Source organism: Mobula hypostoma, chromosome 7 (assembly GCF_963921235.1).
Source record: "Mobula hypostoma chromosome 7, sMobHyp1.1, whole genome shotgun sequence".
NCBI classification, from domain to species: Eukaryota; Metazoa; Chordata; class Chondrichthyes; order Myliobatiformes; family Myliobatidae; genus Mobula; species Mobula hypostoma.
This window is the reverse complement of record NC_086103.1, coordinates 149,185,200-150,246,855: the sequence shown is the minus strand read 5'-3', so window position 1 is coordinate 150,246,855 and position 1,061,656 is coordinate 149,185,200. Positions and strand designations below refer to the sequence as shown.

The 1,061,656-nt window shown below is 41.7% G+C and overlaps 9 protein-coding genes, 2 long non-coding RNA genes and 5 other non-coding genes across 23 annotated transcripts; 8 read left to right on the top strand and 8 right to left on the bottom strand.

Moving 5' to 3' along the window:
• Positions 1-90,776: 90,776 nt before the first annotated feature.
• On the bottom strand, positions 90,777-90,849 carry trnak-cuu (transfer RNA lysine (anticodon CUU)). The gene has a single exon. It is a non-coding gene; the product is annotated as a tRNA-Lys (tRNA).
• Positions 90,850-147,071: 56,222 nt separating this feature from the next.
• On the top strand, positions 147,072-250,039 carry LOC134349655 (uncharacterized). Of its 3 annotated transcripts, XR_010018739.1 has the most exons (6): positions 147,072-147,168; positions 174,260-174,439; positions 189,068-189,196; positions 243,673-243,742; positions 245,070-245,414; positions 247,981-250,039. It is a non-coding gene; the product is annotated as an uncharacterized LOC134349655 (long non-coding RNA). The 3 variants fall into 3 exon arrangements; XR_010018737.1 differs by lacking the exon at positions 247,981-250,039 and having other exon boundaries at positions 245,070-246,072; XR_010018738.1 differs by lacking the exons at positions 147,072-147,168; positions 247,981-250,039 and adding an exon at positions 159,424-159,474 and having other exon boundaries at positions 245,070-246,072.
• Positions 233,437-426,115, bottom strand: b3glcta (beta 3-glucosyltransferase a). The gene is made up of 15 exons (XM_063054279.1): positions 425,982-426,115; positions 420,764-420,816; positions 417,799-417,838; positions 408,295-408,404; positions 363,997-364,073; positions 316,468-316,576; positions 315,891-316,027; positions 313,386-313,449; positions 309,402-309,533; positions 303,356-303,425; positions 296,908-297,021; positions 270,979-271,078; positions 244,655-244,774; positions 236,991-237,135; positions 233,437-233,875 (listed from the first exon to the last, which is right to left on the bottom strand). The coding sequence occupies exons 1-15, from the start codon at positions 426,037-426,039 to the stop codon at positions 233,702-233,704; spliced, it is 1,503 nt and encodes a 500-aa protein (XP_062910349.1). The 5' UTR covers positions 426,040-426,115; the 3' UTR covers positions 233,437-233,701.
• Positions 425,139-518,909, top strand: LOC134349653 (heat shock protein 105 kDa-like). 3 transcript variants are annotated; one of them, XM_063054277.1, is made up of 19 exons: positions 425,139-425,185; positions 426,468-426,518; positions 450,468-450,525; positions 459,591-459,728; positions 475,648-475,770; positions 478,470-478,569; positions 478,651-478,784; positions 486,782-487,026; positions 489,919-490,147; positions 490,535-490,641; positions 490,804-490,937; positions 496,173-496,378; positions 497,132-497,272; positions 504,493-504,633; positions 505,521-505,646; positions 513,605-513,712; positions 516,481-516,600; positions 516,680-516,841; positions 517,571-518,909. In XM_063054277.1, exons 2-19 carry the CDS (start codon positions 426,478-426,480, stop codon positions 517,766-517,768), a joined length of 2,511 nt encoding a protein of 836 aa, XP_062910347.1. In that variant the 5' UTR covers positions 425,139-425,185; positions 426,468-426,477; the 3' UTR covers positions 517,769-518,909. The 3 variants fall into 3 exon arrangements, with proteins under 3 accessions (XP_062910347.1, XP_062910346.1, XP_062910348.1); XM_063054278.1 differs by lacking the exons at positions 425,139-425,185; positions 426,468-426,518 and adding exons at positions 441,452-441,490; positions 457,450-457,546; XM_063054276.1 differs by lacking the exons at positions 425,139-425,185; positions 426,468-426,518 and adding an exon at positions 441,215-441,490.
• Positions 518,910-518,989: 80 nt separating this feature from the next.
• On the bottom strand, positions 518,990-657,628 carry wdr95 (WD40 repeat domain 95). Of its 3 annotated transcripts, XM_063054272.1 has the most exons (30): positions 657,451-657,628; positions 653,259-653,538; positions 621,119-621,172; positions 613,600-613,683; positions 604,696-604,761; positions 595,751-595,981; positions 594,693-594,775; positions 594,503-594,595; positions 593,768-593,813; positions 592,605-592,651; positions 585,737-585,854; positions 583,544-583,613; positions 576,335-576,575; positions 575,816-575,921; positions 575,012-575,163; positions 571,546-571,648; positions 569,940-570,046; positions 569,766-569,845; positions 562,774-562,828; positions 559,748-559,793; positions 554,776-554,835; positions 553,069-553,231; positions 551,604-551,699; positions 542,953-543,011; positions 534,698-534,839; positions 531,426-531,465; positions 531,245-531,333; positions 530,062-530,252; positions 529,145-529,239; positions 518,990-524,834 (listed from the first exon to the last, which is right to left on the bottom strand). In XM_063054272.1, exons 1-30 carry the CDS (start codon positions 657,516-657,518, stop codon positions 524,642-524,644), a joined length of 3,258 nt encoding a protein of 1,085 aa, XP_062910342.1. In that variant the 5' UTR covers positions 657,519-657,628; the 3' UTR covers positions 518,990-524,641. The 3 variants fall into 3 exon arrangements, with proteins under 3 accessions (XP_062910342.1, XP_062910344.1, XP_062910345.1); XM_063054274.1 differs by lacking the exon at positions 554,776-554,835; XM_063054275.1 differs by lacking the exons at positions 653,259-653,538; positions 657,451-657,628 and adding an exon at positions 638,024-638,058.
• An 18,764-nt stretch (positions 657,629-676,392) lies between these two features.
• Positions 676,393-690,172, bottom strand: LOC134349043 (uncharacterized). The gene is made up of 5 exons (XM_063052897.1): positions 690,025-690,172; positions 689,746-689,935; positions 683,457-683,541; positions 677,633-677,789; positions 676,393-677,502 (listed from the first exon to the last, which is right to left on the bottom strand). The coding sequence occupies exons 1-5, from the start codon at positions 690,079-690,081 to the stop codon at positions 677,251-677,253; spliced, it is 741 nt and encodes a 246-aa protein (XP_062908967.1). The 5' UTR covers positions 690,082-690,172; the 3' UTR covers positions 676,393-677,250.
• A 20,639-nt stretch (positions 690,173-710,811) lies between these two features.
• LOC134349651 (mesenteric estrogen-dependent adipogenesis protein-like) lies at positions 710,812-760,511 on the bottom strand. The gene is made up of 6 exons (XM_063054271.1): positions 760,449-760,511; positions 731,956-732,297; positions 728,958-729,067; positions 725,276-725,388; positions 718,305-718,581; positions 710,812-713,127 (listed from the first exon to the last, which is right to left on the bottom strand). Exons 2-6 carry the CDS (start codon positions 732,240-732,242, stop codon positions 712,979-712,981), a joined length of 936 nt encoding a protein of 311 aa, XP_062910341.1. The 5' UTR covers positions 732,243-732,297; positions 760,449-760,511; the 3' UTR covers positions 710,812-712,978.
• Positions 760,512-770,799: 10,288 nt separating this feature from the next.
• alox5ap (arachidonate 5-lipoxygenase-activating protein) lies at positions 770,800-790,366 on the bottom strand. The gene is made up of 5 exons (XM_063052896.1): positions 790,137-790,366; positions 789,765-789,846; positions 777,296-777,366; positions 773,010-773,091; positions 770,800-771,113 (listed from the first exon to the last, which is right to left on the bottom strand). The coding sequence occupies exons 1-5, from the start codon at positions 790,204-790,206 to the stop codon at positions 770,951-770,953; spliced, it is 468 nt and encodes a 155-aa protein (XP_062908966.1). The 5' UTR covers positions 790,207-790,366; the 3' UTR covers positions 770,800-770,950.
• Positions 790,367-829,522: 39,156 nt separating this feature from the next.
• trnae-uuc (transfer RNA glutamic acid (anticodon UUC)) lies at positions 829,523-829,594 on the top strand. The gene has a single exon. It is a non-coding gene; the product is annotated as a tRNA-Glu (tRNA).
• Positions 829,595-830,670: 1,076 nt separating this feature from the next.
• trnae-uuc (transfer RNA glutamic acid (anticodon UUC)) lies at positions 830,671-830,742 on the top strand. Its single transcript has one exon. It is a non-coding gene; the product is annotated as a tRNA-Glu (tRNA).
• Positions 830,743-835,442: 4,700 nt separating this feature from the next.
• Positions 835,443-835,516, top strand: trnan-guu (transfer RNA asparagine (anticodon GUU)). Its single transcript has one exon. It is a non-coding gene; the product is annotated as a tRNA-Asn (tRNA).
• A 184-nt stretch (positions 835,517-835,700) lies between these two features.
• trnav-aac (transfer RNA valine (anticodon AAC)) lies at positions 835,701-835,773 on the top strand. The gene has a single exon. It is a non-coding gene; the product is annotated as a tRNA-Val (tRNA).
• Positions 835,774-839,623: 3,850 nt separating this feature from the next.
• uspl1 (ubiquitin specific peptidase like 1) lies at positions 839,624-884,210 on the bottom strand. 2 transcript variants are annotated; one of them, XM_063054269.1, is made up of 9 exons: positions 883,811-884,210; positions 877,658-877,828; positions 877,049-877,177; positions 874,758-875,391; positions 866,213-866,326; positions 860,512-860,641; positions 858,273-858,398; positions 858,034-858,194; positions 839,624-844,455 (listed from the first exon to the last, which is right to left on the bottom strand). In XM_063054269.1, the coding sequence occupies exons 2-9, from the start codon at positions 877,781-877,783 to the stop codon at positions 842,537-842,539; spliced, it is 3,339 nt and encodes a 1,112-aa protein (XP_062910339.1). In that variant the 5' UTR covers positions 877,784-877,828; positions 883,811-884,210; the 3' UTR covers positions 839,624-842,536. The 2 variants fall into 2 exon arrangements, with proteins under 2 accessions (XP_062910339.1, XP_062910340.1); XM_063054270.1 differs by lacking the exon at positions 883,811-884,210 and having other exon boundaries at positions 877,658-879,171.
• A 34,715-nt stretch (positions 884,211-918,925) lies between these two features.
• On the top strand, positions 918,926-926,702 carry LOC134349648 (high mobility group protein B1-like). Its single transcript, XM_063054268.1, has 5 exons — positions 918,926-919,061; positions 920,551-920,715; positions 923,720-923,868; positions 925,041-925,215; positions 926,082-926,702. The coding sequence occupies exons 2-5, from the start codon at positions 920,563-920,565 to the stop codon at positions 926,259-926,261; spliced, it is 657 nt and encodes a 218-aa protein (XP_062910338.1). The 5' UTR covers positions 918,926-919,061; positions 920,551-920,562; the 3' UTR covers positions 926,262-926,702.
• A 45,212-nt stretch (positions 926,703-971,914) lies between these two features.
• On the bottom strand, positions 971,915-1,002,311 carry LOC134349650 (uncharacterized). The gene is made up of 3 exons (XR_010018736.1): positions 1,002,098-1,002,311; positions 1,001,638-1,001,775; positions 971,915-972,242 (listed from the first exon to the last, which is right to left on the bottom strand). It is a non-coding gene; the product is annotated as an uncharacterized LOC134349650 (long non-coding RNA).
• Positions 1,002,312-1,019,133: 16,822 nt separating this feature from the next.
• On the top strand, positions 1,019,134-1,061,369 carry katnal1 (katanin p60 subunit A-like 1). The gene is made up of 11 exons (XM_063052895.1): positions 1,019,134-1,019,295; positions 1,044,977-1,045,152; positions 1,048,058-1,048,221; positions 1,049,873-1,050,038; positions 1,050,930-1,051,057; positions 1,051,146-1,051,251; positions 1,054,246-1,054,404; positions 1,056,977-1,057,103; positions 1,057,802-1,057,936; positions 1,058,106-1,058,232; positions 1,059,521-1,061,369. The coding sequence occupies exons 2-11, from the start codon at positions 1,044,991-1,044,993 to the stop codon at positions 1,059,717-1,059,719; spliced, it is 1,473 nt and encodes a 490-aa protein (XP_062908965.1). The 5' UTR covers positions 1,019,134-1,019,295; positions 1,044,977-1,044,990; the 3' UTR covers positions 1,059,720-1,061,369.
• Positions 1,061,370-1,061,656: the final 287 nt, after the last annotated feature.

The window sequence follows — 1,061,656 nt, the reverse complement described above, 5'->3', positions numbered from 1 at the left end:
TTCTAATTTTCTCCAAACTAAGACATAGCATCACTTGAGAGAACCATTGTGACAAAGTGGGAGCCTATGTATCCTTCAACTTCAACAAAATGGCCCTCCTAGCTATCAATGTAACAAGTGCAATAACATGTTGGTCAGACAAAGAGATACCATGGATATTTTGAGGAATTATTCCAAAAAGCACAATTAATTTGTTAGGTTGTAAATTAATTTTAAGTGCTTTAGAAATTGTGAAAAAACTGACTTCCAGAACTGTTCTAGTACAGAACAAGGCCAAAACATGTTTGTCAGTGTAGCTGTCTCAGTTTTATATCTATCACAATAACTATCAACATTAGGGAATATTTTAAACAATCTCTCCTTCGTCAAATGGTAACAATGTACAATTTTAAATTGCATCAGTGAATGACTAGCACAGATCGAAGAAGAGTTAACCAGCTTCAGAATCCGTGTCCAATCCTCTGTCATAAAAGTCAAATTGAGTTCCTTTTCCCAATCTTGTTTAATCTTAAATAAAGGACGCTTATCCCATTGTAATAGTAAATTATAAATTCTGCCAATGGAACCCTTCATCGAAGTGTTCATACTCATAATAGTATCTAACAGGTCAGCATCCAATATGTAAGGAAAATTACTTAAATATTTTTGTAAGAAATGTCTAACTTGAAGGTATTGTAAAAAGTATGAAAGAGAATATTTATCAACTAATTGTTCAAATGTCATCAGTCTATCTTCTTTAAATAAATCCAAAAAAGAATTAATATCATTATTTTTCCAAAGTAAAAGAATTGGAACAGTCAAAGAAGGCTTAAAAAAGTAATTTCTACTTCTCTTCGGTATTCACCAATGAGGGGGAACTTGATGACGGTGAGGACAATATGAGTGAGGTTGATGTTCTGGAGCATGTTGATATTAAGGGAGAGGAGGTGTTGGAGTTGTTAAAATACATTAGGACGGAAAAGTCCCTGGGGCCTGATGGAATATTCCCCAGGCTGCTCCATGAGGCGAGGGAAGAGATAGCTGAGCCTCTGGCTAGGATCTTTATGTCCTCGTTGTCCACAGGAATGGTACCGGAGGATTGGAGGGAGGCGAATGTTGTCCCCTTGTTCAAAAAAGGTAGCAGGGATAGTCCGGGTAATTATAGACCAGTGAGCCTTACGTCTGTGGTGGGAAAGCTGTTGGAAAAGATTCTTAAAAATGAGATAGGATCTATGGGCATTTAAAGGATCATGGCCTGATCAGGGACAGTCAGCATGGCTTAGTGAATGGAAAATTGTGTCTAACAAGACTGATAGAATTCTTTGAGGAGGTGACCAGGCATATAGATGAGGGTAGTGCAGTGGATGAGATCTACATGGATTCTAGTAAGGCATTTGACAGGGTTCCACACGGTAGGCTTATTCAGAAAGTCAGAAGGCATGGGATCCAGGGAAGTTTGGCCCAGGTGGATTGAGAATTAGCTTGCCTGCAGAAAGCAGAGGGTCATGGTGGAGGGAGTACATTCAGATTGGAGGATTGTGACTAGTGGTGTCCCACAAGGATCTGTTCTGGGACCTCTACTTTTCGTGGTTTTAATTAACGACCTGGATGTGGGGGTAGAAGAGTGGGTTGGCAAGTTTGCAGATGACACAAAAGTTGGTGGTGTTGTGGATAGTGCAGAGGGTTGTCACAGATTGCAGAGAGACATTGATAAGATGCAAAAGTGGACTGAGAAGTGGCAGATGGAGTTCAACCCAGAGAAGTGTGAGGTGGTACATTTTGGAAGGACAAACTCCAAGGCAGAGTACAAAGTAAATGGCAGGATACTTGGAAGTGTGAAGGAGCAGAGGGATCTGAGGGTACATGTCCACAGATCCCTGAAAGTTGCCTCACAGGTAGATAGGGTAGTTAAGAAAACTTATGGAGTGTTAGCTTTCATAAGTCGAGGGATAGAGTTTAAGAGTCACGGGGTAATGATGCAGCTCTATAAAACTCTAGTTAGGCCACACTTGGAGTACTGTGTCCAGTTCTGGTCGCCTCACTATAGGAAGGATGTGGAAGCATTGGAAAGGGTACAGAGGAGATTTACCAGGATGCTGCCTGGTTTAGAGAGTATGCAGTATGATCATAGATTAAGGGAGCTAGGGCTTTACTCTCTGGAGAGAAGGAGAATGAGAGGAGGCATGATAGAGGTATACAAGATAATAAGAAGACTAGGTAGAGTGGACAGCCAGCGCCTCTTCCCCAGGGCACCACTGCTCAATACAAGAGGACATGGTTTTAAGGTAAGGGGTGGAAAGTTCAAGGGGGATATTAGAGGAAAGTTTTTTTACTCAGAGAGTGGTTGGTGCATGGAATGCACTGCTTGAGTCAGTGGTGGAGGCAGATACACTAGTGAAATTTAAGAGACTACTAGACAGGTACTGTATATGGAGGAATTTCAGGTGGGAGGTTATATGAGAGACAGGGTTTAAGGATCGGCACAACATTGTGGGCTGAAGGGCCTGTACTGTGCTCTACTGTTCTATGTTTTATGTTGTATGTTCTATGAATAATCTTGCTGTATCTTAATCACTTGAACAGTTTATTTTCAGCAATGGAGTGAGATTCGTGTAGCTTTACCTATACAGCTGCTAGCTATATTTGAAGTCTTTTAATGTCTTTTTAATTATACAATAGACCACAATTTGATTTGCATCAGTACTGTGCTTGGCTTTCATGACAACACAGACCTCCCACAGTGTTGTACCCACGCACTCCCCCCCCATGCAGTCAATAAGAACATCATGTTTAGATTTTTCAAACTGTGGTGTCCTAGTACTATGATAAGAAGATTATTGATATAACGTGTATCATTAAAGATCTAAGGGTTAGTTTTATGAAGCTTCTTTCTGTGTCAAGCCTTACAAGATTCGTAACAGAATTGGCCTTGTGGTTTTGAATTGTTTCTGATTTATTCTCCAGTCCACTAAAACAGAGTTTGCAAATATACCCCTATAAAGGCTATTTTAAAAACAAAATGAAAGTTTGGAAAAAATGCATGAATCTTGATTTTAAACTTGCATGCCTGATGAGAAAACGTTATGTAGTTAAAATATTCATAGGGTATTATCACTGACTTCTTTGAGCCATATGTCCTCTTCTGTTTCTGATGAGTGTCTCCATAGCTACATTTGAGTTGCTGCATTGAAAACCCAGGTATTATTTTTATTTCAAATTGAGATACTCAGACCAATGTATAAAGCTGGCAGGATTGCTGTCAGGGTCAATGAGCAGATAGTTGAAGAGTTATTCAATTGCAACTGATGGATTATTGGATAATAATGTTAGTTAAATTGCTTTCAATAAATGTTATCTCTTTATTGTAGGTATGGTTCATCTTAATTGCATGCAGATGGAGGAAAGTCAGGCAGAAGATGCAATCAACAACAGTTGTACCCTTTGCCAGATGATTTGTAAGGGCAGGAGAGGATTGCTTACAGCGTACTATAACTACATCCATCAACTGACATTATGGCAAGCCAGGGTTTGATTGCACTGACATAACATAAATTTGCTGTTCAAAGCAAAGGCAAACACAGCACAATTAAGAAAAAAATTGCATGTTGGCCTTTAATGCAACTGCACCACATACATTGTGCAGAAGTCTCAGGCACATATATATATAGTTAGATTGCATAAGACTTTTGTACAGTACTGTATTTGTCAATGTGGAGCAGAGAGCGAGTTTGTAAATCTGGAGGGAGCAAAGGATATTGGGAAGGGTGAACGCCACAAGAGGGGTGTGGGACAGGTGCCAGGGTCAGGGGATGGTGTGGGTGCAGACGCACCCAGCCCTGAGACACCAGGCAAGGTCATTTGATTCCAAACAAATGGCTTATTGATCATTACAGAATGTCTCTCTGGTGGTTCCCACTCCCTCCCCTCTCCCTTCTTCTTTTCCCAAACATGATCCCCCTCTCCCTGTCCCCTTCCCACTCTCAGTCTATAATAGAGACCCATATAAGAATCAAGTTTACAGTATCATCATCCACATCTCATGAAATTTCTATGTTTTTGAGGTAGCAGAACAGTGCAATACATGAAATTACTACAGTAATGTCCAAAAGTCTTAGGCACACTAGCGAGGTATATGAGCCTAAGACTTTTGCACAATACTCACCATAGGTGAGGCCACATCTGAGATATTCTGTTCAGCTTTGATCTCATTACTTTAAAAAATACTTGCCTGCCACTTTAATTCTCCATCCCACTCCTACTTTGGATTCCTGTACTGTCACAGTACATAATCATTTTTCTGCCTGGGCAAGGTGCAGACTTACGGACTCAATATTTAACCTGACAGTCTCAGGTCATTCTGTGCTGAGAACTTCCTTTACAGCTTATCCCCATGTTTACATCTGTTTCACCCCTTCAGAGACATCCCTCTCTCCACACTCCTTACAGTTTTACTAGTTTCTTTTGATTCTATTTCAGTTCTGATGAAGCATTGTGTACCAAAAACTTTGACTCTGTTTCTGTTCTTACATATGTGGCCTGTTTCACACAGACACACACCCGGTTAATAGAGATGGCAACATGACACATGGTCTTGAGAGATAAAAAAAGTAAGTACAAAAAGTAAGTGTAATTGTTTCCAATTACACAAAAGGTCGCTGAGTAGCCAAAGGACTCAAGATCAAGATACGGAGATGATAAGGGGAAAATGTAATTCAGTTTTAGTACTTTATTTATGCAAAGCCACGCTCCATGCATGAGTTACTTTTAGATGTGAAGCATAGCATCCAAATGAAAGGCTGAAGGATTATCTTTAATAAATTAAGCCAAGTCACAACTTTGTATTAGAAGCTTGTCTGAAGTACAATTACGTTCTTAAAGAGAAATGCTTATCAGTTGCATTTATTGTATTACAGGAAGTCAGCAATTAATATAATTGTTTATATTATCTCTCAGGATATGTAATCTGCAAAGCATATTGCTGAAATTAAGTAATATGATGTAGTTTCTCGCGAGGCAACAGAAATGAAAATCCGTTAATTCCAGTGCGGAGATTATTATCCCTGTATCAGGGTCAAATTGAGTTGTGCTAAAAATTGTCTTGTACTTCTGATTATGAATTGTGATTATGCCAAATAGAATCATGTTATTCTTTATGGAAAGCCAGTTTAGACTACTGCCTGCAAAATTAGATCACTTTTTTCTGTGACTGGATACTTAGTTGTTACAGCCCACTGCAGTTTAAAGACAGTTTTACTGAACCATTCTAATTCATAATTCAATTCTGATAGATCTTTCTCATTTCATTTTTCACTGACTCTCCTTGTGAGTACTATTCTCTCCCCACAAAAACAATGTACCACATTCTCCTGCCTTTGTTTTATTTCCACTGATTGATCTTCCAAACATTCTCAAGCCTTGATCAACCTCCTGTAATAGGAACTGTTTGGACATCTGTCCCCTGAACCCTGGCTCTGCCACTGGTCTCTACACCATGGCTTACTTACTATTAATCTCCACAAACCTCTTGACCTCAGTTCTCACTGAATTTTGCTATAGTCATTTCGCAATTTATATTGTTGGCTTGACATGCTAAGCCTTTTTAACCAGCTTTTCCTGGCTTAGTTTAATCTGGGCAAAGTTTAAATGTGTATCCAATGTGATTCATCAGAACTGCAAATGGTTCACTTCTAATGAATATTCATAAATATATAACAGTCAAAAAAAGATAGTAATATATCCAAAATGGATGACAGAGCTTGTGACACTAAAATAACAAAGTTGGATAAGAGAATGGACAAGATTTTTCTGTGCAAAGATTATTGTGAGTTTGTTTGCATTTCTGGTGCCCCAAGTCAGAATTTTAAAAAAGCGTGAATTCATGATATATCAGCACCTAACACATATCAACAACATACCATTTTAGAATATCCTGTTAACTTTGTAAGTCAAAGTTACAGCATATTGCATTTAAATATGTGACAAATTATTCTACAGATGCTATACCCAGTGTTGTGACTGTGATGAAAGTCACTGGAGAGACACTGAAGCTGGTGATGTTAAAGTTTTTATTCAGCAAAACAAGCAGGCATTCCTATGAAAACACTCGAGCTAGAATCTCACAAACTTAAAAGTACGTCACATTTTCATACCCTTGAGATTAAAGGTAGATGATTCAATACAATTTCAATAATGAGAATGTCATCACTTACTTCAACATTTTGCATTGACAATGCTTCCTCTGAATTATATATCTACAGTGAGAGACATCTCTGAGTGTTCTACCACCCCGGTGGCACAGACTAATTGACACAGATATTCTAAAAAACTTCTGAAGACAGAGAGCCAGATGCTCAAGATTAGTCACTGTGTGAGCTGACTCTCTCAGCATGCAATAGATCAGCTTTTAATTGCAACTATACCTGCAACATTGTCTGATGTGGTAAGAGACAACTTCAGCCTGGTCTGTCAGCTTGAACTCAAGTCACAATAGTGCAAATAACTTAGCCATGTTGCCTGGATTGATGCAAGGCATTTAACACATAGAAACATAGAAACATAGAAAATAGGTGCGTGAGTAGGCCATTCGGCCCTTCAAGCCTGCACCGCCATTCAGTACGATCATGGCTGATCATCCAACTCAGAACCCTGTACCTGCCTTCTCTCCATACCCCTGGTCCCTTTAGCCACAAGGGCCTTATCTAACTCCCTCTTAAATATAGCCAATGAACTGGCCTCAACTGTTTCCTGTGGCAGAGAACCTCATTGTCTTAAATGTTATGTTTTGTAACTCCAAAAAGTAATTGAAAGAAGATCATGGGAGCCTGGGAAAACATGCCTACTTAGTTTTATTTTTAGTGAGGTTTTCACTTCTGACATTGTGGTGTAATGATGTATGCCCTTCGGGTACTTCTTACATAAAACCCAGGGTGTATGGGGTGTCAGGGAGGGGTAGCACCTCTGGTGGGGGAACATGTCGCATCCTTTTTTAGGGCGGTTAGTCCACCTTTGGTCCCCACCTGGCACTCAGTTCTCACCTGTGGCTCCCCGTAGCTGTTTGCAGGCGACAGCGGCCACACCCCGGGCAATGGCTTCGACAAGCCGGCTAAACCAGGTGAGGGTAGCTGAAAGATCTCAAACCCTCGCTGAGATAGGGAGATGTCTATCCCAGCATGTGAAGACAGACTCCGGTGGATTGAGCAGATGAGACCAATGGAAGGTCCAACGGTCAAGAAGGCGGTCTCTGCAAGCGTCATGGAACGTGTAGAGCAGAACAAGACACAGAAGACGTCCTGGTCATCCACTGCGCCTAGTCCCATCTCCAGCCAAATCGACTCTGTCTTGCCACTAGATCGAGATGGGAATTGGGAAGAGAGAGTGAGGCTGGCGCTGCGCAACTCTCCCTCACCTAAATCTAAATCACGCGCTAGTCTCGACACCATCATAATGGTGTTGAGGTCCTTGTCGACGTTGACCATGGATGAACACATAAAACCCAGAATGATTTATGTAAACAAATAAAGAAAGCTTAGTCAAACAGTATATTTACAATATAACTCAAATATTACTGAAATACTAAATACACAACACTCCTCCCTGCTTAACTATAAACCCCAACTCAATATAGAATGCATCACGACATGAATATGTAACATATTGCTCTCTAGTCATTTTATATATGTATATAAACACACATACACACACAAATATTCCCACATAGTATACTATATGATACAACCACAAAGCCACAGCGTAGTAAATGTTAAATTGTCCTATTCAAGCCTAAAGATTTGATTGTTGTGGAAAATTTCTTACTGTTGTGGAATAATGCCTTTCCTGACGAGATGGGTGGGTGGTCATTCTGCTTGACAGGTGTGACTTGTGGCCAGATTTGGAGGAAACTGTTATTGTAACTGATAAATCCTAAAAAGGCCCACAATTGTGACACATCCTTGGCTTTGGGGCATCCATCACTGCTTGACTTTTCTCAACACACTTGTGTAATCCTTGTGCATCAATGGTTGGCCATAGTAAGTGCTTCTTGGTTTAAAGAATTCATACTTGTTGCATTATGCTCTGAGCACATAATCTTCTAATATTTTTAACAATATCATGAGATTTTGGAGATGTTCTTTGTCATCCTTACTGGTAACAATGACATAGTCCAGTTAACACTGAGTGCCTGGGCAGCCTTGCAGTACCTGGTCCATGGCTTTCTGCCAGAGTGCAGGTACAGATGCTATTCCAAAAATAAGCCTATTGTAGTGATAAAGCCCTTTGTGAGTATTTATAGGAAGAAACACTTTGGACTCTTTTCCATCAGTTGGTAGGCCTCAGCTAAATCCACCCTGCTGAAAAGTTTTCCTCCAGAAAAGTTTGCAAAGATGTCCTGTATCCTGGGCAAATGGTATTGATCTACTTTCAGCACTGGGTTAATGGTGACCTTAACAGCACCACAGATTCTGACAGATTCGTTATATTTGGCTACTGGGACTACTGGTGTTGCCCATGGGCTTCACTTAACATTGGAAAGAATTCCTTCATCGTCCATGTGATCTAGCTCACTGGCTACTTTATCATGGATTATATAATGAATTGGATAAAACTTGGATGTGACATTTTCATTTAACACTAGTTTACCCATGATATGTTTGAGTTTTCCAATGTCATCCTTCAACAATGCTATGGTTTCATCCAGTATTTTTCTTAATTCACTTTCAGTTCACTCTATTGCAGGGGATATGGCATGCGAATGATGGATGGTTCTCTAGTCAAGTTGTAGTTGTCTCATTTAATTATGGTCCTGCAATGCCAGCCCTGCTGTTTTTACCACATACAAGCCTAATGTAACTTGTTGGTTGTTGTATTTCACTGTTACAAATGTCGTTCTCATAGGAGTTATCTTTTCTCCAGTTTAAGTTCTTAGTTGGATATCTGCAGGCTTCAGTTTAGTATCTTTGAAATGCTGTTCAAATTCATTTTGTGGAATGACTGAAACAGCGGAGTCAGTGACCAATTCCATTTTAATTAATTTGCCATTCACTTTTGATGTAAGCCATGTTGCTTGTCTCCTGTTTGTTTTCACATTTTAAATCTCAAGGCTCTCCAATCCTGTGTCACTCTCACCATTTTCAAATTTGTCATCGAGAACATACAGATTAGTGCTCTTTTGGAAACTGTAATTTGACTTTTTCTCTTTTTCTCTTTTCTGTGCAGTCTATTTATTTTTTTCTGCCCAATGTGCTCTTTGTATGTGTCCTACTTTGTTGCATTTTCTGCAAGTTTCACCTTTAAACCTGCATTGATCTGGTGTATGTGAGCCACTTCCACAACAGTAACATAATTTGTTTGGCCAGGCAGGTTTCTGTTTAGACATTGCAATTTTGTTTATGCTCACTTTAATTTGTGACTGTAACTTACTTACTTCTTTGGCTGCAGTTTCTATTGAAACTCCAATTTCAACTGTTCTTTTAAATGTGAGTTGTGCTTCAGCTAGGAGTCTTTTTTCAATGCCTTCTTGTAAGATTCCACAAACTAAATGATTTCTCGGTGCATTATTAAACCTGTCACTGCACTGGCAATATTTGGACAATCTCAACAATTCAGCCACATAAACTAAAATAGTCTTCCCTTCCTTTTGATTCTGCTTTTGAAACTGAAAATATTCTACAATCAATACTGGTTTTGGTTCCAAATGCTCCTACATTATGCTCACGATATCAAAAAAACTCATTTTGACTAGTTTGGTTGGAGCAATTAAACATCTAAATAAACTATATGCTTTTTGACCTATTGCACTCAGCAAAGCTGGCCCTCATTTCTCATTGGTTATTCTATCTGGTGTAAATACTGCTTAATTCATTTAATATACAGTATATCACCCAATTATCTGCTGTGCAGTCGATCACGCCTATCTATCTGATGTAGCCAGCCATTTCTGCTTTTTATGTATTTATTCTTATTGTCGCCTGGTTCTCAATGTTTATGAACTTTTGAATTTCATCTATTTTCTGCCTTTTTAAAAAAAATATGAATGACTTTTTTCCCTTATGAAGAAAGACATGCTGTAATTTTTTACTTAAATGTTCCTTTCTTCACTTCTGAAGGAAAAAAAAAGATGCTGCACTCCAACAAGTGGATAGTCATCTTAGGTTCATTTTAAAACTTCCTTGTCACCGCTGTGATTTTTGTAACACCAAAGCACTAATCGAGAAAAGCATGGAAGACTGAGAAAATGTGTCTCCTTCATTTCGCTTTTAGAGTAGTGCTCACTCATGACATGGTGGCATAATGATGTATGCTATTCACAAACTGCTTACATAATGAATTATGTAACCAAACAAAGACTGCTTAATCAAGCAATATATTTACAATATTAATCAAGTATTACTGAACTATTAAATACACTACATTAAACATGCAAACATCTCATGGTCACCATTCTGTAAACTATATCTCTTACTCTGGGGCAGGCTGTGCTTTTGACTTTAATTTACTACTTGCAATTTACAATAAGAACACAAGACTGATTCTTGCTTGAATTAATACTGTATCTGCAATATCCACATAACTCCAGAATACTCTCAACACTGAGTGTTCCTGTGAACAGTGACCATGGCAGAATTAAAACCTGGCCCAACAATCAAACTAGCTGCCACTCAAGTGTAAATTCTAAAACTTGGAAATTGTTAGGCTTCTATATATTGTAAACATTGGTGACATTTTACAAGTAGCTTCTTCACTGTTGATGGGCTTAGTATAGTTAGTCTATCCTCAACAACATGGCAGTGGTAACAAATAGAGAATGATACAATTAAATTGCTAAGTTTGTTGTATCTTGGCAATAAGTATTATTAAATAGCAAAGGGTATTCTTCTGTAAACAAAAGACTTTATCTTAATCTGTTCCCTAATCATCAGCCCATTCAAAAGTCTCGAACAAAAAATAGAATGGCCTGTTGATCAATTCTTTTAGTAATGATAAGCATATTTCTTTATTTCTTTACATCATAAAAGAAAATCATTTGGTTTGTCAAATCTATTTGTCATGCGGTGGTGGCTGGGAACGGTCCCAAGTGCAAGACACAGACACTGAAGTACTAGGGACAGGACTAGGATTAGGACAAGGACATGGACACGAAAACCAGGAACCTGGAACAGGACTGGACAAGAGAGCTAGGAGCCCGGGCTTGGACTCCGAGCCAGAGACTGGACAAGGACCCAATACCTGGGTCTTGCCTCTGGCTCGGACCCCAGAACTAGGCAAGGACGAGGCTTGGCAGGCAGGCAGGACGAGGCTGGAGTCTTCAGGCTTGAGGCTAGAGGCAAGGCTTGGCAGGAGTCTTCAGGCTTCAGGCTTGAGGTACAGGCTAGAGACTTGGCTTGGCTTGGCAAAAGGCTAGAGGCTAGAGGCTGGAGTCTTCAGGTTTGAGGCTAGGCAGGCTCCTCCGGGGCAGGGTGCGGTTCACCTGGGCAGGGCGCGGATCACCACCCGACGGAGGCAAGGGACAGGAAGGGACAGAACCAACCGCAGGTAACAGCGAGACGGCCTGGCTTACCTGACGGAGGCAAGGGACAGGAAGGGAGCTAGGTACAGGGTGGCTCCAGGGCAAGACTGCAGGTGAGATGAGGTGAGAGTTACCAGCAAGGCAAGGCAAGGCGAGACGAGAACTTCAGGAGAGGTGACAGTTATCAGCAGGACAAGGCAAGGCTTCTGGCAAAGCAAGGCGAGACGAGAACTTCAGGTGAGGCGAGAGCTACCAGCAAGACAAGGCAGGGCTTCAGGCGAGGAAACAGAAGGCAGAGGAAGGGATACAAGGAGTAAGGACAAGAACAATCCAGCAGCCACACCTGGTCTCTGGAGGTATTTATGCAGCCAGCCCCAATGAGCATCAGCTGCCTCAATTAGAGTTCAACAAGAACAGAAACAGGGTAGACAGGAAAACCTGGATCAAGGGTCGATGGACCAGACCGTGAACCGGAATACGGACTTCATGGACCGGACCATGACACTATTCCTATTCCCTTACCAATCTTTCTTGCAATGTGTTTCGCCCATATTCCCATGAAGGAAAATGAATATATAATCAATTTGACACGTGTAACAATTATTTTCCTTTGTAAAGCTCTGGAAAAACCTGAACAGCTTTACAATATTGTTGATGACAGCCTACATATTTTAAGACCAGTCCTATTAATCTGAATAGAAACATTTAGTATTATTATGGAATAGTCAGAAGAGTACTAAGGTCTTCTATTTAGATTACTAATGCTGCATCAAAAACAATGCAGCCTAGAAGTGTCCAAAGCAAAGTTGTTTAATTGACTGAATGCTCAAGTCAACAAGGATGATCTTTTCCAATCAAAACTGCAGTAACATTCCATCCCAGTATCACCCTGAGAACTTGCACTGGAATACCTCGTACATGGGAACATTATCCTGAACTAGATATGTATGGTCAATTCCTCATCATCACCGGGTTGGTATTCTGAAATGTCTTATCATTATCATCTGTGATGGTGGGAGGAGAAGAAGTACTTATAAATTTCAGGCTCAACTAAAAATAGACAATATGACTTGCTATGTCTAAATAATGAATTTTAAAAGCATGCTTTTGGAAGATTTACAAAATTCCTTCAAGGCACATTATTGAGATAATTGAAGAAAACATAATACTTTTCTGGAATTCAGTTAAAGGAAATCAGTCTATCTCAACTAATGTATGAAAGATACAGCAAGGTAACAGGCCCTTCTGGCCCAACAAGCTCCTGCTGCCCAATCACACCCAAGTGACCACTTAGCCTATTACGTCTCCTGGAGGGGGCGTGGAAACCAGAATACCTGGAGAAAACCTGTGTGGTTATGGGGAGAATGTACAAACTCCTGAGGGCAGTGGCAGAATTGAATACAAGCTGCTGGTGCTGTAATAGTGTGCGCTAGCCACTATGCTACCATGTGTCAATACACTGCTGGTGAGCTCCAATTTGTTGATCATCCACCTTGGCCATTGAGTGCTATTATTAGAAGACTTAAGGAATCCTCTCTGTAGGACTTCCAACTATAAATGCGCTAACCAGCAAGGAATGAACAGATCGCCAGAAGATGAATGTACTAAGGATTAAAACAGTAATAACAGATTGGTTCTCCCTAACTAAGGAAGGATATACTTGTAATCAAGGAAGTACAACAAAAGATTGCTTTGAATGATTGGCGCCCTATTGCACTCACCTCATTATAAGCAAGTGCTTTGAGAGGCTGGTTAAAGACTGCATCTGCAGCACGCTACCCCCCACACTGGACCCCTACAATTCGCCTACCGATGACGCCATAGCCACAGCACTACACACCGTCTTCACTCACCTGGAGAAGAGGGATGGATACGTTAGAATGCTGTCCCTGGACTACAGTTCAGCATTTAACACCACAATTCCCTCCAGATTTGACAGGAATCTCAGCCACCTCAGCATGCACCCCACCTTGTGCAGCTGGATCCTAGACTTCCTAACGGATCGCCAACAGGTGGTAAGGATGGGCTCCAACAACTCTACTGTTTTCATGTCCGGGGAGCTGCATGGTAGGTGTGTGCAAGCGTGTGTTGGCTCCTTGCTGTGTCGTGGTGACCTTTGTGCCATCTCCCACGCTCCCAAGCTGCTGCAGGGTGCGCTGTTACGCCGCTGGAGGGTGCGCTGCCACGGAGAGCCTGCGACAAGGGATGTGCGACTCAACAGTTTTATGTGAACCAGTTCATGATTCCTTATTTTCTTCCTGATTTTAGGTAGTCCGAACCAGCTCAGGAACATACAAGATCGGATTAGACTGTGAGTTTCAACCTGTATTTCCCAATTGAAATGAGTTTCAATAAGCAACTAAACAGATAATTTTCAGAACACTATTCCTAGTTGGTTGTTAAGTGCATGTGATCCACACATGCTCATAGCCACTACAGTCACATAAATTTGTTATTGTTCACTAGTCTTTGTTGATACCACTGCTTAGCTTTTGTAAGTTGCCTCCAGATATTAAATCATATTCCAGAAGATCTGGAAGAAAGTCTTGATGAAAAATTTGTGCAGTTTACTGAACTGTTTAAAACTGAATTTGCTTCTCATATTGGCACCAAACAAGACCTTGTAGAGTTACAGTTGTACCGTTTGATAACTGACAATTCTTCGGAGTCATGTTTTCCAAATGTAGAAAATGCTTTGCGCATCTATTTGTCACTCATGGTTACCAACTGCAGTGGAGAACGCTCATTTTCAAAACTGAAAAGGATTAAAAATGAACTGTGGAGCACCATGGGTCAAAACAGATTGAACAATCACACTCTAATGAGCATTGAACATGAACCTCTGCATGAAATAGACATTTCCAGTATCATCAACAAATTTGCTCATGCTAAATCTAGAAAATGTAACTTTTGAATTGTAGTTGTGTTACTTTTGACATTTGAAATTGATACCTACATGTAAGTAATACTATTACTGAAGTGTCAGACATTTGTCGTATTATCTGGCTGTATAACAAATGAAAAAATTGAATTACTTTACTATGCAAGTAAATAATTTATGTTTTAATACTTATGTGCATTTAAAAAATTTAGAGCCCCTTTATAACATATGCTACAGGCCCCGCACTTAATCTGGCCCTGGCCCCCCAGGGTTGTGTTCTGAGTCCCCTCCTCTACTCCCTTTACACCCATGACGGTGCTGCCACACAGAGCTCCAGCCTGCTGATCAAGTTCAAAGACATCGTGATATTGATCCCCCTTATTTCTAGCAGTGATGAGACAGCCTACAGAGGAGAGGTTAACACCCTGACACAGTGGTGCCAGGGTAATAACCTCTCCCTCAACATCCAAAAAACAAAAGAGTTGATTGTGGATTACAGGAGGAACAGAGACAGGCTTACCTCAATCGACATCAATGGGTCTGCAGTTGAAAGGGTGAGTAGTTTCAAGTTCGTCAGTATACACATCATCGAAGATCTCACCTGGACTGTATACTCCGGCTGTGTGGCAAAATAAAAAGCATAACAGCATCTCTTCCACCTCAGGTGATCTAAAAAGTTCAGCATGGGCCTACAAATCCTCAAGACCTTTTACAGGGGCACCATTGAGAGCATCCTGACTGGCTGTTTCACCACCTGGTACGGGAACTGAACCAACCTTGATCACTGGGCACTGCAGAGAGTGGTATGGACAGCCCAGCACATCTGTGGATGTGAACTTCCCTCTGTTGAGGACATTTACAGCAGCAGGTGCAGAAAGAAGACCTGGAAGATCATTGGGGAATCCAGTCACCCCAACCATACACTGTTTCAGCTGCTTCCATCTGGTAAACGGTGCTGCAGCATTAAAGCCAGTACCACCAGGCTACGGGACAGCTTCTTTCTACAAGCCATTAGACTTATAAATTCACATGTTTGTGCATTGCAATGGAGTCATGACGCAAAGATTTTTACTCCCTCACTTTATGGGATAGATGTAAGATTTAAATAAATTCATTCATTCATTCAAGAACGATGATTTGCTTTCTGGATTACAGATATTTCCTGAATTCGCTTGAGTTTAGAAAAATGAGAGACGGTCTTCCCTGAAACGTGCAAAATTCTTATGGGACTTTAAAAGCAAATCTACAGATATTGAAACCTAAAACAAAATAACAAGGTTGAGCAGCAGCAATGGAGAGAGAAACAGAGTTAGTGTTTCAGGTTGAAAACTCTGACAAAGGGTCTCATCTAAAAAGTGAACTCTCTTTCTCTTTCAAAAGGTGGTGTCAGATCTGCAAAGTGCTTCCAACGTTCTGTTTTTATCCAATGAATAGCTTTTTTGGGATTATGTTTCACATGGCTGGGGTGTCCAGAAGCAACGGTTACAGTACCAGAGGCTGGCCATTCAAGAATAAGGAAGGAACCAATTTCTTCACTCAGAGAGTAGTAAGTTTTTGTCATTATCTTACTTGGAGTGTTGTGGAGACAGTCATTGATTACATTCAAAACAGAGATCAATGGATTTTAAGAGAGTCAAGAGATATTGCAAGGATGTAGCCGAGACTTGAGATCCTGCGTTACAGAGAAAGGTTGAATAAGTGAGGAATTTATTCTCTGGAGCGTCAGGGAATGAGGGGAGATTTGATAGAGATATACAAAGTTATGAGGATACAGATAGGGTTAATGCAAGCAGGCTTTTTTTCACCGAGTTTGAATGAAACTAGAACTAGAGGTCATAGGTTAAGGGTGAAAGGTGAAATATTTAAGGGGAACCTCATTGAGAACTTCTTCATTCAGAGGGTGGTGTGAGTGTGGATGAGCTGGCAGAGTAAGTGGTGGATGTGGGTTCAATTTCAATAATTAATAGAGGTACACGAATTGGAGGGATATAGAGGGGTATGGTCAGATGCGGGCCATGGGACCAGGTAAAATAGCAGTTCAGCATGAACTACATGGCCAAAGGGTCTGTTTTGGTGGTATAGTGCCGTGTGGATTTTCTCTGGGTGCTCTGCTTTCCTCGCACATTCTAAAGACGTATGTGTCCGTATGTTATTTACTCACATGGGTGTAATTGAATAGTGTGGGTTCATTGGGCCAGAAGAGCCTGATACTGTGCTGTATCTCTAAAGAAAAATAAATAAAAATATAAATAGGGAGTAAGGTTGGTACATGTGGATGTAGTTTTTCATAGTTGGATATACTGTATATTTTGTAATGTGATTTCCTATTAACTTTAACTTTCTTATTGTGGTCAAGTGAATGCTACGGTGAGCAACAACAAAGGGAGCTTAAACAGGGAATGGAGAAATAAGATGGTGTTCATTGTAACCACAATCTGTTCACTGATCACCCACACAGAAATGGACACTTTTCACTGTCTCGTTTTTAAATTCTCTTCTTCTTCCAACTCGATGGAATGGAATGTGCACATATCAGTCCCCACATCTTCTAAGCTACTTAAAACTAACTTTTATTTTCTTTTTCTTGATTCTGATGGAAGCCCTGCGACCTGATAAATTAACTCTGTTTCTTTTTCTGTACATGTTGCTGATCCACTGAGTGTTTTCAGCATTTTCTGTTTCAACCTGCAGATGGATACTTAGCTTACTGTTGCCTGTCACTTTAATTTTCTATACGTCCCCAGTGTGATCTATGCATCTGTTATAACAGCATCCAATGCAAGCTCGTTGATTAACAGTCTATCTTTAGCTAGTTAGATAGCAGCCTTCTGGACTTACACAGGAATCTACAACTTTAGCTAACTTGCACTTTGTCCGTATTAGAACTGGACTTTTCCTCTATAAGTCACCCATCTATGATATTAACTCTCTCTGTCTCTGTTTTTCTTCCCCTTTCCGTTAGCATATCCAAAGCTGTTATTTGCAAGACATTTTCTTTTCAGCCTGAACTGGCACCATTAACAACTTACTGCCACAGTCTATCCTCATCCTATTCAAGGTACTTTCTTTACCCTATTAATACCTCGCCCCATTTTCTCTGGAACTGAAAACTACATTATTTTCTCCCTTTCCCACTTCTGATAAAATGGTTTTGACATGAAATACTAACTTGCTATCTATTACTTGACCTGCTAGATGATAGTTTCAGCATTTTCTGTTCTTGTTATGTGCCGAGAATAACGATAACTACACCTGAATTTCTTGCATACGTTTATTATTTGTGACCAAAGGGAAAATTTTTTCTGCATAACTTTCAGGGTATGTTCACTAATTGCAATAAGCAAAAGGATAAACAAACAATCAATGAAAAAGATGTCAGATCAGATGAATGAAATATCCATGGCTACCTAAAAGGAAGATCAGTGCATCACTGAAGAAACACTTTTTCCAGAGTGTAAAAGTCATGGAAATAAACATTACAGATGAAATATTAAAGTACTGGAAAAGAGAACACTATGAGGTCAGTTCTCTTGTAACGGAATATTATATTATTTTAGTCTCTCTGCAAAAAGGTTTACAGTATCTTAGTATAGCACCATGAAGCATTCTGATCCCAACCACATTAACATGCATGCGTTTGCAGACAAAGCTCAAAGCTCTCGCACAATGCAAACTAAGCACATAATTCATCATCACAGCAGGCATTTCTGATGAGCCTGCAAAAGATTTACTTCCACAATAATTCATCATGTTCATGGCACAGTTGGTGCCATTCTTCGGTCTCTGGTACAATTTCAGTTTAGGCCTTTATGAAATGAAATATCTTTATTGTCGTTGCATAGTACAATTTGTCATGCACCAATACAGCGAAAATGAGTTTTCAACTCTCGTAGTCAATGCTATAAAACAACAAATAAAATAAATAATAAATAAAATCAAGTAACCAGCCAGTACAAGCAACATCCAGCAGTACAAAAGTGCAACTCAGATGCATGACAGCCACAAAACCAGTATTAAAAGTAGCAATGTAACAATTTATAGATGATGCTTGATCGATCGGTTCAGAGCAATTATAGCTCTGGGGAAAAAGCTATTTTTCAGTCTAGAAGTCCGGGCATAGAAAATCTTATAACGTAGGCCAGATGGAAGAAGTTCAAACAAATGATTGGATGGGTGTGTATTGTCCTTACAGATGCTTGTAGCTTTCCTTAGCTGTAGGTGTCCTCCAGGGCTGGGAGCTGTGTCCCGATGATCCAGGACAAAACAACCATTTGTTCCTACTCCCCCCAAAAATATCTTTGCTTCCAAAATAAAAGCTTTAAATTATCTTCCACAATTCACTTGATGACCATATATTCAATCTAGACACAATTTTCATCTGATTATTGTTTTATTTAGGTTATATTATTTCAATGATGAATTTTCTTTTTGGGTATGTCCTTGAAAGATTGTATTGTCATCCTGAAAATTGTGAATTAAACTATTGCAAAGTCCTGAAATTATTGAGGATATTAAAAGAATTGAAGTTAACATCTATTCACCTATGCTTTTACAACACATTAATTTTATGTACTTTGAATTATGATTGCTTCCCTGTGTCGCACTGGTACTCCTCCGCTTGTGTGTTGATTTTCTAAATAGCATTTTCCTACAATAATATCCATTTAGTTGTGTGTCAAACCAAAGCTAGAATCTGTTAAAGCCTCCTCAGTATCAGCTAGCCTCTTGATTTTTCAGCATACATTCTTTGGGGATATGTATACCTATTGGCACTTCTGTCTCTGAATTGGTTGGTCTCTGTAATTTGGCTTTAAGATTTTCTTTGTAAGTCACTAGAACATGCTTTGGTCAGTGTACCAGTGATTGCTCAATCTCATGTAACTGCCTGCATTTTTCCTGACTCCATTAAATTATTTCATTTGGAACTTGAGTCATCACTTGCATTGAAGTCATCTTTCTGCTCAGTCATGGTATCTCTTTACCTTCTCTTTCAAATTTGACATTTCACAGATTTCTAGTCTACTACAATTAATTCCACATCATAGCCCCCTTGTATTTTTGAGTTCACTGTCTTCACGGAGTATCTCATAGCTTCAATGTAGTCTTGTTGTAAATTAAAGTTCAAAAGTTCAAATTAAATTTATTATCAAAGTACGTAAATGTCACCATATGCAACCCTGAGAATCATTTTCTTGCAGGCATTCACAGTAAGTACAAGAGACACAATAGAATCGATGAAAGACCGTACCTAACGGGATGGACAAGCAAGGAACAACAAACTGTGCAAAGAGAGATAAAATAATATTAATAATCATAAATAATAGATTCCGTATTTCTAAATCAAGCCCAGTGGATAATGCTAATGAAGTATTTGCGTACTGTAATCACCCTATCAATTAACCACCAAAATAGAACAACCACTGTTATCAAAATAAACTGAGGCATTTTTTTCAAGGCAACTCTCGAAGTCCACTCTGGTTCTGTCTAGCTTTAAAACCACTCTCTAATTTACTGAATTGGATGAAAATTGGGTATCAAATCAGAAACAGTTAAATGAGCTATACCTTAACACACCTTTTATATGTGAACGATTTGAAATTATATGCCCCTTTGTCAGTTAAGCTAAAGCAATTAGATCAAATAGTAGAACTATTTTTGAAAGATATAAACATGAACTTTGGACTGGATAAATACAGAACATTAAACATAAAGAAAGGTGCAATAGAGCTAGTAGAACATAAAACAGAGCAGCAGAATACAATACAACTGATGGATGAATATGAAACATATAGGTATCTGGGATATCATCAAGGAAAGAAAATAGATGGTTGTGTGATAAAAGAAAAACTGACAGAATTTACTTCAAGTCTTAAGAAAATCTGCTAAACAAAGCTCAACAGTAAAAATATAACAAAGGCAAAAAACACTTTTGCTGTATCTATATTAATGTATTCTTTTGACATATCTTAGTCTGAAAGCAACCTGGAAAATTTGCAAAGAAAAAAAAAATTGAAATGACAGATTTCAGAAAAAAATTACGTACATTTGAATGCCCTTAGATTAACTACCTAGGACAGAAGGAGGACATGGAATAACAGACATTAAAAATCTTCACAACAGTCAGATAGAACTTCTAAGGATATACTCTCATCAAGGAAAACAGGAATCCACACTCCGTGCAAGCATATGCAATTCCAATATGCAACACCACTAAACATAACTGAGAGCACAACCCTGAAAAATGAACACATTATCACTATTGAAGAAAAAGTTAACCAATGGAAAAGCATGATCCTCCATGGAAGACATCCCTATGATCTGAGCAGACTAGGTGTTGACAAGGAAACGTCAAACACCTGGCTCAGAGTTGGGGACCTCTTCCTAGAAATAGAAGGGTTCCTTGTGGCAGTACAAGACCAGGTGATTAACACAAAACTAATCAAAAATACATAAAAAACACCAACAAATTTAAGATGATAAATATAGAAAATGATGAGGAAAAACCAGAGACAATCTAGCGCATTACAGAATCCTGTAAAAGTTTTAACTCAATCTGATTACTTACACAGGCACAATCAAGTGGCAAACATCACTCAACAAAAACTTGTTTTAAAATACAAACTCATAAATGAAATCACACCTTACTGTAAATACAAGCCTGATCCAGTTTTAGAGTCAGAATAACACAAACTATATTAGGACCGATCAGTTATTACAGATAGAACCATCCATAATAACTGGCTGGATATCATAATACAGGATAAAGAAGCAAGAACAACTTTTTTTTTATTAGATATAGCCATTCCAAACACGCATAACATACAGAAATCAGTAAGTGAAAACACCAGAAATATACTGAATTAAAAGAGGAAATTAAAAGACTTTGGAACATGAACAAGGTATAGATTGTCTCGATAGTAACATCTACAACTGGTGTCATCCCAAAGGCACTACACAATAGCATTAAACAATTAGGGCTACACAACAATATCTATGTAAATCTTCAGAAAGCCACAATACTGGCACCACTAGACTAGTCTGCAAGTTCCAGCAATTGACAAATGAGTTTGTTTGGCTATGCCCACACCTCAGGTTTTACCAGCTTGAGCTAAGAAACCATAATAAACAGTAAATAATAAATAAATAATATAGATCAGCAAATTTCATAAAAATCCTGAAAACAGCCCACATTTTTGACATCACAATTTTTGAATCCACAAATGACCCATCAAAATATTGTCCTATTACTTGTTTACAAACTATATATAAAATTGAAACATCATGCATCTCGCAACCAATTGCCGCCCACTTAGATAACCACAATAAACCTACAAAAGAGCAGAAAGGATGTCTTAAGGATGAAAGGATGTAAAGAACAACGGATAATAGATTCTGCAAATCAAGGCCAGTGGAAAAGCAGAAATCTTTCATGTTGCTATATTGACTACCAAAAAACATCTGATTCTGCGCTACACTCATGGTTAATCGAATTTCTTAATACAGTGCCTTGAAAAAGTATTCAGCCCCCAATCCTTTGTTCACATAACTGAGAATTACTACCAGGGTTATTGATCAATTTGATTGAGAATTTTAATTTTGAATCATGTGCTCCTTTTTCACCGCAGAGCCTAAAAAACAGTGAAAATTATAAAGCTAAGCTAAAAATTCAAAAACTGAACTGTCAGCAGTTCAAAAGTAAAACAGAGTTGAGGTATGCAGATATGAGTTCAGTGGGGCAGGAACAAGCTAAAAGAATGGATCTACCTGGACAAGTGGGTTCGTAGATTTTGGGTAAGAAGTAGAAACAGGAGGTGCGGGGTGTGGGAACTATGAGGTTGGTGGCAATGGATGAGAGATCCCCAGAGTCAATAAGGTTGGTGATGCTGTGGAAGACAACGGCCTAGTGCTCCTTAGTGGGGTCCTGTTCGAGGGGTAAGTAAGAGGAGGTGTCTGAGAATTGTTGGCGGGCCTCAGCAAGGTAGAGGTCAGTATGCCAGACTACTACAGCACCTCCCTTTTCTGTGAGTTTGTTGGTGAGGTTAGGATTAGTGTGGAGGGAATGGAGAGCCGAGTGTTTGGAATGACTGAGGTTGGAATAGGATAGAGAAGTGTTAAAGTCCAGATGGTTAATATCCCATCAGCAGTTGGCAATAAAAAGTTCCAGAGCAGGCAGAAGTCCCAAGTGGGGTGTCCAGGGAGAGAAGGAGGGTTGAAGACAGGAGAAGGGGTCACCGGCACAGGGTGGGGAGTTGTTGCCAAAGAAAGAGGCTCAGAGACAGAGGCGGTGGAAGAAGATCTCAGCTTCATGATGGGTGCGGAACTCACTGAGGTGTGGGTGCAGGGAGACAAAAGTGGGGCCTTTACAGAGAACAGAACGTTCTGCCTCAGAGATGGGAAGGTTGGGAGGAATGGTGAAAACCCGGCATGGATGAGAGCTGGGATCGGAAGGGGGAAGGGGGTTGGTAGTGTCGGAGGGAAAGGCAGCTTTGGAGTGTTCAGGGATGGTGAGGTGAGAGGAAGATGGAGTCTCCGAGGGTCCAAGAGCAGGCGGTGGAACCTGAGAGAGATGGGATAGCAGAGTGGTGGTGGGGGAAGGGGAGACGGGTGTTCCAGCGGCAGCAGGTGAAGACCCGGCCTGGAGGTCAAGGCTGGAGTTAGAGTTGGAGGTTGCGCAATCAACATTTTGGAGACGATATGTTCATCCATGGCCTCCTCCACTGGTGTGATAAGGCCACACTTAGGTTGGAGGACAACACCTTACATTCCGTTTGGGTAGCCTCCAACCTGATGGTATGAACATCATTTTCTCAAACTTCCAGTAATGCCTCCACCACTCGCTATACCATTTCCCACCCCCTTTTCCCTCTCTCAGATTATCTCTTTGCCTGCCCATTGCCTCCCTCTGGTGCTCCTCCCCCTTTTTTTCTTTCTTCTATGGCCTTCTGTCTCTTTTATCAATCTTGACAGAATTCCTCAAGCCTCCATGAGATCTAGCTCACTGGCTACTTTATCACTGATGGTATAAGGTACAGGACGAGCTTTGCAAAACTTGGGTGTGACATTTTCATTTAACACTACTTTATCCTTGATACAGTATGTTCGAGTTTCAATACCATGCCTGAACGCTCCTGTGATATCATCCAGTACCTTTCTTAACTTGCTTTCAGTTGACCATATTGCAGGGGATATGGCATGTAAATGGTGAATAGATCTCCAATCAAGTTGTAGCTGTCCCAGCCACTCATGACCCCACAATGCTGGACCTTCCGTTTTTACCCCATACACGCCTAATGTAGCTTATTGGTTGTTGACTTTCACTGTTATAAATGTTGTTCCCACAGGAGATTACCTTTTCTCCAGTAGAGTTCTTAGTTGAATATCTGCAGCTTCAGTTGAGTAAATACCATGGAAATGCCATTCAAACTTATTTTGTGGAATGACTGAAACAGCTGAGCCAGTGTCCAACTCCATTTTAATTAATTTGCTGTTCACTTTTGGTGTCAGCCATATTAATTGTCTCTGGTTAGTTTTCATGTTGTTAAATCTCAAGGCTTTCCAGTCCTGCGTCACTCTCATCATTATCATATTTTTCATCAACAGCATGTAGATTCGTGCTCTTTTTGAAACTGCACTCATCTTTAAACTTTTTCTCTTCCCTGTACAGCCCATTTATTTCTGTCTGCCCGACATGCTCTTTGTATGTCTCTTACTTTATTGTATTTTCTGCAAGTTTTGCCTTTAAACCTGCACTGATCCGCTGTGTATGAGCCCCTACCAGAACGGTAACACAATTTGCTCAGCCAGGAACATTTTTGTTTAGACACTGCATTTTTGTTTACGCTCACTTTCATTTGCTGACTGCAATTCAATTGTGTCTCTTTTCTGCTGTTTCTATTGATACAGCAATTTCAACTGCTCTTCTAACTGTAAGTTGTGCTTCAGTTGGGAGCCCTTTTTGAATGCTTTTTTTGTAAGATTCCACAGACTAAATGGTCTCATAGTGCATCATTGAGCCCATTATTGAACTGACAATGCTCAGACAATCTCTTGAGTTCAGTCATGTAAGCTGAAGTGGATTCCTCTCTTTTTTAAAATTCCGCTTATGAAACCTAACACGTTCCGCAATCCATTCATTAAGTTTTGTGGACTCAGCACTTTCATCATATTTAGACAAATGATTTCTGTCCTTTCCATTTACACTTGACCTGTATTTGAACGCTGATTCCTTTGAGAGCTATATGGCATTCCATTACCATTCTTCCTGTGGTGTAATCCCTTCTGGCTTCCACCCTCCTTTTCTTTTGTTTCCCGCCCCCCCCCCCCCGCTTCCTTAACTCTGCAGTATAGAACTTGATTTACCTCAAACTTTGACCCAATCAGATGAAAGTTCATTGACCTGAAACACTAATTATTTCTCCCTCTCACCATGCTGCCTGGCTTTTTGTCTGTCCTCAGCATTTTATGCTTTTGGAAGGGGATTTTGTCTTTTATGTTACTGCGTAAGCTAATTAAAATGGCTTCTTTGTTATGTTATACTTGGGAATGCTTCTTTGTTATGTTAAATGCTGAGAAAGTTCTTGCGCTAGCAACTTGTTTTGGGTTAGACTGTGATAAGAAGATGTTACGAACCAATTGGGATAGTTGTTATGTTTTTGGTGTATCTGAAGATATTGTATACGTGGGCTTTTGGGGGAGAAGGTGGGAGAGAGAGACAGAGGATGGACCAGGTGCTGTGAGTTCGTTAACGGGGTCGGACCCCGAGCGGGGTGTTTGGCGAAGAGAGGAGACTGAGATGGACTCCTGTGGAGCGTCTGGTCGACCACCGTTGTTGGTCCCAGGCGGCCGGTCGAGGTGGATCGAGGGTCGCAGGGTGAAGAAGAAGGGTCCTTGTGCTCCAACTGTTTGTGCATGAAGAGATTGAACTTTGATAAGTGTGGCGCCTTTGATTTTCCTTTTATATTTCATTCTCTATTAATTATATAGTTCCAGTAAAATCTATAAACTGTAAATCATTTAATCGTATCTGGTGTATTGTGTGTTATTTGGGCAGGGTGGGGTACATCACACAGCATCCACACAAACTGATTACCCAGTTTAGCAGGGCCGAGGGCTGTCTCCCTAGACGACAGCGAGCCGAGCAACCCTGAGGCTGGCCAGGGGGGGCTACATTGTGTGGGCTTTTGTCCGGGATTGGATCTGCTGGTATGCTGCGTGGTTGTTTAAATCAATAATGTGTGTCTCTGTGGGTTATTTGCTGTTGGTTGCTGTATGTGTTGTGGGTGCGGTCTTTGTTCGAGTTCAGGCTGACATTGACGAGTTGGAGGTGGCACTCGGGGCTGTCCATGCGGTTGGGGGAGAGAGAGGGAAGAGTGGTCTGATTTGGAGGTAGTGTCTGCGAATAAATGTTCTAGCTCTGGCAGGCTCCGCCTGGCGTTTGGGATAGTGTCCACCCCAAGAAGGGCGGAGGCATGCGAGACGTGGGCGGAGCGGATCTCGCAGTTGTTAGATGAGTGGCAGTGCTCGGCTGAGGGAGAGCGACGGGGATTGGTTGAAAGTTTAAGTAGGCGGGCTGGTGACGGTGTTAGAGCTGTCAGGTTCACTTACACCGTAGTGACAGCTGTCAGTTATTTGAAAGAGGGGGGAATGTTTTCAGTGTGTCTTCTCTGGCTAGGAGGGTGGCTGAATTGCTTGCAGTGCCAGGGAGATCATTTCAGGGGATCAGCCCCTCCTTCAGTTGTTCAGCTGATCAGAGAGGTGTCGGGAAACTTAGTGGAGGCCCAGTGGGGGAGCGGCTTGGGGTCTCTGGAGGAGCACGTTCCCAGCAATGTACCAATGAACTTCCAAAAGGAAAAGACCCTATTCCTGAAGGCTTAGAGGGACCACGCCCCAGGGTGTTTTTATGGATAGAGGGAAGCGATGCTAAAGCCATCCTCGACCCTGGGGCGCAGGTCAATTTGTTGTACAGTTTGTTTTACAACCGGTGTCTGAAGCATTTACCCTTGACAACCACAAGGGCACCGGAGATTTTGGGTATCAGTGCCAGTAGTTATCCAGAAGACGATGATTTGTTAATGACCCTGGAGTTCATGGGGGCATTGTCTGGGCACCCAGTGTTTCGAGTTGCTTCTGGGGACGTGTGTAACAGCCTTGAGCCGGTACCGAATTTCAACGAGACCCAGCGGTGGTACGGCCTGGGGAAAGTAGCTGAGGGTGAGACCCTCTTAGTAGACGCTCCGAACTACCACGAGGGAGGGGAGTTGACTGCTGAAGACACTCGGTGAGAGAGAGGTCGCGGCAACTGGACCCTAGTGGCATGGAAGATGAAGGCAGCGTGTGTGTGGATTTTGCGATGTGGTTTAATGTGCTGCATCTGAGGGGTGGATGTTGCCAGATCCCGAGGAGTGCAGCTGTCGAGCCGAAGATGTCCATTATTAATTCCCTAGGATTATTCCAATCCAAAAAGATGCCCAAGGGCATAATCGGAGCCCCTGCATCCTTCCCGCGATTCAGAAAAGATTGGAAGACATACAAGTTGGGGAAGATCAAGGAAGTGTTCTGACTAAGGCCAACAGAATCCGAGAGCCCAGGGAGGGGAGTTTGACTACACTCCCGAGGAGGTGAAGAAATGGAGGACAGATCTCCGAAAAGGGGGGCGGACGCTTGAAAGGAACCTGAAGATGACTATCAACAGTTTAAATGAAGTGGAAAAACTGAAAGTTGACCTGGAAGACGTCATCAGGAAGAAAAAACTGGAGGCTGAACATCCTTTAGCTGCTGCTTTTCAGGTCAGGGTGGAAGAAGCTGGTGGGTAACTGTGTCCCAGATTGAGATGGCCAAGAACCCTGAGTCAGAACTACTGAGGCTGTGGCGAGAGTTGAAGGAGTCCCCGAAGAAGCTGGCGTCTCGACTGCAGGAGGCTGAAGGGGTAGCCCCGGCTAAATGTTTCAGTGTAGAGAAACTCAAATAGCAGCTACCAATCGAGGGAATGAGGAAGAATACGGATTTGAAGGATGATGTGCTGGACATGTGGTACTTGCTGTCTTTCGCTAACTTCCCCATGATTGAGAAAGAGACCTTTGGCCCTTCTCCCACTGAGTCAGGTGTAGTGGGGAGGGCTAGCTGTGGGCAGTCTGAGTTACGGCAGGGCCAGGAAGGAAAAGAAGCGGGACCCCGGACACGGGACAGGGGGCTCCGAGCTGTAATGGTGGCCTGAGTGAGAGAGGAGTTGGCAAGCAGGCCCGAGGTATCCCTAGTAGTGTCTGAGCCTTTAGGATTTAGGTGAGGGGGTACAGGGGTCTCGAAGGATTGGGAAACTCCCAGATAGTTTGACCTATGTAGCGCCCGTGGGACGGGCGTAAGGTCCACTGTTTGGGGAGCACTGTCACTGTGTGTATCTGTGTATGTGTGTGTTGTGTGTGTCTGCAGGACTGGTTGGCAAGTTATTTAGAAGTCATGAGGACATGACTTTGTTTAGCGGGGGGAGAGTGTAAGGGGGTTTCGTCTTTTATGTTACTGCTAATTAAAATGGCTTCTTTGTTAGGTTATACTTGGGAATGCTTCTTTGTTATGTTAAACGCTGAGAAAGTTCTTGCGCTAGCAGTCTGTTTTGGGTTAGACTGTGATAAGAAGATGTTACGAACCAATTGGGATAGTTGTTACGTTTTTGGTGTATCTGAAGATATTGTATGCGCGGGGTTTTGGGGGAGAAGGCGGGAGAGAGAGACAGAGGATGGACCAGGTGTTGTGAGTCCGCTAACAGGGTCGGACCCAGAGCGGGGCATTCGGCGAGGAGAGGAGACGGAGACGGACTTGTGTGGAGCGTCTGGTCGACCACTGTTGTTGATCCCAGGTGGCCGGTTGAGGTGGTCCGAAGGGTCGTAGGGTGAAGAAGAAGGTTCCTGAGCTCCAACTGTTTGTGCACGAAGAGATTGAACTTTGATAAGTGTGGCACCTTTTATTTTCCTCTTATATTTTATTCTCTATTAATTATATAGTTCCAGTAATATCTATAAACTGTAAATCATTTAATCGTTTCTGGTGTATTGTGTGTTATTTGGGCGGGGTGGGGTACATCACACAGCATCCACACAAACTGATTACTCAGTTTGGCGGGGCCGAGGGCTGTCTCCCTAGACGACAGCGAGCCGAGCGACCCTGAGGCTGGCCACGGGGGGCTACACTTTAATTTTCGATTTCTTATATTCTCAGCATCTCAATATTTTGCTTTTTAAAATAATTTGATTCCTCATGCAAACATGCTAACTTGCAGAATCAGAATGCTATCTGTAAACCAATCAGGAAAGGGACAATTGATTCCAGCATTTCAGAAAGTGTGCCAGTTAGTGTCAAAAACAAAATTTTCTACAGGGAAAATGCATTCTCTGACTCACCTGAAATAAATGTTGTGTTTTCAAAGCCAGTTTTATTCCTTAATTCCTGCTGTGCTCTTTAACTGCTTCCTGTGTAATGAAAAATAATCAGATGTTATGTACTCCCATAGCTTCTGTTGTGACATCAATAGCAGTCAGAACAGCTTTTTGCTTAGTTGTAAAAATACCTCGGGGGGCTTCATAAATAAACACAAGATAAGAAAGAAACAACTAGGAAATTTGACTAAGTGCTAAGTAATATAAACATGTCACGAAGAGTGACTTCAACTCTAAGATGACTACAGAGTTGGGAAATATCAGGGGTGGTTTTGAAGAACTGTCCATTTGATTAGGTATACATATGCACCTGCTTGTTAATGCAAGTATGTAATTAACCAATAATGTGGCAGCAACTCAATGCATGAAAGTATGCAGCCATGGTCAAGAGGTTCAGTTGTTGATTAGACCAAACATCAGAATGGGGAAGAAACGTAACCTAACTGACTTTGATTCTAGAATGAGAGTTGGTGCCAGTGCAGCAGTTTGAGTATCTCAGAAACTGCCTATCTTCTGGGATTTTCAGAATCAGAATCAGGTTTATTATCACTGGCATGTGACATGAAATTTGTTCACAATAAATAATAAATAAACAAGTAAATCAATTACGTATATTGAATAGATTATTTAAAAATGTGCAAAAACAGAAGTACTGTATATTAAAAAAAGTGAGGTCGTGTCCAAAGCTTCAAAGTCCATTTAAGAATCCGATGGCAGAGGGAAGAAGCTGTTCCTGAATCGCTGAGTGTGTGCCTTTAAGCTTCTGTATCTCCTACCTGATGGTAACAGTGAGAAAAGTGCATGCCCTGGGTGCTGGAGGTCCTTAATAATGGCGCTGCCTTTCTGAGACACCACTCCCTAAAGATGTCCTGGGTACTTTGTAGGCTAGTACCCAAGATGGAGCTGACTAGATTTACAATGTTTCGGTCCTGTTTCTTTCGGTCCTGTGAAGTAGCCCTTCCATTCCAGACAGTCATGCAGCCTGTCAGAATGTTCTCTACGGTGCAGCAATAAAAGTTTTTGAGTGTATTTGTTGACATGCCAAATCGCTTCAAACTCCTAATAAAGTATATCTGCTGTCTTGCCTTCTTTATGACTACATCGATATCCTGGAACCAAGAATGAGCAGCGGTTCTGTGGGCAAAAATGCGTTGTCAATGAGAGAGGTCAGAGGAAAATGGCCAGACTGGTTCAAGCTGACAGGAATGTGACAGTAACTCAAATAACCACGTGTTACAAAAGTGGTGCGCAAAAGAGCATCTCTGAATTGACAAAAGGTCGAGCCTTGGAGTGGATGGCCTACAACAGCAGAAAACCTCAAGCATGCACTTAGTGGCCACTTTATTAGGTACAGGATGTACAATTACTGGAAGCTCAGTCATTGTGGCTTGTAAGGAACAGAATCGATCTAGAAGGGCATGGTCAAAGGTAAAAAAGTATTTGGCAAGGGATGTGGAGGAGAATATTGAGTATTTTAACTGATGAGTTAGTTCAAAGTTTCTGAAATGAACATCTTGGCAGGACTCTATAGGGCAGGAATAGTGGAGCTGTTTGCTGAAGAGTATGGAACAGAAAACACACATTAAAGAACAAACTGGGATATGAAAGGACTTTGGAATAGGTGGAAGAAAGATGTGGTTAAAGGATTCAATATCTTGGGCTTGAGGTGGAGCTAAAATGATTGTATAAATATGGAAGTGTCAAAAAAAAGGATCTCTGAAGATAGACGGGGTAATCAGGCTTAAAATTAAAACGGCAAATGCTGGAAACAATCAGCAGCTCAGAGAAACAGAGTTCATGTTTCAGGTCAAAGACCCTTCATCAGAACTGGGAAGGAGATAAAAGAAGCTATTTAAGGTGCAGGAAAGGTGGGAGAACCAGGGATGTTTGTGGTAGGGTAACACTGGGGCAACCAACCTTGTTAAAAAAAGGTTAGTTGGTCAACGACAGCAGTTAGAGTGAGAAAGCAGGCAAAAAGGCCCAGTCAAAAGAATGTAAGAATTGTGAAATGCAGAGTGGGAAGACATGCCTGGTAGGTCAGACATGTTGGAACTAGAATTGGAATTAGGTTATTGTTGTCATATATACACTGAGGTACAGTGAAGAGCTTGTTTTGCATACTGACCATACAGGCTGATTCATTACACAGTGCATTATGGTAGTACAAGCTAAAACAATAGCAGAATGCAGAATGAAGTGTAATAGCTACAGAGGAAGTGCAGAGTAGGCAGACAATAAGGTGCAAGATCATAATGAGGTGGATTATGAGGTCAAGAGCCCATCTTCCAGTACTTTCAGTTTATGTTTTAGTTTTCCAGCATCTGCAATTTCGGTTGTCATTTAGATAGGCTTAAAGTTTATGATCAACACAGGACAACGATACTGCTATTTGTCTATCTCATCTGAGAAGATGCTGAAGTTTCTGCCAGTATTTTTCCAGCCTGTTTCCTCCACGGTGGATGTTGCTGATGTCTTGTGCCTAGCTAACATCTTTCTCCGCTTGCTGGGCGTCAAGGTGTTGGAAGTTCCATTCCATTGAGCATGAAGATGCATAGGTTCAGCTTTAGTGCATCTTCCTTGGTATAAAACACTGAATTGCTGTTCCTCATTTTCCCAAATGTCTCAGAAAGAAGTCATTTGGCCCATTGAGCTGATGCCAGATCTCAGATCTACTTCCCCTCTAATCTCCCTGTAACCTATTCTCTCTCAAACACCCATCAACTCTCCCCAATACTACATTAAGGGGTAATGTACAGGAACTAGTTAACCTGCCAGTATATCTTTACAATTTCTTTATGGCTAATTTTTGTATCTTTTTATGGAGCATTTAACTTGGAACTAACTGACAGATGTTTTAGCATAATATGAAGAGGTCAATTCCATTTACCAGGCATGTATTTTATCACCTTTAAACTCCAACATTAATAATAAGTAGACAAATAAATAAGAAATATTCAGGGCATAAGTTGTAGAGTTCTTAAAAGTGAGTCCATAGATTTTGGAATTAGTTCAGTGTTGGAGTTAGTGAAGTTATTCTCTCGGGTTCAAGAGCTTGATGATTGAGGGGTAATAACTGTTCCTGAACCTGGTGACGTGGGTCCTGAGGCTCCTGTACCTCCTTCCTGATGGTCTGGGTGGTAGAGGCCCCAGACTGATGCTGCTCTCCTGTGATGTACATTCTTCTTGTAGATGTGCTCAATGGTGGGGAGGGCTTTACCTGTGATAGACTGGGCTGTATCCACTACTTTTTGTAGGTTTTCCCATTCAAGGGCATTGGTGTTTCCCTACCAGGCTGTGATGCAACCGGTCAGTTTACTCTTCACAGAGTATCTATAGAAGTTTGCCAACATTTCAGATGACATGCTGGATCTTCGCAAACTTCTTATTAGAGGTACTGTCATGCATTCTTAAAAATGGCATGATCCAGGACAGATCCTTTTAAATGATAAACCTGAGGAATTATAAAGTTACTGATCCTCTCTACCTCTAATCCCCAGATGAGGACTGACTCATGAACCTCTGGTTTCCTCCTCCTGCAGCGCTTATCAGCTCTCCAATCAGCACTTTTGTTTTGCTGACACAAAGTAAGAGATTGTTGTTGTGGCACCATTCATCCAGATTTTCAATCTTCCTCCTATATGCTAATTCATCACCAACTTTGATTCAGACGACAACAGTGGTGTCATCAGCAAATTAAATATGGTATTGGAGCTGTACTTAGCATCACAGCCTTAAGTATAAAGTGAGTCGAGCAAGGGGGCTTAGCACAGAGCCTTGTGATGCACCTGTGCAGATGGAGGTTATGGAGGAGATTGCAATAAGGTTAGTGGCAGCATGACATTGGTGAGGTTACAGGGCTGTAGAATAAATGGTATTTTTGAAGTGACTTTGTACACTTTGTATAATTGCTCCCATGACTTGGTTTCTGCTTCAGACTGATATCTGTGTCAACAAACACTTAGTGCAACTTCAGTTTGCATCAAACCCTTGGTGCCTCTTCTGGAGGCAGAAGCTGACTGGATCCAGCAGAACCCAGTGAAAAATAATATGAGGGGTGATTGATAAGTTCATGGCCTAAGGTAGAAGGCGTCAATTTTTGAAAACCTAGCACATTTATCTTTCCTGCACTTACACACTTAGTCCAGCGGTCATGGAGCATATGTATCCCTTCTTTGTAGAAGTCAGCGTCTTGGACCTCCAGAGGTGGTCCTCAGCAGGGGTGATTGATAAGTTTGTGACCTAAGGTAGAAGGAGATGAGGAGAAACTTCAAACTTTCTGCATCTTCACTCAAAGAGTTGAACTGCACGTGCATGTAACGAGAGCTGTATAACTCATCTCCTTCTACCTTAGGCCACGAACTTAACAATCGCCCCTACTGTGGACCGTCTGGAGGTCCAAGATGCTCTCGTTACATGCACGTGCAGTTCAACTCATAGCTGACACAACTGAGAATATCATAGGGTAGTACAAAAGGTTTCAAAGTGCTTTATATCGAATGGTATAGTAGCGATGACCTTTTCAAATCCATTAGAGATTCCAAGGTACAATCCCAGACAAGCAATCGGTTGTAGCAAGGCTTGCATGCTATAATAGGCTACAAAATGAAGTCGGGCTGTATTGCTGGCAACAACGTCTCAGTCCCTGACATTCTCAATGCATGGCTCAAGCAGAAAGTCAGTGAAATAACATCACCTGCGCTAACAGCCTCTACGGCACATGTATCCATGGTCATCATTGCCGACATTACATTAGCCTTCCCGGGAGTAAACCTGTGGACAGCAGTGAGTTCCCAGACCTGTCCTCAGATCCTGTGTGACTCAGCTGTTGGAAGTATTTCCATGCCTCTCCCTACTCCATTCTGCAGTCCCCACCTGCTTTTAGAAGACCACTTTCATTCCAGTGCCAAAAACAACAATGCCTTACTGGCTATTGCCAGGTGGCTCTAACATCTATCAAGAAGGCATACATCAACTCCAGCCTCCCAGACAATTTGCCTACCAGTGAAAAAGGTCTGTGGGGGAATGTCATCTCACTGACCCTAGACTAATCTCTGTAGCATTTGGATAACAAAGACACTTACGTCAGACTCCTATTGTTAACTATAGCTGCCCTTCCAATACCATAATTCCAAATAAACTCTTCTCCCAGCACCTAGACCTAGGATTCAGGCTGTAGTCAGTAAAGCTAGGTGACAACATCTCCTACATGATTATCCTCAACACTCACAGGGCTGTGTCCTCAGTACCTTACTATACACTTACAACTATGTGGCCACATAAACACAAGGGATTCTGCAGATGCTGGAAATCCAGAGCAACACACATGCAATGCTGGAGGAACTCAATAAGTCAGGCAGCACCTATGGAGAGGATTAAACAGTCGATATTTCAGGCCAAGACCTCTCATTAGGACCACATTCTGCTTTGACTCTAACTACAGATTTGTAGATGACACTACAATTACTGGCTGAATGTCAAAAAATGATGAGTTGGACTACAGGAAGAAGACAGAGAGCCTAGTGGGATGATGTCCAGACAACGACCTTATCCTCAGTGTCATCAACACAAAGCATCTGTTTAATGACTTCAGAAGGGGAGGCATAGTACAAGCGTCTGACTGTATCAATCATGCTAGGGAGGAGATGGTTGAGAACAAGTTCTTAGTTAGAATCTTGAATATCGTCATCTTATCATCATTAGTTGATCTCCATCATCTATCATCACCGGTCCTCATTGTGGGGGGGGGTGGGGTAGTCAGCAAGAGGAAGAGTGAGCAGCTTTAAGTTCTTGAGTGTCAACGTCACAGAGGTTCTGTTCTGAGCCCAACACATCAATGTAATCATGAAGAAGGCATGCCAGCAGCTCTATTTGGTAGAAGTTTGAGAAGATTTGAGAAGACTCTATAGATGTACCTTGGAGAGCACTCTGACTGTTGCATCACAGCCTGGCATGGAGACTTCAATGCATTGGATTGCAGGAGGCTGCAGAGGTTTGTAGACTCAACCATCTTCATCATGGGCACATCAAGGACATCTTCAAGAGGTGGTGCCTCGGGGAAGTATCATAGCATTCATCCCTAAGGGCCCTCACCATCTGGGACATGCCCTCTTTTCATTACTACCATTGTGGAGGTGACACAGGAGCCTGAAGAAGCAAACTCAACATTTTCAGAACAGTTTCTCCTCCTCCACCATCAGATTTCTGAGTAGTCCATGAACACGTGAACACTACTTCATGTTTTTTACACAATATACTGTATTTATTTTGTAGTTGATAGTAATTTCATGGCTTTGCACTGTACTGCTTTAACAAAACAATAAACCATGCCATATAAGAAGTGATAATAAATCTAATTCTAAAGATACTAAAGATTCTGTCAGGCAGAATAATCAAAATCTTGAGAGACTGTACCATCAGGCTCAAGGCCAGCTTCTATCCCACTGTTACACGTGTCTTGATCGGACCTCTCACTTTATTAGTCTTGTGATCACCTTTCCTAGAAATACCAGCATTTATAACTGTGGATCTGGGATGTTTGAGATCATGCTGAGTGATCTGAAAAGATATTTTACATTGAGACCTTGTTCTAAACTGGAGAAGCTCACCAAGGCCAGTGGAATAGACAGTGAGATGCTTGCATATTTTAATGAAGCAAAGTAGTGGTAAGTGTCTTTCCCATGAGGATTCCAGCAGGCATCAAGACCCCTAGTGCTTAGAAATAATCAGCATTTCTTCCACTCCTGGTTACAATTGCATGATTTCACGCATCTGTGTGACAATACCTGCTTTATTTGCTCGTGACCGCCATTATTAGCCCAGTCTAATTTTTTGGAATGGGTGGCTAATTGAATGTAATGATAATGGACATTAGGAAATGGCTGAAAATATCATTGAGCTGTGATTTAGAGCATCCCATTACCTCCACTCAGTTATGACAGCAGAGCCATCATCTCTGAGTCAAGATCTTCCAGTTCAGACTGCATTTTGGAGATTTGTCTGCATAATTTTGTCTGAATTTTAGATGTGAGAATGACAGAATGTTCCATTGTTGAAAGCTCTGTTTTTAGATGAATTGTTTTACTGCATGAATCCCATGGATTGATACCAAATGATCACATGCATTATTTGAATAAGAACTTCTGGTACCTTAAGGAATACTTATTTCTCATTTTACACCACAATCTAAGTTCAGGTCTTTCCTGTCTGCAATATAGCTATTATACTAAATTTAAAAGTCACTTGTTTAGTGTCAGCTCTTTCTTAACAAAAGCCACTTTAAATACATCCAAACTTTTTCAGTTCTTTTGAGATTCAGTTCACAACCCAAGCCAACATAAAGATGTTCAGGACGGGTAATTGTTCGGCTTGGACGCCCTTGCTCCCTGTTATGTGCTTATTGACATGGTAATTATTCATGGTACAAAAAGACAGCATGCTGAAACTAGGGTGTTCCAGTTATAATGATCCATGAATAATTACTGGATCTTTACTGCTGCCCATATTTTGAACCCCAGTTTTAGGAGAGAGAATTGAAATGATGTCTTTGGGATCCTGCATGGATGTTTTGGGATTGGTTTGAAACAATTTGAAGTGCAGATGGCATATCTGTAGTGTTTTTGGCACAACAAGGGATATTTGAATTAAACATCAGCAACACTATTGATGCTGTTCCAAATATATATTTGTAAAGTCTGACTGCCATCTGTTACAGAATGTGGGCAATGAATGAAACTGGGTTTATTTATGCACTCCATATTTCTGCTGTTTTGCACTCAGGAACAAAATACATCATAATTTTCTATAGCTTTCCAAATGAAGACACAACCGTCTCTTACTGATTAAGTATAAATTGGAACATTAATCTGATTGTAGTATTCAAGGGCTGGCAAAGGGTTATCTACAGTGACTGTGTTTTAAATATAAATGTAAAGCGTGCAACATGTCCCAGAAAACACACAAGAATTGCTGGAGGAGCTGAACAGGTCAGCAGGAATGATAGAACAACAAGTTCAAGTTCAACCATGAATACACATAAATACAGCCTTCCTCTGGGGCCAAGGTGCACAACACAGTACCAACAATCTGACACAGCACAAGGCACATATAGCACATATAATTATAATAGCAGTAAACATACAGACTCACAAAGATATAATAATATAGCCCAAGTCTCTGAGTGTCATGTCCTGCAGATTGATAGTGCATGGGATACTGTCAACAAGAAGAAGCCCGCAGCAGTCCCATCATCATGTGCCAGATCAGATCTAAGCTCTGCAGTCCTGCCACATCCAGCCGTGAGTGGTGGTGGACAATCAAACAACTCACTAGGGGAGGAGTCTCCACAAATATCCCCATCCTCAATGATAGAGAAGCCCAGCACACCTGTGCAAAAGATGAGGCTGAGACATCTGCAACTATCTTCAGTCAGAAATGCCGAGTAGGTGATCCAGCTCAGCCTCCTCCAGCAGTACCCAGCATCCCAGATGTCAGTACGCAGTCACTCCACATGATATAACAAATTGCTGAAAGCACTGGATACTGCGAAGGCTACGGGCCCAGACAAAATCCCAGCAATAGTCCTGAAGACTTGTGCTCCAGAACTTGCCACGTCACTAGCCAAGCTGTTCCAGTACAGCTACAACACCGGCATCTACCCGGCAGTGTGGAAAATTGACCAGGTACGTCCTGTACACAAGAAACAGGACAAGTCCAACCCAGCCAATTGCCACCCTATCAGCCTGCTCAATCATCAGCAAAGTAATGGAAGGATCATCAACAGTGCTGTCAGGCAGCACCTACTCAGCAATAACCTGCTTACAGATGCCCGTTTCGGGTTTGGTCAAGGCCACTCAGCTCCTGACCTTATCAACTCCTTGATCCAAACATGGACCAAAGAGCTAAGTACCAGAGGTGAGGTGAGAGTGGTAGGTGATAGAACCTTGACATCAAGGCAGAATTTGACCAAGCATGGCATCAAGGTGCCCTAGCTAAAATGGAGTCAATGGGAACTAGGGGGAAAACCATCCACTGGTTGGAATCAGACCTGACACAAAGGAAGATGGTTGTGGTGGTTGGAGGTCAAACACCTCATCCTCAGGACATCACTGCAGGAGTTCCTCAGGGAAGTGTCCTAGGACCAACAACCTTCAGATGCATCATGAATGACCTTCTTTTCAGCATAAGGTCAGAAGTGGGGATATACGCAGATTACTGCACAATGTTCTGCACCATTTGTGACTCCTCAGATAGTGAAGCAGTTCACACCCAAATGCAGCAGGACCAGGACGATATCCAGGCTTGGGCTGACATGTGGCAAGTAATATCTGAGCCACACAAGTGACAGGCAATGACCATCTCCAACAAGAGAGGCTCTAACCATCGTCCCTTGACATTCAGTGGCATCACCACTGAATCCCCTACTATCAACATCCTATGATTCACTATTGACAGGAAACTGAACTGGTCTGGCCATATAAACACCATGGCTATCAGAGCAGGTCAAAGGCTAGGAATCCTGTAGTGTGTAACTCACCTTCTGACTCCCCAAAGCCTGTCCACCACCTACAAGGCTCAGGTCAAGAGTGTAATGGAATACTTGCCACTCGCCTGGATGAGCGCAGCTCCATCAACACTCAAGAAACTTGACACCATCCAGTTCAAGGCAGTCCACTTAATTGGTACCCCTTCCACAAGCATTCAATCCCTCCACCATCTACGAATAATTGCAGCAGTGTGTACCATCTATAAGATGCACTGCAACAACACACCAAAGTTTCTAAGGTAGCACCTTCCAGACCCACAACCACTACCATCTAGAAGGACAAGAACAGCAGATGCCTGGGAACACCCCCACTTGGAAATCCCCCTCCGTCACTCACCATCTTGACTCAGAAACATATTGCAGTTCCTTCATTGTTGCAGGGTTGAAATCATGGAACTCCCTCCCTAACAGCACTGTGGGTGTACCTACACCTCAGGGACTGCAGCAGTTCAAGAAGGCAGCTCATCACCACCTTCACAATGCAACTAGGGATGGGCAATAAAGACTGGCTGAGCTGGTGACGCCTACATCCTGTAAATGAATTTAAAAAAGACACAGACAAATGCAATCCAGTTTGTCTTCCACCGAGCAAACACTGCAGGGCAGATCAACAGGAGGAGTCAGCCGCAACCTGGCATGGATGTCTGTCGCTTTACACTGCCTCCAGCGTCTCCTTCCCTGGGCGATTCCATGGCGTGAGGGCCTGGTCCACCCTACAAACAAGGCCACATTACAACTCCTGCAGTACTCTGGATTTCCAGCTTCTGCAGAATCTCTTGTCCTTATAGCATATCTTGAAGCTAAGGAAGGTATTAAATAAATATGCAATGATCTTTTTTGTTTCTAATCAACCTTTAACCTCCTTGGTCCAGGGAGGTAGATGTGAAGACATCTAGGATTGAGTTTCTGTGTGAATCTTTTAAGATTCTGCTTACACGAAGCAGGATTTCCTCATTATTGCTTTTGACAATGTAGGATATTTGGGAATTTCAAAATTGTTATCGATAATGAAGACCACTATAGGATGGACAAAAGAAGGGACAACAACATTGAAGAAGAAGTCATCCCATCAAACCAAGGGAAAACCTGGATGAGCAGCTACCTGCACTGTGTGGGAAATAGTGAGGGAATAGAGAAAATGGGAACGGGAGGAGGACGAGAGAAGAATATCAGGAAGAGACACTGAGTTTTCAGAAGACAGCCCTCACCCCCTTCAGAAGAGCCATGAGGTCTGACTAATTTCAAATGTGTTGATAAGCTAAACAGAAGCAAAAATAGACAATGCTATACTTATCTGAAGAAATACAAACGTTTGTACATATTACAATGTGATTTTATTTTATTTCAATTATTTTATTTTTTATTCATTCATTCACTCCTTTTCCCCCACCTAAATGAAAACATATACATGGGAGGAATACACAGGGAGGTCTTTTCTATGTAATGGACATAGATTGTTTCATTTACTTTTATAGGTACTGCAGTGGGGGCCCTCAGCTCACAGGTAGGAGAGGCTGTCCCCCATGGCTAGACATTTCCTCTTGTTCAACCCAGGGTCATCTACTAGAGACCTCAGCCTTGCAATCACACCTTCATTACCTTTTTTTGCATTTGTGTTTCTTGGTTCTTATTTGTTCAGGGAGTAGATCCATTAAGTTTTATTCTGCTAATTTCAATGATATACTGACAGATGAATACACATGGCTAAGGACAAAGAAAAATTCATTTCTTTTAATGTCAATGGGCTGTTAAATCCAATCAAATGCAGTAAAATTCTATCAAAAATGAAGAAAGAACAAGCCCATGTAGTATATTTACAGGAAACTCACTTAAGTAATAATGAGCATGTAAAACTAAAGAGAATGGGCTTCACTAATCTGTTTTTCTCCTCATATAAATCAGGACATAGGAGAGGAGTTGCTGTTTTCATCTCAAGCAAGCTAAATTTTGAAAAAGTATTCGAAATGGGAGATAAGGAGGGCAGATATATTCTGGTGAGGGGGAATATAGACAGAAATTCAGTTACTCTATTGAATATATACGCACCCTCAGGAAGTGATATTAGTTTCTTCCAGAAAGTTACTAATATTATGACAACTGAAACAGAAGGTCTCTTGATATGTGGGGGAGACTTAAATTTACAATTACAACCAAAGTTAGACTCTTCCAAGAGAAAAATGTATGAAACAAAGTCCTTACATAAGAAAGTTAACACACTTCTTGAGGATGTTGGTCTAATTGATATATGGAAGGACCTTTTCCCCGACAGAAGGGATTACACTCATTATTCTGCCCCCATTCTGTATATACAAGAATAGACTATTTCATAACATGTAAGTGACCATGCACCTATATATTTATCTGTTGATTTTGACCTACAACCAAAGAATACTATTTGGAAGCTAAATTCAAGTCTACTCAATGATCCCTATTTTAAGGAACAAATTAAAAAAGAAATTGGTCTTTACTTAGAATTCAATGATAATGGAGAGGTTTCACCTCCCGCTCTATGGGATATCCTGAAGGCTGTCTTAAGAGGGAACATTATAGCGGTATCTTCATATAAGAAAAAAATAAGGAATAAAACATTAGAGGAATTAAAAAAATAAGCTGAAGGAACTAGAAAAAAAACAAATTGAATTTGGCACAGGATACATTAGAGGAAATTTAAAAAGTTAGGAATGAAATTAATAGTTTGACTACACAAGAAATCAGTAAAAATTTAATGTTTCTGAAACAGAGACATTATGAAAGTGGATCTAAATCTATGAAAATACTGGCGTGGAAACTGAAAACAAAAACATAGCAGAAAATACAATTCATAGAATTAGAGATCCAAGAACAAAAATGATAGAAAATAAGCTAAGTGAAATTCAAGAAGCTTTTGAAGTGTTTTACAAAACTCTATATTCCAAAGTTCCAGGGGGAAGCATAACCCAAACTGACACCTTCCTGATTTCTCTAGAATTACCTACTTTAAGCGAAGAACAAAATAGAACGATGACTGCTGACATAACTGAAGCTGAAGTAAAAACTGCAATTAGTAGGCTTAAATTAAGCAAGTCACCAGGATCAGATGGATATACGGCAGAGTGGTATAAAGAGTTTAGAAGTGAGTTAATTCCTGGTTTACTCCCCACACTGAACTGGGCTCTAAGAAAGGCACAAATGTCACCCAGCTGGAAGGAGGCAATAATCTCAGCTATACCGAAAGAAGGCAAGGATAAAATGGAATGTGGGTCATTTAGACCAATGTCTGTTCTTAATGTGGATTGTAGATTATTTACCTCCATCATGGGCAAACGATTAGAAGAGTTTCTACCCACACTGATACGTAATGATCAGACAGGTTTTATACAACAACACCAAACACAAGACAATATTCGAAGGACACTTCACGTTATGGATTATACAAAAAAGTGAAATTGAAGCAATAGTGATAAGTGTGGATACTGAAAAGGCATTTGATTCGGTTAATTGGAATTTTCTTTACAGAGTTTTACATAGATCTGGTTTACATGACACAATCATTAAAACTATACAGGCACTATATGACAATCTTACTGCTAGGATTAAAATCAATGGATATTTATCAAATAGCTTTACCCTAGAAACTGGCATGAGACAGGGTTGTGCATGGTCACCACTATTCTTCGCATTATATCTAGAACCATTAGCTCAATAAATCAGACAAAATGAAGATATTAGGAGAATTACTATTAAAGGGACAGAGCATAAATTAGCCTGTTACGCGGATGAAATTTTGATCTATCTAGGGCAACCAACATACTCTTTACCTAAATTGATGCAATCCTTTGAACAATATAGTCAATTATCAGGATGCAAGATCAACATAGATAAAACCCAATTACTTTCATATAACTATAGCCTACCAAGAGAAATTGAAAGTAGATATCCCTGGGCATGGCAAACAGAGTCCTTCAAATATTTGGGCTTCACTATGCCAAAAGATTTGGCAAAATTATCAGAATGCAATTATCTGCCTATATATAAAAAAATTAAGGAAGATATAACAAGATGGAACCTAATTCCTTTTTAAAGTCTCAGTTCAAGGATTGAATCCATTAAAATGAATATGTTGCCCAGAATATTATATCTCTTTCAGATCATACCAATACAGGTTAACCAAAATCGATTCAATGAATGGAACAAAATGTTATCAAGATATATATGGCAAGGTAAAAGGCCTACAGTTCATCTCAAAATTTTGCAATTAGCCAAGGAAAAGGGGGATGGGGCCTACCTTCTCTTAGAGATGATTATTTTGCAGCACAGTTGAGAGCTGTGATATGTTGGTGCAACCCATCATATGGTGCTCAATGGAAAAACATTGCAGAGAGGATACTTTCCATCCCCGTACAGGCAATTTTGGCTGATAACAACCTACAAAGTTACATAAATACTGTTGATAACCCATGGGTGAAATGGACTCTTAAAATATGGAAAACGATTATAAAAGAATATAAACTAGAGGGAGATACTGCAAATCTTAAATGATGTGCATATGACTCGGATTTTACGCCGAATAAACTGGATGTTAGATTCAAGGACTGGACAGCTAAAGGAATAACAGTTCTTTGCAATATAATGAAAGAAGGAACACTGTTCAGTTTTGAAATGCTTAAAGAGAAACACATTGAAAAAACAAGACTTCTATCGGTATTTACAGATGCGACAGTATGTTAATAGGAGGGTTAAAAACGTAACCAAGGCAAGTACATGTTTGATAGAGCTATTTAGAAAAGCATATAATTCAGATAGTGGTAGTAGAATTATTTCAAGCGTGTATAAGGGTTTGTCAAATCTTATAAAACATTCGATGTCATACATTAAAACAAAATGGGAGAATGAAGGAGGGATAATTCTATCTAAGGAAGAATGGACAATAATATGGAGGTATCAATGGAAGTGTACCAGTTCACAGAAATGGAGGGAGTTTGGATGGAAAAACTTGATAAGATATTTTATTACACCCTCTCAGAAATCCTATTATGATAGTAACCTCCCTGTTTGCTGGAAAAATTGTGCAAGTCAAAATGCAAACCATTGTCATTTTTTCTGGGAATGCCCCATTATCAAAAACTATTGGGCTGGGATACACAATGCCCTACAAGACAGCTTTAAATGTGAAATACCCTTAGAAAGTAAGACCATATATTATGGGCATCTACCTCAAGAATGGTTGAAAAGAGATAAATATTTAATGAATATACTGCTGGTAGCTGGTAAAATGACCCTTACCAGGAAATGGTTATCACAGGACAGCCCAACTTTAAATGCATGGATGGAAATTAAAATGGACATTTACAAAATGGAGAAGATAACAGCATCTGTTAATCATAAGTTGGAACAATTTGATTCATACTGGGAAAATGATTCAACTACATAACACCTCATAGGCCTGATTTTATTCTCACAAATCAATGAATATGTTGTAAAAAAAAATCACTCCCTACTTGTACATAGTTTTCTCCTTTTGCTTGTTCTTTCTTTCCTCTCTTTTCTGTCAGTGTATACCTCAGATAAATATTATGTGGAGATTTGTGGCAAATGTGAATATATGATATTCACTAAAATTCAGTCACCTGGCCAGGCTCATTACCCATCACCAGATCCAGTACAACTCCTCCTCTCATTGGAGCATCCACATATTGGTTTAAGAAACCCTCCTGGATACACTTAAAAAAATTCTGCTCCATCTAAGCCCCTTGTACTAAGAAGGTCCAGTTTATATTAGGGAAGTTGAAATCTCCCATGGCAACAATCCTATTATTTTTGCACATTTCTGTAACCTGATTACATATCTGTTCCTCAACGTCCCGGTGGCTATTTGGGGATCTGTAGTACAATCCCATCAGTGTGATTCTACCTTTCCTATTCCTGAGTTCCACCCAAATGGACTCAGCGTCTGACCTGAGTCATTATGTCATTATGTCTCTCCTGAGTGCAGCCGTGATATTGACCCTGATTAGTAGTGCAACTCCCCCTCCCTGACCTCTTTTACCTCCTCCCCCATCTTTTCTACAACTTCAAAAACCTGATACATTAATCACCCATTCCTGCCCCTCTCTCAATCAAGTTTCAGTAATGACTACACCATTGTAGTTCCATGTACTGATCCATGCTCTAAGTTCATTACCCTTACTCATAATAGTCCCAGCCTTAAAATATACACACTTCAAACTATCCGACCCATCCTACCTGTTGTTTCGATCTTGCCTTTCAATACTTTCCCTGACATCTCCCTTCCAGTCTGACCCTTCCCTGACTGAGCTGGTGTTCTGGTTCCCAGTCCTTACAAAACTCATTTAAACTCTCCTGAGTAGCATTTACAAACCTCCCGGCCAGGATATTGATTCCCTTCCAGTTCAGGTGCAACCCTTCCCTCTTGTACAAGTGACGCCCCCTTCCCCAGAAAAGTTTCCAATGATCCAAGAACTTGAAACCCTGTCCCCTGCACTATCACCTCAGCCACCTACTTGTCCATGTTATTACACCACTCCTACCCACACTCGCCTGTGGCATTGGACGTAATCTGGAGATGACAACCTTGGAGGTCCTTCTCTTCAGCCTCTTTCATAACTTTATATACTCACTGCATAGGAATTCTTCCCCCTTTCTGCCTGTGTTATTGACGCCAATATGCACCATTACCTCTGGCTGTTTTCCCTCCCCCTTGAGAACATCACAGCCGCTCCGATACATTATGGACCCTAGCACCCAGGAGGCAGCCCACCATTCTGGTGTCTCCTTTGCAGCCACAGAATCTCCCTTCTGTTCCCCTAACTATCGAGTCCCATATAACTACCGCACTGCCTAAGCTTACCTGTCCCTGTGGAGCCTCAGAGCTGGCTACAGTGCTACCAGCCTGGCTGCTGCTGCCCTGCGCTGTGTCACCCAGCACCCCAGCAGCATCCAAACCCAAACAGTTACACTCGTTGCTAAGGGGAACAATGCTGCAATGTTCCGACAAGAACTGTCCTTTGTTATTCAAATAACAATCCATGGGTGACAAAGGACATTAAGGACACCCTGAATGCTAAAAAGAGGGTGTTTAGAGATGGAAATAGGAAGGAGATGAGGGCAATACAGAGGGACCTGAGATCCACGATCAGGGAGGCTAAAGACAGGTACACGAGGAAGCTTGAGTGGAAACTCCAGCAGAACAACATGAGAGAGGTCTGGAGGGGGATGAGGACCACCACTGGGTTCTGGCAAACTTGCAACAGAGGAGCTGAAGGCAGTGTGGACAGGGCCAACGAACTTAACCTGTTCTTTAACAGATATGACATTGTGACCCCTGCCTAACCCCCACATGAGTCATCTGTTGTAGGCCCCCAATCAACACATATTCCACTCTCCCCTCCTACCACTCCTCACAGTCTCCCACCCTGCTCTCATGACTATACCCCTTCCCCACACAAAACAACCATGGTGGGCTTCACGGCTGAACAGGTGAGAAGACAGCTGAAACATCTCAACCCAAGCAAGGCTGCAGGACCTGATGGTGTCAGTACCAGGGTGCTCAAAGCCTGTGCCCCTCAGCTATGTGGAGTACTTCGCCATGTATTCAACATGAGCCTGAGGCTCCGACGGGTTCCTGTATTGTGGAAGACATCCTGCCTCGTCCCTGTGCCAAAGACGCCATGCCCCAGCGGCCTCAATGACTACAGACCGGTGACATTGACTTCCCACATCATGAAGACCCTGGAGAGACTTGTTCTGGAGCTGCTCCGGCCTATGGTCAGGCCACACTTAGATCCCCTCCAGTTCGCCTACCAGCCCCGACTAGGAGTTGAGGATGCCATCGTCTACCTGCTGAACCATGTCTACGCCCACCTGGACAAACCGGCGAGCACTGTGAGGGTCATGTTTTTTGACTTCTCCAGTGCATTCAACACCATCTGCCCTGCTCTGCTGGGGGAGAAGCTGATAGCGATGCAGGTAGATGCCTTCCTGGTGTCATGGATTCTTGATTACCTGACTGGCAGACCACAGTACGTGTGCTTGCAACAGTGTGTGTATGACAGAGTGATCAGCAGCACTGGGGCTCCACAGGGGACTGTCTTTTCTCCCTTTCTCTTCACCATTTACACCTTGGACTTCAACTACTGCACAGAATCTTGTCATCTTCAGAAGTTTTCGGATGACTCTGCCATAGTTGGATGCATCAGCAAGGGAGATGAGGCTGAGTACAGGGCTACGGTAGGAAACTTTGTCACATGGTGTGAGCGGAATTATCTGCAGCCTAATGTGAAAAAGACTAAGGAGCTGGTGGTAGACCTGAGGAGAGCTAAGGTACCAGTCACCCCTGTTTCCATCCAGGGGGTCAGTGTGGACATGGTGGAGGATTACAAATACCTGGGGATATGAAATGACAATAAACTGGACTGGTCAAAGAACACTGAGGCTGGCTACAAGAAGGGTCAGAGCCGTCTCTATTTCCTGAGAAGACTGAGGTCCTTTAACATCTGCCGGACGATGCTGAGGATGTTCTACAAGTCTGTGGTGGCCAGTGCTATCATGTTTGCAGTTGTGTGCTGGGGCAGCAGGCTGAGGGTAGCAGACACCAACAGAATCAACAAACTCATTTGTAAGGCCAGTGATGTCGTGGGGATGGAACTGGACTCTCTGACGGTGGTGTCTGAAAAGAGGATGCTGTCGAAGTTGCATGCCATCTTGGTCAATGTCTCCCATCCACTACATAATGTACTGGTTGGGCGCAGGAGTACATTCAGCCAGAGACTCATTCCACCGAGATGCAACACAGAGCGTCATAGGAAGTCATTCCTGCCTGTGGCCATCAAACTTTACAACTCCTCCCTTGGAGGGTCAGACACCCTGAGCTAATAGGCTGGTCCTGGACTTATTTCCTGGCATAATTTACATATTACTATTTAACTATTTATGGTTTTATTACTATTTATTATTTATGGTGCAACTGTAACGAAAACCAATTTCCCCCAGGATCAATAAAGTATGACTATGACTATGACTATGACTATGAACCCTGCACTGACTTCCTCATCCCCTTACCTCTCCTGGTGGTGATCCATCTACTGTCCAAAGCTTGTACTCTAGGTGTGACCACCTCTTCAAAAGTTTATTTTCTAATATCTTCAGCCTCCCGAATGATCCTGAGTACATCCAACTCCAGCTCCAACTCCTTGACCCAGTCAGTCAGTCGCTGAATTGGGTGCACTTCCTGCAGATGTAGTCATCAGGGAAACTGTCAGGAATCCCAAATCCCCACATCTGACAGGAGAAGCATTCCGTCCTGACAAGAAGAAGACCAGCATGATGTTGTTGGATCTGATCGTGATGTGCTCTGACACAAAGAGGAAGTCATTTCAGGACCAGGCTGAGCTCTCTGATCACGACCAGGTGGGTTGTGGCTATGCTTCTCCTGCAGGGGTTAAAGGCATCGCGCAGCTTAACTGTTTCCACCTGAAATCTGGCTGTGCTGTCGGCACTGCTGGATCATCTGTTAATATAACAAAGTCTAAGAGGCATCCAGAGTGCCTTATCCAAGGTGGATCTGTTGATGTTTTGGTACATTATGTCTGCTAAAAGGAGACACCTCTCTGACTTGAGTGATTAAGAAGTTACCGCTCCATCGAAGAATTCTCAGACCGGAAACATGACAGTCATTGTTTCCTGACCACACAGACAAACAGTGAGCCGTCATCGTGACCACCTTCAATGCTTGCAGAGCTGTTATAGCCCTCACTCCTGTAGGGTGGATCATATCAGCCTTTACCTTGGTAAGATATTGCAAGCCATTGACACATTGACACAGTGCTCTATATACTGCACACATTTTTAAGGATGCCAGTATTATACAAAATTAAAGAATTTGCAAACATCTTGACCCAAAAGTGCCAGATGGATGATCCATTCTGGCCAAGCCTTTGTGTCTCCACTTTTAACCAGGTTAATTCACTGCATGCAATAGCACAATATGGCTGAAAGTGTTACTAGCCACGACAACAACTTTGATATGATGGTCCATGTGTACATTTCAGTACAAGCTGCATCTGTTCGATTGTAGCAACACTGTAAATAACCCATGTTCACAAAGAGCAGCACCAATCAAATTCAAACAACTACCTCCAATTACTCCCCATCAGCGTCATCCTACAGAGACGGAAGATGCTACTGACAATATCTGCACTTACTCACAAAATAACTACTGATGATCAGTTTGGATTCCACCAGGACCAGCAAGTCCTGATATTGTGACAGCCTTGGTCAAAACACAGAAAAAAGGCCTGATACCCTGGGGTGAATTAAGATTGACAGCCCCTGACTTGAACACATTAATATGGATATATGGAGTTATAGTAAAATTGAAGTCAATAATAATCACAGAATGGATCCTCCACTCTTTGAATTTATGTCTGACATGAAAGAAGTTGGCCGAGGCTGTTGGAAGATAATCTGTTCAGACCTGGGCCATCGCTCAGAAATTTTCCAAGCATATGGTGCTAGGCCCAAACATCCTTGGTTGTTGCATCAATGACCTTTCATCTATTATAAGTTCATAAATATGACAGCAACATTCATTTTGCAGCTTCTCAGAATGTGAACCTGTCTATGTCCATAAGTATTGTTTACTGTTCAGCATTCAGGAAAGTAACATAAATGTCCTGATTTGTCAAGAAATATTTGCCTCAGACAAATGTCAAAGACCAGTTTCTATGAATGTCAATCTTACTACATTAATTTGACATTTAATGGTATTAGCACGATTGACCAGCATCCCGAGAGCTATGTGGTGGAAGGGTTTGCCATTTACTGGAGATTTAAAATAAATTGACCTCATAATTACTATTGCTTTTACACCAGATCAGAGACTGGATACTCCATAATGAGTGACTCATGTAATGATTCTGAAGTTCCTTCCATAAAGCATAGGGAAGGTAGGTGATAAGGTATGGTAATGATATCAAACAATACACAATAGTTTCTGTCGGTGCAGGTTTCAGTTATATAGCAGTGCCAGCCTACAACTGCTGAATTGATGGTGGCTTCTTCTTCAGGCCTGGGTTGATGGGCATGAAGGAAAATTTCAATGGGAAATTCTGCCACCATGACTGAAGCAATCATATGTCTGCTGATAATTGTTCAGGTCTGGCTGCCGACTTGATGTTCTGTAGTTTTACATGTTCCTCTACCTTTTAGCTTGAGCTTGAGAATGTGTATTAATTATTTATTTAAAGTATGAATAAGTAATCCAAACATCAGAATATCTGCAGTAATTTTCAGTCCGAGTCCCTCTCCCATTTGAACTGCCTTGCCTGTGTTGAGTTATGGTGACTAGTACATTATTTGATCAGTAAACTGCATTCTTAGTTCTAGAACTGCCCTTGAGTTGTTTCTAGTACTGATTAAGACATACAATTCAGTTCCATACAGACCAAAGACGAAAGTAAGAAAGAGCTGCATGAATCCTTTCTCATAGAGAGGTCCATCCTCTCACACTCCATAAATCAGAGTTCATTCAAAACTTTGTTGTCCTTATGCTAACTCACATTGTTGTGTTTACCCATCTCCCATGCTTGCTGAAGTGAATTAGGTTCTAGTCCACCAGTGCCTCTATTTTAAAATAATCATTTATGTTGCAAGTCTTTACATGGTCATTTCCTTCACTTCCTCAGTAACTTCCAATTCTACAAATCTTCTTAATGAATATACTTTGCAGATTTTCTTGCTATTTCCAGTTTTCTTTGCTGTTTTTATGGCAGTTTTCATAAAAACTGTCCATACCTTAAGCTTTGCAAATCGCCTTAAAACTTTCCACCTGGTCTCACTTCTCATTAAAATTCATTTTAAGATCTTCATCTTTGATCAGGCTTTTCTGATATATGAATTATTTAGGTGAATGCTTATTTGAATCAGGTTCTTTGAAGAAATTTGAGTTGTTCAGGATTATGGGGGCTAACTTGGGCTGCACAAGACAACATATTTCACTTTGTTAAAAGTTTAAAATTACTTTGAGCCTTGAAATACTTAAGCCTCTTCATGGTAAACTCTTTAGCATGATTCTAATGATTACCAACTATACTGTTTATTGTCTTAGAATCTCACCCATTTTTATGAGGGACTTCTCAGTTTGCTCTGTTTAGTTGAGGGGAGTGATAGTGAATTGTGTCTGTCATTGGTGGTAGATACCAGCTTAACTTAGTCTCGTAGAAGAGTTACCAGAGTACAGGGAAGATCTGGTCAATGAAATGAAGAGAGAGAGAGATAGGTAATCTGCCCGTTGGAGTCAGGAAATCTGTATGGCGAGTGAAGTGGCAATAGAAGGACACGGCAAATCAGATCACCAGTGATGTCCAAACTCTGAGGACTTGGCTTCAATGTTGCAAGAATTTTAATGGCTTCCCATGTGTGGTCATGATCAGTGAAAATATGTAATTAAAAAAAAAACAGATGCTAGAAATCTGAAATAGAAACAGAAAATGCTGGAAAAACAGTGGGTCAAAGAGCATCTGTAAGAGAGAGAAATAGTCAACATTCCAGGTCTGCAATCAGAGCTGTGAAAGAGGGAGAGACACATGCTAGTTCCTAATGAGAGAGGAGGTAGGGCACCAGTGTGTAAAACAGAGGGAATGTCTGTCTAGAGGGTGAATTAAAATGAGTTAATAGTGACATTTGCCAGGACATTAAGCTTCTTAGTCTGTATGGCATATTGTTAATAGTAACGTGGTGGGACCTGCCCAGAGGTCCAGACCATTGTTGATCAAGATCTTCTGTGACTGGTGACAGACCAGTTGCATATTGAGAGAGTGAAATCCTTTGTGGCTCTGGCTGATGTGATTGTAGTTGATGGCTCCTGGCACCTTCGAAAATCCACAATCTGGTGTAATCATGATTCACCTCTGTTTTCTCTTGAGAGGAAGGTGATGAACTTAGCCCTCCTCAAGTGGACAGGATCTGTACCTTATTGGCAAATACTCTACATTTTTATGTGATTTGGCATCAAGTTTTGTTTGGTAATGCTTCTATGAAAAACCTTGTGGCATTTTGCTGTGCTAACAGTGTGAAGTAGCTGGAATTTTTTTTTGTAGTTTCTGATGTTAGATAATTATGGATAACGAATTTGTGTTGTATTATGCATCTCAGATGTTTAGGTGATATTGCAGGGAGTGTACCTGTAAAATCATCTTCTATGTGAAAGCCACAATAAAACCCCTTTTCACCGGGCGTCTCTAGAGATGCAGCTCATTTGCTCCTCACCATTGGACTCAGCGGTGAGAAAACTACCTTTTCCAAACTCCCTGCATCTTGGGTCAGTATGACCTGGGTGCCAAGTTGGGAAAGTTAGGATGTTTCGACCATCCGAACCCCAATCTATGTGAATATTACATAAGTAGTTGGCAAGAAATAACAAATTGCACATTGCATACAATTATAAAGAAAGTATATTTACAAATTTCAGCTTTATCAAACAGTTAATAGGGAAAAGAAAAAAATATGTAAAGTGCCCATTACAGTTAACCCAGCCCAAATGTGCGCATAAGTTGGAGCTCATCTTGAAGTTACCTTTAACTCGTGCGCTGGACCCATGGTCTGTGTGAAAGCACACATCATCACCCGAACGTCACTTGAAATCCATCTCGAACGCATTCCCTTGCAGCAATATTGGTCCTTCCATCTTCAAGTCATTCATCTATACAAAGCACTTGGTGCATCCTCAGCCATCTTTCCTCCTGTCTTCTCCCAGCTCCTGCCAAAAAGAACTCGACCACGCTAGTGTCCATCACAAAAACCTCACTGTCCAGCGTACTCTAGAAACTTCTCCCAATTCCACCATCCTGACTGGTTGACACAACATTCCTTAGTTGAACAACATAGCCCCTCATCTTTAACTCAAACCCAAACATGCTAAAAGCAGAACAAACTGCTCTTATAGAACTGCTAAAATGAAATATCTACAACATAGCAGTAAAAATCTTAACCAGAGCATTACATACTTTATGTGTTAGATATTTTACAGACTTTTATATACTTGACATACTTCTATGCACTTAGCTTTGATTCTTTTTTGTTCCAACTGCGATATTTCAAACAGCATATCTGTTAATTGGCCATTTTACTCATTCTTTAAGAATAGCATTGGAGAGATATTGGTCCGTAACTACCCTAAGAATTTTAAGCACCATTTTTGCAGCATGAGATAGCAGTCATGTGTCAGCAGAAGTGATAGGTTCTCTTTCCTGAACAACAGCTGTGTTTTATAACAGAGCTTAAAAATGTGAATTTATAGTCCTTATGTTTCAGTGTTAAATGGAGCACTTGCAGATTAGCTGGACAAAATTTTGTACCACTCCATGGTAGGATTTGAAATGATGAATTCTAACCCAAATTTTAGCCCACCACCATGACCATGCACACTGCCATAACATTCATGGTGTTTGATCAAGCGTGGCATTCTGCAATGCTTTTATAAAGAAAAGTAGCAAAATAATTTGCACATTTCCCAATTTGTTTCTATTCATTTATAACGTAAGAATCCTGAATTTCAATTACCCTTTGATGCTTTTTAATGTTTTTCTGTAGGCAAATATGTATTACTTCTTTCAACTAATTGCCTAAACTTTGTTGCCAAGTCAACTTCAGGTTTTCTCTATGTTGTTTTGACTAGGTGACAATGTAAACAAGGAACACATTTCATCATTAATCTACACATTGAAAGAAGTTTCAAGGGAGAGCTTTTTATGATGTTTATTTTTCCCCTTACATTTTAGATCTGTTGTTTTTATTCTGCTCTGTATTAATTGATCCACTGAGGTAATTGCTGTAAATGAGTAGACTATTTCACCAATCCCTTATCTGCTATTAGAATTATAGCCATGAGATCTTTTTACAATGGCAATTGAAATTATGCTGTTCCTGTAAATTCTGGCAATTGTGATACTTAAGAAGCATTATCTACTCTCTTTCCATCTTTGTAAAAATGAACAATTTTTATTACCAAGGGAGAAAGGAAGTTCTGCCCTTTTGAAAATTTCCCATGTATGCTGAGTGTGCTTCAGCAGAGCAGTCTGTTCTCTACCACAAAAGCAATGCTTCTGCACATAAGTTCTGCTATATGTTCTGTAGTGAATATATCTATGTTATTAGTAGATTCTGTTAAGGTCAAGGTTTTTTAGCCCAGCCCTGTTTGCCTTTGACAGGATGGAGGTCACCATTTTTTTTAAAGTGGTACAGCACTTCTGGTGCAAATACTCCCACAATGGTGTTGCATGGGGGATTCCAGGATTTCGACTCAATGATGATGAGTAAGCAGTGATTTATTTCCGAGCTGAGATGGCATGCAACTTGGAGGGGAAGCTGTAAGTGATGGTATTCTTATGTGCCTTCAATTTATTTCATTTTATCTGGGGCTTCTTGATGCCGCAGCAAATGAACGCTGCCTTGATGTCAAAGGCCTTACATCTCAGCTCACCTCTGGAATTCACTCCTTTGCTCTATGTTTAGACCAAGATTGTAACGTGATCCGGAGCTGAGTGACCCTGGAGAAATCCAATCTGAGCATCAGTGATTGAATATGTTCTGCTTGATGGAGCCTTAGAAGATACATTGCATTGCTATTTATTGAGAATATTGTTTTTGTCTTTTGTTTGTGGACAAGACCTACCTGGGTGATTCCCCTTGTTTGTTAGATGCCAGCATCATAACTGTAGTAAAACAGCTTGGCTACCGGTGTGGCTAGTTCAGGAGCACATGTCTTCAGTTTTACAGCTGTGGTACTGTCTAGTTGCATTGTCTTTGTAAAATCCAGTATCCTCAGCCATTTCTTGACATCGCATAAAGCAAACACCATCAGAATAGTATGGCCACATCACCTCTTCTGCAGGTGTAAAACTTCAGTTTCAACAAATACAAACTAGGTTTCAAATGAAAATACAATCAAACTGAAATCTCTTGGGGAAGGGGCAGGATTGGACGTCGATGGAAACATGTGCCTGGATCACTATGCTGACTTTAGTTGTGTCTATATGATGGATTATGACTTTCACATTAAATTCATTGTCATAATCTTAACAATGAGGCCAGTACTAATTTCTTATTGCCTGGGTGTACATCACCACTGAGCTCATAAATGCTAGTACATTTTAGGCAAATCAGAACTGATTATACAAAAGTAGATGGCCTGTATCTTTAAAGGAGGGGCTGAGGGGAGCCAATAGTTTTAATCAATATTTTAAGTTGTTGACCTGTGGACACTTCCTCCAGTTGTGATTAGCGAACTTTCAATAGCCCACTTTAGTGACATCAGTCGATCTCATCCATCTTCTCTATCACAGACATTCTCTTAGTTCTTTCAATTTCTACCCCTTCACTAAGTTTTTACAGGTCTGTTTTTGACATTTTCCAACTTTTGAAAAATGGTCATATTTACTCTCCACTGTTGTTGTCTGACCAGCAGACTATTGCCAATATTTTCAGGCTCAAAGCATCTGCTTTTATTTGGTTTTGCATTTCAGGACGGGTAGTTCCAACTATTAAACCATAACTGATATAGAACACAGAATATTACAGCATAGCACAAACCCTTTGGCCTAGGATGTTGTGACAATTTTTTAACCTTCTCCAAGAACAATCTAACCCTTCCTGTCTACATAGCCTTCCAGTTTTCTATCATCCAATTGCCCATCTAAGAAAATCTTAAATGCCCCTAATGTTTCTGCCATTAACACCACCCTTGGCAGCAAATTCCAAGCACTCACCACTCTCTGTGTAAAAAAAAAATTACTTCTGATATCCTCCCTATATTCTCTTCCAATCATCTTAAAGTTATGTTCCCTTGTATTAGCGATTTCCACCTTGAGAAAATATCTCTGCTTAGCCATTTAATCTATGCCTCTTATCATCTTGTACACCTCTATCAAGTCACCTGTCATCCTTTGTTCCAAAGAGAAAAGCCTAGGCTTGCTCACCCTGTCCTCTTAAGACATGCTCTCTAATCCAGGCAGCATCCTAATAAAGCTACTCTGCAACCTTTTTAAAGCTTCCACATCTTTCCCATAATGAGGTGACCAGATCTGAACACAATATTCCTCGTGTGATCTAACCAGAGTTTTATAGAACTGATGGTGAATGGCTCGGATCCTATGTAGCTGTAGCAGAGCCTATGAGTGCAGCCTTGTGCAAGGACAACCCCAAACCAAGCAAGCTCAAACATCTGCTTATGTTACATCTGTTATGACTCTGGATAGCAGCGTTGAGAGAGTCTGATGGTGGTGCAGAATTCAAACAATTGAACAGATTACAAGGTCTTCTGGCACACTGCCCCAGCAATTAGGCACAGTGCCCAGGGAGGACAACTTGAATCTCTCCCTATCAAATGGTAAACTTCATGACCATATCTGACAGCTTCTGAGTGCTTTTACAGCTGTCTGACAACTAGCCAGCCAGATTTCTGTCAATGAAACGAAAACAGTGCAATCTGAAGTTAGGAATTCCAGGCATGGAGGTGGTTGAGATGGCATTTCAAGGACTAAATTATCCTTCTCTAGAAGGTACAGGAATACCAAGCACTCGGACTGAGTAATTGATGATTGTAACACTTTTGCTATTGTTAGATATATAAATGTGCTTGTAAAGTTAGTTTGGTATCAGTCTATATTCTGACATTGTTGTCAAGCAGATGGCATATTGATCAGAAAGAGAGGGAATGGAATTTTGGAACTGTAGTTTCTGAGGTGACTGGAATTGTTGATACTGATATTGGTTACTAACATCTTGGGCAGCAAAAGAATCCCAACATCAACATCTCCTCCACCCAGTTCCAACTCTGCAACTGCGGCACTCCCTGGCCCTGCATGGTTGTCTGTTGCCACAACAAACAGCGAGTGAACTTGAATTTCAATACGCACGATGCTGTGAACTCCAGAGCACCACCAGAATGGTTCAGGTATCAAAAACATTGTTTCAATACAGCAGCCCATTTTTCCTCTGAGGCTGCCAGTGACAGCAAGTTTCTTGTAGGCATGTTCGAATCACATGTTAGGTTTTACGTTGGAATCAAGAGCCAGGCAATATCATTATACCCCCTTGCCCCCCAGTAGCCATTTAATGTGTTGGAGTTCTGGCTCAGAGATGGAGGGAAGGTACAGTGGTGCAAATAGAAGCACCGTGGTCTTGAAATTTCCCCAAGGTTTTATTTTAGTGATATAAAATCAACACGTTATCCAAATGCGAAAGTTGGAGAAAGATGAAGATTCTAATTACAAGATTCACAGAACATCCGTTTTGGATCCCCTTGTGTAATTTGTCATTGAAACTAATGCTGTCAGCTTCCTTGCGATATTCCCCATTGATCCGCTGCCAACTCTCACAGTTGGCATTTTCCAGCTCAGCAGGTGTGATCTTTGCCAGAGGCTCTAAAACGAAAATGGCAAGGTCTGCAAAATCCTCCCGGCTACAAGAGTGTTGCTACTGAATGAATGATCAGTGAAATGAAGGGAAGGGTGTCCAGGCCTTCGATGGATCAGGTGACGAGCACTGCCCACATTATTCTTGCCATCAGGTTGGAGAACGGAATACAGTGTTGCTCCTCCAACCAAAGTCTGACCTCATCGTGGCAGCAGGCAAGGGCAGAAATGTCAGGATGGGACTGGGAAGACGAGTTGAACCGAGTAGTCACCAAGAGATCCTGCTTCTTGTGGCAGACGGAGTGAAGATGCTTGATGAAGCGGTCCCCCCATTCTACATTGGGTCTCACTGTTGGAGACGAGGCCACCACCAGGAGTACTGGGTGACCCTGACAGACTTGCAGGTAAAGGGTTACCTCACCTAGAGGGACTGTTTAGGGCGCTGAAGGCAGGTGAGGGAGAAGGTGTGGGGGTAGGTGTAGCACTGTCACACTTTTCTCTTTTTCCATTCCCCATTCTGGTTCCCCCTCTCACCCCTTCTCTTTTCATCACCTGCCTTTCCATCCTTTAGAATCAAAGAGTCATAGAAAGGTACAGCACAGAACCAGGGCCTTTGGCTCATCTAGGCCATGCTGAAACCACTTAAACTGCCTACTCCCATTGATCTGTATCGCGACCATAGCCCTCCATATTCCCATGTAACTATCCAAACTTCTCTTAAATGTTGAAATCGGGCTCACATGCACTACTTATACTGGCAACTTATTCCACACTCTCATGACCCTCTGAGTGAAGAGGTTTCCTCTCATGCTCCCCTTAAACTTCTTCACCTTTCACCCTTAACCCATGACTTCTGGTTGTAGTCCCACCCAATCCCAGTGGAAAAAATCTGCTTGCATTTACCCTATCTATACCCCTCATAATTTTGCATTCCTCCATCAAATCTCCACTCAGTCTTCTACGCTCTAAAGAATACAGTCCTAACCTATTCAAATTTTCCTTATAACTTAGGTGCTCCAGACCCAGCAACATACTTGTAAATTTTCTGTACGCTTTCAACCTTGCTTACATCTTTCCAGCAGGTAGGTGACCAAGACTGTACACAATACTCCAATTAGGCCTCACCAATGTCTTATACAATTTCAGCATAACATCCCATCTTTTGTGCTTAATACATTGATTTATGAAGGCCAATGTGCGAAAAGCTTTCTTTACAACCCTATTTGCCTGTGACACTACTTTCAATGAATTATGGACCTGTACTCCCAGATCCCTTTGTCCTACCACAGTCCTCATTGCCAACCATTAACTGTTTAAGACCTACCACAATTGGTCCCACCGAAATGCCAAACTTGTCTGCGTTAAATTCCATCTGTAATTTTTCCAGCTGATGTAGATCCCTCTGCAAGCCATGATGGCCTTCCTCACTGTCCACTACATTCCCAATCTTGGTGTCATTCACAAATTTGCTGATCCAGTTAGCTACGTTATCCAGATCATTGCTATAGATGACAAACAATGAAGGACCCAACACTGATCCCTGCAGCACACCACTTGTCAGAGGCCTCCAGTCAGAAAGGCAATCATCTACTACCACTCTCTGGTTTCTCCCACAAAGACAATGTCTAATCCAATTTACTACCTCACCCTGAATGCAGAGTGCCAGAACATTCTGACCAACCTCCCATGTGGGACCTTGTCAACTGCCTTGCCGGAGTCCATGTAGACAACATCCATTGCCTTACTTTCATTCAGTTTCCTGGTAACTTCCTCAAAGAACTCTATAAGATTGGTTAGACATGACCATGCATGAAACCATGCTGACTATCCTTAATCAGTCCATTCCTATTCAAATACTTATATATTCAGTCCCTTAGAATGCCTTCTATAACTTTCTCTCAACTGATGTTAGACTCACTGGCCTATAATTTCCTGGTCTGTGTTTTTCAAACAGCAGAACAACATTGGCTATCTTCCAACCTTTTGGTACCTCTCCTGTCGCTAAGGATGTTTTATATATCTCTGCTAGGGCTCAGCAGGTTCTGCACTTGCCTCCCACAGGGTCCTAGGAAAACCTTGTCAGGCCCTTGAGGATAATCCACCCTGAACTTCCTCAGGATAGCAAACACCTCCTCCTCCGTAATCTGTTCAAGGTCCATGAAGCTGATGCCACTTGGCCTTACTTCCATGGTCTCTGTTTTCATCTTCTGAGTAAATACAGATGCAAAAAAATTAAGATCTCCCTCATCTCTTTACAAATGTTTCTCTAAATTCTTTGGATTGTTGAGTGGTCTGTAATATAACCCCATTTATGTGGTCATTTCTTAGTTCCACCCATAATGCCTTGCTAGACAGGTTCTCCAATCTGTCCTGATGGAGCACTGCTGTGACATTTTCCCTGACGAGTAATGCCACTCCTCCTCCTTTAATTTCTCCCACTCTATCATGCGATTTCTCGGATCAAGTTCTCAGTATTCTCAAGAGGGAGGATGAGCAACCGGATGTCGTGGTCCATGCACGTGGGTAGGTCCAATGACGTGGGTAGGAAGAGTGAGGAGGTCCTGAAAGGTGAGTTTAGGGAGTTAAGCGCAAAGTTAAAGGACAGGACCTCCAGGATAGCAGTCTCAGGATTGCTACCAGTGCCATGTGCAGGTGAGTTTAGAAATAGTTAGATAGCGCAGATCAACACGTGGCTGAAGACATGGTGCAGGAGGGAGGGCTTCAGTTTTATAGATAATTGGGCAGTTTTCCAGGGAAGGTGGGACCTGTTCTGGTGGGGCAGTTTACATCTGAACTGGAGGGGGGCAAATATTCTTGCAGGTAGGTTTGCTAGAGAGGCTCCGGTGGATTTAAACTAGATACAAGGGGGGAGGGGAACCAGAGTGTAGAAACAGATGCAGGGGAGAAGGAAGAAAAAGAAAATAGTAAAGTTGTTCGCACTGTTAGTGATAAACAGAGAGTAAGAGGTAGAAAATTTCTTAAATGCATTTATTTTAATGTTAGGTGCATTATAAGAAAGGTGGATGAGCTTAAAGCATGGATTGACACCTGGAAGTATGATGTAGTAGCTATTAGCGAAACATGGCTGCAGGAGGGGTGTGATTGGCAACTAAATATTCCTGGATTTTGTTGCTTCAGGTGTGATAGAATCGGAGGGACAAGAGGGGGAGGTGTTGCATTGCTTGTCAGAGAAAATATTATAGCAGTGCTCTGGCAGGATAGATTAGATGGCTAATTTAGGGGGGATATTTGGGTGGAATTGAGAAATGGGAATGGTGTAGTAACACTTGTAAGGGTGTATTATCGACCACCTAATGGGGAGCGAGAATTGGAGGAGCAAATTTGTAAGGAGATAGCAGATATTTGTAGTAAGCACAAGGTTGTAATTGTGGGAGACTTTAATTTTCCACACATAGACTGGGAAACCCGTACTGTAAAAGAGCTGGATGGTTTGGAGTTTGTAAAATATGTGCAGGATAGTTTTTTGCAGCAGTACATAGAGGTACCAACTAGAGAAGGGGCAGTGTTGGATCTCCTGTTAGGGAATGAGATAGGTCAGGTGACAGAGGTTTGTGCTGGGGAGCACTTCGGGTCCAGTGAACACAATGCCGTTAGTTTCAATATAATTATGGAGAAGGATCGGTCTGGACCCAGGGTTGAGATTTTTAATTGGAGAAAGGCTAACTTTGAGGAGATGTGAAAGGATTTAGAAGGAGTGGATTGGGACAAGTTGTTTTATGGGAAGGGTGTAATAGAGAAATGGAGGTCATTTAAAGGTGAAATTTTGAGGGTACCGAATCTTCATTTTTTCTGTTAGGTTGAAAGGAAAGGTTAAAAGTTTGAGAGAACCATGGTTTTCAAGGGATATTGGAAACTTGGTTTGGAAAAAGAGAGATATCTACAATAAATATAGGCAGCATGGAGTAAATGAGGTGCTCAAGGAATATAAAGAACGTAAAAAAATCTTAAGAAAGAAATTAGAAAAGCTAAAAGAAGATACTAGGTTGCTTTGGCAAGTAAGGTGAAAATAAATCCAGAGGGTTTCTACAGTCATATTAATAGCAAAAGGATAGTGAGGGATAAAATTGGTCCCTTAGAGAATCAGAGTGGACAGCTATGTGTGGAGCCAAAAGAGATGGGGGAGATTTTGAACAATTTCTTTTCTTCGGTATTCACTAAGGAGAAGGATATTGAATTGTGTAAGGTAAGGGAAACAGGTAGGGAAATTATGGAAACTATCATGATTGAAGAAGAGGAAGTACTGGTGCTTTTAAGGAATATAAAAGTGGATAAGTCTCCGGGTCCTGACAGGATATTCCCTAGGACCTTGAGGGAAATTAGTGTAGGAATAGCAGGGGCTTTGACAGAAATATTTCAAATGTCATTAAAGGTGGGGATGGTGCCGGAGGATTGGCATATTGCTCATGTGGTTCCATTGTTTAAAAAGGGTTCTAAGAGTAAACCTAGCAATTATCGGCCTGTGAGTTTGACGTCAGTGGTGGGTAAATTGATGGAAAGTATTCTTAGAGATGGTACATAAATCATCTGGATAGACAGGGTCTGATTAGGAACAGTCAACATGGATTTGTGCATGGAAGGTCATGTTTGACAAATCTTATTGAATTTTTTGAAGAGGTTACTAGGAAAGTTGACAAGGGTAAAGCGGTGGATGTTGTCTATATGGACTTCAGTAAGGCCTTTGACAAGGTTCCACATGGAAGGTTAGTTGGGAAGGTTCAATTATTAGGTATTAATATTGATTTAGTAAAATGGATTTAGCAGTGGCTGGATGGGAGACGCCAGAGAGTAGTGGTGGATAACTATTTGTCAGATTGGAGGCCGGTGACTAGTAGTGTGGCTCAGGAATCTGTCCTGGGTCCAATGTTGTTTGTCATATACATTAATGATCTGGATGATGGGGTGGTAAATTTGATTAGTAAGTATGCAGATGATACGAAGATAGGTTGCATTGTGGATAATGAAATAGGTTTTCAAAGCTTGCAGAGAGATTTAGGCCAGTTAGAAGAGTGGGCTGAAAGATGGCAGATGGAGTTTAATGCTGATAAATGTGAGGTGCTACATTTTGGTAGGACTAATTGTCACGTGACCGGCAACAATGAATATAGAATTGAGTCAGGTTTTATAAAAAACAGACAAACATTTATTAAACTCTGCTCAAAAATAGCAAAATGTACTTAAATGACTAACTTAACTGGAAGTTAACTGCTATACGACAACTCTGGAACAGTTCTTAAAAGGGTAAATGTGAAAACAGTTCTTAAGGTGGTAAATTCGAACACAGTTCTTAGAATGGTAAATTCAAAAGTTCAGGAGATTTATACAGTCAATTAGGAGAGACTTTCCTGAAGTAAAGAATTCCTCGAAGACGTCACATTACTGCTGATCCCAGCCGGAACCTGCCTTGTCCGTAGGATTCACAACGACGGAAATAAAATGGTTTAAAGGAACTGACCTTTTCCTCTGGAGAATAGACACTGCATTGTCCTTCCTACTTTAGCAGGGGATATCTCAGTTGCAGGTCACTTTTCCTTGAACGAAGATTCAATAAAGGTTGATCCTTTCCAAAACTGCCAAACGATATCAGCTTTACGTGACTCAGCAAATTCTTGTACTTTGGTAAGGTCTTCACTCTCCAATACTACTTACAATAGAAAGTAGAACTCCACTTTAAAACAAAACTGTGTCATAAGACAAATTCGCAGCAAAATGGAGTATCTAACACAAAACTAAACTGAAAACTAACTGCGTCACATCAGGGGTCTCCTTTATATATCTGTTGAGAACAGGTCATCATGTGACCTCACTGGTGGGAAAATTACATCATGTGACCTCCGTAAGACCATTACCTCATCCTCATAAGACATTCAATTACATCGTGGTCATAAGACAGTCACAAGACATCTATGAGGTATGTAACATAATCAAAATAGGACATACATGGTAAACGGTAGGGCATTGAAGAATTCAGTAGAACAGAGGGATCTAGGAATAATGGTGCATAGTTCCCTAAAGGTGGAATCTCATGTGGATAGGGTGGTGAAGAAAGCTTTTGGTATGCTGGCCTTTATAAATCACAGCATTGAGTATAGGAGTTGGGATGTAATGTTAAAATTGTACAAGGCATTGGTAAGGTCAAATTTGGAGTATTGGGTACAGTTCTGGTCACCAAATTATAGGAAAGATGTCAACAAAATAGAGAAAGTACAGAGAAGATTTACTAGAATGTTACCTGGGTTTCAGCACCTAAGTTACAGAGGAAGGTTGAACAAGTTGGGTCTTTATTCTTTGGAACGTAGAAGGTTGAGGGGGGACTTGATAGAGGTATTTAGAATTATGAGGGGGATAGATAGAGTTGATGTGGATAGGCTTTTTCCATTGAGAGTAGGGGAGATTCAAACAAGAGGACATGAGTTGAGAGTTGGGGGGCAAAAGTTTAGGGGCAACATGAGGGGGAACTTCTTTACTCAGAGAGTGGTAGCTGTGTGGAACAAGCTTCCAGCAGAAGTGGTTGAGGCAGGTTCGATATTGTCATTTAAAGTAAAATTGGATAGCTATATGGACAGGAAAGGAATGGAGGGTTTTGGGCTGAGTGCAGGGCGGTGGGACTAGGTGAGAGTAAGCATTCGGCATGGACTAGAAGGACCGAGATGGCCTGTTTTCGTGCTGTAATTGTTATATGGTTATATAAAACAATGGAACCCCTGAATATTGAGCTGCCAGTCTTGCCCCTCCAACAACCATCTCACTAATGGCTACAACATCATAACTCCAGGTGTTGATCCATGTCCTGAGCTCATCTGCCTTTCCTACGATACTCCTTGCATTGAAATATACACAGCTCAGGACTCCATTTGCACCATGCTCAATCTTTTGATTCCTAACTTTGTCTGAGGTCTTACCAACATCAGCCTCCACAACCTCTCCACTGACTGTTCTGATACTCTGGTTCCCATTGCCCTGCAACTCTAGTTTAAACATTAGCAAACTTTCCCTCTAGAATATTACTGCCCCTTCAGTTCAGATGCAAACCATCTCTTCTGTATCGGTCTCGCCTTCCCTGGAAGAAAGCCCAATAATCCATAAATCTTATAAGACCATAACACCATAAGATATAGGAGCAGAAGTAGGCCATTTGGCCCATTGAGTCTGATCCATCATTCAATCATGGGCTGATCCAATTCTTCCAGTCATCCCCTCTCCCCTATCTTCACCCCATATCCTTTGATGCCCTGGCTATCTCTACCTTAAATACACCCAATGATTTGGCCTCCACAGCTGCTCATTGAAACAAATTCCACAGATTTACCACCCTCTGACTAAAGTAATTTCTCCACATCTCAGTTCTAAAAGGATGTCCTTCAATCCTGAAGTCGTGCCTCCTTGTCCTAGAATCCCCTACTATGGGAAATAACTTTGCCAAATCTAATCTGTTCAGGCCTTTTAACATCTGGAATATTTCTATGAGAGCCCCCCTCATTCTCCTGAACTCCAGGGAATACAGTCCAAGAGCTGCCAGACGTTCCTCATATAGTAACCCTTTCATTCCTGGAATCATTCTTGTGAATCTTCTCTGAAGCCTCTCCAATGTCAGTACATCCTTTCTAAAATAAGGAGCCCAAAACTGCACACAATACCCCGTGTGGTCTCAGGAGTATCTTATAGAGCCTCAACATCACACCCCTGCTCTTATATTCTATGCCTCTAGAAATGAATGCTAACATTGCATTTGCCTTCTTCACAATCGACTCAACCTGGAGGTTAACCTTTAGGGTATCTTGCACAAGGAATCCCAAGTCCCTTTGCATATCTGTATTTTGAATTCTCTGCCCTTCTAAGTAATAGTCTGCCTCTTTATTTCTTCCACCAATGTGCATGACCATACACTTTCCAATATTGTATTTCATTTGCCACTTCTTTGCCCATTTCCCTAAACTATCTAAGTCTCTCTGCAGGCTCTCAGTTTTGTCAACACTTCCCACTCCTCCACCCATCTTTGTATCATTAGCAAATTTAGCCACAAATCCATTAATACCGGAGTCCAAATTATTGACATTCGTCGTAAAAAGCAGCAGTCCCAACACTGACCCCTGTGGAACTCCACTGGTAACCGGCAGCCAGCCAGAGTAGGATCCCTTTATTCCCACTCTCTGTTTTCTGCCAACCAGCCAAAGTTCCACCCATGCTAGTAACTTCGCTGTAATTTCATGGGCTCTTATCTTGCTAAGCAGCCTCATGTGCGGCACCTTGCATTTGCCTTCTTCACAATCGACTCAATCTGGAGGTTAACCTTTAGGGTATCTTGCACAAGGAATCCCAAGTCCCTTTGCATATCTGTATTTTGAATTCTCTGCCCTTCTAAGTAATAGTCTGCCTCAGTCGTAAATGCAAAGGCCTGAAAATCTAAGTACACCACGCCTACTACATCTCCTTTGTTTACCGTGCTTGTAATTTCCTCAAAGAATTGCAGTAGGTTAGTCAGGCAGGATTTTCCTTTCAGGAAACCATGCTGGCTATGGCCTATCTTGTCATGTGCCTCCAGGTACTCCATAATCTCAAACCTAACAATCGATTCCAACAACTTCTCAACCACTGATGTCAGGCTAACGGGTCTATAGTTTCCTTTCTGCTGCCTCCCACCCTTCTTAAATAGCAGAGTAACATTTGCAATTTTCCAGACATCCGGTACAATGCCAGAATCTATTGATTCTTGAAAATCATCGTTAGTGCCTCCGCAATCTCTCCAGCTACTTCCTTCAGAACCCAAGGGCGCATTCCATCAGGTCCAGGAGATTTATCCACCCTCAGAGCATTAAGCTTCCTGAGTACCTTCTCAGTTGTAATTTTCACTGCACAAACTTCACTTCCCTGACACTCTTGAATGTCCGGTATACTGCAGGTGTCTTCCACTGTGAAGGCTGATGTAAAATACGCATTCAGTTCCTCTGCCATATCTGCGTCTCTCATTACAATATCTTCAGTGTCATTTTGTATTGGTCCTATATGTACCCTCGACTCTCTTTTACCTTTTATATACTTAAAAGTATCTTTTTTGATATTAGTCACCAGCTTCCTCTCATAATTCATCCTTTCCTTCCTAATGACCTTCTTAGTTTCCTCCTGCAGGTTTTTAAAAGCTCCCCAAACCTCTATCTTTCCACTAGCTCTGCCTTCCTTGTATGCCCTCTCTTTTGCTTTTACTTTGGCTCTGAATTCACTTGTCAGCCACAGTAGTGCCCTTCTTCCCTTTGGAAATTTCTTCTTATTTGGAATGTATCTGTCTTGCTCTTCCCTCAATTTTCGCAGAAATTCCATCCATTGCTGCTCTGCTATCTTTCCTGCTAGTGTCCCTTTCCAGTCAACTTCAGCCAGTTCCTCTCTTATGCCATTATAATTTCCTTTATTCCACAGAAATATCGACACGTTGGATTTTATTTTTTCCCTCTCAAATTTCAATGTGAACTCGATCATATTGTGATCACTGTCCCCTAAAGATTTCTTAACCTTAAAATCTCTTATCATCTCTGGATCATTGCACAACACCCAAACCAGCACAGCCAATCCCCTAGTAGGCTCATGAATGAGCTGTTCTAAAAAGTCATGCCTTAGACATACTACAAATTCTCTCTTGAGGTCCAGTATTGACCTGATTTTCCCAATCCACGTTCATGTTAAAATCCCCAACGATTACCATGACATTGCCTTTCTGACACGCCTTTTCCATCTCCTGCTGTAATTTGTAATCCGTGTCCCGGCTGCTGTTTGGAGGCCTGTATACAACTGCCATTTAGGTCCTTTTACGCTTGCCATTTCTTAAGTCAACCCATAGAGCTCTACACCTTCCAATCCTATGTCATCTCTTTCTAATGATTTAATATTGTTTCTTATACACAGAGCCACATCACCCCTTCTGCCTACTAACCTATCTTTCTGATACACCGTATGTCCTTGGACATTCAGCTCCCAATAGCAGCCATCCTTTAGCCAAGTTTTGCCTTCCTTCCTACACCAACTCCTTAGCCAAGTGTTAAACAGTATAATAGTCCTAGTTCTGGCCTCACTAGCACATGGCATGAGTAGCAATTCTGAGATCACAATCCTGGAGGTCCAGCTGCTTAACTTAGCACCTTACTCCCTGAACTCCCCGTGCAGAAACTTTTCACTCGTCCTATCCCTGTCATTGATAAACACGTGGGCCACAACCTCTGGCTGTTCACTCTCCCACTTGAGAATGCTTAGGACTCCATCCGAGATGTCCTGGACCCTGGCATCCAGGAGACAACATACCATCTGGGAATCTTGATCTCGTCCACAGAACCTCCTTTCTCTGTGCACTCACACAAAATTGACCCCTGTATTTACGTCTGCCAACCAAGTTATTTCACATCTAGGAACCTGACTTTAGCATCAGCTCTCTGATGCACTCTTTTCTCAATAGTCCATTCCATTGGAGTCAATAGAAACAAATAGAGAGGCGAGTACATAAGCCAAGAGGGTTACAGTATCTCATTAGGACCAACAATCAATTCAATTGGAATATATTCAGGTTAATTTATTTTCATACATCTTAATCAGTATTGTTTTCATTGTGGAGTATTACATCTGGTCACTTATCTTTATAGTGGCTGCCAGCAATAATCCATTTGTTATGCAATATAATTAATAAAAATATGGATGAAACGTTGCTATTCACCTCAGAGTAAGCTCAATATCTTAATTGTGGCTACCTTCCTATATATTGATTGCTAGATATATTGGCTACCTAAATATACCGTTCAGTTAGTCTTAAATTTTAATGCCCCGTTTTGGCTAATATCATATTTGCTGTGCCAATTTGAGGAAAAAAATCATGACTTTGGAAATGGAATGCATGGAGGATTAATATATTGCAAACTTTATTTCATATTTCTATACAATATATCATGCTGGCCCAGGCATCTGGAGATATATTCAAACAGCTGAAAGGATAAAGTATTCTCTGAGGGTTACATTGATAAACTAAAAACCAAGTGCACTTGTATTTTAGTTTGTCAATGTAACTCTTAGAGTGTACTGTATCCTTTCTGCTGTTTGAATAAATCTCCAGATGCCTGGGCCAGCATGATATATTGTATAAAAATACGAACTAAAGTTTGCAATATATTATTCCTCCATGTATTTATTGCTAAAATCATGACTTTTGGAAATAAAATATATGTTTTCTCCATTACATATTGTGAAGATTATTAACCTGGGCTCTGTGAAGGAATAAAATGTATGTTTCCTCCATGATGAAGAGGCACAATTCAGAAAAACTCCCACTTTATCCTTTCTGAATACCATATTGAATATCAAATAATCACAGGCATGTCACAGTGCATGGTTTCGTCAGGGCTGCCTGCTACCCTGGCTATTCACTTTTCTACTCTCCATCATCTAAGAAAAGGTACAGGAGCTTGAAAGCATGGATTTCTGAATTGAAGTGCAGCTTCTTCCACACTGCCATATTCTCCTGAACCAGTCACCACTTTCACTTCTCCTTCCTGGTGATGCAGTCACATCCTTGTACTCTTAGCTCTACCTCTCACAGTTATTCCGCAGCTGTCACCTCACTGTTGTGAACGACTCCAGACTGCACTACAATCTTTGCACCACTCTGCTGTTTTGTACCCATCACTGTATGTATTCTTGTATTTGTTACTGCTCTGTACACCACTTATCTGTGAGCATCATGCAAACAAGGAATTTCATTGCACCCTGGTGCATACAACAATAATCTAATCTAAATTAATCTGATTCATCCATCATTTCTGACAGCAGAAACAGAAAACATCACTGCCTTGATTTGCATATTTTATGTTCCTGCTCAGAGGCCAATATCAGGAGCTTGATTTTCTTTACTTTGGATGGATTTCTACATTCTGGTCACTTTATTAAGTTCCTGTACACTTGCTTGTTAATGCAAGTATCTCACCTGCCAATCATGTGGCAGCAACTCAAAGCGTAAAAGCATGCAGACATGGTCACGAGGTCAAGTGTTGTTCAGACCAAACACTGGAATGGAGAAGAAATGTGATCCAAGTGTCTGACTGTAGAATGATTGTTGGTGCCGAACAGGGTCGTTTGGGTGTCTCAGAAGCTGCTGATCTCCTGGGATTTTCATGCACGACTGTCTCTGGAACTTACAGAGAATGGTGCAAAAAACAAAAAGTGAGTGGCAATTCTCAGGGCAAAAACTTCTTGCTAATGAGAGAGGTCAGAGGAAAATGGCCAGATTGGTTCAAGCTGATAGGAGGGTGACAATAAATCAAATAACCACCCATTACAACAAAGATGTGCAGAAAAGCATCACTGAGCACATAACACGTCGAATCTTGAAGTGATACAGAAGATACCTAATAAAGTGGCCACTGAATGTATATTCTCAAGTGGTACATCTGGTAACTTGTTAAAATTTCACCTTCAGTATCCTTCTTGAGAACTCCCATTATGTGCAGTAAAAGGCATTTCATAACAGTTATCAAAAATATTTAATCTGGTGTCAAATGGAACATAGAGCAATCCTATCGTCATTCCATCTGGGAACATCTTAATCTTGCAAATTGATAGTCAATTCTTGCAGAGGTTGGGAAAAGAACATTAGGTAGGTTCCACTGCTTGATCTGAGTTCTGCTATTTGATAACTGTAGCCACAGTATGAGTCTCATACACTTATGTATGCTCCCAGTGAAAAGGTGTACTTTGATTTGTCACGCTGTACCTTCAGAAGAGCAATTGAATAGAACATTGAAATTCTGTACAACTTTTTCACCACTCACAAGCTGCAGAACAGTATGGTATTCTTAGTTGTGTCATACTTTGATTAATCTGGTTTTGTCAAATAGTTTACTGTAAAACTTGGGCTTTTAGAACTCCTCGGAGCCACGGAGAAAGCAGAGAGCACTGCTTTAATCTCATGATCTCAGGAAATTTAAAATGGATAATGTATTGACAATGATTCAAAGAAAATACGTATTTCCTGAAAAATCTTAAGGGAAGGGAAATGTTAATGTAAGGCCACTATAAAAGCTATAATAGGAAAGTAGGAAGGAAAGGAATTACGAAAGTAAATGTGCTTTAGAATCAAAACCTGGGAAAATATAATGGTGAAAATGAAAAAGACAGATTTTAAATGAATGTCTTCACAACAAAAAACACAAACTATATTCTGGAAGTACTGTATAACCAAGGCTCTAACAATGATGAAAAAAAAATTACCCTCGGTAAAGAAAAAGTATGAGAAATTAATAGGATTAAATGCCAACATTCCCTGCAATTAATTGCCTCAGAAGTTAAACTACAGATATAGGCAGGTTAAGCAGCACCTGTAGAGAGAGAAACAGAGTTAACTCTTCAGGTTAATGACTTTTCATTAGAATGAGAAAAGTTAGAAATCAAGCATGTTTTAAATTGAAGAGTAGTTGGAGGAGTGTAGAGACAGAAAAAAAGGAAATGTTAATGAGAAGGCTGAGACCAAGAGAGACTGCATGATGCTGTCTGAGAAAGTGTCTATATAGGGGAGCAGTACATGGAATCAGGGGAATGAAAACAGGCATGAAGAGAAAATACAATGCTAGAATTGAGAGATATAAGGCATTACAGATGCTAGAAATATGCCATCAAACAAAACGGTGGAAGTATTCTGCAGGTCAGGGAGGACTCGTAGTGAGAGAGAAAAAAAACAACAAAATTAACTGTACCAAACACAGATGGGGTGACTATTTTAGAGAATGTCTCTGTACTTTTGATGATGGAACCCTGAGCTTCTAATTGACTGTGGCTTTAATTCTCCAACCACTCTGGCCTCTTAGTCTTTGGTCTCCCATACTGTTCCAATAGCACCGTAAAAACTTTGAGGGACAACTGTTATATCAAATGGGAACATCCAAGACCCTAGAATCAACACTGAATTCCATAATTTCAGATAACCATCTTTTCCAGTTTACTAGTTAACAAATATAATAAAATCCTCACGTACATGATGGATCAAATGGCCTTACTTCATGCTGTAAGCATCTTTGGTTCTAGTAGTTACTAAAAATCTGCAACTTAATTGTATAATTTGTAACAAAGGTAAGTTTCGCTGCTGGTGAACGTCAAGGTGTTCTTATCCAGCCAGGGAGTGAAGTTGTTTGGCTACAACCTGTCCTCTGCCTTGCTTCAATTTAAGATGTTGCTATTGCATTCCATTTTCTTAATTATCAAACACAAACAGGCAATTGATTTTTATTTCCTGTAAACTTGCTTTTAAAAGTATTAGGAAACATGATGGGAAACATGAAAACTTAGTGGGGGGGGTCGCGGAGAAAAGAAGCATATTGTCTAAATGCTGGTAGATTATGGAGCTCTGTGATGTAGAGTGATTTAGGTGCCCTTGTGTATGATTTGTACAAATACAATGTAATACATAAAGTAATTAGGAAAGCTAAAACAATATTATTGTTTATTTTTGTCAGAGGAATTGAATACAAAAGTATGAAGATTAAGCTTTAATTATAGATTATATTAATGAGATGACATCTGGAGAATTACCTCCAGTACTGGTTCATTAAGGACGATTGTTAAACCATGGAAACAGATCAGAGAAAATTACTTGACTACCCTCTGGAATTGGTTTGTTATAATGAGGAAAGTAGGACAGCCTAGTCTTTTATCCTCAAGAGGATGGAGGACTCGGGGGTGATTTGTCGGAAACTGAGGATCTCAAGTATAATGAGAGATAATGAGAGGACATTGTTTCTTGTGGACAATCCAAACTGTTTAAAAGTTATGGACAGTCCATTTTAGACAGAAATGAGGCAACATTTTTCTCCTGGAATGCCATGGTCCTTAGAATTCTCTTTCTCAAAGCAGAATTTTATAATATTTTTAAAGTAGAGTTTCATAGCTGCTGGATGGGAAAGGCACTGATAATAATGAATCATGGAGCTGAGTTTTATATTTTCACTCCTAATTTTTCCATTTGTATGTTTGCCTTAGAAGCCAATTAATTATGGCAATTTACATTAGGTACAAGTCCTAACCTAGTCCATTCTTACCCATCCACATCTCCAATACTAATCTTGCAGCCCTGGATAACCAGAGGAGGGCACCAATACTCAAACAGCAGCACCTAGGAAAGAACATGAAGGCTAGAAATGGTAACCATTTGTACTCATTTATTATGTATAAGACACATGCAAAATCAGTGAGGTGAATGTTTAAGGTATCTATGTTCCAGTCATCGAGAAACTGGACCAGGCATTACCAACCACAATTCAACCAGTAATGGGAGAAAAATGGCTAACATTTTGTTTCCAAGGAAACACTAAAATACAATATTTCTATTCTTCTTTTAAACATAAAATATTCAGCCACAATGATAGCAATAGCAAACAGTGTTTTAAGCTATTTAAACACATTAATGATATTACGATCACTAGACAGGCCGTACAGATTACCTGAAAGGTAAGTACAGCACGTAGTAGATGGGGAGGACTTCAGGGAAGACTGAAGGATCAAGGATTGCTATCCTACCATCAGCCACAACCCACCTCTTACTCTAACCACCAGCATCTCCAGGCTAATGTGCCGTCCTTAGAAAACAAGATAGAACATCTCAGAGCAAGACTGCTGTATCAGAGACAAGACGGATTGCTGTGAATTCTGAGTCACAGAGAAATGGTTCACTCCCCTATCATTGCAGGGGCTTCAGTGAGACTAGCTTGACGTCTCCATCGAACTACTACCAACTTGTCACCTGGAACATCAGAGGACCCAACGTGCTTGAGTATTGGTGCACCACCATCAAGTGTGCAGACGGAACCATCCCACACCAGGACTTTGGGAAATCCAACCACCTGACTGTTCTTTTGCTTCCTGGAACAGGCAGAGACTGAGTACGCCTGGCACCAGTGGGAAGGAGCACCAGGGTGTGGTCAAAGGAGATGGAGTGGACTATGTAAGATTGTTTTGAGACTGCCATATTCAGGGATTCATCAACAGATCTGAACAAATATGTTGCAGTTGTCATCGACTTCATCAAGTCCTATGAGGATGAGTGTGTGCCCACAAAAACACATTGAGTCTCCCCAAACCAGAAGCCCTGGATCAACACTGAAATTGGTAGTCTGCTGAGGGTCAGATCTGTGACATCTAGGTCCAATGATTCTTCTGGATCTTGCAAGAAGTCCAAGTACGACTTCCAGGAGGCTGTAGTGAGAGCAAAGAGACAATTCCAGATGAATCTGGAGACAAATTGGATAATTGACAATGGTGATAGGGCTTACAAGTTATCATGTCCTCCAATGCAAAATCGAATATCATAAATGGCAATGATACCTTACTCCCTGAAGAGCTCAATTGCACACTTTGAGAGGGAGAATAATGACACATCTGTGCAAATCCCCACAGAACTCAATAATCCTGTAAACTGTCTCAGAGATGGTGTCAGGGCATCCTTCAGGAGGGTGAAACCTTGCAAGTTGTCAGGCCTTAATAGTGAACTTGGTTAAGTGATTAAAAACTTGCACTGACCAACTGGCTAGAGTGTCCAGGAACATCTTCAGCCTTTTGTTTTTTGTGGTCTGAGGTTCTTACCCACTTCAATATGGCATTGATTGTACTAGTGCCCAAGAAGATCAGGTGACCTGTCTCAATGACTAGTGCTTGCACCCACCATGATGAAGTGCTTTGAAAGGCTGGTTATTGCTTGAATCATCTTATGCCCCAGTAAAGACTAGGGAGCACTTCAGTTCACTTACACACAATAATTCCACAGCAGACAGTATCTTGCCTGCCCTCCTATCTGCTCTGGACCACCTGGACAACCAGAGCACATTTGTCAGGTTATTGGTCATTGACTACAGCTCAGTATTCGGCACCATCTTTTCAAAACTTATTGTCAAACTTCAAGACACAGGCCTCTGTACCTCTCTCTGAAATTAGATCCTTGGCTTCCTTATGAGAACACCATTGCAGACTGGAATCCTTATCTTTCCCACTCTGCTCTGCTCTATACCTATGACTATGCGGATAAGGTCAGCTTCAATGCCATCTGCACATTTGCTGATGACACCACTGTTGTTATCTGAATGGAGGTGGCATTTGGGAATGGGATAGATCAGCTGGTTGAGTGGTTTGTAACAACAAGCTTAGCACTACCAAGACCAAGGAGCTGATTATGAACTTTGGGAAGGGGAAGTCAAGTGAACATGCACTATCCTCGGAGAAGGGTCTGCAGTGGAAGGCAAGCAGCTTCAAGTTCCTGGGTGTCAACATCTCGGGGGACCTATCCTGGACTCAGCACATAAATCATAAAAAGGGTATACCAGCATCTTTACTTTCTTAGAAGTTTAAGGAGATACAACCTGTCATCAAAGACACTGACAAATTTCTACCTTTGTACAGTGAAAAGCATTCTGACTGTTTGTCTCATGGCCTGGTCTGGAAACCCCAATGCACAGGAATGCAAGAGAGAGGCGGGTTCAGCCAGTTCCATTATGGGTTCAGCCTTCCCTATGACTGAGGTCATCTGTAAGAGGTGGCATCCATCCTCAAGGGTCTCCACCATCTGGGCCTTGCCCTCTTCTTGTACTGACATCTGGCAGGGATATAAGAGCCCGAGTAGCCTCAAGGTACAAAAACGGCTTCTTCCCCACTGCAGTCTCTTTCTTAACGAACTGAGAAACCTCAACTGTACATGGGACCACATTTCCCTTTTCTCTCTCTCATTCTTGCACTCGTGTTTACTCTTTTGTCTATTGTGCACACTTATAAGTTATATATACTTCAGATTAATTTAAATTTATGTTAACTTATAATTATCTTTGTCTTGTAATGTACTGTGCTGCTGCTACCATATATGCTTATGACAACAATAAACCTGAACGACCTCAGATGAGCATAATTTCCCAGATCTCAACTGCGCATGTGATGTATGAAGCATAATTTGTATTTAAAATTAATGTGCAATTGTGCAAACTTAGACTTTTATTCCTCGCTCACAGTGGAAAAGATTCAAATCATCCAGAAAGTCCACAAGCAGATTATTAAGGAGTTCTCAGAGGAGCATTGATTTTTTTTCTCTGTATGATTGTAGCTATTTGAATGATCGATGATCCTCATATACTGGAATTTATTAGCTTGTGTGTGAATGAATGCTCTGAAGCATAGAAAAAGCAATATTTGGATTATGACCTGAACCACTTGGAAATTACCTTTGGGTCAATAAGACCAGAGGGATTGGAACAAATTATGTAGCTTGAAGATTGGTGTGGAAGATATGGGTTTCAATTGATGGGATGATAACACCTGTATGGGGTAAGAGGGAGCTACTCCTTGGGACGGCCAGCCCTCAGTTAAATTGGGGCCTGCATCCTGATGAATTAAATAATTAGACTTTGAATAGTGGGTTGGGGGATGTTCAGATGAGGGTTAGATTTGGATAAATAAGGAGAAATGACATGGCAAAATGCATATTTAGGTATTGACAACTGGGGGCATATCAGGAGAGGATAGAGCACACATCAATATTATGCCCCCAGTTAGAATCAGAGGAGGGAAAATTCATAGAGAAAGATAATACTTAAGACTCATAGAATCGTCCAGTTTATCATCATTGACTCGGCCTACCTCAATGCACTGTTGTAATGAATTGATCTGCACGGGTGATATGGAAGTCAAGTTTTATGCTCTACCTTGGTACATATGACGATATTAATATTAAACTGATAAATTGATAACTCTTATGAATACCCAGTCCTGGGAGAGTACAAGTTCCATTGTAGATTATAATACTGCATTCACTAAGGATCTTGGGGTCCTTCCTTGGTGTGTCAATAAAGACTCGCTGAATGAGTGGCAGCACTCCGTAGGAGTCCTTGGGGCATTAATCCATGTGGAAGGTTGTCTGCTAAGGGTAATCACAATGGTGACCAGGATCATGGACAATTTCTATCCTGCTGTTGTATGACTATTGAACAGTTCCCTAGAACAATAAAATAGACTCTTGTCTATTTGCACTGCTCACTCTCTCTTTATTCTACACTTAATCATTGTTTTACCGTGCACTACCATAGTGCACTGTTGGAATGAACTGATCTTTATGAATGGTACGCAAGACAAATGTTTCATTCTACCTCAGCATAGGGGACAATAATAAAGCAATTTGCCAATTTATTAAAATAGTTTGTAAGGTACATTTGACTGATTTCATAATGATCTTCTGGTGATTAAAATGCAATTCATGTTAAGAAAACTGCGAAATGGGATGAGGGTGGTGAAGATACATGACTTATGTGGATGGGACACTGATGGTGCAATGAGAAAATTATATCTTAAAATCTGAACCACCAACTTCTGTAAAAAAAAAAAATTGGGCTTGCTTTAATTATCATATGTTACAAGAGAATTGTAAGAGTGACAGGCTTCAGGCTGACTTTTGACCATTTTCAACATTACGGAATTTTTAATTGTGGAATCAGGCCAGAAATGAAAGGAATCAGAAAAGAAAACAACTTGTACTACAAGATTTATTTTGTGGTAAATTCATGGCACTGGGTATGTCCTTCTTTGCATTATCATCCAGTGTGCAGATGGCTACTTAATAATAGTAATAAAAAAGAATCACTACAAACATAGCTTGTACATGTTGGTCCACCTCACAATGAATTGAGATTTTGTGTTATTCTGTGCTTGTTCACATTATTTAAGTGGTGTAGTTATGATAGGGATGATACCTGAGTGGTGTAGTTATAATAGTTAGGGCTGATGACTAAGCAACACACAAAATGCTGGAGGATCTCAGCAGGTCAGGTAGCATTTAAGGAAGGGACTAAAGATCTGATGTTTCAGCATCTGCAGAATCCTTTGTGATTATGATGACTGAGCAAGATGTTTCTAATCAGTTTTGCTGCTAGAATACCTAATTCTAATCAGTCTCGGTATTGTACAGGGTTTTCTTAATTCGATCATGTCCTTGGCTTCTATTTCAACTGGTACAGAGAGGGAGGAAACACTTCATGGTGAGATGTTACTCTCCATGGACAATGGTCTGGAGTAGTCTCAACTGTGCTGTTACAGGTAGCTAGAAAACCACTAAATTAGGTTTAGGTTTTGAAAATGACAACCATATGTTATGAAGGGCAGAATAGTCCACATTGCGTGTTAATGAATAATGGACCAGGATTGTCTACTGTTTCACTGTAACAAGATTTTTGATGTCTTCCTGTTTTGGTTGAAGGAAAACAAATTGGGGTAGCATTAGGAAAAAGAGAACTATGAGCAAAATGGCTGCATCAGGAGGAGGCATGAAATTGGGGAAGGCGTTCTACTGGAAGGAGAAATAGTATTGGGAAAGAGATGATGTCAGGAGAAGGAGAAAGGTGAAGAGAAGGAATGTCAAGATTCTTGTGCATAATTAGTTGGTGGAGAAGGGGAAGCATATCCATGTTCTCATCCAGGCTTGTCTTAAATTTTGCAATCAAAAAGCCACAGCCTCCACTTTCCCTGCCACCTCATTCCACACTTGCACCACCCTCTGTGTGAAGAAGTTTCCCCTCAGGTTCTCCTAAAATATATTCAGCCTACACCTATGATTTCTAGTTCTAGCTTCACCCAATCTGAGGGGAAAGAACCTGCATGTTTTCACCCTATCTATATCACTCATTCTTGCTCACCTCCTGTCTGTTCCCCTAGCCAGTGAGCCCCTGTCACAACTGTGGGCCTTTTCGTCTTCTCCTCCACTTCCCTTCTGAGTCACAGAGACAGATACCTGACTGCTATAGCTTTCCTCTGCTAGGTCATTGCTGCCAATAGTATCCAAAACAATATACTTGCTTTTGAGGGAAACAGCCACATGGGGACCCTACACTGGCCTATCCCCCTTCCCTCGCCTGTAAGGTACGGTCACCCAGTTACCTTATGTATAATCACCTCCCTGTACTCTATTATCAATCAACCTCTCTGCCTCCCAAATGATCCACAGGTCATCCAGCTCCAGTAACCTAACGCAGTCTGTAAGTTGCTGCAGCTGGATGCACTTCTTGCAGGTGTAGTTGTCTGGAATACTGGAGATCTCCCTGTCTTTCCACATCCTGCAAAAGGAGAATCCCACTGTCCTGAATGTCATTCCCACTGCTCTAACTGCAAAAATGAGAAAGAAAGAAAGAAAGAAATTCACTAGAAACTTAGCTTGGCCTCCACCTCTTCTTGCCGAAGCCTCTTGAACCGAAGCCTCAGCTCCCCACCCTGACGCTGGCCCACTCACATGATAGCTGCTCCCACAATGGCTGCTCTTCTTAAACCTCATTTAATTCTGTTGACCCTTGCCAAGAGCATAAAAACCTAATGATCTCAAGTTCCACAGAAAGTCCCAACAGGCCCACCTTGCTTTTTAAATCTGGTGCTAAAATCCACAAGCAAAGTCTAAACTGCATTCTTTAGTCAAAAAAAAAACTACCCTAAAGGAGGTGAAACACAGCCTGGCATTAGAATATGACCAACATTGTGTCTTACATTAATCAACATATAAAGCCAGAAGCAGATTGATTGTGAAAAGGAGTTCATCTTTCTTTTGCCTTACAATATTAGTATGATAGTGGTTAAAATTGAAGCAAATCATTCTTCATTGGCTACCCAGTACTTTATTGTAAAGCAATGAACTAATTATTGTCTGAGTTTCAGCTTCACCAATACACAGTGAGAGATTGCAGCAGAATTAGAAATCATGGAAATTGCTGATTCAGCCCTGGCGTTGTTTTCATCATTCCACTAATGCTCAAACTAAACATGGAAACATACCACACAGACCTGCAAGCTGGATTTAGGAAATCCAGATGTATTAAGTTTTCAAACCTGAATTATCAGTGAAAAACAAATTCTCCTGTTAAGCTTGTAAGGCGAGAATTATCAGTCAATACAAACTTCAGGTCATCAGTGTTCCAAATCTGTAAGACCATAAGACGTGGGAGCAGAATTATGCCATTCAGCCATTGAATCTGCTCCACAATTCAATCATGGCTGATTTATTTTCTCTCCCAACCCCATTCCCCTACCTTCTCCCCATAACCTGCAATGCCTTTATTAATCATGAACCTATCAACCTTTGCTTTAACCTGATGACTTGGCCTCCACAATGAATTCCACAGGTTCACCACCTTCCAGCTAAAGACATTCCTATTTGCCTCTGTTCTAAAGAGATTTCCTTCTATTTTGAGGCTATGCCACCTGGTCCTAGCCCACTATTAGAAACATCTTCAGAGATTTCAGCCTCAAGGAAAATGCATCCGGTGTGGTATATACTCCTGACCAATTGGACGTGTGTGTTCTAGGATTGAGGCCAATCATCTGAATCAAACAGATGTAGTTCTGTGTTGATTGGCAAGAGAGTAACTTGGGAATTGAGACTTAGAGTCAGAACAAATTGAATGGAGACATATTCCTTCCTTTGACCCAGGTGTCCGAGGCTAACTACTACATTATCTCATAAACCCATTGGAGATCATATTGAGAAGTCAAACCATTGCAGTTCCCCATTTGCATTTCAATTACCATGGCACATTACCCCGTCAATTGACATCAGTTTTGAAAACTTGGTACAAAGTCTTTTTCAAAGTTTCCTCCACTTTGATAAACACAACAAATGTTTCAAACTATATGAACTTCACCTTCAAAATCCACCCCAAGACCATTCACCACATGCCCCACATCTTAACAAATGCCGCTGATTAGAACCATTTAGGAAAAGCTATACTTCTCTACTCGCTTTGATTGTTCCCTTGTCATGCATATTACCTATCAATCTATTTAACTTTCACTAAACCTGAGTGCCTTGTCCAGATGCTCGTCACTTACAAAGTGCACATTCACCAACTCTCTATGGGAATCAGCTTATGTATCAGACAATAGGAACAAAAACAGGAGCAGGAATAGGCCCTTTGTCCTGGACTGGCATTCAAAAGCATGACAGCTGATGCAGTCTTGGTCTCTATACAACTTTTACACTTTCTCCCCAAACTCTTTGACTACTTCTAGTTCTAATGTCTGTCTATCTTCACTTTGGATATATTAACTGACTTCACTTTCAAAGCTATCTGAAGCAAAGGCTTCCAGAAATTCACATCCTCTGTGAAAAGAAATCCCTGCTTGCTCTGCTTTGTTCTGAATCTATGCTCCATGGACACCTCCATAGAGGAACTATCCTATTGAGTCCCAGTAGAGTCTTATATGTCTCAACAAAATGTTGTTGGATGAGAGAGTTCAACAGACTTATCATTCTAATATAGTACAATAGGATGGTTTGATTTAAATTGCATTTTATTATCATGTGCTCACATAGTCCTTGAAATATAATATCTTGAATAAAGAAGCCATCCTTTTTGGTGACTTATCTACCTTCAGACCTTTCAGTTTCCCAAGAACCTTCTTTCTGGTTATGGTAATTTCACACACTTCATGAACCTTGATACCTGGAATTTTCACCATACTCCTAGTGTTTGTCACATATTTGGTTCACCTGCCATTTCATTGTCCCCCATTACTACTGCTCCTGCATCATTTTCCAGTGGTCCAATATCCACTTTTTTAGTTGCCTGCTTTTAAAAACCAACAGAAGGCAACTAAAAAAGTAATTAAGAAGGTAAAGATGGAATACAAAAGTAAGTTAGCTAATAATATTAAAGAGGATATCAAAAGTTTCTTCAGATATATAACGTGTAAAAGAGAGGCAAGAGTGGATATCGGACCACTGGAAAATGATACTGATACATCTGACTTTCATCCCTTCTTCTGAAATTTCAGGGTGAATTTGATCATATTATGATCACTTGACCCTAAGGGTTCTTTCACCTTAAGCTTGCTAATCAGTTCTAGTTCATTGCACAATACCCGATCCAGAATAGCTGATCCTCTCGTGGGCTCAACCACAAGCTGCTCTAATAAGCCATCTCATAGGCACTCTAGAAAATCCCCCTCCTGGAATTGAGCACCAAACTGATTTTCTCAATCTACCTGCATATTGAAATCCTCCATGACTATTGTAACATTACCCTTTTGGCATGTATTTTCTATCTCCCGTTGTAATTTGTAAACCAGCTACCTCATCTTCAGGGCTGTTATCCACCTTTCTTCTGACACTGTACTTGTTGCATTGAAATCCAGGCAGCTCAGGACACTAGTCACACCATGCTAACCTTTTGATTCCTAACTTTGTCTGAGGTCTTACCAACATCTGCCTCCACAACCTCTTCACTGACTGTTCTGGTACTCCTGCTCCCATCCTCTAGTTTAAACCCCACCGTATGGCATTAACAAACCTTGCTGCTAGAACATTAGTCCCCCTCCAGTTCAGATGCAAGCAGATCCTTCTGTACAGATCCCATCTTCCCTGTCAGAGAGCCCAATGATCCAAAAATATTAAGCTCTCCCTCCAACACCAACTCCTTAGCCATGTATTAAATTGTATAATAGAACATAGAACATAGAATAGTACAGCACAGTACAGGCCCTTCGGCCAACAATGTTGTGCCGACCCTCAAACACTGCCTCCCATATAAGCCCCCACCTTAAATTCCTCCATATACCTGTCTAGTAGTCTCTTAAACTTCACTAGTGTATCTGCCTCCACCACTGACTCAGGCAGTGCATTCCACACACCAACCACTCTTTGAGTAAAAAACCTTCCTCTAATATCCCCCTTGAACTTCCCACACCTTACCTTAAAGCCATGTCCTCTTGTATTGAGCAGTGGTGCCCTGGGGAAGAGGAGCTGGCTATCCACTCTATCTATTCCTCTTATTATCTTGTACACCTCTATCATGTCTCCTCTCATCCTCCTTCTCTCCAAAGTCTAAAGCCCTAGCTCCCTTAATCTATGATCATAATGCATACTTTCTAAACCAGGCAGCATCCTGGTAAATCTCCTCTGTACCCTTTCCAATGCTTCCACATCCTTCCTATAGTGAGGTGACCAGAACTGGACACAGTACTCCAAGTGTGGCCTAACCAGAGTTTTATAGAGCTGCATCATTACATCGCGACTCTTAAACTCTATCCCTCGACTTATGAAAGCTAACACCCCATAAGCTTTCTTAACTACCTTATCTACCTTTCAGGGATCTGTGGACATGTACCCCCGGATCCCTCTGCTCCTCCACACTACCAAGTATCCTTCCATTTACTTTGTACTCTGCCTTGGAGTTTGTCCTTCCAAAGTGTACCACCTCACACTTCTCTGGGTTGAACTCCATCTGCCACTTCTCAGCCCACTTCTGCATCCTATCAATGCCTCTCTGCAATCTTTGACAATCCTCTACACTATCTACAACACCACCAACCTTTGTGTCGTCTGCAAACTTGCCAACCCACCCTTCTACCCCCACATCCAGGTCGTTAATAAAAATCACGAAAAGTAGAGGTCCCCGAACAGATCCTTGTGGGACACCACTAGTCACAACCCTCCAATCTGAATGTACTCCCTCCACCATAACCCTCTGCTTTCTGCAGGCAAGTCAATTCTGAATCCACCTGGCCAAACTTCCCTGGATCCCATGCCTTCTAACTTTCTGAATAAGCCTACCATGTGGAACCTTGTCAACTGCCTTACTAAAATCCATATAGATCACATCCACTGCACTACCCTCATCTATATGCCTGGTCACCTCCTCAAAGAACTCTATCAGGCTTGTTAGACACGATCTGCCCTTCACAAAGCCATGCTGACTGTCCCTGATCAGACCATGATTTTCCAAATGTCTATAGATCCTATCTCTAAGAATCTTTTCCAACAGCTTTCCCACCACAGACGTAAGACTCACTGGTCTATAATTACCTGGACTATCCCTACTACCCTTTTTGAACAAGGGGACAACATTCTCCTCCCTCCAATCCTCCGGTACCAGTCCCATGGACAACGAGGACATAAAGATCCTAGCCAGAGGCTCAGCAATCTCTTCTCTCGCCTCGTGGAGCAGCCTGGAGAATATTCCCTCAGTCCCCGGGGACTTATCTGTCCTAATGTATTTTAACAACTCCAACACCTCCTCTCCCTTAATATCAACATGCTCCAGAACATCAACCTCATTCATATTATCCTCACCATCATCAAGTTCCCTCTCATTGGTGAATACCAAAGAGAAGTATTCATTGAGGACCTCGCTCACTTCCACAGCCTCCAGACACATCTTCCCACCTTTATCTCTAATCGGTCCTACCTTCACTCCTGTCATCCTTTTTTTCTTCACATAGTTGAAGAATGCCTTGGGGTTTTCCTTTACCCTACTTGCCAAGGCCTTCTCATGCCCCCTTCTTGCTCTTCTCAGCCCCTTCTTAAGCTCCTTTCTTGCTTCCCTATATTCCTCAATAGACCCATCTGATCCTTGCTTCCTAAACCTTATGTATGCTGCCTTCTTCCACTTGACTAGATTTTCCACCTCACTTGTCACCCATAGTTCCTTCACCCTACCATTCTTTATCTTCCTCACCGGAACAAATTTATCCCTAACATCCCGCAAGAGATCTCTAAACATCGACCACATGACCATAATACATTTCCCCGCAAAAACATCATCCCAATTCACACCCGCAAGTTCTAGCCTTGTAGCCTCATAATTTGCCTTTCCCTAATTAAAAATTTTCCTGTGCTCTCTTCCTAGTTCTGGCCTCACTAGCATGTGGCATGGGTAGCAATCCTGAGATCACAACCCTGGAGGTCCCGCCCTTTAATTTAAGCACCTAACTCCCTAAACTCCCTATGCAGAACCTCGTCACTCATCCTACCCATATTATTGGTACCTACATGGACAACAACTTCTGGCTGTTCATCCTCCCACTTAAGAATGCTGAGGACTCAATCCGAGATATCCCGAACCCTGGCACCTGGGATGCAACCCACCATCCGGAAATCTTGTTCTCGCCCACAGAACCTCCTGTCCGTTCCCCTAACTAACAAATCTCCTATCACCACAGTATGCCTCTTCTTCCCCCCCTTCCCTTCTGAGTGACAGAGGCAGTCTCAGTGCCAGAGACCCAACCACTGTGACTTTCCTCTGTTAGGTTACCCCACCGCCCCCAACAGTATCCAACATGATATACTTGTTGTTAAGGGTGATGGCCACAGGGGTACTCTGCATTGATTCCTTAACCTCTTTCCCCTTCCTGACTGTCAGCCAGTTTTCTGCATCCTGCACCTTGGGTGTAATTACCTCATTATATGTCTTATTTATTACCCTTACAGCCTCCCAAATAATCCGGAGTTCACCCAGTTCCAGCTCCAGCTTCATAATTTGGATTATTAGAAGATTTAATAAGAGCTATTTTTATCTGAATACTAATAATCTACAATAAATACTCGTCATTAAATTGATCATAATTTAGCAAGAATTGATAACAAACACAAAATTAACTATTGATAGGAGGAATTTGATTCCACAGTTTCTTTGTGGGACTAATAAAAAGAATCTGACTATTGTTTTCACTTTTGATCAACCAGTCAGTTTAACATATAAAAGAACTCCATCCAGCTAAAAAGAAAATAGTTAATTCATCAAATGTAGCCAGTAACGTAGAATTTCGGTGAATGAGTTATTTAAGATTGTGAAATAAAATAAAAAGTGTTTTGTGATTCAGACAAATCCATAGAACATCTCTAGAGACCTTTCTGTCCAGGGCAATATCAATGTTTAAATGGAAGGAAAATAGATTAGCATCTTTTTTGCTTTGATACTTCATTATTCCTTTCATTTCGATATCCTCAGCTGGACAGCATCCCATTCATCTTCAAAAACTTAATCATCTCCATTGAATGGATTATCTTAAAAGAGAATTTTCTTCACACTCGTTAAATCAAGCATGTGTAGGTTATTTTGGATGGTGCTAATTCTGATTTTACTGAAGGTTTAACCTGACATCAGAGGAGTTCTTACACTTATCGTTGGATTGATCTCAATGAGGATTGTTATAATGTGTTTGAAACGACTGACTTCAATATAGTTGAAAAAATGTCTTCTGCCTTTTGATGACCTTTGTAATGCATCAACAAAGAAATGAAAAAACCCTGTGCACAGCATGTTTCTAACTTTAGATCCAGCATTGGTGCTGGTACATTTTGTTCCGGACATAACATCAGCCAATAAAACAGAGGATTCTAAAAGTGGGCAAGGAAGATACATATGTCACCCATTCATTCAAATTAGAAAGCTAATATGTATTCAGAAAAAGGAGAAAATCTGCAGATACTGGATATCAAAGTAACACATACAAAATGCTGGAGGAACTCAGCAGGCTAGGCAGCATCTATGGAAAAGAGTAAATAGTTGTCATTTGGGGCCGAGACCCTTCACTGGGACGAGAAAAAGAGATGAGAAGTCAGAATGAGAAGGTGGGAGGAGGAGAGGAAGAAGTAGAAGGTAGTGGGTGATAGTTGAAACCAGGAGAGGGGGAGCGGTGAAGTTAAGAGCTAGGAAGTCGATTGGTGAAAGAGATAAAGAGCTGGGGAAGGGGGAATCTGGTAGGAGAGGACAGAAAGCCATGGAAGAAAGGGAAGGGGGTGGAGCACCAGAGGGAGGTGATGGGCAGGTAAGGAGATAAGGTAAGAGAGGAAAATAGGAATAGGAGTTGGTGAAGGAGTGGGGGGGGGGTGGGGGGAAAGGGTCAATTACCGGACGCAGTTTTCTCAAACTACGACCTACTGCCTTGTACTTCTTCCTCTCCTCCCTCCACCATCTTACTCTGACCTCACCTGTTTTTCCTGTCCTGATAAAGGGCCTCAGCCTAAAATGTCAGTTGTGTACTCTTTTCCATTGATGCTGCCTGGCCTGCTGAGTTCCTCCGGCATTTTATGTGTGTTATTATGCATTCAGAAAATTAAATTGCAATTTAAATTCTGAATTTAGATAACACAAATAGGGTTGCCCTGGAATGAAAAGATAAAATCTTGCTTCTTAAATCCCTTTCCTTATTACATCTTTCCCTCAGTGTGAAAAAATTAAAGCTTTTCTTTGTCAAAAAAACTGAGGCCATCCAATCAACTACATCTGCTGCTCCCTTACCCTCAGCTTGCTGAAGCAAATCTTCTCTTGAATTGTTTTTACCTTCTTTACCATGCCTTTTCCAAGGATGTCTTTTTGATGAGACTGACTTCTGCTTCCTCACCTCTAGTTTCACTAGGTTGCTAGCTTCACTAGCTTCCCTGTTAGACAATGCTGTTAATAGTTTACTTGCTTCGACAACTCCCCTTCAAATCTATTATCACCACCTCTGTCCGTGAATGAAAGTCAACCCTTAACTCCTCTAACATACAAATTACTACCCCTTCAACAGCCTCCCTTTCATCTCTAAATTTGTGACATGCTCCTTCCCTTCCTGAATCCACATGCACCTAATTCAGAACTCTTTGAGTATTTCCAGTTGCAATGGCTTTTAAAATAATTATAAGTGGTCTCTTGTGTGACAACGACATAGATTGACAATAGAGGTAAACCATTATCAACACAAAATATTCTGCAGATGCTGGGGTCAAAGCAACACGCACAAAACACTGGAGGAACTCAGCAGGTTGGGCAGTATCAGTGGAAACGAACAGTCAACATTTCAGGCCGAGACCCTTCATCAGGACTGATTAATAAACCATTATCAAACTGTCCGCAGCTTTCAATACAGTTGATTGCACCAATCCCCTCTATTGTCTCTTCATTATTATCTACCTCGGCAGGAATGTACACATATACTGTTGCTGTCAGTTTAGTCAGAGCCAGAAATAATTTATAACAGCTCTCTTTCCACTTGCATATCATTACCTCTGATGTCCTCTAAGGATTTATCTATTTGTATTTCACATATACTTGTGATAACATATAAAAAACACTGTTCTACATGTACACTGGCAACTTTTAAATTGTCAGATTGCTTGTCTAACATCCTGCTCTAACTGAATTTTCTGCAACTCTCTGGTGAAGATTAAACCAGTTGTCATCTATTTCCACAACAAAATCCACACAAAAGATGCTGGTGAACGCAGCATTTTTTTGTGTGTATTGCTTGAGTTTCCAGCATCTGCAGCTTTCCTCATGTCCACGACAAAATCCATTCACTTTCCACCACCTATACTCTTGCGGCATCTGTGCCAAATAACTCACAATCTTATCATAAACATTGATCCTGAAATAAGTTACATCGAACACCAAATATCACAGCACAGAGCAGGCTCTTCAGCCTGACATGTGATGACCTTTAACCCCTCTGAATCAATCTAACCTTTCCCTCCCCCATAGCTCTCCATGTTTCTTTCGTCTTTGTGCTGATCATAGTCTCATAAATGCCTGTAATATATCCACCTATAACACCATCCCTAGTTCCATGCACCTACCACTCCCTGAGTGAAATACATACAGTACCTCTAACATCCTTCCTATATTTTTCCTCCAACCACTTTAAAATTATGTCCCCTTGTACTACCCAAGCAAAAAAGATTCTGCTGTCCATTCTATCTATTATCTTATTCACTTCTATCAAGTTATCTCCTTCACTCCAAAGAGAATAGCCTTAGCTTGCTCAATCTATTCCAAGAATTGCTCTCTAATCTAAGCAGCATCCTGATAAACCTCTAAAGCTTCCACATCCTTCCTAAAATGAGGTAACCAGAACCATCTCCATGCCTTCACTAAAACTGCTTAATTACCTCCAGGGCCGGATTAAGCTAGCAGGGAGCCTGTAGCATATGTTATAAAGGGGCCCTAAATTTAAAAAATGCACATAAGTATTAAAACATAAATTATTTACTTGCATAGTAAAGTAATTCAATTTTTTCATTTGCTATACAACCAGATAATACGACAAATGTCTGACACTTCAGTAATAGTATTACTTACATGTAGGTATCAATCTCAAATGCCAAAAGTAACAAAACTACAATTTAAAAGTTACATTTTCTAGATTTAGCATGAGCAAATTTGTTGATGATACTGGAAATGTCTATTTCACACAGAAGTTCATGTTCAATGCTCATTAGAGTGAGAATGTTCAATCTGTTTTGACCCATGGTGCTCCTTAGTTTATTTTTAATCCTTTCCAGTTTTGAAAATGAGCGTTCTGCACTGCAGTTGCTAACCATGAGTGACAAATAGATGCGCAAGGCATTTTCTACATTTGGAAAACATGATTCCAAAGAATTGTCAGTTATCAAACGGTACAACTGTAACTCTACAAGGTCTTGTTTGTGCCAATATGAGAAGCATTAGGACCACGACACAGCAAGGAGCCAAAACACGCCTGCACACACATACTGTACCATGCAGCATGCAGCTCCCCCGACATGAAAACAACAGCGCTGCCAGAACGTCATCGTTGAGGCGTGGATGAAATCACAGAGCGTTGCGTTACCGGTAGGTACAAGACAGTTTCTTTATTCGGCAAAACAAGGTTACAGCAGGCAGAGACCCCTGGCAGAACAGGTCTAACCGCCTTGTGATTAAGACTCAATATTTACTTGCTAAACACAAAAGACAGTTCATAGTTGCAAGTATAGACAATTCTTTGAAGCTTTCACATCTTTTGATTAAATTCATTCTACTGGCGGCAGTATGCCTAAACTGGCGTTCATGGCCTTTAGGAATGCAAGTTAAAATCCATCATACATTATTTGGTATGTTACGTGCTAACATAGAGGACAATTCATATTCAAAAAGCATAGATATGATGTCTTCGCAATTACCTGTAAACTTAGCATTCTTGTCTCAAAGGAGCCAGAGATGCATTGTTACAAATGAAACTGGGTTCACAGCTTTTAGGAGATGCATTGTTATGAACTCAATCCACAGTACTTTGTCAAAGAACAGAAGACTGATGGCCGAAGTCACTTATTTAAGTGTAAATGAATCATTTACCCAGAACTCACTCTAACAGTCGTGAGAATACGGTGAGATGCCAATTTCACCAGACTGCAGCTTGCAAGCATCTAGTGGTGGGCGGGGCCCTCGAAGATGCAGGGCCCGTAGCATATGCTACTTTTGCTACTAGGTTAATCCGACCCTCATTACCTCCATGTAACATTGCCGGCATAACTTGTCCTTTCCTTATCCATGCTGTCACGTACCCCGTGATGGGAATAAAGAACCAGCAGAGATGGAAAACACTTTGGAGTCCAGTATTGCTATAAACTAATAATATTTATTAGTAACTACACCATACAGTAATATAAATGTAGATAAATCAAACAGGTTAGCAACGATTATATATAAAAGTAAGTGTGGAATATATATGTATGAAAAACCAAGCTTCTTTAAGTCTAGGGGCAAAAAGATACAGTCTTACGATGATGAATAAAGTTCAGTTCAGTTCAGTTCATGGTATTGAGTTGAGTAGTGATGGAGAGAGAGAGAGGGAGAGATTTGAGTCTTCTGGTGAGCTGACGCCGTTGATCTTTTCGTTGTCCCCCGAAATCCTTTACAAGTCACCGACTGTGACCACAACAAAGGGGACCGGTTTTTCTGTGGTGGAGCTATCACCCAGGCGAGGGTGGACACATGGACAACTCCCCACCAGCCAACCCCTTTCCCCTTACCACTGCAAGAGCGACTGATCGATCCTCCCAAAACCCACTTTTTCTGTGGGCACAACAATGTTCATTCAGTGTCCAAAACATGTGTCTGAGGTCTATCATCTGACTTATTTTATCTTCCCATGCTGAGCATCAACTGTCATTCAAATAACTCCTCCTTCCTTTGTCTGTGTAAGAAATGTATGAGCAGGCCATGTCCTTGAAGAAGGTATAAACAACCTGTGAGCAGCCTTCATCTCTCTCTCTCTTTTAAAAACAAGTTGTTGGTGTTAAATAACTCCCTCTCTTTTCAAAAGCACAGTTAATAGGGGTAAACGAGCACAGTTCATAGGGGTAATTCAGGTCCCCGTCACAATACATCACAACTGTTCAGGTACTGGTATTTTTCCCTCTAGAACCATTAAACCTTGCCAATTCAATGAAGTCCTGTCCAGCTCCCTCAAAAATTTGTTGAAGTAAAACTCTGTGACCACGTCCTAACTTTCACCCCTTAATCCTGTGCCAACTAATTGTGAGGGGATCCTGGAGTACCCCTATTAACTGTTTGGAGAAAGACATTTATCATTGATGGTTTGTTTGGAAAGGAGAGAGAGACAGAGTTAATTACCACCGATATGTTGCTTTTTGAAAAGAGAGAGAGAGACGAAGATTAACAGTTGGACTGTCACTTTAAGGCATTGAAAGTAACTTTGGATTTTTACTGAGTTTGGATTTGGAGACAGCACCGAGCAACTCGAAAGTTGCTATGGTGACCGAAGGTGTGTTATGTACTGAACACTCGATGTTATGATTTTCAGCACATTATTGATATTACTTCCAAGGACAGGTTGCCTGCTTGTGTACTTCTTTGCAGACAAAGGAAGGAGGGACTCTTTGACTGGCAGGTGATGCTCAGCACAGAGAAATAAATGGGAGGTCAGATGATACAGACCTCAGGACACATGATCTGGACACTGAATGAGCATTGCTGTGCCCACAGAGAAAGTGGGTTTTTGGCAGATCGATCCAAATTGCTATTCCATCGGTGAAGAAGGGGTTGACTGGTGGGGAGTTGCCTATGCGTCCACCCTCGCCTGGGTGATAGCTCCACCACAGAAGACCAGTCCCCCTGGTTAAAGTCACAGTCGATGACTTGTAAAGGATTTCGGAGGACGACGAGAAGATTGATGGCATCAGCTCACCTAAAGACTCAACTCACTCTCTCTCCATCACTATTCAACTAAATACCACAAACTGAACTGAACTGAACTTTACTCAACATCGTAAGACTGTATCTTTTTACCCCTAGACTTAAAGAAGCTTGGTTTTTTCATACATATATATTCCACACTTACTTTTATATATAATCATTGCTAACCTGTTTGATTTATCTACATTTATATTACTGTATTGCATAGTTACTAATAAATATTAGTAGTTTATAGCAATACGAGACTCCAAAGTGGTTTCTATTTCTGCTGGTTCTTTATCCCCTGTCCAACGTGGGGCTTGAACCTACGACCCTGGGATTAAGAGTCCCATGCTCTACCGACTGAGCTAGCCGGGCAAAAATGGTTACAGTTTTCAACTTAATATCTGGATAACTAATCAGCTATAACATTGTCAGTACCTTTCTTTCACATGTTTGATTTTTAAGTCACCTTCCTGCAATACCAGACTGCAATTTAGCAACCTTCTATTCTTATCCTTCATTTTATTTAGAAACACCAACGGATTATAACCCATGTAAACCACAAGTGGTCTCTGAGCAACAGAAAGGTTTTGAGGTCTCTGATCACAGGCCTCAAAATATTGCAAAGCCAGAATAAGTGCTAGTAATTCCTTTTCAACAGTTGAATAATTTTTCTCATGTACATTAAATTTCTTTGAGAAATAAGCTACTGGATATTCAATGTCATCCACTCCCTTCTGTAACAGTACTGCTCCAGCAGTTTCGTCACTAGCATCTGTTGTTATAGAAAATGGCTTTGAAAAGTCAGGTGCTTTGAGCACAGGATGATAACACAGGATGGATTTCAGACGTTCAAATGCCTCCTGGCAAAGGTCACTCCATTCAAACCTTTCAGTCTTCCCTAGGAGTTCTGTTAGGGGGAGAGCGATGTCAGCAAAGTTCTCACAGAATTTTCTACAATACTCCACCATTCCTAAAACCCTTCTTAAAGCTTTCTTGCTAGTTGGAACAGGAACTTCAGCAATAGCTTGGACCTTGGCCTGTACAGGAGCCAGCTGGCCTTGGCCCACCACATAACCCAGATATGTGACTGTGGCAAGGCCAAATTCACTTTTAGCAAAGTTCACCGTAAGATTGGCCTTGGAAAGTCTGTCAAACCGTTTTCCTACAGCTGCAATATGTTCTTCCCACGTGTCATTCCAGATCACTAAGTCATTGATATAAACTCCTGTGCTTTCTAACCCTCCAATCACCGAATTGATTATCCTTATTGCCTGATTATCATATTGCCTTCTGGCTGAACAATAATTTGTCCACAATCTTCTGTGACCTTATGCTCTCTGCTCTGGGCCGACATTTATGTGCCTGGTGGCACCTAATTAATTAGCTTGTTTATTTCGGCTTCTTTCTTAAAGATGTGCTGGGTGACTTCTGGCTACCGCTGCACCGCTGAATGCTTCGCGGAAATGTATTGGTCCGCGGCCCAGAGGTTAGGGACCGCTGCTCTATTCCAAACACTCTCTTCTAGCTATGAGATTTTCTGAGAAATCTTTGGAGCCTTTTATGCATCTCCGTCATTAGCAATTGTGGTTACTTATCCAAAACATTTTGCATTTCTATTGTTCTTAGACATGCTCCTTAAGATATTTTATTTGAGATAGTTCCAGTCATAGATAGCTCTATGTATGCTTGTATTTTTTACGAGCACTATATTGCATAATTATGGGCCGTTGTCTGATCTTAAATCACCATATGATGAATTTCAGCGTGAAGTGACCTTTATTATGGTAACTGTTGAAGATACTTTATCTGGTCCAGCAAGATAAAATTTGTCGAAACTAGTGCAGATAATGAAATCTTTATGACCCATCATCACAGTAGCATAACGGCTAGCACAACACTTTACAGTGCCAGGTGTAAGATCAGGGTTTTGATTCCTGCCACTGTCTGAAAGGGGTTTTTACGTTCCCCTGTGACTGTGTGGATTTCCTCTGGGTGCTCCAGTTTCCTCCTTCGTTCCTAAGATGTATGGTTAGGGTTAGTGAGTTGTGGTCATGCTACATTGGCGCCCAAAGCATAGCAACACTTGCCCAGCACAAACCTCGCTGATTTGATTTGATGCAAAGGACACATTTTACTGTATGTTTCAATGTACACATGACAAATCAAGCTAATCTTTAAAAAGTTTTTAAATCTTTTTTTTTTAACTTTGCATTGAATGAATCCAAAGTGCAATAAATGCCATGGGCAAATTCCTATTAATTATCCCATGAAAGAAAATGAATAGAAAAAAATTGTTGGTAGAAAAGAGATGTAATGCACTAATGAGCAGAAAAATCAAAGACTGTATTTGCAACATGTCGCATAAATTTTCTGCTTAGCACACAAGGATTTCTTGATGAAGGGTCTCAGCCTCAAACATTAACTGTTTATTCCCTTCCATAGATACTGCCTAACTTGCTGAGTTACCCCAGAATTTTGTGTGTGTTTCTCAAGATTTCCACCATCTGCAGCATCCTTGTGTCTAAGATTTGCTGTTTCAGGATTTACCTTGCAGGTGTAGAAGCCAGTGATAGGGTGATAGAGTCACAGAGTCAGAGAACACCACAGCACACATCCAGGCCCTTTGGCCCATCTAGTCTGTGCTGAAGCAATAATCTGCATAGTCCCATCAAACTGCACCTGGACCACAGCCCTCCGTACCCCTCCCATCCAGGTGCCTATCCAAATTTCTCTTAAATACTGAAATCGACTCTGCATCCACCACATGCCCTGGCAGCTCATTCCATGCTCTCATCACTCCCTGAGTGAAGAAGTTCCACCCTCATGTTCACTTTAAACATTTCACCTTTCACCCTTAACCTCTGACCTCTAGTTCTAGTCTCAACCAACCTCAGTGGAAAAAGCCTGTTTGCATTTACCTTATCTATACCCCTCATAATTTTGTATACCTCTATCAAATCTCCTCTCAGTCTTCTGCGTTCCAGGGGATAAAGTTCTAACTTATTCCACCTATCCCTATAACTCAGGTCCTCAAGCCTTGGCATCATCCTTGTCAATTTTCTCTGCACTCTTTCTTACATCTTCCCTGTAGGTAGGAGACCAAAACTGCTCACAACACTCCAAAATAGGCCTCACCAACATCTTATACAATTTCAACATAACATCCCAGCTCCTGTACTCAAGACCATGATTTTTGAAGGCCAATGTGTCAAAAGCTTTCTTTATGGTTCTATAGCCCTGTGGCGCCACTTCAGTGAATTATGGATCTGTATTCCCAGATCCCTCTGTTCTACTGCATTCCTCAGTGCCCTACCACTCACTGTGGAAGACTACCCTGGCTGGTCCTCCCAAAGTGCAACACCTCACACTCGTCAGCATTAAATTCCATCTGCCATTTTTCAGCCCATTTCACCAGTTGTCCAAATTGCACTGCAAGCTTTGGTAGTGTTCCTCATGGCCCAGTACACCCCCAAATCACCTTCTTCATTGCTTGTTATTGTTTCTTAAATTTATCCAGGTGGATTTAGTCAGAGGCAGTGATTACCATCATTCTGAAGTGAATTTCAGTGACCAGGTTCTACTTAGGAACAGATATGGGCTCCTTCCATATGCTGATGGGACTATGGCAGCAGCAGGTACTGATAGCTTGGTTACCATGGATTAAAAGGATTGCTGCACTTTCTGAATTCATGCCTAAGTATGCACAATAAACAGTACCATCGAACATAGCCTTACTTTTCACCTAATGTTTGGGTCAGAAATCAAATTGCAGAAACAGTAGGCCGTTCAGATCATCTTGAACTGAAATTATCAAGAATCTAAAGGTGATGACCTTTCTAGAGGCGAAGACCATGTTATACTTCTCATTTATGGTGAATTACATTTTTTTAATTGTATCGCTCTGAATTTGCCTTTCACAGCATCAAAGACTGCTTAATTAACTAAATCCTAACATTTGACTTAATATTCCAATGAAAATCTGCTTGGAAGGGTTTCTCAGGCAACATGATAATGGTATCAAAGAGACCATCACTACATATTTCATCAGGAGGTTTATGACATTTTTTTATAAGCAATAAGGTTTAAAAAAAAGTTCTGAACTGTAATCTTGAGACTAATAACTGATCAATAGATCTGTGACAGGAGTTCAGATTCGCACCTCAGCAGATGGCAAGAACCAAAATAAATCTTCAATTAAAAATATATCAGTAATAGAGGCTATAAAAATGCCAGATTGTCATAAAAATGTAATTGTTTCACTGATGCTTTTCCAAGAAGAAAATATGCTATCTGGGTGCAAGAGCATAAGAAATAGAAGCAGGAGTAGATCATCTGCCCCTTGAGTTACCCTGCTTTTCAATAATATCAATCCTGAAGTGACCTTGGTCTTATTTCTACTATCTCGCATGCTTCCCATAACCTTGGATTTCTCCATAATCCACAGTTCAGTTTTTATTGCTCCCTAGGCTGGTGCTGTACAAAAATTATAACCCTCTGAGAGAAGACATTTCTCTTCATCTCTGCCTTATATGGTCAACGTTTATTCTGCAACAATGCCCCCATCCCTGGTTCTGGATCTTTCCAGAGGTGATAATCCTCTTGGTATGATCCCATCAAATCCCCTGCATCTTAAATAACATTGAAAAATGGTGAGTTACATTTCTTTAATTCTATTGCTCTAAATTTGCCTTTCACAGCATAAGACTGCTTAATTAACTAAATTCTAACATTTGACTTAACATTCCAATGAAAATTGGCTTGGAAGCATGTCCCAATCAACATGATAATAGTATCAAAGAGATGAAAAAATGTTGGAAACACTTGGCAGGTCATTCAACATCTGTGGAAAGAGGAATAATTAATGTTTTATGTCAGAAACTCTTTATCCAGATAACAGAAAAAAGGAGTGGGGCAAAAGGAGAAACAAAACAACTTTCTCTGGTAGTGTGAAAGAATGTGACTGTGAAAAAGCATTTGAACTCGTTTCTCTGTGTAATGCGTTGCTGTTGTTGTACGGACATGCCCCGCGGGGTGGACACTACAAAGGAAAGAAGGAATGTTTTTGAAGAAAAGAAAGAATTTGATATGTCACCAAACACTTTAGTGAATGCATAGGATCGGAAAAGTTACAGAGGGCTGTAACTCAGTCAGCTCCATCATGGCCACTAGCCTCCCCACTTCCGAGGACATCTGCAAAAGGTGACATCCATCATGAAGGATCACACCATCCTTTTCTCATGTTAAAGATTAGCTTTATTTGTCACATATACATTGAACCATACGGTGAAATGCATCATTTGCACCCAATCAAACCAGTGAGGATTACGCTGGGGTGTAGCCCACAAGTGCCACCACATTTCTGGCACCAAGGTAGCATGTCCACAACTTATTAACCCTAACTCTAACCCTAATCCTAATCGTGTCTTTTTGGAATATGTGACAAGAGTGAATAAGAGATTATTGTCAAGAGAAGAGGACGCAAGTGAACATACACTGTGAAGCCATCCCCCTCCTTTTCATTCTGGCATCTTCCCCCTTCCTTTGCAGTCCTGAAGAAGGGTCTCTGCCCAAAATGTGTACTGTTTCTTCATTTCCATAGATGCTGCCTGACCTGCTGAGTTCCTCCAACGTTGTGTGCGTTACTTTGGAATTCCAGCATCTGCAGAATTTCTCATGCTTATGATACACGATGAATGGCAGTGTCACGGGGAGTACTTCGTAACAGAGGAACCTCAGAAAATATCTATAGATTTTTGAAGGTGGCAATGTGGGTAGACAGTACACTCAGCAAGGCATGTGGAACCTTACCATTTATTTGTCGGAATATTGAATACAGAAGAGGAGAGATTATGTTCCAACTTTATAAAGCCTTGGCTAGATCTAAACTGGAGTACCGTGTGCAGTTCTGATCACCAAAGATACAGGAAGGATATGTTAACACTGGAGAGTGTGCTGTGGAGATTCAACAGATACCTAGAATGGAACAGTTCTTTTACGAGGAGAGATGTGAGAAACTTAGTCTTTCCACCCTAGAGCTGAAGAGCTTAAGAGAGGTCATGATTTAGGCATTTAAGATTATTAAGGAAATAGTGTTTCCCAACCTTTTTGAGCCCGGCAACCCCGCCCCCCCAAAGCAATTTCATACTTGCCAATGCCCCCTAGATTGCCTTCATATTTGCCAATGCCCCCTAGATTGCCTTCATATTTGCCAATGCTCCTCCTAGGCACAATATACTTACTGGCACCTCCATAGTGTAAAAACATGTCCATCATATGCTGACATGAGAAAAATGATTCTGCTTTAAATATTTATTTGTCCTTAAACCGAGCTTACACAGTACTTGTGCACTGTACAGCAGCTTCTATATCAATGTGGTCCTTGAGCTTGATGGTTTTTAGCAGGGGTTGAAATATCTGGTTCAAGTTGTGACAGCAAAAGCCTTAAAGTCTCAACGTGTATCAACGTCCAAGCAGTTTCTGATTTTTGTGAGTATGTGGTTCACTGCACTGTAGCCTCTTTCAGCAAGATAGGTGGATGGAAATGCAATGAAGAGCAGTTCAGTTCTTCTCCAAAGACCAGGAAACTGTATGACAGTATAGCCACTTACTGCAAAAGCTGACGTTTTTATAAAGCATCATCCTTGCTTCTTTATCATACTGAATTTCAAAAATTTCATCTTGCAGCTCTCTTCCTGTTTTTCCACCTTGCAAAGAAATGGGTTAATTACCCAGTCTGGAATTTCCAGATGGTTCACATCCTTGAATCGATTCTGAAAATCCTTCATTGACAAGGATTCAGATTAGAATCTGAATGTTAGTTGGGATAGAGCTGGTGTTCAGCAAGTCACCTTTATGCTATTCCAGTTAGCGAGACTGGCCAATTACGCAAGGTCTCATAATCTCCAACGATGGTTCTAGATCACACATATGAAGTCAAGGTCACCTTGAACACCTCAAGAGGAATCCTTAGGATTGGCAGGTTGTTTGATTGGCTCTATTTCACTGTTTGGTTCCAACTAGCACTGTATCATTGTGCGACCTTTTTTCCATAGATCTGTAGAGAAAGTTGATAAGGTGTACTTGACTTACCAACTGTTAAATGCATGAACTTGTTCCGTGCTACGAGTCAAAAGAGAAATGTTGGGCACCCTGGATACTAATTTATGCATCCCCAATAACGTCTGTTCGGTTGGCAAGGGTGGATGAGATTGCTAAGTTTCAGACACGTTGTGACGATGTGTGCTCACCACCTGCAGAGCTGTGGTTCTTCCTGTGTTCCAGTGCCTCATCCTTTTTTTTGGAAGTGCCTGCTGTACCAACAGTCATTTAGGTCTTATGCCTCAAGTTAGGGTGCTGCTTACTGCCCTCCAAGAATCTTGAATGCCACCTGATGTCTTTTATTTCCCCTAATGCCCCCAAAGGACACGTATCCACCCCCGTTGGAATCACTGACTTAGACTTTGCTCGAAGCACATTACAGTTGTTGAAAAGCAATGGGACAGTTCTATATTTGGTTTACCATGAGAAATTTGGACTGAAGAAACTGTGTTATTTCTGGGCCTGGCCCACATTATTATTGCTGCTGATTACTGTAATATTGTGTTAGCTAATACGATTCACGCAATGATGAAATTCCTGTGAATTAGGGTATCACATTCAATGGGCTAAATTTCAGAATCTGCCCTTTTGAATGCTCTTGACTTCATTTTAAGGCTTTTTGAATATTTGAAGAGAATACACTCTGATAAAGCAAACAAGAACTTGACTTATTTTCACCCACTTCATTAAAACTTTCAGAAATGGAAAACACTTCAAAACATGTTTGCCAGTACTTCACAACAAAACTGTGATGGCTTGCGTGCTTTGTACAACGTTGCTAAATCTGGGAAACCCCAAACAATTGGAGAGCAATTGATTCTGCCAGCAGTAAGGGAGGCCATGAGAGGTTTTGCATAAGTCACCAGGTAAAATAATTAAAGTGATTCTGTTCAGCGACAACTCTGTTCAAATTTGAATAGGTGAAATGTCTGAGAATGCAGAAGACTGTGTTCAACTTATTTAGGACAACAGAATTTGCCCTGCAGTCAACTTTGCCAGACAATTAATCTTTGCTTCTTGGTTATGTTTGCTTCATAAAAGAAGAAGGCATGGTTCAGAAATTGTTATTTGCAAGAGGACTAGAAACAGATACCAAGGGCGAGTCAGTACTTTGAGTTACTGAGCAATTTTTTTGAAGAGAAGGACTTTCCACTCACCAACATTCCTGCTTGTAAAACAGATGGGGTGCCACTATGGGGTTATTACTTTCCTGAAAAAGGATGTACCTAACATATTGTCCATTCACTGTGTAATTCATAGGTAACATCTTGTCGCAAAGAACCTAAGTTGCACAAATCATTAGATACTTTTATCACAGTGGTAAACAAAATCAAGGCCATGATCTCAATTCTCGACTATTTTGAAAGCTTTCTACTGAGAATGAGGAACAGCTGGAATGCTTCCTGTGGCACACAGAAGTCAGATGGCTTTCAAAAGGACACTGCCTGAGTAGCTTTTATGCAGTTTTTGAACCTATGATAAAGTTCTTTGAGAACTGGAATGACTAGTTCAGGAATCAACTCAAGAATATTAGGCATGACATTGCTTATTTGTCAGAATTATTTACAAAGTTTAATTAAATTATTCTTCAATTGCAAGGAAATAATGTGAACCTTATCAAAGTCAAGTCAGTTACCTCCACATTTCTGTCCAAGTTAACCCTATTTATGTGCCACATTGGCCACTGCGATCTTTTGCAATTTACAAACCTCTCTAAGTTGGAAAAGAAAGAAAGAATAGCTGCTGATGATCTTCAAGCATACTGTGCCCATCAGGGTGAGCTGCATAAACACAAGTCGGATATCTCATGACCTTCTCTCCATCCGAATTCCAGATTGGGTAATAAATCCATTCCTCAACACATGGAATGAGGAATTAACAGGGAGGATGGAGGAAGAACTGATCTTGCTACAAAATGACTGAGCTGAAGCGGAGATTCAAACAAACATATCAAGATTTTTGGTTGCAGCAAGAAATCTCTGTACACTCTCCTGCACTGTGGAAAAATGTCAAGATCTTTATTTCCACTCCAACATGATATTTGATCAAGATGGTGTCAGTGATCAACGATTCCTTAAGCGCGCCTTCCAGATAGTCAATTATTTCAGTTTTTCTACATCTCTACTTATTCTTTTCATCTTAATTTTGTTAGTTTGACCGAGTGAGCTAGTGCTCTGCTGTCCCCAAAAAAACTCCAGGAGAGAAATGCGAGCACGAGCTACCACGAGGAGAAGCTCAGAGACGAGATGAGGGGCTGTGAACGCTTGCTGATTAAAGCATTGAGAAAGATTGAAACATCAAGGTAAATGCAGAAGGGAGTGAATGGTTCTTTGAGGGGGTGCTGGTTTGAGTCGCTGCACTTGGAGAGGCTGCTAGTTCATGTACTGCTCTCGGAGATGCCGCAGTTTCGTGTCGCTGCTCTCAGAGGGACCACTGGTTTTAGTTGTGCCCTCGGAGGGGCCTATGGTTCATATCACTGCCCTCAGATAGGGTCACTTGTTCACGATGTTCTCAGAGTCATTACTGAAATTCAGAGATTTATGGATTGGGCTGTAGTTCAAATTAAGTATAGTTCATATTGGGCTCATTCAGTTCTATGTTTTTTATCGTGTTCTTGCCCATTCTTTCTTAATGCCAATTGGCGGGCTGGGGGTTTAGGTTTGTTGTTCTTGTTGTTGTGGGTGATCTGTTAGTTTTCGTGTGAGGGAGGGGTGGGGGAGTTGAGATTTGTGAGTTTTTGTGTCTTTTTCTTTTCATGCAGGGTTGGATTACAACTAGAGGGTGAGAGGGATGGACTGATGTCTTTCTTTCAACTGCTCCTATGGTTTTCTGTATTTTTTTGGTTATCTGGAGAAGACAAATCTCAGAGTTATATTCTGCATGCATTCCTTGATAAACCTTTGAACCTTTTGATATTTAGTGGAGCACATTTTCTGAGCAATCACCCAATTTCTTTCAAATAAGTGAAACAGACTGCAAATAACTGAACAAGGGGATTGGACATTCCTTCTGAGTGACATTCAAGCCTAATGGTGAGAAGCTGATATCACTGCACCAAGCCCATCCATCTCATTGAAAGGGGACAAAGCAATGACGTAGTGAATAGTTGGATTATTAATGTACGTTAATGATTTTTTTACTGTAAGTGAATACAAAAGTAGTTTTATCTGTAGCTTTAAATAGCTTTGAATAATTTTTGCAATTATTTGTCACTGTTTTGAAATTACAGTTCCTATTTTCTTTCACTGTACATTGTAAATTAAAATTCTTTATGTTTTTATGTAATGGCCATAAAGGGAGAAGGGGGTGCTGGGGATGTGGTCTGGCAGTCAAGGGATTAGTAACTGAAAAAAGTTTAGGAACCACTGAGCTAGAAGAAGATAAACCAATAACAATGCAGAAAGTGCAGTGCAGGTAAACAATAAAGGTAAGATCATAACGAGGTAGATTGTAGGGCCAAAAGTCCACCTTATCATGCAAGGGTTCTGTTCAAGATTCTGTTAACAGTGGGATAGAAGCTGTTCTTAATTCTACTGGTACGTGCTTTCAGGCTTTTGTATCTCCTGCGCAATGGGAAAGGGAAGAATAGAGGGTATGCAGGGCCTTTGATTACATTGGCTGTTTTACTGAGGCACTGACAGCATTTAAAACAGTGTCTAGCTGAACTCTTGAATCACATAGGCTTATAGGACAATAGACCAAGTGCTGGTGATGGGGTTAATGTTGAAGAGTGCCCACTGGTCAACGTGGGCAAGCTGGGCCAAAAGCCTGGCTTTATGGTATGCTCAAACAACAGGAATTCTGCAGATGCTGGAAATTCAAGCAACATACATCAAAGTTGCTGGTGAACGCAGCAGGCCAGGCAGCATCTATAGGAAGAGGCGCAGTCGACGTTTCAGGCCGAGACCCTTCGTCAGGACTAACTGAAGGAAGAGTGAGTAAGGGATTTGAAAGATGCTCTATGCTTTATGGTTCTAAATTTCCAGGCCATTTTTCAATCATCTGAAAGGATGAGGAACACAAAGGTTAATATTTAACCCAGGCACAAAGTTAAAAGAATATCTATCGGCCAGTTAATTTTGGAAGAACTCAGACTTGGATAACAGATTCTTAAAGCCATCTGAAATGCCATTCAGCACATTTATGCACATGTGAAAAAAGTCTTCGGTTGGTCAGGGTCGACCGTGGATGTTGTGTCCCAGCTGTCCACGTGATATCAAGCGAGTACCCGCACCATGGCAGTATGATATAGAGAGCAAGCTGCTGCCCGTGTGGCAGTCTCTCCCTCTCCAAGCAGCTGATGAATCCAAAGGAACAGCAGAGACCGATACAGTTTGGCACCAGCATCATCACAGGAGTTGCCAGTCAACTTTGGACTGCCTTAGGAAATCCAACTCCGGAACTTTCCTCAGGATTTACTCCTGAAGCCTTCCCTATGAGTGGGCATAGTCACAAGGCAGTAGAGGTTTGAGATCAGAGTTTTCCTTCTCCTGAGGTGCCAGCCATAGCTGATGAACCCAATCTGCCCAAAGGTACTAGTAACCCGCCTTTGCTCCTTCTTCTGTTAGTAGAAAAGGTTCCTTTGGACTTAGTGACTAAACCACATGTGAAGGTCAGGAGATGGACTTTGTTGTCAGAGGGCATTTTAGATGCACGTCTTTGGGGGCATTTAATAGGTCAAGGAGCTTTTCCCCACTACCCACCTCTGGCTATAACAACCGTAAGGAACCTCGTGTGAATTTTGTATGAGAAAGAAGTTGTAGACATATGGTGAAATCAGTTTGTATTTCTATGGCTTAGTTTATCTTGAGCAGATTCCTGGCAATTTTCAACAGATAATGTCATTTTCATGAATGTGAAAACGTCAATGCCTGTTGATAGAACTAGGATAAACTAATCACCTCCATAAGATGAAATCAAGCATTCTGGACCCTTTGTTCTCAAGAGAAAGAAGAAAACACAAACCCCAGCAAAACATATACTCCCATAAGTTCTGAGGTGTAAATCCTTTATCCAATAATACATGGTGAGGGTGGAGGGTGAAGAAAGTAATATGTAGATAATTTTCAACAGCCGAGATTGTTGAACTTCAAGACCATAAGACCATGAGACAAAGGAGCAGAAGTTGGCCATTCGACCCTACGAATCTGCTCCGCCATTCTATCACAAGCTGATCCATTCTCCCATTTAGTCCCACTCCCCCGCCTTCTCACCATAACCCTTGATGCCCTGGCTACTCAGATACCTATCAATCTCTGCCTTAAATACACCCAATGACTTGGCTTCCACTGCCGCCCGTGGCAACAAATTCCACAGATTCACCACCACCTGGCTGAAAAAAATTTCTTCGTATCTCTGTTCTGAATGGGTGCCCTTCAATCCTTAAGTCAAACTTTATGTGCTAACTTTCACAAGGTATTGGTCACCACAGTCTATTCTTTAAACCACTTATGCACACTACAACTGTGCTAAAGTACATGTCACCAAATATCCAAATAAACAGCGTTATGGTCTTGACATATTTGACAGGCAATGCAATTAATTCAACTCCTTTCAATCTACCTATTTCATACCTAGGGAAGGCTGCTTTCTTTTTTGGCTTTGTATGAACTTTACTGAAAGTAAGCAATTTGTCAAAAGCATTTTGATTCTTCTTGTTAGAATGATGAGAGAGAATTTTCATCAAAATATATACAATTAACTTCTATGAATCTGGTACATACGAGATTTTACTGATGCCAGGCAGATTTTACAGACTATTGGAGATCTGGAGCAATACTCCCACACATTGCCTAGATATTATAAAGTGTCATCAATGTTCATCTTTTAGGTGTAAAAGGAGTCCCCTGTTCTACTCACTTTACACCTATGATTGTGTGGCTAAGGACAGTTCCAATTTTCAGTTCAAGTTTGTTGATGACACTATCATTGTTGGCCAAATCAAAACCAAACAGCTGATTATCAACTACAGGAGGAAGAAGCTGGAGGTCCATGAGCTTGTCCTCATTAGGGGAACGGAGTTGGAGATGCTCAGTGGTTTTAATTTCCTTGGTAGCAACATGTCAGGGATCGATCTCTGGACCAGCAAATACAGTATTTTGCAAAAGTTATAGGCAGCCTAGCTATATGTATTTACCTAATACTTTTACACAATATGTATGTTTCTTTTAATGTGGGAAAATGTTTCAAGGCTCTTAAAAAAATGATGGTTCTCTCTAAGGAGATGGAAGTATTCAATGAAGAAAGGAAATTGAATATCCCTTTCCTAAATTGGGCTTCAACACGGGAATATCAAATGGGGTTGTATGTTCAGCTCCTTGGAATCTGTTTCCAGATATTTCCTGGGAGAGGAAATCCAGATGGTGCATTTCCAAGGGTGAAAATAGTAGTGCCTGGTTGAGCCTCAGGTGCAGCGTGGCAACGAAGAAAATGATCGTCAATGCAGCACTGCATACTTTAGCAGATGCCACGACACAACATGTGAATGTCATAACGGGGGCATTAATGGTGGACCCAGATACAAGACACAGACACTGAAGTACTAGGAACAGGACAGGACTAGAGACTAGAGTTAGGGACGTGACTGGATGCAGACCAGGAGCTGGGACAAGAACACAGACCTGGGCTAGGACTTTGGCTAGGAAAGCGAGACCAGGACAAGGACAAGGAACTAGGAACTAGGAACTAGGAGCCTGGGCTTGGACTCTGAGCCAGAGACTGGACAAGGATCCAGAACCTGGGTCTTGACTCGGGCTCAGACCCCAGAACTAGGCAAGGACATGATGTGGCTACTGGACTGGACATGGCTTGGGTTCTTGGAGGTGAGGACATGACAAAGCTTGGGTTTAGACTCTGAGTCAGAGACTGGACAAGGACCCAGAACCTGGGTCTTGACTCGGGCTCGGACTCCGGAACTAGGCGAAGACATGACGTGGCTACAGGACTGGATATGGCTTGGACTAGACAAGGTACCTGGACGTGGCTTGGACTAGACAAGGTACCTGGACGTGGCTTGGAACACAGAGCCAGGACCCCTTCTTGGGAACAGGACGTAGGGCCAGGACTCATACACAGAACACAGAGAGACAGTTCCCAACACAAGGTAGCAGCAAACAGCCAGACCTACCTAGCAAAGGCGTGGACACAGAGACAGACCCAGCACAAAGTAGCAGCAAACAGCTGGACCTACCTAGCAAAGGCATGGACACAGAGCTGGTTCCCAACACAATGTAGCAGCAAACAGCCAGACCTACCTAGCAAAGGCATGGACACAGAGACAGTTCCAGACAATGATAGACAGTTCCTTATCTAGACACAGCAAGGCTCTGGTCTTGCTCCAGCAGTAGAACTTGACAACAGTACAGGCAAGGCTTCAAACAGAAGAGGAGGGAACAATCCAGCAAATGAAGCTGTCTGTCTGTCTGTGTCTTGTTTTACGGCGGTTGGCACCCAGCTTAATGGTGCATTACTGCCACCTTCTGCTCCAGAATGTGCAATAGACATACATTCTAAACCCCTTCACCCAATCACACACACACACACACACACACATACCCTAACCTATACTTTATCCTCCCATCTTTGGCCATCCTAGTACCCTATTCCTGTTTATCCATATCCAATAAAAAACCCCTGTACCCCCTAAGAAAGCTAAAAATACCCTAACCTGTGCTCTCTCACCCATGCCCAGCAACCCTTTTAATGTGAATTCCTGCACCCCCAATTCCCTTAGTTTAATTCTCATCATCTCTCTCTGTATCCCATACTTCCTGCAACTCAGAACTACATGTTCTACTGACTCCTCTTCCTGACATTCCTCACACAATCCTGTCTGGTGTTTCCCTATCATTTTCAATGTTTTGTTTAATGCACAGTGTCCCAGCCTTAACCTAGTTTCCTCTCTTCTGTTTCCACTATCTACCCTAGTACCTGCACACTCTTTTGTATTTGATATAAATGTCTCCCTTTCCCCTCCCTGTCCTGTCTTTCTTGCCACATTTGGTTGATTTTTTCCCAGATTACACACTTAACCTCTGCTTTACTGATACTAATGTGCATTTCTATATTTTCTTTCTTTAACGCCCTCTTTGCCAACTCATCCACCCTCTCATTCCCCTTCACCCTTACATGTGCTGGAACCCATAGAAATTTTACCTGACCTCCCTGATTTGCAATTCTTGCAACTAACTGAAGGACTTCACAAAGTACATCTTGCCGACTGTTTGTGTGAAAAGACCTTAAGCTTGCTAGAACTGAGGATGAATCTGAGCATTTCAATGTTTTGACTTGTCTGGCTTTCTGCACCCATTGCAACACAACCAACACCGCCAGCATCTCCACTGTAAACACCCCTAACTTATTAGATGTTCTTCTGCTGATTCTAATTTCTTTTGCTGGTATAACCACCCCAAACCCTGTCACTCCTGTTTCAGGTTCCTTCGCACCATCCGTATAAATGTGAGTATAATCACTATACTTTTCCATCACGTGACAGTTAAATGCATTTACCAAATCAGTTTTATATCTTCCTTTCCTTTTTCCCTCCAAAAAATGCCAGTCTATGTCAGGCCATACAAGCTCCCATGGAGCTACAACCGGATAAACTACTGTAGGACTTTTCCTTAGATCAAACATTCCACATTCTTTCGTGATATCATTCCCTACCGGACTAAAGGTATCCCTCTGAAATCTCCCATTTTCCCAGCACTCCTGCAACACTCCTTTAGCAGGGTGAGAATCATTGTGCCCCTGCAAGTTAGCCCAGTAGTTTGCCATCAGTTGCATCCTTCTTAGCTCTAAAGGCATTACTCCCATTTCTACCTGTAGGGCTGACACTGGTGACATTTTAAAAGCCCCACTGCACACTCTCAAAGCCTGAGCCTGAATCACATCCAGTTTCCTTGTAAGAAACCTAGCTGCTGATCCATATGCTATATTTCCATAGTCCAACACAGACCTCACTAAAGCCACATACATTCTCTTCAACGCTGAACAACTTGCTCCCCATTCCCTACCAGTCAAACACCTCATCACATTTATTACTTTCTTACATTTCTCCTCAACTTTCCTGATATGGTCTGCCCATGTTAATCGTGAATCAAATATAACTCCCAGAAATTTAAATGATCCAACCCTTTCTAATTCAATTCCATATATCCTTAACTTCTTCCCTACCTCAATTCTTTTCCTGGTAAAAAATACAGTTTGAGTTTTTTCTACTGAAAATCTACATCCCCAATCATAACCCCACTCCACCATTTCATCAATTGCTTCTTGTAGTTTCCTGATTATATGCTCCATGTTCCTGCCTCTTTTCCACAAGGCCCCATCATCCGCAAACAGTCACCTACCTATATCCACTGGTACCTTTGTGAAGACATCATTGATCATAATGATTAAAAGTAACAGGCTAATCACACTACCTTGAGGTGTGCCATATCCCACTATGTACTGTTTTGATAATTCTGATCCAATCCGAACTTGAATTTTTCTACCAAACAAAAAATCTTTAATCCAATTAAAAACTCTCCCACCAACCCCCATCTTGTGCTGTTTAATTAATAATCCTTCCTTCCACATCATACCATAGGCTTTTTCAATGTCAAAAAACACTGCAACTACCGATTCTTTATTTGCCTGGGCCTTCCTTATTTCAGTCTCTAACCTTATCACTGAGTCCATGGATTCCTTCCCTTTCTAAAACCACTCTGATAACTTGCCAGCATTCCCCTCTTCTCAAGCTCATACGATAACCTTTCTGTTATCATCCTTTCCATTATCTTACATTTATTTGATGTTAATGCTATTGGTCTGTAGCTAGTGGGTTTTGATGGCTCCTTGCCAGGCTTCCTTATTGGAATTACGACTGCTTCTTTCCATGCACTTGGTAATCTTCCCTCCTCCCACACTGTGGTATAAAAATGCAGCAACTTCAAGAGCGCTCCTTCTCCTAGATTTTTTAGCATCACAGAGCATATTAGATCTTTCCCTGGGGAGGCTGGTCTCGATCTCTTTATTGCTCTCACCATTTCTGCTAACATAAATGGATCATCAATTATATCATCTGTTCCTTCCGTCCTGTTTAACACACCTGGGTGTTGACTCATTGTTCTTTCCCTTCTCCTTTTCCCTTCTTCAGACAACTTTTCTGAACTGTGTATCTGTACAAATGATTTGACCATGATCTCAGCCTTATCTCTACTGGAGACTGCCGTTTCCTCCTCAGATATCATTACTGGATATTCCCATTCCCTCCTATCTCCTCCCATCCTCTTAATCATTCCCCATACCTCTCCCACAGGTGTTGTTCTTCCTATTTTGTAGCAAAAATTCCTCCAACTTGCCCTTTTAGCTTGACGTATAGTTCTTCTCACCACTGCCTGTGCTTTCTTATATTGAACCAAATGCTGCATATTATGGGTTCTTTTAACTAGCCTGAATGCTCTATTTCTGTTTTTAATAGCCTGACAACATTCCTCTGTCCACCATGGTACCAGTTTCCTATTCATCCTATTTTTACTCCTGGGTATAGATCCTTCTGCTGCCATAATAATTGCTGAAGTCACCTGACTGTTTAATTCATTTATATTTCCAGAAATATCAATTTTTGTCAGTGCTTCTTCACTCAACTTCTGGAAATACCCCAATCTGCTTTTCCAAACACCCACTTTGGGATTCCGCCACCTGGTCTTACTTCAACTCTTTCACCCACTGAACACAAAACTGGGTAGTGATCACTGCCTACTGTTGAAGCAGTCCAAACTCCCCAGTCACTAATGCCAGCCAAGGTATTAGACACTAACGTAATATCTAACACTGTCTCAGTTCCTGTTGTTATGTCTATCCTTGTGCCTCTACCATCATTCATACACACCAAATCTCTTTCTTCTATCAAATCTTCAATTACCTTTCCATTTGGATCTGTAATCTGATCCCCCCATATTGTGCTATGAGCATTGAAATCTGCACACCACACTACTTTATGTCTGTTTTGTCCTTGTATCCTCAATAGGCTGTCCAAATCCAACCTTTTACATGGATTGTAGTAGTTAATTATAACCACTCCCTCCCCTCTCTCCCACACTTCCACCACTATGTATTCCTGATCATCTCCTTTGTCCAGTACCCTATATGGTATACCTTGCTTGATTAACATAGCACAACCCCCTCCTCCCGCTAGATTTCTATCTTTCCTTATCATTGTATACCCATATACCACAAAGTCTAAAGTTGGTTTCAACCAAGTTTCCTGAATACACACTACATCCGGTTTTACAACCATTTCTTTAATAAAGTGCTTGAATTCCTGGCCATTGGCATTCCTTGCATTCCATTGTAAAAGAATTACCATAATTAGTACTAACCAACTCATGACACTTCCTGGCTTGACTGATTAGTGAGGTTCACCCTCACTTCCTCCCATGTCAGTCCTATTAACCCTAAATAGTTTATTGCTGCTTTTACCACTGGCTGAATTTTGTCACTTTTTGACTTTACCTCAGCCGTACCATTAATCACTCCCTCAATGAATGTTACTAGAGCCTTTTTGTCTACATAAATCCTGTCATTTGTTCTTTGTTGCATCTCTCATATCCCTATTGCTCCCTGTTCATTAGGAGCATTATTCCGTTCTCTTGACATTCTTACAGCTTCTGCATACGTGATCTTTCTTTTCACTCTTATTTCTTGAACTTTGTTCTCCCGTCTCATAACTTCACACCCACTATATGCCACATTATGAGCTCCTCCACAATTGCAGCATTTTGGAGGCACTCCTGTTCCGCACTTTCCATATTCATGATCACCCCCACATCCAGCACATCTCTGCCGTTTACAGTTTTTAGCTATGTGTCCAAATCTTTGACAATTATAGCACCTCAATGGCTGTGGCACATACACCCTTACTGGGTAACTCATGAAACCCAGGAACACCTTCCTTGGCACTCTTTCTTCTTCAAATTCAATCAATACTGACTCACTTTCCTTTTTCACTCCCTCCTTTGTTGTTTTCAGTCTTTGAACATTCATTACTTTCCCTCCTTTGATATTCCTCTTTAACTCCTCCATATTTATACTCATTGGTACCCCCATGATCACTCCTTTACAACCACTATTTTGTGCTCCCACCCTCCCTGTGTATTCCACCTTGCATTTTCCTACATCTTTTAGCTTGAGTGCTTTCTCAAGTTGTTCCTCATTCGCACATCTTACCAATAAGTTGCCATCATTAAGGACTTTTGCAAATACTATTTCCCCTATCTTATTTGCCAGAGTTGTTGTTGGCACAAATGGGTTAATTTTCTTCATATGTCCCTGAGCCTTCTCATTAAACCTAATTATGACAACACCTTCTCTCTGAACTTGTTCATCTTCCTCACTTTCAGAGCTCTCTCCACTGTCATTTCTTATTCTTTTATTCCCTTTGTCTCGGTTTTCATTCATCCGTCCCCTCACTATCTCCTCATTCCTTTTATTTTTCCCTTCACAATATTCCATCTCTCCCCAGCTGCCTACCTCTGATCCCAAATCCCTATCCCGCTCCTTCTCCACTTTCTTTCCCTCAACCCCCCCTCTCATCTTGTCCGCCATTACCGGACCCACATGACCCCCTCCCAGCAATTCCCATTCCTTCCCCACTCTCTTTCCCTCAACAAGTTCCAAACCACATTCACACACCTGCAGGGCACCCCCAACTCGCCACCAGCAAATGAAGTTAAACCCAGGAGCTATTTATGTAGCCAGCCCAAAATCAGAATCCAGGACAAGGGAAAACCGGAAAACCTGGAATATGGATAGATGGACCGGAGTGTGAACCGGAATGCCGACTTCACGGACCGGACCATGACAGTGAATGGGGAATATATTTCTTGGCGGCAGTCTTTATGTTCTCTACCCAATACATCATGGGCACATTCCTTCCCATCATCAGTAGTATCCACAGGAACACTGTCACAAGGAGGCAATATCTGTCATCGAAGATCCCATCACTATGTCCATGTCACCTTTCACAGCTACCACTGGGCAGGTACAGAAGCCTGAAGTCTCATAACACCAGGCCAAGAACATCTAAATCCCTTCAACCATTCAGTTCTTGAACCAATTGGCAAAATCTTAATCATTATAGTTTAATAACACTGTGACCACTTTGCATTAAAACATGACTTTTTTTTTCTCATTCTGTTTTCTTGTAAAAATTTGTGTTTAATTTATGCTAGTGCGCAAATGCTGTTAAAATGATGTTATGTCCCTGTATACTGTTTGAAGTAAGTTTTACATTGCACCTGTGTGTCATATACTTGGGCCGTGCATATGACAATAAATTCGACTTTGATTTTTGAGGCTCTTTGCATAGTGATCTTTATAAAGAATTTTCTTCTAGTTAATGTTCAAGAAATGTTTTCTTGCAGTTCTTGCAGTTTCTCAAAACTATAGATAAAAATATGTTCTAATATATTCAAAAGTTATAAATTCTGAAAGAGTCTTGGCCTGAAATGTTAACTGTTTCCTCCCCTTCATAGATGCTGCCTGAATTGCTGAGTTCCTCCGTCACTTTGTCCATGTTACTATAAATTCCAAGACTTAAACAGCGAAAGAAAAACAAGCTGCTAAATCTCGTGGCAAAAAGGAACTGGCTTTAGTATGCTCTTCCCTTTTTGCAACGTTCCTAGTACACACTTAAAATGAGCGAGTAAATATCAATCCAGGACATCATCAGAAGTTGGCGGGAGATACATTGATATATACTATGATACCTTAATTCTGTTCTTGAGCATTTCAACGAATAACTAACATGAGTTATATGACCTTTTATTTCAATATTCCTCAGATATCTTCAAGCTCCATTGCAATTTGTCTACCTCCATCTCCCTGGCCCTACAGTCAGTTTCAGATCATATGGATAGTAAAGGCACCTACATTAAACTGTTGTTTACTGACTACAACTCCACCTTCAGTACTATATCTCCAGGCAAACTCATCTCCTTAGCCCTGAGACTCAACAACTTCCTTTACAACTGGATTCTTGACATCCTGACCGACAGACCACAATCAGTAAGTATAGGCAGCAGTACCTCTGCCATGATTACTTTCATTACTGGGGCCCTTAAGGCTGTCTTCTTAGAGTCCTCCTCTACTCTCTGTACACTCATGAGTGTATGGCCAGATTCTGCTCTAAATCCATCCACAAATTTGCGGATGACTCTATATTATCGGTCAACCATGATAAAATGGCGGAGCAGACTCAATGGGACAAATAGCCCAATTCTGCTCTTGTATCTTATGGTCTTATGCTCTGAAATAATGATGTGTTGGAGTACAGGAAGGAGACTGAGAGCTTAATAACATTGTGTCATGACAACAACCTTTCCGAAAGGTTATTGTCATGACACCAACAAAAAAAAAGTTGGTCATTGATATCTTTAGTCCAGCAAATTACCTGGAGCGTCATTGTCTCTACTTTAAAACACCAATTCAGCTGAGCAAAACCAGTTCACACAGTGGAGGATACAGAGCAGCTTCACAAAATGGCAGCCTCCATTCCTTTGACCTCATTGCAAGAACAAAGACAATTGGTTTGTTTACTTCCACTGTCCTTGATTCATCTGAATTCTCTGATTAGTAGACTGTAGTTCTTTCTAGCCAACAGAAAGCTATTCAGAGCCACTACTTCTTTGTGGGGGGGGGGGGTGCTAAAGAAATTTAGCATGTCTCCTTTGACACTGATTTTTACAGATGCACCATAGAAAAATTTCAATCTGGATATTTCACAGCATGGTATGGAAACCGCTTTGCCTGTGACTGCAAGAAACTGCAGGTTACTGATCTTTCAATGGGTGTGCAGTTAGGAAACAGTGACCACAACTCATAATGTTTTAAGACAGCTATATGTAAGGATTAGTATGGACCTTGCAGGAGAATATCAAATTGGGCGAGTTACGAGAGCATTGGGAAGGAAATAGGGTGAGCTAATTGGGAACGGTTGTTTATGGGCAAGTCCACATCTGACATGTGGAAGGCCAACTGCATAGAGTACAGGACAGGCATGTTCCAGCCAGAAGGAAGGACAAGGATGGCAATATAAGAGGTGATGAATTTAGTCAAGAAGAAAAAGGAAAACTATGTAAAGCTTAGGAAGTTAGAATCAAATAGAGCCCTTGAGAATCATAAAGAAAGCAGAAAAAAATCTCAAGAAGGAAATTAGTAAAGCCAGGAGGGGCCATGAAAAGTCCTTGGCAAGTAGGAGTGGGGAAGGCATTTTATACATATATCAAGAACAAGTGGGTAACTAAGGAAAGGGTAGGACCACTAAAGGACAAAGGAGGAAGCAGAGGATGTGGGTGACATCCTTAATGAGTACTTTATATCAGTATTTACCAAGGAGAAGGATGTGGAAGACAGGGAGATCAGTGTTGAATGTATTGATATACTAGCAATTTCAAGATAAAGGAGAAGATAGTGTTGGGTTTCTTAAGAGCATGAATGTGGGGAAGTCCCCAGGGTCTGATGGGATATACACCAGGTTATTGAGAGAGGCAAGAGAAGAAATTGCAGGGGTCTTAACCAATAACTTCATGTCCTCTGAAGCTACAGGTGAGGTCCCAGCGACTGGCGAGTAGCTAATGTTGTTCCATTATTCAAGGAGGGAACCAAGGATATTCCAAGAAACTATAGACCAGTGAGTCTTATGTCCGTGGTAGGGAAATTACTGGAGAGAATTATTAGGGATAGGATTTATGAGCACTCGGAAAACCATGGCCTAATTAGGAAGAGCCAGCATGGCTTTGTGCAGGGCAAATCATGTCTTCTTAACTTGAATTCAATTTTTGACAAGGTGATGAGGGTGAAGGTGAAGGTAGAGCTGTGGATGTTATCTACATGGATTTTAGTAAGGTATTTGACAAAGTCCCTTGTGGGAGGCTCATCCAGAAGATAAAGATGTATGGGATCTATGGTGAATTGGCTACTTGAATTCAGAACTGGATTGCCCAAAGAAAACAGGGGGTAGTGATCAAATGGACCTATCCTGGCTAGAGGTCTGTGATTAGTGATGTTCCAAGAGGATCCGTACTGGGACTTCTGCTGTTTGTGATCCATATAATTGACCTGGATGAAAATGTAAATAGGTGAGTTGGTAAATACAAGGGAATATAGATCAGTTATAGATATGGGTGGAGAAATGGCAGATGGAGTTTAACTCAAGTGTGAAGTGTTGCAACTTGTTAGGTCAAATGTAAAGAGGCATAGATTGAAATGTGTAATATCAGGTGGCATACACTTCTGGTGAGAGGGGGTAATTTCAAATGAGATGTTAAGGGCATGGTGGTAGTAGCAGAAACATTAGGGACTTTTAAGAGATGCTTAGATAGGTACATGAATGTGAGGGAAATGAAAGGTTATGGACAAAGATGTAAATTTAGTTAGCCATTCGATTACTAACTGAATGGGTTCAGCACCATGTTGCAGGCTGAAGGGCCTGTTCCTACACAGTACTGTTCAATGTTCTACTCTATGTTCTATGTAATAGATTATATTCAGTGTTCCCCTGAAAAATTCAAACCTGAAATAATGAGGCAAAGGTTGTAACTGTTAATTTTCTGCCCAAAGAATGTTGATGACAGTAATTACCAATTACCACATTGGTAAAAGCATCTTACACTCCCAATTATTAGCCCTAAATACCTGCAGCAGTTTAAATTCATGTTTACCACAGAAATATTCTAGGCCAGCACTAACAGTACAGTTCATTGGATGAAGGACTGTTGGTAAATGGGAAATGAGGCGTTATTATTCAAATAGAACTGGGATGAGTCCTTCTTGTATAAACCAGGCAGAAAAATTATGCCTAGTTTGCTTCCTTTCATTTTCTTTGTGCCCCTATTTTATGAGCTGTTTTCTGTCTAGCGGGTGGAAATGTTGGGGAATCTGCAGAATGCAGCAGGTTACTTACCCTTTTGAATTTTATTGGGTTACAGCAGACAAGTTAGTGGAAGGAGTGCAGAAGTGTGCTAGATCCTGCTCCTTCATCTTTAAATGACAAGAGATATATGCATCTACACAGTTGTGAAAATTGTCGTTTAGAGACGTCAGCAAGTCCATTGGCAGATTGCTCTTCTCACCCTAGGTCAGCATTTGTTTGCCCTTTGATGGTCCAAATGTGGTAGTCACAACATCAGGCTATAAGAAGCAAGATGACTGTGGTGAACCATGGCAACGTTCTGCAGGCTATGTACAACACTTCTAAGTATGCCTCTTTTGAATTATTCTCACTGCAATCTGCAGCATGTAATAGTTAGCAGTGGGTAGTGGGTAGTGGCTCCATATGTTACTACTACAGGGCGTGATGACCCTGCCTTACACGAATCCTGGGTTCAGCTGGCTCCGGCTGACAGTACCCAGTATGGGCCCCTATCCAGGGTTACGGATCCCACTGCCTTGTGGGTATCTTCGGTATCTAAGGAGTAAACCCTACACAAATCCGGACTGGAGCCCCTAAGGTGGTTGGATGACGTATCACGTCACCTCCCGGCAGCTCCTGCAGCCAAGCTGATGCCAAATGTACTGCTTCGCATTCCTTTAGGCCACATCCGCGAGGCCAAGAGGGGGATCTTGATGTCTGGGCAGCCCAGGATCTCCGTATTCACCACCCAGGTCTGTGCCCCGGAACCGGGCGCATCCGTTGTCTACTTAGACAGATGGAGCCACGAGAGTAGTAGGCAGCTGTTGATCCCAGGGGATCATGCGTTTGCGTTTCTGCTGGACTGTGTCTTTTCCAGGGTGCAAGCCTGGGCAGGAAGATTTGAAGAACTGGATGTTGCCCATGCAGTGGGCTCCCCCTCTCCACGTCACTGATGTAGTCCAAGGGAAGGGCAAGTGCCGATACAGCTTGGTACCAGCGTCATCGCAGAGGTTGCCAAAGTGAAGTTGTAAATATCATCAAACGGCCTTAAGGACCCCAGCTCTGGATTTCTTCCTCAGGGTTTACTCCGGAAGCCTTTCCCATGGTGCCGCAAGGCAGTAGAGGTTTAAAATTGGAGTTTTCCTTCTCCTAGGCGGGCTGCCATCCAAGGCTGATGAGCCCCACCTGCCTGATACATGTACAGATTTCACAATCTTCTGAAGGACTCAGCGGACTTAACTCTTAAACAAGCAGATACAGCACCATTAAGTGAATGAAGGTTCATCACCATGGCTGGAAGTGAGGCAGAAGATGGGGACTCCAAGTCAATCTGAAACACAGAGAAATGAGACAGCTTCTACCCAGCATCTTGTTGGCAAATGTGTAGTCACTGGAGAACAAAATTGAGGACCTGAAGGTAAGATAGCTCTATTGGAGGGAAATGAGAGATTGTTCTGTTCTATGTGCAATTGAGATTTAGCTTACTTCCAGCACGCTATATACAGTGATCAGACCTGAAGGCTTCTTGATTCAAAGGATGGACAGAGCTGCTGATTCGGAAAAGGCAAAAGGAGGAGGTATGTGTTTCATGATAAGCTCTCGGTGGTGTTTTGTTGAAATCATGTTCCTCCAACTGAACACCTATCAGTCAAATCCCATCTGTTCTATTTACCTAAGGAGTTTTCCTCCATAATCCTGACTGCAGTTTACAAACCAGCAGCAGCCAACTATTACCAAGCACCTGAGATACTTCATGATGTTGTGTCCAAACAAGAAACAGTCCATGCCAATGCATTTCAAATCATATTCAGGGACTTCTACCAGGCTTTTCTGAAGAAAGCCTACCCAATTACCATCAACATATAACCTCTAGCACCAGAGGTCCCAACACACTAGACCACTGTTATACTAAGAAAAGGAATGCATATTGTTCCATACCCAGACTGAATTTTGGGAAATCTGATCACTTGGCTGCCCATCTCCTACCTGCCTACAGGCAGAGGTTAAAGGGCAAAACTCCAGAGATTAGGACAACAAACAGGTGGTCGCAAGAGGCAGAGGAGCAGCTACGTGATTCCTTCCAGCCAGTGGACTGGGCCGTGTTCAAGGACTCATCTGTGGATCTGAATGAATACACCATGGTTGTCACAAACTTTATTGAAACAGTTGTAGATGGATTTGTCCTCAAAATATCATTCGAGTCTTCACCGATCAGAAGCCCTGGGTGAACTATGAGATCCGCAGTCTGCTGAGGGCCAGATCAGGGATATTCAAGTCTGGTGACCAAGAAAGCTCTTAAAGGTCCAGATACAACCTCCAGAAAGCCACCTCATGGGTAAAGTGGCAATTCCAGTCTAAACTTGTATCGACAAAGTATACAACAGGAATTCTGCAGATGCTGGAAATTCAAGCAACACACATCAAAGTTGCTGGTGAATGCAGCAGGCCAGGCAGCATCTCTAGGAAGAGGTACAGTCGACGTTTCAGGCCGAGACCCTGCGTCAGGACTAACTGGACAAAGTATGCTTGATAGTTGTGGCAGGGATTGAATGCTATTACCTCTCATAGAGTAAAATCAAGCAAAATAGGTGACAGTAGGGCTTACTTCTAGATTAGATCAATGCCTTCTATGTCTGATTGACTATTAAAACATGGAGGAACCACAAACTCCTGCAGCCCCCAGTGATCCTGTGATTTCAGTCTCTCAGGCCAATGTGCAAGCAATCTTCAGGAAAGCACCTGGCCCAGGTGGTGTACCTGCCAACGGACTAAACACCTGTCCTTATCAACAGGCTAGAGTGTTTGCTGAGATCTTTAACCTTTCGCTTCGGCAGTCTGAGGTGCCCACCCGCTTGAAGCAGACTTCACTAATACCAGTGCCTAAGAACGTGGTAACCTGCCTCAGTGACTATCGTCCAGCAGCACTTAAATCCACAGTGATGAAGAGTTTTGAGAGGTTGGTGATGAAACATATCAACTCCTGCCTGAGAAGCAGCTTGGATCCATTCCATTTTGCCCACTGGCACAATAGGTCCACAGCAGATGCCACCTCATCGGCTCTTCGCTCAACCCTGGAACGTCTGGACAGCAAAGATATATACATCAGGATGCTCTTTATAGACTATAGGTCAGCATTCAGTATCACCATCCCCTTAAAACTAATCAATAAGCCTCAAGGCCTCAATAACTCCCTATGCAATTGGATCCTTGATTTTACCGTTTGCAGACCTCAGTCAGTTTGGATTGGCAACATCGGCTCCTCCACAACCTTCATCAGCTGCATCAGAGCTTGGTATGGAAACGCCAAAGCCCTTGAACGGAAAATCCTACAGAATGTAATGGATACAGCCCAGTCCATCACAGGTAAATCCCTACCTACAATTGAGCACATATACACAAAGCATTATCACAGGAAAGCAGCATCCATCACCAGGGACCCACACCATCTAGGTCACACGCTCTTTTCATTGCTGCCATCAGGAAAAAGATTCAGGAGCCTCAGGACTCACACCACCAGGTTCAGGAACAGTTACTACCCCTCAACCATGAGGCTCTTGAACCAGTGGGGATAACTTCACCTGCCCCACTATTGGAATGTTCCCACAACCTATGGACTCACTTTCAAGGATTCTTCATCTCGTGTTCTCAATATTTACGGGTAATTTATTTATTATTATTATTTCTTCCTTCTAGAATTTGCACAGTTTGTTGTCTTTTGAACAGTAGTTGAACACCCACCCTCTTACTCAATCTTCCTTCAGTTAGTCCTGACGAAGTGTCTCGGCCTGAAACGTCGACTGTACCTCTACCTAGAGATGCTGCCTGGCCTGCTGCGTTCACCAGCAACTTTGATGTGTGTTGCTTGAATTTCCAGCATCTGCAGAATTCCTGTTGGTTACCCACGTTGGTGTGGTTTTTCTTTGATTCTATTATGGTTATTATTCTATAATGGATTTATTGAGTATGACCATAAGAAAATGAATAACAGGTTGGTACATGGTGGCATACAGCAGTGGTCCCCAACCTCCGGGCTGCAGACCGATACCAGGCCGCGAAGTATGCAGGGGTGCAGTGGTAGCCGGAATGCACCCAGCACATCTTTAAGAAAAAAGTCGAAATAAACAAGATAATTAATTAGGTGCCACCCGGCATGTAAGTGTCGGCCCAGATCAGAGGCGATTGCCAATTGCGTAGAGCAAGTGAAATCGGCCCAGAGGTTGGGGACCACTGGCATACAGTATATGTACTTTGATTATAAATTTACTCTGAACGTTAAAAACATGATGCAGGAGCAGGCCATCTTGTACCTGAGCTTTACCTTCCTGCACTAAGTTTACACCCCTTATTCCGATAATAATTAAATATCTATTTCTGTCATGAATATATTCAGTGATCGAAACTCCATGGCCTTCATGCGGAGAGTATTCTAATGACTCACTGTTTCTTCCTCAATTATATTGTGATGGTGATCCCTGGTTTTGGAGCCCATTGCTAATTCTTTAATTGCAATCTGTAATCAATTCTGCAAATATCACGATAAAAAATCATATGTTTTAATGAGATCACCTTTCTTTCTTCTGGGGGGGAGTATAGGTCCAGTCTGCTTATTCTCTCCTCAGAACAAACCCACTATCCCAAGATTCAATCTGGTGAAATTTTGTGCTAAATCCTTTATTGCAAACTCATACATCCTTAGGGCAGATCTGTACAAGAAACACAAGATGCAGTCTCGCCAACTTTTATTTAATTGGAACAAGACATTTTCATTCTTTTATTCAATTTGCTTTGGAATAAATGCCAACATTGGCACAGTGTTGCAGAAAGACGACTGTTAAAAGACCTCTCAAACTAGTTACCTTTTGCAATGCAGGATGAAATGTAATTTTTATTGACTAGACAGCCTCCTTTGCACAACGGTGAGTGGGAAATGTTTCCTGCTTGGTTGGAATCAGGTGTATAAGGAGTAATTGCCACAATCACTGGTGACATGAGTACTTTTCTGTTTTGAGCTTAAGTAACAGATGTAGCACACGCAGAATTTCAGTGAGGATATCCTTACTAAAATGCAGAAATGCTTTAAAACATAAGAATTTTGCTTGCTCCGCCTGAATAGACAGATGGAAATGGTTTGTGATGAGAACATTACCCTTTTTTTCTCTCTGCTCATGATGAATCACAGGGTGAAAGCATATCGATTCATCCAGCTCCGGGAGAAATTGCATAATACAGAAAGCTTAAAGGCAGCAAAATGTTCTTCTGTCAGACCACATAAAACAAGTTTAGAAATACACAATAATTTATACATGTACCCAGGCCGCAAACAACATTTTGGAGCCTTATGGAGAGAATATGTTTTCTACAAATCTGAGTCTTCCAAATAACGTTTATTTTATTGAGTCCTGGAACAAAGTTCAGCCAATGTCTCCATGATTACTCTACATCTAATTATTTGAAAAATGCGCACATCTTTGGGATCTGCTTTCTTCTACTCTGACCTCCCAAGAATTCATGAATTTTGTGGCTTCATCATTTCCTAAGGTCAACTCATTTTTCTTTTAACTTCCTTCCATTCCTTTGTGCCTTGTGCATTAACCAACCTATTAATTTTCAGTTCTAATGTAACACAACACACTCAAAATGTTGGAGGAACTCAGCAGGTCAGGCAGCATCTATGGAAATGAATAAACAATTGGAATTTCTGTCCGAGACCCTTCTTCAGGACTGGAAAGAGGGGGATGGTGCCAGAATAAAAAGGTGGGGGGAGGGGATGCAGGATAGCGAGAAGGTGATAGGTGAAGCCATGTGGGCAGGAAAGGTGAAGGGAGATGAAGGAATCCGATAGGAGAGGAGAGTGGACCAGAGGAGAAAGGGAATGAGGAGCTGTGCCAGAGGGAGGTGATAGGCAAGTGAGAAGAGCTAAGAGGCCAGAGTGGGGAATAGTAGAAGAGGGGAGGAGGAGGATTTTGTTTTACCGGAAGGAGAAATCGATATTCATGCCATCAGATCAAAGGCTACCCAAACGGAATATAATGCGTTGTTCCACCACCCTGGGGGTAGCCTCATCATGGCACATTGACTGACCTGTTGGAATAGGAATGGGATTTGGAATTAAAATGGTTGCCACTGGGAAGCTGCTCTTTTGCCGAATGGAATGGAGGTACTCCCCAATTTACAACAGATCTCACCAATATAGAGGAGACTTCATCAGGGGTATCGAATACAAAAGACAACCCCAGCAGTTTCACAGGTGAAATGTTGCCTCACCTGGACTGTTTGGGGTCCTGAATGAAGGTGAGGGGGGAGGTGATGAGCAGGTGTAGCACCTTGGCTGCTTGAAGGAGTAAGTGCCGAGAGGGAGATTAGTGGGAGGGATGAATGGACAAGGGAATCATGGAGGGAGAGGTCCCTGTAGAAAGTGGAGAGTGAAGGGGAGGTAACGATGTGTTTGATGGTAGTATCCTTTTGGAGATGGTGAAAGCTGTGGAGAATGATGTAAGCACCAGAGGAACTCTATCACTGTTATGGCCGCGGCAAGATAGGTGAGCGCAGATGTCGGGAAATGGAGGAGATGCAGGTAAGGAAGGCATCAATGGTGGAGGAAGGGAAACCCGTTTCTCTGATGTCCTGGAAAATAAAGCCTCATCTTGGAAAAAGACGAGGCAGAGATAAAGGAATGGAGAAAAGGGAATAGCATTTTTACAGGAGACAGGGTAGGAATATATATATATATATATATATATATAGTCTAGATAGCCTTGGAAATTGGGAAGTTTGGCTGACAGTTTGGCTGCACAGGTGAAGACAGAGAGATTGAGAAAGGGGAGAGAGATGTCAGAAATAGACCAGGTGAACTTAAGGGCAGGGTGGAAGTTGGAGGCAAAGTTGATGAAATCGACAAGCTCAGCATGGGCACATGAAGCAGCTCCAATGCAGTCTTTGGAGCATTACCAGGGAGGCTTAGAACATGGTCTGTTCTACACAGCCAATGAAAAGGCAGGTGTAGTTGGGGCCCACGTTTTAGAATTTAGAAGAATCCGAGGGATCTCATTGAAACCTACCAAATGTTGAAAGGATTAGATAGGGTAGATGTGGAGAGGATGTTTCCTATGGTTGGAGTATCCAGAACTAGAGGGCACAGCTTCAAAACTGAGGGGCGACCATTAAGAACAGAAGTAAGGAGTATATTTTTTTAGCCAGAGAGTAGTAAATCTGAGGAATGCTCTGCCACAGACTGTGGTGGAGGCCAAGTCCGAGCATATATTTAAGGCAGAAGTTGACGGTTTCCTGATTGGTCAGGGCATCAAAGGATATGGCGAGAAAGCAAGTGTATGGGTTGAGTGGGATCTGGAATCAGCCTTGATGGAATGGTGGAACAGACTTCATGCGCTGAATGGCCGAATTCTGCTCCTATGTCTTGTGATCTTATGTTTACCTTTCAAGTCTGGAGAAAGTAGGAGGAGCTGAAGGAGGAATTGTTGAGGGTTAGGACCAGTTCTGCCAGATGGAGTAAGGTGGTGATGAAGGGGAACTGGTTAGTTTTTTTTTATTGAGAAAGAAGTGGAGAGTTTTAAGGCCTTCTTGATAGAAGTGGAGAGTTTTAAGGCCTTCTTGATAGAAGTGGAGAGTTTTAAGGCCTTCTTGATAGGACAGGACTCCCATGGTGAAAATGAGTTTGTCTGGGCTAAGGAATTGAGAGTTAGTGAGGATATCGAGAACATAAACAGTGTCTCGGATGTAGATGGGAAGGGACTGAAACAAGAAGGGTAGAATAGAGTCAAAGTATGAGGACATGAGCTCAGTGAGGCAGAAACAGGCAGAGACAATGGGCCATAAGATATAGGAGCAGAATTAGGCCATTTGGCCCATCGAATCTGCTCTACCATTTCATCATGGTTGATCCATTTTTCCTCTCAGCCCCAATCTCCTGCCTTCTCCCCATATCCCTTCATAGCCTGACCAATAAAGAACCTATTAAACTCTGCTTAATTAGGATACACCCCCCATGGAAGTTTTCATATTTATTGTTTTACAACATTGAATCACAGTGGATTTAAGTTGGCCTTTTTGACACGATTAACAGAAAAAGACTCTGTCGTGTCAAAGTGAAAATAAATTGATCTAAATTAATTACAAATATAAAACACAAAATAATTGATTACATAAAATATTCACCCCCTTCAAGTCAGTATTTAATAGATGCTACTATGGCAGCAATTACAGCCTTGAGTCTGTGTGGATAGGTCTCTATCAGCTTTGCACATATGGACTCTGCAATTTTTCCCCATGTTTCTTTACAAAACTGCTCAAGCTCTGTCAAGATTGCATGGGGATCATGAATGAACAGCCTTTTTCAAGTTCAACTACAAATTTAGTAATGGTGTCGGTAACTGGTGACTCTGCGCGTGCTCTCCCGTGCAAACTGCCCTCTACACTATCCTATACCCAAGAAACCCTTCTAAGCCTCCAATCTGCTACATCTAGCAAGATCAACAACACCCTGGCAAAGCTACTGACCCAGCTGGAGATCACCACACCGGAATTACTTCGTAAACTCCAGACTGCACCTGGACCCAACCAGCGAGGCCTGGTCCGAGGCCCACCACGTTCCCGGAGACTTGCGGTCTGCTACCATGCCGGAGCGCTTGGGGACAAGGCCCATTCCGACCAGCACCTCTCTGGAGCAGACGACCACACAGAAGTGATGTCAGAGACCTCAAGGTGCCCCAGACGCTTCCCCGGAGCGACCACCGTAAAACCCCGTTGGTGGACATCCACAGCTGCTGAAAGTGAGGCCTCCGCCGCTGACCTCGGAAATCGAGCCCAAGGCTTGGCTGGAGCGGAGGCCTCCGCAACCATGACTCAGCTCACGGACTTGTTTCAGCCAGGAGCCCGGCCCTCCGGGATTAAGTGTTGGCTTCGGGGCCCGACCCAATCGACAGCCCGGGCCCCCAGCAGCTGGAAGTGGCAGTGGAGCCTCCCCTGTCACTCGGCCCGACCCAGAGCACACGACGACGCGACTTGCCAATCGATCCCCACGGGATGCGTCCACCAACCTCAAAGAGCTGCCAACAACACACTGCATCAATGGAAACCTGGAAAGATGCACTATTTACCGAGGAAGCGTGGGAAAAGAGCTGGGCTGCTGTCAGATTGAAGCTGAGGGACTTCAGGGTCCCTATGCCCACGATCCTACTAGCTAATGTGCAAGCCATAGAGACCAAGGTGGATGATCTTAAAGGGAGACTCACCTACTGCAGGGAGATGCAGAAGTGCAGTGTATTCTGTTTCACCGAGACCTGGCTCTCCCTTGCCACCCCCGACTGTGCCATCCGACCCCCAGGCGGATGTGGAGTGTGCTCTGAACATACTGTATGTGGCTGAGCCACCTGAGTGTGGCTTCATCTTTACAGTAGTGGAGGCTGTGGCTAGACATATCAGAAAATGAAGATGAAGCCACACTCAGGTTGGAGGAACAACACCTTATATTCCGTCTGGGTAGCCTCCAACCTGATGGCATGAACATTGACTTCTCAAACTTCTGCTAATGCCCCACCTCCCCCTCGTACCCCATCTATTATTTATTTATATACACACATTCTTTCTCTCTCTCTCCTTTTTCTCCCTCTGTCTCTCTGACTATACCCCTTGCCCATCCTCTGGGTTTTCTTCCACCCCCCCCCACACTCTTCCTGCTCCCTGGGCCTCCTGTCCCATGATCCTCTCATATCCATTTTGCCAATCAACTGTCCAGCTCTTGGCTCCATCGCTCCCCCTCCTGTCTTCTCCTATCGTTTTGGATCTCCCCCTCCCCCTCCCACTTTCAAATCTCTTACTAGCTCTTCCTTCAGTTAGTCCTGACGAAAGGTCTCCGCCCGAAACGTCGACTGTACCTCTTCCTAGAGATGCTGCCTGGCCTGCTGTGTTCACCAGCAACTTTGATGTGTGTTGCTTGAAATTGCAGCATCTGCAGAATTCCTCGTGTTTGCGTTCACACACTTCTGACTCCTGACATGCTTGAATTTCCACCAGACTGCTAGTGTCTTCCATAGTGAAGACTGACGCAAAATACTTACTCAGTTCATCCGCCATTTCTTCATCCCCCATTATTACTTCTCCAGCATTGTTATATCCACTCTCGCTTCTCTTTTACACTTTATGTATCTGAAGCAACTTTTGGTATCCTCTTTAATATAATTGGGTAGCTAACTTTTGTATTCCATCTTTTCCTTCTGTTTTTAATCGCCTTCTGTTGGCTTTTTGAAACTTCCCAATCCTCTAACTTCCCACTAATTTTTGCTAATTATATGCCCTCTCTTTGGTTTTTATGTTGGCTTTGATTTTTCTTGTTAGCCAGGGTTGTGTCATCTGTCCTTTAGAATACTTCTTCCTCTTTGGGATGTATATATATCCTGTGCCTTCCAAATTGCTTCCAGAAATCCAGCTTTTGCTGCTTTACTGTCATCCCTGTCCAGTGTTCCTTTCCAATCAATTTTGGCCAACTTCTCTCTCATGTTTCTATAATTCCCTTTACGCCACTCATTCCATTTATCATAAACATAGAACATAAATACCAAAGTTCAAAGTTCAAAGTAGATGTCACCATACACTACCCTGAGATTCACTTTCTTGCCAGCATTCACAGTAGAACAAAGTAGTACAATAGAATCAATGAAAAATTGCACAGTAAAGACTGACAATCAATGTGTAAAACAAGATGAACCACGCAAATCCAAGGCAATAATAATGACATTAATAATAATATTATGATTAATAATAACAAATAGGTATGTAAATAAATAATACTGAGAAAATGAGTTACAGATTCCTTGAAGGTGAGTTCATAGGTTGTTGAATCAGTTCGGTGCTGAGGTAAGACTGGTTATCCATGCTGGTTCAGGACCTGATGCCTGAGGGGTAATAACTGTTCCTGAGCCAAATAGTGTGGGCTATAAGGCTCCTGTACCTCCTTCTCAGTGGCAGCAGCAAGAATAGAGCGTGGCTTGGATGCTGGGATGGTGACGATGGGTGCTGCTTTCTTGAACCAGTGCTCCTTGTAGATGTGCTCAATGGTGGTTTTATCAAATCAGTTTATTGTATAATGAGACACTCATTAGCTTGACACTCAGTTCCACGGCAGGATTTGCATTGTACATAACTCCTGCAACATTACACTTTTTTTGGATCAAATTTTAAGTAATTCAAGAAGAAAACCCAGTAACATTTGCGCAGCAGCACATAAAACCATTTGCTAAATGCCCTAAAGTATTTTCTTTTAACTCTACAAATGAGTGTGAAACTGAAGCTTGCAGAGCAGACGGTGTGGCTGAATTCCACTAGGGTGATATTAGATGTTCTTTTTTTTCAGTATTAATCTCCCTGTAGGCTTGATGGATATTATTTGAGGACAGATTAAGTTGTTCTGATTCATCAGTTGACTAAACAGCGTGTGAATCATCACTGTCTGGTGTCACACACACACACACAAAAATAACTTGACTGAACTACAAATCAGTGATGTGCATGTGAGGCATGATACAAAGGGAGGTGGAGGAGTAGGTAGTGCTGAGGAAGCAATGCGATGACAGCAGGACTTAGAGAAATTGGTAGACAAAGGTGGTGCTGTAGTAGTCTGGCGGATGGACCTCCACCTCACTGAGGCCAAACGGCAGCTCTCTGACACCTCCTCTTACTTACCCCTGGAACAGGACCCCACTAAAAAACATCAAACCATTGTCTCCCGCACCATCACCACCTTTATCAACTCCGGAGACCTTCCATCTTCAGCCACTAAACTCATAATTCCCACACCCCGTACCCCTCGGTTTTACCTCCTCCCCAAGATCCACAAGCCTGACTGTCCCGTAGACCCATAGTTTCTGCCTGCTCCTGTCCCACTGAACTTGTATCTGCCTACCTGGACTCCATTTTGTCACCCATAGTTCGGTCCCTCCCCACCTACATCCAGGATACATCCCATGCCCTCCACCTCTTCAATAACTTCCAGTTCCCCGGTCCCGACCACTTCATTTTCACTATGGATGTCCAGTCCTTATACACCTCCATTCCCCATCAAGAAAGCCTCAAAGCCCTCCGCTACTTTCTGGACAATAGACCTCAACAGTTCCCCACCACCACTACCCTCCTCCGGTTGGCAGAACTGGTACTCACACTTAATAACTTCTCTTTTGGCTCTTCCCACTATCTTCAGACCAAGGGTGTAGCTATGGGAACTCGCATGGGCCCCAGCTATGCCTGCCTCTTCATTGGTTATGTGGAATAGTCTGTGCTCCAAACCTATTCTGGTACTGCTCCCCAACTTTTCCTTCATTACATTGACGACTACATTGGTGCTGCTTCCCACACCCATGCTGAGAACATAGAACATAGAATAGTACAGCACATTACAGGCCCTTTGGCCCACAATGTTGTGCCGACCCTCAAACCCTGCCTCCCATATAAGCCCCCACCTTAAATTCCTCCATATACCTGTCTAGTAGTCTCTTAAACTTCACTAGTGTATCTGCCTCCACCACTGACTCAGGCAGTGCATTCCACACACCAACCACTCTCTGAGTGAAAAACCTTCCTCTAATATCCCCCTTGAACTTCCCACCCCTTACCTTAAAGCCATGTCCTCTTGTATAGAGCAGTGGTGCCCTGGGGAAGAGGCGCTGGCTATCCTCTCTATCTATTCCTCTTATTATCTTGTACACCTCTGTCATGTCTCCTCTCATCCTCCTTCTCTCCAAAGAGTAAAGCCCTAGCTCCCGTAATCTCTGATCATAATGCATACTCTCTAAACCAGGCAGCATCCTGGTAAATCTCCTCTGTACCCTTTCCAATGCTTCCATATCCTTCCTATAGTGAGGTGACCAGAACTGGACACAGTACTCCAATTGTGGCCTAACCAGAGTTTTATGGAGCTGCATCATTACATCGCGACTCTTAAACTCTATCCCACGACTTATGAAAGCTAACACCCCATAAGCTTTCTTAACTACCTTATCTACCTTTCAGGGATCTGTGGACATGTACCCCCGGATCCCTCTGCTCCTCCACACTACCAAGTATCCTGCCATTTACTTTGTACTCTGCCTTGGAGTTTGTCCTTCCAAAGTGTACCACCTCACACTTCTCCGGGTTGAATGCCATCTGCCACTTCTCAGCCCACTTCTGCATCCTATCAATGTCCCACTGCAATCTTCGACAGTCCTGCACACTATCTACAACACCACCAAACTTTGTGTTGTCTGCAAACTTGCCAACCCACCCTTCTACCCCAACATCCAGGTCGCTAATAAAAATCACGAAAAGTAGAGGTCCCAGAACAGATCCTTGTGGGACACCACTAGTCACCATCCTCCAATCTGAATGTACTCCCTCCACCACCACCCTCTGCTTTCTGCAGGCAAGCCAATTCTGAATGCACCTGGCCAAACTTCCCTGGATCCCATGCCTTCTGACTTTCTGAATAAGCCTACTGTGTGGAACCGTGTCAAATGCCTTACTAAAATCCATATAAATCACATTCATTGCACTACCCTCATTTATATGCCTGGTCACCTCCTCAAGGAACTCTATCAGGCTTGTTAGACATGATCTGCCCTTCACAAAGCCATGCTGGCTGTCCCTGATCAGACCATGTTTCTCTAAATGCCCATAGATCCTATCTCTAAGAATCTTTTCCAACAGCTTTCCCACCACAGACGTAAGGCTCACTGGTCTATAATTACCCGGACTATCCCTACTGCCTTTTTTGAACAAGGGGACAACATTCGCCTCCCTCCAATCCTCTGGTACCATGCCCGTAGACAACGAGGACATAAAGATCCTAGCCAGAGGCTCAGCAATCTCTTCCCGCGCCTCATGGAGTAGCCTGGAGAATATTCTGTCAGGCCCCGGGGACTTATCCGTCCTAATGTATTTTAACAACTCCAACACCTCCTCTGCCTTAATATCAACATGCTCTAGAACATCAACCTCACTCATATTGTCCTCACCATCATCAAGTTCCCTCTCATTGGTGAATACCGAAGAGAAGTATTCATTGAGGACCTCGCTCACTTCCACAGCCCCCAGGCACATCTTCACACCTTTATCTCTAATTGGTCCCACCTTCACTCCTGTCATCCTTTTGTTCTTCACATAATTGAAGAATGCCTTGGGGTTTTCCTTTACCCTACTTGCCAAGGCCTTCTCATGCCCCCTTCTTGCTCTTCTCAGCCCCTTCTTAAGCTCCTTTCTTGCTTCCCTATATTCCTCAATAGACTCATCTGATCCTTGCTTCCTAAACCTCATGTATGCTGCCTTCTTCCACCTGTCTAGATTTTCCACCTCACTTGTCATCCATGGTTCCTTCACGCTATCATTCTTTATCTTCCTCACTGGGACAAATTTATCCCTAACATCCTGCAAGAGGTCTCCAAACATCGACCACATGTCCATAGTATATTTCCCTGCAAAAACATCATCCCAATTCACACTCGCAAGTTCTAGCCTTATAGCCTCATAATTTGCCCTTCCCCAATTAAAAATTTTCCTGTCCTCTCTGATTCTATCCTTTTCCATGATAATGCTAAAGGCCAGGGAGTGGTGGTCACTGTCCCCCAGATGCTCACCCACTGAGACATCTGTGACCTGACCCAGTTCATTACTTAGTACTAGATCTAGTATGGCATTCCCCCTAGTCGGCCTGTCCACATACTGTGACAGGAATCCATTCTGGACACATTTAATAAACTCTGCCCCATCTAAACCCTTGGAACTAATCAGGTGCCAATCAATATTAGGGAAGTTAAAGTCACCCATGATAACAGCCCTGTTATTTTTGCACCTTTCCAAAATCTGTCTCCCAATCTGCTCCTCGGTATCTCTGCTGCCACCAGGGGGCGTATAGAATACTCTCAATAGAGTAACTGCTCCCTTCCTGTTCCCGACTTCCACCCATACGGACTCAAAAGAAGATCCTGCTACATTACCCACCCTTTCTGTAGCTGTAATAGTATCCCTGACCAGTAATACCACCCCTCCTCCCCTTTTCCCCCCTCTTCCCCCTTCTCTATCCCTTTTAAAGCACTGAAATCCAGGAATATTGAGAATCCATTCCTGCCCTGGTGCCAGCCAAGTCTCTGTAATGGCCACTACATCATAATTCCATGTATGTATCCAAGCTTTCAGTTCATCACCTTTGTTCCTGATGCTTCTTGCATTGAGGTACACATATTTCAGCCCTTCTACCTTACTGTCTTTACACTGTTTATTCTGCTTCTCTTTCCTCAAAGCCTCTCTGTATGTTAGATCTGGCTTTACTCCATGCACTTCTTTCACTGGTCTATCGCTCCGGGTCCCATCCCCCTTGCATATTAGTTTAAACCCTCCTGATCCATGCCAGTGAACCTACCTGCAAGGATATTGCTCCCCCTTGGGCTCGGGTGCAACCCATCCAATCTGTACAGGTCCCACCTTCCCCAGAAGAGATAGTCATAGTCATAGTCATACTTTATTGATCCCGGGGGAAATTGGTTTTCGTTATAGTTTCACCATAAATAATTAAATAGTAATAAAACCATAAATAGTTAAATAGAAATATGTCAATTATGCCAGGAAATAAGTCCAGGACCAGCCTATTGGCTCAGGGTGTCTGACCTTCCAAGGGAGGAGTTGTAAAGTTTGATGGCCACAGGCAGGAATGACTTCCTATGACGCTTTGTGTTGCATCTCGGTGGAATGAGTCTCTGGCTGAATGTACTCCTGTGCCCACCCAGTACATTATGTAGTGGATGGGAGACATTGTCCAAGATGGCATGCAACTTGGACAGCATCCTCTTTTCAGACACCACTGTCAGAGAGTCCAGTTCCATCCCCACAACATCACTGGCCTTACGAATGAGTTTATTGAATCTGTTGGTGTCTGCTACCCTCAGCCTGCTGCCGCAGCACACAACAGCAAACACGATCGCACTGGCCACCACAGACTCATAGAACATCCTCAGCATTGTCCAGCAGATGTTAAAGGACCTGAGTCTCCTCAGGAGATAAAGACTGCTCTGACCCTTCTTGTAGACAGCCTCCATGTTCTTTGACCAGTCCAGTTTATTGTCAATTCGTATCCCCAGGTATTGGTAATCCTCCACCATGTCCACACTGACCCCCTGGATGGAAACAGGGGTCACCGGTATCTTAGCTCTCCTCAGGTCTACCACCAGCTCCTTAGATCCCAATGATCCAAAAATCTAAAACCCTGCACCAACTCCTCAGCCACGCATTCAACTGCCATCTCCTCCAATTCTTACCATCACTGTCACGTAGCACTGGCAGCAATCCTGAGAACGCTACCCTTGAGGTCCTGTTCTTCAGCCTTCTGCCTAGGTCCCGAAACTCACACTTCAGGACCTCATCCCTCTTCCTGCCTATGTCGTTGGTACCAACATGTATCACGACTTCTGGCTGCTTTTCCTCTTGTACCAGGATGTTGTGCACCCGGTCAGAGACATCCCGGACCCTGCCACCCGGGAGGCAACAAACCATGCAAGCTCGTCAATTTCATCGACTTTGCTTCTAACTTCCACTCAGCCCTCAAATTCACTTGGTCTATCTTGGACACTTCTCTCCCCTTTCTCGATCTCTCAGTCTCCATCTCTGGAGACAGACTGTCCACTGACATCTTCTACAAGCCCACTGACTCTCGTAACTACCTCGACTATACCTCTTCCCACCCCGCCACATGCAAAAATGCCATTCCCTATTCCCAGTTCCTCTGTCTCCGCCACATCTGCTCTCAGGATGAGGCTTTCCGTTCCAGGACATGTCAAATGTCCTCTTTCTTTAAGGATCATGGTTTCCCTTCTGCCGTCATCAATGATGCCCTCACCCGCATCTCCTCCATTTCCCGCACTTTGGCCCTCACCCTATCCTCCCGCCACCACAACAGGGACAGAGTTCCCCTTGTCCTCACCTACCACCCCACCAGCCTCCGGATCCAGCACATTATCCTCCGCAACTTCCGCCAGCTTCAACAGGACCCCACCACTAAGCACATCTTTCCCTCTCCACCCCTCTCCGCTTTCCACTGGGATCGGTCCCTCCCTACAGATCTCCTACCTGGCACTTATCCCTGTAAGCGTAAGTGCTACACCTGTCCCTACGCCTCCTCTCTTGCCACCATTCAGGGCCCCAAACGGACCTTCCAGGTGAGGCAACACTTCACTTGTGAGTCTGTTGGGGTCATCTATTGCATCCGGTGCTCCCGGTGCGGCCTCCTCTGCATCGGTGAAACCCGATGCAGATTGGGGGACCACTTCGTCGAGCACCTCTGCTCCGTCCGCCACAACAGACAGGATCTCCCGGCTGTCACCCACTTCAACTCTGCTTCACATTCCCATTCGGATATGTCCATACATGGCCTCCTCTACTGCCATGATGAGGCTAAACTCAGGTTGGAGGAGCAACACCTCATATACCATCTAGGTAGTCTCCAGCCCCTTGGTATGAACACTGAATTCTCCAACTTCCAGTAATTCCCTCCCCCTCTCTTCCCCTATCCGTATTTCACTCTGCCCCTCCCCCAGCTGCCTACTACCTCCCTCATGGTTCCGCCTCCTTGTACTACCCATTGTGTTTTCCCCTATTCCTTCTTCACCTTTCCTGCCTATCACCTCCCTGCCTCCCCTCCCCCGCCCCTTGATCTTCCCTCTTACTGGTTTTTCACAAGGAACCTACCAGCCTTCTCCTTCCCACCCTCCCTCCACCTTCTTTATAGGGCCTCTGCCCCTTCCCCCTACAGTCCTGACGAAGGGTTCCAGCCCGAAACGTTGACTGATCGTTTCCACGGATGCTGCCCGACCTGCTGAGTTCCTCCAGTGTGTTGTGAGTGTTGCTTTGACCCCAGCATCTGCAGATTATTTTGTGTTAGAGAAATTGGAAGAATGGTTAAAAAAGTGGTGCATTTTGGTACAAGGAACAATAGTGTGGACTATTATCCAAATGGGGAAGTTCAAACATCAGAGGTATAGAGGAACTTCGGAGTCCCCGTACAAGACTTCCAGAAGGTTGAGTTACAGGTTGAGTCTGTGGTAAAGAAGGTAAATGCAAAGTTGGCATTTATTTCAAGGGGAATAGAATATAGAAGCAAGGAGATAATGCTGAGCCCTTAGAAGGCACTAGTAAGGCGGCTGCACTAGGAGTACTGTCAACAGTTTTGGGCCCCATATCTCAGAAAGGACATGTTGCCATAGGAGGAGTTCACAAGGATGATTCTGGGAGCGAAGGGGTTAACATATGAGGAACATTTGGCAGCGTTGGGCTTGTACTCACTGGAATTTAGAAGAATGCGGGGGGATCTCATTGAAACCTACCGAATGTTGAAAGAACTAGAAAGGGTGGATGTGGAGAGGATGTTTCCTATGGTGGGAGTATCCAGACTGAGAGGGCACATCCTCAAAATTGAGGGGTGACCCTTCAGAACAGATGGAAGGAGGAATTTTTTTTAGCCAGAGAGTAGTAAATTTGTGGAATGCTCTGCCACAGACCGCAGTGGAAGCCAAATTCGTGCGCATGTTTGAGGCAGAAGTTGATTGTTTCCTGATGAGTCAGGGCATCGAAGGACTGGGCAAGAGGGCAGGTGTGGGGGGTTGAGTGGGGTCTGGGATCAGCCAAAATGGATTGGCGGAACAGACTTGATGGGCTGAATAGCTTAATTCTGCTCCTATGTCTTCTGGTCTTATAAAAGCAGGGATAAAATGCTGATGCTTTATAAGGTATTGGTCAGACTGCACTTGGAGCATTGTGAGCAATTTTGGGCCCTTATCTCAGAAAGGATGTGCTGGCATTGGAAAGGGTGCAGAACTGGTTTTAGAGAATGATCCCAGGAATGAAAGGGTTAATATAGGAGGGGCATTTGCTGGCTCTGTGCCTGTCTCATTGGTTTAGAAGAATGAAGAGGGATCTCATTGGAACCTTTTGAATATTAAGGCCTATTATAGAATGGGTGTAGAGGATGTTTTCTATCGTGAGGAATCTAGGACCAGAGGGCACAGCCTCAGAATAGAAAGATGTTTCCTTCGAACAGAAATGAGAAGGAGTTTCATTAGTCAGAGAGTGATGAATCTGTGGATGGCTGTGGCAGCCAAGTTATTCCTTTTTAAAGAGGAAGTTGATAGGTTCTTGATTAATAAGGGCATCAAATGTTATGGGGAAAAGACAGAGCAACGGGGTTGAAAGGGACAATAAATCAGCCATGTCTGATTGGTGGAGTAGACTCAATGGGCAAAATGGCCTAATTCTGTTTTGACTCAAACTCGCTATCACAGCCATATATCCTTTCTTGGAACGTGCCTCCGTCACCAACTTACTCCAGTTGGCTTTAGGATTCGTTTCCAAGCCTCTCAATTTGGACCTTCTGAGGATCCCAGGTACTCACATTTTATTGACTCTGCCTCTCGCCGCTTCTCCCGTCAAGCTCTGAAGGCGACTCTCTCCGCCATGAGGAGGTACTTGGTGTCCCTATCCCAGACCCTTCCACACCTTCGGGACACTTTCTTCGCCGTCTGTAATGGTCCTACCCGTTATTTCATCCTCCGTCGGATCCACGGCTGCAATCGCCGTTTTTTTGACTTTGTCATGTTAGGCAAAGATCGCAAGATCTTACATCTACGGACTCCAGAGCCTGCCGGCCCCGACGCTAGCAGGCATGAACTTCAAATTGCGGCCCCTGCCACTGATCTCGGCGGCTCCAACACCTCAGGGCATATTCAAAACCCGGACTCCAGCAACGACCATGGAGACATTCAAAGCGATCGCGCAACCACCAACTGCGACTCCAGCCTTGAACTCTAGGCCGGGTCTTTATGTGCTGCTGTTGTGACTCCCGTCTCCCCTTCCCCCACCGCCACTCCGCAACCCCGTCTCCCTCAGATCCCACCGTCAACTCCTGGGCCCTCAGAAGCTCCATCTTTCTCTCACCCCAACCCTCCCCTCTCCACTGACACCCCCAGCCTCCCCCCTCCCCCCTCTGATCCCAGCTCTCATCCGTGCCGGGTCTTTACCATCCCCTCCGACCTTCAACTGTCGGAGGCAGAACGCTCTGTTCTCAGTAAGGGCCTCACGTTTGTCCCCCTTCGCCCACACCTCAGCGAGTTCCGTGTTCGCCATGATGCGGAACTCTTCTTCTGCCGTCTCCGTCTCCGAGCCTACTTCTTCGGCAAGGACTCTTCCACCCCCACCGATGACCCCTTCTCCCGTCTTCAACCCTCCTCTTCTTCATGGACACCCCGCTCTGGTCTTCTGCCTGCTCTGGATCTCTTTATTGCCAACTGCCGACGGGACATCAACCATCTCGACTTCACCGCACCTTGTCCCCATTCCAACCTCACTCCTTCGGAACGCTCTGCTCTCCACTCCCTCCGCACTAATCCTAACCTTATTATTAAACCCGCTGATAAAGGGGGTGCTGTTGTAGTCTGGCGTACTGACCTCTACCTTGCCGAGGCACAGCGACAACTCGCGGATACCTCCTCTTATTTACCCCTCGATCGTGACCCCACTAAGGAGCACCAGGCCATTGTCTCCCACACCATCACTGACTTTATCGGCTCAGGGGATCTCCCATCCACTGCTACCAACCTTATAGTTCCCACACCTCGCACTTCCCGTTTCTACCTCCTACCCAAGATCCACAAACCTGCCTGTCCTGGCCGACCTATTGTCTCAGCTTGCTCCTGCCCCACCGAACTCGTTTCTGCATACCTCGACACTGTTTTATCACCCCTTGTTCAATCCCTTCCGACCTATGTTCGTGACACTTCTCACGCTCTTAAACTTTTCGATGATTTTAAGTTCCCTGGCCCCCACCGCTTTATTTTCACCATGGATGTCCAGTCCTTATATACTTCCATCCCCCATCAGGAAGGTCTCAAAGCTCTACGCTTCTTTTTGGATTCCAGACCTAATCAGTTCCCCTCTACCACCACTCTGCTCCGTCTAGCGGAATTAGTCCTTACTCTTAATAATTTCTCCTTTTGCTCCTCCCATTTCCTCCAAACTAAAGGTGTAGCTATGGGCACCCGTATGGGTCCTAGCTATGCCTGCCTTTTTGTTGGGTTTGTGGAACAATCTATGTTCCGTGCCTATTCTGGTATTTGTCCCCCACTTTTCCTTCGCTACATCGACGACTGCATTGGCGCTGCTTCCTGCACGCATGCAGAACTCGTTGACTTTATTAACTTTGCCTCCAACTTTCACCCTGCCCTCAAGTTTACCTGGTCCATTTCCGACACCTCCCTCCCCTTTCTAGATCTTTCTGTCTCTGTCTCTGTCTCTGGAGACAGCTTATCCACTGATGTCTACTATAAGCCTACTGACTCTCACAGCTATCTGGACTATTCCTCTTCTCACCCTGTCTCTTGCAAAAACGCCATCCCCTTCTCGCAATTCCTCCGTCTCCGCCGCATCTGCTCTCAGGATGAGGCTTTTCATTCTAGGACGAGGGAGATGTCTTCATTTTTTAAAGAAAGGGGCTTCCCTTCCTCCACTATCAACTCTGCTCTTAAACGCATCTCCCCCATTTCACGTACATCTGCTCTCACTACCATCCTCCCACCACCCCACTAGGAATAGGGATCCCCTGGTCCTCACCTACCACCCCACCAGCCTCCGGGTCCAACATATTATTCTCCGTAACTTCCGCCACCTCCAACGGGATCCCACCACTAAGCACATCTTTCCCTCCCCCTCCTCTCTGCATTCCGCAGGGATCGCTCCCTACACAACTCCCTTGTCCATTCGTTCCCCCCCATCCCTCCCCACTGATCTCCCTCCTGGCACTTATCCGTGTAAGCGGAACAAGTGCTACACATGCCCTTACACTTCCTCCCTTACCACCATTCAGGGCCCCAAACAGTCCTTCCAGGTGAGGCATCACTTCACCTGTGAGTCGACTGGGGTGATATACTGCGTCCGGTGCTCTCGATGTGGCCTTTTATATATTGGTGAGACCCGACGCAGACTGGGAGACCGCTTTGCTGAACATCTACGCTCTGTCCGCCAGAGAAAGCAGGATCTCCCAGTGGCCACACATTTTAATTCCACATCCCATTCCCATTCTGACATGTCTATCCACGGCCTCCTCTACTGTAAAGATGAAGCCACACTCAGGTTGGAGGAACAACACCTTATATTCCGTCTGGGTAGCCTCCAACCTGATGGCATGAACATTGACTTCTCTAACTTCCGCTAGGCCCCACCTCCCCCTCGTACCCCATCTGTTACTCATTTTTATGCACACATTCTTTCTCTCACTCTCCTTTTTCTCCCTCTGTCCCTCTGAATATACCTCTTGCCCATCCTCTGGGTCACCCCCCCCCCCGTCTTTCTTCCCGGACCTCCTGTCCCATGATCCTCTCGTATCCCCTTTTGCCTATCACCTGTCCAGCTCTCGGCTCTATCCCTCCCCCTCCTGTCTTCTCCTATCATTTTGGATTTCCCCCTCCCCCTCCAGCTTTCAAATCCCTTACTCACTCTTCCTTCAGTTAGTCCTGACGAAGGGTCTCGGCCTGAAACGTCGACTGCGCCTCTTCCTATAGATGCTGCCTGGCCTGCTGCGTTCACCAGCAACTTTGATGTGTGTTGCTTGAATTTCCAGCATCTGCAGAATTCCTGTTGTTTGCGTTAATTCTGTTTTTATTTCTTATGGTCTTATGTGTTAATTCTGGGCAGGGTAAAAAATGCCTCATACATAAATTTGCTCTCTCATGATGAAATTTTTGATAATAGGATGTATCCTTTGCCATATTAGGCCTAAGTATATTGGACCACTCAGCGCACTAAAGCTTTAAAATTGATTCCTGATGATCGTATAAGGAATCGTATGAAGCAGGTCTCCTTCTCTTCACACCTACACAGTCCTGGTCTGATAGGTGGTGTGTCTGCAGAGAAGCATTTCCACACATCTAAAGGAAAAGATTCCACAATACGGTTATGGGTTCCTAAGCAACAGTTGTAATTGAGGAGGAGGAGGAAGAAGAGGACCAGCAGTTCAAGAATGTGAGGGACCCTATGGGAGGTATATACCTTCAGGCATGCATTTCAAGTCAGAAAAGCCCCTCCCAGAAAATTCTGCTGTCAGGAAAGAAGTCAATACAATACTAGTCTATTTGCCTTCTGGAAATGTATTTGCCTGGTCACTTGCAGCACTTTGAGGAGAGTAGTATTCATTGCCATAGATGGCTGTGGAGGCCAAGTCATTCAGTACATTTAAAGAGGAGGTGGCTGGATTCTTGATTAATAATGGCTTCAAAGATTAAGGAGAGAAAGGCAAGAGAATAAGGTTGAGAGGGATAATAAATCAGCCATGATTGAATCGTGCAGCAGACCTGATGGGCCGAATGGCCTAATTCTGTTCCTATATATTATTATCTTATGGGCTTATCTTACATCTAAAGTTGTCTGAAAGCCAAATTCAGTGAAGGTTTGGCTTATTTTTCTCTGTCTCTTTCCCCCCTGAGTCTGTCTGTCGCTCAAATTAAATATTTAACGACGTTGACTGTAACTCGATGCAGTTTTACAACAGGTTCACAAAATAATTTGTGTTTACTGCTCTGCAATTGATTTTATAACTAATTGTGCTTGACATATTTATATGGAAAAGGTAGAATTGGAGAAGATTCAGAATAGGAAATAATATATTACGTGGAAGCAGGCTTGAATGCAGAATCCAGCAAATATCAATTGGACTAGCTGCACTTCCCTTGCTATCAATTCTGTGCTGTCTGCTTAATGTTTCCTCTGAGCTGCAGCCCAATGTACCTAGATTACACAAAATTTCCTCAACTCTGATAATGACAGGGAGGAAAATTCAGCCAACTATAACAAATTACAACAGAGCTGTGGATCATTTGGAGAAGGGTGGGGGGGACACTAAAAAGGTGAGGGAGGGTGCAGAAGAAAATTCTGGGCAATTGACTGAGAGCATTTTGAGAGTTTTACTGTTTAGGCTGACACACGAAGAATGTTATCTTGGGCAAGGTACCAGGAAGCAGTCACAAATGAAGGCCAGAAAAATAGCTTGAAATAATAAATTATGTAAAATTGGGGAAACATGTTTGAAGTAAAAGTACTTTGAAAAACTTAAGAATGCCACTGCAATTGATATTCTTTTTATTTTAGGCAACAAGACTACAAGAGAAAAGCTGAGGGGAAATATAATCACCTGACCACCTTTACAGGTTTGGTTTATTTCTAATACATAATACCACTTATTGGGCTTTACAGCCTGAAGACTAGATGCAATTTTGCTTTGAAGTGCTTTTAAATGACCCCCTGAAGCCACTACAGTTTGGAGATTGAGATTCTAAAACCCTCTGAAAATCCAGCTAAATATTTTCACAGGGAACCGCTGTATAAAAGGGCCACATTTGAAAGGGCAAATGCAGTATTAAAAATGTCTCAGAACTTGTTTTAAGTTACTGTTTTCAGACAAGATGGATTTAATTGCATTGATTTTAGCAATCTCCAAAACAACACATTGCAAATGGAAGTGAGAGTAAAACTCTGCAAGCGAATCTGTGGTTAAAAGATGTGACATTCAAAATTTGGTTCTGTAACATGTTTGTGTAAATAAAATGATGTCCTTAGGGTGCCCAGGTCTTTTCTTGGACAATGATATATATACAATTATATTAGAATATTCACTTTCTGGTATAACGGGCGGGAGGAGAAGATCGTGGCATGACGCAGCACACGCGGCCTCTCCGATGAAATGATATCGTATTTGTTAAATAGGAGCTGTGCACAATTCTGATTTGGTGAAGACAGACGTGAGAAGCACGGAGGAACATCTGGAGAAACTTCTGAAATGCCCTGTTTGCTGCCGCTGCTACTGTGCAATCGAGAATCTCCGGAGGGAAGGCCCCAAATCCTCGGCTTTTCCTGTTGCTGGCAGCCGGGGCTGGGGTCGAAGCGCTCGGCAGAGATGGTGCTCGGTGCTCGGAGTAAGAGGGCTGGTCGGAGGCTCGAAGTTTTCGGAGGACTCAGAGTCGGACTATGGTCGGGAGGTTCCAGGGTGCTGCATCAGCAAGTTTACAGTGGTAGCTCATGGCAGGAAGAGAGTTTTCTTCCTTCTCCCGTCTGCATGAGATGATGGGACTTTCGAGAGACTTTGAACTTTTTTTACCGTGCCCATGGCCTGTTCTTCATCAAGTTACAGTATTGCTTGCACTGTTGTAACTATTTGTTATAATTATGTGGTTTTTGTCAGTTTTTCAGTCTTGGTCTGTCTTGTATTTCTGTGATATCACACCGGAGGAACATTGTATCATTTCTTAATGTATGCGTTACTAAATGACAATAAAAGAGGACTGCGTGTCCTCATAATCTAATCTAATCTAATCTTATTCTTGTGTCGTCAGAGAGAGAGAAAGGTGTGATAGTTAGTATTTGATAAAAGGTAAGAAATCAAAGTGGGTATAAGTGACTGTACATTGGCTGGGAGAACACTAGGAATGGTGGCCGTGATCTCCTCACTTCAGTCTTGCCTGAAGTCCCTCATGACAACCTCGCTTTCTGCATCTATGGCGGCCAGCCAGTCGTGTCCAGGGGCCATACCTGCATTCCTGAGAGTCAGGTTTGCCGAGTCCTTCAGGCTCATCAGCAGCTTGTAAGTTAGCTTAGTGCATTTAAGTGAATTAGAAGTGTGTTTCTTAAAGGGAAATTACAGGCTGTAGATTGTGTCACAATGCCCAAGTCCCCAGATAACATGGGGAAAAGCAAACCGACATTGCCCCCTTTCTGATTACATATTTTGTATGAGGCTGCATCAAGCTATGCATAAAACTGAAGTATACAGACACCAAGTGTCACCACTGGCTAAGATTTTGCCTATTTCCATTGTTGCAAGGGAGACATCTGGCCTCAGTGCCATGCGTTGTTCCATTCAGATGAACCTTGCTGCACTATCTATCCCTCATAAAAATGTTCTTTCTTAAACACACCTTTGAGCACAGGTCCATCTGATAGTGGCATGAAACTCCCTGCAGGTCCTGCAGGAGAAGGGCCTGATGGATAGTTTCCTGAACAAACTGTCAAACTTATTCGGCAGATTGTCTCATCACCAGAATTCACCAACAAGCATCAAGACATTGCTTGGCTGGCAGTGGGAGGGATCCTTCCTACATTGTTTCCGCCCCAGTGGTGTGACGAGGATGACACAACCGTAACAGAGAAAGTATGGTAAAGGTAGACAAATAAAGTGCAAGGGGCCACGATAATTGGGAGGTTATAAATTCATCTTCTAGTGTATGAGAGGTCCATTCAGGGGCTGATAACAGCAGGATAGAATCTATCCTGGTTGTATGTGCTTTCCAGCTTTTGTATCTTCTGCCTCACGGACGAGGGGAAGAAGGGCAGATGAGAGAGTGACTAGGATGGGAGGGTCTTGAGTTACGTTGGATGCTTTCCTGAGGCAGCAGACAGTGTAGGCTCAATGGAGAGGGGGCTGTTGTGTGTGATGGACAGGGCTGCATTCGCAGCTCTGCAACTTCTTCTGGAATTTGGCAGAGTAGTTACCATAACAAGTTGTGACGCATCCTCATAGAATAATTACTGTGGTGCATCTGTTACAATCTTAAAATTGTTTAGATTTTAACTTCACCCCCTCAATAAAGACAAGTGTGTTTAGAAGACCAAACCTTTAATTGAAACAAGTATAAATTTAATGATGATTGACATCTACAAGCATGTACACAAAATAAACAATATTGAACAATCAAATATTCTGGCCTAATGTCTTCCATCTTTTATTTTTCTTTCTTCCTATTTTCTGTCTTCCTGTTTAACTCAGAAAGGTCTTTTGTTATTCATCACTTTAGCTGTACTCTCTCCTGTCCACCACCATGTAGGAGACATTTCCTTTTCTTCTCACTGGTTCTTGACCTTTCTCTGTGCTTTAAAATGTACTTTATCTTTAATTTACCAGTTTTGTTTAAGCGTTTCAACTTAAATGGTCATCAAGCTGAAACATTAACTGTTTTTCTCTCAACGGATGCTGCCAGACCTATTGAGTATTTCCGCAGTTTCCATTTTATTATGATTTTGAAGATATACTGTACTTTTATGAATTCTATATTCTTTTTCACAAGAAATCATGATCATCTTTTGGAAATCAGTGCTCTGAGAAATAAAGCAATTTGAACGAAGTGGCTGAGCTCTGATCTAGATAGGACAATCAATTTGATCACTTTATGTCATTCCATTATGATACAATTCATGACATAATACAATAAATTGAAATAAAGTTCGAAGTTCAAAGTTAATTTATTATCAAAATACACATATGTCACCATTTGCAACCCTGAGAATCATTTAATTGTAGACATACTCAATAAATCTATAATAGAATAGTAATCATAAGGGAATCAACGGAAGACTGCATCAGCTTGGATGTTCAACCAATATGCCAAAGACAACAAACTGAAAATGCTAAAAGTAATAAATAACAATAATAAATAAACAAATAAGCAATACATATCGAAAGCATGAGATGAAAAGTTCTTGAAAGTGAGTCCATAGGTTATGGGAACATTTCAATGAAGGGGCAAATGAAGTTCAAAGATACATTTAGTGTCAGAGAAATGTATGCAATATGCATCCTGAAATTCTTTTTCTTCACAACCATCCATGAAAACAGAGGAGTGCCCCAAAGAATGAATGACAGCTAAATGTTAGAATCTCAAAGCCCCTCAAGCTCCCCCCAGCCACACGTAAGCAGCAGCAAGGCAATGACCCGTCCCCTCCCCCACCAGCAAAAAAAAGCATCAGTGCCCCCAGCGAGCACTCAAGCATGCAGCTAATCATCAATAAAAACACAGAATTGCAGTACCCCAAAGACTACTCGTTCACCCGGTAATTCGACATACCACAGGCTCTCTCTCTCCCTAATAAAGGAAAAAGAGGTGTCCCTGTTGTTCCCTTTGGTACAAGAGCCTGGTGGTTGAGGGGTAATAACTGTTTCTGAACCACATAGTGTGGGTTCTTCCTTCCTGATGGCAGCAGTGAGAAGAGAACATTATAACACCAAAATTATAACACAGAGGAATTTTAAGTTGCTGGCCCTCTCCACCTCTGACCCTTCAATGAGGACTGGCTCATGGACCACTGGTTTCCTCCTCCTGAAGTCAATAATCAGCTCGTTGGTCTTGGTGACATTGAGTAAGAGATTGTTGTTGTGGCACCATGCAGCCAAATTTTCAATCTCCCTCATGTGTGCTGATTTGTCACCACCTTTCATTTGGCCAATGACAATGGTGTCATCGGCAAACTTGAAAATGCCATTGGAGCTGTGCTTAGCCACACAGTCTTAAGTGTAAAGCAAGAGGGCTAAGCACACAGCCTTGTGGTGCACCTGTGCTGATGGTGACTGTGGAGGAGATGTTGCTGCCAATCCAAACTGACTGGGGTCTGCAAGTGAAGAAATCCACGATCCAATTGCACAAGGAGATATTGAGACTAAGGTCTTGAAGCTTATTGATTAGTTTTGAGGGGACAATAGTATTGAACACTGATCTATAGTCTATAAAGAGCATCCTGATGTATGCATCTTTGCTGTCCAGATATTCCAGGATTGAGTGAAGAGCCAATGAGGTGGCATTTGCTGTGGATTTTTTGCTCCAGTAGGCAAATTGTAGTGGATCCAAGTCGCTTCTCAGGCAGGAGTTGATATGTTTCATTGCCAACCTCTCAAACTACTTCATCACAGTGGACGGAAGAGCTACTGGAGGATAGTCATTAATGCAGGTTATCATGTTCTTCATAGGCACTGGTATAATTGAAGCCTGCTTGAAGCATGTGGGTCTCAGACTGTCAAAGCGAGAGGTTAAAGATCTCAGTGAGCACTCCAACCAGTTGATCAGCATAGTTCTATAAATATATAAATATTTCTATGAGTTAACATCTGAAGTGGATAAAATTGCAGGGCTTCAAGTAAAAGGCAATGGAATTGGGCCTCCTTGTTACTACAAAATTATATTATCAGGTTTGGACACCAAAGAGATCAGAGAATCCAGGGATTGGGTGGGAAATTTTACTTGAAGTAAAGCATCATAAACACAAGAGGTTCTGCAGATGCTGGAAATCCAGAGTAACACACACAAAATGCTGGAGGAACTCAGCAGGTCAGGCAGTGTTGATAAAAGTGAATAAACAATCAATGTTTCGGGCTGAGACCTTTCATCAGGACTGTATTATCCATGATCTTATTGAATCAAGGAGCAGAAACCTTACCCCAGTTTCTGTTCCTTATTGCAGAATGATGGTAGTGTCATGATTAGCACGACACTATTACCCCTCGGGGTGTCAGAGTTCAAAGTTCAATTCTGGCACTGTCTGTAAGGAGTTTGTACACTCTCCTCATGATGGTGTGGCTTTCCTTAGGGTGCTCTGGTTTCCTCCCATACTCCAAAGATGTGTTGTTGAAAAGGTTAATTGGTCATTGTAAGTTGTCCTGTGATTAGGCTAGGGTTAAATGGATGGGTTGCCGAGCAGCATTGCTTGTTGAGCCAGAAGTTCCTGTTCCACGGTGTATCTGTAAATAAAAATAAATATTCTCTTAAAGTTCCTGATAAAAACTATGAAAAATTGTCTAATAAGGGTCAGATAGTTCCCACTGACTCCTGCACCTGTGTCAAGGGATGGGAACAGTGAGAGTCTAGGAAGTAAAGTTCTACACTCCTGCATTTCAGACGGGGTGGAACAAGAGATCTCTCATCAGTGCTTTCCAGAGTGGGCTGAGCACAGAGGTCCAGCATGAGAATGAGATTGCAGTGCGTGACAAACAGGACAGCCTGGATGACCTGATAAACTGGCCATTCAAATAGACAACAGGAATTCTGCAGATGCTGGAAATTCAAGCAACACACATCAAAGTTGCTGGTGAACGCAGCAGGCCAGGCAGCATCTCTAGGAAGAGGTACAGTCTTCCTAGAGATGCTGCCTGGCCTGCTGCGTTCACAATCTACTTTGATGTGCATTCAAATAGACAACTGGGTAGCTGAGTGGAACAGAGAGAGAATGCCCGGAGCCTCCTACTTATTAGATCACCATCTGTCTTCACACCTTCTCTCTTCACCTAGTACACAGTCCATGGAGGAGCCCAGCAGGTGGCAGGCCCACACCTATTCAGGAGGAACAATATCGGCGCAGAAGAACCTCTGTGCCTCTACTGTGGCTCTCCAAAACACTTCCAGGCATCATGTCCAAAGCAACCAGTGAAAGTGGAAAAAGGGTAATTCTGAACTGTTGATTTATCCTGCAAGCATTTTCTCCTGATCAAGTGATGCTCCCAGCTTCCCTGTCATGGGGGTCCCAGACCCATGACTTTCAGGCATTTATCAACTCTGGGACAGCAAGGAATTCCCTCAGGATATCCCTCAGGCTTTAAGATGGGAAGGTCCCACTCTAGTTGAAAGAAAATATTGATATCAAGCCTCTGGGCACTGCCAAAATCCACCTGTCCACAGAACCACTCCAACTTGTGCTAGAGGGCAACCGTAGGAAACAGCTCTCCTCTGTCTTGTAGATTCACCTGAACTGCCGCTGGTGTTCGGCCTTCCCTGGCTCTCTCAACACAACCCATGGATCGATTAGTCCTGAAGAGTGCTCCAAGAGTGGTGAGCAGCATGTGTATCTATCCATCTCTGTCCAGTTTAAACCCTGTCAACATATCACACTTCCCCCACCCCAGGGCCAGCTGATAGTGTGGACTTGTCCAGTGTTCAGGCTGAATATGCAGACCTTCTTGAAGTCTTCACCAAGAAGAAGACACCTCTCTACCTTGACATTGTCATAGGACTGTGCCTTTGACCTCTTGCCTGGTTCCAGTTCTCCTTGGGGTCAGCTCTTTTCCCTCTCTTGTCCTGAAACAGTGGTGATGGCAGAATACATCAAAGAGGCATTTATTTTAGGTTTTATCTGCCCAGCTACCTCACCAGCACTAGCGATCTTCTTTTCTCTGAGCAAGAAAGATGGCAAGCTCTGTCCCTGCATTGATTATCAGCTCCTCAACAACATCACGGTAAAGAACATTTACCTCTTCCCCTGCTTGTCTCAGCATTTCAACATCTTCGGGGAGCATCCATTTTCTCTAAGATAGATCTGTGTAATGCTTACAACCAGGTTTGCATCCGAGAAGGGGATAAGTGGAAGACAGCTTTCAAGAACCCACTAGCCACTATGAGTACTTCGTGATGCCATTTGGTCTGACCAACATCCCTGCTGTTTTTCAGGCCCTGGTCAATGATGTGCTTCAGAACATGTTGAATGAGTTTGTTTCCGTGTATTTGGATGACATTCTTATCTATTCCCACTCTCACCATGAACACTTCCAGAATGTTCAGAAGGTTCTCAGACGGCCTCTCAAGAACAAACTTTATACCAAGCCAGAGAAATGTGAATGCCACAAAGTGCTGGTGTTGTTCTTGGGCTACGTCGTCACCCCTTCCAGCGTTCAAATGGATCCAGCTAAAGTTCGGGCAGTCACAGAGTGGCCCAAACCATCTATGGTCAAACAGGTGAGGTGTTTCATGTGGTTTGCACACGTTTATTGCTGTTTCAGTGTGATCCTTTAATTAGGTTAACTTTTCTGCCCCGGGGGCTGATATTCAAGAAAAAAATAGCTTTTACAAAAGTAGTATCGTAGTTTTATAAGTTTGGTAATAGTAATTCTAAACTTTTTTTCAGTATGCTTCATAAATAATATTTTCTTAATTAGTTTGTATTTGCTCACAAGCACTTTTAAAACACATGCTGAATTTATGTGGGTTATTTTTTATACAAGTTGTACATTTTTTATGACAAAGAACCATTGTCCCCAACATTTCTGTCATTATCAACATGCAACACATTTTAGAGACCAATCAAGTTTTTTCAAACATAGTTGTCATAAAAATGAGAAGTGACAGGGCAGAAGACTGACATTTTGATGTCCAGAAACGTGAGTAATTTACTACTGCTACTGCTACGTCGACTCAGGCCGAGGGGGCCGGCGTTGGGCACGATGACGGACTCTCCACTTCTCCCTCTCCCTCATTAGTGTGTTCTGTTCACCTACATTAGCCACGCCGCTATTAATTTAAAGATGTATATCTCCTGATCTGAGAGTATGTTTATTATGTGTCATTACCAAACAAGTTACTATTTGAGTGTTGTAACTGAGAAATAAATAACATCACATTATTTCTGTACATTTAAATTACATTTACAAGCTAACTATCCAGTCGAGTCAGCAAGTGCGAGTCTTAGCCAACATTTTCTTTAAAAAGTGAGAAATGTTTTCACATCACACGTATTTACCATCACAGAACTGGTGGTGAAGTTGTCAAGAAGTCCCCAAAATCATCAGCAGACCAATCAAAACAATACAGAGACACAATTAAAGAAGACCCAGTGAAATATCAGCAGTACCTTGAAAGAGAAAGAAAGCGATACAAAAGAGAAGGAAGAGGGGAAAACTTATCAACTCAACAATTATCAAAGAACGAACAGAGACTGAAGAGATGACAGTGGAGAGTTAATCAAAGAAACAAAAGGGCTGCTGATAAGAAAAGGCAGGCAGTACAAAGTTTTACAGCAGAGTCTCCAGGAGGCCAGCAAACAAGAACAGAATTACCTCCATCTTCCTGAGGCTTCACCTATGCACTAAAGGAGATTTTAAGAAGGTGCTTTAATTTCAATTGTTGCTTTTTTCAGAGTTGTTGAAATTTCTGTGAATGTTCTATAAGTCCTACTAGTTAAAAAAAAGTGTGCAGAGGGCTGAGTAAATGTTTTGTCGGTGTTAAGAAAGTGTTCTCTCTTATGAACAGTTGAAAAATAATCTCTATAACTTGTTTGAATTTGAATTGCTGTTTATTCCAGAGTTGGGGAGAGTTAGGCAAATGTTTTGTAAGCAATACTATTTTTTTTAACAAGTCTAGACAATGCCTAGTTTAGCTGGGCTGCCTATGCTTATGTTGCACATGAATGTTTTTAACTAAGTTCTCTAGGCACCTGCCTTAAAAACTGTGATGTCTTATGGAATTTCGATAGATAGTACAGACTGTAAGGATATGTTTTTAATTGTAAGTGTTGCTTCTTCTAGTTGGACAGATGTTTTGTCAGTTAAACTACAACCATTGTTTGTCAATGTCAAAAACAGTTTGTCATTACCATCACAGTACATATTTTGATGGAAAATGAAGTTTTGTTTAGTAATATTGGTGTGAACTCATTTGCTGGAGTCTAGTGCTTTGATGCCAAAATCAGCATTCAGTAAAAAAGATGTTAAAATTCCAATAGTCTAATTAGTAAACGTGTTGTGTTGTTTAGTCAAGGAAGATATTGACATGCTTAAGAAAATGTGTCTCAAAAATATATGCGGAATGTACTTAAAAATGAGTTAAAAGAAATTTATAAAAGGGCATGGCTTATATCTGCAGGATTGACATTGAAATCTTTGTCATTTCTTTTTAAATTAAATTCAGTATTTTGATGGTATGATGGTAATGACTCTCATCTGCGAAAATTCTGCAAAAGCACCTTAAAATATAAAAGTTCTCTTAAAGGTTGATCAATGCCAAGGTCTTTCCAGAGCTTAAAGTAAAGGTTATAACATAAACAAAACAGAGTTTCAAGAATTTACGTTTTTTTCAGAATTTCAATAGTCAAAAGTATTCCTAATTAAAGAATTACCCTTAATCAGAAATTTCACCCTCATCACAATTCCTATATAAAAAAAACTTACCAAGAAGATCTCTGCAGGATTCCTATGAAAGTGCGAAGTCAATGCAGCAACATCCTGACCCAACTGGCTGTTTGGCCCCGTTACTGTGCACCCTCGAATTTCGGAGGTGGGGGGTCACTCTTCCCATCCTGACCCAACTGGCTGTTTGTCCCTGTCACTGTGTACCCCAGAGTTTCAGAGGGGGGTCACTCTTCCCATCTAGTTGGCAACCCAGGAATTCAACAGACGCTGGGATCTATAAAGAGATGATATTGGTGGCCGTTTATGTCTTGAGATGTCCATGACTTTGTCTGTGCCTGTTCCACTTGTCACGTCAGTGTTCTGCGGGTCTGCTCTACCTATTGCCTCACCCAGTGCCTTTCTGGCCCTGGTCCCACCTCTCAGTGGATTTCATCAGTAGTTTTCCTCAGTCCAATGGGAACACTAGCATTCTGGTGGTTGTGGACTGGTTCTCTAAACCCACTTCATTGCTCTTCCCAAAATCCTGTCATCTCATGAGACTGCACCCTCATGGTTCAGCACTTGTTCAGATTGCATAGCTTCCCTCAGGACATACAGTCTGGTCAAGGCCCACAGTTCACATCCCATTTCTGGAAGGCTTTCTGTTCTCTTTTGGGAGCCACAGCCAGACTCACATCAGGTTTCCACCACAATCTAATGACCAGACTGAGAGTGAATCAGGAGCTGGAGAAAACCCTACACTGCCTTGCCTCTTCCAACCCCACAACCTGGAGCTCCCAACTAGATGGTGCAGAGTTTACCCACAATAACCTCCAGTCATCCTCCACTGGCATGAATGCCAGGAGGGATTCCAGCCCACACTCTTCTCTGACCAAGAGATTGCTGTGGGAGTCCCCGCTGCTAAATAGTTCATCCAGGGCTACAAGCCCATGGCTTCTGTGCTACTCAGCCAGAAACCAGCAGGCTGATTGGCTCAGCCTTCAGGTGAGGCCTCTCAAGCTAGGGGAAAAAGTAGGACTGGTGACCAGAGATCTTCCAGTCAGAGTAGAGAGCTGCAGGTTGCCCTCATGCTATGTGGGACCATTCGTAGTGAAGAAAGCTATCAACAGAGCCTCCCATAGGCTGTGCCTACCACAATCCATGAAAGTTCACCCACTGTTCCATGCTTCCCAACTGAAACCAGTGCCTTCTGCCCCACCACCCTTGCTCCAGTCACCTCCCCCACTTGGTGGATGGGGCCCTCGACTATTCTGTGTGGTGCATCCTGGCATCTCACTGGGTGTGGAGCAGTGTCCAATATGTCATTGACTGTGAAGGGTATAGCTCAGAGGAATGATCTTGGACTCTGGTTCAATACATCCTGAACAAATTGCTCACCCAGAACTTAGAGAGGGGCACAGACCTCTGGTGCTTTGGGAGTGGGACCCCGGCACAACCATGGACCACTGCCACAGAACCTGCGTGCTCTTGCAAGTGAGCAGATGAAAGATCACAGTCACGCAGATGAGAATGTACACATTACAGCCAATGTGGGTTTCTTGTAACTGTACTTAACTATCATCCTTTTGTTTCAGTCTTGACTGAAGCACAGCGATGACAACACTCCCTGCTTACCATAGCCCACATTTCTGGTAAGAATTAGTGACTTAGATTGACCCTGTAAAAGGAGTGGCATTAATTTAGTTACTGCTTTCGAGCCACAGTGATGGTGGTAGGTTTTAGTTAGTTTGAATGTTTTTAGTTAGTGGCCCTGCTGGCCTAACATTTATTATTTTCCTTTGTTCTGTACAGTTCTTATTAAAACTCAGTGAACTGTTCATTTTGTGTCTGTATCTCTCCCTCTGAATTGTCATTAATGGGGATTTTCCATTAACAAAACTCCTATAATACGGGATCACCTGCATCACCCTGCAGGCCACCTGCATGACTTAATAAGATCAGGGTTAATACGATTTTGACCTTGCCTCTATTTTTCAGTCTGTCATCACTGATACATTTATAGACCAAAACTCCTATCTCAGTTTTGAACACTCCTAATGATACAGCTTTGCAGTTTTCTGTGTGTCAAGAATTCCGAAGATACACAATTTTCTGAGAGAAGGAAAGATCATTCTCAACTTTGTCTTAAATGAGTGACTTATTCTACATCTGTGTCCTCTAATGCAAGTTTCAACTGCAAGGGAGCAATCAGCATTGACCCTATCAAGCCTCTTAAGAATACTATATACTCTACCTCAATAAGATCACCTCTCATTCTCCTAAACTCCTATTAGTATGGTTCCAAACAGCAGAGCTTTGCTTCATCAAACTCCTTCATCCCAAGAATCAACTATATGAACTTTTGCTGAATTATCTCTGACACAAGTATAATTTTCCTTAAATTCTTCCTTAGGTAAGGAGACCAAAACTGTCAATAGAATTCAAAGAGCATCGTTCTGCTGTTTTAGTATTCCATCCCTTTGCAACCAATGCCAGGGTCTCACTTCCTTTCTAAAGATTTGTTGACTCGACATGGTATTACGTAGATGAGGATACCCAGAGCCTTCTGTAGAGCAGAATTCTTTATTCTTTCTCAACCTAAGAAAGTTGACTTTTCCTTCTTTCCTACCAAAATGAATAATTCCATTTGTTCACCTTAATTCTGTATACTCCTACCCTTGAGTATTGATGTGTCCTAATAAAATCTCTTCAATGTATTGATTGTTTCTGATTCCACCATCGCCTCTGGTAGTAAGTTCCAGGCATCAATCACTCTCTTGTAGAAAGCACGCCATTCAGGTCAACCTTCAACCTCTGTTACTCCATGGAGAACAAGCCCAGCCTATCCAATCTCTCACCGTAACCAAGGCTCCACAATTTCTTCTGTACCTTCTCCAATACAACCACATCCATCTTATAGTATAATGACAGGAACTGCTCACAATACTCCACGTGTGGTCTAACCGGTACTTTGTAACATTGCAACATAACACCCCACCTTTTATATTCTATGTCTTAACTATATGTTATATGCATTTCTTATCACCCTCCCCACTTATATTGACACTTTGAGGGAACTAAGGACCCGGATCCCAAGGACCCATTGGTCTTCAGCATTAGTTATCACTCTACATTTACTACATATATCGTAACCTTAGTTGGTTTCCTAAAATGCAACATTTTGCACTTATCAGCATGAAATTTCATCTGCCAATGCTTCACCAATTACCCAATCACACAAGTTTTACCACAAAGTAAACTTCCTTCTGAAACTTACACAAATAGATTTGTTTTCAAACCACATGTTTTATATCAGATCTACACCATGGCAAACTGGTACAAACAATATATAAATGATGTCAGTAGACTAAACACAATGGTAAAAAGTTGATAACCCTTGCAGTTAAAGTAAAAGTAGTTCACCTCCATGACATCTCAATATTTTTAAACATTTTTGACTCACTCAGCATGTGCTAAACCTATACTGTAGCCCTCTTTGCTGGAAACAGTTCAAATAGTGAGGAAAACATACTGGACCTGGTTTTAGGAAATGAACCAGGCAGGTGACAGTCCTAACAGTGGGTAAATATTTTGGGAATAGTGACCATAACTCACATTTTAAGATAATTATTAGTACCAGTTTCAAAGTTCTAGAACTGATCTCATGGGAGAACCACAAATGATTCAAGGGTTTATAACAGCTAACAGGTAATTTTAAATCTATGAACTTTTTTGTGTTAAAATGGTGATCTAAAATTGCTTAATGTTTCTCTGGAAGAAAACAACTTCCAATTAGGGGGTCATGTGATTCGAAGAGTCATAAAGTCATACAGAACAGAAGCAGCTCTTTGACCCGATTTTATCCATTCTGTTCAAGTGCCAATCTATGCTGATCCATTTTTTCCTGTTCTTGGCCCATGTCCCTCTGTTCCTCTCCTGTTCATGTACCAGTTCAAGCACTTTGTAAACACTGTGATTGTACCTGCCCCTACAATTTCGTTCGGCAATGTGTTCCATATATCCACAACCCCTATGTGAAAAAAGTTCTCCCTTAAAACTCCTTTAATTGTTTTTCCTTCTCATCTTAAACCTATTCCTTTCTGACTGAGACTATCTACTTCATCTATGCCCCTCATCATTTTATACAACTCTATAATGTCACCTCTCAGCCTCTCCATTTAAGTGAGAACAATCCCAGCTTATTCAATTTCTCCTTGTAACCAGACTCATTCTAATGCAATTTCAACACAGAGTTCTTCTCCATTTGCTTCTGATATATTTCTGAGTACAGGAAAGATTGGTTACTCCCGTTACAGAACGCTTGTTTCAATAACGTGGCGTGCACTGCAGATACGTTTCAGCAGCATGTCGAGAAAAACCATTACAACTGTAGATGTATTGTTATGACTGTTAATCCCAACTGAATGTAAAGAACAACTCAAGGAATGCAGCAAGTAAGTGGGATTAGATGTTATAGGTGTGTCAAGAATATTATATTATCCCTACATTTGCTAGCATTGTCAAATGATTATTCACATAACTTAGAATGCCCATGCCTGAGTTGTTCACCCATGCAGCTAGTGAGCAAAGCTTACATGTATAACATGCCAATATCTGAAATTCAAAGAATGGTTTTACAATCACCCTCTTTGAATTAACTAATATAAATGGGATAAGCATCTGATCAATATGCAGTCAATCTGGTGTTGAATTCACCATTCCTGAGTGCTGAATTCACAGTTGCTAGAAGTATTTGCCCTGTGGCGCTTTCACTACAATTTTGTTTTTCATCTTCTTGTCCCATAAAATTAGTGAATTCTTCACAAGTACATGATGGCAGATAAATTGGTAAATTGATTTAATGTTGTCACGTATACTGAGGAAAAGTGAAAAACATTTTTCATGTCATCCATACAGATCATTTTATTGCATCATTATAAGTTAGTACAACTGAAAGACAATAAACAAAGCAAAGTATAACATTTACAGAGAAAGTGCATTGCAGGCAGACAATGAAGTACAAGGCCATAACAAGGTAAATGTTGAGGTCAATAGTCCATCTTATGGTACAAGAGGACAATTAAGTACTTACACATTGGAATAAAAGCTGTCCTAGAGCCTGGTGGTATGAGCTATTAGGATTTTGTATCTTCGTTCTTATGGGAAGAGAGGAAAAGAGATACTGTCCAGGATAGGTGGGTCTGCAATTAGGTTGGCCATTTTACCAAGGCAGTGAGAAGTGCAGACAGAGTCCATGGAGGGGAGGCTGTTTTTTGTGATGTGCTGAACTGTGTCCAGTTGCAAAGGGAGGTATTGAATCCCAGACCTGTATTTTTGGAGACGAGTTTGCTATGAATAATGATATTGAAGATGGAGCTGTCTTTGATAAATTGCAGCCTGATATAGGGCCCAGTTTCTGTGAACCTACAGGCTGACTCCTCTGCAGGCTGAAGGCTGAAGATGCACTGTCCTGGGGCTAGAGGACTGTGTTTTGTGCATGGCTGGGTGGGAGGAATGGGGCTTTGTTCATTGTCATTGCTATGTTGCTTGGTATGTTCTGTTTTGTTGTGCTCTGTGTTGTTCTGCTGAGCAACGTGGACATGGTATGTTGGTGCCAGAATGTGTGGCAATAATTGCGGGCTGCCCCCAGCATATCCTCTGATGTGTTGGTTGTTAATACAAATGATACATTTCACTGTGTATTTCAATGTACCTGTGATAAATAAATCTGAATCTGAAATCTGAAATCTGAACTTAACCACATGATCTGCCAAATGTAGGTAAAAATGAGTCACCAAATCCAAAATCCAAACACTTTCTATTATACGATGATTCTAAATGCTCATCAGGATCCGTTTATTAATGGCCTTAGTCCATTAATGCGCTGATAGCTCAGACAGGCATTCAATATATTTCCATTCAGTGAATCCTATGATAAATCATATCCTTTGGTGGAAAGAGTTTTGTAGGGAAAGCCATAGACATTTCCAATAAATGGGGATAAACAACCCATTTCTGTAAATGATTTTCACTCTGCAGTTGATTGGAACAAACATAATTAAATGCCAGTTGACTATGATATGGAGAATATGCCAGCTAAAGGAAAATGGAGCGTTGGTACAGAAGGTTGCATCATCAGAAAGGATGCAAAGGAGATGGAGAAACTGGAGGAATGGAATGGAGGCCTTGCAGGAAGCGTAATGGGTGGAAGGTGGCAGAGGTAGTGGATAGTGGGTTTGCTAGCAGGAGAAAGAGAAGTCGATAAAGGGAAGGAAAGTGTCAGAGATGGACAAGATGAAAATGAAAACAGGGTGCAAATTATCAGCAAGGTGATGAAATACATCTGAATGCTCATAATCATAGATTTTTAATGCCCTAATTTTTATGTTCAGGTGAGATCCCTGCATACGGTTATATACTAATAAATCTCATATATTGTGACTGTGTCCCCATCATCTATTCACTTCACAGAATTTTCTTCTACTCAAGTTCAAATTTATAACTACTGTTGAGTTCATAAAAAAATCAGAGGGGTAAAATGACTTAGTAGATGATGAATTTGGAATAAATTATATTGCAAATATGAAGACCATTTTTATTGATTCAGAGATGGTGGGCTCTGCTGACAGGGGAGACATATATGACGACTCCTAGTTACCCTTGAGAAAGTTGTGTTCAAAAATGGTCTGGTGAAAGTACTGTACTCCGATACTGTTGCAGGGTAAGAATTACCAGTATCTTGACCAAATAAATATACTACCTCAATACAACCCCATGTGCTTGCTAACCTTGTCCTAGATGGTAGAGATTGCAGAGGACTGGAGATCTAGTGAAAGACAGGTTGCTTCAATGCAATTTATGGATAATAGACTAAAGGATAGTGAATATTTAGGGTGGTGCATGGAACACAATCAAACAGGGTGCTTCATTGTGAACATGGAGGAGCTTCCCATCGTCATGGTGCTACACTTAGCAAAGAAAACTGAGAGTATTCCTTAACACTTCTGACGTCCCAAATCGATAGTAGTATTGGGGAATTAGAAGAAGCATTCTTTGCTGTAGGACTACCCAACCACTTATCTATTCTTTAGCTATGGAATTTGTGTGGCTGAATTAATTCAGTATTAGATCAGTGATGACTACCAGAATTTTGACGATGGGAGCATTGTGAAGAGAGTGCCATGGAATTTCAACTTCATCTATTTAGTCCCATATGTTGACAATAGTAATCACCAAGCACATGCAATATTACTTTTGAATATTGAATAATGAATACTATAATTATTCCATAGTTGAATATTGTACTGGTCTTACAATATAAGATATTAATTACTATATAGCAGTATAGTTTAATCGGGAGGGCTCTCACCTGAGCATTATCTGAAGAGTCATTTTGGAATAGAATATTTTGGAATTGGACACTTCTGGCCTAATGCTGGAAATGAGGTCACAGATAAAAGTGGTTGGACTTGACACAGTTCAAGTTCAAGTTTAAACAAGCTCAGGTTTAATTGTCATTCAACCATATAAGAATACCTATGAATACAGCCAAATGAAACAGCATTCCACTGGTGTCTCGGTGCTAAACCCTGTACCGACAGTCATACACCGCACAAGGCACATACAGCAATAAACATAGTCACAAAAAAAAAATCCCAAGTCCCTGAGTATCTTATCCTGTAGTTTGATAGTGCACAGGATGCTGTTGGCAAGAATATGCCTGCAGCAGCCCCATAATGACAGTCTAGTGTATTCCATCATGTCACTCACAGCTCCACCCCAGTCAGTGGGAAAGTTTGCTATTACTTCCTTTGGTGTAGCTTAGAACAGCATTGGTTCTTTTTACTATTGGTCAAATCAGAATTTGATTTCATAACCAGCTCCTCTTAATGCTGCTCCAGTGCTCAGTCTATTGTACATTTTTGGACAAAGACTTTAGTAAAGACTAGTACCCTGGGCCCTAGTGAACCGCAACTGAATATCAGTGATTGAGTTAATAGAGTGATAGTTTTACAGCACAGAAACAGGCCCTTTGTCACATCTAATCTGTGCCAACTAAGTTGCCTACCTGAACTAGTCCCACTTGCTTGAACTTGTCTCATATCCATCTGAACCTTTCCTATTCACATGCCCACCAAGATGTCTTAAACGAGCAATTTTACCTGCAACCCTAACAGTTCACAAGTTGGAAATATGGATGCCAACTATTTACCTAAGATGCCTGCAGCACCACAACAGCTGGATAATCCATTCTACCTGTTACCCAAATGCCTATGTGTGTGCACAAGCTCTAAATAGTTGGGGATTTGTAATCTGGGAAGGATCTTCACAGGTCCAGTCTGCTTAATCTTTCCTCGTACAACAAAGCCACCCTCCAAGGAATTGATCTAATGAGCCTTTCCTGCACTTCCTTCTCTATAGAAACCAACTGCTGTCTCACTGGAGCTCATATTTTGGGGTAAAGGTATCTCTGTTTACATATTCAAAGGCCAACATACCATTTGCCTTCCTAATTGCTTTCTGAAATGACCTCCGTATTACATATTTTCTTCCACGATTAAAAAAGGCTCCATTCCTCAGCTCTGTCTACAACATGATTGACCTCACATCTTTTCACATTATATTCCATCTCCATTGTCCATTCACTTTGTCTGTCTATTCTCTCCTGCTGCTTCTGTGCACCCTTCTCACAGTTCACAGTGCTTCCCAACTTTGTATTATCAATGAACATGGATATATTACATAATCCCCTCATACAGATTATTGTTACATGTGTTTTGTGAATAGTGGGAGCTCAAGTCTATTTCCTGAGACACTCTGCTGGTCACAGCTTTCCAACATAAAGTAGTTCATTTATTAACACCCAATAAACACTCTGAATCTATATAGGTTCCTGTTCTAAAACATCAACTCTGCCTCCACAGATGCTGCCTGACCTGCTGAGTTCCTCCAAGTGTTTGTTATTGCTCCAGATTCCAGCATTTGCAGTCTCATGTGGCTCTCTATCCTTAGTCCATGCTGCTATTTTATCCCCAGTAGTGTAATCTAACTTTGTTTATTAAGTGTGGCACTTCAACAAAAGTTCTAGAATGTCCAAAAGCACAACATGAATTAGTTTTAAAAACTGATTTTTCGTAAATCTTGCTGACTGTACCCAATCCTATTATTATTTTCCCTGTGCACTTATGCCACTTTATCAATAATAGATTCCACCATTTCCCCCCAACTGATGTCAGGCTAACTGGTTTGCAGTTTCCTGCTTTGTTTCCCTGTGTTTAGCTACAGTTGGACCCTTTCTTTTTGGTACTTGTTTCATACGCCCCTCCCCTCCTACCCTCATTTATTGTTCTATCATTTTTATCTCTGCTCTTTTATCTTTACTTGTAAAGAGCTGATCTGATGGCTACGAAAGGTAGCGTCTTCCATTTGTGATCTCAGAATCTGTGTTGAGCTATGACAGGTTATGTAACAGAAATTCAGTAGATTACATCTATATCTAAACCATACGGAACTGTCATTAAATAGAAACAAGGTGCAAAGATGTAATGTGTACTACATTGATTTCATGGTCTTCAAAGTTTACTGCACAAACACATAAATGAAATAAAAACATAAGGTCATAAGAAGTAGGAACAGGAGGAGGCTATGCTGCACAAATTTGTTTATTTGTTAAGATTGTAGCTGTCCTGACCTTTGGCCTCACTATCCTGTCTGATCTCCACATATATTATTTGGCTTATAATCAATCCTCCTCTGGACGCGGAGGAAGACATTCATGTGGAGCCTGAAAACCAGCTTGGACCAGTTCAGTTGGATGGCCTGTTCCTGTGCTGTAAATATCTTATAAGTTCACTGTAGAAAGTCGCTGAAATAATTTTGTCTTAATATTATGCCAACTTAAATCTTTCTAGTTTCATGTTCTTTCTTTAATTTATAAACTATGTTCAACTGACTCAGAACTAGAAGTCAAATGCCAAATCAGTAAATACCACAGCAATGCTCATAAATAGGTTTCACCAGTGCTAGCAGCCCTATCATGACTAGCTATTAAAGGTTTAAAGCTCGACCTACTAAAAGCTACACAAGCTGCTAACAGCTACTTTCAAGCTAATAGAGCAGGCATTGATCTGCAGCTCCTCATTACCACTTAGATATGACCAATATCAGATGCACCTTCCCACTTATGTGGAGAAATCTTTCTCTAACCCAATTCACAGCAATAATATGGTATGGGCGAAAATGTAGACTGTTTTTAAAAAATCCATTTATTGTTTCTGCCTGCCAATGCAAATAGCTATGAATCATCCCATGTCTTTCAATTTTCAGTTAACTTTTAACTGTGAATTTAATTGTGGGAAGACAAGTCTCAGGGTTGTATACTGCATACATATTTCGATAATAAATATACTTTAATTTAACTAAGCTAGCTCATATAACCCCTTAAAATGACTGACAGGTGATTCTATTCTTCGAAGCTGGTAATTAATGAATTTTTAAGGAAATTTATCAATAAATCTCAATGTAAGTATAATTGTTTTGAGACTGATTTCAGGCAAAGGAGGTCATAAGCATAACCAGCAAGCTGTCACACATTGCCTATACTAGTAATAAATTAATTTCATTCTTTGATTAGATAGGAGTTTAAGTCCTATCACAGATTTTGGGTCATATAAAAGATAACGTGGAAGAAAAACTACTTTAAAGAACAGACTTCAAGCGGTGATAACTTCATTCGACATGTTATCATGGAGAGCTTGCAGAAGGGTTCAAGGCTGCAGGTTACAGAGCAACTTCAGCATATATTTATACTTCTAAACAGATGAATATACATGACCACTGGCATGCAAGTTACACAAGCAGATATACTTAATCAGGAGAAAGCAAGTATATCCGTAGCACAAGATATTTTTTAATCATAGAACAGACAAGTGACTAAATCATGTGCGGGTGCATGTTCTTTTTTTCAGCTATCTGCACTCAGTGCTGCATTTTGATTATGAAAGACTGGCTGCTGTCTGCAGGTCTTAGCTGAGGACATTAGGTTACAAAGTTCAAGTAGAAAAATGCAAGTTAGCTGCTTAGTGTATTAAAACCTTTGCTGATACTTCTTGCACAGATAATTTTATTTTCTACTTACAAGTTATTGGTACTTTTGATTTTAGTTTAGTCTTCCTTCTCGATATCTGCACATTCGATAATTTTATTATTGGCTTGGCTAGGGTCAATAAGAACTTACTGAGGCATACCAACTTCTGACAGCTCTCTATAGCAAAACGTTATGCTACCTTGTCCCTTTATGCTTGAGGTAATGTTCATTTTTATACCAATTCTTCTCAATTTTCTGGGTTTCCTTTGTTTTAGACGTGACAGTGTGGGAGGGATTAAAGGAGAGGTGGCGTTACTTGTCAGGGAAACTATCACAACAGTGCTCCGTCAGGACAAACTGGAGAACACAACTAGTGAGACATTATGGGTGGACCTGAGAAATACGAAAGGTAAGGCCACATCAATGGGGCTATATTACATACCACCCAATAGTCATAGGGATTTAGAAGAACACACATGTAAAGAGATCACAGACTGTTGCAAGAAATATAAGGTTATTTTAGTAGGTGATTTTAACTTTCCACATATTGACTGGGAATCACATACTGTAAAAGGACTAAATGGGAGTTGGACAATCTGCATCAGGGTTGCATAACAAGAATTACCTTTTAATCAGGATGGTGATTGAGATTTTAAAGGCAGAGTTTCGCAGCAGTTTCTCTGAGTTGACTGATCAATCAGCGAGAGAGATTCATTAGAAAGGGGGAATGTAAGTAATGCAGCTGCAAGTGGAGCAGCAATCCTTTGAGTGGCCATTCCTCTGAGTATGTCAGTCTTCAGAGTGGCTTTGGCTCAACAGGCTTAGTTTTGGGTGAGGTAAAATATCTTGTAAGTTACTCTCTCTCTTTTCCTATTTGTTCATTGCTCGTCTGTTAGGGCATAGTAGTTTGGTAAGAATGGCTCCAGAGGCAGTGTTTTGTACTCTGTGTGGGATGTGGGAATTCTGGGAAACCTCCAGTCTCCCAGATAAACTAACCTGCACCAGGTGCACCGAAAGCACCAAGCTGCAGCTCCTGAGAGAGCTTATTAAGGAAATGGAGCTGCAGCTCGATGACCTTCAACTCATACAGGAGAATGAGAAGGTGATTAGACAGGAGCTACAGGGAGGTAGCCACCCCTAGGTTGCAGGAGACAGGTAATGGGTGACTGTCAGCCAGTGCAGAGTACACCTGTGGCAATTCCCCTCAATAATAATTATACAACCATAGATACTAATGATGGGGACAACCTACCGGAGGCAAGCCACGGCGACCAGGTCTCTGGCACCGAGTCTGGTGCTGTGGCTCAGAAGAGCAGAGAGGTGAAGAGGACTGCAGTGTTGATAGGAGATTCCTTAGACAGAGGAACAGAGACGATATTCTGTGCACAGGATAGCAACGCCATCAGTGATGTCTTGGATCAGGTCCCTGGAATTCTCAAGGATGAGGGTGAGCAGTCAGAAGTCCTGGTACATATTGGTACCAATTACATAGGTAGACAAGGTGAGGAGGTCCTGAAGAGAAATTTTAGGGAGCTAGGTAGAAAGTTGAGAAACAGGACCTTGAGGGAAGCAATCTCTGGATTGCTGTCTGTGCCACGTGCCAGTGAGGGTAAGAATAGGATGATTTGACAGGTGAATGTGTGGCTGAGGAACTGGTGTAGAGGGCAAGGGTTCAGATATATGGATCATTGGGATCTCTTCTGAGGGAGGGTATGACCTGTACAAAAGGGAATGGTTACACCTGAAATTGAGGGGGTCCAATATCCTTGTGGGCAGGTTGGCTCAAATTGTTCATGTGGATTTAAAATAACTTGGCAAGGCGATAGGAACTGGAGTGATAGTGTTGAAGATGAGGTAGCTGGTTTACAAACAGAGGCAATGTGCAGTGAGACTCCTAGCAAGGAGAGGCTGATGATAGAACAAAATTGTAATCAACAGGATGAGTTACAAAGTAAAAGATGGAAAAGGGTAAATACTGGACTGAAGGTGTTATATTTGAATGCGTGTGGTGTCCGGAATAAGGTTGAGGAACTTGTTGGATAGTTACAGATTGGCATGTATGATGTAGGCATCACTGAATCATGGCTGGAAGATTATAGCAGGGAACTTAATGTCCAATAATACACATTGTGTGGAAAGGTCAGGCAGGAAGACAGAAGGGGAAGTGTTGCTCTGTTGGTAAAAAATGAAACTATATCATTAGAAAGAGATGGCATAGGGTGAAAAAGTGTTAAATCATTGTGGATACAGCTAAGGAACTGCAAGAGTAAAAAGACCCTGAGGGGAGTTAAATACAGATGTACAAACAGCAGTAATGATGCTGTCTACAAATTACAACAGGAGATAGAAAATGCTTGCCAAAAGGGCAATATTACAATAGTCATGCAGGATTTCAATATGATTGAATAGATTGGATTCCAAGAGGGGAATTTTCTCGAATGCCTGTGAGATGGCTTTTTAGAGCAGCTCATGGTTGAGCCCACTAGGGGATCAGCTATTCTGGATTGGCTACTGTGCAAAGACCTGGAATGGTTCGGGAGCTTAAGGTAAAAGAACCTTTGGGGGAAAGTGATCATAATATGATCAAATTCATTCAGAATTTTGAGAAGGAGAGCTAAAAACAGCAGAACGCATCTAAAAAAAGTCATTAAAAAGGTAAAGGTGCATTACAAAAATCAACTAGCCAATAATATTAAAGAGGATACCAAAATACTCTTGAAATACATAGTGTTAAAGAGAAGTGAGAGTGAATATTGGACCTTTGGAAAATGATGCTGGAGAGGAAGTAATGGGGGACCAATAAACGGCAGATGAACTGAATAAGTATTTTGTAACAATCTCCACTGTGGAAGACACTAGCAGCATGCTGGAAGTTCCAGGTGTCAGGGGTCATTGTGTTTGTGTGAAGGTGCCATTACTAGGGAGAAGGATCTTGGCAAACTGAAAGCTATGAAGGTAGATAAGTCACCTGGACCAGATAGTGGACAGCCTAGGGTTCTGAAAGAGGTGGTTGAAGAGATTGTGGAGGCATTAGTAATGATCTTTCAAGAATCGCTAGATTCTGGAAGACTGGAAAATTGCAAATACCACTCCACTCTTCAAGAAGGGAGAGAGGCAGAAGAAAAGAAATTATAGACCAGTTAGTCTGACCTCAGTGGCTGGGAAGATGTTGGAGTTGAATGTTAAGGATGTGGTTTTGGGTTACTTAAGGGCACATGGTAAAATAAACCATAGTCAGCATGGTTTCCTCAAGGGCAAATCTTGCCTGACAAATCTACAGATTGAGTTTGTAGTGAGGAAGACAAATGCAATATTAGCATTCATTTCAAGAGGACTAGAACATAAAAGCATGGATATAACTTGAGACTTTATAAAGCACCAGTGAGGCCTTACTTGGAGTAGTGTGAGCAGTTTTGGCCCTTTATCTTAGAAGGGATCTATTGAAACTGGAGAGGTTTTGAAGCAGGTTCACAAAAATGATTCCAGGATTGAATGGCTTGTCATTTGAAGTACTCTGGACACATATTCACTAGAACGAGAGGTAAGAAGAGGATATTTCCTATAGTGGGAGAGTCTAAGGCAAGAGGACACAGCCTCAGAATAAAGGGGCATCCTTTTAGAATGGAGATGAGGAGGAATTTCTTTAGCCAGAGAGTGGTGAATCTGTGGAATTCATTGCCATAGGTAGCTGTGGAGGCCAGGTATTTATGTATATTTAAGACAAGGTTAATAGATTCTTGATTGGTCAGGGCATGAAGGAATACAGGGGGAAGGCAGGAAATTGGGGCTGAGAGCAAAAATCGTTCAGCCATGATGAAATGGCGGAACAGACTCACTGGGCCAAGTGACCTAATTCTGCTCCTATATCTTATGGTCTTATAGGATTGAGTTTGTCAAATGTGTTCAGGAAAGTTTCCTTCATCGGCATGTAGAAGTCCCAATGAGAGAGTGTGATACAGAATCTGCTATAGGCAAATGAGACAGAGCAGGTGACGGAATTTTGTGTAGGGGAAAACTTTGCATCCACTGACCACAATATCTTTAGTTTCAAAATAAATATGAAAAAAGATAGTTCTTGTCCGTGGGTTGAGATTCTAAATTGGGGAAAGGCCAATTTTGATTGTATCAGAAAGGATCTGGCAAGTGTGGAATGGAACAAGCTGTTTTCTGGCAAAAGTGTACTTGGAAATTAAGAGGCCTTCAAAAATGAAATTTTGAGAGTACAAAGATTGTATGTGCCTGTCAGAATAAAAGGTAAAGCTAAGTATAGAAAACCTTGGTTTTCAATAGCGATTGAGGCCCTGGTTAAGAGGAGAAAGGAGGTGCCTAGCAGGTGTAGACAGGAAGGAACAAATGAGGAGCTTATGGAGTGCAAGAAATGCAAGAGAACACAAGAAAGCAGAAGGCTAAAAGGCAGCATGAACTTGCTCTAGCAGACAAGGTGAATCTTAAGGGAATCTGCAGATTGCAAGGGTCAAAATTAGTCCTCTGGAAGACCAGAATGGTAATCCATGAGTGGAGACAAAACAGATGAGGGGGGAATCTTAAAATCAGTCTTTGCGTCTGTATATATTTGGGAGATGGATACAGAATCTATAGAAGTGAGCCAAAGCTGCTCCAACTTTATGGAGCACATACAAAATGCTGGAGGAACTCAGTAGGCCAGCAGCATCTATGGATAAGAGTAAACAGTCAAAGTTTTGGGCTGAGACCCTTTCTCGGGATGCTCTTTTCAAGGAATGTCTGGATACCCTTCATCAGGCCACTCTGTTTGTCTCTCTGACCAGAGGCCAGTGACTACTGGTGTGCCACAGGGATCGGTGCTGGTTCCTTTACTGTTTGTCATCTGTATCATTGATCTGAATGGTAATGTCACTAACTGGATCAGCAAATTTGTGGATGACACCAAGATTGGGGGTGTAGTGGGCAGTGATGAAGGCTATCATGGCTTGCAGAGGGATCTACATTAGCTGGAAAGCAGCAGATAGAATTTAATGGAAATCAAGCGCAAGGTTTTGCACTTTGGTAGGACCAACCAGGGTAGTTCTTACACAGTGAACGGTAGGACACTGAGGAGGGTGGTAGAACAAAGGGATCTGATAACACAGGTCGATAATTCATTGATAGTAGTGTCACAGGTAGATAGGGTTATAAAGAAAGCTTTTGGTACATTGGCCTTCATAAATCAACGTATTGAGTACAGAAGTTGGGATGAAGTTGCACAAGATGTTGGTGACGCCTAATTTGAAGATTTGGTCACCACCTGCAGGAAACATATAAACAAGGTTGTAAGAATGTATAGAAAATTTTCAAGGTTGTTGCTGGGTCTGGAGGACCTGAGTTATAAGGAAAGATTGAATAGCTTGGGACTGTATTATTTAGAATGCAGAAGACTGAGAGGAGATTTGATAGAAGTATACAAAATTATGAGGGGTATAGAGAATAAATGCAAGCAGATTTTTTTTTCCCCACTGAGGTTGATTGGGACTATAACCAGAGGTCATGAGTTAAGGGTGAAAGGTGAGAAGTTTCAGGGGAACATGAGGGGAAACAAATTCACTCAGAGGGTCGTGAGAGTGTGGAACATGCTGCCAGCTCAAGTGGTGTATGAGAGCTCAATTTCAATGTTTAAGAGAGGTTTGGATAGGTACGTGGATAGTAGGGATATAGAGGGCTATGGTCCAGGTGCAGGGCAATGAGATTTGGCATGGACTCAATGGCCAAAGGGCCTGTTTCTGTGCTGAAGTTCTCTATGGCTCTATGACTCTAAATATCTTTCATTAGAAAACATTATATAATACAACACTGGTTCACTAGTTTATAAACACGAGAGTCTGTGCAGTGGAGCAGCAAATCATAAACACAAGAAATTCTGTAGTTAATATTTTTATTTTCAAGAGAATTAGTATTTGCTTTTGCCCCATTTCATTGAGAAAGAGAAGGAGGATACTTATCACAGAGTTGTGAATTTTATCTCCAATGCATTGAACCTTGCTGTTCCATAAAAGGGCGGAATGAATTTTGATTAAGAAGGAATCTTTCTCCATACTTTCATAAGTTGTACTTATGCCAGAATGTTTTGGTAAACAATTATTATAAAGGTCCATTAAAATGTATTCTACTTCAAAGATTATTGTCCAGAGGCACTTACATCCACTGTGATTAAGTGCTCTGAGAACTTGCTCATAAAGCATCTTAACTCCTGCCTAAGGAGACTTGGATCTACTCCATTTTACCCAATGTCACAACAGGTCCACAGCAGATGACATTTCATTGGCTCTTCACTCAACTCTTGGACATCTGGACAATGAAGATCCATATATTAGGATGTTCTTCATGAATTAGAGCTTCACATTCAACACTATCATCACTTCAGAACTAATTATTAAGCTCCAAGATCTAGGCCTCAATTTCTGCCTTTGCAACTGGATCATAGATTTGTCTGGGACCAGCATGTAAGTGCTATCATAAAGTGGGCACCTGGTACTATCTTAGTAATTTGCATAGATTCAGCACATCATCTAAAACTTTGACACGCTTCTATCGACGTGCAGGAGAGTATCCTGACTGATTGCATCGTGGCCTGGTATGGAAATGTCTGCAAATATAGTGGTATAGCCCAGCCAATCACAAAGCCCTCACCACCATTGAGCACATCTACAAGGAGCACTACTGCAAGAAAGCGACATCCATCATCAAGGACCCCCACTATCCAAGCTATGCTCTCTTCTCGCTACTATGATCGGGCAGGAAGTAAAGGAGTCTTAGGTCCCACACTACTCTGTTCAGAAATAGTTATTACCCTTCAACTATCAAGCTCCTGAACCAGCATGGATAACTTTCCTCATGTCAACTCTGAACTCATTCCACAACCAATGGACTCCCTTTTCAGGACTCTATAACTCATGTTCTCAGTATTATTTATTTACTTATGTAGTTTTTAAATTTCATGTCAAGTTTATGTCTTTTAACTATATGCATGTATACAACGTATATAACCATACAGTGTATGTAGAAACAAGACAACATTTCTCCAAACCATGGTGTAAAGCACAGTAGTACACATAACACTCGAAAACTAATGGAGGAAAGGATAAAATCTACAGATGAATCACAAATAAGTAACAAACTAAACTGCATTACTATCAAATATCGTTAAGGTACAGAACAGATTAACCAGTGACATTTCAAATACAATGCAGCACGGAGTTCAGAAACCTAATGGCTTGGGGGAAGAAACTGTTTCTCATTCTGACCGTTCTTGTTCTTATGCATTGTAGTCTCCTGCCTGATGGTAGAAAGTCAAAGAGGATGCTTGATGGATGGGTGGGATCCTTAATAATACTAAGGGCCCTGAATTTGCAGTGCTCCTAATAAATGTCCCCAATGGATGATAGGGAAGCCCCTATGATCCTCTCAGCTGTTCTCACAGCCCTTTGTAGGGACTTCTGTTCCATTGTTCAACCTCTCCCAGACCAGATGAAGATGAAATGGAGATTGCTGGGGGTGAGTGGAGAGTTTTACTTGCCTCAGTCTTCTTAGGAAGTGGAGCTTGCTGTGCCTTCTTGTTCAGGAGGTGATATTAAGGGAACAGGTGAGGTCATTCATGAAGTAAACTCCCAGGAACTTGGTGCACTTAACTCTATCTATGGAGGATAGAGTGCAATGCGACTAGAGATGTTGCTGCCCACACAGACAGACTATGACCTTACTGTTAAGAAGTCTAGCATTCAATTGTAGAGGGAGGTGTTGAGACCCAGCGAGGACAGTTTCCAGTCTCATGAACGCTGGACTGACGTCTATAAACAGCAGTCTGGCATAGGAGACCCCATTTTCCAGGAGGGACAGGACAGAGAGGAGGGCAGAGTTTATTGCATCATTAGTGGATCGATTTGAGTGATAAGTGAACTAGGAAGGCCCCAGTGTAGCCAGGAGAATGACTCCATGACCAGCTGCTCAAAGCATTTCATAATAGTTGATGTTAACGTCATCAGACAATAATCATTTAGGCAGGTTACTATCATCTTCTTTGGCACTGGAATGAATGTTTCACCCTGAAAACCGAGGGGACAATTATTGTTCCAGAGAGATGTTGAATATATCTGTCAGAACCTCCATCTGCTGGGCTGTGCAGCCTTTCAGAACCCAACCTGGTGTATTATCAGGCCAGTAGTTTGTGTGGATTGACTCTGGCCAGGGTCTTCCTCACCTCAGCTTCAGCCAGGCAGAGTGTCTGCTCCCCTGAGGGGAGGGGTGCCTTCCTCACCAGCACTTAGTTCTACACATCAAACTAGGCGTGGAAATCATTCAGCCTCTCAGGGAGTGAAGCATCCTGGTCACTGATGCGCAGGGTTGACTTGCAGTCTGTAATCCTCTGGGTTCCCTACCACATGCGTCTCGTGTCTCTGGTATAAATTTCTCTGAGAATGCTCCCATTTCACCTTCCTGATGGAGCAGGAAATCACAGTTGTTTCCCTGAGAGCTGTCACATCTGATCTAAAGGCAGCACACAATCCCTCAGCCATGCACAGACCTCTGCAGTGAGCCATGACTTCTGATCTGCCCTCACCCAGATGTGTTTCGCGATGGTAACATCGTCAGCACGCTTCTGTGTAGCTGGTCACAGAATCCACATATCCTCGATGTTAACATGGTCGCTGTAGGTAGCAGCCTCCATGAATATTCTCCAGTTTGTATTATCAAAACCGTCCTGCAGTGCAAAGATTACACTCTCAGGCAGAGTTTTACCATCTCTAGAAATGTTTTGACCTGTTTGATCACTGGTTTGTATGCTGGAATTAACATTACAGATAAGCAACCTGAGAGTCCAATGTGGGGCTGGGAAACTGCTTTATAGGTACCTAGTATGTTAGTGTAAACCAGGTCGAGAGTATTTTCACCTCTGGTAGCAAAATCAACATGCTGGTGGAATTTACGCAGGACTGTTTTTAGGTTTGCATGGTTAAAATTGCTAGCAATAATGAAGACACCTTTAGGGTGCTTGGTTTGAAAGTCACTGATGCTGAATTGGAGCTCACACAGTACATTGCCAGCATTAGCAGAGTGTGTGGGGGGTGGGGGGTGGGGGGGGCAGGGTTATATACTGCTGCCAACACAATTGTAGTGAAATCCCTCGGTATATAAAACAGGCTGCACTTCACTAACATGAACTCAATCATGGGTGAACAGTGGGATGCCACTGCTAAAGTGTCCATACACCAGTTCGTATCTATGCAAACACAAAGATCATGGGTCTTGCCTGAGACCGCTGGATTCCTGTCAGCTGGAAACATGCTGAAACCCGCCAGCTGGATGGGCTCATCTGGTATGGATACATGAAGTCAAGATTTTGTGAGAATGAGTGTGCAAATGTTTTTCTCTCACTGGTTCGGTCTCAGGCACGGGTAGTCCAGTTCATGTTCAAGCAAACGTGCGGTTGCCAGTAAGAATGAGGGGAGAGCCGGCCTGAAGGGATTTGACGCAAGCTTTTCCCGGATTCCAGCACGTTTTCGCCTTTGTTTCCTTGCAGACCTCTTCCTATGATGTCGATCATGGAGGTCTGTAACAGACAATGGCGTGCACAATAAGTCAAACTGTGGAGCTCCTCTCTAGTCCAGCAGTTTACTGGCATGGTGGAATTGCTGTGCACAGTATATTTAACAGCCAGCAGCATTTTCCAATCATAACTAAGATGTACAGGACACGGACAAGCTATTACACCCCGAGGTAAAGTGGTTGCTGTGTCTGAGTGCACCATCTTGGAAAATCTGCACTAATTTGCACTATTTTGTCTTCTTTTGCACATTGATTGTCATGTTTATGTATAGTTTTAAATTAATTTTATTGGATTTATTACTTTCCTGTAAATGCCTGCAAGAAAATGAATCACAAGGAAGTATATGGTGACATATTCATACTTTGATAAGAAATTTACTTCAAACTTTGAACTCTTCTTGAATACAGGCATTGCTAGGTGTAGTTTTAAAGAAGTTAATACAATCAAAGAATACTGCAGGCAAACTAGAATACTTAAATGTCCCGACAGTGAACCCTGAAAGCTATTTTAATTCAGTTATATGAATACTGTTTAAAATGCTGATTTATTAAATCTTTCATTTGAATATGCAATTCATATTATGAAATGGGTTCACTTATTTCAATTTTAATGGTTGGGTGTCTAATCATGGCTTATACAGCATATTCCAATGCAATACAGATCTCTCCTGGTGATTGTAATTAAGGGAATTGTAACAGCATAAAAGGGAGAAAGAAAGAGCAGATTAAGAAAGAGCAAATGCATATTAAAAGTTTAAATTACTTTTTAAGCATCTGTTCCTTTATTAAACTCCTGGTGAAGGAATAATTGAAGAAATGAAACTCCTTATTGTAAAAATTAATATCCAATGGGAATGATTGGTTATTGCAGTATGTGTTAAAATGACAAGATATCTGTGATAGGTTTATTCATCAGGGAAATTGCTGTTTTTGTGAAGTAAAGAATGAAATAGCTGAACACCTCAGTTTTTAGATATCCACATTAAATTCTCACCTGAAGTGCTGCCGTATTTATGCATAATTAGCCAGGAATACTCCAGTCCACAACATTATTTTGGCAGTACTGTCATACCCACTATGAATGCAATTTCAGCAAAAACAAGTTTGCCTTTAATTCAATCAAGCTGTACAAATGAAAATGGACTTCTCCCAGAGTGCAATGTGCTAATGATTAATTCTAGGATATTTTGCATCAATCAGGTATTTTCCAGTGTGAATTGTGCTTGAAGGGACAACAGGTTTCAATGCCAGATGTGCACCAAATTATACTATTGTTTTGCAACTCTGAAACATATATAAATCTAATTGAAAGGAAAACAAGGGAGCCGAGAATGCAAGTGTAACTGCGTTTTTACTTTAATCGAGCTGCCTGCATACAACTCGGTGACATAATTATGTATGCCAATCACATACTTGTACTTTGTGCATATAATCAAACTGAATTATATAAATGCAACCCTCTCACCAAGCCCGTATACAAACTTGGCTCGTTAGCTAGCTCTGCTGATGACCATGTGACTAAATAGTGAGAAGGCCACCTCCTGTAAGTTACACGTCTAGAGTTGGTATAATTTGGACTTTGCCAAACAGAAAAGTTAGGATGTTCCAGTTAAGGAACATAGATTGTAGTTAATGCTGTGTAACGACTGCTCCATACACAATTATCCATCACCAAGAAATGACAGATCGTACATCATAAAGTATATTTACTAACTTTTCAGCTTCAAATAGTTAACAAAGAAAAATAAAAGGTCCTTTACAGTTAAACCAGGCTAAATGTGCACATAAACATTGGAGCTTGTTTCTGTAGTAGTTGGGTGTATCACTTTACTCACAGCGCTAAATTCCCATCATCAACCACAGGTAAAATCTACCTTCTTGGAATCCTTCGTCTCAAAGCATTCCTTGTAACAGAGTCTCCCCTTCGGGTGGGATCTTCCAGGCTTCTTCCCTGGTACTCTTCTCTCTGTACCTCCCGACAAAAGACCCCAAACCAGACAAATGTTCTTTAGAAATCTGATCCCACCCAGCTCTCCCGAATCATCCATTGCATCCAACTGTTCATAAAGTTACAACACATACCAAAACAAACCCAACTGGCTGACCCAACAATCCTAAGTTAGACAAAATGGCTCCTTATCTTTATCCAAAGCCAAAACACTCTTGCTAACAGGATATACTGCTTTTGCACAAAAATATTAAAACAAGAATACTTCACAGCATAGTAGTAGAAATCTTAACCAGGACATTATTCCTCCACCAATAATAATCATGTCCTCAGGACTCTGGAGTGTATTAAACCATTATTAATAACAGTACTCAAATGAATTTTATAATTTCAGGACCATCAATCCATTTGTAAATAGAAGCAACATATCTCACTATTGGGATGGATTCAACACTGTTTCTTAGGTGCATCATATGCCAACCTTTCTGGGGGTTCCTGACTCTGAGGCTTCATCTCATCTTCAGCCCCAGCCACTCCTTGTGACCATTCCTGTCTACTAGGGAATGCCTCCCTACTCCCCCCATCTATCACTCATACCTTCTAGTGACTCAGATCCCACTGACACCCGACTGAACTCAGCTTTGGCCCCAGTGGTATTAGAGCCTATTTTCCCACTCGCCCCTTCAGTGCTTGTGGTGATAATTTAACAGAACTTATCTCAGAAAAGGTATTTTAATGATGTTTTCAGTAGGATTTAGTCACATACCAAACCAATGAAAAGTTAAAGGGAAAACTTGCTGAAATTGCAACAAAGTAGGACACATACAAAGAGCATGATTTGTGTTTTTTTCTCTTTCTTGCGCATCGGGTGTCAGACTTTTATTTTCATTTATTTTTCTATAATAGGATTCTTTCGTGTTTCTTGCTTTGTGGCTACCAGTGAACAAACAAATCTTTAGTTGGTATAATTTATACATTCTTTGATAATAAATGCACTTTGAATCTTGAATCTTTGAACATGTGAGCCCCTGCCACAATGCTAACATAATTTATTTGGGCAGGCAGGCCTCCCTCTAGATGCTGGAAGTTTGTTCACACTCACTTTAATTCCTGACTGCAACTCAGTTGCATCTGTCTACTGTTTCCATTGATTCAGCTATTTCAGTTGCTCTTTTAAATGTAAATTGTACCAGCTATGAGCCATTTTTGAATGCTTTCTTGTAAGATTCCGCCAACTAAATGATTTCTCAGTGCATCATTAAACCGAGAATGCTCAATCTCTTCAATTCAACCACATATGCTGAAATTGACTTCCTTCCTTTTCATTCCACTTATGAAGCCTAAATTATGCTGTAATCAACAATGCTTTTGTTTCTAAATGTTTCTGCATTACGTTAACAAATCAGCAAAGCTCATTTCGGACACTTTGATTGGAGTAGTTAGACTAAGCAAACTACATGTCTTTAAATTCAATGCACTCAGCAAAATTGATACTGTTCTCATTGGTTTTAAAATACTGCTCGATCAGCTAAGTATACACGAGCCAATTATCCGTTGAGCAATCGAACGTCCATCTTTCCCATGTAGTCAGACATTTCCACATTTTTAAAATTTATGATTATCACCCAGTACTGTTTATGAATCCATGAATTTGTCCAATTTTCAAAGTTTCAAAGGTATTTAATGTCAGAAATGTATACAATATACATCATGAAATTCTTTTCCTTTGCAACAATGAAAAGAGTGCCCCAAAGAATGAATGACAGTTAAATGCTAGAACCCCAAAGTCCCCCTCACAGCTCCCCCCACCCACGCATAAGCAGCAGCAAAAAAAAATCATCTGCACCCCCCCACCGAGCACTCAAGCATGCAGCAAAGCATCAATAAAGACACAGATGTGCAGTACCCTAAAGACTAATCATTCACCCGGTAATTTGACATACCAGATGCTCTCTCTCCATAATAAGGGAGAAGAGGTATCCCCGTTTCACTGTGAGAGGGGAGACATAACAAACAACTCACTGATTTACGATGTTAACAGTCTGTTGCGTCGCTTCTTCTGGTCTCTGGTCACACAGCCAGCCTGCTGCTTTCAATCTTCCATCTCCCACGACGCACCAGTCTCCTGCGGCATTACTGACCTCAAGTCTGCCAGCCTCCAGAGCCAGAAAATCCCAGAACCCTGAAGGTGCACTACTCTTCTAGGCTGCGTCCTTGGCGTATCAAATACTGGCCAATCGTGAGGCCCTGAGAGCAGGTCCCATTCCCACAAAGAACCAAAGTCAGTGTGTAACTCATGTCAGGGTCTGCAAAAGAACCTTGAAAGGGAAAAATAAAGATATTAAAGATAGAAATGAAGCTGTTTCTGAAGATGCAAGTAAAGGAGTCGCCATTAGGTGCCATCGTTCTCCTAAGCTCCTCCTTAATTTTTTGCCTTTTTAAACATAATTATGTTCTTTTCACTCTCCTTTCCAGAGGCTCATGCTGCACTGCTTTTTTTTTTAAATTTAAAAACTCCAACGTCTCACTGTGCTTTTTTAAAACTCAACTGTCTTGCAGCACTTCAACAGGTATGCAATCATAATCGGGTTTATTTTTAAGATGCCACGTCGCCACTGTTATGTTTTGTAACTCCACGACATAAAAACTATTTGAAAAGAAAATAAGGGAGCCAAGAATACAAGTCTAACTTTGTTTTTACTTTAAGCGAGGCACCCACATATAACATGGTGGCATGTTGCTGTATGCCCTCACATACTTTGTACATAACCATAATTAATCATATAAACAATGAATGCTTAATCAAACAATATACTTACAATATTATTGAAATATTAAAAACACAACAGATATCATCTAGATTGCACTGAAGTCCAACATCATTGGCAGTGTTCATTATATCCTTACTAATGTTCATTGCTCTGGAAATAACTCCCCTATTCCTCCTTCAGCCAAGAACAGGTTACTGAATGGATGCATAGATTTGCCCAGCACTCCTGGTTTCTCCAAGGTTCTAGCTATCATAGATTACAGTTGTGCAGTGCCTCAGACTTCCCATCAAGTACATTCAAGTTCAAGTTTATTGTCATAAAGATACAGACTTAGGGTATCCATGCCATTGAAATTAGCATTTTGCAGCAGCCCAAACATGACTAAAATTTAAAATAGTGTTACATCAAATAAGAACTGAAAATTCCACATGAATCACAACACCATCCTCTCTCTACATTTCAGGTCGAAGTTGATCCCAATTTCTTCATGGTCAATTCAATGCACTGTGGGGCTTGCACTAAGCCAATCACAGCTGCCTTTCATCTTTCAGGAGCCTCACCCACTCTCAACGATAATATAAAAGAGTAAAAGCTGTCCCTTCCTCCCCGAGTGTTCCAGCCCACTGCAGCTGAATGCTCTTCTAATGTGAAATCATAGCAGCATATGGATATTAGAAACAATTATTGAAATGTCTCCCAAAAATGAGATGTTGTTACCTTTATCTTTCAGAGAATACCCTCCATATTCACAATCACAGCAGAAAGTCTTCAGTTTGTTCTCTTCTGATGCTAACTGCACAGTTCAGCAAACAAGAACAGCACCGAGCACAGGAAGAGGCAAGGGCAGCAGGAAATGCCGATGAAAGATGGAAGAAGGGAATGATGGGAAGGTGAATCAATTGCCACCACAGTATGTACCACTTGATGATCAGGATATGAAGTGGCATTGAACTGGGGTGGGGTGGGGTGGGTGATGGTGGGGGTTCCTATCTGAACACATTGTCAGGGACACTGTTATATCTCAGGGATTCTAGTTAAAATGTGTGGCATTCCTGTTTCCAGCCCTCTCATGGGTAATGGTCTATATTTTCACAGAAGCCATTGGTTAGTATCTGAGAGTAGTCTTTAGCTCAAGAAAACCTTTCAGAGATATGGGCCATACAAATATGAGCCAAGTGTTTAAGATTGCAAAATCATTCAGTTTCCTTGCTTTTTTTTTTAGGGAATCTCAGTGCTAAGCATCTGGTGATAATTCATAATTATAAGATGTTATATTATTGGGCTATATTGGTTCCTCCAAAGTAATTAAACTGGATTCTCATCAGCCTAGGCCCATCACACCTCCCATGACTGATAAAACTCCAGACAGTTAATCCTTCCTCATAGAACTCATCTCATTCTACTGCATATTTTAGTTAATTTTGAAGTTTTAACAGAATTGAAATCAAATAACTCAATAGATGTGTGGCCATGATCAATTTATTAATGTGGTAGCCAATAAGATGATAATGTGACTATCATTTCTCCGTTGATTTTATAAATGCTAACATTAAACTAACAATTCTATCAATTGAGTCTCTCTACAGTTAATATCTTCACAGAATCAGTTATCTTTACAGGTCAGGGGATGAGACATTACTCCTTTCATACTAACATTTAGCATGCTTGCACCTGAGAGACCATCATAGTACTCCAAATGAAGAAAAGAGATGTCATAAGGAAGCATTGGGAGCAGACACAAATGCACAACACAGACACTGAAGTACTGGGAACTAGACTGGACTAGAGTTAGGGACAGGACTGGACACAGACTAGGAGCTGGGACAGGAATACAGACTTGGGCCAGGACTTTGGCTAGGAAAGCAGGGCCAGGACAAGGAAATGGGAACTAGGAGCCTGGGTTTGGACTCTGAGCCAGAGACTGGACAAGGACCCAGAACCTGGGTCTTGACTCAGGCTCAGACCCCAGAACTAGGCAAGGACATGATATGACTACAGGACTAGACATGGCTCAGGTTCTTCGAGGCTCCACTCAGTTAGGCCCTTGAGTACAGATCCAGGACTCCTCCTCAGAGCACAGGGCCAGGATCATTCCTAGGACACAGGGCCAGGCCAGGGTGCTTACTAGGATGCAGGGCCAGGATGACTGCCAAGGTAAACTGCCAAGGAAACTGTCAGGGATTCAGATGGAGAGGGGAAGGGAACAGTCCAGCCTCAGGGTAACAGTAAAGACAGCCTGACTTACCCCACAGAGGCAAGGACAGGAAAGGACAGGTCCAACCACAGGGTAATAGCAAGGACAGCCTGACTTACCCCACAGAGGCAAGGACAGGTCCAACCACAGGGTAATAGCAAGGACAACCTGACTTACCCCACAGAGGCAAGGACAGGAAGGGAGCTCAATCCAGGGTGGCTCCAACTCTTGGGGCAGCCAGCAACCTTGGCTAGCTACAGAAACAGCCAAATCCATATCCAGCTCAGAGTGGCAGCCTCTCAGCTGGCCCCAGAAACAGCTGCATTCATACCCCAATGACTGCTCCAACTAGAGACCACAAGGCTCCATGAAGCAGTGGTCCTCCAACCAGGCCTAGAGATCACAAAGGACTGCTCTAGCCTTCCACCAGCAGGTAGCTCCAAGGGAATACTGACCAGAAAAAACCAGCACCCACACATGATCCCAGGGTCACTTATATTCCCAGCCCCAAGACGAGCATCAGGTGCCTATGATTAAGCCCAACTGAAACAGGGGACAGCCGGAAGACCCGGAGTGTCATGTCCACAGACCGGACTATGAACCGGAATGCGGACTTCATGGACCGGACCATGACAAGATCAGAGATTGCATGTAGAGCTGATAATACAACCATTACTTACTGTATGATATTTGACTGAATGTTCGCTCTCTAAGGAGAAGGCTTTGTTGATGATAAAGTGTTGGAAATGAAGACCTTTGTTTACTCATGGAGATCTAATTCTCAGGAATTGATCTTCATAAATGATAATGGACTATGGAAATACAATGTGACATACCATTAGACAGGTACTCTCTCTCTCTGAATGGAAGGGCAATGGCATATTTTGACAACTCTTTCTTCTCTAATAGAGTGCCCTGACATGTCTGCAATGCAAGAAGTGTAGAACTCCACAAAACAACAGGTCAAAGGGAATATTTCACTCTCAACACATCTCAGATAGAGTCTGGACAGAAGTCTGATATATTATATCCCAATGTTAAGATGTTTCTGGTGATAATGTTCCAAATTTCTAGAGAAACATCTTTGAAGGCACCCATTCCTTGACGATCATCGACAAATTGATGTAATATCCCTGAGATGCTGGTCATGGACAATCAGCTATAATTTACAACAGACCACATTGTAAGATTCTCAGGGGATTGGTATTTCAGTCACTTTCCAGGGTTTTGGAAAGGCAAGAACGTTTGAAAAGCTTTTCGCCATATTTCCAATTCAAAGGGTGAAATAAATCCTGAAGAGAGGCTTGTGATTGGAGGAGCTAGAATGCTTATCTCAACATCTGAACTGCTGCTTGAACCAGAAATATAGGATAGGGAAAGGCAACAGGTGGTGGCCAAAAAGAAGCAGGAGGGACAAATGATGTAATGGCATGCCACTCTTAACAATAGGGGAGAGAGTGATGATGAGACTCACATGAACTCACACCTGCACCAGTTTCCCCCATGCTGCAGCTCTTCAGACACAATGTTAAGAAACTGGAGCTGCAGCTCGATGACCTTCAGCTCATACAGGAAAGTGAGGAGGTGATAGATAGGAGCTACAGGAAGGTAGTCACCACTAAGTTGCAGAAGGTAGGTCATTACGCGACTGTTAGGAGAGGGAAAGAAAACAGTAAGCCAGTGCAGAGTACCCCAGTGGCCATTCCCCTCAATAATATATACCAATTTGGATACATGTATGGGGAAGGTTACCAGGGGAACCATAGCAACTGGCTCTCTGGCACTGTCAGCGCTGAGGCTCAGAAGGGAAGCTGGCAGAAGAAGACTGCAGTCGTGATAGGGGACTCCATATTTATGAGTAGACACGAGATTCTCTGGACGCAATAGAGACACCTGGATGGTATGTTACCTCACAGGTGCTAGGGTCGGGAACATCTCAGATCGTGTCCACAGCATTCTAAAGGGGGAGGGTGAACAGCCAGAAATCTTGGTACATATTGGCACCAATGACATATGTAGGAAAAGGGAGGAGGTCCTGAAGAGCAATTTTAGGGAGCTAGGTAGAAAACTGAAAAGCAGGGCTTCCAGGATAGTAATCTCTGGATTACTGCCTGTGCCACGTGCCAGTGAGGGTAAGAATAGGATGACTTGACAGGTGTATGTGTGGCTGAGGAACTGGTGCAGGGGTTAGGGTTTCAGATTTCTGGGTTATTGAGATCTCTTCTGGTGAAGGCATGACCGGTATGAAAGGGTTGGGTTACACCTAAACCTGAGGGGAAACAATAGCCCTGCAGGGAAGTTTTCTAGAATTGTTGGGGAGGGTTTAAACTAACCTGGCCAGAGGTTGGGAAACTGAGTGATGGGGCAGTTCATATACAGGCAGAATCAGTATGTAGAGACACTGTCAGGAAGGACAGGCAGATGATAGGGCAAAATTGCAGTCATTGAGGTGAGTTGAGTGTAACAGGGACACAAAATCGAAAAGGGTGATGAATATAGGACTGAAGGTGTTATATTTGAAAATATATGGAATGTGGAATAAAGTGGATGATCTCGTAGCTCAACTAGAGATTGACAGGTATGAAGTTACAGGCATTAGTGAGTCATGGCTGAAAGAAGATTATAGTTGGGAGTTTAATATCCAAGGATACACATTATATCAGAATGACATGCAGGTAGGCACAGTTTGGGGCATGGCTCTCTTGGTAAAAAAAACAAAAACAAATCCTGAGAAAGAGGTGATGCAGAATGGGAAGATGTAGAATTAATGTGGGTAGTGTTAGGGGACTTGAAGGGTGAAAACACCCTGATGGCCTCTGAATAGTAGCCAGGATGTGGGCTACAAATTACAACAGGAAATAGAAAACGTATGTCAAAAAAGCAATGTTACAATAGTCATGGGGGACTTCATTATGCAGGTTGATTGGGAAAATCAGAATGGTGCTGACTTTGGATGGCAAAAGAATTTGTAGAATGGCTACGAGATAGCTCTTTAGAGCAGCTTGTGGGTGAGTCGACCTGGGATTCAGTTATTTCGGATTAGGTGTTGGTAATAAACTGGATTTGATTAGAGAGCTTAAGGTAAGGAATACTTAGTGATCATAACATGATAGAATTCACCCTGCAATTTAAGAAGGAGAAGCTATAGTCAAATGTATCAGTGGAGTAAAGGGGATTACAGAGAGCAAAAAAGTGGGCATATGATAGAGCAAAAGGTAGTGGGAAGTTAGAGGATGGGGAAGATTTTTAAAAACCAACAGAAGGCAACTAAAAGGACATAAAGAGAGAAAAGATGAAATATGAAGGTAAACTAGCCAATAATATCAAGGGGATACCGAAGGGGCTTTTTTTTTCAGGTAGATGAAGAGTAAAAGAGAGGCGAGAGTAGATATTAGATGTTGGAAAATGATGCAAGAGAGTTCATAATGGGGAACAAGGAAATGGCGGATGACCAAGATAAGTATTTTGCATCAGTCTTCAGTAGGGAAGGCACTAGCAGTATGCCGGATGTTCAAAAGTGGCAGGGGTAGAAGTGAAGTTGCTATTACTAGGGAGAAGGAGTTCGGGAAGCAGAAAGGTCTGAATGTAGATAAGTCACCTGGAAAAGATGGTGTACACGCCAGGCTTAAGAAAGAGGTAGCTGAAGAGATTGTGAAGGCAGAAGTTTTGCACTTTCAAGAATCACTAATTTTGGAATGGTTCTGAGGGAATGAAAAATTGCAAATATTCTTTGAGGCAATAACAAACAAGATAGACAAAGGGGAATTGTTGGATGTTGTATACTTGGATTTTTAGAAGACCTTTGACAAGGTGCCACACGTGAAGCTGCTTACAACAAGATAAAATTCCATTAGCATGGATAGAGCATTGGCTGATTGGCAGAAGGCAAAGGGTGGGAAAAAAGGGAATCTTTTCTGATTGGCTGCCAGTGACTAGTGGTGTTCCAAAGGGGTTAGTGTTGGGACCACCTCATTTTACGCTGTATGCAAATGATTTGGATGATGGAATTGATTGCTTTGTGGCCAAGTTTGCAGATGATACAAAGGTAGATGGAGGGGCAGGCAGTGTTGAGAAAGCAGGGAGGCTGCAGAAGGGTTCAGATAGATTAGGAGAATGGGCAAAGAATTGGCAGATTGAATACAGTGTTGGGAAGTGTATAGTCATGCACTTCGATGGAAGAAATACAAGCAAAGACTATTTTCAAAACAGGCAGAAAATTCAAAGATCTGAGGTCCATAGGGACTTGAGAGTCCTCGTGCAGATATCCCTAAAGGTAACTTGCAAGTTGAATTGGTAGTAAGGAAGGCAAATGTAATGTTAGCATTCATTTCAAGAGGACTGGAATACAAAAACAAGCATGTAATGCTGAGGCCTTACTTGGAATATTATGAGCACTTTTGGGCCCCTTGCCTAATAAATGATGCACTGACATTGGAGAATGTGCTGCTGTTGTGACTCCCGTCTCCCCTTCCCCCACCACCACTCCGCAGCCCCGTCTTCCTCAGATCCCACCGTCAGCTCCTGGGCCCTCAAAGGCTCCATCTTCCTCTCACCCCAACCCTCCCCTCTCCACTGACACCCCCAGCCTCCCCCCTCCCCCCTCTGATCCCAGCTCTCATCCGTGCCGGGTCTTTACCATCCCCTCCGACCTTCAACTGTCGGAGGCAGAACGCTCTGTTCTCAGTAAGGGCCTCACGTTTGTCCCCCTTCGCCCACACCTCAGCGAGTTCCGTGTTCGCCATGATGCGGAACTTTCCTTCCGCCGTCTCCGTCTCCGAGCCTACTTCTTCGGCAAGGACTCTTCCACCCCCACCGATGACCCCTTCTCCCGTCTTCAACCCTTCTCTTCTTCATGGACACCCCGCTCTGGTCTTCTGCCTGCTCTGGATCTTTTTATTGCTAACTGCCGACGGGACATCAACTGTCTCGAGTTCACCGCACCTTGTCCCCATTCCAACCTCACTCCTTCGGAACGCTCTGCTCTCCACTCCCTCCGCACTAATCCTAACCTTATTATTAAACCCGCCGATAAGGGGGGTGCTGCTGTAGTCTGGCGTACTGACCTCTACCTTGCCGAGGCACAGCGACAACTCGCGGATACCTCCTCTTATTTACCCCTCGATCGTGACCCCACTAAGGAGCACCAGGCCATTGTCTCCCACACCATCACTGACTTTATCCGCTCAGGGGATCTCCCATCCACTGCTACCAACCTTATAGTTCCCACACCCCGCACTTCCCGTTTCTACCTCCTACCCAAGATCCACAAACCTGCCTGTCCTGGCCGACCTATTGTCTCAGCTTGCTCCTGCCCCACCGAACTCATTTCTGCATACCTCGACACTGTTTTATCACACCTTGTTCAATCCCTTCCGACCTATGTTCGTGACACTTATCATGCTCTTAAACTTTTCGATGATTTTAAGTTCCCTGGCCCCCGCCGCTTTATTTTCACCATGGATGTCCAGTCCTTATATACTTCCATCCCCCATCAGGAAGGTCTCAAAGCTCTACGCTTCTTTTTGGATTCCAGACCTAATCAGTTCCCCTCTACCACCACTCTGCTCTGTCTAGCGGAATTAGTCCTTACTCTTAATAATTTCTCCTTTGGCTCCTCCCATTTCCTCCAAACTAAACGTGTAGCTATGGGCACCCGTATGGGTCCTAGCTATGCCTGCCTTTTTGTTGGGTTTGTGGAACAATCTATGTTCCGTGCCTATTCTGGTATCTGTCCCCCACTTTTCCTTTGCTACATCGACGACTGCATTGGCACTGCTTCCTGCACGCATGCAGAACTCGTTGACTTTATTAACTTTGCCTCCAACTTTCACCCTGCCCTCAAGTTTACCTGGTCCATTTCCGACACCTCCCTCCCCTTTCTAGATCTTTCTGTCTCTGTCTCTGGAGACAGCTTATCCACTGATGTCTACTATAAGCCTACCGACTTTCACAGCTATCTGGACTATTCCTCTTCTCACCCTGTCTCTTGCAAAAACGCCATCCCCTTCTCGCAATTCCTCCGTCTCCGCCGCATCTGCTCTCAGGATGAAGCTTTTCATTCTAGGACGAGGGAGATGTCTTCATTTTTTAAAGAAAGGGGCTTCCCTTCCTCCACTATCAATTCTGCTCTTAAATGTATCTCCCCCATTTCACATACATCTGCTCTCACTCCATCCTCCCACCACCCCACTAGGAATAGGGTTCCCCTGGTCCTCACCTACCACCCCACCAGCCTTCGGGTCCAACATATTATTCTCCGTAACTTCCGCCACCTCCAACGGGATCTCACCACTAAGCACATCTTTCCCTCCCCCCCTCTCTCTGCATTCCGCAGGGATCGCTCCCTACACAACTCCCTTGTCCATTCGTCCCCCCCATCCCTCCCCACCCCCACTGATCTCCCTCCTGGCACTTATCCGTGTAAGCGGAACAAGTGCTACACATGCCCTTACACTTCCTCCCTTACCACCATTCAGGGCCCCAAACAGTCCTTACAGGTGAGGCATCACTTCACCTGTGAGTCGACTGGGGTGATATACTGCGTCTGGTGCTCCCGATGTGGCCTTTTATATATTGGTGAGACCCGACGCAGACTGGGAGACCGCTTTGCTGAACATCTACGCTCTGTCCGCCAGAGAAAGCAGGATCTCCCAGTGGCCACACATTTTAATTCCACATCCCATTCCCATTCTGACATGTCTGTCCACGGCCTCCTCTACTGTGGAGATGAAGCCACACTCAGGTTGGAGGAACAACACCTTATATTCCGTCTGGGTAGCCTCCAACCTGATGGCATGAACATCGACTTCTCTAACTTCCGCTAAGGCCCCACCTCTCCCTCGTACCCCATCTGTTACTCATTTTTATGCACACATTCTTTCTCTCACTCTCCTTTTTCTCCCTCTGTCCCTCTGAATATACCTCTTGCCCATCCTCTGGGTCACCCCCCCCTTGTCTTTCTTCCCGGACCTCCTGTCCCATGATCCTCTCGTATCCCCTTTTGCCTATCACCTGTCCAGCTCTCGGCTCTACCCCTCCCCCTCCTGTCTTCTCCTATCATTTTGGATCTCCCCCTCCCCCTCCAACTTTCAAATCCCTTACTCACTCTTCCTTCAGTTAGTCCTGACGAAGGGTCTCGGCCTGAAACGTCGACTGCACCTCTTCCTATAGATGCTGCTTGGCCTGCTGCGTTCACCAGCAACTTTGATGTATGTTGCTTGGAGAAGGGATGAACGGTTTATTATATTAGGAGCATTTGATGGCTCTGGGCCTGTACTAATTGGAATTTAGAAGAATGATAGGAAATCTCATTGAAACCTATCAAATGCTGAAAAGCCTAGATAGAGTGGAAGTGGAGTCGATGTTTCCTATCGTGGGGAAATGTAAGACCAGAGGACAGAGACTCTGAATAGTGGGATGTCTGTTTAGAATGGAGATGAGGAAAAATTTTGTTAGCCAGAGAGTGGTGAATCTATGGAATTCATTACCAAAGGCAGCTGTAGAGCCTAGATCACTGGGTGTATTTAATACAGAGGTTGATAGGTTCTTGATAGTCAGGGCATGAAAGGTTATGGGGAGAAGGTAGGAGAATGGGAAATGCACCAGCCATGATCAAATGATGGAGCAGACGCAATGGAATGATAGTCTCATAAATGCCAGAAGGTAGTGGTACCTCAACACACAGCACAGATATATAGAGTCATGGCAGAGGAGAGCACCAATGTCAAAGTAAAGGGTGTCATAGGAAGAGTAAAAGGCAAATACATAAAGATTTGCTTAACTAACACACATATGGAGGTACTGGAGTGTGCATGATTAACCTTGTAGAGTGAGAATATCATAGCTTGACAACAATCTCTTGGAGAATCACAACCATTTAGATTTGGGAACACAGATCATCAACCCAAATAACCAGAAGTTTCTGTTGCAATGCAAAGCACACAGACATTGTACAATTATTCTCAATGTCTATGTACCTTTTTTGTTTTCCTTACTCAAGAAATGTCACATCTGTGTCATATATAATATCGATTGTTAACAATCATTGCCAATCTAGTGGCTATACTGCTATTAGAATTATACTGTATAATGCAAGAACGTTTACTGGAGAAATGGCCAGAAATTGTCAGTGGAAGAAAGCCTGTTATTCCAACATTGTAATTTATTTGTTTGTGTGATAAGTATCTTTGATATTCCTTTTAGCAATTAATTATTTTCAATTATTTTAGAGGGAAATGTTGGGGCAATGTGGGCAATGTTGTGGAAATGGAAATTTTCTGGATGAGTATGAAAAATAAGATTCTTATTTTTTAAAGGAAGGCCCATAATACAGTATAGTTCACATCTTCATTTAGTTCAATAATACAATACTTGTATTATTGAAGCAAGTACCAGCCCAACACACAAATAGCAGAAACTTAGAGTGATACCCTAATGGAGGAGAAAACAACGAGGAGTGAACTGTCGCCAGCTACTGCTATGTGAGGGTACAAAATGACATCAAGCCTTGCTGAGTTAAAATGTGATTTGAAGTAGTCACTAAGAAGATGAGTGACCAAATTTCAAAATTCATGAAATGTGAATGTAAAAATGTTCTCATAAACTCTCTGGCTTGCTGCACACTTCAATCCTCCAGATCAGCAACTAGAAGATTACCTCTTAAATGCTACTGTTCTTAATTAATATTTCCTTTCCATCATCAATATACTCATAACAATATATGAGCAAGATAGTAACTAAACCTTCCATAGTGTGCACACATAAGTGCGTGAAGCCACAATAGATTGGTGCTTTTCAGCCTTGTTAATTTACGATGAGAGTCATTCAACAGGGTCAGGGCGAATCTCTCACTCTCACATACAGATGCATAAATACATTCTGAACATTGACACACTTGCCTTGTCCTCCCAGCTACACCAACCAAAATCTCCACTCACTGTCCATCCATGCACACTCTTACCGATACCCTGACGCTGCATTCTCTGCACCTAGGGGCCACAAGGAGTGGTCTGGATTTGTTACAGGGCTTTGCAACACCGTGAAAAGGCACAATCCTGAAACACGTACAGCAGCATTTCACAGTTGGCAGAGTTGACCATAAAACCATAAGATATAGGGATATTATTTGGCCATTCGGCCCATCCGGCCTGCTCTGCCATTCCATTATTTGTGATTTATTATCTCTTTTGACCACATTTTTCTGCTTCTCCCCGTACTCTTTGACACCTCGACTAATCAAGAACTTATCCACCTTCGCTTTAAGTATACTCAATGACTTGGCTTCCACAGCTGCCTGTGGCAATGGATTCCACAGGTTCACTACCCTCTGGCTAAAGAAATTCATCTTCGTTCTAAATGGATGTCCTCTAGTCTGAGGCTGTGCCCTCTGGTCCTGAACTCCTCCACTCTAGGAAATGTCATCCCCACAAGCTCTCTATCCCATAGATTTCAGTGAGATCCCCCTCATTATACTAAACACCAGCGAGTACTGGTCCAGGGCCATCAAATGCTCCTCATACGTTAACCCTTTCATTCCCAGAATAATTTTCGTGATCATCCTTTGGACCCTCTCCAATACCAACACCTTTTTTAAGATAAGGGCCCAAAATTACTCAAAATGCTCCAAGTGTGGTCTGATCAATGCCTTATAAAACCTCAACATTATATCCTTGCTCTTATATTCTAGTCTTTTCAAAATGAATGCTAACATTGCCTTTGCCTTCCATACCATCGACTCAACCTGCACGTGAACCTCTATGGAATCGTGCACAAGGAAACACAAGTCCCTTTGTGCCTCCGATTTTTGAATTTTCTCCTCATCTAGAAAATAGTCTATGCCTTTGTTCCTTCTACCGTGCACTTCCCTACACCATATTTCATTTACCACTTTTTTGCCCATTCCCCAATCTGCCCAGGTCTTTCTGTAGACTTCCTGCTTCCTCAACACTAATTGCCCCTCCACCTATCTTCATATGGAATATTTTAAAGCTGCCAAAATGGAATCACATGTTTAAAAAATAAATCCCTAATTTTACTGAGAGTACTTCTTTGGCTGTAAAACACGTCTGGACCATACTCGAAGAGATGTGAAAGATAGAATATAAACATAAATCCACATTTAGGGATCCCAGAGGACTTCAGAACCAGAAGGAGGAAGAATATATTTCTGATTACATTGTGCTCAATATATTTCTGATTACATTGTAGAATCTCAGATAACTGGAGATCACTACCAAATAGGCTCAAAAATCTCAAAGCAGTACTCAGAAGTTCTTCAAAAATGCAAAATGACAAAGAACACCACAGGGGACAAGCAGCAGTATTGGTAGAGTAATGGAAGTTGTTGCAGAAACTAAATTGCTGTCTGTACTAATTGATCTACTGTTATCTTGACAAATTGTACTTAATTACTATAATGATTCAGTAATCTGTCAAATACTTTAAAAAGAGATGTTGCAATCTTACTTTAATATGAGTGATTCATCCTTTAGGACATGTTTTTCGAAGTTTTTTAAACATTTTATGACTGATTCTGATTTTCGATGAACCAATTATCATAAGAAGTAGGTAACAGATAATAGGAATTAAATCCAAACAAAATTCTTATGTTAATTGATTGTCTGGCAAACGTTTCAACACTGTTGATTCCTTGTGTAGTTAAATTGTGGACTTGTATTCAGAGACCTGCAGCAGAAATCTGAAAGCACGAGTTTAATCCACCTTTGGCAGGAAATAAATTTCAAGATTCGAGATTGTTTAACGTAATTTCCAGTACACAAGAGAAAAGGAGAATGAAGTAATTGTTACTCTAGATCAGAAGCAGAACAAAAAACACACTAAGATAAAGAACACAATAAAATCACAATAAATATAAATACATAAGGTAGCTTCTATATATAGGTTGATTGTAAAGTGAAGTTTGGTATAGGATTATATGTACATAAGGTGATCCTGACAGGAAATGATAAAGTGTGGAGGGGTGGGTTAGTGGGTGGAGATGTTGATCAGCCTTACTACTTGGGGGAAGTAATTGTTTTTGAGTCTGGTGGTCCTGGTGTAGATGCTACATAGCCTCCTTCCTGATGGAAGTGGGACAAACAGTCCATGAGAAGGGTGGGTGTGATACTTCAAGATCAGAAGGATCGTGGGGTCTGAGTCCACAGCATACTCAAAGCTGTTACGCAGCTTGACTCTGTGATTAAGAAGGCATATGGTGCATTGGCCTTCATCAACCGTGGGATTGAGTTTAAGAGCCGCGAGGTAATGTTACAAATATAGGACCCTGGTCAGACTCCACTTGGAGTACTGTGCTCAGTTCTGGTCACCTCACTGCAGGAAGGATGTGGAAACTATAGAGAGGGTGCAGAGGAGATTTACAAGGATGTTGTCTGGATTGCGGAGCATGCCTTATGAGAAGAGGTTGAGTGAACTCGGCCTTTTTTCCTTAGAGCGGCCGAGGATGAGAGGTGAGCTGATAGAGGTGTACAAGATAATGAGAGGCATTGATCATGTGGATAGTCAGAGGCTTTTTCCCAGGGCTGAAATGGCTAACACAAGAGGGTACAGTTCTTAGGGTGCTTGGAAGCAGGTACAGAGGAGATATCGGGGCAAGTTTTTTTTATGCAGAGGGTAGTGAGTGTGTGGAATGGGCTACTGGCAATGGTGGTGGAAGCGGATACAATAGGGTCTTTTAAGAGACCCCTAGATAGGTACATGGAGCTTAGAAAAATAGAGGGCTATGAGTAACCCTATGTAATTTCTAAAGTAAGTACATGTTTGGCACAGCATCATGGGCCGAAGGGCCTGTATTGTGCTGTAGGTTTTTTCTATGTTTCTATGTTATTGGCCCCTTTCCAGCCACTTTCCATATATGTCCTTGATGGTGGGTAAGCGGTGCCCGTGACGCGTTGGGCAGCTTTGACTATCAGTTGTAAAGCCTTGGTTCCTTAAGGAGCTGAAGGTGGTGGTGGGGGGGGGGAGCTGGTTTGTGTTAGTGGGCATAAGTTCCCACTACCTATTAAATGCTCCCAATTGTGTGTGCCTCAAATAGCCTCTGACAACCAAGTCTTCACATGTATCTTAGCTAACCTGGCAGATCCATTTCTACTGACAGGAGAAGGTCAAAGGCAGGTTGCTAGAGTCTTAAAACCAGTTGCTTCAGGCACATGGGGCTCATTAGCCGTGGTTGGCAGCTCAACCAGGAGAGGGAATACTCTGATCCCAAACCTATGTTGCCTGGTCAAGACTCTGGGAGTAAACCCTCAGGAAAAATCCAGAGCTGGAGTCCCTAAGGCAGTCCTATGTTGAATTCAATGCTAAGGGGGCAACTCCTGTGATGCCACTGGAGGCAAACTGTTTTGCTCCCTGCTATTCCTTTGGATTCATCAGCTGCATGGGGAAGGGAGCCTGCTGTATGGACAGGGTTGCCAACTTTCTCACTCCCAAATGAGGGACAAAAGTAGCAGTCAAATACAGGACACTTGTGATTACCCTGAGAAAGACTACAGTGACTATGAAGCCTTGCGCAGGCACCTGTGTGTGCATGCATAACGTGCGCATACATATACATGCCGATTTTTTTCTACAAATCGGTTTTGGCTTAATCTTCCCAATTCTGATACACTGTACATACATTATTTCTGCTTTATATAGGCTGTGTACTTATCATATCATTCCTGCTTTTACTATATGTTAGTGCTATTTTAGGTTTTATGTGTTATTTGGTATGATTTGGTAGGTTATTTTTTGGGTCTGGGAATGCTCAAAAATTTTTCCCATATAGATTCATTGTAATTACTTCTGTGCTTTACGCTATTTCGGATAAAAGAACGGTTTCAAAGGAACGCTCTACCTTAGTGGGGGAAATACGGGACAAGGGCAGTCCCGTATGGGACAAACCAATTTAGCCCAATATACGGGATGTCCCGGCTCATACGGGACAGTTGGCAACCCTATGCATGGACAACAACTGGCTCTCCAGATTGTACTACGCTGGCTTGTGTATCAACTCACTGCGAAATGTAGATAGCTAGAACAGAACATCCATGGTCGACCCCAACAACAGAGACTCTTGAAGTACTTCCTATCCACCACAGTACAGTTTCCATACCATGTAGTGATGCAGCATCTTAGGATGCTCTCTACTGTGAATCTGTAGATGGACATGAGTACAGATGTGTACTGTCCAGCTTTTTCCATCTCCTTAGAGTGTTGGTAAACTTTCCTTATTATGTAGAATGTGTTTTGGGATCATGAGAGGTTGTGCGAGAACTGGACTCCCAGGAGTTTGAAACTGCTTGTAGTTTCCACTGCTGTACCACCGATATTAGGATCTCTGTCTCTCAGGTTGGGGAATACCAAGTGGAATAACAGCTGCCACCATTCCAGATTCAAAAGATTTTTCAGCAGTCCATTTCCTGCCCTCAGTCTGGTTGATTCATCTATTTTCCTGTTTCCCTCCTATCTCAACATCTGGTAAGTATCAGATTTTATCTAATCAACAGTTTGTTTTCACATCTGTTTCCTATTGCTTCTGCATTAATGGCCAACATAAGAGCATCATCTAATAATTTCTCTTCTGTCAAGTGTTTGGAGAAGTCCAAGTACACCTCCATGCACAAAATGCATGTGAAAGTGGAACCAGGGAGATTTGATAGGAAGTGTAATCGTACAGGTTACAACTTCTTGTTCAGACTCCTGAGCATTAAGAATAGTTGGTAATAGGAGTACTAGTATGATTCTTTTCTGTGGATCATAAAATCAATGATGTCCAAATTGGTAATTTTGAAGACATTGCCTAAATCATCAAGATCAATCTCAAATGAGGTACGTCCGGAGCATGGTGACTCCGAATGTGAATACCATCTCGGTGGCTTTGCATTTATCTCTGGAACATCTGGATAACAAAGGTACCCACGGCATCAGACTCCTATTTATTGACTGTACAGTAGCTGCAATTTTGGTACCATGATTTCAAGCAAACTCATTTCCAAACTTCTAGATCTAGAAGTCAGCACATCCCTCCATGGCTTCCTGACCAACAGTCCAAAAATCAATAAAGATAGGCAGCAGCACCTTCATCCTGGCATTTCTGATGGCTTTACAGGGGCCATATTTTGATTTTTGGTAAAGATTCAGGTCATCTGATTTGAATGCTACAGTGCTGGTCTTTAATAAGGAGTGCATCCCCTGGTTCATCCATGGTTTCTGGTTTTGGAACACCTGGATTGCTCTCTTTGGTGCACAGTCCTCAACAGTCTTTATAAAGTTGTGAAGGTGGTGATGTAGTCATCTTTGAACAGTCTACCAGCTCAGAGCTATTCCATGAAGTGCACCTGTGACTGCAAATATCAAGGGTCTCCAATGAAGAGTGCATTAATTTTTATAAAGCTTTATTAATTTAAAGGCAAACACAATGATTTATAGAATCTTCATCTACTAAAATACTCAGAAAATTGTGTCCCACTGAATGAAATAATAAGGATTTGTTATAATCTGTACTTCCCAAGAGAAATCCGAATAGTATTGAATTTTTAACTGACTGTAGAGAATCACTGCCAATAAAGTGATAAGTGATTTAAAGTTCAGGAAATAGAGACAGCTGCTTGAACATGATACACTATCACATTTCATTATTTTGCATTAATTACTGGGAGCTGGCTTTCTATAAATTGGCAGTCATGCTTCCAAAATTACATTCTGGATTACAGTTCCAAATTGGCTTATTGACAGTGGAGCGTATCAAGTTCAAGTTTATTGTCATTCAACAGGACACATGCTTACAGCGGAATGAAGCAATGTTCCTCTGGGACCAATGTGCAAAACACAGTACATATATCCTATACATTACATAAAGTAATGCTATCACAGTAACATTAGAAGATTTTAAAAAGTTTTCTGTAAATGTTCAAGTTGGCATAAAGTGCATATGCGACATATCATTAAATACACAACAGTAGTACTACTGCTGGGGTGCACGGGGTGTCAAGGGAGGGTGGCATCTCTGGGAAAGGGACTTGTTGTGTCCATTCTAGAGCAGCTCCCACTGTTAGTCCCCACTGGACACTCAGCTCCCACCTGTGGTTCCAGGTAGCTGTTTGCATGCAACAGTGACCACACTGCTCTGACAGACGAGCTTAATCAGGTGAGAGTAGCCGGCAAACCGCATACCCCAGTGAGATTTCGATATGCCGGACCTAGTGTTTGAAGTCAGCTCCGGTGGAGAGGGCAGACGAGATCAACAGAGAGATCCAACTACCAGGAAAGCGGTCTGCAATGGTTCATGGAGAACGAAGGGCATGACAAGGCACAGAAGGAGTCATGGTCATCTACTGCAACCAAAGAAGACGCCGGTTTGTGACAACCACTTCGTACCTCTGGACCCAAACCTCCAAGGTCCAGAGAGTGGAACTGCCCCAGTTCAATGGTTTTCCACTTTAAAGACTTCCCTGCACTGACCTCCTGTCATTACTGGATATGACTGACAACCCACTGTAATAAACAATGTGTGCTAGGTGAAAGCAGAGTGTTCAGAAGTCAGGGGAAGAAGCTGCTGCTCAGCCTTGTTCTTATACTGGGGTACCATCTGCCTGGCTAGAGGAGGTCAAAGAGATCTTAGGATGGCTAGGAGGGCTGCTTGATAATGTTGAGTTCTCTGCAGACACAGTGTTTCTGGTGAATGTCCTGGACGGGGTGGGGGGAGGCAGAGAGACATTGATGATTCTCTCAACAGTCTTTGCAATCTGCTGCAGGGTCATGCAGTCAGCTGCCTTGCAATTCCCAAAACTGACGGTGATACAGCTGGTCAGGACAGTCTTGATGGTGCTCAGGTAGGTGTAGGGAGCCTCACTCACCTCAAACTCCTCAGGAAGTGGAGGTGCTGCTGTGCTTTCTTGACTAAAGAGATGGTGTTGCGGGACCAGGGGAGATCATTAGTGATGTGCATCCCAAGAAACATGGAGCTCCTGACTCACATACGACAACATATTGGGATGTTATGAAAAAGACATGGAAACTGATAAAAACAAGTCTTCCTTTTCAAAACAAATCCTTTCCACTCTCCTCTATGTTTTAGCCTTTCATAGTACCTTGGGGGTGGAGTAAAACTAGTTTTATGTTTTACATTGCAGAAAATAAATAAAACAATGTTAAAAACATTGTCAGTCAGAAAATGCCTCAGAGATGGATGCATACCATTGTCGTTAGGTGCTGGAATCCGTAAGCCCAAAATGATCGGGGAAGCTGGATCATTCTTGAAGAGTTTTCCAGCCTTTGTACTCAAGTGGGGAGATAGAGCAGTTAATCTGTTTTTATTGGTGCTGGTAAAGTAATAAATACTTGCTGGAACATGGGCAGAACTTCCTGTTCCTCCTTAAAATGTGTCATGAGATATTTTATATCTAAATCGGTGCCTCAGTTTAGATTACCATCCCGAAGAAAGGACGTCAACAATGCACCATCCTTGCAGCACTGCACTGACATTTCTAGTAAAATTACATCTTCCATTGTTTAACCAAAACCTTTTTCTTTTGTACATTAACCACTGGCACGACATCACTGGTACTATTGGCAGCACAAATACGCTCCAGTGGCCACTCAGTTAGATACACCTGTACACCTGCTCATTATGCAAATATCCAATCAGCCAATCACGTGGCAGCGTCTCAACGCATAAATACATGCAGACTTGCTCAAGAGGTTCAGTTGTTGTTCAGACCAAACATCAGAATGAGAAAGAAATGTGATCGAAGTGACTTTGACTGTGGAATGATTGTTGGTGCCAGATGGCGAGATTTGAGAATCTCAAAATGCCTGATCTCCTGGGATTTCCACTCACAGCGTTCTCTAGAGTTCACAGAGAATGGTGTGAAAAACAAAGAACACAGTGAGTGCCAGTTCCGTGGGCAAATACACCTTGTTAAAGAGAGAGGTCGGGGAGAATGGCCAGACTAGTTCAAGCTGACAGGAAGGTGATAGTAACTCAAATAACCATGTGTTACCACAGTTGCGTGCAGAGGAGCATCTCTGAACACACAGCACATCGAACCTTGAAGTGGATGGGCTACAGCAGCAGAAGATCACACCACGCTCCACTCCTGTACCTAATAAAGTGACCACTGAGTGTATCCCATTATATACAGTATGTCTCATGCATTCTACAATAAGCAAGGGCTTCTGTTCAATTGATACCTGCCATGGGTGCAATTTATGAGTCACTGGCAATTAACTTCAAAGGAATTAATCATGAAACAGTCATAAGAAATGAGTTTTACTTGATTAATTTGGCATTAATATAGTAATAGACTCAAAAGAAGAACAATAGCAAAGGGACAGGCCCTGTTACAAAAAAAAGTATACATGCCATTTCTACAAGAGATTCACATCCCCTGATGAGTCAGAGTCAGTACGGCTTCGTGAAGGGGAAATAGTGGCTGAGAGATTTATTCAATTTCTGAAAGTATTGACCAGAGTAGATACAGGAAAACTGACCCATGTATTGCATATAAACTTCCAAAGGTTTTCAACAAGGTGCCTCAATGAATGTAGAGGATTGGCTAACAAATAGGAGGCAGCAAGCAGGGATAACAGGGTCATTTTCAGTTTGGTGATTTATAAGCAGCAAAATTTATGGACAGGACTAAAGTAGGTGGGAAGACAAATTGCTGGAGTCTATAATCAATTCATAGTGAGATACTGATAGATTTAGCTGAGTGGGCAAGGAAGTGATGAAAGGAGTGATCAAAGAGCAACGACAAAGAGTATCATTCAAAAGGGAAAAAATGTCAAAAGCTGCAGCACAGAGGGTTTTATAGGTGCTTGTTCACAAATATTAGAAAGATGGCACACAAGTAGAGTAGATAATGGGGAACGCTAATAGAATGTTGTTAGTTCTCATTTCAAAGAGAGTTTGCAGTATAAAAGTAAGGAAGCCCCACTGCAACTATCCAAGAAACTACTGAAGTCATATCAATACTGCTGTGAATAATTTTGGTGTCTCAACTTATGAAAAGATATTGTGTCATTACAGACTGTTCACTAGGATGGACCATGATATAGTGTGGTTCTTAAACAAGGAAAATACAAAGATCGGGACCCTGCTCATTGGAGATTAGAAGAATGAGAAGCATATTTTTATTGACATACATAATATTATTAAGGAACTTGACAAAGTAAATACTGAGAGAATACTTTCTCTCATGGAACTGTCCAGAAGACATGATCTTGTAGTATGGGAGTACTCATATAAGACTGATGTAAGGAAGAATTTTAGAAGGTTGTGAGTCTTTGGAACTCCTTGCCATAGAGAGCTGTCTAACAGAGACCTTTGGTATACTTAAGGTTGATATAGATGGATTCCTTATCAATTAGGAAATTGAGGGTTATGAGCAGGGAAGTTCAAAGTTCGAAATTTATTATCGAAGTACATATATGTCACCATATACAACCCTAAGATTTGTTTTCTTGTGGGCATACACAGTAAATCCAAGAATCACAATAGAATCAATGAAAGATTGCACCCTAAAGGATGCACAGCCAGTGTGCAAAAGGCAATAACCTGTACAAATACAAATGAAGAAATAAACAATAAATATCAAGAAGTTAGATGAAAAGTCCTTGAAAGTGAGTCCATAGGTTGTGGGAACAGTTCCATGATGGAGTAAGTTAAGCTGAGTGAAGTTATCCCTTCTGGTTCAAGAGTCCGATAGTTGAGGGGTAGTAACCTTTTCTGAACCTGACAGTGTGAGGCTTGGGGCTTCTGTACCTTCTTCCTGATGGCAGCAGTGAGAAGAGAGCATGTCCTGGGTGATGGGGGCCTGGGCTGCTTTCCTGCAACAGCATTTCATGTAGGTGTGCTCAGTAGTTGGGAGGGCTTTACTCATGATAGGCGGGGCTGTAGGATTTTCATTTCAGGGACATTGGCGTTTCCATACCAGGCTGTGATGCAGCAGTTTCTAATTGTAGCACTTAAACGAAACAAGGGTGATTAGCAAAAACATGTGTGCAATTAAAATTACAAAATCAACTTGCTTAAAAAAGGAGCTGAAAAAGTAGAATGTCACTGACAAAATATTATTAATGTTAAATAGCTTATCAAATGAGAAGATGCCTTGAGCTGCAATATTGATTGCATGTATACATTTAATTATCTTGGCCAAGTGGTTAAGGCATTGGACTAGCGACCTGAAGGTGGTGAGTTCGAGCCCCAGCCGAGGGAACATGTTGTGTCCTTGAGCAAGGCACTTTATCAGACATTGCTCTGCGATGACACTGGTGCCTAGCTGTACGGGTCCTAATGCCCTTCCCTTGCATAACATTGGTGTCGTGGAGAGGGGAGACTTGCAGCATGGGCAATTGCTGGTCTCCCATACAACCTTGCCCAGGCCTGCGCCCTGGAGAGTGAAGACTTTCCAGGCACAGATCCATGGTCTCGCAAGACTAACGAATGCCTTCATAATTATCTTGGGATTTAGATATTAATATTTTAATATTAAATTAGTATATCAAATCAAATGTTATGTCAGAAGCAAAATGTGGTGTTAGTTACATACATCAGAAATAATCGGACTTTGATTGATTGCTATTGTGGGACAATGACAGTTTCACTAAAATTTTGAAATCAATGATTTTTAGACACTGAATAGTTTAGACCATAAAACATTAAATATACGGCATGAGCAGAATTAAGCCATTCTGCCCAGTGAGTCTGCTCCACTCTTCCATCATGATTGACTTTCTAACAAAAAGTTTTTATAACAAGCAGTCTTATCAAGAAAACATGTTAATAAAACAGCTTTAAAATATCTATTCCAAGATAGAATTTGAAATATAAAACCACAATTGCTAAATCACTGCTTCTATTCATTCACAGAGTATGGATGTTGTTGGCAAGGCAAGAATGTATTGTTGAATTAGATTAGATTATTAGATTAGATTAGATTATGAGGACGCGCAGTCCTCTTTTATTGTAATTTAGTAATGCATGAATTAAGAAATGATACAATGTTCCTCCAGAATGATAGCACCGAAACACAAGACAAACTGACTAAAAAACTGACAAAAACCACATAATTATAACATATAGTTACAACAGTGCAAAGCAATACCGTAATTTGATAAAGAACAGACCACGGGCATGGTAAAAAAAAGTCTCAAAGTCTCTTGAAAGTGCTCACGCAGACGGTTGAAGGAAGAAAAACTCTCCCTGCCATGAGCTTTCAGCGCCGCAAACTTGCCGACGCAGCACCCTGGAAGCACCCGACCACAGCCGACTCTTGAGTCCGTCCGAAAACTTCAAGCCTCCGACACTGAACACCGAGCACCATCTCTGCCGAGCGCTTCAACCCCGGCCCCGGCCACCAAGCAATAGGCAAAGCCAAGGATTTGGGGCCTTCCCCTCCAGAGATTCTCAACCGCACAGTAGCAGCGGCAGCGAAACGGGCATTTCAGAAGTTTCTCCAGATGTTCCTCCGTGCTTCTCACGTCTGTCTCCATCAAATCAGGATTGTGCACGGTACCTACTTACAAATATGATATCATTTCAGAGCGGCCACTCAAAAATTACCTTTGAAAAGTGATAGATCACTGCCTTCAACTGCTGTATTACAGAAGCTGAAGAATCAATCATTCAGGATTTTGACCCTATTTAATATGAACAGCAATATTCTCACAAGTGAATAAGGTTTGTGACATTAAGGAAATCCAGGGAGGTGAAGATATTACTGTACCTCTGATGAAGTTATCGTTTCAGGAATCAGAGATTGTTGGTTTCCGAGAGGTAATCAAGAAGATTGTGATAAGTTGGTGCAATACATTTGTAAGCGATGCATACTTCAGTCAGAGTGTGATGGTGGTAAAGGGATATTATGCACAGCTGAAGGATGAGCTGCTTGTCTTTGAGTGTTTTCAGAGCATTGGGGAAGAGTTTTCCCTTATATTTCTGTCATTTTTTGTGTATGATGGAAGAGTTTGCAAGATAAAAGATGTTTCAGAATACCCCACTTATGTCGTATACTTGTAACCACAGTAATTTTGTGACTGATCAGTTGCTAGTTAATATTTATATCTGGGATACTGACATCAATAGATTAGACAATGTAAATCCATTGGTCCATTACATCAAGACCAGCTGTACAGACTCTTTTGTTGGGTTTTGTCATTGTCCAGCTCCAAGTGACTGTATGTTTCAAATGTTTCTTATGACAATAGCACTAAAATGTTGATCAAAACTCACTGAATAAATTTGGGCACAGACTACTTCATTACTGGAGGAGCTGAAAATGACACCTTTAGTAAATTGCTTCACCCTATGATAAAGCTAAGGTCTTTGAGATGGTAGTGAGCTGAGCTAGCTTCCTCAGATAGACAAGGTGGAGGAGATCTCATGGCACATTTTCTCAGAAGAGCACGAAAGTCACTTATGAATTTCTGCCCAATAATTTAGCCCTCATCAACATCACTGATGTAGATTACCTGGCTATGAAAGGTTGTTGTGCAGATACCACAGTGACCACACGTCAAATGAACTTCTACAGCATGTTTCTGTCTGTAGGTGTCCAGTGAACATCCCTCTCAGGTTTCACTGGCTTTCAAATCTGCCATCTAAATCATGTAGCAAATATTCAAAATCATTCTGGATCTTTTGTTTTCAATAAAACCTTCTTCAACAAATTGTCATGTTAAAAATCAGAAAAAAAGTGCACACGGGCAAACGGTAAAACAACGACAAAAGCATGTAGACTAATTAAATCGAAAGCTTTACTCAGCTTATTCCTTTCAGCTAACTTATCCCAGTCATTTGAATATGATCACTGTACTTGGGCCTTGTCACCCTGGCATTCAGTGGGCAGATGGGCAGAATTCTGAGTCTGAGATTTGGAAAATCTTTGAAAGTTTTCACTCCTCTGCTGAACTTCTTCAGCAAAATAACTCAGCTGTTACGGTCTCTGCTGAAAAACTACCTGTTTTTGCCCAGTGCAAATATGAGAATTGCAGTGGGATTTATTAGATTAGATTAGATTATGAGGACACGCAGTCCTCTTTTGTTGTCATTTAGTAATGCATGCATTAAGAAATGATGCAATATTTCCTCCGGTGTGATATCACAAAAACACAGGACAGACCAGGACTGAAAATCTAACTAAAACCACATAATTATAACATATAGTTACAACAGTGCAACAATACCATAACTTGATGAAGAACAGGCCATGGCACAGTAAAACAGTTCAAAGTCTCTCGAATGTTCCACATCTCACGCAAACTCTCCCTGCCATGCCCGACCACAGTCCGACTCTGAGTCGTCTGAAAACTTCGAGCCTCTGATCAGCCCTCTGACACCAAGTACCGAGCACCATCTCTATCCGAACACTTTAACCTCAGCCTTGGTCGCCAGCAGCAGGCAAAGCCGGGGATTTTGGGGCCTTCCCTCCGGAAGATTCTCGATCGCCCAGTAACAACGGCAGCGAGCCGGCGTTTCAGAAATTTCTCCAGATGTTCCTCTGTGATTTCACGTCTGTCTCCATCAAATCAGAGTTGTCCATGGCCCCTATTTAACAGATACGATATCATTTCACCAGAGAGCTGCGCGCGCTGCGTCGCACGACCATCTTCTCCTCCCGCCTAAAAATACATTTATCCCAATGTATTTAAAATATTTTTATTGGATACGATGCCCAAATATTTAGTTATAGAATCATGCAGTACAGAAACAGGCCATTCAGCCTACCACCCCCATGCTGACAAACAGCTGTCCTTCCATGTCAATCCCATCTTCTGACAGTTGTCCCATACCTTCAATTCAGGTGATCATCTGTAAACCTCTTAAATATTGCTACTGACTCTGCTTCCACTATTCTTCCTAGATATGCATTCCAGGTATTCACTATTCCCTAGGTGGTAAAGGACCCCACTCTCCAAGATCCCCACTAGAACTCTTGCCCCTTACCCTAAATCTATATTCTCTAGTTTTATCCACCTCTGATAAGATGAACAAATTCTTGCAGTCTACCCTATATGTACCCTTCAAAATTTTATATACTTCAATCCTGATCCCTCTTAACCTCCTCTGCTCCATGGAACATAGACATAGCCTCTCCGATCTTTCCACAGAACTAACTGTTATGTTTTACAACTCCCAAACATAAAAACTAATTGAAAGGAAAACGAGGGAGCTGGGAGATAACTCATGATAATGCATGCTATTTACATACTTTTACAGATAACCCGCAAAGCATTATGTAAACAACAAAGAATGCTAAATCAAACAATATATTTACAATGTTGGTCAAATATTACTGAAATATTAAATACACAACGCTCCTCACTACTTAACTATAAACTGCAACTCAGTTTAGAATGCATCTCAATATATGTAGTGTTTATATATATAGTCTACTATATAGTACAATTACTATATAGACATCCACATCTTAGTATATTTTTTAAATTGTCCCATTCAGCCTAAAGATTTATGCACTGTGGAGGCAAGGATGGATCACTCTGCTTGGCAGGTGAGACTTGTGGCTGTGAACAACTTCAGGTTCCGGGGCCTCTTTTGTGGCGGTTGCAGGAGTTGACTCTGGGACCACAGGAAGTGGTTCTGACTGCCTGCATACCTTTCTTCTCCTTCTCTGCAATCAACAATGGTCTTGGTTCTAAATGTTCGTGTATTACTTTCACAATATTAGCAGAGCTCATTTCAGCTGGTTTGGTTGGAGCAGTCAAATTTCTAAACAAATTGTATGCCTTTAAATGCAATGCACTCAGCATTAAATCTTGAGGCCTGAATGCACTCAGCAAATTGGCACTTGTTTCTCATTGGCTGTTTCATTTGCTTCAAAATACTGTAATTTGCTTAATCCAATGCACCTGAAATATATTTCTGATGTAGTCAGCCCCCCCTTTCCATTTTTTTAAAAACGTATGATTGACATCACCTGGTATTCACAGTTTATGAACCCATGAATTCTTCCATTTTCTGCCTTATTTTAAACTTGAATGTTCCTTCCCTTCCAAAGAATGTGTTCTGCAATTTTTTTTTTAACTTGAACACCTCACTCTGTTTTTTTTTAAAGCTCAAATGTCTTGCTGCACTTCAATAGGTAGGTAATCATCTCAAGTTCATTTAAAATGGCCGCATTTCTCTAAAACATAAAAACTAATTGAAAGGAAAACAAGGGAGCTGGGAGATAACTCATGTATGTTTGTTTTTAATTTAAGCAAGACGCGCACACATCACATGGTGCTGTGATGACTCAGGAGCTTGAAGACTCGTACGGCCAGATTTGGGAACAGCTTCTTTCCAACTGTGATAAGACTGCTGAATGGATCCTGACCCAGATCTGGTCCGTACCCTCCAAATATCCGGACCTGCCTCTCAGTTTTTTTGCACTACCTTACTTCCTATTTTCCTATTTTCTATTTATGATTTATAATTTAAATTTTTAATATTTACTAATTTTAACTATTCTTAATATTCTTAATATTTAATATTTGTAATCCAGGGAGTGTGAAGTGCAGAATCAAATATTGCTGTGATGATTGTACATTCTAGTACCAATTGTTTGGCGACAATAAAGTATAAACATGACATATACTAAGTTTTACAGATAATCTGCAATGCATTATGTAAACAACAAAGAAAGCTAAATCAAACAATATATTTACAACGTTACTCAATTATGACTGAAATATTAAATACACAACACTGAACTGCTCCATCTCAGGCAACATGCCAGTGAATCCTATCTGCACCGTCACATGCTTCCTATCGTGTAGTGAACAGAACTGCATACAGTACTGCAGCTGAGGCCTGACCATTGTTTTGTAAAGCTGAAACACATCTCTCTGCTTTTGTACTAGGTGCCCTGACTAATGAAGGCCACTATCTCATATGCCTTCTTAACCACATTATCTATCTGCATTGACACTTTTTAATATCTCTTTGTATTTGCACTTCATGCTCCTTCCATTTCTCAATGCTTGTTAGAATCTCACATTATGGTGAGTTTTTTTAATATCTATTCGTTTATGGGATGTGGACATTGCCAGCTAAGCCAGCATTTATTGCCCATCCCTAGGTGACCTTGAGAAGATGCTGATGAGCTGCCTTCTTGAACCACTGCACTCCCTGAGATTTTGGTACACCCACTGTGCTGTTAGGGAGGGAATTCCATGATTTTGAACCAGCAACACTGAAGGAATGGCGATATGTTTCCAAGTCAGGATGGTGAGTGACTTGGAGGGGGATTTCCAAGTGGTGGTGTTCCCAGGTATCTGCTGTTCTCATCCTTCTAGATAGTAGAAGTCATGGGTCTGGAAGGTGCTGCCTTAGGAACCTTGGTGTGTCGTTGGAGTGCATCTTGTAGATAGTACACAATGCTGTAACTGTTCGTTGATGGTGGAGGGATGGGATACTTGTGGAAGGGGTACCAATCAAGTGGGCTGCCTTGTACTGGATGGTGTCAGGCTTCTTGAGTGTTGATGAAGCTGCGTTCATCCAGGTGAGTGGCAAGTATTCCATTACACTCCTGACCTGAGCCTTGTAGATGGTGGACAGGCTTTGGGGAGTCAGGAGGTGAGTTACACACTGCAGGATTCCTAGCCTTTGATCTGTTCTGGTTCCCATGGTGTTTATATGGCCAGACCAGTTCAGTTTACTGTCAATGGTAATCCCCAGGATGTTGATAGTAGGGGATTCAGTGATGGTAATGCCACTGAATATCAAGTGACGATGGTTAGAGCCTCTCTTGTTGGAGATGGTCATTGACTGGCACTTGCGTGGCTCGAATGTTACTTACCACTTGTCAGCCCAAGCCTGGATATTGTCCAGGTCCTGCTGCATTTGGGTATGAACTGCTTCACTATCTGAGGAGTCACGAATGGTGCAGAACATTGTGCAGTCATCTGCTAACATCCCCACTCCTGATCTTATGATGGAAGGAAGGTCGTTGATGAAGCAGCTGAAGATAGTTGGTCCTCGGACTCTTCCCTGAGGAACTCCTGCAGTGATGTCCTGAAGGTGAGATGATTGACCTCCAACCACCACAGCCATCTTCCTTTGTGTCAGGTATGATTCCAACCAGTGGAGGGTTTTCCCCCTAGTTCCCAGTGACTCCATTTTAGCTAGGGCACCTTGATGCCATACTCGGCCAAATGCTGCCTTGATGTCAAAGGCTATGAAGTAAACAGTTAATTTAAAATACATTAATTTTGAATCTGGTGCTGCTGGGGAGGCCAACATTTATTACACATTTCTTTTTATTCATGTATATTTTCCTTTGAGAATGTATCGGTGATATTTTTCCAAATGAGGAATGTGTATGACTTGATATGGTAAAGGTGGTGATGTTCCCCTGAACTAGCCCTTATCACTGGTAGAGGTTATGGGTTATGATGAAGTAGCTGGAGAGAGCATACACAGTACATTTAGCAGAGCGTACATCTTAACAATGATGTACCAGTGATGGAGCGGATAAAGTTTTACATTGTTTGATGGGATACCGATCAGTAAGCTGCTTTATTCTGGGTAGGGTTGATTTCCTGAGAGTTTTTGGACCTGCAGTCATCCAGGCAAGAAGAGATTAGTTCATATTGCTCCTTATGAGATGCTTGAAGGTGGTGATAATGATTTAGAATATTAGAAGGTAAGTCAATGTAGCAAGTTTACACAGGATGCCTATAGTGTGGCTCAGCTACAATAATACTACTGACTCTATTATTAGAGGTGGTCATTACCTGTCAATTATTAACTCAATGCCCTTCATGTTGTCAAGGTCTTGCTGAATGCAGACATGGACTGCCTTGTTTGCAACTAAATTAACAGTGGGCAGTGTGTAGCATCGTTTCTATCTTATGATGGGAGGAATATCACTGTGACTCTCTGACACAACCTTGTACAATTCCTGCAGCGATCTCCTGGGACTGGAATGACTAACTTCCTAAAAAAAGAGGTTATGGTTTAAAATGAAGGAAATAAAAATATCTCCATCAATTCTCCATAAGATATTGAGGGTAAATTACATCTTCATATTTTAATAGAGTAAAAACTGGGCAATAATATTTGTTAACTTTTGAAAAAGTCAAATACTGTAAAATGTAGCATGGTGCTCAAAAAATGGGTACTTTACTTATTTATAACAGAATGGAGGATCATACTGGCACATGATCACTTTTCTGTGCTGTAATGAAAAAGGAAAAAAATATCCAAGGATAAGAAAATCTCTTTAATAATTTAGCAAAGGATTGTTGTAATGTTCCTTTGGTGTGACTTAAAAGTTAAAAATTAAGTAGAGTTTTCAAAAGCATGTTGTTGGTGCATATGATTTATCGGACTATGATTGAAGGTTTTAAGATGGAATTAATATTCCGTCTTGATGTATAAAACCACCTTTGAAATAACTGCAATATGCTTTTACTTAAATTGGAAAATGTATTTTAATCAGTTCCCCACTCTTCCAAAATTTTACTGTATATGAATCGCTCTGGTTGCTATTTCTGTGAAATCAGGCCCTCAGCCTATTCTGTGAAAAACGATCAACTGTTTTCCAATTCAGATAATTTTATGTTTGGCAATTTCACTTATTTGTATCTCAATACTTTACACATATAGTTAAAGTCATTTAACATGAATTATGATTTACTGTGGCAAATATGTTTAAATTAATGAATAAGGCATTCAAAATATTAATGTTTTATTATATAGCTGGGATAGAAACCGGTTAGCTAAAGTAAATGATGTTTTTAATCAGGTTGGATAATAGGCAAGTTTGCCCTAGAAGGGGCAGAATGTTTGTGTCATGATTGTATGTTAATTCATTTTAAAAGTAGAAATTATTTCTGTTTTTAAAAAGAATCTACATAAAATTATGAAGCAATTTCTGAAGGTGTGTTGTGAAATTCAATTTAATTTTAAAAAATTATCATTACAAGTTTTGTGTACAAAGTAATTGTTACACATACAACTCAGATAATTTAGAACACTGTTGGGACTGGCATATTTTCCAGACTGTTGGATGTATTTCAGTTTTTTCATAACATAAATAGTAGTATCATAGGTTTTCCACTGAGTCTTGTGAGTTGAAATAGAGTGAGAAATATACAACTCACTAAACGCTGGTTCTGGTCTCAAACCTATCCATAAACTTAATTCCTGGAGTTCTGAATCCCAACTCCAAATCTTACTGCACACCTAGACGTAGTGCCAAATTCCAACTGGGGCCACACTCTGATCACTGGCTCTGGAGGCGTGTCTTATGTGCAGTCAGGATCCCATGCTAACAATATGGACTAAAGAGTACTCTGACGTCAAACTATCAGGATTCCCAGACATGCCAGATGATTCAGATTTTACTATAGAAACCTCTTCAGCGATCGCTCTCACTGGAGGCTGGAACTACGCAGAGATCTAAAAAGAGGAGAAGAGAAGCTGAGGCTTGCTACTGAAGAAAAGCGCACTCGTCGGAAAAACAGCACCAAGACAACACTGGAGGACAGTGCCTTCAAGTGCAGTCGCTGCAGCCGAGACTGTCACTCCTGTGTGGGGCTCTACAGCCACAACAGACGCTGCTCTAACACAGACTGAAGCAAGACTTTCCAGGCGCAGAGCCATGGTCTCGCGAGACTAACGGATGCCACCAACCCTCTTCATGCCTCACGCTAAGTAGCAAAAGGTAAAAAAACAAGAAAAACAGAAACGTTAGCAAAACATTGTAATAATAATATTCTCTCAGCAGTTTTTCGAACTGTTGCCTAATGTCTCGCATGTAATGTAATCTAAATATAATGTGTCAAACCGGATATTGTGTTCAAGTGCGTGGGCATCAACATTTCAGAGAATCATGCAATCCAGCAATCATGAAGAAGGCAGGGCAGCAACTATAGCTCATTAGAAGTTTGAGGACATCTGGTAGGTTTCCAAAGACTAACAGATTGCTGCAGATGTATGGTAGAGAGCAATCTGACTGGCTGCATCACCGTCTGGTATAGAAGCTCCAATGTGCAAGATCGAAAGAGCAGCAGAGTGTCGTACATCCATCCAGCTCCATCATGGGCACAACCCTCCCCACCATTGAGGACAACTTCAAAAGGCAGTACCTCAAGAAGGCAGCATCTATCATCAGGCATCCTCACCATCCAGGGCATGACCTTTTCTCATTACTACCATCGGGGAAGTGGTACAGACGCCTGAGCACCCACATTCAGTAATTGAAGAAGAGGTTCTTCCACTCCACCATGTAAATTCTCAGTAGTCCATGAACCCATGAACACTACCTCATCATTTCTCTTTGGTAGTCCTTATTTTTTGTAACCTGCGGTAACTTTTTATGTCTTGTACTGTACTGCTGCCACGAAGCAACAAATTTCACAACACTTATCAGTGATATGTTCTGTTTCTGATTTTGAAAATCAAAACATTTATTAGGGAAAAGAAATAGTAACTTGCGCCATGGTGCTGCCTTGGATCACATACAACTTAGCAGGGTGGAGTTACTGGAGGCCTTAAAGTGTAATAAGGAGGATAAGGCCAATTTGCCTGACATGATGCATTCTCAAACCTTCTGGGAAGCTAGAGAAGAAATTGCAGAGGCATTCACAACATTTTTGCTTCACCTCTGGCCACAGATGAAGTTCCAGAGAAATGGAGAATGGCTTATTGTTTTAAAAAGGTAGCAAAAGCAAGTCAAGAAACTATAGGCTAGTACAACTGGAGGGGATTCTGAGGGTTGAAATCTACCAACATTTGGAGAGACATGGTCTGATTCAGGACATTCCACATAGTGCTTGACGAAGCGGTTCCCCAATTTATAAAGGGTGTCACCAATGTAGAGGTGGTCGCATCAGGAGTACCAGCTACAATAGATGACCCCAGAAGATTTGCAGGTGAAGTATTGCCTCTCCTGGAAGGACTGTTTGGTGCCATGAATGGAGGTGATGGAGCAATTCCTGCAGAAAACAGAGAGAGTGGGGGAGGGAAAGATGTGTTCAGTGGTAGGATCCCTTTGCAAAGAATGATGTGTTGGATGTGAAGGCTCATGGCGTGGTGGATAAGGACAAGAGGAAATCTATGATCACTAAGGTGGCGGGAAGATGGGGTGAAATGGATGTCGGGAAACATGCAGGAGATGTGAGTGAGGGTAACGCCGAGGAGGGGAACCCTGCTCTTTGAAGAAGGAGGACATCTCCGATGCTTTGGAAAGGACAACCTCATCCTGGGAACAGACGCGGTGGAGACCAAGGAACTGAGAAAAGGGAATAGCATTGTTACAGGAGACAGGGCGGGAGGAGGTATAGTCAAAATAACTGTGGGAATGGGTAGGTTTATAAAAGATGTCAGTCGACACTTTGTCTCCAGAGATGGAGACAGAGAGATTGAGAAAGAGGAGGGAGGTGTGATCTCTTTCGATTATCATCACCCTCACCTGGATCTTGCTTCAGCCCTTCCTTCCACTTAGTTTTACTAGCTACCTCCCCTTTTTACAGCTTTGATGAAGGGTTTCAGCCTGTGATATCAACTGTCCATTTCCCTCTACAGATGCTGCCTGACCTGCCGAGTTCTTCCAGCATCATGTGTGTTGTCAGAAATCTCCAGCATCTGCAGTCTCTCTCGTGTCAATCCTCAGGATCTTAAGTGAAAAAACATGGAGCAAATAAGTTGTTGGCTTAATTCTGCATACCCTGTGCAGCTGATAAGATAAATACATTGGAGCATTTTATTTTTGCAGCTTGCTTTGATATTCAGTCCTGGACCCTCCACATACCTGCTTGTTACCCAAGCTTTTGAGTATTTTAAAGGGATTGAGTGCAGCAGCAAAATCAATCATTTGACTTATTACATCGCTAATAACAGTCACTGATCGTTAAGCTCCTGTCATTTTTCTCAATTTAAAACAAAAACAAGTCCTGGTGCTTTTTGGACTGACCACAGTTACTTTTATATGCTCTAGCTACAGTCCATGTCTGACACATAATGGATATGATTGGTAAACATGTCAGAACTGCAAGTACCCAAAACAAACATTCCACCCTGATGCGTCTATCACTGATTCATATATGACCAACATCTGACCAATTCTAATACATTTCAATGCTATCCTTTCACTGATTTGATTGGTTTGTTTAATAGCTTTAATGGAGAGCAAGGATTATATTCTGGAATATTAATAATCTGATACTGTACATATCTTTTAATATTTAAAATATTTATATCTTAAAACATTAATGAAATTAATATTTTATTAGTCATTAGCCCTATTAATATACTTTCTTCAAGAACAAAAATTGACTCTGATGTAAACGGCCTGTCCACCATCTACAAAGCTCAGGTCAGGAGTGTAATGGAATACTCGCCACTCGCCTGGATGAGCGCAGCTCCATCAACACTCAAGAAGCCTGACACCATCCAGTACAAGGCAGCCCACTTGATTGGTACAGCTTTCACAAGTATCCCATCCCTCCACCATCGATGAACAGTTGCAGCAGTGTGCACCATCTACAAGATGCACTGCAACAACACACCAAAGTTCCTAAGGCAGCACCTTCCAGACCCTTAACCACTACCATCTCAAAGGACGAGAACAGCAGATACCTGGGAACACCACCACTTGGAAATCCCCCTCCAAGTCACTCAGCATCCTGACTTGGAAACATATCACTGTTCCTTCATTGTCACTGGGTCAAAATCATGGAATTCTCTCCTTAACAGCACTGTGGGTGTACCTACACCTCCGGGACTGCAGCAGTTCAAGAAGGCAGCTCATCACCACCTTATAAATGCTGGCTTAGCTGGCAACTCCCTCATCGCATAAATGAATAAATAAAAAAAAACTAAAAGCTGAGTCCAGTCTAAATTTTTAAAAGTTTGTGTGTTATTATCTTTTCCTGACATTATCTTGCCTTTGCTTAGTGATGCCTCCTTATCACTGAGAAAGAAGATAGTGAGTTTAATTTCAGGAAGACATTGTAATCTAGGATGATTCTTCAACAAACAATTGTGCATTGCCAAAGGAGCCTTTTTTGATGAGGCACCATTCAGACTGACCAATTCAGATGCATGAAAAATATCCCGTACTGAGAAAAGAAAGGACTGTTCTTAACTGAGTGTTAAGTTTCATGCTCATTGCTTACCTGTAGTGTATAGATACAGTACATATGAGGGTCAGTTTTTCCTTATAGGAAGGATATGATCACATGGGAGAGGGTGTGGTGGAGGTTCATACAGAAGATATTGCCAGAAATAGAAAACTGTAGAAAAGAAATGAGACTGGATAAACTCGGGTTGTTGTCTTTGGAAGAGAGGAGAATAAGGGGAGACTCACATGAGGTTTATAAAATTATAACAAGCCTAGACAGATCAAATAGGATATCTCTTTCCTTCAGCAGAGGCAATTGAAAACCAAGTGGTACATATTAGGATTAGAGGGGAGATAAAGAGTTTTTATTCCATACAGATTCATTGCAGTTTGCCACATTTAAATAAAAGCCTGTATGTGTATGGTAGGTACTGACAAAGGATGCATCTGACAACTACTTCAGTTGGATAGAAACTGGGAATCTAAAATAAAAACAGAAAATGCTGGGAATATTCAGCAGATTAGGCAACATCTTTAAACACAGAAGCAGAGTTAAAATTTCAGGTCCAAGACTCTTCTTCAGAATTGGGAAGGAGGGAATAAGAGAGATAATTTGCAGAAAAGATTGTGGGAGAGTAGATAGATATTCTGTGACATTACCTTATTAGTTCTGTCTCTCTGGGCATGGCCCACAGCTTTACCAATTGCCACACATAATGCAGGCAATGAACCCTCTATAATCTTCCTTTAACCAACTTGACCAGATGATTCATCCCCACCTGCAACTCTGACCCTGTTCTATATTCCCTTACCCTATCTACCCCACCCACGACCTACAGTGCAACTTAAATGACTTTATTCATTTCCCCTTTCTGAGATATAAAGTCTTTGATTCTGCAGCGTTCATTCTGTTCCTCTGTCCACAGAGCTGCCCAATGATCCAAGTGCTTCGAGCATTTTCCATTTTCAGAGACATAGCGCACAGAAATAGACCCTTCAGCCTAAGTCTCTTCTAGCCACTAACCACCCAATTCCAACATTAATCCTATTTTTAAACTCTCTCTAAATTTTCATCAGCTGCCTATTGAATCTACCATTTCCTTTTACAGTACATAGGGAAATTTACAATGACCAATTAACCTACCAACCTGGATATTTGGGATATTGGAAGAAACCAGAAAGAAAACCCTGCCAAAGCTCATGTGGTCACATAGAGAATATTTAAACCCAGCGGGCAAAAGACAATATTAGTGAATATATAAAAACGAAGTTAATGTTATGTTATGTTTGACGTCCATTTGCTGAAATATCCATTTTCAATACAAAGCAGAAGTGTTGATTTAATACACATAGCAGAAGAGGAATTCAGCAGTGTATATGGAGTGAAGTGGACAGTCAATACTTCAGGTCAAGACCCTTTATCTGGACTGAAAGAAAGAAAGGAGATAGTGAATGTAAAAAGGTAGAGGGAAGTGGTGGAAGAAGGAGGAAGGGGTGGAACAAGACCTGGCAGGTGATGGGTGAATAGATGTGAGCAGGGGGTGGGGGGTGGACGGGGTTGATAGGCAGATGAGGGAGGGGGTGAGATGGAATGATGCCAGAAGATGGAAATGCCAAATGGCTGGAGAAGATGGAATCTGATCGGAGAGGATGGTGAAGGATGGAATAAAGGAAGGAAACTGGGGAGGAGAACCTTTGGGAGGACCGTGTGTGCAATGGGCAGGTGGAGGACAAGGAGAGAGGATGATTGGGGCCAAATATATCAGGAGAAGAGAGAAAAGAGAACAATGAAAAAGGGACAGAGAAGAAGCAATTTTTGTATGTTTGAGAAATTGATGTTTATTCCGCCAGGTTAGAGACTGTCTGGACAGAATATGAAGTGCTTTTCCTCTGATTGTCTGAAATTATTGAATTCATTGCTGTGTTTTATTTGCTATAACATTCCTGGTGGGAAGAGCAAGAGATTTTCCTCAATTTTACTTTGGCTTTGTCTAAACAATGTCAAAGGCCAAAGAGTAGAATGGCAAATTAAAGTGACAAGAAACTGGGAGCTCAGGGTCATGCTTGTGAACTGAAGTCCTTGTATTTGGTGCTAAATTGGAAAATGTACATACAAGCAAATCTCTGCTTCATCTAGAGGGACTGTTTGGTCCTTAGAAAGTGGGAAGGCTATCTCCGTGGATTGTCACGTTGTCGCGGTGGAGAAGCTTGTGTGGTCCTGTGATCCCGAGAGCAATGCCATCTGAAGCAATGCTCCTGGTAGGGTCACCCATGGCGGTAAGGTCGAGGGTGAGGTCCCTGACAAAGAACAATCCAACCAAGACCTCAATGGTGGAACAGACGGATGAAGTTACTTCGAACTCAATGGCTGTGAAGGCGGATGAAGGCTGCAACAAATCCATCAGCTCCAATCGTCGTGGTTTCCATGCGACTAGAAACAGTTGGTTGATCTGTGAAGTATCGTGTGCTTCTTGGAGTGCAACATCAAGTACATGTTAAAGAAATACACGCACAGGCGTCTTCTCTCTGTGGGCCACTTCTTCAGAACGAAGACCATCATCCTCGACTTCAAGGGATAGCCACGACAATGATGACGAGTGGGAAGGCAAGAGATAAAATGCCAGGCATTTCAATTCCTGTAGTGCCATGAGTGGGAATGGATGATGATAGAGAAGAAAAAGTGAACCAGTCAGTCACAGAGGGAATGGCCTCTTTGGAATACTGAAAGGGGAAGGGCAGATCTGCTGCAGAACTATAGAGTCATAGAGCATGAAATTGATCATTCCAGTAAGATGGCGGTGACCTTGGTTGCAGCAGCCTCTCCGGGTCCAACAAATTGTGCAAATGTTTTAAATGTTTTTCTTGTGATCGCAACACCCTGCTGGACATTGGTAAAATAAAACACTGCAAGTCTAGTTCATTGATTCATTGGTGAGACCAAGGGCAGTGGAGTATGGCCTCAGTTGTTGCATGGACCAGGCCCTCATGGCATGGCATCACCTGCTCCAGCCACCCAGGGGAAGAGGCAGTGGAGGAGAGAACGGAGACGTGGCTGGAATCTATACTGGTTTGGGGGCTGGCTCTCTCATTGGCACTGCTCTTCATTGTTCATTTACTGGATGGCTTTTGTCTGTGGCTGATGCAGCAGGAGTTGAAGAACTGCAGTGTACTTGTGCTTACAGAAACGTGGCTCCAGCACAACATCCCATGCACCATCAATCTTCAGGCCATGCCACTCCGGGACTTGTGCTTAATATTATTATTGTGACTGTATGTGCTATTGTTACTACACGCGCAATTCTGTGTATGACTGTGTTTTGACTTTGGTCCTGTTTTGTTAAGCTGTATACATGTGTATGGCTAAATGAAAATTAAACTTGAAGTTGAACTTGATCATGAGAGGAATTATGACGTATAATTAATTGAATGTGGAGGCTGGTGAGATTGATGGTGAACATATGAGCTGGAGCAGACATTAGATTAGATTAGATTTTAAGGACACTCAGTCCTCGTTTATTGTCATTTAGAAATACATGCATTAAAAAAATGATACAACGTTCCTCCAGAATGATATCACAAGAAAACACAGGACAAACCAAGACTAAAACTGACAAAACCACATAATTATAACATATAGTTACAACAGTGTAAAGCAATACTGTAATTTGATAAAGAGTAGACCATGGCACGGTAAAAAAAGGTCTCAAAGTCCCGATAGCCTCATCACCTCACGCAGGCGGCGTGAACCTCCGAGTACCGCAAACTTGCCGATGCAGCACCATTGGAAGCACCCAACCGCAGCGGACTCTGAATCCATCTGAAAACTTCGAGCCTCCGACCAGCCCCTCCAATGCAGCCTCTCTGAGCACCATCCTCAGCCGAGTGCTTCGATCCCGCCCGGCCGCCGAGCAACAAGCAAAGCCGAGGACTCGCGGCTTTCTCCTCCAGAGATTCTGGACCACACAGTAGCAGCAGCAGCAGCAAAGCAGGCATTTCAGAGGTTTCACCAGATGTTCCTCTGTGCTCTCACATCCGTCTCCATCAAATCAGGATTGTGCACGGCACCCTACTTGACAAATAACAGACCTCACCACCGGAGTGCCCGCTGCGAGCTGTGTCACGCCACCACCTTCTCCTCCCGTAGGGCCCTCATGTCTGAGAATCCTCTCAAGTAGTTGAGCGGAAGACAAAATTAAGGAAAAAAGAAACTACCTCAGTAGGATGGATGTGGAGAGTTTCATTTTCAAATGCAAGGAATTAGAGAAACTGGGAGAAGCAAATTAGAATTCTTCCAGAAAGGCATACTCAAGACAATTATAGGAATCTGTAATCTTGTCATGGATATTGGTTGCTAACTCTATCCCTGAGACAGAGATTGCGAGGTTGAGAAAGGAAAGAGTCGGTGAAGAACCATGTGAAAGGAGCAGGCTGGGACTTGGCAGCAATGGTGATGAACCTTGGCAGGTTGGATGAAAAATAAACCTTGTCAGTTTGGACTGATTTACTAAAGTTGCCAGTGAGTTAAGGTTACCTGAAGTGCTGACTCTGTGGGCATGCCAAAAAATAGGATTATGAATGACATCCATGATCTGCATTTGGGAATGATCACATAAAAATGGCCAGAGCTATGTTGTGCTGAGGTTGATTGGACAGTGAAATTCTGATGAAGTCCAGCTCAATGTGTCAGGACTACTTGTCACAATCTGACATAATGGGGGTGGCCAGTTCATCTCTTCCAGCAGGTGCACATTAATGTCTTTCATCTGGCAAATATGGTACTCAAGGTGTGTATCTCAATGCGTGGAGTATAAGAAATAAACTGAATGATCTTGTTGCATTATTACAGATTGCCAGGTATGATGTTGTGGTCATCACTGAATCGGGGCTGAAGGATGAATATAGTTGGGAGATGAATGTCCAAGGTTACACATTGTATCAGAAGAATAGGAATGTAGGCAAAGGGGGAGGTGTGGCTCTACTGGTAAAGAATGGCTTCAAATCAGTAGAAAGATGTGACATAGGATTGGAAGATGTTGAATCCTTGTGGGTTGAGTTAAGAAACTGCAAGGGTAAAAGGACCCTGATGGCAGTTATAGACAGGTCTCCCAACAGTAGCTGGGAGGTGGACAACAGGAAATAGAAAAGGTGTGTCAAATGGGCAATGTCACGATAGTCATGGGATATTTCAACATGCAGGTCAATTGAGAAAATTAGGTTGGTAATGGATCTCAAGAGAGTGAGTTTATTGAATACCTAAGAGATGGCTTTTTAGAGCAGTTTGTCATTGAGCCTACTGGGGATCAGCTATACTGGATTGGGTGTTATGTAATGAACCAGAGGCGATTAGGAAGCCTAAGGTAAAAGAACCCTTAGGAACCAGTGATCACAATATGATTGAGTTCAACTTGAAATTTGATAGGGAGAAAGTAAAGTCTGACGTAGCAGTATTTCTATGGAGCAAGGGAAATTACAATGGGTTGAGAGAGGAGTTGGCCAAAGCAAATTGGCATGAGCTACTGGCAATAATGTCAGCAGAGTAACAATGGCATGCGTTTCTGGGAAAAATGAGGAAGGTGCAGAAGTACTCAAATGGCAAAATAGTACCACTGTGGCTGACAAGGGAAGTCAAAGTTAATGATTAAGCCAAAGGAAGGGCATACAACAAAGCAAAAATTAGTGGGGAGATAGAGGATTGGGAAGTTTTTAAAAACTACAGAGAGCAAATAAAAGAATCATTAGAAGGGAAAAGATGAAATATGAAAGCAAGCTAGCAAATAATATCAAAGTGGATAGAAAAAGCTTTTTCAAATATGTAAAAAATAAAAAAGAGATGAGAGTGAATATAGGACCACTCGAAAATGAGGCAGGAGAAATAACAACGGGGGACAAGGAGATGACAGATGAACTAAATGAGTATTTTGCGTCAGTCTTCACTGTGGAAGACACTAGCAGCGTGCCAGATGTTGTAATGTGTGGAGGAAGAGAAGTGGCTGCAGTTTCTATCACAAGGGAGAAGGTGCTCAAAAAGCTGAAAGACCTAAAGGTACACAAGTCACCCAGACCAGAGGAACTGCATCCTAGGGTTCTGAAAGAGGTAGATTTAGAGATTGTGGCGGCATTAATAATGATCTTTCAAAAATCATTGGACTCTGGCATGATGCCAGAGGACTGGAAAATTGCATATATCACTCCACTCTTTAAGAAAGGAGAAAGGCAGCAGAAAGGAAATTATAGACCAGTTAGCCTGACCTCAGTGGTTGGGAAGATGTTAGTGTCAATTGTTAAGGACGAGGTGATGGAGCACTGGTGACACAGGACAAGATAGCATAGAGTCAGCATGGTTTCCTTCAGGGAAAACCCTGCCTGACAAGCCTGTTGGAATTCTTTGAGGAGATTACAAGTAGGATAAATAAAGGGGATGCTGTACTTAAGTGGATGTTGTACATAACCACACATTGCTCTGCGACGACACCGGTGCCAAGCTGTATCGGCCCTAGTGCCCTTCCCTTGGACAACATTGGTGGTGTGGAGAGGAGAGACTTGCAGTATGGGCAGCTGCTGGTCTTCCATACAACCTTGCCCAGGCCTGCGCCCTGGAAACTTTCCAAGGCGCAAATCCATGGTCTCACGAGGCCAACGGATGCCTATGTACAGTTGGACTATCAGAAGGCCTTTGACAAGGTGCCACTCATGAGGCTGCTTTCCAAGTTAAGAACCCATGGTATTACAGGAAAGTTACTAATACGGTTAGAGCATTCGCTGTTTGGTAGGAGGCAGTGACTGGAAATAAAAGGACTTTTTTCTGGTTGGTTGCCAGTGACTAGTGGTGTTCTGCAGGGTTCTGTGTTGGGAACTCTTCTTTTTATGCTGTATATATATGATTTAAATGATGAAATAGATGGCTTTGTTGCCAAGTCTGCAGATGATGTGAAGATTGGCGGAGGGGCAGGTAGTGTTGAGGAAACTGACAGGCTGCAGATGGACTTAGACAGATTAGGAGAATGGGCAAGAAAGTGGCAAATGAAATATAATGTTGGAAAATGCATGGTCATGCACTTTGGTAGTAGAAATAAGTGTGCAGACTATTTTCTAAATGGGGAGAAAATCCAAAAATCTGAGATGCAAAGGGACTTGGGAATCCTTGTGCAGAACACCCTAAAGGTTCACTTGCAGGCTGAGTCAGTGGTGAGGAAGGCAAATGCAATGTTAGCATTCATTTCAAAAAATCTAGAATACAAGAGCAGAGATGTGAAGCTGAGGCTTTATAAGGCCCTGGTGAGACCTCACCTTGAGTACTGTGTACAGTTTTGGGTCGCTTATCTTAGAAGAGATATAATGGCATTGGAGAGTGTCCAGAGGAGGTTAACGAAGATGATTACGGGAATGAAAGGGTTATCATACAAGAAATGTTTGATAGCTCTGGGTCTGTACTCGCTGGAATTCAGAGGAATGAGGGGGAATCTCATTTAAACTTTTCAATGTTGAAAGTCCTAGACAGAGTAGATGTGGAAAGGATGTTTCCCATGGTGGGACAGTCTAGGGCAAGAGGTCACAGCTTCAGGATAGAGGGGCGTCCATCTAAAACAGAGATGCGGAGAAATTTCTTTAGCCAGAGGGTGGTGAATTTGTAGAATTTGTACAATGGTGGAGGCCAGGTTGTTGGGTGTACTTAAGGCAGAAATTGATTGGTTCTTGATTGGACATGGTGTCAAAGATTATGGGGAGAAGGCCAGGAAAAGGGGTTGAGGAGGAGCAAAAAAAGGATCAGCCATGATTGAATGGCGGAGCAGACTCAATGGACCAGATGGCCTAATTCGACTCCTATATCCTGTGGTCTTATGGATCAGGGGTTCCTTTGCTGGTGAACAGCTGCTTGAGGTAATTGGACATGTCGCCATTTGTATCATGTGCCTCTGTAGAATCCATGTTTGTGACAACAGCTTCCTTGAGGTTTCTGGTAATGGTCCATAGGCTTCGTGCACACAGAATTTATCTTGTTCCTCACATTAATAGCAATAGCTCATTCCCCCTGTAATCTAGAAAGATGAAGGATACGCGAAGAACTGTTATTTTACAAGGGATCAAAATGGTTACAAGCCATCCTCTGGCATTCTTTTTGCTTGTTAAAAGAATCATCCCACTCTCCACCATAATGCATTCCCTAGCTAAGATAAAAAGGCTGGCATTTACAAAGTGGTTGAATTGGATGTAACCTAAGCAATACACACAAAATGCTGGAAGAAATCAACAGGCCAGGCAGCATCCATGGAAAAGAGAAAATAGTCGACGTTCTGGGCTGAGAGCCTTCATCAGATGTAACCTAACTTGAAAGAACAGGTGGAGGAGAAGAAGGTACAAGGAGTTACACAAGTTTCAAAGTTCAAAGTTCAAAGTAAACATTATCGAAGTACAGTATATCACTATATACCATCCCTGAGTTTCATTTTCCTGTAGGGAATGAGAGTAAAACAGAGAAATACAATAGTATCAATGAGAAACTGACAAGCAACCAATGTGCAAAAAAGACAAACTGAGCAAATAAATAAATAAATAGTTCAATAGATAGATAAATAGATAGATAGATACTGAGAACATGAATGCAGAGTCCTTGAAAGTGAGTCTACAGGTTGTGTTCTGTGATCATTTCAATGTTGTGGTGGGTGAAGTTATCCTCATGTTAAGAGGATCAGTTTCAAGGCAACTTATTGATCCTCTGGCATATTATATTTATCTCTTTTCCCCTGGGTTGAGCTCTGTAAATCGCATAAAGCAGAGTTTCCCGGTGGCCAACCATTTCAGTTCCTATCCCTATTCCCATTCTGACATGTCAGTCCATGGCCTCCTCTTCTGTCATGATGAGGCCACTCTCAGGTTGGAGGAGCAACACCTCATATTCTGTCTGGGTAGCCTCCAACCCAATGGCATGAACACTGATTTCTTTAACTTCCAGTAATTTTTCCCCTCCTCTTCCCTTTTCTGCATTTCCCCACTCTGGCCTCTTACCTCTTCTCCTCACCTGCCTATCATCTCCCCCATTGTCCCTCCTTCTTCCCTCTCTCTCATGATCTACTCTCCTCTCTGAGCAGACTCTTTCTTCTCCAGCTGTTTATCATCGTCCAGCTCCTTACTTCAGCTCACCTCTCCCACCCACTTGGCTTCAACTATCATCTTCTAGCTTGCTCTCCTGTCCTTCTCCCACCTTCATATTTTGACATATGCCGCCTTTTTTCCTTTCTTGATGAAGGGTGTCAGCCTGAAATGTTGACTATTTGTTCATTTCCATAAATGCTGCCTGATCTACTGATATAGTTTCAGGCGAAGGTGTTCTAACACAAAGTTACACATGGAATTGGTGACAACCTGTCCCAACCGCATGACAGCCTGACTAATACAAATGGCAGCAAAGGTAATTCGGTAGTAAATGTGTAGTAACAATAATGTCAATAAGGCATTCATTCTATTTATTTATTGAGATAAAATGCAGAATAGGCCCTTCCAGCTCTTCACCCAGCAATCACCCGGTTTAATTCTAGCCTAATCATGGGACAATTTACAATGACCAATTAACCTAGCAGCCAGTTCGTCTTTGGAGTGTGGGAGGAAACCGGAGCACCTGGAAGGGACCCACACAGACGTGGGAGAACATACAAACTCCTTCCAGACAGCCGCAGCAAACGAACCCGGGATGCAGCTATCGAATTGTACTCCAGGGAGCGCGAAGCGCAGAATCAAATATCGCTGTGATGATTGTATGCCCTAGTATCAATTGTTTGGCGACAATAAAGTATAAAGTAAAGAGTTGTGCTAACCTTTTCACCACCGCGTCTGGCAGCGATTGCCAATGGTGGCACAAATTATGCTTCAAATTACAAGGAATTTCAGTTTTAATCCACAATTGCCAATCTAAATCATTTGCATTACATCAGCAGAAGATCTTTAAATCAGCATGTTAGAACAAGCAAGACACACAAAATGCTGGAGGAACTCAGCAAACCAGGCAGCATCTATGGAAAAGAGTACAGTCAATGTTTCGGGCCGAGACCCTTCGGTAGCACTTTAACTAGGAATTTGCTTTATTAATTGTTCCCTGATATATTTAATTGAAGAAACCAAATACAGTACAACTGAAAACATGGCCCACGCATGCATGTAAATTTGCTTTGTATAAGCAAAAATGCTATTTAAAACTACATATAGTTTTTCACTAATTATATTATCACACAATAGTTGGGTTCTTAATTGTAAAGTAAATATTTATGATTTTTAATATATACCTTTAAGTGTTAGAGTAACTTAATACTTTATGATCCTTAAGATCTGCCAATAAGCACATTTGGAAGAAAGACATCACAGAAATTCAGCCAGAGACTCATCCCACCGAGATGCAACACAGAGCGTCAGAGGAAGTCATTCCTGCCTGTGGCCATCAAACTTTACAACTCCTCCCTTGGAGGGTCAGACACCCTGAGCCGATAGTCTGGTCCTGGACTTATTTCATAATTTACTGGCATAAATTATATATTACTATTTAACTATTTATGGTTCTATTACTATTAATTATTTATGGTGCAACTGTAACGAAAACCACTTTCCCCCGGGATCAATAAAGTGTGACTACTACTACTACTACTACTACTACTAAAGAAAACAAAATGTAGGAAGCAGTCCTGAGATATTAATTCTCCTTAAAGTAACCACCAGCATAATAATGTGTTTTTGGCAATTAAACTTTGCATATATTTTATTTGTCGTCGTCGTCGTGGCTATCCCTTGAGGTCGAGGATGATGGTCTTCGTTCTGAAGAAGTGGCCCACAGAGCGAAGATGCCTGTGGGTGTATTTGTTTAACATGTACTTGATGTTGCACTCCAAGAAGCACACAATACTTCACAGATCAACCAACTGATTCCAGTCGCATGGAAACCACGACGATTAGAGCTGATGGATTTGTTGCAGCCTTCATCCACCTCCACAGCCCTTGAGTTCGAAGTAACTTCATCCGTCTGTTCCACCGGTGAGGTCTTGGTTGGATTGTTCTTTGTCAGGGACCTCACCCTCGGCCTTACCGCCTTGGGTGACCCTACCAGGAGCATAGCTCCAGACGGCATTGCTCTCGGGATCACAGGACCACACAAGCTTCTCCACCATGACCAGGTGACAATCCATGGAGATATTATGCTATGGAGGTATCATTAATTTGTGAGTGGTACTTATTACTAAAATAATGGTTTTTATCTGACTGTAAAATACTGCAGAAACTTGATTTGCATGGAAAATAATTCTGCTTGGTGTTTTTTTTTATTTTAAGTGAAATGCATCAGAAGAAAGTAGCACAGCATAGATGGCTGCCTTTGTGTGTGGTGTATCAAGTTGTGCGTAGAACTGAATTATGTCAATACCAAGTGTTCTGAGTTGCTAAGGTTCTATCTGTCCCAGTTTTGTGAGGAATGGGCCTGGCCTCATTGCTATGCAATGTCCTTTTCAGGCAGACTTTGTCACAATAACTGTCCTTCACAGAAGAGCTCCATCAGTATAACATCCATGACCACAAGTCCATTAGCCACTGGTAAGCACAGAATGTCTCATAAAGTCATAGACTCATACAACACTACAGCACAGAAAGAGGCCATTTGGCCCATTTAGTCCATGCATAGTCCCATATATTTGTATGGGACCACACCCCTCCATACCCCTCCCATCCATGTACCTTTCCTAATTTCTCTTAAATGTTGAAATGTCTCACAGATCCTGTGGAATAAGGACACAACGTGGGATAGTTTTCTAAGCAAACAGTCAAAACTATTTGGCAGAATGCCTCATTGCCAGAACTCAACAAGAAGTACCAAGACCTTGCTTGGCTAGGAGTGAGAGAGGCACTCCTGTTTTAGGTCCTTCTGGCACAGCTGGACCCTTCAAATTGCTGTGATGAGGAAGAGACAATCGGTCACCTTGTCGAAATTTGCCTCGAGCAGCTGCATAGCAGTGCTCTCTGATCTATGGCTGTTCCCAGCGATGCATATTGAGACAAACATCAATTGCTGCTGTAAACTCGTCAGCTCAGTGAATGACATAATTTGATCTGCCCACAATTCGTGGGTCTTCCGGTGCAACAAGATGTCCACATGTGAATGTTGCCAGCTGACATATTTCAGGTTGCAAGTGCTCGTGCTAAGGGACATATTGAAGCTTGGTGTGGCCAGTGCATTGTGGAGAAGGACGGCTATCTAAGGACACAATGCACCAGTGTCCCACAGGGCACCGAGGGACTGGGTCTCGTGTAACAGCCTCACAAACATTTGTTCAAAGAGACCATGTGAGTAGAATTTTGCTTTGTACATAGAATGTACCAACTTGATGACAAAATAAATGTATTGAGGTCAACACTGTGAGAATATAGACAGGTTGAAGCTACAAATTTAAAGAAAGCCATGTACTTCTTCGTATTGTTTGTATTTATTTTTTTTGAATAAATTTTATTCCTGTTAAAAATATTGCTAAGAATTTCATAATTCAAAAAAATATATGTTATTACTTCCATTTTAACATTTTTTCCAAATGGAAATGTAATCATGAAATTATTTGCAGAGGATTTCTCTGGAATTTTCATTACACTCATAGATTATACCAGAAACAACATGTTCCAAATCTTAGACATAACACATGGAACAAAATGTTCTCTTTAAAAATTAATTTATTGTGCTTCAGAAATAAATTGAATCTTGGTTCTTTTCAAGTGGATTCATCCAGATTTGCCAAAAATAGAGCTAAGAAATTCTCATGAAAATTAATTTAAGTTTTTTATATATATTCAAAGATACATAAGGCAGATTTTCAGCTAATTGTGGTTTGCTCGTAAAAATAGACCTTCTGATCAAGATATTTCATATGGACTCAACTCATTATAACAGTGAAGAAATACATGCAAGATAACTGAGTTTAATTACCCAAAGATTAATTATATATGTATATAGCTTTTATGGGACTTAATTTACCACAAATCTGTTTCTTAAGGTACAGTATATTTTCTATCCTCTTTGATTGCAAAGATTAAGACATTTGTAATGTTGCTCTTAAAAAATGTTAACTCTCACTGCCTCATCTCAATTGGCAGGTTTTTGAGTGACTTCCATTTCCACCCACAAATTGCCTGAAAAATAAATACACAGGCATCCTGGAGGATATCGTTTAGTATGTGTGCAAACTGTTCCATCACTTGATAAATAAAAATGTCAAAGTAAATATCATGAGCAATTTTTCTTCCTAATCATGTGTGAGATGGCAATGTACTTGCTTAATCATTTCAAAACCTCGAAGTCTGCGATTCTTTTTGAAAGAATGTAGTTTCAAATCCAACAAAATGGCATCCAAAGTTAAATGATTTGAACCTTCACTACAGGAACGGATATGAGTAAAGACATTAGTAGTTCAGGTGCAGAATAGCTGTCTTTAATTAATATCTCTTGATTTGAATCTCAATTGACCCATATCACCCACAGCTTCTTGGTCAATGAAACTCCAGATTCCATTCATTTTCTTTGTGTGGAAAGGAATGTTTGATTTAGTTCATGACTCTGCCCAAATGTGAACTCTTCAACATAGAATGTAGCTGCTTTGTGCCATCTTACTGACTCCTTTTCTCAATTTAAAAACTCAATTTGTAGCACTAATTCACTAATTAATTTTGATAGAACACAAAACAAATTTATGCAACTATCCTCAGATAAATTACAGAGGTCAAGTTACAAGAGGTCCAGGTACAGTCTCCAAAAAACAGGCCCAGAGCCATCAGACACTCTAAATATAACAAGGCATTCAATCCTGGAATCATTTTCGTGAACCACCTTTGAACCCTCTCCCATTTCAACTCATCTTTTCTAAGATAAGGGGCCCAAACCTGCTCACAATACTCCAAGTGAAGTCTCGCCAGTGCTTTATAAAGTTTCAACATTACATCCTTGCTTTTATATTCTAGTCCTCTTGAAATAAATGCCAACATTGCATTTGCCTTCCTCACCACAGACTCAACCTGCAAATTAGCCTTTAGGGAATTCTGTACAAGGGCTCCCAAGCCCCTTTGCTCTGTATTTAGAAAATAGTGAATCCTGTCATTTCTTCTACAAAAGTGCATAACCATTCACTTCCCAACACTATATTCTATCTGCCATTTTTTTGCCCATTCTCTGAATCTGAAATTGAGCTGCTTCTTTCATCACAGATGCAACTTGCAATGTCAAGTATTTCCAGCATTTTCGGCTTTGATTTTTATACATTTAATGATGCATCTGTCTTGCCCAAACCCAGAAAGTAGCCTTTGATAACAAGGCGTGGTTTGTTCAGGGTGGGAGCCATTTAACAACTGCAAATCTTACTGAAAGTGAGTTTTATTTGAGCCAGTAAGAAGAAAGGAAGTGTAAGTGGAGCGGCCATTTTGTGAGTGGAGCAATATTAGAGTGGTCTGGTTTTGGCTCAGCAGGCTTAGATGAGTACAGACATGGGCAAGCACGGATACAAACTCTAAGTAAGTTTCTAGTAGAATAACTAGTGCAGTGAGAATGGGTCCATATTCAGTGGTATGTTCCTTGTGTGTGATGTGAGAATTTTGGGAGACCTCCAATCTCCCTAATAATGACATCTGCACAAAATGCACTGAGCTGCAGTTCTTTAGAGATCATGTTAAGGAACTGGAGCTGCAGCTTCATGACCTTCGGAATGAGGAAGTGATAGATAGGACCTATAGGGAGCCAGTCACCCTTATGTTGCGAGAAGCAGGTACCTTGGTGACTGTCAGTAAAGGGAATAAGCAGGCAGTGCAGAATACCCCTGTGGCCATTCCTCTCAATAACAAGTACTCCACTTTGGATCCTGTTTGTGGTGAGGGGTGAACTACCAGGGATAGGGCACAGTGAGCAGGTCTCTAGCACTGAGTCTGTCTCTGTGGCTCAGAAACGATGGGGGATGGAGGTGAAGAAGGAGAATCCAATAGTGATAGGAGGTTCCATAGTTAGGAGACTCTGTGTATGTGAAAAAGACACCCAGATGACATTTTGGTTCCCAGGTGCCAGAGTCAGCAGTCTTGGATTGGGTCCACAGCATTCCAAAGGTGGAGGATGAGCATCCAGAAGTCGTGGTATAAACCGGTGCCAATGACATAGGTTGGAAATGGGAGAACGTCTGAAGGGAGAATATGGGGAGTTAGGTAGAGAGCTGAAAAGCAGACCTCTGGATTAGTGCCTGTGCCACATGTCAGTGAGGGTAAGAATAGGATGATTTGGCTGATGATTGTGTTGATGAGGAATTGGTGCAAGGGGCAGGGATTCAGATTACTGGATAATTGGGATCTCTCCTGGGAAAGTTATGACCTATACAACAAGGTAGGGGTGCCTGAACCTGAGGAGGACCAATATCCTTACAGGCAGGTTTGCTAGAGTTGTTAGTGATGGTTAACACTAATTTGGAGGGAAATGGGAACCAGGATGACATGGCTAAGGATGGGCGGTTGTAGATGCAGTGCATAGTGATACTGTGAGGAAGGACAGGCAGGTGACAGGGAAAAATTGCAGCTAGTGGAATGAGTTGAAGTGCATCATGGGGGTAAAATCAAAAAGGGTGATGAATACAGGACTGAAGGTGTTATATTTGAAAGCATGCAGTATGTGGAATAAGGTAGATGATGTTGTAGCACAGTTAGTGATTTGCAGGTATAACATTGTGGACATTACTTAGTTGTGGTTGAAAGAAGATCATAGCTGGGAGCTTAACATGCAAGGATACATGACGTATTCAAATGACAGGCAAGTAGGCAGAGGGGGTGGGGTGGCTCAGTTGGTAAAAAATCAAATCAAATCCTTAGAAAGAGGTTACATAGGATCAGAAGATGTAGAATCCTTGTGGGTTAAGAAACTGCAAGGATAAAAATACCCTGGTGGGAGTTATATGCAGGCCTCCAAATAGTAGCCAGGGTGTGGGATATAGATTACAGTGGGAGACAGAAAAGGCATGCAAAAAGGCCAATGTTATGACAGTCATGGGGGAATTTCAATATGTAGGTAGGTTGGGTAAATCAGGTTGGTTCTGGATCCCAAGAGAGGGAGTAGTTTGTGGTTGAGGCCATTAGGGGCAAGGGAATTCTAGACTGGGTGTTGTGTAATGAACCAAATTTGATCAGGGAGCTTAAGTTGAAGGACTTTTTAGGAAGCAGTGATCATAATATGATAGAATTTACCCTGCTGCTTGAGAGGGAGAAGATAAAGTCAAATGTATCAGCATTACAGTGGAGTTAAGGGAATTACAGGGGCATGAGAGAGAACTGGCCAAAGTTGATTGGCAGGGGACACTAGCAGGGATGACAACTGAACAACATTGGCTCATGTTTCTGGGGAAATTCAGAAGGCGTGGGATAGATACATCCCAAAGATGAATATGTATTCTTATGGGAGGCTGAAGCAACTGTAGCTGACAAAGTAAATCAAAGACAGCATAAAAGCAAAGGAGAGGGCATACAATATAGCAAAAATTAGTGTGAAGTTAGAGGTTTGGGAAGCTTTTAAAAACCAACAGAAGCCATCTGAAAAAAGCCATAAGCAGAGAAAAGATGAAATATGAAGAGAAGCCCGTCAATAATATAAAAGAGGATACCAGAAGTTTTTTTTTCAAATATATAAAAAGTGGAAGAGGGGTGATCTAAAAGCAAACAGAGTACAAAGGGCCAATAACTTGTAGCAAGATGTGAATTATTGCAAACTCTTGGCCTACTTATGCTGAAGCAGCATTAGCTGCAGGATAATGACATCTCAGGCTTATCTGTCTATGATTTTCATATTTAACTGTATTTGCACATTAATTGCTCATTAAACTAGCTTGGTAATTAATTCTTTCTATAATTGTTAATAGCTTCCAATCAATTTCATGTCCAAAAAGTGCAAAGAAAAAAGATGTCTGGAGTTTCAGACCTTCAAGCTGTGGATTGTTTTAGCAGATATTAAAATGTCAAATTTACAGTTTGTTATTTATTTATTTTCTTTTTCAGTCTTGATCTTCCAATCCCTGTATCCCTTGCCACACATGTTCCTGTATCAGAACTGAAGGTGAATTCACTTTACTCTAATCCATCCTTCTAGGTCAATCCTCAGTTTATTTACCAACCTTTAAATCTCACTGGATGAAAAGTTGCAATGGGTGTCCTGTTGTTCACTAAGATACGTGATGTCTTTGCTGAGCTCTTATTTGTTTGGACTTCCAGCAAGGTATTGGATATGAGTTGTGGGATGCCTCATGCAAGTGAAATTGTGCTACATTTGTGCTAATTGTCATGTTCCACACATTAAACTAAAAAGCAATGTTGAAAAATCTCACAAGGAATACTTTATTCTACATCATAATACATTAAACCTACTCATACATAGGCAACTAGAAAGCAAATAGATTACATTGGAGCAGAATTAGGCAATTTGACACATCAAAGTGATCTCAACAATGTGATCTCAGACTTATTCTCCAGCCTTTTCCCCGTAATCTTTGCTGTCCTCACTAAGGTTGATTGGAAGTTTCAGAAGTTGAGGCATGGTGGCAAGTGCCCAGAGTCTGGCCAGGAATCCACTGGAGGACGGAGGCTGACAACGGCCTGTCCTGGGGTGAGAGGACCTGACATATCAAGTTCAAGGTTATTGCCATTCAAGCACATACCTGTATGGAGCTGAATCATTCCTCTGGGGTCAAGGCACAAAACACAGCACATTTGGTCATACGCAGCATGTACAGTTATACACAGCACATAACTCACAAAATAAATCTAATGCAAGTCTATAAATGACATGGCCTGAAGATTGACAGGCTGACATAAAGAGCAAGGTGCATGTTTATGCAAGACAGTATAATGTTACTGGCTCTATTATTATGAAACAAGCAGCCATGTAAATAAGTGAAAGAGAAGTGGTAAAAGATGAAAAGTGACCGGTGCAGAATGAGGGTGTGTCTGTGAGTTGGGAGTGGCTGGGTTGGGGTGGTGTCAGGGCATTCAGACAGGGTGTATGTGTGCTGGGTGGCAGCCGGGTGTTCACGTCTAACAGCTGTTACCCAGCCTGACAGTTCTGGTTCTTGTGCTATGTTACCTTCTGCCTGACAGCAGGAGGTCAAAGAGACTGTGGGAAAGATGGGAGGGGGTCTTTGACAATGCTGGAGGCACTGCACATGCAGCACCAGTAATTTATGTTCTGAATGGTGAGGGAAGAGAGAGCACGAAGATGTTTTCAGCAGCCTCACTGCCTGTTGCATGATCTTGTGATAAGATGGATTGCAATCTCCAAACGATGACGCAGCTGGTCAGGACATTCTTGTTGGTGCTTTGGCAGAATGTGGTGAGAATGGGGGGTGGGGGGGGAAATCCTTGCTAGACTCAATCTCCTCAGGAAGTGGAGGAGGTGCTCTGCTCTCTGTGCTAAACACGTGGTGTTGAGGGAGCAGGTGAGATTTTCAGCATTGTGCATGTTAAGGAACTTGGTGCTCTTAACTCTCTACATGGAGAAGCCATTGAAATGCAGTGATCAGCCTGCACCTTCCTGAAGTCCACAATCTTCTCTTTAGTCTTGTCCATGGTGAGACGCAGGAGTGTTGGTTAACTCAAACAACGCATTTCACTGTATGTTTCGAGTACATGTGATAAATAAATCTGAATCTGAGTCTACTTCCTCAAAGAATTCCAACAGACTTGTCTTTTATTTCTCATAAGAAAACCATGCTGAGTTCAGCTAATTTTATCAAGTACCTCCAAGTACCCAAATACTTCTTCCTTAGTAATGGATTCTAACATCTTGCCGACCACTGAAATCAGGCTAACTGGCATATAATTCCTGTCCTTTGCTTCCCTCCCTAGTTACACTGATGAGACACTTGTGATTTTCCAGGACTCTGGAACCATTCTCAAATCTAGTGATTTTTGAAAGAACCATTCCTGTTTCTAGCTTTTAAATCAGTAACAATCAAACCAACATGACTTTTGTGGAACATAATATATGTTAATCGAAATGACCCTAATAATTAGCTTAAATATGTCAGTTCACTGCCTGCTGTATTTAAAAGTACAAGCAGGTGGGGGCGTGGCATTGTTGATCAGAGATAGCATCAGGGCTGCAGAAAAGGAGGAAGTCATAGAGGGGTTGTCTACAGAGTCTCTGTGGATGGAAGTTAATAACTCTACTGGGTGGTTTTAATAAACCACCCAATAGTAACAGAGATATCGAGGAGTAGATAGGGAGACATATTTTGGAAAGGAGTAATAACAACAGGGTTGTTGTGGTGGGAGATTTTAATTTCCCAAATATTGATTGGCATCTCCCTAGAGTGAGGGGTTTAGATGGGGTGAAGTTTTGTTAGCTGTGTTCAGGAAGGTTTCATGACACAATATGTAGATATTGGCTGTACTTGATCTGGTATTGGGAAATGAACCTGGTCAAGTGTCAAGCCTCTCAGCGGGAGAGCATTTTGGAGATAGTGATCACAACTCCTTTACCATAGCATTGGAGAGGGATAGAAACAGACAAATTAGGGAAACTTTTAATTGGAGTAAGGGGAAATATGAGGCTATCAGGCAGGAACTTGGAAGGATAAATAGGAAACAGATGTTCTCGGAGAAGTGTACGGAAGAAATGTGACAAATGTTCAGGGGTTATTTGCGTGGAGCTCTGCGTAGATACGTTCCAATGAGACAGGGAAAGGATGATAGGGTATAGGAACCATGGTATTCAAAGGCTGTTGTAAATCTAGTCAAGAAGAAAAGAAGAGCTTACCAAAGGTTCAAAAAACTAGGTAATGATAGGGATCTAGAAGATTATAAGACTAGCAGGAAGGAGCTTAAGAATGAAATTAGGAGAGCTAGAAGGGGCCATGAGAAGGCCTTGGCGGACAGGATTAAGGAAAACCCCAAGGCATTCTACAAGTATGTGAAGAGCAAGAGGATAAGACATGAGTGAATAGCACCAAGGAAGTGTGACAGTGGAAAAGTGTGTATGGAACAGGAGGAGACAGCAGAGGTACTTAATGAATACTTTGCTTCAGTATTCACTACTGAAAAGGATCTTGGCGATTGTAGAGATGACTTGCAGCAGACTGAAAAGCTTGAGCACGTAGATATTAAGCAAGAAGATGTGCTGGAGCTTTTGGAAAGCATCAAGTCGGATAAGTCACCGGGACTGGACAGGATGTACCCAGGCTACTGTGGGAAGCAAGGGAGAAGATTGCTGAGCCTCTGGCGATGATCTTTGCATCATCAATGAGGACGGGAGGGGTTCCGGAGAACTAGAGGGTTGCAGATGTTGTTCCCTTATTCAAGAAAGGGAGTAGAGATAACCCAGGAAATTATAGACCAGTGAGTCTTATTTCAGTGATTGATAAGCTGATGGAGAAGATCCTGAGAGGCAGGATTTATGAACATTTGGAGAGGCATAATATGATTAGGAATAGTCAGCATTACAAACCTGATTGAATTTTTTGGGGATGTGACTAAACACATTAATGAGGGTAGAGCCATAGATGTAGTGTATATGGATTTTAGCAAGTCATTTGATAAGGTACTCCATGCAAGGCTTATTGAGAAAGTAAGGAGGCATGGGATCCAAGGGGACATTGCTTTGTGGATCCAGAACTGGCTTGCCCACAGAACGCAAAGAGTGGTTGTAGACAGGTCATATTCTGCATGGAGGCTGGTGACCAGTGCTGTGCTTCAGGGATCTGTTCTGGGACCCCACTTTTTTGTGATTTTTATAAATGACCTGGATGAGGAAGTGGAGGGATGGGTTAGTAAATTTGCTGATGACACAAAGGTTGGGCGTGTTGTGGATAGTGTGGAGGGCTGTCAGAGGTTACAGCAGGATATTGATAGGATTCAAAACTGGTCTGAGAAGTGGAAGATGGAGTTCAACCCAAATAAGTGTGAGGTGGTTCATTTTGGTAAGTCAAATATGATGTTAGAATCACTCAAAGGGGCTACGCAGGTTGACTCTGTGGTTAAAAAGGCATATAGTGCATTGGCCTTTATCATTCGTGGGCTTGAGTTTAGGAGCTGAGAGGTAATGTTGCAGCTATATAGGACCCTGGCCAGATCCCACTTGGAGTACTGTGCTCAATTCTAGTCGCCTCACTACAGGAAGGACGTGGAAACCATAGAAAGGGTGCAGAAGAGATTTACAAGGATGTTGCCTGGATTGGGGAGCATGCCTTATGAGAATAGGTTGAGTGAACTCAGCCTTTTTTCCTTGGAGCGACGGAGGATGAGAGGTGACCTGATAGAAGTGTACAAGATAATGAGAGGCATTGATCATGTGGATAGTCAGAGGCTTTTTCCCAGGGCTGAAATGGCTAGCATGAGAGGGCATAGTTCTAAGGTGCTTGGAAGTAGGTACAGAAGAGATGTCGGGGTAAATTTTTTATGCAGAAAGTGGTGAGTGTGTGGAATGGGCTGCCGGCAGCGGTGGTGGAGGCGGAAATGATAGGGTCTTTTAAGAGTCTCCTGGATAGGTACATGGAGCTTAGAAAAATAGAGGGCTATGGGTAAGCCTAGGTAGTTCTAAGGTAAGGACATGTTCAACACAGCTGCGTGGGCCGAAGGGCCTGTATTGTGCAGTAGGTTTTCTGTGTTTCTATTTGCAAAAGGAATTATTGTGCAACTGTGTCTACCCTTCGGTGGGCAATTGCCTGATAGTTTGGAAAAGTGGCATCAGTCATCCCCTGTAAGACTCTAACTGAAATTTTCAAAGGGGAAAAGAATTTTAGAAGAACAGACAAATGTGAATTATTAGCTCTTCCAAAGAGACAGAAGCAAACTGATGGATTGGATAATCATAGAGACATGCAGGCCCTTTGGTTCAATGCACGTCAGCTTCCTGTAGGACGTGGGATTTCATGGAACCTGATGGTCTCTCTGATGACTACACCTGCGGGAAGTGCAACCCACTCCAGCTCCTGAAAGACCGCATTAAGGAGCTGGAGTTGGATGAACTAAGGATCATCTGGGAGGCAAAGCAATTGATAGATAAGACTTTTGAGCAGGTGGTACATCCAGAGTGCAGGATTCAGGGAGTAGCTGGGTGAACAGCGAGAGAGGTAAAGGGAGAAAGAAGTCAGAGCAGGGTCCCCCTGTGGCCATTCCCCTCAGCAACACGTACTGTATACCCCTCTGGATACAGATGAGGGGGGTGACCTGTCTGGACAAGGCAGCAGCAGCCAGACCAATAGAGGGACCCCTCCTCTTTGTGATTTTTATAAATTACCTGGATGAAATAGAAGGGAGAGTTAGTAAGTTTGCGGATGACTCAAAAGTTGGGGGTGTTGTGGATGGTCTGGAGGGTTGTCAGACATTGCAGCGGGACATCAATAGGATGTAGAACTGGGCTGAGAACTGGCAGATGGAGTTCAACCCAAATAAGTGTGAAGTGGTTCATTTTGGTAGATCAAGTTTGAAGACCGAATATAATATTAATATAAAGTCTTCATATTATATAATATAATATAAAGACTCTTGTCAGTGTGGAGGATCAGCGAGATCTTGGGGTCCGTATCCATGGGACACCTAAAGCTGCTGCGCAGGTTGACAGTGTCGATAAGAAGGTGTATGGTATGTTGGCCTTCATCAACCACGGGATTGAGTTCAAGAGCTGAGGTAATGTTACAGCTATAAAAGACCTTAGTTAGTAGTTAGACCCCATTTTAAGTACTGTGTTCAGTTCTGGTCACCTCACTACAGGAAGGATATGGATGCTACAGAGAGTGCAGAGGAGATTTACAAGGATGTTGTCTAGATTGGAGAGTGTGCCTTATGAGAATAGGTTGAGTGAACTTGGCCTTTTCTCCTTGGAGCGATGGAGCATGAGAGGTGATCTGATAGAGGTATATAAGATGGGACATGGCCATCTTAAGGCACTTGACTAGCAATCTGAAGGTCGTGAGTTTGAGCCCCAGCTGAGGCAACGTGTTGTGTCCTTGAGCAAGGCACTTAATCACTCATTGCTCTGCGTTGACACGGGTGCCAAGCTGTATGGGTCCTAATGCCCTTCCCTTGGACAACATTGGTGTCGTGGAGAGGGGAGAGTTGCAGCATGGGCACCTGCTGGTCTTCCATACAACCTTGCCCAGGCCTGCGCCCTGGAGAGTGAAGACTATCCAGGCGCAGATCCATGGTCTTGCAAGACTAACGGATGCCTTTTATATAAGATGATGAGAGGCATTCATTGTGTGGATTGGCAGAGACTTTTTCCCAGGGCTGAAATGACTAACATGAGGAGGCATAGTTTTATGGTGCTTGGAAGCAGGTACAGGGGGGACATCAGGGGTAAGTTTTTCACACAGAGTGGTGGGTGCGTGGAATGCACTGCTAGAGACAGAGGTAGAGGCAGGTACAGTACATGGAGCTTAGAAAAATAGGGCTATGCAGTAGGGAAACTCTAGGCAGTTTCTAGAGTAGGTTACATGGTTGGCAAAACGTTGTGGGCTGAGGAGCCTGTAAATGTCCTGTAGATTTCTATGTTCCCATCTACAGCATACCACAGAATAACACACAAATTGCGGGAGGAATCAGCAGGTCAGGCAGCACCTATGGAAGGGAATGAAGAATTGATGTTTTGGGCTGAGACCCTTCGTCAGGACTGGAGAGGGAGAAGAAGCCGGAATACGAAGGTGTTGAGAGAGAAAGGAGTGAAAGCTATATGGTGATAGATGAAACCAGATGAGGGGGAAGGGAGGATAAAGTGCAATGCTGGGAGGTGATTGGTGGAATAGGTAAAAGGCTGAAGAAGGAATCTGATAGGACAGGAGAGTGGACCATGGGAGAAAGGGACGGAGGAGGGACACCAGAGGAGGGTGACAGGTGGATAAAGAGAAGAGAAGATATCGAGGGGAGCCAGAATGGGGAATGGAAGAAGAATGAAGGGTTGGGAGGAGAAGTTACTGGAAGTTAGAAAAATTGATGTTCATGCTGTCAGGTTGAAATGTACCCAGACATAATACGGGGTATTGCTCCTCCAGCCTGTGAGTGGCATCATCGTCGGAGAAGAGGAGGCCATCGACTGATGTATCAGAATGGGAATGGGCAGTGGAATTGAAATTGTTCCATCAGCAGATTCTGTCTGGGTTGCCTCCAAGCATAAGCTCCACTGTAACAGCCTCAACCACCACTCCCAGCAACGCATTCCAGGCACTTATCACTCTCTGTATAAAAAACCTACCTCTGATATCTCCCCAATCCTTCCCCCACTCACCTTAAAAAGATATTCTCCAGTGCCGCCTTGGGAGAATGATGCAGATTGTCCACCCTATCGATGCTTCTTATAATTTCATACACTGCTATCAAGTTGCCCCTCCTTCTCCTTTGCTCCAAACAGAAAAGCCCTAGCTTGCTCAACTTTTCCTCATAAGGCATGTTCTCTAATTCAAGCAGCATCCTGACAAATCTCCTCGTACCCTCTCTAATGCTTCCACATCCTTCCTATAATGAGGTGACCAGAAATGAAGACAGTACTCCAACCAGAATTTTATAGAGCTGCAATATTACCTCACGGTTCCTGAACTCAATCCCCTGACTAATGAAGGCCAACACACCAAAAGCCTTCTTAACTGCCCCATCAACACGTGTGGTAGCTTCCTGAAATCTATGGATTTGGACCTCAAGATCCATAGATTCAAGAGAGAGATTGATATATTTCCATAAATTAAAGGAATTGGAGGATATGGAGTTGAGTTGGAAAATGATGCTGAAGCAGATAACCAGCAATGATGTCATTGAATGGTGAAGAGACTAGTGACTTACTGCTGCCTCCACTATTTCTGTTATTACACACACTTCTTTGCTGTTGACATGGGGACCTTGGCACAGTTGATCACCAAAGTAGGGAAGTGCTAATTCCTAACAGTGACTTGCCATCAACAGGAAGCATAACTGCTTGAAAACCTGAAGGCCAGTGTGTTTGACACCACTGACCCGGCAGTGTGGTGAAAGGAATTCAACAAACTCACGAGGGTTGCTAAAACTTTATAAAGTCCTAGTTCACAACTTTCTTACAATCTGGGCTCTGTAAGTTATTGTGATGCCAATAGTAGCAAACATTGCTACCAATTTTAATATCCACTGACCTTGAAGAAATCTCAGCTTAACATTAAGGGCCAAAGAGCCTGCTCCATAAGGCCATAGACATCAAAGCAGTATTAGCCCCTTCACCCCATTGAGTCTGCTCTGCCACTCGATCATGGCTGAGCTATCATCCCTCTCAACCCCATTGTCCTGCCTTCTCTCCATAATCTTTGATACTCTTACTAATCTGGAACCGATGAACTTCTGCTTTATATATACCCAATGACTTGGCCTCCACAGCCGTCTGTGGCGACAGATTGCACAGATTTATGACCCTCTGGCTAAGGAAAATCCTCCTCATCTCTGTTCTAATGTGATGCCCTTGTATTGTGAGGCTGTGCCCTCCAGCTCTAGACTCCCCCACTATTGGAAATAATTCCTCTGCTGTTCTATTCTATTTTGTAAATGCAATCACATAGTGTGTAATGGAATGGCAATTAATCCTGCTAGAGGTGATAGGATAAAATTAGCCCCCAAGGTAATTGTATTGATCTCAGTGTCCAACAATGGGAAGAATTTGAATTCTGTACAGCAATATATATATATAGATAGAATTTTATTTTTACAAAATTAGACATACTCTTTGAACATTATCAGAAAAGCATATTTTGCACACATCTTTCCAGATATATCATTTTAAATGCTGACCAAGAAAATTACCAACACAAGTCAACATTTAACTAAGTAATATAAAAGAATAAAGGAAAAAATATGAAAGTACATTTTAGAAGATGTTTTGACAATCAAAATGCATCAAGCATTCAATTCTTAGTGAACATTAAGGGAGGTATTTAAAAGGCATTTATAAATCTTCCCTATCCTTCTTAGGCTTCTTTACTGTTTGGTGTGAATTGAGGTCATCTTCATTTGCCAACCAAGTCAAATAGACTTCAACAGGATCAATATTCCAATGTTTATGGAATGAAATTGGAACCTGGTGTTTAAGATAGTCTTTTGGATAGTCTGTTGGCCGAGCCTAGAAAATAATAAAAGAGATATAAATTATTTCCTGCAGAAACCTGACATTTTCCCTTTTATTTTAGTCATGAGAATTTGATAAAATATTCAACTCTATGAACCTTTGTGTTTAGATGTCTAATACCAGAGGGCATGCAGTTAAGGTGAGAGGAGGCAATTTCAAAGGTTTGACAGAGGTATACAAAATTGTGAAGGGTATAGATAGGGTAAATGCAAGCAGACTTTTTCCACTGAAGTTGTGTGGGACTACCTACCACCAGAGGTCTTAGGTTAAGGGTGAAAGGCGAAAAGCTTAAGGGGTACTTCTTCACTCAGAGGGTCGTGAGGATGTGGAATGAGCTGCCAGCACAATATGTTCAATATACCAACAAGAACTAGTCAATGTCTACATTAATGTTTCAAATAAATTATGATTTGTCCTTACATTAGATTTGTTGATGATGGCAAGATAAGGACATGGTAGTTAGGGTCTGCAAAAACACATCAGCTAAGAGACTGGGCAATAAGGTGATGGATGATGCACAGTGTTTGCAAATCTGAGGTTATGCACTTTGGTAAGATGAGATAGCTTTAAAAGTAATCATCTCTTAATTGGAAATTGCTCATCAATAAAAATGTTCAGCAATTTGTTTCTTTACCAGGCTCCTGATCAAGACTCTACATGCTTAAAATAAATACTTCACAAATTAACTTACGTTCATCCTTTGAAATGTTAAAACAGAAATGGAACAAAAGCTTGAAAACCAGAAATTTGTAAGAATTATTTGCATATTTAATGAGATAACATACATGCCAGTAAGTTGTACAAAGAAGAGGAATGTTTTCTTGAGAAACAAAAACAGGGAATAATATGACATGGAAACTTCACATCTCCCATTGGGGCTTTACACTCTTCTGCTGTCAGTTGATTCAATACTTGTGGAAATGATGTAAATGTGTATTTAAGCTATTTTTCCAGGATTTCAAAAGTTACTAGATATCAGGAGAACTCCAAAGGAGTCTCACACAGCATTACAACTTCCCAAAAATAACCATCAAAATGAGTCCTTCTACCTTGTGTTCCATGCTCCAGTCCAGTATGGATAGTTCAATATTTCCAGCATTCAGTGACCGGTGGACCATTTTTCCCCTAAAGCAGACAATCTTGCCTGTACACTTGGAAGTCCATAATTTGGCAATAGAACATAGAACAGTACAGGACAGCAGAGGAGCTAGCTGATCTGCCACAATGTCATGTTGAACTGATTAAACTAGCAAATAATTCCTTCTGCCCGTATACTGTCCATATCCCCTGCTATCCTTGTCCTTCCTTCTTACTGGAACATATCTGTCCTGTACTCTGTGTTTGTCTTTGAACACCTTTCAAATGTTAGATGTGGACTTGTCCAAAAACAGCTATTCCCAATTACCTCCCTCTAGTTCCCATCTAATATTCTCATAATTTGCCTTGCTCCAATTTAATATTCTCTTGCAAGGTCCACACTTATTCTGATGTGTAGCTATGTTAAAAATTAAGGAGCTGTGATCACTGTTCCCTAACTGTTCTGCCACAGAAATATCAGTCACTTGTCAAGGGTCATTACCCAACAGCAGGTGTAGTCTGACCCCCTCCCTGTTCTGCCACAGAAAGATCAGTCACTTGTCAAGGCCCATTGCCCAACACGAGATGCCGTATGACCCCCTTTTCTTGTAGGACTATTACATACTGATTTAAGGCATCATGCTGGATGCATCAATTAAATTCTGCCCCATCTAAACCTCCTGCATTAAGGAGGTCCCAGTCTATATTAGGGAGTTGAAATCACCCATATTTTTACTTCTTTCCCTAATTTTCCTGCACATCAATGTCCTAGTGGCTATTGTGTTATTGTGTGTGGGTTGGGGGCGGGGAGGGAGGTCTGTAGTATAGTTCCATCAGAGTGATTGTATGTTGAGCTCTGCCCGTATAGACCCAGTGGATGAGCTCTTAGTATTATTAACTCCAAGTGTAACTGTGATATTATCCATGATTAAAAGTGCATATCCCTCACCACCCTCCACACCCCTAACTCCTACTTTATTCTCTATCTTTTCTAAAACATTGAAGCCTGGAACATTAAGCATTCAATTGTCCAATGGAAATGTAATACTGCTGGACGCCCTAGGATTTATTGTGGAAGTTATTGTATTGGCTCCACTTGCAAATAAGACTAAAGTATTCATAATTATTTGATGAATACGCCATAAAGAAAATGCACATAGCTTTCAGCTCAACTGTGACAACAATCTTGAGACAGTCACGATGGATAAATTATTTATACAAATGGAAAGGATTTGATGAAAAGTACAAGTATACATTCTGAATAAGCTGACCATCTATTTTGAGAATTTTCCCTCTGGAAAAAGGAGCAAGATGATGAAATTTTAAGAATTCAAGAATTTCAGATCCAGAATATCTTTTGCATTAAATATCAGGAAATAGAGTATAAAATTGTGAAAACAATCCAAATTTAGGCAACTTTTTCCAGTAAACGAGTGCCAAAATTATGGGGAAAAATCTATCAGTATATCTAGGAACACGAAGCATTAAGATTTATTTTTGAAAAAAAAAATCCTCTTAGCAAGGTAATCATAGCAGTATTATTTCCAATCTCACTGTACACTGCTGCAGTGCTTAAAGATAATCCATTAATATTCTATGAAACTCGAAGGTCCTCAACACTTGGTTATAAAAATGGAAAAATTTAATTTACCAGAGCCTAATTGAAAGCATATTAAAACAGTGAGATAAAAGTAACTCGCTTGAAATACACACAAGGTCAATCTGGATCTAAATATAAGCCATCTGTAACTTAAATTAAGATAATTTCTTACTTGAAATAAACATCAAAATGAGTCTCCCAGCCTGGTGTTCTATCCATACTATTATTTTAAAATATTAAAGATTAATTCTTTTTTTTAGACATGCAGCAATCCCCTAATGCCCACAGCCACAAACATTTTAATTACAATCAATTAGCCTCAATTTTATTTGCAAATTCTGCTCCTTTGTCTTGTTGTCTCTTAATTAACCAGTGTGTCTTCCAATGTATACCATACTTTTAATGAAAAAAAGATTGTAAGGAAAGGATTACCTGATGGAAAAGTGGACTGTGTGTTACTGGGATACCAAGGCTGTTGAAACACATCCCTAGAACCATATCATCAGGTGCATCATTACTGTAACAACTGCATCCACTTTTAAGTAATTGCTTTACTGCTTCTCGGCTAAAGACAATTCTGTGCAAGAACAAAAACAAATCGAAGTACAACTGAGAACAGCAAAATAATATGTTAGTGTAATTTTAAGCATCAAATTAGTTTTATACTTTATACTTTATTGTCGCCAAACAATTGATACTAGAACAATCATCATAGCGATATTTGATTCTGCGATTCCCGCTCCCTGGATTACAAATCGATAGTAAATATTAAAAACTTAAATTATAAATCATAAATAGAAAATAGAAAAATGGAAAGTAAGATAGTGCAAAAAAACCGAGATGCAGGTCTGGATATTTGGAGGGTATGGCCCAGATCCAGGTCAGGATCTGTTCAGCAGTCTTATCACAGTTGGAAAGAAGCTGTTCCCAAATCTGGCCGTACGAGTCTTCAAGCTCCCGAGCCTTCTCCCGGAGGGAAGAGGGACGAAAAGTGTGTTGGCTGGGTGGGTCGTGTTCTTGATTATCCTGGCAGCACTGCTCCGACAGCGTGCGGTGTAAAGTGAGTCCAAGGACGGAAGATTGGTTTGTGTGATGTGCTGCGCCGTGTTCACGATCTTCTGTAGCTTCTTTCGGTCTTGGACAGGACAACTTCCATACCAGGTTGTGATGCACCCTAGAATAACGTTTTCTATGGTGCATCTATAAAAATTAGTGAGGGTTTTAGGGGACAGGCCAAATTTCGTTAGTTTTCTCAGGAAGTAAAGGCGCTGGTGGGCCTTCTTGGCAGTGAACTCTGCTTGGTTGGACCAAGTCAGGTCATTTGTGATATTGACCCTGAGAAACTTAAAGCTTTTGACCTGTTCCACTTGCACACCACCGATGTAAATTGGGTCGTGCGGTCCACTACTCCTTCTGAAGTCAATAACCAATTCCTTCATCTTGCTGATGTTGAGGGATAGGTTATTGTCTTCGCACCATGCCACCAGGTTCTTAATTTCCTCTCTGTACTCAAACTCATCATTACCCGAGATACGGACTACAATTGTTGTGTCATCAGCAAACTTATATATTGAGTTTGATGGAAACTTGGCTACACAATCATGGTGTACAGTGAGTACAGCAGGGGGCTGAGTACACAGCCTTGTGGGGCACCGGTGCTCAGAGTGATTGTAGAGGAGAGCTTGTCCCCTATTTTTACAGCCTGTTGTAACAGTTTTGCAGAACAATTTAGCAGTACCACGGTGTTTCATGTTTAAAATCTGTTAATAAGTTCAAATGTTTCTGTATTCTGGTTCTAAAATACATCAATAAAAAAGCTGATTGATTACAACTTACTGGGGTGGGGTAAATCATACCCTCAGATCTTATTAGTCTAATTGAGGTATATTCAAGCCTCTTCACTGCATTACCTTTAATTCCAAGAGCTATTAAAAGGTCGTTAAGCAATAGAGAATGGGAGGAAATTTATTGCACATTTAGAGTATGAATGGGGTTCAGTTGTATGAGAGGTTTAAAATAAATTCTCTATTTAATAGTTGCTTCATTAAGATACAGTTTATCATAGATCACATCATTAAAACCATAAGAATGCATGAACCAAGGAGGCTATTTAAAATGTGCAAGGGTAGGATTAGTGTAAAAATGGGTGCCTGACTGATGGTGAGGCCTCAGCAGGCTGAGGCCATTTCTGTGCTATACCTTTATGACAATGTGACTTTTCAAGTTTATTCATTATATGAAATAACAAAAAATAACATGAGGTAACAATGCACTACTGAATAGTAATTCAAACAGTTTGGGTGAACAATTACTTGGAGCGTTGCCTGAAGTTCTGGTTGCCGTGCTAAAGGAAGGATGTTCTGAGTTGCCATGGAGAGATTGCAGACGAGATTTGCCGGCATGTTGCCTGGATCGGAGAGCTTCAGTTATGGGGGGAGATCGGACCAGCAGGGTTTGTTTTCCCTGTAATGAAGGAGGTTGAGGGGATGATCTGATAAATATAAAATTACAAGAGGTGTACTTAGGGCTGACATGCTGATTTTACCTTTTCACATGCAAGGAATATCAAAAATAAGAGTGCACACGTTTAAGCTGACAGGCAGGAGTTTCAAAGGGAATCTGAGGGTTTATTTTTTCACAAAAAAATATTTGAAATGGAAATGTGCTGCCAGAAGTGGTGAAATCAGATACCATTACATTTAAGAGGCACTTTGAAAGGCACTTCAATAGGTGAGGCACTGAAGGATATGGACCTCTTGCAAGAAAATGACATTGGTGTAGATTGACAAAATGGTTGGCATGAATTTGTTTCTGTGCTGTATAAAGAAACTAGAATAAAAATCGGGAAGGGAATTAGGACAGACAAGATGGACCATGAAAAGTCTTTGTCAAATAGGATTAAAGAATATCCCAAAGCATTCTAAACATATATCAAGAACAAGAGAATAACCAGGGACAGGGTAGGGCCCCACAAGGGTAAAGGAGAGAACACATGCTTGAAAGAGGAGGATGCAGACAAGTTGCTAAATGAGTACTTGGCAACAGTACGGAGCGTGCTAATATACTCAGGCACTTTGAGAAAAAGGAGGAGGTAGTGTTGGTAAAGAACATTAAGGTGGATGTCTACAGGGCCTGTGGATATATGCCAAATTACTGAGAGAGGCAAGAGATAAGGCATGGGCCTTAGCCAGGATCTTTGCATCCTCTCTATTCTAGCCACAGGCGAGGTCCTGGAGGATTGGTGAGCAGCTAGTGGCCTTCCTTTGTTCAAAAAAGGAGTAGGGATAATCCTGGAAACTATCAGGGGTGGTGAACCTATGGCACGTGTGTCCAAGATGGCACATGCAAAACTTTTGTGGGCACGTGGCATGTTGTGCTACCCCTCAATTTGTTAAATCTCACCTACAATAAAAAATACATAATGATAATCTTTACTGTCAAGTGAAGCATCAAATAATTTTTCACAACCTGTGAGGAGTGAGGTGTTTTACAGGAAATGGTTTACACTGGCTAGACAGTTGCAAGAACACATGACACTGGATGATACGTTTTGTAATCCTCGCAGACCTGGTGTACTCATCTGTATTTGCTTAGTAAGTGATTGGGCCAGATGACTTTGGTTTCAGTCAGCTCATATTTTTCTTATTCCCTTTGTGAGTGAACAAACTCATTTTCCATTGTTTGTGGAGTAGACTCGATGGGGCAAATGGCTTAATTCTTCTCCGATGTCTTACTGTCTAGTACTGGATATTCAGTGATAGTAACAGTAAATACTGGATGAGTGCATGAGTGTACCTCCATGGACATTCATGATGAACTTGGTCAAGTCTGATTATAGGAGTAGATTTACTGATGAAATGAGTAAATGAGCTCTCAGAACAACCAAATACAAAATATATGTCATTGTAAGTGAGACAGCAAAAGTCTCACTGAAAATGAAGTGTCTGTTTCCTTTTCTTTGATATTTGGTGCATATTCATAAAATATTATAATTTTGCATTCATGTTATTTTTTATATATATACACACACACACACACACACACACACACACGTCTCTCTCTCTGGCAATGAAGAGTTGGCATACAGAGAGGAGGTACAGAAGCTTGTCAAATGGTGCGAGTCTCAACTTGAACAAAGGAGATGATTGTGGACTTAAGAAAAGCACAGGTCAACCACTCTCCATTGCACGTCAATGGCTCTGCCATGGAGACAGTGAAGAGCACAAAGGCACATAATGGACAAGCTAATCTGGACTCACAACACCTCTTCACTAGTCAAGAATGCACAGCAGTGTCTACACTTTCTGAGGAGATTGAGGCGTGCAAGACTCCCTGACCCCATTCTAACAACTTTCTACAGGAGCACCATCGAGAGTATCCTGTTTGGCTGCATCACTGTGTGAAACGGAAGCTGCATTAGGGTTAGAGCTGCAAGACCCTACAGAGGACAGTAAAAACCCACTGAGAGGATCATCAGGATCTCCATCAAAGCTAATGGGACAGCATACTGTTAACAGCAGTGTTTATCAGTGTTGATGTACAGAGTGATCTTGGAGTCCAAGTCCATAGCTCTCTGAAAGTGCCTGAATAGGAGATAGAGAGGCAAAAAGGCATATGGCATGTTCTCCTTTGTTAGTCGAAGCATTGATTTCAAGAGTTAGTAAGTTATAATGCAGCATTATAAAACTCCAGTTAGATCACATCTGGAGGATTGCATTCAGTGCTAGTTGCCCCATTACGGTGAAGATGTTGAGACCTTGCAGAGGGTGCAGAAGAGCTTTACCAGTCTGCTGCCTGGATTAGAGGTCACGTACTACAAGGAGAATTTAGTCATACTTGGGATTGTTTTCTCTGGCACAGTGAATTCCGAAGGCAGTCTGATAGAGATTTATAAGACAAGGAGAGGCATAGATAGACTATGGGTATATTTTTCCTGGGGTGAAAATGTCTAATTCTAGAGGGCATACAATCAAGGTGAGAGCAGGCAGATTGAAAGGAGATGTGCGGAATAAGTTTTCTCTTTGTACAGAGAGTAGTGTGGGCACCTTCTTCAAGAGGACCACAATCTTGGCTAGAGTCAAGGCTCTATGCTTTGGCTGTTGGCAGGGTCATTCATTCTAAACAGGTCAAAGGGTAGAGGCCAGAATAAGGGTGGTCCAACGATCCTCCAAGATCAGGGGTTCAACTCAGGGCTATCAACTCTGACTGGTAAAACAAAATTGTTACAGAAACAACAATGTAGAATCCTTCTACATCTGAGTGTGATAGTATTCCTGAGTCTCCACCCAGGAACTTGCATGACTGACAGCAAAAACCAAGAGGAAGCTACTGACATGATGAAGGAAGCCCTGAACACGGCCAGAGATGGAGGATCTTCGTTGCTGCCCTAAACCCCAGTGGAATAACGGACAGTAAGTAAGTGGGTAGCTAGCTGCCAGGGATTTTAAGAGATGAAAAGAAGACCTATGCACTAGCACCAAATCCCAAAGCTTGTTCAGCTCGTTCTGTAACCAGATTATTCTGATTTTGCGCATTCTTCCTAATTGGATTGTGAATATTATTGCAGATGTTATGCATCCGACTTTACTTTCAGTTGTGCTTACATTAATGTCCTTGCAGCGTTAAACTTTGACCCCTGATTATGCATTATACTGAAATAAAACTGCTCTGGATTTTAACCTCAAATTGGATTGCTTTTGGATGTCTTCCTTAAAAAGCAATAAGCAATCCCATAAGAAAATTTGGGTTGCTTTCTATTCTTAACATTTCTGTACAGAAATGTGTTTTCTATTTGTTTCAATTTTCACTTCTGTCAATTTTTCTATTATGTTAAGTTTACAGTTCTGAAAGCTGAGTACAATATTGAAAGAAAAGCTGGAAAAAAAGCTAAAATAATCAGCAACACTGAGATTTTTTTTTTCTGGACTCAGCAGTAGGTGTACAATGAACTAGCTACAATGCAATATACTCAATTTCCAACATTTTGTCCTACTGTTATCCTCGGCCAAGTTTTAAAAGCAGAATGCAATGCATAGAATGGTGTTATACTGCATGTTTAGAAATGTAACTAGATGTCACTGAACATGCAACAGGGGAAATTAGCATATTTCCCTGAAATCAAAAAGAATTTTCTTTCAGTTAGTCCTGACGAAGGGTCTCGGCCTGAAACGTCGACTGTACTTCTTCCAATAGACGCTGCCTGGCCTGCTGCGTTCCACCAGCATTTTGTGTGTGTTGCTAGAATTTTCTTTGTGTAGAGTTCTCCAATCCTGTATTTTCCATGATTTATAATTTTTATATTCCAAGGCTTGAAATTTTGATTACGCTTACCTTCTACACATTATTTTTATACAATGGGATTAAATTAACAAACCCTAACAACACAATGAACATAGACAAATTCAACTGATTTTGTCATTGGCATTCTTTAGATTTAAAAGATAATAGGAATAATACTATTCCTAATAAGGGAGCTAGGGCTTTACCCTTTGGAGAGAAGGAGGATGAGAGGAGACATGATAGAGGTGTACCAGATAATAAGAGGAATAGATAGAGTGGATAGCCAGCGCCTCTTCCCCAGGGCACCACTGCTCAATACAAGAGGACATGGCTTTGAGGTAAGGGGTGGTTGGTTCAAGGGGGATATTAGAGGAAGGTTTTTCACTCAGAGAGTGGTTGGTGCGTGGAATGCACTGCCTGAGTCAGTGGTGGAGGCAGATACACTAGTGAAGTTTAAGAGACTACTAGACAGGTATATGGAGGAATTTAAGGTGGGGGCTTAAATGGGAGGCAGGGTTTGAGGGTCGGCACAACATTGTGGGCCGAAGGGCCTGTACTGTGCTGTACTATTCTATGTTCTATAAGGGAATTCTTGTTGCCTATGAAACTATCTACATATCACAAGTCAGTGCTATGAATGAAATTCATAATGTTCATATTAGAGAGCATGAACTTCAATAGTGCTTATGCTTACAATTCTATTATATACTTTAATTGCAATTCCATTATCAAATTAGTTTTGTAAATTCTGAATAAACCTAAACAATGCTATTACAGAATAAGTCAGTAAAAGCATAAAGGCTGTGCCTAAGCTGATTAAAAATTTCTTTCACAGGGGTTAAATTGGCAGATTTCTATCTTTTCTTGGAATGTAGGAGAATGCAATAATATATGAGCACTTCCTTGTAAGTATACCAAACTTTATGTTCTTCAGAGATCTGTGTGACTTGTTGACCAGAAATGGGCTATTATTGAATAGCACCAAAAACTAATTATTATGGGCCAATATCAGACTTAAAATGAATATCAAAAACTACAAAGCTGGAAATCTTCAAAAAAAACCCTGAAAATATAAAAACACCTAGCAGGTCAGGCAACATCTATAGAAACAGCTTCATTCTGGGACCTCTTTTACAGAATGGGTCTCATGTGAAATGTTAACTGTCTCTCTATCCAGATGCTGTAAGACATGCTGAGTGTTTATCATAAAACACTTCAGGAGATATCCAAAATGTTGCCATAATGAGTTAAAAAAGGAGACTCATACAATAAACTGTTAGTGTGGATTGCTTTCATTCAACAGAAATTGTACTCATTGGCAAAACAAATCGGCCCATTTTGCTAGAGAGAAAATTTTAAGTAAAATCAAGGTTTAAGTAGCTGTATATAGAAAATTATATGGCAATATAGCTCTAGAATAATAATATTCCATTTCAATTGTTTCAGTAATACCCTTGCACCCTCCAGTTTATCACTTTGCAGTGCTGCTGGGTGAAGGATGGCTTGCTTCCACTCTAGAGAGCTCTATGTGAGCTGCCATTTCATGGCATTTCCAGCAGAGATGAAGCAAATTTGTGACAGCAGTGGAAGAAGTGTCTCGAGAGTGCAGGTGGTTTTAGGATTAATGTCACAGTAGCAGAGAATTGGACAGGTAAGAACTAGTCAGAGAGGTACAAAGGGAAGTCCATCAGTGACTGAGGGAGAATGAAAAGGGAGGCAATGTGGAAGAAGATAGCAATGTTTTCTGTGCTGTAGCCTTCACTATATGTGTGTGTGTGAATGAAAGCTCACGGACACCCACATGGAGGCTCACTTACCCACCACCTCCTGTAATATAGCTGTATCCACCAGTGCTCAGGCCATATCCATAGCGCTCACCAAGGAAAATTGGCTCTTCAGGATTGTAGCAGCTCAGTAACCTTTGCAGTCTTGGGATGCTGTATTAAAAAGCAGTTAACCTTTAGTAAATGCATAATGTGTCATTATAATAAAGTAAAACTAGTGTCACAGCACATTGATTATCAAAAATGAGAAATCTGGAAGGTTACCTAATACCTCAAAACCATTCCTTGCCATTAAAGTTGAGTAGGAAGGATTTTCTCTTTGTAATAAATTCAGAAAAAAAATAAATTCACTAGAAGTACAGTAGTTACTTCTTTCCACATTCAGCACAATATATATATTTTACACATTTCATGAATTCCTCTCCCTTTTTCTCTATTCTTTCTACAGAGTAAAGTGAGCTGAATAAAAACCTACCTTCGGTTAGTGGCTCTGCAGGGAACAGCCCACTAAATGCTGCTTATCGCTCTCCTATCTCTAACTTGTGCATCCTCAAAGAATTGTAGAATTCAGAGCCAACCTGCAGGTTAGATGCTTGGGTGCCTGGTCCCTTGCTCTGTCACTGGACTCTCCAGTGAGTTCAACAGCAGACAAAGCTGGATCTGAACTGCACCCTGAATCACTGCTCAGTGTGTCCTGTGCTCAGTGAGTCCACGTGCTGGTGTCAGTACTGCAGCCCCAGTCATCTGGATGAGGCCACCAGCTCTGAGCAAAAAAAAAACAATGCAAGTGCAGGTAAGCAATTCATTATTTTTCTCCATTTACTTTGGCAGATACATGGACAGGCGGGGAACGGAGGGCCGCAGTCGACATGTAGGCAGATGGCATTAGTATCCTGGTCAGAAGTGCAGACAAGCAGATAGCTGAAGGGTTTGTTTCTCTGCAGTACTGTTCTGTTTTCTGTTCTATAAAAGGACAAGAGGTGTTTTTGTTTCTCTCATTTAAATTGGTAGAACAAAAGAGTAGAGGGAAGCAAGATAGAAACTTCATAATTGTGTGGCAAGCTTTGGGATTTGGTGCTAGTGCATAGGTCTTCTTTTCATCTCTTGAAATTAGTGGTATAAAGGACCGGCAACAACCCAAGAGAGCCAAAGATGGCAGAGAAGTTGCATTTGTAAAGGGAGACCACCCTCTAAAGAGATGAGAGTCTGAAGCACAGTTTTATTAAAAAGTTCAAAGTTAATTTATTATCAAAGTACATATATGTCACCATATACAACCATAAGATTTGTTTTCTTGCATACACACTCAGTAACTCCAAGGAACAGAGCAGAATCAATGAAACACCCAACAGCACAGACAACCAACCAATGTGTAAATACAAAAGAGAAAAAGATAAATAAATAAACAATAAATATCGAGAACATGAGGTGAGGAGTCCTCTGAAAGTGAGTCCATAGGTTGAAGGAACAATTCGGATGATGGTGTGAGTGAAGATGAGTGAAGTTATCCCCTCTGCTTCAACAGCCTGATGGTTGAGGGGCAATAACTATTCCTGAACCTGGTGGTGTGAGTCCTGAGGCTCCTGTATCTTCTTCCTGATGGCAGCAGCGAGAAGAAAGCATGGCCTGGATGATGGGGTTCCTTGAAGACAGATACTGCTTTCCTGCAACAGCACTTCATGTAGATGTGCTCAATAGTGGGGAGGAATTTACCTGCAATTGACTGGGCTGTATCCACTACTTTTTGTAAGATTTTCCCCTCAAGGACATTGGTGTTTCCATATAGGCTGTGAAGCAACCAGTCAATATACTCTCCACCACACATCCTATAGAGGTTTGTCAAAGTTTTAGGTGTCAGGCCGAATCTTCGTAGACTTCTAAGTAGAGGCACTGCTGTGCTTTTTTCATAATTGCACTTAAATGTTCTGAAATGATAACTTTAATTAAAGTTGCTGACCCTGTCCATCTCTGATTTCTGGAACAGGACTGGCTCATGGACCTCTGGTTTCTTCCTTCTGAAGTCAATTATCTTCTCCTTGGTCCTGCTGACATTGAGTAAGAGATTGTTGTGGAACCACTCAGCCAGATTTTCAATCTCCCTCCTAATACACAAGGTTTGCAGCGTCACAAAATGGTGCAGGAGCCCAAGCTAAGAAACATATTCCACATTCACATGATGACATGTACAGTTTGTATAAAGTTTACAAGTGACCAGAATAAAGTTCAGCGGATCGTAAACACCTGATAAGGGTGTCTCAACCCAATATATGGACTGTTTATTTCAACAGGATCTCATCTCAAGTGGGCCTATCTTACTCAATTTCATATCAAAAGATAAATTCTTCACACAGGGATCCATCTACTGAACCCACGCTGTGCTAGCTGAAAATAAGTATTTCCTTCCTTACATATAAAGAAGAAAATCCTACATAACTACTCCAGGGAAGCTGAAAGTGCACTCTTACAATGAGACCTTTTTGCTTCTATACTCATAATTCTTGCTTTAAAACCAAACAGACCAGTTGACTTTCTTATTGCTGATTGTACTTACACATTAACATATTGAATTTTATGTTCCAGTACTCAACATTTTCAGTTTATTAATGTCTCACCACATACAAGATATTACTTAGCTTTTCTTCTCAGCAATAATCATCATACAATGTGTGCTAATTTCTTTAATTTGGAACCTTCAGCTATGTTTAAAAGGAAGTGTCAAAGCCTTTGGAATCTATTTGTTACTGAAATTACTTCATAGATGCTATATAAATGCATAGTTACGAAAATGTCAAATTAACAAAAATCTCCCAAAGAGTTGAGACTGCATTAGATTTCAGGAAAGTTAGTAATGTGGGTAGGTTAATTCGAGAAATTACATAGGTTATGTTGTCAACTAAATTTGGATGTTTCATACTAGATTTGCTAACTTGGTGTGAAGTATAATGCATTCATTTATTCTCTCACACAACAAAGCAGCATAAACTGATATCTTCCAAAGTAATTAATTGTTCAAAAGAAGTATATATGATTTATGATTATAATTTACACAGGACATCAAAGATTTTGCTTCCTGAATCTTTTTGGGTATTTCCCTATCATTCACCATTTTTTAAAAATTCGCCTATATTTGTTAATTCAATTCAGAATTCAACTCAATTAAAAAGTTGCCCACAACATTAGCTGAAAAGTTTTCTATCTTGTCCAGGCATGGCTAGGGACGCTTGGGCAGGGCAGATGCTGCATGGCAGAACAGTTTTCAGAAAGGCTATAAATTTCCATAAGGGATTTTGATATTTGAGACAGATGTTTCCAGAATAACTGATGCCAAGATTAAAAAAGGCATTTTTGTTGGCCCACAGATCAAACAGGTCATCAATGACAGGCAACTCGAAGAATTTCTGGTGGGACTGGAGAAAATCATATGGAAGGCATTCAAGGTTGTTGCTGAAGATTTTCTTGACAATTACAGAGCATCAAACTATGTACGTCTGGTTGACAACATGCTTCAAGCATACAAAACCATGAAGTGCAACATGTTACTAAAGATTCATTTTCTGCATTCCCAAATTTCCACCCTGCAAATCTTGGTACTGTCAGTGACAAGCATGATGAAAGTTTCACCTGGACATTGAGATCATGGAGAAACGATATCAGGGCAACTAGAATCCATCAATGCTGGCTGATTATTATTGGACACTTAAGCAAGAAGCTTCAGGCACTGAGTACAAACAAAAATTATCAACAAAACATTTTTAGCTTCGTTAAACTACTGCAAAGCATCAGCACTATTAGGCAATTAAATGCATTATATTCAATAAAAGATAATTTCTTGTTTCTCCAAATTCCTATGTGATACAAGTAGTCTGAAATTATATTTGTCTGCAGCTTCAAGCGGTCTAACATAAACAAACAAAATTCTGAGGAAGCAATACTTGCGGAAAAATTTGTTGTCCAATTTTATCGTTTATGACTAAGCAGTACTGAACTTGTCATCAATAATTAAATTACTGTATTAAATGAAATTTTCAAAACCTGCATATACTGTATGTCAGTAGCAATACTGGGGAAGTAGAGGCAAGTAGATATATGCATATAATTACCCAAAAATTATTGAACAAAATAGAAATTATCTTCAGCCATGGGATGCATATATGTGTGCAGAAGTAATGGCAATTCTTGATGAAATTAGAAGAACTTGACAGTATTTAGAACAATTTAGCAAAAAAATCACGATTTTCCATAGAAGTTCTGAACATTCTGTTTGCACTTGGAATTTACTAACATTTGAAAGCAACTAAAATAACCTTTCCCATGTACTTTTTCGATATTTTTGAATTCCAAATAATTGGCCCCAAACTTTGTTTTAAGATTAATAAAAAATAAATCGGTAATGCAAAACCAGCATATGTTTTCAATTGTATTAATTTCCTTGATGATTTAGTAACTAAAAATTGTGTTGATATTTGAAAATTACAGTCACAACAGTAAAATCAGAGGGCATATGGTTACAGTGAGAGGGAAAAGATTTAAAAGGGACCCAAGGGGCAACAACTTCACAAAGGAGATGACATATGAAAAGCGATTCGGCATGCACAAGCTGGGGTGAAGGGCCTATTTCCACACTGTACCACTCTGTGACTCCGAATAACAACCTGGTCTAATAATGCCTAACAAAGAACATTACACCTCTTTGGCCCACAATGTTGGACCAACCTTTTAACCTACTCTAGGATCAATCTAACTCTTCCCTCCTACGTTGCCCTTTAGTTTTCTATCAGCCTTGTGCCTATCTAAGAGTGTCCTAAATGTCAATGATGTATCTGCCTCTACCACCAGCCCTGGCAGGGTGCTCCACACACCCACCACTCTCTGTGTAAAGAACTTACCTCTCACATCCCCCCTATACTCTCCAGCTGGGGAAAAAGACCATAAGACAAAGGAGCAGGATTAGGCCATTTAGTCTTTTGACCTGCTCTGTCATTCCATCGTGGCTGATTTATTATCCCTCTTAATCCCATTCTCCTGCCTTTTCCTTGTAACCTTTTATGCCCTGACTAATCAAAAACTTATCAACCTCTGCTTTTAACTCTCTGGCTATCCACTCCAGCTATGCCTCTTACCATCCTGTATATCTCTATCAAGTCTCCTCTCAACCTTTGCTCCAAAGAGAAAATCCATAGATTGCTCAACCTACCTTACATAGAAATCTACAGCACATTACAGGCTCTTCAGCCCACAATGTTGTGCCGGCCATGTAACCCACTCTAGAAACTGCTTAGAATTTCCCTACCGCATAGCCCTCTATTCTTCTAAGCTCCTTGTACCTATCTATTCAGGAGTCTCTTCAAAGACCATATTGTATCTGCCTCTACCATCTTTGCTGGCAGTACGTTCCACACACCCACCACTCTCCGTGTGAAAAACTTACCTCTGACATCCCCCTTGTACCTGCTTCCAAGCACCTTAAAACTATGCCCCCTCGTGTTAGCCATTTCAGCCCTGAGAAAAAGCCTCTGGCTATTCACACGGCCAATGCCTCTCATCATCTTGTACACCTCTATCAGGTCACCTCTCATGCTTCATTGCTCCAAAGAGAAATGGGCAAGTTCACTCAACCTATTCACACAAGACACACTCTCCAATCTAGGCAACATCCTTGTAAATCTCCTCTGCACTCTCTTTACGGTATCTACATCCTCCCTGTAGTGAGCTGACCAGAACTGAACACAGTACTCCAAGTAGGGTCTAACTGAAGTCTAACACAGCATGCTTTGAGCTCTTACTTTATGAAAATATCATCCACTGCTTCCCTTTTATCTATGCCATTAAATACACACTAAACAAACTAGTAGATTTGCCAAACACATTTCACTTTCATAAATTAAAACAGAAAGTGCCATAAATATCCAACATTCACACAGCATGTGTGGAGAAAAGTGTTCTGGATTCCCAATATCTGCTGTATTTTTATCATTTTTCTTTCATAAATGCTTCTTCAATATATAATATGTTGGATTTCTAACTTTCCTATAATAAAGGATTCTACCATTTTAATGACAACTGATTCCAAAATAAATTCACATTTCTCTCTTATTTACATTCTTTATTTTTACTTGAATAATCACAATATACTTGGTACCATCAAATGAAACACTGCAAAACTGAGTGAATTTTGTAAGATTATTTATGAATCCATAATCCTTTCAACCATTTTGTTTGGAATCCTGGGCCTAGGGTGTTGGCTATCTGGTCCAGAGGTTTTGTTGGCTTAATTTCTCCAGTACATTTTGATTAATAATATTGATCAAGTTCCTCACTCTGATGATAGTCTTTGTTCTTCTTAGAATCTGCTTTGTTTCATTTCATAATAAACATCTCAGCCTTTGTGTCATTTCCAATTAAAGTTACTTGCATTTCAAGACATACTCAAACAGGAATGGATATGAATATGGAATACAGAACTTAGTCTGGAATTGAATTGAATTGACTTTATTTCTTACCTCCTTCACATACATGAGGAGTAAAAATCTTATGTATGTGAAGGATGTAAGAAAGGAAAAAAAGGTGCTGCTGTGCCTTTTTCACCACACAGCTGGTGTGCACAGGCCACGTGAGGTCCTCGGTGATATGGATGCCGAGGAACTTGAAGCTGTTTACGCGCTCAATCCCAGATCCATTGATGTCAATAGGGGTTATCCCGTCTCCATTTCTCCTGTAATCCATAACCAGCTCCTTCCTTTTTGCGACATTGAGGGAGAGGTTGTTTTCTTGACATCACTGTGTCAGAAAGATGACTTCTTGTCTGTAGGCCACCTCGTTATTGTTTGTGATTAGGCCAATCAATCTAGTGTCGTCAGCAAATTTAATTAGCAGATTAGAGCTGTGGGTGGTAACACAGTCATGGGTATACAGGGAGTAAAGGAGGGGACTTAGTACACAGCCCTGAGGGGCTCCTGTATTGAGAGTCAGAGGGAGCCCACTCTTATCACCCACCAGCGACCTGACAGGAAGTCCAGGATCCAGCTGCACTAGGCAGGGTCAAGGCCGAGGTCTCTGAGCTTCCTGTCGAGTCTGGGTGGAATTATGGTGTTGAATGCTGAACTGTAGTCCAACAACAGCATTCTCACATAAGCTTCTTCCCCATAGTATAAGGACAGTATGTAGAGCAGTGGCTATTGCGTCGTCTGTCAAATAGTTGTGTCAGTAGGCGAATTGTAAGGGGTCCAGTTAATGATAGGGGGAGCTCCTAGAATATCTGACATGTAAGTTGGTCAGTAAAATAATGAAGATCTGAAATAGAATATGTTTCATTCACACAAACACATCATCCATTCATCTATGATACTACTAAGGATCTCCAGCACACAGGGTATGCCATTTTCTCACGATTACCATCAGGTAGGAGAAACAGAAGCCTAAAGGCACACACTCAGTGATTCAGGAACAGCTGCTTCTCCTCTGCCATCTGATTCCTAAATGGACATTGAACCCATGAACACTACCTCACTTCTTTAATATACAATCATTTCTGTTTTTGCACAATTTTAATCTATTCAATATACATAAACTGTAAATTGATTTACTTATTTATTATATTTCTTTTTCTTCTTCTTCTAGATTATGTATTGCATTGAACTGCTGCTGCTAAGTTAACAAATTTCACGTCACATACCGATGATAATAAACCTGATTCTGATATATCAATGTAGCTATTATAACTAAACCAGGAGGTAGCGCAATAAATCTCAATTCATTATATACAGTATGTGGAACATCTCTTTTGTGGGTAAGAACTCACTCTTAGCTAGACAGCTGGAAATTGAAAGCCTTTGGAAGCCAAGTTTAATCACTTGAATTTACAGGGAGCAATTACAGTATGCAGGATCACAAAAGATCATCCAAGGAGGACAACTTCACCTTGCTTTTGGTACTTTAGTTTAACAATAAGATAGTGCAAGTCAAAAACTAAAGGCAGTTCATCTCAATAAGAAAGTGCAGAAAAAGCATTTTAAATGGACTTGAATTAAAAGCCATTACAGAGATGTGATTCCAAATAAACAAAGGCTTAATACAAAAGTACTCCAAAGAAAGAGACATTTGAAAAGTCAAAATGATCGTGATTGGAAATGGAGTTGTCAGGGAGTGGAGGTTCTGAAAAAAAAAGGTTTCAGGTTGAAGGCTTTGTTTGAACTGAGTAAGAAAACAAGCACGTTTTTAAGCAACAAGGACAGAGGAGGAAATATGGTCCTATTCTTCCCTGTCAACGACACTGGAGGGATTTCAGCATCTTCTGCTTTTTTTTTCAAATTTCCAATAATACATATTTTAAACCTGGAAAGAATAAGACCTCATAATAAAAGAAATATAACAAACACAGTGAACTTTGTCAATTGGACTGGATAAATCAATTTAGCAAGGACAGTTTTATCGCCCTTTCACATTGTATCCTGCTGCCTTAAAAAAGAGATTAATATATATATTAATCTCTTGTCCTTGCTCCAGATCCCTCAGCCACTGTAAACTATCTACTCCTATCTACTCTCCAATATTTCTCATAATTTCCAATCTTACTCAAATTCTTCTTCCTGCAACAATTACCTCAATGTTTCAAAGTTTTCTGTCAAACTTGTATTTATCCAAATCATGGAAGAATCCAATGGATTCACCATATTGTTTAACATTTGATCCTATGTTAATAGCTCTGAGCCTAATTCTTTCAACATCTATTAGAAAAAGCAGACTTTTATTTCTGATGAAGACATTAATGCTAGAGACAATGGTCTTCTCTGGTTAAACATACCTTGCAGAAAGTAAAAAGACAGAATGGTTTCACAATTGAAGATAAGAATGAACAAATCTATATTTATTTGATTTATTTGATCATGCTGAGCCCTTATTGTGAATGACACAAGTGGAAATGTGTGTACATAACTGGCATACAATGGTTCTGGCTGCTTCTGGAGATATGGACCAAGAATGTGTGACAACTCAAGAACCCTATGCCCCTCTCCCACATCCACATGCACACACACCAAATGGAGCTTCAAGGGATTCATTCCTTCTTTATTTTTATTCATGAGCTTATAAACGATTTTTTGAAATCTTGTGCTATAACTTAAAAAGCCACTTTACTGAAATGAGTTTTAAATTACGTGGCAGTATTGTTATAACTGACAATAGACCAAAAGCTACAATCCTCCTTTCCACAGACATCTATACTCTACTTGTTTTTGCCAGTTTTGAACAAATATATCACGCAGATCCATTTCCTCTTGTGCTTCCACACTAACAAGCCAGCATCCAGAAATGTCTTCCAAATGAGGATGGTTTCTAATTTGACATGTACATTGAAATTTCTGTCTGCTTGTGCTTCATCAACTCATATATTATAGCCTCATCATATGATGCAAAGGTGCTGCATTTATATTACTAATCTTTTAATGATAATGCATATTTTCTACAATTTATAATAGATATTTAATGAAAGACATTTTTGGAGTTCTTGCACATCAAGAGAAATGTAAGTGTTGAATGCTGCATTTATTTAGTTAATGTGATCACTCACTGCTTTTTTAAAAAAACAGCTTAATATAAATTAGGTTTTAGATCATGGTTACTACCAGACAAAAAAATTTGCAGTTGCTTCTTACTTTCAGGTATGATTTTAATTGAAGATGATGAATATGATGCTCAAATTAACATTCCACTAAACAGTGGGAACTGTGGGTATAATTTTAACCTGGAAGAGTTTTGTGACTTTGTGAGCAGCTCAAAGATAAGATTAGCTTTATTTGTCACTTGTACACTGAAACATGCAGAAATGTGTCATTTGCATCTGGTCAAATCAGTAAGTATTGCACTGAGCAGCCTGCAAGTGTCACCACGCTTCCTGCGGCACCATAGCATGCCCATAACTTACAAACCCTAACCATATATCTTTTGAAATATGGGAGGAAAACGAAGCACCTGGTGGGAACCAATGTATTCACAGAGAGAACGTGCAAACTCCCACAGACAGTGGTGGGAATCGAATCCTGATTGTACAGCTAGCCCTGTAAAGTGGTGCACTAACTGGTTAAAACAAGCAAGAATGTGAGGGTGTTCAAAATCTAAATTCAACCCGACAAATTCCACCTTACGCTGAACCACATTAGATTGTCTGTGTGTTACCTCTGTAAAAGCAACTATCTTTAATAGATATCAATCAGTAAATTGGAACATCATTTCAACAGACTCCCAACTTTAATATTGCATCTATGGGTTCCGTGCACTCCTAAAATATGCCTGTTGCAATGCAAGATCTCTTACAGTTGAGGTAGCTGATTAACATTAAATACTCACAGCTGCTTTCTCACCGATTGCTTGCTAAAGATTTGTTCACGCAACTTGAAGTGAGTACACATTTTCCATATTTGGAATGTTTTTCTGAATCACACCACTTCAGCACTGGGATTGAAAGAATATAACAAGGATCGTGAATTATGATCGCGAGCAGAAGCAGAACCATGAAGATGAGAGAGCTTCCAGCTGGAAACCACAAAGAGCAATAGCAGAGGGAGTTGCAACTTGCAATCCAGTGTATATTCGACTCCTTCCAGCATTGCATCAGGTTATCACACTGTCACTGTAAGCACTTGCAGAATCTTGTGGCTACACATTGTCTGTGGCTTCAAATGTCACCACCACAATTAACCTTTATGCCTCTAGACTGTTTGAAATTCTCAAGGAGAAATATGTAAAATTTCATGGACAAAAGCAACTTGCAAGATTGGCAAACCATACTCAATTTAAGTATTCACCACCACCACTGGCGGGCTGAGGCAGTGGTGCATTTTATGCAACATGTACTGCGGCCACTCAAATAGGATTCTTTGACAGTATCTCACAGAAGTGCAGTCTCTATTCCCTGCAAAGAAGCTGGAAAATACTTTCCTTGCAAATATTCCTCCAATTCATGCAATATCTTAACCCATAAACAAAGTGAAGTTCTGTTAGTCCACTATCCAGTTCGTCATAAATTGTGACAGTTGTGGCAGAGCTGAGGCAAGGTAGTGGGCCCATTGCCGAGAGTGAGGAAGACCTGAGGTTCGTTCGATTTAAGTGCCGGGTCAAATCGGAAATGTCAGATGCAGCCCAAATCGAGGTAGTGGAGTCCAGGCCCCAGAGCATTTCGAAGGGACTGAACCTGATGCCTGGTCGATGAATCAAGCACTGGGCCGAATTGGAAAGGTTGTGTACAGGCTGAATCAAGGTGGCGGGGTCCAAGCCCCAGCGCATTTCGAAGTGACAAACCGACATTTGGATGACAACAATTTACACGCTGGACCAGATTGAAAAGGTCAGGGTGTTGGGACCAGAGATGAGGGACAGTTCGCTGCTCTTCTCTGTGCTGAACTAAGGGTCTGTGGACAGGGCTGTCTTTGTGGACTACAGCTCAGAAAGCTATCTGCTTGTGTTCATTGGTTGCATGATTTGTTTTTTGTTCTCACTGTACATTGGGTGTTTGATGGTCTTTTTTATTAATGGGTTCTTTTGGGGTTTCTTTGTTTCGTGGCTTCCTGTTAGGAGACAAATCTCAAGGTTGTATAATATATACATACTTTGATAATAAATGTACTTTGAACTTTGATCTGGCTCACTGGGTGATAATTCCCATCTCCCTTTAAACTTCCTACTCAATGGTGGGAATGGTGCTCTCTTTCCACATTTTCATAACTTGCCAGGGCCATGTTCCCATACTCCTTGTAAACTCACCAGGACTCCACTCCCATGCTCCTTTACAACTTGCTGGGGCCGCGTGCTCACACTCTTCGGAAGGGCCTGGTCCCCATACTCTATTTAAACTCACTAGGCGTTATTTCCTGCGCTCTTTTAAATTCACCTGGTTCATTGAAAAAAAATCTTAAAAAAAGTATTAACAGTGGGCAGAGTGATTAATTGGAAGATCACCCAATTGTCTGGAAAATCTGCCAGTCCAGCACCAAAAAAGCCCTCAGTTAGCCAGATAATTGGAGCTTAGGGTGCATTAGGATTACTTCATTGCTACTGTTACAATATCTTAATTTTGCTCCCTAACAGCATTGTGGGTGTAACTTCACCACATGGACTACTCATTCTCACTCCAGCATAATGGGACCAATAAAAAGACTGGCCAGGGCAGCACACCCACATCCTGTAAATCACTGAAAAAGAACAATTAGAATCCAGCAGTGCCAAGTACATCAATAATGCCACTAAAAGTATCACTTGCACAGTTTTCCCTTTTTATGGCTTTGTGAATTAACCATTGATGGATGGAATTCCTGTTGTCTGTGGGAATTCAGATAAATAATGTAGCACTTTTAATGATGCCACACAGCAAACTTTGCAGCACATTTATCCAAGGTGTTTCAGTGGTTGTGCAGGACAAGTTGAAAAGATGAGTAAAAAGCACCCAAATATAAAGCTTTTACGATGATATAGAGGGATTGGGTCTAAGAAAATAGTTCTAGAGTACAATGCATGTGCTGGTTAAAATTTCTGAATCTGATGACATAGGAACATGGTTGAAGATTCAAATGTTCATTCATTATCAAAGCATGTATCCATATACAACTCGGAAATTTGCCTTCTCCTGATAGCCACAAAACAAAGAAAGAACAAGGAAGTCAAAGTCATTCAGAGTGAAACATCAAAACCACCCCCACCCACGCACAAAAAACCAACAGAACATCAAACCCCAAACACCTCCACTCACACAACAAAATGAGAAAAGATCGGGCGACAAAAACGCAGAGTATAAAAACCTGAGAAAGTCCACAGTCTATAAAAGCAATAGTCCAATCCATAAACGCAGAACCACAATACCACTGACATTCATCGAAAGAGAGGACAGCACATGAGGCAGAGAGGCCTACTGCCTACCACAGTGATAGGCCGCTCACAGATTCCCTCTCCAGCAGCGATCAAAAGGAAGACAGTCGGAGCTGAACTCTTGCTCGCCTTCCGCATTCGCCTCCATGTTCAGTCTTCCTCAACACTTTAATTGGTGATTCATGGACACTTTAACCAGAAAAATGGAGTCGAACATCGGCTCGTGCCCCGTCTCGAAGTTTCTTCGCATCAAGGCTGCCCGAGTACAGACTCGCTTCCTAGAATCTTCTCGAAGACAGTAAAGCACTCGATCGCTCAATCAATCTCTAGACTCTAACAGTCCTAGAAACACATTTAAGGTGAAAAACAGATGTAAAAGAAGCAAAACAGACATTTTCATGAGCTATCTGGAAGATATCGACAGAGTGAGCGTAGTATGCTGGTGCCACCTTGTCCGGATCTCCATAGAACAGAAGGTGTATGTATTAATGCAGGATTTACCAAAGAAAACTCTATTTAGAATAGACAGTCAAACATAGTAACTAGAAATACTACTATAAATGCTACTAAAATTGTTAATATCTTCTAGAAGGCAATGTTTACAGCTCCAGATTCCCGTGTTACTTCTGCTAGGTGACCATTTGTCACCAATGTCTTAGACTAGATGATCTGTCTTCTTAGTACTGTTTAAAAATTGAAAGCAAAACTCTGGATAACTTTCTCCTGTCAAGGTCACCAAAATCAACCTGGCCAAGACCAGCAAAATCAACATTATGGAAGAGTGAAATCCAAAATTTTTTGTCCTGAAATCCTCAGTAAACTACTTGACTTTTCAACTGAGCAACTAAGGAATTTGGCAAGATATATTTGAAAAGACTTCAATTAATTTTTCTGAATTTATATAAACATATTTCATTGCAGTAATATTTAACGTCAAATGTAATGCTTTTAATAAATGAAAAACAGCAAGGCCTCCAAACTGTTACTCCCACACATTCTACAGCTTCTAGTTTAAAGGAAAGCAACAGGAGTTGTGATACTTCTTATAATGGCTGCATCTTAAATGTTCTTTGCTCTTTGATACATTTTTTAAAAAGGATTTTATTTAACTTCTCTAATTTCAGAAATTATGCAGCATCTTGCCTGCCTATGGAACCGGGATTTGCTTCAATCCAGGTGGCTGTCATTTCAACATGAAATCTTCATTTCCATTTATTTAACTTCTCTAATTTCAGAAATTAACTGCAGCATCTTGCCTGCCTATGGAACTGGGATTTGCTTCAATCCAGGTGGCTGTCATTTCAACATGAAATCTTCATTTCCATTTTAAGGCCGAAAACGATTTTTGGATCAGGCTCTCCATGGAATAAATACTGAGTTTATTGAGTCAATTAATTAACTTCCAGCTTGGTATGTGAAAATGCTTTGCAATGGTTAGAAGGAAAGAATTAATCCCAATTTACAGCCCAAATACTTCTCTTTATCAACCAATTGAGAGTTTAAGGTGTCATATTACAGTAGGCTATTAAATTATAATTTGAATTACTAATCAGAAATCTTTTCCCCTTGGATTTACTGTTTTAATAATATTGGATTGTTTAGTTTACAATAAGAGCAAAATGATTTTTCCAAAATTTCACATGGGCCCTTTCATTTAGAAAAACAGCAAAGCAAGAAACACATCTTACAATGGCTTGGTTCAACACTGTAAACTGCAAATACAACGGAGAAGATTGTAAACTGCCCATGAATATATTGGACAAGTGATTACTTCTCAAATCATATTTCAACTGAAAAGTAAGTTTTCTCAGTTTGCTATTCTCTAAAATAGGGAGTGAGACATATGCATGCATTCATCTAGGAATAAACTTGTGATTCTGAATATAACTGGGCTTCAAATAAATAGGACCCAAAGTGTTCCTGAATGAACTGCTGTTATCATTTTCAGACAATGCAGATCTGCATACAAAATACTCCCAATTTTATTACACTCCCCAATATTATTCATATTAAAGCATTTTCTGTAAATATACAGCACTTACTTTTACTTATTAAATACTTTGATAATATAAAAACAATTTAAAATCAAAAACAGCTTTGAAAACACTGATAAAAATGCTTCCTATCTTTATCATTAAATCATATCCTGCCAAAGGATATCGAAATCTGCACAAAAATAAACATGACTTAAAATCAGATATTTTGAGCATTGAAATAAAAACAGCTTGTATGCTTTAAAATTTAAGATAAAATTATGGTCAACTTTGATTGGTCCTAAGGATGTACCTACAAATGATTCCAAAAACAAGAATATTATTACTAATATCTGATTCATTGTAATTTCACTCAGAACACAGTTCCCCTCACATTAACAAAATTAGATTATTGCTTAAAAGAAAGTATACTCCAATATCTAAAACAAGAGAAAATCTGCAGATGCTGGAAAACCAATCACAAACAAGAGAAATTCCATAGATGCCGCCTGGCCTGCTGAGTTCCTCCAGCAGTTTTAGTGTGATACTCCAATATCTAAGAGATCTTCATTGCTTCAAATTATTTTAAAGTTGATATAATTTTATGTGTTCTGTAGTAATAGTGATTTACAGCAAAACCCTCCAGAAACCTACCAGCTTCTTTGTTGATCCCAGGTTAGAAGCTAGCTAGTGATTTTGACTAAGCAGGTTGCTTAGTCAAAATGAAAGATGGGCTTCAAATACAACAGGCTCCCCTCACCATTTAGAGGACACTATAGATCTTACAGATCCCCTTCTGAAATTTGTATCTTCTTCTGTTGAGGCCTTAGCACAAATACTGCTCATAATAGCAGTCTTAATGGCAAGAGTCCTTGCTTAAAGAAAATAGTAACATACTCTCATCACACTGGGAAAGAAATCACCATCCTTACAGAAGTTGCAGCTGTATAGGGTATAGGTGATGCCGCATCTGGAGTACTGCATGCAGTTCTGGTCTCCTTGCTTGAGGAAGGATATACTGGCTTTGGAGGTGGGGTAGAGGAGGTTCATCAGGTTGATTCCAGAGGTGAGGGGGTTAGACTGTGAGGAGAGATTGAGTTTCCTGGGACTGTACTTGCTGGAATTCAGAAGGATGAGAGGAGATCTTACAGAAACATATAAAATTATGAAAGGGATAGATAAGATAGAGGTAGGAAAGTTGTCTCCACTGGTAGGTGAGACTAGAACTAGGGGTTATATCCTCAAGATTTGGGGGAGTAAATTTAGGACAGAGAGGAGGAGGAACTGCTTTTCCCAAAGGGTGGTGAATCATGAAATTCTCAGCCCAATGAAGCAGTGGAGGCTACCTCAGTAAATATACTTGAGATAAGGTTGGATAGATAGGGGAATTAAGGGTTATGGGGAAAAGGCAGGTAGGTGGAGATGAGTCCATGGTCAGATCAGCCATGATCTTATTGAATGATGGAGCAGGCTTGACGGGGAAGATGGCCTACTCCTGCTCCTATTCTTATGTTCCTATGCATACAATTTAAAAGTAGTAATTATATCTGGCCAGATATCCTAGGCCCCGTTGATCAATTTCTTCAAATATATACCCTGTCTCTTGCAGTGAAACTGATCTGGGTGTTCACAAAATAATTAACCAAGTAGTATAGAATAGAGCTTGATAATTCTGAAAGCAAATCCTGGACCCAGAAAATAATATTGTTTACAGGATTCAGTTTTATCATTATGTAAATTTATTTTAAGAAACAAATTGATTTTGCTGTTTCAACCTAGTAACAACAAACAATGAAACCATACTTGTTGTGATCTTCACGAAATATCTACTAAACCAGTGTAATGTCCTGGCTCATATTTTTTTCTCAGTTATGCTGTTCTGTTCTGTGCAAGCTGCTTGTTTGGGTTACTGTTGAAGATAAGAGATAGGAGAATTGTGTGCCATCCAATTAGGATGGCCGGATTTAGGGGAGATTTCTCTGGTGTGGGGCACTAAGTTTGGGCTTGGGGCTTTTGCTAGAAGAGAAGAGAGAAGATGCCGAAGAGAAGAGGTCACAGGATTCGACCCGGAGCGGGGCCATGATTCAACGAAGCCCTGGGAGATTGGAGGAGGATTGGTGAAGGGGAAACCATGAGGTCCAACTTGTGCACATTAGACTGTTTCATTAAAAATGGGCCCTTTTTCCTGGCTTTTTCTTTACTAACCCCTTAATCAAATTAAGAATTATAAAACTAAATCTTTTAATTGTATGTGGTCCCACGTTTGGCAGGGCCAGAGATTGTCTTCCCTAGACTTACACAGCTGATAGAATCAAAGTGTTTCAGCAGCAAACGTGGTCATAACTGGATGGATGATTGCATAGGAATATCAAGTCCATTATGTTATTTGCTGGGGAAAACTGAACAGGGGAACCAGGAAACTAAACTTGTGACTTACTAAGAATCCCAGGCAATACTGTGCTTTAAACAAACCTAACAGTGATAATGTTGTAGGTTCTGTCCAAAAATATTAAAAGCAAGATTTGTGCATTGTAAGAATTTTATTATTGAAGTATCTACATCAGTGTTTCTCACCAGGATTCCGCGAGAGATCACTAAGAGAACCATGGGAGTTCGTGATTTTAAAAAAAGCATTGTTTTTTTGAACTTTGCACGAAGCTCGATGCTAGCACTTGCAGCGGTGGATAGTGACTGAGCAGCCCCATTAGCAATCTGGTTAGACGTCTTTTAGCCCAGTATGGCAGTGCGCAGTAGGACGGTATTTATTTGGTTGAGTCTATTCTCAGTTTTTGATGTGAGATAGGGAAGATCGTTGAAAATTGGTGAGTGCTGTATTGCACGGAGGGGAGGACGGTAGGCTGATGAGGAGAGTGAAGTGCAATTTCAAGTATTGCATAGACTCGCCCAAGTTGGGCTGTGATGTCAGCCTCTCCCTAGGTATTTCATTAACCCCTCTGTTTTACAGACATGTCTGACAGTCCAGGGTGGTGATTTCTGAAGAAGAGGTCTCAGATGGAAGAGAAGGATTCTAAGCCGAGGTCTATAGACAATTCTGATAGGTTAATGATGAAGAATTACAATCTTCTGAGTCATTTCACTGCACTAGTGCAACAGTGGACACACAAAAAATCTGTCTTTACAATGAAAGCTACCTATCAATGAGTTTTACATGGACTAGTGATCCAAATTGTCCTATTCAACTGTGTCTGTGGCAAACAACTTACAAATACAGCAATGGCTCCTGCAAAACTGAAGAGACACTTAACTACAAATCACAGCCATATGACATAAGAGTGCTGATTATTTTAAACGGCTACTGGAATCTCAGAAACAGACTAAAGCTTTTGTTAATAAAGTCAGAGTCAGTAAAAAGATCCAGGAAGCAAGTTATTTAGCAGCAGAACTTATTACTCAGAAAAGGAAAAGCCACACAGTTGGTGAGAACCTAATAATATCAGCATGTAAAATTGTTGTGGGTAAAATGCTAGGACAAGGTGCAATACGAGAAATTGAAAAGCTTTCACTCTCAAATAGTATGATAAATTGACCTATTGATGACATGTCACATGATGCTGTATAAGTTTTGTGTGATAAACTGAAAAACAACAGCTTCTCTATCTAGGTTGATGAGTCAACAGATTTCACCAATAAATGTCATGTTGTGTCATTTATAAGATTTGTAAATGACAAGAAATCTTTTTCTGATGCAAAGAGCTGCCCAAAACAAGCAAAGGCCAAGATATATTTAGTGTTTGACTTTCATATCTGGTAACAAAAGGCCTGTCTTGGAAGAACTGTGTTGGCATCTGTACTGATGTTGCCCCATCAATGGTTGGCTCTATGAGAAGTTTTGTATCTCTTGTAAAAAAAAGAAAATCCAGACGTTGTCACAACACACTGCTTTCTTCACAGAGAGGTGCTGGTGTCAAAAACCCAAGGAAATGAAATGAAAGTAGTTCTGGATGATGCTACAAAAATAGTTAACTTTATTAAACAAAGACCAGTTCACTCAAGAATGTTTAAAACACTGTGTGAAAACCTGGACAAAGAGCACACCAGTCTTCTGCTACATACAGAAATCTGGTGGCTAAGCAGAGAAGGAATCCTCAGCAGGGTGCTTGTGCTGAAAGGTGAATTGCGGGAGTATTTTCAAGAAAATAGTAGGCCAGATTTTGCTGAGTGCTTTGAAGATGAAGAATGGCTGCAGAAACTAGTCTACTTAGCAGACATTCTTCATCATATGGACCAGTTGAACAAGTCTCTGCAAAGCCCCGGAGAAAATGTTTTGACTTCAAGTGACAAGATGCTTGGATTTAAAAGGAAAATGAATCTTTGGAAAAATCATGTTGTAAAAGGAAATCTTGAAATGTTTTCACTACTTGGGCTTGAGCGTGAGGAAGGATATCAGAAAGTCTCAAGTCTTAGTGAACACCACCTGGAAAAACTGCAGAACGAAATTGAACAGTATTTTTCCTCCCTCCCTTTTAACACAAGTGTATGACTGGGTGACGGACTCTTTCTCAGAATCTTCTGCTTAGCCTGAGACTTTGACTTCAAGAGAAGAGAAAGAACTTTGTGAGCTGCAGTCTGACATGCACTCAAGATGAGATTTACTGACCTGCTCCTGGACAAGTTCTGGATTTCTGTGAAAGAAGATTATCCTCCCATTCATAGAAAAGCAATGAACATTTTGCTGCCGTTTTCAACTTCTTACATGTGTGAGCAAGCTTCTTCTTGTTTAACAAGCATCAAGAGCAAGTACAGAAATTGTCTCATATCAGTTGAAGGCAAAACTTGTGTGTGCTTATCTCAAGTTGGACCCAGAGCTGAGTATTTGTGCAGCAAAAAACAAGCAGAGGTTTCACATGCTGGACCTAAATCTAAGCCTGATCATGTCACTTAGTAAGAAAATGTTTTTCCAAAGTCTTGTATAAAATAATGTCTTAGGCTATATTTTTATTCATATTGCATTGGCTTATGGTTTTAGTTACACAATAAACATAAATTTTCATGTTGTAAATAGTACTAATTAAGATCAATTTACAACCTTTATTTAAATTAAATCTACTGAGCCTCACTTTAGAAAAATTAAATCCCATTTTGGCTTAAGCAGTTATTTTACAGCAATTTACTATACTTGCTTTGTAAGTTTTGAAAATTTATGAAATGGGAAGAAAGAGATTAATTTTTAAGAAAGGTAAACTAAGTTTAACTACTTGTTCTTTTTTCAAGAAAGGTTGGCTAAAAATTCATTCTCTACTCAAAAGAGCATTGACAATTACTTTGGATATTATATCTGCAACTTACCGATCACACTTAGATACTGTGAACTGTAGGTATAATAATGTTTATGCGGGGGTTCCCTGAGACTTGAAAATTATTTCAAGGATTTCTCCAGGGCAAAAAGGTTGAGAAAGGCTGATCTACTAACTGGCAAAGCTAATATAAGACAAATAGAAATGGTAATAGAGAAACTACTTAGTCAAAAACCAATAAATATTCAATACCTGCTGACTTCTATGTTAACATATAAAAAGAATTTCCTTCTAGTTTCAATATAAAATTGCCCTCCATCTTTTCCCCATCTCTGACCTATCATTGTATCACTGTTTGTACCTTTTCTGTGTTAATCAACCTTTCATTTTCTTTCTCTGTTCCATATCCTATTTTTGTTTCTGTTCTCTTCATTGTGATGCATCTATCTCTGCCTGTTCTCCTGTCTGTAAACTTATCTCACATACCTTAATCTCTTCACATATTCTCTTCCCCACTGAATTTCTTTCATGGTTTTCAGAAACACAATTCAATTTTGAAGTCCACAGTACTAGCTGAGCAAATACCACAGACTTCACTCACGCCACACAGGGATCAATTTATACATCAACAACACAGCTCCAGATTTCTTATAGGTAAGCTCACCAACCAGTCTTAGAAACCTTTTCTTGAACTTCAAGGGTAAATATTAAAGATAAGATCCAAAGTACATTTAATATCAAAGAATGTATAAATTATATAACCTTGAGATTTGCTTGCTCACAGGTAGCCACAAAGCAAGAAACCTGTAAGAACCCATTTAAAGAAGAAAAAAATAAAAGACCAACACCCAATGAACAAGAGTAAGGGAAAAAAATACAAATTGAAGCCAACAACAACATTCGAACCCAACTGAGCCCACAGATCCGAACCCTGGAGTAGGCCCAAAGCCTTGTTTATCACTTTGTCACATTAGCGGACATGGAGCACATCAGTCACAGTTGTCTTCATAGCCTTAGTGCCATGGAGAGAGGAATGACTCGTTGCAGAGAGTGAGCGAAATCGGCTCTCACCTCAGATCCCAACACCCTGTCGTTTCGGTCTATCTAGGCCGGCATTTAAATTGACCAAATAACAGAACAGTAAAAGGTTCCGTCGCCCTGGAGAGAGGAGTAAACATTGCAGACAGCAAGCAAAATTGACTCTCGCTGCCAATCTGGGCTGGCGTTTAAATTGTCTAAACAACGGATTGTAACTCACACTAGGAACTGACTACTGCAAATGGCTTGGGGCTTAGACCATGCTGCCCAGTGATTCACTCTGGCCTCGACGCCCAGCCCGTTTCAAACTTGCACCCCAGCCAGTTGAACGGGCATCAAATCTCCTCTGCCCTGACTTCTCTTCTCGGCGCCCAGAGTGATCTAACATCACACCCAGGCCAGTTGTATGGGCATTGGAACTCCACTGCCCCGACCTCTCCTCTCCGAATGGCTCACTCCATCTGCATCTATTCTGCAACACACCATCTCAGCTCGTCTCCCAAACTCGCCTTGCTATCGCTCACCCCTGCATTGTTTGCAGTGATAATTTAACATAACCTACCTCAGAAAAGCAGTTCTTAGTGATATTTTTAGTTGAATTTCTTGGCTTTCTAACTATCAGTGAGTTATTGCACACATTCGGTAGCGCCTCTTAACTGGAAGTTTCGTAAGATTTCATGATTTATCTGTTCTTTGAAATCTTCACCATGACAGCTTTTTGCCCGCATTGTTACAGACATCTATCCCATAATATTGTCAGTTCGCTCCACTGTGTACATGCATCATGATAATCAATACAGTCATACACTAATTGCTGCTTCAGCCACGTCCCTCCTCACTGATAATGATACATCGAAGCAGGCAAATGCTTACACCCTTCCTCAGAGGCACACTGTGAGAGTCTCCTGTTATTTCTTTGAAGTATGTTGCTCTGCAAATATACACTTGAATGGTAGCTGTCAACTCTGTTGTAATCTTTGCCTTACTTAACCCCTCTCCATGTAGCACATTTGCTAATCCTGCGGGGGGTGGGGGTTAAATTAGAGTTCCAGGACAATGGGAACCAGAGCGCCAGAGCAGAATGTGGAGTGGTTGTGGGATAAGATGTTGTTAAGCCTACATATGTAGTCAGGAATCGAAAGGTTGAGCATGATGGGACTAAAGTCCTGAATTGTGTATATTTCAATGCAAGGCATATTGTAGGAAAGGTGAATGAGCTTAGGGGATGGATCAGCAGGTGGAATTATGACATTCCAGCCATTAGTGAGACTAGGTCGCAGGAGAGGCGGGCCCGGCAGCTCAATATTTCGGGGTTCCATTGTTTTAGACATGACAGAGCGGGAGGGATTAAAGGAGGAAGGAAGGCCTAGTCAGGGAAAATATCACGGCAGTGCTCAGACAGGACAGACTGGAAAACTCGTTTAGTGAACCTATATGGGTGAAATTGAAGAATAAGAAAAGGATGACCGTGTTAATGGGATTATATTATAGACCACCCAACGGTCTGTGGGAATTAGAGGAACAAATTTGTAGGGAGATCGTAGACTGTTGCAAGAAACATAATGTTGTGATAGTAGGTGATTTTAACTTTCCATGTTTTGATTGGGTCTCCTACGCTGTAAAAGGGTTAGATGGGATAGGGTTTGTCAAATGTGTTCAGGAAAGTTTCCTTCATCAATACATAGAGGTTCCAATTAGAAAGTGTGCAATACTAGATCTCGTATTAGAGAATGAAACAGGGCAGGTGACAGAAGTTTGTGTAGGGAACACTAAGCATCTGGTGACCATAAGGCCATTAGTTTTAACTTAATTATGGAAAAGGATCAGTGTGGTCCTCAGGGTGAGATTCTAAACTGGAGAAAGACCAATTTAGTTGGTATCAGAAAGGATATGGCAAGTGTGGATTGGGACAAATTGTTTTCTGGGAAGAGTGTGCTTGGTAAGTGGAAACCCTTCATGAAAATTTGAGAATACAGAGTTTGTATGTTCCTGTTAGAAAAGAAGGTAAAGATCTAGGAAACCTTGATTTCAAAAGATACTGAGGCCCTGGTTAAGAAGAAGAAGGAGATGCATAGCAGGTATAGGCAGGAAGGAAGAAATGAGGTACTTGAGGAGTATAAGAAACACAAGATAACATAAGGTTGTTCTAGCAGACAAGGTGAAGGAAAATCCCACTGACATTTACTATTAAGAGCAAAAGGATCAGATGGGACAAAAATTGGTCCTCTTGAAGATCACAAAGGTCATCCATGGATGGAGCGAAAAGTGATGAGGGAGATCTTAAATTGATTTTTTTTGCATCTGTATTTACTTGGGAACCAGACACAGAGTCTATAGAAGTAAGGCAAAATAGCAGTAAGGTCATGGACCCTATACAGTTTAGAGGAGGAGCTGTTTGGTGTCTTGAGGCAAACTAGGGCCAAAAATTCCAGGGACTGAGAAGGTGTTACTTCGGACATTGTGGGAGGCTAGTGCGGAAATTGCAGGGGCCCTAGTAGAGATAGACCGATTTTAGCAATGGGTGGGGTACTGAGGATTGGAGGATGGCTAATGTTGCTCTGTTGCTTAAGAGAGGCTCTAAATATAAGCTGGGAAATTATAGGCCAGTGAGCCTGACATCAGCAGTGGGCAAGTTATTGGTAGGTATCCTAAGGGAGTGGATATATAGTTATTTGGATAGACAGAGACTAATTAGTGATAGTCAACATGGCTTTGTGCGTGGTTGGTCATGTCTAACCAATCTTATAGAGTTTTTTGAGGAAGTTACCAGGAAAGTTGATGAAGGCAAGGCAGTGGATATTGTTTACACAGACCTTAGCAAGTCCCTTGACAAGGTCCCACATGAGATGTTAGGAAGGTTCAGTTGCTTGGCAGTCAGGATGAGGTAAGTAAATTGGATCAGACATTGGCTACATGAAAGAAGCCAGAGTGGTAGAAAATGGTTGCCCATTTGACTAGAGGCCTGTGACAAGTGCTGATTCTATTGTTGTTCGTCATCTATATCAATGATCTAGATGATAATGTTGTAAATTGGATCAGCAAATTTGCGGACGGCACCAAGATTAGGAGTGTAGTGGACAGCAAGGAAGGTTGTCAAAGATTGCAGTGGGATCTGGACCAAATGGAAAAATGAGCTGAAAAATGGCAGATAGAATTTAATGCAGACAAGTGTGAGGTGTTACACTTTGGGAGGACAAACCACAGGAAGACTTATGTGATGAGTGGTAGGGTACTGAGAAATGTGGTAGGTCAGAGGGATCTGGGACTACAGATTCATAGCTCTTTGAAAGTGACGTAACAAGTAGATATCATCGTAAAGACAGCTTTAGATACATTGGTATTTATATATCAAAGAACTGAGCACAGGAACTAGGATGTTATATTGAAGTTGTATAAGATGCTGCTGAGGCCTAATTTGGACTATTGTGTGCAGGAATACTCTATTTATAGGAAAGATCAATAAAATTGAAAGAGTGGGTGAGACTAGAACTAGAAGTCATGGGTTAAGGGTTAAGGGTGAAAATGAACTAAGGGTGAGAGTAGAGCCCACTGCTCTACTCTCTATAAACACATGACTGTGTGGCTAGGCATGGCTCAAATATCATCTATAAATTTGCTAACGATACAACAATTGTTAGTAGAATCTCAGGTGGTGACGAGAGGACATACAGGAGTGAGATATGCCAACTAATGGAGTGGTGCTGCAGCAACAACCTTGCACTCAACGTCAGTAAGACGAAAGAGCTGATTGTGGTCTTCAGGAAGGGTAAGATGAAGGAACACATACCAATCCTCATAGAGGAATCAGAAGTGGAGAGAGTGAGCAGTTTCAAGTTCCTGGGTGTCAAGATCTCTGAGGATCTAACCTGGTCCCAACACATTGATGTAGTTATAAAGAAGGCAAGACAGCGTCTATACTTTATTAGGAGTTTGAAGAGATTTGGCATGTCAACAAATGCGCTCAAAAACTTCTACCGTGGAGCAATTCTGACAGGCTGCATCACTGTCTGGTATGGATGGGCTACTGCACAGGACCGAAAGAAACTGCAGAAGGTTGTAAATCTAGTCAGCTCCATCTTGGGTACTAGCCTACAAAGTACCCAGGACATCTTCTTGAAGCAGTGTCTCAGAAAGGCAGCGTCCATTATTAAGGACCTCCAGCACCCAGGGTATGCCCTTTTCTCACTGTTACCATCAGGTAGGAGATACAGAAGCCTGAAGGCACACACTCAACCATTCAGGAACAGCTTCTTCCCCTCTGCCATCCGATTCCTAAATGGACATTGAATCTTTACTACCTTACTTTTTAAAAAAAATACAGTATTTCTGTTTTTGCACATTTTTTAATCTATTCAATATACATAATTGATTTACTTGTTTATTATTATTAATTTAATTTATTACTTTTTTCTCTTCAAGATTATGTATTACATTGAACTGCTGCTGCTAAGTTAACAAATTTCACGTCACATGCCAGTGATAATAAACCTGATTCTGATTTAAGAGGAACATGATGGGGAATTTCTTCACTCAGAGTGTATTGAGAGTGTGGAGTAAGCTGCCATCACAAGTGGTGGATGTAGATTCGATTTCAACAATTGCGAGAAATTTGGATAGGTAAGCGGATGGGAGGGACACGGAGGGCTATGGTCTAGGTGCAGGTTGATGGGGGTAGATACATTAATAGTTTGGCATGGACTACATTGGCCAAAGGGCCTGTTTCTATACTGTAACGTTCTCTGGTTCTGTCACTCCACTGAAAATCTTATACACAAAACAAAAATGCAATCTTATTTTATGGGAAAGAAAATTCCTGTGAAATTAGACATGTTGAAAATCTATTCCCAGAAACCTCTTGTGCCATTCATCTATGCAGTTATTTATATTGTTCTGAAAAATATGCCCATAGCTGAGCAGAATGAATAGGTTAGATAAAGATGATGCATAGAGCAACAGATAGAAAGAGACCCACATGTGAATGAGCTCAAAGGAAGTACAAGGAGCCTGTGATTTGAATTAGCTTCAATATTCAGCTCCAGTTCACAAATAAACTTTTTCATAATTCTTACATTATTTTGCTTTTAATTAATCAAGTCTCACAACGTGTTCAGACATTATAGATTCAAGAACATTCTGGAGATCAAATACACTGACATCAAACAGATTATGTAACTAAAGCTTACGTATAAAGACATATAACAAAAAAGGTTAAGCATAACATTAATTTTAGTCACATTACCTTATCAAAGTGTCATCATCCACAATCATAAGCCAGGGAACTTCAGGAACAGCATTACTAATAAATCGTTTAAGAATCGCAAATGTTTTGCCACAATGCCCTGAAAGATAAATGAGAAACTATACATTTGAATTCTGTTGAAACAGCACACTACATAAAATATATCTGAGAGCATTTATTATTATAGTTTGTTTGATATAGTGTCAAACACATAAAACAACAGCAGCTCAAACAGCCCTCTAGCCATTTATAAAAATCATGGTGGATATAATTCCAACCTCATCCTCATATTCCCATCTACTCTCAGTGACCCACTTTCATATCAAGAACTTATCTACTTCTGCCTCAATAATATTTGAAAATTCTGTTTCCACCACACTTTGAGGAAGTGCCAAACATGCCTGATCTTCAGAGAGAATTATTTTCACCTCATTTCTGCTTAAGTATATATACAGTATAATGATTTTCTTAAATACTTCATTGCATTTTTCCATTTAATACTGCAGATATACCCACGCACTATCCTATATTTATTATATCCTCCTTCTACTCTCTTCACAACCTAATGTTCAACTCCATGTCATCAGCAAATTTTGTGTTTTCATCCAAGTTATTTTAATGCATTGTAAGTAATTTAAGTCCCAGCACCAACCTCCATAGCTCACCATTCATAAGTGAAATGGAGAAAGGCCAATTAATGCCTACCATGTTTATTTTAGTCAGGCAATATTCAAAATCAAAGCTGAACTTAATGTCATCTGCACAAGTCTATGCCTGCACTGGTTCAATAAAGAAAAGCTTACTTGTAGCAGCACCACAGGCACATAGCAAGTTTATCATTGTGCGTGCATACCTGTTGCAGCTACAGTTGAAGTCAGAAGTTTACATACACCTTAGCCAAATACATTTAAACTCAGTTTTTCACAATTCCTGACATTTAATCCTATAAAATATTCCCTGTCATAGGTCAGTTAGGATCACTACTTTATCTTAAGAATGTGAAATATCAGAATAATAGTAGAGAGAATGATTTATTTCAGCTTTTATTTCTTTCATCACCTTCCCAGTGGGTCATAAGTTTACATACACTTTGTTAGTATTTGGTAGCATTGACTTTAAATTGTTTAACTTGGGTCAAACATTTTGGGTTGCCTTCCACAAGCTTCTCACAATAAGTTGCTGGAATTTTGTTCCATTGCTCCAGACAAAATTGGTGTAACTGAGTCAGGTTTGTAGGCCTCCTTGCTCGCACATGCTTTTTCAGTTCTGCCCACAAATTTTCTATCAGATTGAGGTCAGAAAATGATGTCAAGTCTGGTTCATCCTTGGGAGTAATTTCCAAATGTCTGAAGGTTCCATGTTCATCTGTACAAACAATAGTACGCAAGTATAAACACCATGAGACCACACAGCTGTCATACCGCTTAGGAAGGAGGACTTTCTGAATGAGCCTACCATGGGGGACCTTGTCAAATGCCGTACGAAAATCCATACCAACCATATCTATTGCTCTGTCTTCATCGATATGTTTTGTTACTTACTCAAAGAATTCGATCAGGCTTGTGAGGCATGTTTTGCCACTCATAAACCCATGCTGACCATTCCTAATCAGACCAGGTTTCTCCAAATGCTCATAAGTCCTGTCTCTAAGAATCCTCACCAATAACTTGCCCACCAACAAGAGTTCTCAAGCTGGAAATCATAGATGAACTTGGAGATCCACTCCCATCTTAAGTCTAGGATAGCAGTATTCAAGTAAGATGATCCTAACATTTACAAGAAATTGTGAATCTGTTGGGGGTGCCATGAGACAATACCAATCCAAAATTGAGTTCCAGACCAGCCACCAGTTGTGGCAGAGCTTACTTGCTATAATAGGCTGAAAATGAAGTCAGGCAGCGTCGGCGACAACAGAGCATCCCTTCCAGATGAGCTGAATGGATTTAATGCATGTGATGAATAGAAGGGGATTGGACGTCACCACCCCGTCCCCTGAAAGCTTCCAATGCCACTGAACATACAGTCAACATTGCAGATATAAGATCAGTTTTCTGGAGAGTGAAGTTGCAGAAAATATCTGGCCGGGATGGTGTCCTTAGATCCTGTGCAGATCATCCACAGTGGTCTTTGCAGATATTCTTAACTTCTTTCTGTTCTAAGAGTGCCGCTACCCTCCAGATGCCTAACAAAACCAAGATAACATGCCTTAATGACCACCGTTCTGTGGTTCTGATATCCACCATCGTGAAATGCCTTAAGAGGTTGGTCACGGCATGCAATAACACCAGCCTCCCAGCCATCCTTGACCCACTGTAATTCATCTACCACTGAACCAGTTCTATGATGGAATGCCATTCCCCCAGCCCTACATCACCTCTGGAACATCTAGATAGTAAAGCCACCTATGTCAGGCTATTGTTTATTGACTACAGTTCTGTCTTCAATACTATAATTCCAAGCAAACTCATCACCAAACTCCAAGACCTAGGACTCAACACCTCCCACTGCAACTGAATCCTCGACGTCCTGATCAACAAATCGCATCAGCAAGAATAGGCAGTAACACTTCCACAACAATTCTGAACACAGCTCTTTCACAAGGCTCCTGTCTACATCAACGGTGCAGCGGTTGAGAGGGTTGAGGGCTTTAAGTTTCCAGGAGTGAACATCACCAATAGACTGTATCGGACCGCAAAGCACTCCAGCGTGTGGTGAAAACTGCCCAGTGGATTATCGGCATCCAATTGCCCACTATTGAGAACATCTATCATAAACACTGCCTGGGCAGGGTGAAAAGCATTATCAAGGATGCATCTCACCCTAACCATGGACTTTTTACTCTCTTCCCATCCGGTAGGCGCTACAGGAGCCTCCGCTCCCACACCAGCAGGCACAGGAAGAGCTTCTTCCCTGAGGCTGTGACACTGCTGAACCTCTCATCACAACGCTAAGCAGTATTGCATCCGTATCGTACTGTCTCAGTACTTTTATATCTGTGTGCTGTAGCACTTTTTTTTATTCGCAGTTATTTTGTAAATAACACTATTCTTTGCATTTCTGGTCAGATACTAAATGCACTTCATTGGCTTTGTATCTGTACTCGGCACAATGACAATAAGGTTGAATCTAATCTAATCTAATCTAATCTACTGGTCCAACTGTGTAGATGCTATGCCAGCACTTCCATGAGACACTAAAGAAACTTGGCATGTCCCTGCCGCCCCCTACTAATTTTTATCAATGCACGATGGAAACATCTTAATTGGATGCATCTTGGCTTGGTACAGCAATTGACCGCAAAAAAACTGCAAAGCTGTGGATATAGCTCAGTACATTACAGAGACCAGCCTCTCTTCCATAGACTCTGTCTGTACTTCTCACTGCCTCTGTAAGGCAGCCAGCATAATCAAGAACTCCAACCATCCCAGATATTCTCTCTTCTGCCCTCGTCCATTGTGCGTAAGATACAAAAACCTGAAAGGATGTACCATCACGTTCAAGGAAAAACTTCTACCTGACTGTTGTAAAACTACTGAATGGTTTCCAATGCTAGAGATGAAAAGATGAATTCAACCTCACAATTTAACTTGTTATTATCTTGCACCTTGTTTACTTGCACTGTACTTTCTCCAAAGCTGCTATACTTTATTCTGCATGTTATTGTTTTACCTTATACATACTATCTCAATGCCTATGTAATGTATTGATCTGCATGAACAGTATGCAAGACAAGCTTTTCACAGCGTTGTGGCATATGTGACAATAATCAACCTGTACCAATACCAAGTGTATAACTTCACACTTTCCATATGATACTATCTCTGTTATGTTTTCACTAACTTAGACAATCTCAGCTTATCAATATTCACTTGAAATTTCATTTCTTTCTCCTCCTTACTACTCCACTTCGTTTAGGATTAACAACAACAAATTTGTGACAACACAGAAGACTGCAGATACTGGAATCTGGGACAAGAAACTACCTGCAAGAGGAACTTTGTGAGTCAGGCAACATCTGTGGAGAAAATTGTCAGTTGGCATTTTGGGTAAAGACCCTTCATCAAGATTTGGTCCCTTTGTCAAATTATTGATACAGATGGGGAAAGCTGAGGCCAAAGCACTAGTCCCTGTGGTACTCTCCTGATCAGAACTTACCAACCTGAGAATAATCCAATTATTTACTGCTCTTTGCTTTCTGTCCAATCTTCAATTCTCAACCCATGTCAGTAATTACTCAGAATTCCAAATGTTCTCACTCTGCTGACCAACCTTCTGTGTAGGGCTTTATCAACTGCATTCTGACTGCATTGTCTTTTTCTCTTTTGCTAGTCATGTCCTCAGACAATTTTCCTCTCTTAGATCCAGGCTGGCTCTGCCAGGACCAATTATTCTTCTGAATAGATTCCAGCAATTTCTCTGCCACAGGCATTATGCTATTAGATAGGTAGTCCCCTATTTAATGGCTCTAACAATCCACAGGGGCAATTCTTGAATTCACAATATATAGAACTTTGGAAGGTAATAATGATATTATCCTCTATCTCTAAATATACTTCCCTCAAAACACTGAGATTTAAGATGTACTACTTATCAGCTTTCAAGGTTATTAACTTGCTTTGTACAATTTTTTGTCTTATACTCTCATTCCTGATTCTTGCTCGACTTTTGATTCTCTAATATATGTGGCAATTTTATATGTTTTCTTAAATGTGACAAATGTAAAGTAATTGTTTAATTTCATTGTTACTTCCTTATTGTCCATCATAAATTTTCCTATCTATCCCATTAAGTGACCCACACTTTCCCAAGTTTTCTTCTCTTATTTTTTGTATCTATCATATTTCTCTTCAGCCTAATTGTAGCAGCCAATTCTAATGTACCAATTGCCGCTGCTAGTGATATTTATTGTAATTGTATGACGCACCTTCCAATCACTTCAATAATGATTGTTCCAAAAGTCAAAGATATGTATTCGATCCTTTATTAGTAACTAGCAAACATAAAATCTTGAAGCGATGAAACTTAAGCACAAATAAGGGTAACTAAGCGTACAACAGAAGATATGACATCTGTTGGCCCCCAGCAAAACACGAATATGTAACTAATTTCCTTTGCTTTTACCACGCCCCACTCATGTGACTAGTTACCACAATAAACATAATACAATACAGATACAGAACAGATACACGGCTCCTACTTTCCAGCCCCTTAATTATTATCCTATATTAATTATACTACATGCTACCAAGACACAGGAGACATGAAATTTCAACATTCACACTAATGTCTGGTAAGCAGTCTATCCTGGATCATGATCTTCTCCTGACAAACCAGTTTGTTCCTCTTGACTGCATTCAAGAAAAGCTGTCTTGAATCGCTGCTGCCAAAGCTCATTCAAGTGCAAAACTGAAGTCCTGTTAACTTCCAGCTCTGGCTGAGCATAGTCTCTTCCACCATCATGGTTTCTATGGTTTCTATCATGTTTACCTTTCAATGGTGCATTAACAATCCAACCCAGTATGGTTCTAATTGTGGGTCCCTCATCAACACTACAAATCACTTGCAACGGCTCCATTGTCTTAGGCACATTTACCCCTATCGGCAACTCAATATCTGAATCAATTTACAAGAAATTAATATGCTTGAGGTGAGACCATCCTTGAATATGTTTCTGACAAGAAATGTTCTCTTTGTGGATAGGCATACTTCCCTGTGCATTAGTGTTAGGCAGTTCATAACAGTTTTCACTATCCAAGCCAGCCCCTTCCAATCCTGAAACAACGTATTACTCACAGCCTTCTCATGACCTGTGGTGTGTAAGAGAGTGCGGGTTCTTTTCCTGTCAGGGTGATCTTGTTCATGAAGCTCACTCTACAAATCACTGCTATGCTTCCTGGATCTAGGAAAGCATAAGTAACCACTGTCTTGTTACTCTTTTTAGAGCTCAACTGAACTGGAATTTTAGGAAGTTTATAACCATAATCACCAGACCTCGTAAAGCCATTAGATACCAGGGCAGTACCCACCGCTGTGTTTGCTTCTTTTGTGGCTTGTTTCAAATCTGTACCCTTTTCATCAGAGTGAATATGAAGTATGCTGGGTTGCTTGCCACTGCATACCTTGCATGAACAACACTTCCTGCAATCCTTGTTGATGTCTCTTGTACACAAACTACCGAAGCAGACACCATTTTCTTTCAGGAAGGCAATCTTCTCATTATGAACCTTTTTCTCCAACTGAGAGTACAAATCAGGATGTTTACCCTGGCAGAACAGACAAATCCTTTTGGCTGATGAGACCTTTCATTAGTTCCAGGCTGTTTTAGCTTCACTTTTCACAGTAGCTACAGTAGTGACAAAGCTGCTTACTTTAGCTTTAGAATGAATTTATTACTTAGTTTTGTTCACACCTTTGCTTATGGTCGGTAGTGTAGCATCATATACCTTCCCAAACACTGGGTGTGTAGCCATCTTTACTTGCCTTTCGATAAAATCAACAATCTCAGTGAATGTAACCATACGGTTGTGCCTTTCTTGCAGTTTATAGACCAATGATCTCCATTTTCCCTAAGTTTAGGGGCAATTTCTTTACGACGATCATTATATTAGCAGGTATACCCAGCTCATGTATGTCCTGAATTTCTTCCATGGCAATGCAGCAGCCTCTAAGAAAAGGACGGTAACCTTGAAGAACTTTCACATCTTCTGATTTGATATGCGGCCAAGAAAGAGCCTTTTCCACGTAGGTTGCAGTAATTCTGTGCGCATCACCAAAATGGGCTTTTAGATATCTTTGCTCTGTGCTAGCTTGCTAGCAACTTTTGACAAACTTTCTAGGGTAACCTCCAGTGCACAAGCTTTCTAGGGTAACCTCAAGAAAATGGAGATGGTCAACATAATTATCAGACTTGCCTTCAATGCTATTCTTAAAAGCCCTCAATGCTATTCTTGAATGACACTGCAATGTATTTCCATTGAAGACTTAAATCTCTCTTTTAGGCAGAGATGCAATGTGTTGTTGTTGCATCACTAAGCTTGTTATTTCCTTGCGCATCCTTATTTAGACTTTTATTATCTGAAACACGAGTGTCACCATACTGAAAATTAATGTACTCCGAAGCACCTAGTGTTATTGGATATGGCATGGGTTCAGTGTTTCCTTGGTGCAGGCTGAGATCGAACATCCTGAACTCCCTTTGGAGTCCAAACTCATGGCTCATAGACATTTGAAGAACAAATGTATCCACGTAGACATTGAGGCTGTTCAAGCTTCTTGTTCCATGTCAGCACAGGAACTCGCAACATAGAACTGTACTGCTGGGGCTCATTTAGCACCCACAGCACTTGAAGCCCTTAGCATTTTAACTCTGGCCATCTTGGCTGCAGTCTCTTCCTGCAACTTAAGCTGTTGCATCTTTTTCTGAACCTCTTCCATCTTTTCCTCCAACGCATGTTATTCTCTCAATATTTGTTGTGTTGCACAAGGCTCTGCTAAATCAGCCTCCATTTTATTATGTGCCAAAGAGGTATCAGATGCATGGGACGCTCTGATAGCAATAGAACCTGCTGTACACACGTTAGAAGCACTGTCTTCAGGAAGTACGTCATCTTGAAAATCATCAGCTTTATACATTGTCACAGCATGCTCTGTGGCTTTATAAATATTTTCCATTTCCTCCAGCAATTTGACCTTCAACATCGCATGTTTCTTTCAACCTTTGTTCAGCCTCTGCGAGGACTGTATTAAGTGTATCAATACTTGCATTACTTTCCATTTATCTTGCTCAGAGATACATATTGAAGACAACAGCAAGTTATGTTGCTAAGCAATATCTTCACTAAGATTTTTTAAATCATCCAAATGAGACTTCACTTGTGAGACACCTTGCTCTTCTTGTTAAAGGCTTCTAATTAATTATATCAAATCTTTAATCTTCCTAACAATTTTATTTTTTCGGAAGTTGTTAATTTTAGTCACCAAGGCCTTCCCAGTAAGTTTAATTTCTCTTTTAGCCTTGACTTCAAGGTCACTGCTTCCAGCCACCGCTACAACCTGCAACCTGGTCATCTCTGAGGCTGAGGTACGCAGATGTTTCCAACGAGTGGACAGTCGCTAGGCTGCGGGACCGGACAGCATCCCAGAGCGAGTACTCAGGATGTGCGCAGTACAACTGGCAGGTGTGTTTAAAGATATTTTAGTCTCTCCCACTCCCGGTGTAGAGTGCTCTCCTGCTTCAAATTATCCATTATCCCTGCACCAAAAAAGACCAAGGTAACGTGCCTGAACGACTGGCGTCCTGTCGCACTCACCTCAATAATAAGCAAACGCTTTGGGAGGCTGGTGAAGGATTACATCTGCAGCTTGCTACCACCCAGACTGGACCCCCTACAATTCGCCTACTGACAGAACCGATCGATAGATGACGCAATAGCCACTGCTCTACGTACCGTCCTTACACATCTGGAGTAGAACGATGCTTATGTGGGAATACTGTTCTTGGACTACAGTTCAGCATTTAACACCACAGCTCCATCCAGGCTTAACAGGAATATCAGAGACCTCGGCCTTGACCCTGCCTTGACCAGCTGGATCCTGGACCTTCTGTCAGATCGCCAGCAGGTAGTAAGAGTGGGCTCCCTCACCTCCAACATTCTGATTCTCAATATAGGAGCCCCTCAGGGCTGCGTACTGAGTCCCCTCCTTTACTCCCTGTACACCCATGACTGTATCGCTACCCACAGCTCCAATCTGCTAAATAAATTTGCCGACGACACCTCATTGATTGGCCTACTCTCAAACAATAACGATGTGGCCTACAGGGAGGAAGTCATCTCTCTGACACAGCAGCGTCAAAAAACAACCTCTCCCTCAATGTCAGAAAAACAAAGGAGCACGTTGTAGATTTCAGGAGGAATGGAGACGGGTTAACCCTACTGACATCAATGGATTTGGGGTTGAGAGGGTAAACAGCTTCAAGTTCCTCGGCATCCGCATCACCAAGGACCTCACATGGTCTGTACACACCAGCTGTGTGGTGAAAAAGGCACAACAGTGCCTCTTTCACCTCAGACAGTTGAGGAAGTTTGGTATGGGCCCTCAAATCCTAAGAACTTTTTACAGGGGCACAATTGAGAGCATCCTGACTGGCTGCATCACTGCCTGGTATGGGAACTGTATGTCCCTTAATCGCAGGACTCTGCAGAGAGTGGTACGGACAACCCAGCGCATCTGTAGTTGTGAGCTTCCCATGATTCAAGACATTTCCAAGGACAGGTGTGTGAAAAGGGCCCGTAATTGGGGGCCCGAATCACCCCAACCACAATCTATTCCAGCTGCTACCATCCGGGGAGCAGTACCGCAGCATAAAAGCCAAGACCAACAGGCTCCGGGACAGCTTCTTCCACGAGGCCATCAGACTGATGAACTCACGCTGATTTGAGTGTACTCTATATTACATTGAATGTTCCATTTATTATAAATTACTATGATTGCACATGACACATTTAGATGGAGACATAACATACAAGATTTTTACTCCTCATGTATGCGAAGGATGTAAGAAATAAAGACAATTCAATTCAATTCTCAATCATAATTTGTCAGATCAATAATATACCTCACCACCTTATTGATCTCTTGCATTATTAATATCAGCCCATTTTCCCTTATCCTTCCTAATCAGCAAATACAGCTTGAGTCACCTTCCCATAAGATCAGAAGATATAGGAGCAAAATTAGGCCATTGGCCCATCAAGTCCGCTCTGCAATTTCGTCATGGCTGATCCAATTTTCCTCTGAGACCCAATCTCCTGCCTTCTCCCTGTACCCTTTCATGCTCTGACCAATGAAGAATTTATCCACCTCTGCCTTAAATAGGCAGCTTCCACAGCTGCCTGTGGCAAAGAATTCTACAGATTCACCACTCTCTGGCTACAGAAATTCCTCTTCATCTCCTAAAAGAACACCCATCTATTCAGAGGCTGTATCCTCTGGTCTTAGACTCTTCCATCAGAAGAAACATCCTCTCCATATCCAGTCTATCAAGGCCTTTCCCATTCTTCTGAATTCTAGTGAATATAGGCCCAGAACCATCTAACGCTCTTCATATGACAAGCTAATCAATCCTAGAATCATTTTTGTGAACCTCCTTTGAACCCGCTCCAGTTTCAGAACATCCTTTCTATGTTAAGGGGCCCAAAACTGCTCACAAGTTTTCTTTTCTTTCTCTTTCCACTTTTTCCTCTTCTGCTTTCATTTTTCTCCTTCTATTTATATCACATTCAGGTAGACAATGCATTGTTAGCTAGTCTCCACCGAGCCTCTCTCACTATGCCTCACCAACCATCACACGTGTCATTCAGTTTCCCTTGCTATCTACCCTATCACACCATTGTCTGCAATATTCTACTCCCTTCTCTTATACATCCTAAAATATATTTATTAGCTTTTCAGTTCTAATGAAAAATTATGAAACTCAAACACTGATTTCACTTCACTTCTGACAGATACTGCATAACCTGCTGAGTATTTCCAGAATTACCTGTTACTCTTGCAGTTTGCAACCTATTACTATAAGGGAATTCAATGAAGTGCCTTGTTCAAAGAAAAGAATACCTACGTACCATACAATGACAATGTATCTAATGGAAATGAGAGGCACTTTCATGCTGCAGTTCTATGGTCACAAGCTTCGCTGAGGCTTTGCAGTATGCCCGTAAGAAAAATATTATTTCATTGTAGATGTTTGTGTAAAGGTTCACTAGGATGATCACCTTATTTTCCAACTAGGTAGCCTCCAACCTGATGGCAATACCATTGACTTCTCCAACTTATGGTAATTGTCCCCCCCACCACCCACCTCTTCTGCATTTCTCCACTCTGGCCTGTTACCTCTTCTCTCACTGCCTACCACCACCCCTTAGTGCCCCTCCTCCTTCCCTTTCTCCCATGACCCAGTCTCATCAGATTCTTTTTTCTCAGCCCTTTACTTTTTCCATCTATCACCTTGCAGCTTCTTACCTCATCCCCACACCCCCCACACCTCCCTAACCCACCTGGCTTCACCTATCACCTGCTAGCTTGTCACTCTTCCCTTCCCCCCTCACACCTTCTTATTCTGGCATCTTCCCCCTTCCCTTCCAGTCCTGAAGAAGGGTCTCAGCCCAAAACATCTACTGTTTATTCATTATCATAGATATTGCCAGATCTGCTGAGTTCCTCCAGCAATTTGTGTGCATTAATCTTAAATTTAATGCAACTTTCTCCATTTAGAAATCTGCATGACTGAAGAACCTTGGGACAACGTTATGTCTGAGTTTGCTGCAGCGACTTTGACAATTTGAAACAAAACTTCTAAATAATTAGATGTTTTATTGATAATGACATCAGAATTTGAATAATGCTTGCACATTTCAGAAAATGTTAATGTACCTAATGCTTAATACAAATGATGACACTAAGGTGTTGATCTGCTTTGAAAAATGTTATCTCAGAGAGCTAAAAAAACAAAAATTAAATAATGCCCATGTTTCTTCAATGTTCAAATGTGTACTACAAGAATTTCAATGAAGTCTGTTTAAGTTGTGGCACAATTTAAGCAGCAATGCTCAGAACAAAATGTACCATTTCAGTTATGAAACAAATCAATGAAAGTCCCAATTTAGTTTAATTACAAACTGTTCTGCTAGACCAATTACTTAAAATTCTGCATAATAATGCACATTATAGTCAGTTTTGACATTCAGCAGAAATATCCAATAGGCTTTGACTAATTATGATGCAAAGGTTGAAAACATTGATTTTTTTTTAGACATCATGAAGCATTGTTCTTTAGGAGGCATTGATCTATAACAGTCACAAGTCAACTTATTAATGAACATGGTGTCACTTTTACTTAATACTTAGCTAACTGGTAATTGCTGCAAAACATTAATAAAGAACTACTAGACAATGGGGTGACCTGTTGGGGCACCCTTTGAGATAAGGGTAGTGTAGTCTGATGTGACCAGAATGAACATTAAATTTTCCTGAATGCTATAGGTATCGCTTTGCTTTGGAAACTGAAGTATAAAGTCTCAGTTTATTAAAGAAGAACGACGCGTAGCAAAGCAAATATAGCTCCTCCTCGTTTAATGAAGGACACTTTTAATGGCATCATTTCTGGTTTATCTGCCACCCTCGTGTCCCTCGTTGTCATTCTGGAGACCTGCAATCCTTTCATCCCCCATCTCTTCATCTTTTCTGCTGTTTGGTGTTTGTTTCTGATTCTGGAGACGTGCATGCCTCTCCTCCTCTGTCTCTTCTTCTCTCATAATGTGGTTGGCACTCTCCTAAATGGACGTGATATAGTCACCACTGTCCTTTGACTGCAGCAAAGGGTTTTATGGGTGTCTCAAAGTACGTCATTACAATAAGATTGAATTATCTCTTATTGATAGATGGCAGTTAGATCCGTCCCAATCCTGCACATGCTGGTAGTGATTAGCAGAATGTGACCCCTCGAAATAGAGCTGCCCTGCCCTTTTGCTCGTACCCTTTTGGTTGGCGTTGCTGCTGAGGCTGGCCGTACGCATGCGTCGGGCTGTCGCGTCCCGATTTCCATGATGGTGGACCAGCTTTCTGGTGAAAGGGAGCCTGTTGATTTTTGCGAATGAGCAATTTTATACGAATATTTAACACTGAACTTTGCCTGCATTCTGTAAGTTAGCGCATTTTAATTCGATTTAGCCAAAAAAAAGTGCCGCTGTAATGCACCGTTTGTGCTAATTGGAGGTCACAAACAGACAAACAGATAGACAGAGCATGAGAGTTTTAGTAGTATATAGATAATTACTTTTACTTGCTGAAAAAGTATTCACCCCTCCACCTTGGAAGTTGTCATGCTTTATTTTTTTAGACCATTGAATCACAGTGGATTTAATTTGGCTTTTTTACATTGATCAACAGAAAAAGACATTTTCTTGTCAAAGTAAAAACAAATCTCTACAAAGTGATCTAAATTAATTACAAAAGAAAAAGCAAAATAATTGATTGCATACGTATTCACCCCCTTCAAATCAGTATTTAGTAGATGCACCGTTGGCAGCAATTACAGCCTTGAGTCTGTGTGGCCTCTATGAGCTTTGCACATCTGGACACTGCAATTTTTCCCCATTCTTCTTTACAAAACTGCTCAAGCTCTGTCAGATTGCACAGGTATCGTGAGTGAACAGACCTTTACAAGTCCATCCACAAATTCTCAATTGGCCAATTGGACTCTGACTTGGCCACTCCAGGGCATTAACTTTGTTTCTTTAAGGTATTCCTCTGTAACTTTGGCTTTACGCTTGGGGTCATTGTCTTGGTGGAAAAGAAATCTTCTCCTAATTCGCAGTAATCCAGGTTTTCGTCCAGGATCTCCCTGTATTTTACTGCATTCATTTTACTCCCTACCTTCACAAGCCTTCCAGGGCCTGCTGCAGTGAAGCATCCCCACAGCATGATGCAGCTACCACCATGCTTCACCGTAGGGATGGTGTAAGTAAAACCACTGTATCTGGTGTTACTTAGAGCAGAGAAAGTGGGGTCAAAGCCAACTATTTAGTACCCACACATATGCTACCATATGTCAGAGGAATAATAGTCCTGGAGCTCAAGACAATGCTGATCATCTTTTACAGGGAGGACAGCAACAATGCAGCTAGTTTTGCACTCCTCTGCCAAAGGAGGTGAAGGTCACTGTCATCTGGAACTTCACTGCTTCCAGATTGCTCTAGATGGTGGCAGCTGAAATGCAAATGCTGCATATGAGACATCACAGATACTCTCTAGTCAACAAGGGGCAAATTCATCCCTTTATTAATTAGAGGGTGTGGGAGTTGCAGTAACGCAAGGGTTAAATACAACGTCCAGGCAAGAATGACTGTGGTGGTGTGTACTCAAACCTATTTAAGAGAGACGCCTGAAGTGAGAGTGCCGGAGCCAGCTTTGCTTACTACAGACAAGATAGGCAGGGATGACTGTGACAATGTGTACTCAAACCAGATGAAAGAGGCCTCTGAAGTGAGACTTTTTCTAAAAAGGTCTTTCTAGAATATGGCTTCCCTTTATACAATAGGGGATGCTGAATACAGACAAGATAGGAATGATAGTAAGATGTGAAACACACCCAAAAACTAAAGGATAATTGCTTTACTACTTCAAAGTGGCATCATTTGCCAGCTTGCAGTTTTTAACACCTCTATTGTGAATGGCAATTGATCTTGCCAGTGAGGAATTCATACATATACAATTTACCAAATGGTCAATATGTAACTGATTAGCCAATTCAGTATAAAAATAGCAGTTTTCTGTCCTGGCTTCAGAACACTGAGGTGACAAGTAGCCAAACTGTTCTCCTTGAGTTCAACAAAAATAAAGTGTGGTTGAGTTGTAAGAGTGAATGTGTTCTGGGTCCAGATCTTTAGTTTTGTTACTGGTCACCACACGGGCATCAAATATTATTTGTGCTTGCACAGATTAGCCTCCGGATTCTGAACGCTAACCCAGTTTTATCCCTAAATGCATTGATGCTACGTTGCCACTATTTGAACATGTTCAAAAACTAACAAATTCCAATGACTCTCTCACTCCTAGACTATCTGCTGTGCTTATCATGTTTCTGCCACATGCTAGTCAGGTGAATGACTCTCTTAGGACAAGGTTCTTCCCTTCAGTCCGACTTCCCACTCTTCTGCTAAGTCCCAGGTGGTGCTGGAATATGGACTGAACTGTGGTTATAGGTCACAAAAACATGTTGCCGTCGTTATTAGAATCCTCATTGAGATTCTGTTCTCTAGTTCATAAGGCTGTAGACCTTACAGTACATTCTGAGTACCTCTCCTGCATTGTTAATATCTTCTGCATCCTAAAATATTTTAACTGTGATATGAGGACTGCTTTTACCTTTTGGAGAAAAATGCTATCGGGTAGTACTTTTCCCTGAGGTTCTAAAAACCACAGCCAGAGCAGACTATGCCAGAATGTAAAAAGGCCTTGCCATGTCTTGAGTTGACAATGATTAGTAGCAAGCAAAGCAGTGTTCGGAAAAAAATCTCCATGATACAAAAAAGTACAGTAAAACTCTGATAATCCACTATCCAACCACTCAGAAATCCTACTAGCTTAGCATCTGCCTCATCAAGTAATGTTTGCCAAACTCCCTTCTAACACGACTGAGTCCTAGCTCCCAGGCTCTCTTTGACTTAACGACCATGGACACCTTCACAGCGATTGCGCAACCATCAACTGCGACTCCAGCCTTGAACTCCAGGCCGGGTCTATATGTGCTGCTGTTGTGACTCCCATTTCCCCTTCCCCCACCACCACTCCGCAGCTCCGTCTTCCTCAGATCCTACCGTCAACTCCTGGGCCCTCAGAGGCTCCATCTTCCTCTCACCCCAACCCTCCCCTCTCCATTAACACCCCCAACCTCCCGCCTCCCCGCTCTGATCCCAGCTCTCATCCGTGCCGGGTCTTTACCATCCCCTCCGACCTTCAACTGTCGGAGGCAGAACGCTCTGTTCTCAGTAAGGGCCTCACGTTTGTCCCCCTTCGCCCACACCTCAGCGAGTTCCGTGTTCGCCACGATGCGGAACTTTTCTTCTGCCGTCTCCGCCTCCGAGCCTACTTCTTCGGCAAGGACTCTTCCACCCCCACCGATGACCCCTTCTCCCGTCTTCAACCCTCCTCTTCTTCATGGACACCCCGCTCTGGTCTTCTGCCTGCTCTGGATCTCTTTATCGCTAATTGCCGACGGGACAACAACCGTCTCGACTTCACCGCACCTTGTCCCCATTCCAACCTCACTCCTTCTGAACGCTCTGCTCTCCACTCCCTCCGCACTAATCCTAACCTTATTATTAAACCCGCCGATAAGGGGGGTGCTGTTGTAGTCTGGCGTACTGACCTCTACCTTTCCGAGGCACAGCGACAACTCGCGGATACCTCCTCTTATTTACCCCACGATCGTGACCCCACTAAGGAGCACCACGCCATTGTCTCCCACACCATCACCGACTTTATCCGCTCAGGGGATCTCCCATCCACTGCTACCAACCTTATAGTTCCCACACCCCGCACTTCCTGTTTCTACCTCCTACCCAAGATCCACAAACCTGCCTGTCCAGGTAGACCCATTGTTTCAGCTTGCTCCTGCCCCACCGAACTCATTTCTGCATACCTCGACACTGTTTTATCACCCCTTGTTCAATCCCTTTCGACCTATGTTCGTGACACTTCTCACGCTCTTAAACTTTTCGATGATTTAAGTTCCCTGGCCCCCACCGCTTTATTTTCACCATGGATGTCCAGTCCTTATATACTTCCATCCCCCATCAGGAAGGTCTCAAAGCTCTACGCTTCTTTTTGGATTCCAGACGTAATCAGTTCCCCTCTACCACCACCCTGCTCCGTCTAGCGGAATTAGTCCTCACTCTTAATAATTTCTCCTTTGGCTCCTCCCACTTGTCCAAACTAAAGGTGTAGCTATGGGCACCTGTATGGGTCCTAGCTATGCCTGCCTTTTTGTTGGCTTTGTGGAACAATCTATGTTCCGTGCCTATTCTGGTATCTGTCCCCCTCTTTTCCTTCGCTATATCGACGACTGCATTGGCGCTGCTTCCTGCACGCATGCAGAACTCGTTGACTTTATTAACTTTGCCTCCAACTTTCACCCTGCCCTCAAGTTTACCTGGTCCATTTCCAACACCTCCCTCCCCTTTCTAGATCTTTCTGTCTCTGTCTCTGGAGACAGCTTATCCACTGATGTCTACTATAAGCCTACTGACTCTCACAGCTATCTGGACTATTCCTCTTCTCACCCTGTCTCTTGCAAAAACGCCATCCCCTTCTCGCAATTCCTCCGTCTCCGCCGCATCTGCTCTCAGGATGAGCTTTTTCATTCTAGGACGAGGAAGATGTCTTCCTTTTTTAAAGAAAGGGGCTTCCCTTCCTCCACTATCAACTCTGCTCTTAAACGCATCTCCCCCATTTCACGTACATCTGCTCTCACTCCATCCTCCCGCCACCCCACTAGGAATAGGGTTCCCCTGGTCCTCACCTACCACCCCACCAGCCTCCGGGTCCAACATATTATTCTCCGTAACTTCCGCCACCTCCAACAGGATCCCACCACTAAGCACATCTTTCCCTCCCCCCCTCTCTCTGCATTCCGCAGGGGTCGCTCCCTACACAACTCCCTTGTCCATTCGTCCCCCCCATCCCTCCCCACCCCCACTGATCTCCCTCCTGGCACTTATCCTTGTAAGCAGAACAAGTGCTACACATGCCCTTACACTTCCTCCCTTACCACCATTCAGGGCCCCAAACAGTCCTTCCAGGTGAGGCAACACTTCACCTGTGAGTTGACTGGGGTGATATACTGCGTCCGGTGCTCCCGATGTGGCCTTTTATATATTGGCGAGACCCGACGCAGACTGGGAGACCGCTTTACTGAACATCTACGCTCTGTCCGCCAGAAAAAGCAGGATCTCCCAGTGGCCACACATTTTAATTCCACATCCTATTCCCATTCTGACATGTCTATCCACGGCCTCCTCTACTGTAAAGATGAAGCCACACTCAGGTTGGAGGAACAACACCTTATATTCCGTCTGGGTAGCCTCCAACCTGATGGCATGAACATCGACTTCTCTAACTTCCGCTAAGGCCCCACCTCCCCCTTGTACCCCATCTGTTACTTATTTTTATGCACACATTCTTTCTCTCACTCTCCTTTTTCTCCCTCTGTCCCTCTGAATATACCTCTTGCCCATCCTCTGGGTCCCCCCCCCTTGTCTTTCTTCCCGGACCTCCTGTCCCATGATCCTCTCGTATCCCCTTTTGCCTATTCACCTGTCCAGCTCTTGGCTCTATCCCTCCCCCTCCTGTCTTCTCCTATCATTTTGGATCTCCCCCTCCCCCTCCAACTTTCAAATCCCTTACTCACTCTTCCTTCAGTTAGTCCTGACAAAGGGTCTCGGCCTGAAACGTCGACTGCACCTCTTCCTACAGATGCTGCTTGGCCTGCTGCGTTCACCAGCAACTTTGATGTGTGTTGCTCTCTTTGACTTTACTGGATCTATGGTTCCCTCACTCCCAACTTTCCAGGGCTTTAGTACCCAGACTACTACTGACACTTTGGTCCCTGATTCCTACATTCTCTTCCAACACCAGGTGACCCTGTCCCTCACCTTCTGGCTCACCAGGTCCTGATTTCTGCACTTATGTCTCACTTACAAAGGCTTCAAATTGCTGGAACCTTATTTTCTATGTTCTGATTCTACCCATCGAGGCCCAGTTTCCCCAGCTCTCTTTAAACTGATCAGGGAGAGTCCAGTTTCCTGTTCTTCCTTTAAAATACACTGGGTTAACTGGGAAACTTATAATCTGATACAATATCAACACAATGTGAAGTTTAATAAGTGTTGGAGTATTAATGTAACATCCAATAATCAGGAAAACCTATTGTCTACCCACACCAAAATTCCAAGCAAGCTGGATTATCAGAGTTTTACTGGTTTATCCATTGACTGTGAATGACTCAGTTCTTTGCTTCACAAGTCATTTTCACAATCTATACGTCCTAGACTGCAAGAGTACTCTGCATTCCCAAAACTGATTGATGCTCTCTACTTGCCATTTGACTGCAGTCCAACACTGCATAATCACAATGAAGCTTCCTTTTCATTCAAGAGACAATCTCAACTATTGTTACTCTAGAGCAGATGGTATGTAGGAACTTTGCACAAAACGTCCTTACCTGAAATTATATTTCCTTTCTTATGTGTACCAGTTCATTCATCATGCTGGAACTGCACCAGAGCAGTAACGTCATAATTTGCTCATTATACACATTAAACTTCATCAGTAAAGTTGCTTCTCACCACATTCAATGGCAGTTAGAGATGGTAAACAAATGCTGTCTTCCCAGAAACATCAACACAGGTTTCCCCCGCCATCCGAAGGTAGAGCGTTCCTATGAAACCGTTCGTAAGCCGGAACGTCGTAAAGTGAAGAAGCAATTACCATTTATTTATATGTGAAAAATTTGTGAGCGTTCGCAGACCCAAAAATAACCTACCAAATCATGCCAAATAACACATAAAACTTAAAATAACAGTAACATGTAGTAAAAGCAGGAATAATATGATAAATACACAGACTATATAAAGTAGAAGTACTTTTCTACAATCATTGCCCCACTGTCCACCGTAGCGAAAATCTCACGCAAGCGCTCTCGGCAGAAACATGGTGCAAGTGCTCTCGGCAGAAACACTCTCTCCAGTAACCTTTAAGCTATGAAGCTGCCAAATCATACCAAATAACACATAAAAATACAGAGCCTATATGAAGTAGAAATAATGTATCTACAGTGTAGTTTCAGGAAGATAGCGCTGAGCACACTGATGATGGTGTGTTAGGCTGAGTTGTCGGAGGTTGGGGTGGTGCAGTGGTCCCCAACCTCCAGGCCGCCGACCGATACCGATCCGCGAAGAATGCAGAGGTGCAGCGGTAGCTGGGACACACCCAGCACATCTTTAAGGAAAAAGCCAAAATAAACAAGCTAATTAATTAGGTGCCGCCTGGCACGTAAATGTCGGCCCAGATCAGAGGCGACGCAATCAGCAATTGCCTATCGCCTCTGATCTGGGCCGATGTTTATGTGCCAGTGGCACCAAATTAATTAGCTTGTTTATTTTGGCTTTTTTTCTTAAAGATGTGCTGGGTGCGTCCCAGCTACCGCTGCACCACTGCATGCTTCGTGGCCCGGAGGTTGGGACCACTGGGGTGGTGGGACACATTGTCGTCTGTTTTCATCAGGGCAGGGAGGTCATTTTCTTCTATCTCTCCCTGCCTCGATGTCGAAGGTCGAGGTTTGTCGTCTGCTGTGGCTGATGTGGAAGGCTTGAAAAACGACAGTATGCTTGACTGCTTAGCCTTGCAAATTTTTCTATTATACAGTTCTTTGTAAAGACTCAAACCATCCTGCAAATATGCCCTAAACCTACGTACCTTTTCAAAATTAAAGTCGCACTTTTCTGCAATCATTGCAACAAAAATCTCACGCAGTTGCTTCACGTTCAGCTCCTGGACGACTTCACTTTTGGTCCGTTCGCTACTGCATTTCGATTGTTATCCTTTCTTCTTCCAATTGCATCAGCTCTTCATCTATCAGTTCTTGGTCATGGGATGCCAAAACCTCTTCAACATCATGTTCGTCAACTTCCACAAGCCAAACTCACTTTGTCCTTACTTCATTCACCACGATCGAAACGCTTAATTATGTCTTGTTTTACGCTAAGTGTAACACGCTTATGAGTTCTTTTAGAATCTTCCGATACCTTAGAACTCATCTTGCAAACGGATGCTCAAAATAAATCGACATAAAGCACAGATGCTCACAGGCACGTGTTTAAGCAATGCCAGCTAGAATGCAGTTCCGGGGGAGGCGCTTGGCTGCTCGGGGCGCACGCTGCCTTTTTTCGTAACAGTGAAAACACCTTCTGTTAGCGAAAACAGGTAACTAATGTAGGTCTTTCGTAACAGCGAGGTGTCGTAAAGTGAACGTTTGAAAAGCGGGGGACACCTGTACACACAAGAAATTACAAAGAGAAAACCAATTTCCAACAGTGTCACAGTTCTCATGTTGACACCCATTTCTAATTGATCGCCTTAATATTCTTTTCAGCAAAAATCATGGAAGTTATCATTGAGTAAATCAGCATACCAAACACTTGCTATTTGATCAATCGATCTTTTCCTCAGTTTTTGTACATTTTTGACATCATTGAACTTCGGAATCCTGCTAACCCTGATTATTAACCAATATTAAAAAGCATAGTGGTCCTGACGCCTCTCCTAGTGACACCACTTTACACTTCCACCAACAGACTAAATAACAACGCTTCACCAATGATCGCAGTTTTTAGTCCAGTAGATATATTACATTGTAATCGTACTTTAATTTTGCAAAAGATAAATTTTAATCATTCCAATTTTAATCATTGTCTCTGGTTGGAAATACAAATGCTTGCAGGAGTATAGTTTCAGGATAGCAATATAAATTTGCTTTTGTTAAATTCTTCAAAGTGCTTCTGGAGAAGCACAATTATGGTTTTGATTTCCAGAAATTGTTGAGAAGGCTTCATCTCTGAAAAAAGTCCAGAAAAGTGCTCAGGTAAAACTTGTTATTCTTTGTAAAATTTTGCAACACTTGAGCACCTTCAGAATAGAAAAATAAAGATCTTGTAGCCTAATGCAGCAACAGCAGCAGATGTGGGTGACAAAATTTCCAGTAATGTGTTAAGGTTTTGGTGATGCAGCAGGACCATAAGACTTAAGAGCAGAATTAAGCCATTTGGCCCATCAAGTTGCCCCGTTCACGGTTGATATATTTTCCCTAGCAATCTTATTGTCTTGCTTTCTCCCCATAGCCTTTGACACCCTTACTAATAAAAAGCCTATCAACCTCTGCTTTAAATATGGCATGTGTATGCACAGCTATTCATGGCAATTCATTCCAGATTCGCCACTATCTGGTTAAAGGAATTTCTTCACATCTCTGTCCTTCTATTCTGAGGCTGTGCCCTCTGGTCCTAGACTCCTCCACTACTGCAAACATCCTCTCACTTCCAATTTATCTAGGCCTTTCAATACTCGATAGGTTTCAATGAGATCTCCACTCGTTCTTCTAAACTCCAATGAGTATAGGCTGAGAGCCATCAAATGCTCCTCATATGTTAACTCTTTCATTCCCGGAATCATTCTTGTAAACGTCTTCTGGACCTGCTTCAATGCCAGCACATCCTTTCTTATATAAGGAGCTCAAAACTGCTCACAATACTCAAAATGTGGTATGACTAATGCCTTATAAATTCTTAGCATTATATCCTTACTTTTATATTCTAGTCCTCTTGAAAAAAATGCTAACATTACATTTGTCTTCCTTACATCCGCCTCAATCTACAAGTGAACCTTTAGGGAATCCTGTACTAGGATGTGCAAGTCACTTTGCATTTCTTATTTCTGAATTTGCTCCCTATTTAGAAGTACATGGTGTATGCCTTGATTCCTTCCACACTTTCCTACATTCTATTCCATCTGCCACCGCTTTGCCACTCTCCTAATCTGACCAAGTTCTTCTGCACACTCATTGATTCTTCAACACTGTCCACCCCTCCACCTACCTTTGTATTGTCTGTAAACATGGCTACAAAACCATTAAATTCGTCATCCAGATCATTAACATATTATATGAAAAATAGCAGACCCAACACCAACCCCTCCAGAACACTACCAGTCACCGAAGGCCAACCAGAAAATGCCCCCTTTGTTCCCAGACAGCCAATCTTCTATCCATGCTAGTATCTTTTCTGTAATACCATGGGCTGTTACCTTATTTAGTAGCCTTTTGTGTGGCATCTTGTCAAAAGCCTTCTGAAAATCAAGTAAACAACATTCACTGACTCTCCTTTGTCTTTCTTGCCTTTCATTTCCTCAAAGAATTCTCAGGTAAGATTTCCCCTTAAGGAAGTTACTTGTTCACTTCAGCCTACTTTATCATGTGCCTCCAAGTACCCTGAACCATGATCCACAATAATGGACTCTAACATCTTGCCAACCACTGAAGTCAGGCTATCTGGCCTGTAGGTTTTGTCTTTTGCCTCCCTCCTTTCCTCAAGAGTGGAGTGTCATTTGAAGTTTTCCAGTGTTCAGGAACCGCTCCAGAAACTAGTGATTATTGGAAGATCACTGCTAATAACTCCACAATCTCTTCAGCTACCTTTCATAACCTTGAGGGGTAGTCCATCTGGTCTAGGCGACTTATTCAAGCTTTAGATCTTACAGTTTCCGCAAGCACTTTTTCCTCAGTAATAGGGACTACGCACACTTCTGCTCCCTGGCACTCTCAAATTTCTGGCATACTGCTGGTGTCTTCCACAGTGAAGACTCACCTAAACGCTTATTCAGTTCATCTACTATTTCTTTGTGCCCCATTACTACCTGTCAAGCGTCATTTTCCAACAGTCCGATGTCCACTCTTGCCACTCTTACTCTTTACATATCTGAAAAGACTGTTGTATCCTCTTTTATATTATTGGCTAATTTACCTTCATATTTCATCTTCCTCTCTTTATTGCTTTTTTCACTTACCTTCCACTGGTTTTTAAAAGATTCCCAGTCCTCTAACTTCCCACTAATTTTTGCGATATTGTATGCCCTCTCTTTTGCTTTTATGCTGTCTTTGAATTCCCTTGTCAACCACAATTGCCTCATCCTTCCTTTAGAATACTCCTTCTTCGGGATGAACTGAATTACTCCCAGAAACTCCAGCCACTGCTGCTCTGCTGTCATCCCTTGTAGTGTCCCCTTCCAATCAACTTTTGCCAGCTCCTCCCTCATGACTTTGCAGTTCCCTTTACTCCACTTTAATACTGATACATCTGATTTTAGCTTCTCCCTCTCAAACTGCAGGGTGAATTTTATTATACTATGATCACTGCGTCCTAAGGGTTTCTTTACCTGAAGCAGTTCATTACAGAACACCCAGTCCAGGATTGCCTTTCCCCTACTGGGTTCAACCACAAGCTGCTCTAAAAAGTCATCTAACTGGCATTCAATCAATTCCTTCTCTTGGAATTCAGTACCATCCTTATTTTCTCAATACACCTGCATATTGAAATCCCCATGACTATTGTAGCATTTGTATTTTTACATGCCTTTTCTAACTCCCTTTGTAATTTGTACCCCACATCCTGGCTATTATTCAGAGACTTCTATATAACTCCCATCAGGGTTTTTTTTTACTTTTACAGTTTCTTAACTCTGCCCACAATGATTCTGCATCATTTGATCCTATGTCAGTTCCTTACAATGATTTGACTTTACTATTTCCCAATGATGCCACTCAACCCCTCTGCCCACGCCTGTCCATTTATATATGATGTGTATCCTTAGATGTTAAGCTCCCAACTGTTAAGCTCTTTCAACAATGACTCTGTGATGCCCACATCATATCTGCCAACTTCTAACTGCGCTACAAGATCTACTTTATTACATATATTGCGTGCATTCAAATATAGCCCTTTCAGTCCGTACTCACCACCTTTATTTTCAACTTTGTCTCCATGTTGTCTGAAGTTAAAATCTTATCCCTCTCTAAACTTTTTGTCTTATTCTTTGCTATGGAGACTTCGCTAACCTCTCTTGCACTCTCTTTCCCTTTTACTTTATTCATACTTTTCCAAGCTGTTGAATTTAGTTTAAAGCTCTATCAACATCCCAACATTTATTCAGACTCTGGTCCCAGCATGGTTCAGTTAGAACCCATACCATCAGAATTGCTCCCTCTTCCCCAATACTGGTGTCAATGATCCACAAATTCAAACCCACTTCTCCCACATCAATCTCTGAGCCACGCGTTTAACTCTCTGGTCTTATTAACTCTGTGCCAATTTGCACATGACTCAGGTAATAATCCAGAGTTTATTACTTTTCTGGTTCTGCATTTTAATTTAGTCCTTAGCTGCTCAAATTCCCCCAGTAGAACCTTGTTCTTCCTACATTGTTGGTACCCACATGGACTACAACAAATCTCCTCCCACCCTAAATTCTTCTGCAGGTCAAATGAGATGTCCTGAACATGGGGACCAGGCAGACAACACAGCCTTTGGGACTCCTGATCCTAGTGACAGAGAACTGTGTCTATTCCCCTGACTATACTATTCCTAATTACGACTACATTTCTCTTCTCTCCTTGAACGACTCCCTAGCTCACGGTGCCACTGTTCAGATGGTTCTACTGTTCAGTTGCTGATCCTTGCTACAGCCGCCATTCTCCTTCTCACAGGGAGCAACAACTTTAGACCTGTTGAGCAAGCTCAAGAACTGAGGCTCTTCCAGCATTACTACTTCGATCTTCCTACCTGCTTCACATTCAGTCACACCCTCTTGTCCCTGAACACACAACAAGTTTGAAGTAGTTAAAGTAATGAGTGTGATTGCTTTCTGAAACACAGTGTCCAGGATTGTCCTGTCATAAGTGGCTTAAGAACTTATGATCTTCATTCCTTGGAATTTGGAAAAGTAAGGGGTGACCTTACTGAAACACATAAGATGCTGATGGTGGGGCAAGATGTTTCCATTAGTAAGAGAATCTTAAATTAGGGTGTATAGTTACTAGATTTAGGGAGGTAGTTTACAACTGAGATGTATAGGCATTTCTTCTTGCTGAAGACAGTGAATCTACAGAATTCTTTATCCAAGGAATTTGTTGAGTCTAGATCACTGGAGGTATTTGATGAGAAACTACATACAATTTTGAATGATCAAGGAAATGAAGGCCACATAGATCTAGCATAGGAGAGGAGAGGAGACCTGGGCACAGATTAGCCATTGTCACACTGAGACAGGCTCGAGGAGCCAAGTCGCCTCTTCCAAACTGAAATATCACAGTGTTTGAAGCCCAGATTCCAGGTCCTCAACTTTGAGCCCAAGTTCTTCAAGCAACCAACACATACAGATGTGGTCACCAGGAGCCACAGTGGCCCACTAGCTCCCACATCATGCAGCTGCAACACATCACCTGATCCTGTATTCCTACTTCATTTAATTAGTTGTAAACTGGTGTCTATTTAGTTACCTACTATATAAAAACTTATTTCGCACAAAATTAATTCATCAGAAATGTGCTTCTGATAAAAAAAATAACCAATTCATTTATTACTTTTACATAATTAGTTCATGTGATCCAGCAACAAAAACACATTACTGTCAATTTTGCATGAATGCTTATCATAATACTGAGATATGAATAGTTTCTATTGTTAACAAATGGAAAGGAATGAAACACCTATATTTTTATCGTAAATATCGTTAGTAGGACTTCAATCTAGTTTATTAGTGACTTACCTCTTTCGGTGTTTGGTATCCCCAAGTACAGGGTTGGAATTGAGCTATCTGCATGATCACTGTAGTATTCTATTAGAGCTGCTTCTTTTTCCCAAGTCTTCTTTACAATAGGTACTAGAAGATATAGAAAAACAATTGCTTAGAAATCGTGTAACCAAAAATTGAAAAACTTGATTTATGAAAGCCAGAGCATGCTAATTATGTGGCAGTTTATCCAAAAACCTGCAAAGCAGTTAGTTTTGTAATATAGATTCCAACTGAACCCTATCTTTTACAATGTGACCACAATGAAAATTCAAACCATTATGAAAGAGCTCAAAATGTTGTAGTAGCATATTCATGGTACCAGTCAAGCCATCTATCAAATGTGGACCAACTTAATCTTCTCTAACTATGTGTACCCTTATTTATTTTTCTCAGCATGTTGAAAGGGGAACCAGCAATTTTCACAAAGCTTGAAGCACAACCAGTTAACCAGGTTAAGGCATAACCTGAACTAAAGTAGCCAACTATTTTAAGCAAAGAACATATTTCTGAATCACCTTGAGGCTACAAAGGAGTCAGATATAAGAATTAAGAACCACATTCAACTCTAAATTTGAGCCTATACTATTCCATATCTTTCACTTGAACTTCAGTCTTCCATGTAGTTAGTCCCCACTTTCAGTCATTTGTTGTCTACTGTTCCTTCACATCACTGCTTTTCACCCTTCTATTTCTGCTTTGCACCTTATAAGTACTCCCCTCCTTTTCACTTCTGCAATAGCTGCTATCCAGTTTTCAGAAAGGAGATCGGGAAGATCGCCCACTGTTAGGTAAAAGTAGTAGGCTCTAGCTACATTGCACTTAGAGGCTTAAACAGCAGGTTTAATTTCATAAATATAAGAATATAATAAAATAAGAGCTGGAAGAGGCTCAAGCCTGTCCTAGGATTCAATGTGACTGTCTGACCTGCAGCCACAGGTCTTATCTACTCTTCTATGCTACATCCACATCACCTTAATTCCTTGATCATTCAGAAATATATCTACTTTGTCATCAAATATCCCCTACAATCTAGGCTCAACTTGGGTAAAGAATTCTAGAGATTCACAACCTTCAGCAAGAAGAAATTCCTATACACACCTAGTGCCCCCAATCTAGCAACTATAGCTCATAATTCTAACAAGCTGCATCACTGTCTGGTATGGCGGGGGGGGGGGGTGCTACTGCACAAGACTGAAAGAAGTTGCAGAGGGTTGTAAATTTAGTCAGCTCCACTTTGGGTACTAGCCTGCAAAGTGCCCAAGATGTCTTCAAGGAACCAGCATCCATTATGAAGGACCTCCAGCACCCAGGGCATGCCCTTTTCTCACTGTTACCATCGGGTAGGAAGTACAGAAGCCTGAAGGTGCACATTCAGTGATTCGGGGGCAGCTTCTTCCCCTCTGCCATCCGATTCCCAAATGGATATGGAACCCTTGAACACTACCTCACTTTTTAAATATATATTATTTCTGTATTTTGCACAATTTTTAATCTATTCAATATATGTATACTGTAATTGATTTATTATTATTATTTTCTCCTATATTATATATTGCATTGAACTGCTGCTAAGTTAACAAATTTCACGTCACATGCCAGTGATAATGAACCTGGCTCTGATTCTGATAATTCAAGATTGCCCCAAGGTCCTGAAGGAGTGTGTTGAGCAGCTGTGTGGAGTTCTCCAGTGCATTTTCAATTTGAGTCTCAGCCTGGAAAAAGTCCTGTGTGCAAAACATCATGTGTGGTTCCAGTACCCAAGAAGGGCTAACTGTAAGTCTTGAATGACTACTGTCCAGTGACTCAGACCTCACACATCATGAAGATACTAGAGAGGCTGATCCTGGCTCACCTCCGATCCCTGGTCAGATCAGCTCTTGATCCCCTGCAGTTTGCCTACCAGAAGCACATTGGAGTTATGTGCCAAGTCGCTCTAACTGCTGAATAGAGCCTACTTCCGTTTGGATAAGCAGGGCAGTACTGTGAGGATGATGTTTTTTGATTTCTCAAGTGCCTTTAATATCATACAGCCCTCACTGCAGGGGAAAAGCTCCATTCAATGCAGGTTGGCACTTCCATTGTATCCTGGATAATGGACTACCTGACTGGCAGACCACAGTTTGTGCGGCTTCAGAGCTGTGTGCCAGACATGGATATAAAGAGTACTGGGGCCCCTCTATTTGCTCCCTTTCTCTTTACCCTGTATACCTCCAACTTTAGATACAACACTGAGTCATGTCATCTGCTGAAATTCTCTGATGACTCAGCAATAGTTGGGTGTATAAAGAGAGGATGAATACAGGGCCCTGGTGGAGTACGTTATCAAATGGTGCAAGAATCATCTGCAGCTCAACATCAGTAAGACAAAGGAGATGGTGATAGACTTTAGGAAGACTAAGCCCGTACTGCTCTGTATTGATGGTGAGGACCTACAAGTACCTGGTGGTGCACCTGGATGACATACTTGAGTGGAGCACCAACACAGAGGCTGTGTACAAGAAGGGCCAGAGTCACGTCTACTTCCTGAGGAGACTGACGTCCTTTAGAGTACTCAGGTCTCTCCTTCACATGTTCTACCAGTCTGTTGTCACTAGTACAATCTTCTATGTGGTGGTGTGCTGGGACAATGGCATCAACACGGGTGATGCCAACAGGCTCAATAAACTGATTAGAAAAGCTGGCTGTGTTATAGGAGTCAAACTGGACACACTGGAGATTGTGGTAGAACAAAGGACCCTGTGGAGAATCTGGACAATTCTGGACCTTCTGCACGCCACCTTCGCTGACCAGAGGAGCATTTTTAATAACCGATTAAGACAACTGAGCTGTTCCAAAGAGTGCTACATAAGATCATTCTTACCCTTGGCTATTAGGGTCTATAGTAAGTCAACCTATAGCCAGGGAAGTGATGACCCCCTCCTGTTAGAGTGTTTGAGGTAACTTACTTTTTATTCTTTCTTACCTCTCTTCTAATATTTGTACATCTGTGTACTTGTAATGCTACTGTGACACAGTAATTTCCTTTTGGACTAATAAAGTATCTATCTATCTAATGGAAACATCCTGACATCTGCCCTACCATGCTCCGCCAGGATCTTATGTGTTTAAATAAGGTCACTCCTTATTTTTCTAAACTCCAAGGAATGAAGATTTAAGATGATAAGACAAATACGACCAACGGCAATCGATTACAGCCTGTAGTTTCCATTTTGATGACATATCTTTGGGCCAACTGAGCAATCTGGCACTTTTGCTGTCTCCTGGGAAATTTAGCGAGGCTGAGAGTGGAGTGGGCGGCCAGTGTTTCCTAATGGCGAAACGCGAACCCATGGTTGGCTTCTTTACTCCTAAGTGTCAAGCAAGATGGAAGACGAGCTGGTGTTCAGTGCCGCCTGCCTGCATTTGATCAGCTTTCCATTCGCTGTTGCCGGAGAAAGGTGCATGGTAGATCGCCTCAGCACATCTCGTGGCTGTGGAAGTTTGTATCGCGGGATTCTGCGGTTTGATGTCTTCAGCATTGAACGTGCTCCGTGGTAGTGGACACTGCGGTTCATGTTCCATGTCTTCCTGGTTACTCTTTTTTTTGCCATTTGCATGATCTGATCTGAGGCCTGCACTCATTACACAGCAGTAAACTGAACTGACCCGAAGGGTGTGGCTCCTGGACCTTTTTGGGGTCTCTGCAGTTTAATGTTAATATTCTGTGCTTGCATTTTGCAGCTTGCGTAAATTGGGGTTTTTTTTGCACGTTGGGTGTTTGCTGTTTTCCTTAAGTGGGTTCTATGAAGTTTCTTTGTTTCAAGACTGCCTGCAACAGGACAAATTTCAGGGTTCTAAACTGTACACATACTTTAACAATAAATGTACATTGAAACGTTGAAGTTCTTAAACCATTTGTAACAGGACAATCCTATCTTCCCCGAGATTAGCCTAGTGAATGTCTTTTTGACTGCTTCCAAAGCCAAAATATCCTTGAAGTTGGATAAGGCCTGGATAATCTTCCATGAGAAGGGGAAGACAGCCATGTTCCACTTTCAAGCTCAGCAACCCATGTATATTTTTATTTTGACACTCTTAAAACTGTAAATGATTCAAATCTCCACAAAGTTCCAGTAGTACTAAAATCTCTAGTGTTTCAATCAACAAAGAATGGAAGTGTTAATTACATAGCCCAAGAAGCAGGATGGCAGCAGAACTGACATTAAAATGACATTTATTTAAGATATGTCAAGAATATGCTACAAGATAGTTAGCCATTTGAAGATCTCCTTGATTCAATTATGTGCATTGTTAATCAGATACTAGTTGGAATACAGGCTTCAGTTCTGTGCACTGCACTTGAAGAAAGTGAGATTGGTTCTATAGGTGCTGCAACAGTTGCACCAGAAGCAAAGACGAATTATGAGGAGCTGCTGTGTAAAGGCAGTTTGTAATCACTCTACACAGATTAGGAGCGATCTAACCAAGTGCTTAAAACATTGAAATTGGATACCGTAGACACAATTTTTTTTTAATTTGTGAAAGCAAAAATGTGAACATAATTTTAACTTTAGAGTTGAGCCATTCAACAATGAAATAATCAAGCATTGTTCACTAGAAGGTTGATATTCTCTCAAATGGAAGGCTGATTTTGATTATAATGCAATTTAAGCTTTCTAGTCCGGTCCTGAAGAAGGGTCTTGGTCTGAAACGTTGATTGCTTGTTTATTTCCATGAATGCTGACTGACCTGCTAAGTTCCTCCAGCATTTTTTGTGTGTTGCTTAAGCTTTTAAAACTGATCTTAGTTCAAATCAGTATTAAGGAATATGGAACTAGAGAGGAAATGGAATTGGGGCATGACCAACCATAATCTGATTAAGACCATGAAACAGAGGAGCAGAATTAGGTCATTTGGTCCTTCAAGTCTGCTCTGATTAAATAATGAAGTGAACTTGAATTACTGGAAATCCCATTTCCTGGTTCTAGTATTTCTGCATTCTGTTAGAGCTACACCAAGGTTGGTGATATTAGCGAAAAGCATGGTTTAACTGAACTGCTTCTCCAAGAGCAGAGAATTTGAATAATTAAAATTAGTCGCACTTTGTCTCCCGAAAATATGATCTACTTTAAACTTACCAATAGTGTAAACCTAATTTTGTGATCAATAAAGAAATTTACACAGGCTATTGCAAGAGTTTATTTTCAAACTTAATGGTTTATGAGATTAAGAATGGTCTTGAAATTCCAGTTAAAGGAATAAAGTTGTAAGGTGCTACAATATATTACGTAATAATTGTTCTGTCATATTTAGTATGGTAATTTTGAAAGTAAGCTTGTTGCTTTTCAGCAAATGTTAAATAAATAAAGTAATTTCAAATCAAAATGCAAGTAATGTTACCGGTTTACATGGCTGCAGGTGACTGGATTGATATATTTCCTATTTCTAATACCCTCATATGTATTAGGTGATCATCTGTCCCATCAAATCAATGTCCATTCTCAGAGCAATCCAATCAAAACATTCCCCCGTGTATCTCTCTGTAACCTATTCTATGTCACATGCCCATCAACTCCTCCATGATCCTCCTCCTCCTACCTAAAGGAAACTTACACCAGTCAATTAACTTACACCAACATACACTTGGGGTGTGGGTAGAATCCCGAGCACCAGGTAGAAACCCACATGGTCACAGGGAGAACATACAAATTCCACATAGACACTAACTGAGGTTAGGATTAAACCCATGACTCCTATCCATGAGTCACAGTCCCACCAGCTGCATCACAGTATTTACCAAAATTATGGCCTTTGACTTTATACAAACCTGCATTAACAATGTAATTGGCCTTGAATGATGGGAAATTATAAAGCACAGTGTGTCTCCAATACTTCCCAGATTCAGGGATATTATATATGACTAATTCCTTTTTTTTATTTCTGCTGGTTGTTATTCCTTTTAAATTCTTGTTAGTCAAGAGCTGCAGTTTAAAATCAGAAGTAGCTTGTATCTGTCCTTCCTGCTAGGGACTAGATACTCTTCCAATAGGTTCAGCAATAATATCCAATATTTACAACTAAAGACCAAAGTCCAAATCTATTTCAAACAATCAAAGTAAGTGCCAATAGAGAAGAGTTCTGGGAACCATGGTTTACACTGTAATTGCAAATTTAAAACAAAACCATAAAGCAATATAAATAATCACTTATGTAAGTTTAAACTGATTTAGATTAACACATCCCCAACAGAAGATGCCAAAAACTATTACATAAACCAATCATTAAGTCTTTGCAACTAGCACTCCTATGTCTTATGGTCTTATATTCAACTATTGTACCTTAAAGTTTTAAGAAAATACATGATATTCAGACATTGGCTTGTGATATTATACTAGGCAAAAGTACTCTTCTTTAAACAGGTAATACGTTCACAGGTACTTACTCCTTTCCTGATGGAATTTTTGGCAAGTTTTTACTGCAAAAAAGAGGTTTTCTTTTTCTACTAATTTTCCCTGTAAAAAGATAGATTAAAAGACTCAACAAATATTATATTATTTTTTACCTTATAAAAACTTAATATAATAGAATTCTACAAAAAATAATTAAACTTAGCTAAGTGGGTAACTTTCAGAGACTTTGTGGAAGTTGTTGTTTTCTGTGCCAAGGACAAGCAAATCTTCCAAACTAAAAATCCAATGGAATTCTGAAAAAATTTTATCTCTCAGATGAGACGCTAAACCCAGTTTTTACCTATCTACTCAAAAAGATGCTAGCTTGTCTATTGAAAGAAAAGCAGGGAAGTTTCTCTGGTCTATAGGGATTCCCAATTCAGTACAGTGGTACAGTTAGTACAGCCACCGTACTATAGGGCTAGAGACTTGGTTCAAACCTTACCTTGGGTGTTCCATGGAGCCTGCAAATTTTTATTCTGATCACAAGGATACAATGCTGAGGCTTTACAACCCCAACCATAAACTGTTTCAGCTGCTTCCGTCTGGCAAGCGCTACCACAGCGTTAAAACCAGGACCAACAGGCTACGGGACAGCTTCTTTCTACAAGCCATTAAACTTCTAAATTCACATGTCTGTATATGCAACAGAGCCATAACGCAAAGAGTTTTACTTCCTCACGCTGTGGGATGGATGTAAATTCTAAATTCTAAAATAAGTCATTGGTCAGACCACACTTGGAGTACTGTGAACAGTTTTGGGTCCCTTATCTAAGAGAGGATGTGTTAGCATTGGACAGGTCCAGAGGAGGTTCACGAGACTGATCCCAATAATGAAAGAGTTAACTTATGTGGAGCATTTGATAGCTCCGGGCCTGCACTCATTGGAGAATGAGGTGGGGGGATCTCAATGAAACCTATCGAATATTGAAAGGCCTAGATAGAGTGGATGTGGACTGGATATTCCCTATAGTGGGTGAGTCTAGGACCAGAGGGCACAGCCTCAGAATTGCCATATAGAACAGGGATGAGGAGGAATTTCTTTAGCCAGAGGATGGTGAATCTGTGGAATTCATTGCCATAGATGGCTGTGGAGGCCAAGTCATTGAGTATATTTAAAGTGGAAGTTGATAGGTTCTTGATTAGTAAGGGTGTAAAAGGTTAAGGGCAGGATTTAGAAGAGTGGGATGACAAATCAGCCATGATGGAATGGCAGTGCAGATTTGAAGGACCAATGGCCTAATTCTGCTCCTGTGTCTCATGGTTTTATCTTGTGGGTTTTCTCTGGGTATTCCAGTTAATTATCACATCCTACTGATGTCTGCGTTGGTAAGTTAACGAACCACTGAACCTTACCTTCAGTGTGTAAGTGAAAGGAAGGGAACTGATGAAAATGTAGGGAGAATACAAAATGGGATGAATCTAAGATCAATACAAATTGGCGATTGATGATCAAAAAACCAGAAGTCTGGTTTTCATGCAGTATGTGCCCAAATAATTCAGCTTAATTTTTGGAGCCATCTTGAATGTCTTCAGACAGACACAATCAGCAAAAAATCTTAAGAGTGATTGGTAATAGTGGCTTGTGGACAGCAACTGCTTCTAAAATGATAATCGTTAAAATTCATGGGCACCTAAGTATTGGTGACTATAGTTTACACATAAGTTTCCACAATCTTTTACAGCAGTTAATTCAATAATATACAAATTGGGCCAAAATTGAAAGATTCAAAGTACATTCATTATCAAAGCATGTATGCAGTATTCAACTCTGAGGTTCATCGCCCTGCAGACAGCCACAAAACAAAGAAACACCATGGAACCTGTTCAAGGAAAACATCAAACACCCAATGTGCAAAAAAAAAGAACAAATCACACAATCAGCAAAAAAATGAGTGAATAACACACAGAACATCAAACCACAGTCCTCTAAATGTTCTAGGAGTGTTTAGTTTAGCGCTGTATCGTTCGTTGACTGTAGGCCGCAGAGCCAGACTGTGCCAAAGCACCCCAATCAAATCGCACAAAAATAGCAAGGAAAAGTAACCAGAAACCATGAACACATATAACATGAACCACAGAGTCCTCAAAAGCCAGTCCACAGCCATGAGCTGCGGCAATCGAACCTTGCAGCGAGGAAGACTCCTGCACTTTCCTCCGACAGCAGTGAGCGAGAGGGGGAGGACACTTAACATCCACTCGCCTTCCGCTCTTGTCCTCATCGACTGCAATTTTGCTTGTGCTTTAATCGGTGAGGAATAATGGACCCGATCGTGGGTTCGTCTTTAGGCCGCACACTCCATTCTCAATCTCGTTGAATTTTCCCCGGAGAGAGCAAAAGCACCAGATTGCTCAGTTGGCCCAAAAACACATCATCTAAATGTATATTACAGGCTCCAAACGCACACAGTTCAATTGTGAAAGCATATGAGTCGCCTGCAGGGCATCGCCATTGGTCGTTGGTACCAAAATGCAGTGCAATAGGACAGAAACTTTAGGTAGATATTTACAAAAATAGAACTCAACTTGAAGGAGTGAAGTTCTGAGGCAATGTTTACACAAAGTGTAATGGGAATCTGAAATTCCCTCTCACTGGTATGATAAAGGTCTTAATTCCTTTAGTCAGTGATTACTGTTTTACTTGTACATTAGGTTCAGGGTTTTTCTGCTCCTAGTCTCTCACTATTAAGAAAATGTTTTCAGCTGTCCTCTGAATAGGATGATTTCTGTTTGAGGAACTGAAAACCTCTACTTTTGTCTAAATTCTTATCCACTACAATTTCTGACTTTTACTTAAGATAATTTACTACTCCTGCTGTAGCATTTTCTTTCTTGATCTCTTCCTAGGATACATTCCATTAGAGAAGACCATTTTTAGACAATTTTATTCATATGGTATTGCACTGGAGTTGGTTTATGATTATCCTCAAATGTACTGAGAGACAGTAAAAACTTAGTTTTGTAAGACATCCATACAGATCATTTCAAAACGTAATGTACTTGAGATAGCACAAGGGAAAAACAGTAAGGTACAAAGGCCATAATGAGGTGGTTTGTGAGGTCAAACGTTTATTATTAACATACAAAAATCTGATCAAGAGTTTTATAACAGTGGGACAGAAGCTGTCTTTGGGCCTGGTGGTGTATGAGCATCATCTTGTTCTATTTCATTGCCAATTTTGGGAGCTTACTGTCCTGAAATTGGCCTCCTTTGTTCCCAATATTACAACATTGACTATGTTTCATAAATGGAAGGGGGAAAAAGAGAGAATGGCTTTGATGGGAGGGACGCTTGCTTAGGTTGGTCACTTTTCCGAGGCTGTGAGAAGTGTAGACAGAATTCATGGCTGGTTTTGTGATGGTCTCTGTCTTGCTTCCTGAATTTAATAACCAGCTCTTCTATTTTGTGGGCATTGAGGGAAAGGTCTTGACACTAGGCATTCTATCTCCTTCCAGTACTGCATCTCATTGTTATTTGAGACCCAATTCATTCCAGTAAACTTATACCATGAACGTATAGGGAGTAAAGCAAGGGACTGAGGACATAGCCCTGTAGGGTATCAATGCTAATAATTATGGCAGAGGAATTGCTGCCTATCCTTACTGATTGCAGTCTATTGTTCAGGAAGTCAAGGATCCAGTTGCAAAGAGAGGTGTTAAGTCCTAGTTCAAGGAGTACGTCGGGCTGAGCAAAGGACGCAGGGTCACAACACGACCCTAGCTTGGTGCTGAAGTACAGCACTGGAGAACAAGCAGCTCCTTGAGCCAAGATGTTCATACTCTGTTACACTGGCACTTGTCCAGTATTGTGAAAACTTCAACAGGTATGCCAAAAAAAGACAAGGACCAGGACACATCGTATCTTTTCTGACTTCTGGGCTTTACAATGCACTTTACAAACAGTTATTTGATTTATGAAACATAGTCAATGTTGTAATATTGGGAACAAAGGAGGCCAATTTCAGTACAGTAAGCTCCCAAAATTAGCAACGAAATAGGACAAGATGATGAAGTCTCTTGACTTTCCTTTCACTCTGTCATTGCTGGGTAGCATGCCTTAGCTGCCTAACTTCCATTCTGAAGCTTCCTCTCCAAGTCCCATATTGCTACTTGGCTCCACTTAACCATCACTTCTAATAGTACAGTATGCTTTTGTGGAGGTATTTTACACTAAGGGGTCCGAACACATGCAACGTGAAAAAGATTCATTTCATTCAGTTCTTAAAGTTGCAGGGAAATAATTATTTTCAGCCTAGAATGGAAGCATTTGCACTCATTTAAAAATGAAATGTGATCATGTACAATTTGTTTGAAAGCAAAAATGTCATCCGCATCCACTAGAGAAAAAGTATTCAGCCTTGAGGGGCTAATTAGGTATGAATGGAAATAAAATAAAAATGAGGAATCAACCTTTTCGGGCAGTTTTAAGTAGACTTGTTCAATATTGGTATTGGTATTGATTGGTATTGGTATGTCTGCCAGACCAAGACATTATGCATCTGGATAGGATGCTTTCTATGGCAGAGCGATAAAAATTGATTACGGTCGACAGGGACACGCCTTCTGAGGAAGTGGAAGTGATGATCCAATATGGCTGGCCCAGAACAGGCTATTGGCAATATTCTCTCCTAGGAACCTGATGCTCTCAACCTCAACACTGTTAATGTAGACAGGAACATGTACACTCCCCCCTCCCCCACCCTGCCTGAAGTCAATGACCAACTCTTTTGTTTTCAAGACATTGAGAGAAAGCTTTCTCTCTCCTTCCTGTACTCTGACTAACGATGTTGCTCTATTACTTTGGTAACAAGTTAATTTTAAATTATTACATTTACCTCACTTTAAATTACTTGTCAGTTCTATATTCTTTTTTTAGCTTGTTTTAATTTTTCTTAATTACTTAGATTGACATGAATAGGTTTTAAGTGTTCTTTACTGCCACAGACTGTAAAAAATTATTTCAAAGCCAGCAGTCTGTCAACAACCATCAGGCATTCCATGGACTTACAGTCAGTCCATTGTTCCTGAAGCTAACTTGCCATTTGGAGGCAAACAACAGGAATTCTGCAGATGCTGGAAATTCAAGCAACACACATCAAAGTTGCTGGTGAACGCAGCAGGTCAGGCAGCATCTGTAGGAAGAGGTGCAGTCGACGTTTCAGGCCGAGACCCTTCGTCAGGATTAGCTGAAGGAAGAATGAGTAAGGGATTTGAAAGTTGGAGGGGGAGGGGGAGATCCAAAATGCTAGGAGAAGACAGGAGGGGGAGGGATGGAGCCAAGAGCTGGACAGGTGATTGGCAAAAGGGGATACCAGAGGATCATGGGACAGGAGGTCCGGGAAGAAAGACAAGGGGGGGGGGACCCAGAGGATGGGCAAGAGGTATATTCAGAGGGACAGAGGGAGAAAAAGGAGAGTGAGAGAAAGAATGTGTGCATAAAAATAAGTAACAGATGGGGTATGAGGGGGAGGTGGGGCCTTAGCGCAAGTTAGACTGCACCTCTTCCTACAGATGCTGCCTGGCCTGCTGCGTTCACCAGCAACTTTGATGTGTGTTGCTTGCCATTTGGAGTCTACTTTGCCTTGCTCGCCATCTGCTGGCGGATAGGGCCGACCTGTCACTCTACAACTGGGTGGGTGGGATCATGAATGGTGAGTCCAAGCAGAAGGCTGTCTAGGATGATCTGGCCCAATATCACAAGGTGCAGAATAACTGTATGTATTCCTTTTCTTTTTCCATTAAGAAATTATTAGATCTTATTATTTTCATTTTTTAAACTTGCCCATTAATTCTACCAATCAAGGGAGGATTATAAAGGCAATGGCAGGATGGGAATACAATGGAATATACTGTAGTTGTAATTAGAAGTGGGCTTCATGGCAGACAACTTTATCAACAATCTTTTGAGAATGCCTACAACTTATGACACTGAAACAAACCTCTCAGTTGTAGCAAAATCAGTTATACAAGCATGATAATGTTTGAACTGATTACAATAAAGTCAACATTCAACAGTAGATAAATTAAAAATTTACTCACGCAGAATGGAAGGTAGGTGTGAAATGTTGTAGCACAGTTAACTGCCTCAGGTGTGTTTACATCTTCTGTGCAAAATTCTTTCACTGGGGTCAGCTGAGGACCTTCCGATGTTTGTGAAATAAAAAGTGCGATCTGGGAAAAAAAAGTTCCGTTAATTTGTTTCCATTTATGTTGGTTCATATTATTTAAAGACAGCAACACTAAATTAAAAATGCCAACTTTCTACCAGCATCAGCCAGACTGCAGCAACCACAAGACATCATTACAGGCACGAAAAGGTCAACTCCATTTAAAGCCAGTCTGCTCCTCTTCAAATTTGAGACCATTTCAAAAGGCATTTTCAATTAAAGCGTAACCTGGGGTAGGGGCATCGGTATTTTAAACTCTACAGTGGAGGTGTTCATGGAGAAGGTATGTTGTGTTCACAAGGAGTTAGGAGGCTCTCCCAATTACCAACATGATATTCCCCACCCAACAACTACACAAATGCCAGCATGATTCCAACATTTCTCCCAACAGAAGAACACAATCAACTTCTGCTCATTCAGAAAGTACAGTGGATTCCAGTTAATTGGGACACATAGGACCAATACATTTTGGCCTAATTAAGTGGCCAAAGTTTCAAGGATATAGGTAAAAAGATGTAAAGAACACAAGCAACCCACACAAAATGCTGGAGGAACTCAGTAAGCCAGGCAGGATCTATGGAAAGAAGTACAGTCGACATTTCAGGCTGAGACTCTTCATCAGGACGGTTTAGATTTTGATGCTTGTATTTTCATTTGTTCTTTAAGAGTTGTCCCAAATAAGCAGCTGCCCCAATTTACTAGTATTCCACTGTATAGCAAAAAGAATTATTTCTAAGGAAAACTCATTTCAAGTCAGAAGAAAACTCAAGTACCAGCACAATGCTTTCTGCAGATGTATGAATCTTGAAAGAACTGCAGAAAACACCAAACTTGTAGAATAACAATTCCATCAATAGCACAAGTAAGGGGGTTTTTTGTGCTCCTGAATGTACATTGAACTCAGTGTTAATTTGTTTGAATAGCAAAAAAACAACAGATGCTGGAAGTTTATATGCTGAGAAAATCTTGTACAGGCGTTTACTAATACCCTCATTAATGAGATGCCCAGAAAACAGCACAAAAGCTTATTTGCTAGGGATGCTCCTTCGAAATTTTAAGCAAACTAGAATCACCCCAAAAGTGGGTGCTACTGAGCTGAAGTTCTCACTGAATATTTTAAAATTGCCCTATCAAGATACCGTAATACAAATAAATTTTCTCTTCCAAATATGCCAACCAGCATTTCCTAGGAAATAGTTAAAGGGAATGCACACAGGGTATTCATACAGATGGTCTTGTCGCTACCATATTACCATTTGGTGACACAGCTATACCAATGTAGATCTCTGAAAATGCCATTCTTAAAATACAGTGGATTGAGCACCAACCTCTATCACATCTTACCACACAATATTTTCCCCACTTAAACACAAAATAATTACAAAAGCTCGTTATAAAAGATTCCAATCTAAACCTCTGTTCAACAATCATTTATTCCTTAAATAAATACAAAGATGTTTGATTCCTCCATGCATTTCACATCTTGAGCACTGTCCATAATAGTACTTTCCTGATAAGAGTCTTAAAGTTACTTTTATCTTGTAATCATCATATCCTCCACACCCACAGTTTGATTTAATGTCAATAATCTATATATTATTCTTTCTTTCTGATAAGCTTTCATTCCTTTATAATACCTCAAGAACTTCCGTTTAGTTCTCCCACACAGGTTATAATTCTGGCACAATCCCGGAAGAAATGGAATAAATAGCCATTTACCATGAGTACAAACTATACCTACAACTGACTGTTGAAAATGAAATGACATTTAAAATCCAAATGTTATTAGTAACTAACTCGAGTGTTGGGAATGAAATGTACTCATTAGCATATGATAATACCTTTTTTGTTCCGAGTGAACATACAAAACTGACTGCTGGAATACCTAACATAAAGCCAGGTAAATTAGAAGCTGATGCTAATAAGATAGTGTGGCATCTATAAAAGGGATTTTTAATTTATGTAACCAAAAACTGGAACCTACATTAATTGCTATTATATCAAGAATGTTTCCTGATGTCCACGGTGCAATGGGAGCAATTACAATGCAAAATATTCTTGAAATAAAAGGCTAAATTGACAATATATTTGCAAAGACATCAAATATAACTGCTTGAGGGCAATTTTAATAGTTGTGTCACAAAGATGTGGAAAGCAGAATTTAAGTTTGTGCATCAAGGTCAGCATAAAACAAAGTGCTAATGTTAATAAAGGATCTAAAACAGGATTTGTGGGAAAATTTGTCAGGATGCTGCAGATGTTGGATTTTACTTCTTTTTATTCTTGCCCAAGATGTGATAATGCTGGCATCAGTTGCCCATCCCTAGTTGCCTCTGAACTAAGGAGATAGAGAAAAGCCAACAAGGAAGTCCCTTTTCAACAGACATGGTGAGGAATCTCTGTTTAGCCAGAGGGTGGTGAATCTGTGGAATTCATTGCCACGGATGTCTGTGGAGTCCCAGTCACTGAGTATATTTAAAGCAGAGATTGATGGGTTCTTGATTCGTGAGGACATCAAAGGGAGAAGGTAGGAGAATGGAGTTCAGAGGGATAATAAATCATCCATGATGGAATGGCGAAGAAGACTCGATAGGCCAAATGGCCTAATTCTGCTCCTATGCCTTATGGTCTACCACATTCATTTAAATGAGATTGCAGGTAAAAGAATGGAATGCAAAAGGTAACAGAAGGCCCCCCCCCCATTTTATTTCAATTCATGTTAATTTATTTTTTGACCTAAGCCTATTAGCACAACTTTCCAACACATTGCTCCCTTTAGACTAAATATGTTTTACGTAGTTGCAGCAATCGTGCTGGAGGGAGGAGGGTCATGAGGTAAGTGTGAAACATAGAATGGGTCAAGCTTAATCCAGCCTGATATATTCACAGAATAAAACTAAAAACACAATGTGAGATGGAGATGGGGAATGGGTATTCCATCAGCAAATGCAGAAACTTCCATCTATCACTTAATGAATGGACATTTAATCTTATTGCAGAACACCTGATCTACATGAAACTTTCCATCGTGTGTGTGTGTGTATATATATATATATATATATATATTCATAAAATTTTGTTGGTTCATAAATGAAATTAAAATATACTTTGAATTACCATTGAAATTTTGTCATGGTTTAAAATGGATTTAGTGATAATTAATTTCAGTATTTTATAAAAGGATCGATGTTGCTAATCATCCATTTCCAGTAAAACTACACAAAAATGGGTGATAAAATTAAGATCATAAGGTCAACATCTAAGAACCCACCATAATCCGATTATTTAAGGGACTAATATTGTTTCTACTGCTTGAATAGACATGAATTGAGGGTCACTGAACCTAACGGATTCATATTTGCTGATACATCTATCCAAGAATGATCAAGTCTTTCTACACATTACATAGGGTCACTGTGATTTACTTGGACAATAGCTAACATACTAGAATTTGGACACAATTCTCTAACAGGAAACCTGAGGCAGTGTAGATCACTGGAAATCTTATCAGTGGATATGTATCCAATGTTCATACATTTAGCTTCTATGAAGACAATTTGCATCACATATCATCAATTGGCTGGCTGGTTAGATTTTAGTTTCATTTATATGCTGCATTCATCCTTTGCCCTTCATTGAAACTTTGGATAGGGTTGAAATATGATAGAAATACAATGCACCAATCAGTGTGGAGGTTTTTACACAATAAGAAAGTATCTTTTATTTAAAAAAATTACACTGCACAGATGAGAAAAGGTGAGAATAATCAAATGTTTTCATCAACCATAATACAGGCTGTATGAGGTACCAACCAGTTATAACAATTTGTTAAGAAGTGTCTTTTACCATCACATACCTCATGTTTCAGGTCAATCGTAAAATCTGCAGAAAGGTTTTCATTCCTCAATCTTTTTGCAAGTCTGTTGGTGTAAGATATTAAATTAAACCAAAAGCTAAGTTTGAATATATAGTTTTAGACACAGACAATATTCTTTATGCTAAATTAAATGATTTTCTTTCACTGTTGTATTAGAATTTCAAAGTGACAGTAAAAAATAAAGTGAAAAAAGGTACATCTGCATATTTTTCTACACAAAATACTTCAAACATGATTTCAAACTACGATTAGGAGCTTTCATGTTTTCAGTTGAGAACAAGAAGCAGTGCTTTCTCCTTTTGATAATAAAAGTTAAAACCATTACTTTTGCTTTATTACAGTGAGCTACAGCCAGAAACTGGAAATTTAAGAGCGGAGGTCAGCACTATGTGACTTGTTTTTGTACATTACAATCAACAAATGAAAAATGATAAAGGCAGCGAAGTTACAACTGCTATAGACAAGCTTATGTTGAGTTTGGGCTCACAAAGCTAAGTATAAGGTATGTTGTTATATTATGTACAGTACTGTGCAAAAATCTTAGGCACCCTAGATTTTTTATAAGGTTTCAGATGGTATGGCCTCCACAGAGACCTGATTCCAACATCATCGAGACAAAAGCAAGCGAGATCATCAAAGTTTTGCAGAACTGTGGCAAATTCTCCAAGATGTTTGGAACAACCTACCAGCTGATTTTCTTATAAAACTGCACAACAGTGTACCTAACAGAATTGATGCAGTTTTAAAGGCAAGGGTGGTCACACCAAATATTGATTTTAGTTTTTAACTCTTTACTGCTCTTCAGTAATTTTTGATATTTGGAAACTTTTCGTTTCATTATTTTTGACAGCATCTTTGCTTTTCAGATTTTTTTTAACATGTGCTTGACTTTTGCACATACTGTATACTAATCAGTTCTGTTCCTAAATCCTATAAGTACTGGGGATCCAATGAACAACATCAAATTCTTTGATTTGCTTAACCCAAATGGCACTGAATATAACACAACTGCTGGACAGTGAGCTATAGAAAACTTCTAGTTTAAAAAGGAGCACAATTAACATTATTTCTCAGTGGAAAATGAACAGATTAATCTCTATAGACTAGATTGGTTAAAAGCCCTGTTTCTGTGCTGTAGAGTTCGATAGCTCTAAACTAAGCACTGAGCGTGTTAGGAATCTATTAAAGTTAGCACAGAATGCCAAGCTCATCATAAACTATATGCACTCAGAGGCCACTGTATTAGGTACAACTGTACATCTGCTCATTAGTGCAAATATCTAATCAATTGATCTTGTGGCAGCAACACAATGAATAAAAGTACAGTCGGCCCTCCTTATCCGCGAGGGATTGGTTCCAGGACCCCTTGCGGATACCAAAAAACGCGGATGCTCAAGTCCCTTATTCAACCTGTCTAACTGCGGTGGACCTTAGGACCCAGCGGAACCGCGGACCTTATTTAATCTGTCTCAGTGCGGTGGACATTAGGACCCGGCGGCGGAGCTCTGAATCCACAGTGCTTTTGTTCACGAAAATAATCACGATCGCAATTTAAAATAAAGTGGAAATAATAAAGCGATCGGAAAGAGGTGAAACGCCATCGGTCATTGGAAAAGTGTTAGGCTACAGTCAGTCAACCATTGTAACAATTTTAAAGGATAAAGTGAGAAAAGCCCTGCCCCGATTAAAGCCACAATTATTTTTTAAGCAACGCAGTGGTTTAATTATTTGGGTTTTTGGGTTTTGGCGTTTTGGGGTTTTGGGTTTTTGATCCTTCACATCAACCCGGCAGGGATGGAGAGCACTTGGGAGCAGTCTGTCACTGGATCGAACTCGGGAATTTCCGTCCCCGAGCCTGGCGCTGAAACATACGTTTCTTAAGTGTTTTATATGCATAGAAAGGTAAAATATATACTATATACTAAGACAAACGTTTGACTAACTGACGCTAAATAATACCGGATCTACCTGTTCCGACTTACTTAGTAAGATAACATACGGTTTTTTTTCGATCCCAATCCACAATAACCTACACACATCCTCCCGTATACTTTAAATCATCTCTAGATTACTTATAATACCTAATACAATGTAAATGCTATGTAAAATAGTTGTTATACTGTATTGTTTAGGGAATAATGACAAGAAAAAAAAGTCAGTACATATTCAAACAACAAGTGCTGGAAGAGCACTTCCGGGTTTTCTCGGAAAAGATAATTAACAATTTGCAGTGTTAGGGAAAGGAATTTAAGGATGGGATTGATGGGGTTGCTGTACTGGCAGCTGTCATAGATTTGATCTTCTGAATGGTCCTCATTAACACTCATTAATATTTGAAAGCTATTTCACAGACCACATCCAAACGTAGCTTAGATACCAATGTAACCAATATGCTACTGTCATTACATAAACAACACCATCCTGTTGCTATAGAATTAGGATGAGGCTTTACTGCAAATAATTATAAGCATACCTATTACCTACCTGTTGACAAGTGGAATGCTCAAAGCCCAACCTGCAGCAAAATCTGGATACTTAAAAATGACTGGATCTTCAGCAAAAGCATAATGATGAATAATTGTAGATTGTTCATCGTACAAAGCCTTTCCTAAGAACCATTCCTGAAACAAATGGTTTACATATACAAGTTAAAAGTCTGAAAATATTCATGTGCACTCTGCATTTTAAATGTGCTGTGAGCTCAAATAAAGCACAACAGAAAAATGATCCATTGTATAACTATACCAAACTGCAAAACTTAATTAGAAGCTGCCATTATATTGGCATTATATTCCCTCAAATGTTTAAAGAGAAATGATTAATAAAATAATCATAATACCTAGCAATTTACAAACTTTTAATTATAAAATTTGGGATAAAATGCAAACATAATTTATGAGATCCTACTAAAATCAATAAAATTAGGCTGCTGGGATGCATGGCAAATGTGGATTAATTAGCTATAATAGTTTTCAACACTGTGTACTTGTTATTAAAATAAATACATATTGTGCAAAGGGAAAGGCTAAAGCTCCTAAATGTTTCTCAGACACTGAAATACCTTTCTTTTGTCATATCTATTAAGGACCTCCAACAGCTTTGGTATTTTTATTCTTGTTTGTTCTTCACAAAAGAAAATCCATGACTTCTTGCCATAAGTAGTAGAAAGGCTGATGGGAAATAAAAGCAGCATTATCACAAGACAAATTTTTGATCCTAAATCATAGATATCCTTAGAATCATTTCTCATTAAGTGCTAATGCTTCGAGGTCTAGCTGAATCCTGTTCATGTATATTACTTCCTTTGGAATTATTCCTGTGTGTCAACTAGCCTATCAATGCCACCAAATGAGAATAGCTAAGAGTTAGCAATAAATGATTCGTGCTTGCCATATGCTTCACTACTTCACTTACATTTTCCCATTTTTCATCTATAGGCTTTTACATAGTGATTTTCATTAACGAAAAATGTGTGTTCCCCGAACAATGTGAAAAGATAAAGCAATGGCCCATATAAACCATCAACTTAAGAAAGAAGGAGTCACACATAGGAGTGGAACGTTGTTATTGACTTACCTGTGATCTAGTATGCATTTCGTGAAAGGCAGTGAACACAGACTCAACTGCCGCATTCAAAAGAAAATCTGAGAAATATTTGATAGTAATCAATTGCATTTGGAGAAAGAGTAGAACAGGACTGACTGGACGCCCAGCAATGAGCCAGTACAGACCTGGTACTTTGAAGTGTGATAATGAATCACAGATTCTATGATTCTCGATCAGCAGCAAGAGAGGAGATAATGTTGAATGTAGTTTAATAGGGCAGAGAAAGGGAATGCACTGACACATTCACTTGTATCTGACCTAAGTATCACTGCGACTGCATTACCTTGCTTCACAAACCGGTTCTAATCAATCGCCGTCCTCACATCAAATTACCCAACAGGTACATACATCCATAAACTCCCCATATCGTCACCTGTTCACCCTCCTCCTCATGGGATACCATGCCCATCTTACACAGGCAACCTCAGCAAATGCTCTCCATTCAGCTTTTCAATAGATGTAACAAACAGAAGAATTGGTGGATATTGTGTACTTGGATTTTCAGAAGGCCTTTGACAAGGTACTGTAATGTATTGTGTGAGTATTCGTAGCTTCAGAGTGCGTATGACGTCAGGACGTGAAAAAGGGGTTGGATAAAAAATGGAAGTCTGGTGAATAAACGTGGTTGTTCAATCTACACCGGTGTCCGAGTCACATCAATATTACATGGTGTCAGAAGAAAACGGGAAAAATAAAAAGGAAGCGAAGACATGTGAAAGAGGTCACAGTTACAGCCACCGTCAAGTTTAAGCCTACAAGGTAATCTTGCTGAAAACTGGAAAATATGGATCCAGAAGTCTGAGCTGTTTTGCACCGCTAGCGGCCTAGCTGAAAAGACGGAGAAAGTGCAATGTGCTACATTTCTGCACATAGCGGGAGAAGAGGCAATAAAGGTTTGCAACATGTTTGTCTTCCAAGACGATGAACAAGAAAAAATTGAAGTGTTGAAAAGAAAGTTTCAAGATTACTGCGAACCGAGAAAAAACATACCGTTCATCCGACACCGGTTTTTCACGAGGGCTCAAGGACCAACGGAGACCATAGACTCCTACGTAACAGATTTAAAGACAAAGGCAAAAGACTGTGAGTTCGGACAACTGCATGATTCTTTAATACGTGACAGGATTGTATGCGGCATTTGAGATGATCAAGTGAGAGGCAGGCTATTGAGAGAGGCGGATCTTACATTAGAAAAGGCGATTGATGTTTGCCGTGCCAGCGAGATCACGTCGAGTCAGGTTAAAGTGCTCAATGAAGAGATTGAAGTGCACAAAATAAAAACTGTGAAAACTAACAAGAGTAGGACAAAGCCAGCTCCACAGGATGATCAGAAGGAAGTTAACTGCAACAGATGTGGTTATAAACATGGATACAGAAAATGTCCAGCCTTTGGTCAGACATGCAGGTTATGCCAGAAAAAAAATCACGTTGCCAAGATGTGCAAATCGAAGGAGCACGCAAGGAAAATGCATGCTGTGGAACAGAGTGAGGGCAACAGTGACATGTTCGTTGGCACAGTTGAAGTGGAACAGGAGGTATGCATCAAGAATATTGACAATGCGGAGATGGAGGATGAAGATGATTGGACCCAAGATCTGATAATAAACAGGAGGAAAGTGACATTTAAGCTTGACACTGGGGCAAAGTGCAATGTAATGTCGGCAGAAACATTCAACTCACTGGACATCAGAGGAAGACTGGAAAAATCCACCTGCAAGCTTGTTGCATATTTCAGCCACAAGACGGCACCACTGGGGATAAAAGCACTCACCTGTGTGTACAAAGGTCAAAAATACAAGATCGAGTTTGCAATAGTGCAGCAACATGTTTCAGCAATACTGGGCAAAGCAACATGCACAAAGCTAGGCCTGGTGAAGCGAATCTATGGTGTTGAAAAAGAAAATGACATTCTCAAAGATTTTGATGACTTGTTTTCTGGATTAGGATGTTCACCAAGGAAACACCATATCAAGATTGATCCAACTATTGCATCAGTCGTGCATGCCCTGAGAAAGATTCCAGTAGCTCTCAGGGATCGAGTAGTGGAGGAGCTACACAGAATGGAACAGATGGGAGTCATAACAAGACAAATAGAACAGACCGACTGGGTGAATAATATGGTGACAGTGGTCACAGAAAAAAAGACGAGGATTTGCATGGATCCACAAGATCTCAACCGAGCCATCAAAAGAGAGCACTATCCGCTGCTCATGGTTGAAGAGGTTGTCTCCCGCATGCCTAATGCAAAATACTTTTCAGTATTAGACTCAAATCAAGGCTTCTGGCAGATCAAGCTGGATGAAGAAAGTTCCAAATTATGCACTTTCAACACGCCCATAGGGAGATATCATTTCCTGCATCTACCCTTTGAGATTTCTTCTGCATCAGAGGTATTCTAGAGATCCGTGGCACAAATGATTGAAGGCCTGGACAAGGTGGCCAACATCACTGATGATTTGCTGATATGGGGTGATACAATTGAGGAACATGATCAGAGACTGAGGAAGCTCCTGGAGAGAGCATGTGAGTACAACCTAAAACTGAACAAATGTAAATGTAAGATCAGAACTACAGAGATCAAATACATAGGTCATATACTCAGCGCTGATGGGCTAAAACCAGATGACGAAAAGGTCAGAGCTGCGGTACAGCTACCACCACCCGAAGACAAGCAAGAACTATTGAGGTTCATGGGCATGATACAGTATCTTGCCAAATTCATTCCCAACTTATCAGAGGTCAGCGCTCCACTTCGAAAGCTACTAGAGAGCAACACTGAATGGCATTGGGAAGACGAACAAAAGAAAAGTTTTGACACATTGAAGCAGTTGGTTACCAATGCACCAGTACTCAAGTTCTATGATGTCAATAAACCATTGACGATGTCTGTGGATGCCAGTTCGGAGGGAATAGGAGCTGTTATACTGCAGGATGGGAGGCCTGTGGCGTATGGATCACAAGCACTTACGGACTGTCAACGCCAATATGCTCAAATCCAAAAGGAATTACTCGCCATAGTTTATGGGTGTGAGAAGTTCCACCAATATGTATATGGCAAAGAAATCCAGGTTGAGAGTGATCACAAGCCACTTGAGAGCATCTTCAAAAAGCCACTCCACCAAGCTCCTATGAGGCTGCAAAGGATGCTTCTCAGACTACAGAGGTACACTCTCACAGTCATCCATGAGCCAGGAAAAGAACTGTACATCGCTGATGCTTTGAGCCGTGCTTACCTCAAAGAGCAAAAGGAAGAGTTGCTAGGAAGAGAGCTGGAGGTCAACTGGGTTACACCTCAGCTACCCATCTCTGAGGAGAAGTTGAACATGTTCAGGAAAGCGACTGCAGATAATCCTGAAATGCAAATGCTAAGAGACCTTACAATGAATGGATGGCCAACATAAAGAAAAAATGTTCCAAAGGAAATGCAGAAATACTGGACATTTAAAGAGGAAATCAGCTATGCATCAGGACTAATGTTCAAAACGGCAAAGCTCATCGTACCAAACCAAGTGAGACAGGAAATGCTCAGCAGAATTCATGAGTCACACCTGGGGATAATGAAATGTAAAGAAAGAGCAAGGGACATTCACTATTGGCCAGGCATGTCAACTCAGATAGAGGACATTGTGTCTCAGTGTGCTGTCTGTAATGAAAACAAAAACAGCAATCCAAGAGAGCCTCTGCTTCCCCACCCACTACCAGGAAGACCATGGGAGAAGATTGGCACAGATCTCTTTCACTACAATGGTAAAGAATATCTGCTTTGTGTGGACTACTATTCAAAATATCCGGAGATCACCAAGTTAAGTGACACGTCCAGTCGAGGGGTCATTACTGCAATGAGGTCGACATTTGCAAGACATGGGATTCCTGATATTGTCGTTAGTGACAATGGTCCACAATATGCCAGTGGTGAGTTCAGAGGGTTCTCAGAAAGCTGAGAATTTCAACATGTTACTTCCAGTCCAGGGCACGCTCAGTCTAATGGACAAGCAGAGAGAACTGTACAAACTGTCAAGAACATGCTCAAGAAGGCACAAAGCAGCAACGGTGACCCTTACATTGCTCTGCTCGAATAATGCAATGCACCAATTGAGGGTGTGGGGTTCTCTCCTGCGCAGCTGTTGATGGGACGTCGTCTGAAGTCCAAACTGCCAACATCCACAACTCCACTGACTCCTGAAGGTAATGCTCAAGTACCTGACAAGCAAAAGTACAAGCAAATAAAGCAAAAGAGCTACTATGACAGACATACAGTAGTTGCCAGATCCGCATACAGGTGAAAATGTCAGAATACAGAGAGGGGACACTTGGCAACCAGCTGTGGTTGTGAACAGACATCAGCAACCAAGATCCTTCATAGTTCGCACGCCGGATGGAAGAGTCTACAGAAGGAACAGGAAGCATCTGCTGAAGACAGGCAAGAGTGAGTTTCCACATACAGATGCACAGGACATTTCCACAGATACAGACATGGAAACAAACGACTCCAAGAATGACGCAGACCCCAAAAACACAGAGGGCACTCGAGAGACTGACACGGATGAAGGTCAAGCACAGTCACAGTTGTATCGCACACGGTCTGGGAGACAAGTCAAACTTCCAGCTAGATACAGAGACTAGACATACAGTTTGAGGCAAAGTCACACATGTCATAAGTTCCAAGGGGTGAAATAAAAGGGTTATTAGTCTATGTTAGTAAAAGAAAATACACTGCTGTTAGTATTGTAAAATACAATGCAGAATACAGTACAAGAAGGTAAGATTTTTTTTAGTTTATGTCGTGGTTGTTGCACTGTAAGAACAGTATACCTAGAGGCATTCTTTTGGTAATTCATAGTGTTGTAAAAAAAAATCTTGAGAAGGGGGATGTCATGTATTGTGGGAGTATTCGTAGCTTCAGAGTGCGTATGACGTCAGGACGTGAAAAAGGGGTTGGATAAAAAATGGAAGTCTGGTGAATAAGCGTGGGTTGTTCAATCTACACCGGTGTCCGAGTCACATAAATATTACAGTACCACACATGAGGCTGCTTTACAAGCTAAGAACCTATTTTACTATAGGAAAGTCACTAGCATGGATAAAGCAGTGCCTGATTGGTAGGAGGCAAAGAGTGGGAACAAGGAGAGCCTTTTCTGGTTGGTTGCCAGTGACTAGTGGTGTTCCACAAGGGTCTGTGTTCAGACCGCTTCTTTTTATGTTATATGTCAGTGACTTGGATGATGCAATTGATGGCTTGGTGGCAAAGTTTGGGGATGATACAAAGATAGGTGAAGGGGCAGGTAGCTTTAAGGTAGCAGAGAGGCAACAATAGACAATAGGTGCAGGAGTAGGCCATTCGGCCATTCGGGCCACACTGCCATTCACTGTAATCATGGCTGATCATCCACAATCAGTATCCAGTTCCTGCCTTATCCCCATAACCTTTGATTCTGCTATCTTTAAGAGCTCTATCCATCTCTTTCTTGAAAGCATCCAGAGACTTGGCCTCCACTGCCTTCTGGGGCAGAGCATTCCACATATCCACCACTCTCTGGATGAAAAAATTTTTCCTCAACTCCGTTCTAAATGGCCTACCCCTTACTCTTAAACTGTGGCCTCTGGTTCTGGACTCACCCATCCGCGGGAGCATGCTTCCTGCCTCCAGCGTGTCCAATTCCTTAATAATCTTATATGCTTCAGTGAAATCCCCTCTCATCCTTCTAAATTTCAGTGTATACAAGCCCAGTCGCTCCAATCTTTCAACATATGACAGTCCTGCCATCCCGGGAACTAACCTTGTGAACCTACGCTGCACTCCCTCAATAGCAAGAATGTCCTTCCTCAAATTTGGAGACCAAAACAGAAGGACTTAGACAGACTAGGAGAATAGGCAAAGAAGTGGCAGATGGAATACAATGTCGAGAAGTATATAGTCATGCACTTTGGTAGAAGAAATGAAAGATTTGATGATTTTCTAATTGGAGAGAAAACTGAAAAATCTAAGGTGCAAAGGGACTTGGAAGTCCTCGTGCAGGATTCCCTAAAGGTTAATTTGCAGGTTGAGTCAGTGGTGAGGAAGGCAGATGCGATGTTAGCATTCATTTCAAGAGGACTAGAATATAAAAGCAAGGATGTATGTTGAGGCTTTATAAAACACTGGTGAGGCCTCATTTGGAGAACTGTGAGCAGTTTTGGCCCCCTCATCTAAGAAAGGATATCCTGACACTGGAGAGGGTTCAAAGGAGGATCATGAAATTGATTCTGGGACTGGAAGACTTGTCATATGAAGAGCATTTGATGGCTCTGGGCCTGTACTCTCTGGAATTCAGAAGAATGAGAGGTGACCTCATTGAAACTTATCGAATGTTGAAAGGTCTCGATACAGTGGATGTGGAGAGGACATTTCCTATGATAGGAAAGTCAAAGATCAGAGGACACAGCCTCAGAATAGAGGGATGTCCCTTTAGAAAAGAAATGAGGAGGAATTTCTTTAGCCAGAGAGTGGTGAATCTGCGGAATTCTTTGCCACAGGCAGCTGTGGAGGCCATGTCTTTATGTATATTTAAGACAGAGATTGATAGATTCTTGATTAGTCAGGGCATGAGGAGAATAGAGGGAGAAGGCAGGGGGTTGGGGGTGTGAGCGAAAACAGATCAGCCATGATGAAATGCTGGAGCACATGTGATTGGCCAAAGGAACTAATTCTACTCTTATAGCTAATGGTCTTATGTGCTATTACGCTTCCTTTCCCACGTGCAGTTATGAAGCAGAACTGGAAGTTGAACTCCAACCATTTTGGAATACACAGCTGCAGAAGTGGCAGAAGTACCTCAGCACGTCAGGCCATATATCACAGACGACTTGTGGAACACTTTCATATCAAATGGCCACTGGGCAAGTCACATTTGTCCAGCCTGACACTGTCAGAAGCAACAGAAACTGGAAGAGATGCACAATGAACACAAACTGTTCTTACTTGACAGTGCAAATCATAGCCTTGATCTTTAACAGTATTTTGCAGTAGATCTAAGAACACTGCAAGGTATCACTCACTCATCACATGCATTTGTGCGTCTAGCACATTTTCCTGCTGCCAAAAGTGAGATGCAGACAGTACTCTCAGGATGCAGAGGCAAAAGGACATTGTGTGCAGTGATTCCAGCAAGATATAAATAACTACCAACATCTCAGATACCCAGTTGCAATGGTATTCAAAATTGTTGATGGGCGATATCCTTTGCCTTTAAACGCTTTGAGCCAGGCAAGGCAAGCCACACTTCTCAGAAGCAACTGAAGTTATACTGTTTGGGAAACAAAGAACTAGGAAGAGAAATTATACAAGTACCATGCAAACAAAAATGCACAGAGATCCTCATGGAAAGAGGTTCTTGAGTAAATAAGGGTAAAGATATTAACTGTAGTAACATAAACTCTTTGATTATGGAGGGAGCGAATGCACTGGTATCAATATTCCCAGAAATTAGTGCTGTAGCATTGATCTGTTCACCCAGTTGTTCAGAATCCGCATCAACAAATGGGATGAGGGAACTGAGTGTAAATAGATTCAGTTTGCGGATGATAGAAACCTAAATGCAACATTGGCTATGAGGAAGTGCAGCAGCACAGCTTCAAAGGGATAAGAGTGAGGACCAGACCTTGAAACATGAAATATGCAGTGGAAAAATATAAAGTTGTCAAAAGAGTGGAAAAGCAGTATGTGAAAGGTGTAGCTGGTGTGAATCATGTGTTTATTCACTGAAAGATAACGTAGGTACAGCAAATCATTAGGAAGATGGTGGTATGTCTTCTTTATTCCAAGAGGACTTAAGTACAACAGCAGAGATGTCTTGCACAAATTATAAAGAGCCCTGATAACATTTGGAATAGTAAGTACAGGTCTGGCGTCCTTTCGTATGGATTTACTTGTATATGAGAGAACAAAGCAATGTTTCATTGAATTGATAATCTGTGTTGGTGATTTAGTTGTATGAGAAGGGATTACGGAGTCTGAGTTTTAGAAGAATGAGAAGTGATGTCATTGAAATGTACAACTTTCGAAAGGAACTTGGCAGGGTAGATGTGGAATTAGTGTATTCCTGGCTGAGTGTCTTGAATCAGCAGTCACAATCTTGAAATAAAGGACCAGCTATTCAGGACTGAGCTGAGACGAGAAGAAATTTCTCACCGATCATGAAATTATCTTTGTATTTATTTACCCAAGAGGGCTGTGATGGATAGCAGAATTTTTGATGTTGTGCAAACAGAGGATGTGAGGCAACCGCAGAAAAGTGGCAATGAGATAAAATCTGCCAGGACATTTTTGAATGGCGAAGCAGACACAAAAGATTGAATGACATTCCCCTGCTTCTATTTCATGTGCCGTTTCCTATTCCCCTTTGTCCTCTGGAGCAGCTGGCCTTTGAACAGCAGATTACTGCTCTTCTTTTTGCTTCTGGTACTGTTGGGGCTACCCCTCATGCTGGTGTTGATTATCACTTTGGTCCTCAGCTAAGATATAAAGAAATAGAGCTTAAGTAGCATTCCTGCTGACCTGATAAATCCTAGCTCCAAATTGCAGAAGACACAGCAAACTTCTGAAGTTGCAAGTATACATCTCCAAGATTGTACAAAAACAAAGTTTGCAATGGAACTGCCAATGTTGGTGTTTACACGGAATAATTTCAAAAAAAGCATGCTTCAGATGTCCATTCTCAGTGCACCCCAACTACCCAGGACATGTTCTCTTCTCGCTGCTGCCAACAGGAAAAAGGTACACGTGCAACTTCACTTGCCCCATAATTGAAATGTTCCCACGACCTATAGACTCACTTTCAAGGACTCTTCATCTTATGTTCTGGATAATTATTGCCTATTACTTAATTAATTTATTATTATTATTTCTTTCTTTTAGTATTTGCACAGCTTGTTGCCTTTTGCACACTGGTTGAACATCCAAGTTGGTGCAGTTGATTGATTCTGTTATGGCTATTATTCTATGGAATTATGGAGGATGCCTGCTAGAAAATGAATCTCATGGTTGTATATTGTGACTATACCAACTTTGATAATAAATTTACTTTGAACTAGCTTTAAGTTTAGGAGTATTAAATGGCTATACTCAATATCATCATACAAGAAGCAGCATCTGTCATCAAGGATCCCCACCATCCTTTTCTTGCTGCTACATCACCAGGGTGGGGAACAACTACCTTCTCCATCGGGTTCTCGAACAAACTGTAGTTATTATCAGATAGCCATGTTTATTATTGCAGTAATTATCACATTAACACACAAAGTTGAAAAGCTGCTTTTGCTGAAGAGATTCGACAGATGCTGGAAATCCAGAGCAACACACACAAAATGCTGGAGGAACTCAACAAGTCGGGCAGCATCTATGGAAATGAATAAACAGTCGGTGTTTCAAGCTGAGACACTTCTCATACACTTCCTAATACATTGTAGTTTACATAGAGATCAAAAGATCTGAGGTAATTGCATGACATACTACTAAATCTTCTCTGCTTTAAACTTTTAAATGCTCCAAAAGTCATTGCAATTGACAAAGATCATTTACAAATCTCATAATTTATAAGATGTCATGTTGAAACTACATAATGTACTGATTAGCCAACCCTTGCAGCACAGTTTATAATAATAAGCTTCAAAATATTTATATTAGCATACGGGAGAGATTACAGAGAAGTGCAAACAGAATTACCCCAAAATGAGAAAAAATTAGAGGATGGAGGGTTCTCTGAGATCTATGTTAACTGGAAATAGCATTGATAAAGTACAACAACAATGCTACAGACTTAAATGAGTGATGGTTTTCATCTCACCTGCTACCAGGAATTTTCAGACAGGAAACGGTGGGTTGACCTTGGTGGCGTGAACAGAGCACCCCTGATGCAGCAAAACATTGAGACACCGAGTCACAGACAGTGCAGCACGGATACAGGCTCTTCTACTCATCTAGTCTGTACCAAAGCGTTAATCTGTCTAGTCCCCTTGACCTGCACCCGGGCCTTCATCCTCCATACCTCTCTCATCCACGTACCTATCCAAATTTCTCTTAAACGTTGAAATTGGCCCCACAACCACCACTTGCTCTGGCAGCTCATTCCACACTCTCACCACCCACTGACTGATGGAGACCCCCCCCCTCATGTTCCCCTTAAACATTTCACCTTTCAACCTTAACGCGTGACTTCTAGCTATAGTCTCAACCAACCTCAGTGGAAAAAGCCTGTTTGCATTTACCCTAAATATATAAAATCGTAATCTACAGCACATTACAGGGCCTTCGGCACACAATATTGTGTCAACTATGTAACCTACAATTGAAGTAAGGAATAGATTTCAAAGTCTAGAAATAGAATCTGCTGAAGATGATAGCAATCATGTAGAAATGACGTTTAATGCTTTAAAGCAACACACATCAAAGTTGCTCGTGAACGCTGCAGGCCAGGTAACATCTCTAGGAAGAGGTACAGTCGACGTTTCAGGCCGAGACCCTTCATCAGGACTAAGGGTCTCGGCCTGAAACGTCGACTGTACCTCTTCCTGGAGATGCTGCCTGGCCTGCTGCGTTCACCAGCAACTTTGATGTGTGTTGCTTGAATTTCCAGCATCTGCAGAATTCCTCGTGTTTGCATTAATGTTCTAAAGGATGCCTTAGTAGAATCAGCAAAGTCAGTGATTCCTAAAAAAGAAAAAAGCACAAGGAATAAATGGATGACAGATGAAATCAAAAATCTAATGGAAGAAAGGAGACAGAAGAAAGCAAATCCTATAGGATATAAGTCCTTAGATAAAAAAGTTAAAAGCTTATGTCAAAAAGCCATAGAAGCATGGTTAAACCAGGAATGTGAGCAAATTAGAAAGAATCCCTATTACTGATCTAAAAAGGTTACATCAACAAATCAAGAATATCACTGGTAAAAAGCTCCTCTGTTCTTCAAGTGGATGTTTGAAAGCAAAGGACATGGAAAAAGATGAGACAATGAACAGATGGACTTAGTATATTTAGGAATTGTTTGAAGACGATCAAGGCGAAAAACCAGAAATTAAGAAAACATTGAAGGTCCAGGTATTTTAAAATCTGAAGTTCATAATACAATAAATAAGATGAAGAAAGGAAAGGCAGCAGGTCCTGATGAATTAGTAATATGAAGAAATCATCGCCCTTGAAGATTATGGAATTGAAATACTTACTGATTTAATCAAGGACATTTATGAGACTGGAATAATACCAGAAGAGATGAAAAAATCAGTATTTATCACTCTTCGTAAGAAAAAAGCAATAGAATGTGAATTACATAGGACCATAAGTTTAATGAGTCATATCACCAAGATACTTCTAAGAATTTTGATGACAAGAACTAAAAGTAAGGTACACGCTGAAATAGGTAAAGAACAATGTGGTTTTGTGAAAGACAAGGGTACAAGAAACGCAATATTGATGTTAAGGATACTATCAGAATGAGATATTCAAGTGCAAAAAGATTTGTTTGTTTGTTTTATTGACTACACAAAAGCATTTGATAAAGTGAAGCACAATAAGTTATTTGAAATATTATGGAAAACTCTAGATCTAGATTCGGAAGACCTCCGCCTAATCAGAAATCTGTACTGGGAACAAATTGCCGCTGTAAGAATAGATGGAGAAGTGAGTCAGTTTACAAAAATCAAGAGAGGCATTAGACAAGGGTGTGTTTTCTCCCCTGATTTATTTAATGTGTACAGTGACACAATATTACAAAAAATAAGAGACATCTTGGGAATCAAAGTTGGTGGTGAAAACATCAATAATTTCAGATATGCAGATGACACTGTGTTAATTGCAAGTACGGAGGAAGAACTACAAAACTTAATTGATATAGTTGTTGAAGAAAGTGCAAAAATACGTCTATCAATTGCAAAAAGACAGAACGTATGGAGCTGCCCAAAAAGAAGGAGAATCCTATCTGCAGGCTGAGAATAAACAGGGAAGACATAAAACAAGTACAGAACTTTTGCTATTTAGGAAGCTGGGTGACATCAGAAGGCAGGTGCGACATGGACATCAAAAGAAGAATAGGGATGGCAAAAAACACATTTACGAAAATGAAGAGTATACTGACCAATACTAAACTAGGCATGACACCCCGCCTCAGAGTACTGAAGTGTTACGTTTATCCAGTTATGTTATATGGCTCAGAATGTTGGACAATATCTAGTAACATGAAGAAATGAATTGAAGCAGCAGAGATGTGGTTTTTGAGGAGGATACAAAGGATATCATGGACAAAACGAATATCTAATGAGGATGTCATGAACAGAGGAAACACAAAAAGAGAAATAATGTATGAGATCATGAAAAGGCAATGTAACTTCATTGGACATATGATTAGCAAAGAGGAGTCAGAATGCACAGTAATTATTGGAAAGCTTGAAGGGAAGAAAGCTAGAGGAAGACAAAGGTAAATGATGATGGAGACAGCAGCCAGAGAACTGGAAATGAATACCAATGAATTGATCCACTTGACCTGAAACAGGAGTGTGTGGGCCATGGCAGTCAAAGCTCAAACTGGGCACGGCACCTGATGATGATGATGTAACCTACTCTAGAAACTGTCCAGAATTTCCCTATTGCATAGCCCTCTATTTTTCTAAGCTCCATGTACCTATCTAAAAGTCTCTTAAAAGACTTTATTGTATCCGCCTCCACCACCGTCGCTGGCAGTGCGTTCCACACACCCACCACACTCCGTGTAAAAAAAAACTTACCTCTGACATCCCCCTTGTAACTACTTCTTAGCACCTTATAACTATCTCTCGTGTTAGCCATTTTAGCTTTGGGAAAAAGCCTCTGGCTGTCCACGCAATCAATGCCTCTCATCATCTTATACACCTCTATCAGGTCACCTCAATTCCTCCGTTCCTCCAAGGAGAAAAGGAAAAATTCACTCAACCTATTCTCATAAGGCATGCCCTCCAATCCAGGCAGCATCCTTGTAAGTCTCCTCTGCACTCTCTCTCTATAGTATCCACATCCTTCCTGCAGAGAGGTGACCAGAACTGAACACAGTACTCCAAGTGGGGTCTAACTAAGGTCTTATGTAGCTGTAACATTACCTCACGGATCTTGAACTCAATCCCATGGTTAATGAAGGCCATCACACCATACGCCTTCTTAACACTGTCACCTGCTCAGCAGCTTTGAGTGTCCTATGGGCATGGACCCCAAGATCTCACTGATCTTCCACACTGCCTGGAGTCTTACCAATAATATTATATTCTGCCTTCAAATTTGACCTACTGAATAGAACCACTTCACACTTATGTGGGCTGAACTCCATCTGCCACTTCTCAGCCCAGTCGCTATGTAACCTCTGACAACCGTCCAAACTATGCACAACACCCCAAACCTATGTGTCATCAAAATTATATCCCTCCTCTATCCAATCTCCCCTCAATCCTCAACATCTAGGGTATAAAATCCTAACCTACTCAACCATTCCCTTTAACTCAGATCCTCAAGTCCCGACAACATCTTTGTAAATTTTCTCTGCACTTTTCAATCTTATTTACATCTTTCCTGTAGATAACTGATCAAAACTGCACACAATACTCCAAATTAGGCCTCACCAACATCTCATACAATTTCAACATAACACTACAACTCCTGTACTCAGTAAAATGATTCATGAAAGCCAATATTCCAAAAACTTTCTTTACGACCCTATCTACCTGTGACGCCACTTGCAAGGAATTATGGATCTGTATTCCCATCTCACTGTTCTATTGCAAGGGGCTTGACAGGAGCATATGAAGATAAAAGTTGACACCAAATAAGAGAAGACATTAGGACATTTTGTTCCCAATTACTTTCTGATGCTATTCTAGAAGGTGATCTAAAAGATAGTAAAAATATGAAAGAGAATCAAGAATATTTTTGTGGCATTTTTACTCCAAGATGAAGTGCCAGTTCTGTTTTTACAGTGATCCAAACAGGAGATACATTTTCAATGTTTTGCTGCGTTAATATGAAGTTATGCAAGGGACAGGTTTACAGATGCTTGTTCAAATGCTTGCTGACAGAGATCACAATAATGCACTTGTACAAATATGTCAGTCTAAATGTTGGATCATGTTATAGCCATTTTTAAGCACCATATGACTCATGTTCATCTTAATACAGTGAGTTGGAGATCATCCCAGATGAAGCAGTGTGAGACAAAAACAGAACCATGCATTTCCACACACAAGCAGCAACAGTACACCTGAAGATTTTATATTTCACGCACCAAGTGCTGGTGATTTGTGCAATGCACATTTCCATTTTTTACTGGCATCAATGAGTGTATTCGCTTCAACAGAAGTAGAAGCACAATGCCTTAACCTGTTCTATTTTCTATCGCCAGGAGATTCTACTGACATCAGAAGACCTCCAGAAGACTGGTCACTTTGAGAATCAACTCCAGACTTCTCAAACACCACCTAAAATCCACAGATTATGCTAAAAACATCAGTGTGCTTTTCCCAAAATGAAGCCACTGAAATACTGTTCGTTTTTAAAATCTTCACAATCCTTTAAATTCCCACTATTTTTTACTCTATGTATACCGTTTCTTTTGCTTTTATGTTGTTTTGGACTTACTTTGTCAGCCACACTTGAGTCATTCTCCATTTAGAATACTTCTTCTTCTCTGTATGTATGTATCTTGCGCTTTCCGAATTGCTCCCAGAAACTCCAGCCAATGCTGGTCTGCTGTCATCCCTGTTACTGTCCTCTTCCAATCAACTCTGGCCAGCCCCTCGCTCATGCCTCTATAATTCCTTTAACTCCAATGTAATACTGATATATCTGACTTCAGCTTCTCCGGCTCAAATTGCAGGGATCACTGCCTCCCAAGTGCTTCTTTACCTTTAGCTCCCTCATCGTCTGGTTCATTACACAACACCAAATCCAAAATTGCCTTTCCCCTAGTGGGCTCAACCACAAGCTGTTCTAAAAAGCCATCTCGTAGGCATTCTACAAATTCCCTCTCTTGGATGCAGCACCAACCTGATTTTCCCAATCTTCCTGCATATTGAAATTCCCATGACTATCGTAACATTGCCTTTTAGACATACCTTTTCTATTTCCCATTGTAATTTGTAGCCCACATCCTGGCTACTGTTCAGAAGCCTCTACATAACTCCCATCAGGGTCCTTTTACAGTTGCAGTTTTCTAACTCTACCCACAAAGATTCTATATCTTCTGATCCTACATCAGCTCTTTCTGAGGATTTGATTTAATTTTTACCAACAGAAGCACTCCACCCCATCTGCCTAACTGCCTGTCCTTTCAGTATAATGTGTACTCTTGGATGTTAAACTTCCAACTACGATCTTCTTTCAGCCACGTTTCAGTGATGCCCATGTCATACATACCAATCTGTAACTGTGCTACAAAATCATCTGCCTTATTCGGTAAAATCTCTTACTCACTCTTCCTTCAGTTAGTCCTGACGAAGGGTCTCGGCCTGAAACGTCGACTGTACCTCTTCCTAGAGATGCTGCCTGGCCTGCTGCGTTCACCAGCAACTTTGATGTGTGTTGCCTTATTCTGTATATTGCTTGCATTCAAAGATAAATCTTTAGCCCTGTATTCATCAACATTTTTGATTTGGTCCCAAAATTACACTACAACTCATCCCACTGACTACAATTTTGCTCTGTCATCTGCCTGTCCTTCCTCAAGTCTCTCTCCATACTGCATTTAGTGGTATACCAACTGCCCCACCCTCAGTCCTATCACTCTGGTACCCATCCCCCCCTACCAAATTAATTTAAACCCTGCCCCAACAGCTCTAGCAAACCTGCCTTGGATTCAGGCGTAACTCGCCCCTTTTGTACAGGTTGTACCTCCGCCAGTAGAGAATCCACTAATCCCAAAGTCTGAAGCCCTGCCCCTGCACTAATTCCTCAAGCAGGCATTCATTTGCTGAATCATCCTATTCTTACCCTCACTGGCATGTGGCACCAAGCAGTAATCCAGGGATTACTACCTTGGAGTTTATGCCTAACTCCCCATATTGTCTTTTCAGGACCTCATCCCTTTTCCTACCTATCAATATACATATCACAGCTTTTGGCTGTTCAACCTCCTATTTAGAATGCTTTGGACCCAATCTGAGACATCTCTGATTCTCTCACCCGGGAAGCAACATGCCACTCGGGTGTCTCATTCACATCCAGAGAATCTTCTGTCTGCTCCTCTAATTGTCCAATCCCCCCTTACTACTGCACTCATCTTCTCCCCCCTTCCCTTCAGAGCCATAGCAACAGATACAGTGCCAGAGACATGGTCGCTGCACCTTCTCCCTGGTAGGCCGTCCCCCTCAACGGTATCCAAAGTGGAATACTTATTATTGAGGGGGATTGCTACAGGGATACTCTGCACTGTCAGCCCATTTACTTTCCTGCTACTGACAGTCACCCAAGTACCTGCCTCCTGAAACTTCCTCCCCTACCTCCCATAGCTCCTATCTATCTCCTCTGTTTCCTGTACGAGTCAAAGGTCATCAAGCTGCAGCTCCAGTTACTTAACATGTTCTCTGAGAAGCTGCAGCTGAGTACACCTGGTGCAGATATGGTTATCCAGGAGGCTGTATGTCTTCCAGTATTCCCACATCTTATACAAAGAACACCACACAATCTCTGGAGCCATCCTCACTGCACTAATTATGCACTAAAGATAAAGAATGAAAAAGAAAATTTACAGAAGCTTACCTCGTCCAAGCTTCCTCACTCTAACACTGGTCCGCTCCAACATTGGCCACTCTGCTTGTCCCCACCTTCTTTTTAATTTTTCTTTGCTAGCGAATTACGACTCAATTGGGCCGCTGGTAAAAGCTGAAAGCCCGTGAACACCCCTTTTTAAATCTCTTGCCCGACCTGTGTGTAGCCTCCTCTCAAAGGTCCATTGGGCCACCAGGAAAAAATATGATTTCTCTGCACTTCCTGACGTACGAAATGTTCATTAAAGAACTCAAATTTCTGCATAAGATACATTTTCTATGAGGGTCTTCAGTCTGAAGATATAAGCAACGGTGTTTAAATCATCTTGGCGTCTTCTGAGATCATGATATTTCTTTCAGGATTGCTCACGTACAGCATTCATCGTGGAATAAAATCCCATTGACTTTTTTCTCTCTTTCCCTCTCACAATAATTCCTTGCCTGTTCTTCATCTTCCTCTGTTGCTCTCCTCCCCCCTTCTTTCTTCCAAGGCCTTCTGTCCTATGATACTCCCCCTTCTCCAGCCTTGTATCCCTTTTGCTAATCAACTTTCCAGTTCTTGGCTTCACCCCTCCCCCTCCTGTCTTCTCCTATCATTTCGGGTCTCCCCCTCCACTTCCCACTTTCAAATCTCTTACTATCTCTTTTTTCCGTTAGTCCGGACGAAGGGTCTCAACCTGAAACATTGACTGTACTTCTTCCTATAGATGCTGCCTGGCCTGCGTATTCTACCAGTATTTTGTGCGTGTTGCTTGAATTTTCAGCATTTGCAGATTTTCTCGTGTTTGGACTTTTAAACTCCCTGCTCTGTTTCCTCTATAACAGAACTGTCATATTATATCATCATCATCATCATCAGGTGCCATGCCCAGTTTGAGCTTTGACTGCCATGGCCCACACACTCCTGTTTCAGGTCAAGTGGATCAATTCATTGGTATTCATTTCCAGTTCTCTGGCTGCTGTCTCCATCATCATTTATCTTTGCTTTCCTCTTGCTTTCTTCTCTTCAATCTTTCCCAATATTACTGTGCATTCTAACTCCTCTTTCCTAATCATATGTCCAATGAAGTTACCTTGCCTTTTCATGATCTCATACATTATTTCTCTTTTTGTGTTTCCTCTGTTCATGACATCCTCATTAGATATTCGTTTTGTCCATGATATTCTTTGTATCCTCCTCAAAAACCACATCTCTGCTGCTTCAATTCATTTCCTCATGTTACTAGATATTGTCCAACATTCTGAGCCATATAACTGGATAAATGTAACACTTCAGTACTCTGAGGCGGGTTGTCATGCCTAGTTTAGTATTGGTCAGTATACTCTTCATTCTTGTAAAGGTGTCTTTTGCCATCCCTATTCTTCTTTTGATGTCCATATCGCACCTGCCATCTGATCTCACCCAGCTTCCTAAGTAGCAAAAGTTCTGTAGTTGTTTTACGTCTTTCCCATTTATTCTCAGCCTGCAGATAGGATTCTCCTTCATTTTGGATATCACCATACATTCTGTCTTTTTGCAATTGATAGATAGACCCATTTTTGCAATTTCTTCAACAACTATATCAATTAAGTTTTGTGGTTCTTCCTCCGTACTTGCAATTAACACAGCATCATCTGCATATCTGAAATTATTGATGTTTTCACCACCAACTTTGATTCCCAAGATGTCTCTTATTTTTTGTAATATTGTTTCACTGTACACATTAAATAAACACACCCTTGTCTAATGCCTCTCTTGATTTTCGTAAACTGACTCACTTCTCCATCTTACAGCAGCAGTTTGTTCCCAGTACAGATTTCTGATTAGGCGGAGGTCTTTTGAATCTAGATCTGGAGTTTTCTGTAATATTTCAAATAACTTATTGTGTTTCATTTTATCAAATGCTTTTCTGTGGTCAATAAAACAAACAAATTTTTTTGCACTTGAATAGCTCATTCTGATAGTATCCTTAACATCCATATTGCATTTCTTGTACCTGTGTCTTTCACAAAACCACATTGTTCTTTACCTACTTCAGCTTGTATCTTACTTTTAGCTCGTCATCAAAATTCTTAGAAGTATCTTGGTGATATGACTCATTAAACTTATGGTCCTATGTAATTCACATTCTATTGCTCCAGGTTTCTTAGGAAGAGTGATAAATACTGATTTTTTTCATCTCTTCTGGTATTATTCCAGTCTCATAAATGTCATTGATTAAATCAGCAAGTTTTTCAAATCCATAATCTTCAAGGGCGATAATTTGTTCTATTACTAATTCATCAGGACCTGCTGCCTTTCCTTTCTTCATCTTATTTATTGCATTACGAATTTCAGATTTGAAAATACTTGAACCTTCAATGTTTTTCTTAATTTCTGGTTTTCGCCTCGATTGTCTTCAAACAATTCCTGAATATACTCAGTCCATCTGTTCATAATCTCATCTTTTTCCATGTCCTTTGCTTTCAAACATCCACCTGAAGAACGGAGGAGCTTTTTACCAGTGATATTCTTGATTTGTTGATGTAACCTTTTTGGGTCAGTAATAGGGATTCTTTCTATTTGCTCACATTCCTGGTTTAACCACTCTTCTTTGGCTTTCTGACATTAGCTTTTAACTTTTTTATCTAAGGACTTAAATTCTATAGGATTTGCTTTCTTCTGTTAGATTTTTGATTTCACCTGTCAACCATTTATTCTTTGTGCTTTTTCCTTTTTTAGTAATCACTGACTTTGCTGATTCTACCAAGGCATCTTTTAGAGAGTTAAATTTCATTTCTACATGATTGCTATCATCTTCCACAGATTCTACCTAGATTTTGAAATTTATTCCTTCCTTCAATTGTAAATTTTTGTCTTAAGTTTTCTTATTTAATTAAGTGTAAGTCTTCAAGGGATTGTTCAGGTTTTTGCTTCTTTAGTTTTTTATGTTTTACTTTTACATGACATACTACTGGGTTATGGTCACTATTAAAGTCTGCACCGGGATATGTATTGCATTGATTCACTGAGTTTCTAAATCTTTGGTTTATAGTAATAAAGTCAATTTGATTTCTAGTGTTATCACCTGGAATTTTCCAGGTCCACAAGCGTCTTGGATGGTTTTTAAAGTAGGTATTCATAATGACCTGATTATTCATCTTGCACCATTCTACCCATTTCTCACCTCTTGCATTTCTTTCCCCTAGTCCAAATTTTCCTATGGTATTTCTATCAGCACCTTGTCCTACTTTAGCATTTAGATCTCCCATGACAATAACAATATCTTGAGAATTGCATCCATTCTTTGCTTGTTCAAGCTCTTCATAGAATTTATCTACAAAGTTCGTATATCCTCATTTGTTCCATCTGTTGTTGGTGCATATACCTGTATAATTGCTAAATCAAATGGTTGTCCTCGGAATCTAACAAGGAGCACTCTTTCTGATATTGCCCAGTGTCCTAGAACACTTGTTGCCATGTTTTCATCAATAAGAATTCTTACTCCATTAGTATGGGATGTTCCACAAGAATAAATTAGTGTTTTATTTCTATGCTGACATGTTCCAGCAACTATCCAACGAACTTCACTAATTCCCATGATGTTAATCTTTAGTTTTTCCATTTTATTTATCACATTGTCCAATCTGTATGTCATATGCATTAGTCTTTTTGCCAGTATTGGCTCTGTTTCACTGAAATAAAAAGTTGAGATAAATTTCACAATTTCAAACAATATTTCCAAGTAATATCTGGAGAAAGAAAACTACAGTATTGATATTTTTATACTCTCACAAATATCTCAAAAACCTTTAAAGGTTTTAATGTTCATGCAAATTACATATGTGTAAGATATTGCCTAGGGGCACCATTTGTCAGACTTTTTTTGTAGCAGTTCAATACTTCCACAAACTGTGGAAGACCATTTTAATAAAGGGTGATGGATATCCATGTCCTAAATAAAGTGAACAATCAATGCTATCTCTTTATTCAAGGAGAATTAAAAAAGGAACTGAGAGCTTGGATACATACATGGAATTATGATGTAGTGGCCATTACAGAGACTTGGCTGGCACCAGGGCAGGAATGGATTCTCAATATTCCTGGATTTCAGTGCTTTAAAAGGGATAGAGAGGGTGGAAAAAGGGGAGGAGGGGTGGCATTACTGGTCAGGGATACTATTGCAGCTACAGAAAGGGTGGGTAATGTAGCAGGATCCTCTTTTGAGTCAGTATGGGTGGAAGTCAGAAACAGGAAGGGAGCAGTTACTCTATTGGAGGTATTCTATAGACCCCTGGTAGCAGCAGAGATACCGAGGAGCAGATTGGGAGGCAGATTTTGGAAAGGTGCAAAAATAACAGGGTTGTTATCATGGGTGACTTTAACTTCCCTAATATTGATTGGCACCTGATTAGTTCCAAGGGTTTAGATGGGGCACAGTTTGTTAAGTGTGTCCAGGACAGATTCCTGTCACAGTATGTTGTCAGGACCAGGGGGAATGCCATACTAGATCTAGTACTAGGTAACGAACTGGGTCAGGTCACAGATCTCTCAGTGGGTGAGCATCTGGGGGACAGTGACCACCACTCCCTGGCTTTAGCATTATCATGGAAAAGGATAGAATCAGAGAGGACAGGAAAATTTTTAATTGAGGAAAGGCAAATTATGAGGCTATAAGGCTAGAACTTGCGGGTGTGAATTGGGATGATGTTTTTGCAGGGAAATGTACTATGGACATGTGGTCGATATTTAGAGATCTCTTGCAGGATGTTGATATATTAAATTTGTCCTGGTGAGGAAGATAAAGAATGGTAGGGAGAAGGAAGCATGGGTGACAAGTGAGGTGGAAAATCTAGGCAGGTGGAAGGAGGTAGCATCCATGAGGTTTAAGAAGCAAGGTTCAGGTGGGTCTATTGAGGAATATAGGGAAGCAAGAAAGGAGCTTAAGAAGGGGCTGAGAAGAGCAAGAAGGGGACATGAGAAGGCCTTGGCGAGTAGGGTAAAGGAAAACCCCAAGGCATTCTTCAATTATGTGAAGAACAAAAGGATGACAGGAGTGAAGGTAGGACCGATTAAAGATAAAGGTGGGAAGATGTGCCTGGAGGCTGTGGAAGTGAGCGAGGTCCTCAATGAACACTTCTCTTCGGTATTCACCAATGAGAGGGAACTTGATGATGGTGAGGTTGATGTTCTGGAGCATGTTGATATTAAGGGAAAGGAGGTGTTGGGGTTGTTAAAATACATTAGGATGGATAAGTCCCCAGGGCCTGACGTAATATTCCCCAGGCTGCTCCACGAGGCGAGGGAAGAGATTGCTGAGCCTCTGGCTAGGATCTTTATGTCCTCGTTGTCTACGGGAATGGTACCGGAGGACTGGAGGGAGGCGAGTGTTGTCCCTTTGTTCAAAAAAGGTAGTAGGGATAGTCCGGGTAATTATAGACCAGTGAGCCTTAAGACTGTGGTGGGAAAGCTGTTGGAAAAGATTCTTAGAGATAGGATCTATAGGCATTTAGAGAATCATGGTCTGATCAGGGACAGTCAGCATGGCTTTGTGAAGGGCAGGTCATGTCTTAACAAGCCTGATAAGAGTTCTTTGAGGAGGTGACCAGGCATATAGATGAGGGTAGTGCAGTGGATGTGATCTACATGGATTTTAGTAAGGCATTTGACAAGGTTCCACACGGTAGGCATATTCAGAAAGTCAGAAGGAATGGGATCCAGGGAAGTTTGGCCAGGTGGATTCAGAATTAGCTTGCCTGCAGAAGGCAGAGGGTCATGGTGGAGGGAGTACATTCAGATTGGAGGGTTGTGACTAGTGGTGTCCCATAAGGATCTGTTCGGGGACCTCTACTTTTCGTGACTTTTATTAACGGCCTGGATGTGGGGGTAGAAGGGTGGGTTGGCAAGTTTGCAGACGACACAAAGGTTGGTGGTGTTGTAGATAGTGTAGAGGATTGTCGAAGACTGCAGAGAGACATTGATAGGATGCAGAAGTGGGCTGAGAAGTGGCAGATGCAGTTCAACCCGGAGAAATCTGAGGTGGTACACTTTGGAAGGACAAACTCCAAGGCAGAGTACAAAGTAAATGGAAGGATACTTGGAGCAGAGGGATCAGGGGGTACATGTCCACAGATCCCTGAAAGTTGCCTCACAGATAGATAGGGTAGTTAAGAAAGCTTATGGGGTGTTAGCTTTCATAAGTCGAGGGATGGAGTTTAAGAGTCATGAGGTAATGATGCAGCTCTATAAAACTCTGGTTAGGCCACACTTGGAGTACTGTGTCCAGTTCTGGTCGCCTCACTATAGGAAGGATGTGGAAGCATTGGAAAGGATACAGAGGAGATTTACCAGAATGCTGCCTGGTTTAGAGAGTATGCATTATGATCAGAGATTAAGGGAGCTAGGGCTTTACTCTTTGGAGAGAAGAAGGATGAGAGGAGACATGATAGAGGTGTACAAGATATTAAGAGGAATAGATAGAGCCAGTGCCTCTTCCACAGGGCACCACTGCTCAATACAAGAGGACATGGCTTTAAGGTAAGGGGTGGGAAGTTCAAGGGGAATATTAGAGGAAGGTGTTTTACTCAGAGTGGTTGGTGCGTGGAATGCACTGCCTGAGTCAGTGGTGGAGGCAGATACACTAGTGAAGTCTAAGAGACTACCAGACAGGTATATGGAGGAATTTAAGGTGGGGGGTTATATGGGAGGCAGGGTTTGAGGGTCAGCACAACATTGTGGGCCGAAGGGCCTGTAATGTGTTGTATTACTCTTTGTTCTTAAATAATGATGGGGAAACAGAATAAATTTAAGTGAATGAATGGATCAAATCAGGTTTCAAAAGGTTAGGTTCGCCTCACTACAGGAAGGACATGGAAACCATTGAAAGGGTGCACAGGAGATTTACAAGGATGCTGCCTGGATTGGGGAGCATGCCTTATGAGAATAGGTTGAGTGAACTCGGCCTTTTCTCCTTGGAGCGATGGAGGATGAGAGGTGGCCTGATGGAGGTGTACAAGATAATGAGAAGCATTGATCATGTGGATAGTCAGAGGCTTTTCCCCAGGGCTGAAATGGTTAGCACGCAAGGGCAAAGTTTTAAGGTGCTTGGAAGTAGGTACAGAGGAGATATCAGGGGTAAGTTTTTATGCAGAGAGTGGTGAGTGTGTGGAATGGGCTGCCGGTGGCAGTGGTGGAGACGGAAACGATAGGGTCTTTTAAGAGACTCCTGGATGGCTACATGGAGCTTAGAAAAATAGAGGGCTACGGGTAAAGCCTAGGTAGTTCTAAGGTAGGGATATGTTTGGCACAGCTTTGTGGGCCGAAGGGCCTGTACCATGCTGTATGTTTTCTATATGTTTCTATGGAAGGCGCAGCAGTGAAGAGTCCCTAGATATCTAGTACTCCATGCCTCTGAGACCCTGTGAAGGACCATGCGGTGGCTGCCCGTGAATCAGCCTCCTCACGTTAAACAAAGTCATGCACAGTCACTCTCCATTGAGGGAATCCATCCTAACATTACGGATGAAGTCCCAAGGCAGTTAGTAAGTGGCATAGGCAGCAGTATTGTGAGGTCCGGAAGCCCCTGGTCATGAGCTGGCTCGCTGGGCAGTGGGTGCTTGATTCAGTCACTGGGTTCTTGGACTGTGCCAGAAAGAGCCCTTCATCAGCTGCACCCATGACTCAGCAGCCCTATTTAGGATCCACTTTGCTCACCCCACCCAGGGAAGAAGCTAGAAAAGGTGCCTTAAAAATAGCCTGCCTCAACATTCTAACTGGATTACTGTGTCTAGAGGGATCACTATATGCATTAAGAAATAAAGAAAAATTACCATTGGAGCCTGGAATGTGTGCATGTGGATAGAAAGTGCAACCAGTGATGGAACAGAGAGGAAAACTGCGATTGTCGCCAGAGGATTGAGGAGATGCCAGACTAACCTAGCTGCTCTTTCTGAAACCCATATGGCAGACAAAGGGCAACTGAAGGAGAAGGGTGGTCACATTTTTTACTAGAAAGGGAAGGCAGCTGATGATCCATTTGGTGCTTGCCAACAACCAGAAGGCAACCGTCATGAGTGCTTATGCACCAACTCCAGACTCACAAAAGTATGGAAAAGAGGCCTACTATGCCTGCCGAAACATGACACTGTTGAGCATCCCCAAGATAATTCTCTTGGAGGGTATCAATGCCGGGGTCAGTTGAGACTTCAACCTTTGGAAGGGTACCATAGCAAAGGAAGACATTGGAAACATTAGCTCAAATGGACTACTACTTCTCATCAAATCTTATCATCATTAACCTGCTTTTTTGCCGGAAAAACAAAGACAAGGCATCTTACAGCACCCCAATCTAAACAATGCCATCTCAATGACTTTGTCATTTTCTGTGCTAGAAACCGCTGTGATGTGAATATCTCGAGGGCAGATGGCTGCTGGACAGAACACCATATCCATCAGACTCATGAAAAAAAGGAGGGTTCATAAAAAGCAGACCAAGCCAAGATTAAAACTCGAGAGCCTGCTTGGCACTGCCACCCAACAACACCCTCAGGCCTTGCTTGCAGAACACGTCCAATGGGAATATCTGGAGGATATTGAAGAACTGCATAAATCCACCATACTCAATACCTGCTAAACCATCCCTTTGTACAAGTGCATAACACATGAGGATTGGTTTGATGATAATAACACGGAGATAGAACAACTTATCTCCACAAGAAGGACAGACTTTTGCGCCTGGCAGAATAACATCAGCAGCAAGGCCAAAATTGGAGCTTACTTCAGAACCAAGGCAAATGTGCAATGCAGAATGAGGGGCTAATGAATTCTTGGTGGATTGAGATAGCCCTGTAAATCCAGAGACTGCCAGACTCTGGTACCTTGAGAGGCTTCTTCAGTGCCACCAGAGCACTCTATGGTCTCATTTATTGCAGATTAACTCCCTTACACTCAAAGGGAGGTCATGGTCAAGTGGTCGGCGACTTGGCTGGCTCCCCCACTGGATTTAGTCTAGTGAGGAGGGTGTGAGGACACCCTGCAGGACTGAAAAAAAAACAAGACCTGACAAAGGGCGGATGAGCTCCTTGTAAGCCAACGGCCCTCTTCTGTGGAAGAGATTAAAGCCTCACCACATATCTACAAATTGTATGCTATGCACCTAGTTAGAAGAGACATGATGGACTTGGGCACTGCACCATGTATCTGGACCTGCCCAAGACCTCCGCCTAAGGAAGGGCCGAGCTCGAAGAAGCGGCTGCGGCTGGAGGCCGACACGGCCTCGGGCTCGAGTTCGGTGGGGGCGGGGATGGCAGCGGCGGTGGGCAGTGCCTAGGCGGCCAGCGAGAACAAAGCTGTACTCGGTGCTGTCGCAAGATCGAAGACGATGGAGGTGCATAGCCGCTAACCCTGGATTCAGGACGGCACCCACTGACTGACTCAAAGGATGGGAAGAACTTGCTAAAGGATCACAAGGATATCAACGATCCATGGAGAAAGCACTTTCAACAACTTCTCAACTGTGACAGCACTGCTGACCCAGATATTACTGAGCAAATCCTCCAGAGACTGAAGAGGGAAGAACCTTCCAGTAAGAAGGAGGTCCATGATGCCATCAGGAGCCTGAAAACCAACAAAACCACTGGTCCTGATGGGATCTTCGCAGAGATCCTCAAGGAAAGTAGACCAGTATTCCTGCACCACATACACACCCTGTTCATAAAGTTCTGGGAAAAGGAACTGCCCTCAGAGCTCAGGGATGCTCTAATAGTGACCATATACAAGAAGGGAGACAAGGCAGACTGTGGCATTACAGAGGCATCTCCCTTCTGTCCACAACAGGCAAAGTGCTTGCGCGTACCCTTGTATCCTTGTTAACTGACTCCTTCTGTGATCTGAAGAAGTACTCCTCATGTAGTTGCTCTCGTGTAGCACAGTTCCCTCTTGAACAGATTTCCTCACGGTCTGCCTACACAGATCCTTTACTCGCAGCTGAAGGAAGGTCAGCGAGCCCCTGGCGGCCACTCTTTCATAGGGAGAACACAGAAAACTCCTTGCAGACATTGGCAAGAATTGAACCCGGGTCACACTATCTCTTGATCTGACTCTAGCAGTCAACTGGTCAAATAATGGTACTATGTTAAGAAACAGGATTTGAGTGTGCTACAGCTAAGGTGAATGGAAAGGCTAATCAAAACTCCAGATTACAAAACATCAAAGTCAGAATCTTTTTAATTTGAATGAGGACTTTGACAGAGTATGCTACAGACAAAGGTCATCATGATACATTCTCAAAGAAATGCTGATTACATTGGCAGAAAGCACGTGTAACATTCAAACGCTTCAGCTCAAATTTGCGCAAGGATTTCTTTTTCTTTAAAGAGAGCCTGAAGCTAATCTTTTCCACAAAATAAATGGTGACCAGTCTAATTCCAACCGTCCTTGACACAACTATTATGTAGAATTTGAAGGCCAGTATCTCAGAGCAGTGTGAGCAGCAGCCATGAAGTTTTTTGGGTGCTATAGTTGGAACTCGGACACATATAAGCACAACAGCAACCATCGTGGTTTACATGAACTTTGCGAGCATCTTTGAATACCAGAAATCTGTCCTTCAATATGCTGCAGGCACTATTTAGGTGCTACCCTGGGGAAACAGAATAAGCACTGTGAAGCATGAATTAGTTGCCTTCTTCAGCAGAACATTAATGAATTCACCCCACCAGTGTCTTAGCCAGTGCTTGTCAATTATCTATCCCAGAATCCTGCTGTTCATGAAATGACATCAGTGTCTGAAACTTAAGTGCAGAACTTCCTCTTGCCTTTCTGGAACAGTCGCGCAAGGTGATGCCCTTCATCAGACATACATGGACTCGAACACCTAACTGAATTGTTACCATCCATTTGCCAATATTCATGTCAAATCAGTGTTTCAAAGGGTTTTGTGTTACCCAGGTTCTGTTCCTCATACTTCCAGCATGTGCAAGCAACACATGAATTTTCCATTCACTTTGTCTGGAGGAGCAAGTTATGCTAAAAGGAAATCAAATCACTGCAGATGCTGGAAACCTAAATCAAAAATTGACCTGCTGGTTAGGCAGCATCTGTAGAAGGGAAAAACAATGTTTCAGATGTGCAACACCTCATCAAAACTAGAAAGGAAATTTCATCAATTAACACTTCCCATCCCTTTCAACGTTTTGAAGGATTCATTCAATTTAAGACTTCCTAGTCTGCTCTTCCTTACCAATTTACCATTCCCCAAATTACAGCGCTTTTCCTTGCAACCTTGTACAATGCAACAACTGTCCTTTCACCTCCTCCGGTCCCACCACCCAGAGGGCCTATAAAGCAGCAATTTAATTCAAGGAGAGAGCCCACTCTATGTCAGTAAAAAACTAAAGAATTTGTATGGCATTTGTCTAAGAAATGATGGCATCTAACGTTTAAATAAAGCAACATCTTTATTCTTTACTCCAATGATCTTTCTTCATAAATGAACTGAAAGAACAGATTAATCAGTGAATCTGAGCAGCTTATTCAACATGGCAATAAATATATTAGACCCTGCTATTGTCATTACATAACATGCCGATAATCACTTACTTTGATTTCAATATCTTATTTGTCAAAACTCATAAATGAGAATCAATGGTTGCTATATTTTTGCTCAACTTTCACAGTTATGTTTTAAAATTCATAATTGTTGTCCCCATTTCCACCACCCAATCTCTTTATTGTGGCTTTGGAACTTGAACATTTCAGATGCAGTGAGAAATCCTTAATAATTTTGTATAATTAAGAATTCTTATCCATAGTGCATAGAGACATTCACTGATCAGCAGCACACTATAGTTGCTGGAAAGTAGTGTCACTGAAGACAGCCTGGAGGAATGCAGAGCAGAAGTGGAGGGATAAAGCATTTCCATGATAAATCTGGGAACCACAGAATAACAGCTCTGAATTTCAATCTACAAAGGGAATTTAAGAACTATAAGGATTGTAACATCCCCTACAATGAATTACATGTTTGTTCAAGCTACAGTGTTGCTTTACAATGTGACCATTCCTTGATGATTTAGTTTGTATTAAATTATAAAACGTAAATTGTCAGATTTATCTATAATTATTCTGAATCTTTGTTTTTAGAAAATTATTAAAAATGAATAACAAGATTACATTCCCATTTATTGGTAAAAGCAGCATTTATTCAACGGATGCTGCAGATAAATTATTTAGTCTGGGCCCCCAAGGAACACTGAGTTCCTGGTTTAGTTATATTGAAGTTTTCTTATAATAAACTGTTCGCTGATTCTCAAGAAGTAGGATGGGGGAAAAAACCATCACAGAAGTTAGATCACATAGTTGGTTTATTTCAATGCCGTGCATTTGAAAATGTGTTTCGGATAAAGTGAAACACAGAAAGGGTTGACCACCGATCCGGTCCCTGTTTGCAGCCAACTCACCAAGAAGCACACCACCTCCATCCCCACACCTCCATAGCCCAAGTACTTCAATGCTACAATCCTACAAAGCCCTGGCTTTCCAATGCTCTTATTGCACAAGTCTCATGTAACCAAGCTTCCATCATTTCTTGCCGCATTCTCACAAGGCTACAATTCCCTGATGCCCCCCAATCACTGTGCGGCATTCATTATCATCCTTCCACACCACAGCTTCCACTAGCAACAACTTCTCATCCATATACAGTGGTGCTAGAAAGTTTGTGAACCCTGTAGAATTTTCTTTATTTCTGCATAAATATGACCTAAAGTATGATCAGCTCTTCATGCAAGTCCTAAAACTAGATAGAGAATCTTATTAAATAAATAGTACAAAAACATTACACTTGTTCATTTATTTATTGAGAAAAATGATCTAATATTACAAGCATTTGTTGGAAGAAGTATGTGAACCTTTGCTTTCTGTAACTGGTGTGACCCCCCCCCCCCACCCCATACACCAATAACTTCGATCAAACATTTCTGGTAACCATTGATCAGTCCTGTACATCAGCTTGGAGGAATTTTAGGCCATTCCTCCTTACAAAACTGCTTCAACTCTGGGATGTTGGTGGGTTTCCTTGCATGAACTATTTGCTTCAGGTCCTTCCACAACATTTCCATAGGACTTTGAGTTGGCCATTCCAAAACATGAATTTTCTTTTTTTAAACCATTCTTTTGTTGATTTATTCTTGCCTTTTGGATCATTGTCTGGTTGTATTATCCAACTTCTATTAAGTTTCAGGTGACAGACTGCTACCCTGAAATTCTCCTGTAAAATGTCTTGATACAATTTTGAATTCATTGTTCCCTCAATGATTACAAGCTGTCCAGGCTGAGGCAGCAAAGCAGCCCCAAACCATGGTACTCCTTTCGTCAAGCTTCACAGCTGTGATGACGTTTTGGTGTTGGTGTGCAGTGCCCTTTTTACTCCAAACATAGCAATGTGCATTTCTGCCAAAACAGTTCAACTTTTGTCTCATCTGTCCACAGATCATTGTCCCAGAACTGTTGTAGAACATCTAGGTGGTCTTTTGCAAACTTGAGACGTACAGCAATGTTTTTCTGGAGAGCAGTTGTTTCTTCCCTGGTGTCCTTCCATGAACATCGTTCTTGTTCAGTGTTTTTCTTATAGTGGACATATGATCAGAGACTTTAGCAAGTTCTAGAGAATAATACTCTTACTGTTTTAATTTTAATTTTACTCTTACTGTTGGGTTGTTTTTCATCTCCTTCAGCATTGCACGTTGTGCTCTTGCTGTGATCTTTGCAGGATGCCCACTCCTAGGGGGAGTCGCAACAGTACTGAGTTTCCTCTATTTGTAGAGAATTTCTCATACTGTGGACAAATGAACACTCAGGTCTTTAGAAATGCTTTTGTAGCCTTTTCCAGCTCCATGCATCTCTACAATTCTTCTTCTAAGGTCCTCTTAAAGTTGTTTTGATCGAGGCATGGTGCACATAAACAGATCTTTCTTGAGAAGAGCAGGCTCTGTCGGTAACCTGTGTGTCTTTTTTTATAGGGCAGGGCACCTCTACAACCCACACCTCCAACCTCATCTCATTGATTGAAACATGTGACTCTAAATAGCTTTTGTAGAAGGCATCACCCCAGCGTTTCAAATACTTTTTCCAACCAATATATGTAATATTAGATCATTTTTCTCAATAAATAAATGAACAAGTAGTCCTGACGAAGGGTCTCGGCCTGAAACGTCGACTGCGCTTCTTCCTATAGATGCTGCCTGGCCTGCTGCGTTCACCAGCAACTTTGATGTGTGTTGTTAAATGAACAAGTATCATGTTTTTGTGCTATTTATTTAGTTGAGTTCTCTGTATCGAGTTTTAGGACTTACATGAGGATCTGATCACATTTTAGGTCATATTTTTGCAGAAATAGAGAGAATACTAGAAGGTTCACAAACTTTATAGCACCACTGTACAGAAGCTATAATGGCACACTCCAGTTCCTGGGCCATAATCATAAGTTGCTGAAAGCTTTCACATGCTCTTTTAAAATAATTCTCTTTGAAGCTTCTGCTTTAACTGTTACTACACAGAACACTACTACAGATAATGAAACATTCTCAGTAGTATTGTATGGAAACAATTACACTCATGGCATATGTGTGGTAAGTCATATCTGACACAGCAAAATAAAAAAGGTAGCATAATGTAACCTACGGCATAATTAGCTGTTCTGTATGGAAATAGGATGAAAGATTAAGCACTCTGGCAAGTGCATATTGAGCATAAATTATGTGAGTATGGACTTTATAGTACTGGTTACAAACTGGACATAACCAGTACATAAACATCCCAGATTATAAACTCAAGATATTCTGCAGATGCTGGTTAAACTGTTTACAAAGGAGCAAGAGCAACGGTCAAAGATAAATCAGCCACATTACATCTCTAAAGTGCTTATAACATACCAAACAGACAAGTGATATTCCTGCACAGTTCAGGGAAAATGTTGGATAAATGTTAAATTAAGGTCTTTTCAGGTATCTAAAGTTAAAGATCACCTACTATTAATTGGAAGAACAATGTCAATATTTAAACAACATCATTATAATTCACAGATTCTGTCATAATCACATTATTCCTGTGTGACCTTGCTGTACATAAGCTGGCTTCCATCTATATACTACTAAAACTCTCATGCTCTGTCTGTCTGTCTGTCTGTCTGTTTGTGACCTTCAATTAGGGCAAACGGTGCATTACAACGGCACTTTTTTTGGCTAAATCAAATTAAAATGCGCTAACTTACAGAATGCAGGCAAAGTTCAGGGTTATATATCGTATAAAATTGCTCATTTGCCAAAAATCAACAGGCTGCCTTTCACCCGAGACCCGATCGGCCATCATGGAAATTGGGACGCCACAGCCCGACGCGTGCTCGTGGCTAGCCTCAGCAGCGCCTCACGATGCTCACAGCAGCCACACCAACCGCAGCAAAAGGGCAGGACTATCACGTCCATTCAGGAGAGCACCAACCACATCATCAAGAAACCACAGCATCTTGGAGGCTCTGGTGTTACTGCTTCTTATCTTCTATCCAGCATTAGGGTAAAAAAAATGGTCAGCCTAATTATGCCGCGTGGAAAGGGAAGGGGGACATTATGGTCAAGAGATGACGCCAAACATTGTCGGGAAGCGGTAAGGAGAGGGAGAGAACAACAATCAGTTGAGGCCAGGGCCCCACGACTCCAGGATCAAAGAGTCAGGATAAAAAAGATGAGAGAAGACACGACAGAGGAGGACAGGCATGCACGTCTCCAAAATGACAACAATAGGCACAAACAGAGGAGAGAACAAGAATGCGATCAGGCCAGGGCCGTACGACTCCAGGATCAGAGAGAAAAAAACAAATGGTAGAAGAGACGAAGGATGAAAGGGCTGCGCGTCTCCAGAATGACAAAAACAGACAGAGGAGGAGGAGAGAGGAAGAGACAGAGGAGAAAAGGAAAGATCAATTCCAGAGTATGCAGCACAGCGTAAATATTGCGAGAGATGTGGTCATAAAAAGTGTCCCTCGTTAAACAAGCAGGAGCAATATTTGTCTTGCTACGCATCTTTCTTCTTTAATACACTAAGTTCCTCTTCTTTAATTTCCAAAGCACATCACATCATGCTGCACTAACTTTCTCTCAAAAGGTGCCCCAACGGGTCACCCGGTTGTCTCGTTTTTAATAATATTTCTCCATTACCTTTAAAAATAACTTCAGGAGTTCTGAGGTCATGAGGCAATTCAGCATTCTTGAAAATGATGTATTCATTGTCCCCAATTGCAGTCCTTAATTAGTTTCACTTTTATTCCTCCAAAAGTAGTCTCCTGTAAAGCAGGGGTCCCCAACCTTTTTTGCACCGTGGACCGGTTTAACATTGACAATATTCTTGTGGACTGGCCGACGGGGGTGTGGGGGTGTTAGTCACGACCGGAATATAGGTGATAAGTCAACTATAAGTCACTTATCAGTGGCTAATACACTCAATTTCGTTTCTAAAAGGGTTTATCTAACGAATTTATTATTAAACACACAGCGCATATTTTCCACACATGAATATAGTGATAAGTCAATTATAAGGGGGTTCCTTATGTCCAGTCTATTCCGCAATTTAGTTTTCGTTGCGTTCATTGCAGAAAACTCCGCTTAGCAGAGATATGATGTTGGAAATGGAAGCAACATTTTCAGTGCTTTCGTGGCTATCTCAGGATATTCAGCCTTGACTTTGATCCAGAATGCCGGCAGAGATGTTATGTCAAACATACTTTTCAGCTCACCGTCATTTGCAAGCTCGAGGAGTTGATCCACTTCTCGCACTGACATGGATGATTCACCGGGGACATTCACAAATGGGTCACGGACCCATTCCTTTGCACGTCTTGGGTCATTTGCGGTTGGGAAATAACGCTCGAATTCTGTCGACAGCGAAGTTAGGTGATTGCGCACCAGCTGTAAGCAGGATGGTGCAGCCTCAGTCTTTCCCAAAATCCCAGCTAATATTGGGAACATGTCAAATATGCCCCTGTCCACTCGCTGTCCCCGCGGTTCCAGATTGGCTGTGAAAGCAGACACTTCATTTGCCAACTTGAAGACAGTTGTCATTCTCCCCTGAAGTGACAAATTGAGTTCATTGAGCAGGTTGAAGATGTCACACAGATAAGCGAGTTTTGCTATCCACTCCTCGTCACTGAAGTGTGCTGCCAGTGGTGACTTTTTTCCTGAAAGAAATCTCTATGGCTGCTCTCTTAACTCAAAAACCCTGGCCAGGGCTCTCCCCCTTGATAGCCACCCATCTTCAGTGTGTAAGAGAAGGCGTTTGTGCTCTGCATCCATTTCCTCGCAAAGCTGCTCAAACAGATGTGAGTTAAGGGCTTTTGCTTTGATGTGATTGATAACTTCAACAACGTCACTCAATACGCTGTTAAGATCAGGTGACATTTTTCGGCTAGCCAGCATTTCCCTGTGTATGACACAGTGTGTAGACTGGCATTCAGGAGCAACCTCTGACTCGGGTAGTGAAACCAGACTCGTTACTGTTCCAACAGCTGTGCTTCCATGTCCTCCGCTATGTCATCGATTCTCCTTGAAACTGTGGTAGCTGAAAGAGAAACCTGTGCCATCTTGTTAGCTGCAGCTTCTCCCAACAGTTCACGGCACATGCCCTTGGCAACAGGCAGAATGAATTCTTCACCAACAGTGAAAGGCTTCTTAGCCTTAGCAATACGGCTAGCCACTAAGTACGACGCTCCCAGAGCAGCAGCATTTGTGGAGGTGGTGGCTGTCAGCACTTGCTTCTGTCCCACTTGCTCACGTTTTTTTCCGCTCAAAAAACTCAACGGGTTTGTCTTTAAGTGCAGGGTGCTTGGACCCAAGGTGCCGAAGCGGTTTTGAGGGCTTCATTGCCTCATTAGACAGCTCGTCTCCACATATCACACACAGGGGGCTTGGAGCGTGCGAGTCACCGGTCGCAATAAAGCCATATTTTATGTACGACTTGTCATATTTTCTGTTGAAGGAAGCTTTCTTTTTATTTTGCAGTCTTGGCCTCAGCTGTCTCTGCGTTATCATCGTCATTAGGCCTTTTATGTCCCCTACCATCTCTTCCAAAGAAATTCTCAAGCGATGTTTATTTTTCACTCATCGAGTAGTTGCAGGTTAATGCCCGACTGATGACCTCGCATGCCTTCAAGTTCAACAGTGCGTGTGACAGGGAATGAGGAAAGGTGCAGCTGACTCATATCGTCAAATCATATCGTTTCCTCGCAGCCCAAAGGCACATGCTTTGCGGCCCGGTGGTTGGGGACCACTGCTGTAACGGTTATGCTTATGCAGCACTACCGGCATTCAACTTGTATGTCATCGGTAGGATGGCTAGCAGGGATACAAAGGAAAGTCTTGACACGGGTTCCGAACATTCATTCTTGATACAACCTTTCTTATCCCATAATTGAAATTTTACTGTCAGGCTCCTTGTCCATCATCTCATCCTAAGAGAGCCACAGGTTGCTCCAACTAGATGTGATTAATATCAATCCTCACCATTTACTCCATCCACTCGGCCTTTGGTTCATTTGTCAGAATACATTTTTATGAAGAAATTTTAGATCTGATCACAACATTTAAGTGTTATGAAATGCAAGCTTATGTTTCTCATTCCAAAGAAATAAAAGAACAAACTGTTAAAAGTTCTATGCTGAAAGTAATGAAGAGAAGTTAATGAAAAATTGAAAAACACTCCATAAAGAAAAATATTAAGATCACAAATATGTATTGAAAGATTAGTGAACATACGCCATTTAACAGTATGCTGATCATGAAACATGCAAGGATCTATCATGACAAACTCAAAATTAAAGGGAATTGTGAATATTCAGAAGTTTAGTTGTAGAAATTTAAGAAAAGACACGGCATTAAATATTTAAAGATTTATGGTGATAAAGTGTCTGTTGCTCATGAATAGTGAAGATGAAGATGATACTATTAACACAGTAGAAAAGCTGCCCATAGATGACATGGTGAAAATGTATGACGGACTTTTTGAAGGTCTGGTGTAGTCTGCAACCACAACAGAACAAGAAATCAGATTAGTTTATAAAACCAAATAAAGATTGCTGCAACAAAAAGCCTTTTAATGAGGCAGACAACATTGCAGGAAACATTTTAAGAAGTCATCCAGCACAGAGCCTCCTCATCCCGAGAGCATCCACTTCCAGGTCCCTCAACCACTTCTGATGTTCCTCCTTACAATGATGTACCTTCTCCTTCAGGTTCCTCAGAACTGATGTAGTTGTTGCGCTTGCTGCTACATTTATCTTACTTTGTAAGTGAAAACCATTACTTTTTGTTTGGTAATTACAATTACAAAACATATTAATTTTGCATGAAATCTGAATGTCATCTCCACCTAAAATCCCATTTTTGAGTGTAACGTTACCAGCACCATTATTGCATTAAAAATAAAATGTTGACTTTTTTATCACTAATTTTTATTGCAACACCAACAAATTACATTCAATACAACCAGTTGTTGATTACATTTTGACTGTTTAACCCAGCCACCCCCAACCCTCATCACCATCCTGCCATCCACCCTTCATCCTCATCCCCACCCCCTCTCCACCCCTCCTCCCTCCAACAACCAACTGAATAGTAGTGCATACACAGACAGAGCATTCCTATTTTAACAGAGCTTTTAAGTTAGATATCAAATTTGTCCACGTTATGATTGTGTTTGGTCGTGTATCATTTACTCTCGCTGATGAAAGTTCCAGGTAAGAAATGTCCAAAAAGCTCCAAAGCCAGTGAGTATTTGAAATATCATGGGGGGGGGCGGTTTCCAGCGCTGGACGACAATCTTCTTAGCTGCAGTCAGGCCTGCCAGCCAGACTATGCATGTTTTTTCCGTAAGGGAAAGGTGGGAGTCATCATTTAGAAGATGTACAGTGGAGTCCACTGGTAATTCTACCCCTGTTAGTTCTGTAAGAGTACTGATAAACTTCCCCCACAAACTAATAACCCCTGGACATTCCCATACAACATGTATAAAAGAGCCAATGGTTCCATGGGGGCAAAATGAGCAATATGGGTCAAGAACCAGTCCCATTTGATGTCTAATTCTCGGTGTTAAATATGCTCTATGACAGAATTTCAAGTGTATATACCAATAATTTGGGTTTTTTGAAGCACCGGCAGCATTATCCCAACTCGCATCCCAGTCTAAGTCTTGTCCCAATTCAGATATGTCCTTATCCCAGGCTTTCATTCCTGATGTGGGCATATATTTCTGGGAGTTTAGTTTATCACAGATATATGACACTATCTGTCTTGGAGCACTCTGCATACAACTTAAAATGGGATGGTCCTTTCAATCTGACCCTCAGGGAACCCCGTAGGCTTTACAAGCTGATCTTACTCTAAAGTAAAAGAAAAGAGAGTGTTTTATCAATATTATATCGAGATACCAGTTCTTGAAAGCTAAGGATGGTACTTGCCCCATTAATATCTTGAAGAGTAATAATACCTTTATCCTCCCAAGTTCTGTTAGTGAATGGTTTCCCCCCAGATAGAAGATGATTATTGTTCCATAACTGAGATGATTTGCACCATACGCTTTTAAATTTTAGGAATTTTTCTGCTGCTCTAAACACTTGTAGCATATGCGTTAAAATTGGACTGTAATACAAATCACATTTTTTGGTAGACATACCTAGAAGGAGAAAGTCCTTCAACCTTATTGGTGCTATTAGCTCTTGTTCTATATTTTTCCATGACGAAACTTTATCCTCCACCATCCAATAGCTAAGACTTTTTAATACAAATGCCCAGTGATACAGTTTAAAATTTGGACATGCCAATCCCCCATCCGACTTTTTGAATTGTAAAGCTGACCACTTTACATTGGGTCGTTCACCATTCCAAACATAGTATCATAGTAAGGAGTCCAGTCTCTGCCAATGTCCTGCTGGAGGCGCAAGTGGGATTATTGAGCTGATAAAATTAATGCGGGGTAAGATGTTCATTTTAATGACTGATATACGGGCTGGGACTGATGCTGGCAGGTGTCTCCATCTATTAATATCTTTTTTTTTGAAAATTAAAGAGCAATTTGTTTTAGCCACAGACGATAGGGAAGTATTAACTTTAATAGGCAAGCAGAGGACCTCATTTGTAACATTAGTCTGGGGAGGAAGAGACACCTTACTTTTATCCGTATTAATCAGCATCAGTGCTGATTTTGACAGATTAACTTTGTACCCTGAAAGAAATCCAAATTGCTCCAGTGTTTTTAAATCATAGGGGAGAGTTTGTTGAACATTTGCCATATAAACTAATGTGTCGTCCGCATAAAGTGATATCGAATGTGATGCTGTACCTATTGTAATAGGGGAGATCTGAGGAGTTTCTAATTAAATGTGCAAGCGGTTCAATAGATATAGTAAAAATTAAAGGAGACAAAGGGTCCCCTTGTCGTGTGCCCCGTCCTATGTCAAATAACTCTGAGAAACCTCCTCCCACACATACCCGGGCTGAAGGATTAGCATACAGTGTTTGAATCAGATTGATAAGTTTATCGCCGAACTTAAATTCTTTTAGAACTCTCCAAAGACATGGCCATTCAAGGCGATTGAACGCTCTTTCAGCATCTAGAAATAGCAGGCCACAGGCAGGCGGGATTTTATGTGTTGCACTCAGTATGTGTAAAAGCCGGCAAATATTATCAGATGCGAGACGTCCCCTGATAAAGCCCGTTTGATCTGGGCTAATTATTTTCCCAACCACTGTCTCGAGTCTACTGGCTAAGACTTTGGAAAATATCTTGAGGTCGGCATTTATCAGGGAGATTGGACGGTGATTGGCACACTCCAAGGGGTCCTTACCGGATTTAGGTATTACTGTGATTAGATTAGATTAGATTAGATTAGATTATGAGGACACTCAGTAGCCGTCTATTGTCATTTAGAAATGCAAATTTAAAAAATGGCACAATGTTCCTCCAGAATGATATCACAAGAGACACAGGACAAACCAAGACTAAAACTGACAAAAGCACATAATTATAACATATAGTTACAACAGTGCAAAGCAATACCGTAATGTGATAAACAGCAGACCATGGGCACGGTAAAAAAAAGTCTCAAAGTCCCGATAGCCTCATCATCTCATGCAGACGGTAGAAGGGAGAAACTCTCCCTGCCATGAACCTCCAAGCGCCGCAAACTTGCCAATGCAGCACCATTGGAAGCACCCGACCGCAGCGGACTCTGAGTCCGTCTGAAAACTTCGAGCCTCCGACCAGCCCTTCAACACCGAGCACCATCCTCTGCCGAGCACTTCAACCCCACCCCGGCTGCCGAGCAACAAGCAAAGCCGAGGACGCGGGGCCTTCCCCTCTGGAGATTTCAGACCACACAGTAGCAGCAGCAGCGAAGCAGGCATTTCAGAAGTTTCACCAGATGTTCCTCTTTATTCTCACGTCCATCTCCATCAAATCAGGATTGTGCATGACACGCTACTTGACAAATAACAGACATCATCACAGGAGTGGCCGCTGCGAGCTGCGTCGCGCCGCCATCTTCTCCTCAGTGCTGTGTTTAGATCTCTATGGAAAGCACCATTTCCAATAGCATAATTTAGATTAGATTAGATTAGATTCAACTTTATTGTCATTGTGCCGAATACAGATACAAAGCTAATGAAATGCAGTTAGCATCTGACCAGAAATGCAAAGAATAGTGCTATTTACAAAATAACTGCAATAAAAAGTAATTGCTACAGCACACAAATATAAAAGTACTGAGACAGTACAATATGGGTGCAATACTGCTTAGCGCTGTGATGTGAGGTTCAGCAGGGTCACAGCCTCAGGGAAGAAGCTCTTCCTGTGTTTCTAACCATACTGGTCCAAGAATATCCCAAAGTGTTAGGTAAAGTTCCACAGGTATGCCATCTATACCTGGCATACAGCCCATATTTGTAGATTTGACAGCTTTGAATAGCTCATCCAGTGTAATAGGAGAGTCTACAGTTTTGGTGTCCTCTAATGACAACGTAGGGAGGTCTAATCCACAAAAAAATCAGTGAAGTCACTCTCAGAAGGAACTGAGCCACTTGTATACAGTTCTTTAAAGTAATTCTTGAATATCTCATTTATTTCCTCTGTTGAAGATACTACTCCACGTTTAGCACATCTAATAGCTGGTATAGACCTTTTAGATTCCTGTTGTTTAAGCGTTAGTGCCAAAAGATTGCTCAGTCTGCTGCCTTCTGCATAATACTTATGTTTGGTTAAATGGATCATATATTCTGCCCTGCTTCTTAATAAATCATTTAATTCTGCTTGTTTTGTTTTGAACTCATTTTCTTTTGTTATGGTGTATCTCCTTTTGAGATAATTCTCCAAAACCTTACACTGTTCTTCCAGGGTGGAAATCTTTTGAAGCCGGCTTTTATGTAGGTGAGAACTGAACCATATAGCGTTATTTCGTAAGAAACCCTTGATGGAGGCCCAAACCACTGTCACATCTGAGACACTATTTTTATTTAAATTTATAAATTCCGTCAGTTTTGTTAGAAATTCTTCGTTTTTTAGAAGGGTGGAGTTAAACCTCCACCTAGTAGCCTTATTTTTGATTTTACCATAATTATAAGTAGACATAACTGCGTTGTGATCAGATAGACGTCTGGGCAAAAATTCTATTGAGTGTACCAAAGGCAGCAAACCAGAGGATATAAGAACATAATCTATCCGAGAGAAAGTTTTATGTCTTGTGGAGAAGGTACAGTCTTTAGCAGATGGATTATGCACCCTCCATATATCAGTTAAATTTAAATCTGTTAGAAAGAGGTTAAGTGCTTTGGAAGCAGATTCTTGAAAGCTTGATATAGTTGAGGAAGATTTATCGAGGTTATTGTTTACCAAAGCATTCATGTCCGAACCAACATATAGTTGGTAGTCACTTAACATCAGTAATTGTGATGTAATTGAGGGAAAAAATTCAGCCTCGAATATAGTTGGGGCATATAGGCTATGAATGCAACTTTTTTTACCTTGAATGGATGTACAGTAAAAAGCTAGACGTCCTTCATTGTTGGAGCCAGTCCTTTCAATTGATACATTAACACTACGTCTCATTAATATCATAACTCCTTTCGTAGGAGTACCATCGGCTGATGCCACAACGGGTTTATAAAAGCGGTTTTGAACCCTGGGAATGTCATTAGGTTTAAGATGTGTTTCCTGGAACAGCGCAATATCTATTTTCTTTCTGTGTAAGAAATCTAAAACCTTTGAACACTTGTAGGGAGAGTTTAATCCTCTAACATTAAATGAAACAATAGTAAGATTTTCTAATTTATCTATGTTGCTTATCTTCCCCTGGATCTGTTGTTGTAAGTTGGTGGTGGAGCTCTGAGTTACCCCTTCCCACCCCTCCTCCCATCACCCTTCACATTCAACCCTTTACTTTGTAAAATCTGTGAGTATCACTTAGCAATGTCAGACACTGAACATTAACTGCCCCCCTCTAGCACCAACAAATTAGAAAGGCAAAGTGGTTCTCATAGACAATCATATCAAAGAGACAAGGAAAAAAAACCTGGTCACACCCATTAACCTATATAATTAAAACCATTCCCATCTCAAATATAGTATAACACATAATCGTGTGGGAGACTGTTGCTTTACTAGACCGTCACGTAGCGATGACGCCAGAGACATCTTATCTCGCGCCAAGGAACATAAACAAGTCTACTGGAGACATAACCCGAAATGAACATGTACAACTAAATTTATTCAGAACAAACTGCTGTTTTTCAGCTTCATTCTTGATTAAGTATGACATTTGGGTGTGTTGAACATCACCTTAGAAAGTAAAAGATAAAAAGTATATTCTAGCTGGACTTATATCACATTACCATGTTATCCTTGTACTAACAGGTTAACAGAGCCATTGCCTTAAAACTCTGACCTGCAATACTCAGAAACAAATTGGCCCCTTAATTAACTAAATACAAAACTGCATCGAATAACCTGAATAACCAGAAAACTTCACACCTAGGACGTTAACTTGCCCATGCCTATTAGATTGCGCATACAGGCTGGTCCAAGCTCTTAATGCAGTTCCATCTCCTCCTGAGGGGCGTGTGGACTTTGCCTAGGGTCTTCTTCCATATCTCCCAGCACCGATGATTTCAGAGCTTTTTTCACTTCTTCTAACAAGTTAAACGACATCTTCATGCCCTTGATATTCACTCTCAAAATCGCCGGGTATATGAGGAACGAGTCGATCCCCTTCTGTCAAAGTGTAGCGCGGATCTACTTGTATCCCTGCCGCTCCTGCGTCGTGCCGGGGCTGTAGTCGGCGAAGAACTGCAGCTGGGTGCCATCAGGGAGAGTAGGTTTGGCTTTCCTTGCACCCTCCAGGATAGCCTGCCGATCGGTGTACCGTAGAAGCCTAAAAAACCATGGTCCGCAGTCTTAAGGTGTTGTTGGAAAAGACCCTATGAGCTCTATCGATCTCTAACGGAGTGCTGTGGGAATTCTTGAGCGCTGGAATCCAATTAGGCAGCATCTCCTAGAGGTAGCCTCTCAGATTGTTGCCCTCAGCGCCTGTTGGTAAGTTGACCAGCCGCACATTGTTTCTCCTGGATCTGCCCTCCAAGTCGTTTAGCTTCTTCCGCATCTTAGGTCACCTCCGCGAGACAGGAGCTAGTATCTTTCTTATTCTTGCGTAAGCTAACCAGAATGTTGTCTATTTTGTTGAAGACCGTGCGAAATTTTTTTGCATGAATGTCCGCTTGCTCCTTTAACGACAGGAGAACATTGCCATTCTCTGCCATATGCTTCTACAGTTGCATGCAAAAGTTTGGCCACCCCTGGTCAAAATTTCTGTTACTGCGAATAGCTAAGCAACTAAAAGATGACCTGATTTCCAAAAGGCATAAAGTTAAAGATGACACATTTCTTTAATATTTTAAGCAAGAGAACTTCTTTTATTTCCATCTTTTACAGTTTCAAAGTAACATAGAAACACAGAAAATAGGTGCAGGAGTAGGCCATTCGGCCCTTCGAGCCTGCACCGCCATTTATTATGATCATGGCTGATCATCCAACTCAGAACCTCGCCCCAGCCTTCCCTCCATACCCCCTGACCCCCATAGCCACAAGGGCCATATCTAACTCCCTCTTAAATATAGCCAATGAACTGGCCTCAACTGTTTCCTGTGGCAGAGAATTCCACAGATTCACCACTCTCTGTGTGAAGAAGATTTTCCTAATCTCGGTCCTAAAAGGCTTCCCCTTTATCCTCAAACTGTGGCCCCTCGTTCCGGACTTCCCCAACATCGGGAACAATCTTCCTGCATCTAGCCTGTCCAATCCCTTTAGGATTTTATACGTTTCAATCAGATCCCCCCTCAATCTTCTAAATTCCAACGAGTACAAGCCCAGTTCATCCAGTCTTTCTTCATATGAAGGTCCTGCCATCCCAGGAATCAATCTGGTGAACCTTCTTTGTACTCCCTCTATGGCAAGGATGTCTTTCCTCAGATTAGGGGACCAAAACTGCACACAATACTCCAGGTGTGGTCTCACCAAGGCCTTGTACAACTGCAGTAGTACCTCCCTGCTCCTGTACTCGAATCCTCTCGCTATAAATGCCAGCATACCATTCGCCTTTTTCACCGCCTGCTGTACCTGCATGCCCACTTTCAATGACTGGTGTATAATGACACCCAGGTCTCGTTGCACCTCTCCTTTTCCTAATCGGCCACCATTCAGATAACAATCTGTTTTCCTATTTTTGCCACCAAAGTGGATAACTTCACATTTATCCACATTAAATTGCATCTGCTATGAATTTGCCCACTCACCCAACCTATCCAAGTCACCCTGCATCCTCTTAGCATCCTCCTCACAGCTAACACTGCCACCCAGCTTCGTGTCATCTGCAAACTTGGAGATGCTGCATTTAATTCCCTCATCCAAAAAAAGGAAAAGGGCCCAAAGCAAAAGTTTGGGCACCCTGCATGGCAGTACTTAGTAACACCCCCTTTGGCAAGTATCACAGCTTGTAAACGCTTTCTGTAGCCAGCCAAGAGTCTTTCAATTCTTGTTTGGGGGATTTTCACCCATTCTTCCTTGCAAAAGGCTTCTAGTTCTGTGAGACTCTTGGGCCGTCTTGCATACACTGCTCTTTTGAGGTCTATCCATAGATTCTCGATGATGTTAAGGTCAGGGGACTGTGAGGGCCATGGAAAAACCTTCAGCTTGCACCTCTTGAGGTAGTCCATTGTGGATTTTGAGGTGTGTTTAGGTTCATTATCCTGTTGTAGAAGCCATCCTCTTTTCACCTTCGGCTTTTTTACGGCCAAAAAGTTCTATTCAAAAGGTTCAAAGGAACATCTAAACAAGCCTGATGCATTTTGGAAACAAGTCCTATGGACTGATGAAATTAAAATAGAAATTTTTGGCTGCAATGAGCAAAGGTATGTTTGGAGAAAAAAGGGCGCAGAATTTCACGAGAAGAACCCCTGTCCAACTGTTAAGCGTGGGGCTGGATCAATCATGCTTTGGGCTTGTGTTGTAGCCAGTGGCACAGGGAACATTTACAGGTAGAGGGAAGAATGAATTCAATTAAATATCAGCAAATTCTGGAAGCAAGCATCACACCGTCTGTAAAAAAGCCGAAAGTGAAAAGTTAGTCCTGACGAAGGGTCTCGGCCTGAAACGTCGACTGCACCTCTTCCTAGAGATGCTGCCTGGCCTGCTGCATTCACCAGCAACTTTGATGTGTGTTGCTTGAAAGTGAAAAGAGGATGGCTTCTACAACAGGATACTGAACTTAAACACACCTCAAAATCCACAGTGGACTACCTCAAGAGGTGCAATTTGCCATGGCCCTCACAGTCTCCCGACCTAAACATCATTGAGAACTGTGGATGGACCTCAAAAGAGCAGTGCATGCAAGATGGCCCAAGAATCTCACAGAACTAGAAGCCTTTTGCAAGGAAGAATGGGCAAAAATCCCCCAAACAAGAATAGAAAGACTCTTGGCTGGCTACATAAAGCGTTCACAAGCTGTGATAGTTGCCAAAGGGGGTGTTACTAAGTACTGCCATGCAGGGTGCCCAAACTTTTGCTTCAGGCCCTTTTCCTTTTTTGTTATTTTGAAACTGCAAAAGATGGAAATAAAAAAGTTTTCTTGCTTAAAATATTAAAGAAATGTGTCATCTTTAATTTTATGCCTTTTGGAAATCAGGTCATCTTTTACTCGCTTAGCTATTCACAATAACAGAAATTTTGACCAGGGTGCCCAAACTTTTGCATGCCACTATATATGGGGTCGAGAGCCTTTTCCAGCAACTCCTTTAGCATGTGGGCTACTGTTTCTTGCAGCGATTCCATCTTCGTTGCCATTGTTTACTTAATTAGCACAGTTGTTTCCTCCGATGAATCGCTAGCTTGGTGTCAGCTGTTGGTATCTTGTTTGGACTGGTCAAAGAACACTGAGGCTGTCTACAAGAAGGGTCAGAGCCGTCTCTATTTCCTGAGGAGACTGAGGTCCTTTAACATCTGCCGGACGATGCTGAGGATGTTCTGTAAGTCTGTGGTGGCCAGTGCTATCATGTTTGCTGTTGTGTGCTGGGGCAGTAGGCTGAGGGTAGCTGACACCAACAGAATCAACAAACTCATTCGTAAGGCCAGTGATGTTGTGGGGATGGAACTGGACACTCTCACGGTGGTGTCTGAAAAGAGGATGCTGTCTAAGTTGCATGCCATCTTGGTCAATGTCTCCCATCCACTACATAATGTACTGGGTGGGCACAGGAGCACATTCAGCCAGAGACTCATTCCACCGAGATGCAGCACAGAGCGTCATAGGAAGTCATTCCTTCCTGTGGCCATCAAACTTCACAACTCCTCCCTTGAAGGGTCAGACACCCTGAGCCGATAGGCTGGTCCTGGACTTATTTCATAATTTACTGGCATAATTTACATATTACTATTTAACTATTTATGGCTCTATTACTATTTATTATTTATGGTGCAACTGTAACGAAAACCAATTTCCCCTGGGATCAATAAAGTATGACTATGACTATGTTTCTTGGTTGAGTTTGGATCTTTTTTTGAGGTCAAGTCTTTAGTTAGATCTTTCTCCAACTCAAAATTGTATTAAGACTGTCTATGAGCCCTAAAGAACGTGAAAAAGGAGGGTTATATGTCAGCGCTCAGTGCTGTGCTGCCATCTTGCCACATGCCTCACTGGAAGTCAAAATGTTAACTTTTTTCAGTTTTCATTTTTAATTACCTGTGATTAAATTCAGTCTTGTTTTCATACCTTACCTAAAACTATAAAAAATGTTAAATACAAATACAGTGTACTGCAAACTTTTAAATCAAACCACGTCATTGTAGGTGGAGACTGAAAGCCTGCCGTTGTTTGTTGTTGTTTGACAGCTGATTCGGGTATTCTCCCGATGCTGCTGTGCTGCTTTTGTTGCCCTGCACACATTACATTTTCATTATATTACTGGTATGCAATAATTTTTACTGTTGAGTACATATGTGTGATAAACAAGTGTACAACAAAGACTGCTTACCGACATAAATTTAGAGTTGTGAATAATGGTGATGCTAAACAGCCACTGACTCTCCACCTGGGCAGCCGAGGTAGTGATGGCTTATGTTTATGATGGTTCAATGTACACATTATTGTTTCTTATACAAAATGATTAAAAATATATACAGCTACTTTCATGTATATGTATAAGTTATATATGTAATATAAATGGATTTCATGCTTAGACTTGGATCTCCAAGCTATCTTATTATATAGATGCAAATATTCCAAAATCCAAAAAAAATGAAATCCAAAATACTTCCAGCCCCGAGAATTTCATCACTACTCATGTATCATACATTTCACTGCACTAACATGATTAGAGGTGCATCAGGGTCAGCACTACATTACAGAGCGCTTTGATACAGGTTCAGCAGGTACTCAGGAAGGGTTGAATATAGTTTATTCTAATAGTTATATCTGATATTTTTTACTCCATGGCATACACATTTTGTGTTGTGGCCCTAACATACTTAGACTAAATTGTTCCAAATTTTTGATAAACTTACAGTGACAGCGTTGGTTGGACACCGTTGAGCTAATAATAAAATTATATTTTGTCAGACAATTAAATCCATGAATTAATCACTGAGTCATCATAATCACCTCTACCACACATTCTGTCTACATTACTTGAGGGTACTTACTGTGGTATTATGGGAATGATGGTCCAAGCTCCTTCGTGCTTGCTCAATTCATGAATAAACAACACCGTAGGCAGATACTAAGGAGACAGAGAAAGATGAACATAAAAGCATTTTACCTTGTTCATCATGAAAAATAAAACATATTCATTTAAATGTTACATATCAGTTTCTGGTTCCTGCATTGACATGGACTCACATGACTGACTCACAAACTTTGGCCATAGAAGCTCAAAGGTAAGCATTCTTCTGTAATTCCATTGCATAAAGTAATCTTAATAATTCTAGCTTTGAATTCCTCTGGATTACATCTTCATCTCAAGAAACTCCTACAATCTCTACCTTAATCCTTAAACACAAAATTTCTTTAAGTTCTAACTTTTCAGTTTGCAGCATCCTTGCTTGCTTCAGCACAGCCACCACCTTACCATTTGTTACAGGGCAATATGAACCTCAAATATGTCTGGACTTCAATCCCTAAAATTATCCATCACTCTTAAAAGCCAATTTCTTACATTATCCTCCATTTTTCTTAATAGTTCTCGCTGAAGCATCATAAAAGCTTTCAGAATAATTGTTCCAGATTAACACATAATATTGTCAAGAAGTCAATGGAGGACTACATATTACAGTATTTACACATAATGATATCTGCACAAAACTTCAAAGCAAGACAACTAATACACAGCTTTATAGCTAGTTGAAAATTACACCATTATCACTTCAGCTTATTTTTCAATAGTTCAACTCAAAAAGTCAGTAACAGACATCATTAATGAGGAAACAGAAGGTGTACAAATCAATAATGAAGTTCTCCGAATTAGTATCCAACATTTCTAAATATTCTTCAGAAAAGGTGGTGGAATTCATTAAAGATTAGGAGGCAATAAATATTTCTAAAAAAATAAGAGTTTCTGCGGATGCTGGAAACACACTAAATGCTGAAGGAACTCAGTAGGTTAGGCAGCATCTATAAAAATGAATAAATAGTTGACATTTTAGACTGAGACCATTCCTCGGGACTGGAAAGGAAAAGGGAAGATGCCAGAATAAGGAGGTGGGGGGATGGAAAGGAGGATCCAGTCGAAAGTGATAGGTGAAGCCAACTGGATGGGAAAGGTAAAGGACAGAAGGAATCTAATAGGAGAGGAGAGTAGACCATAGGAGAAAGGAAAGAAAGAGAGGCACCAGGGAAAGATGATAGGTTGATGAGAAGAGGTAATGGCCAGAGCGAAGAATAGAATGAAAGAGAAGGATGAGGGAAAATAAATTACCAGAAAGTGAAATCAATGTTTATGCCACAGGTTAGAGGCTACCTAGATAAAATATGAAGCATTGCTTTTCCACCCTGAGAGTGGCATAGTGACAAAAGAGGAGGCCATGGACCAACAAGTCAGAACGGGAATGGGGATAGGAAGTAAAATATTTGGCCACTGGGAAATTCCACTTTTGGAGGATGGAGCGGAGGTGCTCAACATAGCACTCCCCCAACTTACATCGGGTCTCGCCAATGTAGTGGAGTCCACATTGCTTGCACCAGATACAATAGATAACCACAACAGATTCACAGAAGTGTTTGCTCACCTGGAAAGACTGTTTGAGGCCCTGAATGGATATAAGGGAGGAGGTACACTGGCAAGTATAGCATATCTATTGCTTGCAGGGATACATGTCAGGAGGGAGATTTGTTGGAAGGACAAATGGATAAGGGAATCATGGAGGAAGCTATCCCTGCAGAAAGCGGATAGTGATGGGGTGGGGGGGAGGAAGATAAAGATGTGTTTGGTGATAGGCTACTTTTGAAGATGACAGAGGTTGCAGAGAATGGTGTGTTAGATGCAGAGGCTTGTGGGGTAGCAGGTGATGACAAAAGGAAATCTATCACTGTTAAAGTGGCAGGAGGATGGGGTGAGCACAGACATCAGGAAATAGAAGAAATGGAGGAGAGGGCAGCATCAGTGCTGGAGGAATGGAAACCTATTCAAAGAAGGAAGACATCTCTGATATCCTGGAAAGGAAAGCCTCAGCTTGGGAACAGAAGCAGCAGAGATGAAGGATCTGAGAAAAGGGAATTTTTTTTCTTTTATTTCCCGGAGATAGGGTGGAGAGGTGTCATCAAGATAACCGTGGAAATGGGTAGGTTTAGAAAAGATACTGGTAGACAGTCTTTAGAGAATCCATCTCTGGAGACAGAGAGATGAGAAAGGGGAGGGAGATGTCAGAAATTGACAAAGTGAATTTACGGGTAGGGTGGAAGTTGGAAGCAAAGTTGATGAAATTGACAAGCTCAGTATGGGTGCATGAAGCAGCACCAATGCAGTTATCAAAGTAGTGCAGAAAGACTTGGGGAGCATGACCAATGAAAGCTTGGAACTTGGACTGTTTTACGTAGCCAATGTAAAAACAGTCATAGCCGGGGCCCATGGCTACTCCTTGAGTCTGGAGAAAGTGGGAGGAGCCGAAGGAGAAATTGTGGACAGAGGAGGGTGGTGGTGGAGGCGAACCAGTTGGGCCTCCTGTTGAGAAAGAAGTGGAGAGCCTTAAGGCTTTAAGGCCTTCTTAATGGGGGATAGAAGTGTAAAGGGACTGGACATCCATGGTGACAATGAGGCAGTCAGGGCCAGAGAATTGAAAGTTGAAGAGGAGATCGAGAGCATGTGAGGTGCCACGGATGTAGGACAGAAGGAATTGAACCAAGGAGGATAGAATGGAGTCTAGGTATGCGTTCACAAGTTTGATAGGGCAGGAGCCGGCAGGAAAATGGGCCTGCACGTACATTCAGGTTTGTGAAACTTGGATGGAAGGTAGAAATGAACAGTGCAGTGTAATAGAACTATGAGTTTGGTGGCAATGGATGGGAGCTGACTAGAGTTGATGACATTAGTGATGGTGTCAGAGACAATTTTTTGATGGTCCTGAGTGAGGTCCTTTGTGAGGGGTAAGTAACAGGAGGTGTCAGAGAGTTGCCGCCTGGCCACAGCAAAGTAGAGGTCAGATCGCCACATTATAACAGCACTCCCTTTGTTTCAGAATCAGAATCAGGTTTATTATCACTGGCATGTGACGTGAAATTTGTTAACTTAGCAGCAGCAGTTCAATACAATACATAATCTGGCAGAGAGAGAGATAAAAATAAGAAATAAAACGTAATAACAAATAAACAAGTAAATCAATTACACGTATTGAATAGATTTTTTCAAATGTGCAAACAGGAGTACTATATATTAAAAAAAAGTGAGGTAGTACCCAAAGCTTCAATGTCCATTTAGGAATCGGATGGCAGAGGGGAAGAAGCTGTTCCTGAATCACTGAGTGTGTGCCTTCAAGGCTTCTGTATCTCCTACCTGATGGTAACAGTGAGAAAAAGGCATGCCTGGGGTGCTGGAGGTCCTTAATAATGGACGTTGCCTTTCTGAGACACCGCTCCCTAAAGATGTCCTGGGTAGTTTGTAGACTAGTGCCCAAGATGGAGTTGACTAGATTTACAACCTTCTTCAGCTTCCGGGTTTGATGGTAAGGTTGGTATTGGTGCAGGGAGAGTGGAGGGAAATGCATTCAGAGGGAAAGTGTGAGGAGTGAGGAGATACCTTCTTCTCCAACTCTTTACCTTTCCCACCCACCTGACTTCACCTATCACCTTCTAGCTGGTCCTCCTTCCCCTCCACCACCCACTTCCCCGCTTTTTTATTTTGACATTTTCCACCTTCCTTTCCAGTCATGAAGAAGTGTCTCAGCCTAAAACTATGACAGCTTATTCATTTCCATAGATGCTGCCTGGTGCTGAGGTCCTCAAAGAGTTCTAAAAACTTGCTAAGTTTTCAAAGATATTCCCTAGAAATATTCCGGTAATGAACAATGGCTTGGAATCAATGCTTGCAGATACAAGCAACAAAGAACCAGTGAACTGATGTAAACTTTAATTTCCTACCTGCAATTTTCACTATGTAAAGAACAAAATACTAAGATCTGCTTAGTCATGTTCAAGTTCAGTTCATTGTCATTCAACCGTACGTACACATGTACTGTATACCACCAAATGAAACAACATTCCTCTGTGCATACAACACAGTGCATATAACTCAAAAGCATAATACATAAGCAATACTACCACAAATAAACTAACAAATAATAAAGTGCATTTTTGACACAAATTAAAAAGTAAACAATATGACGTTACTGACGCTTCATACGTGATGAGAGCTGGGTGGTGGCAGGGCATTCAGTAGTCTTACGGCCTGGAGAAAGAAGCTTTCCTATCCTATCAGCTCTTGTCCTAATGCTACGGTACCTATTACCTGATGGTAGGGGATGGATGGGAAAGGTCATTGACAATGCTAAGGGCCCAGTGTGTGCAACGCTCCTGATAAATATCTCTTCAGTGTGGAAGAGAGACCCGACAATCTTCCCAGCAGTCCTCCTCACAATCCGTTGTAGGAACTTGCGGTCAGATGCCTTGCAATTCCCATACCAGGCGGTGATGCAGCTGGTCAGGACACCCTCGATGGTGCTCCTGTAAAAATGTGTAACTAAGCGTTTATTTGTGCATTAGGTTATGAATATTTTTGAGCTATCATTCTGGCTGTGAGATACCAACATTACAATTATGGTGTCTCACTTCTTCAGAATAACATTTGAAAATCATATGATGTATTCAAAAACATATCGATTTTTCAAGTTTGCAAAAGGCCTGTAACAGAATGTTTCTCCAAGATAACTATTTTACTTTAATAATTAAGTAAAACAAGGAAACCCTGGTTTAAAATTAATTTGTTATTTTTAGCATAGCTATTAACTTCCTTTAGGTATTTGAATCATTTCAATAGTTTCAACTATTTTCTAGGTATCTTCTTTCATCAAAGATAGTTACAAACAGTAGGGCTGTCGGAACAACATCAGAGTGTCTGGCACTTTGATGATTGTGGAGTGGCTGCTACTCATGTGTAGCTCCTTCTCTTTAGAGCTGCTCAGCTACCCCTCCATACAATCAATAAAATCTGATTATTTCTAGAGTTGTATGCCCGTTTTGCTATTTCTGAGAAATTTTTTAATTTTTAAATAAATTAGGAGCAACAGTAGAAAAATTAGCATTAAAAAATGAAAGATGATAAATCGCTAAGAAGTAACTATTGCTGCTTAAGGGTTGAAAGAATCTGAATGCACAGGTTGACATTGTCCAAAACTCCACAGTCTGGAAGGCAGTAAACGTTATCCTGTTATTTAGTTGCTGGTGTGTATTCAAGTGTGAGAGAGAACACAATTGAAAACAGGGACCAAGGGCTGTTTAGCCTGACATTAGTAGCGTTGGCGCGTGTCCAAGTGGTTAAGACGTTCGCCTTGTGATCTGAAGGTCGCTAGTTCAAGCCTTGGCTGAGGCAGCGTGTTGTGTCCTTGAGCAAGGCACTTAACCACACATTGCTCTGCGATGACACCGGTGCCAAGCTGTATGGGTCCTAATGCCCTTTCCTTGGACAACATCGGTGGCGTGGAGAGGGGAGACTTGAAGCATAGGCAACTGCCAGTCTTCCATACAACCTTGCCCAGGCCTATGCCCTGGAAACCTTCCAAGGTGCAAATCCATGGTCTCACGAGACTAACAGATGCCTATAAGTAGTGGGTAAATTCTAGAACTGATTATTAAGGGAATGATTTGAGTGAACTTTGAAACTCACAGTAGAACTAGGCAGTGTCAATGTAGATACATGAAAATGAGATCATGTCCTTACAGTCCTTTACTGATCAAGGAGTCACTAGGTCTAAGGAAAGTCTTGGTTTACTTACACTCCACTTTCTATGCCTATCGTGCAACATCTACAGAGCATAAGAGTGAGATTCATAAGAACTGTGCAAACTGTGCAGACAGGCCCCTCGGTCCAGCATGTTTATTCCAGCCTTCTTCCCCATCTGCACTAACCTCATTTGCCCTTATTAGGTCCGTATCCATCTATGCCTTGCCTATTCATGTGCCTGTCTAACTATCTCATAAATGTAGTGTTGTAACTGATTCCATGACCTCCTTTGTAGTGCTGTATCTGATTCCATGCACTCCAGACATCCCTGTGTTTAAAAGAAGCTTAGCCCTCAGATCCTCTTTAAAACACTTTCCTCCCATCTTAAATCCTTTGTCCAATTCTTAAGTCTCAAGTTCAAGATTTCTTTATATAATGCAGCTGGAATTACATCATAGGCCACAAAATTTTGAAATAATGTTACAATATTTGGTTTAAAATGCCACTATGTCATGCAAAAATGTGCACATTTCAACTGCATATAGATATCCAGACTATCCCAGCATTTGGTCATGTGAACATTTAGTCTTTTAAACTTTTTCACTCTGTAAGATTTTCCAGCACCTTTTGTTTTACATCTAGATACAGACGGAAGTCTACAGCTACAGCCTCCCAGTGGTGAAAATTTATTATCCTACCATCTCCAGTGCTACTTGTCCAGACAAGGGGAGGAGGGGAAGAAATAAGGTAGAATGGGAAAATTAAGGCCAAGAAACAGAATTATAGTAGATAAACAAATAGCCAGGATTCGCTCTGTTTATTTGGGACACAATGCTGCTTAACTGGGACAGGAGACTGTTGTCAAACAGTTTCTAACTAGTGTCCATCGCGTGCAAGTTGTGTCTCTGATAGACACACGGTGCTTACAGCAGTTTTTCAATTATGTCACTTGTGTGTGTTTGTGTCAAAAAAGCAATAAATTTTGTCACTGATAGTTGGTGAGAAATAAGCAGAACGAAAATTCTCAATTATTTTGCCCTGCAGTTTCAAGCACTCAGGCATGGAGATGCTAGAAATAGCCGGAAGTGAAAACTATACAATTTCACTGCTTCAACAAGTTATGAATTGTGAAGAATTTGAAGGTATTGACAATCATCATGAATGTGACAATGAAAGTGAAGATTTGGAAGATGTTTTGAGAGGTTGGTGATGAAACATATCAACTCCTGCCTGAGAAACGTCTTGGATCCACTCCAATTTGCCTACCAGCGCAACAGTTCCACATCAGATGACATCTCATTGACTCTTCACTCAAGTTTGGAACACCCAGACAGCAAAGGTACATACAGCAGGATGCTCCTCATCAATTACAACTCAGCATTCAATACCATCATTCGCTCAAAATTAGTCACAAAGCTTCAAGATCTTGGCATCAATACATCCTTATGCAATTGGATCATCAATTTCCTCACTTAAAGACCCCAGTCAGTTTGGATTAGCAACATCTCCTCCACAATCTCCATCAGCACCATAAGGCCGCTTAATCCCCTGCTCTACTCGCTTTACAGGTATGACTGTGTTGTTAAGCATGCCCCAATGCCATATTCAAGTTTGCTGATGACACCATTGTTGTAGGCTGAATCAAAGGTGGTAATGAATCAGCATATAAGAGGGAGGCTGAGAAGTGCCACAACAACCTCCACTCAATGCCAGCAAGACCAAGCAGCTGATTATTGACTTCAGGAGGAGGTAACGAAGTCCATGAACCGGTCCCCATTAGGGAAGGCGGAAGTGGGGAGGGTCAGCAACTTTAAATTCCTTGGTACAGTATTATCATTATTGGAGGACCTGTCCTGGGTAATTACAAAGAAAGCACAACAGCATCTCTACTTCCTTAAGAGTTTATGAAGATTCCACTTGACATCTAAAACTTCGACAAATTTCTACAGATGTGTGATGGAGAGTATATTGACTGGCTGCATCATGGTTATTCTTCTATTATGCATTACTGAGTATGCCCACAAGAAAATGAATCTCAGGGTTGTATATGGTGACGTATCTACTTTGATAACAAATTTACTTTTACTTTGAAGCTTTCTCAGCTGCACCTTGATGGCCTCCATCATTATAAAGACCACAAGATACAGGAGCAGAATAAGTACCCAGCTCCATCTTGGGTACTAGCCTATAAAGTACCCAGGACATCTTCAAGGCGCAGTGCCTCAGAAAGGCAGCATCCATTATTAAGGACCTCAGCACCCATGGCATGCCCTTTTCTCACTGTTACCATCAGGTAGGAGGTACAGAAGCCTGAAGGCATACACTCAGCGATTCAGGAACAACTTCTTCCCCTCTGCCATCCGGTTCCTAAAAGGACATTGAACCCGTGAACACCAATTCACTTTTTTTTAATATACAGCATTTCTGTTTTTTTACATGTTTTTTAATCTATTCGATATACATATACTGTAATTGATTTATTTACTATTATTTTTCTCTCTCTTCTATATTATGTATTGCATTGAACTGCTGCTGCTAAATTAACAAATTTCATGTCACATTTGGTGATAATAAACCTGATTCTCATTCTGAATTACACTATTCAATCCCATCATCTGCTCTGCCATTTCGTCATGGCTAATTTATTATCCTTCTTGACCCCATTCTCCTGCCTTCTCCTCATAACCTTTGACATCCTGATTAATCAAGAATCTATTAACCTCCTCCTTAAGTATACCCACTGACTTGGCCTCCACAACAGCCTGTGGCAATAAATTCAACAGATTTATTACCATCTGTATATAAAAAAAATCCCCCTCATCTCTCTTCTAACTGGACATCCCTCTACTCTGAGGCTGTGCTCTCTGCTGCTAGACTCCCCCACTATAGGAAACATCCTCTTCACTCTATCTAGGCCTTTCAATATTCAATAGGTTTCAATGAGATCCTCTTATTCTTCCAAACTCCAGTGAGTAGAGGCCCTCAGCCATCAATCACTCCCAGAATCACTCTCATGAAGCTCCTCTGGACTCTCTCTAATGCCAGCATATCTGTTCTTAGATAAGGGGCCCAAAAATGCTCACAATACTCCATGTGCAGTCTGACCAATGCCTAATAAAGCCTCAGAATTACATCCTTGCTTTTATATTCTAGTCCACTCGAAATGAATGCTCATTTACCTTCCTCAACACCAACTCAAACTGCAAGTTAATCTTTAGCAAATCCTGCACAAGGACTCCAAAGTCCCTTTTTACTGTCCTCCTCCCCTCTTAAAAAGTGGAAAGATATCTGCAATTTTCCAGCCCTCGGGAATCATTCCAGAATTCTTGAAAGATCATTACTAATACTTCCATAATCCCTTCAGCTACCTCTTTCAGAGCCCCAGGATGTAGTCCATCTGGTTCAGGTGACTTATCTACCTTCAGGGCTTTTAGCTTCTTGAGCACCTTCTCCTTAATATTAACAACTACACTCATTTCTGACCCTTGACACTCCTGATTTTCTGGCATAGTGCTAGTATCTTCTACAGTGAAGCCTAATGCAAAATGCAAAATGCTTATTAAGTTCCTCAGCCATTTCTTTATCCCCAATTACTACATCTCCAGCATCATTTTCCAGCAGTGCACTCTCACCTCTCTTTTACTCTTTATACAGTATATCTGAAAAAATGGTATCCACTTTTATATTATTGGCTAGCTTAACTTCATATTTCATCTTTTCTCTCTGTGGATTTTTTTTAGTTGTTCTCTGTTGGTTTTTAAAAGCTTCCCAATCCTCTAACTTCCCACTAATCTTTGCTGTATTATATGCCCTCTCTTTGGCCTTTATGCTGTCTTTGACTTACCTCGACAGGCACATTTGCCTCACTGTCCTTTAGAATACTTCTTCATCTTTGGGATGCATCAATCCTGTGCCTTCCAAATTGCTCCCAGAAACTACAGCTACGGTGGTTCTGCTGTCATCCCTGCTAGTGTCCCCTTCCAATCAACTTTGGCCTGCTCCTCCCTCATGCCTCTATAATTCTCTTTTCTCCACTGTAATACTGATACATCTGACTTTAGCTTTTCTCTCTCAAACTGCATGGTGAATTCTATCATATTATGATCACTGACTCCTCAGGGTTCCTTTACCATAAGCTCCCTAATCAAATCAGATTTATTATACAAGACCTAATCCAGAATTGCCTTTCCTCTAGTGAGCTCAACCACAAGCAGATCTGAAAAGCTATCCCATAGGCATTCTACAAATTCCATTTCTGGGATCCAACACCAATCTGATTTTACAAATTTTCCTGCATATTGAAATCTCTCATGACTATTGTAACACTGGCCTTTTTACATGCCTTTTTGATCTTCCATTGTAATTTGTACCCCACATACTGGCTAATATTTGGAGGCCTATATATATAACTCCCATCAGGGTCTTTTTACCCCTGCAGTTTCTTAACTCCACCCACAAGGACTCAATTTCTTCAAATGCACCTCTTTCTAAGGATTTGATTTCACTTTTTACCAACAGAGCCATCCCACCCCCTCTGCCTACCTGCATGTCCTTCCAATACAATGTGTATCCTTGGATGTTAAGCTCCCAGCTATGATCTTCTTTTAGCCACGACTCAGTGATGCCCACAACATCACATCTGCCAACCTCTTACTGCATTACAAGATCATCTACCTTATACCGTATACTACGTGCATTCAAATATAACCCCTCTGTTCTATATTCATCACCCTTTTCAATTTTGCTCCCATGTTACACCTCAATTAATCCCACTGACTGCAATTTTTCCCTATCATCTGCCTGTGCTTCCTCACAGTCTCACAACACACTGCATCTACTTGTATACCAACTGCCCCATCCTCAATGCTATCAATCCAATTCCCATCCCCCTGCCAGATTAGTTTAAACCCTCTCCAACAGTTCTAGCAAACCTGCCCGCAAGGATATTGGTCCCCCTCACATTCAAGTCTAACCCAACCTTTTTGTACAGGTCAAACCTTCCCTATAAGAGATCCCAATAATCCAGAAATCTGAAACCCTAACCCCTGCACCAGTTCCTCAGCCACACATTCACCTGTCAAATTATCCTATTCTTCCCCTCACCACCACATCACTCAGGCAGCAATCGAGAGATTACTATGTTGGAGGTCCTGCTTTTCATCTTTCTACCTAACTCCCTATATTCTCTCTTCAGAACCTCCTCCCTTTTCCTACCTACATCACTGGTATCACAGCTTTCAGCAGTTCACTCTCCCCCCTTAGAATGCAGTGGACTTGATCTGAGACATCCCTGACCTTGACACCTGGGAGGCAATATACCACACAGGTAGATCTCTTTCACATCCACATGCACATCACATAATTCCATGTAGACTTTAGAATTACAAACACGAGAAAATCTGCAGATGCTGGAAATCCAAACAACATACACAAAATGCTGGAGGAACTCTGCAAGCCAGGCAGCATCTATGGGAAAAAAGTACTGTCAACGTTTCGGGCCGAGACCCTTCGGCAGTCCTTAGATTTTGAATTCCAAGCTACAAATACTAGGCAGATGTTTGTGTACAGAAGCAATTATGGAATCTGCTCTCAAGTGGAAAATATATGAAGCCAAAAACTTAATCAATTATTTCTGCTTTGGCGACATTGCTCGCTCCATATAATGCTGGAATCTTTATTCAGTTACTCCAGGCACTTTCGCAGTTTGAATAACAATTAACTCTGGCACTATATTTAAGTACCTCTTTCCTTTGTCTCACGAAATCTGATTAGCTCACATTTCACAGTATTTTAGTTTCAGAAATTTAACTTCTTTACAATTCATTCCAAGACTTCCAGCTCTTCTGTCTTTTCAATCTCATATTTCAACAATACCTTAATTCTTTTAACTATGGCCTCTTTTGCAACCCCTGGCTGAACTTAGCAATATCTTCTGCTATCTAATTCAGCATATATTCCTGACTATATCATCTTCAAAATCTCCTTCTCTTCTTGAAGCTTTTTTCTTTAACAGGCACCAACTACTCAGTGCCTGGTGCGTTCCCCTATCTACAAACACAGAGCTGATTTCTCAGCCTGTATTTCACCGTCAGCAATGAAGCAATAACATTCCAGCTGCCTCAGAGAAGGCTTCATGGTCACCATGCTTGAATCTCTTCTTTCCAACCCGTTTTCGCTGAGCATTATTTCAAAAGGAGTTGTGAGGATTTCAAGACATTTGGGAGCAAAACTCATTAACTAATTCTCACAGACAGCAAACTAGGTAGGAAAACAACAGAAAAAAAATTAAACTTTTAAACATTTCATAGCAATTTAAACAAAAATTGGCAAACACAACTTTATGATAAAAATTAAATTTGAAGTTCTTATATTTTAAAATACATTATATTTTGAAGCAACACTCACAACACACTAGAGGAACTCAGCAGGTTGGGCAGCATCCGTGGAAACGATCAGTCGACATTTCGGGCTGGAACCCTTCATCAGGACTGTAGGGGGAAGGGGCAGAGGCCCTATAAAGAAGGTGGGGGGAGGGTGGGAAGGAGAAGGCTGGTAGGTTCCAGGTGAAAAACCAGTAAAGGGAAAGATAAAGGGGTGGGAGAGGGGAAGCAGGGAGGTGATAGGCAGGAAAGGTGAAGAAGGAATAGGGGAAAACACAACGGGTAGTAGAAGGAGGCGGAACCATGAAGGAGGTGATAGACAGCTGGGGGAGGGGGCAGAGTGACATAGGGATAGGGGAAGGGAGGAGGAGGGAATTACCAGAAGTTGGAGAATTCTATGTTCATACCAAGGGGCTGGAGACTACCTAGATGGTATATGAGGTGTTGCTCCTCCAACCTGAGTTTAGCCTCATCATGGCAGTAGAGGAGGCCATGTATGGACATATCTGAATGGGAATGGGAAGCAGAGTTGAAGTGGGTGGCTACTGGGGGATCCTGTCTATTGTGGCGGATGGAGTGGAGGTGCTCGACGAAGCGGTCCCCCAATCTGCGTCAGGTTTCACCGATGTAGAGGAGGCCGCACCAGCAGCACCGGATGCAATAGATGACCTCAACAGACTCACAAGTGTTGCCTCACCTGGAAGGACTGTTTGGGGCCCTGAATGGTGGCAAGAGAGGAGGTGTAGGGACAGGTGTAGCACTTATGCTTACAGGGATAAGTGCCAGGTGGGAGATCTGTGGGCAGGGACGTGTGGATACATCGGTGAAACCCAACGCAGATTGGGGGACCACTTGGTCGAGCACCTCTGCTCTGTCTGCCACAACAGACAGGATCTCCCAGTAGCCACCCACTTCAACTCTGCTTCCCACTCCCATTCAGATATGTCCATACATGGCCTTCTCTACTGCCATGATGAGGCTAAACTCAGGTTGGAGGAGCAACACCTCATATACTGTCTAGATAGTCTCCAGCCCCTTTGTATGAACATAGAATTTTCCAACTTCTGGTGATTCCCTCCCCCTCCCTTCCTCTATCCCTATTTCACTCTGCCCCCTCCCCCAGCTGCCTATCACCTCCTTCTACTACCCATTGTGTTTTCCCCTATTCCTTCTTCACCTTTCCTGCCTATCACCTCCCTGCTTCCCCCCCCCCCCACCCCTTTATCTTTCCCCTTACTGGTTTTTCACCTGGAACCTACCAGCCTTCTCCTTCCCACCCTCCCCCCACCTTCTTTATAGGGCCTCTGCCCCTTCCCTCTACAGTCCTGACGAAGAGTTCCGGCCCAAAACGTTGACTCATCGTTTCCACGGATGCTGCCCGACCTGCTGAGTTCCTCCAGCATGTTGTGAGTGTTGCTTTGACCCCAGCATCTGCAGAGTATTTTGTATTACATTTTGAATATTTCTCTGAAGTATTAAAATTTTCTTACAAAAATAGTTTTAGGACCAAAAGTGTTTGCTAAACAACAACTACGGCCAATGACAGTACAAAAAACTTCCCTTGGAATCTGGAGGTTTGGGCTAAATGTCTGACTTCCATGTGAGAAGATTCTGAGGTTGCTGTCGCCTTCATAATAAAATGGCTATAAATGTTGATAGCAATCTCATGTAGACTGCAGCAGAATTTGAATCTGAAAATTACTTTTACCCATGGCCACTGCAGGTTAAAATTTAACATTGTCTCCATCTAGATAGATCATATTATAACTCAGTTTAAATCTTTCAGTGTAATTACTTTCATGCAGGTTTTAGTGGGATGTCTACGTCTAGCAATAACACAAGGAACACTGAGTTCATTTACTTCCTGAGGAGACATTAATAGATCAGCCCTAGAATAAATTCTGTGCTCCAATTCTCCACTGACAAACTTTTTATATATGAAGCATGATCTGACCTTGTTAGTGGTTTAATATGTCAACCCTAGATTGACATGGATAAAAGCTATTGTCAAACTACCAATGTTTTTTTCCTAATTTCCAAATTAAGGCAAACAATTTCCAAATTCGTTAGGTTGTTTTGCTATTTATAATAGAAACTGCCATCATCGACCTTATTTTTAAAACCACAGTGTATTAATTGCTTCTGTAACAGTTGATACGTCAGAAACAACAATAGATATCCCTGCTAAAGTTATCATGACCTGGAATCAGGCTCATGTAAAAAGGTACGATAGGTTAACAGCAAAGTCTGTGTGTTGCATATCATGTACCAGCATTAATTGTATACAGGGTCATCTTGGTCTAGCATAATTCTAATCCCAGTGCTTTTTATTAAAATACTGACACAAACCCTTAAAAATTAAAATTATTGATTCAACTACTGAATTAAAACCTAACCATCATACCAGCTATTTTGAGCATGAGACTTACTTTTTTATGAAGCTATTCTTTTATGAGACTTTTAAATACACAGTGGCATGCAAACGTTTGGGCAACCCTGGTCAAAATTTCTGTTACTGTGAATAGTTAAGTGAGTAGAAGGTGAACTGATCTCCAAAAGTCATAAAGTTAAAGATGAAACATTCTTTTCAACATTTTAAGCAAGATTAGTGTATTATTTTTGTTTTGTACAATTTTAGAGTGAAAAAAAAGGAAAGGAGCACCATGCAAAAGTTTGGGCACCCCAAGAGATTTGAGCTCTCAGATAACTTTTACCAAGGTCTCAGACCTTAACTAGCTTGTTGGGGCTATGGCTTGTTCACAGTCATCATTAGAAAAGGCCAGGTGATGCAAATTTCAAAGCTTTATAAATACCCTGACTCCTCAAACCTTGTCCCAACAATCAACAGCCATGGGCTCCTCTAAGCAGCTGCCTAGTACTTTGAAAATTAAAATAAATAATGTCCACAAAGCAGGAAAAGGCTATTAGAAGATAGCAAAGTGTTTTCAGGTAGCCGTTTCCTCAGTTTGTAATGTAATTAAGAAATGTCAGTTAACAGGAATGGTGGAGGTCAAATTGAGGTCTGGAAGACGAAGAAAACTTTCCGAGAGAACTGCTCGTGGGATTGCTAGAAAGGCAAATCAAAACCCCCGTTTGACTGCAAAAGACCTTCAGGAAAATTTAGCAGACTCTGGAGTGGTGGTGCACTGTTCTACTGTGCAGCGACACCTGCACAAATATAACCTTCATGGAAGAGTCATCAGAAGAAAACCTTTCCTGTGTCCTCACCACAAAATTCAGCGTCAGAAGTTTGCAAAGGAACACCTAAACAAGCCTGATGCATTTTGGAAACAAGTCCTGTGGACTGATGAAGTTAAAATAGAATTTTTTGGCCGCAATGAGCAAAGGTATGTTCGGAGAAAAAGGGGTGCAGAATTTCATGAAAAGAAAACCTCTTCAACTGTTAAGCACAGGGGTGGATCGATCATGCTTTGGGCTTGTGTTGCAGCCAGCAGCACGGGGAACATTTCACTGGTAGAGGGAAGAATGAATTCAATTATATACCAGCAAATTCTGGAAGCAAACATCACACCATCTGTAAAAAAGTTGAAGATGAAAAGAGGATGGCTTCTACAACAGGATAATGAATACAACAAATCCAGGGCAAGCATTAAAAAGGGCCACTTTTCAACATAATTGTATAAGGGCTAAGAGAGTTGTAAAAGAGTGCCTGAAGGCTTTGTGTGTCAATGCAAGGAGCATTCGTAATAAGGTGGATGAATTGAAAGTGCAGATTGTTATTAATGATTATGATATAGTTGGGATCACAGAGACATGGCTCCAGTGTGACCAGGGATGAGAGCTCAACGTTCAGGGATATTCAATATTCAGGAGGGATAGACATGAAGGAAGGGGAGGTGGGGTGGCGTTGCTGGTTAAAGGAGAGATTAACGCAATAGAAAGGAAGGACATAAGCCGGGAAAATGTGGAATCGATATGGGTAGAGCTGCGTAACACTAAGGGGCAGAAGACGCTGGTGGGAGTTGTGTACAGGCCACCTAACAGTAGTAGTGAGGTCGGAGATGGTATTAAACAGGAAATTAGAAATGTGTGCAATAAAGGAACAGCAGTTATAATGGGTGACTTCAATCTACATGTAGATTGGGTGAACCAAATTGGTAAAGGTGCTGAGGAAGAGGATTTCTTGGAATGTATGCGGGATGGTTTTTTGAACCAACATGTCGAGGAACCGACTAGAGAGCAGGCTATTCTGGACTGGGTTTTGAGCAATGAGGAAGGGTTAATTAGCGATCTTGTCGTGAGAGGCCCCTTGGGTAAGAGTGACCATAATATGGTGGAATTCTTCATTAAGATGGAGAGTGACATAGTTACTCAGAAACAAAGGTTCTGAACTTAAAGAGGGGTAACTTTGAAGGTATGAGACGTGAATTAGCTAAGATAGACTGGCAAATGACACTTAAAGGATTGACGGTGGATATGCAATGGCAAGCATTTAAAGGTTGCATGGATGAACTACAACAATTGTTCATCCCAGTTTGGCAAAAGAATAAATCAAGGAAGGTAGTGCACCCGTGGCTGACAAGAGAAATTAGGGATAGTATCAATTCCAAAGAAGTAGCATACAAATTAGCCAGAGAAAGTGGCTCACCTGAGGACTGGGAGAAATTCAGAGTTCAGCAGAGGAGAACAAAGGGCTTAATTAGGAAGGGGAAAAAAGATTATGAGAGAAAACTGGCAGGGAACATAAAAACGGACTGTAAAAGCTTTTATAGATATGTAAAAAGGAAAAGACTGGTAAAGGCAAATGTAGGTCCCCTGCAGACAGAAACAGGTGAATTGATTATGGGGAGCAAGGACATGGCAGACCAATTGAATAATTACTTTGGTTCTGTCTTCACTAAGGAGGACATAAATAATCTTCCAGAAATGGTAGGGGACAGAGGGTCCAGTGAGATGGAGGAACTGAGCGAAATACATGTTAGTAGGGAAGTGGTGTTAGGTAAATTGAAGGGATTGAAGGCAGATAAATCCCCAGGGCCAGATGGTCTGCATCCTAAAGTGCTTAAGGAAGTAGCCCAAGAAATAGTGGATGCATTAGTGATAATTTTTCAAAACTCGTTAGATTCTGGACTAGTTCCTGAGGATTGGAGGGTGGCTAATGTAACTCCACTTTTTAAAAAAGGAGGGAGAGAGAAACCGGGGAATTATAGACCGGTTAGCCTAACGTCGGTGGTGGGGAAACTGCTGGAGTCAGTTATCAAGGATGTGATAACAGCACATTTGGAAAGCGATGAAATGATCGGACAAAGTCAGCATGGATTTGTGAAAGGAAAATCATGTCTGACGAATCTCATAGAATTTTTTAAGGATGTAACTAGTAGAGTGGATAGGGGAGAACCAGTGGATGTGGCATATTTGGATTTTCAAAAGGCTTTTGACAAGGTCCCACACAGGAGATAAGTGTGCAAACTTAAAGCACACGGTATTGGGGGTAAGGTATTGGTGTGGGTGGAGAATTGGTTAGCAGACAGGAAGCAAAGACTGGGAATAAACGGGACCTTTTCACAATGGCAGGCGGTGACTAGTGGGGTACCGCAAGGCTCAGTGCTGGGACCCCAGTTGTTTACAATATATATTAATGACTTGGATGAGGGAATTAAATGCAGCATCTCCAAGTTTGCGGATGACACGAAGCTGGGTGGCAGTGTTAGCTGTGAGGAGGATGCTAAGAGGATGCAGGGTGACTTGGATAGGTTGGGTGAGTGGGCAAATTCATGGCAGATGCAATTTAATGTGGATAAATGTGAAGTTATCCACTTTGGTGGCAAAAATAGGAAAACAGATTATTATCTGAATGGTGGCCGATTAGGAAAAGGGGAGGTGCAACGAGACCTGGGTGTCATTATACAACAGTCATTGAAAGTGGGCATGCAGGTACAGCAGGCGGTGAAATAGGCGAATGGTATGCTGGCATTTATAGCGAGAGGATTCGAGTACAGGAGCAGGGAGGTACTACTGCAGTTGTACAAGGCCTTGGTGAGACCACACCTGGAGTATTGTGTGCAGTTTTGGTCCCCTAATCTGAGGAAAGACATCCTTGCCATAGAGGGAGTACAAAGAAGGTTCACCAGATTGATTCCTGGGATGGCAGGATTTTCATATGAAGAAAGACTGGATGAACTGGGCTTGTACTCGTTGGAATTTAGAAGATTGAGGGGGGATCTGATTGAAACGTATAAGATCCTAAAGGGATTGGACAGGCTAGATGCAGGAAGATTGTTCCCGATGTTGGGGAAGTCCAGAACGAGGGGCCACAGTTTGAGGATAGAGGGGAAGCCTTTTAGGACCGAGATTAGGAAAAACTTCTTCACACAGAGTGTGGTGAATCTGTGGAATTCTCTGCCACAGGAAACAGTTGAGGCCAGTTCATTGGCTATATTTAAGAGGGAGTTAGATATTGCCCTTGTGGCTACGGGGGTCAGGGGGTATGGAGGGAAGGCTGGGGCGGGGTTCTGAGTTGGAGGATCAGCCATGATCATAATAAATGGCGGTGCAGGCTCGAAGGGCTGAATGGCCTACTCCTGCACCTATTTTCTATGTTTCTATGTTTCTATAATGATCCTAAGCACACCTCAAAATCCACAATGGACTACCTCAAGAGGTGCAAGCTGGAGGTTTTGGCATGGCCCTCACAGTCCCCCGACCCAAACATCATTGAAAATCTGTGGATAGACCTCAAATGAGCAGTGCATTCAAGACAGCCCAAGAATCTCACAGAACTAGAAGTCTCTTGCAAGGAAGAAAGGGCGAAAATCCCCCAAACAAGAATTGAAAGACTCTTAGCTGGCTACAGAAAGCATTTACAAGCTGTGATACTTGCCAAAGAGGGTGTTATTAAGTACTGACCATGCAAGGTGCCCAAACTTTTGCTTTGGGCCCTTTTCCTTTTTTGTTATTTTGAAACTGTAAAAGATGGAAATAAAGAAGGAATCTTGCTTAAAATATTAAAGAAATGTGTCATCTTTAACTTTATGCCTTTTGGAAATCAGGTCATCTTTTACTCACTTAGCTATTCACAGTAACAGAAATTTTGACCGGGGTGCCCAAACTTTTGTATGCCACTGTATCTATTTACATTAAATGAGTATAATGCAAACCTGGCTATCTATAGGTGCTGCTTAAACTAAATTTAAACTGAATTAACTAGACACGGTTGACAGGAGGAAAGAAGAAAATGAGATTGAACATAATAAAAAAACAAAATCGGGTGATGCTGGAAAGTAACCAATATATTTGCAGCAAAGTCAAATTTCATTTGAGATTTTCTGTTTTCTGTCTACAGCTCTTCTAGGTGAGAAAACACACAGAACAGAACTGATTGCTCCAGCAGATATTAGCATCCCAATTGCACCAGTGGAAATGTTCACTATTCTAATACTAGCCAGTTCTCTTAATCTGGGGCCCCAGCAGGCAAGCCATTGCTCAGAGGAATTGTACTGAGATTGAGTAAACTCATTTCATAAGGACCCACAGAGCTTGTGGATCAAATAATTATAGTGCCTATGAAAAGTATTCATCTCCCTTTGGAAGTTTTCATGGTTTATTGTTTTACAACATTGAATCACAGTGGATTTAATTTGGCTGTTTCTGACACTAATTAACAGAAAAAAAACTCCTGTCAAAGTGAAAACAGGTATCTACAAAGTGATCTAAGTTAATTAGAAATATAAAACACAAAATAATTGACTGCATAAGTATTCACCCCCATTAATACAACACACCAAATCATCACTGGTGCAGCCAATTGGTTTTAAAAGTCACATAATTAGTTAAATGGAGATAACCATGTGTTTCAATAGATAGTAGTAAATATACACCTGTATCTGTTAAGTCCAACTGCTGGTGAGTCAGTATTCTGGCAAAAACTACACCATGAAGACAAAAGAACACCCCAAGCAACTCCGCAAAGAGGTTACTGAAAATCACGTCATGAGATGGATACAAGCAAATTTCCAAGTCACTGAATATCCCTTGGAATACAGTTAAGTCAATCATCAAGAAAAGGAAAGAACATGGCACAACTGTAAAACTGTCTAGAGCAGGCTGTCCTCAAAAACTGAGTGACCGTGCAAGGAGGGAACTAGTGAGGGAGGCCACCAAGAAATCTATGACAACTCTGGAGGAGTTACAAGCTTCAGTGGCTGAGATGAGAGAGACTGCACATACAACAACTGCTTTGGAGCTTAGGAGACAATGGCGCCCAACGGCAACTCCTTTGCTTGCATCATTGGAAACAGCTCTATTTCTAGCTTTAATATCTCTATTTTTCCCTTTCAGGGTTCTTTTGAAGACCCTGACATGAGTTACATGCTGACTTCAGTTCTTTGCAGGAATGGGACCTGCTCTCAGGCCAAGCACGTGGCCTACAAGATTAGGTTGCCTTTGGAGTTTCAGGGTTTTGTGGCTCTGGAGGAAGGCGGACTCGAGTTTGGTGCCTCTGCAGGAAATCAGTGTGTCGTCGGAATACACAGAAAATCAAAAGCAGCAAGCTGGCTGCCGACTGTGTGCCCAGAGATCTGAGTTCTTTGGGCACAGAGCTCGGAAAAAGCGATGCAACGGACTTTTAACATCGTAAATCAGCGAGTTATTTGTTATGTCTCCCTTCACACTGTGAAATGGGGACGCCTCATTTTCCCCTATTAGGGAGAGAAAGAAAGAGAGAGAGCCTGTTGTATATCGAATTACCGGGTGAACGAGTAGTCTTTGGGGTAATGCAAGCTTCTGTCTTTAGTATTGCTTTGCCGCACGCTTCAGTGCTCAGTGGGGGCACCAATGCTTTTTTTTGCTGGTGGGGTAGGTGGGATCGTTGCTTTACTGCTGCTTATGTGTGGGAGGGGGAGCTGTGGGGGGCTTTGAGGTTCTAATATTTAACTGTCATTCATTCTTTGGGGCACTTATGGATGGTTGCGAAGAAAAAGAATTTCAGGATGTATATTGTATACATTTCTCTGACATTAAATGTATCTTTGAAACCTTTGTTGTCTAGGTGCTTCACTAGTCGCAGCTTTATGGGAGAGAGGCAAAGAGAAAGCCACTATTGAAAAAAACTCATTCCATCTCAGTCAGTCAGAGTTTGCCAGAAGGCATGTGGGAGACTCTAGAGTCAGCTGGAAGAAGGTTCCATGGTCTGATGAAACCAAAATTGAGCTCCTTGGCCATCAGACTAAACGCTATGTTTGGTATAAGCCAAACACTGCACATCATTAAAAACACACCAACCCTACCATGGAGAATGGTAGTGGCTGCATCATGCTGTGGGGTTGCTTCACTACAGCAGGCCCTGGAAGAGTTGTGAAGGTAGAGAGTAAAATAAATGCAGTAAAAAACAGGGAAATCTTGGAGGAAAACCTGATGCAGTCTGCAAGAGAGCTGTGACTTGGGAGAAGATTTATTTTCTAGTAAGATTATGACCCCAAGCATAAAGCTACAGCTACACAGCAATGGCTTAAAAACAACAACGTTTAATAGGAGTGAGGGGAAATATAAAGCTATCAGGAGGGAACTTGGAAGCATAAATTGGGAACAAATGTTCTCAGGGAAATGTATAGCAGTAATGTGGCAAATGTTCAGGGGATATTTGTGTGGCATTCTGCAATAGGTATATCCCAATATGACAGGGAAAGCATGGTAGGGTACAGGAACCATGGTGTACTAAGGCTGTTGAAAATCTAGTCAAGAAGAAAAAACAAGCTTACAAACAGTTCACAAAACTAGGTAGTGATAGAGATCTAGAAGGTTATAAGGCTAGCAGGAAGGAGCTGAAGAATGAAATTAGGAGAGCCAGAAGGGCCATGAGAAGGCCTTGGTGAGCAGGATTAAAGAAAACCCCAAGGCATTCTACAAGTATGTGAAGAGGAAGAGGATAAGACATGAGAGAATAGAGAGAATCAAGTGTGACAGTGAAAAAGTGTGTGTGGAACTGAAGGATATAGCAAAGCTACTTAATGAATACTTTGCTAAAGTATACAGTACGGAAAAGGATCTTGGCGATAGTAAGGATGACATAGCAGATTGAAAAGCCTGTGCATATAGACATTGAAAAAGAGGCTGTGCTGGAGCTTTCAGAAAGCATCAAGTTGGATAAGTCTCTGGGACCGGACGAGATGTACCCCAGACTACTGTGGGAGGTGACAGAGGAGATTGCTGAGCCTCTGGCAATGATCTTTACATCATCAATGGGGACGGGAGAGGTTCCGGAGGATTGGAGGGTTGCAGATGTTGTTCCTTTATTCAAGAGAGGGAGAAGAGATAGCCGAGGAAATTATAGAGCAGTGAGTCTAACTTCAGTGGTTGGTAAGTTGATGGAAAAGATCCTGAGAGGCAGGATTTATGAACCTTTGGAGAGGCATAATATGATTAGAAATAGTCAGCATGGCTTTGCCAAAGGCAGGTTGTACCTTACAAGCCTTATTGAATTTTTTGAGGATGTTGATGAAGGTAGAGCAGTAGATGTAGTGTATATGGATTTCAGCAAGGCATTTGATAAGGTACCCCATGCAAGGCTTATTGAGAAAGTAAGGAGGCATGGGATCCAAGGGGACCTTGCTTTGTGGATCCAGAATTGGCTTGCCCACAAGACCCCTTCTCTTCGTGATTTTTATAAATGACCTGGATGAGGAAATGGAGGGATGGGTCAGTAAATTTGCTGATGACACGAAGGTTGGGGGTGTTGTGGATAGTGTGGAGGGCTGTCAGAGGTTACAACAGGACATTGATAGGATGCAAAACTGGGCTGAGAAGTGGCAGATGGAGTTCAACCCAGATAAGTGTGAGATGGTTCATTTAGGTAGGTCAAATATGATGGCAGAATATAGTATTAATGCTAAGACTCTTGACAGTGTGGAGGATCAGAGAGATCTTGGGATCCCAATCCATAGCACACTCAAAGCTGCTGCGCAGGGTGACTCTGTGGTTAAGAAGGCATATGATGCATTAGCCTTCATCAACCATGGGATTGAGTTCAAGAGCCGAGAGGTAATGTAACAGCTATACAGGACCCTGGTCATACCCCACTTGGAGTACTGTGCTCAGTTCTGGTCACCTCACAACAGAAAGGATATGGAAATTATAGAAAGGGTGCAGAGGAAATTTAGAAACCATAGAAACATTCCAGCACAGAAACAGGCCTTTTGGCCCTTCTTGGCTGTGCCAAACCATTTTTCTGCCTAGTCCCACTGACCTGCACCTGGACCATATCCCTCCATACACCTCTCATCCATGTACCTGTCCAAGTTTTCCTTAAATGTTAAAAGTGAGCCTGCATTTACCACTTTATCTGGCAGCTCATTCCACACTCCCACAGTCTCTATGTGAAGAAGCCCCCCCCTAATGTTCCCTTTAAACTTTTCCCTTTTCACCCTTAACCCAAGTCCTCTGGTTTTTTCTCCCCTAACGTCAGTGGAAAAAGCCTGCTTACATTCACTCTATCTATACCCATCATAATTTTATATACCTCTATCAAATCTCCCCTCATTCTTCTGCACTCAGGGAATAAATTCCTAACCTATTCAACCTTTCTCTGTAACTCAGTTTCTCAAGTCCCGGCAACATCCTCGTAAACCTTCTCTGCACTCTTTCAACCTTATTAATATCCTTCCTGTAATTAGGTGACCAAAACTGCACACAACACTCCAAATTCGGCCTCACCAATGTCTTACACAACCTCACCATAACATTCCAACTCCTATACTCTATACTTTGATTTATAAAGCCCAATGTACCAAAAGCGCTCTTTACTACCCTATCTACCTGTGACGCCACTTTTAGGGAATTTTGTATCTGTATTCCCAGATCCGTCTGGTCTACTGCACTCCCCAGTGCCCTACCATTTACCTTGTATGTTCTACCTTGGTTTGTCCTTCCAACGTGCAATACCTCACACTTGTCTGTATTAAACTCTATCTGCCATTTTTCAGCCGGTCCAAATCCCCCTGCAAGCTTTGAAAACCTTCTTCACTGTCAACTACTCCTCCAATCTTTGTATCATCAGCAAATTTGCTGATCCAATTTATCACATTATCATCCAGATCATTGATATAGATGACAAATAACAATGGACCCAGCACTAATCCCTGTGGCACACCACTAGTCACAGGCCTCCACTCAGAGAAGCAATCCTCCACTACCACTCTCTGGCTTCTCCATTGAGCCAATATCTAATCCAGTTTACTACCTCACCACGTATACCTAACCACTGAATCTTCCTAACTAACCTCCCATGCGGGACCTTGTCAAAGGCCTTACTGAAGTCCATATAGACCAGGGGTCCCCTACCTCTTTTGCACCGTGGATCGGTTTATAATTGACAATATTCTTGTGGACTGGCTGAGCCCGGGGGGATGGGCAGGTTGCCAACGGACAAGAGTAGCAGTAAATGCGCTGTGTTTACCCCGAGAAAGACTACCATGACCATGAAGCCTTGCACGGGTACCTGTGTGCGCATGCGTGTAAATGCCGATTTTTATTGACAAATCGTTTTTAGCGATTCTGTTCAGTGAAACTACACTGTACATACATTATTTCTACTTTATATAGGCTGTGTGTTTATCATATAATTCCTGCTTTTACTCTACGTTAGTGTTATTTTAGGTTTTATGTGTTATTTGGTATGACTTGGTAGGTTATTTTTTGGGTCTGGGAACACTCAAAATATGTTCCGATATAAATTAATGGTAATTATAAGTCACTTATAAGTCAATAGCTTCGTAACATTTTAACTAACGTTTGGATATTAAACACACAGCACATATTTTCCCCGTATGAACATATAAAATCATTGCAACACACCAATATCACTGAATCAGTGGGAGCCCTGGGCTTGTCTCCCTGCAACAAGTCGGTCCCATCGAGGGGTGATGGGAGACAGCGATACTCCAAGGGGGTTCCTTATGTCCAGTCTATTTCGCAATTTAGTTTTCGTTGCATTCATTGCAGAAAACTCCGCTTCGCAGAGATATGACGTTGGAAATGGAAGCAACATTTTCAGTGCTTTCGTGGCTGTCTCAGGATATTCAGCCTTGACTTTGATCCAGAATGCCGGCAGAGATGTTATGTCAAACATACTTTTCAGCCCACCGTCATTTGCAAGCTCGAGGAGTTGATTGCTTCTCGCGCTGACATGGATGATTCACCGGGGACATTCACAAATGGGTCACGGACCCATTCCTTTGCACGTCTTGGGTCATTTGCGGTTGGGAAGTAACGCTCGAATTCTGTCGATAGCGAAGTTAGCTGATCACGCACCAGCTGTGAGAAGGACGGTGCAGCCTCAGTATCTCCCAAAATCTCAGCTAATATTGGGAACATGTCAAATATGCCCCTGTCCACTTGCCATCCCCACAGTTCGTTTGGCTTTGAAAGCAGACACTTTATCTGCCAACTTGAAGACAGTTGTCATTCTCCCCTGAAGTGACAAATTGAGTTCATTGAGCAGGTTGAAGATGTCACACAGATAAGCGAGTTTTGCTATCCACTCCTCGTCACTGAAGTGTGCTGCCAGTGGTGACTTTTTTCCCTGAAAGTAATCTCTGTAGCTGCTCTCTTAACTCAAAAACCCTGGCCAGGGCTCTCCCCCTTGATAGCCACCTGACTTCAGTGTGAAAGAGAAAGCATTTGTGCTCTGCATCCATTTCCTTGCAAAGCTGCTCAAACAGACGTGAGTTAAGGGCTTTTGCTTTGACGTGATTGATAGCTTCAACAACGTTACTCAATATGCTGTCAAGATCAGATGACATTTTTCGGCTAGCCAGCACTTCCCTGTTTGTGACACAGTGTGTAGACTGGCATTCAGGAGCAACCTCTTTGACTTGGGTAGTGAAACCAGACCAGACGTCCAGTCATAGCTGCAGCCCCGTCTGTGCATATTCCAACACAGAATGACAAGTCCAGTTTGCCTGACATGTAGTCATTCAAAGACTTGAATAATTCTGCCCCAGTTGTGTTAGTTGGCAGCGGCAGCGCACACAACATATCCTCCTGAACATCATCTTGAAATATATATCGCACATAAACCAGCAGTATTGCCTTGTTGTCGAAATCAGTAGTCTCATCGACCTGGATAGCATACCATGGTGACTCCTTCCAACAGCTGTGCTTCGATGTCATCGATTCTCCTTGAAACTGTGGTAGCTGAAAGAGAAACCTGTGCCATCTTGTTAGCTACAGCTTGTCCCAACAGTTCACGGCACATGTCCTTGGCAGCAGGCAGAATCAATTCTTCACCAACAGTGAAAGGTTTCTTAGCCTTAGCAATACAGCTAGCCACTAAGTACGACGTTCTCAGAGCAGCAGCATTTGTGGAGGCTCTCAGCACTTCCTTCTGTCCTGCTTGCTCACTTTTTTTTGGCTCAAAAAACTCAACGGGTTTGTCATTAAGTGCAGGGTGCTTGGACTCAAGGTGCCGAAGCAGTTTTGAGGGCTTCATTGCCTCATTAGACAGCTTGTCTCCACATATTACACACGGGGCTTAGTCACCGGTCGCAATAAAGCCATATTTTATGTATGACTTGTCGTATTTTCTGTTGAATGAAGCTTACATTTTTTTGCAGTCTCGGCCTCAGCTGTCTCTGCGTTATCATCATCATTAGGTCTTTTATGTCCCCTACTCTCTCTTCCAAAGAAACTCTCAAACGACATTTGTTTTTTCACTCATACTGGCTGATGACCTCCGGCATGGGTGATGTCCGGCGTGGCCGTAATGACCTCACCTGCGTTATGACCTCGCGTGCGTTATGACCTCGCGTGCGTTATGACCTCAACATTGGGCATGACAGGGAATGAGGAAAGGTGCAGCTGACCCATATCGCTTCATACCGCCAAATCATATCGTTTCCTCGTGGCCCGATAGCACATGCTTTGCGGCCCGGTGGTTGGGGACCGCTGATATGGACAACATCCACTGTCTTCCCTACATCCACTTTCCTGGTAATCTCCTGGAAAAACTCTAATAGATTTGTTAAACATGACCTACCACACACAAAGCCATGTTGACTCTCCCTAATAAGTCCTTGTCTATCCAAATACTTGTAGATCCTATGTCTTAGTATTCCTTCCAATAATTTACCTACTACTGATGTCAAACTTACCGGCCTATAATTTCCCAGATTACTTTTTGAGCCTTTTTTAAACAGGGAACAACATGAGCTAGCCTCCAATCTTCCGGCACTTCACCCGTAGATACCGACATTTTAAATATCATCCGCCAGGGCCCCTGAAATTTCAACACTAGTCTCCTTCAAGGTCCGAGGGAATACCCTGTCAGGTCCTGGGGATTTATCTACCCTGATTTGCCTCGAGATAGCAAACACTTCCTCCTCTTCAAATTGTATAGGTTCCATGACCTCACTACTTGTTTGCCTTATTTCTATTGACTCCATGCCAGTTTCCTTAGTAAATACAGATGCAAAAAACTTATTTAAGATCTCCCCCATTTCTTTTGGTTCCATACATAGCCGACCACTCTGATCTTCAAGAGGACCAATTTTACCACTTGCTATCCTTTTGCTCCTTTTGTAGAAGCTCTTTAGATTATCCTTCACCTTGACTGCCAACGTAACCTCATGTCCTCTTTTAGCCCTTCTGAGTTCTTTATTAAGTTTTTTTTGAACTTTTTATATTCCTCAAGCACTTTATTTACTCCCTGTTTCCTATACATGTCATACAACTCTCTCTTCTTATTTATCAGAGTCCCAAAATCCCTTGAGAACTTTTCGATGATTTTAAGTTCCCTGGCCCCCACCGCTTTATTTTCACCATGGATGTCCAGTCCCTATATACTTCCATCCCCCATCAGGAAGGTCTCAAAGCTCTATGCTTCTTTTTGGATTCCAGACCTAATCAGTTCCCCTCTATCACCACTCTGCTCCGGCTAGCGGAATTAGTCCTTACTCTTAATAATTTCTCCTTTTGCTCCTCCCATTTCCTCCAAACTAAAGGTGTAGCTATGGGCACCCGTATGGGTCCTAGCTATGCCTGCCTTTTTGTTGGGTTTGTGGAACAATCTATGTTCCGTGCCTATTCTGGTATCTGTCCCCCACTTTTCCTTCGCTACATCGACGACTGCATTGGCGCTGCTTCCTGCACGCATGCAGAACTCGTTGACTTTATTAACTTTGCCTCCAACTTTCACCCTGCCCTCAAGTTTACCTGGTCCATTTCCAACACCTCCCTCCCCTTTCTAAATCTTTCTGTCTCTGTCTCTGGAGACAGCTTATCCACTGATGTCTACTATAAGCCTACTGACTCTCACAGCTATCTGGACTATTCCTCTTCTCACCCTGTCTCTTGCAAAAACGCCATCCCCTTCTCGCAATTCCTCCGTCTCCGCCGCATCTGCTCTCAGGATGAGGCTTTTCATTCTAGGACGAGGGAGATGTCTTCATTTTTTAAAGAAAGGGGCTTCCCTTCCTCCACTATCAACTCTGCTCTTAAACGCATCTCCCCCATTTCACGTACATCTGCTCTCACTCCATCCTCCCACCACCCCACTAGGAATAGGGTTCCCCTGGTCCTCACCTACCACCCCACCAGCCTCCGGGTCCAACATATTATTCTCCGTAACTTCCGCCACCTCCAACGGGATCCCACCACTAAGCATATCTTTCCCTCCCCCCCTCTCTCTGCATTCCGCAGGGATCGCTCCCTACACAACTCCCTTGTCCATTCGTCCCCCCCATCCCTCCCCACTGATCTCCCTCCTGGCACTTATCCGTGTAAGCGGAACAAGTGCTACACATGTCCTTACACTTCCTCCCTTACCACCATTCAGGGCCCCAAACAGTCCTTCCAGGTGAGGCATCACTTCACCTGTGAGTCGACTGGGGTGATATACTGCGTCCGGTGCTCCCGATGTGGCCTTTTATATATTGGTGAGACCCGACGCAGACTGGGAGACCGCTTTGCTGAACATCTACGCTCTGTCCGCCAGAGAAAGCAGGATCTCCCAGTGGCCACACATTTTAATTCCACATCCCATTCCCATTCTGACATGTCTATCCACGGCCTCCTCTACTGTAAAGATGAAGCCACACTCAGGTTGGAGGAACAACACCTTATATTCCGTATGGGTAGCCTCCAACCTGATGGCATGAACATTGACTTCTTTAACTTCCGCTAGGCCCCACCTCCCCCTCGTACCCCATCTGTTACTCTTTTTTATGCACACATTCTTTCTCTCACTCTCCTTTTTCTCCCTCTGTCCCTCTGAATATACCTCTTGCCCATCCTCTGGGTCACCACCCCCCCGTCTTTCTTCCCGGACCTCCTGTCCCATGATCCTCTCGTATCCCCTTCTGCCTATCACCTGTCCAGCTCTCGGCTCCATCCCTCCCCCTCCTGTCTTCTCCTATCATTTTGCATCTCCCCCTCCCCCTCCAGCTTTCTAATCCCTTACTCACTCTTCCTTCAGTTAGTCCTGACGAAGGGTCTCGGCCTGAAACGTCGACTGCGCCTCTTCCTATAGATGCTGCTTGGCCTGCTGCGTTCACCAGCAACTTTGATGTGTGTTGCTTGAATTTCCAGCATCTGCAGAATTCCTGTTGTTTGCGTTCCTTATTCTTACTCACTTTGCCTTTAATCCTGACAGGAACATACAAACTCTGCACTCTCAAAATTTCTCCTTTGAAGGCCTCCCACTTACCAATCACATCCTTGCCAGAGAACAACCTGCCCCAATTCATGCCTTTTAGATGCTTTCTCATTTCTTCAAATTTGGCTTTTTTCCAGTTTATAACTTCAACCCGAGGACCAGATCTATCTTTATCCATGATCAAGTTGAAACTAATGGTGTTATGATCACTGGAACCAAAGTGTTCCCCTACACACACTTCCATCACCTGTCCTAACTCGTTACCTAATAGGAGATCTAATATTGCATCCTCTCTAGTTGGTATCTCTATATATTGATTTAGAAAACTTTCCTGAACACATTTTACAAACTCTAACCCGTTTAGACCTTTAACAGTATGAGAGTCCCAATCAATATGTGGAAAATTAAAATCTCCTACTATCACAACTTTATGTTTCCTGCAGTTGTCTGCAATCTCTCTGCAGACTTGCTCCTCCAATTCTCGCTGACTATTGGGTGGTCTATAATACAACCCCATTAATGTGGTCATACCTTTCCTGTTTCTCAGCTCCACCCACAAGGACTCAGTAGACAAGCCCTCTAATCTGTCCTGCCTGAGCACTGCTGTAACATTTTCCCTGACTAGCAATGCCAGCCCCACCCCCACCCTTCATCCCTCTGCCTCTATCACGTCTGAAACATCGGAACCCTGGAACATTAAGCTGCCAGTCCTGCCCCTCCTGTCGCCAAGTTTCACTAATGGCTATAATGTTTTAATTTACAAGGATGTTGCCTGGATTGGGGAGCATGCCTTATGAGAATAGGTTGAGTGAACGCGGCCTCTTCTCCTTGGAGCAGTGGAGGATGAGAGGTGATCTCATAAAGGTGCACAAGATGATGAGAAGCATTGATCGCATGGATAGTCAGAGGCTTTTTCCCAGGGCTGAAATGGATAACACGAGAGGGCACAGCTTTAAGGTGCTTGGGAGTAGATACAGAGGAGATGTCAGGGGTACATTTTTTTTAAACGCAGAGGGTGGTGAATGCGTGGAATGGGCTGCCGGTGATGATGGTGGAGGTGGATATGATAGGGTCTTTTAAGAGACTCCTGGATAGGTACATGGAGCTTAGAAAAATAAAGGGCGATGGGTAACCCTAGGCAATTTCTAAAGTAAGTAAATGTACAGCACAGCTTTGTAGGCCAAAGGGCCTGTATTGTGCTGTAGGTTTTTTATGTTTCTATGTTAATGTCCTGGATTGGCCAAGTTAGAGTCCTGACCTCAATCCAACTGAGAATTTGTGGCTGGACTTGAAAAGGGCTGTTCAGTCATGATCCCCACACAATCTGACAGAGCTTGAGCAGTTTTGTTAAAAAAAAGAATGGGGAAAAATTGCAGCGTTCAGATGTGAGTAATTATTTAATGTTATTTTGTGTTTAATAATTGTAACAAATTTAGACTAATTTGTAGAGATTTGCATTCACTTTGACAAAAAAGAGTCCTTTCTGTTGATCAATGTCAAAAAAGCCAAATTAAATCCACTGTGATTCAATGCTGTAAAGTATGACAACTTCCAAAGGGGGGGGGGGGGTGTGAATACTTTTTATAGGCGCTGTGCATTCTCTCTGGGCTTGCATCTCACCCAAATCAAAGAATACCTGGTCCCTGAACAAAATAACAAACATTAAAAATTGTAATAAAGTTATTAGGTTTACAAATATATCCAAAACAGTTTATTTTAAAATGTAGTTTAACAGCTAAGTAACAAATCCACCTCATTTCTGAGGTAGCCACTTTATAATGTTTGTAAGTAATATACTACACATATTTTTATCACACATAATGCTATTTGAGGTCACGCTGACCACCGATTTTTTTCTAAATTATAAGATAGGTTACAAGATTTTCAGAGGGCATTCAAAAAAGTACCACATATTAGACTACTGAACAAGACAGGAGCCCATGGTATCACAGGAAAGGATATAGCATGGACAGAAAACTAACAGTCTGGCAGGAGGCAAAGAGTAGGAATAAATGGGGCTTTTTCTGGCTGTTCTGTTAGTGAACACTGGTGTTCTGCAGGGGCCAGTGTTGGGTCAATTACTCACTAATTTACTTGTAGTTAATTAGTTGGAGGACTGAATTGATAGCTTTGTAGCCAAATTTGTGGATGACAAAATGATAGAGGGGCAGGTAATGTTAAGGAAGCAGGGTGTCTGCAGAAGAAGTTGGACAGATTGGAAGAAATGGGAAATGGGGAGAACATTCAGAAATCGGAGGTACAAATGGACTTGGGGGTCCTAGTGGAGGATTCTGTAAAGGACTGCGAGCAATATTGGGCCCCAAATGTAAGAAAGGATAAGCTGGCACTAGAGAGGATACAGGGGAGGTTTAGAAGAATGATCCCTAGAATGAAAGGGATAATATACAAGCAGTGTTTGATAGCTCTGGATCTGCACTCACTGGTTCAGAAGAATGAGGGGGAGCTCATTGAAACTTACTGAATAAAAACTTCAGATTAAAAGGACATCTTTCGAGAACAGAGATTAGGAAGAATTTCTTTAGCTAAAGGATAGTAAATCTGTGGAATTCACTGCTACAGACAGCTGTGGAGGCTAATGATTGAGTATATTTAAAATGGAATTTAATAGGTTTTTGATTAGTAAGGGCATCACAGATTATGGGGAGAGGCAAGAGGATGGGTTGACAGTGTAAATAAATCAGCCATGGTTGAATGACAGAGAAGACGAGATGGGCAAAGAGGCCTGATTTTGTTCCTATGCCTCATTGACCTTATACACCACACTTTTGCTGGCATGAAAGCTCTTTGGCATGTCATGAGATTGTGAGAGGCGTTGCAAAAAAATCATCATACAGTAAATTCATTCTACTACATTAAAATAAACAAACCATTGTGTATAAATGTGAGTAATTAGTTTTGTCAATACATTTGTGGGTTTTCACATCTTGCTAGTAGACCTAGATTTGTTATATCAGATTCCCAGTACTCGCAAGACATATTTTGTACAAACAAGTCTACATTCTTTCCCTTGTCTAAGGATCACAGTGTATCTAGACTTCTGCTTTTATTGTTACTGAAATAAACATGTCTGTTTTGACACAGAGAAGCAATCAACATTCATGTTAATAAGTGGATTATTAAAATACAGAAAAATAACCATGTTTTCAGAGCCAGAGCAAACAAGCCCTGTACGAACAGCTGAAATCCATAAAGTTGAAACAAATATGCCAACTGCTAAAGAACAACACAGAACATTGTTCCAATTTTTTTCTTTTTCAAACATTTCTGGAACATTGTTTAATGCAGCATACTATTGATTGCAACTAGGTGTATATAGATGAGATTGGATAGTAATCTAAAGCCAATTTCTCTTTTCAATCTGTTGAATTATACAGTCATTTTACTCCACATACAATCCAAGCAATGAATTGTGTAGTGAACCCTATCTTAACTAAATCAATTACTTCCATTTTCCAAAGAGGCAGAAGTAAAAACAATGTGCTGGAGCCTCCCAGTGTGCAGCACCATGAAATAGCTCACTGAACTGAAAATGATAGCCTTACTGCTTTTCTTCCCCCAATTCACTTCTTAATGAAAAGAAACAATAATGCTTTTACCAGTAAATGGTGAAGAATTTAGTAACCCTGTGACTGTAGGTACTATTTAGCTGACGGACATTTAGCTGATATACAGTGGCATGCAAAAGTTTGGGTACAACTGGTCAAAATTTCTGTTACTGTGAATAGCTAAGTGAGTAAAAGATGACCTGATTTCCAAAAGGCATAAAGTTAAAGATGACATATTTCTTAATATTTTAAGCAAGATTACTTTTTAATTTCCATCTTTTACAGTTTCAAAATAACAGAAAAAGAAAAGGGCCCAAAGCAAAAGTTTGGGCACCCTGTATGGTCAGTACTTAGTAACACCGCTTTTGGTAAGTATCATAGTTTGTACATGCTTTCTGTAGCCAGCTAAGAGTCTTTCAATTCTTGTTTGGGGGATTTCGCCCATTCTTCCTTGCAAAAGGCTTCTAGTTCTGTGAGGTTATTGGGCTGTCTTGCATGCACTGCCCTTCTGAGGTCTATCCGCAGATTTTCAATGATGTTTTGGTCAGGGCATTGTGAGGGCCATGGCAAAACCTTCAGCTTGCACCTCTTGAGGTAGTCCATTGTGGATTTTGAGGTGTGTTTAGGATCATTACCCTGTTGTAGAAGCCATCCTCTTTTCACCTTCAGCTTTTTTACAGACAGTGTGATGTTTGCTTCCAGAATTTGCTGGTATTTAATTGAGTTCATTCTTCCCTCCACCAGTGAAATGTTCCCCGTGCCACTGGCTGCAACACAAGCCCAAAGCATGATCGATCCACCCCCATGCCTAACAGTTAGACAGGTGTTCTTTTCATGAATCCTTTTCTCTCCAAACATACCTTTGCTCATTGTGGCCAAAAAGTTCTATTTTAACTTCATCAGTCCACAGGACTTGTTTCCAAAATGCATCAGGCTTGTTTAGATGTTCCTTTGCAAACTTCTGACGCTGAATTTTGTGGTGAGGAGGCAGGAAATGTTTTCTTCCGATGACTCTTCCATGAAGGTCATATTTGTGCAGGTGTCACTGCACAGTAGAACAGTGCACCACCACTCCAGAGTCTGCTAAATCTTCCTGAAGGTCTTTTGCAGTCAAACAGGGGTTTTGATTTGCTTTTCGAGCAATCCTACAGCAGTTCTCTCGGAAAGTTTTCTTGGTCTTCCAGACCTCAACTTGACCTCCACCGTTCCTGTTAACTACCATTTCTTTAGTACATTACGAACTGAGGAAATGGCTACCTGAAAACACTTTGCTATCTTCTTAGAGCCTTCTCCTGCTTTGTGGGCATCATTTATCTTAATTTTCAGAGTACTAGGCAGCTGCTTAGAGGAGCCCACGGCTGCTGATTGTTGGGACAAGGTTTGAGGAGTCAGGGTATTTATAAAGCTTTGAAATTTGCATCACCTGGCCTTTCCTAACAATGACTGTGAACAAGCCATAGCCCTAACAAGCTAATTGAGGTCTGAGACCTTGGTAAAAGTTATCTGAGACCTCAAATCTCTTGGGGTGCCCAAACTTTTGCATGGTGCTCCTTTCCTTTTTTTTCACTCTAAAATTGTACAAAACAAAAATAATACACTAATCTTGCTTAAAATATTGAAAAGCATGTTTCATCTTTAACTTTATAACTTCTGGAGATCAGTTCATCTTCTACTCACTTAACTATTCACAGTTACAGAAATTTTGACCAGGGGTGCCCAAACTTTTGCATGCCGCTGTATTTCAAATCAATCATAAGCAATGACTTCCCATCATCAAGCAAGTGCATTAATGCGTTCAGTTGAGTGGAATGCAGGTAAATGGAATTATACTGGAAGAAATGGGGAAGGGGGAGATTCGAAGATAATGAAATACATACAAAACAACTATTAAATGCTAAAGCAAGATAATGGTAGTTTTCTTGGGAACATAATCTTTCATAACAGAGTGGAAAGAAAAGGTCCTAGATCAACATGCTAATGAGTGGAACTTTTTTTTAAACAAACATTTCACAACTGTATTGATCTATTCTTTACCTAACATCAGCTAGGTGTTTTGTTGCAAATAATACATTTTTAGGTTATTTCTGAGGATTTTTTTAATAAACAATGTCTCACTACATTCCTTTCAAAGACAGCTGAGTCATGACAGCCCCACATCCATATTTCTTCTCTCTGTGTTTGCAAGAAAACTACCAAAAATATCCTGGGGTTTGATTATACTAGCATGCAGCTGTTTTGCCATAGAAGCAGTGAGCAGACAGTGGCAATGACAAAACGGCTGTTTTCAGATGGGTGGTCTGAGAAGAATACTGACTGCATTACCCCATACAGGGGACACAATCTTAGAAGCCAATCTTGGAGAGTTCAAACCAAATTGAATAGGAACGCTTAATCGTGATAAGATTAAAACGTTATTGAAAATGGCATGACAAATAGAAGAATTAAGGGTGTTTTACTCATACAAGTAAAATACTTACAAGACAGAGAATTTAACTATTTAGTCTATTTTATCTAGAATTATACTGAAGAAACATTTACAACAAGGAGATTTAGCCCCAGAAGGATCAGATGACAGGAGCCATCAGATAGATAAAAGAGCTAAAATAAGGTTCAAAGCTGATGACATGGAGAGAGCTGAGAAAGCAAGGAGGGGGAGAAAAGAGGAGGATAAAGTATTGCTAGATACAGGAGAAAGTGGTAGTGTGAATGAGGAAGACAAGTAAACGAAGGGACGTAAAACTGAGAATGGAAGAACAACAGAAGTGGACAGATATTGGAAAGGGAAAACAGAATAAGGGAGAGTTTAAAAAATGGAAGGGTCAGATAGCAATTTAATCCATAGGGCCTGAAAACATTAGGTGATCCAACACTTGATACATGTACACTATCTATTCTCCATCATAAACATGGCAATTCTGAGAAGGGAAATTACTGTCTTTGGTTGGGGCTGAAACACAGTGTTAAAAAATCAGCCTTTCACCCCATCATTGAAACTTCAAGTTAGGTCTAGATGTTTCAATCCCTTTGATAAGCAGATCCTAACTCAGGTCATAGCATAGAGATCTTGGGGTGGAGCTTGGGAAGTGGCAGCTGCTTTCCAGGGGTCATCAGGTAGGCACCCCCCTTCTTAGACGTTTCAGCAATTTAAGCCCAGCAGTGTGACCTGGCACCCCCCTTCTCATCTGGCCACCCATGGGTCATTGTAGAGCCCAGCTGCATTCACTCACCTTCATCCCTAACCAGTGGCTGCCTCGCTCAGCTGCCTCCACGAGTTCTTTATAGCTTGCCGCTGGCCCTGGCCTCGGACTCCCAACCCCTTCAGTAATCTGACCACGGAAGTAGCCACAAATCTTCTGCGGACAACCTCTACGAGGAAACTCTACACTTTCCATCCACGCAGCTTAGCATGCAGCCAGCTCAGTGTATTATACATGTTTCCACTCTTACACCTCGCAGACTGCGTGGTTTTAAAACTGAGGACAATTTGGGAGAAGATATGAATAATTTCACTCTTGATACAAGTAAAACAAGTTCAGTAAATCGTATTAAGAGCATGCAGAATAGAAGCAAGAGTGAATCCTGCAGCATCTTGCCTCTGCTCTACTATTCTTTAACCTACACTCAGCGGCCGCTTTATTAGGTACAGGAGTGGAGCACAGTGTGCTCTTGTGCTGCTGTAGCCCAAACTCTTCAAGGTTCGGTATGTTGTGCTTTTGGAGATGTTTTTCTGCATACCACTGCTGTATTTTAGTTACCATTGCCAATACATGGTGGTTTGAGTATCTCAGAAACTGCTGATCTCCTCGGATTTTCACATACAACAATCTCTAGAGTTCATAGAGAATGGTGTAAAAGATTTTTTTAAAATCCATTGAGAGGCAGATTTGCGGGGAAAATACCTTGTTAATGAGAGAGGTCAGAGAATGGCCAGAGTGGTTCAAGCTGACATGAAGTGACAGTAATTCAAATAACTATACATTAAAACAGTGGTGTGCAGAACAGCATCTCTGAATGCCTAACATATCAAACCTTACCAAAGTCTAGCAGCAGAGATCAGCAACATATACTCAGTAGCCACTCTATTAGGTACAGGGTAAAGTAGCCACTGAGCGTATATTACTGAATCAGATAAAGCAGTAAACTGCATATTGAGCATAACGACTCAGATTCATTTTCTGGTCTTTGTGAAGAACCAGACACTGCAGATCTTTTCAATGTCCCTTGACTACAGGAATAAAGAACCATAAAGTATTCATACTCTTAGCTGCTTCCCAGATGCTCATGTTACAATGTCCATATGTTCAACTGAGATTTATCTAATAGAAGTGAGTAGATGCTGATTTTGGTCCAACAACAAACTCACTACAAAATTCAGAGCAACACACACAACATTCTGGAGGAACTCAGCAGGTCAGGCAGTATCTATGGAAAGGAATAAACAATCGATGTTATGAGTCCAAACCCTTCATCAAGACTGGAAAGGAAGGGGGAAGAAGTGAACCAGATGAGGAGGAAGGTATGTGGGTGTTCTTTTATCTTCAGCCTTTTACCTCTTCCACCAATCAACGCCCAGCTTCTCACTTCATCCCCTTCTCTCCCACCCTCCCACTTTCCTCTTCACCTGGTCTCACATATCACCTGCCAACTTGAACTCCTTCCCCTCCCTCCACCTTCTTATTCTGGCTTCTTCCACCTTCCTTTTCAGTCCTGTTGAAGGATATCTCGGCCCAAAATGTCTTCTGTTTATTCTTCTCCATAAACGCTGCCAGACTTGCTGAGTTCCTCCAGCATTTTGTGTGCATTTCCCTTTATTCCTCACTGGTGACCATTTCATGCTGAACCAGTCTTTCTGTAATCACAATGGCTTTGTAATATAGTGTTAAGCCTCCAAATCTATGTTTTGTTATATGGTTTGTCTTCACTTATCTTGTCTGAAGCTAAAAATTGCCATTTGGAAAATATACAACGACAGAACTACAATCCCATTAACTCATACTTCAGCATAAGTTACTGTCTTTCGCAATAAAGAAGAGGCACCATGATAGTGTAACAGTTAGCATGACACCATTACAGCTCGGGGTGGAATTCAGAGTTCAATCCCGACATCCTCTATAAGGAGTATCTGTACGTCCTCCCCATGGAGTGTGTGGGTTTCTCTAGGTCCTCCAGTTTCCTTCCACAGTCCAAAGATGTACCAGGTAGGTTAATTGGTCATTGTAAGTTGTCCCATGATCAGGTTAAGGTTAAATCCGGGTTGTTGAAGATTGCTACACAGCGTGGCTCAAAGAGCTGGGAGGGCCTATTCCGCACTGCATCACTAAATCAATTAATTAAGTAAATAAACAGTTGGAAAGAGATTTCAAAGTAAAACTATTTCAGGGGGTCAAAACAACAGAATTTTCTCTTTTTTTGTTTAAGGTGATGTCAAAATAAAATTAAAAGACTTCAAACACAAATGAAGCTCTAAGGCACAGAGCCTCAGGGCAGCACTGCCACCTAGTGTTAGATGCTAATTCCTTCACATACCAAATCAAGCAACACACATCAAAGTTGCTGGTGAACATTCACTAGCAACTTTGACGTGTGTTGCTTGAATTTCCAGCATCTGCAGAATTGCTGTTGTTTACATACCAAATCAATTTCATTTTCAGTATGCATGGTATTAAACTTCATAATGCTATACGTTTACCCCAACAAATCCAAATGCACTGAACAAAACTTTCAAAAAACACTTGTATGACTGTTAACAAAGCCTCCAGATAAGATACCATGATAATATTAATTGTTGTCTGCAATTCACATCAAAGTTGCTGGTGAACGCAGCAGGCCAGGCAGCATCTCTAGGAAGAGGTACAGTCGACGCTTCAGGCCGAGACCCTTCGTCAGGACTGATTGCATGTTGTCTGCAATTGCTAGGTTTATCCTGCACCCTTTTTAGAATAAGGATATAGCATATGCAAATTTCCATACCTCAGATACCACCCACGAATTTATAGTTGCTTGGAAAATTCAGGTTTAAGGCAATTTTCTCCATTACATCTATCAGCAGTCAAGGATCGATTTCACCTGGATTATATAAGATACACCAAAACTAGGCAAACTATTTTTCTTGTACCTCCTCTTTAATAATCTTTAGTCCATCCAGAATCTCAGCTTCGATGGTTCTCTAATAGAATATTGTCCTTGGTGAAAACTTTTCTTGTTTAGCACCTTCCCTTACCTTTGCCCTCTGGCGTAATGAGTGAATTTCCATTTGATTTCTGATCAGCTTCACTTTTATTCTTACAATTCTTCTTCACGTCAGTATTTTTGAGTTTTATGACTGCTGCTAGTCTCTGTCTTCTAAACTCTGTTTCTCTTTCTATTTTCCTTTTCCATCCACTGTTTTTTCCTTTCAATCAGCCTGGTTCACACTTGCGTCAACAACCAGAAATCGAGCTTTTTTTTTCGCTGATTTTTATCTTCTGGTTAGCCATGACTTTAACTTCTCTATGCTTTTTCCTCATAGGAACGTACCTAGATCATAGAGAAAAAAACACCTCCACTCTACCTGCTAAGGCAAGTTCACCTCTTACTGCAATGAACCTGACCCTTCCCCTATAGACTTTTTTTAAATCACAGACTGGTCTGCATTATTTTTTTTTTGAAACCACATATTATTGTTATCACTGTTTCCTATAAATTCCCCAACTGATACCTGCTTCACTTGGTTTTAATCTCTTCCAAGAACCAAGCGCAAAAAAACTGCTTTCCCAACTGGGACAAATTAACAATAACTAATGTTGTTTTCTCCTGAATGCGACTCAAAAACGTCTCCTCTCTATAGCCATTATTGCTATCTGGGTCTATATTTTGAAAGTGAAGTCCTCCAGTTTCACTACCCTAAAGTGTTTGGCAAATCTCTACAATTTCCCTGCAAATTGTTTCTGAATACATCTTCCTGGTAAGCAGCCAATTGAAAAGCCCAGTAATATAATCACACCTCTAATGTTTCTTAGTTCCAAATAACATAGATGAGCTTGATTGTGCCAGGGTATCTTCTCTCCAGCACTACAATATTCTCCTTCATCAATACTCAATTGCCCTCTTCTTTATCTTCCCCTATCCTTCCTGAACATCTTTTATCCAGACACAAACAAGAGAAAATCTGTAGAATCTAGAAATCCCAAGCAACAGGCACAAAATGCTGGAGGAGTTCAGCAGGCCAGGCAGTATCTACAATAAAGAGTACAGTCGATGTTTCAGGGCGAGACCCTTCATCAGGACTGCAGAAAAAATGATGAGGAGTCAGAGTGAGAATTCCTTTTATCCAAACATATTTAGCGCCATTCTTGCCTTTTTTTCCAGCTAGGTCTTTGCTATTAAGAAGTCAGCAGGAGAAAGGGTGGGCAGCTTCAAGTTCCTTGGTATCAACATCTTGGAGGATATATCATGGGTCCGACATATTGATGCAATCACAAGGAAGGAAAGCCAGTAGTTCAACTTCAAAAGGAGTTTGAGTCAATTTGGTACATCACCAAAGACTCCAGCAAATTTCTACTGCTGTACAGTGGAGAACATTCTGACTGGCTCTATCACAGCCAGGCATGGAGGCTCCAATGCACAGAATCACAAGAAGCAACAGAGTTTTACTCAGCCTGCTCCACAAGGGCATAATCCTCCCAATATCAGGGATATCTTCGTGAGGCGGTGCCTCAAGGAGGCAGCATCCATCACTCTGGGCCCTCACCATCTGGGACACGCCCTCTTCTCATTCTACCAATAGGAAGGAGGTACAGGAGGCTAAAGACCCACACTTAGTGATTTAGGAACAGCAAATTCCTTTCTGCCATCAGATTTTTGAATGGTCCATGAATCCATGAACAGTAACTTTCATTCCTTTTTTTTTGCATTAGTTGTTTTGTAATTTATGGTAACTTTATGCCTTTGCACAGTGATGATGATGGCTGGTTCTTTGCTTGCGAGGATCAAGAGGGGCAGACAGATGACCCACGGGTCTGGGCCACCTACATGCAGAGTTGAGACTGCGACTTCCAGCGTCATCTAACACCTGTCATTTCGCCCCTTCTCCATCACTGTAGGACTTCTCTTCCTGCCTGCGCTGCATAGGTTTATAGTGAGGATTGGTGCGCACAGACTGTTCCACTCTTTAGGCTGGGAGGCATTCTACAATGGCACGGTGAGCTGTGGTGACCACAAAGCTGTAGGTTGAGTATCAGAGTTTCCCTTCTCCTAGACAGACTGCCTGGCAAGGCTAACAAGTCCCATCTACCTGGGTTTGGAATCAGAGTTGTCCTTCTCCTAGGCTGGCTACCAACCAAGGCCGATGAGCCCAGCCTGACGGGCAATTATACCTTTGCACAGTACTGCTGCCTCAAAACAAAAACTTTCACATCAGTGATAATAAAGCTGTTTCTGATAAAACCAAGATCTCACATAGTTAAATGCACCTGAAGCTCCTCTGCCTTTGGTAATACATTTCTGGTGTTTACATATATGTAATCCAAACCTTCTGAGCCATCTATTCTTTTTTAGGATCATGGAGTAATGACACGGAAATAGGCTCTTTGAACACCATGCCCGTACTGTCAACAATTATTTACACTAATGCTTTGAGAGGCTGGTCAAGGACTATATCTGCAGCATGCTACCATCCACACTGGACCCCAACAATTCACCAACTGACACAACCGATCGACAGATGACGCAATAACCACAGTTCTACACACTATCCGAAGATCCCTGGAGAGGAGGGATGCTTATATTAGAATGCTGCTCTTAGACTACAGTTCAACATTCAACACCATAACTCCGTCCAGGCTCGACAGGAAGCTCAGAGACCTCGGCCTTCACCCTGCCTTGTGCAGCTGGATCTTGGTCTTCCCATCAGATCACCGGCAGATTGGCTCCCTCCCCTCTGCCCCTCTGACCCTCAACAAAGGAGGTCCCCAGGGCTCTGCCCTAAGCCCCCTCCTTTACTCTCTGCACACCCATGACTGTGTCACCACCCACAGCTCCAATCCGCTAATTAAAACTGCAGATGATACTAAATTGATTAGCATTATTTCAAACAATAACAAGGCAGCCTACAGAGAAGTCATCACCCTGACAAAATGGTGTCAAGAAAACAACCTCTCCCTCAATGTTGCAAAAACAAAGGAGCTGGTTGTGGACTACATGAGGAATGGAGATAGGCTAACCCCTATTGACATCAATGGATCTGGGGTTGAGAGGGTGAACAGCTTTAAGTTCCTCAGCATCCACATCACCGAGGAACTCACTTGGTCTGTACATACTGGCGGTGTGGTGAAAAAAACACCAGTGCCTCTTTCAGCTTATGCAGTTGAAGAAGTTCGGCATGAGTCCCAAATCATAAGGACTTTCTACAGGGGCACAATTGAGAACACTCTGACCAGCTGTATCACTGCCTGGTATGAGGACTGTACTTCCCTCAATCGCAGGACTCTGCAGAGAGTGGTGCAGACAGCCCAGGGCATCTGTAGATGTGAACTTCCCACTATTCAGGGCATTTACAGCAACAGGTGAGTAAAAAGGGCCTGAAGGATCACTGGGGACCTGAGTCATCCCCAACCACAAACTGTTCCAGCTGCTACCATCCGGGAACGATACTGCAGCATTAAAGCCAGGACCAATAGGTTCAAGGACAGCTTCTTCCACCAGGCCATCAGACTGATTAATTCACGCTGACATAATTGTATTTCTAAACTATATTGACTGTCCTGTAAGACATAATCTTATTGTATTATTACAACTACTATTCTAATTGCCATACTATTTATTACAAATCACTAATTTGCACATCGCACATTCAGACGGTAACGTAACAAAAGATTTTTACTCCTCATGTATGTGAAGGATGTAAGAAATAAAGTCAGTTCAATTCAATTCAATTCAATTCCTACATTAAAAACATTTTTATTCTTCCCAGCTCTCATCAGCTCACTCCCGATCCTACCACTTGTCTACTCAATAGAGACAACTTAATTAAATAATTAAACAACATGCCTTTGAGATAAGGGAGGAAACCAGGTCACCTGGAAGAAAACTCCACGGTCATAGAGAGAAAATGCAAACTATACCCAGACAGCACTCAATGTCTGGATTGAAGCCAACTCTCTGACACTGAGGGCAGCAACTGTTTTAGTCCAGAGACCTTTGTCTTTTACTTGCTTTAAAAGGATATTGTATTTATTAGCAACATATCAGCAAAAAGATGTCATACAACATCATACAACCAGTATGATAAGATGGATTCTTGACCTCACAATCTAACTCATGAACTGTAACACTTGATTCTGCACTGTTGTTATTTTACCTTGTACTACCTCAATGCATTGTGAAATGAATTGAAATGTATGAGCATAATGCAAGATAAGCTTTTCATTGATACATGTAATAAGTAACCAAATTAAATATCCTATAACCTAATTCATCTTTGTTCTGTACTAAGTCAAATGCAGATTACATAAAGTAAAATCAGAGATGAATTTTATGATTTAAATGAACTAAATCTGAAAAAGGGGTTACAGAGTGGAGATGTGTCTCTACCAAAGAAGGTGTAATGCTCTCCTTCATTCTGCTAGCCTGCAGATCACCTTTGGGTAAGGTGTAGCACCTGCTTAGCTCCCCGATCAGGATCATTTAAAGCCATGGGCGCAGGTGGTGGTTGGTCGTATGAGCAGATGGTGAAAATCACAAGTCCTGGTGATGTGACCAATGATGCCAGGCAGACAATCTCTGAAGAGTATTGATAATGGTTGGGGTCACCCATCTTGTAAAGACACTGCTTAGAAGAATGCAATGGCAAACCAGTTCTGTAGAAAAATTTGCCAAGAACAATCATGGTCATGTAAAGACCATGATTGCCTATGCTATATGACACGACACATAATGAACAAACAAAAACTGAAAAAATGTAGTTCAACCTTTTAACACATACAACTACAAACAATTAAATGACCACAGAATGGATTGTTGTAGCTGTGCTATTTTGAGGTACTTACTTGACTAAAGGCCTCAGCCTGCAGTAAGATGTCTTGTTTCAGTTTTGTTGCTTGACTTGCATGGAAAGATTGCTTTTGGCTTTGAATGACAAAGACAACTTCATTCAGTTCTGTAAAACAAGAGTCACACTAAGAGTAAAATGACATTGTACTAATATATCATTGCCTTGATATAATGTTAATAATATGAAGAATTATTCAAAATCATTTTTTGTAAACTTTACATATAGCTACCTAATATTACTACTAGGAAACAGAATATTTCTCTAATATGAATATTTGCCAATTACTTGAGAATCATCTGAAACTGAGCATAATTCCTTCTACTATTACATCTTCTTCTATCTGATTAATGTAGCCTATATCGTTCCAACCAGTACAGTACAGTTTTACAAATCACTCATCCTTGAAAAGATTGTAACTGTTGAAACAAATTCACCTTATTCATAAAGAACTTAAATGTTGGAATAAAAAATAAATAATATCTAAATTTATCAGAGACATCATCAGATTATTGATAAATTAGGCAAAACATTCTAAGTTGATTTCAGTGAGTATTAAAAACAAAATGCTGGAAAAACTCAGCAAGTCATGTAGCATCTGTGGAAAGAGAAGCAGTTAATCTCAGGTCCCAGACCCTTTAGCAGAAAGTATTCAAATCGGAATAAACTGCCAAAGGAAGCTTTGCTGTTTAAAAAGCATACTCCATTATTTTGCAAATAAAGCAGTTAGTATATTTTGCAAAAATGTAGTCCCACTTAATATTCAAGCAGAGATTGATCAATGCTCAGATCTGCTTAGTAGAAGAGGTGAAAACATTTACAGCATTTAAGAAGTACCTTGCTGCATAATGTTGGAAAAATAGGGAAAGACCTGATGAAAGCAGCACAAATCAAACACTTTGCGTTATCCATACATATTCCATTACCTCATGAATTGACCCATTTTATGTGGAATTTCAATCATGCACTGAGGAATTTCACATAATGTGCTGTTAGTGCTCCAACCCTGAAGCTGTAATGGTTTACCTTTCCAGAGATGCTGCCTAACTAGTTCAGTTTTCCAGCAGTTTCTTTCTTTATCAAACATTTTCAGCAATTACAGCTGACATTTACCCCCAATCTCAATGAATATTCCCAATTCAAAGCACACACTTTGAAAATAGTACCAAAGTACTAAAAGCATTGTAACAAATGACGTGGCATTCTTGTGCACATGACTGAAATTCCACATAAAAAGGTGTTGATTAAACTTTACCAATATCTTCACAAGGGGATATTTATGGATGAAGAAGAACGGATATATAACATATGAGGTGACTGTGAAATGAATCATCAGAGATGCTGAAGCTGGTTGCTATAAAAGGTCTTTATTCACCACAAACAGGCCTACTGGGGAATCTATTTCTCCCCTCCCCACCTGGAAAGTACAGTGATGTTTTGTACATTTTTTAATACAAAAAGAACAATAGATGATTAACTGTCATCTCAAAAATTACCACTTTAACATTTTTATTGTAGTGTGGTAACTTTTACAGAACTACATATTCACAGTGGGAGTACACCTCAATTAATATCCCAAATCCCAAACTCCTTTGAATATTCAAATCCTAGTAGCTGGTGTGAGGGTTTGTGAGTACAAAACACCAAATACCCAAAATATGCTGTACCTCATTTGTTATGGTGTTGAGGAATAGCTCCCTGAATGTACAAACAACCAGAATATTAAATGACAAAACAGACATGCCTTGAACTATATTAAATCAGTGATGTGTCTTCAATATAGTTAGTAGAGGAGATGACCACTCAGGGCCTTCCCTCAGTACTAACCAACAAGCTTCAAGACCTGGGCCTCTGTACCTCCCTCTACAACTAGATCCTTGACTTCCTCAACAGGAGGCCACAGTCAGTACAGAACAGTAATAATATCTCTTCCTCGCTGACAATCAACACAGGTACACCTCAAGGACGTGTACGTTTCTACTCTCTCTACACTCACGACTATGTAGCTATGCACAGCTCAAACTCTATTCATAAATTTGCTAATGACACCACTGTTGTTGGGAGGAAGTCAGACGGTGACAAGGAAGCATGCACAATCGAGACAGATCGGCTGGTTAAGTGTGTAGCAACAACAACCTTACACTCAGCGACAGCAATCGATTGTGGGCTTCAGGAAAGGAAAGTCAGGAGAACACACACCACTCATCATTGAGGAATTTGCAGTGGAAACAGACATCAGTTTCACTTCCTGGGCATCAGCATCTCACAGGATCAATCCTGGGCCTAACATATTGATGCAATCACAAAGAAAGCAAGTCAAAAGCAATACTTCATGAGGAGGAAATTTGGTATGTCACCAGAGACTCTATCAGAGTTCTACAGATATACAGTGGGGAGCATTCTAACTGGCTGCATCAGTGCGTGGTATGGAGGCTCCAATGCACAGGATTGTAAGAGGGCTGTGACTCAGCCAGCTCAATCACTGGCACGAGCCTCCCCAACATCAAGGACATCTTCAGGAGATAGTGCCTTAAAAGGAAGCATCCATTAACAAAGACCCTCACCATCCAGAACATGCCGCCTTCTCATAATTACCATCCGACTACCTACCCTATCTATACATTACACACAGTAATTATATATACATCCCCACTTCATTAGATTTCTGAATGGTCCATGAACCATTGAACACCACTTCACGAGTTCTCTCTGCTTAATGGATTTCTTCATTGTAACTTACAGTAATGTTTCTATCTGGCACCAAACTGCAGCCACAAAACAACAAATTTCATACAAGTGATAATAAATCTGACACTGATTTCATCAGGAAGATTTTAATGGAGGCTAATTAAAGTAAACATTCAACTTTTGTCTTGTGCTGTGTAGTTACAATGATACAGAATTAAAAACTTGAAGTTCAAATTAAATTTATTATCAAAGTACATACTGTATATGTCACTGTATACTACTACCCTGAGACTCATATTCCTGCAGGCATTCCCAAGAAAAAGGCACTCAATGCATTGGCTTCAATGGCCTTAAGGTATCGGTGGAATTTAAATTGTGAATACTTAATTTTTGAAAACTGTCTCTTTTTTTAAATAATATCTAACTTCCACACAATTCCATAACTCCAGAATACCTTCTAACAACATAGAATAGTACAGCACTGAAACACACCCACTGGCCTACAAATTCTATGCCAACTTTGATGCCAAATCAAAATAATCCCATCTTCCCACATGTAGTCTGTATCTCTCCATCGCCTACTTGTTGACGCGCCTGCTAAATTATTTTTGAAAGTTGCTGTTGTGTGTGCTTCCACCATCTCCCCGGACAGCTTGTCCAAACACCTTCCACTCTCTGTGTAGAAATACTTGCCACATAAGCTTCAATCTTTTCCCAGCTCACATTAAAATCATGATCAGGGGAAAAAAGACTCTGAATACCTACACTATGTATACATTACATAACTTTATACATATCATTCAGGTAACCCCTCAGCCTCTGATGCTCCAGAGAAAACAATCCAAATTTGTCCAACCAGTCCCTATCAGTCATCTTGCTAAAACTCTTCCACATCCTTTCCATATCCTTCTAGTCACGTGGCAAACAGAACTACACGATCCCCCACATTTGGCCTAACAGAAGTTTTACACAGTTGTAACGCAAGTTCTCTCTTTTTATTCTCCCATCACTCCTATCAATGAAGGCAAGCATGCCATTAGCCTTCTTTACCACCCTATCCACTTGTGTTGTCAATTCCAGGAAGCTCTTCCTTGACTCCAAGATCCCTCTTAAAATAAATACTAAGTGGCAAGACCCTTGCTCCCAAGGGTCCCACCACTTATTAAATATTTTCCTCTTACATTTTACCTCTCAAAGTGCCGCAGCTCACAAGTGTCTGATTAAGAGAGACTGGACCTACTGTCCTCCAACTACAATAATACCCCTCCACCATTACCATCCACCTTCACTGGACAAGCCAATTCTGAATCCAATTTCCCAAGTCACTATCGATCCCATACATCTTGTTTTTCTGAATCAAGTCTACCATAAGGGACTAAGTTAAAAGCCTTACGAAAATTCACCTAGACAACATCTATTGCTCTACTCTCATCAATCATCTTTGTGACCTCATCAAACAACTGAATCAGGTCTTGTAGGTCTTGTTTAAAGTCACTCCCTATCCCCCTACCATTACTACAGCTAGTTATCTCTTGAGTGTAACTGACAATTTCACCTCCACCACTAGCAAATCAGTCAACCGTTAATTTCTTCTTGAACCTTGTGTAATTGGACAATTATAAAAACAGGACTATCCTTTTCAATGGACAATTGTCCTCTGGCAATTTATTCCGTTTTCTTTTAACTGTACAATGACAATATTGTAAGATTCAGCTACTCATTCAACAATAAGATTGCTACAGTTGTCCCAGCATTGATAATGTAAAAAAAAATTATGTTATTTTTTACAGCCTCAGCAGTAGCTAAATTCTGCCACTTCCCACAGTATATTCCAAGTCATTTTAAGGAGTAATCATTGTTATAATGACAGGATGGGGTGGAGATACATCCCTCCCAAAAGAGGTGTAAGGCACTCCTACCTTCAGCTAGCCAGCAAGGTGTAGCATCTGCTTAGCCCCCCACCCCCGATCAGCGTCCCATGAAGCCACGGGAGCAGGTAGAGCATGATCACATGAGCTGCTGGTGCTTATCACAAGTCCTGGTTATGTGACCACTGACGTCAGGCAGACAATCTCTGAAGAGTATAGATAATGGCTGGGGCAATCTGTCTTGTAAAGACAACTACCCAGAAGGCGGCAATGGCAAACCACTTCCGTCAAAAAATTTGCCAAGAACAATCGCGGTCATAGTTAAGACCATGATCACCCATGTCATATGACACGGCACATAATGATGATGATGAATGACAGGATGCTGGGCTGTCAGTTTTTTCTACACTTAAGAGTCTAAAATAACATGTTAATCATTTAGTCAGAGTCACAGAGCAACACAACACAGAAAAAGGCCCTTCAGCCCAACTCATCCATGCCAAGATGATCCCATTTGCCTGGTTTGGCTCATAGCCAGTTACGTACCAGTCAAAATTAATTTTAAATGTTCCCCAGCACCCCTTTTCATATACCAACCTCGACATGAAGAAGTTGTCCCTCAGGTCCCTTTTAAATCTTTCCCCTCTCACCTTAATCCTACAATTTTACTGTTGTAATTGTAAATTTCAGTTATGTAGCAATTTTGTAATTACTCTACTAAATAATCAGTAAAATTAACACAATTAATAAAACTGAAAACAGATGTTCGTTTTGCATTATTATCTTACTGGTTGTAAATCTCTACAATTTGGGGCTGATTCTTTGCAACTTCAAAGGTATTGCAAAAGTAAAAGGGAATTATTTCATTTCCTTACACAATGTTCCAGTAAATTCCAAGTGCAAATCTGACAGAAAATGTTCAGAACTTCTACAGGAACTCTAATTTTCTGTTAAATTGATCTAAATTCTCAAGAACTTCAAAGTTCAAGAATTACCATGATTCCTGCTGATAACTATGCACACAATGTTCAATATCTTTATGAGTAATTATATGCATGGATCTTCTTACCTCGCCCAACACTGCTACTGACATACATACATACATCTTTAGAAAGTGTCATTTAATACAGTGAATTAATTATTGATAACAAGAAATACAGTTTTATCCAACAAAAGAACAATTTTGCTTCGTCATAAACGATAATTGTAATCACATTTCATATATTCTTGTTAGCAATGAATTACTTTGGAAGGTCATCAGCTTATGCTGCTTTGTTGTGTGGGATAATAAATGAATCCATTATCATAGTTCAAACCAAATTAATAAAACTAGTATGAAATCCTTAAAGTTTGATTGATGATATAACCTATGTAACTTCTCCACTTAACAAATGTTCATCACCAAAATCTAATGCAGTCTTAAATCTTTGGGTAATTTTTGTTATTTTTATATTTCAAGAAATGTGCAGTTATATAGCATATATGAACGATCTGCTGTTACAAATAGATCTCAAAGGCTTTGACACGTTCTTAAGCAAAGCTAGAGGAGTACAACTAATAGTATCTGCAATTGCAATTGTTTAATTCCATGCATATTATGTTAAAATTTTAATGGAGTTTGAATGACCAATTATCAATTATAAAACTGTCAGACTGATTAAGTGTCAGTATGTGTTCGTTTTGCTTGCCTTGAGCAATGGTGCCATATTTACAGTTTTCTAATCCTGCTCTCCCAAAATTTTCATTGAGTTTTAAAAATCTACAACTAATTTCTAACTAAACGCATCTCCCCCATTTCATGCCGCATCTGCTCTCAGGATGAGGCTTTTCATTCCAGGATGAGGGAGATGTCCTCTTTTTTTAAAGAAAGAGGCTTCCCTTCCTCCACCATCAGCTCTGCTCTCAAACGCATCTCCCCCATTTCACGCACATCTGCTCTCACTCCATCCTCCCACCACCCCACTAGGAATAGGGTTCCCCTGGTCCTCACCTACCACCCCACCAGCCTCCGGGTCCAACATATTATTCTCCGTAACTTCCGCCACCTCCAACAGGATCCCACCACTAAGCACATCTTTCCCTGCCCCCCTCTCTCTGCTTTCTGCAGGGATCACTCCCTACGCGACTCCCTTGTCCATTTGTCCCCCCCATCCCTCCCCACTGATCTCCCTCCTGGCACTTATCCTTGTAAGCGGAACAAGTGCTACACATGCCCTTACACTTCCTCCCTTACCACCATTCAGGGCCCCAGACAGTCCTTCCAGGTGAGGCGACACTTCACCTGTGAGTCGGCTGGGGTGATATACTGCGTCCCTTTCTCCCGATGTGGCCTTCTATATATTGGTGAGACCCGACACAGACTGGGAGATCGTTTCGCTGAACACCTACGCTCATCCGCCAGAGAAAGCAGGATCTCCCAGTGGCCACACATTTTAATTCTACATCCCATTCCCATTCTGATATGTCTATCTACGGCCTCCTCTACTGTAAAGATGAAGCTACACTCAGGTTGGAGGAACAGCACTTTATATTCCATCTGGATAGCCTCCAACCTGATGGCATGAACATTGACTTCTCTAACTTCCACTAATGCCCCACCTCCCCCTTGTACCCCATCCGTTATTTATTTATATACACACATTCTTTCTCTCTCTCTCCTTTTTCTCCCTCTGACTACACCCCTTGCCCATCCTCTGGCTTTTTCCCTCCTCGTCTTTCTCCCTAGGCCTCCTGTCCCATGATCCTCTCATATCCCTTTTGCCAATCACCTGTCCAGCTCTTGGCTCCATCCCTCCCCCTCCTGTCTTCTCCTAGCATTTTGGATCTCCCCCTCCCCCTCCCACTTTCAAATCTCTTACTAGCTCTTCCTTCAGTTAGTCATGACGTAGGGTCTCGGCCCGAAACGTCGACTGTACCTCTTCCTAGAGATGCTGCCTGGCCTGCTGCGTTCATCAGCAACTTTGATGTGTGTTGCTTAACTAATTGCTCCACTGCCTTTAAAAACCTTGGATGTAGACCACTGGCTTCTAATGACTTGCTCACCTTCAGACCCATTACTTTTTTCAATACAGTAGTTTGTTCTTTGTGATTACTATTGTTACAAGTTCTTCCTTTTATTTGAAATCAGGCCATCTGTTGTCTTTGGGATGTGTTCAGTGTCTTCCAACATGAAAACTGATGCAAAGTATTGATTTAACTTCTCCGATGTTTCCATGTTGCCTGTTATTAATTCATTAGTCTTACTTCTCAGGGGTATCACATTTAGATACTCTCATCCTTTTTTTAAACATCCACAGAATTTTTTACTGGTTGATTTGATGTTATTCGCCAGTGTATAATTAATTTTCTCCCTCCTTAGCCTTTTAGAACCTGAAAAATACCCAGCCTTCTAGTCTGTACTAAAACCTTTTCCCCATTTTTATCTATAACTGTTGAATTTAATATCTTCCTTGACCTTATTTTGTTAACCACAAATCATATTCATTAAATTTCTCTATCTGATTGGGATATATTTCTGCTAAGTATTATGAAAGAGCTGCTTAACCATCTGTCATTTTTCATCTACAGACTTTTCCTTGTATTGTCTTTTTTTTAAGTAAAAGACAATAGATTGGACCCAAGCTGCTCGCTCTCAAATGGTACCCAGAATTGTATCAAGTTGTGATCCCTATTGCCATGGTCATTCATTAATCTTACAGCACTGCATATGATGGGGTAGATTTATTAACCATAGGTCCAGACACAATCGCTCCTGAAATCTAGGTCTGCAGCTTTCAAATCAGGTGACCTAACTCTGATCTTTATAAGAAAACAAGATAGGATCTCCATAAAGCTATCATTGATGTTAAGAGACAGTACCAGTCCAAAATCAAGCCCGTCTAGACATCATCTGTAGCAGGGCTTATATATTATTACAAATCACAAAGTCAGGCAGCATGCCAACAACAGCACATCCCTTCCAGATTAGCATAATGCATTTATGCACATTTACACTGAAGAGAACAAGTATGCCATCACACACTCTGACAGAATCCAGTACACTGGACTCTACAGTTATAATCGCAGGCGTACCATCAGCCTTGCAGGGAGTGAACCTGCGGAAAGCATAGGGCCTGCCCACATCCTTAGATCTTATATGGATCAGGTGGCAAGGGTATTTGCAGACATGTTTAACCTCTCCCAGCTTTCAATCTCTGAAACCAGCTTCAGGCTGGGGTTTCCTCCTACTTTAAGCAAATCCCAATCATCCCAGTACCCAAGAAAAACAGATAACATGCCACATCGTCTACCATTCTGTGACTCTGACATCTACCACCATGAAATGCTTTGATAGGCTGGTCATGGCACACATCAACTCCAACTTTCCGACAATCTCAACCCACTACAATTTGCCTACCACCGACACAAGTCCAAGGTGAATGCCATCATCCTAGCTCTCACACTCATCTCTGGAACATCTGGACAGTAAAGACACCTACTTCAGCCTAATGTTTACTAATTACAGCTTCGTCTTCAATACTGTAATTCCAAGCAAACTCATCACCAAATGTCGGACCTTGGGAATCAACACCTCCCTCTGCAACTGGATTCATAACATCCTGGCAAACAGACTGCAATCAATAGGGATAGGCAGCAAAACCTCTTCCACAATTATTCTGAATACTGGTGCACCACAAACATGTATCCTCAGCCCCCGACTCTACACACTGTACAGTTACAACTGTGAGGCCAGATTCTGCTCTATCTTATACTGCTGTAGCGGGCTGCATCTCCAATAATGATCAGCTCTGACAGGGAACTACTGCCTTCAAGAGGAGAGAAAACCGAAGAGTAGAACAATGTAGTTTTTTTTTATTCCACATCAAAGATTCTAAATACTGTGGTTAAGTATCATGAAAGTCTACTTGAGTCCCAGAAATTTAGAAACGTGTTATCTGAAAACCTACCGATAGATGTCTTGTGTGATTCACTGCTGTTCACTGAAACCTGCGAAAAACAAATTTTGTAAATATTGAAAATGAACATAAGCGCAGAGATTGTAGATTTTACTGCAAAAGCACAAGTTTTTCAACCATTTTTGTGTTTCAAGTAACAAGATTAACAATATTAAAGCTAGAATCAATCATTAATACAGTACCATGCAAACTCTTACACAGATATACAAATATAGCTAGGGGACCTTATACTTCTGCACAGTTATGTAGTCATTTTATGTAATGTACTGTACCAGTGCACAAAAAAAATTCATAATATATGTGAGTGATGATAAACCCGATTCTGACATGGGTCTCTACTGTGGACTGAGAGTGGGAAGGGTGCAGGTAAAGGGGAATCATGGTTGGAGAAAGGAGAAGGAAGAATGGAGGGAGCGGGAAGCACCAAACAGACATTCTGTAATGATCAATAAACCAATTGTTTGAAATCAAGTTGCTTGGTGTCACAGAGCTGGGTGTGTCTGCACCTGCGCCATCCTCCCCACTATCATGCCCCCCCCCCAATCTCTGGCACTCTTTCCCTGCCACTTGTCCCACACCCTTCCCACAGCGCTCCACCCTCGCCATTCTCAGCATCCTTTGCTCCCTCCAGATTTACAAATTCACTCTCTGCTCCACATTGGCAAATATAGTACTGTGCAAAGGTCTTGGCACCCTAGGTAAATATATGCGCCCAAGCCTTTTGCACAGTACTATATTTCCCCTAAATTACTTCTCTTTTGACTTTATGCATATAGTAGTACTGACACATTCTTGACAATGATTTTACCTTCAAACTTCAAAATGGGGACAGGACACCATTATGTCCACACCGATCATTATTCACCTTCCATAATTTTTCATCATTTATTTTTACAACGTTTCTAATGAAGACTATTGATATTGGTGAAAAACTAGAGAACTGATTTGTGAAATTATGTTCAGTTTACTGAAATTCTAATATGCAACATATTTCAATTCAAACCTTAAACAACTGCCATGCTTCCATTTGTCCAGGCTAGAACGCATGGCAGAACTGCAAGCAATACAGAATTTAAACTTTCTTATAACTATCATAAACTTAAAACAAAATGGTGACATAATTTTGCCTGAATACACAAGAGACTGTAGATGCTGGATGAACTCAATGGTCAGGTAGCATTTATGGAGGGAAATGGACATTTGATGCTTCATTCCTCGTGAGGGGTCATAATCTGAAATATTGACTGCTGCCTGTTCCTCCAGCTCTTTTGTGTGTTCCTCGACATTACTTCAGTTGTTTTATTTTGATATGTGCATGCTGTTTTAAAAGAGATGCTTTTATAGGGTAGGAGTTATTTATCCAGCTCAACAGCACTTAATTTAAATAAGTTACCGAACCCAAAGTGTAACAATAGACCTAATAATGAACGTAAAAAACAAAATGTTCAAATATCAGGCTATTTCTTTTTTAGCCAATTTCCATGCAGACAAAACTATTCAAACTAAAAAAATGACTATTGCACTATCAAAATTCAAGGCTTTGACTGCTTTAAAGATAGAATAAACAAATTCATGTTGTCAACAAAAAGATTTTGGGCACTCAGTTAATACAATTTCCATGACTTGATTTTTGTTTAGAATTTACCATCATCATAGGTCGTTGATCCTTTCCACCTAGAAGGAACCGTTCACTCAAAGTAATCATGCTGAGCATCAATCAGTTTGGTAGAGAATCAGAATCAGAATCAGGTTTATCATCACCGGCGTGTGACGTGAAATTTGTTAACTTAGCAGCAGCAGTTCAATGCAATATATAATATAGAAGAAAAAATAATAACAATAAGTAAATCAATTACAGTGGACGTATATTGAATAGATTAAAATTCGGGCAAAAAACGGAAATAATATATTAAAAAAACTGAGGTAGTGTTCACGGGTTCAATGTCCATTTAGGAATTGAATGGCAGAGGGGAAGAAGCTGTTCCTGAATCGTGTGCCTTCAGGATTCTGTACCTCCAACCTGATGGTAACAGTGAGAAAACAGCATGCCCTGGGTGCTGGAGGCCCTTAATAATTGATGCTACCTTTCTGAGACACTACTCCTTGAAGATATCCTGGGTATTTTGTAGGCTCGTACCCAAGTTGGAGCCAATTAAAGTTACAACCCTCTGCAGCTTCTTTCGGTCCTGTGCAGTAGCACGCGCGCCCCCCCCCCCCATACCAGACAGTGATGCAGTCTGTCAGAATGCTCTCCACAGTACATCTATAGAAGTGTTTGAGCGTATTTGTTGTCATACCAAATCTCTACAAACTCCTAATGAAGTATAGCCGCTGTCTTGCCTTCTTTATAACTGCATCAATATGTTGGGACCAGGTTAGATCCTCAAAGACCTTGACATCCAGGAACTTGAAACTGCTCACTCTCTCCACTTCTGATCCCTCTGTGAGAAATGGTATGTCATGTTCCTTCGTCTTACCCTTCCAGAAGTCCACAATCAGCTCTTTCGTCTTACTGACATTTGAGTACAAAATAGTTTAATGCAAAAAATTGCTGATGACTAAGCAGTTAACAGCAATTCTGCAAAACTCATGAAACTGTACATATACTTTTCTACATACCTAAATACAACCTCTCCTAAAACGATTTTCTGAATACTAGCATACAGGAGTTCAAGGAAAAATATTAAATGTTATGGCAGTTTTTTTTTCCCAGAGTATACTTCTCCAATTATCTGAACGATATCAGATATGACTAAACTATAACACTGTTTAGGAGAAAAATAATTGCACTCTCATTCCTTTAATATGTAAGAGCTGAAAAATTACAATATCAAATTGACAAATACATCTGATAGAGCAAACCTTGCACAATTTATAAATATAGCCATGCTTTGATTTTATCTGTTCATTGTTTTTCATATTTGGAAATGTGCATTAATATGCAATGAGGTCATACCTGCAAGGTGTCATGTTCCTTTGCAACTGCCAAGGTGAAACTGGAAAACAACACTAAAATAATTAAAAAAAAGGTTATTTAGGACAGAATCCACATTGGGCTTACAAAGCAAATTACATTATTCCATTTACTGGACTAGATGGTGGGAAATGGTACCTGAAGTAAAAACATTATACAACGCTTTAAAACATGAGATGAGGAGCTATAGAAATGATCCTTAAATAAAAATAAAGTAATTTTAAATCTGATTCCCCAGCCTTTTCCCATTATTATTTTACTTATATATTATTAGGAGAGTTATAATCACATGTCATTTGACATAGTAATATTGTTGAATGTGCTTTACTTCAGTGTGAAAGTCTCTGCAAGTGCCGGAAATCTGAAATATGAAAAAAGAATTTTGGAAATATTCAGTCAACTAGGCAAGGTCCGCAGATGAGGGAAAATACCATGTTTGATCACCTTTCATGTGATGAAAGGTCATCAACCAAAGATGCTACATGTTTTTCTCTCTCCAAAGATCCTACCTGATCTGCTATAATAATTCCAACATTCTCCCCTTCTTTAATAATTGGATTTATGAGCTCCAACTGGAGAAGCTTTCAAAATGGTCTATTTCTGTTGGTCTGCAGCAAAATCAATTAAGTGCCTGTGAACTTTAATAGCTGAAGCATATCTTTGAAGGAATGATGTATATTGGTTAAATTACTAGACAAGAAATTGAAGAATGTAAACGCCACTTCCGTAGCAGGAGAATTTAAATGTAATTAAATAAAAAATAATGGAACTTAAAAATAAAGACTAGTCTCAACAACGTTGACCGTAAAACTAGTGGCCCATTCTAAAAATATGCCACATATTACCCTGAGAATAATTTTCTTACTGTGAATGCCTGCAAGAAAATGAATCTCAGGGTTGTATATGGTGACACGTATGTAATTTAGTAATAAATTTAATTTGAACTTTGAAATATGTGCAATAAAATGCCTCGGAGAAGGAAATCTCCCACCCATACCAGGGAATGAGCACACCTTGTCTTTGAAATGGCTCTGCTAAACCACTATACTGAAGCAGAGCAGAGTAAAGCTGGATAGAATACCCAACATTGATCTAAAGTTAACCATAGTATTTTAGTCTCTGTGTTGATGACAGAACAGCACAGGTATTTGGGGATTCATTGTAAATTAAAGATATAGATTGATCAAAGCTGAGGGACATGTAATAGAGCGTTAAGTGAATAAAGACAGTAGCAAATGCCAGGAGAATAGTGCAGTGAAACACATATTTCAGTGGTAGAAATACAAATCTGAGTTACAAAACACTGTTAAAACAGAATGAGTGAAAACTAGTAACTTTAATTTTAAGTGATGTTCCAGTCTTTTAAGTAGAGAGAAAGGTGATCTTTAAACACTCTCAGAAAGACACCACTCAGTTGTTAACAGCTCTAAGATTTAAATTTCTGCCTTGAAATTATTATGCATGCATGGTAGAAAATGCAAATAAATAAAGCCACCAGAATACAACTGAAACTGAATTAGTAAGTGACAGCCAAATCTGTAATGTGTTATCTAAACAGAGAACTGCAGCAATTTTAAAACAGAGATGATAGGTTACACAAGAAGGTATATTCAAAATATAACGTTAACAAGAAATTTTACAATGCTTGTTGATTAACAAGGTGAGCAGATGTCAAAAGGAAGGAGAATTGTATACAATTTATGCATATATTTCAAAGCTTTGGCTAGTTTTTACCTCTATTATTAAAAGATAAGAACTATAACAACAAAAGAAGGCTGTATACTACAGCATATAAAGTCTAGTTCTCTGTTTAAAAGTAAAATATTATTCTAAGGATAATGAGGGGCAGTTGAGAAGTCACAAAGGATCATCTACCATTTTTCCAGCTGGTCCAGATCTCAATGCAAACTTTGATAGTCTTACTCACCATCCACTATACTGCCAATCTTCTGCAATTATATATATATATAAAACAACAACAAAGGACCTAGGACATATTATACAAATATTTTTGCATTATTTTTAAAAACTAGAAAGAACACAAGTGGCTTTCATTCAATTAAAATATCATTGTTACTCAATGTTTATTCCACATATGACATTGCTAACTAGAATCAGCATTCATTAAGCATCCTAATTCTCCAGACTTGTTCAGATTATATGGTTCAGATCATTTCAACATTTTGCAATTTTTGTTGAAAAAAATCCTAAAATCATTCTAAAAATTTCATTTTACCTTATTTATAAATTAATTATAAAGGCCATTTTAAAACATACACCTGCTTTTTACTTATTTTTGATACCTGCTCTTAGAATTGTTTGGGTTCCCTCAAAGTTAACAATTATGCTCACAAATTTCCAAATATGTTTCTTTTTAATGATCATACTCAAAAGTGTATTAAAAACAATTAATTCCTCTGTAAAATGGACACAAAATATTTGGCAAACTGGTTTAATTTATATTATTGTTTCATCACAGAACAGAGGTCATTTTAGTTCCTCTGATCAAAACAGTGTTCAATAAAATTACAGTAAGATGCTCCTTCCATCATTTAGAAGACCAACCATAAAGTTTTATAAGTTAGGAAAACCATTAAACCAGGAAATATGTACAGTTGGGGTTTCTCTTGTTGTTACACTTCTTTGGTTGCAAAGTGCTTCATGGCAGTTTAAGTTATGAAATACATTATATACTGTAAATACAAACACTTCTTTAACACATAGATGTAATTTTTCACCCTAATATGGCTCATTATTAATTTCCTCTTTGGTCAAGTTTATTAATAATTGTACTGTTTCAATAAAGCAGGTGGAGAAATGCTACATAGTCCTCTTCTATGCTTCAGTGAGAAGAACCATGTCAGATGTAGCCTTTGGCAGAAACATGTCACAGCCTAATATAAGGGTCAATTGCTCAGTGCTCTCGAATGTCAGGAGAACTACGCTGGTGGGGAGAGAAATAACCCAGGGAGGACCTGTTTATCTACTAGAGGATCTATATACCTATTGAAACAGACTTTACTCAGCTACCATGACTTAAACACGTGGTGTATTGTGATCTCCCTGTAGAAAACTTCTGCACAATACAGGCCCTGAGGCTGCACTAAATACTCGTAAGATTTAATATTTCCTTCATTTTGTTTGATTATGCCATTCAAATGCAAGAAAGATAAAACAAGAGTGGGAAACAGATTTCACATCCATATAGGAAACTCCTATACCTCATCTTCAAATTATCAATTTTTTTTATTGTCTACAGTTCCACTTTCAATACTGTACTATTATTCCAAGCAAAATCATCACCCAACTCCAGATCCTGGGAGTTAAAACCTCCCTTTGTAATTGGCTCCTTGACTTTCCGACCAAAAGACTGCAATCAGTAAGGATAGGCAGCAATATCTCCACTACGATTATTCTCAACACTGATGCTCCACAAGGTTGGGTCCTCAGCCCCTACTCTGCTCCCTGTGCACTCATGAATGTGTAGCAGGGCTCTGCTCTAAGTCCATCCACATTTGATACCACTGTGGTGGGCCACATCTTAAATAATGATGAGTGGAAGTACAGGAAGGAGATGGAGAGCTTAGGGAGATGTGTCATGACAAGAACCTTTCCCTTAACCAAAGGCTGGTCATTGACTTCAGCACATTCTGCTGTCTACAACAACGATGTTGAGGTTGAGAGCTTCAAGTTGCTAGGTGTGATCATCATCAACAGCCTGTCCTGGTCCAACCACATTAATGTCACAGCCAAGAAAATTTACTAATGCCTCTACTTCCTCAGGAGGCTACAGAAATTTGTCCCCATTGACTCTTACCAATTTTTATTAATGCACCACAGAAAGCATTCTGTCTGAATGTATAACAGCTTGATATGGCAACTGCTCTGTGTGTGACAGCAAGAAACTGCAGAGCTGTGTGCACATCACAGGAACCAGCTTCCCCTTCATGGACTCTGTCTAGATTTCTCACTGCCTCAGTAAAGTAGCCAGCAGAATCAAAGACAACGTCCAACCCAGGCATCCTCTCTTCTCCCTTCTGCCATGGACCCTTATTCTAGGGCAATGTGCTGCGTAATGATTCGATCTGTATAAACAGTATGCAAGACAAGCTTTTCACTGCATCTTGGTACATATGACAATAATAAACTAACACTAATCACTCAAATAAAGTAATAAAAATCATGCATTAAAAGTTGTGTGCGTCTTGAGGCCCAGAAACTTCTTAATAGACAGTAGATTTAATCACACCTGCAAGTACATAAAACTGTAAGTTCAGAGGCCAGCTGTGGACTGTTACGCTTACAGTGCACTACCAAACTGAATCGAATAGGGGCAGAGTGGCAAAATATCGGGGCAGAGTGGCAAAATATCGGTACATGGTGTGCGATTGTTGACTGTATATGGTGAGTTTGATGCCGATTGAGCAAATTTTTAATTCCCAAATAAGTATTGCTAGAAACTCACTTCTACAAATGTATTTCAATTGTTTTTCAGTGATATCGTGCTTTATATCAATCTGAAGGCAGATATGACTTAATAGAATTCAAATGTAAATAATGACCTCAAAATCTACTTGTTATTTAAAAAACGCTTAAAAACTAAGTTTATAAAGCGCCCAGCAAAATAGTTACTGTTTCACCTTTAGATCTTACTAAACTCTATAATATGCATTCACGTTATAGAACAAAAATCGGCGGAACAAAAATGTTCGCAACATTTCATCAACTGAAGACTATTTAACAGTTAGGGCAGGAACCACAATTGCAAAGTGTTTCCAATACTGGGCACCAGCGATTGCAGTAACACTGCACCGGGCGCAATCAATGGTGCGACTAACAACATAAACTGGACCAGGGTCATGCTGATGTCCTCGTTTAACCCGTTTTCTCCATTGCTTTGGTTTTCAGGCCCCGAACAAGAGACAGAAACAGGGAGAGAGAGATGGGGTGGAGGGAGGTGGGAGTGGAAGTGGGAAATGCCCAAGTCTCAAACACAAACTCCGAGGCTGGACTCAGGCCTCGGTGCTAACAGCCACATCCTTGGGCCCAATAAATCGGCTGAAGTTTGATTCCTTAAAACTGCAGCAGTGCATTCCAGCCTCCTGATGTTTCATAAAAACAGATTACAGTCGCTCAGTCTCTGCGATTTCCTTTATTTTGTATATCTGTTCAGCTGTTTTGCACCAAAGGCGGCACTTACGGAGGACAACGGTGAACTGCGCACGTACAGCCAGCGGCAAACAACTATCTGTCAGCATCTCCGGCAACAAGCGGTGTTGAAACAGCAATTAGTACGGAGTGCGTCCACGATTTCAGTAACCCGCCACAAGCGGGTCACGACAAATCTACAAGCCAAAGCATAATAGCGCCCTCAAGAGTCTGAGCAATCCGGCCTACACACTGCATTCAATGACAATTATATTTTACATCAATATATCTATATAAATTATACATTAGCAGATAAAATATGGTTACTTCACAATTCCCTTGCTTAAGGCACTTTGTATTGCAATAGAAAACAACCTGGAAAACTAACTCCAAAATAATGCTCCGTCTGTGTGCTTGTTTGCGGTAACTCCTGCTCAGTAGCCCTTGGAATTGTCCTCATTCCAAGTCCACTGAATCAAAGGTTTTGAATCTATAGTTTATTTATTGATTGATTTATTTTAGAATTTGGCCTTATTAGGTTTGTCATCATGCGTGGATGTGTAGAAGAGGTGAAATTCATTGCAGTGAGGTATGTAGCTGTTTTTTGTCTTTATTCTTAACCTTGCACTCAAGTGAGACCAAGGAATTTATTGTGGACTTCAAGAAGGGGAAGTTGGGAGAACACACATCTGTCCTCATCAAGGGGTCAACAGTGGAAAGTGTGAGCAGCATCAAGTTCCTGGGTGTCAATATCTCAGAGGATCAATCCTGGGTTGAAAATATAGATGCAATCGTGAAGAAGGCATGCCATTGGGTGTACTTCATTAGGAGTTTGAGGAGATGTGGTATGTCACCAAAGGCTCTAGTAAATTTCTACAGATACACTATGGTGAGCATTCTGACTGGTTGCATCACAAATATGGAGGCTCCAGTGCATAGGACTGGAAAAAGCTGCAAAGGGTAGTAGACTCAGCCAGCTCCATCATGGGCAATAGCCTCTCCACCATCGAGGAAAGGCAGCACCTCAAGAAGGTGTCATCCATTATTGGGACCCTCGCCATCCAAATCATGCCCTCTTCTCATTACTGCCATCAGGGTGGAAGATTAAGAGCTTGAAGATGCACACTGTACGTTTAGGAACAGCTTCTTCCCCTCCACCATCAGATTTCTGAATAGTCCATGAATCCATGAACAGTAGCTCAATATTTTGCTGTCTTTTTGTTCTATTTATTATTGTAACTTACAGTATTTTTTATATAATTGCAATGTACTGCTGCAGCAAAACAATAAATTTCCTTACATATGTCAGTGATAATAAAGCTGATTCTCATTCTGATTTTGATTCTTCGAATGTGGGTTGTCAGTGACAAAGCTTGCACTTATTGTCCATTTCTAGGTACTGCAGAAGGTGGTGAGTTCTGCCTTCTGGGATCACATGTAAATTTGCTGCAACTGTGTGGCCTCATCAGGGTGGTTCTGTTGGGGTGTCCTAGACCTGAATCATTAGTTGTTACTCTTTCCCAGATGTTGATGACCTTGGTGAGCTTTGTTTCAGTTTTCTGTTTGTATTTGAGATTACCAGCTTCTAAAGTTTTCTTTGCTTTTCATTAAGAATTATTTTGGTTTGGAGTTCAAGTCAGGTGTGGTCCGACAAGGTAAGGAGAGAAATGATGTAGCCTGTCTAATATGGCTGACTGTAATAACAAGTTTTAATGCTGAAGATGTCGACCTGGGAGAGAACAATGTTGGTCAGCTCACCCTTTCAGGAAATTTGTATAATTTTGTGGAAACACCATACTGTCATAAAACATAGAGCGCAGAAACAGGTCCTATGGCCCAATTTGTTCATAACAACCAAGACTCCCATCTAAAGTAGTCCCATTTATTTACATTTCGCCAAATCCCTTTAAACCTGTCAGTTTCTGCATCAACCTCTTCCTGTGGTAACTCCCCTTCTCCTTCACCTTGAACCAATGCCATCTGTTTCTTAATTTTCTCAACCCTGGGAAAATGACTGCACATTCACCCTCATTACTATATACCTCTGTAAGATCAACCCTCATTCGGATTCAGATTTATTTATCATATGTACATAGAAACATACAGTGAAACATCATTTGTGTTAACAACCAGCACACCTAAAGCTGCAGTTAGCCCACAAGTGTCATAACATATTCCAGTACGAACATACTATGCAGAACAATACAGAACACACAGCAGAACAACACAGAACACAACAAAACAGACACAAGCAACAAAATAACAAAATATTTCTCCCTCCCACATACAGGGACAGTCCTCTGCCTCCACACTCCAGGCTTCAGACATTGGATTTCGACCCTTGGGCTTCAATCTTTGATATTGACCCTGATCTAGCCAATGACAGGACCCCGAATTCCTGGTCTGAACTTTGGGTCTTCTTGTGTCTCCTGCTCACCCAAATATCTGATCCTGGGATCCAATGACCTGGACAAAACTGATGTCCTTCATCACCTGACCACGTCACTGGCCTTCAAGAGAGGAGCAGATGCCTAGACGCCAGATAACCTACATCCCCATGTCCACATTGCTGGACTACAAACACGGAGTGTGGAGTTGAGTCATGACTTCCATCTCCTCCACATTTCTGTCACTAAATCCTAATCTGACTTCTAATTTACCCACATTCCTGTCCCTAGACACTAACCTGATCCCTAACTTTCTACTCCAAAATCATCTATATGATCTTAAAAGAACAACTAAGTCTGAGCCACAATCTTGAGAGACTGCAGTATAACTCCATCTTGACCATAATTCTGCTATGCTTCAGTGAAAAAATCCCTCTGTTCATAACTCAATTCCTCAAGTCCTAGCAGCATTTTTGTAAATCTCCTCTGCACCCTTGAATGTAATATTTCAAATGCCGCCTCAGCAATGTCTTGTACAACTTCTATACTCAATGTCCTGACTGATAAATGCAGTGAGCCAAAAGCCTTCATCACCACACTGTCTACCTGTGACTCCTCTTTAGGGAACCATGTACTTCTAGATCCCTCTGTTCTACAGCAATCCCCAGAGCCCTACCATCCCTACCCTCTTTTGTTTTCGCAGTAGTAGTATTTTTAATTGCCCTGAAATGCTTGAGACCCTGTAGACCAGGAGTACATGGGAGGGTAGGGATTACTGCTACAGGATAGGCCATATGTTTTGTGCCGAGCCTGGGGTCTTGATCTTCAAATATCTTTTCATTCAATTAATGATTAATGTTATGTAAAATACAGCTCCGAATTTTAGACTATACAAATTACAGATCTATTTTCCTATTTTATTTTGCTTGTTGACCTACATGTCTCCCAAGCAAGTTGAAATGTCATTGATCTGAAACATTGGATCTCTTTCTTACTCCACATTTGATAACATGCTACAAATTTTCATCATCTTATTTAATGCTTTTAAGAGGGAAGCTATTTCAAGACACCACACAGCATGTTATATGTGATCTAAAGACTATTTTGACAATTATTAGGCATATCTAAAATAGCATTTGGCAACATTATTTCCGTCTCACTTAATTAATTTAGGAGGGGTTGTGGATAGGATAGGTTTGTGGCCTAAGGTAGAAGGAGTCAATTTTAGAAAACCTAGCACATTTATTTTTCAACATAGTCCCCTCCTACATTTACACACTTAGTCCAGCAGTCGTGGAGCATACGGATCTTGGACCTCCAGAAAGTGCCCACAGCAGAGGTGATTGATAAGTTTGTGGCCTAAGGTAGAAGAAGATGAGTTATACAGCTCTCGTTACACACACATGCAGGTCAACCCTTTGAGTGATCATGCAGAAAGTTTGAAGTTAATAACTCATCAGTTAATAACTCATCAGGGGTGATTGATAGGTTCGTGGCCTAAGGTAGAAGGAGATGAGTTATTAACTTCAAACTTTCTGCATAATCACTCAAAGAGTTGATCTGCATGTGCATGTAACGAGAGCTGTATAACTCATCTTCTACCTCAGGCCACGAACTTATCAATCACCCATCTGAGGACACTTTCTGGAGGTCCAGGATCCGTACGCTCCACGACCGCTGGACTCTGTGTGTAAATGTAGGAGGGGACTATGTTGAAAAATAAATGTGCTAGGTTTTCTAAAATTGACTCCTTCTACCTTAGGCTACGAACTTATCAATCACCCCTCATAGTTCTACTTAGAACGTAAGCAACTTTCTGAACAAAAGAAGTCTGACTGATGTTGCATAATTTTACTTCCAAATTAATTTGATAAATTAGCATATAGATTATTACAGAAATATAGCTGGTTTGCAGAACAGCTATTATCTTGTTTACAGAGCTGGTTAAATAAAACAAACAGACAATAATGCTGAGAGAGGAGACTATGCCACAGTTGGAGGGGGTGAGAAGTGGAGAAGAGATGACCGCTAGGCTGATTCAATGTGCTGCATGCATGATGTGGGAGGTCAGGGACACTGATGGTGCCTCTGGATCCTACATCTGCGGAAAATGTGTCCAGATTCAGCTTCTGAAGGACCGTGTTGCAACACTGGAGAGGCAACTGGATGACGTTAGGTTCATCTGGGAGAACGAGAGTTTTCTGGACAGGACCTACAGTGAGGTCGTTACACCCAGGATACAGGAAGAGAGAAGGAGGACGACGATGAGCAGGGAAAGGATGCTTGAAGTACAGGAGACCCCGGGAAATGTGCCTCTCGTAAACAGGTTCTCCCTCTTGGAAGCTGTCGGGACAGAAGACAGTGCCAGTCTGAGAGGCGGACCGGTCTGCGAGTCCACAATTGGCGCTGAGGCAGAGCCGTGGTAGGACAGGATTCCATAGTGAGAGGTACAGAAAGGGGTTTCTGTGGCAACAGGCGAGATTTAAGGATGGTGTGTTGCCTCCCTGGTGCCAGGATCCAGGATGTCACGGACTGATTGCAGGGAATCCTCAAGAGTGAAGGTGAACATCCGGAAGTGGTGGTGCATGTCGGCACAAATGATGTGGGGAAGAAGAGGAAAGACATTCTACAGCGTGACTTCAGAGAACTCGGAAGAAGGCTGAAAAGCAGGACTTCCAGGGTGGTTATCTCCGGTTTGCTTCCAGTTCCCTGTGCTGGAGTGGTCAAAAACAGGGAGATAATGGATCTGAATGTGTGGCTGAGGAACTGGTGCAGGAAGCAAGGATTTACATTCTTGGACCACTAGGGTATGTTTCGGGGTAAGGATGAATTGTACAAAAGGGACGGGTTGCACCTTAATAAGCGGGGCACCAGCATTCTGGCAGGCAGGTTTGCCTCTGCAACACGGGTGTGTTTAAACTAAGTAGTGGGGGGGAGGGGACGAACTGGAAATATAAGGATGGAGATAAAGGGAAAGTGAGAGTAAGAAAAGTTAAGAAAGACAGCAGAATCAACAGAGCAGAAAGCTCAAGAAGGGATCGTACAGTATGGCCAAGTGAAATAGGAATTGATATGGGAGGTGAGGGGAGTAATGAATTAAAAGTATTATATATGAATGCACGGAGTATAAGAAATAAAGTGGATGAGCTTGAGGCACAGTTGGAAATTGGCAAGTAAGACGTTGTGGGAATAACAGAGACATGGCTTCAAGTGGACAGGGCCTGGGAAATGAATATTCAAGGGTATACGTCCTATCGAAAGGACAGACTGATGGGCAGAGGGGGTGGGGTGGCTCTGTTGGTGAGGAATGATATTCAGTCCCTTGCGAGGGGGGGACATAGAATCAGGAGACGTAGAGACAGTATGGATAGAACAGAGAAATTCTAAGGGTAGAAAGACCCTAATGGGAGTTATCTACAGGCCCCCAAACAGCAGTCTGGATGTAGGGTGTAAGTTGAATCAAGCGTTAAAATTGGCATGTCGCAAAGGTAATGCTACAGTTGTTATGGGGGACTTCAACATGCAGGTAGACTGGAGGAATCAGGTTGGTACTGGACCCCAAGAAAGGGAGTTTGTGGAGTCCCTCCGAGATGGATTCTTAGAACAGCTTGTACTGGAGCCTACCAGAGAGAACGCAATTCTAGATTTAGTGTTGTGCAATGAACTGGATTTGATCAGGGACCTCGAGGTAAAGGAGCCATTAGGAGGTAGTGACCATAATATGATAAGTTTTAATCTACAATTTGAGAGGGAGAAGGGAAACTCGGAAGTGTCAGTATTACAGTTGATCAAAGGGGACGATGGTGTTATGAGGGAGGAGCTGGCCAAAGTTCAGTGGAACAATACCGTAGCAGGATGACAGTAGAACAACAATGGCAAGTGTTTCTGGGAATAATGCGGAAGGTGCAGGATCAGTTCATTCCAAAGAGGAAGAAAGATCCTAAGGGGGGTAAGGGGAGGCCATGGTTGACAAGGGAAGTAATGGACAGTATAAAAATAAAAGAGAAGAAGTATAACATAGCAAAGACGAGTGGGAAGCCGGAGGATTGGGAAACCTTAAAGAGCAACAGAAGGTAACTAAAAAGGCAATACGTGGAGAAAAAATGAGGTACGAAGGTAAACTAGCCAAGAATATAAAGGAGGATAGTAAAAGTTTCTTTAGGTACGTGAGAAGGAAAAAAATAGTTAAGACCAAAATTGGGCCCTTGAAGACAGAAACGGGTGAATTTATTATGGGGAACAAGGAAATGGCAGACTAGTTGAACAGGTACTTCGGATCTGTCTTCACTAGGGAAGACACAAACAATCTCCCAGATGTAATAGCGGCCAAAGGACCTGGGTAATGGATGAATTGAAGGAAATTTATATTAGGCAGGAAATGGTGTTGGATAGGCTGTTGGGTCTGAAGGCTGATAAGTCCCCAGGACCTGATGGTCTGCATCCCAGGGTACTTAAGGAGGTGGCTTTAGAAATCGTGGACGCATTGATAATCATTTTTCCAATGTTCTATAGATTCAGGATCAGTTCCTGTGGATTGGAGGGTGGCTAATGTTGTCCCTCTTTTCAAGAAGGGAGGAAGAGAGAAAACAGGGAATTATAGACCGGTTAGCCTGATGTCAGTGGTGGGGAAGATGCTGGAGTCAATTATAAAAGATGAAATTACGACATATCTGGATAGTAGTAACAGGATTAGTCCAAGTCAGCATGGATTTACGAAGGGGAAATCGTGCTTGACTAATCTGGAATTTTTTGAGGATGTAACTATGAAAATGGACAAGGGAGAGCCAGTGGATGTAGTGTACCTGGACTTTCAGAAAGCCTTTGATAAAGTCCCACATAGGAGATTAGTGGGCAAAATTAAGGCACATGGTATTGGGGGTAGCGTACTGGCATGGATTGAAAATTGGCTGGCTGACAGAAAACAAAGAGTAGCGATTAACAGGTCCTTTTCAGAATGGTAGGCGGTGACCAGTGGGGTACCGCAGGGTTCAGTGCTGGGGCCGCAGCTGTTTACAATATATATTAATGATTTAGATGAGGGAATTAAAAGTAACATTAGCAAATTTGCCGATGACACAAAGCTGGGTGGCAGTGTGAAATGTGAGGAGGATATTATGAGATTGCAGGGTGACTTGGACAGGCTGGGTGAGTTGGCAGATGCATGGCAGATGCAGTTTAATGTGGATAAATGTGAGGTTATCCACTTTGGTAATAAGAACGGGAAAGCAGATTATTATCTAAATGGAGTCAAGTTAGGAAAAGGGGAAGCTCAACGAGATCTAGGTGTTCTTGTACATCAGTCGCTGAAAGCAAGCATGCAAGTACAGCAGGCAGTGAAGAAAGCTAATGGCATGCTGGCCTTCATTACAAGGGGAATTGAGGATAAGAGCAAAGAGGTCCTTCTGCAGCTGTACAGGGCCCTGGTGAGACCACACCTGGAGTACTGTGATCTCCCCCTCCCCCTCTCACTTTCAAATCTCTTACTAATTCTTCCTTCAGTTAGTCCTGACGAAGGGTCTCGGCCTGAAACATCGACTGAAACTCTTCCAATAGATGCTGCCTGGCCTGCTGCGTTTACCAGCAACTTTGATGTGTGTTGCTTGAATTTCCAGCATGTGCAGAATTCCTGTTGTCTGGAGTACTGTGTGCAGTTTTGGCCTACACATTTGAGGAAGGACATTCTTGCTATTGAGGGAGAGCAGCGTAGGTTCACAAGGTTAATTCCCGGGATGGCGGGACTGTCATATGTCGAAAGATTGGAGCGACTGGGCTTGTATACTCTGGAATTTAGAAGGCTGAGAGGGGATCTTATTGAAACATATGATTATTAAGGGATTGGACATGCTGCAGGCAGGAAGCATGTTCCCGCTGATGGGTGAGTCCAGAACCAGAGGCCACAGTTTAAGAATAAGGGGTAGGCCATTTAGAATGGAGTTGAGGAAAAACTTTTTCACCCAGAGAGTGGTGGATATATGGAATGCTCTGCCCCAGAAGGCTGTGGAGGCCAAGTCTCTGGATGCTTTCAAAAAAGAAATGGATAGAGCTCTTAAAGATAGTGGAATCAAAGGTTATGGGGATAATGCAGGAACTGGATACTGATATGATCACAGTGAATGGCGGTGCTAGCTCGAAGAGCCGAATGGCCTACTCCTGCACCTATTGTCTATTGTTTATTGTCTATTTATATGGATCATGTTTTACCTCCATTGGGATATGCCAAACATTTTCTTTATCCACTGCTGCCATCAGGAAGGAGGTACCGGAGCCTTGGGACCCACACCAACGGGTTTAGGAATAGATATTTCCCTTCAACCATCAGACTCTTAAATCAGAGGAGATAACTTACTCAACTTCACTCACCCCGACACTGAACTGTTCCCACAACCTATAGACTCACTTTCAAGGATTCTTCATCTCATGTTGTCAATATTTATTGCTTATTTATTTGTTATTATTATTACTTTGATTGTAATTTTTCTTTTTGTATTTGCATAGTTTGGTGTCATTTGCACATTGGCTGTTTGTCTTGTTGTGTGCTGTGTTTCGTTGAATCTATTTTTACTCCGAATGCCCACAAGAAAATGAATCTCAAGATACTATAATGTGACATATATGTACTTTAAAATAAATTTACTTTGAACTTTGAAGACGGTTGCAAGAGACTATGAGATTTGTAAAAAGAGAGATGTGTGATTACAATTGTATAGTGTACTGGTAATGCCAACTCTGACGTACTGTGCAATTTTGATGCTTCACTTAAGAAATATAGATATGATGGCACTGTAGGTAGTTCTGCAGGCTAATTCCTGGGATGAGAAGATTATCACAACATAAGCAGACAGTGCATTGGATCTAAAGTCTTTGGAGTTTAGAAGAATGAGTGGCAGACTTACTCTAACAATATAAAAACCCGAGGGATCGAAACAGGGCAGAGCTTGAGACTTTTCCAACAGTGAGAAATGGAGGACATAGTTACAAGTTTATAGGATGGTTGCTTGAGATTGAAATGCATGACTGTAACAGATACGTGTTTGAATTGATATCACTTTGATCTCTGCAAAGAAGTCATGGTAACACATTTTAGGGTATAATTTTCCATGATAAGTAAGGAGATTAATAATGACTGTAATATTGTACCTACTGTGCTGATAAAAATGAAAATCTATACTATATAATGCCTATTCCATATAAGGGAAGATTGTACCATATAGCTGCATTGATAAATACATTTAATAGATAGTAATTTGCCTCAAGCTTCTCTTAAATTTGTTCTGAACAGTGTGTATTTGGGCTGTGAGACGGTGTGTTTTAGAACTGTATAGCATAGAAACATAGATCTGTATAGGATGACAGATGAAATCAAAAATCTAATGAAAGAAAGGAGACAGAAGAAAGCAAATTCTATAGAGTATAAGTCCTTAGATTAAAAAGTTAAAAGCTTATGTCAAAAAGCCAAAGAAGAATGGTTAAACCAGGAATGTGAGCAAATAGAAAGAATCCCTATTACTGATCCAAAAAGGTTACATCAACAAATCAAGAATATCACTGATAAAAAGCTCCTCTGTTCTTCAGTTGGATGTTTGAAAGCAAAGGACAGTACCATTATCATGGAAAAAGATGAGATTATGAACAGATGGACTGAGTATATTCAGGAATTATTTGAAGACGGTCGAGGCGAAAAACCAGAAATTAAGAAAAACATTGAAGGTCCAAGTATTTTAAAATCTGAAGTTTATAATGCAATAAATAAGATGAAGAAAGGAAAGGCAGCAGGTCCTGATGAATTAGTAATAGAACAAATTATTGCCCTTGAAGATTATGGAATTGAAAAACTTACTGATTTAATCAATGACATCTATGAGACTGGAATAATACCAGAAGAGATGAAAAAAATCAGTATTTATCACTCTTCCTAAGAAAGCTGGAGCAATAGAGTATGAATTACATAGGACCATAAGTTTGATGAGTCATATCACCAAGATACTTCTGAGAATTTTGATGACAAGAGCCGAAATGGGCAAAGAACAATGTGGTTTTGTGAAAGACAAAGGTACAAGAAACGCAATATTGATGTTAAGGATACTATCAGAACGAGCTATTCAAGTGCAAAAAGATTTGTTTGTTTGTTTTATCGACTACACAAAAGCATTTGATAAAGTGAAGCACAATAAGTTACTTGAAATATTACAGAAAACTCTAGATCTAGATTCAAAAGACCTCCGCCTAATCAGAAATTTGTACTGGGAAAAAACTGCCGCTGTAAAAATAGATGGAGAAGTGAGTCAGTTTACGAAAATCAAGAGAGGCATTAGACAAAGGTGTGTTTTCTCCCCTGATTTATTTAATGTGTACAGTGAAACAATATTACAAAAAATAAGAGACATCTTGGGAATCAAAGTTGGTGGTGAAAACGTCAATAATTTCAGATATGCAGATGACACTGTGTTAATTGCAAGTACGGAGGAAGAACTACAAAACTCAATTGATATAATTGTTGAAGAAAGTGCAAAAATGAGTCTATCTATCAATTGCAAAAAGACAGAATGTATGGTGATATCCAAAAAAATAAGGAGAATCCTATCTGCAGGCTGAGAATAAAGGGGAAGACATAAAACAAGAAAAGAACTTTTGCTACTTAGGAAGCTGGGTGAGATCAGATGGCAGGTGCGACTTGGACATCAAAAGAAGAATAGGGATGGCAAAAGACACCTTTACGAGAATGAGGAGTATACGAACCAATACTAAACTAGGCATGACAACCCGCCTCAGAGTACTGAAATGTTATGTTTATCCAGTTATGTGTTATGGCTCAGAATGTTGGACAATATCTAGTAACATGAGGAAATGAATTGAAGCAGCAGAGATGTGGTTTTTGAGGAGGATACAAAGAATATCATGGACGAAACGAATATCTAACGAGGTTGTCATGAACAGAATAAACACAAAAAGAGAAATAATGTATGACGTCGTGAAAAGGCAACGTAATTTCATTGGACATATGATTATGAAAGAGGAGTTAGAATGCACGGTAATTATGGGAAAGATTGAAGGGAAGAAAGCAAGAGGAAGACAAGGACAAATGATGATGGAGACAGCAGCCAGAGAACTGGAAATGAATACCAATGAATTGATCCACTTGACCCGAAACAGGAGTGTGTGGGCCATGGCAGTCAAAGCTCAAACTGGGCATGGCACCTGTTGATGATGATAGCATAGAAACAGATCTAACTATGCTGATTATCATGCCTATCTATCATCCTGTTTGTTTGCATTAATTCTATATGTCTCTATCCACTGCTTGTTTAGTAGCTGTTCAGGTGCCTTGCTACTGTTCGTGCCTCTACCTCCTCTTCTGGCAGTCTGTTCCAGATATCAACTACAATTTGAGTGAAAAAAAAATCACCCTTAATCTTTTAAAGCTCTCCCCTCTCACATTAAGCCTATGCCCTCTAGTTTTAGATATAATTGCATAATGAAACAAGCATTGACAGCTGCTCCAAGCAACTTAATGGAAGAAGTAATTTGATCAACCCAATACTTGTTGCCCTTCCAGTTTAAGAGGTTTCCTGCAAACATATTCTAGTGGCAGGATGCATGAGGAATTGTTGACGGATTCAATAAGGCATGGTACTATTTCCACAAAAGGTCTGGGGAAAGGCTGCAGAATAAAGTTGTTCCACTATTGGACAGTGAGAGCTGGGTTCTGTAAAATAACCTTTCCAATAGTTCAGTGATGGAGCATATGGGGATTAAAATAAAATGAGATTGAGGTACACGACTCATCGGAAGGTAAATAGTCTGAGCCATTGTTGCCATGTTGTAAGGATTAAAAAACACCTATCAAATACTCATTGCATGCCCCCAACCTATCCCTTAAATGTTAATTAGGAGTGATTCAACAGTGATCCCTTTGAATGACACAAGTTTATACAAAGGCAGCAGTGTCCACTGTTACCCCAATTAACATAAATGTATATATATATATATATATATATATATATATATATATTCCACCACAATCGGAATAGGCCCTCCCAGCCCTTTGAACCACACCACCCAGCACTCCCCAATTTAATTCTAGCCTAATCACAGGACAATTTACTAATTAACCTACCAACCAGTACGTCTTTAAACTGTGGGAGGAAACCAGAATGCCCAGAGGAAACCCACATAGTCATGGAGAGAATGTTTAAACATCTTACAGGCAGCAGCGAGAAATGAACCCGGGTTCTACAGCCATGTTATGCAATGGGGTGGGGTGAGGTGGCATTGTCTACATAGCAAGAGTTGTGGATGTTGTTTTCTTGTATTTTCAGTATGGCTTTGACAGGTTGCTGCACATGAGGCTGATAACAAGATAAGAGCCCATGGTATTATAGGAAAGATACCAGCATGGATAGAGATGAGCTGACTGACAGAAGGCAAAGAGTGGAAATTCAGAGGATCTTTTCTGGTTGGCTGCTGGTGACCAGTCCACAGCAGTTGGACTTGGGACATGTCAATGCTCTGGATGACAGAATTGTTGGCTTTATGACCAAGTTTGCAGATGATATATGCAATACAAGAGAACACTTAAGAGGGAAATCAGTAGTGCTAAAGGAGGACATGAGGTTACTTTGGCAGACAAGGTGAAAGAGAATCCCAAAGGCTTCTGTGACTGTATTAAGAGCAAAAGAATGGCAAGGGACAAAACTGGTCCTCTTGAACATAGTGTGGTCACTTATGCATGGAGCTAAAAGAGATGAGTGAGAGCTTAAATGATGCTTTTGGCATCTGTATTTATTAGGGAGACAAAGACAGGATCTATAGAATTGATGCAAAAGAGCAGTGAAGTCACGGACTATATTCAGATTACAGAAGAGGAGGTATTTGCTGTCTTGAGGTGAATTAGGGTAGGTAAAACCCCAGACACTAACAAGGTGTTCCCTCAGACCTTGTGGGAGTTTGGTCCAGAAATTACAGGGCAGATATACTTAGAACTTCCTTAGCCTCAGGTGAAGTGTCAGAGGACTGGAGGTTAGTTAATGTTGTTTTATTGTTTAAGAAAAGATCTAAGAATAAGCTGGGAATTTTAGGCTAGTGAGCCTGATGTCTGTCATGGTTACATTATAAGAAGGTACTCTAAGGGAACCCATGTATAAATATTTGGGTAGACAGGACCTGATTAAGGATAGTCAATATGGTTTTGTACATGGCTGGCCGTGTTCAACCAATCTTACAGAGTTTTTCAAGGAGGTTACAGAGAAGCTTAATGATGGAAAGGTGGTAACGTTGTCTACACAGACTTTAGCAGGGCCTTTGACAAAGTCCCACATGGGAGGCTGGTTCATAAGGTTAAGTCGCTTGGCATTCAGAATGAAGTAGTCAATAGAATTCAACCAACAACAACAGAAAATTTGTAGATGCTGGAAATCCAAGCAACACACACAAAGTACTGGAGGAACTCAGCAAGCCGACCAGCATCTATGGAAAAAAGTAGTGTCCTGTGGAAGGGTCTCAGCCTGAAACATTAATTGTACTTTTTTCCATAGATGCTGCCTGGCCTGCTGAGTTCCTCCAGCATTGTGCATGTGTTAATAGGATACAACATTGGCTTAGCCAGAGAGTATAGTAGTTGGTTATCTCTCTGAATGGAATCCTGTTGTTATTGGTGCACCACTGGGTTCTGTGCTAGGTCTATTGTTGTTTTTCATTGATATTTTGATGTAGAAGATAGTGGAAAACTGAATCAGCAAATTTGTGGGTGACACCAAGTTTGGAGACATCGTGGACAGAAAAGTAATTTGAACCATTTGGGAAGATGGGGCTGAAAAATGGCAGATGCAATTTGATGCAGTAACTGTAACACATACACAGTGAATGGTAGGGCACTAAATTATGCAGAAGAACAAAGTGTCTTTGGAATAAAAATCCATTCCTTGAAAATAACATCTAGGGTACATCGTCATAACTAGGGGTTTTTTGGTGCATTGCCCTTCATAAATTTAGGGATTGAGTACATGGAGTTGGGAATGTTATGATGAATTTGTAAAAGCATGGTCAGGCCAAATTTTGGGTATTGTGTGCAGTTTTGGTCACCTAAATACAGGAAAGTTAGCAATAAACTTGAAAGAGAAATTTTACAAGAATGTTGCCAGAACCTGAGGGAAGGCTGAATAAATTAGGACTTCATTCATTGGAGTGTTGTGAATAAGGAGAGAAATTTATGTGCAAAATTATGAGTATAGATAGAGTGACGAAAAATATGCTTTTCTCCCTTAGGTTGGGTGAAATTAGAACTAGAGGCTGTAGACTTAGGATGAAAGATGAAATATTTAAGGATAACTCAATGGGGAACATCTTCGTTCGGAGTGATGCGAATGTTGAGCGAGCTGTCAGCGGAAGTGGTAGATGCGGTTTAACTGGAACACAGATAAGATTGAAACGGTACATGAGAAGTATAGAGGGTTATGGTTTTGGTACAGGCAGACAGGACCAGGCCATGGTCTAGATAGGACACTGGGCCTGTTTCCGTGCTGTAATGCTCCATGACTCTAGTTAAATTATTCAAAGTGGAAAAGCAGAGAAACGGAATAGGGATTCCCACTGTTTATTTTAAAATTTGGTCTCTGTATGCCGAAAATCAAATGGGAGTGGGGAAGTAGATCCCTTTCCTGAGAAGTCTAGAATTTTCTGTTTCTAAATTATTTATCAATGTTCCTATGCTGCGAAACGTCACACATTACTCAACTACTGTACTGCATCCGAAGCACCCAGCGTGGTAGAAGCTTCCAGTGAGCTCGCGAACTTCCTTTCTACGTCAGAGCGTCTGTGGTCGTCATGGTGATCGCGGACAACCGGGCGGTTCTCTCGACGTGATTGGGTGAAAAGTCTGGAGCATGCGGACCAAGTAGGCAGGCGATCCGAGCGAGGGGTAGTGACAGTTTCTGGAAGTTTCTTCCGAGCATATATAAACTACAGGAGCCCGCATAGCAACGCTGGCGTGTTTGAGAAGCAACAGCGAGTTGTGCTGTTGGTAGTCGATGCATAAGGTTTTTTTTGTTACTCGGCAGGGACAGTAAATAAAAATGTCTGTCGTCGGGTTTGATATTGGAATGCAAAATTGCTACATCGCCATCGCCAGAGCCGGGGGCATCGAGACTATTGCCAATGAGTACAGCGACAGATGTACCCCGTAAGTAACGCATTAATACATGTAGTTTTAAGTAATTAAGGGAAATCAAGCAAAATAACTTTGCGAAGGTGTGCTGGAATGTTAAGCCATCTCTTTAAAATTGGTTCATGGTGCGGACAGATTTACACAATGTACTCCGGTTATTTTTATTTATAATATTATGTTCAATTCAGTGAAATATTTTTATTTAGTCCGCATTTTATGTCGTTTTAATGTGTTCCCCTACCAACGTTTCGGAAGTTCACTGGAAGGTCTTGAAGTTTAAAATGATGCAGAGGGATTTTGAAAGCCCTCTCATGTCTTAAATGGTTACTTAATCTGAGTCAACGAAAGCTCCCTGTTAGAACATCGACCCTTATTAGAATTAAATTTTCACTTAATTCGTGGCTTAAATGCATCAAGAATATACTAGAAACTTCGAGAATGTGGTCGATAGAAATCAACGAACATCTGGGAGATGTTGCTCCAATCAAATGCACCGGTTTCTGATAGATCTGTTCTCACATCCTGAATTAATTGTCGAGTGAATATGCATTTCATTCCTTCTAAAAGTTATGTGGAACAAATGATGATGCTGTCATCGTAGATGGGGCCCGATCAGTTTAAAATCCAAAAGTAATTAGCGATTTAAGTAATCAATACATTAGTGTTACAGATATTTGATGGTACTAGCATGAATGATCGAAGTTGTTTACTTTAATAAAGGTTTAAAGGAGGTTTAATCTGTGATAATGTGCTTCTAATAAATATTAGTCATGGATATTGTATTCAGGATTTCAGGACTTGAAAATGTTTAACTTTCAAGAAGAGTCTTTGACATTTTACATTGTTCAAAAATGTATTATTAGCGTCTTGCTAATATTTAGGCATCTAGGTGGCCGTTGATGATGGTGTACAGAAAACAACGCTTTAGGCATCGCTCTCTCGGCCACTCAGGCGGGACACAATGTAGAAGTGCAGATATATACTCAGCAAGAAGTAATGCAGGCAGTGTCATTGTGCGGAATCTGTTTTTAACGTGACCTAGAATTTGTGATTGGCAACATTCTGGCAGTAACACGGTGCTGGAGAAAGTCAGCGGGTCAGGCACCATCAATGGAAGGAAATAAAGTTTTCCTTCTTTCTTCGACGGGAGATCAATGAAGTTCTTTCTCACTGCTCCCCCTCTATCCCATGGTTCTATCAGAGTCCTTCTACTTACAGCCCTTTCCCTCTTCCACCTAGGATGTGGTAGCTTCTATCATTCCCCTCCGCCTCCCACCCCCGCCTACTCGCTCACCCGCATTCCTCCTCACTATCACCTGTCGGCTAATAATGCTGTACCTCTTCGCCACCTTCTTGTACTGGCTTCTGAACCCTTACTGAGTTCCTCCAGTATTTTGTGTGTGTCGCTCCAGATTTACAGCATCTGCAGAATTCCTTGTGTCCTGGCATTGTGATAGTGCCTACCACTGGCTTGAAGCTCACAACTACAGTCATCTCTACGCCACTGTTAGTGAGCACCAAGTAATTTAGATCGCTGGTGCTCAGATAGCAAATCATATTCAATAATTCTTAGATGGCACACTGGAAACAAATTACACAATTTATAATTATTTTTTAAAACATGCTAAAATTAGACCGAAATATACACTGTGGCCATTTTATTAGGTACACCTGCCTGTTTATAGTTAACACAAGAGGTTCTGCTACAGCACACGAACAGGCCCTTTGGCCCACAATATTGTGCTGAACCAATTAAATTAGTAATCAAATGGCCAACTATACACTCCCCTCTGCCTACACAATGTGCATATCCCTCCATTTCCCCCACATTCCTTTGCCTATTTAAGAGCCACCTGAATGCCCCCATCACACTTGCCTCCCACCATCAACTTGGTTATATAGTGACATTCTTTCAACCAGCTTCCATTTCCCAGATCTTCCACTTTGAACATAGGACACAGAAATGGGCCCTTTGGAGGAGGGGAGGAGAAGATGGCAGCGCGACACAGTGCGCGCGGCTGCTCCAAAATGATATCATATTTGTTAAGTAGGAGCCATGCACAATCCTGATTTGATGGAGGCAGACGTGAGCAGCATGGAGGAACATCTGGAGAAACTTCTGAAATGCCTGCTTCGCTGCTGCTGCTATTGTGCAATCTATAACCTCCGGAGGGAAGGCCCCAAATCCTCGGCTTTGCCTGTTGCCGGAGCCGGGGTCGAAGCACTCGGCAGAGAAGGTGCTCAGTGCTCGGTGTCGGAGGGCTGGTCAGAGGCTCGAAGTTTTCGGACGGACTCAAGAGTCGGCTGTGGTCGGGTGCTTCCAGGGTGCTGCGTCGGCAAGTTTGCGGTGCTGGAAGCTCATGGCAGGGAGAGTTTCTCCCTTCAACTGTCTGTGTGAGATGAGATGATGGGACTTTCGAGAAGCTTTGAGACATTTTTTAACCGTGCCCATGGTCTGTTCTTCATTACTATTGTAACTATATGTTATAATTATGTGGTTTCTGTCAGTTTTTTTAGTCCTGGTTTGTCTTGTGTTTCGGTGCTATCATTCTGGAGGAACATTGTATCATTTCTTAATGCATGCATTACTAAATGACAATAAAAGAGGACTGCATGTCCTCATAATCTAATCTAATAAATGTTGTGCCACACCAACTAAATTATTAATCAAACGGCCAACTAAACTAATCCTTTCTGCCTACACAATGTCCATAGCCTTCCATTTCCCTCACATTCCTGTGCCTATCCAAGAGTCGTTTGAATGCCCCTGTCGTATTTGCCTCCTACCATCAACTTTATTCTTCTAAGAGGACCACGGCCTTATGGTAGGGTTTGGAGGCTTGAGTGCCTCAATGACCCGGAGAACTATGTTGGCTGGAGTCAGGGCTCTATGCTTTGGCTCTTGATAGGGTCACCCATGCCAAACAGGTCAAAGGGTGGAGGCTAGACTAAGAGTGGTCCACTGGTCCTCCAGGTTCAAGGGCTCAGCTCAGGGCTAACAACTCTGATTAGTCAAAAAAAATTGTTATAGAAACAGCAATGAAGCATCCTTCTACATCAGAGTGCGATGGTATTCCTGAGTCTCAGGACTTGCAAGACTGACAGTACTGAAAACCGAGAGAAAGCTACTGACATGAAGAAGGAAGCCCTGAACACCACCAGAGATGGACGACCTAACTTGCTGCCATGAACACCAATGGCGGGACGGCCAGCAGAGATCAATTTGGACATGTAGTGGCATTCTCTCGAGCAGCTTCCTGTTTCCCAGATATTCCATTGCGAACATAGAACACAAAACAGCACAGGAACAGGCCTTTCGGCCCAAAATGTTGTTCCAGACCAATTAAATTAGTCATCAACTGGCCATCTAAACTAATCACTTCTGTGGACACAAGTTCCACATGGTTCCATTTTCCTCACATTCATGAGCCTGTCTCATCATTATCATCTTTATGTGTCATGTGGTATGATGTGGGAGATCACAGTCCCATATCCATAATTGTTCCCGGCAAAGTCCTCCATAGAGGAGGCCTGCCACCGCCCTCCCCTGGGCAGCGTCCTCACAAGACAGGTGAGCCCCAGCCACTAGCAATACTCTTCAGAGACTGTCCACTTGGCATCAATGGTCACACAACCAGGACCCAAGACATGCACCAGCCGCTCACACGACCGTTCACCACCCGCTCCCACGGTGCCACGCGACCCTGATCGGGGGGGGGGGTGGTTCTAGGCAGGTGCCACGGCCTACCTAAGGGTGACCGGCAGTCCAGTGGAGGGGAGGAGCACCCTACACCTCCCTTGCTAGAGAAGTAACCCTGTGCCTATTTAACCGTCACTTAAAAGTCTCTACCACATCTGTCTCTACCACCACCTCAGGAGTGCATTCCGGGCACCAACCACTCTGTGTAAAATAACTTGATTCCAGATGCTGGAGATCTGAAGCAAGTCACTAAGGACTAGGAGGAACTTGGTGGACCAGGCAGCATCTGTGGAGGAAAATATAGTTGATGTTTGTGGTCAACACCCTTCATCTGGACAGGAAGGAAAGAAGGGAGAGAGCTAGTATAAAGCAACACTCTCAAAATGCTGGAGGAACTCAGCTGATCAGGCAGCATCTGTGGAAATGAATAAACAGTCGACGTTTTGGGCTGAGACCCTTCTTCAGGACTGGATAGGAAGGGGGCAGAAAAAGGTGGACTGATGGGGAAGAGGAAGAGCTGGCAGGTGGATCCAGGTGAGGGGGGTGGTAGGCAGGTGAGGGAGAGAGGAGAGTAGGAATGTTGAAAGTGAAAGATGGCTAAAGAAAGTATGTGCTGGCACTGGAGAAGTTCCAGAGGAGATATATAAGAATGATCCCAGGAATGAAAGGGTTATTTGTATAAGGTGGGTGACGGGGTGGAGATGCGTCTCTACCAAAGAATGTGCAAGGCGCTCCCCCCTCCACCAACCCGTGAGTCACCCCTTTATGTAAATATCTAATCAGCCAATCATGTGGCAGCAAGTCAATGCATAAAAGCATGCAATCATGCCCAAGAGATTAAGTTGTTGTTTAGACCAAACATCAGAATGGGGGGAGACTTTGACTGTAGAATATCTGTTGATGACATTCAAGATTGTTTGAGTTTCTCAGAAACTGGTGATCCGGTGGGATTTTCATGCACAACAGTCTCAGATTTGAGAGAGAATGGTGCAAAAGAAAATCCCAAAAAATCCAGTGAGTGGCAGCTCTGTGGGTAAAACAACTTGAGAGAGATCTAAGGAGAATGGTCAGACTGGTTCAAAGGTTACAGTAACTCAAATAACCACACATTATAACAGAACTGTGCAGAAGAGCATCTTTCAATGCACAGCACATCAAACCTTGAATTTGTTAGGCTACAGTACCAGAAGACTATGGACATACACATGGTGGCCACTTCATTAAGTATGGGTACTTAAAATGGTAAACTGAGTGAACATGTACGGCTAAATTAGATGCTGAAGTACTTTAGTCCATACCGACCACATCCATTCAGCTAGTCCCTTATTTCCTGCATTTAGTCGACATGTCTTCAGCCTCCAGCCCTGAATGTACCTGTCCAAGTGCTTCTCAAATAATACTAGTAAATCCGCCACACAGCTTTCTCTGGCAGCTCATTCTGTATACTTGCCACCAATGTTCCCTCTAATTTTCAGTAGTCAGTGTGTGCAAAAATCTTATGTTGTGCAAATTTTTTTCCTCTGACAAAAGTATGTGCGCACTGAATGCACAAATGGCACAGTTTATGTAGGTTTACAAAATACTTGACATAAAACTGCACAGAATAACAACAAAGTAACATACATGTTTGTCACTCAGTTATTTTTTTCTCTCTCCTGTCTGACATTTACCCATTCTTTGTAAATTCTATCTAGACTATTAGGACTTCCATCCAATTGATAGCTTTTGATTCTTATTAACATATCCAAATGACATTCACCTAAACGGTGTCTCAGTTTGTTTTTGAGTTGCTTCATTAGGCTAAAACCTCGCTCACAGTCTGCACTAGACGCAAGAAAGGTTCCCCCAATGTCCATCAACTGTGCAAGGTCGCAAAACTGTTCATTTTGAAGTACAAATGCCACCATTTGAGCACAGTTTGAAATCAGTTTGGATTTAATTTTATCTTGCACGGAAAATTTGAAGTCATTAAACTGTCTAACTATTACAGTATTTTCAGCTAGAAAATCGTGATATTTTAGACGTAAGGCATTAACTTGATCATGGCCAAATGTGAAGTCACAATCTGCAATTGCGGAGAAATCAAAAACTGACCGTTCTTGTACCTCAACTTTGATCTCCTCTGGGTTTGATCACTTTTGCTCTCTGCACTCAACCGTAATATGCGTAGCACTCCTGTAACGGGTAATGACGGTTTCTGTTGCCTGAGCTTTTGCACACCGTTCAAATGCGATTTACTTGCCAAATGACGCTTCAAAAAGTCAAGTTTCCAAATATCATCCCACTTCCTTCCACCAGCAAATTCTCCAGCAACTTCCACATCACGATGATACATACAGATAACTCCGGTTTCTGAATCATACATAAATATTTCTGGTAGCGGAACATTCATGACCTCATGAGCTTTCGGTGTCGCAGTTTCTACTATTTTGTTAAGCCATTCAACTTTAACAAATTTGCAGTTCTTTTGCACTTCACACCCTTCACTACTTTTGAATTTGACAGTGAATCAATACTTTTTTCAATAAAAACTTAGTAAGTTATCTACAGGATTTGAAACAGATCTTTGTAAACTTTACAATATGAACACTGTCTGCCAAACATGGCTGCCGCCGTGATGCAGCTGTACAAACCAGAACAGGAAAGGCGAGGTGACATAAATTAGTGACATGCATTGTGGTATTTGAAAAACCAAGTAACTAGTTAACAGAAACAGTTAGCTAAAAGATTATTTTCAATAAGTATAATTATTCATTACTACATTATTTTAGGTAACTAACCTTTTGTGCGCACATTACTTTCCTTAGTGCGCTGGTTGAAAAACATGTGTGCATGCACACAGCTTAGAGGGAACTATGCTTGCCACCCTCTAGATGAAAAATTTGTTCCTCAAGACCTTAAATCTTTCTCCTTTTGCCCTAAACCTATGCACTATTATTTTGAATTCCCTAGGCTGAAGAAAATGTAGTTGCCATTCACCTTATCTGTGTCTTTCAGAATTCTAAGTACTTGTATAAAGTTGTCCTTCATTTTTCTGTGTTCTAGGGAATAAAGACTTGGCCTTGCTAAGTTCTACATATAATTCGGGCCCTTTAATCCTAAAAACAACCTGAAACCTTTGCTGCACTCTTTTCAGTTTAACCACAGATTTGCTGTAACAGGCTGATCAAAATTATACACTGTACTCTGTGTGGGCTCACTAATGACTTGCACAACTGCAACTGTGAATGCTAAAGAAAGTATTCATTAAGCACCTACAGGCACATGTATTCCCCCTTGATCCCTGAGCAGTCCCACCCTCACTCTGGTCATTATCTTGTACTTCATGTACGTACGGAACTTTGTAGGGGTTATTCTTTAATCCTACTCACCAAGGCCTTCTCATGTCCTTATTCCTCCTCATTCTTCTAAACTCCAGGCGTAGATCAAATGTTCCTCCTTAACTCTTTCATTTGTAAACCTCCTCTGGACCCTCTCTAATGCCAGCACATTGTTTCTTAGATATGTGGCCTGAAACTCCTCACAATACTTCAAATCTGGTCTGATCAATGCCTTATCAACTCACAATATTACATCCCTTGCTTTTATATTTTAGTACTCTGGAAATGAACATGGCATTTACTTTCCTTACTATTGACTCAACCTGCAAGTAAGCATTTTAAGGATCCCCAATTGTTTAAGTGCTATCAATCTTCAAATCTGCATACAGTATGACTATAATGCTCATGTCATTCATATGAGAAGCAATGAACATCAAGAGAGCCTGATCTTCTACTCCAGACATGTAGTAGCAGTACTATGGCTAAAACATCTGTCATTCCTGGGTGTATCAGCATTGACCAGAAACTCAACTCGAAGGGTCACTAATCCTGAGGCCAATGAGCAAATTAAAACTGGGCATCTGATGGTTTATAATTTGCTTTCTGACTTACCAAAACTTTATTCATAATGCATAGGTCATGAATACAATGGTAAACAGTTCATGCATGGATGAATGCGCTGCAAAAACATTCAAGAACAAAGCAGCTTATAAGGTGCTGTTTCCTGTAATCCCTTGAAACTTGCTAGTACCCTGACTGAAACTTACTAGCTTCATTGGAAAATTTATTGTAATATTTTTCAAAGAAATTAAAAATGCACAGCATTGTACAAAAGTCTTAGACACATGTATATAGCTAAGCTGTTTGCGTAGTACTGTAGTAATTTTATGTATTGCTTTGCACTGCTGCCCCAGAAATAAAAATGATAACCCTGATACTGATTTGGGTCTCTATTGTGGACTGAGAGTGGGAAGGGGGCAGGGAAAGGGAAATCGTGATTTAGAAAAGGGGAAAGGAGACGGTGGGGAATGGGATGCACCAGAGAGACATTCTGTAATAATCAATAAAACAGGAGGGGGCTACTGCACAGGATGGAAGTAAGCTGCAGGGAGTTGTAAAATTAGTCAGCTCCATCATGGGCAGTAGTCTCCATAGTATCCAAGACACTTTCAAGGAGCGGTGCCTCAAAAAGGTGACATCCATCATTAAGGACCCCCACCAACCAGCACATGCCCTCTTCTCATTGTTACCATCAGGAAGGAAGCACAGAAGCCTGAAGACACATACTCAATGATTCAGAAACAGCTTCTTCCTCTCTGCCATCTGATTCCTAAATGAACATTACCTCCCTATTTTTTTTATTTCTGTTTTGAACTATTTGTTTAATTTAACTGTTTAATATAGGCATCCGTTAGTCTCGTGAGACCATGGATTTGTGCCTTGGAAAGTTTCCAGGGCGCAGGCCTGGGCAAGGTTGTATGGAAGACCGGCAGTTGACCATGCTGCAAATCTCCCCTCTCCACGCCACTGATGTTGTCCAAGGGAAGGGCACTAGGGCCAATACAGCTTGGCACCAGTGTCGTCACAGAGCTATGTGTGGTTAAGTGCCTTGCTCAAGGACACAACACGCTGCATCAGCTGAGGCTCGAACTAGACACCTTCAGATCACTAGACTGACGCCTTAACCACTTGGCCACGCGCCAACGCAAAAATATATATTCACTGTAATTCAGTTCTTTTTATATTATCACCTATTGTGTTGTATTGCTGTCGCAAAGTTAACAAATTTCACAACATATGTCAGTGATACTAAATCTGATTCTCATGTTGAACATGGGGCAAATTATTCTTCTCTTCCCTGAGAACAGTGCGTATGGGAGCATGAAATTGTACATTCATTGCTAATTAAGTACTTCATTTGTATTTTAGCTAGAGTTGTATAACAAACTATTGTTTTGTTTTCACCACCCAGCTCAGTTGTATCCTTTGGCTATAAGAACAGGATGGTTGGAAATGCAGCTAAAAGTCAGGTATGATTTTCTTTTATCTCATGTTCCAAACTTTACTTCTGCATTAGCATTTTGGCACTTCATTTTATGCCCCTTTCTCACCTTGTAGAACTGAGCACATGCTCATCAACACACATCAAAGTTGCTGGTGAACGCAGCAGGCCAGGCAGCATCTCTAGGGAGAGGTACAGTCGACGTTTCAGGCCGAGACCCTTCGTCAGGTCTAACTGAAGGAAGAGTTAGTAAGAGATTTGAAAGTGGGAGGGGGAGGGGGCGATCCAAAATGATAGGAGAAGACAGGAGGGGGAGGGATGGAGCCAAGAGCTGGACAGGTGATTGGCAAAGGGGATATGAGAGGATCATGGGACAGGAGGCCCAGGGAGAAAGACAAGGGAGTGGGGGAAACCTAGAGGATGGGCAAGTGGTATAGTCAGAGGGACAGAGGGAGAAAAAGGAGAGTGAGAGAAAGAATGTGTGTGTAAAAATAAATAACGGATGGGGTACGAGGGGGAGGTGGGGCATTAGCAGAAGTTAGAGAAGTCAATGTTCATGCCATCAGGTTGGAGGCTACCCAGATGGAATATAAGGTGTCGTTCCTCCAACCTGAGTGTGGCTTCATCTTTACAGTAGAGGAGGCCGTGGATAGACATGTCAGAATGGGAATGGGATGTGGAATTAAAATGTGTGGCCACTGGGAGATCCTGCTTTCTGTGGCGGACAGAGCGTAGGTGTTCAGCAAAGCGGTCTCCCAGTCTGCGTTGGGTCTCGCCAATGTATAGAAGGCCACATCGGGAGCACCGGATGCAGTATATCACCCCAGCTGACTCACAGGTGAAGTGTCGCCTCACCTGGAAGGACTGTCTGGGGCCCTGAACGGTGGTAAGGGAGGAAGGGTAAGGGCCTGTATAGCACTTGTTCTGCTTACAAGGATAAGTGCCAGGAGGGAGATCAGTGGGGAGGGATGGAGGGGACGAATGGACAAGGGAGTCGGGTAAGGAGCGATCCCTGCGGAAAGCGGCGGCGGGGGGGAGGGAAAGATGTGCTTAGTGGTGGGATCCCGTTGAAGGTGGCGGAAGTTACGGAGAATAATATGTTGGACCCGGAGGCTGGTGGAGTGGTAGGTGAGGACCAGGGGAACCCTATTCCTAGTGGGGTGGTGGGAGGATGGAGTGACAGCAGATGTGCGTGAAATGGGGGAGATGCGTTTGAGAGCAGAGCCTCCTCTACTGTATATCCACAGCCTCCTCTACTGTATGTCTATCCACGGCCTCCTCTACTGTAAAGATGAAGCTACACTCAGGCTGGAGGAACAACACCTTATATTCTGTCTGGGTAGCCTCCAACCTTATGGCATGAACATCGACTTCTCTAACTTCCGCTAATGCTCCACCTCCCCCTCGTACCCCATCCGTTATTTATCTTTACACACACATTCTTTCTCTCACTCTCCTTTTTCTCCCTCTGTCCCTCTGACTATACCCCTTGCCAAACCTCTAGGTTCCCCCCACCTTGTCTTTCTCCCTGGGCCTCCTGTCCCATGATCCTCTCATATCCCCTTTGCCTATCACCTGTCCAGCTCTTGGCTCCATCCCTCCCCCTCATGTCTTCTCCTATCATTTTGGATCTCCCCCTCCCCCTCCCACTTTCAAATCTCTTACTAACTCTTCCTTTAGTTAGTCCTGACGAAGGGTCTCGGCCTGAAACGTCGACTGTACCTCTTCCTAGAGATGCTGCCTGGCCTGCTGCGTTCACCAGCAACTTTGACGTGTGTTGCTTGAATTTCCAGCACCTGCAGAATTCCTGTTGTGTACATTTTCATCAGAAAGGTTTCCATTGTTTGCTTATGTGTAATTAGAATCACTTTGTTTATCTTGTATATAGTTGTAATTTGCATTACCCTGATAAGGTTGGGGCCATCTTAAATTGTAGGTAATCTTTTTCATCTAACTTTATAACTTTTTGATAATATTTCTTAGTGTATAATTGTTGAGACAAAACTAGATGAAGATGTAGAGTGGGAAAAGGGAAAACTGAATTTACAGTTTAGAGTTGCATTTACATTTGTAGTTTTAGTATTCTGTGATTTGAGATTATGTTTGCCAGTTGTGACGAGAATACACATAAAATTAAGATGTTTGCTGGCCTGGGTTAGCATCAGTGACATCAGCAAGTGGTCTGCCACCTGCCCTCAGGGGAAGGAGAGATAAGGAACAATGGAGCAGCGTCTGGAGATGTGTAATGAAGGAACGGGGGAGAGAGAGCTGTCTGGAGCGGCTCCCCTCTTTGAACCTTGAACTGTTTGAAGTGATGGACAGGCGATACCCCAGCAGGGGGATAAAAAGGGACAGGTTCGCTAAGGCACACACACGACACCCGAGGTAACGAGACCCTGGAAGCGGTGCGCCTCTCACGAGTGGGTGAGAAGTACCAGACAACGACCAGGGTGGAAAGGTACGATCAGCGGGAACCCGGTGTGTGTCCGCCCTTGCCTGGGTGCCGGGTTCACTGCAGAGGATCGACCGCATCTGGAGGAGGGGTCACAGTCGGTGACCTCAGGTGACATCACCAAGGACCCGCCCAAAAGCTGCTTGTGAGCCATCTCGCCGGTCTGTGAGTGAAGCCGTTCTGAATGATCAGTTGTTCCCGTTCTATCTCTCTCTCCCCCCCGCACGTTGTCCATCGCCAGGGTAACGATTACTGCGAACTGAACTACTAAACTGGACTGAACTTTGAGTCACTTTTAAATTTGTTCATTTACCCCTAGACAACGATAGAGCTTGATTGATGCTGTTATCTTAATTCTGTGCACATGTGTGGTTATCATTGTTGAACTGTTGCATTTATTATCCTTTCGATTACTGTGTTGCTTGTTTCTTTAATAAAACTTTCTTAGTTCTAGTACTCCAGACTCCGACTGAGTGATCCATTTCTGCTGGTTTGGCAACCCAGTTACGGGGTACGTAACATAAGTGGGGTTCTCGTCCGCGATTTTGAACGCTAAATTTGGGACAGAGTAAATTGATTGGGTTAAGATTCCCGAAAGAAAGAAAAGACAAACAGCAGAAATGGAGGCTGAGGAAGTTATAAAGGCGCCGACCTTGGAGGCATTAGAGGATGCCAGGAAATCGGAATTGATAGCTGTGGCCAAACGGTTGAATCTTGCTAAGGTGAAGTCGACAATGAGGAGAGAGGAGATACACAGAGCTATTGTAGAGCACTATGTATCTAAAGGTGTGTTTCCCCAAGGTGAGCTGGGGGTGGTGTCTATTGAAAAACCTGCTGGAGACGCAGTACAGGTACAGCTTGAAAAACTGAGACTCGAGCACGAGTTCCAGGTACGGCAGTTAGAACACGAAGAGAAGCAGTTAGAAAGGCGGGAGAAAGAGAAAGAGAGAGAAAGACAGTTGGAGAGAGAAGAGAAAGAGAGGGACAGACAGTTAGAAAGAGAGGAGAAAGTGAGGGACAGACAGTTGGAGAGAGAGGAGAAACAGAGGGAAAGGGAATTTGAGCTGGAGAAGTTAAAGATAAGGACCGAGCAGGGGCTCGTGCCGAATCAAGGTGGAGGGTTCCGGGCGACCCAGGAGGTTAGGCTGGTTCCCCCATTTGACGATACCGACGTGGATCGATACTTTCTCCACTTCCAAAAAGTGGCTATAAGTCAGGAATGGCCGAGGGATAAGTGGGCTGTGTTACTTGTAGAGTGTACTGAAAGGGAAAGCCCAACAAGCTTACTCCGCTTTATCCGCGGAAGATGCCCAGAAGTATGAGGTGGTGAAAGAGGCCATCCTCAGGATTTATGAGTTGGTCCCGGAGGCATACCGGCAGAGGTTCCGGAATGCGAGGAAACAGTGGGACCGCACGTATTTGGAGTTTGCCCGTGAGATGCAGACATATTGTGAGTGTTGGTGCGCCTCGAAGGGGGTAGAGGGGGATCATGACAGACTGCTACAACTGATCCTGATTGAGCAGTTTAAAGGTTGTGTCCCTGAGGGTATGAGACCCTACCTCGATGAGAAAGAGGCAGCCATGATAGCCGCAACTGCTAAGTTAGCAGATGAGTATGCGTTGACGCATAAAATGAAGTTTGCCCCGAGTAAAGGCTACCAGAAGGGTAGTCAGGACGGCGGGGAGAGTCCGCCGGAAAAGTCAGAAAGTAAGCCGGGGACTAGTGAAAAGGATAAGGTAGACCGGGAGCAGTCTGGTAGGAAGTCTCCTGGGGTCGTCTGTTATAATTGTGGGAAAGTCGGACACTTTGCGTCCAGGTGCTTTGCCCCAAGGAAGGAGACGGGGAAAGGAAAAGCGGAAATTTTGAATGGCTGTATTGAGCTGTTAAGCGAACCGCTAGGGAAGGACAGGTCTGAAAAAGTCCAGGAAGGGTGCGAAAGGTTTATCTCGGCCGGGCTGGTGTCAGTGAAGGAGAGGTTAAAACCAGTTCCAGTGCGGATCTGGAGAGACACGGGAGCGTGTCAGTCACTAATACTGAAGAGTGTATTAGAGTTTAGCTCAGAGACCCAGACTGGGGAGGTAGAGGTCAAAGGTGTTGGGGACGGGACAGAGTCAGTCCCTTTGCACCAGATACACTTACAGAGCAACCTGGTCTCTGGACTAGTCACGATCGGGGTGAGGTCCGAATTACCGATGAAAGACGTGGAAGTCTTGCTCGGTAATGACATCGCCGGAGGAATCGTGTTCCCAGTCGTGAGATTGACAGGTCAGCCTGCCAGCATTGAGGCCCCATCCATGGACTCACAGGTTCATCACGAGCCCGCGATAGTGAATTTAGCTGAAACATTTCTGCCAACCTTGTATGAGACAGGGTGTAGTGAGATAAGAGGTAGTGAGGGAGCTGGGACGGACGTAGCAGTAGCCAGGAAAGAATTTGTGCAGACGCAGGAGCGAGGCGAGGGGCTGATGGTTTTTGCAGAGACAGCTCTCTCTGACACAGCTTTAACAAGGGAACTAGTAGGCTATTGTGCGGATGAGGAAGTGCTAAGGAAGAAAGGGAAATCAAGTACAGTATCTGCAGATGAGGAGTGGGGGGTGGTGCAAAAGAGTTATGGGGATGAGGTTTTTAACATGGCCCACGAGATACCCCCCGGTGGATATTTTGCGGTGCTGGAGGAAACAGTTGGTGGAATCATGAAAGAGATTTACCGGCTGCCCAGGGGGAAGAATGTTATTGATCATGACCGACGCGAACTGAGACGGTCACCGGCTTTTGATATGCTAACAAACCTAGTCGGTGTTAGCGTGGAAATCAATGAAACTAGGGGCCCCCTGATAAGAGGAAAAAACCATTTTGAAAAGATTAGGATGGGATCGATCAGATGGGAGAAGGCTATTGTTTTGGCCAGGTCTACTGATAAGGTCTCTCCCTTAATCCCCGAACAAAGCGAATCTTTAGCAGAAGTAATTAAACGACTCGCACCTGTGTGTTTGATTGTCCCGAGGAAATGCAAAGAACTGGGACGTTGGTTGATGTCTGTTACAATAGGGCAGCCCAGTAAAGAACACGCATATATAATGAGTAATTCAGTGACTAAAGGGCTGATGAACACAGTGGTGTGTATTGGCAATTTAATACGGCTGTCTGAAGCCAGCTTGATAGTGAACATTGAAAAAAATGAATTCGGCCACACGAAGGTCACTTACCTGGGAATTGTGGTGACACAGGGGCAGCTGGCAGCGATGCAAGCTACAGTGCAGGCTATCGCTGACCTCCCAACCCCGACAGACAAGAGGGTCCTCAGAAGGCTCTTGGAGATGGTGGGATACTGCAGGAAGTTTTGCAATAACTCTGCGGTCAATACCCGCCCCCCTCCTACTAAGCCCTTGCGAGAGAAAACTGAGTCGGAATGGGACGACCCTTGTTATTGTGGTCCGGGAAAAAGCCAAATGAGAGGTTACATTGATCGAAATTCATCAGTGTTTTTGGCCACTATGAAGTTTGCTGAGGTGGAGCCTGGTCTAAGGGATAATTAATAACACGTGTAAAAGGAACAGAAAATGTGATGACTGTCTGTCAAGGTGTTGACAGCTTCAAACTTACTGTGTTAGCCAAATAGTTGATAAAGATGTATATTTGTGTATGTATCAAATAACGTATTCATGTTTGTAATTTTTACCTCCCAGTAAAAATCCTTAAAGAGGGGAAGTGTGACGAGAATACACATAAAATTAAGATGTTTGCTGGCCTGGGTTAGCATCAGTGACATCAGCAAGTGGTCTGCCACCTGCCCTCAGGGGAAGGAGAGATAAGGAACAATGGAGCAGCGTCTGGAGATGTGTAATGAAGGGACGTGGGAGAGAGAGCTGTCTGGAGCGGCTCCCCTCTTTGAACCTTGAACTGTTTGAAGTGATGGACAGGCGATACCCCAGCAGGGGGATAAAAAGGGACAGGTTCGCTAAGGCACACACACAACACCCGAGGTAACGAGACCCTGGAAGCGGTGCGCCTCTCATGAGTGGGTGAGAAGTACCAGACAATGACCAGGGTGGAAAGGTACGATCAGCGGGAACCCGGTGTGTGTCCGCCCTTGCCTGGGTGCCGGGTTCACTGCAGAGGATCGACCGCATCTGGAGGAGGGGTCACAGTCGGTGACCTCAGGTGACATCACCAAGGACCCGCCCAAAAGCTGCTTGTGAGCCATCTCGCCGGTCTGTGAGTGAAGCCATTCTGAATGATCAGTTGTTCCCGTTGTATCTCTCTCTCCCCCCCACCACGTTGTCCATCGCCAGGGCAACGATTACTGCGAACTGAACTACTAAACTGGACTGAACTTTGAGTCACTTTTAAATTTGTTCATTTACCCCTAGACAACGATAGAGTTTGATTGATGCTGTTATCTTAATTCTGTGCACATGTGTGGTTATCATTGTTGAACTGTTGCATTTATTATCCTTTCGATTACTGTGTTGCTTGTTTCTTTAATAAAACTTTCTTAGTTCTAGTACTCCAGACTCCAACTGAGTGATCCATTTCTGCTGGTTTGGCAACCCAGTTACGGGGTACGTAACACAGTGTTCTTGTATCTAACCAAAGGTGAGATTTGAAAGTAAAATCTTCAAACTGTTTGATTTGAGCTGATCCTCTGTTGCAACTGGTTTGATTTAAGGATGCTTATTGTAGTGTATGGAGGTAATCATTCCAAATACTAAACTTGACCTTCTTTTGCTGCAAGATTTGACTCAAAGCAGCTTGCTCTTTCATTTTTTTAAAAGTTAGTTGTGCTGCGATGTTTGAAATGACAATGATTACATACATCTACAACTTGTTGCACAAGTTATGCGGGATGAAAAATGTGTTGGCAGTGGTTTACATTACAGTTGCTTGTGAGCCAGTGGCCACTAAATGTATGCAGAGTAGCTGGAACATGTAATTCAGTTCACAATACTTATTTTACTTCTGCATTAATGTTATATGCCCCTCTCTTACCTTGTAGAACTGTACAAACGAACATTCCTATAAGCTATTGCCTGTTATTTCACTGTTGATGTGTTGATTTTGATTTTGAGTCCAACAAAGATGGTATGTTTGAGTCAGTTGTTCTTAAGAATTGATGCTTAATAGGGATTTTAGGACATTAAGATGTCCTCACTGAAATCTATCAATTGCTGTCTTACAAATTTGATTGACATTTTGAGGAAGGTGATTAATGAAAAGAGATAAGTGGGTATTGTATACATGGACTTTGCTAAAGTCTTCAGTTCCCTTGTAGACAGATCCTCAATATTATGGCATGTGGCATCTATGGAGAATTGGTAGATTGGATTCAAAGATGGCTTAGCCATAGAAGACAGGGTGGTGGTGAGGCATGATGTTCCAACTGGAGGTAAGAGACCAGTGATGTTCCACAAAAATCAATGCTGGGACCTCTGCTTGTAATATGAATAATTTGGATTAAAATGGAGGTAGGATGATTAGTAAGTTTACAGAGAACACAACAATTGGTGGAGTTGTAAATAACAAGGATGGTTCTCAAAGGATTCAGCAGGATATAGACCATTCGGAAATGTGGGCAGAGAAATGGCAGATGGAGTTTAATCTGGAGAAGTCCGAAATGTTGCACTTTGCAAGATCAACTATAAGTGGTAAATGTGTAGTAACAGCAGGACCCTTAGGATCATTGTTGTACAAAGACATAATGGAGTTCAAGTTCATAGTTCCTTGAAAGTGGCAACATAAGTAGACAGGGTGGTAAATAAAGTTTATGGCTTTACTGTCATCAGCCAGGCTGTTGAATACAAAATCATGATACAACTGTATAAAACATTGGTTATGCAATTATTTGGAAAATTGTGTATCAATTGTAAGGATATGGAGTCTAATCCACCAGGATTAGTTCTGGAATGAAAGGCCTCATCTTGAATACGGATACGGTAGAGACGAAGGAATTGAGAAAAGGCTTTTTTTTTGCAAGTAACAGGTTGGGAAGAGGCAGGTAGCTGTAAGAGTTGGTATGTTTATGAAAGACATCAGTAGGTAAATTGTCTCTAGAGATAGACAGAGAGATCGAGAAAGGGGAGGGAGATGTCGGAAATGGACCAGGTAAATTTGAAGGCAGGGTGGAAGTTAGGCAAAGTTGATTAAATCAGTGAGCTCCACATGGGTGCAGGAAGCAGTGGTCAATGTAGCATAGGACAAGTTAGGAAGTGATACCAGTGATGGCTTGGAACATAGACTGTTCCATGTAGCCAAAAAAAGGCAGGCATTGCTGGAATCCATGCAAGTGCCATGGCTGCACCTTTCGTTTGATGGAAGTGGGAGGAGCCGAAGGAGAATGCCAGTGAGCCTGGTTCCTGTGTTGTGCTGTTCTGTATTTTATGTGCTGAGTACCACTGCTGTCTTCAGAGTAAGATGAGAATCATACAGTTCTCTGAGATGGTAGTGCTGAATTCAATCCACTTCATTTTAGGTTCCATAAAGATGAAAGGAAAGATCTATTATTTTCTGCATATTCTGCCTACTTGCAGAAGCTTTCTATTTTCAAACTGGACCTAATCTAACAAGTGGATTTTCTTCTTTATCTGAACATGTAACCCAGTATTAATTAGTAAGACTTCTGTTTTTTCTTTTCACTTTGCAGCTAATCACAAATGCCAAGAACACTATAATAAACTTCAAAAGATTCCATGGTCGAGCTTTTAATGATCCTTTCATTCAAAATCAGAAAGATAAGCTAGCTTTTGATCTTGTGCCGATGGAAACCGGTGTGGGAATTAAGGCAAGTGTATTTGAATTTCCTTGTTATTGAGTATATCAAGAATATCAGAGACACTTAGTTTTTTATATGTATTAAAAACCTTTTTAGAATCAGAATCAGGTTTATCACCAGCATGTGACGTGAAATTTGTTAACTTAGCAGTAGCAGTTCAATGCAATACATAATCTGGCATAGAGAGAAAAAAAAAATAAATAAAATAAAACATAGTTAATAAACCAGTAAATCAATTATGTATATTGAATAGATTTTTTTTAATGTGCAAAAACAGAAATACTGTATTTTTTTAAAAAGTGAAGTAGTGTCCAAAGCTTCAATGACCATTCAGGAATCGGATGGCAGAGGGGAAGAAGCTGTTCCTGAATCGCTGAGTGTGTGCCTTCAGGCTTCTGTACCTCCTACCTGATGGTAACAGTGAGAAAAGGGCATGCCCTGGGTGCTGGAGGTCTTTAATAATGGATGCTGCCCTTCTGAGACTCTGCTCCCTGAAGATATCCTGGGTACTTTGTAGGCTAATGGAGCTGACTAGACTTGCAACCTTCTGCAGCTTCTTTCGGTCCTGTGCAGTAGCCCTTCCTTACCAGACAGTGATGCAGCCTGTCAGAATACTCTCCACAGTACAACTATAGAAGTTTTTGAGTGTATTTGTTAACATGCCAAATCTCCAAGTTCCTAATAAAGTATAGCCGCTGTCTTGCCTTCTTTATGACTACATCGATATGTTGGGACCAGGTTAGATCCTCAGATCTTGACACCCAGGAACTTGAAGCTGCTCATTCTCTCCACTTCTGATCCCTCTATGACGATTGGTGTTTGTTCCTTCGTCTTACCCTTCTTGAAGTCCACAGTTAGCTCTTTCGTCTTACTGATGTTGAGTGCCAGGTTGTTGCTGCGGCACCTTTCCACTAGTTGGCATATCTCACTCCTGTATGCCCTCTCGTCAGCACCTGAGATTCTACCAACAATGGTTGTGTCGTCAGAAAATTTGTAGATGGTATTTGAACTATGCCTAGCCACACTCATGTGTATACAGAGAGTAGTGCAGTGGGCTAAGCACACACCCCTGAGGTGCGCCAGTGTTCATCGTCAGCGAGGAGGACATGTTATCACCAATCCACATAGACTATGGTCTTCCGGTTAGGAAGTTGAAGATTCAATTGCGGAGGGAGGTACAGAGGCCCAGGTTCTGCAACTTCTCAATCAGGATTGTGGGAATGATGGTATTAAATGCTGAGCTATAGTCGGTGAACAGCGTCCTGATGTAGGTGTTTGTGTTGTCTAGGTGGTCTGAAGCCATGTGGAGAGCCATTGAGATTACATCTGCCGTTGACCTAATGTGGCAATAGGCAAACTGCAGTGGGTCCAGGTCCTTGTTGAGGCAGGAGTTCAGTCTAGTCATGACCAATATCTCAAAGCATTTCATCACTGTCGATGTGAGTGCTACCAGGCGATAGTCATTAAGGCAGCTGACATTATTCTTATTTGGCACTGGTATAATTGTTGCCTTTTTGAAGCAAGTGGGAACTTCTGCCCGTAGCAGTGAGAGGTTGAATACTCCCGCTGGTTGGTTGGCACAGGTCTTCAGAGCCTTACCAGGTACTCCATCGGGACCTTCTGCCTTGCGAGGGTTCACTCTCTTTAAAGACAGTCTTACATCGGCCTCTGAGACAGAGATCACAGAGTCATCAGGTGCAGCAGAGATCTTCACAGCTGTAGTTATGTTCTCCCTTTCAAAGTGTGCATAAAAGGCATTGAGTTATCTGGTAGTGAAGCATCGTTGCCATTCATACTATTGGGTTTTGCTTTGTAGGAAATAATGTCTTGCAATCCCTGCCAGAGTTGCTGTGCAACTGATACCGCCTCCAACCTTGTTCGAAATTGTCTCTTTGCCCTTGAAATAGCCCTCCGCAAATCATACCTGGTTTTCTGGTACAGGCCTGGGTCACCTGACTTGAATGCCACAGACCTAGCCTTCAGCAGATGATGTACTTCCTGGTTCATCCACAGCTTTTGGTTTGGGAATGTACAGTAAGTCTTTGTAGGCACACACTCATCCACTTAGGTTTTCATGAAGTCAGTAACAACTGCAGTATATTCATCCAGATTCAAAGATGAATCCCTGAATCAAGTCCAGTCCAGTGATTCAAAGCAATCCTGTAGGCGCTCCTGTGCTTCCCTTGTCCAAACCTTCTTGGTCCTCACTACTGGTGCTGCAGTCTTCAGTCTCTGCCTATAGTCGGGGAGTAGAAGTAGAGCTAGGTGATCAGACTTCCCAAAGTGAGGGCGTGGAATAGCAAGGTAGGCATTCTTGATGGTGGTGTAACAATGGTCCAGTGTGTTGTTTCCTCTGATATTGCAAGTGATCTGTTGATAGTAATCACTTAGTGATTTTATTTCAGGCTGGCCTTGTTTAAAATTTCCCAAAATGATGGTGAAGGCGTTAGGATACGCTGTTTTGTGCATGTTGGTCCCATTGTTCAGATCATCTAAACCCTGCTTGACATTGGCCTGAGGTGGAATGTAAACTGCTACCAGAATGACCCCAGAGAACTCCTGTGGTAGGTAAAGAGGATGACACTTTACTGCCAAATATTTCAGGTCTGGTGAGCAGAATTGGGACAGCACTGATATATTTGTGCACCAAGAAGAGTCAATCAGGAGGCATACTCCTCCACCTCTGCTTTTGAGAGACTCTATAGATCTATCCTGACAGTGTATAGTAAACCCATCGATCTGAATGGCTCCTTCCAGTATGGAAAGGGTTAATCAGGATTCCATGAAACAAACATTCTGCATTGTTTTAGAAGTTTTGTCTTTTGATGAAAACATTCTTAGAGACAGTCTAAGCAGTGTGTCATTTTTGACCTTCTCAGCACTGAGGCCTTGCCACACCTGATTGGAGCTGAAAGTCTGACAGTGGGACAAGGCCAACAGCATCCAACCAGAGTAAGTGTAGACAAATGAAGAGAGTGTTACGAGAATACACATAAAATTAAGATGTTTGCTGGCCTGGGCTAGCATCAGTGGCATCAGCAGTTGGTCTGCCACCTGCCCTCAGGGGAAGGAGAGATAAGGAACAATGGAGCAGCGTCTGGAGATGTGTAATGAAGGGATGTGGGAGAGAGAGCTGTCTGGAGCGGCTCCCCCCTTTGAACCCTGAACTGTTTGAAGTGATGGACAGGCGATACCCCAGCAGGGGGATAAAAAGGGACAGGTTCGCTAAGACAGACACACACGCCACCCGAGGTAACAAGACCCTGGAAGCGGTGCGCCTCTCACGAGTGGGTGAGAAGTGCCAGACAACGACAAGGGTGGAAAGGTACGATCAGCGGGAACCCAGTGTGTGTCCGCCCTTGCCTGGGTGCCGGGTTCACTGCAGAGGATCGACCGCATCTGGAGGAGGGGTCACAGTCGGTGACCTCAGGTGACATCACCAAGGACCCGCCCAAAAGCTGTTTGTGAGCCATCTTGCTGGTCTGTGAGTGAAGCAGTGTTCTGAATGATGAGTTGTTCCTATTCTATCTCTCTCTTCCCCCACGTTGTCCACCGCCATGGCAACGATTACTGCGAACTGAACTACTAACTGGACTGAACTTTGAGTCATTTTGAAATTGGTCATTTACCCCTAGACAACGATAGAGCTTGATTGATGCTGTTATCTTAATTCTGTGCACATGTGCGTTTATCATCGCTGAACTGTTGCATTTATTATCCTTTCGATTAATGTGTTGCTTGTTTCTTTAATAAAACTTTCTTAGTTCTAGTACTCCAGACTCCAACTGAGTGATCCATTTCTGCTGGTTTGGCAACCCAGTTACGGGGTACGTAACATAAGTGGGGGCTCGTCCGGGATTTTGAACGCTAAATTTGGGACGGAGTAAATTGATTGGGTTAAAATTCCCGAAAGAAAGAAAAGACAAACAGCAGAAATGGAGGTTGAGGAATTTATAAAGGCGCCGACCTTGGAGGCATTAGAGGATGCCAGGAAATCGGAATTGATAGCTGTGGCCAAACGGGTGAATCTTGCCAAGGTGAAGTCGACAATGAGGAGAGAGGAGATACACAGAGCTATTGTAGAGCACTATGTATCTAAAGGTGTGTTTCCCCAAGGTGAGCTGGGGGTGGTGTCTATTGAAAAACCTGCTGGAGACGCGGTACAGGTACAGCTTGAAAAACTGAGACTCGAGCACGAGTTCCGGGTACGGCAGTTAGAACACGAAGAAAAGCAGTTAGAAAGGCAGGAGAAAGAGAGAGAGTTAGAAAGGCGGGAGAAAGAGAGAGAGTTAGAAAGGCAGGAGAAAGAGAGAGAGTTAGAAAGGCGGGAGAGAGAGAAAGAGTTAGAAAGGCGGGAGAGAGAGAAAGAGGTAGAAAGGCAAGAGAGAGAAAGACAGTTGGAGAGAGAGGAGAAACAGAGGGAAAGGGAATTTGAGCTGGAGAAGTTAAAGATAAGGGCCGAGCAGGGGCTCGTGCCGAACCAAGGTGGAGGGTTCCGGGCGACCCAGGAGGTTAGGCTGGTTCCCCCATTTGACGATACCGATGTGGATCGGTACTTTCTCCACTTCGAAAAGGTGGCAGGAATGGCCGAGGGATAAGTGGGTTGTTTTACTTCAGAGTGTACTGAAAGGGAAGGCCCAACAAGCTTACTCCGCTTTATCCGCGGAAGATGCCCAGAAGTATGAGGTGGTGAAGGAGGCCATCCTCAGGATTTATGAGTTGGTCCCGGAGGCATACCGGCAGAGGTTCCGGAATGCGAGGAAGCGGTGGGACCGCACGTATTTGGAGTTTGCTCGTGAGATGCAAACATATTGTGAGCGTTGGTGCGCCTCGAAAGGGCTAGAGGGGGATTATGACAGACTGCTGCAGCTGATTCTGATTGAGCAGTTTAAAGGTTGTGTCCCTGAGGGTATGAGACCCTACCTCGATGAGAAAGAGGCAGCCACGTTAGCCGCAACTGCTAAGTTAGCGGATGAGTATGCGTTGACGCATAAAATGAAGGTTGCCCCGAGTAAAGGCTACCAGAAGGGTAGTCAGGACGGCGGGGAGAGTCCGCCGGAAAAGTCAGAAAGTAAGCCGGGGACTAGTGAAAAGGATAAGGTAGACCGGGAGCAGTCTGGTAGGAAGTCTCCTGGGGTCGTCTGTTATAATTGTGGGAAAGTCGGACACTTTGCGTCCAGGTGCTTTGCCCCAAGGAAGGAGACGGGGAAAGGAAAAGCGGAAATTTTGAATGGCTGTATTGAGCTGTTAAGCGAACCGCTAGGGAAGGACAGGTCTGAAAAAGTCCAGGAAGGGTGCGAGAGGTTTAACTCGGCCGGACTGGTGTCAGTGAAGGAGAGGTTAAAACCAGTTCCAGTGCGGATCTGGAGAGACACGGGAGCGTGTCAGTCACTAATACTGAAGAGTGTATTAGAGTTTAGCTTAGAGACCCAGACTGGGGAGGTAGAGGTCAAAGGTGTTGGGGAAGGGACAGAGTCAGTCCCTTTGCACCAGATACACTTACAGAGCAACCTGGTCTCTGGACTAGTCACGATCGGGGTGAGGTCCGAATTACCGATGAAAGACGTGGAAGTCTTGCTCGGTAATGACATCGCCGGAGGAATCGTGTTCCCAGTCGTGAGATTGGCAGGTCAGCCTGCCAGCATGGAGGCCCCGCCCGCGATGGTGAATTTGGCTGAAACATTTCTGCCAACCTTGTATGAGACAGGGTGTAGTGAGATAAGAGGTAGTGAGGGAGCTGGGACGGACGTAGCAGTAGCCAGGAAAGAATTTGTGCAGACGCAGGAGCGAGGCGAGGGGCGGATGGGTTTTGCAGAGACAGCTTTCTCTGACACAGCCTTGACAAGGGAACTAGTAGGCTATTGTGCGGATGAGGAAGTGCTAAGGAAGAAAGGGAAATCAAGTACAGTACCCGCAGATGAGGAATGGGGGGTGGTGCAAAAGAGTTCTGGGGATGAGGTTTTTAACATGGCCCACGAGGTACCCCCCGGTGGACATTTTGCGGTGCTGGAGGAAACAGTTGGTGGAATCATGAAAGAGATTTACCGGCTGCCCAGGGGGAAAAATGTTATTGATCATGACCGACGCGAACTGAGACGGTCACCGGCTTTTGATATGCTAACAAACCTAGTCGGTGTTAGCGTGGAAATCAATGAAGCTAGGGGCCCCTTGCTAAGAGAAAAAAACCATTTTGAAAAGATTAGGATGGGATCGATCAGATGGGAGAAGGCTATTGTTTTGGCCAGGTCTACTGATAAGGTCTCTCCCTTAATCCCCGAAGGAGTAATTAAACGACTCGCACCCATGTGTTTGATTGTCCCGAGGAAATGCAAAGAACTGGGACGTTGGGTGATTGTGGTTACAATAGGGCAGCCAAGTAAACAACACCCATATTTTTCGAGTAATTCAGTGACTAAAGGGCTGATGAACACAGAGGTGTGTATTGGCAAGTTAACACGGCTGTCTGAAGCCAGTTTGATAGTGAACCTTGAAAAAAATGAATTCGGCCACACGAGGGTCACTTACCTGGGAATTGTGGTGACACAGGGGCAGCTGGCAGCGATGCAAGCTACAGTGCAGGCTATCGCTGACCTCCCAACCCCGACAGACAAGAGGGCCCTCAGAAGGCTTTTGGAGATGGTGGGGTACTGCAGGAAGTTTTGCAATAACTCTGCAGTCAATACCCATCCCCCTCCTACTAAGCCCTTGCGAGAGAAAACTGAGCCGGAATGGGACGACCCTTGTTATTGTGGTCCGGGACAAAACCAAATGAGAGGTTACATTGGTCGCAATTCATCAGTGTTTTTGGCCACTATGAAGTTTGCTGAGTTGGAGCCTGGTCTAAGGGATTATTAATAACACGTGTAAAAGGAACAGAAAATGTGATGACTGTCTGTCAAGGTGTGACAGCTTCAAACTCGCTGTGTTAGCCAAATGGCTGATAAAGATGTACATTGTGTATGTATCAAATAATGTAGTCATGTTTGTAATTTTTACCTCCCGGTAAAAATCCTTAAAGGGGGGAAGTGTTACGAGAATACACATAAAATTAAGATGTTTGCTGGCCTGGGCTAGCATCAGTGGCATCAGCAGTTGGTCTGCCACCTGCCCTCAGGGGAAGGAGAGATAAGGAACAATGGAGCAGCGTCTGGAGATGTGTAATGAAGGGATGTGGGAGAGAGAGCTGTCTGGAGCGGCTCCCCCCTTTGAACCCTGAACTGTTTGAAGTGATGGACAGGCGATACCCCAGCAGGGGGATAAAAAGGGACAGGTTCGCTAAGACAGACACACACGCCACCCGAGGTAACAAGACCCTGGAAGCGGTGCGCCTCTCACGAGTGGGTGAGAAGTGTCAGACAACGACAAGGGTGGAAAGGTACGATCAGCGGGAACCCGGTGTGTGTCCGCCCTTGCCTGGGTGCCGGGTTCACTGCAGAGGATCGACCGCATCTGGAGGAGGGGTCACAGTCGGTGACCTCAGGTGACATCACCAAGGACCCGCCCAAAAGCTGTTTGTGAGCCATCTTGCTGGTCTGTGAGTGAAGCAGTGTTCTGAATGATGAGTTGTTCCTATTCTATCTCTCTCTTCCCCCACGTTGTCCACCGCCATGGCAACGATTACTGCGAACTGAACTACTAACTGGACTGAACTTTGAGTCATTTTGAAATTGGTCATTTACCCCTAGACAACGATAGAGCTTGATTGATGCTGTTATCTTAATTCTGTGCACATGTGCGTTTATCATCGCTGAACTGTTGCATTTATTATCCTTTCGATTAATGTGTTGCTTGTTTCTTTAATAAAACTTTCTTAGTTCTAGTACTCCAGACTCTAACTGAGTGATCCATTTCTGCTGGTTTGGCAACCCAGTTACTGGGTACGTAACAAGAGCAAGTTCAAAATAATCCAGCCTGTTGCTAAAACATCTCTAACTATGTTGAAAAATCACTATGTTTTGCCTTTATTGCATTCTATTTGTAGTGAGTTTGTCAATCCGATAAAATGTAAGGGCAAGACTGAAATTAGAGACTGTAGATACTGGAACAACACAAGATGCTGGAGAAATTCAGTAAGTCAGGCAAGCACCTATGTAGGGAAATGGACAGTCAACAATGTTGGGTCAAGATGTTTCAATTGGATTCTGTGTATGAGCAAAATAACTTCCGATTTCCCTGCTCTTTCTGTCACCTGTAGGATAAGGGAGCCAGTTATTGTCAAGAGGTTTTGTAATTAATCCTTAACGCAGTTCCAGTTTGCTGTAATTCATACCAGTCATTTTAAAACAAAGGTTGGTTTTGCTGTAAAATTCACTGTAGGCTAGTGGTCCTACCAATTTTTTAACTGCATCTAACTCGTCGACTAATGCCAGTTTATTGGTAAATATTACACTTTTTGTTACTCTCCAGCGGTGTGCAGAGAAAGCTAGATAACTGCATGAATCCTATGATTGAATACTGATGGTTGGTTTCACAACTGTTGTAATTTTATGACAATTAATACAGTTCAGAAACCCAGTGATCATTGATATTCATTTGTACTCAGAAATTGCAACCTGTTTTTTTGCCCTCCAAAATGAGATGAATTCCACATACAAAATTTGACCCCAGCATGTCCAAATAATATACGTTGAATATAGTTTGATATCGGTTGCCAAGATCGTCAGATGTAGTTGTAGCAACAAAATTGGATGTATCTAAGGTTTCACCATAGAAGGTGTTTATGGAAATTCGGCAAGTCCACAGCCCATGCTATCCATTCTATGCTATTTCAACCTGCAAATAGTAATTATTTCTAGAAATTGTCATCAGGTTTGTTTGCTGGAAGTTCTCAGTATGTCATGTTGTGCCTGGTCTTTCATCAAAACTGGGTATGTTGGAGATTAATACAATAAGGCAGGACAAGTAGAGGAAACACAACCATTTGTGATGGAACAAGAGATTAAATGACAGAAGTGATGATGAACCTGAGTGGAAAAAGTGGTAAAGGCATGATTGACTAACAAAAGAGCAGCTTCCAGGAGAAGTATAAACAGGAGAAAAAGAATAAAACCTGGAATTTTTTTTGTGGGGAGGGGGAAAGACAAAGATTAAAAAAAAAAGTTGAGGAAGGGGGGACTTCCAGGTCATCAAGGGAATGGCGGCGTAAGGAAAAGGTCTCTCGACAAAAAAAGAAGGTAAACTGCCCCAAAATCGAATTTAGACAAATACTTAATATTGCATAACTATATTAATAAAAGGGGCAAGGATGATGTCTAAGAACAAGAATAAAAAGTCCGCTTCGAAGGCTGATAAACATAAAGAGATGCAGCAAGGCGACGGGCCTAGCTCCCCCACGGCAAGCGAGGACGGAGATAATGAGTGGGAACCGGTGACTCTGTCTTTGATTCTCGGAGAGATTCGCGAGTTCCGACAAGATAACAGCAAACAACTGGAAGATATTAAAGGAGAAATAGTAAAAGCTAACTCGCGGATAGATGACGCCGAAGCGAGGATTGTTGGAATTGAAGAGAAGCTACAAAACGCCGAGGAAGTGATAGCAGAAATGCTGAAGCTACAAGACCAGCTCCAGTGGAAACTAATAGATCAAGAAGGCCGCTCGAGAAGGGAAAATGTGAGGATCTACGGAGTTCCCGAAGGAACCGAAGGTAAACCCGAATTGATGATTCCCTTCGTGGAGAAGCTGCTTAGAGAGAACCTTGATATACCGGCCGCAAAAGACCTACAGATAGAAAGGGCTCACCGCGCGTTGGCACCACAGCCTCCGGCAGGCGCCCAGCCCAGATCGATTCTGATCAGATTTCTCAGTTACAGAACGAAGGAAGAGGTGCTTAAAAGAGCATGGCAAAAGAAAGGTTTCATGTGGAACAACTGCAAAATCAGTTTAGACCACGACTACGCACCGGGGATACTTGCCAGATGGAAGGAATATACGGAAACACGGAGAGTCCTGAAGGAAAACAACATCAGATTCCAGACCCTGTATCCAGCTCAGCTGAGAGTCTTTTACGACGAAGGGACAAAAACTTACGCTACGGTGGAGGAGGCAACGTTGGACCTGGCGGACCGGGGACTACCTATTAAAGTTATCACCCAACCGGAGTCGCTACTGGAGAGGATTCGGCAGAAGTCGTGGCAGTTAGTGGGGCGAGGACGCTCCACTTGAACCAGAGTGTCAAACTACAAGGAAAAGCTGCAAATATTCAGACGCGAATGTACAGAGAATACAGATTAATTAAGAGAAATGACTGAAAAGAGTAAATCGGACTTAAAAGTAAAATGAAAACTGGTAACTGAAAATAAACTAGGCGGAATAACTTGAATGATAGCAATATGGTCGAGACATAAATAGGAGAAAATTCTCTATGATTATTCAAACTGCTGAGGGCCCTCTAACACAGGGTGAAGATAGAGGTTATCCCTCTGAACTCAGGCGGGTCGGTGCTCAGGCCTCACTGTGGGAAGTCGGGAAAAATTTTCAAATGTTATACGTTCAGAAATGTCTAGGGTGTGGTTATATGTCTTGATTTACTGTTGAGAAGGGATTGCTTACTGTTTCGTTAGAAAAGGAGAGTGCTTTTTTTCTACTAGAGAAAAATGCAAACTGAATTGGTAAAAATAATTTCCTATAATGTTAATGGGGTTTCGAATCCAATTAAAAGAAATAAGATTATGTCTAAATTGAAAAAAGAGAGGGCACAAATAGCTTTCCTCCAGGAAACACATATGAGCCAATCTGAACATGGAAAATTAAAAAGAATGGGCTTTAAGCATATATTTTATTCATCATATAAATTGAGTCACAAAAGAGGGGTAGCTACTTTAATATCAAGTACTCTTAATTATGAACATATTTCAGAGACTAGAGACAAAGAAGGACGGTTTGTAAAAATCACAGGAAGAATAGAAGGTACAGAAATAATATTGCTGAATGTTTATGCTCCTCCAGGTAGTGAATGGTCATTTTATAGACACATTTTTGACCTAATGGTCAGTTCTCGAGGGGTAGTAATTTGTGGAGGGGATTTTAATATTAGATTAAATCCTATATTAGATTCTTCAAGAATAGTTACTCAGAATAAACCTCTGACTCGGAAAGTGAATTCATTGATGGAGGAGTTGGGAATTATAGATGTCTGGAGGGAATTACACCCTACTAGTAAAGATTATACATATTACTCTTTCCCTCATTCAGCCTATTCAAGGATAGACTATTTCTTTATCTTTAATACAGATAGACTCAGGATAAAAAACTGTAATATTGCAACAATTGATCTGTCGGATCATAGCCCAGTCTCTATGTCTCTAATCCTGGAAAGGAAAATGAGGAAAACACTATGGAGGCTAAACTCACATATACTCAATAACCCGAAAGTAATGGAGAGATTAAGGGGAGAAATCAAAGAATATCTAGACCTTAATGACACGGGAGAAACATCACCAGTGATTTTATGGGATACATTGAAAGCTGTACTGAGAGGGAAAATTATTTCCATTACTACTCACTTGAAAAAAATCAATGCACAAAAATTAGCAGACCTTCAAGGAAAATTAAAACAACTTCAAGTTGTAGATAGCAACAAATGTAATTCAAATCGAAAACAGGAAATTAGGAAATTGCAAAGTGAAATTGATGATATTTATACGTTGGAAACTCAAAGAAATTTTCTTTACCTGAGACAAAAGAATTATGAAGTAGGAGGTAAATCAGCTAGATTATTAGCATATAAATTACGAAAACAACAAGCAGACAATACAATTCATAAAATAAAGAATCCAAAGACAAAGCTTGTGGAGAGTACAATAGGGAAAATTCAAGAGAGTTTTGAAACATATTATCGAGAGCTGTACTCCCAACCCCGGGCCCCCAATGAGCCCTATATAGACAGTGTATTGAATTTTTTAGATCTACCTAAACTTACAGATTTACAAAATGAAAGTTTATTAGAACCAGTAACTGTCAAAGAACTGAACGTGGCCATCTCTAGGTTAAAGGCAGGAAAGTCCCCGGGTTCTGATGGGTTTACCTCAGAGTGGTACAAGTCCCTGAAGACACAGTTAGCCCCATTACTACTTAACACCTTTAATTGGATCTTGCAGAGAGGAGAAACTCCACCTTCCTGGAGAGAAGCGATTATTTCAGTTATTCCTAAAGAGGGTAAAGATAAACTAGAATGTGGCAATTATCGGCCAATTAGTGTTCTTAATTTAGATTACAAACTATTAATATAGATATATTAGCGCGCAGATTGGAAAAGCTTTTACCTGGCCTAATCCATTTAGACCAGACTGGATTTATTCAACAAAGACAAACACAGGACAACGTAAGGAGAACTCTGCACATATTAGAACAGGTTAATAAGAACGAGACAGAGACAATGGTAGTAGGATTGGACGCTGAGAAAGCTTTTGATTCGGTTAGTTGGGCATTCCTATACAGAGTGTTAGGAAGATTCGGCTTTCAAGAAAGGTTTATTAAAGTAATTCAGACTCTATATGACAGCCCTACAGCCCGAATTAAGATAAATGGGGACCTCTCTGACTCCTTCATTTTAGAGAGAGGCACTAGACAGGGATGCCCAATTTCTCCTCTCCTTTTTGCGCTATATATTGAACCACTTGCCCAACTAATAAGACAGAGCGAAATCGTAAAAGGTATCAAGGTGGCAGGGATTGAACAGAAAGTGGCGTTATTCGCAGATGATGTTTTGGTCTATCTGAGTGAACCAGAAAAATCATTTATAGGATTGTGTACACTGTTGGATGACTTTGGGAAAATATCAGGTTATAAAATAAATGTAAAGAAAACGCAGGTTATGTCCCTAAATTATACACCATCCAAAAAATTGCAGGATACATACGATCTTAAGTGGGAAGCTAAATCATTAAAATATTTAGGAATAACCCTGCCGAAGGATCTTTCAACACTGTCACAGGTAAATTATGGGCCATTAATCTCAGAGATAAAAGCAGATATGCATAGATGGAATCTTATCCCCTTTTTAAGTTTAAATTCAAGGATAAATACTATAAAAATGAATATTCTTCCTCGGTTATTATATCTTTTCCGTACTTTACCAGTGGAGGTGGATGATAATCAATTCAGGGAATGGGACAAATGGATTTCCCGCTTCATTTGGCAAGGAAGGAAACCTAGAATTCGATATAACACCTTACAGTTAGGGAAGGAAGGAGGAGGTATGGTTCTTCCTTGCCTGAGAAATTATTTTTATGCCTCACAGATAACCCCTCTGTTATATTGGTGTAATAGGGAATATAAGGCTAGATGGAAGGAAATAGAATTTGGATTAGTTGACAGTTTTCCTCTTCAGGCCTCAATAGCTGACAGAGGATTGATGGCCCAGTTGGAAAAATTTAATAATGCTTGGATAAATCTTACATTAAAAGTATGGCAGAAGGTGGTTAATTCATGTGGAATTAATAACATGTTAAAACTCTTTAGATGGTGTGCATATGATACCGAATTCCTTCCCAACAGAGGAGATAAAAGATTTGAGCTATGGATAAAGAAAGGTCTTACAACCTACCTCTCATTTATAGATAAAAGAGTATTACAAAGTTTCCAAATCCTGCAGGACAAACATGGCCTAGAACATAATGACTTTTTTAGGTACCTTCAAGTACGAAACTATGTTAACCAGAGTTGTAGATATACAGACCTATCAACAGTAGAATTAGAATTTTTCAAGATTCTGAATTCGGCTTGCAGTTCAATACCTAGTAAATCAGTTTCTCGCCTATATAATGCACTCTCCCATGCTAAAAATGTAAATACACTGTATATTAAAGAGAAGTGGGAGAAAGAAGCGGGGTTGGTACTTTCAGAGGAGGCTTGGGGGAAAATCTGCAGCTTTCAATGGTCCTCGACTAATTCTTTGACTTGGAGAGAACATTGTTGGGAAAACATTATAAGATACTTCAAGACCCCATATCAGGAAAAATATAAAGATACAAATGTGATGTGTTGGAGAAGGTGCGGCTCCAAGGAGGCAATCATTTTCATATTTTCTGGGATTGCCCTAAATTAAGTCTATTTTGGGAAGGTATTCATAGAACATTAGTTAAGGTACTTAGGTCCCAGATACCTCTGAACTTTGAGACACTCTATTTGGGGCATGTATTGTTCCTTGAACAGAAGGAAGATATAAAGTTGCTGCAGGCCCTCTTAGCAGCAAGTAAGAAATCAATCACTAGAAAATGGCTAAATCCAATACCACCTACATTAGAAGACTGGTACGAAATTATCTTGGAAATATTTAAAATGGAAAAGTTGACTTACTCCCTGAGAACTCAAAAAGAAACATTTTATCAAATCTGGAATAAATGGATTGAATATATAACCCCAATGCGAGCAGACTTTAGATGACTCTCCTAATGATTTATATTGCTCTTCTCATCAACACAGTAATATTGCTAACGTAAGCACCCCTAGTCTAAATGTTTGTTTTTTTTTGGAAAATAGAGAATTAACACAAGTAAGGGGAAAGATTTGGGAAAGGGATAAAAAAAATGAAAAAATTAAGTAAATAAGTACATAGGGATTGGATAATTATGTCTGCAGGCAGGAACAAGCACGAACAAATTGGGATATAAACACCTACAATGGTTGGTATATAAGCTTGTATGCAACATTTTGGACCAGTGGAAATGGTCCAGAAGGGTTGTATGGAAACTATTATTACCATTTTTCTTAACAACTAATTTCATTACTTAGCCTAATAGGTTAGATTTACCACAGTACATAATTATCTATTTAAATGTTTATTTTCCTTTTATATCATCTCAATGTGTACTTACGAATGTATAAATAATTGTAGTTTTATACATATAAAAAAATGGAAAAGGTTATATGTGTGAAAAAAGTACATGATAATTGTGAATTCCTTATCCAAATAAAAATAAAATTTAAAAAAAAATAAAATAAAAAAAAAGTTGAAATGCTGATTATCTGCAATTGTTTAAATTAGTGCTGAATTGAGAGTCAATAATATACCTTGTCAAAAGATAAGATTTTTTCCTAAGATTATCTTCATAGGATCAGTGTAGGAGGCTGAAAACCACAAGGTCATGGTAGGAGAAATCTGGATAACTGAAACTATAGGTACATGGAAACTTTGAGTCTGCAAAACGAGTCTACTCTGGAAAGTGTTCACCCAATTTGCATTTGGTTCCTCCGGTGAAAAGAAGGCCATATCATGAGCAAGAAATGCTATCTACTCAATTAGAATACATACAAGTAAATTGATGAATTGCTTGGAAAGAAATATTTAACCTCAGATGTTTGGAAGCCTGTATGCATTTGCAATAGAAAGTGCCATAGGAAAAGGAATTAGTATCTGTAGAGGTAGAAAATTGAAGCATTATGAATTTTGGATTTCATATTCTTCAGTGTGTGTGAGAGAAGAATTGCACTGAATGGTGATTCCAGAGACTTTGTACAAAATGAGTGTACTACCTTATTAAACCAATATTTGCAAAGGCTGTAGTGATCACAGAAAAGGTACTGTTGCTATCCTCTTCTAAAATATGATTGAGGGTTCAAGTTCAACAGAGAAGGGAACAAATAATTGGGAGCTGGTGCAAGAAGTTGTGGGCTTGGTGACAGAAAATGTGGTTGACTGTATAAGTGGTACTTTTATGTACTGAACCAGATAGAAATTACAAAGTACCAAAAGTACCATAGGTAATATCTAATACCAATTTGAAGAAATTTCAACAGTACCTAATTTCTTTCTGAGGTCTTTAGAAAGTGAACATAGAGAATAAAAGCACAAGTAAAGCATTAAGATGGAAAGGTACCAGATGTTTGATACGAATATGCAAGTTGCCAGTTATGGTACAAGAAATGAAGATTAAGGCTCTTATTTGTAAATCAATTTGTTCTTCAGCAGCTTATGTTCTTGCTTTGTAGGTTATGTACATGAATAAAGAACAGCATTTCACCACAGAACAGATTACAGCAATGTTGCTAAGCAAACTGAAGGCGACCGCTGAAAGTAATCTGAAAAAGTCTGTATCTGATTGTGTAATTTCTGTAAGTATTTTTAGGCATGGAAATTGCTGTGTTCAAATCGCATTAACATAGGTGTGATTATCTTATTCTTAGATCAGCTTCATTCATGGAGATAGTTATTTTGCATACCAGGTTTTATTATGCCCTTTATACAATTACTGTACAGAATCTAGGTCTGTTCAAATTTTTAAATGGCAGTAGTGTCTCAGCACTTTGAAAAACACTCTCAGATTTCCTCATCATTAAGTTATAAAAATTTGACCATAAGATATAGAAGCAGAATTAGGCCATTTGGCCTATTGCGTCTGCTCCTCCATTTTGTCATGGCTGATCCAATTTTTCTCTCGGCCCCAATCTCCTGCCTTCTGCCTGTATCCCTTCATGCCCTGACCAATCAGAAATCTGTCAACATACATAAATGTACATAAAGACTTGGCCTCCACAGCTGCCTGTGGCAAAGAATTCCACAGATTCACCATTCTCTGGCTAAAGAAGTTCCTACTCATCGCTATTCTAAAAGGACGCCCCTCCTTTCTAAGGCTGTGTCCTCTGGTCTTGGACTCTCCCACCATGGGATATGTTCTCTCCACATCCACTCTATCAAAGTCTTCCACCATTCAATGGATTTCAATGAGGTCACCCCTCATTCATCTGAACTCAGATCTATCGAGCACTCTTCATATGACAAGCCGTTCAATCCTAGAATCATTTTTGTGAACCTCCTTTGAACCCTCTCCAGTTTCAGCACATCCTTTCTAAGATAAGGAACCCAAACCTGCTCACAATACTACAATTGAGTGCTCACCAGTGCTTTATGAAGTTTCAAGATTACATCCTTGTTTTTATATTTTAGTCCTCTTGAAATGAATGCTAACATTCCATTTGCCTTCATCACAGACTCAACCTCCAAATTAACCTTTAGGGATTCCTACACAAGGACTCCCAAGTCCCTATGCACCTCAGTTTGTTGTTTTTCTCTCCATTTAGAAAATAGTCAATCCTTTCATTACTTCTTTCAAAGTACATGACCATACACTTCCCAACACTAAATTCCATCTGCCATTTCTTTACCCATTCCCCTAATTTGTCTTAACTCCTTCTGTGGCCTCTCTACTTCCTCAAAACTACCTGCCTCTCCACCTATCTTCATTTCATCTGCATACTTTGCAGCAAAGCTGTCCATTCCATCATCCAAATCATTGATGCATAATGTAAAAAAAAATGGTCCTAACACAGAACCCTGTGGAACACTACTAGTTACCAGTAGACAGTTGGAGAAGGCTCTTTACCTCATGCCAATCAGCCACTGCTTTATCCATGCTAGAATCTTTCCTGTAGTTTTGTAGTTTGTTGAGCAGCCTCATGTGTGGAACCTTGTTCAAGGCATAAATCCAAGTACAGAACATTAACGGATTCTCCCTCGTCTATCCTGCTTGTTACTACTTCAATGAATTCCAACAGATTTGTCAGGCAAAATTTTCCCTTAAAGAAACCATGCTGATTATGGCACATTTTATCATGTGTCTTCAAGTAGCCTGAGACTTCCTCCTTAATAATCCACTCCAATGTCTTCCCAACCACTGAGTTCAGACTGACTGGCCTATAGGTTCCTTTCTTCTGCTTCTTACCCTTCTTGGAGCGAAGTGACACTTACAATTTTCCAGTATCCAAGAACCATTCCAGATTCTAATGATTCTTGAAAGGTCGTTACTAAATCCTCCATGATCTCTTCAGCCACTTTTTTCAGAACTCTGGGGTGTACACCACCTGGTCCAGGTGACATCAACCATTAGACCTTTCAGTTTCTCAGGAACACTCTCTCCATTATGGTAACTTCACACACTTCATGCGCTCTGACACCTGGAACTTCTACCATACTGCTAGTGTCTTCCACAGTGAAAATTGATACAAAATACTTATTCAATTCATCTGTCATTTCCTTATCCCCCATTATTACCTCTCCAGCATTGTTTTCTAGTGGTCTGACATCCACTCTCTGCTCTCTTTTACACTTTACATATCTGAAGAAACTTTTGCTATCCTCTTTAATATTATTAACTGGCTTACTTTTGTATTCCATCTTTATCTTAATTACTTTTTTAGTTGTCTTCTGGTTTTTAAAGGCTTCCTAATCTTCTGACTTCCCACTAATTTTTTACTCTATTATATACCCTCTCTTTGGCTTTAATGTTGGCTTTGACTTCTCTTCTTTGACACGGTTGTGTCATCTTTCCTTTAGAGTACATCTTCCTCATTGGGATGTATATATCCTGTGCCTTCCAAATTGCTTTCAGAAATTACAGCCATTGCTGCTCTGTTATCATCCCTGCCAGTGTTCTTTTCCAATAAATTTTGGCCAACTCCTCTCTCATGGCTCTGTAATTCCCTTCACTCCACTATAATACTGATACATTTAACTTTAGCTTCTCCTTCTCAAATTTTAGGGAGAATTTGATCATATTATCATCACTTGCCCCTTGGGGTTCTTTATTTTAGCTTTTTAATCCAGTCTGATTCTTTGCATAACACAAAATCCAGAACAGCTGATCCCCAGTGGGCTCAATCATGAGCTGCTCTTAAAAAGTCATCTCATAGACATTCTAGAAATTCAGTAATTATAATATTTTTGACAGTTTTCTCCAGTAAAAATGCTGAGCTAAGATTTGCTATATTGAATAGTAAAATGTACAATATGATATAAAATATATTTTATTTTGTAGGTACCTTCTTTTTTCACCAATGCTGAACGGAGTTCAATACTAAAAGCTGCTGGAATCGCTGGCTTGAATTGCTTAAAGTTAATGAATGATCCTACTGCAGGTATGCTGTCAGGTTGAAAGATTTTAATGGATGATTCCTTTTGGAATATTTTTCTCTAATAATCTATCCTTTTTATTGTAGCCTGTCTGGCGTATGGAATCTACAACCCAGATCTTCCATCCCCTGAGGAAAAATCAAAGATTGTTGTATTTGCAGATATGGGTCATTCTGCATTTCAAGTTTCTGCCTGTGCTTTACATACGGGAAGCATGAAGGTAATTAAGTTTGCATTGTATTTTCATTAAAAGACATATGAATGTTTTTCTGCGTTATGAGAAGTCACCCCTGAAATTTACTAGGACAATTTGTAAAAATCAAAATATTGACAAACAATTTGCAAATGTTATCTGAAAATGTTTATATTCAGCTTAATTATGTGTTTTACACCTGGTTAAATGGGTGTAATTTCAGCTACAACTGAACAAGTTTTGCACATTTTCTTCAAAAATGTACAATTGCTGTGTTTTGAGACCTGGTTGTAACTGAACTTTTATCCCCTTTTCTCAATTCCTCTGTCTCTGTCACAGCTGCTCTCAGGATGAGGCTTTTCATTCCAGAACGAAGGAGATGTCTTCCTTTTTCAAAGAAAGGGACTTCCTTTCCTCCACCATCACTGCTGCCCTCCACAGCATCTCTTCCATTTCACGCACATCTGCTCTTACCCCATCCTCCTGCCACTCTACGAAGGATAAGATTCCTCTTGTCCTCACCTACCACCCACCAGCCTCTGCGTCCAGCACTTCCGTCAGAAGAAGCGAGACCTCCCAGTGACTACCCATTTTAATTCCACTTCCCATTCTCATTCCAACATGTCCATCCATGGCCTCCTCTACTGTCGCAATGAGGCCACACTCAGGTTGGAGGAACAACACCTTATATTCCATCTGGGTAGCCTCCAAACTGGGGGCATGATTTCTCAAACTTCCGATAATGCCTCTCCCCTTTTCCCTCTCTCACCTTATCTCCTTGGCTGCCCATCACCTCCCTCTGGTGCTACTTCCTCCCCCTAGTCTTTCTTCCATGGCCTTCTGGCCTCTCCTACCAGACCCTCCCTGCCCCCCCACCCTCAGCTCTGCATCTCTTTCACCAATCAACTTCCCAGCTCTTTACTTCATCCCTCTCTCCTCTAGGTTTCACCTATCACCTTGTGTTTCTCTCTTCCCCTCCTCCCACCTTTTACATCTACTCCTCATCCTTTTTTCTCCAGTCCTGTCGAAGGTCTCAGCCCAAGATGTCGACTGTACCCTTTTCCATCGATGCTGCCTGGCCTGCAGAGTTCTTCAGCATTTTGTGTGCATTGCTTGGGTTTCCAGCATCTGCAGATTTTCTCTTGTTTGTAACTGAGATTTGGTAAATTGCTGCAGAGCATCTTGCAGAAGGTTCTCACCAAGTTACAGCAGGGTTTCTATGAACATTTGTAACCCTAACAGTTCGCAAGTCAGAAATATGGCTGCAGATAGAGTTTCTGCAGAGCAGAAAATGCCTGCAGTTCTATAGCAGCCAAGAAGTCTATCACAACACACACAATTGCTGGAGGAACTCAGCAGGCCAGGCGGCATCTATAGAAAAGAGTAAACAATCGACATTTTGGGCCGAGACCCTGCGTCAGGACTGGAAAAAGAAAGATGAGAAGTTCAAGCAAGAAGGTGGGGGAAGGGAGGAAGAAGTAGAAGGTGGTAGGTGATAGGTGAAACCAGGAGAGGGGTAGGGTTGAAGTAAAGAGCTGGGAAGCTGGTAGGTGAAAGATGTAAAGGGCTGGAGAAGGGGGAATCTGAAAGATGGTAGAAGACCTTGGAAGAAAGAGAAGGGGAAGGAGCACCAGAGGGAGGTGATGGGCAGGTAAGGAGATAAGGTGAGAGAGGGATTGAGAATGGTGAATGGAAGTGGGAAGGGGGCATTACCGGAAGTTTGAGAAATTGATGTTTGTGCCATCAGGTTAGAGGCTAACCAAACGGAATATAACGTATGGCTTCTCCAACCTGAGTGTGGCCTCATCACAGCAGTAGAGAAGGCCGTGGACTGACATGTCGGAATGGGAAGTAGAATTGAAGTGGGTGGCCACTGGGGGATCCCACTTTTTCTGGCAGATGGAGCATAGGTGCTTGGCACAGTGGTCTCTTGATCTACATTAGGTCTCACCAATGTACAGGAGGCCACACAGGGAGCACTAGGTATACTACATGACCCCAACAGACTGACAGCTGAAGTGTCACCTCACCTGGAAGGATTATTTGGGGCCCTGATTGGTATTGAGAAAGGAAGTGTAGGGGCAGGCATGGTACTTGTTTTGCTTGCAAGGATAAGTAACTAGATGGAGATCAGTGAGAAGGGATGAATAGACAAGAGAGTCACATAGGGAGCGATCCCTGCGGAAAGTGGGGGTGGAGGGAAAGCTGTGCTTGGTGGTGGGATCTCATTGGAGATGGTGGAAGTTACGGAGAATATTGTGCTGGATGCAGAGGCTTCTGAGGTGGTAGACAAGGACAAGAGGAACCCTAATCCTGATAGGGTGGATGGAGGATGGATTGAGGGCAGACTTCCAGGAAATGGAAGAGATGCAGATGAGAGCAGCATTGATGGTGGAAAGGCTGTGTTAGCAGGTTTGGATGGGCATATGGTCAAAGAATTGGAAGGCAGCAGAGATCAGAGGTGGAGCAGTGGCTGTGGTAGCAGGTTTGGGTGAGGACATGGTCAAAGAAATCTATCGCACTGGTCTCCCAAATGCTTGAACTATTGTATAAGTTGTACATAAGTTGGGCATTCATAACCAGAAAAGGATCTGTAACTCCACACTTGGTGTATGTTGGTAAATATTTGCTTTGGTTGATCAGTACCAAGCTATGATGGGTATTTAACTTCATGATAATCTTGTTTTTTTTTGTGATAATTTTATTGAGGCTGAATAAGATATTCCATCACACTCCTGAATTGTGCCATGTACAATTTCAGAAGGGTTTTGAAAATTAAGAAGTAACTTATTTACTCCAATCTGTAACTTGTTTTAATGGTAATTGTATTTATGTACCTAATTTAGTTAAGTTTCCAGCTAGTGGTCTCTCTGCAGGTGTTGATGATGGGAAGAATTCAGTAATGGTATCGCCATTGGATGTAAAAGAACAGTAGTAAGACTGTCTTGTTGAGATCCTCTTCTCATTTGCCATTCCATACCTGAATTTTGTACATGTCATGTTGATTGTAAATGTGGAATACTTAATTATTTGGGAAACAGAAAACATAGAAAACCTACAGCACAATACAGGCCCTTCGGCCCACAAAGCTGTGCTGAACATGTTCTTACCTTAGAAATTACCCAGGGTTACCCTTAGCCCTCTATTTTTCTAAGCTCCATGTACCTATTCAGGAGTCTCTTAAAAGATCCTATGGTATCCGCCTCCACCACCATCGCCAGCAGCCCATTCCATGCACTCACCACTCTGTTTTTCTTAAAAAAAAATTTAACCAATGACATCTCCTCTGTACCTACTTCTAAGCACCTTAAAACTGTGTCCTCTTGTGCTAGCCATCTCAGCCCTGGGGGAAAAAGCCTCTGACTATCCACACAATCAATTCCCTCATCATGTACACCTCTATCAGGTCACCTCTCATCCTCCTTCGCTCCAAGGAGAAAAGACCGAGTTCACTTAACCTATTCTCGTAAGGCATGCTCCCCAATCCAGGCAACATCCTTGTAAATCTCCTCTGCATCCTTTATGGTTTCCACATCCTTCCTGTAGTGAGGCAACCAGAACTGAGCACAGTACTCCAACTGGGGTCTGACCAGGGTCCTATATAGCTGCAACATTACCTCTTGGCTCTTTAACTCAATCCCATGATTGATGAAGGCCAATGCACTGTAAGCCTTCTTAACCACAGAGTCAACCTGCGCAGCAGCTTTGAGTGTCCTATGGACTCAGCAGTGTGGAGGATCAGAGGTATCTTGGGGTCAAAGAGTCTTGCCATTAATACTATATTCTGACATCATATTTGACCTATCAAAATGAACCACCTCACACTTATCTGGGTTGAACACCATCTGCCACTTCTCAACCCAGTTTTGCATCTTATCAATGTCATGCTGTAACCTCTGACAGCCCTCCACACTATCCACAACACCCCCAACCTTTGTGTCATTAGCAAATTTACTAACCCATCTGTCCACTTCCTCATCCAGGTCATTTATAAAAATCACGAAGAGTAGGCGTCCCAGAACAGATCTCTGAGGCACACCACTAGTCACCGGTCTCCATGCGGACTATGACCCGTCTACAACCACTCTTTGCCTTCTGTGGGCAAGCCAGTTCTGGATCCACAAAGCAAGGTCCCCTTGGATCCCATGGCTCCTTACTTTCTCAATAAGCCTTGCATGGGGTACCTTATCAAATGCCTTGCTGAAATCCATATACACTACATCTACTGCTCTACCTTCATCAATGTGTTTAGTCACATCCTCAAAAATTCAATCAGGCTTCTAAAGCACAACTTGCCTTTGACAAAGCCATGCTGACTATTCCTAATCATATTATGCCTCTCTAAATGTTCATAAATCCTGCCTCTCAGGATCTTCTCCAACAACTTACCAACCACTGAAGTAAGACTCACTGGTTTATAATTTCCTGGGCTATCTCTACTCCCTTTCTTGAATAAGGGAACAACATCCGCAACTCTCCAATCCTCTGGAACCTCTCCCGTCCCCATTGATGCTGCAAAGATCATTGCCACAGACTCAGCAGTCTTTTCCCTCGCCTCCCACAGCAGCCTGGGGTACATCTTGTCCTGTCCTAGTGACTTATCCAATTTGATGCTTTCCAAAACCTCCAACACATCCACTTTCTTAATACCTACATGCTCAAGCTTTTCAGTCTGCTGTAAGTCATCCCTACAAACACCAAGATCCTATTCCGTAGTGAATACTGAAGCAAAGTATTCATTAAGTACCTCTGCTATCTCCTCCGGTTCCATACACACTTTTCGACTGTCACACTTGACTGGTCCTATTCTCTTACATCTTATCCTCTTGCTCTTCACATACTTGTAGAATGCCTTGGGGTTTTCCTTAATCCTGTCCATCAAGGTCTTCACATGGCCCCTTCTGGCTCTTCTAATTTCATTCTTAAGCTCCTTCCTGCTAGCCTTATAATCTTCTAGATCTCTATCATTGCCTTTTTTTTTGAACCTTTCATAAGCTCTTCTTTTCATGACTAGATTTATAACAGCCTTTGTACACCATGGTTCCTATACCTCACTATCCTTTCCCTGTCTCATTGGAACGTACAGTACCTATGCAGAACTCTACGCAAATATGACCTGAACATTTGCCACATTTCTTCCCTGAGAACATCTGTTCCCAATTTATGCTTCCAAGTTCCTGCCTGATAGCCTCATATTTTCCCCTTACTCCAATTAAACGCTTTCCTAACTTGTCTGTTCCTATCCCACTCCAATGCTATGGTAAAGGAGATAGAATTGTGATCACTATCTCTAAAATGCCCTCTGAAAGACCTGACACCTGACCAGGTTCATTTCCCAATACCAGATCAAGTACAGCCTCTCTTCTTATAGGCTTGTCTACATACTACGTCAAGAATCCTTCCTGAACACACCTAACAAACTCCACCCTATCTAAACCCCTTTCTCTAGGGAGATCCCAATCTATATTTGGGAAATTAAAATCTCCCACCACAACAACCCTGTTATTACACCTTTCTCCCTGTTTGACCTAATGCCATGAGACTTCATAGGTCTGAAGTAAAATAGGATTACCCCTCATGCTTGTATAAAACAGGGCTGCCATCTCTGGTGGGTGGGTCCTGCAAGTGGGACCTAAGGTACCCCAGGACTGTGATTGAAGGAGTTTGGCATATTACCTGTAAGGAATGATTCGTTGCTTACAATTATTTTAGGTTGTTGCTTGACTGTTTTAGACATTAGTCCGCAGATGTTTTTGAGGAAGACATTACAAAAGTGACTAGGCTGACACCTACTTTGCTGCAGGCATTTGAAGTAGTTCTTGTTTCACCTGAATTTGCTTCTTTGTCCACGTTTAAGCCAAAGTTGTAATGATGATTTGTTCAATTGTGATTTTCTTCCCAAATCCCTTAGTTCCTATGTCATTTGAATTCCTATTTTCCATGTAATGGCTAACTTACAAACAGGTAATATTCCATTTACCTACATTGAAATATTTACTATTGGTGCATCCACTGGGCAAATTCTTGCCTAAATGTTTTTTAGTTATTTACTATCATGTTGAACATTTGGAGATGACTGCAGTGGCCTGTTATTTGGATGATAGAATTGATGGCTTTGTGGCCAAGTTTGCAGACAATACAGAGATAGGTAGAGGGCCAGGTAGTGTTGAGGAAGTAGGCAGTCTACAGAAGGACTTGGACAGATTGAGAAAATGGCAAAATGGCTGATGGAATATAGTGTAGGGAAGTGTTTGGTCATCAACTTTGGTAAAAGGAATAAAGGGGTAGACTATTTTCTAAAAGGAGATAAAATTCAGAAATCAGAGATGCAAAGAGATTTAGGAGTCCTTATACAGGATTCCCTAAAAATTAACTTACAGGTTATGTCAGTAGTAGGGAAGGCAAATACAATGTTAGCACTCATTTTGAGAGGACTAGAATATGAAATGATGTAATGCTAAGGCTTTGTAAGGCATTGATCAGACTGCACAGAGTATTGTGAGCAGTTTTGGGCCCTATATGTGAGAGTATGTGCTGGCAATGGAAAAGTTCCAGAAGAGGCTTCTGAGAATTATCCCAGGTCTGAAAGGGTTAAGGTATGAGGAGGAATTGCTGGCTCTAGTCGTGTACTCACTTGTTTAAAAGAATGAGTGGGGATTTCGTTGAAACGTATCGAATATTGAAAGGCATAGGATAAGGTACGAGAATGGGATTGAGAGGGATAATAAATCAGTTATGATTGAATGGTGAAAGGGGCTTGATTGTCTTGCGGTCTTATCGCTTTTGGTTCATTAATTGCAATCACTCATCCCATTACTGATCCTCATGGGGGCGGGGGGGGGGCAGCTTCTCCATCTTGAATAGCTATTCATTTCCTTAAATCCATTTCATGTCTTTCTATCAGCTATCTATTCAGCTACACAAGAAAAATAATTTTCACATCAAATTTGAAGTTCACTGCCTTACAAGCTGCTACCTTAGATCCCACTGTTGCCTCTTTATTTTCTAAATATGCTAGCCCTGTAGAGTTAATTCCTAGTCCTGATTTGTGTATAGGCATGCCTTACCAATTCATGTTAGATCTGGCTCTTCAATGGCTTACTGTTTCAACTGCTCTTTTATAAGTCACAGTGTATATCTCTTGCAGGTATTTTAACAGGAGTCCCTCTGTATTTTCATCTTTTTACACTTTCTCCATTTTTTTGTATTTCCTCAGCACTTTTTCCTTAGCTGGGTCCTACTTTTTATTTCTCAATTGATTTTAGAACATTTTAGTACCACTGATCCCCTGTGTCATACTACTACTACTACTACTACTATTACTGCCAGTGCCCACTTTAAAAAAAAATAAATCTTTCCCTCACTAGCCTTTTACAGTTGCTGTTTCTCTTCTGATCATATAGCTCAGTAAAATTGGAATATACTTTAGCAATGATTCAGTGATTAAGTATTGCACTTTAATTTGGTTTCAAACCCCTGATGCTCAGTCAGACATCTTTTGTTCATACCAACATAACTTGTCCTAAAATGAAGAGTATTGTTACACTTATTTATACATCCCAAATTATTGACAGTTCATCTTCTGTTGAGTGTAATCAGCTGAGGGAATAGAGCAAACTTGATTTTATTAACTAGAAGCGTAGTGTCTTGGTGAACAAGTTCAAACAATATTCTGATATGCCTGACATTTTGAAACCTTTGACTTGTAAAGACAGTAATGGGGAAAGATGTTGCTTAGAAAATGCAGTTTTATAAATCCAAGAGGACTAATAAATGCTTTATTAATTTATAGTTCTCATGAGTTCCATCTTCATAGAAGCTACTCCTAAGATTCCATAATATATTAGAAGTCCCTTTAAGTGCTTGGAATTCCATAGATCCTATATAACTTTAAAAAAAAATAGGGTGATCTTAATTTTGCAAAATTGCCTTTATTAAGTTCTTGTGAAAGCAATGTAACACTTATTCCTGGATTTTTTTCTTTTAATTTTAAGAAATGCATCAAATGTGTCTTTTCCACACAGGTTCTTGCTACAGCCTTCGACCCATATTTGGGAGGCCAAGACTTTGATGAAGTATTGGTGAAGTATTTTTGTGCAGAGTTTAAAACCAAGTACAAATTGGATGTAAAGTCTAACATCCGGGCTTTGTTGAGACTCTATCAAGAATGTGAAAAACTGAAAAAACTCATGAGTGCTAACTCCATGGATACTCCTTTAAATATTGAATGCTTCATGAATGATATAGATGTAGCTGGAAAGATGAATCGGTAAAGTATACTTAAAAAAAACTAACAAAGCTGCATATCATTACAGATGTGGCAAATAATTTACTGACTTACAAACACGGTAATGTTTTGGTATATTGCATAGAAGAACAGGAATAGGCCACAAGACCCATTCAGACCACTCAGCCATTCCATAAGATATAGGAGCAGAAGTAGGCCATTCAGCCCATCAAGTCTGCTCAGCCATTCAATTATGGGTGGATCCTTTCTTCCAGTCATCCCCACTCCCCTGCTTTCTCCCCATACTCTTTGATGCCCTGGCTAGTTAAGAACCTATCTATCTCTGCCTTAAATGCACTCAATGACTTGGCCTCCACAGCCACTCATGGCAACAAGTTGCACAGATTTACAACTCTGGCTAAAGTAATTTTTCTGCATCTCTGTTCTAAAAGGACATCATTCAATCCTGAAGTCGTGCCCTCTTGTCCTAGAATCCTCTACCATGGGAGTAACTTTGCATGTCTAATCTGTTCAGGCCTTTTAACATTCAGAATGTTTCTATGAGATCCCCTCTCATTCTCCTGAACTCCGGGGAATACAGCCCAAGGGCTGCCAGACGTTTCTCATACCATAACCCTTTCATTCCTGGAATCAGTCTCGTGAATCTTCTCTGAGCCCTCTCCAATGTCAGTATATCCTTTCTACAATAAGGAGCCCAAAACTGCGCACAATACCCCAAGTGTGGTCTCACGAGTGCCTTATAGAGCTTCAACATCACGTCCCTGCTCTCATATTCTATACCTCTAGAAATGAGTGCCAACATTGCATTCGTCTTCTTCACCACCGACTCAACCTGGAGGTTAACCTTTAGGATACCCTGCACAAGGACTCCCAAGTCCCTTTGCATCTCTGCATTTTGAATCCTCTCCCTACCTAAATAATAGTCTGCCCATTTATTTCTTCCACCAGAGTGCATGACCATACACTTTCCAATATTGTATTTTGTTTGCCACTTCCTTGCCTATTCCCCTACACTATCTAAGTCTCTCTGCAGGCTCTCGGTTTCTTCAACACCACCTGCTCCTCCACTTATCTTAGTATCATAGGCACATTTAGCCACAAATCCGTTAATCCCATAGTCCAAATCATTGACATGCATCATAAAGAGCAATGGTCCCAACACCAACCCCTGTGGAACTCCACTGGTAACCTGCAGCCAGCCAGAATAGGATCCCTTTATTCCCAAGTTCTCTTTTGAACTTCCAATTTTCTTGAGATTCTTGATCAATCTCAGGACCAACATGATTCCTTTGTATATCTATCTTAAAACTTACAGGATTATGGTCAGTTTTCAAAGTGCTTCACACACCAATGCTTCTACTACCTGGCTAGTTTCATAGCCCTGTCTCTAGTGGGACTACTTACTTTCTTGAATGCACCTAACAAATTTCACTCCAGCTATCCATCTAAGCCCTCTGCACTAAAGCAGTTCCAACCTATTTAGAGATAGTCAAAAGTCTTTCACTAGTATAACCCTATCACTGTTGCATCTTTCTGTGATTTGCATACATATGTTTCTCTATTTTGCTCTGATAATTGAAAGGCCTATAGTGGTTTGCCTTCAGATATGTCATCTCTATCATTGATAAGTAAGGGCACCTAGATTTTGCATTCATTGAGCATAGCAGAAAGAATGGCATTTACCCCATGTGTCATGAGCACAACAAATTGAGTCTCAATGTGGACAAGACCAAAGAGATGATTAGGAAGGTGTGGGCCAACCACTCTTCACTACATATACTTGGCTCCTGCATGGAGAATTTAGGAGCACCAAGTTTCTGGGCATGCACATAACGGATGATCTCACTTGGTCCCTCAACACCACCTCTTTGCTCTGTACTTCCTGAGGAAATTTAAGTGAGTGAGGCTTCCCCTCCCTGCCATTCTAACCAATTTTTACAGGAGCACCAATGAGAGTACTGTAACCAGCTGCATCACCATCTGGTATGGTTGTTGCAAGACATCTGACATCAAGTCCCTATCTGTCGTCTACCATCAGAGATATTTATCAGGAGTGTTGCATACGCAGGGCACGTGGCATTGTTAATGATCCCTCCCATCCGTCCAGCAATCTCTGTGACCTCCTATTATCAGGAAGGATGGGAAAGAGCTTCTTCCCCCAGGCCATAAATCTGCTGAGCTTCCTGCCACCACCCAGGTCTCATTGCATCTGAAGCGCCAGAAGTACTGTGCTGTTTACTTTTTTAACTTGTGTCGTAAATGCACATTTTTATTTGTGGTAATGGTACTTTATGTGTTTTGTGTGTGCGATAAATATTCTTTGGCGGTGTACATGTGTACGGTTGAATGATGATAAAGTGAAATTGAACTTGATTATCATTTCCCCCTATCACTTCAAGATTTCTTTTAGATTCCTTCCTGAGTGGTTTCCTGTATCATGATGCTGTGGCGGATAGTTTATCCATCCCTAAGGATGAAAATGTTTATTTTCAATCCTAACCTCTAAATCTGGAGATTTCAGGTTTATTTAGTTTAGTTAATTTTACTTTTCCAAGTGTCTTTGTATGAATTAAGTACTACTTCTTGACATTATTCCAGAAACCTTTAGAGCACATTTTCAACTTCAAGTTTTAGTTTTTAATTTCATTATCAACATTTCAGTGTGTTTAATCCATTATAGTTTCCATATCAACAACAAATCTGACTTTGCATTTTAGAAGAAGAATTTATTTAACTCTTGCATCCATCCCACAACGTGAGGGAGTAAAAATCTTTGCATTATGACTCCGTTGCAATGTACAGACATGTGAATTTAAAAGTCTAATGGCTTGTAGAAAGAAGCTGTCCCATAGCCTGTTGATCCTGGCTTGATTTGTATAACTTGAACCACGTGTCAAATCTATATTCCACCAGAGCTCACTTTGAGGAATTATGTGCAAGCCTGCTACAAAGAGTAGAGACAACCCTTGAGTCACTTATGGATCAAACACAGCTGAAACCTGCAGATGTCAGTACAGTTGAAATAATTGGTGGTTCCACGCGTATACCAGCAGTTAAAGAAAGGATAGCAAAATTCTTTGGGAAGATTACCAGCACCAGACTCAACGCAGATGAGGCAGTTGCCAGAGGTTGTGCTTTACAGGTAATAGTCCTGTTAGAATGCTTGTGTTTACTTTTGGCTAGTTCTGCACACTACTGGGAGTTTCAAGCTCCCACCAAATTATTCTAGAATCTAGAAAGATTGCAGATGTATTAGCTATGCAAGTAAGACAATCTTTGGAAGTAATTTTTAAGTATATCGACTTAATGATTAATATTTTGCTGGTATGTAAGCCAATTAAATATTGTTTAAAATAAGGATTATTAATATACTATTGAGCTATTACAGACAGGATAGGGAAAATAGTTCATCTAATATTTACTTGTCTGTATAATTTTTTTTCTTAGATTCATCTGCAATGTGTTTTGAAATTAATGTTAATTCAGTTCATGTAAAAATCCAGATGTATAACTTGATATCTTTTTACAGTGTGCAGTACTTTCTCCTGCTTTCAAAGTGCGTGAATTCTCCATTACTGATGTAATGCCATTCCCAATTTCTCTGAGCTGGAATACGGAAACTGGTGGAGTAGGAGGGTAAGAGAAACTACTCAAGTGGGTTGTTGTTAATTTGCTAATATTTTCCAATAAATTCCTTCAAAACAAAACCATAAAAATACATCACTATGAATCATTAAATAGCTTTTGTCTTTTAAATAGCATTTGCTGAGCTGAAATTCTTTCATTTTTATTTATTAGGATTTGTGAAGTTTATCCCAAAAATCATGCTGTCCCCTTTTCAAAGCTACTCACCTTTTACAGAAAGCATCCATTTGAATTAGAAGCATTTTACAGCAATCCAAACTCACTTCCTTACACAGAGCCAAGAATAGGTAAGTATTTTTCTGTGCTAAAGGTATTTCAGTCTGAAGTTTTTACTGACTTGACTGAGGTAATTACTCTGATTGGAATCTGTGGGTCTTTGAAGCCTGGAAAACTTCCTACTCCCTAAATGAGGAGGCTGAGACAAATTTTTGTACCCGAACTGCACATTGACAGATGTAAGAAAGAAGCCATTTTAAATTTAACAAAAAAGAAAGACGCCGTACACAGATATGAGATAACCTGGCACAGTAGATAATAAAACTTCTGGTTTACCGATCACCTCTTGAGTTGAATTCACAGCAGCATAACTAAACCATTACCTACAACAAGGTGATTCCATTGGAGATAATGATGCCCAAATTATCTAACTAAAGTTAACAACCCTTATCATACCTGGGTTTCTACTTGATTCCAGTAACAAAGTAACCTAATGGTTATGGTTGTTTGAATTTCTTTCCATCCAACTTCTACTTAAAGGGAATAATGGATAGGACTAAAGTTTTTGGGCAATAGTACGATTTAGTGCCAAGTTTTTTTTTCTCTCCTGATGTGTCCCTAGGATGCACTCGTAATGATACAACCATCTGCTATAATCAGAATTTTTGGTGACTGAAAGCCCACTTAGACTGAATACCACCTTCCTTTTGTAAACTTGAGCAAACCTATCAAGTGTCATTTAAACCATTAAAAGTGTTTAAAGGAAAAATGTATATTTTCAAATTTGTTACCAGATTGTTCTAAGAATGAATGTGGTCTGCTGTTTATAGCTTGTGCATCATACTCTTGCTGCAATCTTGGTCAAGTTACAACCAACATTGCTACAATATTAACATATACCCAGTTGTAGAAATGTAGCTGTTATGAAGTATCTACAAATGAAGGATCTATCCAATCTAGCTAGCCACTTTCACAATTTTCTTCATTGGCAGTCATGAAATATCAAAATAGCTTAACCACTGGCTGGGGTTAGGACCATTCAGCTGCACATGACATTACAAATATGGTACAAAGTAATACACATAAAATGCTGGAGGAACTAGCAGGCCAAGTAGCATCTATGGAAAAGAGTAAACGGTCGATGTTTCGGGCCGAGACCCTTCATGAGTCCTGATGAAGGGTCACGGCCCAAAACATCGACTGTTTACACTTTTCAAAAGATGCTGCGTGGTCTGCTGAGTTCCTCCAGCATTTTGTGTGTATTACTTTGATTTCCAGCATCTGCAGATTTTCTCTTGTTTGTGAAATGTGGTACAACTAATAGACAGAAGAGGATGGATATGCTTCTGAAAGAGAAAGTGCAGCAAATGCTCTTCATATTGGTTCTTGGGATAGTGGATTTGTTGTGTTGGAAGAAGTTGAGCAGACTTCTCAAGTTTTAAAGAACAGGAGGTTAAATATTCATTGAAATTTACAGCATTAAGTGGCTTGACAGGATAGTTACACAGAAAGTGTTCCTCTGGTGAGTATTTCCAGAACAACAGCCACCCTATCAAAGTGATAAAATGAGATAAATGACAAAGCAGGAACAAGGAGCTGAATGCAACTTGCCAAGACTAATTTGATAACACTGTGCAAATTGTTGTCATATTAATGGAGAGTTTATGCCATTTTATGTATTATTATAAAATTGTTTGATTGAAATCAGGCCCTGCTTATGAGATTGGTTATACCACCAGAATGAATTAATTACCCCAAGTTCATAATTGATATTTGGTTATACTTGATATCTGTACCCGACTGGAAGCTCAGAGCTTATTCACCCCAAGTTTATGTTAATTGCTTGTTTGTGGACCTAAAGATTATAAAATGTAAACATTTTTATTAGAATGTTTTGCATTTTTAAATGTTTAATTTACCAAAAAGCTGACCCCAAAGTAATTGAGAAATTGTTTTCTTTCAAAAGAACAATTTTAGTTACTTAATTCAGGTAACTGATCACAGTAAAATGTTTTTTTCTGATTAATGCAATTCTCCCGTATTTATTAAAATGCACTTTAAAATCGATGAATATTTCAGAACAAAATTTGAAGTCTGTTAATATTTTTTAAAAATTGGTCAAGTTGCTCTGATGTGACCGAATATGCTGATGATATGAAAGTCTGTCTGTACAGAAAATCATGTTGTTTGAGTAGAGGCTTGGAGGAACAATTTCAAAAAAAACCTGATTTTTGCTTTGTTGGGAAGAAGTTCTGCTCAAAGTAACTTTAAAAAAAAAATGTACGGTAACATTCTGTTAATCCAGCAGCATCAGATTTTGGTGCCAGATTAATGTTGTCATTAAATGTTACTATTCATACTGTAACAATATTGCAGAAGCATTAGCAGTGATCTTTTAAGAACCAATTGATTTTGGAATGGTACTAGGGGACTGGAAAATTGAAAATGTCACTCCACTCTCTAAGAAGGGAGGGAGACAAAAGACCGGAAATTATATGCCAGTGGTTGGCAAGGTGCAGTCCATTATTAAGGATGAGGTATCGGGATACTTGTAAGCACACGTTAAAACAGACCAAAGTCAGCATGGTTTCCTTAAGGGGAAATTTTCCCTGACAAATCTTTTATAATTCTTTTGGGAAGTAACAAGCAGGATAGACGAAGGAGAGCCAGTGGATGTTGGCTACTTGGATTTTCATAAGGGTTTTGACAAGGTGTCACCCATGAGACTGCTAAACAAGATGAGAGCCCATGGTACTACAGGAAAAATAATAGCATAGAAAGAAGTCATAGATAGCATAGATAGGGTCCTGACGAAGGGTCTCGGCCTGAAACGTTGACTGCACCTCTTCCTAGAGATGCTGCCTGGCCTGCTGCGTTCACCAGCAACTTTTATGTGTGTAGCATAGATAGAAGATTGGCTGACTGGCAGAAAACAAAGAGTGGGAATAAGGGGAGCATTTCTGGTTGGCTGCTGGAAACTAGCAGTGTTCTGTGGAATTTGCTACTTTCATGTTTTATGTTAATGATCTGGATGAGAGAACTGGTGTGTTGTGTGGATGATACAAAATGGGTGGGGGGCAGAAGTATATGGTCATGCACTTTGGTAGATGAAATAAAGGCGTAGACAAATTTTTAAATGGGGAGCAAGTTCATAAATTGGAGGTATAAAGAAACTTGGGAGCCCTCATGCAGGATTCTCTGAAGGTTAACTTGCAGGTTGAGTGAGTAGTAAGGAAGGCAAATGCAATGATAGCATTTGTTTTCAGAGGACCAGAATATTAAAAGTAAGCATGTCATTTTGAGGCTTGTTAAGTGATTGGTCAAACTACATTTGGGTATTGTGAGCAGTTTTGACTTGTGTAAGGTTGTTTCTCGATTTCTGTTTGGTATTCAACACTACTACCCCAAAGACCTTGGTGAACAAACTCCTCAGTCGCTGTGCAACTAGTTATTGGACTTCCTAACTAATAGACTTCAGTACTCAGGATGCACAACTGCTTCTCCCTCTCCCATCAGCCTCAATCTGGGTTCCCCCCAGGGCTGTATGTTGAGACTACTGCTGTACACTCTGCCCAGATATGGCTGCATGGCGAAACACCTGAGTAATAATCACATTATCAAGTTCGCCTATGACATGACAGTGGTGGGGCTCATTACCAACAATAATGAGGTGACCTACAGAAAGGAGGCAGGAGAGCTTGAGGCCTGGTGCCAAGCATATGATCTCATCCTCAGTATCAGCAAGACAAAGGAAACGAATATCAACTTCAGGAGAACTCGCACCACTCACACTCCTCCTTACACTGGCGGCACAGTAGCGGAAACTGCAAACAGATTCAAGCTCCTGGGAGTGCACATCTTGCGCACCTTTCTTTGTCCCAGAACATGTTATGCACAGTCAAGAAAGCTCACCTACATTTGTATTTTCTGAGGAAGCTGAAGAGAGCTGGACTATGCATGTGTATATTCCGATCCTGTAGATGTGCTGTAAAGAACATCCTAGCAAACTGCATCACTACATGGTACAGAAAATGCACTGCTGCAGAGAGGAAGGCTCTACAACAGGTAGTCAAAACTGCCCAATGCATCACTGGCATCAGCCTACCCACTAAGTATATATATACATATACAGAAAGGTGCCTCTGAAGGGCCAGTAACGTGAAGGATCTCTGCTGATGGACTTCGTCCCACTCCCTTCAGAAAGGAGGCTACACAGCATCCATATCAGACTCAGAAACAGTTACCTTCCCTAGCAGTAAGGCTGATCAACACCTTCACCCACTAACCCACCCCTCCACACCCCCAATCACTACTGTTTTATTTTCTGTCAGTCACCTTTGTTCACAGTCCCGCGCCTAGTGTCACTTTATGGACATACAATCATTCTATCTATACAAGCTACCTTATGTATTTGTATTCATTTTGTGTTTTTAATTAATGTGTTCTTTATCTCATTGTAGGTTTTTTTTGCACTGCATCAGATCCGGAGTAATAATTTTTTTTGTTCACATACTTGTGTACTGTAAATGACATTAAGTAATCTTGAATCTTTGGGCTCCATATCTAAGAAAAATGTGCTGGCATTGGAGAGGTCCAGAGGAGAATTGCAAGGAACCCTCCAATGAAAGGGTTAATGTATTAGGAGTGTTTGATGGACATGAGTATGTAGTTAGTGGAGTTTAGAAGAATGAGGGGGAATCTCATTGAAACCAACCCAATATTGAAAGGCCTAGATACAATGACGTGGAAGAGATATTTCCAAATGTGGGAGAGTCTAATCGAGAGGATGCAGCTTCAGAATAGAAGGACACCCCTTTGGAACAGGGACAAGGTGGAATTTCTTTAGTCAGAGTGTAGTGAATCTCTGGAATTTTCTGCCAAACTTGGATGTGGACACTGTGTCATTTAGTATATTTAAAGCAGAGGTTGATAGGTTCTTGATTTAGTAAGGGTGTCAAAGGCTGTGAGGAAGAGGCAGGAGAATGGTGTTTGGAGAAGAAATAAATCAGCCATGATCAAGTGGCAGAGCAGACTTGATAGGCCAAGTAGCTGAAATAAAAGGTTACATTTTCAAGTGGTCTCATTGAGATTGAAAGTGCAAGGCGCATAGGGACCCCAGTGAGGTGCAAAATGTGGCCTCGGTGAGTTTGGATGCAAGGCAGAAAATGGAGCCCAGTGAACCAACTAATAAACTGGGATTTCCAAACAGCATCATAGCAGATTACTGTAGTTTTCACAGTATTGCTTTATGATGCATGGGCAATTTTGCATCTTTTTAATCTTTTCATATTAACCTTTTGGTACAGGACAGTATATTATCCACGATGTAGTACCTCAAGCAAATGGTGAAAAGTCCAAAGTGAAGGTGAAAGTATGTGTCAATGATCATGGAATCTTTAGTGTTTCAACGGCATCTATGATTGAGAAGGTGGAAATTTCAGAGAATGAAGCTACTATGGAAACAGATCTGTGCCCCAACACACCTGATCATAAGGTAGAGGATATTGATGAGGTAGGTCCCTTAAAATGATATCCTTGGTCTTTAATTATCACAAATTACTAATTGTCATTGGTTCTTCATCACATAAAATCCATAAGTTACACCACTCTGTGCAAATATCAGAAAATTTCTTAATAATCTACGATATCAAATTAATGCCATGAATAAAGAGAGGTTTCCAATTTCAGTAATTATTTTGCATCTTCTAAAAGATACTAAATTTATAATGGAAGATAAACGTGTATTATACTTTTGAAAAATTACATGGTAAGATGCTAGACATCTGTACACTAACCAAGAACATGCCACTTCAATCTACTGTTTCTAAAATATTGCAGTGGCTTCCTAATTTTACATTTTCAGTGCTTTTTCTAAAGTAACCACTCAACTTGCAGAAAATGGATAATTTTTATCTTCCTGTGATTGTGACTTTGATATTTGGCTTGAGGATTTGCTTTTTGCATACCATAAATTTTAAGTTTGTTTTGGTGGTATAAGTGTTGATGATATTGAACTGGCTTGAAAGATTGATTTCAAATTCTATCAAGGAACATTGTAAAATTGAATTTAGTGAATTCTTGTAATTGTGGCCATGAAAGCTGCAAAAGTTCTACCATTGCTATCTGAATATGAGTCAAACCTCACAATACATGTTTGCATGTAGGAGATATCTTAAAATACCTTTTAATTAGAAGTGATTAATATTGTCAGGCAAAACATTGTTGTTGTTATTAGCTTCTTCCTTTATATTCCATTTCCTTTCAGAACAAGAATCAGTTAGACAGTTCTGAGATTGAAGTTCAGCCCCAAGTACAATCAGATGATCAAGGTTCTCCACAGTCTCTCTCTTCTACTAAAATGGACCAAGAAGAAAATAAAGCTGGAAATGCTGAAACTAACTGCAAGGCAAATGATTCATATTATACTTCAATATCTTACAGAAAACATTTTCTTCAAACTCGATGAAATAATTATTTTTCTTTTTATATGTTAAGAGGAAGAAGGTTGGTAAGGGCAGGAGCAGACACCTTATGATCAAAGACACAGGAAATTTGCAAGATTGAGTGAGGAAGTAGCAGTGAGGAATGAGGAGATTTAACAAGTAAACCGTGTATATCAGTTATCATAGAGAATCAAGAGTTTAGTAAGGATGAAGATCTGAAAGAATTGAGTACAATATTGGAAAAACTGATGATATTAAGTCCTGATGACCTGATCTATATCTGAGTTTTGAAAGAGGTTGCTTTAGAGACAGTAGGTGCTCAGATTATTATCTTCTTCCAAAATTGTGCAGATTATTTTACCTGGGTTAGAGGTTAGCAATTATGATTCCACCGTTTTAAAAGAGAAGAACAACCTGTTAGCTGAATGTCAAGTTGTAGTTATATTGCTGTAATCTATAATAAAAGTTGTAATAAAATAAGATTTTGGGTCTGAAGAGTCCACGGGTTTATGAAATAATTATGTAGATTAATCTGTTCAGTATTCAGCAACCCATGGTATTCAAGATACTATTTCTGCAACTTTCAGTAGTAACCGTCCATAGGAATCCAGGTAGCAAGTGTTTTGCAGCAGATTGAGGAACTAGTTTATAGGATTTTGAGTCTGAGGGGGATTTTCATTTAATGTATTGCTGTATGTGAGTTGCATACCACAAGCAACAACCAAATGGGGCATCATGGTAGTGTAGTTGCTAGAGTAATGCTGTTACAATGCCAGTGACCTGGGTTCAATTCCCACCACTGTCTGGGAAAAATTAGTACTTTCTCCCTGTCACAGCATGGGTTTCCTCCCACATTCCAAAGAGGTACTGATTAGTTGGTTAATTGGCCACATGGGTGTAATTGGGTGGTACAGGCTCATGGGCATGGAGGGCCTGTTACTGTACTATATCTCTAAACTTAAAAAATGTTGTCTCAGCAGATGACTCTTGTCAGGCAAAAGCCAACTTTTACTTTGACATGGTGGCTTGTGTAGCTGGTACAGTACAGAAATAAGATACTATATAGTCAGAGTTATATGACATGGAAATAGGCCCTTCTTGTCTATGCCAACCAAGATGCCCATGTCCCTCTTGAACAAATCTATGTATTTGTTTGAGTCTTTTAGATGCTTATGTACCCATCTCATCCACTTCCTCTGGCAGCTCATTCCATATCAGGACCACCCTTATGTAGGTTTAAAAAATACCTTTCTGGTTCCTATTTAATAACTCCTCCGGCTTAAACTATGGACTCTTCTTGATTCCCCAACTCTGGGGAAAGATTGTGTGTGTGCACCCTGTTCTCTGCCCCTCATGATTTCATACACATCTATGATCATTCCTCATTCTCTTGTGGTCCAATGAATACAATCCCTGCTGACTTAATCTCTATCTATAACTCAGTCCCTTGCATCCCAGCAACATCCTCATAAATCTGTAGCAAAGTTGCATTCTTCCTTATTATTTCTGTACCACTAAGCGAGCAATAAAGAAAGGGAAGCTAGATTATGAAAATAAACTAGCACAAAATATAAAAACAGCAAACGTTTTTCTAATTATATAAAGCGGAAAAGTGTGGCTAAAAGTCAATGTAGGTCTCTTGGAGGGCAAGATGGGAGAATTGATAATTGGATAATGAGAAAATGGCCAAGGCTTTGACTATTTTTGTCTCAGTCTTCACAGTGGAGGACACATCTAACATGCCAAAGAGAGATGCTATGGATGCGATGGGAAGGAAGGACCTCTATATAATAGCTTAATCACTAAAGAGGTACTGCTGAGCAAATTTGTGGGCCTAAAGATAGACAAATCCCCTGGTCCTGATGGAATGTATCCCAGGGTACTGAAAGAAATGGCAGAAGTTGTAGTAGAGGCTTTAGTGATGATTTATCAAAATTCTCTGGAATCTGGGCAGGTCCTGGTGGATTGGAAGATAGTGAATGTCACGCCACTGTTCGAAAAAAGGATGTAGGCAAAAGGCAGGTAAATATAGGCCAGTTAGTTTAACATCTGTAGTTGGGGAAAATGCTTGAAGTTATCATTAAAGAAATAGCAAGCCATATGGAAAGAAATGGATCCATCAGGCAGACGCAGCATGGATTGAGCAAAGGGAGCTCCTGTTTGACAAAATTACTGGAGTTCTTTGAGGATATAACAAGTGCAGTGTATAGAGGGGAACAGATGGACATTATTTACTTGGATTTCCAGAGGGCCTTCGATAAGGTGCCACATAAAAAAAAAACTTGTCCATAAGATAAGGATGCATAGAGTTGGGGGTGATGTATTAACATGGTTAGAGGATTGGTTAATTAATGGGTGTTTTTCCGGTTGGCAATCAGTGGTGAGTGTTGTGCCGTAGTGGTCGGTGCTGGGCTGGCAACTGTTCACCATATACATTAATGATCTGCAAGAGGGGACCGAGTGTAGTGTATCTAAATTTGCTGATGGTACAAAATTCAGCGGCAAAGTAAATTGTGCAGAAGATACAGATAGTCTGCAGAGATATAGATAGGTTAAGTGAGTGGGAAAGAGTCTGGCAGATGGAGTACAACATTGGTAAATGTGAGGTCATCCACTTTGGAGGGAAAAATGGAAGAGCAGGTTATTATTTAAATGGTAAAAGATTGCAGCATGCTGCTGTGCAGAGGGACTTGGGAGCACTTGTGCATGAATCACAAAAGGTTGGTTTGCAGTTGCAGCAGGCTATCAAGAAGGACCGGCAACTGTTCACCATATACATTAATGATCTGGAAGAGGGGACTGAGTGTAGTGTATCTAGGTTTGCTGGTAATACTAAGTTGAGTGTGAAAGCAAATTGTGCAGAGCAGTGGTCCCCAACCACCGGGCTGCGGACTGGTACTGGGCTGCAAAGCATGTGCTACCGGGCCGCGGGGAAACGATATGAGTCAGCTACACCTTTCCTCATTCACTATCACGTCCACTGTTGGAACTTGAATGCACGCGAGGTCATTACCCACGCGTCATCCATGTCAGTGCGGGAAGAAGATCAAGTCCTTGAGCTTGCAAATGACGGTGGGCTGAAAAGTATGTTTGACATAACATCTCTGCCGGCATTCCGGATCAAAGTCAAGGTTGAATATCCTGAGACAGCCACGAAAGTACTGAAAACGTTGCTTCCATTTCCAACATCATATCTCTGCGAAGCGGGCTTTTCTGCAATGAATGCAACGAAAACTAAATTGCGAAATAGATTGGACACAAGGAACCCCCTTCGAGTATCGCTGTCTCACATCACCCCTTGATAGGACCGTGTTGTTGCAGGAAAACAAGCCCAGGGCTCCCACTGATTCAGCGATATTGGTGTGTTGCAATGATTTTATATGTTCATATGGGGAAAATATGCGCTGTGTGCTTAATATTAAATTTGTTAGATAAACCTGTTTAGAAACGAAATTGAGTGTATTAGCCACTTATAAGTGACTTAGTTGACTTATCACCTATATTCTGGTCGTGATTAACACCCGCCCCCCCAACGGTGGGCCGGTCCGCAAGAATATTGTCAATATTAAGCTGGTCCGCAGTGCAGGAATGGTTGGGGACCCCTGGTGCAGTGGATACGGAGAGTCTGCAGAGAGATATAGAAAGGTTAAGTGAGTGGGACTGGCAGATGGAGTACAATGTTGGTAAATGTGAGGTCATCCACTTTGGAAGGGAAAATGGAAGAGCAGGTTATTATTTAAATGGTAAAAAATTGCAGCATGCTGCTGTGCAGAGGGACTTGGGAGCACTTGTGCATGAATCACAAAAGGTTGGTTTGCAGTTGCAGCAGGCTATCAAGAAGGACCATTTCCCTCAATAACAGTATACTGTTTTGGATACTGTTGGTGGGAGCGACCTACCAGAGGAAAGCTGCAGCAACCCTAGTCTCTGGCACTGAGTCTGGCTCTGTAGTTCAGAAGTGAAGTGGGGGAGAAGGCGAGAGCCATGTTGATAGGGAACTCAGTAGTTGGATATATTGAGCATGGGTCAGTACATGAAAGTACAATTTGGCCATTACAGAGACTTGCTTGTCATGAGGGTAGGAATGGCTGCTGGATGTTCTGGGGTTCAGATATTTCAGAAAGGGATAGGGATGGGGGGTGTAAAAGAGCTGGGGAGTGACATTACCAATCAGGAATAGTACACTGGCTGCAGAAAGGAAGAATGTTGTGGAGGGGTTATCTACTAAATCAGTGTGGGTAGAAGTTAGAAGAAAGGAAGTAATCACAGTGTTGGGAGTATTTTATAGAATCCCCCTCCCTCCCCAGTTGCAACATGATCTTTGCATCTTCACTGGCCACGAGTAGTACTAGATGATTGCCTTGCCTTGCACCCTTAACTTCTGGTGGAGTTGTCGGGGCGCTGTCATGTCAAGCTTTGCACCAGTCTGTTCCATCTGTCATGGTTGTGTGCCAGAGCCTGGGTCACCGCAAATGTTTTCCCTGTCCATTCTTTAATGTTGTCCGTCCATCCTTTCCTTTGTCTACCTCTCCTTCTTTTCCCCTCCACAGGTCCTTGTAGAATGGTCTTTGCAAGGCCAATGGATCTTGTTACATGGCCATACCAACTCAGCTTTCTTTCCTTCACCGTTCTGAGAAGGTCTTCATGGGGGCCAATGTGGTGCTGGATGGTCTTGCGGACCTGGTCATTTGTGATGTGGTATGAGATGCCCAAGATGTTGCGATAGCATCTCATTTCCAATGCCTGTATCTTCCTCTGTAGCTCTGCTGTGAGGGTCCATGTCTCACATGCGTACAGGAAGATGGAGAATATCAATGCACGCAGGAGTCTGATCTTGTACTTCATGGTGATGTTGCTGTCCCTCCATATTGTCTTGAGTTTAGATAATATAGTTTAGCACTATCTAAACTCTAAACTAGATGATTAGAGGGTGGCAAATGTTATTCCTTTGTTCAAGAAAGGGAATAGGGATAACCCTGGGAATCATAGACCAGTGAGTCTTACTTTAGTAGAAGGCAAATTATTTAACATTTTTAAAGGCAAGATTTGTGAGCATTTGGAAAAGCATAGAATGATTGGAGATGGTCAGCATGGCTTTGTAACGAGCAGGTCATGCACCTCACAAGCCTGAGTGAATTCTTTGAGGCTGTAGCAAAATCCATTGTTGAAGTTAGAGCAGTTGAATTGATGTTTGATGAGGCTCCCCACGGTAGGTTCATTCAGAAAGTCAAGGCATCAGATCCAGGAAAACTTGGCCATGTGTATTCTGAATTGACTTGCCCATAAATGGCTAAGGGTAATTGTAGATGGAGTGTATTCTGCCTGGAGGTCAGTAACCAGTGGTGTTTCACAGAGATCTGTTCTGGGACCCCTACTCTGTAATTTTGGGAAATGATTTGGATGAGGAATTGTCGGATGGATTAGTAAGTTTGCCGATGACATGGAGGTAGGTAGTGTTGTGGATGGTGTAGAAGATTGTTGAGGGTTATAACAGTACATTGAGAGGATGCAGAGCTGGGCTGAAAAGTTGCAGGTGCATTTCAATGCAGAAAAGTGTGAACTGAGTCATATTGGAAGGTCACATTTGAAGGCAGAATACAGGATTAATGTTAGGATTCTTAGTGTGGAGGAACAGAGGGACCTTGGGGATCCCTGTCCACAAATCCCTCAAAGTTGGCATACAAGTTGATCGGGTGATTAAGAAGGTGTATTGTGTGTTGGCCTTCATTATTTGAAGAATTGAGTTCAAGAGCCGCAAGGTAAGGTTCCAGTTCTGTATAACTCTGGTTACACCACACTTGGAATATTCATAAGAGGTATGGATTGAGTGGACAACCAGAGACTGTTTTCTAGGGCAGAATTGGCTAATACAAGGGGGCATAATTTTAGGGTGATTGGAAGAAAGTGTAGGGGGATGCCAGAGGTAAGTTGTTTTCTTTTTCACAGAATCGTGAGTGCATAAAATGCACTGCCAAGTGTGATGGTAGAAACAGATACCTTGGGGACATTTAAGGGAATCTTAGATGGGCATATGGATGATAGAAAAATGGAGGGCTATGTGGAGGAAAGGGTTAGGTTGATCTTAAAGTAGGTTAAAAGTCTGGTGAAACCTAGGTGTACAGTGTCATAGAGTAAGAACACCACAGCACAGAAACACGCCCTTTAGCCCATCTTGTACATGCTGAATTAATAATCTGTCTAGTCCCAACAATCTGCACCCAAGACCATAACCCGCCATGTCCCTTCCATCCATGTACCTATTCAAATTTCAAATTTTTAAAATATTGACATCGAACCCTCATCCACCATTTCCACTAGCAGTTCATTCCATATTCTCACCATCCTCTGAGTGAAGATGTTTCCCCTCGTGTTACCCTCAAACATTTTATATTTCAGCCTCAACCCATGACCACTAGTTCTAGTCTCACCCAACCTCTGGTGGAAAAAGCCTGCTTGCATTTTCCCTATCTATTCTCATAATTTTTTTACACCTCTATCAGATCTCCCCTCAATCTTCTAATGTGATGTATGGCTCTAGGTTCAGGCTCATTTGCCATCACAAACTGAAATAAATTGATTAATGCTGCAAATAAATGCTTAAAGTTTGTCAGGTTACTTTTTGCAGTTGAAAATTTGCTTCTCCAAAGTGAACATTTATAACCATTACCAAGTTGATCAGTATTGCTCTGGAAGGTATCTGAGCACTTCGTGAGTTCTACTATTGCATGTGGTTTAAATCAGGAACCAGAAAATTGTGTATTTTCTTCTAATGTTATTCTGGAGCACTGTGCAAATATTTAGTTCTTCTAGGTCACCCAGATTCCAGTGTCTGTAGTGTATTTATCTTTGAAATGTATCCCTAAGATAGGACCACAGACCACTAAGATCCTTACCAACCATTGAAAAAATTCTGTTCCTCTCCTTTAGCCAAACTGCTGCCCCCCCCCCCACCGCCCCATCAATCCCAGCCACTCATCAATCCATCCACAAGCTTTTTGCTGTTAACATGTAAGGCCCAAGACTTGACCCTTCAATCCCACTTGCTGTATTCCATATAAACATCACACTCTTTTCATACCTGCTGCCACTACCCCTAACATTAGGACCATTGTCTCAATTACCACCTCCACCACTGCAAACACCTTATTCCATTAATTTTTTTAAAAAAATTTTCTACCTACAGTCTAATATGGACAAGAAATCAAATCAACCTCCAGATCCAAAAAAGCCCAAAATTAAGTTCAAGACTATTAATCTTCCCGTTGAAGATAAACTGGTGTGGCAGTTTGGGAAGAATCTACTTGACATGTATTTTGAAAAGGAGGTAAGTAGGATATGGAAACGTGTTCTATTTTTGTCTTAGTCTGTGGGAATACACTGGAACCAGTTAATGGAACTATGGATAAGGAATGGTGATGATAGTAATGATAACCATCTTTCAATAAGGATGTAATAGAGAAAATTCTATAACTAAATGCCATAAAGAAATGCAGTGATTCCAAAAAGGAAGTTACCCCTAAAGATGATATGTGTCTGGGTAACGAAAGATGCGTGGTATATCTACAGTTCCAAAAAAACTCTCAGTAAATAATATTGCTTAAAAATTGCTGTTTATTCAAATATGCACTAGGATGGCATAAATGCATCGGAGTGGAACAATTCTGGGGTGGATGAGTTGAGACTGGATTTGCAAAATGGTTCAACTCAATGCAATGAGATAAGGTGGGAAAATGGAGAACTCTGGAATGGCAGATAGAACAGAAACATTGCATTTGAGGCTGGAGCTCACCTTAGAATGGGTAACAGATGATACTGCCGTTACTAGTGAAGAGAGAAGCATGCATTGTAATCTACAGATGTCAATAAAGTATATGCAGTATCTAAAATTATCCTGGCTACTTGGTTTTCTCCTTAGAATTTAATGTCAGTTTTGTGTGTTTTTCTCTTAAACCAAGTTATTCATTTCAAATTCTGACCCTCCAATTTTTAGTTAAGTGTATTAGCTGAATTCTTTGGAAGCTTCTAGGAATTGAGATAATCACCCTGCTGATATAAAGCAGGATGTCATTCTCAAAGAAATACTTAAACTTTGTCTACCAGCTGCATCGTTGTGATGCAATTTGCCTTATGTGATTACAAGTCTTAGTGTTTAGTTATCTACATATTTGCACATAGCAATGAAGTAGATATAATTTTCTGTTTTTTAAACAGGGGGATATGATCATGCAGGATAAGTTAGAAAAAGAGAGAAGTTATGCCAAAAATGCTGTGGAAGAATACATATATGACTTAAGAGAGAAACTTAATGGACAATTTGAAAAATTTGTCAGTTCCAAGGTATGTTTAATCTTCGATATTTAAGTGTACTTGAGTGAAAGTGGTCTTAAAGGGGAATAATGTAGATTCAATATTTTAGCTTGTAATATACTCCCCTTTTTATGTAAAATTAACTGGAAAGTTATTAAGATATTGACATTTCTAAAAAATTACTTAGGAACTTTCATTAATTCGTATTAATTCACTGTTTTACTAAGATAAGGAGTGTCTGCCATTTCCATGCCTAGAGTGCATTTTAGGACATCTTGTCTCAGAACCAAGGTATCAGTGAAGATAACCGACAAAAGCAATGTGGTGTACAGGATCACCTGTGAAGGCTGCAACAAGAACTATGTCGGCCAAACAAGATGTAAACTGGGAATGCAAAATAGTGGTTGGGAGATATGATCTACCGTTGCTGATTTCAGTACATGAAGACCAAAAACCACTTAACCGGGGGGTTCTGGTGCAGGCAAACACAAAGCAGGCATGAGAACTTTTAGAATCATGATTCTCTTCTGATAACTTCATAAGCAAACATATCAAAATAGATGCCATCTATGAACCCCTTAAAGGCATCCGTTAGTCTTGCAAGACCATGGATCTGCGCCTGGAAAGTGTTTACTCTCCAGGGCGCAGGCCTGGGCAGGGTTATATGGGAGACCAGCAGTTGCCCATGCTGCAAGTCTCCCCTCTCCACGACTCCAATGTTGTCCAAGAGAAGGGCATTAGGACCCATACAGCTTGGCACCAGTGTCGTCGCAGAGCAATGTGTGATTAAGTGCCTTGCTCAAGGACACAACACATTCCCTCGGCTGGGGCTCGAACTCACGACCTTCAGGTAGCTAGTCCAATGCCTTAACCACTTGAACCCCTAACAGCCAAAGAAACATGAGCCATTAGAATTCAAAGGGCAACTGAAGGGGTAGCCAATGAGGACCAAGGCAAGTGAATGGGGGCCTATATAAATGTGAACATTCCTAGAGAGAAACATCAACAACTGTGCACTGAGGATGTTACCTTGACGGGTGATGTAACACCTGTGAGCTAATTGCCAAGTTTGGCAAACGCTGCAACATCAAACACCTCAATGTGAGCTACCAATATTCATCACTATCCTAAATGTGGTAAACTGTCTCAATGAATATTGTCAAGTAGCACTCACATTCACAGTAGTGAAGTGTTTTGAGAGGTTGGTGATGAAACATAACAAATCCTGCCTGAGAAGTGACTTGGATCCACTCCAATTTGCCTACCAGAGCAACAGGTCTACCATAGATGCCATCTCATTGGCTCGTTCCTCAACCCTGGAACATCTGGACAGCAAAGATGCATTCATCAGGGTGCTCTTTATTGACTGCAGCTCAGGATTCATTATTATCATGCCCTCAAAACTAATCAATAGGCTTCAAGACCTTGGCCTCAAACCTCCTTGTGCAACTGGATCCTTGATTTCCTCACTTGCAAACCCCAGTCTGGATTCACAACATCTCTACAATATTGTGCTTGCCCTCCTGCTCTACTCACTTTACACTTATGATTGTGTGGCTAAGTACAGCTCCACTGCCACATATGAGTTTGCTGATGCCATCACTGTTGTAGGCCAAGTCATAGGTGATGAATCTGCTGACAGAAGGGAGACTGAAAATCTGGCTGAGTGGTACCACAACAACAAACTCTTAGTCAGCAAAACAAAGGAACTGATAATTGACTTCAGGAGGAGGAAACCAGATGTCCACGAGCCACTTTTCATTGGAGGATCAGAGGTGGAGAGGGTCAGCAACTTTAAATTCCTCAGCGTTATCATCTCAGAGGACATGTCCTGGGCTAAGCACATAAGTGCAATTACCAAGAAAGCACAGCAGCACCTCTACTTCCTTAGGAGTTTGTGAAGATTTGGCATGACATCTAAAACTTGGAGAAACTTCTGTACATGAGTGGTGGAAAGTATATTGAGAATGCAGGATAATGTAATTGGTGGAAATGTACATACTTCACAAACACTGCAAACACTTAAAGTGAGTTGGGGTTCACTTTAAGAGGCTGGTCTGACATCACACAATTACATGAGTTTCTGTTATCGTGCTTTGTGTTCAGTGTTTGGAGTGCAAATAAGTGAGTTGGTACAGTTTTTCTTAAACATAAAATGCCTCACTGTTTTATTTACAAAAACCTACAAGAGTACCAGACTGCAAGTTGTTTCCTAGTATGGAAACATCAAAGCCCTTGAACAGAAAATCCTTCCTAAAGGAGTGGATAGGGCTCAGTCCATCACAGGTAAAGCCCTTCCCACCTTTGAGCACATCTACATGGAGCATTGTCACAGGAAAGCAGCATCCATCATCAGGGACCCACCACTTAGGTTATGCTCTCTTCTTGTTGCTGTCATCAAGAAGTAGGTACAGGAGCCTCAGGACTTGCACCACCAAGTTCAGGAACAGTTATTACCCCTGAACGATCAGTTTCTTGAACAAAAGGGGTTAACTTCACTTGCCCTATACTGGCATGTTCCCACAACCTATGGACTCTCTTTCAAAGAGTCTTCAACTTGTGTTCGTGATATTGATTATTTATTATTATTATCTTCCATTTTGTGTTTGCAGAGTTTGTTGTCTTTTGTACCTGGCTGAAAGCCCAGTTGGTGTGGTATTTCATTGACTCTATAATGTTAATTTTCTATAACTGATTTATTGAGTATGCCTACGAGAAAATGAATCTATGTGGTATATGGTGACATACATACATTTTGATAATAAATTTACTTTGAACTTTGTATGTGTCTCTCCCCCCCCCCCGCCCCCACTTCACACCACTCAGACAGGCCAGCGTGTCTTTGATCCCTAAGACCATATACTGGTCAGAATCCTATAGTCCGTACACATCCTTACCTTCCCATTCTTCCTTTGGTCCACTACTATTGGGGACGCATAGGGGCTTTGAGACTCAGTGATGATCTCGGCTTCCTCCAACTTGCACAAATGCTGCTGAGCATCTTCCACCTCTGCAGGGGCAAGTCTCTGCGACTGCTACGTCAGCGCTAATCTGCATTAAAATGAGAGCTGTGCCCGCCATTTTATCAAACCTCTGCCCACAATCGCAACTTTAACAGTACTTACAGGCAAATTAACAATTCATCCGGAGTATGAATATCTACCCCACTGATTCGGTGCTCAGGGTAATCACACAGCATTCAATGAAATCAATCCTGGAACAATACCCCCACACTTGTAACCCTCAGGTTCGGATAGTGGCTTAATCTAGGGAAAGACAGCCTCCGGCCGGGCCAGACTTCAGAAATCTTGTTTGGGTGGATGCTGCGTGATGTGTTCCCCTGTTACAAATCAGTACCACAAAATAACAAACAGTACACAATATGCAATTAAACGATTGAGCTTTATAACTCTTAATTTGACTATAGGGTTAGTAAAGAAACAAAAAAGAAAAAGGGCCATTCTCATGAAATACACTATTCCACAACATTGGAGCTCACTGTTTTCCCGTCTGTTCATTCTCCATCATTGTTTTTATTTCTCTCCTCTCCCCGGGCGTTGACTCCCAACTCCATTCCAAGTCCACTCTGTCCTGTAGTCTACGACTTCTCCATTCTGGCATCTTCGCTCTCCATCTTCTGCCGAACAAAAAACCGCGGATCCCTTCTGTCAGCCCCATAAGAAAGAAACAGCATGCCTCTGATTGGATGGCACACATTCCAAAGCCCCCGTTATCTCTAGCTATAACGTAAACATTGCTGCTACAGAGAAATCATTACATTAATCTCGGGATTACTGCCTGTGCCACGCGACAGAGTAGGAATGCGATGAGGTGGAGGATAAATGCGTGGCTGAGGGATTGGAGCAGGAGGCAGGGATTCAAGTTTTTGGATCATTGGGACCTCTTTTGGCGCAGGCGTGACCTGTACAAAAAGGACGAGTTACACTTGAATCCTAGGGGGACCAATATCCTGGCAGGGAGATTAGCGGGGGCTACTGAGGTGACTTTAAACTAGAATGGTTGGGGGGTGGGAATCAAATTAAAGAGGCTAAGCGTGAGGAGGTTAGTTCACAACAGAGGGATGGGAACCAGTGCAGAGAGACAGAGGGGTGTAAAGTGAGGGTAGAAGCAAAAAGGAGAAAAGTAAAAGTGGCAGGCCGACAAATCCAGGGCAAGCATTAAAAAGGGCCACTTTTCAACATAATTGTATAAGGGCTAAGAGAGTTGTAAAAGAGTGCCTGAAGGCTTTATGTGTCAATGCAAGGAGCATTCGTAATAAGGTGGATGAATTGAAAGTGCAGATTGTTATTAATGATTATGATATAGTTGGGATCACAGAGACATGGCTCCAGGGTGACCAGCGATGGGAGCTCAACGTTCAGGGATATTCAATATTCAGGAGGGATAGACATGAAGGAAGGGGAGGTGGGGTGGCGTTGCTGGTTAAAGAAGAGATTAACGCAATAGAAAGGAAGGACATAAGCCGGGAAGATGTGGAATCGATATGGGTAGAGCTGCGTAACACTAAGGGGCAGAAAACACTGGTGGGAGTTGTGTACAGGCCACCTAACAGTAGTAGTGAGGTCGGAGATGGTATTAAACAGGAAATTAGAAATGTGTGCAATAAAGGAACGGCAGTTATAATGGGTGACTTCAATCTACATGTAGACTGGGTGAACCAAATTGGTAAAGGTGCTGAGGAAGAGGATTTCTTGGAATGTATGTGGGATGGTTTTTTGAACCAACATGTGGAGGAACCAACTAGAGAGCAGGCTATTCTGGACTGGGTTTTGAGCAATGAGGAAGGGTTAATTAGCGATCTTGTCGTGAGAGGCCCCTTGGGTAAGAGTGACCATAATATGGTGGAATTCTTCATTAATATGGAGAGTGACATAGTTAATTCAGAAACAAAGGTTCTGAACTTAAAGAGGGGTAACTTTGAAGGTATGAGACGTGAATTAGCTAAGATAGACTGGCAAATGACACTTAAAGGATTGACGATGGATATGCAATGGCAAGCATTTAAAGGTTGCATGGATGAACTACAACAATTGTTCATCCCAGTTTGGCAAAAGAATAAATCAAGGAAGGTAGTGCACCCGTGGCTGACAAGAGAAATTAGGGATAGTATCAATTCCAAAGAAGTAGCATACAAATTAGCCAGAGAAAGTGGCTCACCTGAGGACTGGGAGAAATTCAGAGTTCAGCAGAGGAGGACAAAGGGCTTAATTAGGAAGGGGAAAAAAGATTATGAGAGAAAACTGGCGGGGAACATAAAAACGGACTGTAAAAGCTTTTATAGATATGAAAAAAGGAAAAGACTGGTAAAGACAAATGTAGGTCCCCTGCAGACAGAAACAGGTGAATTGATTATGGGGAGCAAGGACATGGCAGACCAATTGAATAATTACTTTGGTTCTGTCTTCACTAAGGAGGACATAAATAATCTTCCAGAAATTGTAAGGGACAGAGGGTCCAGTGAGATGGAGGAACTGAGTGAAATACATGTTAGTAGGGAAGTGGTGTTAGGTAAATTGAAGGGATTGAAGGCAGATAAATCCCCAGGGCCAGATGGTCTGCATCCTAGAGTGCTTAAGGAAGTAGCCCAAGAAATAGTGGATGCATTAGTGATAATTTTTCAAAACTCGTTAGATTCTGGACTAGTTCCTGAGGATTGGAGGGTGGCTAATGTAACCCCACTTTTTAAAAAAGGAGGGAGAGAGAAACCGGGGAATTATAGACTGGTTAGCCTAACGTCGGTGGTGGGGAAACTGCTGGAGTCAGTTATCAAGGATGTGATAACAGCACATTTGGAAAGCGGTGAAATGATCGGACAAAGTCAGCATGGATTTGTGAAAGGAAAATCATGTCTGACGAATCTCATAGAATTTTTTGAGGATGTAACTAGTAGAGTGGATAGGGGAGAACCAGTGGATGTGGTATATTTGGATTTTCAAAAGGCTTTTGACAAGGTCCCACACAGGAGATTAGTGTGCAAACTTAAAGCACACGGTATTGGGGGTAAGGTATTGGTGTGGGTGGAGAATTGGTTAGCAGACAGGAAGCAAAGAGTGGGAATAAACGGGACCTTTTCAGAATGGCAGGCGGTGACTAGTGGGGTACCGCAAGGCTCAGTGCTGGGACCCCAGTTGTTTACAATATATATTAATGACTTGGATGAGGGAATTAAATGCAGCATCTCCAAGTTTGCGGATGACACGAAGCTGGGTGGCAGTGTTAGCAGTGAGGAGGATGCTAAGAGGATGCAGGGTGACTTGGATAGGTTGGGTGAGTGGGCAAACTCATGGCAGATGCAATTTAATGTGGATAAATGTGAAGTTATCCACTTTGGTGGCAAAAATAGGAAAACAGATTATTATCTGAATGGTGGCCGATTAGGAAAAGGGGAGGTGCAACGAGACCTGGGTGTCATTGTACACCAGTCATTGAAAGTGGGCATGCAGGTACAGCAGGCGGTGAAAAAGGCGAATGGTATGCTGGCATTTATAGCGAGAGGGTTCGAGTACAGGAGCAGGGAGGTACTACTGCAGTTGTACAAGGCCTTGGTGAGACCATACCTGGAGTATTGTGTGCAGTTTTGGTCCCCTAATCTGAGGAAAGACATCTTTGCCATAGAGGGAGTACAAAGAAGGTTCACCAGATTGATTCCTGGGATGGCAGGACTTTCATATGAAGAAAGACTGGATGAACTGGGCTTGTACTCGTTGGAATTTAGAAGATTGAGGGGGGATCTGATTGAAACGTATAAGATCCTAAAGGGATTGGACAGGCTAGATGCAGGAAGATTGTTCCCGATGTTGGGGAAGTCCAGAACGAGGGGTCACAGTTTGAGGATAGAGGGGAAGCCTTTTAGGACCGAGATTAGGAAAAACTTCTTCACACAGAGAGTGGTGAATCTGTGGAATTCTCTGCCACAGGAAACTGTTGAGGCCAGTTCATTGGCTATGTTTAAGAGGGAGTTAGATATGGCCCTTGTGGCTACAGGGGTCAGGGGGTATGGAGGGAAGGCTGGGGCGGGGTTCTGAGTTGGATGATCGGCCATGATCATAATAAATGGCGGTGCAGGCTCGAAGGGCCGAATGGCCTACTCCTGCACCTATTTTCTATGTTTCTATTAGCAGTGAAACATTACAGAGAGGCCATTCCTTTAGCAGCGAAACCTTGCAGCACTCTGCATATGTTTATAGTAGGCATTTAAGAACTAATTTTGGCCCTCAACCTATTGCTTATTTTCTACCCTCCTTTATTTTGTACAACTGAAACTTTTCAGTAAATTATATATAATCTCTAACGCTAATATACTAGCATTTCTCTTTTGATAAGACTTAAACAATTGGAGTTTGCTTGTTTGTTTCCTTCCACCACCATGTAGGTTTTGCTACCAATGGTTTTACTAACACCTGCCTGATACCTCTGCTTATCCAGAAAGCGTCTCTGTCTCAGTACCTGAGAAGTAACTCCCCAAGTGCAATACAGGGGGTTCCCAGCAAGACTGGGCTTAGCTCTCAAGAGCTGTGGTAAACAGAAGTGCTGAAGTAAACTGATTTGTGTAGTCTTCCAAATCAGTCTTCAGGTTTTGCACCTCTTTAGTTAATGTGCGGAAGTCCAGAATATCACTCACAGTGGATTAGCAATTTTCCAGCAAGATCCAAAGTTTCTACTCCTGCTGAACTCTACCTTGATTTGTAAATTTAACCCAAAAGTACTCAAATTGCAAAACTGAGACAATGGAAAAATTTTTCTATTTGGTTTAAGATTTCTTCCATTGCCTCAATTTGAACACATTTGGGTTAAATGCATATATTGAGGTGGGGGGGGGGAAGAGGGCATGCTTGTTAATTCAAGAATGAGATCATCACTCTAAAGTTAAGTATTTGCTATTACTTAGATATTGAGAGAGATAATGGGTGGAGGAAAATGGTTTTCCATAATCTTTATAAATTATAATTTTTTTGCTGTAATTGCAGGATCAGGAAAACATTTCATTGCTGTTGTCTGAAACGGAAAATTGGTTATATGAAGATGGTGACGATCAAGTTAAACAAGTATATATTGATAAGTTGTTGGAGCTAAAGGCAAGTCCTTAAGTTTTTTTGACCATATTGTATGTAGAAGGTATTCATAGGTTACAGTGGGTCATTGATAGGATGCAGAGCTGGGCTGAGAAGTGACAGATGGAGTTCATTCCAGAAAAGTGTGAAGTGATGCACTATGGAAGGTTGAACTTGAAGGTAGAGTACAGGGTTAATGGCAGGATTCTTAGCAGTGTGGAGGAACAGTATGATCTTTGAGGCCATGTCCATATCAATTTGTGTGGGAACATTGAGGGATAAGTTATTAAGAAGGTATATGGTGTGTTTGCCTTCATTAGTTGAGGAATTGTGTTCAACAGCCGTAAGGTTAATGTTTCAGCTCTATAAAACTCTGGATAGACAACACTTTGTGTATTGTGTTCAGTTTTGGTGATTTTATTGTAGGGAGGTTGTGGAAGCTACAGGGAGGGTAGAGAGATGATTTACGGGATGTTTCCTAAATTAGAAAGCATGTCTTTTGAGGAAAGGTTGAGTGAGCTAGGGCTTTTCTCTTTGAAGCAAACGAGGATAAGAGGTGATATGATAGATAAAATGTGTAGACAGCCAGCACTTGTTTCCCCAGGACAACAATTGCTAATGTGACAGTGATTGAAACAAAGTTAAGGGAGGGTTGTCAGAGGTAGGTTTTTAACATAGTGATGGGTGCATGGAATGCATTGCCAGGGTTAGTGGTAGAGACAGATACATTGGAAATACATAAGAAAATCTTTGAAAGAAAAGTTATCTAGCAGCCCAATTGAATCGGGAGCAAGAGAGGAGGCAACTCACAGATCAATGAGTGAGATTTGAAAAAGAGCATTCACAGTCTTTCAGCATTTTCTGGCAGCCCAGTCAAATTGCATTTCATTAGCAAGGCAAAATAAAAATAAGGCAGGGGTTAGTGGAGCAGCCATTGGGTGAGTTGACCAGGTGCTCTGAGCTGCAGCTCCTCAGTGAATGTATTACGGAATTGGAGTTGCAGCTCAATGACTTTCAGCTCAAACAGGAAACTGAGGAGACGATAGGAGCTACAGGGAGGTGGTCACCCCTGAAGTGCAGGAGGCAGGTGCTTAGATCTCTGTTTGGAGAGAGAAAGGAAACGGGCAGCCGGTGCAGAATACATCTTTGGCCATACCCCTCAGTAATAGGTATACCACTTTGGATACTGGTGAGGGTATGATCTACCAAGAAGAAGCCACAGTGATAGGGTGTCTGGCGCTGAGTTTGGTGCTGTGGTTTTGAAGGGAAGGGGAAGAAAGAATGTAATAGTGATGGGGAGTTCCATGGTTAGAGGATTAGACATGAGATTCTGTGGACGTGAAAGAGACACTGGGCAGTATGTTGCCTCCCAGGTGCCAGGATCAGAGACATCTTGGATCAGGTCCACAGCATTCTAAAGGGAAGGGTGAGCAACCAGATCATAAATATGGCACCAGTGACATGGGTAGGAAAAGGGAAGAGGTTCTGAAGAGAGAATTTAGTGAGCTAGGTAGACAGCTGGAAAGCAGGACCTCCAGGTAGTAATCTCTGAATTGCTGCTTGTTCCACGTGCCAGTGAGGGTAAGAATAGGATGATTTGGCAGATGAATGCATGCCTGAGAAGCTGGTGCAAGCGGCAGTTTCAGATTTCTGTATCATTGGGATTTCTTCTGGGGAAGGTATGACCTGTACTAAAGCGACGGGTTACACCTGAACCCAAAGGGGACCAGTATTCTTGTGGACAGGTTTGCTTAGAGCTGTTGGGGAGGGTTTAAATAAATTTGGCAGGGGGGAGGATTGGGAAACAGGACCAAGAATGCAGCAGTTGGTATACGAGCAGAGGCAGTGTGAGGTGAGATTGTCAGGAAGGACAGGCCAATGTTTGGGCAAAATTGCAGTCAGTGGAATGAGTTTCAACGAGGGTGATGAATACAGGACTGAAGATGTTATATTTGAATGCACTCAGTATATGAAAAAAGGTAAGTGATCTTGTAGCGCAGTTAGAGATTGACAGGTATGACTTTGTGGGCATTACTGAGTCATAACTGAATGATTACAATTGGGAGCTGAACATCTGAGGATACATATTTTATTGAAAGGATAGGCAGAGGGAATGGCATGCCTCTGTTAGTAAAAAAAAATGAAATCAAATCTTAGAAACAGGTTTTAAGAAAAAAGGATCAGAAGATGTACAATTGATGTGTTAGATGTAAAGATATGTAAGGCTAAAAAGATCCTGATAGGAGCTATATACAAATTGGGTTAAAAATTACAATGGGAGATTTAAAAAATGGAGTATTTGAGCATGTGCAGATAGATTTAGAAAATCACATTGGTGCTGATTTTGGATCCCAGGAGCTAGGCATTCTACAAATTCTGTGAGATGGCTTTTTAAGAGCAGCTTGTGGTTGAGCCTAGTAGGGGATCAGCCATTCCATTTTGGGTGTTACAGACCAGATTCGATTAGGGTGCTTAAGGTAAAGAAACCTTTATGAGACAGTGATCGTATTATGATTAAACTCACCCTGAAATTTTGAGTGGGAGAAGCTAAAGTCAGATTTATCAGTATTGCAATGAAGTAAAGGAAATCAAAGGCATAAGTGAGGAGCTTACCAAAGTTGATTGGAAGGGAACACTAGCAGGGATGATGGCAGAGCAGCAATGTCCAAATTTCTTGGAGCAACTTGGAAGGTGCAGAGTAGATAAATCACAAATATCAAATGTAGAGACAAATGAAATAATTTTAATTAGTTCAAATGAGTTTTAATTTATTTCAAAATTTTTGTACAAAGAAATTAGGTACACCAATTCAGGAAAGATATCTGGAAGCTGAAGCGCGGCCGAAAGCTTTTGATGAGCTTAATCAAAGACTACAATATTATGCAAAACTAGCAGCGGAAGCCAGGAGCAAAGTAAGCAAACAAAACAAAAATTCACAACTGAAATTTACTCCATGATTCAGGCAGAGGAGTTAAGCTTTCTGTTTTACAGGCTGAAAACTATAACCCCATAGAGGCTGCTGAGATACATAAATTGGAAAAGTCAGTGAATGAAACAATGGAATGGATGAATATTGCAATAGACTCACAAGCCAAACTAAGTTTTGACCAGGATCCTGTTGTACATGTGGCTGAAATTAAAGATAAACATAAGGTATTGCAACACAATTAAACTTTTTAGTGACTACATGATTGGAAAATTAAAAACTCAATCTAAAAGCTTTGATTGGAATCTAGTCTGTGGCAGATATCTAAGGCAAGTCCATCTTTATCTCCTGATAAGAGCAATGCAGACTTCTCTCTTTAGACTCATTAATTTCTTTGATGCAATGTGATCAAAAACATTATTCAATGTTATCATTAATCTGAACAATGACAATATAGTTTGTATTTCTCCAGATGAAGTCCAGTACCTGAAATGCCTTAATGATGCTCATTAGCATCTAGCTGTACATTTTACTTGGCATTTCAATCACGTTAAAAGTCCACTGAAACATCACTTGAAGTCTGTACAATTGATTACCTTTTAAAAAGAACAGAATTAAATCTAGTGTATTCTGTAACATCAAACTAAGTTATTTTAAATTATTATTTACCATTATGCACTGATAAAACAATTCCTGATTCATCTAACAATCACAAGACCTTCCACATCTTCACCAAGATGAACTTGCTCTTGTACCTCAACCCAAGATTAGTACCTCTAAATATTATTCTATTTTAAAAAGGATCTACTATTCTACCTGCTTTCTATTGTAATGGTTTACTTAAAACAATCAATAATCAAATACTAGCATTAATGGTTTTATAATAATGTGTAATGAATTTAAAATTGATGTCCAAATAACTTGAAATTTGCAATTTCATTAATCTTTCATCATAGGAGCTGGACAACATCTGCAATCCAATAGTAAATAAACCTAAGCCAAAGGTGGAGAATCCTAAAGAAGTAAATCAAACGTTGAATATGAAAGTCAATTCTCAAAACGGAGGTGAGCCAATGGAGAATGAAAATGTTACCAAGGATACTGCAGTCTCACACAAAAATGGTGAATGCACAACAAACATGGACCTGGATTAAACTATGAAGATTTAAAGGACATTGTTTTGCCTCTATTGCTTTTAAAGTCTCTAAATGTCCAGACACATTCATTTATTCAAAAAAAAAACAACTTTTCTATTTTTCATTTAGGCACTGAGGATGTAGAGTTCAGTATTATGTATTGGTAAAGTATTATATGTAAGATTCCTGTGGAATTGTAAATTTCTATTAAGTCACCAACAGGGCATGATGTAATTCTTATTTTGATGGAGCTTATTTCTGCATGAAGCATCTAGTATTTCTCCAGCAACTTTGCAATGTTTATTTTTAAAGTTTTTGTGCAGTAGTAGGGCCTCATGGGACATATTCTAAGAATATATTAAACTGGATATGCTCTTTCTACCAATAAATAAACATTCAACCTGAAGAACTAGTCCTTTTCTGCAAAATTGCCTCTCCAAAATAGAATGCTATGTTTCTGGTCTCCCAACCACAACAACAGTTGATAGTCAGGTTTATTTATCATTAGGGCTTCTATCAAACAATGTGTGGTATATTGCAGGACCTCCTATGGAATTCCTGGTATTTCTCTTTACAAGATTTTTTTTCCTGTTTTATCACTGTACACCAGGAAGAGGCCAAAGTCGAAAGTCAGTAGAAGTAGAAGCTGGAATGTACAAGCCTAAAGGAGTTATGAGGGTCCACATCACCAGGGTCAGAAGTACGAAGGTCAAACCCTTGATTAGTGAGTCCAGTGGTCTAGGCCCAAAGGTCAAACCTGTGATCAGAGTCCTGGGGTGAAGTCCAATGTGCGATGTCTGTTAGTATGAAAATCTAGTGACAGGGACTGGAGGCCCAGAGATGGCTCATCCTCGGGTTGGAGATGGTCTGTATGTCTGGATTGGTGAGAAGGATGAGAAAATGTCTTGTTTTGCTCGTTCTTTTTTTTTTGGTGAGTTTAAACAGTGTGGAGATGCAATGATGGCTCTGGAATATGTGGCAACACTTATGAGCTGCCCCCAGCACGTCCTTGGGTGTGCTGATTTTTAATGCAGAAATCACTTCACTGTATGTTTTGGTTTACTTAAGATAAATAAGTCTGAATTGTCACCTAAGAACACTGAAGCTGCATAGGCTTTGGTGAATTGTGCATTAAACTGATGGAATAAATATTATCAAAGCAGCAATTAGAACCTAAGACTTGTTGCAGAAGATCTCAAGTATATTCATTCATTTGTTAACACATTGCACCGTAATAAATACAGGAAGGCCAAAGCACTTAGAAATTAACATTTCTACAAGAAATTTACAGATTTATATATTTAAATTAAATGGCTTTTTGATTATTTTGTTGGAAAAGTGAAAAACTATATGGTAAAATAGACTATCAGTAAAAGTTAACCAATTAACATCTATTATAAATGTTTGATAGAAAAATAACTAGCAAGTATTCTAGAATCCCTTCTATATTTGTATCTGTTTTGCCTCTGAACTATTTCAATAGCAACATCAGCAGAAGTTAAAAGGTATCTATGTGGCAATTCTTAACTGTCAACATTGAGTAAACAGGAAAACATACATATATTAAAACACACAAAGTACACAAAAACCTAAAAGACGAAAGGTGAAAAGACAATAAATTTTAATGAGACTATCCAAGACTTTAAGCAAGCAATAAGAAAAACAAAGATATTAAAAGTTTTTATGATCATCTAAAGCAGGAAAAGGTGAATGCAGGTCCCTTGGAAGATGAGAGTGGAGAATTAATATTGAATTATATGGAAATAGTCAAAGCATTGAATGAGTATTTTATGTCAGTCTTCATGTGAAGACATGTCTGACATGCCAGAAAGAGATGTTAAGAATGACTTGAGATTAGGACCTCTAATCACTATTGCTAACAAGGTGGTGCTCAGCAAACTAGTGGTCCTAAAGGTAGAGAAGTCTGCTGGTCCTGAGAGAATGTATTCAAAGGTTCTGAAGAAATAGTGGAAGTTATAGTAAAGCACGTGATCATTTCTTAAAATACTCTAGGCAAGTCCCGGCAGATTGAAAGACAGTGAAAAAAAGGAGGTAGGCAAAAGTTAGGGAACTATGGGCTCATGGCTTAACATCTGTGGTCAGGAAAGTGCTTTAAGCTATTGTGAAGGATGAAATAGTAAGATAACCATTTAGAAGTGTTTCCATCAGGCTGACACAGCAAGGATTCAGGAAGGGAAGCTGACAACTTTAATCGAGTTCTTTGAGGATATAATGAGCATAGCGAATAGAGGGGGATAAGCGTATGTTGCATATACTTGAATTTCCAGAAGACGTTCAATAAAGTGCCACCTAATTGAGTTATCCATAAGACAAGGATACAGGGAGTTAGGGGTAATGTATTAGCATGGTCTTATGGTGAACCAGTAGAAGGCAGAGAGTTGGAATAAATGGATATTACACTGGTTGGCAATTGGTAGTGTATGGAGTGCCACAGGAGTCACTGACAATTTGGAAAAGGGAACCACGTATAGTTGACCCTAACTTGAATGAAAAAGCAAATTGTGCGGAAGATGTGGAGAGTCTGCAGATTGTGTTGTACTAAGGGACTAGGGAGTGCATGTACATGAATCAGGTGTAACATGTTACAAGAAGGCAAGTGGAATGTTGGCCTTTATTACCAGAGAAATTGTATTTAAGAGCAGGGAGGTTTTCCTGGTGAGGCAGCACCTGAAGTACTGTATGCAGGTCTGGTCTCCTTACTTGGGAAAAGATACAGTGGCTTTGCAGTGCAGAGGTTCACCAGGTTAACACCAGAGATGAAGGGTTAAACCTCTGAAGAGAAATTGAGTCAAGGTGATTACACTCACTGGAATTCAGAAGAATGAGGGGGGATCATATAGAAACATATAAAATAATGAGGTAGGGGTTATCTCATTAAATATATTTAAGACACAGTTAAATAAATTTGTGCACAGTAGAGGAATTAAGGGTTATGGGGAAAGGCCAGGCCGGTGGAACTGAGTCCATGGCCTTGTTGAATGGTGGTGCAGGCCTGACGGAGCAGATGGCCTACTCCTAATTCTTATGTTCTCATGTTTAGAAATGTAATGGTTGAAATCTCGGCCAATAATTATGATGGCAACAGAATGCAAAGATGTGAAGAAAACAAAAGGAAGATTAAAAAAAAGTTGAGAAAGGCTCAAGAAGACTGCAGATACAGGGAGGATTGGGAAATCTGTAGAGAGAAAAATGTGTATTTATATAGTGCCTTTGACATTTAGGATGCTCCAGGAATTTCACAACTGATGACAAAGTTTTGAAAGAAAGGTACTGTAGTGGGAATTTGCCAACAGCAAACTCCAGTGTAATGTTAACCAATATTATTTTGATGATTGTGATAATGATGGCTGAGGGATACATCACCTTGAAAAATTGTTTGGAGCAAAGATCCAGTGAAGGCTAATGCGAACATGGCCTAGATGGTTGACAATTTAAATTGGGTTCTGGGACAAGAAGTTCAGCTTGAGTGATCTGGAATATGCAAAATAGAAAACATTCTAGAGATTGACACATAAAAGATGGAGAATGGAGACTCTTCCATGAATAGGAGATGATAGAATTGAAGGTAAAGGCGGGAAATTTTAAAAAAAGATGCTAAACTGGCTAACATGTTGCACTTCAATTGAATATAATTTGAGAAAAGGAAAGGGACTGTAAGATAATGACAGATACCAATGATAAGTTCAAAGGAAAACAAAATATTCATGAGACCATAAGATACAGGAGCAGAAGTAGGCCATTCAGCCCATTGAGACTGCTCCACCATTCAATCATGGGCTGATCCAATTCTTCCAGTCATCCCCACTTCCCTGCCTTCTCCCCATACTCTTTGATGCCCTGGCTAATCAAGAACCTATCTATCTCTGCCTTAAATACACCCAATGACTTGGCCTCCACAGCCACTCAGGGCAACAAATTCCACAGATTTACCACCCTCTGATTAAAGTAATTTATCCGCATCTCTGTTCTAAATGGACGTCCTTCAATCCTGAAGTCATGCCCTCTTGTCCTAGAATCCCCTACCATGGGAAATAACTTTGCCATATCTAATCTGTTCAGGCCTTTCAACATGCAGAGTGTTTTTATGAGATCCCCTCTCATTCTCCTGAACTCCGGGGAATACAGCCCAAGAGCTGCCAGATGTTCCTCATACAGTAACCCTTTCATTCCTGGAATCATTCTCATGAATCTTCTCTGAACCCGCTCCAATGTCAGTACATCCTTTCTATAATAAGGAGACCAAAACTGCACATAATACCCCGTGTGGTCTCACGAGTGCCTTTTAGAGCCTCAACATCACATCCCTGCTCTTATATTCTATACCTCCAGAAATGAATGCCAACATTGCATTCACCTTCTTCACCACCGATTCAACCTGGAGGTTAACCTTTAGGGTATCCTGCACAAGGACTCCCAAGTCCCTTTGTATCTCTGCATTTTGAATTCTCTCCCCATCTAATTAATAGTCTGTCCATTTATTTCTTCCAGCAAAGTGCATGACCATACAATTTCCAACACTGTATTTCATTTGCCACTTCTTTGCCCATTCCCCTAAACTATCTAAGTCTCTCTGCAGGCTCTCTCTTTCCTCAACACTACCCGCTCCTCCACCTATCTTTGTATCATTGGCAAATTTAGCCACAAATCCATTAATCCCATAGTCCAAATCATTGATATGCATCATAAAAATCAGCAGTCCCAACATCAACCCCTGTGGAACTCCACTGGTAACCAGCAGCCAGACAGAATAGGATCCCTTTATTCTCACTATCTGTTTTCTGCTGATCAGCCAATCCTCCACCCACGCTAGTAACTTCCCTGTAATTCCATGAGCTCTTATCTTGCTAAGCAGCCTCATGTGCGGCACATTGTGAAAGGCCTTCTGAAAATCCACATACACATCTACTGCATCTCCTTTGTCTATCCTGTTTGTAATTTCCTCAAAAAAAAATTGCAGTAGGTTAGTCAGGCAGGATTTTCCTTTCAGGAAACTGCTGGCTTTGGCCTAACTTGTCATGTGGCTCCAGGTATTCCATAATCTCATGCCTAAAAATCAATTCCAACAACTTCCCAACCACTGATGTCAGGCTAACAGGTCTATAGTTTCCTTTCTGCTGTCTCCCACCCTTCTTAAATAGCGGAGTAACATTTGCAATTTTCCAGTAATCCGGTACAATGCCAGAATCTATTGATTCTTGAAAGATCATTGTTAATGCCTCCGCAATCTCTCCAGCTACTTCCTTCAGAACCCGAGGGTGCATTCCATCAGGTCCAGGAGATTTATCCACCCTCAGAGCATTAAGCTTACTGAACACCTTCTCAGTTGTAATTTTCACTGCACAAACTTCACTTTCCTGACACTTTTGAATGTCTGGTATACTGCAGATGTCTTCAGCTGTGAAAACTGATGCAAAATATCCATTGAGTTCTTCTGCCGTTTCTGCATCTCTCATTACAATATCTCCAGCATCATTTTCTATTCGTCCTATATCTACCCTCAACTCTCTTTTACTCTTTATATACTTAAAAAAGCATTTAGTATCTTCTTTAATATTAGTCACAAGCGTCCTTTCATAATTCATCTTTTCCTTTCTAATGACCTTCTTAATTTCCTTCTGCAAGCTTTTTAAAAGCTTCCTAATCCTTCATCTTCCCACTAGCTTTGGCTTTCTTGTATGCCCTCTATTTTGCTTTTACTTTGGCTTTGACTTCACTTGTCAGTTAATGGTAGTGCCCTTCTTCCATTTCAAAATTTCTTCTTATTTGGAATATATGTCTTGCACTTCCCTCATTTGTCACAGAAACTCCATCCATTGCTGTTCTGCTGTCCTTCCTGCTAGTGTCCCTTTCCAGTCAACTTTGGCCAATTCCCCTCTCATGCCATTGTAATTTCCTTTATTCCACTGAAATACCAACACATCGGAATTTAGTTTCTCCTTCTCAAATTTCAAAGTGAACTCGATCATATTGTGATCACTGTTCCCTAAGGGTTCCTTAACCTTAGGCTCTCTTATCACCTCTAGATCATTGCACAACACCCAATCCAGCACAGCTGATCCCCTAGTGGGCTCAACAACAAGCTGTTCTAAAAAGCCATCCCTTAGACATTCTACAAATTCTTTCTCTTCAGATCCAGTACTGGCCTGGTTTTCTCAATCCACTTTCATGTTAAAATCCACAACGATTATCATGACATTGGCCATCTGACCTGCCTTTTCTATCTCCTGCTGTAAATTGTAATCCACATCCCGGCTGCTATTTGGAGGCCTGTATACAACTGCCATTAGGGTCCTTTTACTTTGCCATTTCTTAACTCAACCCATAGCGACTCGACACCTTCTGATTCTATGTCATCCCTTTCTAATGATTTAATATTATTTCTTATAAATAGGGCCACACCACCCCCTCTGCCCACTAACCTATCACAGTGGCAATGGGCATATCCAGCAAAGGCAGGAGACTGCCTTCCGCCATCAGATTTCAGAAGAGTCCATGAACACTACCCCACTATTTCGCTCTTTGTTTGCACTATTTATTTATTTGCTTTATATTTCTTATTGCAAAGTATGGTTCATTTTTATGAGTTGTACTGCTGCTGCAAAACAGCACATTTCACAGCATATTGTCAGTGATAATAAACCTGATTCTGAGACAGGAAAGGAGAAGAAAAAGGAGTTGAGGTTAAAAAAAAAGCTTAAAAGAGACAGGGGTCAAGAAGAATTGGGAACATGATGAAGAGACAACCGACTAGCAGTGAGATCTGGTCTGTATCACACCCTCAGTCATACAGACACAATTAAATGCAACAATATTAGCTTTAAATAATGTAAATTAAATGCAGGGGAAATCAAACATCTTCCAGGCAAATTCTTATGCACAGGCTTGGAGGTCAACGGTACTCTCTTTAAAGCAAATATCATATGGATCTGTGCTTCCTGTTGATAGGTCAGGTTTTTCACAAGGATTTGGGGTACTAATTTCAAAATAATTTAGAGTATGATATGCAGAGGGGCCTCCATGGTTTATTGGCCTGTTCAATCTCTTATATCTTTCTTGTCGAAGTCTACAAAAAAGGAAAAAAAGATTAACATTACTAATAAACCATTCTTCGTTTGTTCACTAGCTGATGAAAATCAGAAATTCCTAGAGTGCTACAAATCCAATTTTTTTGTTCTAGTGTTTTCCAACCGCTACCTGCCTACAGGTGTCACTCTAGAAAATCCCAACTAAAAATGTGTAGTGAAGCTGTATCAGGTTCATTGAATAACGTTACTAAAAGCAAACAGTGTATCCCAGAGCTTACACAACTTTACAAAGCTAATGAATCTTTTAAGATCATCACTTTATATTGTATAAGTTGCATAATATAACCCAGCCCAAGAGATTCTCTAATTGTTCCATGTGACCCAGGTTCAGTCCAGACTTCCAGTGTTGTCTCTGTGTTTCTGTGGAAAATGTCACATTTTCCCTGTAACTACGTGGGTTTCTTCCAGTGTTCTCCCACATCCCAAAAACATGCAATTTGAGAAGGTGTACTGTAGATTGCCCCTGGTGTAGCGTAGTAGTGGAACCTGAGGAGGGGAGGAGCAATGGGTGGAGAAGACAGGAGGGGGAGGGATGGAGCCAAGAGCTGGACAGGTGATTGGCAAAAGGGATATGAGAGGATCATGGGACAGGAGGCCCAGGGAGATGATTCCACATCCCATTCCCACTCTGATATTCCACATCCCATTCCCATTCTGATCTCAGTGGCCACACATTTTAATTCCACATCCCATTCCCATTCTGATATGTCTATCCACGGCCTCCTCTACTGTAAAGATGAAGTCACTCTCAGGTTGGAGGAACAACACTTTATATTCCATCTGGGTAGCCTCCAACCTTATGGCATGAACATTGACTTCTCTAACTTCCACTAATGCCCTACCTCCCCCTCGTACCCCATCCGTTATTTATTTTTATACACACATTCTTTCTCTCTCTCTCCCTTTTCTCCCTCTGTCCCTCAGACTATATCCCTTGCCCATCCTCTGGGTTCCCCCCACCCACTTTTCCCTGCCCCTGGGCCTCCTGTCCCATGATCTTTTCGTATCCCTTTTGCCTATCACCTGCCCAGCTCTTGGCTCCATCCCTCCCCCTCCTGTCTTCTCCTATCATTTCGGATCTCCCCCTCCTCCCCCCCCCCCCACTTTCAAATCTCTTACTAGCTCTTCCTTCAGTTAGTCCTGACAAAGGGTCTCGGCCTGAAACGTCAACTGAACCTCTTCCTAGAGATGCCGCCTGGCCTGCTGCGTTCACCAGCAACTTTGATGTGTGTTACTTGAATTTCCAGCATCTGCAGAATTCCTCGTGTTTTCGTTTGATATTTTAGCATCTCCTTTTTATTGTCACTCTGGTTTAATCCCTCTAAAAACATGTCAAAAACCCAACCAGCATGCAGCACAGACACTGGTGATTGACGGGCAAGCAGTAGCAAAGGCATTTCTGATCTGATTCATGGGACCTTTATCTGTACAAATAAAATGATATGTCAATGGTACTCTCACATTGCCATAGAGATGATATTAGCTGTACCTACAGCTGGATCAATCCCAGTGTCAAACGAGGCTACATCATTTTCCAAACATTTTCTTTTCTCGATCTTCCTTGCTGCAATGTTGTATCTTCTCCTCACCACCTTTCCCATGGGAGAGGAGCAAATCTTCAGAATTATTGGGAAACTGTTCAATATATGGTGACTACATTCTAAACCAAGATCTACAAATATGATTTCTCTAACTTCCGTTAATGACCCTCCTCCCCTTCATACACCATCCCTTATTTATTATTTCCTTGCTTTTTTCTCTTTCTTTTTTTTCTCTCTCCCCCTCTCATAATCACTCCTGGCCTTTTCTCCATATTCCTCTGGGCTCCTCTCCCACTTTCTTTCTCCCTAGGCCTCCCGTCCCACGATCTCTTCTCTCCCCGTGCCCCCCCCCTTCTCCAGCTCTGTATCCCTTTTGCCAATCAACTTTCCAGCTCTTGGCTCCATCCCTCCCCCTCCTGTCTTCTCCCGTCATTTCGGATCTCCCCCTCCCCCTCCCACTTTCAAATCTCTTACTGTCTCTTCTTTCAGTTAGTCTTGAAGGAGGGTCTCGGCCCGAAACATCAACTGTACCTCTTCCTACAGATGCTGCCTGGCCTGCTGCATTCAACCAGCATTTTGTGTGTGTGGCTTGAATTTCCAGCATCAGCAGATTTTCTCGTGTCTACAGATATCAGCAGTGAATGGTATAGTGTATATGTTTGTGATACTTCAAGGGAGAATGGCAAGATATTGTTCACTCATAGAAACATTGGAGAGAATACATTATGAACTCTACATGCCCTAGAACAGGTCTTGCACTTATCTGCTTCTGCTGCACTATATTATTCTCTGATGGTAAAGGTTATTCTCTGATGGCGAATGGTATGCTGGCATTTATAGCGAGAGGATTGCGAATGGTATGCTGGCATTTATAGCAAGAGGATTCGAGTACAGAAGCAGGGAGGTACTACTGCAGTTGTACAAGGCCTTGGTGAGACCACACTTGGAGTATTGTGTGCAGTTTTGGTCCCCTAATCTGAGGAAAGACATCCTTGCCATAGAGGGAGTACAAAGAAGGTTCACCAGATTGATTCCTGGGATGGCAGGACTTTCATATGAAGAAAGACTGGATGAACTGGGCTTTTACTCATTGGAATTTAGAAGATTGAGGGGGGATCTGATTGAAACGTATAAAATCCTAAAGGGATTGGACAGGCTAGATGCAGGAAGATTGTTCCCAATGTTGGGGAAGTCCAGAACAAGGGGTCACAGTTTGAGGATAAAGGGGAAGCCTTTTAGGACTGAGATTAGGAAAAACTTCTTCACACAGAGAGTGGTGAATCTGTGGAATTCTCTGCCACAGGAAACAGTTGAGGCCAGTTCATTGGCTATATTTAAGAGGGAGTTAGATATGGCCTTTTGGCTACGGGGATCAGCGGGTATGGAGGGAAGGCTGGAGCGGGGTTCTGAGTTGGATGATCAGCCATGATCATAATAAATGGCGGTGCAGGCTCGAAGGGCCGAATGGCCTACTCCTGCACCTATTTTCTATGTTTCTATGTCTCTATATCATGACCTCTGACCTGGCATTAAACTAATGGTCTACTAAGGAACTTCTGAGATCTGGATACCTACCTCAGGCACTGAGGCCCTATGACTGAGTTGGCTCCATTCTTTCCAAATAGTACTCTCACCCCTATCATGCGAAATCACCAGATGGAAAAGAAAATGTTGCATGCTCAATGCTTCCTTGAAGAAGTGCAACATTGCTACTGACTTCTGCCAATCTCAGGGTGGTGATCATTCACGTTTTGTACCTGGCGCTAGGGGCAGCTCAAAATATAGAGAACCCCAGACCATGCACTAGGAGCAGACAAAATATAGAAAACCCCCAGACCATACAGCAGGAGCAGACAAAATACAGAAAACCCCCAGACCGTGCACCAGGAGCAGACAAAATATAGAGAACCCCAGACCGTGCACCAGGAGCAGACAAAATATAGAAAACCCCCAGACCGTGCACCAGGAGCAGACAAAATATAGAGAAACCCCCAGACCGTGCACCAGGAGCAGACAAAATACAGAAAACCCCCAGACCATACAGCAGGAGCAGACAAAATATAGAAAACCCCCAGACCATACAGCAGGAGCAGACAAAATACAGAAAACCCCCAGACCGTGCACCAGGAGCAGACAAAATATAGAGAACCCCAGACCGTGCACCAGGAGTAGACAAAATATAGAGAACCCCAGACCGTGCACCAGGAGCAGACAAAATATAGAAAACCCCAGACCGTGCACTAGGAGCAGACAAAATACAGAGAACCCCCAGACCATACAGCAGGAGCAGACAAAATACAGAAAACCCCAGACCATGCACCAGGAGTAGACAAAATATAGAAAACCCCCAGACCATACAGCAGGAGCAGACAAAATACAGAAAACCCCAGACCGTGCACCAGGAGTAGACAAAATATAGAGAACCCCAGACCGTGCACCAGGAGCAGACAAAATATAGAAAACCCCCAGACCGTGCACCAGGAGCAGACATCTCTTACTAGCTTACTTTCAAATCTCTTACTAGCTCTTCCTTCAGTTAGTCCTGACGAAGGGTCTCGGCCTAAAACGTTGACTGTACCTCTTCCTAGAGATGCTGCCTGGCCTGCTGTGTTCACCAGCAACTTTGATGTGTGTTGCTAAAATATTAAGTTTTTTTTGTGGGATCTTTGAGTTTGACAGTAGCATTACACCGAATACGGGAAAAGTTAAATTTCTAGGCAACACAATCTCAAAACCAAAGGTATTACCTTTTCCCAAGATTGTTTTGGGATGTCATCTTCTTTATTTTTTCTTTGATCTCTTCATCTGAAATGATCACTTTTGAAGAACTGTGTTGAAGATTCTAAAATACAGAATGCAAGAAGACTGCTTAGCCTTATTTTACTGCTCACAAGCTGTTTTAAGTTCTCATAATATCTTCAATTTTTTACATTGATCTATTTTTGTGATATCAATGAATTAGACCATATTTAATGTATATTTTGACAAAAGAGGATTTCATTATTAACATTTGTACACTACCTGTACATCGCTAAGAAGCATGAAAAATTACTTTAAATTTCTATCCAGTGATTTGAACTAATTTTACCTCCATCTCAGCACTTTTCTTTTCAATATTTTTATTGATATTACATAAATTACATGAATACAAATACAAAATTCATAAGGATACAAGTAAATAATACGAATTACATTACATTTAAATCATAGTAATATGATCATAGTATCCTATATTCCAAAACAATCATGTATAAAAAAAGATTGAATTATGAAATGGAATAGAATAAAATAATTGTATTTTATTAAAAAATACAATTCTATCTATTATCTAAGTTATTATAGATAGTTTGCAATAAAACTCACTATGAAATAAAATATTCCTCATATAAATAGTTCTTATGACAGAGGGGTCCATTCAACTCATTAAGTGCATGCTGGCCCTCAGAATAGACCCAGGAGTCCCTTTCCTTCAATTATATTCCCACTACCTCCTCTCTCTTCTATGCCCATCATCACCAGGGGCAAGTCATAGTGGCTTGTCAACCTATTGGGGTGCCTTTGAGAGGAAACCGGTGCACTTTGTGGAAATCCATGATTTACAATAACTGTAGATATTTTAGATGTACTATGTTATTTTCATTGGCCTTTCAAACCATCTCCAAACCTTCGATGTCATAATCTGTTTGTTTTCTTCACTTTGGCTTAAATTGACATGTTGTGTTACGGAGGCCTCTTCTTCCAACAGCGGGTGAATGGGCAAGCTGAGTGGATCAACCAGGATCTCATAGGGAACCATTGGGTGCATCCATGACGCAGGAGCATAAATGTCCCATGGCTGTGGCTGCCCAAAAGTACCTTAAGGAAAAAAAAATCGAGAAAACATGTTAAACAGGCATATTAATACGCGAGAACGATTACAAGATTATATACTTTCAAACTGTCAGATAAACAAGCCCTTTTTTTAAAACAGTTTAATTCCAGGAATAAGATTAAGCTTCTTAAATTTTGCAATATATTTTCAATCAAACAATTATTAAAATATGGACTTGGAGGAGAACGAGATGAAAAGGTTTGTGAAAATGGCAGTGGAATGAGAAGAGGAAGACATAACAAAGATATACAGGGAGCGTGGAGAGAACAGCAAGAGAAAGGGGAATAGCCACAGCAAGGAAATAGGGGAAGAAGCAGATGGCAGGGAGGAGAAAGCAAAGGGATACAGGTAGCAAATAGATATAATGGGGAGAGCAAAACAAAGGCAGGGAAATTGCTTCAGAAGTCAGGATGATTAGAGCCCCCAAAAGTGTAATGGACAGTCTCATTCTCAGTAAGGAGGGCGCAAGATTGATCATCTAAACCTCTTCAGAATGTACGTTTGGAGCAACGGGGGCAAGGACTGGGAAGGGAGGGAAGTAGGCAAAGGAGACCCATTGTTAAAACTTGATGCCATCATGTCAGGGAGTTAAATCCCAATGAGAGCAGGTGACGTTTTACCAAGTGCAACACACAGGCAGAGACCTGCAGATTTCTGTTCTGTTTGATTTCTAGATGGTTAAATTTTGTACCGCTTCATAAGCCCGATAACTCTGGTTCTTTATATCTATTTTGTGCATCAGATTATTGTGAAAGTTTGTTGTGTTTGAATGGCTAATAACAATAATAATACTTTTTTAAATGATTAGCTAATAAGTGCCTTGAAATCTGGCTGCTGATAACTGCGACTTTTTTCATTTTACACCTTTAATATTCACATCAAACTATTGCAATTGTTCAACGTTACATCTGAATGTTTACTATTTCATGATATTTTAGTTAGCAGAACACGAGATCAACAATTAGAGTTTTGTTACCAATTAATTCACCATCCATGCTCCACAGTCGTACAGTACCCTCAAAAGCAGAAGTCACCATCAAATTTTGTTCTTCTATCAGTTCCATGCTGGAACAAAAAAAAATTAAAACTTATTATCATTAAACTAAAAGAAATGGAGGTTTTTAGAACTTAAAGCAAAGTATACTTTGCATACTTACCAAGTAATACTGCTTACATGGGCTCTCCAGTAGTTAAGAACTATAGCACAATGAAAAAGACAAGGCAGTTAAGTTAGTACTAACAAAATTTAATATTCAGCCTTTATCTCATTACACAATGCTTTTTCTCTGCACACAGCACATCTAACATGTGATGTAAAAAAAATGAAAGCAAAAAAATCAATGCGATTTAGAAGATTTGACATCCACAACCAATCAGTGGAGCTGCGTTTGGAGAAAACCATCCACGTTGTGCTTTTTCGCAGAGTGAACCCCTACAAATGGAAACGTGTTCCTACAGGATGTTTTTCTTCCAACAATAATGATGAATAGCAAAACTGCTACTTCGTAGCTGAGGGTAAGGGTGGGTGGGGCAAGTTGGTCAAAACAGTAAAAACCCATGTAATCCAAGTTAAAAATATTCAGTTCCAAAATTGCCTCAGTAACAGGAGAAAACAACATTACTGATCATGTTTTGAGTTTGGAAGGCCATGGAGCTCAATTGTATTTCTCAAGCTTTTTGTTATGTATGTTAATCATTAAGATTTAAATACCACGTCATGATTTAGAACATGACATAAAACAGTCACGTGATGTACCCTAGTTTACGGAATTCAATCTGCAGAAGAGTGAATTAGTATAATTGTGGAGCGTAAACCAGGCACAAGAATATATGTTCCCATAAATAAGGAAAGAGGTACTAAGCCTTACTGGGTTTAGAAGTGGATAATTCCTAAGGACTGAATGGTATTTATTCCAGGCTGTAAAGGTGGGCAAAGGGAGAGATTGCTGGTGGTCAGGCTGAGAATTTTATATCTTCCCTGGACACAAGTGAGGCACCAAGTGACTGGAGGACAAATGTGGCTTCGCCCCTTTTCAAGAAAGGCAGCAGGGAAAAGCCTGGTAATCAAAGAGATTTAATATCACTGGCATAGGTTGTGAAATTTGTTTTGTGGCAGCAGGGCAGAGCAATATCTTGAAAAACTATAAATTACAACTACAGACATCGAGGTAACCGTGTGAGCCTAACAACAGTGGGAGGGAAGATGCTGGAAACAGTTCTCAGAGAGAGGGTTAAGGGTCAACTGGAAATGCAGGGTCTAATTAATGACAGGGAACATACAATAGTTTTCTCAAACGTACATTTTGTCCAGCCAATTGGTTGAATTCTTTGATGAGGTAATAAAGTTTATCAATGAGGGCAGGGCAGCAGATGAGATTCACATGGAATTTAGTAAGGCTCCCATAGGAGACTGGCCCCATAGGTTAGGGCCTATGGAAGTTAGATCCAAAATTAGTTTGGCAATAGAAGGCAGAGGTGATAGTAGAGGGCTGGTTTTGCAATTAGATGCCCAGGTGCCACTAAGATTCAGAGTGGGAACCTTGCTGTTTATAACCTATGGATGTGGGCCAGGTGGCAAGATAAGTTCATGATGAATGTAGAGTTGTTGACAGTATGGAAGCCGGACTCATTCTGTTATCAAAATATTAATGTGTTGGTGAAATGGGCTGAGAAATGACAGGGGAATTTAGTGTAAGGTGATGGATTTCGGTAGTCCTAATAAGGCTAGGACATACACCATGAATGGTAGGGTCTTAGTGAGTATTAAAGAATAGAGGAATCTTGGAATACAATTTCATATGTCCTTAAAGGAGGCAAGATGTTCAGGAAGGCATAGAGGATATGGGCCTTCAATAGTAAGGGCACTGAATACAGAGGCAGAGGGGTTACGTTTCCATTTTACAAAACCTTGTCACACCTCAGCTGGAGTACTGGGTGGAGTCCTGGTCACCATGTTGCAGGGAGGAGGTAATAATGCTGGAGAAGAATGCAGAGAACATTATCTGGGATGAAGCAGTTCAGTTATTAGGTGAGTCTGGAGAAGCTGGGTATGATCCCCCTAGAGCAAGGAGGTTAAGAAGGGATGTGTTTGAAGTATATGAAATGACGATGGCTATGGACTGGGTAGAGTCGAGGAATGTTTTTGTTCGCACACAGGTAGATTAAATTTATAGTAAGGGGAAAGAGATTTAGAGGGGATATGAAGAGGCACATGCTTCCACAGATAAGATGGTTAACGTATACTTGGAATGATGCTTTCCTTTGTAGCTTGGAACATAAAACAGAAGTGAATCAAAAACTGTGTAAAATGCTGTTTACCTTCTGCTCAATACAGTATACAATTCTTGTAATGACATTAACGTATACACTCACACAGGAGAGGGGACAGAGGCAATATATGAGGTTGTTACCAGTAGTAGGGAATGCAACCATTGACAAAGTTTGAACTTATTTTCTTTGGTGCTGAGGGGAGATTTAATTGAGGCTTATGAATTTATAAGCAAGGGTTTAGAAAAGCAAAGAATTAAGGACTAAGGCTTAAATTAACTATGGAAATGTGAAGGTGGAGAGGAACATTTTGCCACTGACTAACCTAATAAATACCCCTAGGCTTTTAAATATTTTGGGATATCCTCAGTATATGTAAAGTGTTTTACAAATGCAAATTGTTTCTTCTGACTACAGAATTGTGATAGAACAAAGGTGCTCCATATCTATAATAATTGTAATGTGAATGGATAAAAGGACAAATACAGCAAGTCGGGGAAATGTAGAGGGTTACTGAAAATGCCAGCAGTAAAGTTCAGTCATTGATCTCATGATAACTGTTTGTTATTGAAGCGCACCTTCAATAACTCCAAAAGACTGAGGTTGGGTAAAATACTGAAAGGCTTTTATTCGCTGTACAATACGACCTCCATAGTGAGTGTCTGCCCCCGGGCTGAGGGGGAAGGGCAAGGCGAAACACCTTTATACAGGATTCCGAGGGAGGAGCCACGGGGGCAGTCAGCAGAGGGGCGTGTCCAGACAGTTAACCAGTTACAACATATATATAGTTTACCACAGTTATTCTGAAGATGATTCAGTCCTTCACTCCCATCTGGCAGACTTTAGGGTATTTTTAAACTGACAAAATCAAACATTTATCTAATTAAATAATCTGATGAATAATTTTACATAACAAATCATTTATTGTCTAGCAAACCTAAACAATTATTTTTTAAATTTAATGTTTACAACAAAGTACCATCTTTGTCTGGATCAAAACAATGAGAATATGACATAGTAGTAAAATACAACAACAAGCAGCTCTGAGACAGTTCCATGCTGTTTAGTAGCAGAATAAAAATTACAAACATACCACCTCAAGGGATATTCAAAATTTGGAAATATATACTTTTTGGAACAATGGAGCATCTCAAATTCTTACTTTTTGGTGGATCTGTTCCTGGTCCTTGAACAGCATAATCCTTTATACTGTAAACATAGATATATCCAACGTAATCCGCAGTGTAAAGTAAAGAGTCATTGGTTGATGCACCAAGACTACTTATCTGAGACTTCACTCTGGACTAAAAAGATGGAAGCACATTATCAATTTCAGAATGTTGAAAGTTGTATTGCATGAATAGTGTGGTGAAGCAGATATAGCACTTTTTTCAGACATTTTCTAAACACTGCTTCCTTGTATTATTGAAAAAAAGTGCACAGTGTCTATCATCAGTAACACATACAAATGCTGGAGGAACTCAGCAGGTCAGGTAGCATCTATGGAAATGAATAAACAGTTGACGTTTCAGGCTGAGACACTGCTTCAGGACTGGAAAGGAAGGAGAAGAAGCCAGAATAAGGAGATGGAAGGAGAGGAGGGAATACAAGCTGGAAGGTGCTAGGTGAAGCCAGGTGTTTGGGGGAGGGGAAGAAGGTGGAAAAGGTAAAGGGATGGAGGAGGAAGAATCTGAAAGGAGAGGAGAGTAGATCATGGGAGAAAGGGAAGGAGGAGGGGCATCTAAGGGAGCTGATAGGCAGACCGGAGAAGAGAAGAGGTAAGAAGGGAGCTGGAGTGGGGAATGAAAAAAGGGGGAAAAGGAAACGGGAAAAATCTATCTCCAGGTAGGCTATGTGATGAGGGAGAAAATGTCACTGATGACACAGTAGAAAACCCAGGATCCTTTAACTCCCTGGCATCAGATAAGTGGTTCACGTGAAGCCTTCAGCCAAAGGCAGTGGGAAAACTACAGGAACAATCAAGCAGGTGAAGGACTATGGACTGTGGCTAATATCATGAAGCTCAAAGGGAATGGTCCTTGAAACTTATTGTTAAAATAGCTATATAGTCCTAATGATAAAATGTCCCCTCAAAAAAACCTGACCTTGTATTACTCACATTGAGTAGACAAGAGTAAAATAGACATAGAAAACATAGAAAATAGGTGCAGGAGTAGGCCATTCGGCCCTTCAAGCTTGCACCACCATTTATTATGATCATGGCTGATCATCCAACTCAGAACCCTGCACCAGCCTTCCCTCCATACCCTCTGATCTCCCTAGCCACAAGGGCCATATCTAACTCCCTCTTAAATATAGCCAATGAACTGGCCTCAACTGTTTCCCGTGGCAGAGAATTCCACAGATTCACCGCTTTCTGTGTGAAGAAGTTTTTCCTAATCTCAGTCCTAAAAGGTTTCGCCTTTATCCTCAAACTGTGACCCCTCGTTCTGGACTTCCCCAACATCGGGAACAATCTTCCTGCATCTAGCCTGCCCAATCCCTTTAGGATTTTATACGTTTCAATCAGATCCCCCCTCAATCTTCTAAATTCCAACGATTACAAGCCTAGTTCATCCAGTCTTTCTTCATATGAAAGTCCTGCCATCCCAGGAATCAATCTGGTGAACCTTCTTTGTACTCCCTCTATGGCAAGGATGTCTTTCCTCAGATTAGGGGACCAAAACTGCACACAATACTCCAGGTGTGGTCTCACCAAGGCCTTGTACAACTGCAGTAGTACCTCCCTGCTCCTGTACTCGAATCCTCTTGCTATAAATGCCAGCATACCATTCGCCTTTTTCACCGCCTGCTGTACCTGCATGCCCACTTTCAATGACTGGTGTATAATGACACCCAGGTCTCGTTGCACCTCCCCTTTTCCTAATTGGCCACCATTCAGATAATAATCTGTTTTCCTATTTTTGCCACCAAAGTGGATAACTTCACATTTATCCACATTAAATTGCATCTGCCATGAATTTGCACACTCACCCAACCTATCCAAGTCACCCTGCATCCTCTTAGCATCCTCCTCACAGCTAACACTGCCGCCCAGCTTCATGTCATCCGCAAACTTGGAGATACTGCATTTAATTCCCTCATTCAAGTCATTAATATATATTGTAAACAACTGGGGTCCCAGCACTGAGCCTTGTGGTACCCCACTATGACTGCCTGCCATTCTGAAAAGGTCCCGTTTATTCCCACTCTTTGCTTCCTGTCTGCCAACCAATTCTCTATCCACATCAATACCTTACCCCCAAAACCGTGTGCTTTAAGTTTGCACACTAATCTCCTGTGTGGGACCTTGTCAAAAGCCTTTTGAAAATCCAAATATACCACATCCACTGGTTCTCTCCTATCCACTCTACTATTTACATCCTCAAAAAATTCTATGAGATTCATCAGACATGATTTTCCTTTCACAAATCCATGCTGACTTTATCCGATGATTTCACCGCTTTCCAAATGTGCTGTTATCATATCTTTGATAACTGACTCCAGCAGTTTCCCCACCACCAACGTTAGGCTAACTGGTCTATAATTCCCTGGTTTCTCTCTCCCTCCTTTTTTAAAAAGTGGAGTTACATTAGCCACCCTCCAATCCTCAGGAACTAGTCCAGAATCTAACGAGTTTTGAAAAATTATCACTAATGCATCCACTATTTCTTGGGCTACTTCCTTAAGCATTCTGGGATGCAGACCATCTGGCCCTGGGGATTTATCTGCCTTTAATCCCTTCAATCTACCTAACACCACTTCCCTACTAACATGTATTTCGCTCAGTTCCTCCATCTCACTGGACCCTCTGTCCCCTACTACTTCTGGAAGATTATTTATGTCCTCCTTAGTGAAGACAGAACCAAAGTAATTATTCAATTGGTCTGCCATGTCCTTTCTCCCCATAATCAATTCACCTGTTTCTGTCTGTAGGGGACCTACATTTGTCTTTACCAGTCTTTTCCTTTTTACATATCTATAAAAGCTTTTACAGTCAGTTTTTATGTTCCCCGCCAGTTTTCTCTCAATCTTTTTTCCCCTTCCTAATTAAGCCCTTTGTCCTCCACTGCTGAACTCTGAATTTCTCCCAGTCCTCAGGTGAGCCACTTTTTCTGGCTAATTTGTATGCTTCTTCTTTGGAATTGATACTATCCCTAATTTCTCTTGTCAGCCACGGATGCACTACCTTCCTTGATTTATTCTTTTGCCAAACTGGGATGAACAATTGTTGTAGTTCATCCATGCAATCTTTAAATGCTTGCCATTGCATATCCACCGTCAATCTTTTAGGTGTCATTTGCCAGTCTATCTTAGCTAATTCATGTCTCATACCTTCAAAGTTACTCCTCTTTAAGTTCAGAACCTTTGTTTCTGAATTAACTATGTCACTCTCCATCCTAATGAAGAATTCCACCATATTATGGTCACTCTTACCCAAGGGGCCTCTCACGACAAGATTGCTAATTAACCCTTCCTCATTGCTCAAAACCCAGTCCAGAATAGCCTGCTCTCTAGTTGGTTCCTCCACATGTTGGTTCAAAAAACCATCCCGCATACATTCCAAGAAATCCTCTTCCTCAGCACCTTTACCAATTTGGTTCACCCAATCTACATGTAGATTGAAGTCACCCATTATAACTGCTGTTCCTTTATTGCACACATTTCTAATTTCCTGTTAAATACCATCCCCGACCTCAGTACTACTGTTAGGTGGCCTGTACACAACTCCCACCAGTGTTTTCTGCCCCTTAGTGTTATGCAGCTCTACCCGTATCGATTCCACATCTTCCCGGCTTATGTCCTTCCTTTCTATTGCATTAATCTCCTCTTTAACCAGCAAAACGCCACCCCACCTCCTTTTCTTTCATGTCTATCCCTCCTGAATATTGAACATCCCTGAACGTTGAGCTCCCATCCTTGGTCACCCTGGAGCCATGTCTCTGTGATCCCAACTATATCATAATCATTAATAACAATCTGCACTTTCAATTCATCCACCTCATTACGAATGCTCCTTGCATTGACACACAAAGCCTTCAGGCGCTCTTTTACAACTCTCTTAGCCCTTATACAATTATGTTGAAAAGTGGCCCTTTTTGATGCTTGCCCTGGATTTGTCGGCCTGCCACTTTTACTTTTCTCCTTACTACTTTTTGCTTCTACCCTCACTTTACACCCCTCTGTCTCTCTGCACTGGTTCCCATCCCCCTGTTGTGAACTAACCTCCTCTCGCCTAGCCTCTTTAATTTGATTCCCACCCCCCAACCATTCTAGTTTAAAGTCACCTCAGTAGCCCTCGCTAATCTCCCTGCCTAGATATTGGTCCCCCCAGGATTCAAGTGTAACCCGTCCTTTTTGTACAGGTCACGCCTGCGCCAAAAGAGGTCCCAATGATCCAAAAACTTGAATCCCTGCCTCCTGCTCCAATCCCTCAGCCACGCATTTATCCTCCACCTCATCGCATTCCTACTCTCACTGTCGCGTGGCACAGGCAGTAATCCCGAGATTACTACCTTCGCGGTCCTTTTTCTCAACTCCCTTCCTAGCTCCCTATATTCTCCTTTCAGGACCTCTTCCCTTTTCCTACCTATGTCATTGGTACCTATATGTACCACGACCTCTGGCTCCTCACCCTCCCACTTCAGGATATCTTGGACACGATCAGAGATATCCCGGACCCTGGCACCAGGGAGGCAAACTACTATCCGGGTCTCTGGACTGCGTCCACAGAATCGCCTATCTGACCCCCTTACTATCAAGTCCCCTATCACAACTGCCCTCCTCTTCCTTTCCCTACCCTTCTGAGCTACAGGGCCGGTCTCTGTGCCGGAGGCACGGCCACTGTCGCTTCCCCCGGGTAAGCTGTCCCCCCCAACAGTATTCAAACAGGAGTACCTATTGTTAAGGGGCACAGCCACCGGGGTACTCTCTATTACCTGACTCTTCCCCTTCCCCCTCCTAACCGTGACCCACTGGTCTGCCTCCCGTGGCCCCGGTGTGACCACCTGCCTATAACTCCTCTCTATCAACTCCTCACTCTCCCTTCCTTTATTCTATCATAAACTAATGTTTAACATATTTGTTGGTGACTGGATAAAGGCATTGCTCAGATTATTATGACAGTAATCATGATGCTTTCAATTTATTTCTGTGTAATTGGTTTTATAACACACTTTGTAAGTGAAATAAAATACAACTTAAATATATAATCATTTCATGAATAATATAATTACAGGGGTTAAAATTATGTTGTTTATCTAAAGTTACCAATAAAAGCATACGGTGAAAATAAATGTGTGCATAAAAATCTAATTTAATGTATTTCTCTTTAAATACATATAGTGTGTACCTAGCATAATGTGCAAAATTACTTTATTTCACTGTCAAAGTGCATCAGAATACACCATCACAAGCACAAAAAATATCAGTAGATGCTCAGAATACACCACGTTTCTTTTTGATCTAATGTAAAATTGTATAGATTATTTTCATATCTAACTCAGGACCAGTTGACATACAGCTGATCATGGGAAGAGAACCGAGCTTTGAGATTAAGTCCAATAACTTCTAATGATTGTACTTGTGCCATGTTAGTGCTTATAGCAAAATGACGTTGATCAGGGAACTAAAGGTTGTTGAACTGAATAGGTGGATCAGACGGGATAATTGGCTATTAAGGTTTGAAGACATTTTCCCCAAGAGCATTACCAGTCATTACTGTAGTCATGAGGTAGTACATTTTGAACTGATAATCTTGTGCTATTGATTAGTATTTGTGGACCCAAATTCTGGTTCTTCTTTGATTCAAGATTGTGTGATGTCCCACCAAGTGGTAGCAGAGTTAAAAAATTGAACACAAAACCATGCAGTCTCAGCAATGTCTGTCATACTGTCAATAAACTTATATTGTACAGATTGTGCATGAAGCATTACATGGGAGTCTTCATTCATAGCTTGAACACTGTCATTTTTGGGTGCCAAAATTGCACTTTCACACAATCATTAGCAATTCAAATACTATTGAGTGACATTTAGGTCAACTGCTTGCATCAGATTATGAAATAATGTAACAATTTGGCCCAGGTTTTTCATTGAAATCATTCCTGTTAAGACTTTTTTTTTGCAACTTCCCTATTTCCTAATTTGTGCAAATACAAAGCAGACTCTCTTACATTGGCTCACCTGTCAAATGCACTCACATACAAACATAATTATTTCAATGTTTTAGACCGTAGAACCATACAACATAGGAGCAGAATTGGGCCATTCAGCCTATCAAGACTGCTCCGGCATTACGCATAGCTATTTCCCTCCCAGCCCCACTCCCCTACCTTCTCCCCATAACCTTTCATGCCTTGACGAATCAAGACCCTAGCAATTTCCGCCTTAAAGTCAGTCAATGACCTGGCCTCCATAGCCGCCTGTGGCAGTCAATTTTAAAGATTCACCATTCTCTGACTAAAGAAATTCTTCCTCATTTCCTTTCTAAATGGTCAGCCCTCTATTCTGAGGCTGTGCCTCCTGATCCTAGATGCCCTCACGATAGGAAATATCCTCTCTATGTCCACTCTAGGACTTTCAACGTTCGATAGGTTTGGATGAGATCCCCTCATTTTTCTAAATTCCAGCGAGTAAAGCCCTAGAGCCAACAATAACTCCTCATAAGATAAACCCTTTATTCCTAGAATCATTTTTATGAACCTCCTTTGAACCCTCTCCAATGTCAGCACATCCTTTCTTAGGTACGGGGCCTAAAACTGCTTACAATACTCCAAGTAAGGCCTCAGTGGTGCTTACAAAGCCTTAGCATTACAAACTTCCTTTTATATCTTAGTCCTCTCTAAGTGAATGCTAACATTGCATTTGCATTCTTCACCACTGGCTCAATCTGCATATTAACCTTTAACCAAATGTTAACATATTTTTTTCAAATATAATTATTTATTTAACATTTTCCCAAATATATGATGCTTTGTAGACAGTCTCTGTAATAGTACTTGAGACATTTCTTTGATGTCACACTAAACATTCCATAGAAACTTGGTGCACAGATTTGTAGCTTCTCTTTCAAAGAGCATGTATCCATATACAACTCTGAAATTTGTATTCTCCAGATAGCCATGAAACAAAGAAAAAAAAACATGAAAGACGTTCAATTCTTTCTTTGTTTCCTGGCTAACTGGAGAGTACAAATTTGAGGTTCAAATGGCCAAAAGTCTATTGAAGGACTTAGTACCTCAAAAATAGACTTCATAATTCTATTCATCTTCTATGGGGAACATTAAAAACAGGTCCCCTTTAAGCTATGGAGGGTATCCTATGCTAATAGAAAAAATGTAGTGTGTATCCTTATACTCAATCAAGCCTACATTCAAAATTTCACATTTCTTATTTTGTTACTGTGCTCTGCTTGGGATACAGGGGCAAGCCATTTTATGATATGACCCCACATTATGGAGGGGTGGGCAATAAAGGTTTGATGTCCTAGAAAATAGGCCATACAGTGGTTTTCTATACTGGCAGGGCGTGTCATCAAGAAATGCGAGTTGAAAAAAAATTGTGTTGATTTACTTGCATTCCACACCCCACCCACATACATTCTGTGACAATGGCATTCACTCCACTTCTCATAGGTTTTGTTCATGATCTGTAAATTCTGTAAGGACAAATTTCCAGAAACCAAATGTCTGTAATGCGGGATCATCTTATCTCTGCAGTAATAGAATGAGTGGAAGTTCGCAGTAACGTAATCTGTTTATAACTGCTATCCCTTAAGACAGAAGTTCATTTTATGTTTTGTTCTCTTCAGAAATAATACTGTTTCAAATGGATTCAATTTAAGGATTATAAAATGCTTGAATTAAACGAATTATGTCAAAAATGTACTGTGAAGCCTTCTAAAACATTTGCCTGCATTAAGCAGAACTCTTCATTGCACAAATCTGTCTGAACAAATTATATAGCACAGCTTTGCGCATTTAGAGTGGCACGTTTCCTATCAAGTCAGGATTGCCTTATTGCCAAGGCACTGTAGCATATTATTCATCGAAATGATTTATTTGGCCCAAAGTACTTCAATTCGCAATGGAATTAAATAAATCAAATTAAAACCTCAGCACAATTGCTATTTTTTTCTCAGAATACACTCCAAAGAAAAAAATCTACATTTCTAATCATTTAAGAAGACAAAAAGCATACTAATACAAGAAGATATGCTTATTCTATTAGATGCAGGAGATACTTTTAGAATATATTTGTGACAGATCTTTCATATTTGGTCTGTTCAAAGCATCGCATTGAGATTGACATTGTCTTTTATACAGATTATCCGCAAGGAACTAAAGACACTTCAGCTCTTTATAGTAATGTATGCATCTTTGCCAACTTGGAGCTCTGAAATACAATGTAACTTACAGCAGTGAAAGTACCATAGAGCTGTCCACCATTGAACAGGTTCCAGAAAACAAGCGTACCTTTAAAAGGCAAAAATGAAAATTACTTTTAAACTAGCAGATCGGAAATAACATCACCACCTTGCTGACAATTAACACTGGTGCACCTCAGGGGTGGGTGCTTGGCCCACCACTCTACTCTCTCTGCACCCATGACTGTGTGAATAGGCATTGCTCAATTGCCATCTATAAATACGTTGATGATATAACCATTGTTGGCAGAATTTCAGATGGTGACGAAAGGGCCTACAGGAACGAGATTGAGTGGTTGAGTGATATCGCAGCAACAACCTCAACATCAGCAAAACAAAAGAGCTGATCGTGGACTTCAGGAAGAGTACGACGAGGGAACACAAACCAATCCTCATGGAAGGATCAGAAGTGGAGAGAGTGAGCAATTTCAAGTTCCTGGGTGTCAAGATCTCTGAGGACCTAACCTGGATGCAACATATCGATGCAGCTATAAAGAAGGCAAGACAGCGGCTATATTTCATTAGGAATTTGAGGAGGTTTGGTTTGTCAACTAAAACACTTGAAAGCTTCTACAAATGTACCCTGGAGAGAGCATTCTGACTGGTATGGAGTGGGGTGGGGAGGAGCTACTGCACAAGATCGAAGCAGAAACATGTAGAATTAGTCAGCTCCATCATGAGTACCAGCCTCTGTAGTATCTAAGACATCTTCAAGGATCGGTGCCTCAGAAAGGCAGCATCCATCATTAAGGACCTCCATCACCCAGGACATGCCCTGTTCCCATTGTTACTGTCAGGAAGGAGGTACAGAAGCCTGAAGGCACACGCTCATCAATTCAGGACCAGCTCCTTCCACTCTGCCACCCAATTTCTGAATGGACATTGAACCTATGAACACTACTTTTTATGTCTGGTTTTTTTGCACGACTTACTTTAACTTAACTATTTAAAAGACACATATACACTTAATGTAATTCAGTTTTTTCCTCTATATTTATTTATCATGTATTTCATTGTATTGCTGCCATAAAGTTAAAAAATTTCACGGCGTACCCCGGTGATATTAAACCTGATTCTGGATTAATGGCTGAAAGCTCAGATTCTCACTTTCTTATAAACATACGCATTGCACAGTATCAGCAGTTCCTACAAAAACTAGTTATGAACAAGTATAATATTGAACATTCTTAAAAGAGAAAAAAACTACAGATGTTCGAAACCTCAACCAAAAACAGTAAATGCTGAAGATATTCAGGAAGCCGGGTGATAAAAGTGAAAAGAGAGAAAATAATTTTAACTTCCCATTGATTTAGCCCTGAACCTGCATCTTCCTACAGTTTTAATTTCCCAATATTTTCTCATGAATTTAAAGCTCTCCAGATCCTTCGTTAAACTATGACAACACAAACTAATTCTAAAGTCATATTTGAATTTTTTCCTCCCCTCACTCTCACTCTGCCTCACTCTCAAAACTTTTATCATCATAAGTACCTCAAAAACCTCCAAAACCGTCCTGCACTGAAAACTACTTGCTTTCCTCTACAAAATTCTTAAACATGTTGTCACCTCTCAAAACAGTGCCCCTCTTCCCACTGTCACTTACCCTGTGATGGGGATAAAGAACCAGCAGAAATAGAAACCATGTTGGAGTCTCGTATTGCTAACAACTAATAATATTTATTGGTAACTACACAATACAGTAATATCAAGGTAAATAATTCACACAGGTTAGCAATAATTATATAATAAAGTAAGTGTGGAATATATATGTATGTAAACCAAGCTTCTTTAAGTCTAGGGGTAAAAAGATACAGTCTTATGATATTGAGTAAAGTTCAGTTCGTGGTATTTAGTTGAGTAGTGATAGAGAGAGAGGGAGGCAGGAGGGGAGGAGAGGGAGAGGGGGGAGAGGGGGGAGAGGGGGAGGGGGAGAGGGGGGAGAGGGGGGAGAGGGGGAGAGGGGGAGAGGGGGAGAGGGGGAGGGGGAGGGGGAGAGGGGGAGAGGGGGAGAGGGGGGGGAGGGGGGAGGGGGGGGGGGGGGGAGGGGGAGAGGGGGAGAGGGGGAGGGGGAGGGGGGAGAGGGGGAGAGGGGGAGAGGGGGGGGGGGGGGGGGAGGGGGGAGAGGGGGAGAGGGGGAGAGGGGAGAGAGGGGGAGAGGGGGAGAGGGGAGGGGAGAGGGGGAGAGGGGAGGGGGGAGAGAGGGAGAGGGGAGAGAGGGGGAGAGGGGGAGAGGGGGGGAGGGGGAGGGGGGGGGAGGGGGGGGGAGAGGGAGGGAGAGGGAGGGGAGGGGAGAGGGGAGAGGGAGGGGAGAGGGGGGAGGGGGGAGGGGAGAGGGGAGAGGGGAGGGGGGGAGGGGGGAGGGGGAGAGGGGGGAGGGGGGGGGGGAGGGGGAGAGGGGGAGGGGGAGGGGGGAGAGCTGGAGTCGAGTCTTCAGGTGAGCTGATGCCGTCGATCTTCTCGTCGTCCTCCGAAATCCTTTACAAGTGACTTTAACCAGGAGGACCGGTCTTCTGTTGTGGAGCTATCACCCCGGCAAGGGTGGACACATAGACAACTCCCCACCAGTCAACCCCTTCTTCACCGATGGAATAGCAACTTGGAATCGATCCGCCTGATCGATCTTCCAAAACCCACTTTCTCTGTGGGCACAGCAATGCTCATTCAGTGTCCAGATCATGTGTCCGAGGTCTGTATCATCTGACCTCCTATTTATTTCACCAGGCTGAGCATCACCTGTCATTCAAAGAGTCCCTCCTTCCTTTGTCTGTAAAGGAGTGCACAAGCAGGCAACAAGTCCTTGAAAGTAACATCAAAAATGTGCTGAAAATCATAACATCGAGTGTCCGTTAAATAACACTGCCTTCGGTCACCATAGCAACTTTCGAGCTGCTTGGTGCTGTCTCCAACTCCAAACTCAGTAAAAATCCAAAGTTACTTCCAATGCCTTAAGGTGACAGTCCAACTGTTAATCTTCGTCTCTCCCTCTTTTCCAAAAGCAACATATCAGTGGTAAATAACTCTGTCTCTCTCTCCTTTCCAAACAAACCATCAATGATGAATGTCTCTCTCTAAACAGTTAATAGGAGCACTCCTGGATCCCCTCTTCCCACCTTGACCCTGAATATATCTCTAACCAGTGCTGAGTGATGAATTATGGTGACTGTTATAGCACACTATCCTTCATACCCCTTCTTTATCATCTCTGCAACCAGTGATACCACAGCACTCTCCAACATCTTTCTTCCACATCTACAGTAGTGACATTTTCCTTGTACAATTTCATCTGGTCATTCCCCAATTTTGAGACTCCTTTCTGTACCACTGGACCCAGACTTCTGAGGTTGAGAGAGTTGAACTGCCCCAGGGCCAGTGCAACTGCTTTTCCACTTTTAAAGCTCTCCCACAGGTTTCCTATCATCATTGGACACAATGGACAACCAGCACCTATGCATCATTAACTTGAAATTTGCCAAGGATTTATTCTTAGACTATCATTCTTTGCATCTTAATATAAACATCTTTATCTAAAAGGATCACTGTCCACTCAGTTTTGACCATAGGAAATTCTAATCCTTCATTCATTTTCTCTATCTGCTTGCTAATAACCAATCTTAGATGGTCTGCAGTTTCCTCCAGTTAAAGAATGGGATGGCTGAAACACTGATTGTTTTCCTTTGTGTCCTCACTTTCTACGCCACCCCTCTGAATACCCTCCTTTGAGGAGGACCGTGCGCAATCTTATTGTCCTACTCAGTTTCCACTTCAGCTTCTGAGGCCCTCATCTCCTCCCAACAGGACCATTACTTTCAACCACTTACCTGCTCCTCCGTAATATTGTTCAAATCCACTCTAGCCTCAACTCAGCTGCTGCTAAAATCATTTAAGAACTGGATTGCTTTAAACCTTCTGTGGATATACAATGGCAAGAGCCCAATAAAAGTACCCTGTCTTCCAAGTTCAGCCACTGACTGGCAAAGGAAATGGACTGCAGAAACAAACATAAGACGATCCATTTCCTGGCACTGTGAATCACATCACAGGAAGGGGCTTCCCCACCATTGATCACATCTACAAGGAGTGCTGCCATAAGAAATCAGCATCCATTATCAAGGACTCCCACCACCCAGGTCATGCTTTCTTCTCACTACTACCATCAGGCAGGAGCCTTAGGCCTCATGCTACCAGGTTCAGGAACAATTATTACTCTACAACCATCGTGCTCCTGAGCTGCTGTGGATAACCTCACTCATCTGATTGTATAACCCTGCAGACTCACTTTCAAAGACTTTACAACTCACGTTCTCATTATTATTCTTTCTTAATTTCCCCAATTTTTCTATTTTTGCACACTTGTTATTTGTCAATCTTTACGTGTAGTTTTTTTGTAAATTCTATTATATTTTTTAATCTTTCTGTAAATGCCTGCAAAAAATGAACTTCATAGTACATGATATCTTAAATAACTTGATAATAAGTATGCTCTGAACTTTGAAAGAGGTATTGTAATTGAAGAACTTTCTATCTGTGGGCTGCAATTGTCATGAGAGGTCATTCATTACAGGGGCTGTGCGAGGTTTAAAAAGCATTAGGGGCCATTCGGAACTTTTCAGCGGTCTGTAATCTTGGTGAGAGGTTGTTCACTATTGCGGCTGCTCAAGGTTTAACAAGAGCTTGGGGCCTTTTCGAACTTTTCACAAGGCTGCAATCATTGCGATCTTTTCGGCACCTGGTATACAACACTGAGGTGTAAGTGGAGCAGCCACTGATGGAGTGTGCCACTGTTAGAGTGGTCAGGCTTTGGCTCAACAGTCATAGGCTAGCACTATGGAGTAATGTGAATATATTCCTTCTAATGGAGTAATATGGATGATCTTGTAGTGCAGGCAAATATAGGTAGGTATGATGTTGTGGGCATGAGTTGAGGCTGAACGAACATCATACTTGGGAGCTTAACGTTCAATGATATACATTGCATTGAAAGGACAGACAGGTAGACCGAGGGGGTAGATCGGCTCGGATGGTAAAAATGAAATCAAATCCTTAAAAAGAGGTCACATAGAACTGGAAAATGTAGAATCCTTCTGGGTAGAGTCAAGAAACTTCAAGGTAGAAAGGCTTTTATGGGGGTTTTATACAGGCCCCCTGAAGCGTAGGCAGGATATGGGATATAAATTGCAATGGGAGATTTAAAAAAGCATGTAATAAGGGTAATGTTATGATAGACATGGGGAATTTCAATATGCAGGTAGCTTGGAAAAACCAGGTTGGTGCTGGATCCTAAGAAGGGGAATTTGTAGAAAGCCTACAGATGGCTTTTTAGAGCAGCTTATCATTGAGCCCACCAGGGGAAAGGCAATTCTGAAATCGGTGTTGTGTAGTGAACCAGATATGATTAGGAAACTTAAGGTAAAGGAACCCATAGGAGGCAGTGATCATAATATGATAGAATTCACCCTGCAATTTGAGAGGGAGAAGCTAAAGTCAGATGCATCAGTATTACAGTGGAGTAAAGGGAATTAGAGACTCAAGAGAGGAGCTGGCCAAAGTTGATTGGAAGAGGAAACTAGCGGGGATAATGGCACAACAGCAATGGCTGGAGTTTCTGGAAGCAATTCAGGAGGCACCGGATAGATACATCCCAAAGATGAAGAAGTGTCATAAAGGGAGGACAGGGAAGTCAAAGAGAGCAGAAAAAACAAATGAGAAGGCATGTAATAGATCAAAAATTAGTGAGGCGTAGAGGATTAGGAAGCTTTTAAAAACCAACAGAAAGAAACTTAAAATATCATAAGGAGAGAAAATATGCAATATGAAGTTTAGCTAGCCAAAAATACAAAAAAAGAGGGCTTTTAGGTATATAAAGAGTAAAAAGGAGGTGAAAGTGGATATTTGACTGCTAGAAAGTGACAATGGAGAGGTTGTAATGAGAGACAAACAAATGGCAGAACAACTTTGTAAGTATTTTGTGTCAGTCTTCACTGTGGAAGACACTAGCACTACACCAGAAATCTTAGAGCATCAGGGGGCAGAGATGAGTGTAATTGCTATTACTAGGGAGAAAGTGATTGAGAAGCTGAAAGGCCTGAAGGTAGATGTCACCTGGACCAGATGGACTACACCCTGAGGTTCTGAAAGAGGTAGCTGAAGACATTGTAAAGGCATTAATGATCCTTCAAGAAATATTTGATTCTAGAATGGTTCTGGAGGTCTGGAAAACTGCAAATACCATATTCAGGAAGGGAGTGAAAGAAAGAGAGGAAATTATAGGCCAGTTAGCCTGACTTCAGTGGTTAGGAGCTGTTGGAGCCCATTATTCAGGATGAGGTTTCAGGGTACTTTGAGGCACATGATAAAGTAGGCTAAAGTCAGCACGCCTTTCTTAAGGGGAGATCTTGCCTGACAAATCTGTTGGAATTCTTTTAGGAAATGACATCAGAGTAGACAAAGGAGAATTAATGGATTTTATTATTTGGATTTTCAGAAGACCTTTGACAAGGTGCAGCACATGAGCCTGCTTAGCAAGATAAGAGCCCATGGCACTACAGGAAAGATTCCAGCATGGATAAAGCAGCGGCTGATTGCCAGGAAGAAAAGTGGGAATAAAGGGAGCCTTTTCTGGTTGGCTGCTGGTGACTAGTGGTGGAGGGTCGGTGGTGGAACTGTTTCTTTTCATGTTATATGTCAACAATTTGGATGGTGGAATTGATAGCCTTGTGGCCAGATTTGCAGATAATACAAAGATAGGTGGAGGGGCAGGTAGTTTTGAGGAAGCAGAGCTACAAAGGGACTCAGACAGATTGAGAGAATGGGCAAAGAAGCAGCAGATGAAATATAGTGTAAGGAAACAAAAGGCATGCACTTTGGTGGAAGGAATATTTTTAGAATATTTTCTAAATGAAGAGAAAATTCAAAAATCAGGTGAAAAGAGACTTGAGAGTCTTTGTGCAGGATTCTCTAAAAGTTAATTTGCAGGTTGAGTCAGTGGTAAGGAGGCCAAATGCAATGTTAGCAATCATTTCAAGACGACTAGAATATAAGAGCAATGATGTGATACATAGAAACATAGAAACATAGAAAATAGGTGCAGGAGTAGGCCATTCGGCCCTTCGAGCCTGCACCGCCATTTATTATGATCATGGCTGATCATCCAACTCAGAACCCAGCCTTCCCTCCATACCCCGTGACCCCTGTAGCCACAAGGGCCATATCTAACTTCCTTTTAAACATAGCTAATGAACTGGCCTCAACAGTTTGCTGTGGCAGAGAATTCCACAGATTCACCACTCTCTGTGTGAAGAAGTTTTTCCTAATCTCGGTCCTAAAAGGCTTCCCCTCTATCCTCAAACTGTGACCCCTCGTTCTAGACCTCCCCAACATCGGGAACAATCTTCCCGCATCTAGCCTGTCCAATCCCTTTAGGATCTTATACGTTTCAATCAGATCCCCCCTCAATCTTCTAAATTCCAACGAGTACAAGCCCAGTTCATCCAGTCTTTCTTCATATGAAAGACCTGCCATCCCAGGAATCAATCTGGTGAACCTTCTTTGTACTCCCTCTATGGCAAGGATGTCTTTCCTCAGATTAGGGGACCAAAACTGCACACAATACTCCAGGTGTGGTCTCACCAAGGCCTTGTACAACTGCAGTAGTACCTCCCTGCTCCTGTACTCGAATCCTCTCGCTATAAATGCCAGCATACCGTTCGCCTTTTTCACCGCCTGCTGTACCTGCATGCCCACTTTCAATGACTGGTGTATAATGACACCCAGGTCTCGTTGCACCTCCCCTTTTCCTAATCGGCCACCATTCAGATAATAATCTGTTTTCCTATTTTTGCCACCAAAGTGGATAACTTCACATTTATCCACATTAAATTGCATCTGCCATGAGTTTGCCCACTCACCCAACCTATCCAAGTCACCCTGCATCCTCTTAGCATCCTCAGGCTTTATATGCTGAGGCTTTATAAGGCATTGGTCAGACCACACTGAGTATTGTGAGCAGTTCTGGGCCCCTTATCTAAGAAAAGATGTGCTGGCATTGGACAGGTTCCAGAGGAGGTTCTCGAGAATGAGTCTGGGAATGAAATGGGTTAACATATGTCATGCATTTGATGGCTCTAGGCCTGTACTCACTGGAGTTTAGAACAAAGAAGGGGATCTCATTGAAACCTATCAAATATTGAAAGTCCTAAATAAAGTGGATGTAGAGAGGGTATTTCCTATGGATGGGTGAGTCCAGGACTAGAGGGCACAGTCTCAGAATAGAGGGACATCAATTTAGAAAGGAGATCAGGCGGAATTTTTTTAGTCAGGTGGTGGTACATCTGTAGAATTCATTCCCATGAATGGCCGTGGAGGCCAAGTCATGGAGTACATTTAAAGTGGAGATTGGTAAGTTTGCGATTAGTCAGGGTGTCGAAGGTTTCGGGGAGAAGGCAGGAGAATGGGATTGAGAGGGGTAATAAATCAGCCATGATGGAATGGCAGAGCAGACTCAATGGGCCCAGTGGCCAAATTCTGCTCCTATGCCTTATGGTCTTATCCTTCCAGATGCTGACAGATTTATCACATTTTTGACTGTTGTTTCAGATTTTCAACAGTTTCAGCTTTTGATCTCTAAATGGAACTATTTACTTACCTTGGGAACCAGTGGTAACAAGAGATGCTCCTGAATCAATCTTCAGTGCTCGAGTTTTCAAGAACATAACTTTATTTACACTTTTATCAGTTACTGCTGTGAAAACATTAAAAATTAATTAAAATAATAAACAGATAACTACTGAACAGTAAGTTAGGAATTAAAAATATTTAGCGTAGTGATACCAGTAAACTATTGTGACGTTATTTAATTCTTTTCATTCAGAGCATTTTTCTGCCTATTTAGAGTTGTTAGTTGTCTCCCGTAGTTTCTCCATCTTACTGAAAATTTCTCTAAAAAAGCTGTTAACACCAAAGTCTATAACATTTAGATGGGAAATATGGATTAAAGCAATATGAAACCTTTCAAACTTTCAATACTTTGTGGCTCAGGGACAAAATATCAGTCCAACTCATTCAGAGCTTTCCTTCCCACAAAAACAAATGAAGCTCTTATAACTCAATAGCTGGGCACGTGCAAAGTGTAGTTCCCTGAAGTCACACACAACTAAGGTGCATTTTGGTCATGCACTTATCTAATTTTTACCCAAAAGGTTGAATTTACTTAAAAGTGACATCATATGTTGTACCGCGAGGCCCATGGTGACTGTGAGACCCTGTGTACATATGTGCTGTCATGTGAATGAGAGCCGCTCAGAAAAACTTCAACTGGCGTCAAAATCATCTCCTCAACTTTGTTATCTGTTCAAGGCTATCAGGTTAGTGTCAGTGGTTTCAAATGTTCCACCAAGCATTCAAAAATGTAGAAATCAAAACATTCCAAAAACATTTCTAAATACTTTTAGATGATGAAAAACATGGCACAATTCCAGCTATAATCAAAATAGTATATACATTTTTTTTTTCATCCTTGCAAGTGTCAAATTTCCATTTCAACAAGTGTTCTAGAAGTTCCTGTGCCAGGTCTAACGTGTGTAAAGTTGGGGTACTCTAGACGTAATTCATCTCCACTCAACTCTGTTTGGAGCACAGCTATAGATTCAAGTAACAGTAGTTTTTCAGTGAGCTCAGGGTTTCTGCATTCGAACATGGAAACGTCCAAATCCTAAACCTGCTGGGACATACAGTATGTGGATAAATGAGGGCAGCTTCACAGAGGACTATCAGCATTTACCACTGAGTTTTGGAACTGTATTTCTGATGAATAGAAAACCACCTAATTCCTGAGCTGATCCAGTGGATCAATCTACCTTTGAATCCAGTGGAGGCCATTCACTGAATATTTTTGGGAAGGGTTTAAATAGGTTATTGAAAACAGAAAGTATCAAAGAATATTGTATTGAGCAGGAGGATCAGACAACATTTTCTTTTCAACTGTTTAAATTTTTAATCTTTTTAAATTTGGAATATTAGTAATATCTACCACTCATATTTGTTTCATACAGGTCCTGTCACCTCTATTAAAGGAAGTTTACAACCTTTCAATCATGCTTCTCCTATGTTACCTTCTCCGTCTCTGCACTCTTTGGTTGTCGGATTCTGTAAGTGGCAACAGATGTGACCAGAGATCATATTCCAAACAATTGTTTCCCCATCATAGCTGGAGGTGGCAAGAAGTGTTGGAGGGCATTGGGCTATGCACAGAATGTCATCCTTGTGTCCCCATTTCTAGAAAGAGACGCAACAAGATACTGTGATTACTTATGATCTATATTCATATAAATGTATCCTCTTACTTTCATAAAATCTGTTTTAGAAACATTCTTATCAGTTTACCAGAATAGAATGGTATCTTAGCTGCTCAGGAATCTGAAGGGGTAGAATTCAGGTTTTCAATAAGATCAGGTCACAGCATATAACCAAATTTATAGCAGAGACTTTTGAATCTTGGCTGAAGTTGTTCAACAGACTGACAGTGATTTTGAGAATCATGTCTTGAACTTGATCTGAGTACTTGCTTCTTTATCCTCTGCACAAATGACTACAAATGAGTAAATTACCCAAGACCAGTATGCAGTAGAGGTTCTTCCCATGTTGTGCCTGGGTTCCATCACTGTGAACTGTTCATAACTGACATTCCAGAGGAAGGTGCCTGCAGACCCATAGTCCAGGAAAATCCATTCTGCTGGACTTTCAAATACTCCTTCCTATGTACGGGCTGTACATGAATAGGGCATTAGTAAGCTGGGAGGGACCAATAAATGTGAATTGTATACATTTCATTACTATCTGATTTACTTGATATTTTTATTTTGCACCAATTATAAGAAACTAGGCAAACACGAGGAAATCTGCAGATGCTGGAAATTCAAGCAACACACAAAAAATGCTGGTGAATGCAGCAGATCAGGCAGCATCTATAGGAAGAGGTACAGTCGACATTTCGGGCCGAGACCCTTTGTCAGGACTAACTCCCGACGAAGAGTCTCGGCCCGAAACGTCAACTCTACCTCTTCCTATAGATGCTGCCTGGCCTGCTGCATTCACCAGCATTTTTTGTGTGTGTTATAAGAAACTAGGTTTTTGGATTTTGTTTTTAAGCTTAGATTAGTTTTGTCACATGTACATTGAAACATAAAGCGAAGAGCGTTATGTTACATCAAATTAGCAAGGATTGCACTGGGCAGTCTGCAAGTGTCGCCATGCTTCTGGTGCCAACATAGCATGTCCACAACTCAGTAATCATAATTACACCTCCTTGGTATGTGGGAGGAAGTTGGAGCACCCGGAGGAAACCCACATGGTCACCAGGAGAACGTACAAACTCTTTACAGTGGCAGAATTGAATGCTGATCTTACAGCTAGTGCTGTAATAGTGTTAGGCTAACTGCAAACTGAAATTGGAATTGGATTATCGTCACGTGCAGTGAAAAGCTTCATAATGCAAAATAAAGTGTAGCAGCTGCAGATAAAGTGCAGCACAGGTAAATAATCACGTCAAAGTGTCATAACGATATAGATGAGATCAAGAGCCCATCTTATTGTACTAGGAAACCACTCATGTCATTAGCAAGTAAATGCATGCATTTCCTTAGGATATACAGTATTCTTTAGGTACAGAACACTATGAGAGGTTGCAAGTAAAGGTTGCACAAAGACTAGTGAACAAATCCATTTGAAGACAGCAGAAAAATCCTGAATTAAAATACTACAATACACGGACACTACAGGCATGTTGCAAAGCAAAGGAAGCACCAAGTAGTGTTCCTTACCAGATCATCTTGCCAGTATGGCTGAGGAGGCTGAACGTGATGAAGATCATCAAATGAATCCTGGACCATACGAGAAAGAGAATAACCATTTACCCAGTTTTAAAAGTACATTTACATAACCGAAATTAACACAAGTTGGGTGTACTAACATTCAGTGTGTAAAGAGAAGATAGAAAAGAGTACGCTGTGACTACTGAACTCAGTGTCTTAAAACTACTAGGTTAAATTTCCAATCGTCACTGAGTTTATGGGTCTCAACAGGTCCTAGTGAAGGCATGGTGTGGCCTGTGACAAAGAGACGAGCCATTGTGCTCAACGCTGGCGGTTAAACTCTACTCAAACTCCTAAAGTCATCCTATTTTCCTTCTCTTCATTTCATCCACATTACTGTTAGCATTACCAATTGAGCTCAAATTTTGCAGTGGGGTTAAGAAAACAGGGAAATACTAATCAGCCAACACTTCCTGCTTCTATCCCATGAACTCAGCTGGAACTGTGTATCATGGACACAGGATAAATGTTTAACACCAAGTTAAGCCTTACACCCTGAACTTATGGTTAAGCCCTGTCACCTTACAGATTTAAAGCATAATAATGGTGCAGGTTTTAGAATGAAGAGACACTATTACCTGGAGTGCTCACATCCAACCTCATCAAAGTACCTGTACATTAAGGATATAGCTGAGGGGAGTTGAACTATGGCCTGGGAGGATGAGTAGTCTGCAGAAATTGTGAAAGAAAAGGATGATTGGTATATGGAACTTAAGGCACCCTTCTAGGCCATCTGAGATCTATGAAGAATGGGGGACAGTAAACTTCTGACAAAAGAACTTGGAGCTAATTGTTGAAATGGCTCAGCTAAACTGAAGGACCGAAGAACATTGGACCAGACACATAACATTTACCTTCTTATTTTGGCAATATATCAAGATTGGATGGGAGAACTCAAATAAAATTGGTGCTACTGCATCTGGGACACAAAATATTCAGAAAGCTGATGTGACTGGTGTTGAATGCACCATTGTCCGTAATCTATTACTTATTCATTTGTGGCATCTGGTAGTCATTGTCAATATCAGCTTTCATTGCTCATCTCCAACTGCCCATGAGAAGGGGATGAACAGCTTTCTGGAACTTGCTACTGAAGGAGATCGCAGAGGGCTGTTAGGTAGTGTTACAGGATAGTGAAGCAACCTCCGTGTCAAAATGTTCTCCAGCTTGCAGAGGAACATACAAGTGATAGTAATTGTTGTAGATGCTGCCCCTATCCTTCATGGTGGTAGGTTTGGGAGGTGCTGTCAGAATAGCCTAGGCAAGTAACTGCAGTGCATGTTGCAAAATAGCCCATCCTCCCCAGCGCCCCCAACTCTTTTATGATTAATGCTGTACTTTAAATTATAAAAGTAAATTCCCATTTCATTGGTGGAGTAAATGGTTCTATTGTCATGGCTTCCCTTGTCTAACATTCCACTTCTGTGTTAAATTTTACTTGGATTCAGTCCAGGCAACAATCCCCACCTATACTATCAATGCTGTAAATTCAAAACTCACTTTCAACTACAACTTTTTTAGTGCAATACACACAAACTCAGTGCTCACTGATTGTGAATTGTTTCCTCTAATATTGCGTTGACTTACCACTTTGTTTTTAAACTTGCACACTACTCTACTAGGGCTGTTTATCTCACAAACAGATGTACTTAGTGGGTATCTACCAGTGCAGGCACAGCAGGACTTGGCAACACGAGGAGTCGGCTTGTTTCAGGTATGAGGGCTTTAACTTCACCTTCTGACTGTGAGCCACAACTGCAGCTGGAGTTGGACCAGGTGAAATTCTTTTATATATCTGGCAGCTATTTTTACTAACACAACAATGCCCAGTAGCTTTGAATGAACCTGGCTATTGCACAGCCCATGAACAAATTTATTTCACAATGTTCCATCTAAAAATTCACCAATTTTTTAATGCTTTGACACCTCTTTAATTGCCCCCATGTAGTAACTGACAGTTTCATCCAAAAATTTCCTGCTCCAAAGTTAACAAATGACACTTTCAAATACTGAAAATCATAATACATCTCCAACTTCTCCAGTGAGAAGGACATCTCAAGCCTTTTGAAGGGCACTGAGATTTGAGAGTACAAGATAAGTCTTAGAGGCCAGAATAATATATTTTCTTTCTTAAGTGTTTTATTTCATCCCTGAACATTTTCTACTGTTTCTTTATTGTTTCTGTAATTTTTGTTTTGTTTTGTTTTGTGGAACATCTCCTGTGTACACTGTATGCCACAAATGACTCTGAAGCCTTGTTAAAAGAACCAAGCTTCCAAAACAGGTATTTGGCATCATTTTGTTCTGGTTCCCTGCTAAGATGAACTCAAATGCATGTTTATATCCAGAGAATTATTTTGCTTCAAAAGGCCTTGCATATTCAACATACATGCAGCTTCAACATTGTTTTCACATGGTGCCAAGAGGCTGCCTGCAAGTCTCTGTCTCTCTCACTCTAATAGTCCACAGTGTCATTACTGATCGTCCCTGTGACCAATAAAGCACAAAGATCAATGCAGAAGAACTCAATCATCTAAGTGATTATCCCCGTTCTCAGTGTGCTCTGTATTAAAGGCTGTGCTCCAGTCTTTGATTTACCTTGATGTTCTAGATTGCTCAGTATGGCACTGAACAATAAAGTTTTATTTCATAAACCAGGCTGCTCCGCTCATAGCTATGTTGTTAGGCATGGACTCATCACAAGGTCTGGCTACGGGTGTTGGGTACATACTGGTGGTTGTAATGCACATAATTATGATGTCATATTATACACCTTATCCTCGTTATATGCATCTTCAGACAATGCGGATTCACAGTCAGGCGAGGAACCTATTTTACCAACTTCTCATTATGCATCCAAAACTCACAGTTATGCAAGAAGAATTGCTTTCCCGCCAATACAAGTCACGTGCGCACGCCTCAGTCTTACTCCCGCCAGTCGTGCATTGGTTTTGGCAACGTGCGGATGTGCGATCTTGCGCTCTTAAACTGTTGTTCTTTTTACCTACGGTGCAATGATTTTGTGCTTGAAATATTTAACTATGCCTCCTAAGCATCCGATGTCAGGTCCTGGGCCATCAGCCCAGCGGCAGAGAACTGCTTTAACACTTGAAAAAAAGTTGGAAATTATAAACAGGGCGGCATCAGGTAAAGGTACCACAGCTCTGGGACTACTTCAGCCTGGGTGAGTCCACGATCAGAAATGTAAAGAAAAATGCTGAGAAAATAAAATGTGCAGTGATTGATTCATCACAAGTGTCTTCAAAGACTGTTACCAAAGTGCAAAATCTGATTATGACAAAAATGGAGAAAATGTTGAGTTTGTACATTGAACATGAAACAAAGAGAAATACAGCACTTTGTTCCGATCATCTTCGTGTGAAAGGTTTGGAAATTTATGATCGCCTTTGTTCAGGGGATAGTGAGGCAGTGTCAATTGATATTGTTAGCTTTAACGCAAGTAGGGGATGGCTTTCTAAGTTTATTAATCATCACAGGCTTCACAACTTAGCTGTGCATGGTGAGCAAGCTAGTGCTGACCACAAAGCTGCTGAACGCTACTCTTTGCAATTGCGGCTATGATAGCTGAGTTCGGCATCACACCAAAGCAGGTGTTTAATGCAGACGAGACCGGGCTTTCTTGGAAGCGTATGCCGAAATGCACTTACATAAGTAAGGATGAAAAAACTGCATCAGGTTTCAAGGCAGCAATGGACAGATTGACTTTGCTTATGAGTTCCAATGCCGAAGGAGACTGTAAGATGAAGCCTCTCTTAGTTTACCATTCACTGAACCCCTGTGCTCTTAAGGGTTTGAGTAAGAATATGCTTCCCGTCCACTGGGCTGCTAACAAGAAAGCATGGGCCACTGGTCAAATCTTTGAAGATTGGTTTGCTAATCATTTTGTTGTTGAGGCTGAACGCTACTGCCGGGAACAGAATCTTGCCTTTAAAGTTAACAATGATGAAGAAGAAAGTGTTGAGTTGCAGGTGAAGGATTTTACAGTGAAGCAACCAGCAGAAATTTTTTAACTCTGCGGAACACTTAGCACAAATGGCGATGGACATAGACCCAAGTTTAGAACGGAGTCAGCATTTCAGTCATTCCCTGTGGCTTTCTTCTCTACAAGCAAATTTATGCTGAAATACAAAAAGCTGCCGAGCAAACAACCCTCACCACTTTCTTCAAACTGGTGTCATCTCCTGCTGCCGGCAGTACTGAGAGTTCTGTGAGTCTTCCTTCACCCCTTGCTGTCCTTGATGATCCTGACGACACACAACCATCCACCTCATCCATGTAAAGCTGCCCGACACCACAACAACCACTCATCTCCTGGAGCCAACACACCTGCCACTGTTGGTGAGTACTGTACACCCTAGTATGTTAACTTTCTATGATTTATTATGTTGAATATTACCTTAAATTGATGAAATATAATACGAATGTTGCCTTGTGGTACTGTTTCTGTGTCGTATTGGTATGAAAATGTGAATCAATTACAGATAAAACATATTTAGGAAGCCTCCAGAATGCATTCCTATTTTCTCCATTTAAATAATTATTCACATTATGCGTTTTCACATTATGTGTCGACTTCGAGGAACATATCCCCCACATAAAGCGAGGATAGGGTGTATAATGAATTCGCCTACAGCTATTGACCTATACACGATGCTGTTCTTCCCTTTTGGAAAGTAGATTAGCTGCTTCCATATCCAGGTACTCACAGTCAGAGATTCAGTGTGCCAATGAATTCATTTATATGCTGTAATTGTTTCAGAAACTCAGGAGCTTCTGTGACTTCTGGATTCCGAAGGTGGAGTCATGTAGCCATGGAACACCAAAATATCCATTTGGATGACACAACACATAGTGACGTCATTACTTTACATCACAAACTTTCTTAAAGCAACATACTTACACAGTATATATTTATTCTTCTATCCCATCCAACAGCAAGCACATAACTAAAAAGAAATTCAAGATATACGTGATTGAGAGCACACAATACAACTTGAAAGTACAAAGCTGATTCCAGTTCACTGATCAAAAATATACCTGGATGGGTTGGTTAGATAGTGAACTTTCAGATTGTTGCTTGGTTGTCATTAAAGTAATTGAGTTAATGAGCTAACAATAGAAAATTTAAAAAAAAACGGGGAGCCTAAAACATTGAGAGGATATAGTGGTCATTAAGATAGAGAAATTTCATGCAATAGGTACTAGATATTTTTAAAATCTGAAACAATTTGACAGAATGAAAAGGCAAAATAGTTTTCTCTGTCGAGAAAGCCAATGTTGAGTGTAGTAAATTTAAAAGAAATGAGCACAAATGTTATAGGGACTTTCTTAGAGAGTGCTGAGAACTTTGCTACATAGAATCAAGCTCTCTGGCACGTGTCATAAAATTTGTTGTTTTGCAGCAACAGTACAGAGCAAGACATAAAAAATTAATATAAGTTACATTAATAAATAAATAGCACAAATGATAAATAACAAGGTATCACAGAAAGACACTGAACTGGCACAAAAGTCAGCAATGGGATTAGGCACCAAGGACTTAACAGTTAGATGCTCATACAGGTGTTTCCATAGTCTCAGACTTGACACTAGGATGGCACATCTCTATGATGCAACTCTTGATACAAAGATCATAGGTACCACTGAAAAGCTGCAGAACACGGAAGACGTCCCCACAAGGCCGTAAGCAATATACAGCAATAGAGTAGAGAGTGACCAACTAACAAAAGTCAACAATACATGTCATTTTCAGAGTAGCAATCAATAACTAGATGAAAAGGGTAAAAAAAAATTGGCAGTGGAGTGTAATGGGGGAAATATGAAGTTATTCACTTTGCAAGGAAGAGTGAACAGCCAAACACTGTGACTTGAAAATTACAATGTGATCTGGGGTCCTCACTCAGGAAATACAATAAGTTAGCATATATGCAGATACAAATAATTAAGGCAGCAAATGAAATGTTGGTCTTAATTATAAGGGTTATGGAGTATAAAAACAGGGAATTTTTGTTGCAACTTTACAGATACCGGTGGGAACACTGCAAATAGTTTTGGTCTTCACACTTAAAAGCAGTGCAGAGAATGTAGGAGACAGTGCAGAGAACGCCTGGGATGAACATATTCAAACATAAAATAAGTTTGAGAAACTGAACTTATATCCAGTAGAGTTTAAGAGACCGAGAAATGACCTTATTGATACACACAAAATTCTAAGGGGGTTTGACTGGGTGGATGTGGAGGATGTGTTTCCCCTGGAGGTGTATCTGTAATAAGGAGCATATATTCAGGATAATGGATGCCCATTTAAGACATAAGGAAGAACTTTTTTCAGCAAGAGGTCATGATTTTTTCTGACCCACAGAGCAATGGAGGCACAGATTGACAGACAACAGATTGAATCAGCCAGAATTTTACTTAATCGCAGAATGGATTATTCCAGTTGTTTCAATTCTTGGGTAGTTTTAGACTGGTTCTCAGAGAGGAATACCAGTTAAAAAGGGTGTAGAATTAGTGGTATAGATTAACTATGAATATGGCACACTTCCCTTTGCCTGGCAATGATGGGTCAGGAACTTAGTTGCTCCAGGTTTTCTGAGGACGATGGCAATTGCACTTAATTTGGCCAATCTACAGGGGTCTTTCGACCTGTTCCTATGGTGTGGAATAAATCAGGAAGTGATGGTTTACCATTATCACAACAAATTTGACTCAATATCATCTGTAGAGTCTCTAGGAACTATGGGGCAGACTCTTAGGGATAGGATTTATTCATAGCTGGACAAGCTGGATCTATTAGGGATAGTCAGCATGACTTTGTGTGTTTTACAACTCTGATTAATTTTTCTGAGGAGGTGACACAGATGATTGATGAGGGTAGAGCAGTGGATACGGTCAAATGGTTTACTAAACTCCATGCCGATAAGGTTCTTCATGGTAGGCTGATCTGAAGTTTAAGGCACGTGGGATTCATGGTGACTTTGTAGATTGGATACAAAATTGGCCAAAGGTGACAATTGGTAGTGGTGGGGAGTGTAATTCTGACTGGAGGTCTGTGACCAATGGTGTTCCACAGGAAACAGGACTGGGACCTCTGTTCTTTGGGGTATACATTAATGATTTGAACTAAGATGTAGGAGAAGGGGTGATGAATAAGTTTGCATACAATACAAAATTCGGCTGAGTTGTGGATAGTGAGAGAAAGGTTGTCAAAGGATACAACAGGACATTGACCAGTAGGAAATATGGGCAAATCAATGGCAGATGGAGTTTTAATTCAGACAGATGTGAGGTGTTGCACCATGCAATGGTAATTTTAGAAGGGAAGCATAGGGTAAATGGCATGATGCTTTGGAGCATTGATGAGCAGAGGGATCTTGCAGTGCTCTGGGGGTTGGGGAAGATACATACAGAAATGCCAATCTTGGAATCATGGAATACATGTTTTTCTAGCCAGCATTGAAGTAGGTTGTGTAGCCTCATAAACACAATTCTGCAGATATTGGAAATCCAAAGTAACACATGCAAAATGATGGAGAAACTCAGCTGGTTCTACATATTCCTCTCCATAAGATGCTAACTAACCTGTTGAATTCCTCTAGCATTTTGTGTGTTCTACGGCCTAATACCTATTTTAATTGCAATAATTATTGCTTTAGTATTACCTTCGAGATGACAAATGTTCTTATTGTATCAAATTGCTTTGGTGTTAAGTTGAATAACTGACACCATGTAAGATCAACTCTTATAGCAGCTGGCTTCCCATCACTCCCCATCGAGTCAAATGAGGGAAAATATTTAAATAATTCGTGACAAATTTAAAATGAAGTTGGAGAGACAGTGATACCAAAGAGACAAGTATATTTAGAGATAAGTGGAAAGAAATTCAGGTGATGGAAACTAAAGGCAATGTAAATACTTCGTGCTTACTTATTCTTGTGCATCTCCACATAGGTACAGTCACAGATTTCATCACATCTGCCCTCTGCAACAAGAATAATTCAGAATGGATTACCTTCATCAAAAAAGTGATATACTTTTTCTCCAAGTGAATATCACTTTAAGATGTTGAGTGCACTTGCAATTTTTTCTTCAAAATTAGACTAATTATTAGTAAAATATACTTTATTTTTATTCCAATTGTGTGCAATTTTTCTAATAATCCATATTAGCTTCTTAAATCTATAAGCCTAAAAATAAATTGGTCAACATCTTAAAGAAAATGAAGATTGGTCCTTAGGTAAAAGACAATTAGACACTGATATTAGTTCTCACTAGAAGTTTATAAACTCTATTTAAAGATATGAACAAAGTCCGAGAATCAAGGATAAATTTTGCTTCAACATGAAGAAACTCCACACAGTGGCATAGAAACCCCACCACCAAATCAAGAATTTGCTGTGGTGTGTTGGGGGTACGTTCAACAAAAAACATCCTACAATTATAAATAATAATAATTATACAATTAATACAATAAAACATTATAAAGAATAAAGAATTTTATAAAGTTAGAAGCATGGATATGGAATAAACTGTGCGTATATTCATAAATACCAGCCTGTATTTACAATGTAAAGAGCATTATAAAAAATGACTTAAAGTGATTTCAGTGCAGTGACTGAGGTAAGAGCTGAGGGCGGGGGGGGGGGGTGGCGGCTAACTAGAAAAGTTGATCAGGTGAACTGCCTGGGGGATTAACTGCTGTAAAATTTATACTTGTGTCAAATCGACGCCGTAGGTACGGCGTAGCCGCATACCCTACGCTGTACTCTACCCTGTAGTCTGACGTGCACCTCCCCAAAAATATAAATACGCGTCACGGCAACGCAGACCGCAACAACTGTGATTAGTCCACTTGGTAGCATCGCATTTCCTCCTACGCTGCAATAGCTTGGAATTGGGCGACTGAAGGACAGGGAAGGAACTCTGGCTGCAATCCTTTCCATAAAGCTTTACAGACCTCCGAAATTATGGGTGACCCTGTGCTTGACGCCAGTTTGTAGCTAGCTGCTACTACAGCCTGTTGACTTCCACCTGAAGCTAAAACTCAAATGGTGATTGCCAGTCTCTGAGTATACTGTGCCTACACTGATGCGAAATAAATGGTCGGAGACGATGAACCAAATCATGAAATCTACCTGCCGACATCCAAAAATATTTGAAATGCATTTCCTTGTCCATGTCTCTCAGTGGTCGGACAAGCACAGAAAATCCACCCTCCTTCAGTTTCAGTCGCCATTGTTTGAACTTTGAGTTTCTTCGTGTTGAGTTTCAACATGAAGAAACTCCACACAGTGGCACAGAAACCCCACCACCAACAAATGTTTTGGCGGTGAATTGCAGAGTGACGCAGACACAACTACGCACAAGTATAAATGCTCACAACAGCGTAGCCCACTTGCATAGGCTACAGCGTAAGCCAGTACGCACAAGTATAAATCAGCCTTAAGGTGGCATGAAGTTTTTGTTTTAACAGCCCTATAACACTTTCGAGGAAGGAGCACATTACTTGCTAATGTAAGTACACTTTCACCCTTCGGCTAATGAGAACAAACTTAGGGAGGCTATTTCCTTTAATAAATGTGAGTACAAGCACAAGGAAAAGCTGAAAGGGAATGCATGCAGATTAAAAAAAGATTGATACACAATACAACGTTATATAGAGAAACTTTAAAAACTTCAAAGCATAGTTATTTCATTCATTGTTGGTAAAGTGGCAAAGTGAACACACTGTGAGCTCTGTTAAGGAGAAATACAACAACTACCATAACTCAAATCAAGGACAGATGAAGGTGACACAAACTCAAAATAAATCAGGTAACACACATCAAAGTTGCTGGTGAACATACACTTGGTTCTATTTTAGGTTCCTCTCTTCCTTTTGATTCGAAACGCCTTAAGCAGGTCTCTAACCCGATAGTTAAATATGCTTTGCGCATTTGGTTTCAATTCAGAAAATTTTTTGATCTTAATCAATTCGGGTTAGCGATTCCTATTTTAGGCAACATATTTTTTCCTCCCTCTTTTACGGATCGCGCTTTTCAAACTTGGAAGACTAAGGGTATTTTACGGTTTTTGGATTTATTTTTAGATGGTTCCCTTATGTCTTTTGAACAATTATCTAATAAATATAACTTATCAAGAATACATTTTTTTAGATATTTACAAGTTAGAAATTTCCTAAGTACTATACTTTCTTCCTTTCCAATGCTTCCTCCTATATATATTTTAGATTCGATAATTAACCTTAATCCATGTCAGAAAGGTGCATCGGCTATGATTTATAATATTATTATGAAACTTAGGAAAGCTCCATTTGATAAGATTAGGGTAGATTGGGAACAGGAATTGGGGCTTACCATTTCTGTGGATGATTGGGGGCAGATTTTACAATTAGTTAATACTTCCTCTATTTGTGCGAAACATTCCCTAATTCAATTTAAAGTGGTTCATAGAGCACATATGTCCAAAGATAAGTTAGCGCGTTTTTACTCGCATATTAATCCTTTCTGTGATAGATGTTTGGGGCAGATAGCCTCTTTAACTCATATGTTTTGGTCTTGCCCTACTTTGGAAACTTTTTGGAGAGATATTTTCAATATTATTTCTAAGGTATTAAATATAGATATCTCTCCTCACCCTATTACTGCTATCTTTGGACTACCTAAAATTTCTAGTAATCTTTCCCCTTCAGCCCGTAGAATGATTGCATTTCTTACTTTAATGGCGAAAAGATGTATTTTACAACATTGGAAAGAGCTTAATGCTCCAACTACCTTTTTTTGGTTTTCTCAGACGATTTTATGTTTGAATCTGGAGAAAATTAGAAGTAACCTTTATGATTCTTCATTTAAATTTGAACAGATTTGGGGACCTTTTATTCGATATTTTCATTTAATGTAATATTTACCCTTCTTGTTTTTTTTTCACTGTTTTAATGGAGGTCGGGATTGAGGACGTGATTTTAAGTTTAACTCTGTTTGGTTTCAAGTTAGCCCATTGCTTTGCTTTGCTTTTAGGTAGTTGCACGGTGGGTTTTTTTTTGGGGGGTTTTTTTTTCTTTTTTTTTCCATTGATATATATAAAATCTAGTATACTATTATGTTATCTTGGTTTCTTATGCTTAAATTACATTGTCTGTAGTATTTTCTTTTTGGTATTGTTATCTTTTGGAATTTTATTGTACTTTAACATTGTATTAATGTTTATATGGCTTACCTTTTTTGTATACTTACTCAATAAAAAGATTTAAAAAGAAAGAAAGAAAGTTGCTGGTGAACGCAGCAGGCCAGGCAGCATCTGTAGGAAGAGGTGCAGTCGACGTTTCAGGCCGAGACCCTTCGTCAGGACTAACTGAAGGAAGAGTGAGTAAGGGATTTGAAAGTTGGAGGGGGAGGGGGAGATCCAAAATGATAGGAGAAGACAGGAGGGGGAGGGATGGAGCCAAGAGCTGGACAGGTGATAGGCAAAAGGGATATGAGAGGATCATGGGACAGGAGGTCCGGGAAGAAAGACAATGGGGGGGGAACCCAGAGGATGGGCAAGGGGTATATTCAGAGGGACAGAGGGAGAAAAAGGAGAGTGAGAGAAAGAATATATTCAGAGGGACAGAGGGAGAAAAAGGAGTGTGGGTCCCCCCCACCCCCACTCCTTGTCTTTCTCCCCGGGCCTCCTGTCCCATGATCCTCTCATATCCCCTTTGTCAATCACCTGTCCAGCTCTTGGCTCCATCCCTCCCCCTCCTGTCTTCTATCATTTTGGATCTCCCCCTCCCCCTCCAACTTTCAAATCCCTTACTCACTCTTCTTTCAGTTAGTCCTGACAAAGGGTCTCGGCCTGAAACGTCGACTGTACCTCTTCCTAGAGATGCTGCCTGGCCTGCTGCGTTCACCAGCAACTTTTATGTGTGTTGCTTGAATTTCCAGCATCTGCAGAATTCCTGTCGTTTGCGCTTCAAAATAAATCAGTGTAGTTTTAGTTCCCCATATAAAGAATTTTAGAAACAGCTGTGCTATATATGCTTATTGTCAATTTCTTTCATGAGAATTCAAAATACAAGTAACATCGAGTCATATTTTGTTTTTAAACAAATTTTGATTTCTCTTTCAATTACATCAGTGTCTATGTATAATATTTAGCACTGCATAATTTTAAAAAGTGCATGATTTCTGCCTATGGGAATTCTTTTATATGATTGAATGTGAAGTCAGATTGACGCCATCACAGCTAGGTAATATCGAGGACTTCTGAGTCATATATTGATTCATATTATTGAATCAATAATACATTGATTCTATTGTATTTATTGTTCCATAGTGAATGCATACAAGAAAATGAATCTTAGTGTAGTATATGGTGAAATGTACAAACTTCGATAACAAATTTACTTTGAACTTTGAATTGACTTCTGACGTCAAAAAAAAAGAGAATACTCACTCAAGGGCCCATCTCTGTAAGAAAGTTTCCCCCTGGTCAACAGGAAGCAAAGTTACCTCAGCATTGACCCCATATTCCAGATGTCTTCCTGCTTAAAATGCAGCAATATGCAAGCTACATTTTGCACAGTATGTTTCTTGGAAGGAACACACTGTGCAAAATAGAAATTAAAAACAAGATGCTGCGTTGGGAAAGGAAGAAAATAATATGACAATTGGAAAAGAGCAAATGCAATTATAAAAAGGCCTTACAGGAAAAGAGGCAGCTGTGAATTGGAAGGGGCTGTAAACCAAAACTCCAGTGAGATGAACTTCGACAATGAAACCTTACCAGAAGACGAATGTTCACTGCCAGTGATATGTAATTACCTCTATGGCTTTCGATATGCTAGTTGTATATTTTCTGCCTACACTGCCGCTGCACACAAAAGCCCATTCCATTATATACAGGCCTGTTTACTGACTGAAGACAACATAAATTAGAGTTTTTAAACGCAAACAACAGGAATTCTGCAGATGCTGGAAATTCAAGCAACACACATCAAAGTTGCTGGTGAACGCAGCAGGCCAGGCAGCATCTATAGGAAGAGGCGCAGTTGTGTATACACTTAACATATATATGGAGAGAAAACTTATGTTAAGTACGGACTAGATGGGCTGAAGGACCTGTTTTGGAGCTGTAATACTCTGTTACTATGATTAATTGGCATGGTACCCAAGCCTAAGCCACAAGTCCCATCTGTAGAGTGGATTACCAAGGATAGCATTGAATAAAGTAGTATTTGACATAGAAGTTCCAGATTCCTGACATTTTATATTAGTTACATTGAATATTGTTGCGGCAGTCAGAAGGATTCCAGTCTAACATCACACTGCCAGAGAATGCATCCATGTTTCTTGGTAGTGTGGAGAAATTTGTTTTAACCAACAGAATTTAAGAGGGTTTAAACTAGTTTGGGAGGGGTGGGTAGGACTGAGCTGGAGCAAGTTCATGGGATAATGCAATAGGCAGCGAAAACAACTTTAGTAACCAGGACAGCCAAGGGAAAATTTAAGGGAGGGAAAAGAATTCTCAGTTCAGCTGCATTTATTTCAGTCCATGGCGCTCAACAGGTAAGGTGGAGAAAATGGAGCATGGATTCCTTCTGGAGACTGGGATGTTAAAGTCATAATGGAAACATAGCTTAGAGAAGGGCAGAACTGGTGGCTCTATATTCCAGGATACAGATGCTACAGACATGAGAGAGATACAGGTATGTGAGGAGGGCATGTAGCCTCTTTGCCAAGGGAGGACATAATAGTTGTGGCTTAGGACAACATTCTTGGAGGTTCTGCAAGTGAGGCCCTACAAGTAGAACTCAGAAACAAGAATGGGAAGGTCACTCTAGTGGGCTTTATTATAGATAGACCTCACCCCAGTAGTTAGTGGGAACTTGAGGATCAGGCCTGCATAGTTGTAAAGATAACAGACAGATTTTAATTTCCCCAGAGTCGGCTGGGCTACCCAGCCTATTAAAGACCTGGACAAGGTGGAACTTGTGAAATCTGTTCAGAAAAGTTTCCAGACATAATACATAGAGGGCCCTATTTAGAAGGCTGTAATACTAGACCTCATTTTAGGGGAACAAAGCAGGGCAAGTATCTGAAGTAGAAGTCAGGGAGTAGTTTAGCTCTAGTGACCATAATTATATTACTTTTAATATATAGTGATGGAAAAATGATAGGACAGATCCACACTAAATTGGTACTAAATTGGAGGAGAGCTAATTTTGTGGAAATTAGGCAGAATCTAGTAGACGTGGATTAGATGAGTCTGATCGAAGGGAATGAATGGCAAATGGAAGGCTTTGAAGAGTGTGACATCAAGCTCCAGGGCAGGATGAGCTTGCTAAGGTTAAGGGAGAACTGGGCAGATTTAAGGGACCCTGGCTAATGAGAGTTCCCAGCTCTGATCCTCGGGTCCTGGCCTGGTGCCTTTGTAGGAAGTTGGAGAAGAAGTTGTGGAGGCTCTCAAGGAGATTTTTGCCGTATGTCTGGCCACAGGTGAACTTCTGAAGGACTGGAGAGTGACCTATGTTTAAAAAAGTGTAGCAATAACAGGACAAATAGGTAAGATGGGTAGTAATATGCTTTTTATTGCTGGATTGGGAGTTGAAAACTAGGCATAGGTTTAGGATGAAAGGGGAAAGATTTAAAAGGGATCTGATGGACAACTTTTTCATGCAGAGAGGGGTGAGTACATGAAATGAGTTGCCAAATGAAGTGACCAAGGCAGGCACAGTAACATAATTTAAAAATCACTTGGATGGGTACATAGAAGAATGGGGCTTGGAGGAATATGGGCCCAGACAAGCTGGTTGGGCACCATGTTCAGCATGAATTGGTTAGGCCAAAGGCCTGTATCCATGCTGTATCACTCTGTGACTCTATTTGACTTTTGACATAAATATATCAAGTTTTGAAACCAAAAATATTACCATAATTTACCTTTCTTCAGTATTTTTAAGCAGTGGCCATTATTATGATTCCAGATCTTTACACATCCATCTCTTCCGCCTGTAATCAATCTACAGAATAAAAATGTTACTTTTGCGCTTCCATGTCATACTGAACTGAAAGAATCAACAAGAGACACATCTCCACAAACTGCTAAACCCTCACCTCCTTCCACTGTCATCAAAAGCCATGCAGCAAATGGCAGAATCACCATGAGCTCCACTGAATTCAAACACAAGCTTTCCTGTGTCAAGGTCCCAGACTTTGATCACCTGGAAGAAAACACAAATTGTTTACTGTCTTTTCTCTGAGGATTTTAATGATCTTGATTGTATAAATCAGGTTTTTATTCTATTTATTGTATATTTAATTAAACTAATAAATCCTCTGTGGCACTGCTCAGAATAAGGTACAGGAGACATTATTTTGTTATGTCTTTGTGTCTTAATGCATGTAGGGAACACTGATTTATAGTGAATGAACAAATCAAATTGAATTAAGATTATATCTACCTTTGGGTTTCAGATCCATAACTTTACTTTTCTATAGCACTCTTTCCTTTATTTATGTGCTCATTCCTCAGCCTAACTTATCCCTTGCCATTAAAAAGACGAGAACACACCAAACCTCCGGATTAAAGATCCATCTTTGTAAAATTAAATTTAAAAAATTCTAACACATGGGTGTATGTTTTAACTCTGGGTTTGTCCTTTGTTAGTTGTGCAGATGTGTTTGTTAGAAATTGGGTAGGGATGTCAGCGTTGACATTAGAGTTTGCCAGTTGAATGTAAAGGATTCTTTTCGTGGGCATCACTTAAGAGAAAACATGTTGTCCAAGAGAACAGATGAGATTGGGAACTGGCACAATTAGAACACATATATTAGAATTTTCAGGTGTTGGATGAGGATGTAGAATTGTTATTTTTCTTGTAGTTTGACTTTCCTAGGCTTGCTTATAACTTTTATCTGATTACCTATATATGCACAATTATTTGGTAAATTTTCAACAGCATCCAAGACGAAGCACCCAATGAAGCTCCCTGAACTTTTATTTCACTACCATCAATACACTGTGACTGCCACGTACCAGCTGCAAAATACACTTCAATTGCTTACCCCAATTATTCTAACAGAGTCTCCCAAATCTACGTCCCCTACCACAAACGACCATGGGAACAGAACCATCCATTTTTGCTTTTATTTAAAATACATTTATATCTCACGACACAAAACCATTTTTTACAAAATGATTTTGGTACTGTGCAAAAGTCTTAGGCACATATACATATAGTGAGGGTGTCTAAGACTTTTGAACAGTACTGTAGTAATTTTATACATTGCACTGTACTGCTACCAGAAAAAAAAAGTCCATATGATTCTGATATGGGTCTTTATTGTGGACTGAGCGTGGGAAGGGGGCAGGGAGAGGAGAATCATCATGGGGGGGGGGTGCAAATGAAGAGGGAGGGAGCAGGAAGCACCAGAGCGACATTCTGTAATGATCAATAAACAAATTGCTTGGTGTCTGAGGGGTGGGTATGTTTGCAGTGTGCCACTCCCCACCCCTAGCATTTTTTCTCTGCCGTCTGTCTCACGGCACTCCACCCTCACAATTCCCAACTTCCAGATTTACAAGCTTGCTCTCTGCTCCATGTTGACAAATACAATTCTGTGCAAAAGTCTTAGGCACCCTAGCTAAATATGTACTTAAGACTTTTAAACTACTGTATATCAGTAAGTCTCACTTGTATAATCATTACCTTATACTTACCGATTCCTCTGAACAGCTAATAATCTGTCGAAATTCACTACAATATATGCAGCACAAAACTGGTTCTTTATGGGACTTAATATGGTGTGGCTGTGGCTGAGGTCTGTAAATATTAAAAAATAGAAATAGAACAAAAGTGAAATTAATGAGATTCTGTCCATTATATATCTGAAATATCAAAGATGCTCAAGATTCCTGGGACCTAAAAAGAAGAAAATCCATTCACACCCATGGAGGAGTCCAGATGCAGTGGAATATTGCACAAATCTTGGCAAGTGATAAAGAAGAGCACATAAATATGGAAAAAATCCACAAAGGCTTTCAAGGCTGTATCCTTCAGCAATCATACCATTTGCTCTCAATTAGGAATTCTGATAAACACTTGCCACTCTTCATGAGAAGGCTAAACCCACAGGAAAAAAAGAACACCTAAAATTCCTTCTGATCCCTATCCTGCCAAGCATGAAACCATCTTTACAACTTAGAGTGTTCAACTCTGACCAATTGCATTCCTTGAGGAAGCACTGAGTGCACAACAGCCAAGTGCTACAGGAAATACTGGGTCAACTTTGCAATGTCATTATATCCTCGAATCCCATTTCTAAGCAGATATTTTTTCACTACTCTCCTCAAGAGGGCTTCATTATCATTCTCAACAGGCACTATTGCACATTTCAAACATGATATAGGAAAACCATGCTTGATTTAATACAGTTAGCACATTTTCTGCCTTTCTAGTTATGGTTTATTGCTGTTGGATGAATTTAAAGTTGATGTATGAGTGGCAAAAAAAATTTACATAAAAATTTGACAAGTGCAAAATGATGGGCACAGGCAAGTGTGAAATTGCATCATTCTATCAGTTTCCCACAGCATTTCCAGCAGGAAATTGATAGAAACCACAGGGAGGAGTGTATCCACACTTGGCTCTATACCCTCTCCAAACACTGAAACATTCAAAAGTCTTCAAGGACTTAATAATGCAAATGTAGCTTTGATATTTCACCTAATGTTGGTGACTAGAACGAGAGAATACAATCTCAAGTAAAGAGTTAGCCATTCAGCAATGAGATGAGAAAGGACCCAGAGGCTAGTAAGTCTTTGAAATTATCTATGCAATATGGCTGTGAAAGCTCAGTAAATGGGTATTTTCAAAGATAATCAACAGATTTAAGGAAATTAAGTAGTATTGGATTTATATAGGAAAGTGGCATTAAAATACAAGATCAGCCATTTTTCCATCAAAAGACGGATGGCATGTGGGTCCGAATGACCGGCCTCCTTTCTAGTCTTTAAGCTCTTAAGGTAGGTGAAATCTGCAAGCCATTTCATGGTTTTGAAAAGAAAGACTTGCCTTTCACTTCCTTTCAGGGCATCTAAAAACACTTCAGTGATAATAAAATATTTTCATCATCGTTAAGTGAAAGTGGCTTGTGAGAAGCAAGCCCCCACTAAAATGGAGGTCAAGATGCGTAGGCTGATGATTCTGGCATCTGGTCAGTGAACAAGCTAAGTGAGTGGGAGAGGTTTTATTTTCAAAGGTCAGACGTAAGAATTAAGTCAGCTGATATCAGGTTTGTGAACAGCAGAGAATTGGGGGGGGGAATGGGATAGGAAGTGTTTCAGAGTTGATGAGGAGAATGATGATGTAGGGGTTAATGCCTTGCTTGGAAAGGGTGAGGATCATAATAGTTTCCAATCTTTGCAAGTATTAAAAGTTAATTGCCCTGGGAATGCCCAGTGAGGGAGACTTTTAGGATAACATGGTCCATGTCCCTCACAGCATTCCAAATAGAGCAATCCATGGAAAGTGCCAGCAATTCTTGTACAAATGACATAGAAGCCATATCAAATGGGCAGGGATGAATCAGGCAAAACCAATTTTTAAAAGTATAGCAAAGCAATTCAGATACGAGGCTGCTTTGGCAAGTAAGGTGAAAATAAATCCAAAGGGTTTCTACAGTTATGTCAGTGGCAAAAGAATAGTGAGGGATAAAATTGGTCCTTTGGAGAATCAGAGTGGATGGCTATGTGTGGAGCCAAAAGATATGGGAGAGATTTTGAACAATTTCTTTTCTTCGGTATTCACTAAGGAGAAGGATATTGATTTGTGTAAGATAAAGGAAACAAGTAGGGTAGTTATGGAAAGTATGACAATTAAAGAAGAGGAAGTACTGGCACTTTTAAGGAATATAAAAGTAGATAAGTCTCTGGATCCGGACAAGATATTCTCTAGGACTTTGAGGGAAGTAAGTGTAGAAATAGCAGGGGCTCTGACAGAAATATTTCAAATCTCATTAGAAACGGGGATGGTGCCGGAGGATTGGCGTATTGCTCATGTGGTTCCATTGTTTAAAAAGGGTTCTAAGAGTAAAACTAGCAATTATTGGCCTGTGAGTTTGACGTCAGTGGTGGGTTAATTGATGGAAAGTATTCTTAGAGATGGTATATATAATTTTCTGGATAGACAGGGTCTAATTAGGAACAGTCAACATGGATTTGTGCGTGGAAGGTCATGTTTGACAAATCTTATTGAATTTTTTGAAGAGGTTACTAGGAAAGTTGACGAGGGTAAAACCGTGGATGTTGCCTATATGGACTTTAGTAAGGCCTTGACAAGGTTCCACATGGAAGGTTAGTTAGGAAGGTTCAATCGTTAGGCATTAATATGGAAGTAGTAAAATGGATTCAGCAGTGGCTAGATGGGAGACGCCAGAGAGTCGTGGTGGATAACTGTGTGTCAGATTGGAGGACGATGTGTAGCGGTGTGCCTCAGGGATTTGTACTGGGTCCAATGTTATTTGTAATATATATTAATGATCTGGATGATGGGGTGGTAAATTGGATTAGTAAGTATGCAGATGATAATAATGGTGCTCCCCAACAAATACCTCAGTCACCTGCCCTGTCTCATTCTCTAACAGGAGATCCAACACTGCCCCTTCTCTAGTTGGTACCTCTATGTATTGCTTCAAAAAACTATCCTGCACACATTTTACAAACTCCAAACCATCCAGCCCTTTTACAGAATGGGCTTCCCAGTCTATATGTGGAAAATTAAAATCCCCCACAATCACAACCTTGTGCTTACTACAAATATCTGCTATCTCCTTACAAATTTGCTCTTCCAGTTCTCGGTCAGGTTGGTGGGACTAGGATAGGGTAAGAGTTCGGTACGGACTCGAAGGGCTGAGATGGCCTGTTTCTGTGCTGTAATTGTTATATGGTTGTATAGCTCAGGCCATTCCAAGTGCTTTTAACAACTCCAAACTTCTGCCACCAGCTTCTAACACCAAAATATTCATTTGTGAAAGAATTCATGGAAAAACAATCAAGTGGATATGATTAAATGGATTGTTATAACTATATGAAAATAAACAAAGAAATTGAAAAGCAATTATTTTTATTGTGAAAAGTTGTCATGACCTCAAAGATTATTTTGTAATAGTGCTAAGAGGAGGCTCACTGTATTCTGAGGTGCAGAAGAGCAATGGCATCTGCAGCAATGCAAAGTGCTTTAATTGCTGACACGTAGAGGCATGTAGATACATCTCCAGTGACTCTACTGGCTTTCTGATTCGCTGTGTACAGACAACACTGATCTTCAGTATCCCAAATCTAGAAGGAAGAAAAGCTGAATATTTTATGAAGTCTGAGTGGAATCTACATATATTGTCCCATGCAGAAAAATTATATAAACAGTAAAAGAGCAACCATTCTTGAAGGTTTTTATCTGCTCCCAAAGGCTAAGATTCCAGGTAGATAAGCCTTTCTAACAATGGGACAGTTGATAAGTTTAGCATAACTGTATGAAGACAAGTTTCAACCACATACTCCATCTCTGAAAAAAAAATCAATTTGTATTAAAAGTTAAATAGGCTCAATGATTGATACCATAATGGTTTTATTAGTTTTGGCCCAGCGATTATTTTTTAACCTTGCATAGCATAAAACTCTAGAAATTATGTCAATTCAACTGAGTTATTCATATTTGGGCACATTCCATTTCTGAATTAAAACAACTAATAATTTGAGTCAATTTGTGCTGCAGGCTCAGCTCTATTAGTACTCAGCTGACATAATTTATGTAGGAGTCTAATAGCTGAATTCAAACCTGATCTTCACATTCACTAAGTTATTGTACCATTAACCTCCAACTGGTTTTTCACAAGTTTAATCTAAAAAAGGAATGCATGGATATAATCTACTCGTACATCATGGATACCAAAATAAGCAGCCCAAAAACTGCCCAGCCCTCCATTTTACATACCTTCACAGTGTTGTCGGTGGAGACGGAGAAGAGTTTATTGTCATCAGTGGAAATACAAAGAAAACAGATTGGAGCACAGTGGCCTCTCAGCAAACCAGTGGGTTTCCTAAAAACCAATACATACATAGAAAATAGGTACCAATCACAAAGTGTCATGAATGCAGTCCATGATTTCAATATTTGTATTTCCAACTTCAACTGTTTACCAATGCACCAGTTGGGTAATTGCCCCAACCATTATATAGCAACGTGAGAAATACTTCTGTTTGCTACTATAAAGAAGATCATCTTAATATTCCAATTTGTCTCAATCTCCTCATTCAATTTAGCAATCTTCCCCAGAATTTTATTGCTCTTTATTATGTTTTCTTGCTATGATAAACCAACTAGCAGATAAATAATTCAGCCACTGGGCCTTGATTTATTCATTGAAACATGAACTAAACTTTGATGGAAGGTGTTTGGAGCAATTAGTGTGAGAAAACAGAATACTAATACTAAATTTCATCTTCACCTTACCCAGGAATATAAGGGTTCCACATCCGCACAATCCTGTCCATTCCACCTGTCACAAGCAGGTTCTTATTCTTACACAAATCAAATGTCTTCACGCCTTTATGAACAGGGAATACTGACTGATCACATGCCAGCCTCTTCTGAGGAACACAAGGACCGTGAGACTTTGTGGTCTTCCCCTCTTTCCAGCATTCCTTCATTTCCTTCATCTGTTTTTCCAGGTTTGTGGTACCGGTGGTACAGCCTTCAGGGAGTCAATCAACAAACGAGTTAAAAAATTAATCTAAGCAAACAATCTGCAAAATATAGAAGACAGCATTTTCAATATATCTTGCAATCTACTCTAGTTTGCACAGTATTTTATTCAGAGATACAACACGGTAACAGGCTCTTCCAGCCCGACGAGACTGCACCACCCAATTACGCCTTCTGTTTGTGACCAGTAAACTACCAATCTGTACATCTTCGGAACGTGGGGTGAAACCGGAGCATCTGGAGGAAATCCACGCAGTCATGGGGAGAAACTCCCTGCATTCAGCGGCAGGGTTGAATCAAGGTTGCCGGCACTGTAATGGCATTGTGCTAACTGCTACACTACCGGTTTTCCCTATTGTAAGTAGCCAGAGTAGAAATGACGGGGTAACTCCACTAGAAATCCAGTCTGTCAGAGTGCTCTCCTTAGTGACCAAATGAAGGCACGATCACTTTCAATGTGTTGGAGCTGCCTTTGGTCCACTGAAGAAAAACATATTTTAAGATCAAGTCAGTAAAATATATAATCTGATCTATATCTACAGCTTAAGGCTAATCTTCTCACTATCATCAGAACTGCAAAGGTTCACATAACAGCAGGAAATTTCGCACGCACATTATACTTGGTCTATTTTTACTCCCCATGGGAGAAGTTCACTTTTGGAACAATCTATCTTTTCAAAACATCACATCACTAGGTTTAGATGGGCAGAATTTGTTAGGTGCATCCTAGAGGGTTTCTTAAATCAAAATCCAGATAGCCCAACAAGAGGAAGGGCTGTACTAGACCTGGTGTTCAGTAATGAGCCTGGCCAAGTGACGAACCTTTCAGTGGGTGAGCAATTAAGGATCAGTGACCACAACTCCCTAAGTTTTAATATAGCTATAGAGAAGGCTAAAAATGGACCTTGTGGAAGAGTATTAAATTGGAGCAGGGCATGAGGCAGGAACTAGGGAGAGTTAATTGGGAACAGCTGTTTTTGGGAAGGTCCACATTTGACATGTGGAGAGTGTTTAAAGACCAACTACATAGAGTACAGGACAGGTATTTTCCAGTCAGAAGGAAGGAAGAAGATGGAAAGATAAGAAAACTATGGATGTCAAGGGAGGAGATGAATTTAGTCAAGAAGAAAAAGGGAAAGTATGGAAAGCTTAGGAAGCTAGAATCAAACAAAGCTCTTGAGGATTCTAAGGAGGCTATAAAAGAACTTAAGAAGGGAATTAGGAAAGCAAGAGGGGCCACAAAAAGCCCTTTACAAGTAGAAAGGCAAGGTACTCCATACAGACATCAGAAGCAAGAGGATACGTAGGAGAGGGTAGGACTACTCAACGATAAAGGGGGGATCATCTTCTTGGATGCAGGGGGTGCGGGTGAAGTCCTTAATGAGTATTTTACACCAGTATTCACCAAGGAAAAGGAATTGGAGGAGAGGAAGAACAGTGCCGAGAGTATCAACATGCTCGATCATTTCTAGGTAACGGGAGGTAGTGTGGCATAACTTGAAGAGCATTAAGGTGGATAAATCTTCAGGGCTAGATGGGATATACCCCAGGTTATTGAGAGAGGCAAGAAAGATTGTTGGTGCCTTAATCAATATCTTTAGGCACAGGCAAGGTCACGGAGGGCTGGTGAGTAGTTAATGTTGTTCCATTACTCAAGAGGGAAACCAGGGATTTTCCTGGAACCTATAGTCTCACATCAGTCATAGGGAAGTTACTGGAGAGAATTTTTAAGGCTAGGATTTATGAGCATTTGGAAAGCCATGGCCTAGTTAGGGAAAGCCAGCGTAGCTTTGTGTGGGGCAAGTTGTGTCTTCCTAACTTGACTAAGTTTTTTTGACAAGGTGACGAGGGTGATTGATGAAGGTAGAGCTGTGGATGCTGTACACATGGATATTAATAAGGTCTTTGACAAGGTCCCTCATGGGAAGCTCATCTGGAAGATCAAGATGGTTGGAATCCATGGTGAATTAGCCATTTGGATTCAGAAGTTGCTTGCCCATAGAAGATAGAAGGTAGTTGTTGAAGAGACTTAGAAGATAGAAGTCTGTGATTAGTGGTGTTCTGCATGGATCAGTACTGGGGCCTCTGCTATTAGTGATGTATATAAATGACATGGATGAAAATATAGATGGATGGGATAGTAAGTTGGCATATAATATGGCAATTGGTGGTGTTGTGGATAGCATATTAGACTGGCAAAGAATACAACAGGATATATGTGGATCAGTTGGAAGAAAAGGCAGATGGAGTTTAACCTGGCCAAATATGAAGTGTTGCACCTCAGTAGGCGAAATGCAAAACAGACCAAAACAGAAATGCAACATTCTTAACAATGTTGATGAGGAGAGCGATCTTGGGTTCCAAGTTCATAGTTCCATGAAAGTGGCTACACAGGTTGATAGGGTGGTTAAGGAGTCATATGAATTCCAAAGTCAGAAAGTTATGTTGCAGCTTTATAAAACTCCAGTTAGGCCACATCTGGAGAATTGCATATGTTAGTGATCGCCCCATTATAGGAAGGATGGAGAAAGTGCAAGTTAACCAGGATGTTGCCTGGATTAGAGGGAATGTGCTAGAACAGGAGGTTGGGAAAAACTTGTTCTCTGGAGCAGAAGAGGCTGAGGGGAGATCTGACAGAAGTTTATAAAATTATGAGAGGCATAGATAGAGTAGATAGACAATAGATTTTTCAAAGGTTTGAAATGTCTAATACCAAAGGACATGCATTTAAGTTGAGAGGGAGTAACTTCAATGGAGATGTGAGGGGCATTTTTTTTTTTATTCCACACAGAGAGTGGAGGATACTTGGAAGGTGTTGCCTAGGGTTGTAGTAGAAGCCAAAAACAATAAAGAATTTTAAGAGATGTTAAGATAAACACATGAATGTGAGGAAAATGGAAAGATATGGACATTGTGTAGACAAAAGAGATTAGTTTCACTAGACATTTGGTCACTAATTTAATTGGTTCAGTACAACCTTGTGGGCTGAAGGGCCTTTTCCTGTGCTGTACTGGTCTATGTTTGATGTTCAAGCCAAATGCTGAGAACCTGTGCCAACCAGCTAGCTAGTGTTCGAGAACATCTTCAATCACGCACTGTAACGGTCAGAGTTTCCTATCTGCTTCAAAAGGGCATCGATTGTAGCAATGCCCAAGAAATACAATGTGAACTGCCACAACAAATATCACCCAGTAGCACTCTGATCGACTCTGTGGAATGCTTTAAGAGATATATCATGGCTAGAATTAACTCCTGTCTGAGCAAGGTCCTAGACACAGTGCAATTTGCCTACTTCCATAATAGTTCTATAGCAGATGCATCTTATCAACTCTCCACTTGGCCTTGGACTACCTGGACAACATCAATACTTACACCAGGCTTCTTTTTACCAATTACAGCTCAGCATTTAATACCATCATTGCCTCGGGACCAGTCAACAAAGTTCAAAACGGCCTCAGTACCTCCTCCACAACTGAATCCTTGACCGTCTCTTTGGGAGACCACAGTCACTGTGTATTGGAAATAGCATCTCACTGGCAATTAACACAGGCGCACCACAGGGATGCCTACTTAGTCCAATGTACTACTCTCTCTACACTCATGACTGTCTGGTTTTGTACAGCTCAAATACCATCTGTAAATCCACCAGAGACACAAATGTTGTTGGCGGAATTTCAGACAGCACCGAGGTGGTGTACAGGAGTGAGATAGAGTGGTATCCAGTCAAGTTTAAAGTCATTTAACTATATTCATGTATACCATCAAACAAGTCATTTCTTTAAACAGGGTGTAAAGCACAGTAGTACACATATACTACAAGTCACTTATGAAAGTATGGATAAAATCTACAGATGAATTACACATAAATAAATAAGCATAAGTTAACTATTGTAAGTTACAAAACAGATTAACTGGAGACATTTTGAATGCAATGTGGCAAGGAATTCAGAAACCTAATGGCCTGTGGAAAGAAACTGTTTCTCATCTTGACTGCTCTTGTTTTTATGCATCAGAGTCTCCTGCTTGATGGTAGAAAGTCAAAGAGGATGGTAGATGGATGGGTGGGATTCATGATAAATGTCCTCAATGGATGGTAGGGAGACCCCTATGATCCTCCGTGGGTACAGTCCTTTGTAGAGACTTCTGGTCCAATGCTCAGCTGCTCCCAAAGGAGATGGAGATGCAGCTTGTCAGGACGCCCTCAATGGTGCTCCAACAAAAGTCAGTTAAGGTGGTGGGGAGAGAGAGGGGAGCCACCCCAATCCCCATTCCCCTTACGAGGAGGGGCTGCTGTGCCTTCTTGTTCAGGGAGGTGATATTAAGGGACCAGGTGAGGTCGTCCGTAACGTGAACTCCAAAGAACTTGGTGCATTCGACTCTCTCCATGGAGGAGCCATGTATTTGCAGAGGGGATGGCTCCTCTGCATGTTTCTGAAGTTCACAATAACTTCCTTGGTTTTCTCTACATTCATACTTAGGTTGTTCTTCTCACACCAGTCCACCAGCTGCTCCACTTCCTCTCTGTACTCCGACTCATCATTGTTGCTGATGAACCCAACCGCTGTTGTGTCATCCGCAAACTTGACGACATGGTTTGAGCTGGATCCTGCGACACAGTCACGCATCAGCAGTGCGAACAGCAGCGGGCTGAGCACACAGTCAGAGGGACCATCAGCGCTCAGCGTAATGGGACTAGAGATATTGTTGCCCACATGGACTGACTCTGGCCTTTCTGTTAAGAAATTCAGGATCCAGTTGCAGAGGGAGATGTTGAGACCCAGTGAAGATAGTTTCCCCACAAGATTCCTGGGTATGATGGTGTTAAATGCCAAACCGAAGGTTGTAAATCTAGCCAGCTCCATCTTGGGTACTAGCCTACAAAGTACCCAGGACATCTTGGAGCGGTGTCTCAGAAAGGCAGCATCCATTATTAAGGACCTCCAGCACCCAGGCCATGCCCTTTTCTCACTGTTACCATCAGGTAGGAGATACAGAAGCCTGAAGGCACACACTCAGTGATTCAGGAACAGCTTCTTCCCCTCTGCTATCCGATTCCTAAGTGGACATTGAATCTTTGGACACTACCTCACTTTTTTTTTAAACATACAGTATTTCTGTTTTTGCATGTTTTTAACCTATTCAATATGCGTAATTGATTTACTTGTTTATTTATTATTATTTTTATTATTTTCTCTCTGCTAGATTATGTATTGCATTGAACTGCTGCTGCTAAGTTAACAAATTTCATGGCACATGCCAGTGAGAATAAACCTGATTCTGATAAACAGGAGCCTCACAACAACAACCCTGAACTCAACGTCAGTAAAACAAAGGAATTGGTTGTGGACTTCAGGAAGGGGAAGTTGAAGGAACACACACCAGTCCTTACAGATGGAGGGATCAGCAGTGACAAGGGTGAGCAGCTTCAAGTTCATGGGTGTCAACATCTCTGAAGATCTATCCTGGGATCAAAATATTGATGCAGTTATGGAGAAGGCACACTAGCAACTATACTTCATTAGGAGTTTGATGAGATTTTCTGTCACTAAATCTCTAGCCTATTTCTACAGACGTACTGTAGGGTGCATTCTGGCTCCATCTAGTACGGAGGCTCCAATGTACAGGATCAAAGCTGCAGGCGGTTGTATACTCAGCCAATGCATCATGGGTACTAGCCTCCCCACCATCAAGGACATGTTCAAAAGGCAGCATCCATCATTAAGGACCCTCACCATCCAGGACATGCCCTTCTCTCATTACCACCAACAGGGAGTGTGGCAATGGACGAGGCGAACCCAAATGCAGGACACCGGCACGGAGATTGAGATAGGATGCAGACGCAAGCGTGAGCGTTGAACGACAAACAGGACAGAGTGCAGGAAAGCAGGAGGCAGGCAGAACTTATCTTGACACGGAGCATAGAAGAGAAAGCGACAGACAAAACATTTCTTAGCATGGAGAGACGGAGTTACACAGGTAAACCTCGGTGCTGAAGTAAAACTTAGAATACTTATCTTGACACGGAGAGACTGAGTTTCACAGGTAAATCTTGGTACAGAAGCAAAACTTAGAACACACAATCCTAAGCGGCTGGGAAGCGTTAATTACCACACTGGCAAAGCCAACAATCTGGCAACTAGTGGGTGCAAAGCCGAAGTTCTTATGCTGCAGATCTTGATGAAAACCAGGTGTATCGCCATCAAAGGAAATGAGGAGAAAATGGGAATTAACGGTCGGAACTGTGGCACAATCAAAGGGAATTAGGAGAAAATGGGGAATTAACAATCGGGACCGTGACAGTGAGAGGGTACAGGGGCCTGAAGACACACACTCAACATTTTATTTCTCTCTGCTATCAGAATTCTGAATGGTTCATATTGACTGCCTCACTATTTTGCTCTGTTTTTGCACTATTTATTTAGTTCTTGTGTATTTCCTATTGTAGCTAATAGGATTTTTATGTATTGTACTGTACTGCTGTCACAAAACAACAAAATTCATGGCTTTCGGAAAGCAGCTTGGATTTGGCAGAACCGAGGAAGGAGGAAGTGGGACAGCAAACAGCCCTGTTATTTTATTTTCTTTCAATCTCCACTCTTAGAAATAAATCTCACACTAATTTCCACTGTATTTCACTTCACTTGTGACGAGCCTCCACATAAATCTACTACAGTTAATAATTATATTTTGTCAGTGTAAACTGAAATAATCCAACCTGCAATATACCTTGAAACCCCACAAGACAGCCTAACTTCATAGATTTATGCACGGTATTTTATCAAATTGTTTTTGAAAACTTCAAATTACCCCAAGGATAGACTATGATAAGGTTTGTGATCCCCATTTGGTCTGAATTGAAAGTAGGGATACATCAAGGAGAATTGAAGTACTCATTAACATAGTTTCAAATTACCACTGAAGTCAGTTCAGAAACATCAAGTTTAAAAATTTATTTACCGATTACCAAGGCAGTAGCTTCATGGCTGGAAGCAGTTATGACTGCTGTCATCGAATCATAGTATTTCAGCTGAAAGTGAAATCATGATAGGTGAAATACAAAAATGCACGTTTGAACATGAGACTAATTGAACTGAGGTAACTGCACTGAAAACAGCTACAGTATTCATTGGAACAGGTAAAACCCCATTCTTGCACGATGATAACAGGCTTTTCTTTAAATTAATGGTGTAGAGCAGGTAGTTCAGGCTTTCATCACTCCATCTATCCGACTAATAGTAGCAAAAGGTTCAATCATATCTAGTGATTAGATTTCTGGAGCTGCATTGTCAGCACTAATCAAGCACCTTAGAGACTTCCTAAACCAGCCAACAGCACTTAAAGGAAGAACTGAATTTTCACCGCGGCTTAAGTTCTAATCGGGGTTAAGGTGCAGCTTCCCGGAGGATGTCTCAGTACTACAGGCTGAGAACCCAAATTGAAAGAGAAAACTTTTTTTTTAAACTGGGCCCCCTCAGCCCAGGATGCCTTGTTTCCACTCCTGTCTGTGGGCCCCAAGGTTACTGATTAAGCCCACATGGAATCACCCAGACACTGCTCAGGGTGGTGCTGCCAGGGTAGACTTGCTGGTGGTTGGCGCCCCATCTGCAATCTCTTACCATAGAGTCCAACCATCAGCTGCCAGACATGCAGGCGATGTGTACCAGCTCGATAAAACCAACTGATCCTATCCAGCCAGTGAATCGGGTGGATTTTACACTCTACGTTCGGGTGCTTTGAGATACACTAAAGCACGCAGGAGGGCAGGAGTTACTGATGACCAGTAGACCATCAGCACTGTGCCAGGTTGAGGTCTCAAACACTAAAATCTTTTCCTCAGATCGACACTGCAGGCAATGGGGAAATTCATCAGCATCGTCTGCCTTCATAGACAGGTCATTCCTGAAAAATGGGAGGGAGTCCACGTTCCCCAGGGCTTTTTTCCAAACACACTTATTGGCAGAAGTCTGTTCTTTATAGTTGGGGCAAGTTAATAGCCATTTGTATATATTAAAACATAAAATGCTGGAAATACTCAACATCTCGGGCAACATCTGCAGAAAGAGAAACAGAGTTAACACAACAGTCAAAGATCCTTTGTCAGAACAGGAAAAGAGAAGACATGGAGTGCAAAGGCCTTTCTCTCACTTCCTTCAGTGAATGAGTCAACAGTGACTCGGAATTTGGCCTTTGCAAGTGTCACCTGTGTGGTGATGGGGGTAACTTTGGTTCGGAGTGGAGGTGCTGCCCGTTGGCCAGTCACCTGGATTAGGTCCACTGCAGAGGGAAGCTCATTGAAGATAAGATGCAGCACAGCAGCAAAGAAAGGTTGAGATGAGTTTTGTGATATCAGCCTCCCACTCAGCAGGGATGTGTTGGTTAAGATCAGTGCTTGCATGCCGTCATATAATGCTTTTAAAATAGGGCAAATTTTTGCAAGCTGCAAATTAGTGAAAGATGCTCGGTCCCAGTTGAGACATAGTGAGGTCAAAAAAAAGCCCATGTATAGTGGTTCCAGATGCTCCCTGCATTCCAAGTTCCCAGTCCATCATGCCCCCTTGAGATAAGGGGAGCTTCTTATCAACGATGTGAACTCATTCAGGATGGACCAGGGATTTTTTTTCCAAAGTTGGAGAAGTCCTCCTTGGCCACATCCATCGGTTCCAGTATTGAAGTACATGTACTGACTCCATTTAGACCAATCAAATTTGATTTTTCAATGAAACATCAGAGAAGCTCAAACCTACCCTGAGGAGAGAACATTTCTCTTTCTGTTAGTCTTCCATCATATCCTAGTCAGGACATAGATGTCAATGTCAAAGTGTCAAAATTCCAGGAGCTGCAGTTGTGTGGTGACATGAGTTGCTTTGAGGGCGGGCTCGTCTATCAGGACGTTGACATCCAAGGTGCTCAATTTCATACCAAGGAATAAAGGTTCTTTTAATGTCAGATGGTTGTGGCAAACCCACTATCATGTATAGATGACAGAATAAGGTCTTGGTCTGGTGGCAAAAAGGTTTCTTTGTGACTGAACACCAGGATCTGTTGCAGGGATATTAGTGTGTGTGTGTGTGCATGTGTACACATGTACGAGCACACACTGGGGTAGATGATATGCAATGAAGTCATTATAGATATCGACCACACTGTTACCTGTGTTACCCAGTCTTCATGCACCTTCCAACGAATGTAAGTCACATTTGGTGACAGTACGGAATTTTCTATGCTAATGCTGGGAAAATTATCCACTTTAGGGCACTTCTTCCATGTTCTGCCATGAAAAAGACCAACAATTAGAAACAATCTATCCTAACACATACACCCTTCATCAACAAAATAAAACTGTTCCTGAAACTAAAGAAACAAACATGCTGATGGGAACGGCCTTTACCTGGTTTACTTCTGTTAACTTTTCGTACCTAATTTCATGACATGTTGGCTTAGCAGCCAGTTAGCTAGCAACTTGGGATATTTGGCCTGATAATAACACCAACAGATTGAATGACAGCTTACATTAGACAAAATAATATTGTACCTAAATGGAAAAGCATTTCACACAGAAAGCATAAGTGCCAACAAGTCCTATTTGCAGGGTTTTGACCAAAAATGTTGACAATTTTATGTGCTGCTGTTGTGACTCCCGTCTCCCCTTCCCCCACCACCATTCTGCAACCCCATCTCCCTCAGATCCCACCGTCAACTCCTGGGCCCTCAGAGTCTCCACCTTCCTCTCACCCCAACCTCCCCCCTCCCGCCTCTGATCTCAGCTCTCATCCGTGCCAGGTCTTTACCATCCCCTCCGACCTTCAACTGTCGGAGGCAGAACGCTCTGTTCTCAGTAAGGGCCTCACCTTTGTCCCCCTTCGCCCACACCTCAGCGAGTTCCGTGTTCGCCATGATGCGGAACTTTTCTTCCGCCGTCTCCGTCTCCGAGTCTACTTCTTCGGCAAGGACTCTTCCACCCCCACTGATGACCCCTTCTCCCATCTTCAACCCTCCTCTTCTTCATGGACACCCCGCTCTGGTCTTCTGCCTGCTCTGGATCTCTTTATCGCTAATTGCCGACGGGACATCAACCGTCTCGACTTCACCGCACCTTGTCCCCATTCCAACCTCAATCCTTCGGAACGCTCTGCTCTCCACTCCCTCCACACCATTCCTAACCTTATTATTAAACCCGCCGAAAAGGGGGGTGCTGTTGTAGTCTGGCGTACTGACCTCTACCTTGCCGAGGCACAGCGACAACTCACGGATACCTCCTCTTACTTACCCCTCGATCGTGACCCCACTAAGGAGCACCAGGCCATTGTCTCCCACACCATCACCGACTTTATCCGCTCAGGGGATCTCCCATCTACTGCTACCAACCTTATAGTTCCCACACCTCGCACTTCCTGTTTCTACCTCCTACCCAAGATCCACAAACCTGCCTGTCCTGGCCGACCTATTGTCTCAGCTTGCTCCTGCCCCACCGAACTCGTTTCTGCATACTTCGACACGGATTTATCCCCCCTTGTTCAATCCCTTCCGACCTATGTTCGTGACACTTCTCACGCTCTTAAACTTTTCGATGATTTTAAGTTCCCTGGCCCCCACCGCTTTACTTTCACCATGGATGTCCAGTCCTTATATATACTTCCATCCCCCATCAGGATGGTCTCAAAGCTCTATGCTTCTTTTTGGATTCCAGACCTAATCAGTTCCCCTCTACCACCACCCTGCTCCGTCTCGCGGAATTAGTCCTTACTCTTAATAATTTCTACTTTGGCCCCTCCCACTTCCTCCAAACTAAAGGTGTAGCTATGGGCACCCGTATGGGTCCTAGCTATGCCTGCCTTTTTGTTGGGTTTGTGGAACAATCTATGTTCCGTGCCTATTCTGGTATCTGTCCCCCCGTTTTCCTTCGCTACATCGACGACTGCATTGGCGCTGCTTCCTGCACACATGCAGAACTCGTTGACTTTATTAACTTTGCCTCCAACTTTCACCCTGCCCTCAAGTTTACCTGGTCCATTTCCGACACCTCCCTCCCCTTTTCAGATCTTTCTGTCTCTGTCTCTGGAGACAGCTTATCCACTGATGTCTACTATAAGCCTACTGACCCTCACAGCTATCTGGACTATTCCTCTTCTCACCCTGTCTCTTGCAAAAACACCATCCCCTTCTCACAATTCCTCCGTCTCCGCCGCATCTGCTCTCAGGATGAGGCTTTTCATTCTAGGACGAGGGAGATGTCTTCCTTTTTTAAAGAAAGGGGCTTCCCTTCCTCCACTATCAACTCTGCTCTTAAACGCATCTCCCCCATTTCACGTACATCTGCTCTCACTCCATCCTCCAGCCACCCCACTAGGAATAGGGTTCCCCTGGTCCTCACCTACCACCCCACCAGCCTCCGGGTCCAACATATTATTCTCCGTAACTTCCGCCACCTCCAACAGGATCCCACCACTAAGCACATCTTTCCCTCCCCCCACTGCATTCCGCAGGGATCGCTCCCTACGCAACTCCCTTGTCCATTCGTCCCCCCCCATCCCTCCCCACTGAGCTCCCTCCTGGCACTTATCCGTGTAAGCGGAACAAGTGCTACACATGCCCTTACACTTCCTCCCTTACCACCATTGAGGGCCCCAAACAGTCCTTCCAGGTGAGGCAACACTTCACCTGTGAGTCGACTGGGGTGATATACTGCGTCCGGTGCTCCCGATGTGGCCTTTTATATATTGGCGAGACCCGACGCAAACTGGGAGACCGCTTTGCTGAACATCTACGCTCAGTCCGCCAGAGAAAGCAGGATCTCCCAGTGGCCACACATTTTAATTCCACATCCTATTCCCATTCTGACATGTCTATCCGCAGCCTCCTCTACTGTAAAGATGAAGCCACACTCAGGTTGGAGGAACAACACCTTATATTCCGTCTGGGTGGCCTCCAACCTGATGGCATGAACATTGACTTCTCTAACTTCCGCTAAGGCCCCACCTCCCCCTTGTACCCCATCTGTTACTTATTTTTATGCACACATTCTTTCTCTCACTCTCCTTTTTCTCCCTCTGTCCCTCTGTATATACCTCTTGCCCATCCTCTGGGTCCCCCCCCCCATCTTTCTTCCCGGACCTCCTGTCCCATGATCCTCTCGTATCCCCTTTTGCCTATCACCTGTCCAGCTCTTGGCTCCATCCCTCCCCCTCCTGTCTTCTCCTATCATTTTGGATCTCCCCCTCCCCCTCCAGCTTTCAAATCCCTTACTCACTCTTCCTTCAGTTAGTCCTGACGAAGGGTCTCGGCCTGAAATGTGGACTGCACCTCTTCCTAGAGATGCTGCCTGGCCTGCTGCATTCACCAGCAACTTTGATGTGTGTTGCTTGAATTTCCAGCATCTGCAGAATTCCTGTTGTTTACAATTTCTTTCCTGCCTTGTTGCTGCTCAACTCAGATAGTGTTGCTCCAAATTCCAACATCTGCAGTTTCTTGTTTTTCCCAGATCTTATTCCAAAATGTGTTTGAGTACTTTCCAAACTCTCCGGTGTATACATCAGTAGCTTTCTAAATCTATTCTTTTCCATTACCCTTAGGTTTACAGGTATCAATATAATGGCTGCTATTTTACATCAGCCTCACTTTTCTGCTCAAATTTCATATCCCTTAAATCTCCAAATATCAAAATGTTCATTAATGACAGTTTTGAGGTGTACATGATGATAAGAGGCATAGATTGAGTGGATAGCCTGAGATTTTTCCCAGGGAAGAAACAATTAATATGAGGGAACATAATTTTAAGATGATTGGAGGAGAGTATGGGGGGGCAGGTTTGTCAGAGGTAAGCTTTTACACAGAGAGTACAGGGTGTGTGAAACACCCTGCCTGGGGTGGTGGTAGTGGCAGGTACATCAGGAACACTTGAGAAACTTTTAGATAGGCACATGGAATTTCGAAAAATGGAGGCTTATGTAGGAGGGATGGGCTAGATTGATCTTAGAGTAGGATAAAAGGTCAGCTCAACACCATGGGCCAAAGAGCCTGCACTGTGCTGTAATGTCCTTTGTTCTATATATACTCATTAAGTGCGCACCACAACTTCCTTGGATACACAATTCAAAATATTCACTTTCCTGGGTTAAGAGGTTTCTTCTCATCTTTGCCTCAAATGGCTGATCCCTTACTTTTAAACTATGAACCCTTGTTCTACACATTCTGGCCAAAGGAAGCATCAACTCTACATTTACCCTGTCAAACTGAGAATTTGGCGCTTTGCTCCAATTACCTCTCATCCTAGAATATTGGCCTTATCCTTTTGCTTCACAGGACAAACACTCCATCCCATGAATTAACCTGGTAAACTTCCATTGTATTCCTTCTTCTGGAAATTAATTCATTCTTAAATAGGAAGACCAGACCTGTATAATCTTGTACCTAAATTCTCTTGCAATAGTGGGCATCACATTTTTCTTTGCAATTGTATTGTTGTGCTACCTGTTAAATTCCAGAGATTCATGTAGAAGGACACACAGGTTCAACTGAACACCAACACTTTTCTAACTCTCACTCATTATAGAAATCCTCTGTGTTTCCATGACCCCACAATTTCACATCTGTCCAGACATATTACCTTTAAATCCCTTTAAATCATGTCTTCATCTGTCTTAAGGCATCTCCTCACAGCAAAGGAAAGATATGATAACATAATAAAATAATAATGGTAAAATATTGCAAAATATGGCAGAATGAAGGGACCATAAAGTACTTGTCCACAGGTCCCAGGAAGTAACAGGACAGGTTAGTAAGGTGGCTTTTGAGATGCTTTCATCTATTGGCAGGAATATGAAGGTAAGAGGGCTGGAGGGCACAGCCTCAAAAATGAGGGGTGACCCTTTAGAACAGAGGTAAGGAGGAAGTTTTTTAGGAATCTGTGGAATGCTCTGCCACAGACTGCAGTAGAGGCCAAGTCCGTGCGTATACTTAAGGTGGAAGTTGATAGTTTCCTAATTGGTCAGGGCATCAAAGGATATGGTGAGATGTGTTGGGTTGAGTGGGACCTGGATCAGTTGTAATGGAATGGCGGAGCAGACTTGATGGGTTGAATGGCCTAATTCTGCTCCTATGCCTTATGGTCTTACGAGTGCCCATTTCTAACCCCGCCCCCCCCCCCACCCACCCACCACCTCCATTTTCCTGCATCAATCTCCCAGCCCAGAGATTTCTCTATGGTAACAAGTTCAAAGAAAGTTTGTTACTGTGGAGAAGTCTCCAGTGCTGGAAGACAAATCAAAGGGAGACAGCAGCTTCCATCACATGGAACAGGAGGTGATGAGAGATGCAGTCAGGTCTGGGTAGCCCGTCAACACCTGGAGCAGGCATTGCCTGTCCATAACACGGTCTACACTCAGCATGAAGGCTGGGTCCTGATCTCCACCCCCCACCTCAGACCTGATCTGTGGCACTGCTCATGCGATCCTCTAACACCAACCCACCCAGGCAGCTTCATTAAGCCATGGAACTAAGCACCAGATACCAGCAGGCAGCCTGAAGGAGGCAAGAGGTTCATTCCAGGTTCCCAGCACAGCGACAGTTACTATACATTGTTGTAATGGTCCCTTTTCAGCACCAGTTCCATTGGTGCTCTCATTCCTGCAATGGCATCTTGAGCCAAAAGCAAAGTACCAGTGAACACTCCCAGGGGATCTGTTCATTAATTTGCTGTTTCAATTTTTAAAAAAAATCTGTATCAGAAAAAGAAGCCACAGCTTGATTGGCAACATGGCCTCGTCAACAGTGAAGACAATCACCAGCAGATAATCAATGTACAAACAGCATCAGCTGCTGAACTTTGTTAGAACAGTAACACGCAGAAAATGCTAGAGGAACTCAACAAGCCAGGCTGAAAAGTGTCCTGATGAAGGGTCTCAGCCCAAAACGTCTGTAGATGCTGCCTGCTGAGTTCCTCCAGCATTTTGTTTGTGTGTATTGCTTTGGTTTTCCAGCATCTGCAGATTTTCTTGTGTTTATGACCCATTTTAAAGTATGTTGGAGATCATCTTAGTCTTCATGACCAGAAAAAAGAATTTAAAAATATGAAGAGCAATATATCAATATTTTTTAAATTAGGCTCCAATCAAATAAACTAGGCTAAGACATAAATATATTGAACAATTAGTGACAGCTTTCTGTAACGTCCGCCGTACCTCTTCTTAGAGATGCTGCCTGGCCTGCTGCGTTCACCAGCAACTTTTATGTGTGTTGCTTGAAATTCCAGCATCTGCAGATTTCCTCGTGTTTGAGCTTTCTGTATCATTCACTTTCCTGCTGGAAAACTCCCAAATCTCTGCTTCACTAGTTTCGGAATAGGGGTCACAGTTGTGAGGCCACATTCTAACACCAGGTGGCGCTGTAATTGTATTATCATAGCATCTCACAGTCTGCAGAGAAATCATACTGTACTAGTATACTAAAACATATTTTATGAACATTTAAAAATGTGGGCGTCAAATTGGTGATCAAATTTCAAATTATATTTTAAACAATCTTTGGTTTCTCTTTCCCTACATCACTTTATCTGCTCTTCTATGTATGCCTGCATTAGAAGACTCGCCAGGGTTATTCCACTGGGTCACTTCCTCACTTTTTGCCCATACTTTTGCTCCTACCAGTTGTCTTTAGGAACCAGAAGCATGAATTTCAATTCATGTTTCTATCCATTACCTTAACTGTTTAAAAGAGAGTAATACATCTGTTACTGTTACAACAGTGATGGGAAACACAACATAAACCATCTGTGAACCTGGGTTCGTCCTGGCCACGTAGCTCAGATACAGAGGATGCTACCTTTTCAATCCATAACCACGATTTGTTACTTGGAACAACAAACCTTGGTTCAAAACTGTCCCACGATTTTTAAATTCACAGACTAGAAAATTGTTAATATGCATAACAAAACTCAAGTGAATTGCATTAAGCAAGCATTATAATCTCAGACAATACCATTTCAAAGTGAAGAAACATCCAGAAACTTGTCAAAATTACAAACCTTAAAGTCTCTGCTGCAGATGACAGAAGTAAAATATTTACACAACCCTGCAATGAGAAGAGTTTCAAAAATTAAAGGAGCATAAGTATCTAGACATTATACATTCATCAGGAAATTTGATGTGCAGTAACACTGAGTGCATTTTAAGGTAAGCACATGGTTGCAATCCTACTCCTTTAGCTGATTGTATCCGCTCTCAAATCATTGGTCACTGAGATTGAGAGGTTGGAGTACTTTTAAAGTGTCTGGGAGTTCTTTTAACGTTGCTGCATTCTGAAGCATTACAGTGTCAGAACCACAAGATTTTATAATTAGTCATTGGTTGTGAGGATGAAGAGTACAGAAAAGCTAATTAATGCTGAGAGAAACTGTGGTTCTGCGACTGCTGCCGAACAGTTGCGTAAGCACAGTAGCATAAGGTGGCAGAGCTGTCGCTTCACAGCTCCTGTGACCTCGCTTCAAGCCTGAACTCAGCTGCTGTCTATGTGGAGTTTTCACCCACTTTCACCCTGTGATTGCAACTGGGTTTCCTCCAGTTCCCTCCCACAGCCCAAAACCACCAGCTTGGTAGATTAAACGGTAAATGGAATTTAACAAACCCCCCCCCCCCGTGCCCCCACACAACAGTCTTTAGAGTTTACAAAGAATGGTATGAAAAACAAATAACATCCAGTGAGTAGTCTTGTGAGCTAAAACACTTTGTTATTCAAGAGGTCAGAGGAGAATAGCCAGACTGGTTCGAACTGACAGGAAGGTGACAGTAACTCAAGTAATCAGGTGCTAGAACACTGATGTGCAGAAGACCATCTCTGAATTCGCAACATGTGAAAAATCGAAGAGGATGGGCTACAGCAGCAGAGAACCACACCGGGTTCCACTCCTTTACCTAATAAAATGGGCACTGCGTGCATAAAAGCATTGCAACCTGCAAAATGAAGTCATCACTGAAACGCCCCAGTCAGTGTTCTGTGAACACGAGTTGCAGAGTCCTTGAAAGTGAGCCCAAATCTATTTGGAATTTTGTTTATTAAATAAGCAAAGAGAGTAAGGCCTGTGCTGAGATCTGTGTGTCACCAGGCACACTAGGAGTGCTTTCTAGATACTGAAAGGACACTGGTGTGTGGAGCTGTCAGCAGCACAGAATGGTCATATCAGACTCTCACCTGGTCATCTCCATAGAGAATCATGCAGTCATCGGCACCAGTAGAACTGCAAAATAAAAGAAATCAAGTCATAGCATCTGACGTCTACAGGGATTCAAACTATTTCACAGCACAAAACATCTTGGAGAATTATTCTAGCCCAACAAAACTGTTAAACTTGAGGGTTTCTGCTGCAGTCAGTTTTATTTCAACAACTAATTCTGTGAAATAATGTTTACACTACGGTATGTTAAATTTAGAAACTCTGGTGAAGTACTGAAGATTGCAGAACAATTTTGTAAGTCAGAATACGGTGGCATGGTAGTGTAGTGGTTAGCACAATACCAGCAACTAGAGTTCAATTCCTGCCACTGTCTGTAAGGAGTTTGTATGTTCTCCCTGTGACCACCTGGATTACCTCTGGGTGCTCCGATTTCCTCCCACAGTCCAAAGATGTACCGGTTGGTAGGTTAATTGGCCATTGTAAACTGTCCGGTGAATAGGCAAGGGTTAAATCAGGGGTTGCTGTGCAGTGTGGCTCGAAGGGCGGGAAGGGCCTACTCAGTGACATACCTCAATCAATAAATAAATTATTTTGATGGAGACACAAGAGATGATAGTTGCTGGAATCTAGAGCAGCAAAAATATTCGCTGGAGGAAGTCGATTGAGCACCATTACATTCAGATTTTGATACTGAAGTGAAAATTCAAGAATATCTCACACTTAGGAGTAGGCCAACAACTTGGATTCCTTACCAGTAATCAAGCTGTAATGGACATGCCTCTGAACCAGTGATCTGGCAATATGGCTCAAATGTAGAGAGCTCATAAATCTGAATTTCTCGATCTCTGAATTTAAAAGAAATATAAAATACCTCAGCTCTTCTCATGTAATTCACTTAGCTTTATAAAATTCATTCAGGTAAAATGGAGAAGGAACCCATACCCAGTACTTAGAATGAACTTGTTATATTGATACATGATGGCGAAGTCAGTTATCCATTTTGGCTTCCGGTTCAAAGACTTCTCCTGTAAGATAAAATGAATAAAATTATCGATTATCAATTTTTACCAGCTGCATTGTACTACTTTTACTTCGATAAAATTGTGTTGTTGTTGTTCGTCCTTCGTAGTCGAAGATGACCATGGCTTCAAAGTCAAATGGGAGATTGGTGGCTGTGGGTCCGGAGGTGACTGATGAGGCCAATCCGGGCCCTGAAGGCTCGCCCACATGTGGGACACAAGTGGGTGGGTGCTGTCGTGGCAGTGGATGCTGCTCGGGCCTTGCGCACAGCACGCTTTCATTGCGCCTCAATGATGCGCTGACTTCAGCTGCACGGGATAAAATTGTACACATACAGATAATACAAAGATATAAGTATAAAAAAATGCAAGAAATGTTCAGCAAGTTGGTCAGCATCTGTGGAGAGTATTCTAGGGTGATGGTTTTCAGAATTGAGAAAATTTTTAAAAACAAGCAGATTTAAGTGTGTGGAGGAGGAGGAAAGATGGAGAGAACAAAGCACATGGATATGATAAGGTTCAGACTATGAGAAAATGGGTAAGACAGCTTGCTCTTTACCAGAGAGGGTTCTGGAGGCTTGTTGATGTATTTAATCTGCCTGGAGAAGATGTAAATTGAAAGAAAATAGAGAAAACAAACGTCTGCTGTAACCATGAAATGTAGAAGCCTTCAGTATCCTCTGTCAGTCAATAACAATTCAGACACATTCTTTTCTTTCTGTCTATTCCTCCTCCTCACTTTCTCAGCATGTGTAAATTTCTAAGTTCCACAGTTTCCAAGTGCTAAAGGCCATTAAACTATTTTTGAATTTCTAGTACAAGAACATAGCATTTGATTATCTATGCTTGACAGTCACCTCAACTGAAGACCAATGAAAATTATTCCCACTATTACTCCTCGGTAATAGTGGGAATGAAGTTTAGTGTGCAAATGCCCAGCTCACAAACTCAATCCTTATGAAAGACTACAAATGTACGTACAAAGAGCCTCCGACTACGCTTCAGCTTTAGTTGTGACGTCCAGAAGGAAATGGTTCCACCTTCTCGCATCATGATGAACATCTCATCAGGCGTGAAGTAAATGCGCAGAATCTGCTCGGCATGGGAGAGCATCCTGACAGTTGCCGGAAGGGAGAATGAGATATGTTTTGATCGTACGTAGGATTCCTCAATCTCCTGATACTTTAGTTGCATGAATGTGCAGAATTCATCCTGATAAACAAAAAAATAAAGGAGCACAGAACAGAATGCAGTAGCTCTAATGAAAGGACAACAGAAATACTTATTCAATTTAATTCCTAATGAATACAGCATTGATCTGCTGAATAGTTTCAGCAATTTCTACTTTATATTTTCAGAAAGATTATGGGATATTAGAGCAAGACTGTGAAGATGATTGAGTCCAATCCGAACTGTTCTGAGAACTGCATTTTATTTCTCAAAAATAAACAGCTGTCACATAAAAGATAAAATCAACGGGAGATATTTAATGTGAATTATACCAAAGTCTCATCTTCAAAAGCTCAAAATCAGGCTTAATATCACAGATATAACTATATGCTGTGAAATTTGTTGTTTTGCAGCAGCACTGTGCAATATATTTAAAAAATACTATAAATTACAATAAGAATAGTGTACACTATTTTTAAAAATAGTGCAAAATAGTGAGCATGGATCATCAGAAATCTGATAGCTGGGGGGAGGGAGCTGTTCGTAAAACACTGAGTGTGCATCTTCGGGCTCTTTTTCCTCCTTCCTGGTGGCAGTAATGAGAAGGGGCATAACCTGGATGGCAAGTGTCCTTCATGATCAACGTCGCCCGTTGAAGACACTCTCAGTAATGGGGAGGCTGGTGCCCATGATGGTGCTGGAATCATTTTAAAACCCTTTGCAAATTTTGCATTGGCACCTCCATATCTGACAGCGATGCAATCAGTTAGAATGCTCCTCATGGTACAACTATAGATATTTGCTAGAGTCTTCAGTGACATACCAGAACTCTCTGCTCAAACTTCAAATGAAATACAGCCACTGCCGTGCCTTCTTAGTAATTCTGTCACTGTGATGGGCCCAGGATAGATTGGAAATGTTGATGCCCAAGAACTTGAAGTTGCTCGCTCTCTCCATTGCAGACCTTGTGATGAGAATTGCTGTGCTGTTAGTCACCCTCTCCGTTGCTGGATCCCTCAATGAGAATTGCTGTGTGATATTACTCACCCTCTCCATTACTGACCTCTCAATGAGAATTGCTGTGTTGTTACTCACCTTCTCCATTGCAGACCTCGTGATGAGAATTGCTGTGTGTTGTTACTCACTGTCTCCGTTGCTGACCCCTCGATGAGAATTGCTGTGTTGTTACTCACCCTCTCCATTGCTGGATCCCTCAATGAGGATTGCTGTGTGATATTACTCACCCTCTCCATTGCAGACCCCTCGATGAGAATTGCTGTGTGATATTACTCACCCTCTCCATTGCAGACCCCTCGATGAGAATTGCTGTGATGTTACTCACCTTCTCCAGCGCTGACCTTGTGAAGGGAATTGCTGTGATGTTACTCACCTTCTCCAGCGCTGACCTTGTGAAGGGAATTGCTGTGTGTTCTCCCTATTTCTCTTTCCTGAAGCCCAGGTGACTTTATGCCATTCTTAATCAAAGTTCATCAAACTACTATACATTTTTCTCAGACCAGTGGCATACCTTATGAGGCTGGGTGCTCAACAAGAGTTTCACATGAATTTGAATAGGAGAGTAACAGAGAAAAACAGAAAATACATAAAGTTGGATAGGTCATCACTTTCTGACCACCCCCAGCTCACCACAACAGCTGCTGACTGCCCTCTTCCCAATCATTTTTCAAATAGAGGAGGCCCATTGCAGTCCTTACTCCAATCTACTCACAGCCCAACATCAATGAGAGGGGAAATGGGAGCAGGAAGGAACACAGTGGTTCTGGTCTTGCTAGGGAGGACTTACAAAGGTCCTCTCATCCTCCTACATCTTCAATAAGCTTCTTCTGGTGCTTTAGCAATGAACCCACCATTAAACATTACAGTTGTGCCATGGCAAAGCATGTTGTGGCTCCATGAAGTATATTTACTGTGCACACTGCAAAATCCTCCAAATGAACAAGAACCATCCTCTGTGAAACTGTCAATAGAATCGTCTAGCTAGTCTATGCTACCACTAACATCAAGGAATCGTTGTGCTCCATGTCAGTGCTAACTATTCATCTCCTCACAAAGTTCATAAAGGCATTACTTATGAAAGTGGGAAATTGAGAAAGATAGAAGCATTTATCATAAGACAATAAGATATAGGAGAAGTAGGCCATTCGGTCCATCGAGTCTGCTCTGCCATTCAATCATGGGCTGATCCAATTCTTCTAGTCATCCCCACTCCCCTGCTTTCACCCCATACCTTTTGATGCCCCGGCTAATCAAGAACCTATCTATCTCTGCCTTAAATATATCAAATGACTTGGCCTCCACAGCCGCTCGTGGCAACAAATTCCACAGATTTACCACCCTGTGACTAAAGTAATTTCTCTGCATCTCAGTTCTAAAAGGATGTCCTTCAATCCTGAAGTCATGCCCTCTTGTCCTAGAATCCCCTACCATGGGAAATAACTTTGCCATCTCTAATCTGTTCATGCCTCATTGATTGACACTAAACAACATCTTATACATTGAAAACAACATCATTACTGCAATCAGGGAGGTGGTACAGGAGCCTGAAGATGCACACTTAACATTTTAAGAACAGCTTCTTACCCTCCACCATCAGAGTTATGAATGGTCCATGAACACTAACGCACTATTCTGCTCTCTCTTTGCACTGTTTTTTTAAAAATATACTGCTTATTGTGACTTACAGTAATTTTTCATATATTGTGCTGTAAAACAACACATTTCATGACATCATTCAGTGATAATAAACCTGATTCTTGTACTGTTGAAGAGGCAGATCTTTTAGGCGGACTTGTCTCATTCTAAAACGATCACAAGGAGACGAGTTAAACCGCTATTTACAGCGCCCTCATTAAGTTGCCTCAAGGGAAGAAATAACTTCAAATAATAAATGTGTTCCTCTCCCTTGGTATAGTTGTGATGTGACACTTTTCACAGCGTAATATCCTAATCGTGAAGGAACTATGAGGGATGCATTTTACATCCCGGCGTAGCTACCAGATCGCTGAGTGGGAGTACGTGAAGACAGCTAACTTTGCAATCAGGTCTGCACTTAAGATTATAAAGGCAGAACTTTGTGGCAGTTTCTCAGAGTTGGACTGTGATCAATCACCGAGTGGGATTCGTTAATAAGGACGAATAAAAATAACACGTGCAAATGGAGGGGGCCATTCTTAGTGTGCCAATGTTTGGAATAGCTTTGGCTCAACAGGCTTCGGTGAGGTAAAGTATGTGGTAACTCATTTTGTTCTTAATTGTTCATTTATTGTCTTTTAGGGCATAGCAGTGTAGTGACAATGGCTTCAGGACAGTGTTTTGTACTCTGCGACCGATGTGGGAATTCTGGGAGACCTCCAGCCTTGTGGGTGCATGGAGCTGCAGCTCCTGAGAGACCGTGTTAATGAACTGGAGCTGCTGCTCAATGACCTTCTCCCCCTACGGGAGAATGAGGTGGTGATAGACAATAGACAATAGGTGCAGGAGTAGGCTATTCAGCCCTTCGAGCCAGCACCGCCATTCACTGTGATCATGGCTGATCATCCACAATCAGTATCCAGTTCCTGCCTTATCCCCATAACCTTTGATTCCGCTATCTTTCAGAGCTCTATCCATCTCTTTCTTGAAAGCATCCAGAGACTTGGCCTCCACAGCCTTCTGGGGCAGAGCATTCCACATATCCACCACTCTCTGGAGCTACAGGGAGGTAGTCACCCCTAGGTTGTAGGAGACAGGTAACCGGATGACTGTCAGGAGAAGGAGGGGTAATGCACAGCTAGTGCAGAGTACATCTGTGGCTGTTCCTCTCAATAATAATTATACAACTTTGGTATTATTGAGGGGACGACCTCCCAAAGGGGAGCCACAGTGACCAGGTCTCCGGCACAGAGTCTGGTGCTGTGGCTCAGAAGAGCAGGGAGGTGAAGAGGACTGCAGTGGTGATAGGAGATACCTGAGTCAGAGGAACAGAGGCGAGATTCTGTGGGTGCGATAGAGACACCCAGATGGCATGTTGCATCTCAGGTGCCAGGGTCAGGGATGTTTCAGACTGGGTCCATGGCATTCTAAAGGGGGAGGCTAAGCAGTCAGAAGCCTTAGTACATATTGGCACCAATAACATAGGTAGGAAAGGTGAGGAGGTCCTGAAGAGAGATTTTAGGATGCTAGTTTGAAAGCTGAAAAACAGGACCTCTAGGGTAGTAATCTTTGGGTTGCTACCTGTGCTACGTGCCAGTGAAGGTAAGAATAGGATGATTTGGCAGAGAACTTGTTCAGGAGTAGGGGTTCAGATTTATGGATCATTGGGATCTCTTCTGGGGAAGGTACAATTTGTACAAAAGGGGCGGGATACACCTGAATCTGAGGGAGACCGATATCCTCACAGACAGGTTCGCCAGAGTTGTTCAGGAGGACTTAAATTAATTTAGCAGGGGGATGGCAACTGGAGAGACAGTGCTGAGGATGAGGTTGTTGGTTTACAAACAGACGCAATGTGTAGTGAGACTCCTAGCAAGGAGAGGCTGATCATAGGGCAACATTGCAGTTAACAGGCTGAGTTGCAAGGTAAAAGGGAGACAAAGTCGAAAAGGGTGAATACAGGACTGAAGGTGTTATATTTGAATGCGCACAGTATACAGAATAAGGTCGATGAACTTGTGGCACAGTTACAAATTGGCAGGTATGATGTTGTAGGTATCATTGAATTATGGCTGAAAGATTATAGCTGTGAGCTTAACATCCAATGATACACATTGTATCAAAAGGACAGGCAGGTACGCAGAGGGGGTAAGGTGGCTCTGTTGGTAAAAAATGAAATCAAATTATTAAAAACAGGTGACATAGGTTGGAAGGTGTTGAGTCAGTGTGGGTAGAACTAAGGAACTGAAGGGTAAAAAGACATAAAAAGAGTCATATGCAGAACCATTCCCCCCCAACAGTTGTAAAGATGTGGCCTACAAATTACATCAGGAGATAGAAAATGCATGCCAAAAAGGTAATGTTACAATACTAATGGGGGATTTCAATATGCAGGTAGATTGGGAAAATTAGGTTGGTGCTGGGTCCCAAGAGGGAGGTTTTCTAGAATGCCCATGAGATTGCCTTTTGCAGCAGCTCATGGTTGAGCCCACTAAGGTGGCAGCTATTCTGGATTGGGTGTTGTGCAATAAACTAATAAAGAGAGCTTAAGGTAAAGGAACCCCTAGGGACCAATGATCATAATATGATCAAATTTAACCTGAAATTTGAGAGAAAGTTGTTAAAATCAGATGTATTAGTATTACAGTGGAGTAATGAGAATTAAAGAGGAATGAACAAGGTGCTGGCCAAAATTGAGTGGAAAAGAACACTGGCAGGGTTGATGGCAGAGCAGCAATGGCTGGAATTTCTGGAAGCAATTTGGAAGGCACAGGATATATACATCCCAAAGAGGAAAAAGTGTTCTAAAAGGCAAGGTGGCACAACCATGGCTAACAAGAGAAGTGAAAGTCAACATAAAAGTCAAAGAGAGGGCATATAATACAGCAAAAATTAGTGGGAAATTAAAGGATTAGGAAACATTTAAAAACCAATAGAGGCAACTGAAAAAGATGGAATATGAAAGTAAGATAGCTAATAATACTAAAGAGAATACCAAGAGTTTCTTCAGATACATAAAGTGTGAAAGAGGTGAGAGTGGATATCAGACCACTGGAAAATGATGCTGGAGAGGTAGTAATGAGGGACAAAGAAATAACAGATGAACAGAATAAGTATTTTGCATCAGTATTCACTGTGGAAGACATTAGCAGTATGTTGGAAGTTTGAGAGTGTCAGGGGGAAGAAGTGTGTGAACTTGCTATTATTAGAGAGAAGGTTCTTGGGAAATTGAAAGGTCTGAAGATAGATAAGTCACCTGGACCAGATGGACTACACCCCAGCATTCAGGAAGAGGTGGCTTCAGAGGATGTGCTGGCATTAGTAATGATCTTTCAAGAATCAATAGTTTCCAGCATAGTTCCACACAAATGTCATACTACTCTTCAAGATGGGAGCGAGGCAGAAGAAAGGAAATTATGGGCCAGTTAGTCTGACCTCAGTGGTTGGGAAGACATTGAAGTCCATTGTTAAGGATGTGGTTTTGGGGTACTTGGAGGCACATGATAAAAATAGGCTGTCGTCAACATGGTTTCCTCAAGGTAAAATCTTTTCTGACAAATCTGTTGGAATTCTTCTAAGAAATAACAAGCAGGACAGCCAAAGGGTTTTCAGAAGGCCTTTGACAAAGTACCACACGAGGCTGCTTAACAAGCTACAAGCCCATGGTATTACATGAAAGATTCTAGCGTGGGTAGAGTAGTGGCTGATTGGCAGGAGGCAAAGAATGGGAATAAAGGGAACTTTTTCTGGTTGGCTGCTGGTGACTAGCGATGTTCTGTGTTGGAACCATTTTTTTTCATTTATATGTGAATGACTTGGATGACAGAACTGATAGCCTTGCTGCAAAGTTTGTGGATGCTATGAAGATAGGTGGAGGGGCAGGCAGTCTTGAGGAATCATAGAGGCTACAGAAGGACCTAGACAGATTAAGAAAATGGACAAAGAGGTGGCAGATAGAATACAGCATCAGGAAGTGTATGGTCATGCACTTTGGTAGAAGAAATAAAAGGGTAGACTATTTTTGAAATGGAGAGAAATTCAAAAATCTGAGGTGCAAAGGGACTTGAGAGTCCTTATATAGTATTCCCTGAAGGTTAATTTTCAGGTTGAGTCTGTGGTGAGGAAACCAAATGTGATGTTAGCATTCATTTCAAGAGGAATAGATGGAATGTTGAGGTTTATAAAGTACAGGTGAGGCCTCACTTGGAGTATTGTGAGCAGTTTTGGGCCCGTTTTCTAAGAAATGATGTGCTGATATTAGAAAGGTTTCAAAGGAGGTTCACGAAAATGATTCCGGGATTGAAAGACTTCTCATATGAGGAAAGTTTGATGGCTCTGAGCCTGTACTCACGGGAATTAAGAAGAATGAGGGGTGACCCAATTGAAACCTATTCAAAATTGAAAGGCCTCAATAGAGTAGATAGATGTGGAGAGGATGTATCCTTTGGTGGGAGAGTCTAAGATCAGAGGACACAGCCTCAGAATAGAGGGGCATCCTTTCAGAATGGCGATGAGGTGATGTTTCATTTGTCAGAGAGTGAAGAAGCTGTGGAATTCATTGCCACAGGTGCCTGTGGAGGCTCAGCCTTTTGATATACTTAAGGCAAAGGTTGTTAGATTCTTGATTAGTCAGGGCGTGAAAGGATATGGGAAGAAGGCAGGAGATTGGGGTAAGAGGGAAAATGGATCAGCCATGATGAAATGGCAGAGCAGACTTGATGGACAAATGGCCTAATCCTGCTTTTGTATCTTACGGCCTTATGTGCCTGCATGATCTATTATAGGCAGGAAGGACCTTCCCCAAGTGGAGTAATTGAAGTAGAACCAAGTTATTTGGAGTGCACCTCAGTAGGTGGCAGTTAGGCTCCTGCTCATCTTGGTGGGAGCAGATATTTGACAGAGAGGATTTGGAGTCTCTGGGTCCTGGCCAGATTTCTAAATTCCACTACAATTCTGCCACATTTAAATCAAAGAGTATGTCAGAAAAGTTTACATTATAACCGCCTGGAGAAGAAATATCAGAAATGATATACTGACACCACACAAATCTGTTGCATTTAAATAGACATCCCTGTGATGTATTTGTTCTTGTGCTGCAGTGTTCAGTTTCCATCATCAGCAGCTGGACAACAAATCAGTTGTCCTTGATAAAGTCCAGATTAAGATCAGTTCCAAAGAGAGCTTTTGAGGTCAAAATTATGCTCTTCTATATTAGAAACGAATATTATGTTCATCAGATGTTTTTCTCCTCATTATTTTAAACAAAATACTATCACGTTAATAGATTTGAAAATCCTTGGTCCGCAGCGCAATTTGAAAGTAGAGCTTCTGTAAGGCCTGCTGTTATTATTCAGCTCCACTCTTTGCAGGGACAAAACTGCAAGCATCATGGCCTTGAACAGACAGTAATACTGATAAAGGAAGCAGCCTTATTATAATAGATTGGGCCTGAGGGATAATAACACAAGAAAGTGCAGTCCATGGAGAATAAATTATCTATCTTGAGCAGGGAACCATGCCATAATGGAACTATTAAATGAGTAATTGGTGAAAGGAATTATCAACTTTTCTTTCATATGTTGCTATTAATCATTTGAAAATGCCCTTAATTAAATAATTTATTTAATATATTTGTCCTTGTCATGAATATCTGCCTAATTTACACTAAGCAGCTTAATATTTTAATTCAGTTTGTGAACTCAACTAATTTCTCAATACAATAGAGGCAAAAGGAAAGAAATTGCAGATTTGACTGCAATAGGCAATAAATGCTGATGACACACTGATGGGCAGACGGACTCAGAAAAGATCCACTTCACAACAACCATAAGCATGCGATTTTAACACTGTGCTCTCACTTACCTCTCACCCTTGTTTGAAAGTTTTCTTTGAAATTTTATCACTTCGTTCATTTTTGTTTAAAAATAAGAAAATTACAATAAAAGAAAAAATTTCTTGAACTTATTGAAGAAATAGATTCAACATACAGGTTAATTTAATGCACACAAAATCTTTCTGTGTATTCAAGATCCAAAATTAATTTCAGCATCTCAGAACTGCAGAACTCAAATTAAGTTGCCTAGCTCTGCAGTATTTGGACATACCCATCCAATTTGACCATTTGCAGAATAATCAATCTTCCTGAAAAGTTCTTCTATTTGGTCATCATGCTAGAATGAAAAACAGTAAAATTAATTATCTGAAAATAACACTGGCATTATCAAACTAGGTCACAGCTACAGTAATAAGGTCATGAAAAACATTAAGGAAGGCTCTCAATGTCTTTGGAAAGTCAATTCTAAATATATAGTTCAAGTTTAATTGTCATTCAACTATATATGAATAAAGCCAACAAAACAGTGTTATCCTGAGGCCAAGGAGCAAAATGCAGTACCAACAGTCACACATGACACGAAACACATACAGCACATATAACACAACAAGCACGTACAAGATATCGGTAAAATACAGTGGCGCAAAAAAAAAACTAGTCCAAGACCCCGAGTCCGAGTCTATGGATGTTGCAGCAGTCTGCAGTCAAACATAACACAGCTTTGTCTTCTGTCAAGGGAACACTGAGGGGGGGCAGCACTGACTCCCACTTGAAACCTCACCACACGCCCTCTGGTGGAGCGCAAAGACTCTAATGCCTTTCTCTGGGGCAGCTGCAGCTTGAGGCCTAGTCCTTGCTATCACCAAGGCCACACAGCTCCCCCGCTTACCGCCCCTGCCATCCGCCAAAAAAAATCTGTGAATCGGACTTGCAGCATTCCATATTAATAATGTCTGAGAAGGTCTTGCGATCACTCGCTGTTAGGTTGCGCACCGCCTTCACACACCGACTTCTCCGACGCTTCTCTGATGCAGGGAGCAGCACGATCCAATTTCAGCTCCTTCAGTTTCTCTGCCAATGAGTAACTCACTGATGAGGTACTCCTGCAGTACTTTAAGTTCTTAATGTCCAGTGGGGTCTTGCGATCATAAAAAAAACATGCTTAGAAAGGACAATAACACATTTGGTTGACCCCATAGAAGCCACTGTGTTCGAACACACAGCCTTCTTACTGAAAGAAAATAGACCTTCCAATAAACAATGGGGCTCAGATCGCAACATCTCCATAAATCATCATCACTCTCCACCTCCTGTTTTATTCCAAATGTTCAACACTACAAGAATATTGTGCTTGAATTTACTTTGTCATATGCTCTTTTTTTCCCCAGTGTCATTTCCAGGCTAGGAAATATTGAGCTTTTCTAGTCTTTCTTCAATTATTATTACCTTTCACCACTCTTCATCGGACCCTCTCTGAAATTAGTGTTTGTTTCTGCTGCATGATGACTAGAAATAGACAGAGTTTTAAGCAATGTGTTGTAGAGTCATTGCAACTAGTGAAGATTTGGACTGTAGTGGGATAGTAATTTAATCAACCAGCAACCCCACCCACAGTGGATGAAGTTTAAAAGGAACCACAGGAGGCTTAACTCTGGTTCTTGCACCACACCATCCAACGTTTACCACTGAACACTGTCATTTTGAACACAAACAACACACACAAAATGCTACAGGAACTCAGTAGGTCAGGAGCATCTATGGAAAGGAATAGTCAAAGTTTCAGGCTGAGACCCTTCATCAGGGCAGGAAAGGAAGGGGGAAGCAGGTGTGGGGAGGGGAAGGGTGCAAAATGGCAGGAGATAGGTGAAACCAGGTGATGTGGCTGGGTGGGGAAAGGGGAATGAAGTGAGAAGCTAGGAGGTGATAGGAAGAGGAGGTAAAGAGCTGAAGAAGGAGGAATCTGATAGGAGAAGATGGTGAAGAAAGGGAAGGATGAGGGACGCCAGAGGGAGGCGATGGGCAGGTGAGGAGAAGAAAAGAGATGATGGGAAAATGGAAAAATTGATAAGGTGGAAGGAGGACGAATTACCCAAAGTTGGAGAAATTGGTGTTCGTGCCAGAGTTAATCACTTTAAACATATTTGGTTTGGCATTGGGGTGATAAGAATAATGGTTAACTTTACACGATAACAGAAGAGAATTAGAGCGCAAGTAGGTCACCCAACTCTTCAAGCTTGCCTGTCCATTCAATATGATCATGACTGATCCATGTGGATTTGAATTCTTCTTTCAAGCCAATCCCCATGACCCTCAATTTCCTGATTGTTTAAGGCATTATCAATTTCCATCTTAAACATATCTAATAATCTGCCCTCCATCACCCTCAGGGAAGATTATTTCCTGAGACTAATACGCTTCTCCTCATTCCCAAATCAGGCTGGGTGAGAAATGGGTGATCAGCTGTTCCTCGGTGATAGGAAACCTACAGGTAATTTTCCCCCAGTGCACTCTATCCACTACCATACACACACACACACACACACACACACACACACACACACACAAAAGATTCGGTAGATGCTAGAAATCTAGAGCAACACACAAAATTCTGGAGGAACTCAGCTGGTCAGACAGCATCTATGGAGGGTGCATGCTCGCCCATCTCTCTGCAGTATCTAAATCTCTGACAAAACCTTTTATAGCTGGCCTCACAGATAACCAACAAGTAATACTGTGAATTAGGCGATACCAAAGGATTATCCACTATCACTGTCAGCAATCACAACTCCTTCCAGATGGGAACATCCAGAACCGATAATCCTCTAACAGGAGGTCATATGTCCACTTTTATCAGTAGATGCTCCCTTGAGGGTACTAGCACACAAGTACAGACTGCCAAGCAACCACTGTTTTGCTTTGCACCTCCTTTTTCAACAACTCACATAGTAGGCCAGCAAATTAAAACCAGTATTAAGAAAAAAAACCCAGTCATCAAAATGACTTGCACATCCATCATTGATTATTCTTCATTAACCCTTTAAGGATTCTGTGTTACTGGCTGTTTTCCTAGCAACTAGGGATAACCAGTTCAGTTAGCTATGGGAGATTTTCAGCAATTTGTGTGTACAACTGTTGGGATGAATCGATGCTCTCTCTTCTCATGTTACATTGACAATCACCTTTTCTCCCAGAAATCTCCATACATCACAAAGCAAATGATGAAGCAGGTATCTTTTCCATGCAACTTTGCCTGGTTACAATCTTCAGCAACAAAATGCTCCAAGCATATTAGTCTCTGGAAATAATCTTCCCTGAGGGTGATGGAGGGCAGATTATTAGATATGTTTGAGATGGAGATTGATAAATCCTTGAACAATCAGGAAATTGAGGGTCATGGGGATTGGCTCAAAAGAAGATTCGGAGCAAGAAGACTGCGAGTGAACGGTTGATTTTTCGGAGCGAAGCGAGTTTTTTTTACTACTCGGGATAAAAGAGAGGCGAGACTGCGCAGGCGCGTGACGTCAGCCAGTAGAGCGTGAAAGGTTTAAAAAGAAGACCGCCATATCCTGTGGGCAGTGGAGTGAGAGGCAGCAGAGTGATAGGGCTTCAGCTCAATGGGCTTAGGTGGTAACGGGAAGAGGCGAGGTAGGTTTACCTGTGTTAATTGCGAAAAGGAAGTAGTATGAGTGTGAGGCCAGTTTTCTGTGCTCTGGACTCCAAGCTGGGTCCTGGAGTCTCCCAGCCTCACGGACAGCCATATCTGCACTAGGTGTGTTGAGCTGCAGCTCCTAAGGGACCGAGTTAGGGAACTGGAGATACAGCTTGATGACCTTCGCATGGTCAGGGAGAGCGAGGAGGTGATAGAAAGGAGTTATAGGCAGGTGGTCACACCAGGGCCATGGGAGACAGACAAGTGGGTCACAGTCAGGAAAGGGAAGGGAAGGATCAGGTACTAGACAGTACCCCTGTGGCTGTACCCCTTGACAATAAGTACTCCTGTTTGATTACTGTTGGGGGTGAAGCAACAGTGGCCGTGCCTCTGGCACAGAGTCTGGCCCTGTGGCTCAGAAGGATAGGGAAGGGAAGAGGATGGCAGCAGCGATAGGGGACTCTATAGTTAGGAGGACAGACAGGCGATTCTGTGGACGCAGGAAAGAAACTCAGACGGTAGTTTGCCTCCCAAGTGCCAGGGTCTGGGATGTTTCAAATCGTGTCCAAGATATCCTGCAGTGGGAGGGAGAACAACCAGAGGTCGTGGTACATATTGGTACCAATGACATAGGTTGGAAAAGGGAAGAGGTCCTGAAAAAAGACTACAGGGAGTTAGGAAGGAAATTGAGAAACAGGACCACAAAGGTAGTAATCTCGGGATTACTGCCTGTGTCACGCGTCAGTAAGTACAGGAATAGAATAAAGTGGAGGATAAATGTGTGACTGAGGGTTTGGAGCAGAGGGCAGGGATTCAGATCTCTGGATCACTGGGACCTCTTTTGGGGCGGGTGTTACCCATACAAAAAGGACGGGTTGCACTTGAGTCCCAGGGGGACCAATATCCTGGCGGGGAGGTTTGCTAAGCCTACTGGAGAGAGTTTAAACTAGAATTGTTGGGGGTGGGAACCAAACTGAAGAGACTGGGGAAGAGGAGGTTGGCTCACAAATAGAGAAAGCTTGGAGACAGTGCGAGAGGAAGGATAAGCAGGTGATAGAGAAGGGACTCGCTCAGACCAAAGGTTTGAGATGTGTCTATTTTAATGCAAGGAGTGTTGTGAGCAAAACGGATGAGCTTAGAGCATGGATCAGTACTTGGAGTTATGATGTGGTGGCCATTACAGGGACGTGGATGGCTCAGGGACAGGAATGGTTACTTCAAGTGCCGGGTTTTAGATGTTTCAGAAAGGACAGGGAGGGAGGCAAAAGAAGTGGGGGCGTGGCACTGTTGATCAGAGATAGTGTCACAGCTGCAGAAAAGGTGGATGCCATGGAGGGATTGTCTACTGAGTCTCTGTGGTTGGAGGTTAGGAACAGGAAGGGGTCAATAACTTTACTGGGTGTTTTTTATAGGCTGCCCAATAGTAACAGGGATATCGAGGAGCAGATAGGGAAACAGATCCTGGAAAGGTGTAATAATAAGAGCTGTCATGATGGGAGATTTTAATTTCCTAAATATCGATTGGAACTCCCTAAAGCAAGGGGTTTAGATGGGGTGGAGTTTGTTAGGTGTGTTCAGGAAGGTACCTTGACACAATATGTAGATAAGCCTATAAGAGGAGAGGCTGTACTTGATCTGGTATTGGGAAATGAACCAAGTAAGGTGTCAGATCTCTCAGTGGGAGAGCATTTTGGAGATAGTGATCATAATTCTATCTCCTTTACAATAACACTGGAGAGAGAGAGAGGAAAAGACAAGTTAGAAAAGTGTTTAATTGGAGTAAGGGGAATAATGAGGCTATTAGGCAGGAAATTGGAGGCTTAAATTGGAAACAGATGTTCTCAGGGAAAAGTACGGAAGAAATGTGGTAAATGTTCAGGGGATATTTGTGTGGAGTTCTGCATTGGTATGTTCCAATGAGACAGGGAAGTTATGGTTAGGTGCAGGAACCGTGGTGTACAAAGGCTGTAATGAATCCAGTCAAGAAGAAAAGAAAAGCTTACAAAAGGTTCAGAGAGCTAGGTAATGTTAGAAATCGAGAAGATTATAAGGCTAAGAGGAAAGAGCTTAAGAAGGAAATTAGGAGAGACAGAAGGGGCTATGAGAAGGCCTTGGTGGGCAGGATTAAGGAAAACCCCAAGGCATTCTACAAGTATGTGAAGAGCAAGAGGATAAGACCTGAAAGAATAGGACCTATCAAGTGGGACAGTATGTATGGAACCGGAGGAAATAGCAGAGGTACTTAATTAATACTTTACTTCAGTATTCACTATGGAAAAGGATCTTGGTGATTGTAGTGATGTCGCAGCAGACTGAAAAGCTTGAGCATGTAGATATGAAGAAAGAGGATGTGCTGGAGCTTTTTGAAAGCATCTAGTTGGATAAGCCGCAGGGACCGGATGAGATGTACCCCAGGCTACTGTGGGAGGTGAGGAAGGAGATTGCTGAGCCTCTGACGATGATTTTTGCATCATCAGTGGGAACGGGAGAGGTTCCAGAGGATTGGAAGATTACAGATGTTGTTCCTTTATTCAAGAAAGGGAGTAGATATAGCCCAGGGGAAATTATAGACCAGTGAGTCTTACCTCAGTGGTTGGTAAATTGTTGGAGAAGATCCTGAGAGGCAGGATTTATGAACACTTGGAGAGGTATGATATGATTAGGAGTAGACAGCATGGCTTTGTCAAGGGCAGGTCATGCCTTATGAGACTGATTGAATTTTTTGAGGATGTGACTAAACACATTGATGAATGAAGAACAGTAGATGTAGTGTATATGGATTTACAGCAAGGCATTTGATAAGGTTCCCCATGCAAGGCTTATTGAGAAGGTAAGGAGGCATGGGATCCAAGGAGCCATTGCTTTGTGGATCCAGAATTGGCTTGCCCACAGAAGGCAAAGAGTGGTTGTAGACAGGTCATATTCTGCATGGAGGTCAGTCACCAGTGAATACCGAAGTGCTAATTAAGTACCTCTGCTATTTCCTCCGGTTCCATACATACTTTCCCATTGTCACACTTGATAGGTCCTATTCTTTCATGTCTTATCCTCTTGCTCATCACATACTTGTAGAATGCCTTGGGGTTTTCCTTAATCCTGCCCACCAAGGCTTTCTCATGGCCCCTTCTGGCTCTCCTAATTTCCTTCTTAAGCTCCAGTGGGATCTGTTCTGGGACCCTTACTCTTGGTGATTTTTATAAATGACCTGGATGAGGAAGTGGAGCCATGGGATAGTAAGTTTGCTGATGACACAAAGGTTGGAGGTGTTGTGGATAGTGTGGAGGGCTGTCAGAAATTACAGTGGGACATTGATTGGATGAAAAACTGGGCTGAGAAGTGGCAGATGGAGTTCAACCCAGATAAGTGTGAAGTGGTTCATTTTGGTAGGTCAAATATGATGGTAGGATATAGTATTAATGGTAAGACTCCTGGCAGTGTGGAGGATCAGAGGGATCTTGGGGTCTGAGTCCATAGGACACTCAAAGCAGCTGCGCAGGTTGACTCTGTGGTTAAGGCGGCATACGGTGCATTGGCCTTCATCAATTGTGGAATTGAATTTAGGAGCCGAGAGGTAATGTTCTAGCTACATAGGACCCTGGTCAGACCACACTTAGAGTACTGCGCTCAGTTCCTGTCGCCTCACTACAGGAAGGATGTGGAAGCCATAGAAAGGGTGCAGAGGAGATTTACAAGGATGTTGCCTGGATTGGGGAGCATGCCTTATGAGAATAGGTTGTGTGAACTCGGCCTTTCCTCCTTGGAGCGATGGAGGATGAGAGGTGACCTGATAGAGGTGTATAAGATGATGAGAGGCATTGATTGTGTGGATAGTCAGAGGCTTTATCCCAGGGCTGGAATGGTTGCCACAAGAGGACACAGGTTTAAGGTGCTGGGGAGTACAGAGGAGATGTCAGGGGTAAGTTTTTTTCACTCAGAGAGTGGTGAGTACGTGGAATGGGCTGCCGGCAACGGTGGTGGAAGTGGATACGATAGGGTCTTTTAAGAGACTTTTAGATAGGTACATGGGGCTTAGTAAAATAGAGGGCTATAGGTTAGCCTAGTAATTTCTAAGGTTGGGACATGTTCGGCACAACTCTGTGGGCCGAAGGGCCTGTATTGTGCTGTAGGTTTTCTATGTTTCTAAACTGCAATAAGTGGTAATGTTGCACGGATCGCAGAACCTTGGCTATACATGAATGAGAAAATTCTAATTGTGAATCAAGCATGAAAGATTATCCCCAAGAGTGAGGCTGCTCCAAAACATTGCTGATGCAGACAGTGAATCAAGTACATTACCCACTAATGCATACAGCTTTCTCAAATCCATTGCAGAAATAACCCCAAAGGCATAATCAGGAACAGCTGACTTGTCCTAATTATTTCATACTTTAAGTCACCTTGCCCAAGAGGTAACAGCAAAGTTGCATTCAATTCTTGCTGTACATGCTACAATAGTAGGTTCCCATGGAATAGCCAATATTCAAGCCATTGACACGTGCTTTCAAACGGAGATCAGGAGAGCTAGGTTACTGCCCTTTTTCTGCTGACTTCCTCACAATTCCGTGTAGAGTTTCCTCCAACTCAACCTATACCTGTCACTTCTAACTCATGGTAAAGGTTGTCAATTGGCTAAAGTATCTTTTCAGATGAAGCAAAAAATTTCATCCTCCAAATGAGTCATTTTCCTATCACATACACATCTCAACCCAATTACAATTTTCTGTATACTAGAATCCTCATATCCAGCACCAAAGCTGACCCAGAAATTACACTAATGAATTCATACCAGGAAAAATGTAAAGTATATGGAATGATTGGTATAATTTCTAACCACTTGGAACTAGTTAGTATTAATCTACATGTATAAAATTCAGAGTACAGTTCTGTGGAAAAATCTGAGGCAAATATATAGCTACGTTGCATAAGACTTTTGCACGGTACTGGAATAATGTTATGTATTGCACGATACTGCTGCTGCAAACTAAAACATATTTCGCAACATATGTGAGTGATGATAAACCTGATTCTGTTATGGTCTCGATTGTGGACTGAGAGTGGGAAGGGGGCGGGAAGAAGGGAATCATGGTTGGGAAAATGGAAAGGGAGAAAAGAGGGAGCAGGAGGCACCAGAGAGACATTCTGTAATGATCAATAAACCAATTTTTTGGAATCAAATGACCTTGCCTGGTGTTTATATACCCAAGACTTTTACACAGTACTGAATACCCAAATATTATACCCTATTTGGTGCTTAGATGAAGCATTTGTTTTTCTCACATTTCCATTGAGGCATTGAGCACCATTTGATTTATATATCAATTCCAGATAAGACAATTAACTCAGAACAAGGCAATTAAGTCTTTCATTGTGCTTTAATTACAGGTTTCTGTATTATTACTGCTGCTTTAATTGTCACAATTAATTTTAAGAGAAAATTTCATCCCCCAATTGCAGTGAAACATTCTCACAGGAAGGAAAAATAGTGAAGGTGTATAAATGTATACAATCCAAGTTTCCAACACTTACTATGCCACGGTATCCCAGACATTTCTTCATTATCAGCTTGAATGCTTTTACATCCAACAGTGATCTGCCATCACTTTCAGATTCCTAAAGAACAGAAGCAAATTGGGATTTCTTTTCCACTGATCAAACCCCCGATTACAGCTGAGTTAATTGAGCTCAGATGGTCATAAATAATTTATTTACATCTCAAAGTCAAAGTCAAGATTTTTGTCATATGTACAGATATAATGAAAAACTTGTAGGCACTTGACATCATTCACAAGAGAAATATAAACCAACTGTACACAATTATTACAAGGGAGCACAACTGCTTCAAGGTAGCACTAAGCTAAAACATAGAAACATAGAAAATCTACAGCACAATACAGGCCCTTTGGCCCACAAAGCTGTGCTGAACATGTACTTACCTGAGAAATTACCTAGGATTACCCATAGCCCTCTATTTTTCTGAGCTCCATGTGTCCATCCAGGAGTTTTGTAAAAGACCCTATCGTATCCACCTCCACCACCACCAAAGGCAGCCCATTCCACACACTCACCATTCTCTGCATAAAAAACTTACCTCTGACATCTCCTCTGTACCTACTTCCAAGCACCTTAAAACTTTGCCCTCTCATGCTAGCCATTTCAGTCCTGGGAAAAAGCCTCTGACTATCCACACGATCAATGAGTCTGATCATCTTATACACCTCTATCAGGTCACCTCTCATCCTCCGTCACTCCAAGGAAAAAAGGCCGAGTTCATTCAACTTATTCTCATAAGGCATGCTCCCCAATCCAGGCAACATCCTTGTAAATCTCCTCTGCACCCTTTCTATGGTTTCCACATCCTTCCTATAATGAGGCGACCAGAACTGAGCACAGTACTCCAAGTGGGGTCTGATCAGGGTCCTAAATTGCTGCAACATTACCTCTCAGCTCCTAAACTCAAGCCCACGATTGATGAAGGCCAATGCACCATATGCCTTCTTAACCACAGAGTCAACCTGCGCAGCAGTTTTGGGTGTCCTATAGACTCTGACCCCAAGATCCCTCTGATCCTCCACACTGCCAAGAGTCTTACCATTAACACTGTATTCTGTTACCATATTTGACCTACCAAAACGAACCACCTCACACTTATCTAGGTTGAACTTCATCTGCTACTTCTCAGCTCAATTTTGCATCCTATCAATGTTCTGCTGTAACCTCTGACAGTCCTCCACTCTATCCACAACACCCCCAACCTTTGTGTCATCAGCAAGGTTACTAACCCATCCCTCCACTTCCTCATCCAGGTCATTTAAAAAGTAGGGGGTCCCAGAACAGATCCCTGAGACACACCACTGGTGACCAGCCTCCATGAAGAATATGACCCGTCTACAACCACTCCTTGCCTCCTGTGGGCAAGCCAGTTCTGGATCCACAAAGCAATGTTCCCTTGGATCCCATGGCTCCTTACTTTCTCAATAAGACTTGCATGGGGTACCTTGTCAAATGCCTTGCTGAAATCCATATGCACTGCATCTACTACTTTACCTTTATCAATGTGTTTAGTCACATCCTCAAAAAATTCAATCAGGCTCGTAAGGCACAACTTGCCTTTCACAAAGCCACGCTGACTATTCCTAATCATATAATGCCTGTCCAAATCTTCATAAATCCTGCCTCTCAGGATCTTCTCCTTCAACTTACCGACCACTGAAGTAAGACTCACTGGTCTATAATTTCCTGGGCTATCTCTACTCCCTTTCTTGAATAAGGGAACAACCCTCCAATCCTCCGGAACCTCTCCTGTCCCCACTGATGATGCAAAGATCATCGCCAGAGGCTCAGCAAAACACCTCCCTCGCCTCCCACAGTAGCCTGGGTACATGTCATCCAGTCCAAGTGACTTTCCAAAAGCTCCAGCACATCCTCTTTCTTAATATCTACATGCTCAAGCTTTTCAGTTTTCTGTAAGTCATCCCTACAAACGCCAAGATCTTCTTCCGTAGTTAATACTGAAGCAAAGTACTCATTAAGTACCTCTGCTCTCTCCTTTGGTTCCATACACACTTTTCCACTGTCACACTTGATTGTTCCTATTCTTTCATGTCTTATCGTCTTGCTGTTCACATACTTGTAGAATGCCTTGGGGTTTTCCTTAATCTGCCAAGGCCTTCTCATGACCCCTTCTGGCTCTCCTAATTTCTTTCTTAAGCTCCTTTCTGCTAGTCTTTTAACCTTCTAGATCTCTATCATTACCTAGCTCTTTGAACCTTTCGTAAGCTCTTCTTTTCGTCTTGACTAGATTTACAACAGCCTTTGTACACCATGATTCCTGAACCTTACTATCCTTTCCCCATCTCATTGGAACGTACTTATGCAGAACCCCATGCAAATATCCCCTGAACATTTGCCACATTTCTTCCGTCACAGCGCAGATTTAGTTGTTTTTTTAACTGGATGGCTTAGGGGACAGATAAGTGAGTTAGGGGTCAGATTAAGGTTTAGGGGGAATTATTTGTCAGACCAGAGTCTAAGTCTCTGCTCTGCGATCAAAAATCCATAACATGGATATAGGACATCTGTGGTCGGGTGTTGGATATCAGACTAGCAGAGAGTGAACAGGGGTCTCCCTCAAAGTAAAACACGAGGAATTCTGCAGATGCTGGAAATTCAAGCAACACACATCAAAGTTGCTGGTGAACACAGCAGGCCAGGCAGCATCTCTAGGAAGAGGTACAGTCGACGTTCGGGCCGAGACCCTTCATCAGGACTAATGAAGGACATCCTGACGAAGAGTCTCGGCCGGAAATGTCGACTGTACCTCTTCCTAGAGATGCTGCCTGGCCTGCTGCGTTCACCAGCAACTTTGATGTGTGTTCCCCCAAAGTCAGTTGGTTGTCAGCAGGTTCTGGAATTGGAGTTCCATGTGAGCAGGAGAAAAGAATTCTAATGATCCCGTGTTTATGAATTGGTGAAATTGGTGTTAGAGGCCTAAGGTTTGGCAGGTCTTGGGATTGGTGCCTAGGATTGAAGTCGAATCAAAAATCCAGAAGGTGAGGCCCATTTAGATCTGCAGACAAATCCTTGAACATTGGCCAGTCTACCAACTCAAAGCAATTCAAATTCATTCCTCTAATTCTGCTGTCTAGCTCTTCAAGGTCTTCTTCACCAGTCCCATCCACTTTAGTCAGTTCAAGCACAGCCAGGTGGTCAGAAGTACAGGTGAGGGATGGAATGGTAAATGTTCTTGATGGTGATATAGCAGTGGTCGAGTGTGTTGGGCCCCACTGGTGTTTCAACTGATGTGCTGATTGTAGTTAGGCAGAGACTTCTTCAAGCTAGCCTGATTAAAGTCTCCCACCATAATACGACAGTTGTCAAGGCGAATTGCTAGTTTCTCAAATGCTAGCTCGATGTCTGCCTGAGGTAAGATTTGCTCTGTAGTCAGAATGAGGGCGGAGAACTCCCATGTTAAGTAGATTGGTCAGCACTTCACAGTCAGATATTCAATTCAGGGGAGTAGCAATGGGACAAGACAGCCATATCTGTGCATCATGATGTATTTAAATCTTGATCTGCAATTACTGATCACAAGGCTGATATCAGTAGACATAGAATGTGATTTACTTTTATTGCAAGACTTTAGTGCATCCAATATTTCAAATGTGATTGATGGTGGTTGGCCTAGATCTAAATCCAGCTGAGCTCCACAAAATAAGACACCAATTTGTTAGTCGATGAGTTTTCTCTTGGGAGAAGGTGGGTAAAGTAACTTCTATTATGAAACACAGTTGGACAAGTTTACACCATTTACTAATATTTTAGCCAAAAGACTCATGGATTCATTTGTTAATGGTGGTTAGAAAACAACTGGTCAGTCATTAAATGAATCATTTAATGAAGGATAAAGATCATAAAGATCTGGTAGACATATTTATTGATTTGTCTAAATTTTTAGATTCCTTTACTTTATGAATTATTATTAAAGCATTGGGCAAGTGTGGTTTGATAGCCAATTTGTAGACCTCACAGCTGACATTGTACAAATTCTGAAACTCGTATTGAGAACGAAAATGCCAGCGGTATAGCAGGGAGACTGATTTTCCCCATATTATTTAATATCAAGATGGAAATCCTTTTATAATGGATTCACTTTTCTTCTCACAAAGGCAAGTCCAAAAACCTCAAGTGCTTAGAGAATTTTTCCAAGAAGACAGGCCTTGAAGTTAATCTCAGTCAGGCTGTTCAATTATTTTTATAAATCTTTTGAAAACAAGAGATTCATTTTTGACTCAATCAATATTTGGCTCTATAATGCAAGTAGGATCAGTTTTATCGGTCCTGGAGATTGTGAAAAATAGCTTGGGGTCAGGAACAATTCCTTCATAGGTTGTCCAACCAATGACAAGAGTAGTAAACTCTAGGAATGGGGTAGAAGTTTTCTTAGGACTTGGCGCATGGCCAAGTGGTTAAGGCGTTCGTCTAGTGATTTGAAGGTCGCTAGTTCGAGCCTCGGCTGAGGCAGCGTGTGTGTCTTTGAGCAAGGCACTTAACCACACATTGCTCTGTGACAACACCGGTGCCAAGCTGTATGGGTCCCAATGCCCTTCCCTTGGACAACATCGGTAGCGTGGAGAGGAGTGACTTGCAGCATGAGCAACTACTGGTCTTCCATACAACCTTGCCCAGGCCCGCACCCTGAAAACTTTCCAAGGCGCAAGTCCATGGTCTCATGAGACTAACGGATGCCTATAAAAATCCCTTAAAGAGCTCCAGAGACCTCAACTGCTAAGCTTCATGCTGACAACTGTGAGAACTTGCATCACAATTGAAAATGCTGCGTGGATACCAGCAATGACAGTTTTTGTTGGTGGTGCAGAGGGAAGCCCAAAAACACTGCACCATGAGCCTCCTATTAAACTTCTGTCTCCCCATATACCTTTGACATGCAGCATCAGTATTAAAGTGTTATTCCAAGGCCAAAAAATGGTATGGAGCAGTTTCTGGGTTGTACACTCTGGACTAATCATTCATGCACAGTATTAGTCATAGTCATACTTTATTGATCCCGAGGGAAATTGGGTTTCATTACAGTTGCACCAACCAAGAATAGAGTATAAATATAGCAATATAAAACCATAAATAATTAAATAATAATGTGTAAATTATGCCAGATGGAAATAAGTCCAGGAGCAGCCTATTGGCTCAGGGTGTCTGACCCTCCAGGGAGGAGTTGTAAAGTTTGATGGCCACAGGCAGGAATGACTTCCTATGACGCTCTGTGCTGCACCTCGGTGGAATGAGTCTCTGGCTGAATGTACTCCTGTGCCCACCCAGTACATTACGTAGTGGATGGGAGACATTGTCTAAGATGGCATGCAACTTAGACAGCATCCTCTTTTCAGACACCACTGTGAGAGAGTCCAGTTCCATCCCCACAACATCACTGGTCTTACGAATGAGTTTGTTGATTCTGTTGGTGTCTGCTACCCTCAGCCTGCTGCCCTAGCACACAACAGCAAACATGATAGCACTGGCCACCACAGGCTCGTAGAACATCCTCAGCATCGTCCGGCAGATGTTAGCCATCATCTGGCAGATGTTAAAGGACCTTAGCTACATTACATGACAGCTATATTTGGGAGTTTTACAAGACTAGTTAGTGCGCTTCTACAGTGCAACATCACATTCAATGTCTATTGTGCATACATTTAATTGGGACACATCAAGACCAGTACTTTTTGGCCCATTTAAGTGGCTGTCCCAATTTGATAAAGTTTCATAGAAATAGCTAAAAAAAAGTACAAAAAAGTCAAACTTCCATTTAGTTGAGGAACAAATTTTGTATTTAAATGAAATACAGTGCAAATTGGAACTCTACCCATACTACTACAGTACTATAACACTATGTACTAGTTTCTTATAGTTATTGATGGAGGTATTCAGCCAGTGTATACTGTCCTGTTCTTTTGATTGACTGTAAATGAACAAAATCAGTGCAGACACCTCATGCAGATAACAGACTGTCTTCATACAATTCTGTCGATGATTGCATCCTTCAAATCTTCATTTTCATTGTAACTTTCAAGGTCATCGTCAATACCTATACGTTCTCCATAGTTCCTTCATTGAAGTGGTTTCATTTTCACTCAGTCATTTCTGTCAACTCCAAGCCTCAATACCTGAAACTGCAGTACGCAAAAGAGTTCTAAATTGTCTCACTACTTATTTCTCACCAACTATCAGTGACAAAAAAAAATCACTTTTTTTTTGAACAGAAAGACACTCAACTAACGCTATTTAAAAACTATTTGCTCTAAGCGCAGTGCAGTGTCTAACAGCCACACAAATGTACACGACTAATCCCAGCTAGAAACTGTTCAGTAACAGTCCCCTGGCTCAGTTAAGCAGCGCAGTGTTCCAAATAAATGAAGGGAACCCTGGCTATTTTCTTAATTGGTTTTTGTTCTTTAAGAGTTTTCCCCAAATAAGCAGCTACCTGATTAACAGATGGCCCAATTAACCGGAATTCACTGTATTTTGTTTGCGTCTGTAATGTGGTATTTGCAGAATAGGTTGCTTAAAAAAAAAATTAACAATGAAACCAAGGCCAACTAAAATACTTTTTCCTTGACCTAATGGAGCTTACACACTTCCAACCATGGTAAATAGTGTTTGAAAGCATTTACCATTGGTAGAATGTAAAGCACCCACAGTTTTAAACCACATTTATTGTGTTTTCAAAACAATTTCCTTCTGTGTAGAATTGGAATCAAGTATCATTCAGGGCTCTTTATGGGCTATTTGGCCTCTGACCGCTTTGACTGAATTAAACTCTGCCCCATTTATCATTTTAGAATCAGTTTTCAAACAGGTTTGTTGATGCAGTTTACCAAGTTGAGGGTGAGATTGTGGTGCAGTGTGTTCGGAGGCAAAAGGGAAGGGCCACAGTTATGCTGATGAGGGAGTGGCCACAGAAGCATTGTGGGTAATTTGGAGTAATTCAGCTTCTATTGTTCATGGGTGCTTGGTTCCACCACCAGAGCAATTAATCAAAGTTTAATGATGCAGGCTCAGAACCAAAATGGTAATCGGAATTCCCTGTTCAGTTCATTTGACACAGATTCTTTTTGTATCTATTAAAGTGGTCTGTAGTCTGATGTTTTAGAATGGTTATACATCCCTTGCAACATGGAGGCAACCACATCAGGGTAATGGTTTGGTAAAATGCTTGCAATCATTTGCAGCCTTGCACTTGGCAAAACCTGATGAAAACAATGAATAGAAATCTTTTTCAGTGTTATACTCTGCATATATTTTTGGGAAAAACATTGCCTTTATAATTTGTGTTACTAACAAATGATAGTACTGAGAAGATATAATAAAACAATATCAATATTTTAATTCAGCTAAAAAGATTAATAAGGTATGTAATTAATAATGACATAATGAAAAAAGGTAGGAGCACTTAGTTTAGTGTTGCTTCACTCTCTTGCAGTCTGATTGAAATTTATTCTTAATAGTGATAGCAAACTGCAGTTAAACTCACTTCAAAAGCAGCCTGGATGTTCTTCAGATGTGTCAAGGAGACCTTTTGTTCAATCTGGAAACAAAAACAGCACTCGTTATTTGTATGTAATCATTGGTGTTGTTTGCTTAAAATACAAGCTACTGGTGCTAGAGGTCGTTGAAGGTAGCTGATGTGTCTCCTTTGGATGGGGATGGTAATCTATGTACCAGCCTGCAACAATGCCACCTGAACCATGTGGCTGAGAAACTCATATTCATAAATCCCAGCTTTTGTAGTAAAATCAACAAATTTATCGTTGTTTGCTATCACTTCCATTTCACCATTCCATGCCCACAAGTTCATAAACTAACGGATAGCATCGACGGTTTACTGCTTCCATGCAGCTGGTGCTTCCTTGCTGTGAAAGTCAGAACAGCCTAAGAGACCCAAAGGGCCTCGTCCTGAAACCACCAGGCTTTATCTCGCTTCATCAGTGCTGCCTGACCTGCTGAGTTCCTCCAACTTTTTGTGTGTGTTGCTAATAATAGATAATACTAGAAACACTTAGCCGGTCAACCAGCATCTGTGGAGAAAGAAACCGGTTTCACGTTTCAGGTTGACAACTTTTCTGAAGGAGTACTAAAGTTCAAAGTTAAATTACTTTTACAGAGTAAAAGTATTATTACCTTTCACAAACATGGGGTAATCACCCAATGTTTCCAGAGGGAACTTGAGATACAAATTATGCACCCGATTCAAGAGGCACGTTAGTGTTTCCCTGTTCATTTTCATTTCATTTAAAAATCTTTTTTATTAATTATTATTAAAGATCAACAAAAAATACATTAAAGTAATCAAGTCAATATGTACAATGAAGAATTAAATTAGCAAATAACCTACTAACAAAGCTAAGCAATATATCAATAATAAGAAGAAAAAAATAAAGTGTTAAGAATATTTTTTGAAAGAAAAAGAGAAAGCAAAAAAGAACCCCTACTAAGAGGGAAAAAACCCTACTGACTAAAAAAAACTGAAAAAAAAACTCCATTGGGAGCACAACCCTGGAGCTAAACGTCATACAAGCTTCCATAAAAGAAAAACATCAATCCATCAACTCAAATCCATTTAAACAAAAATCGGAAGGAAACCATATTAATTAACTCAAATCAAATGATAGTAGCGGGAAAATGAACCCCACCTTTTCTCAAAATCAATTGAGGAGCAAAAGTTTGACTTCTGATTTTCTCCAAACTAAGACGTAGTATCACCTGAGAGAACCATTGTATCAAAGTAGGAGCAGAGACACCTTTCCATTTTAATAAAACAGTCCTTCTGGCCAATAATGTAACGAATCCAATTACATGTTGGTCTGATAGAGAAATACCATGAATATATTGAGGGATTATACCAAACAAAACTGTCAATTTATTAGGTTGTAAATTAATTTTTAAAATTAGAAATTGTAGAGAAAATAGATTTCCAAAAATGTTTCAATACAGAACAGGACCAAAACAGATGTGTCAATATAGCTGTTTCGGTTTTACATCTATCACACTATCACCATTAGGAAACATTTTAGACAGTCTCTCTTTTGTCAAATAGTAACAATGTACAATTTTAAATTGAATTAAAGAGTGACTGGCACAGATCGAAGAAGAGTTAACCAAATTCAAAAATCTGCAACCAATCCTCTGTTATCAAGGTCATGTTAAGCTCTCTCTCCCAATCTTGCTTAATCTTAAGTGAAGGGTGATTGTGCTGTTGTAACAATAAATTATAAATTTTCCCAATAAAACCTTTCACTAAAGGGTTCATTTTTAACAGGTCAGAATCCTGTATATATGGAAAATTACTTAAGTATTCTTGTAAGAAGTGTCTGACCTGAAGATATTGCAGGAAATGTGAATACGAGAGTGAGTATTTAGTTACTAATTTCCCAAAAGACATCAATCAGTCATCTTGGAACACACATCCATGAAGGAATAAACTCCTTTATTCCTCCAAAGAAGAAAGGTAGGATCACTTAAAGAAGGTTTAAATAAATAATTTTGATAAATTAAACTAAAAAGTTTAAATTTTTTTTTAAGATTAAAAAAAATTACGAAACTGGAACTAAATTTGTAATGACTACTTAATTACAGGATACAAATTTAAATTAGCAATTTTGGCCAGTTTTACAGGTAGAGGAGCTCCTAATAACGAGGTTAAGTGAAACTGTTTCACAGCTTTCAATTCCAAATCAGCCTAAGGTGGTCGTTCATTTTTATTAGCCCAATATAACCAAAAACACATATAACGTATATTAACAGCCCAATAATACATTCTTAAGTTAGGCAGAACAAGACCTCCATCCTTTTTTAATTTTTGTAAATGATAATTACCAATTCTTGGTCTTTTATTATTCCAAACAAAAGATGAAATAATAGAGTCAACCTGACCAAAAAAACTTCTTAGTTAAAAAAATAGGGATATTTTGGAGTACATATAAAAATTTTGGTAAAATCATTTTAACTGCCTGAATTCGGCCTGCTAATTCCCTGTTCATTTTAATGAAAGCAAACAGCTGCAATTTAACAAGATTCTGATCTAGTTTACTAATGTAAAAATGCTTTAGAAACCCTTACAGAATGCAGAGATTATATCTAACCTGTCTCAAACATCATCTCAGCACTCACTCCAATTGATTTAAACATATAGCCCCCATTTTAAATCTACTAATGTCTGCCCTAGCATAATAGTAAGACTCAGTCACCATAATACCGCAGGATTTGAACATGGTTACTCACTAGCTACAAGTAGCCTGTAGCCAGGCCAGAACCAAACAATAACCCAGATGCAACAACCCAAAGGGAATGGTTGTTTACAAGATCTGATATACAGTGCTCTGCTGAAAACACTGATGAAGCACGCAAGGAGGGGTGGGAGGCAGTGGCAGGGAATAATATTACAGTAGTGCTGAGTATTGTGATCAACAGTCATAGAGAAGTTCAGCATGGATTTATGAAGGCCAAAGTGCCAAAAGTTTTCTTTAGGTCACAATCTAACTGTGACACCACTTTCAACAAATTATGAATCTATATTCCCAGATCCCTTTCTTCTACCACAACCTTCAGTGCTCCACCTTTCATTGTGTGAGACCTACACTAGTTGGTCTTTCCAAAGTTTAAAGTCTTGCACTTGTTAGCATTAAACTCCATCTGCCATTTTCCAGCTAATGCAGATCCCTCTGCAAGCCAATATAGCCTTCCTCACTGTCCACTACACCCCCAATCTTGGTGTCATTCGCAAATTTGCTGATCCAGTAAACCACATTATCATCCAGAACATTGATACAGATGACAAACAACGAAGGACCCGATCCCTCCGGCATACCAATTGTCACAGGCCTCCCAGTCAGAGAGGCAAACATCTACTACCACTCTCTGGTTTGCCACACAAAGCCAATGTCTAATCCAGTTTACTACCTCATCCTGAATGCTGAGTGACTGAACCTTCTAGACTAATCTCCCATGTGGGACCTTGTCAGATGCCTGTAGGCCTGTAGACAACATCCACTGCCTTGCCTTCATCCACTGTCACTAAGGATGTTTTAGTATCTCTGCTAGGGCCCCAGCAATTTCTGCATTTGCCTCCTGCAGGGTCCAAGGGACGCCTTGTCAGGCCCTGAGGATTTATAGAATCATTGAATAGTACAGCACATTACAGGCCCTTTGGCCCACAATGTTGTGCCGACCCTCAAACCCTGACTCCCATATAACCCCCCACCTTAAATTCCTCCATATACCTGTCTAGTAGTCTCTTAAACTTCACTAGTGTATCTGCCTCCACCACTGACTCAGGCAGTGCATTCCACGCACCAACCACTCTCTGAGTGAAAAACCTTCCTCTAATATCCCCCTTGAACTTCCCACCCCTTACCTTAAAGCCATGTCCCCTTGTATTGAGCAGTGGTGCCCTGGGGAAGAGGCGCTGGCTATCCACTCTATCTATTCCTCTTATTATCTTGTACATCTCTATCATGTCTCCTCTCATCCTCCTTCTCTCCAAAGAGTAAAGCCCTAGCTCCCTTAATCTCTGATCATAATGCATACTTTCTAAACCAGGCAGCATCCTGGTATATCTCCTCTGTACCCTTTCCAATGCTTCCACATCCTTCCTATAGTGAGGTGACCAGAAATGGACACAGTACTCCAAGTGTGGCCTAACCAGAGTTTTATAGAGCTGCATCATTACATCGCGACTTTTAAACTCTATCCCTCGACTTATGGAAGCTAACACCCCATAAGCTTTCTTAACTACCCTATCTACCTCTGAGGCAACTTTCAGGGATCTGTGGACATGTACCCCTAGAACCCTCTGCTCCTCCACACTACCAAATATCCTGCCATTTACTTTGTACTCTGCCTTGGAGTTTGTCCTTCCAAAGTGTACCACCTCACACTTCTCCGGGTTGAACTCCATCTGCCACTTCTCAGCCCACTTCTGCAACCTATCACTGTCTCTCTGCAATCTTTGACAATCCTCTACACTACCTACAACACCACCAACCTTTGCGTCATCTGCAAACTTGCCAATCCACCCTTTTACCCCCACATCCAGGTCGTTAATAAAAATCACAAAAAGTAGAGGTCCCAGATCCGATCCTTGTGGAACACCACTAGTCACAACCCTCCAATCTGAATGTACTCCCTCCCCACGACCCTCTGCCTTCTGCAAGCAAGCCAATTCTGAATCCTCCTGGCCAAACTTCCCTGGATCCCATCTTCTGACTTTCTGACTAAGCCTACCATGTGGAACTCTGTCAAATGCCTTACTAAAATCCATATAGATCACATCCACTGCCCTACCCTCATCTATATGCCTGGTCACCTTCTCAAAGAACTCTATCAGGCTTGTTAGACACGATCTGCCCTTCACAAAGCCATGCTGACTGTCCCTGATCAGACTATGATTCTCTAAATGCCCACAGATCCTATCTCTAAGAATCTTTTCCAACAGCTTTTCCACCACAGACGTAAGGCTCACTGGTCTATAATTACCCGGACTATCCCTACTACCTTTTTTGAACAAAGGGACAACACTCACCTCCCTCCAGTCCTCCGGTACCATTCCCGAGGACAACGAGGACATAAAGATCCTAGCCAGAGGCTCAGCAATCTCTTCCCTCGCCTTGTGGAGCAGCCTGGGGAATATTCCGTCAGGCTCCGGGGACTTATCTGTCCTAATGTATTTTAACAACTCCAACACCTCCTCTCCCTTAATATCAACATGCTCCAGAACATCAACCTCACAAACCTGATTTGCTTCAGAGTAGCAAACACCTTCTCCTCTGTAATTTGTACAGTATCCATGAGGTTGATGCCACTTTGCCTCACTTCTGTAAGACTCCATATCCATCACCCATGTAAATACAGATGCAAAGAATGCATTTAAAATCTCCCCCATCTGATTTGGCTCCACACATGGATTACCATTCTGGTCTTCCAGAGGACCAACTTTGTCCCTAGCTTTCCTTTCCTTTTGCTCTTAACATATCTGTAGAATTCCTTAGGATTCTACCTCACCTTGTCTGCTAGAGCAACTTCATGCCTTCTTTTAGCCTTCCTAACGCTGTCCAATGTGTTCTCTCATATTTCTTGTACTCCATAAGCACCTCATTTGTTCCTACTTGCCTATACTTGCTATGCATCTACTTTTTCCTCTTAACTAGGGTCACAATATCTCTTGAAAATCAAGGTTCCATACACTTTATCTTTACCTTTTATTCCAACTTTGTACTCTCAAAGTTTCATTTTTGAAGGACTCCCACTTTCCAAGTATACCTTTGCCAGAAAACAGCCTGTTCCAACTCACACTGCCAGATCATTCCTGATGCCATCAAAATTGGCGTATCTCTTTGCATATTTACTTTGAAACCCATAGCATTGTGGTCGCTGGATGCAAAGTGCTCCCCTACACCAACTTGTGTCACCTGCCCCACCTCATTTCGTAATAGAAGATGCAGTATTACACGCTCTCACGTTGGAACAACACGCCACATTGTCATGAGAAAACACACCCTGCTGACATGAGAGACTTCAACCAGGCCAGTCTGAAGGAGTCTGGGCAGTGCTGAGGTTGCTGAAGAGAGGTGGAGGAACATTTACAAATGTGTTTTGAATTGGTGGATCTGTGACGTTCAAGACCAACAATCTAAAAGCCTACAAGAAGTCCAGGTACATCCTACGGAAGGCTGTTGTGAGAGCAAAAAGGCAGTTGCAGGAGAGGCTAGAGGCAGAACCAGTCACACAATAGCTATGGCAGGGTTTGTCTGCCATTACTTGGTGAAGGAGAACTTCAAGGGCTTCTATAGATATATTGAGCAAATGGATATCAAGGGACAAAATTGGTCCTTTTGAAAATCAGCCTAGTCCACGGAACCAAAATAGCTGGAGGAGATCTTAATTTTTTTTTTACAAACGTATATTTACTTGGAAGGCAGGCACAAGGTCTATGGATTAAGGGTCTATAGGGCACGGGGTCTATATAACACAGGGTTTATAGAAGAGTACAGACGTTATGGGCCATATCCAGATTACAGACGAGGAGGTGTGTGCTCTCTTGAGACAAATTAAGATGGATAAGACCACAGGGCCTGAGAAGCTGTCTGCTTAGACATTGTGGAAAGCTACTGCAAAAACAGCAGGGGTCTTGGCAGAGAGATTTGGATATTAGAATTCGGACCGGTAGAGAGTGGATGAGCTCTGTACCAGGTCAGTCAGTTGTTGGTGGGTTTTGGAGTCAGAATTCTGTGTGGGCAGGAGGAATGGAACAAGTTCCGCTGACTCCCCGGGTTCATGAGTCAGTCTGAGACCTGGTGTTCAGGGTCCCGCCATCAATCCAGGTTTCAAGACTGGGTTTTCGGTGACCATCCTGCCTGGGGTTGATGCTGAGGATGAATCGGAAACCCTGAACTCAAGGCCCATTGGATGGAACAGAGACCGAGAATCCACTGGAGAACTTGAAGCCAGGCGTCTGCAGCCTGACTCTGTGCCCACTGGAGTTGGGGACTTGTCCTGGAGTGAAATGACTGTGTGCGCGTGGCTGGGAGGTTGCAATGAATCTGGCTTTTATTGTTGTTTGCCGCTGGTTGTGTTCTGTCGAACATTGTGGGCGCGCTGTGTGGGCGGCGAAGCATGGTGACCCTGACAGGCTGTCCCAGCACACCCCAGGGTGTGTTGGTTGTTAATGTAAATAGTGCATTTCACTGTACATTTTAATGCTCACTTTAGTCTTAATGGTACACCTTACATCTATAGAAACCTGTAAGTTTTTGGTGACATACTAAATCTTCCCAAACTTCAAATGAAGTAGAGTCACAGGTATGCCTTCCTCAGCACATTGAACCCAGGATAGATTCTCTGAGATGTTAAGTGTTCAGGAACACTGGGATTTAACATGTGTTTTCCTCATGAAATACAGGTACAATACTGACGACATGGCATTGCACCTTACTCCCTCCTTGATGTCAGAATCTATTGGGATTCTGCCATGCTCCCAAACGGTATTTCAACGCCATGATATATAATCGCTTAGATAAAAGAAAACTGTTGGCTGCAGTTTACTATTTAGCCACTTTGAATGACAGCTAAAACAAGCAAGGTGGCCTAGCAACGACATAACAAGGTGTCACTTATTAAGCAAAAAGAATGCAAGTGCAGTGAACCATCCCACTCTGTAGTGCACGCCACACTGCACCAACCCTGACAGGAGACTTTGACAGCTTAACTGGCCGCACAGAGAAAAAATGACTGGGGGATGCAGGGTACGTAATCCACTATATAATGTGAGTAAGAGGGCAAGGGCACACAAAAGCAGTGCATGCAAAATAGCAGGAGTTGAACACTCATTCGCACAGGCCTTCAATAAGATTATGACTGATCTCAGGTGGAGAAGAAGATGAGTGGTAGATCGGCTGAGCAGTGTCACAACAACCTTGCACTCAACATCAGTTAGACCAAGGAATTGACTGGGGACTTCAGGAAAGGGAAGTGCGAGAACACACAGCAATCCTCATCAGTGGAGGCGGTCAATGGGGACATACCAAACTTCTTTAGCCTCCTGAGGTGCTGGTGAGCTTTCTTGGGTGTGACATCCATGTGGTTGGACTAGGGCAGGCTACTGGAGATGTTCACTCCCAGGAACTTTACTTTCTTAATCCTTAACCTCAGCACCACTGATGTAAGCAAAAGCATGCACACTGCTCTTCTGTCTGAAGTCAATGACCAGCTCTCTTGTTTAGAAACACTGAAGGAAAGACTGCCATCACGACATCATATTATTAAGTTCTCTATCTCCATCCTGTACTCCGGTTCATTGTTACTTGAGATATAACTCACTATGGTGGCATCATTTGCAAACCTGGAATTAGAGCAGAATCTGGCCACACAGTCATGAATGTTCAAGGAGCAGAAAAGGGGTTGAGAACTCGACCTTGTGGAGCACCTGCATTGACAACAATTGTGGTGGTGATGTTGCTGCTTATCATTACTGATTGTGGTCTATTGGTCAGGAAGTCAAGAATTCAGTTGCAGGGGGAGATGTTGACTACCAGGTCTCAGAGTTTGGTGATGTGCTTGCTTGGAGTAATTGTATTGAAGATGGAGCTATAGTCAATAAACAGTAGTCTAACGTAAGTGTCTTTACTGTTCAGACGTTCCAGAGCTGAGTACAGAGCTAGAGAGATGGCATCTGCTGTAGACATGTTTCGATGGTAGGCATTAGGCAGATCTTGTCTAAGAGGCTAGAGTTAATATGTGCCAGTGACCAGTCTCTTAAGGCACTTCATGATGGTGGATGTCAGAGCCACCAGGCAGTAGTCAATAAGGCACATCACCTTGTTTTCCTTAGATACCAGATGACAGTGGTCTTCTTAAACAAGTGGGAACCTCAGATTGAAGCAGGGAGAAATTAAAAATGTCCACAAATACTTCTGCCTGCTGATCTGTGCAGGATCTAAGCTCACAGCCAGGGACACCATCTAGGCTAAATGCTTAATGCGTGTTCACTCTCTGGAAGACTGACCTTACATCTGCAATAGTCCCTGTGGGTTCAGATGCACTAGAGACTGTCATGGTGGCTGATGATACATCAATTCCTTTGGCTCAGACAGTCTGTAGAATGTGTTTACCTCATCGGAAAGGGATGTGCTGTTGTCGTTGAACTTGAGTAGCCATACACAAAAAATTGCTACAACAGAAGGTCAAAGGTTAGGAATCCTGCTGTGAAGAACTTGCCTCCTAACACCCCAAAGCCTGTACGTCACATACAAGACTTAAGTCTGAGTGCGATGGAATGCTCTCCGCTTGCCTGGATGAGAGCATCTTCAACAACACTCACAAAGCTCGACACAATCTAAGACACGGCAGCCCACTTGACAGGCAACCCACCCACAACCATTCACTCACTCTACCACGGACACACAATGGCTACACTGCAGCAATTTCCCAACACTCCTTTGACCACATCTTCCAAACCCTGATCTCTACCAGACAAGGGTAGCCAAAGCACACAAACACAAGCTCCTGGAAGTTCACCTTGAAGCCTGTCACTATCCTGACTTGCAAATGTATTGTTGTTGCTTCACTATGGCTGGGTCAAAATCCTGGAACCCCTTCCCACACAGCAGTGTGGCTATACGCACACCTCAAGGGCTGCAGCTGTTCAAGAGGGTGACTCACCCCCATCTTCTCAAGGGCAACGAGGGATGAGCAATTAAACGCTGGCCTCGCTGGCTAAGCTCAATCACTTGTTAACTGAACAAGGGCCAACTAACTAGAGTTGCCCACAGCTTCAATGCAAGCTGGGAGAAGCGGTTTCTTCGTAATATGAGGGTAAAATCTAAAAACAATCTGAATCTTAAAAATGAAATGAAGGATGGCGTTTAGAGTATTCAATTTGCTACCAATAACGTGAAAGGAAAGTAGCTGGCAGGTAATAAATACAAAAAAAATAAAAATCAAATTGAATAAAATAATGTGTCGGTCTGTTTTAAGACCATAATACATAGGAGCAGAATTAAGCTATTTGGCCTGTGGAATCTAATCCACTATTTCACTATGGCTGATACAATTTTCCTCTCAGCCCCAATCTCCTGCCTACTCTCCATATTCCTTCATGCCCTGACCAATCAAGAATCTATCAACCTCTGCCTTAAACATATATACAGACTTGGCCTCCACAGCTGCCTGTGGCAAAGGATTTCACAGATTCACCACTCTTTGGCTAAAGAAATTCCTCCTCACCTCTGTTCTAAAAGGACTTAATTTGCAAACCACGTATTACCCAAGGTAAAGCACTGTGATTGCACAGCAAGCCACATGCAAAGAGCACAAAATTTTTTTACACTGCATTATTTTCAAATAATCACATCAAAAATCAGGCTATCACTTTCAAAGACTGGTGGAGTTGGAGACTGTATAGTGATCAAAAGGTGCAGCAGGATTTAGATCAGCTACAGATATGGGTGGATGGATGAGGTTTCATCTGAGCAAATACAAGGTGTCGCACTTTGGGAGATCAAAGTAAGAAAGAAGTGTACAGTTAAATGGCAGGACCCTCAACTGCATTGATATGCAGGGAAGTTTGGAGAGCAAGTCCAGAGCTCGCTGAAAGTGGCTTACGTTCTTCATTGGTCAGGGTGCTGACTAAGGAAGAAGTTGAGAAAGAAACTTGATTGGTTAGGCTGTACTTGAGGTAGTACACAATCTGGTCCTCCATTACAGAAAGAATGTGGAACCTTTGAAAAGGGTGCAGAAAGGTTCACCAGGATGGTGCCTGAAATCGAGGCCATGAGCTATAAAGAGAGATTGGGTTATTTGCTCTGGAAATATTCTCAAGCGACCTGATAGACATTCATAAAATTATGAGAGGTAAAGGTAGGACAAATAGTTAAAATCTCTTTTCACATGTTAGAAATGCAGAAGACTAAAGGGCACACATTTTAAGGTGAAAAGGGAGTGTCAAGATGTGTGGACAAGTTTTTTTTTAAAACACAAGAGTACGTGCCTGATCTCTGGCTGCCAAGGCTAGTTCTGGAAGCAGGTACAATAGTGGTGTTTAAGAAACTTTTAAATATGTAGGGAATGGAGGGGTATGGCCCATGTGCTGGACTGGACCTCTGTTGTTTGTGATGTGTATGCATTAAATGACCCAGATGAAAATGTAGATGAGTGGGTTAGTAAGTTTGCAGATGACACAAAGATTGGCTGTACAGTGGATAGCATAGAAGACTGGCAAAGAATACAGCTGGATTGCATTGCAGATATGGGCAGAGATATGGGCAGAGAAATGGCAGATGGAGTTTAACTCAGCCAAATGTGATGTGTTGCACCTTGGTAGGTCTAATGTAAAAACATGATAAACTGTTGAGGGCAAGGCCCTTAACAGCACTGATGAACAGAGGGACTTCGGGCTCCAAGTTCATAGCTTCCTGAAAGAGGCTACACAGATTGATACGATGGTTAAGAAGGCATATGGCGTGCTTGCCTTCGTTAGTCAAGGTAATGAGTTCAAAAGTCAGGAAGTTATGTTGCAGCTTTATAATACTCTAGTTAGTTCAAAGTAAATTTACTATCAAAGTACATATGCTACTGCATACAACCCCAAGATTTATTTTCTTGCGGGCATACTCAATAAACCCAATAACCGTAATTGAATCAACAAAAGACCACCCAACAGGGCAGTGTGAAAATACAAAAAGAAAGAAAAACAAAGTAATAACAACACATAAATAAGCAATAAATATCAATGAAGAGTCCTTAAAAGTGAGTCTATAGGTTGTGAGAACAGTTCAGTGATGGGGTGAGTGAAGTTGTCCCCTCTGGTTCAAGAGCCTGATGGTTGAGGGGTAGTAACTGTTCCTGAACCTGTTGGTGTGAATCCTGAGGCTCTTGTACCTTCTTCCTGATGGCAGCAGCGAGAAGAGAGCATGCCCTGGCTCTCATCTACTCTCATTCAGTCCCATCTGGAGTATTGCATGCAGTTCTCGTCACCCCATTAAAGGAAGGATGTCATGGCTTTGGAGAAGGTGCAGAAAAAAAACTGTCCAACTTCTTGTTACAGCACATGTCCTCTAATTCAGGCTACATCATGACCTGGTATGGGAATACTGATGCCTTTGAAAATCCTACAACAGGTAGTAGATTCAACCCAGTACATCTCACGTAAAGCCCTCCCAACCATTGAGCACATCAACATGAAATGCTGTTGTAGGAAAGCCACATCCATCATCAAAGATCCTCACCACCCAGGCCAAACTCTTTCCTCGCTGCTGCCATCAGGTAGAAAGTGCAAGAGCCTCAAAAGAGGATGCTGTCCAAGTTGCATGCCATCTTGGACAATGTCTCCCATCCACTACATAATGTACTGGTTGGGCACAGGAGTACGTTCAGCCAGAGACTCATTCCATCGAGATGCAACACAGAGCGTCATAGGAAGTCATTCCTGCCTGTGGCCATCAAACTTTACAACTCCTCCCTTGGAGGATCAGACACCCTGAGCCAATAGACTGGTCCTGGACTTATTTCCTGGCAAATTTTAGATATTACTATTTAACTATTTATGGTTTTATTACTATTTAATTATTTATGGTGCAACTGTAACGAAAATCAATTTTCCCCGGGATCAATAAAGTATGACTATGACTCGCACCACCAGGTTCAAGAACAGTTACCACCCCTCAACCATCAGACTCTTGAACAAAAAGGAATAACTACACTCATTTATTGCAATCTTCCCATAGCTAATGATCTCACTTTAAGGATTCTGCCTTGTTATTTCATGTGCTCATTATTTATTGCTATTTATTTATATTTGCATTTACACTGTTTGTTATCTATCTTCACTCTAGCTGATCTTTCATTGATCCTGTCATTGTTACTATTCTGTAGATTTTTTGAGTATGTCTGCAGGAAAAAGAACCTCAGGGTTGTATGTGGTGACATATACATTATGTATTCTGATAATAAAATTTACTTTGAAGTTGCTGCAAATACTGTCGATATCAGTGGTGAGTTATCCTGGGTACAAATGCTGCTGCAAGCCTCTGAGATGCTGACAAAGATGTTCATTACATCTGCCACTTAACTGTAATGAGCAGGTTACCTGATCAAGAGGGCAATGAAGTTAAGGCTGATAACAGGTTTACCTGATATCCTCCAGCCTGCCTCACACTAAAGGTAATGTGCTAACAAGTGAAGAAAGAACCCACTTGTTCTGCTCAATTCCTTAGGTCGGGATCCAGTAGCCCGTTGAAATGCTTCCACCATCACCTCAAGTCCTAACCTCAGAATATTAATTTAGTTTGAACAAAAGTATGTTTTACTGTGCAGACCAAATGGATTTCAATATGCATTGGCTAAAATTAATACAACTCAGCTGTCCTCGATTACAAACACAAGAGATTCTACAGATGCTGGAAATCCAGAGCAACACATACAAAATGCCGGAGAAACTCAGTAGGTCAGGCAGCATCCATGGAAATGAATAAACAGTTGACCTTGTGGGCCGAGATCTTTCATCAGGACATATTGCCTCACCTGGAAGGATGGCTTGGAGCCTGGAATGGAGGTGGGCAAGTAGATGAATGGGAGACACTCGCACTTCTGCTGTTTGCAGGGGTAAATGCAAGGAGGGAGATTAGTGGGGAGGAACAAGTGAATCACGGAGGGAGTGATCTCTGCAGGAAAGCGGAGAGTTGGGGTGGGGAGGGGTAAAGATGCGTTTGGTGGTAGGGTCCCATTTGAAGATGGCAGAGTTGTGGAGAATGATGTGTTAGATGCAGAGGCTTCCAAGGTGGTAAGTGAGGACAAGATGAACTCTATCAATTAAGGTGGCGGTAAGATGGGGTAAGCATGAATGTCCAGGGAATGGAGGAGATGTGGGTGAGGGAAGCATCAATGGTGGAGGAATTCAGGTCTCCAAACAGCCCTTCCAGGTGAAGCAAGATTTCACCTACAAATTTGTTAGGATCGTCTACAGTATCTGGTGCTCTCAATGTGGCCTCCTCTATGTTGGTGAGACTTGATGTAGAATGGAGGGACTACTTTGTCAAGCAACTTCACTCCATTTGCAAAAAGCAAGATTTCCTGGCAAACAACCATTTCAATTCCAATCCCCTTTCCCATTCCACCATGTCAGTCCACGGCCTCCTTCTGTCAAGAAGAGGCTATTTTCAGGTAGGCAGAGCAATACCTTATATTCCATTTAAGTAACCTTCAACCTGATGCCATGAACATTGATTTCTCCAACTTCTGATAAATGTTCACTCTCCTTTTCCCTCTTCTTCATTTTCCCACTCTAGCTCCCCTTTTGTAGCTCCTCCTCACCTCTCTATCATCTCCCCGTGTTATCCCTCTACCTCCCATTTCTTCCATGATCTACTCTCCTCTCCTATCAGATTCCTTCTTTTCCAACCCTTTAACTTTTTCACCTATCACCTGCTTACTTCAGTTACCCCTCCCCCAACCACCTGGCTTCACCTATCACCTTCTAGGTTGTACTCCTCCCCTCCCAGGAAGATATTGGCATTTTCCCCTTCCTTTTCAATCCTGATGAAGGGTCTCGGCCCAAAACATTGACTGCTTTTTTCCATTTCCATAGATGCTGCCCAAACTGCCGAATTCCTCCAGTATTTTGTGTGCGTCCTCGATTACACTGTTGCTTTGTCACCAGTGTATTGATCAGACAAGCATGATCACAATCGGAAAACCAGATGAGATCTTTCTGACAAGAGTTGAGGTGTCAAGTTACTGTCATCATAGAATGCTATGATAGAGTTCCTGTAACTATTACAACTCATTGAAGCCTAATATCCAACAGAAGAATTTCACTTTAACAGCATGAAGGGATCAGTCAGTTCAAGACAATTCCACAAGCCCTGCTCACTACCTATTCCCATTGTCAGATATGAAAGGATTGCATTGTGTGCATTATAACCACTTAGTAACAACAATTTATGTATATACATAGAATCAGTCTATGTATCTAAGCTAATAAGCTAACCTTGTGTATGTGGGCACACTCAACAGTGAATTTTACAGTGCATTTGTAGGATAGCTTTTATATTTATTGTTTTTATGCTGCATCCGATCCAATCATCATGTATACCTTTACACTCGTGTATTGAAGGATGACAATCGATTATTTGAATCTAGAAAAACCAAACTCTACAGAATTACTACATTTCACAACTCAGCAAGGACGTCGGTCTTTAAAAATATAGGTTGGCCACGTTTCATCTGTCATTCTCAGATACAAACTATTTGCTCAGCCATAACCTACCCCAGAACAATTACTGCAATGTTCCCTAAAGGTTTTTGTTGTTATTGCTAAAAAAGGCAACAATGTCAAGTTACATCAGGAAGTTGGAAGAACACCATTTGGAAGATGGTTCAGTCCTGTGTTTTCAAAGCAACAATATTTCTGGCAAATATCTGTACATCCCGGTGTAAGATGGTGTTGGGGAAACATAACAATGACTTGCTGCCAGCAAACCAAATTATTAACTACTTTATTAATCACACTTTTTCTGGAAAACAATCACTGCAATCAATCACTGTAACCTCCCTTTCAAGTTGAGCTTTTGAATCACCCTTACGACCTGGCATTTTTGCAGTGTGAACTGAAATCTTGAAGGTGCAGGACGTTTGCTGCATTGCGTGTGTGGGCTGAATCCAGGCAGCAGGGCCTGTGCCAGTGAACGGGGAACGAGCCAATATTTGGCCATTGTTGGAACGGACTCAGAACCGATTCGAAGTGGCAGAACAGAGACGAGGCTGAGTCGAGGTGGCAAGGCCCAGGCCCAGGCCCAAGAGCAAGGAACAAGCTGATATGCAACTGATTTAAGCACCGGATCGGATTGGAAAGTTGGGTACAGGCCAAATCAAGGCAGCGGGTCCCGGTCCCGAAAGTGTATCCAAACAGCAGGGCCTCAGTGCAAGACCAAGGAACAAACTGCTGTTTGGTGGATTTAAGCGGTGGACCAGATTGAAAAGTTCAGAGTGTCAGGGCCGGAGGAGAGGGACAGTGTTCAACTTGGCTATTCATGAGGTTTACTTGTCTCTGTGCTAAAATGAGGCTGTGGCCAGCAACTAACAGGCTCCTGCTTCAGCTGTGGTGATGACTGGTTTCGAGGCTGTGGACTCACTTACGTGAACTTCAGTTCTGAATGTTATTTGCTTACTTTTATTGTTTGCAGAATTTTTTTATCTGCACATTCGGTGTTTTGACAGTCTTCTTTTATAATAAGTTCTGTTGGGTTTCCTTGTTTTATGGCCGCCTGTAAGGAGACGAATCTCAAGGTTGTAAATTGTATACATACTTTGATAATAAATGTACTTTGAATATTCAGTCAAGTTCAAGTTTAAATGTCATTTACCCATAGATGAATACAGTTAAACGAAACAGCATTACTCTCGAGCCAAAGTGTAAAACATTTGTTAATAAGGAACAGTTAATTATTAATAGGAATAATTACATTGGATATATTTTTGTGTTGTTCGTTAACTTTTACATGGTTAAATGATCAGCCATGTGAAGTGAACTTGCAGGACGTGGATACAGTGAGCAAACAATAACAAGGCATTAAAATCCACACATTATGCTCACTAGCACACTACTAGACTTTAGAGAAACACAAGTAAGTGACTCCAAACCTTCCTTACTACTTTTCCAGCTATTCGAAAGATCACTATTTAAAGAAATGTTCATTCTTGTTACACCTGTTCAATGCATTAATTAGTTATTCAACAGCGTTACTTATTGTATAGTCCGCAACACATTTAAAAACATTAAGCAAACTTTTTTCAACCAATATTATGATATACTTCATAATATTCAGCACTTGTCTAATCTAAATTATACCTTAGTCTTCATTGTAAAAATACGCACGTTACATTCACTTACCTCCATGCCTGTGAGAATGGAATTAATCTGCCACCTTTAAAGCTCTGAATTCATCTGACTGCCTCCAACCCTAAGATAATCCTGCTGGTCATAAATTATACATTCACCTCCAGCAATGACACTTCCACCAGTGCACACACAGACTGCCATTGAATTATATGCCTATATATTTTGCATAGTTACCGTGCTTAAAACTTGTAATTAGTAGAACTCATCAGCAGATAAATTCATTTGACACACTGCTGTTACAATGCAAGTAGTTATGAATTTATAAAGGAAAAGAATATGCTTATTTTTAAATGAGCTTAAGTATTTTGTTGCCCTTGTATCATCTTTTCAGACCTCCTCTGTTGTTATGAGGTATGGATGAGGACCAATGGAATGGCCTCGTTGGATGGAAAGAAATGATAATCAAGCTTTTTTGGAAGAATGGATGGATAGGATGAGATTGATTCTCTTCATCTGAAATCTGCCTAAAGCCACTTCAGAAAGATCACAAACACATCATCCAGGAGCCTATTTTTCTGATGGCAGTTGGAACAATGAGTGTTGAGAAGTTATTGAACCATGACTTTGAAGAATAAATTGATCTGGATTTTATTGTACCTGTCAGAGCTTCTGCATTGTCCAACATGGAATTACAGTGTTAGGGAACTTTCTAGAGGAATGAAATTATAGATAGCATAATTATGGATTAATTGAAATGAGATTCAACCCTAAGGAAACAAAACCTGTTCACAATTTATTTTCCAACTATTACTTTGGCTAGTGAAACAAATCATTGGGTGTGGGGCACTCTGATTTTGTCCCATTGAAGCTACACATTGCAAGATAAAAGATGAATGTTCATGCTATCAGTGATTGTGAAAACTCCAGAATGCAATCAGGGACGGCATTAAGAGATTATCTCCTATACTAACACAGGCGTATCCTTGCCATTGAACGCTCAGGTCTGCTTTTATCACTTGTAATTTCTGGCTAGTTTTATATTCAGGAATCCATTTCTCTCTCAGCCCCAATCTCCTGCCTTCTTCCCACATCCCTTCCTGCCCTGGCTAATCCAGAAACTATAAATCTCTGCTTAAATATACCCAATACCTTGCTCTCCACTGCTATCTATGGCAACAAATTCTACAGATTCACCACTCTCTGGCTAAAGAAATTCCTTCTTGTCTCCGTTCCAAATAGATGTCCTTATATTCTGAGGCTGTGTCTTCTGGTCCTACACTCACCCAATATAGGAAATATCTTCCCCATCTCCACTCCATCAGGGCCATTCAACATTTGATAGGTTTCAATGAGATACCCCTCTTGTTCTTCTGAAATCGAGTGAATAAAGGCCCAGAGCCATCAGACGCTCCTCATATGATAAGCCTTTCAATCCTGGAATCATTTTCGTGAACCTCCTTTGAACTATTTCCAATGTCAGCACATCCTTTCTTAAATACGAGGCCCGAAACAGCTCACAATACTCCGAGTGAGGCCTCACCAGTGCCTCATAAAGCCTCAACATTACATCCTTGCTTTTATATTCTAGTCCTCTTGAAATGAATGTGAACATTGCATTTGCCTTCCTCACCACCAACTCAACCTACAAATTAACTTTTAGGGAATTCTGCATGAGGACTTCCAAGTCCCTTTGCACTCAGATTTTTTAAATTTTTTCTCCATTTAGAAAATAGTCTATGCTTTTTTTCTTCTACCAACGTACATGACCATACACTTTCAGGCACTGTATTCCATCTACCACATCTTTGCCCACTGTCATCAAAACTTCCTGCTCCTCTACATGTCTTTGTATTGGACACAAAGCCATCGATTCCATCATGCAAGTCATTGACATATAGCGTAAAAAGCAGTTCCCAACACAGACCCTGTGCAACACCAATAGTCACTGGCTGACAACCAGAAAAGGATCCCTTTAATCCCTTTCTTTGTCTTCTGCCAATCAGCAATGCTCTACCCATGCTGGTATCTTTCACATGGGGTCTTAACTTTTTAAGCAGCCTCATGTGTGGCACCTTGTCAAAGGCCTTCTGAAAATCCAAGTACTGTACACAATATCAACCAATTCTCCTTTGTCTCTCCTGCTTGTTGTTTCTTCAAAGAATTCCAACAGATTTGCCTGGCAAGATTTCCCCTAAAGGAAACCATGCCCACTTTGGTCAATTTTATCATGCCCCTACAAGTACCCCAAAACCATATCCTTAACAATCAATGCCACATCTTCCCAACCACTGAGGTCAGTCTAAATGGCCCATAATTTTCTTTCTGCTGCCTCTCTCCATTCTTTAAGAGTGGAGTGACATTTGCAATTTCCCAGTTCTCCAGAACTATTCCAGAACCTATTGGTTCTTGAAAGATCATTACTAATGCCTCCACAATCCCTTCAGCTACATCTTTCAAAACCTGGGATGTAGACCATCTGATCCAGGGGACTCTTCCACCTTCAGACCTTTCAGTTTTCCAAGCATCTTCTTCTCCCTAGTATGGCAACTTCACTCATTCCTTCCCCCTGCCACTCTCAAGGTTCTGGTGTATTGCTAGTGCCTTCCACAGTGAAAACTGATGCAGATTACGATTCAGTTTGTCCACTATTTCCTTGCCCCTAGTCTCCAGCATCATTTTCCAGCAGTTCGATATCTACTCTCATCTGTCTTTTACACTTTATCTATCAGAAGAAACTTTTGGTATCCTCTTTAATATTTTAGGCTAGCTTACCTTTGTATTCCATTGCTTTCCTCTTTATAACTTTTTAGTTGCCTTCTATTGGCTTTTAAAAGCTTCTCAGTACTCTAACTACAGACTAATTTTTGCTCTATTACATACCCTCCCTTTGCTTTCATGTTGGCTTTGACCTCTCCTGTCAGCCATGGTTGCGCATTCCTACCTTTAGAACACTACTTCTTCTTTGGGATGTATCTATCTTGCACCTTCTGAATTGCTCCCAAGATTCCAGCCTTTGCTGCTCTGCCATCATCCCTGCTATCCCTTCCATTCAGCCTTGGCCAGCTCCTCTCTCATACCTCTGAAATTCCCTTTAATCCACTGTAATGCTGATACATCTGACTTTTGTTTCTCCCTCTCAGATTTCAGGGTGAGTTCAACCATATTATGATCACATCCCCTAAGGGTTCCTCTACCTTAAGCTCTCTAATCAATTCTGGTTCATTGCACAACACCCAGTCCAGAATAGCTAACCCCCTAGTGGGCTCAGCCATGAGTTGCTCTGAAAAGCCATCTCGTCAGCCTTCCACAAACTCCCCTCTTAGGATCCAGCATCAACCCGATTTTCCCAATCTACCTACATATTGAAATCCCCCTTGACTGTCATAACATTGCCCCTTTAACTTGCATTTTCTATCTCCTGTTGTAATTTGTAGACCACATCTTTGCTACTGTTTAGAGGTCTCTATATAATTCCCATCAATGTGTTTTTACCCTTGCAGTTTATCTACTCACAACGATTCTACACCTTCTGATCCATTGTCACCTCTTTCAAAGGATTCGATTTCATGTTTTACCAAGAGAGCCACGCAACCCTCTCTGGCTATCTGCCTGTCATCTCAATACAACGTTTATCCTTGGACGTTAAGCTCCCAGCTATCATCTTCCAGACACGATTCAGTGATGCCCACAATGTCATACATGCTGATCTCTAACTTACTCCATATACTGCAAATATAACACCTTCAGTCCTGTATTCCTCTTCCTTTCAGATTTTGTCCCGCTTTTACATTGAAACTCATCCCGTTGACTGCAATTTTGCACCATCATCAGCCTCTCCTTGCTAGCAGTCTCAGTACACACTGCCAGCTACCCCATCCTCATTTCCTTTGAATATTCAATAAGCTGCTGCTTGAGATGTTCACCCATTGTAAATATGTAATTCTGCAACGATACCTGACTAGATTCTAGATTTTAAAGTTGAGTCGGTGACTTTAGCCATTGAAATTGAACATTCGTTGTTATTTTGTGTTTAAAAGGTATAAGATATTGCATCAGGATAGTGAGATTTTTCTGGACTCTAATGATGGACTAATAATGGACTCCAACATCTTCTAACGATGGACTCCAACATCTTCCCAACTCTCTCTCCTGAAGGTTTACTCTTCCATGTGACCGTTTTAGTCGGTTACAACATACTGAAGCTACTGAACCATGTCCATTGATCAGCAGAGCTCAATCTTCCCAGCATTTCCTTTGGGAGTTATCAGCTCTCCAGCCTTGTACCCCATTAGATCTGGTGAAGGATCCATAACCCCAAGGATCGCAATAGAGACTGGAGGGATGGACAGGAGGAAAGAAAGAGAAGTGAGTTGTTTGACCTTTTTGTTAATAAACTTTTTGTTAATAAGCTTTAAGTGTTTGCACTGACTTTAAATTTTAAAGGCTTATGTCTGAATTGAAATGTATTTTTATTTTCAATTGCTTAAAAATTTCAGAGCATCAGGTCATGCCCCTAAAGCCCATGACAGTTATACGAAATGCAAGTTCAGAAGTGGAGTGATCACAGGCAACAATCACAGTGACAAGCTTGTGCCAGCAATTTCTATCCCATAAATAGAAAAATACCCCATACCAGGTAATGACCTTACAACAGTGATTGAATATACATTAATATTAGTGAAAAAGAGTGTGTTTATTCACCCTGCTAGATCAAAAGGCTGGTAGTGGAGAAGAGAAACTCAAAGAAACCAAGGGTTACACTCTTTGCCTCCTGCTAGTCAGACAATCTTCTACTCATGCTAGTCACTTTCCTGTAATACCATAGGCTCTTATCTTGTTAAACAGTCTCATGAGTGGCACCTTGCTAAAGGCCTACGAAAAATTCAAGTAAACAACATATATTGACTCTCCTTTGTCTATCCTGCTTGTTGTTTCCTCAAAGAATTCCAACAGATTTGTCAGGCAAGATTTCCCTTTAATGAAACCACGCTGACTTTGGCCTATTTTATCGTCTGCCTCTAAGTACCCCAAAACCTGATCCTTAATGATGGATTTCCATTCCTCCAGAACCATTCCAGAATCTAGTGATGTGACACTACTAATACCGCCACAATCTCTTCAGCTACCTCTTTCAGAACCCTGGGTGTAGTTCTTCTAGTCCAGGTGACTTGTCTATCTTCAGACCTTCCAGCTTCCAAGCACCTTCTCGATAGTACACTCACCTCTGCCCCCTGACACTCTCCAATTTCTGGCAAACTGATGGTGTCTGTCACAGTGCTGATTGATGCAAAATAACCAAGTTCGTCTGCCATTACTACCTCTCTAGCATCATTTTCCAACGGTTGATATCTACTCTTGCCTCTTGTTTACTCTTTATATCTGGATAGCTTACCTACATACAGTATTTTGCCTTTTCGCTCCTTATGGTATGTTTAGTTACCTTCTATTGGTTTTTAAAGCTTCACAATCCTCTAACTTCCCACTAATTTTTGCCCTCTCTTTCCCGTTCTGCTGTCTTTGACATCCCTTGTCAGCCACAGTTGCCTCATCTTCCCTTTAGAATACTCTGCACCTTTAAGATGCATTCATCCTGCACCTTCCAAATTTCCCCTCGAAATTCCAACTGTTGTTGTTCTACCATCATCACGGCTAGAGTGCCCTTCCAATCAATCTTGGTAGCTCCTCTCTCAGGCATCTGTAATTCCCTTTACTCCACTATAATACCAATACATCTGACTTTAGCTTCTCCCTCTTAAACTGCAGGATGAATTCTATCATACTATGATTACTGCCTTATAAGGGATCCTTTACCTTAAATTCCCAAATCAAATCTTGTTCATGACATGACACCCAACTCAGAATTGCCTTTTCCCTTGTGGGCTCAACCACAACCTTTTTTTTAAAAAAAAAGCCATCTCATAGACATTCTACAAATTATATCTCTTGGGATTCAGTACCAATCTGATTTTCCCAATCTACCTGCATTTTGAAATTCCCAATGACTATTATAACATGACCCTTTAACATGCCTCTTCTTTCTCCTTTTGTAATTTGTACCCCACATCCTGACTACTGATCAGAGGCCTGTATACAACACCCATCAAGGTCTTTTTACTTGCAGATTCCTAACTCTACCCACAAAGATTCTACATTTTCTGATCCTATGCCACTTTTTTCTAATGATTTGATTTAATTTTTTTTTAACCAACAGAGCCACCCCACCCCCTCTTCATACCTGCCTGTCCTTTTGATAAAAGCTGTATCCTTGGATGTTAAGCTTCCAACTATGATCTTCCTCAGCCACATCTCAGTGATGCCCACAACATTGTACATGCCAATCTCTAACTGCACTACAAGATCATCCACCTTATTCTATATACCACATGCATTCAAATATAACACCTTCAGTCCTGTATTCATCACCCTTTTTGATTTTCCTCCCATGTTACACGTCAGCTCATCCCACTGACTGCAGTTTTGCCCTATCATCTGCCTGTCCATCCTCACAGTCTCATTACACACTGCATCTACACATATACCAACAGCCCCACCCCTCCCATTCCCCTGACAAATTAGCTTAAACCCTATTCAACAGTTGTAACAAACCTGCCCACAAGGATATTGGTCCTCCTCGGGTTCAGGTCTAACCTGTCCTTTTTAATACAGGTCCTACCTTCCCCAGAAGGGATCCCAGTAATCTGGAAATCTGGAACCCTACCCCTTGCATCAATTCCTCAGCCACTCATTCATCTGCCAAATCATCCTATTCTTGACCTCACTGGTGCATGGCTCGGGCAGCAATCCAGAAATTACTATCCTGGAGGTCATGCTTTTCTGCTTTCTATCCAGCTCCCCATATTGTCTCTTCAGGATCTCCTCCCATTTCCTCCCTACTGTACATCATTGGTACCATGACTTCCAGCAGTTCACTCTCCCCTTTAGAATACTGTGGACCCAATCCAAGACATCCCTCATCCTGGCACCTGGGAGACAGCATACCATCCAGGTGTCTCTTTCGTGTCCAAGAATCTCCTGTCTGCTCCTCTAACTATGACATCCCTTATCACTACTATACTCCTTCTTAGGCGTAGAGCCAGACTCAGTGCCAGAGACCTGATCGCTGTGGCCTTCCTCTGCTAGGTCATTCCTCCCCCCCCCCCCCCGTCCCCCCACCAATCAGTTTAGTGGCTATTGAAGGGAACAGCCACAGGGGTACTTTGCACTAGCTGCCTATCCCCTTTCTCCCTCCCTCCCGACAGTCACCCCAGTTACCTGTGTCCTGCATGTTGGGTGTAACTACCTCCCTCTATGTCCTGTCGATCAACCCCTCAGCCTCCTGATACAGTCAATCAAAAAGATCAGGTGCCACAATTTCATACACATCAGGTTAAAATGGTTCCTTCCAGGTGATTAAATCAACCATTTTTTCCAGACATAACACAATTTCACCTCCCAGAATTAGTGCCAATCTATAATACCTGTTTTACGTGTGGATTAAAAATATTCATGCTGCCATTGTCATATTATACATACTTTGGCGTCAGTTAAGAACTTCGCTTTTACGGCCGAGGACTGAGTACAAGGTTTTTCCAGCACCAAAATAGAACACAGACAATTAAGAATTTTCTGAGGGCTTTTCTGTCAAAAACCCAAGAGGACCAAGCAAAAAACACGTTCCGCACTTTCAGGGTCTGGTCACATGGCCACACCTGCAGACGAGCGATTGATGAAGAAAATCCTTTTCATCAGGTACTGAATGTCAAGCAGTCTGCTAATGTTGAGATAAGAGGAGATCAGCAGAAGCAATGGGTAGACAGGCAGGTGTTAAAACATGACATTACACTTTCAGAAACATTGTTGAGGAGGTATCGCAGAGATGGTAAATAGGAAAGGACCAAAGATCTGGCTGATGGAGTGGGGGAGGGGGAAGAGGAGGTTTCTGGAACATGAGGAATAATGCTCTAGTGGGTAGACAAGCATTGCAGGTAGCTATTTTCTGCCTATAACTAGTCTGATAAAATGGAACCATACAATCTGCCTGGACAACAGGCTTGGAAAGGTATGGTGCAGAAACCAGAATAACATGGGGTTTTGGGGAAGTAGTACAAGTTGGCAGGTGATAAGTGAAACCAGGTGAATGGGAAGGTGGATGGGAAAGGGGGATAAAGAGAGAAGCTGGGACTTGATAGATGGAAGAGGTAAAGGGTTGAAGAAGTACTGTGATAGGAGAGGACAGTGAACCATGAAAGAAAGAGGATGAGAGGCACCATAGGGCAGGTGGAAGAGAAGGGGTGAGAGGAGAGCTAGATTGGGAAATGGAAAAGGAGAAAATGGGGAAGGAGGAGAAGTCACTTGAAGTTAGGGAAAATTGATATCCATGCTAATAAGGTGTTTTGAATGGCTCCAACATCCTGAACTAGGAAAGGAGTAAACTAAGTCATGTCAGGGCACATTGAGCATCGTCATACTGTAAACTCCACACGAGACAAGGGAAAACAGTCCCGGCAATGAGAACAGCCACAGGTGACTGAGGAATGGATTAGTAAAGCACATTGGATTTTTTCCATTAATTCACCTGTGTCTGTTTATAAAACTATCACTGTCTTATGCCAAAAAGGAAACTACAATGTCCCCAAAACCAGAGAGGTTTCCAATCTGGGCTACACAGTGACATTATCAGAAGAGTTCAACAACAGCAAACCTGACACATTAACACATATGAGAACCACCAATGAAGTTATCTCAGTATATGGGACGCTTAAACATCTGCTAACTTTTCGAAGTTGAACCCATTAGGAGATGCCTGATAACACTTTTGAAAAACACTTGTGAATTTAGAAAAGATATTAAGGTAGAAACAAAGTGCACTTTTACTTGATGAGAAGCCAGTTTCTAATTGAAGTGAAATTCTCAACATCAGGGGCACTCCGAAACCAAAGTGACCAAGTCTTCATTCACAAGGATGGAAGAACTTCAGTCATCTACGAGAACATGTGTTAGGGTTGGTGCAATGATTTTATATTATCAGTGCTGAAACGAAGTCATCAGCCATGATCTCATTAAATGAATGAGGAAGATCGCAGACCCTGTGGCTTACTCTTAATTTTGTTACGTTCTTTTCTTCCTTTTGACACCTAAACCACGAGGCATTGTCTCCATGTTCTTGGATGCTAATGCACATTTCCTGTTGGGTGGAAAAATTAAAATAAATTGAAGTATGTGAATGTCATCATATATTACCTGGAGATTAAGATTCATTGAGTCTCCTTCAAGTGTTTCAGTTTTATATTATACCATTGGTTTTGTAAATACACTCTGTGCAGAGGCAGGAAGCTGATGTGAATGGCCCTTCTATGAGTAGTCAAGGCTCTCCAGCTACCTTCTTTTGCCTGAAAGACTGGCAAGCAATACTTTCCACTTGTAAAATGATCAGTGGTTGCAGGGAGGCTGATGACTATATTGTTGCAAAAGTGCGGCTTTCATATTACTGAGATAAACATCTCAAAGATCCCACATTTACTGTGAACAAACATGCCTCGGGCCGTGAACGCAATAGAAGATTTCTTAAAGGGAGGGGGACACAATAAGTTAACAGTTATTTCAAAAATTATTACCAGTTCTCCCAGAAAGTGAGCAAATGAGAACTCAATAAAAGAGATTCGGGAGACTTTGTATGTGAACTAACTGTGAAGCATGAAAACAGAGTCAATCCTTGCTGGCTACTCCATAAATTGCTACTATTTCATTGCCCTAAGAGTACATTGAGCATCTAAGCAGCTGAGCAAGGAGATGGATTAAAACAGCCTGTGGTTAAATACAAGGCTGACTTCAGATTGCCACTATCAAATCACAGCACAAGAGCATACTAGGCTGCCCTGCCAGAGTGCCAACCAGGCCATCTTAATTATTGTCACTACTCCACACACCCCCCCCCTTCCTGGCACAAGAGAAAGTCAGAGCTGTAGGCTAGGGACCTCATTTGGAATTAAAACTGAAGCAGCCATAGAAACCGCTGCATTAATTCAGGCTGCTATCATTTACAAACAATGTAACCTGGCACCTGACTCGTGTTGTATAGTGCATTTCATCAATATTCTAACCAGTGATAGGAAAGTATAGATAGCAATAGAAGATCCATTTAGAGAACTATTAAATTGCAGGACACAGTTACAAAGCTAAACTGACTTGCATATGAATAAAAGGGCGCAATACCAGTCCTCCCAAAGTCCATGTGTGCTGGGCCTATGGAACTCATCACCTTCAAAAGTCTGGCATTCCCCAATTACCCCATTCTGTTCAGGCTTCAGACTCTTTCAATTGTATAATATGATTTAAACATTGCTACAGTACATGCAGTTTCTGCCTACAGCTGCCACATGGGTGTCAGACACCAGAGCTGCATGAAGTCTTGCTGTACTGCTGTTTCTCCACTCTTCGTTCCTCTGGATAAACAGGCCACAAAGTGCCAGCAGACAGCTGGCTGGAATGCACTTTCTGTACTGCATCACCCGTTCTCAATGTGCACCAAAATTGATATTCCCAAATTCTGCTGCTAAGAAGAATCCCCACCCATTGGCCGTGCGTGTTGGGAAACTACACCCACTGATAAACCCAATAACAATAATAGGTTGAAACCAGAGGCAGCTGGGCTACAGGTTTTATTAATGTGTGGCTGGTGAGCCAGAGTTAATCTTACTATTCCATGTTGAGAAAATAAAACTATTTTTGGAACAATTACAGATTGAACTGTAAAAATTTAACAAAGGCTATCAATCCCAATTTAGAAATTTCAAAGTCATTTGTCCCCAGTGCATTTACAGGTGAAGTGCCATGTTTCCACGGGAGGAGATGCTCCTTGGTATCACCCTTAGGTTGAAACCAGACTCCAGCCTAACTCTAGTGTTAAGCCATGGCAATATTCCCAATGCAGAGACTCTTTTAAAGAAATCATAACAATGAAGAATATTAACTTCTAACAGACTTTATTTACTGAAGATAAAATACTTCTGAAAAGTAAACAATGAAATATTGTAAGGCATTACTTCATTCACAAAGATTTGGTCAATTAGGTTGAGATTACTTTCATGCTTCAAAGGCAATTCTGACTTTGTACCAATCTCCTTTCTATCAATACTTTGTAAACTATGAACATGGTACACTCTCACACTAATTAGTTCCACATTATTCATTTGTCTGAACACAGTAAACTCCTTATTTCAATTGTCAAACAATAAATCGTCTCTAGGCGTTTGTTATTTAGTTGTGTAGGCTCACAGGTAAGATCACTTTTTCCACTATAAGGCACATTGTTCATAGGGTATCATGTGCAGTTTAATTTAGCTTTTCAACTCATCATTCGCACTCTGTTTCCCTTTTTCCCTAAAAATGGATGCCACTTGGATATCATTTCACAAGCAACATTATTCTTCCTGCAGGGACCAGCACAGTAAATGTCAGCACTGTATTCCACAAAGGACAATGTAATCTGATCCTATCCTAATCCATCTTTCAAACTTGCAGCACATGTCAACCATCAAAGACCAAACTGAGCCTTTTACTTTCCTTGAACTACAGAACAATTAACTCAGTGTAAACAAGGAATCAAAAAAGAGAAATCTTGGAAAATATACAGTATTTTACTTTCTCACATGGCAATCAATTTACATTTATATGGTGTGCTCTTGAATTTGCATCAAAAGATCTGAGTTAATTGAATATTAGAGTTTTTCTCCAAATCGGATGGCTATGGGTCAGTAGAAAGTACTGATATTTTCAACAGGTAATGAGAAAAACTAATGATGCTCCACACCTAAGTAAAGTGAAGCAAGAGGCTAGATTCTGGGAACAACCTCTGCCAACTTGTGTTGCTGAATAATCACATTGTCCCCTGAACAAGCAACCATTGTCGTGAAGCAAAGCTGACAGATGCCAAAATAATGGTTTACAGAACATTTTGACAATTCACAAGGAGTTTTAAATCTTTACAGTAAGATCTTTAAAATCTGAAATGTTTTTGTACAAAATTTGTTTAATTTCAGCCATTGGCATTGTTAACATAAAATAAATTTTAATTTCTAGGTGAATTTTAATTACAGTGATGCTAGAAAGTTTGTCAACCCTGTAGAATTTTCTCTATTTCTGCATAAATATGACCTAAAATGTGATCAGATCTCCTCACAAGTCCTAAAACTAGACAAAGAGAACCCAATTAAATAATAACACAAAAATATTATTCTTGTTCTTTTTTTGTCAAGAAAAATGATCTAATATTACATGTCTTTGTTGGAAAATGTATGTAAAATGCCTTCTACAAAAGCTATTTGGAGTCAGGTGTTCCAATCAATGAGATGATGTGTGGATTGTAGAGGTGTCCTGCCCTATAAAAAAGACACACAAAGTCAGGTTACTGACAGAGCCTACTCTTCTCAAGAAAGATCTGTTTATGTGTACCGTGCCTCAAACACAAGAACTTTCAGAGGACCTTAGAAGAATTGTAGAGCTGCATGAAGCTGGAAAAGGCTACAAAAGCATTTCTAAAGATCCGAGTGTTCATCGGTCCATAGTAAGATAAATTGTCTACAAATGGAGGAAACTCAGTACTGTTGCTACTTTTCTCTAAGAGTGGGCATCCTGCAAAGATCACAACAAGAGCATAATGTGCAATGCTGAAGGAGGTGAAAAATAACCCAAGGGTAACAGCAAAAGACCTGCAGAAATCCCTAGAACTTGCTGAAGTCCCTTTTCCTGTGTCCACTATATTGCAAGTACTGGACAAGGATAGTATTCATGGAAGGACACCATGGAGGAAACCACTGCATTCCAAAAAAAAAGAAAAAGAATTGCTGCAAGACTCAAGTTTGCAAAAGACCACCTGGATGTTCTACAATGCTTCTGGGACAATGTTTTGTGGACAGATGAGACAATAGTTAAACTTTTTGGTAGAAATTCACACTGCTACTTTTGGAGGGAAAAGGGCACTGCACGCCAACCCCAAAACCTCATCCCGACTGTGAAGCATGGTGGAAGGAGCATCATGGTTTGAAGCTGCTTTGCTGCCTCAGGGTCTGGACAGCTTGCAATCATTGAGGGAACAATGAACTCAAAATTGTATCAAGACATTTTACACGAGAATGTCAGGGTAGCAATCCATCACCTGAAGCTTAATAGAAATTGGTTAAGGCAACAAGATAATGATCTGAAAGACAAGAGTAAATCAACAACAGAATGGCTTTTAAAAAAGAAGAAAATTTCTGTTTTGGAATGGCCAAGTCAAAGTCCTGACCTTAATCCTATAAAAATTTTGTGGAAGGATCTGAAACATGCAGTTCATGCAAGAAAGCCCACCAACATCCCAGAGTTGAAGCAGTTTTCTAAGGAAGAATAGCCTAAAAATCCTCCAAGCTGTTGTGCAGGACTGATCAACAGTTACCGGAATCGTTTGGTTGAAGTTATTGCTATACAAAGATGTCACATCAGTTACGGAAAACAAAGTCTCACATACTTCTTTCAACAAATATATGTAATATTATGTCATATTTCTCAAAAAATAAATGAACAAATATAATGTTTTTGTGTTATTTATTTAATTGGGTTCTCTTTATCTAGCTTGAAGATCTGATCACATTTTAGGTCATATTTATGCAGAAATAGAGAAAAGTCTACAGGGTTCACAAACTTTCTAGCACCACTGTATAAATCCACACCCCCCCTATCTGAATTGGACACAAAATTAAAAACTAGAGTAAAAGGTAATGAAAGATTTATTTTCAACCACTTTAATAATTGAGGTTGCGTTTAAAGGAGATGATATGTTCATAGATTAAAAAGACAGATTCCTTCAGTATTCCTTAACATTGTATTGGTGGATAAATTCATTAAATGGTGTAGCCAAACCAGGTGCAAGAAAACATTTAACTAAAACAGTGTTGAATGAGTCAGAATATTGTACTGTAAATGCAATTTTGAGACCCTCATGCATGAAAAATTACCAATCTTAAAATCCCTAAATACCACAAAGAACTCTGGGTTCCATAATGCATTTTTAATGAATGGTGAAGGAGCTGATGATATTTGTTGAAATATAACAGCTTGTTCCTCCCCCCACCCCCCCCCCCGAGTTCATGTGCTTTGGCTCGCTAGAAAACTATCAAGTCCATGGCAAAGTCACGTTCTTGGTTCCACTTCCAAACAGTGAAGTTGACAGATGACAGGGAAGGTAACTGTCCACTGAACCATTCCACAACAGCCTAGTCACACTGAGTTTAAAACTGACTCTAGGGATCCTCTAACCAAAATTCAATCTATGAGCTGCAGCTACCCAGCAAAAAACATCTCCATCCAAAAATGGCCAAACAGCATCCCCACCCAAACCTGGTCAACTGTGCATAAAGCAGCAAGACTTGCAACAGATTGTAAAGGGTGCAGCTAGCTCATTGGGGGAAGAACAAAAAATAAATGTAGTCCCAAGATCCTAAAGAAAATGAACCTAAGGGTTGTAAATGGTGACATGTATGTATTTTGATAGAAAATTTGCTTTGAACTTTGATAAAGCATAAATCAAGCTATATACAGTGGATTCCAGTTAATTGGGCCAACGGTTAATCAGGGCAGCCACTTATTTGGACAACTCTTAAAGAACAAAAACTTCAAGAAAATAGCTGGGATTCCCTCCATTTATTTGGGACACTAAGCCCCTTAATTGGGACAAGAGACTGTTACCAAACGGTTTCTAACTAGTGTCACTCGTGTGCACTTGTGTGGCCGTTAGACACTACACTGTGTTTAGAATGAACAGTTTTTAAATCAGCGTCGGTGTGCTTGTGTTATATTATCCATTTGGAGCAATGGATGCCAAAATAAAATGCAGTGATTTTTGATCACTTTCATGCAGGAAGGCATTGAAGGCAGTCCATTATTTACACTGATTTTGTTAATTTAGAGTCAATCAAAAGAAAATGGCAGCATAAACTGGATGAATTCCTGAGATGATAACTATTAGGAACTAATACAGTTTTACAGTACCATCGTAGCATTGGTAATGTTGTAATTTGTCCTGTATTTTATTTAATTACACAATTTCTTACTCAAACAGTAGTTTGTCTGTTTTATATATTTTTTAAAAACTATTTCCATGAAACTTCAGCTAATTAAGGCAGCTGCTTAATTGGGCCAAATTGTGCTGGATCTGATGAGTTCCAATTAAACAGAATCCACTCTACATGAAATATTCAGCAAACTTTGAACCAAACTGCACAAAAATTCAGCCACTTTTTAAACATTTTGTTACCTTGCCCTTTCTCAGGCTTTTTATGGTGTCCCCAAACCTTTGGATATTTTCACTTGTTGCTACGTTCTGGCTGAGTCCTATCGAGTGCCGCCTGAGATGCTGTTTCAGGGGCACCCTCTCCAACCGCAGGGGGTGCTCACACTGTTCCACCTGCGCTTGGCAGCCAACAGGATCGAGCGGGACTCTGCTTTCTGGAATGGACGTTCTTGCACGCGCTTGTGTCGAACTAATCCTGGAAGTTGCAGTCTTTGCAGTGACAGGTGTTGCATTGTGGAAAATGCTGAAATACAATATTTATTCATTAAATGAGTAATAGTGCCCTTTTTATTGTAATTGTCTTCATCAGATCATCTACCTCAAGTACAAAATAAGAAGTTGCTGCGGGGTCATTGAGAGATCGGCCTAGTCTTATTTTAGGCTTCTGATCACTTAGGCTGAGGGTTTTCTGGAGCCCTGTAGACCCCAAAAACCAGGGAGTTTCAATACTAGTGATAGGTGGAAGATCTATCCATCTGAAATGTTCCTGAAAAACATGTATCCAATGCAATCACCACTCGTTCAGACAGATCAAAGAGCTGAGGGCAGGTGACTGTTGAAGAATGACACCTTCCAATGAATGGAAAACAGAATTTCTGTAAATATTCAGAAGTTAATATCAAGTCTGTAGGGAGAAAAATGGCGATAATATTTCACATCAATAGCCTTTCACCACAAACAACCTGAAACAATTTTATTTCTCACATATGCAGAATATTTTCTGGTTTTGGTCTACTTTGATTGTATCCTCAGTATTTTGCTCCTGCTCTACAGAAACAACAGGTTTGTTGGGTAGAAGTGTCATTGAACTTGCACTGGTTCCTCAATCACACTTTACAGCAGGAGAACATCTTGGCCCTTGTCAAACTGTTCTGAGATTTGAACAAATAAAATGTCATTTGTATACAAAGATTGACTAGTTCTGTACAGATATTGATCCAATAGAAACATTGTTTACTTCTGAATCCACTCATTTACATATCTAAGTACCAACCATAATACACATTTCAAATTTTTGAGAATTAGAGGGCAAAAGTTTAGGAGTAACATGAGGGGGAACTTCTTTACTCAGAGAGTGGTAGCTGTGTGGAACGAGCTTCCAGCAGAAGTGGTTGAGGCAGGTTCTATGTTATCATTTAAAGTTAAATTGGATAGATATATGGACAGGAAAGGAATGGAGGGTTGTGGGCTGAGTGCGGGTCGGTGGGAATAGGATAGGGCAAGAGTTCGGCACGGACTAGAAGGGCCGAGATGGCCTGTTTCCGTGCTGTAATTGTTATATGGTTATTTTAATAACCAATTAACGCTGAGCATTAAAAGCCAATAATACTTGAATTAGTAAAATAACTGTCCAATAGTAAATGTTGCCCGAGAATCCTTTGTTTGTATCTTTATGTTGTCCTGGTGCCTGGTGACCTTGCTTCCAAGGCTTGAATGGAAAAGCTGTACAAAGGGGAGTGAGGCTTTCAAGGGCCATGTTCAGCCTGGATGACTGCACTGTGTCTCCACATCATCTCTGTCAGCTTTTCTATACTCTTGGCGCACTGTACAAAGTGTCTGCACTCTCCTCTGTTAGCACACTACTTTAACTCTTTCCTTTCTGCAACTTCTACAGATGATAGAATTTCTACTGGAAGAGGGCACCAACTAGCACTGCTCGCACACCAAGCACTGGGTGCCGTCAAGATGGAAAGAGGTACCCGGATAAATGAAGCACCACACCCAGGGGAGAGATCCACACTGAAGCTCTGCCATTACATTTCTAACACTGCTGGCACAATGGAAATGTGCACTGCTGGTTGATACATTATCCCTCTCCATTTTCCTGCCTTCTCCTGATAATCTTTGACACCCTGACTAATCAAAAACCCATCAACCTCCGCTTTATTTCACTGTCTTCACCTCCACAGCCATTTGTGGCAATGAATTCCACAGATTCACCACACATTTGCCTCAATGGACATCCCTCTATTCAAACACCCTTCATACATTAACCCTTTTATTCCCAGAATCATTCTCGTGAACATCCTATAGACCCTCTCTGATGCCAGCACGTTTTCTTAAATAAGGGGTCAAAAACAATTCACAATACTCTAAGTGCAGTCTGACTAATGCATCTCACCCTAACTATGGACTTTTTACTCTCCTCCCATCCGGTAGGCGCTACAGGAGCCTCCGCTCCTGCACCAGCAGGCTCAGGCTGTGACCCTGCTGAACCTCACATCACAGTGCTAAGCAGTATTGCACCCATATTGTACTGTCTCAGTACTTTTATATTTGTATGCTGTAGCACTTTTTATTTACAGTTATTTTATAAATAATACTTTTTTTTGCACTTCTGGTTAGATGCTAATTGCATTTCATTGGCTTTGTATCTGTACTCAGCACAATGACAATAAAGTTGAAGCTAATCTCATAAAATAAAGCCTCAGTATCACATTCTTGCTTTAATATTATAGCCTTCTCGAAATGAATGTTTACATTGCATTTATCTTCCTTACCACAGACTCAACCTGCAAACTATCCTTTAGGGAATCCTGCACAAGGACTCCCAAGTCCTTTTGCATTTTTGATTTTTGAATTTCTCTCTGTTTAGAAAATAGTCTATGCTTTTATTCCTTCTACTGAAGTGCATGACCATACACTTCCCTACACAGTATTCCATCTGCCACTTCTTTGCCCATTCTTCTAATCTGTCCAAGTCTTTCAGCTGACTCCCTGCATCCTCAACACTACCCGCCTCTCCACCTATCTTTGTATCATCTACAAACTTAATCACAAAATCATCAAAACTATCATCCAAATCATTGACATATAATATGAAAAGAAGCAGTCCAAATACCTACCCCTGCGGAACACCAATAGTCATTGGCAGTCAGCCAGAATGAGCCCCCTTTGTACCCACTCTTTGCCTCCTGACAGTCAGCCAATCTTCTATTCATGCTAGTACCTTCCCTGTAACATCATGGGATCTTATCTTGTTAAGCAGCCTCATGTGTGGCACTTTGTTAAAGCCCTTCTAAATATCCAAGTAAACAGTGTCCACTGACTCTCCTTTGTTTACTCTACCTGTTACTTCCGAAAAGAATTCCAACAGATTTGTCAGGCAAGATTTCCTCTTAAGGAAACCATGCTGAATTTGGTATATTTCATCACGTGTTTCTATGTACCCAGAAACCTCATTCTTAATAATGGACTCCAACACCTTCCCAACCACTGAAGTCAGGTAACTGGCCTATAATTTCCTTCCTTCTCTTTCCCTCCCTTCTTAAAGAGTAGAGTGCCATTTGCAATTTTCTCAAGATTCTTGGAAGATCATTACTAATGCCTCTACAATCTCTTCAGCCACCGCCTTCACAACCTTGGGGTGTATTCCATCTGGTCCAGGTGACTTATCTACCTTCGGACCTTTCAGCTTCCCAAGTACCTTCTCTTTAGTAATAGCAACTACACTCACTTCTTCCCCCTTACGCTATCAATTTTCTGGCACACTAACCAGTTACTTCCAAAGTGAAGTTTGAAGCAAAATACTTATTAAGTTCGTCCGCCATTTCTTTGTTCCCCCATAGCTACCTCCCTAGCGTTATTTTCCAGCGGTCCAATATCCATTCTCACCTCTCTTTTATTCTATGTCATAGGGAGACATTCTTTTAAATCAAACTACATCAACTGGTAAATTAATGTAATTATATAGTTGCGGAATAAAAGACTGGTATCAGTATCGACCAAAGAGCTGAATAGTTGCGAACCATCTGAGTTTTCTCCAATGCAAGTCAAAACATTTTCAGGTGTGTACAAAGGAAAACTTAACAGTTCCTCTCAACAGAAGAAGTAACGAGTAGCATAGCTGTGACGTGTATGGGAAATAATCCGAGGGTTCATTGCTAGCCAAGCGAAACCATTGCTCGGAGATTAAATTGAAGGATTGAGAGTCAAACACCTGGTATCTTGACAACAGCAAACAGCATCTACACAACACTGAGTAAACAGGTGACTGGCTTTCCCAACTCACAAATAAATAAACAGTTGTGCATTTCGGTTATATGGACTTCTAATAACTGGATTTTGCAGCCTCATGTGCTGGGATTACCAATTACTACAAATTTTATAATGACACTAACAGCGGTGTCTTCGTGCTTGTGTATTATTGAAGTACCTGGTTATGGTGTAGGTCTCTAACTTCCCTGCGGCAGAACTTGGCCGCACTTTCTTTCCCAGTGGCATGGTCGCTTCTCTCTTTCTCGGATAACTCAACTATGGTTGGAGAATGGACCACACACTCAGTGAAGAGAAGCCTGTATCCAGCCGAGTGATGTCCACCTCTCGCTCGAACGTCTCCTGCGCGTAAACGACGCGTAATCTTCCACCGCTCTCACCTGCGGCAGCACCGAGCCAAGAACATCTTAAAGCGATATCCTGCTCAACTAGAACGCTGCACATGTTGCATTATAAAAATCGGGAAACCACCTAATAAACAGAGATTCTAAAAAGGTTAAATATGTTATTCTGGAATCTATGAAAATCGTGTTATACCCTCTGATGTAGAACTGTGATTTCCTAACAATCTGTTCATGGTAGTAAATTGATCTCAGCCCCTCTTGCGGAATATCGACATTTGGTTTTAATTCACTGCTAGTGTAAAAGCACAATTGAATTTTACGCTGCTGGTTAGTTACTGCCCCCTAGTGGGCTTATTCTGACGATTTGACAGAAACCAATACCTGGAAGGTGGCCACAAATGCTTGGCCTGGACAGGATACCAAACGGGAGGTGCTTCAGGAGGATTTTGCCCTGCTGGAATTCTGCCTCATCTGGGCCTTGACAAGAATCCATCTGAAGCTAACTAAAACCACATAGTAAGGCAAGGTGAGGAGCTGCAGCTGTTTAAAAAGTTTATTAAAGAAAGCCTGGAGACCCACACTCAATGTTTTAGAAACAGCTTCTTTCCTTCTGCCATTATATTTATGAATGGTCTTCTACTGCCAAAAAACAAATATTGCATCATGTCAGTGATAGTAAACCTGATTACACTCCTAATTCTTTCCATCCACAAATAACTTGAACATCACTTCCAATTATATCTATAAATAAAAGTCACATTTTCTTTCTTGAATACGTGCAAATTTTGAACCTTTCTGAGAATACCAAGTTTCTTCCATGCCTACTGCCTATATGCTTCTAGATATCCCATCCAGGCCACATTTCAGAAAAAGCTCAAATTAAATAACATTTTGTGTTCTGAATTAGGAGCAAAGAGATCTGGGCCCGTGAAAACAAGTCACTAAATACTATTGTAAACACAGGAGATTCTGCAGTTGCTGGACATCTTAAGCAGCGCACAGAACATTCTGGAAGAACTCAGCAAGTCAGGGGACATCTATTGGAGGGGAATTTCGACATTTCGAGCCAGGACTTTCTCAGGACTGGAAATGAGGGGAACACAGCCAGAATAAGAAGATGGAGGGAGGAGAAGAAGTACAAGGAGTAAAGGGAATACAATACTATTGTAGAGGTACAGAGAGTAAACAGAAATGTGACTGGAATGTGAAGCTACAGGGAAAATCATCCCTGTAGCAAAGAAATCAGTTGTAGCCTGTCTGAATGATTACCGACCCGTTGCCCTGACCCCCATAGTGATGAAATGTTTTGAATGGCTTGTCAAGCCTCATATCACAGCCAGCCTCCCCTCATCGCTGGATCCTCTACAGTTTGCTTATCGTCCAAATCGCTCTACGGAGGATGCAATATCCACCACACTGCACACAGTTCTCTCTCACTTGGACAACAAAGACACTTATGCCAGAATCCTGTACATTGATTTCAGTTCAGCGTTCAATACCATCATCCCGCAGAGATTAGTGGAGAAACTGTCACTGCTTGGCCTTAGCACTGCCATGTGTCGCTGGATTCTGGATTTCTTGACAGAGAGACCACAGTCAGTCCGTGTTGGCAGGAACATCTCTGATTCCATCACACTGAGCACTGGATCCCCACAAGGCTGTGTGCTTAGCCCATTGCTGTTTACACTGCTAACACATGACTGTGCAGCCAGATTCAAGGAGAACCTGATCATTAAATTTGCAGATGATGCCACAGTGGTGGGGCTCATCAGCAAAAATTATGAAACAATGTACAGGGAGGAGGTCAAACACCTAGAGAGCTGGTGCAGGGATAACAACTTGATGCTTAATGTCACCAAAACCAAGGAGATGATCGTCGATTTCAGATGGTCTCAGCCTGAGTACACATCCCTCAGCATCAGTGGCTCCACAGTGGAGAGAGTGGAAAATATCAAGTTCCTTGGGGTACAGATCTCGGACAATTTCACCTGGTCCAGGAACACCACTGGGATTGTGAAACGGGCCCAGCAGAGATTGCACTTTCTGAGGAAGCTTAAACAAGCATCACTCCCCACTAACATCTTAACTACATTCTACAGAGGCGTGGTCGAGAATGTGCTGACCTTTTGCATCACGACCTGGTACTCCAGCTGCAGTGCTGTCGACAAAAAAGCCTTGCAGAGGGTGGTTAGGGGAGCAGAGAAGGTTATTGGGGTCTCCCTACCTTCTGTCCCCAAGACCTCTTTCAGAGTCGATGCCTCCAGAAGACACGGTACATCATTAAAGACCCCTCACACCCTCTCCATGAACTGTTTGTTCTTCTGCCATCAGGCAAACGTTACAGGAGCATCAAAACTAAAACTACAAGGCTACTAAACAGCTTCCTCCCACAGGCAGTCAGACTGCTAAATAGCTGCTCCACCTGACTCTGCTTTGGACACTTTTAACTTGCACTGGACACTTATAACTTGATTTTAACGGACATGTGGCTGTTGTGTTTTACTATTTATTGTTATGTTTATTATTTAGTGTTGCGTTTGTTATGTTATGGTTTAATTGCCCCTGAGGAACACTGTCTCATTCTGCCCTGCAGAGCTGATGTACTGTTAGAATGACAATAAAGTTTTTTTTTTGAATCTTTGAATTTTTGAATCTTTGAAAAGGAGTTGAGATAAATGTGAGGAAGTGATGTGACAGTGATATGCCACTGTAATCTGTTCCCATATAGATTACATTTGAAATTTACTGAATAAATCTTGACCTCAGATCTGAACCCTGAAGCAGCCCAGAGTAGGCCCAAAGCCATCATATTAGCAGGCACGTAGCCTCAGCGCCACAGAGAGAGAGGTGCGCCCATCACGGACAGCAAGCAAAATCTGCTCTCACCACAGATCCTGGCACACCATGATCACTTCCTATTAATAAGCTGTTTTTACACCACTTCCTGCGCTTTTGTATTCTGATTCGAAGCACACAGTGGAAAGACATTCATCTCCATCATCTCTTTACTTGCCTTGAAACAGCTGTATCTGTGAGCATTAAGTTTCTGGTAATATTGGTAAACATTTAGTGGATATATTTTGAAGGAAATGTTTTTTTTTGGAATTTATTTTTTATTGAATTTCATCATCAAATAAACATTTCCACAAGGTGTACATCAGATACTGTACATATATATCATATAATCATATTTGTCACAAATCTCCACATAATATTTATCTGAGGTATACACTTATAGAAAGGAGAGGAAAGAAAAAACAGTCGAAAGAAGAAAACTATGTACGGAGTAGGGAGTGATTTTTTTTTACAACATTTTCATTGACTTGTGAGAATAAAATCAGGCCTGTGAGGTGTTATGTAGTTAAACCATTTTTTCCAGTATGAATAAAATTGTTCCAACTTATGATTAACAGATGCTGTTATCTTCTCCATTTTGTAAATGTCCATTGTAATTTCCATCCATACATTTAAAGTTGGGCTCTCCTGTGATAACCATTTCCTGGTAAGGGTCTTTTTACCAGCCACCAGCAGTACATTCATTAAATATTTATCTCTTTTCAACCATTCTTGAGGTATATACCCAAAATATATGGTCTTACTCTCTAAGGGTATTCCACATTTAAAGATATCTTGTAGGGCAATATGTATCCCACTCCAATAGTCTTTGTGGGCACGTGGCCAAATGGTTAAGGCATTGGACCTAGCGACATGGAGGTCGTGAGTTTGAGCCCCAGCCGAGGCAACGTGTTGTGTCCTTGAGCAAGGCACTTAATCACACAGTGCTCTGCGACGACACTGGTGCCAAGCTGTATGGGTCTTAATGCCCTTCCCTTGGACAACATTGGTGTCGTGGAGAGGGGAGACTTGCAGCATAGGCAACTGCTGATCTTCCATACAACCTTGCCCAGGCCTGCGCCCTGGAGAGTGAAGACTTTCCAGGCGCAGATCCATGGTCTCGCAAGACTAACGGATGATAACGGGGTATTCCCAGAAAATATAATAATGGTTTGCATTTTGATTTCCACAATTTCTCCAGCAAACAGGGGGGTTACTATCATTATGGGATTTCTGAGAGGGTGTAATAAAATATCTTATCAAGTTTTTCCACCTGAACTCCCTCTATTTCTGTGAACTGGTACACTTTCATTGATACCTCTATATTATTGTCCACTCTTCCACAGATATTATTATCCCTCCTTCCTGCTCCCATTTTGTTTTAATGTATGAAGTCAAATGTGTTTTAAGATTTGACAAACCCTTATACACGCTTGAAATGATCCTACTACCGTTGCCTGAATTATATGCTTTTCTAAATAGCTTTATCAGACATGTACTTGCCTTGGTTACATTTTACCGTCCTATTAATGAAGGAAATGTTATGCTGGTTTATCTTTGCGTTTACTCTTGTTTACATTGTATAGCTATATTGTTTTATGTACATTTACTAGATTGGCTAACATCTGTTGTGAGAAATAGTGACAGTATTGGGTATTAAGACAGTACTAAGGTGTGCGATGACTCTGTATTGAATTAAACACATATTGTACTTTACTCTTTGCAGTTATACAGAAAAAAGAAATCTCATTAATAGCCTTGAAAGAAAGTTTCCATTTTGGATGATTTTTGAGAAGATGTTTAGCTCACAGCATAGCTGTGTCCATACACACAGTGAGGGCAGTAGAATTTATCAATACGTATTACCAAAAACTTCATGCTCATTTCAAAGGCAATGCCCAGACTGGAGATGCATCTGACGCTGTAGACCTTCAACTCAAGCAACATCAGTTATCAAGAACTGGAGGTCAGGTTATAATGTGGCTCATCTACCATGTCTTCACGACGGTCAAGCAAAACCACAACTAGCATAGCTGCAGCATGAGCTCACATAAAAGCTGAAGTGGCAAGAAAGAGTGCTGTGTATGTTAACTGTGTAATAAAGATGGAGAAAGCACGTATAGAATTGAGAGGGCACTTATAGAGGCTACTTTAAGTGCAATCTAAAAAGATTGTGAAGCTGGGGCTGCCTTAGCAGAGGCAAACATGTATGAAGTTACAGCTGACTTAGACAGTTGTGAATCTATAACCAGAACCAGTCATACTTCATCATCACACAGTCACTGCATCTTGTTAAATAATACAGTATGTCCAAAGCAATCTGACTATAAAAATTACAGCTATCCACACCACTCAGCCAACACACCTTTCATAGAGTCCAGGTATTGGCAGTCAAGGTCTACAGCAGCAAAGACCCACAACACGCCTTTTTGCAGTTCGACCACAGTTCAGTTAAGAGTTGCTACTGAGAAGTGATGTAGGTGTGAAGAATTAGACAAGATAGAGTCAGAGAAACTTTGCTCTGCCAAAATAAAAAAAAAATTAAATTATTAATACTCCCATAAAGGAAAATTCCTTTCAGCATCCATCCTGTTAATCTCCTAAGTTTGAAAAAGATCACTTCTCTTTTTCTTGAACTTCAAAGACTGTAAGCCCAACCTGCTCAGCTCCTCTTCATCCATCAATTCATTCTTCCCAATAATCAACCTAATCAATCTTTTCAATACTAGCTCCAATGTGAGTCCATCATTGAAAATGGAGACCACACTATATGAACTACCTTAGGAGCAAGTTTTCAATGCACTGTAAAAATATATGAAAGTATCTCTACTTCCATCCTTCATATTCCTTGCAATAAAGGATAACTTTCCATTAGCCTTTTTAATTACAGAGCTGACATTTCAGCTTAACAGTCTTTCATTGTTTCTCGGAAAAGTTGGAGATTAAAAAACAATTACAAGAAAATGTTATGGGCTTGGGCGATAACAGGCATGGGCGACATGTATCTAATAAACTATTTCTTGCTCATTCTTTATCTGAAAGTGTATAGTTTGGGCACTGAAAATGACTCCAGGTGCTGTGTTTTGTTCTGTGTGCGAGATGTGGGAATTCTGGAAGAACTGCAGCCTCCCGGATAACCATATCTGCACCAGGTACACTAAGCTGTAACTCCTCAGAAAACAGGTTACTGGAGCTGCAGCTCGAGGCCTTCAGCTCATTAGGGAAGCTGAGAAGATGGTAGATGGGAGCTACAGGGAGGTAGTCACCCCTAGGTTGCAAGAGGCAGGTGAATGGGTGACTGCAGGAGAGGGAAGGGAAATAGGCAGCCGGTACAGGGTACCCCTGTGGCCATTCCCCTCAATAACAAGTATACCATTTTGGAGACTGTTTGGGTGTGGTGGGGGGGGGATGGTGGGAAATGACTTACTAATGGGGAGCCACACTGACACTGAGATGGGAACTTTGGCTCAGAAGGGAAGGGGGCAGAGAAGGAAGGCACTGGTGATAGGAGATTCCATACTTAGTGGAGTAGATAGGAGAATCTATGGATGTGATCGAGAGACTAAGAGTTTCCAATTTATTGAGACTCTTCTGGTGAAGGTATGATCTGAACAAAAGGGATGGACTAGATCTGAACCTGAGGGGGACCAACATCCTTGTGGCCATGTTTGCTGGAGCTGTTGGGGAGGGTTTGAACTAATTTGGCAGGTGGATGGGAACCGGAGTGAGAGGGCCAAGAATAGGGATGTTGGTTTACAAGCAGAGGTAGTGTATAGTGAGACTGTGAGGAAGGATAGACAGATGATTGGGGAAAATTGCAGTCAGTTGGATGGGTTGCAGTGTAAAAGAGGGACAACATTTAAAGAGGTGACAAATACAGGAAACAGTATATGAAAAAGGGTAGATGATCTTGTTGTGCTGTTAGAGATTGCCAGGTATGACATCGTGGCTATCAAGGAGTCATGGCTGAAAGATGATTGTAATTGGGAGCTTATTATCCAAGGATACACAATCTATCAAAAGGACAGGCAGGTAAGCAGAGGAGGAGGGGTGGCACTGCTGGTAAAAAATAAAATCAAATCTTTAGAAAGAGGTGGCAGAGGATCGGAAGTTGCAGAATCCATGTGTGTAGAGTTAGGAAACTGCAAGGGTAAAAAGACCCTGATGGGAGGTACTTACAGGCCTCCAAACAGAAGCCAGGATGTGGCTACAAATTGCAGTGGGAGATAGAAAACGTGTGTCAAAAAGGCAATGTTGAGTTAGTCATGGGGATTTCAATATGCAGATAAATTGGGAAAATCAAGCTGATGCTGGATCCCAAGAGAGAAAATCTGTGGAATGCCCCGAGCTGGCAATTTGGAGCAGCTTGTGGTTAATCCCACTAGGGAATCAGCATTTCTGGATTGGGTGTTGTGTAATTAACTGGATATGATTAGGGAGTTTAAGGTAAAGGCAACTGTAGGAAACAGTGATCATGATATAATTGAATTCACCCTGCAATTTGAGAGAGAGAAGATAAAGTCGAATGTCACAGTATTACAGAGGAGTAATGGGAATTACAGAGACATGATGGAGGAGCTGGCCAAAGTTGATTGGAAGGGGTCACTAGCAGGGATGATGGCAGAGCAGCAATGGCTGGAGTTCCTGGATGCAATTTGGAAGGTGCACCATAGATACACCCCAAAGAAGAGGAAGTATTGTAAAAGCAGAATGACACAACTGTGGCTGACAAGGAAAATCAAAGCCAACATAAAAATCAAAGCAACACACATCAAAGTTGCTGGTGAACGCAGCAGGCCAAGCAGCATCTATAGGAAGAGGTGCAGTCGACGTTTCAGGCCGAGACCCTTCGTCAGGACTAACTGAAGGACTTCCTTCCTTCACCAGCAACTTTGATGTATGTTGCTTGAATTTCCAGCATCTGCAGAATTCCTGTTGTTTGCATAAAAATCAAAGAGAGGGCCTATAATAGAACAAATATTATTGGGAAAAGTTTGAGGAAAATGTATTATCATGTCACCACATACAACCCTGAGATTCTTTTTCTGTGGGGATATTTAGCAAATCTATAGAACAGTAACTGTAAAGAGGATCAGTGGACAACAAACTGTGCAACTGTAGATGATTAGGACTGGGATTGGGAATTTTTTAAAAACCAACAGAAAGCAACTTAAAAAAAACCATAAGGGAGAAATGATGAAATATGAAGGTAAGCTAGCTAGCAATATCAAAAATAATACCAAAAGGTTTTTTAGATATATACAGACTGAAAGAGAGACAAGATTAGATATTGGACTACTGCAAAATGATGCTGCACAGATTGTAACAGTGAACAAGGAAACTGTGGGTGAACTGAATAAATATTTTGCATTAGTCTTCACCGTGGAAGGCACCAGCATTATACTGAAAGTTCTCCCAGCTACTCAAATAGAGCAAAAATTAATGACTTAGATAAAAGACTCGACTGAAATTTAAATTTTAATTGATACAGGAATATCCTGTCTAAGCTCTATCACCTTTTGTCGAAACTAAAAGGTGTGAAAAGTCAGGAGACTTTTGAAAAGTGTGGAGAACTTAACAACTTTATCTTTAGGGCAGAAGTGGGTGCAGTTACTATTACTAGAGAGATGTTGCTTGGGAAACTGAAAGATCTGAAGGTAGATCAGTCACCTAGACCCAATGGACTAATCCCCAGGGATCTAAAAGAGGTAGCTGAAGAGATTGTGCAGGCATTAGTTTTTGTATTTCAAGAATCAATAGATTCTGGCATGTTTCCAGAGGACTGGAAAATTGCAAATGTCACTCCACTCTTCAAGAAGGGAGGGAGGCAAAAAAAGGAAATTATATACCAAACAATAGGAATTCTGCAGATGCTGTAAATGTTGGAGGAACAACACCTTATATTCCGTCTGGGTAGCCTCCAACCTGATGGCATGAACATCAACTTCTCTAACTTCCGCTAAGGCCCCACCTCCCCCTCGTACCCCATCTGTTACTTATTTTTATACACACATTCTTTCTCTCATTCTCCTTTTTCTCCCTCTGTCCCTCTGAATATACCCCTTGCCCATCCTCTGGGTTCCCCCCCCGTCTTTCTTCCCGGACCTCCTGTCCCATGATCCCCTCGTATCCCTTTTGCCCAGCACCTGTCCAGCTCTTGGCTCCATCCCTCCCCCTCCTGTCTTTTCCTATCATTTTGGATCTCCCCCTCCCCCTCCCACTTCCAAATCTCTTACTCACTCTTCCTTCAGTTAGTCCTGATGAAGGGTCTCAGCCTGAAACGTCGATTGTACCTCTTCCTAGAGATGCTGCCTGGCCTGCTGCGTTCACCAGCAACTTTGAAATTATATACCAGTTAGCCTGACTACAGTGGTTGGGAAGATGTTGGAGTCAATTGTTAAGAATGTGGTTTCAGGGTACTTGCAGGCACATGACAAAATAGGCCAACATCAACATGGTTTCCTCAAGGGAAAACCTTGCCTGAAAAATCTGTTGCAGTTCTTTGAAGAAATAACAAGCAGAATAGACAAAGGAGAATCAGTGGATATTATGCACTTGGATTTTCAGAAGGCCTTTGACAAGATGCTACACATGAGACTGCTAAATAAGATGAGAGCCCATGGTATTATAGGAAGGATACTAACATTGGCTGATTGGAAGGAGGTAAAGAGTGGGAATAAAAGGATTGGATTGGCTACCAGTGACTAGTGCTGTTCCACAGGGGTCTGTGTTGGGACTGCTTCTTTTTGCATTGTGTGTCAATGATTTGGATAATGAAATTGATGGCTTTGCGGCCAAGTTTGCGGACGATATGAAGATAGGTGGAGGGGCAGGTAGTTTTGAGGAAGCAGAGAGGTGACAAATGGAATACAGAGCCCAGAAATGTATGGTCATGCATTTTGGTAGAAGGAATAAAGCAGAAAATTTAAAAATCCAAGGTTTCTTTTGCCAGAGGATGGGGAAACTGTGGAATTCATTGCCACAGGTGGCTGTGGAGGCCAGGTCACTGGGGGAGAGAATAGCCAGGAAGATCCATTACCACATGGAGACTGAGAGGACAGAAGGACACTATATTTTTGGGTAAAGACTGGTGATACAAAGGTAAGTCAAGGAGAGATCTAGATGATAGTAGACAATTGAGAGCTGTAAAAACAGTAGAGAAGGAAGAAGATAAAAGAATGTTGGAAATGCAAAATGAAAAGTTGAAGACAGTGATTGATTTTAAGTCCTGAAAACGTTTTTCTTCATCTCCTCTTTAATTCTTCATCTACTATTTACTCTGTGCCCTCTAGATTTAGTTGCTCAGAACAGGAAAATAGATCTTTCATGTTTAATCATTCTTCCCTTCCTCCTTATCATTTTATATATCTCATTATTTTAATATATTCATTCAAAGGACGTGGGCTTTGCAGGCTAAGCCTCTGGTAGTCCCAAAAAGAACTCAGCCTCCATAGAAAAGAGGTTTTCTCATTTTCCCTCATAACAAAGAGTTCCCATTTCTGGCAATGTCTTCATAAATCTTCCCTGCACCCTTTTCAGTGTAAGTATGTCCTGCCCGTATGCTGGTAATTAGATTTGCAAACATTCTATACTTCCCCTGCATTGCCAGTTAAAAGTTATTTCTTTTTCATTCTCATTAATATCTAATTAGAACCTAATATTAGTTAATATTTCCAAAACAAATAATGAAAATTAAGCATTTGCATTTATATAAACATAACTTAGTTCAATTTTATCTCATGAAGAAATTGACGAGAGATGACGAATATGACCCTCAGAACAAGAAAATAAGTCTTTCATATTTAATCATTGATGATATCTTAACAGAAAATTTTGTAAATACAGCACTTATCTGAAGTAGAGAAAATGAATAATTTATTATTAATTTCTGCAGTGGGTAAGTTTTGGCTTCTCGGTTTCTTTGGCATTAACTAGCTTTTCAGTATTTCAATTACATATTTCTCTTTTGCATAGTCATTACTGAAATGATATGGGACGTGTCAATAAAGAAGCAAAAGAGAGGTGTGAGATTACACAGGCCACAGATTACAACTGTGTTGGTTATTGACGCAAATGATGCATTCTATGTTTTGCAGTATATGTGAGAAATCCACCTGAGCTCTTCTACAAATGTTTCCAAACAAAATTAGTAGTGACTGATTATCCTACTTAAGTGCAGATCTGCATACACGAGGAAACTTGCAGATGCTGGATATTCCATCTGGGTAGCCTCCAACCTGATGGCATAAACATTGACTTCCCTAACTTTTGTTAATGCCCCTCCTCCCCTTCGTACCCCATCCCTTATTTATCTATTTATTTATTTATTTATTTATCCCCCCCCCCCTTTTTTTCTCTCTCCCTCTCTCTCTCTTTTCTCTCTCTGTCCTTCTCACAATCACTCCTTGCCTGCTCTTCATCTTCCTCTGGTGCTCCCCTCCCCTTTCTTTCTCCCTAGGCCTCCTGTCCCATGGTCCTCTCCCTTCTCCAGCCTTGTATCTCTTTTGCCAATCAACTTTCCAGCTCTTAGCTCCATCCCTCCCTTTCCTGTCTTCTCCTATCATTTCGGATCTCCCCCTCCCCCTCCCACTTTCAAATCTGTTACTATCTCTTCTTTCAGTTAGTCCTGACGAAGGGTCTCGGCCCGAAAGGTTGACTGTACTTCTTCCTATAGATGCTGCCTGGCCTGCTGCGTTCCACCAGCATTTTGTGTGTGTTGCAGATTTGCATGGCTGTTCATAACTTCTTTTCTGAGAGCTTATTACATTCCCATGTTATCTTTTCATAGAGGAGCACTGATCTGAGCTTCGCATGGGGACTGATATCAACCATGCACGATCTGCGCTCACTAAGCGTAAGATCATCACTGCACGGAAGCAAGTAGCACTTACAAAGTATAATGAGACAGAGTTTCTAGGCTAATATACCCACATGACAGACTGGACAATTTTACAATACCTTAATCATTGGCAAGGTTAGAAGACAAGTTACTTAAGTGGAACAAGCTATCTGGTTGCAGTGGGGAATATTGTATATGGAATACCCAGGATATACATCAGTCACTCAAGCAATGGAAACAATAACGTGTGTACGCATGGGCTGAAGCAATTTAGCCAGTGAAATAGCGTACAAAAACAGAAAGACAGTGATATATACTCAATATTCTGTTTTCCCCACATAAGAGAAATCGCTAGAATTTACATTATCATATACTTGAGAAGAAACATACAGGTTTATGCTACAGAAGGAAATTCTTACAGAATCTCTTCAATCAGTTAATATCAGCGAAGTAAAGCAAAAATTGAAGAACCATAGAAAATTGATTTATTTCCAAAATTCAGAAAATAAAATACTTAATAATTTTTAATATTTGATTTAATTAAGTAGCTATTACACACGTGGAGGCTTCCAGAAAGCCTATAAACAATAAATTACAGATCTTCATATTTTCAGATTGTGGTATTTATTATCACAGTTCATTATCTGTGCTGGACCATTCACGTTGTCACCCTGGATCCATTGGATGAGGAAGTTAGATGCTGCTTTTAGTTTGCTTCACTTCCTGGAGTTACTTATCTAAAAATTGCAATAAAACTTCCTGCTCTGCAAAATAATGCAAACAAATACTATGTTTATTTGCTTAAAACAACTGATTTGTTTCTGTATCTATAATATGGATCCAAATTATTTGTTTCCTTTATGACTAATCTAGCTTATTTTCCCAAATATGTCCAGCAGCCTGCCTCAGAGGCCATCATAACAGATACCAAGAGTTTGATGAAACTCAGCACTCAACTGTGGCCTGTTTATTCTTGAATCCCTGGCCATCTATTCACAATCTATTATTTTATTGCTTTGTAAGGTGTGCGTACAAGAAATTGAAGTATACAAAAAATGTTTTTCCAAATCAAAAATGATTCCACATGAAACCGCTGCACGTTCTTGCAGCCCTCCGTATGGGGGGGGGGTGGAATGGAGGTAAGAGGTAAGTTCTTTACACAGAGAGTGGTGAGTGCCTGGAACACCCTGCCAGGGCTGTGGTAGAGGCAGATACATTAGGAACGTTCACAAAACTCTTGGATAGGCACATGGAAGATGTAAAAATTGAGGGTTATTTAGGAGGGAAGGGTTAAAATCAGAATCAGGTTATCAGGTTTATTATCACCGGCATGTGTTGTGAAATTTGTTAACTTAGCAACAGCAGTTCAATGCAATACATGATAATATAGTAAGAAAAATAAGTTAATTATTTTCTGTAAATATATATGTATATACATATTAAATAGATTTAAAATAGTGCAAAAGCAGAAATAAGATATATATAAAAAAGAGAGAGGTAGTGTTCATGGGTTCATCGTCCATTTAGGAATTGTATGGCAGAGGGGAAGAAGCTGTTCCTGAGTCATTAAGTGTGTGCTTTCAGGTTTCTGTATCTCCTTCCTGATAGTAACAATGAGGAGAGGGCATGTCCTGGGTGACGGGGGTCCTTAGTAATGGACGCTGCCTTCCTGAGGCACTGCTCCTTGGAGATGTCTTGGATACTACGGAGGCTAGTACCCTAGACAAGATAATCATTCAAATGTGGTAATACTGGTATCAGAGAAAGGCAGGACAAGAAAACACTGAAATATGCAATTGCTTAGGGATTCACACAAGATCAATTTGAATTCCATCTGAACCACAGTCCATAGTAAGCCGGTGTGGAAGCTAGCAACTTGACCAAAGTCATTTGCTCTGAATATCCTGGGAGGGCACTAATTTACTACTGGCCATGGAAGATGGATATTGTCATCCTTCATCACCGATAGATGAGTAAATTGGAAAAGAATTAACATTACTAATTTTACACCGATTCCACCAGTTTTTACAGCAGCTATTCTCCAAAGGAACGTTTTAAAAATTTTAATCAAAAGTGTATGCAATGGAAAAGAATTAAAATGGCAGCTTGTATTGAATTACAGTGCTTAGGCACAGAATTTCCAGCTTGTAAGTGAAGGCATTTTCTTTATGCCTTTAGCATTTTCCAAGTCTACTGGAATTTACTTAGTGCCACATGCTTTCTTCTTCGAAAGAGAAGAATTGCTGGATGATTAACATTCCACCACACAATAATCTCTGTTCAAAAGCCACCACTCTACCAGCAAATGGTGTGATAGCTCGACATGGCATGACAGTTTTCCGAACCAATAAGTTCAACACTTTTTTAGCAAAATGGGCTGCTTTCTTCATATAGATTTGCCTTGGCCGCAGCTTTTGGAAGTCATTGTCAGCTAAGAGTGCAGGACTTTGATCTACTACCAAGGCCACTGTTTCATTAACTGCTGGCTGTAAGGTCCTTACGATAAACTGCCAACACAGTAGCAACTTCATTATGGTACTGTAGGCACAGTAATGACTGAGGCCTTTTTCTACCGGAATTGGATTTCATTGCTACAACTTAATAAATATAATATTTGGCAAAGATTTCCTATACAAACTAATACCTTTACTTGGAAGTGACTCCAGATAGTTTTTAATTGTTTTTGGTTCAAGGGATTTCAATAGACTAGTAATATCCATAACAGCACTCCCATACTCTCTTCCATATGTGGTTGGATGCTTGCTGCTTTCCTGGATTTTCATATGTGCTTGTGTCAACTTGGGCACTGTAAATAAACCACAAAGGGAAGAGTTTAAATACTTGTTGGTGATAGAAATGATACAATGAACATTTTCAAATAATCCACTCTTTTTAAAGACCTCAATAATTGAAACATCTACAATGACTTGCTATGGTAAAATGGGAAACACTGCAGATCAGTGGAGGGTGAGCACTGTGGCATAGCATGTAAACTATGACCTGACGTTCACAGAGACCCGGATTCAATCCTGACCTCCAGTGGTGTCTGTGATGAGTCTGCACATTCTCCCTATGGGTGTGTGGAGTTCCTCCAAGTGCCTCGGTTTCTTCCTTCTCCCCAAACTGCAGATTTGTAGGTTTAATGAACCAGTGTAGGTTGCTCCTGGGGTAGTGGCTGGCAGAGTTGATGGGAATATGGGAAGAAAAATTTAATTTGCCGACAACACCGAATAGATTGGCCTAATCTCAAACATTAACAAGGTGACCTACAGGGAAGAAATCATCTCTCTGACACGGTGGTGTCAAGAAAACAGTCTCTCCCTCAAAGTCGCAAAAACAAAGGAGTTGGTTGTGGATTACAGGAGGAATGGAGACAGGTTAACCCCTACTGATATCAATGGATCTGGGGTTGAGAGGGTAAACAGCTTCAAGTTCCTCGGCATCCACATCATCGAGGATCTCACGTGGTCTGTGCACACCAGCTGTGTGGTGAAAAAGGCACAACAGCGCCTCTTTCACCTCAGACGACTGAGGCAGTTTGGTATGGGCCCCCAAATCCTAAGAACTTTCTATAGGGGCACAATTGAGAGCATCCTGACTGGCTGCATCACTGCCTGGTATGGGAACTGTACCTCCCTTAATCGCAGGATTCTGCAGAAAGTGGTGCGGACAGCCCAGTGCATCTGTAGATGTGAACTTCCCATGATTCAGGACACTTACAAAGACAGGTGTGAGAAAAGGGCCCGAAAGATCATTGGGGACCCGAGTCACCCCAACCACAATCTATTCCAGCTGCTACCATCCGGGAAGTGGTACCACAGCATAAAAGCCAGGACCAACAGGCTCTGGGACAGCTTCTTCCACCAGGCCATCAGGCTGATTAACTCACACTGGTCTGAATGTACTTCTATGTTACATTGACTGTTCTATTTATTATAAATTATTATAAATTACTATGATAGCACATTGCACATTTAGATGGAGACGTAACGTAAAGATTTTTACTCCTCATGTATGTGAAGAATGTAAGAAATAAAGTCAATTCAATATTCAATTCAATTGAGTAGATATTCAGGGGAAAGTTGTAAGGAATGGGTTTGCAACGTGAGTTGGTAGACACTCACAAGGCTGAATGGCCTTTTATGTCAAAATGGAAAAAAATATTTATACTCAACAAGGTTCCAGAAGCACCAGTGAGATAATGGCCTAAAGCTCTCTGCTTCAATAAATAGGGAGAAATGTTGCCAATGTTGTCAGTGAGAATCTACCTAACAGGAACAACTTCTTATCACCTGCAATAGGATGAATACAGGTAGGGTTTTTCATTGAGGTTGGGTGATACTAAAAGTAGAGTTTCTAGGTTATGGTTGAAAAGTGAAATAGTTGGGGTCTTCACTCAGAGGGTGTTGTGATTGTGGAACGAGCTGACTATGGATGTGCTGGATGGCAGTTCCATTTCAATATCCAAGTGATGGAGGGCTATGAAGAGCTATGGTTCATGTGTGGGCTGATGGGACTAGGCACAGACTAGATGGGCTAAAGGGATTGCTTTTGTGTTGTAGTGTTCTAAGACTCTAGTAATTGGCAACCAAGACTACAGATCTATACCACTGCTCTGACTGCAATGTCAGTCCATATTTCATACTCCAACAGACTTTGAACTTACAGCCTTCACAAAATCACAGTACAATGGAGAAAGGCCAGTCTTGATGGTATCAGAAATAATCTGGCAAGTGTGGATTGGGACAGGCTGTTTTCTGACAGTGGGGTACTTGTTAAGTTGGAGGCCTTCAAAAATGACATTTTGAGGGTACAAGGCCTGTGTGTGCCTGTCAGAATAAAAGGTAAAGACAAGTGTAGGGACATTGGTTTTCAAGAGGTTTTCGGGCCCTGGTTAAGGCAAATCTGGGTAGATAAATCCTCAGGGCCTGACAAAATGTTCCTTCAGGCCTGCAGGAGGCAAGTGCAGAACTTGCTGGGGCCCTAGCAGAGATATTTAAATTATCCTTTGTAACAGGAGAACTATCAGGGGATTAGACAACAACCAATGTTGTTCCACTGTTTTAAAAAGTCTCAAAACATAAACCAGAAAATTATAAGCCAGTTAGTCTGACATCGGTTGTGGAAAGTTATTGGAAGATATTCTAAAGGACTGGATATGTTGAATTGAATTGACTTTATTTCTTACATCTTTCAAATACATGAGGAATAAAAATCTTTACGCTACATCTCTGTCTAAATGTGCAACATGCAATCATAGTAATTTATAATAATTTATAGTAAATAGAACAGTCAATGTAATATAGAATACACTCAAATCAGCATGAGCTAATCACTCTGATGGCCTGGTGGAAGAAGCTATCCCAGAGCCTGTTGGTCCTGGCTTTCATGCTGCGGTACCATTTTCCGGATGGTAGCAGCTGGAATAGATTGTCGTTGGAGTGACTCGGGTGCCCAATGATCCTTCAGGCCCTTTTTACACACCTGTCTTTGTAAATGTCCTGAATCATGGGAAGTCCACATCATTCTCTGCAGAATCCTGAGATTAAGAGAGGTACAGTTCCATACCAGGCAGTGATGCAGCCTGTCAGGGTGCTCTCAAATGTGCCCCTGTGGAAAGTTCTTAGGTTTTTGGGGCCCATATCAAACTTCCTCAACCATCTGAGGTGAAAGAGGCCTTTTTCACCACATAGCTGGTGTGTACAGACCATGTGAGGTCCTTGGTGATGTGGATGCCGAGAAACTTGAAGCCGTTTACCATCTCAACCCCAGATCCATTGATGTCAATAGGGGTTAGCCTGTCTCCATTCCTCCTGTAATCCACAACCAGCTCCTTTGCTTTTGCGACATTGAGGGAGGGGTTGTTTTCTTGACACCACTGTGTCAGAGAGGTGACTTCTTCCCTGTAGGCCACCTTGTTATAATTTGAGATAAGGCCAATCAGTGTAGTGTCATCGGTAAATCTAATTAGCAGATTAGAGCTGTGGGTGGCGACACAGTCACAGGTATACAGGGGGTAAAGGAGGGGACTTAGTAGATAGTAGAAAACCGTAAATATTTGGATACACATGGACTGATTAAGGATAGTCAGCATGGTTTTGTGCATGGTAGGTCATGTCTAACCAATCTTATAGAGTTTTTCAAGGAAGCTACCAGGAAAGTGGATGAAGACAAAGTAGTGGATGTTGTCTACATGGACTTTAAGAAGGCATTGAATCGGTGGTGAAATGAACACAAAGGGAGGTATGTCCCAATTGCATTTTAAGAACACCGAATATTGAACACTATAGAATAGAGCAGGCCCTTTGTGATGACCTTTTAACCTACTCTAAGATCAATCGAACCTTTGCATCCTACATAGCCCTCCATTTTTCTGTCATTCATGTGCCTATCAAAGAGTTTGTTAAATCCCCTGAATGTATTTGCCTCTACCACCACCCCTGTCAAGGTATTCCATTCATTCTCCACTCTGTGTAAAGAACTTCCTTCCTCTATAAATTTTATGAACAATACATATTTTTATGGGGAAAAGATCTCTCTAAATTTTGTTTCCATTTCATTGTGTTCCCATTTAAAAATATTTTTCCACCTTCAATTCTGCTTCCACCATGATATCCATTCCTTATGATTGGTCCAATCATTCTCATCATTAATTTTTAAATGATCTTTAATTACTGTTTATTCTCTTCTTATGAATCTGTACCCTGATATATATTTCCTTTCATTTCATTTGCCATTTTAAAGCTTGCTTAATTTCCGTTCCCATGAGTCAAGCAATACTTCTTTTGTTGGACTAGCGGGCTCCATTTCTCCATACTGCACGTATTGTCTCCCTCAGCAGCAGCAGGAACCTTGAAATGATTAGCAACACTAACAAATCTAAAATAATTCAGTCAGGGAAGACAGAACATTTGTGCTAAATAAACTGAGTGGCCACTTCAGGTTCAAGTTCAAGTTTAATCGTCAATCAACCAAACATGAATACCCATGAATGCAACCAAATGAAAGCGTGTTACTCTGGGGCCAAAGGTACCAACAGTCAAACACAGCACAAGGCAGATAGTGCACCTATAAGATAGCAAACACATATAAGATACCAGTAAAATACAGTCACACCAAATATATATAGTCCAAGACCCTGGGACCATGAATATTGGAACAGTCGGCAGCTGAACACAATACACCTTGTCTTCTGCTGAGCGAGCATGGGGGGCAGCACTGACTCCAGCTTGGATGTGCCACTCCGCCCCCGGCAGAGCGCAGCCACCGCGACCCCTCTCTCCTGGGCGGCTGTAAACCGGCGACACTGCGGCTTGAGGCCTAGTCCTTGCTGCGACCGAGGCCACGCGGCTCCCCCCGCCATACGCCAATAAATCCGTGGATCAGACTTGCAGCACTCCACATTAAGAATGTCCAACAAGATCTCACAATCACAAGAAAATGGACTAAAGATGATCATGTACTGCCGGCTGCATACCTCCTTCATGCCCCGATTCCTCTGATGCAGGCAGCATCACGGTCCACACCAAGTCCAGCTCCTTCAGTTTCCCCACCAATGAGCATCTCGTTGATGGAGTAGACCCACAGGACTTTACGTTCTTAATGTCCCGCAGGGCCTTGCAATCATGAAGATTGCGTTTAAAAAAATAGTAACACTTACACTAATCTTTGTGAAAATTCACTATTGGTGATATCCAGTTTTAATCTAAATACTAATTGTCTAAAATGTCTGCTCACATTCAATGCTCTTCTTCAACATGTTTTCTTTGAAAGCTTCCAAATGCTGTTCCCTATGGATTCCCCCTCAATCCATTATCAGCTATAATATGTACTGAAAACTTAATTCCATCAGTTGTCTCCTATTGATGTAAAAGATGCAAAGTTGGTGGAGGGAGGAGGTATCACCTCAACTAATAGTAGACTGAAATGACCTCATATATATTTAGCACTTACTCAAATCAGTTGCAATAACACCTTTCATCTCAGTGCTATTTACATCCTTCTGTAACTGAATGATGAATTTCAATATCGTCCTACCTTGCTGTAGTCCCAAGTAATCCTGCCGGTATATTGTATCATACTGATGCGTTTTTAGTCTGCTGATGTCATCAGAAGACATTGGTTCAGGAAAATATGAGTTGACCCTTGGGAAGGAATCTGGATTCTTCTTGAGTTGTTTCCATAGCCACAAAACCTACAATAGTACAGTTTTTAATGAAGTTATGATCGGAAGGCTATTATTGTTTTGTTATGTTCTTGCTTTCATGTATGTAACTAAAATGCAATTTATCTCTGGGGTTTCCTATGCACAGACTGTTGCTTACATCACATGGGTGAGGTTCATTGCTGGAGGATCCTCTGCTTCTTTGCAAAGGCTGTGGACTGGTCAGTAATTTCCAGGCGTAGTCATCTGAATATGAGGTGTCACCAATAGGCTCATGGAGCTGATATGGGTAAGTAAACCCATCTGATGATTTAGGTCTATAGTAAGGCAGAGAGAAAACAGGCACAAATAAATAAAGTATGTTAAAGGACTGTAGTAGAATTTTCACATTATATCAGTACTGTAATTTTAGTTATATAAATAGATTTTATTAAATCCACCTTAGTAAAGCAGCCAACATAATCAAAGACCCCACTCATGCCTGACGTTTGCTCTTTGCCTCCCCTCCCATCAGGCAGAATCCAAAAGCCTTAAAGCACAAGCCACCAGGCTCTAGGAGAGCTTCTGTCTCTCTGGCATAGAACTATTGAATGGTCCTCTTGTACGAGAAGGTGGACCCTTCAGAATCAGAATCAGATTTATTATCACCGACACAAGACATGAAATTTGTTGTTTTGTGGCAGCAGTACAGTGCAAAGTGTAGCCCCTGTTGCAAGCTAACAGCTACTTGGAGTCAGAGGTGAGAGCTGAGTGTCCGGTGGGGACCAAAGGTGAGTGAGCTGCCCTGGAATGGACATGACAAACCCCTTCACCAGCGTTACTACCCCTCCCTGGACACCCCATACACACAATACACCTTTTTGAAAGGTGGGCTAAATCCGGTGAGGGTAGCCGGTGACCTCACACCCCAGTGAGATAGGGACGTGTCTGTCCTAGCCTGCAAAGTCAGCTAATGCAGATTGGGCAGAGGAGATCTAAAGTGAGATCCCTCCACCAGGAAGTACACTCCATGGAGAGCGAAGGGCATGACAAGGCACAGAAGACATCGTTATCATCCATTGCAACCAAGGAAGAACCCAGTTTATGATCCTTGTTTGTACCACTGGACAAGACTTCTGAAGTTGAGAGAGTGGAACTGCCCAAGAGCAATGGCTTTTCCACTTTAAAAACCTCCCTGTCCTCATCGGAAATCATGTCATGATGGACAACTACCACAGTGCAAAGACAATAAAGATCTATAAATTACAAAATAAATTAATTGTGCAAAAGAAAGGAATAACAGGGTAGTATTTGTGGATTCATGGACTGTTCAGAAATCTGATGATGATGGGGAAGAAGCTGTTCCTAAGCCATTGAGAGTGCATCTTGGGGCTCCTGTACCTCCTTTCTGATGGTAGTAATAAGAAGAGGTAAGTCCTGGATGATGAGGGCTTTTAATGATAGGTGCCACTATCTTGAGGCACCTCCTCTTGAAAGTATCCTCGATAATGGGGAGGATTGTGCAGCTGACTATAGCCCTCTGTAATCTCTTGCAATGCAGTCTATTGGAGCCTCCATACCAGGCAGTGATGCAGCCGGTAAGAATGCTCTCCATTGTACATGGATAGAAATTTTTTGAAAAGTCTTTGGTGACAGGCCAAGTTCCTAATGAACTGAAGCTGCTGGTCCGCCTTCTTTGTGATTACATCAATGTATTGGGCCCAGGACAGATACTCAGTGACATTGATGCCCAGAAACTTGAAGCTGCTCACCCTTTCTACCGCTGACCCCTCAATGAAAAGTAGTGTGTGTTCTCCTGACCTCCCCTTCCTGAAATCTACAGTCAGTTCTTTGGTCTTGCTGATGTGGAATGCAAGGTTGTTGTTGAGATATGACTCAGCCTGCCAACTTATCCCACTCCTGTACGCTTCCTCATCACCACCTGAGGTTCTACCAACAATGAGATGACCTAGATGATGTTGGAGCTGTGCTTAGTTGCATTGTTGTAAGTGTAGGGGGAGAAGAGCAGTGGGCTAAGCATGCATCTTTGAAGTGTGTCTGTGTTGATAGTCAGTGAGAAGGAGTTGTTATCACCTATCCACACTGGCTGCAGTCTCCTAATAAGGAAATCCTGGTTGTAGAAATGTTGCAGCAGTGGGTAAATTGCAACAGGTCCCACCCATTGACCACACAATCTACCTCATCATAGCCTTGCACCCTGTTGTCTGCCTGTTCTGCATTTTCTCTGTGACTGTAACATTTCATTCTGCAGTTTGTGATCGCTTTCCCCTTGTGCTACCTCAGGTGATGGAAGGATCTGTATGGGTGGCATGCAAAACAATTTTTTTCACTCTTCTGCGTAGATATGACTGTAGTAAATAAATTTATCAATTTTATTTGAAAATCTTTGTGTAGTCTCTGTGATTCAACAGACAGAAGACAAAAACAAAATGGATCTTGATAACAGAACCTCCAAGGACCGTTCCCAGATGATTATCAATGTTTCTGTGGAAGGTTTTGACAAATGTGTTACACTAAAAGCAAAAGCAGTTAGTCCAGTGAACTTCTATGTGCCAGGTCAGCTGAGGATGAACAGAACTATATATTTCATCTGGTTGTCTGAATTGAAGAAGCCAAGGTGAGTTTGAAAGACTGCAGTTTGAAGTTTCAAACATGTTCTCTTCCAAGGAGCAGTAAATAAGTGTTGAGAAATATTCTCTATATATTGAATGACTACTGTCACCATCCAGCGCCTTCAGCAAGACCCAATACTGAAATATAAAGGACTTGCATTTTTAGAGAACTGTTTTCATCACTCCTGGTCATCTCAAAGCACTTCACACACAACAAACTACCTTTACGTGAACAAATTCTGCAGATATTTTGAGAATACCAAGATCCCACAAACAACACCACAGTGAATCCAAAAGAACGTAGAACATGGAACAGTACAGGCCCTTCAGCCCACAATGTTGTGCCAAATCTTTAAACTACTCCAAGATCAATCTAACCCTTCCCTCCCACATAACAGTCCATTTTTCTTTCATCGACATACCTATCTAGGTGTCTCAGAGATGTCCCGAATGTATGATGTGTTTTGACCTTGAGATACTTAATCAAATTCAAGGGCATCATGCTGATTTAACCAGAGAAGGGCTTTCTAGGGCAATCAACCTGATGAGGAGGCAACAAATGGGGTTTCTGTGGCCTGGGTGTTCAGCTGAGGGTGGGGAGGATGGCAGAATTCTAGTCATCGTTTGTGCTTGGCAACCAGGGTGTTTGGTATAAAGGCCCTCTGCTCCAGTGAGTTAATGCAGCCCAGATCAGAAGCACTGAAGAGTAAACGGATGTCATCTTCCAGCAGTCCCTTGTCTGTTGGTGACATCTCCTTGGATCATTCTGGGTGGTGACGATGGCTGGACACTCCATCAAAATCAAAAACACCGAACGCTACCTCCGGACTGCTGATTGATGCCGAGCTGTGCAGTAGCTCTGCAGATGGAGCACCACAGTAATACACTCAGTCCACTTCCTGAAGAGACTTCCTACACTACAGCACAGAAGGAAGCCACCTAGACAGTGACAACTCCCAGCACAGCAAACCCTTAAGTTCCATTCTCCCGTCCTTATAAAGATCAGCTTTATTTGTCACATGCAGGGATGCAGAGCTGCTGGGGATCACTGGAGCACCGCTCTGGCACCTCGGTAAAAAAAAACGTCAAAATAAACAAGTGGGGAATTTAACAGTGGCCGCATATTAAATAGAGGGAATTTTATGGAAGTGAGGGTTGGGGAAAGGAGGTGGTGGCTGGTGGGGAAAATACCACTAGTAACATGAGGATATTTGATCGTTTTTGGTGAAATCCTGGAGCTGTGACTGTCTTGTGAAATTCCTCCTCACTCGACCCGTTGTCCCAGCATACCCTGCTGTAGCCTCCCGCCATTTCACAGATCCTCAGTCTCTCTCCAGCACACGTTGTTTGAGCATTATTCCCTAAACAATACAGTATAACAACTATTCACATAGCATTTACATTGTATTAGGTATTACAAGTAATCTAGAGATGATTTAAAGTATACAGGAGGATGTGCGTAGGTTATATGCGAATACTATGCCATTTTATATAAGGAACCTGAGCATCTGTGGATCTTGGTATCCACGGGGGGTCCTGGAACCAATCCCCCGTGGATACCGAGGGACGACTGTACACAAGTGTGAGCATTTTTCCGCTCTTTGCGATGGGTACCAGCAACGTATGTTCACGGCAACATCCTTGAAAGGTTCTCAAACTTCTAAACCTCAAAGTATGTATAAATCCCTGCTAAGTGAAATGTGTGTCCTTGATAAAGATAACTGGCCTGCTGAAATACCACCTAATTATGGAGAAGCTGCAATATCATCTCTCTGTAAGATGTTTAAGCTTTCTTCTTCCTCTATAATAAATGCCTTCAGAGATTGTGTGGAGGGTCATGGACGCCGCATCCCCCAAGATTTACGCCCATTACTGAGCTGTTCACAAGTTATTCCTATTAGTACTGCTGAGTGTGAGAGAGGATTCAGTCACATGAGCTTGATAATAACAACACAACGCTCAAGAATTCTCATAAATCATGTATCAGCACTTACGTTTGTTAAACTGCACGGACCTCCTCTAGTTCAGTGGAATCCTGAGCTTTATATCACATCATGGCTGCGGTATCACAGATCAGCAGATGACACCAGGACAAGAGTTGCTTCAGATCCCCGAACACATATTACGCCTGACCCTTTGTGGAAACTATTGTGAAACTTCTCATTGGTGGCATTTGGTAAGTAGGTAATTACTTTTAAATTGGTAAAATACATGATTACTGTCTTTTTCTTTACTTGATAATTATATTTTATGATAATTAGTGAGTGCAACAGTGCAATACTTTGTCATATTATTAAACTAAGTATTGTATGTTTTATTGTACCAGTTATACACTGAAATGTAGTGATAGGCTATAATCTTGTCAATGTCTTAACTATCACTATATTTCTGTGGAGCTCTGGAATTCATATATTTCTATTATCTTGGTTTAGTGCTTGACATTATAAGAAGCCCTATTCATATATATATATGTCACACCCAATTTGTGTACCTGCTCATTACATGAATGGGGCAAGGAAGTAGCCCAGTACATGTAATGAGCAGGTACACAAATTGGGTGTGACATATATATAGAGAGGACATAGAAATGGCAAACATTTTTGTCAGCTCCAGCACCTAAAAAATTAGCACCGCACCCCTAGTCACATGTACATCAAAACATACAGTGCAATGCACCATTTTTGTCAAATCAAATGAGCGGGGATTGTGCTTGGCAGCCCGCAAGTGTTGCCACACTTCCAGCACGTCAGTATTATGCCCACAGCTCACTAACCCTAACCATACATCTTTGCAATGTAGACAGAAACCGGAGCACCCAGAGGAAACCCACGTGGTCACAGGGAGAACGTATAGACTCCTTATAGACAATGGTGGTAACTGAATCCCATCTTACAGATGACACTTTAAGAGCGTTATACTAACTGCTAAGCTACGTGACATATTTCCTCTCGATACTGCACAACATTCTCTAACATGCTCATTAGCTCTGCTTTCATTCTTTCCTACTTATCTAGATTAAATGGTAATTTACTGGATGCCAGAGAAGAGCTCCCAGTGGTAAAGAGGAAGCAAGGCTTGAAGTTACTTCATTTTCTGGCAGAGTCCTGAGCAGCAGGACAACAATTACTTGCATCACTTTCTCTAAAACGTTTATGGAGAGACCTCTGTGATCAGAAAATATTGGAAGCATCAGTTAGTCTTGACACCAATAAGTGGTGAATATATCAACCCCTCACCCTAATATGAATGAATAATATCAGCAAATGCCAATTAATTCGCTTGCTAGGCACACATTTCATCCACATTTGAAGTTAGCAGAGGGACTTGAAGTTGGTTAAGCTGATATTGACAGTGGTTCTTGTACAGACTCACCGAATGGGTTCAGCTATGGATCCTGGACGATAAACAAAGTCCCGCATGAATGTTGTTTGGTAGGGGTCAAAGGCCGATGACCTTCCTAAAGATATTAAAGATTGTTCAAATTATTATCAAAAATTTCTACAAAAAGAAAGATTAAAATATACTTTAAAATATTTTATATCAAGCATGTTAATATCAGGATCTACTCCTGAATTCTGAAGATGGAGTTCTGTATATTTGCAGTCTCAACATCTTACAATGAAATGGCAAATATGCTTGGTTGGCTTGTTCCTACAACAATTCATACCTAATCTTGCTACCCAGTAGTCTCTTGTTTGCTCTCTCTTTTACTCTGTTTCACATATTTACCAACAAGTAGGGGTGGAATTCTGTACTTAGTTTAGGGAATGACATATGTGGAATGACTACCAGTTAGAGAGCACTTTGGTAGTAGTGATCACCATTCAAGGGCAAAATAAAACAGGATTAAATACTGCAAAGGCTGGGAGAACTCAGGGGTCAAACACCATCTGGGGAGACAAAATATGTGAGTTGATATTTCGGGTCAGGGCTCTGCATGAAGACTGAGAGGCTTCAGGGGAGTTTGTTAGTACTGCATATAGCAGTATGAAGTAAGCTGGTAGGTGATAGTTGGAACTGAATGGGGAGGTGATGATAAGCAGATAGAACTAGGTGGAGGAATGGGATAGGACTGATGAATAAACGGGGAAGAAGACAAAATGAAAAGATGAGTGTGTGAAGGAGGAGAGTAATGTGGGTGTAGGTTACCTGAAAGGGCAATTAGAGATGGGAGATTAAATGCTGGCTCTGATTGCCCAATCAGGCCACGCCCCTTGAGTGAATAAAAACACTGAAAAATTTAATATTTGTACCATGTTTCATTCTGTGTTGGTCTCCCATTTGCAATGGGGGAGACTGAGAACAGACAGGCTAGTGTGCTCTTTATCTTGTTATTTCATGCTCTCATTATTTATTGCTATTTATTAATACTTGCATTTGCACAGTTTGTGTTCATTGATCCGATTTATAGTTACTTTTCTATAAATTTGCTAAGTATGCCTGCAGAAAAAGAATCTCAGGTATTTATATAAATCTCTATTGTATGTGGTGAGATGTATGTAATCTGATAATAAATTTAACTTTGAATTTTGAAGAGGGAAGGAGAATTAAAATGAAGTGTAATCAGAAGCTTGAGATAATCAATGCAGGTGTTTTATGAAACAGTCGCCTAGTCTACACTTGGAGAATAAAAATTTTTAATTGTGAGAAGGCCAACTTTACTCAGGTGAGAAGTGATGTTTTAGTGCAGATGCTGGAAATCTGAAATAAAGTAAGAGGTTGCAGCAAGTGGTAGGAAGACAAACTGGCATCCATTGCAAGAAGGCTGGAGTTTTAGAAATTGAAAATTGTTGTATCTACACTGAAGGTATTGCATACAATTCCATTATTTAACAAAGGATATAATCACATTGGAGACAGTCTGAAAAAGATTTGAAATTATCATTTCTGGGATAAAGTGAGCAGTTAAAGAAATAAAATTTATAATAATATTAATAATAATCATAACTTATTTACAGAGCACTTTTCATATAGTTCAAAGTGCTTTACAATAGGATAAAGTGCAAACATAAAAATAGAAGACAAAATAAAAATAAAAGTAAACACGAAAATAAAAGACAAAAAGATATCAGTTAAAAGCAAGATTAAATAATTAGGTTTTAAGCTGACATTTATAAGTGTTAACTGAGTCTGTATCCCTTATAGTTTTAGGTACTGAATTTCACAGTTTAGGAATATAGTTCAAAAAAGCTGTCCTGCCAATTATCTTTTGAGTAAGGTTGTTTAAATTTTAGAGGCCGATGGAAGAAGACCCGAGAGCTTGAGCAGGATTATAGAACAAAAATGATTCTGTAATGTACTCTGACCCAGACCACGAAGAGCTTTAAAAACAAATAAAAGAACTTTAAAATCAATTCTAGAAGATACAGCAGGAAACCAATGCAGAGTAGCTAGGACAGAAGTGATATGTTCCCTTGTCCTGGTTTTAGTTAGAAGTGCAGCTGTGGCATTCTGATTGAGTTGAAGTTTGTCAATGTGATTTTTGGAGGTTAGAAGAATGGGGAGAGATCTAAATGAAGCATGTAAGATCTTCAAGGGGAACGACAAGATGCTGTGCTGTTTCCACTAGGGAACACAGTTACAAGATTATGGGGCTGCCCTTTAAAACTGCAACACGTAGGAATTTCTTCTCACAGAGGCTAATGAGTCTCTGAAATTCATACAAGATGGATATGGAGTTTAGGTAATTGGTGGATATTTAAAGAAGATGTCAATAAGAAAGTTAAGGGAACTGGGGTGTGTTGGGAACTGACACCTAACTGAAACCTTGGGCAGATTATCTGTGATGGTATTGGTTGGCAAGGCAGGCTTGAGGGCCCAGTGACCTATTCCTGCTCTTAGCTTCTTATGTTCTAGAAAAATGCAGAGAATGCAGAAACATTTAACAGGTCAGGCTGCATCTGTGGAAAAAGAAACAGAGTTAACATTTCAGGTCAAAAAGCCTTTCAGACCAAATAGGAGGCTACTATGAAAATCCATGGAACTCGAGATAAACATGCTTCCACAAATAGGGTAAGAATACCAAATCTAGATTTCGCTGTATGAAAAGGTGCATTGAGGGTGGAATAAGGCAAAATAAAGCAATCTTATGCCAGATACAAATAAATGAAAACAACAGAGAACTTTTCAGCTGAGCAGAAAATTAGTGAACAGTATTTAATTCAGAGGAACGGCATCTGAGGTGGTTGAACATAGCAGCAGAAAACACAATAAATAAGGGAGAATGTTGAGAAATATTAAGGAACAAAGTGACCTTGGAATGTATATTTGTGGATCATAAAGATAACAGGACAAGTCATTAAAGTGGTTAAAAGGCATACCGTGTGCTTTTGTTGGACAAAGTGCAGAGAATAAGAGAAGATTACACTAGGACTGTATGCATTGCTGGTTAGGCCACAGCTTGAGAATTATCTATCGTTTTGTTCGTTGTATTACAGGCAAAGATGTGATTGTACTTGGTGCAAGGAGGTTTACTGAGATGTCGCCAAACTGTAAAGTTGTAGTCATAAGAAAGGATTTGGATAATCTAAGGATATCTGACATGAGCTTGCTTTATTTTACCTTACCCTGTCCACTATGCACCTTCTTGTCATGGGACATTGATTTAAAGTGATGGTAGAAAGTTTAGAGAGGACTAGAGATCTTTCACTCAGAGAGTGGAAGGGGTCTGAGATCATTGCTTAAAAGAATGGGGACAGAAACTTGGCAACTTTAAACAATATATGGGTTGTGAGCTTGCGCTGTGACTACAGAACTGAGGATAGAATCCTTAGTAGTGGAAATAGGTAGGTTACTCTTTCTCATCTAGTATAGATGCATTTACTGAGTTGTTTCCCTCCAGGTCATAAATTTTCCTAGATTCATCTCGAAAGAGCCATTCATTTTTGCATCACCTTTTTCAATGTAAACATCTTGCACTGGGATGTTTTTTCCCAATCTCCGTTCCTCTTTGTTTTCATGGGAAATGCTAAACTTGTTTCGTAATTATTGATTGATACAGCCCGTATAGTGATGATGGCTTTTAATGGTTCTGTCAATTCCACATTATTCCCCCACAACAGTCAAGGAAAGTAATCATATCCAAGTTAGGGTGGCAAGTAACTTGAAGAAAACTTTGATATTGCCAAAACTGTGCTGTTCTTACTATTCTAAATGTTAGAGTTTTTAAAAGAGAGAAAGTTGTCAATTTAATCTGACAAATTAAGTAAGGATCAGTCGGATGAGCTACAGAGGTAGACATTTAATCAGAATAGATACATTCCAATGAGAAAGAATCTATGATTACTAGAGTTAAAGATAGCTTCAAATTTAAAGAAAATGGACATTATCACAGTTTACAGGTCAGAAAATTGTATAGAATACACAGAGAATAATGAGAAAAGGAAGGAAGATGAGGAAGGAAAAATGGAGTATGAGATAAAACCAGTCAGTAATATTAACACAGACTTTTATTCTCTAGTTTAAAAGTGTAGGGTGGGACTTAATTAGATACAGTGCCTATAAAAAGTATTCACCCCACACCCCAGGGAAGTTTTCGTGTTTTATTGTTTTACAGTATTGAATCACGGTGGTTTTAAATTGTCTTTTTTGACACTGATCAACAGAAAAAGACTCTTTCATGTCAAAGTGGAAACAGATTTTTACAAGGTGTTCTAAAGTGATTACAAATATGAACATAAGATAATTGATTGCATACGTATTCACCCTCTTCTAGTCAGTATTTAGTAGATGCACCTTTGGCAGCAATTACAGCCTTGACTCTGTGTGGATAGGTCTCTATCAGCTTTACGTATCTGGAATTTTTCCCCATTCTTCTTTACAAAACTGCTCAAGCTCTGTCAGATTGCACGGGGATTGTGAGTGAACAGACCTTTCCAAGTCCATCCACAAATTCTCAATTGGATTGAGGTCTAGACTCTGATTTGGCTACTCCAGGACATCAGCTTTGTTGTTTTTAAGCCATTCCCACGTAGTTTTGGCTTTATGCTTGATTGTCATTTTCTTGATGGAAAACAAATCTGCTCCCTAGTCGCAGTCCTTTTGCAGACTGCATCAAGTTTTCCTCCAGGAGTTCCCTGTATTTTGCTGCATTTATTTTACCCTCTACCTTCATGAGCCTTCCAGGGCCTGCTGCAGTGAAGCATCCCCATAGCGTGATGCAGCCACCACCATGCTTCACGGTAGGGATGGTATGTTTTTGATGAAGTGTAGAGTTCGGCTTACGCCAAACAGAGTGTTAAGTCTGATGGCCAGACAGCTCCATTTTGGTTTCATCGGACCACAGAACTTTCTTCCAACTGACTTCGGAGTCTCCCATATGCCTTCTGGCAAACTCTAGCCGAGATTCCATATGGGTTTTTTTCAAGAGTGACTTTCTTTTTGTCACTCTCCCATAAAACTGCAACTGGTGAAGCACCTGGGCAACTGTTGCATCCATCCCCCGACTTGTGCTTTTCAATAACATTTTCACAGAGTTGCTTGGAGTGCTCTTTTGTCTTCATGGTGCAATTTTTGGCAGGATACTAACTCACCAGTGGTTGAACCTTCTGGATACAGGTGTATTTTTACTGCAATCTATTGAAACCCCTTGACTGCACACAGTGATCGCCATTTAACTAATCATGTGACCTCTAAAACCAGTTGGCTGCACCAGTGATGATTTGATGTGTCATATTAAAGCAGATGAATACTTAAGCTTCTTTTTTGTTTTATACTTGTAATTAATTTAGATCATTTTGTAGAGATCTGTTTTCACTTTGGCACGAGTTTTTTTTTCTGTTAATCAGTGTCAAAATAGCCAAATTAAATCCACCATGGTTCAATGCTGTAAAACAGAAAAACATGAAAACCTTCAAGGGGGTGAATACTTTATAGGCTCTGTACATAAGTGATAAGCAGAAGGTGTTTGCTGTAGTGGGAGAATATAGAAGTAAGGGCTGGGTTTGAAAAATAAACCCATTTAAGACAAAGATGAGGCAACTTCCTTCTCTCAGATGATTGTGAGCCTCTTCAATCTGCAGTCGAGGCAGAGTCTGAATACTCTCTCTCTCTCTCTCTGTCTCTCACTCTCATACACACACACACACACACACACACTTTCTCTCTCTTTCTCCCCATAGATGTTCCCACTTTTCCATCTTTTTTTCCAATTCTGACTTCACAGTAATCAAGTCTGATGATGAAGTGTTAATCTGCTCTCCCTATCAGATACTGATAATGCAGATTGATTTTATATGAGCAAGATCTTGGAACAATAATTACAGATAATTAATTGCAAACATTACTACTGTATATTTAACATTGTTGTCCCTATTTTATGGGCCATAACCGACCACAGTGATAAATAGTTTAGTGAATGTAGCCAGAAGGCTATAGACAGCAATCAGCAGATGAGAGGAGGCAGCAATGGAGAGAGAGGAAGGAGTCGCGAAGAATCATCCCTCTGGTACATCCTGCACTACTTGAGTTGCTGTAGTACCGCCACTCCTTCATTTCTGGCTTAGATTACGCCCCACACATAATGGAAACTTCTGTCCCCATGAAATTAAAGCTGTGGTATCAAGTTTCATAATTGCTGTTTCTGAGTGACTATTCAGTTTCAAAATATTTTTGCATAAATGTTTGCATTCATTGTCCAGAAAGAATCCTGTTACTGACTCACCCGAGCAAGGATCATTCATACTCGACGCGATGTTTGCCATCTTTTCCTTTTCACGCTTCTTAATCTTTTTTCCTATTTCCGCCTTACAAGGATTGTGTAGCTGTTTGCTTTTCTTTTCTGTTCGATCGTTCCTTTCTTCCTCAGTGCCTTGTAGTTGATTGGGACAATGGTGTCCTTGAATGCCAGCATTCTGAAGTACAAAGAATAAATTCACATTTACAAAATCAATTAGAACTGTTTCTTGTTCATAAACATGAGTTAGGTTTAATTAATACTTACTTGGATACTTTTGTAATTTGGGGCTTCCTTTATGTATGATGTTAGACACAGTTCCATCTTTCAGAAGTGCGGTAGCTTTGCAATTAGAACCGTTTCTTTCAGACTGCTCTGTAGATGAACCTGGTTGAGGCTGTCATCACAACTAGCTGCTGTTGCTGAGCAATACAGACTGGTTCCCTGGTCTAGAATAAACAAAGAGCTGATAAAAGAAAAGTACTGCCAATGCACTTCAATTAGAGGCCTTAAAGCAGTAGTCGTCTACATTACTCTCTTAAAATGGCATTCTACCAGCATGAGGTTACCCATAGCAACAAGCATAAAATGCTGGCAGAACTCATCAGTCTAGGCAGCATTTCAGGCCAAGACCCTTCATCAGGTCTGGAAAGGAAGGGGGAAGAAGCCAGAATAAGAAAGTGGGGGGAGGGAAAAGAAAGCAAGCTAGAAGGTATAGGTGAAGCCCGGTGATTAAGGGATGGAGTTGAAGTTAGAACCAGGGAGGAGATCGGGGTAAGGGCAAAGGGCTGAGGAAGAAGAAATCTGGTACAAGAGGAGAGTGGATCATGGGAGAAACAGAAGGAGGAGGGGCAACTGGGGAGGTAATAGGCAGGTGAGGAGAAGGGTTAAGAGGTCAGAGTGGGGAAATAAAGAAGGGAGGGAGGGAAAAAATTACCTAAAATTGGCAAAATCGATGTTCACACCATCAGCTTGAAGGCTACCTAGATGGAATATAAGGTGTTGCTCCTCCAGCCTGAGAGTGGCTTCATCATAGAAGAAAAGGAAGCTATGGACCGAGATGGTAGATTAGTATTGGGAATTGGAATTGAAATGGTGGCCACTGGGTAACCCTGCCCTTTGCGGATGGAGCGAAGTTGCTCGACAGTGCAGTTCCCAATCTACATCAGGTCTTACCCAATGAAAAGGGGGCCACATCGAGAGCACTGAACACAATAAACAACTCCAACAGATTTGCAGGTGAAGTGTTGTCTCACTTGTACTTTGGCTACATGCTATTTCCAAACAAAGATATCACACACAGTTAACACTTCCACTTTGTGAGACTTGTACAAAACTTCAGTTTGAGGACATTGGGTAATTAAACTTAATGTAACTTCTTGAATTTGTTGTAAATGAAATATTTATCCTATCAGAAAAGTTAAGCCTGTAATAGGTAATGTAAGGATAGTTTGCCCATCTGGTCTGTACTGAACTGTTAATCTGCTTAGTCCCATCGACCTGCACCTAGTCCATAGCCCTCCATATCCCTCCCATCCATGTACCTACCCAAATCTCTCTTAAATGTGAAATCAATCCCGCATCCACCATTTCCGCTGGCAGCTCTTTCCACACTCTTGCCTATCTCTGAATGAAGAAATTCTCCCTCATGTTCCCCTTAAACATTTCACCTTTCATCTTTAACCCATGACCTCTCACCCAACCTCAGTGGAAAAAGCCTGCTTATCTAGACCCTCATAATTTTGCACACCTCTAACAAATCTCCCCTCATTCTCCTATGCTCTAGGGAATAAAGTGGTAACTTATTCAACCTTTCCCTAAAATTCGATACTCAAGTCCTGGCATCATCCATGTAGATATTTTCTGCACTCTTCCCTGTAGGTAGGTGACCAGAACTGCACACAATACTCCAAATATGGCCTCACCAATGTCTTGTACAACTTCAATGTAATATCCCAACTTATGTACTTAATACTTTGATGTGTGAAGACCAATGTGCCAAAAGCTCTCAAAACGACCCCTTCTACTTGTGATGCCAATTTCAAGGAATTATTGATCAGTATTCCCAAATCTCTCTGTTCTACCACACTCTTCAGTGCCCTACCACTCACTGTGACAGTCCTACCTTGGTCTTTCCTCCCAAAAAGCAACACCTCACACTATCCTGCATTAAATTCCATATGCCATTTTTCAGCCCATTTTACAGCTGGTCCAGATTAAACTTAAAACTTTGATATCGTTCCTTGCTATCCACTACGCCTCCAATCATAACGTCATCGACAAATTTACTGATCCAGTTTACTATATTATCATCTAGATCATTGATGTAGGTGACAATCAACAACTGTGGCTACTCTGATTCCTGTGGCACACACTAGTCACAGACCTCCCGTCAGAGAGGCAACTATCTACTACCATTCTCTGGATTCTCCCATGAAGCCATGTCTAATTCAATTTATTGCATCATCCAGTTCATGCATATTTTAGTTTTAATATACATTAACACGTTAAAATCACATTTAAGCCACAGCTTCAGAAGAGTTAATTTAATCCAAGCAGTAATCAATGTTTATACTTCAGTCATACTTCACTCATTTCCCATCCAATTCCCTTAACATAACCATCAGCGATCGTCCAGCTTCCCCTTCCACCGAACTGGACCATTTGGCTCAATTACTCCAGGAGAAGAATATTGTTCTTTTCCTTTTTGATAGCATAAATTACAGTTATACCCTTTGCTTCAAGTCCTAACTGTATCTATCCTATTCCACAACTTACTGACTTTAAAAATGTTGCTCACTTAATCCTTAGACTTCCCTTTTCAAATGAAAGTGATCCAGTTTTTTTTCTTTTTCTTGATTGGCATAACTTTAGAATTCTTGCACTTTTTCCAGCGCCCCTTTATATTTTGTGTAACATAAAATCTTGAGTACTTGGTCTGGTCTTATGAGGGTCAGACCCCCAATGTCAAGGCTGAGGCAAATGGCGTAGATGTTGCAACATGCTCACAGCAACATCTATGGCGACATGGGTCGTTTCGAAATGTGCTGCAGTATTAAGTGTAGTCATCCTCTAACACTTGGTGGATGATATGCAAACGCTTCTGAAATCCGCCCCCCCCAGGCTTCCTTACTTGATACAGACTTTCACAGGTTTGCCTAAGCTCCAACCTGGTGGAAGTATCAAGACCTCAGCTGGAGATACCATGATCCTTGTTCTAGTTCACACTATCCAATAGGACAGAATACATCCAATGAAGATTTCTCCTGAAACTCCTGAGAAACCAAATCCATAAATGTCAAATCCGAGAACATCCTACCAGGAACAAGAGAGGAGCCTTCTTAGGAGATTAAGGAGGTTCAGCTGGTCATTGAAGACTCTCAATCTTCTACAGATGTACTGTTGAAAATATTCTGACTGGTTGCACCATGGGTGATTAAAATATGCAGGAACAGAAGAAGCTACAGAGAGTAGTGGACTCTACCTGGTACATCAAAGGAACAACATACCTTTCCCACTACTCGTAATATCTTCAATAGGTACAGCCTCAAGAATGCAACTTCCGTCGAAGATCCACACCACCCATCAATGGCATTTTTCACAGCTGCCATCAGGCAACTTGAAGCACTACAACCCCAGGTTCAAGAACAACTACTTCCCTTCATTCATTTGGTTTTACAACACCATGTCTTCTTTGTCTCTGTATCCCAATTCCCCCTGTAGCCACCCATGCCTTTGATGCACTAGTCTGGAATCTTGACAATTACAAGTAGCCAACTTTCAAAAAAAGATAGAAGAATATGAACAAAATAAAATAAACAGAAAACCAAAAAGAGAAATTGAAAAATGGGGGGAGGGAGTGGAGGGAATGTGTGTGGCCTTCTCACGGTAGAGGTCATCAGGACAGTCAAGTCAAGTCAAGTCAAGTCACTTTTTATTGTCATTTCGACCATAACAGCTGGTACAGTACACAGTAAAAATGAGACAACGTTTTTCAGGACCATGGTGCTACTTGAAACAATACAATGTTAAATTGCAAAGGATGCACATGGAGAGGGTCACATGGTATTGGTTACATTTCTACACCCACCGCACTGGACCATTCACCGGTCTCCAGCAGTTTCTCTCTTCTCCCTCCACACTAACATTTAGGGAATTAAGGGTTATGGGGAAAAGGCTGGTAGCTGGAAATCAGTCCATGGTCAGGTCAGCCATGATCCTATTGATTGGCGGAGCGGGCTCGACAGACCAGATGGCCTACTCCTACTCCTACTTCTTATGTTCTTATGACTGCAAAGCAGCCCTTGGCCTGTTGTGTATTCAGGCTGCATTCAACGCCTGTCACACTCAAAAATGGGAAAGGTCTGGATTTTGCCTACTACGCATTCGGCTTTTATTTCAACTGCTCACATCCCAAATATTTTTATTGATCACTTTATATATCATCATAAATAGCAATATTTTGACTCTACTCCTCTCCATGATCAATGAATTGTCAAATATCAATGACTAATTTGATTTTCTAACACACGATGTGCATATGACAACATTCTGCCTTCATATCTCAACAGTACTGTATGACAGACATAAGAACAGTAATGTAGTTACCCAGTCAAATGAACAGAAGTCACAATAAAGAGCCTGCAGTATTTTAGGACCAATTTTGCTGCTGAACCAGGGGCATGTTGGTCTGTCAGCAGGTATTCTGTTGTAGCACAGTACCTGTTTTTACAACATGCATTTTTCTTCCGACCAAGATCAATGCAAAAGATAATCAGAAGAGTTGTAAAAGTGAACTAAACTTTCAACATGAACTCATTTTTTTTTTACCGCTGCCAGAAGACCATCTTTAAACCTCTTCTCGTATTGGATCTTATCTTTTAGAGCCATGGAGTGCTGAAACAGACTGTGTGGTCCAATTCATCCTTTCCAACCATGATGCCTACAACTAGGCACCTATCCCTCCACTCTTTTCCTACCCAAGTACCTGCTTAAATGCCTTTTTGATGTTTTAATTTACAGTCAACCCTGGGTAACAAGTGGCGTTTCATTTTCACATGTCCATGAGTCCAATGTGTCTGTGAAGTCACAAGAAGCATTCAACGTAGAGGGAGAACAATTTCAGCCATTCATGGAAACAAATGTATGCATGTATATTGGGCTCTGGAATTTAATAATATTCTTATGTAAAGTTGTGCATAAGGTGGGGTAAGTGAACTTCTTTGAAGTGCTATCATGGCAGAAAAGTTGGGCAGAGCACATTCTTGCAAGCAGGAATGTGATCACTGAGAATGCATTTTTTAGGGGTTGCTTGAGGTAGCTCAGTCGATTGAGGAATTATATTTAAGTGGTGGGATAAATTCTTCAGCTTTGCTATATTTGCCAGTCAGGTTAAATGAGTATGGGAAATAGAGAATGATGGAAAAAGATTTCAGCTGAAATGTGAATTTGTTACCAAAATATGAAACAGCTAGTTACCTTACCAATGATTAAATTCATTCACCAAAAAAAAACTCTAACTGCAAGCTTCATTCTGTAAAGATCACCTGAATTGGATTTTTTGTTAAATTTTGTCTTCACAAATGATTTTCTCTCTACATGTTGCAATTCAGAACAATGATTAAATATCCGATGACACTTAAATTGTTTCATCAGCATCATCACAGAATACTGTTGGTTGTATTGTGACTTCACCATAGCTGGTTTGAACTGCTTTTAAGAAAGGCACTTTTCTAACTTTCATTCAAATTACTAAGCAATTGAGCAATACGATTGAGAGTTTCCGTCAGAAAAGAACTGGATAAGTGAATCAGTGCTATTTTTATAAAAGACTGGGGTTTGATTAGAAACATCGATGCTAGGCTGAATGGCCTGTTTTAGACCTGTGTATGTACTAAAAGGCAGTTGTGGCGACCAGCTTAAGTCATCTGACTTTTTGCATTTTATGCCTAGCAGGGGCTGAGAATGAATACCTAATTCAGGTAAATGTGTGTGTATAGTAAAATTGTGATTATCCTCTCTAAACTGGAAATCCTCATGGTTCGGCACCTAGCTCAGCATTTCAACTTTTGTGCTCCACTGAATCTTACCGGAATTCTTGTTCCCACTTCCCTCTCAAACTCAGTGAGGCCCTGGTTCACATGTTCCACTAAAACACAGCGGGCCCTTTTTTCTGAATTTCCCTGAAACTCACCAGTCTGGAAAATCAGCCAGTCCTATACCACCAAAAAGCTTACCAGATTGTTGGAATCTTGTTGTTTTCCCAAGCCAAGTCCAAAGCCCTAATCAAGGACCGCCACCATCCAGGCCATGATCTCTTCCGACTACTACGATCAGGCAGGAGATACACCACCAGGATCAAGAACAGTAAACACCCCACAATCATCCTGTCTCTGAACCAGCACAGATAACATCACGCATCTCAACGCTGAACTGATTCCACAGCCTATAGATTCACTTTCAAGGACTCTACGACTTATTCTCAGTATTATTTAATTATTTTTGTTTATTATTGGCATATTTTGCCCTCTTTTGCACATATAATATTTATCAGACTTCCTTATGTTTAGTTTTTTATATAAATTGTATTGTATTTCTTTATTTTCCTGTAAGTACCGCAAGAAAACGAATCACAGGGTAGCATTTAGTGACATTTATGCCTTTGAAATAAATTTACTTTGAACTTGGAACTTTGAAGTACATCTTCTTGCTGCTGGCTCCTAACAGAGCCCCCTGGATAGAAGAAAAGGTCAATTAGGAGTAATATTGCAATATTACTAAATCCAATGGAACAACAAAAGAGTTTGTTGAATTAATCTTGGTATTTCTGTTTTCCTTTCCATGGAAGCAGCTGCATACCGCCATGATTTTCTGCTTTTATTTCAGGTTTCCCGTACCTGCAGTACTTTATTTTTCCTCCCTATTCTATTCAATGAAGTTTTCTTTTCACCTTAACCCAGAGAATATCCCTGAGTCACTGAAGACATGATAGTTTTTATAAATTATCTGACTCTCTAAGGTAACTACAGAGAGTTCAACTGTAAGGGGGTTAATTGCTAAATTAAACATGACTCCAGATTATAAAGCTGTCATCGTAGAACAAGAGTTTAAAGCATGAATAAAATATGTTGACAAGTGATGGCTTTGTATTATTCATTTCCCAGCTTTGTCACACACTTTGTTAATACTTCTTAAAAAATAACTTTTAGAATCTTTTTTTTATATTTCTAGCTAGCTTCCCCATACTCCAGTTTTATAATTTTTGTTAACTTTTTGGTCATTCCTTTCTTTGTTAGTTATACTCTATCTCATCTTCTGACCTGCCGCCTAACGTTGTACAACTGTCTACTTTTTCTTCAAGTTTGTTTGATCCTCAATTGTTTTTGCTAAGCACAGACAATGTCCCAATTGGAATATCTGTTCCAAGCTGACCATTCCTTAATCATTAATTTGCATGTTCCTTTAGCTACTCTCCTCTCAAGTCATTATTTTTGCATTTATTTAAGTTTCAAATCTAAGACTCAAACTCATTTTTATCTCCCTCAAATTAAATATAAAATTCAAAAATGCGGCATTCGGTCAAGTTGGTGCCAAACAATAGCCATTAAGGTTGTGGCTCAGACTTATTATTTACATAAGAACATAAGAAATAGGAGCAGGAGTAGGCCATCCAGCCCATCGAGCCTGCCCTGGCATTCATTAAGATCATGGCTGATCTCTCCATAAACTCAGCTTTCAATTTTTATTAGATATATTGGAATGATTTTGCAACAATGCAGAGAGTTGGGAGTCAATTTCGGGTTTAGGGACAAGGATGAGGGAGAGTTAAAGGTCGGGGGCAGTAAAGGAAGAATCAGGGCAGGAGCCAGTGGTGGGAGTGCTCATGATCAAAGGGCAGGAATTCCTGGGAGCTGGCAGGCCGCTGAGGACAAAGACCTGTGCTCAAGAACCGTGGCTGGTGGTCCCCAAGGACAGTAAGTCCTGCGATTGAATGTCTATGCAAATCCAGACTTCGAGGTTTGGAATTCAAAGGTCTGTGATCAACGAGTCCTGGGGTTGATACGGAAGTCAAAACCTGAAGGTCAAAGACTGAAGTCGGTGAGTAGGTGGTTGACGTCTGAAGGTCAATGGCCCTAGGTCGATGTATGTGGAAGTCAGAGGCCCGATGTCTGCACGTCTGTGAGTTTGGCCCAAGGACTGGAGGTTGGAGGCCCGATGCCTGTGAGTCTGAGAGGCCAGAGCCAAAACTGGGGTCAGAGGGCCAGAGCTGGCCTGTCCTGGGTGTATGTCATGGATGGGTGGATGAGATGGTGTGAAAGGTTCTTGTCTTGCTGTTGTTATTTTGTTTTTATTGTTGTTGTTGTTGTTTTTGGTTTTTTTTCATGTGGTGTTCTGGTGAACATTGTGAGCACACGATGTTGGCACCAGACTGTATGGCAACACTTGTGGGCTTCCCTCAGCATTGTGCTGGCTTTTCACTGTGTGTTTCGATATACGTGTGATAAATAAATGAATGTTGAGTTGGAACTATGCACAGATCACTGCCATCTAGGAGCATCTCTGGAATGTTATTATTTAATCTCATCACAGTTCACAGAGTTGACGTCCTTTTAATGGGACATCACTTTAAAGCCAAGATAAGGAGGAATTTCTTCAGCCCGAAGGTGGTGAATGTCAAATTTGTTGCACAGACAAATCATTGAGTGTATTTAAGGCAGGCGTTGATAAGGGAGTTAGTTTCGAAGAGAAGATTGGAAAATGGGGGTTGAGAAAGAAAAGAAGCGGGCATGATTGAATTGCAGAGCAGAATTGACGGGCCAAATGACCTAATTCTGCTCCTATATCTTATGGTCACAGTTTCTGGATGACTTCAGAAGGGCTGTTTAAAAAAAAACTATCCAAAACAGTATGAACTATTCATTCAGGCTACCATTGTCCATTTGATTTTTTTCTCCAGTCCATGTGATAAAGTCCTCTATGATTATACTGTATCTTCCAGACAAGCTCCCACTATTTCTTTGTTTGTTCTCTGGTTCCTATGAGGACACGTACACATTTTGCCATTATTATTTCTCATCTTTATCCGAACAGCTTCTATATCCCAGTATACTTAAACCTGGTCATCCCTCTCTTTTGCACTCATAGTAAGATGTGGTTAGCGCAACACTTTACATAAGAGACCAGTTCAATTCCTGCTTCTGTCTGAAAGGAGTTTACACATTCTCCCCATGACCGCATTGGTTTCCTCCGAATACTCCGGTTCCCTCCCATATTCCCACTGGGAAAGCAGCCAATGAGTGAGTGGGCCAGTGAAGGAGTGGAGCTTTGAGGCTTTGACTCAAGAGATTTCGACAAGAAGAAGTGGAGGACGGGCTTGTTCCCAGTTAGTCTTTACAATGCCTCCTGAGATGGTGATGTGCCTCTCATGTGAGATGTGACAGTGTTGGGGGAGCTCCCCTCTCCCGCAGTCACATCTGCCAGAAGTGCATGCGGCTGGGCGATAAGGAAGACCGTGTAACGAATCTGGAGCAGCAGCTGGATGACATTTCATTCATAAGGGAGAATGAGGCAGCCATAGATGAGAGCTACAGGGAGGTAGTCACACTGTCGGAAGCAGGTCGTTGGGTGACAGTCAGAGGGGGGAAAGCGAAGGTGAGTAGACAGGTAGTGCAGAGCACCCCTGTAGCCGTTCCCCTGAATAATAAGTTTACCGTCCTTGATACTGTTGGCGGGGACGACCGACCAGGTGTCAGCCACGGTGGCAGGGCCTCCGGCACTGAGTCTGACCCTGTGGTGCAGAAGGGTGGGATGGAGCAGAGGAGAGCTGTCATCATTGGGGACTCTATAGTCAGGGGAGCAGACAGGAGATTTTGTGGACGTGAAAAGGACACCCACATAGTTTATTGCCTCCCGGGTGCCAGGGTCCGGGATGTCTCTGACTGGGTGCATGGCATCCTGGTACGAGAGGCAAAGCAACCAGAAGTCATGATACATGTTGGGACCAACGACATAGGCAGGAAGAGGGATGAGGTCCTGAAGTGTGAGTTTCAGGAACTAGGCAGAAGGCTGAAGAACAGGACCTCAAGGGTGGCATTCTCGGGATTGCTGCCAGTGCACGTGATAGTGATGGTAAGAATTGAAGGAGATGGCAGTTGAATGCATGGCTGAGGAGTTGGTGCAGGGATCAGGGTTTTAGATTTTTGGATAATTGGGATCTCTTCCGGGGAAGGTGGGACCTGTACAGATTGGATGGGTTGCACCTGAACTCGAGGGGGAGCAATATCCTTGCAGGTAGGTTTGCTAGCATAGTTCGGGAGGGTTTAAGCTAATTTGTAAGGGGGATGGGTCCCAGAGCGATAGAGCAGTGGAAGAAATGCATGGAGTAAAGCCAGATCTAACATATAGAGAGGATTTGAGGAAAGGGAAGCAGAATAAAGGGTGTAAAAGTAGTGAGGTAGAAGGGCTAAAGTGCATGTACTTCAATGCAAGAAGCATCAGGAACAAAGGTGATGAACTGAGAGCTTGGATACATACATGGAATTATGATGTAGTGGCCATTACAGAGACTTGGCTGGCACCAGGGCGGGAATGGATTCTCAATAGTCCTGGATTTCAGTGCTTTAAAAGGGATAGAGATGGGGGAGAAAGGGGAGGAGGGGTGGCATTACTGGTCAGGGATACTATTACAGCTACAGAAAGGGTGGGTAGTGTAGCAGGATCCTCTTTTGAGTCAGTATGGGTGGAAGTCAGGAACAGGAAGGGAGCAGTTACTCTATTGGGAGTATTCTAGAGGCCCCCTGGTAGCAGCAGAGATACCGACGAGCAGATTGGGAGGCAGATTTTGGAAAGGTGCAAAAATAACAGGGTTGTTATCATGGGTGACTTTAACTTCCCTAATATTGATTGGCACCTGATTAGTTCCAAGGGTTTAGACGGGGCAGAGTTTGTTAAGTGTGTCCAGGACAGATTCCTATCACTGTATGTTGACAGGCCGACTAGGGGGAATGCCATACTAGATCTAGTATTAGATAATGAACTGGGTCAGGTCACAGATCTCTCAGTGGGTGAGCATCTGGGGGACAGTGACAACTGCTCCCTGGCCTTTACCATTACCATGGAAAAGGATAGAATCAGAGAGGATAGGAAAATTTTTAATTGGGGAAGGGCAAATTATAAGGCTATAAGGCTAGAACTTGCGGGTGTGAATTGGGATGATGTTTTTGCAGGGAAATGCACTATGGACATGTGGTTGATGTTTAGGGATCTCTTGCAGGATGTTAGGGATAAATTTGTCCTGGTGAGGAAGATAAAGAATGGTAGGGTGAAGGAACCATGGGTGACAAGTGAGGTGGAAAATCTAGTAAAGTGGAAGAACGCAGCATACATGAGGTTTAGGAAGCAAGGATCGGATGGGTCTATTGAGGAATATAGGGTAGCAAGAAAGGAGCTTAAAAAGGGGCTGAGAAGAGCAAGAAGGGGGCATGAGAAGGCCTTGGCAAATAGGATAAAGGAAAACACCAAGGCATTCTTCAATTATGTGAAGAACAAAAGGATGACAGGAGTGAAGGTAGGACCGATTAGAGATAAAGGTGGGAAGATGTGCCTGGAGGCTGTGGAAGTGAGCGAGGTCCTCAATGAATATTTCCCTTCGGTATTCACCAATGAGAAGGAACTTGATAACGGTGAGGACAATATGAGTGAGGTTGATGTTCTGGAGCATGTTGATATTAAGGGAGAGGAGGTGTTGGAGTTGTTAAAATACATCAGGACAGATAAGTCCCCGGGGCCTGACGGAATATTCCCCAGGTTGCTCCATGAGGCGAGGGAGGAGATTGCTGAGCCTCTGGCTAGGATCTTTATGTCCTTGTTGTCCACGGGAATGGACCGGAGGATTGGAGGGAGACGAATGTTGTCCCCTTGTTCAAAAAAGGTAGTAGGGATAGTCTGGGTAATTATAAACCAGTGAGCCTTATGTCTGTGGTGGGAAAGTTGTTGGAAAAGATCCTTAGGGATAGGATCTATGGGCATTTAGAGAATCATGGTCTGATCAGGGACAGTCAGCACGGCTTTGTGAAGGGCAGATCATGTCTAACAAGCCTGATAGAGTTCTTTGAGGAGGTGACCAGGCATATAGATGAGGGTAGTGCAGTGGATGTGATCTATATGGATTTTAGTAAGGCATTTGACAAGGTTCCACAAGGTAGGCTTATTCAGAAGTCAGAAGGCATGGGATCCAGGGAAGTTTGGCCAGGTGGATCCAGAATTGGCTTGCTTGCAGAAGGCAGAGGGTCGTGGTGGAGGGAGTACATTCAGATTGGAGGATTGTGACTAGTGGTGTCCCACAAGGATCTGTTCTGGGACCTCTACTTTTCATGATTTTTATTAACGACCTGGATGTGGGGGTAGAAGGGTGGGTTGGCAAGTTTGCAGACGACACAAAGGTTGGTGGTGTTGTGGATAGTGTAGAGGATTGTCGAAGACTGCAGAGAGACATTGATAGGATGCAGAAGTGGGCTGAGAAGTGGCAGATGGAGTTCAACCTGGAGAAGTGTGAGGTGGTACACTTTGGAAGGACAAACTCCAAGGCAGAGTACAAAGTAAATGGCAGGATACTTGGTAGTGTGGAGGAGCAGAGGGATCTCGGGGTACATGTCCACAGATCCCTGAAAGTTGCCTCACAGGTAGATAGGGTAGTTAAGAAAGCTTATGGAGTGTTAGCTTTCATAAATCGAGGGATAGAGTTTAAGAGTCGCGTGGTAATGATGCAGCTTTATAAAACTCTGGTTAGGCCACACTTGGAGTACTGTGTCCAGTTCTTGTCGCCTCGCTATCGGAAGGATGTGGAAGCATTGGAAAGGGTACAGAGGAGATTTACCAGGATGCTGCCTGGTTTAGAGAGTGTGCATTATGATGAGAGATTAAGGGAGCTAGGGCTTTACTCTTTGGAGAGAAGAAGGATGAGAGGAGACATGATAGAGGTGTACAAGATAATAAGAGGAATAGATAGAGTGGATAACCAGTGCCTCTTCCCCAGGGCACCACTGCTCAATACAAGAGGACATGGCTTTAAGGTAAGGGGTGTGAAGTTCAAGGGGGATATTAGAGGAAGGTTTTTTACTCAGAGAGTGGTTGGTGCATGGAATGCACTGCCTGAGTCAGTGGTGGAGGCAGATACACCAGTGAAATTTAAGAGACTGCTAGACAGGTACACGGAGGAAATTAATGTGGGGGGTTATATGGGAGGCAGGGTTTGAGGGTCGGCACAATATTGTGGGCCGAAGGGCCTGTACTGTGCTGTACTATTTTATGTTATATGTTGTTCTATTCCAAAGGGGTAGCTCCTGAGAGAACATATTAAGGAACGGGAACTGCAGCTCGATGACCTTCCGCTCATACGTGAGAGCGAGGAGATCGACAGGAGCTACAAGGAGGTAGTCACCCCGAGGTTGCAGGAGACAAGTAACTGGGTGACTGTCAGGAGATGGAAGGGAAATGCACAGCCAGTGCAGAGTATACCTGTGGCCATTCCCCTCAGTAATAATTATACAACTTTAAATACTACTGAGGGGGGTGACCTACCGGAAGGTGCTACACTAAACGGGGTCTCTGGCACTGAGTATGGTGTTATGGCTCAAAAGAACGGAACATAGACCATAGAAATCTACATCACATTACAAGCCCTTCAATCCACAAAGTTGAGTCGACCATGTAACCTACTGTAGAAGCTGTCTAGAATTACCCTACTGCATAGCCCTCTATTTTTCTAAGCTCCATGTACCTATCTAAGAGGCTCTTAAGAGACCCCATTGTATCCGCCTCCACCACCATCACCAACAGTACATTCCACACACCCAGGACTCTCTGTGTGAAAAACTTACCCCTGACATCCCCTCTGTACCTACTTCCAAGCATCTTTCAGCCATTTCAGCCCTGAGAAAAAGCTTCTGGCTATTGACGCAATCAATGCCTCTCATTATCTTAAACACCTCTAATAGGTCACCTCTCATCCTTCATCGCTCCAAGAAGGAAAGGCCAATTTCACTCAATCTATTCTCATAAGGCACGCTCCCCAATCCAGGCAACATCCTTGTAAATCTCCTCTGCACTCTCTCTCTATAGTATCTACATCCTTCCTGTAGTGAGGTGACCAGAACCGAACACAGTACTCTAAGTGGGGTTTGACCAAGGTCTTATACGGCTCTTGAACTCAGTCCCATGGTTGCTGAATGCCAACTCACCATATGCCTTCTTAGCAACACTGTCAACCTGTGCCACAGCTTTGAGTGTCCTATGGACACAGACCCCAAGATCTCACTGATCCTCCACACTGCCAAGTCTTACCATTAATACTATATCCTGTCTTCAAATTTGACCTATCAAAATGAACCACGTCACTCTTATCTGGGTTGAACTCCATCTGCCACTTCTCAGCAGAGAGGTGAAGAGAACTGCAGTGTTGATAGGAGATTCCGTAGTCAGAGGAACAGATACAAGGTTCCGTGGGCGTGACAGAGACATCTGGATGGTATGTTACCTCCCTGGTACCAGGATCAGGGATATCTCAAATCAGGTCCATGGCATTCTCAAGGGTGAGCAGCAAGAGGTCTTGGTGCTTTTGGCACCAATGATATAGGTGGATAAGGTGAGGAGGTCCTGAAGAGAGATTTTTGGGAGCTAGGTAGAAGGCTGAGAAATGGGATTTCCAGAGTAGTAATCTCTGAATTGCTGCCTGTGCCACGTGCCAGTGAGGGTAGGAATCAGATGATTTGAATGCACGACTGAGGAACAGGTGCAGGGAGCGGGGGTTCAGATTTATGGATCATTGGGATCTCTTCTGGGGAAGGAATGACCTGTACAAAAAGAATGGGTTACACCTGAACCAGAAGGGGTCCAATATCCTTGCAGGCAGGTTGGCTAGAGTTCTTCAGGGTGTTTAACCTATTTGGCAGGGGATTGGGAACCGGAGTAATAGTGCGGAAGTTGAGGTAGCTTGTTTACAAACAGAAGCAATGTGTAACGAGGAGAGGACATTGATGGGGCAAAACTGCAGTCAACAGGATGAGTTGCAACATAAAAGATGGACAAAGTCGAAAAGGGTGAATACAGACCTGAAGGTGTTATATTTGAGTGCACACAGTAGATGGAATAAGATAGATGAATTTGTAGCACAGTTACAGATTGGCATGTATGATGTTGAAGACATCACTGAATAATGACTGAAAGAAAATTATAACTGGGAGCTTAATGTCCAAAGATAAACATTGTCTCAAAAAGACGGGCAGGAAGGCATAGGGGACGGTGTTGCTCTTTTGGTAAAAAAATGAAATCAAATCATTAGAAAGAAGTAACAGAGGGTCAGAAGGTGTTGAATCATTGTGGATAGAGCTAAAGAACTGCAAGGGTAAAAAGACCTTGATGGGAATTGTATAGAGACCTCCAAACAGTAGGAAGGTTGTGGTCTACAAATAACAACAGGAAATAGAAAATGCATGCCAACAGAATAATGTTACAATAGTCATGGGGGATTTCAATTTGCAGGTAGATTGGGGAAATCAGGTAAGTGCTGGATTCCAAGAGGGGGAGTTTCTAGAATGGCTACAAGATGACTTTTTAGAGCAGCTCATGGTTGAGCCCACTAATGGATCACTATTCTGGATTGGGTGTTGTGCAGTGAACCAGAATTGATCAGAGAGCTTAAAGTAAAATATCCACAAGTGGAAGTGATCATAATATGATCCAATTCGCCCTGCAATTTTAGAAGCAGAAGCTAAAGTCAGATGTATCATTATTACAGCGGAGTAATGGGAATTACAGAGGCTTGAGAGATGAGTTGGCCAGAAATGATTGGAAAAGAACACTGGCAGGGATGATGGCAGAGCAGCAATGGCCGGAATTTCTGGAAGCAATTTAGAAGGCACAGGATATATGCATCCCAAAGAGGAAGAAGTATTCTAAAGGCAAGATGACGCAACCTTGGCTAACAAGATATGTCAAAGCTAACATAAAAGCCAAAGAGAGGACATATAATAGAGCAAAAATTGGTGGGAAGTAAGAGGATTGGTAAGCTTTTAAAAACCAACAGAAGGCAATTTAAAAAGTCATAAAGATGGTAAAGAAGGAATATAAAACTAGGCTAGCCAATAATATTAAAGAGAATACCAGAAGTTTCTTCAGATGCGTAAAATGTAAAAGAGAAGCGAGAGCGGATATTGGACTGCTGGAAAACAATACTGGAGAGGTAGCAATGGGTGACAACGAAATGGTGGACAGATTAAATAAGTATTTTGTATCAGTCTTCACTGTGGTGGCAGTTTGGTGGAAGTTCCAGGTGTCAGGGATCATGAGGTGTGTGGTTACCATTACTAGTGAGAAGATTCTTGGAAAATTGAAAGGTCTGAATATACAGCTGAAGTCAGGAGTTTACACCTTAGCCAAATACATTTAAACTCAGTTTTCACAATTCCTGACATTTAATCCTAGAAAACATTCCCTGTCTTAGATCAGTTAGGATCACTACTTTATTTTAAGAATGTGAAATGTCAGAATAATAGCAGAGAGAATGATTTATTTCAGCTTTTATTTCTTTCATCACTTTCCCGGTGGGTCAGAAGTTTACATACACTTTGTTAGTATTTGGTAGCATTGCCTTGAAATTGTTTAACTTGGGTCAAACGTTTTGGGTGGCCTTCCAGAAGCTTCTCACAGTAAGTTGCTGGAATTTTGTTCCATTCCTCCAGACAGAACTGGTGTAACTGAGTCAGGTTTGTCGGCCTCCTTGCTCGCACACGCTTTTTCAGTTCTGCCCACAAATTTTCTATCGGATTAGGGTCAGGGCTTTGTGATGGCCACTCCAATACCTTGACTTTGTTGTCCTTAAGCAATTTTCCCACAACTTTGGAGGTATTCTTGGGGTCATTGTCCATTTGGAAGACCCATTTGGAACCGAGCTTTAACTTCCTGGCTGATGTATTGAGATGTTGATTCAATATATCCAAATAATTTTCCTTCCTCATGATGCCATCTATTTTGTGAAGTGCACCAGTCCCTCCTTCAGCAAAGCACCCCGACAACATGATGCTGCCACCCCCATGCTTCACTTATGGTGGTTTTGGAGCAGTTGCTTCTCCCTTGCTAAGCATCCTTTCAGGTTATGTCAATATAGGACTCGTTTTACTGTGGATATAGATACTTGTCTACCTGTTTCCTTCAGCATCTTCACAAGGTCCTTTACTGTTGTTCTGGGATTGATTTGCACTTTTCGCGCCAAAGTACATTGATCTCTCTGAGACAGAATGCGTCTCCTTCTTGAGCGGTATGACGGCTGCGTGGTCCCATGGTGTTTATACTTGCGTACTATTGTTTGGCGCGTGGCCGAGAGGTTAAGGCGTTCGTCTAGTGATCTGAAGGTCACTAGTTCACGCCTCGGCTGAGGCAGCATGTGTGTCCTTGAGCAAGGCACTTAACCACACATTGCTCTGCGACAACACCGATGCCAAGCTGTATGGGTCCTAATGCCCTTCCCTTGGACAACATCGGTGGCGTGGAGAGGGGAGACTTGCAGCAGGGGAAACTGCTGGTCTTCCATACAACCTTGCCCAGGCCTGCGTCCTGGAAACCTTCCAAGGCGCAATTCCATGGTCTCATGAGACTAATGGATGCCTATATAACTGTTGTTTGTACAGATGAACGTGGTACCTTCACGCATTTGGAAATTGCTTCCAAGGATGAACCAGACTTGACATCATTTTCTGGCCTCAATCCGATAGAAAATTTGTGGGCAGAACTGAAAAAGCGTGTGCGAGCAAGGAGGCCGACAAACCTGACTCAGTTACACCAGTTCTGTCTGGAGGAATGGAACAAAATTCCAGCAACTTATTGTGAAAAGCTTCTGGAAGGCCACCCAAAACATTTGACCCAAGTTAAACAATTTCAAGGCAATGCTACCAAATACTAACAAAGTGTATGTAAACTTCTGACCCACTGGGAAAGTGATGAAAGAAATAAAAGCAGAAATAAATCATTCTCTCTACTATAACTCTGACATTTGACATTCTTAAAGTAAAGTAGTGATCCTAACTGACCTAAGACAGGGAATGTTCTCCAGGATTAAATGTCAGGAATTGTGAAAAACTGAGTTTAAATATATTTGGCTAAGGTGTATGCAAACTTCTGACTTCAACTGTAGATAAGTCACCTGGATGAGATGGTATACACCGAGAGTTCTGAAAGAGGTGGCTGAAGAGATTGTGGAGGCATGAGTAATGATCTTTCAAGAATCACTAGATTCTGGAATGGTTCTGGAAGACAGGAAAATTGCAAATGTCACTCCACTCTTCATGAAGGGAGAAAGGCAGGTAACTATAGGCTAGTTAGTCTGACCTCAGTGTTTGGGAAGATGTTGTTCATTATTAAGAATTGGGTCTCAGGGTACTTGTGGGGACATGATAAAATAGGTCTTAGTCAGCATGATTTTCTCAAGGCAAAATCTTGCCAGACAAATCTGCTGGGATTCTTTGAAGAAATAACAAGCAGGATAGACAAAGGAGAATCGCTTAATGGTATGTTCTTGGATATTCAGAAGGCCTTTGGCAAGGTGCCACACATGAGGCTACTTAACAAGCTACGAGCCCATGGTATTACAGGAAAGATTCCAGCATGGATAAAGCAGTGGGTAATTGGCAGGAGTCAAAGAGTGGGATAAAGAGAGACTTTTTTGGTCGGCTGCCAAAGATTAGTAGTGTTCCACAGGGATCTGTGTTGGGACCAATTCTTTTTACATTATATGTCAATGATTTGGATGATGGAATTGCTGGCTTTATGGCCAAGTCTGCAGATGATATGAAGGTAGGTGGAGCGGCAGGTAGTTTTGAGGAAGTAGAGAGGCTACAGAAGGACTTAAACACATTGCGAGAATGGGCAAAGAAGTGGCAGATGGAATACAGGAAGTGTTTGGTCCTGCACTTTGGTAGAAGAAATGCAAGGGTTGACAATTTTCTAAATGGAGAGAAAGTGCAAAAAACTGAGATGCAAAGGGACTTGACAGTCCTTGTGTAGGATTCCCTAAGGGTTAATTTGCAGGTTGAGTCTGTGGTGATGAAGGCAAATGTGATGTTACTGTTCATTTCAAGACAACTAGAATGTTAAAACAAGGATGTAATGTTGAGTCAATTGGATACTGTGCTTCTTAACAGTGAGGTCATAGTCAGTCTGTGTGGGCAGCAACGTCTCTAGTCCCATCACGCCGAGCACTAGCACTCCTCAAGGCTGCATGCTCAGCCCGCAAGATCCAACTCAAACCATGTCATCTACAATGGTTGGCCTTATCAAGAATGATGATGAGATGGAGTAGAGAGAGGAAGTGCAGCAGTTGGTGGATTGGTGTGAGAGGAACAACCTAAGCCTGAACTTGGAGAAGACAAAGGAAGTCATTGTGGACTTCAGGAAGATGCAGACAAACCATCTCCTCTGTGAATATGTAGATCCTCAATAGAGAGTTAAGTGCACCTGGGAGTTCACATCATGCATGACCTCACCTGTTCCCTTAATATCTCCTCCCTGAACAGGAAGGCAGAACAGTGCCTCCAGTTCCTAAGAAGTTTGAAGCAAACAAGGCTCCCTCACCCCATCTTAACTGCATTTTGCAGAAGCACCATTGAGAGTGTCCTGACAAGTTGCATCTCCATCTGGTATGGGAGCAGTTGAGCATCGGACCAGGAGTCCCTACAAAGTACTGTGAGAACAGCTGAGAGGATCACAGGGGTCACCCTACCGTCCATCAGGGACATTTATTGGGAGCGCTGTGTACACAGGGCCATTAGCATTATTTGGGATCCCACCCATCCACCCAGAATGCTCTTTGACATTCTACCATCAGGCAGGAGACTATGATGCGTTAAACTAGAACAGTCAGGATGGGAAACAATTGCTTCCCCCAGGCCATTAGGCTTATGAACTCCCTGCCGCATCGTACTCAAAGTGCCACAGGTTAATTTGTTCTCTATCTTACAATATTTAATATTAATGCGCTTTAGTTTGTTACTTATATGCGATTCATCTGTAGATTTTATCCTTACCTTCTTAAGTTATCACGTGTTATCATGTATTATGCAAACTGCTTGCTTTAGGCCACGATTCAGAGAAGCAGTGTCTCATTTCTATATACATTGCATACATGAAGACAGTAAAAAGACAATAAACTCAACTTGAGACTTTATAAAGCACTGGTCAGGCCTCACTTGGAGAATTGTGAGCAGTTTATCTTAGAAAGGATTTGCTGAAACTGGAGAGGGTTCAAAGGAGGTTCACCAAAATGATTTCAGGATTGAATGGCTTGTCATATGAAGAGTGTTTGATGGCTCAGGGCCTGTATTCACTGGAATTCAGAAGAAAGAATTCAATTGAGACCTATCGAGTGGTGAAAGGCCTTGATAGAGTGGATATGGAGAGGATGTTTCTTATGGTGGGAGAGTCTAAGACCAGAGGACACAGCCTCAGAATAGAGGAGCATTCTTTTGGAACAGAAATGAAGAAGAATTTCTTTAGTGGCTATTCTGTGGAATTCTTTGCCACAGTCTTTATGTATATTTAAGGCAGAGGTTGATAGATTCTTGATTGGTCAGAGCATGACGGGTTATGGGGAAAAAGCAGGAGATTGGGACTGAGAGGAAAGTTGGATCAGCCATGTTGAAATGGCAGAGCAACCTCAATGGGATAAAGAGTCTTAAGTAGGTTTAGGCTTGGTGAGTTCTGTGCATGCTATGTGGGTGACAGAAGTGGGCAACACTTGTGAGTTACCCAGTAAAATCCTTCCTGAGTTGATCTGACACAAAAGGCACATTTCACTGCAAGTTTTGATGTAAGTGTGACAAATAAAACCAATCTTTAGTATTTTTAAAAATTCTCCATCTTCCTGTTCTTTTTAAATGTCACGGATCTATCTATAGCATTCTTACACCAGATTGGTTTAATCAGCCACCTCTGTATACATATCAACACTATGGATTGGATAGCATGGTATTTCACAAGAACAAGAGACAAATAAGGGAAACAGGGCAATCAATTTATTGGAATCCTTTGAGGAAATAACATACTGTGGATAAAGGAGACCAGTAGAATCCAGAAATCATTTCATAAATTTTTGCGCCAAAAGCTATTGCAGAAAAATTAGTATTATGCTGTGAGAGATGACATTTGTATGGATGTAAGATTGTCTGGTGAACAATAAACAAACATTTATGTCTCTTATCTGGGTGGCTAGATAGAATTAGTGGCGAACTACTGGGACTTCAACTCTTTACAATTTCCATAAATGATTTTGCATCAAAGGTACAGTTGCTAAGTTTGCTGGTGAAACTTGGGCTACGTCCACACTAGACCGGATAATTTTGAAAATGCCGGTTTTACGTAAAAACAATAGGCGTCTACACCAGGCGTTTTTGAAAATACCTCCATCCACATTAAAACGGATATTTGGGCGAATCTCCTCCTACTGGGCATGTGCAGGACACACAAAAAACAATTGAAGAGGAAACGGTATACTTGGTGCGCGTTTGTCCAGTTACAGACTAGAAAAACTTAAAAGGAAATTGCCAAACGAGAGACTTGGTGCATGTTTGTCCAGAAACATTTCCTACAGCCATAATCTCTTCAGCGATGAAAGGGACGACAGCTACAACTAAATGCATTAAGGCTTGTTACTGGGCAAAAGTGAAATTTGCTGTTACTTCATTTGTTTGCCTTTACTTTTGCCATGTCTTTGTGTATTATTTTACTGTATTTAACATGTGCAATAAAACGAGTTACTGGGCAAAAGTGACAATTGCATCTATTGAATGTTTGCACAAGTAATACATTAATAAAGCACCTTGTTAAATGTATAAAACATGTCTGCATCAGTGTTATCTTGTATTTCCATACAATGTTACATGAGGCTGTTACACATCTATTGTCGGATATTGTTGTGGTGTTGGAGGTTGCGTTCAAGAAACCAATGAAATGCCACGCTGCTGTCACCATTTGTTCCGGCACGTCATGTTAGCGTTTTTAAAATTAGCCAGTTATCCCGTACACACTACAACAGCCAACCGGCGTTTTCAGATTTAAACACTGGAGAGTGTTTTAGAAAAGCTCTGTTTTCAGGGGAGGAAAATGCCATTTCAGTGTGGACGGAGGGTCAAAACGAAGAGAAAAAGCTTCGGTTACGGATTTATCCAGTCTAGTGTGGACGTAGCCTAAGATGAGTCATGTGAGTAAATAGTTAAAAGAAGGTAATGAGGTGATAAAAGGCTGTGGATGGCTTAGGTGAGCAGACAAAGATTTGACTAATGAAGCATATTGTTGGAAGATGATAAATTGTGTATTTTAGCAACAAAAAACTGGAACAAAGGCATATCAATGATGAGAGTTTGCAGGACTTCTCATTGCATCCCAAGGGGTTTGCAATAAGGTGGATATGGAGAAGATTCTTGTTCTGAATGAGAAACTAAAACTAGGGGGCACTATTTTGAAATAATAGGTCACACATATGAGCCATATGGGGGTGATCTTTTCCCCAGAATGCTTTGAGTCTTCCCGAAAGAGCTGTGGAAGCAAAATCTTTGATCAGTTTTAAAACAGATAAGTAGGTTCTTGAAAGCTGAGGTTGAAAGATTACTACTGGTAGACGAGAATACGGAGTTGAAGTTAAAATCATATCAGTTGTGACCTTATTGAATGGTCAAGGGGCTAGGGGACCTCCCTGTGCCTCTAACTCATACCATGGCCCATGGAGCTCAGCTGGGATTTTATCTCAGTAGAAATCATGGATCAAATGAAAATGTCCTTCCAAATGTGTGTGGAATTCACATTGGACAGGAATTAGTTATTTCAGATTTCCAGCACCTGCACTTTCCCCCAACATTTTCATGTGTGACTATCTCCTGATGAGTGAAAGATAAGCCAGCGTTACCTCCTCTCATAGAACATAGAATAGTACAGCACAGTACAGGCCCTTCGGCCCACAATGTTGTGCCAACCCGTATTAACTCGTATTAATAGTTACACACATCACTCCAACCTTCACCAATAAAGTAGTTGCAGAAGACATCACAAAACAAACCAGCTTAGACCAAACATCAAGCAGATTGAGAAGTACACATTCCATTTATCCAAGGTAATAAATCAGGACATCGACATTCTTTTTCAGTTGAAATGGTAGCAATTTATTTTATTTTCCTCCAGGCATTCATTCTATATATTTGGGCAAGTGTTGTGTAAACTGAAGGAGGTACGACTTCTCATTCACTGCAGGCCACTGCGATGAAGATGTTTCCTTCACAGATGAACGCTTTGCAAATTGTTGAGTTGAATGGACTACCTTATCCCCCGAAAAGTCTGTTTTAAAAAAGATGATTACATTTTGGGTGCTTATTAGAAGTTCTTGAAAGGAGGAAAAGCTGCATCAAACTAAACTGTTTGAAATGAATTGAATATTATTACACAATATTATTCATCCCAACTACTCTCTGTAGTTATTGTCTTGCTGGGCCAGTGCAAGAGACAAGGGCACATACATCTAAATAGCTAATGATGGCACATTTCCCTTCTGGAAGGAGTTGGGGGTGGGGGTTTACTAGAATCAGGTAACTTTATTTTTATTTTGCTTTTAATTCCAGTAAATCTGTCCATCTGCCAAGGTGACTCTCAAGCCCTTGATTCCTGAATAGTTTAATCTACAGGTATATTAGCCAGAGGGTGGTGAATCTGTTAAATTCTTTGCCAAATATGGCTGTGGAGGCCAAGTCATTGGGCATATTTGAAGTGGAGGTTGATAGGTTCTTGATTAGTCAGGGCATCAATGGTTACAGGGAGAAGGCAGGAGAATGGGGTTGAGCAGAATAAAATAAATCAGCCGTGATGCAACTCATGTTTAAGTTGCGTATATTTCATTGCAAGAAGTATCGTAGGAAAGGCAGATGAGCCAACATGTGGAATTAGGATATTGTAGCCATTAGAGAGACTTGGTTGCAGGAGGGGTAGGACTGGCAGCTCAGTATTCCGTTGTTTTAGACATGACAGAGTGGGAGGGATTAAAGGAGGAGGGGTGGTGCTGCTAGACAGGGAAATGTCACGGCAGTGCTCAGTCAGCACAGAGTGAAGAACATTGTCTAGTGAGTCATCACGGGTGGAACTGAGGAATAAGAAAGGGATGACCACATTAATGGGGCTAACAGGCTTAGGGATGTAGTGGAACGAATTTGTAAAGAGATTGCAGACTGCTGTAAGAAACATAAGTTTGTTGAAAAAGGTGACTTTAACTTTCCACATATTGACTGGAATTCCCATACTGTAAAAGGAGGAGATGGGATGGACTTGGTCAAATGTGCTCAGGAAAGTTTCCTTAATCAGTACGTATAAGTCCCAATGAGAGAGTGTATGATACTTGATCTGCTATTAGGGAATAAGACAGGGCAGGTGACAGAAGTTTCTGTAGGGGAACACTTTGCATCGAGTGATCATAATGCCATTAGTTTCAATGTAATTATGGAAAAAGGATAGGTCTGGTCCCCAGGTTGAGATTCTAAATTGGAAAAAGGCCAATTTTGATGGTATCAGAAAAGAACTGATGTGTATATATTGAGACAGGCTGTTTTCTGGCACTGGTGTACTTGGTAAGTGGGAGGCCTTCAAAAGTGCAATTTTGAGAGTACAAAGCTTGTACGTGCCTGTCAGAATAAAGGGAACCTTTGCTCTCAAGAGGTGTTGAGGCCCTGGTAAAGAAAAAAAAAGAGGTGCATGGCAGGTCTAGGCAGGTGGGAACAATGTAGAGTATAAGATTTAAGAGTGTAAGAAATGCAAGAGAACACTTAAGAAAGAAATTGGAAGGGCTAAAAGAAGACATGAGGTTGCCTTAGCAGACAAGGTGGAGGAGAATTCTCATGGATTCTACAGATATGTTAAGAGCAAAAGGATGAAGGGGACAAAAATGGTCCTCTGGAAGATCAGCATGGTAATCCATGTGTGGAGCCAAAACAGAAAGGGGAGATATTAAATGTTCTTTTTACAACAGTGTTTAGTTGGGAGACAGACTCAGTGTCTATAGAAGTGAGTCAAAGTGGTATCAACTTCATGGACTGTATAGATTACAGAGGAGGAGGTGTTTGCTGTCCTGAGGCAAATCAGGGTGAATAAATCCCCAAGGCTTGACAAGGTGTTTCCTCGGACCCCATGGGAGGCAAGTGCAGAAATTGCCAGGGCCCTAGCAGAGATACATAAATCACCGTTAGTGACAGGAGAGGTATCAGAGGATTGGAGGTTAGCCAATGTTGTTCTGCTGTTTAAAAAAAGGCCCTAAACATAAACCAGGAAATTATAGGCTGGTGAGTCTGACAGCAGATGTGGGAAAGTTATTTGAAGGTATTCTAGGGAACTGGATATATGAGTATTTGGATGGAGATGGACTGATTCGGGATAGTCAGCATGGTTTTGTGCAGGGTAGGTTGTGTCTAACCAGTCTTACAGAGTTTTTTGAGGAAAGTTGATGAAGGCAAGGCACGGACTTTAGCAAGGCATTTGACAAGATCCTACATGGGAGGTTGATCACGAAGGTTCAGTTGCTCGATGAGGTAATAAATTGGATTAGACAGTAGCTCTGTGGGAGAAGCCAGAGAGTGGTAGTAGATGTTACCTCTCTGACTGGAGGCCTTGTGGAGTGCCGCAGGGATCAGTGCTGGGTCGTTTGTTGTTTGCCATCTATGTGGTTATGATCTGGATGATTATGCGGTTAACTGGATCAGCCAATTTGCAGCTGACACCAAGATTGAAAGCACAGTGAACAGTGAGGAAGACTAGAGATCTTAAAGAGGGATCTGGACCAGCTGGAAAAATGGCAGATAGAATTTAATGTAGACAAGAGCAAGGTGACCTTTGGTAGGACCAACCAACCACTGTCTTTTACACAATGAGCGGCAGGGCACTGAGGAGTACAGCAGAAAAAGGGATCAGGGAATACAGGTCCGTGATTCTTTGAAAGTGTTGTCACAGGTAGATAGGATCATAAAGAATGCTTTTGGCACATAGGCCTTTATAAATCAAAGCACTGAGTACAGAAGATGGGATGTTATGCTGCAGTTATGTAAGACATTAGTGAGGCCTAATTTGGAGTATTGTGTGCAGTTTTTGGTTACCTACCTACAGTAATGATGTAAATAAGGTTGAAAGAGCACAGAAAAAAAATTACAAGGATGTTACCAGGACTGGAGGACCTGAGTTATAAAGAAAGATTGAATACGTTAGGACTTTATTTCTTGGAATGTAGAAGACTGAGGGGAAATTTGATAGAAGTATACAAAATTATCAGGTGTACAGATAGGGTTTTTCCACTGAGGTTGGGTGGGATTACAACTAGAGGTCATGGGTTAAGGGTGATAGGTGAGAACTTTAAGGGGAACATGAGGGGAAACTTCTTCACTCAGAGGGCCGTGAGAGTGTGGAAAGAGTTGCCAGCACAAGTGGGGCATGCAAGCTCGATTTCAACATTTAAGAGAAGTTTGGATCGGTACATTAACAGTAGGGATATGGAGGGCTAATGGTCTCGGTGCAGGCCGATGGGGATAGGCAGTTTAAATGGTTGGGCATGGACTAGATAGGCCAAAGGGTCTGTTTCTGTGCTGTACTTTTCTATGACTCTATTTAACGGCGGAGCAGACTCCATGGGCTGAATGTCCTAATTCTTCTCCTACGTCTTATGGTCTTATAATGGGGGTAAAAGGAAACCTACAGCAAGGTGGGTCTTAATTTGGAGAGTGTCATTAAAGTGAACTATTGTAGCTGGTTTCCAAAATATTACCTTATTATAAACCAGATACTTGTAATTAAATTACCAAAGAGCAGATTGTTATATTAGTCTACTATAATGTGTTAACTACCATTAATAAAGTATTTTAGCAGATCATCTAATACACAAGTTTACTTTAAAGGGTATAGCCATAACTTCTGATCAAAGTCAACATGTTGTCATCTTGTAATGTGAGGAAAGAAAGTTGGGTAGGTCGATAGCTGTATCAGTATAATATTAAGTACATTGTCCAATAAACTTCTAAGAAGATTTTTAATGTGGTATTAATAAAGTACCAAGTCATTAATTTTCTCCTTCTGCACAATGTTTTCCAATACTATGCATTAAATTTCAGCTGCAGCTGTCTGTTCATTTTAATACTTTATCTGATCCATAGTGTAGACTCCTATCTGTCTCCTTTGATTCAACTGCCCCTTCGTTTACCTTGGATTAATTTACAAATTTAACCGGCTTACATAAACACCTATGTAACAGCACTGTAAGAAGAGGAAAGCAATCAAAGGATCAATAAAGTAAATGTTTTGATTATGAAATGGGATGCTGAAAGGAAACATGAACCATAGAGGTGTTAATTTCTATTTATTTGGGCTAGCTACTGTTTCTTTGCTGGGATACTCCAGAATCTGTAGAGGGAAAAGGCAAATGTTGGGGAAGGAACAGCCATATGAAAATGGGCAACTGGTGAACAGAACAGTAATACTTCCACAGTAAAGACTGAAAAGTAATAGAGATCTTCTTCTAGCCTGAGTTTGCCAGTAGTCTGTACCCTGAACCATGGGAGAAAGTCTTCCAACGATGGCAGACACCCAGTAGACCAGCTTTTTACAGGCCACCACAGCCCGGTTCTTTGCAGGAATGGGATCCGCTCTCAGTGTTTCACGACTGGCCGTTATGTGTAGTCTTTGGAGTATCGCAAGTCTGTGTCTTTGCTGTTGCTTTGCTCATGCTTGATTGCTCGGTGGCGGGTGGCGGGTGGCGAGTGCCGATGCTTTGTTTTGCTAGTGAGGGAGGGGGGATCGTTGCTTACTGCCGCTTATGCGCGGGAGGGTGGAGAGCTGGGGGGGACTTTAGGGTTCTAATATTTAACTGTTATTCATTCTTTGGGGACACTCCTCTGTTTTCGTGGATGTTTGCAAAGAAAAAGCATTTCAGGATGTATATTGTATACATTTCTCTCGACATTAAATGTACCCTTGAAACCTTTGAAACTCAGAATTTAAAACATAGGTACAAATCTCTAGTTAAATCAATCCATGAGCTTTATTTATTTTTCTTCCAGTAGCTGATCCTGCGGGGTTGTTATACTTGTGCTATGTTATCCTGACATGGGTTCAGCCAGCAAACATCCCAGCTGGAGAGATGGGAATCTGGCATCCGTTTGCATTGCTCCGTGACCTTCAGATGGGCAGTACGGGTGCACTGATGCCCCTGATCTGGAATGGCCACCAGTAGGTCTTTTACAGACCTGAGCATGAAATGTGTCCTGTGTTTAATGTTGGTAGAGGATTTGGACAGTGAGACTTTCCAAAATCAGGAACTAGCGCAGGTACCCAGTGGCAGAGCTGGAAACAGAGGAGTCAAAGCACATCTGGAATAAGGAGCCAGAGAGAAGGTGGAAAATGTACTGTCAAGGGGGTCAAGTACCATGTAGAGACAATAGGTGAAGAAAATGTCAATGTCGATTAAACCAGTGTTACACAGAACTAGCACAAACCTGCTTGAAATGAAGAAACCTCAGCAGGTCCAGTCTCCGTTTCAGCAAAGGCCTTACTCATCTGGTCCAACAACTTCGTCACTTTACTTTGCCCATCTTCAGTTACAGAAGAGAGATCAAAGATTTTTCCATTCAGTTCCTTTGTCTTTGTAGTACACCCATGGAAAACATCTGACGAATCACATTTATATTCACACGTGAATTCCAAACCAAGGTCGGGAGTTATACATGCATCCTTTAAACTGAAGAACGACTGGATTGCTTTTTGCAAAGTGAACTAACGAGAGGGGGATAAAAACAATTACTAATTAATTTATTCTACAGTAAGATATTAAGAATGATTTAATAGCATTCAGTAAGGGAATGTGTGAAGAGTCCAGTCATCCAAAATTTTGCACAATATTCCACTGAATAAAATTAAACTTAACCAATAGTTTTACCTTAAATACAAGTCTCAAAGGACTGGGGCATTTTTGCATACACTTAAAAGCCTGTGTCAACATAGTTGTAATTTTTAATACTAGAAGAGCAATTGTTCGAATATATTGCAGCCATCAGCACTGATGGATTTAATAATTTCAGGTACCCCGTCTTTTCTTTCCTCATTCTAATTTGCAGAACAATCCATGTTCTGAATTTTTAAATTTCTCTTTGACTTTAATTGCCAGTTTTTAAAATATTGTAATGCTCCTGGGGGGAGGGGGTGGTCGACAGCCTACCCCTGCATTTCTAATGACCAGTATGTTTATTGTTCTTGTGTTAAAATGTTTTTGTGGGATTATGGTGGGAAGTTCCAGTTCATTTACTGTTACATTTTAGCTTGGGTTTTACAGTTATTCACTTGTGTATTTGTGAGTCACCCTGACTGAAATTGGGGTGCATGATGGTCACCTCCCCTGTCTGGTGAGACTGGGTGGGGTTCACTCTCCGGGTCATGGTGCCTGGTCTGTTTTGTGTCTGTCACAATAAAATGGTTGTTAAGTTAACAAGCTTCCTTGTCTGTCATTATGGAGCAAATGCTCGCCACACTGCTGTCAGGAGTAAGTTGCGAGATTGACGACGAGACTGAAGAGCTATGACATCGGATAGAGTTCCTTAACACCCCAGGATAAGACAAGGGACCGAGCAGTACGCTTCCCCCGCACCCTCGGGCAGGGCTCGTGAAGACGAGACCCGGAGGGAGGACCTGGCAACCAAGCATTGTGCCTTCCCAGGGAGCCCCGATGGAGCGAGCGTACCCAGGCTCCCCAACCTGGGGGACAGAGCAGAGCGCATCACTCCCCTCCGCAGTGACCCACACCGGGGAACCCAAGATGCTATAGCCATGGGAGGATAGGCACCATGGCAGACACTGCTGGAGCAACAGGAAGATCGAAGGGTCTCAACGATTTGTGCCTCAAGGTTCACCCCAAAACACCCAGATACGACTGTACCAGCTGCCTGGAGCCTTACCTGGCGCAAGTCAAACTTGCTGCATGGCATAACGGGTGGAGTCCCACCGAGACAGTGGTACACCTTGCCCTGTCACTGCAGGGAAATGCCCTGCGGGCCCTCCTCGACCTAACGCCGGTGGAGCAGCGAGACTACAGGGCGCTTGTAGTGGGGTTGGAGTGGCGTGTCGAGCAGAGGCCGTGGACGGAAACAATGAGGGAAGAACTGTGCAGCAGATGGCATCGAATGGGAGAAAGTCTGGGGGCATTGGCAGCAGATCTCTGCCACTGTAATCGGCGTGGCTACCCCGAGTTCCCTCCGGCAGCCCAGGAACAGCTTGCCCTCCACACCTTTGTAAAGGCGCTGACGCCGGAACGCCTTCGCAGCAAGTTCCCCTGGCGTCACCATCGTTGCTGGACAAGGCGCTGGCTGAGGCGAAGGGGGCAGAGGCAATTTTAGACCCCAAGGCGTTCCAGTACCGGGCTAGTGTCACCAAAGGTGAGGAAGAAACTGATGAGGTTGGAGGTCGTGAGACAGGTCCAGCCAGCACCACGCCGACCCTGCCGGCAGCCACGAAACAATCTCTGCTGCGGGTGCGGTGAGGCAGGTGATTTGGCCCAGGACTTCCCCGCACCGGCACCACGCCACAGCTCAGAGCAGCCGTCGGGAAATGCCGAGTGAGCAGCACCAGCAGAATCCCTCCGTTGTCGCCCCTCCGGGCGGGCCGTTTGGGTGAAGAGCAAAGCTTATTGTGGACTGCGTGGTGGAGGGTATCAGATGCTGTACGTTGGTGGACACGGGGTCAACCATCACCGTCATTTGTCCCGGTGTTCTCGCCAACACAGACCAGCCACCCCTGCCTGGGCGGACAACGACGGCAGTCGAGCTGGCTACGGTCACCGGTGACCGTGCGGCGATGCAAGGGAAGAGGAGGCCGCGCAGCGCAGTGGGGAGAAACACGGTGGAGCACAAGGTGTGGGTTGCTGACATCCGAGAGTCCTGCATCCTTGGACTGGACCTACTGTCCCACTGGGGAGCCAATGTGGATCTGTCGGGGGCAACACTCTAAAGGCTGATTTATACTTGTGCGTCAAATGGACGCCGTAACCTACACAAGTGGCCTACGTGCATTGTGAGCATTTATACTTGTGCGTTGGTGTGTCTGCATCGCTCTGCAATTCAGGCACGTCGGGCATGTCGGGCATGTCGGGCATGTGCACACACCTGGCTGTGCAAGGCTTCATGGTCATGGTAGTCTTTCTCAGGGTAAACAAGTTAAAAGCGAGTGTCTTTTTTCGTAAAAGCGAAATGTGTCCTCCATAATTTCGGAGGTCTGTGAAGCTTTATGGAAAGCATTGCAGCCAGAGTTCCCTCCCTGTCCTTCAGTCGCCCAATGGGAAGCTATTGCAGCGTAGGAGGAAATGCGATGCTCCCAGGTGGACCAATCACAGTTGTTGCGGTCTGCGTTGTGCGATGTGTAGTTACATTTTGGGAGAGGTGCGTGTCAGGCTACGGTGTAGGGATCCGTGTAGGCTCTGCATAGGGTTTGCAGTGACGCTGTACCTACGGCGTTGAGCTGATGCAAAAGTATAAATCAGCCTTAACTTGGTGCTGAAGCCATGGCTCTCCAGCGGGGCAGCTCCAGGAAGCGGTCCCAGCGGGAGGAGCAGCAACCACCCCGGCTTTCACAGCGGCCTGCGGCAGTGCAGCACCCCCGGCAGCGACCCAACGCAACACAGCTGAACCAGGGGTAAGCGACGGTGATGGCACTTCAGCTGACAGCCAGTGACACCTCCCCACCATGGACCAGCAGCCATGCAGCGAACAGGTGAGCGATCCCATGTTGGGCCGGGTAAGGGAATGGCTGACTGTGGGACGACGGCCGGAGTGGGCCGAGGTCTCTGCCCTGGACCCGGAGACCAAGGCCCTGTACTAGCAGTGGGGAATGCTGGGGGAACGCGGCAGGTTGCTGTTTCAGCGGTGGCAGTTGTCTGATGGTGACAGACACCTTTTGCAGCTGGTCCCCTGGGGGCTCCACGCCACGGTGCTGCGGTCGGTGCATGGGCTGGTGGGGGCCGGCCATCTCAGAGTTGCAAAGACGTTGGGCAGGCTGTGTGAACGCTTCTACTGGCCTGGGTAGAGGCAGGATGTGGAGCTGTTCCTGCACTGCTGTGACATTTGCACATCCCAGAGGGGGCCAGCCGGCAGTCTAGGGTGCCAATACAGCAGTACATGGTGGGGGCCCCAGTATGGGTCTATTGCCCTTTCCGGAAAAGGGATTATCCCTCAGGCTTGGAAGCCACTGGAAGGGGCCGGGAGAGGTGCTCAACCGCATCCCCGATGTGGTATATCAGGTGCGGCTGCCTGAGCGGCGGAAGGCAGTCGTGCTGCACCGGGACGGGCTGGCACCGTGTCAGGCCTTGGCCACCACTGACCCAGCGAGGCTGAGGGAAGGAAGTGACACTGTGTGCCTTGCCTCTTGCCTCACACAAACAGGCAGCAGTGTTAACGCCCACCGGGACTTTTGAACTTTGTTATGGACTCTAGGGCCGCCCGGGAGGACTAACTCTTTGGGTGGGGGCAATGTGATGCTCTTGGAGGGACGTGGTCACAGCCCGCCTCTGCATTTTTAATGACCTGTACTGTTTATTGTTCTTTTGTTAAAATGCTTTTGTGGGATTATGTTGGGAAGTTCAAGTTCATTTATTTTTACATTTTAGCTTGGGTTATACAGTTACACAAATACACTTGTGTACTTGATGGTCTGACTGTAACCTGATGGTCACTTCCCCTGTCTGGTGAGACTGGGTGGGGTTCACTCTCCAGGTAGTAGTGCCCGATCGGTTTTGTGTTTATCACATTAAAACGATTGTTGAGTTTAACAAGCTTCCTTGTATGTCATTATGAACCATATGCTCACCACAATGTTTGCTATCTTGGCAACCTGGTCTGTTCTTTGTTTTCTTCTCACCTTCTCCTGCTCTACAGAAAACATTCCTGACTTCCCACTTTTCCATTTCCCATGTGCAGTCCTTCGCTGGCAGCACCAAATGCATCAGATGAATTTGAGGAACGGCAACTCATCTTTTGCTTGGATATATTAGAGCCATCAGCGCTGATTGATTTAATAACTTCAGGTACCCAGTCTTTTCTTTCCTCATTCTAAGTTGGTAGCTGAACACAGAATTTGGTCTTTCTTTTACTGGCTACTTTCTCAATAGTAAGACCATAAGGATAGGAGCAGAACGAAGCCATTCAGCCTATCAAGTCTGCTCCACCATTTCATCATGGCTGATCCACTTCTATCTTAAATCCATTCTCCCCATAGCTTTTCATGCCCTGATTGAAGGAGAACCTATCAGCCTCTGCCTTAAACATACCCAATGACTTGGCTTCCCGAGCCACCTTTGGCAACAAATTCAACAGATTCACCACTCTCTGGCTAAAAAAATTCCTCCTAAAATCTCTAATAAATGGATGTCCCTCTATTCTAAGAATGTGCCCTGTGATCCTATACTCACCCACCATAGGAAACATCCTCTCCACATCCACTGTATCTAGGCCTTACAACATTTGACAAGTTTCAGTGACGTTTCCCCCTCATCCTTCTAAATTCCAGCGAGTAAAGGTCCAAAGGTGTCAATCGCTCCTCACATGATAAATCTTTCATTCCCGAATCATTCTTGTGAACTTCCTCTGAACCCTCTCCAATGTCAGCACATCACTTCTTAAATAAGGGGCCCAAAAACTCTTCATTCTTCTCCAGTGCCTCAAAATCTCAACATTACATCCTTGATCTAATCCTCTCAAAATGAATGCTAACACTGCGTTTGCCTTCCTCACTACCAACTCAACCTGAAAATTAACCTTCAGGGAATCCTACACAGGGACTCCCAAATCCCTTAGAAACTCGGATTTTTCAATTTTCTCCCCTTTTAGAAAATAGTCTATGGTTTTTATTTCTTATGCATGACCATATACTTCCCGACACTGTATTCCATTTTGCACTTCTTTGCCCATTCTCCTAATCTATCCAAGTCCTTCTGCAGACTCTCTACTTCCTCAATACTACTGCCCCTCCACCTATCTTCGTATCATCTTCAAACTTGGCCATAAAGCCATCAATTCCATCATCCAAACCATTGACATAGAACGCCAAAAGAAGCGGTCCTAATACCTCTAATCACCGGTAGCCAATCAGAAAAGGCCCCCTTTATTCTCACTGGCCCCTGCCAATCAGTCAGTGTTCTATATATGATAGTATCTTTCCTGTAATACCATGGGCTCTTATCTTGTTAAACAGCCTCACGTACGACACATTCATAATCTGGTGATGAATCACCAGCTGTGAGTGACTTCGTAAAATACCAGGAACTTTAAATAAGTTCTACATAAAAATCACAAGCAAGGGAAAATCTGCAGATGCTGGAAATCCAAGCAACACACACAAAATGCTGGAGGAACTCAGCAGACCAGGCAGCATCCATGGAAAAAAGTACAGTCAATGTTTCGGGCTGAAACCCTTCGGCAGGACTAAAAATGCTAGTTTGCAATTTTTTTTGTGTGGCACGAGAGAATTAAGCAACCTATTGTGCTATGACTCTTTAAGTTGGTCACTGGGTCACAGAGTCATTTAATAAAAAATGACGTTTATGTACCAACCATCAAGCTCCCAGTTGCACTACTTTCATTTATTTTTCTCTACACATTCCCATCAACGGCCAATTATCTACATGATCAGAGCAATTTACAGTGGTTAATTAACCTACTAGCCAGCAGATCTTTTGGATATGAAAAACAACCAGAGCACATGAAGGTATCCAGTGTGGGCAGAGCAGGAACGTGCAAACTCCACGTCAGCAGCATTGAGTCCAAGCTGCTTGACCTCCAGGCATGTGAAGGGTTTAGTTACAGAGGTGTGTGGCCAACCGGAGTGGTATCAGACAGTGTGCAATGCACATTTTCACATTACCCATTTAACAATTTTGCATAGAAGATGCACTTCTTGTAGAAGTAGCAGATTCAATAGAGGAACAGCGTCTTCTGCACATGTTAAAGGGCAGGCTGACCGGTTCTATGGGAACAGCCTGCATGGGATTCCTTTTAGGGATTTTGTGTGGGCCCCTTGATCCCAGTCATTCATTTCTCTCAGAAAACAACCTCTTACCCATCTCACTGTGGGAACCCAGGCTCAAGGCAGCCCCTGTGACACTGCCTACCAGACTACTGCAGAGTCCCACCTCCCACCTGATCCAATCCACTGCCAACCTCACCAAGAAGGGCAATCACCACGCGCTCTCCCTCATCACCGTCATGACCCAACCCTCAGAGTCTTGAGCCTCACCTTAACTTTTAGGCACATATCATATATATTTCAGGATTAACGGCAATACATAATATCTACAGATAATGAAAGTAACTGTTGCATAATTGTGCAGAAATGATGATATCTTCTGGCAAAGTCCTGAACACATATCAGGATTGGCTGAGGTATTTAGAATTGCCATTAAACTGTTATTCTCGATTCTAGTCAAAGTTACCTGGAAGGCATATTTTGTGCCCACTTCTGATGCCTTGACATCCTTCATACCACTTTCAATCTCCTGTCTCATTCTGGGATGGCGAGTGTTCACAATGACAGCATAAACTGTGTCTATAGGCGTGGAGAACAAGCATATAGTAAATTTTCATAGTGATGCAATGCTGCTGTACAAAGTTTGGCAAGTTGATAAATGCTGTTAATTTCATAATGATTATGGTAAAAATAAAATGTATTATTTTGTCCTGTACAATACTTATGAAGTTAACATCAGCTCATAAAGAAAAAACAACATAAAACAAAATGCAGATATTGTAAAATTGAAATAAAACAGTAGTGGAAACACTCAGCAGGTCAGGCACTGTCAGTGGAAAGTAAAGCAGAATTAACATTTTAGGTCAAAGATGATACAAAAATGGGAAAGAAAGGTTAAGAAAGGTTGAAGGAAATGTAGCTTTAAAGTTAGAGTAAGAAGGTGGGCAGGCGGGAGGTGGAGGGGGAGAAGTACAAGGTGGCATAGACTGTCTATGGTCCAAGCCTACACTGGTGTCACCTTTCCTAAACTACTTTGATGACTGCATTGGGGCTGCTTCCTGCACCCATGCAGAGCTTGTCAGCTTCATCAACTTCGCCTCCAACTTCCACCCTGCCCGCAAATTTACCTCGTCCATTTCCGACACCTCCCTCCCCATTCTCCATCTCTCTGTCTCTGTCTCTGGAGACAGCTTATCTACTGATATACAGTGGCATGGAAAGTTTGAGCACCCCGGTCAAAATTTCCGTTACTGTGAATAGCTAAGCGAGTAAAAGATGAACCGATTTCCAAAAGGCGTAAAGTTAAAGATGACACATTTCTTTAATATTTTAAGCAAGATTACTTTTTTATTTCCATCTTTTACAGTTTCAAATAACAAAAAAGGAAAAGGCTCTGAAGCAAAAGTTTGGGCACCCTGCATGGTCAGTACTCAGTAACACCCCCTTTGGCAAGTATCACAGCTTGTAAATGCTTTCTGTAGCCAGCTAAGAGTCTTTCAATTCTTGTTTGGGGGATTTTCACCCATTCTTCCTTGCAAAAGGCTTCTAGTTCTGTGAGATTCTTGGGTCGTCTTGCATGCACTGCTCTTTTGAGGTCTATCCACAGATTTTCGATGATGTTTATGTCAGGGGACTGTGAGGGCCATGGCAAAACCTTCAGCTTGCACCTCTTGAGGTAGTCCATTGTGGATCTTGAGGTGTTTAGGTTCATTATCCTGTTGTAGAAGCCATCCTCCTTCCATCTTCAGCTTTTTTACAGACGGTGTGATGTTTGCTTCCCGAATTTGCTGGTATTTAATTGAATTATTCTTCCCTCTACCAGTAAATGTTCCCCGTGCCACTGGCTGCAACACAAGCCCAAAGCATGATCGATCCACCCCCGTGCTTAACATCTGGAGAGGTGTTCTTTTCATGAAATTCTGCACCCTTTTCTCTCCAAACATACCTTCGATCATGCTTTGGGCTTGTGTTGCAGCCAGTGGCATGGGGAACATTTCACTGGTAGAGGGAAGAATGAATTCAGTTAAATACCAGCAAATTCTGGAAGAAAACATCACACCATCTGTAAAAAAGCTGAAGATGAAAAGAGGATGGCTTCTACCACAGGATAATGATCCTAAACACACCTCAAAATCCACAATGGACTACCTCAAGAGGCGCAAGCTGAAGGTTTTGCCATGGCCCTCACAGTCCCCCGACCTAAACATCATTGAAAATCTGTGGATAGACCTCAGAAGAGCAGTGCATGCAAGACGGCCCAAGAATTTCACAGGACTAGAAAGAAGCCTTTTTCAAGGAAGAATGGGTGAAAATCCCCCAAACAAGAATTGAAAGACTCTTTGCTGGCTACAGAAAGCGTTTACAAGCTGTGATACTTGCCAAACGGGGTGTTACTAAGTACTGACCATGCAGGTTGCCCAAACTTTTGCTTTGGGCCCTTTTCCTTTTTTGTTATTTTGAAACTGTAAAAGGTGGAAATAAAAAGTAATCTTGCTTAAAATATTAAAGAAATGTGTCATCTTTAACTTTATGCCTTTTGGAAATCAGGTCATCTTTTACTCGCTTAGCTATTCACAGTAACAGAAATTTTGACCAGGGGTGCCCAAACTTTTGCACGCCACTGTATATTGTAAACCCACCAACTCTCACAGCAACCTGGACTATACCTCTTCCCACCCTATTATCAGTTAAAATGCCATCCCTTCTTTCAATTCCTCCGTCTCCACTGTATCTGCTCTCAGGACGAGACTTTTCATTCCAGAACAAAGGATATGTCCTCCTTCTTCAAAGAAAGGGGCTTCCCTTCCTCCACCATCAATGCTGCCCTCAACCTTATCACTTCCACTTCACACATGTCTGCTCTCACTCCATCCTCCCTCTACCCACCAGGGATAGGGTTCCTCATCCTCATCTTCCACCTCACCAGCCTTTACAGCCTTTACATACAAGCTTGTCTTGTACTTAGCTTCATTGCAGCAGTACAGAAGGCAACAGACAAAAGGTCAGAGCGAGAATGGAGAATTAAAGTGGTTAGTGACAGAGTTTATCATTCCTGTGGATTGATCACAGGTACTCTGCAAAGATGTCTCTCAATCTCGTGTTTAGTCTCTCAGCTGTCAGCGGACCACATTGGAAACACCTAATCATCGTATTACAGTGGATTGGAAGAAGTGCAAGTGAATTGCTGTTTTACTGGGAAATAGTTTTGGCTCCCTGGCTACTCAAAGACAAGAAAATCTCCAGGTGCTGGAAAGCCAAAGCAACACACACAAAATGCAGGTGGAACTCAGCAGGGTAAGCAGCATCTATGGAAAAGAATAAACAGTCAACGTTTCAGGCCATGACCCTTCATCAGGTAGGAAGGGAAGAGGTGAAAGGGCTTCATCTTCTACCATTGTTAGAGAGTCTGCTGTAAGAGGAGTAATGGGTTTGGACAGAAGAGCAGATAAGAGTCATGATGGGTAGAGGACATTTGAAATGTTGAAACAAGAGAGGAAGGCAATATCTATCAGGTTGATCTTCTGGTGGAATCTTACTGGAACTAGCAGATCCTGCAAACAATGGAATGTAGATAGTGTGGGGAAGCTGAGGAACAGGGAAATTCTGACTCTTCTCTCCAGGAGGAGAGGGGCAATGGCAGAGATGTGTGAAATGGACACAATGTGTTCAAGGGCTCTGTCCACCATGGTAACCAAGACTCAGAAAAAATGAAGATGTTTCAGGACAGATGAAAGACATGTTGCTGGAACAATAAGATAGAGATGGAAAAATAGGAGAATGGAAAGAAATCACCCAGCACTATACACAGAAACAAAGTCCTCTATTTTAACCTGGCAATGACAGAGCTGCAACACACAGAGATTCTTAAGTCCCTGGCCTTACCACGTCATCCTAGTTTCCCATCTGATGGGAAAAAAAATTAGCTGAAATAATAATAGCTCGTAGTGTGGGTCACTATACCTCAGTTTATTGGCGAATGAAGCAATTCGTTAGCTATTTTAACCTGTTTTAAATAAAGACCACTGTATTGATTGTTCTTTGTATTTTCTTTCCTCCATTCCAAAAGCCCCAACATAGAAGAAATGTTAATTCTAGTACAGAAGCAGCAATAAGTAATGATCAATGTAAACAAAACTGATGAAACATACCTTGTGAAGAACCTTCAGTGACCTTAACAATGGTGAAAAAGACCATTAGTTTACTTAATATAATTTTCTTAAGATCTTTGTATTCCTTATGAGAATTCACTGTAACCTTACTGAAAGAGAAAAAGAATCAATTGAGCAAAGTGCAGAAATTTTTCAATGTACATTTCTCAGTGTAATGTACCTTGTTTCTGTGAATTTCTGGCCTTTCATTGACAGTAGAGCAGTGCCCTCAATGGTCCAATTTCTGTTCCATTGATGTTTATTACTAAATCACCCAACCCTCTCCCCACTTCTGGGATCCTTTTAAAGAAAGCTAAACTTTCTTTATCATCCAGGTCTTTGCCATCATGACTCAATAACTATTTCATTTTATTTCTGAATTGGCACAATTTTTTTTAATTTTAAAGGATCCCCATGCAGGTAATCTCTTGTGTATGATGTGCAACTGCTATTTTGTTGCTCCACTGGCAAAGTCAGAACAGAAATGTGTGGGCACAGATATGATAGAATGAGTGGTTGTCTTCAGTGCACCGGTTTCTATGATCTAGGCAGAGTTCAGAGGGGAGACAAGTTCTGGAGCATTGGTAAACTTCTATAGATGCACAGTGGAGATTATCCTGACTGGTTGCATCAAAGCCAGGTATGGAAACACAAATCCCCCAACAATGGAAAAACCTACACATAGTGGTGGATACAGCCCAGTCCATCACAGGCAAAGCCGTCCCGACATTGAGCACATCTGCAAGGCGCACTGCCACATGAACACTTCATCCATCATCAAGGATCCCACCATCCAGTCCCCGCTCTCTCCTCACTGCTGCCATCAAGAAGGAGGTACAGCTGCATTCGGTCCCACTCGACCAGATTCAGGAACAGTTATTACCCCTTAACCATCAGGTTCATAAATCTGTGAGGATAACTTCACTCACCTCAACACTGAACTGATACCACAACCTATAGACTCACTTTCAAGGAATTTACATCTCATGCTTCTTATTTCAATATTATTTATTTATTTTTGTTTGTATTAGCACAGTTTAGTCTTCTTTTGCACATTGGTTATTTGTCACTCTTTGTGTGTCATTGGTTCAATTTTATTTCTTTGTTCTGCTGTGAATGCCTGTAAGAAAATGTAATTCATGATGACATATACATACTTCGATAATAGACTTTGAACTTTGAATGTCCATTCTTCTCACAAAAATCTGTCTTTTAATTCCTCCAGTTAGGCGTCTGCCCCTGCCAGTGTCCCAAAACGTCCCATGGTAGGTGACAAATGGCATCCAATCTGACTTTTCATCTTTCTTAGTCCAACTGCAGACATAGATAAGACCTGTTGCAATGATGCTAACCTATCAGTAAACTGTGTCAGCTTCTCTTCCCTCTCCTGTTCTGATCCTCAAGAATCAATACTTGCCCGCTTCTTCTCATCTGCTTGCTGCATTTCCAGCAGAGGTGTATAAGATGCATTGATCGTGTGGATAGTCAGAGGCTTTTTCCCAGGGCTGAAATGGCTAGCACGAGAGGGCACGGTTTTAAGGTGCTGAGGAGTAGGTACAGAGGAGATGTCAGGGGTAAGTTTTTTACGCAGAGAGTGGTGAGTGCGTGGAATGGGCTGCTGACCGTGGTGGAGGTGGATACGATAGGGTCTTTTAAGAGACTCCTGGACAGGTACTTGGAGCTCAGAAGAATAGAGGGCTATGGGTAACCCTAAGTAATTTCTACGGTAAGGACATGTTCGGCACAGCTTTGTGGGCCGAAGGGCCTGTATTATGCTGTAGATTTTCTTTGTTTCTATGTACGTTTGTAGATCGCCTGAAAACACGGTGTAAGTTTGCACAGGTACACCAGCTCTATTTCTCTCTTGCTCCTCTACATCTCCACTCTAATTCACCTGACTACTTGTACTGAATAGAAATAAGCTCTTTGAGGTGAATAGCGGGAGCAACAAATCTTTGGTGACTGCTACAAGTTCTTCCTTTCTAGTCAAAGCAGTCTCAGGAACAGTGTGAGATCAACCAAAGTGGACAACAAACTCAGTGACATTCATCACCTGGGGATGATCTGCCAATCACTATATAACAGTGAGCCCTTTTCTCACCGTTACCAACAGGTAGGAGGTACAGAAGCCTGAAGGCACACACTCAGCAATTCAGGAACAGCTTCTTCCCCTCTGCCATCCGATTCCTAAATGGACTTTGAAGCTTTGGACATGACCTCACTTTTTTTAATATACAGTATTTCTGTTTCTGCATATTTTTTAATAATCAATTCAATATACGTAATTGATTTACTTGTTTATTTATGATTATTATGTTTCATTTTATTTATTATTTCTCTCTCTCTCTCTCTCTCTGCTAGATTATGTATTGCATTGAACTGCTGCTGCGAAGTTAACAAATTTCACGTCACATGCCGGTGATAATAAACCTGATTCTGATTCTGATTCTGCGTTGGTTTAGTGTTGTCATGTGAACCAAGAGACAGTGAAAAGCTTATCTGGCATACTGCTCACATCGATCAAATCATTATACAGTACTACGAAGTAGAATTACGGCCCCATTCAGTCTGGATTGATAGCATCTCCTCCACAATCTCCCTCAGCACAGATGCACCATGTCACTATGTGCTTAGCCCCCGCTCTACTCGCTTTACACTCATGACTATGAGGCCAAGCACAGCTTCAAATGCCATATTTAAAGTTTGCTGATGTCGTCAGCATCATTGGCCGAATCAGAAGTGGTGATGAATCAGCATGTGGGAGGGGGATTGAGAATTTCACTGAGTGGCGCCACAACAACAACAACTCAATGTCAGCAAGACCGAGGATCTGATCATTGGCTGGAGGCCCATGAACCAGTCCTCACTGGGGGTATCAGAGCTCTACAACTTTAGTTCCTTGGTGTTAATATTTCTGAGGATCTGTCCTGGGCCTAGCACGAGACAATAAGAAGCCATTACAGATGGGGTGCTCTAGGAAGCCGCCTGCGGCTCTCACCTGTGCATGTAGTTGACCAGGTTATACTGTTGCCCATCCACTCGAACTTGTCCATTGGAGATCACGTTGTACCCAATTCCCGGTTCCTTGCGGACTTTAATGGTTTTCCCCAGCAAGTGGAAATGCGATTTCTGCAAGCTGAGCAGCAGTTCGATGGGTAGAACGACGATCTCACAGTCAACGGCAGAGGGAAAACCTGGTGACTGAGCAGCCTCAGAGCTCGTCAGCAAGGACCCAGAACGATTCACAGACATGGCAGCAGGCAGAACAGAAACACATATAGACATGGAGCTCCAGGTGAAAGAAACACCAGATCAGGCAGATAGTGATTTAAAAACAACCCTAGGAGCAATCCAAAGCAGCTTTATTATTCTCCAATAGTAATAAAGATAATGGATGCAAATGAGTCAACCCTCTCCAAATTAAACAGGCTCGCCCAAGAACAACCCATGCCAGTGGAACCAGACTAAGTGGTTAAAACCTGTCTGACACACAGACTGCTTTAAAGACTATCCCTTTTTTTGAGGTGGTGATATTTGCATGTGGTAAGGGCAGGGTCGTATATTTATTATTTTTCTCTTTCCGACCGCAGTTGGAATGCTGTACATAGCTCTGATCTCCCTGCGTCATCCCATGATGGATAAAGATCGCCGTACTTCTTTGGGGGGGGGGGGCGGGGGTGGAAGGCAGCAATGTACTATGAAGAGATGTTAAACAAATAAAGCTCATATTTTCTTTGTCTAACTGCTGGAAATTGGAAAACGAAAGGTGACAACATGGATGGGTGCACAACTGTAACAGTTCACAGATACCAGCCACTATGATATTTCCCTTGGCTGGGAATCTATAAGCAGGAGATATGGTGTCAAGGCAAGCTGTTGATCATTCAGGACTGAGCCTAGAATAAAAACCTTCAATCAGAGGTTGAACAACATCTAGAATTCCCTACACAAGTTGCCATGGGGAGTCGGTCAACCAGTATACCCTGAACAGTCACTCAATTGAAAACAAAAGCCGCCTGGTTAGTTTAGGAAAGTTGTGCTGAGGTAAATCTGTCATATACAGCAGGTACAGTAAGGAACTTTGTTTTGCATGCCACATGTATAGATAATTGCATCACATCACTACTTTGATGTGGTGTAGGGAAAAACAATAAAAGAATACAGAGTAAAGAGCAGTTCCAGAGAAAGTGTAGTGCAGGCAGACAATAAACTGTAAGGCCATGACAAGGTGGATTGTGAGGTCAAGAATCTGTCTTATCGTACTAAAGAACCATTCAAAAATAGTCTTATAGCAGTGGATAGTAGCTGTCCTCGTGCCTAGTGGTACGTGCTTTCGGGTTTTTCTATCTTCCACTCAATGGGAGAGGGGAGAAGAAAGAATTCAGGGGTGAGTGGGGTCTTTGATTATGGTGATGGCTTTACTAAGGCAGTGAGAAGTGTAAACAAGCTCTATGGAGAGAGGGGCTTAGTTTCTGTGGGTGTGCTAAGCTGTGCCTGCAACTTCGCAGTTTCCTGTGGTGTTGGAAAGAGCAGTTGCTATACCAAGTCATGATGTATCCAGACAGGATGCTTTCTATGGTGCACCGAAAGAAATTGTGAGGATTAACCGGGATATCTTGAATTTCAACCTTGCGTTCAAGGTCAGTAAGAACAAGGAATCGATTGTGGACTTCTGGAAAGGGAAGTTGTTGGAACACAGACCAGTCCTTGTCAAGAGGTCAATAATGGAAAGGGTGAGCTGTTTCAAGTTCCTGGGAGTCAATATCTCAGCAGATCTATCCTGGGCCCAACATATTGATGCAATCAGGAAGAAGGCAGGCCCGCAGCTATATTTCATTAGGAGTTTGAGGAAATTTGGCATGTTACCAAAGATTCTAGCAAATTTCTAGAGATATGCCGTGAAGACAATTCTAACTGATTGCATCAAAATCTGATATGGCGGGACCTAGTCACAGGATCAGAAAAAGCTGCAGAGAGTTGTAAACTCAGCCAGTTCCATCATGCCCACTAACCTCCCCACCAATGAGATCTTCAATAGACGATGCCTCAAAAAAAAGTAATATTCATCATTAGGAAGACTCCATCTTCCTCTCACCCCCCCATCCCTGAACACCCCAAACCTCCCTTCTCCTCAGACACTACCAATCCCATCCTCCCCTCTAATCCCAGCTCTCATCCCTGCCGGGTCTTCTCCATTTGCTCTGACATTCCCCTCCCTGAGGAAAAACATTCTGTGCTCAGTCAGAGCCTCACTTTTGTCCCCCGCATCCACACCTCAGCGAGTTCTGAGCCCGCCATGAGCTGTTCTTCCGCCACCTCCATAGTAGACTGGCGTACTGACCTCCATCTTGCTGAGGCCCAGCACCAACTCACAGTCACCTCCTCTTACCCCTCAAATAGGACCCCATTAAGGAGCACCAGGCCATTGCCTCCCACACCATCACTGACCTTATTAGCTCTGGGGATCTCCCATCCACTGCCAGCAACCTCATAGTTCCCGCACCTCACACCTCCTGTTTCTACCTCCTACTCAAGATCCACAAATCGGCTTGTCCAGGCAGACCCATTGTTTCACCTTGTTTCTGCCCCACTGAACTCATATCTGCATACGTCGACTCTTTCTTATCCCCATTAGTTCAGTCCCTTCCTACCTACATCCATGACTCTTTACATGCTCTGGATCTTTTCAGTGATTTCAGGTTCCCTGGCCCCCATCATCTTATTTTTACTATGGATGTCCAGTCCCAATACACCTCCATCCCCCACCAGGAAGGCCTCAAAGCTCTCTGTATCTTTCTGGATACCAGACCCAACCAGTTCCCCTCCACCACCACTCTCCTCCGCCTAGCAGAACTTGTCCTTTGGCTCCTCCCCCTTCCTTCAAGCAAAAGGTGTAGCCATGGGCACTCACATGGGTCCCAGCTATGCCTGCCTTTTTGTCGGCCTCGTGGAACAGTCTATGTTTCAAGCTTACACTGGTGTCCGTCCCTCACTTTTCCTATGCTACATTAACGACTGCATTGGTGCTGCTTCCTGCACCCATGTGAAACTCATTGACCTCATCAACTTTCCACTCTGCCCTCAAGTTTACCTGGTCCATTTCTGACACATCTCTTCCCTTTCTCAATCTCACTGTCTCTATCTCTGGAGATAGCTTACCTACTGATGAGTATTATAAACCCATGGACTCTCACAGCTACCTGGACTACACCTCTTTCTGCCTTTTATTTGTAAAAATGCCATCATCTTCTCTCAATTCCTCCATCTCCACCGCATCTGCTCTAAGGATGAGGCTTTTCATTCCAGAATGAAGGCGATGTCCTCCTTTTTCATAGAAAGGAACTTCCCTTCCTCCACCATCAATGTTACCCTCAACTGCATCTCTTCCATTTCATGCGTGTCTGCTCTTACCCCGTGCTCCTGCCACCTACCAGGGATAGGGTTCCTCTTGTCCTCACTTACCATGCCACCAGCCTCCGCGTCCAGCACATAATTCTCCAGAACTCCCGCCGTCTCCAACAGGATCCCACCACCAAACACACCTTTCCCTCCCCCACTTTATGCATTCCTCTGGGATTGCTCCCTTTGCGACTCCCTTGTCCATTCATCCCGCCCCACTGATCTCCCTCTTGGCAATCACCCTCGCGTGTGGAACAAGTACTACACCTCCCCCTACACCTCTTCCCTCACTACCATTCAGGGCCCCAAAGAGTCCTTCCAGGTGAGGCGACACTTCACCTGCTAGTCTGTTCGGGTCATATACTGTGTCCGGTGCTCCTGGTGTGGCCTCCTGTATATCGGTGAAGACCCGACTTAGATTGGGAAACCATTTCGCCGAACACCTATGCTCCATCTGCCAGAACCAGCAGGATCTCCCAGTGGCCACCCATTTTAATTCCACTTCTCATTCCGATATGTCAGTCCATGGCCTCCTCTACTGTTGCCATGAGGCCACATTCAACCTGGGAGGAGCAGTACCTTATATTCTGTCTGGCAACAACCTTTCGGTAATGCATCCCCCCACCACTTCACGATTCCCCATCCCTCTCCCCCCCGCCCCACCCCACCTTTTAAATCTACTCCTCATTATTTTTCCCCCAGCGCCACTGAAGGGTCTCTGCCCTAAACATCGACTACTTTTTTTCCATCAGTGCTGCCTGGCCTGCTGAGTTCCTCCAGTATTGTGTGTGTGTTGCATCCATCATTAAGGACTCCCTCTTCTCTACTACCACTGGAGGAATTTGACAAACACGCTCAATGTTTGAGGGACAGCTTCTTCCCCTCTGCTATCAGATTTCTGAACAGACAGTGAACTGACGAACACCACCTCATGATCTTTGAACTATTTATTCAACTTTTAACATATATTTCTCATTGTAATTTATAGTATATGTATTGCACTGTACTAACGCCACAAAACAACAAATTTCATGACATGCGTCAGTGATTCTGAAATAAAAAGGAGGCACTGGTGTGCTTTCTTGACCAACTATTATTGCACAGTGCAGCAGATGCAAGGGATGAAATGACCCATTTTTACTCTTATTACTTACAGATTGTTCATTGTCTATGGAATAAATGGATGCTAAAAATTTAGCCTCATAGCAAAGAAAGGAAATGTTAATAAATTATGATTACTGGTTAATAAACAAAGGTAAAAGACAACTTAGCCTTCCAGTCAGAACAGACCACCCTGTACGGCAGGCTAAAAATATATCCTGAACGTTTAACAGGAACAGAGTAGATCGTTTGTGTTGATGCTCACATTTAGTCAGCAAGACACTGTGAGCAGGAGCATCAGTTCACGTTTTCAGGATCTTATAATATAGGGGCCTTGCAATGGGATGGTAGTGGAGTTGCAGAGTCCAGGAGCTTTGGAAGCACAGTTGTAAGGTTCTGGGATTTCAGACTTGAATTCTCAGCACCAATTATGCTCCTTCATTAATCTATGTCAGGAATGTGTGCACTGGCAATACTTCGCAAAGGTTTATCACTCCACAAATATACAACCATTCCAAGTACAGGTAATGTACTAACAGTAAGATTGAAATTCAAGCGAAACAGAGAACATCATTTACCTTTTTCAGCAGTCTCTCAATTCTGAGAGTGACTTTTGTTTGCATGGTCCTGAGTGGGAATTGTAGTCTCTTGCAATGATGGTGGTTAACAGGGTAGGATGATGGTAAATTGGGAGGAAGTGTACTCCACCTACTTAGTAATCTATCTGCACAAGAGCTCAGTGTACGTGGTTTCAGGAGTTGGGTGTCAGGCACATGATGAACAAGTTCACAAAGTCACTCAAATTGGTGCTTTAATCTTCCACACCATTGACTGAGAATCACGGTGGTATAAGAGGCCACTTGTCCCATCATGTCCCATCATGTCCCATCCAGTTCTCAATTGAGTATCTCAGTCAATCCCATTTCCCCAGTCTTCAGTGGATTCCCATAATTTAATTTTTTCTCAAGTGCCTCTCCAATTCTCCTTTCAAAAATATAAATTGACCACATTTCTGATCATTGTTATAGGCGAGAAGATCCAGATAACATCCATTCCCTCCATAAATTTAGCACTTCTTCAAGATGTATATTCCTGCATCTTTTTTCTCAGTGATTGGGAAAACATAGTGCACATTCCAAAAGCCATTGCACCACATACATTATACTTCAAAAGAAAAATAATGGGACAAGGAAGAAAATCATAAGGAAATCGCATCTAATGACAACCCCTGACCTGTTATTTTTAGAACTGTAGGTGCTAAATGCCACAAATCCACTTGTGTATTCAGTACAAATGAAATGAGTTTGAGAAGATGCATCTGAGCCAAGAAATCAAAACTGATATTTTATCTTCTATTTACTTATGATGATGTCAAAATGGTTGTTGTGATGCGTCTAGTTGGTAGTGTAGTAGGTAGTGCTTGTCGCTCTCACTTTCAGCTTCCACCGTTGGCTAGCAGTCTCGCGAGAAAGAGAGCTAATGTGTAACCCTCTCCCTGCCAGTACTTAGTCTCTCCAACAGCAAGCTTCATGTAGTGCTTCCTTGCTGGCGACACACGGAATAGACCTCCTTTCGGACTCAGGCTAAATTACAGAGGACGGGAAGGAGGTCTGGCACCTGCACACGTAGCCTGCAGGCCCACTGGTGTGTGGGTATGCCCTGGTGCTCATGGACCAGATCCCCAGCTATGGATAAATAGCCCCACTACCTTGTCGGCAGCCTCAGGAGAGACGAAGACAACAGGAGTAAACCGAGATGGTAAATCCAGAGTGGAGTCCCTAAGGCGGCTGGATGTCATTGAACATCCTTCTGGCAGATCCTGCAGCTGAGCTGGTGCCAAACATATTGCTTCATAGCTTTCTTTTGGACTAGACTGGTGAGGCCTAGAGGGGGATCTTGACCACTGGGCACCTCATAATCTCTGTACCTTCCGCACAGGCTTGTGATGATGATGATCATCACCCATTGTCCTTCGAGACAGGTGGATGTCAACCAACCTATGCTGATAATTCTGAAAACTACTTCCATCTCACAGGGTGTATACCAATTACATTAACTCTTTTTCCAACAACCAGGTCAAACAGGTTAGTCCATATCATCTGCTAAGTGCATTGTATTTCTGCCAACAATTCATCCATTCACTTCCAGTCCAAAGATCTTAACGAATGCCAGACAGCTTTGAGAAGTGTCAGTTTGACTGATCAGACCATGTGAGTAGGAATGCTAAATAATTGTTTCAGGGTGATGAGCAAAAGGGGGAGTCCATTGGGATGATGTTGACAGGGTGTGTGGTGCTGTAGCTGGTGTTTCAATCCTCAGAAGTGGTTGTATTTGGGTTAGACATTAAGTCAAAATGGAAAAATAACAAATTGGCCTACTGTGGTTGTCTAATATTAATGGGAAATACGAATGATTGGGCAATCAATCAATCCACTTAAAGGAGAAGTCTTTCGTTGAAACAGAGAAAACCTACAGCACAATACAAGCCCTTCGGCCCACAATGCTGTGCCAAACATGTACTTACTTAGAAATTACCTAAGGTTACCCATAGCCCTCTATTTCTCTAAGCTCAATGTACCTATCCAGGAGTCTCTTAAAACAGCGGTACCTAACCACCAGGCTGCAGACCGGTACCGGGCCACAATGCATGTGCTACCGGGCCGCGAGGAAACGATATGAGTCAGCTGCACCTTTCCTCATTCCCTGTCACGCACTGTTGAACTTGAACATAGGGTTTCCAACGGTCCCGTATTTGCCGGGACATCCCGTATACTGGGCTAAATTGGTTTCTCCCATTCTGGGACCGCCCTTGTCCTGTATTTCTCCCGCTAAAGTAGAGCGTTCCTAAGAAACCTTTCGTGCCGAAATGGCATAAAGTGAAGAAGCAATCACCATTAATTTATATGGGAAAAATTTCTGAGCGTTCCAGATCCAAAAAAATAACCTACTAAATCATACCAAGTAATACATAAAACCAAAAATAACACTAACATATAGTAAAAGCGGGAATGATATGATAAATACACAGCCTATATAAAGTAGAAATAATGTATGTACAGTGTAGTTGGGAAGATTAAGCCGAAACCGATTTGTGGGGAAAAAAATCAGCACGTACGCGCATGCGCACATCACATATGCACACGTCACGCATGCGCACACAGGTGCTCGCGCAAGGCTTCATGGTCATGATAGTCTTTCCTGGGGTAAACACAAGTGTCCCAGGATTTGTCTGCTACTTTGTCCCTTATTTGGGAGTGAGAAAGTTGGCAACCCTAACGGTAAAAGATACGTTGAGGTGAGGTTAACCCTACTTGAACAGCACCCCCGGGTCGGCCGGTCCGCAAGAATATTGTCAATATTAAACCAGTCTGCAATGCAAAAAAGGTTGGGGACCCCTGTCTTAAAAGACTCTCTTGTATCCGCCTACACCACCATTGCTGGCAGCCCATTCCACGCACTCAACACTCGCTGCATAAAAAACTTACCCCTGGCATCTCCTCTATACCTACTTCCAAGCAGCTTAAAACTGTGTCCTCTCATGTTAGCCATTTCAGCACTGAGAAAAAGCCTCTGACTATCCACACGATCAATGCCTGTCAACATCGTATACACCTCTATCAGGTCACCTCTCATCCTCAGGCGCTCCAAGGAAAAAAAGGCCAAGTTCACTCAACCTATTCACATAAGGCATGCTCCCCAATCCAGGCAACATCCTTGTAAATCTCCTGTGCACCCTTTCTATGGTTTCCACATCCTTCCTGTAGTAAGGTGACCAGAACTGAGCACCGTACTCCAAATGGGACCTGACCAGGGTCCTATATAGCTGTAACATTACCTCTCAGCTCCTAAACTCAATCCCACAGTTGCTGAAGGCCAATGCACCGTATGTCTTCTTAACCACACAGTCAACCTGCGCAGCAGCTTTGAGTGACCTATGGACTCGGTCCCTGAGATCCCTCTGATCCTCCACACTGCCAAGCGTCTTACCATTAGTACTATATACTACCATCATATCTGACCTACCAAAATGAACCACTTCACACTTACCTGGGTTGAACTCCATCTGCCACTTCTCAGCCCAGTTTTGCATCCTATCGATGTCCCACTATAACCTCTGACAGCCCTCCACACTATCTACAACACTCCCAACCTTTGTGTCATCAGCAAATTTATTAACCCATCCCTCCAGTTCCTCATCCAGGTCATCTATAAAAATCATGAAGAGGAGGGTCCCAGAACAGATCCCTGAGGCACACCACTGGTCACCAACCTCCATGCAGAATCTACAACCACTCTTTGCCTTCTGTGGGCGAGCCAATTCTGGATCCACAGCACAAGGTCCCCTTGGATCACATGCCTCCTTACTTTCTCAATAAGCCTTACATGGGGTACCTTATCAAATGCCTTGCTGAAATCCATATATACTACATCTACTGCTCTACCTTCATCAATGTGTTTAGTCACATCCTCAAAAATTCAATCAGGCTTGTAAGGCACGACCTGCCTTTGACAAAGCCATGCTGACTATTCCTAATCATATTATGCTTCTCCAAATGTTCATAAATCCTGCCTCTCAGGATCTTTTCCAACAACTTACCAACCACTGAAGACTCACTGGTCTATAATTTGCTGGGCCATCTCTACTCCCTTTCGTGAATAAGGGAACAACATCTACAACCCTCCAATCCTCCGGAACCGCTCCCGTCCCCACTGATGATGCAAAGATCATCGCCAGAGGCTCAGCAATCTGCTCCCTCACTTTGCACAGTAGCCTGGGGTACATCTCGTCCAGTCCCGGTGACTTATCCAACTTGATGCTTTCCAAAAGGTCCAGCACATCCTCTTTCTTAATCCACAGTAAGTTATCCCTACATTCACCAAAGTTCTTTTCAGTAGTGAATACTGAAGCAAAGTATTCATTAGGTACCTCTGCTATCTCCTTCGGTTCCATACACACTTTTCCCCTGTCACACTTGATTGGTCCTATTCTCTCACGTCTTATCCTCTTGCTCTTCACATACTTGTAGAATGCCTTGGGATTTTCCTTAATCCTGCTCACTAGGGCCTTTTCATGGCCCCTTCTGGCTCTTCTAATTTCATTCTTAAGCTCCTTCCTGCTAGCCTTATAATCTTATAGATCTCTATCATTACCTAGTTTTTTTGAACCTTTTGTAAGCTTTCCTCTTCTTCTTGACTAGATTTACAACAGCCTTTGTACACCATAGTTCCTGTACCCTACCATCCTTTCCATCTCATCAGAAAGTACCTATGCAGAACCCGACGCAAATATCCCCTGAACGTTTGCCACGTTTCTTCCGTATGATTCCTTGAGAACATCTGTTCCCAATTTATGCTTCCAAGTTCCTGCCTGATAGCTTCATACTTCCCCTTACTCCAATTAAACATTTTCCTAACTATTCCTATCCCTGTCCAATGCAATGGTAAAGGAGATAGAATTGTGATCACTATCTCCAAAATGCTCTCCCACTGAAAGATCTGACACCTGACCAGGTTCATTTCCCAATACCAGATCAAGTACAGCCTCTCCTCTTGTTGGCTTATCTACATATTGTCCCAAGAAACCTTCCTGAACACTCCTAACAAACTACACCCCATCTAAACCCCTAAGCTCTAGTGAAATGCCAATCAATATTTGGGAAATTAATATTTCCCACCACGACAACCCTGTTATTATTCCACCTTTCCAGAATCTGTCTCCCTATCTGCTCCTCGATGTCCCTATTACTATTGGGTGGTCTATAAAAAACACCCAGTAGAGTTATTGACCCCTTCCTGTTTCTAACTTCCACCCACAGAGACTCTGTGGACAATCCCTCCATGACATCCTCCTTTTCTGCAGCCGTGACACTATCTCTGATCAGCAGTGCCACGCCCCCACCTCTTTTGCCTCCCTCCCTGTCCTTTCTGAAACATCTATAGCCTGGCACTCGAAGTAACCATTCCTGCCTCTGAGCCATCCAAGTCTCTGTAATGGCCACAACATCACAGCTCCACCTAAGCTCATCTGCTTTGTTCATGATGCTTCTTACATTAAAGTAGACACATCTCAAACTATCGGTCTGAGTGTATCCCTTCTCTATCACCTGCCAGTCCTCCCTCTCACACCGCCTACATGCTTTCTCTATTTGTGAGCCAACAGCCCCTTCCTCCGTCTCTTCAGTTTGGTTCCCACATCCCAGCAATTCTACTTTAAACTCTCCCCAATAGCCTTAGCAAATCTTCCTGCCAGGATATTGGTCCCTTTGGATTCAAGTGCAACTCGTCCTCTTAGTACAGGTCATGCCTGCCCCAAAAGAGGTCCCAATGATGCAGAAATCTGAACCTCTGTCCCCTGCTCCAATCCCTCAACCACGCATTTATCCTCCACCTCACTCTATTCCTACACTCACTGTCGCATGGCACAGGCAATAATCCCGAGATTACTACCTTTGTGGTCCTGCTTCTCAACTTCCTTCCTAACTCCCGGTAATCTGTTTTCAGGACTTCCTCCCTTTTCCTACCTATGTCGTTGGTACCAATATGTACTATGACCTCTGGCTGTTCTCCTTCCCACTCCAGGATATCGTGAACGTGATCGGAAACATCCCAGACCCTGGCACCTGGGAGGCAAACTACCATCAGTGTTTCTTTCCTGCATCCACAGGATCACCTGTCTGACCCCCTAACTATAGAGTCCCCCTATTACTGCTACCTTCTTCCTTTCCCTACCCTTCTGAGCCACAGGGCCAGACTCTGTGCCAGAGGTATAGCAACTGTCACTTCCCCCAGGTAGGCCATCCCCCCCCCAACAGTACTCAAACAGGACTACTTATTGTTAAGGGGGACAGCCACAGGGGTACTCTCTAGTACCTGTTCCTTGTCCTTCCCTCTCCTGTCTATTACCCACTTGTCTGTCTCCCAAGGCCCCAGTGTGACTACTTGCCTATAGCTCCTCTCTCTCACCTCCTCACTTTCTCTGACCAGACGAAGGTCAACGAGCTGCAGCTCCAGTTCCTTAACCCAGTTCCTACGGTGCTGCAGCTCGACGCACCTGGCGCAGATATTTCATTAACTATCTAGACGGGATAAACTTCCGTTAAGACGGCAGCACAGGCAAATGCAGCTGCCTCTCGGAGGCCAACAAAAGATGCCTTTTTCCTTCGCACAATTAGTTTTTTTATGATCCAAAGACAATTCTACTCTAAGAACATCGGGTATTGCAGAGCTACTCCATCAGTGAGCTACTTGTTGATAGGAGTAGCTGGACTGGTGTTGGCGGCGGAGCCAACCAAGGTGTCGAAGGTGTCGAAGGGCTGCAGGCCGAGTTGCTGCCACTACTCAGAAGCAGTGTAACCACGGGAGATTGTCTCAGACATTTCATCTGCGATTGCAAGACTCTGTTGGGCATTGATAATGTAAGTTGCCACAGGCCTGTTACCCTTGTCTGGTGGAGGAGACAGTCGACAAAGGAGCTGTGTGGCCTCAGTTGTAGTGAGAACTAGGCCACAAGCCTTGGGCATGCCTGCTGCTGCGGACAAAGTGAGAGATACGGAAGCCCTAAAGCATGGCTGAGTTCATCTGGAGCCTGGCTGTGGTAAACCATATATATGTTGTAACTGGTTAACTGTCTGGACACGCCTCTCTGCTGACTGCCCCTGTGGCTTCTCTCACAGATTCCTGTATAAAGGTGTTTTTGCCTTGCCCCTCCTCCTCAGTCCAGGGGCAGACACTCACCATGGAGGTCGTATTGTACAGCGAATAAAAGCCTTTCAGTATTTTACCCAACTTCAGTCTTTTGGAGTTATTGAAGGTGCGCTTCACTGGCCTCTCCCGTGTTCATATGGTTAATGATAGGCTGTATTGCGTGCGTCTGTACACGGTCAAGAGACTGTACCATTGATTGCTGGACATTGTTGCTCAGGGTGTTGGCCTATATATGATTTTTTTCAAGTGAATATGCTCAATATTTTGAATTATGTTACTCACTATTTTTGAATATTTGCTTGCAATTTGGAATGCTTTGCACCTTGGCCCCAGAGGAACACCGTCTTGTTCAGCTGTATCTATGCATTGTTTGAATGATAATTGAACTTGATTTGATCTTAAAGGAGCATGCTTTGGTTTTATTCCTTCTTTGACAGCCTGAGTTCCTGACAGCATTAAAGCTATAAGGGAATAAGGTCTGTTGTGTACCTCAGATCTGAGGGCCAAAAAGGAGCAGAGATTCTTCCCCTCAGCTACAGTGCATCCTGTTAATCCCCTCAAAGATCAGATCCCACTGCAGTGCTCCTATCTTCTTGGTATCCTCCTCAGTTCCACATCATCTTCTGCATTTGGAGCTCTTTAGCATCACCACCACCACCTCCTAATCATTTCAAGACCTTTCCAAACCTCTGTGATCTCTCCAATAAAACATGAACTATCCTCCTTCACCCTCTTTCCTTCCCTTGTCATCTCCCTGCAAGCACAAGGTCCAATTTCAAACAATTTCCCTTCTATTATGGAGATTTAATTCAATTATTGTCAGGGAGAGCCCAATAAAACACATTTATAACTTTATAATCATAAATATCTTTGAAGTACTGATTACCTCCAAAGTAACATCCTCAGTAAAACATAAATACTTCGCAAATTTAAATTTGGAACATTTGGGATGTTTTTGTTTATTGTCATTCAACCATGTATGCCACCAAATGAAACAAAGTTCCTCCGGACCAAGGTGCACAACAGAGTACATATAACTCACACGCAATACATACTACACAAATAAGTTAACAAATAATAAGGTGTATTTGTAACACAAGTCCAAAAGTAGACAGAATATGCTACTGGTGCTTCATAGGTGATGAGACCTGAATATTAGCAAGGAGTTCAGTAGTCTGATGCTTTAATGCAATCCTAACAATCCTTGTCCTAGCACTATGGTACCTCCTTTCTGATGGTTGGGGGTCAAAAAGATTATTGGATGGATGAGAGGGGTTATTGACATGCTAAGGGCACTGTGCATGCAGCAGTCCCGACAAGTATCTGGGATGGGTGGAGGAGAGACCCCAGTGATCCTCTCAGCAGACTTCACAATCTGTTGTAGGGACTTGGTCAGGACACTCTCAATGGCTCTTATATATTATCTTATAGACCATCATGCTATTCTATACTTCTATCAGATCATCTCTCAATCTGGTACATTCCAACAAATCAAGTCCTAGTGTACACAATCTCTGCTTGTAACTTAACTACCCCCCACCAGCAGTCCAGGAAATATCCTGGTAAACCTTTGGTGCACTCTTTCTAGTTCAATAAATTTTCTCCTAAACCAGGTGACCAAAACTCCACACAATACTTCAAGCACCGTCACAGTGATGTCTTTTATAACTGTAGCATTACTTCCCAAAGACCTTCTTCACCACCATGTCTACCTCTGACACCACTTACATCAGACTATGCACTTGTATTCCTAGGTCCCCCTATTCCACAATAGTACCCAAGGCCCCACTATACAATTCCTACACTGGTCTGATCTCTCAAAATGCAATATCTTACATTTATGTGAATTGAAAGCCCTTTGCCAATCCTCTGCTCACACACCAAACTGACCAATGAGATCAGGGAAGGCATTAAGTGGCTATCTCCTGTATTAGCAGATAATTAAAGGTGTATCCCTGCTACTAAATGCATAGTTCAGGACAAGTTTCCAAATATGTCATTTAACCTCCTGATTAGACCATGACAAAAGGGGTTCTGCTGTGGGAATGTGCAACAATGTATGTAAATATGTAATTCTGCATATTTATGACTGTATTCAGGTTATTGAAGTTAAATGGCCAAGTGGTTAAGGCGTCGGCCTAGTTATCTGAAGGTCGCTAGTTCGAGCCTTGGCTGATGCAGCGTGTTGTGTCCTTGAGCAAGGCACTTCACTACACATTGCTCTGCAACGACACCGGTGCCAAGCTGTATGGGTCCTAATGCCCTTCCCTTGGACAACATCGGTGGCGTGGAGAGGGGAGACTTGCAGCATAGGCAACCGCCTGTCTTCTATACAACCTTGCCCAGGCCTGCGCCCTGGAAACCTTCCAAGGCGCAAATCCATGGTCTCACGATACTAACGGATGCCTATTAGTATTAAAGTTAAGTAGGTGATATAGCTATTGAAACTGTAAATAATTCACTATTGTCTGTGCTTAAAAAACATAAAACATAATTTCACGAGAGTGAATTCTCTTGGACTCCCCTGAAGGTCGCAACAGGCCACTATTGCTGCCAGTTTATGAGGCTTTTGAGACCTCCGGCCAAAATATAACTTACAGGCCAACTTACAGCTGCTGTTTGAAGCTGAGAGGTGGTTACATTAGACAGCTACATTGCCCCACATCTTATGCCAGTTTGATATATCATGTAATAACAAATTCCTCATTCCTCCAGTCAAATTTTATCAGTTTCTTTGCTTCCATTTTCTTAACCTTGTCAAAACTTCACAATTAATCAGGGTCCTGCTGAAAGGCCTCGGTGCAAAATGTGGACACTACTCTTCGCCATAAATGCTGCCTGGCCTGCTGAGTTCCTCCAGCATTTTGTGTGTTGTTCACAATTAATCATCCTTGTATGTGCCAATTGAACAAAGGCTGTTAAGAACGTAGAACACCGTGCACCTGCTCTGTAATAAACACCAGAGATTCTGCAGGTGCAGGAAATCTAGAGCAACACACACAAAATGCTGGAGGAATTCAGCAAGTCAGGCAGCATTTTCAGAGGGGAATAAACAGCTGCTTTTTCCTGCCAGAACTCTTCCTCGGGACTGGAAGGTAGCAGAAACCAGAATAAGGAGAGAGGAGGATAAGCTAGCAGGTGATAGGTAGGACCAGGTGAGGGGGTGGATGGGTGGGTGGGGATGAAGTAAGAAGCTGGGAGGCGATAGGTAGGACCAGGTGAGGGTGTGGATGGGTGGGTGGGGGTTGAAGTAAGAAGCTGGGAGGCGATAGGTAGGACCAGGTGAGGGCGTGGATGGGTGGGTGGGGGTTGAAGTAAGAAGCTGGGAGGCGATAGGTAGGACCAGGTGAGGGCGTGGATGGGTGGGTGGGGGATGAAGTAAGAAGCTGGGAGGCGATAGGTAGGACCAGGTGAGGGGGTGGATGGGTGGGTGGGGGATGAAGTAAGAAGCTGGGAGGCGATAGGTAGGACCAGGTGAGGGCGTGGATGGGTGAGTGGGGGATGAAGTAAGAAGCTGGGAGGTGATAGGTTGGACCAAGTGAGGGGGTGGATGGGTGGGTGGGGGATGAAGTAAGAAGCTGGGAGGCGATAGGTAGGACCAGGTGAGGGCATGGATGGGTGGGTGGGGGGATGAAGTAAGAAGCTGGGAGGTGATAGGTAGGACCAGGTGAGGGGGTGGATGGGTGGGTGGGGGATGAAGTAAGAAGCTGGGAGGCGATAGGTAGGACCAGGTGAGGGGGTGGATGGGTGGGTGGGGGTTGAAGTAAGAAGCTGGGAGGTGATAGGTAGGACCAGGTGAGGGGGTGGATGGGTGGGTGGGGGATGAAGTAAGAAGCTGGGAGGCGATAGGTAGGACCAGGTGAGGGGGTGGATGGGTGGGTGGGGGTTGAAGTAAGAAGCTGGGAGGTGATAGGTAGGACCAGGTGAGGGGGTGGATGGGTGGGTGGGGGAGGAGGAAGAATGAAGCTGGGAGGCGATAGGTAGGACCAGGTGAGGGGGTGGATGGGTGGGTGGGGGAGGAGGAAGAAAGAAGCTGGGAGGTGATAGGTAGAAAAGGCAAAGAGACATAGGAGAAAGAATCTAATAGAAGACAGAGGTAATTGGAAGAAAGAGAAGGAGGAGGAAAACCAGAAGGGAGTGATGGGCAGGTGAGGTGAAGAGAATGAGTAACCAGACTGATGAATGGAGAAGGAGAGAATGGGGGTTGCGGGGATTACCAGAAATTAGAGAAATGCCATTAGGGTTGGAGACCATCCACACAGAGTATGACGTGTTGCTCCTCCAATCTGAGTGTGACCTCATCATGGCCATGGACAGACTTGTCAGAACGAGAATGGGAAGTGGAATCGAAACGGGTAGTCACTGGGAGATCCAGCCTCATGTGGCAGACAGAGCGAAGGTACTCGACAAAGTAGTCTCCCAATCTGTGTCGTGGAGTAGACCGCACTGGGAGCACAGAATACAACAGATGGCCCCAACAGACTTGCAGGTGAAATGTTACCTCATCTGGAAGCACTGTTTGGGGCCCCTGAGTGGTGGTGAGAGGGGAAGTGTTGGGACCAATGTAGCATTTGTCAGGTTGGGCAGAACAAGCCTAAAGAGAGAGATCTGTGGGGAGCGGCAAGTGGACAAGGAAGTAACATATAGAGTGATTCCCATGAGGAGGGAAAGATGTGTGTTTAGTGATAGGATCCTTTGGGCTGAAGGGCCTGCTGCCAATGCTGTTTGATTTTTACTCTATCGAAGTCACATCACTGAGTGCAGGCATCAAATCAGCCCAGCACAGTGGAAAACATAGCAGCTCTGCATGCTTCTGGTGGGTGTGGGTTGATGGGGAACGCCCTAGCAACACTGATATACTGTCTACTGAGACCTGAACTAACATCACTCAATGAGAAGCAAGTTGCCATCTAAAGCACTCAGAAAACATGCACAACGAAGCTTAATTTATGCAGATTTTTTTTATACTGCAGGGAAGTAGGCCCACACTGCTGCAGAACATTCAGTAACCATGGACACAGTACTGATTTGTACAGGATTGGGCAGGGTTAAGAAAACTAAGACTTGGACTCCAACTGACTTGTTCAGCTCACTGTACCTTCCAGCTCTAAGGTGATTCAAGTCCTTCGAGAAGAAACCAAGTGGTTTGCTTATCCTGTTTGGCAATTCCATCCCCTGGAACTTTGCAATTTTCCCCAATTCAATATACACTCAGTGCCCACTTTATTAGGTGCACCTGCTCATTAATTCAAATCTCTAATCAGCCAATCATGTGGCAGCAACTCAACGCATAAAAGCATGCAGACATGGTTAAGGGGTTCGGATTCAAAATATTTGAATGGGAATGAAATGTGATCTAAGTGACTGTGACCGTGGGATGATTGTTGGTGCCAGACAGGATAGTTTGAGTATCTCAGAAACTGCTGGTCTCCTGGGGTTTTCATGCACAAGTCTCTCGGGCCTACCGAGAATGGTGCAAAAAAAATCCAATGAGTGGCAGTTCTTGGGCAAAACACCTCGTTAACGAGAATGATCAGAGGAGAATGGCCAGACTGGTTCAAGCTGACAGTAATTCAAATGACCACAGGTTACAACAGTGGTGTGCAGAGGAGCACCACTGAACTCACAACACGTTGAACTTTGAAGTGGGTGGGCTACAGTAGCAGAAGACAAAGAACACACTCTCAGTGGCCACTTTATTAGGTACAGGATGTTACTGAGGGTAATAATTACTAGTCTTCCCCTTTCTCACCTTACTACACAAGAAGCCAGTTTGGCCTTCTAGCTGGAAGCAGAGGAAGCCAATTAGTCTAATTTCTTCTTTACCCTGTAATGTCTTCTCCTGCCCATTAACTCAATTTCGGCAATGCAGCCAACTCACTTATTATTTTTAAAAATGGGAGGAATCCTATGCAGTCAGAGAATATACACGCTCGACGTGGAAGGCACAAGAGGGTTGGGATTGGATCTGACTCTCCCAGCCTTAGGGCAGTGGCACTAGCTACTGTTTGCAAGATTTAGAGATAAGAAGTTTTTCAGCCTCAGTACAAAGCCAGCACTTGAACACCCTCCACATGAACTATTTCATTTTAATTTCCACTGTGGAATTTCACTAGGCATTTTCTGTAATGAACTAATGCTGGTTTTCCATATCACAGGCAAATTCAAATTAGGCACTTTTAATAAACAGAATTGCAAACAAGACAATTGAAGGGCGAGGCCCTAAATACAGCAAGGGAGAGCAGCTCAGGCATGAAGTTACTTAATGAGTCATTCCAGAAACTGTGAGCTGCAGATTCTAATAATTGAGGCAGTGCATGTGTGGGACTGCCTTCTAGGGTTTCCACATAATTGGGTTCAGCAGCTTGAACTGAGGTTGAAATATTTCACCAACAATGAGGAAAGTGTACAGGATGTAAATCACACGGGATCATGTCCTGATTGCACAAGGGGGTAAGCTTGTGTCATGAGTGGCACTTCAGCAACGGGTCACTGCCTGGGCATCCTAAAAATGGAACCGATCCTCAGTCTGGAGTGCTAACATAAACACAAGAGATTCTGCAGATGCTGAAAATCCAGATTAACACACACAAAACGCTGGAGGAACTCAGCAGGTCAGGCTGCATCTATGGAATTAGACAAACAGTCAATGTTTTAGGCCAAGACCCTTCCTTCAGGACTGGAAAAGAAGGGTAGAAGACAAGAATAAAAAAGGTGCGGGAGAGATTGAAAGATGAAGCCTGGCTGGAGAAGGACTCTAATAGGCGAGGAGAGTGGACCATGGGAGAAAGGGAAAGAGGAGGGGACCCAGGGGGAGGTGATAGGCAGGTGAGAAGAAGTAAAAGGCCAGAGTGGAGAATAGAAGAAGGGGGGGAGGGAATATTTTTTCCAGAAGGAGAAATCAATATTCATGTCATCAGGTTGGAGGCTCCCCAGATGGAATACAAGGTGTTGCTCCTCCACCCTGAGAGTAGCCTCATCATGGCACAAGAGGACGGCATGGACCGACATGTCAGAACGGGAATCAGAATTCAAATATTTGGCCACTGGGAAATTCCACTTTTGGCAAATGGAGCAGAGGTGTTTGAAAAAGCCGTTCCACAATTTACCATCCAATGTAGAGAAGGCCGCATCTGGAACACCGGACTCAATAGATGACCTCAGCAGATTTACAGGTGAAGTGTTGCCTCACCTGGAAGGACTCTTTGGGGCCCTGAATGGACAGGTGTAGCACCTTGGTCACCTGCAAGGAAAAGTGCTGGGAGGGGGATTAGTGGGGAGGGATGAATGGACAAAGGAATCACGAAGGGAGCAATACCTGCAGAAAGCAGAGAGGGGGACTAGGTAAAGATAGGATCCCTTTGGAGATAGTGGAAATTATGAAGGATGATGTGTTGGATGTGAAGGCTCATGGAGTGGTAGGCAAGGACAAAAGGAACTCTATCACTGTTAAGGCAGTGGCACGATGCGGTGAGCGCAGGTGTTCAGAAAATCGAGGAGACATGGGAGAGGGCAGCATTAACGGCAGGAGGAAGAGAAACCTCATCTTTGAAGGAGGACATCTTTGATGTCCTAGAAAGGAAAGCCGCATCCTGGGATGCAGCGGAGATAAAGGAATTGAGAAAAAGGGGATAACATTTTTACAGGAGACAGGTTAGGAAGAGGTATAGTCAAGATAATCATGGGAATTGATAGGTTTATAAAAGATGTCGATTGAAAAGGAAGGGTGGTGACAGATGTGGACCAAGTGAATTTAAGGGCAGTGTGGAAGTTGGAGATAAAATTGATTAAATTAATGAGCTTAGCATGGGTGTATGAAGCAGCCATCCAGTCATCAATGTAGTGGAGGAGGAGTTGGACAGCATTACCAGGGAAGGCTTGGAACATGGACTGTTCTACATAGGCACAAAAATGCAGGCCTTGCTGGGCACATGCGGGTGCCCATGGCTACCCTTTGAGTCTGGAGAAAGTGGGAGGAACTGAAGGAAAAATTGTTGAGGGCAAGGACCAGTTCTACCAGACTGAGGAGGGTTGTGATGGAGGGGAACTAGTTGGTTCCTTTATTGAGAAAGAAGCAGAACGCTTTAAGGCCTTCTTCAAGAGGGGGGGCGGAGTGGAAGTGTATTGTCACTGGACATCCATGGTGAAAATGAAGCAGTCAGGCCTAGAGAATTGAAAGATAGCGAGGAGATCAAGAGCATGAGACGTGTCACTGATGTAGATGGGCAGGGATTGAACCAAGGGGGTAGATTGGAGTTGAGGTATGAGACACAAGTTCAGTGGGACAGGAGCAGGCAGAGACAATTGGCTACCCGGACAGTCAGGTTTGTGGATCTTGAGTAGGAGATAGAAGCGAACAGTGTGGGATAAGGGAACTATGAGTTTGGTGGCAGTGGGTGGGAGTTCTCCAGAGTTGATGAGGTCAGTGATGGTGATAAAGGCAGTTTTCCAATGATCCGGAGTGGGATCCTCTTCAAGGGGTGGGTATGAGGAGGTGTCTGAAATGCTGCCTGGCCTCAGCAAAGTAGAGGTCAGTGCACCACACTAGAATAGCACACCCTTTGTCTGCGGGCTTGATGGTGAGGTTGGGATTGGCGCGGAGAGAGTGGAGGGCAGTGCGTTCAAAGGGGGTGAAGTTCGAGGGGGAGAGAGAAGTGCTGAAGTCAAGCCAGTTGATGTCTTGTCAGCATTTCGAGATGAAAAGATCCAGGGCAGACAGAGAAACCGAACAGGATATCAAAAAAGAGGAGGGGGGCTGGAGACGGGGACGGGAGAGGAGGGTTGGAGACAGGGATGTGAGAGGAGGGCTGGAGACGGGGATGGGAGAGGAGGCCTGGAGACGGGGACGGGAGAGGAGGCCTGGAGACGGGGACGGGAGAGGAGGCCTGGAGACGGGGACAGGAGAGGAGACGGGGACGGGAGAGGAGGGCCGGAGACGGGGACGGGAGAGGAGACCTGGAGACGGGGACAGGAGAGGAGGCCTGGAGACGGGGACAGGAGAGGAGGGTTGGAGACGGGGACGGGAGAGGAGGGCTGGAGACGGGGACGGGAGAGGAGGGTTGGAGACAGGGATGTGAGAGGAGGGCCGGAGACGGGGACGGGAGAGGAGGCCTGGAGACGGGGACGGGAGAGGAGGGCCAGAGACTGGGACGGGAGAGGAGGGCCAGAGACGGGGACGGGAGAGGAGACCTGGAGACGGGAACAGGAGAGGAGACCTGGAGACGGGGACAGGAGAGGAGGGTTGGAGACGGGGACGGGAGAGGAGGGCTGGAGACGGGGACGAGAGAGGAGGGTTGGAGACAGGGATGTGAGAGGAGGGCTGGAGACGGGGACGGGAGAGGAGGCCTGGAGATGGGGACGGGAGAGGAGGGTCGGAGACGGGGACGGGAGAGGAGACCTGGAGACGGGGACAGGAGAGGAGGCCTGGAGACAGGGACAGGAGAGGAGGGTTGGAGACGGGGACGGGAGAGGAGGGCTGGAGACGGGGACAGGAGAGGAGGGCCGGAGACTGGGACAGGAGAGGAGGGCCAGAGACGGGGATGGGAGAGGAGACCTGGAGACGGGGACGGGAGAGGAGGGTTGGAGACAGGGATGTGAGAGGAGGGCCGGAGACGGGGACGGGAGAGGAGGCCTGGAGACGGGGATGGGAGAGGAGGGCCGGAGACTGGGACGGGAGAGGAGGGCCAGAGACGGGGACGGGAGAGGAGACCTGGAGACGGGGACAGGAGAGGAGGCCTGGAGACGGGGACAGGAGAGAAGGGTTGGAGACGGGGACGGGAGAGGGCCTGGATACTGGCATGGGAGAGGAGGGCTGGAGACGGGGATGGGAGAGGAGGGCTGGAGACAGGGATGGGAGAGGAGGGCTGGAGACGGGGACGGGAGAGGAGGCCTGGAGACGGGCATGGGAGAGGAGAGTTGGAGACGGGCATGGGAGAGGAGGGTTGGAGACGGGGGACAGAAGAGGAGGGCTGGAGACGGGGAACGGGAGAGGAGGGCTGGAGACAGGGACGGGAGAGGAGGGCTGGAGTTGGGAGAAGTGGTCATCAATGCGGGCTGTGGAATTCTTGCCAAAGAAGTAGGCTTGGAGATGGAGGTGACAGAAGAAGAGTTTGGCATCGTGTCAGGCACGAAACTCACTGAAGTGCGGACAAAAGGTAAGGCCTTTCCTGAGGACAGAACGTTACACCTCGGAGAGCGGAAGGTAGGAGGGAATGGTGAAGACATGGCAAGGATTGGAGCTGGCTTCAGGGAGGGGGAAGACCCTCAATATTTATTAATACTCAGAATTCAAAGTACACCAGCAGTTAATTATAGCCACTGTAGATACTAAACACTTTTCATGTCCTCATGAGCAGGCTTGCTGAAAAACATCAGAAAATAGAAGACTTCCCATACACGTGGAACAGGCCATGCTGGTTATGACGGCTCAGACTTCCCAGCTCTGAATTCAAGTTTAATTCTGCAAATCTTTCATGGGTTGTCGCTGCTGATCTGCTCAATTTTCCTTCTTCTTAAAAAAAGCACTTTGCTTGTTGGGGGTCCACAAACCCAACTCATCCAATTCTATGAGAGCATGGAACTTGTGCCTGACAATTCTCCGTACACGTGGCAGGGTAGCAGCTAGCATAAGGTTTTACTGGTTCAGCGATCAGGGTTCAATTCCTGCCACTGTCGGTAAAGGGTCTGTACAATCTCCCCATGACCGTGTGGGGCTCCCCTGGGTGCTCTGGCCTCCTTCCACAGTCCAAAAAGACAAATAGATACGTAAGCTATGGCAGTCTATGTTTGGACCAGAAGCACAAGAACACTTGCACCTCAGACTATACTGGTTGTTGACGCAAATGCCTTATTTCGCTGTTTGAATGTACATATGACAAATAAAGCTGATCTTTATCTAAGTGGGGTCATGATCTAATTTTAACATAAGCTTCTACCTCGTTACTATAGTAAAGATAATTTTTCTGGCCACTGTTGAAGCACTGGAACCTATGGAGATGTCTCAGAGTTGATCCATGGGTTCTCTTCACCAACATATTGATTTCAATTGATTAGACCAAAACCACAAATCCAGCAGCTCTAGTGGAAATAAGAACAAGAATGTTACGTGCAGCTTTTTTTTTTATCATTATGGTCTAGTTTCATTCTGCATTTCGGTTCAATTGCCACAGATAGAAACAGTTCAATTGATAAATGCAATTGGAGTACACCTCCAATCAAGTTGTTCACGATGTGTCAGACCATCAACTATCCGGATATGCAGTTTGTTCAAATTGAAAACTGCACATTTATTTTAGAATTGTTTCCAAAACCTTCAAGCTATCTTTTTAGTCTCTCTTCACACAAGAAATGAAGTTGCTCAAGGCTGCTCCTTTCCTAATCACGCTTTGGTCCTTAGTTACAATGTCTTTGTGGGGGGGGGGGAGGGAACGTCGACTCAGACCATGAAAGGCCTGCATCGGGCATTTTCATGCCTTATAAGGCGCAGCTTGGAAGTCTCGACTGACCCACAATAGAATACTTCCTTCTATGTACTACTGCTCATGGCTACTTGAACTGCAGAGTTGTATAACAAGTTACAAAGTTACAGCATTGGGCAGGATGTTACATCTTTAGTAGAGGATCTTTTAAGTAAGACTTCATAGCAATAAATCTCTCCCTGTGTAGGTACTGTAACAACATTGTCTTCCTCATGTAGTGAATATCAACATTTATATGGTACTTAAAAGTTTTAAAAAACTGATTTTACTTGTTCCTGACAGAACAATGACAAGAATTAACCTAAAATTGACCATCAGATATACACTTTACTGAAGAACAGACTTTCTATTAAAGGAATAGCAAACTGAATCCAAATTCAGAAGCTCAAAATCTGTAAGAACTTCATTGTCAGCCAACCAAAGATTCGGTATTATCTGATAATATCTCAGCAGACAGCATGTGGTTTACAAAGCCATGCTGAGTTAATCTCATCATTTCTGGAATTGCTCTTGTTTACCCTTAACCAAAACTCAATTACAACCATCAACGCTACTGATTAAGCCTCTATCTGTTAATGGCGCTGCTCAATGGACACACGGCCCGGCAACAGTGACCTGGCCTAGGTGGCTCAGCCAAGGAAGTGGCAGACGTGGGCAGTATGAGAGGAAACAGAAAGACAGCAAAAGAGCCAGGGCATTAGCTAGGCTGACAGGTAACCGGACCAAACCAGTGTTACCAACACTTTTCTTGGCCAATGTCTGCTCGCTAGAAAAAAAGAAGGACTCACTGAGACTGAGAGTGAAAGCATGGAAAGAGATGAGAAACTGCTGCATTTTTTTCACCGAAATGTGGCTAAACATCAACAATGCCTGATCTAGCGTTTCAACTCAGCGGGATGATTCTGTTCTGGACTGACAGGAACACCTTATCAGGGAAATCCAAGGAGGTGGATTTTGTGTATACTTTAAAAAGAGTTGGTACACAAACTCATCCATCACTGTTCTGGGGCAATTGGACATATTACAATTAAATGCTGGCCACATTACTTTTTCTGGGAAATTACTGTTGGAAAAGATTTACAGTATCAGCTCTCTACCATGTCCTCTGGCATCTGGATGGTCTCTTCATAAATGTACAAGACTTCAATCCTGTTAACCTGCAGGAGAGTTTACCCAAATTCCACCATCATGTCACCATGGCCAGTAGGGAAACAAACAGACTGGACCGTGTTTATATAACAGACTTGGTATTTACTAAGCAATCACATGCCCTTGTCTTGGCCTCTCTGACCACATCTACATAATGTTAATCCCAGCATGCCGACCGGAGCCAGTCAAAAGGGCCATCACTGTGTGGCCTTAGAAGGCAATCACTGTGCTTCAGGACTGCTTTGAATGGACAACCTGGCAGATGTTCAAGCAGGCCACCACAAATGGAGAAGACAAACTTCGATGATTATGACTAATCTGTCATCAGCAAGTGTGTAGATAACGTTGGTACCTCAGGAACAGTCACCTCACAGCACTACCAGAAGACCTGGCTGTACGCTCCCTACTAAAAAGCCCAGGGTGCTGCCTTCAAGTCTGAAGACAGAAGGGTTCTCAGAGCAGACAGGAGAAATATCACCTCAGGCATCAAGAGAGCAAAGACCTCCTACGGACAAAAAAATTCAGGAACGCCTGTCCAATAACAATCCCCTGCAAGTGGCTGGACATCAAGGGCATTACTAACTATGTAAGGAAAAACAGTGTTGACTGCCCCAGTGGCAGCTCCCTCCCTGACGCTCTAAACAATTTTTAATCATGCTTTGAGACATGCAACACAACACTGATCATGAAAGCTGCCCCCCAGCCCAGGTGAGCAGCCATTGTCTGTAACAGCGGCAGATGTGAGACGGACTCTGCAGAGAGTCAACCCCCCCCCCCCCGGAAGGCAGTCAGGCCAGACACACCTCAGGCTGAGTAGTCGGGGAGTGTGTACATCAGCTCATGGACATCTTCATCACTGCAGTGCACTCATCCAGGCTGCTGTCCCCACATGCTTCAAATCACCCAGCAGCAACCCTGCACCAAAGAACTCCACACCTGAACAATAAACAACTACCGCCTGGTGGAGCAGACACCAATCATCATGAAGTGCTTAGAACAGCTAGTAAGGGCACAGTTCCAAAACTCCATTCCTGCCACATCGGACATTCACCAATGTGCTTACTGACAGAACTGTTCACACACCTGGAAAACAAGAACATACATGTCAGAATGCTGTTTCTGGATTTCAGTCCAGCATTCAACAATATTTATTTACCAATACAGCGTGGAACGGCCCTCCGGCCCTTTGGCCCTTATGTCCAGCAACCTAACAACCCCAATTTAACCCTAATCTCATCACAGGACAATTTACAATGACCAGTTAACCTACCCGATGTGTCTTTGGACTGCGGGAGGGAACCGGACCAGAGGACCTGGAGAAAAACCACGCATTGGAAGAGGAGGATGTACAGAGACTTCTTACAGAAGATCGAACTCAGAACTGCCACGCCCTGAGCTGTAATAGTGTCGTGCCAACTGCTATGCCTCGATTTTCCCACAAACCCGAGTGAACAAACTCCTGCTCCTCAGTCTAAATACACCACTGCGCGACTGGGTTTGGACTTCCTAACCAACACATCTCAGACAGTCAAGATGCACAACCACTTCTGCCTCCCCATCATCCCCGACATAGGTGCCCCCCAGGGCTGTGTGCTGAGTCCATTACTGTACACACATTGCTACACAATCACTGTCAGGTTCGCCAACTGAACAACAGCGGTGGGGCTCATCACCAATTACAATGAGACGGCCTGCAGAGATGAAGTGGAAGAGCTCGAGGCCTGGTACCAGGCAAATAATCTCTTCCTCAGTATCAGCAAGACAACAGAGGTGGCTGTCAACTTCTGGAGAACTCGCACCACTCACAGTGACGGTACAGCAGCGGAAACTGCGAGCACATCTCAGACAACCTCTCGTGATCCCAGAACACATTCTACCCAATCAGGAAAGCTCACCAACAGCTCCACTTTCCAAGGAGGTTGAAGAGAGCTGGACTATGCCCATCTATACTCATGTCATTCTATAGATGTGCAGTAGAAAGCATCCTTTCAAGCTGAATCACAGCATGGTACAGAAACTGCATGGAAGGGTCTACAACAGGCAGTCAAAACACCAAACGAACCACCGGCACCAACTTCCTATCAGTCACCTTATGTACGGCACTCCTGTGCCTGGGTCCACTGTATGGACATACAATCACTACATATATAAGCTACCTTATGTATTTATATTTATTGTGCTTTTTTAATTAATGTGTTCTATATCCTATTGTGTTTTTTTTGTGCTGCATCAGATCCAGAGTAACAATTACATCATTCTCCTTTACACTTGTGTAGTGGAAATAACATTAAATAATCTGTAAATCTTGAAGTATCTTGAAGTCAAAGAGTAGTGAGCTAGCATAAATCATTCAGAGTTTTTAGACAAATTGAACTATTACCGTTGTTGTAGTATTCTGCATGTTTGTGCACTAATCTAACAAAAACCTGTTATAAATACCTGGTATTTAAGTACTAAGTCTTACCAGGAGAGGCTGTTCACAATTTTCCTGTGTTGTAGTATTGTTCAGATGGAATACTCAAATACTCAATGCATTTGTGACAGCGTGTAGGTGAACAGAGGAAATGGAGCGGGAATAGACCATCCATCTTTGATCTACTAACCCAATAAACAAAGTCACAACTGATTCTTTTTAAACCAGTGCCTGCCGAAACAAACTTCATGGGAAATGGAGACCTCATTTTTATTTCAGTACCACAGTTTTTACCAGAGGCACCTAAGGCTAGGTCACACATTAAGGATATAGATAAACTGAAGAAGGACTATTGATTGAAATCAATAAAACTGTTACTCTGTTGCTGATTAACTGAAAGATACACATCTTTCTGCAGAAACACTGCTTGGTTTTTGCACCGTCTCTCATACAAGAATGGCACTGAATTTTAAAGATCATCCATTGTGATTACATTGCATTTGAACATTTCGGCAGATATCAATTTACATTGCAATCCACTTTCTGATCCTAATTGTCCCATATCAATTTAATATGGGTCAGATAAATAAACAGAGACTTTGATTTGGTTCCCAGCCTCACATTCTGAGCCAAGCAGAGCATCTTCCTTTCTCCAGCCTACTCTAGATATAAGGTTACTGGACAGACTCCTCCACTACCTTCCCCAGCCCCAAACAGATTCCACTAATTCAGAACCAAGCCTCCTGCACATTGCTGCAAAAAGGCTGATAATCCCACTCTTGTACTGGGCTCACCATCACCAAATTATTACTTCCCTTAACCTCCTGCCAAATTAACTCATCTACTCTGCAGCTCAACATCAAGCTGAACGCCACTGGGCAACTGCAGAAGCCAAGGCTCTCACACTCCTCGTCATTACACATTCCTCATTCAATTACATTCCATTTTCCCCAACCTCTGATCAATTCAGGAGCCTTTCTCCTGTTGTAAGGCACCCTGCCATCACACCACTCTCCAGCGTCACTGGACTACAGATAAGCCTGCTCTGGAGCTGACAGTAATGGGCTCACAGATTCCTCACCTCGGGTATGTCACTTGTCTTGATGTTTTTCATACAATTTTTTTAAGTTAGCACACCATCAGTTCTATATTAATTTTAAATTTTAGGGTAGAAGAGTTTCAAATACATCAAAGAGCTCCTCTTTATCCCAAATTCCCCAGAAGAAATAAACTAAAAGCTGCACCCACCTTTGCTGACAGCTTGTAAAGCAAGGATTGACCCAACAAGAAACATACTGATTAACATCTTGCCCTTCACACTGTTGCTAACATATACTACTTCTACCATCCACTCCCTCTGACTCACCAGGCACCATAGTTTGTGTTGTTATTGTATCTCTTTTAATATTTAAACTGAAATCTAAACTCAATTGATTGCTCTGAGGTGGTAACAGGTTTCCCAACTTCAGTTACAATAGACGGCCCTCCCAAGGATACCTGTTCAAAGTTCAAAGTAAACTTATTATCCAGGTACATTATCAGCCCCGAGATTTGTTTTCTTGAAGGTGTGCACAGTAAACCCAAGAAACGCCATAAAATCAACGAAAGGCAGCACCCAATAGGACAAACAGCCAATGCGCAAAAGGCAACAAACTGTGCAAATACAGCACAAAAAAAGGAATAAATAAATAAATAAGCAATAAATATCAAGAACATGAGATGGAGAGTCCTTGAAAGTGAGTCCATAGGTTATAGACAACAGAAAATCAGCAGATGCAGGAAATCCAAGCAACACAGAAAAAATGCTGGAGGAACTCAGCAGGCCGGGCAGTATCTATGGAAAAGAGTAGAGTCAATGTTTTAGATTGAGACCCTTCAGCAGGACTGGAGGAAAAAAGATGGGGAGTCAAGAGTTTAAAGGTGGCGAAGGGGAGGGGAGGGAGAAACACAAGGTGATAGGTGAAACTGGGAGGGGGAGAGTTAAAGAGCTGGGAAGTTGATTGGTGAAAAAGGTACAGGGCCAGAGAATGGGGCAATTTGATAGGAGAGAACAGAAGGCCGTGGAAGAAAGAAAAGGGAGAGGAGAACCAGAGAGTACAGGCAAGGAAATAAAGTGAGAGGGAAAAGGGGGTGGGGAATAGTGAAGGGGGGAGGGGCGTGGTCATTACCGGAATATAGCATCTATGCTCTATCCACCAGAAAAAACAGGATTTCCCAGTGGCCACCCATTTTAATTCCACTTCCTATTCCCATTATGACATTTCTATCCATAGCCTCCTCTACTGTTGCGATGAGGCCACACTCAGGTTGGAGGAGCAACACCTTATATCCTTATATCCTCTATCCTCATTTGCAAAACCAATGTCTGCTGGCAGGTCTGCCCGGAACCAAGAGGATGACCACCAGGGATGTTGCAGGCACGGGCTGGTTCAACTCCTGGACAGTCACCACGGGCTGGTTCAACTCCTGGACAGTTACCACGAGCTGGTTCAACTCCTGGACAGTCACCACGGGCTGGTTCAACTCCTAGACAGTCACCACAGGCTGGCTCAACTCCTGGATAGTCACCACAGGCTGGTTCAACTCCTGGATAGTCACCACGGGCTGGTTCAACTCCTGGACAGTCACCACGGGCTGGTTCAACTCCTGGATAGTCACCAGGAGCTGGTTCAACTCCTGGAGGGTCACCACGGGCTGGTTTAACTCCTGGACAGTCACCACGAGCTGGTTCAACTCCTGGACAGTCACCACGAGCTGGTTCAACTCCTGGACAGTCACCACAGGCTGGCTCAACTCCTGGAGGGTCACCACGGGCTGGTTTAACTCCTGGAGGGTCACCACGGGCTGGTTCAACTCCTGGAGGGTCACCACGGGCTGGTTCAACTCCTGGAGGGTCACCACGGGCTGGTTCAACTCCTGGACAGTCACCACGGGCTGGTTCAACTGCTGGACAGTCACCACGGGCTGGTTCAACTCCTGGATAGTCACCACGGGCTGGTTCAACTGCTGGACAGTCACCACGGGCTGGTTCAACTGCTGGACAGTCACCACGGGCTGGTTCAACTCCTAGACAGTCACCACGAGCTGGTTCAACTCCTGGAGGGTCACCACGGGCTGGTTTAACTCCTGGACAGTCACCACGAGCTGGTTCAACTCCTGGACAGTCACCACGAGCTGGTTCAACTCCTGGACAGTCACCACGAGCTGGTTCAACTCCTGGACAGTCACCACGGGCTGGTTCAACTCCTGGACAGTCACCACGGGCTGGTTCAACTCCTGGACAGTCACCACGAGCTGGTTCAACTCCTGGACAGTCACCACGAGCTGGTTCAACTCCTGGACAGTCACCACGAGCTGGTTCAACTCCTGGACAGTCACCACGAGCTGGTTCAACTCCTGGACAGTCACCACGAGCTGGTTCAACTCCTGGACAGTCACCACGGGCTGGTTCAACTCCTGGATAGTCACCATGAGCTGGTTCAACTCCTGGATAGTCACCATGAGCTGGTTCAACTCCTGGACAGTCACCATGAGCTGGTTCAACTCCTGGACAGTCACCATGAGCTGGTTCAACTCCTGGACAGTCACCATGAGCTGGTTCAACTGCTGGACAGTCACCACGGGCTGGCTCAACTCCTGGAGGGTCACCACGGGCTGGTTTAACTCCTGGAGGGTCACCACGAGCTGGTTCAACTCCTGGACAGTCACCACGAGCTGGTTCAACTGCTGGACAGTCACCACAGGCTGGCTCAACTCCTGGACAGTCACCACGAGCTGGTTCAACTCCTGGAGGGTCACCACGGGCTGGTTTAACTCCTGGACAGTCACCACGAGCTGGTTCAACTCCTGGAGGGTCACCACGGGCTGGTTTAACTCCTGGACAGTCACCACGAGCTGGTTCAACTCCTGGACAGTCACCACGAGCTGGTTCAACTCCTGGACAGTCACCACGAGCTGGTTCAACTCCTGGACAGTCACCACGGGCTGGCTCAACTCCTGGATAGTCACCACGGGCTGGTTTAACTCCTGGACAGTCACCACGAGCTGGTTCAACTCCTGGACAGTCACCATGAGCTGGTTCAACTCCTGGACAGTCACCACGGGCTGGTTCAACTCCTGGATAGTCACCACGAGCTGGTTCAACTCCTGGACAGTCACCACGAGCTGGTTCAACTCCTAGACAGTCACCACAGGCTGGTTCAACTCCTGGATAGTCACCACAGGCTGGTTCAACTCCTGGATAGTCACCACAGGCTGGCTCAACTCCTGGAGGGTCACCACGGGCTGGTTTAACTCCTGGAGGGTCACCACGGGCTGGTTCAACTGCTGGACAGTTAAGCCGACAGGCAGTCACCAAGTCCAGGAAATTACTGGCTGTCTCAGAGTCCACAAAGGCTCCACAAAGTCCACCTCTCATCAGTTCTTACCCTAGGAGATCTCCGCCTTCAGCAATACACCAGAATCACTAGGACTGTGAATGTTGGCTGTTACCATCACCGTTCTCCCGGTACAGGATGGTCTTAGCAGTGAAGGTTTTAGCCATTCAGCCATTGGTCTTGTTCTATACTGGAACAGTTCTGGAAGTCAGTTTTATCGACAATTTCTAAAGCACTTAAAATTAATTTACAACCTAACAAATTAACTGTGCTTTTTGGAATAATTCCTCAAAATATCCGTGGTATCTCTGTGTCTGACCAACATGGTATTGCATTTGTTGCATTGATAGCTAGGAGGGCCATTTTGTTGAAGTGGAAGGATACATTAGCTCCCACTTTGTCACAATGGTTCTCTCAAGTGATGCTATGTCTTAGTTTGGAGAAAATTAGAAGTCGAACCTTTGAACCTTTATTTGATTTTGAGAAAAGATGGGGTTCATTTGCTCGTTATTATCATTTGAATTAATTGATAGATTTCCTCCACGATCTAATTGTAAATTTTTGGGGTTTTTTTCTTGCTGGTGGTTAGATGTTTATCTTTAGAAGCTTTTTGTATGACGCATGGCTATGGTTGTACACCAAATGGGTTTTTTTTTCACTTTTTCTGCTTAGTAGGGTTTTTTTACTATCACCAAAATTTTTTAATCCTTAAAATAATGTTCTTTTTCCCTTGAGACATTGAGAAGTTATATCCTTGAGAAGTAAGTGTTGTTTACTTCTACGTACTCGTGTTATTTTTGAATAATATAATAACAGTAAAAAGATTTAAAAAGAAAAGACATTCAGCCTGCAAGTGACCTACTTCCCCACAGTAATAGCAGCGACCTTGACATTGACGCTGGAACCTCGCATTGTTGAGGAGTCTTGTGCAGCTGATTTGCACAGGCTCGACAGGATCCTGACCAGGAGATGGGCTAGTCATTGTCCGAAGCCCGGAAGTGGAACTGCAATGCATTAAAACCAGGGTCGAGCTAGCCCTCTTCAACCACTTGAGGTAGTCCCACTTTCGCTCTGCCAGGCGATTATCAAGGTGGATGGACTGGTTCACACCAGCATCTGACATCTGAGGTCTCCGTCGGTCAGAGTTGACCATGGATATTGTGTTGTAGCTGTCTTAATACGCAAGCTTGAGCAGTATGATATGGAGAGCAACCCCTAACAGCTCTCCCAAAGCAATGGCATCCTTTAGTTCGCCTTGGAGTCCGTGGTGGTACAGACTGGCCAAGGCCTTTCTGTTCCAGCCATTTTCCTCAGCCAAGGTCTGACATTCAAAATCTTATCAGCAGCTGACCGACTACCCTGACGCACCTTCATCAGATGGTCCAAAGCTCTGTTTGCTCCAGAGGGATGATGGAACACCCTCTTCATGGAATCCATGAATTCCTCCTGAAACCCCTTTTTACTGGGCATCTCTAGACACGGCTCGTTAACCCCTCGCTAACAGCCACTGGACTCAGCGGTGAGAAAACCACCTTTCTCAGACTCCATACATTTAGGATCAGTATGACTTGGGTCCCACCAAAACCGGCAAGTTGGGATGTCTCGACCGCCCGAATCCCCAGTGCAATTGGCAATCAGTGTGTAGCACATCTGAAATAATGCTCTTGACCATTCTGTCAAGCATCCCCTGCCTCAGTTGTGGTGGTCTCTGCAGGTCCAGCATTGGTCTTATTGGCCACCTCTGAATGCCGGCTGGAGTTGGTGCTGCCCCCAAGTGTTCACTCAGCAGAAGACAGGCTGCATTGTGTTCGACTGCAGATGCCTGCAACATTCATGGGCTCAGGGACCTGGACTATTTTTTGACTGTATTTTAATGATATCTTATACAGTATGTGCTTTCTACTTTTTATGTGCTATATTTGCCTTGTGCTGTGCGTGACTGTTAGTATTGTGTTTTGCGCCTTGGCTCCAGAGTTATGCTGTTTCATTTGACTCTATTCATGGGTATTCATGTATGGTCGAAGGACAATTAAACTTGAACTTGAATCCACATTGCATAAACTTTGAAGAACTACCCAAAAAGGAGAAAGTGGGTCAGCTTGATCGCTTCCCTGTTCAGAGAGAAATCTGTCAGAGGGCAGTCGAGGTCAGGTAACCAAACATTTTGAAAAGCTCAAACAAATAAACAGAGGGGTAGCTCAAGCAGAGTGGCCAGTGAGTGAGTGGGCCAGTGAAGGAGTGGAGCTTTGAGGCTTTGGCTCCAGAGGCTTTGACGAGAAGAGGCGGAGGACGAGCTTGCTCCCAGTTAGGCTTTACAATGCCTCCTGAGACGGTGATGTGCTTCTCATGTGAGATGTGGCAGTCTTGGGGGAACTCTCCTCTCCCACAGAGTCACATCTGCCAGAAGTGCATGCGGCTGGGCGATATGGAAGGCCGTGTAAGGAATCTGGAGCAGCAGCTGGCTGACCTTTGACTCATAAGACTCATACAGGGAGGTAGTCACACCTAGGCTGTCGGAAGCAGGTCGTTGGGTGACAGTCAGAGGGGGGAAAGCGAAGGTGAGCAGACAGGTAGTGCAGAGCACCCCTGTAGACATTCCCCTGAATAATAAGTTTACCATCCTGGATACTGTTGGCGGGGACGACCGACCAGGTGTGAGCCACGGTGGCAGGGCCTCCGGCACTGATTCTGACCCTGTGGTGCAGAAGGATGGGACGGAGAAGAGGAGAGCTGACGTCATTGGGGACTCTATAGTCAGGGGAGCAGACAGGAGATTTTGTGGACGTGAGAAGGACACCCACATGGTTTGTTGCCTCCCGGGTGCCAGGGTCCGGGATGTCTCTGACTGGGTGCACGACATCCTGGTACGAGAGGGAAAGCAACCAGAAGTCGTGATACATGTTGGGACCAACGACATAGGCAGGAAGAAGGATGAGGTCCTGAAGTGTGCGTTTCGGTAACTAGGCAGAAGGCTGAAGAACAGGACCTCAAGGGTGGCGTTCTCGGGATTGCTGCCAGTGCTATGTGATAGTGATAGTAAGAATTGGAGGAGATGGCTGTTGAATGCATGGCTGAGGAGTTGGTGCAGGGAGCAGGGTTTTAGATTTTTAGATCATTGGGATCTCTTCAGGGGAAGGTGGGACCTGTATAGATTGGATGGGTTGCACCTGAACTCGAGGGGGAGCAATATCCTTGCAGGTAGGTTTGCTAGCGGGAGGGTTTAAACTAATTTGCAAGGGGGATGGGATCCGGAGCGATAGAGCAGTGAAAGAAGTGCATGGAGTAAAGCCAGATCGAACATACAGAGAAGCTTTGAGGAAAGAGAAGCAGAATAAAGGGTGTAAAGGTAGTGAGGTAGAAGGGCTAAAGTGCATGTACTTCAATGCAAGAAGCATCAGGAACAAAGGTGATGAACTGAGAGCTTGGATACATACATGGAATTATGATGTAGTGGCCATTACAGAGACTTGGCTGGTACCAGGGCAGGAATGGATTCTCAATATTCCTGGATTTCAGTGCTTTAAAAGGGATAGAGAGGGTGGAAAAAGGGGAGGAGGGGTGGCATTACTGGTTAGGGATACTATTACAGCTACAGAAAGGGTGGGTAGTGTAGCAGGATCCTCTTTTGAGTCAGTATGGGTGGAAGTCAGGAACAGGAAGGGAGCAGTTACTCTATTGGGAGTATTCTATAGGCCCCCTGGTAGCAACAGAGATACCAAGGAACAGATTGAGAGGCAGATTTTGGAAAGGTGCAAAAATAACAGGGTTGTTATCATGGGTGACTTTAATTTCCTTAATATTGATTGGCACCTGATTAGTTCCAAGGGTTTATACAGGCAGAGTTTGTTAAGTGTGTCCAGGACGGATTCCTGTCACAGTATGTTGACAGGCCGACCAGGGGGAATGCCATACTAGATCTACTATTAGGTAATGAACCGGGTCAGGTCACAGATCTCTCAGTGGGTGAGCATCTGGGGGACAGTGACCACTGCTTCCTGGCCTTTATCATTATCATGGAAAAGGATAGAATCAGAGAGGACAGGAATTTTTAGTTGGGGAAGGGCAAATTACGAGGCTATAAGGCTAGAACTTGTGGGTGTGAATTGGGATGATGTTTTTGCAGGGAAATGTACAATGGACATGTGGTCGATGTTTAGAGATCTCTTGCAGGACGTTAGGGATAAATTTGTCCCGGTGAGGAAGATAAAGAATGGTAGGGTGAAGGAACCATGGGTGACAAGTGAGGTGGAGAATCTAGTCAGGTGGAAGAAGGCAGCATACATGAGGTTTAGGAAGCAAGGATCAGATGGGTTTATTGAGGAATATAGGGAAGCAAGAAAGGAGTTTAAGAAGGGGCTGAGAAGAGCAAGAAGGGGGCATGAGAAGGCCTTGGCGAGTAGGATAAAGGAAAACCCCAAGGCATTCTTCAATTATGTGAAGAACAAAAGGATGACAGGAGTGAAGGTAGGACTGATTAGAGATAAAGGTGGGAAAATGTGCCTGGAGGCTGTGGAAGTGAGCGAGGTCCTCAATGAATACTTCTCTTCAGTATTCACCAATGAGAGGGAACTTGATGATGGTGAGGACAATATGAGTGAGGTTGATGTTTTGGAGCTTGTTGATATTAAGGGAGAGGAGGTGTTGGAGTTGTTAAACTACATTAGGACAGATAAGTCCCCAGATCCTGATGGAATATTCCCTAGGCTGCTCCATGAGGCGAGGGAAGAGATTGCTGAGCCTCTGGCTAGGATCTTTATGTTCTCGTTATCCATGGGAATGGTACCAGAGGATTGGAGGGAGGCGAGTGTTGTCCCCTTGTTCAAAAAAGGTAGTAGGGATAGTCCGGCTAATTATAGACCAGTGAGCCTTACGTCTGTGGTGGGAAAGCTGTTGGAAAAGATTCTTAGAGATAGTATCTATGGGCATTTAGAGAATCATGGTCTGATCAGGGATAGACAGTATGGCTTTGTAAAGGGCAGATCATGTCTAACAAGCCTGATAGAGTTCTTTGAAGAGGTGACCAGGCATATAGATGAGGGTAGTGCAGTGGATGTGATCTACATGGATTTTAGTAAGGTATTTGAAAAGGTTCCACACGGTAGGCTTATTCAGAAAGTCAGAAGGCATGAGATCCAGGGAAGTTTGGCCAGGTGGATTCAGAATTGGCTTGCCTACAAATGGCAAAGAGTCGTGGTGGAGGGAGTACATTCAGACTGGAGGGTTGTGACTAGTGGTGTCCCACAGGGATCGGTTCTGGGACCTCTACTTTTCATGATTTTTATTAACGACCTGGATGTGGGGGTAGAAGGATGGGTTGGCAAGTTTGCAGATGACACAATGGTTGGTGGTGTTGTAGATAGTGTAGAGGATTGTCAAAGATTGCAGAGAGACATTGATAGGATGCAGAAGTGGGCTGAGAAGTGACAGATGGAGTTCAACCCAGAGAAGTGTGAGATGGTACACTTTGGAAGGACAAACTCCAAGGCAGAGTACAAAGTAAATGGCAGGATACTTGGTAGTGTGGAGGAGCAGAGGGTTCTAGGGGTACCTGTCCACAGATCCCTGAAAGTTGCCTCAGAGGTGGATAGGGTAGTTAAGAAAGCTTATGGGGTGTTAGCTTCCATAAGTCGAGGGATAGAGTTTAAGAGTCGCGAGGTAATGATGCAGCTCTATAAAACTCTGGTTAGGCCACACTTGGAGTACTGTGTCCAGTTCTTTTCGCCTCACTATAGGAAGGATGTGGAAGCATTGGAAAGGGTACAGAGGAGAGTTACCAAGATGCTACCTGGTTTAGAGAGTATGCATTTTGATCAGAGATTAAGGGAGCTAGGGCTTTACTCTTTGGAGAGAAGGAGAATGAGAGGAGACATGATAGAGGTATACAAGATATTAAGAGGAATAGATAGAGTGGATAGCCAGCACCTCTTCCCCGGGGCACCACTGCTCAATACAAGAGGACATGGCTTTAAGGTAAGGGGTGGGAAATTCAAGGGGGATATTAGAGGAAGGATTTTTACTTAGAGGTTCGTTGGTGCCTGGAATGCATTGCCTGAATCAGTGGTGGAGGCAGATACACTCGTGAAATTTAAGAGACTACTAGACAGGTATATGGAGGAATTTAAGCTGGGGGGAGGCAGGGTTTAAGGGTCAGCACAACATTGTGGGCCGAAGAGCCTGTACTGTGCTGTACTATCCTATGTTCTATGTTCTAAGTTTAGATCTGGCAGAAAGTTTGACTGCTTGAATTTCCTGTTTTCTTCTGCTGTATCATCCAGTTTAGGAAGTTTTGGTGACGAATATTGCAGGATATCCTGGCAAGTATTAATTGTCAGACCCCCCACCAACAGCAGCAAAGCTGCAATCGTACACATACACACATTGCTCACCACATGCCTTGCTTGCAACGTTTTACCTCTTGTTCCAGACTTTAGAGAAGTTGGGTCATAGGAGGTTCACACCAACATCTGTCATCTGAGGCCTCCGTCTGTCAGAGTTGAACATGCATATTGCATCCTACCTGTCTAAATATGCAAGCCTGGGCAGTACAATATGGAGAACAAGCTGTTGCCCATTTAGCAAGCTCCCCTCCTCCACGCATCTGATGAACCCAAAGGAACGGCAGAAACCAAAGGAGTTGCCAGTCAACATTGAATTCAATGTAGGGCTGCCACAGGGGCTCCAGCTCCAGATTTCCCCATGGGGTTTACTCCCGAAGCCTTCCCCATGAGTGGGTACAGCCACAAGGCAGCGGAGGTTGGAGGTCAGAGTTTTCCTTCTGGATGATCTGCCAACCACGGCTGACGAGCCCCATCTGCCCGATCACACCAGCACCACAGGAGCTGAGAAACTCAAGTTTGTTTACAACCAAAACGACTAGTCCTGACGAAGGGTCTCGGCCTGAAACGTCGACTGCGCCTCTTCCTATAGATGCCGCTTGGCCTGCTGCGTTCACCAGCAACTTTGATGTGTGTTGCTTGAATTTCCAGCATCTGCAGAATTCCTGTTGTTTGCATTCACCATTAGGGGCTCCAGTTGATGTTAGCACTGGACCATTTTGTACAATGAGAAGCCACTCTATGAAGATGTCTCCAAAACTACAGATAGCACCATTGAAATAATCTCTACACTATTGCCCTGTGGCTATAATACAAATTTGACATAGATTGTATCACATTTTATGCCTCAGTGTACATACTCAATCCTCTAGCAGTAATTTAATTTTAGTCAATTTTATTTGCACAACATAACAGAAATAAAATCAAGATAAAATGCTGCAGATAACCACAAAGATACAGTTACAGTTGATTATAATTTGACAGAACTGTAAATGTTTTGTTTCATTAAATGATCATGCTGACAATAGCCCTTATTTGATTAAGGAATGAGAAGCAATGCAGCAGAGGCCTTTGTGACTGTTTGCATGTAAAACAGAACGTTGATCCCAAAGAAGTAGTTTGTTGCGTAGTTGACAATTCCAGCAGTTGACATGATGAAGAGGAATGCCATTAAACGTTTTCCAAAAAAGAAACCAGGGAGGCTGCAAAAATAAGTGAAATGTAAAAGAATTAAAAATACATTGTCAAAATAGAAAATATTGAATTTGCTTGTGTAAATCACAACCCACAAATAAAATTGCAGGGCCATTTTTATTAAGTACATCATAAGCAGGCAGCCCCTGACATGCTGGCGTTGTACCCTGCAGCCTAAAGTCGTACTTGAACAACGATGAGCATTTGACTGATTGATAAATGTTCACCTCACGTTGCTGAGTCTTGCCTGGTGGATCTGAAAAGTTGGAGGCAGCTACCTAAAATTTTCAGCTATGCTTTTCATGGAATAAAATTCACTACCATGAGCACGCATTCATAAAATAATCTCCATCAAGCTTTATTAGTCCTCAAGCTTCTCCTTCAGGAAGTTCACATTGTTGTAGAATAAGTGCCTTGGCCTTCTCCCGGAAATCAAAGAAATCACAGCTTTTTTTTAAGTGCCAATAGTTTCAATGAATTTTTTTGGAAAATAAGCATAGGACAGTAGTTTTGATACTGGCATCAAAACTGTAGAATTCCCATTAGAAATCCTGTGGGAAATTTGCATAATTAACTTTCTCAAGGGTTAGTAATTCCTCATTAACCAGGAACCTAACAATTCCTTGTATTTTTCTAAATTACCTTAGAAAAGGCAAATTTAACCCAGACCCACTCACCTTTCCATACTATTCTAACAATTAGCTGACTAAATCAGATTGAACCCCTCTTTTGTCCCGTTTCTCCTGGTACATTGATTTAATTTGTGAGTTAAATATATCAAACAGAATTACCACAGTAATTGAAATGTGATATTGGACATTTCAAAATCTAGCTGAAAAAATGGACATTTACATCAACCAATTGCACAAGAAATGCAATATTTTTTAAAGGGGAGAAAACCACAATTTTCAGTCTACTGATGTGGAAGTGACATTAGACCTTGAGACAGCTGGGTTAAAGAGGAAGTTGTTGCAAAACAAGACAGAAGCTGTTTCAGAAGATATATTGAGACACTGTGCATTTCTTACAGAAAAGTGAGTGATTCAGATTTACCGCTTGCCCCATGGTCTTCATGGCCAAGCTGCTTGAGAGTGGAATTAAATTGCCCTGTCACCTACAGGTCCAAAGTGCTGACACAGCACTCACGCACTACCTGCCGCTGAGAATAGACATTACTGTACCTTACAGCATGACCACCATAATTTGCCAATGTCAAGTTGGCTGGTGATGAAATAAAAATTTCTTTTTGAAATTCCTAGTTGGAGCGGAATAAAGAAAATCCTGTTTTGGAACTGGCTATTCAAGCAATATAACCTGATGACGAGCTAATGAACTCACTCTCCCCCTATACAGGACATGTACCAGAAGTGCTACATTTGCAGAGCCCTCAGCATTGTCAGGGACCCCTCCCATCCATCCACAGTCTCTTTGACCTCCCACCATCAGGAAGAAGGTACCACAGTATAAGAACAAGGTCAGTTAGGCTGGGTAACAGCTTCCTCCCCCAGGCTGTGAGACTTCTGAACTCCCTACTACCACCGAGTACACATTATTTATGACAGTGCCAGTATCCTGTTGTGTATTTAACTATATGTCATATATGCACTTTATGTCAACCTGTATATCTACAGAATACTTTCATATCTGTTAATATCATTGTGTTAATATTATTTTATGTGTTGTATGTGATATATGTACTGTGTTTTACACCTTGGTGCCAGAGGAATGTTGATTCTTTTACCTGTATACATGTGTCTTGTTGAATTAACTTGAACTTGAATTTGAACAAGATAACCCATTCCATTGTCTCACATCAACATCTCAACCATTGCATGATAAGCACAAAAATCCATAATTTTTAGAAAATTTGTAATTGGATTATTGTGAAACAGAGAATCAATTACCTTTGACAGTTTTCCCCTAAATAGCCAACAAAGTATTTGTACCGCACCACCAAATACAGCAATCCAGCAAAGGCAGCAGGTGCTGACAAAACAAAAATCACAAAAGTGCTGTTTATTGCAAGGTAACAAGCCATAAAGTTCTCAGTATAATTATATCATGCCTACATCAAATATCCAATTCTGCAAACTATGGGGAGCTTAGCTGCAATAGCTCTCAGCTATTGCAGTCTAACCAGAGATAACATTTACAGCAAGATAACCAAGAGGAAAAAGGGCATAAAAGAATTTCTCGTTTATCATCACTAAATTTATTTTTATTCCAAGGCAGATCTGTAGTAGATGTAGTGGCCTGTAATAAGTTTGTTTTGGGCTATAATAGCCTAAGGCATACAAAACAAACTTTTGACTGTATCTTGGTACATGTGACAATAATAAATGAATATGATTAGAATTGGCTCATTATAGTCCTTTGACCTGGCTCGTAAAATAGGTTGGTACTTAAAGTAATATACCACTGAGATTGGTCAATTATTTGAATGAGCACCATCATTTGTAGAATTAAATATAGAATATTTTGGCTTTGAGGCATCTCCTTCTGATATTACTGCAAGAGGACTGAGACAAGATGGTACTGGCAGATTATCATAATGTCAGCAAGACCCAGGAACTGATTGTTGACTTCAGGAGGAGGAAGCCCCTGGTCCATGAGCCAGTCCTCATCAGAGGATCAGAGCTGGAGAGGGTCAACAGTTTTTCATTCCTATGGCAGCACCACTACTTCCTCAGGAGCTTACAAAGATTCAGCATGATATCTAAAACTTTGACAAACTTCTGCAGGTGTGCAGTGGAGAGGATATTGACTGGTTGCACCACAGCCTGGTATAGAAATACCAATGCCCTTGAATAGAAAATCCTACACAAAGTAGTGGATACAGCCAGTCCATCATGGGTAAAGCCCTCCCCACTGTTGAACACAACTACATGGAGCCCCATCGTAGGAAAGTAGCATCCATCATCAGGAACCCCTGCCACCCTAGACATGCTCTCTTCTCACTGCTGACAGCAGGTAGAAGGTACAAGAGCCTCAGGACTCACAACACTAGGTTCAGGAACAGTTTATTACCCTTGAACTGTCAGGCTCTTGATTCACACTCAAGGACTCTTCATCTTGGGTTCTTTAGATTTATTGCTTATTTTTTATTATTATTATTATTATTATTATTATTTCTTCCTTTTTTGCATTTGCAGTTTGTTGGCTTTTGCACACTGGTTGAATGCCCAAGTTGGGTGGTCTTTCATTGATCCTATTGTGGTTATTATTCTATTATAGTTTTATTGACTATGCCACAAGGAAATGAATCTCACAGTTGTATATGGTGACATAAATGTACTTTGATAATAAATTTACTTTATAACAGTAGTGAGGAAAATTATCCAAAAGAGATAGATATAGTGGTCCTAGTTAATGACTATCATCCAATAGCACTTACATCTACTGTGATGGAGTGTTTGGAGAGGTTGGTGATGAAACATATCAACTTCTACCTAAGAAGTGACCTGAATCCTCTCCAGTTTGTCTCTCGTCACAACAGGTCCACAGAAGATGCCATTTCATTGACTCTTCACTCAACCCTGGAACATCTGGACAGCAAAGATGCACACATCTGGATGCACTTTATTGACTACAGCTCAGCATTCAATGCTAATTCAATGATTTAAAACTAATCAAGACCTAGGCCTCAATACCTCCCTGTGTAACTGGATCCTCAATGTTCTCATTTGTCAGTCAGTTTGGATTGGCAATAACATCTGCTCTGCAATCTCCATCAGCACGGGTGCACAACAATGCTGTGTGCTTAGCCCTCTGTTCAACTCACTTTATACTTATGACTGTGGAGCTACACCCAGTACCAATGGCATATTTAGGTTTGCTGGTGACTGCCCGTCATTAGATAAATCAAATGTGGCGATGAATCAGCATATAGGTGGGAGATTGAAGGTATGACTAAGTGGTGCCACAACAACAAACTATCACTTAATGTCAGCAAGACCAAAGAGCTGATTATTGACTTCAGGAGGAGGAAACCAGAGATTCACAAGCCAGTCCTCATTGGGAAATCAGAGGCGGAGGTCAGCAACCTTAAATTCCTGTCTTATTGTTTCAGAGGATCTGTCATGGGCCCAGCATGCAAGTGCCATTACAAAGAAAGCAAGGCTTTCTTAGAAGTTTATGAGGATTCAGCATGCCATCTAAAGCTTCTATAGATCTGTGGTGGAGAGTATATTGACTGGTTGTGTCACAGCTTGGTATGGAAACACCATTGGTCTTGTACAGAAAATCCTACAAAAAGTTATGGATATGGCCCTGTATATCATGGGCAAAGTCCTCCCAACTATTGAGCACATCTGCATGGTGCGCCTTTATAGGAAAACAACATCCATAATCAAGGACCTCCATCTTCCAGGCCATGTTCTCTTCTCACTGTTGCTATCAGGGAGTTTGTACAGGAGCCTCAGGACCTCCACCACCAGGTACAGAAACAGTTACTACCTCTCACCCATCAGGCTCCACTCAACTTCACTCACCCCATCACTGAACCGTTCCCACTGCACTGGACCCTGTCAAGGATTCTTCATCTCATGTTCTCCATATTTCTTGCTTATTTATTAGTTATTATTATAATTATATATTATAATATAATTTCTTCTTTTTTCTCTTTATTTTTGTATTTACATAGTTTGTTTCTGAACATTGCTTATTGTCTACTCTATTGGGTCTTTCATTGATTCTATTGTGTTTCTTGTATTTACTGTGATTGCTCACAAGAAAGTGAATCTCAGGGTTGTATATGGTGACTTTGATAATACTTTTACTTTGAACTTTGATAACCAAAGCCTCAAATGTTGAGTATATAACATGAGGTCATGAAGAAATATTAATAGTGATGCATTTGACGAAATTACCAGTAGGCTAGACAAGGGAGAGGCAGTGGATGTTGTATATTTGGATTTTCAGAAGGCCTTTGACAAGGTGCCACACATGAGGCTACTTAACAAGATAAGAGCCCATGGAATTTCGGGAAAGTTACATACGTGAATAGAGCGTTGGCTGATTGGCAGGAAACAGAGTGGGAATAAAGGGATCCTATTCTGGTTGGCTGCTGGTTACCAGTGGTGTTCCACAGGGGTCCGTGTTGGGGCTGCTTCTTTTTACATTGTACATCAACGGTTTGGATTATGGAATAGATAGCTTTGTGGCTAAGTTTGCTGATGATACGAAGATAGGTGGAGGGGCCAGTAGTACTGAGGAAACAGAGAGTCTGCAGAGAGATTTGGATAGATTGGAAGAATGGGCAGAGAAGTGGCAAATGAAGTACAATGTTGGAAAGTGTATGGTTATGCACTTTGGCAGAAAAAATAAATGGGCAGACTATTATTTAAATGGGGAAAGAATTCAAAGTTCTGAGATGCAATGGGACTTGGGAGTCCTCATACAGGATACCCTTAAAGTTAACCTCCAGGTTGAGTTAGTAGTGAAGAAGGCGAATGCAATGTTGGCATTCATTTCTAGAGGAATAGAGTATAGGAGCTGGGATGTGATGTTGAGGCTCTATAAGGAGCTGGTGAGATCTCACTTGGAGTACTGTGGGCAGTTTTGGTCTCCTTATTTAAGAAAGAATGTGCTGATGTTGGAGAGGGTACAGAGAAGATTCACTAGAATGATTCCGGGAATGAGAGGGTTAGCATATAAGGAACGTTTGTCCGCTCTTGGACTGTATTCCTTGAAGTTTAGAAGAATGAGGGGAGACCTCATAGAAACATTTCGAATTTTGAAAGGCATGGACAGAGTGGATGTGGCAAAGTTGCTTCCCATGATGTGGGAGTCTAGTACGAGAGGGCATGACTTAAGGATTGAAGGGCGCCCATTCAGAACAGAAATGCGAAGAAATTCTTTTAGTCAGAGGGTGGTGAATCTACGGAATTTTTTGCCACGGGCAGCAGTGGAGGCCAAGTCATTGGGTGTATTTAAGGCAGAGATTGATAGGTATCTGAGTAGCCAGGGCATCAAAGGTTATGGTGAGAAGGCGGGGGAGTGGGACTAAATGAGAGAATGGATCAGTTCATGATAAAATGGTGGAGCAGACTCGATGGGCCGAATGGCTGATTTCTGCTTCTTTGTCTTATGGTCTTATTAATGACCAAATAACCAAGGCAAGCTTTTCCTTTCATAAATTATAAGTACATTTTAAACAGACAGTGTTTGAAATTATACATTTGTACTTTACCTTGACTACAAAAAAGTCCAGCAGTCCATAGTAGAGCAAGAAATGTGGGATACACTTCAATGCAGTTATGGCTAAAAATAAAGCAGAAAATGGAGTCAGCTCCAACATGAACTATTTCCAATGATCGGAAAGCAAAGCCAATTCTCCTATTCAATGAAAGGAAGTGTGAACTCCACCTGTAGCTTAACTCTACCTACCACCATTTCTCTTTCTACCTTTTTGTAAAGAAGACATACTGATTTCAGAGCAGAACTGTGCTAGCAGGGGAATAGCTGTGCAGTTATCATTGAACATGTTAAGGATGAGCATGGGAGCGTAATTATGTATGTATCATGTACGTATGGGTTATGCATCCTTCCTGAAGCAGACAATGCAAACCTCTTTGCACTCTTTCATTTCCTGGGAAAAAGCTATGCATTAAACCAAAACCTAACTTTTTTTGTGGAAGCACTACCTTGTGGAACTTCTAACTTCTTTTGCCTAAATATTTCTTAACTCTCTTATGAATAGTCTGATTCTGATTTTAATATTATGTCTTCTTTGTCTAGATACCCCACCAGGAAGAAATCTGGAATTCCAGCTACCCTATAAATTTCAAATTCCAAAAATTCTCAATTATATCATCATGCATTATCAATTTTCTGGTGAATCCTTGCCCTGCTTGTGCATTCTCTATTGAAAACTTGAATACTTCTCCAGAATACAAGATACTCTTTCTACAAACACAAGATGTTCTGACTCAGCAGGTCAGGCAGCATCACGGAGGGGAATAAACAATCAAGATTTTCGGCCGAGGTCTTTCGTCAGGACTGGTAAAGGATGGGCAGTAGTCAGAATAAGAAACTGGGGGGAGTGGAAGCATACAATCTGACAGGTGACAGGTGAAATCAGGTGAGTGGGTAGGGGAGGAAAGATGAAGTAAGAAACTGGGAGGTGATAGGTAGAAAAGGTAAAGGGTAACGAATAAAGAATCTGATAGGAAGGGAGAGTGAACCATGGGAGAAAGGAAAGGAGGAGAGGCACAAGAGGGAGTAGATGAGCAGATGAGGAGAAGGGAAGTGGTAAGAGGGGAGCCAGAATGAGGAATGGAAAAAAAAGAAGGGAGAGAATGGAGAAATTATCAAAAGTTAGAGAAATCAGTGTTCATGCTGTCAGGCTGAAGCCTGTCCAGATGAAACATGAGATGTTGCTCCTCCAAGATGAGAGTGGCCTCATTGTGGCAGTAGAGGAAGAAATGGACCAACATGTCACAATAGAAAAGAAAAGTAGAATTAAAATGGGTGGTCACTGGGTAATCCTACCTGTTGTGGCAGACGAGTGAAGGTGCTCGACAAAGCAGTCCCCCAATCTATATTGCGTATCTCCGAAATGGAAGAGTCAGCACTGGGAGCACCGATGCAGTTATTGACACTGACAGACTTGCAGATGAAGTATTGCCTCACCTGGATTTACTGTTTGAGTCCTGAATGGTGATGAAGGAGAAGGTGAAGGGGCAGGTGTACCACTCATCTCGCTTACAGGGATATGAGCCAGGAAGGAGATCAGTGGGGATGGACTCGTGGACAAGGGTGTCACAAAAAGACTGACCTCTGTGGAAAGCTGAGGATGGGAGAAGGGAGGGAAAGATGCACTTTGTGGTAGGATCCCATTGAACATGGTGGAAGTTGCGTAGAATGATGTTTTGGATATGGAGGTGTTCCATGTGGTAGGTAAGGAGAACTCTATCGCTGTTATGGCAATGAGAGGATGGGGTAATGGTGGATGTCAAGGAAATAGAGAAGGTGCGGGTGAGGGCAGCGTCAATGGCAGAGGAAGTGAAACCCCATTCTTTAACGAAGGAGGTCACTCCAGATGTTCTGGTATGGAAAACCTCATCCTGAGAGTAGATATGGCAGAGACAGAGGAGCTGAGAAAAGAGAATAGCACGTTTACATGTGACAGGGTGGGAAGAGGTATAATCAAGATACCTGTGAAAGTCAGTAGATTTATTGAAGATATCAGTAGATAAGGAGAAATAGAGACAGGGAGATCAAGATAGGGGAGGGAAGTGTCATAGATGGACCAAGTAAATTTGAGGACAAAGTGGAAATTGGAGGCAAAGTTGATGAAATTGATGAGCTAGCTTGGGTGCATGGAGCAGTACCAATGCAGTTGTCAATGTAGAGCAAAAGAGTTGGGGGGCATTACCAGTGAAGGCTTGGAACATGGATTGTTTCATATAGCCAACCAAAAGGCGGGCATAACTGAGGCCCATGCAGGTACCCATGGCTAAACCTTGGGTTAGGAGAAAGCTGGAGGAGTTGAAAGGGAAATTGTTGAGTCTGAAGACCAGTTCCACCAGACAGAGGAAGGTGGTGTTGAGGGGAACTGGTTAGGTGTGTTGTGCAGAAAAAAGCAGAGATTTTTAAGGCCTTCCTGATGAGACATCTTCTGCAGAGTGAGTGCTAATTACAGGAATCACTTGCTTAGAATCATCATTGGTTCAAAACATTTAGATGGGGTGGAGTTTGTTAGGTGTGTTCAGAAAGGTTCCCTGACACAATATGTAGATAAGCCTACAAGAGGAGAGGCTGTACTTCATTTGGTATTGGGAAATGAACCTGGTCAGGTGTCAGATCTCTCAGTGGGAGAGCATTTAGCAGATAGTGATCACAATTCTACCTCTTTTACCATAGCATTGGAGAGAGATAGGAACAGTTAGGAAAGTGTTTAATTGGAATAAGGGGAAATATGAAGCTATCAGGCAGGAACTTCGAAGCATAAACTGGAAACAGATGATCTCAGGGAACTGTACGGCAGAAATGTGGCAAATGTTCAGGGGATATTTGTGTGGTGTCCTACACAGGTACGTTCCAATGAGACAGGGAAAGGATGGTAGGGTATAGGAACCATGGTGCACAAAGGTTGTTGAAAATCTAGTCAAGAAGAAAAGGAAAGCTTACAAAAGGTTCAAAAAAAAAGGTAATGATAGCGATCTAGAAAATTATAAGGCTAGCAGGAAGGTGCTTAAGAATGAAATTAGGAGAGCCAGAAGGGGCCATGAGAAGGCCTTGGTGAGCAGGATTAAGGAAAACCCCAAGGCATCCTACAAGAACATGAAGAGCAAGAGGATAAAATGTGAGAGAATAGGGCCAATCAAGTGTGACAGTGGAAAATTGTGTATGGAACCAGAGGAGATAGCAGAGGTACTTAATGAATACTTTGCTTCAGTATTCACTACAGAAAAGGATTTTGGCAATTGTAGGAATGACTTACAGTGGACTGAAAAGCTTGAGCATATAAACTATAAGAAAGAGGATGTGCTGTAGCTTTTGGAAAGCATCAAGGTGGATAAGTCTCTGGGACCGGAGGAGATATACCCCAGGATAACGTGGAAGGCAAGGGAGGAGATTGCTAAGCCTCTGGCAATGATCCTTGCATCATCAATGGGGACTGGAGATGTTCCGGAGGATTGGAGGGTTGAAGATGTTGTTCCCTTATTCAAGAAAAGGAGTAGAGATAGCCCAGGAAATTATAGACCAGTGAGTCTTACTTCAGTGTTTGGTAAGTTGATGGAGAAGATCTTGAGGGGCAGGATTTATGAACATTTGGAGAGGCGTAATATGATTAGGAATTTAAAGCATAGCTTTGTCAAAGGCAGTTCGTGCCTTATGAGCCTGATCGAATTTTTTGAGGATGTGACTGAAGGTGACTTGAGCATTTATGAAGGTAGAGTAGTCGATGTAGTGTATATAGATTTCAGCAAGGCACTTGATAAGGTACCCCATGCAAGGGTTATTGAGAAAGTATGGGATCCAAGTGCACCTTGCTTTGTGGATCCAGAACTGGCTTGGCCACAGAATGCAAAGAGTGGTTATACAGGTCATAGTCTGCATGGAGGTCAGCGACCAGTGGTGTGCCTCAGGGATCTGTCCTGGGACCCCTTCCCTTCATGATTTTTATAAATGACCTGGATGAGGAAGTGGAGGGATGGGTTAGTAAATTTGCTGATGATACAAAGGTTGGGGGTGTTGTGGATAGTGTGGAGGACTGTCAGAGATTACAACGGGACATCGATAGGATGCAAAACTGGGCTGAGAAGTGGCAGATGGAGTTCAACCCAGATAAGTGTGAGGTGGTTCATTTTGGTAGGTCAAATATGATGGCAGAATATAGTATTAATAGTAAGACTCTTGGCAGTGTGGAGGATCAGAGGGATCTTGTGGTCCATGTCCATAGGACACTCAAAGTTGCTGCGCAATTTGACAGTGTGGTTAAGAAGGCATACAGTGTATTGGTCTTCATCAACCATGGGATTGAGTTCAAGAGGTCATGTTACAGCTATATTGGACCCTGGTCAGACCCCGCTTGGAGTACTGTGCACAGTTCTGGTCACCTCACTGCAGGAAGGATATGGCAACTATAGAAAGAAGAGATTTACAAGGATGTTTCTGGATTGCAGAGCATGCCTTACGAGAATAGGTTGAGTGAACTTGGCCTTTTCTCCTTGGAGTGACAGAGGATGAGAGATGACCTGATAGAGGTGTATAAGACAATGAGAGGCATTGATTGTGTGGATAGTCAGAGGCTTTTTCCCAGAGCTGAAATGTCTATCACAAGAGGGCACAGTTTTAAGGTGCTTGTCATAGGTATAGAGGAGATGTCAGGGATAAGTTTTTTTAAGCAGAGAGTGGTGAGTGTGTGGAATGGACTGCCGGCGACTGTGCTGGAGGCAGATACGATAGGGTCTTTTAAGAGACTCCTAGATAGGTACATGGAGCTTAGGAAAATAGAGGGCTATCGGTATCCCTAGGTAATTTCTAAAGTTAAGTACATGTTTGGCTCAGCATTGTGGGCCAAAGGGCCTGTATTGTGCTGTAGGTTTTCTATGTTTCTATGTTTCTATTTGTTTAGTCATTTGGAATAAGTGATGCATAGAAAAGTTCATCCAGTCTTTAGAACACAAACAAAATGTAGGAAATCTGAGAATGAAATGGGAAATTAAGAGTAAAGTTCTAGTTTCACATTCAATTTTAATAAGCACTTGAGCTGGAAAGTTACAAACCATTTTGGGAAAGCAACACATCTGACTGAGAAAAAACAAAGGGCAGCAGCAATGAACCTTAAATTAAGTCAAAATTAAGGACTACTTCAAAATCCAGTTGGAAGGAAATATAAACATGAGAAATTCTGCAGATGCTAGAAATCTAAAGCAACACACACAGAATGCTGAAGGAACTCAGTAGGTCAGGCAGCATCTATGGAAGTGAATAAACAATTGATGTTTCATGCCAAGACCCTTCTTCAAGACTGGAAAGATGATACAACAGAAACATGCTGTAGCATACCTACGATTCAAGACAAAACATATGTTCGCCAGAAGAAGTGGGATCTCCCAGTGGCCACCCATTTTAATTCCGCTTCCCATTCCCATTCTGACATGTCAGTAAATGGCCTCCTCCACTGTCGCGATGAGGCCACACCAGGTTGGAGGTACAACAGCTATATTCCGTCTGGGTAGCCTCCAACCTGATGGCATGAACATCAATTTCTCAAACTTATGGTAATGCCCCCCTTCACCATTCCCCATTCCCTTTTCCCTCTCTCACCTTATCTCCTAACCTACACATCACCTCCTCCTGGTGCTTCTCCCCCTTTTCTTTCTTCCATGCCTTTCTGTCCTTTCCTATCAAATTCCCCCTTCTCTAACCCCTATCTCGTTCACCTGTCAACTTCCCGGCTCTTTACTTCACTGCTACCCACTTCCAGTTTCACTTCTCACCTTGTGTTTCATTCTCCCCCTCTCCCCACCTTCTAACCCTGATTCCTCATCCTTTTCTCTCCAGTCCTACTGTAGGGTCTCAGCAGAAACATTGGCTCTACTCTTTTTCATAGATGCTGCCTGGCCTGCTGAGTTCCTCCAGCATTTTGTGTGTGTTGCTTAGATTTCCAGCAGATTTTCTTTTGCTTGGGATTGGACTATCACACATATGTGTTTGTCTTTCTTCCGTTGTGAATTTGTCAGCTGTAGAACTCCATGAAACTACTACAAAGAATTACCTTCAGTCTACACTGGATTAAGCTCTAATACCACTCTCTCTGGGCAGGACATGCTGAATTTGCTATTGATATCTGTGCTCTGGGAATGAATAACAAGACAGTGTGCTACATCACTTGTGAGTTCTATTTAAAACTTGTATTTTGCAGGCAAAGGTAGTATCATGACAGCAATGATAAAGTAACTTGGGTGTTTAAAATTAAGGTGGGGTGCAGAATGAAGCAGGTGAGTTAAGTTGATGTGAACAGGCGATGGAATTTGACAGGGAACTAGGGAAGTACCTTAAATGAGATGTATCCTGAACTTGAAAGCTCGGTGACTTGAGAGAAAGACACTTCAGCTGTGCTCATTCTAATGGAGGAAGATCAAACCTGAAGTATTAACCTAAGGTCCTGTGCTGTCAATATTGATGGTAATTCCACCCTCTAACCAGTTATCTGTGTGCAAAAGTCTGAAGGTGCAGGTGGGGGCAGCAATTAAGTGAGAAGATATTTATCCATCTTTGCGACCATTGCTACAGATAACTAACTCAACAGCAATAATTTATTTTCTGATGTATTTAAGAGTATTTTGTGTACATAAAAAGAGAGGTCTTGAGGCAAAACCACAAGAGAACAGAATCATTAAAGCAGTTTATGTAGTTACAAACCTAAAAGAAGAGCTATTTCAGATGGTTTTTATTTCTGCTGTGACATGAAGTAAACTGGACATTGCATTTCATTTGTTGAATATTTAAAGGAATGAGCATATCCCTTTCTTATGCCGCATATTGCTAAAGAGGAAATCCCTTTTCTGAAACTTCCTGCCCTTGTTCTGCTTCTGAGAAGCGTTACCTGCTGCACTGTAGATATTTCTAAGACTTAGATATCAGGCACTTATATCTAAAAATTCAAAACATGAAAAATATATCTGAATACTGCCGGTATGTGGCTACACACTGTCATCAGGTAAATGTTGGGATGCCATTCAGCTGTGTGATTCAGCTTTGTGACATTGTTGTCACAGAGTCCAGTGTTTAGATGCTACCAATACCAAATACCAAATGCACACAGAACACCCTTCAGCCCACAATATTGTGCTGACTTCTTAAGCTATTCTAAGATCAGTCTAACCCTTCACTCCCACAGTGCTCTTCATTATTCTTCCATCCACATGCCTATCTAAGAGCCACTTAAATGCCCCAAACACATCCACCTGTACCACAATCGCTGGCAGTGCCTTCCATGCACTCTGCACTGTCTGTGTAAAAACTGACCCCTGACATCGCCCCTAAACATTCCTCCACCCACCTTAAAAATATGCCCTCTCATATTAACCATAGCCACCCTGGGGAAAAGGCTCAGGCTGGACACTCTATCTATGCCTCTTATCTTATACACTTCTATCAAGATTCTTCTCACCCTCCTTCCCTCCAAAGAGAAAAGGCTAGCTCGTTCACCCTTTCCTCAGAAGATAACATTCCCCAATCCAGGCAGTATCCTGGTAAATCTCCTCTGTGCTCTCTCTAAAGCTTCAACCTCCTTCCAATAATGAGGCAACTTGAAATGAGCACAATACTTCAAGTGTGGTCTAACCAAAATGTTATATTACCTTGCGACTCTTGAACTTAATTCCATGACTAATGAAGGCCAACACACTGCACGCCTACCACCTCGACAACCTGCACAGTTCTGGTTTGCCATGCAGTGTTGTTTCCGCTGTGTCACTTTCTTGAACTGTGCTGCATCCTGAGACCTCTGCTTTCCTTCTGCTCAATCTCAACACTTTTTCTATTACCACCACATTAAGTGCCAGACACTTGTGTTGTATAAAAACATCCAAGATTACGTTGTCTCAGGATTCTTACTGTAATCGTCCTTCTTCTCTCAGTTTAGTTGAAACGAGGAATACAAATGCCCTTCCAGTTTACCTTCTCAACAAAGTGATATTTCATGGGAATCTCTAGCTCGTTTTCACATGTACTGATAAACCAGCAAGTTTGTTAACCATCATTAAACTAACAATGACTTTGCTTGCTTGCTCTTATTTTCCTAATACAGACTTTGCCAAAAGGAGGGTACCCTTACATTTCTTTGTCCAAACAAGCACTACTTTAATCTAACTTTAAAAGAGGAAGGTTCTGTAATTGGTTGACTCTCGATAGAAGAAAATGGGCAAGTGTTCTAATGTTATTTTCTTGTAACTTCTTATGTAGTTAAAACTTATTTATGTAATCATTTCAGGATTGTTTAATGTCATTTCCAGTACACAAGTGTAAAGGACGTTGAAATAATTGTTACTCTGGATTGGATGCAGCACAAAAAATTACAATCAGATAAAGAACACAATAATTAAAAAAATACAATAAATATCAATGCATGAGATAGCTTATGTACATAGATTGATTATATGTACATAAAGTGATGCTAGGCAAAGGAGTGCCTGTACGTAAGGTGATTCTAACAGGAAATGGTAAAGCTGTGGTGGAGGGTGTGATTCGATGGGTTAGTGGGTGGAGATGTTGATCAGCCTTACTGCTTGAGGGAGCTCACTGTTTTTGAGTCAGGTGGTCCTGGCATAGATGCTACGCGGCCTCCTCCCTGATGGGAGTGAGACAAACAGTCCATGAACTGTTTGGTGGTGGTGGTGGGATACTCCATGATATTGCTGGCATTTTTCCAGCACTTTCTGTATCCATGTCCTTGGTGATGGCTAGTGTGGTGCCACTGATGGGTTGTGCAGTTTTGATACTCATTGTAGAGCCTTCCTGTTCGCTGCAGTGCAGTTTCCATACCGTGCAGTGATGCAGTATGTTAGGATGCTATCTGCTGCACATCAGCAGAAGGGTCGTAAGTATGGATGTGCAAAGTCCAGCTCTCTTCAGCCTCCTCAGAAATTAGAGGCATTGCTGAACTTTCTTGATTGTATAGGGTGTGTTCTGGGACCATGAGAGTTTGTGCAAGATCTGCACCAATGTAAAGAGGGGTGTGAGTGGTGAGAGTTCTTCTAAATTGATAACCATCTCATTTGTCTTGTTGACATTGAGGAAGAGCTCATTAGCCTGGCCACAGGCCTCGAGGTCTTCTATCTCCTCTCATCATTCGCCCCACCACTGTTGTGTCATCGGCAGACTTGACAACGTGATTACTTGGGTGATTAGCCACGCAGTTACATGTGAGCAGAGCACACAGCAAAAGGCTCAGCACACAGCCCGGTGGGGAACCTGTGTTGAGGACGATGGGGAGAGGGGGGGTGCTTGTGCAACCTGTCTGTCTGAGGTCTGTCGGTTAGGAAGTCCAACACGCAGCTGCACTGTGGACTAGGAAATTTGTGCTCCACGGTCTGTGGGACAATAGTGTTGAATGCTGAACTGAAATCCAGAAACAGCAATCTGACAGAAATGACCTTGTTTTCTAGGTGTGTCAGGGCCAGGTGCATGGCAGATGCTATGGCATCTGTTATAGAGCAGTTCTGTTGGTAAGCATGAAGGGAATGTTACAATATTAAATAAAAGACATAGACAAATGATGTTTAACACCTTTGAACATAATGGATTCCCATTAGGCTGAGCTACAATTTGCACAGAAGTGCTTGTGGAAGTTCAAATGCAAATTGCACCCAGCACAAAATCAGAGCTTGACATCAGTTTGAAAATGTTTATGTTTAACTAGGTGTCACTAGTTAAAGCAGGAGTGATAATGATCACAATTTTCCACTAAAGTTTCATCCATTTATAGATCTTCAAATTAAAATTAATTTAGTACATTTAATAGACAGGGCAACAAGAAATGCCACTTTATCTAAATTTCTTCAGAAGCCATCTCAATATCACAAGCAAATTATTCTATAAATGTATTACTTTCAGTAATTTAAAATCAGATTATTCACAAATAGTGGCAATGATTAAATATTATTTAATAATAAAACAATTTGTTCATTCTGCCTCGATACTACTCTTAAATATGTCAAGGAACCTTAGCCTCACGGACCCAGGAATATGCCTAATCTGCATTTTAGTGGAAGAGGAAATGAGGCATCAGAAGAACGCACACAAAATGCTGGAGGAAGTCAGCAGGCCAGGCAGCATCGATGGAAAAGAGTAAACAGTCAACACTTCAGCCTAAGACCCTTCAGCAGGAGTGGAGAAAAAAGGATGAGGAGTCAGGATTAGAAGGTGGGGGGAGGGCAGGGAGGAACACGAAGTGATAGGTGAAACCAAGAGCTGGGAAGTAAAAAGTTGGGTAATTGATTGGTGAAAGAGGTACAGGACTGGAGAAAGGGGAATCTAATAGGAGAGGACAGAAGGCCGTGGCAGAAAGAAAAAGGGGGAGGAGAACCAGAGGGAGGTGACTGGCAGGTAAGGAGATAAGGTGAGAGAGGAAAAAGGGGATGGGGAATAGAGAAGGCAGAGGGCATTACTGGAAGTTTGAGAAATCAATGTTCATGCCATCAGATTGATTGGAGGTACCCAGATGGAATACAAGTTGTTGCTCCTCCATGGTCTCATTGCCACAGTAGAGGAGGCCATGGATGGACATGTTGGAATGGGAATGGGAAGTGGAGTTAAAATAGGTGGCCACTGGGAGATCCTGCTTTTTCTGGCCAACGGAGCGTAGGTGCTCAGCGAAGTGGTCTCCCAATCTACACCAGGTCTCAGCAATATACAAGAGGCCAGGCCGGGAGCACCAGATACAATAGGTGACCCCATCAGACTCGCAGGTGTCACCTGGAAGCCCTGCCCCCCTTCTCTATTCCCCATCCCCTTTCCCCTCTTTCACCTTATCTCTTTACCTGCCCATTGTCTCCCTCTGGTGCTCCTCCCTCTTTCCTTTCTTCCACGGCCTTCTGTCCTCTACTATTAGATTCCCCCTTCTCCAGTCCTGTACCCCTTTCACCAATCAATTACCCAACTCTTTACTTCAACCCTCCCCCCGTTTCACCTGTCACCTCGTGTTTCTCCATCCCCTCCCCTCCACTGCCCCTCCACCTCTAACTCTTCACTCCTCATCTTTTTTTCTCCAGTCCTGCGGAAGGATCTTGGCCTGAAACATGGACTGTACTTTTTTTTCCATAGGTGCTGCCTGACCTGCTGAGTTCCTCCAGCATTTTGGGTGTGTTGCTTGGATTTCCAGCATCGTTTATCTTGTTTGTAATTGGGACATAAGATGATATTTTTTTACGTCAAGTTACCGTGCGGAATAGGCCAAGGGCTGTACGGCCCAGCAACCCTGATTTAACCGTAGCCTAATTAAGGGACAATTTACAATGACCAATTAAGATATTTGGACTGTAGGAGGAAACGGGAGGACTTCAGAGGATGCTGGGACTGAACCCCCAACTCCATCGCCCCCAGCTGACCTGGCGCCCATGAGCCTCTAATAACACGGCACTGTGTGCACTACTCCACCAAATCAGTCACTTGACTTGCACGTATTTTTATGCACTAACTTATATTTAAAAAGTCAGAAATGTGGGATCAGGGTTGGGTTCTGCAGCATCTCATGCCTGTTCAATCATTCAGTTATATTACGGATGATTTGTATCTTAAGTCTACCTTATCATCCCGTTTCTATGATGCCGAATAAGGCTACTTAGGCATTATTTTCCCTCTCTCTCCCTCTCACAATCACTCCTTGCCTGCTCTCCATCTTCCACTGGTGCTCCCCTCCCCCTTTCTTTCCTCCAAGGCCTCCCATCCCATGATCCTCTCCTTTCTCCAGCCTTGTATCCCTTTTGCCAATCTACTTTCCAGCTCTTAGCTCCATCCCTCCCTTTCCTGTCTTCTCCTATCATTTCGGATCTCCCCCTCCCCCTCCCACTTTCAAATCTCTTACTATCTCTTCTTTCAGTTAGTCCTGACGAAGGGTCTCCGCCCGAATTGTCGACTGTACCTCTTCCTATAGATGCTGCCTGGCCTACTGCGTTCACCAGCAACTTTTATGTATGTTGCTTGAATTTCCAGCATCTGCAGATCTTCTCGTGTTAGGCATTAACTGACTCAGTTAGGCTGGAGCAGAAACCATTGTTAAATTAACTTTTCCTCAAAAGTTAGGGAAATTCAGATGCAGTCATAAACTCAAGGAGGACCTCCATCCTAAACATTAACTGTTACACTTTCCACTGCTCAACCTGCTTCGTGTTTTAGCATTTTTAATTTACATGATCTGCGTTTATCTCACGTTTCCTGCATCCACAATATTTCGTTTCTATCCGCCGTTTATTATTGAACGCATTTCCTTTTGATTGACCGGTCGGTGATGAAAGACACTGGGAGACGCGTTGGTTTCAAAAACTTCAAACCAATTTCTATCAATCGAGCTGCTTATTCTTAATTAAAGAATTAATCACATTTAATGCAATGCTCTGTTGACTGTAAGTAAAGATAAAGGCAAGCGAAGGTTGGTGAACCATCTATATTTCCTTTACCTATACGAATGCCATGCCGTTACTTACTTTGCCACGTTAACCCGATCGAAAGCTGTGTTTGAAGTGCGCGGATGAACGGATTCGTTCTGCACCGTGTACGCGAAGAAGACTGAAACGGAGAGTACGAACAGTTCTTACTAAAAGACACCAACACACGCGACGGCAATAACTTCAACAGATAGGCAAAAGAGACTGCGGGTGTTTAAATCTGGAGCAACCCGCAAAGCTGGAGGAATTCAGCGAGTGAGGCGGCATCGGAGGCGAGAAATAGAGTCGACGTTTCGGATAGGAACCCTTCCTCGCAGCCGAAACGTCGACTGTTCATTCGCCTCCACAGATTCTACCTGACCGGCAATAACTGATGTCGATCCGCTTACTAGCTCCTGGTCGTTTCCTTACCGTTCTGAAGAGCGCTGAGTACGGTGACAGCGCCCAGAAAGATCACATTGTCCAGAAGTTCAATATCCATTCTAACGACAGAATGGTATCTGTGTCTCTGTACAAGGGAGTATTAAAATTTACAGAGAAGTAGTCGAGGTTGTTTGCTAATTGTATCTCAGCTTTCAATATCACTGTAGTACTGCCTGCAGCAGAAAAGAGAAAATGCGGATCGGTTGTAGTTTGAGGAAGGGTGCGGTTTTAGTGGTGTGGCTTAATTTATTCATAGAGTCGTAGAGCTGTGCATGTGAAGCATAGAAACTGGCCCTTTCGCCCATCTGCGTGAGACCCATATTTGCATCTCATCTGTATATAGTATTTAGGAGGCTGTGTGTGTTACTCCAGATCTCCAGCACCTGCAGAGTCTCTTGTATTTAACTCTCTACCTGGGCTGGGTTACCTGGTGAAGCCAAACTGCGGAATCTTAATTTCGGTGCCGTTTAATGGGATTACTGCAAAGTTTTTGACAGAAGATGTAAAGATTTGGCCCTTTGTCCTCACATGTGAATGCAAGATATTCCTAAGAAGAAGAGTGGGGATTATTCCTGGAATCTCAGTGATAATTTGCCCCTCAATCAATGGAAAAAATTAGACAATGCAATGAGTGGAGGGGCGAGAGCTTGTAGTGCACACAATGCTGTTGTATTTTCTGTGTTTCTACAGAGACTCTACTTAAAAAGTACTTTGTTGTCTGTAACTGTCATATGGGGGTGCTGGGTGGGACCCAAATGCAAGACACAGACACTGAAGTACCAGGAACAGGACTTGACTAGAGAGCTGAGTTAGGGACGTGACTGGATGCAGACTAGGAGCTGGGACAAGAACACAGACTTGGGCTAGGACATTGACTAGGCAAGCGGGACCAGGACAAGGAACTGGGAACTGGGAGCCTGGGCTTGGACTCCAAGCCAGAGACCGGACAAGGACCCAGAACCTGGGTCTTGACTCGGGGTCGGACCCCAGAACTAGGCGAGGACATGACGTGGCTACAGGACTGGACATGGCTTGGGTTCTTCGTGGCTTGGGTTCCTTGAGGTGAGGACATGAAGAGGCTTGGGTTCTTTGAGGTGAGGACATGAAGAGGCTTGGGTTCTTTGAGGTGAGGACATGACGAGGCTTGGTTTTGGACTCCAAGCCAGAGACTGGACAAGGACCCAGAACCTGGGTCTTGACCCGGGCTCAGACTCCGGAACCAGGCGAAGACGTGACATGGTCTTGGGAGTCAGGAACCTCAGAACACAAAGCCGGAAGCCTTGACTTGGTCTTGGGGAGGACAGGAACACAGAGCCTTGGTCTAGTGCATGGGAACATGGAGCCTTGAACCTGAGAGACAGGAACATGGAACACAGATCCGGGACCCCTCCTAGGGAACAGGACACGGGGCCGGGGCTCTACACAGAATGCTGAACACGACGAGATGGTTCCCTACTCTAGGTAGCGGCAAATGGCCGGACCTACCTAGCGCAGGCATGGACACAGAGACAGTTCCAACTCAATGACAGACAGGTCCATATCCTGACACAGCAAAGCTCCGGTCTCGCTCTGGTGGTAGAACTTGACAAGGTTGCAGGGCAAGGCTCCAGACACAGATTGCAGGGCAAGGCTTCAGAAGGAAGGGGAAGGGAAGGGAACAGTCCAGCCCCAGGGTAACAGCAAAGATGGCCTGGCTTACCCAATGGAGGCAAGGATAGGAAGGGACAGATCCAACTGCAGGGTAATGGCAAAGAAGGCCTGACTTACCCCACGGAGACGAGGACAGGATACTGATGAGATGAACCAGCCACCACACTCGAATCCAGGGCCACTTATATTCCCAGCCCCAAGACGAGCATCAGGTGCCTATGATTAAGCCCAACTGAAACAAGGGACAGCCAGAGGACCCGGAGTCCAGAGTCCACAGACTGGACCGTGAACCAGCTCGCGGACTTCACGGACCGGACCATGACAGTAACAAGCTTTTGGACAAACAGATCTTGAAACTGAGTAATACACACAAAATGCTGGAGTAAAAGAGTAAACTCTTTTCCATAGATGCTGCCTGGCCTACTGAGTTCCTCCAGCATTTTGTGTGTGTTATTTGGATTTCTAGCATCTGCACATTTTTTTCATTCTAGGTTTTGAAACTGAATCCATTTCAATTCAAAAAAACAAAGCAGAAAATGTAGGAAACACTCAGCAGATCAGGCAGTATCTGCAGAATGAAAAACTGTTTCTGTCATGGTCCAGAATGGACAGTGGTAGGCATCCAAGTTTCAGCAGTCCAATTCCCGGGAGTACGGTTAGCTGCTGTCGTCCCTTTATGATTGAGACTCCTAACTATTGCCAGCCACATTCCTTCATGGAAAATCTGAGTTTAAAAGCCTCGTGCTGAGCACTCAGTGCTCAATCATAGGAGTTGCATTTCTAGTGCCACTGTTCAAGTCTGGGTCTGGTGTATTCTAGACCCTGCTCTGCTCAGGTTCACCACCATCCATAACTGTGTCATTACAGCACAATTGAGCCATCCTGAACCCATCAGGGAATGAACGCCTGCAAACCACATTGGCCTACCAGGGAGCAATGGTAGGGAATCTTAACAACATGTTTCAGGAGAACCCCACCACTCCCCAGAAATTCTCCGACTCTGGTAGGCAGGATCCAAGTTCAGCCACAGAGACTGCCGGTTCTGGGCATGTTCTAACTGGAGACTCCATCAGTACTCATGAGGAATTGCTGCACCGATGGTAACCCTGAGGTTTGCCAAGGATTCCCGTGTCATGGTCCCGATTGTTTACCCCCTATCTTGCCCCTAATCTCCTTTGATTATGCCTTGATTCCAATCGCTACATTCCCATTTATTTCTAATTCACTTGATGACAGCATTTCACCTCCGCTCCCATGCTGGTCCAACCAGACCCCTCCTGTCAATTCATTGTGGAGGCCGGCGCCTCTGACTCTGGGGTGGGAGCGGTCCTTTCCCAACCTTCAGGTCCTGACCAGAAGCTTCATCACTGTGCCTTCTTTTCTCGCTGGCTGTCCCCCACCAAACAAAATTACGACGTAGGGAACCGGGAGTTACTGGTGGTCAAACTTGCTTTGGAGGAGTGGAGGCAACGGCTGGAGGGAGTGGAACATCTGTTTATCGTCTGGACCAATCACAAGAACCTTCAATATATCCAATATATATCTCCCATCAGTACATTTCCAAGGAGGGTCTTCCCAACCCTAGACCATCCTTCCACTATCCTGTGTGGTGGATGCCCTCACCTGGGAGATCGAGGCTATAGTCAAAGAGGCCCAATGGGCCCAAACTGACCCAGGCAACGGACCCTCCAATCGCCTTTTAGTGCCCGATTCTGTTTGATCTCAGGTTCTCCAGTGGGGGCACACGTCTCATTTCGCCTGCCATCCCAGGGTTGATCGGATGCTGTCCCTTCTGAAGAGGCATTTCTGGTGGCCCTCCATGGACGTGGATACCCATTCCTTTGTCTCTGCCTGTTCTGTTTGTGCCCATAGAAAAGCCTCCCACGGACCACCTGCTGGATTGCTTAGTTCCCTACCTGTCCCTGGCCGCCCTTGGTCTCACATAGCACTGGATTTCATTACGGGACTGCACCCTTCACATGGGAACACTGCCGTAATCACCGTGGTGGACCGCTTCTCCAAAGCTGTACACCTCGTAGCTCTTCCCAAACTCCCTACAGCTCATGAAACAGCCAACCTTCTCGTCCATCACGTCTTCCACCTTCACGGGATTCCTTCGGACATTATTTCTGATCGGGTTCCCCAGTTCGTCTCTCAAGTCTGGAGTTCTTTTTGTCAAGCCCTTGGAGCCTCAGTAAGTCTGTTGTCCGGCTTTCATCCACAGATGAACGGTCAAACAGAACGGGATAACCAGGATTTGGAAGCAGCACTGTGGTGCATAACGGCCAACAACCCGTCCGCCTGGAGTACTCATCTCGCTTGGGTAGAGTACACCCACAACTCCCTGGTCAGCACTGCCATCGGAAGGTCTCCCTTTGAATGCTCCCTCAGTTACCAACCCACTCTGTTCTCCACTCATAAAGACGACATTGCTGTGCCTTCCGTTCAGGCCCATCTCCGCGTGTGCCACAAGATCTGGGAAGACACACGCTCGGCCCTGCTCTACTCAGCCGACCGCAACTGGAGGATTGCCAATTGCCATCAGATTCCTGCACCTAATCGACCTGGGCAAAAGGTTTGGCTCTCTTCTAAAGAGTTCCCCCTCAAGAACGAGCCCAAGAAACTCTCCCCTCGCTTCCTAGGACCTTTCGAGATTGAGAGTATTATCAACCCTACAGCGGTCTGACTCAAACTGCCCAGATCTATGCACATCCATCCTACATTCCACGTTTCTCAATTGAAACCAGTATCTGTCAGCCCTTTGTGCCCTCCAGCTGAATCCCCTCCACCTGCCCAGATCATTGACGACTACCCAGCACACACCGTCCGGTGATTACTGGATGTGCGCTGCGGAGACAGGGGCCTCCAGTACCTGGTTGATTGGGAAGGATACAGCCCGGAGGAATATTCCTGGGTTCCCTGCTCCTTCATCTTGGATCCTTCCCTCATCCGTGATTTCCATTGGGACCATCCGGACCAGCCTGGTGGATTGCCAGGAGGCTCCCGTTGGTGGGGGGGGGGGTACTATCATGGTCTCGATTGTTCATCCCCTATCTTGCCCCTAATCTCCTTTGATTATGCTTTGATTCCAATCGTTATTCCCATTTACTGCTAATTCGCTTGATGACAGCACACTTGGTCTCCATCAAGAACTGCAGTATAAGAACCCTGGCGTCACAACCACTGGTAGCCAGTTCGTTGGTCTATTTCCGTGTGATAACTTTGTTTCCCGACCGCTTGGAACCGTTGGTTGTAAGTTCAGCTCCAGTTTCAAGATATTTCATGAATACCCCGTCTCCATGTCAAGACTCCATATCAGAGCTCCGTGTCAAGATTCCTCCTGTTTGCTGTTCAATGTTCACGTCTGCGCAAGCATCCCCAACTCAATCTCCGTGCCTGTGTCCTGCACTTGGGTTCTCCTCAGTCGCTCCTTGCAACATCCTGGTACGATACTCCTTGGCCTTCAAACTACAGCCATCCAAGTTCCTGTCAGAATGTAACAAGGTAGCCTATACCATCTCGCTCCTTCCTGGAAGAGCCCTTGCCTGGGCCACCACACTCTGGAAGGAGGATTCAACTATCTGTACCAGTGCAGGTCTCTTTTCAGAGACTTTGAGGAGGGTGTTCTAGTGCCCCGCCAGAGGACATGGGTCTGTGATAAAGTTCCTGAACTTGCACCAGGGGAAATCAGTCTGTGGTCAATTATTTCATAGAATTTCGTACCTTGGCTGTGGAGAGCAGTTGAAATATGAAAGCACTGACCACTCTATACCACAAGGGATTGAATGACAAGCAGAAGAATGCCCTTGTGCCCCAAGACCTGGTGTAGGATCTAGAGAGCCTTGAGGACCTGGTGATTTGACTCGATAACTGATTAACAGAAAGGAGAAGGATGAGACAAAGGAGATCATTCTGAAGAGACCCTCCCACTGACTGTCCTCTGTCCTGTCTTATTTCCTTAACCGCTGCTGATCCCAGCCTCTGAGAAGCCTATGTAAAGAAGATGGACCAGGCTTTCCAGAGCTGAAAGGGAGAGAAGGACAGACAGGTGCTGCATTTACCGTGGGGAGGACAGACATTATCAGACCTCTTGTCCCAAGCTGCTGGGAAACTCCCGGGAAGTGGTGCTCCCAGTGCCACTTTCATTGGAAGACTTAAAACATTCCCTAGGCACCTTTATTGACTCCGGTGCAGCAGGGAATTTTTTTGGACTTTGGATTGGCCAGAAGATTGAATATCCCTTATCTCATCTCAACCAGTGGTTCGTTACCACGGACCTGGATGGGAGACCTTTGATGCTGGGGCAGATCAACCACCAAACATCCCCTGCTGAAGCTCAAGATTGTCCAGCATGTGGAATCAGTCCTGCTCCACCTCATTCACTCCCCCAAAATACCACTCATTCTGGGTCATTCCACAACCCAAGAGTCAATTGGACTACTGGCGTTATCTGGGCTGTTCAAAACAGTGCAAAAAGAAATGCCTCCAAAAGGGGCCGAAGACACCTTCCCAGTTACCTCCCAAACTACGTCTTGAGTTTATTTCTGACTCAGCCTTCGAGACAACTTCCATCATACCTCCTGAATTATCTGTTGAACCTTCCACCTCTAACTCCAGTTCATCTGATTGGTCTAGAGTACCTCCAGAATATTCAGACCTGCTGGAGGTCTTCAGCAAAAAAAGGCCACCATTCATGGAGATCGAATGCTCCATCGATCTGCTGTACTTGTCCTCCTCAGGGACAGCTTTACTCTCTGTCGGCCCCAGGAAGAAAAGCCATGGAGACTACATCCAAGAAGATCTGATGCCTGAGTTTATTTAGCTGTCCACATCTCCCACTGAGGCCGGGTTTTTCTTTGTTACCAAGAATGATTGCGGACTAGAGCCCTGCATAGACTATAGGGGGACTAAATAGGATCACTGTTAAAAACCAGTACACTCTGCCTCTCATGAACACGGCCTTTGATATTCTCTAGGGAGCTGCAATATTTACCATATTGGGCCTCTGTTACGCCAACAACCTAATCTGCAGTTGTGAGGGAGATGAACAGAAAACAGTGCTCAACATACCTATGGGCCACTATGAATACTGTGTCATGTCTCTCGGGTTTGCAAACACTGCAGCAGTAATTTCAAGCCGTCATCACTGAGGTGCTCCCGGAGGTGCTACACCACTTTGTCTTTGTCTACCTGAAAGACATAATCATTTTCTCCCGATCCACTCAAGAACATGTCCAGCAAATTCCACAACGGCTTCTCAAGAATCAACTATGTGTTAAGCTCAAAGAGCGAATTCCATGCAAATACGGTCTCCTTCCTTGGATTTATTATATCTAATGGCAATCTACAAATGAACCCGGATAAAACCCAGGCCGTGTGGAATTGGCCACAACCCACCTCTGTGAAACAGTTCCAGCAGTTTCAAAGTTTTGCCAACTTTTACAGGTGGTTCATTTGCAATTTCAGTTCAGTGGCGGCACTGCTCTCCAACCTCACCAAGAAATCTACTGGGGCCTTCTGCTGGATCCCAGAGGCCGAAGTGGCTTTTGCAGAGTTAAAGCAAAGGTTTACATCCATGCCTATCTTAGTTCCATCAGACCCAGACTTGCCTCTCTTGGTGGAGGTCGAAGAGTTGGACATAGGAATAGGGGCCACTTTGACACAAGAACTTGCCTTGGACCACAAACTGCATTCTACTCAAGACTTCTTTCTCCCGCGGAGGCAAACTATGGCATCAGAAATCGGGAATTATTGGCTGTTAAACTGGCACTGGAGGCGTAGAAGCCCTGGTTGGAGGGGTCCAAGTATCCGTTTGTGATATAGACCGACCACAAAAACCTAACCCCCAGCCAGGATGCAACGAGGCTGAATTCCAGGCAGGCAAGTTGGTCCATATTCTTTAATAGTTAAAACTTACTTATTACTTACTGCCCAGGATCACAAAATCAAAAAACAGATGCCTTTCCTGACAGTTAGAAGCACCTAATGGGGGAAGAGAGCCCCCTTCAACTATAATTCCCAGCTCTAGAGTGGTGGCACCCATTCACTGGAACATAAAGTTGATAGTACATCAACGTAGGGCAGACCCGGGTAATGGTCCTCCCGGAGTATTGTTAGCTGCCAGTTATTGCCTGCCACATTCCTCCATGGAAGGCCTGTACTTAAAGGCTTCGTGCTGAACACTCAGTGACCAATCGTAGGAGTTCCATTTCTAGTACTGCTATTTGCGATTTCACCTTCAGATTTTGTTTGTGTTGTCATGTTTATTTCAAGTCTGAGTACATTCTAGACCTTGCTCTGCGCGGGTTCACCACCATCTATAGCTTTCTCGGTACTGTTTAAAATTCTTGACAAAAGGTCTTAGACCTGAAACAATAGTCTCTTCCAAGATAAAATCTGCAGATGCTGGAAATCAAAGTAATACATACAAAATGCTGGAGCAACTCAGCAGGCCAGGCAGCATCTATTGAAAAGAATAAACAGTCGGCATTTCAGGCCGAGACCCTGCATCGGGACTGATGAAGGACCTCGACCCGAAACATTGACTGTTTACTCTTTCCCACAGATGCTGCCTGGGCTGCTGTGTTCATCCTGCATTTTGTGTGTGTTACATTAATCTCTTCCTCTCTTCTCTGATGTTTCTCAGATGTGTTCCCAGTATTTTCTGTTTCACTTAATGCTTCAATTGTTTTACAACTCTTCCATGGAAGAACCCCACTGCTGTCCTCCTACGGCCTCTCAGATGGTGTTCCAAGTCGGTCATATACACATCTTTCACTACTATTCCCCTTGAGGCCATTTTCTTTTGTTATTTTTTTCCAAATGATATTCGGCACAGGCCTTTTCTTAGCATGATACATGGTTCTGTTTGTCACACATATCCAAAACCCTCACCATCTCCCGCTATTTACTTACGGACAAGAGTCTTTGCATTTGTCCTTTGATGCAGTTGTTGGTTTGAGATTCTTAGACAGAAGATTACAAGAGTCTGCCACAACCATTTGTTTGAGCTTTCTCTAAACGTTGAAACGTTCTTGTTATAAGCTTCCTACACCTTGAACCACAAAACAACACTGTGATCTTTATTGTTGATCAGCTTTTTCTTTAGTTTCACTTGCTTTAATCTTCAATGTTCTTCAGTAGAACAAAGGAAAGCTTAGATTTGTGAATTCTTCACTGCTATGATCCTGTTAAGTTTCACTGTTAGACTTCTCAAGGAGAAGATTTCACTCATTTCTTCTCTAACCTTGCTGCTGATCATTGTCAAACAGCACAGAAACTGGCTTTTGAACCAATTGGTCCATGCCGAATATGATGCCAATTCAAGCTAATCCCAGTGGCCAGCATTTGGCCCATTAACATCTAAACCTTTCATATTACGCACCTGTTCAACTGTCTTTTCTACATTGTTAATGTACCTCCCTCAACCACTTTGTCTGGAATCTCATTCCACATACATACCACCCTTTGTGTAAAAAAAAAGGGAAAAAAAAACCCTCAAGTTCCTATTAAATGTTTCCACTCTCACCTTAAATGTAACCTTGTTTTTCTTCTGATTAATACTCATCAAGTTTGTTTGCCTGGGATTACTTCCAGCCCAAGGTTTGAAACCATCTTGTCAGTCAATCTACATTCTGCTCCTTGTCTTTCTGAGAATCTGAAAAAAGCCTGATGCCTTTAGCTAGGACACATGATTCAAATGGAAAGTTTGTGTCCATCATTTTCCTCCCTTGCTGTTATCATGTGTAACTCAGTCCATTGTAACACTGGAAGCAAATGTTGCCAAAACACCACCTGCTTGACCTCTGCAGTAATACTGAAGCAGTCTGCATTGGGCAGAAGGATGTATCTCTTTGAAGTACTCTAGTCAGCAGATGTGAGAACGCAGTCACTGAGAATATTCAAGGGTGATGTTGATAGAGTTTTTAAACCCTTGGAAAATATAAGCAGGAATGGGGATTCTTAAGGCACAGTATCAACCCCGAATCTCGTCAAATATCAGATTAGGCTCGCAGCCTCTTCTTTTGTCTACTTCTTACCTTCTGCTGACTTCGCAATTAGCATCTCTCTTTAGTTGTCTTTGATATCCATCATCAAGTGGGAAATTCCATACAAATGGGATTTTCCAGGGGCTTTCAAAGTGAAAACTGTCCAGGGCTTTTCCAAAGTTAATGAAGTTGTCATGGTCTGGTCCGTGAAGTCCGCATTCCGGTTCACGGTCCAGTCCATCGATCCGTATTTCAGGTTTTCCGGTTTTCCCTTGTCCTGTTGTGTGCCTTAATTGAGGTGCATGATTCTGATTTTGGGCTTGCTACATAAATAGCTCCTGGGTTCAGCTTCATTTACTGGACTGTTCCATTCCCTTCCTCTTCCTTCTGTAGCCTTAGCCTGAAGCCTCCACCTGCTGCCTTGCCTCCAGTAGGTAGGTTCGGCCATTTGCTGCTACCTTGAGTTGGGAGCTATCTCTGTGTCCATGCCTCTGCTAGGTAGGTCCGGCCATTTGCCACTACCTTGAGTTCAGAACTGTCTCTGTGTCCATGCCTTCGCTAGGTAGGTCTAGCCGTTTGCCGCTACCTTGTGTTGGGAATCGTCTCTTTGTGCCCTTGCCTCTGCTGGGTAGGTCTGGCTGTTTGCCACTACCTTCAGTGGAGATCTGTCTCTCAGTGTCCTGTGTATGAGTCTCAGCCCTACGTCCTGCTCCCTAGGAGGGGTCCTGGCTCTGAGTAGAGCCCCGGCCCCAAGTCCTGTTCCCAAGGAGGGGTCCCGGCTCTGTGTTCCATGTTCCTGTGCTCGCTCGACCACCAAGGCTCTGCGTTCCTGTGCTCCCTCGGCCAGTTCTGGTCCCGCATCCTGCCCAGGAGTACTGCGTCCTGCCACCACATCCAGTCCTGTTGCCTTGCCACATCTTGTCCTCGCCTTGACCTGGAGTCTGAGCCTGAGTCAAGACCCTGGTTCCGGGTCCCTGTCCAGTCTCTGGCTCGGAGTCCTTGTCCAGGTTCCAAGTTCCTTGTTCCTTGTCCAGGTTCTGTTTTCCTAGTCTAGTCCTAGCCCAGGCCCTGTATCCTAGTCTCGTCCAAGGCCTGTGTCCTGTCCAGCGTCGTTTCTTCCCCACTTCCTTTGCTTTCTTGACCACCTAGTCCTGTTCCTAGTACTTCAGTGCCTGTGTCTTGCATTTGGGTCCCCTGTTATGACAGAAGTTGACTAAAGTCATGCTGCCCTATGTCTGTCAGCATGTTTTTGGTTCTCACTTGCCACTTGCCATTTATCTAATTTCCTCTTTACCATCTCAAGATTTCCAGATCAGTTTGTGTATTAGTTTAATCTGAAATGGAGTTCAACCTTTGGTACTATTTACTTATTGTGTAATTTATAGTAATTTTATGTCTTTACACCCTACTACTGCCACAAAACAACAAATTTCACATCCTATGAATGATAATAAACCTGATTCTGATTGACTGGTCATTTTATCTTTGACTTGTTCATTGATTCAGTGCTGTATATCCCCCTGATCATATCTCTGACCATGTTATTATAGTATTGTGGTCTGCTATAACCAGCAGATCATAATTTTTTAGTTCCCCTTCAATCATTACCTGCAAGTTATCAAAGGAGTCATTCTTCCCAAGCTCCCCATATTCTATTGGTGCACTGATGTTGTGGCACATCAGGAATTAGATCCATGGATATCAGAGTTTCTGAGAGGTTTCCACTTCCTGAAGTACTTGTATTTACTGATGATCATGGCTACCCTTCCCTTTGTTGGTGATCTTGCTTCCCAGAGTAGGCATCTGTCACCAATTTTTTCACACCCATTAGTCTGTCTAGCATCTGTAGCTAATTACAGATGCTAACTACAGGTGTCTAACTTTGTACTGACATACATCCTAAATAGCTTGTGAAAATCTTCCCAATTTAAAATTTAGGTCTGTACATTATAGCATCCACCTTTGATGGAAGGTTTTGAGTATAAGGATATACCCTTAGGGAATTATTAGGGTCTGTGGAAGACTCCATAAAAATATATCTTTTTCTTCCTTCAATAATGGTAAAGAGTGATTTGTAAAAGAATTTTACTCAGATTGTAAGAAACTTAGTAAAGAACGCTCAGCTTCATTGTCTGCATGGATAGTCAATTTCGGTATAAAGCGCAAAGAAGAATAACAAAGGAAATCTTTGCTACTCTTCAAAAGAGCTGTTCCCTGTCAGGCCTGCTCCCTCTGACACCTCCCAGACTGCATATGCAGGCACCTCGCGGTCTCTATCCAGCTAATAGGATTCACTTCCCACTCATCACCTGCAGCCTATTAACACCAGTTCCCATCCACTGTCCTTGTTCACTCACTGAACCAGCTAGCCTCAAGCCGTTGCTCTTAGCTTCCCTCTCCTAGCCTAATATTTACCTTGCCGCCTGTTGTGTTTAGTTTCTGTTCTCTCTTGTTTTGTGGCATTTCATGGCTTCTTATTTTGCAGCCCATTATGAAAAATATCATTTGCTGGAATATTGTCTTCACTGCTCTGCTTTTGGGTCAAGCCTCCTCTACATTTCCTGATCCCCAGCTCTTCCCCTATGCTCTGCATTTATTTTCTTCTGGGTAAATGTTGAAAGTTGTTCCCAAATCTGTATTTTAAGATAATCTAAATTTTAAGGATTGTGATAGAAAATGGCATTGAGATAGAAGACTAGGTGGTATCTTAATGAATGCAGACCAGGCTTGAAGGACTGGTTGTTCTTTTCCTGTTCTTACATTAATCTGAATGCTCCTGATCTGGTCTCTGTTTCTCTCGTAAAAATTTCAATTTGTACCCTTTGGTTACTGAACCTTTTACTATTATTCTTAATAAAATTCAAGAATATAATGATCAGAGTGTTATGGTCTTCCAAAAACCAGCATCACCCTTGAGTATAAGAAGACCAGTAAATTTCTTAGGTGTCATAATGATACACTAAAGAAAGAAGAAAGATCGTCAACCTGAAATATTAATCCTGCTTTTCCCTGCACGGGTGAGACCTGCAGCGTTTATTTTGTAATAGAGTTTCCCCCTTTTCAAAATTAGTGGAAAAGGCCACAATGATAATGAGCTTTTAAATTAGGTTTTCCCGTTTGTTCTCTTTCGAGATTCTTTGTAATAATCTTTTATTCACATTTAGCAGAACATTTAACCTTTTAAAAAGAATTGAATTTTTATCAACCAATCTGTCATGTTTTTTCCTTACTTACTTATTGTGAGTAAGGAAAGAGAAGGATGTGAATAACTGACCACAAAATTCTACTTATGAGTAAAAATAACAGTTTTTATAGATAAAATATGTTACTTATTCATGTTTTTCTTATCATTCTGACTTATAATTTTAAAGTTCATTCCAAGACACCAGCAAGCTGGGGTGGATTTTAAAGCCAACTCTCAGTTTTGCTTGTCAAAGACATTTCTAACCATGAGTTTGATGTCACCAGTAGTCGACGGGGTCACATTTTATTACTGGTGATAGCACTGATGATAAATAGAGCAAATGTCTTTTACCATTTGAAGGATTTTGCGCAGTGCTGCTGGAGTTTTAGAATAACAAGGACCTTGCTAAACTTAGCTTTAACTTTGATAGGATCTTGTGTGGTTATTAAGCCCTGCCCCTCTAGAATGACCACTGTCTCAGGCTGTCAGCAGATGAGCAACAAAGTTGTCTCCAACATCTGAACTCCACATTGCTCTGATTTTAGCCAATTATTACAATAATTCTGTAACTGTTGTGATCATATGCCAAATCTCTTAATGTAAAGAGTCACTTGATGCATTGTAACCCATCATGGTGTTTTATCGCTTTGCAGCTACTGTTCCATCAATAAACAAAATAAACAGCCGGAATGTCAGTAATGAGGGGAGCTTCTGCTAGTTAAATGCTGTTTTTTAATTTCAAATTATACTCTATTACAAGCAAAATCTAATGTATAGCTTAACATATCAATTATCATCTATTACAAACCTAAAGTAAATATTTCATTAAGGATTTAACTCAAATCTTAACAAATTTGCGTCTAATGGCAGGAGGGCCTTGAACCTTGGCACTTTCCTCCAGAGCAACCTTTTAAAACAGTACATTTTGTTTTAGGAATTTCCAATCGTCACAACAATTTGAGATTTAAATGTGATCATTGCAGTCGTAGAGTTGAACAGCATGGAGACAGGTCCTGAGGGCAAGTCACCCACACCAACCAGAGCTAATCCATTTTGCCTTCATTTCAAACTATCCAAATGTCTTTTAAATGCTGTAATTGCACCTGTATTTACCACTTCCTGACCCACCACTCTCTATGTGGAAAAACTTGCCCTCAGGTCCCTTTTAAACATTTCCCCTCTCACCTGAAGCCTGTGCCCTCTAGTTTTAGACTCCTGTACCATGGGGAAAAGATTACGGCTATTCACCTTATCAATGCCCTTCATGGTTTTATAAATCTCGATTGGGCAACCCTTAGGCTCCTTACCTCAAGGGGAACCAGTTCCACTCTGTCCAGTTCTGCCCCCATGATGCCCATCTGTCTGAGACAACCTCCGAGGAGGCTGTGGTCATGGTGTGCTCCCTCTCTGTGGACACCTGGGTTCAGAGGAAGGTCAGGCTGGGCCAGAGCCCTCATCAGTCATATGTGGAGCAGACCTTTTCAGAGCAATGAGGATATTCTCCTGCAACCCCTTTACCCCAGCATGATCGCAGGGCCAAAGTGCAACCAAAACACCAGAAGTGGCCCTTGCAAGGATACAAGAAGGTGCTACAGCCTTTCACATTCCAAGTAAGCATGGCATGGAGATTCTTCCATGCTGTAGAAATGGCAGGGGGCCCAGGAGTTTGTAAGCCAGCTTAAAAATCTAAAGCAACAGACACAAAATGCCGGAGGGACTCATCAGGTCAGACAGCATCCATGGAAATGAATAGACAACTGATGCTTCGGGTCGATACTTTTCATTAGGACTGGAAAAGAAGGCAGAAGATGCCAGAGTACACAGTGGGGGGAGGGGAAGGAGGCCAGCTCGAAGGTGATAGGTGAAGCAGGTGGGTGGGAAAGGTCAGGAGCTGGAGAAGAAGGAATCTGCTGGGAAAGGAGAATGGACCAAAGGAGAAAGGAAAGGAGGAAGGGACCCGGGGTGAAGTAATAGGCAGGTGAAAAGAGGTAAAGGTCAGGGTGGGGAATGGAGGAAGGGGATTTGGGGGGAATTTGTTTACTGGAAGGAGAAATTGATATTCATGCCACCAGATTGGAAGCTACCCAGACGGAACGTCAGACTGTCTATTCATCTTCATAGATGTTGCCTGATCTACTGAGTTCACTCCAGCATTTTGTGTGTGTTGCTTTGGATTTCCAGCGTCCAGTCTTTCTGTTGCTTTGGGACTGCTCTGTGCAGCACCCTCCACTCCAGATTCCAGGTGCAGGGTAGGAGGACTCCTGTGTTGAGAGACCTCCACTGTGGAACCATCCCTCACAGCTGGACAGCGGAACAGACTGACAATAAGCAAAGCTGAATCTTGAATCTTGAATCAGAGAATCTGGAGCAGATAGTTAAATACCCAGGCTACAAGACTGCATAAAATGCTGGGCATTCTGTGGGGTGAGACTCTACTATCAACAAGCCTTGTCTAGAACTCTAGGAGAAATTCAGTTCTGTCAAGATGCAAAAAGCTTGCTATCATTTAGGTTGAAACAACTTTTTCAATTGCCACTTCATCCATTACTCTGAACATTCCCTCTGTCTACTATTGAAGCACCAGGGCTGTAGTGTATCTGCACAATGCATTGTAGCAACTTGGCAAGGACACTTTGATAGCACCTCTGTTACAGAATTGCTACCAGCCACAAAAGCAAGGGCAGTAATCAGATGGGAGCACCACTGTCTGGAAGCTTGATTACCGCTCACAGTACAAGCTAACCTAGAAAATTCCTTTTTTTACCCAAATCAGCATCCTGAATCTCCCTACCAAGCAACACCATGGAAGAATCATGCACTCCAGAGGATTACTGTACTGTACCGTAGTGCTCTATGATTCTATAAACTCACTTATCTACCAGTACAAGGTATTGTCCATGATTAGAAGCCACAAACTGGCATATGTTGAGCTGTGGGTCACAGTGGGGCTGGTGCAGACACTGCATGGGCTCTATGGGGACAGGTCAGTATATAACCCTCTTGTCACTGTCCACTGAAACTCCATAATCTCTCCATAATCAACGGTTGTATATTAATTACTCGTGTAAGGTAAACATTAAATAATTGGAATAAGATGTGCAATAATTGGTTTGACTTGACACATTTGAATAAATTATATTTTTGAACTTAAAATAAAGAGAACAGGCTCTAAAGATTTCTTGAATTGGGGGAGCTATGCCCTTTGACCTACCACAAACTTGTTGCTGTTAAAGTGTGGGGAGCTGTGAGTGAGTAAACAGCACAGAGTGGAACATCCCAAAGTCCAGGTCTGAAGCTGAGGCTTGCATGGAAGTCCAGTGCAGTTGGCACAAAGGCGGTCATGATGCGGGGTAAAAGCCATTGTTTAAGGCTCTCTGGTCTTTTCACATTGAGAGACTGGAACTTAATTTTTATTAAACCCTCAGAATGTTACTCACGAGATGTTTGTAAAAGGACAATTTAAGTCATGCTCTTATAATATAAATGGCATAATATGGTACTGGATATATAAGACCAAGAGATATAGAAGCAGAATTAGACCCATCAAGTCTACTCCACCATTTCTTCATGCCTGATCCATTTCCCTCTCCCCCCCCCCCCAATCACCTGCCTTCTCCCCATCACCCATCATGCCCTGACTAATCAAGAATCCATCAACCTCTGCCTTTCTCTTCACCATTTACATCTCGGACTTCAACTACTGCACAGAGTCTTGTCATCTTCAGAAGTTTTCGGATGACTCTGCCATAGTTGGATGCATCAGCAAGGGAGATGAGGCTGAGTACAGGGCTATGGTAGGGAACTTTGTCACATGGTGTGAGCAGAATTATCTGCAGCTTAATGTGAAAAAGACTAAGGAGCTGGTGGTAGACCTGAGGAGAGCTAAGGCACCGGTGACCCCTGTTTCCATCCAGGGGGTCAGTGTGGACATGGTGGAGGATTACAAATACCTGGGGATATGAATTGACAATAAACTGGACTGGTCAAAGAAAACTGAGGCTGTCAACAAGAAGGGTCAGAGCCGTCTCTATTTCCTGAGGAGACTGAGGTCCTTTAACATCTGTCGGACGATGCTGAGGGTGTTCTACGAGTCTGTGGTGGCCAGTGTGATCACGTTTGCTGTTGTGTGCTGGGGCAGCAGGCTGAGGGTAGCAGACACCAACAGAATCAACAAACTCATTCGTAAGGCCAGTGATGTTGTGGGGATGGAACTGGACTCTCTCACGGTGGTGTCTGAAAAGAGGATGCTGTCTAAGTTGCATGCCATCTTGGTCAATGTCTCCCATCCACTACATAATGCACTGGTTGGGCACAGGAGTACATTCAGCCAGAGACTCATTCCACCGAGATGCAACACAGAGCGTCATAGGAGGTCATTCCTGCCTGTGGCCATCAAACTTTACAACTCCTCCCTTGGAGGGTCAGACACCCTGAGCCAATAGGCTGGTCCTGGACTTATTTCCTGGCATAATTTACATATTACTATTTAACTATTTATGGTTTTATTACTATTTAATTATTTATGGTGCAACTGTAATGAAAATCAAATTCCCTCGGGATCAATAAAGTATGACTATGACTATGACTAAATATACCCAATGACTTGGCCTTGAAAACCACCTGTGGCAATGAATTCCACAGATTCCACCACTCTCTAGCTAAAGAAATTTCTCCTCACCACCATTTTAAATGGATGCCTCTCTATTCTGAGGCTGTGTCATCTTGTCCTAGACACCCCACCATGAAAAAACATCCTCTCCTCATCCATTCAATCTAGGCCTTTCAACATTTGATAGGTTTCAATGAGATCTGCACTCAGTGAGTACAGGCCTGGAACCATCAAGTGCTGCTGATATGGTAAACTTTTCAATCCCAGAGTCATTTTCGTGAACCTCCTCTGAACCCTCTCTAATGTCCGCACATCATTTCTTAAATAGGGGGCCCAGAACTGCTCACAATACTCCAAGTGAGGCTTCAACAGTGCCTTATAAAGCCTTAACGTTACATCTTTGCTTTTATATTGTAGTCCTTTCAAAATGAATGGTAACATTGCATTTGCCTTCCTCTCCACTGACCTAAACTGCAAATTAACCTTTTAGGGAATCCTGCATGAGGACTCCCGAGTTGTTTTGCACCTCAGATTTTTTAATCGTCTCTCTATTTAGAAGATAGACTATGTTTTTATTTCTTCTACCAAAGTGCATGATCATACCATTCCTGATACTGTATTCCATCTGCCATTTCTTTGCCCATTCTCCTAATCTGTCTATGTCCTTCTACAGCCTCTCTACTTCCTCAAAACTACCTGCCCCTCTACCCGTCTTTGTATAGTCTGCAAACTTGGCCACAATGCCATCAATTCCATCATCCAAATCATTGACATATAACGTAAAAAGCAGTCCCAACACAGACCCCTGTGGAACACCACTAGTTACCAATAGCTAACCAGTCAAAGTCCCCTTTATCTCACTCTTTGTCTCCTGCCAAGCAGCCAATGCTCTATCCATGCTAGTATCTTTCCTCTAATACCATGGCCTCTAAAGTTGTTTAACAGCCTCATGTGTGGCACCTTGTCAAAGGCCTTCTGAAAATCCAAGTACACAACATCCACCACATGTTTGTCCATCCTGCTTGTAATTTCTTCAAAGGATTCCAACAGGCAAGATTTTCGCTTAAGGGAACAATGCTAACTTCAGCCTAGTTTATCATATGCATCCAAGTAACCCGAAACCTTATCCTTAACAATCGACTCCAACATCTTCCCAACCACTGAGATCAGACTATCTGGCCTACAATTTCCTTTCTTCTGCCTCTCTCCCATCTTTTAGAGTGGAGTGACATTTGAATTTTCCTGTCCTCCATAACCATGCCAGGACCTATTGAATGATCAGAATCTGGTTTAGTATTATTGGCATATGTCGTGAAAGTTAACTTAGCAGCAGCAGTACAATGCAATACATGATAAAGTAGAAAAAAATTAAAAAATAAATAAATTACTGTAAATATATATATATGTATATTAAATAGTTAAATTAAAAATAGTGCAAAAGCAGAAATAGTATATGTTAGAAAAAGGAAGGGAGTGTTCATGGGTTTAATGTCTATTTAGGAATCCAATGACAGAGGGGAAGAAGCTGTTCCTGAATAGCTGAGTGTGTGCTTTCAGACTTCTGTACCTCCGACCTGATGGTAGCAGTGAGAAAAGGGCATGTCGCAGGCATCACTCCTTGAAAATGTCTTGGAGGCTAGTACCCAAGATGGAGCTAACTAATTTTACAACTTTCCATAGCTTCTTTTGGTCCTGTGCAGTAGCCCCTCACCCCCCCCATACCAGACAGTGATGCAGCCTGTTAGAATGCTCTCCACAGTACATCTGTAGAAGTTTCCAAGTGTCTTAGATAACAAACCAAATCTCCTCAAATTCCTAATGAAATATTGCCGCTCTCTTGCCTTCTTTATAGTTGCATCGATACGTTGGGACCAGGTTAGATCCTCAGAGACCTTGACATCCAGGAGCTTGAAATTGCTCACTCCCTCCACTTCTGATCCCTCTATGAGGATTGGTAAGTGTTCCCTTGTCCTACACTTTCTGAAGTCCACAATCACCTCTTTGGTCTTACTGATGTTGAGTGCAATGTCGTTGCTGCGACATCACTCAACTAGCTGGTAAATCTGGCTCCTGTACATCCTTTCATCCCCATCTGAGTTTCTGCCAAGAATGGTTGTATCATCAGCAAAGTTATAGATGGCATTTGAGCTATGCCTAGTCACACAGTTATGGGTATAGAGAGAGTAGAGCAGTGGGCAAAGCACACATCCTTGAGGTGCACCAGTGTTGAATGTCAGCGAGGAGGAGATGTTATCACCAATCTGCACAGATTGTGGCCTTCCGGTTAGGAAGTTGATGATCCAGTTACAGAGAGAGGTACAGAGGCCCAGGTTCTGTAACTTATCGATCAGGATTGTAGGAGTGATGGTGTTAAATGCTGAGCTATAGTCGATGAATAACATCCTGACGTAGATGTTTGTATATACAATTGAAGTCAGAAGTTTACAGACACCTTAGCCAAATACATTTAAACTCAGTTTTTCACAATTCCTGACATTTAATCCTAGAAAACATTCCCTGTCTTAGGTCAGTTAGGATCACTACTTTATTTTAAGAATGTGAAATGTCAGAATAATAGTAGAGAGAATGATTTACTTCAGCTTTTATTTCTTTTATCACTTTCCCAGCGGGTCATAAGTTTACATACACTTTGCTAGTATTTGGTAGCATTGCCTTTAAATTGTTTAACTGGGGTCAAATGTTTTAGGTAGCCTTTCACAAGCTTCTCACAGTAAGTTGCTGGAATTTTGTTCCATTGCTCCAGACAGAACAGGTGTAACTGAGTCAGGTTTGTAGTCCTCCTTGCTTGCACACACTTTTTCAGTTCTGCCCACAAATCTTCTATCGGATTGAGGTCAGGGCTTTGTGATGGCCATTCCAATACCTTGACTTTGTTGTCCTTAAGCAATTTTGCCACAACTTTGGAGGTATGCTTGGGGTCACTGTCCATTTGGAAGACCCATTTGCGACCGAGCTTTAACTTCCTGGCAGATGTCTTCAGATGTTGCTTCAATATATCCACATAATTTTCCTTCCTCATGATGCCATCTATTTTGTGAAGTGTATCAGTCCCTCCTGCAGCAAAGCACCCCACAACATGATGCTGCCACCCCCATACTTCACGGTTGGGATGGTGTTCTTCGGCTTGGAAGCCTCACCCTTTTTCCTCCAAACATAACGATGGTCATTATGGCCAAACAGTTCAATTTTTGTTTCGTCAGACCAGAGGACATTTCTCCAAAAAGTAAGATCTTTGTCCCCATATGCACTTGCAAACTGTAGTCTGGCTTTTTTACGGCAGTTTTGGAGCAGTGGCTTCTTCGTTGCTGAGCAGCCTTTCAGGTTATGTCGATATAGGACTCGTTTTACTGTGGGTATAGATACTTGTCTACCTGTTTCCTCCAGCATCTTCACAAGGTCCTTTGCTGTTGTTCTGGGATTGGTTTGCACTTTTCGCGCCAAAGTGCGTTTATCTCTCTGAGACAGAATGCACCTCCTTCCTGAGCGGTATGATGGCTGCGTGGTCCCATGGTGTTTATACTTGCGTACTATTGTTTGTACAGATGAACGTGGTACCTTCAGGCATTTGGAAATCGCTCCCAAGGATGAACCAGACTTGACATCATTTTCTGACCTCAATCCGATAGAAAATTTGTGGGCAGAACTGAAAAAGCGTGTGCGAGCAAGGAGGCCTACAAACCTGACTCAGTTACACCAGTTCTGTCTGGAGGAATGGAACAAAATTCCAGCAACTTACTGTGAGAAGCTTGTGGAAGGCTACCCAAAATGTTTGACCCAAGTTAAACAATTTAAAGGCAATACTACCAAATACTAACAAAGTGTATGTAAACTTCTGACCCACTGGGAAAGTGATGGAAGAAATAAAAGCTGAAATAAATCATTCTCTCTACTATTATTCTGACATTTCACATTCTTAAAATAGAGATCCTAACTGATTTAAGACAGGGAATACTTTCTAGGATTAAACATCAGGAATTGTGAAAATCTGAGTTTAAATGTATTTGGCTAAGGTGTGTGTAAGCTTCTGACTTCACCTGTATACAGTATTTGCAAATTCTATGAATAAAGTAGCATTAAAAAAACATGGAAGGCTATATGGTATCCAAAATGAAATTTGAATGTTTAATATGTATCTTTAGTGTGTGAAGTATGACAAAGAGCACAAGAACATAAAAGCAGGGTTAGGCCTTTCAGCCCCTCAAGACTATCTTGCCATTTAGTATAACCATGGCTGATCTATGCCAGCCTCAACTCCTCTTCTTTGCCAGTCATAGATGAGTGCGTCCCCACAAAATTATTCAGCATCTTTCCCAGCCAGTAGCCCTGGATGAATCATGAGATCCAGGATCTGTTGAGGGTCAGATCAGTGGTGTTCAGGTCTGGGTGACCAAGTAAGATACAAAGGGTCTAGGTACGATCTCCAGAGAGCCAACTCACATGCAATGCCGGGCCAAACTTGAATCGCAGAAAGATGCTCGCTAATTGTGGCAGGGTTTTAATGCTATCACCTCTTGCAAAGTGAAAGCAAGCGACGCAGGTGACACAGGGTTTCACTTCCAGGTGAGCTAAATGCCTTTTATGCTTGCTTTGACCATCAAAACATGGAGGCATGTTCACAAACTCCTACAGTCCCCGATGACCCTGTGACTTCAATCCCGGAGGCCGACGTGAGAGCATCTTTCTGGATGGTGAACCCATGGAAAGCATTCAGCCCAGATGGGGTACATGGCTGAGTACTAAAAACATATGCTGATAAACTGGCTGGAGTGTTCACTGAGATCTTTAACCTCTCGCTTCGGCAGTGTGAGGTACCCACCTGCTTCAAGCAGGCTATATCAGTGCCTAAGAAAAACGTGGTAACCTGCCCCAATGACTATCATCCAGTAGCACTTACATTCACTGTAATGAAGAGGCTGATGATGAAACACATCATCTCCTGCCTGATGAGACTTGGATCCGCTCCAACTTGCTTGCTGTCACAACAGGTCACAGCAGATGCCATGTCATTGGTTCTTTACTCAAGCCTGGAACATCTGGCATGCAAAGATGCATACATCAGGATGCTTTTGATTGATGAATTGGCACATAGGACAAGACTGAAAATCTGGCTGAGTGGTGCCACGGAAACAACTACTCACTCAATGCCAGCAAGACCAACGAGATGATTATTGACTTCAAGAGGAGGAAACCAAAGATCCATGAGCCATTCCTCAAAGGGATATCAAAGTTCGAGTGGGTCAGCAACTTCAAATTCCTCAGTGTTATCATTTCAGAGGATCCGTCCTGGGTCCAGCATGTATTTATTTAGATTGTGAGAATGCTCAGACCTCTTTTATTGTCATTTAGAAATGCATACATGCATTTAGAAATGATACAATGTTTCTCCGGCATGATATCACAGAAAACAAGACAGTCCAAAGACTAACACTGACAAAACCACATAATTATACTATATAGTTACAGCAGTGCAAAGCAATACCATAATCTGATGAAGAACAGTCCATAGGCATGGTAAAAAAAAAAATAGTCTCAAAGTCCCGAGTCGATAGACTCCTGAGACCCCGATAGCAGGCGGCAAAAGGAAGAAACTCCCTGCCATAAACCTCCAGGCACCGTCAACTTGCCGATACCATGGAGGCAGCTGACCACAGCCGACACTGAGTTCATCCGTCAGAAAACTCCAAGCTTCCGAGCAGCCTCTCCGATACAGCCTCCCAAGCGCCATCCTCTGCCGAGCGCCTTCAACCTCACCCCGGCCGCTGAAACACGCAAAGCCGAGGATTTTGAGGCCTTCAGCTCCAGAGATTCCAGTTACCACACAGTAGCAGCGGTAGCAAAGCAGACATTTCAGAAGTTTTCCAGATGTTCCGCTATGCACTCACATCTGTCTCCATCAAATCAGGATTGTGCACGGTCCCCTACTTGACAGATAACAGATATTCATCACCAGAGAGGCCACGCGCACTGCTGTTGCACCGCCATCTTCTTCCGCATTATGAAGAAAGCACACTAGTGCCTCTACTTTTTTAGGAGTTTGCGAAGATTTGGCGTGTCACCTAAAACTTTGACAAACTTTTATAGATGCACAGTGGGAGTATACTGAATGGTTGCATCACAGCCTGGCATGGAAAAAATCAATGCCCTTGAACAGAAAAGCCTACAAAAGGTAGTGAATATTGTCCAGTCCATCACAGGTTACGCCATCTCCACCATTCAGGCCATATTCTCTTCTCACTGCTGCCATCAGGAAGGAGGTATAAGAGCCTCAGGACCCACACCACCAGGTTCATGAGCAATCATTACCTGTCAACCTATTAGGCTCATGAAACAGAGGGGATAACCTCACTCAACCCATCACTGAACTGTTCCCACAATCTATGGACTCACTTTCAAGGACTCTTTCTCTCATGTTCTCAATATTTATTGCTAATTTATTTTCTTTCTTTTTTATTTGCACAGATCATTGTCTTTTGCACATTGTGTGTCTGTTTGTCCTGTTGGGTGCAGTCTTTCATTGATTCTATTGTGTTTCTTGTATTTACTGTGAATACCTGCATTAGGTTGTAGATGCTGACATGTATTATTTTGAGAATAAATTTACTTTGAGCTTTGAGTTCCCCATAGACCTCAATTCTTCAATCTTTCAAGTATCTCCACCTTAACTATATCTGATGATCTGGCTTCCACCATCCTAATGAGCAGAGAATTCTAGAGAACACTGATTTTCTGAGGGAAGAAATTACTACACACCTTGTTTTAAATAGACAACCCTCTATTTTGTCACTGTGCCCCATTGTTCATGACTGTCTCGCTGGCGGAAACATTTCCACACCTACTGTCAAGCCCCCTTTGGATCTTGCGCATTTGAAGTTCACCCCTTCTTTCTTCTAAACTCCAAGGAATACAGACCCAAACTATCTACATTTCCTTGCCTAACCCTAACACTCTCATCCCTAGAATTAGTCTGGTGAATCTCCTTTGGATGTGTATGAACTGCACAGTATACATCTTTCCATGGAAATATTTTCAAAGAATTAATTTTTGGAAGCGAACCTATAAGGAAGTATTAGGTTCACTTCTAAATTCCTCTTCCAGTCTTATAATATCACAGCTAGGAAGTACATTGCCAATCCTTCATCATTGCTGGGTAAAGGGACTGGAACCCAGTAATCAGCAATGTATAGGGATCTCTTCCATCACACGGATTGCAACAATTCAAACATGAAGCTTGTCATTCACTGCTCCAGGAAAACTAGGCATTTGTAATTAATCCCCGCATCCAGGAAATGAATACATTTTTAAAACCATAGCCAGCTGATGTTCGTACAGTAAGGAAAATGTATGTAGGTTGGTTAAAAATGTTCTTTCAAGTATTAGATGTAAGAAATGCAGATGAATCTTATCTCAGCCACATATCTGTGATTTTAGCAAGAGTGAGATTTAATCTCATTTTGAAAACTGACTGAACATGCTGTTTCCTCTCTGTAGAACTTGATACTTTTCAGATAATTCTCTTTCTCACGTCTTCTGCATTAAAATACATGCAAAATTACAATCATGACTGAAATGCAGCTATATTCTTGTGCAATCATTCTGAATATTAACACAATACAGGGTAAATGAAGTAAGTACAGATACAATGGATGAGCATATTTCTTTGCCATATGACCTTGATTCTCGTCCCACACAAGATAATTATTCACATCCGCCAATCTATTTTACAGCTACCTGAATGACTGTTGTAAGCTCCGTTGATAATTTGCACGCCCTTTACTGAATATGAGTCTGTGCAATACAATTCTTTTCAGGGAATTATTTTTTCAGTATTGATAAATGTTAAATGGTAATGTTATAAGTGCATTTTCTTTTAATAAGAACTAGGTTCAATAAATGCTATCGGGCTGAGTGTGTGATATCTATAAACTTCTGTTCACTACTCGGAATGGAAAGAAAATCATAGCAAACTATTTCAAGTGGCTGAAAGGTTCTGCCCTGACAGCATTCAGTGCAGCTGAACCCACAGTCACCGATGTCAGTCTTCCAGACAGTGAAACTATGGGCTGATGGTGTTCCTGGCTGCGTCCTTGGATCTTGTGCAAATCAACTGGCGGGGATATTTGCAGACATTTTTACCTCTCTCTGCTTCAATCTGAGCTACCCACCTGCTTTAAGAAGACCTCTGTCAACCCAGTCCCCAAAGAAAATAAGGTAAACAGCCTTCATGACTACCGCCCTGTGGCTCTGACATCTACATCACGAACAACAGGAATTCTGCAGATGCTGGAAATTCAAGCAACATACATCAAAGTTGCTGGTGAATGCAGCAGGCCAAGCAGCATCTATAGGAAGAGGCGCAGTCGACGTTTCAGGCCGAGACCCTTCGTCTTCCTTCAGTTAGTCCTGACGAAGGGTCTCGGCCTGAAACGTCGACTGCGCCTCTTCCTATAGATGCTGCTTGGCCTGCTGCATTCACCAGCAACTTTGATGTATCTACATCACGAATTGCTTCAAAAAGCTGCTCATGGCACACATTAAGTCCAGCCTCCTAGACACGCGGCCATTCGCTTACAACTGAAGAAGCACACCTGCAGTGGATGCCCTCTCCCTGACCTTACACTCATCTCTAGACAGTAAAGGCACTTATGTTAGACTATTGTTTATTGACTACAGCTCCGCCTGCACTACTATAGTTCCTGCAAGCTCATTACCACATGCCTACTCTACTCTCTGCACAGCCATGACTACATTTCCAGATTCTGCTCTGCTCCATCTACAAGTTTGCAGGTAATACCACCATAGTGGGCTGTATCTCAGGTAATGATGAGTTGGGGTACAGGAAGGAGATAAGGAGCTTAGGGACATGGTGTCATGGGAAAAACATTTCCCTCAATATCAGCAAAACAAAAGAGATGATCATTGACTTCAGGAATGGAGCACATGCTCCTGTCTATATTAGCAGTGTTGGAGGTTGAGCGCTTCAAATTCCAGGGAAGACTGTTTGAAGTACTGAGTGAGAGGGTGACATCTTGCAGGGTGAGAGCCATTTGAAAGCTACAAGTGTCACAATGGGGGGTGTTGGGAGCGGACCCAAATGCAAGACACAGACACTAAAGAACAAGGAACAGGACTAGGACTAGAATTAAGCAAGGGAAGTGGGGAAGAAGGAACACTGGACATGACACAGGCCCTGGCCGAGACAAGGATGCAGGGCCTGGGCTAAGACTTGACTAGGATAGCAGAACCAGGACATGGAACTTAGAACTGGGAGCCTGGGCTTGGACTCCGAGCCAGACACTGAACAAGGATCCAGAACCTGGGTCTTGATTCAGGCTCGGACCCTGGAACTAGGCGAGGACATGATGTGGTTACAGGACTGGACATGGCTCGGGTTTCTTCGAGGCTTGGGTATGGACTCCGAGCCAGACACTGGGCAAGGACCCAGAACCTGGGACTTGACTCGGACTCGGACTCCAGAACTAGGCGAGGACAAGGCATGGTTACAGGACGAGGAGAGGCAACAGGACTGGACGTGAGACTCCTGGACGGGACGAGGGAACCCCAGCACCAGGCTGGGCGAGACACATGAACAAGACGAGAACAGAAAGCCATGGCTTGGACAGGACAAGGTTCTAGGATCATGACTAGGACTGGATGAGACCCCGAAGCCTTGACTTTGCCGAGGGAGAGACCAGGAACACAGAGCCCTGATTGAGGGAGAGACAGGAACGCAGAGCCTTGGCCGAGGGAGAGACGGGAACGCAGAGCCTTGGCCGAGGGAGAGACGGGAACGCAGAGCCTTGGCTGAGGGAGAGATCGGAACATAGAACACAGAGCCAGGACCCCTCTTTGGAAACAGGACGTGGGGCCTGGACTCATACACAGAATGCGGAATACAACGAGACAGTTCTCAACACAAGGCAGCGGCAAACGACTGGACCTACCTAGCGAAGGCGTGGACACAGACAGTTCCCAACACTAGGTAGCGGCAAACGGCCGGACCTACCTAGCAAAGGTATGGACACAAACAGTTCAAAACACCGATAGACAGTTCCTTATCTTGCTCCAGCAACTGAACTTGACAGCAGTGTGGGGGAGGGAGGGAGAGAAGCGAGGGAGAGAGAGAAATGGGGGGAGAGAGAAAGGGGGGGAGAGAAGCGGGGGGGTGAGAGAAGGTAGTGAGAGAGCAGGTGACAGAAATTTGTGTAGGGGAAGGCATTGCATCTGGTTGCCATTAGTTTTGAGGAAATTATGGAAAAAGGTAGGTCTGGTCCTCAGGTTGGGATTGGATAAGGCCAATTTTGATGGTATAAGAAAGGCTCTGGCAAGTGTGGATTCTGAAAAGAAATTTTGAGAATACAGACTTTGTATGATCTAGTGAGAATAAAAGGCTGAGGTAGTTAGCAGGAAAGCTGATGAAGGCAAAGCAGTGGATGCTATCTACATAGATTTTAGCAAGGCCTTTGACAAGGAATAGCATGGAAGGTTGGTCAACAAGGTTCAGTTGCTTGGTGTTCAAGATGAGACAGTAAATTGTATTAGGCATTGGCTTTCCAGAAGAAGCCACACAGTGGTTGTAGATGGTTGATTCCCTGACTGGAGGCCTGTGACTAGTGATGTGCCACAGGATCAGTGCTGGGTCTGTTGTTGTTTGTCATCTTTATCAATGATCTGGATGATAACTGTGTCTGTAGAAAACATCCTATCTGATTGCATAATATTCAGATTCATATTCAAATTCATTTATTCATCAAATATACAGTGAAATGTATTGGTTCAATGGTTCCATTTAATATCAGAGAATGTATACAGTATACAACCTGAAATTCCTACTCTTCACAGACATCCAGAAAACAGAAGAAAACCCCAAAGAATAAAGGACTGAAAAATGTTAGTTTTCCAAAGCCCCCCTCCCCCCAGGCACAAGTAGCAGCAAAGCATCAACCTTCCCCCTTCCCCCACTTGTTCCAGCAGAAAGCATCAGCCCCCACCACCACCCACTACGGAAGCAATAGCAAAGCCCACAGAGAGGCCAAATCTAGAGTCCATTAAAAGCCACTGTTCATCCCAAAGACTGATAATTCATGTGCTCTCTCTCTCTCTCTCACTAATGAGGAAGACAGGGGTATCTCTCCTTCCACAGTGAGAGAGAAGGCCAACAGCTTGCTGTTTCAATGTTACAGCCTGCAGTATCACTTTTATTTCGAGTTCCCCTGCCTCGACGACCACCAGACTCTCACTCACCATCAAAAGAGGGAGAGAGTGCGATCGCTGGAGTGCAGAGGCCTCTGACAGCCACGCCCGCTCTTTCGATGTTCTGATAGCCGCACCCGCTGTCTCAATGCTCCGATCTCCTGCGGCTCTTCAGCTGGCGACACCGGTGAGGAATTGGGTCATCCACAGGGCTGCAACAGGCTGCACCACAAAGACACACATCTTCCAAGCCGCTCCTGGAGATATTAAAGACTCTAGGCCACTAGGCAGGCTCTGAGAGTGGGAACCCACCACCATGAACGACCACAGTTTGAGTGCGGCTATAGATCATGGACTCTGACAGGCACCCAGCTACCTTCAAAAGGAAAGAAGAGACATTAAAGAGAAAACTTTTAACTGTTTTGCAGATGAACTCAAAGAAGTCAGTTTGCTTTATCAACCAACATAACCCAAGGATGTGCTGGGGGCAGCTGCAAATGTCACCACACATTCCAAAACAACAACATTACAAGCTCTTTCCTCTCACCCACTTTCACACAGAGACAGGCCTCCAATCCCAGCACATGCTGTCTATGAGTCCTTAACTCTGTACTCTGAGACTTACAGACATTAGGCCCGGACTTGCAGTCATGTCACTTCGACCTTCAGCTTCAACCTCCGGTATTAACTGCACCAATCACAGAACTTTGAACACCAGGCCTCAACCTCTGGACTCACATGGACTTACAGCCCTGTGGCTCACTGACCTGGTGTACACCCTGACCTGTGGGGTCACCAGCCCTTGTCCATGAACTTGCCGACTTCAGTCATTGACCACAGAGATCGATAGCCTTCGTCCATAGTGCTTGCCAACCCAACATCCATGGGGATCTCTGGCTTTCAACCATGAAGTGCTCCACCCTGAACTCTGACCACTGGCTTCTACACTTGACTGTCCCTGACTTCTAACTCAGCCTCATCCCTGTCCCTAAACCCAGGGCTGGACTTTAAGCAGGGCTAGGCTGGGCTGCAGCCCAGGGGCCCGAGCTGCAGCGGGGCCCAAAATAGGTAGCTATCATCATGGCGGACAAAAAAAAAATACGAGAGTGGAGCACAGAAAAGAAAAAGGAAACAAGAAAAAGAGGACCGTGAGAAAGAAGCATTAAAAAAGACATTGAAATTGACGGATTTTTTAAAACCCGTTCTCGATGATGCAGCTGTACCATTGCTCTTGTCATAGTCTGAGACCAGTGGACAAATGAAGACTTGTTCACCAGCTAGCGCTAGCTCCAGCGTTAGCACAGGACCACCGTCCTTGCCACAGTCAGCAGCTAACGGCTTTAGTGACCGGAGAGCATGAAAATAGCGAACACCTCAGGAAAACTATACTGACCTACGTTATACTAGCGTCTGACAGCGGAAGAAGAGATACAGAACTGTAAAAACAGTTCGAGTCAGTGTGTGTCTACTAGACGGAGGTATTGAGAAGAGTGGTGTCGGTTGTGAAGTTTTTTGTCGAGAGGGGACTGGCTATCTGAGGCTCCAGTGACATATTTGGCAGGCCTGATAATGGCAACTACATGAGCATTCTAGAGGTAATAAGTGAGCTTGACCTGTTTTTGAAGGCGCACATACAGAAATTTGGAAATGCAGGATCAGGCACCCCTTCATATCTTTCACCTAAAACATGTGAGGAGTTTATTGAGATCATGAGCGGTCGAGTTCTGACAGAGATCGCCAGTGAAATCAAAATGGCCAAATACTTTTCTATTAGCATCGATTCAAGCAAAGATGTTGCACACGTAGATCAGCTCATACTCATTTTACATTCTGTTTCAACTGATTGAAACATTCAGGAGCGATTCTTACAGTTTCTACCCATCAGGAGCCACACAGGGGAGGCTTTATGTGAGTCTGTGCTCAAAGTTTCAGGAGAGATGAATATAGACATAAGCAACTGCAGGGGGCAGTGCTATGACAATGCTGCAAATATGTCCGGTGCATACAAAGGCTTACAATCCCGCATTAAGGAAATCAATCCACCTGCTGAGTGGGTTCCATGTGCAACACACACAAACAGCGGATTTTTTTTCAGCTTCGTGCAGAATACGTTCAACTTCTGCTCCAAGTCAACTTCTAGGTGGAAGGTGGTGACTGCTGGACTTCAGCCCTAATGCGAACAAGCGCACTGAAACTCTGAAGTCTCTCTCTAATACTAGATCGACTGCACACGCAGAAGCCACACAGGCATTGTGTGGAAATTATGCCAATATTCAAGATTCGTTAAAGAGCATTGCAGATGACATTAATCAGAATGTGGCAACTAGAAATGAAGCAAGGTCACTATACAAAAAATACACAAGCTTCAGTTAGCTTTTCTGAGCAAATTGTGGCATTGCATTCTTCAGTGCTTTGAAAGTGTAAGTGTTGCACTGCAAGCTGTAAATCTAGACCTGTGTAATACTGTGGATTTGGTGAGATCACTGCGGGGATAGTGATAGCTTGCATGATCAATTTGATACTTTTGAGACCTAAGCTAAAACTATGTCTCCAACTGTCTCATGTGTACAAAGGAGACACCCAACGACTAAGAAAACGTAAAGCCTTTCTGGGTGAATCCACAACACCTGATGTTGGCTTGTCAGCCAGAGAAAAATTCTCAGCGACTGTTTTTTTTGGTCGTGATGGATAGATTACTTGCAGAAATTGATTGCAGATTTGCATCATGTAATGACCTTAACAACACATTTGGCATCCTAAACAATATCGGTTCTCTCTCTGTGCAAGATCTGCGCAAGAGAGCATCTGATCTCCAAAGCAGATATTCAGCTGACCTGGAGTTAGACTTTGTGAAGGAGATTGTCCATTTCAGGGAATTTGTAAGTGGCAAAGATATTTCATCCACAACAGAGCTTTTATGCTTCCTCAGACAAAAAACTTGCAGGTCATCTTCCCAAATGTAAGCATTGCTTTGAGGCTTTACCTGACTTTCCCCGTCACAAATGCAAGTGGTGAGCGATCTTTCTCCAAGCTCAAGATAGTGAAGAATAGGTTCAGGTCCACAATGGAACAGGACAGACTGAATCATCTTACTCTGATGTCACTTGAAATTGATCTTGTTTGGAAACTAGATTTTAGTGATTTGATCAAGGACTTTGTTGCAAAGAAATCCAGAAGAAGTCGGCTTTAATTTTGAAAAACATGCATCTGACTTGGTAAATATCTAGGTTTGTGTGTCAGTGCTGTTCCTGTTTTTGTGGCAATAGGCTAATAGTTGACTGTTTACAAACCTAGTAAGTAATAAGTGGTCTTTACTCTGCAAGCCACACAGTACAGCAATAGGTTAGTATGTGCTAGATATTTTTCAAAATGATTGTTGGAGTATTGTCAAGTTTCCTAGTTTGTCATAGTGCCATCTCTCTTGGCCTTTTTGTCTCTCATTTCCATTTTACTTTCTCAGAACACACGGTTGAGAAAAATACCTAGATAAAAAAGCTTTGGCATTATTTGAGAAATAAGGCCTGTGGTATGTGCAGCAATAGCTAAATAAAGATTTAAGATACTTCGTCTCCCTCATAACTTTACTAAGCCAACTAAGCCTAGGTCTATTTTTGAGTGCTTTAGATGCTGTCCTTCAAACTAAGAATCTGCATTACTTTCTGTCCTCCCTCTTAAGGCCTGTAAGCTTATAGCCTATGTATTGTACTAAACCAATGTGTTGGTCCACAGCTTTGATATTCAGACCGGTACAACCTTTGCTCTTGTCCCTGCCTTCTTTTTTGCTTGGTACAGCAGCATTTTACGGCAGCCCCGGCCCCACTAAATCCGGCCCTGCCTAAACCCTAACCTGACCCCTAACTCCCTGCACTGACCTCCAGACTATCCCTACAAACCTAAAAACAAATAATTCGAAGCCACGGCCTCCGGACATTGTAGCTCAGCGCTACCTTGATCAGAACATGACTGAATTGCATGTTGTGTAGTTAAAAAAAAACACAGCTTAGTTTGACAACTGCTCTGCCCGTGACTGCATGAAACTGCTGAGAGTTATGGACCCAGCTCAGTACTTCACTCCAAAGCCTCCTCTCCTTGGACTGTGTCTATATTGCACCAGTAACAAACCAGCATAATCAAATCAAATATCCACCCTGGGAATCCTCTCTTCTCCACTCTTCCATTGGGCAGAAGGTACAAAAGCCAAGAGCATGTACCGCCAAGGACAGAATCTGATCTGCTGTTATAGGACTATTAAATATTTCCCTAGTTTGATAAATTGGACTCTTGACCTCACTAACCACTACCTCATTATGATCCATCACTTCTTTTGTCTACCTGCAGTGCACCTTCTCTGCAGCTGTTATTGTTTTGCCTCATTCTACTTCAATGCACTGTGTAATGATCTGATCTGTATGAACAGTATGAAAAACAAGCTTTGCACTATATCTTGGTACCTGTGATAGTGATAAACTAATACCTATAACTAAACCAAAACCAAAACTAATAAGCTATTGATGCCTAATTAAGCTAATCTTTTTGCCTATACATGGTCTTCCTTCCTCCATTCTTTGCATATTCATTTGCTTATCTAAGAATCTTTTAAACCTCCCTATTGTATCTGCCTCTCCCACTCACACTGGCAGCCCGTCCCAAACACCCACCACTCCCTGGGCAAAAACTTACCCCGGACATCTCTAAAATGTCTCCCTTTCACTTCAACTGCATAGCCTCAATTTTTAGATATTTCTGCCATTGGGGTAAAATACCCGCCACCTTACATAATTTTATAAACTTCTGTCATGTCTCCTTCCATCCTCTACAGCTCCAGAGAAATCAACCCTAATTATAAGCTCTCCTTATAGCACTTTCCTCTAACCTAGGTGGCATCTTGGTAAATCTTTGCTGCACCCTCTCCAAAGCCTCCACATCCTTCCTGTAATGGGTTGAGCAGAACTGAATGCAATATCCCATCTGTGGCCTAGCTAGGGCTTTACAAAATGGTAACATATTATCCTAGCTCTCAAACTCAATATCTCAACAAACAAAGGCAAACATGACTTTACCACCCAATGTACATGTTAGCCACTTCCACAGAGTTATGGACTTGGACCCCAAGATCCCAGAAAATAAAAAAAACTATTTTCATGTCATTTTAGTTCCTTTAGGTTCATTTAGGTCCCCTAATTCTTCACGCCTCTGTTAATGAGATATTTTCTCTATCTATTTTGTCAATAACCTATATGATTTTAACTACCTCAATCAGATCATCTTGCAATCTCCTCTGTTCCAAGGGGAACAAAGCCTGCTTCTTCTGTACAGCTGCACCTGTTTCCAAACTGTGACAACCAAAACTGGACACAATATTCCAGATGTAGCCAAAATCATTTTTAATATAATTGTGAAATTTGATAAATAGTGAATTGTAAAATTCTGAATTCCTTGCTCTTGTACTTGATTCCTCAGTATAAAGCCCACTACTTCTGTTTCCTGTACCTACACTGCTACAACTATTAATAATTCACAGACTTCAGCTTGGATACAAACCTACTATACTGCACTTTATCAAGTGCATTTTAGAAAATGATAACTATCCGAGCAAGCAGATGAACTTGATCCATCACCTTTAATACTTTATCAAACACCTCTATTGCTTTTTAGCCATAATTTTAAAAATCCATGCTGGATGTTCTCTCATAAACCTACACTTGTTCAATAATTGCTAGTTCTATCTTTATTAATGTTTACCAAATTGAATCTGACTGGTCTGCATTACTAGATTCAGCCGCAAAGTCTTTTCTTAACTCACCTGTTATATTCTGGCTGTCATTCTACACGCAGACACTGAGTACCCATGAACAGGGCCGTATTAACCTAGTAGCAAAAGTAGCATAAGATACGGGCCCCGCATTTTCGAGGGCCTCACACTAAATACTTGTAAGCTGCAGTCTGGTGAAATCGATATCTCACTGTATTCTCACGACGATCTGGCAACACTGTTGTTTTCATGTCGGGGGAGCTGCATGGTATGTGTGTGCAGGCGTGTGTTGGCTCCTTGCTATGTCGTGGTGACCTTTGTGCCATCTCCCACACTCTCAAGCCACTGCAGCGTGCGCTGTTACGCCGCTGACTTTGACTGTGCGCTATGTTTTGCCGTCTGGACCAGTTGAAAGATTTGTGAAGTTTTTGGATGTGGAAGGTCATAGTGCTGAACAGCTCGCTCAAAGTTTAATTCCACGTCCCATTCCCATTCTGACATGTCTATCCACGGCCTCCTCTACTGTAAAGATGAAGCCACACTCAGGTTGGAGGAACAACACCTTATATTCCATCTGGGTAGCCTCCAACCTGATGGCATGAACATCAACTTCACATTGCCCCACCTCCCCCTCGTACTCCATCCGTTATTTATTACATACACACATTCTTTTTCTCTCCCTCCTTTTTCTCCCTCTGTCCCTCTCACTAAACCTCTTGCCCATCCTCTGGGTTTTCCCCCCCTCCCCCTTTTCTTTCTCCCTAGGCCTCCTGTCCCATGATTCTCTCATATCCCTTTTGCCAATCAACTGTCCAGCTCTTGGCTCTATCCCTCCCCCTCCTGTCTTCTCCTATCATTTCGGATCTCCCCCTTGCCTCCCACTTTCAAGTCTCTTACTAACTCTTCTTTCAGTTAGTCCTGATGAAGGGTCTCGGCCTGAAACATCAACTATACCTCTTCCTATAGATGCTGCCTGGCCTGCTGCGTTCACCAGCAACTTTTATGTGTGTCGTTCAAAGTTTACTTGACTTTTTAAAGGAAAATGACATTGATATAAAAGACTGCTGTGGTCAAAGTTATGACAATGCCAGCAACATGAGTGGCAAGTATAGTGGCTTACAAGCACAAATTAAAGAGCTGAATGAGTTAGCGGATTACATTCCATGTTTTGCGTGTTTACTAAATTTGGTTGGAAAATGTGCAGCTGAATGTTGTCAAGAAGCATTAATTTTGTAGAAACCCTGTACACATTTTTTTTTCTGCTTCTACTTATCGGTGGGATCTCTTTTCTGCTGCATTATCTGATGGTGGTGCTCATTTGCCCATTGTGAAAAGAATGTCAGATACCAGGTGGTCAGCTTGTGCAGATGCAACAAAAGCACTTTTACACAGCTTTTCTGCAAAAAAAAGTCTTGGATGACATTTCAAATAACAATGATCAGAAGGCAGAGTGTTGACAACAGGCTCGTGGACTACTTTCAACCATGATGAAGTTGGAAACAGGAATAATGGTCATATTGTGAGATCAAGTATTACAGCATTTTCAAATAACCAGTGCTTCTTTGCAATCTTCTATCCAAGACTTGAACACAGCTTGTCCAATTGACATTGGACATTCAAGCATAGCTTGAATATATCCTTGCATGGATATATTCAAGCTATGCGGTCTACTTTTTCAGACATTAAGCAGAAAGCCAAGGATCTGACCAAGTGTGATTATCAAAAGCAAACTCAAAGAAAACACGAGCAAAATCGTGCGTATGATGATTTCAGTGGTTCCAGCACTCTTGATCCACTTGTTGAATCTCAAACGCCTTCTCAGAAGTTTAAAAGCCGAACATTTCTTGCCATTGTTGACAGCTTGCTTTCTGCCCTGTCAAATAGGCAGAAAGCTTATCTAAAGGTGAATGGTGTTTTAGATTCATTCATCAGTTACAGTTGTTTACACCTGAAGAGATCGTAAAGAGGTCATCAAATCTTATTAAATCATATCCGGAAGATCTGGAAGAAAGTCTTAATGAAAAATTTGTGCAGTTTACTGAACTGTTGAAAACTGATCTTGCTCCTCACTTTGGCGCCAAACAAGACCTTGTAAAGCTACAGTTGTACCGTTTGATAACTGACAATTCTTTGGAGTCATGTTTTCCAAATGTAGTACATGCCTTGCGCATCTATTTGTCACTCATGGTTACCAACTGCAGTGCAGTACGCTCATTTTCAAAACTGAAAAGGATTAAAAATAAACTAAGGAGCACCATGGATCAAAACAGATTGAACAATATCACTCTAATGAGCATTGAATATGAACTTCTGCGTGAAACAGACTTTTCCAGTATCATCAACAAATTTGCTCATGTTAAATCTAGAAAATCTAACTTTTAAATTGTAGTTTTGTTACTTTTGACATTTGAAATTGATACCTACATGTAAGTAATACTATTACTGAAGTGTCAGACATTTGTTGTATTATCTGGCTGTATAGCAAATGAAAAAGTTGAATTACTTTACTATGCAAGTAAATAATTTATGTTTTAATAATTATGTGCATTTTTTAAAATTTAGGGCCCCTTTATAACATATGCTACAGGCCCCGCACTAGCTTAATCCAGCCCTGCCCCTGAACATAGAACAGTACTGTCATAAAAGGGGCGTTGGTGCAGACCCAAATGCAAGACACAGACACTGAAGTACTAGGAACAGGACTTGACTAGAGAGCTGAGTTAGGGATGTGACTGGATGCAGACTAGGAGCTGGGACAAGAATACAGACTTGGGCTAGGACATTGGCTAGGCAAGCGGGACCAGGACAAGGAACTGGGAACTAGGAGCCTGGGTTTGGACTCTGAACCGGAGACTAGACAAGGACCCAGAACCTGGGTCTTGACTCGGGCTCGGACCCCGAAACTAGGAGAGGGCATGGCGAGGCTTGGGTATGGACTCCGAGCCAGAGACTGGGCAAGGACCCAGAACCTGGGTCTCAACTCAGGCTCAGACTCTGGAACAAGGCGAAGACATGACGTGGTCTTGGGAGACAGGACTACGTGAGGCTACTGGACAGGACGCGGCACATGAAGCCTTGACTTGGTACTCAGGAACAGCCGAGCCTTGGAGTTGGGACGACAGGAACCTCAGAACCTTGGACTTGGGATGACAGGAACGCAGGACACAGAGCCTTGGTCTTGGGGAGGACAGGAGCACACAGCCTTGGCCTAGATCACAGGAACACGGAGCCTTGGACTTGAGAGACAGGAACACAGGGACATGGAACACAGAGCCAGGACCCATCCTTGGGAACAGGACTTGGGGCCGGGGCTCTATACAGAATGCTGAACACAGCGAGATGGTTCCCAACACTAGGTAGCGGCAAACAGCCGGACCTACCTCACGAAGGCGTGGATACAGAGACGGTTCCCAACACTAGGTAGCGGTAAATGGCCGGACCTACCTAGTGAAGGCGTGGAAACAGAGACAGTTCCAACTCAACCATAGACAGTTCCTTATCTTGACACAGCAAGGCTCCGGTCTCGCTCCAGTGGTAGAATTTGACAAGGTTGAAGGGCAAGGCTCCAGACACAGGTTGCCGGGCAAGGCTCCAGAAGGAAGGGGAAGAGAAGGGAACAGTCCAGCCTCTGGATAATGGCAAAGATGGCCTGCTTACCCAACAGAGGCAAGGACAGGAAGGGACAGATCCAACCACAGGGTAACGGCAAAGACAGCCTAACTTACCCCACAGAGGCAAGGACAGGATACTGATGAGACAAACCAGTGCCCACACTTGATCCCAGGGCCACTTATATTCCCAGCCCCAAGACAAGCATCAAGTACCTATGATTAAGCCCAACTGAAACAAGGGACAGCCGGAAGACCCGGAGTCTGGAGTCCACGGACCGGACCGTGAACCAGAACGCAGACTTCACGGACCAGACCACGACAAGTACAGCACGGGACAAGGTCTGTGCCAATCATGATGCAAATCAAAATAAATCCATTTGCCTATCTTTCCATTCTCTGCACATGTGCTTGTCTACATATTGCTGTTGTATCTGCTTCCAGCACTTCCCTGTTAGTGAGTTCCAGGGTCTACCACTTCCTGTATATAAAAAACATGCTTTGTATATCTCCTTTAAACTTCCCCCTTGCACTTCATAGTGAAAGAAAATTGGATGGCTATGCAGGAGGAAAGTGATCTTGGAGTAGGTTGAAAAGTAACACAACATTGTGGGCCAAAGTGCTTGACAATGCTCTTCTATATTCTACATTCACCCTAAAACAATGCTATCTGGTACTTCCACCCTGGGGGAAAAGATATACTATCTGCACTACCTATGTCTCTCAATACACTTCTATCAGGTCGCCCCTCAAACTCCAGCACCTTCCCGAGAAAAAAAAACAACCCAGGTTTGTATAATCACTCCTTATAGCTAATCCTCTCATCCAGGCAACATCATGGTACACCTCTCCAAAGCCTCCACACCCTTCCTATAATGCGGCAACAAGAATTGCACATGGTACTCCAAATGTGGCCTAACCAACGTTTTATAGAACTGCAATGTGATTTCCTGACTTTTCTACTCAACACCCCTCCTGATGAAAGCAACATAACTTCTTGATCTCTCTATACATCGTTTCTGAGAGTCCGCCCATTAACTGTATACTTTCCTCTTGCAATTAACCTCCCCAAAGTGAAACACCTAACGCTGGATTTAATCTCCATCTCTTATTTCTTTTCCACTTTTCCAACTGGTCTATATCCTTACGTTTGACAATATCCCAACTTTGTACAACTCCACCAAATTTAACGTTGTTAACCATTGTTTACCTACATTTGTGTGTGTGCATATATATAGTCAGATTATAAAATATAGAAGTGCTCTTTTATTAAGAGATAAAATTGAAAATTAACGTTAAAATACACTAAAAAGAACATTTTGAAAGGGAGACCAGGTTAATTAATATATTTAGTAAACTGTATTTCAACATCTCCCATATGGTCTAGCGGTTAGGATTCCTGGTTTTCACCCAGGCGGCCCGGGTTCGACTCCCGGTATGGGAAATAGTTGTTTTATGTATTTTCCTTATAAAAAAGTTTTTTTGTTCTTGGTACGTAGTACAGGGGATTTGGCTTGATCGCATTTATACTACGTTTAGTGGTCAGGATAAATCTACACACTATCCCTTTCTATCTGGTTTGATGCCATTGTTGAATTTATTATTCGGTTTTCTTCGACTCGCTGGTAAGGTAACATTTATCAATTGCTGCGCCACTTTCATAAATGATTGCATTTTTTTCCACGATGATGTGGAGTGGGAGGTTTCAGGATTCAGATCCATAAAAGAGGGGTTGGGATTTAGATGCCCAGGATTTTCTATGAGTTGGAGGGAAACTTCAGTAGTGGTTTTCTCATCCGTTTGCTGCTCTTGTCCGTCTTCGCTTTGAGGTCACAACCAACTATGGGAGATACTTACGGAGTAACCCAGGAAATTAATTGCAGAAAATCATAAACTCTAAAGATTATGCAGACGCTGGAAATCTTGAGCAACGCACACAAAATGTTGGGAGTAACTCAGCACGTAGTCAGCATCTATGGAGGGGAATAAACAGATGACGATTCCAGCCGAGACCTTTCATCAGGACTGGAAAAGAAGGGGGCAGAAGCCTCACCTGCCCATCTGGTTCCCCCTTCGTTCCATGGTCCACTGTCCTCGCTTCTTCTTCTTCTTCCTCTTCCTCCCGCTCCTCCTCCTCCTCTTCTTCTTCTCCTCCTCATTCTTCTTCTTCTCCTTCTCCTCCTTCCTCCTTTTTCTTCTTCTTTCTCCTATCACCTCCCAGCTTCTTAATCCATTCCCCCCACGACCCCCACCTACCTTTCCCCTCACCTGACTTCACCTATTACATGTCTGTAAGTACTCCAACCTTCTCGTCCATTTTCTTCTGCTACCTTCCTTTCGAAAAATAAATCAAAAAGATCATAGTATATAACTATATAAATTCTTGTGGAGTAATTAACATACATAGAAAAGTACAGCACCATACAGGCCCTTTGGCCCACGATACAACTGCAAAGTCAATCTAACAACTACCGTGATGTACGTTTATTAAGACATTTTGTAAACCTGCCAATATCAATCTCCCATATGGTCTAGCGGTTAGGATTCCTGGTTTTCACCCAGGCGGCCCGGGTTCGACTCCCGGTATGGGAATTGAAGTTTTTTTCCCCCCGGTTTCCTTTTTTGTTGTAGTTTAATCACTTTTTAAAAACTCTTTTTCTTCCAGTACACACTTCAGGAAAAGTCGTGACAGACCTCATTTATTTTTCTATCGAAATTAAAATTAACTATGTGCTCTTACTTAAATGGCTGATGCAGCTCTTCAGTAGTTTTCACGTTAGACCAGGAGGGACCACTGCAGCGTAAATCTACAGAACCATGAATCATATAGAACAACCACCAAAGCGTTGTGTTGTTTGGAAAGGGAAGTGCCAATAATGGCAGTGTTCCGTACATTTTTTGAGGATTTGGGTTCATAATTTAAAGCGAACGTCATCGCGACTCCACATTTAATATATTTAACGAGGGCTTTCTAGTGCACCGTTTACAAAGGCGGAATATTTGTTTTGCGGTGGTTTCGTATTTTAATTCGGTCACTCTGTGTCGTGTTCCGGGTGCAACATATTTAAGGCGGACACGAAAATGGCAAGTTTAATAGAGTAATCGGTCTGTAGTTCCGAGTTATGATGATATGACTCTTAAGGCGCCTTCGTTTAGCTTGTTAATTCTGGTTTGTAATCAAACCTTACAGCGCTCTCACCAGGCAGTAGCAACAAAGTTCTCCTCGCTTTACCACAAACAAAAACATGCCCAGAGAGAGAAAAAAAACTTAAAATGCCGGCCACTGTTCAGAAGTAGATAGATTCCCGGACATAAGGGAACTGAGGAATTTTAGGAGCTAAGCTGCAAGATTTTGAGGAGTGATGAGCACGTCCCAATGGCTGGATGGAGCCCTCTTGCCCCTAATGTTTTGTGTTTCTCAAGAACTAGCCGATAAGCATGAAGGTTTATCTCATGTGGTGCAAGAAACTGCTGGGTTTATCAGTGTAGGAGAGCAAAAGGGAGGTGACCAAGAGCAACATGCAACTTTTAGCAATGGTATCTTGCTATCAATACCAGGGACTCTCCATGCAGGGTTTATAGCCCAAACGTCCTAATTTCTCCCCCAACCCTATGCCCCACAGTTGCTGCTCGACCTGCTGAGTCTCTCCAGCAAACAGTTTACATCTACTATTATACTTTCCTCTTGTCTCACAAAGCTAATCTTCCATTCTTGTCTGTCTCTCTTGGACCATAAGGGCTTTTACCTTTTTTGACCTGTATGCTATACAGGTCCTTGTCAAAAAAACCTTCTCGAAAGCAAACAGGTTGCCTCCTCAAAAAAAATCAGTCTTTAGACATCACTCTCCTTGTTGCCTCCTCAAAAAAAATCAGTCTTTAGACATCACTCCCCACAGCAACGCATGCCTTAGAATAGACAAACCAAAGTTTGGAGTAAAATAAAACAGACTGCTGAAGGAACTCACCCTGTCAAGCAGCTTCTGTGAAGTTATAAGTAATTTCATGGAGATAAATTTTAATCATGTGTTTTGGATTTGTGGTCTTTTTAAGAAAGTATGCCCCATTAATATTAAGGAATTGGAATGTCATGCATACAGTTCATGAAGATCAAATCAATACACAGTGCATTGAGATAGAACAAGGTAAAACAAGCTACAAAGAAAATGAAATGCAGGCAGAAAATAAGGGGCCAGGTCATAACGAAGTAGATAGTTGAGGTCAAGAGTCTATCTTATAAGACCATAAGATATAGGCCATCTGGCCCATCGAGTCTGCTCCACTGTTCAATCATGGCTGATCCTTTTTTCTTCTCCCCGTAACCTTTGATGCCATGTCAATCAAGAACTTATCATTCTCTGCCTTAAATACACCCAATGACCTGACCTGGCATGTGGCAACAAATTCCACACATTCACCACCCTTTGGCTAAAGAAATTTCTCCGCATCCCTGTTTTGAAAGGGTGCCCCTCTATCCTGAGGCTGTGCCCTGTTGTCCTAGACTCCCCCACCATGGGAAACATCCTTTCCACATCGACTCTGTCTAGGCCTTTCAACATTTGAAAGGTTTCAATGAGATCCCCCTCATCCTTCTGAATTCCAGCGAATACAGACGCAGAGCCATCAAACGTTCCTCAAATGATAACCCTTTCATTCCTGGAATCATCCTTGTGAACCTCCTCCGGACCCTCTCCAATGCCAGCAATATAGGGGATAGGTAAAAAGCCGAAAAGCAGGACCTCCAGGGTAGTAATCTCTGGATTGCTACCTGTGCCACGTGCCAGTGAGGGTAGGAATAGGATGATTTGGCAGATGGATGAGAGGCTGAGGAATTGGTGCAGGGGGCAGGGTTTCGGATTTCTGTATCATTGGGATCTCTTCTGGGGAAGGTGCAACCCGTAAAAAAAAGGACAGGTTCTTCCTGAACCTGAGGGGGACCAATATCCTAGCGGGCACGTTTGCTAGAGCTTTTGAGGAGGTTTCAACTAATTTGGCAGGGGGATGGGAACCGGGAAAATAAGGCTAAGGAAGGGGCATTTGGTATACAACTAGATGCAGTGTGCAGTGAGATTGTCAGGAAAGACAAGCAGATGACAGGGCAAAATAGCAGTTAGTGTGGTAAGTTGCAGTGAGGCATGGGGACAAAATAAAGAAGTGTGATAAATACAAGGATGCATAGTAGGTATAGGTAGGAGAGAACAAATGAGGTACGTACTTGATATATAAGAAATGCAAGAGAACACTTAAGAAGGAAATCAGGAGGGCTAAAAGAAGGCATGAGGTTCGTCCAGCAGACATGGTAAAGGAAAATATCAAGAGCTTCTACAGATATATTAAGAGTTAAAGGATAGCAAGGGACAAAGTATGTCCTCTGGAAGATCAGTGTGGCAATTTCCCTCGGGATCAATAAAGTATGACTATGACTAATCTTTGAATAAACTGTAAGAATAAGCCGGGAAATTATAGGCCAGTGAGCAGTGAGGAAGACTATCAGAGCTTGCAGTTGGAAAAACTGGCAGATGGAATTTAATGCAGACAAATGTGAATTGTTGGTCTTTGAGAGGATAAACCAGGGTATGACTTACATGGTGAGCGGTAGGACACGGAGGACTGTGGTGGAACAGAGTGATCGGGTAATACAGATCCATAATTCCTGAAAAGTAGCATCACAAATCAATTAGGTCATAAAGAGAGCTTTTGGCACATAAGCCTTCATAAATCAAAGTACTGAGTATAGGAGTTGGAATGTTATGTTGAAGTTGTATTAGACGTTAAGGTCTAACTTGGAGTACTGTATGCAGTTTGGTCACCTACCTACAGGAAAGATGCCAATAATACTGAATGAGTGCAGAGAAAATTTATAAGAACGTTGCCAGGACTGTAGGACCTGAGTTATAGGGAAAGGTTGAATTGGTTAGGACTTAATTCCCTGGAACATAGGAGAATGAAGGGTGATTTAATAGAGGTATACAAAATTATGAGAGGAATAGATGGGGTAAATGCAAGCAGGCTATTGTTCCACTGAGATCTTGGAACTAGAGGTCATGGGTTAAGTGTGAAAGGTGAAATGTTTGAGGGGACACAAGGGGGATTTTGTTTTTACTCAGAGTGTGGTGAGAGTGTGTAATGAGCTGCCAGTGGAAGTGGTGGATGCAGGTTCGATTTTAACACAAGAGAAATTTGGATAGCTAAGTGGATGACAGGGGTGGTGGCATATGGTCCAGTTGCAGGTCAATTGTACTATGTGCTGTGGTGTTCTATAATTCTAATAGTTCACCATTCATAGCCATCATCTTTATTTACCCCATAAAATTACAAAACGATATTTCAGGCTCTTGCTCAACCCAGCACCTCCACACACAGATCTTTTTGGTCTTAAAGTTAGCTCTTTTGTTAGCTATCTTCCTGTTCTTTATCTACTCATAAAACATGTTTGGATTCTCTCTAGCGACACTCACAAAATTCTGGGGGAACTCAGCAAGTCAGGCAGCATCTATAGAGGGTAATAAACAGTCGCCATGACCCTTCATCAGGACTGGAAGGAAGGGCTCGTAAACCAGAAGAAGAAAGGCGGTGGTGCTGGTGGTGGTGGGGGGTGGTCGGGAGGAGTACTAGCTGGCAGGTGATAGGTGAGACCAAATGAGGTGGAACGTGGTGGGTGGGAACCATTCAACTCATTCGTTAACACCACTGACCAGACAAAGATGTCCTAGACCACCCACCCCCGACGAGATTGTCTCCACTATTTTATCCACCTGACTGCAAGCTGTTTCCTCTTTCTCAGCTGTCTTTAGCTGTAAATTACCTTAATCTTTTTAATCTCATCTGAGGGTTGACCTCAATTACCCTACTTACTTTGAGTCCGAAGTGAATGTGTGTTACAGAGGTTTTGTTATACTCCATTGATTCCAGAGGCTGGTGGTTGACAGGGATTCCAAAGCCAGTTTAAGCAAGTGGTCGTAAATGATTGCAGTATTTGCGCAGCGAGGTTACTCATAGAAATTCCATAGTCACATAGAGTCCTACTGAAGGGTCTCAGCCCAAAACGTCGATAGTGCTCTTTTCCATAGATGCTGCCTGGCCTGCTGAGTTCCTCCAGCATTTTGTGTGTGTTGCTTGGATATCCAGCATATGCAGATGTTCTCTTGTTTGTCAGTTAATTTGTTGCGGTTTGCAGAAGGATTATATACACAGGGACAGCAGAATCTTATTATTTATAATAGCAACACAACTAATGAACCAATCACAATATTTTGTCGTAGTTCAGTTGTGTTTCTCATTCCATTATCGTCATCGTCTCTGTGGCGCAATCGGTTAGCGCGTTCGGCTGTTAACCGAAAGGTTGGTGGTTCGAGCCCACCCAGGGACGCACGAGTTTTTTCTTAATTTAAATTATCTTGATAAATTTAAAATACATTAGAAAGGAGACTGTTTATAAATATTGGAGTCAACTGTGATAATTTTAGCATAACTTAGTACTATCATTGTAAATGTATATATACATGAAACTTTAATTACACATGGGGGAACAAGTAAAACTTTCTTTTAACTTCGTTTCCGTAGTGTAGTGGTTATCACGTTCGCCTAACACGCGAAAGGTCCCCGGTTCGAAACCGGGCGGAAACATTTCTATTTTAATTCATTAAACATTTAAACTGCGAATTGAAACATTGTAAACACGAGGAATTCTGCAGATGCTGGAAATTCAAGCAACACACATCAAAGTTGCTGGTGAACGCAGCAGGCCAGGCAGCATCTCTAGGAAGAGGTACAGTCGACGTTTCGGGCCGAGACCCTTAGCTGTTCTCCGGTATTACTGCAGTTACAATCGCTGTTCACTAAGATTTGGAAACAGCGGAAGCTATATACTGCTGATTAAACATGTTTTCAATCCCAGGAATGGAATAAAATTGATAGAATAATGTATTTCAACAATGTTAATAAAATCTTTTTAAAGCTAGACTGCAGATGCTAGGAAGAAGAAAATCTGAAAATGCTGGAAGCACTCAGCAGATCCAGTCAGCATCTTTGAAAATAAGAACATTTCAGGCTGAAGGCCGTTCTGACAGTCTTATTTTTCACCTCCCCGCTATTTCTTTGTATTCATTCGAGTTCTTGCTAATATGTGCAACCTGTTCAAAGTATACGAAAAACAAGAAGGAAACCAGTTTTAAGAGCAAACTCCACTAGGGGCAAAAGGACAGTCTGTGCACGGAGCACAGGATGTTGGAAATTTCTTATGAAGCTACTTCGCATCTGTATTCGCTAAGGAGTGCATCTGCAATTAGAGAATTCATGTCAGAGCTGGTGAAATCCGGGAACAGGTTATCATTAAAAAAGAGATATAAAGTGGATTAAAGGTGGGTTACTCCCTGGGGTCTAGCTGGACGGATCCCTAGCTACTAAAGGAGCAAGGGAAAGCGATTTCTGGGGCCCTGGCAGAAATGATTAAATTTTTGGTTGCCACAGGTAAAGTCATGGTTATGGTGCAACTTTACAGCACGTAGTTTATGCCACGGCAAGAGTAAAGTGTGTAGTTCGTCACCACAGACAGACTGGGTTTGTTTTCTATACAGCAGTAGAGGTAGAAGGGATTCTGAGGGCAAAAGAAAAAAAAAATGAATGAAACAAAGTAAATTCTCATAATTGCTGCCTAAAACGAAGGGGCACAGGTTTAGGGTAAAGGATGTCGGGAAGTTTGCGTGGCACCTGAAACACATTGCCTGAGGTGATGGTGGCAATACTCTCACAACATTTAATCGAGTACTAGAATCCCCAAGGTGCAGAAGGCTATGAACGAAGTGCTGGGAAACAGGATTGGTATGGATTGGCATGAAATGGCTGGCATGGGCATGGTGTAGTAATGGACTGAGAGCCTGTTTCTGTTCTATTCTATAAACAACCTTTGTTTTGCTTCATATATAAATCTTTTTTATTTATCAAGTGTTCTGCTACAGCTTTGCTTGTCTATGTGGGTTGGATTTATTCTCATCCTTTTGAAACTAACCTTTCTTACATTAAATCTTTTTGACATTAAATTGTTCCTTCTTTTATTTAACTACACAAACCTCGTGGTATTATGATCAATATCTCCTAAAATTTCCTTGTTGAAAATGTCTTTTTTTGTCAAACTAAAAATATCTTGCTTTATAGTTATCCCAGAAAGTTTTTAGAAACTCTTCATCCTTAGCACCGTCAAGTTGACTCAGTTGGTCTCACATTCTCAGTGTTAGTACAAACCCTCTGATTACTTCACTTCAAGTATTCATCCACTATTTTCATTTTGAATGATACCGTTCTACTTTCACCATCTTTCTAGGGAATGCATTCTAGTTCATATCAATTGACTGTGTATGGATCATGGTTCGTCATGGTTGAAACTTTGAAAAAAACTTCCTTAACCTTCAGAGATCAATTCTTCTGCCACTGAGAGATTATCAAAATCTTTATGCACTTATAGAGCTCTATTGAATATGTGGAGCCTTCTCTGCTCCAATATAACAACTCCAGCATCTCGTTTGTCACAAAGGTGAAACCCCTTTCCCCCGAAACCCTTGGGTCATATTTCTAACTCTATGTTATTTCAATACTTGGGGGGGGGGGCAACAATTGAGTAAAATTATCTTCAGTTTTGCCAACCCAACTTTGCGGATAAACTAGACTGAAGGAAACAAGAGGGAGATTTATTACTTTAATGGAAATTATTACAAAGAACACACCATAATTAATCTATCATAATTCTTCAAGACAGCTCTGACATTCAGTAGGATCAGGATTTAAGATAATATAAGTATAAATGTTGTCTAACCACGATTCCATTTCTTGCTGCCTCAGTAATGCAGCCAACATAATCAAAGACCCCACCCTCCCCAGAAATTCTCTTTTCTCCCCTCTCCCATTGGGCTGAAGGTACAAAAGCCTTAAAGCATTTACCACCAGGCTCAAGGATAGCTCCTTTCCCACTGTTATCAGACTCTTGAATCTACCTCTTGTAAGATAAAATGGACTCAAAAATCAGAACCTATGTTTTTATATTTTATTGTTTACCTGCATTGCACTTCTTCTGTAACTTTTACACTTTATTCTGCATTGTTGTTGTTTTACCTCAATGCAGAGTGTAATGATTTTAATCTGTATAGAGTTTATAATGCAAGCTTTTCAATGTATCTTGGTACATGTGACAATAAAAAACCAATGCTAGTATCAATAAAATTTAATATTGAGTCTACACCACCAGTCAGATCACCAGCAGGTGGTAAGAGTGGGCTCCCTCACTCTACCCCTTGACCCTCAACACAGGAACACCCCCCCCCCAGGCTGTGTCCTAAGCCCCCGCCTTTACTCTCTGTATACCCATGACTGTCTTGACACCCACAGCTCCAATCTGCTAATAAAATGTACAGATGGTACATTTATTGGCCTTATTTCAAATAATGAGGCAGCCTATCGAAAAGTCATCACCCTGACACCGTAGTGTCAAGAAAACAATCTCTCCCTCAATGCCGCAAAAACAAAGGAGATGGCTATAGACTACAGGAGCAATGGAGACAGGTTCACCCCTATTGACATCAATGGATCTGGGATTGAGAGGGTGAATAGCTTTAAGTTTCTCGGTATACACATCAACGAGGATCTCATTTCGTCTGTACGTACCGGCTTTGTGGTGTTAAAAACACAACAACACCTCTTTCACCTCAGACGGTCGAAGAAGTTTGACATGAATCCCCAGATCCTAAGAACTTTCTACAGGGGCATAATTGAGAGCATACTGACTGGCTGTGTCACTGCCTGGTATGGAAACTGTACTTCCCTCAATCGCAGGACTCTGCAAAGAGTGGTGTGGACAGCCCAGCGCATCTGTGGATGTGAACTTCCCACTATTTAGGACATTTACAGTGACAGGTGTATAAAAAGGGCCCAAAGGATCATTGGGGGCCCGAGTCACCCCAACCACAAACTTCCAGCTGCTACCATCCAAGAAACAGTACTGCAGCATTAAAGCCAGAACCAACAGGCTCTGAAACAGCTTCTTCCACCAGACCATCAGACTGATTAATTCATGCTGACACAATTGTATTTCTAAGCTATATTGACTGTTCTGTTGTATAGTAATTATTAAATTACACATTGCACATTGAGACAGAGACATAACACCCAAAGACTTTTACTCCTGTATGTGAAGGATGTAAAAAAATAAAGTCAATTCAATTCAGTTAGCCAAGGGAAGAAAACTGCTGATGCAGAAAATCTGAAGTAACATTACAGTCCACAGTACATTAACAGTATATTAAATAGAGTAGCTTAATCTTTCCTCTCCCATTATTTCACCCCAACAGAGCAATTCATTTTGATCCACCCTTTTGGAATGAATGTTTCCTGGTTTGCTTTGTATTCCCATGGGAAATCTACATTTTTAAACACAAACAATTGTGAGTGGCTACTTTAAAAAATCCACCACAAATTCACAAGTCTACCAATCTATATTTTTAATTCTGTAAGGTCTTTGTCAATGCTTTTTATACAAAATACAGAATATTTGGGATAATCCAATGCAAAATATTTTAAATTTTAATTTATCGCCATCATTTTTTCAAATAATTTTTTTTTAAAGTTCACCATCAACAGGTGATAATGTGCAGTGTTACATAGGTGACATTGAATCACCAAAACAAATACATTGTAAGAACTCAGCTAGTTAAGTAACATTCATGGAAAGAGTAACAGAAGAGTTTCTGATCCCAAGTTCTGCCAGCATTTCTGAAATGGTTTCAAATTCCAGCATTGATCTATCTCTGTCAATTTCACAGGTATTAAACCTGTAATTAGTTCTCCTTTCACACATGGATTTCACACCTCTGCTACTCATAGTGGTGATATACACTGTGGTCATTAAATTACTGGCAAGGATTCTGAGAGACAGGATTTATTTGCATTTGGGAAGATAGGTAGAATGGCTTTGTGCATGGGAAGTAATGTCTCACAAATTTGATCAAGTTCTTGTTTGAAGTGGTGACCAAAACGAGTGTCACAGGGACTGGTGCTGGTTGCTATGTTGTTTGTCGTATACTGTATATTAATTTGGTCAAAAATAAAGATGGCAAGATTAGTGAATCTTAAAAAAAACATTGGATAGTGAAAAGAGATCCAAGATTACAACAGTATATTGATCAACTATGTAAATGGACCAAGGTGAGGCAGGTGAAATTTAACTCAGAATGGGTGCAAAGTGATGCATTTTCTGAAGTTACTTGTATAAGAGTTGGGATGCCCTGTTACAGTTGTACAAAATATTGATTGAGCCATACTTGTGGCACTGTATGCAGTTCTGATCATCATTCTGTAGGAAGGATATGATTAGACAGGGTGCAGAAGGAAAAGATTAACAAGTTTGTTGACAGGACTGGAGGTTGGATAGGCTAGGACATGGTTTTCCTGGAGCAAAGGTACTAAGATTTACAAAATAATGAGGAGCATAGTTAAAGGAAAATGGTCAGACTTTATCCCCCAGAATGGGAAGAGTCTAAAATTAGAGGGCATTCATTTAAGGTGAGAAGGGAATGATCTAAAGGATGTTTGAGGGAGTTTTTCCACAGAAAGCACGGTAAAGACAGATACATGGCTGCAGGCCAAATACAGGCAAATGGGATTAGTTTAGGAATATAGGTCAGGGAGGATGAAATTAGCCAAATGGTCTATTTCCATGCTGTATAACTATGAATCTAAAATAACTAGTATTGGTTTTCATGAGGGTTGAGATATCTTCTCAAACTGGTTGCAATAAATTAATTTTAATTCTATTGGCAAATGTTATTTACAGGAGATAGAGATGACAAATGCATATGAGATTAATTTAGGAAGATGAATAAAAGTTGTGATTAATTTTTTTAAGAGACATCAAGGTACACAGAATTCCAAGGTTGGTATTTGAACCATTTGGATTTTGATGTACAGGACATCTGGAATCTTTGATAATCAACATCCTAAAGCAAAAGGCTTGCATGTCAACTACTTTTGGAAAAACCTGACAGGTGTTCAACCTTTCATATTTTTCTTCAGTACCATTCCACTTTAGGTTTTCTGTGATGAAAGATTTAAGCAGCATTATTGACATTTAAATTATTACATTAAAATATTTGATCAATTTCAATGAGGTTTAAAGCATTTGGAACAGTTATTGATAGCAGTATGCCAAGTTTAGTCATTATACTTTTAATAAGAAAGTTAACAGAACCAACAAGTTACATTGTCAGAGAAACCTCAGAAGGTAATTTTAGTGAGACTGAACTATTTTGAATAAGAGAGAGAAAATACAAATCCTTTTTGGACTACCAAGAAACTGTTACAAAAAATATTTCCTGAAAATTGAAATAGTTCAAGATACATCGTATTGATGCAATTTACAGCACAATATACATGTTAAATTTCAAAAAACACCAAACTTTCAGGTGTTAAAATTAATACCTACATAAATAATTTGACAGGTTTCATCAACTGTGACTACTCAAGATATACATTCAACACACAGAATTTCCAGTGATTTGTTTATTGGATCTTCTAGAACCCATATCATAAATTAAAGAGCAACAAACGCTGGAGATAAAAAATGTATCTATGCAAGAGAAGATGCAGTTTTCAATCTTGGGCAAAACGGCAAGAAACGTGGTGGTGTGTACCAAACCATTTCTAGCATTTACCTTTTTATAGGAAAAATAATAATATAATTACAGTAACTTTATTAAATGTTTCTTTTGGATCAGTTTAGAAACAATTTTTGCACAAAACAGAACTTTTGCCTTTTTTATATTACAGGTGATAAAAATAAGAACCCACATTTTATACCTGAATTTAATGTTACATTCCTTCCAATGGATCAATTGCTTTTAGCATAATTCAAGTGGTTTAAGCATTCTATGAATTTAGTGTATTTTTGTGTGGTGTGAACTCAGTGATCATTATTCAAAGTTTCTTGCATCTGTTGTTGCAAATAACATATCAACTATTATTGAAATATTAAATTTATTTACAGTTCAGAATTGATAAATTGCACTTTAAAAATTATTCATATAAATAATGGTGCACACTACGTCAAAACAGAATGTCAGCAAATAAAGTGGATGACCATAAACATTGCATTCAGAAGCAGCAAATGCAGATTCTCAGATCCCAGGTACAATGAAACTTATAAAATAACAGTGCCTGTGGAAGTAAATTTTAAACACAAATATGCTCATCTTGAGATTTCTAGAATGTAAAACAATTTTCCAAATATGGACTGGGCAAACTTTACTCATGTCACAATTTAGTGATAAAACAAAGAGTAAATTCAAAAGCAGCAATATTGCTGTTTAAACAGCATTTTTTTAAAACTGTTTCAGTGAACCATCATTTCTTAGCAGTTTTCAAAAAGTTTTTCATCAAAAATGGGCAATTCATTTTCTCCTGTGAAAGAGTTAAGAGTTGAAATGGACAATAAATCTACCAATATTTCATCCTTGATAGGACCCTCAAAAGATGATGCATGGTTGTTTGTTATGCCAATTAGCTCATTTTTGAAAACTTGTTGTTGCATATTTAAAGCTGAAATAGAAGATGTGTTTCTAGACTTTGAATCTATGCTGCAGTCATTACTCAGTTTTCCATTTGCTACTCCACCATCTGGTGGCATTTCAAAGTGTCTCAAGTCATGTTTCATGTAGTCCAAAGTTGAAGCTCTAGTTGCAGTGAATAATTCTGCAAGTAATTCATCATGGCTTGGACTACTGCTCAATGAAGCACTAGAGCTGGTACAAACAGATTCATTGTCTTCAACTCCAGGCTGACGCCACAGTTCATTCAAAAACTCATACAGCAGGCCTCCATCGTTATTTGCCAGATTTAACGATTGTTCAGCACTCACAGGTTCACCACATTGATTAGTCTTCATTAACTGGTCGAGTGATGCCAATTGATTTTTTTTGGTTTGCAGCTTTTTGAGTAACCTAAGACGGAGCTTTTGAACTTTGGAATCCATGTTATTCAGTTCTGTTTTATCAACTGGGACAGAGCCCTGATAGTTCACATTACAAGCCCCCGCCTCATGCGTTAAAGGATTACCAAATTTTGATGAATTGGAAAGATGTATTTTATTTGAAGAATGGACATCCAAAGATATTTTCTTTGACAGTAACTCTTTGCAGTTTTCCTTCATATTAACAAACAGAGAGTTGCTCTTTTGTACACCGGTAATGTTTGGAACAGTTAGATCTGGTGATTCAGGTAGATTTTTGCTTGCCTTTTGTGCAAGTTTTGGAAGAATTTTGCTTTTGAATCCATCAAAATGATCCTTCACAGGATGCTTTGAATTTGTCATTCTTAACAAACCACCCCTTTGAATATTCCCAACTTCATTCTTACTTGTTCTAGGTTCATTGGTGCTCAACATTGATAGATGACGATTCAACAGACACTTTCTCCAGCCAGCACTGAAATTTCGTTTAGTTACCGCAGGCTGAGTAATATCAGCTGATAGCTTATTTGCAGATGTTTTCATGATTGGAGATGCTGGCATTTTATTACAATCTTCCTTTTGTATTTTGTTATCAGACCTTATAGGAATTTCTGAATTTTTAGATGGGATTTTCATAGCAGAATCCCTTTGTAACATCGGCATTTGAATATCAGGTATCTCAGTTCCTTGTAAATGTAAGGATCCAAACGGACTAGATGACATTTCAGAATGTAAAACAGGTTTTTGAGGCACATCAAAATTTACAAAAGTTTCAGCCATTTGATGGGCTTGTTCACTTGAATATTGTACTTCGGTAGAAGGATGGACAGCAATATTACGATCAATAGTCACCTGTGGTGAATTTTGTAACAGCCGTGCATCTGATATGAATTGAGTGTCGCACAATGGATTCCCTTTGTCATCCACTTTAACCTCAGTAAGATTCAGTGTTATCATTGTTTCATTTCCTGAATGCTCCAGATCTTTTATATTGTTTTGTTTTACAGAGTCTTTATATGGTGTGGTAATCTCTTTAACTGTACTGTGTATTGGTGTCACTACTGTATTAAACTGAACAGAACTCGTCAATGATGTTTTGCTTGGAAGTTGCACAAAGGAAGTAGCTTCAGTATTTAAGGATGGAGCATTAGGACAAGTGGCAGATGAAGAGTCACAACGCGGAATGGTATCCCTGTTCCATGTTCTTTTTTCAAAGTCACTATTTTCCCAGATGACAATGTGAACTTCATCTGCAGGAACATCTAATGTCAAACGTCTGAAACAACTGGAACCTTGCAAATCATCACATTGAAGCCATGAACCTACAAGAGCAAATTGAAATAAAACTTTAAAAGCAAAACTAATCTTATTTTTTAAAAAAAAATCACTGTTGGAATATTGGAAATTAATGAATGACTGTAGATATTCATACTATCTTTAAAAAGATATTAGCATTAGTATGCAGACACGGTGACCTAATACCTTGAGACAATTCCCACGTTTGGCCTCTTAAAAATACAGCTCACCATCATGCAAAGTTACTGAAAAATGATCTAAAGTGCAAGGTTACATTATGGATTCAAGGACAGCGCCTTCTGCAATTATATGTCTATAATATATGATATACATGTAAACATTTTTCTAAAAATACAAAGTATAAATGTTAAATGGTGAGCACTTGTGTACACTATTGAGGAGCATTAAAGATCATAAAAGGATGCCATTCAGGCCATTTCATCTGAGCAAATCCCTGCCTTGTCTCATTGCACTGAGAATAGCCTGCCCCATCACTTACCCAATCTCATCCAATTTCCTTTTCAACACTGAAATTGAATCCATCTGCACCAGCACCCCTACTCTGCATTTCAAACTTCAACTATTCAATGCCAATCATTTTCATTCCCCACCCCGCTTCCCAAAGGTTTCACCATTATAACAATTTTCTTTTCTTTGTCAACAAACGTTGTTTTAAAAAAATTCCATCATTTTGTTTGCAATCTCCACTATTCCAAAAACAAAATCAGTTTTTGTCCACCTACATCATAACTCATCCTTGGAATTTTGGTAACCCTTTCCTGCACTTTCTCCACGAACTTCACATCCTCCCTGATGTTTGGCACCCATGAATGAACACTTAACCAGTTGTGGCTGAACCAAACGTTTTATAATAGTTTATTACGGCCTCTTTGTATTCAAATTGTTTTAAAGCCCAGCATCCTATCATAACCATTTTCCCAATCTGCTCTCCCATTCTCAATAAACTTTGCACAAATGCCCCAATATCTGCTCTTTTATGTCTTTTACATTTGTTTTTCATCTTGGATGTGATTCTAGAAATGTCAGAGCCTGTGATTTGCTGCTTGGAGATTGTCTGGGTGTTCCAGCACTCTGCCGTCTCCGAAAGGAATCTGGAAGGCAGAGGCAGCGTGCGTGAACCTCATGGCAGGCACAGCGCAAGTCGATGTTCAACTCTCCATGTCACTGATTAAAGCTTCCACTGTTTGTTGATTAAAGCGATGAGGGAGATTGAAGCATTGAGGCGAATGTGGAAGCTTAAAAATTGTTTGGGTGCTTCAGCGCTCTGCAGTCTCCAAGAGGATTCAGGGAGGCAGAGGCAGTGTGCGCGAACTTCATGGAGAGAAGATTGAGGGGTACAACAAGGGAGACTGAAGCATCAAGGCAAGTACCAAGGGTGAGCACCAGCTGCCTATCTTTTGATCACTCTGCAATGGAGAGGGGAAGGTCTGGCGCTGGACCTGGAGAGTGTTACCCAGGTTTTCTGCATTTTGGATCACGGACTTGGACTATAGACCTTTTCTCAGTCTTAGTTTTTTTTATATTATATGCTTATCACCTATTTCTTTTTGTTTTTCGTGCAGGGAGGGGGCGATGTGCTTGTTTCATTTTGTTAAGTTTTTTCTGGGCAGGAGGGGGGATTTAGGTGTTGATGTGCCTTTTCCATTTTTGTTCTTTTTTTTTTGCGCAGGGAGGGGATTGTGCTGCCTTTTTTTCCTTTCTTGATTTCGTGGCTACCCGCAGAATTTCAAGTTGTATACTTTGATAATAAATGAACCTTTGAACCTTATACTCCTTTCAAAGTTTCTTTCTACTTGCCTCTTAATCTACAAGCATTTAGAGATAGAGTCTGATTTGGAGAGTCAGCATGGATTTATGTGTGGAAAATCGTACTTGACGAACCTTGTAGAGTTTTTTTTTTGAAGAGCTAACCAAAAAAGTTAGGTGAAGATAGGGTATTCAGACTTTAGCAAGGCGTTCAACAAGGTCAGGGCCCATACAATCCAGGGAGACCTAGTATAAAGCAAAAGGTGGTAGTTGAAGGTTTTTTCTCGGAATGGAAGCCAGTGACTAGTGGTGTGCTGCAGGGATCAGTGTTGAGACTTTGTTATTCACTATTTATATAAATGATTTAGGTGCAAATGCACAGACTTGGGCAGTAAGTTTCTGGATGGCACACAATTAGCAGTGTTTCAATAGGGAAGAATGTTATCACAACTTTAAAGATGGATCTTGATCAGTTAGGGAAGTGGGGCAAGGAATGACAAATCTGTATTGAAATACAGATAGGTGTAAGGTCCTCAGTGGGATGCTTAATGGAGAGCATTCTGACTGGTTGCATCAAAGCCTGGTATGGAGCCTCAAATGCACAGGATCACAAGAGGCTGCAGTGTTTCAGCTTATTGGCCTTTCATGAGAAATACGAAGCTTGAAATTAAATTGGTTTTCTATGGTCGAAAAGGGAGAGATGTGCAGAGAACCAAGAAAAGTTCTGCAAGAAGCTGGAGACGAAGACAATAATACAAGTGGGTAGGGGTGCCCAGTTAAAGAAGGTGGGTGAAGTTTGTCAATTGCATTTGATATGTCTCAAGTATAAGTAATTAGGAGATGAATGAAAAGACAAAAGACATTTGCCAGGCTAATCCTTTTATCCAGTTCCCTCTCACTTACACCCAAAACACCTCTTTGCCCTTCACCATTTTGATACCTTCCAGTTCACTAGTCACACCTTCCCACCTTAACCTTGGATGTCCACTCTCTAGGCCTCAGCATTCCTCCCCCACCAGCCCAACTCCCAGCTACGAACAACTTGGGATCCCTCTGCATCTTTATTTGATAAGAGATCCCTGCCATTAACAGACTCTGCTGCATGGCAGAACTTATCGTTGCCCTCAGTTTCCCTTTCAATTCCTCCCACTTTCTGGAGATCAAAGGTGTTGCCATGGGCATGCACATGGGCCCTAGCTATACCGGTCTTTTTGTTAGCCACATGGAATAACCCACAAGACCATAAAACAAGAGAATTGGGCCATTCGTCCCATTGAGTCTGCTCCACCATTCCATTGTGGCCGATTTATCATCGCTCTCTACCCCATTCTCCAGACTTCGCCCCGTAACAATTGATACCCTGACAAACAAAGAACTTCTGCTTTAAATATACTTAATGACTCAGCCTCCACAGATTCACCACCCTCTGGCTAAAGAAATTCCTCATCTCTGTTCTAAATAGACATCCCTCTATTTTGAGGCTGTGACTTCTGGTCCGAGATTCACCAACCATAGGAAACATCCTCAAGATCCAAGCCTATCTGGTGCCACTGCCTACACCTCACCCCACTCCCAACCACCTTGCTCTGCTGCATTAATGACTACAATGCTGCCACCCCTTGCACTAGCAGCACAAAGCAACTGCAACACCTTAGCTACCAACTTCCATCCTGCCCTCAAATTCACCTGGACTATCACTGACATCTCTTTTCTGGATCTCTCAGTCTCCATCTCTGAAGACACTAACATCTTCAATTATCCTGACTCCCACAGCTACCTCAACAACACGCCCTCTTTTTTTTAAAAGATCACATCCTTTTCCTCAATGTCTGCCACATTTTCTCAATGAGGCCTTCAGTTCTAGGGCCACTGAACCATCCTTTTTCCTTGAAATAGCTAATGGAGCCCACAGACACATTTCTTCCATTTCCCACGTCTCCTTCATCACTCCTTACATGGTTCCACCTATCATTTACCAGCCTCTGTCCCACCTAACCCTTGTACCTTTCCTCATCCCTCAGTCCTGATGCAAGGTCTCAACCCAAAATAGCAACATACAGCTTTTACCTTCACAGATGCTGTTGAGTGACTGGGTTCTAACAGCATTCTTCTCTACCATCAACCCCAGATTCCTGCATTGGCAGTCTTTGCATTCTGGAAGATTTTTTTTTAAAACCTGAAATAGTTCAATTCAGTGTGAAGCCCCAAAAGCTATCATGAATCAAGTTGGAAGATGTACTGCTATTCCAGTGAAACCCAGCATAATGAGTAGCAAGACAGGTTAGAATGTGAGTGGGCTAGAAAATTATTTACCAACAACTGGATGCTTGATGCTACCCTTGAGGACTGAACAAAGCTGCTCTGCAAAGTGATCACTCAATTTGCATTTACTTTCTCCAGAGTAAGCCACAAACACTTAATATAGTATGCTGAACTGAATTGCTGCTACTGGAAGGACACTAATTGGGAGGACCTAACAATTCTATTTTTCTCTCTCCAGTTGCTGTCAGACATGTTGACATTTTCCACGATGTGCAGTGTTCAGTACCACATAGCTTGGACATATTTTTATTCCCTCATCCGTTTTCATTCACATCCTTTCATTTACAATACAATCCTTCAGACATCTTCAGAGAACAAATCTTCACCATCCACTCAGTCTGCACTATGACAACTTGTGCAATTAAATCTTCACCCTCCCACATTTCCCCTTTATCTGCAATTAAAAACATTGTTAGCTTCATAATTTTGCTTAGTTCTGATGAATGAATTGATATTTCACATGGGAAGGTAATCAACTTGCAACACTAACAGTTCCTTTCTGCATAAATGCCATCCAGCTTGTTACATTTTCCAGTACTTTCCAGCTTTTATGTTGGGCACGTGGCCAAGCGGTTAAAGCGTTCGTCTAGTTACCTCAAGGTTGCTTGTTCGGGCCTCAGCTGTGGCAGCGTGTTTGTGCCCTTGAGCAAGGCACTTAATCACACATTGCTCTAGTCTGTGCAAGGACTGGCACTCCACACAGACTTCCAATCTGCCCCTTGTAAGGCATGAAAATGCCCGACGCAGACCTCTCATGGTCTGAGTCGACATTCTCTCCCTCCCTTCCAGCTTTTAACTTATGTAAACAGCATATATATTTTTGATATTATGATCAGCTACACCAAAATCATTTCCAAAAATAAAGATGGCATTGGGGAGATTTTTAGGCTTTTAATAAAAGGGGAAGATGAGTTAATGAAGAATTAATTTATAACTACCAAAAGAAAAATTGAGACTTCCGGTAGCGCTCATGGAGTGAAGTCGCGTTCTTGACTCGCTCCATTACCTCTGAGTTTTTTCTCTCTATGGTCAGCTATACTTTAATTAACTATTAAGGCATCAATTTTTACAATACTTTGAATTAAACTGAATTCTCTGACAATTGGATGGAACTTAGATCTGCTATGTCTAAGAACGGGAAAGACGGCAAGGATGGTAAACCTCCGGTTAAACCGAAAGCTACGGATCTCCCTCCGACTGAATCACCGGTGACTTTGGAAGCTATATCGGAGTTAATTCAGAGGGAAATTTCAACCTCTGTTAGGGAGATGATTCGTACAGAAATTATGGGCTTTGTTAAAGACCTGATTCATATGGAAATCTCAACTAAGTTCCAGAAAATTGCCGATTTAATTGATAAGATGCAAACATGTATTGCGGAACATCAGTCGGCTATATCTGGTCTTCAAAAATCCGCGCAACAAAGTGAGCTTAAGATGGGGAAAGTCGAAGAAACAATTAATGTAATGAAGAAGAAACTTGACTTTTTGACTTTTAAAAACTCTGACTTGGAATCTAGAATGCGACGGCAGAATTTACGAATGATTGGCGTCAGGGAAGCCGTGGAAGCTAACAACCCTATGAAATATTTCTCTCAACTTTTAAAAGATGCATTCCCTACTGTATTTCCTGACCAACCACCGCTACTGGATCGTGTTCACAGAATCCCATCATACTCGTCTAGGTCAGATAGACCTAGGCATGTTATCTTACGTTTTCATTACTTTCAAGATAAGGAGAGACTGTTTCGATTCGCTCGATCTAAAGGTTTCATTGATTTTTCGGATCTTAAGTTCCGATTCGTGGAAGATTTCAGTAAACCAATCTGGGACCAACGGGTCCGTTACAGATCCGTGATGTCGGAATTCTATAAGATGGATTTAAGACCAGCGCTGCTGTACCCTGCACGTCTAAGGATTCGCATGTTAGATGGAGCTCTTCGTTTTTTTGATTCTCCATCGGATGCCCAGAGTTATCTGGATCAACTTTCATCTTCAACATCTTAATTGCCTTTTTTTAATTTTCTCCGTTGATCGGAGGCTGTGAATTGGTTGGTTTTAACTTTTCTGTGCCCTATTTGGGCAGAAAAGTTTACTTTCGATTTCTTAATATGGCTGCTAAACTTTCTTTTTAACTGCGTCATTTCTTTCTTTTCCCAGGGGATTCTGGGTGGTTACTTCCCTTTTGTCATCTTACGTATTTCCTGTGCGGCCTTAAATTTTGTAGTTTTTTTTAAATTTTATTCTGTTTTGCTTTTTATAATCATTTTATGTTAATAATCCTATTTTTTTTGTTGCTGTGTCTATTCATGAGTTTGAGGTTTATTGTGGTTTTTTTTAATATATACTTTCCGGCTTTTGTTCTGTTTTGTGTGTATTTTAATTGAGTTAACTTTTTTTTACTTATTTTTTACTGTTTTACAATTAGCTGATCCTTTTCATATTTATACCTTTTTTTTAGGGAGCGTATACCGGAAGTCATGGGGGTAGTTTTAGCGCTTGCTTCTTTCTGGCGGGTCTGCTTTAGATTTCGCCTTGGGGTCCTGGGGTGGGGGGCGGTGGGAGGGGCTTCACGTTTTAGTTTGTTTCTCTTTGGGCTATATACATTATTGAAGTATTGGTTACGTCCTTTTCCCCGGTATCTTTTGTATGTTCTGTTTCCTCTCCGGGTCTGTGGGTCGCGCCTATTGTCAATCCTCCTTGTTATGGGTTGACTTTAGGATTTATGGAGTCTATTATTAATTTTGTCTCCTGGAATACTAATGGTCTTAATCATCCTATTAAAAGGAAAAAAGTTTTTAAAGTGTTCCGGAGACTTAAAGCACAAATTTTATTTTTACAAGAGACCCATGTACGGAGGGGGGACAGACTACGTTTTTTCAAATTTTGGAAGGGACAACAATTTCATTCGAACTCCAATGCTAAGATTCGAGGCGTCTCTATCTTTATAGACTCCTCAGTTACTTTTATACAACAGGATATTATCTCTGATCCGAATGGTAGATTTTTATTGGTTAGTGGTTTATTATTTAATAAAAAAGTAGTTTTGGTTAATGTTTATGCTCCTAATATGGATTGTCCGGAATTTTATAAATCATTGTTTGATCAGTTTCCGAATTTGAACGAGTTTTCATTGATTTGGGGCGGAGATCTTAATACCTGTTTATCTCCAGCTTTGGACCGTTCGGCTCCTTTACGGACTTTACCTAATAAATCTGCAAATTTGATTAATTTTTTCCTTTCTGATTCTGGGTCGACGGACATTTGGCGTTTTCTGCATCCTCAGGAAAAAGATTTTTCCTTCTTTTCACATGTTCATCATTCCTATTCAAGAATTGATTATTTTTTCATTGATTCTCGTCTCATTTCTTCAGTGATTAAATGTGATTATGATTCTATAACCATTTCGGATCATGCTCCACTTAAGCTTTCTATTAAAATTATGGCCAATATACCAAACAATAGACAATGGCGTTTTAATTCGCTGTTGCTTCAGGACTCGGACTTTGTTAATTTTATGAATGAACAGATTGAGCTTTTTTTTACAATTAACCATACAGAAGATATTTCGGTTAACACTCTTTGGGACACTTTTAAAGCCTATATTCGGGGTCAGATTATTTCGTATTCCGTTGCTTTGAGGAAGAAACAGAAGCAGGAGGAGATGGTAATTGTGGACAAGATTAAAGAAATTGATAAGAAATATGTTATGGCTCCTTCTGAGGAGCTATACAAACAAAGAACTGAACTTCAAATGGAACACAGTTTACTACTCTCGTCCTCGATTGTAAACCAATTAAAGAAAACAAGAAGTGATTTTTATGTTCACAGTGACAAAATTGGCAAGCTGCCGGCTAATCAATTGAAATCTAATTATGTTAAATCTCAAATCAATCAGATTTATAACCAAAATGATCGATTGATATTGGATCATGTGGGGATTAATCAAACCTTTTGTGATTTTTATTCTTCTTTATACCAATCAGAGTCTCCTCGAGATTCTAAATATATGAATGATTTTTTAGATAAGTTAGACTTCCCTCTGATTTCACAGGATATGTCTTCTTTATTAGATACTTCCATTACAATGGATGAGATTAAGAATGTTATTTTTTCTATGAATCTGGGGAAAGCTCCTGGCCCTGATGGGTTTACCGTTGAATTTTATAAATGTTTTGCTTCTTTATTGATTCCTTGGCTCTATAAGGTTTTTGAGGCTTCTTTGAAACTTGGTAAACTTCCGGAATCTTTTAATAGAGCATCAATTTCTTTAATACTAAAGAAGGATAAAGACCCTGCTCAATGTGCATCTTATAGACCAATATCTTTATTAAATGTTGATTCTAAAGTTTTTTCTAAGTTATTAGCAAATAGACTAGAAAAAGTACTCCCTTCTATTATTTCGGAAGACCAAACGGGTTTTATTAAAGGTCGTTACTCTTTTTATAATATTCGTACATTGTTAAATATCGTTTATACTCCCTCACAAAATGTTCCTGAGTGTGTTATTTCTTTAGATGCCGAGAAAGCTTTTGATAGAGTAGAATGGCCTTATTTATTTAAGGTGCTTGAAATGTTTAATTTTAGCTTGAAATTTATATCCTGGATTAAACTGTTATATTACTCCCCTGTAGCCTCGGTTCGTACTAACTCCTTAAACTCACCTTTTTTTCCTCTCTTTCGTGGTACTCGACAAGGCTGTCCTCTTAGTCCCCTATTATTTGATATTGCATTAGAACCTCTTGCAATTGCTATTCGAGAATCTTTAAATATTACTGGGATAACTCGGGGATTAAAGTCCCATAAATTATCACTCTATGCTGATGATTTACTTTTATATATTTCTAATCCTGAGAGATCCATTCCTGCTGTTTTAGAGTTATTAGCACAATTTGGTCTTTTCTCAGGTTATAAATTAAATCTTAGTAAGAGTGAACTTTTTCCGATTAATAAACATCTTCCCTTATATTATAAATTTCCATTTAAATTGATTAATAATTACTTTTCATATCTTGGGATTAAAATTACTTGTAAACATAAAGATTTATTTAAGACTAACTTTTTACCATTAATAGACCATATTACTCAACTTTCATCTAAATGGTTTCCCTTATATTTAACTTTGATTGGTCGTATTAATGCAGTTAAGATGTTTTTTTTGCCAAAATTTTTATATGTGTTTCAGGCATTACCAATTTTCGTTCCTAAATCTTTTTTTGATAAAGTTGACTCTAAAATTTCTTCATTTATTTGGCAGAACAAGAATCCGAGACTGGGTAAAATACATTTACAGAAAGCTAAGAGAGATGGAGGTTTAGCATTACCTAACTTTAGATTTTATTATTGGGCTATTAATATTCGACATATGAAATTTTGGTTACTTGATCGGGACATACTATTTATTCCTAAATGGGTAGCATTGGAATTACAATCTGTTCAGGGTTATACACTTGGTTCTATTTTAGGTTCCTCTCTTCCTTTTGATTCGAAACGTCTTAAGCAGGTCTCTAACCCGATAGTTAAATATGCTTTGCGCATTTGGTTTCAATTCAGAAAATTTTTTGATCTTAATCAATTCGGGTTAGCGATTCCTATTTTAGGTAACATATTTTTTCCTCCCTCTTTTACGGATCGCGCTTTTCAAACTTGGAAGACTAAGGGTATTTTACGGTTTTTGGATTTATTTTTAGATGGTTCCCTTATGTCTTTTGAACAATTATCTAACAAATATAACTTATCAAGAATACATTTTTTTAGATATTTACAAGTTAGAAATTTCCTAAGTACTATACTTACTTCCTTTCCAATGCTTCCTCCTATATATATTTTAGATTCGATAATTAACCTTAATCCATGTCAGAAAGGTGCATCGGCTATGATTTATAATATTATTATGAAACTTAGGAAAGCTCCATTTGATAAGATTAGGGTAGATTGGGAACAGGAATTGGGGCTTACCATTTCTGTGGATGATTGGGGGCAGATTTTACAATTAGTTAATACTTCCTCTATTTGTGCTAAACATTCCCTAATTCAATTTAAAGTGGTTCATAGAGCACATATGTCCAAAGATAAGTTAGCGCGTTTTTACTCGTATATTAATCCTTTCTGTGATAGATGTTCGGGGCAGATAGCCTCTTTAACTCATATGTTTTGGTCTTGCCCTACTTTGGAAACTTTTTGGAGAGATATTTTCAATATTATTTCTAAGGTATTAAATATAGATATCTCTCCTCACCCTATTACTGCTATCTTTGGACTACCTAAAATTTCTAGTAATCTTTCCCCTTCAGCCCGTAGAATGATTGCATTTCTTACTTTAATGGCGAAAAGATGTATTTTACAACATTGGAAAGAGCTTAATGCTCCAACTACCTTTTTTTGGTTTTTTCAGACGATTTTATGTTTGAATCTGGAGAAAATTAGAAGTAACCTTTATGATTCTTCATTTAAATTTGAACAGATTTGGGGACCTTTTATTCGATATTTTCATTTAATGTAATATTTACCCTTCTTGTTTTCTCTTCACTGTTTTAATGGAGGTCGGGATTGAGGACGTGATTTTAAGTTTAACTCTGTTTGGTTTCAAGTTAGCCCATTGCTTTGCTTTGCTTTTAGTTAGTTGCACGGTGGGTTTTTTTTTGGGGTTTTTTTTTTCTTTTTTTCCATTGATATATATAAAATCTAGTATACTATTATGTTATCTTGGTTTCTTATGCTTAAATTACATTGTTTGTAGTATTTTCTTTTTGGTATTGTTATCTTTTGGAATTTTATTATACTTTAACATTGTATTAATGTTTATATGGCTTACCTTTTTTGTATACTTACTCAATAAAAAGATTTAAAAAGAAAGAAAGAAAAGAAAAATTAATTAAAAAAATTCTGAGTTAATTGTTGGTAAAGGTTGAGGCACAGGTCTTTTCTGTTGAGGAAATTGACTGCAGAATTACAAAATGAACAGTCAAGTCCATGTGGAACAGCAAAGACATGTCAAAGATCCAATATATCAAATGACAACCCGACATTCAAACATTCTAGTTCAATCATTAATACAAGCTTTCTCTCAGAATGTATAGCAGCTCCAAATGTATCATTGAAAGAAAACTTAAATGGAAATCTAACATCTTATTTAATGGCATTGTTTACTTTCGATATGCAAATCTAAAAATTACATTACAACAAATCGATAGACCACCACATTAGCCACATCTTAATAAAATCTAACATGGTTATGCAAATTAATACAACTTAAAATGGTTGTTCTATTGCTTGGGTAAAACTGGGATTCAGACATTGCATCCATATAGTCATAGAGCCATGTAGCCACAAAGCAAATTATTCAGTTATTCATCTCTTGCTGGCTCTGGAAGAGCTAACCAGTTCAAATTCCACACCATTTCTCCATTACTGTCCTAATCGTTTGCCTTCAAGTACATATCTAGTTGATTTAAAAAGTTCCTTTGGAATTCATTTCCACCAATTTAATTAGAATGTTGCTGATCTTAATAAGCCTCTATGAGGGAAGTTCTCCATTTGCGTTCTAGTTCACTTACACATTTTATAAGAACACAAGGAATAGGAGCAGGAGTAGGCCATCTGGCCCGTCGAGCCTGCTCTGCCATTCAATAAGATCATGGCTGATCTGGCTATGGACTCATCTCCACCTACCTACCTTTTCTCCATAACCACTACTATGCAAAAAACTATCCAACCTTGTCTTAAATATACAGTATTTACTGAGGTAGCTTCCACTGCTTCATTGGGCAGAGAATTCCAGAGATTCAGCACTCTCTGGGAAAAGCAGTTCCTCATCTCCATCCTAAATTTACTCCCCGATATTCAGGCCTATTCCCCTAGTTCTAGTCTCACCAACCAGTGGGAACAGCTTTCCTGCTTCTATCTTATCTATCCCTTTCATAATTTTCTGTGTTTCTATAAGATCTTTTCTGTTCCTTCTGAACTGCAGCAAGTACAGTCCCCGATGACTCAATCTCTCCTCATAGTCTAATCCTCTCATCTCTGGAATCAACCTGGTGAACCTCCTTTGCACCGCCTCCAAGCTAGGACATTCTTCCTCAAGTAAGGAGACCAGAATAGCACACAGTACTCCAGATGCAACCTCACCAGTACCCTATACAGTTGCAGCATATAACCTTCCTGCTCTTAAATTCCATCCTCTAGCAATGAAGGCCAATGTTCCATTTGCCTTCTTGATAGCCTGCTGTACCTGCAAACCAACCTTTTGCGATTTATGCACAAGCACTTCCAAATCATTCTGCATGGCAGCATGCTGCAATCCTTTACCATTTAAATAGTAATCTGATCTTCAATTTTCCTTTCCGTGGATGACCTTGCATTTACCAATATTGTAATCCATCTGCCAGACCCTTGCCCACTCACTTATCTATATCTCTCTGCAGACTCTCCATATCCTCTGCACAATTTGCTTTTCCACTCAATTTAGTGTCATCAGCAAGCTTAGATACACTACACTCGGTCCCCTCTTCCAGATCATTAATGTATATTGTGAACAGTTGCCGGCCCAGCACTGACCCCTACAGCGCACTGCTAACCAACCAGAGAAACACCCATGTATTCCAGCTCTCTGCATCCTTATCTTATGGGCAAGTCTTTTATGTGGCACCTTATCGAACGCCTTCTGGAAGAGCAATTATATCGACCCTAATATTAATTCAATTGTCATATACATTCTAATCACATCATCCATTCATCAGTACTACTTTCTACATATAGAAATATCGTTTTTTCCATTTTTCAAATAGTTGGTATACGGCTGCTATTAAATTCTTTTTCAATGAACCTGCAACAGATGTAATCATTTCTTTTGTTCATCCTTTTAAAAAAATATTTTCCCAAGGTGACACTGTGTCTGAGTCTTCATATTTGAACTTCTGAATTCGTCAGATTTAATGAAATTAAATCAAACCTAATCAGAACCCTAACTGTCAAAATGACAAATTTATTCTACAAAATATTCTATCTAATCTAGTAAAATGTGCTCTCCAATCATCCAAGGAGAAGGCAAGAAAAATCCTGAACACAAGAGATTTACAGATGCGGCCTGAGTTCCTCCGGAGTTTAAGAGTGTTGCTTAAGAAAAATCCTACATCGTCTTACAGCCTATAAAATTCATCTCTGATCAATTCCTTTCCAAAACATGGCATTTCTTTTACCTTTATTCCTCTGCCTCCTTGCTTCCCCTATCCATCCGTGATATGGGAGCAACTTTAATTAAAAAGCTCAATTTTCTAGACTGGTCTACATCAAGATTCTGTATAATTGCTTTTTTTTTTGAAGAGATGCTATTAAGAATAAAGGCTTGCTTCCTACAAAGAGTTGTTGCCACAATTTAAGTCTATTTTTTTTTTGCAAATTCCAAATATTTATACCCACTTGTCAGTGTGGTAATTTCAAAGCAATGACCAACATCACTACATTCCAAGGAAACAGTACTTGAAACATTGAAGCCAAGCCAAAAAACACAATTCATACCATCAGGATTCCGCATCCAAGTGATAAAGTGCTTCATAGTCTGTAAATACTGAATAATGGTGCAGATTCTGTACACACTGCCTTGAAAGTCAAATCTGTAGGCATCCAAATCTGTATGTGGTAGGCCATCCACAAAATGTAGCATATATATTGAGGAAATCCTAGGAGGAAAAGAAGTTGCAATTAAGTTCCTAACATGAACTGTAATGTAACATTAACTTTATGAACAACACACCTACCGTTCTATAAGCATTTTCCTCCTTTGATCTTGATCTTGACATTTATTACAGGGCGATCTATGAACAGCATTCAGAGGATGCCAATCTGAATCTATTTTTGTAAATGTTGTCAAGGTTTTTGTACACCTAAAAAGAAAAACCTTCCATTAACAATGCATATAAAAAGCTTTTATTCAGTAAAAGTGCCTTCTCTCTATCGGTTGTTAGAGGTTACCCCCAAGGGTATGTACATTTTAAAAGACATCTTATTGCAATACAAATTACTAATTAGATTTTTCAAGTGGGAACTGGAATCAGCCGTTTTCCATCTTATGAAAGATTAAAAGTTATCATTCCAATATAAACAAAATGATAGTGGAAACAAAGGCAGATATTTGATGCTATCTTCCATCATGTTATTCCGAAGGTGTTGCGTCCAACCTGGTTTATCCAAGAAATAATCACCCGACAGGTTAATTCAAATGACTGATGCAATACAAAATAGTCACATTACTCTTGGACCCACTTAGTTTTTATTCATATACAGGTTTCCCCCGCTATCCGAAGGCAGACCGTTCCTATGAAACAGTTCGTAAACCGGAATATCATAAAGTGAATAAGCAATTACCATTTATTAATATGGGAAAAAATTTTGAGCGTTCCCAGACCCAAAAAATAACCTACCAAATCATGCCAAATAACACATAAAACCTAAAATAACAGTAACATATAGTAAAAGCAGGAATGATATGATAAATACACAGCCTATATAAAGCAGAAATACTTTTCTGCACAGTCTCGCGGAAGCACTCTCGGCAGAAACACTCTCTCCTGTAACCTTTAAGCGATGAAGCTGCCAAATCACATCAAATAACACATAAGAATACACAGCCTAAAGTAGAAATAATGTACGTACAGTGTAGTTTCACTTATCGGAATCCGGAAGACTCCAATAAATTGCAGTTTCGTCACATTTAAATAAGCACCAGACGCAATCGGCAATCGCCTCTGATCTGGGCTGACATTTACGTGCCGGGTAGCACCTAATTAATTAGCTTATTTCAGCTTTTTTTCTTAAAGATGTGCTGGGTGCTTTCCGACTACCACTGCATTCTTCGCGGCAATGTATCGATCTGCGGCCTGGAGGTTGGGGACCACTGCTTAAACTATGAAGCTGCCCTAGCCTCAGAAACCGATCAAACCACCCATGACTACCTTTAAATTCCACTTTCGCAACACTTTTCATCACCATCATCCAGTGCTTTCTGTTTCAGCTTATTAAAAAGACTGACTGATTTCTGCTTAGGGAGCGAGGGAACGTCGACTCAGACCATGAGAGGCCTGCGTCGGGCATTTTTTATGCCTTACAAGGCACAGATTGGAAGTCTATGTGGGGCGCCACTCCTCGCACAGACTACAGCAATGTGTGATTAAGTGCCTTGCTCAGGGCACAAACACGCTGTCACAGCTGAGGCTCGATTTCTCCTCAAGTATAAGAAAACCTAACAGAACACCACGCTTTGTACACCCATCAATCCACTCAAGCAATAGACTTTCCATTTTATCCATTATTGGATGCCGACTAAGAGAGACCACTTTGCTATGAGCAGAACCAAGAGTAACGTCGGCAGCTTTCAGGATTCTCTCTCTCTGCATATAAATAGTGTGAACGGTGGACGCAGGCAAGTTCAACGCGCGGACAATATCCTTACTTCACGATCGAAACGCTTAATTATGTCTAGTTTTACGCTAAGTGTAACACCCTTACGAGCTCTTTTAGGCTTTTCTGATACCTTAGAACTCATATTGCTAACGGATGCACAAAATAAATCGAGATAAAGCGCGTGTTTAAGCAATGCCGGCTAGAATGCTGTTCCGGGGGAGGAGCTTGGCTGTTCGGGCGCTCGCTGCCTTTTTCCGTAACAGTGAAAACAACTTGTTAGCAAAACCGGGTAACTAATGTAGGTCTTTCATAACAGCAAGGTGTCGTAAAGCAAACGTTCGGAAAACGGGGGCCACCTGTAATTGTTTCACTAATCTTACAGAAATCAATATTTTACATAAATTATACTTTATATTTTGAAGTCAATATGAAGTATTGTACACTCATGCACAAATCTCGAGAATAAAAACAGTGAAGGAATAATGTTTTATAGGAATTGGCAGAATTATCTTACTAGCTATCCATAGTAATACTGTAATATGGCACAAATATTTGCTACCAACACAAGTTAAATTTTAGTTTTAAAGATATACTTGCCTCTCATCATATTTGTAGCCACACTTAATACATTCAAAACTCCAACTATATGACTGCATGAACAGCATCTCAAAATAGGTATCATGTCTTAGGAGAAGCGGAAAAGCAAAGACCGGGCTATCAGGTTTTCCTGGAAAAGACATTAAAATGGAGCACATTATACTAAAAAAGACAACATAGTTATACGTCAGCTACATAGTTTTAATGATAGCCAGCAATATTTTGTCAGGCAGCAACAAAAAATAGTCTAATATGAGAGAACAATAATGCAGTATACAGGTTGACCTTGCATGCGTTTCATTTAATATGTCTCAACTGAAGTCCAGAACTAATCCCGAGGCAACAGCAACTATCAGTCTGCACAATTACAGCAGCTAAGTTAGTATTGGCATGATATGCATTGATCATTAAGGTTTTGCAAATTTTCATTATAAAAACAGGACAGACCTCTTAGCAATTTCCTCCCCTAACAGTTAACAGCAGGATCCAAAAATATTATGGTGGTGGCAATTTTAACAAAATATAAATAACTGATTGAATCTGCTTATTGTTGGTCTCCATACTAGGAATGGTAAATAGTGAAGAGTGACAGGCTCAGGCTGTAGAAGTATGGATGGTAATGGATGCAAGGACTAAAACTGCATAGAAGGAACTTGATAGATGTGACAAATTTAAATAAAGGCTGGATCTGGGGCTTTGCTGTCTCTGAGGGAGTTCAGTGAGGTTTGGAGCGAAGTGTGCAGTCTGGAGATCTGGTAATGGGGAACAAACCCACAACCGACTCTTGTTTCTCTCCAATTGAGCAGTCGAGCAAAGCTGAAGTCAACGGGAAAAAAAGCAGAGGACAGGAGGGGGTTCGGCACCGTCTGCCTGTGTTTGACAGGCCTTCCTCTCCCTCTCACTAGCTGTTGTCGGAGGCAAGTCTTGAGATCCAAGTCGCCAGGATTGATTGGCGAGGCTGTGGGCTCATTTTGGGGGACTTTTGAGGTTCACGCTGCATGTGCTCTTCGATTTTTTTTTGCTATTTTGAGTGGTTTGATCGGTTTGGACTGGTACGGTCTGGTAAAGAATTGCTCTGCAGCTTGCATTGGCTAGCAGTGTGGAACTGAACTAAACTGAATACTACTGGTTTGATATTCTATGTGTCATTTGTTTGCTTTTTGCAAAATCCATTTTTTTTGGCATGTATTGTGCTTGATGTTTTCTTGCTCAAAAAACAGCAAAAAATAAATCTAAGAACACGTGCAATATGAACTTCAAAGTCCCCCAAGGTGTTTCTTTGTTTTGTGGCTGCCTACAAGAAGATGGATTTCAGAGTTGTATTCTGTATACATACTTCGATAATGTACTTTGAATCTTTGAAAAGTAATTGGGTGAAGGGAAAAAGAGAATTGTTCAAATTTTAAAATATCCCATTCCATGGATTTAAAGAATGACTAGAAGCAGCAAACACTTCGAAATTTTCATCTACTTTGCAACTACATAACTTAATATTCACAACCAAATATTTCTAAAAGCTCCACCTTAAAATGCAAGCCCAGATTGAGTTATCCAACCTTGGTGACAGCAAGAGTGGAAGGTCTGTTAGCAATGTAACTACTGAAAAATTGACCATTGGTTTATCCAAAATAGCCCATTTCCTACTAGATGCTGGCAATTGGTAACATCCATGCTCTAGGGATTTAGATTCCTGCATAGACAAGCCTTTGAAAGTCAATATACAGGTACAGCACGCAATAAGAAACGGAAATAGTGTTTTGGCCTTTTACCCGAAAGGGATCTGAGCCCAGGAGCAATGATATCCTATAATTATAAGAACATAAGAAACGGTAGCAGGAATAGACCATCTGACCCTTTGACCCTGCTCTGCCATTCAATAAGATCATGGCTGATCTGGCCATGGACTCATCTCCAGTTACCTGCCTTTTCCCCATAACACTTAATTCCCCTATGTACAAATCTATCCAACCTTATTTTAAATATATTTGAGGTAGCCTCCACTGCTTCATTGGGCAGAGAATTTCACAGATTCACCACTCTGGGAAAAGCAGTTCCTCTTCTTCTCCGTCCTAAATTTACTCCCCTGAATCTTGAGGCTACATCTCCTGGTTCTAGTCTCACCAACCAGTGGAAACAACTTTCCTGTCTCTATCTTATCTATCACTCATAATTTTATATGTTTCTATAAGATTTTCTCTCTTCTGAATTCCAGTGAGTACAGTCCCAGGCAACTCAATCACTTCTCATAGTGAAACCCCTCATCTCTGGAATCATCCTGGGGAACCTCCTTATCACCACCTCCAAAGCCAGTATATCCTTCCTCAAGGAGACCAGAACTGCACACCGTACTCCAGGTGTGGCCTCACCAGTACCCTACACTGTTGCAGCACAACCTCCCTGCTCTTAAATTCAACCTCTCTAGCAATGGAGGCCAACATTCCATTTGCCTACTTGATAGCTTGCTGCACCTGCTAACGAACTTTTTTCAATTCATGTACAAGCAATTCTCAGTCCTCCTGCAGAGCAGTACACTGCAATATTTTACCACTTACATTTGATCTATTTTTCCTTCCAAAGTAGATGACCTCGCATCTACCATTTTACTTCATCTGCCAGACCCTTGCCCACTCACCTATCTATATATGTACAAACCCTCCATACCCTCTGCACAATTTGCTTTTTCACTCAATTTAGTGCTATCAAACTTAGATACACCACACTCAGTCCCTGCTTCCGGATCATTAATGTACATTGTGAACAGCTGCAGGCCCAGCACCGACCCCTGGGGCACACCACTCACCACTGATTGTCAACCAAGGGAACATCTATGTCTCCCAACTCTCTGCTTTCTATTGTTTAACCAATCCTCTACCCATACAAATACATCATTCCAAACTCCATGCATCTTTATCTTATGGATAAGACTTATGTGGCACCTTATCGAATGTCTTCTGGAAATCCAAGTAAATAACGTCTATCTGCTCCCCTCTAACCACTGCACTCATTACATCCTCAAAGAACTCCATTAAGTTTGTCAAACAGGACCAGCTCTTGCTGAATCCGTGCTGCATCTGATGGTGGATCCATTTCTTTACAGGAGTCTTGCCATTCTTCTTTAATGATAGCTTCAAGGATTTTCCCCCACTGATGTTAAACTAACTGGCCTTCAGTTTTGCTTGCTTCCTATTTTGAACAGTGGTGTGACATTCGCCTTCTTCCAATCTGCCAGGACCTGCCCTGAGTCCGGAAAATTTTGGTAAATTATCACCAAACCTTAACCATTTCTTTCAGTACCCTGGGATACATTCCATCTGGACCAGGGGACATGTCTATCTTTAGGCCCACAAGTTTGCTCAGCACCACCTCTTTAGTGATAGCTATTATATCATGGTCCTCACCTCCTACTGTATCCATAACATCTCTCTTCGGCATGTTAAACATGTCCTTCACTATGAAGACCGACACAAAATAGTCAAAGCCTTGGTCATTTCCTTATTACTCAATATCAATTCCGCCATCTCGCCCTCCAAGGGACCCATGTTCAGTTTGGCCACCCTTTTCTGCTTTGTTTTTACATTTGTGCTAGTTTATTTTCATAATCTATCTTCTTTTTCTTTATTGCTTGGTTAGTGGTTCTTTGTGCTTTTCAAAGTTTTTCCAATCTTCCAGTTTCCCACTACACTTGGCGACTTTGTACACACAAGCTTTCAGTTTGATGCTTCCCTTATTTCCTTAGTTATCCATGGCTGGCTCTTCCCACCCTTACTGTCGTTGCTGTTAACTGAAATATACTTTTGTTGAGCACCATGAAAAATCTCTCTGAAAGTCCTTCAATGTTCCTCAATTGTCCTACCATATTACATGTGTTCCCAGTCTACCCTATCCAACTCCTCCCTCATCCCGTTGTAGCCTCCCATGGTTAGGCATAATACATTGGTTTCAGATCAAACTATTGCACCCTCCATTTGTATGAGAGACTCAAACATACTGTAATCACTCTTTCCTAGAGGATCCCTAACTACAAGATTGCTAATTTTACCCGTCTTATTGCACAGGACCAGATCCAAGGCAGCACGTTCCCTTGTAGGTTCCAGTAACATGCTGTTCAAGAAAGCTATCACGGATGCATTCCATTAAGTCCTCAAGACAGCCTCAACCAACTTGATTCACCCAATCTATGTGCAAGTTAAAGTCCCCCATGATAATTGCTGTTCCATTCTTACACATCTCAGATATTTCTCAATTTCCTGTAATATTATTACTTGGTGGCCAATAGACAACTCTCACCAGTGATTTTTTTCCCCTTTACTATTCCTAATCTCTACCCAGGTGGAATCAACATTCTGCTTCTTAGATAGTCTCTATCACCCTGATCTCATCCTTAATTAAGAGTGCTACCCCACCTCCCTTACCTTCCTGTTGATCTGTCCATATTACCAGATATTCTTGGATATTTAATTCTTAATCTTCTCCACTCTGCAACCACGTTTTTGTAATGCCCACTAAATCATACCCCATGATACTGATTTATGTCACAAGTTCACTGATCTTGTTACGAATACTACGGGCATTCAGGTAAAATGCCCCTACACTCATTGTGTCTAAAATCTAGTAATCTTTGTCTCTTAATGCACTTGACTTTTCTTCACTCCACCCTTACTTTTCTCTTCTTTAACTTCTGCTTTTAATCTTTATCCACGCTTTTCTCTTTTACTTTATTCATACTTCTCCAATCTGTTGAATCCACCTTGGTAGAATTGAATAACCTAGTTTTGGATACCATACTTAAAAATGGATATATTGTCATGTGAGTGCATTAAAAGATTCACTGAAGGCAAGATCAAATGCACCAGATTTGTATACTCTGGAGTTTAAAAGAATGAGCAGAAGTCTTATTAACACTGATTTTTTTCTTCGAATGGCCTCGGAGTTGGGGTCAGGGTCTCACAACAAGGAGCAGGACATTCAGGATAGATGGGCAGAAACTTGTTCACAACAGGTGGTGAATTGTGGAGGTTCATTTAAGCAGAAATCATTATTTACTGTGCTTCATGAATCAAGGGCCTAAGTGACAGTACTGGGGGGGAAAAATGGCTTTGAGGAAGAGGTCATGATCTTAATAAATGGCAGAGCAGTTTCAAAGAGACAATGGCCATGGAATTCAGCCCACATTGAAACTCTCAGCACCGTAGCATAATGTTTAGCACAACACTTCACTGTAGCAGCAGCCTGGGTTCAATTCCCAACAGTCTGTAAGGACTTTGTATACTCATGACTGTGTGGGTTTCCTCCCACAGTCCGAAGACATACCGGTTGGTACGTTAATCGGTCATTGTAAATTATCCCGATTAGGATAAGGTTGCTAGGTGGCGTACCTTGAAGTGCTGGATGGGCCTATTCTATGCTGTATCTCAATTAAAAAAAAACAAATAACTCCAAAAGAAACACCCGCCAAAATTAAAAAGCAAAAATTATTCAATTGGGAACACTGGAAAGAGATAATCTTAGACATTAACTACTCTGGTATGAGCAGCAACAGATTATACTCGCACACTTGTTTTATATATTACATGATGGTGTACATATTATAATTATTTCCAGTGCAGCAGCGTTTTTCAGCCATTAATGGACAGAAAATTGATTATATATGAAAAATATTAAGGGTAACATTTATTTTACATGCACCCAAATTAGTGATTACCCAATTCACATTTCAGCTTTGGTTGAAGCAACTCGAAGAAGCTCTCCCGGATATCATTCAGTATTAATTCTATCTGAGCAAGCAGCTGAGGGTGAATCTGCCATGAACCATCACCTGCAAAAAAGGACACAGATCAATTATTTTAAGGGAGAGAAAAAAAATCACTTAAACAGACAGCAACTCATCCACTTAAAATCAATTAAACTTTTATTTCTGCATCAAAGTTGGGCTCAAAACAAAACATATGATCGAAATCAACAGAAAAATTATCTAAACCAATAACTCAGATTGCAAACTGGCTTCTCATGATGCTAAACATAGTAGGCATGGCGCTACTAAATTGCAGGATTTGTTGTTTTATAAGAAAGTATTTGTAACAAACTCAACCATACTTCCTTCGTCTACATTATTCCTGACCAGTCTTCCACTCTTCATAAACAATCTCATTCAATACTCCAGGCATATCCTAAATCATGTAAACACTGCTCCACCTATTCAATTATTCTATTATTCAATTCTATTAATGGCTCCTGGTCAACTTAGTTTCAACTTTTTCCTGATTCAGTTCACAATATGAAAATGTTTCTTCTTAAAATTCTTTTCTGAACAACCATTTGATTATGTTTACTAACACATCCTTTCTCAGTAGTGCTGTGATTTTTTTTAATTTTCCAAGGACAAACAGGAAGGGAAAGATAGTGAGATAGCAATGTTAATAACAGAAAAATAAGTACAGTTGCAAGAGACAATCCCCAGTCTCAGTTGAAGTCCATCTGGATGGAGGTTAAAAATAACAAGGGGAAGATATCACCAGTAAGAATAGTGTTTAGAGACCACCACCAACCCCCACAATATCCAAAGCTTTAGTTACTCTAAAGGAAAGGGGACATTACTGTACAAAAATCTTAGGCACATGTGTATAATTAGGGTGCCTAAGATTTTTGCACAGTACTATATATCTGTTAAATAAGGAATGTGCCTGGGAAACATAAATAAGAGGACTTAGCTTTGTGTTAAAACTACAATGATGAGTAACTTTTGCCTTCAGACAAAAAACTTGGGTCTGAAACACCATTTTAACTTAAATCATAATAATTACAATAAAATGAGATGAGAGTTAGAGTAGATTAGGCTGAAAAATGAGCAGGGACAACTATGTGGAAGTAGTGACATGTATTTGTAATTTGTAACACAACAAAATTGTTTCTAAGTAGGAAAAGATTCAAATGAACTATTAGCTGAGCAAGTTAGAGAGCATCAAATTGAAAAAGAGCAAAAAGTTAGTAGTAAATCCTAAGAATGGAATAAACTAAGAATGCAAAGACTGCACGATAAAATAAACTATCAAGGCAATTAGTGAAAAAAGTTAAGTTTATTTTAGTGTGTAAAAATTGCAGGTGAACATTAGCCTCCTAGAGAATGAGATTAAGAAATAATTATTGGGAATAAGGAAATAGCAGAGAATTAAACATATATTTAGTTTAAGTCTTTAAGATAGAAGACACTATAACAATCTATTAACATTAAAGAAAGCTGGGAGGGAATTAAATATTATCACAACTGCTAGATAATTAACTAAGCAGACTAATGGGGCTCCAAGTGGACAGGTCTTGTTGCCTCAATCAGAATTACCAATGACATGTGCCATGAAATTTATTTTACAGAGTAAACACAAATCTGTAACTTGCAAATATATTGTGCAAGAAAAAAAATGCGGTAATGTGGCAATGCTTGTGGACTATTCAGATATGTGATGGCAGAGGGAAAGAAGCTGTTCTTAAAACCATTCAAATACTGGTCTTCAGTCTCCTGTAACTCCTCCCTAACAGCAGGAATGAGAGAAGGGCATGTCTTGGATGGTGAAGTTCCTTAATGATGGATGCTACTTTCCCAAGGCACTACCTCTTAAAGATGTCCTTGATAGTGAGAAGGGTTGTGCCCATGATGGGAGTTGGCAGAGTTTACAAAACTTTGCAGCCTCTTTTGAACCTGTACAATGGAGGCTCCATACCAGGCTGTGATGCAGCTAGTCAGAACACCATTGTACACCTATAGAAATTTCTAAGAGCCTTTAGTGACATACCAAATCTCAAACTCCCAAAGTAGAGCCATTGGAATGCTTTCTTCATTATTGCACATGTTGGGCCGAGAATAGATCCTCAGATGTTAACACCCAGGAACATGAAGCTGCTCACCATTTCTACCACTGACCCCTTAATAAGGACTGGTGAGTTCTCCCAACTTCAGCTTCCTGAATTCCACATCAGTTTCTTGATCTTGCTGAGAGATTGTTGTTACAATTCATCTATCTCACTCTTGTAAGCCTCCTCATCAACATCTGAGATTCTGCTCATGTTGGCAGAATCTGCCAATCGGCAAAATTATAGAAGGTGTGAGCTGCATCTGGTCACACAGTGATGAACAAGCATCCTTGAGATGCACCTAAATTGATTGTCAATAAGGAGATGCTATTACTGATCCACACTGCCTGTGGTCTCCCAAAAAGGAAGTCGATGATCCAGCTGCAGAGGGAGGTACAGCAGCCCAGTTTCAAAACTTTGTTATTAATATTGAAGGAACCATGGTGTTGAATGTTCAGTTGTAATGGGTATACTGTCATTTGATGTACGTTTTGCTGTTGTCTCAGTGCCCCAGAGTGGAGAACGAGTGAGATGGCATAGAGTAGGGGTCGCCAACCCGTCGATCGCGATTGACCGGTCGATCTTTGAGACTTTCCCAGTAGATCCCGAAGAAAAATCAAAAATAAATACACAAATACTGTTGTAATGTGAGCATTATGAAAGTAATACTAATTAGGATAATAGTAATGTAGCAATATTTTCGCTAAAAAGCTGTTTGTAAAGAGAGATTGTTTCTGGGTTGCGGGGGTTTAGTTCCGTTCTTTCTGCCCAGTGCGCATGTGTGTAGTTCCCCCGCCCATGCACTCCATTTTCAGCATAGCCTGTGCTACATCAAAGTGACCAATCAGGTTAGAAAAGAGTACAGACTGTTGCAAACATCAATATATGGCAGTGTCCCCAACCTGCGGGCCGCGAAGCATGCAGTGGTGCAGCGGTAGTCGGGATGCACTCAGCACATTTTAAAGAAAAAAAGCCGAAATAAACAAGCTAGTTAATTAGGTGCTGCCTAGCACGTAAATGTTGGCTCAGATCAGAGGCGACGCAATCGGCAATTGCTCATCACTTGTGATATCCTGATAGCATAGCAGAGGCTCCACGAAAGGCAAAAACATACAAATTCCATCCAGAATGGGAAGAGGAATTTCTGTTTACCTTGGTGAAAGACAAGTGTGTATGTATGTTGTGCCACCAAACACAAGCACTGACTAAAAGAGGGAATCTGGAGCGGCACCACAACACCAACCACCAGGAATTTAAAGACACCTACCCCCCAAAGAGCACAATTCATGCCTGGAAAGTTGAGCTGAAATCGGGGTTGAAGGCCCAGCAACCAACAACAGGAATTCTGCAGATGCTGGAAATTCAAGCAACACACATAAAAGTTGCTGGTGAACACAGCAGGCCAGGCAGCAGCAATCGTTTTCCACAAAACATGCTGTTCAAAATAAGGCTGCTATTGAAGCATCATTTCGTGTAAGTCACCTTTTGGCTAAGCACAAGAAGCCTTTTACAGATGGCGATTTATTCAAGGAAGCAACGGTCATTACTGCAGAGACTGTTTTAATGACTTTAAAAACAAAAACGGCATCACAACCGCAATACATAATATACCGCTTGGCCCTGCAACAGTGACAAGGAGGGTAGAGTCATTGTCCGAGGATGTGAATATTTTTCACTACAGTTCGATGAATCCCTGGATGTAATGCAAACAGCTCAGCATGTTGTATTTGTCAGAATGGCTTTCCAGGATTTTACAACAAAGGAGGACTTCCTCACTCTTTTGCAATTAAAGGAAAGAACGAGAGGTGAGGATACTTACAATGAGTTAAAAAAATGTCTGTGAAAATGACATCCCCATTCATAAACTGGTGGCAATTACTACTGATGGGGCCGAGCAATGCGCAGTGTGCGCGTTGGTTTTATTGCACTAAAAGTCAGTGCCTACTTCAGGTCAACTTATCTATGTGAAACTGCATTTTCACAGATGAAAATTATTAAATCGAAGTACAGGAGCTGACTTACTGACAGACACCTCACTAGGGTTGCCAACTTTCTCAATCTCAAATAACGGACAAAAGTAGCAGTCAAATCCCGGGACATTTGTGTTTACCCCGAGAAAGACTACCATGACCATGAAGCCTGTGTGCGCATGCGTGCCGATTTTTTAACCCCACGAATCCGTTTTGGCTTAATCTTCATTATTTCTACTTTATATAGGCTGTGTATTTATCATCTCATTCCTGCTTTTACTATATGTTAGTGTTACTTTAGGTTTTATGTGTTCTTTGGTATGATATGGTAGGTTATTTTTTTGGGTCTGGGAACGCTCAATTTTTTTCCATATAAATTAATGGTAATTGCTTCTTCGGCATAAAGCATTTCAGCACAAAAGGTTTCATAGGAACGTTCTACCTTGGGGGGGGGGGGAATACGGGACAGTTGGCAACCCTACACCTCAGACTGTCTGTCTGTAGTTATGAGCCAAATTTCAGGGAACTAGCAGAAAGTATTCAGCCCCAGTCATCACACTGAGTGCAACAGTCAATTTTTATTCATTTATTTTTCGTGTTGAAATAAAATTAGATAATGAAACTTAGAATTAAATGTGTAAAGTATTGTAATATTCTTAAAGAAAGACAGCTATGGCCTGTTCGATATGCTAGTTACAGTGTTTTCTTGTTTGAATTAATTTGAAAGTTTGACAAAAGTATTTAGTGTAATTCAAATACAATTCACCCAAATAAAAGGCCTCAAATTGGAAGTACAACCTGAGCTGTTTTTTCTCTAAATGATTTAGTAGGTAGATCTTGCCTTTCATCGAGGTCGAGGTAGGGGATCTTGGGCTTAAAAAGGTTGGTGATCACTAGCATAGAGTGTAGATCTGTTGCAGCGGTAGGCAAATTGAAGCAGGTCCAGGTCCTGGTCCTTGCTGAGGCAGGAGTTACTTCTAGCCATATCCAACCTCTTGAAGCACTTCATTACAGTAGATGAGTGTGCTACTAGGCTCACCCTGCTCTCCTTGGGCATTAGAATGAACGCTGCCCTTCTGAAGTAACTGCTGTGTGGATTTGCAGAAGTGTAGTGTTATTCTATCTAGGATATTTTGCACCTTAGGATCCTAAAATGTGATTTACTGATAAGCTTCCAAAAATTATGGAGAAGTGGCAAAGGATTAGAAAACTACCAATATGACAACCAAATCAAAAAAAAACTGGAGCAACATGCATGCAATTGCATGCCAATTAGTCCAACATTTATTGACAGAAAAACTAAGATTCAATTAAGTAACTGCAGTACATTTGAAAAACTATAATCAATCACAATGGCTTTATGAAGGGGAATTTGTGTCTAATAAATTTGTTGGAATTTAATGAGGAGGTCTCTTTCAAAGTTGATAGAGGGGAATCATGCTTTATAACTGGAATTCCAAATAGATATATACAATAAGTGCTCATGCTGTTGCAGGCAACTTCTCAGCAAGGAACGAATATCTAACAAGCAGAAAATCAGAGGGGATGAGGGTGTCATTTTTAGGTTGGCAACTTGCAATCAGTGAGATACCACAGAATTCAGAGCTGGGACTACAACTTTTTAACCATATAAATTAGTGATAGAGGAAAATCAAGCGGATGTAAGACAGCCAGATTTACAGATGACAAAAAATGGGCAGAAAAGCAAATTGCAAGGGGATACAAACAGTCTGCAAACAGATACTAAGTGTCTGATAAGTGGACAAAAGTTGATAAATGAGGTATAAGGTGGGGGGGGGGAGTGAAGTTATTGAACAGATACTGAAATGGAAATAACAAAATTCAGAAAGCTGCAGTACAAAGGGAACTTTGGGTCCTTAGGCACAAAGTGAATAAAGCTAATGGAAGGTTGGCCCTTATTTCAAAGTGGACAGATGGATATCTAATCAGGGTGGTACAGTAATAATTTACTCAATAGCATAGAAATATTATCTTTGAAATACTATTTTTCATTGCGGCAGCTTACTCTGTAGAGGGATTTCAAAATATAAATTAAAGAAAGATAGTCATCAATTCTAACCTAGACTATTTAACCCTCTCCCTTACAATTTTTATATTTTAAATTTGGCACCAGAGTAGTTATTAGTTTGAAGCCATAAGCACATTACAAAGAAAAAAACTGTTTTTGTGATCCACATGCTTTTTAAAAAAATCACCAACCTGAACATTTTCTAGTTTGAAAATATCCATTAGGAGAATCTGGGATCAGAGAGCACACACACAAAAAGGATGTCCCTTTCAAACTAAGATGAGAAGGAATTTCTTCAGCCAGAGAGCGGTTTGCCACAGGTCGTTCTGTAGGTCAATTCACTGGGTGTATTTAAGGCAGGGTTCTCCAACCTTTTTTGCACTGCAGACCGGTTTCATATTGACAATATTCTTGCGGACCGGCCAACCCGGGGGGGGGGGGGGGTAGGGTTGCCAATGGACAAGAGTAGCAGTCAAATACGTTGTTTACCACGAGAGACTACAATGACCATGAAGCCTTGCGCGGGCACCAGTGCGCATGCATGTACGTGCCGATTTTTTCTATAAATCGTTTTTGGCGATTCTGTACGGGGGTGGGGGTGGTGTTAATCACGACTGGAATATAGGTGATAAGTGGCTAATACACTCAATTTCGTTTCTAAAAGTGTTTATCTAATGAATTTATTAAACATACAGCGCACATTTTCCTCGCATGAATATAGTGATAAGTCAATTATCGGGGAGGACAGGGGCTTGAAGTAGTGTTGAACGAACTTCCAGTAGAAGTGGTAGAGGCAGGTTCGACATTATCATTTAAAGAAAAATTGGAAAGGTATATGGACAGGAAAGGAACGGAGCGTTATGGGCTAAGTGCAGGTCGGTGGGGCTAAGTGCAGGTCGGTGGGACTAGGTGAGAGTAGCGTTCGGCACGGACTAGAAGGGCAGAGATGGCCTGTTTCCGTGCTGTAATTGTTATATGGTTATACAAGTCAATAGCATCATAACATTTTAAGTAACGTTTGGATATTAAACACACAGTACATATTTTCCCGTATGAACATATAAAATCATTTCAACAGACCAATATCGCTGAATCAGTGGGAGCCCTGGGCTTGTTTTCCTGCAACAAGACAGTCCTATCGAGGGGTGATGGGAGACAGCGATACTCGAAGGAGGTTCCTTACGTCCAGTCTATTCCGCAATTTAGTTTTCGTTGCATTCATTGCAGAGATATGTTGGAAATGGAAGCAACGTTTTCAGTGCTTTCCTGGCTATCTCAGGATATTTAGCCTTGACTTTGATCTGGAATGCCGGCAGAGATGTTATGTCAAACATGCTTCTCAGCCTGCCGTCATTTGCAAGCTCAGAGTTGATCTCCTTCCCGCGCTGACATGAATAACGCATGCATAATGACCTCGCATGCGTAATGGCTCAACAGTGTGTGACAGGGAATGAGGAAAGGTGCAGCTGACTCATATCGCCAAATCATATCATTTCCTCGCGGCCTGGTAGTGCATGCTTTGCGACCCGGTACCGGTCCGCAGCCCAGTGGTTGGGGACCGCTGATTTAAGGCACAGATTGATTGGTTCTTATTTGATGAGGAGATCAAGAATATTGAAACAAAACTCATTAGGATTGAATGATGCATTGAACATCTTCATTCTGCTCCTAAACCTTATTGTTTTATAAGCACTTTTTTTTGTTGCTAGACCTTAGAAGGGACACAAACCCCCTGAAGATGGAAATAAGATTTGGTAGGATGGTGTCAAGAATGGGGGTCTGATGTTACTAGGAAGGTTGAGAAACTGAGAATGTTTTCCTTGGATTTAAAGTTGAAAGGAAGTGTGACAGAGCAGTTCAAAATACAGTCTAGACAAAATAGATTGTTCACATCGACTGAAGGTTCAAAGAATACACACTTAAGGCGACTTGGAAAAGAACTAAAGAGAAAATGTACTGTACATTTTAAAGACATTGCTTAAAACAATTTGGTCTTGACTCTAAGGCCATCAAAATTTGTCAGGATCAATCTTTGGTTTGGCCACAGAAGTGCCTAAAGTATGTACCAAAGTAAGTGTTAATCCACAAAATTTCAACTCAAATGTTGTCACCACTTTTGCTGAATTCTTAATACTTTATTAAAAATATTTAATTGGGTTGATCTAAAATTCTATTGTAGTTGAAGCTTGAGCTACTATCAAGAATAAAGTTATATTTAAATTGTCATTAAAAATTTATTTCAACTTCCCAAAAAAAAAAGTTACTCCACAGAGTTAGGCTTTCCTTGGCATGAGAATTTCTTTAGTTATGATCAGTATTTCAAATCAAGCAGTGGACATGATACAAAAATAAAAATCAGGTTATGTACTACAGCGAAACATAGGAGATCAATTATCAGTTCCTACCTGTTCCATGACATTGGCTGTGAGACAGTAGTGCACATGCTTTATCATATTCGGTGCATAGTTTCTTAATTGGAGATTCTGTTTCAGTTCCTACATTGTTTATGACATTTCGAATTACTTTCAAGTGAACCAAGGTTGTTAGTATACAATCTAGCCAGCAGAGAGCAGATGTGTTCTTCCACTGAAGGACTAATTGGTCGACGCACAATTTCTCTTTAGGAACTTCCAATCCAGAATGTTCTGATTCAGTTGATGGCTCCTTCCTTTTGCCACACAATTGACCAGATGCCACAGTAATAGCCTCATTTGTGACAACTGTGTCTCCCGCAGCAGTAGAATTAAATGCTTCTTGATTACTTCCATTTTTTGAACAAGGAACAAAATTGTCAATTCTACCTGAGCTACTGCCCGAATACTGAAATGCACCTTCCTTGGAAATGCCACTGAAACTATTCCAAGTATCATTATTATTACAATACAAAGTTTTTTGCCGTTTTATATTCTGTTTGCATGGCTGAACCAACAAACTTGATTCAGATATGCTCTTTGCATTGTAAGCTGATGATTGAGGACTTGGTAAAGCAGATGCAAGTACGATCTCATTCAAAGGTTTACATCCCAAAGGAAAGAAACACTATAAAGGAGAGAAAACAGTTAAGATTTAAAAAGCAGTAATAACTCAAATGACAAAACAACCCCCCAAATTTGGAACAATCATGTGTCAGATCAGTCTTCTTCATATAGTGGCTAGGGGACTGGATACACAAGCATTTCAATAGATAGGACCTGATTTGGGACAGTCAACAGAGCTTTGTGTATGGTAGATCGTGCCCCAACCAATTTCTTTTCCGAGGAGGTTATCAGGAAAGATGAAGGGAAGTAGTGGGCGTAGTCCACATAGACTATAGCAAGGCCTCTGACGAGGTCACAAATGGGAAGGTGGTCAAGAAGGCTCAGTCTCTTTGCATTCAGGATGAGCTGGGAAATTGGATTTGACATTGTTTTCATGTGGTAAAAAATGGCTGCCTCTCTGCCTGTGCCTAGTGATATGCTGCAGGGATCCACTAGGAACCAGGAATCCAGGTCTGTTCTTTTTCATTTACATCAACAATCTGAATGACAATGTGGTAAACTGGATCAGCAAATTTGTGGATGACATCAAGATTGGGGGCACAGTGGACAGCGAGGAAGGCAAAGCTTGTAGAGGGACCTGGACTAACTGGAAAAATGGGACGAAAAATGGGACAAAAAAATGACAGATAGAATCTAATGTAGATAAGTGTGAGGCGTTGCACTTTGGAAGGAGAAGAAACCAAGGTAGAACTTTTAGTGAATGGCTGGGCACTGAGGAGTGCAGTGGAACAGACGATCTGGGAATACACATTCATAATTCCTCGGAAGTGTTGGCTTAGGTAGACAAGAGTTGTAAAGAGAGCTTCTGGCACATTGGCCTTCATAAAGCAAAGTAGTGAGTATAGGAGTTGGGATGTTATCCTGAAGTTGCACAGTATATTGGTGAGGCCAAATCTGGAGTATTGTATGCAGTTCTAGTCACCCGTCCTCAGGAAAGAGATCAACAAGATTGAAAGAGTACAGAGAAAGTTTACAAGGATGTTGCCAGAACTTGAGGACCCAAGTTATGGGGAAAGACTTTATAGGTTATATGGTTTATAGGTTAGGACTTTATCTGCTGGAGCATAGAAGAATCAGAGGAGATTTGACAGAGGTATACAAAATTGAAAAGCATAGATATGGTAAATGAAGCAGGCTTTTTCCATTGAGGTTCAGTGAGACAAGAACTACTGTAGGTCATTAAGGGTGAAAGGTGAACTGTTTAAGAAGGAACTTCTTCACTCAGAGGGTGGTGAGAATGTGGAACAAACTGCCAGCAGAAGTAGCGGATGCCAATTTGATTTCAACACTTCAGAGAAGTATGGATGAGAAGGGTATAGAGGGTTATGGTCCGGGTACAGGTTGATGGGACTAGGCAGAATAAAAGTTTGGCATGAACTGGATAGATTAAAGGGCCTGTTTCTGTGCTGTGGTGCTCTATGACTATTTATATATGGAAAATAATTACATTTATTTTTCCATCTGTACATCAACATAGGCACCACTGAAAAGTTCTGTTCACCATTGCAGTGTTAATGCAGTTTCTAGTACTGACTAACAGTACAAACAACTAGACCAATTTTTGATGTGGCTAATAGGATCGTAGCAGCTTGATATGGAGAATATTCCAGTTCAAGTCTACTCTCCCAAGGAAAAGTTAGTTCAATAATATTCAGTACCTGTGGATTTTCACAAAGAAGAATGGATTCTTCAAAGCTTATACAATATGTCCGTAGTGCCTGGCTTTTCCCATTTGCTGCACAAACTGGACAATATTCTTGCAGGTCAAGTGAAGTACTATGAGAAAACTGCACACAAACGAAAAAATGACATCAAAAGAAGAGTAGACTTTGTTTACAATTATGGTTTTTGTGAAAAAGGATCAAAGTTTTACACCAGTTCCTTACAAGATACAAACTTAAATTCCTCTAATATGATATCGCCATCCTTGGTAACCAACATGAAATTTACATTTATATTTTGTTGTATAGAAGTGAAAAAATGCTTATACCAAGTTTACTTTCATACTCTGGTTCTCATTTGAAAGCAGATCTTGGTTGTTCTTAAAAAAAAAATTCAATAATTACTGAGGATTACCACTTTTATCATGTTTTCATCTCAGAAAAATCTTTCGCCATAGCACTTTGTGCAAGATTTCCGTGTCATTATGAGTTTAGAATGTTCCATAATTCCTGAATTTTTCCAGAAATAATAGATTAAAATAATTTGGAATGTAATAAAATTTAGAACTTTGCGCAGTTTAGAGAGGAATAAACAGTTTTACTGACTTTTCCCAAATACCCCACTGTGTGGATGGAAGACATATTTATATCAGTGCCTGCACCACTTAATGGCAAATAAGTCTTGGTCTTCTGTTTATCCATCATGCTGGGCCACAGGCTAACCTTTACCATCTCACTGGTGATTTGAAGCACATATCAGGAACTTCTTAGATAAAGCTGTTAAAATAAAAGAATGAAGATATCATTAGAGACTACTCAAAACCTAACATTTCTTGCAATAAAAGCAGCCAGCAAACTTTGGAATTTTTAAAATGCAAGCAGCTACAAAATTGAAAATATACATAACAAGTATAAATTTGAAGTGGTAATTTAGTTTACAATATTTTGAGTAAAAATTCCACATCAAAACCAGCAGATCAGCACCTCAGTTTTAATTTGAAATTGATCTCAGTGCCATCTTTGGTATTGTGGTTACAGTTTAATAAAATGGTCCAACCTGAAGACAATTTACTTGAACTAATAACATTAGCTAACATTCACTAAACTCACACAAAGGACTTGCATTTAAATAAAGAACACATGCACTGCTTACTAATGTCAAAACTCATGTATCAAATGAGCTATTACAATTCTCTGGTGATTATTATTTTTTTTGGTTGAAGGAAGCACCCAAGTTATGAACAAAATTCAGCAATATTTTCTAAAATATTGCATGCAACTTTACAATGCATAGGAGGAAGCTTCTACCTTCCCAACATTTAATTCCTCAAACATATCTGAATTAAACTTTATTTACTATTCTTTAGCCCACCTACCCAACTGGCCAAGATCATACTGTAAATCCTGATAACTATCTTCACTGCCAACAGTAGCAGTTACTAACTGTGCCTTGTACAATTAGCAAATTATTGAAATAGATGAATAGTAATGAGCCTATGATGACCCTAAGAGAGCCATTAGCCTCCAGACCAATAAACAACCTCACTATCACCCTCGGCTTCCTGCCATCAAGCAAAGAGCATCTAATTAACCAGCTCTTCCTAGATTCCAATTTTCCACAGAAGCCTACCAGATATAACCTTATCAAAGCCCTTACTGAAGTCCTACCATGCAGAACCTCAAGTGCTTAGAGTACATTATTCTTTCCATGCAATAAGTTTAGTAATGTCGGCCTTCATAAACAGTTGCTGGGTCTGCATGGTAATAATGATCTCTCCAAATACCACACTTACCAATGTCAGCTGGCAAAGCTAGGAGCTCAAAGGGATTTAAAAGGAAACCAAACAGAAATTATAACAGAGGAAAAATTAGACCTATGTTGATTAGACCACTAACTAGAAATTAAAATCTAAAACCTCAACCAAATGATCCAGAGGACAGAAATAGTAAGGGGAATATCTGCAGATGCTGGAAATCCGAGCAACACACACAAAATACTGGTGGAACTTAGGCCAGGCAGCATCTATGGAATAGAAACAACAGGAATTCTGCAGGTGCTGGAAATTCAAGCAACATACATCAAAGTTGCTGGTGAATGCAGCAGGCCAAGCAGCATCTATAGGAAGAGGCGCAGTCGACGTTTCAGGCTGAGACCCTTCGTCCTGACGAAGGGTCTCGGCCTGAAACGTCGACTGCGCCTCTTCCTATAGATGCTGCTTGGCCTGCTGCATTCACCAGCAACTTTGATCTATGGAATAGAGTTCAGTTGATGTTTTGGGCCGAAACCCTTTGGCAGTCAGTCCTGCCGAAGGATTTTGGTCCAAGACGTCAACTGTACTATTTTCCATATATGCTGCTTCACCTGCTGAGTTCTCCCAGCATTTTGTGTGTGACGGAAGAACCACTTTGCATTGTTGATCCTCCCATTAAAAAAAAGCAACTGGGACAGTTGTTTCAGACTGAAAAGATAAAAAACTGGACATGGGATCAAGGATCTTGGTTCGTTTAGAGCCAAAAAAACAGGTGTATTAGCCACCATTGTAAATTTAAAACTTAAATTTCTAAAACAAGTTTTTCTACTTTATTTCAAGGTCTATAATCTGTCTTAAATTCAATTTTAAAATGGACACACTTATTAAGCTTGGTAGGATACACTGTGCTAAGGTTGAATTTAGAGTTCACTGAAATACAGAAATATATCCATGTGTAATATGTTGCAAAATACTAAATGGCAGAAATAGAGAAAAAAGGATTTCCTCCAAAATTCTGTATAATCAATGGCATGATTTTACAAAAATTTCGCCACTTTATTCAATGCAGAGTGAAATTTGAGATACTGGAACATATGGAAGGTGTGGCACATCACCTATATATTTCACATAAAATAACGGTTTTAAAAAACCACTAAATTGTTTTTCTTTTATGGAGCTGGAGAATGTCAAACCAATCATATCACCTTTTGTTAATTCAGAAGAGCACATTAAAAAAAAATAGAACAAAACTAAAACTTATGAACCAAGTCTTCATTTCCTACTTTAATGTAGGGTTTGGTTCAAAAAGAAATCTAGAAAAAAATTTCTAACATTTTCAACATTGGGTGTTTTACACTAAGGTACTTAAACAATTGAAATTAACATCAAAACTGATTAAAAGCACTCACCTTAATAAATGCAATAATCTGTCATCTGCATCCTAATTTCATTCATCCGCAGTCAGAGTAATAAATAGTGCTCCCACAGTTAGACCAGAGATCAAGTTACAACCAAAATCAATTCAATGTTTTAAGTCATATTGGATACACTTTGAGAAAACAAAAAAGCTTATGTGGAAATGCCAAGACAACTAAAAATTATATTGCATGATTTGGCATTCCCCAACCTCTACCTTTTGATATTTGTTCCCCACTGATTCGCTGAAATGCCTTATCATAAATAACCTACTCCTGAAAATTGTATCCAGTATTGTGTTATTTTATTATCCTTATTTGCAATTTATTTCTAATGGGCTAACAGAAAAGCTGCTGAGCCATTTTTTAATAAAGACTTACACATTGGAAGCTTTCCTCAACTGCATGTAGCCAGTGATTTTGAAACTACTAAAGACATGCAGGGTTTGTCCAATATGTAGTACTCATGCAGTACAAATACAAAGTTAACACAAAATTGAAATGTTTCTAAATACAGGTTATCTAAAATATTTCCTTTTATTTAACCCGTTCCACATTAATGTTGACCTATTCCTATGTACCAACAAAAAAAAGTTAGTTCACATGGTTGACAGAATATTTGTCCCTATATACTTGTTATGATTAATCACTAATTTGGCCCGCTGTACATTTCTAAAGGAAGAAGCCAACTGAAAAAAATGAGCAATTTCATCCAATTGAAAAAAACAATTGTCCTACATAGTGTTGGTATCTTTAGACTCAATAGAAATAACAACATAGCAAAATCCAAAAGCCAGTGTATTTCTAAATATAAATGACTAAGTTGAGGGAGCCATGTGAAATTTAACTATAGCTAGAACTAAATGAAAATGTATAATGTGACATTTTGCTATTTTTTATATCCAAATGCATCTCCAGATGCTAGAGCACTTGTTTTTAACAATGATTGAAAAAAAAGACTCATTAAAATTTGATACCACGATCAGGCTTCACTTTGTTCACCACTTTCTTTTATATACATGTAAATATTAAATAGCAGTAGAACTCCTGCAGCTAATTTTGTTACTTTTACGTGGTAAAATGGAAAGCACCTTAAATGGCAAATAGTGGATTTGGTTAATTGGGGCAGCTGCTTATTTGCAACAATTCTTAAAGCACAAAAATCCAGAAAACAGCTGAGACTCCCTTTATTTATTTCAAACTCCATGCCACTTAGTGGAACAAGAGACAACATTTCTAACTAGCGTCAACTGCACGTATTTGTGTGCCCCTTAGACACTATACCATGCTCAGAGCGAATGGTTTTTAAATAACGTCAGTTGTGTGCTTTGTGTTCAAAAAGCAATGATTTTTGTCACTGATAGTTGGCAAGAAATTAGCAGTAAGACAATTCAGAACTGTTTTGCTTATTGCAGTTTCAAACATTCAAGAAACATCCAGGAGTGGCAATAAAATTACTTCACTACTTATGATCTACAAAGAATTAAGGTATCAACAATCATCTTGAATATTACAATGAAAATAAAGATTTGGAGGTTACAATCATCAGAAGTATACTACTGTACTCTTTTTACCTCTTCTCACCTGCCTATCACCTCCCCCAGGATCCCCTCCTCTTTCCCTTTCTCCTATGGTCCATTCTCCTTCCTCTCCAGCACCTTTATTTTTCTTACCCATCTGGCTTCACCTATCGCCTTCTACCTATCCTCCTTCTTCTTCCCCCACCTTTTTATGGCTTGCTTGGTGGGCAGAAAGTGCAGATGCTTTTTGCTGAATTAAGTGGGGGAGGGAGAGGGTTGATGCTTTGCTGCTGCTTGTGTGTGGGGGGTTGGGATTCAAACATTTTTACTATCACTCATTCTTTGGGGCCCTCTTCTGTTTTTGTGGATGTCTGCAAAGCACAAGAATTTCAGGTTATACATTTTCTGATATTAACTGGAATCATTTATTCTGGCAACTTTCTCCTTCCTTTCCAATCCTGATGAATGGTCACAACCCAAAACGTTGATTTTTCATAGATGCTGCCTGATCTGCTGATTTCCTCCAGCATTTTGTGTGTGCTGCTTCAGACTTCCAGCATCTGCAGCATTTCTCATGTTTATGATTTGCAATCTGTATTTGCACTAGGAGTCTGCACTGATTTTGTTCAGTTACAGTTAAAAGAACACAGCAGCGTACACCGGATGAATTAGGAACTAATAGTTTCATAGTAGTGTAGTAGCATTGGTAGTGTTCTTAATTGTTCTGTATTTCATCTAAATGCATAATTTGTTACCCAGTTTGTCTTTTTTTTAATATACCTTTTCAAATATTTCCATGAAACTTCAACTAATTGGGGCAGCTGCTTTATTGGGCCAATATGTACTGGTCCTGATGTGCCCCAATTAACTGGAATCTACTGTATTTCAACAAGAATATTTGCAGGGTAAACTAGTATGTTAAGGATTAAGAATTCTTATGTATATTAGCAATTGGATATAATGTGAAGTTTGACTTAATATTGCTGTTAAATTCTAAATATGAGATCACTAAAGTACAAGGAAGAATCCAGTAAGAATGAAGGCGAGAGTGAAGTAAATCCCCTGACTGAATTAAAATCACACAGCTTCTTTTTAACGAGTATCCAAGAACGCATCATTTGCGATAACTGTATAGAGTTTACCAATAGCAGTGGAATTAAAACAGATACACAAAGTCACCAAAGCTCATTTTAGTCTAGTGTGTGGTGTATCAAACAATCTTTAGCTCCCAAATCTTTCCGTCTAAGTTCATTGGATCAAAATAAGACATGTCAATTACAGAAGAGTGCAGGAGGGGATGCTGGTACTCCCAAGTCCATAAGAATGAATTAATTACAAATTTCAGCCACATCAGAATACATACATAATACATGAACCAAGATTTTCTGTTTATTTTGAGAAGGAAAAGCGTAGTCACTTGAAGAATCTCAACTACTCAAGTGCTTGAACTTTGATGCGAAAGAATGTGATTAAACAGTTAACAACCATTACATACCTCCAAGCAGAGCCCCAAACTAAATACAATCACTCAACCAGGCAGAGGTTAGGAGTGAGAGCTGATTAAGGTTTGTGGCAGTGCGGTTTCCCCAGAAAGGATGACGATCCAAAACGGCAGAGACTCGTTATTAGCTCCAACTGAATTAGGAGAGCCTATCCTACCAAAGCTGGATGGCAGATTTTGCAGTCCCAGCCCTGTATGAATGTAGGCTCACACACCCTTTGCAGCCCTCACTAGCCAATTAGCAATGTAGAAGGAAGAAATATATGCTGGAAGGAACTAAGGAGGTAGAGCAGTATCTATGGGGGGCGGGGGGGGGGGAGAGAAAGGAGAGGAAATGTCGACTATTCAGGTCAAGGGACTACATCAGGACTTTACCCACAGTTACTGCTCGACCAATTAAATTGATAGAGGGTGTTTTGTTTTCACAAACAGAAGAAAAACTGATTTTTTTCCGCTCCCGATTCCAATATCTCCAGACTTTGGAATCTCCACAAACCCCGCGTCGGTGCAGGGGGGACCCACACAACTCGACCCTAAAACACATGGATGGTCCACGTGAAAGCGACTCTTACCTGTTCCACCGCCTTTCTCGGTTTCAGCCCGCCCCACGGCTATGGGCTTACTTCTCCAGTTACTCCAACCCTCGTTCGTGTCGGTGCTTCCTCCGCCGGTCACCCCGCCGCCTCTCGAAACGACTGCCCGCAGAGTCGACTTTCGCCGAGCGACTTCACTGCCGAACTTCCGGTGACTGATTTCCACATCCGGTCTGGCGGTAGCACGTGGTCGGTTTTAGGTTTCGTCTGTCTGTTGATGTGGGGGATGTTTATGGCCGTCGTCCACTCAAAAAAAACAACGAGGAGCGGGTTAGGAAAGTTTTCAGCTCCCTCTACGTGTTTCTGGGAAACATTCGCGAACTAGTGGAAATTTTGAGAATCGCTGGAGCCTCATTTTCATCTGGGATATTGTATCAGGCCGTTGGACGACATTGAGCAGCCACACTGCAACCACTGAGAGGAAAACATTAATAGAAATTACGTTAAAACTTCTAGTTTTTTAAATTTTCAATTACATAATCTAGGTAACTTTTAAATTTCAAGTGACATTGACGACTGCATTGGTCCTGCTTCATGCACCCATGCTGAGCTCATTATTTTCATCAATTTGCCTCCAACTTTCACCCTGCCCTTAAATTCACTTAATTAATTTTTGACACATCTCTCCCTTTTCTTGATCTCTCTGTCTTCTTCTCTGGAGACAAACTCTACTGACAACTTTTAAAATCTTACTGATTTCCGCAGCTACCTGTACTATGCCTCGGTCCACTATGTAAACATGCTTTTTCCTTTTCTCTGTTCCTTTGTTTGCGTGACATCTGTTCCTAGGATGAGGCTTTCCTTTCCAGGATACGAGAGATGTCCTCTGTCAAAAAATGGCCTTCCCTTGCTCCACCATTGATGTTGCCCTCACCCGCATCTCCATTTCCAGGACATCCACGCTCACTCCATTTTAATAGGGACAGACTTGCTCTTGTCCTTACATACCACTGCATGAGCCTCATGTCCAAAACATCATGCTCTGTAACTTCCGCCATCTTCAACAGGATCCTATCACCCAACACATCCTTACCTCCCCTCACTCCGCTTTCCACAGGGATTGCTCCCTCTACAATACCCTTGTGCTTTTGTCCTTCCCCAGTAATCTCCCAACTGGCACATATCCCAACAAGCCCATTCACCTCCCTCATCCCCATTCTGGGTCTCAAATAGTCCTTCCAGGTGATGCAACGCTTCACCCGTGAATCTTTTGGTGATATCTATTATGTCCGGTGCTCCTGGTGCCACCTCCTCTACACTGGTGAGACCCGAGGTAAATTGGGGGACCGCTTGGTTGAGCACCTCCACTCCACCTGCCGAAAGTGGCATTTCCTGGTGGCCAAACAATTAATTCCTCTCCCCATTCCCATTCCAGCATGTCGGCCTCAGAGTGGAGGAGCAACTCGTCATATTCCATTTACATCACCTCCCACTTGATGGCATGAACATCAATTTCTCCTTCCAGTAATTTTTTCCTTTCTCCCTTCACTCTTCATCTATTCCACACTCTGGCCTCTTACCTCTTCTCACTTGCCTATCACCTCCCTCTGCTGCACCTCCTCCTTTCCTATCTCCCATGGTCCAATCTCCTATCAGATTCCTTCTTCTCCAGCTCTTTACTTTTCCGACCCACCTAGCTTAACCTATCATCTTCAAGCTAGTCCTCCTTTTCCTTCCCCCTTCCTTTCTAGTCCTGAGGAAGAGTCTCGGCTGAAGCGTTGATTGTTTATTCATTTTCATAGATGCTGAGTTCCTTCAGCATTTTCAGTGGTTGGTAAGTTGATGGAGAAGATCCTGTGAGGCAGGAATTGTGAACATTTGGAGAGGCATAATATGATTATGAATAGTCAGCATGGCGTTGTCAAAGGCAGGTCGTGCCTTACAAGCCTGATTGAATTTTTTGAGGATGTGACTAAACACATTGATGAAGGTAGAGCAGTAAATGTATGTATATGGATTTCAGCAAGGCTTATTGAGAAAGTAAGGAGGCATAGGATCCAAGGGGACCTTACTTTGTGGATCTAGAATTGGCTTGCCCACAGAAGACAAAGAATGGTTGTAGACGGTTCTGCATGGAGATCAGTGACCAGTCGTGTGCCTCAGGGATCTGTACTGGGACCCCTTCTCTTCGTGATTTTTATAAATGACCTGGATGAGGAAGTGGAGGAATGGATTAGTAAATTTGCTGATGACACAAAGGTTAGGGGTGTTGTGGATAGTATGGAGGGCTGTCAAAGGTTACAGTGGGACATTGATAGGATGCAAAACTGGGCTGAGAAGTGGCAGATGGAGTTCAACCCAGATAAGTTCATTTTGGTAGGTCAAGTATGATGGCAGAATATATTATTAATGATAAGACTCTTGGCAGTGTGGAAGTTCAGAGGGATCTTGGGGTCTGAGTCCATAGGACAGTCAAAGCTGCTGCGCAGGTTGACTCTGTGGTTAAGAAAGCATACAGTGCATTGGCCTTCATCAACTGTGGGATTGAGTTTAAGAGCCGAGAAGTAATGTTACAGCTATATTGTACCATGTCAGACTCCACTTGGAGTACTCTGTTCAGTCCTGGTCACCTCACTACAGGAAGGATGTGGAAGCTATAGAAAGGGTGCGGAGGAGATTTACAAGGATGTTGCCTGGATTGGGAAGCATGCCCTATCAGGATAGGTTGAGTGAACTTGGCCTTTTCTCCTTGGAACGACGGAGGATGAGAGGTGACCTGATAGAGATATACAAGATAATGAGAGGCATTGATCGTGTGGATAGTCAGAGGCTTTTTCCCAGGACTGAAATGGCTAGCATGAGAGGGTACAGTTTTAAGGTGTTTGGAAGTAGATACAGAGGAGATGTCAGGGACAAGTTTTTTACACAGAGGTTGGTGAGTGCGAGGAATGAGCTGCTGGCGACAGTGGTGGAGGCGGATATAATGTCTTTTAAGAGACTACTGGATGGGTACATGGAGCTTAGAAAAATAGAGAGCTGTGGGTAACCCTTCGTAATTTCTAAAGTTAGTACATGTTCAGCACAGTATCATGGGCCAAAGGGCCTGTATTGTGCTGTAGGTTTTCTATGTTTCTATGCTCTGCGTCGGAAGTTTCTCCAAATGCAGATCCTACTTGCTCTGCCCAACAAGTGACTAAAGATAAACACGAATGAATGCATTTACAGTTCCTATCCAGTATTTCTATTTGTAGTTTACAGAATTGGTTGACACTAAGCATTCACAATGCCAGGCCTAGTCAGAAAGTGACTGGGATGTTTGAAATGGGCAGTATGGAAATGGAAACTGCTGTTGCAGAATCATTTATTCCTTTTGTATTCCTCTGCAATGATAGAAAATGACTATAAATGAAAGATTTTGATGGAGATGTTATTAGAATTCTTAATCTTTTTTCTGGGCTGTTTAGCAGCTGTCTGATAGATTCTTAAAGTTAATTTTAGCTGGTATGTTGGAGAAATATTTGGCATGCGTAAATATCCAAACATTTGAGCCAGATTAAAAAAAAGACTGTTGAGGAGAATGACAAGGAACATTTTTATGTACTTTGAAATAAATTCTCAATGTTTATAGCAGTTGTTTTTATTAATGTATATTAAAGATATCTGCAATGTTCATTGAAAGTGGTGAAGCATCCTCGTTGATATGTGCAAATCCCTGACTGGTGATTAATCAAATTGGAAAAGTGGCTGCCAGGATGTTACTAAAAATCTTAAGGATGTTTGTAACAAGCAAGTGAAAGCCCATCAAAAATGGCGAAAGGCTTACGCTGCATAAAGCTGTCCGTGTACTCTTCCATCAAACGGCACATAGAATATGTGAATTCCACATGGGCCTCATCAGTTACTGAACTGAAAAGGAGTGCAACCAGGTCATCCCCCACCCTAAAGGACTGTTAAAGAAGGTGAATTTAATATAAACTGTGAATTTAAAGTTGATCTTTGTTGGTTAAGATACTACAGGTTTTATTGTCTTCTCTTGATTGGTACCATGGGATCTTTTGTAGATACTTGAATTGGTAAGCGCAAGTTCATCTCTACAGAAAAGCAACATTTTCAAAATTGTATTATTCAGCTTGTGTTATGTGATCAAGTCCTTTGATTGGTTTCTGAATCCATGTGCTTTTGAATGAGATGACAGTACTTCCATTTAACCAAGCTAATACTAATCAAGTATTGGGAATTTGCCACAATATTCCCTTGAAATGCATCAGTAAAGCAGGCGATCCGTTCACTTTTGTGATCCTTTTTGGAAGATATAGTGTTCAAACTGTCTTCCATATTTCCAATATTACAACAGTTGACAATACTGAAAAAGAACTTGATTGGATTTTGGGGTCCAAGTTAATAACTTCCTGAAAGTGGCTATGCAGGTTGCTAGGAGTGCTCCAAATGCAGCCTAACAAGAGTTATTATCAGTTGAGGCATTGAGTTCAAAAGTCAAGAAGTTATGTTGCAGCTTTATAAAACTCTAGTTAGGCTGCATTTGGAGTATTACATAGTTTTTGTCACCCCATAATAGGAAAGACATTGAGGCTTTGGAGAGGGTGCAGAAGATGTTTTACCAGGATGCTGCTGGGATTAGAGGCCATGTGCTATAATGAGAGGTTGAAAAAACTTGGGTTGTTTTCTTTGGCGCAGCGGAAACTGAGGGGAGATCTGACAGAGGTTTTATAAAATTGTGAGAGGTATAGATAAGAGTAAACATACAGTATTTTTTCCCAGGATTGGAATGTCTAATACCAGACGGGATGCATTTAAGGTCAGAAGGGGTCATTTTAAAAGAGATGTGAGAGGCAAGATTTTTACACAGAGAGTGGCGAATGCCTGGAATGTACTGCTTGTGGTGGCAGTAGACACAAATATATTAAGGACTTTTAAGAGATGTTTAGATAGGTACATGAAATGGAGAAATATATACATTGTGTAGGCATAAAGGATTAGATGGCCATTTGATTACTAATTTATTTGGTTTGGCACCACATTGTCGGCGGAAGGGCCTGCACTGTGATTGCTGAATGCAATACAAGTGAACCACTGCTTGATCTGAAAGGAGTGTTCCATTCTCATAATACCAGGAAGAGAAGAAGTAAACGACATTGTATGTATTTTCTTTTATTGCCTAGAAAGTGCCATATCAGGGAGTGAATGTTTGTGAAAGTGGAGGTACAAACCGGTAGTTGTAAAAGGAATGGTCCTTTTAGAATTCTGTAACGGGAGTGCAGGGGAAGATGTGTAAGATGATGGCATCACATTGAATATGATGTAAATTACAGAGAAAAATCTATTGAGTGTGAAGCCTGATAGGATGATAGATAATGAGAATTGGAACCCCATCCTTACAGTAGTTGTGAGGAAAGCAAAAATACTAGAAACAGACTACTATGTCAATTTTGTGAAGAAGAAATTAAGGAAACAGGAAGCCACTTCAGAAGTACTGGTATGGAAACTGTTCATCAAAGCTGATATGACAAATTCAGGAGAGTTGCAAGAGTAGACTGGAGGAGGTTAGTCTAGAGAATTGTGGCACTCTGTACACTTGTATTGGGAATTGATCACTCTCCTGTCCCCTGAACTGGAAAAGAAATTGATTAAGTGAAGCAGAGTCAGAGATGAACAATGTGAAAGTGAGAGAATGGTGAAAATTGGCAGCAAAGATAATGAAAGATACAAATTCTGTACCAGAACAGGAAGGGTTACCAATGCACTTATCAATCTTCTGGAAATAGGTGTGAGGTAGTGGGCACATAAAGGACCGAAACAAGGACCGTTCCAATTATTCCACATAGAACCAGGCTAGCTTAGATCTGTGCAGGTTTCCATAGGTACACATTTGACTTGGAAGAAATGAGTTGAATTGCAAATGAAGTTGTTTAATGTGAAAATAAGCTTAGAGATGGGGAATAGTTGTATCTCTGTTCAAAGGCCTCCTGCAGTCCATAATCATTAATATAAAGCCTTCTTGAAACCATCTTAACTAGTATACTTGCATTTAATCGTTAACAACTTTGCAATTCATTGAGGATTTTATTTTGTGCAGAGGTGCCCTTACTGCTGGTAAACATTAAACTTTTCAAATATGGTTAACTTATGAAATTAGATGATTTTTTGTGGCTAACTTGTAAAATGGCAGCAAATCAGTGTTGTGTACGAGTTGGTGAAACCATTTATGTACTCTTTTTACTCTAGGTAAGCAAATATTTCTGCTACCAGGGAGCAAATCAGCACCTATGGCACTGAAAAAGGTCATTACGTGCAACAGTTTTCTACTGCCTACTCTGTTTTGGTCTTCTCAAAATGAAATTGATGTATTGGAAATGATATTGGTCACAAGATTTATTCCCACCTCAGTTACACATCAAAAATTTGGTATGTATGATTTTTAAACTCAGAAACTAGGGCAATTTGATTGCTCTATATGAAATTTTGATGCATAACTTTCTATTCACATGAGTAAATTATTTCAACTTCAAGGTTTAGAGACGATAAGAAAGCCATGTGAACACAGCAGGCCAGGCAGCATCTCTAGGAAGAGGTACAGTTGACGTTTCAGGCCGAGACCCTTTGCCAGGACTAACTGGGAAGAGGCTTCGCAGTAGCGAATTTATGGTTCAATTTTATGATGGAAGAGCTAAGCTGATTTTTCTTTTCCCAAGAAACATCAGCCATTTGAAACAGGTTTGCCTGCTTGTTTATTGACTCTTGATTAACTTTATTGTAGTAAGGAAGATCGGTACCTTTCTCTTACTGAGGTAGGTGCCCTGTAATATAAATCATGATCAGTGCAATGTCAACAAGTAACAATTTTCAAAGGGGGGTTAGGTTGGAATATTCCAGATTTTTCAAGGCTAGTTTACATGTTTGTTTTCATCTTTTCAGAAAAGTAGAATAGGTGGTAGACCTAGACCAGGCAGCTCCATCCCTCCCCCTCCTGTCTTCTCCTATCATTTGGATCACCCCCTCCCCCTCCCACTTCCAAATCTCTTACTAGCTCTTCCTTCAGTTAGTCCTGACAAAGGGTCTTGGACTGAAACGTCGACTGTACCTCTTCCTAGAGATGCTGCCTGGCCTGCTGCGTTCACCAGCAACTTTGATAGGTGGTAGAGCTGCCTCTTCACAGCTGCAGTGACCAGAATTCAAGCCTGACCTCTGATATCTCTGTGGAGTTTGTTTATTCACACTGTGTGCTTTTCTCAGATGCTGCAGTTTCTTATCACATCCTAACAATATGGGTTAGTATTCATTGTGAACTGCCTCTGATAGCTGAGTGGTAGAATCTGAGGGAAGCTTTTGGGAATGAGAGAGCATTTAAAAAAAAGACAGAGGAGTACAGGATTGATGTAAATGAATAGTTGATGGTTGATACGGACTCGGTGAGCCCCAGAGCCTGGTTTCCTGCTGTATGACTGTGTGACGAGACTCAGTCATGCAGCATGGAAACAGTCACTTTGGCTTAACTCCATACCAGCAAGCTAGCCCCATCTGCCTGCATTTGGTAGATTGCACTCTAAACCCCTGCTATCCATGTACTCATCTAGATGGCTTTAAGATGTTGTGAATGTGCCTGCCTCAACCACTATTTCTGGCAGCTCATTTGAAATACGCACTACCCATTGTGTAAGAAGCTGTCCCTGAGGTCCCTTTTAAGTCTTGGCTCTTCTTAAAGCTATGTCTTGTTCATAGCACTTCCTTCCTGGGGAAAAAACTTTGTACTTTCACCTTGTCTATGCCCCTTAGAATCTTATATACTTCTGTCAGGTCACCCCTCATTCTCTTATATCCAAGGAAATAAAGTCCTAGTCTATACATTCTTGGCTAAATGCAAGTTTTGAGATAATGAAGCAGCCTTTGGTCACAATAAGTCTGATCATGATAAATTTCATACATGGGCTAATCAGTGGCAAATTCCATTTGTACCATGTACCAGATGTGAGCCAATTTCAAAATTACGAGAGGCATAGATAGCGTAGGGGGGTCTCATTGAAACCTAATGATTATTGGAAGGCCAAGATAGTGAACGTGGAAAGGATGTTACCAATAGTGGGAGAATCTAGGATCAGAAAATCCAGCTTCAGAATAAAAGAATGTCCCTTTAGAACAGAGATGAAGAGGAATTTCTTTAGCCAGAGGTGGTGAATCTATGGAATTCATTGCCACAAGTCATGGGGTATATTTAAAGCAGAGATTGATACTTTCCTGATTAGTAAGGGCGAGAAAGGTTACGGAGAATAGACAGGAGAATGGGGTTGAGAATGAAAATAAATTAGCTATGATCAAATGGAAGAGCAGATTTGATGGGCTGAATGACCTAATTCTGCTCCAATGTCTTGGAGTTTTATGGTCTCTTGTAATTCAGGCCCCCAAGTGCAGAAACTTCCTGGTAAATTTCTTCTGCACTCTTTCTGGTTTAATAACATCTTTGCCACAATAAGGTGGCCAAAACTGAACACAATACTCTAAAGTGGTCTACCAACATCTTATATCTCTACATGATAACTTCCCAACTTCTATCCTCAATGCCCTGAACTGATGGAGGCCTGGCAAGATGTGGGAAATGCCTTCTTCACCACCGTGACATTGCTTTCAGCGAACTATGCACTTACAGTCCTTGGTCCCTCTGGTCCATAACATACTCCAGGGCCCGACCATTCATTGTATAAAACCAACCCTGATTTGATCTCCCAAAATCTTACATTTATCTGAATTGAATGCTATTTGCCAATCCTCAGTTCATGTACCCAGCTGACTCTGTTATAGAGAATCATAGAAATATACAGCATTCTGTCCATTATGTGTCTGTGGCAAATTATTTCTTTTTCCTTTTCCTGTCTCCATAGCCCTTCAAATATTTCCACTATTTGGTGCCTAATTGATACTAACTTTAACTTTTTAATTATTGATACATTCATAATATATCTTTAAGTTTTCTTTTTTTCACTAGAGATAAAGATTTAAAGTATAGCTTTATTTCTCACATGTACATCGAAACATGCAGAGAAATGCCCCTAGCAATTCCTTGGATTAACACAGTCTGCAAGTGTTGCCATACTTTTGCACCAACGTAGCATGCCCACAATTTACTAATTCTAATTTGTATGTCTTTGGAATGTGGGAGGAAACTGGAGAACCCAGAGGAAACCCACATGGTCACAAGGAGAATGGACAAACTCCTTACAGACAGTGGCAGGAATTGAACCCCGATCATAAGACCATCAGATATAGAAGCAGAAGTAAGCCATTTGGCCCATCGAGTCTGCTCCGCCATTCAGTCTTCGGCTGATTCAATTCTTCCAGTCATCCCCACTCCTTGCCTTCTCCCCATACCCTTTGATGCCCTGGCTAATCAAGAACCTATCTATCTCTGCCTTAAATGCACCCAGTGACTTGGCCTCCACAGCCGCTCCTGGCAATAAATTCCACAGATTTACCACCCCCTGACTAAAGTAATTTTCCGCATCTCTGTTCTCATTAGACGTCCTTCAATCCTGAAGTCGTGCCCTCTTGTCCTAGACTCCCCTACCATGGGAAATAACTTTGTCATGTCTAATCTGTTCAGGCCTTTTAACATTCAGAATGTTTCTATGAGATCCCCCCCTCATTCTCCTGAACTCCAGGGAATACAACCCAAGAGCTGCCAGACGTTCCTCATACGGTAACCCTTTCATTTTTGTAATCATTCTCATGAACCTTCTCAGAACCCCTTCCAATGTCAGTATATCCTTGCAGTATAAGGAGCCCAAAACTGCACACAATACTCTAAGTGTAGTCTCACGAGTGCCTTATAGAGCCTCAACATCACATCCCTGCTCTTATATTCTATACAGTACCTCTTGAAATGAATGCCAACATTCCATTCACATTCTTCACCACCGATTCATCCTCGAGGTTAACTTTTGGTGTGTCCTGCACAAGGACTCCCAAGTCACTTTGCATCTCTGCATTTTCAATTCTCTCCCCATCTAAATAATAGACAGCCTGTATATTTCTTCCACCAAAGTGTATGACCATACACTTTCCAACATTTTATTTCATTTGCCACTTCTTTGCCCATTCCCCTAAACTATCTAAGTCTGTTTCCTCAAAACTACCTGCTCCTCCACCTATCTTTGCATCATCGACAAATTTAGCCACAAATCCATTAATCCCACAGTCTAAATTGTTGACATACATTGTAAAAAGTAGCGGTCCCAACACCGACCCTGTGGAACTCCACTGGTAACTGGCAGCCAGCCAGAACAGGATCCCTTTATTCCCACTCTCTGTTTTCTGCCGATCAGCCAATGCTACACCCATGCCAGTAACTCTCCTGTAATTCCATGGGCTCTTATCTTGCTAAGCAGCCTCATGTGCAGCACCCTGTCAAAGGTCTTCTGAAAATCCAAGTACACCACATCTACTGCATCTCCTTTGTCTACCCTGCTTGTAATTTCCTCAAAAAATTGCAGTAAATTAGTCAGGCTGGATTTAGCTTTGGCCTATCTTGTCATGTGCCTCCAGATACTCTGTAATCCAGCAGTCCCCAACCACCGGGCGCAAAGCATGTGCTACCGGGCCGCGAGGAAATGATATGATTTGGCGATATGAGTCAGCTACACCTTTCCTCATTCCCTGTCACGCCCACTGTTGAACTTGAATGCACGCGTCATCCGTGTCAGCGTGGGAAGAAGATCAAGTCCTCGAGCTTGCAACTGACGGTGGGCTGAAAAGTATGTTTGACATAACATCTTTGCTGGCATTCCGGATCAAAGTCAAGGCTAAATATCCTGAGATAGCCACGAAAGCACTGAAAACGTTGCTTCCATTTCCAACATATCTGCGAAGTGGGCTTTTCTGCAATGAATGCAACGAAAACTAAATTGCGGAATAGACTGGACATAAGGAACCCCCTTCGAGTATCGCTGTTTCCTATCACCCCTCAATGGGACCGTCTTGTTGCAGGAAAACAAGCCCAGGGCTCCCACTGATTCAGCGATATTGGTGTGTTGCAATGATTTTATATATTCATACGAGGAAAATATGTGCTGTGTGTTTAATATCCGAACGTTACTTAAAATGTTATGATGTTGTTGCCTTATAAGTGACCTATAATTGACCTATCACTATATTCATGCGCTGTGTTACATAAAACCTAAAATAACACTAACATATAGACAAAGCAGGAATGATATGAGAAATGCACAGCCTATATAAAGTAGAAATAATGTATGTACAGTGTAGTTTCACTGAACAGAATCGCCAAAAACGATTTGTAGAAAAAAATCGGCATGTGCACGCATGCGCACATAGGTGCCCGCGCAAGGCTTCATGGTCATAATAGTCTTTCTCAGGGTAAACACAACGTATTTGACTGCTATGCTTCTCCGTTGGCAACCCTACTCTCCCTCCCCCCCCCCCCCCGGTCGGCCGGTTCACAAGAATATTGTCAATATTAAACCAGTCCGTGATGCAAAAAAGGTTGGGAACCCCTGCTGTAATCTCATCCCTAACAATCAATTCCAACAACTTCTCAACCACTGATGTCAGACTAACAGGTCTATAGTTTCTTTTCTGCTGCCTCCCACCCTTCTTAAATAGCGGAGTAACGTTTGCAATTTTCCAGTCATCTGGTACAATGCCAGAATCTATTGATTCTTGAAAGATCATTGATAATGCCTCCGCAATCTCTCCAGCTACTTCCTTCAGAACCCGAGGGTGCATTCCATCAGGTCCAGGAGATTTGTCCACCCTCAGATCATTAAGCTTACTGAGCACCTTCTCAGTGGTAATTTTCATTGCACGTACTTCACTTCCCTGACACGCTTGAATGTCCGATATACTGCAGGTGTCTTCCACTGTGGAGACTGATGCAAAATATGCACTCAGTTCCATCTCTGCATCTCTCATTACAATATCTCCAGTGTCATTTTCTATTGGTCCTATATCTACCCTCAACTCTCTTTTACCCTTTATATGCTTAAAAAAGCTTTTAGTATCTTCTTTGATATTAGTCACCAGCTCCCGTTCATAATTCATCTTTTCCTTCCTAATGACCTTCTTAGTTTCCTTCTGCAAGTTTTTAAAAGTTTCCCAATCCTCTTATCTTTCCACTAGCTTTGGCTTCCTTGCATGTCCTCTCGTTTGTTTTTACTCTGGTTCTGACTTCACTTGTCAGCCACTGTAGTGTCTTTCTTCCATTTGAACATTTCTTCTTACTTGGAATATATCTGTCTTGCACTTCTCTCATTTTTCACAGAAACTCCAGCCATTGCTGCTCTGCTGTCCTTCCTGCTAGTGTCTCTTTCCAGTCAACTTTGGCCAGTTCCCCTCTCAGGCCATTGTAATTTCCTTTATTCCACTGAAATACAGACACATTGGAATTTATTTTCTCCTTCTCAAATTTCAAAGTGAACTCGATCATATTGTGATCACTAATCCCTAAGGGTTCCTTAACCTTAAACTCTCTTATCACCTCCGGATCATTGCACAACACCCAATCCAGCACAGCCAATCCCCTAGTGGGCTCAACAAAAAGCTGTTATAAAAAGCCATCCCTTAGACTTTCTACAAATTCTCTCTCTTGAGGTCCAGTACTTAACTGTTTTTCCCAATCTATTTTGATGTTAAAATCCCCAACCATTATCATGACATTGCCCTTCTGACACGCCTTTTCTATCTCCTGCCATAAGTTGTAATCCGCATCCCAGCTGCTGTTTGGAGGCCTGTATACAACTGCCATTAGGGTCCTTTTACCCTTGCCATTTCTGAACTCAGCCTATAGAGACTCTACACCCTCTGATCCTATGTCATCCCTTCCTAGTGATTTAATATTATTTCTTATACACAAGGCCACACCACCCCCTCTGCCTACTAACCTATCTTTCCAGTACACCGTATATCCTTGGACGTTCAGCTCCCAATGGCAACCATCCTTTAGCCAAGTTTCAGAGATTGCCACAATGTCATACTTGCCAATCTGTACCTGAATTTCAAGATCATCCATTTTATTTCTTATGCTGCATGCATTCAAATACAACATTTTCAGTCCCGTATTTGTTGCTTTCTGCTTTAACTGCACCATGCCTCTATTGCCCTGCAAATCATCCCACTGACTGTGATTATGCCTCATCTCCTTGCCTGTCCTTTCTATCATCTCTGTTGCAGCTATCTTTGATTTATTTCTGTTTCCCCCTTCCTCAGTCCTCTCACTCCAGTTCCCATACTCCTGCTAAAGTAGTTTAAACCCTCCCTAACAGCTTTATTAAACCTGCGTGCTGGGTTATTGCATCCCTTTGGGTTCAGGTGTAACCCATCCTTTTTGTACACGTATCTCCCCAGAAGAGGCCCCAGTGATCCAGGAACCGAAAGCCCTGCCCCCTCCACCAGTCTCTCAGCCACGCATTAATATGCCTGATCATGCTATTCTTGCGCTCGTTAGATCACTGGCACTGTAAAGCGTTACGGTAGCTGCTATGCCCAGTGCTGCCTGTTATTGTAATTTGATGTCAGCAAGAGCAGGTTAGTCTGCCTTTCAAGTGTGCCCTGCTGTTCTTGAAGACCATGCCTGATCTTCTACCACAATACCTTATTTCAAAGATTCTAAGTGCATTTATTATCAAAGTATGTATGCACTATACAACCCTCAGACACAGGTAGCCACATAGCAAAGGGACGCCATGGAACTCATTCAAAAAAACACCAAACAAGCAACGCCTAAAAAAAAAGCAAATCACGCAAATAGCAAAAACTGGTGAATATCAAAAGCTGGTGAATAGCAAAAACTGGCGAATAGCAAAAGTTGGTGAAGAGCAAAAATCAGTGAATAGCACACAGAATATTAAACATCAAATCACAGAGCCTTGAATAGTCTAGGAATGTTTAGTTCTGTTCATTTTGGTGCTCTGTCATTCATTCACTGCAGGCTGCAGAACCAGGCCACTCCGATCAAAATCGCACAAAATAGCAATTAAAAAAGGAGTAATCAGAAACCAGAACACAAATAATATAAACTGTAGAGTCCCCTAAAACTGAGTCCAATCCATGAACTGCGCCGATCAAAACTTGACCAAGACCCAAGACTCCTGCACCTTCTTCCAGCAGCAGCGTGCGAGAGAGAAAGGGAGACTGGTCAAACACAGGCAGAGGGTGCTGAACACCTGATCACCTTCTGCTCTTGTCCTCGTTTTGATTTCAATCTTGCTTGACACTAATCAGCAAGTTGGTTGAGAGTTGAAGTCGATCATGGGTTTGGGCTCTGTTATTAGGCTGCACACGCCGTACCCAATCTCACTCCCAACCACGTCGAATTCTCTCAGATACAGCCAAAGCAACAGATCACTTAGTCAGCCCAAAAACATGTTATCAAAATGTAAATTATAGGCTCCAATCACATACAGATTAGTAGTAGAAGCATATTTAAAAGAAGAAGAAGAAGAAGTAGTCTGATGAACTGTCTGCAGGACGTTGACATTGGTTGCTGAGCCATCTTGCACTATTGTAACCCGTATTTCTAACCCAATACTCCTCGATACATTTTGTATCTGGAAATATATTTATTTTCTTCTTAGAAATATTCAACCTTAGCCTCTATCATGTTCTTTGGTACAGAATTCCACAGGTTTTGGACCTTTTGAGTGAAGATCTTTCTCTTCATCTCAGTAGTAAATCTCTGAGACTGTGACCTTTTTCTCTTGGGTCCCAGCGAGGGGAAGCAATCCCCTGCACTTAGCCTGTCTAGCCCATTCAGAATTTTTTTAAGTCTTGGTAAGCTCCCTTCTCATTCTTCTAAAGTCTATAAATATAAACCTGCCATCCCTAGACTCTGATGAATCTTCACTGCACTCCTGTATAGCAAGTATATCCTTTCTTTGGTGTGGAGACCATGCCTTGGTGATGTTATAAGGTCCTGTATAATTATATGGCATTCTTGCTTCTGTACTCAAAACCTCTTGTACTGTAGGCCAACATACATTTGCCTTCTCAGCTGCTTGCTGCATCTTTGCTGAGCACCTATGCTCCATCCGCCAGAAAAAGCGGCATCTCCCTGTGGCCACCCATTTTAATTCTACTTCCCATTCTCATTCCGACATGTCAGTCCACGGTCTTCTGTACTGTCGCAATGAATCCACACTCAGGTCGGAGGAGCAACACCTTATATTCTGTCTGGGTAGCCTTCAACCTGATGGCATGAACATGAATTTCTTGAACTTCCAGTAATACCCCTGCCCCTTCACTGTTCCCCGTTCTCATTTCCCTCTCTCACCATATCTCCTTACCTACCCATCACCTGTCTCTGCTGCTCCTCCCCTTCCTTTCGTTCATGGCCTTCTGTCTTCTCCTATCATATTCCCCCTTCTCCAGCCCTGTATCTCTTTCACCAATTGACATCCCAGCTCTTTACTTCACCCCTCCCTATCTCCTGATTTTACCTATCACCTACTACCTTATTATTTCTTCCTCCCTTCTCCCCATCTTCTTACGTTGACTTCTCATCTTTTTTCCCCAGTCCTGATGAAGGGTCTCAGCCTGAAATGTCAACTATTTATTCTTTTCCATAGATGCTGCCTGACCTGCTGAGTTCCTCCAACATTTTGTGTGTGTGTTGCTTGGATTTCCAGCGTCTGCAGATTTTCTCTTGCTTGTGATTAGAAATATTGAATTAAGTTCTTCTATCCAAATTATTGATATGCTGTATGTTGTGAAAAGCCAGGGCACAAGCACTGCTCAGTTCAGAGCCGTAATAGTCATTAGCTGAAGAAATACCTTTCTGAGTCTCTATTTCCTATTTGTCAACCAAGTTTCAATCTCTGCCAGTCCATCACTTCCAATCACAGGTGCTTTAATTTTTCACATAAGCCCCTAATGTAGGACTTTATCATAAACTTACTGACAATTCAAATGCACGACATCCAGTAGCTGCCTTTTATCTTTTGCATGAGTTGTAATCTGAATGAATATGCCACGGTCATCACTGACTTCATCGAGATCTGTGTGGCTGAGTGTATGACTTTTGAAGATATTCCAAATCAGAAGCCCTGGATGAACTAGGAGATTGAAGTTTGCTGAGGGGTAGATGTGCTGTGCTCATAATCAAGAACCTACAAGTCTAGTTATGATCTATGAAAGCCATTGAAGAGGCAAGTCTGAGTGAAGCTATAGATAGGATTGGATGAACAATACACAGGGTTTGCATGCCATTAATTCCCATAAAGCGAAACCTAACAGTATTAAGGGCAGTGATGTTTCACTCCCCAGTGAGCCCAATATCTTTTTTGTATGCTTCGAAAGGGAGGATAAGACTACACCTGTGCAAATCCCCATATCATCCAGTGACGCTGTGATTTCTTGGAGGTCAATGTCCAAACATCTTTTATGAGGCTGAACATTCGCAAGACAGCAGGGTCTAATTGTGTACCCGGTTGGATTCTAAAAACCTGAGGCTACCAACCGGCTGGAGTGTTGAAGGACATCTTCTACATCTCATGGTTGCCGTCTTAGATTTTCACCTGCTTCAAAAGGGAAGCAATCATTCTGGTGCCCAAGAAGATTCAAGGTGATCTGCCTCACTAGCGATTGCATGGCAGTACTCAAGTGCTTCGACATATGGCTGGAATTAGTTCATGCTTGAGCAAGGACCTGGACTTACTGCATTTTGCCTACCAGTAAAACAAGTCTACAGTGGATGCAATCTCACTTGCTCTCCACTCTGCTTTGAAGCACGTAGTTAGCCACAAGGGATACAACTGCTTGACATTCAACACCATCATTCCCTCAGTACTATTAACCAAATTTCAGAACCTGGACTTCTGTACCTCCCTCTGCAACTGGATCCTCGACTTTCTTATTGGAAGACCACAGTCAGTGATGATTAGTGATAACATCTCTTCCTCATTGACGACCAACACAGACACACTTCAATGATGCATGCTTAGCTACTACTCTTTCTCTACACTCATGACTGTGGTGCTAAGTTCAGCTCAAACACTGTCTATAAATTTGACAATTCTACCTACTGTTGTTGGTAGAATTTAAGATGGCAATGAGCAGGCTTACAGGAGAGGTTGATGACCAAGGGATTGATTGTGGACTTTAGGAAGTGGAAGTCAGAAAACACACACTAATCCTCATTGAGGAGCCAACAGTGAGTAGCTTCGAGGTTCTGGGCATCAACATCTCAGATGTCTTGGGCTTCATGCATTAATGCAAACACAAACAAGGCATACTGGTGGCTTTACTTTGTTAGGAGTTTGAGGAGATTTGGTATGTTTCCAAAGACTCTTCAATATATTTGTAAAGGACATTCAGACTGCTTATATTACAGGCTGGTATGAAGCCCCCAGTGCATGAGTTGCAGACTCAGCCAGCTTCATCAAGGGCACAACCCTACCCACCATGGAGGGCATCTTCAAAAGGTGGAGCCTGAAGAAGGTGATGTTCATCATTAAGGACCACCCACCACATAGCACATATCCTCTTCTTGTTACTCCCATCAGGGAGCAGGTACAAAAGCCTGGAAACCAACACTCAAATATGTACGAACACCATTAGATTTCTGAACAGTCCTTGAACACTACCTTGTTACTCCTTATTTCTGCATGATTTATTTTTGTAATTGATAGATTTTTATGTTTACTACCACAAAACAACAAATTTCATGTCATATGTCAGTGATAATAAATCTGATTCTGTAAATCCATGTTGACTTTGTTTAATCTTATTGATATTTTGTAAATGACTTGACTTTGCATCCTTCATTATAGACACTAGCAATTTCCCTGCTACTGATGTTAGACATTCTATAGTTTTCTCTCTTTTTAGTATAGTGGTGTTACATTTACTAGCCACCAATCTATAGGAACTCTTTTACAATATTTTTTTCTTAAAATCTTAAAGCATAGAAACAGGCCATTTGATTTAAGTTGCCCCTGTCGACAAGTGGGCAACCTTCTATATTAACCCCTTTGTCTTGCACATGAGTTGCAGCCCTCCATGCTGAAGCAATTCACTCACTAATGTCGTCAGCCACCCAGCTTCAACTATGGAAGAGGATAACCAATGCTTCTATTATTTCAACAGTTTCTTCTTTTACTATGTTGGGATGCATATTATCTGCCCCCAGAGGATTTATCCTTTATCAGTGTGATTAATTTCTCCAGCAGTTTTATTTTTACTGATAATAATTTCCTTTAACTCTTCCTATTCATTATTCCCAAGCATCTGTGGGAAGATATTGGTGTTCTCTTTCATGCAAACAAAGTCAAAGTAATTGTTCAATGGCTTTGTTTCCCCCTTCTAAAATCTCAAGTTTCTAACTATAAGGGACTTACATTTCGTTATACACTAGTGGCCACTTGATTAGGTACACCTATACACACTTGTTATTGCGAATATCTAGTTAGTCAATCATGTGGCAAAGACTCACTGCATAAAAGCACACAGACATAATCAAGAAGTTCAGCTGTCGATCAGACCAAACGTCAAAAAGGGGAAGAAATGTGATCTGAGTGACTTAGATTGAGGAATGATTGTTGCTGCCAGACGAGGTAGTTTGAGTATCTCAGAAACTACTGATCTGGGATTTTCACGCACAACAGTAGCTAGAATTTACAGAGAATGATGAGAAAAACAAAAAACATCCAGTGAGTGGCAGTTTTGTGGGCGAATCTCCTTGTTATGAGAGAGGTCAGAGAAGAATGGCTAAGCTAGTTCAAGCCGAAACAAAAGCAACAGTAGCTCAAATAACCACGTGTTATAACAGTGGTGTGCAGAAGAGCATCTCTGAATTCACAACCCGTCGAACCTTAATGGGTTACAGCAGCAGAAGACCACAAATACACACTCAGTGGCCACTTTATTAGGTACAGGAGGTGCCTGATAAAGTGGCCACTGATTGTATATTTGTTGAATGTATATTAGCCAACTTCTGTGTCCCTTGTAGTGTATGTGCATCCCTCTTTTTCCTTTGCCTTTGCTGAATTCTAAACTGCTCCCAGAATTCAGGCTCATTGCTCTTTAGTTCATTTGGATTTAATACTATTCTGAACTTCTTTTGTGAGCCATGAATGGGTCACTTTCCTTTTATGTATTTGCTCCAGAAAGGTATGTGTAGCTGCTATAGTCTTGTATTTGTTCCATGCAACGTTAGCCTTAAGCTTCCAATTCCAAACAGATTCCTTTCCAAGTCACTGAAATTAGCCCCTCTCCCTCTCCAGTTGCTGACTTTTAGCAGTTCAAACTCTATTTTCACCCTTTAATGAATAAATTCCACTCAATTTTTACTGTATAGAATAATGTTATCCGTAGAAATAAATTTAGTGATCTTTGTTGATCCATATGTTTATAATTCCTTATTATGGGATGTTAAAGCCACGTTTACTTTCCTCCTTCTGTACTATTCTTGTTACATAGTCTGACACAATGATGGCTGGAAAAGATGCCAGTGTATCCTTTTGAAGACACCTTAATCTATAAAATCTCTAAATCACCATCTGGGAATTCTATTATCGTCATAGATTATTGAAATAGCTATGGCAATTAGAATTTTCAACATTTGACCATTGAAGTACTCGTATTAGTCGTCCAAGATTGTCGTGAGGCCACATTTGGAAAATTATGTTCAGTTTTGGTTGCCCTGCTGTATAAAGAGGGCATTAAACTGGAAAGACTGTAGAGGAGATTTATGAGATGTTGCCAGGATTTGAGGGACTGAGCTATTGTAAGAGGTTGAGCAGGTTATTCATTGGAATAAAGAAGAATGAAGGATAACCTTAGAGATATGTATAAAATCATGAGGAGCATAGTTAAGCTGAATGTTCACCATCTTTTTCCTGGGGTTGGGGAATCAACAACCAGAGGACATAGGCTTAGAGTGAGTGGGACAGATTTAATAGGAACTTGAAGAGCAATTTATTTCAGTATAGGGAATGTGCTGCCAGAGGAAGTGATTGAGGCAGGTACATTAACAACATTTAAAATGAACTTAGACAGGTATGTGGATAGGAAAGGTTTAAAGGGATATGGGCCCAATGTGGGCAAATGCAGATGATCTTAGATGAGGTTCTTGGTCAGCATAAACAAATTGGGCTGAATGGCCTCTTTCTGTGTTGTATGACTGACTTTTAAAAACATGATCTGAAGAATGTAGACTAAAGGAGTGATTGTGGGGTTGAAGGGATAATAGTGACCTTCAGTCAGGAGAGAGAGAGAGAAAAAGAAAGAAAGAAAGAAAGAATGAGAATCAGAATCAGCAGGCAGATGGAAATCGGGATAGACTGAGAGAATCACAAGCCAGAGGGAGTACAACAAAGATTCATCCGTTTGGTTAAAGAGAAGATGGCTTTGCCAGATGAGGAAAGATTAAATAGGACTATATGCTTTGAGATTCAGAAGATTAAAAGATCTGAAAAGAATGAAAAGAGACCTCATGAAAACATACAAAGGCGTGATACAGGGAAGTCATTCCACTGGCTGAGGAAGACATAACTAGAACCATGGTTTCAGAATAAAACAGAGCAATTTATGACTGAGATGAGAAATTTCTTCACTCCGAGTTGTGGTGAATCTTTGAAATTTCATACCCCAAATGACTATAAACGCAAATGCATTGTTTTAGTTCAAACATAAATTCGTAGATTTCTGGACATAAATCAAGGGTTATCAAGATTGTGTTGAAAAATGGTGTCAGGATAGAGGATCAGTCATGATTTTAATGAATGGCAGAGCCGTCTTGAGGGGCTGGATGATTTACTCTTCCTCCGATTTCTTTTGTTCTTGTGTTGTAAGAAACTAAAAATTGTGGTTTTGTAGAGTTGTGGGTGATTGTGGCAAACGAATTGCTTTAGGATTTTCAGGCTGCTGTATCTGCCTGCTTCCATCTCCATTTCGTTGCCATATTCTGTGAATTCCGGGAAACCCAGCTGTCAGCATTAAATTTGTATGGTGGAAACCTGATCTCAAAAATGAAACACAGAGCAGTATAGAATCCACTTCCTGGCTACACAATTGCTTGGGGTCATGATTTTCAGGATAGATGTCCCCCTGACCATCTCAATCGTAGGGTGGTGCAGTGAGGTTAAAATTATTGCAATATGTCTGAGCAATGCCTAGTTGTTCACTTTGGTTTTTAAAGAAGTTTTTGAATTGTCATTGATTACAGTATAAGATTTATGAAAGGAAAGTTAGATACTGGTATACTGGTATGTTGGAGAAGCCCTGTCTTTTGGCAATTAGTGAAAATGTAATGATGCCTTCATGGACAATCCTGAATGTTTTCCTTTATCTGATAACCTGCAAGTTTTATTTAACATAGAACTTAGAACACAGAATACTACCGCACAATACAGACACTTTAGCCCATGTTGTTGTGCCATCCATGTGCCTATATAAGAGTTCCTTAAGTGTCCCTAATATAGCTGTCACTACCACCTGGCAAGGCATTCCATGCACCCACCACTCACTGTGCAAAAATAACTTACTGTTCCCTATACCTTCTTCTAATTATTTTAAAATTTTCCCCCTCATATTAGCCATTTCCGCCCTGGGAGTAAGTTTCTGGGTATCCACTCTATTTATGCCTCTTATCACTTTGTACACTTCTGTTAAGTCACCCTTCATCCTTCTTCGCTCTGAAAAGACAAGCCCCAGCTTGCTCAACCTGTCCTCGTAAGACTTGCTCTCTAATTCTGGCAGCATCATGATAGATTTCCATTGCACCCGCTCAGAAGCCTCCAAGTCCCTCCTATAATGAGGTGAACAGAACTGAACACAATATTTCAAGTGTATGTGTAGTCAGGGTTTTGTAGAGCTGCAGCATTGCCTCATGGTACCTGAATTCAGTCCCCCAAGTAATGAAGGTCAACACATCATACACCTTCTTAACAACCCTATCAACTTGTGTGGCAACCTTTAGGGATCTATGGACATGGACCCAAAGATTGCTGTGTTCATCTACACTGCCCAGAATCCTTTTGTTAACCCTGTATTCTACCTTCAAATTTTACCTTCCAAAATGAATAACTTCACTTTTCTGGATTGAACTTGATGTGCCACTTCTCAGCTCAACTCTACCTCCTTTCAATCCTTGACATCTTTCTACATGAACTACAACTCCAGAAATCTTTATTTCATCTGCAGACTTACTAACCCACCCTTCTACTTCCTCATCCATGTTACTTATAAAAATAACGATGAGCGGAGTCTCAGAACAGATCCCTGCAGAACACCACTAGTCACTGACCTCCAGGCAGAATATGTTCCATCTACAACTACCCTCTGCCTTCTATAGGAAAGGCAATTCTATATCTACACACAACATACATCAAAGTTGCTGGTGAACGCAGCAGGCCAAGCAGCATCTATAGGAAGAGGCGCAGTCGACGTTTCAGGCCGAGACCCTTCGTCAGGACTAACTGAAGGAAGAGTGAGTAAGGGATTTGAAAGCTGGAGGGGGAGGGGGAGATGCAAAATGATAGGAGAAGACAGGAGGGGGAGGGATAAAGCCGAGAGCTGGACAGGTGATAGGCGAAAGGGGATACGAGAGAATCATGGGACAGGAGGTCCGGGAAGAAAGACAAGGGGGGGGGTGACCCAGAGGATGGGCAAGAGGTATATTCAGAGGGACAGAGGGAGAAAAAGGAGAGTGAGAGAAAGAATGTGTGCATAAAAATGAGTAACAGATGGGGTACGAGGGGGAGGTGGGGCCTTAGCGGAAGTTAGAGAAGTCGATGTTCATGCCATCAGGTTGGAGGCTACCCAGACGGAATATAAGGTGTTGTTCCTCCAACCTGAGTGTGGCTTCATCTTTACAGTAGAGGAGGCCGTGGATAGACATGTCAGAATGGGAATGGGATGTGGAATTAAAATGTGTGGCCACTGGGAGATCCTGCTTTCTCTGTGCCAGATTCCCAGGGTTATCCCTACTCCATTTTCGAACAAAGGAATAAGATTTATCACCATCCAATCTTCTGGTACTACTCCTTTGGCCATTCAGGACACAAAGATCATCACCAAAGGCACAGCAATCTCTTCCCTTGCTTCCCATAGTAGCCTGGAGTAAATCCCATCCTGCTCTGGGGAGTTATTTATCCAAATGGCTTTCAAAAGTTTAGCACAGCCTCTTTCTTAACATTGACATGTTCGAGCATATCAGCCTGATTGACACTGTCCTCACGATCATTACGGTTCCTCTCACTGGTGAATACTGAAGCAAAGTATCTATAAAGGACCTTCCCTACCCTCTCCAACTCCAGGCATATGTTTCCTTTGTTATCCCTGATTGCTACTACCCTCACTCTAGTCATCCTCATGTTCTTCATATATGTGTAGAAGACCTTGGAGTTCCCTTAATGCTACTCGCCAAGGCTTTCTCATGCCCCTTCTAGTGCTTTAAGTCCATTATTCAGCTCCTTTCTGGCTGCCTTGTAATTCTGTAGTGCCCTGTCTGATCCTTGCCTCCTAAACCTTAAGTAAGCTTCTTTCTTCTTCTTGTCTAGATGTTACATATCAATCATCAACCATGGTTCCTTCACCCTACCATCCTTCCCCTATCTTAATGGGACAGACCTATCCAGAACCCCATGCAGTGCTGCCAAAAGAACATCCATATTTCCATTGTGTATTTCCAAGAGTACATCTTTTCCCAATTTATGCTCCCCTTCCTGCCTAGTAGCATCATAATTACCCCTCCTCCAAATAAAACCTTTCCCATACTGTCGGCTCCTACCCCTCTCCAAGGCTATGGTAAACATCAGGGAGTTGTGGTCACTGTTTCTGCAATGCTCACCCACCAAGGTACCTGACAGCTAACCTGCCTCATTGCCTGGTACTAGATCCAGTATGACCTTTAGTCTCCCTGTGTACACATTGAATCAGGAATCTGTCCTGGACACACCTAACAAATTCCATCCCATCAAAATCTTTTACACTAAGGAAGTACCAATCAATATTAGGGAAGTTGAAGTCACTAATGACAAGAACCCTGTTAGTTTTGCAGCTTTCCAATATCTACCTCCTGATCTGTTCCTCATTGTCTTTGTTGCTACTGCAAGAGTCTATCAGATACACCTAATAGAGTGATTGCTCTCTTCCTGTTACTGACTTCCACCCACACTAAATCATTCTATCTTGCCCTCACTAGTGTGTGGCACAGGCGGTAATCCAGATATTGCTACCCTTGAGCTTCCTACCTAGCTTCGTATATCCTCTTTCAGCCTCAGAATAGTGGGACATCCATTAGAACAGAAGGAGAAGGAATTTCTTTTGCTAGATGGTGGTGAATCTGGAATTTGTTGCCACAAATGGCTGTGGAGGCCAAGTCATTGGATATATTTAAGGCAGAGATTGATAGATTCATGATTAGTCAGGGTGTGAAGGGGTACAGGGAGAAGGCAAGAGATTGTAGCTGAGAGAGAAATGAATCAGCCATGACGAAATGGCGAAGCAGACTCAATGGGCCAAATGGCATAATTCTACTCCTATATTTTATGGTATTTTATATCTTAAAAGTAATCCGACAAGTTGCATCACCATAAACATCGAGAGCAATTTGCAAACAGTCTCGATGACACACTGGCGTCCCATAGGCCCTTGACTGGAAGCATTGCGCAGAAGTGGGATCACTACAAGACGCTAGTGACGAAATCAGTAAAGTCAGCCCTCAGACCTATAAAGAGAGTTCATCAGGATTGGTCTGACAAAATTAACAGAGATATCAACAGATACTGGAAGTGAAGCAGAAGGCATTTCTCGTAAAGCAAAATGATATTTCTTCCATCCCGAAAAGCAATCACTTCAAACATCTTCAGAAGCAAGCACAGACTGCTCTATGCAGAATGCAGACTGAATGGTGGGAGAGAAAGGTGAAGGAAATTAGTACTATGCTGACGCTAAAATCTTAAAGATGCTCTTCAGTGCCATCAAAACAATCTAGGGATCATACAAGCCATGCACCACATGCCTTCTGTCAGTAGATGGCACAGTCCCGCTCAGAGACAAAAAAAGACCATTAACAACAGGTGGAGAGAGCACTTCATCAACTTGTACAGTAGGCTCTCTACTGTAAACTAGACTGCACTTGATCAGATCCCTGAGAAACCCACTGCCATCAGCCTCGACTTCCCTGCTACAATCAAGTCAAAGTCAAAGTCTGTCCCGAGCCTTTAGATGAGGTTTAAGTTCTGGAAATCCTTTGAGAAGGACACAATGCTTGCCAAGATCTTCAAGGCAATGAGTCCAGTTGCACTAAGGGCTTTTCATGACATTCTGACAGCATCTAAGAAGATGAAGACATGGCCAGTGAATTCAAATACTCTTAGATCGTACTTCTTTTCAAGAACAAAGGCAGCAAAGCTGACTGCAGTAACTACCGTAGCATTTTGCTGCTGTCGATCGCCGGGAAGATCTCTGTCCACGTGATTCTCAACCACCTAATCACCACAATATCAGAGAAGAACCTGCCGGGCACCCTGTGTGGCTTCCTCCCAGGAAGAAGCGCCATCAATGTGATGTTCGTTGTCCATCAGGTTCAAGAAAAGTGTATCAAGCAGAACCTGGAACTGTACATTGCCTTCATAGATTTAACCAAGGCCTTTGACACAGTTAACAGAGAAGTGTTCTGGACAATCTTGTCAAAGTTGGGATGCCCACTCACGTCTGTCAATCTTACTCGCTTCTGCCACGATGATATGACTGTCCTTGTGCTCTCAAATGGGGAAGCCTCAGAGCCATTCAATATCCCAAATAGTGTGAAGCAAGGGTGTGTGCTGGCCCGTGTGCTGTTCAACCTCTTTTTCACATGTGTACTCAACCACGTGGTCAGGGACCTCGAAGAAGCAGTCCAGACTATCTGAAACTTTGGCCACATCTGACCTGAACTGAGATCCCAACCTCAGACATTTCCATCAGCAAGAACACCTAACTGTGTAACATAATACATCACCACACTGTCTCATGGCATCTACTGCTGGGCCCTGTGGCCACTGTTTTATCTGGGCATGAGTAAACTCCAATCATGCATCTTCTGTAAATGAATAAACATGGAAAATAGGAGCAGGTATAGGCTATTCAGCCTTTCGACCTGCTGCATTTTTTAATTTAATCATGCCTGATCATCCACTGCTTCCTCCCAATATCCCTTGGTCATCTTGGCATTAAGAACTATAGCTACCTTTTCTTGGTGACTTTAATTGTTAATTTAATGACTTGGTCTCTACTGCCTTCTATGGTAGTGATTTCTGCATGTTCAGCCATTGAACAGAGAACGTTTCAATAATCTTAAAACAACAGGATAGAACCTGTCCTTGAGCCTGGTGGTACATGCTGTCAGGCTTTTGTATATTCTACCTGACAGGAGGAGAGGAGAAAATGTCTTGGGAGGTTGGGGTTTTGATTATGCTGGTTAGTGTAGACTGAGTCTGTGGAGGGGAGACTGATTTCCATGCTGTGTTGAGCTGTGTCGCTAAGTCTCTGCAGTTTCTTCTGGTCAAGGGGAGAGCAGTTGCCATATCAAACCATGATGCATCTGGATAGAATGCCAAATTTCTCTAGCCTCCTGAGGAAGTAGAGGCATAGGTGGGCTTTCTTGACTGTGGTGTCTACATGGGTGGACCAGGACAGGACATTGGTGATGTTCATTCCTAAGAGTGAAGTTCTTAGCCCATTCAACCTCAGCACCATAGATGAAGGCAGGAGCATGTACACTGGCACCCCCTCCTGATGTCATTGACCAGCTTTTTAGAATTGTTGATATTGAGGGAAAGGTTGTTGTTATGACACCATGTCACTAGGCTTCTCTCTCCTTCCTGTATTCCGACTCATCGTTAGTTGAGATCCAGCCCGCTTTGGTGTATCGTCTGCAAACTTGCAGATGGAGTTAGAGCATAATCTGGTTATGCAGTCAATTTCAGATTTCCAGTGTCCACAGCATTTTTGTTTTAAACTTTATTTGTAGGGTTTGTTAAGAAAATGTTCTTTCACCTTGTAATTGGCAGAGAGGAGGAGGCTGTCACTGTGGAGTGAAGAGTGTGTTTGTAAATCTGGCGGGAACAAAGGATGTTGAATATGGTAAGAGTGGAGTGCCGCAGTAGGGGTGTGGGACGGGTGCAGATGCACCTAACTCAGAGACACCAGGCGAGGTAAATAGATTCCACACAATTATCGCCAGATCTCACCAACAGGCACCAGGACCTCGCCTGGCTGGCAGTGAGAGGGGCCCTCCCAGTCAGATCCCTCCTGTACGCCCGGAACGTCATCTCCACACCCCACTGCCCACGGGAGGACTGCAGTGAGGAGGAGTCTGTGACCCACCTCTTTGCACACTGTCAGTTCGCAGAGAGGGTATGGAGGAGGATGGACGGGCTAGTGTCATGTTTCATCCCCAGCAGCTATGTAACAGAGGACTCTCTGATCTACGGGCTGTTCCCGGGGACGCACACGGAGACCAACATCCGGCGCTGCTGGCAGATCATCAACTTGGTGAAAGACGCTCTTTGGTCGGCCCGAAACTTGATGATCTACCAGCACACGGAGATGTCCGTGGGAGAATGCTGCCGATTGGCACATTCTTGGCTGCAGGAGTACGTGCTAAGGGATGCACTGAAACTTGGTGCAGCCGCCGCAAGGGCCCGGTGGGGAAGGACCACAGTATAGGTTTCTCCACCCACGGGAGTGGGAGGGGTCGGGTGGCGGGGAGTATACCCCTCAACAATGACGTGGTAAGGTGAACAACTGGAGTGCCACGTGGGTGACCATAAGTATGGATATGTACAGAGTATAATGGAAACGTATGTAAAGGATGGAAAGTTATTGAATGGTTTATTGTATATAATTTTATTTTTGAATAAAGTATATTTTGAAATTCAAAAAAATGGTTTATTGATCATTATCGAATATCATTCTGATGCTTCCTGCTCCCTCCCCTTCCCATTCTCACTCCACCACAGAGACTCATTTCAGCAGCAAGTTTATCATCACTCACATATGTAATGAAATTTGTTTTTGTTTGCAAACATACAGTACAATACATAAAGTTACAACAGTACAGAGCAAACGACTTAGCACCTTGTCTATATATATGTGCCTAAGATTTTTGCATAGTACTGTAGATGAATTAAAAATAAAAGGATATTGGTTTAAAGTGTTAGGTAGGAAGATAATTTTTCATCAGCCAAAGGCTGTTTGGAATCTTGAATCGCTGGAATTTAAGGATGTAGTAGAAACAGACTCTTGGCAGCTGAAACACCAATGCACATTAAAAATAAAGGGAAAGTGACAGAAATGGAATTAGTACAGACATAGTGGGCCAAAGGGTCTTTTTCTGTGCTATATAACTATCTGACTCTGACTTTATGACCGAGCATCTTTGAAGACAAATAGAGAATGGTAGCAACAACATTTGAGGGTGTTTGCCAAGCTGTGTTTGGCTGGACTGAGATCCCAATGCCAGTCATGGCAGAGTTGCCAATGGCTGATGGACACCAAGAATGCCCGAGGATAAGGAACAGCTAGAATAAGTTACTGCCTGTATTTCAAGACAAACATCCTGCAATGGCACACAGAATGAAACATTTATAGAGTAATAACAAAGGTTTTTTTAAACTATACAATTTTCCATTTAGAGTCTGGATACTCCTTTGAAGGCTTATTTACAGACCCACAAATACAAACCTTAGGGCTTGTGGTTGAAGATATTTTAACTGGATTACACATGACGGTAGATAGGTTTGAAGTGGGCTTCCAAGATATTTGTGAACTCTGAGCTGCTTACCGACAGGGAGTAAGATTTCTGGGCTATGACTGGGGTTGAGAGACTGACAATATTAAAGGAAAAAGTACTGTCTTCTTAGAGTGTATAAACACTACCCTGCTAACAATCCTTATTCTGTTTCATCTTCCCAGGCCTAGTCTGTCCCAGCACAACTGAAACAAGTACAATTTGAATATAGTAATAGCATAATGTCTTAAGGCATTGAAAAAGAGCTTTACTGTGAATGGCTGCAAGAAAAAAATAATCTCAAGGTGAGATACACTTTGATAATAAATTCACTTTGAACTTTGAGAAAACAATAATCTGCTTTCTCAAGGAGTTATTTGGCAAAGTAGCCAAATAATTGACCAAGTGTTTAATGGATAGTCACATCCAGAGTAATCAAAGTTATGGTAAGAGCTTCAGCAGCAAATGAAACATCTACATGAAACATTGCCATAGAGGTTCAAGAACAGTTACTACCCCTCAACCATCGGGCTCTTGAACAAAAGAGGTTAACTACACTTATTTAAGGAGTCTTTTATTTCGTTATTTCATGCTCGTTATTTATTTATATTTGCATTTGCACAGTTTGTTTTCCACTGATCCTGTTTACAGTTACCGTTCTATAGATTTGGTAAGTATGCCCACAGAGAAAGGATCTCAGGGTTGTATGTGGTAACATGTATGACTCTGCTAATAAAGTTTACTTTGAACTTTAAGATGAACTGAGAGAGGAGCAAAGTCTGAAGATGTTATGCATAAGCTCATCAAGCCAATTAGTTTTGTTATTTGATTTTTAAATTATATTAAATTGGGGAATTAGAATTTCTCATTTGCCTCATTTTAAAAAGAGTACTTAATCTGTAGTACTTATTTGTTTAGTGCTAAAAGTGGAAATTCACAGCAATCGGTGATAGGTAAAGGAGTGCTTACGGAAGATGGTGCAAGGATTCTATTGTTACATGTTCAGTGTGCGAGATTACCTGAACCTTAAGAATACCATTTTGGTCTTGTGTGTTGTGCACATCATTTTCCTTGTGATTTTTACCTTCAGGAGATATTTTTAGCAGATCTCTCTCGTGTCCTTTTTTTCTACTGCTGCATTGTTCTGTACAGAACACAGCAGACTGTGATTAACCTCAAGATTCTCACTGGTGGAGCATAAAAGGTTTGAAAGGAATATCATTTTCTGCCAAGCTGCCATTCTTTGCTCCAGTTTGCAAGGTGTTAGGAATATTAGATTGACAAAGTATGAATGAAGCATGTTATCTTATGGGGAATCTGCAAAGGCCTGAATCATGGGCGGTTATGAGTCAGTATACAGGAGTGCAATAGAACACCTGATGGAGTGGTGTTGCGATAATCACCTCAGTGCTAGCAAAACCAAGGAACTAATTGTAGGCTTCAGAAAGGGGAAGCTGGGAGACCACATGCACATTCTCATTGATGGGTCAGAGTTGGAGAGAGTGAACAGCTTCACATTCTTTTGTATTAACATCTCAGATGACCTTTCCTGGGCTCAGTACATGGACACAATAATGGAAAAAGTGAACCAGTGCCTCTACTTCTTTTCAGAAGCTGAAGGAGATTTAACAAGTCATCAAATACCAAAAAAAAACCTGTGGATGCACTGTTGAAAGTTTCCTGATACAGCAATTCCCATGCAGAGCAAAAAACTGCAGAGAGTAGTGAACACAGCCCTGTCCATCATGGGCACAGCCTTTCCTGCCATTGAAAGTATCTGCATGAGGTGCATCTTCAACAAGGTAGCATCTATCATCAAGGATCCTATTATCCGAATAGTGTCCTTTTCCCATTGCTACAGTTGAGAAGGAGGTACATAAACCTGAAATTACACAACACCAGGTTCAGGAACAGCTACTTTCCTACAACCATCATGTTCTTGAACTGAGATGCACAAACCTAATGCTACCTCAGCAATGGAACATTACCAACCACCTCCTGAACTGCCATGGACATGTCTCTGAGTCTGTTTTGCTTGCACTAATAGCTTGTTCTGCGATGTTTAGTTTCCCTACTGTGTATAATTAATGTATCATTTACATATTACTTAAGTTCTGTATTGGCTGAAACTACATGCCTGTGATGCTGCTGCAGGCTGGTTTTTCATTGTATCTGTACCTTACCATACTTGTGCATATGAGAATAAGCTTGACTTGACCTAACCTGGCCTGACTTGCCAGCTTTCCAGCTCTCCAGCTAAGCCTTGATAAAATAAAATCCCTTAGAGTTGATTAATTCTTTTGGTTGTTCTGAAAGTGTGTAGAATTTAATTGTACGATTCATGACATCTGTGCCTTAGAGAGTTGTAAGCCAGAAATGAAAATCCAGTATGTGCATATTTTGATTATTGTCATTACAGGACAAATTGTTATACATCCTCCAGTCATGGCAAATAAACAGACCATCAGCCTACTTGTCCTTTAGTGAAGAGACAACTGCCCTTCCTCTCCATCTCTCTGGTAGCAACCTGCTAGGAACAGGCAGCAGAGAACTAGTTTAGTAACAATGAACCTGGTAACAATACTTGGTCAAAATGAGCAATGGGTGATATGTTATTCAGCAGGAATAAATTTTCAGAGGTTTGTGACCACGTGACATGGCCATTTCAGCCTCGTGGAAACACTTGTTCTGGAACAGATGAGGAAGCTAGATTCTGTACATCATTACTGGGGCCTAATGTAAGTTTAACCCCTTTGTTATTCCCTTATTAACTTCTCTGCTGGCTGCTGTCATCCTCCTGTATTTGTTGAAATATGACTGTTGCAGTTGTAAAAAAACATATTGTAAAGTGATGCATTTTGGTGTAAAGATGGGGACAATCTAAAGCAAATGTTACAATTTTAAGAAGCATAAGAAATATTAACAGAAGTAAGCCACATAGCCCCTAACATCTTTTTAAGTGAAATCATGGCTGAAATGATGCATCATTTTACTTTCCATGTCATCCCCATCACCATTAATACCCTAAAGTCTACAGGGATGTTGTACATTCCTTCCACCATTTTCATTGTGCTTCCCCCTCCTCCTGACTAAGTTTTAAGGTTCTCAGTATCACTTGTGGATGCTGCTCCATTTTGATAGGCATGGAGAATAGATGCACATGAGTCAGTGAAGGTATTGAATTGTTTCAAACATGGTTTGAATACCTTCTTGAAGTGTTCCTATGATAGTCAAAGTGATCTCCTTCCATGAGATGGAACTCAGAAGAGTGTCTTTATTGTGAAGCACATGCCAGGGATATGAACAGCATGGTTTGTCCATTGGAGCTGAGTGCTGCCAGTGGATTTGCTGGAAACAAGCAGCTTGCAGCTTCCAGGATCAAGGTGCAGAGGCATTTTACTAGATTGGTACTGTTCAGGGGTGTGAAACCAGCAGTGGTTGTCTTAGACTAGAAATGCACCACTAGGTGCTGTGAAAATAGTTTATACTACTGACTCTATGATTTCAAATCTTCAAAAGAGAAGTCTATAAATACGTAAATAGGACAAATGAGAGTTGAAGAGGAACAGAGAAATGGGACCAACCAATTGTTTCTTAAAGATGCAGATATATTGTGCCTAATGGCCTTTGTCTATGCTTCTTCATATTATGATTTTTCTTATTTGTTGCTGTTGAACTCCAGACCATGTGAGAACAACCAAGGCAATGTCATTTGTGAATTTTCCCCTCTTAAAAACCTCTTCAAATTTCATCAATCGGAATTGCAGAAGGTTCAGAGAAAGAATCTTTACTCATTTCAGGTCTCCTCTGCCTTAACGAGCCCTTGCCTTCTCTAGTGAATTTCCCAGACCCGTTATAAACACGTATTTAGCAGTTAAGCAACACACACAGAATACTGGAGGGACTCAGCAGGTCAGGCAGCAGCTATGGAAAACGTTTCAGGTAGAGACCGTTTGGCAGGACTGGAGTTAATTCCGGTTTGAAGAATTCAATTGTTTTTTTCTGGTTTCTATGTCTTGGATCCAATGATGCTCTCGTATAAGATATAAAAGTAATGGGACTTGGGAGTCCTCGTACAGGATTCCCTTAAAGTTAACCTCTAGGATGAGTCGGTAGTGAAGAAGGCGAATGCAATGTTGGCATTCATTTCTAGAGGAATAGAGTATAGGAGCAGGGATGTGATGTTGAGGCTCTATAAGGCGCTGGTGAGACCTCACTTGGAGTACTGTGGGCAGTTTTGGTCTCCTTATTTAAGAAAGGATGTGCTGACGTTGGAGAGGGTACAGAGAAGATTCACTGGAGTGATTCCGGGAATGAGAGGGTTAACATATGAGGAACGTTTGTCCGCTCTTGGACTGTATTCCTTGGAGTTTAGAAGAATGAGGGGAGACCTCATAGAAACATTTCGAATGTTAAAAGGCATGGACAGAGTGGATGTGGCAAAGTTGTTTCCCAGGATGGGGGAGTCCAGTACGAGAGGGCATGACTTCAGGATTGAAGGGCGCCCTTTCAGAACAGAAATGCGAAAAAGTTTTTTTAGTCAGAGGGTGGTGAATCTATGGAATTTGTTGCCACGGGCAGCAGTGGAGGCCAAGTCATTGGGTGTCTTTAAGGCAGAGATTGATAGGTATCTGAGTAGCCAGGGCATCAAAGGTTATGGTGAGAAGGCGGGGCAGTGGGACTAAATAGGATAAAATGGATCAGCTCAGGATAAAATAGCGGAGCAGACCCGATGGGCCGAATGACCTACTTCTGCTCCTTTGTCTTATGGTCTTATGGGTTGGACCTGTGTGTGTTTCGCCAAGAACTCCCGAGAAAGTAGAATTACAGAAAGAGGAGGGGTTGATTAATACCAAGAAATTAACTTAGCCTCGCTGATTTGTAACAACACATTAAAATGAAGAAACACACATAATAAATTTGTAGGAGGTGGAAAATGACATTAAAGAGAAAAGTGTGAAAAAGAAAGGAAGTATTAAAAACAAGTATGACCAGACTACACATTGAAAGTAGTTAACAGAGTAAACTCTTAAGATCATTATTTACTGTATATGGCAAGTTCTGGCTTTCTGGTTTAGATGCTAAGCTGTTCATATGCATGGTTACTTTAATATATGAAAGAATCTTGTCGAAGCAGTTTAAAACACCCAGAATGTGCCGTGAACAGTGTTTAATACAATTGTAATGACATATGAATGAACAAAATCTACAGTTTATCATTAACTTTTTCGTTGAAGTCCTTTTCTACTATTTTCTTAGTTTATTTTTGAATTACTTGATCCACAATTAAATAAATATGCTGAATACAAATCGTAAACACGAGATTCTGCAGATGTTGGCAATCTAGAGGAACACACAGATTCTCTTATATGGGATTGCTGCGGGCTATTAGCATAAGTTTCATATCGGTACGATATGTCTATTTGAAGATTGCTGTTAAACCTACCAATTGAATGTCTGCCCAATGTCGAGAAAGAAATATGTAATCCTTACTCAAAATTGGGAATTATCTGATTTACGCTCTTTTACATTCGCAGACATTCGGTATTCAATGAACATAGTTTTGTTAGGACATTTCAGGATCTGATATACACGACAGAACCAAGTAACACGTTTTTATTTGTTGTAATATGGTTTTATATTCATATGTTGAACAAAGTAAGGGATATTAAGAGTAAGAGAATATAATATGGTGTTTTCTGGATATTCAAAACTTTGATATTTGTGGAAATGTATAATTTGCAAATTAATCATTAAATTAACAGAAAAGTTTACTTCCGAAGCAATAATATTTTGTTCATATATGTTAGATAATGCGTGATAGGACTTTTTAAATTATGCCGCATTCGTTGTCCATAAATGCAGTTGACAGAAAGCAAAATATTACGGGTGCCAGAAAGCTGATCTAATCCAAAAATGCTGAAGATGTTCAGTATCTTCAGAAGAAGTAATTCAATTAACATTTCAGATCGCTGGACTTGAATTTTAAAAAGTCAACATTGTCTCTCGCGCTGAGTATTCACTTTTATTTTTGTACAGTTTTGCATTCTGTCACATACAACTCTTAACCTTAAATGAAAGGGATGTCATTAACGATATGCGACCACCGTACCAAGCCAGACGTCGAGGAGTGCGACAGCTGGGGTAAAGCCAGTGGAGTGCAGTTTGCATATATATACCAAGGCTGCATAGAGACTATGTGACTACGTTCTCCGACTGCTCTGTACCTATCTTTGCAGTCTCTTTGGATTTGTATTTGCGCGCTGTTTCGCCTTCAGCTGTCATTTTCCCCCTGGCGGCCAATCGAAGAACAGCTGTAGTCAGAACAATGGCGGGGCGCTGACCAATCAAAGAGCGCAATGGCTCGGCCGCGGCCAATGGCAGCGCGGCAGTGGCTAGTGATAGTGCGCAGGCAGCAAGCGCCTTCCCAGCCATTACAGCGAGAGACGGAGTGAGGCTGATTGTTAGCGTGCGGACCAAGTGCAAGGAAAGACTCTACAACAGCGCCTCGCTTTTAGGCTCCGAGAGGGCCAAAATTCAGCATATTCTAAACGGGCATGTCTTACTCTTTAGTTTTATTTTAAAACTGTGCGTTAGTAGGGTGTTAGAATTAAAGTTAAAAAATCTCCCTCAGCCGCGCTGTTTAATATGGCTGACGGCGGCTGAGGAAAAGCCATTATTAAATAGCAGCGCGTCGAGAGCGAGTTGAGTTCAACTTTTCCAAACCGTGTCAGGCGCTGTAAAGCGCCGTTCACAGTGGGTTTTCGGGGCGAGGTCGGGTAGCAGGGGCTCTGGGCTATCTAACGATACGCTTTTTGTCGGGCTTGCAGGCGGTTAAAGGGGAGAAATGCGGGTTGTAAGGTGAGCCGGGCTGTTCTGCTCTCGCACTGACGCTGCTATCAAGATGGAGCCATGTACTCAATGTTAGAGTCAAGCGGCCATTCGCGGCTGTATTACTAAACTATATGTACAAACCCCACACTATAACTATATACCGCCAAGCGCAAAGACCACAGGCGAGAAAAACGTGGAAAACGGGCGTTTGGCGTTAGCAAACCGTCTGAAGATGGTGGTTGGTGACATTTGAAGGGGACTTTCTCTCATGAAGAAGGATTTTTCAACATGGAAGAAGAAATATTGTCGTTGTTGTTTGACCTCATTTTTTTTTGTTCTCAGCCATTGCTCCAGACTCTAGTGAAGTGCCTCCGCTTTATCCCGATGATTTTTAAACAGAACCAACGCGTTGGGCATATTAACTTTTTATTATTTTTAGGGATTTGGATTAGAGATTTAAATTTTTAATGGACGTTATTTTATATTCTTTATCCAAGAATGGAAAACAATGTGGCGGGAAGTGACCATGAAAGCTAAGATTTCGAAGTGTATTTTTCGATTCTAATTTAAACTTTTGCAGTATAACTGCGGGAAGAGTTAGGCGGGGTTGTTAAATCGCGGAAACATTTTTTATTACGGGTAAAGAAATTAGATCTGTTTTTTCCCACTGATTTTAAAATGGCGCGAAGGATGGAATTAACATTTAGAGCAGATTTGTGGAAAATGACATAGCCGGGAGTGCAATTTATTTTGCCCGTTGAATTTGTGCACCGTTCACTGTCTCTTCCCACCTCGTAGTCCCATGTTAAAATGCAGGGGCGCGGTTGTTTTCATACACTTATTGTAAACGGGATAGCAATTTGCACTCGTTCTTTTTTTTTGTTTTTTTTGAGAACTGTAAGGATGTATTAATAAATAGTTCTCGTGATAGATACCGACAAAGGCACAGGCAGCTTAAACCTGTACTGTCTCAGAAGAATGTGATGCGAACGCAAATGGAATATCAACAGTAATACAGTATTAATCTCCACAAAACTTGTTTTTACACCATTTAACGTACACCACGCTGCATGTTCATCGAAATTTCGTTGGATCTTGGAATGTATCTGTAAAATGAGCAATGTGCCTCGATTTCATACACCTCATGAGTACATGGAATGTTATGAATCCTACAAGATTCAATTAATTATCTACGATTTTTTCCTTTCAGGAAAGGGCCAAAATGGTAAGGGGAGGTGATCCTAAAAGACCTCGAGGCAAAATGTCCTCGTATGCCTTCTTTGTCCAAACTTGCCGTGAGGAGCACAAGAAAAAGCATCCTGATGCCACTGTCAACTTTTCTGAATTTTCAAAGAAGTGTGCAGAAAGGTGGAAGGTGGGAGTTTGCGTTCTGTAACTTGGTGGCAAATCTAGATGCCATTTTATAGGTATCTTCTGCCCCTCACAATATGTATATTAAAACTGAAGCAAAAATAATGGTTGAAAACAGATCACTGTAATATGGATCTGTCAGAAACAACGCCCCCCCCAACACTAGTATGTGTAAAAGAATTCAAGGTTTTCACATGCAAGTACAAAATGGGTTTTCATGATCCAGAGTTTGCCCATTATTGATTTTTTAAGTTGCATTTTCTTGTAATTTTAAAGTTTAAATTTTAATAAAATGCTTTGAATTAACATTTAAATAGGATATTGTCAAAAATCCTACAATACAAAAATCACTTTTTTTATAGTATCATTTACAATACAGATCAGTTCTATGATTGTCCTTATCTACAATGCCTCTGGTGCTGAAAAATTCCTTTCTAATTTGGGCAATTAAGTTAAATGGTGTTCTGGGGATCACATGAGACTGTGGATGCTGGAAGTCTGGGGCAACCTACACAATGCTGGAGGAGCTTGGGTCCGGCGACATCTATGGAGAAAATGAACAGTTAATATTTGGGGCCAAGACACAGATGAAGGGTCTCTGCTGCAAACATTGCCTGTTCCTCTGAGCTCCTACAGCATTTTGTAGGTGTGCTTGGGATGTTTGGTTATAGTTTTGCACATTGATATTACATCCTTTGTTGTAGATACTGCTTTTTTATTTTCCACATCGTGATTTAAAGCCAAACTGACAGACAGTTGAGATTTCTGAAAGTGATATGTAATTGCATTTCTGTAGTTATCGAACTAGTTAACAATATTTTTGCTTCCATTTTTAATTCCCTAATCTTTATTAAAATTGTTATACTTCCTCTTCTTGCAGCCTTTTACTCCATCTGAGAGACCCAAAGTTAAATGGAATTTAAAAAAAATTACTACCAAATTGAGCTGTTTTTGTGTAAACCCAACTCCATTAACTATATCATGCGTATCCTGGATCGCAAAGACAAAGTCTAATTGAGTTTCTCTATTTGGATTCTTCCAAGCTTTCTGCTCTGTTCTATTGTGTGATGAGCATGAGGACTACTTTATCATTGAAATGAACAGCATTAATAATTTTTTCCTCATCTAGTTGAATGGATGATTCTTCTCAGGTTCCTGTTGTAACTCTTAAACTACAAGTAATGAGGAAGTTTGAGAATAGAATGTCAATTCACATAGAAGGAAATGGAAAAATCTTATTACTGGCATATAAACATATAAGGGATGGGGTGGATTCTTTTTGGGAATGAATGTGCTTAGGCACAGGGTAAGACTAGAACACACGACAAGTACTTTGAGATTTTCTGCACAAGAGGATGCTGACAAGATATTGGCAGAAGTGGAGATAGTAGTAATGGATTACATGAAAATTAATAGTATAAATTATTAAGCTTAGCCATTCCTGGAGTGGATGCTTTGCTTAACCTTGAATGCAAGACAACAGACTGCTTTATATTCCCAACTCTGTTAGCAGATGCACAAGGACCAGGTATGCAAAGATTTTGGGCAAAAGATATGGGGTATGCTGTAATAATCTGTAACTTCCTATCTTGGTACTGTAAGTGAATGTGAATCAGTGATTTTTAAAGGAAAATTGGATGGACAGGAAGGAAATAAACCCAGGCCTTTGGGGATATGTTAGGTGTTGGGACTTTCTGTCATAATTCATCAGTAAGTTTCACTCAGTTGACTTTTAAGAGCAGTAATAACATTTTGTGATTGTCGCAAAAAATAATTGCTCATCATACTCCTCACCTTGTTTGTGGTTGACCATGACCTATCCAGTCGTGGCCAGTGAATTACCTGCATTAGCTTCCTTTAATGAAACTGTCCCATTACTTCAGTTCTTTTTCCCCTATCTGCTATATTTATACATAGGCACACACCTACGTCCCAGGCCACTTCCTAACTGTTGTTCCTTGGTGTCATCGTTTAAATAAGAATGTTAATTTCTCCACATATACTGACAATACCTACGACTACCTCATTGTCATCAATTAATCATTGTTTCTAAACAACAGCATGTTTTGCATACAGTGGTAAAGAAGACCACCTATTACATTTTGGTGAGGCAAAACAATAGTCTTGGATTAATTACATTCTATTCCCTACCCACCAACTCCATCTCTGAAATTGAAATAGATAGGAAGAAACCTGATTGTTTTTTCATCCTGAGGAGTTTTAGGTCATATTTGTACCATTACAGTAACCACTGTGCTGACATCTCACTGAAAAGTTTGCTCCATGATTTTATTATCACTACCCTTTACTTTCTAATGCACATATGGCTGCCATCGTATGTTCTCTACAATATTTTTGCTTACACAGCATTGCATTTTTCATTGACTCATTGTACCTCTCTTAAGCAAAGCATCAATTTTTGTAACTGATTCTCTGTGATAGCTATATTTTTCCAAATATGGCCAGTTAAAGATCCCTGAATATTATTGTTTTATTGTCAACTAATCCTTCCATTGACAGAGCTCTAAGCTCTAGAATTTCCTTCATGAACGCCTCTTGTATTTTTTTTCCACTTTCTCTTCACATTCCTAAGGGTTTTCTTAAAGCCTGCTCGTTTGTCTGACCTTTGGATGAGTGCCTATCTATCACCTTCTGTAGATTGGCGTTTAAATTTTGTTTTCCAACAATCTTGTGAGTTATGTTCATATTTGAGTACATGGCTAAGAATTGTAAGGAAATTTGACGTGCCAAGTTTATACCCTGATATAAGGTTAATTGGAAGGAAATATGTCTACCATGACATCTCTGCACTCTTGAAATAGGATAAGGCTTTGGTGTTGGAAAGAATTATTTGGAACGTTACCAAACCATTGATTAGGGTGTAGAATACAAAAATATATTAATGTACAAACAAAATGAACCAGTTGTACACAGACTACTTTTTGTTTGGCCAGTCATAAATCTGGTGAACTAAATATTTTTGGCATTATTTTTGGTTTGATTTTTAGTCAATGACCAGCAAAGAGAAAACAAAATTTGAAGAAAAGGCAAAAGAAGACAAACTTCGTTGGGAGAAGGAAATGAAAAATTATGTGCCACCAACAGGTGGCAAAAAAGCAAAGAGAAAGAAGGACCCTAATGCACCAAAGAGGCCTCCGTAAGTTTACATCTAAAAATGCATTGTAGATATTGCTAAAATACCTCAAAATTGTTCCCAGTATAACTTTTCTAATGCAGTGCTTGAATCTTCCAAGTTGTGTTTATCTTAATGATACTCTTAAGATGGGCATTAACTTGGTAAATTAAATTGGTTTACTATTCTCACCTGGGCAGTGAACAATGTGAATATTGTCCATACAGAACAATTCACTATAACTGTGCATTGAGGTAGTATAAAGTAAAACAATAAGATGCAGAATATGTCTGTGTTACACACTTACAGAGTGCAGTGCAGGTAGATAGGTGCAAGTTCATAAGGTAGATTGTGAAGACGAGAATCCATCTTTCATAATAGAGAAGTGTTCAATAGTCTTGTCACTGTCATTGAGCCTGATGCTATGTTCTTTCAGGCATTTTTAGCTTCTGTCTGATGGGAGAGGGGAGGAGGGCAAATTTGTGGAGTGGATTTTTATTATAAGACCATTATGTTGGCTCTTTTCCAAGACAGCGAAAAGTGAAGACATTCCATGGAAGGGAGGCTGTGATTTGTTGAGCTGTGTCCACAGCTTTGCAGTTTCTTGTAGTATAGCAGTTGCTTTCTATGGATATGATATTACAATAACTCCTGTGCAGGAACAACGGAAGCCACTTGGCCATTTGTGAGTGGGTTACACAAGCTACATATATCTGTACCTGCTTTTAACCCAAACATTGACTTAAACTTGTATTCAGTATTTTTTTTGATACTGTGGCTTACTTCATAGTAACATTAATATTCTCCTATGTATGGAGACAATAAGTTGTAGCAGAAGTATCTAAAGAGACAGAGGGGTTTAGGAAAGGAATTCCTAGAGCTTTGGGGGAAGGGGCCTTGTCAACAGATTATGGAGATGAAGGCTACCAATAATGGAGTAATTTAGACTGGATACTTGTGAAGGAAAATTGCGACTTGAAAATGGGAAGAATGGAACCATTGGAAGATTTGGTGTTGGGGGGGGTGGTGTTTATTTCAAAGGAGATGGGTTAAAACTGCAAGATTTGGGTTGAACTTGTGGAGGGATGTTGACAAAGCTGTCCAAATAGTCATCTTTTGGGTACAAAGGGTGTGGCTGAGGATTTCTACTTTGTGCAGGTTCACTTCCAATTTTAATTGATTACAATTCATTTCAGATCTGCTTTCTTTGTGTTCTGCTCTGACTGGCGTCCGAAAATTAAAGAGGAAAATCCTGGTTTATCAATTGGAGAAACAGCCAGGAAACTGGGAGAGCTTTGGAATGCAACTTCTGCAAGTGATAAGATTCCATATGAAAAGAGGGCAGCCAAGCTCAAGGAAAGATATGAACAGGTATTATTTGACTAAAAGTTATAAGCTTTAGTGGGATTTTTTTGTACTTCCACAGCTTGTAAATGGACAATTAATGTAACTTAAGATGCATAATGCCTCCAGTATACATTATTAGGTACACTTATACACCTAGTGAATGCAAATATCTAATCAGCCAATCATATGGCAACAACTCAATGCAGACATGATCAAGAGAATCAGTTGTTCAGACTAAACATCAGAATGGGAAAGAAATATGGGGTGGTTTGAGTATCTCAGAAACTGCTGATCTCTTGGGATTTTCACACACACCAATCTCTAGAGTGTACAGAGAATTATGCAAAGAACAAAAATTCCAGTGAGTGGCAGTTCTGTGGGTGAAAATGCCTTGTTAATGAGGAAGGTCAGAGAAGAATGGTCAGACAGGTTCAAGCAACACACTCAAAGAACATGTTACAACAAGTGGTGTGCAGAAGAGTGGAATGTACAACAGGTTAAACCTTTAACTGGGTGGGCAACAGCCAGTGTAGAAGACTACACTAGCTTCCATTCCTGTACCTAACAAAGTGGCCACTGAGTACAGCTAACTTTTTTGTACTATTGAGTATTTTAGGATTTGGCTGGTGATTCTTAACATTGGAAGTGATGCTAACTTTTAAAAAAAAAAAGATCACTCATGTTGAAAGTCAAGATGAATGAAACTTGGTATTATTGGTAAACATAGTGTCATATTTATGTGGATATGAGATGCTGGATTTTAATTTTTAAGGTTCTAGTACTGACCTTCAGCTAATATTGGGGGCCTATTAAATATATGGTTCAGTTAAACTAGCCCAATCACGAGCAAACTTACTCCAGGCTAAAATATTTTTCATTTTGTTTTGTAGGATCTTGCAGCATATCGTGCTAAAGCAAAGACCGATACTACTAAAAAGACTCCAGCTACCAAAGTTGAAAAGAAAAAGAAGGTAGAAGAGGAGGAAGAGGATGATGAGGATGAAGATGAAGATGAGGATGAAGATGAAGAGGAGGAAGAGGAAGAAGATGATGAGGATGATGATGATTGAATTAATTTTGCTTCCAGCAACACTTAGCTATAGAGCATTTACCCCTGCCCTGTACACTGCTTCTTTTTAAAAATATATAAGGCTATGTATATGAGAATTTGATTTTAAACTGTACAGTTTATTTTTGTTTTGTATAGTTAACACACTACGAAAGTGTCTTTGGGTGGCCCATTGTCTCTGTTCTTAGTGGTGTTTTGTTTGACACTTACCATGGCTGGTACAGTGAGGGGATATGAATTGGCATGGTGAGCAATTTCATGTTGGATCCATGCACCAACTTGGGTCTGGGGGAGGGGGCATTAATCTGCTATTGAGTTATTGTAACATTCTTGGTGCATCCAACATTGTGTTAGAAATTGCCACTCTGTAATTGCCAGAAGTTGCAGCTTCTTTTGTTTGACCTTTTGAAACGCTTATAAAATAAACTTTTTATTAATGCTCTCCAATGGTGTTTTTATTCTTTAATATTCTGTTTGTTATCATCTGACTGTACATATATACAACCAACTGAGGCAACGTTCCTCTGGGTTACAATACAACTATCTCACACAGCACATAATATAACATTACCACGATAAGTTAATATTCTATGTATGTGAAATGTACAGCACAGGTAAACATTAGCTTGCTCTCCAAGTGAGGAGACCTTGGTGACAGGATATTCATTAGCCTCACAGTCTTGGAGGAAGAAGCTGCAGGTCAGAAGTTGTGGGATGGGTGATAAGGATTCAAAGCAATGTTTCAGGTCCTTCATATACAATGCTAGTAAATATCACAAATAGTGGGGAGGGAGACCCCAGTGATCCTCAGTGGTTTTTACCATTCCCCATAGCGTCTTGCGGTACGATGCCTTTCAGCTGCCATAGCACACAACAGTGCACTCACATAGGGTACTCTTGATGGTGTCAACTCCCTGTCTGATTATTGCTGTTACTTATTTGCCTTTTTTTAAACTTTGCATAACTAGTTGAAGGTAGTTATAGTGGATGTGTTCACCTCATTTTGTAGTTGCTGGACAGATAAATGTAAACATTGTGAGTTGGGTGGGCTCTAACATGACCAGAGATGGGAGAATCTGGTTCTATAAACTAACTTTTTTATCTTACCAATATATTTGCTACCTTAAAAAAGGATGCAAGTTTCACCTTCCACTTCGCAAACAACTATCATTAAGTCCTATAAATTGAATGACAATTGAAAAGCACCAAGTGCATTCAAATGCTTGTCTGCAATGTTTGTAAAGTAGTTTACTTGAACAAATGAGAGTGATTTTAAATCTCTATTGAATTTCTTTGCTTGAGGAGGGAAACCTCTGGATTAGGCAAACAGTATTTAAATAAGTTTAAACCTAATATTTGTTCAATGAGAGGGGATAACTTTTGTCTAATTCCTGATAACTAAATTACAAGCTCAACAAAAATCAGTGTCAGTGCAAGAGGTTTATGGGCTATTCCTGTGCCAAGTGAATGGAAAGTAATTGCTCCAGGTCTTGTTAATGTGGAGAAACATCCAACTGGTTAGTTTTTTAAAAAAATACTAACTTTCCTAATAGTTTGTTAGTAGTGATTCTCCTATCACACTATCACATCAAATTATGAAGAAATTTTGTATTTGAAACCTTGATTTTTTTTCAAAAGGTTTGAATAGGCCATGGCTTTGCTAACTAAGCTTTCTCAAGTTTTTTTTAAATGATCTTAAGGCCTTTAAGGCACACTTGACTCATCACCAAGAATCCATGAGATCATAAACTAAAAGGTGATGACACCTTAAGTCAGCAACTATTCTCACCGCTGATTGTGATTTCTGGTTGCACCTTTCTAAACTTCCTTCACCCACAAACGGCATTCTAGATGTCTCCCCCAGCCTAAGATTTGACCAAAGTTTTAAAAAGTTGGAGCATAACCTTCCTAATTTTGTATTCAATCCTCTGATTTACGAAGGCCAATATACCGTATGCCTTCCTAACCATATTGTCTACCTGTGTTGCCGCATTCAAGGAGTTGTGGAGTTGTATTCCAACATTTCTGTCCCTCAATAATTTTTAAGACTCTACCATTTATGGTATATGGCACAGTCTCATTAACAGTTTCAAAATACATCACCTCATAAGTGTCTGGATTAAATTGCATCCGCCATTTTTCAGACCATTTCATCAAGCTATATTCACCACATACACATCAAAGTTATTCATGTATATTACAAGCAACAAGGCAGCAACTCAATGCATAAAAGCTTGCAAACATGGCCCGATGTGGCCTTCTATATATTGGCGAGACCAAACGCAGACTGGGAGACTGTTTCGCTGAACACCTATGATCTGTCCGCCAGAGAAAGCAGGATCTCCCAGTGGCCACACATTTTAATTCCACGTTCCATTCCCATTCTGATATGTCTATCCACGGCCTCCTCTACTGTAAAGATGAAGCCACACTCAGGTTGGAGGAACAACACCTTATATTTTGTCTGGGTAGCCTCCAACCTGATGGCATGATCATTGACTTCTCTAACTTCCGTTAATGCCCCACCTCCCCCTTGTACCCTGTTATTGCCTATTCTCTGGGCTTCCCCCATCCCCCTTTCTTTCTCCCTAGGCCTCCCATCCCATGATCCTCTCATATCCCTTTTGCCAATCAACTGTCCAGCTCTTGGCTCCATCCCTCCCCCTCCTGTCTTCTATCATTTTGGATCTCCCCCTCCCCCTCCCACTTTCAAATCTCTTACTAGCTCTTCTTTCAGTTAGTCCTGACGAAGGGTTTCGGCCCGAAATGTCGACTGTACCCCTTCCTATAGATGCTGCCTGGCCTGCTGCGTTCACCAGCAACTTTTATGTGTGTAACATGGTCAAGGGGTTCATTTGTTGTTCAGACCAAGTATCAGAACAGGGAAGAAAAGTTACTTTAACTGTGGGATGATTGTTGGTGCCAAACGGGATAGTTTGGGGACTCCAGAAATTGCTGATCTCTTGGGATTTTCACACACAATAGTCTCTAGAGTTTACACAGAATGGTGCGATAAACAAAAAAACATCCAGTGCAGGCATTTCTGTGGGTGAAAACGCTTTGTTAATGAGAGGTCAGAGGAGAATGGCCAGAGTGGTTCAAGCTAACAGGAAGGTGACAGTAACTCAAAAAACCACATGTTACAACAGTGGTGTGCAGAAGAGCATCTCTAAATGCACAATACATCAAACTTTGAAGTGCATGGGTTACAGCTGCAAAACACACCGGATTCCATTCCTGTACCTAATAAAGTGGCCATTGAGTGTACAAGATTTTGAGGAGGATTGGCAGGGCGGATTTAGAGAGGAGGTTTCTCCCAGTCTGGACATCTGAAACTACAGACATTTTTTCAGAATAAGGAGTTATCCATTCCATATGAAGGCAAGAAGGAAGTTACTCTGTCAAGAGATATAAATCCTTGCAGTTTTCTAGCCCAGAGACCTTTGGAGGCAGATAAAAATCAAAAACTGCAGATACTGAAAATCTGAGAGAAAAACAGAAAACACTAGGAACACACAGCAGACCAGGCAGTATTGGAAAGAGAAACATAGTTATTATTTCAGGTCAAAGACCCTTACTCAGAACTAGAAAAGAGAAAACAAAATGTTAGTTTTACACGGAAAATAGTGGAGGAGCGGCAAGAACAAATGGAATATCTCTTATAAACTGAGGCTAGGGATTAAACTGTAGAGTTCATCTGCTCACTGGATTAATGGTGACAGAGAGGAATTTGCAACTAAAAGAGTGAAACTATTTGTGGTTCTTCTAAGTCTAAGACAAGGCACTCAAAATCACATGGATACAATTAATTGTATCTGCCCCATGCACAAAACGGATGAATTACTGACTGCTGTTCTCCACGTATGAAAAAGGAGATGCATTCCCCTTCTCATCAAAGTAGTTGGTCAACATTCAGATTGAGGTTTACATACAGGAAAATATTGTAACTGTAAAGAAAATCAAAAAAGCTGCAGGAAATCTGAAATAAAAACAGAAGAAAAAGATCAAGCAACGTTAGGCAGCATCTACAGAAAGAGAAAGAGTTAACATTTCAGGCCAGGAAGCATTTTTCAGACACGAAATAGAGAGAAAACAAATTAATTTTTAGTGCTGTAATCATGACCATCAAATTGTCCTGTCTGTCCTTGCTGTTTGAATTTTATCTATCTTGTGACTACTTTGACAGGACAAATGATATAATGAAAGCTTGAAGATACATTGTTTATACTTTCAGCCTAAATTTGCAAACTGCGGTTAACATATTAAATTTTAATGGTTTTCAATATGTCAGTATGCTGAATAGAAACTTTTGGGTTGTGAATGAAGGTACAATTTCAATCACAGATATAGGAAATTGTAATATACACAAAATGCTGGAGGAACTCAGCAGGTCATTGTAATTGAAACTGTGATGGTAGACACTGACAGAAAGATCAAGTTGATTCCTAACTTTAGATTGCTAATTGAAACACCCACTATTTGATTCATGAACTTTAATTCTTCAAAAAGACTTCTTTAAGTGACATAGTCAATACTGACAGAAGAACCTTTGAACACCAAAAGCTTATAGTCACAGAAAAAGTATCTCCCAGAGTTAAATTACAACAAATACAAATAAAATTATAATGATCATTATAAAAAGTAAGAGTGACAGTTGGCTAACAAAGGAGACGGTAGGGCAGATTACCAAAAGCTTGGAGCAGGAAATACATTTTAAGGAAAATATAAAGGAAAAATAGGCTGTGATGATTAAAGATAGAATTCCAGAACTCAGAGGCTTGACAGCTGAAGGGATTAAATTCAGGGTTGCTCAGAATTAGGGATGGAGGGGGGATGTAATGAAGCTAAGGGGTTGATAATGAAAACGAGAAATAACCAGAGGCATATGTTAAATAAGTGAATTCAGTGGTAATGGTTCAATGCAAGGTGAAAGTCAGGACTCACACAACAGAGACTCCAATGATCTCGGGATATTGAACAGTAGTATAAGGGAGGTGCTAGGGAGTATGCTGGAATTGTTGCGATTATATTTAACTAAAGAACCCACTTAGAATAGACTACTGATTTTTATAAGGAGTAGGCCTGAGCCTGCCCCACTCATGTACCTCAAAATTATTTCCTTGCAGATCCTGATTCACCTGACTTCATTCATAGAAACATAGAAAACCTACAGCACAATACAGGGCCTTCAGCCCACAAAGTTGTGCCGAGCATGTCCTTACCTTAGACCTACCTAGGCTTACCCATAACCGTCTATTTTTCTAAGCTCCATGTATCCATCCAGGAGCCTCTTAAAAGATCCTGTCATTTCCACCTCCACCAAAGCTGTGTCATTGGCAAATTAACAGATGGCATTTGAATTGTGCCTAGCCGCACTATCCTGGGTGTAGAAAGAATAGAGCAGTGGGCTAAGCACACATCCTTCAGGTGTGCCTGTGTTGATTGCTAGCAAGGAGATTATGTTATTTTATGATCTGCACTGACTGTAGTCTCCCTATGAGGAAGTCAAGGATCCAGTTGCAGAAAGAGGTATAGAGGCCCAGGTTTTGGAGCTTGTTGAACAGTACTAAGGGAATGATTGTGTTGAATGCTGAGCTGTAATCAATAAACAGCAGCCTAACAGGTATTTGCTATTGTCCAGCTGATCCAAGGCCGAGTGGAGGGTAGCCAGTAAGATTACATCAGCTGTAGACTTATTGTGGCAGTAGGCAAATATTCTGCAATTGATTTTTTAGCCACATGGAGGTATAAAACAGGAAAATGTGAGGCAATACAAAAAGAGACTATTTTTCAGCTTCAAAAAGTTATTGAATGTTGGTGTATTGTGAGATCTTGGCGTGCTGGTTCATGAGATACACAGAGCAAACGCACAGGAACCTCAAGCAATCAGAGAGGGAGATAGAAATTTGGACTTTGCTGTAAGGGATTTGCAGTAGAAAAGTAACAAAGCTTTGTTGAAAGTAAATGGCTCTGGTGACACCACGTTTAAATACACAGCATAATTTGAATCATGTCTGAGGACGATATACCTGTCTTGGAGTAAATGCAACCTGTGTTCACTGGCTCATTCCTGAGAAGAGGATGTTGCCTCATGAGGAGAGATTAAGGAAGACTGGCCCATTCTCACTGGTATTTCGATGAAGTCCTTGAGATATCAAAGATTCTTAGAGGATTTGACAAGAGTGGATGACCAGGGCTTGTGTTTTCTTCAAATGGGGTTATCTTGCTAATTAGTCGAGTGAAGAAAGTTTTTTAACGTAAGGGCTGCAGATATTTTGAAGACTCCGCCTCAGAGGGCTATAGATGCTTGAGGTATATTCAAGACTGAAACTGTTAATTTTTTGGAGATGAATGACAGTCGTGTGGATAGTCAGAGGCTTTTTCCCAGAGCTGAAATGGCTAGCACGAGAGGGCATAGTTTTAAGGTGCTTGGAAGTAGGTACAGAGGAGATCGCAGGGATAAGTTTTTTTACGCAGAGAGTGGTGAGTGTGTGGAATGGGCTGCCGGCAGCGGTGGTGGAGGCAGAAACAATAGGGTCTTTTAAGAGACTCCTGGATGGATACATGGAGCTTAGAAAAATAGAGGGTTATGGGTAAACCTCGGTAGTTCTAAGGTAGGGACATGTTTGGCACAGCTTTGTGGGCCGAAAGGCCTGTATTGTGCTGTAGATTTTCTATGTTTCTACCACTGCCGCTTGTGCATTTGCTCTGTGTATTTCATGAACCAGCACACCAAGATCTCACAATACACCAACATTCAATAACTTTTCGAAGCTGAAAAATAATCTCTTTTTGTATTGCCTCATATTTTCCTGTTTTATACCCCCATGTGGCTAAAAAATCAATTGCAGAATATTTGCCTACTGCCAAAATAAGTCTACAGCTGATGTAATCTTACTGGCTACCCTCCACTCGGCCTTGGATCAGCTGGACAATAGCAAATACCTGTTAGGTTGCTGTTTATTGATTACAGCTCAGCATTCAACACAATCATTCCCTTAGTACTGTTCAACAAGCTCCAAAACCTGGGCCTCTATACCTCTTTCTGCAACTGGATCCTTGACTTCCTCATAGGGAGACTACAGTCAGTGCAGATCATAAAATAACATAATGTCCTTGCTAGCAATCAACACAGGCACACCTGAAGGATGTGTGCTTAGCCCACTGCTCTATTCTCTCTACACCCAGGATAGTGCGGCTAGGCACAATTCAAATGCCATCTATTAATTTGCCAATGACACAGCTTTTGTTGGCAGAATTTTAGTTGGCGACAAGGAAACATATAGGAGTGAGATAGATCAACTAGTTGAGGGGTTTTGAAACAACAACCTTGCGCTCAACACCAGAAAGACCAAGGAATTGATTGTGGATTTCAGGAAGGGGAAGATGATAGGGCAGAATTGCAGTCCAGAGGCATGAGTTAAAGTGTAACGGGGTGGGGGGGGCAAAATCATAAAGAGCGATAAATACAGAACTGAAAGTGTTATACTTGAATGCATGCAGTATATGGAATAATTAGATGCTGTTGTAGTGCAGTAGAGATTGGCAGGTATGTTGTGGGCATCACTGAGTCATGGCTGAAAGAAGATCACAGTTGGGAGCTTAACAAACAAGGATATAACAAGGATATCGAAAATTCAGGCAGGTAGACAGAGGGGGTGGAGTGTCTCATGTTGGTTAAAAACTGAAATCAATTTCTCAGAAAGAGGTGACATGGCATCGGAAGATGTAGAATCTTTGTGGGCAGAGTTAAGAAACTGCAAGGGTAAAATGACCCTGATGGGAGTTATATGCAGGCTTCTGAACAGCAGCCAGGATGTGGGCTACAAATTACAATGAGAGATAGAAAAGGCATGTAAAAAGGGTAATGCTATGATAATCACGGGCGATTTCAATGCAGGTTGATAGGAAAAATCCGGTTGGTGCTGGATCCCAAGAAAGGAAGGGTAGGTAGGTAGCAGGAAGCCTGCAGAAGATGATTTGCAGAAGGACTTAGACAGATTGGGGGATCAGACAACAATCCAGAGATAACTACCCTGGTGGTCCTGCTTTTCAGCTTTCTGCCTAACTCCCTATACGCTCTCTTTAGAACCTCCTCCCTTTTCCACCCTATGTCATTGGTACCAATCTGTACCACAACTTCCCGCTGTTCATCCTCCCCCTGTAGAATGTCGTGGACCTAATCCGAGACATCCCTGATCCTGGCACCTGGGAGGAAACATACTATCCAAATGTCTCTTTCATGTCTACGGATTCTGCTTCCTGCTCCTCTAATTATTGAATTCCCTATTGATATTGCACTCCTCTTCTCCCCTTCTGAACCACAGAGCCAGAATCAGTGCTGGAGACCTGGTTGCTGCAGCTTCACCTTGAAAAGGTGATGCCTCACAAAAGTGGCATTCATCATTAAGGATCCTCAGCATGTAAGACCAAGCCCTCTTGCCATTGCTACCATCAAGGAGCGGGTACAGGAGCCTGGAGACACACACTGAATGTTTTAGGAACAACTTCTTCACCGCTGCTCAACGTTTTCGGAACAGCTTCTCCCCCACCGCCATCAGATTTCTGAATGCACAATGAACCCATGTACGCTGCCTCACTTTTTATTTTCTTTTTCATGTTCTCTTTTTGCACTACAGATTGAGCACCCCTTATCCGAGAATCCAAACTCCTAACCTTTTTGAGCACTGACATGATGCCGCAATTGGGAAATTTCACAGGGCGTACGGAAGGTTCCCAGTTGATGCACAGGTCTCTGAGCACTGCTGAGAAGTGACCTCACATATCCTGAGTGGGGCCCGTTGGGGCCAGTTTGTTTTCAGCAGTCCACATAGCCAGACCTTCAGTGCATTACTCACAGTGATTTCCATGCGTTTCTTGCTTATTCTCTGTTCTGTGCTGTGAAGGTATTGTTGAAAATGTCAAAAAGGCCTGCAATCACCCCTATGGGCAATAGTGAAAAGAAAAAGAGGCAGTACTTATGTTTATCTATAACACATCAGATGTACAACAACTCTGGCAGGGTTTGCAAGACGTTACTTCCTACAAAGTGAAACCCAATAGCATGAATGGCAGCGATGCTTCACTACCAGATGAACTCAATGCCTTCTATGGCCGCTTTGAAAGGGAGAACACAACGACAGCTGTGAAGATCCCTGCTGCACCTGATGACCCTGTGATCTTTGTCTCAGAGGCCGATGTTAGGCTGTCTTTAAGGAGGGTGAACTCTTGCAAGGTGGAAGGTCCCGATGGAGTATCTGGTAAGGCTGAAAACCTGTGCCAACTAACTGGTAGCAGTATTCAAGGACATTTTGAACCTCTCACTGCTACGGGCAAAAGTCCCCACTTGCTTCAAAAAGGCAACATCATCAGCGCCTAAAGGCTGATTTATACTTGTGCGTACGGACTATGTCGTGGCCTATGCCGTAGGCCTGATATATACTTTTGTGTAGCCCTACGCCGTAGCGAGCATGCGTAGTTGTGTCTGCGTCGCTCTGCAATTCACCGCCAAGACGCTAGTTGGCGGTGGGGTTTTTATGCCACTGTGTTGAGTTTCTTTGTGAGAGACATGGACGAGGAAATGCATTTCAAATATTTTCGGATGTCGGCAGGTAGATTTGACGATTTGGTTCATCGTCTCCAACCATTTATTTCGCATCAGTGTACAGACATGGCGGAGAAAAGCAACCAGAAATACGTAGGAGGAAATGCGATGCTACCAAGCGGACCAATCACAGATGTTGCAGTCTGCATTCCCACGACACGTGAGTTACATTTTTGGGGAGGTGCATGTCACCCTACGGCGTAGAGTATGCGATACCTATGGTGTACATTTGACGCAGAAGTATAAATCAGCCTTAAGAAGAATAATGTGAGCTGCCTTAATGACTATTGCCCAGTGGCACTCACATCTGCAGTGATGAAATGCTTTGGGAGGTTGGTCATGACTAGACTGAACTCCTGTCTCAGCAAGGACCTGGACCCACTGCAATTTGCCTAGCGCCACAATAGGTCAATGGCAGACGCAATCTCAATGGCTCTTCACACAACCTTAGACCACCTAGACAATGCAAACACCTGTGTCAGGATGCTGTTTATTGACTATAGCTCAGCATTCCCACAATCCTGATTGAGAAGTTACAGAAACTTAGCCTCTGTACCTCTCTCCTCGACTTCCTAATTGGAAGACCACAATCTACGTGGATTGGTGATAACATCTCCTCCTCGCTTACGATCAACACTGATGCACCTCAGGGGTGTGTGCTTAGCCCACTGCTCTGCTCTCTCTACGCCCATGACTGTGTGGCTAGGCATAGCTCAAATGCCATCTCTAAATTTGCTGATGATACAACCATTGTTGGTAGAATCTCAGATGGAGACGAGAGGGTGTACAGGAGCGAGGTATGCCAACTAGTGGAGTGGTGTCACAGCAATAACCTGGCACTCAACGTCAGTAGGATGAAAAAGCTGACTGTAGACTTCAGGAAGGGTAAGACGGATGAACACATACCAATCCTCATAGAGGAATCAGAAGTGGAGAGAGTGAGCAGTTTCAAGTTCCTGGGTGTCAAGATCTCTGAGGACCTAACCTGGTTCCAACATATCAATGCAGTTATAAAGAAGGCAAGACAGCGACTATAGTTCATTAGGAGTTTGAAGAGATTCGATATGTCAACAAATACACTCAAAAACTTCTATAGATGTACCATGGAGAGAGGCTGCATCACTGTCTGGTATGGGGGGGGGGGGGGTGGACCTACTGCACAGGACCAAAAGAAGCTGCAGAGGATTATAAATTTAGTCGGCTCCATCTTAGGTATTAGCCTACAAAGTACCCAGGACATCTTCAAGGAGCAGTGTCTCAGAAAGGCAGCATCCATTATTAAGGACCTCCAGCACCCAGGGCATGCCCTTTTCTCACTGTTACCATCAGGTAGGAGGTACAGAAGCCTGAAGGCACACACTCAGCGATTCAGGAACAACTTCTTCCCCTCTGCCATCCAATTCCTAAATGGATATTGAACCTTTGAACACTACCTCACTTTTTAAATAAATATTATTTTGTTTTTTGCATGATTTTTAATCTGTTCATTATATGCATACGGTATTTATTTATTTATTTTCTCTTCTATATTATGTATTGCATTGAACTGCTGCTGCTAAGTTAACAAATTTCACAACACATGCCGGTGATAATAAACCTGATTCTGATTCTGATTCAGAAAGTCAAGTTACTGAAAGACCTTGAGAGCGGTGTGTGTGAAGCACCTAACAGAGGATCTATGACCTGAAGAAACAGAAGAACAAACTGTTAAAGTTCTGTGCTGCAAGTAATGAACAGTTAATGAAAAATAGAAAATACTGCATAAACAATTACGATCTCGATTGTGTATCGATCGTTGCTTGTTATTGTTCAGCAGCTGATTCAGGTGCTGTGCTGCTTTTGATACCCTGCACACATTATATTTTCGTTTTATTAACAATCTGTAATAATTTTTACTGTTAAAATGTTAGACAAAGACTGCTTACTGGTAGCCCATAAATTCAGATTAGGGAATGATGGCGATGGCAAACAGCCACTGAATGTCCATCTGGCTGGCTGAGATAGTGATAGCTTACCTTTCTAATGGTTCAATGTATACGTTATTGTTTCATGTACAAAATTATTAAAAATATTATGTTTAGACTTGGGTTCTAACGTAGATGCTAATATTCCAAAATCTGAAATATGAAACACTACCTGGCCCAAGTATTTCGGATAAGGGGTGCTCAACCTGTATTTATTTTTAATTTATTATATATACAGTATACCTATTGCAATTTATAGCTCTTTCATTATGCATTGCAATGTACCACTACAGCAAAGCAACATATTTCACAACATATGCCTGTCCAGTGATATTAAACCTGATTCTGATTCTAACTTCAGCAACAAATATTGCAAAATGGCCTTCTTCAAAAATTATATTAGTAGAATGATTTTCAGGTTACTTCAAATTACTCCAGAAATTCAAATGGACACTCCCCATGGATTTGTGGTAAAAAAGCGATTGACTGGATTTAAGTTCAAGTTCAAGTTTAAGTTTATTGTCATTTAACTGTATACATGTACACCACCAAATGTGAAAAGGTACCCCCTGAAATTGCACAGAGTACTTATAAATCATACACAACACATTATTACAAATACGTTAACGTATAATAAAATATATTCCAGAAGATTGACAATTAGCATGAAGTGTATTAATGACACGAGTTAAAAAGCAAACAATATAACATTACTGCTACTTCATATGTGATGAGACCTGGGTGGAGGCAGGGAGTTCAGTAGTCTCACAGACTGGGGGAAGAAATTGTTTCCTTGTTCTAATGCTATGGTACTTCCTGCTTGTGGTAGGGGGCCAAGGAAATTGTGGGATAGATGGGAGGGATCCTTGACAATGCAAGGGGCCTATGTATGCAGCTCCTGATAAATATCTTGTCTGGGTGTAAGAGAGACCAGGAGGTGTATGGTCATTCACCTTGGTAGAAGAAATGAAAGGGTTGACTATTTTCTAAATGGAGAGAAAATACAAAAAAAAAACTGAGGTACAAAGGGACTTGTGAGTCCTTGTGCAAGATTTCCAAGAGGTTATTTGCACATTGCATCTGTGGTGAGGAAGGCAAATGTAATGTTAGCATTCATTTCAAGATGACTAGAATATAAAAGCAAGGATGTAATGTTGAGACTTCATAAAGCACTGGCGAGGCCTCACTTGCAGTATTATGAGCAGTTTTAAGCCCCTTAGAAAGGATGTGCTAAAACTGGAGAGGGTTCAATGGAGGTTCACAAAAGTGATTCCAGGATTGAATGGCTTGTCATATGAAGTGCATTTGAAGGCTCTGAACCAGTATTCAGGAGAATGAGAGGTGATCTCATTGAAACCTTTTCAATGGTGAAAGGCTTTGATACAGTGGATGTGGAGAGGATGTTTCCCATGGTGGGAGAGTCTGAGACCAGAGGACACAGCCTCAGAACAGAGGGGTGTCCTTTAGAATGGAGAAGAGGAGGAATTTCTTTAGCCAGAGAGGGGTGAATCTGTGGAATTCTTTCCCACAGGCAGCAGCGGAGGCCAAGCCTTTATGTATACTTAAGGCAGAGTTTGATAGATTCTTGATTGGTCAGGGCATGAAGGAATACTGAGAGAAGGCAGGAGACTGGGGCTGAGAGGAAAATTAGATCAGCCATGATGAAATGGTGGATCAGACTCAATGGGACAAATTGCCTAATTCTGTTCCTATATTTTATGGTCTTATCGATGTGGCCCTTGGTAGTGTACAAATAGATTGACATTACCAGAAGAATTAATCAAACTGCAATAAAAAATTAGATGCGCATTTTACCATTAGTATTTCTGAAGAATTGTGATTGCACTTTTTTAGGTATGTTCGTGATTTTGTTATTGGTGGGAAGCAGGTAAAACCTTTACAAGTCCGCTTCCATTGTTGGAACACAGTGACTGGAGTAATTGAGACATCACTGGGCACAGTGACTCGAAGCTCACAGAAACAGAGTCAATCTGTTTCTAATTCTGGTGAATCACGTCTGTGAAAATAATCCAGAAACGCAAATGATTCTGAAATCTCAGCACAGACTCCTCTGCAGCTCACACTGGAAATTCAGACATGGACACCAGTGCTTGCCACAGGGATTTCTTTCCGTAATGGATGCTGAATTGTGGGTAGGACAGTAAGTGAAAGGCTGTATAAATTCTTGACAGTTTTCACTATTATGCAAAGCTTTGAACTAATGAGCTAATTTCGTAGTCACTGGTCACTGGGAATAATACCTCATGTTTATGGCTGAAAAACAATCTATTTATTTCAAAGTCCCTAGAACCTGCACTTTGCAGCCTCAGAAGGATAACAAAAAAAATTCAAAAATCATCTTGTTAACACTTCAGCTTCCTGAAGGATCCCAAATCATCTCGCAGGACCACATTGAACCTACAATAATAGGATATCCCTGTGTGGGCTTTGATTTTAGTTCCCACATAATAAAAGATAGCACATGTAACCCTACAATTTAAGGATGGAGTGAGAGAGAAACAGGAGACCACAAAGAAGAGAAGCAGCATTTGGGAATGTATTAAGAACATTGAGTCAGTCCATGCATTGGGAATGTGCAGATACAAAAGAAGGAGTACACCACCTCATGAAGTATTGACCTACCTGGTTTGTCAGCCACATCCTGCTCTGTCCCATGTGTGAAAAGATTTGCATTTCCTCTCTGTCACCTCAGAAGCCAGGTGGCATCTTACCCCGGATTCCAAAACATAGAGCAGGTGAAAGAGAAAGAAGGAAAGGAATTACTTGGTTCTCCTTTATACTCGTGTGCAGGAAATGACATTAAACAATCTTGAATCTTGAAGAAGGCTGGGAAGAGCAAGAAGAGGAAGAAAAAGAAGAAGAAGAAATGATTAGATCAGAGGAGAGGCTAACAATATTGACAGAGACCTGATGGTTTGAAAAAAAATCAGAATTCAGTAAAACAGAAAGAAGACAAACAAAGGAGAAATATGTGGAAAGGTAAAGATTAGAAAAGTTTATGTGGGTGTTTTACAGAGAGAAAAGGAAGAAATTATATGGCAGTATAAGGAAATAAAATAAAAACTAAACCAATCTGTCTCGCCTGAAATTACTGAGCAAACAGTCTAGCATGAATGAGGAGCTAAAAAAAACTTTAAAAGAAAAAGGTCTTGTAAAAAGCCAATAAGTCCTTGATCTAATCACCTGAATCCCAAGGTTGTGAAAAAGATGGATGGTAAATGCTCTGATTATCATCATCCAAAAATCCTTAGATTCTAGATTGGTTCCTTTAGGTTAAAAAGTAACGAGGGTAAATTCTACTATTTAAGAATGAAGGGACAGACAAACAGGAAGCCACAAAGCAGTTAGATTGACACCAATAGCCAGGGCATTGCTAGATTCAAATAATAAAAAAAAATGATAATAATGGGGCACTTAGAAAGTAATTAAAAACTTAGCTGAAATTTCTGAAAGGTAGATCAGTTTTGATAAATCTGTCTGTTCTTTGAGGCTGTAACTAGCAATATATCAGAAAAATCAAGAAAATGCAAGAACAGAAACAGAAGTAAGCTACTTGAACTCCTTGTGCCACTCTGCTCTTCAGTAAGATCATGGCTCATCTTTACCTCACCAGCACTTTCCTGATACCCCTTGATTCCTTTCATATCTAGAAATCTATTTACATTTGACTTGAATATACTGAATTTCAATGATATCATCTTTCATTCCTCTAAAGGCCAAATAGACCTCAACTCTCCTCACAAGAAAAAAAAATCCACCCCACCCCTTCATTGAATCATCTTGGTGAAACTTTATCCCCATACAACAAGTATCTCCTTCCTGATTTCAGGAATTCAGACCTGTACTCAATAATCCAGCTGTGGTCTTACTAGGAATTCTTCACAATTATATTAGGATATCTTTATTTTGTACTGTATTCATGTCACCCTGAAGCTGCCCTGCATCATCCTCCACACAGCACACACTGCCACCTAGCTTTGCAACATCAATGTACTTAAAGATATTATATTTTCTTCCTGCAAGGTACAGATTGTGAATGACTAGGAAATCAGCACTGCTTCCTGCAGTACCCCATTCACTGCAACCTTCCGCTTTTTTTCTGTCTATTAACCAAGCTTCTATCCAGCTGGTGTATTACCCTTGAAACCATCGTTCCCTGGAACTTTCTTTAATAATCTTTTGTGTGGCTCCTTTAGAAAGCCTGCTGAAAATTCAAGTACATTAAAATCAACTAGCTTGCCCTTATTTCATCTGCCAGTTACAACCTATAAAATCTCTGACAGACACAAAATGTTTGTTACATTTCACTCCTGCTTCCATACTCTTTCATCCTGTCCACTAAAGAGACAGGCTCATATAAATCAGCATGATTCACAATGTTAATTGCAGGAACATCCATCCTCGCATTCATTAGAGAACTGCACTTCCTACCATAAATATGCCTTTGAATCATTAAAGGTGAACACTACTTGAAACAAATGACATTTTGCCTTCACACAGAGGCAGCAGCACAATGCATCTCACAAAGAATACCCCTCATAGCACAGTACCCACTCACCAAATCAAACCATTCAGTGGCTGAAAGAGGCAGGAAAGAAACCAAATGGATGATCAGAAACTGGGTGCACCTCACATGAACTGAGACCTAATCAATTCTTCAGAACTCAGGACAACCCTTTGGCAAGTTTGCTTCTAGTGTAAGACATTGGTCAGACTGCACACGGAATATTGTGAGCACGTTTGGGCCCTTATCTAAGAAAAGATGCGCTATCAATGGACAGGGCCCAAAGGTAGTTCATGGAAGCGAAAGGGTTAACGTACAGAATGAGAAGCGTTTGATGGCTCTGGGCCTGTACTCATTGGAGTTTAGAGGAATGAGGAGGATCTCATTGAAACCTATCAAATATTGAAAGGCCTGGATAGAGTGGAAATGGAGAGGATGTTTCCTATAGTTGGGAGAGTCTAAGACCATAGGGTACAGCCTCAGAATAGAAAAATGTCTATTTAGAACAGAGATGAGGAGGAATTTCTTTAGCCAGAACGCATAGAATCTGTGGAGTTCATTGTCACAGACAGCTGTGCAGGCCAAGTCACTGAGTACATTTAAAGCAGAGGTTGATAGGTTCTTGAATGATAAGGGCATTACAGGGAGAAGGCAGGAGACTGGATTTGAGAATGATAATAAGTCAGACATAATGGAATGGCAGAGCAAACTCAATGGGTATTATCTAAAAGAACATAAATATATTCCAAGAAACACTAAATAATCAAAGGGTACAATAATTTCATTAAAATATGGTGTGTATATTGTCATAACATATAATGCTTTTTTGAATGTTGTGTGGATGTATAAGTTTACATTTAAAAATATACAGGTTATGGCAGGATTCTGTTCCTGTTAACTGTTAGTAACATGGGTTGTAACAAGCCAGAAGTGTGGCCGTGAACTGAATTCCCAGGATTGCAGTCTCACCATCCTCTGCAAGAGGTGCAGTGACACCACATCCTGGAGTTTCAAGTAATTACACCCCAACTAATCTTGTAATTGTGTTCCCTCATTAGAGATCCTCTCACTATTAGAAGCATCTTGACATTACTCTATAATGCTAAGGATTTTACATATACAGTATCAATAAGATTACAACTCATTCTTCTAAACCCTAATGAATATAGATTTCTTAAATAAGAGGAAGAAAACTATGTACAATACTCCAAGTATGGCCTCACTAGTGCCAATGTAACATCTTTTTATTTTTCCTAACCCCAGCTCTCTTGCAATAATAGATGTTGCCTCAAGAAGGCAAAATCCATCATAAAGGATTCCCATGATCTGGACCATGCTATCTTCTCACAGCTACCATTAGATAGGAGGTACAGAAATCTTAAGTCCCACACCACCAGGTTCAAGGACAGTTCCTTCAGCCATTATATTCTTGAACCAACTTGCACAACCGTGAACACTACCCCCCGTTTAACAGTATTATAAACCACTTTTATCAATTTCACTAGAAGGGACTTTGCTTTCTGTTGTTCTAACTATGTTCTTTATTGAAAAAAATTGTGTTGAATTTATGTTTTTTGTGGGAATGCTGCTTATCTGATTTTATAAGCCTCTTTTCCATTACACGAGTGCATACATGTACTTATATAATCACATGTCAGATGGTGACGAGGAAGTGTATAGGAGTCACATAGATTGGTTGTTTGAGTGGTGTCACAACAATAACCTCGCACCTAGTGTCAGGAAGACCAAGGAACTGCTAACGGGCTTCAGGAAAGGGAAGTCAAGAGAACACATACCAGTCCTCATCGACAGATCAGCAGTGGAAAGGGTGAGCGGCTTCAAGTTGCTGGATGTCAACATCTCTGAAGATCTGTTCTAAACCCAACATATTGATGCAATTTTGAAGAAGGCATGCAGCGTTCTATATTTTATTAGGAGTTTGAGTAGATTTGGTATGTGACCAATGACTCTAGCAAATTTCTACAGGTGTGTGGTGGACTGGTTGCATCACCGTCTGGTACGGAGGGGCCTCTGCACAGGGTCGGAAAAAGCTGCAGGGAGTTGTAAACTCAGCCAGCTCCATCATGGGCACTAGCCTCCCCAGTATTGAGAACGTCTTCAAAAGGTGATACCTCAAGAAGCTGGCATCGATCATTAAGAACCTTCACCACCTAGGGCATGGCCTCTTCTCATTACTACCATCATAGAGGAGGTACATGAGCCTGAAGACACATACTTAACATTTTAGGATCAGCTTCTTCTGGCCTGCTATAAGATTACTGTACGGTCCATGAACTCATAAACACTGCCTCACTATTTTCTCTATTTTTGCACTACTTAAAATTTTTTTCTTTATACTGTATATTTTATTGTAACTTATAGTAATTTTTAATGTATTGCACTGTACTGCTGCCATAAAACAACTTTCACAACATGCATCAGTGATAAATCTAATTCTGATTCTGACTATAAACTCAAATTTATTTATAAACTGTTTGATTTTTCAAGAAAGGCCAGTACACCATTTGTAGTCCTAATGACTTGCCTGCTAACATTTTGCAATTCAAGCACAGACATGTCTAGACCTTTAGCTTCCCATATGGAATAACCCTCTCCAGCAAAATTTTGACTGACTTTAATTCAGTCCAATTTTCAGCAGATGAGAAACAGAAGTTTACCTGTGGCTTCAGAAACAGGGCTTGCATACTTCAACTTCAAAGCGTCACATAATTTTTGCCAGTTGGCTTTCTATTTATTCAGGCTGGGGATTATTCTGAATCATAGTGGCCACTTTATTAGATACACCTGAACACCTGGTTATTAGTGCAAGTATCTAGTCAGCATAAAAGCACACAGACACGGTCAAGAGGTCCAGTTGTTGTTCAGATAAAACATTAGGATGTGGAAGAAATGTCATCTAAGTGACTTGGTCCATGGAATAATCGTTGATGCCAGACTGGGCGGTTTGATTATCTCTGAAACTGCTTATCTCCTGGGACTTTCAGGCACAACAGTCTCTGGAGTTCAAAGAGAAGGGTGCAGTAAACAAAAAAAAATCCAGTGAGCAGCAGTTCTTGGGCAAAGTGCCTTGTTGATGAGAGAGTTCAGAGGAGAATGGCCAGACTGATTCAAGCTGACAGGAAGGCAAGAGTAACTTAAATAACCATGTGTTGCAACAGTAGTGTGCAGAGGAGCATCTCTGAACACACATCACGTTGAACCTTGAAGTGGATGGTCTACTGCAGTAGAAGATCATGAACATACACCTGATAAGGTGACCACTGAGTGTATATTGCCCACTGAATGTACCCTGGTTCTCTGCTCAACTGGATTAGTTTCTTTCGTGTACTTACTTCTCCATAACCCATTCTCTCTCATATGTCCATAAACATACTCCAATTCTCATGCAAAATAATTACACTGGGGCAATTTACAGCTGCCAATTAGTCTCACAACGTATCTTCAGAATGTGGAGGAACCGCAGGAGAAAATGCACAGAGACAGGACTGGGTTTAGGCTTCTCCCAGATTACTCAAGCACTGCAGGAGCAAGTCTAACTGTCACACCAGTGTGTGCAGCCCTTAAGTTAAAGTAAATTTCTAGAACGATCTAAACAAAAACAATTGATTGGTGGTAGTTTTCTGTCAATCAGGCTGTACTATGAGTTCGCAAATCTGTGCGCAAGATGTTCAGCAAGCTGACAGGAAAGGGTTGATGTGGAAATTAACAATGCATCATACTAAACCATAAAAATCAGTTTACAGATATATATATATAGTATAATATAATATTGCATAAATTAGGGTAAACTGTATCAATGGGAATGACCTTTAACTACTTGACATTAAAAGTGAACAGAATATCAACATATATATTTTATAAATTCAATGCTACTTCTTACCAGCATTGGCAATTGCAAAATAGCACTTCGTAAAGTTCTTCCTGTATTGCTTAATGCTGACAGTAGATGGCACTTTGGTCATTTTGGCATTTTGATTATCTGACAAAAACAAGTTCTAATGCATACACCCCAAAGTCTTTGTTTAAAGTTCAGCCAGAATTATAATATGCTATAACCTGTAAATGCTCCACACTGTTAAAACTGCAAGATCTATAGAAACGTTTTTGCTCTGACTGTAAAGTCCCTCTTCTTCTCCAAGTCTAAACAAAACTTTATAATGCAATTCTTTTCAGAATTTATTTCTTTATGTGGGTTTTTTAACAAATATAAGATACAGATGTATTGCTTGCAAATAGCGTGCGATAGAGAGAGCTAGGGAATTTGACAATGGAAGCATCAAATTGAGGCTACATAGGCCTAGCATATCTGGGCTCATACCCTTTCTTGTCAGCTTGTAGCCCTCCTCATCCCCCTTATCTTTTCTGGCTCTACCCCTTTACCTGTCCTGACGAAGGCCCAAAACGTCAACTGTGCATTTCCCTCCATGGATGCTGACCGACCTGCTGAGTTCCTCCAGAATTTTGTGCTTGTTGCTCAAGATTTTCAGCATCTGCAGAATCTCTTATGCCTCCTAGCATATCCAGTGCTAGGAGGCATAAGAGATGGACAAGTAAACAGCTAAAGGGAGGTAGAACCTCTAAGATCACCTGCATCTTCAATGATGGCCGAGTGGAAGAGAGGGCTGAAGGATTCACTGCCAATGTTCAGCCACAAGTGCCAAGTTGTCGACCCATTTCAGTTTCCTTCTGAGAGCCCACCATTACCTAAACCAGTCATAACACTGGAAAACACTGGATCCAGGAAAGGACTTTGGAGCAGATAAAGTCACATTGTAGCACTGAAGACCCGCACTCCAAAGCTACGCAGATCTCTAGTCAAGCTGTTCCACGAGGGTTGCAACATTGACATCAAGCTAACAATGTGGAAAATTACCCAAGTATGTACTGTTCTCAAAAAAAAACAAGACAAATTCAATCCTAATAATTGCAGGCCAATTAGTCTACACTCAATCACCAGCAAAGTCTTGGAAACTGCAATCAATGGGGTTATTAAGCAGCACTAACTCACTAATAACCTGCTTCCCAATGCCCAAGAAAACTCAGCTCAGCTAATACATTAATCCAATCCAAAGAGAGATCAATAGCTGAATTCCAGAGGTGAGGTGAAAGAAACTGACTGTGATATCAAGACATCATTTGATCCAATGTAGCATCAATTTATTTTGAGAAAAGTGATGTGAAAAGGTATCGAAGGCAAATCAACTGAATGGCTGGAGTCATGCCTTGAACAAAAGAAAGTAGTTGTGGTTGTTGTCATCCCATTCGCCCTGAATCTTTGTTGCAGAACTTCCTCAGGGCAGTATCATATGTCCAACTCTCTTCATCAATTACCTGCCTTCCATTATAAGGTTAGAAATGGAGGTGGTGGATGATGATTGCACAATGCTTAATTCAATTTGCATTGCTCCTTGCAAATCTACCAGCCCATGCCTGCATGCAGTAAGACCCAGACAATATTTAGCTAAGGTCAGACTTGCACCATTAAAATGCCAGGCAATGACACCTCCAACAACAGAGTATCTAACCACTTCCCTTTACATTCAATGGCATGACCATCATCAAGTCCCCCACCTTCAATACCCTAGGGATTATCAACCAGACACTCAACTGGACCAGCCACAGAAATATTGTGGCTGTAAGAACAGATCAGAGATTTAGTATGCTGTAACATGCATCTAACTCTTTGCACCTATCTTCAAGGTACAATTCTGAAGTATGGTGAATCAGTGCAGAACTAGCAACTCTCTACAAGCTCCAAATCATCAAAGACAAAGCAATCTACTCAATTGGTAAATTTGTTTGCTATTGTCACAAGATACAGTGAAAAAACTTTGTTTTGCCTGCCATACATACAGATCATTTCATGAGGAACATTTGATGGCTCTGGGCTTGTATTCACTGGAGTTTAGAAGAATGAGGGGTGATCTCATTGAAACCTATAAGATACTGAAAGGCCTAGATATAGTGGACGTGGAGAGGATGTTTCCTATAGCGGGAAAAGTCTAGGACCAGAGTGCACAGCCTGGAAATAGAAGAATGTCCCTTTAGAGCAGAGATAAAGAGGAACTTCCTTAGCCAGAGGGTGGTGAATTTGTGCAATTCATTGCCACAGATGGCTGTGGAGGCCAAGTCATTGGGTATTTTTAATGTGGAAGTCGATAGGTTCTTAATTAGTAAGAGAATCAACGGTTATGCGGAGAAGGCAAGAGAATGGGGTTGAGAGGGATAATAAATCTGCCATGATGGAATGGCAGAACAGACTCAAAGGGCTAAATGGTCTTAGAGTATTACATCAGTGCACTGAGGTAGTACAAGGTAAAGCAATAACAGAATGCAGAATAAAGCCTTACATTTACAGGTAAAGTGCAGTGCAGACAGAGAAGAAAGTGCAAGGTCATTACAAAGCTAATTGAGAGGTCAAGAGTCCATTGTATTGTACTATACACCATTCAATAGTCTTATAACAGTGGGACAGAATCTGCCATTGAACCTGGTGGTACATTCTTTCAAGCTTTTTGTACCCACTGCCTGATGTGAGGGGAGAGAAGATAGAATGTCTCTGGTGGATGGGGCTATATTGGCTGTATTATCAAGGTAGTGAGAAGTATAGACAGAGTCCATGGAAAGGAGGCTGGTTTTCATGACACACTGATCTGTGTCCATCATGCCCTGAGGTTTCTTGCAGTCTCGAACAGAGCACTTGCATACCAAGTGGTGATGCATCTGGAAAGAATGTTTTCTATGGTGCATCGATAAAAATTGTTGAGGGTCTAAAGGTACATGCCAAATTTCAAAGTTCAAAGTACAAAGTATGTATAAATTATACAACATACAACCTTATGATTCGTCTCCTTACAGGCAGCCACAAAACAAGTAAACCCAAAAGAACCCATTAAAAAGAAGGAAGGCTGTCAAACACACAACGTGGAAGGAGAAAAAAACAAATCATGCAAACAATAAAAGTAAGCAAATGGCATGCAGCACAAGAATGAGTCTATGGGCACAAAGCCCGGAGCAGCAGGAGCAGGCCGCAACTTCAGTTCAGCACAGAGCTGAGTAAACATCACTAAACAGCAAGCAGAACCCGTCCAAACTCACCTCTGGTTCGGACCAGATTTCTTTAGCCTCCTGAAGAAGTAATCGTGTTGGTTAGGTGTAACCTGCCTTTCTTCTACAGATCCCATCTGGTCCCATTGATACAAATACTCAAAGTCTTCTCTCCTGCTCAGGTCTTCAGCCACACATTCATCTGTCCTGTTTTCTTATTGTTACTCATGCTAGCCCGTGGGACAGGGAGTAGTCCTGAGACTGAGGTCCTGCTTTTTTAAATTTCTATTTATTTCCCCAAATTCACCCTACAGGGCCTCAATCCTCTTTCTACCTGTGTCATTAGTGCTAACATGTACCATGACATTCAGCTGCTCTTCAGAATGTTCACACACGCTTTAGAATTGCCCATAGGTCTCTAGAATCAGAACTTTTATCTGTAAACAAAGCAAACATTCTAGAATTTTGAAATAAGATGTAATAAATCACAGCTTTTCTTCTAATCAGTCAAGGCTGAGATCTGATTTATCATTTGTTTCTATCAGACTTCAATTTGTCCACCTCAATGGCAATACATGGATAGGTGCTTATCCAAGCTCATGTCATAGAAAAATCGATCATCAGAACAGATGTTTTAAATATATGAGTCTCCCAATTACTGACCTAACTAGTGTAGATACAGTTTGACATTCTAAACAGTATAACTGTGAGAAGTCCTAGATCAGCAGGGAAAGCTGGAATGAAGGAGGCCAACAAAGGACTCCTTTCAACCCAGCTTATTTCAACTTAGTTTTGTTGTTGATACCTCATATAGTTTTGGCAATATAAACCTGGAATTGAAAGATATTGCCCGGGTTCCCTTCAACACAAATTGCCTTTTGAAAACCTTCGCCACGCCACCTCTAATGATGCCAGTTGAACTTGTGGACTTCCATCATGGAGATTGAGATCATATGTTTAGTTGCCCTTCCATTTACTGGTCTCCCCTTTTGTTTTCCTCAGGCTCATCTTACCTTTAAGTTCTCTCTTCTGCTCCCAGTACCCAATTTCCACATCTGCTAAGCACACAGATTCCTTTCCCGGTCTCCATATTGACAGTTCCCTTCGGACAGGTAGCATCCTCTTCATCCTCAACCCTCAGTTTTTCCATCTTTACCTATCCCCATCAACCTCCGTCTCCCCATTTCTATAATCCATTGATGTAGCATTGCCTCTCAAATGCGAGATCGTACCCTCTGAATTCTATGCTTGTGTTGATTTAGTGTAGATCCTACACTTACTACAGCATGGAAATTGATTTTATCAAAGTCATTCATGATTTGTGACTTTATTAGAACTCTCCACTTTATTCTTCTAAATCTGTTTCAGGCTTTTGTCATGATTAATTATACTAACTAAGATGCGTTATCCCTCACTGTCAAATTGGAAGGGATTTCCTTAGTCTATTTCTATTTTTAGCTATCCTGGTAGTCAAAAAATTATCTGCATGGATTTCCCATCCTGCTCCTGCTCAATTATCACTGCGGTTCCTCAAGGCTGTGCAACAACTGTTCTGATGATCCCATGCACACATGTGTTATTCACCCCAATTTCCAGAACACTCAATCACAGGTAGAAGTAACATTTTGCAATTTATAGTTCTATTGGTTGTTCTAGATATATCTATCAACATAATGAGTGAACAAATCTTCAACATTTATTACTGTCATCCTACTCCAGGTCAGCAAAGAAATGCCAAGGTATTGTAGCAGTCAGAGAGATGTCAACTATCCCAACAGATCTGGGAGGCACTCTCCTAGCTAAAGAGAGATAAAGATGCTGGGATCCCAGTACAAAGAGCACAGTGAGGGAAAGCTATGTGGTCAACGTTTGGTCAGCATCAATGTGAGAAAGTAGAGTGGTACTAGCACACAGCTGACCCTGGGCACAGAACAAGTAAATAAGGATGGTTTGGGACTGGCATCTGGTGGAAGGGATAGTCTGATGGACTGCAAAGCATAAACAGTCACTTCGATAACTAAGGAACTGATGGTTGAATTAATATATGTACTGCAGTGTGCAGTGCACTGCTACTGCAAAACATCAAATTTCAAGTCACTTATCAGTGATAATAAACCTGATTCTGATTCCGTGTGGTAATATCCAAACACAAGTAATTTGGAAGCTGTGAATGAATTATGTAACAAATGAGTTACGTAACTAAATACTTCATGAGTTTTATTTAAGGTTGTGAAAATAAAGAGTTAAGTAATTGTTTGATCTGTATAGTGCAGGGGTCCACAGACCCCTCAGTTAATGCTAAGGCTCATGGGCATAAAAAAAGTTGGGAACCCCTGGTATAGTGAATCTTTGCATTTTTAAAATGAGAATAAATAAAAAATATATAGATATTAGGCAAGGTCATTGGCAACAATATTACTGTATAATTGTAGTACACCTTTGACTCTCTGAAAAAAAACTCAACACAAATCACAAGAATCTTCACAACACTTGAAACAATCCTAGTTGGCTTTGATACGCTTAGCTTTGACACTGTATTGGCTGTTTGTATTGTAGTGATGGTATATACAGTGCCTACAACAGATTCCACTAGGTTGCAGAGGAGCAGATGGGCTTTTGTGTTTGAGGATGTCAGGTTAGATTGCTTTGCTGAATGTGAAATCATCTCATGTCCAGTGTGTGACGTAGTGTTGACTTCAGACTTTCATGGATCAATACAAATATCCGAGTTTTCCAATGAACCATGGGTTAACATGAGGCTTTCACAGGACTATATCCTGGTTGCATTTTCTGACAACTATAGTAGATTGTCAGTTGCAGAAATTGTCAATTCTCCATTCAAGACACCATGATCAAAATTTGAGTTTTTTTTAATATTACAGAAACAACGAGGATGGATAATGGACTACGATTCAACAACAAAGACTCTAGGAAGTTTGCTAACACCTCACAAAAATCACATTTTGCTGTCCAATCATCAAAGAATGAAAAAAAATTATTTTGTTCATACAAAAGGAAAATTATGGGAGAAAGGAGTTTATTATTTTTTACAAAACTACAGAAGAATACCACTCAGTGATGGGCATGCTGTCAGCTATAATGGTTTTGACTCAGCTAGTTCTTGCATGTATTCAAGAGACATCTCATGAGAGCCTTGATCAATTTCTTGTGCTAGCATCGTGAGACCATAACACATTGGAGTGGAAGTAGGCCCCTCGGCTCATCAAGTCTTCTCTGTCATTCCATTATGGTTGGTTTATTATCCCTCTCAACCCCATTCTCCTGCCTTCTCCCCATAACTTTTGACACCCTGATTACTCAAGAACCTACTAACCTTTTTTAAAAATATACCCATTGACTTGGCCTCCACAGTCATCTGTGTCAGTGAATTCCACAGATTCACCATCTTCTAGCTAAAGAACTTCCTTCTTATCGCTGTTCTAAAGGGACATCCTTGTATTCTGAGGCTGTGCCCTCTGGTCTGGTAAGATAGCACGAGGTTGGATGCAGTGGCTTCTACGGGGCCAATCAAAAGTGGCATTGTTTTTTTACGGCTGTCTTTTATGTGCTATGTGTGTTCTGTGTTGTGTATGACTGTTGGCAGTATGTTTTGTACTTTGGCACCAGTGTAACATTGTTTTGTTTAGCTGTATACATGGGTAATCAAGTATGGTTGAATGGCAATTAAACTTGAACTTGCTTCTAGACTCCCCCACTATGGGAAGCATCCTTTCCACATGCACTCTACCTAGGCCTTTCAATACTTGATACATTTCAAAAAGACCTCCCCCTCAATCTTCTAAACTCCAATGAGTACAGGCCGAGCCATCAGAATAAACCATTTATTTCATGTTAAAGCAATGAAAAACAGAATGAAAGCAACATTCAAAAAAACACCGACATTCTGGTCTACATCATATTAGCTCAGGCCACAGATCTCATTGAACACAACAAATAAGTATTTCCTTATCACATTTGACTGCCACAAATATATGTAGAATCACAACATTGCAAAGCATCATAAAGAACATATACAAACAACAGGAATTCTGCAGATGCTGGAAATTCAAGCAACACACATCAAAGTTGCTGGTGAACACAGCAGGCCAAGCAGCATCTATAGGAAGAGGCGCAGTCGACGTTTCAGGCCGAGACCCTTCGTCAGGACTAACTGAAGGAAGAGTGAGTAAGGGATTTGAAAGCTGGAGGGGGAGGGGGAGATGCAAAATGATAGGAGAAGACAGGAGGGGGAGGGATAGAGCCGAGAGCTGGACAGGTGATAGGCAAAAGGGGATACGAGAGGATCATGGGACAGGAGGTCCGGGAAGAAAGACGGGGGGGGGTGACCCAGAGGATGGGCAAGAGGTATATTCAGAGGGACAGAGGGAGAAAAAGGAGAGTGAGAGAAAGAATGTGTGCATAAAAATGAGTAACAGCTGGGGTACGAGGGGGAGGTGGGGCCTAGCGGAAGTTAGAGAAGTCAATGTTCATGCCATCAGGTTGGAGGCTACCCAGACGGAATATAAGGTGTTGTTCCTCCAACCTGAGTGTGGCTTCATCTTTACAGTAGAGGAGGCCGTGGATAGACATGTCAGAATGGGAATGGGATGTGGAATTAAAATGTGTGGCTACTGGGAGATCCTGCTTTCTCTGGCGGACAGAGCGTAGATGTTCAGCAAAGCGGTCTCCCAGTCTGCGTCGGGTCTCACCAATATATAAAAGGCCACATCGGGAGCACCGGACGCAGTATATCACCCCAGTCGACTCACAGGTGAAGTGATGCCTCACCTGGAAGGACTGTTTGGGGCCCTGAATGGTGGTAAGGGAGGAAGTGTAAGGGCATGTGTAGCACTTGTTCCGCTTACACGGATAAGTGCCAGGAGGGAGATCAGTGGGGAGGGATGGGGGGGACGAATGGACAAGGGAGTTGTGTAGGGAGCGATCCCTGCGGAATGCAGAGAGAGGCGGGGAGGGAAAGATGTGCTTAGTGGTGGGATCCCGTTGGAGGTGGCGGAAGTTACGGAGAATAATATGTTGGACCCGGAGGCTGGTGGGGTGGTAGGTGAGGACCAGGGGAACCCTATTCCTAGTGGGGTGGTGGGAGGATGGAGTGAGAGCAGATGTACGTGAAATGGGGGAGATGTGTTTAAGAGCAGAGTTGATAGTGGAGGAAGGGAAGCCCCTTTCTTTAAAAAATGAAGACATCTCCCTCGTCCTAGAATGAAAAGCCTCATCCTGAGAGCAGATGCGGCGGAGACGGAGGAATTGCGAGAAGGGGATGGCGTTTTTGCAAGAGACAGGGTGAGAAGAGGAATAGTCCAGATAGCTGTGAGAGTCAGTAGGCTTATAGTAGACATCAGTGGATAAGCTGTCTCCAGAGACAGAGACAGAAAGATCTAGAAAGGGGAGGGAGGTGTCGGAAATGGACCAGGTAAACTTGAGGGCAGGGTGAAAGTTGGAGGCAAAGTTAATAAAGTCAACGAGTTCTGCATGCGTGCAGGAAGCAGCGCCAATGCAGTCGTCGATGTAGCGAAGGAAAAGTGGGGGACAGATACCAGAATAGGCACGGAACATAGATTGTTCCACAAACCCAACAAAAAGGCAGGCATAGCTAGGACCCATACGGGTGCCCATAGCTACACCTTTAGTTTGGAGGAAATGGGAGGAGCAAAAGGAGAAATTATTAAGAGTAAGGACTAATTCCGCTAGACGGAGCAGAGTGGTGGTAGAGGGGAACTGATTAGGTCTGGAATCCAAAAAGAAGCGTAGAGCTTTGAGACCTTCCTGATGGGGGATGGAAGTATATAAGGACTGGACATCCATGGTGAAAATAAAGCGGTGGGGGCCAGGGAACTTAAAATCATCGAAAAGTTTAAGAGCGTGAGAAGTGTCACGAACATAGGTCGTAAGGGATTGAACAAGGGGTGATAAAACACAAAAGGGGTGATAAAGAACATATCCTCCTTCAAAGCACTCAAAATACCATCTGCTGTCAGTGAATCCAAAGTGGATGAGCAAATCGCTGAAGCAACTGAACCACCCCAGATGAAAAGACAATCCATGTCTTCAAATCCTGAAAGTGATAACTGTTATGCATCATCTGTGCCAAATCTCCTTCATATTTGAATGATTTTGTAAGCACGTTAGATAAAATTTAAAGAGAATATTAAGACTAAGAAGAGCAGAATTTCACCATGAAAGAGCTCAGCTTGAAATGTTAACTGTTTATTCCTCTCCACAGATGCTGTCTGAACTGCTGAATTCCTCCAGCACTTCGTGTCTGTTACTTTTAACTAACTCAGGGAAGGATTTGGTTCCATTAGTATGTTATTTCCTTTCCATGTTTAATCCTTAAGGACACTATGTATCGTCTTGGACAAACACAGAATCTTGGTTTGGCAATAAAGAAAGCAGCACATTGTGCTCAGTAAATTTGTATAGTGAGTCATAAATAGAAACATTAAACCATTTTAAAGTACAATATTCAATAAAGTAAGCGAATTTTCCTCCACGAAACAGGAATAAGACTGATCTATTGGTTTCAGAGTAACACACATAAAATGTTGGAGGAACTCAGCAGGTCAGGCAGCATCTATGGAAATAAATAGTCGACATTTCGGGCCAAGACCCTTCTTCAGGATTGGAAAGGAAGTGGAAAGATGCCAGAATAAAAAGTTGGCGGGGGGGAGAGAGGGGAAGGAGGGCAAGTGAGAAGGTGATAGATGAAGCCAGGTGGGTGGGGGAGGGGGAATAAAGTAAAGGCACAGGGCTGAAGAAGAAGGACTCTGATAGGACAGGAGAGTGGACCATGGGAGAAGGGGACGGAGCAGGGGAACTGGGGGAGCTACTGGACAGGTGAGGAGAAGAGGTAAGAGGCCAGAGTGGGGAAATGAAGAAAACGGAAAGGAGAGGGAAAAATTACTGGAAGTTGGAGAAATTGATGTTCATGCCTTCAGGTTGGAGGGTACATTGAGCTGTTGCTGTTCCAACCTGAGAGTAGCCTCATCATGGCAGAAGAGGTGACCACAGACTGACATGTTGGAAAAGGAATGGGGATAGGAATTGAAATGGTTGGTCAATGGGAAATTCTGCTTTTTGCAGATGGAGCTGAGGTGCCTGACAAAGCAGTCTCCCAAACTACGTCGGGTGTCACCAGTGATGAGGAGGCTGCATTGGAAGCATCAGATACAGAAGATGAACCCAACAGATTCGCTGGTGAAGTGTTGCCTCACCTGGAAGGACTGTTTGGATCCCTGACTGGAGGTGAGGGAGGAGGTAAATAGCACTTCTTCCTTTTTCGGGGACAAGTGCAAGGAAAAAGATTAGTGGGGAGGGATGAATGAACAAGGGAAACACAGAGAGAACAATCCTTGTGGAAGTCAGAGAGTGTGGGGGAGGTAAATATGTGCTTGCTAGGATTCCATTGAAGATGGCAGAAATTGCACAAAACGATGTGTTGAGGTTCATGGGGTGGTAGATGAGGCCAAAAGGAACTCAATGCTTGCCAAGGCAGCAGGAAGATGGGGTAAGCATAGATGTCTGGGAAAAAGAGGAGATGTGGCTGAGGGTAGCATTAATGGTGGAGGAAGGGAAATCCCAACCTTTGAAGAAGGACATCTCTGATGTCCTAGAAAGGAAAGCTTCACCCTGGAAACAGATGTGGCAGAGAAGGAAATGAGAAAATGGAATGGCATTTTTACCAGTCAGGATGGGAAGAGGTATAGTCAAGATAGCTATAGGAACTGGTGGGCTTATAAAAGATAAGGGTAGACAGCTTGTCTCTTGGTTTCAGACTCAATCACAGGTTCCTTTCCATATTTTCTGTCTCTGTCCCTATGAGAGAATAGAGCCAGACTGATGCTCCAGACTGCTTCTGCTCCATGAACAAGTCTGCCTTCTTTACTCTCTCTCTAACACAGCCTGATTCTGTCCTTACCTGAGCTTATCTGCTTTCATACCAGTGTGGCTATTCCAATGGCTTGTTTAAGCACATGCTTCCTTTCTTATTGCTCTGGGCACTCTAAAAATCAGAAACCGATGACCAATGCATAATCCTCCACAAAGCCCTTCAGATTATTTAAACACCAGTCCAGAAGCAGCCACCTTCACAGAGACAAAGAAGAAGAAGCAGAAAAATGCACTGGATGAAATTCATGAATGTAATTCAGGAAGAATAGTTGGAACTTGGAGTTGCTGAGCAGCACCAACAAAAGGAACAAATTAGTACCCGCAGCAAGATTCAGATATTTACATATTATGAACAAAACATATTGAGCTCTACCCACTAAATGGGAACAACCTTTCAACCCATCCTCTGAGGATGTTTACAGTCCCTAAGAAATAGAGTCATAGAGCACAACAGCAAAGAAACAAGCCCTTCAGTCCATCTAGAATTGTTGTTCTGCCTAATCCCATTCACCCACACCTGTACCAAAGCCCTCCATATACCTCTCAATTATATACAGTACCTATCTAAACTTCTCTTAACTATTGCAGTCAAATCCACACCCACCACTTCCACTCTTAAACCACTCTCTGCGTGAAGAAGTTCCCCCTCAGGTTCCCCTTAAATATTTCACCTTTCACCCTTAACCCATGACCTCTAGTTCTACTCTCTCTCAATATCAGTGGGAAAAAAATATTTGCATTTACCCTATCTATACCCCTCAAAATTGTGTATATCTCTAACAATTTCCCCTCATTTTTCTATGCTCCAGAGAATAAAATCTTAACCTATTCAACCTTTCCTTGTAATGCAGGTCCTCGAGTTCCAACAGCATTGTTGTAAAGTTTCTCAGTACTCTTTCAATCTTATTATGTCTTTCTTGCAGGGAGGGTACACAATACTCTAAATCTGGCCTCACCAACAACTTCAATATAACATCCCAACTCCTGCACTCAATACTCTTATTTATGAAGGACAATATGCCAAAAACTCTCTTTACGATCCAATCTACCTGTGGCATCACTTTTCAAGGAATTATGGATCTGTATTCCAAAATACCTTTGTTCCACGGCACTCCAATTCACCGTGCAAGTCCGATCCTGGTTTGTCCTCCCAAAGTGCAACATCTCACTTATTAAATTCCATCTGCATTAAATTCCATCTTTCATTTTTTGGAACGTTTTTCCACTGGTCCAGATCTCACTGCAAGCTTTGATAGCCTTTCTCGCTGTCCACTACACCCCTAAGCTTAGTGCTATCCATAAATTTTCTGATCTAGTTTATCACGTTATCATCCAAATAATCATCAATTATAGATGACAAACAACAATTGACCAGCACTGATCACTGCAACACTCCACTAGTCACAGGCTTTAAGTCAGAGAGGCAACCATCTACCGCTACTCTCTGGCTTCTCCCACTTAGCCAATGTTATATCCAGTTTACTACTTCATTCTGAATGCCAAGCAATTGAACCTTATGGACCAGCTTCCCATGTGGGACTTTGTGAAAGGCCTTGCTAAAGTACATGGAGAAAATATCTACTGCCTTTCTCTCATTAAATTTCCTGGTAACCTGCTTGAAAAAATTGGTTAGACACGACTGATCATTGCACAAAGCCATGTTGACTATCCCTAATCAGACCTTGTCTATCCAAATACTTATATATCCTGTCCATTAGAATACCTTCCAATAATTTACTCACTGGCTTGTAATTTTGTGGCTTATTCTTGGAGCCTTTCTTGAATAACGGAGCAACATTAGCTATAATAGAGACAAAACAATCGTTTCCTGCATCAGAATAGCCATACAGAAGATTCTGGGGACCTTTACAGCACATTGAATGAGGTGCAAGTCCAAGACATCAGGCATTTGAGAATGATTCCAGGAATGAAAGGGTTACCGTATGAGGAATGTCTGGCAGCTCTTGGGTCGTATTCCCTGGAGTTCAGGAGAATGAGGGGTGGGGATCTCATAGAAACATTCCGAATGTTAGAAGGCCTGAACAGATTAGATATGGCAAAGTTATTTCCCATGGTAGGGGAGTCTAGGATAAGAGTGCACGTCTTCAGGATTGAAGGACTTCGATTTAGAACAGCGATGCGGAGAAATTACTTTAGTCAGAGGGTGGTAAATCTGTGGAATTTGTTGCCACGAGTGGCTGTGGAGGCCAAGTCATTGGGAGCATTTAAGGCATTGATAAATAGGTTCTTGATTAGCCAGGGCATCAAAGGGTATGGGGAGAAGGCAGGGGAGTTGGGATGACTGGAAGAATTGGATCAGCCATGATTGAATGGCGGACCAGACTCGATGGGCCAAATGGCCTACTTCTGCTCCTATATTTTATGGTCTTATTTGGGAGCTGCCCAAAATAAAAAAACAAGCTCTGAAGCAGATTAGTTATTAGATACCTACTGCAACTATTGAGGTTTTGGATTACACATTATATGTAAGGTAAGGTAAAATGTGGCAACTGCAGAAAACACAATAGACTATTCCTTTTGCAGATTAGTCATCACTGAGAAGCCCCTGATATCAAGTTCTGAATCTCATTATTAAACTGACATGGCAACCAATGGCGAGTAAAGGAAATGCCACAGGCAACCTTCGAGGTGGTAGGTGGCTGCGGAGACGGAGAGGCAGAGAGACACAGACAAGGAGAGAAAGAGAAAAACGTAAGGACGTTCCTTTGGGATGGGGCAGATTTGGTAGCAAATGTGGTTGTTTTCAATCCATAGATGGTGCAATGGCAGTCTTTCGGGCAAGAAATTAGTTTGATTTTATTGGTGTCATGAAAAGGTAAAGATTTTTTTTTAGTTCAGAGGAACCCAGAGACAAAATCACTGAGAAGTTCCAAAAAAACAATTTTCTCTTCATATTCTCCTGGCATGACAGTGCATAATTTCTTTAGCATAAATACAGAATTAGACTAATCTTGGCAAAGACAATGGAGACCTGCTAGTTCAAATTGAACAGTGCGTACTGTACTACCCCTGCTGTGAAGTAGTTCTTTTCTACGTATTTTTGAAGAAATGTTAAGTTTGCTTGCAGATTTTTCCCATATGTTTATATCAAAGTGGCTACCACAAAGCTTTGGCTTAAAATGGCAGCTCATAAATAATCCCATTAAATGCCAAAAATTGTGTCTTGCTTGTTTCCAGTCTTCTTGACACTCTGAAAGAACAAAGACCCAGCCAAGGGGATACATCAAATGGTTAAAGCATACGAAGAAGTAATGCTAAGGAAGCTGACTTTGATAACAGAAAAGACTCAGCTCCCACTAAATATTTTCTGCTTAATCAGTATAGTAAGCATTTAAACAAGCAACTTCACCAAAAGGATAAATAGCAAAACAGCTATGAAATAAGTGCCAGAAACTTAACCACTGTCACCGATTCATTCCCTTAAAATTAAAGGAACAAATTTTCAGAATACCAATATGGACCCCATTTCAACATCCACTTAGCTTATAGACTTCCATATGCTCAATTCAAATGGATTATAAGAAGTAACTCAGTTTATACAAGAAGTCTCAGTGTGGTTGGGTTTGCAAAGTCTTAAAGTGTCAGAAACATTTCCAGTTGTGTTATGAATTGTTCAGAGTATGAAAGGCTCAAGGCTAAAATGAGGCACTAGTGCATCATGAGCTGTTGAACTAATGAGATGAGGCCACGCTTTATTAGCTCCTAATTGTGTTCCATTATTTAGTTCTTGATCTTTTAGCTCACTTGTCTTTAGTTTTATACAAAATAAATCTATTAATTTATTCTCTACATTGGGCAATGTTAAAGATATAGCACTTTTCTGTTACTTTGATTCTCTCACAGCAATCTTTTTAGAAATGCAGAATTGCTAACAACTTTCAACTTTCAGCGGAGACTTCTTTCCCTGTTTGCAACCCTACTGACCAAGGGAAAATATTTCCCCTGTGCATTATATAGAATAAAATTGTTAACAGATTCTTTACAAAAATAGCTGAAGCTTGCCTATTTATCAAAGTGATTGAGGAACAAATGCAGAATTACATAAAACTGAATTACATGATAAGCATGGACATGACAGATTCAAATTATTCACTTATTCTTGCATAATATAATAAGGAGGAATACTATTCAATTTAGTAAAGTCATAATATTTAGTGATCTTACTCTGTACGTAGCTGGTTGCTTTTGTACTGTATTCCTCTCAGGAGAAGGAATCATGGTAAAAGTTATTTAAAGGTGATACTAACTTTTATGTTCTTTTTGCAATGAGAATCAGTGATGTGAAAGATAGCAAATGCAGCTAGACAACACCACCTAGATGTTTTAATGCGTTCATAACTGTGATAGAATTCTTAACTCTGAATGCAGTTGTTTCTTGTTTGAAATTTTAATACATGTTGATGGGTGGAGAAAAGGCAGGTGGACTATAACTCTAGCTAATGGGAAGTCTAATGTAAGGAGAGATTCTACAGTTAATAGCAGGATCCTTAACGGCATTCATCATGTACAGAGTGATCGTGTGATTCAAGTCCATAGCTCACTGAAAAGTGACCACACAAGTAGATAGGATGGAAAAGAAGGTATACGGCATGCTTTCCTTCACTGGTCAGGGGCACTGAGTGTGGCTCATATTGTAGTTATATAAAACTTTGGTTAGGTTGCACTTGGAGTACTGTGTGCAACTCTGCTTGCCCCACTATAGGAAGGATGTCAAAGCTTTGGAAATAGTGCAGAAGAGGTTTACCTGGATTAGAAGAATCTATAAGGATAAACACAAGAGATTCTGCAGATACAGGAAGCCAGAGTCCTGAAGAAGGATCTGTGCCTGAAACACCGACTGTTTATTCATTTTCATAGATGCTGACTGACCTGACGAGTTCCTCCAACATTTTGTGTGTGTTGCTTTGAACTATAAGGAGAAGTTTGATGAACTTGGATTTTTTTTCTGTAGAGCGACAGAGGCTGAGGAGAGATCTGATAGAAATTTATAAGATTATGCAAGGCATAGACAATCAGAATCAGAATTTTTTTCCCAGGGCACAAAAATCAATACCTTTAGGATGTACATTTAAGGTGAGGGGGTAAAGTTTAAAGGATATATGTGGGGAAAATTTTTTACAAAGAGAGTGTTAGTTGCCTGGAACAGGCTGCTAGGGGTTGTGGTGGAAGTAGATACGATAGTGTTTTTTAAGAGGCTGTTTTGGACACATGAATATGCAGGGAATAGAAGGTTATGAACCACATACAGGTAGAAAACATTTAGCACAGATCTTGTGGGCTGAAGAACCTATTCCAGTGCCATACTTTCCTATGTTCTTGCTTGTGCTGATTTAGCATGAGGCATTTTGTTTACTGATACATCAAGCTTTGAGCATGGTAATAAGCAATTTAGACTGCCTGATATAGCAAGATTGTGCTCTACCACACTTTCTCCTTCTCTGCCCTATTAATTTCATTTCACTTTCAATATCTTTATGAAGGATATACTTAGTTTCTCCGATAAAGTAAATGTCTACAGAGTTGATTGAAAAATGGGGGTGGAGTGGAGATGAATTGGAGGAAGCATCTCTGGAGTTGTTTTGTTCTCTTTTTGTAATACTTATTTAATTTAAATTGTTTACATATTTCTAATTTTACATTTAGCTTTTAAAAATTATATATTGTAATATATTACCATCGCAAAACAACACATTTCACAACATATGCCAGTGATATTAAATCCGATTCTGCTTCTGTTTCTGATTATAATTGTATAATAAAATAGAAAATGGCGGACTCAGCAGGCCAGGTTGTACAGAGTTGCAGATTTATCTCTGGAAACAGGCCCTTCAGCCAAACTTGTCCACGGCCAGTGAAGTAACCCATAGCCCTCCAAACCTCTCCTCTTCACTACTTCTGACAGCTCATTCCAAATATGCACACCCTTTGCGGGAAGAAGCTGACTCTGATGTGCCTATTAAATTTTTGGGAAGGGAAACAGAGATAATGTTTCAGGTTGAAGGCACTTCGCTGGAATTAAGTAACTCTGGACCTTGGCAAAAGAGCTTGGATAAACACAGTCTGTGATAAGGTGGTGGAATTACAGCTTCAAAATGCAAGATTAACAATGAGGGTGGCAATAGTCAAATGGAGGGGAGACTGAGATATATGGAAAATTAGATTTGGAAAAGTACTGGATACTCATAGTACTAGAGGAGATTTCCGATTTGCGTTAGTGGGGGAATTATACTGATTTCAATTCCTGGAGTCTGATGTGACACTGATTGATAGATATATTGGTTAGAAACTCCATATTTGTTTGCAAATGAGTATTGAAGATCAACTTGCTGGTAAATAAACAGGATTATTTGATTTAATTTCATTGGGATCTCAAGGACTGGAAGATCTTGAATAACTTACAAGAGCCCCTTTAGAAACTGGTAATTCAGAGACCTGAAGGTTTTGGAGGCAGTGATTAGGGAGATGGGAATTTCTGCTGAAACCTTCTGTCACTTTACGCACTCTGTATAGCAGGGGGTATACTGAAATGGGAACTTGCTGAAAAACAGTATCACAACATAAAAAGTTGGCGTGAGGCCCATTGAGAGGACAATGAGGTTTTCCTCCCTACAAAGACTACTGTGTTCAATTTATCTCTCCAGTCCCACCTCACCCTTGCACTTTGCATATATTTCTACTCAGTGTAAAGTAGATGAAAATTAGAAGATAAGATTTGTGAAACTGATTTTGAAAGCTCAAATACCTAGAATTGGAGGTGCAAAGATAGTATCCACTTCATGCACAAATAGTGCACGAAAACTGTTGCACTCAGGAAACTGAACCAGACATAATTCATCTTCATGCAGCTGGTGTTTCTTTGGCTTAATTTGTGCACAGGCAATGATGTCATCAATGTACAAGACACTCATTTCCTCATTACTTACAAGGAAAATGGAGTAATAAAGTACAGCCAACCACTTCTGTTTATAACCAGCAGTAAAACAAGGAGCAATCCCAGCAGCAATTTGGCAAGGAGAAAGGAAATAGAGGATTCCGCCTGGGACTTCACTGTGCTACTGCCTGCATTTGCTGTGCACATTTGTTACATCATTACTGGGCTTCACAGTGCTTACTGCAGGCTTTCAGAATTATACATGGCACAGATATGCAGCAATCTTTGCCTGAGTAATGAACCTGTGACCTGCAGTAGCGAGGAGCTTCTCACAACGTGACAGCGATTGCAGTTGGCGGGGACTGGTGGGAATTGTGTGGCCACACGCACCAAAGGCGCGTCTATCCCCTCCCCCACATTTTCCCTCATCCCTACGGCAGTTTTTATGCTGCTGTAGTTTGGTTACCATGAAGGGAGCTCTTTAATGCTGGAACCTGCTTTCCATGCTTCCTAGCGGCAGGGCGTGTTTTAATGCAGTGGTCATGGGAAAACCACTCTGACTCTTTTTTAGCAGTAAATTTTATGAATGTTGGTGTGGGGGTGGGTGGGGTCAGCAGGGCTGCAGTTTCCATTTTGTCATTAAAACTAAATGCAGTGCATGTAGAACGCCAAATAAGGATACAATCCAGTTTCTCATCAAAAAACTTAATAGTCGCTGGGGTCAATGTAACATAGCCTACAACGCCAAGTACAGTATCACTAAATTGACTCACACTTGACGGAGTGCACAGGATGCCTGTTCTGGGAAAAATAGAATAAAGTGACCTCCTGAGTATAGGAACAGAGCATAAAAAAAAAGTAAAAATATACAGCATTCCTTCTTAATATGTACTATTAAACTTTTGAAACAAGGAGTTAGTCAGCCCGAGGCTGCAGGAGTTAGGTAAGTGGGTGACTGTCAGGGAAGGGATGGGAAGAGCTCAGACAGTAGAGAAACCCTGCGGCCATCCCCCTCAGTAATCGTGATCTCATTTTGGATGCTGTTGGGCGGGTGGGTTGGTGATCTGACAGAGGATGACCACGGTGATCAGGTCTCTGGCACCGAGCCTGGTTCCGTGGTGCAGAAGGCAGAGAAGAGGATAAGGATTGCAGTAGTCATAGGGGATCCCATAGTGAGGGGAATAGACAGGAGGTTCTGTGAGCCTGAAAGAGATACTCGCATGGTTTATTGCTTCCCAGGTGCCAGGGTACAGGATGTCTTGGATTGGGTGCAGAGTATTTTGAAGAGAGAAGCTGAACAGCCAGAAGTCTTGGTACATGTTGGTACTAAAGACATAAGTAGAAAAAGGGAGGAGGAGGTCCTGAAGAGAGAATTCAGGGAGTTGGATAGGAAGCTGAAAAGCAGGACCTCAGGATTGCTGCCTGTGCCACATGCTAACGAGCACAAGATTAGCATGATCAGGCATATTAAAGTGTGGCTGAGAGACAGGTGTAGGGGGCAAGGCTTCAGGTTCATGGATCATTCGGTCACCTTCTGGGGAAGGTACGACCTGTACAAAAAGGACGGGTTACTCCTGAACCCAAAGGGGTCCAATATCCCTGGGCAGATTTAATAGACCTGTTATGGAGGGTTTAAACTAATTTGACAGGGGGGTGGGAATTGGAGTGATAGGGCTGAGGAAGGGGAAAACAGAAATAAATCAAAGATAGCATGCGACAGAGATGATAGAAAGGACAGGCAAGAGATGAGGCATAATCACAGCCAATGGGATGAGTTACAGGGCAATAGAGGCTGGTGCAATTAAAACAGAAAGCAACAAATACTGGACTGAATGTGTTGTATTTGAATGCATGCAGCATAGGAAATAAAATGGATGATCCTGAAAGTCAGCTACAGATTGGCAAGTATGACGTTGTGGCTATCTCTGAAACTTGGCTAAAGGATGGCTGCCATTGGGAGCTGAACGTCCAAGGATATACGGTGAATCAGAAAGATAGGTTAGTAGGCAGAGGGGGTGGTGTGGCCCTGTGTATAAGTAATAATATTAAATCATTAGATAGGGATGACATTGGATTGGAAGGTGTAGAGTCTCTATGGGTTGAGTTAAGAAATGGCAAGGGTAAAAGGACCCTTATGGCTGTTGTATACAAGCCTCCAAACAGCAGCCAGGACGTGGATTACAAATTACAGCAGGAGATAGAAAAGGCGTGTCAGAAGGGCAATGTCATGATAATCGTTGGGGATTTTAACATGAAAGTGGATTGGGAAAATCAGGCCAGTACTGGACCTCAAGAGAGAGAATTTGTAGAATGTCTAAGGGATGGCTTTTTAGAACAGCTTGTTGTTGAGCCCACTAGGGGACTGGCTGTGCTGGATTGGGTGTTGTGCAATGATCCGGAGGTGATAAGAGAGTTTAAGGTTAAGGAACCCTTAGGGAACAGTGATCACAATATGATTGAGTTCTCTTTGAAATTTGAAATTAAATTCCAATGTGTTGGTATTTCAGTGGAATAAAGGAAATTACAATAGCCTGAAAGGGGAACTGGCCAAGGTTGACTGGAAAAGGAAACTAGCAGGAAGGACAGCAGAGCGGCAATGGATGGAGTTTCTGCGAAAAATGAGGGAAGAGCAAGACAGATATATTCCAAATAAGAAGAACTTTTCAAATATAAGAAGGACACTGCCATGGCTGACAAGTTAATTCAGAGCCAAAGTACAAGCAAAACAGAGGAAGCCAAAGCTAGTGGGAAGATAGAGGATTAGGAAGCTTTTAAGAACTTGTAGAAGGAAACTAAGAAAGTCATTAGGAAGGAAAAGATGAATTATGAAAGGAAGCTGGCAACTAATATCAAAGAAGATACTGAAAGCTTTTTCAAGTATATAAAGGGTAAAAGAGAGTTCAGGGTAGATATAGGAACAGTAGAAAATGATGCCGGAGGTATTGTAATGAGAGACACAGAGATGGCAGTAGAACTGAACGCATATTTTGTATAGGTTTTCACAGTGGAAGACATCTGCAGTATACTGGACATTCAACAGTGTTAGGGAAGTGAAGTATGTGCAGTGAAAATTATGACTGAGAAGATGCTGAGGGAGCTTAATGGTCTGAGGGTGGAAAAATTTCCTGGACCTGATGGAATGCACCCTTGGGTTCTGAAGGAAGTAGCTGGAGAGATTGAGGAGGTATTAACAATGATTTTTCAAGAATCGATAGATTCTGGCATTGCACCAGATGACTGGAAAATTTCAGATGTAACTCTGCTATTTAAGCAGGGTGGGAGGCAGCAGAAAGGAAACTATAGACCTGTTAGCCTGACATCAGTGGTTGGGAAGTTGTTGGAATTGATTGTTAGGGATAAGATTACGGAGTACCTGGAGGCACATGACAAGATAGGCCAAAGCCAGCATGGTTTCCTGAGAGGAAAATCCTGCCTGACAAACCTACTGCAAGTTTTGGAGGAAATTACGAGCAAGATAGACAAAGGAGATGTAGTAGATGTGGTGTACTTGGATTTTCAGAATGCCTTTGACAAGGTGCCACACATGAGGCTGCTTAGCAAGATAAGAACCCATGGAATTACAGGGGAGTTACTAGCATGGGTAGAGCATTGGCTGATCGGCAGAAAACAGAGTGGAAATAAAGGGATCCCATTCTGGCTGGCTGCCGGTTACCAGTGGAGCTCCACAGGGGTTGGTGGGGAACTGCTGCTTTTTACGATGTATGTCAATGATTTGGACTATGGGATTAATGGATTTGTGGATAAATTTGCTGATGATACAAAGACAGGTGGAGGAACGGGTAGTGTTGAGGAAACAGAGAGCCTGCAGAGCGACTTAGATAGTTTAGGGGAATGGGCAAAGAAATGGCAAATAAAATAAAATGTTGGACAGTGTATGGTCATGCCCTTTGGTGAAAGAAATAAATGGGCAGACTATTATTTAGATGGGGTGGGAGAATTCAAAATGCAGAGATGCAAAGGGACTTGGGCGTCCTTTAAGGTTAACCTCCAGGTTGAGCTGGTGGTGAAGAAGGCAAATGCGATGTTGACATTCAATTCTAGAGGTATCGAATATTAGAGCAGGGATGTGATGTTGAGGTTCTATAAGGCACTCGTGAGACCACACGGGGTATTGTGTGCAGTTTTGGGCTCCTTATTTTAGAAAGGATATACTGACATTGGAGAGGGTTCAGAGAAGATTCATAAATACTGACATTGGAGAGGGTTCAGAGAAGATTCATGAGAATGATTCCAGGAATGAAAGGGTTACTATATGAGGAACATCTGGCAGCGCTTGGGCTGTATTCCCTGTAGTTCAGGAGAATGAGGGGAGATCTCATAGAAACATTCCAAATGTTAAAAGGCCTGAACAGATTAGATATGGCAAAGTTATTTCCCATGGTAGGGGAGACTAGGACAAGAGGGCACGACTTCAGGATTGAAGGACGTCTAATGAGAACAGATGTGCGGAGAAATTACTTTAGTCAGAGGGTGGTAAATCTATGGAATTTGTTGCCACAAGCGGCTGTGGAGGCCAAGTCATTGGGTGCATTTAAGGCAGAGATAGATAGATTCCTGATCAGCCAGGGCATCAAAGGGTATGGGGAGAAGGCAGGGGAGTGAAGATGACTGGAAGAATTGGATCAGACTCGATGGGCCAAATGGCCTACTTCTGTTCCTATATCTTATGGTCTTATGAAACGACATTAAACCATATGCCATTCTTCAATATTGATGTTTTTTAGTCCGAAAAAAGTAAAATCAATGCCAAATGAAGTACTTGTACTCAAATGCTTCAACAGAATGAATCGTCCATATGCAGCTGTGTATCAATGCATCACAAACTGAGAGATTGTGGCCTCCTTCTGCTTAAAGTTGGAAGAGCAGATTATTGCTTTATCTCTAACGAGCCAGAATATTCACACACATGTGGATTGTTGTTTATGGAATTATCCTTGTTTCTAGAAAAATTCCTCTCATTTAAAATGTTAGTTCTTCACTAGCCCCTCCTACTTTTGAGGTGGACTTAGAGAAATTTTCAGGCCAAATATCTTGCAATCAAATCATATTCAATCTATATATGATTGTTTAAGTCTTTTGCTCTTTTGTGCACTATTAATGATTCCTTTAAGATAGCACTCTACTAGGCCACTAAGACATAAGAGTAGAATTAGGCCATTCAGTCCATTGAGTCTGCTCTTCCATTTCACCATGGCTGATCCATTTTCCTCTCAAACTCATTCTCCTCTCCTGCTTTCTCCTCATAAGTTTTCATACCCTGACTAACCAAGAACCTATCACCCTAAATGCACCCAATGACCTGGCCTCCACAGCTGCCCATGGCAACGAATTCCATAGATTCACCACCTTCTGGCTAAAGAAATCCATCCGCATCTCTTTTCTAAATGGATGTCCTTCTATTCTGAGGCTTTGCCCTCTGATCCTAGACTCCCCCACCATAAGAAACTTCCTCTCCATATCCACTCTAGGCCTTTGATCATTTGATAGGTTTCAATGAGATTCCCCCACTTCCCCAATTCTTCTAAATTCTGGCAAGGCCCAAAGCCATCAATCGCTACTCAATATGATAAGCCATTCATTCCCAGAATAATTCTCGCAAACCTCCTCTGAACCCTTTCCAATGTCAGCACAGCCTTTATTAGATAAGGGGCCCAAAATTGCTCACAATACTCCAAATGTGATAAATTGGATCAGCAAATTTGCTGATGATACAAAGACTGGAGGTGTAGTGGACAGTGAGGAAGGTTTTCAAAGCTTACAGAGGGATTTGGAACAGCTGGAAAAATGGGCTGAAAAATGGCAAATGGAGTTTAATACAGACAAGTGTGAGGTATTGCACTTTGGAAGGACAAACCAAGGTAGAACATACAAGGTAGGGCACTGAGGAGTGCAGTGGAACAGAGCGATCTGGGAATACAGATAGAAAATTCCCTAAAAGTGGCGTCACAAGCAGATAGGGTCGTAAAGAGAGCTTTTGGTACACCGGCCTTTATAAATCAAAGTACTGAGTATAAGAGTTGGAATATTATGGTGAGGTTGTATAAGGAATTGGTGAGGCCGAATTTGGAGTATTGTGTACAGTTTTGGTCACCAAATTACAGGAAGGATATGAATAAGGTTGAAAGAGTGCAGAGAAGGTTTACAAGGATGTTGCCAGGACTTGAGAAAGTGAGTTACAGAGAAAGGTTGAATAGGTTAGGACTTTATTCCCTGGAGCGTAGAAGAATGAGGGGAGATTTGATAGAGGTATATAAAATGATGATGGGTATGGATAGAGTGAATGCAAGCAGGCTTTTTCCACTGAGGCTAGGGGAGAAAAAAACCAGAGGACATGGGTTAAGGGTGAAGGGGGTAAAGTTTAAAGGGAACATTAGGGGGGGCTTCTTCATACAGAGAGTGGTGGGAGTGTGGAATGAGCTGCCAGATGAAGTGGTAAATGCAGGCTCACTTTTAACATTTAAGTAAATCTTGGACAGGTACATGGATGAGAGGTGTATGGAAGGATATGGTCCAGGTGCAGGTCAGTGGGACTAGGCAGAAAAATGGTTCGGCACAGCCAAGAAGGGCCAAAAGGCCTGTTTCTGTGCTGTAATGTTCTATGGTTCTATGATTCTATGAGCTCACCAGTGCCTTATAAAGCATCAGCATTACATTTTTGCTTTTATATACTGGTCCTCTTGAAATAAATGCTAACATTGAATTTCCTTCCTCACCACTGACTCAGCCTGCAAGTTAATGTTTAGGGAATCCTGCATGAGGATACCCAACTTCCCTCAGATTTTTGAATCTTCTCCCTATTTAGAAAATAGTCTATGCTTTTATTCCTTCTACCAAAGTGCATGACCGTACACTCCCCGATACTGTATTCCATTTACCCCTTCTTTTCCCATTCTGCTAACCTACCCAAGTCCTTCTGCATCGTCAACACTACCTGTACTTTTATCTATCTTTGAATCGTTTACAATCGTGGCCACAAAGCTCCTCCATACATTAGGCAGTCCACGCCTGCATGCACAATTCCCTACCAACCTTCAGGCATTATTAGTGTTTCAAATTCAAATTGATGTTTATTGTCACCAGACTGTACATATATACAACCAAACCAACAATGCTCCTCTCGATCACAGTGCACCAACAAAGTATATCACACAGAACAGAAAACATAATATTACCATAAATAAGTTATAAAGTATAATTCACAATGCATGTGGTACACAGAACAGATAAGTAGTAAACCGTAAACAACTCACTGTCCTAGTGACAAGAGCTTGGTGGTGGCAGGGTATTCATTAGTTCCTGAAGGGAAGAAGCTGTTACCCAGCCTGGAAGACCTAGTCCTGATGCTGCTGTGCCTCCTACCTGATGGTAGTGGATCAAAGAGATTGTGAAATGGTGCTAGGGATCCTAAACAATGCTTTGGACCCTTCGTCTACTACACTCCTGGAAAATCTCACAAGAAGGGGGGAGGGAGACTGCATTGATTCTCTTACTATCCTCTATAGGATCTTGTGGTCAGATGCCTTGCAGCTTCCTTACCGCACAATGATGCAGTCAGGTAAGATCCGGAGATTCTTTGGAAGTCAAGAATACGGCATAAAACTTGGTGGTTATGGCTTAATACAGGTAGTATTAAGTATTACAAGAACAAAGAACAAATAAAGAAAAAACAGACGACAATAAAAGCTATAGTCATTTAATACTCAGACTGGAGATGACAACATTTCAGTGATAACAACTAACCTATAAAATAGCCAGATTCAGGTGGTGTGACACCTGTTGTGGAAAAACTGAGAAGCTTTTGGGCAAGCTCGGTAAGCAAGTTTGTATGCCCCTTCCCATGCATGTGGGTTTCCTCTGGGTGCTCTGGTTTCCTCCTGCAGTCCACAGATGCATTGGCTAGTAGATTAAATGGCCGTTGTAAACTGTCCCATGATGAGGCTAGGGTTAAATTGTGGGATTGCTGTGCAGCGCGGCTTGGAGGGCCTATCCTCACTGTATCTCTAAATAATAAAAATAAATAAAATACAGCATCAGCTATACTGTATTTACTAGGAAATTCGATGAACAATTACACATATATTGGTAATTATTTAAAAATTATAAGCACAAGAAAAGTAATAATTCTACACCATAATTCAACATTTGGGGATCATCTCCATCTACAGATCCCCTTCAATTAGCACACAATCCTGATTTGGTATTATATTGCCATTCATCACTGTAGCTAAATCTTGGACGTCCCTCCTCAGCAGTATTCTGGGATTGTGTTCAGCAGTATGATATCAGTAATTCCAGAAGGCAACTCAACATAACATTTCAAGTGCAATTAATAGACAGTGAATAAATGTTGGCATTGTTAGGAACACAGGGTCCCAAAAAAAATCAAAACTGTCAATTTCAGGCACTATTATCTGATTTAATATTATACTTCCATTCAAATATAATAAAATATATATAAATCTGCTCACGTAGAGAAAACAAGTTTCAATAGTATAAGCACTTGAAAATGAACTCATAGAGTTGGATGGGTCAATTTTTTCCATCTGTATTTAATAGTGTTTTCATTACTGCTAGGTGACTTACTTTCCGTCTTCTTTAATTGGACTACATCAGAGTCTTGAGAAATCTATTTTGTTAGTGATACAGTTTCCCAACATGTGCAGGAATTCATTTCTCCAGAAAAATACACCACTGCTAAAGCCACATTTTATTGGACTAAATTTCCAGAGGTTTATTTAGGACGTTGACAATGTCCATGTTTTTAAGATGCTGCCTTTAGATTTAAACTTTTGCCTTCCATACCAATCAAAAGAGACATTTGCGTTAGGATGGGAATTATAAAGAAACTGTCCAATTTTCATTAAAATCATCCCTCATGCTAGCTTATATAATAAACTAAAAATCGACCTATCTAAATAGTTTTGTGAAATAGAATGTGGCTGAAAAATGGGGTTCCTTTAGAACGTCGTATAGTTTGATCCCCAATGAATCTGGTTTAGCTTTGTGGTTTTTTTTGATAGCACATTTTACTTCTATTTCTACTTTGGTTCCAAACTTTATCTGGATGCCTCTGTCCTCTCAAACACAATTCCACCTCAATTATACATTTCTTCTTTAAGATCATTGATGACCTTTATATATTTATATCAATGCCTTCAGCCATTTCCACATTGCGCCCTTTGGACTGTGGCAGAATTGATTGGGGTCAGAAGACAACCACCTCAACACTTAAAGGCTCCAAGGTAAATGGCAGATTAGCATTTCATGTACTGCCACACAGGTACCACCTTAAAATAATTGTTTTTTAAAAAACTAGGCTTAAGCTCTGGCGAGGAAAAAAGGCCAGATGAGGATCTGATGCCTGCTGCCCTGAGACACAATCCTAAATACCATTGCAACAAGTGAGTTATTGTCCACAACACATTCAGCAATATGAAAGTGAATATTATACATACAGTATCACATCCTCATACTCTAGCATGGGCTCTCTCCTGGGTCAGATTAGAAGGCCAGGATGTTTGGAATTTTAAGATCTGTGAAATGTGGATGTTTATTGTTTAGCTGTTTTTAAAATAAAATGTTACTTGATAAGCTTACGTTCCTTTGTTCTCTTGTTATTATTTTCCCATCCAAAAGTACTTAAAATTTTGAAGGAGTGTATGGAAGTCAGCGCCAAGTTTTTTCATCTAATTTTCCTGACAAATGCCACTATTGGTATGTTTTCTGCATCTTTCATATCAGGACAGGGTTCCAGGGTACCAGCGTGCCAAATCCAAAGCCTACATCTTTCGAACATCTTATACGACTGGGGTAGGCCTTAAGTTTGCTGCATTTTGTTTAATGGCGTATAAACTAAGACCAAGCCTGGAACAGCAGGAGGTATACACATGCTCTTCTGGAGAACGAAAATCACTTTACCTGTTAACTAGCAGATCCCAGCATATTCCAAAGAAACTCCCAGGCCAGGAGACATATGCCTGATGCCATAAACCTTGGGCAAACTGAGACATTCAGAGCCACCCAACATTTACTGCTCCATTCTTTCCCATAATCCACGAGCCTTGGCTAAATAGCATTTGCCTAATATTCATGCTCAAACCTCAGTTACAGCTGGCAAGTCAAACATGAATCTTATGACCTACTAAAGGAAATGGATTATTGCAGTTGTTGCTTATGTTGAATAAAGCAGTCAGTACATCTGACAAGCAGAAGTTCGGCATTCCTGTGAAATTTGCCTTTCTTTAAGCTGCCCCAACAGATCACAGACAACACAGTAATATATTTCACTCTTGGTCAGCATTTCCATTACACTTAACAGGGCAAAAATAGGAGCTGAATTTAACCTCCTTTGTGAGACTAATCAGAATCAGGTTTAATATTGTAGGCATATGTTGTGAAATATATTATCTTGCTGCAGCAGGACAATGCCAAACATAATAAGAACTATAAATTACAATTAGAATATACACACACACATATATATATTTCAAAATTAAATAAGTAGTGCAAAAAGAGAGTGAAAATAGTGAGATAATGTGCATGGGTTCATTGTCTATTCCAAAACCTAATGGCAGAAGGAAAAAGCTGTTCCATTGAGTGTGCGTCTTCAGCTTCCTATACCACCTCCTTGATTAGTAGCAATGAGAAGAGAGCATGTCCTGGGTGATGGGGGTCCTTAACAATGGATGCTGCATTTTTGAGGCATCGCCTTTTGAAGATGTCCTTGATGCTGGGGACGCTAATTCCCATGAAGGAGCAGGTGGAGTTTGCAACCCTCTGCAGGCTTTTCTGATCCTATGCAGTGGCTCCTCCATACCAAATGGTGATGCAACCATTAGAATTCTCTCCACAGTACATCTGTAGAAATTTACTAGAGTATTTGATAACATACCAAATCTCCCCAAACTCTTAATGAAATATAACCACTGGCATGTTTTCTTCATAATTACATCAATGTGTGAGCCTAGGATAGACCTTCAGAGATGTTGACACCCAGAAATTTGAAACTGCGCACCCCTTTCTACCCTCTCGCTGAGGACCGGTGTGTGTTCCCATGACTTCCCCTTCCTGAAGTCCACAATCGATTCCTTGGTCTTACTGACAGTGAGTGCAGCCTTCTTGTTGCAACACCAGTCAACCAGCTGATCTATGTCAATCCTGTACGCCTCCTCATCACCATCTGAAATTCTGTCAACAGTAGCTGCGTCATCGGCAAATTTATAGATGGTGTTTGAGCTGTGACTAGCCATAGTCATGGGTGTAGAGAGAGTAGAGCATTGGGATTAGCACACATCGTTGAGGTGCACCCATGCTGATTGTCAGCAAGGAGGAGATGTTATTTCTGATCTGTACTGACTGTGGTCTCCCGCTAAGGAAGTTAAGGATCCATTTGCAAGGGAGGTACAGAGGCCCAAGTTTTCGAGCTTGTTGATTAGTACCGAGAGTATGATAGATTTGAACACTGAGCTGTAATCAATAAACAGCAGCCTCGTGTAGGTATTGCTATTGCCCAGCTGATCCAAGGTCAAGTGGACAGCCAGTGAGATGGCATCTGCTGTACTTATTGTGGCGATAGGCAAATTGCAGCAGGACCAGGTCCTTCCTTAGGCAGGAGTTGTTCATGGCTATGACCACCCTCTTGAAGTGTTTCATCACAGTCGATGTGAGTGCAACTGGGCGATAGTCACCCTGCTCTTCTTGGGCAATGGTATGATTCTTTCCCCTTTGAACTCTGACTGCAACAGTGAGAGTTTGAAGATACCCTTGAACAGTTGGTTGACACAGTTCTTCAGTGCCCTACCCAGTACACCATCAGGGCCTGATCCATTGCAAGGGTTCATCCTCTTGAAAGATGTTCCGATATCGGCCTCTGAGACATACATGACAGGGTCACCAGATGCTGCAGGTATTCGCACAGGTGTTTTATTCTTCACTTCAAAGCCTGCATAAAAGACATTGAGCGTAGCTGGGAGTGGAACATCACATCTATTCATGATGTTAGGTTTCACCCTGTAGGAAGTAATGGCCTGCAAATCCTCCAGAGCTGACGTGCATCTGATTCTGTCTCTAACTTCAAACAGTTGTTTTTTTTTTCACTCTTAAAATAGCCTTCCATAGGTCGTACCTGGACTTCTTGTACAGTTATGGATTACTGGTTTTGAATGCCACAGACCTAGCCCTCAGCAGACTAAGATTCTCCTGATTATCCATGGCTTTTGGTTTGGATTTGTCTGGCATGTTCTTAAAGGCAGACACTCACCACACGGGTCTTGATGAAATTGGTGACTACTGTGGTAAATTTATTCAGATTTAAAGACGAATCGCTTAATATTGTCCAGTTCACTGACTCAAACTGCCCTGCAAGTGCTCCCTCACCTCCCTTGTCCATACTTTTCTGGTCCTCTCCACTGCTGCTGCAGTTTTTAGTCTCTGTCTGTACACTGGGAGTAAAGGTACAGCCAGGCGATCAGACTTTCCAAAGTATGGGCATGAGATGGTGGTGTAACACTGGTTGAATATGTTGGCTCTTCAGGTTCCACAGGTGATATGTTGGTGCCAGCTGGCCGGAGACTTCTTTAAGCTGGCCTGGTTGAAATTCCCTACAGTGATAGGGAAGGCATCAGGGTGCATTGTTTTGTGAATGCTGATCACAGTGCTCAGCTCCTCCAGTGCCTGCCTGACGTTAGCCATGCACGGAATGTACACCGCTACCCCGATGAGGCGGAAAAGTCTCTGAACAGATAAAATGAATGACATTTGACCACTAGATATTCCAAATCAGGTGAGCGGATTGAGACAGACCGCCACATCTCTACACCATGATGAGGTAATCAGGAAGCATACTGTGCCTCCTCTACCTTTAAAAGACTCAGCTGTCCTGTCTTTGCGGTGGATGGTGAAGCCCTCGGGCTGGAGAGCTGCGTCTGAAAGTGTAGGGGTGAGCCATGTTTCTGTGAATACTATGTAATAATTTGCTGCTTACTATCATTTCAGTTACCTTAGACCTTCACAGTTTTAGCTATTCATTCACAGGATGCAGACATGGCATCTATCTCCAATTACTGCTGAACAGAGGAGGGAGAGAAGAGTCCCTCCTGTATTTCTTGCCACTTATAGGCCAAATCAGTAAGAAACTCCACTTTTCTTTCTTGAAATACTCTAGTGAACCAGATGGGATTGTTTAATGACCATAAGACCATAAAATGCATGAGTAGAATTAGGCCACTTGGATCATCAAATCTGCTGTGCTATTCCATTTTGGCTGATTTATTATATCCCTCTCAACACCATTCTCCTACATTCTTCCCACAACCATTGTTGCCCTTTCTAATCAAGAACCTATCAACCATCCTTTTAAATATACCCAATGAGTGGGCCTCCACAACTGTCTGTGGCAATGAATTCCAAAGGTTCACCACTAAAGAAATTCCTCCTCACCTTTGTTCTAAAAGGACATCCTTCTATTCAGAAGCTGTGCTCTCCGGTCCTCGACTCCCCCACTATAGGAAACATCTTGTCCACATCCATTCAATTTAGGGCTTTCAGTATTTAATAGGATTCAATGAGATCACCTCTCATTCTTCTAAACTCCAGCAAGTACAGGCCCAGCGTCATCAAACGCTCCTCATATGTTAACTTTTTCATTCCCATTCTTGTGAACCTCCTCTGGGTCCTCTCCAATAGCAGCACATCCTGTCTTAGAAAAGAGGACCTAAACTGCTCACAGTACACGAAGTACTGTCTTACCAATGCCTTATAAACTCCAGCATTTCATCCTTGCTTTGATATTCTAGTCCTCTCGAAATTAATGCTAACGTTGCACTGGCTCAACCTGCAAGTTAATATTTAGGGAAATCTGCACGAGGGCTCCCAAGTCTGTTTGCACCTCCTGATTTCGAATTTTCTCCCCATTTATAAAATAATCAATGGCTTTATTATTTCTATCAAAGTGCATGACCATACACTTCCCTACACTATATTCCATCTTCCACTTCTTTGCTCATTCCCCTAATCTGTCTAAGTCCTTCTGTAGACTCCCAGCTTCCTCAACCCTACCCACCCTTCCACTTATCTTTGTATTGTCCACAAACTTGGCCACAAAACCATCAATTCAGGCATCTAAATCATTGACCTATAACGTGAAAAGAAGTGGTCCCAACACCGACCTCTGCGGACCACCACCAGTCAATGGCAGTCAACCAGAAAAGGCCTCCCTTCATTCTCCCTCATTGCCTCCTGCCTGTCAGCCAATCTTCTATCCATGCTAGTAAATTTCCTGCGTTAACATGGTCTCTTACCTTGTTTGGCAGCCTCATGTGTGGAACTTTATAAAGGCCTTCTGAGAATCCAGGTAAACAACCTCTACTGACTCTCTTTTGTCTATCCTGCCCGTTATTTCATCAAAAAATTCCAATAAATTTGTCAGGCAAGATTTCCCCTTAAGGGAACCATGCTGACATTGTCCTATTTTATCATATGCCTCGAAACCTCATCCTTTATAATGGACTCCAAAATCTTCCTAATCACTGAAGTCAGGCTGACTGGCCTACAATTTCCTTTCTTTTGCCTCCCTCTCTTCTTAAAGAGTGGAGTGACATTTGCAATTTTCCAGTCTTGAAAGGTCACTACTAATGCCCCCACAATGCCTCTACAATGCCTTCTCTGCAGCTATCTCTTTCAGAACCCTGGGGTGTACTCCATCTAGTCCAGGTGACTTATTTACCTTCAAACCTTTCAGCTTTTCCAAACCTTCTCCTTAGTAATAGCAACTACACTCACTTCTGTCCCCAACACTCTCGAATTTCTGGCATACTGCTAGTGCCTTCCACAGTAAAAACTGATGCAAAATACTTACTAAGTTTGTCTGTTATTTTTTTGTCCCCCATCACGACCTCTGCAGCATTATTTTCCAGTGGTCTAATATCTAGTCTTGCTTCTCTTTTACTCTATATATATCTGAAAAAAAAATCTGGTATTCTCTTTTACATTATTGGCTATCTTATCTTCATTTTTCATTTTCCTCTCCTTATTGTTTTTTAAGTTGACTTCTGTTGGTTTTTCAAAGCTTCCCAGTACTCTAACTTCTCACTGTATTTTGCTATATTATATGCCCCCTCTTTTGCTTACACCATCTTTAACTTCCCTTGTCATCCACAGTTGCCTCATCCCCCTTTAGAATACTTTTTCTTGTTTGGGATGTATCTATCCTGCACCACCTGAATTGCTCCCAGAAACTAAAGCCACTGCTGTTCCGCCATCCCCTTCTTGCTAGTGTCCACTTCCAACCAACATTGGCCAGCTCTTCTTTCATGCCTCTGTAATTCTCTTTACACCATTGTAATACTCATACATCTGATTTTAGCTTCTATCTTTCAAGCTACAGGATCACTCTATCATAATATTATCACAGCCTCCTGAGGATTCATTTATCTTAAGCTTCCTAACTGAATCTGGTTCATTACACACTAATCCAGAATTACCTTTTCCCTAGTGGGCTCAACCTCAAGCTGCTCTAAGAACCACTCATAGGCATTCTACAAATTCCCTCTCTTGGGATCTAGCACCAACCTGATTTTCCCAGTGTACCTCCATATTGAAATCCCCATGACTATTGTAACATTGCCCTTTTTACATGCCTGTTCTATCTCCCATTGTAATTTGTAGCCCACATCCTGGCTACTGTTTGAAGGCCTGTATATAACTCCCTTCAGTGTTTTTTTTTACCCTTGCTGTTTCTTTATTCTACCCACAAGTATTCTACATCTTCCAATCCTAGCTCACCTCTTTCTAAGGTTTGATTTGATCAGAGTCCCCCTGCACCAATTCCTCAGTCACACATTCATTTTTTTCTTACCTTCACTGGCACGTGGCACAGGCAGTAATCCAGAGATGACCATACTGGAGGTCCTGCTTTTCACCTTTCTACCTAACTCCCCATATTCTCTCTTCAGTACCTCCTCCCTTTTCCTACCTACGTCCTTGGTACCAATAAGTACCACGAATTCTGGCTGTTCACCCTCTCCCTTTAGAATGCTGTGGGAGGAAAGATACCATCTGGATGTCTCTTTCATGTCAACAGAATGCCTTGCCTGCTCCTCTAACTATCGAATCCCCTATCACCATTACACTCCACTTCTCTGCCCTTTCCTTTTGAGCCTCAAAGCTAAACTCAGTGCTAAAGACTTGGATGCTGTGGCATTTCCCCTGACTGGCTGTCTCCCAAACAGTATCCAAAGTGGTATACTTATTAAAATGGCAAATGGCTACAGGGGTACTCCACATTGCTCACCTATTCTCCTTCTCTCTCCTAACAGCTACCCAGCTACCTGCCTCCTGCAACTTAGGGGTGACTATTTCCCTGGAGCACCTATCTATCTCCTCCTTATTCTCCCTTATGAGTTTAAGCTTACCCAGCTGCAGCTCCAGTTCCTAGCATGGTCTCTAATCTGATGATTCATGGCTGCTATTGTTAAAAGTTGCCATGATGGGATTCAAACTCATGCCTCTGGATTATGATTGTAACTCCTGTAAATAAACTATTACATCACCATACCCCAGAGAGCGATCTTAACACATCAAGTGTCTCCATTCATTTGATAACTTATTTGCAACCTTAGAACAAATTGAAAATTTTTGAACAGTTCTAAAATGTGTTTCATTCATACAGTACACACTCAACGGTCACTTAATTAGGTACCTCCTGTACCAAATAAAGTGGACGTTGAGTGCATGCAATCTTTTGCTGCTGTAGCTCATCCACTTCAAGGATTGCAGTGTTGTGTGTTGGGAGATACTGTAATCTTCTGCACACCACTGTTGTAATGCGTGGTTATTTGAGGTACTTCCGGTCAGTTTGAACTAGTCTGGCTATTCTTCTCTAACCTCTCTCATTAACAAGGCATTTTTACCCACAGAACTGCCACTCACTGGATATTTTTGTTGAGAAACATAGAAACCCTACAGCACAATACAGGCTCTTTGGCCCACAAAGCTGTGCCGAACATGTCCTTACCTGAGAAATTACCTACGGTTACCCATAGCCATCTACTTTTCTGAGCTCCATATACCTGTCCAGGAGTCTCTGAAAAGATCCTATCGTAACTGCCTCCACCACCGTCGCCGGCAGCCCATTCCATGCACTTACGACTCTGCGTGACAAATTTACCCCGATATCTCCTCTGTACCTACTTCCAAACACCTTAAAACTGTGTCCTCTCGTGCTAGACATTCCAGCCCTGGGAGAAAGCCTCTGGCTATGCACATGATCGATGCCTCTCATCATCTTGTACACGTCTATCAGGTCACCTCTCATCCTTCGATGCTCCAAGGAAAAAAGAAAAAAGGCCGAGTTCACTCAACCTATTTTCATAAGGCATGCTCCCCAATCCAGGCAACATCCTCGTAAATTTCCTCTGCACCCTTTCTATGGTTTCCACATCCTTCCTACAGTGAGGCGATCAGAACTGAGCACAGTACTCCAAGTGGGGTCTGACCAGGGTCCTTATTAGCTGCAACATTACCTCTTGGCACCTAAACTCAATCCCACAATTGATGAAGGCCAATGCAACATATGCTTTCTTAACCACAGAGTCAACCTACGCAGCAGCCTTGAGTGTCCCGTGGACTCGGACCCCAAGGTCCCTCTGATCCTCCACACTGCCAAGAGTCTTACTATTAATACTATATTCTGCCATATTTGACCTACCAGAACAGATCCCTGAGGCACACCACTGGTGACCGACCTCCATGCAGAATATGACCCGTCTACAAACACCCTTTGCCTTCTGTGGGCAAGCCAGTTCTGGATCCACAAAGCAATATCCCCTTGGATCCTAAGCCTCCTTACTTTCTCAATAAGCCTTGCATGGGGTTTCTCGCACCATTTTCTGTAAACTCCAGATATTGATGTGCACAAAAATTCCAGATCAGCAGTTTCTTAGATTATCAAATCACCCCATCTGGCACCAACAAACATACTATGGACAGTCACTTAGGTCACATTTCCTCCCCATTCCGCTGTTTGATCAGATGGCGCAGTTTTTCATTGATTCTGCTATGGTTATTATACTGTAGATTTACTGAGCATGCTCACAAGGAAGTGATTTGCAGGGTTGTATATGGTGATATATCTGTACTTTTATAATAAATTTACTTTGAACTTTGAAGAAAAACTGAACCTCCTGACCATGTCTACATGCTTTTATGCATTTAGTTGCTGCCACATGATAAGCTGATTAGATATTTGCATGAACGAGCAGATGTACAGGTATACCCAATAAAGTGACTATTGAGTGTATCTCAACTGATTGTGTATAGATTCTCACATCTCAAATAAACCATCCTAAGACTATAAGATATAGGAGCAGAATTAGGCCATTTGGCCCATCGAGTCTGCTCTGCCATTTCATCATGGCTGATCTAATTTTCTTCTCAGCCCTAATCTCCTGCTTCTCCCGTAACCCTTCATTCCCTGACCAATCAAGAATCTATCAACTTCTGTCTTAAATATTAATTGGCCTTGTATATTTGACCTTCACTGCTGCCTGTGGCAAATAATTCTACAGATTCTCCACTCTCTGGCTGAAGAAATTCCTCCTCATCTCCGTACTAAAGTGATGCCCCTCTATTCTAAGGCTGTGTCCTTTGGTCTTAGACTCTCCCCATCATATGAAATACTAGCTCCACTTACACGCAATCAATCATTCAATAGGCTTCAAGAAGGTTACCCCTTATTTTTCTGAATTTTAGTAAATACAGTCCCAGAGCCATCAAACTCTCTTCATATGACAAGCCAATCAATCCTAGAATCATTTTTGTGAACCTCCTTTGAACCCTCTCCAGTTTCAGTATATACTTTCTAAGATAGGGGGCCCAAAACTGTTCACAATACTCCAAGTGAGGCCTCACCAGTACTTTATAAAGTCTCAATACTACATCCTTGCTTTTCTATTCCCATCCTCTTGAAATGAATGCTAACATCAGAATTACCTTCCTCACTGCAGACTGAACCTGCAAATTAACCTTTAGGGAATCCTGCACAAGCACTCCCAAGTCTCTTTGTACCTCAGATTTTTGTATTTTCTCTTCATTTAGAAAATAGTCAGCCCTTTCATTTCTTCTACCATAGTGTATGGCCTTACACTTCCCAATTCCCAAAACAGTATTCCATCTGCAATTGCTTTGCCCATTCTCCATCTCTTCTAAGTTCTTCTGTGGCCTCTCCACTTCCTCAAAACTACCTGCCCCTCCACCTATCTTCATATCATCTGCAAGCTTTGCAACAAAGCCATCAATTCCAACATCCAAACCACTGACATATAACAAAAAAAAACTGTTCCCAACATACACCCCTAACACAGTAGTCACCGGCAGCCAACCAAAAAAGGCTCCCTTTATTCCCACTCTTTGCCTCCTAGCAATCAGCTACTGCCTTATCCATGCTTGAATCTTTTCTGTAATACCATGGGCTCGTAGCTTGTTAAGCAGCCTCATGCGTAGCACCTTATCAAAGGCCTTCTGAAAATCCGAGTTCACATCATCAACAGATTCTCCTTTGTCTATCCTGCTTGTTATTTCTTCAAAGAATTCCAACAGATTTGTCAGGCAAGGTTTTCCCTTGAGGAAACCATGCCAACAACGACTTATTTTATCAGGCGCCTCCAAGTACCCTGAGACGTCATCCTTAATAATTGACTCCAATATCTTCCCAACCACTGAGGTCAGGCTAACTGGTCTATAGTTTCTTTTCTTCTGCCTCTGTCCTTTCTTGAAGAGTGGAGTGACATCTGCAATTTTCCAGTCTTCCAGAATCTACTGATTCTTGAAAGATCATGACTAATGCCTCCACAATCTCTTCAGCCACCTCCTTCAGAACCCTGGGGTGTACACCACCTCAGCCAGGTGACTTATCTTACTTCAGCCCTTTCTGTTTCCCAAGAACCTTCTCTCTAGTAATGGTAACTTCATACACCTCATGACCCCTGACACCTGGAACTTCCACCATACTACTGGTGTCTTCCACAGTGAAGAGTGATGCAAAATACTTATTCAATTCATCCGTCATTTCCTTGTTCCCCAATTACTACCTCTCCAGCTTCCTTTTCCAATGGTCTGATATCCACTCTCACCTCTCCTTCACACTTCATGTATCTGAAGAAACTTTTAGTATCTTTTAGTATCCTCTTTAATATCACTGGCCAGCTTACGTTTGCATTCCATCTTTACCTTCTTAATGTCCTTCATATATATATATATCCTGAGCCTTCCAAATTGCTTCCAGAAATTCCAGCCATTGTTGCTCTGCCATCATCCTTGCCAGTGTTCTTTTCCAACCAATGCTGGCTAACTCCTCTCTCATGCCTCTGTAATTCCCTTTACTTCACTGTAATACTGATACATCAGACTTTAGCTTCTCCTTATCAAAATTCAGGGTGAATCAGGGTAAATTCAGGAGGAACCCAAGGGTTCTTTTATCCTAAGCTCTCTAATCAATTCTGTTCATTTCACAACATCCAATCCAGAATAGCTGATCCTCTAGTGGGTTCAACCACAAGCTGCTCTAAAAAGCTATCTTGTAGGCATTCTAGAAACGCCCTCTCTTGAAATCCAGCACCAACCTGATTTTCCCAATCTATCTGCGTATTTACATCTCCATGACTATTGTAACATTGCCAATTTGGTATTCATTTTCTATCTCCCATTGTAATTTGTAGACTGCATCCTTACTACTGTTTAGGGGTCTGTATACAACTCCCATCAGGATCTTTTTACCCTTGCAGTTCCTTAACTCTATCCACAATGAATCAACACCTTCCAACCCTATGTCACCTGTTTCTGATGATTTGGTTTCACTGCCTTCCTGCCTGTCCTTTCGATACAAACTACACCCTTGGACATTAAGCTCCCAGCTATAATCTTTCAACCATGATTCAGTGATGCCTACAACATCATACCTGCCAATCTGCAACTGTGTTTCAAGTTCATCTACCATATTCCATATACTTTGCACATTCAAATATAACACCTTCAGTCATGTATTCACCCTTTTTGATTTTGTCCACCTTTTAAGTTAAAACTTATCCTGTTGACTGCAATTTTGCCCTATCAACAGCCTCTCCTCACTACACATCGCCTCTGTTTGTAAACCAGCTACCTCATCTTCAGCACTATCATCCGCCTTCCCTTCAATACCTCTTGCATTGAAACACAGCAGCTCAGGACACTAGTCACACCATGCTCAACCATTTGATTCCTAACTTCGTCTGAGGTCTTACCAACATCTGCCTCCACAACCTCTCCACTAAGTGTTCTGGTAGTCTAGTTCCCATCCCCCAGTAACTCTAGTTTAAACTCCACCATGCAGCATTAACAAACCTTCCTGCTATATTAGTCCCCCTCCAGTTCAGGTGCAAGCCATCCCTTCTGTACAGGTCCCACCTTCCCTGCAAGAGAGACCAAAGATCCAGAAATCTTATGCCCTCCCTCCTACACCAATTCCTTAGCCATGTAATAAACTGTATAATCTTCCTAGTTCTGGCCTCACTCGTACACAATTAGCAATCCTGAGATCACAAACCTGGAGTTCCTACACTTTAACATAGCACCTATCTCCCTATGCAGAACCTCGTCTCTCGTCCTACCCAAGTCATTGATACCTACATGGACCATGACTTCTGGCTGTTCACCTTCCCACTTAAGAATGCTGAGGACTCAATCCGAGATATCTGAGACCCTGGCACCTGAGGGGCAACACATCACATGGGAATTTTGTTCCCACCCACAGAACCTCCTGTCCATTCCCCTAATGAATCCCCTATCATCCCAGTGTGCCTCCTCTTCCCACTTCCTTTCAGAGTCACAGCCAGACTCAGAAACCCAGTCACTGTGACTCTGCTCTGTTAGGTCAACCCCCACCCCAGCAGTACCCAAAGTGATATACCTGTTGTTGAGGGGGATGGTCACAGGGGCACCCTGCACTGGCTCCTTAACCCCTTTCCCCTTCCTGACTGTCACCCAGATTTCTGTGTCCTGCACCTTGGGTGTAACTACCTCTCTATATGTCCTGTCTATCACTCCTTCAGCCTCCCGAATGACCCGGAGTTCATCCTGTTGCAGCTCCAACTCCTGAACGGATTATTAGGAGCTGCAGCTGGATGCGCTTCTCCCACTTGTAGTAGTCAGGGACACTGGAGATCTCCCTGCCTTCCCACATCCCACAAGAGCAGCATTTCACTACCCTGCCTGGCATCTCTACTGTCCTAGCTGAGCAGATATAAAGAAAGGAAAGAAAAAAAAACAAGACCTTTTCTTTTCTTTGCTTTCTCTGATTGAAGCTTTTCTTCGCTGAAGCCTCGAAGAGCTAAAGCCTCCAGATCACCACTCTGACTGTACCCATGCAGACAACGGCTGCTGTGACGACGACCACCGTACTTGCTCCTGCCTTCCTTTAATTTGCTCATGCTAATCAATCCCAAATGCGGACTGGACCCTGCTCAAAGCTTTATTTCTCTGTAGCAACCCACTGCTCCCTATTCTACTTGGGCAGTGGACCTGAGTGAAATCCCCTCCTCTCAAAACTTATGATGTCCGGATAGGCCACTGGACAATTACCTGGCCTGTTACCAACATGTAACCCTCTCTAAATGAGTGATGCAGTCTGTTTAAATGTGGCAATTTATTCATAACTATGTGAATTATGATTAGCTAGCGTACATCACAGTTTTTTTGTTTGAATAATGGCAGCCAAAGGGTATTTTCTGCAAAGAAATGCAGTCCTTGAACATATTTAGTTTCTTTATTGATAGTATTGCTGATACAGGAACACTACTATGCGGTTATCAACACACACACACAAAATGCTGCATGAACTCAGCAGATCAGGCAGAATCTACGGAGATAAATAAACTATTAACATTTTGGGCTGAGATCCTTCACCAGGTCTGTATTTTGTTTGTATTAAACAAAGAACATAGAACAGTACAGCACAGGAGGAGGCCTGTCTGCCCACAATCCTGTGCTGAAATACATAAATCCATAATCAAATGGCCAATTCAACAAATCTCTTATGACTACATGATAAACCATATCCAAGGTTCAAATTAAATTTATTGTCAAAGTACATACTGTATGCGTCACCACGTACAAACATGAGATTCATTCTCTTGTGGGCATTCATAGTAAATACAAGAATCACAGTACAGTCAATGAAAGACTACCCCTCATCGGACAGACAACAATCAATGTGCAAAATACAATAAATTGCAAATACAAAACAAGAAAAAAAACAAAATAATAATAAATACATAAGCAATACATATTGAGAAAATAAGTTGTAGAGTCCTTGAAAGTGAGTCCATAGGTTGTGGGAACAGTTCAATGACAGGGTAAGTGAAGTTGACTAAAGTTAACCCCTCTGGTTCAACGGCCTGATGCTTGTGGGATATTAACTGTTCCTGAACTTGGTGGTGTGGATCCTGAGGCTCTTATACCTTCTTCCAGATGACAGCAGCAAGAAGAGAGCTCTGTGCTTTTCTCTTGCATTTGACCTGCCAAAATGCATCATTTCACATTTGTTCAGATTAAACGCCAACTGCCATTTCACTACCTAAATTTCTAACTAATCTATACACTGCTGTATCCTTTGATGAGCTTGCTCACCATCTAAAACTCCACCCATTTTTGTGTGATCTGCAGACTTACTAATCAGACAACCTATGTCCTCCTCCAAATCACTTAAATATACATTACAAATTGAGTCTCAGCACTGATCCTTCCACAACTTCACTGACCAGAGACCTCCAGACAAAAAAACTCCTTCTCCACTCTTTTCTGTCATCTATGACAAAGCCAATTTTGCATCTAATGGATGATTCACTGTGAATCACCTGCGACTTAATCTTCTGGACTAGTCTGCCACAAAGGACCTTGTCAAATGCTTTTCAAAAGAAGAATTGATTATCAATTCCAGCATTAGTGAAATTCATTTCACTAATTAAATATTAACTCTTGTGACTAATCCATGAAGCATGCGCACTTCATGATCCAAACCCTTGCTCTTTTGGATGACTGGCAAATTTAAAAATAATTTGCATCTGGCATTGCAATTAAGTAAAGTCACAAGCAGGATTACTAGGGTACTGGATATTTCAAACACACAGATCATTTGAAATTCTTTCTCTTTGTCCACTAGTTTGTTGACATTGTGAATACTTAGATCTCTTGCCCAATTTAATTCTGAGCAGGTGAGATAGAAATTCCCCAGTCACACAAATACGTTCTGGTATACTAACTGCCAAACTTCACTAACAAGCCACTGTTCATTTCTTGCTCTGAATTACAGCTGGCCCATGAACAACTGGACATCTACAGTGTACAGAAGGAATTCTGGGAAGTTTGTTCTCTGCTGCACAATCCCAGAAGCAGTGATATCACGTGCAATGATGTGCCAGTATATGATTGGACAGAGCACTGAGCATGCGCGTGATTGCCAGAATGTTCCAGCACGTGGCTGGGTTAAGACGTGTTTGTTTATTACTGTAAATAAAAGTTCTCTAATTCTTCCAGAATATGATTCTTTACTGTTAACCCACGGTACGTTTAAACAGAAGTAACATAACACCTGTGGTAAACCATAGATATGTTCTAACTGGGTTAACTGTCTGGAAACGCCCCTCTGCTGACTGCCCCTGTGGCTCCTCCCACAGTTTCGGTATAAAGGTGATTTCACCTTGTCCCTCCCCCTTAGTCTGAGAGCAGACACTCAGCATGAAGGTCGTATTGTACAGCGAATAAAAGCCTTTCAGTATTTTACCCAACTTCAGTCTTTTGGAGTTATTGAAGGTGCTTCAATTTTATTCACTGTAAATTTTAAAGCGCGGAACACGCTCTGAGACCCGACAAGTTAGATCTCGATCAGCAAACGCCTGAAGCTGGAAATGCTTCCAAACTCTGGCTGGCCTGCTTCAAAGCGTACCTAGAGAAGATTAAAGCAACCGACCCCGTAGCGAAGCTCAGAATTCTACTCTCCAGGATCAGTTTGCTGATCAGAGACCAGCCGAGCGACGATGGCGCGATGAGCGTCCTCACAGGACAATACCTGCGGCCGATAAACAGCGTCTATGCTCGGCATCACTAGCGACACGGCAACAACGGCCTGGGGAATCAAGTGCTGAGTTCGTCCAGGCCCTACGGACACTCGTGCGAGCCTGCAATTGCCAGGAGCTGACGGCAGCGCAGCATGCAGAACTCCTAGTGAGAGACGCCTTCATCACGGGGACCAGGTCAGTGTACGTGCGCCAGCGGCTGTTGGAAAAAGTCTATCTTACCTTAAGTTTGGCGATCGAGCTGGCCGACACGCTGGAGGTCGCTCTGCATAACTCCGAGGCTCTCCAGGCATGCGATCCCCCGATGGCCTCATGGGCGCCGCAGACCCCGCAACCCGTCGGCGAATCGATCTCGGCTGCCGCCAGTCGCAAGTCCACGAAGTGCTACTTCTGCGGACGTGAGAAGCACCCCCGGAAATTCTGCCCGGCTTGACAAGCTACCTGCTCCAGCTGCGGAAAGAAGGGCCACTTCGCCAAGGTCTGTAAGTCCAAATTGCGAGCGGGATCGAGCAGCACCGCGTGCATGACTGGGGGTCGCCATCTTGCCTGCCGCCATCTTCCCTGCACACTGCCACCACGTGCAAGACATGGGGGTGGCCACCTTGGTCGGCGCCCCCTCCGACTGCCTACGACCAACGGGTGCTCACGGGGCACCCCACCACGCCGGACCAAGACAGCGACTCAACCCTGGCCTCCGTGACCCTCAACCAAAGCGCTCCCCACCAGCTTGCAAGGTCAATGATGGACATCCTGGTGGAGGGGCGCAGGACAAGCTGCCTGTTTGACACAGGCAGCACCGAGAGTTTTATCCACCCGGACACGGAGCAGCCTTGTGGACTCGTGTTATGGCCGGTAAGTCAGAGGGTCACCATGGCTTCTGGGTCGCATTCAACAGACATCTGGGGGGGTTGTGTAGCGACGCTAGTGGTGCAGGGCACAGAATATTGAGACTTTACGTTACTGGTCATGCCTCAACTGTGTGCCCCTGTGCTTTTGGGGCTCGACTTCCAGAGCCACCTGAAAAGCGTGACAATGAAGTGTGATGGGCCCCTCCCACCAATTACTGTCATATCCCCAGTTTTGTAGGGATACGTCACATACCCCGCTACTGACCACACATACACAGACACCACACGACACTCCCATACCGGGCATGACGCACAAGCATGAGGGATTAGTCAGGCCGGAGCCAGCACAACCGCCATCGCCGGTGCAATCACCACCGGTGCTACGTAGATCACAGCGACGGACTCGACTGCCTGATAGACTTGACCTGTAAATATACTTGTTTTAAATATTGTCAGTCACTTCACCCCGTGGGACTCTTTTTAAAAAAAGGAGGGATGAATGTGGTAAACCATATATATGTTGTAACTGGGTTACCTGTCTGGACACGCCCCTCTGCTGACTGCCCCTGTGGCTCCTCCTACAGATTCCTGTATAAAGGTGTTCGCCTTGCCCCTCCCCCTCAGTCCGGGGGCAGACACTCACCATGGAGGTCGTATTGTACAGCGAATAAAAGCCTTTCAGTATTTTACCCAACCTCAGTCGTTTGGAGTTACTGAAGGTGCTTCAACACCAACTTCTCCAATTAATCTAAGTAACTACACCCCACCCCAAATCTGGTCAAACCCTATGGAAATTCAGAGCAGAAGCACTTTAACTCAAGTCTAATTTGAACCAAGAGTTTTCTGGAAGATCTGTCTGTGGACATACTAAACATGAGTCTTCTGACCATCAAAAGAAAATGCATTATTTAAACTATTGTTCGTGCTGAGTACAATAGTCAGTACATCTAAAGAGCAGAACTTGATGTCACTGTGAATCTTCAACTATGAATGAAACACATGGCTGGAACAGGCTTTCTTTTCCCTATTGAAAACTTTTATATACTCTCCCTGGTGAGAACTGAATTTGCCCATAACTGAATGCAAGACTCCTGCTGTGGCCAAATTGGAAGCTTGAGCACAATTTACTTTTTTCAGTCTAACAGAATTCCATAACTTTATAAACTGCTCAGGATTGCATCCTACCACTTTCAAAGATTTGCACACTTCCAATTCCTTTAAGTTATATTATTTAATTTCGGCTCCCTCAGCTTCACATTGCCCCATTGCCTACATTTCTGGGGGAAGGGGAGATGGGAGAAAGTGCAGTGGGTGATGAGATGAGAAAAGATGTACACACTTTTTAAAAAAAGTAAACATCAGTTCAGAAAATCTGTACTGTATGAATCTGTTTCTTTTAGAGCAATGACTCTCCTTAGCGCTACTGATGGACTGGTAACTTACTAAGCGCATTGATCTGCTGTCTATGCATGCACAATGATCTGTGTGTTTTTTCTCTCTCTCTCTCACTCTCTCTGCAATGTGAATACACCAGTTAATCATCTCCCACGTGGGTGCTTTGATTCAATTGATATGTAGTTGCACAGACACAACAAATTGGCAACGAATACTAACCTGAATGTCAGAGAACATCACCGACCGTACCGACAGTTATGGGACGTGACAGCGAGAGGGAAGAGTTAAACAGTACAGAGAAGGCAGCCATGGAGTCATGGACACAGACAAAGAGACACATGAGTAAGACTGCATAGTACATAGTGAAAGATGCACAACTAGCAAAGTTTAACTGAAAATAAGGTGACGATGCCCTTAGTTGGGAAAGTTGACAAACTTGATAGTGCTAATGATGACTGGGAATCGTCTGTCTAGAGGGTTGAACTGTATTGTAACGTGAACGATGTGGATGAGGAAAAGGAAGTCTCCACGCTTCTTAGCTCATTTGGTGCTAAAACATACAGGCTTTTACACAATTTAGTACCTCCTGAAGAGTCAGCAAGCAAGACATTCGATGAAATTATTACAATTTTACAAAATCACTTGAGCCCTGAACCACTGAGAGATTTAGATTTTACAAAAGGAACCAATCAAAGGATGAAAGCATTTCTGAATATATTGCAGAACTGCGCAAACTTTCCCAAGACTGTGACTTTAGAGATGGATTTTCTGATGCATTAAGGGACAGGCTTATATATGGCATGCATAGTCAAAGCACTTAAAAGAGTCTACTGTCAGAAAGAGACCTAACTGTTTAACAGGCATTGACCATTGCAATATCGTTAGAGACTGCAGCAAAGGATGTTGTAGAACTATAGAAAAAGAGTTTAGAATGTGAAATGCACAAAACGTTCAGAATGGTGGAAAAGCTAAATATGTTATTAATGTGGCAAATCCTTCCATGATGCAAATGACTGCTGTTTCAAAGAAAAAGTTTGCAGAAAGTGTCACAGACGAGGTCACATAGAGAGTGTGGAAGGCAGACAAAAAGCACAACCGAAAAGAAAAACTACACAGAGTGAAAAATTTTAAACACAAAACTAAACAAATGCATGAAGTCACTAAATGTGAGACAGAATCAGACAACAGAGTCTGACAAAGGTGAGCTGTCATGTCTAGAACTGCATAGTGTTACTGAAGCAGATCACAAAATCATCTGGATCACAATAGATGTGTCCGGTGTAAAACTGAAAATGGAGCTGGATACAGGGTCAGCTTTGTCCATAATTCCAGAGGCTGACTACAACAGACTATTTTCTAAGCTACCATTGGAAAAGATCTCAGTGCTAGCAGTGTACAGAGACCTACACCGGTGAAGGAGTGTCTCTCAAAGGCAGACGGAAAGTGAATGTGACGTGTGGAGGTCAAACACAGCAGTCAGAGCTTTAGGTATTGAAAAGTCCAGTGCCAGCACTTTTCGGATGTGAATAACTAGACTGGTAGACAATCAAATCTCTCATTGTGTCATCAACAGACAACTGTGGCCCAAATGGTAGCACTAACTAAAGGCTGTCACAGTTGTTGAATGCCAATGAGAAGGTGTCTGAGAAGGGTATTAGTAAACTCAAAGCCATAAAGGCCAGAATTGAACTGCATGAAGCAGCAACACCAAGTTTCAAGCATGTCCAGTGCCTTACGCATGGCCTAAAGTGGATACTGAACTACAGAACTTGGAGGCATCTGGCATTCTCTCCAAGGTTGAGGGGAGCAATTGGGCCACGTTCATTGTCCTGGTGATCAAGAAAGGGAAGGCCAGAGCTGTTTGCACATGTGGGAACTTCAAAGTGAGTGTCAATCCTGAGCTGCATACTGTGCAGTATCCCCTGCCACAAATAGAAGACATATCAGCATAGTTGACAGGTGGGAAGAGGGTTTCAAAGACTGACTTGTCACGAGCCTATAGGCAAATGGAGATTGAGGAGTCAAGCAGGAAGTTCCTCACAATCAATATTCACAGGGATTATTCCAGTATAATCGTCTCATCTTTGGTGTTGCATCAGCCCTAGCAATATACAAAGAGCAATGGTCCAGATGCTCCAACATACCCCAGGGACACAAAGTTACCTTGATGACATCATCACTGACTGGCAAGAATGATGAAGAGCACCTCCACAACCTTGGTAAAGTGCTATCCAAGCTGAGTGAGTATGGTGTACTTGCAAAGAGAGAGAAATGTGAGTTTTTCAAGAATGAAATTTCATACTATGGACATGTCATTGACAAGCATGGCTTATGTAAATCACAAGAGAAAATGGAAGCAGTGCTACAGGCATCCAAACTGGAAAATGTGTCATGGCTCAGGTCATACTTTGTAAACTACTACCACTAGTTTTTCCCAAACATTGCTACAGTGCTGCACACCTTAAATGCACTGTTGCAGACAGGAGCAAAGTGGTAATGGTGAGAAAGATTTGAAAGAGCATTGAAGGAAACAAAGAGACTAATAACATCAGATGAACTGCTCACCCACTCACCCATTATGACCCATCAGACTGGCATGCCATGCGTCCCCTTATGGCATTGGAGCCATTCTGTCACACACTATGGAAGATGGATCTGAATGCCCAATTGCATTTGCTTCAAGATCAGTGATGAGCACAGAATGCCACTATGCACAGATTGACCGATAGGCCCTTGGTCTAGTATGGGGAAAAGAGAAGTTCCACACCTACCTCTACAGACAAAAGTTTACCCAAATGACAGACCACTAACAATCACAGGAATGAGATCCCCGTGATGACTGCTACCTGGTTACAACATTGGGCACTTTTCCTAGAAGCACACTCTTATGACATGGAGTTTAAGGGTACCAAACAACACAGCAATGTGGATGGCTTGTCATGTCTTCCACTTTTGGCAATTGAAGAAGAGAAGTCTTCAGTTGCCAGTAACAAATTCTGAAATGCAAAAAGAAACAAGGAATGACCCAACTTTGTCAAAAGTCTATTACATCACCACGCAAGAATGGCCAGCTCATGGTAATCCTATGTTTCCAGAGTTCTCAATGAGATGAGATCAACTGTCTGTATGTCAGCAGATGCTGATGTATGGATCTCTGTTGTGGTTCCCCCTAAGCCTGCGCACCCGTGTTCAAGAAGGACACCTGGGTACAGCAGAGATGAAGAGTCTCACTTGGAGCTATATGTGGTGGCCGGGAAAAGAGAGACAGATTGAAGACTTGATCAAAAGCTGTTTGGTATGCCACAAAGTTCAAAATGCACCCCCATGGGCACCATTACATCCGTGACAGAGGCAAAGAGTGGATACTGGGTCGCTGAGTCATTTATAGAGTCCATGTTTCTGAATGGTGTGGATGCTTATTTGAAGTGGCTGGAGGTCATACCAATGAAGTCAACCACATCAGAAAAGACTGTTTCCGCTCCGAGGACTACCTTCGCCACAAATGGGTTACCTGAATAAATTGTGAGTGAAACAATTAAGGAAAAAGAAAGGAACTTTAATATAGAAACATAATAAACATCCGTACGTCAAAACAAAGTACAAACGGAATCAACCCAAGGGCAAAGTTCTACAAAGTTAAAATGTCCAAATCTATAAGCTGGTTATTAACTAATAAACCAGATATACACAGACATAAAGGAACGGAAAATTTAATAGACATCCAAACTCAAACATAGACCTTCGAGAAATTGTTGTGCTTCATCCACGGATTTAAACTATTTAAACGATTTATCAGGCAGAACAATCTTCAGGCGAGCAGGGTTTAACAAAGCCGGTCGGAAATTCCTCTGATATAATTCCGACATCACCGTTTTAAAACGCAATCTTTCTTGCATAACCTCAGGATAATAATCTTCAATCAAACGAAATTTAAGATTTTGATGCTCAATAATTCTTTCCTGACGAGCGACCCGAATTAATTGCTCCTTAGTATTCACATAGTGAAATGGAAGAATTACATGGAGCGGTTTTAACTCTTTCGGCGGTTTTGGTCTCAGCGCCCTATGTGCACATTCGAGCACAGGAAGAGAAGAAAAAACCTCCGAGCCAAAGACCTCCATTAGGAATCGAGAACAAAATTTAGTAAGATCCCCGCTCTCGACGTCTTCACTGAGTCCTATTATTCGCAAATTCTATCAGCGACTTCGACTCTCCAAATCAATAATCTTTCCTTTATACTGCTCCAGTGTATGAGTGTCAAAGTTAATTTCTTTTCCAAAGAACTCAGTCTGCGATCTCTCTGTTTTCCAGCTTCAGAAAGCTCTGAAATTTGCTGCTGCTGCTTTTCGCTCTTCTTTTCAAGTGCTGCCAATCTACCTTCGCTCTCCTTTAACCATACTTCCAAGGTAGTAAATCGCTTATCAAGTTTTTCATCCAATAAATTCGAGATAGCCTCTAAAGTAAGTTGAGACTTTCTAGGCTGTTCAAAGACATATCCTTTCTTTTCATTACCAGATTCCTTGCCTTCGGCTAATGCCTTTCTTCCTCTGTAAGCCATATCCGTCGATTAAGATTCAGAATTCAAACATATAAAAGTGTGTAGCCCCCCCCGGCAAGCCTCCGGGTCGCTCAGCTCGCTGTCGCCTAGGGAAACAGCCCTCAGCCCCGCCAAACTGGGTAATAGTTTGTGTGGATGCTGTGTGATGTACCCCACCCCGCCCAAATAACAGACAATACACCAGATACAATTAAATGATTTACAGTTTATAGATATTACTGGAACTATATAATCAATAGAGAATAAAATATAAAACGAAAATAAAAGGTGCCACATTTATCAAAGTTCAATCTCTTCGTGCACAAACAGTTGGAACTCGGGACCCTCCTTCTTCACCCTGCGATCCCCTTGGACCACCTTGACCTGCTGCCTGGGACCAACAATGGTGGTTGACCAGATGCTCCACATGAGTCCGTCTCCGTCTCCTCTCCTCGCCGAACACCCTGGACCTTGGACTCCTGCTCGGGGTCCGACCTCGTTAGCAGACTCACAGCACCTGGTCCATCTTCTGTCTCTCTCTCCCGCCTTTTGCACAAAAATCTGCGCATCACACTAACTTACAGACACACAGAAAGAATAACATCTATCCCAATTGGTTTGTTCATCCTCTTATCGGTAACATAATCCAAACAAACTGCTAGCGGGAGGACTTTCTCACCAGTTAACATAACAAAGAAGTCATTTTAATTAGACTATGCAGTAACATAAAAGAAAAAAACCCTTACAAGTGTTATAAACACTTTGATAAAGATAGTAAAAGGATGGTAAGTAAATTTAAAATGACCAGAGCAAAGCCCAGATGCAACCTACTCCATTTAGCGCCCCCGAGAGAGTAAAAAAAAGTTCTATTTTAACTTCATCAGTCCACAGGACTTGTTTCCAAAATGCATCAGGCTTGTTTAGATGTTCCTTTGAACCTTTTGAATAGAACTTATTGGCCGCAATGAGCAAAGGTATGTTTGGAGAAAAAAGGGTGCAGAATTTCATAAAAAGAACCCCTCTCCAACTGATAAGCACGGGGGTGGATCAATCATGCTTTGGGCTTGTGTTGCAGCCAGTGGCACAGGGAACATTTACTGGTAGAGGGAAGAATGAATTCAATTAAATACCAGCAAATTACCGAAGCAAACATCGCACCATCTGTAAAAAAGCTGAAGATGAAAAGAGGATGGCTTCTACAATAGGATAATGATCCTAAACACACCTCAAAATCCACAATGGACTACCTCAAGAGGCGCAAGTTGAAAGTTTTGCCATGGCCCTCACAGTCCCCTGACATAAACATCATCGAGAATCTGTGGATAGACCTCAAAAGAGCAGTATATGCAAGACGGCCCAAGAATCTCACAGAACTAGAAGCCATTTGCAAGGAAGAATGGGTGAAAATCCCCCAAACAAGAATTGAAAGACTCTTAGCTGGCTACAGAAAGCGTTTACAAACTGTGATACTTGCCAAAGGGGGTGTTACTAAGTACTGCCATGAAGGGTGCCCAAACTTTTGCTTTGGGCCCTTTTCCTTTTTTTGTTATTTTGAAACTGTAAAAGATGGAAATAAAAAAGTTTTCTTGCTTAAGATATTAAAGAAATGTGTCATCTTTAACTTCATGCCATTTTGAAATCAGTTCATCTTTTACTCACTTAGCTATTCACAGTAACAGAAATTTTGACCAGGGTGCCCAAACTTTTGCATACCACTGTAGATTAATCTACAGTGGTATAAACAGAAGTTTTCAAAGTTGAAAAGTTCAGTGTGAATTTATTATCAAAGTATGTATATGTCGTCATACACTACCAAGATTTACTTTCTTGCAGATATTCATAGTAGAACAAAGAAATACAATAGGATCAATGAAAAGCTACAAACAGCCGAAGTGCAGAAGCGGACAAACTGTGCAAATAAAAAAAAATCACAAATAAATAAACAATAATTAGAACATGAGATGTAGAGTCCTGAAAAGTGAGTCCATAGACTGCAGAATCAGTTTAGCGTTGAGGTGAGTGAGGTTATCCACATTGGTTCAGGAGCCTGATGGTTAAAGGGTAATAACTGTTCCTGAACCTGATTCTGTGGGACCTAAGGGTCCTGTACCTTGTTCCTGATGGCAGCAGCGAGAAGCGAGCATGGCCTGGATGGTGGGGGTCCTTGCTGATGGATGCTGCTTTCTTGTGGTAGCACTCAACAGTGGGGAGAGCCTTTCCTGTGATGGACTAGATGGAAATACCTTCCATTCCACAAGAAGCATCCAAAAAGCATGATTTTTTCATTAATGTAAATAGTCTTTGCACCAGTATGTCAGGTATTTCTTTGATATTTCCCTAATCTTGGCTCTTTCTCTTGGACACATTCGTCTAATTGGTTTAAAATCATAGTTAGTCTCCAATAGAAACTTGGTGCATAAATATTTCGATTTCCTTGGCGGTTTAGAGAACCTAAATAATTCTGAGGTCCACTCAAGTATTTAGCATTTCAAAAATAGATCTGAAAACAATCCCATTAATTTACATAAACACAAACTATTCTGCAGATGCAGGAAATCCCGAATAACATACACAAAATGCTAGAGCAACTCTGCAGGTCAAGTAGCATCGATGGAGAGGAATAAAATGTTGAAATTTCGGGCCAAAACTCTTCATCTGGACTGGAAAGAAAGGAGGAAAGAAGTCAGAATATGAATGGGGGGGGGGGAAGGTGATAAGTGAAGCCAGTTGAGGGGGAAGATAGGTGGGTCAGGGTGGGATATAAATTTAGAACCACGGAGGTGATAGATGGTCAGGATAAAGGGCTAAAGAAGGAGGAATCTAATAGGAGAGGAGAGTGGAACGTGGGAGAAAGGGAAGGAGGAGAGGCACCAGAGTGGGGTAAATAGGCAGGTTAGAAGAGAAGGGGTAAGAGGGGGACCTGAATGGGAAATAGAAAAGCGGGAGGGGAAGAAATTACCAGAGGTTGGAGAAATCAATGTCCATTCTGTCAGGTTCCCACCACTTTTCAATAGGAACATTAAAATTTGTTCTCCCGTGGGCTCTAGTGAGCCTCCTATGGGTTTTAGAATATCCAAGTTATGCTAAATGTGATTCGCAAGCAAAATTTCAGACTTCTAGGTTGCTTATTACTAATCCCACGCTACAACCATTCATGTAACAGAAATTTGTACTTACAGATTTCTTATAGTCATTATCACAAAAGTCTGAATTACAAAATAATAGTTGTTCCCACAGAATTTATTTTTAAAAAGGCAATTTTACAACTTGCGTTTCTTAATGCACGCACAATTGACACAGCTTTGTTTTATGGGAAATCATGATATGGACCATTTTCTAGAGACATTCTCCCCATAATGTGGGGTCACCTGTCAAGATTTCCAACTTCAATATAATTCTGCTTTGGTGTTGTTTTATTTCGTCTGGGTGCAGAGTAAGAACTTTCCTTCCATACAATAACTCTGACCCCTTGTCAATTCTAGTGGGGAAGTTAACACTTGCCACAGGGGTTGCTATAGCAGAGCTAGCCCAGAGAAGAATAATATGCCTTTCCTCCCATCCAGACTCACTCAGCTCTGGGAAACGGGTCTTTATACTCTCTAACTACGCTGGCATTTTTTCAGGCCCAAAGTCCAGATACCATCCGCTTATATTTAATGGAGATTGTATTGTCTTATTACTTGTCTATTTTGAAACATTAATTCTGTTCCTCTTTCCACATTTTGCCTGACATGCTGATCATTTGTTTTTATTGCAGATTCCCTGCATCTGCACACATTTAAATTCGTAAACACAAGGTAACTTACCCTTCATAACAATAATTTTCGGAAGATTGTTTTAATAGATCTGATGCTTCTCCTATATGTTACTTGGAACAAATACTACAAGAATGAGATGGCTGCTCACGCTGTATGGACAGATCACAGCCTTCCTCTGATGAAGACCAACTCCCAACGCAGAGTTATTTTGGGCACCTCTTCCAAAGATGAAGATTAGAAGAAGTTTGGTACATGTTGTTGTCTTCAGAGGAAATAGGATCAAGAAGGTTAACATTCCACTGAGCATGAGATCTGGGCTGCATTGATTACAGATCAATCTAACACATGGCCTGGAAATCATTAAAATGTCTCTTCTGCTTCATTAATCTTCAAGAAGTTAGGACAAGAGTAGATGATTTGGCCTCTCATGTTTACTCAGACATTCAATAAGAGCAGGGCTGATCTGACCTTGCCCTCAGCTCCAATTTACAGGCCTTTCCCCTCCTCTTTAACTCCTTTAATAGCTTGAATAGATTCAGCTGTCATAGATCTCTGTAATACAGAATTCTGGAGGCTTTCAGCTATCTGAAAGAAGAAATTACTCTTCATTTATATGAAGATCTAGCAAATCTCCTGTATGGCCTTGTAGTTAGGATACCTGATATTCACCCAGCCATGCCTTGGGTTTGACTCCTAGTATGGGATCGAAGCTTTGGCTGCTGTGGTAGCAAAGTGGTTAGCACAATGCTATTTTAGCACCAGTGATAGTGACCTAGGTTCAATTCCCACTGTTATCTGTAAGGAGATTGTACGCTCTCCCTGTAACCAAGTGGGTTTCCTCCAGGTGCTCCAGTTTCCTCTCACATTCCAAAGATGTACAGCTTAGTAGGTTAATTGGCACAAGGGTGTAATTGCGCAGTGTGGGCTCATTGGGTTGGAAGGGCCTGTTATTGTGCTGTATCTCTAAAATGAAATAAAATAAAATTAAATTAAATTAATGCATGATCTATCACTCTAAAACTTTGCTCTCCTGGTCTAGCTTCCCCTATGAGGACAAATGTTAGGTCAAATAAACTCATCTTGGCTTTCCAGCCAGGTACAGGTATTGATTACAACCAGCATTTCATTAACAAACTTTGCCACCTTCATCAGGGTTGATGCCTCGGCATGTCCAGTCCGGTGGTATTTATACCCCTGTAGTTCGTCCCTCCTGATTGGTTACTCCTCATCCAATCAGGTTTCTGCCCCCCCACCTTATTTACAATCTAATTCCAGTTCTTACTTAATGTCCTCTCAACATCTGCTCTTTTAAGCCTGCATGAGTTTTCTACGTGTTTATAAGTTCACCTCTCATCCTTTTAAATTCCCATGAGTGTAGGCCCTGACTTAATCTTTTTTGAAAAGACAATCCCTTCATCCTTGTTTTCTAATACAGAGACAATAGTAAAACCTAGTGCTATTTTGCTGTGTGCAAGCACCTCTACCATTCGTTATTTCCGACAATTTAAATACAAAATACTATCCAATTGATCTAAGGCCTCTGTTGAGCTCAATCATTCCTTTTTTGGAAATGGTCCATTCTGTGTAAAAATTATTTTCTGAACTTGGAGCACTTTAGCAATAACATGAACAAAATAAATTAGAAAATGCTGGAAACATTCAATAGATCAGACAGCAACTACGGAGCAAGAAACAGTTAATATTTGAAGGTGAAGGCCTATCATGAAAATCAGGAGAATTTAGAAAAATAAACTTACAGAGAATGGGGTGGTCTGAAGAGAAATATGATTGGGAGAAACCATGAGACAATGATAACTGCAGACAGGGTCAGCTATGATGGGACCATCTCTCAGTAGTGATCCCAGTGGTCCTCATCTTGTTGCTTACTATTCTTCCTAAAAAAACAAAATTATCATTGTCAATAATACCACCTGATTCACTCAGTTATTTAACATGTAAACTAGCTATTGCTGATATTCTGTTAAATGTTTACATTCTCTGGTATCTCTAACACTTCAGGTTTCATGGCCCATTTTTAATATTCTATTTCCAGACCAAAAATGACAATGTGTTATCTGTCAATATACTTATACTTGTCGCCTGTTGTCGCTCTTCCTGAGTACTTAACAATAGACATCCTTCCTCCGTATTGTGGATCTGGAATATCAAAGATGCCCACTATTTAAACCTAAAGTGAGGAACTTCACTTAAACCTACCTTTTGAGGTAGCAGAAATTCTGTGCAGGCTTATCCTGCTATTTTGATCAAAGGCCTAGAATTTTCAGGTCTGACTTTAGGGCTTCAAGTGAGAACCTTAACTGACATGTCAGCTGTTTCCAAACCCATTTTTAAAATTTTAGATTTTTTAAAAAAATGTTTCAATGTACATCTAAATCACACACTGCAGTCAAAGACATTTGAGACAGATCTATCAAATTCACTGACCTGCTCGGCATCAAGCTGAGTGGCCACTCTATTGCTGTCTTGTGCAATATTTGCTTTACGACTCCCCCTAGTGGCACATGGAGTTCGACAAACTTACTGCAGTCCACAATTAAAGTTGAAACATGTCAGATACGACACTGTAAATTAATTGATAGCTTCAGCACGAAAGCTACTGGACAATTATTGGTTTTATTGCATGTATTAATTATATTCATATAAGTTAGAATGTTTTTTCATGTTTGGCATTTGAGGACAGAAATCCCAGTTTGTACAAATATTCTTCACATTTCAGTGCAATGGACTGAATCAGACTGGAAGTTTTGTATATCCTGTTCAAATTATGCTGCACATAATCATTTGCCAGCATAAACTGTTGATGCATGAAATGGAAGCCCAAGTAATTTGAATAAGAAGTTTGACACTTCCCGTAAGATGCGACACATTTGATCGCAGTGGCTTCTACCGAGTCAACCAAAGGTGTTATTGTCTTTTTTTTAAACGTATTTTTCACAAGGTCCTGCCAGATATTAAGAACTTAAAGTACTGCAGGTCTATCCCATCAGTGAGTTGCTTTTTGGAGCAACTGAAAGAGCTAGAGTTGGTGTGGATTGTGCTGCTGCCTGTGCCTGAGAGGCGTCGGAGGAGTTGGTGTGCAGTCTAACGATGAGTAATCATTTTAGTTGCTTTTCTTGTGATGGTAAGACCTTGCTGGATATTGTTAATGTAGACTGCTGGAAGTCCAATTCACTGACTAATTAGCAGACGGCAGGGGAGCTGCGTAGCCTCAGTCACAGTGAGGAATAGGCCTCACGCTGCAGTGTCACCTGTTCACAGCCACCCAGGAGAAAACCTTTGGAGCAGGTGTGCTTCACTGGAGACGGTGTCGCACAGCACGCAAGCTGGAGTTGGCCAGCTTTTGCTCGGCAGAAGAAGCTGTATTGTGTTTGAATGCAGCAACATTCATGGACTCAGGGCCTTAGACTGTATTTGTTATGTGACTGTATTTTACTGATATCTTATACGTGCTATATGTGTCTTGTGCTGTGTGTGACTGTTGGTATGTGATTTGTACAGAGTATCACTGTTCTTCTGTATTCATGAGGATTTATGTATCATTGAAAGACAATTAAAATTAAAATTCAAATTCATAGTTTAAAATAAATTTATTATCAAAATACATATATGTCACCATATATAATGCAGAGATACAAATATCTTTACAATTTTATGTACCTGGAACACTATCCCCCACATAAAGACACACTCAACTAAATGCTAAACCCCAAAATGAACTAACAACTCTGTGGTTTAGTATTCCTTTACTGATATTTTCCTCTGCCTTTTAACTTTCTGCTACTTAACCTGAAGCATTGGAAATGTAAGAGTCATTAGGAAGGGTGAGTTGGACGAGAAAGTGAGGAGAAGGATTACTTCACAAGGGTTTGCTAGGCATGAAGTTTGGCAAAGGTGTAGATGAAGGATTGGGTGGGTGTGCAGAAGGAAGTAATCAACATCCTGCAAAGAGGTTCAACTGGACCATTAAGCAGAAGCATTACCATCATACAATTCAAGGATCTTTGAAAAATAGAGAGTCACAGAGTAAGATTAAAGTCTTACTTAAAAGACACACAATACGGAAACAGAATAGCAAGATCAAGAGGTGTCAAAGGTTTAGGGTAGGAACTTGAGAAGGAAAATAAACTAGGAAAAGGAAAGAGGCTGTGAGAAATAAAGGGAAAACACCAGGTTACAAGTTGGATATCTTCACCTTCTGTCTCTGCACAGTCTTTCAAGGCACAAGTCAGAGATGTGATGGAAGATTCTCCACATGTCTGGATAAATGTGGCTTCAGCGACATTCAAGAAGTTCAACATTGTCCAGAACAAAACCATGTGCCCATTTGAATGGCACTCCATTCACCGCTGTAAACTTCCCCTTCACCCTGTTGCACTGTAGCAGCTATTGACAACATCCACACAAGTGATGCACTGATGCTATTAACAAAAACTACACATTTAAAACCTCTTCCATCAAGGAGGAAATGGGCAACAGATGCATGCAACACCATCTCCTGCAGGATCCACTCCAACTCATGCACCATCCTAACCTGGAAATAGATGCCTGTTCCTCTTTTCACTGGGTCAAAATTGATATATGTATTATTTAGGCCACATCTTGCTGCCGGGGACAAATTGCCAGCAACACACAAATGACTCATGTAGTAGGTTCAAACTTACTGCTTAGTCTCAGAGTGATTGTGATGCAGAAAGGGGCCATTCAGCCCATCGAGTCCATAGTGGTTCTACAGAAAGCAATCTCACAAATCCAATTCCTTTGCACTTTCCCTCTAGACTTGTAGGTTCACTTCCCTCAAGGGCCTTTTGAAATTGATTATCATCTCTGCTTCCATCCTCATAGTTTCAGATCAACAATATTCCCTGAGTAAAACAAATATATTTCCCATACTAATACTTTTTGCTGGAAAACTAAACTATGTGTCCCTTTGTTTTTATATTGCGAGGGACAGCATTCTCTGCCTACACATAAACCTGTCAGAATCTTGATTATCTCCTTCAAATCTCCCCTCAAACTGTTTTGCTCTAAGATGACCAATCCTAGCCTCTCTGACCTAATCTTGCAGCTAAATTCCTTCATCCCTACAACCCATTCTGGTAAATCTCTTTGTCAGTTTCTCAAGAAGTATGACATCTTTCCTGACATGTGGTGACTAGAACTGGATCAGTGCTTTAGCTTACGTAATGCTTATCCTCCTAATCAATGCTTTAAAGTTCAGCAAAATCTCCCTTTTTTGCCTCATATGAATTCAACCTATAATACTTCTGTCTTTCTTCAAAAATCTACCTATACAGCAGCAGCAGCAGGTGGTTTTATTCCTGCTGACATTAAAACTGTAACCTTTGTCTGTATTGCCTTTTCTCTAAGGGGTTGATTATATGCACTCTCAGGCCCAGAGAGAAGCGCAATGGAAGAGTGTATAAGGAGGCTCCTGCTATGGAATTAATTCGGCCCTCCACCTCACCAGCCTGTGCAGGCTTCTTCTTCGTACAAAAGTAGGATGGGAACCTGCAACCCTGAATTGATTATAGAGGATTAAACCGCATAACAGTCAAGAATTGCCACCATCTTCCACTCATGAATACTGCCCGAGATTCTTCAAGGGGCAAGAATATTCACTAAGCTAGAGCTACCGGGTGCGTACAATTTGGTTTGTATAAAGGAAGGCAATGAGTGGAAGACTGCATTCAATACACTAAGGGGGCACTATGAGTACCTGGTTATGCCCTTCAGCCTTGTGAATACTCCAGCCTTTATAAACAATGTGCTCTCTCTCGCCTTCGTCCACTTAGATGATATTCTAATTTTCTCGAAGTCCATGAAGGAGCACGTTTCTCATGTCAGGGATATTTTAAAGCGGCTTCTAGACCATGGACTTTACGTTAGGCTGAAGAAGTCTGAATTTCACATGACAACCATTTCATTTTTGGGTTTCATCATCTCCAATGGCAATCTCAAGATGGACCCTACGAAGTCTCAGGCAGTTAGAGATTGGCCACAACCATCCAGTGTCAAGTCTAACTATTCATGGACTTTTACCGGAAGTTCATCAGGAACTTCAGCTTCGTGGCAGCTCTGCTGACGGCTCTAACTAAGAAATCCATGTCTGGATTTTGTCTGGACTACTGAAGCGGAGGCTGTTTTATAGAGCTCAAATAGCAGTTTATATCAGCTCCCATCTTGGTTTCACCTGTCTCAACCTTCGTGCATGGTCGTGCATACAGCCTGGTACAGCTGTTCCAATAGATAGATAGATATACTTTATTAATCCCGAGGGAAATTTGGTTTCGTTACAGCCGCGCCAACCAAGAGTAGAGCGTAAATATAGCAATACTCTTGGCTGTATTGCTATATTTACGCTCTACTCTTGGTTGGTGTGGCTGTAACGAAACCAAATTTCCCTCGGGATTAATAAAGTATATCTACCTATCTATCTATCTTCCCTTCATCGTGGAGGTGGATGCCTCAAACATCAGAGTGGGTGCAGTGTTGTCTCAACAGTCATCTTTGGGTGGTAAACTGCACCTGTTTGCATTCTTCTCCGGACGGCTATCCCCAACAGACAGAATCTATGACATCAGGAAACGGGAGCTACTGGCAGTTGAATTGACTTCGGAAGAATGGCGCCACTAGCTTGAGGGGGCCAAGAACCCTTTTATTGCTTGGACAGACCACAAGAATCTGGCTTATATTCAGGAGGCCAGGAGACTGAATGCCAGGCAGGCCACGTGGTCTATTTTCTTTAACTGCTGTAATTTCATCCTGAACTATGACTGAGGTAAAAGAAACGGAAACCAGATGCCTTGTCCTGTCAGTTTGACAAACCTGAACAACAGGAACAGCCTATGACCAATTTGCCCCAAGCCAAAGTGGAGAATCAATGTTCTTGTTCGCAAGGCACCAGCACAAGGGGAGATTCCTAAGTACGGTCCTCCAGGCGGGCTGTTCGTTCCGAGTTCCATCCAGTCTCAGGTACTCCAATGGGGACATTCATCAAGAATGGCTGCTCACCCAGGGATTGCCAGGACCCTCCTGTTCATCAAGGGAAAGTATTGTTGGCCCAGAAAGGCAAAAGGGGTTCAGCAAAAAGTGCAGCTAGGCAAAGTATGCGCCCAGAACAAGGAGCTCCATACCCAACCAGTTCCAGAAAGACCATGGGCGCATGTCTCCATGGACTTTGTCATGGGTCTTCCACAATCCAAGGGGAAAACTATCGTCATGGTAGTTATCAACCAGTTTTCAGAGGCTTGCAGATTCATTGCCTTGAACAAGTTACCAACTGTGGTGGAGCCAGCCAGAATTGTCCTTGACCTGGTCTTCAGGATCCACGTATTCCCAGTTGACATTGTCACAGATCGTGGTCCCCAATTCGCATCGTGTTTCTGGAGGGCATTCTGTAAACTGATTGGGCCGACTGAGAGTCTTTCCTCTGGGTTCCACCCACAGTCCAATGGCTAGATGGAGAGGGTCAACCAAAATTTGGAACAAACCTTACGATGCCTAGCCTCAGAAAGACTTGACAAGTGGTGCGGCTATTTGAGGTCGCCCACAACACCTTACAGCATTCAGTGCATGGGATATAACCATTCAAGTGCCAGTCTGGGTATACTCTGCCACTCTCCCCAGAATAGGAGGCTGAGGTTGAGGTTCTTGCAGCCAAAGATCTCATCCAATGCTACAAACAGAAATGGTCCAGGGCAGGAGAGATTTTGCTGGCCTCTACCCAGAAGGTAGAAACCAAACTTAATCGAATCAGCAGAGGGGGACCCGCCTTGCAGCCTAGGCAACAGGTCTGGCTATCTACTCATGATTTGTCTCTCCGGGTGGAGTCTGGAAAGTTAGCTTCCAAGTTCATCAGAGCCTTCAAGGTCCTCAAGAAAGTAAACCTTGTCCTCAAGTAAGTAAACTTAAACCTTTGCAGCTCCCCAAAACCCTGAAGATCAAACCCCCTTCCACATCTCTGAATTACCTGTCTGCATCAGTCCCTTTGCCGCAACACTGTCAGCCCCACCACCACCAGGTTTATCAATGGGGAACAGGTCTTCACAGTGACAAGAATTTTGGACTCATGAACTGTTCGGGGAATTCAGCAGTACCTGAATTAATGGAGGCTTAGGAGACTCCTTTGCTTGCATCTTCAGAAACAGCTCTATCTCCATCTTTAATATCTCAATTTTTCCCTTTCAAGGTTCTTTTGAAAACCCTGACCTGGAGTTACACACTGACTACGGTTCTTTGCGGGAACTGTACCCCGTCTCGGGGTTTCACGGCCGGCCGGCCTAAGAGCTTCATTCGCCTTCGGAGGACCGAGATTTCATGGCTCCGGAGACGGTCTGTGCCTCTGCAGATCGGTATGTTGTTGGAGACGGAAGATCTCTGGCTGTATGCCCCGAGAACTTTGGGCACAGAGCTCAGAAAAAGCGACACAATGGACTTTTAACATTATAAATCATAAAGTTGTTTGTTATGTCTCCCCTCTCGTTGTGAAATGGAGATATAACAAACTGCAAGTTTGTGTCTTTGCTGTTGTTTTGCTCACGCTTGAGTGCTTGGTGGTGCGTGCCGATTTTATTTTCCCAGAGGGGGAGGGGGGAATCATTGCTTGCTGCCGCTTATGTGCGGGAGGGAGGCGAGCTGGGGGGTCTTTGGGGTTCTAACATTTAACTGTTATTCATTCTTTGGGGGCACTCCTCTGTTTACGTGGATGATTGTGAAGAGGAAACATTTCAGGATGTATATTGTATACACTTCTCTGACATTAAATTGTACCTTTGAAACCTTGCTGTCCGGGAAGGATTTGGACCCAAGGAAAGGTGCTGGATCCCTGAAAAAGATACCTGGGATCTGGTTCTCATCCACGAATACCATCACCATCTGTGTGAGCAGCCAGGGCCTTCAGGAGTCGACTGTAGGAGAGGGGGTCCTGTTATCAGAAGCACCCAACTGCGCCAGGTTTCTGGGATTTAGGTGCTCTAACTTTCTTTACAACTGTTAATACTTCCTCTATCTGTTCCAAACACTCCTTAATTCAATTTAAAGTGATCCATAGAGCATACATGTCTAAAGATAAATTAGCTCGCTATTACTCTCATATTAACCCTCTTTGCGATAGATGTCATGGGGAGATAGCTTCCCTGACCCACATGTTTTGGTCTTGTCCTACTCTGGAAACTTTTTGGAAAGACATTTTTAATATTATCTCCAAGATTTTGAATAGTGATATTTCTCCCCATCCTATTACTGCTATCTTTGGATTCCTAAAACTTCTAGTAATTTATCCCCCTCAGCTTGTAGAATGATTGCATTTCTTACTTTAATGGCGAAAAGATGTATTCTACAACATTGGAAGGAGATTAATGCTCCAACTATGTTTTTTTTGGTTCTCTCAAACGATACTGTGTTTAAATTTGGAAAAAATCAGAAGTAATCTTTATGATACTTCAGTTAAATTTGAACAGACCTGGAGATCATTTTTTCAATATTTTCATTTAATGTAACTACTTTTTTCCTCTCTGACCATATATACATTCCCTTCGTGGATTTTATCTGTTATTAGCGGAGGTTGGGTTTGAGGACGCGATTGTTTAATTGTTCAAAGTCTAGTATATACCTAGTTAGCCCATTGCTTTGCTTTGTTAGGTTAGTTGCACGGTAGGTTTTTTTCTGGGTTTTTTTTCTGTTCTATTAGGTATATATGAAATATTAGTACACAATTATATTACCTTGTTATTCTATAATTAACATACGTTGTTTGTATTTTTTTTGTGTTAATATTACTTTTATATTTATATCCTAACAATGTATTGGTTGCTATATGCTTTACTCTTTGTGTACTAATTCAATAAAAAGATTTATAAAGAAAGATGCTCTAACTTTCTGGAGTATGGATAGCTGGTGCGGCCCCTTTAAGGGTTCAAGAACATCCTGTTAATTGGCAATTATGTTTTGGCATCAAGAATGCAGCATGTAAAGAGTACCTGAACAGACTCAATGCACAATTATAAATTCAATTAGAGGTATCATCTAACATTTTGTTTGTGCTCAGTTCTCATTCTAACTATATACCGTGCCTTGATCCTTGCCTCGGATACTCCAGCATTTGGGTGCTAATCATCCTTGTCAAGGTCTCTCATCACAACATGAACACAGACCAACATCTTTCAGTCCGAAAATCAATCATCTCCCTGTTTTCCATTCTTCATTCAAATCTTCATCCAAGATGATTCTAAACTTCATATTGCATAATTCCTATTTTGCTAATCAGCCTTTGGTATGATACTTCTTCAAATACTCTTTGAAAATCTAAAACATCTACTTCAGTCTCTCATTAACAATCTTTGTAATATAATCAAAAAAATTATGATTGTCAAACTTGTTCTACCTTTAAAAGTTAGTGATGACTCATCCTAACTAAAGTTTTTGCAAATGTTGCCAAATTTTTTGTTTATTGATTATTCATTTGAATATGATGTCCACCACATATATTAAAGTACCTGGCCTGCAGTTACTCAGAATGCTGTCACATTCTTTCCTGAAAATCTTCAAGCCTCTGAAAACTCCCATGTATCTATGATTAAAAAATTATAGCAAACACTTCCACATTCTCCATCCCAACTTCCCTTAGCAACGTGCAAGACATCTGAGCCCAGGCTACTAATTCACTCAATCTTAAAGGGCTAGGCCCTACACGGCTGTAGAGCGGTAGTGAGGTTATATCATCACTGTCAAAGTCATAGAGCATGGAAGTTTGCCCGTTGTGTTGCTCAGCAAGCTCGTTCCATCTGCCCACATTTGGCCCATAGCCCTCTAAGTCTCTCACTTCCAAGTACAATGGATTCTAGTAAATTGGTCCATCCAGGCAGCCACTTATTTGGGACAACTCTTAAAGAACAAAATCCAATGGAGAAAGTAGCCGGGGTTCTCTCTGTTTATTTGGGACACAATGCTACTTAATTGGAAGAGAGACTGTTGCTGAACAGTTTTCGACTATCGTCAGTCATGTGAATTTGTGTGACCGTTAGACACAACACCTGCGTTTAGAGTGAACAGTTTTTAAATAGTGTTGGTGCTTGTGTTCAAAAAGAAGTGATTTCTGTCACTGATAGTTGCCGAGAAATAAGCAGTACAATTTAGAATTGTTTTGCTCACTGTGGTTTCAAGCATTCAGGCTTAGAGATGCCAGAAACAGCCAGGAGTGAAAATGAAACAATTTCATTACTTCAACAAGTTAGGAATCATGAAGAATGTGAAGGTAGCGACAATTATCTTGAATGTTACAATGAAAATGAAGATTTTATGATGCAATCATTAAAGGCAATGTATCAAGTCAGTCCATTATCAGCACTAGGTGTTTGTGCCAATTCTCTTCATTTGCAGGCAATCAAAAGAACACAGCAGTGTGTTGGTTATATCCACCAATGACAACGAAATCTGTGTGGTAGAGTTTTGAAAGTGGAAAAGCCATCGTACTGGGCCAGTTCCACTCCCTTGACCTCCGAAATCTGGGTCATTATCTTGGTCAGCTCCACGACTTGTTAACTACAACTTCCCAGGCACAAAGCTATGGTGACTGTCTGTCAGCACCTCCTCCAGCAATTTACCCATCACCAACATCAAACTCATTAGCCTGTAGTTTCTTTCCTTGTTTTGCTACCTGTTTTAAACAATGGTACTACATTAGCCACTAGCCAGTCCTCTGGAATCTCACTTGTAGCCAGAAGCAAAGCTGAAATCTCTGCAAGGCCCTCTGCAATTTTTTTCTCTAGCTTCACACGAGGTCCGCGAATGCATTAGGTCAGGCCCTGAGAACTTATCCACCTTAATGCACTCTAAAGCTTCCAACTCCTCCTACTAATTCATATGCGGTCCAATACAAAACCGCTCATTTCCCCCGTTTCCAACATTTTCTCCAAGCGAAAACTTAAAAGAGAAGCATTCATTAAAAATTTCATCAATTTCCTTTGGTTCCTTACACAGATGACCATGTTGCTCTTTACTGGTTGCAGGAGCGGAGAACTGGCAGCTCTGTGCTCCAGGGATCCATTGTTTTAAATGTGATGGAATGGGAGGGGTGGCATTATCAGTCAAGAAAAATGTTACGGCAGTGCTCAGACAGGGCAGGCTGGAGAGCTCGTATACTGAGGCTATATGGGTGGAAACGAGGAAAAAGGGATGACCACATTAATGGGATTATATTTTAGACCACTCAACAGTCAGTGGGATTTAGAGGAGCAAATAAGTAGAGATTGCAGACTGTCGCAAGAAACATTGGGTAATAAAAGTAGGTGATTTTAACTTTCCACTTAAGGACTGGGACTTGCATACTGTAAAAAAGCTGGAAAGGATAGAGTTTGTCAAGAGGGTTCAAGAAAGCTTCCTTAATTAAATACATGGAAGTCCCAGCTAGAGAGAGTGATTTCCTATTAGGAAATGAGACAAGGCAGGTAACAGAAGTTTGTGTCGGGGAACACTTTCCATCTAGTGATCATTATGGCATTAGTTTCAATGTAATTTTGGAGAAAGGTAGGACTAGTCTTCAGGGTGAGATTCTAACTTAGAGAAAGGCTAAATTTGATGGCAAGTATGGATTGGAAAAGGTCGTTTACTGACAAAGGTGCGTTTGGTAGATGAGAGACCTTCAAAGGTGAAATTTTGAGAGTACAGAGATTGTATGTTCCTGTCAGAATAAATGACAAGGATAACACATTTATGGAGACTTGGTTTTTGAGAGATGTCGAGGCACTGGTAAAGAAGAAAAGGAGGTGCCTAGCAGGCATAGGCAGGAAGGCACAAATGTGGTACTTGAGCAGTCTAAGAAATACAAGAGAACACTTAGGAAGGGAATCAGAACGGCTAAAAGAAGGCTTGAAATTGCTCTAGTGGACAAGGCGAAGGTGAATTTTAAGGGCTTCTACAGGTATATTAAGAGCCAAAGTTTAGCAGGGGACAAAATTGGTCCTCTGGAAGATCAGAGTGGTATTCAATGTATTGAGCTGAAAGAGATGGAAAAGATCTTAAAAGGATTTTTTTTACATCTGTATTTACTTGGGAGACGGACACAGAGTCTATAGAAATGAGGCAAGGCAGCATCAAGGTCATGGACTGTATCACTACCAGAGGGAGGGTGAGCAGCCAGAAGTTTTGCTACCTATTGGCACCAATGACACAAGGAGAGAAAAGACAAAATATGAAGGTAAGCTAGGCAAAAATATCAAATAGGATAGAAAGGCAAAACAGGTAGCAATGGGGGACAAGGAAATGGCGGACGAGCTGAATATGTACTTTACATCTATCTTCACTGTGCAAAATACTCGCAGTATGCTGGAAGTTCGAGGGTGTCAGGGGGCAGAAGTGAGTTCAGTTGCTATTACGAGCCTCACAATTGCAGATGCTTTAGTTAGAAACATGGTTATAGGAAGCTGTTTCTTCTTTTTCTTTGCATCATCAAACAAATCTTTAAGTGGTTGTAGGCATGTTGTTATTCCTTGGGTGACACGGAGGCTATGTTCCATCAAAGGGTCGTGCTCAAGGATCATTTCCTTTAACACTTGCGCCTGTTGAAAAACTGCTGCAAATTTTTCAAGTGTCCAAATTGATGGCTCTGCCTCCTCTAAACCTTCTGCATCATCATCATCTTCTGTAGAGGATTTCAGCAGATCTTCGAGTTCCTCGTTGGTAAGGGTTCCTCGACATCATCCTCGATCCTGTCAGAGAAACCCACTCTGGAAGGTAGCCTTTCTTTTCTATGAGTTTCTTGAGCTCCTCTGGGAACACTGATGCTGCCTCGGCATCAGCCAATACCAATTCTCCTGTGATCTTTAAGTTCTTGAGGCTGGAGCGCTTTACATAGCTAGCCAGCCATTCCTTACTCGCCTTAAACTCCTTCCTCTCGCTCTCCTCAACCCCCTCACAGTACTGCTCACAGAGGCTAAGTACTTTTTCATGCATAATTTTGCCATCAACAGGGATATGCTTCTGTGACATGTCCTCTAGCCACACACTTAATGCTTTCTCAGTCTTTGCAAGCACTTTATCATGAACCAGAGAAACCATTTTTGCCATTGTAGGGGTAGCACTAACACTTCCACGAATTTCAGCTTCTTTCTGCTTTATTGTGCGAACGCTTGATTCGTTCTTACCGACCTTACGGCCCACTTCAGCAAGCGACATGCTATTTTTCAAAAGATCTAAGATATTTATTTTCTCAGCGAGAGATAGCACTTTACACTCCCTCTTAGCCTTTGAGGAATTGCTTTGACCACTTAATTGCTTTTTAGGAGCCATTTTTTCACAGAAACAAAGGGTGCACACAACACATGTAGCGAACGAACAATGCTCAAACAACGAGTACTGGAGAGAGACTGAGGATCTGTGAAATGGCGGGAGGCTACAGCAGGGTATGCCTACACATCACTTCATTTGTGTGGATTAAGCGTAGTGCTCGGCACGCGGCAAATTTAAGTTTTGCTTTTTGGAACTTCCTGTAATTTTTTTCTGAATATTTTCGATCCGCAGTTGGTTGAATCCGCAGATGCGGAACCCGCGGATACAGAGGGCCAACTGTACTTGGAATTTAAAAGGTCTGAAGGTAGATAAGTCACCTGGACAAGATGGTGTACACCCCAGGGTTCTGAAATAGGTGGCAAAGAGATTCCGGAGGCATTAGTAATGATGTTTCAAGGATCACTAGATTGTGGCATGGTTCTGGAGGATTGGAAAATTGCAAATCACACTCCACTTGTCAAGAATGGAGAGAGGTAGAGGAAAAAAAAAATTATAGGCCCATTAGTTTGATCTCAGTGCTTGGGAAGATGTTGAAGTCGATTGTTAAGGATGTAGTTTTGTGGTACTGAGAAGCACATAATAAAATAGGCCAATGTCAGCATGGTTTCCTTCAAGGAAAATACTGCCTGACAAATCTATTTGAACTGTTAGAGGAAATATCAGGCAGGATAGACAAAGGAGAATTGGTGGATGTTGTATACTTGGATTTTCAGAAGGCCTTTGTCAAGGTGCCACACATGACGCTGGTAGCAAGATAAGAACCCATGGCATTTTAGGAAAGATACCAGCATGGATAGAAAATTGGGTGACTGGCAGCAGGGAAAGAGTGGGAATAAAGGCAGCCTATTCTGGTTGGCTGCTGGTGACTAGTGGCGTTCCACATTGACTTACAGCCTCTTTTCACATTAGATGTCAATGGTTTAGATGACGGAATTGATGGCTTTGTGGCCAAGTTTGTAGACAATAAAAAGATAGGTGGAGGGGCAGTTAGTGTTGAGGAAGCAGGGAGGCTAAGAAGGACTTAGACAGATTGGGAAAATGGGCAAAGAAGTGGCTGATGGATAACATTTTTGGGAAGTGTATGGTCATGCACTTTGGTAGAAGAAATAAAAGGTAGATTATTTTCATAATGGGGAGAAAATTCAAAAATCAGAGGAGCAAAGGGGATTCTCTGAAGGTTAGTTTGCAGGTTAAGTCTGTGGAGAGGAAGGAAAATGCAATGCTCACATTCGTTTTAGGGGGATTAGAATATAAAAACAAAGGTGTAACACTGACGCTTTATAAAGCACTGGTGAGGCCTCATTTGGAGTTTTGTGAGCAGTTTTGGGCCCTTTTCTAAGAAAGGATATGCTGACATTGGAGAGAGTTCAAAGGAGGTTCATGAAAATAATTCTGGGAATGAAAGGCTTACCACATGAGGAGCATTTAATGGATCTGGCCTGTACTCAATGGCATTAAGAAGAATAAGGGGGGGGGGAGATCTCATTGAAACATATCTAATGGTGAAAGGCTTAGATAGAGTGGATGTGGAGAGGACGTTTTCTATGGTGGGAGAGTCTAGGACCAGAGGGCACAACCTCAAAATAGAGGGATGTCCATTTAGAACATAGAGGAGGAAATTTTTAGCCAGAGGGCGGTGAACCTGTGGAATTCGTTGCCACAGGCGGCTGTGGAGGCCAGGTCATTCACCATATTAAAGACAGAGGTTGATAGGTTATTGGTTAGTCAGGGCATGAAAGCATGAAAGGTTACGGAGAAAAGGCAAGAGAATGAGGTTGGGAGGGAAATGGATCAGCCATGAGGAAACGGCGGAGCAGACTTGTCAGGCGAATACGAGAAAATCTGCAGATGCTGGAAATTCAAGCAACACACACAAAATGCTGGTGGAACGCAGCAGGCCAGGCAGCATCTATAGGAAGAAGTACAGTCGACGTTTCGGGCCGAGACCCTTCGTCCTGACCTGCTGGCCTGCTGCGTTCCACCAGCATTTGAGACAACAGACAATAGGTGCAGGAGTAGGCCATTCAGCCTTTTGAGCCAGCACCACCATTCACTGTGATCATGGCTGATCATCCACAATCAGTACCCTTTTCCTGTCTTCTCCCCATATCCCTTCACTCCGCTATCTTTAACAGCTCTATCTAACTCTTTCTTGAAAGAATCCAAAGAATTGGCCTCAACTGCCTTCTGAGGCAGAGCATTCCACAGAACCACAACCCTCTGTGTGAAAAAGTTTTTCCTCAGCTCCTTTCTAAATTGTCTACCCCTTATTCTTAAACTGTGGCCTCTGGTTCTGGACTCCCCCAACATCGGGAACATGCTTCCTGCCTCTAGCATGTCCAATCCCTTAATAATCTTATATGTTTCAATCAGATCCCCTGTCAGCCTTCTAAATTCCAGTGTATACAACCCCAGTCACTCCGATCTTTCAACATATGACAGTCCCGCCATCCCGGGAATTAACCTCGTGAACCTACGCTGCACTCCCTGCACATTTTGTGTGTGCTGACAGGCGAATGGCCTAATTCTGCTCCTTGGCCTTATGGACTTTTAGGTTTGGACTTTATTCATTAGAGTGTAGGAGAATCAGGGGAGATCTGTTAGTGGTATACAAAATTATGAGGGGTATAGAAGGGGTAAATGTAAGCAGCCCTTTTAAAATGTCAAGCAAGATTGAAATCAACAAGGACAAAAGCAGAAGACATGCGGGTGTTCAGTGTCATCTGCCTGCATTTGACTGGTTTCCCTCTCCCTCTCTGCTGTTATGGTTTCTGATTACTTCTATTTTTATGCTATTTTGCCCGATTTTGATTGGGGCAGATTAGTTTGCAGCCTACAGTCAACAAACAATGCAGCACTAAATTGAATTGAACTGAATTAAACTGAACATTCCTAGACCAAATCAAGGACAGTTTTATGTTTAGTAATCTTTAAACTATTCACTTTTTTTTGTTGTTTGCATGATTTGTTCTTTTTTTGTACATTGGGTATTTGATGTTTTCTTTAAACAGGTTCCATGGTTTTGTGGCTGTCTGCTGGAAGACAAATCTCAGGGTTTGTATACTGCATACATACTCTGATACTAAATGTACGTTGAATCCATTGAGTTTGGGTGAGACTATAACTAGAGTTCATGGATGAAATGCTTAAGGGAACATGAGGGGGAACTTCACTCAGAGGATGTTGAGAGTGTGGAACGAATTGGCAGCAGAAGTGGTGTTTGCAGGTTCAATTTCAACCACTGGATAGAGAAGAGAAATTTGGATAGTTACATGAATGGGAAGGATATGGAGGGCCATGGTCCGGGGTGCAGGTTGATGGGGCTAGGCAGATTGATAGTTGGGATGGACTAGGTGGGCTGAAGGGCTATTTCTGTGCTGCTGTATTCTATGGCTCTATGATACTATTTTCTCCCTAGCCACTGCTTTACTCTTTAAAGAACCTACAGAATCCCTTGGGATTTTTTTTTCACCTTGCCTGCCTGATCCTTTGCCCTGCTAGCTTCTCTAATAAGTACAACAGTTCCCAATTGATTATACACTAGTGTATGTATTCCTCTTTTTTTTTAAACCAGCATTGTCCTTCACCCAACAGGAACATGCCAGTCTTAGAGAGGAGCAAGCCCCACTCACAATCCTGATGAAAAAGAAATTGACGCACTGTGCCAGAGACTTGGTTTTGATCCTTACCTCAGGTGATCTCTATGTGGGGTGCACACATTCTGCTTGAGACCACATGGGTTTCCTCCAGGTGTTCTACTTTCTCCCAGATGCCAAAGACAAACAGGTTGATAGACTAACTGGACACAGTATATTGTCTCTATGTGCAGGTTTGTGGTTGAATCTGGGGGCAGTTAACAAGGCTACAGGAAGAATAAAAAGGGGATTAATACAGTAATGGTGTATATTTAGCCTATATATCAATGTGCGCACATAGATGCAGTATATCTCTATTTTTATTATATACCTTTCTATGATCTTAAATTTACCAAGATCCCTTACAGCTCTTCATCTCTATTGGAATGAAGGATTCCCTGTTCCTTGCAGCAGGGCTAATCCAACAAGTTCAGATGGCAGGTCCTTTGTAAGCATTGTGGAAATATAACATGTTTAAGTACGTATGCAATCACTTACCATTTTGAAGTGAATCAATCCTAGAATTGCTGGTGAACGCAGCAAGCCAGGCAGCATCTCTAGGAAGAGGTACAGTCAACGTTTCAGGCCGAGACCCTTTGTCAGGACGAAGGGTCTCGGCCTGAAACGTCGACTGTACCTCTTCCTAGAGATGCTGCCTGGCCTGCTGCATTCACCAGCAACTTTGATTTCTGTTGCTTAAATTTCCAGCATCTGCAGAATTCCTGTTGTTTGCAATCCTAGAATTCACTGTTTAAAAACAATACAGGATTGCTTTGGTTTAGGGCGGCAACTGTCCGATGTCTCAGTAAGTTATAGAAGGACAATAAATGATGGTCTCGCTAGCTCTTATAAAAGATTTACGAACAGGAATAGAGTAAGCAGCTTAAGGCCATCCTGAGACCTCTTGAGATAATGTCTGTATCTTGACACCGTGTGCGATATTGTCGGCTAACGAAGCACTCACACCTTTTATTTTTGCAGCAGATATTTTTGTAAGACATATTATGCAGCCCGTTCTGGCTTCATACAAGTCAGTTTTCGGGAGGCTAAGGGAAATATTTTCAAATTGCTCCCGTGGCTTCTTAAGGGTGAAGGAGAGAATAAATTTGTTTTAGCTAAGACGAGGTATAAAATCTGTAACGAGGGTGGCAAAGCTAACATGTTGACTGTATTTTTACGTGTTAATATATAGGAATGGAGTTTGTGAGAGACGCTGGAGCCCTAACCAACCCTGCCACCTTCCCCTTCCCTTTCGCTGAGCACCTCCCGCGCCCCTGCACAGCTGTCGTGCTGATTGGCCGGTTTTGAGTCGAATGCGCGGTGCCTCAGCTCCAGTTCTGTTGGTTGTCCGCTGCCGGGGTAACAGGGTAACGGACTGGAAGCGGCTCAGCGTATACTCCTACAGCTCACCGACACCAACCCATTGCTTGCCTCCGGCTTAAGCAGGGCGAACGGTGGGCTCTGAGGGGAAGGCAGGTACGTAAGGCTGTGGTCGCTGCAAAACCGGCGGCTGCCCTACACCGTGCGTGAATAACAAGCCGCATCTCCCCTGCGCGGCCTAATCGCCGCCCTGCAGTGTGGAAGCGGTTCCGGCGCGTAGAATTGTGGGAGTTGTAGACAGAATGCGGTGCTGGCTGCGGCAGATGTGAATATTGCCTACAAATCCCATTGTGCGTCGGGAGATCATAACTGATTGTCATCTGTATAATTTGACAATTACAAGTCAAAAACAGCCAAAGTGAGGAAAAATGGAGTTAGAAATACAGTCTAGCGAGGTTTAAGGATTTCGCACGTCCTCTCGGCGTTTGCGGCCTTTGTGGGTTGTTATGGTTGTCTTGGAGACGAGAAGCGCCAGCTGGTTACAGAGAGGAGGGCGGTGTCCATTGTGTGTGCAATGAGAGCTTTGTGATAATTGTAATATGGGAATAATGGTGTGACACGAAAATCGGTTATCTCTGCACGTTCTCTGGGCACACGGCAATCAGTTTAAACTTAATTTCGTATTTTAATTATTAATACACCATTTGCATATCCAGTCAGCTCCTTTTGTCTAAAGGTGAATTTAATTCGTAAACTGCTAAAAGTGAACTGTTTCAAATCTAACTGCCTGAACATGTTAAGTGTTATTTTTCCAAATCAGTACCGTAACGTTACTCTGTGCAGTTGTCTTTGTTCGTCTTCGTGGATTTTACATCCAGCATGCAAAATAAGAGCAGGACTAGGCCGTAGCCCCTCAAACCTACTTTGCCATTTAGTAAAATTATCACTCCTGACGGCTTACCCTAGATATCCTTTCGCTCCTAGACCATCGAAATATTCAAAGATTTTACTGCCCCTTGAGGAGGAGGGTTCCAAAGACTCGTGACATTTTAAGGAGAAAACACGTTATTTGTGTTTAACGGACATCCCACCCTGCAAAAACTCATTTCAGGGAGGTAGCACCCCCGCCCCCCCCCGCCGAGCTCCAAGGCTGTATGTAATAATTTGTTTAGTGATTTTGTCTAATCTGTAAACCAAGTTGGGTATATGCACTTATATTATCATGTTTATTCTATTACAACTTTAAACAAGTCTACTGGGAGTTTGGCCTCATCAAGTAGGACATCAATAGCGTAGCTCCTTGGCAGCTAGCCGCCTAGTTTAAATCAGGGGTCTTCAACCTTTTTTTGCACCGTGGACTGGTTTAATATTGACAATATTCTTGCGGACCGGCCGACCCCCGGTGGTGGGGGGGAGGGTGTTAAAGGGCACTGGAATATAGGTGAAAAGTCAACTATAAGTCACTAATACACTCAATTTTGTTTCTAAAGAGGTTTATCTAATGAATTTAATATTAAACACACAGCGCATATTTTCCTCGCATGAATGTAGTGATAAGTCAATTATAACAGTGGTCCCAGACCTCCAGGCTGTGAAGAATGCAGCGGTAGCCAGAACGCACCCGGCACATCTTTTAAGAAAAAAGCCGAAATAAACAAGCTAATTGATTAGGCGCTGCCCGGCACGTAAATGTCAGCCCAGATCAGAGATGACGCAATCAGCATATTTTCCTCGTATGAACATATAAAATCATTGCAACACACCAATATCGCTGAATCAGTGGGAGCCCTGGGCTTGTTTTCCTGCTACAACACGGTCCTATCGAGAGGTGATGGGAGACAGCGATACTTGAAGGGGGTTCCTTATGTCCAGTCTATTCCGCAGTTTAGTTTTCGTTGCATTCATTGCAGAACTCTGCTTCGCAGAAATATGTTGGAAATGGAAGCAACGTTTTCAGTGCTTTCGTGGCTATCTCTGGATATTCAGCCTTGACTTTGATCCAGAATGCCGGCAGAGATGTTATGTCAAACATACTTTTCAGCCCACCGTCATTTGCAAGCTCGAGGAGTTGATCTTTTTCTCGCGCTGATTCACTGGGGACATTCACAAATGGGTCATGGACCCATTCCTTTGCACGTCTTGGGTCACTGATGACCTTGCGTGCATTAAAATTCAACAGTGGGCGTGACAGGGAATGAGGAAAGGTGCAGCTGACTCATATAGTTTCATATCACCAAATCATAATGTTTTCTCGTGGCCTGGTGGCTGGGGACCACTCTTAGCACAAAGAGAGACAAATCTGGATGCTCGCACTCCCTCTCAAAAAAAATCTATTTCCAGGATATTGTATATAATTTCCGGGCGTCAGGGAGCCCCTATCGATATGCGGGAGACTCCCGAAACTTCCAGGAGAGGTGGGATGTCTGGTTTAATGTGTGTCTCCGTATTTTACAAAAGTGACTCTTAATTCAAGATTCTCTCACCTGATGAAACATTCTGTTCACATCTCTGCCCCGTTTTGAAACAACATACAAGGTGAGCTGGCGCAGCCTTTTGCCATTAGATAGCCTGCTTTTTCCAGGTGTTAGCCAAATAAACCTTTGAACTACTTTCAATGCATTTACACCCTTTCTTGAATAAAGGACGTTGATACTAGATATGCAAACACGAGGAAATCTGCAGATGCTGGAAATTCAAGCAACACACACAAAATGCTGGTGAATGCAGCAGGCCAGGCAGCATCTATAGGAAGAGGTACAGTCGACGTTTTGGGCCGAGACCCTTCATCAGGACTAACTGAAAGAAGAGATAGTAAAAGATTTGAAAGGGGGAGGGGGAGATCCGAAATGATAAGAGAAGACAGGAGGGGGAGGGATGGAGCTAAGAGCTAGATAAATGTCTAGCTGGACCTAGATAGGAGACCTGAAAGGCCTAGATGAGTGAACGTGGAGAGGATGTTTCCTATAGAGGGGACCAGACGTCACAGCTTCAGAATCCCTTAGAGCCGATGAGGAATTTCTTTAGCCAGAGAGTAACGAATCTGTGGAATTCATTGGCACAGAAGGCTGTGGATGCTAGGTCATTGGGAACATTTAAAGCAGAGGTTGATGGGTTCTTGATTAGTCAGGGTCTGAAAGGTTATGGGGGGAAGGCAGGAGAATGGGGTTGAGAGTGATACTGAATCAGCCATGATGGAAAGGTGGAGAAGACTCAATGGGTTAAATGGCCTAATTCTGCTCCTATGTCTTATGGACTGAACTGTACAACAACACTCTGAATGTCTAATGTTTTTTGCAATTTCTCCATCAACAAAAAAGAACATTCAGTTGACTTTTTCATTATTTGCTGACCCTGCATACTACTATAAATCATGCTCGATGACACCCAATCTCTCTGCACCTTGAACTCTCACCATTTAGATAATAGGATTGTTTAAATGTTTGCTACCAAACTAGACAGTTTTACATTTTCACACATTCCATTCACTTAACCTATCTATATCTATTGCAGATTCCTTTTTTTTCTCTTCACAACTTGCTCTACTTAATTTCAACAGCTTTCTAAAGCACAAAGCTCAATTTGCTAACTTTAAAAAAAAGTCTGGAGGGATATTTAACACTTTTTTTATGAACCTGGTTAGCTTGCTTCCCACTCCATTTTTTTCCCATCCTTTATCTTTTAGTTAAGGTAGTGGGTAGTGGCTCCATATGTCACTAATACAGGGGGTGACGACCCTGCCTTACACGAGTCCTGGGCTCAGCTGGCTCTGGCTGACAGTACCCGGTATGGGCCCCTATCCAGGGTTACGGATCCCACTGCCCTGTGGGTATCTTCGGGAGAAGAGAAGGCTAAGGAGTAAACCCTACACAAATCTGGACTGGAGCCCCTAAGGTGGTTGGATGACGTATCACGTCACCTCCCGGCAGCTCCTGCAGCCAAGCTGATGCCAAATGTACTGTTTCGCATTCCTTTGGACCACACCTGCGAGGCCGAGAGGGGGATTTTGATGTCTGGGCAGCCCGGGATCTCCAAATTCATCGCCCAGGTCTGCGTCCCAGAACTGGGCGTGTCCATTGTCTACTTAGACGGACGGAGCCATTATTATCTTTTAGTTATTCTTTGTTTTTTAAAAATCTGTCTTCTCATCTGCAACTCTTGGTCCAATTATGTTTAAATTAATGTTATTTTCTGTTAAAATGTATCTATTAATCTGAAAGATCCTGTTAAATGTCTTGCATGTTGATTGATTGGTCAGCAAACTAAATTGCTTGTTCACTTTTGAATTGGAAGCATGTGATTAGTGGTGTGCTTCAGGTTCAGTACTGGGCCCATTGGTGTTTGTCATTTTTATCAACTATTTTGATAAGAATGTACAAGGTATGGAGATGACACTAAGGTCATAGAGCACTACAGCACAGAAGCAGGCCCTTTGGCCCATCAAGTCCAGGCAGAACTATTAATATGCCTAGTCCCATGGACCTGCACCTGGACCATATACCTTCCATCCATGTACCTACCTAAATTTCTCTTAAATGTTGAAATTGAATTTGATTTTACCACTTGCACTGGCAGCTTGTTTGACACTCTCACTTCCTTCTGAAGGAAGACATTCCCCCTCATGTTCCCCTTAACTCATGACTTCTAGTGTAAGTTGCACCCAACCTCAATGGAGAAACCCTGCTTACATTTACCCTGTGTATACCCCTCATACCCCTCAACGTTTGACACTGTTGGTAGAGATGGCCTGTGGAAGTTCCTACCAAAATTCTGTTGCCCCCCACGCCTAACCAACATCATCCGTCAGTTCCACGAAGGCATGGAAGGCCGCATCAAAATGTGTGGTGAGTTATCAGACCCATTTTCCATCAGCAACGGCGTAAAACAGGGTTGTGTTCTGGCTGCTACTCTGTTTGGACTATTCTTCGCTGCTGTTCTTCAGGATGCCATATCAGACCTGAAGTCAGGGGTCTTCCTACAAACGAGGGCTGATGGCGGGCTCCTCAACCTCGCAAGACTGAGAGCAAAAACAAAAGTCAGGGATATTGTGGTGCATGAGCTACAGTTACTGGTTGCTCACTCTCTTGAAGACTTACAGGAGATCACCAGTCACTTTGCCAGTGCAGCCAAAAGCTTCGGACTGACAATCAGCCTGAAAAAGATGTAAGTTTTGTACCAACTGGCTCCTGGCTCAAGCTACGAAGAACCAACCGTCCTCATTGATGACACTCATCTCAATGCTGTCAACAAGTTTTGTTACCTGGGCAGCATAATAACATCCTCAGCTTCTCTGGATGTAGAGATTGAGTCAAGAACCAGAAAAGCCTGCTTTGTCTTTGGTCAGCTGAAAGATCGAGTTTGGTCACAGAGCATCAAGTTGGCTACCAAGTGCAAGGTATACAGGGCCGTTGTCATATCAACCTTGTTTTAGGGATGTGAGACATGGTGCCCATATCAGAGACACTTTCGCCAGCTTGACCAGCTGCAGCAGCGTCACCTACGTTCTCTGATGAGGATCGCCTGGTGAGACAAGGTCTCCAATACCGAGGTCCTCTCTCGAGCCGGAATGCCAGCAGGTTCAACCTTGGTGTTGTCAGAATGCCTGACGGAAGACTGCCCAAGGACATCTTGTACGGCCAACTGTCCAGTCGTACCTGAAAACGAGGAGGCCAGCGACTACAGTACAAGAATGTTCTGCACAGGAGCCTCAAGAAAGCTGACACTGCCCCATCAACATGTGAAGATCTGGCTCAAGATTGCTCACAGTGGAGGGACGCCATCAGAAATGGTATGGACGCTGCTGAGAACAAGCTCAACGAGGTAACAGAGGAAAGGCACAGGAAGCACCACAACAGAGCTTCTGCCCCTGTTGCCCCTTCAGGCCTCACCTGCCAAGTATGTGGCAAGCAGTGTCTGTCAAGGATCGGCCTGTACAGCCACTCCAGTACGCACATATCAAACCCCACTAACTGACTGAAAGGAACCATCATCATCCTATGGGATGGATAGGCAGAGAGAGTGACCCCTCATAATTTTGTATACCTCTATCAAATCTTCCCCCGCCCCCTCCCCCCACCATTCTTCTATGCTGTAGGCATAAAGTCTCAACATATTCAACTTTTTCCTATAACTCAGGTCCTCAGGTCCTAACAACATCTGTACTCTTTCAATCTTATTGACATTTTTTCTGTAGGTAGATGATCGAAACTGCTGACAATACTCCAGGTTAGGCTTCACCAACACCTTGTACGACTCCAACATGACATCCCAGCTCCTCTACTCAATTCTTTTTATGAAGGCCAAAGTACTAAAAATTTTTTTTAAAACAACCAATCTACCTGTAATTCCATTTTTACAGAATTTTGGATCTGTATTCTCAGATCTCACTGTTCTACCACACTCCTCAGTGCCCTACCATCCACCGTGTGAATTCAACCCTGGTTTGTCCTCCCAAACTGCAGTGCCTCAGTTATCTGCAAAAAATTCCATCTGCCATCTTTTTAGCCCATTATTCCAGCTGTTCCAGATCACTCTGCAAGCTTTGATAGTCTCCCTCACTGTCCACAACAACCCCAATCTTGGCACTATCCATAAATCTGCTGATCTAGTTGACCACATTATCATCCAGATCATTGATGTAGATGACAAACAACAATGGGCAATCCCTGTGGCACACCAACAGTCACAGACCTCCAGTCAGAGAAGCAACTGGTGGTTAGCACAATGTTTTACAGTACAGGCAACGTGGGTTCAATTCCCATTGCTGTCTGTTTCCTCCCACAGTCTAAAGAGATACCAGTTGTTATGTTAAGCAACACACACAAAATGCTGGAGGAACTCAGCAGGCCAGGTGGCATCTATGGAAAAGAGTAAACAGTCAACGTTTTGGGTCGAGACCGTTCTATTAGGACTGGAAAAAAAAGATGAAAAGTTAGTGCAAGAAGGTGGGGGGAAGGGAGGCAGAAGTACAAGGTGATAGGTAAAACTGGGAGGGGGAGTGGTGAAGTAAAGAGCTGGGAAGTCGATTGGTGAAAGAGATAAAGGGATGCAAAAGGCGGAATCTGATAGGAGATGGTAGAAGACCGTAGAAGAAAGGGAAGGGGAGGACCACCAGAGGGAGATGTTGAACAGGTAAGGAATATAAGGTGAGAGAGAGAGAGAAATGGGAATGGTGGGTGGGGGGGGGGCGCAAATACCAGAAGTTTGAGAAATCAATGTTCATGCCATCAAGTTGGAGGCTACCCAAATTAAATATAAGGTGTTGCTCCTCCAACCTGAGTGTGACCACATTGTAGCAGTAGAAGAGGCCATGGACTGACATAAGAGAATGAGATGTAGAATTGAACTGGGTGGCCACCTGGAGATCCTGCTTTTTCTGGAGGACAGAGCATTGGTGCTTGGCGAAGCGGTCTCCCAATCTACGCTGGGTCTCACTGATGTACAGGAGGCCACACAGGGAGCTCCAGATACAGTAGATGACCCCAACAGATTCACAGGTGAACTGCTGCCTGGAACTGGAAGAAGATGTAGGGGCAGGTGTGGAATTTTTTGTGATTGCAAGGATAAGTACCAGGAGGAAGATCAGTGAGGCGGGACGAGTAGATAAGGGAGTCATGTAGGGAGTGATCCCTGAGGAATGTGGAAAGTGGGCGGGGGGGAGGGAAAGATGTACTTGTTGGTGGGATCCTGTTGGAGATGGTGGAAGTTACAGAGAATTATGTGCTGGATGCGGAGGCTACTGGGTTGGTAGGTGAGAGCAAGAGGAACCCTCTTCCTGGTGGGGTGGCAGGAGGATGGGGTGAGGGCAGACGTGCATGAAATGGAAAAGATGCACGTGAGGGCAGCGTCGATAGTGGAGGAAGGAGAGCCCCTTTGTTTAATGAAGGAGGACATCTCATTAGTTCTGGAATGAAAAGCCACATCCAGAGAACAGATGCATTGAAGATGGAGGAACTGAGAGAGGAGGATGGTATTTTTACAAGTTACAGGGTAAGAAGAGGTAGCTATGAGAATTAGTGGGTTTATTAAAGATATCAGTAGATAAACTGCCTCCAGAGGTGGAGAGAGAGAGATCGAGAAAGGGGAGGGAGGTCTCGGAAATGGGCCAGGTAAATTTGAGGACAGGGTGGAAGTTGGAGGCCAAGTTGATGAAGTCAACAAGCTCAGTATAGGTGCAGGAAGCAGCCTCAGTGCAGTCATCAATGTAGTGTAGGAAAAGTTTAGGAGAGATACTGCAAACGTGTAGTACAGGTTTGGAACATAGACTGTTCCACATAGCCAACAAAAGGCAGGATTATCTGGAAGCCATGCAAGTGCCTGTGGCTACACCTTTGATTTGGGGAAAGTGGGAGGAACCGAAGGAGAAATTATTGAGAGTGAGGACCAGTTCTGCTAGACAGAGGAGAATGGTGGTGGAGGGTAACAGGTTGGGTCTATTATCTAAAAGAAGCGGCTAGCTTTAAGGCCCTCCTGATGTTGGAACCAGTTGTTAGGGTAACTGGCCATAGTAAATTGAATAGGCTAGAATTAAATTGGGGATTGTTGGTCAGCATGGCTTGAAGAACTGGAAGGGCCTATCCCATGCTGTATCAAAAAAAAATCAATAAAATTACCACTGGCTTCCCCCGTGAAGCCAATGTCTAATCTAATTTACTATCTCATCCTGAATGCCAAGCTGCTGAACCTTACTGACCAACCTCCCATGTGGGACCTTGTCAGCAGCCTTGCTAAAATCCATGTAATCAACATCTACTGGCTTGCATTTGTCAACTTTTCTTGTAACTTCCTCCGAAAACTCAATAAGATTGGTTAGATATGACTTGCCACGCACAAAGCCATGTTATCTATCCATAATCTGTCTTTGTCTATCCAAATACTGTGTATCTGTTCGCTTAGTATATACCTTTCAATAACTTACCCAGTACTGATATCAGACTCACCGGCCTATAATTTCCAGGCTTATTCTTAGAGCCTTTCTTTAAAAAAAAATGAAGAGCATTAGCTATCCTCCAATTCTCTGACAGTTAATCCATGGCTAAGGATGTTTTAAATATCCCTGCTAAGCCCCTGCAATTTCTGTATTAGCCACTCACAAGGTCTTGGGAAACACTTTGTCAGGGCCTGAGGATTTATCTACCATAATTTTCCTCAAGACAGCAAACATCTCCTCCTCTGTATATCTGTATATGGTCTATGAACTCACTGCTGCTTTGTCTCACTTCTGTAGACCCTGTGCCCATCTCCTGAGTAAATACAGATGCAGGAAATCCATTTAAGAGCTTCCAAACCTCTTTTGGCTCCATGTAAATTTTGTCCCTTGCTATCCTTTTGCACTTGATGTATCTATAGAAGCCTTTGAGATTCTCCTTCACCTTGTCGGTTAGAGCAACCTCATATCTTCATTTAGCCCTCCTGATTTCCTTCTTATATGGTCTCTCTCATTTATTTTACTCCTGAAGTAACTCACTTGCTCCTTCCTACCTGTACCTGCTGTGCACCACTTCCTTTTTCTTAACCAGGACCTCAGTGTCTATCAAAAATCAAGGTTCCCTAACATATTATTCTTCTCTTTTATATTAACAGGAACATACAAACTCTGTACTCTCAAAATTTCACTTCTGGATGCCTCCCTCTTACCAAGTATACCTTTTCCAGAAAACAATCTGTCTGATTCCACACTTGCCAGATCCTTTCTGATACCGTCAAAATTGGCCTATCTTCAATTTAGAATGTCAATCTGATCACCAGACCTATCCTTTTCCATAATTACCTTGAAACTAATGGTATTGTGATTAGTAGATGTAAAGTGTTCCCTACACAAACTTCTTTTACCTGCTGGCTCATTCCTTAATAGGAGATCTAGTGTTGCACTCTCTCTAGTTGGGACTTCTATGTACTGATTAAGGGAACTTTCCTGAACACATTTGACAAACTCTATCCCATCCAGCCCTTTTACACTATGGGAGTCCCAGTCTATAAGTGGCAAGTTAAAATTGCCTTCCATCACCTCCTGGCACTTACCCTTGCAAGCGGAACAAGTGCTACACCTGCCCCTACACCTCTGCTCTCACTACCATTCACTGCCCTAAACAGTCCTTCCAGGTGAGGTAACACTTCACCTCTGAGTCTGTTGGAGTCATGTACTGTGTCCGGTGCTTCTGGTGTGGCCTCCTGTATATCGGTGAGACCTGACATAGATTGGGAGTCCGCTTCACCGAGCACCTACGCTCCATCTGAAAAAGCGGGATCTCCCAGTGCCGCTCATTTTAATTCCACTTCCCATTCCCATTCTGATATGTCTATCCATGGCCTCCTCCACTGTCGTGATGACGCCACACTTAGGTTGGAGGAACAACACCTTATATTCCATTTGGGTAGCCTCCAACCTGATGGCATGACATTGATTTCTCGAACTTCCGGGTAATACCCCGCACCCCTCCTCTTCTTCACCATTTCTCATCCCCTTTTCCCTCTCTCACCTTATCTCCTTGCCCACCTGCCTCCCTCTGGTGCTCTTCCCTCCCCGCCCCCCCCACTTTCTTTCTTCCATGGCCTTCTGTCTCTCACCAATTTACTTTGTACTTCCCAACTCTTTACTTCATTCCTCCCCCACCAGCACCTATCACCTTGTTTCTCTCTCCCCTCCCACACCTTTAAATCTACCCCTCAGCTTTTTTTCTCCAGTCCTGCCGAAGGGTTTCAGCCCGAAACATTGACTATACTCTTTTCCCAGATGCTGCCTGGCCTGCTGAGTTCCTCCAGCATTTTGTGTGTGCTGCTTCTATCACAACCTGATGTTTTTTGCAACAGTCTGCGACCTCTCTACACATTTCTCCCTCTAATTCCCATGGACTGTTGAGTGGCCCATAATATAATCCCATTAACATGGTCATCCCTTTCTTGTTCTTCAGTTCTACTCAAAAAAGCCTCACTAGACGAGCTCTCTAGTCTGTCCCGTTTGAGCACTACCATGACATTTTCCCTGGCTAGAAATGCCACTCCTCCCGCTTTAATCCCTCCTGCTCTATTACAACAGAACCCTGGAACATTGAGCTGCCATGCCTGCCCCTCTTGCAACCAAATCTCACTAGTGTCTACAGTGTCATAATTCCACATGCTGTTCCATGTCCTAAGCTGATCTGTCTTTCCTGCAATACTCTTTGCGTTGAAATATACACAACTCAGACACAAGGTTAAGTGATATCAGTGATGATGAAGAAAGTTAATAGAAATTACATGCCTATATCGATCAGCTGGGCAAGTGGTCTAAGCAATGGCAAATGGAGTTTAATTGAAATAAGTGCAAGGTGTTGCTTTTTTAGGAAGTCAAATTAAGGTAGGGCTTTCACATTTAATGCCCTGGAAAGAGTGGAACAACAAGGGACTTTGGTGTTCAGGCACATTTCCCTAAAAGTGGAACCACAGACAGTCAGGTTGATGAAGAAGGCTTTTTGCAATCTGGCCTTCATCAGTCAGGCATTGGATAAAGAAGCTGGGGGTTTATGTTGCGGTTCTACAAGATACTGGCAAGGCTACACATGGAGTATTGTATTCAGTTTTTGTCACCATGCTATAGAAAAAATGTTATTAAACTGGGAATAGTGCAATAAAGATTTACAAGAATGTAAATCCTAACCTTATTATTAAACCCGCTGATAAGGGGGTTGCTGTTGTAGTCTGGCGTACTGACCTCTACCTTTCCGAGGCACAGCGACAACTCGCGGATACCTCCTCTTATTTACCCCTCGATCGTGACCCCACTAAGGAGCACCAGGCCATTGTCTCCCACACCATCACCGACTTTATCTGCTCAGGGGATCTCCCATCCACTGCTACCAACCTTATAGTTCCCACACCTCGCACTTCCCGTTTCTACCTCCTACCCAAGATCCACAAACCTGCCTGTCCTGGCAGACCTATTGTCTCAGCTTGCTCCTGTCTCACCGAACTCGTTTCTGCATACCTCGACACTGTTTTATCCCCCCTTGTTCAATCCCTTCCTACCTATGTTCATAACACTTCTCACGCTCTTAAACTTTTCGATGATTTTAAGTTCCCTGGCCCCCACCGCTTTATTTTCACCGTGGATGTCCAAGTCCCTGTATACTTCCATCCCCCATCAGGAAGGTCTCAAAGTTCTCCGCTTCTTTTTGGATTCCAGACCTAATCAGTTCCCCTCTACCACCACTCTGCTCCGTCTAGCGGAATTAGTCCTTACTCTTAATAATTTCTCCTTTGGCTCCTCCCACTTCCTCCAAACTAAAGGTGTAGCTATGGGCACCCATATGGATCCTAGCTGTGCCTGCCTTTTTGTTGGCTTTGTGGAACAATCTATGTTCCGTGCCTATTCTGGTATCTGTCCCCCACTTTTCCTTCGCTACATCGAGGACTACATTGGCGCTGCTTCCTGCACGCATGCTGAGCTCGTTGACTTTGTTAACTTTGCCTCCAACTTTCACCCTGCCCTCAAGTTTACCTGGTCCATTTCCGACACCTCCCTCCCCTTTCTAGATCTTTCTGTCTCTATCTCTGGAGACAGCTTATCCACTGATGTCTACTATAAGCCTACTGAAACTCACAGCTATCTGGACTATTCCTCTTCTCACCCTGTCTCTTGCAAAAACACCATCCCTTTCTCGCAATTCCTCCGTCTTCGCCGCATCTGCTTTCAGGATGAGGCTTTTCATTCCAGGATGAGGGAGATGTCTTCCTTTTTTAAAGAAAGGGGCTTCCCTTCCTCCACCATCAACTCTGCTCTCAAACGCATCTCCCCCACTTCATGCACATCTGCTCTCACTCCATCCTCCCGCCACCCCACTAGGAATAGAGTTCCCCTGGTTCTCACCTACCATCCCACCAGCCTCTGGGTCCAACATATTATTGTCTGTAACTTCCGCCACCTCCAACGGGATCCCACCACAAAGCACATCTTTCCCTCCCCCCCCGCCTTTCCGCAGGGATCGCTCCCTACGTGACTCCCTTGTCCATTCGTCCCCCTCATCCCTCCCCACTGATCTCCCTCCTGGCACTTATCCTTGTAAGCGGAACAAGTGCTACACATGCCCTTACACTTCCTCCCTTACCACCATTCAGGGCCCCAGACAGTCCTTCCAGGTGAGGCAACACTTCACCTGTGAGTTGGCTGGGGTGATGTACTGTGTCCGGTGCTCCCGATGTGGCCTTCTATATATTGGCGAGACACGACGCAGACTGGGAGACCGCTTTGCTGAACACCTATACTCCGTTCGCCAGAGAAAGCAGGATCTCCCAGTGGCCACACATTTTAATTCCACATCCCATTCCCATTCTGACATGTCTATCCATGGCCTCCTCTACTGTAAAGATGAAGCCACACTCAGGTTGGAGGAACAACACCTTATATTCCGTCTGGGTAGCCTCCCAACCTGATGGCATGAACATTGACTTCTCTAACTTCTGCTAAGCCCCACCTCCCCCTCGTACCCCATCCGTTATTTATTTATATACACACATCATTTCTCTGTCTCTCCTTTTTCTCCCTCTGTCCATAAGACCATAAGACAAAGGAGCAGAAGTAGGCCATTCGGCCCATCGAGTCTGCTCCGCCATTTTATCATGAGCTGATCCATTTTATCCTATTTAGTCCCACTGCCCCGCCTTCTCACCATAACCTTTGATGCCCTGACTACTCAGATACCTATCAATCTCTGCCTTAAAGACACCCAATGACTTGGCCTCCACTGCTGCCTGTGGCAACAAATTCCATAGATTCACCACCCTCTGACTAAAAAAATTTTTTCGCATTTCTGTTCTGAAAGGGCGCCCTTCAATCCTGAAGTCATGCCCTCTCGTACTAGACTCCCCCATCATGGGAAACAACTTTGCCACATCCACTCTGTCCATGCCTTTTAACATTTGAAATGTTTCTATGATGTCACCCCTCATTCTTCTAAACTCCAAGGAATACAGTCCAAGAGTTGACAAACGTTCCTCATATGTTAACCCTCTCATTCCCGGAATCATTCTAGTGAATCTTCTCTGTACCCTCTCCAACGTCAGCACATCCTTTCTTAAATAAGGAGACCAAAACCGCCCACAGTACTCCAAGTGAGGTCTCACCAGCATCTTATAGAGCCTCAACATCACATCTCTGCTCCTATACTCTATTCCTCTAGAAATGAATGCCAACATTGCATTCGCCTTCCTCACTACCGACTCAACGTGGAGGTTAACTTTAAGGGAATCCTGTACGAGGACTCCCAAGTCCCGTTGCATCTCAGAACTTTGAATTCTTTCCCCATTTAAATAATAGTCTGCCCGTTTATTTTTTCTGCCAAAGTGCATAACCATACATTTTCCAACATTGTACTTCATTTGCCACTTCTCTGCCCATTCTTCCAATCTGTCCAAGTCTCTCTGCAGACTCTCTGTTTCCTCAGTACTACCGGCCCCTCCACCTATCTTCGTATCATCAGCAAACTTAGCCACAAAGCCATCTATTCCATAATTCAAATCGTTGATGTACAATGTAAAAAGAAGCAGCCCTAACATGGACCCCTGTGGAACACCACTGGTAACCGGCAGCCAACCAGAATAGGATCCGTTTATTCCCACTCTCTGTTTCCTGCCAATCAGCCAATGTTCTATCCACGTATGTAACTTTCCTGTAATTCCATGGGCTCTTATCTTGTTAAGCAGCCTCATGTGTGGCACCTTGTCAAAGGCCTTCTGAAAATCCAAATATACAACATCCACTGCATCTCCCTTGTCTAGCCTACTGGTAATTTCCTCAAAAAATTGTAATAGGTTTGTCAGGCAGGATTTTCCTTTAAGGAATCCATGCTGAGTTCTGCCTATCTTGTCGTATGCCTCCAGGTACTTTGTAACCTCATCCTTGACAATCGACTCCAACAACTTCCCAACCACCGACGTCAAGCTAACAGGTCTATAATTTCCTTTTTGCTTCCTTGCCCCCTTCTTAAATAGCGGAGTGACATTTGCAATCTTCCAGTCCTCCGGAACCATGCCAGAATCTATCGACTCTTGAAAGATCATCGCTAATGCCTCCGCAATCTCCATAGCCACTTCCTTCAGAACACGAGGGTGCATTCCATCTGGTCCAGGAGATTTATCGACCTTTAGCCTATTCAGCTTCCTGAGTACTTTCTCTGTCGTAATTGTGACTGTGCACACTTCTCTTCCCTGCCACCCTTGAGTGTCCGGTATCCTGCTGTCTTCCTCAGTGAAGACTGATGCAAAATACTTGTTCAGTTCCTCTGCCATCTCCTCATCTCCCATTACAATTTCTCCAGTATCATTTTCTATCGGTCCTATATCTACTCTCACCTGACTTTTACTCTTTATATACTTGAAAAATCTTTTAGTATCCTCTTTGATATTATTTGCTAGTTTCCTTTCATAGTTAATCTTTTCTCTCTTAATGACCTTCTTGGTTTCCTTTTGTAAGGTTTTAAAGACTTCCCAATCCTCTGTCTTCCCACTAATTTTTGCTTCCTTGTATGCCCTCTCCTTAGCTTTAACTTTGGCTTTGACTTCTCTTGTCAACCACGGTTGCATCCTTTTTCCACTCGAAAATTTCTTCTTTTTTGGAATATACCTGTCTTGCACATTCCTCATTTCTCGCATAAACTCCAGCCACTGCTGCTCTGCCGTCTTTCCCGCCAGTGTCTTTTTCCAGTCAACTTTGGCCAGTTCCTCTCTCATGCCACTGTAGTTTCCTTTACTCCATTGAAACATCGACACATCAGATTTCGGCTTCTCTTTTTCTAATTTCACAGTGAACTCAATCATGTTATGATCACTGCCTCCTAAGGGTTCCTTCACCTCAATCTCTCCAATCACCTCCTGTTCATTACACAATACCCAATCCAGTACAGCCGATCCCCTAGTGGGCTCAACAACAAGTTGTTCTAAAAAGCCATCTTGTAGACGTTCTACAAATTCTCTCTCTTGAGATCCAGTGCCGACCTGATTTTTCCAATCTACTCACATGTTAAAATCCCCCACAATTATCATAACACTGCCCTTCTGACAAGCCTTTTCTATTTCCAGTTGTAATTTGTAGTCCACATCCCTGCAGCTGTTTGGAGGCCTATAAATAACTGCCATCAGGGTCCTTTTACCCCTGCTATTCCTTAGCTCAACCCATAAAGATTCTGCACCTTCCGATCCTATATCACCTCTTTCTAATGATTTAATATCATTTCTTACCAATAAAGCCACGCCTCCCCCTCTGCCTACCTTCCTATCCTTCCGATACACCGTGTATCCTTGGACGTTCAGCTCCCAGAGACATGCATCCTTTAGCCAGGTCTCAGTGATGGCCACAATATCATACCTGTCGATCTGTAGCTGTACAACAAGATCATCCACTTTATTTCTTATGCTGCGTGCATTTAAGTACAACACCTTAAGACCAGTATTTGATACTTTTTGCTTTGATTTCACTGCAACTTTATTGCACTGCAACTCATCCCACTGGCTACACATTTGCCCCATCACCTGCCTGTCTTTCCTGACATCTTTACTGCTCACTATCTTAGATTTATTTCTGTTTTCCCCTTCCTCCACTCTATCATTCCGGTTCCCATCCCCCTGCCAAATTAGTTTAAACCCTCCCTAACAGCTCTGTTAAACTTTCCCGCCAGGATATTGGTCCCCTTCGGGTTCAGGCATAACCTGTCCTTTTTGAACAGGTCATACTTCCCCCAGAAGAGATCCCAATTATCCAAGAATCTGAAGCCCTGCCCCCTACACCAGTCTCTCAGCCAGGCATTCATCTGCCTGATCCGACTACTCTTGCCCTCGCTAGCATGCGGCACAGGTAGCAATCCCGAGATTACTACCCTGGAGGTCCTGCTTCTCAGCTTCCTTCCTAACTCCTGGAAATCTCTCTTCAGGACCTCCTCCTTTGTCCTATCTATGTCATTGGTACCAACATGTACCAAGACATCTGGCTGCTCACCCTCCCCCTTCAGAATATTCAGGACCCGATCCGAGTCATCCCATACCCTGGCACCTGGGAGGCAACACACCATGTGGGTATCTCTGTCAGGCTCACAGAATCTCCTGTCTGTTCCCCCGACTATGGAATCCCCCACAACTACCGCATTTCTCTTCACCCTCCTTCTCTCCTACACAACAGCGCCAGGTTCAGTGCCAGAGACCCGGTCACCGTGGGCGTCCCCTGTCAGGTCATCCCCCTCAACAGCATCCAGAACAAGATATTTGTTGCTGAGGGGGACAGCCACAGGGGTGCTCTCCACTATCTGGGCATTTCCCTTCCCTCTTTTGACAGGTGCAACTCGGTGCACCTGGCGCAGATGTGGCCATCAGGGAGGCTGGAGGTCTCCCAGGATTCCCACATCTGACACCCTGAACAAAGCACTAACCCTGCAGGAATGCTATCTAATTCTACACAAATGATACAGGAAAAATGTGTCTACTCACCCACTTACCTTGCCAAACAGACAAACTTTTTAAACCGTTAGCTGTGAGAGCCCTGCTGTTCCTGTCTGTCCGGGCCGATTCGCGAAAGGGTTGTCCCTCTGAATATACCCCTTGCCCATTCTCTGGGTCCCCCCCCCCTTGTCTTTCTCCCCAGACCTCCTGTCCCATGATCCTCTCATATCCCCTTTGCCAATCACCTGTCCAGCTCTTGGCTCCATCCCTCCCCCTCCTGTCTTCTCCTATCATTTTGGATATCCCCCTCCCCTGCCCCCTCCCACTTTCAAATCTCTTACTAACTCTTTCTTCAGTTAGTCCTGATGAAGGGTCTCGGCCTGAAATGTCGGCTGTACCTCTTCCTATAGATGCTGCCTGGCCTGCTGCGTTCACCAGCAACTTTGATGTGTGTTGCTTGAATTTCCAGCATCTGCAGAATTCCTGTTGTTTACAAGAATGTTGTCAGGACTCAAGGGACTGACTTATAGGGAAGGCTGGGAAGGCTAGAACTGTTTTTGCTGTGGAGCACAAGACTGAGGTGTGATCTTATAGAGCGGGAATTCTCAGCTTGAGATCCATGGACCCCTCGATTAATGGTAAGGCTCCATGGCATAAAAAAGGTTAGGAACCCCTGTTAGAGAGGCCTATGAAAGCGTGAGGGGCATGGATAGGGTAAATTCACTCAGCTTTTTTTCTCAGATTTGGGCAATCAAGAACCAGACAGCATGTTAGGGTGAGAGATGAGAGGTTTAATAGGAGTTTGATGGGCAACTTTTTTTTGACATTGAGGATAGTACATTTATGCACTGTGCTGCCAGAGGAAGTGGCTGAGGCAGGTGCAATAACACCTCTTGAAAGACAGTTGGACAGGTACATGGATAGGAAATGTTTAGAAGAATAAGGGGAAGTGTGACTAGCTTAGATGGATATATTAATTGATCAGCATGAACCAGCTGGCGGAAGAGCCTGTTTCTGTGCCGTATGACTCTTGACTGTGATTTCGGGAATCTGATTACTTGGCTGCCCTTCTCCTACACACACAGGTAGAGGCTAAAGAGCAAGGCTTCAGAGGTTAAGACAGAAGGAGGTGGTTGCAGGAGGTAAAGGAACAGCTACAGGGTTGCTTCAAGTTAGTTGACTGGGCTGTGTTCAAGGGCTCATCTGTGCAGACATCCCACCTCTCCCGGAAGTTCAGGGTGTCTCCCGCATATTGGTAGCGGCTCCCTGTTGCCCGGAAATTATATACAATATCCCGGAAATCGATTTTTTTGAGTGAGAGTGCGAGGGAGCCATGGCAGAGTGTTCCTAAAAAAAAAACGTACTTCACCCTAGACCACACAAAAGACTACACCCTGCCTAATAGGGGTCAAAAATAATGACAGTGTTGCTCGCTGCACTGTTTGCAACAGTGACTTTTCTATTGCCCATGGTGGGTTAAATGACTGTAAAAGACATGTTGAGGTGAGTTTAACAGGTGTCCTTCATTCATTAGCATAGCTAACGTTATTTAAACTAGCTGGCTGGCTGCTAAGGATCTACTCTATTGCAGACATCCCACCTCTCCCAGAAGTTCCTGGAGTCTCCCGCAAATTGATGGTGCTACCTCCCCGAAATGAGTTTTTGCAGGGTGGGATGTCTGTCTGTGGATCTGAATGTATTAGCCACAGTTGTCATGGACTTTATAAAAACAGCTGTAGACAAATGTGTCTGCACAAAATCATTCAGAGTCTTGCCCAACCAGAAGTCCTGGGTGAACCATGAGATCCGCAATCTGCTGAGGGTCATTTCAGAGGTATACAAGTCTGGTGCCCAAGGCGGTTTACAAGAGGTCCAGGTATGAGCTCCAGAAAGCCACCTGGACTAAATTTGAATCAATGAAGGATGTTCAACAGCTGTGGCAGGGCTTGAATGTTATCACCTCTCACAAAGTGAAATCAGTTGACAGGTCTTTGCTTCTGGATTAGCTCAGTGCATTCTATGCTTGCTTTGACTGTCAAAACATGGAGGAACCATCATAAACTCCCACAGCCCCTGATGACACTGTGATTTCAGTCTCTGAGCCTGATCTGAGAGCATCCTTCAGGAGGATGAATCTACAAAAAGCATCCAACCCAGATTGGGTGCTTGGCTGAGTTCCAAAGACCTGTGCTAATCAATTGTCTGGAATGTTCACTGAGATCTTTAACCTCTCACTTTGGCAGTCTGAGGTACCCACCTGCTTCAGTTATTCTGGTGTCTAAGAAGAACATGGCGACCTGCCTCAATGACTAGTATCCAGTAGCACTTACATCCACAATGAAGAAGTGTTTTGAGAGTTTGGTGATGAAACAGATCAACTCCTGCTTAAGAAGTGACTTGAATCCACACCAATTTGCCCACGGGCTCAACAGGTCCACAGCAGATGCCCTTTCAATCCGAGATCATCTGGACCGTAAAGGTGCGTACATCAGGATGCTCTTTATTGACTACAGCTCAGCATTCAGTACTATCATCCCCTCAAAAGTAATCATTAAGCTTCAAAACCTTGGCCTCAATACCTCCTTGTATAATTGGATCCTCAGTTCCTTACTTGCGGACCCCAGTCTGTTTGGATTGGCAAGAATATCTCCTCCACAACCTTCATCAGCACAGATGCACCTCAAGGCTCTGTGCTTAGCCCCTGCTCTACTCACTTTATGTTTATGATGGTGTGGCTAAACACAGCTCCAATGCCATATTTAAATTTGCTGACGACACCACTGTCATTGGCAGAATCAAAGATGGTGATGAATCAGCATATAGGAGGGAGATTAAAAATTTGGCTGTGTTGCCAGAATAATAACCTCTTACTCAATGTTAGACCAAGGAGCTGATTATTGACTTCATGAGGAGGAATCTGGAAGTCTATGAGCAAATCCTCATCAGGATCAGAGGTGGAGAGGGCCAGCAACTATAAATTCCTCTGATCTCATATCAGAGGACCTGCCCTGGCTCAGCACGTATGTGCAATTACGAAAAAAGCATGGCAGCGCCTCTACTTTTGGCACGACATCTAAAACTTTGACAAACTTCTCTAGATGTGTGATGGAGAGTAAATTGACTGGTTGCTTCACGGCCTGGTATGGAAACACCAATGTCCTTTGACAGAAAATCCTACAAAAAGTAGTAGATACAGCCCAGTCAATCATGAGTAAAGTCCTTCCCCACCATTGAGCACGTCTACATTTAGCATTGTTGCAGTAAAGCAGCATCCATCATCAGGGACCCCTACCACCATGTCATGCTCTCTTCTCACTGCTGAAATCAGGAAGAAGGTACAGGAGCCTCAGGACTCACACCACCAGATTCAGGAACAGTTGTTACCCCTCAACTATCAGGTTCTTGAACTAGAGGGGATAACTTCACTCACCCCATCACTGAACTGCTCCCACAATCTATGGACTCATTTCTAGGACTCTTCATCCCATGTTCTCAATATTTATTGCTTATTTATTTATTATTAGTATTATTATTATTATTACTATTTCTTTTATATTTTGAATCGGTGGTTGGGAAGTTGTTGGAGTTGACTGTCAAGGATGAGGCTACAGAGTACCTGGAGGCATATGACAAGATAGGCAGAACTCAGCATGGATTCCTTAAAGGAAAATCCTGCCTGACAAACCTATTACAATTTTTTGAGGAAATTACAAGTAGGCTAGACAAGGGAGATGTAGTGGATGTTGTATATTTGGATTTTCAGAAGGCCTTTGACAAGGTGCGACACATGAGGCTACTTAACAAGATAAGAACCCATGGAATTACGGGCAAGTTACGTATGTGGATAGAGCGTTGGCTGATTGACAGGAAACAGAGAGTGGGAATAAAGGGATCCTATTCTGGTTGGCTGCCGGTTACCAGTGGTGTTCCACAGGGGTGCGTATTGGGGCCGCTTCTTTTTACATTGTACGTCAACGATTTGGATTATGGAATAGATGGCTTTGTGGCTAAGTTTGCTGACGATACAAAGATAGGTGGAGGGGCCGGTAGTGCTGAGGGAAACAGAGTCTGCAGAGAGACTTGGATAGATTGGAAGAATGGGCAAAGAAGTGGCAAATGAAATACAATGTTGGATAGTGTATGGTTATGCACTTTGGCAGAAGAAATAAACGCGCAGACAATTATTTAAGTGGGGCGAGAATTCAAAGTTCTGAGATACAACGGGACCTGGGAGTCCTCGTACAGGATACCCTTAAGGTTAACCTCCAGGTTGAGTCGGTGGTGAAGAAGGTGAGTGCAATGTTGGCATTCATTTCTAGAGGAACAGAGTATAGGAGCAGAGATGTGCTGTTGAGGCTCTGTAAGGCGCTGGTGAGACCTCACTTGGAGTACTGTGGGCAGTTTTGGTCTCCTTATTTAAGAAAAGATGTGCTGACGTTGGAGAGGGTACAGAGGAGATTCACTAGAATGATTCTGGGAATGAGGGGGTTAACATATGAGGAACGTTTGTCCGCTCTTGGACTGTATTCCTTGGAGTTTAGAAGAATGAGGGGAGACCTCATAGAAACATTTTGAATGTTGAAAGGCATGGACAGAGTGGATGTGGCAGAGTTGTTTCCCATGATGGGGGAGTCTAGTACGAGAGGGCGTGATTTAAGGATTGAAGGGCGCCCTTTCAGAACAGAGATACGAAGAACTTTCTTTAGTCAGAGGGTGGTGAATCTATGGAATTTGTTGCCACGGGCGGCAGTGGAGGCCAAGTTATTGGGTGTATTTAAGACAAAGATTGATAGGTATCTGAGTAGCCAGGTCATCGAGGGTTATGGTGAGAAGGCGGGGGAGTGGGACTAAATGGGAGAATGGATCAGCTCATGATAAAATGGCGGAGCAGACTCGACGGGCTGAATGGCCTACTTCTGCTCCTTTGTCTTATGGTCTTATGTGAACAGTTTGTTGTCTTTTGCACTCTGGTTGTCTGCCCTTTTTGGTGCGGTCTTCCATGGACTCCGTTATGGTTATTGCATTTATAGAGTATGTCCACAAGAAAATTAATCTCAGGGTTGTAGATGGTGTAATATATGTACTTTGATAATAAATTTACTTTGAACTTTGACCTTTGACTCTGTGCCTCATTGTTTCCATGATAGCCCTTTTTGAGTTTGTAATACAAGCCTTGGACCCGTTCTATTTTCCTCAATCTCAATCTAAAATTCGATCAAATTGTTACTGCCTAGGCCTGCGCTCACAATGAGGTTATTAATAGATTCTATCCCATTATACAGTGACAGATTGTTTGGGTGGTGGGGGCTGCAGATGGTAGAAATCTGAAGCATAAACAGAATATGCAGTAAATTCACAGCAGGTTGATTCACTTTCACTTCTCTTCCAGGAATGCCAGTTTTGAAGATGTTTACCAATGCTCTACAGAGTGATTCCATCTGTTCCTTTTGCCTGTTCACTCTCAGTGAGTGGTTTCTGTTTCCCTTCTGATAAGATGTTGACCAAAACTCACTTCCACACTCTCAATTCTTTCCTTTGTAAATGCCTTTGGCATTCTTGTTTTTCTGCCTTTCCCACTGACAAATGGTCCTTGACCCGAAATATTAACTCCGTTTATCTTTCCATAGATGCTGCCTGGCTTCCTTAGTGTTTCTGACATTTTAATATAGCGTGTTCTCTGGTTGCCTCCAGAATACGCTAATTTAGGAAACCACAAAGAATTCATCATCTTGGCTATCTTCGTTCATCTAAATTTTGGCATAGTTTTTCTCTTGAGGCACTTAAGTTCTCAAAAGATGAGTATAAGAATTTCAAAAAATATTATACTAGCAATGAATTGGGAGCAATTGTGATGAAAGTGTACACGTCCAGTGAGCAGAGAAGCCCCATCATATAATTTCAATCATTGTTTTTATTCTATGTGCAGAAGCAGTCAAATTTAGAAAGAGATTTTGTATATATAAAAAAGAATGTCATAAGTAATGACATGTTTCTAATTCAGGAAAACCTTTCAGTGAGTCAGCAAGTTTGTTTATCCAATTTTTAATTATAGTTTCAAAGGATGAGAGGAAGAGTTAGAAGAACATTTTGGCACTAAAGGGAGTCAGGCAGTGTGATGTGGCACTTAGAAATGTTAGTTCAATTGGGCAGAGTAAAGAAGGGTTAAAGAAAAGGAATTCACATTTGAGTGATCTCTTAGTGTTATTTGAGGTTGTAACTGGAAATTTGAGCTAGACCGAAAGGGAGCCAATGACAATGTTGTTTTTGGACTTCCAGACGCCATTGATAAGATTTCACAAGATCATTAAATAAAATGAAATAATACTCTAGTGGGTAATATACAGGTGAGGAATGAGGACATAAAACAAGGTAAGAGCAGAGGAGGCTGTGATTAGTGGGGGGCTGCACAATTCAGAGGCTCAGTTGTTTGGAATTTGTATCAATGATTTGAATGAGAGGAGTCTAATATATCCAAGTTTGCTACAGTACAAGATTAGTTTCATATAGTTAGCATGGAAACAGGCCTTTGGCACAAATCATCCTTGCCAAGCAAGGTGCCTATCTAAGCTAATCTCATTTATGCTTTAAACATTTTCTATCCATGTACTTGTCCAAATGTTTTTTTATAAATCTTGTAATTGTACCTGTTTCTAACCCCTTTGCTGGCAGCTTTTTCTAATTTGATGGGTTTGTTATATATTAAGATGGTGCCGGTATCTGGCGACTCTGCGCATGCTCTCCTGAGCAAACTGCCCTCTACACTATCCTCTACCTGAGGAAACCCTTCTAAACCTCCAATCTGCTCCTCTCAGTTTTTTTTGCACTACCTTACTTTCCCTTTTCCATTTTCTATTTATGATTTATAATTTAAATTTTTACTATTTACTATCGATTTGTACTTCAGGGAGCTTGAAGCGCAGAATCAAATATCGCTGTGATGATTGTATGCTCTAGTATCAATTGTTTGGCGACAGTAAAGTAATTACCCACTAATTATGTGAAAAATTTGCCCTCAGTCCTATGCTCTGTTGTTTTGGTCTCCCCTTCTCTGGGAAAAAGACTGGCTATCTCTCTTAACTATATCATAATTTTATGAAGCTCTATAAAGTTACAACTCTGCCTCCTTCACCCCATGGAAGTAGGAATTAGGTGGTAGTTTGTGCTTATACCTATGGATGACGCAGTGAGATTTCAAGGGATGCAGATAGCTAAGTGAATGAATGAGGACATCTTGGATAAAATACACCTAGCATTCACTTTATTAGCCTATCTACTAATAGATAGGCTAACAATCCACTTTATTAGCCTATCTGTTAATAGATAGTATCCTGTACCTAATAAGGTGGTCACTGTGTACATAGGAAAGTGCTCTTCTGCTGCTGAAGTTCATCCACTTCAGGGTTCAATATTGTGCCTTCAGAGGTGCTGTTCTGCACAACTCTTTTGTAATGCGTGGTTATTTGGGTTACTTTTGCCTTCCTGTCAGCTTGAACCAGCCTGGCCATTTTCCTCAGACCTCTGCCATTAACAAGGCACTTTCACCCATAGAACTGCCGCTCACTGGATGTTTTATGTTTTTTGCTCCATTCTCTATAAATTCTAGATACTGTTGTGTGTGAAAATCCCAGGAGATCAGCAGTTTCTGAGATACTCAGCCCATCCTGTCTGGCACCAACAACCATTCCACAATCAAAATCAGTTGGATTACATTTCTGTCCCATTGTGATGTTTGGTCTGAACATCACCTGAACCTCTTAACCATGTCTGTGTACTTGTGTGAATTAAGTTGCTGCCACATGATGGTGTACCTAATGAAGTGACCACTGAGTATATAGCATGGAAAAATGTGAGATCATTCACTTTGATTGAGCTATCAGAACAACCTGTGGCAAGAAATTAGAACTTGTTGGTATTCTAAGAGACCTTGCGTGGATTTTCACTGGAAGTTAACATGTAGTTTTCGCAAGCAGGTAAGAGGGCAAATTGAATCTTGACTTCTATTGCAAGAGGATTTGAGGACAAAATTAGGATCATGACATTACAATTATATTTCACAATAGTGCGGTCATATCTGGAATATTGTATACAGACCGGGTCTCATCATCTAAGGAACAATATACTTGGAATAAAGGAGTACACTGACATTTGTTGGGTTTTTGTCATTTGCGGAAAATAATTAAGCAGACTGGGTTTGTGTTCTGGAGAACAAGAAATGAATTTACTGAAACATAATGTATTCTTCAGAGGATTGACAGAGTAAATGTCCCCAGCTGTGATATCAAGAGCCAAGAGTTACAGTCTCAGATGAAAAGATGAATCATTCCTAATTTATTCAAGAAAGATCAGTATTTTATTTGATAATAAGGAAATTAGTGCAGTAAAGTGGCATGATTGAAAAGTGAACTCTAAAGCATGTTATTTCATTTTCTTAATCTTACAGGAGTGTGGAACACCATGAGTTTAGCAGAAATTTATGATAATGTAAAAAAAGGGAGAGAGTATGCCCTTTTAGGAAACTATGATTCTTCAATGGTTTACTACCAAGGAGTGATCCAGCAGATTCAAAAACACACTCATTTAATAAGAGATCCAGCTTTAAAGGTGAAATGGTTGCAGGTACGATTTCCATTTTGAAATTTTTTTTCTATGATTTACATTTTGAAATTTCTTTCTGAGTCATGTTTTATATAGATCAGGGGTTCCTAACCTTTTTTATGTCATGAACGCCTACCATTAACCGAGGGGTCTGTGGACCCCAGGTTGGGGACCCCTGATATAGATGTTTGTTTATGTATTATATAATCTGACTACCTCTAACACATGAGTTATTAGTAGAGATGTTGATCAGCTAGGAGAGTGGGCTGAGGAGTGGTAAACGGTGTTCAGACAAGACAATTCAAAGTAGGGTAGGATTTTCACAGTGAATAGTAGTGCCCTGGAGTGTGTTGTAGAGCAGAGGAATCCAGAGGTTTAAGTGCATAATTTCCTGAAAGTGGAAAACAGGCTGATGATGAAGATGCTTGACATGCTGTTCTTCATCAGTCCATGGAGTATAGGAGTAGGGGTGTTGTGCTGCAGTTGTACAAAATTGAATTGTTATGTATAGTTTTGGTTACCCTGTTGTAGGAAAGATACCATTAAGCTGGAAAGAGTATGATGGTGATTTATAAGAATGTCTGTAGGACTCGAGGATTTGAGTTTTAGACAGACGTTATGATGAAGTTTTAAGGGAATTGGGGGACGTAAGAAATGATTCTTGGACTCTTGTAAATAATGGGTTAAAATTAAGTGCTGGCTTGTGTTGAGGAATCTGCCTTCAGGTTATTTAGGTTAACGACTCATAGCTGTCCCTTGAGAACGATATGGGGGCTGGATTCACACAGGCTCACATCACTGAACTAAGTTCCTTCCTTTTTCTAATGAAAGAGAATAACTGATAAGGATTGGACAGAACATTCATTTGTAATTAAAACTTTGCTTTAGTAGACTATCTTATCTAAGTAATTAAGTTTTGCTCCAACAGACCTGGTGAGAATACCAGTTTCTCTAAGTGCTCTTTGTTTCGCTAGTTCTATAAATTGTAACGTTTCTGCATATTAGACAGAAGTTCGTCATGAGGCGCCAGAGACAGAGGTATTCTCGCTGGCTGAGTTGGAACAAATAAACTGGTGAAAGGATAAAGTAAAGAACTGTATGTGGTGTGGTTATTGGTCCGGCGAATTTAAGTTCAGGACTTCATTCTTTGGAGCATTGGAGACTGAGAGGTGACCTTATGGAGGTGCACAGAATCATGAAGGACATAGATGTGGATGCACAGTCTTTTTTTCCAAGGAAAGAGAATTTTAAAAACCTATACATTTAAATTGAGAGGAGAAAATTTAAAAAGGAACCTGAGGTGTAACTTCTTCATGCAGAAGGTGGTGCACATATCGATTGAGCTGACTAAGGAAGTGGTTGAGGCAGTTCCAATGAGAAAATTTAAAAGGATTTGGACTGGTATATAGCATGGTCAGGTTTAGAAGGATGTTGGCCAAGTGCAGGCAAATGCGATTAGCTTAGATGTACATGGACGATTTGGGCCAAAGGCCTTTGTTTCCATGCTATTTTGCTGTATGTCAACGTGACTCTATGAAAGACATTGAGGGCAGAGGATGAAGGGCCATTTAGGAGAACATTGGATGAATCGAGAATGGCAATCGTTAGAGAGAAATTGTCCTTAATGTTGGTAAGGTAGCTGCAAACAAAAGGTGTTATTCTTTCATGAATAGGATTAGAGGTTAGAATCTTAGGTTCAGACGATATAGGATGTAGGGATATTTGTTGCTTGCACAATATTTATGCAAATAAGGCAAGTTGTGTTTTATGGGAATACTTGAAAATGACTGCTTTTATATACATGAATTTTAGTGGCAGTATAAAATTGCATTAAGTTCTTACAGATGTATATTCCTTGTTTGAGCATATCAAACCCTAAGTACTTTACCAGAATGTATGCTTGCATGTTATGCCAGATGTTCATTTGTAGGCTCCCTGTCTGAGTTTGATGATTATGAGTATTTCCAGAACAAACAGATTGTTCCTGGAGCCATGTCTAATTTTATTCTTCTGAACGCTAAGTATGGAAGCCAGCTGTAATGATTTGCAGTGCTAGTGAAAATCATTGAGTTTGAAGCAAACATTTTGGTTTTGACAAAAAGGTTTCAAATCAGAAGTTTTAACACTGTTTCCCTTTGCACAGATGCTGCCTGATCTCCAGTATTTTCTTTTTTTTAAACTATCTATTCTGAATTACCTTAATGGACAAGGGAGCAGTGAAAATCCTGTTGTGTAACACAATAATTCTGTGTTCCTTGAAATAGAATTTTATCATATGCTAACCTGCAAAATGCAGTCAAACACATGTTTGAATTTCAATGCATAACATTGTTCCGTTCATTAGAGGCTAGAGAATAATGTGAGCCTGCAGACAACATGGAGGTCTGTGGCTTGTTTTAGCAGTAGGTTAACCCAGTCTGACATGCCGCAGGGAACTTGAGATGCTCTTCATCTTCCAGGTGCTTCTGTTGTGGTGGGAACCGGTAGGCTTTGAGGCTTGTGCATCTAAATTATGCAAGGCATGTTCTATTGCTCCACAGCTTGGGGGACCTCACACTGCACTGGTGTGCTGCCCATCCTGTATATATCTTATGTGCTTTCTTAGCTGCACCTCACCAATTTTTTTCCCAGTTTGAACCAGAGTAGCAGCTCTTTATATGTGACTCACGTTACTTTTTCCTACTTGGATGTGGTTTTTGAGGTTTATTTTACCACCTTATCTCTGTTCGGATATGAGTTGGACTAAACTAAATGCCCCTTTTTTGACATATATTGACCTGTAACTTTTGAAGATTAACAGCAGAAAGCGATATTATTTTAATGTGCTTTTCTTGAACTGTTGAGGGTATAGATGTTTAGTCTTTGACTAGAACACTAAGATACTCTGTCTGAGAAACTATATGCTGAACTGAGTTTTGTCTTACAGGTGCGACAGGAGCTAGTTGAAGAGTATGAGCAGGTGAAAAGTATTGTCAACACATTGGAAAGCTTTCGAGTAGAGAAACCTCCAACTGATTTCTCTGCACCACAGCAAGATGAGTCTCCCAAAGATCCAAGTATTTGGCCACCACCTATTCCAGTTGAGCATAGGTGTGTAAAGTAAATAATGTTCATTCTATAAAGTTATGAATTACAAGTTCATTAATTTTTTGTCTGTGAAAGTAAATGGTAACCTCTTATCAAATGTAAGTATTAATCAATAATACATGTCATAGATAGAGTGGCCAGTCAGGACCTTCTACTTTATAGAAGTTTCTTTTACAAAAAGCTAGTACAGAAGTTTCTGGTTAATTGGGGAAGTGCTTATTGGGGAAGACTCTTAAAGAACAAAAACTAATGGAGAAAATTGCTGGGATTCTTTTTGTTTATTTTGGATACTATACTGCTTAATTGGGACAGGAGACTTGTAAAATGGGTTCTAACTGGCATCAATCGCATGCACTTGTGTGGCAATTAGATGCTATAGCAAGCTTACAGCAAACAGTTTTTAAGTAGTCAATTGTGTGTGTTTGTGTTTTTAAAAACAGTGACTTTTGTCACTGTTGGTGAAAAATAAACATTAACATAATTCATGACTTCAACAAGTTAGGAACTACGAAGAATTTGAAGGTATTGACAATCATCTTGAATACTACGATGAAAATTAAGTTTTGGATGAAAGCAGTGTATGAAGGAAATCCATTACCTGCACTAGGTGTCTCTGTGCTGATTTTGTTCATTTACAGTCAATCAAAGAACACAGCCATGTACACAAATGCATAGGGTGCGGAGTGGAGATGCATCTTTACCAAAGGAGATGTAAGGCACTCCTTCCGTCTGCTAGCCTGCAGGTCATCCTTGGGAAAATTGTAGCACCTGTTTAACCCTCCAGTCAGGGTCGTGTGAAGCCATGGAAGCAGGTGGTGGATGGTTGTATGGTGCATATCACAAATCCTGGTTATGTGACCACTGATGCCAGGCAGACAATCTCTGAAGAGTAGTGATAATGGCTGAGATCACCCATCTTGTAAAGACACTGCCGAAAAGAAGGCAATAGAAAGATTTGCCAAGAACAGTCATGGTTATGGGGCCATGATTGCCTACATCATACGACACAGCACATAATGATGATGGTGATGTTTGATTTCCTCTGTCAAAAACTATTAGGAACGAATAGCTAGTTTTATAGTATTGTAGTGATATTGACAGTGTTCTAATTTGTTTTGTATTTCAGTTAAATACGTTATTTTGTTATTCAGTTTGTCTTTTTTATACCTTTTTGAACTATTTCCATGAAACTTCGCCACTTAATTAGGCCAACATTTACTGGTCCTGATGTGTCCCAATTAACTGGATTTCACTATATATCAAAATAATAATTTGGATAACAAGTGCATAAGATAATTGAAACTATTTAAACTAATTTTACATTTAAAAAAAAAGTCACAGTTAATAGGAAATGGAATTAAGTACTCATATGTATGGTTTCATACCCCTTAGAACAGTATTGATCTTGATTAAAATCTGCTAGAGGTTGTATTTTATTACATATGGTTATCAAATTTTATTGCATTGAAATAAAATAACCTGAATTTTTCTAAAGTATGTTAAAATTACAAAATATCAACCTTTCTACTCTTCACTGAAACTTTGTGGAAAAGTATTACGCTGTTACTGACTACATAATAGCTTTTTCTCTGGCATCACCTGATAGGATTGCATGACTGTTCTACCTAATACATTTTTATGCTGAACTTCACAGAGCTCCTTTGATGAAGCGGCAAAATCGTGAAGTTAAACCCTCTCGTAAAGAGTCTCCAGTTGTCCAGGCACGAGGACTTGTAGGTCGAGGTCAGCAGGCTGGTAGAGCTGAGAAGTCTAGCAGCAAGTATGGTGGTGATTCCAGAGTTAGGGGGAAAGATGAAAAGGTAAATAAATTGTGCTACTTGTAAATTATGCTGTAGAACTCCTGAAAATTATTATTTATGGTCAAACATTCTGTATGGTTATTAACTTTTTTATGGTTTTAATTTTGAAACTGTCAAATCGTGTTTTTTCAAAACAGTTTTCTATTATTTGTCTTGGAGCCATAGAATCATACAGCAAAGAATTATTTTTATTTTACATAATTGTTTCACCTCTCTAATGGATGGTCTTCTAGTAGCATGGGAAACCCTAGCTTTGTAGTGTGAGAGGTGTGTGGCTTATAATATTGTTCTTGCTTCCTTCAACTTCCAGTTTTCATATATTTTTGGGACTTCTAATTTTATCTTCTCTTCTTCCTTGAGGATGTACCTGAGATAGCTAACTTGAGACTAAATAATTAACTCCTGACTTTGTAAGAAAGTCTAAAAAAAACCCATTTCCTAATTTTCTGCTTCTGTGATAAATACTTTTAATTCGAATTTTCGCTTGCTTGAAGTGACTCAGGCCCATCTAAATGCAGAAAAGCGCCTGAAGTGAAACTAAGATTACAATTTGATTAAAATTGCTTTTAAGGTAGGGAAAGAAAATGACAGCAACTGAACTTATCTTCACAGGTTTAGTAATTAATGGTAAATCAAAGCTTTTTGGGGTTTTGAAGTATTTAAATACCTTGTTGAAATATTTTCTTGAAAAATTAAAAGTCCAAAGTAAAATGTATTATTAAAGTACATACACATCACCATATAGAACCTTGAGATTCTTTTTCTTGCGGGCATACTTAGCAAATCTATAGGATAGTAACTGCAAATGTGAAATGTATGCTTATTTCATGCATATGCTAATAAGAAGAAAAATAATAAGAATATTAATATCCTTTGCTAACTTGATTGCAGGGCAAAAGGAATCCCCAGGAAGCAGCAGGAGATACAGACGGGAAGAAATTTGACGGAACTGGTTATGACAAAGAATTAATTGATGTTCTGGAGAGAGATATAATATCTAGGAATCCAAATGTCCACTGGTATTGAATTATTTTTAAACTACTGTTTTGAATATACTTTTAATTTAGTCACGGGTGGAAAAATTCATTATCTTCATTTTCTATTCAGGGATGATATAGCGGATTTGGAAGATGCTAAAAGGCTCTTGAGAGAAGCTGTTGTGTTACCAATGTGGATGCCTGACTTTTTCAAAGGAATAAGACGACCATGGAAGGTAGAAATTACTTTTGTTGTGATCTTAAATTGATCACCTTTGTTTAGCATCATGCCTGCCAAGAGAAATAGTTTAGCCTCGCTTGTTCCATTAAAACCATTCCTAGTTGTAAATACTTCTTTTGATTCTTACCTTAATTTTTACCTTTAAAGGAGAATAGTTCTCAAAGTAATTGAGCTCTTATTTCACACATGATCTTGGTAAACCTTAATGTGCTTCCTAGGGATAGTATCTAGAAATGCAAACCACCCACTGGCTAGAGACGTGTAAAAATTTAACATGATTTCTTCATTCAAGTTTCCCATATTTCAAATATTATATCAACACGGTATATCACGTTCATATATTTTTGAATCTGCACCGTCAGTCCCTATTGTAACCCAGAAAATAATACTTCTAAATCATATTATTTTGTTCCCCTAAGATCTGCTTACCTGCAAGTCTTCTGTTTTTAAGTGATTATGCATTTAACATAGGAAGTTACATAAAATATTGACTTTGCAAAATAAAATTAAATATTATTTGAACTAATTGGGCCAAATATTATAGAATCTAAGTCATAGTGCTCTCTCCTTCCCTTATTTAACTAATTTGGATGCAAAGTACAGCTAACTCACCTAGAGCATCCTGGACTGTGGTGAAGTTGCTTGAGCAGTGGCAGGGAAGCAGTGATGAAACCATGCCTGTGAAACCTTTGACGGTTCTTAGTTTTGCTAACTGCTAAAATTGTAAGAGATTATTAATAGTTATTAGAGACATTTAAAAGCTAATAAAACAACCAAACAGATTTTCAATGTGATTTTTAAAAATAAAATTAAAATAGGTGGCTAGGAACAGCTAAACAAGTGAGAAATTAAATGTTTAAGCAAAATGGAAATAACTTCTAATGAAAAGTAATTTGGTTTACTACTTTTAATTAATCTTTTGTGAATACAGATTGTTATTAATTGCTTCAGGCTGATCACTCTTGTCATCCTGCTATTTGCAACTTGGCACCCTAAGTGATCTACTTTTAGTTACTTGGCCAGTGTTCCATTTATTCTGTTAGAAGTATAGTTATGGAATAAATGTGCGTAAATATATAAACACAGCATATATTAACGTAAACAGCATTGTAAAAAGTGGCTTAGAGTGTTTACAGTGTTCTGCAGTGACTGTGGTAATAGATTGGGGGTTGGGGGGCTAACTAGAATGATTAACAGCCTGAGGGAAGACACTTATAAGGTGGCATGAAGGTTTTGTTTTAGTAGCCCTATAGCACTTTCCAGAAGGGAGCTTTTTGGAAGAAGTAGTTTGCTGGGTGGGTAGCATCTGCAATGATTTTTCTGCCTGCTTCTTTGTCCTGAGCACATGCAAGTCCTGCGGTGATGGTAGACTGCAGCCAATAGACTTTTCTGCTGTTTTATAGTTCTTGTATATTGTGAGAGGATGCTGGACCAAACCAAACAGTAATGGATGATGTGAGAATGCTTTCTGTGATGGCAATGTTGAATTGCACCAGTCTGTTATGTGGAAGGTGGAATTTTACCAACCGCCACAAGAAGTACATCCTTTGTCGAGTCTTTTTGTTAATGAAGGACATATGGGTCTACCACGTAAGGTCCTGTGAAATAATAATGTCCAGAAACCTGAATGTTGAAACAGTGCTAACTGTAGAGTTGTTGATGACGAGACTCATTTCTCCTGAAGTCAATATGCATCTCTGTTTTTAAGGGCATTCACTTCCAAGTTATTGTGATTGCACCAGGATACCAGCTTGTTTACTTCCTGTTTGTACTTGGATTCATTACCTCTGATGATTAGTCCAACGACAGTGGTGTTACCTACAAACTTTATCAGTTTAACTGATGGGTGAGAACGCACCCCTGTGGTGCACCAGTGCTGATTGAGTACAATGTAGAGATGTGCTTTCCTAGTCTCATGTAGTGCCATCTGTCCAAGAGGAAGTCCCATGCCTTCCAAGATATCCAGACCAACGTTAACTACATTATTTACAGACAAATCTGTTAGCTCTGTAGGAGAACTGCATAGAATCTAGAAAATTGACTTATGGATTTGAGAAATTACATGACTAGCCTTTCAAAAGTATTCATTATGACTGATGTGAGTGCAACTGGCATGCAGTTATTGAATCCAGTGATCTTTATTTTTTTTTGGTGGGGGGAATGGAATAATAACAGATTTCTTGAAACGAGCTGAAACAGTGCATAGTTTCAGCAGGTACAAATCTCAGAATGTAGTAAAACAACTGGCATTAGTTCAAGATTAATTTCAGTGTTCCATAGAACAATTGCAATAACGCAACTTGAGAAATGTGACTATGAATCTGGAACATGGTACAAAAATAAATGCATTGCGCAGAAAATTTGATGTTATTCCAGGAAGCATATTTTAATTTGAAGCAGAAAATTGCATGTGCATGCATGAATATTGGCAGGATCTGAATTACTGAGTAAAGTTGGTATTAATTCTAAATATATTTGTTTACTTGTTGAGTAACTTCCATCAACTGATTGGATTTTTAAAAAAATATATGTATTCCATCTTATAACCCTCTTATTGCTTTTATTAAGCTTTAATGTCGTGACATAGCAGCTCAAAAGAATGTTGGATTATTTATTAGATTATACATTTTTCCTTTATTTGAATGAAGCTGAGTTTCTACCTTCAAGTTTCTCCTGATGTGATTCTTCATTTCTCATTCTGATGACAAGCTTTGGGGTTATTTTATTGTTGCTTTTGTGCTCTTTGTACTATTCAATGTTACTCAGCAAACCAGCAACGTATGATTAAAAGAACAATATCGAGGCCACCTTTTCAAACTGAGGAAGACAGGAGGTTTGTTATTTAATTGGAGAGGAGATGAAGAAAGTAAACACTCGCCTTACATTTAGTGCATAATGAGTCAGCATTTGAATGCTGGATAAATTAGCTTAATTGCTTCCAAATACAATTTTGAGTAAACATTCTTGTTTTCTGAATTATTACTTGCAGGGGATCTTAATGGTTGGACCACCAGGGACAGGTAAAACCATGCTAGCTAAAGCTGTGGCTACGGAGTGTGGTACAACTTTTTTTAATGTGTCCTCTTCCACATTAACTTCCAAATACCGAGGAGAGTCTGAAAAATTGGTTCGTTTGTTGTTTGAAATGGTAAGTAAAATTGTTTTTTATATACGTATGCTGTGTATCTGTGGTCGCAATGGGTGCTGAATAAATTCTAAAACAGTGTTGATGTTTGCATTTTTTCATGAGTCAAATTAGTGGGGAATGTTCACGTAAAATGTACCAATCACAAATGCAATCTGCAAATACTGTACGTTAACTGATGTTGACAGATCAGATTAATTCCAATCTTTAAATTTTTGACTATTGCAAACATTCCCTTGAATAAATGCAACATTCTACAGTTTACTATCCACCATGACGTTCTCTTTTCAATTGACTGTTTCACTTTTGCTTGCTGGAGCATGTAGCTTCATGAAGATTGAAGGCTTCCCACCAATGCAGGATTAGAAATGAAAACATTCCTTTACTCTCTGACTGGTATGGGATCTTTGCAGCATTAAAGAATGCTTCATTATCAGAGATGATCTCCTTTGAGGAAGTTTGTTAACCTCAAAGTTCAAAGTAAAAATTATTATCAGAGTACATACATGTCACCACATACAACCCTGAGATTCTTTTTCTGCGGCATACTTGGCAAATCTATAGATCAGTAACTGTAAACATCAGGAACTGTTAACTATAAACAAACTGCAAATGCAGATATAAATAAGTAACAATAAATAATGAGCATGAAATAACAATATAACAGTCCTTAGGTGAGTGTAGCTATCTCCTTTTGTTCAAGAGCCTGATGGTTGAGGGGTAGTAACTGTTCTTGAACTTGGTGGTGCGAGTCTTGAGGTAAATGAGACGCAGATGCTTAAGATTTCATACATTTCATACATGTCTGATGAATCTCATAGAATTTTTTGAGGACGTAACTAGTAGAGTGGATAGGGGAGAACCAGTGGATGTGGTGTATGTGGATTTTCAAAAGGCTTTTGACAAGGTTCCACACAGGAGATTAGTGTGCAAACTTAAAGCACACAGTATTGGCGGTATGGTATTGATGTGGATAGAGAATTGGTTGGCAGACAGGAAGCAAAGAGTGGGAATAAACAGGACCTTTTCAGAATGGCAGGCAGCGACTAGTGGGGTACCGCAAGGCTCAGTGCTGGAGCCCAGTTGTTTACAATATATATTAATGACTTAGACGAGGGAATTAAATGCAGCATCTCCAAGTTTGCGGATGACACGAAGCTGGGCAGCAGCGTTAGCTGTGAGGAGGATGCTAAGAGGATGCAGGGTGACTTGCATAGGTTAGGTGAGTGGGCAAATTCATGGCAGATACAATTTAATGTGGATAAATGTGAGGTTATCCACTTTGGTGGCAAAAACAGGAAAACAGATTATTATTATGAATGGTGGCTGATTAGGAAAAGGGGACGTGCAACGAGACCTGGGTGTCATTGTACACCAGTTATTGAAAGTAGGTACGTAGGTACAGCAGGCGGTGAAAAAGGCGAATGGTATGCTGGCATTCATAGCAAGAGGATTCGAGTACAGGAGCAGGGAGGTACTACTGCAGTTGTACAAGGCCTTTGTGAGACCACACCTGGAGTATTGTGTGCTGTTTTGGTCTCCTAATCTGAGGAAAGACATTCTTACCATAAAGGGAGTACAAAGAAGGTTCACTAGATTAATTCTTGGGATGGCAGGACTTTCATATGATGAAAGACTGGATTGACTAAGCTTATACTCACTGGAATTTAGGAGATTGAGGGGGGGATCTTATTGAAACATATAAAATTCTAAAGGGATTGGACAGATGCAGGAAGATTGTTCCCAATGTTGGGGAAGTCCAGAACAAGGGGTCACAGTTTAAGGATAAAGGGGAAGCCTCTTAGGACCGAGATGAGGAAAAACTTCTTCACACGGAATGGTGAATCTATGGGATTCTCTGCCACAGGAAACAGTTGAGGCCAATTGATTGGCTATATTTAAGAGGGAGTTAGATATGGCCCTTGTTGCTAAAGGGATCAGGGGGTATGGAGAGAAGGGTTCTGAGTTGGATGATCAGCCATGATCATACTGAATGGCGGTGCAGTGTCGAAGGGCCGAATGGCCTACTCCTGCACCTATTTTCTATGTTTATTTGACATGATACATTAAGCCACTTGTTGGTTCAACATTTCTCCACAGAAGCACCAGTAACATAGTTATTATTCCATGAAAATTTCTGCTTACAAGTCTGTAATTACTTTGTATTTATAATGAAAAATATTTTAGGGCATGTATTAAGACATGATGAAACACCATATAAATACAAATCTTTTTTTCAGGTTTGGTATTTAAAGAATATTTATAAAACCTTTTCTCCAAATTATTCTCAGTCTCTTTTTTAAAAAAGTGCAGATTTCAATTACTTAAAATATTTTTAGCATCTATATTCTGCACTGTCTTCTGCATTTTGTGAAACGGTTAGATCCCAAAAGTTTCCATAGTTCTGTAGAAACACATAACCAGTAAAATTACTGATTTCAAAATGAAGTAACTATTCTTAACAGCCTGGCGTTAAATTAAGTTTGCACACAGGTGTCTTGGAGGAAAATGCTTTGAATATCTTGAATATTCATTTGTGTACAAAATCTCTACATTTATGATCTTCTTCTTTCAGGCTCGATTTTATGCTCCAACTACTATTTTTATAGATGAAATCGATTCCATTTGTAGTCGTAGAGGCACCTCTGATGAGCATGAAGCCAGTCGCAGAGTCAAATCAGAATTGCTCATTCAGATGGATGGTACGTTATCTTTGTTTAAAATATATTAGTAAATAGGTAATATCTACTGTTGTGTCTTCTGGACAACTATTATTTAAAGCAGTTTGTTTTTATTTTGTTTGCTTAATGTAAAGGTCATTATATCTTGGAATTAGAATGCCAATTATAGGTTTCTAATTTAATAAAAATAATTATCATTTGGTATGAATCAGAGAATAGCTTTGCAAACATCTAAAGGCATATTTTGTGATACTGTCTATTTAAAAAAAAAACCATTAGAACACTCAAATTTACCAAAAACTCTGGTTCTGTCTCCTGAAGTGGCTATAGGAGCTTAGTAGGTTGAAGGAAAAGCAATTTGTATTGGATACACAAAATTTCATTTGTTAAGTGCCTTAAGTGGTTACCCTGTGGTTGTCCTATGAGAAACGAATACTTGCATTTTCTCCCCTCAGGGACAGAAACAGATTTGTTGAATAACTGATAATGTTGGCAAGCATGATCATGTGGAATAGATTGTGATGAGAGCAACTGACTATTTGTGAAATAAACATAACTTGTATGTGTTTTTGAAACTTGCTAGTATGAAAGGAAAATCAACTACTTTATCAAGTTGATTAACAAAATATAAATTTATGCTTGATATACTTTATGACTAGTAAAACATTGAAATCTGTTCATTAACATTTATGGTATTTAATGTTACTTTATTATTTCAGGTGTAGGGGGTAGTTCAGAGAATGAGGATCCATCAAGAATGGTAATGGTTCTGGCTGCCACAAATTTTCCATGGGATATAGATGAAGCATTACGGAGGAGACTGGAAAAAAGAGTGTACATTTCTTTGCCAACAGGTTAAGCTGTTTTAATGCTTTTAAGGGCTTTCTTGAAAAATAATGTGCTTATTGAATTATACTCATTATGCCTCAGTTACTAGGGACATTAAACCATTGTTTCTTTTGAGTAAGGAATTCTTATTTGAGAATGTACTTCACTATTTCATGCTATATATCTTTTTATTAGCAAATGGAAGAGCAGAACTACTGAAAATAAATCTACGAGGGGTAGATGTTGCTTTAGGTGTTGATGTTACAATAATTGCTGAGAAGATGGAAGGTTATTCTGGTGCTGATATCACCAATGTATGCAGGTAAGGATAATTTGTTAAAATAATATAATTAGCCAAAGTAATACAAGATATAGGTTGTTAAGAGCATCTTGATTTCTTTAGGAAATTAATAGTGTGCCACAGTCACAATATAAGAAGTTTCTGCTAAGGTTGTTGAGTTATTAAATGAAAATAGTTTGAAGAAGCATAAATTAAATTAAACAAGGTTTTATTCATACTGTTTAAAACAATGAAATTCCAATGGTTTTATCCAATGGGAAAAGTCTTGCCTTTACATCTTACAATGTAATTCTCAGTTTACACGGTATATCCTTCCACTGGCTTCTCCATATCTGTAAGGTCTTCCAGTCCCTAAGCACTTTAAATTTTGTCATTACTGTTAAGACCAGTGTCCAGATTTCCATTGCTTCACTAATGGTGACCTTATGTCCTATTGCCAAATGATTTAGTTATGCTAGTTACCAATCTTAAACACCAAGGGAAGGTTGAGCACGGACAGTTAGGATGAATCTGATCATTTCCTGTTCTGAGTATTGATGAGCCAACATGATTGAAATAAAAGTCATTTTTAGGAACTTGCAAAAGATGTAAGTCAGTACCTGATTGGATCTCACTCTATACCTATATTTTGAGACCCATACTGAAACATGCTTCTGTCAATTCCAATATTTAAGCAAATGCCCCTAACCAGATACCAATGAAATAAGGACCAGATAGTGGGTTGCAATTCAAACTTTCCATCAAATGAGCAACTGTCTATCACTAAAGTGCTCCTGCTGTTCAGCAAGAATCTGATTTCAATGTGTAATGCATTACCATAAGTCCAATTGGAGATATAATATATAGCTGCCTTCAATCCTTACCGAATGCTGTCCTTGTCAAGACAATGGAGTCTAGAACTTGGGTTTAGTTGTGGTTTTCAGAAGGTAGTGTTCAAGATATTTTGTTTTGAGAAGTTGAAAATTTTCCCGTTTTTGTATGTTTAGCATGTTATAGAACTAATTATTAACTTGCAATTGTACCAATTAACATACAGTAGTAGTGAAAAAGATGATTGGAATCAACTTTATCTATTGACTACAATACTTGATATTTATTTATTTATTTGTAAATTTGGATATATTCTGGTCATTTCATGGAGTATAATCAAACAAAAGAAAGCATTATAGAATTCACTGATCTAGACATGCTAATATGCAAATATACTTGAATTAATAAAGATGGTGAAGGAAGAGTGTTATCTTTAGATGAAACTGGGCCTTAAATAGTAAATTTAAATGTATTTTTGTAACTTTTGTTCTACTTTTAGAGATGCTTGCATGATGGCAATGCGTCGACGAATTCAAGGCCTGTCCCCTGAAGAAATCAAAGCTTTATCCAAAGAAGAATTGCAAATGCCTGTAACAATGGATGACTTTGAACTGTCTCTAAAGAAAATCTCCAAATCGGTTTCTGCTTCAGATCTTGAAAAGTATGCAACGTGGATGGCTGAGTTTGGTTCAGTGTAGCTCTAGGTGAAAGTGAATGGATTTGAGTTATATAGACTGTGTGAGTCATAGGGAAATCAGCATTAAGTTGGTACATTTTGGTTCATAAATAGACAATGTATTAATAAGTTGAGCCTTGAGAACTGTCTGTTTACTAATGCTGACTTGATACATTCAAATTAAAGCACTTTATTATACTTGTAATTAAACCAACTGACATGTATTGGGTCAAAGTAATGTCAGGTTATTTAATTGTGTTGACCAATTAGTTTAAAAAAGAACTTTTTTCCCTTTATTCATGTTAGAGAAATCTTTAATTACATCTCAACATAAAACTATGGTGTGTATTGAAAATAATTCTTCTCTCTGGTCTAATTTATTGGATTCATTCCATAATTCAGTACATTGCTTATCTGAATGCTCCAAACGTACACCTTTGTTTAACAGCCATATAATGCATAGCAATAATTGTGTGGGTTGGACTTAAAGTATAGAAGAAACTACATGCTTTAATTAATCATGAACAAAACTAACAATTCCATAAGCAACAATGTATTTTCATTTGTTAGATTTTTTTATGGTTTTATAAAAAATTGAAAAGGCTTCATTCATTTGCTTACCTTCAGGTGAGTTTAATCATTTAGTTCCATGGTGGTACAAATCAAACATACTAACAAAATATTTAAATTTTCTTCTTGATTTTTTTGGTCTGCTGTATGCTAGACCATAGTAGCAAGTAATTACTCTGTCATTTATCCTATTGCCCCTTGACCCTAATTTTGTGTTTACAATTAGCTTCCCGACCATGTTTACAGAGAGTGATGTTTGCCATTCAAAGGTGTAAAAGTGATAATAAGCTAATATAATATTACTTTATTACAATTGCATTAATCTTTGAGAATATTTAGTTTTCTTTGAATTATTTTGCTCTCACATATACCAGCATTATAAAGTTAACTGTTTAACCCTCTGCATACTAAATTATGAATAACCAAGCCAGTAGATAAACTTGTTACAGGAGTTTTATAGCAGAGAACTAACTGGTATTTCCATGCTTGGTAATTTGATTTAATTGTGGTGCAGATATGAAGAATCTTATTAACTTACTGAGCTGATTAGTATATCTAACTACAAGTAACTACTAGTAACCTTAACTTAAGGATGGATACACTAAGCATTGCACAAGAACGTCAAAAGTCAATGAATAATTTTAATGGTTCAATTGTTTCTAATATGATAATGAGGCAGAATATCTTGTAGGGTTCTTTTTCCGTTTTATAAATTAACTCCATGCTAATACAATGACTAATTTAGCTAAGCTTGTTGAGTTGAATAGTGCTGCAAACATCAGCAATTCAGTATTAAGTTATGAGCATTCCTTTTAGTACTTGCACTTTTTGTAAAAATCTTTCTAAGAACAGGGATGCTAATGTTTTATGTCATTTTATATTGTTTGTGTAAAAGCATTGTGTACTATGTGAATGACCACTCATATTACTTCTGAATATTATTTATGTTGTATTTTTGTTATGCAACTGTTCTAAATAATTTTTTAAACACTTGTGAAATCTGGTACAATGGATTAATCCTGATAAGCTTACTAGTAAACATACTTCTGAATTTATCGGTTTCGGATTTATTTTTACTTAATCAATACTTTATGAAAATGGACACATACATTTATAAAATATCCATCATATCCTCTAGTTAACTTCAACTGATTAACATAGAATTAGGTATCAGCACTCAAATAAATAACATAGTTGATCCCATACAGAGCATTGTGATAAATAACCAGTTACTCTGTTTTCATGTTAATGATCATTAGGACAGATCTCGGCTGGCAGATGAGATAAACCGTGCTGAGATTGGCTTCTGTCAATATGGAAGCACATAATTTGTGTTAACTGATTAGTTGTTTCATTTCACATGCCATTGTTAGATAAACTGTTGAGAAA

Coding starts and splice junctions, on each gene's coding strand:
- wdr95 (XM_063054272.1), bottom strand. CDS start 657,518: ATGCCACTGGGAAAGAAAGTGCGGCCAAGTTCTGCCGCAGGGAAGTTA. Junction 553,232..554,775: donor CATACTGGCAAGATGATCTG/GTAAGGAACACT, acceptor GTCTCTTTCTAG/AAATGGGGACACAAGGATGA. Junction 534,840..542,952: donor TCTATGGTACTTTCACTGCT/GTAAGTTACATT, acceptor CCATCTTTTTAG/TCCAGAGTGAAGTCTCAGAT.
- LOC134349648 (XM_063054268.1), top strand. CDS start 920,563: ATGGTAAGGGGAGGTGATCCTAAAAGACCTCGAGGCAAAATGTCCTCG. Junction 920,716..923,719: donor AGTGTGCAGAAAGGTGGAAG/GTGGGAGTTTGC, acceptor TTTGATTTTTAG/TCAATGACCAGCAAAGAGAA. Junction 923,869..925,040: donor AATGCACCAAAGAGGCCTCC/GTAAGTTTACAT, acceptor AATTCATTTCAG/ATCTGCTTTCTTTGTGTTCT.
- b3glcta (XM_063054279.1), bottom strand. CDS start 426,039: ATGCTGACAGATAGTTGTTTGCCGCTGGCTGTACGTGCGCAGTTCACC. Junction 297,022..303,355: donor AAAATTCCATCAGGAAAGGA/GTAAGTACCTGT, acceptor TATATCTTCTAG/TACCTATTGTAAAGAAGACT. Junction 244,775..270,978: donor GATGATGACACTTTGATAAG/GTAATGTGACTA, acceptor TTTTTAATACAG/CATCCCAAGACTGCAAAGGT.
- uspl1 (XM_063054269.1), bottom strand. CDS start 877,783: ATGGTAAAGGTTAGCCTGTGGCCCAGCATGATGGATAAACAGAAGACC. Junction 866,327..874,757: donor CAGCCAATGTCATGGAACAG/GTAGGAACTGAT, acceptor CCTTTTTTGCAG/GTGATGGTTCATGGCAGATT. Junction 844,456..858,033: donor TTGGATGCGGAATCCTGATG/GTATGAATTGTG, acceptor TTGCTCTTGTAG/GTTCATGGCTTCAATGTGAT.
- alox5ap (XM_063052896.1), bottom strand. CDS start 790,206: ATGGATATTGAACTTCTGGACAATGTGATCTTTCTGGGCGCTGTCACC. Junction 789,847..790,136: donor ACTCAGCGCTCTTCAGAACG/GTAAGGAAACGA, acceptor TCTCCGTTTCAG/TCTTCTTCGCGTACACGGTG. Junction 777,367..789,764: donor GATCGGGTTAACGTGGCAAA/GTAAGTAACGGC, acceptor CTTTATTTTTAG/CCATAACTGCATTGAAGTGT.
- LOC134349653 (XM_063054276.1), top strand. CDS start 441,384: ATGTCTGTCGTCGGGTTTGATATTGGAATGCAAAATTGCTACATCGCC. Junction 475,771..478,469: donor TATCTGATTGTGTAATTTCT/GTAAGTATTTTT, acceptor TTTATTTTGTAG/GTACCTTCTTTTTTCACCAA. Junction 516,601..516,679: donor CAGCGGAAGCCAGGAGCAAA/GTAAGCAAACAA, acceptor TCTGTTTTACAG/GCTGAAAACTATAACCCCAT.
- katnal1 (XM_063052895.1), top strand. CDS start 1,044,991: ATGAGTTTAGCAGAAATTTATGATAATGTAAAAAAAGGGAGAGAGTAT. Junction 1,048,222..1,049,872: donor CCTATTCCAGTTGAGCATAG/GTGTGTAAAGTA, acceptor TGAACTTCACAG/AGCTCCTTTGATGAAGCGGC. Junction 1,051,252..1,054,245: donor GAATAAGACGACCATGGAAG/GTAGAAATTACT, acceptor TATTACTTGCAG/GGGATCTTAATGGTTGGACC.
- LOC134349651 (XM_063054271.1), bottom strand. CDS start 732,242: ATGTCTATATGTGTTTCTGTTCTGCCTGCTGCCATGTCTGTGAATCGT. Junction 725,389..728,957: donor CACTGAAGGTTCTTCACAAG/GTATGTTTCATC, acceptor CCACGCCTATAG/ACACAGTTTATGCTGTCATT. Junction 713,128..718,304: donor GGTTTCTTCATTTCAAGCAG/GTTTGTGCTAGT, acceptor TTTTTAAAACAG/ACTTTTCGGGGGATAAGGTA.
- LOC134349043 (XM_063052897.1), bottom strand. CDS start 690,081: ATGGAACTGTGTCTAACATCATACATAAAGGAAGCCCCAAATTACAAA. Junction 689,936..690,024: donor CAAATTACAAAAGTATCCAA/GTAAGTATTAAT, acceptor TTTGTACTTCAG/AATGCTGGCATTCAAGGACA. Junction 683,542..689,745: donor TATGAATGATCCTTGCTCGG/GTGAGTCAGTAA, acceptor TAATATCTTTAG/GAAGGTCATCGGCCTTTGAC.